A 1,098,571-nucleotide genomic window follows, 5' to 3' on the forward strand; every position below is an offset into this window, starting at 1 on the left:
CGCTTGTAATTTTTATAATACTTTATATACATTTTTAGAAGCAGTTATGGACTCGTGCTCTCTCTTTCTGTCTTGCTTTTACATGCGTGCGTGCGAAAGAGATACCTACATATATACACTAAATAAGTTTTGACGATTATTTTCCGACGCTTTATTTTTTTCAATAATCTATTTTTAGACATCGATGTATCCTAACAAAATGCGATATATTCGAAACAGGTAGCGGTCTTTCTCTCTTTCTTTCTTGGTTTTAATTGTGTACGTGTGAGCGAGACACACAAGAATGTGAAGTTTCTAATAATCAAATATTTTTTCAACATGTATCATAAACATTTTGTATGCATTTCAGTTGCATTCGATTGATTGCATGAATTCGTGACGTCTCGTGACCTATATAATTGGAAGCGGATTTCTATTGTTTTTTGCCATTTATTTTAACTCTGCAAAATGATATCGGACAGTGAAAGTGATGAAAGCGAAATAATAGCTCCTCGCCGAGGAACTCGACCAATCAGCAGCTCTACTGATTCTGAAAATGAATTTATCGACAATAATCAATTCCCAAGTAATAACTCCTTATATGACATTGACAACGAACCCGAAATTTACTTTGATGATGAACCCGAAATTGAAGAGCTTTTATTTAAAAAATTGATAAATGTTTATAAAGCTTGATTGTAAAATAAATATAAATACGTATACAAAAAAAATGTTTCGTGCCACTGATGCGCTGGTGGCTCAAAGAAAGTATTGAAATACGACAATTAATGACGAAAACAACGATCGTCGTAGCAATCTTCGCCGATTTCAAAACAACGATTTATCGTTGTTGTAGCAGTCAAAGGGTTAAAATGTACTGATACTTATTTTTACGTTATACATATTCGTATTCAATAAATATATTATTAAATTCAAATCCTTCTAATTATTTCATTACAAAATTATTTAAAAACACATTGAAAAAAGTTTGTGACCACTATATCGTTGTATACAATGTCAATGACGCACATACAGCGAACAATGATACAGCGCACACAACACAAATTTGTGCTCTACTAATACGAAATTTTTCCTCACAGTTTTACCGGTTTAAAATTCACCACACATCCAATTAATCCTTTTAAACGAAATCAAAAAATATTGTGGGCAGAACACTATCCCAATAAACATGTTTCAATAGAAAATACTCAATATAATATAGTATTAACAGTGGGAAAAAATCCCAAGTGAAAATACGTAATTTTGACTTTTGATTTGAACTGGACGACTACTTAGAGAGATTTGAAAGCTGAAAAGTACTACAAATGAAAGATAAAATACCCGACTGTAGATTCCAATATTCATTTTTAACAGGAAATTAACAGATTTTGAGAAATAGACCGAACAACACCAAGATATAGAAAAATCGCGCGATTTAAAAAACACATATATCTCCGAATCTCGAGCCAATCAACACTTTTTATTACCAGATTCGTGTTCACTGGGCATAGATCTATAAGAAAAGTCATATCTCGTCTCCGTAACATTTTAAAAGTTGTCATTTGTCGAACAGTGTTATTATCAATCGAAAAGTGATTTTCTTCAAACATTTCTGTATTTAATGAATAAAAACGTAAAGGAGGTTTGTAAAAATCCGTTTCTTCACATGTAGACATTTCATCTTCCTGATTATCTTCATTTTCATCACAATTATCCCCATTACATATTTAATTTTCTTCACAATCGTCGGTTTCTTCGTCATTACTCTTTTCATATTGATTTTGTGTATATATTTTTTTATAAAATATAATATTCGAATAGTTGATGAAATATTCGAATAACGAATGGCTGAAAAATTAGACGAATAATTCGAATACTCGAATATTCGGATATTCGATTGGGATCCCAAGTGGGGCCGTGTTGTCGCCCACGGATTAATAACAATTCATTATATCCTATGATGAGACACATCCAGCATTATGGAATCCCAACGATAATAATTATTTAAATAAGTAAAAACAAAAAAAATACTAAGATGTTCTACATATTACGAAGCTGCAAGAAAATCAAGCCGAACGTGACGAAAGAAGATATAAAAAATAAAATAAACAGCTAACGCAGCAATTACAGATCGATTATAATTATTACAAAGTTATATTAATTTATTTGAACTCTTAAAGGTCTGTTCATACCTAGTCGGCACGTACCGACTTCAGCAGGTATCCGGCCGTACGAAAAGTATTCTTTGGTACATTTTGTATGGGTATATTCATACCAACCGTCACGTTTACGCCACGGCAGGCTTACAGCAGTACCCGACATTTCCTGTTCATACCTTACAGCAACATCCTTCAACGTATCGTATCCGTTTTTTTTGCCATCGTGGAAATATACACGCGAATTACGTGTCATGAGTCTGCCGCTTTGCTGTTTCGGACCAATTATCGATAGTCACAGTTGACAGCTGTTCAATCTTTCGACATGGTTTTGGCGCAAATATTTAAAAAATATTTAAAAAAATTTTAAATTTTTTACGGAAATATTTAAAAAAATTTTGTCCATCATCCACAAGCTCCTTATATAGTGTCCAAAACTCTCCTTCGGTTTTTCTATTTTTTAACATGGGATACACATCAAAACGCCTCCGTGCTTTTTTATTGCCTTCTTGAGCTTCTTCTTCCAACAACAACGCGATTATACATAATTTTTCGTTCAATAAACGCCGAAACATTTTTGCTGACTTGTATTCTGACGCGCAGCTACGAATGCACGTGTATGCATTCATATTGTAAGTACTCGACCATGCGACGTAAGCAATATTGCGCCGTATCGCAACATTAATTAAAATCACTATAAATATTATACATATTAAATATCAATAGGATAAAAATAGTTAAATAGGTCAAAGAGTTAAAATAAATATTGTTACTACTTCCGGTTTACAAATTCTGACCAAAACCTTACCAACTTTAAGTTAGTACATTTATTATGTCAAATATGTGCATAAACTTATTTAATTTCGTATTTAAAAAAAAATATATCAAGGGGCCTTTTCGTAATTTTTGCATCAGGGCCCAAAATTTTTAGCTATGCCACTGATAAAACGTAGGTAAGATTTGCTATTCGTCACTCTTATCGCCCATCGACTTTTTACTGTAATTTGCCGTTAACATAAACATACATACATACATACGTAAAAGAAATATAGGAACCTTTTCAAATGCACAGGCAACTGCAAGAGGCTACTGATTTCTTTGAAAATGTCTTGCAATCGATTATGTTAAATATAATTAAATGCATAAATATTATTACTTGATGAAACAGTTGAAAATAAATTGCCATCTTCGTTACGATTCAACCTCGTTTCGGATGAAATCATGTAAAACATTTGAATTTTTGTATAAATGATCCGCAAAGTTCCGTATTCACGTACAAACATGCCTTCAGGGGTGAGCTTAAAATCAAATTCCAAGCTCGCAAATAGGCAGTTGTAAATCAATATATGTATGTAGGCAGTGGTGGACTGGCCATACAAGCGAACATGCCCGATGGCATGTGGGCCCCACTATCTGCTAGAAAATGTGGGCCCTCAGTAAACTTAAATAACTTTTTAACTATTTCACGTGTTTAAAAATTTATAGGATATTCCACTTTGGGACCTAAAGTTTGGGTATTTCAACAAAACAAATTTCTTACGATATACACAAACAACTAATACCTGCTTTAACAACCCAAGGATCGGTTAACTTTTTTTATTAGGCTTGAAATGTAAGTTTCAACATTTGCGTGGGCCCTTTTACCGGGCCCATTTCTAACCTCAATATTATGTATATACCAATACCTATGTAACAACTACCTACTGAGATAAAAATGGGAATAAACAAATTTCCGTGAATAATATAACCTGAATTGCTTAAAACAATTTTGATAGGACGATTCATCATCAACCAGCGATTTAAATTTACTTCATAATTTCAAAATAACATTTGATTATACTTCTACGATATAATAAGATTTAAATACCCAATTTTAAACAGTTTCCGAATATAAAATCTATTCCTAATCTAGACACATCCATGTATATAGAAATATAGGATAGGGGGCCCCCTCCCCAAAATTCCGATTTTCGATTAAAATTAATTGAAAATATTATGCATTTTTTTCAGGGTAGTAATTTGGAGGGGCATGGGGGGTCACTCGCCCCCCTAAATTAAGGAATAGTGTGAATTTAGAAAATAATATGAATTTAATGATTAATGAGATACTATGGATCTATGAATGCTACGTTTATTTCTTATGTATGTTACTTTTGGGTAACTAATAAAATAATCGCTGCTACATATGTATGTGCTTTGAAAAAAAGTATATTTTGGTTTTTAGTGGTATGCCTTGGGAAAAATTCTTAGAAATTGTTCATCCTATGGAGCGAATCGTTAGAAAGGTCCCCTTTACTTTATTTTGTCTCAAAAACAGATGTGTAAGTTTATTTTCCGAAAGTTCGCATATTTTTTGTTTTCAAGAAAGATTTTAAATTAATATTTTACTGAATCGGTTCAATCACAAATGATTTTATTTCTCGTATTTTTATTTTATGTATTTGCAGACGTCCATTCTCTCAAAAAACAACGAATGAGATGGATTTAAACTTCATGTTTAACGAATTCGGTTCAAAAACAGTTTTAGTTATTTAAATTTTATATATAGCTTGGCATTAGGTTTATAATTATAGATATGAAATGTCAGTTCAATACGTCGAAAAGTTTCCGAGAAAAAAATAAAAATACCTCGATCTTATAGGGTAAAAGTACTACTTCTGGTTGAGATAAAAATAATTTTATATATACATATATAAAATAATAAAAAGACACACAGAAACACACACTCAGGCACACAGAACCGCACACATTTTTCTATATTATGTAAACGTGATTAGTGATCGATTTTGAGTTCGAATTTTCGCATGATCACAAAACTTTATCTATTTTTATTACGTACATATGTACATATGTACATGTACATACATAGATAAAGTGAAAAGACAGTCGGTAAAAATTAAGTTAATTGATAGTTTTTTAGTGACTCAGATTGATGGTCGATTTTTGGAAAAAAATTTTCGTCTGCGGCGCTTTTTTCGCTTTTTACATAATATTTTTTTATAATAATTTTATCAAAAATAAGCTTATTTTTTCATATTTTATAACTCAATAAGGTGTATGCAAAGAACTAGCTGATACCAAGTTTTCTCCCGCATTCAAAACAATACATATGTACACACAATACGGGGGTCGTAAAATATAAAAATTCCTCGATAATACGTACAAGCATTAAAAGCGGCATTCTTTATATTTGCCGATAATCGCTTCACAGAAAATTCGATTTGATTCGAGATAGTATTATGAAATTAACAAGTCTGAAAACTGTTTTACTGACATTGTCTTATTGGTCTGTAAATACTTCGGGATATTTTTTTAAGTATTCAACACTGATTAAAAATATTTCGAAAGTTTCACTCAATAATTTTATTGCACTGTATTGTATTGCATTGAGTAAGTGCCGCCGCTTAACAAAAGCACAACCCGGTTTTGAAAGGTACCGTAACACCTTTCATAGAGAAGGAAACTCCATAAAAAAAATTCCCTGGCAGTGGGCAGCAGCTCTGTCAGTACCATCCACGGCGGAAGTACATATATGCAATATACTAAAACGGCAAAAGATGGAAGATTCAAAGCGACGTGGCAGCCACTCAATCGGTTTGAATTCTGCGGAGCAGAAGGTTTGGGGAAAACTACTGTGCTCTCATATCCCTAGTATAACCACCATGAAGAGAAAACCTAAAACCACGGCCCCGAGTCTCCGGCGTCCCTTCAATGGGACAGGGGTGCTAAGAATCCCCGGACTCAAAGTGGTGAACATACGAAAAATTGGTACATGGAACGTTAGGACCATGTATCAAGCAGGTAAAATTGAAAATCTGCAAATAGAAATGAAAAAAAACCAAATACAGATGCTCGGCATAAGCGAAGCTAGATGGCCTGGAGCAGGAAAAACGATGCATTGCAATGGATATACGACTTACTACTCGGGATCGCTTGACGGCACTCATAAGAATGGTGTTGCTGTGATTCTGGAAGACGACATCAGTAAAAGTGTGAGAAACTTTATTCCGTTATCTGAACGAGTCATGATGATACAATTAGCAGGAAAACCTATAAATGTTAACATAATACAAGTGTATGCCCCCACTTTTGATAAAGAAGAAAATGAGATTGAAGAATTTTATCAACAAATCAAAGAATTGATGACATATACGAAAAAACATGATGTTAACATTATAATGGGAGATTTCAACGCCAAAGTTGGAGACGAAGAAACAATGGGTATAACTGGTCGCTTCGGACTTGGAGAAAGAAATGAGAGAGGAGACAGACTAGTTCAGTTTTGCCAGGAAGAGCAGTATGTTATCTTGAATACTTTCTTTAAGCTACCTAAAAGAAGATTATACACATGGAAATCCCCAATGGACTGTCCTGATAATATTGTGCGAAAACAAATTGACTTTATTTTGATAAACAGTAGATTTAAAAATAGTATAAAATCGGTGAAAACCTACCCTGGTGCAGACGTGGCATCCGATCATAATCTACTTTGTGGGAAATTGAAGATAAGACTGAAAAAGATTTTAAGAGCATCAAAACCTAAACCAAGATTGGATTTAGAGCTGCTTAAAAATCTTACGATCCACGAACAATTTACAAAAGATCTCAATAAAAATTTTAAACAAAAATGTATTGAAGAAAATAGTAATGTAAACTTAAAGTGGGAAGGTATGAAATCAGCAATGACCCAATCTGGGAAAAAGTTTCTTGAAACAAATCAAATAATTAATAAAAAACAACCTTGGATGACGGATGAAATTATACATTTAATGGAAGAACGTAGAAAACACAAACATAATAATCCAACACAATATAAAAATATTCACCGCCAAATTCAAAGGAAAATTAAAGAAATCAAAGAAAAATGGATGGAAAATAAATGTAACGAAATTGAAAAATTACAAGAAAAACACGACGAATTTAACGTACATAAAAAACTAAAAGAAGCAACAGGATCATTCAGAAAAAAAGATTTCATACTCCTTAGGAATAAAGATGGAAAAATCATTTTAAATATGGATGAGAAGAAATCAGAATGGACCGAGTACACAAAATTGCTCTTTAAAGACAATAGAGAAACCGGAGGGCATATTGAAGATCCAGAAACGGGACCATATATATTGAAATCCGAAGTGGAACATGCTATAAAACTAGCAAAGAGTCGGAAAGCTACTGGACCGGATCTGATTCCTGCCGAATTTCTCAAGTTATTGGACGACGATAACATAGAAAATCTAACAAAACTCTATAATAAAATATATTTATCAGGCGAAGTACCTAGCGATTGGTTACAATCCATATTTATCCCGTTGCCCAAAAAGAGTAACGCGAGGACGTGTAGCGACTTCAGAATAATTAGCCTAATGAGTCACACATTGAAGATCCTACTAAAGATAATACAGGGCAGAATTTACTCACGGTGTGAAGAGGCGATTAGCAGAGAGCAGTTTGGGTTCAGACAAGGTTTGGGTACCCGAGAGGCCCTTTTCTGTATGAAAACACTACTCCAAAGATGCAGAGAAGTCCGTAAACCTGTGTACATCTGCTTTATAGACTTTGAAAAGGCCTTTGACCGTGTCCAACACGCTCGCCTGATGGAAACATTAAAAAATATTGGCCTGGATGACAGAGATGTCAGATTGCTACGAAATAATTATTGGAATCAGACTGCAGTAGTACGTGTCGATGATCAATTCACTGATGAGATTCCTATAGAACGGGGCGTCAGGCAAGGATGCATCCTATCACCTACTCTTTTTAACACCTACACCGAATCCATCTTCCACGATGCTCTCCAAGAGGCGGAGGGCATCAAGGTGGGCGGCGAGACGATCACCAATATAAGATATGCTGATGACACGGCACTAGTCGCTGAAAATTTAGCAGACCTGCAAAGATCTCTAGACCGTGTACATCAAGAAAGCAATCGAAGAGGTCTGCGCATAAATCTAAAGAAAACAAAATTTATGATAGTAGATAGAATGCAAACAGACACCGGGAATCTAACCTTGGATGGAGAGGTGATAGAAAGAGTAAAAAGATTCAAATACCTGGGTACCTGGCTGAATGAAGAGATGGAACCAGATGAAGATCTAAAAATCCGCATCGCGATGGCTAGAACAGCATTTGTAAAAATGAAGGCGGCCCTTACAAACAAGCATCTCAATCTTCATACGCGGTTGAGATTCGCGAAGAGCTACGTCTGGACAGTATTACTACACGGATGTGAGACGTGGACTCTGAAAACCAAGATGATCAGCCGCATTGAAGCTTTTGAGATGTGGGTCTATAGGCGTATGCTGAAGATTCCGTGGACCAAAAAGATATCAAACGAAGCTGTCCTCGGCATGATGGGGAGAGGCAGGGAACTTGTTTCTGTAATCAAGCGGAGAAAGATGGAGTACCTCGGACACATGATACGGGGTCCAAAATACGAATTTCTCCGTTTGATAACCATGGGGAAAATAGAAGGAAAAAAATGGATTGGCAGGAAAAAGTTATCTTGGCTTCGAAACATGCGCATGTGGACCGATATGAGCACCGAAGAACTGTTCCGAGCCGCTGAAGACCGATGCGGATATATTCAAATAATCGACGAGGTGGTCGCCAACGTCCGGATGCGGACAAGGCATTAACAAGAAGAAGAATTGTATTGCAGAATTTCGAGAACTATTAAAGTGCATTTTTTTTAGTATTAACATTAAATTTGTACGAATGTTTTTAAAAGGTTCTCACAGTCTTTGTGCTATATCGCTCCAAGACAAAGGGTGCGGTCCGTATTTGATGTTTCAGAATATGCATAGGTATGTACTTCTTGGAAGGTTTTGTAGAATTGAACGACAAAATTGTGGCACTTGACTTGCAATTCGAGTCGGCATGACACTATCAACTATTAGTTTAATGTGAGTATCCAATTGTTTCGAAAAAATCAGCAGCATCGGCAGCAGCAGTCGCAGCATTTTTGAGATTTGTATGTAATAAAAGGCTCGTTTCCGGTTTATAAAACTTATTGATTATTTATTATTTATGTAATATTAATTGAAGGACTATATTTTTTCGATAAGAGTAGACATTTAATTAATAAGTCCAAAAAATAGTGTAAGTTCGAGCGTACAAGTTAATACAAGTTATAGATATAAAATTTCAGTTCGATACACGGTCTAGGATATATAATAATTCAAAGAAAAATAATTCTACTTCCAGCAGATTTGAAAATGAAAAAAAACATTATAGCGCAACAATTAAAATTTTATTACGCAGTAAAAAGGTTCAGTGTTTCAGTTTCAAAGATATTTAATGGTGTTTGAATTATCACTAAAATACACAGCCAAACACGCACATTTTTTAAAAACAATAAATACGTGCCAGTGATCGACTTCATCTATTAATAAAATATAAATTTTAAAATACAACTTAATATATTATTTTGTTTTAAATAATCTTGAAATTATCAATGCAAAAGTGCCATCTATCCGTCAACGTAAAACAACATTCATTCGACCAATTTGTATTTATGTAGATAAACTGAGGTTAGGTAAATATGAAATTAGGTATGGTCGTCGTTCGGTATGTTGATATTCGACCTACTCGCTTAGGTATACTCGAATTAGGTGAATTGCATTAGGCGAACTTACAGTGAATCGTGGTAGGATTATACCTCTAGTGTAGGGCTGCCATAAGTGTCGGAGCACCGACAGGGACAACCCCCTTAAAAAAAAACAAAAAAAAAAAAACAACAAAAAAACAAAACAAAACAAAGCATTTTTATCGATATTCATAGCTGTATTATAAAAAAAATATACACCATTTCAACACAAGTAATTGGAACAAAACAAAAATTGAATTGAAAGAAAAATTTAAAGATTGATAATAGGTTTTTTTTGTGGAAGCGTCTGTACCAAATCTAAAATAAATAAATATAGATAATTGTACGATTCAAATAAATTTAACTAAATGAAACCTTACATTAATTTTTTATTTCATGTACAGTAGCCTATTCTTCTATCGCCTTCACTCTTCTCTGCTTTCCGTGACTTCATTATCATCGCTCTTCTTTGCCCAATCATATTTTTCCGATGTTTTCGTTTTTTGAAGTAACTCTTTTTCCCCTTTTATAGAATTCAATGCATGACATTTTATAATTTAAAGTACATTGAATTATGCTTTTTACTGTGTCAATAGAAAGCGAATTGCGCTCATCTGTCCATTGATTTTTAATTAATGACAACACACGTTCAACATGTACATTGTGGAGTGGGATGGCGAACAAGTATCGGCACATTTTCAGTAGATTAGCTTTTCTTTCTGTCTCTTCAGTTTTTTTGAAATAGTATAACCATTTATCATGCACATCTTTCGTTTTCCATTCTTCGGCTTTTTTATTTTCGATAAATTACTTCATATACTTTACTTCCTCATAGATTGAATCCGTGAATAATATTCCCATTTCACTTAAATAAGCAATAGTTTTTTCAACATGTTCCCATTCGGGTACTTCATGGAGAAGCATCCATGAAAAAACATCATATTTCGCCAGTGGAACTGACCACTTTGCCAAATAATTAACGTTGTAAAAATTCTCTACATCTTTTTCAAATGCTGCTACTCGTGTCGTCGTAATGTCCATGTGTTTTTTCAGTTTATTGTATGCCTGGGTTGCTTGAATACCTAGATATTTACTATGTATTGAAAAACTTAATCAAAATATCAGTCCTCTTCGATCAGAAACAACAACAGAACAAACGGATATTATCAGCAGACAGTAAACGAACTGCGCGCGCTTCGTACTTGTCAGTGTCATTGTCGGTGTTGCCAGCTGGCAAAATTGGGCAGTGGGCATCCGCCGCTCTCGTTGTCGGTGATGCCAATATGCGCGCGCGTTTCCATATTAGATATTATGAGGGTACAATTTTTGACGTGTAAACATCTTTCCTTTTTGGACCACAGTATAGAGAGTGCATCCTGAGATTTAAAAATAAATTGAATTTTTTTAAATGTCTAAATTTTGAAATTGACGGGGACAAATGACTCTCGGACTGGGACACCGGGACACAGACCTCGAAACTGGGACATGTCCCTGTCAACGGGGACGTATGGCAGCCCTACTCTAGTGTTAACGCTGCCAGTCTGTAAAGACCGTGAACTATCTAGAAACGCCACTAGAGTCGGTCACCAGTGAGTGCTACTTGCATATCAGTCTGTCAAGACCGTGAACTGCAAACGTCTTAAGCATCTACATACATCTAGGCATCCATTATCGACTATCGACTCTTCAGGAGTTAATGCTTCTTCCTCTCGAGTAGCGATGGAGTGCAGACTTTGTCTCTGCTCTGCCCCAGCAGGGTCCTTCATCTCTATCCATGACGACCCTCATCCAACGCGTTTGGTGCAACGCATTTGGACCTGCTGTCAGCTGCGGGTCAGTCACGTTACCAAGTGTAAGCCATTGCTATTGTTAATTCGCTGCTCCTCGTAATCGCCAATACCTTTCACATTCGCAGGTTAGGAAAGGTGACCATCTGCCAGATTTGATATGCCTTTCTTGTGTCAACAATCTGGAATTGCTCGAAAGCTTTCGAAACTCTTGTTTTCTGAATGGCACAACGTCGAGGGTGGAATTAGACAAGTATTTGAAAGTCAAGCCGGAGGAGGTTTTGCTTGAAGATTTAATATGGGAAGATGAGTTGGGTGCTGATTGCCCACCCGACATTTCTAGTTCACCCGACGATGGTAAGGTAAGTAAATAGGTTTCTAGTGCTTTAGATCGATTCTAAACGAAATACTCAATTAATCGAAAATATAAATCCACATGTAAAATTACATGTAATCACACATGTTTAGTTGAATAACGTTCGGTTTATTTTTTAGACCCCAGGAAGAAAAATTACTTCGAGAGATAATGTGGCAGCAATAATAGACACCAATAGACACATTCTGGAGGAAGAATTACCATTTCGAAAAGCTTTAGATAAAGTGTGCTCTACAAATTCTGAATTGGACCATAAAACAGATTTCCAAGACAAATCGTTATCTCATAAAAACAATCTTTTGAAACAGAATACCTCGGATACTCGAAGAAAGCTGCATGATTGTAATATTTGTTCAAAAACATATACCACAAAACGATCTCTTAGAGCACATATGGGTATTCATGCTGAGGTAAAATCACACAAATGTGAAATTTGTTCAAAAACATTTACTATGAAACAAAATCTTAGTGCACATATGGGTATTCATACTGGGGTAAAGCCACACAAATGTGACATTTGTCCAAAATCTTTTAACAGGAAATATGAACTTAGTACACATATGGGTATTCATACTGGGGTAAAGCCACACAAATGTGACATTTGTTCAAAATCATTTACTACGAAAAATCATCTTAGTAGACATATGGGTATTCATGCTGAGGTAAAATCACACAAATGTGACATTTGTTCAAAATCTTTTTGCAGGAAAGATAACCTAAGTGATCACATGAGTGTTCATACTGGGGTACAGCCACACAAATGTTACATTTGTTTCAAATCATTCCATAGAAAATTTGAACTCAGTTCACATATGAGTGTTCATACTGGGGTAAAGCCATACAAATGTGACATTTGTCCAAAATCTTTTAACAGGAAATATGGACTTAGTACACATATGGGTTTTCATACTGGGGTAAGGCCATACAAATGTGACATTTGTTCAAAATCTTATATCGTGAGACAAAGTCTTGCTACACATATGTTTATTCATGCTGGGGGAAAGCCACACAAATGTGACTTTTGTCCAAAATCTTTTAACAGGAAATATGAACTTAGTACACATATGGGTATTCATGCTGGGCTAAAGCCACACAAATGTGACATTTGTTCAAAATCTTTTACCAGGAAACATTATCTTAGTACACATATGGTTATTCATACTGGGGTAAAGCCATACAAATGTGACATTTGTTCAAAATCTTTTACCAGGAAATATGATCTTAGTATACATATGGGTATTCATGCTGGGCTAAAGCCACACAAGAATTAAAATGATAAATAGTCAGAATAAAAATGATAAGTGGTCAGAATGTTGAAAAATGATAAATGGTCAGAATGTGAAAATTAATAAATAGTCAGAATGTCGAAAAATAGTAATTGGTCAAAATATTTAAAAATAACAAGTAGTCAGTCAGCATAAAATAAAACTTTGTAGACAATATTGCAATGGATTAAAAAATAATTTTAAATGTTCAAGTAGTTCTTCTATTAAAAAAATAATACGCTTTAATTACCAGTAAACCTTCAAATTTATCTTCTTCTTCTTCTTCATGTGCCATGTTCTCCTAGAACGTCAGCAACTAGATGTCCAATTCTTATTTTGTCCATTGCTGCTCGGAATAGTGCTCTGGTGCTGGCCTACGATTTTCCCCTGGATTATTAGGCGCAGGAGATCGTATTTTTCGTTCCGCATCACATGTCTGAAGTACTCCAATTTACGCTTTTTCACACTTTTGAGCACTTCGACATATTTTCCCATTAGGGTAAGCACCTCGGCATTGGTACGACGCGCCATCCATGAGATTCTCAGCATCCTTCTGTATGTCCACATCTCAAATGCCTCTAGTAGCACTTCGACATGTTTTCCCATTAGGGCAAGCACCTCGGCACCCAAGATATATAAAACCATCCACTCTCTCCACCACGCTGTTATTGATCTGCAAATGAGAGCTGACCGTATTATGCGCCGACTTGCTAAATATCATCCATTTAGTATTTTTTGTATTCAGCTTCAACCCCGCCCTAGAACTATGCACAACAACTGCGTCCAGTGTTGCCTGTGAGTCGTTGAAGTTCGTGGTCAGTAGTACTGTATCAACCGCGTACCGAATGTAATCAATTACTGTGCCATTTATTGTAATTCCGGAATCTATCTCTTCCAAGGCTTCAGCAATAATATTTTTTGAATATAAATTAAACAGTAGCGGTGTTATCACACATCCTTGCCAAACTCGTTTCATTATTTTTACGCTCTGTTGTATCACGTTTGAGGCGTACTACGACTGTTGTATCACGTTTGACGCGTACTACAGCCGTCTGATTCCAGTAGAAATTACCAATCAGCCGAATATCTCTTTTGTCTAACCCTATCTGCGATAGTATTTCAATTAATTTATTACGTCGCACATTATCAAATGCCTTTTCGTAGTCTTTGAAACAGGCATATACATCGACGTTCATATCCAGACATCGCTGCGTTAGCACCGTTCTTAAAACCAAATGGAGTGTTACTCATTCTTTCCTGTCATTTAGTGTAGATCCTTGCATGTATAATTTTCAGAAATATCTTGAGAACATGGCTCATCAAACTGATTATTCTGTGATCACCGCATGATTTAGCCTTTGGATTTTTCGGTTTGATATATCACCTAATTTGGAAGATAAACTAATTGATCTGACTGTAAATCAAGAATTAAAAAAAATGTTTTGAAACCACAACCTCACTTGCAGGCTTTTGGATCAAATTAAAAGTAGAATTCCCATATATTTATGAAATTGCAGTGAAAACTCTTTTACCATTTGCATCAACTTACCTTTGTGAGACTGGTTTCTCAACCATGAGTATAATTAAAACAAAACATCGTAATAGTGTGGATATTTATGATCCATTGCGTGTGGTATTGTCTTCGATTAAACCACGACTGGATAAGTTATCTAAAAACAAACAAGCTCATATGTATGTCTCATTAGTTTTTTTTTTTTTTGATTATTTATCTTTGTGTTACATTTATACATATTGTACTTCTTTGAATTCAATAAAATAAATTTTATTACTTAGATTTTATTTTGTTTTTATTTGTTTACAAGTTTTCAACCATATAAATATATAACATTTTTACTTAAAAATATGATGCCGGTCTGTGAGAATTATTGATAAATATATACTGGTCCGCCAGCTGAAAAAGTTTGAGTAGCACTGATCTAGTATTATGGGTGTGACGAGTGATCACGTGTGACCGATCTAGAGCGACCGGTTGTCCTGTGACCGGTTCACATATGACTAGTACCGGTCAGACCTTGAGTTTCCCTACATTGGCGTTCAATTTTTATCGAAAATGCTCTCATATCCGATATGTATGAACGTGTCTGTATGTACGGCGTCCCCTTCCAACCTTCCCACATTGCGGGGTCTACGGCCGCAGTAGTTACGCCACTGACACAGATTAAAAATATAAACACCAAAAATACAGACCAGTAAAGTGGACTTTTCTTACCAACGTACAAATGTCTGGATTTTCGAGGAGAAAATGATAGTTGACAACCCCAATTTTGACACCGAACAATCTAGAAACGCCACTTGAGTCGGTCACCAGTGAGTGCTACTTGCATATCAGTCTGTCAAGACCGTGAACTGCAAACGTCTTAAGCATCTACATACATCTAGGCATCCATTATCGACTATCGACTCTTCAGGAGTTAATGCTTCTTCCTCTCGAGTAGCGATGGAGTGCAGACTTTGTCTCTGCTCTGCCCCAGCAGGGTCCTTCATCTCTATCCATGACGACCCTCATCCACCGCGTTTGGTGCAACGCATTTGGACCTGCTGTCAGCTGCGGGTCAGTCACGTTACCAAGTGTAAGCCATTGCTATTGTTAATTCGCTGCTCCTCGTAATCGCCAATACCTTTCACATTTGCAGGTTAGGAAAGGAGACCATCTGCCAGATACGATATGCCTTTCTTGTGTCAACAATCTGGAATTGCTCGAAAGCTTTCGAAACTCTTGTTTTCTGAATGGCACAACGTCGAGGGTGGAATTAGACAAGTATTTGAAAGTCAAGCCGGAGGAGGTTTTGCTGGAAGATTTAATATGGGAAGATGAGTTGGGTGCTAATTGCCCACCCGACATTTCTAGTTCACCCGACGATGGTGAGGTAAGTAAATAGGTTTCTAGTGCTTTAGATCGATTCTAAACGAAATACTCAATTAATCGAAAATATAAATCCACATGTAAAATTACATGTAATCACACATGTTTAGTTGAATAACGTTCGTTTTATTTTTTAGACCCCAGGAAGAAAAATTACTTCGAGAGATAATGTGGCAGCAATAATAGACACCAATAGACACATTCTGGAGGAAGAATTACCATTTCGAAAAGCTTTAGATAAAGTGTGCTCTACAAATTCTGAATTGGACCATAAAACAGATTTCCAAGACAAATCGTTTTCTCATAAAAACAATCTTTTGAAACAGAATACCTCGGATACTCGAAGAAAGCTGCATGATTGTAATATTTGTTCAAAAAAATATACCACAAAACGATCTCTTAGAGCACATATGGGTATTCATGCTGAGGTAAAATCACACAAATGTGAAATTTGTTCAAAAACATTTACTATGAAACAAAATCTTAGTGCACATATGGGTATTCATGCTGGGGTAAAGCCACACAAATGTGACATTTGTCCAAAATCTTTTAACAGGAAATATGAACTTATTACACATATGGGTATTCATACTGGGGTAAAGCCACACAAATGTGACATTTGTTCAAAATCATTTACTACGAAATATCATCTTAGTAGACATATGGGTATTCATGCTGAGGTAAAATCACACAAATGTGACATTTGTTCAAAATCTTATTGCAGGAAAGATAACCTAAGTGATCACATGGGTGTTCATACTGGGGTACAGCCACACAAATGTGACGTTTGTTTCAAATCATTCCCTTCAAAATCTAGACTCAGCATACACATGAATATTCATAGTGAGGTAAAGCCACACAAATGTGACATTTGTTTAAAATCATTCCATAGAAAATCTGAACTCCGTCTACATATGGGTGTTCATACTGGGGTAAGGCCATACAAATGTGACATTTGTTCAAAATCTTATATCGGGAGACAAAGTCTTGCTACACATATGGTTATTCATGCTGGGGTAAAAACACACAAATGTTACATTTGTTTCAAATCATTCCATAGAAAATTTGAACTCAGTTCACATATGGGTGTTCATGCTGGGGTAAAGCCATACAAATGTGACATTTGCCCAAAATCTTTTAACAGGAAATATGAACTTAGTACACATATGGGTTTTCATACTGGGGTAAAGCCACACAAATGTGACTTTTGTTCAAAATCATTTACTACGAAATGTCATCTTAGAAAACATATGGGTATTCATACTGGGGTAAAGCCACACAAATGTGACATTTGTTCAAAATCTTTTACCAGGAAATATGATCTTAGTACACATATGGTTATTCATACTGGGGTAAAGCCATACAAATGTGACATTTGTCCAAAATCTTTTAACAGGAAATATGAACTTAGTACACATATGGGTATTCATGCTGGGCTAAAGCCACACAAGAATAAAAATGATAAATAGTCAGAATAAAAATGATAAGTGGTCAGAAAAAGTAATAATTGGTCAGAATGTTGAAAAATGATAAATGGTCAGAATGTGAAAATTAATAAATAGTCAGAATGTCGAAAAATAGTAATTGGTCAAAATATTTAAAAATAACAAGTAGTCAGTCAGCATAAAATAAAACTTTGTAGACTATATTGCAATGGATTAAAAAATAATTTTAAATGTTCAAGTAGTTCTTCTATTAAAAAAACAATATGCTTTAATTACCAGTAAACCTTCAAATTTATCTTCTTCTTCATGTGCCATGTTCTCCTAGAACGTCAGCAACTAGATGTCCAATTCTTATTTTGTCCATTGCTGCTCGGAATAGTGCTCTGGTGCTGAGGCCGTGCCACTGCCAAGGATTCTTTAGCCATGATGTTTTCCGCCTGCCCCGACTTTGTTGGCCTACGATTTTCCCCTGGATTATTAGGCGCAGGAGATCGTATTTTTCGTTCCGCATTACATGTCTGAAGTACTCCAATTTACGCCTTTTCACACTTTTGAGCACTTCGACATGTTTTCCCATTAGGGCAAGCACCTCGGCATTGGTACGACGCGCCATCCATGAGATTCTCAGCATCCTTCTGTATGTCCACATCTCAAATGCCTCTAGTTTCTTGCGTGTGGCATCCGTCAGGGTCCATGCTTCTGTCCCATACAGAAGGATGCTGAAAACGTAGCATCGTAGAAGTCTTAGTCGGAGTGCTATACTGGAATCACGTGTGGTTAGGACTTTTTTCAATTTCAAGAATGTAGCTCTTGCTTGCTCCACTCTAACGCGAATTTCCTTTCACACGTTTCACCCAGATAGCACCCAAGATATATAAAACCATCCACTCTCTCCACCACGCTGTTATTGATCTGTAAATGAGAGCTGACCGTATTGTGCGCCGACTTGCTAAATATCATCCATTTGGTATTTTTTGTATTCAGCTTCAACCCCGCCCTAGAACTATGCACAACAACTGCGTCCAGTGTCGCCTGTAAGTCGTTGAAGTTCGTAGTCAGTAGTACTGTATCAACCGCGTACCGAATGTTATTAATTACTGTGCCATTTATTGTAATTCCGGAATATATCTCTTCCAAGGCTTCAGCAACAATATTTTTTTTTAATATATATTAGACAGTAGCGGTGATAGCACACATCCTTGCCGAACTCCCTTCATTATTTTTACGCTCTGTTGTATCACGTTTGACGCTTACTACGACCGTCTGATTCCAGTAGAAATTACCAATCAGCCGAATATCTCTTTTGTCTAACCCTATCTGCGATAGTATTTCAATTAATTTATTATGTCGCACATTATCAAATGCCTTTTCGTAGTCTTTGAAACAGGCATATACATCGACGTTCATATCCAGACATCGCTGCGTTAGCACCTGTATACTAAATAATGCTTCTCTTGTACCGATACCGTTTTTAAAACCAAATTGAGTGTTACCCATTCTTTCCTCGCATTTAGTGTAGATCCTTGCATGTATAATTTTCAGAAATATCTTGAGAACATGGCTCATCAAACTGATTATTCTGTGATCACCGCATGATTTAGCCTTTGGTTTTTTCGGTATCGTCACGAAAAAAGATTTTAACCAGTCTGATGGTATGATACCTGTTCTATAGATAGCGTTGAATAAAACCAATAAAACAGAGACTGCTCTTTCATCAGTCAATAACTAGAGCATTTCTATTTGTACTCCATCCGGTCCAGCAGCTTTTCCGTTCTTTGCCTGTTTAATTGTATACAAGATTTCGCTTTTTGTAATGTCCAGCCCACCATCAACTTGGACGATCAGAGCTGATTCTCTATTATCATTGAATAAGGTTTCCACGTATGATTTTCATTCTGCAAGCCTTTCTTCAATATTTAGTAGTTTGCCGGTTTGATCTGTAAGTGAACTAATATATTTATTTTTGTATATTCCTGCTGCTTGTTTAACCTTCTTATGCATATTAAACGTATCATGTTTTGCTTCGAATTCCTCTATCTCACTACATTCGCTGGCTAGCCATTTCTCCTTAGCTCGCCGCATCAGACGACGGATGGATCTTTGCACTTCCACGTATTTCTGCGTATTTATATTTTTATATGTGCGTCGAAGATCCATTAGTTGTAGTATTTCTTCTGTCATCCACGGCTTAATCTTGGTTTTTTTCTGAAGCTGTTAGCCTCTGCTGTGTAGTTGTGTTGATTATATCTTTAACGGGAATCCACGTAGATTCAATATCCATACTTCTTGATGTTGAAACATTGCTCAATTTATCGTTAAGTTCATACTGTATCAAACTTCTGATTCTTTCGTCATGCAGTTTTTCCATTTCGATACCAGACGCTTTATTTTTTCTTGTGCAACTTTTAAGTTTGAATTTGACTTTTGCTACTAAGACGCTATGATCTGTGAATACGTCCGCTCCTGGGTATCTCCAGCAGTGTGGTCTAGTGGTGAATGTTGAATTATTTCGTACTTGATGTTACGAGTTCGATTCCCCGCTAAGTCTCGTTGTTGGCCAGACCTAGATTTGTCTAGGTCGATCGTTTCTTATCAGAATTTGCCAATTTTTCTGATTTTCATTGAAACGATTCCTGTAAAATTGGCGTTTCCTTCCCAATTTTCTGTTGCGAACCTTTAGTTATTGTTATATCTTTCGCCATATTGCTCACCATAGATGTCTCTGTGGTTGTTTATCGAATATAAAATTCGTATTGTTATATGAAAGTTATTCATCGCTATTTATCGTATTAATACGATGTTTGTAATATATGTATACTGACCATAGATGTTAGATATTTAGATTTACATGTATCTATGTAATAATTATGTGGACCAGGAAGGCGCATTTGGGGTTTACCTGTTAAGCCTTCCTGGTATATTTGTATATATGTATGTAAAATAAAAATAAATAAATCTCTTAACACTTTATATTTCTAAAGCGTTTGTTTATGGTGATATAATCAATCTGATTGCTTACATCTCTGTCAGCATTTGAGATCCATGTATATAGTTTCCTTGGATGTATTTTGCTACTAAGCTTTGCTTGTCGTTATTAAATCTATCGCGTTACAGAAACATTTAAGTATATGAATGTTTTACATATGAATGTTTTCATTTCATATACTTACTTATGTACTGAATAGCCGATTTAGAATAAAACAATAATTCAGATGTTCAATGAAAATGTTTGTATTGAAATGAATTACAGGGTATTGAATATTTTGGTATCAGTACGGTGACAAACTAATTCCAATTATATGTACATATGTAACATGGACAAATCAGTGACTAAAATAATTTATTTCATTAACATTTCGTTCACCGTCTACTGAAATAAAAAAGTTTCTAGTATCATACATTAAAGAAATCCTTTTCGTTATTAAATCTATCGCGTTATGGACAGATCTAAGAAACATTATGAATAATCATCTTTAATATGGACGGTATCTAAAAGTTAATTCGTCATTTTATTATGAACTTGTTACATCTCATCTACATAAATAAATCGTCGGTAACATTATTTGTTTATCTTTGTTACATTGTATAACATTTTCTATATGTCATCTATATATTACAATATATATTCAAGAATATGTTTATGTATAATGTGTTGAGAACATAATAAATCATTGTATTTACTGTGCATAAAAGGTTTTTTTTTAATTTTGTCATACAATTATAATATAGTAGCCACTATTGTCAACGATATTCTTACAGGTATTTTTTTATATATTTGAACCGCTCCGTAAGATACATTTCATGTTGTAGTTATATTACAATAAAGTGTCGTATAAACTATAAAGAACTGCAATGTGTAATCTGTAAAAAAAATGTGAACGAAACATATAGCTTATATGTAAATAAACATTCTTAAAATAATAATGAAAATCAGTTTAAAATAATTATTTTATATTTTTATCATAAAACATTATACACATATAAATATATATATATTTTTTTTAGTGTACATTTCATCTTATACTAATAACACTCGACGATTTGAAGTACTTCGCATTAAATTGAAATAGTTCAAACCAAGCAAGTGGAAACATTTCCAATTTTAGATATTAAGTTACGAACAAGTCGATCATATACATATATGAAGAATAAAATCAAATCTTTTAATAATCAAACTTTGTTGGTGTGGTCTTTGCCAACCAATTCTGTATCAGCAGAACCATCATATACAATAATTTTTAATGGTAGACCATTAAATTTTCCCAACATATATAATTTAATTCCATACTTCGCCTTTTCCCCTTTCATGTATTGATGAATGAGAAGAGAAAATAAAAAATTGTATTAGTGGCTTTATTTTACCCATGCTAGTGTCATCTTCTTCATTACTATTAAAATGCAAAGCCCTCTGAATAAAAAAAAATTACCACGAGGCATAAATTGGGGAAATGTGGTGATTCGTTCAATTTGGGGCTTGTTCGGATCAACGGATCTTGTACCGCAATAAAATAAAATTGAATATGAAAAACGCAGAAAATCCTAATACAAATACATCTAATTATTTCGAGAATTTAAAGCACGAGTTTTCTCTTTTTTTTTTTTAAATACACAAAAGCGTATCATCAATCTTGATACCTTTGCTAGGTATGAAAAAAAAAACATTCGTATATATCTTCCATAGAAATGCAAAGTATCGATTGAAAATCATTTTGAATTTTTACGATAATACTCGAAATTTCAAATATCTGGATCTGGCAGGTTTTGAAGCCCAGAATTACCCGGCCGGCTCGAATCGAGTCCAGAAACCCTAATGATGCCATCTTTCTTTTTATGTTTTCTCGAGTAATTGTAACATAATTTCATTGAATATTTTGGCATTTACGAAAAATATCAATCGACCTCTTTACATGGAAGCTCGTTAACTATTGAGAGTAAGCATCCTTTTTTTGTGTGCATCCCTCAACAGGGTGACAAGCTTAGAGCGGCAGGCCCTATCTATGGGTTTTACCCCCAGTATGAATACCCATGTGAAAATTGAGGTCTTGTTTTCTACAGTATGTTTTTGAACAAATGTCACATTTGTGTGGCTTTACCCTCGTATGAGAACTCACATGTGAATTGAGCTCTGATTTTCTAAGGTATGATTTTAAACAAATTTCACATTTGTATGGCTTGAGCCCAGTATGAATACCCATATGTGCACTAAGACTTTGTTTCGTGGTAAGTCTTTTTGAACAAATGTCACATTTGTGTCGCTTTGCCCTAGTATGAATATCCAAATGTGCACTGAGTTCACATTTTTTAAGGAATGATTTTGAGCAAAGGTCACACTTGTGTGGCTTTACCTTAGTATGAATAACCATATGTGCATTGAGTTTATATTTTCGAAGAAATGATTTTAAACAAATGTCACATTTGTGTGGCTTTACCCCCGTATGAAAACCCACATGTGAATTGAGGTCTGATTTTCTAAGGTATGATTTTGAACAAATTTCACATTTGTATGGCTTTATCCCAGTATGAGTAGCCATATGTAAACTAAGATTATGTTTCGTAGTAAATGTTTTTGAACAAATGTTACATTTGTGTGGCTTTATCCCAGTATGAACACCCATATGTAAATCGAGTTTACATTTTCTATGAAATGATTTTAAACAAATGTCACATTTGTGTGGCTTTACATCACTATGAATATCCATGTGTATGCCGAGTCTATATTTTGAAGGGAATGATTTGAAACAAACGACACATTTGTGTAGATTTACCCCACTATGAACCCTCATGTGTACATTTAGATTATCTTTCCTGATAAAAGATTTTGAACAAATGTCACATTTGTATGGCTTTACCCCAATATGAATATTCATGTGTTCACTTAGTTTATCTTTTCTGTTAAAAGATTTTGAACAAATGTCACAATAATGCAGCTTTCTTTGAGTATCCGAGGTTTTTTGTGTCACACTATTGATTTTATGATCCAATTCAGAATTTGCAGAGCACATCTTGTCTGAAGGTTTTCGAAATGGCAATTCTTCCGCTAGAATATGTCTATTGGTATCTATTATTGTTGCCACATTATCTCTCGAAGTAATTTTTCTTCCAGGGGTCTAAAAATTAAACCGAACGTTATTCAATTGTACATGTGTATTCATATAGTGTGATTAGATGTCATTTTACATGTGAATTTATATTTTCGACTAACTGAATGTTTCGCTTAGAATCGATCTAAAGCACTAGAAACCTATTTACTTACCTCGCCATCGTCGGGTGAACTAGAAATGTTGGGTGGCAAATCAGCACCCAACTCATCTTCCCATATTAAATCTTCCAGCAAAACTTCCTCCGGCTTGACTAATTCCACCCTCGACGTTGTGTCATTCCGAAAACAAGCGTTTCGGAAGCTGTCGAGCAATTCCAGATTGTTGACACAAGAAAGGCATATCAAATCTGGCAGATGGTCACCTTTCCTAACCTGCAAATGTGAAAGGTATTGGCGATTACGAGGAGTAGCGAATTATCAATAACAATGGTTCAAGTGCAACGTGACTGACCCGCAGCTGACAGCAGGTCCAAATGCGTTGCACCAAACGCAGTGGATGAGGGTCGTCGTGGATGGAGACGAAGGACCCTGCTGGAGCAGAGCAGAGACAAAGTCTGCACTCCATCGCTACTTCGGAGGAAGAAGCTGTAACTCCTGGAGAGTGGTAGTGGTAATTGGCACCGTTAACACTAGCGATATCTACACCGTTATTCTAGGTCCAGTAAATATTGTACGCATATTGTACAATATTCACTCTGCAGATTGTACGCATAAGTGAGTAATCTAGCGATATATACCTCGCCTTAGCACCTTGGTTTACGGCCAGTACCTGGGGTCTGCTATATATATATATTATATGGTTCGGTGATTACTGGTCACAAATTACTCGTCACAAAGTCACTAAAATCTCAATAACGGAACATCTGGCAGCCGAAAAGTCCATCATACTGTAGGCATATAGTACAACTGAAATGAACTCATCAGGTCACTGCGACACATATCCAGGAAAGTCATTATCGCATGGCACACGCTCGCCTCGTCAAAAGGTCGACACGTGTTTCTATACACTGTAAGAACAGGGGTCACCAGTGTAAGATCGCCAATTTAGTAGTCGGCGGTCATCAGTGTAAGACAGGTGAGGGGGTCACCAGTGTAAGACAGGGAAGGTATGTTGACCGTATCCCGGTCTAACGAAACACGTGTTGTGTAGTTTGAAAGAGGGTCGTTTATTTGCGTTCAATTGGTACAATGGTTATTGTATGTACGAAGAGGTTTCTTCGGAGATGTCATCTAGTTGAACTCTAGAGGCTCACTCTGCCGGTGGAGGTTGCTGCGTTGCTTTATAAACGTTTTGGGTTGAAGTGTTTCGTGTGCACATCTTTTGTTCTTGGTACTCGCGCTGCCCTAGTTATGCTGTGAGCGTGGTTTTATGGGTTCATACGCCTGGACGTAGTTCGTGGTTTTTATGGGTTCAGTGTGTTCTTCCTTTGTTTCCCAGACACGTGTATAGAAACACGTGTCGACCTTTTTACGAGGCGAGCGTGTGCCATGCGTTAATGACTTTCCTGGATATGTGTCGCAGTGACCTGATGAGATCATTTCAGTTGTACTATATGCCTAAAATACTAACGATAACTATCATAGTAACGAGATCTTGAGTGCCAAATATTGTGTATTCGCGATTTTCATGGCAAGAATTGTCTTTGTGACCACCCCAATGTGACGAATAGTCCAATTACCATATTATATGTATAAATTCGCTAACCAGTTCAATAAAAACAAATTAAACTTAAAATTAACAAATTTCAGCTTAACAAAAATGAGGTTATGGACACAAACGTATACAAACTTCAATTGACACCAACAAAAACCTAAATTATTTTTATGTACAAAGTTGTAAGACAGGGAAGGTATGTTGACCGTATCCCGGTCTAACGAAACACGTTGTAGGCACATATAGTTTGAAAGAGGATCGTTTATTTGCATTCAATTGGTACAATGGTTATTGTATGTACGAAGAGGTTTCTTCGGAGAAGTGATCTGTTTGAACTCTAGAGGCTCACTCTGCCGGTGGAGGTTGCTGCGTTGCTTTATAAACGTTTTGGGTTGAAGTGTGTCGTGTGCACATCTTTTGTTCTTGGTACTCGCGAGCGTGGTTTTATGGGTTCATACGCCTGGACGTAGTTCGTGGTTTTTATGGGTTCAGTGAGTTCTTCCTTTGTTTCCAAGACACGTGTATAGAAACACGTGTCGACCTTTTGACGAGGCGAGCGTGTGCCATGCGTTAATGACTTTCCTGGATATGTGTCGCAGTGACCTGATGAGATCATTTCAGTTGTACTATATGCCTACAAAGTATCTGTTTTAAGAGTTCAAATAAATTAATACAACTTTGTAATAATTATAATCGATCTGTAATTGCTGCGTAAGCTGTTTATGTTATTTTTTATATCTTCTTTCGTCGCGTTCGGCTTGATTTTCTTGCAGCTTCGTAATATGTAGAACATCTAAGTATTGTAACGCGACGTTTTCCCATCGTCCCATAGGGCAACACTCGCCCTTTATTTCGAGTGGCCACCCAGGGAAAAGCCTTATAGGCGCGCGCGCATGTGGAGCGCGCTCCCTCACCCGCGAACGCCCGTCGAAGAAAGATCTCTCCTGTGCACGTCTCCAGGGGGAGACGGGGCCCAGAGATCCATCACCATCAGTGCTGAAGAACCGCTGCGAGGTCGAGTGTAGCATCACTCCCTCCCCTGAGTTCCAGCACAACTTCCCCTGCATTCCTCACGCCGTTTCCGGAGAAACCTCAGCCGTGAGACGACGAGGAAGCTGTTATCAACGCAGTCAGGAACCTCCCCGACTATATACACATATATAACTATCCCAAGGTTAGTCCACGTTTCTACATAACTCGACTCTTGGAAGAATAACGACATATAACGCCCTCTGCATCAGACGCGCGTAAATCCGTTCATTACAAAATCAATTTGACCAATTTTTGCCTGCCCCCTGCCGGGAAAAGACGAACTTCGTAAATATTGTGCCGATCTTCAAATTAAGATCACCGCGAATTCAAAATGTGATATGGCGCACCGACATCTCAGCGCAAATTGATTTTGCGCTGAATTTTCGTTGCGCTGAGTTGTCTGCGTCAAAGGTCGGCGCTAAGTTGGTTTGCGCTAATTTGTTATGCCACCAATAAATACACATAAAAATATAATATTCCATATACAGTGAGCACCACATGGTAATATAAGAAAACAAAAAGGTAAAATTACAGAAACATATTAAAAATTAAAAAGAAAGACAATGAATGACAATGAAGGTGAAGAAACAAATCAACCACAGATTAGCTTCTTCATCTTAGCCCTACTGAAAATGATATCGCTGAAAATCTTGAGTTTTCAGCTTAAATTAAAGATTTTGCTGAAAGAAAGATTCGAAAAATTAACTTCTGAAATATATATTTTTTAATCAATTAATGTATTAATTATTTCATTAATTCATTATTTAATTAATTCATTATTCAATTAAGACATTTATTGATTAATTTATTAATTAGTTTATTTATTTATTAAATTATTTATTTTTAACTCCGCAAAGTGGGGTTGGGGAAACGTGTTAACCACTTAACTGCCGGTCCCATGTCCGGAAAAGGAGTAGGGCAAACCTATTTTCGATATTTTTTTCTAGGGGCGCCTAGAGGAAAATTGCCCGAGGGCGCCATAGGGTGTAAGGGCGGCACTGACTACACCACTGGCTATACCCAAGAGCTATGTAAATCGACCTTGTACATCTTGTTGGCATATTTTTCACTCGGTACTTGGAATATATTGTCTTTCATTTTAATAATTTTGTTCTCTTTTGAATACTTAACTTTTTCAACCTCAGTCTGAAAATAAAGATTGCATACATTTGTTCTTCCATATGAATATTCTATATAAATATTTATCTACATCATTTGTCTCCATATCAGTATATGTTGAATCAGCGAGGGAAATGGCATTATATGATTTGAATCTCTGTAAAACTATGTCTTTGACAATTCTGATTGTTACCTTGGCATTATTATTCCACGTGTACTATATTTGTACATATGCTTTCATCAAAATTTCGACACCACCGGTGCACGGGTAATTTTTTAACACCGTATGGTAAAGGTTAAACCAGAGGATATACATATGTACAGTAAAGAAGAGCATCGCAACCTTTTCACGTATCTCGCTCGCACGCGTTAGACCTATATGTTGCTATACGCTTCTACGTTGCCGCGGCACTCAGGTCACGATGCTCTGCAGTAAAGAGTAAAAGAGAAAATGTTGATGTTTAAAGATGTACTTTTAAAGATGTTCGGTGATTATCTCGCAAACATCTCGATCACGGAACATCTGACACCTAAAAACTTCATCAATCATCAAAACTCAAGTGCCAAATATTCCTGTGACTTGCGCGAGATCTTTTTTTGCTGAATAAAGGTCTGTTCATACCTATCCAGCATGACCCGTATCCTGCAGGTGTCCTGCAAGTGCAGATAGTATTCTTTGGTACGTTATATGGACGTATTCATACTCCATTCGCGCATGCGCATTTACGCATTCATGCGCGTCCATATAGAATGTACTAAAGAATACTGTCCGTACTTGCAGGATACTTGCAGGATTCGGGTCGTGCTGGATAGGTATGAACAGACCTTAATCCGTTTACCCAGTGCCGGCCTTACACCCAATGGCTAGTCACCGGACCCAGAAGGTGCCGCGTATTGTTCAAAGGTGGTAAATGCATTGTTCAAGGTTTGCCGAACCTTTTTTACAAAGGATTTACAACAATGGAACAATGGATAGCACTGTGACTATCCTACCTCTACCAATGGCGCCCTCGGGCAATTTTTTCTAAACACCCTTTGATAAAAATTATAAAAACTGGATTACCATCCTCCTTGAGACCCTGCTACAGTTTCAGGCAGTGTCTGCAAAAACATAAAAACCCCAATGTTTGGATATAATTCTTATAAATTGTGCTGTTTTATAAAATTCAATACAATGAGTGAAAAGCTTTTAAATTGTATGCTAATTAAGTTCAATGCTAATAATATCAGATTTTGAATTAGCGGTGAGCTTAATTTGAAGATTGGCTTTTTCAAGTAGATTGTTTGAATAGAATTTGCCGACTACAAATTTAGGGCCTTTGGCGCTCTAATTTTACCACTTTTAACTATTATGAGAATTTCAATAATCTATGTCGAATGTCTCAAAAGCTATTAGTGATCTCCAATATTCTATACAAAGTGCCTCTGGGTGTATTAGCATTTTAGAAAAAAAAATTGGGTTTCACATTGAAGACTTCAACATTTCATTCATGTCTACAAATCAACTACATATAGACAAATCTCTAAAGTAGTAATGACTTTCGTATTAACCGAAATTTTAGCGTTAAATGCATTTCTCATGGACAGAAACATTAATGTCACTTAAAGTTTCGGTTCGGTGATTACTGGTCACAAATTAAGGTCTGTTCATACCTAGTCAGCACGTACCGACTTCAGCAGGTATCCGGCCGTACGAAAAGTATTCTTTGGTACATTTTGTATGGGTATATTCATACCAACCGTCACGTTTACGCCACGGCAGGCTTACAGCAGTACCCGACATTTCCTGTTCATACCTTACAGCAACATCCGTCAACGTATCGTATCCGTTTTTTTGGCCATCGTGGAAATATACACGCGAATTACGTGCCATGAGTCAGCCGCTTTGCTGTTTTGGACCAATTATCGTTAGTGACAGTTGACAGCTGTTCAATCTTTCGACATGGTTTTGGCGCAAATATTTAAAAAAAAATTAAATTTTTTACGGAAATATTTAAAAAAATTTTGTCCATCGTCTACAAGCTCCTTATACAGTGTAAACTCTCCTTCGGTTTTTCTATTTTTTAACATGGGATGCACATCAAAACGCCTCCGTGCTTTTTTATTGCTTTCTTGAGCTTCTTCTTCCAACAACAGCGCGATTATACATAATTTTTCGTTCGATAAACGTCGAAACATTTTTGCTGACTTGTATTCTGACGCGTAGCTACGAATGGACGTGTATGCATTGATATTGCAAGTACTCGACAATACGACGTAAGCAATATTGCGCCGTATCGTCATGGCTTCTAATGTATAAGTAAGCCGATTTTGCCTTGCACTCGGCCAAATTGCTGTAAACGTGACGTGACCGCGACGTGTAGGTAGATATGAATAGAAATGTAATAAAATGACATATTTGAAACGGAGACGTGCAGTGTTAAAGCCGTGCAGTGCTGTTAAGTATGAACAGACCTTTACTCGTCACAAAGTCACTAAAATCTCTATAACGGAACATCTGGCAGCCGAAAAGTCCATCATACTAACGATAACTATCATAGTAACGAGAACTTGAGTGCCAAATATTGTGTATTCGCGATTTTCATGGCAAAAATTGTCTTTGTGACCACCCCAATGTGACGAATAGTCCAATTACCAAAGTTTCATATGGCAACACTGTATGTTTGGCTTTACGTTGGTTAAACGTCAGATAGCCTGCAATAGCGTCTTTTACTAGTAAGTTGTATTTGTACTGAATTTTTAATGCATTGACGATCTAAATGTTGCTTTACCTAAATGATAATAGCCCACTTGGATTATGTTTTAATATCAGCGATTTCATGATTTTTTCCCGCATTAAAGCAAACTTACAAAATTTGATATTAGTAAATGTGTACTACATTAACTGTCATTACATTTTATTAGCTAACCAAAAACTATTATATAGTACAAATACACGTTTGGATTTATTTTATTTGGTTTGACTAGCCCGAAGAAGTAAATACTTACATAGTTTTATTTGTTACTTTTTCCACACGTATACACTCCTTTCGTTTTTTCCCATGAATTTTAATTTAAATTTTATTGAAAATTTGAAATATACATAATTTAATTTTCGTTGTATTTTATATGGCAGTGAAATATTTAATTTGAACTAATCCATTTTTACATACATTTATCATGGTGTAATAAAAGCGTTTAGAGGATTAACATTTTGACAATGTTGTTTTAGATCCAATCATAAGCTGAAGATGGCGCCTAGAAAATCTCGACGGCTGCAAATCGCCGATCATAAAAAAGGGCTCGATGAAGCTACCGTCAAAAGACGAACACAAAAAGCAATAGAAAACTTGGAAAAAGACAATTACATAGAGGATCCACAGCCAGAGTTGATGGTTCAACATAACTGCGGTAGTAATGAAGATTCCGTCGGCAACAAAAGGGGCAGAAGAAAAAGAGGGAACACACTGCAACGATTGAAATTAGCTGAATATTTCAAAACTCGCTTCACCAAAACATTCTCACAATTAGTGGAAGAAGACCGTTTGAAAAATCCCGACGGGCCTAATTATGTGACTGCACAAGCGCCCAAGCCTACGTAAGTTCATATTTATTTACGGAATAAATGCTCTATATTGACTATTTCCCAATAATAAACGTATTTTACTATCTTTTCAGACATCCTCCTAAAACGTTATGCGTCGTTTGCGGTTTCCCATCCAAATATGTCTGTACGACGTGCAGCGCTCGATATTGTTCCATTAATTGTAAAGATATACATGTAGATACCCGTTGTTTGAAATGGGTGGTTTAATAACTACGCTCCAAACATAAATCAATATAATTGTGGGGTAAAATGTATTACATTAATATATTCAATACCTTGACATTTAATGTACAATGATAAATCCATTTAAAATTTATAAACAATGTAAATTATTTTGACTATATTACCACTAAGATAATAAATTTTATTATTTTGTAATTACATTTATCAAGTCTATAATTTTTAAGTGTGACAATTTTAGTTTATCTTTTAATTTATTCCAGGAAGGCTTAACTGTTTGCCTGCGGTCGTCTTCTATGGAAGCTTTGGGCGACAAGTCTGTAGCGCGGCTGTCTTTCATAGAATTTCTGAACTTTGCACGGGATTTTGAGCCTTATATGCGCCTATTTCAACTGTTTTAAGGTTCAAAATTGGTTGAATATATTACTGAGAGTTGAATGCCATCTATTCAATTTGCTTAAAATGAATATATATCAGTCAAAAATTAGTTTTTTGTGGAACCATACTGAAACCTCGTCTATGTGACGTCACGTTTTCATACAATTATGAAGAATGATTATTTGACAATTAATCCAAAACTACGAGATATATTATGTATTTTATTGTTTAAAATAATACTTTATGTGTTAATTAACATATCTGGTTACTTGAGTAAATATTAAAATCTGTATTTAAGGTCGAAAACTCGATTGCCAAATTCGCGAAATAGGTGCCGCGGGTAAAGAGTTAAAAGGTAACCCCGTGCATTCCTGGCCAGAAATATTATACATTTGATACAAATATTATTAGTATTATACAAAGCAGGGAGCCGAACCGAAAACCGGAACAACCGCTATTTTTGCCCGAACGAAAACCGAAACCGAACCAATATTTTTTTGCGGTTCGGTAAAATTAATATGTACACTTTGGAATGATAGAATTAATGGACAAACATACATGAATGTGTATTAAAAGGGTTTGGTGCAAACGATCGACAAGCGCCAGACAGACTGAACCACAGATTAACTGGATGGCTGCTTTAAACGCAATTCTCGACTTCACGAATGATAGATTGCACATCAGATGACGAGTAACCTTTCGATGTGCACGGATGCAATTATTAAAATTGAGATGGATCTTTCTGGCGAGTTTAATAAGGCAAAATTCGAAACTAAAGTATCAGAAGCACAGAACGTATACAGGGTAGGTATGTCGGGACTTCGGGTAGATTTCGCTTAGTGTAAGTGCGAGCAGTGCGCACGCATAAGCAGTGCCCTCGGCCTCACCCAATAGCGCCCTCGGACAATTTTTTTCTAAGCGCCCCTAGTAAAAAAAAATGGGTTACCAAACTTCTTTTTCCGGGCTTGGGACAGTCAGAAAAGTGGTTAACAAGGTTTCCCAACCCCATTGAGGAGTTAAAAATAAATAAAATTATATTTCAGAAGTGAACTTTCCGAGCCATTATTTCGGCAAAATCTTTAAGTAAAACTGAAAAATCAAGATTTTCAGCGATCATTTTAAATAGACTGAGTTACCAAACTGGAAAGTCTATGTTGTGACGCCGTAGACCAGGGATAAGTTTTAATTAATAGAAGTTTCGTAAAACTACGTTCACCACTTGCTACAATAGGCAATGTCAACAAAATTCGTATAGCAACCCAAATGTTCGGATATAATTCTTGTAAATGTTGTTTTATGAAATTTAATACAATGGGTGGATTAATTTTACCTTTTATTTGAAAGATAGGTTTTTTAACTAATAAGTTCATCTCAAAGTTCATTACTAATGATATCAGATTTTGAATTCGTGGTGAGCTCAATTTGAAGATCGGCACAATATTTACGAAGTTCATTTCTTTCTCTTTAGATTGTTTACAAAATACAAAAAACCCCACGTCACAAATGTTAAGAATTAAGAGAGGATTAAAAAACTCGACCTCTAACTATTTCAACTATTTCGCAGGACAAATGATTAACTCGTTTTGTGTCTCAGCTTCAATATATCGCTGGAAGATTCTAACTACTGATCACGTGCAATTATATTCCTTAAAAAAATAAAATGTACCCGAAAATTAGTGCACTGACAAAATGTTCACGCAACAAAATGTACCCGCGACAAAATGTCCACGGAAATAATGTTCAAGCGACAAAATGTTCAAAAACGGTCTCCGTGACGAGCCAGAATGTTAAATTACAGAAAACACAAATATCGGAAGGCAAAGATCGAAAATCGAAAGATCTTAAGTCGAAAGATAAAAAAAGGGTGCATGGTAAACGGTACATACTCACTTAATTTGCGCGAGCAGGATACAACAGGAACAAGAGGAACAGGCTTTTCCTCCCGTATTAATGTGCGCGCGCAGAATACGGGAGGAAAAGCCTGTTCCTCTTGTTCCTGTTGTATCCTGCTCGCGCAAATTAAGTGAGTATGTACCGTTTACCATGCACCCTTTTTTTCTTTTGATCTTTCGATTTTCGATATTTGCCTTCCGATATTTGTATTTTCTGTAATTTAACATTCTGGCTCGTCACGTAGACCCATATTGGATACGGCTAAGAACCCCTAACATTTAAACTAATTCAATGACATTTTAAAATGATATTCAAGAGTCACAATGACATTCGCTTAAAATATAATTGTTCAATTTAAATAAGAATATGTTGGTGCGGTTGAGAACACCTGTAATTTATACTAATTACAGGTCTTAATTATTATATGTAATTACTATACGATAAAAAGTACCATATACATCGATAAATATAATACAATAGCAAGGATTTTTGAACATTTTGTCGCTTGAACATTATTTCCGTGGACATTTTGTCGTTGAACCTTTTGGACTTGCACCAATTGTCGCGTCCCCACAGCGAACACCTTGGTCGCGACGCGAAAACATTTGAAATTATAGCGAATGACACTCATTCCCGTATCCGTTCTCGTTTTTTTTTTCACAGTGATCTTTCCGAACATGCATACAACATATTCTGAAAGTTCCATCGTAATTGATTCAGTGGTTTAGGAGCCTATTCGAGACACGCAGACATTCATTTTTATATTTATTTATTTATTTATTTATTTATTTATTTAATAGTTTTGGACCATTGTGGCATTACAGGAAGAACCTAATGCGCCACAATGGCCTACATTTGAAAAATATATAAAAACATGATATAAAAACAAGTAAACTGTAAATAAAGGAAAAAAGCAAAAGCAGAAAACATGGTAAAATAAAATTACAAAAAAAGTAACAAAAGGAAAATAATACATCATTCAGAGAGAAAAAAAAAAATAACAAAAGTGTAAAAATTAAAAATAAAATCCATAAATCCCATTCTTTGTTTACACTGATCAAAATTAAAATAGTATATAAAAATGTACAAAAGAGAAAGAAAAAATAAAATAAAATAAAACAAAATATGAATAAAAAATAAAATCACAGCGAGGCCCAAATGGAAGAGAGTAGATTAAGATTCCACTCATTCATCACATTCAAATTAAGAAAGTAATGATGAGCGCAGGTTACCAGATAAATATGTTAAGATAATATCCGACAATCTACGCTCCCCAAGGTGGAAAATATCACATTCAGGGACAGCAGCAACGATTTCATTGAGAAGTCGAATAGCTCTTGGAATAGGAGCCATTCGAAAAAGAACTGTGCGAGCAGCAGGTACAACCATTAAATGATGATGTCTACCACGCACATAATTATTAGGGACATAAAGTCCCAACTGTTCCAGCAACAACGGGCATGACGTATTACCACGCAATAGCTGGAGAACGAAACGAATTAACGAGAAGTTTCTCCGAAGTTCAAGGGAATTATACCCAAGCATGCCCAAAAGGAAAGGAGTAGGATAGAGATATGGGTAGTACCCATACTCTTTCTTATAAAGAAAACGAAGAAATGCTTTTTGCACTTTTTCTATAATAAGAGAGTAGTTTGCTTCGTGCGGATTCCACACAATTGCATTATACTCTAGCTTACTTCTAACAAGCGAGTTGAAAAGCAAGCGAGAAGACAAGGGGTTGGAGAATAATCTAGCATATCTCAAGACAAATCCAAGTCGACGAAAGGAAACGTCAGCGATTGTCTTGATGTGGTTGTGAAAGGTGAATTGAGGATCAAAAGTGATACCCAAGTCGACCATTGATTCCACGCGCTTCAACAATACGGATCCAATGGAATATCCGTGACAATATATACATAGACTAGTGTTGTGCCCGATGTAATATGTGGAGATTCTAAAATTGCCACACAATATTCTTCGGCCAAAGCAAAAACAACTTCTTAGATTCAATAATAATCTTTTTTTCGATTTTTAAATGTGTTCATTTTTAAATTACATTCTTAAGTTTTAAATTTTAATCAAATTTGCAGCAGTGCACGGTCGCATAATGCGGTCAGACCTATAGTTATTCCCGAACAATTTAAGGTCTGTTCATACCTAGTCGGCACGAACCAACTTCAGCAGGTATCCGGCCGTACGAAAAGTATTCTTTGGTACATTTTATATGGGTCTATTCATATTATCCGTCACGTAGGGCAAACAGCAGTAGCCAGCATTTTCTGTTCATACCTTTACAGCAGCATCCGTTAACGTATCGTATCCGTCTTTTTGGCCATCGTGGAGATATACACGCGCATTACGTGCCATGAGTTTGCCGCTTTGTTGTTTTGAGCTCATTATCGATAGTTGACAGTTAATAGGTGTTCAATCTTTCGACATGGTTTTGGCACTAGAGGAAGTTCAACGGTTGGATGACCTGCATATGCCGTGCAAAACATTACATTGTTCATTTTCAGGTGCCGAAAATGAAGCTATGAGCTTTTAAGGCTTATAAGGTTTCCGACTTAATTCGAAACTTAACCTCAACAAGTTAAACATACAAGTTTACTTATCTGTATTATCCCTTGTATCATCTTACGTGTCAGCAAAAGTTACGAAATATTCGAACTGTGTCATGATCAGAAATGATGAACTTGCGTTGACAAGAATAAGAAACCAAATACACTTATTCTGTACAATAAACCTTTCAAATAATCACTTCACGACGATTTTATATTTTTCAGAATGCTGCTTTCAGGTTTTTATAACGGGCTTACATTTTTACATACCTCCTTTACGTTTCACTTACGATTACAATTCAGGAAAAAGTTTGCCTCTTATCCGATCGTTTTCTTACTTACTTACTTAAAACTTGATCGTTTTCTTGTTTTGCCATATTGTTACTGTCTTGTTTTAAGTGTCTTAATTTTTGTGTTTGTTAATTTATTAAAATTAAAATATTTATGAAATACCATATGTATATTTACATTAGCGAGCAGTTTGGCTCAATGGTAGCGTATATGTTTAGCACCACTGAGAACGATAGTTCGAGTCGTCAAACTGAGTTTGCCAATTTTATCTGATCATTGTTGAAACGGTTCCTGAAAATTGGTAATAGATCATTTCCTGTTGTCAGAAATCTGTGTGTATAATTTGTAGAAATTATGCACAGTAATCTGAAATCTATAGACATCTCTAAAATTTCGTATTTATTATGTGTATAAAAATTGCGCACAAAATCTAAAAAAATAATCCATAGATGTCTCTATGATTATTATTTCTGTACTTGATTAATTATTATATTCTATGTATTCTGATTGTATTCTATGTATTATTGTATTCTGACCGTTATCGTATACTCGTCGCATTGAAGCGATCTGTAATGACGAGTGTACATTGATTGTAATAAATAAATAAATATATGATAGTTATATACATGTAGCATATAAATGAAAATATAAACTAATACAGTGGAACGACGACTATCCAGATGCGATGAGGCAAATATAAACATTAAAAAATAACTTACTATCAGAAACTTGGACTGTATAATTCATGTATGTACATATACATATATACTGCACTTTTATAAAAGTATACCAGCATGAAATAGTCCACTCTACACTGGTCAATACTATATTCCGTGAATCCAGAAAAGATTCAGAATCACTAATCTAACTTGTAAAGTTGGAAACATGTGTTATTTAACCCTTTGCCCGCGTCACCAAATTTAGCGAAAATGTCCTGTACGCGGCTGCTTTTTTGCGGATTTTGTTATCGCATTTTCGACTATAAATATAGGTTGTAATATTTTTTTGAATTTTACAACCTATATTTTTTTTTTTGACTACTGCCATCTATTGAATTTGGTAAAGTATACATTTAGTAATATTTTCAACCAAGTTGTAAAATTTTTACACAATAGACGGCTCTTATACAGGTTGGAACTTCCAAGACATCTATGCGTGTCTCACGCGCTGAGGGCATGTTCGCTAGGACATGTATAGTAGTCGTACGCGGTGGAAAGGTTAAGAACAAATCAAAATAAATGAATTTTTTTTTATATTTCAAGTATTTATTAAGCACGAAGAAAGCAAATACACCTACAACATCACAAATTATCAAATTTAAATTACAATTTTTACCTGATAGTTCAATATTTTTTTGAATTTTCATACCTGAAACTCAATATAACGGTCAAACACATAAAACTGAAATAATTGAATTCATTTTCACTTTTGAACGACAAAACCTATTTCGTTTTCTTTTCCAATCTTAACAAAAATTGCAGTTAATTTTGTCGTTTTGTTCCATTTTTAATCCTAGAACTAAACATACAATACATAGAATATTAATCATACAATCCGCATTCGATGACATGGATGTTTTATATAACTATATATAATTTTTATGTTAAGCACAGTCAATATTTCAAATGAAACATGAAATTTGTATAAGATAAATGTACATACATAACATTTGGTTAGGATTTATTTTGCTGTCATCTCCGGATGAAACCTATCCTATTAAGTAAGTGGGGTTTTCGATGGCAACGTTACTGATAGATAGTTTTAAAATGGTTTCGAATCGTTCCATCAAAAGTTTTATATAATCTTCCAAAAATCTACTAATACAATATATTTTCCTATTGGTTTCATGGTTTGTTTCAAGGGGGTCACAATGGGTCTTTGGTGAGTTTTATGATAGCCCAAATGAGGTGATGTTAATAAAGCTAGGGTTCTGCAGATTTAGTCTGATAATAGTGACTGCTGGCGAGTTATCCTGCAATATGAAAGTAGGAAGAATCATTGTTTTAAAATAGTATATCAAACAAAGTGGTGGCACTTGTAAAAATGACTGCAACCATTATGTGAATTCCAATGGATTACCAAAAAAAAAGCTAAATCATAATTATCATGTCAACGCATACTTTATATACTTTAAGGGCATTTTTTTGTTATGTTAATTCCACACTGCATTGCATTTCAATATAAATCAATTAGGTCATGTTAAGCTACTTATATATATAATTATTTTATTGTACCATTTCTAAAAGCGAGTGTCGAATGAGCAGTGGCGTAGCGTGAATTCCAGGCACCCCCCCCCCCCCGCAAAATATTTTAACCATAATAAATATAGCGAACAAGCCCTGTACGCTGCACCTTTTTCGCGAATTTGGCAATCGAGTTTTCGACCTTAAATACAGATTTTAATATTTACTCAAGTAACCAGATATGTTAATTAACACATAAAGTATTATTTTAAACAATAAAATACATAATATATCTCGTAGTTTTGGCTTAATTGTCAAATAATCATTCTTCATACAATTGGGTCGTATAGTCGCCATTGTTCAACAGACGTGATGGCACATAAACGAGGTTTCAGTATTGTTCCACAAAAAACTAATTTTTGACTGGTATATACTCATTTTAAGCAAATTGAATAGATGGCATTCAACTCTCAGTAATATATTCAACCAATTTTGAACCTTAAAACAGTTGAAATAGGCGCATATAAGACTCAAAATCCCGTGCAAAGTTCAGAAATTCTATGGAAGACAGCCGCGCTACAGACTTGTCGCGCAAAGCTTCCATAGAAGACGGCCGCGGGCAAACGGTTAATACTAATAATTGCTAATCCTTTTAATCGATGTTGTGACATAGTGATTTTTAATATTCGATATTTAAAAGTTATGTACATCGACAACAACCGTTTTATCGTACAATTCAAATAATACAGTATTCGAATTACTGGTATCATCAGACCCAATTATTCCAATTTCCGATCGAATTAATTCGATTTCTAGCCTGATTAATCCTACACCCATCCAGATAAATCCAATGCCTGTTCCGATTAGTCCAATTTATGAATCCATTAATTTGATTTCCGACCCAGTCCTGACCCGGTTAGACCAATTTCTGAAACGGTGGCTTTCACCGAGTGTGAATATTCATGTGTACACGGAGTCTAGATTTTGAATGGAACGATTTCAAACAAACGTCACATTTATGTGGCTTCACCCCACTATGAATATACATATGTGAACTGACGTCCGATTTTCTAAGGAATAATTTTAAACAAATGTCACATTTGTATGGCTTAGCCCCACTATGAATACTCAAATGTGAATTGAGTTCATATTTTTTAAGGAACGATTTTAAACAAATGTCACATTTGTGTGGCTTCACTCCAGTATGAATACCCATATGTTCACTCAAATTGCGTTTCGTAGTATATGATTTTAAACAAATGTCGCATTTGTATGGCTTAGCCCCACTATGAATACTCACATGTGAATTGAGTTCATATTTGTTAAGGAATGATTTCAAACAAATGTCACATTTGTGCGGCTTTAACCCGGTATGAATAACCATGTGCATACTGAGTTTAGATTTGAACGGGAATGACTTGAAACAAACGTCACATTTGTGTGGCTTTACCCCTCTATGAACCACCTTGTGTACACTTAGATTATGTTTACTGTTAAAATATTTTGAACAAATGTCACATCTATGCGTCTTTAACCCAGTATGAATATTCATGTGAACACGGAGTTTAGATCTGAAAAAGAATGATTTCGAACAAACGTCACATTTGTGTGGCTTTACTCCAATATGAACCCTCATGTGTACACTTAGATTACCTTTACTCTTAAAAGATTTCGAACAAATGTCACAATCATACAGCTTTCTTCCAATATTCGACTTTTTCTGTGTCGTATGAATACGCATATGTGCACTCAGATTTCCTTTCGTAGATAATGTTTTTGAACAAATGTCACATTTGTGTGGCTTTGCCCCAGTATGAATAGCCATGTGTACACGGAGCCTATATTTGAATTTGAATGATTTGAAACAAACGTCACATTTGTGTAACTTTACCTCACTATGAACCATCATGTGTACACTTAGATTATCTTTCCTGTCAAAAGATTTTGAACAAATGTCACAATCATGCAGCTTTCTTCGAGTAGGCGGGTTTTTCTGTGTCTCAAGATTGTTTTTATGAGTAAAAAATTTATCTTGGAAATCTGTTATACAATCCAATTCAGAATGCGTAGAGCACATCTTATCTAAAGCTTTTCGACATGGTAATTCTTCCGCTAGAATGTGTCTATTGTTATCTATTATTGTTGCCTTATTATCTCTTGAAGTAATTTTTCTTCCAGGGGTCTAAAAAATGAACCGAACGTTATTCAATTAAACATCTGTATTTAGTGTGATTAGATGTCATTTTACATGTGCTTATATATTATCGATTAAGTGGATGTTTCGCTAATAATCGATCTAAAGAACTTGAATCATACCTCGCCATCGTCTGGAGAACTAGAAATATTGGGTGGGCAATCAGCACCCAACTCATCTTCCCATATTAAATCTTCTAGCAAAACTTCCTCTGGCTTGATTTTCAAATACTTGTCTAATTCCACCCTCGACGTTGAGTCATTCTGAAAACAAGCGTTTCGAAAGCTTTCGAACAATTCAAGATTGTTGACACAAGAAAGGCATATCATATCTGGCAGATGGTCTCCTTTCCTAACCTGTAAATGTGAAAAGTATTGGTGATTACAAGGAGTAGCGAATTAACAATAGAGATGGTTCAAGTGTAAAGCGACTGACCCGCAGCTGACAGCAGGTCCAAATTCGCTGCACCAAACGCGTTGGATGAGGGTCGTCATGGATGGAGACGAAGGACTCTGCTGGAGCAGAGCAGAGACAAAGTCTGCACTCCATTGCTACTTTGGAGGGAAAAGCACAAACTCCCGGAGAGTGAAGAGTGGACAATGGATGCCTAGATGTAGTCTTTTAAGACGTTCGGAGTTGAGGGTGTTCCCAGGCTGACATGCAAGTGGCGCTGGTGACGGACTCTAGTTAGGATTCCAGATTGTCAGGTGTCAAAATTAGGATTGCCAGCAGTGGCGTGCCACCATTGGAACAAAAGGAACAAGCTATTCCCTTATTTTTTGTCGTAAAAATTATAAAAATGGATGAATATAAATAAGTAGGAAAATAGTGATATAAATACAATTGGCGATGATCGTTGTTCAGGGATTTATATGTCTATATTTATACAGATGTGTTTTCTGGATTTGCTTCCATACCTGGGTCGTAAACGATTAGAGGTAGGATAGTCACAATGCTATCCATTGTTCGGCAAACCTTTAACAATGCATTTACAACCTTTGAACAATACACGGCCCCCTCAGGCTCCGGTGACTATAAACGATACCGGCGGTTGCAATGCAGAGGAGTTATATCTAATGGTGCGTACGCACCAAGCCAACGAAGGGCACCGCAGACCGACTTGGCTGAAACCAGTAGCGTACAAAATATCGAAATACAAATTAAATTGAAAAATTTAAATTAAAACTATTATTATAATATTAAAATTAAATTCAAATATCAAAATAAAATTATAATTATTGTAACGTACACATTAGGTGGGTGGCGCTCGTGGACCGATGGCTCACGAGCACTAATCACCTGTTCTCTCGTTCCCGCCAAAATGGCCTCCACGAATGATTGAGCCGTATGCAACGGCCAACGGGATCGCCGCACTCATCGACCAATAGTTTACATGTGTAGGTATGTATGTATGTTGTGCCCAACGGGTATAAATATGGGGTGCTCTCGGTCTGAAAAAATATTCCAGCCTGCAGCGTCGCCGAGAGCACACGAATAAAGGTCTGTTCATACCTAGTCAGCACGTATCGACTTCAGCAGGTATCCGGCCGTACGAAAAGTATTCTTTGGTACATTTTGTATGGGTATATTCATACCAACCGTCACGTTTACGCCACGGCAGGCTTACAGCAGTACCCGACATTTCCTGTTCATACCTTACAGCAACATCCGTCAACGTATCGTATCCGTTTTTTTGGCCATCGTGGAAATATACACGCGAATTACGTGCCATGAGTCTGCCGCTTTGCTGTTTTGGACCAATTATCGATAGTGACAGTTGACAGCTGTTCAATCTTTCGACATGGTTTTGGCGCAAATATTTAAATTTTTTACGGAAATATTTAAAAAAATGTTGTCCATCATCCACAAGCTCCTTATACAGTGTCCAAAACTCTCCTTCGGTTTTTCTATTTTTTAACATGGGATACACATCAAAATGCGATTATACATAATTTTTCGTTCAATAAACGCCGAAACATTTTTGCTGACTTGTATTCTGACGCGTAGCTACGAATGCACGTGTATGCATTAATATTGCAAGTACTCGACAATACGACGTAAGCAATATTGCGCCGTATCGTCATGGCCTCTAATGTATAAGTAAGCCGATTTTGCCTTGCACTCGGCCAAATTGCTGTAAACGTGACGTGACTGCGACGTGTAGATAGATATGAATAGAAATGTAATAAAATGACATATTTGAAACGGAGTCGTGCAGTGCTGAAGCCGTGCAGTGCTGTTAAGTATGAACAGACCTTAAACCGCTACTACAACTGTCCTGTGTCTTTCTCCGATTCTGGAAGCCCCCTCTTCACGTCCACGCAACATTATTATATTAAAATTAAATATTGAAAGCTCAAACGGAACATACACATTTTAAAAAAATTTCGAGATTGAGCTAAGATTAGATTATCAACAATCATATACAGGTAGTCTTCGACTTAAGATGCCCAAAAAAGGCGTGGTCAGGGGCGGAGTCAACGAATCCCCTTGCAGCTGTATTTTCCGTTCCGCTAATTCTACGAAGGGAAGCAATAAACAAACGACCAATTCCGACGCAGAAAAACGAAAGTTAACACAATGACAGCCGGAACATTTGCATACGCGATGCTCAGTTTCGCAAACGCTCTCCGTCTAAATGGCTTGTCCATTCATATTATTTCATCGGTATTTGTTGGAAATAGGTAAATTCCACTTCGCAATCCAATATAACTTACAAATTGTGACCAGGTAGACCTGCGGTGGATTCATGGTATCATGGGTGGAGTCAACGAATCCCGCCAGTGCTGTCACCCCAATTTTGGAAAAATAAAATAACTTAAAATTTGTCTTAAACCTATAACCGTCTGACAAACTCTACTCTGAAATATTACGTAACATAAGGCATTATATCATATCGATTGGTTTTTCATATAATATATTTCACATGCTGTTATTGGCCGTATCTTTTTTTGTTTTCTCTAATTATCTTACTCTATTGTTATTTTTTTTATTTTAAATGTTTAACTTTTTCTTTTACCTACATACATATATGCGAAAATTCTTAATGGTTTTTCTTAAAATAATTATGTTCTTTTATCAATTTATATAATTTAATAAACTGTTAATTTTCCCAACAAAATAAATAAAAAAATTAATAAAATGTTTACTATAAGATTAGTCATGTATAAGCGGTTTACATTACAAATACCGAGCGAAGCCGGGTAAAACCATTGGTATATAATATATGAGGACAGAGTTATGAACAGACGGACGAGATGCTCGACAGCTAAAAAAATTGTTCACTATTATCAACCATTTATTTTTACTCTCCTGCTTTCTCGCACAATAGAGGTTGTAGGAATCTCGTCACCGCAATCGAAACATCTATTGCGACGGAGAATACATTTCTCACGCTCAACCATTGACGTCATCTTGAGTCGAGAAACTTCCACCCCAACAAATCAAGCAGAACGACACGAAGTCAAAGAACACCTGCACCCATTAAAGTGCACAAATAACGACTACATTGTAACCCATTGAACAAACATCCAGACTCACTGGAACAAAGGGCGATAAAAACTAAATCGAGTGGAACGACGCCACATATTCGAGAAACTTCCACCCTAAACAACAAACCACATTCCTCGCATAACTCGCACACGTAAACACCACCTGCGGTTCTCAGAATCAATCGTCAAACACAAGTCACGTGGATCCCCAAAAACAATATAAAAGGAGGTCCACCCCAAACAACTTCAGTCAACACACAGCAGCAGACCAGTCAACAGGCAGCAGCCACCACGACAGCAGTCGACATCCAGCATCTGACCAGCTACCACTACACTACCCTACAATGGAAAAACGCTTGCAACTCAGCCGGATCCAGAGCAACGACACATTGCAGATCCAGCGGCCATCACGACACCAAGTCAACAGCCAATAGCCGTCTCGAGAACACTACGATTCCAGCCGCTTCAACATCATATTTACACACTTGTATATTCAAACAATAAAGTACCTTATCCAAACAAACAGCAGTAATAACTACTAAAACACAGACGAACCTGTCTATAATACATGGCGGACTGGTGGTGAAGAACACCTCCACAACCAAAGTCAGTCCCCATAAGGTCTATTATTATTTTGTGATCTCTAGTTATGATAACTGAGCCAATATGAAAGGAAAACAATGGTTTACAAAGTAAAATTTTATATAAATTCTCATACTTTTTATATACTTTGTGCAGCACATAGTATAAACCTCGCTGTTAATGACTCGGCAAATGTTACAAAATAAATTTTTACCCAGATTTAATATGAATTATACAAATGCTGATAAAATTAAAGAGCGGACGATTTACGTTTACAAACAGGTGGCCGAACCCCTAGACGCGGCCCTGCAACCGTCTTGAATAATTCAGTGTTCTAATATTAGTCGTGTCCTGAATAATTCTGTCGTTTCATTCCATACGCCCCCAAAATAATACTGTTGTTTTTTTTATGACCGCTTCAAATTATTATATACCAATTATAATACGAAAAAACACATGTTGTATATGAAAATAATACAAAAACGAAATTATATTTTGTTTAATGTTTAAAATAATTAAATCAGTTACAAAGACACATAGACACAAACAGATTTAAAATCATCATTATTAGCTAATACAAAAAGTCAATTTGGCAGAGGCAAGATGAAGAAATGAGAGGAGAACTTCCAAGGCAAATTGCAGTTACAAGGGATATTTGTATTAATGAAACGTTCTTTTAGAAAAATCGTAGTTTTTTTCATGTTTCCCTTATTATTTTAGAGTTACTTACTCCCTGTGTACATACCTTTTATTTGAACACAAATAATGCCAAAAAATCCTATAAAGAGACCAAAATGATCTGTTTTAGCGTAAAACATTTCTATTTTTGTGACTTTACCCCACTATGAATATTGATATGTGAATTGAGGTATGATTTCATTTATTTTATGAATACCCATATGTTCACTGAGTTGGTTTTTTCTACGGAATAATTTTGAACAAATGTCACATTTGTGTGGCTTTAACCCAGTATGAATATCCATGTGTACACGGAGTCTAGATTTTGAAAGGAATGATTTCGAACAAACGTCACATTTATGTGGCTTTACCCCACTATGAATACCCATATGTGAATTGACGTCTGATTTTCTAAGGAATAATTTTAAACAAATGTCACATTTGTATGACTTTACCCCACTATGAATATTCATATGTGCATTGAGTTCAGATTTTCTAAGGAATGATTTTAAACAAACGTCACATTTGTGCGGCTTTATCCCAGTATGAATACCCATATGTGCACTCAGATTTCGTTTCGTAGTATATGTTTTTGAACAAATGTCACATTTGTGTGGCTTTACTCCAGTATGAATACCCATATGTAAATTGAGATCTGATTTTCTAACGAATGTTTTTAAACAAATGTCACATTTGTGCGGCTTTACCCCCGTATGAATACCCATATGTGCACTCAGATTTCTTTTCGAAGTTAATGTTTTTGAACAAATGTCACATTTGTGTGGCTTTACTCCAGTATGAATACCCATATGTAAATTGAGATCTGATTTTCTAACGAATGTTTTTAAACAAATGTCACATTTGTGCGGCTTTACCCCCGTATGAATACCCATATGTGCACTCAGATTTCTTTCCGAAGTTAATGTTTTTGAACAAATGTCACATTTGTGTGGCTTTACCCCAGTATGAATATCCATGTGTACACGGAGCCTAGATTTGAATGCGAATGATTTGAAACAAACGTCACATTTGTGTAGCTTTACCCCACTATGAACCCTCATGTGTACACTTAGATTATCTTTCCTGTCAAAAGATTTTGAACAAATGTCACAATCATGCAGCTTTCTTCGAGTAGGCGAGTTTTTCTGCGTCACAAGATTGTTTTTATGAGTAAACAATTTGTCTGGGAAATCTATTTTATGGTCCAATTCAGAATTTGTGGAGCACATCTTATCTAAATGTTTTCGAAATGGTAATTCTTCCCCTTGAATGTGTCTATTGGTATCTATTATTGCTGCCATATTATCTCTGGAAGTAATTTTTCTTCCAGGGGTCTAAAAATAAACCGAACGTTATTCAATTAAACATCTGTATTTAAAGTATGATTAGATGTCATTTTACAAGTGAATTTATATTTTCGATCAACTGAGTGTTTCTCTAAGAATCCATCTAAAGAACTTGAATCCCATTTACTTACCTCGGCGTCGTCTGGTGAACTAGAAATGTTGGGTGACCAATCAACACCCAACTCATCTTCCCATATTAAATTTTCCAGCAAAACTTCGTCCGGCTTGACTTTCAAATACTTGTCTAATTCCACCCTCGACGTTGCGTCATTCTGAAGACAAATATTTCGAAAGTTGTCGAACAATTCCAGACTGTTGACACAAGAAAGGCAAATCATATCTGGCAGACAGTCATCTTTCCTAACCTGCAAATGAGAAAGGTATTGACGATTACGAGGAATAGCGAAATAACATTAGCGATGGTTCAAGTGTAACGTGACTGACCCCCAGCCGACAGCAGGTCCAAATGCGTTGCACCAAACGCGGTGGATGAGGGTCGTCATGGATGGAGACGAAGGACCCTGCTGGAGCAGAGCAGAGACAAAGTCTGCACTCCATCGCCTCTTGGGAGGAAGAAGCACAAACTACTGGAGAGTGGATAGTGTACATTGGATGCCTAGATGTAAACATTTAATTCGTTTGGAGTTGAGGGTCTTCCCAGGTGACAAGTGGCGCTGGTGACAGACTCGAGTGAGGTTTCCAGATTGTTGTGTTAAAATTAGAGCTGCCAACCACCACAATCACTAAAGCCCGGACCCAGAAGGTGCCGCGTATTGTTCAAATGTTGTAAATGCATTGTTAAAGGTTTGCCGAACCATTTTTACAAAGGATTTACAACAATGGAACAATGAGCGGCCCCTTGGCTATCCTACCTCTAACTATCACATGGTGGCAATAAAAGTCCACCAAAATTGTTGAAGTAGGCGTCGATAAATTTTGATTCGACTCCACAGCAACAATATTTGTCTGCCTGTCATGTATGCACTCCTATACTTTAATATAATTTAATTTGATTATTAAGTATTCATTTGAAACTGAAACATTCACTTATCGAAACGCATCGAGAAACGGGAACGGGAACGGGAATTGCATGCGTTATTTTACGATGGAACTTTAAGGATTTATTGTATGCATGTCCGGCAAGCTTGCTGTGAAAAAAAATCAGTGAAAAACTGGAACGGAAACGGGAAAAACGGGAATGAGTGGCATTGCAACGCAATAATTTCAAATGTTTTCGCGTCGCGACATACGTTGTTAGGGTAAAATAAACCGACAACCGTTTTTCCGACAAATGGGAACGGGAACGGGAACGGAAACGAAAACGGGAATGTGAAGGGGAACGGGAATTGCATGCGTTATTGTGGCATTGCAACGCATGCCGGGTTCAGCTAGTATATGTATAAAATTGAATGTCTGTTTGTCTATTTGTCTGTCTGGTTGTCTCGTATAGGCTTCTAAACCATTCAACCGATTACAATTGCACTTTCAGAATTTGTTTCATGCATGTCCGGCAAGATTACTGTAAAAGAAATCGCCTGAAAACGGGAACGGAAACGAGAAAAACGGGAATGAGTGTCTGGTCACACCCAAACTGGTCACACCCAAAAATTGGTCACATTAAATAATTAGTCACGAGAAAACTGGTCACACCAAAAAATTAAAAATTGGTGGTCTAACAATTAACAATTTTCGAGTGTGACCAGTTTTCCCGTGATCAATTTTTGGGTATTTGCGTTTAATTTGACATTTCGCATCATATGTACATCAAAAATTAAATATTGTGGATTAATCACTAAAATACATACCAGTAAAATACAAGCTATAGTAAGCGATGCGACACTGCACATCAGTCAAATCTCGTTTACCGCCCTGAACGAGGGTTAGTTCGTCAAAAATGTCATTCGACGAGGAAAAGCTAATTTCAGTTATATATCAATATCCCCACTTATATGATACCCAAAATACAAATTATATAGTAAGTAGTACCAGAAAAAACAAGATTTGTAAAGAAATTGCCAGGAAAATGGGATAAAATGGTCCATTTCGTCGATCATACTCCGAAGTACCGAACAAATGATTGATATAATTTACTGCGTAGTGTCGCGTCGCTGTCGTTCAAGTGCTGTTTACCATTGATGTATAATACACATAAATGGGCCCTGACGTGTGATTTTGGTCGGACATCTTGTCTTCACTAACTGAGGGGTACGGGGGGTTTAACTAGCGGGGAAGTTGGGAAAAAATGTTTTTTTCCCTACGACGCAGCGGTACCTACTGTGCATGGTACCTACTGTGCAGGTAGAAACTGTGCATGCGCCATGTATTTTGCATGCGCCAAAAGGGAGACCAGTATAAGACGTGAGGGCGGATCTAGTGTATTATACATCAATGCTGTTTACCAAATATTTGGCCGCGTATTGCCGTGTCGTGTCGTAGCAGTCCACGGCCGCATAGAGGTCTGTTCATACCTAGTCAGCACGTACCGACTTCAGCAGGTATCCGGCCGTACGAAAAGTATTCTTTGGTACATTTTGTATGGGTATATTCATACCAACCGTCACGTTTACGCCACGGCAGGCTTACAGCAGTACCCGACATTTCCTGTTCATACCTTACAGCAACATCCGTCAACGTATCGTATCCGTTTTTTTGGCCATCGTGGAAATATACACGCGAATTACGTGCCATGAGTCTGCCGCTTTGCTGTTTTGGACCAATTATCGATAGTGACGTTGAGAGCTGTTCAATCTTTCGACATGGTTTCGGCGCAAATATTTAAAAAAAAATTTGATTTTTTACGGAAATATTTAAAAAAAAATTGTCCATCATCCACAAGCTCCTTATACAGTGTCCAAAACTCTCCTTCGGTTTTTCTATTTTTTAACATGGGATGCACATCAAAAAGCCTCCGTGCTTTTTTATTGCCTTCTTGAGCTTCTTCTTCCAACAACAGCGCGATTATACATAATTTTTCGTTCGATAAACGTCGAAATATTTTTGCTGACTTGTATTCTGACGCGTAGCTACGAATGCACGTGTATGCATTCATATTGTAAGTACTCGACAATACGACGTAAGCACAATTGCGCCTTATCATCATGGCCTGTAATGTATAAGTAAGCCGATTTTGCCTTGCACTCGGCCAAAGTGCTGTGAACGTGACGTGACCGCGACGTGCAGGTAGATATGAATAGAAATGTAATAAAATGACATATCTGAAACGGAGTCGTGCAGTGCTGAAGCCGTGCAGTGCTGTTAAGTATGAACAGACCTTAGTGCGTTCAGACCTTTAGTGCTCCCTATTCAGAGATCGTACGCGTGCGTGTTGAAGAACATATATTAAGAGAAAAACATTTTAATTAATGCCTTTTCTAAATTCCGAGAGCAAGAGTTTCGTTTTCGTTTCACTCTAAAAAAAAAGTCGTGGGTACGGCCGTGCTCGAGACGTTTGTGCTTCTGCTTCCGAAGTAGTGATGGAGTGCAGACTTTGCCTGTGCTCTGCCCCACCAGAGGCCTTCGTCTCTATCCATGGCAATCCTCATCCACAGCAATTGGTGCAACGCATTTGGACCGGCTGTCAGCTGCGGGTCACTTGCTCTTATCCCATTACATCTACTAATACTATAATAATTGGTTAACCCTCGAAAACATCATTATCTTTGTCATTTGCAGGTTAGGAAAGGCGACCATCTGCCAGATACGATATGCCATTCGTGTGTCAACAATCTGGAATTGCTCGACAGCTTTCGAAACTCCTGTCTCCGGAGTGACGAAACCTCGAGGATGGTTCTAAACGAGTCTTTTAAAATCAAGACCGAGGAAGTGTTGCTGGAGGATCTAATATGGGAAGACGAGTTGGATGGTGATTTGCCACCAAACATTTCTAGTTCACCAAACAATGGCGAGGTAATAGTAATAAATTTACCAGTGATGATACCTAACCATTCTATAAAATCAAAGTCTTATAGTTGTATAGTAAATTATGGAAGGTTTTGCTCATTTTGTAGATACACGAGGGAGATATAACTTCGGACGATAACAGACCAGAAATGAAGAACAATAGTGAAAAAGCAACACAGACAACGTCCAACACTAAAAAAAATCTTGTGGCGGCTCGCTTATACGACATGGTCGAGTTTGGTTGCCTTCCTGCGAGTGGGGACCAACCCGGCTGGGTTCGGAGAGCTGCTACTCACTCTGTCTTCAGCTGTCATATAATAAACACGTGCATTAACATGCCAGTCGTCTCATTCGTTCATCCTCCATACTGGTGACCCCCGACATCGAGCCACGCAGCCTCGATCAATTTCAACATGCCGCTCATCCCTGCCTCGCCGAGCCAGGCGGGAGAAGCTACCCGCCACGCCCCCATCGCCATCAACACGCGTCGCGGCCCGCGGGTGACAATAAACGAGCAGACACGGCTACCTACCTACCGACGTCCAGCCACAACGTCGATGACAGGTGCTTACAAAAATGGGGGAGCGAATGAGACGACGATCTTGACAGCTGGATGTGGAGTCATGCGCGATCCACTACACATAGAACGGTCATCCAGCACCACAAGACATACACCACCTCAGCACCATCATCATCATCATCATCAAGGCCCCGTCCGTCCCCACGAGCGTCGTCACGCCGAGACGGGCGGTAGCGCTACAACACCTCCACGAGCCACAACGACTCACAGTCCAGCTCGGAGTATCATCAACCACATCGATGCCCCTGCCGCCCCCGCCGCCCCACCAACCGACATCAGCCTCGGAAGAGCGGCACCGCCGCAGCATCGCATCGCGCGACCATCGGACCAGCCACCGTCCTGCTCGCGACGTCACCGCCCTCGAATCTACCGACCATTCAGAGCGGTACACCTATGTACACAGCGGATGACCCACGTCAACATTTTTTTTTCTCCCCACGTAATATTTTTTTCTCTTTGTGTAACAATAATTTTTTTCTTTTGGTAAAATTTGTTTCTTTGTAATTTTGGTATCGCTGATGCTGGGGGGGGAGTGATGTGGCGGCTCGCTTATACGACATGGTCGAGTTTGGTTGCCTTCCTGCGAGTGGGGACCAACCCGGCTGGGTTCGGAGAGCTGCTACTCACTCTGTCTTCAGCTGTCATATAATAAACACGTGCATTAACATGCCAGTCGTCTCATTCGTTCATCCTCCATAATCTGTATGAATGTGACATTTGCTTAAAATCTTTTGTCCTAAAAAGTAACCTTTTGAAACATATCAGGCTCCACTCCAAAGAAAAACCGTTCAAATGTGATATTTGTTTAAAATTTTTCAAAGCAAAGAATAACCTCACCACACATATGTATATTCATAGTGGGTTAAAGCCACACAGATGTGATATTTGTTCAAAAGCTTATACTCAGAAGGCTGAACTAGTTAAACATATGAAAATTCATAGTGTGTTAAAGCCACATAAATGTTATATTTGTTTTCGATCTTATTCTCAGAAGTCTGAACTCGTTAAACATATGAATATTCATACAGAGTTAAAGGCATACAAATGTAATATTTGTTCAAAATCTTTTACTTACAAGTCTTACCTCATTAGACATATGAATATTCATACAGAGTTAAAGGCATACAAATGTAATATTTGTTCAAAATCTTTTACTTACAAGTCTTACCTCATTAGACATATGAATATTCATACAGAGTTAAAGCCACACAAATGTTATATTTGTTTTCGATCTTTTTCTCAGAAGTCTGAACTCGTTTCACATATGAATATTCATAGTGGATTAAAGCCACACAAATGTAATATTTGTTCACAATCTTATTCTCAGAAATTGAACCTCATTCGACATATAAATTCTCATATTGGATTAAAGCCACATTGATGTGATATTTGTTCGCAATCTTTTACTCGGGAGACTTCCCTCGTTTTACATATGAATATTCATAGTGGTTTAAATCCACACAAATGCGATATTTGTTCAAGATTTTTTCTCAGAAATCTATACTCTCTGAACACAACTATGCCCATATTGAGGTAAAGGCACAGCAATGCAACATTTGTTCGAAATCATTTTCTCAGAAATCAATCCTTGTTTAAAACAAGTATACTCGTATTGAGGTAAAGCCACGCAAATGTTACATTTGTTCAAAAACATCATTTTTAAGGCATATGAGTCCTCACTCTGGAGAAAAACTGTTCAAATATAAGGTACTCCGTATCTTATATAACTCACAAGTATGAAGCATTCTCGAGTTCTCATCTATCATATGGAGCCCTAGTGATAGGGTTCATTGTTTGAAATTGAAAGAGTACAAAAAAAAATTCTCAGATATGCTTGCATGGCTGTGTATGGTCGCTATCCCTGGCTCTATCCAAGTGCCTATCTACAGGGGGCACTAGGCTACAATTCCCTCGAGTCACGGCGTACAGCATATCTGGGAAAACATTTCTATAAACTTCTAAGTGGATCAATATACAATCCTCGTATTCTTGCGGAGTTGAAATTTAATGTTCCCAGCAAGTTCAGAGCTACTAGATTCCGCGAATTGTTCTTCCCACCTGAGGCACGTACCAATTGAATGCTTTCGTCCCCTGTCGCCAGGGGCATCAAGCTCCTCAACCAGATTTCTATTAGATTGGATCTGTTTAATCTAAAATATACTGATCTGGATGAGGTACTGTTTAGTTTGAGATCGTAGCAACTTATAACATATTGTATTTTTATATTCATATTTTTACATTTTTATATTTTCAAATTTTTATGTTTCATATTTTTATATATTTATTTTGCATATTATTATTTTTCATTATAATTTTATTTCTCATGTTTTTATATTTCATGTATTTACAATTTTATATTTTTATTTTTACAATTTATATTTTTATATTTTATGTTTTTACAATTTCGTATTTTTATATTTCATGTTTTTACAATTTTGTATTTTAATATTTGTTTTATCCATATTTGTCTTTTAATTAATATATAATATTATTATAATATAATAATAATTAATTTCCTTTTTATATAGCCATAGTGACGACTTGGAGTTGATCTGTAAAGTCACTATGGCAAATTTGTGAATAAATAAAAAAATATATATATATGATATTTGCTTAAAATCACACAATTTAAATAAAATTTGAAATCGGTTCACACAGGCGTATTCATAGTGGGGTTTTTCAACTTAACTTTCGAGACATAAGAGACGCCACTCCAGAGAAAAACTGTTTTATGGAGGATGAACGAATGAGACGACTGGCATGTTAATGCACGTGTTTATTATATGACAGCTGAAGACAGAGTGAGTAGCAGCTGTCCGAACCCAGCCGGGTTGGTCCCCACTCGCAGGAAGGCAACCAAACTCGACCATGTCGTATAAGCGAGCCGCCACAGTTTAAATTTTTTTAATACAAAATTGACTGGTCTACATGAGAGTAATCACTTCGAGGTGAAGCCACGTAAATGTGACATTTTTTTAAAAGCATGTTTGATAAAATGTCATATTTTTAAAAGCGTGTGCATAAATGTGACATTTCGTTAAAAAATCTTCATTTGCAATGTATTTGAAGTCTCACACTGGAGGTAAGCCTCATTCTAAATGTGATCAAAAAAACTAGTTGCACTTAAGAATATTCATACTGGGCGTAAAGTAGAATTGTCAAACGTTCCAATTAATCGGGATCAGTAACCCCCCTTCACTATGCGTTCCCCTTGAGCAGAGTTCAAAGTGCCGTCCTCTTAAGACTCCGGCCACACAAAGCAATTTTGTTCAGTTTACTAGTCATACCACCAGAAAGAATGTATGGAAATGTAAGCGACTTCGCCAGTTTATTATGTACCAGTACAGTACTGGTTTTTTTACAAGCCTCTTCTATTTTTGTTTTGAGTATGTATGTATGTATCTATCGTGGTAAGTCATGAGATAAAACCAATACACTTTTTTATCTAATAGATTGGTTGAAATATTCAAAGCTTTCAACGTAAATGATGTCTCCTAAAGAAATATTGCCTAATTATTCAAATATTATCTCAGTTTACCAGGAACAACTCAGATTACAGTACAAATGCATGCTATTTTTGTCGTCCACATGGGCTGCGGGGCTACAGACCTCCCAGTATAGTACATATGCATGCTATTTTTGTTTTCTTTTGATCACGGGTATGGTCAACGAGCTACTACAGTCCGATTAATCTCTGCAGCCTCCCCACTATGAATTCTCACGAGCTGCCACTGTATTTTATTTTATTTTATTTTACGGTCAAGAAAAAATTGACCATTTTACATGTTGGAAATAGAGAAAGAAAAAGAAAAAAAAAAATTTAAAATGAAATATAAAAGAAAAATACACATACATTCATATACTACAAAATAAATTACATTATATTAAAAAAATATTTAAATAAAATAGATTTCATGTTATATTTACTAACAATGAATAAATCGACCATGGACAATTCGTTTCCAACTCTGTGCAGTCTCAACATAGCTGAGTTCAATGAGTAATTAGTGGTAAACCTGGGCATATCAAAAAGATGGTTACATCTAATTGATCTACCCGGCACATGGAAGCACACTAAACAGAGCATTTAATAGTGCCATTAAGAAGACCACACAGAACTGAAATATCGTTAATTTTCCTTCTGTCATATAATTTTAGCAAATTAAGTTTCCTATAAATAATAACGTTACTGACATAATGATTATGACTTTTAAAAAATTTAAATTTGATGAATCTAATGAACTTTATTTGCACTGACTCTATTATGTTAATTTGTTTCATTAAATAAGGAGACCAAATGGTAGAATTGTACTCTAATTGGTTTCTAACCAGAGTGGTGTATAAAATTTTAATCGTATTTACATTATTGAAGTGAGTACTATTTCTTATTAAGAAACCAAGTGTTTTGATGGCATTTTTTGTGATAAAATTTATATGAGAATTAAAAGTTAATTTGTCGTCAAAAATAACTCCTAGATCTTTAATTAGCGATGATGATGGTAATGATTCATTATTTATATGATAATTATAAATAATTTTGTTATTTGACCTACTGAACCTGACAACAGAACACTTCTTAATGTTTAAATATAATTTATTAAAAGAACACCAATCGTTTAATGAGTTTAAATTAGTTTGTAAAGTAGCACAATCGTTAGTGTCTTTTATACATTTAAATATTTTTAAATCGTCTGCAAATAAGAGCACTTTAACATCATTAAATATATTTATAATATCATTTATAAAAATATTGAATAGGACTGGTCCCATGTGAGATCCTTGGGGAACGCCACTAGTTGGATTAAAGGAGTAAGATTTAGAATGGCCGATTTTAACTAATAATGATCTATTGGACAAATAGCTCCGAAACCAGTTTAGTAATACACCGCTGATTCCGATACTGTTTAGTTTATATAATAAAATCTCAATATCAACTTTGTCAAATGCTTTACTGAAATCAGTGTAAATTGAGTCAACTTGCAATTTAACAGATAAGGCACTAGAAATAAAATTTTCATATAATAATAAATTGGATAAGGTAGATCTACCAGAAGTAAAACCATGTTGTTGAGGAATAATAATGTTATTAATGAAAGGAATAAATTCGTCTAATACTAAACTTTCAAAAAGTTTTGGAATAGTTGATAGTTGACAGATGGCTCTATAGTTCATTACATTATGTTTATCACCATTTTTATGGAGAGGCATTAAATAGCCAGACTTCCAAGAATTGGGAAATATACCAGTGGAAATAGATTGATTAAAGAGATTAAAAAGAGGATAAGTTAATACATTGGCACAATTCTTGATAAAAATTGGGGGTATGTTGTCAGGACCCGCAGATTTAGATATATCTAAGGCATTTATTTTGTTGATCAATTTTTGAATAGATATATTTATAGAATGTAAAGGTGAAATCAGGACATTATTATTTACAATGCTATAATTAGAATTATTGTTGTTGTTTTTGACATAGATCGATTTGAAAAAATCAGCAAAAAGATTGACTGAATCATTAGTATTGTCAACAAATTTACCGTTAAGTTGAATGTTTTCTGGTATATATGTTTTATTGTTGTTTAATTCTTTAGTAAATGACCAAAAATATTTGGAATTTGAATCAATGAATGATTCTGTTTTTTTAATATAAAGTTTAAAACATTTGGATATATGTAGTTTACACAAAGCTCTTAGTTTTTTTAATTCAATATATATGTGTGTAGAGTTATAAATTTTGAATAATTTGTGCACACTTTTTTTTTATGTATTAGGTTTTTTAATTCGGGACTAAACCATTTTGGAAAAAAATGCAACTTATTTTTATATTGAGGAACATGGTTGTATATACAAGAGATTAATAATTCATTCAGCATAATGACTTTTGATTCAAAGTTAATGTTATCGTTTAAGAACGACCAATTAGTGACATTTAATTGGTTCATGATTTCGTTATAATCGGCTCTGTGAAAATCAAAAATATTTTGCTGAATTAAAGGTAGATTAGAAGATTTATTTAAAGTAATAATAATATCTAGGGGCGGATGATGGCTATCCACTGGAGATAGAACATCATGAGATTTCATAACGTTAGTGTTTTTGAAATTGGAAAAAACTAAATCTAAGACACGATCATTCAAGTTGGAAATAGTATTAAATTGTTTAAGACCTAAATTTAAAGATAAATTTATAATTTCTTGATGAATTGGAGAATTTTCATTCATTTCAAGGTTTTGCCAGTCTAAATTTGGTAGATTAAAATCACCAGTTATTAAGAATTTTGAATCAGGATATTTTAATCTGATTGTTTCAATATTATTTATAAAATTATTATATACACTAATGTCAGAGGATGGAGGGATGTAAACACAACCGAATATGCACTTTACATTGAAAATTTTGGTTGATATAAATATTTGTTCGATGGAATTGTTTGTGTTGATGATGACAGATGATGAATGAACTTTTTTAATAAGAATTGCCACGCCACCGCCTCGAGTCTTCGTACTGGTGTTTATGTTTCTATCATATCTATACATATTGTATGTATGAAAGTTTAGTTCGGAGTCATTTATAAGGTTGTTTAGCCACGTTTCTGTTAATAATATGATGTCATATGCGGAAGCAGCTATAGCATTGAACTATATACAACTGAACGTTGAAACTTTAAGGGCGGTTTCAGACTAGCGTTTTTTTCTGCGGGTATATACGATTGTTTCGGCTTACACGCGCGCTACTTTGCGCGCTTCAAAAAACCGGACGCGCGTACACGGGCTTATTCCGGCGTTTTCGCTAAAACCGGTAGTGGTGATTTAGTATCAACATGGATAGTACGAGCTTATAAGCGCGTCTACGCTCGTACGAGTTGCGCGTATGGAAAATGACGCGCCTATACGCGCCTACATGCACTTCAAAAAACGAGATTATACGCGCGTATCAAACGCTAGTCTGAAACCGCCCTAACACTGTTTACTAATCAATAAAAATAATTTTATAAGAGCAAATGAATTTATTTTTTTATAAATGTGCGTCCATAATTATCTCATGTTCCTTTTTAATATATGAAGTATTTAAAAATCCAATCCGCCCCCAAAAGAAATTATAAAATGACACTCTTGTCTTTTTAATTTCTACTACAAATAAAAATTATAATTCAGTGAAAACACATGATATTATAAATTTCGAATTGGGCTCGGATGTTATTTTGTTACATTTATCTCTTTATTTTTATGCATTTCTACATCTGTTCAGGGCCGCCGTGAGGGGGGGAAGTTAGGGTTAATGTTCCAGGTCCCAGACTTATTGGGACGTTCGACTGATCGATATTGATATTTTATATTATTCTACATAAAAATACATATGTATGTACATATATTTCTTTAATGCTAAATGTTTAATATTTTTCGATCCACGCATTCTTTGTGTCCATGTAAAATTGTACCTGCTAATATCATACTTTCTTATTCGACTATTTCAATAAATAACATTTAACATATAGGTATTTTTTTAATAATTCTGATAGATTTTTCGCATATTAAAAATATATCTAAAAGGTTTTTTTTTTGGTTTGTCATAAGGCACGAAATTATTTTTCCAGGACCCGGGATTCCTCTCGGCAGCCCTGCATATGTTGTCTGTTGATTTTTCAATAAATAAATATTATAATATGCAGAAGTTCTTAAACATTATGTATTTGTTGCCATATAAGTCAAATTATCATTACTACATTATAATATTATTTCAATAAAAAAGTAAATGATACAAAAGGAAATGTGAAAATTTTATTAAAAAAAAAAATACAATGATCCTGAGCCTCATGTTACTGCGCTTTTTTCGTAACATTGGGTTCAAGTCAGTGGCGTCGGGGTTTGTGAGTATGTGAATCATAGTTCGAATGTGATTCACATATAAAAATTGATTCCACAATTCAAACATTGATCACGTGTGACCGGTTCACATTTGACTAATAATCACCGAACCAATATGTACATATAATGGTTCGGTGATTACTGGTCACAAATTACTCGTCACAAAGTCACTAAAATCTCTATAACGGAACATCTGGCAGCCGAAAAGTCCATCATACTAACGATAACTATCATAGTAACGAGAACTTGAGTGCCAAATATTGTGTATTCGCGATTTTCATGATAAAAATTGTCTTTGTGACCACCCCAATGTGACGAATAGTCCAATTACCACATATAATATATAAGGCGGCCCCCTAGGTACTGGCCATAAACCGTTAACGAGGTATATGTATATCCCGGGTGCAAACACTCATGCGTATGATTCACTGTATTTACTAGACCTAGAAATATCGTTCGTTGATATTTTGTGTGTGGACGACGCAATTGGGACGAGTCCGTCGCAGGACAGATTTGAATACAGAGACGATGGAGTGTAGGCTTTGTCTTGGATCAGCTCCGGCCGAAGCTTCCGTCTCCATCTTCGGCGATTCTCATCCAGAGCGTTTGGAGCAACGCATTCGGACCTGCTGTCAAATTCATGTCAGTTGCTGGTTACAGGTTACAATTAGAGTGGACCCAATTGATTAACCCTTCTCATCGTTAAATCCCATTTCTTTCATCTGCAGGTTAAAAGAGGCGACGGGTTGCCGGACACGGTGTGTCTTTCGTGTAAGACTAATCTGGAATTGTTAATCAGCTTTCGAAAGGCTTGTTTTCGAAGCAACGAAACGTCCCAACTGAGACTAGGTGATTGCTTGAACATCAAGACTGAAGAAGTTTTTTTGGAGGATGTAATTTGGGACGATGAGCCTTCACTACCGACAATTCACCAAAAGAATAGTGAAATTTGTTTAAAACCAACACCCAGTGAATCTGAACCTGTTTTACACAAAAGATCACATCCTGGAGAAAAGCGGTTCAAATGTGACATTTGTTTAAAATCATTTGGTCATAAATTTGGACTTGCGTTACATTTAAGACCCCACACGGGGGAAAAGCCTTATAAGTGTGAAATTTGTTTAACATCGTTTACTCAAAAATGTACCCTCAAGCTACATAAAAGATTGCATACTGGAATAAAACCACACAAATGTGACATTTGTTTAAAATCATTTAGTAAATATGAACTTATGTTACATTTAAGATCTCACACGGGAGAAAAGCCTTACAAGTGTGAAATTTGTTCAAAATCATTTTCTCGAAAAAATGTCTTCAAGAGACATAAAATTTTGCATACTGGGATAAAAGCACACAAATGTGAAATTTGTTTAAAATCATTTATGAGAAAATCTTATCTCAAGGTACATGAAAAATTGCATACTGGGATAAAACCACACAAATGTGACATTTGTTTAAAATCATTTGCTATTAAAAAGGAATTTGTGTTACATTTAAGATCTCACACAGGGGAAAAGCCTTACAAATGTGATATTTGTTTAAAATCATTTAGTAATAAATATGGACTTATTAAACACTTAAGATCTCACACGGGGGAAAAGCCTTACAAGTGTGAAATTTGTTTAAAATCGTTTACTGAAAAATCTACCCTCGAGTCACATAAAAGTTTGCATACTGGGATAAAACCACACACATGTGACATTTGTTTAAAATCATTTATTCGAAAATCTCATCTCGAGTTACATGAAAAATTGCATACTGAGATAAAACCACACAAATGTGAAATTTGTTTAAAATCTTTTGTTTATAAAAATAGACTTGTGAGCCATTTAAGATCTCACACAGGGGAAAAGCCTCACAAGTGTGAAATTTGTTCAAAATCATTTTCTCGAAAATCTAGCCTCTTGTCACATAAAATTTTGCATACTGGGATAAAAGCACACAAATGTGAAATTTGTTTAAAATCATTTGCTTTTAAAAATAGACTTGTATTACATTTAAGATCTCACACAGGGGAAAAGCCTTACAAGTGTGAAGTTTGTTTAAAATCGTTTACTCAAAAAAATAGCCTCAAGAAACATAAAAGTTTGCATACTCGGATAAAACCACACAAATGTGACATTTGTTCAAAATCATTTATTCGTCAAAATGAACTAGTGAGACATTTACGATCTCACACGGGGGGAAAGCTTTAAATTTAGTGAAATTTGTTTAATATCATATGCTAAAAAACCTAACCTGAGGTTACATAAAAAAACGCATACTGGGATAAAACCAAACAAGTGTGATATTTGTTTAAAACCATTTAGTAAGAAATATGATCTTGTGTCACATTTACTATCTCACAAGGGGAGAAGGCTTTACAAATGTGATATTTGTTTTAAATCATATAATAATAAATATGCACATATTAAACATTTAAGATCTCACACGGTGGAAATGTGAAGTGGGTTTGATATAACTTTCTGATAAATATCACATTGTGGTGCATTTACATTCCCACACCGTACCAGTGTCATATGTGTTTGAAATCGTTTTCTGATGAACGCTACCTTGTAAATCACTTGAGATCTAACACTGACAGTCACTTTGTACAAATAATTTGCTCGTGGGTTATAAAAGTTCTCATAAGATGTAATCAGGGGCGGCTCTTCCGTAGGAACTGCGAAACTGCAGCACCCCAACTTCCCTAATCAAAAATAAGAGGATGTTTCGAGATATATTTAAAATTGAGCCTACTATGTTTTTTGTATTTACAATTATTGAAAGATTGAAATATGTACAGCTATCGAAATGTCGGAAGCTAATAAAGTATGTATTCCATTATGTATCGATATGAAGAACAGATAGACTTTTATACGTCATTTAGTTATTGGAAAATTATTCAACAAAGAAAATTCAGGAGCCTCTCTGAAAAAAATAGCTTGTCAAGAAGTAAATGATATAGTGAAAGCGTATCCAATGCTATGAAGAATAACTACTAGTGATATTTAGCGTATTCTATTCTAGCACAGAAATGTACTAATGGTACTGGTATAATAATTTATCCGAAATATTGCGTGAATTATCAAAACTTATTTAAATATCCCTTACATTTCCGATGACAACAGCAGAATCGGAACGATGCTGCTCTTCATAATAAAATATTTTTTAGATCTACTATGAATGAATATAGATTGCTAGTTTTGACTTATTTTCTAAAGAAAAAAATATAATAGATTATATGAAAATTAATAAAATATTTTCTAAAAAAAAATTATTTTCTTTTTGCCTTTTAGCTATCCAAAATCTTACGTATGCAGGGTTTCTCAACTAAGGTCCACCAATCGTCATTATGAGCTTTGCTTTTGATAAAAAAAATGGGAGAATCTTTGGCTTTCGATTTTTTCACCGAAAATTATGTTTTCAAATCCTACGTATTCAGGGTTTCTCAACTAAGATCTGTAAAAAATATTTCTTAAGAAGAGTTTCTACACTGGGAATAAATTTTTCAATAAAATAAAAATTAAATCAAACACGATACCAGGGGGCGTAACTTAGAAAATTATCTCCTCGTCAGTAATAAGTTAACAACCCGATAACACATCCAGCATTATGGAATCACAATGATAATGTGGCCGCTCGCTATACGACATGGTCGAGTTTGGTCACCTTCCTGCGAGTGGGGACCAACTCGATTGTGTTCGGAGTTAGCTACCTCACTCTGCCTTCAGCTATCATAAATAAAGCACGTGCTTCAACATGCCAGTCGTCTCATTCGTTCATCCCCCATTAAGGTCTATTCATACCTATCCAGCACGACCCGAATCCTGCAAGTATCCTGCTAGTACGGACAGTATTCTTTAGTACATTCTATATGAATGCGTCAATGCGAATGGAGTATGAATACGTCCATATAATGTACCAAAGAATACTATCCGCACTTGCATGACACCTGCAGGATTCGGGTCGTGCTGGATAGGTATGAATAGACCTTAATATGAATAAATGAAATAAATTAAAAAAAAAAAATGAATACTAAGATATTCTATTACGAAGCTACAAGAAAATCAAGCAGAACTCGACGAGATAAGATATTAAAAATAAAATAAACATTTTTTCAAACAACAAACTTTAAACGGATACTTTGTACATAAAAATAATTAAGGTTTTGTTGGTGTCAATTGACGTTTGTATACATTTGTGTCCATAACCTCATTTTTTTTTAATTTTAAGCTTAATTTGTTTTTATTTAACTGGTAAGCGAATTTATATGTATATGTGGTTCAGTGATCATTGGTCACAAAACGCTCCTCCAAAAGTCAAACTACAATCTCTATAACGGAAAATCTGGCAGCCGAAAAGTCCATCATACTAATAAAAACTCGGGTGCCAAATATTCCGCATTCGCGGTTTTCATAGCAAAAATTATCTGTGACCATCGCAGTGTGACTAATAATCCAATTACCGTATATGTGGCAGCCAGTTCGGTGATTACTGGTCACAAAGTCACTAAAATCTCTATAACGGAACATCTAGCAGCCGAGAAGTCCATCATACTAACGAGAACTTGAGTGCCAAATATTGTGTACTAGCTGTATTACCCGGCTTCGCTCAGTGTTTATAATATAAACCGCTTAAACATGACTAAGCTAATTTAATTAAAAAAAAAAAAAAATTAAAAAAAAATTAAAAAATTAAAAAAAAAATAAAAAAAAAATAAAAAAAAAATCAAAAAAAAAAAATTAAAAAAAAAATTAAAAAAAAATTAAAAAAAAATAAAAAATTTTTTTTTTAAAAAATCAAAAAAAAAAATCAAAATTTTTTTTTGCCTTCTAGGGCTTCGCCCTCGGCGCCCCCCTGAGCCTTTGCCTTCTAGGGCTTCGCCCCTCCACGCCCCATGAGCAATTGCCGTTTAGGGCTTCGCCCCCCTTAGTTAATGCCTTTTAGGGCTTCGCCCCTCCGCACCCCCATGATTAAATGCCGTCTAAGGCTTCGCCCCCATGATCAGTTGCCTTTTAGGGCTTCGCCCCCCGCGCCCCCAAGATTAATTGCCGTTTAGGGCTTCGCCCCCCTTAGTTAATGCCTTTTAGGGCTTCGCCCCTCCGCACCCCCATGATTAAATGCCGTCTAGGGCTTCGCCCCCCTTAGTTAATGCCTTTTAGGGCTTCGCCCCCCGCGCCCCCAAGATTAATTGCCGTTTAGGGCTTCGCCCCCCTTAGTTAATGCCTTTTAGGGCTTCGCCCCTCCGCGCCCCCATGATTAAATGCCGTCTAAGGCTTCGCTCCCATGATCAGTTGCCTTTTAGGGCTTCGCCCCCCGCGCCCCCAAGATTAATTGCCGTTTAGGGCTTCGCCCCCCTTAGTTAATGCCTTTTAGGGCTTCGCCCCTCCGCGCCCCCATGATTAAATGCCGTCTAAGGCTTCGCTCCCATGATCAGTTGCCTTTTAGGGCTTCGCCCCCCGCGCCCCCAAGATTAATTGCCGTTTAGGGCTTCGCCCCCCTCAGTTAATGCCTTTTAGGGCTTCGCCCCTCCGCGCCCCCATGATTAAATGCCGTCTAAGGCTTCGCCCCCATGATCAGTTGCCTTTTAGGGCTTCGCCCCCCGCGCCCCCAAGATTAATTGCCGTTTAGGGCTTCGCCCCCCTTAGTTAATGCCTTTTAGGGCTTCGCCCCTCCGCGCCCCCATGATTAAATGCCGTCTAAGGCTTCGCCCCCATGATCAGTTGCCTTTTAGGGCTTCGCCCCTCCGCGCCCCCATGATTAATTGCCGTCTAGGGCTTCGCCCCCCTTAGTTAATGCCTATTAGGGCTTGCGCCCCATGAGGCTGGGCCCCCCGGGCCCCCTTCGGGGCCCCACGGGGCTGCGCCCCTTGTGGCGCCCCCTTTTGAGCCCCATGGGGCTGCGCCCCATGAGGCTGGGCCCCACGGGGCTGCGCCCCTTGTGGCGCCCCCTTTTGAGCCCCATGGGGCTGCGCCCCATGAGGCTGGGCCCCCCGGGCCCCCTTCGGGGCCCCACGGGGCTGCGCCCCTTGTGGCGCCCCCTTTTGAGCCTCATGGGGCTGCGCCCCATGAGGCTGGGGCCCCACGGGGCTGCGCCCCTTGTGGCGCCCCCTTTTGAGCCCCATGGGGCTGCGCCCCATGAGGCTGGGCCCCCCGCGCCCCCTTCGGGGCTTCACGGGGCTGCGCCCCTTGTGGCACCCCCTTTTGAGCCCCATGGGGCTGCGCCCCATGAGGCTGGGCCCCCCGCGCCCCCTTCGGGGCTTCACGGGGCTGCGCCCCTTGTGGCACCCCCTTTTGAGCCCCATGGGGCTGCGCCCCATGAGGCTGGGCCCCCCGGGCCCCCTTCGGGGCCCCACGGGGCTGCGCCCCTTGTGGCGCCCCCTTTTGAGCCCCATGGGGCTGCGCCCCATGAGGCTGGGCCCCCCGGGCCCCCACGGGGCTGCGCCCCTTGTGGCGCCCCCTTTTGAGCCTCATGGGGCTGCGCCCCATGAGGCTGGGCCCCCCGGGCCCCCTTCGGGGCCCCACGGGGCTGCGCCCCTTGTGGCGCCCTCTTTTGAGCCCCATGGGGCTGCGCCCCATGAGGCTGGGCCCCCCGCGCCCCCTTCGGGGCTTCACGGGGCTGCGCCCCTTGTGGCACCCCCTTTTGAGCCCCATGGGGCTGCGCCCCATGAGGCTGGGCCCCCCGGGCCCCCTTCGGGGCCCCACGGGGCTGCGCCCCTTGTGGCGCCCCCTTTTGAGCCCCACGGGGCTGCGCCCCTTGTGGCGCCCCTGGCGGGGCCCCATGAAGCTACTCGCCTTGCGCCCCCGCGGGGGTGAATCCATTGAAACGAAAAAAAAAATCGGCGCCCATGGATCGAAAAAAAAAAAAAATCGAATCACGTGTTCGATGACGTCACCGATCTACGGACGAAGACGACGAAGACGACGAAGACGACGACGACGACGACCAAGGATATTTACATACAAAGTCTCTTTCCAAATTATAGATTAGATTCGCAAAATTTATTCAAGAAACAAAATATACTTGCCTCGAGATCATAAAACCTTTTTTTTTTCAAAGTAGCTTATTGCAGCGATTATTTTATCGGCCACTAAGCCACCCAAAAGTAACATAAGAAATAAACATAGCATTCATAGATCCATAGTATTTCATTAACCCTCCCGTTGAGATGTACCGATATTGGGTACATCTCAACCCCAAAGTTCTTGCTTTTCAACTATTTGCTAAATGGTAATACATAGTATCTAGCTGAAATTTATTGTATTCCATAAATATATTCTAATGAATCGAACGCGAAAAAATATATGGAGTAAAATCTCTATAACGGAACATCTGGCAGCCGAAAAGTCCATTATACTGTGGCGGCTCGCTTATACGACATGGTCGAGTTTGGTTGCCTTCCTGCGAGTGGGGACCAACCCGGCTGGGTTCGGAGAGCTACTACTCACTCTGTCTTCAGCTGTCATATAATAAACACGTGCATTAACATGCCAGTCGTCTCATTCGTTCATCCTCCATAATACTAACAAAAAATCGAGTGCCAAATATTCCGCATTCGCGGTTTTCATAGCAAAAATTGTCTGTGACCATCACAATATGAATCCAATTACCGAAATAAACATAGCATTCATAGTATATCCATAGTATTTCATTAATCATTAAATTCATACTATTTTCTAATTTCACACTATTCCTAAATTTAGGGGGGGCGAGTGCCCCCACCCCTCATACCCCTCCCCTCCGAATGACGTCCTTGGACATAGACACCTTTGCTTTTATATCCCTCATATGAGGTAATTGGATTATTAGTCACGTTTCGATGGTCACAAAGACAATTTTTGCTATGAAAACCGTGAATGCGGAATATTTGGCACTCAAGTTCTCGTGAGTATGATGGATTTTTCGGCTGTCAGATGTTCCGTTATAGAGATTTTAGTGACTTTGTGACGAGTGCTTTGTGACCAGTAATCACCAAACCATGATATGATGACTAGAGGTAGGATAGCCAAGGTGCCGCTCATTGTTCCATTGTTGTAAATACTTTGTAAAAAAGGTTGGGCAAACCTTTAACAATGCATTTACAACATTTGAACAAAACGCGGCACCCTCTGGGTCCAGGCTTTAATGATGGCAGCTTGTAAAATTTAGGGGGGGGCGAGTTCCCCCACCCCCCCACACCTCTCCCCCCGAATTACGTCCCTGGTCATATGCCGCATCTCTTTCCACGCGGTCTACCTCACGGGCCCGAAAGTGAAACGCCCGAAAACGCAAATATCGGAAGGCAAAGATCGAAAATCGAAAGATCTTAAGTCGAAAGATCTAAAAAAAGGGTGCATTGTAAACGGTACTATGTATATTCTATTCTCTATTCTAATCTATAATTTGGAAAGAGACTTTGTATGTAAATATCCTTGGTCGTCGTCGTCGTCGTCGTCATCGTCCGTAGATCGGTGACGTCATCGAACACGTGATTCGATTTTTTTTTTTTCGATCCATGGGCGCCGATTTTTTTTTTCATTTCAATGGATTCACCCCCGCGGGGGCGCAAGGCGAGTAGTTTCATGGGGCCCCGCCAGGGGCGCCACAAGGGGTGCAGCCCCGTGGGGCCCCGAAGGGGGCCCGGGGGGCGCAGCCTCATGGGGCGCAGCCCCATGGGGCTCAAAAGGGGGCGCAGCTTTATGGGGCACAGCCTTATCGGCCGCAGCCTTATGGGGCGCAACCTTATGGGGCGCAGCCTTATGGGGCGCTGTCTTATGGGGCACAGCCTTAGGGGCGCAGTCTTATGGGGCGCCGCCTTATGGGGCGCCGCCTTATGGAGCTTAGCCACATGGGGCCCCGAAGGGGGCGCAGCCCCATGGGGCCCCAAAGGGGGCGCAGCCTCATGGGGCGTAGCCCCATGGGGCGCTGCCTTATGGGGCGCCGCCTTATGGGGCGCAGCATTATGGGGCGCTGTCTTATGGGGCGCAGCCTTATGGGGCGCCGCCATATGGGGCGCCGCCTTATGGGGCGCTGCCTTATGGGGCGCCGCCTTATGGGGCGCCGCCTTATGGGGCGCCGCCTTATGGAGCTTAGCCGCATGGGGCCCCGAAGGGGGCGCAGCCTCATAGGGCGAAGCCCCATGGGGCGCAGCCTTATGAGGCGAAGCCCTAAACGGCAACTGATCATGGGGGCGAAGCCCTTGACGGCATTTAATCATGGGGGCGCGGAGGGGCAAAGCCCTAATAGGCATTAACTAAGGGGGGCGAAGCCCTAGGCGGCATTTAATCATGAGGGTGCGGAGGGGCGAAGCCCCAAAAGGCATTAGTTAAGGGGGGCGAAGCCCTAAACGGCATTTAATAATGGGGGCGCGGAGGGGCGAAGCCCTAAAAGGCATTAACTAAGGGGGGCGAAGCCCTAAACGGCATTTAATAATGGGGGCGCGGAGGGGCGAAGCCCTAAAAGGCAACTGATAATGGGGGCGAAGCCCTAGACGGCAAATAACCATGGGGACGTGGAGGGGCGAAGCCGTTATCGGCAACTGATCATGGGGGCGAAGCCCTAGACGGCATTTAATCATGAGGGTGCGGAGGGGCGAAGCCCCAAAAGGCATTAGTTAAGGGCGGCGAAGCCCTAAACGGCAGTTAATCATGGGGGCGCGGAGGGGCGAAGCCCTAAAAGGCAACTGATCATGGGGGCGAAGCCCTAGACGGCATTTAACCATGGGGACGTGGAGGGGCGAAGACCTTATCGGCAACTGATCATGGGGGCGAAGCCCTAGACGGCATTTAATCATGAGGGTGCGGAGGGGCGAAGCCCCAAAAGGCATTAGTTAAGGGGGGCGAAGCCCTAAACGGCAGTTAATCATGGGGGCGCGGAGGGGCGAAGCCCTAAAAGGCATTAGCTAAGGGGGGCGAAGCCCTAAACGGCAATTAATCTTGGGGGCGCGGGGGGCGAAGCCCTAAAAGGCAGTAACTAGGGGGGGCGAAGCCCTAGACGGCATTTAATCATGGGGGTGCGGAGGGGCGAAGCCCTAAAAGGCATTAACTAAGGGGGGCGAAGCCCTAAACGGCAATTAATCTTGGGGGCGCGGGGGGCGAAGCCCTAAAAGGCATTAACTAAGGGGGGCGAAGCCCTAGACGGCTTTGAATCATGGGGGCGCGGAGGGGCGAAGCCCTAAAAGGCAACTGATCATGGGGGCGAAGCCCTAAACGGCAATTGCTCATGGGGCGTGGAGGGGCGAAGCCCTAGAAGGCAAAGGCTCAGGGGGGTGCCGAGGGCGAAGCCCTAGAAGGCAAAAAAAAAAATTGATTTTTTTTTTGATTTTTTAAAATTTTTTTTTTGATTTTTTTTTTTTGATTTTTTTTTTTATTTTTTTTTTATTTTTTTTTTAATTTATTTTTAAAAATTTTTTTTAAAATTTTAAAATTTTTTTTTTTTTTTAATTAAATTAGCTTAGTCATGTTTAAGCGGTTTATATTATAAACACTGAGCGAAGCCGGGTAATACAGCTAGTATATAATATATATGAGTGGCATGCGGTGAAATTATCTCTCTTTTTGTCATACAGCCTTGTTTAATGTGGGCGCGCAGAATACGGGAGGAAATGCCTGTTCCTCTTGTTCCCAGTGCCGGCCTTACACCCAATGGCAATTTTGTATGGCTTTTTGCGCTCTAATTTTAAAATTTAAAGCGCCTTTGATGCATCGAGCGGCGCCCTAACTTATTTGGCGCCCTCGGACACCGCCCGACCCAGCCCCCCCTATAACCGGCACTGCTTGTTCCTGTTGTATCCTGCTCGCGCAAATTAAGTGAGTATGTACGACGGGGGGGGGGGAGACCCTTTTTTATCTTTCAACTTAAGATCTTTCGATTTTCGATCTTTACTTTCCGATATTTGCGTTTTCGGGCGTTTCACTTTCTCCCCTTTCCACGGCATACGATTCCAAGGGGAGAAAGCATAGATGTATAATACATAGATCCACCCTCACGGTTTATACTGGTCTCCCTTTTGGCGCATGCAAAATACATGGCGCATGCACACTTTTCTCTCAGTAGGTTAGTAGCTTCTCTTTTCGTCACTAACTGGGGGGTGCGGGGGGGTTTAACTAGCGGGGGGGGAAGTGAAAAAAGCGCCGCCGAAAAAAAACTTTTTTTCCCCAACTTCCCCCCGCTAGCTAAACCCCCCGCACCCCTCAGTTAGTGGCGACAAGATCTCCAACGAAATGTGTATGTAATGCCATATCTAGGTTATTTTAGATCTGTGGGAGAAAGAGAGACGGGGCGTACTAGCGAACATTGCACCTTGCACGCACGCAGGAACGCGGGCACGCACGCACGCAATACACAATTATTGTATACGATAGATATGATATGATGACAGCTTGTAAACGTTTAAGAGTCCATTCTACAATGATCAGCAATAATTGTAAAGCATGTAAACTGGGCGAGGTCGATGCGCGCGCATTCTCCGACAAGAACGCCGACGGGGACCGCGATTCGGCATCCGCATCAGACTACATTTGCGGCCAATTAGCCATTAGTCGGACGATCAGCTCGTCTTCGTGTCTTCGTGTCTTCGTCTCCTCGCCATCGTCATGTACAGTCGCAACGGTGCCCCCCCCTGTGAGTTGATTCGCGATTGCGACATGTGAAGCTCGCTGCCTGTCTGTCACAATGCCGGCATTTTGACTCTCATTCGCCACTTACCGTTGGGCAAGCTGGTACTGTGCACTCGCACTCGCACTCGCACTCGCACTCGCATTCGCACACTTCGCCAGCTGATCTCCATAACCTCAAACTACGCATCCACGCCTCCTCTAGTGTGCTCGCTTTAAATCTCGTTGGTTTGCAGACATGGGACGCAAAAGTAATAATTACATTGTTTACTAATCTTTGAAGCCATACTAACAATTATTGCACACGCTTGGTTCTTATGGATCTCATGGCCGTCTTATATGGCGCCTGTGCTAGCCTAAAATAACTAATATATGTGATGCTTTAAACCTTTGCCCGCGCCAATTTAATATAGCGAACAAGCCTTGTACGCGTCACCTTTTTCGCGAATTTGGCAATCGAGTGTTCGACCTTAAATACAGATTTTAATATTTACTCAATTAACCAGATATATTAATTAACACATAAAGTATTATTTTAAACAATAATATATCTCGTACTTTTGGCTTAATTGTCAAATAATCATTCTTCATACAATTGTATGAAGACGTGACGTCACGTAAACGAGGTTTCAGTATGGTTCTACAAAAAACTAATTTTGACTGGTATATGTTCATCTTAAGCAAATTGAATAGATGGCATTCAACTCTCAGTAATATATTCAACCAATTTTGAACCTTAAAACAGTTGAAATAGGCGCATATAAGCCTCAAAATCCCGTGCAAAGTTCAGAAATTGTATGGAAGAGAGCCGCGCTACAGACTTGTCGCCCAAAGCTTCCATAGAAGACGGCCGCGGGCAAACGGTTAATGCTCTTAAACGGTTTTGGCTTAATTGTCAAATAATCATTCTTCATACAATTGTATGAAGACGTGACGTCACATAAACGAGGTTTCAGTATGGTTCTACAAAAAACTAATTTTGACTGGTATATGTTCATCTTAAGCAAATTGAATAGATGGCATTCAACTCTCAGTAATATATTCAACCAATTTTGAACCTTAAAACAGTTGAAATAGGCGCATATAAGCCTCAAAATCCCGTGCAAAGTTCAGAAATTCTATGGAAGACAGCCGCGCTACAGACTTGTCGCCCAAAGCTTCCATAGAAGACGGCCGCGGGCAAACGGTTAATGCTCTTCGATACTCCTCAAATTGGATTCGTTCGGTTGATCAGACCCAATAGTCACCCAATAGTTTGGACAGTTTTCAAGGTGAAATTGATGGGTGTAAAAAAAATCTTCATTGATTTTTTATCAAGTCTAGAAATTTAATATTTTTAGCGTTTTACAATAGATGTTAATATTAAGCAAATTTTTCTCATTTATTTGTGTGTAATATTTTCCAGAGCTGTGGAGTTGGGGTCGGAGACAGAGTTGTGAATTTTTGGTTAGAGTCGGAGACGTTGAAATCTCCCGAGTGGCTCCGATTTCGATTTCGCTTAAATTTAATTTATATTTTATCAAAAGTATATACGTATATGAATACAGTAGAGCCTCGATTATCTGGACTAATTGGGGATGAAGGTAGTCCGGATAATCGAAAAAATCACAATTGACAGGGAAAGACGTGTACATTCAGTATGAATAATTTTTATTTGTCTACATTTACATGTGTATATTTGATTTTAAAATGCTTTTTATTATTACTAAATTTTGTTCACAATACATCTTAGCTCCAAGTAATACAAAATTAATCCCTAAAAATAATTTATAATACACCCATATATACTAACTTGAAAAAACTGCATGCCATATATAATATTCCGTTTGTTATAGACATTACTAACAAACTAACCAGTAGATTCTATGACAGAATCACTAATAACCATACTAACACACTTGTGAAGAGTCTCGGTGATTAGTCAACAAAATGTCTATACCATTCAGGTATAACACACAGATTACCTAAACACAATCTGCTTTAGGTCATTGACTTTAGTGAGTCTTTAATTAATATTATGTATTAGATATATTATGAGCATTTATAAGGATTGTAAATAGGTTTTTGAGATCTTTTTCCTATTATGCTGTAGATTAACATTAGAATAATATAATACTATGATTACTAACCAAATTAAATTAAATTGTAAAATAGAAAATGATCAGTAGATCAGTAGCTATTAAAATATATATATATATATATATATATATATATATATATATATATATATATATATATATATATATATATATATATATATTTATATATATAAGATGTATTGTGAACATAATTTCGTAATAATAAAAAGCATTTAAAAATCAAAAACAATACATCTTATATCTATTTTAATAGCTACTGATCACTTTCTATTTTACAATTTAATTTAATTTGGTTAGTAATAGTAATAGCTCAAAAACGTATTTACAATTCTTATAAATGCTCATAATATATCTAATATAATATTAACAAAAGACTTAAGTCGACGATCTAAAGCAGATTGTTTTTAGGTAATTTGTGTTTTTACTTGAAGGGTGTAGACATTTGTTGTAATCACCGAGACTCTTCACAAGTGTGTTAGTATGGTTATTAGTGATTCTGTCATAGAATCTACCTATTAGTTTGTTAGTAATGTCTGTGACCAATGGAATATTACTTATGGCATGCAATTTTTTCGAGTTAGTATACATGGGTGTGTTATCAATTATTTTTAGGGATTTATTTTGTAGTATTTGGAGCTTGGAAAGGTTAGTATTGGAGGCGTTATTCCAAACAGGTGAAGCATTGGTTAATAATGGTAATATGAGCGCTCGATATAATTTTATTTTGAGTTGATAAAGAACTATGGCGATTAAATATTGGGTATATTGAGGATATACCGCGCATCGCCTTGTATTTCGCTGCCTCAATGTGAGGTGACCAACTCATTATTACTCCTAAATATTAACATACATATGTATATAATAACATGAAGATCAATATTAAATTATTCTTGATCAAGAAATTCAATTACGGATTTTTGTTTAAAGTTAGCTGCTCTTTTTGAAGCTGCCAAATCGCGAATACTTTTCATACAATATTGTACCAGATATTAACCGTCCAGACGATCGTCTTTGAATGAACAACATAAAAATACACTCTTCGACTTCTTCATTTCCTGATTTTTCATAACCTCTGAGCTTCCAGCTTCTGGCATTAAAGAATCAGTTAACTTTATAATTTTTTCACTTCGTTTTTATTATATCCGAGATCGTTGACGTTTCAATACCTTATTTTATTTGACAAAAAACGTGCCAAGACACCGCTTTTTAAAGCATTGATCATATCTAATTTGTCTTTTAATGATGATAAAACACGTTTTCTTTTCCATATTGGTGATATTAAAAATAAATATTGAAATCGCGATCAAATTTTCAAGAAACGAACGTCCGTATTGAATTTTGAAGACAACTCACTCATTTCTCCGTCTTATTTTCGCGATTTTATGTTATGCATTTCAAAACAGCAAAATCGTATAATTTGTATTTGTTTTTAACAATCCGGATAATCGAGGTTCTACTGTATTGAATTACTTACTGAAAGTGACTCAACTATACCAAACGTATGCAGATCTGAGACACGGTTTTACTATATTTGTTTTTTTCTCATGTTTAGGTCTAATTTAGGAAAGGCCTCACATTTGAGAAATCATTTATTCTTTCTTAGATAAAAAATATCAGCTCAGCTCACTATAAATGCAGCACCTTGTATTACTACTCCAGAGATATTCGAAAATTAACCCAATTTTGTAGTCAGAATTTTGTTCTTTTTATAACAACTCCACAGCCCTAGTATTTTCTCATTCGTCATGTCCATAGATATAGAATAACCTAGATAAGCCATTACGTACACTTTTGGTCGGAGATGTTGTCGCCACCAGCTGAGAGGTGCGGGGGGTTTTAACTAGCGGGGAAGTGGTGAAAAAAAAGGTCGACGCAGCGGTCGTCAGTGGTCAGCAACCAGTTTATGTACATATGTACTGAAGTTTTATTTTATTGGACACTCCGCGTGACAGTAAACCAAACTAATAAAGCCATATTAAGAAAAAAATATTTAGCTATACACACTATATTCAACTACAAATGTATGTTACTATAATAAAACCATCATTAACTATTACAATATTTAAACATTAGTAACTTCCACAAGGATCAATTTTAAAGCTGACACTTTAATATTTAGTTCATTGTTTTTGTGTGTGCATGCACCAAGAGGGTGATCGGCTTAGAGCGTCAGGGCGTATCTATGTATTCTATATCTATGGTCATGTCCCAATAATTATCATTCTATAAATTGTGTTACAAAGTATAAAAATTGATCTTTGAAAAGAAAGAGATGCCAAAACCGAACATTCTATTGGCAAAAATGAATCACACAAATGCTAAAATTGAAAGGATATATACTACAATTACTAGTCTAATGATGATGATGTTTGTATTTTTCAGATACTCGCAATTCAGCCGCTCATGTGAAGCGTTACAATACGACGGGCACATTCGTATCGTCTACGCAGGTAATGAATTTTAAACAGAAGGAGATTCCTTCGAGCTACGATCTCGTTGTATTTGTTATCTGTTGATCGTAATCTTTTAATTGTGTGTATAAGTAAACAAGAATTAAATGCCACATCTGTATTAAAAAAAAAAAAAATTACAATCCAATCAAGTTTGATACTTTTTACCATACAAAGTTGGATCACATTCTTGAAGCATATTAGTTCCATTTTACTTATAGAATAAGAAGATTATTATATTTGATGTTATCTAAAAATTTATCATTGTAATTGATATGGTTTCTGATTAAATTATTTAATATTAAAATTAATTATTATATGTGCATATATAAGTTGATTTAATTTTGTTTTCATACTTTTTATATGAGACTATTTGTATTTATATGTGTTGAATTGTTTTAAATTGCTTAATTTTATATCAGCAAATTCGGTATGTAATTGTTTGTAAAATTTTAATATTCGTTCTCAATATTTTGAAATAATATTATTTATATATCTTATATTTGACGTGGAACTTTGCTTTATTTTTCTTTTCTAAAAGGAATATTTTGTAATATAAAACTATATTCAAACATTCAAATGAACCATATGTATCATTTTCCATATTATTTACTTCTTTCTTCATATATTTTAGAACTTTGTTTGTATAGAATTTTTAAACATGAAGGCAATAAACATCTTTTAACAATCAACTTTCGAACTACCTCTACATTGACTTCTACTCTTTGAATGCTGACCAACGCCGATCGGCGTTTTACCAACAAGTCCATGAGCCTGAAATACGGCGATAGGCTTTGTATATTGAGTATGTAAAAAATAAACAAGAATACTACCCGCTAAGCCTTTCCATGTAGCATTGAAAAAATAAATGCATTGAACATGGGTCGTGTAATCCGTATCAATTTTTATAAAGACTGGTTTATACCGGAATTTCTGAATTTATAACCATAGCAGAATTACCCGATGGAAATCCCTAACTGCTCAGTATTTTAGACTGTGGCTTGGCATTTAGATTGTGAGCATTACATTTTAACAACAATGAAGAAGATGAAACTAGTTTTGGAAAAATACATTCATTAATAGACTTCTTTTGTTCATTTTATATTGTTGCAAGATATATAAGAAGTCTCAACACACGGTTACAAAATTTGAAATCCTCGGCGGTAGTGATCTAGGGTTTGTTTGGATTAGCTACAATTTTTATACCTGTTTGCTATTGGATTTCAAAATAATTCTAGTTGGAAATGTTGGCGAAATTTTCAGCGTGTCGGGTTTTCAAATGAAGAGAAGTCAGCACTCAAAGGGTTAGTCATTATTTTTACAAGACTCTTATTAGTTTTTTTAAACTTCTTATAGGTAAAACGCAAATTCTCAAAATGTATTGATTTAGCATCAAATAAAGAGTCGACTGTTTATATGTAGTTACAATTATTTTTCCGATGAGTTTAAGGCCTTCACGTTTAAACATGACTATACTTCTATCTGTACGCTTTGATGTTATAAAAACGATTGTTTTTATTATTATTTTTTTCTTTAAACTGATATTTCATACATTTTTATAATTTGCATACCTTTGCAGCGGTGTGTATGTCGCAGTTTGCCTGGCAGAATCGATCATTCCTCTCCCTACTCCCAGTCAGCCTCGTGATTCACTTGCACACGGTCATTGCACAGTCTTTATAAAGCTGTCCCGAGCTGACACATTAATCGAGCCTGAGCAGAGCTCGTCGTTAGTGCATACAGCTCGTGACTGTTTGGTGCTACAACTTTTAATCATTTTGAAATCATACATAGAGCAACGTTGTAAACAGTCTCGATTCAAACTGAACTTGCCCTGATTTTGTCAATTTTTATCTGTGTAGTTTGCAGTTCTGTGCTATGGCGTGTTAAGTGAATCGCTCCGGGGAAACGACACTGTTTGTTGTTACGGAGTAATAGAATCTATAACGGACATACAGTGTCGCGTCTTTCGACAGTTTCTTTGTTTAGTTTTGCCCGATATACGTGTACGATAATATTCCGTCGGTCGGTCGGTTGAAGTTGTTGCTCGTCGAAGCGACAGCTTCAACCGTTGGGGGATTTTCAGTGTGACGAGAAACTAATTCGATACTTATGCGGCTGAAATATATCGATGGAATGTGTCGTAACCACGCATACGGGTGATGTTGAACATTTCTTTCTAAAAAATTTATCATATTCGTATGTCGTGGGGGCATTAGCAATGTTTTGTGTCAAAGGAATGTTTCCGCTGTAGTCAGTCGTTTAATGTCCTCATACAGAGTTCGGTGATATGATAAGATTTTTAGAGAGTTTTGTGTTTATTTCCTAATCGAGCTGGTCTTCTCCGGCAGTTGCGTCGTCGAGCGAGAGACGGATAACTTGCCATATGTGCATCCAAGGTAGGTCGTTATTTTACACTGGAACATATCGGATTAATGTTCATTATAATACTGATCGGTATATAAAATAGTCTGTTGCTGAAGATGTGAATATTTAATTTTATTATTACTTATAATGTATTTGATCAAAATGATTTTGTCGGTTGAATGTCGGTTTTGCAATGTGATGCCAGGATTCCGATGAAGAGTTACCAGCTCCTTCAATTCTCTGAAAATAATATAATAATAATAAAAACACGCTAATGAGACTCCATTTTGTTTTCATATTTTTCACGTCAATCTTCATTTGTTTTTATTAAACTCTAATGTTTTGACAAATTTTGAATTAAATTAAAAATTTTCTAATCATTTACTTCAAATAGTTCCATTCATAAATTGTAAATCAATCGTTGAAAACGTTTTGATCATATACAGTATTTAAACTTGTTATAAAATTACTTTTACCATTTCAGTCAATTAGTTATTAATATAATAGTATTAAAATAAACATTTTTATATTGCATATTTATTTGTTTTGTCTAGAAATTCCTATCCGCATTAGTAAGAAACGTTACAATTTCATCTATTATATTTATTATATATAAAATGTGAGTGCTTGGATGCTATGAAAATTATTTATTATTATTAATCAATTTGTTTTTGTTGTTCTTATACATTTTATATTATAATATATATATACACCCTTTCAGATGGGGAAATTTCAAAAAGATTTTAATAAATTTAATATTATTTTCATGCTTTTCCGAATGCTCAAAAGCTTATTTAAATGTGGAGACGTTGAATTGATTAGAGTGTATTTTTAAATCAATAGTCGGCATCGCCTCAAGAGCTGCAGCAATCGTTCTCTCCTCAGTCGCCCCAACAACCATGGCCGCAACAGGCTCAATCAACCTTGACGGAGATCCCACTAGCTCAAGAAAATTCCAACTTGACCACATTGGTCGACAATTCTATCGGCGAAAACAATTCGTTCGGCAGTGACGACACTGTTCATAAAAAATGGATGAAGCGGGGTTAATTTACTTTCATAATGCTCATATGCATGTAACGTATTCAATTATACATAGTTATGGCAACTGTTTGATTTGTTAGGCTTCAAAATCAGCATGCGAGAGAAGCGCCGTCGTCAGAACAAAACCTTGCGCCGACTCATCACTCCAAAGAATGCTTTGATGGTGCTCAACGAGCTGGCTGCCGGCTCTCAACAAGAGTGCACCGTCGTACCTGATGACACCTTCGGTGCGAATACTGTCAATAGGCAGTACATCGCAATTTTAAACATCGGTGGAGTTGAATACAGCGGAAAAGGTTTATTCGTCGATTGTTTATATATTTCATTCATGTATATTTTAGCAAGTGATTAAAATACGCTGCGCAAATCTGAATGTTCCTAAATTGTAACTTGGCATTTATGTCAAAGTAAAATAAAAAAAAAAAACGAATACATGTTCTGTTAGCTATCTGATGCAATAATTTGATGTATTTATTAGTGTATTTTTGTTTGAATGTATTCTAATTTCGTTCGAAATTTAAGGATCTACCAAATTGATGGCGAAAAATATGGCAGCTGAAAGTATTATTAGGGATATGATTATAAAACAAATGGCTCACTTGCCACCTGCTGCAGAAGTCGAAAACGGCGAACAAGAAGAAAAAATGGGTTTGTAAAAAATAAATAATCAACGTCAAACCGAAACGACTATTATAGTACGGCGAGCGTTATCTCAGACAGACAGAATAGCGATATTATATATGTATATGAAGCGTGAATTAAAATTTTCAATTTTATTACAGAGATAAATGAAAAGGACGATCAGTCTTTCCCAATGATCCAACTCGCTTCATATGCTCTCCATAAACTATTCAGCGAGTGGCAAACCGAAGGCTACAAAATTCCTCTGCTCAATCAAGGAAAGGTTATTAAATTCTCGTGTCTATTTCAAATATCGATCTTACAAGTTTTTGTGAATTATTATAGTAGTATATTACTTTATTTTTTATGTAGTGCGAATCTCCTATTCCGGCTCCGGTTACTACTGGAACACCATTGCCACAACCGAAGCCGAAAAAGTCGCCAATTTTACCAGCCAATCCGGAAAATTTGCATCCATGCACGCTTTTAAGTCAAATGCGTGGCACTTTGGAATATGCGTTGTTGTTGCAAGAAGGCTCGCCACCAAATGGACAAATATTTACAATGGGTGTGAACATTGAGGGAAAAGTATATCCAGGGAAAGGTGTGTAGATTTTAGTGTGTGTTTTATTTAATTTTGTATTATTGCTAATTGTTTTCTTTTTATGTAAACTTTAAGCCACTAATAAAAAGGAAGCCCGTAAGCAAGCTGCCAAGAAGGCTTGCTCCGAATTGTTCGGTATTGTTTACACAAAGGAGGAGAAAGCAATGGAATGCACATAGGTTAATAATCCAATAGAATAATACACATAATCTAATTTTTAATGAATATTTAAATCTCGCGTGAAATGTGAATTAGAAAGTATGTATTGTAGAGCAGCATAAAATAAAAATATACTAGTATTAATATATGTATGTATATTGTTTAATTTGCAATCAAAATCCTCTTTCTTTCCGTCTTCCATCATATTCCTTGAATATAAATATTCAATTATAAGATAAATCAGTCTAGTACAAATTTTTTTTAAGTAAATGTGTTATTTTGTTTAAATATTTCATTTTCCTTCTAATTTTTTTTTAAACATTTTATTATTTATATTTACTTGCGAAACCTATCTGCTTAGTTAAAAGTTAGTGAATTTTTTTTTGTATTTTGATGAAAATTAGAAAAAAAACCTTTCTAAGAGCTCCAAATTCTATGTAAAACCCATTCACAAATTTATAATACCGTGAGATTGTACTAGTATCAAATTTGGCGATCTTGTGTTCAAAACTGGATTTGCATGGCAGACAAATATGGCTATGTATGTCCATACATACAAATATTAATTTTTATATACACACACTAGTGGCCTGTGTGCACATAATTGTGCACTCGGTAAAATATCGCAATTCAGATCAACGGAATTAATAATTTAAAATTTAATTAATTTTATTGAAAAAAAATTACCACTAGAGAATCTCTAGTTTTGAAAACATTATCACTAGCACTAAAGCCTATACTACATAGTGCAAGTTGTAAACATGGTAAATTTCATCAAATCGACACTTTTAAAGACACGTCCTAAGTACCAATGTTTGCTTTTTAACACTGAAGTCAGGCGGTAAAGTTTTATGCGGATTCATAGAATTTAAAAATGAATTGTTAATCTTATTCCGAAATGAAGGTATGGATGATTTTGTAAAATGTCTTCAGAATGATGATTGGTGTGCTAAAATGGCATATTTAGCAGATATTTTGAATTACTTATGTAAATAACCTTAACACAGGCAATCAAGGAAAAATTGAATATTTTTTTACATCCACTGAAAAATTAACAGGATTTCGGAAAACACTACTAATAGAGAAAAATAAATTAGATATGTTTCCTTCACTTAACGAAAACATTGTCGAGGGAACTATTTCCACTGTAACAGAACATTTAGCTTTATTGGACACCAGCGCCTTGTCCATACAAACGTATTACACTTCTCCCTTCCTCAATTATGGCACTAGAGAAATTATTTTTTAATATGCTATGGATACCCACCATTTGCATCAGCATCTGTGCTTTTATTTTTTTGATTAGATATTTTTTATAGGAGCTAAGAGCCGCCAAACATCTATAAAATCGCCTCTTTTTTACACCCACGAAAAGAGTCCAGCGTGCATATTTAACGGTCGATTTTAAAAACAATACGCGCACAGGTGCATAGAAAATATCTTTCTCATACCGATGATGAAATTTTTTTAACAATTGGTCCAGTTTTGGAGGAGAAAATTGGAGAATACGAAACCTCGATATTATCTGGTCGAAGTGCAACTAACTGTCGCATTCACTCAATATATATATCGAAGAAAGGAACGGCAACAAAATTAAGGTTTCGGGTGTACAGCCCTCTTAAATATAGAAAACTAGTAGTTTTACCCGGCTTCGCTCGGTATTTGTAATATAAACCGTTTAAACATGGCCAATATAATAGTAAACATTTTATTATATTTATTTGAATAGTTTTAAATTGTTTATTAAATTGACTGTCACGAACAAACAAACATGTATACTGTCTCTTTCGAAATTAAATGTATACCAGAATCGGCTGCGCGTCTTGCGCCTTCGCCCCCTAGGACTGCGCCTCCGGGAACTTCGAATCCCTTGAATCGCATCGGCACTTATGAATCGAAAAAAAAAAATCGATGACGTTACGGATTTACGAACCAACAATACATATGTATATATACACAAAGTTTCTTTCGAAATTATATAAACCATTTGCTACGATTAATAAATCGAGTTGTGGATTTTCGTATCCAGAAGAAGAATTGATCTCGTTGCCGACGGATCGTACTATAAAAATTAAATTTTCCGAAATGACTGGAGTAATTTTTGATTTATGTCCAAGAGGAGTATCATATTTGTGTGAGCTCAGTTTTTCAACAATAACTAATATAAAAACTAAAAAAAACGAGAAAGACTTACGAATTTAGACGAAGAATTGCGGGTAGCTATATCAAACATTGGACATTATGTACCTATCTGAAATCTGCAGAATTCGAAAAGCTCAAATATCTCATTAAATAAATTCCATTTTGTTTTAGTTACAGTTTTTCCGGATATGTATATATCTTTTCTTAAATTATGTTTCTCTTTGACTATTATGTAATTCGTTTAATTTGTAATAAAAATTATGTCCGCATATTTTTTTTGCCCGTTGAATTCTGGTGGTGTACCGTCATAAAAAAAATGACGGTGTACCGTCATTTTTTCTCATGATCAAAAGTGCACCGTGACTTCGAAAGGGTTAAGAGCCACTGGTCTACCCTGGCGAATCTATTGTTTATGCACGAACTTGCTCATGTCTGTAAGAACTCCAGCGTAACCTTTGTTCGGGTACTTACTGAGTCCCGTTAGCCTGATCCAGGGTATCTACTGTCCACCCACGTTACAATATGAAATTTTTTTATAGAAAATAGTTCTTTATATACCTATAATTTTAGGACTGATTTATTTTTTATCTTGTAATATTGATAATGCAATGACAGAAGAGTATGATGATTAGTTTATTGATGAAAAAAAAAGTTAATCTACAAGGAAAATATGGTGAAATAAAAGGCATTGTGTGCGCTTATAGATCCTGGAAATGTTTATGTATCTTAAAGTGACATGCAGAGAATTCATTATTACATTATTATATTTATAAAATTATAACCAGCGAAACAAAATAAGAGCTTTATTTATTTAAATTCAAATTTTAGCTCAAATTCAGTAACAATAATAATATAATTAGTTGCCCACGATTTGTTTTTTTTTTTATACACATCTTTGCTACTTATTATAATAGTGTTTATTTTGAAATCATTTTTATTTACATACAATTGGAATATTGGATGTGAGTAACGGTGTTTTAAATGTAATATGAATTAATCCGAATTCTGCGTTTCACTAGAAATAACACTATTTTGTAAATAATAAATACAGAAAAAATATAAAAGTCGTCGATTATAACGTTTTGACATTAGATATTTACGTCGTCTAGCTAATTTTAAGACAATATAACATAATAAAATTTCCAACGGCAAAAAATTCCGAATTATATTGATATGTTCCTGAAAATTCGACAACTTCAAATAACTAATGAACAAAAAATTAAAAACTAATATAATATTTCAAATAGTAATTTAATCGAAAAATTATCATTAAAATTATTCAATATCTACATCAACGAAATAATAAAAAAATTATCTATCTAACGTACTTTATAAAATTCAACAAGATATTTTTTGGATATATTGTATAATAATTACATATATGTATGTATGTATTTATAAAACAGATTTTTCGGATATTAAAAAAAAAAACAAGCAAATATACAATGACGCTTGCAATAGCAGTTATTTTTTTAACGTATAAAGTTTATTTACAAATGTACCATAATTAAAATAATATAAATATTCTCAGGTTTGTACGATAGAATTTTAGTCAGGAGTGTGTGGAACTTCAGTGCTAAAATAAGGCGCTGTGTCTCTGACGAGCAGCGTGTAGCAGACGTCGCAGACGTGAGCTGGACGACCACGTGGACCGGAACTTACACTGTGCGAGAGACACGGGAGACAAAATATGCGTCCGCAATGGCGACAGTGTTGCTAAATGATCAAAAATAACAGTATATTAGGCATGTCGACACGTTTCAAACTGAAAGTCATCAATCGGAACAAAAACTAAATATACATTTGTACTACTTACTTTCTTTTTAGATGCTGAAAATGCTGCACGACACGACGAACACTCTTCTACGTCTTCGTCGTGCTGCCATCTGACTTCAACGTCCGAGCCCCGAATTCGTTCTAGCTGCACCTAGAACAAGTGAAAGACAAGTAAGTAAAATATTTCACTATGTCACGTTTTTTTACCAGTACATATGTTAAATATTGTAACGTGGGAACATTATGGGGATCATCCGCCGCCTAAAGTGCATTCGGGGGTGGACAATAGAGACCCTCGGATTAGGCTGAACGGCACTTTCCGCTATTTCTCAGAATCCGGACGAGAGCGTGAGACTGTAAAACTGTGCGAGCCTAGATAATGGATAAATAAACGGATCGGGGAGGCTGTAGTGAGCAACTTGCCCTTTTAAAGGAGGTACACTTGGTACAGGGGTCATTCTAGAACGAGCGCTGACTGTGCGTGGATCTCCTGAATCACTTAATAAATGCTGTGCAACAATATCAACAAATATTAAAATTTTGTCAGCAGCGGAAGATTCTTTGTATAGAAATATGAACCGACACGTTTTATGCTTAGGGAACTTAAGGGGATGACTCACAGTGATATGCTCAAAGACACCAAAATAAAATGGCACCAAAAGAGAAAAACAGTCTAGTGAGATTCATTGTAGTTCAAACAGACATTCAAATAAAAATTTAACTCGTTTTAATTCTTTTTTTACGGTAATAGGTTCATTAAGATTTATTCCAATAGTAAAAAAAGCCGGAACATTAAGATTGCATGAGAAAAGGCTATCAGCAATACCGTTAGATAGGACCTGTGGGATGACCCAAAAGGGAAGAGACGAGCTCAATTTGTGAAAAGATGATAGGTTCTCCTGAAGTAATCTTATTAAGATGTTAGATGAAGTGTAAAAAAGAAGTTAAGATATGTTTATATTACATACATATATACCAGAAAGGCCTAACTATATTTATTTACAGTATCATAGAGACATTTATGGACAAATTTGATAATACTAATATCTAGAGAAATACATACATTTTATAGAGTAGGTAGCATATTTATATTGTAACGTGGGAACATGGGAGAAAGTATCCACTGCCTAAGTGCATTCGTGGGTGAAAAATAGCGACCCCGGATTAGGCTAACAGGACTCAGTAAGAGCCCGAACAAAGAATACGCTGGGGTTCTCACAAAACGGGGCGAGTGCGGGTAGACCTACGTACCAAGACAATAGACACGCCAACGGATTGGTGATGCTATGCTAGGCAACCTGTCCTTTATAAGGAGGTACACGCAGTAGAGCAATTATTCTGGAGTGAGCGGCAGTTTCGTGTGGACCTCTGGAATCGTTGAATAAATGCTGTGAAGCGACTTTGGCCTTTCATTTGGATTCTGAACCACCCACCCTTACGCAACAATATCATAATCAACAAATTCGTGATGCTATGAACTCGAAGTTGCAAGAGACAGGATAGGAATATTATTAAACTTACTTGAAGTGATTGTGATAGTCGTACAAAATCTTGTTGTACACCTTCACTAGTATCTAAATCTTGCTGCAATGATGAAACTCGAGTCCGTAGCTCTGTAATTCTCTCTTCGGCTAGTTTCTTAAAAATAAACAAAGAAATTTTTTTATATAAAACATAATAAAAGCAAAACTGAATACAAAAAATTAATACCTTCTTCTCGTTAGTTTCATTCAACTCGACGTGCAACTTTCTCGCTTGCTCTTTTAATACATTAATTTGTTCTATTTCTCCGGAATATTTATCTAAATCGTTCCTAATGAAATGAACACATTTTGATTAGTTTGCATTGGAAATATACATAATTTAAGCCAGACAGATAGAAAATACAATCAAACTTACTTTAATTTATTATTAGCGCCGACTAAACTGTCATTATGTTTTTTCAAATGTTCAGCATGCTTTTGCAACAGAGTCATAGTCTTCTCCGACTCTTGCGCTCGCTCTCGTCCCATAACGGCAATGATGAGTTCTTCGCGTAGCTTCAAAGCGTACTCTTGTAAATCCTAAATTTTACATAAATCATTTATTTTTATTATATACATACAGCATATATACCACGACATCAATCACCCCGAGGGGACACATATGGTTAGATTATTTTTGTACATAAGTACTAACAATTTTTCAAACATAACAGCACAGAGAATATAATAGAGACATCTATGGACAATCAATAAATTTTTTGATACACAACAAATTTGCGAGAAATACATTGTGTAAGCAGTAGCGTCACTAGGCCTGTGTGGGGAGTGCGATCTGCAACGGGTGACACCAAATTGTTCAAAATGAAAAACGCTAATTCAACGTATTCGTTATATGATGGTCTTCAAGCTGCTACACGCCTCATTGCAATCTCTGTATAAATACAGCTCTCTGTATTTATACAGCTACCGCAAAATCCGTCTGGTGCAGCTATACATATCCAGAAACAACGTGTGAACTTATGTACATAGATTCTGTATTGGCGCTTCTCTCTCGTAAGTCATAAAAATTAACATATATTAACAATTAATAAAAAATACTTTTAAGGTGACACCACACCTAGCGACGCATATTGATGTAGTTAGCATATTTTTATAAGATTCAACAAAATCGAGATGCTAATAACTCGGATTTGTGAGAAATTGAGGGGAGGATACCGATTTATTAGATCCGTCACAATAATTAGGCTAGAAAAATCGGAAAATTCTAGTAGGAGTTGGTTGATCTGTGTTTTAATAACTACAAGATCTCGCCAACAGCGTATTTGTCCGGGACTTGAACCCACGACCTCTCTACTACCAGTGCACTACGCTGTGGCTAAACAACATAAACAACAATGACACAAATGGTGATAAATGCACTCAAGAGAGCTGCACTCTCGAGACATTCAAACTTTCAGAGATGCTCAAGAAGAACTAACGCAATAGAGTCCCACAAAAAAGCATCAAGGGGTATTTGTATGTTATCTGAGGGTGCTAGCCCTTTTTATTCGTGGAATTCTATTGGGTAAGTTCTTCTTGAGCGCCTTTGAAAATTAGGATTTCTCAAAACTGCGCCACTATTCAGTGCATTCTTTTGGGAACTGATACAAACACAATCAACTTAGACTCACTGGTAAGTTATCCGGTAAATTGATATCTTCTGATTGCAGTTCAGCAGCACAAGCAGAATATTTTCCCACGAGTCGTTCGTTTTCTATTTGTAAACTATCTAATCTCTCCTGCAACGTTTCCCGGTCGACCGTCAACCGAGTCACATCGTCTAAAATGACCGTGTGCGCATTCTTCATCTCGATCTTTTCACTGGCGAGCTGCTTCTCAGCCGAGGCGAGACGAGCCACCATCGACTCGGTTTGACTACGTACTTCCTCACGGATCGTCTGCCATTCGGCTAGAGTGTCTCTTCGGAGACTGATCTCGCGCTCCAACTCCTCGAGGGCCTTTTAAATTAAATCGGACGGTTAAAATATACGTACACTCACATTACATATGCTATAGAGTGATAAAATATTAGTATGATTACTCTTTTCAATGATACTTCTAATTTGATAGCTTTTTCTAAATTTTCCTTTGATTTCGCTTGCTCCGAGACTAATTGGGCTTCGTAATTAGCACACATATCACAACCAGCATCAGCCAAATTTTCTAAAATAAATATTTTTATTTAATATAATAGACTTATTCAAACTATTAATCATAAAAAAAAATTATACCTTTACTGAGATTCATAGAGTCGGAAGTTTTAGACATCTTAATTCTGCTTTCGTTAGCCTGAAATTTTAATTGATTATTAAATTCTATGCAAATTTTATTTATAAAAATGACACAAAAAAGTATAATAACAAAACCTGGCTTGCTTCTTGTAATTGAGCGTCTACTTCTCTTAATTTTTCTTTTAATGCGACAATTTCTTCTTCTAAAGGCACAACCAATGATCTCAAAACGTCAGCATCTTCTTGAGCCTATCGCAGCAAATTAAAAACCATTAATAAAGATATCTCATTGAAATATTTTATGTAACTTAATCATGCGTGGAATAATATAAGGCAAATAACCTACGATGCTACTATACTTGTGTATGTGCTCTACTAGCATAATAACGGAATGAATTAATGTCAATATGTATTTAAGTAAAGGTGATTATATACAAAGGAGGCATACATATGGGTGATGATATACAGAAAACGTATAAATATATGTAAGTAATGATTATATACGTGTGATGAGTTCACCGATGAATTCTAATATTCATTACATAAGATGTTATACAAGAAAAGTATAATATTATAGAAATAAATGCAAGCTGCATAGCTCAGTAATTGCATTAATGCTAACCACCGAGAGGTTTCCGTGTTCGAGCCTTGGGTTGACCTCGATTGAAAAGTATTCATTTGGAGTATTATCTGCTGGTCAGACTTGGATAGTTGTGATTCCAAGTCGATCATTTCCTATCAGAGTTTGCCAATTTATTTGATTTCATTGTTGAAACAGTTCCTCATCAAATTGGCAAAAACCATCTTACCCACAATATGATTTTATAATCTTTTATTTATATTTAAAAAAAAATTATACTATGGATGTCACTCAGGGACAATCCGATAACGGCATATTGGGAAAATATAAAATTGGGTCCATTGACAATGCCACCTTAACCAAGTATAAATAAATAAAAATAAAAAATGCAATCGTAGAACACACATCATATGTATTTAGTAGCATCAAATTTATTACTTATATCAAATTTATCTTAACCCTTTGAGTGCTGACGTCTTTGCTGTTGAAAGCCTGAAAATTTCGCCAACATTTCCAACTAGAATTATTTTGAAATCCAATAGCAAACAGGTATAAAAATTGTAACTAATCCAAACAAACCCTAGATAACTACCGCCGAGGATTTCAAGTTTTGTAAAGGTGTGTTTAGACTCTCTAATATATCTTTCAACAATATAAAATCAACAAAAGAAGTCTATTAATGAATGTATTTTCACAAAACTAGTTCCATCTTCTTCATTGTTGTTAAAATGTAATGCTCACAATCTAAATGCTAAGCCACAATCTGAAATACTCAGCAGTTAGGGATTTTCATCGGGTAATTCTGCTATGGTTATAAATTCAGAAATTCCGGTGTAAGCCAGTCTTTATAAACATTGACACGGATAACACGACCCATGTTCAATGCATTTTTTTCAATGCTACCTGGAAAGGCTTATCGGGGAAGTATTCTTATTTACTTTGCTCAAAATACAGCGCCTATCGGCGTTTTTCAGGCCTATGGACTTGTTGGCCAAACGCCGATCAGCGTCGGTCAGCATTCAAAGGGTTAATGAATGATTAAATGAAAATAAAAAGTTACAGAATATAATGCTAGGAAGAAAAAATAGTTTACATACATTCACTACTAATGATATTATATATAGAAAAATACATATTTCATACATTGTGTTATTCTTACCATACAAAGAATGTTATGATAGTATTAAAGGTAAAGCAGGCTCGTTGCAGTAACAAAAGCAATAATATAGTTATAGATACTGACATATTTGTTTACCTTCTTCATAGAATCCTCGAGGGAATCTTGAGAATTGGGATCGGTGCCGAGTCGGCGAGCGATACGTTTAGTCACAGCCTGAACTAACGCTGACGGCGCGAGAGATATGTCCTGAAAGATGTCAGCAAAGTCATAAGAAATCCTCGACATGCATATATATACATACATAACGTGTCATGCTCTTACCGGCGATGCGTTTGATTGTCTATTCAATAGGTTAATTTGTTGCTCTAACTCGGTGCATTTAACTTGCAACCTCCTGATCTCGATGTTGGAAGCGTTGCTCGATTCCTCCACAGTTTCTGCGCATGAAAAGTAAAAGTGCTTTGAGGCTCGATGCGTCGACGAAAGTTGAATGCTGGATAAATTTCACGCACGGATACCGACCTTGTACTAACATTTGCAGCGATTCGATCTCGCTCTTTTGACTTTGGGTGAGCAGCTCAAAATCTCTGAGCTGCTTCATCATCAGCTCCAGCTCCTGGTGCATTTGGCACTTTTCCTGATTTGTAATTCGTATTTCCTCTGTTCAACATATTAATGTCGCGATTAATATCTGTGATTTGATATTATATAGAGCGAATGTTTTTCGAAGGTATTAAATCAAAGAAGGTTTTTTTCGTGTACCAAATAGAGATAGAGAAATACTTAAATATGGTAGATCGGTCTTTTATTAAATATAAAATAATGTCAGATACCTCGAAAAATGTAAAAAATAATTCAATACTTCATTAGCCGTTTGCCCGCGGCTGTCTTCCATAGAATTTCTGAACTTTGCACGGGATTTTGAGCCTTATATGCGCCTATTTCAACTGTTTTAAGGTTCAAAATTGGTTGAACATATTACTGAGAGTTCAATGCCATCTATTAAATTTGCTTAAAATTTATATATACCAGTCAAAATTAGTTTTATGTGGAACCATACTGAAACCTCGTTTATGTGACGTCACGTCTGTTGAACAATGGCGACGATACGTCTCAATTGTATGAAGAATGATTATTTGACAATTAAGCCAAAACTACTAGATATATTATGTATTTTATTGTTTAAAATAATACTTTATGTGTTAATTAACATATCTGGTTACTTGAGTAAATATTAAAATCTGTATTTAAGGTCGAAAACTCGATTGCCAAATTCGCGAAAAAGGTGCCGCGCCGCGTACAGGGCTTGTTCGCTATATTTATTACCGTGGGCAAAGGGTTAAACATCCGCTTTTGATTAAAATTCGAAACATATTAATCAAATACTAGTGATAGACCCGATACAGTATAAACTACCTAACTACCTACATATAAACAATATAAAACTGCAATAGATGCCGCTAAATGCTCATGGCACCATTTTCCAAGAGGAAATATCGGTAGAAAACAATATATGAATATACAGGTTTTTCTTGATTCTACGAGAACCAAAACTTACATACATACATATGTACATACAAAGTCTCTTTCGAAATTATATATTAGATTATTTTTCATCCGTCTGTTTCAGTTTGAATTAATTTAAATTTGTTAAATTAAAAAGTACACAATTTTGTAACGTCACTTTCTTATCTAGACAATGAATTTAATGAATAAACGAATAACTCAATTTTTCAATGAGGTCTGCATTTCAAATGATTTAATATTTCTTTAGTATTCCTTACTTAACACATGAAATATAGTCTGTTAAATAGATGTGAAATAAAATCGTATTAATTCGAATTATATTTATATATGGAAAAGTTAAATGAGAAACAAGCAATGACTAATATATGTAAGTAATTGAAGTATTTTTTTAAATATTTGATTCTAGTGCTGCTGATTACTTCAATGGTTTAAATAAAAGTATTGCATAAGGTCGTGATGGTTGAATTTTAAACTAGAGAGTTTTGAATGCAATATATATGTAGTACACATTTGTAAACTTTTGTATATAAACAGCAACAACAGTAAAATGTATATCCAAATACATCGTCGATATATATAAAACAAATCCACGCAGTCATTCACGCTGACAACGAGCAAACCTCGATTCTAAAAATAAATCATTTAGCATATTCGCAAACAAAAAGTTATACAATGATTGCGCATTTAAAGGCGACAATATTGATACCTTCTTTTTGTAAGTAGAGCTCTTTCATTTTGGCTCTCTGCGAGTTAAACTCGTCCCTGAGGTGTTTGTTTTCGGCGTCGCTAAGCGCCAGTTTGTCCTCGACGCTCTGACCTGAAAATAATATGCCGAAGTTAGAGAGAGAGGAAGAAAGAGCGTGCGAAAGAGCGTGGTCGGGGGCTCCGAGCTGACCCGGGAGCGGCGTCGTCGCGATGGGGACTCCGCCCTCCACCGGTGGCTCCATCTGCAGAAGCGCCGGCCGTCTCGGGGGGGATCCGCACACTCTTCACCACCAGCTCGACTCTAACGTCACCCGACAGCCAACTGACAGTTCGCATAGACAACGCTGCGCAACACTGGCTCATAGACAATATATGCTCTTTTTCTCCTTTCAGTTTCGTTTCACAAATTCAACCATGCGGGGGGTTATGTTGATTCAATTTCATCATAACAGTTGAACATACATATTATAAAAATGAACCCGTTGTTTTTTTTATCGCTTCTGCATGTGTCATTTTTTAAAATTATAATTGGCCATGTACTTGAACTCAAGAAAATGTGTTACAATGCCACTGAAGAACCTTATGAATGCTTTTTTAATTCCAATTCCAGCAGCATAGCTCGGTCGTTAAGCTTCTGCTTAGCGTCGAGAGGCGCCGGGCTAGATCCCATGAGCTGACTGGAAAAATGTATATTTAATGTTGTCAATAATAACTCCCTTCCGTTTGCTTTTACTTTCCTTTATTTGAGATTGCAGAAGAGGGACTGCCGGCTGGTGTATGGTGATTGGCACATCACCTATCAATGTTAAATTGATACTATACTAAATGGACACAGTACCGTCGGTAGCCCTCTATTTATACATATATATAATAAATATCTGGTGGGGAGCGACCATAACAATATGAAGATTGTCCACTGACCTCAATTGAAAAGAATTTATAATGTATATCTGTAGTGTTGCTGGTCAGATCTGGATATTTGTGACTCCAGCTCAATCATTTCCTATCAGAGTTTGCCAATTTTCTCTAATTTCATTGTTGAAACGGTTCCCGGTAAAATTGGCTAAATATCCTTCCTACCTACTATGTTACCTCTATTTGAGATTGATTAATGTAAAATAAAATTAATGTACAATTCATAGATGTCTCGTTAATTTGAGAGTTTTTCAGTGTCTCGTAATTCAGCAATTTGTATAATAAAAAATAATAAAAAATGCTGCAATGTTTGTAATTGGCCAGGAAGGCGCATTGGGATTACCTGTAAGGCCTTCCTGGTACGATATGTAAAAAATAAATAAATATACAAAATTTAAAAGAAATTATTTTACGATAAATAATATTTGTTTTTGATGAGCAATTTGAAGTGAATGTTATAGTTTTTTACCGGAATATAGTCCAGTGGTAGCTCGTCTTTATGGGCTGCGTGGCTACAACCTCCCATTATAGTAAAAATGCATTCCTATATGGGCTGCAGGGCTGTAGACCTCCCAGTATAGTACATATGCATGCTATTTTTGTTTGCATTTGATCACCGGTATGGTCAACGAGCTACTACAGTCCGATTAATTTCTGATTAATTTCCCTATGAATTCTCACGAGCCGCTACTGATATAGTCATTGGGCATTTAGCTTTTTAATTAAATTTAAAATAAAAAAAAATCCCTCAATAATACGGTAAACGAATTATTGCGATCCGCACGACAATCGTTGCCACAAAATATAAAAAATATAATATTCGCGAATACGGAATATCTGGTACTCGAGTTCTCGCGTACAATATTTCGCGTGGGTAGCTTTCGATTGATGGGGTATTTCGATTTGGTGTCAGATGTTCCGTGATCGAGATTGTAGTGACGTGCGCGAGATCGCCTTTTGCGGAATAATCACCGAACTCTCTGTACTAAATGATTTGAATACTTTCCGTATGTATTATTGTGTCATCAACCGGCTGTGGTATATTTAGTTCAAATCACCAACAGTTAGATATGAGCCAGAGATTTTAAAAATTCCTTAACTCACGTGGTACTTTGTTATAAGTTTTATATTACATATATATGTATACACATACACATTTCTTCTACACTTACATACAGACATATGTTTAGCTTTATTCTTAAATTATCCTGTATAGTCTGGAATTCCCACGTTGACTTGAATTGTAGTATACACAAGCACATAGCACGGTGATTGAATAAGTCAGGGATGTTGAAATTTATATGTACAGGTAATCAATATAATTTTCAGAAATAAATTAGTAACTTTTATTGACTTATGGACCGTAATACTAGTTTTTGGAAAGGAAAAAGAGATGTAGCATTGTAACCCATCAACAAACTGACAATTAAACTAAACAAACAATTGACTATTAAACTATTACATATAGAATGCTGTTTTATATCATACTAGTGGTTTTACCAGGCTTCGCTCGGCATTTTTTTTTTATTAAATTGACTGTCACGAACAAACAAAAATATATACAGACATATATAAGTCTCTTTTGATATTATATGTATACCAGAATCCGGCGGCCCCCCCAGCGCCTTCGCCCCCGACGCGAAGGCACCTTCGCCATCTTAGGTTTCGCCCTCTAGGCTTCGCCCCCGGAACCTGCGCCCCCGGGGACTTCGAATCCTTTGAATCGAAAAAAAAGAATTATTTGTTCGATGATGTCACGGATTTACGATCCAACGAACGAAGGTTACATACATACAAAGTCTCTTTCCAAATTATATATTAGATATGTATATAATATACATTATTTATATTGATCGTATTGAAGCTATTCAAAAACGTTTTCTTAGGTATATATCATTAAAATTTAAAATAAAAGAAATGAATTACGAATCCCGTTGTCGTAGGCTTCATATCCTTCCCTTGTATTATCGACGGAACGTAGCTGATATAACTTTTCTTTCACGGATACTACGAGGTGACATCGACTGCTCTACTATCCTAAGTAAGTTTTATTTATATGTACCAAATCGGTACCTACGCAAATGGCCCCTTTTGCGTGCTTCCATTGCCTCCACTAATTATCGTCGAAACTCTTATATCGTCAGAGTGTGCAATTTTTACAATGGCTTAGATGTGAATATTGACATATTTCATGATAGTTCAATTACTATTAGAAACTTATTTGCAAGATAGTTTTTTTTTAACCCGTTTTCTTTCTTTTTATTTCTTTTTTTTGTTTTGTTTTTTTTTACCTTAATCCTTTTTTATTAATTTTCTACTGTTATTCACCATAATCTATTATTACTTTCTACTATTATTTGCAAATTTGTCACTATTTTCTTTTTGTATTGTTATTTTTTTTCTTTTTTATTGGTCTTCATAGCAAGTTCATTTTTCATTTTTGTGCTATTTGAAGAAACTTTTAATTGGCTTATGTTTAACTATTTATTTTATTATCTTGGTTTTAGCTGTAAGTTTCTCTCTGTTTATTAAATAAATAAATATCGTTATTCTATGTGTCTGTCTGTGTATCTGAGATAACGCTCGCCATACTATAAGGGCGGTTTCAGACTAGCGTTTTTTTCTGCGCGTATACGGTCGTTTCGGCATACGCGCTTACAAGCGCGCTACTTTTCGCGCTTCAAAAAACCGGACGCGCGTACACGGGCTTATTCCGGCGTTTTCGATCGAACCGGTAGTGGTGATTTAGTATCAACATGGATAATACGAGCTTATAAGCGCGTCTACGCTCGTACGAGTTGCGCGTATGGAAAACGACGCGCCTATACGCGCCTACATGCACTTCAAAAAACAAGATTATACGCGCGTATAAAACGCTAGTCTGAAACCGCCCTAATAGACGTTTCGATTCGACATACATATGTACGTTACAGCTAAAACAATGTCAACAAAACGTACGAATATAATAACAAAAGAGAAAATCTTCTATATACATATACTGTCTCTGAGCTCTCATTTACCGCCATCTATTGAAAATTTATTTAATTATTTAATTTGTCTATTGGTGTTTGATATTGTTTATACAAATGTAGGTAGGGAGTTTTTAGGTCTACCTCACGCCACCGAAAGTGAATAGGTTGAAAAATCAAATATCGGAAGGCAAAGATCGAAAACCGAAAGATCTTCAGTTGAAAGATCAAAAAGAAAGGGTGCATGGTAAACGGTACTATGTACATATATAATATGGGTCTACGTGACTTGACAGAATGTTAAATTACAGAAAACGCAAATATCGGAAGGCAAAGATCGAAAATCGAAAGATCTCAAGTCGAAAGATCAAAAAAAAATGGTGCATGGTAAACGGTACATACTCACTTAATTTGCGCGAGCAGGATACAACAGGAACAAGAGGAACATGCTTTTCCTCCCGTATTCTGCGCGCGCACATTAACACGGGAGGAAAAGCATGTTCCTCTTGTTCCTGTTGTATCCTGCTCGCGCAAATTAAGTGAGTATGTACCGTTTACCATGCACCATTTTTTTTTGATCTTTCGACTTAAGATCTTTCGATTTTCGATCTTTGCATTCTGATATTTGCGTTTTCTGTAATTTAACATTCTGTCAAATCACGGTGACCGATATAATATATACATATCAGTGGCATGCGGTGAAATTATCTCTCTTTTTTTTTGTCATACCGTTTGTTTAATTTGGGCGCGCAGGATACGGGAGCCTATTCCTCTTGTTCCTGTTGTATCCTGCTCGCGCAAATTAAGTGAGGATGTACGACGGGGGAGAGAGAGTTTTACCGCATACCACTGATATATGTATGTATATACTAACCGTTTTTCATATGTATGCATGATAAACGAATATTTTCGACTTTTTCACAGTCACCCGGAGTTTTTACCATTTTTTTTCATATTAAACAATTAAATATAAATATTAAATTAAATATATTTAAAAGGTATTGAAAAAAATTCGACCGTGTGCGGATCGAACACATGACCGACACATTTATTTTTTTATTTAATAATTTAATATGCCAACACCCAATACATATAATAAAATCACCGAAACAAATTTATTTATATTACCAGATCGTATACCAAATGGCTTAAGCATCTAAGCAACTTTTCAATAGGTTTCTATCTATAAAGCGTTTATTCATTTTAATGATAAATGAGTTTGCGAATTTGTAACGTGACATCTTTGAATCCGGCAAGCCGATTTTCGCCAAACTTTCACTGAAAGACCCAAATGAATCTTACAAGGAATTTATTTATAATTTTATGCCGATTTCTCACTGAAAATTAATTACTTATTTACAATCACAAGCGACATGCTTTTGAAACTCGGATTTATACGAATATCAAGCTCTTATTCTGAATGCCAAATGGAAAATATATTTATAGGAAGTACATATACATACACATTTCATAGCAAAAAAAAAAAAATACACAGGTGACACGTGTTAGTGTTGACTCACTAAACGAACGATAATTATTTCAAGATATTTACCTTCGGTTTACCTCGTTATACAAATTACATATAACCAGTTTTTTCTTCTCTGTACATATGTAATTAATTTTGAATCAATACTTAAGTTTGGACGATAATGATAGTTCGCTTCAGAATCGTGCTGAAGGTAAAGTTTCGAAGTCAAGCAAGTATTGACCACCCCTGGCTTTTATGTATGTATAGGTATGTACATGCGCAGACTGCAATGCCGTATATACTTCTATAGTCTCTGCAGCATTGCAGTGTAATAATTTGGAACCAATAAAAATCTCGTTTAACGCTTGCCTTCTTTCAATTTAACGGCCTCGTTAAGGTGTAATATACATATGTATTTAATGTGGGAGATGGGATAGGGATAGTAAAATTAAAACAATGAATTGAAAAACACGAAGTTTATTTGTTAAAAATTCAATAATGTAATGATTATTGAAAAAACAGGAAATTTTATTTTAGTCCAAACATGTTTTTTGTGTTAATTTTAATTTTACTTTATTTGTTTTGTGTCCACGAATGTGCCCGTGTATATAATATAATGATAATAATAAATATCATAATTATCTATTACGTCGAATAATGCAATTACATATTATTATATAATACATTACTGGAATGTTATTTTTTCGATAATTGACATCGGCGTACTGTCGTCAACTGAATGAATACAATATGCGCTGTTATTTTATTGTGAAAAATTAAATTTAAACGTCTTCATAAGATAATCGGGGGGGGGGGGGGTATCACTTCACTAATTCATTATTAGCATCAATTTACATAGCGTATTCCTCACGACAAAATATGTACAATTTTAAATATCAATATACATAATAGATTTGCATTGAAAATGAAACGTGAAAATGACGAAATGCTTTTTTTTTGGAGTTTTTTTTTTTTTTAATTTCTCAGTACTTCAATTTTATTTTGCATAATTTTTCACTTTATGCAAGTCGCAAAATAGGCCGTGTGTGTTCACATTTGGCCATTTGTATTTATTTACATACATTTGTGAAATAATATACATTAATATTATCAACGCTTGGATCAAGCCGGTCAGCAATCGCTGACCTAGTGCATACTTTCACCAATAATACTACCCTTTGCAACAAACGTGGAATATATTATTATTTACATTTCTCTATTGAAAGTGATTGTTTTGTGAAAAATTTTATATACTAACAAATTTTTCGTGTATTTTTTAAACAAAAATATTATCATCACACTTTTGGGGGGGGGTGAGGGTTTCAGAAACTTTTCATCCCCTGACCTGGACCAACTCTCTGGGATGTCGCAGCGAATTATTCCCTTTCCACAGAAGTATCGATTCCCCGGGACGCACTTAGGCCTTTTCGCGTTTACCCCGGCAAGAACAACAATAAAATATTTTCTCAAGTTCACTCTACTAATATATAATACATACGTAATATAAGTATCGTATTCACACTGTATGTCTATATAAAATTAATATATGTACATGTATATTTTTTTCGTTATATGTATTTACAAAAAATACCAAGCTTAGAAGTTGCGTTTTTTTATATTAAGTAATTTTTATATGTATTTGGTCGTAAAGAGGGGTGAAGATCTATTCTTTATTTATATAGTAAAAGTCGAAAACGAGAGAAAATTTCAATGCAAACATTTCGTTCGTTTCAAATCTGAACCACAAGCTATGCTCGATCGATCCCGTGCCAGGCCCGTATAGTGTTAATGTTTTAGAATATTTCACATTTTCCTTACCACATTATATAATACAATACATAATATTTATAAAAATCTTCAATTTAACAAACATTTGTATAAAGCTTATTGTTATTAGTCACACAACAATATTATTATTGCGAATAGCAAAACTCTGAACTCGTACGATTTTTAAACCGAGGCACTTTTTTATTCGAAAATTACACATTTAAAATAACAATTTTAACTAAAATTTCAAACAAATATAAATTATCGTACAAAAAAATATATAATAATTTTTCCTAAACAATTTTTTGACACAACAACATAATCGAGACATTGCATTTTTATTCAGAATCAGTTCATTTGAATTCAGCATAAACATAAATTACCTCAAACAATCGTTGTAAGTGATATGTATATTATATTTTTTATACAATAATAACACTGTTCCATATATTTATAAATTTTTTCATTGGTATTTTCCCACTGACCACGAAAATGGTGACTTTCATTGAGAAGTTTCAATTATGAAAGTTGAATAGGGAATGGTGTACATATACATAGAAGGCTTCTAAGAAAAACTTTCACACTAAAAAAGCTTTAGAAAGCCAATTAAAAACAGAACTGACTTTTTAATTAAAAAAAAACTTTATTTTATCAATTTATTTATTATATTATTTTTTTGGTTACTTTTTAATCTTTCTGTATTTTTTGTATATGTAAGTATAAAATATGATCACATATGTAGGTTGTATATTTTTATCTGGCCACAGTGTCATATTGGAGTAACCTGTGAAGACATTGTGGTATATATATATATATTATATTAAACAAAAATACGAAAGTACGAAAACCAAAAATATTAAGATTTCGACTCAAATAGAATACTCAAAAGAAGCTAAATAAATAAATAATAAAGTTAATAAATACATTTTATTTATGTATATTCATGCTCAGTGGGACCTGAAATCTTACAAAATTCATCGCAGTCACATTATGTGTGGAGCAGTGTCATATAATATAATATATTTCATTGAAAGAGTTTAGTTGTTATGTATATATGTAGGTAGGTATTACATACATACATATATTTGTGTTCAAAAGCAATGTACAATAAAATTAAGGCGTGTTCACACTAATTTATTCCACATAATTTGTGTAAACTTCGCTTAACGTCTATTTTTTAATAATAACAATAAATATAGCGGCTTATTTCAGTATGGCTAAATTTTCATAAAAAGTCCTCATTTTATGTATATTATTTTAATTTACCATTAGACGGAACGGAATCTGTACACTGAACATCACGTGTGGAAAATGAAACAATTTAATACACTGATTGAAATTTGCCATTTAACATAAATTAACATACATATATATATATATCATTAACGCACACAATAAATATATTTTCTTCATTATTATTTAAATTCGTTGATGTTTAACAATTACATATATAGTAAATTTGTTATGCGTCCTGCACAGCACTAGAATAAAATCACTTGTGTGGTACGTTGAAGGGGGGTGTGAGGTAATCTCATGTGATTTGATACATGAGATTGCTCCAAGCGAAGTGAACTAGTTGTCTCCATTTGTCGGCGAAAATGGAACCGAAATCCATGGATCAGAAACCCTGTTTCGCCTCGCGGAACTTCTTACCCTCGGATTCGTCTTCCAAACACGGCACTCGCACCAAATTGAAATATATGTTTCCCATGAGCTGGGAAGCTGGGGTGTTTGTGGCTTTCAAACACGAGAACAATTCGTCGTCGCACAGACAATGCGATTTGCTGTAGATGGAGTTGTTGGTCAGGTTATATCGGCTGGAGAACGCCCTGACTTTGACTGGACACAAGTCGTGGGTTCGACAGCATCTGTCCATGGACCGCTCTTGACCCAGGTCGTGGTAGTTCTCGGCTATGTCGCCAGTACCGCACCATTTGGTTCCTGAAATTATTACAGTAATCAGTTTGACCATCGATAGAAATTTATTAATTGAAAGGGTTTGCGCTAATTGTGTTAGTATAATCATATATTTATATATAATATCGGTATTCTGTCTGTCTGTCTGAGATAACGCTCGCCGTACTATAATAGTCGTTTCGATTCGACATATGTCACAGATAAACCACTGCCAAAACGTATAAAAGAATAAAATGACAAAAGAAAAAACTTATATATATACTATATGCTACCAACGTTTCCTTTTGGCAGATCAATTGAAAATTTATTTCATTATTTAATTAATTTGTCTATTGGTGTTTTATATTGTTTACATGTAGGTAGGTAGGTCGTTTTTACCTTTTTTTCATATTGAACAATTAAATATAAATATTAAATTAAATACATTTGAAAGGTATTTGAAAAATATTTGACCGCGTGCGGATCGAAGCGATACATTTTTTTTATTTAATAACTTGATATGCCATGCGATGATATGTCATAATATATTATATATATAATATCGCTATTCTGTGTATCTGTCTGCGATAACGCTCGCCATACTATAATAGACGTTTCGATTCGACATACATATGTTCACAGCTAAAACAATGCCAACAAAATGTACGAATATAATAACAAAAGTAAAAATCTTCTATATACATATACTGTTTGCTGCCAATGTTTCCTCTAGGCTACTAGACGGCACTAAGTCTCTGAGAATTTAGCGCCATCTATTGATGTATTTAATTAATTAATTAATTTTTCTATTGGTGTTTTACATTGTTTATATGTAGGTAGGTAGGTAGGTAGTTCTTACCATTTTTTTTTATTTTAAAAAATTAAATATAAATATATTTAAAAGGTATTTGAAAAAAATTTGAACGCGTGCGGATCAAACACAGGACTGATTTCTTTTATTTTTATTTAATAACATAATATGCCAACACCTATGCGATGATATTTCATCGGGTACAAAACTAGTAATACATAGTTGGGGTGATTGACAGGTCTAGGTCAATGTTCGTAATGTGTGAGGGTCGTTAAACAATTTGATGATGTTGCAAAGTCATTGCTTGCGTCAGCGATGGTCGAACCTACATAAAATTTATGTATGTAAAAGGTGTTGCCTCTAATCTCGTCAGATTACGTTAAATTCCATTGCAAATAAAAAGTCAGCATAAAAAATCACTCTTTATTCTGAACAATGAGACTTTGATGCATACGCCAATTCAGATTTATTTCATTATCCGATACTTTAGTCATCAGTGGCAATAAAAATACATTTGACGTTTTGGTTTAAGGCTCATTGAGATTTACTATAGAAACTGCCTAAATAAATAACTAATAAATACATAATAGACTAGAATACGCTTTTAACATATGGAATCCTCATTTTAAAAAGGATATTACATGTATTGAAAGGGTTCAAAGGAGAATTACAAAGATTCCTTCTGAACTCAAATCACTTTCTTATAACGAAAGATTGAAAAGTATGAATCTCACTACATTGGAGACGAGAAGAACTAGAGGTGACTTAATCGAAGTCTATAAAATACTTAATAATCACTATAATTGGCATATGTCAAATCTTATTACATTCAACGTAAACACTCACCTCAGAGGTCACTCGCTTAGAGTCCAAAAAGAAAAATCTAATAAATTGATCAGAGATTCATTCTTTTCAAACAGAGTGGTTTCAGTTTGGAGTAGTCTTCCCAATGATATAGTAACCTCTGATAACATTAATATTTTTAAGAATAATCTTGATACTTTTTTTAAAACTAAAGCATTTCTGTAATTCTTCTTTCCCATAATCATATTTCTGTTTTTTTTGTTTATATATATATTTTTTTGCTGTCTTATTTTTATTTTGATATTGTTTTTTTAATGTATTTTAATTTTTCTCATTTTATTTGCATATATGTATGTATAATTTGTTAAAATATGTTTGATCAAACCCCTTGGGTCTATCGCCTTTGCCGCTTCCCCCAATTATATTAAATACAATAAATAAATCCATAATCCATAATCATAATCTATGAAATGGTTAGATTGTAGGCTAATCTTATCATCACTTTCGTGCTAAAATATTAATATGTACATAGATAAATTTGAAATTTTCATATAAAAAGCTCAAACATGTCGATTTTAGGCATTGAGATAGATTATGTAACAGGTGCGTTCTCTATAGGCCATACATATACGTGGACATTTTATCTATCGTAGCGTCACTAGCTAGGATATTTATATATCATTTTGCATCAAAATTGAGACCGTAATAAAACTCAAACGTCTGCCCACTTTATAATAGTGTAGCGTGAACGTGTATAGGAGTTTCCGAGATCGGAATGAAAGACGCAGCGGGTAGTGGTAGAGGTAGTTTATTGTTGTTTCATCGACGATCCAGCTCCGACTCAAGCACGGAACAAAACCACCGAATATTCATATACAGCATGTACTCTCAGCCCAGAGAGTTCATTGGTCGATGGTTCGCGAGACCTTATTGGCTGTTGCTTGTTCATACATCGAGACCTTTTTGGCACGAATGCGAGATCAGACGATTAGTAATATATGTATTAAACCAGTAGTCCACGAGCACCAAATTACCTAATTTTTACGTTACAACAGTATTTTGAGCTCTTGAAAGGCATGCCATCTAGTAACTATCAGTAAATTTGTCACTACGATAAATCATCATAATTATCAATGCGACTGACTGAAAATTCAAATATATTTATATTATCTCCTTCCAATAAATTACACCTTATTAAAAGTTTGCCATTATTGACTATTTATTTATGTAATATGTAACACTGCTACCCAAGAATGAGGAATCATTTTTGGATTTAATTACATTAAATTTTCTAAAGACATTTCAATTTTTATACACGCATACAATAAATGCAAATCATGGTCAACTTACCAACGTTAAGTCAAAAAAGTACATAGGGGAATAGGTACAAGGCTAATTGAGATCAAATTAATATATACTACCAATTAGTATATAGTACACAAATGTATATACATATGTAGGTACAATAATATCCAGGGCTGAGGAGTCGGAGTTGGAATCGTAAAAAATCAACCGACCTCGACTCCTTTTTATTATTATGTTTAGTATTACGGTATGCGTCAACTTTAATCTGTTACTTTATTTAAGTAAATCGACCAATAAATTGAAACATCGCTGAATTACACATATTTTGATGTGTTCTGGCCAAAACCGATGTTTGTGTTACATATACTATGAATATACTTACTTTATATTTATACCTATTTCATTAACCATAATTTGATAAATTGGATTAGATCCAGAGAAATGTTATAATAATAGAAGTGGCTTTAGGCGTCATATTTTTGTCAAGTGGAAAAGGTCTGTGGACCTTTCATAATAATTTGCGCGGTAGTCGTATTTGATGCTTGGTGCTAATATTAAAAATGTGCTTGGTGTTAAAAATTGCACAATGCATTCAAAAACACACAATAAACAACATGGGATACATTTTTATAAGTAAATTAATCATTTAAGTAACATATTATTCAATTAACATCGTAGTTTGACAGTTTTTAAAATTGTCATGGCGATCGCATTCTACATACATACAATATCAGAGGTGGCACCAGAGAAATGCAAAAATTATTTTTAAATAAATATAAAAACATTCCTCGTGGTGGCACCGAATACCCAATTATATTAATAACCAATTATTTAAGTTTAATTAATATAAACATCGTTCATTTTATATTATACATATTTTTGTTGAAACTATACATTACACGTTAATTTAAGAGTTCCCAAAGACAAAGGCAAAAAAAGTGGATAAATATAATCCGCCAATTGAGAAAAAAAGGATTGGCTACTAAAGCCCAACACCGCCATATGCTCAAATTGTAAATAAATTTATATCAAAATAAAACTTTTATTTCTGTAGTGAATATGTGATGACCCCGGTTCTATTCCGTGCGTATATCTGTATTTATGGAAACGTTACGCGTATATTGACACAGGCAATGTACTGGTAAAGGCGCCTCTATTATTATAACATTTATCTGATTACATCTCAATTTATAGTGTCTTTTTTAATCCATTTATTTTTTATTTTGAAAATCCTTATTATTTTAATTAATAATAATTTTATAAATTTATACGTTAAGAAAAATCCATCTTACTCAAATCGTGCAAGTTGGAGTCGGAGTCAAATCATAAAATAAAGCCGGAGTCGATAAATTTTGATCCGACTGCACAGCCCTGTTAATATCACAGGGTTCATGTTTTTGAACTTCAAAATCAAATACCTATTCATGGTCAACGACTGGTTTTTAATTTCAAACATTTAATTGAGAAGTAAGTGTTTTATTTATTTAGAGTAGAAACGGTTAATACGCAAGTATGTGAACACTGAAAAGAAAGCGAGGAATTGAAATCACGAATAATAAATTTCGAGCCAATTAAATGCAGTGTATGCAGCATAAAAATTTGACGATGTGTTTTGGTGTAGGTAAAATCGCATTTTCGCAAAATTTGATCGAAATGTGCAATAATTGCAGTCGAATGCAGCGCGCGTCTCGTGGGCGAACTCGACTGGCCAATCTCGCGATACGAATCGAGTAATCTGTCGGATTAACGTCAAAATGCATAGTTAGAATTGCATCCGTGTTTCGTGAAAATTTTCTGCTTCGTTTGAAATACGTTCTATAATTATTGGCGAAATGTTATCCTCGATGACGATTTTCAAAGCGTTCAACTCGTGGGGAGTAATTTTCGCATTGACTAATAAATATGATTAAAAATAAAACCTGATTTAATGATTGAAGGTGTGTTAAGTGTTCGATTTCGGATTTTGATGCCAATATCAATTGCGAGCTTTTGGAACTGCTGTTTTCGGTATGTATGTATGTAAATGATAAGTAAAACCAAATCAATTATAATTCTTGACAGTTGGACGATAGTACGTCACCCATCTTAGATCTTAGCAGCCAACACTTATTTATTTAAGGGTCATATTAGGTTAGGTTAAGTTAAGGTTGGCCCCATTCATTTAAGATTAGGTTGTTAGGGTCGGTATTTATTAATTTAACAGACACGCGAGAACTGAGACAGTTAGACTGAAATGAACATGGAGCAAGAGCGAGGACCGAGGGGGTTGAAAACGGAGAGGGGGTCAATGTTTCTTCATGAACGATGTTCAAGTTGTTAAAGCCGGGCCAAACACATATCCGAGAAAAAGTCAGTCCAAGGGAAAAAACAAAAATCAGGAAGCCAGTAGCGTCAGCAAGTGAAAGAAAGCCAGGAGAAAAGCGAGAAATGAAAACACCAGTGAATGTCAGATTTTATCAACACGTGGTCCTGCGTAAAAAAAGAAACGCACGCGGGCGGAGAGTATACTACCGAAAACGATCCGACATGGCAACATCGGCTCTAATTCATGCGTAATGCGTAAAGCTGATCGTTTCATTTAATAATTGACCATTTATTTTTAAATCTTATCATTTCGTCTTATATGTATACTGATAATTTTGGTTTAATTACTGCTCATATTATTTAAATACTATTTTATTTAATAACTGATCAATACAAATTGATCATTTATTATATTCACTGATCAACCAATTATTTTTACGTACTAAATGTTTTTTTTACTGATCAAAATGTGATTTTTTTATTGATCGGTTAAATAGAGGCCTTTAAAGATGCAGCCCGTCGGAAACTTCCCAATTTTCCTTCCTCTTTGCATTTGTATTTGTACGAGCAACTTTTTTGTATCAATTTTTCTTCCAACTGTTGCATATTTCTTTGATATTTGTTGACGCTCGTTGCTCTTGTTTGACCATGGGATTAAAATATATTTCAACCTTTAAGTAAAATGTATTGAATAATAGATTTTTAATAACAGAGTATTTAAAAAAATGACCCACAGCTAATACATATGTACATATGTATATACTTTTTCATTAATGTAAATAAATATAAGTTGGGAAATATATTTAGATATGAAGTAATCAATAAAGTTTGAAAAATTAAATTAATAAATAACAACATTTCCATTATGTATTGTTAAAATGAGAGATAAGAGATATAAATAATGACTTCTTAAACGAAGACCATGTGAAACGTAAAGGAGGTTAATAAAAATAAAAAGATAATACTGCAAAAATTTTCCGTAGCCTTCAACGCCGAAATTGCATTACATCAATATTTCCATTCAAAAATTGCAACCAATACAAAAACATTGCCCATGTTCAATACGCTTCAACTGTTGCATTAACTTTACTAACGAGCACAATCTGCAATTGCAAAATTTATCCGCCACTCTCAAGTTTCACCGCAGTCGTCGTCCATTACTGCAACTTTCAATACGATATAAAATTCTTCAACAACTACAACCATCCGCAATCGCCTTTTACACGTTAACATGCTATTTGCATCATAAAACAAACACACATACATTCAACCATCGAACTTAATCAACGAGACAAATGTATAAGTGCGATGAAAGTAAAAACAAACACCAAATCTCGATTATGATTCTTAGCTGACCAATTGAAGTCGCGTAGTTTTCTCCCAGCTGCAAACAGCCGAGAAATAAAATAAAACCTTGAAATATTATGCAGGAGCGGCTTGTCTTAAGGAGAACTGGCGTGGAAACCACCCTTCCCCCCCAGGTCGAAAATATTAAATTTATATTACTATACAAGCAGAAAAATAAATGAAAATCACAAAAAAAATTTTGGGTACTTCTAAGAAATTGTGCGAATTCTCCACATCAAATATATAGTACATAAGATTATTCGCGCCGAGTCTGATGCGTCAACGATCTATTTCGTCGTGTGTTTTGCTTGGCGCTCCTATTGAAAAATTCTCCATACAAAATCATATATATAAAGACGGTAATCTGTGTGTGTGTGTGTGTGTGTGTGTGTGTGTGGGTGTGTGTGTGTGTGTGTGTCCTAACTCTCGCCGAACATAATGAACGAATCGATAAAAATCGATTAATTCATTTTTCGACGAGACGACTTTGTCGCGACTCGAACCGATCACCCCAAATAGCCTGAATATGGATCTAATTGAGCTAATGGTCTCGGACATCACGCCAAATCCAATTTGTCATTTCGCCTTTTTTTTTTAAACATTAATTGAAATATTCCTTCTCGCTATATAAAAATACGTAATTTCATTTAGCGAGGTTTTGAACCATTTTTTTTTCTTTTCATATAAAACAATTAAATATATATTTTTAATTGAAATTATTGAAATTAATTTATATTTTAGTGATATTTGAAAAATAAAATTAATTCTAAATCACGGAATCGAACTAAGGCCCCCTCGCCCAGAACAGGTCGCTAGCCATTAGACTACAGCCTCGACAGAAAAAACGCTCTAAAATTACTTAATATTCGATTATCCTATAGAAGTATGGGGAACCAATCATTCGCGTATCTTCGGCTTTCGTCGACAATCTTTTTCGATTTCCGATTTCTTATGATCAACCATCAACCAGTATGGGGAGCAAATTTTTTTTTTTTCATATTTTTATTATTTTCATTTTTTTCATTTTTTTCATATTTTTCATTTTTTTCATAATTTTCATTTTTTTGTGCCTTTGTCTTTCCGAAACCAGTCGATTCCATATCTTTAACTTTTTTTTCGAGTTTCAATTTCTTTTCGAAACCACCCGTTGAAATCAACGGGCCCTACACTAGTGTCATATAAAAACCAACGAAAGAAAGAAAATATTAGAATGTTCTCGACACGTGAAAAATAAATAATATACTATTTCCAAACAAAAAAGTTAAAAAAGTTACGATTTTTTCGATCGGTTTCGAAGATTCGTCTCTTAATGCATTATCCTTTAGATAAGTGATCCCCAATCGTTTTGGAAAATGGACTGGTTCAGAATTTCAAAATGTATGGAGGGCCGGATGGAAAATAAACAAACTTATTGCAATCCAGTTTGAACAAATTTGCACATGTGGAACTGAGCAATTTTCAGAGTGTGCACGAGCAAAAGATCAACTATGCCGTTTTTCTAAAAAGGGTGTTTTTTTGGCGAAATTAATGGAATCCCAAACGTTTGATTTTAACTACCTGGAACCTAGAAACAGATATCTTCAACTGAACCAAAAGAACCAAAGTTTAGGCCAAAAGAACCAAGGGCCGTATGTAAAGTGCTAGCTGCCCGGTTTAGGCCCGCGTGCCGTAGGTTGGGGACCTCTTCTTTAGATAGTAACCTATCGCCTAAGCTTGTAAAAGGGTCGTAATTTTCCGTCTTATTTTTGGAACTATCAATGTAATTGTTCACCAGCCACCACTGATAATATGTGCATATATATGTATATGTAGGATTCAATTCGTGAAGGGACACGTGGTACGGGCCAATGAGACTCGCGCTACGCAGCATACCAACTTAAACATCTGTACACTCGACCCAAGCATGCCAACTTAATCATTTATACATGCACTCTTCTGGGTTAGCCTACATATGTACATTCATGTATGCTTTACAGTGTGTATTGATCTGCCGATCACAAATGCGGACAACCTGATTAACCAGACCGTTCAGCATGCATAACAAACTTACACATATACCATTCAAATTGGATTATGCTCGCTCAGTTAGCTGTACACATAATAGTATATGGCAAGGAGTAATGTTACGCAATCCGCGAGAAAAGTGCTGTGACGTCACGGCGCTAATTTATTCGAACTTGGAAAATGTTGAGACTTATTGTTATTATTAAAATATGTATGTATAATAAGTACATAAATTGCGTTGTTGAGATTTTTTTTGCATTAGTCGCTCCTCTTGCTTCATCCACTTATTCGGCGCGTTGTTTGCCCGGATGCGAACGTTTGATTTATTGCTCGACTTTTGTCGGCTTAATTTGAATTTTCGGGCATTTATGACAGTGTACGTGTCTGTATGTATGCCTTTTTTTTAGTATCATTTGGGAAATCTTCTGGAATATATCTCGAGTCGGTAAAGATCTGTCGCTGTGACACGGAGTGTCGAAATCGTTAGGTTTGAGTCAAGGATTGTCAATGCGAGATTATGTCTTGATTTATAATAGAATGTCAAGGAAAACGATTACTAAAAATATGCCGTATGAATTTTCCTCGTTCGATATTCATTGGGTGATGTTACTTAATAAATTGACACGGAAAATCAGCATATATTATTTTTATTTCTTTTCCTAATGTACCGTCTAAAAACAATAGTTTATCGTTTGATGTTGAATTTCCATTCATGAATATTTATCTACAGATGAAAAACGATCTGAAAGGGTGTGTTTTGAATGTATCAGTAGTGCTTTTCAGTTTATTTATTATCATTTTAATTTCTGTAGTAAATTCGCATATTTATGTGGACGATATTATATGTATGTCGATAACATTCTCTAAGACCACTTTACTACCCTTGAAAATTACCGGTTTACCGGTTTTGCCGAATTTAACTATCGACATTTCCCAATCTGGTTAATTATTATCACCAAATCTGAAATTACAGTAAATTTACATTCGCTAATTGGATGGGCAAATTTTAATAAAAAGTGTGATGATTTCGTATAACACACATTCAATAAACTTTTGGTTAATATAAAGAATTCTTAATTTTGATGTGTATGTAGTACAGTAAAAATACGAAGTGTATTTTTAAAAAATACTCTTCGTTCAATTCAATTCAGAATTCAATAATGCGTTAATATTTGCTAGATATTATGAATAAAGGTAATGAGTACCGATTATGATAACTGTAAGAATGTGTTCAAAACAAAAATTTGACTTTATTTAATGTCAAATTTTGACTTTAAACGTCACTCGACAATTTACTAGTCGAGTGACGTTTTCACGCAAACCTAACCTCTCCAACTCAACTTTTTACCAACTTATAATTGTTTGATTTACAATTGTAATATATTGTAACGTGAAAACATGAGAGAGAGTATCCACTGTCTAAGTGCATTCGTGAGTGAACAATAGAGACCTAGGATTAGGCTAATGGGACTCAGTAAGTGCCCGAACAAAGGATACGCTGAAGCTCTCACAGACCTAAGCGAGTGACTAGCTAAGGTAAACCTTTACTTGCCTAGACAAGAGACAAATTAATGTATCGGGGAAGCTGTGCTATGCAACTTGTCTTTTATAAGAAGGTACACACGGTAGATCAGTTTATTCTGGAGTGAGCGGTGGTTCCATGTGGACCTCTGCAATCGTTGAATAAATGCCGTGAAACGACTTTGGCCTTTTATTTGGATCCTTCCAAACTAGTCAAAATATATTACAACTGAAAATACACTTCAACCATAAAGGTAGTTGGTACCAGGATAGATGAAATATATTCCAACTAGTCAAAATATATCAAAACTAGAAGATAAACGTCATCTGTAACATACTAGTGACCCGGTGCACTTGACAAGTGAAAAGATCACTTACCCCGAGCTTATTATCTTCATATTTAGCCAGCAGCATAGCTCGGTCGTTAAGCTTCTGCTTAGCGTCGAGAGGCGCCGGGTTCGATCCCATGAGCTCGATTGAAAAGAAATTTTCTGAGGATATCTGTAGTGTAGTGCTGCTGGTCAGACCTGGATATTTGTGACTCCAGGTCGATCGTTTCCTATCAGAGTTTGCCAATTTTCTCTGATTTCATTGTTGAAACGGTTCCCGATTAAAAATTGGCTAAAAATTCTTCCTACCTAATATGTCACCACTATTTGAGTAAACGTGTTAATGTACAATACAATTTATGTACAATTCATAGACGTCTCGTTAATTTGCGAGTTTTCAGTGTCTCGTGATTCAGCGACTTATGCTGTATTGTTTGTAATTGGTCAGGAAGGCGCATTGGGGTTTAGCTATAAGGCATTCCTGGTATAAAATGCAATAAAAAAAGCTCTTCATCTCTGAAGAGACGAAAATGCGAATGCAAACTCGAACAACGAATTGCCCAGTATAGTTGAAGAGAATAACAAAAAAAAAAGAACAAATAAAATAATTCATCAGCGCATGTGCATTGGCTGTCAGTTTTTGTGACAAAAATCTACATATGCATATGTAGATAGATTTTTAGATTTTAAAAAAAGTTTGCAATCACTATGTGATTTTTAACATTCAAGCACTCTTTGCGTAATGCACAAAAAATATTCAAAGAAAAACTTTTTCCTCTGCGACACGTCAAGTTGATTGATATGAACATTTACAAAAAAAAATCGACTCTGAAGCTTTCTAATACAATTTCAGAACGCAAAACCTTCACAACATTTTCATCGAACTTCCTGTTTACCCAAAAACGAAAATAAAAAATTGAAATATCACAACAATAAACGAAAAAAGCCTTGCCTGGTATAATTCCGCTGAGCAATGTGAAAGGACTATTGTCCAGGAGACCGCTGTCGCTCCTGGCAGCTCGCCACGATCGATTCCTCTTACGACGGCCATCCAACTGGAACCCTTCAAGGTTGATAGTATCAACCTGAAAACAAAACACGACCTTGAAACCCACAAAAATATACATAATAAATTCATCACAGTATACGTAATATTTTAGGGGCAAAACACTTGATAAAAGTCACGTTCGGCATATTGAACCATACCCGTTTCACCAGTGCCGTACCCAGTTTTCATGATTCAGTTTGGGATCCTTTTGTTTATTTACGTATTCATGGAGTACATACATGAATACGTAAATCCATAAATCGCAATCATATTTACTGTAGAATAGATCAAAAGATACGCCGCTTGTTTATTAAAATCTGGTCTGGTAGTTCGGGTATATCGATTCTTAATTATATGCGTGGTAGACATCATCATTTGATGGTGTACTTTATCTTCTATATCGAATGGCTCCTATTCCAAGAGCTATCCCATTTCTCAATAAAATCGTTGCTGCTGAGCCTATGATATTTTCCACCTCAATGAGCGTAGGTTATGGAAGATTATTTTAACCTATTTGTCTGGTAGCTTGCGCTCATCATTATTTTCATAATTGAATGTGATGTATGAGTGGAATTTTGATCTTCTCTCATCCATTTGTATTGGTTTTGTTATGTTTTGTATTGGTGCTGGCTACAGGTGCAAAACATTCCCTACTTCGTATTTTATTATTTGACACTAGTGGCCTGTGTGGACATACTTGTACTCTCGATAAAAGAATAAATTAAAAATGCGATTTTTTTATTTCAAAAAAATTAATTAAATTTTAAATATTATAGGTGTGAACATAGTGACATGCGCAAATCCCACACTATGCCGCGTCTCTTTCCACGATATATGATTCCAAGGGGAGAAAGAATGACGGAGCATGTTAACGGACAAAACTTCGTACACACGCACGTGCTGCAAACGCATTAGACAATTATTATATACGATTTTTACTTTATCTGCTATTATTATAATGCTATTGTTTTTTTATGACTATTTATTTTTGTCTGTTTATAATATACTAGGAGTTTAGCCCGGCTTCGCTCAGTATTTGTAATATAAAAAGCTTAAACATGACGAATCTAATAGTAAATATTCATTTGTTTTTTTATTAAATTTATTTGAATCGAAAAAAATATGTATCGAATCGTCATAGAAATTGTTTTGTTTACGAAGTTTCCAATCAACGATACAAAGTCTCTTTCGAAATTATATATTAGATGTGTTATATATTATACCAGAATCTGGCCCCCCCCAGGTGCCCCCCAGGGCCTTCGTCCCCTGCGCCCCCCGGGGCCGGGGGTGAATTTATTTGAATTGAAAAAAATATATATCGATTCTTCATAGAAACCGATTTGTTTTCGATGTTATGAACCAAAATTATATATTTACATACTTACAAAGTCTCTTTATATTTAAATTATATATTAGATGTGTATATATTTTTATTTTTCTAATCTTTCTGTATTTTTTTCGACCATTGTGGCACATTAGGGACTCCCGTAATATGAAAATACTTTCCTCTTTGTGAGCGCGTTTCGGTCCAAACTTAAACTTAAATATAAATAATTAAGGATTTTTTGTGTTCCAAATTTAATCTAGGCAATGTGCCTGTGCACTTGTTCCAGCTGCTGAGTTACGGCACTGATTATTTCGATCAAATGCTTTTTGGAAAATACACAATTACATGAAACTATGCTATGTCTATGTCTATGAAACTACATATGTCTTCTGATGTAGTGTTTTATTTTTAGCGACAAATGGTAGAAAAACGTACTGATTTTTGGCATTAATTTTTTGATGGCATTATTCAACTTTATGAGCTATTTTTGGACTTTGGAAGTTTTTTTTTGGCTTTTAAAGAGGATAGATAGGGGTCGACAAGTTGACGGGTAGAATATTATGTAACATTTATTTTAGTAAATCTTTGGAAAAATCCTCTTCAATGGTTGTTTTCCTATTAAAGACTTACAAAATATTATTCAATGACTTTCAATGTGTCATTTCGTTTATGAATAAAATAATGAGTCGGTGGGAGAATATTTTAGTTTCAAAAATACAATGCAAAGATATTGCAATGATTAAAATATAATTTAAAAATATTCAAAGCCTTCAAAAATAGTTTCGAGCGTATGGAGGAATTGAACCGTGAGCCTTTCACTGCATAAATCCAATGCAACTTTTTTTACAATCTTTTGTGGGCCTTGACAGTGACGTACAATTTAACTTTTTTCAGAGTTTAACTAATCTTAAATGGTAATTGCGAGATTAAAAATAAATAAACGGATGTTTATCTCGTTTTTTTTTCTCTTTAGCTTTTAATCTCAACCTTCGCCCTGAGAAATGGTATTCAATTAAACTTTTTATCATTCGCGCCAAACAAACAAACGACATAATTATTCAAATCCACTTTTAATTTTAATTATAATAAATTCTCATACGGAAAAAATCCAACTTTGACTAACAATCTTTTTGTACCTGTTGACATTGCGACATAAGTTTCAGCATCTCTGGAAATTTGATCTGCAACGGCCTGTTCATTCTTGAAAGTTGTTTCAATAGTAGCTTACGATCGTCTCGATTACTGAAAACAGAAAAAACGGACACAATTAAAATTAATCTATATAACCACAAACTATATAACCCTAGCCTCTGAGTTTTACGCAATGTTCAATTTAAATTCTTAATGCGACTATTGATATTGCCACGATTTTTCGAAGGTTAAGAAAATAAAAACGAGTTCGAGCCAAGACTATTCATTTAAATTCAAGAAAACCATCAAACTTGAATAGACTAATAAAATAATTCCTTATTTAGAAACAGGTTTTCAATCAAATTTATGTGACAGTGAAATAACTAAAAAAATACACCTCCACAATAAAAGTATTATACAACCATATTGACCAATATTCGTTCAAGGTTGTGTTCGAAAAAAATTGCGAATCACTGGTATGGCACGTTGTGCGCAATATTGAATTTTATAATGTGTAACATTTGCGTTGAGTTGATTAACATTGACATGGAGTCATCCTCCCCATCCTCCGCATCTTCCCCATCTTCCCGTATCTGCCATGTGTCACACACAAGGCACACTTTAGTAACATGTTCCATTATATGGGGAATTAATATGTACTATACGTTTCCATAAGCAACTTGTATAATAGTCTAAAGTTGTATGGCGTATCTAGTATAACTATATATGTATAGTGATCATCAATCGTATAATTGTATGTGCGAAGTTCACTGGCAAATATTATAATTTTTAAAGACATACAATCCGGTGTGAAATTAATCGGTAAAAATGAATTCGATGTGTGAATCAGCAAAAAATTTGCTGAATACATAAAATTGCCAACGGGGTTGCGCTTTTTTTTTTGTCGATTTCATTTAATCGGTAATCTCACGGATTCGGTGTACATATGTACAAGCGTGAGTTTCAAATATGATCAATGATAACAGTCATCGAATCGAACATTTGATTTAAGACATCGCTATTTGCTATTTACTTATGTATATATATATTTTTATTTTTAAGTTATAACAGGAAGGCGTAACAGGTAAATATATATCAATTAATATCCACAGAGACATCTCTGTATATTAGTTGATATGAGACATTTGTACATTTGCAGCATTTTATACAATTCAGCGAAATTCTAGATTTTGTGAGAAAATTGGTAAGGTGACCAATTTTTTGAACCGTTTCAATGAAAATCAGATAAATTGACAAACCATAATGGGAAGCGATCGACCTGGAGTCACAAATCCAAGGTCTAGCCAGCAGAAACCAGTGGGATTTGAGCCCGTGACCACTTTGTTCGAAGCATTATATGCTAAGCACTTGTCTATTTGGCTGGTTAATACATATGTAATTGACAATCCTATACCTACGTATAGTGGCTCAATTAAACTTCAATAGCTGATATTATTTGGTCGTGCGCGGACTTTTGACTTAATGGACACTTGGCCAACGTACGCTTGGACATTAGGCTGACGGACGTTTGGCTGAACGGACATTTGGCCGATTGTGTATAGAAATTACTCAAAACTCACTGAAAAAATATATGTAAATTATTCAGAAATCATCTTGACCTCATTAAAATTTGATATTTTTCATAAATTTAAACAATTAAAATTTTCATTCGGTCAAACGTCCTTCAATACACTGGTAAATATATTGCATTCCAATAGAGAGGTCGTGAGCTTAAGTCCAGGCCAATTACGCTGCCGGCAAGGTTTTGTGGTTATTAAAAAAATATATATTTTTCTAGCTTAATTTTTGTGACGGATCCAATAAATCGGTATCCTCTCCCTCAGTTTATCATAGATTCGAGTTATTAACATCTCGAATTTGTTGAATCTTATAAATGCTACATAAATTTTCTGTATCAAAAATTTGTTGATTGTCCATAGATGTCTCTCTTTATATTCTACTAGCAGTATTACCCGGCTTCGCTTGGTATTTGTAATATAAACCGCTGAAACATGACTAATCTAATATGTAAATTAAATTTATTTGAATAGTTTTATTTTATATAAATTTATTTGAATACTCATTTGTTTTTTTTTATTAAATTGACTGTCACGAACAAACAAAAATATATAGTAAGTCTCTTTCGAAATTATATGTATACCAGAATCCGGTGCCTGCGCCCCTAGGGCTCCGCCGCCGACACGAAGGCGGCTTCGCCCCCCGGGACTTTGAATCGAAAAAAAATTGAATCGGTGCCTATGAATCGAAAAAAAAATAAATCGAACGTGTCTACGAATGAATCAACCAACCAATGTTACATATCTGTATATATGTATATACAAATTCTCTTTCCAAATTATATATTAGATGTACTATTATATTTGAAAAATTGCTATTACTTAATATATAAAAAAAATAGTTTAGCCATATTTGCCGCATTTGGGCAATTCCTATCATGGATGTACATATGTATGTAAAAATAAAATATAATTTTGTATAATTAAGTATAAGTAAATTTGTATATAATTAAGGTCGAATTGGGTAACTCACCGCCTAATTGAGTTTTTCTAAAATCGGGACCAATTTCATTTGAATTTTTAGGTCGCAATTAGAAATAAGAAACAATTTATGTATGTATGTATGTACATATGTACATACATACATATGTGACGTCATTCTTGCTCATTTTTAAAATATGGTGGTTATTGAGTGGTGCAGAAATATTTTGCTTGCATAAAGTGTCTCGAAAAAACTTGTTGAAGTGACAAAATACATATGTGTATGGCTTTGGATGAAAAAAAAACGGCACGAAATAGCCGTTTTTTTAGTTATTTGCTATCCACTAACTGATAATTGAGGCAGTAGCACTTTGCAGACATGTATAGTAGCTAAAGTAACCATAGCAGCTAAATACTTTGATAATGGATGAAAATTAAAGTATGGATGGGAAGTTCACTGCCATCATCAATTATACAGAGACGATCATGATTAATTGAACCATGATCCAAGTCGTCATTAAAAATCGATTATATCAATGTGTGAATTCGAATATCCTATATATTTATGTATGTATAATACATATGAATAATTTAGAATGATTACTTGCAACAATTTGTTAACGAGCAAAAAACAAACGCTGATGACTTGAATAGATTATTCCATTATTTAATTCATTTAATACAGTAACGTGAATGGCTAATTTCATAAATTAACAATTTCGCCGAAAAATTTTTACTCACAACCACCAGTATACATAGTACTCGCGTAATTGTTATAATTAATCAAATTACACAGTAGCAGTACAGTGGCGTACGCAACATGCATAAATTAACAGTATCCAAAAGTGTGACAGTCACTTCGAAGAAAGGTGGGGTGCGACGTCTCGTGAGGAAAAGATCACTCTCCATTATTTTTGACAGGCATTTATTACCGGTGCGATATTACGCGTGTTTTCGCTGAAGAAGCTCGTGTCAAACCGATTGCTGTTATGGTGCGTACGAACCAAATCAACGAACGGTCTCTGGGCCAACTTTTTAAACCAGTAGCGTACAAAATATCGAAATAAAAATTAAATTTAAAAATTGAAATTAAATATCAAAGTTAAAACTATTATTATCATATTAAAATTAAATTCAAATATCAAAATAAAATTATAATCATTATATTAAAATTAAAATAAAATATTGAAAGGTAAAACAGAACATGCACAATTTAAATAAATTTTCGAGATTGACCTAAAATTAGATCATCAACAATCACATACAGGTAATCCTTGACTTAAATTGTTTTGACTTACGAAGATACGCACTAAGATCGAAAAAAAATCAAAGAATTATTATTTTTACTTATTACAGTTACTGAGAATATATCATGTATTAGTATGCGTGATCCAACGATTTTTGCTAACCCGGGGTGTTGTCAGTTACATCAAACGGATTTTTTTATTCTTCAACTGTTTCTCTCGTCGAAATAAATCAAGTAATTAAATCATTTCAGAGGTAAAATTTATCGGATAATGTGTGATTATTAATTTTATTTCGACGAAAGAAAAAAAACCCTTTGACAAATCACCGACAACCGACACCGCGGTTTTTTGTGAATTGTTTTTTTTTATCGATCATCGACGGTCGAAATACAGTAACATATCGTGACGACTTTTAAGAAATAATAACAAGATTTTTTTTCGCTCGTAAGCAGAGAAATTATAATATTTCTTTGGTTTTAAATGCGTATCGTCGTAATTCAAAACATTGTTGTAATTCAAAACATCAACGACGATCTAATTTTAGCTCAATCTCGCTCTTTAGCTTAATTTTGATATTTAATTTAATTTTTATTTCAATATTTTGTACGTTACTGGTTTTATCCTGCTGGTTAAAAAAGTTGGCCCAAAATCGTGGTTGGTTTAGTCCGTATGCACCATTATAAATTTCATCCGGTCTGGCTGAAACGGCGAAACGTCATTTTATATGTACGTCAAACCTTGGCCTTTGCGATTGACGGCCGCCGTATTAATATTTGAGTGGGCATTGTGGAGAAATTTTCACGTCACGATAGAAAAAGATCAATCATCGTACGCGCAAATGACGTGAGTAAAGAGTTCTTAATTCTCATGACGCAATTGAACCACTCTTTAGGTGAAATATTTATGTGGCTCAGTTCTTAGACGTATAATATAATTACACAATATCCATTTCCTAGAAATACGGTGACAATTTACATTTCTAATATTTTGACATTGGCATTTTAACACGTGAAATAACTAACATGTATCGATCATATAAATTATATAATAAAAAAAGGTCATGTATCATGGTTTGCGCAATGTGGTTTTACATATGTACATAAAAAGCAAGAGTCAATCTGCGATAAATATAAGCAGGTTTGTATAATAAAACCAACCCACATTAGTTATATTTAGACTGCTGCAAACTTATAAAATTTGGTAGTCGTGGACTTAATTCTATTATTGATTTTTATGAATTGGAAAAATTCTAAAAAAAAGATTTTGAATTCGTTACAAAATCGTGATGTCAAAAAGGTTAATAAAATCATGTGCAAATAAGAAGTGCGCTGCTTAATTATATTTGGCCGTCTCGAATAGATTTGATAACATTGAAGAAATCTCAAAAATTCTACCAATTTTGATATTAGACCTTTGTCACCCTGTGATGATGAATTGGGCATTTATTTTATAAAAGTCATTAAAATTTGATGCCCAATCTGTAATACAATTATTATAATCAAATAAGCTTTAATTAATTTACAAATAGTTTCCTTGGCAAAGTATGTATGTACATATTTGATGTAATAAATTTGGTTTAAGTCACTAAATTTTACAATTCGAGCTGAAGTTATAGCAGGTCATGAATTTTTTTGACTTCACAAAGAAAATATAAATAGCCTATCTACAATATTTTTTCTTATTGTACTATATTCATCTAACTTTCCAATATTGCATACTACGTATATACATCAGTGGACAAATGTATTAGGCCACTGGTTTTTTATTTATTTATATAGCAAACTGCTAATACATATAACACAAAATAATAACAAAAAATTATAAATCATCTTCCACGAAGGTATCCATTAACACCCTTCAAGAAAGCATCAATGTTATTAGAACTTCTAATGCCTTCAGGAGGGCATTATACATTTGAACACCTCTGTGAAAAACACCTCCTGCAGTTTTAGCTTTCTTAACTCTACCTATAATTAATTTATTCCTATTTCTCGTTTTATAATTATGTATATCTGTATTCCTAACTATATGATTATTAAAATATTTGGGTAATAGATTCTTATCTAGCTTATATATAAACTTTAAAGTGCTTACTTTAAGACTATTTCTAATGTCCAACCATTCCAATTCATCTAACATACTTCTTACATTCTTACGTTTCCTCACATTCAAAAAATGATTTTGAACTGGTAAAAAATGATTTTGACCGAAAATATTCGGATGAGCATTTCGTTTAGGTTGTTTGAAATTTTTTATCTATTCTTTACCTTGAAAATGAATTGAAATAATATGAGCCCTGTTCCTTTCACGGGATTTCCGCGTTTTTGGCATTTCTATTGATCAATAAAAAAATGCCTTTAATTTTAAAAACCTAAAATGAAAAAACGGAAACGATAAAAACTACACTACTTTCGAAACTGATGGACTATTTATCTATTTAGTTTTGTTTTTTTTTTAAATAATAACCAATCCAAGTAAGAGGAAATAATATTAAGTATTTTCAAAAATATTTTTTAAAAATGGCCTAAAACATATTTGTCCACGGCTATAAATAAAATAATATTTGCCAATTTATTTATATATTTTCAATAACACGATATTAAGCCTTCCGATAATATTCTATGGAAGCCTTATTTTTCATATATAAATACGTATGAATATTGGAATTTTCGCAACGCCTCCTTATTAAAAAAATTCAATAAACCCTATGAATATACATATACATATGTATGCATACAAATAAGGCAAATGCTTACATGGAATTCAAACACTAGCAACTCCCAAGACTTAATATCAGACATATTACTTTCCCTTCAATCATTTTTATGCAGAATTCAGACCTTTTAATTTTTTCCCTCTTCACACAACTGACCATCTCACATGTTCCTCTTTATTTTATTTCATACATCTCCGTGTCTTCCCCTCATAAGTACGCAGTATCTAGATTTATTACGCAATTACATAGGACATATAACATACATAATACCCACACAACACATGGCAATGGTCTAACCGTGAAAGTGTACCGGCACAACGAAAGTAAGCACAACTAGTACACTGGAGGGCAAGAAAGTTGCCGGGACATTTATAGGTCAAGGATTACTACCTCACTACCTCTACAGTGAGTACTATGTATGTACTATACACGTGTGTGACCCGTGGGAAAACGTCGGTTCCGGAACTACGCAGACACCTCCTCACCCAAGTATGTACCCTCACATTTGTACACCCACCTTTTATTGTATTATTCAACCGAACGTAACTTATGCTGGGGCAAAGGAAATTTTCAGCAAACGAACCGTGCACGAATCCCTGAAATATTTACGCTCCGGTGGTGAATTATGATCGATCGAACGCTAACGAGTTCGGATAACGGCTAAGCCTTGTTTTTTTTCCACATGTCCAATGTCCATGCAAAACAATGTGACCCAGTACCGGTGACTGGAGATATATCAAAAGCGGCTGATAACGACTTGTGTAGTTACATAGGTAGGTGCACGACAAAAAGCGGTACACGAAGTGCTAATTGCAAAAGCTATGTATGTATGTACATATGTGTGCGGTTCTTCTATCGTACCCTTATAATATATGTATGGACATAATATATTGTGCGATAAATTTTCAGTTCAATGTGCGTGTTTAGTTGTTATAAGTAGAGGTAGGACAGGAAGCGTGCCGTTCTTTGTTTATTGTTCATTTATATTATGAACCTTTTTTTTTGCACTCTAGCTTTGTAGTTTGCTCTATTTCCTGGAAAATAGACCCAAAATGCCCTGTTTCCTGGAAAAAGCACGATTCCGATCCTACCTCTAATTATAAGTAAAGAGCGGACCAACTTTACGCCGTTTATTGTTCATTGTTCGTCGTGCTTTGTTCATTTTTATGATGAACCTTTTTTTATGCTCTCTAGCTTTGTAGTTTGCCTTTTTTCCTGGAAAATAGACCCGAAACGCCCTGTTTCCTGGAAAAAGCACGCTTCCAGTCCTACCTCTAGTTATAAGTAAAGAGCGGACCACTTTGCGCCGTTTATTGTTCATTCTTCGTTGTGCTTTGTTAATTTTTATGATGAACCTTTTTTATGCTCTCTAGCTTTGTAGTTTGGCTTTTTTCCTGGAAAATAGACCCGAAACGCCCTGTTTCCTGGAAAAAGCACGCTTCCGGTCCTACCTCTAGTTATAAGCCAGCAGTATGGCTCGATTGTTGCGTTTATGTTTAGCGTCGAGAGGTTACCGGGTTCGATTCCGTGCTTATCTTAAATACTGCTGGTCAGACTTGCACATTTTAGCCAGCAGTATGGCTTAATGGTAGCGTGTATGTATAGCACCAAGTAATCAGTGGGTTCGATCCGCCATACTGCTGGTTAGGTAAAAGTCAGAATCCTCGACAGGGTGGACCCTCTAGGCTCAGAAGCGATGCTAGTTTGACCCGCTCCTTCCTGTCATTGGTTGCTCTTTGCGAGTACTCTAGTATTTCTGTGCCCGGAATTAACTCGACTTTCACCTGATGAAATACTCCGACATATACTGCCTGGTTCGCATATAATTTCGGACGGTTGGGCAGCGTACGGAAATATTCCGAATTCCGGTAAAAGTGGTTATAATTTCGTGGATCCAAATGATAGTGAAATACATACGCAAAATATGTGGATGCGTGTGAAAAGAAAGATGAGGCGTCAACTAGGCACAACGCGTGCCCGTTTTGATTCATATTTAGATGAATTTGTATTGAACCATAAACGAATGTGTGTATATTCGATTCGCAATATGTGGAATATTTCCGTACGCTGTCCAACCGTCTGAAATTATATGCGAACTAGGCAGTATATGTCGAAGTATTTCATCAGTTAAAAGTCGAGTTAATTCAGGGCACGTCAATACTAAAGTACTCGCAAAGAGCAACCAATGACAGGAAGGAGCGGGTCGACCGAGCCTCGCTTTCGAGCCGACAGGGTCCGCCCTGTCGTGAATTCAGACTTTGTAATGTAAAATAATATTGATCGTGGTCGTATAAACGATTCTTGCAATTTTCAATTCAATTTTAAATGTGCTTTAATAATGGATTGTTTTTGATGGATATGGACGTCGTGTTGTTGATTATGTTATTTTTTTTCTGCGTGACGCCTTTATTTATCGAACGTTCGTCTTTTGTTTTCGTTTGAAACTTGAATTTTTTTCATACAATTTTTTAAACGGATTTTACATTGTTATTAATGTATGACGTATATAAAACGAAAAAATCTTTTTACGTCACAGTCAGAAGAATAAAAACGACCATTAATTATACTGGACAAATTACTTTTTTGCATTGTTTTTTCGAAGATCAGATTAAAACCCGAAATTATTATAAATACCCATTATATGGCAATTTTATTTGTTATTTTAGTATCGTTTCTAACTAAATATCAGGAAGGCCTAACAGGTAGTTTCCAATGCGCCTTCCTGGCCAATTACAAACATCGATAAACAATTTATAGAGTAATTTTACAGATATGGATAAATTTTGACAAATTCTGATAAAATTACATTTTCAAGCATTTTGCAGGAAGTCGCTGAATATCAAGGTGTTGAAAAACTCGGTTACTCGACTAGTCAATTGAGTTGGAAAGTCACATTATTGTTTTGAACACATTCTTAGAATTATCACAATACGATACTATCTATCTAGCAAGTATTAACGCATCATTGAATTCCAAAAGATTCGTAAAAGCATCAGAGCTGTCAAAACTCAACTGTTATATTACAATTGGCGTACATTGTTGAATGTGTATTTGCGCTTGTAGAGATATAATTTACTAGGTGAATTGTATTCGAATATGAATGACCTAAAACGCCAGATGGAATATATTACAACTGAAAATACACTTCGAATGAAACATTTTACACACTCCACGATGAAATACACCGAAAAAGTTGGGCAAACTAATCTCGAAAAATTTTAAGTTCGTTGAACGAGGTAGGCCCGAAAAATACATACTGAAAACTATACGATTTCAAACATATAGTTTTCATTTTTGCTTTACAAAAAAATCGTCGAAAATAAATTTAAAACTAGTGGTTTTACCCGGCTTCGCTCGGTATTTGTAATATAAACCGCTTAAACACATTTTATCAAATATATTTGAATAGCTTTATTTTATATAAATTTATTTAAATATTCATTTATTTTTTTCAATAAATTGACTGTCACGAACAAAAAAAAAACATATGCATATACTAAGTCTCTTTCGAGATTATATGTATACCAAAATGCGGCGCCTGCGCTCCCGGCGCCCCTCGGGGCTGGAAGCGAATTTATTTGTCGTAATGGAAACTTTGACTTGGTTTCGTTTCCCACCCAACTATAGTTACAAAGTCTCTTTCGAAATTATATATTAGATTATAAAATCTTCATTTAGTAGGTAGGCATCAGAGAGATGTAATAAGAATAGAGGGGCCCTTACGAATAAATAATTGTTGTCAATTTAACGCGGTACGTCTCTATAAATACGCTACATCGCACGGAATACAATTGGATCAATTTAATTATAAAAATGTATCCCATGTTGTTTATTGTGTGCCCATCTTGCGAGTAATATAAACACCAAGCGTCAAATACGACTGATGCTAAAATTATTTAGATCTGTCCGTGGACAGAATGTCACTTGACAGAAATATAACACCTACAGCCACTTCTATACATTTCTCTGGTAGGCATCTTTAGTTGAGCTCATGGTTACATAGTAATATTAAATTTAAGATAATCCAAAAGGTTATTTACAAGTTTTAGTAAGATTTTTCGCTAAAATCATACTAAAACCTGTAAAAATCTACATACATACATATTTATTTTATTTTATTTATTTTTATTTTACATATATACCAGGAAGGCCTTACAGGTAAATCCCAATGCGCCTTCCTGGCCAATTACAAATACAAATACAGCATTTTTATTATAAGTCGTTGAATTGCGAGACACTGAAAAAACTCGCAAATTAACGAGACATCTATGAATTGTACATAAATTTTTATTGTACATCAATCAAATTTTTCAAATAGTGGTGACATAGTAGGTAGGAAGGATTTTTAGCCAATTTTTTTTTCCGGGAACCGTTTCAACAATGAAATCAGAGAAAATTGGCAAACTCTGATAGGAAACGATCAACCTGTAGTCACAAATCCAGGTCTGACCAACAGCATACTCTGAAAAATTCATTTTCATTCAGGGATAGAACCCGGCACCTTCTTGACGGTAAGCAGAAGCTTAACGTCCGAGCTATGCTGCTGGCTGACATATGTATATTAGGCGTGAAAACATTTCATTATCACATTCACACTCGATTTGCTTCAACTTAAGCAAATAAAATCAACAATCCAAATTTTATCCATATTATTCTCAATAACAATAAATGTTATATATGTACTATATAAAAAAGACCGTTGTGTGTATTTAATTCGTTTCTGATTAGCTGTAGTTAAATATTCATATTATTCGAATGAAATAAATTTCATAAGAAAAAGAGTACTATTAGATTCATATGTAAACTTTAAATACAAAATATTCAAAAAATGTAAATTAATAAAAATATGTATTGTACATGTACATGTGTATTTAAGTACATATTAAAATGTCATAATCTAATATATAATTTCGAAAGAGACTTTGTATGTATGTATTTATGTAGATATGTAAATTTTTGGTTCGTAGAATCCGTGACGTTAAATTTAATAAAAAAACAAATGAATATTCAAATAAATTTAAGTAAAATAAAGCTATTCAAATAAATTTAATAAAATGTTTACTATTAGATTAGCCATGATTAAGCGGCTTATATTACAAACACCGAGCGAAGCCGAGTAAGACCACTAGTACCCAATAAACAGGCCCGAATTTTCGTATACATTGTAATTTTGGTTTGGTACAAGTTATTATTACCTTAAATTGATCTCATTTGATCGATATAACGGCAATTCCCGTTTAAAATTCGACCGTTTCAGAAGTTTACAAACTTTTTCATACTAATTGCAGTGCAACAGTAAATTGCCCACTTCTAATCATACATTATATATAATATTTATGTGTCTCGTGTGCTTCGGTGCGCGAATTACTGCCTCAGACACTCGGGAGAGAATCGAATTAACCGCAAATTAAATCGAAATCTATCGAATTAAGTGTGTAAGTGGGTTAACCGCGAGTGCGTGCCGCGAGATGACTAGCGTGTATGGGATTATTTAGTATTTGCCTTGTTACAGTAGTAAAGTAAGCGCTCTCGGAAAATCTGATATACTTTCTCGGAGGTGGCGTGAAATTTTCACACGATATTGATTAAAAAGTTCGCGTGACCAACACTCTACTTTATCTTTGTTGTAGCTGCTAGTATTTTTCATTTTGAATGAGAGCTGTTACTTTTTTTACAAATATTTTTGGTTACAATATGAAATCGTGAAACATGCACCGGACGAAAGCGTGATTTTCGATTATTTTTGCAACTATGTATGTATGAACTAACGTGTCTACTTCAGTTAAATTCAGTTACATATATTCGCGTAAGCTACCACTACCTCTAAAATGTCGGCAAACATTAGAAGTAAGCATTTTCCTTTTTCAAATACGTCACAAGTGACCCCTGTACGTCTATATACATACATATACAAACGCCAGTACTTCTCAAGATAGTCAATCTTATATTTATTCAAGTATTGTGCCCGTTGATGTCTCAACGGGTGGTTTTGGAAAGGAATTGATACATAAAACAACACCTGAGGCTATTGACGCTATAGTTTCAGCATGCACAGCCCTTATACAATTCGTATTTACGCTACATAATACTCTTCTCATTATTTAGTGTGTTATTTATTTCTGTCCACCTGCCCCCTCATTCAATCCCCACACGCTCGCCCGCGTATAAAATAACATACGGGTTTGGTGCAAACGATCGACAAGCGCCAGACAGACTGAACCACAGTTTAACTGGATGGCTGCTTTAAACGCAATTCTCGACTTCACGAATGATAGATTGCACATCAGATGACAAGTAACCTTTCGATGTGCACAGATGCAATTATTAAAATTGAGTTGGATCTTTCTGGCGAGTTTAATAAGGCGAAATTCGGAACTAAAATATCAGAAGCACATAACGTATACAGAGTAAGTATGTCGGGACTTCGAGTAGATTTCGCTTAATGTAAGTGCGAGCAGTGCGCATGCATAAGGTACACGTGTCGTTAATCTGTGGTTCAGTCTGTCTGGCGCTTGTCGATCATTTGCACCGCATCGATAACATACATGTCAGTGATCATGGCGTGATCTCTTGTATTATTATTTATTTATTTTACATAGATATATACCAGGAAGGCTTGACGGGAAGATCCCAATGCGCCTTCCTGAACAATAAATTACAAACAATGCAGATTTTTATTACATAAATCACTATATTTCGAGAAGCCGAAGAACACGAAATTAACAATTATTTAATTAATCCATTGAGACATGGATTTTTAGACTTAAATTTTTACTTAATTTTTACATAAATTTTTAAAAATTGTACATACATAATACAGAATATTTGTGATTGCAGGTAGGATGATTGTGTAGGATGATTTTTTTGCCAATTTTAAGGAACCGTTTCAAAATCTGATAAGAAACGATCGACTTGGATTCACAAACATCCTAACCAGCATTATATTAAATATTAGCCCGGGATCGAACCCAATAATCTCTTGGTGCTAAACATAAACGCAACCACTGAGCTATACTGCTGGCTTATGCACTTATGAACTTGTGATGATATTGTAAAGGTTCGGTGATTATTTCGCACAAAAGTGATCTCGCACACGTCATTAAAATCTCGATCACGGAACATCTGGCACCCGAAAACTCCATCCATTGAGAGCTACCCACGTGAACTCGAGTTATCGAGTGCGAGATATTCCGTTTAAGAATTGTATATCCATATTTGTCCATGCAAAAGAACATACCGCTTCGGTTTTATAAACATGTGTGATTTAGTTTCGTAGCCTAGAATAATGCATGATGTATTATTAGGTTGGCATGCATGAGTTGAATAATGGTTGAGTTGTTATCTTGTACATGTGACGATTAACGAACAATTAGATAGTTGTGGTGCTCCGCCGAGTAAACAATGTTTTAAACCTGTCTCCCGACAACCAACTCCTACATATATATACTATAGGGAATTCACGGTATGTAAACAAACGTTGGCGATGAAAGTAAATTGAAAAATTATATGAGAATCTTATGAACTAATCAATGATAGAGCGTTTCTTAAATCGTTTTAATCAGTTTGAAAACGCGCATCCATAGAATTTGTATGTATCATAATATTAAAATTTCGATCCAAAATATAGTGAATAATCATTCTTAATACAAAACAGTCATAACAAGACTAAAAAAAATATTATTAATGTATGTATATACATATATGTAGATCCATACTCAATTTTATGGTATAATTTCAATTAGCATTCAACTTATAATTGAAACCCAGACTAAAGTAAGAAATATTTTAGATTTTCTCGGTTAATCAGATTCGAAGAAATCTACATAAATCGGGTGTCTTCTTTCAAAACTTTCTGGTTTTCACTCAATTATTGAAACCATTTAAGGCCGTCGTGATTACATTAACTGACAGGCCAACTTATAGATAAGATCAGATTGTAAATATATTCGGCATATGCACATACATATATGCAGAACATACATACATACATGTACACCTACACTCATAAAGTCATAACCCAGTATATATTATACATACATATATGCTAATTAGGTTTAGTACCATATACATATAATCTGCAAGCGACAGAATTTGTTCAATTCTTGTCATCTTCTATTAAATACTAGTGTTGTGATCGTTGAAATTTCAACGGGTGGTTGTGGAAAAATAATTGATACATACATTAACATAAAGTTATCATATACATATATAATATCGCTATTCTGTGTGTCTGTACGCTCGCCGTACTATAATAGTCATTTCGATTCGACATATGTATTATACATATGTACGCCACAGCTAAAACATTGCCAACAGAACGTACGAATATAATAACAAAAGAAAAAACTTCTATATATACGGTTTGCTACCAATGTTTCCTATAGGCTAATAGACGGCGCATTTACCGCCATATATTGAAAATTTATTTAATAAATTGATTCATTAATTTTTCTATTGATATTTTATATTGTTTATATGTTGGTAGGTAGGAAGTTTTTACCATTTTTTCATCATATTAAACAATTAAATAAAAATATTAAATTAAATATATTTAAAAGGTATTCGGCCGCGTGCAGATCGAACACAGTACCGACACATATATTTTATTTATTTTTATTTAATAACTTAATATGCCAACACGTATGCGATGATATTTCATCGGGTACAACACTAGTATGTATGTATAGGTATAATGATAATAACAAACAACAACAATTGCTCTAGTCGGATTCGGGAATTGGAACTGAAATAAAATTCAGGAATCGGAACTGAAATATGAATCAAGAACCGGAACTGAAATAGGAATCCGAAATTACTTCCAAAGTCCGATATATAAATTAAATATTACATTATTATACGCACAGCATACATACTACACGTACAACATACATTCCTGATAATTAAAAATTGTATTGTTTTGAAATCTTCATACTTGACGATGCACTCGCACATACATATGTACATAAATTCAGTCCGTTTTTAAATTTGACATAAGAAACATTTTGAAGACTCTAACCATTTCGTACCGAATCATTACCCTACATTTATTTATTTTTTCCTTTAAACAAAATAACAGTAAATTTAACTTCCGAAGACATATAGTAAATTTATCACCATAATGAAGCAAGCTTTCATCAAATGAAAAAAAAAACGGTTTTATTGAGGATGAAAGATGTAGTTCACTGAACTTTTGACTTTCTATTTATACATACATACATATATGCATGTGTTTAGACAATGACCTGCAGATTGGCTCTAGACCAGTTTTGCTAATTTAGATGATTCCCATGACTCGTATCATTTCAATTTCACGGCCAATAAATAGATACATAATGTTATGTATGCATTTATGTAAATACTGTCAACACATTGCGGGTCGGACGCGAAACTCTCGGGTCGTTAATTTTCTTACGCGCTCATAATTCGTTTTGTACACCCCACCCCACAACTGCTACACAAATTGGATAATAATTGTCGGATTAACGACCTTATGAATAACATTTTGACGTTTTAAAATTATTCGTACACGCAATTTTACTATCGCACGTTCGTTGACTCGTTAAACGATTCGAATATATGATATACATATGTATATAATATAACCTTAAATTGGATTATTTGGATATTAAATAAATTTGATGAATACTTGTTGGGTTAAGTGTATTGCTGGTTGATTGATATGAAAAATATTATTAGCCGTTTACAACAGTATTATGTAGAATTGGTTCACTTCGTCGTCTGGCTGCTCTAAATGATTATTTCATATTACATATTTGAGTGCTAAATGATCGGCGTGAAGATTAGAAATCTAATCAAGTGATATCCAAAATTAACTTTTAAACATTTATTCTAATGTATGTCTTAAAAAATTTATAAAAATATCATTTTTTTAATAGTTTATGTGAAACCAAGATGATAAGTAATGAGCGGACCAAGTTGGCGCCGTTCTTTGTTTATTGTTCGCCGTGCATTGTTCATTTTTATGATGAACTTTTGTTTTACACTCTAGCTTTGTAGTTTGCTATATTTCCTGGAACATAGACCCAAAATGCCCTATTTCCTGAAAAAAAAGCACGCTTCCTGTCCTACCTTCAATGGTAAGAGAGGCTCCCAAAGAGGGTGTCCCGACAAAACCGCGCGGGACATAAACGCTTGGAAAAAACCGCGCAAACCAAAATAATGCAGCAGCAAAGTCGCGCGACGCATATATAAACAAATATAAGCAAGAAAATAAATGATGTAAATATCAAAAACGGGTCTAACGTATAGGAAAAATCCGATAGCGCACAGTAATGATAAAATAAGAATCGATTATTTATTTTAAAAGTGTACTCCAAATAATATGTATTAAATATTTGGAGATCCTCTCGAGGTCCCTTCCGAACCCAAGGGCTCGCATGCACCGCATACCCCCGTGCCAAAGTTGTTACTCCACTGTACATATGATTACAATTACAAACAATCTAAGTTGTGAACTTACACTGTTATAAATTAAATTCAAGTGCTGATTTACTTTGATGACCAATGTCAAATTAAAAAAAAAACTACGTACATAGATAAAGTAATAAGTTATGTACGTACGGTATACATATGTATGTATTTTTAAAATACGGTTCCTGCAAAAATCTTCTTTCATTTCTTTTAAAGGTCAATGTCTAAAACCAAAAAAATAACTTGTTTTCTATAATATTTATAGGTCAAACGGTCAATAACAAATTTTATTTTTGCACAACATTCTATGTATGTGTGTTCAACACTTGTGAAGAGTCTCGGTGATTACAACAAATGTCTACACCCTTCACATTACCTAAACACAATCTAATTACCTAAATACAATCTGCTTTAGATCGTCGACTTAAGTCTTTAGTTAATATTATATTAGATATATTATGAGAATTGTAAATACGTTTTTGAGCTATTTTTCCTACTATGTCGTACATTAACATTAGAATAATATAAGAGTCTTTAGTTAATATTATGTATTAGATGTATTATGAGCATTTATCATCATCATCATCATTTACAGCCATTCGCCATCCACTGCTGGATGAAGGCCTCTCCAACACGCTTCCATTCGTCTCTGTTTTGCGCAACACTCATCCATCTCACCCCGCACATTTTTCTAATTTCGTTCATCCATCTTCCTTGCGGTCTTCCTTTTACCCTTTTGCATTCTCTCGGCTACCATTCAAGCACTTCTTTTGTCCACCTTTGGTCCATCCTCCTAGCTACGTAACCCGCCCATCGCTATTTCAATCTCTTCACTTTATCCACTATGTCCACTATAAGAACTATAAAATAGGTTTTTGAGCTATTTTTCCTACTATGCTGTACATTAACATTAGAATAATATAATACTATGATTACTAACAAAATTAAATTAAAATTGTAAAATAGAAAATTATCAGTAGATCAGTAGCCTAAAATAGATATAAGATGTATTTTGAACATAATTTAGTAATAATAAAAAGCATTTTAAAATCAAAAATCAAATATACATATGTAAATGTACACAAATAAAATTATTCGTACTGAATGTAAACGTCTTTCCCAGTCAATTGTGATTTTTTAGATTATCCGGATTTTTCATTATCCGACTACCTTTATCTCCAATTAGTCCGGATAATCGAAGTTCTACTGTATGTATGTAGCATCGTCTTTAAAATCTGTAGCAAAATATCTACTTCTGAAAGATTCCGACATTGACCTTTTAAGAACCAAAGTTTCACCAACGTATGACGTCAGCACGATGAAATCAATGCGAAGTGTTTTCAACGTTACTATTTAAAATATGAATAAATCATAAATATTAGTGTTTCGGATATGCGACACACTTGTACACTCATATTTGAACGAGTCTCTATTTATTCTAATTTCAAAACAGTCTCTAATCACAACTGAATACGCTCGTGCCCAAACGATATGCGAACGACAAAATTGAGCAAGCAAAAACAACATCAATATTTACACGTTGTGCAAAAATCGAATCTATATTACCCAACCGAGGTGAAAAATATTTTTAAATTATCACAAACAATGCCGAAATCGCATCACAACTGCAATCATTTAAGGTCAATAAAATTTAAATAATATCACACATAGATAAATTCATAAATACGCGCCATTAAAAAAAACATACATACATATTAATGTCAAGGAGTCACACTAATTGACGTTCCGAGACATCATAAAATCATTAGCTGACTGCGTTTTGATGAAGTCGTGGATTGATGATTTGATGCTCTCCGTGCATACGTATGTATGTACGTTCATACGTAATAATAAATTACACCGTAATTTGAAACAAACGATCCATTATATTATTTAATGTATTTAAATTGAAACACTTATTAGACACATTTCGTTAATTCAATCGCCCGAGGTGCATACATTAATGTGGCTAATTTATTTGCTTAGATTCCGTTAAATAACTTTGCGAAAAAAATCGCAGTTCATTGACACTCGAAACTTTTGGGTTGGTTTCGGCGGAAAATTAGTCTCGGGCAGTTTTCAAATTTTCGTCAAATTCTAGTCGAGTATTTTCTTCCGTATTTTCCGAGAAAAGCCACGACTCGACGACACGCAGGCCTTAGGAGAAAAAAATAAAATTACGGTACTATAATGTGATACGGCACGATAGGGACCCCAATAAAAACGCAAAATCGATTTTGGCAACGCAAAGTCGTTACGGGACGGATTGGACTCCTTTTTTACTATTTTTTACTTTTTCCATGTGTGTTCGATTTATACTTTCTACCTATATTGGTTAGCACAATAGAGAAAGTGAGTGGATTTTTATGTGGTTTATTTTTATGTTGGTAGCTAATGGGTTAAATATCTAGAGTTCGTTGATAAAAGTTAAAAGATAAAAAGGTTATAATAATTGAAGTGGAAAAAATCAGCAGCAACGATTTCATTTTGGAGAAGTTGTCATCCAATAAAGAATTGTGCGGGAGGCGGGAACAATCATGAAATGATTATGTCAATATATATTCCACTTGTTCACTTTTATTTTAATTTAAACCTATTGAATTTTGTTAATTATATTTATATTATTCTGCGTATACTTTTGTCTATGTTAAAATACATATATTATCTGGCCACCTTGGTTTGTGACTCCAGATCGATCGTTTCTTATCAGAGTTTGCCAATTTATCTGATTTCATTGTTGAAACGGTTCAAATATAAGTTGGTCACAAATATCTGAATTTGATATATGTACAATATGTAAAAATTGATGTACAAGTCTAAATCCATAGATATCTCTGTGGAATTATTAATTAATTGTTTATTTTGTGTTCTTGAGCCTCTCGAAATAGAGCGATGTCATTAAAATTTCTTAAATGTTTGTAATTAAATGTCTAGGAAGGTGTATTGGGGTTAACCTGTAAAGCCTTCCTGGTATATTCTTTGTAAAATAATATTGATCGTGGTCGTAAAAAGGATTCTTGCAATTTTAAATGTGCTTTAATAATGAATTGTAGTTGATGGATATGGACGTTTGCCAATTTATATGATTTTCATTGAAATGGTTCCAGCTAATTGGCAACCTTTACCATTTCTCGCAATTTTCGAGTCTTCAGCTTCTCGAATATCAATGATTCGTATAAAATGCTGCAAATCTACCTTTCTATTGCATATTAATGTTTGTCTGTCTGTCTATCACGTATGCGTTCCTATACCATTCAACCGATTGCGATGAAACTTACATGAGTTATTGTGTGTATGTCCGCGATGGTTTCTGTAAAAAAAACGCCCAAAAACGAGAACGGGAACGGGAAAACTGGAATGAATGGCATTGCAACGCAATAATTTCAAACGTGTTCGCCTCGCCACCTGCGCTGTTAGGGTAAAATAAACAATTGAATAATTCCAAATTCGTTCGCTCGCCTCCTGCGTTTTTCCATCAAATTATCACTACTGTAATTTAATTTGATTATTAAGTATTAATTTGAAACTGAAACATTTACTTATCGAAACACATCGAGAAACGGGAATTGCATGCGTTATTGTGGCATTGCATCGGATGCCGTATACATATATGCTAGTATATATGTACAAATAAAAAATCGGAATTCAATAATATCGAATGGTAAATAAGTAGTATTTTCATGTATAATATTAAAAGATTATAAATAAATTTAAACAAAACTTGATTTCTGACATAAATTTCGCACTTTATATTCAGGAAGCTTGTCCACTTAATAAATAAATAATTACAATGTGTTGTCGATACACCTAAACCAATCGTAAAATATATTTATGACTCTCAAAAGAAAATTTGACGCCATTATACTTTTTAAATTTAGCTCTTCTGGACTAAGAGTTTGATAACTAACCAGCTTACCAGCTTATTTACATATGATGATATTAGCTTAACAGCAAAGCTTACCAGCATTTTTTTTTGTTCCTACCATGTTCTGACCTTAAGATATATTATAATTTAATTCAAACATAGTATCTCCAACAACCGAGTTATCATTATGGCAATATTTTTTACGATTTGGTATCCAATTTCATATTAAAAAATGTGCCATTAGTTTGATGTATTCAAATACGATTATTTTCTTCATAAAAATACAATTAAATTAATTTACATATATTTAAGTACTAGCTGAACCCGGCATGCGTTGCAATGCCAAAATAAGGCATACAATCCCCGTTCCTGTTCCCGTTTTAAGTGATGGTTGGAGCTCAACTAACGTCTCTTCAACGCCGTATCGTCATAAACCAACTTGTTAACGTGGTTGTCAACAAACACATTTCCTTGACTACACAACGGCGCTTCAAACTTTCGCGTCAGTAAAATCGTAATTACAAATATTATTATTATTAAGAAATTTTTCCCCGTTTTTTTTTCATAGTAAGCTTCCCGGACATGCATACAACAAATCCTGAAAGTTCCATCGTAATAGGTTGAGTGGTTTAGGAGCCTATACGAGACAGACAGACAAACAAACAGACATTGAATTTTATATACATACATACATATATAGACTAGCTGAACCCGGCATGCGTTGCAATCCCTCAATAACGCGTGCAATTCCCGTTCCTGTTCTCGTTCCCGTTCCCTTTCCCGTTCCGGTTCCGCAGATATTCAGTTTTATATATAGGTATAGATATATTTTTTGACGTGGGCCATCCGCTGTGTGTTTGTGGTACAGCCCTGAATGGACAGTAGATTCAAGTGTTAGGTAGGCGCGGCGCGATTATTGTCACACTCGCAGCATGATGCGTCGAAGACGGGAGGATAACTTTACTTTCGCGTCAGCAAAATCGTAATTACGAATATTATTATTAAGAGGTTTATTAAGAGGTATTATTTTCGCAGTAATCTTCCCGGACATTCATACAACAAATCCTGAAAGTTCCATCGTAATCGGTTTAGTGGTTTAGGAACCTATTCGAGACACGTAGGCAGACATTCATTTTTATATACATAAATGTACGAGTATATAGAAGATTGTAAATTCAATATTGCCTGTGGGCAATAAAAACATTTTTTGCACCGGTAATAATGATTCATTCGTGGGCAATTTTATGTACGTGTTTACATATCAGGTGTTTACCATAGCAATATTAAGATTCAGGTGACGTATTTATTTGATTTTCCCAACCGGAAGTATTGCTTATCATCTCGTAAATATGTCTTGTCCGTGTGCATATTATTTAAATTACATAAGCCACTAGAGAATTGTTTGTTGACCTCATCTTACCGACATACATACATATAATATTACATTATTATGTATATACATATGTGTACTTTTCTATAATTCGCACTATCTGTGATTTTTGCGACACAGATGACGAATAGATAAACCTTGAATTCAATAAAAAATTCAATATTAAATTGCAACAACTTTTACAAAAACAAAATGCCACACATTTTTTGCATCGTCAATTTCGCTATATTTTTATTATACCAAAAACGAAATATTCGTCTATACCAAAACATACTATGCTAATGCAAATGGTAATAATAAAAATGTTATCTTTTCCTTTTTTTCAGATACTATCTATCGTTATACATGTTTTTTTTTGTTTGTTTGCACAGAGCTCGCAGATATTACGAATACTACTCGCATTAATCCTCTGACATTGAAAATCTGCAATTCATATTCTATTTACAATTGCGGTGAATTTAATTCAGATTAGGTTTAAACACTCTTGTCGGAATATTCCGGGCCTCGATTAATTTGTTATTCTAACAGCAAATTCGTCGGAATAACGTTTTGAACATTGCTTTTACAACTAAGCCATTCTATTTGCATATCCATTTAAAGCTTTAAACTGTTTCGGAATTTATCGAAGAATTAACGCTGAGTTTCGCCAGATCCTTGTATACATACATAAACGTACACAGAAATGTATATATATATATATATATATATATATATATATATATATATATATATATATATTCAAATGCACTATTTATTTAAGCAAATCAACGATTTTAATCAAACATACATATACTGTGACTGTATATATGTAAATAAATATAATAACAACCACTTAAGAACCTGCACAGTTGTTATAATTATTTTCTAGGAAACATTATCATTTATATATTATTAATTTACATACAATATCACATTGATTAATATTAATTTGTTATTCTTTTGCTGTATTCGATCCATTATTATTTATTTTTAATCAATACAGCTACTCAATGAAGTATCGTGTGAAATGTGAAGGCTTTCTCCGATGTGTGTGTGTCTGTATTGACTATCGACATTTCAATATCGGTTTTCAATTAATTTTATAAATGTATATATGGACGTCCTTGCTTTTTAGTGCAGCACGTCAATTTCAGTCTTTTAAATTTACATACATAAAGCCGTTAAAACGGAAAATTTGTCGAAATTATTATGAGAATATTGAATTTTGAAACGAATGCAACGCTAATTTTGCATTAAAAAATGATTAGATAGATTTCCTTGCCTTGTGTTTTCAATTTCACTTCTTGCGCTTCCTTCTTCGCTTTCGCCATTTCTCATCTTCAAAAATTGAGTTGATAATTATATACGTAGTTTATTAGACAAAAAATATTCGACTGTTCGCTAAAAATAAATTCACATTTATCTCTCTCTATGTTACAGTGAAAGTATATATCTATATTATTATTTTTTTTTTTTACATATATACCAGGAAGGCCTTACAGGTAAACCCCAATGCGCCCTCCTGGCCAATTACAAATTACAATTACAATGCAGCATTTTTATTACAAGTCGTTGAATTACGAGACACTGAAAAACTCGCAAATTAACGAGACATCTATGAATTGTACATTAATCTTCAAATAGTGGTGACATAGTAGGCAGGAAGGATTTTAGGTAAGAAGGGAACCGTTTCAACAATGAAATCAGAGAAAATTGGCAAACTCTGATAGGAAACGATCGACCTAGAGTCACAATACCCAAGTCTGACCAGCAGCACTACAGGTGTACTCAGAAAAATTATTTTCCAAACGAGGTCAGCTCATGGGATCGAATCCGGTGCCTCTCGGTGTTAAGCAGAAGCTTAACGACCGAGCTATGCTGCTGGCTATATGTTACAGTGAAGGCATATTTCAAGTGAACCAATTAGTGAAAATGTATGACCAAACCGAGCAATATGGCAAAGTTTGAAAACAATCGGATAAGAACCCAAACATTGTCACACCACCAAAGTAAGATGAGGTTTGTAAAAAATGCCCCTCTCTCAAATAACTCGCACGACAGATTCGATTTTCTCCCGTCTTATCATACGTCAAATGGGTTGCCAGTAATAAAAATAAAATTTGAAAAAATAAATACCGACCCTAACAACCCAATCTTAAATGAATACGGCCAACCCTTACTTAGCCTAACCTACACTAACCCTTAAATAATACCAACCTATCCTAACCCTTAAATAATACTAACAATCTGATTTTAAATGAATAAAACCAACCCCGAAAATGTAACTGGTTATGATTTCACTGAAACGTCAGTGAAAATATATTTTCACTGCGACATATACAACATACATACATACTGTTGCGTAGGGGTGGGAGGAGGATCCAAGTAAATGGCCAACAGTCGTTTCACAGCATTTATTGATGATTAAGGAGATACACGCACTGGCAGTGCTCAGTCCAGAATGACATGATATCGCCTACGTACCGCCTTAAAAAGGGTAGATCTCTCAGGACGTCTAATCTGTTTACCTGTTGTATAGTCACGTATTCGGATATGTATTTCCACGACATTGGGTCTCCCCGTACCGATTCTGAGAAAAGACTAATAACGGTGATTGTTTAGCCTGAATGCACTTAGAGTCCAGATATAATCCTGGAAGTAAGTGCAAGCACTTAGTTAATCCGATAACAGATATCCGTTGGTCTTAGTGCAAGCACTTAGTTAATCCGTTAGCAGATAACCCTTGAACGGTCACATAGTCTCTGGGATACTATTCGCTTAATCTGCGGCGTACGTAACAATACTATAGTCAATCCGATGTACGAGAACCGATCATGCTGTCGCATTCATGTAATGTGTTGTAACATTGTAAGGACGTCAAATAATTTATTTATTTTCTTTTTAATTATTTCTTATTCAACTATGTAATATTATAACAATATAACTAGCAGCGTAAACTAGCGGTTAGCATATATGCTTTCGAACATAGTGGTCACGGGGGGTTCAAGTCACATTACATAGTTACTGCTGGCTAGACCTTGGTTTGTGACTCCAGGTCGATCGTTTCCTATCAGAGTTTGCTAATTTCTCTGATTTTCAATGAAACGGTTCCTATAAATTGGCAACCCTTACTAATTTCTTGCAATTTTGTAGTGTTTTCAGCATCTCGCATTTCGCTGATTCGTATAAAAATGCTAGAAATTTGTTCATAACTGTCTCGCAAATTTCGAGTTTTTCATCTCTAAAATTTGAAGATTTATATAAAAAAAAAATGCTCCGAAAATGTAAGTTTATCACAAATTTATCCATAGATGTTTCTATGATGCTTTGTTTAAATTATTCTAAAATTTTTATATCTATGTTTGTAATTGAATAGGAGGGCGCATTGGGGTTTACCTGTCAGGCCTTCCTGGTATATATTATATATGTATGTATGTATTTAAATTAAGAAATCACCGATTCTCTCCGTAAACTTTGATCATGAATATGGCAAAGTGCTCAATCTGCCTTAGCAAGAGAGGGGTGAAAAAGGAAAATATGATCAGAACAGTATGGACAAATGGGACAGTGTGGACGATAGACGTCAACGTGAACGAAGATGCAGTATTTTCAAACGTGTCTATTACGATTATTTTTCACCATGGTAATGGCGGACGTAATTTCCACTTATATTGATGACCAAACCGAGCAAAATGACAAAGTTTGAAAACGATCGGATAAGAACCCAAACTTCGTCAGACGACAAAATCGATTCTGAACTAAGACGAGGTTAGTAAAAATAAATAAATTCAATGCAAGGTCTTTAATAATATTACTGTAAGTTTTGCTGTCCATAACATGACGTCGACAATTACTTTTATCGTCTAAAACATATAAATTTCCATTAATATAAAATATATACGTATTCCATAAATAAATTAATAATATCAACAACTTTAAATTTTAAAATTGTATTTATGTAGATATTTCAAAACACGAAACACGAACTCAATACTAACAAAAAAACATAGATAAATTAATAAACGTCAAATTATTAAACACACGAACAATGTTGTATTTCTTGATGAAAATGTAAGCCAGCAGCATAGCTCGGACGTTAAGCTTCTGCTTACCGTCAAGAAGGTGCCGGGTTCTATCCCTGAATGAAAATGAATTTTTCAGAGTATGCTGTTGGTCAGACCTGGATTTGTGACTCCAGGTTGATCGTTTCCTATCAGAGTTTGCCAATTTTCTCTGATTTCATTGTTGAAACGGTTCCCGGAAAAAAAAAATTGGCTAAAAATCCTTCCTACCTATGTACTATGTCACCACTATTTGAAATTTGATGGATGTACAATAAAAATTTATGTACAATTCATAGATGTCTCGTTAATTTGCGAGTTTTTTCAGTGTCTCGCAATTCAACGACTTATAATAAAAAAATGCTGCATTTGTATTTGTAATTGGCCAGGAAGGCGCATTGGGATTTACCTGTAAGGCCTTCCTGGTATATATGTAAAATAAAAATAAAATAAATAAAAATAAATACGAAACTGAAACGAAATGTAACTGGCCATCGCGGGTCGAGTGGGTGAATACGATTGCGTTTGTAAGTTTTTTGGCTCGACTATAAGCCGTGTAGCAAATGATAGTTTACGGGTTTGTTGTTTGAAAGTTCAAATGGAACGTATTTACATCAATTACCATAAATCGACATAACGTTTCTATTTTAAGGCAACAAAATTGCTCAATCTGAAGACCTGAAAGAGGCCTAGTTCTATTTCACGAGCGCGCTCTCTGAATATATTACGTTATTGTTTAGTTTCGTATTCATGGGAAAACTCTACATACGATATGGTAGACGAGGAAAAAAATAATAGCAGAGACGTTTGCCGAAAGTCCGCATCATACACAATCGATAATCCGATACGATTTATACATTTGTTTTGTCGCAGAGTGGCAATGCGACAAATATCGAACGTGTACTGACACTTTTCCCAGTCTGCGGTTGGAAAATGGATTCTTTAGCGATTCGTTCGATAGCTAACGTTTAGACCGCAATAAATCAGCTTGGGGGAAAAATGTGGAGCCATTTTTCAGCATCCCTTCCGAGGTATCTTTCAGCCCCGTCCTTGAACTCGAGTCTTATTAAATTACGAAGATCGAAAGCTATAATTTTTCACTAGATTCTCGCTTCCATATATGTACATATGTTACATATCCCTAAAAATTATTTATAACACACCCATATATACTAACTTGAAAAAACTGCATGGCATATATAATATTCCGTTTGTTACAGACATTACTAACAAACTAGCCAGTAGATTATATGACAGAATCACTAATAACCATACTAACACACTTGTGAGTCTTGGCGATTACAACAAAATGTCTATACCCTTCAGGTATAAACACAGATTACCTAATCTGCTTTAGATCGTCTGCTTTAGAGTATTTAGTTAATATTATGTATTAGATGTATTATGAGCATTTATAAGTTTAGTTTTATATGTGTATATCTATTTTAGGGGTTTTCTTTAGGCATTGAGTGTGATTTGGTGGGCTGAAGTGAACTACTCCCTTTTGCAAGCAAACTGAATACCATGCTATGAATTACTTAATTATATGTTCATATTTTTAATTTTTAAAATTACATATTCAAGGATTTGTCAAATTTGATAGATTTTATTATTAAGGATTATTAAGGATTGTAAATAGGTTTTTGAGCTATTTTTCCTATTATGCTGTACATTAACATTAGAATAATATAATACTATGATTACTAACCAAATTAAATTATATTGTAAAATAGAATATGATCATTAGATCAGTAGCTATTCAAATAGATATAAGATGTATTCTGAACATAATTTATATATATAATAATAAAAAAATTAACTAATCGGCAATTACCTCGGTGTAGAACTCAATACATTTTGTAGTTAATTTCAAAATAAATAAAGAAATTGATAAAAATAATAAATTATATCTAGACCAATAATTAATCATTCATATTTTATTGATAACCAGTTGTTTTACCAGGCTTAGCTCAGTATTTGTAATATAAACAGCTTAAACATGGCGAATCTAATAATCTAATTCATCTGCTTTTATATTAAATTTATTTGAATCGAAAAAAAAATATTCAACCAATCGAATCGTCATAGACACTGATTTGTTTTCGATTTCCAACCAACTATAGTTACAAACTTACAAAGTCTCTTTGAGAAATTATATATAATATTAGATGTATTATATATTGTACCAGAATCCGGCGGCTCCCCCGGCGCCCTCCGGGCCTTCGCCCCCAGCGCTCCCCGTCCCCATGTCGTCATGGAAATTTTGACTTATTTTCGAAGTTCCCAACCATTATCCAACCAACAATATTTACAAACAAAGTCTCTTTCGAAATTATATATTGGATGTTAATTAAATTTTATTGTTTAGATAAATCAAAACCGGTATAAACCGGTAGAACCGGTAGCTGAAAGTTTTTTCAGTAGTACGAGCCTTGACAAATTTCGGTATTTTTTCAATCCCTAGTATGTACATACATATATATGAACATAATTCAATCGATTTTCTTTTAACACGGTATATTTTGTATGAAAACAGCCGGATATATACATTTTTTATTCGATTATTAATTTAGCATATATTTTTAAATTAATTAAGTTAATTGGTTTTCTGAAAGCTAAAGTTTCACGCAAATCTAACAAAAGCGGCACATTTACGTACGTACTTCGCTTTTATGCAAAAACTCTCACGAAAACTTCAAATTCAAAAGTGAACCATTGTGCTATCTCAAAACTCAAACACACACACTTCCATTATTTAGACGTCTTCAAACTTTTCCAATTACTCGCGTATTCAAACGATGAACGATTTCTAATATATAATATCGTCAATGTAGAGGTCATTCTACGCATCCGGCATATCGAAGTACTAGTAATAACTATATGAAGAGAAAGTGATGAAATTTTATCACAATATATGTACATATGTACCTAAACACAGTGCTCTTGTAAGTTTCAGTCGCGTGTGAAACGACGTGGTCCGTAAAAAAGCATAATAAAACAAAAGTAAAATGTCAAAACGAAACAAAAGCGGTGACTTTTCAACCGTGTCGGTTAAGGTTTGCTGAAAATCACAATGGAACGATCATTCGAGTTAATCACACTGTTCTAAAATTACATAAAACTGGCAAAATTTGCCGAATATCTCTCTTCTGCCATCAATTTTAAATTAACGCTTCGACTAATCTCGATCTCGGTTCGAGAAATTTGCACAAGAATGTACCGTCGTTCGTAATATAGCGGAATCGGAAGAGAAACAGGGTAAAGTTATGAATAGATGTGAATTAAAGCTCAAATTTCACAATATCAACGGTTGATTTATAGCTGTTTCGCTATGAATTTCGATGATGATGACCCACCCATGCATAGTTTCCGAAAAGCCGTTTTAGTTGTCTATTTTTCTTTCACTGAAAAGCGTTTAACTTTCACTGCATTATTGCGCAAAGGCGTTATGCAAAATATGTCATTGGCCAAGAGCACGTGTTGCACAATTAGCTGTGCACGAAAATCGCGCGCAAACCACCTCAAATGCATTTCTTAAAAACCTGTTTTTACAACGTTTTCTTTGACATGACAATGATGTATGTAGAGCAGAGTTTTTGTAATCAATTTTTGACCCACTTACACCGAGCCAATTTTCTTGAAATTTTACAAGCATTAATATTTTTGGCGACTTAAGGTGCACACGCGCCGATAGTGATTGCAATTTACCGTCAAATTTCATTTACCAGTAAACGGTAAAAAAAATCCCACTACCGGTAAATGAAAAAAAATCGGTACGTCACTGTTAATTACTACTTAATTTTTCCAGGATTATCCTATTGGCCTATTTTTTTCCTATAGATATAGTTGACAGGGGTTTTCAATATAACATGTAATATGTATTTTAATAAAATAAATCACAATAATAGACAAGTACTAAATATTGTGATAAAATAAATCAATAACAATATAAATATTTTCGTTTTAAATCTAATAATATATAATTTCGAAAGAGATTTTGTATGTAAGAATGCAAGTATGTATATATGTAAGTATCTTTGTTTGGGAACTTCGTAAACGAAACAAAGTTTCTATGACGACAATTCAATTGGTTGAATATTATATTTTTTTCGTTTCAAATAAGTTTAATAAAAAAACAAATGAATATTTACTATTAGATTCGCCATGTTTACGCTGTTTATATATTACAAACACTGAGCGAAGCCGGGTTTTTAAAAAAACTACTATAATATATATTTTTATTTATTTTATTTTTTTATTTTTACATATATAGAAGGCCTTACAGGAAAATCCCAATGCGCCTTCCTGGCCAATTACAAATACAAATGCAGCATTTTTATATTATAAGTCGTTGAATTGCGAGACACTGAAAAAACTCGCAAATTAACGAGACATCTATGAATTGTACATAAATTTTTATTGTACATCCATCAAATTTCAAATAGTGGTGACATAGTAGGTAGGAAGAATTTTTAGCCAATTTTTTTTCCGGGAACCGTTTCAACAATGAAATCAGAGAAAATTGGCAAACTCTGATAGGAAACGATCAACCTGGAGTCACAAATCCAGGTCTGACCAACAGCATACTCTGAAAAATTCATTTTCATTCAGGGATAGAACCCGGCACCTTCTTGACGGTAAGCAGAAGCTTATATAAAAACGGACGCGATATATGTGGGTATGTACATAGGTATGTGCGAGTGCATCGACAAATTTTAGAGTACCGGGAATAAACTTTATATATAGGGATGTGGCGTGACGGCCAATCGTGTCGAGGAGACACGAGGAAGCGGGGAAGTGGGGTAGAGAGAGGTGGGTGGGTGTGGAGCGTCTGATATGTGCTTCTGATATCGAGCGCCGAGCGTTGGAACGGCGCTCGATATCAGGAAGCGTTGGAACGGGTGAAGTCAGCGTCAGATGCGCTGCGCGGGAGCGTGCACACAAACACATCCACGAAGGCACACATACACATTCATTCATCATTTAAAAGTGGGCGAACGGCGAGCGTTTAATTCGCGCACGCGGCTATAAATTACCTTACACTATATTTATATATAACATATAACTTTATTTTTAATCGGGTATCAATTCCTTTCCGAAGCCACCCGTTGAAATCAACGGGCACAGTACTTGTTTTAGATAAGATCCGTCGCTTAATTTTTCACTCTGTTTAGGGAGGTTTATACCTACTTTTGTATTTAGGCTTGCACTTCGGTCTATCCGTCCGCAATAAACTTTATTTTTAATTTTTTAACCATTCGGCTCCTTTGAGAGTATTATTTTAAAATAAAATGATCTATTGGCAGCTAAACAATGTCTCGCTTAGAGAAAAAAGTATTTAGTTAGCAGCAATTTCATACAAAAATAGTCTGAATGAACGGGCAGAGCAGATACTAAAATACTGTTACGTACGCCGCAGATTAAGCGAATAGAATCCCAGAGACTATGTGACCGTTCAAGGGTTATCTGTTGACGGATTAACTAAGTGCTTGCACTTAGACCAACGGATATCTGTTATCGGATTAACTAAGTGCTTGCACTTACTTCCAGGATTATATCTGGACTCTAAGTGCATTTAGGCTAAACAATGACCGTTATTAGTCCTTTCTCAGAATCGGTACGGGGAGACCCAATGTCGTGGAAATACATATCCGAATACGTGACTATACAACAGGTAAACAGATTAGACGTCCTGAGAGATCTACCCTTTTTAAGGCGGTACGTAGGCGATATCATGTCATTCTAGACTGAGCACTGCCAGTGCGTGTATCTCCTTAATCATCAATAAATGCTGTGAAACGACTATGGCCTTTTACTTGGATCCTCCACCCACCCCTACGCAACAATACCATAAGTTTTTATTGCAGTTATTTCCTTTCAAAATATGCGAGAACAATATCAATTTCTTAATTCGTCCTTGATTAATCGAAAAAAAAGGTTCACTCCCAAAATATAAACTACGCCCAAAACAAGCTCACTTGGCGAACCTGATGTAGCATGTGGTTACTTTTCATAAAAGCGTTTACCTAAATAATCAAAAATTATTCTCAGCTGAATAATGTCATGTGAAGTCCACTATGAATGGATGAAAAATGGGACTTTATAAAACCATGTAACTTATAAACGATGGTTACTTTACCAGGCACCTTTCAAATATTGACCTTGCTGCGGTAAAAACGCAATGATTCATAGATCCTTATAGATAAATGAATATTGACAATGTTCATTACGTACATTTTTATTATTCCTTACATTCATATATCACACCTGGTTTTTCCGAAACCATTTCAAATTGTAAATACTTTTCTAATAAAAAAAGACCTTGAAAATAAAACTGCAAGTTCATAGTAGATGTACATACATACATTACCCATATAAGATATAACCAAAAAAATAGCAGAAACATCGTGTTTTCACTAGAGAAAAAATGTTTTTTATTGACTTTTAAAATTAGCTATTTCTTATATATGTACATATATAGTGGTTTCGATTTGCTCGGTTGCCCATAAAATCAATCCTGCCCTTTTCTTTAGACTTGTCTAGATCTTTCAACGTGTACAAGTACATATGTCTCAAGGGAAAAGTACCCTTCTTGAGGCACTTCACATGTCAACAACATCAACACTCGACATTGGAGTACGCATATATGTACATATATAGTTTTCGATCAAAATGTCATATTTTTTTATAATAATTAATAATGCAAAAATTACTCGAAAGTGGACTAGCCTGCTGGTATGAGGTTTGTATACATATGTATATTATCGATCGCTGCACGTTAACAGCTCGGCACAACAATGCACGGAAAAGACTACTATTCATACTACACAGCACTACCCATTTTCGGCACGTTGTTTTCGAGTCAATATTATCACGATATGAAGTGTCCGAAAATATTCATCTCCACATGGCAATACTTTCGTTAGTACGGGTGCACTCTCCACTGTGACGTCACGTCATGTGTGAATATTTCCATAGTGGCCAAAGAAAACCAGCTCTGTTTGATAGGATTCGGTGACATGTACTTGATAGGATTCGAGTATTGCTATTTCGGATACGATACAAAAACATTACGGAACATATTAACCAGCAACATAGATCAATGGTTAGCGTATAATGCTTTCGATTGTGTCACGGGTTCCAAAAAACTAGCAATCGTGTCCTATTTCTCAGAAAATTTGAGTTTACTGATCTCATAATTTGTTGGTATGCTGTAAAATTTTGTTATTAAACTAGAATTAGGAACAATTTAGTTGTATAGTAAGTAAAAAGAAGACAACTGGTGGTGTCTTTCACAGGGGTGTGCTCATGCACAATGCCCTCCCTTAGGGTGTCAGGTGTTCTAAGAACGTTGATACATTCTTGCGAGGTGCAAGGAGACACCTTTGTGAGAGACAGTGCAATTTAGTATATATAAAATTTTAGAATTAAGTAATTAAGAATGTATTTCTTTAAAAAAAGAAAGTTGTATTAAATTAGCTAAAAGCTAAAATCATATATATAAATACATAATTATTAATTAATAGATCTTATAATTGTTTTAAATTTTGTAGACATTATCATTTGTTGGTGGTTCCTCGATCCCGCCATAGTCTTTATTGGATGGCTTCCATTCCAAAATCTATCTAAATTGATTTCTAAATTTAATTTTTCTTTTTATATTTTTATTTTTGACATTAGGAGTAACCGTGATACCACAATGGTCCAAATTTATAAAATAATAAACATTTGCTTTGTGAACCTCTTTTGAATTTACAATATTGTTTATAATGGTCATTTATAGGACTTAATACAGTTGTCGCATAACTTTGCCGCAATTCTACGAACTGATCATAGAACTACGAGTATTATGAAGGGAAATTCTTACCTATATTAAACGACATATGAGCCATCATATTTGAAAGTGGCGGGAGTCCAAATTTCAATTCCAAAAACATCTCTTTCTGTTTGACTTAATTCACAAACTTTTATCAATTCCTTTAATACGATATGTTCGGAATGTCGAAAAAGCAAAATAAACGAATTATAAGGCCACCAGTATTTTTAAATAATGCTAAACGCAAAACATTGTATTTAATATTTTGCGAGATATTACTCGAAATGAAGAAAATTGAACTTAACGGCTCATATGCTATCCAAGATGTAATCTCAGATTTATAGTTTTTCATGTTGACAATCACCCTCGCAAATAGATACATTTCCATGTCAAAAATGACTCAATCAAACGATCAAGACAGAGATGTGCTCAAAAAAATTATACCCCATCACCAAACGGACAACTATCGACGGCAACTGCCAGCTTACTTTTATTCTCTTCAGTTATTAATGAATCGAAATGCCAACATTTCAACGATAACACCCATCGACATTATCAAACAGCGCGACCTTCACATGTCCATTTTGAATAATTTATTTTCAAATTGTACCCCCGTCGAGTGCTTATCGATCTGGCCATCGTTAAAACCAGATAACTAATTTCCCACCGAAAGCATCCACAATGGGATTGATGAAGAAGGATGAGCTCGTCGAGTGTATTATACATACCGTTGCCAAACAAACCATCGCCAACTTGTGCCAATAATAATGAAACAACTTTACCGAGCACGTATTTGTATATGACAATCGATTGAACGTATGTACCTACGTATAATAGACCGGAAATGGTGTTTTTCCGGAAGTGAGCCGGTAATCGTTGTCGCCGGACACATAAAAGAGAGAAAGATACAATTTTGCCATTTTTTTTTCAAATGTATACGTATATTGTTAAAAGTAAAACTCGTTTTCATCTCACATGCATATGTACCTATATATATACACGTTTAATAAACGATAAATTCGTCAAAATGTGGGACGCGTACGACTTTCGTTAAACTTTCTACCACTCTAACTTCACTACTCATGGTAATGCATATTTGATTTTCGAACTAGTGCTCGATGAGTTCAATATCGATGGGTAAACTGGAACTAAAAAAATAATAATGGACTTACAGTATAAAGTGTGCTTTACGTGCTTGTAATGTATATGTAAAATACGAAAAAAAAAAACATAAAAAATAATTTGATCGTGTGATGAAATACATACATACATAAAATTGGTATCTTATTATGATGTTCAAGTACATACTGGTTTCTCATGTTCGAAAATTTTGTTTGTAACTCAATTTGAGGTCATTTAAAAAAACATCGTTTTCCATTGAAAATTCGGTATTTTTAAAAAATAAAATCAAAAGAAAATAATCTAGTCCATCGTAATAAATCCCAAGCTCATTATTATTACTAAAGAGCGGACCTAGAGCGCGCCGTTCGTTGTTAAATTGTTGTAAATGCATTTTTAAAGGTTCGCCGAACCTTTTTTTTTTGCACTCTAGCTTTGTAAATTGAGCCAAACCGCCCTGATTCCTCTCTATCCGCACGCTCTCTATCCGCTCTCTAATTATTACATACTAGTGTTGTACCCGATGACATATATACTAATAGTATGGCTCAGTGGTAGCGTGTATGTTTAGCACCAAGTGATTATTGGGTTCGATCCCGCTATACTGCTGCTCAGGCTTGGATATTTGTGGCTCCAAGTCGATCGTTTCTTATCAGAGTTTGTCAATTTTATCTGATCATTGTTGAAACGGTTCCTCAAAATTGGCAAAAAATCATCCTACCTGCTGTCACAAAACTTCTGTATTTAATGTATGTACAATTTTTAAAAAAATATGTACAAATCTAAAATCCATAGATGTCTCAATGGATTAACTCATTAATTGTTAATTTCGTGTTCTTCACCTTCTCGAAATACAGTGATTTATGTAATAAAAATGCTGCATTAATTTTCTAGGAAGGCGCATTGGGGTCTATTATAGGTAAAAAATAAAATAAAAAATATCATCCCATGGGTGTTGGCATATTAAGTTATTAAATAAAAAAAAATTAAAAGAAATGTACCGTCGGTCATGAGTTCGATCCCCGCGCGGTCGATTTTTATTCAAATACCTTTTAAATATATTTAATTTAATATTTATATTTTAATTTAAGTTTTATATTGTTTAATACGTAAACAATATAAAACACCAATAGAAAAAATAATAAATTTTCAATAAATGGCAGTAAATTCTCAGCCAAGCAGAAAGACTGGCATCGATTAGTATATATAGAAGTTTTTTTATTTTGTTATTATATCTTCGTATACGTTTTAGCAGTGACGTACATGTGTATGTCGAATCGAAACGACTGAATCTCACACAGACAGAATATATATATTATATTTTATGTATATATGATTACATATAACCAGTGGCGTGGACTAGTGGTTAGCATAGTATGCTTTCGAGCAGTGTAGTCACGGGTTCTAGTCCCACTAGAGTCCCGCTGCTGGCCAAACCTTAGTTTGTGACTCCAGGTTAATCGTTTCTTATCAGAGTTTGCCAATTTTTCTGATTTCCATTGAAACGATTCCTGTAAAAATTGGCAAAAATCTCCTTACCTATATCAACGTCTTGAGGTACGCCAATTTGATTATTAAAAAAATGCTTCAAAAATGTATCCATAGGTGTCACTATGGATGTTTGTATGAACTCGCATTGTATAAAAATGCTTATGTATATTGTTTGTATTGATTGACTGTATTGTATCTGTATAAGTGTACTCTTTGGAGCGATCTATAAAGACGAGTGTTCATGTTCTATGAAATAAAATTAAAATATTACTTCAATGACATTCTTTCAACATTGAATTATAGAATTAAACCTTTTTGCACAATGGGTCAAATCCGACCGACAAATCCAACGTCAGCCTCATAATAGATGACAAATAGGGAAAGACCACAGTAGTTAGCCAGTCTTCAGTAGTTGGTCATTAATGACATTAGTGGGAACCTTATGTGCCCACAATAGTGCTTTTATTCACTGCTAATTAATAGCACACGATGAGTGAAGTGACTCAATTACCCATGACTGTAAACATGCCGCTGAATACTACAACTATGTACATATACATAATAGCACTGTATCAAACATAAGTACATATTTAGGTGCATATGTACATATGTATACGCTTGGTATATGCTTTTGTATACATATGTATGTACATATATGCTTTGTTGGTAGTCCATAAGTTCATATCTGTCCGAATCTTCTGATGACATGCTTTAATTATCACTCTTTTTAGACCTATATACATACAGTATGATGAAATCATTTTATATGTTAATGTAGAATGAGCCACGTAACATGCTATTAGTCGAAAAATTTGAGAAAATTGTGTGAAACTCTTTTTAAAATATACTATTTCGTAATCATGTGTGATTTGTATTTTGAGAAATTTAAACATTTCAATATAAGATATATATCTTACTAAGATTTTTTCCCTTTTGATTAAGAACAGACGCATAGACAAGATTTTTTCTTATAGAGAAATCCTACTTTATTAGGGATACTACAAAAAAGATGTATGGAATATTAGTATGTATGTAAGCATATTTTATAGTTATAATGTTCCCTCATTCAATTTGTTTAAAAAAAACGTGCAAAATTCGAATATTTTTTTGTCATTTATTTTCATATGATGAAAACAATACAACTCAAATATCTTAATGTTGCAACATGGATATTTTGTTTTAAGAAAATCTCATTTTGTATAAGCACCATCAGTTGAAATTTCGAGGTTGAATTTTCTTATGAACAAAAATCTATCGATATTTACATAAATAGATAAAGTAAAAAAAACTTATAACATATTATTATATAAATATGTATTATTTAAAAAAATCAGTTTTTGATAAAATTATATACACATGTACATAGATTTCAATGTGGGATACCCGGGAATGTAGCTTCATTATTTGCGGTCGGTTTTTGATTTTTATTTTTAATAAAAATTTATATTAAAGGAGGGGGGGGGTGTTATGAAGATGACAGACCCCAAAATTTAAAAAATAATACATACATATATGTATTATATTTATGAGAATTATGCCGAGATATATCACACGATCGTATATGAATTATTTGCGCATTGCATTTAGCACGCTTATTTTATTCATTTAAACAAGCAAACCATATTGTATAAACAAGAAAACCATATCAAGGCGATGGAATCGTAACAAAGCAAAATGTATTTGATAATTTGTGCCGAAGAATATGTCCCTAATATTTATACACACTAAACCCTAATTTCCCGAAAATCTTAGGAACGAAAAAAAGCTTATAATTATTTTTTTAATCGCTTGAAGTGGGGGGGGGGGTACCTACATTTGTATTAAAAAAATTCCGACTACATATGTGATGTACATACAATATTCTTGTTATGATTTTCTCTAGAATCGGGGTCCTACAAATAGCACAGGCCCGGATATTTTTTTCCCTCCCCTTACCCTTTCGTCAGCCCTGAGCACTATTTTTGATAATTTCGTCAAAAAAAAAAGCCACAAGCAAAATTTTTATAACGACCTATAATTTTCTATCAAAAACTGGTAACAGAAAAGGATACATTATAAGGGGCTTATACTCCAAAACCCACTCCCTTCTACTCCTCATCTGGACTAGAATAGAATGTTAAAAACAAAAGTAAAAGAATGTTTTTTAAAAACTAACCTCTTCTATATTTTGTTTATAAAATTAAGACAATATATTAAAAAAAAACCTAATTAATAAATCACCAATTCTCTCCGTAAACTTTGATCATGAGTATGGCAAAGTGCTCAATCTGCCATAGCGAGAGGGGGGCGAAAAGGGAAAAAATGATCAGAACAGTGTGGACAAATGGGACAGTGTGGACAAATGGGACAGTGTGGACAAATGGGACAGTGTGGACAAATGGGACAGTGTGGACAAATGGGACAGTGTGGACGATAGACTTCACCGTGAAGGAAGATGCAGTATTTTCAAACGTGTCTATTACGATTATTTTTCACCATGGTAATGGTAAATGGACCAAATCAAGCAAATGGCAAAGTTTGAAAACGATCGGATAAGAACCCAAACTTCGTCAGACGTCAAAATCGATTCTGAACTAAGAAGAGGTTAGTAAAAATAATACTGTACGTATGTAAATAGGGGGTCTACCTCACGGCATCGAAAGTGAAAAGGTCGAAAAAGCAAACGTCGAAAATCGAAAGATCAAAAAAAAAAGGTGCATGGTAAACGGTACTATGTGTATATATATAATATACATATATCAGTGGCATGCGGTGAAATTATCTCTTTTTGTCATACAGCCTTGTTTAATGCGCGCAGGATACGGGAGGAAAAGCCTGTTCCTGTTGTTCCTGTTGTATCTTGCTCGCGCAAATTAAGTGAGGATGTACGACGGGAGGAGAGAGACTTTTACCGCACGCCACTGATATACATATATACTAACCGTTTTTCATATGTATGCATGGTAAACGAACATTTTCGACTTTTTCACTGTTGGCTTTTTTACGGTCACCCGTACATAGGTACATACATATATGTGTGTATGTTCAATCGTGCGACAGCTCGAATTACGTCAGGATTTTGACCTGTTGGGATTGTGACCTAGACCCGGATCGCTCAAATGCACCTGAGGATTCGTAACAGGTGCGTGGTACGTTTTCGAATGGCAGCAGATTCAGAAGCGTTTAGAGACAAGGTCGGCATTAGCGCCGAATAAGCCCAAGCTAATTGTGCGATCGCGCAAACAACTGTCTTTTATGCAGAACCGGTTGCCCGTCGTGTTATACATTCATTTTTTTATGACTGTTTTGGCCGAATGTAGGTGAACGGCCGGCTTAGCGCGGTCGCAGTGCGTATGAGAAAATGGTTTTGCGTAAAATAAATTTACGGCCAATATCTAAAGGCCATTGCCAATGTTAGCGTGGCGGGCGTGGGTACGGAATACCGTTCGCCAAATCCGGCTAATTATGCGAACGCAACTCTTATTATTATTGACGATATAAAAACAAACAATGCACGCTATGAATAATGGCGATTCGTTTGATTTTGTCAAACAAAAAAAAACTCGTTTGTTGAATTATACATTTGTAATAAAAAAAAAAGACAACGCTCATCAGATGTTAGAAAGCAATCGAACGTATCGGACTCAGTCACGGTCACTTATTAAAACAAAAAGGCCAATAATTCAATGTTATGAATATAAAAGGCCAAATTTATAAATAAATTAAGAGAAAACTAGGCTGAGGGATATATTCTATATTAAAGTGACCATTCTTAGTGGTTTTACCAGTACAGTACTGGTTTTTTGTGTATATGTTACACCGAATCCGTGAAATTGTCTATTACACGCATTCGGCAAGAGAATTGCCGAATGCGTGAAAAATGCAAGCATGTTGCCCAGTTCACGGATTTGGCAAATTTTTTGGCGAATGCGTGTATTCGGCAAGAATTTGTCTGCTCAGAGCATGGAGTCGGCAAATAGACAGCAGCGCTCCGGTGTTGTTTTTTAGAACTGGACAGCGTGGACAAGTGTCAAAGTGACAGCTGAATGAGGATGTTTAATTTAGTTTAATTTACATATTATTATGTATAATATGACTATATATACATATGTTTCGATCATCTCATATGACTTATGCATAAATTAATGCCATTTTTATACATTTTGATCAATATTTTAACAGTGAAACATATGTATGTAGTCATATTATACATAATAATATGTAAATTAAACTAAATTAAACATCCTTATTCAGCTTTCACTTTGACACTTGGTTATAATATAACACGCTGTCCAGTTCACGCATTCGGCAAAAAAATTAACGGAATCCGTGAACTGGGCAACGTGCTTGCATTTTTCACGCATTCGGCAATTCTCTTGCCGAATGCTTGTAATAGACAATTTCATGGATTCGGTGTAACATATACATACATATGTCTTGGCAGAATCCTTGGGTTGAGCCTGTTTACGAGTATAACTATTGAAATCAATTTTTTTATTTTCATAAATGTACAACAATGTTTTTCAAATGTTCATCAACGTTTTTAATAATTCAAATATTTAGAAAAAAATGTACTGGTTTTGTCACATAACCTAAACATGTGTAAAATAGTCACCTTATTCTCCGTACATATATTTATATAAGTATATTATAGAATCTATAAGTGCTGCAGCAGTGTTAATGGTTTATTGCTTAATGTATTAAAATAAATCATTTTGAGTCACATACATACATTTAATACATTTAATTTATAATACAATCAACCCTTCTACAACGCGTTTGATCAGTTCATCAAAAACGCGTAAGAAATGGAAGAAGTTTGGAAAAATTTTAATTTAAGCGGATATATACATATATAAATATGTATGTATATATGTATGTACATATGCATATCCTGCATCATTTTATTTACAATTTCTTTTCCCTTCTTAATTTTTCCCCGTTTTCTTGCGAAACCAGTCTAGCGTTTGTAAACAGATCGACTGTACATAATAAATAATGATTTTTGATTTTTTCTTCTAAAATACCAGACAAATAACCATATATAAAAAGACATTGTATGTGAAATTTTGGGACTTCACTAATTACTGAATTGCCATATGCATTCGTCTTGATTAGGGATTGTAATACCGATAGCACTGATACCGGTACTACCATAATCAGACCTAAATCGTCCTTCGGTGGTACTGGTGTTGAAAAATAAATACCGGATATATTAAATTTTTTTAATTCGTACATTTTCGTACTTCATACATCTTCACGATTTAAAACTGTGAAAACGACCGATGCGTATATTTTTCGAAAGCAGGTAGAAGCGGAGAATACCAAAATTCTAAATAGAAGCTTTTAAAAATCCTCAGTGTGGGGGATTAAATGTGTTATCGCAGTGGGATTTCAACGTAAAATAGCAGTGGATTTATTTTTCAGCATTTCTGGAGAAGTTGTAGTTAACGTAAAGTAGTAATTTTAGTCTTTTTTTACAAACAAAAAAGTATTAATTATAGTCCCCCGTACCTGGGCCGCACCTACTTCACAGTGTCCTGTGATTAATTGTTTATACAAGCCATACTCGGGTTATCGTTCGTACGGTCTTTTTTATTATAAAATACCGGAAGTATAGGTACTACCGGTAACGCCGGTTTTTCTTTTGTTTATACCGACATCAAAATTTAGGTAAATATTAGGTATTTTGCATTTTCTAGTCTCGATATTTACATATTAGGTATAGTATTTTATGGATTTATACTATACCGATTGTGAAATATCGAGTATTTCGGTATAGTATTTATAGAAAATTCAAAACTACAGATTTTTTTATAAAACTAACTTAAATCATCTAATAAATATATGAAAGAACAACTGCTTTCGACGTGCATTTGTTATATTATATTTTCTTGCGACTATTAAATTTTTATGTGTACCTATCTTGATTATATTTACTTTTAAATTTCAAACAACGCACCACCTACTTACTGATGAACATATGGTTAGTGGATTTTCAACATGGAAAAATAAATTTTGCAGGTCAATCGAAACACAACGAAAATTTATTTTATAAAAGTAAAAAAGCATTAAAAATGCAATACTGCTATATCGGTATACCGGTAAATCGTCAAAAATTCGCATTTATATGTCACTAGTGGTGCTACCCGGCTTTGCTCGGTAAATGGAAAAGAAATGAAAACCATATAAAAATCTTTATTTGTTTTATAATTTATAAACAAATCGAAAAAAAAGTATATTATTTAACGATCGACCAATCACAAACGTCTTTGACCAATCCAGCTAATCAGAAACAACTTTGACGAGAGCCAATCAGAAACGAATTACAGACGACGTTTCGGTTTTATATATAAGAAGATATTTGAATTAAAAAATATATATATTTAACGACCGACTAATCACAAACGTCTTTGACCAATCCAGCCAATCAGAAACAACTTTGGCGAAAGCCAATCAGAAACGAATTACAAACGCCGTTTTGGTTGTACATATATATTACTAGCTGTATTACCCGGATTCGCTCGGTATTTGTAATATATACCGCTTAAGCATGAATAATCTAATAGTAAACATTTTATTAAATTTATTTGAATAGTTTTATTTTATATAAATTTATTTGAATACTCATTTGGTTTTTTTATTAAATTGACTGTCACGAACAAACAAACATATATAGTAAGTCTCATATAAAAAATTATATGCATACGAAATTATATGTATACTAGAATCCGACGTCACGGATTTACGACCCAACGAACGAAAGTTACATACATACAAAGTCTCTTTCCAAATTATATATTAGATATAAAATTATTCACCTGAGATTTATTTTCAATTATTTACAATTCAATCTAGGCTATCTTTTGAAGGAATAGTAACCAAATACAGTAATATGTCCACGAAAAAATTTACCGGTAAATAACGATATACGGGTAGTACGAAAAAAATCATTTACCCTTTACCGGCTTACAAAATTTTTAATGGTAAATTGCAATCCCTAATCGTCACATGCAACTGTAGAACCAGTCCCTTATTTTCCGACTTCCGGACTTGTAATTTATTTTGTACAAATGCATTTATCTACATTTCTACGAATCTATTCAAAACAACAAAAAAAACAAAAGAAAGTTGTCTTTTAATTTAAAAACGTACTTCTCATTTTTATTTAAAAATTTACTTCATAATCACATTTTCCACTCCATTTAGACTACATCCATATTTATACTCATTTTAGGCCAAATAAACGTACATATAATTCTACTTTTTTCAAACATCCTCGTCAAACGCGTCAACATTGACCTTCCATATACGACACACTGATCGAAGAACTGAGCCATTAAATCTTCTACGGAAACGTTTACACCCAGTTCTCTTGACTCAATTCATTCGTGCGTACCGATAACATCTTTTTTATATACAAAACCATCGTTGAAATTGTGCCATTCGTCGGATTAAGACCAGTCGGAATTGTACTCGACACTCGACCCGACTAAACCAAAGCCCAATGTATGATAAAATTTATTGTTAATTCGAGACACGATTCTGCCATCGCCACACTTTCGCGCGCGTACGTTCAAACGACGATCGTAGCCTTCGTTGAATACCAACGACAATAATTTCTGACCAACATTATTATTGCGGCAGACAAAGAACATATAATGTATATATATATATATTTGCGAAATATCGGTAATAATATGATTAATCGTTCTGAGGCGCGATAATCTTTCAGATATGCCACTTAATTACCCTTACTCTCTCGGACACGTTCGCAAAATGTCGCTAAAGAGTTGGTGTTTACTTCCGAAATTGGGTCGCCGCAATGCGATTTCCGGTTTGTATAGAAATTCTGGAATATTATTGCACTCTGACACTTTCCAGGTTCAATTTAAAATTGTACCGGCGGTTCTATTTTTATTTGTCTGGTGGCCTGAATTCAATTTAAATGTAGATTTGAGTATCATTGGAAAAATTGCCAGGCAAGTGTGGAGGTTCTATTATTATTAAAATATAAAATTGTATTTTATTTTTACATACATACATATATTATATGTAAAAATAGGGTTACCGTCACCGCACCGACAGTCAAAAAATCGAAAATGTTCGTTTATCATGCATACACATGAAAAACGGTTAGTATATATGTATATATCAGTGGCGTGCGGTAATAGTCTCTCTCCCCCCGTCATACATCCTCACTTAATTTGCGCGAGCAGGGTACAACAGGAACAAGAGGAACAGGCTTTTCCTCCCGCATCCTGCGCGCGCACATTAAACAAGGCTGTATGACAAAAAGAGAGATAATTTCACCGCATGCCACTCATATATATTATATATACATAGTACCGTTTACTATGCACCCTTTTTTTCTCTTTAAACTTAAGATCTTTCGATTTTCGATCTTTGCCTTCCGATATTTGCTTTTTCGTCCTTTGGCTTTCGGTGCCGTGAGGTAGACCAGTAAAAATGAACATATTTAGCCAGCAGTAGTAGCAGCTCGGTGGTTGCGTTTACAATGTTCAGCAACGAGAGGTAATCCCATGCTGATCTTTAATGCTGCTGGTCAGATTTGTATATTTATGAGTTATGACTCCAAGTCGATCCTTTCCTAAGCTTTCCTATGAGTTTGCCAGTTTATCTGATTTCATTGTTGAAAAAGTTCATCCAACAAATTGGCAAAAACCATCCTACCAGCTATGTCACAAATATCTGAATTTAATGTACATATGTATAATATGTAAAAATTTAAGTACAAGTCTAAATCTATAGATGTCTCTATGGATTAATTAATTGTCAATTTCGTGTTCTTCAGCCTTTCGAAATACAGCGATTTATGTAATAAATCACTGTATTTCAAACATTTCTGCTGCAACGTTTTTAATTAATTGTCTAGGAAGGCGCATTGGGGTTTACCTGTTAGGCCTTCCTGGTATATATCTACGTAAAAATAAACCTTAACAGGTAAACTCCAATGCGTCTTCCTGGCCAATTACAAACATCGATATACAATTTCTAGAATAAATTTACCAAAGCATCATAGGGATATCTATGAGAAACTCAAAATTTGTGAGACATTTATGGACAAATTTGCAGTATTTTTATACGAATCAGCGAAATTCGAGTAGCTGAAAACTCGAAAATTGCGAGAAATGGGTAAAGGTTTCCAATTTGTTGGAACCGTTTCAATTAAAATCACATAAATTAGCACACTCTGATAGGAAACGATCGACATGGAGTTACAAACCAAGGTCTGGCCAGCAGCAACCAGTGGGACTCAAACCTATGACCGCTATGTTCGAAAGCATATACATTTTTGTATTGTTACTTATTTTAATTTTAATTATTACTATAATGTTTTTTATGATTGTTTTAAATGCTGTATTATTTTTTACTTTTGCTTTTTGTTCTGTCTATTATTTTTTATTATTTTTTGTTTCCTCCCCTCTCTTATTTTATTTTATTATGTAGGCCATTGTGGCGCATTAGGTTCTTCCTGTAATGCCACAATGGTCCAAAACGTTAAATAAATAAATAAATTAATGCTGGTATGTATTAATATTTTTAAATTATCATAGTTTTCTCCCTATTTAAAAAAAAAATTGTATGCCAGAATAAAAAAATATTTATAGTAAGTTTAAATGAAATTAAATGAATGATAAAAGCGGGCTGTGAAAAGGTAAGGAATAGCTATAAATAGCTTCTTACACTATTGTTTTGAGTAAAAACTCTTTTCAAAATGAAAAAATACATACATATTTTTTCGGCTATGCTTCGTAATGACACGTTCAGCGTCGTTTGTTTATAATTATCATCATTAGCCTTTAACACCGTGCGTTTATAATACGCGTTACACTATTTTACTTATGTAACATACCTAAAGACGGTCTTTTGTTTCTAAACCGTCATACTTGTTTTGCAACAGAAAATTATACATAAAAAATCTGCAAACGTTAATCGCCGAAAAACGTGCTCTTTGCCGGCTACGTCGGTTTTCGCTGACAAACAATATTCCAACGACTTTTGAACGCAAATATGGAAGCATCGTTATATAAAACAACACAAGTGTCACGCTTCAGTAAGCTTTAAAAACATCATAAAATTATTTCTCGTTCACGCAGTTTTTTCAATGAAATTAATTCGATAAATTGCACCGTGCAGTCCGATTCGACTGGTTTGTTGTATGTTGTATCTGGTTTTCCGAGTTTTCTAAAATGTGCATAACCAGCGTGATGATAAAACCTAATACATAATACACATTTTTGAAATCTAATCTATAGTTGTTTTTTGCGTTAGGAAAAAACAGAATCGATATACACACGTATGTAATCCATACTTTAATGCATTTTCCAAAAAAAATGAAAATGATGATTGAAATGTTTGATAAACAAATGGTTGATATTCAATTTAAATAAAAGAAAAAATTCATATGTTTTATTTGAATTCAACTTTTTGCCGTAATGCGATGGAAATTCAAGCTTTGACACTTCAAAATGATTGAAAGCTTTCAGCGCCTAGCTCATATACACATTCCTGAATATTATATAGGTCAGTGGCGTAACTGGCGTCCTCATAATTCTGCACTGCAGGGGTTGTAGAATGGGGAGGGAGGGGTGGAAATCCATTCCACACTCCAGGGAGACATTTCAAACCCGTTCATGCGTCAAAAATATGACTTTTTACGCTCTCAAACGATTACCACATTCAACGTATGTGGTTTGGAAACGCACTTCCAGAAATAGACTGTACTTATAATGTATTATACATAGAATTAATTCAATTTGCGATATATGTTTGGTTTAAATCGACGTTTTAGTACCGGGTCTTATTCTGCGATAAATAAATTCAAAGGTAAATAAAAAGGGTTAAGGAAAGAAAGAAGAGAATAGCAAAATTTAAACATTTATGGAGGGAAAGTTTATGGTTCCGGAATAAATTTTATCAAGACAGTTTTATTGTATTAAAATTTGTATACAATGAGATGGCAATCTTTTCCATCAAATTTTGGTGCTTTTTATACAACTTTTTGTTGGTTTTTTTTTATAGATCTTTAAAACACAATTGAATGGTACGTAACGCAAATTGAGAGTTTTTTACAACTGACATAACTTTGACATAAGTTTCAACGAGTTAAGCGTTTAAATAACAAAAAAAAGCTAATTCTTTAAATATTAAAAAGATAATCTATTGTATCAATGTGTATTTTTTTTATAAAACTAATTGTATTTATTTATTCATTTATTTAATATACTTGGAGGAGGCGGCAAAGCCGATAGACCCAATGTATTAGATTAAAAAAAACACACACAAAAACGTAACTTTAACCAAATTGTACAATATGCACATTTGAATTGAAGTTAATATACAGGTTTTTCATTCCAAATCGACCCTTTTTCATTTTTAATTAAACCTTTTTCGTTTCAAATTTCCCCTTTTCAATGCGAATTTGAAATGAAAAAGCGTCAATTTGGAGTGAAAAACCTATAATATTACACAACTACATACATAGGTTAAAAAATAAATAAAATCACGGAACTTTAGTTCAATAACAAATATATTTATTATATAAATAAATCATTAATTTGAATAGTTCAATTGGTTGGTCTCAATTTCATTATTCATACCAAAGGATTGTGGTATTGTAATAGCGATTTTTTGAGTTTTGAATTTTGTTATAAACATTTATAGCGAATCTATAATTGATATTATTCAGGAAATTCAAACGATCGTCTAACCACAAGCGTGAACCAGTTTAAACGGTATCTAAAGCGTGAAAAATGTATACTGACTTGACTTCGATGAGCTCGCAGCTCAGCAGCAGCTTCTCAGGTCCAAGTTCTGCAACGGCAACGGTCTGATCATACCAGTAGATCATTATCAGGGAACTGTTGCTCATCCGGAGACCAGTATAAGGCTTCACAATAGCCGAACGTCTTTGGATACCACCCTCACTCCGAGCACCCACGAACTGGGCTAAGGAAAACCCACCGGGTAGACCGAAGGAAAAGGTAGGTTTGGCAGTGGCCTGAGGGGCTGGGATAGTCACGGAGACCAGCGTCAAAATCAGGGCTAGAGCCCAAGCCACCGACATCCTACCGGCGAGCCTCGCCAACCAACCCCCACCTCGAGCTTCCAACCCCATCGCTAGCAGGATTTTCACCCTTACATATGTAGGTATAAAAAGTATAGTAAGCACTTTCAGCGCCCGTCCTGAGGTGTTATATAACGGTTTCGCGTCCACAGTCTCACATGTATACCCCACGGTTGTGTTTGGGGTTGATTTGGTTTAATTTGTATTGAACGTTTTGGTGTCGATAAGAGCGAAAGTCGCCGAGCAAATGAGTGTACGGTCGAGGCGTTGTACTATCGACTGAAGCCGGCAGCCGACTGAGAGCGCTTTGAGGGAAATCGCAAAACTTTGTAGGTCATACAATATGTATATATTGTTCGTCTGCTTTGGACACTGCGTCGATACGCTCTCACATGGTGTTTAAAATCTTCCGTCAAAATTGACGGCTCGTCTGGGGTGGTTTTCCCTTCGATAATAATTGGCGGATGTCGCCTGTTGGCGTACGAGTACGAAAAAGCAACTGACATGAAGTGTATGATACTTTGTGGATAAAAGTAATATTAAAACTTTTCTTTCGTAAAACCAGGGTTGAAATGTTTTAAAGCTGTATTTCAATGTTTATTAAAATAGTAAATCATTCTTCGATACATTTATTTATTTATTAGTAGTTTTGGACCATTGTGGCTTTACAGGAAGAACCTAATGCGCCACGATGACCTACATTTGATTAAGAAAAACAGAAAAATAAAAAATAAAATAAAAAGCAAAAATGCAAAAGCAGAAAGACATGATAAAATGAAAAAAAAAATAAAAAAAAAAAACAGAAAACAAAAGAAAAATAATACATAAGAAAAAGAATAAATGTACAAAAGTATAAAAATCAAAAATGAAATCCAAAAATCACATTCTTAGTTTCATATTAACAAAAGAAATTATAGTACATAAAAATGTACATAAGGAGAAATAAAAAGAAAAAGTAACATAAAATAAAACAATATATAAATAAAAATAAAATCATAGCGAGGCCCAAATGGAAGAGAGTAGATCAAGATTCCACTCATACATCATATTCAAATTAAGAAAATAATGATGAGCACAGGTTACCAGATAAATATGTTAAAATAATATCCGATAATCTACGCTCTCCAAGGTGGAAAATATCACATTCAGGGACGGCAGCAACGATTTCATTGAGAAGTCGAATAGCTCTTGGTATAGGAGCCATTCGAAAAAGAACTGTGCGAGCAGGAGGTACAACCATCAAATGATGATGTCTACCACGCACATAATTATTAGGGACATAAAGTCCCAACTGTTCCAGCAACAACGGGCATGACGTATTACCACGCAGTAGGTGGAGAACGAAACGAATTAACGAGAAGTTTCTCCGAAGTTCAAGGGAATTATACCCAATTATGCCCAAAAGGAAAGGTGTAGGATAGAGATATGGGTAGTACTCATACTCTTTCTTATAAAGAAAACGAAGAAATGCTTTTTGCACTTTTTCGATAATAAGAGAGTAGTTTGCTTCATGCGGATTCCACACAATCGCATTATACTCTAGCTTACTTCTAACAAGCGAGTTGAAAAGCAAGCGAGAAGACAAGGGGTTGGAGAATAACCTAGCAAATCTCAAGACAAATCCAAGTCGACAAAAGAAAACGTCAGTGACTGTCTTGATGTGGTTGTGAAAGGTGAATTGAGGATCAAAAGTGATACCCAAGTCGACCATAGATTCCACACGCTTCAACAACACGGATCGAATGGAATATCCGTGACAATAGAGCGAATTCGCACGTCCATAACTCATAATGGCACATTTACTAGTATTCAGTTCAAGCCCTTAACTGGAACTGAACTCTAAAACAGCGTTAATATCCGCTTGAAGGAGAGAGGCTTGCCTCTCATCCTTAACAGCAAAGAATAATTTAACGTCGTCTGCAAACAAGAGACATGAAGCATTACGTATACATGAATATCCAACTACATATGTATGTATATATGCATTTTCCGGAAGGCAACATTATCAATTGAAAAACAATCGTAAATTACATATCGTTCAAAAAACAAAAGATAAATTTTATAATTTGGACGAAAAATTTGTTTTGATTTAAATAATGTATACAATAATCTAATATATAATTTCGAAAGAGACTTTGTATGTATGTATGTATGTAAGGTTTAGGTGGTAGAATCCATGACGTTAAATTTAATAAAAAAAAAAACAAATAAATTTAATACAATGTTAACTATTATAAGATTAGCCATATTTAAGCGGTTTATATTACAAATACCACGTTAAGTCGGGTAACAACATCTTAATATCTAATTTCGAAAGAGACTTTGTATGTACATATATATGTAAGGTTTAGGTGGTAGAATCCATGACGATAAATTTAATAAAAAAAAAACAAATAAATTTAAATAAAATAAAAGTATTCAAATAAATTTAATACAATGTTTACTATTAGATTAGCCATGTTTAAGCGGTTTATATTACAAATACCGAGCGAAGCCGGGTAACAACATCTTAATGTATAATTTCGAAAGAGACTTTGTATGTATGTAAGGTTTGGGTGGTAGAATACATGACGTTAAATTTAATAAAAAAAAACAAATGAATATTCAAATAAATTTAATACAATGTTTACTATTAGATTAGCCATGTTTAAGTGGTTTATATTACGAATACCGAGCGAAGCCGAGTAAAACCACTAGTATACATATACTTATGTTACAGTTGAAGTGTATCTTCCAGTTGTAATATATATATATATATGTATATATACCATCTAACCCGGTCTCCGTGATTTGACAGAATGTTTAAGTACAGAAAACGCAAATATCAGAATGCAAAGATCCAAAATCGAAAGATCAAAAAAAAAATGGTGCATGGTAAACGGTACATACTCATTTAATTTGCGCGAGCAGGATACAACAGGAACAAGAGGAAAAGCATGTTCCTCTTGTTCCTGTTGTATCCTGCTCGCGCAAATTAAGTGAGTATGTACCGTTTACCATGCACCATTTTTTTTTGATCTTTCGACTTAAGATCTTTCGATTTTCGATCTTTGCCTTCCGATATTTGCGTTTTCTGTAATTTAACATTCTGTAAAGTCACGCTGACCCCATCTAACCTACTACCAACTGTCGTTATAGTTGAAATGTATTTTCAGTTGTAATATATTTTGAATAGTTGGAATATATTCCGTCTAACCCACGTAAGTTGATTCATATGACGAATTACATTTCAATTAGTAAAATATATATTACAACTGATAAGACAGTTCAATTACAAGTTGGTACCGGGTAAGATGGAGAGTCACTCGACTAGTAAATTGAGTTGGAAAGTCACATTTTTGTTTCGAACTCATTCTTAAGAGTTATCGTAATGCGGTACTCATTACCTTTATTCGTAATATCTAGCAAATATTAAAGGATTATTGAATTCTAAAGCATTCGTAAAAACATCAGAGCTGTCAAACTGTTATATTACAACTGGCGCACATAGTTGAAAGTGTATTTGCTTTTATAAAGATATAATTTATTAGTTGAATTGTATTTAAATATGAATGACCTAAAATGACACAAAAATCATTACAAAAATCAAAAGGTTTTGGCATCATTAATTTTTTGCAAAAAAGACCTAACTCTTTTTATATTTTAAAAGACGTAGCTTGGCGAATCTTTTTGTACAATTTACATACTGCTTGTATGTAAATTGTACAAAAAGAGTTGCACCATTTCATAATATCGGGTAGCAGTATAATTTCGCTTACAAAATATGTATATAGTTATTTTACAAACAAAGGAATTCACAGTTGCCAGACTAAAAAATTGCTCGCGAGAGTTGAATCTTTTTAGCAGAATTGCAAAAATAAACCTTGATTATGTATGATTCTGATTCCAGTTTAGAATTTATAATGTGTTATAATTGCTTCTTTTAATTGTTTGTATCGGTCGTCACACCACATCCCTATGCATAACGTATACTCCTGGTATTCTAAAATTTGTCTTTTTGAAATCTCCATACTTGTCCACGCACTCGCCACATACACACATCGCGTCCGTTTTTATATACATACATGTATGTATATAGTGTTGTGCCCGATGAAATATCATTGCATGGCTTATGGCATATTAAGCCAGAGCCACGTAATCCTCACACGCGATCTCGCTCGCATGCGTTAGATCTGGTAATTGGACTATTCGTCACATTGGGGTGGTCACAAAGACAATTTTTGCCATGAAAATCGCGAATACACAATATTTGGCACTCAAGTTCTCGTTACTATGATAGTTATCGTTAGTATTATGGACTTTTCGGCTGCCAGATGTTCCGTTATAGAGATTTTAGTGACTTTGTGACGAGTAATTTGTGACCAGTAATCACCGAACCGTTAGATCTATATAGTGCTATACGCCAACAATGTCTACCGCGAATATCAAGAGGCTGCGTGGCTCTGCTATTATATGCTACTACAGGTGCCGCGGTCCACACGTTGCGATGCTCTGTATTAAGCAATTAAAAAATTAAAAGAAATGTGTCGGTTCTGGGTTCAATCTGTGGTCGTTTTTTTTTCAATTACCTTTTAAATATATTTAATTTAATATTTATATTTAATTGTTTAGTATGAAAAAAAAATGGTAAAATTTACCTAGCTACCTACATATAAACAATAGAAAAATTAATTAATTAATTAAATAAATTTTCAATAGATGGCGCTAAATTCTCAGAGATTTATTTACCCAGAGGAAACATTGGTAGCAAAAAGTATATATAGAAGTATTTTGTTGATCCGTTATTACATATATTCGTGTTTTAACTGTGATGTACATATGTACAGTGGCGGACTGGCCATACAAGCGTACATGCCCGATGGCATGTGGGCCCCACTATCCGTTAGAAAATATGGGCCCTCAGTAAAATTAAATAACTTTTTAATTTAACTATTTCACGTGTGTAATAGTTTGGATATTTCAACAAAACAAATTTCTTACGATATACACAAACAACTAATGCCTGCTTTAACAGCCCAAGGATCGGTTAACTTTTTTTATTAGGTTCGAAATGTAAGTTTCAACATTTGCGTGGGCCCTTTTACCGGGCCCATTTCCAACCTCAATATTATGCATATACCAATACCTATGTAACAACTACCTACTGAAATAAAAATGGGAATAAACAAATTTCCCTGAATAATATAAACTGAATTGCTTAAAACAATTTTGATAGGGCGATTCATCATCAACCAGCGATTTAAATTTACTTCATACATACTTTCAAAATAACATTTGATTATACTTCGACGATATAGTAAGATTTAAATACACAATTTTAAACAGTTTCCGAATATTAAATCTATTCCTAATCTAGACAAATCCATGTATATAGAAACATAGGATAGGGGCCCCCTCCCCAAAATCCTGATTTTCGATTAACATTAATTGAAAATATTATGCATTTTTTGTTTTCAGGGACGTAATTTGGGGGGGCACTCGCCCCCCTAAATTAAGGAATAGTGTGAATTTAGAAAATATTATGGATTTAATGATTATTGAGATACTATGGATCTATGAATGCTGCGTTTATTTCTTATGTACATATGTTACTTTTGGGTAACTAATAAAATAATCGCTGCTATGTGCTTTGAAAAAAAAAGATTTTATTATTTTGAAGCAAGTATATTTTGGTTTTTAAGTGGTATGCCATTATTAACATTCTTAGAAATTGTTCATCCCATGGAGCGAATCGTTAGAAAGGTCCCCTTTACTTTATTTTGTCTCAAAAACAGATGTGTATCGTTTATTTTTCCGAATGTTCGTATATTTTTTGATATAGTGATACATTTTGATGGTCGATTTTTGTTAACCACGTGAAGATTTTTGGAAAAAAATTTTCGGCGCTTTTTTGGCTTTTTACATAATATTTTTTTATAATTATTTTTTCAAAAATAAGCTTAATTTTTTCATATTTTATATTTTCCATTTTTATTCCGATATAAAAAAGATTTTTTGAAAAAAAATTCAATTTGACCAATCTTTGCCTGCCCCCCCAAGAAAAAGCTGAAATGACGTCCCTGATTGTTTGCTACCGAAAGTAAAAAAGTATGACAAGGATTAAAACGAAATATACAATGTAATTTATGGATCTATTTTGCTTTTGCCATTTTTCTTGTACCTAAATTTGTTTATTCCCATTTTTGAAAATTTTATTTATTTTTTGCCCTTGATTTTTAGCGTGATGGAAAGAAGAAAATTTTGTTATATGGGGGGGGGGACAAATTTTTTTAACCCTGGGTAGGGGCCCCCTTTGACTCCTGGCATGCACTGATTTCAGTCCCAGTCCGCCACTGCATATGTATGTCGAATCGAAACGACGTTATCGTACACAAACATATAGAATAGCGATATTATATATATATATTACTAGTGATTTTTACCCGGCTTCGCTCGGTATTTGTAATATAAACCGCTTAAACATGACCAATCTAATAGTAAACATTTTATTAAATAGTTTTATTTTATATAAATTTATTTGAATACTCATTTGTTTTTTGACTGTCACGAACAAACAAACATATATATACTAAGTCTCTTTCGAAATGATATTGTTACGTACGCCGCGGATTAAGCGAATAGAATCCCAGAGACTATGTGACCGTTCAAGGGTTATCTGTTAACGGATTAACTAAGTGCTTGCACTTATACCAACGGATATCTGTTATCGGATTAACTAAGTGCTTGCACTTACTTCCAGGATTATATCTGGACTCTAAGTGCATTTAGGCTAAACAATGACCGTTATTAGTCCTTTCTCAGAATCGGTACGGGGAGACCCAATGTCATGGAAATACATATCCGAATACGTGACTATACAACAGGTAAACAGATTAGACGTCCTGAGAGATCTACCCTTTATAAAGCGGTACGAATGCGATATCATGTCATTCTGGACTGAGCACTGCCAGTGCGTGTATCTCCTTAATCATCAATAAATGCTGTGAAACGACTGTTGGCCTTTTACTTGGATCCTCCACCCACCCCTACGCAACAATATGTATACCAGAATCCGGAATAATGTGAAGTTGCCTAAAATTTTTTCTCAATGTTGACTATTTACATATGTACTTACATTGACTTTCTCCATTTACATCCTTCTAAAACATTATTGTATATATAATGTATGAAAATTTTTATTCAAAATTCAACAAACAAATTCTGTTGAATTTTGGATATAGGATTTATGATGAAATTTTCCTCTCCAAATAATAGTTTTTTCCCACCATTCAAAAGTTGCCAATTGTAGCCAATTGCGTACGTTGTTTGTGAGATTTGTATGTTTGTAATAGTTTGGGTTTTGAACTATGTAGTTCCATTCAAGGCTAGAATCCTAGATTTGAATTAACAGGATTGATAGAAGCACCCTGTTTGTAAAGCTTCAGTACATCAGTAAATGAGAATATTTACAGCAAAAAACAACATTACAATGAATGATTTATATATTATAATAATATGTACGTCATACTTTTTTCCTACACACCCTAAAGTCTAAAGATTTTGTATTAAATTTGCTTTTCAGTGTGTTTTTCATGTATTATTTAATATTGCTGTGATTGCAAATTTTTTTGAGATTAAACATGCAACCAAATAAATAATAGAATATTACCATTTAACCATTTAAGGATCATAGTGCCGTAATTGTCGTATACAAAGTACACAACTGCGTATGTAATATAATACATATGCATATTATATAAAATACGATTGTCATGCAATTATGCACAAGATGCAAAGTTTACTTGAAGCAGGTTTTCAGGGCTAGTGTGAGTATGTTTATATACATATCAAAGAATGGGCAACTTTCGATCTGCTTTGCGATGACACCCACGACCTTAAAAACCTTAACCTGAATGTGTAAAACATCAATTTTCACTTTCACAATTTTTGGTTTCGGTTCAAATAAATAAAACACAACGATTCGAGATTCATATATACTCTTTTTTAAAACTCAGTTTCATACCAACTTTTAATAAATTTTCATAGTGCGTAAAACAATATAAATTAAATAGTAAGACAAAAGAGAGCTAAATACACATGTAATATTAATTTTTAAATTACACAATAATACATATAGATATATAATATATAAATATTCAATAAAATAACACTACACAAACATCATATTATAAATGTGACTAAAATGATACATTCGACGAATACATGCCTTTTTTTTTCATCTTTATTTGAGATTTTTATAATAATGAAAGATATTTATTTCTAAACTGTCGCAAATAATATCCACTGAATTTTCATTCGAAGGTATACAATATCGATCATACATTGCAGTTTCGAGTCATAAAATAATATAAACTTCCGGTTAAATAATCACTATTGCGAGATTCTGTGAATCTGAAATGTATACATATTTGATCACAACCTACGAAATGTCAAATAAGAAGTAACCTTGCACTTCAGAAAGTATACAATAAATAAAATATATGTTTTTTTATTAACAGAAAAGCGTAAAAGAACAAAATAATAATAGATTTATGGAATAAAATATAGATTTAAAAAATAAATAATTACACTTTCAAGTCACTCACACACATATGTGCATTCAAAGATTTCCACAATCCTATTATGATTAACTGGTCAATGTTTTTCTGTCAACTTTTAGACGAACACACACACACACACACACATAAGAACGTTATAACTAGTCGGATATTAGAAATATTGATATTTAAAAATTAAAGTGGGAGCATTTTCACATACAAACTCAAAAATAACATAACAATACGCTTCTAAATATTGAACATACGATAAATTTATTTGTTACTAAACACAATGGAAATTGAGTCGTGTGAAGATTTATTTTCTTATACACATACAAAAAAGGAACCATTTAAACATCCATTTTATAAAATAAATGTGCATTTAAAAAAAATTTTGTACATTAAAAAAAGTTTCTGTGCATTACAAAAGATTTGTGTGCATTTATCTAAATGACGGATACAGATTGCATTAGAAAGTTTGCTTTGATCATTGAAAAAAATATTTGCTACTTAAAATGTCCATTAAAATGACAGATGAACTGCATCGGCAACGTCGCTAATACCAAAATACGAACCAATGTTTGGTTAGGTTAGGTTAAATTAGGGTTGGTTTCATTTATTTAAGATTACATTTCACTAGTGAGATTATTATTTCACTAGTGAGAAACAAAAGTAAACACTTTTGACAGTTGTCAATATCTATAATCTACTCTAACGCTAAAATCTATTTTTTCGAATGATCGTTTCATATTTTTATTTAATGGTCACTTTATAATGCCAAAATATTTTATTCGATGCACAATACGAGATTGGTTAATGCACCGAAAATAATGCAAATTTTTAATGCACAAACAGTTTTTTTAATATACAAAATATTTTTTTTTTCAATGTAGAGTTAAATCGTACCCATACAAAAATAGTAAATATAATAATTAGTATTTTACGCATAAATTTGACAAAATTATAATATTTAATAGCTTTTTAATATTTCAATCTTTAAAGAAGGACACACTCCACCGATCTCGCTATTCAATAATTAGCTATTTATGCATGTATGATACTACGTTTGGCAGCAAGATGATATATATATGTATATTGATTAACAAATTTAACACTAAGATTAAACGTTAAAAAACTACTGTGACTGCAGTGACTAATTCGAATATTAGCACTTGAAATTATTTATCAAAATCAATAATAATAATATGTATATAAAATTGTTAAGTAAAATCAACTAAAAAACAGATCGCTATATAAAATCTACACAAGATTTGCGTCAATGTTTTTATAATCCATTCGAATGTAAAAATGCATTTATAAACATCAAATTTACAAGACTTAAAAATCGCACATTTGCAGATAAAGCTACGCCTACATATCATTATATTTTATAAATATCACGACACCTCAATATATATCGTCAAAAACTTCATTTTTCAACTCTCCAATGGAAATTTCAATCTCTTGACCGAAATCTGGATGGCGACGCTTCTCGGCCGATAATTCTCTCAATTCTGAAACAATAACTAATACTAAAAACAAACTCAAAAAAAATTCATTAAACACACACTATCACGAATTATACTAACGCTTCCAGTGATGCAACAATTGCATATAAAATGCAATTCTGTCAGATCTTTTCAGCTCTCGGTTGACGTGTATCAAACCAATATAGTCGTATTCAAGTCCCGAATATTCTTCACCGAATGATTTTAAGCCTAAAATTTTACAAAATCATTTACAACAATACAAAAAGGACGTGAAACACAACATAAAAAACAAAAAACGATACTAACTTATTGAGATCGATCTGTAATACAGTCTTTCAGCTGCCGTGAACATTTTCATGTGATAGTTGTATAAAGAAGCTAAATGCCCCAACGACAAACCTACTTCATAATCATCATTTCCGAGCAATTTTTCTTTTATCGAAATAGCTCTAAGTTGCATCGATTCAGCCTCCTGTCACAAAATAAACCAACGTAAATACTTTCAAGCATTAAATATTACTACACGATTAATGACAAATATATACTTACAGAGTACCGTTTCATACTCTGATACAATCTACCGAGATTGCCATAGTGTTTTGCAGTCTGTACGTTCATTTCACCGAACGCTTTCAATGACAATTTTAAGGCACTTTTGTGAAGCAATTCCGACTCCACAAAGAGAGCTAACTAGTGACAAATAAGAATATTATAATACACGTCAAAAGATATCCTTCTAAAAGCGAATTCTCAAAGAGCAATATTAACCAGTAGAATTTGCTTCGCGCAAATTATCCAACGCGATTTCTTCTAAAATCAGAGCTTTCACTCTCTTAGTAGTCGCCAACATTAAATGCTCAGCCGGCAATAACGACTAAAAATATAAACAAATTCAAATAATCTAATCGATACATGACATACATACATACATATATGAGTGTTCGTCGTAATTTAAATATACTGACCTCCAATATTTTAATAGCTCTATCGATGTGCTCTCTGGCCTTGAAAAACCTTCCTGATGAATACTCATGAACGTAAAGAGCGTATGACAAATCCTCATGAGCTTGAGCAACAGGTATATTACTGCCATTGTAAATACGGCACAGAACAGCCAAGGCCTCCTAAAATATTAAACAACAGGTATTTGATTAAGACAAATTCGTTTATAATGTTTTTTTTTTTGTTAAGAAAACAATCTATATGAGTAAGTTTTTGACATCCACACCTTTTTTGTGCAATATAAAAACAAATGCATAAAATTTAAAAAGAATCAACTATTTCCATATGCAATAAATTTCCTTTCATACATTCTAACCAGAATTACTCGAAAGAATTAAACTTTTACAAAGGCTCTGAACCCCTTTGAAAACTCATGCACATAAACATGTAAACGAAGAGTTACATTTTATGAATGATATATTTAAATTCAGATTAGGATGAGGCTCTCTCCTGATATTTTTAATACATATGGGGAATACATAATGAGAGGACTACTCAATGGATGGGAAGTCGGAAAAACAATAAATGCCAGAAAGATTTCTAACACAAGATTCGCAAAAGACACAACGTTAATAGCCAGCAATGAGGAGGAGATGGCTTAATGGTAGCGTATATATTTAGCACCACTGAGGTCGAAGGTTCGAGTCCTCGTCAAACTGCTGGTTAGGTTTGGGGGTTTTGTGACTCCAAATCGATCGTTTCTCTATCAGAGTTTGCCAATTTTATCTGATCATTGTTGAAACGGTTCCTGAAAATTGGTATTAGATCATTTCCTGTTGTCACAAAATCTGTGTGTATAATTTGTAAAAATTATGTACAGTAATCTGAAATCTATAGATATCTCTATAGACATCTCTATAATTTCGTGTTTATTATATGTATAAAAATTGTAATAATAATTGTACACAAAAATCTAAAAATAATCCATAGATGTCTCTATGATTATTATTTCTGTACTGATTAATTGTTATATGCTATGTATTCTGATTGTATATGTATTATTGTATTTCTGACCGTTATCGTACACTCGTCGCATTGCAGCGATCCGTAATGACAAGTGTATACTGATTGTAACAATAAAAATAAAAATAAATCATCGTAGAATAGAGATAGAGAGTAAACACCCGGGTCTAGGGATAAACAAAATCATATTTGTTGACACGTTTGAGTCTCTCATAAAGTTCGACGCTTTAAAATACTGAGGAAGTCGACGACTTTATCTACCTAGGTGTCTCGATCTCAAGGAAAGGAGGATACCAATTGGAAATCCGCAAAAGAGTAAAAATGGGGAAAGCAGCTATGGTCAGTCTGATAAATATATGGAAGAACCGCTCTATAACGAGAAGAACGAAAATCCATCTGGTGCGATCTCTGGTCTACTCATTGCATTGTATGGAGTCGAGACATGGGTATCAGGACATGTAACCCCTGGACACACACCCCCAGTCAAAACCCCCCCCCCCAGACAATAACCCCCGCCATGGATAAAAATTGACAGTATCTATAATAAAAAGTCAGTATCAATACGAATTTATTTCAGTCAGAAAAATTCATACACATAACCTTCAAATATCACCTTCTCTTTTCCTTTTTTCGATTTTACAAATTCCATCATGGATAGTCTAAAAATATTTAAAATATAATAATAATAATATTAAATATATAAGAATAGATTTTCTTAAAAATTTACTTTCAATACCACAGAACGCATACGCTAACTGGTGACTGAAAGTTTTTTAATTGATATTTATTCTATTTACAACAATAAGTTAAAATAAAATATTGTATATAAATTGAAATTAAATATGCTCTACCACAATAATTTTTTTTTCAATTATTTATCATTTATTACTATTTTTCAAACATTTTTATCCATGGTTATTTTTCAGGAGAGTTTTTGCACGGAGGGGTGGGGTTATTATTTGAGGGTTTTTGAACGGGGATAAGAACAGGGCCGACGAGAGGGGGGGGGGGAGTCAGGGTAAAGTTCCAGGGCCGGGAGTACTTGAGGGGACCCGTGTCGGGACTTTCAACTAACCGATATCGATATTTTATAATATTCTACATAAAATACATCTATTTATTTAATGCTAAATGTTTATTACCGATCCACGCATTATTTATATCCATGTGAAATCGCAACTTTTATATCATACTTTCTTATTCAATTATTTTAAAAAATATCAACCAACATTTTTCAACAGTATTTTTCTAATAGTTCTGATAGATTTTTCGCAGATTAAGAATATATCTACAAGATCCTTTTTTTTAAAGTTTGTCATAGGGCCCAGAATGATTTTTCCCAGGGCCTGGGATTCCTCTCGGCGACCCTGGGTATGTGTCCGGGGGGGGGGGGGGGGTAAGTGACCAGGGGGCATGTGTCCTAGAACCGAGACATGAACCATGAAAAAGAGAGAAAGTGACATGCTAGATGCATTCGAAATGTGGTGTTGGAGACGAATATTGCGCATTCCATGAACCACAGGATGCACGAACATCTCCATCCTCAAAGAGCTTGGAGTTTCAGAGAGACTCTCCACAACATGTAGGAACAGGGTTATTTCCTACTTTGGCCATATTGTCAGGAAGAATGTGGAGTCTGATAGTCACCGGAACGCTGGAGGTAAGGCGAGCGAGAGGACGGTCTCCCAAGACATAGTCAGACCAAATCAAAGAACTGCCGAGATCGTCTCTTGACGCTGCCTCAACTTGGCACAAAACCGTAAGGAGTTGAGGCAGATCATCCATTAAATTCCAGACGACATCAATGAAGACAACTCTCAGCATTGAGTAAACGAGAAAGAAGTAGCATGAGGCTGTAGTAATAGAGGGACAGGTGAGGAATGAGCTGTCAGTTTGCAAAACATACAATGCTTTGAAACTTATGGCTACAACCAAGTGATCTGAAATTCCTTACAAATTTAGAATAGAACCCACCATACATATGGATAGTCGCAAAGACCTCACACTACCAAATTTATATTCATCCTTAAATTCTGATTGCACAAAAGAATCAGTTCGCTTATACAAAAAATTATACATATTTAGCCAGCAGTATGGCTCGGTGGTTGTGTTTATGTTTAGCACCGAGAGGTTACCGGGTTCAATCCCGCGCAAATCTTTAATACTGCTGGTCAGACTTGGATATTTGTGACTCCAAGTCGATCGTTTCTTATCAAAGTTTGTCAATTTATCTGATTTCATTGTTGAAACGGTTCCTCCATCAAATTGGCAAAAATCATCCTACTACTAAATTGTTAATTTCGTGTTCTTCAGCCTCTTGGCTGATGTTTGTATGAAAAATATTTGTAATTAACTGTCTAGGAAGGCGCATCGGGGTCTACCTGTAAGACCTTCCTGGTATATATCTATGTAAATAAAATACGTACATAAAACAGCATGCAAACATTGTACACACCATAGATAGACATTGTTGGTAAGATTTATAATTGATTTACAAGACGAATACCTCGTAGACGGTGACGCTGTTTAGTATGCAGTCCACGTTCAGGAAGTAGTAACCGTAGTCTAATAGAGTGAACGCATACTTGGGATGAAGGCGACCGTAGCAAACCCGGGCTCGGGCAACGGCCTGCTGAATCAACAATTCGGCCAATCCAAACTTGCGCATGATCACGCATCCTTTGCTGCAGATGCGTAAAACGTCTATGACAATTCTGAAAATATAATTAATAACACCGTTTTAAATACAAACGATATAATATAAAGCGCAAAATCAACATCAAATCGATACTGACGGTAAAGGTGTGATGGGTTTCAACAGTTTTAAAGCTTTCAAACTACATGTGAACGTGTGATTGTAGTCACTTTTCAAAAAATGAAATACGGCAAACTCTTTGTACAATCTTAGCAATAAGTTATTCATCTCCTCGTCGTCGCTCTGCTGATTTCTACAGTAAAACGGAGTCTTTGATTTTTCACTAATACCCTGTATCGAATCATCGTCCCCTTCTATTTCGTCGTCAATAAAATGTTCTAGATTCCCGACGTCCGAGTCGTCGAGTGACTTAATAGATACTTCATAAGATTGACTAGGTTCAAGCGTTGACTCTATCAACGTGAGGCAAAAACCGTAAGTTTCCGCAGCGCCAGCGAAACTGCGGTATGAAGATTGAGCATGGAGCAACCTGAAATTCAAATAAACAACGATGTATTGTAAATTTATGACACATTACATACGAAAATATGGGTACGATTTAACTGTACATTGAAAAAAAAATAATTTGTATCTTAATAAAAATGTTTGTGCATTAAACAATCTCGTATTGTGCATCGAATAAAATATTTTGGCATTATAAAGTGTCAATTAAAAAATATGAAACGATCATTCGAAAAAATAGATTTTAGCATTAGAATGGATACAAAAACAAAAAGTGACAACGTTGCAGTCTTCCACTATTGACAACTGTCAACTGTCAAAAGTGTTAACTTTTGTTTACGTATTAGGTATGAATATGAATGACGATGTCAGTTCGTAGAGTCGAAGCCAAGGTCGCAAGCTGAAGAGTAAAAATGAAGGAATCCAGTAGAGAGAAGCGTTGGTCGTTGTCGGTTCGTATTTTGGTCATTGTAATACACATTTAAGTAGCAAATTTTTTTTTTCAATGATCAAAGCAAAGTTTCTCATGCAATCTGTATCCGACATTTAGAAATGCTCACAATTTTTTTTTTTAATGTACAAAAGCTTTTTTAAATACACAAAATGGACGTTTAAAATTGTTCCCCAAAAATATTAATACACTAACCTGTGACAACATTCCAAAGTGAGTCTAACGTAGTGTGTAGTCTGTATGGCACTCTGACATATTTCTTTACATGATAATAAAACTTTTTCAGCGTCTCCGTACCAGCCGGCATCGTTGAGGAATCCCCCTTAAATATTAGCAGAGTTATAAAAACATTTGAACTTGAACGCTCAAACAATCCTCATCTGTGAAATGTAAAATATAAAGTACCCAGTCTTAATCCAAGATCAATCAAAGTGTCCAATTCTTCCTTGTCTTCTTTCTCTGTTAATTTTAATTTATCACATTTTTCTATATAAATTGAGGAAAGTCGCTTTGACAAGTTTATACCCTTAGCTATGACAGCCTAAAAAAATATATACATATATACATATAAGAAATAAAATAAAAGCGACACAGTAATTAGTTTACTCTATATATATATAGTATTTAGCCGCTTGGTTTTGAGGTAAAAAAAAATTTAACAGTAAATAATAAATGGTAGCATTTAGAACTAAGGCTGTGAAGTCGGAGCTGGATTCGTGAAAAATCAAATAACTCAGACTTCTTTATTATTATTTTTAATTAATAGTATTACGGTATGCGTCAACCAGTCTCTAACTTTATTGAACTAAATTGAATTTATATACATATTATAAATGAAATCATTGAATCTACATATACATATATAGCCAGCAGTATGGCTCGGTGGTTGCGTTTATGTTCAGCACCGAGAGATTACTGGGTTCGATCCCGTGTTAATCTTTAATACTGCTGGTTAGACTTGGATATTTGTGACTCCAAGTCGATCGTTTCTTATCAGAGTTTGCCAATTTATCTGATTTTCATTGTTGAAACGGTTCCTCAAATTGGCAAAAATAATCCTACCTGCTGCCACAAATATCTGAATTTGATTTATGTACAATATGTAAAAATTTATGAACAAGTCTAAATCCATAGATGTCTCAATGGATTAATTAATTGTTAATTTCATGTTCTTCAGCATCTCGAAATACAGCGATTTATGTATATAATAAAAATGCTGCAATGTTTGTAATTAATTGTCTAGGAAGGCACATTGGGGTCTACCTGTTAGGGCTTCCTGGTATATATCTATGAAAAAATAAAATAAAATATTTTGATGAGTTCTAACCAAAGTCGATGTTTCCTCCGTCTCATACTTTTTTTTATTCTCATTTTCTTATTAAATTGATTTTATTTTATTGCACATACATATATATATACCACGAAGGCCTAACAGGTAAACCCCAATGCGGCTTCCTGGCCAATTAAAAACATCGATATACAATTTTAAGAAAGCATCAGAGACATTTATGGATAAATTTTTTGATAAACCTACATTTTCGAAGCATTTTTATTACTATATACAAATCGTCAAATTTCGAGGTGCTAAGAAAATCGAAATTTTCGAGACATTTATGGACAAATTTGCAACATTTTTATACGAATCAGCGAAATTCGAGATGTTAAAAACTCAAAAATTGCGAGAAATGATTAAAATGGTAAAGGTTGCCAATTTGATGGAACATCAGACAAATTGGCAAACTCTAATCGACCTGAAAACAATAACTAAGGTATGGCCAGCAGCAACCAGTGGAACTCGAACCCGTGACACTATGTTCGAAAGCATACATATGCTAATCACGAGTCCACGCTGCCGATTAATTCAATTATTCGTGTATGAAATTCATACACAAATACCATGAATATACTTACTTTTTATTTATAGCTATTTCATTAGTCAATTTTTAGTGATTATTTTAATTTTTTATATTTTGAAGATCGCTATTATTTTTATTATTAATAATTTTATACGACGGCAATAAAAGTCTAGTATATTACAAAAACCATTAAAGTTGCAGTCGGAGTTGGTATATTTGGATCCGACTCCACAGCCCCGTTTATACCCCCAAATTGTGTATACATTATTTTCTAACCACAAAATCCAATTGATAGGTTGCTATTGATCAAGTCAATAAATACTGTGAAATCTTTCCATACATTTAATACATAATATAAATCAAACCTGAAAATATCGTAGGAGACACAGTCTCGAATGATTAGTCTTCAAAATCCTATAGAAAATATTTATGTCGCTCAATTCAAACGATAGCATATCAATGTTCTCTTCAAACATCTGCAACAAAAATGCATTTTGTATTAAAAAAAAATAAGCGCACAGTGCTATTTAAGGTCAACTAGGCGTAATTGCAATAAAAATTTTACAGCATGCTACAATTTTCATTATCAGAAAGGTTATAAATAAAGTCTCACACAAATAAAAACGCACTGTATTATTAAAAATATTAAATTGTCGGCGAGTTCGCTGTATTTTTGCTCGTTAGTACACACGTACATATATCATTCACTTTGAACGATTACTCTCGTACAAATACAGATAATTGTGAAGAATGCACTCGTACAATCATCTGGTTAGTTGAGTACATATATACACATAAGTACATATATTCAACGAGAATTATTATAAATATTTGATACTTTCAACACTATTGAATAAAGTATTTATACCTAGTGGAACCAATTCAAATGTCAAATTAAAATCAACTTTTTCATACAGTAGAAAATCAAATTCATACACATTTTCCTAATTTCGTCAACCCATCTTCCCTGCGGTCTTCCTTTTATCCATTTGCACTGTTTTGGATACCATTCGAACACTTATTTCGTCCATCTATTACATAAACCACCTTCGTCATACTTCTAACTCACGTACTCCGTTTTCTATCGCTCCTCGTTATGCCAAGCAAACACCATTCCATACTTCTTTAAGTACACTGGACCATATACAGCATTCTAGCGTTCAATACCCAAGTTTCGCATGTTAATTTATATTCAATATATATCATTTCGCCATCAATCGGTGTTGATATATTGTTTTAGTTCAAAGACCAATAGTCAAACATTGACCAACGATTCATGATACAACATAAATTGTTGCACAATTGAAGTGGGCTACCTTGATATTCAAATTATTGTTACAAAATTCATGGAAAGCGAGACGAGCAAATGTCACCACAATTCATATATCAAATGCATACTACATATTTAAAGCCAGCCCTTTTAGATATATTTATTTATTTAAAGTTTGGACCATTGTAGCATTACAGGAATTCCTAATGCGCCACAATGTTCAAAAATATAACAGAAAAAAAAAACAAAATAATAACTAAAGAAATTAGACATAACAAAAACAAAACATATATATATACACAAACAACTCATAATAATAATCAAAAATTATAAAAAAACAACAAAGAAGGGAATGTCTTATAAAATAAAAGAGAGAAAGAAAAATAAATATAAACATATGTAAATACACAGACATTAATACAAAATTTATACATAATCATAAAAAACAATAGCAATTACAATAGCAGATACGTAAAAATATAAAATATAACATAAGGAATGCCTTACACCTACAGCCAGTTCCAATAAATAAGAACCGACCCAAATGGAAGAGAGTAAATCAAAATTCCACTCATAAATCACAATCAACCATGAAAACAATGATGAGCGCAGACTACCAGATAAATGGGTTAGAGTAATATCCGACAATTTACGCTCACAGTGGAAAATATCACATTCAGTCTCTGCAGCAACGATTTCATTAAGAAGTCGAATAGCTCTTGGAATAGGAGCCATTCGGAAAAGAACGCGCTAGGTCTGTTTACCAAAAATAATAAGGTATGTTTAGTAAATTAAAATAATAATAAATTGTAAAAAAAAACCACAATGATAAAATTCTAGTACATTTTTTTTCCTTTTCTTACATTGCTACTTGTTTAGTAGCGAGGCGTACACTTCAACGCTCAAAAACCAACAGTGGCGTATATTTTTCAAATTAATTCCTACTTTATAACGGAAACGAAGATATGTTTTTTGAAGAATAGTCTCGAAGCACATCCAAAAGTCCATCTAGCCAGATAAACTCCACTAGATATGAGTTCATAAGTCTCAGCTCGTTTCCGCATTCATAACGAATCGTAATATGTGATTGATTTTTGAGTGTGAAGTATGCGTCGCGCTACTAGACAAGTACCCTTACATTTCTTACACGTTTTTGCTGAACCAAGAAAAATGCATTTAAACATGGGTCATGTAATCCGTGTCAATGTTTATAAAGACTGGTTTACACCGGAATTTCTGAATGTATAACCATTGCAGAATGTCTCGATGGAAATCCCCAACTGTTGAGTATTTTAGATTGTGGCTTGGCATTTAGATTGTGAGCATTACAGTTTAACAACAATGAGGAAGATGGAACTAGTTTTGGAAAAATACATTCATTAACACTTTCAATGCTGAGCTATAGAATCCGTGCCATGCTGATATTTTATAAAATAGCTCTGTCTCACAAATGTTTTGACAGTGTGGAGGTCTAGACAGTTCTTGGAAGGCGCGTCTACCTGAATCTTGCATAAAGCACGCTATATTTATTCATTATTTTCGCTAGTATCATCTTGTTCATTATTATTAAAATGCAAAGCCCTCTGAATAAAAAAAAATCTATCACGAGACATAAATTGAGATTGAATAAATAATCTTTTTTCCAATAATCACTTTGACGATTCAATCGTATGGTCCCCATGTGCAGCAAAATTCGTCGACTGTTGCTCGTTTTATATTGTTGCAAGATATATTAGAGAGTCTAAACACACCTTTACAACACTCAAAATCCTCGGCGGTAGTTATCTACGTTTTGTTTGGATTAGCTACAACTTATATACCCGCTTTCTAATGGATGTCTAAATAATTCTATTTGGAAATGTTGACGAAATTTTCAGCGTGGCGGGCTTTCAACAGAAAAGACGTCACCACTCAAAGGGTTAAAGAAATTTTATTCCTATTTTCATATACTAGTTTTAATTTTAATTTAAAATCATCAATCAATTCCATTAAAAAATCATTTACTGAAAAGGACTCATAGAAAAATAAGTTAAGTGGAGTACAATTATGAAAAAATCTTATATGTACATATGTATATAAAACGGCTTCTGATTGGCTGTCGTCAAAGTCGTTTCTGATTGGCTGGATCGGTCCAAGACGTTTGTGATTGGTCGGTCGTTAAATAATATAATTTTTTCGATTCAAATATTATATTTTATATAAATTTAATAAAAAAACAAATGAAGATTTTTTACTGTTTTTCATTTCATTTCGATTTACCGAGCGAAGCCTGGCACCCGTTAATGTTCCCGATTGGTTCGATTTAGCGGACATATCACCGCAGTGCTAGATTATGTATTGAATTTCAATTTTGTACACAAATAGCTATGTGGTATCGAAATGCAAATGAGAAACATAATAACAATGGTGATCTACCGCATTACTAGCACGAGGCACTGGCACGATTACTGGCACGCCTGTCATGCATCAGCTGTCAAACGTCAAAATGGATATGGGGTGAGGGGTAGGGGGCGGTTACCATCTGATAGAGGTCCAGCAGCACTGTGTCGGGCAAGAGGGCGGCGGGGGCGACGGGGGCCTGGGGGGCGTCGGCGGCAAGGCGATGCAGCAGGGCGCGCAGACACTCCGAGTAGAGAGAGGGGCGCGAGGGCGGCCCAGCCGCAGCCGCAGCCGCAGCCGCCATCTCCTCTACACTCTTTGTCTCTCTTCGCTCTTCGCTCTTCGCTCTTCTCCTTTCAGCGTATCAACGACTGACGATCACTATCGCAAGCACTGTCGCTAGCTGACAACTCACTCTCACTCTCACTCGCGAAACAAAATCCGTGTAAACGGATCTCGATGTGGCCGACTAGCTAGTAACTGCCGCTGCCGCTGCCGCTGCCGCTGCCACCGCTACTCTCCTCTCTCTACCCTCCACTGGCACTCACTTGCATACTGTCACATGTCCGAATTCGCATCCGCACAAACACCTCTCAACGTTCGCTACAATACGGCCATTGACTGTTTGCGAATTTTTCAAATTAGAAATTGGCCTCGCCAACTTGTATACAAGAGGCGCTACGATGTGTACTTATCGACTGCTGGAAATAAAACAATGCATCAGCGCCAGAACAACACAATAGATTCTCCGTATTGTCGCAAGATTCTTATTTGAATCCAAGTAGCCTTTGATTGCACGCCGGCCCACAATTGTAAAAGCGAAAACACACTAAGGGTGAAAAAACACTGAATGGTATGTGTAGGAATCTCGTCATCGTCATCGTCATCGACACATTCGAGAATATTCCACAACAACAAACCACACATTCCTCGCAGAACTCGCACACGTAAACAACACGTGCACTTCTTGGAATCAATCGCCAAACCTTCGAGAAAGCTCCACCCCTACCAGTAGAGCGGAAACAAACTAGTCGAAGCACACCTGCAGCCATTAAACTACATCGAGCGGAACGGTGCCAATCGTTCCAGAAAAGTCTACCCCATCGACAAAAACACATTCCTCGCATACGCATCAACAACAGCCAGCAACCAGAAACACTATAAAAGGAGGTACAACCCAAACAACGCCAGTCGACCCACAGCAGCAAGCGTCGACACACAGCAGCAGACCAGTCGACATCCAGCTCCTGACCTGCCACCACTACACTACGCGGACTTGGAAGATCAACCGAACGAACGAGCCAGCAACACACTGCCGTATCCAGAGACCTTCTGAACATAGCCGAATGCCGAGCCAGCGACACTCTACCATATCCAGAGACCCAAATATAATACCTTTGTACAATAATTAGGCAAACAATAAAACTTTATTATGTGGCGGCTCGCTTATACGACATGGTCGAGTTTGGTTGCCTTCCTGCGAGTGGGAACCAACTCGGCTGGGTTCGGAGAGCTACTACTCACTCTGTCTTCAGCTGTCATATAATAAACACGTGCATTAACATGCCAGTCGTCTCATTCGTTCATCCTCCATAATTAAAACAAGCACAACAGTGTTTCGTTAGGCTGGGATACGGTCAACACATCCTACCCAGCCTACATATGGAACGTCACGTGTCCTTGGCTTTCCGCTGTGGCTGTAAACAGCGGGTGTTGCCCAAACCGAATTCGGGTATAGGTACTTGCACGCAGAGAGATGTAATAAGTAAAACCCGGACCCAGAGGGTGCCGCGTATTGTTGAATTGTTGTAAATGCATTGTTAAGGTCTGTTAATACCTATCCAGCATGACCTGTATCCTGCAGGTATCATGCATGTGCGGATAGTATTCTTTGGTACATTCTATATGGACGCGCATGAATGCGTAAATGCGCATGCGCGAATGGAGTATGGATACGTCCATATAATGTACCAAAGAATACTATCCGCACTTGCATGATACCTGCAGGTTTTTTTTTAGACCCTAGCTTTGTAAATAGAGCTTAACCGCCCCGATTCCTGGAAAAAGCACTGTGTCTATCCGCAGTCTAGTGATAAGAATAGAGGGGCCCTTACGAATAAATAATTGTTGTCAATTTTACGCGGTACGTCTCTATAAATACGCTACATCGCACGGAATACAATCGGAACAATTTACTTATAAAAATGTATCCCATGTTGTTTATTGTGTGTTTTTGAATGTATTGTGCAATTTTTACCGATGCTTGCCCATCTTGCGAGTAATATAAACAAACAGAGAAGTTTTTATCGGACATATGTCGAGCACCAAAGCGTCAAATATGACTGATGCTAAAAATATTTAGATCTGTCCGTGGACAGAATGTCACTTGACAACAAAAGAACACCTAAAGCCACATCTATTAATATTACATTTCTCTGGTGAAAGCACACTGAATGGTATGGAATGTCACGTGTCCTTGGCTTTCCGCTTTGGCCGTAAACAGTGGGTGTTCCCCAAACCGAATTCGGGTATATTTGCACGTGCGTAATACATATTGTAACGTGGGACATTATGGGGATTAGCCGCCGCCTAAAGTGCATTCGGGAGTGAACAATGGAGACCCTCGGATTAGGCCGAGCGGCACTTCCCGCGCTAGATTTCAGAATCCTGACGAGAGCATGAGATTGTTTGCGCCTGAGACCGTGAGACTGTACGTGCCTAAACAATGGAGAAACAACCGGATCAGTGAAGCTGTAGTGAGCGGCTTGCCTTTCATAAGAGGTACTTAGGCCATATCAGATCATTCTGGAACGAGCGCTGGCTCCTCAATAAATGCTATGAAGCGACTTTAGCCTTTCATTTGGATCTTCCGCCCACCCCTACGCAACAATTTGCTTGGGAAGTCGCACGTGTGCGCATATCCATATGCAACTGACAAGACGTTTCTCCTACATTTCTTCAAATATGGGATTCACCGTTATCGATCATTGTCAAGTAAGGATAAATACTGTGTACCATGTACATGGGCTAGGGGTGCTGCGGTTTTTTCTTATGTTTACAAGTATCTAAAAGAAAACACGTGTCACTCAGTGTGTTTTCGTTCTAAGGCTCTCCGTACACGGAGCAACTGGTATGTAACTCGAGTTACAAACCAACTGAGCATGCAACTGTTTGGTGATTACGTTAATGTACGGCAGTAGGAGTCTGCACACGAGTCGACTGAAACCAAACCGATTTCAAATCAGTCTACAACTGGTCTACAATGACAAAACAGTTGCGTTGCATGGTTGCACGCATCTTTACAAGTATAAGAAATTAGTGATCAAAAAACGAACATTATTTTTGCTGAAGAGCATAGATATAGAATAACATAGCCGAGGCATTGCAAACAAATTTGCGTAGAGAAAGTGGATCCAACAACGGGAAATTACGGAGGAAGTAATAAAAAAAGGGAAAGAAGGCAAAAATACCAATAAACTTAGAAGCCTACTGAAATAGTGCACTCTTTTTTTCGCGAAAAACTTTCCTATGACAACTTGTTTGGTGAGTATTCATTCACGGTTTCAATAAACGGGCACTGGAGTTCCATACGCGTAAAAAATAAATTAAATATCGCTTATGGTGCCGATTTAAAATCAGTAAATAAAAGAATTTACTAAAATATACATGAAAAACTATTCAATTTTGTAAAATACACTTTTGGATTATATAGAAACTAGAGATTAGCCCAAACTAAAAAGCAGTTCTATTTATTTTGCTGATAAAATTTCGTTGTATTAAAATAGTTTGTAAAGAAACTGAATGAAGTTGTAGAATTCCTGAAATACCATGGTTTTAGACTGAGACTTTAAGTAAATGTTACTTCTTTATTGAACGTTTTTATTATTATAAACGAGCCACCATTGTCATTTAAATATTGTATATTTTTGTAAACAATAATCATATTTCATTTGTCTTTTTTTTACTAGTCTCTTTTCAGCTTGCTTTTTTATTTACAATCTGACTCATCTAATCAATTGTAATGGAACACGATTTTTTTTTGCTATTATGTTTGAAATTATCAATAGTTTACGATGATTCAGTTCATTGTGACTAAAATAATAAACAACAGTCACACATACATAATATCGGTCAGTAAAAAACATTTCGTATGTAGAAAATATTTTATTTATTCATAAATGCGTTTGGCAGTTAAGATGTATAGGTAGATATACGTATGTGTTTTTCAATCTGAAATATCGAGTAAAGCAAAAAAATATATAGAAATATACTTTTCAATAAACATTTTGTAAAAAGGCACTAACCAGTTCATGACAGCTTTTTCTTTGACAAGTATGCAAAATATCAAAATTTTAAGCATATTTAGTACAAATGTAAAAGTTACGTTTCTTTGATTATATCACTAACATTTTCAGGTATAATGAAAAAAATACAAATCTGTACATTACGAATCTTCAGATAAATCAGTGACTATAAAAATACCCAATCTAATATTATTCTCCATATTTTACTACGATCGATCACAAGAAAACAACCAATTGCAACGAAAAAAAAAACAGCTAACATATTAAAAAAAAATTTAATAAAAAAATAAATATATAAAAAAGTTTATCTTACATTTAATACAATAAAATTTGATGAAAATTTAATAAAAATTTCCAAAAATTTTGCACTGAAATCTCATTTCCAGTAAATAAAACTAAGTAAGCCTCTAAAATATTATACATACAACAGTTACATATCATACATATGCTTATAAATAGTTTGTATTCGAAAAAAATAGTAAAGATCAACAAGAGAATAGAAAAATACTATGATTCATCGCCAGGGTTTGCGACTTCCTCCAAGCTCTCCAGACACGGTAATAGTTCGACGTGGTCTATAACTCAACCCCCCTTTCAAAAGATCACTTTGATCTAAAAACAACAACAACAACAAAAATAAGACCAATTTACACGAGATTAAAAACCATAAACCACAAAATTATAAACAACACAAACAATACTATACCATAGTGAGACCTAGTCATCGGATTTGACGAGAGATGCCTGTGTGACCTATTTGTGAACACGCCAGAATGACTTTTAGACATCCCTTCCCTAAAAAATCCAAATAAAACACGACTCAATATATCATAAGAAATCACAAACACACATTACACTAAAACGTACAATTTTCTTTTGAGAATTTTTTGAGTAGTGGCCGACAACTGTCTCACCGATGACACGGAAGACGAACTGCGATGCGACAAGGATATCTTTCGGTCTCTATCCTGTGCGATGATGCTCATTCTTTCACACGGCGAATAAATTATGAACGTATCGTGAAGTGCATAGCACGCAGCTGTAATCTTTAATCGATTCAATTAATCATCGGCGCCGAGCAAAAACCGCCTCCGTCCATAACTTAAAATACCAACTTGTTGAAGGAGTCTCCGGTGAAGATCCACATCGGCACCCTGGATTCCGTTTTCGTCCCTGTGGAGTTGCAGTGCACATAGCAGCGTATCTCGCACAGTCTGCACGATAGATTCCACTTTCTCCGTTCGCATCAATCGACGCGTTAGAAAACCTTTCGCATACGCTACAATAGTCGTTGCAGCGCGTATCTGAAATATGTAGATGTTGTTGTGAACTTACGACCTTAGAGCATTCAACCTAAAGTGTTTTGACATAACAAAAACGATTGTTACTCATCGGCGGCATGAACCACTGCCAGGTCAAGTCAGGTTGAATGCGTTGAATGGCTTCAATATTATTCAATTATGTAAATGTGAAGATGAATTAGCATTATCAACAATTGAAATACATATAATATATATATATTTGAAGCCTCTGTGTATTATATACTAGCTGTATTACCCGGCTTCACTCGGTATTTGTAATATAAACCGCTTAAACATGGCTAATCTAATAGTAAACATTTTATTATATTTATTTGAATATTAATTTGTTTTTTTTATTAAATTTAACGTCACGGATTCTATGAACCAACGATAGTTACATACATGCAAAGTCTCTTTCGAAATTATATATTAGATATGCTTCTAAACCTTATCGATCAAATATTATACATATGTACGGTTCCATGGCGAAACGTCTACGAACAAAACGTCCAACGACACAATATCCACGACATAATGATCGATCTATATTTCTATCTGATTGTTTAAATATTGGAAAAAAAATTGATCAATAAGGTTTAACCCTTTGCCCGCGTCACCAAATTTAGCGAACATGCCCTGTATGCGGCTGCTTTTTTGCGGATTTTGTTATCGCGTTTTCGACTATAAATATAGGTTGTAATATTTTATAAATTATTCTAGCTTATATTGAATTTTTTTGACTACTGCCATCTATTGAATTTGGTAAAGTATACATTCAGTAATATTTTCAACCAAGTTATAAAATTTTAACACAATAGACGGCTCTTATACAGGTTGGAACTTCCCAAGACATCTATGCGTGTCTCACGCGCTGAGGGCATGTTCGCTAGGACATGTATAGTAGTCGTACGCGGTGGAAAGGTTAATAGCAGTGGTGTCGATTAACGATTGTGCAACATAAAATTAGACTGGCTTATCTAATATTTATTTATAAATCTATCAAAGGATGTGTATATGTAGATCTTAGTCACCATACGTTTTATTGAACTCTAGTACTTTTTTCATTTTTAAACGTATGAATGTATTGTATGTGAACATTATGTCGCGTTATCATTTTGTCCGTAACCATTTATTCGCGTAATTATTTTGTCGTAGACGTTGTGTCGTTGGACGTTTTGTCGTGACACCACTGCTATTAAACCTTATTGATCAATTTTTTTCCCAATACTAAAACAATATATGAACTAAACTTTGTATATAACATTATGGGTAAAAAAGTCTGAATTCTCGACAGGATGGAGACCGCTCGGTCGGAAGGGAGGCTCAGTCGACCCGTTCCTTCCTGTGCTTGGCTACTCTTTACAATGCCAATAGTATTGCCGTGCCCTGAATTAACTCGACTGTTACCTGATGAAATACTCCGACATATACTGCCTGGTTCGCATATAATTTCGGATGGTTGGGAAGCGTGCGGAAATATTCCGAATTCCGGTAAAAGTGGTCCGCCAGGATAATTTCGTGGATCCAATTGATAGTGAAATACATACGCAAAATGTGGAAAATATGTGGAAACGTGTAAAAAGAAAGATGGAGCGTCAACGCCGTTAACCATTTTGATTCATATTTAGATGCATTTATATTGAACCACAAACGAATGCGTGTATATTCCATTCGCAATATGTGGAATATTTCCGTACGCTGCCCAACCGTCCGAAATTATATGCGAACCAGGCAGTATATATCGGAAGTATTTCATCAGGTAAAAGTCGAGTTAATTCAGGGCACGGCAATACTATTGGCATCGCAAACAGTAGCCAATCACAGGAAGGAACAAATTATTTTCCAATTGACTATTAAAAGTCAAACTTTCATGATGATGAAAACAAGCATTATTTTTTTTAAATCTCGAATATATGAACAAACTCTTGAATGTATATATATATATATATATATATATATATATATATATATATATATATATATATATATATATATATATATATATATATATATTGTATTAATTCATTTCCAATATAACATACCTCTTTTTCGGTAATCTTCTGAAATCTTTCACTGATTCTATTCAGGGAATGCTTTCCGCCGTGCGGTCGATTAACATCGATCAAATTCAACGACAATAAGTTTCTATCGGCGATGGAATAATGATTTTCCGGTTCTGAATACACCTGAGACAGAGTGCCGATGGAAGACAACGACACCGTCTGACGATCGTAATCATCCTGTTGATAATTTCTATTTTGAGGATACCTATACGCCGGCTGGGAGGCGAGATTCTGCTGAATTTTCGTGATCTTGTCGAATGCGCTCTTCAACTTTGACATGCCGTCAAAGTCCCTGATCGCCATACTCGGTATCGAAACATTAGTCTTCACATCGGAGCCGCTCGAGGCATCGTCCGATGCGAACGTAAAGTTGAGATCGTCAAGAGTGTTGGCCGATCGTGCAGTGTGAAGATTCTCGTCATCGTTCCTATCATTGACGGAATCCAACGATTGTGCTTCGGACATTTGACTTCTCATACCATCACCGTTTCTGCAGTCTAAGCCTACATCACCCGACCTTCTAAATTGTACTTCTGTCAGCTTACTGCTACTTATATATCGAGGTGCGTCTCTTGATTCCATATTGGTCTTAGTCAGTGTTTCCGTACCCGGTTTTTGGCTTCGCAAATTTCGCGACTTTAATAAAACAGCTTCGTTGATCTTCAAATATCTATCGACTTCGTCTTCGTTTTGAATTTTAGCTGAATGATCTTCGCCGTTGTAAATATTTGGCATTTCTTTCGACACGTGGGTCGGTTCTGTTGATTGTCTTATGAAGGTTGCGTTGCAATCCTTCGAAGTCTTCAAATTTTCAACGTTCGATATCCTATCGTTGATAATATTGCTATCGATGCTGCTTTTGCTTGTGGATTGAAATTTCGCCAGCAATAATTTCTGTTGATTTTCAAACGTTTTCTGTAATAAAAGTTGCTCCTCCTTTTGCTTATTGATCAATTCGACCAGTTTCTTTTCGTGATCTTCCTCGAACTTCTTCAAAATGTATTTCAAACATACATTCGACGAACTGGAAGTGCTGCTGCATTTGCTCACATCCAAAGGTAACGACGTAGCAGCGTCGTTTGTTTCAGTATTTGACATGACCGTCGAGTTAGTTTTATCGGAGACTGGAGATTCAATATGAGGCGACGATTCGGATACTTTATCAACCTCTTTCGCCTTTTCATCACTCGAGATATTTAAGGAAGACGTTTTGGAAGTCGTGAGGGATTGTAATGTACTGGGTTTTGTCGTAGGCTGTTTGTCATATTTTAATTCTAACTTATTTTCACAACCTAAAGTAGATAACCTTTTGTCACTTAAATCACTATTATCTTTATTGGATATAGAAGGGACTGCAGAGTTTTCATTAAGCGATAATGAATTTATGTCCGATCCTACGGAAGACCATATTTCTTTGGCTTTATTTGAATCTAAACTCTTTTGCTTGTTCAAATGACTAGTGCTTGTGGATTCTGACATCGATATGGAGTGCAATTCCACTCCCGAAACCAGCGACTGAACTTCAAGATGAGCCAATAGTAAAGGACTGGGATATTCAAGAGTGTAAGAATTCTGCCGTACTAATTTAGGCGGAGACGAAAGTCCAGATGATATGTTGTTCAACGATCCGGTGACATTCTTCGATGGAGACAATTTGGTTTTATTTACGAGGGTGGACGACTTTCTCGGAATTTTTTTCAGATTCAACAAATCTTTACCATCTAGGAATGTAGACTTTTTGCTAACAAATGACGTGGCAACCTTTGGCAGTGAAGCGTTATCTTTTTTAGTCGCATTATTTTTAATATTTTTCGTCGACTTTGTCACCGATGCTAATTTTGAACTATTTTTGGAAGAACTACTATCATTCTTTGGAACGCCGTATATTGACTTTGTACTATCATTTTTGATCACGAAATTATTGGCAAATTTTGAATGCTCGTGGAGCGTTTGCTTACTATTATTAATGAGATTATCTTTAGAAGATTCTTTCAACGGTTGATTGCGTGCAGATCTTTTCAAATTACTGCCGTCGCACTTGGATTGAGACTCGTCGGCGTACGACGACTTCTCTTGATACATTTCAATACTAATACTCTGTGAATCGGTCTGAGCGTCGGAGCTTTTAACTGAAGCTCCGTCTACTTTCTCGTTCACTGGCGTGTCTGTGCCACCTTCCGTCGGAGATTCGTCATTGTTGTCAATGACAGTCAATTGGGAGTTCATGCTTTCGAAATCGTTATTGTCGACAAAGACGGGCTTCGTGCCGTATGTGGTATTTGAATATTCGTATTTAGGATAGTCGTGCGACTCGTTGTAGTAGTCGCTTTTGGAAGATACAATGGATATGTTAACGCCGTCGAACCATTCCTCAGAATCACTTTGGAGCACGTTGGAATTCATGGTGGTTTCGTCTAGGCAAAATTTCAGATCGCTTATTCGACGCTCCACAGCCATTGCCAACTGTTTATAATATTGCATCTCTTGCCTACATTCTGGGGTCATCTAAAATGGAATGATAATAAAAAAAAAAACAATGACAAAGTATCACAAAACAAAACAGCAAAGTAAATGAGTATTTATTATACCAAAGGAGGCAGCAACGGAACTCCATTCAGTTTCATACAAGAAACATATGATCCTCCATAGGAGGAACTGCCATCCTTACTTTCACTCATCGTGATGATCACATTAATTATACCAAACTGAAATGAAAAATTATAATTTTATTTTTATTTTTACATACACATGTACACATATACCAGGAAAGCCTATCAGATAAACCTCAATGCGCCTTCCTGGCCAATTACAAACATCGATATACAATTTTTAGAATAATTTTAACAAAGCATATATGGATACGTGACGAGCCGGAATGTGAAATTACCGAAAACGCAAATATCGGAAGGCAAAGATCGAAAATCGAAAGATCTTAAGTCGAAAGATCAAAAAAAATGAGTACATGGTAAACGGTACATACTCACTTAATTTGCGCGAGCAGGATACAACAGGAACAAGAGGAACAGGCTTTTCCTCCCGTATTCTGCGCGCGCACATTAATACGGGAGGAAAAGCCTGTTCCTCTTGTTCCTGTTGTATCCTGCTTGCGCAAATTAAGTGAGTATGTACCGTTTACCATACACCCTTTTTTTTGATCTTTCGACTTAAGATCTTTCGATTGTCGATCTTTGCCTTCCGATATTTGCGTTTTCGGTAATTTCACATCCCGGCTCGTCACGGAGACCGGGATAGACATACATATATGGATAAATTTTGACAAATTTATGATAGCCTTACATTTTCGGAGCATTTTGTGTATACATAAATTATCAAAATGAAAAACTCGACATTTGCCAGACATTTTTGTACGAATCAGCGAAATTTCAAGATGCTGAAAACTTGAAAATTGCGAGAAATGGGTAAAGGTTGCCAATTTGTCAGGCCTTCCTGGTATATATCTACGTAAAAATAAACCTTAACAGGTAAACTCCAATGCGTCTTCCTGGCCAGTTACAATATATAATTTCTAGAATAAATTTACCAAAGCATCATAGGGATATCTATGAGAAACTCAAAATTTGTGAGACATTTATGGACAAATTTGCAGTATTTTTATACGAATCAGCGAAATTCAAGAAGCTGAAAACTCGAAAATTGCGAGAAATGGGTAAAGGTTGCCAATTTGTCGGAACCGTATCAATGAAAATCAGATCAATTGTCAAACTGTGATAGAAAACGATCGACTTGAAGTCACAAACCAAGGTCTGGCCAGCAGCAACCAGTGGGACTCTAACCCGTGACCACTATATTCCAAAGCATACATATATGCTAACCACTAGTCGACGCTGCTGGTCAAAGCACAAAATGAAGATCAAATCTAGTTCTGTTATATCGAAAAGTTGTTATAATATAACTGAAACAAAATAATAATAACGTTATAGTCAACATTAGATAATAATTTATTACCTCTATCTAATACATACAAAAAGTACAGAAATAAAGTGTTACAATTTTCAAACAGACCACAATACAAGTTGTGCTAGGTCTGAGCAGATTCGTGCGATTGAAATCACTGCTTTGAAGAATCGGAGCGAACTAAACAGACAAAGCATAGACGTAGGTGTGGACCTAATATATTAATGGTTCGCGAATTATGCGGGAGGGTCAGATCAATCACCGTAAATTGACCCAGTTATTAGTTGTGGGTGTGGAACGACTAGCAGCTGACGTCGACTGTCAAAATGTATGGAGAGATTGATGCGATATCCGTTCGAGCGAATCCATCGAATGGCGAATGACTATGTTGATATAATTCCGCAATAAATGGTGGTAAAATACGTACAGGACTCACTCGGAGACACCTCGGCTAAAATAGCAGCCGGCTGTCACCTATCACGACCAACATACCCAGCAACCGATACAACACTGACATCACTAAAACACCGTAACGCTAATATTTTCGACCATGTATGATTTTTTACTTTTCGCTAAATCTGTATGTTTTAATTTGTCTGTAAATTATTCTAGTGTGTTGTTAATTGTGCAACCTTATTTTCGTTAGTTTCAATGTAACAAACAAGAAATAATTAAACTATTTCGCATTGTGGACTTTGTAAATATTATTAGTATGCGTTTATAGCGGAATGTTCACACATGTGAAATATTTAGTATTTGTTTATAAAGTTGTAATCAAATTAGTAGGTAGTTTGTAATTTACTTGAAATGTAATGTATAAGTATATTTGATAATCTTTTATTGTTAAACATCAAAAATAGATTCCTACTAGAAACTAGTTAGATTAAGGTGATCATTTGTACTGATTTTTTGGATGGTAATTGGACTATTCGTCACATTGGGGTGGTCACAAAGACAATTTTTGCCATGAAAATCGCGAATACACAATATTTAGCACTCAAGTTCTCGTTATTATGATAGTTATCGTTAGTATGATGGACTTTTCGGCTGCCAGATGTTCTGTTATAGAGATTTTAGTGATTTTGTGACGAGTAATTTGTGACCAGTAATCACCGAACCGTTTTGGATATTTGTTCTGGTAAGTCGTGAGATAAAACCAGTACACTTTATGTAATAGATATTTTTTTATCTAATAGTTAGATTGAAATATTTAAAGGCTTCAGTACAAATGATGTGTCCTAAAATATATTGATAATAATTAGTTGAATATTGTTTATGTTTACCATGAAAAAATACACATGTCGATCGATTTTTTTTTGATAAACAATATATGATCCAGTGATAAAACGCAAGTAAATTTTGAATCTTTAAAATGTTTGCTAACCACCAAATATATTTTTTGATATAGTCTTGTGTAAAAATTTATTTATTTTTTTTATAATTATGAGTTGATGATTATCCAATGTTTTTTTTTAGTAATTGAAATATGTAGAAATATTTTTTTGGAAAAAATGTTCTGGTTTTGAATTTGAAAAAATGGTCACCTTATATTAGATACACGAAAATTTTGATGTTGTGATATAACTGAGTAATTTAATGTTATATAATGAAACTATTTATGACTTTTGTTGTATACTTTAGCGAAAAAATATACAATTATATAATTCTTATCTTTATGCACAATCTGGCAATACACAATTTGTAGCAACGGCGCAATATTCAAACACCACAAGTACATACTTTTTGATTTTGTGAACAATAATTTAGACAAATGTTTGAATGAAAAATTGTTTCAATGTTTAAAAGTACATTAAAAATTCATTACAGCCTAAATTAATAGCGAAAAAAATCAAAATAAAATTTTGACAAATTAAATATATTTTATTTATACTCGGTTGAATTTCACGAGACAACGTCATCTAAACAACTCGGGCAAATAAAATAAAAAAGTTATCACAAGACATAACCTATCGCTGGATCCATTCACGGGACACACGCCCCAAAAATCTAAGTTTCACTCGAAACATTTAAAAACGTTTCAAAAACAAACCAAACCCACTTTAAACGCATCATTGTGAATTGAAAACAGTTTGGAATGTAAATTTAATCGGAAACAGAGTAAATAATACAGGAACAACGTATCGACGAGCAGGCAAAAATCGGGGCGTGTGTTCCGTAGAGAGATCCCGCGTGCCGAAGACCGCGTGCTCAGTGAAGTATTCAGTCAGTGCCGGCCGGCAGATCGAGAAGTCGCGTTTGTTGTAGCGGTCGAGTGCTCCTCAGCAGCTGTTGCGCAAAGGTTACATCACCTCACCCCATTTTAGCCCTGACCCCGTCCCGAGGACCTGGACCTGACCCACCCCTCGTCCCCCACACCCTTCAGACCCGAAGTGGCTTTTGACCCGTCCCAGCGTCTCTACCCGATTCCTTCCAGAACAATCTCGAATCTTTTCTCTTCTCTTCTCTCCTCTCTCATATATTACATGTCGGCTGTTCGATTCATTTACATATTTATTTCATTTCACTTCACATACATTGCACCACTCTTTCAATTTGTTATCCAATCGTTTCATCATATGAATTATATATATGCATATACTTACTCGTTTATATAATTTCTATTTACTTTATTACCCTGTGACGTTGCGCTTGAATTTCTCGCGCAATTTTTCATATTAGAATCTGGTATCGCAAAATTTTTAGGTTATGTTTTTTTAGATAAGTATTAGCTTTCGATTTGACGCTTCTACCATTATTTATTTGCCATATTTAGGTCATCGAAGATAATTCACTTGTACGAAGGGCATTTTATTTTTATTTGTAGTATTTTATGTGAATAAAATGAAACTTGTTGATAAAAAAATATTCATTCATTATAATTATTGTGAAAGCATATGTATGTATGGTTTAAATTTTTAACTTACCTTCTCTCTGTTTTATAAATCGCTAGTGGAAATTTCGTGCTTATATAAAAAATAATTCGATTATTTTGCATATCTCTACGATATGCGAAACACACTCTTATTTCAAGTGTGAAAAAGTATCAATATCGTTTATATGTATGAGGCCTGTCACAAATAAATCGACAGCTTTGTCTTTTACATATCACTAACAGGTCCGGAAAATGGTCAAGTTGAAAATATAGGTTTTTCTTTACCAATTGACCCTTTTTCATTTCAAATTGACATTGAAAAGGGTCAATTTGGAATGAAAAACCTGTATAATACATACAAAAATATCTTGTTTAAAGCTCTCTATAAATTTTAAGAATTTATTCTTTGTACACATATTTAACTACATTTTTATAAGTTAAAATGAGGTTTTGGAAAAATTAAAACATGTATATATGAAATTAAATTCGTTCACAGGGGGGCATAGCACCCCCCTTTGAATCTGCTTTTGTTACATACATATGTACATATATGATGATAATTATTATTTTATTATATTATATGTACATAAGAAAAAATAATGATTATTGTCTTTATATATAATATTTAAAAGTTTATTTATTAAAAATCAATTTAATGTTACCCAAAATATTGAAAATCTTTCATTCAAATTTAAAGAATTGCATATAAAGAGATAAGGAAAGCTACAGCTATTTTTGTACAATACACATCATATTTACGAGTCTTCGTTTTATCAAATTATACTGAAATGGTGTTGAAAAATAATTACTCAATTAATTTATAACATCTGAAAACCTTGCGTAATTCCTGGATAGTCAGAAATAAGCATTGTATTTTTTTTCTTTAGAAAATCTAATAATAAACTTTCAAATCAAAACCTAACAAAAAAGTATGAAAAGTCTTTTGATTGAATTTTGTTGACATTGGTTAACCCTTTTAGTGCTGACGACTTTTCTATTAAGAACCCTCCATGCTGAAATTTTCGCCAACATTTCCAACTAGAATTATTTAGAAATCCAATAGAAAGCGGGTATAAAAATTGAAGCTAATCCAAACAAACCCTAGATAACTACCGCTGAGGATTTCGAGTTTTGTAAAAGTGTGTTTGGACTTTCTAATATAACTTGCAACTATAAAAAATAAACACAAGAAGTCTATTAATTAATGTATTTTTCCAAAACTAGTTCCATCTTCATTGTTGTTAAAATGTAAAGCTCACAATCTTAATGCCAAGTCACAATCTAAGATACTCGGCAGTTAGAGATTTCCATCGGATAATTCTGCTATGGTTATGAATTCAGAAATTCCCGTGTAAACCAGTCTTTAAACGTTGAAAAATGAATGACACGACCCATGTTCAATGTATTTTTTTTAAATGCTTAGCGAGTAGTGTTATTGTTTACTTTGTACATGTTCAATATACAACGCCTATCGGCGTTTCTCAGACCCGTGGACTTGTCAGCAAAACGCCGATGGGCATCTGTTAGCATTCTAAGGGTTAAATAATTACACGATTGCTAACTTCCCTAAAGAAAAAAAACATTAGTATTCGATTACTGTATATTTAAACGTTTTATAATTCTATATTTCAGATGTACAGATTACCGAGTATCCTACGTCAGGGTGTCGTGGCTCGCCATGCTTTCTTGGCATCACGCACTTACGCCAAAGATGTCAAATTTGGCGCCGAAGTCAGAGCGCTCATGTTGCAAGGCGTCGACATTTTAGCCGACGCCGTTGCAGTCACAATGGGCCCCAAGGTATAAATCGAATCGATCTACAGTGGTCCATAAATCGTTCACTTTCAGGTGTATTAATGGTGTCGAATTTATTATACAGGGTCGTAATGTAATTTTGGAGCAATCGTGGGGCTCACCAAAAATTACAAAAGACGGAGTCACCGTCGCAAAGGCCATAGAATTAAAAGATAAGTTTCAAAATATCGGTGCCAAACTCGTACAAGATGTTGCCAACAATACTAATGAGGAAGCTGGAGACGGTACCACCACCGCAACCGTCTTAGCACGTGCTATTGCCAAGGAAGGCTTTGAAAAGATATCCAAGGGTGCTAATCCAATTGAAATCAGAAGAGGTGTTTATTCATTTATCTCATATATATTACCAAAAAAGCGATTCTTGTACTATGATTTATAATTTTTATCTTTTAATGAGATGAAATGTATCAATCTATCGTTTTCTACAAACAATTTATATATATAATATTATATTGAGCTCTCTATGTTGTTCCCGCTATATAATATATATTTTTTTTAATTATTATAGGTGTCATGCTAGCTGTTGAATGTGTCAAAGAAAACCTTAAAGCTATGTCAAAACCTGTGACTACACCTGAAGAAATCGCTCAGGTCGCTACGATATCAGCCAATGGAGATAAAGCTATCGGACAATTGATATCGGATGCCATGAAAAAAGTCGGACGGGAAGGAATTATCACAGTCAAAGATGGCAAAACTCTAGTCGATGAGTTGGAAGTGAGTTTTGTCCAATAAAACGTTGATGTTTCTACTCTATTAAGCATTTGACTCATCTCGATGTGTGGTTTTATTATAGGTGATTGAAGGTATGAGCTTCGATCGCGGTTACATTTCACCATATTTCATCAACACTCCGAAAGGTGCTAAAGTCGAATTCCAAGACGCTCTGGTGCTGTTCTCGGAAAAAAAAATTAGTACAATTCAAAGCATAATTCCTGCCTTGGAGTTGGCCAACTCTCAAAGGAAACCCTTGGTTATAATTGCTGAAGACGTCGACGGAGAAGCTCTATCGACGCTGGTGGTCAATAGGTAATGTTTTATTATTTTTTTTTTATATAATATTTTCATTGAAATTTTTATCAATGTGTTGTGTTTTGTATTGTCGTAGATTGAAAATCGGCCTTCAAGTAGCTGCGGTAAAAGCTCCAGGATTCGGCGACAACAGAAAGGCCACTTTGAACGATATGGCGATTGCCACCGGTGGTGTTGTGTTCGGAGACGATAGCAATCTCCTCAAGTTGGAAGACATCCAAGCCACCGACTTGGGTGAGATTGGCGAAGTTTCCATCACCAAAAACGATTGCTTGTTGTTGAAAGGTATTGAAAATTCAAAACACATTTACATACAAATCAAACATGTGAGGTTCTATTAACATTTGTATTGCGCTTAGGTAAGGGAAAGAAGAACGATATTGAAAGGAGAGCTGATCAAATCCGTGATCAAATCGCCGAAACTACTTCCGAGTACGAGAAGGAAAAGCTTCAAGAGCGATTGGCTCGTCTCGCATCAGGCGTCGGTGTTTTGAAAGTCGGCGGATCTAGCGAGGTTTGTTCCCGTTACAAACTTTATATTGAATACATTGGGTCGGGAATTCTATTTTGTATATTTATTTCTATTACAGGTTGAAGTCAACGAGAAGAAAGACCGAGTCAACGATGCTTTGAACGCAACCAGAGCTGCCGTAGAAGAAGGCATCGTTCCCGGAGGTGGTGCCGCATTGATCCGTTGCTCACCCGCTCTCGACGCAATCAAAGCAGAAAACTCGGACCAAGCTACAGGTTTGTAAAATTTCTTACACATTATATATAACATAACGTTTTATGATTTCATATTAAATGTTTGAATTGAAAATTTCAGGTATTGCAATTGTCAAAAATGCACTCAGAATGCCTTGCATGACTATTGCACGCAACGCTGGCGTTGACGGAGCTGTCGTAGTAGCCAAAGTAGAAAGCCTCGGACCTGAATTCGGCTACGATGCTATGAACAATGAATATGTCAACATGATCGAGAAGGGAATCATCGATCCAACAAAGGTAACTACACCGAGCAAAAAAAAAAAAAATACTGCAGTGGAAACTTATCAATCTTAACTAGGTTTGGACCACTAAATTCGAATGTGGCAATGATTTTTGTTGGCTTTCTCTCGTTTGAGAGATGTGAGCGTGTAAAAAACATAGGCAATTTTTACAAATTATTGGCTTTTACAGTCTTTAATTCAATATCTAGTATTGCTGTGTCAAAAGTGAGTATTGGAATCAATAGTCATGTTTTTTCTATTGATTGTTTTATTGCTTTGAAATACTTGTGAGTGGTAAATGATTATAATTTGAGTCTAAAATTAAACTCCATTTCACTTCGAAGAATAAATGATGAGTCTAGAACATTTCATATTGTAATTTAAAATAAAAAAAATATTGAGATTGAAAACTAACCCTTATAAACGTTTTAGAGTGTAAAATTAGCTTGTAGTATTACAGAAAAAAAAATTGACTAAAAATTCGCTGGATAATTAATCATACATACGTATTTAAAAAAAATAATAAATCATAATCTATAGAAAAAACATCTGACTATTGATTCCAATACTTGTTTACTTTTGGCACAATATTAGATTATGAATTAAAGCCTATATGTAAAAATTGCATATATTTTTTAATGCTCATATCTCTTAACCCTTTGCCCGCGGCAATAAATATAGCGAACAAGCTCTGTACACGGCACGTTTTTCGCGAATTTGGCAATCGAATTTTTGACCTTAAATACAGATTTTAATATTTACTCAAGTAACCAGATATGTTAATTAACACAAAGTATTATTTTAAACAATAATATATCTCGTGGTTTTGGCTTAATTGTCAAATAATCATTCTTCATACAATTGAGACGTATCGTCGCCATTGTTCAACAGACGTGACGTCACATAAACGAGGTTTCAGTATGGTTCCACAAAAAACTAATTTTGACTGGTATATATTCATTTTAAGCAAATTGAATAGATGGCTTTCAACTCTCAGTAATATATTCAACCAATTTTGAACCTTAAAACAGTTGAAATAGGTGTATATATGCCTCAAAATCCCGTGTTCAGAAATTGTATGGAAGAGAGCCGCGCTACAGACTTGTCGCCCAAAGCTTCCATAGAAGACGGCCGCGGGCAAACGGTTAAACTACATAGAGTAAGCTAACAAAAAATATTGTCATATTCGAATTCTTCAGTTCAAACTTAGTAAAGATTAGTCTCCGTTCCGTTACGTAAAAAAACGTGATTTTTTTTGTTGCTCAATGCTATTACTACCATTTGCATTGTCTCATTGATTCTATGTAACGTAATGTGATTGTTTTTTTTTTAAGGTTGTCAGAACAGCCTTGACTGATGCTAGCGGAGTTGCTTCCTTGTTGACCACAGCCGAAGCTGTAGTGTGTGATATGCCGAAAGAAGACGCACCGAACCCCATGGCTGGTATGGGAGGCATGGGTGGGATGGGCGGCATGGGAGGGATGATGTAAAAGCCTGCCGGTTAGATTTTAGTGGTACGGAGACATTTTCGAATATGTGCTGAATAAATCCAAATGATCCAAAGAGTTAATGTAAAAGACAAAATAATAAAAAAGAGAATGAACGATATGAATCATGTCTGCATCTGAAAGCAATGCCGATTTTCCTCGATTGAAGTAACAGTGATGGTTTATTTTATGATAATACGAAAGTGCATTTATTATTATTTGTTGCGGGGGCGGACAGATGCTGAGTTCAATCAAGTGTAGTGAGGATCAGATTTATATATATATATATATTTTTTTATAGGTTTTATATTTAGTAGCTTTATTTTCTGTTAGATGTTTAGTTGTGTGATAGGACTTGCATTATCGATGTAACAATTATGGTAAACTTTTCGATGTAATTTTATTTTGTATACTGCATACGGTGTTTCGTGTCACAATTTCAACGGACCATATCAGATTTTAATTTAAATTGTAAGCTATTTTTGCATCGCATCGGCCGCTATACGAAAACCCACCACATCATGACTAAAAAAAATTCAATTTTCATACAGTTTCGTTTTTGTATAAGTGTATGTAATATTCCATGTATTTCGATATAAATACATTATGTTTTGTTGCACATGAAATCATTGATTGTTCTCGTTATCTAGTATATTAAGATAAAACATTAGTATAAACAAGGGTGTTTTATTATACTTTCCCCATACAATTACAGTACAGTTTTTGATGATTCATATATATTATATATAATAAATAAAAGACATATAATTTAATGGTACATTTTTTTAATTGTATTACATATTTGTGATGGCCGAGATTCAAAGTGGCCTATTTTAATTTTACACACATTGGACTCCACATCTTTACAGACGAAAACTTCAACACATCGGATGCACAATTATAGCATTGCTATGATGAGATTTTGCATATATTATAAACGCATCAGGAATGGATACGTAATAGTATTATTATAAAATAATTTTTACACACGAGCGTGCATACTTGAATAAAAAAATAAAACAAATTTGAATGTCAACTATCGAATGATTTGCAATTAGTATGTCATTTAAAACGAATACATCAATAGTTGAGATTTCAATGAGTTCAAACTGCACTGGAAATCAGTGCAGGACTTATGTATAACTAGTGTAGTGCTGAATCACGAGAGGCTCTCGATCATGGATGCTCGTGCTGCGGTCGCACTTGAGCTGGGTGCGGCCTCGTTCAATTTGAAGATGGACTCGATGACGGAGACTTCGGTAGAGGTGGTGTCCGAGCCGCAGAAGGCGCACCAATCGTTGACCACCATGCCGGCAGCCAGCACGTCACTGCCTCGGTTGACCGTGCCGGCGGTGATCGGCACTTGCAGTAGAGAGGAGAGCTCGTCCTGGTCTCTGGCGGTCGTCCCCGGGTGAACCAAGCCGCCGTTGCTGGAGAGGACCGTGTAAGAGCCCACCAGCACGTTGCCGGCCACCGTCTGGCGGAACACCTCCACGTTGAGCACGTCGGCCAGCAGCTCCTCGGTGTCGCGGTCCAAGTCGGGGTGCACCAGCGCCACGTAGTCGTTGCAGGAGACCACGTTGCCGAGGGCCGAGAGGCGCTCCTCGGCGCGGCGCACAGTCACGCTGTCGGGCAGGGAGTTGCGCAGATGCTGCAGCTCCGAGTCGGTGGTGGCCGACGGCACCACCAGGCCGTGTCGGTTGCCGGCGCAGAGGCGACCCACGATGCGACATCCGGCCACACTCGCGTGCACCACTGGAATGGCTTCCGACAGCTCGGCCTCGAAGGCGCTGTAGAAGTTCTCGGAGCCGCCGATGCCCACCAGGCAGTACGAGTTGGTGAGCTTGGAGAAGACGCCTATCTCGTTGCTGTTCTCGAACTGCACGCGCAACGCCATCGTCAACTCGAAAGACCCGGCAACCTACGAAGATGAGCTCGACACGTGCCGATGACAGAAGTTCTGGTGCAATCGCAGGCCTGCCAACGTTGTATTTTACGTCGTTCGGGTGACGGCCGTAACTGCTTTTTATTCGATCTTCTTATCTTATGATGGAAATTTTACGAACTTCTATTAACAGTTGATACTAGTGTTGTGCCTGTTGATTTCAACGGGTGATTTCGAAATGGAATTGAATCACGAATAAAAATAGTTTTATTTTTTTTACATATTGTATTATACAAATTGTATTAAAAAGCTTCAGAGTTGATTTTTTTTGTGTAAATGTTCATATCAATCAACTTGACGTGTCGCAGTGGAAAAATTTTTTCTTTGAATATTGTTTGTGCATTATGCAGTGCTTGAATGTTAAAAATCACATAGTGATTGCAAACTTTTTTTTAAATCTAAAAATCTATCTACATATGCATATGTAGATTTTTGTCACAAAAACTGACAGCCAATGCATGCGCTGATGAATTATTTTATTTGTTCTTTTTTTTTTTGTTATTCACTTCAACTATACTGGGCAATTCGTTGTGCGAGTTTGCATTCGCATTTTCGTCTCTTCAGAGATGAATTTTTTTTTTTATTACATTTTATACCAGGAAAGCCTTACAGGTAAATCCCAATGCGCGTTCCTGGCCAATTACAAATGCAGTATTTTTATTACAAGTCGTTGAATAACGAGACACTGAAAAACTCGCAAATCAACGAAACATCTATGAATTGTACATAAATTTTATTGTACATCAATCAAACTTCAAATAGTGGTGACATAGTAGGTAGGAAGGATTTTAGCCAATTTTTTTTTCCGGGAACCATTTCATCAATGAAATCAGAGAAAATTGGCAAACTCTGATAGGAAAAGATCAACCTGGAGTCACAAATCCAGGTCTGACCAACAGCATACTCTGAAAAATTAATTTTCATTCGAGGTCCGGGCATAGGGATCGAACCCGGCGCCTTCATGACGCTAAGTAGAAGCTTAACGACCGAGCTATGCTGCTGGCTGTTATATAGAAGTATAATGTAAGGTAATTTATAGGCACACGCGCACGTAATATCAATCATAATAATAAGTAGCACATTATACACTTAGCAACCCAACCCGTTCGAAATGATGAATAAGTGTGTGTGTGTGGACCTCTAGAATCTAGAATCGAAATCGAAACGGCTGATTTCTTAAATAAATTGATGCACGAATTGGAAATTAAGGATTACGAATTGATACATTTTGTGCATCACCGAAGCCCCCAGCGCCTCCGACGCAAATTTGATAAACCGCCCCCTCCCCTTGACCCATTTTAGTAAAAAAAAAATTTTCAAAATATGTAAAAATATGTATTAAAAAATATATGTAAAAACTTCAATTAATATCATAGCTAATTAATAAAAATATATTTCAAATTAATTTATATAATCATAAATACAATACACGAAACAAATGAAATTAATTAAATGCGACAATAAACTATAACAAATGAAAAATTAAATAATTAAAACATATGCATACACGTTAAAAAATAGATTAATTTTTAAAAAATAATGCTGTCATAAATGAAATAAAAATTAAACATATAACATTAAAAAAACTATAAAATATCAACAAAATGTACAAAGGTGTAAAAATCAAAAATAAAATCCACAAATCACATTCTTAGTTTCACATTGAACAAAAGAATATTTTTCTTTTGTACATAAAAATTTACATACGGAGAAAGAAAAAGTAAAATAAAATAAAACAAAATATAAATAAAAGATAAAATCACAGCGAGGCCCAAATGGAAGAGAGTAGATTCCACTCATACATCCCATTCAAATTAAGAAAATAATGATGAGCGTAGGTTACCAGATAAATATGTTAAAATAATATCCGATAATCTATGCTCACCAAGGTGGAAAATATCGCATTCAAAGACGCTGCAACGATTTCATTGAGAAGTAGCTGGAGTACAAAACGAATTAACGAGAAGTTTCTCCAAAGTTCAAGGGAATTATACCCAAGCATGCCCAAAAGGAAAGGAGTAGGATAGATATATGGGTAGTACCCACACTCTTTCTTATATAGAAAATGAAGAAAACAATATATAGCGTTTGATGCACGGTATTTACCTTGATACGGGTGCTACTGTTAGTAAATACCTTGTGTGTGGACGGCCCCTAATGAATACCCATATGTGCACAAAGATTATGTTTCCTAGTATATGTTTTTGAACAAATGTCACATTTGTGTGGCTTTACCCAAGTATGAATACCCACATGTGCACTGAGATGTTGTTTCGTAGTAAATGTTTTTGAACAGATGTTACATTTGTGTGGCTTTACCCCAGTATGAATACCCACATGTGCACAAAGATTATGTTTCCTAGTATATGTTTTTGAACAAACGTCACATTTGTATGATTTTACTCTAGTATAAATAGTCATATGTGCACTGAGATGTTGTTTCGTAGTAAAAGTTCTTGAACAAATGTTACATTTGTGTGGCTTTACCCCAGTATGAATATCCATATGTGCACCGAGATGTTGTTTCGTATTAAATGTTTTTGAACAGATGTCACATTTGTGTGGATTTACCCAAGTATTCATACTCCATTCGCACATGCGCATTTACGCATTCATGCGCGTCCATATAGAATGTACTAAAGAATACTGTCCGTACTTGCAGGATTCGGGTCGTGCTGGATAGGTATGAACAGACCTTTAAGCGTTTCGGAGGCCATAGGCGCAATGTAATTTAGAGGCCCCTCCCCCCCCCCCACAAATCATAAAGTGACTTTTTTTTCAATTGTGAATTGTAGGTATTATGGAGGATGAACGAATGAGACGACTGGCATGTTAATGCACGTGTTTATTATATGACAGCTGAAGACAGAGTGAGTAGTAGCTCTCCGAACCCAGCCGAGTTGGTTCCCACTCGCAGGAAGGCAACCAAACTCGACCATGTCGTATAAGCGAGCCGCCACATCACTCCCCCCCCAGCATCAGCGATACCAAAATTACAAAGAAACAAATTTTACAAAAGAAAAAAATTATTGTTACACAAAGAGAAAAAATTATTACGTGGGGAGAAAAAAAATTGTTGACGTGGGTCATCCGCTGTGTACATAGGTGTACCGCCCTGAATGGTCGGTAGATTCGAGGGCGGTGACGTCGCGAGCAGGACGGTGGGTGGTCCGATGGTCGCGCCGATGCGATGCGATGCTGCGGCGGCGCCGCTCTTCCGAGGCTGATGTCGGTTGGTGGGGCGGCGGGGGCGGCAGGGGCATCGATGTGGTTGATGATACTCCGAGCTGGACTGTGAGTCGTTGTGGCTCGTGGAGGTGTTGTAGCGCTACCGCCCGTCTCGGCGTGACGACGCTCGTGGGGACGGACGGGGCCTTGATGATGATGATGATGATGGTGCTGAGGTGGTGTATGTCTTGTGGTGCTGGATGACCGTTCTATGTGTAGTGGATCGCGCATGACTCCACATCCAGCTGTCAAGATCGTCGTCTCATTCGCTCCCCCATTTTTTTAAAGCACCTTTCGTCGACGTTGTGGCTGGACTCCAGTCGATAGGTAGATAGGTAGGTAGCCGTGTCTGCTCGTTTATTGTCACCCGCGGGCCGCGACGCGTGTTGATGGCGATGGGGGCGCGGCGGGTAGCTTCTCCCGCCTGGCTCGGCGAGGCAGGGATGAGCGGCATGTTGAAATTGATCGAGGCTGCGTGGCTCGATGTCGGGGGTCACCAGTATGGAGGATGAACGAATGAGACGACTGGCATGTTAATGCACGTGTTTATTATATGACAGCTGAAGACAGAGTGAGTAGTAGCTCTCCGAACCCAGCCGAGTTGGTTCCCACTCGCAGGAAGGCAACCAAACTCGACCATGTCGTATAAGCGAGCCGCCACAGTATATACATTATAAAAAAACGTGTGTTATTTTGTATTTACAATTATTTATTAATACTCTTTTTATTATCTTTTTTTTCAATACTCTTTTTATTATCTATATATTATTTATATGGGCGTTGGGGATTGCACTATTCTCCTCATCGTCTGGAATAAAAGCTATTATTATTATTATTAATATAAATCTATTTACAAACAAAAAATTATATTGTAAGACAGGGAAGGTAAGTTGACCGTATCCCGGTCTAACGAAACACATGTTGTGTAGTTTGAAAGAGGATCGTTTATTTTCGTTCAATTGGTACAATGGTTATTGTATGTACGAAGAGGTTTCTTCGGAGATGTGATCTAGCTGAACTCTAGAGGCTCACTCTGCCAGTGGGAGTTGCTGCGTTGCTTTATATACCTTCTGGCTTGAAGTGTGTCGTGTGCATTTTCCTTTGTTCTTGGGTACTCGCACTGACCTAGTTATGCTGCGAGCGTGGTTTTATGGGTTCATATGCCTGGACGTAGTTCGTGGTTTTATGGGTTCAGTGTGTTCTTCCTTTGTTTCCAAGACACGTGTATAAGAAGCACATGTCGACCTTTTTACGAGGCGAGCGTTCTACACGTGCTTTTTATGGGGGAAGCGTGTACGGTCGCAGGGGTCGTTGCCCTTGAGTTAATGCGTGTATGGACAGGATCGATGATGAGATAATATAGCATGAGTTGTCCTATATGCCTACAATATATTATACAATTATATAAATAAACATCTATTTACAAACTTATACAAACAATTGTGTCGGCTCGCTATACGACATGGTCGAGTTTGGTCACCTTCCTGCGAGTGAGGATCAACTCGATTGTGTTCGGAGCTAGCTACCTCACTCTGCTTTCAGCTGTCATAAATAAAACACGTGCATTAACATGACAGTCGTCTCATTCATCCATCCCCTATACAATCAAGAAAAAAAGGGAAATATTTTCAATATATACTTTTCGAGCTTTTGATCCCGCAAATTTATCTATTATGTTATCACAATCTAATAAATGCACCACATCACTTTCAATAGGTAAACGGACTATTAGTCATATGTGAACCAGTCACAGGACAACCGGTCGCTCTGGATCGGTCTAGACCAGTTTTAGTGTGACGGGTGATCACTTGTGACCGATCTAGAACGACTGGTTGTCCTGTGACTGGTTCACATATGACTAGTAGTCCGTTTACCATATATACTACCCGCTCTTCAAATGTATAAAGATTTAGATTTTTCGACTTACGATGCAGTGACGGCTACCGAGATTTTAGTGTCGTGCGCAAGATCGATTTTGCGGAATAATCACCGAACTCAAATTTATTTGTATTATTTATAATATGCATTTATATCTTGGTTGTGTTGACCAGCCTGATAGTAAACTTTCATTTGACAGCTACATATATAAATGACAGTTTTGTAATTTGAATACGAAATGAGTTTGTCGGCGAGCGTGATCCATGGTGAGGCTGCTGAATCAGATTCTGAGGATATACCCGAAAGACACGTACTTTCATTATCATATTAAATGAATTAACCTCAAATTTACTAAACACTCATCGTCTGTCATTCAATTTTATAGCATACTTCAAATGCCCGAATTTTACATGGAGCCATCGTACTAGGAGAAGCTTCAGAATCAGACGAAGGTAAGACGTTTTAAAAAATAAATTTTCTTACAACGCAAAATAAAACGTGATTTTTATTTTAGAATATACACCCTCGGCAGCATCTAGGGTGACTACCCACATTCAATCAAATACTACACCATCTCCAAGGTCGCATAATTCATTGTTGCACAAGAAATTATGTAAATTTTATTAAAACTGTCATTAATTAATCAAATATCAATTCTCTTGTACGTATATTTTTTTATTTCTTTATAGATGAGTGTAATATGTCACTATATGGCAACGTATTGAATCATCTTCGTAGTACTGTTAAAAATTCTCTGACACAATTATCATCCATCGATCAGCAATTGTTAAAGTCTCAAGTGAGATAGTGTAATTGTTTCGATTAGTTCATTTTTATATGTATGATATTTAATTTGAATTTTAATTTCAGTTGCGGTTGCAAAATGCAAGCACTGCATTGAAAACTTTAGAACACAATTCAAATCATCTCGCTGAACGATTGAATAACGCTGCTTGTACTGCATACATTCCAAAAATGACCATACCCGTCATCGAAACTGATTCTGATTGAATGTATATTTATAAATATTCTGTACATACATACATATATATATATTGTTGATATTATTTTGTTAAAATAAGTTTATTTTATTATAATACACAAAAAAATAATCTTTGCTTTTTATGTGTCTGCTCTATTGAATTACTATAGTTGGGTTTAGTTTTTGCTCTTTCATAAAACATGTGAGAATTTTTATGTTGTGAAAACGTACCACAAGCTGTATTTATTTATCTTTTTAGATTTCAAAAGTATATTTATATTGCAAGTTTATAAAGTAAGACAATCGACTAATATTATGATTATCTATCAAAAAGTATTTTTTCAAAAGTAAAAACTTGGTATTGTAAAAAAAGAAAATATATAATCGGTTACTAACATAGAAGTAGAATGCATAGAATCGCTCTCAGCCTCCAAACATGTTGCTAGAAAAACTCTGTGTGGCAGAGTTTGTTCATTGTTTTGCTAAACTTCGTCTCTCTCTCTCTCTCTTGTCTTTCTTCTGACTTTCCGTCTCTCGTCGATGGCTCACTTTTAGACGATACTTTTGTTAACAATGACCATTATATGCATTCTACTAATAATAATGGGTCAATTAAGAGCCTTTCTGATTGGATGATGCAATCTGCTCATTCAAAAAATATCTGTTAATCAAGCCTCCACTTTATTGGTTACAATCATAGAAGTAGAATGCATAGAATGGTCATTGTTAACAAAAGTATCGTCTAAAAGGGAGCCATCGAAGAGAGAGACGGAAAGTCAGAAGAGGGACAAGAGAGAGAGAGACGAAGTTTAGCAAACAATGAACAAACTCTGCCGTGCAGAGTTTTTGTAGCAACATTTTTGGAGGCTGAGAGCGATTCTATGCATTCTACTTCTATGGTTACAATACATTCCATATGCGCCTAGAAGTATACTAAGCTACTGTAATGTCACCAAACTATCATATTTTGAGTGCAATTTGGTTACAATTACTGGCCACTTGAACTAAAACAATAAATTAACGCCAATTGACGGCAAAATAATATATTATCATAAGTAAAGAAATCGTCAAGACCATTATGTCGCGAAAACATGAATACTTTGGTCACATAATGCGACGCTTTGAAATATATCAACTAATGCATCTTATTATTTAAGGGAAGATCTACGGAAGGAAAGGCTCCGGAAGAAAAATGACGTCCTGGCTGAAAAACCTGAGGCAATGGTTTGTAGGCCAGAAGGTGTGTTAACCGGTGTACCGGCTTATAGAAACTCTTTATTGTTCAGTTTATACAAGTGTTTGTATGTACGGCGAAGGAGATAGTTGCTATAGTTGACTTTGGAGGAGTAAACACGCTTAACTTTTAAAGCTCACTGGCGTCTGGGGCTGGTACTTCGGTTTATATTCTGGTCAGTTTTGCAATGCATATCTGTGTGATGAGATCATGTTTTTGGGGATTCCTACGGGCTCACGATGGGCTAATTAGAGCGAGTCGAATCGTATTGTTTCCGTTGTATGAACGAAGATATTTCAGGCGAGAATGCTCAGACAAGATAGCGATTATGCAATCATATGGCTTGTGTTTTATGGGGTCGTGGATGAGGTCACCGCCCTCGATTTGGGATGATTGAAGTTGTGCTATATTCTTTCAAGTTAAACCAAAATACCACTGTATTGTTCATGGTGGCGGACAATGAAATCACTATCACAAAAACGAATAAGTTACTGGGAGAAAAATAAATTAAGTACATGTACATTATCAAGAGCACAAAAAAAAAGTTGTAACACTACGTCTTCCTCGTCGTCCCTTTAGTTGGCAGCCATGCCAATAGTTATGTTGGCATCAGGCTGCTGACCCCCACTCCTTGGACGTAGATTTCCGGGCGCGCAAAAACAGACCAGTCTCTCTTCTTGATAGACCTCGAGACCTAAGAGTACATAAGTTCTCCCTGTCTTGTTCCAGCATTCCTAAAGTCGAGCAGAGTTTCCTGCCATTTCCGTACGCAGCTGTTAGCAGAACAGTCAGCAGCCGTCTCCACAGAGGAAGGGACCTCGCCACAGCCCTGGTCACCAGCTCCTCTCCCGCCAGTTCGTACCGCTGCCGCTATTCGACGAGATTATAGAACTAGGAGAACCCCTACGACATTTTATTTTTTTATTTTTTATTTTTATGACAACATATACCAGGAAGGCATTACAGGCAATCTTAATGCGCCTTCCTGGCCAATTACAAATATTGCAGCATTTTTTCATTATATAAGTAACTTAATTACGAGACACTGAAAAACTCGCAAATCAATGAGACATCTATCAAATCGTAAACAAACTTATTTATTGCACATGAATCATACATAAATTATTGGTGAAATACGTGAAATATTGTATGTATATATAGGAAGGATTTTGGTCAATTTTTACCGGGAACCGTTTCAACAATGAAATCAGAGAAAATTGGCAAACTCTGATAGGAAACGATCAACCTGGAGTTGAGACAAATCCAGGTCTAACCAGCAGCATACTCTTAAAAATTCATTTTCATTCGAGGCCCGTCCCTGGGATCGAACCCGGCACCTCACGGCGTTAAGCAGAAGCTTAACAACCGAGCTATGCTGCTGGCCAGCTATTCAGGTCAATCCATGGTTTCTCTTTATATCGTACACCTGCAGATCACCATCAAGGTGTTCATCACATAATTTTTCAATTTTGAAATTCGGTGACTGATGTTGTACACTGGCTAAGAATTATAGTGTTTACTTTACTTACCAACTTAGGCCTGTCGCACACGGTTCGGTGATTACTGGTCACAAATTACTCGTCACAAAGTCACTAAAATCTCTATAACGGAACATCTGGCAGCCGAAAAGTCCATCATACTAACGATAACTATCATAGTAACGAGAACTTGAGTGCCAAATATTGTGTAATCGCGATTTTCATGGCAAAAATTGTCTTTGTGACCACCCCAATGTGACGAATAGTCCAATTACCGTCGCACACACGGCCACTCGCCACCGCCACTGGTGGCAGCCACAAGCTGCAGAATGCATTTCTCATAGAGTTTGTATGGGATGCCCATTGCCCGCAAACACGACCACTCGCCACTCAACGGTCTTCGACTGTTGTTCGACGGTTCGCGCTGTTCTTCGTGTGATGCGACGTCTTCGTATTGTCAACAGCGCGAAGAGTGTATGGGGACTGATCTAGTTGTGAAGGTGTTCTTCACCACCAGTCCGCCATGTATTATAGACGAGTTCGTCTGTGTTTTAGTAGTTATTACTGCTGTTTGTTTGGATACGGTACTTTATTGTTTGAATATACAAGTGTATAAATATGTTGTTGAAGCGGCTGGAATCGTAGGGTTCTCGAGACGGCTATTGGCTGTTAACTTGGTGTCGTGATGGCTGCTGGATCTGCAATGTGTCGTTGCTCTGGATCCGGCTGAGTTGCAAGCGTTCTTCCATTGTAGGGTAGTGTAGTGGTAGCTGGTCAGATGCTGGATGTCGAATGCTGTCGTGGTGACTGTTGCCTGTTGACTGGTCTGCTGCTGTGTGTTGACTGATCTACTTCTGTGTGTCGAATGAAGTTGTTTGGGGTGGACCTCCTTTTATATTGTTTTTGGGGATCCATGTGACTTGTGTTTGGCGATTGATTCTGAGAACCGCAGGTGGTGTTTACGTGTGCGAGTTATGCGAGGAATGTGGTTTGTTGTTTAGGGTGGAAGTTTCTCGAATGTTTGGCGTCGTTCCACTCGATTTAGTTTAATGGGTGCAGGTGTTCTTCGACTTCGTGTCGTTCTGCTTGATTTGTTGGGGTGGAATATTCTCGAATGTTTGGCGTCGTTCCACTCGATTTAGTTTAATGGGTGCAGGTGTTCTTCTACTTCGTGTCGTTCTAATTGATTTGTTGGGGTGGAAGTTTCTCGACTATGTGGCGTCGAGATGACGTCAATGGTTGAGCGTGAGAAATGTATTCTCCGTCGCACTAGATGTTTCGATTGTGGTGACGAGATATCTTCCTACAAGTGCTTCCGAGTCCATATTTCAACTACACAAAAACTCTACAATCTGGAGCGAAAAGTGGCCGCCACTGGTGGCTGCGCTCGGCCACCGGTAGCGGCCACCAGTGGCGAACACAAGTGGCTGTGTTTGTGACAGGCCTTAGCAGTGGCGTAATGTAGAATTTTCTGTTTCTATCGTATAGATTTTACTTGGTTGCGCGATAGAAACAAATAAATTTCCACCATACGCCACTACTACTTCATAAACATTCATTTAAAATATTAAATATTAGAAAATTGTTTACATACATATAGTCATTTCCAAATGAAAATAATTAACTTTTTTTTATTTGACTGAGTGTCTTCTTTGATTGTGCAATTGACGACTGAGACAGTTGGCTAGAGTGCAGCGTCTCTGACAGCTGTCATCTGGAAAGATCGCTGTTTGCGATGAATGTCAGCCAGGCTGTCAAAATGTACATCACCAAAATGGCCGAGGAGAGCGGCCCCGGGATGAAACTGCTCTTAATGGACAAAGATACTGTACGCTCCATCGTCAGCTCCAAATTTTATAAACCAACATGTACCATACCCTGACAATTATTTACCATTTCAGACCAGCATAGTGAGTATGGTATACGGCCAATCTGAAATACTGCAAAAAGAAGTCTATCTCTTCGAAAGGATCGATTCCGCTAATCAAGGCGATGGACTTAAACATCTAAAATGTATTGTGTTCCTACGACCGACTTCTCAAAATATTGCCCTCCTATCCAGAGAACTCAGATATCCAAAATATGGAATATATTATATATGTAAGATTAAAGCATTTTGGGTTTGAATATGACCTACAAAACAAATACTAATTATTAATCTTTAGATTTCAGCAATATCATATCAAAAGTTGATATAAAAACATTAGCCGAATGTGACGAACAAGAAGTTGTCCGAGAAGTGCAGGAATTTTACGCCGACTATTTAGCTGTAGGACCTTATTTATATTCTTTTAATATAACGTCGTGTACTCCAGGTGTGCACCAATTCTATTCGATACGAGTATATTTCAATAGTATCAATGTAATGTTACAATTTATGTTTGGTAAGGTCTATTATGGGAATCTAATCACCTTCAAAGATGTACCCAAGGACTGGCAGCTTTGCTCCTGTCGTTGAAAAAACGCCCTGTAATACGATACCAGCAAAACTCAGATCCGTGCAAAAGACTGGGTGAAAATATCCGACAGATAATATGCCGAGAGTCGTCGCTGTTCGACTTTCAAAGTGGAGAGAATCCGACACTGCTTCTTTTACTAGACAGACGAGACGATCCCGTTACTCCGCTACTAAATCAAGTAAGATTTCAACTATTGTATTAAATCAATACTAGATATGATGTAATCAACTGTTGTGTTTTTCAGTGGACATATCAAGCTATGGTTCACGAATTGCTTACGATATATAATAATCGAGTCAATCTTTCTAATGTTACGGGAGTTCCGAAGGAGTTGAAAGAAGTCGTCCTATCTGCCGAACATGATGAATTTTATGCTAAGGTATATATTGATTTTCTTACAGTTAAAATTTTAATATAGAGGTTTTTGAGGAATTGTATAAGATTATATATTTTTTTGCAGAGTTTGTATCTCAATTTTGGCGAAATTGGACAGACAATCAAAGACCTCATGGAAGAGTTTCAGAAAAAGGCAAAAAGTCATCAGAAAGTTGAAAGTATATCCGATATGAAGAATTTTGTTGAAACTTATCCTCAATTCAAAGTAAGTTACATATATATACTGTAGTGAAATGATTTCAGAGTATGCTATTCTTTTATATATGCCAAGAGTAACCAAAATTTCAATTATTGAAGGAATAATTGTCAAAAAAATGTTCATTTTATTATTATAAACCTCCTTTACGTTTCATTTACGATTACAATTCAGGAAAACGTTTGCCTCTTATCCGATCGATTTCATACTTTGCCATATTGCTCATTTTGGTCATCAATATAAGTAAATGGATCCTCCACCATTACGATAGAGATGAAATATCGCTTAAGACGCGTTTGAAGTTTGCAAATTTGAAATCTGGTTGACGTCTATGTAGTCTTTAGTTTTATACATAGAAAACATAGGCGGTAGTAAAATAAAATTATTGGTTTTTTTATTCAAAATAATTTACAGTACGATTTAACGGTGCATTAAAAAATAATGACTGGTCCTCAGAAATAATCATTTGCGCATTAGAATAAAATAAATTGCGCATAGCATGTGTAAGATAACGTTCGCCGTACTACAACAGTCGTTTCGATTCCACATACATACTATGTACGTCACAGCTAAAACACTGCCAACAAAATGTAGGAATATAATAACGAAAGAAAAAACTTCTATATATACTCTTTGCTACCAATGTTTTCTCTAGGCGAGTCTCTGAGCATTTAGCGCCATCTATTGAAAATTTATTTAATTAATTTTTCTGTTGGACTTTTATATTGTTTATATGTAGGTAGGTGGGTAGTTTTGACCAATTTTTTTTTATGTTAAAACAATTAAATATATTTAAAAGGTATTTGAAGAAAATGTGACCGTGTGCAGATCGAACACAAGACCGACACATTTCTTTTAATTTTTTTTATTTAATAACTTAATATGCCATAACCCAAGCGATGATATTTCATTGGGCACAACACTAGTAATAAATATATTTCTGTGAAATAAAAAATATTACATTGAAAAAAAATGTTTCGATCATTTAACAATAATTAAAAAGTGCACAGTTAAAGTAGATAAATTAAATTGTTATAAAATCTGCTTATGACCGACTGGTCGATTGCAAATAACTTAAAAAAAAAAAAAAAAAAGTTAAAGGTAGAGTTGAAAAACTCCCATAATTTCAACTACAACAAATTTTCAGTTTTAATCACAATCACAAATTTAATTATTAAGATTAAACACCTATTATTATTATATTATTATATATATGGGCTAGCTCGGACGGTTGCCGATTCCTATTTGCGAGATCTTGAATGCTCAGCGTTAATGCGCATTTAATTCATTTTAGGCTGCTTTATATTTTTTCTGTTGTGAAAGTAACTTTTCAAATGCCCACATTTGATATTAAAATGCTGACCTAATCTAAACAATGGATTTGTAATTTTTCAAATAATCAAGTGTTTTTATGTATTTATTAGAGGTTTTAAGTGTTGGTGCTCATTTTTTTTAGTGTACAAATATTATATTAAAAACTTTTTATGTGTTCTTTTGTTTAATAATCTAATTACAATTTTTTTTCTATTGCTTTTTTTTATATATGAGACATTATTTTTAAATGATATATTTTATTATTATGGATGCACACAATTTTTTTGAAGTGCTTACTATAAATTGTCCCCTTTTATTTATAGAAAATGTCAGGTACCGTTTCCAAGCATGTGACAGTCGTCGGCGAATTATCTTCAATGGTGAGCCGTCACAACCTATTGGAAGTATCGGAGCTTGAACAGGAACTAGCTTGCCAAGACGAACATTCGAAACAACTACAAGTATGTTCTTCGTCATTCTGGTAACTATCATTAAAGATAAACCTTTTTATAAGTGCATTTTTTTTTTAATTTTACAGCATTTGAGAAAAGTATTATCACAGGAATCCACTCGCCACATAGACGCGGTCAAATTAGTCATGCTGTACGCGCTCAGATACGAAAAGCACACAAACAACGACACGCAAGGCTTACTAGACATCCTCAAGAAGATGGGTGTGGCGGAGAATTTAACTAGAGCGGTGATAGAGATCATTGAATACGGCGGTACACATTCGCGTCAGTCAGACCTATTTGGACACCAGGACGCTGTGAAAACCATCACCAAACGATTATTCAAGGTAGTATCTACGTCACTGTTTGTACCATAGATATAGAATACCATAGATACGCCCTGACGCTCTAAGCCGATCACCCTGTTGGACCATGCACACACTAAAAAAGTACAGATCATGCACACTCTCTCTCTCTCAGTAGCTAGTTAGCTTCTAAGTAGGAAGGACGGTTGACATTTTTCGAAAATGCCAACGTGTTCAGCGTAATTGTGTTACAATTACTCAAGAAAACATAAAAAGGCCGATGGCATCACATATCATAAGTAAGAATTAATATATAATGTCTTCAATTATGGTAGTATTTTAACATACATATAATGAAATATCGGCGCGATGTATGTATCTATGCCACATGGTCACTAAATGCACGCGTATATCTTGTTGGCACTGAAGGAAATTCAGAAATCGACATTAAGTTTAAAACTACAAACAATGAACTAAATATTAAAGTGTCAGCTTTAAAATTGATCCTTGTGGAAGTTACTAATGTTTAAATATTGTAATAGTTAATGATGGTTTTATCATAGTAACATACATTTGTAGTTTAATATAGTGTGTATAGCTAAATATTTTTTTCTTAATATGGCTTTATTAGTTTGGTTTACTGTCACGCGGAGTGTCCAATAAAATAAAGTTATAAATAACATAAAACTTCAGTGCATGTACATATACATAAACTGGTTGCTGATCACTGCCGACCGCTGCGTCCTTCCTTTGTTTTTCACCACTTCCCCGTTAGTTAAACCCCCCGCACCCCTCAGTTGGTGGCGACAAGATCTCCGACGAAATTTGTATGTAATGGCATATCTAGTTTATTCTACATCTATGGTTTGTACTTTTAATATGATTTTGAGTGTTTGCTTATGATAAAATCATTTCAGGGATTGAGCGGAGTTGAAAACATATATACGCAACACACACCTCTCTTGCAAGAGACATTAGAAAATATCATCAGAGGAAGGATGAGAGAGAACGCTTATCCTTGTCTGGGTAACGACGACAGATTCGCTTCCAAGCGTTATCAAAATATTATCGTGTTCATGGTCGGAGGTACGACTTATGAAGAGGCTTTGTGCGTGCACAACATCAACCAGTCCAATGTCGGAGTCAAGGTTATCCTCGGCGGTACGAATATTCATAACAGTCAGAGTTTCCTAGAGGACATCCACGCGGCTACGCAGGGAGTGCCGAGAAGGCACACGAGACATATCAAAAACGTCTGACACACGTCTTTCAGCTCACACTAATTATGTATTTATCGTTAGTCATAATCAATTTATGCATGTGGTTCATATCATTCCATTGGCATGTTTCGATGTAATAATGCATGTTACGTTAATGAAATTGTTGGCTTATGTATCCATTGTATCTCGCATATAAAAGTATTTCGCTAAGATTTTATTAAAATATTATAATATATTATTTAACAACATTGGTTTTTTTTATGTGCCATGTGAGTTTTCTTTTAATTATACTTGGCGACCATTAGGGATTACAAAAATACCAGATTTTCCGATACCGGTATATTCGAAACATTGATTCCGATATCCCGAGCACCGCTAGCGTGTTTCATGTGTTCATGTTTATTGAAAAATACTCCAAACTCAAACATTCAAATACAGGATATTCGGGTACAAAACTGTGAAGTAGGTACGTCCCAGGTTATCAGATACTCACTGGAGATGCAAACGAAAAGTCAACCATCAGCAGGGGAGTTAGTTGTTATTGAAGACAAATTATATATGGTAATTGGATTACACTGTTCGACAAATGACGACTTTTAAAATGTTACAGAGACGAGATATGACTTTTCTTATAGATCTATGCCCAGTGAACACGAATCCGGTAATAAAAAGTGTTGATTGGCTCGAGATTCGGAGATATATGTGTTTTTTAAATCGCGCGATTTTTCTATATCTTGGTGTTGTTCGGTCGATTTCTCAAAATCTGTTAATTTCCTGTTAAAAATGAATATTGGAATCTACAGTCGGGTATTTTATCTTTCATTTGTAGTACTTTTCAGCTTTCAAATCTCTCTAAGTAGTCGTCCAGTTCAAATCAAAAGTCAAAATTACGTATTTTCACTTGGGATTTTTTCGCACTGTTAATACTATATTATATTGAGTATTTTCTATTGAAACATGTTTATTAGGATAGTGTTCTGGCCACACTATTTTTTGATTTCGTTTAAAAGGGGTAATTGGATGTGTGGTGAATTTTAAACCGGTTAATTTTCGAGCAAAAATTTCGTATTAGTAGAGAACATATTTGTGTTGCGTGCGCTGTACATATATGTAGCTCGTGAAGTGTACGCTGCACGAGCTATACGATGGTCGATGACTCACTATGCTCGCGCTCTTTTTACCTCTTTTATGTGTTTATACATTCGTATTGTACTTCAGTTCCCTTCGAGAGGTCTTTCAGTTCGAAAGGTGTTGATAAAACCATAGAATTTTACGGATCGAAGTTATAGACTTAATTTTTTTAAACGTATATTTAGGTAAAAATTTTTTTTTTTTTTTTTTGAACTGTTTGAGTGTGTGATATTAAAATTGATTTTTAATCCTCGCGACCGTCATAAATAACTTTGTGTTCTCTTTACCGTTAATGTGCAACGTGTGGACAAAATGGAACGGCAGTGTATAAACAGACCAGATAACTTTTGCTACATTTGCGGTAATATCACTTTTTTATCGCAAAGACGTTCTATAACCCAAACATCAAAAAAATCAAAAAAATCAAAAGGGCTTACCATCTATACTTTGGGTGTGAGATAGGCGATCAGGATAAAAGCTGGGCGCCACATATATGTTGTAATATTTGTACATCAAATCTTAGCGGTTGGTTGTTAGGGAAGAGACGATCAATGCGTTTTGCTATTCCCATGATATGGAGAGAACCAAGGAATCATGACAACGATTGCTATTTTTGTGTTACTCCTCTGATTCGGAGTGGCATTACTCGAAAGAAAAGGCTAACTATGACCTACCCCAACATACCATCCGCTCTTCGTCCTGTACCCCACAATGAAGAATTCTCTATTCCAGTACCACCGCAAATTTCCACAATATTTGAACCAGAACAGATTTGTGAACAAAATTTGTGAACTGCCATCAACCTCAAGAGATCCGGATTTTCAAAACGATGTCGAGCCTGATCCAAATCTTAAGATGGATCAAAACAAATTAAACGACCTTGCCAGAGATCTAGACTTGCCAAAATACAAGTCAGAATTATTGGGATCTAGGTTACAACAATGGAAATTCCTACAGGAAAAAGTAAAAGTAACTTCGTTTCGTAGCCGCCATGCAGATTTCGAGTGTTTTTTTAGAATGTATGGAAGACTTACCATCTGCGAAAACATAGAAGGTTTGATGAACGCTCTAAAATATGAATATGATCCAGAAGAATGGAGACTATTTATTGATTCGTCAAAATCTGCCCTAAAAGCCGTTTTATTATACTATGGAAACACCCTACCGGCAGTTCCAATTGGGTATGCAGACAATTTAAAAGAAACGTATGAAAATATGCAAACCCTTTTAAAATACATCAATTATGATAAACATAAATGGAAGCTGTGTGGTGACTTCAAAGTAATAGGTATTTTATTAGGATTGCAACAAGGCTACACAAAATACTGTTGTTTCTTATGCGAGTGGGACAGTAGAGCGAAAAAAGACCATTACAAGAAGATGGATTGGCCAGTCCGACTATCACTCGAACCAGGAGAAAAAAATGTAAAGCATCTGCCACTTGTGGATTCCACTAAATTTTATTACCACCACTGCATATCAAATTAGGTCTGTAGGAATCTCGTCGTCGTCATCATCATCGAAACCTTCGAGAATATTCCGCAACAACAAACTACATTCCCGAAACCCAGACGATATGCACCTGCAGTCATTATATTAAACTCAGGCGGAACGCCCCTACCAGTCGAGTGGAACCAAAACGGTCGAAACACGCCGCCACCATTAAAATACATCGAGCGGAAAGGCGCCAAGCATTCCAGAAAATTCGACGCCGACGAAAACAAAATTCCTCTCGTACGCGTCAACAACCACTTCCATCAAGCATTCCAGAAAATTCGACGCCTCGACGAAAACAAAATTCCTCTCGTACGCGTCAATAACCACTTCCATCAAGCATTCCAGAAAATTCGACGCCTCGACGAAAACAAAATTCCTTTCGTACGCGTCAATAACCACTTCCACCAAGCATTCCAAAAACACTATAAAAGGAGGTACAACCCAAACCACGCCAGTCGACCCAGAGCAGCAAGCGTCGACACACAGCAGCAGACCAGTCAACATACAGCTCCTGACCAGCCACCACTACACTACGCGGACTTGGAAGATCAACCAGCCGGACGAGCCAGCAACACACTGCCGTATCCAGAGACCTTCCGTACATAGCTGAATGCCGAGCCAGCGACACTCTACCATATCCAGAGACCGCTGAACGACATACTTTTGCCCACAAATACCATACCTTTGTACAACCATAGGCAAACAATAAAACTTTATAAAACTAGCACAACAGTGTTTCGTTAGGCCGGGATACGGTCAACACACATGTAACCCGCCTACATTGGTGACCCCGACGTGATCTACGCAACCTTCTGATCATCCAACAGCGCTGTCAACACATCGCTACCCCGCCTACATTGGTGACCCCATCTTTGAACCACACAACAGTGTTTCGTTAGGCCGGGATACGGTCAACACATCGTACCCCGCCTACATTGGTACTACTCCGACGTGATCTACGCAACCTTCTGATCATCCAACAGCGCTGTCAACACATCGCTACCCCGCCTACATTGGTGACCCCATCTTTGAACCACACAACAGTGTTTCGTTAGGCCGGGATACGGTCAACACATCGTACCCCGCCTACATTGGTGACCCCATCTTTGAACTACGCAGCCTTCATAGCAGTCAACAGCGCAGTCAACACGGCAGCCCACAGTGCAGCCTCCACAACAACCAACAGCCGCCACGACAGCAGTCAACAGCGCAGTCAACATAGCAGCCCACAGCGCAGCCTACATAGCAGCCCACAGCGCAGCCTACATAGCAGCCCACATCGCAGCCTACATAGCAGCCCACATCGCAGCCTACATAGCAGCCCACATCGCAGCCTACATAGCAGCCCACAGCGGAGCCTACAAAGCAACCAACAAACGCCACGACAAGGCAACAGCCAGAAGCCTTCACGCAACCGCAAGCTTCGAGCAACCACAAGTTTCACGCAACCGCAAGCTTCATGCAACCGCAGACTTCACGCAACCGCAGCCTACAACGCAGTCTACAACGCAACCCTCAACGCAGACTTCAAACGCAGTCCGCTACATGTCCCCACAACTAGTGACCATGTCAAACAACTCCGCAGCTTTCGCCACAACAAAACGCAACCCGGAGACAACAACCAAATGGATCCACTACTGTTGATCCGCCAGCACCGCTCATCACACCTTCGATGATTCATCACCTCGATGAGCCCATGCAGGACGCCGCAGCCTGCACAACAGCACCGTCCAGACCGTCACAAACCTTCACTACCATTGTAACGACCGCAACAGTAACATGGTGTGAAAGTACATATGGACCAGCTACCAACACAACCCGCTGTTGAGTCAACCCACTCCAGCACAACCGGCGAAACAAATCGCCACTGAGCCAACTAGCTCCAACACAACACAGCCGCTGTCGAGACAACTAACTCCAGCACAATCAGCACAACGCCTGCACAACAACATCGTCCAGACCACCAACCTTCACTATCAACGTAGCCTAGACAGAATAAGCAACATGGTAGAAAAGAACAACTCGGACTGGTACGCAAAACGAGACCCGCTGTCGAGACAACCGACTCCAGCACAACCAACGAAGACCAGCACTCAACGCACTTCGCTAACCAACAGTCTCCACACAAATCCCGCTGTCGAGACAACTAACTCCAGCACAACCAACGAAGACCAGCACTCAACGCACATCGTCAACCAACGTTCTTCACGCAAGATCCGCTGTCGAGACAACTAACTCCAGCACAACCAACGAAGACCAGCACTCAACGCACTTCGTCAACCAACGTTCTTCACACAAGATCCGCTGTCGAGACAACTAACTCCAGCACAACCAACGAAGACCAGCACTCAACGCACTTCGTCAACCAACGTTCTTCACGCAAGATCCGCTGTCGAGACAACTAACTCCAGCACAACCAACGAAGACCAGCACTCAACGCACTTCGTCAACCAACGTTCTTCACGCAAGACCCGCTGCCGAGACAACTAACTCCAGCACAACCAACGAAGACCAGCACTCAACGCACTTCGTCAACCAACGTTCTTCACGCAAGATCCGCTGTCGAGACAACTAACTCCAGCACAACCAACGAAGACCAGCACTCAACGCACTTCGTCAAACAACGTTCTTCACGCAAGACCCGCTGCCGAGACAACTAACTCCAGCACAACCAACGAAGACCAGCACTCAACGCACTTCGTCAACCAACGTTCTTCACGCAAGATCCGCTGTCGAGACAACTAACTCCAGCACAACCAACGAAGACTAGCACTCAACGCACTTCGTCAACCAACGTTCTTCACGCAAGACCCGCTGCCGAGACAACTAACTCCAGCACAACCAGCAAAACAGTCACGCGAATGACTCCACGCAGAACACAGCAGCCTGCACAACAGCACCATCCAAGCCATCACAAACCTTCACTACCAACACAGCTCGCCCAAAATAAGCAACCTGGTAGAGAACAAGACTTGGACCGGCATGCAACACAAGACCCGCTGTCGAGACAACTTTCTCCAGCACAACCGGACAAACAACGACGCCATCGAGTCAATAGACTCCAACACATCAAGATTCCCACAAAATCACACACATCGTTAACACTCACCGGAGAGCCATGTAGGAATCTCGTCGTCGTCATCATCATCGAAACCTTCGAGAATATTCCGCAACAACAAACTACATTCCCGAAACCCAGACGATATGCACCTGCAGTCATTATATTAAACTCAGGCGGAACGCCCCTACCAGTCGAGTGGAACCAAAACGGTCGAAACACGCCGCCACCATTAAAATACATCGAGCGGAAAGGCGCCAAGCATTCCAGAAAATTCGACGCCGACGAAAACAAAATTCCTCTCGTACGCGTCAACAACCACTTCCATCAAGCATTCCAGAAAATTCGACGCCTCGACGAAAACAAAATTCCTCTCGTACGCGTCAATAACCACTTCCATCAAGCATTCCAGAAAATTCGACGCCTCGACGAAAACAAAATTCCTTTCGTACGCGTCAATAACCACTTCCACCAAGCATTCCAAAAACACTATAAAAGGAGGTACAACCCAAACCACGCCAGTCGACCCAGAGCAGCAAGCGTCGACACACAGCAGCAGACCAGTCAACATACAGCTCCTGACCAGCCACCACTACACTACGCGGACTTGGAAGATCAACCAGCCGGACGAGCCAGCAACACACTGCCGTATCCAGAGACCTTCCGTACATAGCTGAATGCCGAGCCAGCGACACTCTACCATATCCAGAGACCGCTGAACGACATACTTTTGCCCACAAATACCATACCTTTGTACAACCATAGGCAAACAATAAAACTTTATAAAACTAGCACAACAGTGTTTCGTTAGGCCGGGATACGGTCAACACACATGTAACCCGCCTACAGGTCTATTTAAGAATTTTGTTAAAGCTATTGTGGCGGCTCGCTTATACGACATGGTCGAGTTTGGTTGCCTTCTTGCGAGTGGGGACCAACCCGGCTGGGTTCGGAGAGCCACTACTCACTCTGTCTTCAGCTGTCATATAATAAACACGTGCATTAACATGCCAGTCGTCTCATTCGTTCATCCTCCATACTATGAATCGAGATGAACCAGCTTTTAAATACCTAGCCAAGAAATTTCCAAAAATTAGTGACGCAAAAATTAAAGAAGGCATTTTTGTTGGTCCACAAATTCGGGAGCTCATGAAAGATGAACAGTTTAACCGTATTATCTATGGTGACGAAAAAGCAGCATGGAATGCATTCCAGTTGGTAGCAAACAACTTTCTTGGAAACAAAAAATCTGACAATTACGATGAACTTGTTAAAAATCTTTTGTCGTCATATGAAAAATTAGGTTGCAATATGTCATTGAAGATACATATACTCCATTCTCATTTAAATTTTTTTCCGGATAACTGTGGTGCAGTGAGCGACGAGCATGGTGAACGGTTTCATCAAGATATTTCGGTGATGGAGAAGCGGTATCAGGGTAAATGCAGTTCAACAATGTTAGCGGATTATTGCTGGACATTGAGTCGAGCTGAACCAGAATTTGTATACAAACGAAAAAGATGAAGGCAATGTATTTTATCGAGGAAAACCAGTTATCAATCATGTTTATATCTGTGATATATGTATGTAAATATTCTCATTATATTATTCATGTTTTTTTCATTTTTATAAATAAATATTTTTAATTTTTCAATTTTATATATTTTTGTTTCGAAAGCATTATATTTTTTAAGTAGGTACAAAGAACTTAAAAAAATGAAATATTTTGTTTTTATTCCTATATATGTTCTGATATTTCAATATCAGAACATATATAACATAATATTTTATTTTAATATAGATATATTTTTATTTTTTCACAATTATTTATCTTTGAAATGTTCATTATCTTCGTATTTAATTTCATTTTGATTTTTGTTTTTATTTTCCATGTCTATTTTTATTTTTATTCGGGTGCTTAAAATGTACTGATACTTATTTTTACGCTATACATATTCGTATTCAATAAATATATTATTAAATTCAAATCCTTCTAATTATTTCATTACAAAATTATTTAAAAACACATTGAAAAAAGTTTGTGACCACTCTATATCGTTGTATACAATGACGCACATTACAGCGGAGAATGATGCAGTGCACGCAACACAAATATGTTCTCTACTAATACGAAATTTTTGCTCGAAAATTAACCACACATCCAATTACCCCTTTTAAACGAAATCAAAAAATAGTGTGGCCAGAACACTATCCTAATAAACATGTTTCAATAGAAAATACTCAATATAATATAGTATTAACAGTGGGAAAAAATCCCAAGTGAAAATACGTAATTTTGACTTTTGATTTGAACTGGACGACTACTTAAAGAGATTTGAAAGCTGAAAAGTACTACAAATGAAAGATAAAATACCCGACTGTAGATTCCAATATTCATTTTTAACAGGAAATTAACAGATTTTGAGAAATCGACCGAACAACACCAAGATATAGAAAAATCGCGCGATTTAAAAAACACATATATCTCCGAATCTCGAGCCAATCAACACTTTTTATTACCAGATTCGTGTTCACTGGGCATAGATCTATAAGAAAAGTCATATCTCGTCTCTGTAACATTTTTCGTGTCGAACAGTGTTATTAGTCCAAAATACAATTTTTGTCCTGAAAATCGCGAATACGGAATATTTGGCACTCGAGTTCTCGTTAGTATGATGGACTTTTCGGCTCCCAGATATTCCATTATAGAGATTTTAGTGACTTTTGGGCGAGCGCTTTGTGACCAATAATCACCGTACCATTATATATGTATATCTATATATATATATATATATATTTTTTTTTTTTATATAGAAAAACAGTCCCTTTCGAGTCATCATTGTATATTTATATATTGTACTGAATGTACCAAATAATATATTTTATCACATTTTTAATGTATGTACGTAATTAAAAAAAATCAGCATTTTATAGTAGTGTAACGCGACGTTCTCCCGAGTGTCCCTCAGTTGGTAGCGGTAGTAATCTTTAGGGTGGCACCAGTTACTTTACCGCGCCAACACCATACCCCTCTCGAGAAGTATCGAGAGCAGCTCTCTCTACATCCAGCCGTCAGCCGGGAAAGACCTACCTCCAGCATCTCCGCCGAGCGTCTTCAGAGACGCCCAGATATCGCCATCTTGTGTCCACACGAGGCAGTACGGAGTTTGTCTCCTGCCTCCCCCCCCCCCTCCCGCTGCTGTGACCCGACCAGCGGTGCTTCAACGAGAAGACGACCGCAGAGCCAGTTTCCCGAGCCCGAGGAAGCTGTTATCAACGCAGACGACTTGCAGTCAGGAACCTCCCCGACTATATACATCTATATATCACTATCCCAAGGTTAGTCCACGTTTCTACATAACTCGACTCTTGGAAGAATAACGACGTATAACGCCCTCTGCATCAGACGCGCGTAAATCCGTTCGTCACAGTAGGAATTTTCTTATTTAAATTAAAATTTTATATAAGATTTGCGAACTTGAGACAAATTGTAAGGGGGTTGAAAATGTGACCGAACAATTGTATGTATTTAGCGATATGTATCGGAAAACAGTAAAATTCAAAATAATTTTACAGACAAAGATATGTCGGTATTGGTAGTCTCTGTATTGGAATCTCTAGCGACTACCTCGTCGATTATTTGAAGATATAAGCATCAGTCTTTAGCGGCTCGGAATAGCTCTTCGGCGCTCATATCAGTTCACATGCGCATGTTTCGAAGCCAAGACAACTTCCTCCATTATATTTTCCCCATGGTTATCAAACGGAGAAATTCGTATTTTGGACCCGTATCATGTGTCCAAGGTATTCCATCTTTCTCCGCTTGATGACAGAAAAAAGTTCCATGTCTCTCCCTATTTGACAGCTTTATTTGATCCACATCTCAAAAGCTTCGATGCGGTTTATCATCCTGGTCTTCAGAGTTCACCTTTCGCATCCATACAGCTAGCAGTATGGCTCGGCGGTTGGGCTTTTGCCTAGCAACAGGGCGCCGGGTTCGATCCTGTGAGTTGACCTCTATTGAAAAGAATTTATTCCGTGTATATCAGTAATACTGCTGGTCAGACTGAGATATTTATGACTGAAGGTCGATCGTTTCCTATCAGTCTGCCAATTTTTCTGATTTCATTGTTGAAATGGTTCTTCGATTAAATTTTGGCTAAAATCCTTCCTATCTACTATGTCACCACTATTTGAGTATGATTAATGTACAATTCATAGATGTCTCGTTAATTTGCGAGTTTTCAGTGTTTCGTAATTCAGCGACTTATGTAATAAAAATGCTGCATTGTTTATAATTGGCTAGGAAGGCGCATCGGGATTTATCTGTTAGACCTTCCCAGTATATAATATAATAAAAAAAATAGCAGCACTGACCAGACGTAGCTCTTCATGAATCTCAAGCGCGTACGAAGTTTGAGATGCTTATTTGTAGGCGCGCCTTAATTTTGATAGACGCTGTTTTAGCCATCTTAAATCTTCATCTGGGTCCATCTATTCATTTAACCAAGTACTTAAATTTAAATACTTAAACTTTTGACTCTTTCCAACGCCTCTCCATCCAACGTTAGACTTATTCTTAGTTGCATTATATTAGGGAAATGAAAGGGGTATTTGATATAAGAAATTATAAAGACAAGAAATGTGTGTTTATATAACACTTTTCAACTTTGTATAAAACTCTTCATTTATTCAAGCAATTGATCTTTACAAAAAGATAATTCAAATTAACATTAAATAATTTTGTTCACTTGTTTTTTTTTTTTCATATTGGCTAAAATGTTTCTTATTTAAAATCTTTTTTTACCGTTACTTTTTGAATCATGATCACATTTTTAATTTTAATTTCCATACAAAAAATAGAAAAAAATCAATCACTTCGAATACTTGATCCGCCAATGACCCCTTTTCGCGCTTTGTAATTAGCAGCCATCACTAATTTGTCAGTAAACTGACTTGATTTTACTACTTTCACAAAAATTAAGTGTTTGAAATACAATCAAAAACTGCAAAGCACACTCAAAACGGTGTGCGATCAACGAAAATGTTTCAAAATTTAATTTACATATTTTTAAAATACTGATGAACGGTAATTTGTTCTCGGCTTTTAAGTTTCAATAAATCATTTTTATAAATTTAAAAATAACTCTTATGCACATTTTTTTTTGTTTGTTTGTTGACGTATGGTTCCTTTGAAAATTTGTCTTTTTAGCTGTCCAATACAATATAATTAAAAAATAACACACAAATCCAGCATAGATTAAGAAATAAATATTAATAATATTGTATTGTAAATCACAGCATACGATATTATTTTCAACAGAATGTATTACATCAAATAATATTACGGTAACATTACTCAGGTGTATTAATTTATATTAGAAGAAATTATAGAAGAAAAGATAGATGACAACTAAACCAGTTAGTAACATGCTTCGATGAATGAATCTCAAAATAATATCATTGAGAAAATTACTAACATTTCATATGAAGGCCGCAGAAGCAATAACAGCCAAACCAAATTTCTACAAAATTCCACTAATGATGTAATTCAATTCAGCTCCTAAACTACATCGGAATTGCATTATTAGCAGAATTTCAAAAAAAAAGTGGAGTTGGCCATTATTGATTCCACATCATTTATATAAAAAAAATCTGATGAAATTAAAATGTAAATATTCGTATATAAAAAATTAACTAAATAAACATGCCCAGTATGCACTGTCAAATCGGAAAACATTTAGCCCCGTAAATAAAAAAGACATTCAAATCACATAGACGTCATAAAGTTACAGCAATGTATTATTCAACTGATATATATTAAGTATATTATTCAAAAGAATAGTACCATTTAGGCGATATCTCAAAATTATCTTGTAAATTAAAACTCGAGTACAATTTAGTCAATTCAAAAATATAATGAACGAAAATCGCACTTCAAAATGAGCGTAATCAAAAAATAAAAACTGTTATGTATATATATGTAGGTATATATATTCATAAAGTATATATATATATATAGAGGGGATGATATAGATGATACGGAACAATATTGAATGACGATGGCTCGTGAAAATCACTTTTTAAATAGCCCAATTTGAAGAGACAACTCCTAGCTAAAAAACAAAACATTTATATATACAAATTCCAATGTACCAAAAAAGAAATAATCAAATTTCTCATCGTTTTTTTTTCCATTAAAATCGAACATAACTAAAACACGTTTATTTGTAATAAATTTTTTATTACATATAAATAAAAAGGGAATAGATGGTCATTCACTTCATAATACAGCTGTACTAAATTGCTTTTTATTTTCGTACCTATTCCATTGAACAATGCATATTCATAGATACGAATTTGACTAACAAAAAAAAAAAAAAAAAGAAGAATGATTAATGAAATGATTTTCAGATTGAAAAAAAATCAAATGTGAAATGCTCACAAACAACAAGACCCTACATGAAATCAATGAAGAGAAGAATGCACAATTATGAATTTATATGCACGTGTGCTTTTTGAGAGAGGCGATGTAACTGGAATGTGCACACCGACATAGTCCCGACATTGAAAATTTAAATTTAAAAATTGAAAAACTCCAAGCGCAAATTTCATTTATGCAATAACAGAGTAACAGACTCGGGAGCAATCTCGCAGAAATTAAAATTGAGCACTTCACATCAGACCACCTTTGAAAGGAACGAATTGATGAAATGATTTGTTAATTTTCTTTAAGGATGTTGTCCAGCTTGTCCCCCACCCTGTTGAGGAGGTGGGATCATCATCTAAAACGACAAAACAGTCAATCAAAAACACCTTACATGTAAAAATTTCATTTTAAAACAAGGTATATACCGGTATATGATTGTGGTGTTGTTGTTGTTGTTGAGCTTGCGGCGGTTGCTGTGGATGTTGTGACGGTTGTAAATAGAGATGTTGTGACGGTTGTGGAATAATGGGACAGAGCATATGGAAAGGTTGAGTTTGATATTGCTGAGGAGGCGGAGGAGGAGGTCCCGGGCCGACGGCCGGACTAGGCGGAGGATGGTATCCTTGTCCAGGTGAAGGTGTTGATGGAGGCGCTGGTTGAGCTGCCAAATACTGGACGGGTCCCCCGCTAGCTGCACCTTCGTGCTGATGGAAAACACGCACCTGCAAACCATATCAACCTTCTAAGTTTTCAAATTACAATTGCATTTATCGTACGACCTAAACGTGTACGTTGAAAAGCGATTCAAATCACCCAATTATTTGCACTTGCGCTAAGTATTATGCATAATGTATTAGTCAATTAGTCAATGTCACTTTTGATTACTCAAAAACGCTGTAACAAAGAACCTCATGCAGTATAAAAAAACGTCACTTTTGACTAATTAAAAACGCTGTAACAGAAAACTTCACGTAGTATAAATAAATTTTATAACAGTTTATATTATAGTGGGTTTTTATATTATGACCAAATATGTACGCATACAAATTCAAAAATATAAAAACAAATGAAATCCATTTAACAAATGTAATTATTGAAAACATCATATGTATGAAAAATGTGATCTTTGCACTATTTATTTCGAAAATAAAGTACCAAACCCACATATATTACTCAATAGGTTTCTTATTACAAGCATTTTTGCTTAGTCAGAGAATCTGACAAATCAAACTTTGATGACAGCACTTCGATTCAAAAAAAAATCGATTACTCATATCACAACTCAGGAAAGCAATATGATAAACAATACAATTAGTTAACACTTTGCAAGCGGGTAACGAGAATTCTCGTGTTTACGTAGTGTACGTTTGGACTGCGGGTCCCGAGAAAACTTATTCTGTTAAAACTTAAAAAACTTAAAACTTATAAAAATATATTTGCGCAGTCGTAAATCATATATGTACCAGCGGCCACTAAGCGTTGTGCACCCAACATGATACAAATATGAGTCAGCGGCCGCCATCGTGTGAAAATATTTCTAATCAAGGACATCTCTGTAACTGGATATATACTTCATATATAAATGATAAAATAGGAATCTGTCATATATATTTTTTCTCATGGAACCATTTCAACTCGTATTATGTGTTTGATATACATCACACCCGTTTTTATCAATCTTTCCCTTGTTTCTCCCTATTTCAACCCCAAAATGAAATCCAGATGTGGTTTTTCGTGAGACGTCCACCTTTTCGGTACTTCTGGTTGCTTTCGTGAATTTCAATTTTAATTAATCCTATACGAATTTGAGTATCAAAAGTATATCTATCGCGAAAATTTGCCCGCATTCATCTATTAGGCGGCCGCGCTACTTACCCGCTTGCAATGTGTTTGATATTTGTTTCGAAAAAAAAAGTAACAAACCAACTGCTACTACTTTTTTTTTCAAGTTAGCAATTTAATAACAATCTGTAAAAGTATATTGCTATTGCTTACTCACTACATACATAACTATATATGATGCAATAGGTTTCCAACTACAAGCATTTTTGCTTAGTCAGTGAAACTGACAAATAAAACTTCATAACAGCACTTAAAAAATATCGATTATTCATAGCTGAATTTTATAATAGCAGCTCGATATGTCAAACAATACAATTAGTTAATTAAGCCCTGTGTGCTGGAAATATCAGCGTGCGCTTCGCTTAAAAGTACAAATATTAATAATATAAAAGAAATAATGTATTGAAGTATATATACATAATGATTGATGCCGACCATGTGAGGATACTGTGGAGGTGGCTGATGTGGATGCGTGGAATGCGCATACGGCACAAATTGCGGAAGAGGTGCTGGAGTCAACAGCGGCTGTCCCGTTGCATTAGCTACTTGCATCTGTGAGCCCATTGGCACTGGAAACAAAATCACGGAGCGAAAATCAGTAACGCGATCCACCGCCGAAATATAACAATAAGGAGCGATAGAAAATATACCGTACAATACATACCTTTTCTAAACCTAGTGTGATGGGGATGGTGTGGTTGTGGGGGTTGATGGAAGGCGGGCGAGGGAGAAGCGTGGTGAGGATGCACGACGGTGGCGTATCCGGGCGTGCCGGGAGCGCCGACCATCACAGCAGCATTGCCGGCCAGGTGGTGCTGGTGTGCCGCTGCGTGATGTACACCGTGATGGCCCACACCGCCGACGTATTGCGGAGGACCCATCGGTCCGCCGGTACCCACCGGTGTACCCGGAGTGTGAGGCCTTGAGAATAATTACACATCATTAATAACAGCAAACAATTAAATGACACACAAAAATAAATTCGGATGTGACCGACTCATGAATGTGTTTGAGGAATATAAAGTCACAAAATAATATTCAATAATTAAACATACATACACGTTCACACGTACCGGTTATGGGAGCGTTTTCGATATAAATTGAGCGCAAATGTAGGGAAACTTACATAAGACTAAAGTTCTACTTCTGGTTGTCGGATTTTGTTCGAAATTTTTTTATTACTTAAAATCACTATAATTATTATACACATTAAATACCAAGAAAATAAAAATAATTTAAAAGGTCAAACTAAAATAAGGAAATATTGTTTAAAAAAAAAATACTACTTCCGGTTTGCGAATTTTGACCAAAATCTTATTAGCTCTAAGTTGGTACATAAAGAATACAAATATAAATTTTCATCTTGATATATTCAGGGGTGTGGAAAGAATCATGGTCACAACATTTTTGACTTTTCTAAGAGGAAAATATTATTTTCATCACATTGATACAATAATTATACTTGAATTTTTTCATGAAGAGCATACATGTTTAAGGGGTCGACAAAAATAATGAAAGAAAAATCGAACAAGAGTAAACTGACACTTCCAGTTGACGGATGCTTACCAAATTTTATACATAACTTGGTATTAAGCTTAAACTTCTAGATATGAAATTTCAGTTCAATAAACCAAAAGGATTTTGAGAGAAATATAAAAAACCTCGATTTTCTAGAGTAAAAGTACTACTTTCGGTTTGAAGTAAAAATTTATAATTTCTATTACATGTAAAAATATTACTGATTCGATTAGCCGTTTGGGAGATAATTGCATTAAAAAAAAAAGAGGACACCTATAAGGGGAGGTTCCATTTAGTCAACTTACAAGTTTGAAAAAAATTTACGTCGTATCGACAAGAATTTCAGTAACCGATACCAAGTTTCAATTCGATAGGATTAACGGTGTTCAAAAAATCCCCAAAAAACATTTTTTCTAGATCATGAAAACATGATCAGTGATCGATTCCGAGTCCTAATCAATCAAAATATCGAGTTCGAATTTTCATCTATTGTTACTACGTACATAGCCGAAAGTAAAAAAAAGAAACATTAATATTGGTGAAACTTACCTAGAAGGATTAGGAGTGCTAGGGCTTCGTGGAATGAACGGTTTTGCTGATGGATTGAATTCTTTTGCATTTGGATTGAGGGTGAACTTTTTAAGACCCGTAGAAACTTTATCGGATGATGAAGAATCGATTTGGGCAGTGGCGGTCGTTGGTTGGATTGAAGTTGCTGATGCTTCGGGAGTGTGCTGAAAAAAATTTGTCAAAATTTTAACAATACAATTTGATTTTTAGAAACAATTATGTACGAAAGTATAAGACTCATTGTATAAAACAAAAATATATATGTAAATATATTTATACACAAACCTTATTATTCATATCTTGAGGATGTTTTGGTGGATGCTGATCGGGAGAGCCTTGTCCTTTCGACGGATCTGATAGAGGTGGTCCCTTGTGAGAGGCTTCTCTTCCGTCTTGGTGAACACCTAGCGGTTTAACATTGTGAACTGAATCGGCTCCCGCAGATGCACCGATGGCACCTTCAGGCGGCAATTTAAAATCACTACCGAATTTCCTAAGCTCCTGAAACACCAACCGAATAAATAGCATGAATTTTCAACTCGAGTCGTTACACATTCGGCTCGACGTAAACACTCAACAAACCTGAACTTCCGGTCGTCGTTGATGACGTTGATCCGGTGCCTGCATCGGAACCGGAGGTCCTCCAACCGGACCACCTAGTATGGGTTGACCAGCATGAGTTTGTTCGCCCATTTGATGTGGTAAAATCTATATACATATATATACAGATATAAAACCAATTAGATCGAATTTTAAACAAGTAACGTATAATAAGAAGTACAAACAATACCTGTACAGGTGCTGAATCTGAATGTAAGACTTGTGATTGTATAGCTTGTGGCGGCACAGCGGGGAATGGCACCGGCGTCTGATGGGCCTGATGTGCCAAGTGCCGAGGCTGACGTTGCTGAAGCGGCGGGGGAACCATCTTCTTCGGTACGCCATCAGTTCCGTTGACTTTATTATTTGTCACTGGTGGTCCACTGTTTTGAACGCGATCAATATTAATAAAATGCAGTGCTACATTGAAACTCTTACCGTAAGTACGATAATAATTGATCAGAGTCATACCCATGAACGTGAGGAATAAATGGCGGTGGTGTGTGATAATTGTGTGATGGTGGTTGAGCAGAAGAAGACACCCCCGCGCCAGCGGCCGCGTAAGTTTTCGTTTGAGGAGGGACAGTCATTCCGATGACGTGAACCTGTTGCTGCACATAAAAATTCAAACTAATCAGTAAAAAACAAAACATTGTATAAAAAAATTATTTATTAAAATATGTACATATTATATAGAAAGCGGTTTCAAAGTCCTCATACGTGCCAATTTATTCAACTTTAATTTCATCTGGCTAGGAAATATTCTCTTTCACCGTGTCCAAAGACAATGTTTTCACACCAGCTCGAGTTTGAATATTTGATAAGTGCTTTCACATTGTCTATAATGAACTTCACATTAAAAAAAAAACTATTTTTACAGTTACTCGTGTCTGAAGGATACACATATCCCGAACATGCTATTTAGCATGCATTAATTGAGTGTATATGTTACAGTGAAAGCATATTTCAAGTAAAAATATATTTTTCAAGCAGTGAAAATGTATCAAACAATGATTTTACAACGTTTAAGTCTATGAATTTAACCTTAACAACCCAATCTTAAATGAATAGGGCCAAGCCTTACTTAACCTAACCTATCTTAACCCTTAAATAATACCAACCCTAACAATCTAATCTTAATAAAAGTATAAAACCAATCCTGAAAATGTTATGATTTCACTGAAACGCCAATGAAAATAATTTCACTGACATATACATTACAATTTAAGAGTACATCTCGTTTGTTCCTTGAATACACTAATTTGTTCATACACCCAATCTGGCCAGTTATACTGTACAAAAAAGAACAAATTGACAAACGAATTAGTTTGTTCATGCACCAACTATTTGGCATAATTTTTTCAATCGTTTGCTGCATCTTCCATGTATGCGTACATTCCAATTATAGCAACATTGTAATTTTTAATACTAGATGGGAATTAGATAGCTTTTGACTTTTAGAACTAAAACCTATCGTTCGTGTATGAACAAACTAGTATGTTCTTACACAAGCAGAAGTGAACACATGGACTCCAGCGGTTGGGCACAAATTTTCATTTATAAAAAGGCTACTTCCAAAAATAGGCGAGTCCATATTTTAGGTAAATAAAATGCCAAATTGAGAATTCAAAACCAAAGTAGAATTATAGATACACCATGTTTCATTCATCATAAAAAAGACTTAAGTGCAATGAAAATAACTACCTGATGGGGTTGTTGATGTGCTGGATGATGAGGCAAAGTAGGATACTGAGAGCCAGGTAGTGATGAAGTCGGCGTTGGTGGACCTTTAGATTGGACTCCGGGACTTTGCTGTTGTGGCACTTGTGGTGATGATTTAATTAACTTACCAGCCTGTGGAGAAACCAAAAAACATAAATCGCCGATTCCCAAACGCAATTCAATTCCCAACTGCCGATAAATACCTGCGGATTCTTCCTTCTGTTGGGGTGAACATATTTATCCCCGGCTTGTACAGAAGAGCCCCCGTTGGCGGGCGCGGGACTTTGCGCCATCGCAGACGCGCTCGGAGGTGGCGAAGGTCTTGTGTGCCGTGAAGTCGGCGGCCTCTGCACAGCAGCGTACCTATCTTCCTCGTCGCCGTTCTCCAATTCCATTCTCCGTTTATACAAAGGCTGGCTCTCGATCTCGGCGGCGATCTCCTGCGCCTTCGCCTCGGCGTCTCTGAACTCCGGCGTGTCCTTCTTTTGAAACTGCATCGTGTATCCAGACAAGCTTTGATCGAAAGTACTTTGCACGCCATAGTCTTGTTCGTTCTTGCGGAACATGTCATTCGCATCCCAACCGTTGGCATGCTGTTCAAGCTGGTCCAACTGTTCCAACGAATCTCCTATACCGTCTCCGTTAGAAATACCCTCGCTTCCATCCCACGGCTGCAGGCACCTCTCCTCGCCGAATTGAATATTTCGCCCTTCAACAAATGTGAAATCGAAAAAAAAAAATAAGGATATGCCACTAGGGAATGATAGTCCTTGATGCCATTCAAAGGAATTTCTGAAATAATTATGTATTTCTAAAATAGATAATATACCCTTCATCCAAACTAATTTTATGCAAATAAATTCATATTTTAAATAAAAAAGCCAAATAAAATAGATCTTAATCATTTTCTATAGAAACATGCAATATTGACGAAATTTTTTAATTGGTACTTGTTGGTTATACGGGCGCATCTGAGCATTTAGTACACACACTTACACTAACACATTAGATACAAGAATGCCCTCTAGGTGTTGCAAATACTTCAAGTAAAGTGACGTTACATCGAATAATATCCATTTCCATTTCAAAGAAAAACAGATTGTCGACACATGGAAAGATATTTTGCAGATAAGTGACGGCATATAATAAAAGCCAAGATCCATTTGAAGAGATTCTGTCTACAATAAGGCAATACTAACCTCCACCATATCATGTGAAATTCATACATTAAAGCTGTTTGCGACACCTAAAGGCCATTCATGTAACTATCGTGTATTAGCTTAAATGTATACACTCGATGCTCGGATGCGCCCGCATAACCGACGAGTACCTTTGAACCAAAGTGTTCCACAACAATAATTATAAGAATAGTCATATTTTAATAAAAACTGTAACAATCTGATGTGAAATTTATCAACCGATGCGAGCAAATACAACCAAATTACAGCTACATTCGAAAATGTTGAACTTTAGCATTAGCCTCGATGAGATAAAGCTTTGTTTCCCTCGGTAAACAAAAAAAAAAAAGACAATTCCAAAACTAATTTATATAATTATTTCAAAATCGCCCGAGGATAAAGGAAACGTTCAAGAAACAACTCAGATAGATACCATTAAATTTCGAAATAGCAGCGTCCGTTTGAAATGTGTCTCTAGTGGCATACTCTAAGTCGGAATCCTTCGCCTTAATTGATATTACGTCTTCAGGTTTGAATATCATCTTTTCAACTACCGACTCCACGGCGACTACACCCTCTTTATCAACTTTATGTGCAACCTCTAAAACTACCTGTGAACGAAATTTTAAAAAAATATAAATAAAACGAACAACGTTAATCGCTAACAATCGCTATATTTCCAAGTCGAAATAATAATAAAAAAAAAAAAAAAAAAGATCCAACTAACTTCGAATTGTGCCGAGAAGGTTCTGAAAACACCTTCCCATATACTATCAGACTGTGTGTGGACTTGCACCGTATCTCCCACATGACAAGCAATTGCATGCATGAAGTGAGCATTTTTATACACTCCTTCAGCTGGTACAGTACGAGCCCTCGGCGCCCTGAAATCAAACGTAAATTTAAAAAAACATATTAAATCGAAACGAATCAAAATGAAGCTGTAAATCATATAAAATCAACAATACAATACATTATCTGGAAAGTGTAAACGATTCAAAATCAGACAGAGACAAAATATCGGATAGAATTACAGCTGCTTAGAGCAGATAAAAAAAATCGATACAGCGTGCAATGTCGTTTATGCGAACGTGTGCAAGAATTGCATGTGGAGATAAAAATAAAAAAAATGCACGCCTTCGATATTTACACACAAACGGAGGCAAACTTTGCTTTCTTATTATTCTTTTGAATGTTATTCATGGCGTGTGTGTCTTTGATGCGACGAAATGTAATCGGAGACGGTTAAAAACTGTCGGCGTGCTCGTGACATAGACGTACATATATATGACTCAAGAGTGACGAATCAAAAACCTCAGCAAAAATTATTAACTTGCAAAGTCAACAGTGTGTTTCTATTGTGTATTGAATTTTTTTATTGATATGTGAAGAAAAACATTAGATAGATTTTTTATTATATCAAAGTTTGATTACATTCTTCTTTATAACTAGAGGTAGGATAGCCAAGGGGCCGCCCATTGTTCCGTTGTTGTAAGTCCTTTGTAAAAAAGGTTAGGCAAACCTTTAACAATGCATTTACAACATTTGAACAATACGCGGCACGCTCTGGGTCCGGGCTTTATTATAACACAAAAGACGGGCTACTTTTATTTTTATCTTCATCATTCCCCGTTCCACCTGGTGTCGGTTTTCCTAATTATCAACAAATTATTACAGCAGATTAACCGTTTGCCCGCGGCCGTCTTCTATGGAAGCTTTGGGCGACAAGTCTGTAGCGCGGCTGTCTTCCATAGAATATCCGAACTTTGCACAGGATTTTGAGCCTTATATGCGCCTATTTCAACTGTTTTAAGGTTCAAAATTGGTTGAATATACTACTGAGAGTTGAATGCCATCTATTCAATTTGCTTAAAATTCATATATACCAGTCAAAATTAGTTTTTTGTGGAACCATACTGAAACATCGTTTATGGGACGCCACGTCTATTGAACAACGGCGACGATACGTCTCAATTGTATGAAGAATGATTATTTGACAATTAAGCCAAAATTACTAGATATATTACGTATTTTATTGTTTAAAATAATACTTTATGCGTTAATTAACATATCTGGTTACTTGAGTAAATATTAAAATCTGTATATAAGGTCGAAAACTCGATTGCCAAATTCGCGAAAAAGGTGCCGCCGCGTACAGGGCTTGTTCGCTATATTTATTGCAAAGGGATAATGACGTACAGAACCTGCCACTGAATGATTTTATTAATTTATCCTAGACAGGGTTTCTGAAAACCCAGCTTCTTAAGACTTGGCGATTCCGAGTCCAATATTTGGGAAACTCAACGAGTCCAGGTCCAAAATTAAAAATATATATTAAAAAAATTCAAAATTTAAATTTTTAAAAGGTTTATTATTACATAGTGTGGATTACTAGTTTTTAAGTACCATGACGATTTACATAAATTTCCATGACATATGTAAGATGTTTTTGCTCAGTGTGAAAATGATTTCATTTTGTACTTGAAATTCTAGTTACCCGGACTCGGCAGGTTTCAATCCCGAGTCCTGAATCCGGGTTTGGGGGGGGGGGGGGGTGTCATTACCCGACGAGTCCATTTTTTCCAAAAACGTATTTGTAAATAATTCAATTATTTAAAACGAAGAATCAAGGACGCACATTTATGAAAAAATTTATTCATTTTCTTGAGTGCTTCTATAAAATTATACTAAGTGATTAGCAAACATTTTACGATTTCAACATTCCATTTCGTTTCATCACTGGACTATAATATTGTTCATCGAAGAAAAAAAAATCCGTCGACTGGTGTATTTTTTCCCCGTAAACGGAAACAACATTCGACTAATTTGCCAATATTTTTGTAGGAGACATCATATTCGCCGAAGAATTTGTATATTTATCTATATATCAGATATAAAAATTCTATCACATAAAAAAGTGTACTGGCAACAACTTACCAAAATAGTACGAATGGTACTCAGCTCCCCTAGCCCATATACATGGTGCACAGCCCCAAAAATCACCCCCTGAAGTGTTTTCGATGATATTTATCTTTGTTTGACGGTAACGGTGCATTCCATATTTGAAAAAATGTAAGAGAAACTTATCGGTTGCGAATGGAAATGCATACACGCGCTACCTCCCAAACATATGCATTCTGCACGTGCAACTACACCCGAATTAGCTTTTTGGCGAACAACCATTATTTACAGTCAAAGCGGGAAGCCGAGGACACGTGACGTCCCACACGGTGTCTCTTCGCCCTTACTCCGACTCTGCTCGAAATGCTCCAACTACACAGCCCCGATATATCTGTACCGTATTAACTCACCTAAGTACCGTATTAACTCACCTACTCGAATAGATAAGATGTAAAACTTTATTCAAAAAATCATTATCAGGAAAAAATACTCACAGCACTTCAATTTTCGTTCGACACTTATCATATTTTGAGTCACATCTGCATATATGTAATAAAATGTTATATATCAAACGAATCACATCGACCGATTCATGTACAATTAAACGAATCCCTCCACACTTTCTCATTCACATTTTTGACTCGATGGCTTACCTCTGTCTTATACACACATTCAACAATTCCTCCAAAGCAGCTCTCGCATCCATTCTATCGTGAACGTTCGACCTCTTGGCAGTCGGTCGTGATCGAGTGATTTCAAATCGAGTCTCTTCGGGGCGAATGACCTGTGCGCGACTCCCACTGCCGTGTAATATCGACTGAAGGGCTTCTCATGTGGGGGTTTGTTTGAATTCACGAAGAAATTCGATGTGAACCAACGTTTCTGGTCGATTTTGGTGAGCATTATCATGGCTGGGCGAGTCGAAAGCATGGACGTGACAATAAACGAGGTGTGCAGATGACGTTGTGGAAAGAGCGCGTGTTGATTAAAAATGCGCGAAACCGAATGACAATCGACAAAGGGTCGTAGGGGTGGGGGGGTGTGAGTGGGTTGTGGGTGTGGGGTGGTGATGCTGCAGCAGAGACGATGCCGAAGACGACGACGAGTGGGGGAGGGGGGCGAGGGGGGAGGGGGCGAGGTGAAGGGGGCGCGTGAGGGCGACGAACCCGCGCGAATGCGTGGAGGGGCGGGGTGAGGGGTGCGGGGCGCGAGGGGCGTGCGAGGAGAGTGGAGTGGAATCGAGTCGAGTAAGTTAGGTGGATGCATACCTTGGCATGGGGGCGCGGTTCTTGCGCTTGGTGTTCATGTGTGAAGTGCGCGCGGCTGGCGGCCGCGGCGCGGGGACCGGAATCTTGGTGGCGCCCCGGCGGGCGGCTTCACCGCTCACAGCGACACAAGATGGCCGCGTGGACCTCCCCGCACCCTCCCGCACCCCCTTGCCTGGCCCTCCCGCCACTCCGCTACCCCCCCTCCACGACCGCCGCGTCCATAGACAGCCGGCTGCGCGCGCTGAGGCGCCACTGCCACTCCCACGCTTTCTTTTCGCCAATTCTACTACGGGTGGACCCCTACCTCACGGGACCGAAAGTGAAACGCCCGAAAACGCAAATATCGGAAGGCAAAGATCGAAAATCGAAAGATCAACAAGAAAGGGTGCATGGTAAACAGTACTATGTATATTTAGCCAGCAGCGTGGCTCGGTCGTTAAGCTTCTGCTTAACACTGGGAGGCGCCGAGTTCGATCCCTTGAGCTGACCTCGATTGAAAAAGAATTTTTCTGAGTATATCTGTAATGCTGCTGGTCAGACCAGGATTTGTGACTCCTGGTTGATCGTTTCCTATCAGAGTTTGCCAATTTTCTCTGATTTCATTGTTGAAACGATTCCCGATTAAAAATTGGCTAAAAATCCTTCCTACCCACTATGTCACCACTATTTGAGTATGATTAATGTAAATATTACAATAAAAATGTATGTACAATTCATAGATGTCTCGTTAATTGTCGAGTTTGTCAGTGTCTCGTAATTTAGCGACTTATGTATATAATAAAAAATGCTGTATTGTTTGTAATTTGGCCAGGAAGGCGCATTGGGGTTTACCTGTAATGCCTTCCTGGTATGAAATAAAATAAAATAATAAAATAATAAATATAATGAGTCTACGTGACGAGCCAGAATGTTAAATTACAGAAAACGCAAATATCGGAAGGCAAAGATCGAAAATCGAAAGATCAAAAAGAAAGGGTGCATGGTTAACAGTACTATGTATATATAATGGGTCTACGTGACGGGCCAGAATGCGCGCGCACATTAATACGGGAGGAAAAGCATGTTCCTCTTGTTCCTGTTGTATCCTGCTTGCGCAAATTAAGTGAGTATGTACCGTTTACCATACACCCTTTTTTTTGATCTTTCGACTTAAGATCTTTCGATTGTCGATCTTTGCCTTCCGATATTTGCGTTTTCGATAATTTCACATCCCGGCTCGTCACGGAGACCGGCATAGACTAAATATATATATGGATAAATTTTGACAAATTTATTTATTTTTATTTTATTTTTTATTTTTATTTTTATTTTATTTCATACCAGGAAGGCATTACAGGTAAACCCCAATGCGCCTTCCTGGCCAAATTACAAACAATACAGCATTTTTTTGTATTATATACATAAGTCGCTAAATTACGAGACACTGACTTAAACTCGACAATTAACGAGACATCTATGAATTGTACATACATTTTTATTGTAATATTTACATTAATCATACTCAAATAGTGGTGACATAGTGGGTAGGAAGGATTTTTAACCAATTTTTAATCGGGAATCGTTTCAACAATGAAATCAGAGAAAATTGGCAAACTCTGATAGGAAACGATCAACCAGGAGTCACAAATCCTGGTCTGACCAGCAGCATTACAGATATACTCAGAAAAATTCTTTTCAATCGAGGTCAGCTCAAGGGATCGAACTCGGCGCCTCTCAGTGTTAAGCAGAAGCTTAACGACCGAGCCACGCTGCTGGCTGCTGCTTATGATAGCCTTACATTTTCGGAGCATTTTGTGTATACATAAATTATCAAAATGAAAAACTCGACATTTGCCAGACATTTTTGTACGAATCAGCGAAATTCAATGCGAGAAATGGGTAAAGGTTGCCAATTTGTCGGAACCGTTGCAATGAAAATCTGATAAATTGGCAAACTCTGATATAAAACGATCGACTTGAAGTCACAAACCAAGGTCTGGCCAGCAGCAACCAGTGGGACTCTAACCCGTTTGCGTTTTCTGTAATTTAACATTCTGGCTCGTCACGTAGACCCATTATTATATATACATAGTACTGTTTATCATGCACCCTTTTTTTTTTGATGGGAGGAGAGAAAGTTTTACCGCATGCCACTAATATATATACTAACCGTTTTTCATATGTATGCATGATAAACTAATATTTTCGACTTTTTCACGGTCACCCTTCTACTACTACACATGTATGGTTCCCGGAATTTAATGCACTAAATTGCACTGAATAGTGGCGCAATTCCGACACGTTCTAATTTTCAAAGCCGCTCAAAAAGAACTTACCCAATAGAATTCCACAAAAAAAGGGTTATCACCCTCAGATAATATACAAATACCCCTTGACGCTTTTTTGTGGGATTCTATTGCGTTAGTTCTTCTTGAGCATTTTTCAAAGTTTGAATGTCTCGAAAGTGCAGCTCTCTTGAGTGCATTTATCACCATTTGTGTCAGTATATGATTGTTTTTTATGTTGTTTAGCCACAGCGTAGTGCACTGGTAGTAGAGAGGTCGTGGGTTCAAGTCCCGGACAAATACGCTGTTGGCGAGATCTTGTAGTTATTAAAACACAGATCAACCAACTCCTACTAGAATTTTCCGATTTTTCTAGCCTAATTATTGTGAGCACAAGAGAAATGTTATAATTAGAGGTAGGACCGGAAGCGTGCTTTTTCCAGGAAACGGGGCAAACTGCAAGGCTAGAGAGCATAAAAAAGGTTTATCATAAAAATGAACAAAGTACGGGGAACAATGGACAATGAACGACGAAAATCGTCGTACAGAAAACTGCCCGAATCGCAAAAAAAAATCACGTGCCCCGTGCCTTTCTGTGTGATTTCGCCCTTACACGTGTGATGACAACTCATACATTTTATTTACATACACATACATATACCAAGCAGCCTAACAGGTAAACTCCAACGCGCCTTCCTGACCAATTACAAACATCGATATACAATTATTAGAATAATTTTAACAAAGCATCATAGAAACTTTGAAATTTGCGAGACATTTATGGACAAATTTGCTGCATTGTTTTAACGAATCAACGGAATTTGTAAACTCAAAAATTGCGAGAAATGGGTAAAGGCTGCCAATTTGTTGGAACCGTTTCAATGAAAATCAAATACATTGGCAAACTCTGATAGGAAACAATTGACCTCGAGTCACAAACAAGGTCTGGCCTGAACATAGATATAGAATAATGTATTCTATATATATGGGCCTGACTCAAACCCATGACCACTATATTCGAAAGCATGTATGCTAACCACTAGTCCACACTGCTGGTTTAATATATATCAAATCTCTCAGGCAGTAGAGTTTGAATCGGTCGGTTATTTAGCTACGGGATAAAAGTCAAGCTATCTATTCGCACTATACTCGTTCGCTCAACATATACGTGTACAATTTTGAAAACAATTACTTCTTCAAAATTACAACTGAGTTTATTATCCTTGTACACATTCGTACTTTCTCTATCTACAACTGACAGCACGCAGCCTCTACAAACCAACATAAAATCTCTATAAAGCTTAAGTAATTCTTTTGGAGTCGAATGGAATTTAAATAAGTGCCACACGATGAATTTTATTCAAACTCCACTTTTATCAAAGATAAAATAACATCGAAACTTATTACGTTTTGCACAAAGTGATTCTAAATAATGTTAGTAAATTATAACTGCAACGGAATCACTCGAGATTTTTTTACATATCTTGTAATAATTCATATTTATAATTAAAACGTGCCAGAAGTATTCGTTAGTAATTGAGAAGAATTGTAAATTTTTCACATCGACACCAACGTCAACAAAATTTAAAACTTGACAATTATTAAAAAAAGAAAGGGGAATACAATAATATTTTTCAAATGTACCAATATTTTAGACTAGACCCTAAATAGGAATATTTTAATTCAAATTGTACAATATTCTAAATATGAAACCAATTTTATCATTAGTAATGTTTAACTGGCCCTTGCTCTATTTTAACTAACCTCTTCTTAGTTCAGAATCGATTTTTTCGTCTGACGAAGTTTATTAAAGCCTTTATGAAACTTAATTATCCATTATTTATTTCATCCTTTCGATGGAATTCATGATAATTTTAGGAATTTTATTTAAGTTTCTAACCAAATCAGTTAAACTTGCCCTTTGTACTCGGAATATCGCATTTTGTCAATACATTTCCACTCATTATATATTTCTATATACAACAATATCGTCGTAATAATTTTACCAGTTAAAGGTAAAAAAAAAAATAGAACTGATCTAGAAGGAAAAGCATTTATTGTATAACCACACTTTCCTTTTCTTTCTATTTAAGTACGCAAATCAAACGGCTTTAACTTGCTAATACATACATACTCGTATGTACATAAAAATTCCATGTCCATATAAAGAATAGCAGCTATAAAATCACTCACGTCCCATCGCATAGAACCCATTCACAATGCAGTAATTGGATAGACAGTTGGATTTAATTAATGGCTCTATAATAAATTTCCTGGCATGCAAATCAGCAACGATTAGTTCGATATATAAACAGTACTAAGATACATATGATTTAACCAGGGCTTTTTTCCATGTGACGCGGTGGAACGGCGTTCCGGCACCTTTTTGTCTCGGCATTTTTTATGTTTCAAACGAATATTCTATATAATTTGAATTTTCTCTCTTCCAATAAAATACTTGACAAGATGTAAGTTCCGGCACCTTTTTTTTCAAAAAAAGCCCTGGTTTTAACTAATAGTCAATATTTAGGGAGTTAGTTTTTCATTTTATTTTATAACTTTATATTTGTATCTAATCTAACCTGTCTCTTCTCATATCGTGAATAAACGCCTAAGGCAACATATTTTTAACTACAAAATAGAACTTTAAATATTTTTTTTGGGGAATGACTGTAGAAAACCGTATTTTGGGCAGCTATTTTTGTCAATTTTAGCATTTTAGCGTTTTAGGGCATTAAAAATGTTCAATTTAGCATCTATTTTTATGAAGAGTTTAATTTTAAATAATAAAAAATTTCGATGAATTTTAATAAAATTTATATACATATATACAATTTAAAGACAACACAACCATTAAAAAATAATAGAAAAATTCAAAAATATTTTGAAATTAAAATAACAATAAAAAAAATATGAATATAAAAATATAATACCAATTAAAATTGATTAAAACTTAACATGGAGCATATTTCTACAGATTCTTTTTTGAGATTCGTGCGACGATCGGTAACAATTATATTGTTTTTACTAAAATACCTTTCAGCATCCACACTATTAATGGGACACCAAATAGATTTTAGAGCGACACAACCAAACTCTTCATATTTAATTTTTGTTGCCATCAATAATAGCAATATATCCGGCGTGGATTCCCTTTTTATATTCTCTATTAATTGTCTGTTAATACATTAAACAATGGCAGGTTTCTAAAAAACAAAACTGTTTCTTTAACATTAATATTAGATTTTGAACCTGCCACAGATGGATTGAATAGTTTACTCAATGTTTGGAGGAATAGATTTGTCTCATTTAGTTCTGAGTGCGAGTCTAATTTTAAGACGCTTTTTTGAGCAGCCTTTCGAATACACGTCTCCAAATGTCTTCTATTGTTTACAGTAGTAGACAAAAGCAGTTGCTTGGTTTCGACAGGAAAAACACCGTCTATGGTAAACTGCAAGCTCTGTTTTATCCCCTCAATTTCTCCATATAATAAATGGGCAAAGGGATAGGAAGACCCTTCTAAATTGTCTATTAATTTTATGCAAATTCACTTTATTTCATCTATTCGCATATTTTACGAATTTAGCATCTATTAGCATCTATTTCAAATTTTAGCATCAATTGAGCATTAATAGCAAAATGCCCAAAATACGTGTCTCTAGGAATGAGTCATCTTTTTACTAGTATCAATATAAAAAAACCTGGTGCATTATTACGAACAACTTTCTAATTTAACACACTAAAATGATTGTTTTAATTGATAATTTAGACAAAACAATAAAATTTTCCACCGGTTATTTTCGACATTATCATAGTTGCTCGACAACTATGATAATTCCATTTCAGCTTATCGTAAATATGTATGAAGCTGTTCATTGAAACTACACACACAGAATTCGTTTTGATTTATAATTACAACAGGATTAAAATGAAGTCGAAAGATGCAAATAATTCTCAAAAATGCAACGGCGTTGTAAGATTGGCAAACAATTGCATTATGTATGGTGTTGGCGATCAATAATAGCCACGCACGTAGCACACTATTCCATACATATTGATTGGCGGGACGTAAACACAAGCAAGATGCAGCAAGTGGACGCTGAACTCAAATCTTTTTTCGAGTATTGTCGCCAAGTCGGTTTCGACGATGAAGAATTGGCTGAAATCTGTCGTCCTCTCTACGGATTTACTCGAAAAAATTGTTTTAAAAAATGGCTGATCGTTTCGTGTGCTCTGATATCGCTCGCGTTCGGGCTCTACGCTTTGTCGAACGTCGAATCTCTGCAATGGCACACTTCGGCTATCGGAAGAATTTTGATGATAAAATTACTTCCGTTTTGGGACTGGACAACTCTGTTTTACAAGCGATGTTTGATAGAAAGGAAGCAACTGGTGGTTGAAGATCAAATGCCTCTCTCTCTTGCCGATTGCGACATGTGCGAATCCATCGGTAAGAACATTTTCATATTGAACAAATACAGAATTAAAAAATAAATCATAATTTTGTTGTATTTTCATTTTTTAACATATGTATGTCTACCATATGTGATATATGCAAAATTATTTCTGAACTACTTGCCAATTGTTTTGCTGCGAAAATATGATAAATTGGGAATTCTTGAGTTGTCAACACACATTTGAAATTATTTACATCTTTGATTATTCAAAAAGCGAAAGTTTTCTAGAATGTATTATATTTTCATACTGTTTATTTATTTATTATTATATTTATTACCAGCAGAATACATTAGTGGTTAGTATATAATGCTTTGAACAGAGTGGTCACGGGTTCAAATCCCACTGGTTTCTGTTGTCTAAATCTTGGAATTGTGACTCCAGGTCGATCGTGTCCTATCAGAGTTTGCCAATTTATCTGATTTTCATTGAAACGGTTTCAACAAATTGGCAATCTTACCCATTTTCTAGCAAAATCTTGAGTTTTTAGCAATTTCGAATTTCGCTTAATTGTATAAAATGCTGCAAATTTATAAATTTGACCATAACCGTCTCTGTGGATATTAATTGATATGTATTTATATACTTTGTATAATACTATTAATATTTGTATCAAATGTATAATGTTTCTGGCCAGGAAGGTGCATTAGGGTTACCTGTTAAGCCTAAACTAAAAAACTAAAATTACAGTTAAGCTATAGTGACATTACAAATATACTGCAGGGCGTCACTATAGCTAGGGATATATACATCAAAAAACAAAAGATAAAAAATGAAATATTAAATATCAAAATATAATAAAACGTAAACAAAATAAATCATAAAAATAATGTAAAGAACAAAAATAATAGAAAAATAAAATGAAATATGAATAATCAAATTTGTATTGTCCAAAATCTAAACGTGCTAGTATTTAAGTTTATGGTAAAGATAAGATAATAGTAATTTTTATAGTTTAAAATAGATTTTAAAGATAAACTTAGTCATATGCTGCTATATGTACATACATCAGTAGTGAACACTGTTTGCAGTGATGTAATTTGAAACTTGTGGAATGTTGCAAAAATCATATATCATTGCATAATATGAAAATGTTTCCAATTAGCTAATGGCTATTTATATTTTTTGCTGATAACTAATACTAATTTACACATGTATGTACTTTGAACATTAGTTTCCTTTGTTTTAAAAATAAAAAAAAATAATATTAAATTTAGCAAATAAATAGCGCTTTTACTTTATTTATAACTAGTGGTTTTACCCGGCTTCGCTCGGTATTTGTAATATAATTTCTAATATAAATCGCTTAAACATGGCCAATCTAATAGTAAACATTTTATTAAATTTATTTGAATATAGAAACCAACAAGTTTCATACAAACAATACCAACCAACAATAGTTACATACTTTCGAAATTATATATTAGATAATATGTATATATTATCTAATATATAATTTCTAATTATAATACATATTATATATATATATTATCTAATATATATATATAATATGTATTATTACTCGAGAAAAATAATTTATATGTATATATTATCCTCACAAGTTTTGTATTATATTTTAGCTTCCATACAACACGTGTCTGGAACCAAATACGACGATATACTCAATCATTTCTTGATACGGAGCGCACCGGTGATAGTGACCGACGCAAGCTCTGATTGGATCACCTCGAAGATACCGAATGTAAACCTGACACAGGTTCTACTAGACGATGACCGACTCCGCGATTCAGTGCCGTGCGTTCTCCAGACCAATCTCCGAACAGGAAGACAACCGGCAGACTTGAACGTTCTCCTTACCAAAGTGACCGAGGTTGAAATGTCCAACTGGTTTTTCCATTTTCAAAATTGTGACCTGCGAGCCGTTAAAGTTTTTCGCACGGCAGCTCCTCGGCCATACTTTCTCTCACCACATATACCTCCAGCACATTACAATTGGTTATTGATGTCTAATAAATACTCCTCGCCGAGATTCAAGTCTTTGGAATTGGAACCGGGTTTGATTGTTATGTCGCAACTGAAAGGTTCCACTTTAATACAACTCACGCCTAGGTTCCCATGCGAAACTACATGTCCTGGTTTGACTTTCGATTTACACGAAGCTGAAACTCTCGTACTCTCTAATTCTATGTGGCGTTTTGAATATATGACCGACGATAATTTACTCAATATAGCAGTCCTAACGGAAACTGCCTGGAATGATGCTTAATAGGATGCAAATTTAACTTTATGTCTGAATGTTTGAAATGTTTATCATAATAATCTAATAAGAGCAAAATCCTTTAATATGTGAATATATTAGTGCTTTCACAACCAAAAGAATATGCCGCCGATATGAGACCCTTTAATTGGATTTAATCTTGAATTATTTCCTTAGACACTTTGTATCGATTTCAAATATATGTAAGTAATTCTGTAAAAAAAGGATCCAACTTATACGAGAAATATTATAACTAATACTATACATTTTTTTGTACTACCTATGTAAAAGCAAGTTTTAAAATTTGCTTCAACGTTGTACTAAACAGTATATTACCTACATATTTAAAATAAAAAGAATGAAAATTGTACTTAAATATTTAATTACATTAAATTATAAATATAATACATATATTAATCAGTCTTTTCTTTGGATGATCCGTCGTTTCTCAACCAATACCATATATTTTTCAGTGATATAATAACTGGAATCATAACTGGTAGGAAGAGTGGAATATAAACAGCATATCTAAAATGGTAAATATAAATAAATAAAATGAACAATAGATTCGAATCGACAGACGCAAACACATATAAGAATTGCATACTTTTGATCATCTGGAAAATATAATAAAGCTAATAAACTGGGATCGGTGAAGGCAGCTTCTGCCGATAGGAATGCACTCCTGGAAGATTCCAACGCTTTCAGCAAATTTCCTGTTTTTAAATATTCACCGGTAACTTCGATACTTTCCACTGCGTTATAAATTGAGGCACCAACATCGTCATTTATAACAATATTAGAAATTTCACCTGATATAAAAAAATGATTAGAGATTTGCTACACAAATACATAACAATAAAAAATAATAAAATTACCCAAAAGTTGAGAAAGCGATCGAAGAGTTAATTTAGCCGAAGTTACTTGCTCGATAGTTCTCATTCTCATAAGAGAATCCATTTCCCATTTACGAGGTAAGATTGTTTCTAAAGCCTGTATCTCAACATCACTTATAGGATTCTGAAATTAATAATGTCATAAGGAAAATATGTCAAAAATAATATAATATCAAATACCTTTGACAACTCACTTGACTTTGAATTCCGATGAGTAATCGAAGCTGCGACAGAAAATATCCCATAATTTGTTTTGTGGGCGGACGATATACAGGAATTTCTTGCTGATCACCATTTAAATATTCAGAACAAACTTCAGCTGATGGGTTTCCTATCACCACTCCACCCCAACGAGGTGATAAGAATGCATCCAATGTTCCGTTAACTTTTACACCTGTCAAAAAAATGTATACAAATTGAATACATGATATACTACATATAAAATGAAACGTGTTGAAATATTATATAAACCTTTCTTTGAATAAATATGAATTGGTGCTGATTCGCAAGGAGGAACATACAGAACGAAATTTAAACAAGGACTATTTGAAGTATGAGAGCCCAATTTCTTTTCCAGCGGTGTAATGAGATGTGGTAAGACGTCTTCAGATAGAGCATAGTGTCTTTTCAAAATGGTATTATCTAGTACCTGTAATTGCATTATGTTTTTAAGAAGAATTAAATATAATGAAAGCTAAAAATGTATGTTTTAAATACCTGCTTTGGATTAAAATCCAATTGAACGTAATATAACCACTGAGACTTCAATGTAAAATTATGCACAGTACTCAAATGTGATACAAATGGTTGAAAATATCCTAGAAATGGTCATTAAATCATGTTTTTGTAACGAATAGATTACATTGCATATAATATTACAGATAGTGACATTACGTTCAATAGCTTCTTTGGGATTCCATTCTATTTTAATTTGATCTGGCTTCGGTGAAGCAATGCTCAAACTAATATCAAACATGCTTGAAGGTGGAATTCGTCGTTGACCAGCAGCATCATGACGAGCTGCTGCCGGAGTCGACATAGCCGCAATAGTTGTTTTTATAGAATTCTCTACCAATATCCATTCACGTATGACTTTCTTTAATTTGGCAGCAACTGCAAACGAAATCTTATTAAAATGTATCAATCAATTATTGCTATAGAATAAATGTTACACTTACAGATGTTTTCTCGGTAAAATATTGTCCTGGACGATGTGACGAATACATCAGTGTCCAAAATAGGCCATTCGATTAGCATCAAACTTCCAGGACCATCTTCAAAATTAGTGATCATATCCATTGAACCGTCGAATATTTTGGGTAAAGGAGTTGTTACAAAATCCAAATCGAATATGTCTAAAAGCAATATTATGAACAATATAACATATGCATTCAACGAGTATTTAATAAAAAAATAGTTTCATTAGTAAGTTAAATTATACCAGAATTTTCAAACTGTTTGGCTAACTCATATTTCAACTGTACTGCATTGTCTGCATTAGCCGAAGCTATTTTGATTACCGAATGAATCTTCGTGTTTATACTATCCAAATTGTAAATACGAGTGAACGGAAGAGATACCCTGAAAAATTAAATATTATATATAGACATTAAATAAAACATAAAAAGATAAGCCAGCAGTATGGCTCGGTGTTGGGTTTAAGTTCCGGGTTGGATCCCGTGCTAATCATTAATACTGCTGGTCAGACTTATAGGATATTTGAGACTCCAAATCGATCGTTTCTTATCAGAGTTTGCCAATTTATCTGATTTCATTGTTGAAACGGTTCCTCTATCAAATTGGCAAAAATCATTCTACCCCCTGTCAAATATATCTGAATTTGATTTATGTACAATATGTAAAAATGTATGTACAAGTCTAAATCCATAGATGTCTCTATGGATTAATTAATTGTTAATTTCATGTTCTTCAGCCTCTCGAAATACAGCGATTTATATAGTAAAAATGCTGCAATGTTTGTAATTAATTGTTTAGGAAGGCGCATTGGGGTCTACCTGTTAGGCCTTCCTGGTATACATATATCTATGTAAAAAATAAAAAATAAATAAGGACTATTTAATTACCTGTAAACTTCTGTTGTCTTCCACCATAATGGCATGCCAACAATTATTAAAACAGCTACAAATGAAATGCTGGCATACATACGATATGATTCTGAAAAAAAAAATACACCAGTAGTTGATATTTTTATTTAATTACAATTTATTGATTCTTAGATTGATTGATATATTAATAAGCTAGCAATAATAAAAGAATAATTACAATACATACTAATAACGTAAAAAATATAAATGCTTATGCTGTAAATTGTTTTGGTCAGATTTCAAAAGTAGGCTACATATTTTTGTGATTTTTTTTACATCTAGTAGAATAGATATGTAGATGATAAAAAATAACACTTTATGATATCTTTTTAGTTAACAAAGAAGTTCTTGGTTTTTTGATGTTTCAACTCACCATTAGGGGCACAATTTATTGCAAAAAGTCCCTCTGAATTTTAACATAAATATAATGCTACGTAAACAATGATTTACGACCAAATTTGATCGGCGAATGACGTCTAGGTTATATGCGAAATGTCATTTATTTGAACACATATAAGTGTAGATTTTAATCATAAACGAAGTGTAAAAGAAACACAAGCTTATGTTATATGATTATTATGAAATAGTGGTAAAATTTGTTAAAAAAACTAACCAGACATCTTGTAGGCGGTGTCCGAAACATTAAAGCACGCATGCGCAGTGAGTCTAACTAAATGACAGCGATTGAAGCGCCACCAATGACATTGAAGCGCGCTAAAATGTCATCAATTTGAATTTAAATTGAGAAATTCTGGATTTTTCATAGTTTCATATGTGAAAATATATTATACCTAGTATGAGAATGTTTGTAATTACGGCCATATCTTTCAATTGCATTATTCAATATGTGTATAAAAAAATACATATCCAGGTACATTATTATTTATTTATTTAAAGTTTGGACCATTGTAGCATTACAGGACTTCCCAATGCGCCACAACGGTCAAAAATATAACAGAAAAGAAACAAAATAATAACTAAAGTAATTAGACATAGGGCTTTCAAGCCGGCTCAAACCGAAACCGAAAAAACCGGCTTTTGACCATCTTTCAAAAAACTGAAAACCGGCTTTTATGGCTCGATCAACCGGCTTTTTAAGGTTTCATTTAATTATTGTTTTTTTCCTCAAAACTAACAATGAAAGATAAAAAAAATGTGTATTGGATCCAAACTTTCTTAAAATCCAAACTTTCTTAATAATAACCTACACAAGGCCTTTCAGAATTCTGGCAAATTCTATTTGTGCGTATTCAGGATCTGCCATTTATTCAGTATCTCTCATTACCACCACGGCTATGATATTTGTAATAATAATAATGCAATAATGATCTTATGAAAATTCATAATGTTTATAAAAATATTTTTTTGCATAACAATATATATATTTACAATACTTCAAAAAATCTTAATTTTCTGAAACCGGTGAAAGCCGGTCAACCGGCTTTTTATTTGTAAAAAAACCAAAAACCGGCTTTTTCTTTTGGGTGGTTTTTTGGAACCCCTAAATTTGACATATAATATATAATAGCGGATAATAATAATAATTAAAAATTATAATAAAAAAAACAACAAAGGAGGAAATGTCTTATAAAATAAAAATAATTATATGAATGTATTTATATATCAATCCATTTAAGTTTAATGTTTAGTATGTAGATACAACCTTTTTCAATGCACATTTTTATCAGAGTTTGGATTTTTTGTAGAAGTTTTTGTTTTATATGTGATTTTTTTCAGTGTTGATACAGGCGCATAACTACTATGCCGCACGGGCATGCGGTGCATGCGGGTCTTTTAGGTATTTAAATAACAATACTAGACATTTTCTAAATGAAAGTCTGTTATAACTTTGTTAAGAAGTGATCTTAATGCAACAATATATGTATATTAAACAGTATATCAAAATATAATTCTATGGAAAGTGAATTCGCTGACGAGTACGTGGTCTTTTTGCTACTTTTCACTTTGCCGGTCACTGTCGCTAGTGTTGAACAAATTTTTAGTAAATAAAAATTAGTAAAAGACTATAAAAGGAATTCGAAGAGTGAACTCAGACTCAGTGAATTAGCAATTTGTAATTGCAGAATTTGCGACTTCGAAGGTGAGGAACATTTAAATTATGTTTTAATTATTATCAATTAAATTTTATTAAAAAAAACTACTAAAGAGGGGGCCTCTTTCTAAAATTTGCATGCGGACCCAATTTTTCTAGTTACGTCTCTGTGTTGATACCAGATTTTAGGCTTTTTCAGTAAATAATAAAAAGCTTCTAAAAAAATGAATGCCCGGACCTGGCCTCGGAATTTGTATTCATATAAACGTAATAAGTTTTGAATCTTAACTGTTTTCAATGAAACAATACTGAAGTAGCATGAATTGTTAAATGATTTGTTCTGACATTATTTTCGCTTGCGAATGTCGTGTTGTGGTTGGTTCTTTGCAACTGCGATTATAAATATATACATACATATATAGACCTACCATTATTTCTTGAACATTTTCAAAAGCTTCCGAGAATGATCCTAACTTTTGCGATTTTTACAAGCTTTTTATTAGCTTCATACGGTTATTATTAGCTATTTATTAGATTTATATTTTTATTAGATCGCTAAATATAAATATTATTATATGTACAATGTATATATGTATATATGTATGTAGTCATTAAACCGGTTTACTCTTTTCGAGTACATATTTATCGCGCGGTTGCGCGCTTAAAATGCAATATAATCCAATATCCATAACATTGTACATGTCTATCTATAATTCATTATCATGGGACATAATTTAATACCGGTGTTGTCAAACCTTTTCTTATAAGTTTTATTTATTTTTAGTTACATAATGTGTTTGATTAAATTTTTATCATAAATTGGTCCTTTTAGATGGGAAATTTGGTGGAGGAATATTTGATATAATAAATATACCAAAAAAGTCTTTCAATTTCATCTCCAATCTGTCGATTTTTTATGTTCATAATACTGATAACTTCAGAGATTAGAAAATAAATTTACCGAAAATTAGCTCTCCATAAACATACTTTCGTCTAAAATTTAAGGAATATTGATTATTAAATAATTTGTGATGTCTTTAAATAATATTTAATATGAAATGATAATGATAAGTAAATTGATTTAAAAACATGCAGCTATTATGAATTACATTTTATTTGGAGGTTAGCAATTATCTGATTTCAAAAATAAATATATGGCATTGATATATTTTCTAAAAGGATGCAATTCATCAGAATTGTACAGAACAATTGTCATATGATTCATGTTTTCTTTAAAATTGAAAATATACGATTTTTTCATTTTTACCATAGTGGGAAGAGAATGCTTCGATGAATCGACGCTTATACATATACTAGTGTTAGACCCGTTGATTTCAACGGGTGGTTTCGAAAAGGAATTGAAACTCGAATAAAAATAAAGTTAAAGATATTGAATCGACTGGTTTCGGAAAGAAATTGATGCACGAATTACGAATGACAAATTACGAAGTGATTACGAATTACGAATTACATTTTGTGTATCGCCGACGCCTCCGGCACCCCGGGGCCTTCGCCCCCGGCGCTTCCGTCGCTCCGGGGCCTTCGGCCCCAGCGCCGCCGACGCCTCCGGCGCCCGCAGCGCACCCAGCGCCCCCGATGCCTTCGGCACCCCGGGGGCTTCGCCCCCAGCGCCGCCCCCAGCGCCGCCCCCAGCGCCGCCCCCAGCGCCGCCGACGCCTCCGGCGCCCCCAATGCTTTCGGCACCCCGGGGGCTTCGCCCCCAGCGCCCCCGATGCCTCCGGCACCCCGGGGGCTTCGCCCCCAGCGCCGCCGGCGCCCCCAATGCCTTCGGCACCCCGGGGGCTTCGCCCCCAGCGCCGCCGGCGCCCCCAATGCCTTCGGCACCCCGGGGGCTTCGCCCCCAGCGCCCCCGATGCCTCCGGCACCCCGGGGGCTTCGCCCCCAGCGCCGCCGGCGCCCCCAATGCCTTCGGCACCCCGGGGGCTTCGCCCCCAGCGCCGCCGGCGCCCCCAATGCCTTCGGCACCCCGGGGGCTTCGCCCCCAGCGCCCCCGATGCCCCCAGCGCCGCCCCCAGCGCCGCCCCCAGCGCCGCCGACGCCTCCGGCGCCCCCAATGCTTTCGGCACCCCGGGGGCTTCGCCCCCAGCGCCCCCGATGCCTCCGGCACCCCGGGGGCTTCGCCCCCAGCGCCGCCGGCGCCCCCAATGCCTTCGGCACCCCGGGGGCTTCGCCCCCAGCGCCGCCGGCGCCCCCAATGCCTTCGGCACCCCGGGGGCTTCGCCCCCAGCGCCCCCGATGCCTCCGGCACCCCGGGGGCTTCGCCCCCAGCGCCGCCGGCGCCCCCAATGCCTTCGGCACCCCGGGGGCTTCGCCCCCAGCGCCGCCGGCGCCCCCAATGCCTTCGGCACCCCGGGGGCTTCGCCCCCAGCGCCCCCGATGCCTCCGGCACCCCCAGCGCCCCCAATGCCTTCGGCACCCCGGGGGCTTCGCCCCCAGCGCCCCCGATGCCTTCTGCACCCCGGGGCCTGAAAAAACTGGGAAACTGAAAAACTGAAAAAATGAAAAAAATGAAAAAACTGAAAAAATGAAAAAAATGAAAAAACTGAAAAAATGAAAAAAAAAATGAAAAAACTGAAAAAATGAAAAAAATGAAAAAACTGAAAAAATGAAAAAAATGAAAAAACTGAAAAAATGAAAAAAATGAAAAAACTGAAAAAATGAAAAAAATGAAAAAACTGAAAAAATGAAAAAAATGAAAAAACTGAAAAAATGTAAAAAATGAAAAAACTGAAAAAATGAAAAAACTGAAAAAATGAAAAAAATGAAAAAACTGAAAAAATGAAAAAAATGAAAAAAATGAAAAAAATTAAAAAACTGAAAAAATGAAAAAACTGAAAAACTGAAAAAAATGAAAAAACTGAAAAAATGAAAAAACTGAAAAAATGAAAAAAATGAAAAATATGAAAAAAATTAAAAATATGAAAAAAAAAAATTTTGTTCCCCGTACATTATGTTCGGCGAGCGTTAGGACACATACACACACCCACACACACACACACACACCCACACACACACCCACACACAGATTACCGTCTTTATATATATGATATATATAGCGCATCCATATAAAAATACTACATTATTTATAAATACAAACATAAAAATCCATTCGTAAAACTGACCAAAAATACAACATGAGATATTATAAAGGATTGAATTTGATTTTAATTTAAATGATTTTGAGTTCGTGAAAATTATTTGTTACACATCGTCACTTTTGTAAATTCAAATGCCGACCATTTCCACTCGGGATTAGCCAACTTGGGGAAAAGCGGATGAAAGCCCCCGGGCCTCATGCATGAAATTACCAAACCGCACAAAATCGCCAATTTTCAAAACGATTTGAAGACTGTAGGAATTTTAGCTCAATCTTTTGCGAAGTGAAACATGGAAGAGGCTTGAAAGAGAGAAAAAAAATGATTTCACTTAAAAAACTGTTATGAAAATACAAACACTTATGTTTTAAGTACCCGAAGTCCGAAAACGAGTCGTCTCGTTTGCTTCTTCTCGCAAAAAATATTTTGCCCTTTATTAATGGCATTTCATGACGACCCTAAAAGCATTTTTTGCACAAATTTTAAGAGGGCTGGACCCCAGCCCCTTGTCCATACAAACCATAGGCAGATCTAAGGGGGGTGCCATGCCCCCCCCTTGGGACGAATTTAATTTCATATATATTGTAAATTTTTCATATTTCCTGAATGGGGCTTTACAACATAATAGATTTCTTTAAAAAAAAATACTACAATGTAAGTATCATATCTACTATTATTTATATAGTAATGTTAAATCACATAAGTTTAAATTTTTTTTATGTTCAATTTCAAAATGGCACCCTCCTTGACCACTTTCTGGATCCGCCTATGATACAAACGTATTTGACTTCTCCCTTCTTCAATTATGGCACTAGAGAAATTATTTTTTAATATGCTATTTATATCCACCATAGGCATGTTTAATTTATTTTTATTTTTTTGATTTATCAAAAAATCAAATAAATCAAAAATCAAAAAATCAATTAATCAAAAAAATATCTACATCTATGGGTCCACCTTACGGCACAAACTATGAGTTGATGAAGACTCGAAAAATGAACGCGTCCCCCCACTCCTAATCTTAAATCTTTGGTACGAGTTCATTTTTCGACTCTTCATCAACTTAGAGTTTATGCCGTAAGGGCCACCGTGCAAAAGGTACCGTTTCCATGTTTTTTTATTTATTTTTATTTATGGCACAGCGCGCATTCACTATCCCTGATTTTGATAATCCAGCATTCATGAAATGCAAATTTTTGCTACATGTAAATTTATTTTCAACGATTGCCATTTACCAGATATAATGGTAGAAGTCTGGAACATGGAGTGACGTCGACGTGACCAATAGCAATGTGCGCGAGTGTTGGTTATGCTTATGGTATACCAATACATATGTATAGTCATTACGTATGGGTGTGCGTACAGTGTTGTGTTCCGTGCCGTGCAGTAGGAGTAGTCACTAGTCACCAGTCAGCAGTCGCTAGTCAGCAGGCTCATTTCATACCAGTCCGTCGCGCTGGGAAGAAGTGGCCACGCGGGCTGCTCTGTCAACAACACAACCCCACGCCATACAATTGCACCCCACAGGTCAGTGGCTTCACTCCAACCCAAACCCCCACTCGAAACCCTCCCCCATGGTTCGTTCACCCCTTTGCAAAAATACCCCAACATACCGTCTTATCCTACTGCAGATCGATCAACGGATTTTATTCATACATTTCAAATTCACTTGGCGTAAAGTTCGCGTGAATATTGACCATGTTCCAGTTTTAAATGGGGTTGTTTACTTCGCACACATAACCTTTTCCATATGTGCAACCTCGTGTTTTTGACTTACGAATATCCGTCCCAGCATCACCTCTGCTGTCAATTTAATGAATGAAAGTGGCATTATTTTCTCATCATGTGTCCGTTTATATTTAAATGTACAATTTTGATTATATTTTTAGACGGATTTGTGCCGGAACGCGCGACACGTATTCAACGTTATTTTTGTAAATATAGATATACATATAAGCATACCTCATAGTGGTACGTATCGATTTTATAAACATACCATACATAATTGTGAACGCTTATTGTTTATGCATATGGTCAATTTATATCCATATTTAGTTTGCAAGTCTACCGGTCGTCTTTGGTTTTCGTGCGTGCAAGTTTCGCTCGTTCCCGACTATGCGTCTTATTGCAACGAGTGGTGAAATTTGTGTACTATGTTTTTATGTTCCTTAGCAACGGTAATGCAATCGTATAAAGGCGGACTCACAACGATGTTACACATTTTATTAATCCCATGTTTAATTTAGAAATAAGTCGTGCCTATTTTCAAAAAAACTAAATAAATATTTAAAAAAAACTATGCCGTTCAAAAATTGAGCGTTATATCTTCAACATAAGAAAATATTTCACCATAATAAATAATAAAAAGTACATACTTATATATTCACTAGTGAAGTAGTCGAAATTGTGGTAATAATAAGCATAATAAATCACTGAAAACAATGATAATGGTTAAGTAATTTTAAAAATGTTAAATCCGCCGAGATTAGTTGAAATTTAGTTGAGTAGTGCTTAGTAAGAAATTTAAAAAAGTGTACAGAAAATATTTTTATTTCGTATAAGATACAGACAAATACAGACTATTAAATGTATTACGGATTTGATATTGATTCTTTCAAAAATAAAATAAAAGATTACTTACGTATATACATACATAGTTATGCCTTTCAATACCTATTATCAATATTTTTATCTCTATTAAAAAAATGCCAATGTCCATTTAAAAAAAATGATGTATGCGTGGTGTAACAAAAATAATCCAAATCTCACGAATTACATTCTGTTGCAACAGTTCGATGTTCGTCGGTGCAATCGTCAAAAACGAATTTAAATATAACGTAAAAACGGAAATTTTGACCTTTGAAATTAGAATATTATGTAAATAGCACCAAAATCGCTGAAACAGTATTAAGTATTTATTGTCGTTGTATCTTCGAATCGGTATGCGATCGGTTTTTCTACTCGCTTAAATTGGTATTGATGTGCTCAAATATTGATTGAATTTCGCCCATAAGTGGCAATATATATTATATTATAATACATTGGGCAAAAAATTATTAACCTGCTGACGTTTGCGAATTGAATTTCGAGATGTCTTCATCCAAACGCAAATTATCCAGTTTCTGCGATCAACTATTTAAATGGCACATGATGACATATCGCCGCAATGCCTCCCCTTTTTTCAAGGTTTTTATTATTTTCACTATCGAATATTTTCCTATATTGTGGGTGTATCATATGTAGATATATAGGAATGTTTTTCCGATAAAAACAAGGTACATATGCGTATTTCAGAAATTGTTTGCATTTTTCGGAAAATTTATTATACATATTATAATGATTAGATGTTAGTTATTCGAAATGTTTCCCCTTTTTCCACATTGAAGTTCAAGTTGATAATATTTTCTTCCCAGTCTTTTGTTACTAATATTTTATTTTATTTTACATAGATAGCAGGAACGCCTAATATGTAAACCCCAATGCGCCTTCCTAAACAATTAATTACAAACATTGCAGCATTTTTTATTACATAAATCGCTGTATTTCGAGAGGCTGAATAACACGAAATTAACAATTAATCAGATGTATCTATGGATTAGATGTATTTATGGATTAAATCTATCTATGGATTTAGACTTTAGACTATTTTTACATATTGTACATAAATCAAATTCGGATATTTGTGACATAGCGGGTAGGACGGTTTTTGCCAATTTGATGGAGTAACCGTTTCAACAATGAAATGAGATAAATTGGCAAACTCAGAAAAGAAACGATCGACTTGGAGTCACAAATATCCAAGTCTGACCAGCAGCATTAAAGATAAGCACGGGATCGAACCCGGTAACCTCTCGATGCTAAACATAAACGCAACCACCGAGCTATGCTGATGGCTAATATATGCACATATTGAATTTTAATCAACCAGCTATCCACCTAATCACCACCTGCTATCCTCACCGTTGGTGTTTCTAACTTTCTAACTTTCAATGATAATTTTGTTATTCCAGCAATTGGTTTTGTATTTACATACATGCACACATATTTTCCACACGTATTATATTTTTTACTATTTTTACATACCTCTTCTTAGCTTGCAAACGATTTTTTGTCGCTCATTTCATCTGAATTCAAACATGTACATGTGTTCATCTATCATCTTTTTAATAACCAGTTTGTTTGTGTGCGACCTTGTAAGTTTGAATGAAATTAAAAGTCAACTATGAAGTGGGTAGTCAGGTCTCTTTAATTTATTCCAATGATATGAATCTAATAGCAAGTGATAATCACGCAAGGGGTTTTAATTACGTTGCTATTATGGTTCAAAAGCAACGAATAGCAGGCAGATCATGGAAATGGATAATACTTTTTATTCTATTTTTATTCCGAGTGGGAGCATAAAAAGTACTGGCATAACTTTTTTTCGTGGTGTGAAGTTTTCGCTTTAAATATAATGCTTCATTGACCTTTGTCGCTTTCGGGTGTCTTTACTTAGATTTTAAATTTGTCTGCGACCGTTTTTACGCGTTTTATGTAACGAATGCCGTTTCAGATATTCGTCTGAAAGAAACAAACGGTCTGCGGACGTCATTTTTACTAAGTACTCGTTAAATTTGGATTTGTCTCGCGAAAACTTGGCAGATTTGAATATTACCATTTGTTTGCGGCTGAGTATGAAACTCGCCAAACATGCCATTTTTGCTCGAAAGAAAAATTATTTACAAACATTTTCCACATTCGTGAATGCGAAATTTTAATTTTAAAATTCAAATTCATGATTTAGCATAAACGCATTCGGTGACACTGTTAACATAAATACATTATATTAAAAAAGTCTCATTTAATCGCGTTACATGAAGTTTACCGTCAAATGTGTTATGAATGTAATTTAGTATGCGACCGAATTTTTTTTTCATTTGCTTATATTGAAATGGTTCAAAGAAGGATTTCAAAAATGCCTTCCGAACTTAAATACAATTTCATACGATATGAGATTGAAAACAATAACGAATCTCTCCACATTGGAGACAAGAACAAGCTGTAAATGATTTTAAATTACAATATGAAATGTCCTAAGCTCGTCGCTCATTCCTCGTAAGTGAGAGTGAGCGACTTTTAAACTCAATTTAAAATCATTAATCGCTCAAATTAGTACTCAAATTAATAAAACAAAAAATATTTGCATAAAAAACAATCCTTATAAACGAGTTAAAGTGAAAAATTTGCAAATTAAATTTAATATTACGGAAAAAATGTATATTCTTGATTTGTAGATTCGCTAGATAATTAATTATAAGTACTTCAAAGCAATAAAAAATCACAATCAATAGAAAAAACATGAATATTGATTCCAATATTCACTTTTGGCACAGTAATACTAGATGTAATAAAGACTGTAAAACCAAAAATCTTTAATAATAGTAAGTGAAACGTAAAGGAGGTTTGTAAAAATTGCACATGTTTTTAAACGCTCATATCTCTTCAACGAGAGCAATCCAACAAAAATTATTCTCATATTCGAATTTAGTGGTCCAAACCTAGTAAAGATTGATTGGGTCAAACTTAGAAAGATTGAAAAATTAGAGATTCCTTCTTTTCAAATATAGTAGTTAAATTTTAAAATACTAAATGAATTAGATACTTCTAGTAACCCAAACTTCTTTATTAAAAATAAATTCTTTAATAAAAAAATATGGATTTTTGTAGTTCTTTTTTTTTTGTTTTTTTTTTTAATTTTTTTTTTTGACAAACCTCTTGAGTAAATCGCCTATGGCGCCTAATTTTTTTAGAAAAAACCATTTGCGAAAGACGATTGATGCCATTTATGTATATTTCCTATAATAATATAAATTGCAACAATACGAATTTTCAAATTGAAAATAAAATCAGACCAAAAAATACCGTTTTTGTACAATAGTATTGTAGTTCAAAGTTAATAAAAATGTGCTCTCGTCCACTAAGTCGTAGTAGCATGTCATTTTACCCTCAGCTTAAAAATCTAAGTGGTCAACTACTATAATTTCCATATGTATATATGTACATGCATACATACAGACCAGACCAATTGCTGTGATACACTCTTACTTATGTTACCTATATGTACATACATAGTTGCAATTTAGTTGCCATGGTGAGTCAATTGAGCTGAAAAGCGCGTGTCTTTCAGCTGACGAATTCGTAGACGTAAATAATCGCATTCTCGAAATAGGAACAGTGTGATCTTGACTAATTTCGAAATTTTTCTAGCTACAATCTGACAGAAAGAGTTCTGTAAGTAGAGCGATTCACGTTGTACGCCTCTTTTATCTGGGCCGAAAATGATGTTTTTCGTTAATACAAGTATGTATGTAGTGGAACGACACAACGTTTTCTTCTTTCATTGCGAAATCTCACTTCGTGTTAAAGAGTTTGCTCGATATTGTGGAAATTCATACTTTGGTTATTATCGATAATTGAAATTCTAATACAAATACATCGTGTAATGCAGCTACATATTTTTTATCGATTAATTTAGAATACATACATATAGGTATACAATCAACGTATGAAATTATGTATGTATGTACATATTTGAGGTCAAAAGGAAAAAATAGTATATAAATTCAAACAGGTATGGCTAAATACGTTTCATTTTCCTCTTCATCTGGTCTGTACTAATAAAATTAACAAGAAATCCACATTATTTTAGCGACGACATTTATATTTTATGGTGTTTTATTTGCTGCTTAGCATAACCAGCAGAGGTAGAAAATGGAATACGTGGGTTAGATGTATGTATGATAAAGGTAGTTGGTATAATGGTGAAAGTAAAGAAATTGAAATGGCAATGGGCGGGTCACGTATGTAGAAGAACGGACGATGTATGGACGAAAGAAGTGCTCGAATGGTATCCGAGAGAATGTTAAAGGGTGCAAGGAAGGCCACAGGGGAGATGGTTGGATGAAATCAGAAGAGTGGGTGGGATGAGATGGATGATAGTTGCTTAAAACAGAGACGTGTTGGATAGGTCTTCATCCAGCAGTGGATGGCGAATAGATGATGATAGTGAAAGTGCGAACTTAATACACCTGTTCAAAACCGTACCAAGGCATTGGTAACGGGACATTATCCAAGGGCGCAAAAATCTGAACTCGGAGCGTGAAGCAAAACTTTCTTACGACGAAAAATACAATACATTTACGCAATTTCGCAAATTTTTGCGCACATCCAATTCGATTTTCGCGCAAAAATGATCGATGGTTGTGAAAAAATTAAAAAAAAAGGACATAAAGGGGGTGCTTATTTGATATTTATCAATGGAGACAAAATCATTGGTACGGTTTTGTACCTGTTTTTTGATTATACAAAATTTCAAACTATGAAAGACCAGTTAGTTATATCTTTGTACATATAATATTTCTTGTAGCTTATTACATTCACTTTAAAGTGTCGCTTTGGGACATTCTGAGTGTCGAGTTGGTTGACATTTTGTAATATAATATCGTCCAATTAAATTGTATATAGCTTCCTATTACACTTTTTTTCTAGAAAAAATGTACTAATATGTACATACATATGTAATTCGACTATATTTTTTATCATTACTAAAAACTTCACATTTGTTGAATCGGAGTATTCTTGACACCTTTATTATATAGAATTTAAATTTCGATCTAGATTCTTAGAGCGTGTATACATACATACATATACCTTGGTTGCCTTAACATTTCGCAAAAAAAAAAACTGCTTATAAGCCCTTCAGGCCGTTTTGTAATCTCGATTTCATTTGACGTCATCTGAAACTTGCGCGTAAAGACCTTATATTGTATATCCTTGACGAATGTAAACATTTTTCTTTATAAAAATGGTACTTATTACGCAGTTGATACTGTCGTGTATCATTTACATACACATGTCAGCAGACAAATTGATTTTGAAATCGTTTAGTCTAAATGCAACATTTTGCAACTGGAAAAATTCAGTTTTTCTTCTGAAGCATTGCCGATGATGCGTGACTGACCAATTTTGTGCAAGTTTGACTTTGATATCGTCACTTGGGTGTTACAACACGAATTTGTGCTCTTCCTATAGACGAATTTGTGCTCTTCCCAACACGAATTTGTGCCGTTCGTTAATCATATTATAATATTATGGGTAAATCCTACGTCAATTGTATAATGTCTGTCGTTATCACGTTGCGGTGATTTCGTATGCTGATACTGGAGTGCAGTCATTGTTCGATGCAATTTGAAAATGTTGATTCAAATTGTTCAAATCTATCAACGAGGTAGTGTAATGTAGAACAAATATAAATATTTATGAGACATTCCAGCTATCACAGTAAACATTGAAAGTGAATAAAAAGCAGCCAGTATCACGGATTTAACCTTCACTCTTAAACTGTATTTTTATGATGTTTTTCTTCTTATTAATTAGTACTTTGCACCAACTCCAACATGCATAATCCATTAAATACACTGAGCAATAAAAAAATCACCGGAGCGGAAACAAATCTTTCTTTGCTAGGTTTGACGCAATGAATTCGAACTTGACAATAGTTTTTGTTGGATTGCTCTCGTTGAAGAGATATGAGCGTTTAAATAAATGTGCAATTTGTACAGATTTTAAGCTTTTGCCGTCCTAAATTTAAAATCTAGTATCGCTGTGTAAAAAGTGAGTATTCAAATCATTTGTCAAATGTTTGTTCTTATTGATTGTGATTTTTTATTGCTTTGAAGTACTTATAATTAATTATCTAGCGAATTTACAAATCAAAAATATAAATTTTTTTCCGTAATATTAATCTAATTTTGCAAATTTTTCAATTTAACACGTTTATAAGGATTGTTTTGTATGCAAATATTTTTTGTTTTATCGAAACGTAATAATTTGAACGGTAAATGATTTTAAATTGATGAAGAATGGAGCGCCTATCACTCCATCTCACTCGCTCACATTCACGCTCACGAGTGATGAGCGTTAGCTTAGAACATTTCATATTGTAATTTAAAATCATTTACTGCTTGAATGAGTACGTTCAGATAAAATAAAAAAATATTGTGATTGAAGACCAACTCTTATAAACGTAGTAAAGTGAAAAATTTGCGATATAAGGTCATAATATCGCTGAAAAAAGTATATTTTTGACTTTTTAAATTCGCCATTTATTTATTAATACGTATTTTAAGGCAGTAAAAATTTACAATAAATAGGAATAACATCTGACTATTCATTCCAATACTCACTTTGCGCCCAGACATACTGTATTTTGAATTAAAGACCGCAAAAGCCAAAAATTGCACAATTTTTAAACGCTCATATCTATGAAAGTAAACCAAAAAAAATTGACAATTCATATTCGAATTCAGTGGATCAAACTTAGTAAAGATTGATTAGTCTTAACGATTCGTTAGATATTAGTATAACCTCAACGCTGAATATTCGAAGATATCAGGCATTTATATTGACGTATGCCAATTTGCCAGCCAACAGTATATGTATAATAGATGGGTGGTTTCTTTAACGATAACCACTGAGAGGTTCCTGGATTCTAGCCCTGGGTTGACCTTGCTTGAAAATAATTTATTAGAAAGTATTTCTGTAGTACTGCTGCTCAGACTTGGATATATGTGTATGTATGTGACTTCAAGTCGATTGTCAGTGTTTGTAAATTTATCTGATTTCATTGTTGAAACGGTCCCTCGTCAACCCGTAATGGCATCTTGGAAAAATATAAATTTTCAAAAAAAAAATATAATATAATACATATGTCTCACACATTGGGAAATACATATATACATATATTATGTCTGTTTATCTATTCCTGTCATTTTTTTTTATTATTAAAATGATTTGATCATTCATCGGTTCAATAGAGAGGGGTCAACATTGGGGTTAATAGGACAAGATCTTTTGAGATGGACTGGTTATTTTTACAAGGTTTATTATCAATTTGTCAATGCATTATGTATCATCGACATAATCGAAAAATCGACATTGGTAAAATGCTTATTGCATAATAAATGGTTCACTATTGTCAATCATGCTTTTTATACTAATGGAGCGGTCTATTGTTATTTAACGAGCTCCCAACCAACATCGAAGACTAAAAATCAGTGCTATACTAATGTTAATTTTTAAACAAAAAAGGGCGAGTGGATAAGTTCGCCACAATAAGTACACAGATGAATAAAAAATTTGAAATTTTTCAACTGTGCATTTTTGACCAAGTTCAATGATTCAATTTAAACTAGTCTTGTATCGAAATAGCGAATAGGCTTTCTTTTTATAAAAATTGTGAACTTGAGGGGCTTCTCAAATCCGTTCGTGGTGTGATTCAAGTCTTGGTCTTTAAGTTTGGTACTTTTGCTTTTCTATCGCATCGTACAAAACAATACCTATATTTCCAGTAGTTCTTATATAGTGTCTTTCATCATCTATGTATTTGTCCAAAAAAATGTGCATTTTAAGATTTCAACCAATGATTCGGACAGAAAAACAGGAACTTGCGACTACCCGTAACATATAATTTACTGCCACAATTTGTAATTTACTGAAATTTTGCGAAATTGACGGTGCAGTTTCTACAGCCTGTTTGTGGTTTTCTTCTTCCAGGTAGAAGTTATTTAATAAGCAGGTAAAAAGTATAGCAGACGTCAGTCGATTTTGTTGGTTGTATTGAAAATAGAAATGTTCGATTGGAGAAGTGGCAATGACTGTAAAATGTCTTTACAACTTCAAGGTCTTTCAAAATCTGAAAGTCAAATTGTTTCTACCTACGCATTTTCCGATGATCATTCATATGATTCTATTTTGATTTCTTGGAATTATATAATGATGAAATCTGCTTGGTTTAACTCTGTTTATCGAGATGAGATGAGTAGTACATACATGAATGACGTATATTTACATATTATAGATACGGAGTGTTTTTGATGATGTTTAGGATGACGTTTCACTTCATTATTACGTCCAATTTTTTTCTTACATTACCAATTATCATTTTAACTATAATATTTATACTGTTTCCACTTGTAAATTTCTCATGCGGGGTAAGGTAGACATAGATAACCTCTACACTTTATCATAAAATAACTTTCGGTGGAAATATTTTATTTAATTCTTACTTTAGTGCATAGATTAAATTATTTATATTAAATTTCCTCTCAACTTAGCATCTTATGCATACTTACATATTTAAATTGACAGATTATTATTATATTTTTTTTAATTTAAATAATTGAATCTACCATTAAATGGTAGATTCAATTATTTCCATCGCAAAATGTTGACAGCAAAACTATAATAAGATCACTGAATTCATATTAGGAATGTCGTGCGTACTCTCAGGGGTACAAAGCTCATTACAAAACGAACATGTCATCCATTTGTGTACATATATGAGACGCCATTTTGAATTGTATGATTTTAAGTGATTATTCCTTATAGTTTAAATGGAACGTGAGGATTTTGATTATTTGTGAAAACAATACTTAAAAGAAACATATAGTGGTACGCCGCCTTTTTTTTTTTTAGATAGTTTTGCACATGTAAAAAAAAAACGCTAGCACGCCTGATCTATGCCAAGCCATAAATCTCCCACTGGATTGTTTCGGTGATAAATTTTCCTTGTATTGACAGTGATCGATAACGGTGATTCCCATATTTGAATAAATGTAGGAGAAACTTGTCGAAATAATAAGACCGTACGAATTAGCAATGAGATGCATGCCGTGCCGTACGATTCTGAAGAATTGAGTTTCTCGAGGAAACATGTATCCACAATGCTTTCATATTAGCTTCGACAAGTAACAGTAATGAATAAAGAGAAACAAAAATGTATTTGTAAAGTTAAAATTTATTGTTGCCAATTTTGTATGGAACTGTCAAATGAATCAATCAGAAAATTTTGACAATAGGTATACGAGTTCAGTAATTCCTAAATTTTATTAATAACAGTTTTCTCTACAAACTCCTTTTATCTGAGGCATCTCCCCGTTGATTTTACTGAACGCTGTGTTAAAGTTTAATTGATATTCAAAGTATTATCCGGCTTCAGGATTATTAAGCTTAGAAAAAAAATATCATAAAAGCTCCTTCTACAGAAAAATAAAAAAATATGGCTCACGCTGCAACCCGATCGAAGAAAAATTGAGGAAAACCCTTCAGTAGTTATAAAAATACTGTCCTAAAGTATACAAATACTGGATTTGCATCCCAGACTGACAAATCATTGAATAACACTGTAATATAAATAGTTTTGTTTAGGTGACGGCAGATGCTAAAAGCTGGTCCATCGTAGTAATTAAAATACAATCAGCGTCTTTTTTTGATTTTTTAAAGCACTCATTCTTAGTTACGAAACGGTTTTCAATGGAATTTGCTTTCTATTCAGTAGTGACGTTTGAGGAAACTCTTGGCACGGGTTCCTTCAGTAAATAGACCATGGTCGTGCAATTTCCACTTCGAAAAATAGAAACTGATGAAAACATCGTTTTCAGGGTGTATTGTCTCGGCGTTGGCGGATTTTGTAATTCGACTTTGTACCATTGCCATTACGTCTCTATAGTTTGTTGTGTGTCAGTTAGTTTTGTCACGTATATATGTAACTCTCGTCCTTATGGGACGTCCCATTATTGTTTTTGAATCGAACAATGGGCCAAGACTTTTCTTGAAATCCTTGATCAGTAGAACGACTCATCTTTTATTACAATATCGTATTGTGAGTTTTTGTTATCGTGTGTTGAACCCTTGAGTAGGATCTGGGTCAAGTGCAGCTTGGTTTACAACTCGTCAGTATATATGTATTGTGATGCAGAAGATTTATTCAATAAATCCAGTGATATATGTCTAAATCTGAAGATATGAAGCTAAAATTAGAATTACAATTGCGTAAAGTTCACATTAGAATCTCATACTCAAATTAGTGTTGTTTGTATTTATTTGTTTATTCAGGCACGTGATGCTTGTTGTAAACAGATTTTCCTGTTGATCATCCGATCCGGTTTTTATCTCGCGAAATATGATTCGAGGTTTGTTTTTGTACTGCACTCACTATGGTTTTATTTGTTCAATATTGACGATTTGTGAAATGCATATGTATGGGGAATTAATAACACAGATTCTATAGAAATAATTACTTAAAAATTGTGCTAAAGCAAGACGGATGTATTTGCAATGCCTTCGTCTGTCTCTTTCTACGTCATGCATTGTTATTTAATCATTGTGTTACTATAATGTTTAAAAAACAGGGCTTGTATAATCGCAATACCGCTTCCTGTTCAAGAAATTACTCACTATGTTTATGTTTTATTCAATTGAATTAGGTCGATATTGTTTTCTTAATTTAAATTCAGTAGATTTTATTGTTTTCTGAGGTATATCTTTGTAAAAAAAAAATAATTAGTAATTTCGTAAAGTGCTACTTTAACGTGCACATATGTTCATACATATGTACCAGTGGCTAGAGAATCTATTATTATTAAACATTAGACTAGAGAAACTAGACCAGTCCCTTAAAATCCTATACCTAAAATTTTCATTCATTTCAATTCATTCAAACCGTCCATTTTGACATTGCTCACTCGTATTAGCCGGAATCGTCCCTATCGGAGGTAGTGATAGTGGATTGTTATGGTATGGTCCACCGCGTCGTACGCTTGCACGGACTCGCCGTCTCAATTCTGTTCCCTTCGCGAAACTGGCCATGGCAATGGACCCGGCCCATGAAACGATTCCCTTATAACAAATCACTGCGAAAACAAATAATGATGCTTTGAATGTTATATTCTCGATCGATTGTTCGACAAATCATTCAGAAGATTAAGTTTTGCAGATAAACAAGATGTTATTTAGAAACAGGGGCGTCATTTGGGAAGGGGGGGTGAGCAGCCCCCCCCCCCCCCTAGATTTGAACGGGACTATCCACGTTGTTTTATGTACTATTATGAATTTGAATTATTATACTAAACCAACAAAAATAAAATATTGAAATTCTTTAGAACAATGCCAGGTCGATTTTTCCCAGAAAAAAAATGTTAACTCCCAAATATATTTTGTTTTGTTGTTTGTCTTGCTTTGAAAGATTTTCAGAAGACTTATTTTGTACTTTATATACACTCATTTTTTTTAATATAATACACCCCTCCCTAGAAAGTCATTCTTAACTAGTCAAAAATGTTGCCCCCCCCCTGGGAAAAGTTGGAATGACGCCCTGTTAAGAAATCTACTCTACTTAGCAAAATAATGAAAAATTATACTCATAAAATTCAAAGATTAAAAATATTTTTTCCCTATTTTCACGGCACGCCGCTTATATAATATGTACGTCAGTGGCAAGTGTCAATAAACGTATATCTCTATAAGAATATATTTGTTTTACTTCTTACGAGGTTTTTTTATTCATTTATTTGATGTTACTTAGAATCTTGCAATCAATTTTCAACCCGCTTACACCTATACAATTTTGTGACTTTTTTAACTTCTGGTTTACTTTTAAGTTACGCTGCGAAATTATCTTATTCGATTTTATGTTCCAAATTCGGACCGAATTTGTGGCGATCAACTGTCAACTGTCTGTCGGTCAACCATAACCGATCAATTCACCGGACACCACAATCACTCGAAACAAATTATCAAGCTAGCATTCTGCTTCGCAAATATGTATATCTATTAATATTAGCGAAAACAATTTTTGCCATCGTTATCATTTTACCTTGAAATTTCGAGTACGTCCTGGCAACATGTACATGTAGACGATCTCATTAATTCATTGTCAAAAAATGTATGTAATTCCAGTGGAACAAAATCGATTCGATATTGTCAGCTGTATTGTTGTTTGAATACAATGTGAGGCACTCGACACGTTGCATAATATACACAGACTAACTATTTTTTTTAATTACTATTCTAATTGAATCGTTGTAGGAGTAGTATCTAATTATAATGTTTACCGAAGAGTATGCAGCGTGTATCATCACAGTAGAGATAAGATTAAACCCAACTATTGGATGGCGTGTGGTTACATAATGGTACTTATTTTTTTGATAGTAATTCTACAATTGAAAAGTGATGCATTTGCCCGTAGCGTATTCCACTTGAACGATGCTCACTTTTTACTGCAAGTGTTTGTTCATCTCGTGGGTATTTTAATTCTTGAAGAGAACTATGGACCATGGTGTCAGGGTTCATGCGTTCATTGAGCAAATGCATGCTGCTATACGTATGTACATATGTATATTTATCATGTACCCCACAATTATCTGTACAAGTGAGTGTCCTAAATACTCCTATGCTTATTCGTTGAGATATGAGCTTTGTTGTAATACATAATTTTAACATTATACTAAGTTTAATCGTATTTCTTGTTGAAATCTATGTGTATTGTTTATAGAACGAATGTCATGGAAGTTCGTATCCATTGATATACATACATAATCTTGAAGTAATCTGGACTCAAACCATCAATCGATTGATTATAGATACGCTAATTTTGAGTTTGTGCAATATGATCGCCCGGTATACATGTACATAGGACTTAGGTCGAAATCACACAGGGAAGAACGGCACGTCGTGTGCTTGGCTCCCCGCTGTGGGGGTTCTCCTACATTTCTTCAAATATGATCACTGTCAAGCAAGGATAAAATTTTGACGAAAACACTCCAGAGGGTGATTTTGGGACGGTGTGTGCTGGGCGTGCTATAAATATGTGCAAGGCATGCCAAATTCTTTTCGCATGTTTAAAAGTATCTAAATATCCATGTTCCGCGTTCCTTCCAGTGTGATTTCGCCCTTAGTTTTCATACAAACATACATAGTTTAAAGCGCTGAACGATCGTCCATTGAACACCTTTGCCACGTGTCCTTTCACAAATTTAATTCTACATACATATGTATGTACATATATATAAATAAATATGTCACTCGTACCTAAATTATAACATAGCATGTGTTTAAAAATCAGCTGGTAGTTTTGATTTAAATTTGTTGTGTTTTCTAAATTGACAGCTGTAGAAATTTGCCTGCTGAAACTGTCAATGTCAGTGTAGCGTAGTTGTCTCATCAGCTGTGTATGTCAGTGTATCATCTGTTTTCATTTTTGGTTGTCAAAATTCTATGACTAAACGTTTTGGCATCACATTTTTATTTGATCTGTAAATCGAGGAGATACTGCAAAATATAATATTTCGATTTTTTTATTTAAACAGTGGAGGCTGATTAGGGCAATGTGGTTTTGCCGTTATGGCTATTGTTTATTTCGTTGAAAATCTTTTTTTTTTTATTGTTGGAACGTGCATTGTATTTTGGGATTGCCCCAAATGACCATACATCGGCGGACAAGTTGCTTGTGCCCACAAAAAATGGTTCACTATACATATGTCCTACAAAGCAAGAGAGCAAAACAAGCTAAGATGAGGTTAGTTAAAAAGGCTGACAATAGTATTCGTCAATAGTGAACCATTTTTTTTTAGGCAAAAGCAACTTGTCTGCCGATCTCTGCTAACGACTATCCGATCCCAAGTAATATCCTTAACCATTTTTTAAATAGCGAATTACGCTTGCAGTATTTTGTTTACACAGTGAATCACGTCATTCGCGCTACCGTCATTTTACGCATGACGTCTATAGCGGTCATCCGCGGGGGAAATGGTTAAAGCTGACAAAAATTTCTTCTCACTAAAAACGATAGCGCGGACATTTGTTATTTCTTAGTTCTATGTTCATATGTAAGTATGTATTGAATATTTGAATTCAACATTGAGCGTCACTGAGTGAGTTTTTCTGAAACTTTAACTCTGACCTTACCCCTCAGGTTTTTTTAACCTTTCATATTAGTTGCTAGATGGTTCTCTCTTAATCTGATTCCAATTTGACAAATTGGTGCTTAAAAATATTGACCTCTATGTACTTTTAATGTTCATTCGTAAACAATCCGTTAGATCAATTGCTCTACTTTATTATATGATTGAGTGAGTTAAACTCGCGGCAATATTAAGAGTATCCGGAGAATTAATCACGGATAATATGCTATAGAAAATGGAGATCGTCACTTTGATTCCGTGGTCCATACTCTCATCTATGTACATACGTATGTATTACGGACTTTGATCACTTGAAAAACAAATATCTTGCTGATGATTATAGTATTTTTCTTCTTCATATAGTACCTAAGATTTTTTTTTGTATCAAAATGAGTTTCCCGTCGTGTGAAACTCTTATTATAAACACTAAAAATTATTCGAAACATTTGAATTAATGATGAATCTGAATACGCTGACGTGTGAACTCTGGCTTTGCTTACGATATGACAAATGATATATTCGGTTCCTTATGTTGAAGATGTTGTCACTGATTGAAGAAGGAACTCTTTTGTATTTTTTTATCTCAACAATTCCATCTTTTATCTGACTTGCTACACGCCAAATATTTGCATTAGATTTTGTATTTGTGACGTTACTGTGATACTTTGGGGGAACGTCCTCCATAAATGATTTTTTTTTAATTGTCGTTATTTTAGTTTTAAAACTATTTATTACATTTATTACTAAGTTCAATTACAGATAGTAACTAGACTAAACAAGCACGATCAAACTTCGCCGCTATCGTACTCCAGCGAGGCAAAAAAGTCACAGGTCACGCAATATCGCCCATTTTCGGGAATTTCGAATGTCGATCGATCTCATGCTGAACTTGTGACCTAAAATAACTCGGGTGCGTGCATTTGGGTCATTGCGAAGACGAAGGGCACGAATCGATTCTTATGTAACCCACGCCTCTATTTCCTATGCGTGACTTTCAAAAATAGAAACTAAATTCATCCATGAAAAACACCTCAACGCACCACCTGGTGTACCCAAATAATCTACTGGAACCATTCACTACTAGTCGTCTCGATTGTTTTCCTCTTACTAGTAATGACCATGGCCAATTTTCTTTTTTTAAAGTTTCCACCGTCGATGCTGGGTTTTTCTCGATTGTTTTTGTGCAATTCTAGTACTTAAAACGTTTGTTTGATTTGAACGACCGTGTATATCTTTTTATTATCTTGATTCTCATCACGATCAATATGGGAATTATCAATGTTGGTAATCTTTTAATATGTTTACGTTTTGCAAACGTATCTAAAAATATAGTTTAAAAAATATATAATATCTTATTTCATGTACTTCGGCGAAAACACACAGCGGTGCACGTGACACGTGGTTTTTTTTAGATACTCTTAGCCTTGCACATATTAATAGAACGCCCCGACCCAAAATAACCCTCTAGGGGTGTTTTCGGTAAAATTGTATCCTTGTATTTATCCTTACTTGACCGTGATCGATAGCGGTGTATCCCATATTTGAAGAAATGTAGGAGACCACCTACAGCGGGGAGTCATGTACACGATGTGCCGTTCATCGCTGTGTGTTTTCGCCATAGTGATGTGTGTGGTAACGAACGGAAACTTAATGTACATATGTAATTCAGTGGCGTGCCGTAGAAATCTTCCTGCTATTGTCATACAGCTTAAGCACGTTGTTTTAAGATACTTTTGCATATGAAAAAAAAACGCAGGTACGCATAACCATTCCTGAGGCACGCAGTCCCAAAAAAACACCCCCCTGGAGGGTTTTCGGTGATATTTAATCTTGTATTGACATATGCTTGACAGTGATTCCCATATTTGAAGAAATGTAGGAGAAACTTGTCGAAATAATAAGGTCGTACGAATTAACCATGAACTGGGAACACCGTGCCGTACCGTTCCCTTCAGTGTGTTTTTGCCATTACTTGGTAGGAGACTCGGTGTGTAATGCAAGGTGTTGCGCTTACACAAGGAAGTAATGCTGTGCGATAAAAACAGGGAAATTCATTCATTTGCCTACAATCAGTACTGGTTCATATGTAAATCAGTAGAACTAGTACTGAATGTAGGCACAGACGCTGAATATTCGAATTTAGAATATCAAAATGTAGAAAATTCAGCGTCCTCACCTCCTTTTTTATTTATAACTCCTGACTCTTAGTTCGAGGTGGTAATTTTTCATCCATTTAATTAGATAAGATGCGGTGGAATATGGAAGAGTTTGTATTTGAATGGTATCCGAGAGAATGTAGAAGACAGCAAGGTGTTGCGCTTACGTTATGTGTATAGGTACATACGTGATAGCATGAGAGAGGACGTCCAGACCTAATGAAATTCGTGCGTAGACCCCGGATTAGGCTAACGGGACCCGTTAAGTGCCCAGACAATGGACACGCTGGAGTTCTCACATACCTGGTTGAGTTCGGGGGTAAACAATATACATATGTATACGCCAGGGTGTCCAGACAGGAGACGCGACAATTGGAGCAAGTCCAAAAGGTTCAACGACAAAATGTACCCGAAAATTAAGTTATTAAATTAGTATAAATTACAGGTATTCTCAACCGCACCAACATATTCTTATTTAAATTGAACAATTACATTTTAAGCGAATGTCATATGGCAGGGCTTCTCAACCGTCTCCAAAATTGTTTTTATTTCAAATGAATAATTTACTTTTTATCGTATACATCGCGGGCGTAACATCCGCGATCTATACGATAAAAAGTACCATATACATCGATAGATATATGTATAACATATAATAAAATAAAAAGTTACTTTTTCCATTAAAATAGGAAAATTTAGGATTTTTGAACATTTTGTCGCTTGAACATTATTTCCGTGGCCTTTTTTTCGCGGGTACATTTTGTCGCGTGAACATTATTTCCGTGGCCTTTTTTTCGCGGGTACATTTTGTCGCGTGAACATTATTTCCGTGGCCTTTTTTTCGCGGGTACATTTTGTCGCGTGAACATTTTGTCAATGCACTAATTTTTGGGTACATTTTGTCGTTGAACCTTTTGGACTTGCGCCAATTGTCGTGTAACCGTCCAGACAATAGTCACGCTAACGGTTCTCAGAGGCTGTGCTTTTCAACCTATCCTTTAAACTGAGGTACACACGATAGGTCAGATATTCTGGAGTGAGCGGCGGTTCCGTGTGGACTTCCCGAATCGTTGAATAGCGACTTTGGCCTATCATTTGGATCCTAAACCCACTCCTACTGAACAACAATATGTAGAGTTACATAGATGAATAAGTGTTGAGAGTAGAGAACGGTTGAAATGTATTGTAGACTTCATTCAATATACGATATTATATTATGATTCTGTAGCCCAGTTTGAATATTTATTTCCTCGATTACTTAATTGCCTATAAAATCCAACTATACAACTTTCATTTACAATGGCTTGTATCTTGTATCGTTCGCGAACATTATTAACCCGGTTACTTCACCTACCGGTAAATGGGAAGAATGCTGTATTTTTGTATTAATAATATCTTCAGGCAATCATGATTTAAGTATATTGTTATTAATTTTCTATCGTATGTATACATATTGAGATTTTTATCTAGAGCTAATACACAGTTTGATGACTATGACGATACGCTATCTTTCATAAATCTTTTGGATAACTCACATATCAGCTGTTGGGCTTAAAATGTGGCAGTTCGTTCTATCAAAAACAAATAAACTCAACGTGGAGCCTCCAAAACATGCAAAAAATACTACGTCAGTAGTGTAAAATATCGATTACTCAAATTTGTGAATGCCGAAGAAGGTGGAAAACGTGAATATTTAAATTCTTACTACGTGAGCAGTGAATCGCATGATCGCCGAATAAAAAAAATAGATCCATTTGAAATGTATTTCAGAAATATTTGTACGTGCTTGTTATTTTAGTGAATTATTACCAAATGTCAAATGTTCATTTTCAGCTTTGTGGAACTGCCAGAGGCGTTGGCTGAAGTTTTTTTTTGTCTGCGCGTGCCTGAAAATGCGGATTTTTATTTTGACGTAAGAGCCACACGCATCCGGATGTGCAGTTCTGAAATAGACATCACATGATTTCCGTTACGAACGAATTTCAATGACGTCATCATTTACGGAAATATTGTCTTAAGCCGTCCATTCATTAAAAAAGGCGAATCCTTCAACATTACGGTTCATTCGAAACGTTTCTTGCTTATCGGATTTACATATGTACATATATATGTACATACATATAAGCTGCATCAGTTTTCTCCATATATATATTGTTACCGGGTTAGATCCCGTGCTAATCTTTAATACTGCTGGTCAGACTTGGATATTTGTGACTCCAAGTCGACCGTTTCCCATCAAAGTTTGCCAATTTATCTGATTTCATTGTTGAAAAAATCATCCTACCCGATGTCACAAATATCTGAATTTGATTTACGTACAATATGTAAAAATGATGTACAAGTCTAAATCCATCGATGTCTCTATGGATTAATTAATTTATTAATTAGTTGTTCATTTCGTGTTCTTCAGCCTCTTGAAATACAGCGATTTATGTAATAAAAATTGTGCAATGTTTGAAATATAATTGTCTAGGAAGGCGCATTGGGGTCTACCTGTTAGACCTTCTTGGTATATATCCACATTTTATAATAAAATAAAATATGGATGAATGTTGTGATGCATTGAAAGTATGTATGTTGCTCTTAATTTATAAGTTAAATGAGTATTTTGTAAGAGTGATTAGATTTACATAAATATGGTACTAGGGGTAGTAATAAGTTAGTAGTAAAATTTAGAATTAAGTAAAAAAAAAGGAAAAATATAGTATAAAAAGGTGTTGTTAATTACAATAAGCTACCAGATGAAATTATAAAAATAAATAATATTGACAGATTCCTAGTAGCCCTAAAAGAACACCTCCATATGGATAACTGTTATGTATAGTTTAATTATTAGTTTATAGTCTATTATTATTGTTGTAAATGAGTAATTGAGCTATTTCTTAAAATAAATAAATATGTATGTACATCAGACACGGCTCGTATATAAGGAGTGCGGTACTGCAGCACTCCAACTGAGCCGTTTTTTGTGACGAAATTATGTACATATTTCAAAAAGCCGCCATTGCTTCTAATCAAATGTATCCATTGATATAATAATATTATGATCCAACGGATTCATCTCCAGTGTCGGCCGGTGTTATTTATTCGCCTCTTCCGTTTTGTACAAGTGTCGTAAATATTAGTTAATTAACCGCTACAATTTGGGCCTGCCAAGCTACTTGCTACTGTCCGGTCTGCTGTCCAGGGTATGTACTCATATTTTTGCGAAAACATATTTCCACGAGCCACCACTGTTTTGTAATCAAAATTTTTCCTTTGGTATAATAAGATTATGAGCTAACGGATTCATCTCCAGTGTCGGTCGGTGCTATTTATTCGCCTCTTCCGTCTTGTACAAGTGTCGTAAATATTAGTTAGTTAGCCACTAAAATTTGGGCCTGCCAAGCTACATATGTATGTACTTGCTACTGACTGGTCTGCAGCAGTCTAGGGTATATATTCCGCCACTGCTTCTAATCAAATATATACTTTTGTTATGATCCAAGGGAGTCAAATCCAGTGTCGGTCAGCATTATTTACTTGCTTATTCTGTCTTTTGAAAATGTCTTCTACATATGCTAATTAGTCAGTAACTAAAATTTGGGCCTGCCAAGTTACTTACACACTACTGCCTGGTCTGCTGTCCACTGTACTTCTTGGAAGTATTATAGATTCCATAAAGCATTTTTCTTGGATTCTGCATGGCACCGGTTGAAAAAGATTCAAAAGTAAAACTCACTGTATGTATGTACATACATAAATCTACTTTATATTTAATTCTTGGAATTAACCAGCACTTAGTGGTTAGCATATCTTGCTATGGTCAGTGTGGTTATGAGTTCGAGACACACTGCTTGCTGCTGACCAGACCTTGGTTTGTGACCAGGTCGGTCGATTCCTGTCAGAGTTTGCCAATTTTTCTGATTTTCATTGAAACGATTCCTGCAAAATTGGCTTTCCCTCCCCATTTCTCTCGCAATTTATATTATATTTCAAAATTCGCCGGGTTTCTCTCCATAGATGTCTCTGTGGATGATTTTTGTATAAAAAATCGTATTGTTGTATAAATGTTTGTTGATCGTATTGTATGTATAAGATGTTTGCAATACACTTTGCTATGTTTGAACATAGATGTCAGGTACAATTTCCAATTATGTAATAATATATAATTTGGTGTGTTTCTTTACCTGTATAGTACACTAATCGCATTGGAGCGATCTGTAATGACTAAAGCCCGGATAACCAAGGTGCCGTTCATTGTTCAAATGTTGTAAATGCACTGTTAAATGTTTGCCGAACCTTTTACTAATAAATACTACAAAGCATTTACAACAATTGAACAATGTGCGGCACCTTGGCTATCCGTACTCTAGTAATGACCAGTGTACATACATACATAGATTGATTGATTGGTTGAATAAAATAAAATAATAATTAGAGGTAGGATAGTCACAGTGCTATCCATTGTTCGGCAAACCTTTAACAATGCATTTACAACCTTTGAACAATACACGGCCCCCTCAGGCTCCGGTGACTAATAATAATATATTTTTTTAACTGTCTGAAAACGATTATCATACATAATATATCAGATTAACGATGATGACAGATTAGAATATTGGTTTATGTGTATTTTGTTTATATTGTTTTGGATGTTATGTTTGTATTCAAACCTACATACATACATACATACATAGGTTGATAACTGAATTGGTGAACTTTGGTGCTGCAGTTATTATATTTATAACTTGATTCTCATTCGAGATTCAACACTTACGACATGTCAATCCAATATTGAACGATCTTTTTGGAGTGCGATATTTTATCATTGGATACATAAAGATATAGAGGATTATGCAAAAGTGTCGTCAAGGGTTATTTCATTCTTACTTTCGATATGTGTTTGTATGTATAGGTACATATAATGCTGCGATGCGGATAATTATCGGTCAAAAACGATAATGACAGATAAACAAAAGTACATAATTGATTGCTTGATTAGAGTGATAATAATGAACTGATTGGTTCAACTCCAAATTGGTTTTCAAAGTTAATTGTACGTACATTAAACTGTGTGCAAGTTTTCAATCGAGAACCTGTACTTATTAATATAATATTACATAGAATGTGAACAGCTGGAAGACACTGATCAAACAATATATTCATTGCTGATTTCGATCACTAACAATCGAAGAATTTGAATACCGAGATAAATATTGCACAGTTTTTAGTTTTAATAACCCGAGAAGATTTTTTTTCATATTCTTATATGTATGTTTCAGTCGAAATGTATTTTTAGTTGTAATATATTTCAACTGGAGTTTTAGGTCATTCATATTCGAATATAATGCAACTAGTAAATTATATCTCTACAAGCGCAAATCCACTTTCGATAATGTGCACCAGTTGTAATATAACAGTTGAGTTTTGGGTAGTTGGATTATTAGTCACATTGCGATCGTTCAAAAGACAGCTTTTGCCATGAAAATCGTGAATACGGAATATTTGGTACTCGAGTTCTCGTTAGTGTGACAGTAATCGTTAGTATGATGGACTTTTCGGCTGCCAGATGTTCCGTTATAGAGATTTAGTGACTTTTGGGCGAGCGCTTTGTGACCAATAATCACCGAACCGAGTTTTGACATTCGAGTGACGTTTTCACGAAAACCTAACCTCTCCATCTAACCTGGCACCAATGTATAATTGAACTGTATTTTCAGTTGTAATATATTTTGGCCAGTTGGAATATTCATAATTCTCCGTATGAATCAACTTAGGTGGGTTAGTCGGAATATATTCAAACTAGTCGAAATATATTTCAACTGAAAATACTTCCAACTATAACTTTAACTGTAACATATAGATACATTCATAGATCAACATTTTAAAATTTTGGAACTCTTCTGTATATAAAATTGAAAGTCTTATATGCATTTTTAGATCCAAGGATTAAGGATACAACTGAAATTGTGGATTTTTAAAAATTTCATAGACCCAGAAAAGGTCGAGAGAAGTATGTATGTATATAATCTCTTAAAATACTTGTGATATCAAGTTTCAGAAATAGCAAGTTCACAATAAAAATAAAAATCTTGGCAAGGCGCTAGGACCTCAATCTCTTTTTTGTTAACGAAAATAAGATACGAATATGAGTAGAAATAAACCCATTCGAAGCAGTTAGCTAAATTCTTCTTTATTTTTGGTATATAAAAAGTTTTGGGACCTGATTTGATGCGTTTTACCCTAAAGGCGCAACCAGATGCTCGTGGTTTCCAGCTGGGAAGGGCATTTCTTCAGATCAATGTTTATTCGTACGGTCTTATTATTTCGACAAGTTCTCCTACGTTCCTTCAAATATGGGAATCACCGTTATCGATCACTGCCAAACTAGTATAAAAATATCATCAAAAACACTCCTGGGCATGATTTTTGGCCCGGGTGCCATAGCATAGATCAGTCGTGTTATCGTTTTTTTACATGTGCAAAACTATCTTTAAAAAAACACGTGCCGCGTACTTCTCTGTGTCTGCGCCTTAACACATATATAGTTACATATAAGATAAAAATTTGTTGATTGTGAAACCAAAGCTAGCGTTCAATGACTTTGACGATACAAATCATTGCATATCAGAGAGTAATTGGAAAGCAACGACTTCCAGGGTAGACTTGAGAGGAAGAAACTATGCAATTACCACCGATATTAAATCCCACGTGTAATACTTTACGACAATTCTAAGCCGGAGAGACCACATTCCTGTGTAAACGATTTCTTGATTGTGGTTTCAGTATAGACTCCAACTAGTACCTACTCCTGAATGAAAATATACATATATAGGTATGATTAGACACAGTATAGATATGAACCGTTCGTCGATACCAAATTTGGAAGCAAATTAAAATTCAATCTATTCACGTTAAATAACCAATGATTGTTAATAGTAGTCATATCACGACTGCCATGTCATTATTTTATTTCACGTTACACTAGATATTTAGCAATCTTGTTTATAATTGACTCGATCTTCTAAACTTTTTGTCTATAGGTCAAGTTAAACTGAATGCCTTGATTTTATTTTATTTTACATAGATATATACCAGGAAGGCCTAACAGGTAAATCCCAATGCGCCTCCCTAGACAATTATATTACAAACATTGCAGCATTTTTTATTACATAAATCGCTGTATTTCCAGAGGCTGAAGAACACGAAATTAACATTTAATTAATCCATAGATACATCAATGTACATATTTAGACTTGTATATAAATTTTTACATATTGTACATAAATCAAATTCAGATATTTGTGACATAGCAGGTAGGATGGTTTTTGTCAATTTGATTGAGGAACCGTTCATCAACAATGAAATCAGTTAAATTGGCAAACTCTGAACGATCTACTTGGATTCACAGATATCTATGTAAGTCTGAAAGATTAGCACGGGATCGAACCCGGTAACCTCTCGGTGCTAAACATAAACCGAGCCATACTGTTGGCTATGTAAGGTTCGAGAAAATGATGGATCAACAAGATCACTTGAACATCACTGGTAAAAGTACATATGTAAACCGTTACATTTATGTGGGTCGCAGAAATCGTTGGTAACGCTTAATATTTTTAATTGGTTTTTTTTTTCTTTGGAAATTTGAAGATGTTGCAGATCATCACTCGTGCAGATAGGAGGGGAGATGATGTTCGTAAAAATAATTTTGGGTTTATTGTCCAAATTTTGGCCCAGTTTTGTCTAATCAGTTCTCGGTCAATATTTTTCTGGGCTCATGTGTGTAACTCGTTAGCTCGACTGTGAACAGTGATGGTGTTTATTTGACTTCAGCTTAGGTGTGGTTATTTTCAGCTGGTTCATCTTCTGCAGACGTCATCGACTCGACCTTCTCCTCCATTTCGGACGTTTTGACGTCAAAAATTTATCTCGAGTTTTGTGCAATATTCCGCACATCCGGAGGTGTGTACGTGGGGAGAGTCTGATACGTCAAACTGCATTTGAATTATGTCTTTATTTAAATTATACCTTGTTGGAAATCTTTGCCTAAATATCTACCATATCATCATACACATAAATGGCTCGGCTTTTATTATATCTTTGTCCTTGTTTTATGTTGAAAAGATGATTAATATCCGGTAATTTGATATTTCGCAATGTAGCCCATCCTCAATCAATCACCATATACCCAGAGCGTATAGACTCAAGGTAGTGAATCTGCATTAACAAAATTATTTCTGATCAAATTAATCCAATTCCAGAAGCTAATAATACCGGGTTGACACGGTGCGAGTAGCTTGGGCCAAGTAACTTGGACGTTATATCGGGTTGATACGATGCGAGTAACTTACACAGACATTACTCGCAGCGTAGCAACAGGTGATCCAAGAGCTTTTGAACGTTTTGGACGTCCAAGTTACTCGTCCAAACTATTTGATCCAAGCTACTCGCATCGTGTCAACCCGGTTTGTGGCAATTAATTACTTCTGACTGCTCACTTAAGGAGTATATAAATATAATAATAATATTATTTTATTTATATATGATGTCTGTGTATATGTACATACATATATGCATGTATATATTTTTATTTTTCTCATCTCTCTGTATTTTTTCGACCATTGTGGCGCATTAAGGACACTAATGCCGAAATGGTACAAACTTAAACTTAAATAAATAAATAAATTGCGTTTAAATGTATAAAAATAAGAAGAAAGTTAATTTATGGCGGTCGGCTCCATCCACCGAACATACAGAGAAGATGCAGCAGCAAGAAAACAATTTTTCGATACAAATACACGACGACGTAGGGAGGCCGCTCTCATCCTGAGAATGTCCTCAAAGTGAGGCACGTGCCGTTCTACAAACATCTGCGACGCGCTGCAGTTGTTATATTGTACTTTTATCCTCTTCATTGTCTCCTGCTTGTATTTCGTATTTATCCATATTCTAGAATTTGATGAAACTAATTGGGATAGTGGTCTTGTTAATATACAAATTATATACAATTGTATTTATACCAGTCTTCTGATAGTCATAGTCAAAGCTGATTATTTTTTTCTCAATTAACATACCTACCTACCTATTATAAAATAGGTATGTCATTTTCATTATGGTCGACGATTTGATGAATGAGTATACCCATTGTAACAACTCCACTCATCTATTCACTATCTTCTCATTTGGTCGCAGATGCAACTATGTATGTATATTGTTTCCTTGATTTAGTAACTTCATCTCTTCTTCTTCGACTTGACGCACCTCTATTAGGGGACGCGACAATTGGTTCAAGTCCAAAAGGTTCAACGACAAAATGTACGCGGACGTTATTAAATTAGTATAAATGACAGGATTTTTGAAAATTTTGTCGCTTGAACATTATTTCCGTGGACATTTTGTCCCGGGTACATTTTGTCAGTGCACTAATTTTCGGGTACATTTTGTCGTTGAACCTTCTGGACTTGAACCAATTGTCGTGTAACCCCTCTATTAACCATCGACCATTCAAACTGCATACATATCTGGTTACTTACGAATAATCTACAAACGAAAATCTTTCCAATGTCTTAAACAATGGCGCCATTTGTTCGATAATCCTCTTAGATGAAAGGGCCGCATTTTAAAATAGAACATTTTTACCAGGCAACATACGTTTAAAAATATACTTAAGTAATTTCAGGAATTGACTTACACCAATGCTTCAAATATTTATTAAAACGATAAAAAAGGTAGTGCAATCCTTATCACCCACATAAATACATTGAATAAATAGAACTGATGAAATTTTGTTTGAGAGTGGGTATTTAACGCAGCAAGAATTCGATAGGCTGATAAACTAAAAACTTAGCGATTAATTAATTAATTAATAATGCGAATCTATAATGCTTCTATGTAGATCAAAGGTATGCAAATTACGTAAACAATATTGATGCGTAGGGGTGGGTTCAGGATCCAAATGAAAGGCCAAAGTCGCTTTACAGAATTTATTCAACGATTCAAGAGGTCCACACGGATCCACCATAATAATCTGATCTTCTGTGTGTACCTCCTTATAAAGGACAAGTTGCACACCATAGCGTCCTCGATCTGTTCATATATCTATTGTCTTGGCACGTAATGGTATACCGTGGTGAGTACATTGTATACCCACGCACTCGCTCGAGTCTATGAGAACTCCAGCGTATCCTTTATTCAGGCACTCACTGTGTCCCGTTAGCCTAATCCGGGATCGCTATTGTTCACCCACGAATGCACTCATACAGTGGATTAAGCAGACAATGTTAAAGTTAACTATGTTCGGAAAAGTACATTGCAATATTGCCTGTCTATGTAAAGTCATTTAAAGTCACTGTAAAATGTATAGGTACATATTATCCGTTAAAAATATCTTCAGTATTGTGTTATGTCTAAGTATAAAACACAGCTCGATAATTTTCAAGTTTGACCTACATGCATATGTATATTGACTTGATATTATAATATAACTGTTATAATATAACTGTTTTTAAAAGGAGCTGAAGTTATATATGCATATAAAGGCTTAAAACAAATGCTTTTATTCGCATTTTAATTTAAAAAATCAGTTGAGGTTTTGGTTGTATAAGTCGAAGTTTATTACATGTACATATAATACTTGATGCACATATTCTCTTGATACATAATTGGTGATGCAATTCGTCTCGTCTGGACCGGAATCTGGTTTTTGATCGGTCTGAATGAGTTTGTTGACCGACTGGTGCATCTTTGTTATGTTGAAAATTCGTCATGCGCAGTCTCCTCAACTTTTGTCCTTGCTTGTCCTTTTCATAATATTTTAGTCTGCTGGTCGAAGCGTACCTTTCCATTTGGTTTCGAATATATTTAGAAGTATTGTCACAAATATATCGAAAATAAAGATTTTGCGTGGTTTGCGAAGAAGACACAGTCCATCAAGAGTGACATTGATTGACGGTAAGATAAATGTTGATTGAAATCGTTAGTGTCGAAGAGAAATAATAAATCTGAATAGTTGTGATTTCAGTTGTAATATTATATTAGGTATTTATTATTAATTTATAATATACTGTATATTTTTCATTCAACATATTGTGAGTTGGATTTTCTGGACGTCATTTAAAATTAGATTATATTTATTTATCCGAAATAAATAAAATTTTAAATCTTTTTGGTCTACCGATAAAGGCTTTCGAACTTTCGAATTATTTTCTTTTGCGGTTATAAAATACGTTTGAAACCTCAATGATAGTTATCACGCCTGTAGTCAGGAAGGGGGGGGGGGGGGAGTTGTAGGGAGCGTCAGCCCCCTCTAAATTTAAAAAATAATATATAATTATGAGAATTATATCTATATATATCAAACTATCGTCAATGAATTCTTTGCTCTTTGAATTTCATACATAATTTTATTTATTTTCTTAAATAGACAAGAAAACCGTATTATAACACCACAGACGTAATTTTTTTTTGAAAAAATACCAAAATTAATTTGATAATTTGGTCCGAAAAATCGATTATTGCAATCAACAATTTAATCTTATGAATTACCTGTATAAATATTTTTTTTTAAATGTGCCTAAAAATAATTACCTTATATTTATGTTTACTAACCCTAATTTTCCGCGAATTTTACGAACGAAAAAAGCTTATAATTTTTTTTATTAAAAAAAACGCTTGGAGGGGGGGCGTGCGATTGTGTTTTACCCCCTCCCCCTAAAATAAAAATAAAGGTCGTTTTCTTCATTATAATTTAATAGGATTGAGGCATTATTTTATTTTTTATGCTCATTCTACATTACTACAGATGGATTATAAAATTAGATGGAGATTTTCATTAACAGAGTTGACAAGCTTATAGGAAAAACAACGTTAAAATTTCACACCGAATGTAGTCTTTTATAATATTAACAATTTGAAATTCTTTCTCCGTATATTTATTGTGATTTGAATATTTTAATTGATTTGTTTTGGAATCAATTCTGATTGCATCAATTGCAATGCGACAATAATTCACCGTATGCACCGAGCTGCAGTTGTCCCTATGCAATCATTATATAATTGGTTGTGAATTGTCTTTGGTGTGATTTGTTTTGAAACGGACACGTCGGTTATGCTCGGATTGCCCACATTTACTTTATTGTTAATTAAACAACAACCTTTGAGTTGATCTGCCTGTTTAAAAAGCATGCATCTGCGTGGATGCAATTTACATGTGATCATCCTCATATTACAAACATTACTTTGTTTATATAGCAAATAATGTCACCGTTTATTTTCTTTTCTTGAGTGAAGTATCTATTTATGAACCTGTTTGACGGTCACCATACCATAATCTTACTCTGCTCGGTAATAACTAAGGATTTCCTTTATCCATACACGTACATGTGTAAATGCGTCCTGTTGATTATTATCACTTGATTACTATGACAACTCTCACGCTATATTCCACACCCTAATATTTATTCTGTTTATAATAGACAGTATATTACATTATATTGTACATGTATATATTATATTTTGTTTAATTACTATTGCCACAGTACATCTATCATATCCACCGTATACTTTCGATGTCGCTTTTACTTTTCATGTGAAATATATTGTGTTAAATCGGTTTAAATATGCCATATGCAAAAACTCCCGTTAAAGTTAGCCGATTGTGTTCGAAAATGACAAAGGTCTCATATTTTGATCAAAGTATTGTGTTTTTTATTTCCCAGGAATGAATAACAACTAGATAATACAATGCTTATGTAAAAGTGGCCATTGAAATTTATTTAAATTGAGCTTTTTGTTATATAATTATATTCAATGTGATACATATTCAATCGTATACGATAAATTTTTTCAACATATTTTACTAGGGGTTAACTTATAAATGTTTAAATTACTTATTAAATTATAATGATCATTTTACATACATACATACACAAAGCAATTATTTTTTCCGATAAGTATGTACATTATGGATCGTTTATGGATTAGTTTTCAGTATTATATCAGATTCTGGTTTGTGGTAGCGATTGGCGATTGACATGTGAGACGTATCTTTAGTCAATATATATCGGATATTGGCGAATCTAAATATACTTTCAGTATTTTTGCTTGTCCATACTCATATAATGGATTGAAAATGTCGAATTACAAGAAAGAAAGTCTAACAAACAAAACAATGTAATATTGAACATACAATCTTTCTATATATTGTTGCGTAGGGGTGGGTGGAGGATCCTAGTAAAAGGCCAAAGTCGTGTCACAGCATTTATTGATGATTAAGGAGATACACACACCGCCAGTGCTCCGTCCAGAATGTCTTGATATCGCCTAAGTACCGCCTTATAAGGGGCAGGTCTCTCAGGACATCTTCGACGTCTGATTTGTTTACCTATTGTTATGGTCACATACTCGGATATGTATTCCCACGACATTCGGTACCACGGTATAGGTCACTTCTGAGAAGGGACCAAATAGCGGCCATTGCTTAGCCTACATGCACTTAGAGTCTAGATATAGTCCTTGAAACCAATTATAACGGTTGCACAGTGTCTTAATCCGATTGCACTTAACCGGCGGCTCTTTTTAGTATACGTAACAATATGTTAGATAAGTTTCTATATAAGTTAGATTTTTTATATTGTCAAAATTATGAGGTTGAGAATGTCAAAAAAATATTCACATGAGTTAGTTTTAATACATAAATAACTACATACATCAAAATAACTGCTTTTAAAAGAGGAAAACTATTTATGTTTCTATTACATAACCTTAAAAAAACAACTTTTCTATATACTAAGAGATTACGTTTACTAATATTTATATTTATTTTGTTACAGTGCATTCACGACAAAGTTGCAGCTCAAAATATCATCGACGCAAATGTTCAGATAACATAGCATACATAAATACATATGTATCTGTATATATATATATAATTTAAAATAATATAATTTTGATATACCTCTATCAAAATGGCTTCAACTGACATAGCTAATACTCCGTAAGTATCCTTTTTTATATTTAATAAATTGCCACTCTTAATAAGAAAAAGAAAATAGTCACTACTATATATATTTATTTATTTTCAGTGTACATGAACTACCTTTTAGCACTAGATTTAAACTATTTTTAAAAGTGTATTGGAAATCTGTAGTCGTTGTATTGACACCTTTCATATTAATGCCCCTTCCTATCATTAAGAACACACCCGTGAGTATTGTGCAATCTTGACCATTCATGAAACATCGATTAATTGTCAATAACCATCTATTTTTTTTATGTTTTAGGATTTCAAATGTATGTATGTAGTATTATTGATGGCGACTTATTGGGTGACGGAAGCTCTCCCACTTCCGGTAACTTCGATGTTACCAGTTGTTTTGTTCCCTACGATGGGGATTTTAGAGTCGGAGAAAACGTGTCAGTCGTACATGAAGGGCACAAATATGATGTTCATCGGCGGTCTCATGATCGCAGCCGGTTTACAACATTCCAATTTACACAAAAGAGTGGCGCTGAAAACCATACAGATCGTCGGGTGTTCTCATCGAAGGTACGATGACAAAAATAATCAGTCATAATTCAAAATGTAAATTGATTTGAGAGAAGACAAAAAATATTTTATAACGGTTTCCGGTTTTTGAGTTTCTATCGTTACACCATTAGAACAATAATATAGTAGTATATTGTATTCCAGATTGTTGATAAAATGGTTAACTACGAGTATCATATCTAATCATTAGCTTATTGAATTTAGTTTCCTATTTCTATTAAATACTCGTATATGTATGTATATATGTATGTTATCTTAAACTGTTTGAATATTTTTATTGAAAAAAGTGTATGATTAGTGCAGATTATCCCAGATTAGACTTTTGAACCAGAAGGGAATTTCATATGATTTATAGCAAAATATATTCTTACTATATAACCCTTTGTCCGCGGAAATAAATATAGCGAACAAGCCCTGTACGCGGCATCTTTTTCACGAATTTGGCAATCGAGTTTTCGACCTTAAATACAGATTTTAATATTTACTCAAGTAACCAGATATGTTAATTAACACAAAGTATTATTTTAAACAATAAAATATATAATATACCTCGTAGTTTTGGATTAATTGTCAAATAATCATTCTTCATAATTGTATGAAGACGTGACGTCACATAAACAAGGTTTCAGTATGGTTCCACAAAAAACTAATTTTTGACTGGTATATATTCATTTTAAGCAAATTGAATAGATGGCATTCAACTCAGTAATATATTAAACCAATTTTGAACCTTAAAACAGTTGTAATAGGCGCATATAAGACTCAAAATCCCGTGCAAAGTTCAGAAATTCTATGGAAGACAGCCGCGCTACAGACTTGTCGCCCAAAGCTTCCATAGAAGACGGCCGCGGGCAAACGGTTAATATTGTTTTTATAATTTTAATTATATAGTTACTATAATTTACCATTTTCATTCTGTAGATTAAATTTCGGGCTCACGTTTGTCACCATGTTTATCTCTATGTGGATTTCAAATGCAGCGGCTGTCACGATGATGGTACCGATTACCGAGGCTGTACTTGAAGTTCTTGAGCAGGTTTTTATTTGAACCAATATATTTGATTTAGTTTCTATATAATTTGAGAAATAAACACTGAACTGTATTAAACTTTAATTTCAGCAAGGGCTTGGACAGATGTATATAAAGAAGAAGAAAGATGTTGAAGAAAATGGTGTTAGTAAACAAGGCGGGGAAGAAGAGGCTAAAGAGAATGACGAGTAAATAAATTCATATTACATTTCTGATTTACAATTTGCCTAGTTATTGTTTAATGATACAGTATACCTAGTTCAGTATTTTTCCTGTTTGTTTTTTCCAGTCATACAGATGTACAAATGTATGTAATAACCAAATAACATCTCATACATAATATTTTTTTCAATTGATATCATCATTATGCTCATAATTATAATTAAATCAATTTATTTACGTCTGTAGTTACACTGTTACATCTTTCATTTTATTTTATAGACCTCTCACTCCTAGTAAAACAACCATTTGCTATTTTTTGAGCATTGCCTACGCTTCATCAATCGGTAATTTTATTTAATGGATTTTATTTCACTTAAAAACAATCTTTATTGGATGTAAATACTTTAATAAATGCTTTTTTTTACAGGTGGAATTGGAACTGTTGTTGGAACTGCTACCAATTTAACATATAAAGGAATATTTGAAGCGTAATTAGTGTTTTTTATATAATAATTGTAAAATGTTGTATATTTGAAAATTAAACATTGGTTTAAATATTTCAGTCGATTCCCAAAAGCACCTCAAGTTGACTTTTTATCATGGATGCTGTACAATGTACCTGCCATGATTACGATGCAACTATTCATTTGGGTCATCCTCCAGGTCCTTTACATGGGGCTTTTCAGGTATATAAATATTCTTTAATTTAAGTGTGAATCTTAATATTTCTATTGTATATCGTTTATTAATTTAAAATACAATTTTAGACCTAACAGTCAAGATGCTAAAGATGTCAATCTTGGAACACAAGGTGCTGAAATTGCAAAGAAAGTCGTAGACGATCAATACAAAGCACTCGGACCAGTGACGTGGCATGAAACGGTTTGCAAATTTTTGAATGAATGTTAATAAATAATAATTATCAATTTATCTATATTATTTACTTATTTGTGTTTTAGTCTGCCGGTCTTCTATTCATTTTAGCAGTATTCCTCTTCTTCCTACGGAGTCCAGGTTTTATGCAAGGATGGGCTGATGTTATGACGCATTTGTAAGTTTCATTCTCGAACATATTGTATAGTATTTATAGTGTTGAATATAAAATAGGGAAAGGAAATGTGTAATAAGAGCCGGGTCACATTGGGTGACTTGCACTTGACCAAGCGTAGTTACTCATGGTCAATCTTGGTCTCTCAACTAGGGACAACCAAGAATACGCTCATTAATACCTATAAGAGTATTCAACATGTGACAGATACAGTCACATGTATTCATAGTTTCTTCACTATGTAGTCGCCGGCGACTGAGAGTGTGGCACTCCTCGATACAACACTATACACTTTAAGGGACTGTGCTGGTCACTCAAGCAATAAAATCACCAAGACCAGACCGAAAGCTGGCAACAGATCTCGCTGGTCATTGCTTAGGCAACCAGTGAGTTGCGTGATGTGGCATGCTCCATCCAACTGCACACATTTGATCTGGCCGCGCGACCAAGTTGCTCACAAGTCGCCTGTTGTGTTAGGCAATTGTTGACAGTAATATTAAATTCCCTATTTAAAGAAATTTATTTAAAAAACAATCAATTTGATAATTACAAAGATCCAAAATTATAAACCAACCACCGAGCCATCTGCATATCTCGGTGGTTGGGCTTTTGTCTAGCACCCAGAGGCGTCAGGTTCGATCCTGTGAGTTGATCTAGATTGAAAAGAATTTATTCCGAGTATATCCGTAATGCTGCTGGTCAGACTTGGATATTTGTGCTCCAGGTCGATCGTTTCCTATCGGGGTTTGCCAATTTTTCTGATTTCATTGTTGAAACGGTTCCTTGATTAAATTGGCCTAAAACCTTCCTATCTACTATGTCACCACTATTTGAGTATGATTAATGTACAATAAAAAAATTATGTACAAGTTAAAATTTCATGGATGTCTCGTTAATTTCGAGTTTCCAGTGCCGTAATTCAGCGACTTATTAAATAAAAATGGTGCATTGTTTGTAATTGGCCAGGAAGGCGCATTGGGGTTTACCTGTGAGGCCTTCCTGGTATATATGTATATAGGATCCGGATGTGAAGGATTCCAAGTGAAACGCACAGATTCAGAAAGAACTATTTATTATACCCATATCGTCGGGCTTGTTCTCCAACAAGTGACCATAACAACACGCATCCGGTCTCTCCCATGCATACCACACACACTTTTATCCCTAGCAGTTTGGCCAACCACACATACGGCTCGTTTAAAAATCATTCCTATATGTATATAATAAAATAAAGTAATATAGAGATGAGAGCGTTTTGGAAAGTATATTTGTATAATAATGGTTGTGTTGCGTAGAGGTGGGTGGAGTATCCAAGTAAAAGACCAAAGTCGTTTCACAGCATTTATTGGTGATTAAGGAGATACAAGTACTGGTAGTGCTCCGTCCAGAATGTCTTGATATCGCCTTATAACGGATCGGTCGCCCAAGGCATCTTCGACGTCCGGTTACTTCCTATTGTTTAGGCATGTACCCGGATATGTATTCCCACGGTATCGGTCACTTCTGAGAAGGGACCAATAGCGGCCAATTCGGTGGCCATTGTTTAGCCTACTTGCACTTAGTCTGCAGATAATCCTCGAAACCAATTATAACGGTCGCACAGTGTCAGGGATGCGCCTCGGCCTTATCCGATTGCACTTAAACGGCGGCTTTTATTAGTATACGCTTCAGTGGTTATAATTTTTTTTTACCTTTCAGAAAAGTAAAAGATGCCGTAACAGCAATGTTCATCGTCATCATGATGTTCGTAATACCAGCGAACCTCGACTTCCTTAAATTCTTCCGCACTCCAACAGGTAGATATTTAAACCGTTTCAGTATTATAATGCACGAACTGGAAAAAAAAAAAACTATTAATATCACTATATTTTTTCTTTGCATTAATGCTTCATGAATGATCACTATATTTACTAATATACAACTAATTTGGGTAGAATTGTATCTCTACCCATTATCTTGCTATCAAAAAGTCCCCATTTATAGCGCCGCCGGAGATGCAGAGAAAAAGTCAATCAAGGCTTAGTGCTACTGAAAAAACTGAAAATGGAGATAACGCGTCGCCTGAATTGCATGCGCTAATGGAGAAACCGAAAGTACTCACAGGTACGATAAGTTACCCTAAAACGATTATGGATTGCTGTCATCGTGAGGTGAACGGTTACTGTTTGTACCCTGCTCCCCCCCCCTGCTCGGTGTTTTTACAACCGGATACCTGCTTGCAACATTTTAATTAACTCGTGAAAGCATATTTATATGTTTTTACAATTCAAATTGCTTCTTTAATTTACTTGTACTAAAATTTATTCGAGATTTTACGAGTCTTCGATGTTTGGCTTGTTGATTTTTTACTTACAACATACTATACTCACCGATTCCTTATTGATTGCCTCCTCATTTCATTATATCATGTAAAATCTTGCATTATGAATCAAAACGATGCAATAAAATTTTCAAAATAATACTGCATAAAATTAACTAAAATTTATTGCAAAGAGGAAGTTATTAATTTGGAATACAAATTTTTTTTTGTATTCTGTTTAATTATGTTTAAAATATTTAAATGTAAGCTACAACCTAAAATTTGTATTTAAAATGTTATTTAATATTAAACATGGAGTGAAATGTTATTTTATGTGCTTTGTTCGTTTCTTTATTTTTTCTATTGTGTTATTAATTTGTTTGATTATTTTTCCTTATGCTTGTATGTATGTAATTGATTTTATTCCCCACTGATAATTTGATAAAAGAAGTATATCTTGATATAATAACTTAAAGCTGTTTTAACTGTACATTTATAACGATTTTAGTAAATTTAATTAATACATATAATTAATTTTAACCCAAATAATTATTATATTACGTATTTAAAAATACATAGTTTGTATTGAAAGTCCATATTAATCTATTTTTAACATTTTATTAACTATATATTTTTAACACTTAGTATATACTATTCAATAAAAGTATATTTCTAACAATTAGTATATACTATTCAAATACTGCTAGCAGTAATACATTTGTAATTGGTTTTTTTATGTCCACTTTTTATTATCATTTTTCTAACATCATATGATGGTTCTAGTTTGTTTTTACTATTGGCGTCAAGACTTAATTATTTTAATTTCTTTACTTTTCTGTCTTGTTTTATTGTTAAAACCACCTATTGTATTGATTTTTTGTTGTTCAAAGATTGAAATTACTTCGATTTGATCTATTATAAATTATTTTACTCAAATTTATAAACAAAGAAAATTAAAATCGACATAAAACGAAAAATTTCAATCTTTGAAATTTTATTTTTATAAAAAATCTTTTCAGTGTACTAATTTTTTTTTGTCTTTGTTGTCATTTATGTTTTATTTTATTTTTTTAAATTATTTCTATATGTGATTCTGTTCCACAACAATGTGATAAAAATCTGCAAATCCAAATGAATGCCTTGATTAAGTATTTAATTTATAATGTGCCAATAAAACTATTTATTTTAGTGACTTAAAATTTCACATTCATTGAATTTAAGTTTTGTTGCGATAATGTACTCACATACATTTTATTTTTAAGCTTTATTCACACGCATTACTTACATATATGTAGTATCACTTCATCGATTAAGAACATGTTTATCGAACTAAGTCTGTATTAGTTTATAATAATTTCATTGGATTCGGCACATTTCACTTATTTATTATTCACAGTATTATACAGTTAATTGTTTTTTTGTTAATTATTGTAACGATTCGTAAAGAATCGTTCATGAATGTATTTGCTAATGTTAGCAAATAAACACTTGCTTAAATTTCTATGCAAGTGTCATTGTTTAAAAATATTCACATATCGTTTTATTGGTTTTAGTGGCCGACTTACCTACAAAACCAAGCTCTGGAATCGTTACGTGGAAAATTTTAAAAGACAAAATTCCATGGGGACTTCTCTTCTTGCTCGGTGCGTTGATTGAACATTTGTTACATGTATTGGAAACGTTTTAAGACTGGTTTTAATTTGATATTCTTTTTACAGGAGGTGGATTTGCTTTGGCCGAGGGCAGCAAAGCATCTGGAATGTCAGAACTGATTGGAAATTCATTGAGCGGTCTTCAAGCGTTGTCACCAGCTATAATCTTGCTGATTGTTGTTATTATTTGTGAATTACTGACTGAATTTACATCTAATGTTGCTATTGCCAATATTATATTGCCTGTCTTGGCTGAAATGGTATGACATATTTAATTTGTTTCAATGACATACATACATATGTTTTTGTTTTCTACATATCTCTGAATTATTCTGTTTTCAGTCAATTGCAATAAACTTACATCCAATGTATTTGATGTTACCGGCTGCCATTGCATGCTCAATGGCATTCCACATGCCTGTCGGTACTCCTCCTAATGCTATTGTCGCCGGTATAGCTAACATTGGAACCGGTACTATGGTAAATATCGTTAATCTAATTTTATGATTTTATTATACGTTTGTCACTTTAATTAAACTGTTCAATATTATAGGCTATTACTGGAATCGGACCTACACTCATTACGACGCTTCTGACTTGGGGATTCTTCCCGACATGGGGTATGATCATCTTCCCTGAAGTGAAGACTTTCCCAGACTGGGCAAGACCTGATATAATCAATGCTACAGTAGCAAGTAGAGTAATTATGAATGTGACAACGACTACACCTTTTCCCATAACGGGAATATAAATGTGAGGACACTTAGTTTGATTTTAGTTTTACAATTTTCAAGTTGCAATCGACATTGCAAGAATAAATCCGCAATTTTGACTGTGCAAGTTTAAAGATTACATAAAATGAACTTTTAGGTGTATTTTTAATGTGATAATTATATCAATTAAAGACAATGTGGTTTATATTTTTTACCATTGTGTATTTATTTATGATATTGAATTTTTAGAATGAATAGTTTTCTGTTGAAAAGAGGTTTTTTTTAGTAAATCAAATAAATTGAACATAATTTATTGTTAAATGGTATATGTTTTATAATAATAACTAGTGAAAATTAATGGTGTTTTTATTTCTATTTTACAATACAAATTAGAAAAATTTCATATACAAATTATTATGAGAAGCACATTATATGTACAATTATTATTTCAAATTGGATTACAATAATATATTTTTATCACATGACATTTGATGTATTGATATTACACCTATGTCAGATTTGTGTTATGAATTTTTTATTGACTAGGATAAGTGCTGCAGTTGTTGATTGTTGTATATTTATTGGCTACTTGAACTAAAAAAATACAACAACATCAATTTAGGGAAAAATAATACAGCACAATCAGGTAGTAGTGATAGTAGCACTACAAGGATATAAGATTCTCGCTGAAGTGGACTCTTATTACTTATTTTTTAATCTTAAGATCCGTGTGACCAATAACTACACTACCCTACAACTAGCCTTACTTTCTCTTGCAGTACATATATTCAGATGTGTGCATATACTTAAAATCATCTGATGACTTATGTTTGGATCAGTAGATATTCTACAGTGAGGCAATGGCCTCATCGTGTTATTCTATCAAATCGGATTCGATTGTATGAATTTACTCTTCAGCCAATACTGTGTCAGATGGGTTTCAGCATATTTTAGCCTCCCTACGATTCAGTGTCTTAACAGCTATGGCAAATTAGAAGTAAAATGAAAGTGGTAAGAATCTATTATAGATGAGTGATATGACTGAGTAGAGCATAAATAAACTGTAATATTAATAAAATATGTATCCAATCGTAAATAGACTGTGATAGAAAATAATGGTTCTTACCAAAATGCATACCAAGTCTTTAATAATAGAACCACGTCGTGACACCAAATAAATAACTAAATTCAACAATTAATCGTTTAGTGCTTTTGAGCGGAAAATTTAAATATCGGAAGCACTTTTAAGCAGCCAATCAACGATTGGAGGCGTGGTCTCGTAAGCTGTCACATATCAGAAGTACCAACATAAAAATGTGATTTACGAGATGATTAAATTAGTAGATCTATCCCTCTAATATAATATTTGGTAAATGGACTACTAGTCATATGTGAACCAGTCACAGGACAACCGGTCGCTCTAGATCGGTCACACGTGATCACCCGTCACACTAAAACTGGTCACACCCTAAAATCGGTCACGAGAAAACTGGTTGATCGATTTTAGGGTGTGACGGGTGATCACGTGTGACCGATCTAGAGCGACCGGTTGTCCTGTGACCGGTTCACATTTGACTAGTAATCACCGAACCATAATATTTATCGAAATACTTGTGTAACATTTTATTATCTAATTTATGAATAAAAACCAGTATAAATATTTTCGGAGTATCACTAACGTTCATCAAATTTAATCCCTTTTAATTGGCACATGTAATTACATTAGTAATCAAAAACTGACGAGCACACCGTTGCAAAGATAAATTCTTTATCAGAGAAATAGCATAGCAATGTTGAAAGACGCCAGATATCTTCGTTTCTAATTTCTTTTGGAGCTAATGCTTCATGGAAAGGCGTTATTGTCGTCGAACCTCGTTGTCTCCCTGTCACTTGCTGCGTGTTGTAGGTTATAAATTTTTAAAGTAAATAATGCGAAACGAATTTTTAAAGTAAAACATGCGAGTGCAAGCAATTCAGTTAACCCATTGTAGGCGGGGTACATGTTTGTTGACCGTATCCCGGCCTAACGAAACACTGTTGTGCTAGTTTTATAAAGTTTTATTGTTTGCCTATGGTTGTACAAAGGTATGGTATTTGTGGGCAAAAGTATGTCGTTCAGCGGTCTCTGGATATGGTAGAGTGTCGCTGGCTCGGCATTCAGCTATGTTCAGAAGGTCTCTGGATGCGGCAGTGTGTTGCTGGCTCGGTGTTCGGCTATGTTCGGAAGGTCTCTGGATACGGCAGTGTGTTGCTGGCTCGTCCGGCTGGTTGATCTTCCAAGTCCGCGTAGTGTAGTGGTGGCTAGTCAGGAGCTGTATGTCGACGCTTGCTGCTGTGGGTCGACTGGCGTTGTTTGGGTTGTACCTCCTTTTATAGTGTTTCTGGAATCACCTGATCGATGGTGGTGGTTTGTTGATGCGTAAGAAAGGAATTTGCTTTTGTCGAGGCGTAGAATTTTCTGGAACGATTGGCGCCGTTCCGCTCGATGTATTTTAATGGTGGCGGCGTGTTTCGACCGTTTTGGTTCCACTCGACTGGTAGGGGCGTTCCGCTTGAGTTTAATATAATGACTGCAGGTGTATGTCGTCTGGGTTTCGTTCGCTCGAGTGTGAAGGGTGGATCATTCTCGAAGGATTTTGGCATCGTTCCGCTTGAGTTGGATTTGGCGCCGTTCCGCCTGAGTTTAATATAATGACTGCAGGTGTATGTCGTCTGGGTTTTGTTCCGCTCGAGTGTGAAGGGTGGATCATTCTCGAAGGATTTTGGCATCGTTCCGCTTGAGTTGGATTTGGCGCCGTTCCGCCTGAGTTTAATATAATGACTGCAGGTGTATGTCGTCTGGGTTTCGTTCCGCTCGATGTAGTTTGTTGTTGCGGAATATTCTCGAATGTTTCGATGACGATGACGATGACGAGATTCCTACATGGCTCTCCGGTGAGTGTTAGCGATGTGTGTGATTTTGTGGGAATCTTGATGTGTTGGAGTCTGTTGACTCGATGGCGTCGTTGTTTGTCCGGTTGTGCTGGAGAAAGTTGTCTCGACAGCGGGTCTTGTGTGAAGAACGTTGGTTGTCGAAGTGCGTTGAGTGCTGGTCTTCGTTGGTTGTGCTGGAGTTGGTTGTCTCGACAGCGGATCTTGCGTTGCGTACCAGTCCGAGTTGTTCTTTTCTACCATGTTGCTTATTCTGTCTAGGCTGCGTTGATAGTCAAGGTTGGTGGTCTGGACGGTGTTGTTGTGCAGGCGTTTTGCTGGTTGTACTGGAGTTAGTTGTCTCGACAGCGGCTGTGTTGTGTTGGAGCTAGTTGGCTCAGTGGCGATTTGTTTCGCCGGTTGTGCTGGAGTGGGTTGACTCAACAGCGGGTTGTGTTGGTAGCTGGTCCATATGTACTTTCACACCATGTTACTGTTGCGGTCGTTACAATGGTAGTGAAGGTTTGTGACGGTCTGGACGGTGCTGTTGTGCAGGCTGCGGCGTCCTGCATGGGCTCATCGAGGTGATGAATCATCGAAGGTGTGATGAGCGGTGCTGGCGGATCAACAGTAGTGGATCCATTTGGTTGTTGTCTCCGGGTTGCGTCTTGTTGTGGCGAAAGCTGCGGAGTTGTTTGACATGGTCACTAGTTGTAGGAACATGTAGCGGACTGCGTTTGAAGTCTGCGTTGAGGATTGCGTTGTAGACTGCGTTGAAGGCTGCGGTTGCGTGAAGTCTGCGGTTGCTATGTAGGCTGCGATGTGGGCTGCTATGTAGGCTGCGATGTGGGCTGCTATGTAGGCTGCGATGTGGGCTGCTATGTAGGGTGCAATGTGGGCTGCTATGTGGGCTGCGATGTAGGCTGCTATGTAGGCTGCGCTGTGGGCTGCTGTCGTGGCGGCTGTTGGTTGTTGTGGAGGCTGCACTGTGGGCTGCCGTGTTGACTGCGCTGTTGACTGCTATGAAGGCTGCGTAGTTCAAAGATGGGGTCACCAATGTAGGCGGGGTACATGTGTGTTGACAGCGCTGTTGGCTGATCAGAAGGTTGCGTAGATCACGTCGGGGACACCAATGTAGGCGGGGTACATGTGTGTTGACCGTATCCCGGCCTAACGAAACACTGGAGTTGGTTGTCTCGGCAGCGGGTCTTGCATGGGTAGAGTGTCGCTCGAGTGTGAAGGGTGGATCATTCTCGAAGGATTTTGGCATCGTTCCGCTTGAGTTGGATTTGGCGCCGTTCCGCCTGAGATTAATATAATGACTGCAGGTGTATGTCGTCTGGGTTTTGTTCCGCTCGAGTGTGAAGGGTGGATCATTCTCGAAGGATTTTGGCATCGTTCCGCTTGAGTTGGATTTGGCGCCGTTCCGCCTGAGTTTAATATAATGACTGCAGGTGTATGTCGTCTGGGTTTCGTTCCGCTCGATGTAGTTTGTTGTTGCGGAATATTCTCGAATGTTTCGATGACGATGACGATGACGAGATTCCTACACCATTTAACCTAATTTTATCTACAAGCAAGAACCTTATTCAGGGCAGCGCCTAGGAGTTCGGCCGCCTGTGCGTAAACTTAAATCGCCGCTCTTTAATTTTATCAGCATCTTACTTTGTGATAAATACGGTTCGGTGATTATTGTCCACAAAGCGCTCGCCCAAAAGGCACTAAAATCTCTATAACGGAACATCTGGCTGCCGAAAAGTCCATCATACTAACGAGAACTCGAGTGCCAAATATTTCGTATTCGCGATTTTCATGGCAAAATTTATATGTTGGGTTTGTGATTATTACGCATATCGCAATGTCCGTAATAATCCAATCACCGATAAATATAGTGTTGAAAATTTTAATCACAATAAAAAATAATCAGAAGAACGACCAGACGACAAGAGAGACTGGAAGTTTTCAAGTTCATTCATGAAAATATAATGTTTTTACCCCCAATCCCACATCTAGGACATTGTTCTTTCGATGACCAACCAACACTCAAAATTAAAGAAATACATCTGGCAGCCTCAAAAATAATAAAACATAAAAGACCTAGCTATCCCGTAATTTCTCTGAATTATAGTTGTACAGACTCCAGGGATGTTCAACTCGAGAGCACCCCGGAAGTCGGTTTTGTAGAAGCTCGTGGTAAGCGTGGGCGGGGCTGGTTTCCTCAAGGTGCCTTCCTTCGTCGTCGGTGGTCTGGTCTCTGCTGATGTCGGCTGCTCTGCTATGTCCCTTTCTCCTTCGTAATGTGCGTGGGATGCGTGATGTGGAAAAAGGGAGGAAATTGTATAATAATAAAAACAGGTTGTAATTCTGTTTGTATGGTGACTGTATTTTATATATGTATAAATACAGAGAATAAGCAGGGGGGGGGGAGTCCGTCGTGAAATTAGCGCGCACGTGTTCGAGAGGTTATGATAACTTCACTCCTCACGTGACTACGTGATCTGACTTCGACGAAGAAAGACCAGGATTTCCTCACTTCTCACCGGACGTATACTGAAGCTGTACTTCCAGTATCGTCTGCCGATCCAGGCTGAGCTGATCGGGACTCGGTGGTGGGAACAAACTCGGTAGCGAACAGAGATGTTCACTCGACCGAAGCGGAAAACGAATAGGAGGCGGGGACGCGCGCTCGGCGCCGATCTCCCTCCAAAACGGCTCCTTTGGTCGTAACGCCACGAAAGCTGACCATGAAGACTTGGTCGGAACATACTCCCCCCGTTGGAATCCAGAGGATCGGATTCCAAAACAAATGAATTAATCAAGAGACTAATGAAGCATGACAAATGAGATAACAAAAGAACACAACAAAAAAGACATAAACAATACACAATCAGTAATCAAAAACAAAGGTTCGTCCACCGTCAATCGTCCGGCTGTACATTAACAGCTGACTAAGCCCGCAAGAAACAACCAACAAGGTAAACAAACAAACAAACAAAAAACAATAAAAAACCAACACCAGTGCTAGGTAACAATATTGTTAAGCCGTTACATGTCCCATATGCATTGATAGCTCCATTACCAACACCAATCAACAAACAAGAGACAAAAAAAAACTAAATGGAAACACATTTAACTAAATCACAACACAAATTAAAGACGCCAACTTTAATGGGGGACGTTTTGAACGTTCGCCACACCGTTGCACAAATTCACTGAGTGCTGCTCGACTGGCAGTCTAGCTACTCGCCGGACTGCTCGCTTGGTGTTGCTGATGGAGGAGTAGTAGGACCTACTCCTGTGCCCCTGTCTGCCAGGGGCCGCTGCTGCATGTGCTGGTGTGGTAGCACCCTCGCTCCGGGCTGATCGACCAGATCCTCCTGCTGTTGCGCAACTAGTGGTGCGCCAACTAGGAACTGGCCAGGAGTTATGGGAGCTGGGTTGGGAAGGTCGAAAGATGTGAGGGTTAAAGGGCGCGGGTACATTGCGCTTCGGCAAGCGGAATCTTCGTACCGCGGAAACACGCGATTCGTCCAGGGGACGCGTAACTGTCTTGACTGGACGTCTCGCGCCAAAACAAGATAACGGATCACGACCCGTTGTGTGATGGCAATTCCGAGAATCGCTTGAAACTGTGGGCGCTTCTAGAGAGCCACCCAATATCCAGCCGAAAGCTGTATTCATCATCGCGATGCGTCCTCCTCTGTCACCGCGTGACTTGGAGGGAACTAAAATGGTACGTTTGCCATTGCGTAACATCGCATGATAGGCGTCGCTGCCTATCACCATATCCACTGTACAGGGAATATCGAATGACGGATCGGCAAGGGGGAGATGAAGCGGCAAATGGCTCCGAATCTCGGACACGTTGCGCGATGGAAGTTGATTCGCGATCTCGGGCATGATTGCGCAATCGAGATCAACACTGGAGCCCTGATTGGGGATGCGCGGTAGAATTCGAATTACCGCGCCACTAGTAATGGACGTCCTATTTGAACCTATTCCTACCAGGTTGACGTCCATCCTTTTCGACTTTAAGGCGAGTCGCCTTCTTAAGTCTTCAGAGATGAGGTTGAGTTCGGAGCCGTTATCTAACAATGCTCGAACCTTGTGCGAACGCCCATCTCCGCCGCGAACTTGTACTTCCACGGTGGATAACAGGACAGTTCGGGCGTGAGAAGGCGATACGCGTCTCACCGAGTGTAAAACCAACGATGATTTTACGGGTTTGGCGTTCTCTGATTTCTTTGGGCTCCGATAATGTTTGGCCTTATTTGAAGGCGAAGTTTGGTATGGAGTTGAGTCATGTAACATGGTGTGATGGGCATGACCGCATTTGAAGCATCTCTGCTTTGTTTGGCACGCGTGAACTATGTGCCCTGGCCTCAAGCAGTTGAGACATAGTCGACGTTTTATGGCGTTCGACCTACGCTCATCACCGCTCATTTGGCGGAATGATGGACAGGCTAGCAGAGAATGACTTCCGCTGCAACTGATGCAGGAGGGGCGTTCCCTCCTCACATGCAGAACTGCTGCCTTCGGATTCGTAATGGTTCTTGGTCGAGGATTCGACTCGCCTTTTAAGACGAAGTCGGCATTTTCCATCGATTGGCACTGGCACGTTAGAAAATGCATTATTTTGCTAAACGTGCAGTCTTCATACTTGGGAGTCTGAAGCTCCCATTGCTGAAGTGTACTCCGGTCGAGTTTTCTGGTGATAAACATCACCAGAATCTCGTTCCAGGTCTCGACCCGGACGCCCAAGTTAACGAGCGCACGTACATGCATGTTGGCATCATCTATGAGACGACGCAGACTGACGTGATTGTTGCTCACGACTGGCTCGGCTTCAAGCAATGCCTGAAGGTGATACTGAACAACAATTTTTTTGTTGTTATAGCGTTGATCCAAAATGGACCACGCGCTCGTAAATGAATCTGAAGCTAATTCCAAGCCGTCAACTAAACGTTGGGGCTCTCCTTTTAGGCTTCCTAGTAAGTATTGGAACCGGGCGATTTGCGAACTCTCGCCGGCCATAGCGGCCAAGAAGCGTTGTGAAAAAAGCGGCCAATTTTGGACGTTGCCTTCGAAGGTGGGCAACTCCAAACGGGGCAATTTTATTGCCGAATTTGATTGCGGTACAGGTGACATTGTGAGGTTAGCGCCATCTAACGGTGAAGCGCTCAATTGCGGCTCACGCAAATTGATTGCTTCGGTGCATCGCACGAAGGCGGCCATATGCTCCCTATCAAATAGGTCCACGACGGATTCGGAGGCCTGCGCCTCTTCTTGGTCCAGCTCGTTTATCTGAGCTTGGATCGCTTCGAATTCAGACAGTAATGGTCTGATTGTTTCGAGCCTGATTCTGAGCTCGAAGATGCTCAGATCGTCCCCCAATTGATTCGCGTTTCTCGTTAACCGAGCGCGAATTCTTTTCCGCGTATTTTTAAGCGTACTCAAAGACGCCATTATTGAAATGCGACGAAATCAAACAAAGGAAAAAATGGACGCGGGAAGAAACAAAATGGACGTTGACGACCAAAAAAAATAGCAACAACAACAGAAAAATGCTAATTACGACCAACCTGGATTCGACGACGTTGGAAGACCAGCTCTGAAGACATACGGAATCGAAGGACCAAATGTACAGACTCCAGGGATGTTCAACTCGAGAGCACCCCGGAAGTCGGTTTTGTAGAAGCTCGTGGTAAGCGTGGGCGGGGTTGGTTTCCTCAAGGTGCCTTCCTTCGTCGTCGGTGGTCTGGTCTCTGCTGATGTCGGCTGCTCTGCTATGTCCCTTTCTCCTTCGTAATGTGCGTGGGATGCGTGATGTGGAAAAAGGGAGGAAATTGTATAATAATAAAAACAGGTTGTAATTCTGTTTGTATGGTGACTGTATTTTATATATGTATAAATACAGAGAATAAGCAGGGGGGGGGGGGAGTCCGTCGTGAAATTAGCGCGCACGTGTTCGAGAGGTTATGATAACTTCACTCCTCACGTGACTACGTGATCTGACTTCGACGAAGAAAGACCAGGATTTCCTCACTTCTCACCGGACGTATACTGAAGCTGTACTTCCAGTATCGTCTGCCGATCCAGGCTGAGCTGATCGGGACTCGGTGGTGGGAACAAACTCGGTAGCGAACAGAGATGTTCACTCGACCGAAGCGGAAAACGAATAGGAGGCGGGGACGCGCGCTCGGCGCCGATCTCCCTCCAAAACGGCTCCTTTGGTCGTAACGCCACGAAAGCTGACCATGAAGACTTGGTCGGAACAATAGTTCGGTTGTGTTACAAGTTGTAACTTGCAACAGCAATCCACAAGTATACAACAAGACAACCTAAATGCATTTTAAAAAGAACGATGTCTTGTTTTGTATTTTTTTAGGGAATGTAATTTTTTCGACTCTCATTTCTTTTGGCCATCTTTATATTTCGGCCACCTATGTGCGTTGCACATATTTGTACATATATATATATATATATATATATATATATATATATATATATATATATATATATATATATATATTTTTTTTTTTTTTTTTTTAAATACTTTTTAATATTACGAAATTATGTTCACAATACATCTTATATCTATTTTAATAGCTACTGATCTACTGATCATTTTCTATTTTACAATTTAATTTAATTTGGTTAGTAATCAAAGTATTATATTATTCTAATTTTAATGTATAGCATAATAGAAAAAATAGCTCAAAAACCTATTTACAATTCTTATAAATGCTCATAATACATCTAATACATAATATTAATTAAAGACTCTCTAAAGTCGATGACCTAAAGCAGATTGTGTTTAGGTAATCTGTGTTTATACCTGAAGGGTATAGACATTTTGTTGTAATCACCGAGACTCTTCACAAGTGTAGTAGTATGGTTATTAGTGATTCTGTCATAGAATCTACTGGTTAGTTTGTTAGGAATGTCTGTAACAAACGGAATATTACATATGGCATGCAGTTTTTTCAAGTTAGTATATGGGTGTATTATAAATTATTTTTAGGGATTAATATTTGTACATATGGTAGGCGCGCCCCTGAGTCCTTATTTATAGTTGATATATGTAGATTATTTAAATTAAAGTTACGGTTGATTTTGGTCGTGTTATGTAGCGTTATGGTGAATCAAATGACAGATGGCGAAGTGAGGGCTACGATGCCAGCTCGTCGACACCTTTGGAAGTTGGAGTGTTGGTATTTTTTATTTGTGTATTATTTGTTTATATTGTTTTAAATTCATTTATGAAATTATATTTATTGATGTATGTATGTGCTAAAGTTTAATAATATCGCGATTCCTTCTAAAAATGATGTACACATATACATAAGTTTGTCTGCATGAGCCAATTCATATAAACCAAATTCCTTAATTGTTTTGAAGTAATGATACAGAAACAATGATATTTTTTACTTTTGACTACAAATGACTGTAATTTGAAAAGATTTAGATTAAAATAACATAGTAGTATAATACATGTACTAAGTATTTATCTAATCAAAATTTTGAACATACTTAAACATTATCCATCAAGATACATTTTACAGCAAATAAACTAACACCGAATTTATTTACAGTGTATAAATTACAACTAGAAGCGCCAACGCCTAAAATCATTCCATGTCAAAAAGAGATTGACCGTCCTGTATACTTTGGATCAGAATATCATGGAATCATTTCGCACAAAGAGGCCGCTGTCTTATTCGAAAATGAACCGAACGGCTCGTACCTGGTTAGAAAGGGCTTCGACTCTAACAATTTTTTCACCATGTCCTGGTGGTAATGAGCTAACATTATTATAAACTGTATTATGTATGCTATTCATGGACTGTAATATTGACTTTATTTTCGCCTCAGTTTCAACGGCGAAATACACCACTTTAAATTATTTTACGACGGACGATACTATGTGAAAGACAAGCGCTATGAGACTATGCACGAATTGATCGCCGATGGATTGGTGACTCGTTATATACAATCGCACGCTGCTCATATTACGGAGTTGATGCATGAGAAAGCCGCTTACCAGGAGAGTCCCTACGTCACACTCAATCGCCGCAAACTGAGAGCCCTCTCGAATAAGTAATTACACACTATACATATACATATATTAATTGATAAATTATCAAATTGAAATAAGCTCAGCAAAAACAATCTAACGCACATGAGTGCCAGGCCCGACCCGAAGGTATATATTATTTATTTTTTTACATATATACCAGGAAGGCCTTACAGGTAAACCCCAATGCGCCTTCCTGGCCAATTACAATTACAATCGAGCATTTTTATTTAAGTCACTGAATTACGAGACACTGAAAAACTCGCAAATCAATGAGACATCTATCAAATTGTACACAAACTTATTTATTGCACATTAATCAATCACAAATTATAGGTGACATATTGTATAAGAAGGATTTATAGCCAATTTTTAAACGGGAACCATTTCAACAATGAAATCAGAGAAAATTGGCAAACTCTGATAGGAAACGACCAACCTGGAGTCACAAATCCAGGTCTGACCAACAGCATACTCTGAAAATTTCATTTTCACTCGAGGCCCGGCCCTGGGATCGAACCCGGCGCCTCTCGACGCTAAGCAGAAGCTTAACGACCGAGCTATTCAGCCGAGCTATTGGTTTCAGCGCCCCCCTTAAATTTTTAAACAATGAATTTCATGAAAGTTCTTGAAATTTTATGTTGAAGAAAAATATATTAGGACAAAAGCAAAAAATTTAATTTAAAATTTTTATTCAAAATAGGCACGTTTTATGTATGTATAAAAAATAATAAAATAAAATAAAACACATAACTATGAATAAATTCGGTAGTGAAGACATTAATTTATATTCAACAATGAATAGAGCGATATTTCTTCTTTCGAATATGATGGGTGAAGATATTTAATTTCGTGAATCAAATCCCTATATGTATGTATATACATACATATGTTTGATTTGATTTTTAAATGCTTTTTATTATTACTAAATTATGTTCACAATACATCTTGTATCTATTTTAATAGCTACTGATCTACTAGTCATTTTCTATTTTACAATTTTAAATTAATTTTGTTAGGTAATCATAGTATTATATTATAATGTTAATATGTACAGCGTAATAGGAAAAAGAGCTCAAAAACCTATACATATGTTTCAAAGGTATCATATACATATGTATATAATATCGCTATTCTGTGTGTCTGTGTATCTGCGATAAAGCTCGCCGTATTATAATAGTCGTTTCGATTCGACATACATTTGTATGTCCCAGCTGAACTAATGTACGAATATAATTACGAAAGAAAAAAACTTCTATATATATACTGTTTGCTACCAATGTTTCTTCTAGGCAAATTAGTCTCTGAGCATTTAGCGCCATCTATTGAAAATTTATTTAATTAATTAATTATTTCTATTGGTGTTTTATATTGTTTATACCAGAGAGATGTAATAAGAATAGAGGGGCCCTTACGAATAAATAATTGTTGTTAATTTTACGCGGCACGTCTCTATAAATACACTACATCGCACGGAATACAATTGGATCAATTTACTTATAAAAATGTATCGCATGTTGTTTATTGTGTGTTTTTGAATGTATTGTGCTATTTTTACCGATGCACTCGCCCATCTTGCAAGTAATATAAACAAACAGAGAAGTTTTTATCGGACATACGTCGAGCACCAAGCGTCAAATACGACTGATGCTAAAATTATTTAGATCTGTACGTGGACAGAATGTCACTTGACAACAAAAGAACACCTAAAGCCACTTCTATTAATATTACATTACATATTTAGGTAGGTAGGTGGTTTTTACCATTTTGTTTTTCATATTACACAATTAAACGTAATTATAAAATTAAATATATTTAAAAGGTATCTGAAAAAAATCCGACCGCGTCCGAATTTATAACTTAATATGCCAACAACATATATGCGATGATATTTCATACGGTACAACACTAGTTTTATATAAAATACAATCCAAATTACCATTTATACCGACGATAGTTTGCTGTTTTACAAGTTTTATTCGTGTTTCATTGATATTTGACAGTCAACTTCCTGCGTTCTTTGTAAATTATAATATTTTACAATCAGTATTGTTACTTCGAGTAGAAAAATTAAGTTGAATATAGAATGTTTTATAAGTTCAAAGAAAGCCAAATTTTTTATTTTTAAATTTAATAATCAAAAAAAGAAAAATGGGGGCGCCTCGTAGCGCCCTTTGTCTATGGCGCCCTAGGCATGTGCCTAGTCTGCTACACCTTTGAGCCGGCCCTGATGACTGCTTTGTTGATGTTTCTGCATACTTTATCAATGTTAAATGTTTGCTTTTGCGATTTAAGTGTTGTCAAATATACATAACTACATACATTATAAACAATTGCAATAGTATGTGCTTCAAATTGGAAAAATATTGTTTTAATTGATCGACATTTTTCATATTTGAAATGTACTATGATCAATGGTAATACAATTGATAATTTTTTTTTAATTTATAGAAATAAAACTATGAATGCATCCATTGAAGACTTGACAAACAAAAATTTGACCTTTGTCGAAAGTTGTGATTTTCCGCAAAATACGAACGCCAGGCCGCCGACTATGAGTACCTCCGATTCCGTCATCAACAACGATACTATTTCGAATATCCTCATAGGTAAATATACTAAAGAGCATTCCTTCAAGGTGCACACGTTCAAAGGATTGAATTGGTGCGAATTTTGCGCCAACTTCCTCTGGGGTTTCACAGCTCAAGGCATGAAATGTGAAGGTACGTCGTCATCACTATACTGGTGTTATTATATTATATTTATCATTTTCACCTTGTTCTAATATTATATGTGTTTCAGATTGTGGCTTTATAGCGCATACAAAGTGTTCAAAACTTGTTCCGAGCCATTGCATGCCCGATTTGAAGAAACTGCGCGGAGTTTTCGGTATCGATTTGACTACACTGCTCAATGCTCACTCCAGCACGCTTCCGTTTGTCGTCAAGAAGTGCGTCAAAGAAATCGAAGCTAGAGGAATGGAGCAAGAAGGGATTTATAGAATATCTGGATTTGCCGACGAGATCGAAGCTTTGAAGATGGCTTTGGATAGAGGTATTTTGAATATGATCATTATATTTTTAACATGGTACTGTAGATTGGAGTGAAATATGCAGCGAGTACTGGTAGAGGTAGTTTACTGTTATTCCGTGGATGAGCCAGTTCCGAATGAAGCACATGACAAATCCACTTAATGTTTATACTCTTAGTACAGAGAGATCATTGATTGATGGTTCATGAGATCTTATTGGCTGTTGTATTCAGCTTATTCATAGGCTGAGGCCTTTTTGGCGCGAATGAGCGATCAGGTGATCGGTGCTAGTAAACCAGTGGTCGGTGAGCAAAAATAACTTAATTTCTACATTACAGTACCATTACAGGTTGTCCCAAAGCGACGCATGGTTTTAAATTTTTACATATATGAATTTATAGACTATAAATTTAAAAATCGATTCAAATAGTGTTGGTTGCCAATTTAGTGAAGTACCGTAACAGAAATGAAATCAGATAAATTGGCAAATTTTGATGAGAAACGATCGATTTGGATCACAAAGATCCAAATCTGACCAGCAGCTTTAGAGAAATACTCGGAATTTTTTTCAATCGACTTCAAACCAGGGCTAAATAAAAGCAAGCCACAAAATGTAGCATTATGCCAAGATAGCAAACTATCAAGGAAATGTAGGATAACATTCAAACGAATTTCAGAAATTATGCATACGAATGTAATGGACAATATTTGATAGCGTGCTGGATTTCCCAATTAACAGTATCTTCAAAATAATACTGTGGTAATATAGCACAACTTGTACTATCCCGAATCGAGGTCGATGATGTCATCTAAGACTTGGGCCACACTGGACGACTTTGTCAACCGACTGGTTGCGCGACCAGAAAATATGTATGGAAATGTGAACGACCAAGAAGTTGACGGATGTAGCACGTCCCATCTAACTGAATTTGGTCTGGTCGCTCTCCACCAAGTCGCACTGTGTGGACTGGCTCTTATTCTCCATAAAACAAAAGTCGCACGATTGCATCATCGCGTTCCTGTACGAGCATGCAGAGCCGATCTCGCCCGAAATATCTTCGTTCACACAAGGGCCATCACACCATCAACTTGCTTCAGATAAATAACGTGATCTCATCACACAGCTACGCACCGACCAAACCTTTAGGCACAGCTACACACAGAATAACCTCGAGCCTGCAGGAACTCCCGAAAGCATGCTGGCAATATATAAACTATCGCACCAGACCCAGACGCCAGTGAACCTCTGGAGTACAGCCTGCCCACTCCTCCGAAGTCGAGCAACTATCTCCTTCACCAAATTGTATTCACTGAACATATCAATGTAAAGATCCCGTTATAAACTCAACCGAGTTTTACATAGGCTGGGAGACGGTCGAAACATAACTACCCGTCCTATAATATACTGCTACGTAGGTTCAGGATGAAATGCCAAAGTTGCTTCACAGCATTTATTCAACGATAACATGTGTACCTCCTTATAAAGGACAAGTTGCATAACACAGCTTCCCTGATCCATGTGCCTATTGTCTAGGCACTTAAAGGTCTACCCTGGCGAGTATATTGTTCACGCACGCTCTCACCCAGGACTGTGGGAACTCCAGCGTATCCATTGTTCGGGCACTTACTGAATCTGGGGTCTCAATTGTTCGCCCACGAATGCACTTAGACAGTGGATTCTCACTCTCATGTTCCCACGTTACAATACTAGGTACTTTGGTTTTATTAAACTTGTCCATTTTCAGGATTCTAATCGCTTAATCATTTTGGCCATAGTCGGTAATTTGAAGATTGATCTAATTTTAGTTATATTAATTTATTTATAGACGGTGAAGCAGCTAATTTGAGCGAGTACAGTAACATAAATGTGATAGCAGGATGCTTAAAATTATATCTTCGCCTTCTACCAATTCCACTTCTGACTGATCAACTTCATCAAAAGCTTATTGACGCATCGTGTACGGATTCTTTTTTTTTAATAATAAAATTTCTCATTCGATACATATGTATATAATATAGTGATTTGTTTTTTTAGATTTGAAAACACTTTCGGATCAGATATCGTCCTTTCGTGAGATTCTGACCGATCTTCCTCCGGCGCATTACAACACGCTTCAGTACATGATTCAACATTTGCACAGGTTTTGATTGATTCTATTTAAAATTCCATTCGATTAAATTTGTCGTATTGACAGTTTGCGTTTTCAGGGTTTCCTTGCAAGCTCACGTGAACAAAATGAATGCTCACAATTTGTGCACCGTCTTTGTTCCGACGCTGATGGCCATCCCACCGCAGTCCACCGATCTCACGCAAGAAATCCACGTGCTGGAAATATTCGTCACGAACTCGGCGAAAATATTTGGCACGTCGTGAAGACGTGGTGACGCGTTTAAACCAATTACATATAGTATTATTTTTTACATCAAATTTTATATGCATAGTATTATTACAATGTCGAAATTGTCATTCCCAAATTTATATACGTATATGATTATTATATATTAGTCGTGTTGATTTTATTTAGTGGAAAAAATCATGTAAGACATGAATCGATGACATTCCTGACGTGTTTTTAGCGTTTTAAAATTGTACGTAATTCCAAATTTAGATGTCGCTTTCAGCGAATTTAATAAAACAAATGAAGCATATCGAATATTTTTAAATAAAATGTGTATTTATTTAAATGTATTATGTATTTATTCCACAGTTTTGTTTGTATGAATTGAAAAATGTGATTATTCGAAAAGTAGCCGATACATACATATATTTCTATTATGTTTAGATTTGACCAATGTAGTTAATTATACAAATAATTTTTTGTACGTTATTTATTAAATTTTTATATTTGATTTTTGTCTTATTTATTTTTGTACATCTGATCTTCAACATGCATTTTAACCCTTTGCCCGCGGCAATAAATATAGCAAACAAGCCCTGTATGTGGCACCTTTTTCGCCAATTGGCAATCGAGTTTTCGACCTTAAATACAGATTTTAATATTTAATCAAGTAACCCGATATGTTAATTAACATATAAAGTATTATTTTAAACAATAAAATACATAATATATCTCGTAGTTTTGGCTCAATTGTCAAATAATCATTTTTCATACAATTGAGACGTATCGTCGCCATTGTTCAACAGACGTGACGTCACATAAACGAGGTTTCAGTATGGTTCCACAAAAAACTAATTTTTACTGGTATATATTCATTTTAAGCAAATTAAATAGATGACATTCAACTCCCAGTAATATATTCAACCAATTTTGAACCTTAAAACAGTTGAAATAGGCGCATATAAGGCTCAAAATCCCGTGCAAAGTTCAGAAATTCTATGGAAGACAGCTGCGATACAAACTTGTCGCGCAAAGCTTCCATAGAAGACGGCCGCGGGCGAACGGTTAAAACATAATTAGACTCAATTTCAATAAATAAAATTTATTTTTCGTACATTGTACAAGTGAAATACAAACATTTAATGCTTACGTAAAAAAACACTATAAATATAAAAAAAAAAAAAAAAATTATATCTAAAATAATTCAATCACAACAGGCGACATGTAACATATTACAGAATACTGTGAAAAATACAATTGACGATTTGTTTATGCGTTTGAAAGTTTTTCGCAACATATTAATTAAATAATCATATCAAAATATTACTTTTAATACATTCAGGTACTCGCTATGTATGCACATACACTAAAAATAAATATGTAGTATGCGAAAAACAACAATGGACGTCTCAACAACTTTAAACTTAATCCTAGAAAGGCAAAATTTATACTACGCAAGATATGTAGACGATAGGCATACACATTCTGTGTCTGATAACAATTAATTTATTGATTCGACCTTAAAAATATTTAAACTGAACAATCAGTACTTTATATAATATATACGTCAGTTTTATACATATAATTATAACTATATACTGATATTATTTAAAATTGTAAACAAACACTTAATATTACATGTATAAGGCATTTAAAATATTAAAACAGGCAATTTTCAACTATGAATATAATAGTAATATGAAATATCGGCCTTAAAAGTATAAAATATCGCTTCGACATTCGAAAAGGCACTAATAATAAGCCTCGATTATGTAAACATAGTCAATTTTTAGAATGATGTGAGTCGTAAATTATACTTACAATAGTATTACATCGACGAATCAACATACAAAGTCACAACGAGGAAAATCGTAAATACATAAAAAATATTTATTTTGTAATTTAAAGCTCGACATAAGGCTTTCTAAAAAGATTTCCTACAATAAATTAAAATATAGCACTTTTCTGCTTACCGAAACATTGATAGATATACAAATATTTAATATATTGCTTATGCAAGAATTACATCAGCTATACGTCAATGATAAAATTGTATTTTTACAATTAGTTGCTGATGACTATGTACATTGCTTTGTACTATGGAAATATGTATGTAGTTAAATACAGTGAACATTTTTTGGTTATTCAATATAAACTATAATCACCATTATTTCCATGAGTTTTAGACCATTAAATATAATAGAGCACCATTTGCAAATAACGAGTGGCACGGATTCAAGAATAGGTTAACTATGTATATATACATAATAATTGATTGTCAAGTCTACACTTTTCAACAGACTGTAAATATTAATGTTTGATAATCAAAAAGTTGTACGATAAACTAGCATAGTGTGACATATGTAAGATGCAAAATGATATTACACTTTCTATATCAACAGGATACTTGTCATGTTTGTAAAATGAACAATTATAGATAAAATTGACGGTGCACAGTAAAATAAAGCAGTATATAATAAAATGAATGACAAATCATTTAAATTATTTATAATCCGGCCTATATGGAAAGTGATCAGTCCAAAATATATTCAATAGAACGGCCACGGCCATAATGAAGAAGTAGGTAACCACAGCACACCACCACAGATACTTCTCCCAAGATTGCACTTCTAAGTTACGCAGAACACCGATGCCCACCAATAAACCTGAAATATACACAATAAAGAAGTTTAATTGATAAAATCATAGTGATATACCATTAATATCATATTAGTCGTTATATTTGAAAGTGGCAAAAGTCCATATTTTTCATTTCGAGAAATATTCCACAAAACATTACATATAATGTTTTGCGTTTAACGATATTTAAAAAAAACTGGTGGCCTGTACGTATACGTTTATTCTGATTTTCCGACATTCTGGACGTATCGAATTAAAATAAGTGATAACAATAATGTTTTTGGAACTGAATATTGGACTTCCGCCACTTTTAAATATAACGTCTCATATTATTACAGTTACATTTGAGGAGGTTGAGCAATAAGAATGACTTACATACGTATATAAAGTATTTGGGAAGAAATAGTATGCTTTATTACACAGCAAATAGACTTGAGTGAAAAGGAGATGCTCGTGGATGGTAAACGGACTACTAGTCATATGTAAATCAGTCACAGGACAACCGGTCGCTCTAGATCGGTCACACGAGATCACCCGTCACATTAAAACTGGTCACACCCTAAAACTGGTCACGAGAAAACCCTAAAATCAGTCAACCAGTTTTCTCGTGACCGATTTTAGGGTGTGACCAGTTTTCTTGTGACCGGTTTTAGGGTGTGACCAGTTTTAGTGTGACGGGTGATCACGTGTGACCGATCTAGAGCGACCGGTTGTCTTGTGACCGGTTCACATTCGACTAGTAATCACCGAACCTCGTGGATATACAATGTACGGGTGACTGTGAAAAAGTCGAAAATATTCGTTTATCATGCATACATATGAAAAACGGTGATTATATACATATATAACAGTGGCGTGCGGTAAAACTCTCTCTCCCCCCTTCGTAAATCCTCACTTAATTTGCGCGAGCAGGATACAACAGGAACAAGAGGAACAGGCTTTTCCTCCCGTATCCTGCGCGCGCACATTAAACAAGGCTGTATGACGAAAATAGAGATAATTTCACCGCATGCCACTGATATATATTATATATACATAGTACCGTTTACCATGCACCCTTTTTTTTTTTTGATCTTTCGACATAAGATCTTTCGATTTTCGATCTTTGCCTTCCGATATTTGCTTTTTCGACCTTTTCACTTGAGGTCCCGTGAGGTAGACCCACAATGTACGTATATACATACATAATACGAAATGAGTTTTTATTCATTTAATAATAAAATAACAACGACAAATGGGGGACAGGGGAGGATTGAAGTGGATGAATTCATGCATTATTGGTTTTCCCACAAAGGCAGCGAGCTTTTCCTTATGAAAAAGCATGAATACTACGATCAAATAACGGCTTTGATAACAATTCGTGAATTAAGTCCAACAAAAATAGTGTTTTTGAAATTGAAAATTGGACTTCCGCCACTTTCAAATATAACGGCTCATATGTATCGAATGTAAACACGATTATATATTATACAATGTCATAATTTGTATGTTGTAAATTGCATAACATGTGCTATTTGTAGAAGATAAGATTACCGTCAATAAAATCTAGTGATTTGTTTCTCAAAATGTGGTAAGCATATTCCTAGAGAGATGCGAAAGATTTGAAGGGCAAAAAGCAATACTCACGATTGAAAACATATCAAGACTTTTGCTGCCTATGCTTAATAAGATTGTATTGTATTCTATTTACATATGTATTTCAAAAACCTTACAATCGTTTTATAATAGTACCGTTGATAAAATAATTAAAAATAAAACGAAGTCTTTGGATGAACATACATATATTAACTACAAAAAGATAATGTCATATAGCTCCACTGATTATTTTACATATAAAAGAATTTATAATTAGCACCAATTAAAAAACTAATTGTAACTGAACGAAAATCCTTATTCATACGAAGAATTAAAAAAAAAATCTTATAATACACTCTGTACTTTGTGAATAAATTGAGATTAAAATGGTTTGTATATATTTTATTTATTTATCTGTGATACAATAGTGGACGTTTAATTGAGTTTTGGAATAATTCTTGTGTAAAAACTAACATTTTTGTACGTACAAATAATTCCGTGAGCGATTTGTAGTGTGAGCGTAATGCCGCGTGAGCGGTTTATCTGCGAGTGTAATGTCCGTGAGCGACATGTCGTTTAGTGTTAGGTCCGTGAGCGAACCGCCCTGTTTTCAATGCTTTTTTATGGTTCTGGTTATTCCTATAGAGAATATTTGAAGGGCACACATAATCAAGAAAAACATATCAAGAATTTTGCTACCTCTGCTTAATAAGATATATAGGAATTTATATTTCCTGAATAATACAATTTTAAGATAATATAAGGGAATACAAAATTAATAAAAACTATGTATCTATATTGAAAGTTTTACTCGCACATTATATGTAATTATATTTTTATCACTGCCACTTGAAAATATTGGCTATACATATATGTAAATAGATTATTTAGGAGATAAAATATTACAAGCCATTGTTATCTATGCAAGTACAAAATATATGTATGTATATTTCTAGTGTATTTCTAGAAGAAGGACCTAATAATAACGCCAGCATACACTAGACTTATCACATTGTTAAATATTAAGTCATTGCTATCACGAATTAAAGTTCCGTATATGGCTAATAATACTGATAACGAAACGTTTATCATCGGAAATGAAAATGTGCATTTTTTCATGTCACAATCTTTGATACGACGATTACAACGTCAAACTGAATTGTATGGTAATTTTCACATTTAAGTAAGCGCTAATCAATTATATTTGGACGCCCAAATTTTTCCACAACTATGAACCGTTATGAGGACAAATAAGTAGTACACATTTGCATATATACTATATGCACATACCTGCTATCGCGCCCGCAAGATGAGCAACGTATCCAATATTCTCTTCCAAATCAAGGAAATATCTGTTGTAAACGGCAGTTCCGACGTCCGTTCCAACGATGCACAGAAAAACGATCAACTGTATGGCAGCATATTCGATTTCTTTCCAATTCTGAAAAATATGTTAGTAATTATATTAAAATCAGTTTCTCAAATGTTAGTATGTATTTAGAAGACAATTTATAGCATGCAAAATTTGTTAACATTCGTATATACATATACACTTTTAAATAGCACGATATATTGAATGTATAATACAATACATGTTATTGTAAATAGCAAATATGTTTACACGTATGTATTTAAGCTTGATAAAAAAATAGATATTGAACCTTGAATCTATGTACAGTATAAAACATATGTTATCGCTATTTACAATGATCAAATTTGGATTCCTTTTAAAAAGGTAGCAAGGGGAGAACACAACAATCGGCTGTTTTGTATGTATTTTCGATTAAAAAAGTACCTAAATGTAAAGTCGTGTACTGTTCTCGATTACTAGTGAACAATAACAACATTGCAAGTACCCAATGTTCCTGCCAGGTATTTTTTAAACAGTAAAAATCCATAGGCAATTAAATCTTGAAGACATTGTTGATATTAAGAGTAACTAGAAAAGTACTACTCTTCAAAGAGCCCATCACTCGGATAACTAGATGGCGTCAATAATATATATTGCCCCTTAGTCCATATGAAACTGAAAGTCCATTTTGTTTCCCTTATCAGTATCTTCATAGGATACTTCACTATCTTTAGAGGATAATTCAGTATCCGATGGACCCTTTTACGTTTATTTGGTCCATCAAACATAAAAACAACTGTCTATATTTATTACCCGAGTCTTCGCCTCTTTCAGCTGTCACTCAAATACTTTGGTTTTAAACATTTATTGAATATAAAAAATAATGAAATGGGTTTCCACAGTAACATAGTGTCTCGTTTGGAATAGTACCCGGTCTTGAGGACTTACATATGTCTCAATTTGGAAGACTAATGATGATATTGTAGCGTGACCGCGTAGAGGGGTTTCCGAGATCGGAGTGAGAGATACGACCAGTGTCGCAAAGTTAGTTTATTGTTTTTGATCCGTCGGCTTGCCAGTTCCGAATGAAGCACGGTTCAAAATAGCCTAATATTTAAGCCGATTGTGTACACATTGTGCACAGAGAGATCATTGGTTGATGGGTCGCGAGACCTTATTGGCTGTTGTATGCAGCTTGTTTATACGTCGAGGGGTTTTTGGCAGGAACGCGAGATTAGGTTATCAGCGCTAATAAACCAGTAGTCAACGAGCACCAATCACTCTAAGTTACAATACTATGAGTCGACAAATTTATTCCCCTACAAAGATTTAAATGTAATATTTATATCTTGTACTTGTTTCAAGAGTTATTATTGGAGTATACAATAAATAATATTAAAAAATATATGAAAACAATAGTTGAATTGTTCAGCGTTGCTACAATGGGTGAAAGTTGGAGAAAAAGGTAAAAATGGAGCTTTTTCAGAGAATTTCGTGAGGGGATTTCCTTGACCTTGGGCCCTTCAAACGCTATATACGATCTAAGTTACGAGTAACGTGAGATAGTATACCAAATTTGGCGCTTCAAAATTGAAAACTGTAGTGGATTAATGGTTCCGCGATAAATCGCTCACGGACCTAACACTCAACGACATAACACGCACGCGACAAATCGCCAGTTGTTCGATTGAACATCATTCATAATCTTTTTATTATAGCAAAATAATTTAAATATTTAAAAGTCAGTTGACAACACCTGCCACGATATTCGATTCGATTGCGGAGCATAAATTGAGATTAAACTGGTTCGTATATTTTTTATTCATTTATATGTGATAGGATATTGTGTTAATTCGTCACGATACGTTTAATTGAGTTTTGTAATAGTTCTTGTGTAAAAAATAACGTTTTTGTACGTACGAATAATTCCGTGAGCAATTAGTCGCATGAACGATTTGTCGCATGAGCGATTTACCTGTGAGTGTAATGTCTGTGAGCGATTTGTCGTGCGCGTTATGTCGGTGAGTGTTAGTTCCATGAGAGATTTGTAGTGACTCCTGGATTAATATTCAAACAGCACACATTTATCTTTATATAATAAGTACATTAGTCATAATTGAGCAGTTTTAGTTTTTATGTACTTACAATAAAAAGCGTGGCAAGATGGGCAGTTATCAAAGCGTATACTCCTCCGGATGCACCAGCCAAGAAGACCGTGGGATCAGTTATGGATGTGCCGAGAGACCCAGCAACTACACCTGCCAAGTAAATCAGCAGAACTCGCCACCACTTGTGCACCATTTCCAACGGTATTCCCAGCAATAGTTGCACGATAAGATTCACCACCAAATGCACAGACCTGCCGAGTGCGAATGCATTATATATATGTAAAATAAATTCATAGTGTAATTCAAAATGTAACCATCGACTTACCCAATGTGGACGAACATGTAAGTGAGGAATCTCCAAGCTTCGAATCGCTTGTACGGATTGTATATCAGCTTAGTGGCGATCGGTCCAGTGCCTTTGGGATGGTCTACGAATGCATCAATCATGAATAAGATGAATTCTATGACGGAGACGATTATCATGCATATGGCTGGCGGCCAACACGTGTACTGCTCCTCGTATTGTCCATCTGTAAACACCATGTTACCTGGAGGGTCAGGTTGGGAGGCAGCACAGGACAAGAGCATACATTTATAAAGCACATTAACATACGAACAAAAATACAAGAAGAGGGAAAACGTGAAATAAAAATTGTTTGTTAATATTTGTTAATTTGGAGTGTAAAAATTTAGATCAGAGACGTCCAAGCCAGAAGAGTTTGAGTAGTTCATTTATGAGATATCGCTTTCAGGTTGTTATCACAGATAATAAACGTGATAAAGAATTTAGAAAACTTGGACATCCCCGAGTTGCGTTTACAAATTTGAGAATAGAATTAGATATGTTAGACGAAAAGTTCTATGATTCATCTGTTTGAATGTATGTATGTAGTTTCACTAGAATAACGGTAAGCTTAGGAAGGAAATATTTCTATTTAGATTGAGTCACAGGTTACGTCATTAATATTTCATATTTTTGAATGGCGAAGAAAATTTTCAGGTTTTGTAAACATGATTATTATGTACAATCAACCAGCAAAAGTAACCAAACTTCGATTTGGGTTGAAATTTGTAATATGTTAAAGTGAAAGTATATGTATATATGTAAGCGAAGTTATGTATATTTTCACTGGTGTTTCAGAAAAATCCTGTCTGAATACATTTTTGTTATCAGATGTATAAAATTTATATCACTAAAAGTAACACGCACAATTACGTATGTGCAGGGTTATCAGATTTCCAAAATCACATATCAGGATATTCTTTATTTCGTTCGATTAAAAAAAAGTTAAAGAATTAAGGAAGAAATTAAGAAAAGACATATAGAAGGTCAATATCTCAAGTAATTGTTTTCGACTTGTAAATTCGATTTTCATATTTGGTTTTAAGGACAAAACTTATGATTGAAATTTGTTACTTTTGAAGTCGAACAATTTATGTACAATAAAAATTAAGCGAGCCTCTTTAATGTGTACATACATTTTTGTACATATACAAATTATATTAAGTCAGGATTTTCAGTGGCAATGTGGGACTCGGGATTTGTCTGTTGAACTCGGGACAGTCCCGCTCAAATAGGGACGTCTGGTAACCCTGCATATGTGTAACGGATCATCACTGATACTAATCAGTAAATTCATTGATACATTCTCACTGCCTGATAGTGAAATACATTTATATTATGATAAAATATAACTTCACTAGCAAATACGGCTCCACTATAACATATATGTATACTAAATTCACATAAACATTCACTCAATAAATTTTCATTACTTTAGAGGTAACGTATTGTACCAAAATTTAAAAATTATAAACTTTCTTCTTAAAACAAATAGATTTGTAATGGAAATTATCCGTTTGAACTTTTATAGTCATGAAAATATATGTAGTTTTAAAAAAAATAACTAATTTCCCGAATTTTTTGATTAAATTATAAATCTACATATATATATATGTGTGTATATACAATATAGTATAGTATCTTATCAATAAAATAAAAGTAAATGCTATACCTGTGGCATCTACATATTGTACACCTCTTCTAGAAGGCACGACGAACTTGACATACTTTTGAGTCAAATGACTGAAATAATTTTGATTCTCAGTCTGATGAACCATAATGATGAATTCTTCTAAATCCAAATGGCCGGAATTATCCAGGTCGGCCTTTTTTAAAATTGCCTTCACAACATGTCTGGGAATATCTGTTCCACAACCTCCAGAATCTATTAAAGTTCTCAGCTCGCGTAGCGAAATTCGACCATTTTGATCCACATCGTACTGAAAATTCACATCAGTATAAAATTCAATAGAACAGTTATTGTATTTAGGATCGTCGATGAGTCATACCTTGTTGAAGATCTCTCTCCAGTGTATGTTGGGGTCTGCTACACCTACATCTCGAAGAGCCAACTCTTCGACTGCTGACCTCTCGACGTCGTGTTCTCGCTGCATTTTGAGGCACTAAATGTGACCTGAAACGAAACTTGAAATATTAAACATTGGGCATTGTGTACATAGTTTCAGGCTATTTTGCAATTGAACATTTCGAGAGCACTTAGCGCAATTAAGTCAATATACCTGTTTGTTGGTATTTTAAATATCACAATAAATTTCATTCAAACTTTAAACAAAATTTTTGAATGAATAATAATACAAAAAAACTTGAAACGCTCAGTTAACGAATGACTAACAGTATTTCATAATCTTATCTAAAAGTTTTTTATCGATATCGTTAAATTTATACGGAAGTTGGGTAGAAAAATAAATTAAATTCTCGAATTATTATTAAATTATTTTATGATATTGCGAAATAGAACGTAAATATTTAAGATATGAATAAAATTAAATGTAAAACCATAAAAGCGAGTGAGGAACGACTTCACGCAACGCCCGCCGGCTGACAACTGATATATACGCCCATTTGTGACATATCTCGACATAAAGTCACTTATCTCGACCAGGTATCTAAAAATCTTCTATGATACAATTGACGAAAATAATCGTTCGGTGGTTATTCCGCAAAGAGCGATCTCGCGCAAGTCACTAAAATCTCGATCACGAACATTCTGGTCATATGGCCAACGTAGGGAAGAACCTTTTTCTTACATTTTGTGGAGTCTTTCAGAGACTGCTAGCTCTTTGAGGATGGAGATGTTCGTGCGTCTTGCAATTCATGATATGCGTAGCATTCATCTCAACCTGCAGCGTGGACTAGTGATTAGCATATTATTCTTTCGAGCGGAGTAGTCACGGTTCGATTCCCACTAGTAGCTTTTGGCCAGACATTTCATGGTTTCAGAGTTTGCCAATTTTTCTGATTTTCATTGAAACGGTTCCCGTAAATTGACATTTACTTTCCAATGTATATTGCAAATCTCAAGTTATTCAACGTCTTGAGGTTCGCCAATTTTCATAATAAAATGCTGCAAAAATCTCTCCATATGAATTCGCATTGGGTCTACTTCACGAGCCGGAATGTGAAATGCCGGAAAACGCAAATATCGGAAGGCAAAGATCGAAAATCGAAAGATCTTAAGTCGAAAGATCAAAAAAAAAGGGTGCATGGTAAACAGTACATACTCACTTAATTTGCGCGAGCAAGATACAACAGGAACAAGAGGAACAGGCTTTTCCTCCTTTTTATTAATGTGCGCGCGCAGAATACGGGAGGAAAAGCCTGTTCCTCTTGTTCCTGTTGTATCTTGCTCGCGCACATTAAGTGAGTATGTACCGTTTACCATGCACCCTTTTTTTTATCTTTCGACTTAAGATATTTCGATTTTCGATCTTTGCCTTCCGATATTTGCGTTTTCCGGCATTTCACATTCCGGCCCGTCACGGAGACCGATTCGTATTGTATAAAAATGCCTGTATTCATTGTATTATTGTATTATATCTGTATTAGTACCCTAGTCGCTTTGAAGCTATTTGTAATGGCGTGTATTTATTTATTTTATTTTTGATTAAAATCAAATAAATAAATAATATTTCTCCAACACCACATTTCGAATGTGGTTCGGTGATTACTGGTCACAAATTACTCGTCATAAAGTCACTAAAATCTCTATAACGGAACATCTGGCAGCCGAAAAGTCCATCATACTAACGATAACTATCATAGTAACGAGAACTTGAGTGCCAAATATTGTGTATTCGCGATTTTCATGGCAAAAATTGTCTTTGTGACCACCCCAATATGACGAATAGTCCAATTACCTTCGAATGTATCTAGAATGTTTCTTTTTCAGGGTCCATGTCTCGACTCCATTATATTTAATAAATACATAAAAATATATCCAATTTTCAACACTGAATTGCTAATTTTCAATTTACAATCCAAAAGTGAACTTAGCTTACATAGATCTATCATTGTATATTGCCGAAAGTTGACAACGCGACGAAAATTTGACGTGTGGATAATGGTCGGAAGCGATCGACAAGTTTCGACCAAAGCGAGTACTCAAATGTCAGCGAGTGGTCGTAGCGCGTGAGACGTTTTCGTGCCGAACTCCAGCTGCCGCAAGATGACGTTCATCAACAGTTGGCATGAATTCGAGAAGTCAGCGGAGCGCATGTGCCTCGAGAATCCCTCTAAAGTGCGCTACTCCATGAAATACAACCATTCCAAAGGGCTGGTAGAACTTAAAGTTACCGACAACGTCAAAGTATGTTCACGTATATTTTTGCAGCAACGTCTCCATAATGCGTCAACTGTATGTCTATTTCGATGTTTCAGTGTTTGCAATACCGAACTGAGCTACACCAGGACCTACGAAAAATCGACAACTTCGCTTTGAATTTTATGAGAATGATGGTTTAAACAAATAACTATGTTATAAGAAAACAAAATTTTGTATTTTATAAGAAATGTTTATTATTTATTCATTTGTTTTATTTTTCTTTGTACACTCAGATTTATACCACTACTAACTGAACTTTGTTTCCCATTACCAACCTACATATATATGCATTTGAAATTGGAATTAAATTCCGAATGTTTTTTTAACGTTTTTAGGAATTGAATTAAGATTTCCTATTAATGATCTATAAAATGCACGCGCAAGAACATTGCTCGAAAGATAAGCTTTTATTGCAAAATTTGTTCTAGAATTCATGAGCTACAAATTTCACCCAAGATCATTGAAATATTAGGTGATGCACCTGGTTGAGAACTGCTATTGTAAGAGTATTTGTACAGACAAATAATAAGATTGTTGTAGGCCAAAAAGGTAAATATCTAGAGCTGGATTTCCCCAAACTTTTTCTGCAATGGAACACTTCGTAAACCCGGGTATTTTAACGGAACACAGCTTGTTTGTAGGTTGGGTAATTCCTACTAGTAAAAATTAAATAAAAATGTTATTAAAACACGTTATTTATTTAGTAATTATTTTTACATATAAAAATATAGATAATACACATAAAAATACCAATAAAAGCACTTAATAATACAATTTAAACAATATAAAAATACGAATAAAAGCACTTAAGAGGGCTGGATATTCGAAACCTTAATTTTGTTGCCGTTCCTTTCTTCGATATATATATTGAGTGAATGCGACAATATATATATTTGATTTTTAAATGCTGTTTATTATTACGAAATTATGTTCACAATACATCTTATATCTATTTTAATAGCTACTGATCTACTGATCATTTTCTATTCTACAATTAAATTTAATTTGGTTAGTAATCATAGTATTATATTATTCTAATGTTAATCTACATCATAATAGGAAAAAGAGCTCAAAAACCTATTTATAATCCTTATAAATGTTCATAATACATCTAATACATAATATTAATTAAAGACTCTCTAAAGTCGAAGACCTAAAGCAGATTGTGTTTAGGTAATCTGTGTGTTAAATCTGAAGGGTATAGACATTTTGTTGTAATCACCGAGACTCTTCACAAGTGTGTTAGTATGGTTATTAGTGATTCTGTCATAGAATCTACTGGTTAGTTTGTTAGTAATGTCTGTAACAAACGGAATATTATATTCAATATATGTATATATTGAGTGAATGCGACAGTTGCGTTTCGACCAGATAATACCTATTTTAAATCGACAAAATCGAGGTTTCGTATTCTTCAGTTTTCTCCTGTGAAATTGGATCAATTTAAAAAAAAATTTTATCGGTGTGAGAAAGATACTTTCTATGTTTGTGTCTTCGTATTTTTTTAAAAATCAACCGTTAAATTAGCACGCTGGACTCTTTGTGGGTGTAAAAACGAGGCGATTTTATAGATGTTTGGCGGCTCTTAGCTCCTATAAAAAATAACTAATCAAAAAAATAAAAGCATAGATGCATGACAATGGTGGATATCTATAGCATATTAAAAAATAATTTCTCTAGTGCCATAATTGAGGAAGGGAGAAGTGTAATACGTTTGTATGGACAAGGCGCTGGTGTCCAGCCCTTTTAATGACTGATGATTTTGAGTCCTTGAATTGCATGTCTTTTTAATATCAGCCATAATATTGGTAAGTTGCATTTTAATATCTGGTGTGGCGTCGAGCCTGTTTCTGCACTTTGGCTTCGTTGCAGCATAATAAGAAAATTCCGCTTCGCATTAATAGGTTGTAGAAAATTGGAAGTAAAATAATAATAGCTGGTTTTAAAAAATTGGGGGTACTCTTATGACAAATTCGCCCAGAAATCATTTAATGGCTGGTTTTTGTTTCAAACCAGAGCCACTAATTATATCAATTAGATTTTCATAGTCACTTGCGCTAAAGCCTACTGGTTTATCTGTCACGGAAAATGGATTTCGAACCCAGGAATCGTCCTTACTAGTTATTGTAATATTGCAAAGCGTTGTCAAGTTATGTGGGTGTTATAAAAATAATTTTGATACTTATTCATCTACTTTAAAATTTATTTCATTCAAACATTCATATAAGGCAGCAAAACAATCAAAATTATTAGATTCAACTAATGAAATCCAAAATTGTATATTTTATCTCTTGTATTAAAAATTGTAATAATTATTCCTTGTAATGATAAGTTTACTTCATTGCACTTGGTAAAAATATCTGCCAGATATGCAAGTTTTAACAACCGTGAAGGATTTGTTATTTTGTGCCTTCAAGAAGACCAATAACTCACTTCGAAGTTCATAAAGTTTTAATAGTGTTTTTCCTCTGGATAGCCATCTCACCTCAGTATGTAATAAAAGTGTCCACTACCCTAGGGGTTCCAAAAAACCGCCCGAAAGGAAAAGATCGTTTTCGGTTTTTTTTTAAATAAAAAGCCGAAAGCCAGTTTACGACTCTTTTTTTTACAAGCCTCATATCAAGTTGCTTTCGCTTTTTCGTCTGACAAAATTTGTTTGTCGTCAAGTACAAGGTTTTGCGATAATAATGTTTTCTATACTTTTATACCTGAACTTGTTTATGACCTGGTCTTCGTCCATTACTAAATCTCAAAAAAACCGCTAAGTTCTGTAACTTTTTTTGTTGTTCAAAGGAATATACGCCTCTTACCTAAGAGAGTTTAGATATACACATTTCTATTGATCTTTCATAGAAATTTTAAATTCATAATTGTTAGTTTTGAGGAAAAAAACAGTAATTAAAGAAAGGCTTGGAAGCCCTACCACTACATATTTCATCACACACAATTTTAAATAATCGGGATTGAAGTGGTCTTGAGTTTACATAGTTCATCACTCTCACGACTTCACCCATAACTTTTTTATTATTAAATTTGTGGAAATTTTATTAGTCACCAGTCCTTGCCTATGCAAAATACAATGACTGCTGATGGTTCTTGTAGATATTTTCTGGATACGTGATACAACACCTTTCATATTTCCTACTCTTGCACGAGCACGATCCGTACAAATATCAATAAATGTGCTTCTCCCAACCTATATTTTGATTTGTATGTATTGTAATCAATAATACAGTTGAATATATCTTCTCATGTAGTTTGAGTAAATCTTCTTCAATACTTTTATGATATATGTAACGAAGTAAAAGATCTTTAAATGGGTTGCAGTGTATAAAACCTTTCCAAATTGTCGCAGAACACATATTCAGGTTCAACGGAACACTGGTGTTCCGCTGAACATAGTTTGAGAAACCCTGATCTAGAGGATGAAGCAAAATAATTAAAAATTCAGCAAGTGGAGCGAACAGAATTACAAATCATCCTCGTCATACAAACATTATAAGAATGCGATTTAATGCGAGACACCTGCAAATGAATAGGATAAACATTGTATAATAAAAACCTTTGTTAAAAAATTAAGTACAATTTATTTATGCACACCTTCTATATATAAGAAACAATCGTTATGAGGTGTAATTAATAAATAAGAACCTTGCACATACTCTTTAAAAAATTAAACTAATACATATAACGATAAAACAATTTTTAATACATTTTTTTTTTAATCAAGTACAAATATTCAAACGAACAATGAGGAATATAAGAGCACTTTCAATTCTGCATTGTCTAATGTCCGATTTAGAACTAATCGTCCTTTACAGTCTTAAATATATAAAGCCATTGCCGTGTATAAAATAGCATTTTTCTTGTAAAATTTAAGTAGGATAATACGACTACAAAGTAGACCGGCCTTTAAGTTATCTTTCAATATACAAAACTCTTTCGATTTTGTATAAAGAAAAAACATCAAGCATTGATTAAATAAAATTTTCATTTATCTAATACATAATTATGTACAGGAACAACTACATATACCGATATTTAAATATGGCAAAAATTTTGCAACCGACAGAAATCCATAATCATAAAATTCACACGCAATAGATTAAAAATTGGTGGCCAAATTTTCAGATTGCCAAAAATAAAAACATTGACATCACAAATCAAAGCAACAGAAATACATACATAATAAATTAACAGTAATACATGATTTCTTTATTGTCAAAATTCATTCAATTAAGTCTCTCGTTGTGATTTTTCTGTGTAAGTACATTATTAAAAAAAAAAAATCATTTTGAGGAATTATTATATTGCGGTCTTCCTGCAAGCTCTAGAAGGTAACGATCGGGATGATCGATCCAATCAGATGCAGATAGTTTCACCTGGCGCTGCCTTTCGGCCTCCTTCACTTGCCACTTTTTAATATCTAGCTGGGTCTCCCGACTCGTTTGATCACCACATCCCCAAACCTACAAAATTTACATTGATGAAACATACAAGCAATTTAAAAAAATTCGGATGATGTTATCTATGTATTTGAGGAATATAAGAAGGTCACAAAACAAAATTCGATAATTAAACATACATACACCGACTATGAGAGCATTTTCGATACAAATAGAGCGAAAATGTAGAGTAACTACATTTTCTACTTACGGTTGTCAGATTTTGTTAATTTTTTTTTTTATTATAATGATTATAATTGTTACACACGTTAAATATCAAGAGAATAAAAATAATTTAAAAGGTCAAAATAAAATAATGAAATATTGTTTAAAAATAAAAATACTAATTCCGGTTTACGAATTCAGACCAAAACCTTATCAGCTCTAAGTTAGTACATAAAGAATACAAATATAAATTTTCAGCTTGATACGTTCAGGGGTGTGGAAAGAATCGTGGTCATAACATTTTTGACTTTTCTAAGAGGAAAAAAATCCCACTTCCGGTTTATTAAATTTAGTGATGATTTTTTTTTATTTTCATCACATTGATAGAAGAATTATATTTGAATTTTTTCGTAAAGAGCTCACATGTTTAAGGGGTCGAAAAAAATAGTGGAAGAAAAATCGAACAAGAGTAAACTGCCACTTCTGGTTGATAGATGCTTGCCAAATTTTATTCATAGCTTGGTATTAAGCTTAAACTTCTAGATATGAAATTTCAGTTCAATAAACCAAAAGGTTTCTGAGAAAAACATAAAAAGCCTCGATTCTCTAGAGTAAAAGTACTACTTTCGGTTCAGATAAAAATATTATGGTATAAAATTTATTATTTTTATTACATGTAAAATAATTCAATCTGATTCAGTTAGCGGTTTGGGAGATAATTGAATTCAAAAACTTAAAAAAAAAAGAGGATACCTATAAGGGGAGGTACCATTTCCGGTCAACTTAAAAATTTAAAAAAAAATTACCTCGTATCGATAATAATTTCAGTTCGATAGGACTAAAGGAGTTCGAATTTTCGCATCATCACAAAACTTCATCCATTGCAACTACGTACATAGATAAAGAAAAAATACTAGAATAAAATTTCAACTCACCTCCATGGCTTCGAGCGGATAGATTAAACCGCGATACTCAAACTTCTCAAAACCTTCATCGATTGATACAATTGGTTTCCTCGGATCGGATCCAGCCCTGAGACCTTTAGGATACCCTCTGATCGATGTGTTTAAATACAACATTTTTGGCGCATGTTCCAATACAGAAAACCTACAACCAAAAAATCGATCTGTTTATAAATCAACACACGGCCAATCGCAATAATTAATAAAAATATAAGCATACTTTGGTTGAAGCTGAAGGACGGCAGATTCAGGACCACCGGCGTATAAATGTGACTCGCGCCATTCGCTCGGTGCGGCAATACAGATTAATAACTTTTCATTTGAGGTTTCGGCGACTATGTGACTGTCGATCTTGCCCCCCTGCAGGAGTAAGAGGGTCGGACCGCGATATGCGAGGACATGGTGGAGGAATCGATTGGCACCCAGACCGTGTTCTCGGGAGCAGTAGAGCATGGTCCAGTGAGACGGTAGCAAACATACCAAGCGGGACAAGAATTGCATTGAAGCCAAATTGACACCTATGGAATATAAATTCAAGGTAAATAATGAATGTTACTCGAGTAAGCAGATCTTCTTTCGCCGCAATACAAAAAAAACTCTAAATATTGAGGTAGATGATGTATTTATACGCCAAGCAAGTCTTTACGATACTAATCACAACATTCCATAATAAAAATACAACAAACCAATGTGAATTAAAGGAATTAGATATATAATAATATGTTTATTACGGGAAATATTGAAATGTGAGGAGAGGAAGCAATATATGAGTCGTTATATGTATTTAAAGTCTATTTATTCATATACATATATGTAGATATTGTAACGTAGGAACATGAGAGAGAGTATCCACTGATTAATCCTTTGAGTGCTGACGTCTTTTCTGTTGAAAGCCCGCCACGCTGAAAATTTCGCCAACATTTCCAACTAGAATTATTTCGAAATCCAATAGAAAGCCGGTTTAAAAATTGTAGCTAATTCAAACAAACCCCTAGATAACTACCGCTGAGGATTTCGAGTTTTGTAAAGGTGTGTTTAGACTCTCTAATATGTCTTGCAACAATCTAATATATAATTTGGAAAGAGACTTTGTATGTATCCTGGTTGGTTAGTCGTTGGTTGGGTGGGAACAACACGTTCGATTTTTTTTTTCGATTCAAAGGCGCCGATTCGATTTATTTTTATAAGGGCAAAGGCTAAGGGGGGCGACGAGGGCCATGATAAAGTCCTAAACGGCAATTGATCAAGGGAGCGAAGCCCTAGACGGCGATTGCTAAGGGGGGCGCAGAGGGCGAAGCCCTAAACGACAATTGCTCAGGGGGGCGAAGCCCTAGACGGCAAATTCTCAGGGGGGCGCAGAGGGGCGAAGCCATAAACGGCAATTTATCAGTGGGGCGAAGCCCTAGAAGGCAAAGGCTCAGTATTGGAATCAATGGTCAGATGTTTTTTTGTTTATCGATTGTGAAAATGCTTGACTATCAAAAAAGAGCAGCGTCAAAAATATACTACTCATAACAACGAGTCTAATAATATATGTAAGTAAAAGTTTTGCATATAAATCCAGGAATTTGTGACAGCTCCAAATCAATCAGGCAAATTACATATCAGGGTTAGGGCTGCAGGCCGTTGACGATTAGTTTCCATTCATTAATTTTTTATATAAATACATTACATTATTTTAGTTGATCAATTTATTGGACATCCAACAGTCCTTTTTCTAATAGACATTAACCGTTTGCCCGCGGCCGTCTTCTATGGAAGCTTTGGGCGACAAGTCTGCAGCGCGGCTGTCTTCCATAGAATTTCTGAACTTTGCATGGGATTTTGAGGCTTATATGCGCCTATTTCAACTGTTTTAAGGTTCAAAATTGGTTGAATATATTACTGAGAGTTGAATGCCATCTATTAAATTTGCTTAAAATTCATATATACCAGTCAAAATTAGTTTTTTGTGGAACCATACTGAAACCTCATTTATGTGACGTCACGTCTGTTAAACAATGGCGACGATCTGTCTCAATTGTATGAAGAATGATTATTTGACAATTAGGCCAAAACTACGAGATATATTATGTATTTTATTGTTTAAAATAATACTTTGTGTTAATTAACATATCTGGTTACTTGAGTAAATATTAAAATCTGTATTTAAGAGGGCTGTACACCTGAAATCTTAATTTTGTTGCCGTTCCTTTCTTCGATATATATATTGAGTGAATGCGACAGTTTCGCTTCGACCAGATAAAACGTATTTTAAATCGACAAAATCGAGGTTTCGTATTCTCCTATTTTCTCCTCCAAAACTGGACCAATTTAAAAAAAAATCATCATTGGTATGAGAAAGATATTTTCTGTGCAACTATGCGCGTATTTTTTTTTAAATCGACCGTTAAATAAGCACGCTGGACTCTTTTCGTGGGTGTAAAAAAGAGGCGATTTTATAGATGTTTAGCGGCTCCTAGTTCCTATAAAAAAAAACTAATCAAAAAAATAAAACGATAGATGCATCCCAATGGTGGATATCCATAGCATATTAAAAAATAATTTCTCTAGTGCCATAATTGAGGAAGGGAGAAGTCTAATACGTTTGTATGGACAAGGCGCTGGTGTCCAGCCCTCTTAAGGTCGAAAACTTGATTGCCAAGTTCTGGCTTGTTCGCTATATTTATTGCCGTGGGCAAAAGGTTAAACAATGCAAATCTAATTTGAACCTCACTTTCCATGTCGTCATTGTGATTAGTAAATATACATTACATATATGCATCATACTATACTTGCGTATAAAAACAACTTTCACACATCAACTGCGAGTTTTTGTACAGTGACGAAGGACATTTAATAATTCTGTACACATGCTTAAATATATAAATTACATAAGAATAAAAATAAAATGAACCTGAACTACTGGGGCTACTGGCATTGTGTGGCCGTGAATACAAAGGTGCGAGCGATCCGGCCAACAACCAAGCTTGACTTACAGGTAAAAGAGGGGCAGAATGTTGAGAAGGTAAGCCCGTGGGCGGATTTTCTAAAACGGGGGTGGCCAGCTCCAGACCAGCGCTATCGTTACTATCTACATTCACGTTACGCCATGCAGTCGATAGTATGTGAACACAATATCTATAACAAGTAAATTAGTACACGTCTAGCAACACGAATGCATATTACGACACTGTTTAAATAATATTATTATATGTATGTATTGTACGATACCTATGCATCGGTAAGACGAGTCGGTGGCAATGTTCTTCGAGCCATCTCGTAATATAACTGGAGCTCAATTTGTTTTTGCTGTGAAAACATGAATTGATAACGGCGTTTAAAGTACGGTGAATCTTTAAGAAAAACAATTAACAATTTAATATCGATGTAAATATTAAAATAAATGTATTTAATTAAAACTACTATTTATTAATTCATATAGCAAGTTTTGTTCATTTCCAAAACAATGAATGAAATAATTGTTTTATCTTATCTTTACATATATAATCACCTCAGTTCAACATTATATGAAGGTCTAGCTAAAAAACATAGCAATAAAATGCTGAAAATTCTACTCTTTATAAGAAAAATTAATCTTGTATTAAAATATGTACTAAAATACACTGATATAAAATTTATTGAATTTTATTTCACTTATTATGTAAAAATATCTTATCTTAAAGATAAAATCAACGACTATATATTCAACGTGTGCAAGCAAATATGTATAGTAGATTTAAAAACATTACACTCATATGTATGTACATATGTGATTCATGATGTTCGTAATGAAATGCTTTCAGTTTTGCTTTATTTAGTTTAATTTACCATAAAACACATTTGAGGACCCTCCGAATAGTGGTCCATCGACAGTTTATAGCATGTCATCAATAACATTCGCAGCCCATCAGGATTCATCATATCTTCCTGTTCCAACTCACAAAACATTCTAAAACATGTAAAACACAACATTGAAAATATATATTATATAGATTTAACAAAAAACGGCAACTCATCGAAGCACTAACTTGACGTAAACTTCAACTATTGCAGCATCATCCATGATTCCCAAAAACTTTTCACACTGTAATCGAAACGGAGTGCTGCTAATGTATTGAGACTTTGATTTAGATTGCACGAAAAAGTAATGAAATAACCGTTTTGCCAACTCGGGATATTTCGGTAGTAAGTACACCTGGAAATGAATACATACAGATTATTCGGTGTATAGAAAAGCATTTTCTATTTTGGAACGTTGAAATCAATATTGGACTATGTCTAATTTTCGTTCATGTAAACGAAAATGAGACAAATAGTTTAGAATCCATATTATATTTGGTTGAAAAAAGAAGCGTAGTACATTCGGATAGAAAAAAATCTAAATATGCTCATTCCGACAGTCCTTTTATCAATAGTAACTCTGAACTCTGATCTATCCTTTAGTAAACATATTGACAATGTTGTAGCTCGAGCGTCGAAGGCCCTCGGGTTCGTCATCCGGTCCTCCAAATGCTTTACTTCTATAAAATCATACAAAATACTATATTGTGCATACGTAAGAAGTATTGTTGAGTTTGCATCCCAAGTTTGGAACCCAGAGTACTCTGGTGCAAGAGACAGATTGGAGCGCATTCAGAAGAGATTCTTGAGGTACGTCAGTAGCCGTTTTGGATTAACCTATACTTCCTATGAAGATGCTTGTAGGTGTCAGCATCTACTTCCTCTTGTCAAAAGAAGGGAGATAGCTGACATCTCAACAATTTTGAACATCCTTAACGGCTCGATCGACTGTCCTCAATTATTGAGCAGACTATCATTGCGTGTACCAAATAGAATGACTAGATGTAATGAGCTCCTTTACATACCTAATACTTTTTCTAATTATGGAAGAAGCTCATCCATCTGGCGTGCAAGCTCCACCGTCAACACACTAATCTTAACAATTTCTATGTTTGACTTATTTAATATTAATGCTATACAAGCTAGAGTAATTATTGCAAATTTGTTTTTCGATGATTAATTTTAATGAAAATTTACGATTGTGATTATGAATTTTTATTTTGATGTATTTATTTTGTCTTTTTGTTTTTTGTTATATATTATATTTTTTTTATTATTTCATAATTTTTATCATATTATTATTCTTATTATTTTGATATTTTTATTATACTGTTATTTCTATTTTTTTTCTTTTTTTGTTTTCTTTAACTATCTTACTCTATTATCATTTTTGTTTCTTATTTTAAATGTTTGAGCTTTTCTTTTTTTTACCTATATGTGAAAATTATTAATGGTTTACTTAACATAATTATATTTTTTTTACTATCAATCTATGTAACTTAATAAACTGTAAATTTTCCAAATAAATAAATAAATAAATAAATAAATAAATAAATAGTAAAACAGCGGAGCATCGAAACCTCTGTGCTTAAGTTTTTTAACTTTTTATATTATTGACTAACAGTTAGATCAATCTTGAATGGTAATGTGCAGATGTAACAGGACTGAATTGTTACAATTTACAATTTTACAAGGCTCATTATTAAAACAGAATGTTAACATATGAGGATACATCCTTGATGTAGATACAAACAAGACTAAATACAAATTGAACGAAAACAGTGCTTTTTTTTCCATTATGAATGTTTAAAATGTGTTTTTTGATAACAGCTAAAGACATTTAGGAAATTTGTTAATCATGCAATATTGCATGAAAATTTTATGTCATTTCAGAATAAAAGTTACGACTTAATCTGTCCTTAAATAACACCTATAACATATAAAATATAAATAAAACTATACTCGAATCAGAAATACAAAATATATTCAGTAGAAAATAATAAATATGAACCAAAATGAAATACTCACAGTGAAGGATTTTTCAGTGACACCGTTGATTCCATCATGGTCGTGTGACTTTTTGACGAGAATCTGAAGAATGCGAAATGCGTTCATGTAAATTCACAAGTCATATGCAATAAAGGTTTTATTCGTTTAGATAACATTCTTTCGAATTTTTGACAGTGTGAATTTTAGTTGACAGTGGTGATATGTATGTATACTAACTTTGGTGAGTTTGTCGACGGGCATAAGGTTAGCTGGTGCATCGTGTACGTCTCCAGAACCAGTTTGCTGCTGGGACTGTTGCTGGTTCTGGTTATGGTTTTGATTGTGATTTTGGGTCGGTTGTGACATGTGAGCGCCCATCTCGACGTACTGCGGATGCAGCTGCAGCGCACCCGTCGAACTCACATTTCTGACAGAACAATCGCTGATTGCTTTTGTCCCTAGTGCTGCCAATCTTGAAATATTTCAAAGGTGTTTACACCAACAAAACTATTTTTCTCTAATATGCATTCGAATTTCAAAATGTGAAAGTACACGTAGAAGAAATACTAGTCTTTGGCCATGCATTTGTACTCGACTACTTGGATTGAAATAATAAATTACATCATAATAATCAATTCACATACATATTACAACTAATTAATAAAAAGTAAAGAGGAGCACTATCAAAATAATCTTATCTATCCAAAGCTGAGGAGTCGGAGTCAAATTTAGACTTGTTAAACATCAATTGAATTGGTAGAATTGTTTTGTATTTACTATGAGGTAAACGGATTATATCATTGTAATTCGGGACACTGGGAGTACATACATCTAAGAATATTGAATGGAAATAGTCTGTAAACAGCTCAGTAATTGCTTCATCAGAGTCACCAAATACATTATTATGATACATGCAAGAGGGCATGATACTAGATTTGCTTTTACTTTTCATATTGAAGCAGAAAACTTTAGGGTTGTTGAGAATAGACGACTCAATGTGACTGATGTAATCTCGATAACATTTACGTTCAAGTTGCTGAAATCCAGTGGCAGCTCGTCTATATGGGCTGCGGGGCTGCAGCCCTCCCAGAATAATAAAAAATCATACTATTTTTGCCGTCCATATGGGCTGCAGGGCTGCAGACCTCCCAGTATAGTTCATATGCATGCTATTTTTGTCTGAATTTGATCACCGGTATGGTCAACGAGCTACTAAAGCCCGATTAATCTCTGCAGCCCCCTCTCTATGAATTCTCACGAGCCGCTACTGCTAAAATCGCTCTCTTAATAGCTTAAAAGTTGTGAAATCCGATTGGTTTTTATAAATTTAAAAATTTTTGTGATACTTATATTTTTCTGAAGCAATTTTTATTAATGGTTTAGTATACCATGGCGGATATTTATTAGGAGAGAATAATAATGAAACTAATAAAAAACCTCGTAAAAAGACTGTCCCTTTTGCGCGCTTCTGCGTGAATATGAAAATGCGCCGACTCTCCGTAAAAGGCCTGTAATTCAGTGTTCATTCTGAAGCACGGCTGTACGACTCCTCAGAGACTAATTGTATATTGAGAATCGGTTGATAAATTTGCCTTGTGTAGGCAAGGCAAAATCAAGTTAGATCAGTAGATCGATTTTCAGCGATCTTGTTTGTATGTAGAGAGTTTTAATACATACATATTAAAATAAAAAATGAAAACATAATCACAGCCCTAGTATATTCATATTATATATGTATAGATCATATTCAAGATCTAAGAATCCGCATCGAGATGGCTAGAACAGCATTTGTTAAAATGAAGGCGGCGCTTATAAACAAGCATCTCAATCTTCATACGCGGTTGAGATTCGCGAAGAGCTACGTCTGGACAGTATTACTACACGGATGTGAGACGTGGACTCTGAAGACCGAGATGATCAGCCGCATCGAAGCTTTTGAGATATGGGTCTATAGGCGTATGCTGAACGCGAATTATATTTAGGAACTTTGAGAGTTCCTAAATATAATTCGTTCCTAAGAATCCGCATCGAGATGGCTAGAACAGCATTTGTAAAAATTAAGGCGGCGCTTACAAACAAGCATCTCAATCTTCATACGCGGTTGAGATTCGCGAAGAGCTACGTCTGGACGGTATTACTAGACGTGGACTCTGAAAACCAAGATGATCAGCCGTATTGAGGCTTTTGAAATGTGGATCTATAGGCGTATGCTGAAGATTCCGTGGACCAAAAAGATATCAAACGAAGCTGTCCTCGGCATGATGGGGATAGGCAGGGAACTTGTTTCTGTCATCAAGCGGAGAAAGATGGAGTACCTCGGACACATGATACGGGGTCCAAAATACGAATTTCTCCGTTTGATAACCATGGGGGAAAATAGAAGGAAAAAAATGGATTGGCAGGAAAAAGTTATCTTGGCTTCGAAACATGCGCATGTGGACCGATATGAGCGCCGAAGATCTGTTCCGAGCCGCTGAAGACCAATGCGGATATCTTCAAATAATCGACGAGGTGGTCGCCAACGTTCGGATGCGGACAAGGCATTAACAAGAAGAAGAAGAAGTATATTCATCACAGCCCTGGTATTTACTATTTAGTAATGACTTGTTCTTTTGTAAATTGAAAATCCAAGTGGCCAACGACCGTAGTGTGTGGTTTGATTTACCTTAATTCGATTTATGGCGAACAAGTGTGAAGCGCGATGGTGTATGGGCGTATGAATGAGAAGGCACGAGTGCGATAGTGTGTGGCGGGCCCATCGGGATGTCATAAGTGGGCGATGTGGTGAGATGGTGAGCTGGTGAGCTGGTGAGCTGGTGGGCTGGTGGGCTGGTGGGGCGACCGAGAGGGAGACCTTAGGGTCCGCGAGCCCCACCATGGACTCCATGGAGTATGAGCTGACGCGCAACCTCACCCTCCTGTTCTTCGTCGAGCGACTCCTGGACAAGGGCGAGCCCCGCACCTTGCACGACCTCTCCTGCCAATTTGGCGCCAAAGGCTTCACCAAGGAGATGCGTCAAATCGCCGGCGGTTCCCAATCTGGCCTCAAGAAATTCCTCGCCCAATATCCCTCCCTGTTCAGCATCGATGGCGATTACGTTGACCTGAACACCTTCCGGGCTCGCACTGGACTTGGAGCGCCTCCCGACGCCGACTACATCGAAGAAGCCAAACGATACTTCGCCATTAAAATGTTGCAGTACGGTCCCGGCACCGAGGTCCCGATCAAAAGCCTCCTCGGCCACCGAAGCCAGGCGTCCCCACAGGTGCGACACATCTCCGGCCAACGCATGAAAGAATTCAGAGACTTCCTCATGAAACACACCGACACATTCGACGTCGTCGAGGACAATGTCATCCTCGTCTCGGACAAACAAGACGAATATAAATTGAACGACACCGAAACCTTCCACAATCTCCCGGCAGCTAACATAGACGCCGGAATCACTCAACAGTTGCTCGATTACTTCGCCCAGTGTATCGAAGCTAAAGGTCCCGTACTCGTCGACCAATTGTTCCATTTGGTAATATCTAAATTTCCCCAAGAATATTGGTTTCAAATGTTTAAAACCCCTGAAGATCTTTCCACGTTTCTGAAATTATTCTCCGATTGTTTTCAAGTGCAGTCGGATATTGTGACTTTGATCCAACGTCCAAAGTTCACTAATACTTATTTAAATCGGCAAGACACTGCCGTCAAACCGGTCAGCGAACCGACCCCACTGTCTCCTTTGCCAATTTTAGGTCAGGGTCTTACGAACGAGGTTGTCACACCAACGATACGCAACAGTCCTACGTCGCCGGAAGAACCTAAAAGCCGCATTCAAAGTCCACTAGAATCGCCACGCACCCAACCGAACATCGCCAATCAAATGAAGCAACGCCTCAACACCATTGTGTTGAAAAATTGGGTCGACAATATGGTGCGGGATTCGATGAACTCTCAAAACGCTGCCGACGACCACGGAAACGCCAACACCAACGCTAAAAGTCCCCTTCACACTTCGAACGAAGTGTGGAGACGCAAAGTCTTACAGAGCACTTCGGTCGTCGTCGATATCAAAGAATGCGCCACCATCATAGATCGTATCATGAATCCGAAGAACCGCGGCAGTAAACACATGCCGGTTATATCGTTCGACTGTGAAGGTATCAATCTCGGTCTGAAAGGTCAAATCACCCTGTTTCAAATTGCCACTGTTAACAACGAGGCGTTCGTGTTCGATTTGATCACCAGCCCTCATATGGTTGTCGACGGTGGGCTTAAAACGTTGCTAGAGAGCGAGCAGGTTATTAAGGTCATCCACGATTGTCGCAATGATTCCGTCAATCTTTACAACCAGTTTGGAGTCATGTTGAAAGGTGTGTTCGATACGCAAGCAGCACACGCAGTATTACTGCAACAAATGCAGAACGTTCCCGTATACAAAGTCAAAAACGTATCGTTGAATGCCTTGTGCGAGATATACAACGCTCCCGTTAATCCGATGAAGGAGCAGTTGAAGAATGTGTACCGGAAAGACCAACGCTATTGGGCCAGACGGCCCTTGACCAAAGAAATGCTTATATACGCCGCATCCGACGTACTATCTCTGATACACCCTTCCTTATACGGCTACATTTCGAGCTCGATATCGGCCGAGTTCCAAACGCTCTTCGAAGACTTGTGCAGCGAACAAGTCTTCATGAACATACAACCGGCTGAAGTTCGAATACGCAAACGCCAGCGCAAAATCAACACGGAAGTGTTCGAACTGCGTCAAAAGTTGTCACAATGCAGCAAAAATGTTGTTCTTAGCAATAGGGAGATACGTCTATTGAGGTATTTAGAATTGACAGACGAGGAGAAGGAAAAGTTGAAAGTATCTCAAAAGATTTGCAAGAAGTTGGAGAAGCTAGAGTCGTCGGCGAGAGATAGCGATTCCGAAGAGGACACCGACGGAAAGGATCAAGAGATGACCAGCTTGGACTCGATTCCCTCCGATAGCATATCGTCGCCGCATTCTACACAGCCGCCGAGTTTGACCGACTCTATGCAATTAGTCAACGATATACTATCGGACGCGTCCATCGATCGCGTTTCTAAATTTGATAAGATCGAAGCTATACTCTCGTCGGTGACGTCGTCGGCCGGCGAGACCGACGGTCTGCTTCCCGTCTTGGAAATGAACAATTATTCCAACTACGCCGATGTGTCGTCCGACGTCGACTCATCCATCGCTTGTTGCCTTTGTAAATGCCATATGAATTCTAAAGTTAGTAGTAATAATAATCTTCAATCGGAGTGTGAAGTCGGCCCGCGAAATCACTCATCGGAGCCGTACGATAGAATCAACGTCGGTTCGCAAACACTGAGCACTGGTGATATCGTAATAACTAGGATACATTTTAAGGAAGAGGATAAAGCTTCCGAGAGGGTCTTGGAAGCCTCGTCGACAATAAAGAAGTCACAGTCAATTGTAAACGACAAAGCTTCTTAATAATAATACTGATACATATCTCCTGCTGCTGTTAGTGCCATTTGCAAATGTTTTTTGATTAGTATTGATATGTTGTCATCGATAGAGACACGCGTCTAAGCAATATTTTTGGTGATGGGACTTTTTAATACAAAAAAAAAAAATAACAAACTTTTTTAAATAATAACAAGAAATTATTTTATTTTTACTAATATAGTATTTATACTCTATTTTTTCAGAATTTTATAATAGTATACACAGTATTTAAAATTGTTCTTATACACGTTTAGAGTATGAATAAAAAAGAAACTTGAATATATTCAGTTATTGACGCGTTAACGTAATGAATTCATCAAACCTGTCTTTAGCTTCTCATCAACCGAGTTACACGCGGCTTTGCTTTACTTTTGCTGCATAGAAAATAATCATTAAAATTGCTTGTTTTGTATACATTCGTTCTTTATTGGCGGTAGGTAGTTTAATTTAATTCCAAAGATACTACGCGTATCTTCCTTTGACTGAAAACTTGTGGTATATTATTATTTACATACGATTGTTTTTTTTAAATTTGAATTTCCATCCCAAATCTCGTATTATTATATTCATGGTTGTGGCTATTTGCAGGTACCATATCCGCAAATTATTGGCTATTTGCAGGTACTATATCTGCGAATTATTGGCTATTTGTAGGTACTATATCTGCGACATGCGCAAAGTCTTCTGCGCATGCGCGTGAACTGTCACTGCCAGCGTGTTTACTGTTAAAATTTTGTTTTAAACCTCTTAAAATTTAGTTCGAACTCGTTGAGTGACGTAGAGTGAAAAATATAACCCAAATTAGCTAATATTATTAATTGTTAGAAAATTATTATCATATGCAACGTATTATACCTACATACAAGTACAGGCCGCGAACCAGCTAAATGATATAAATCTATTATAATAACGTGCGAAATTTATTTGCCTCTTGTATAATGAACGATTGATTAAACAAGTCTAGCATACATTAAATGTAAGAAATTCACGCGCATGCGCAGAAGGCTTTGCGCCTGTCGCAGATATAGTACCTGCAAATAGCCAATAATTCGCAGATATAATACCTGCAAATAGCCAATAATTCGCAGATGTAGTACCTGCAAATAGCCACAGCCTATATTTATACATCGATTTATAAACAGGCTGTTTGATAATCGTTGGTCAGCCTCTATGAATATTCAACTACTTTTTGTTTGCAGCAGTTTATTTGCTCGCTAAAATACGCGCACATTCATATATGGTTTCATTTTTTCTTCCCATTCCATTAGTATAGAGAGTACTGAGTCCCGTATTTTCTTTCGTTTGAAAAGATTTAGCTAATTTGATGATCGACGACGACGACGTTGCAAGTTTTACTTTTTTGTTCAAATAATCAGAAGGAAAAAATTAATCGGAACGAGCCATATATATATATATATATATATATATATATATATATATATATATATATATATATATATATATATATATATATATATATATATATATATATATATATATATATATATATATATATATATATATATATATATATATATATATATATATATATATATATATGTAACTATGCAACGCTCGGTTGAAATATTTATATGATATTAATATACATGTTTGTATATCATGCTTGTTTTTTTTTTTGTTTTTTTTTTGTTAATGTATGTATATTTACATTAGGGTGTTCAGGAATTGATATTGTTAGATTGGTCAAAATAAACTACGAAATGTATAGATTTAGGTTGTAAGGAAGCAATTTGTTACTGTTTTGTTGTATTTCGTTGATGGGAACCAATATTGATTTTGACTAGAATACCCGCATATACTCTTCGGTTATGTGTTTTGTAATATTATTTGTTTTCAGCATAATTTTTATTACTTATTAATTTCATTTAATTGTGTTATTATTTAGAATGCGATCATTTTTCGAATGTGACCGTGCATAAATACATTTTTGATTTTTTTAAATTATTAATTATTCAATTAGATATTTTCTTTAGTGCTTTAATAATTTATACTTTACATATATAATGTTTAATTTATCCCGTATTATAAAAAAAGTTTTGCTTTATTGAAATTTTCGGCACTTGTTGGTTATACGGGCGCATGCATGCATCAAACACAAAAAAATCGAACGAATGTCTGTAGGTGTCGCAAATAGTTTTAGTAAAGTGACATTGCGAAATCGGTGATACATTTAATAATATATAAAGAATTTGGGTGACACTTTCTTCGACAAAAATATTTATTTGGCAAGACTAAGGTTGGTTTTCACGGCGTTTACTATTTTTAGCGTTCATTGCAGTGTTAAAAGTATAACGGAGTGGTCAGTTACTTTTTCGATGAAGACAAATATACAGCTCTCGGACAAAAATAAAGAAATTTCGCATATTACCTATCAAATTTATGTAATTGCTGTGTTAGTGTTCTACTGAATGTTCGGTTGTGTCCATATAATCAACAATTACCAAATTTCCAGTACTTGTTTGGTAGTTGGGCTCGTGTTCAAAACCCAATTGCGTGAGCCTCGCTACTATACAAGTGCTTTTTCACGCTACCTAACTATAGATAAATCCAATTAAACTTCATAATCATACAGAATCTCGAGTAACAATCAGAAATCGTTCATTCGTATAATTCTCAATTTGAGGGAAATGTAATCTATACGAGACAGTCTTTGAAATATATAGTAAGAATTTTTTCATTTGATAGAATGTGTAAATATTATGATACGTAGATATTATAGAATGCTACGGTAGAGTTTTACATAATGCCTTTTATATGCAATGCCTTATTAAACATATCGAATTGAATATACATATAATATACTTACACGTCAATATAATTTGCCGTTAAAAAAAAACTCCAACAAGCACTATAAATAAGACTATCTGAATAATAATTTTCCTGGATTGAATTCGAGGCGTAAATAATATAATTTTGTACATACTTACATATGTATTCGTATATGAAAGATCAGAATTTTAACATTGTCGGTCTTATTATATGATAACGTAATGAAACTAAGAAAAACTTTGTAATAAAAAAAAAAAATAAGCTCTCATGAGTGTATTTATACCAAAAATTGAGAGATATAAGTTAACAATTCACCGAATGCTTTTGCACGTGCAATTTAATTCTTATTTTATTATAAAGAATATGCGTTGTTGCTGCTTTGTTAATATTGTTTAATGTGTAAAAGTGTTGAATCGTTTGTACATTTCAGTTTTTTTTTCATCGAAAAAATTTCATTTGAAGTGTATCGATTTGGCTTTTTTTGGGTTTTTGCTAATCAACGAAAAGCGTACCCATCCGATATTTTTATTTATGCATTTGTATTTCATTTAAATGCACACAGTAGCGTCGCTAGGCACGTGATTTATGCATTTGTATTTCATTTGAATGCACACAGTAGCGTCGTTGCACCGGGTAACACCTAATTGTTCAAATTGAAAAACGCTAATTTGACATATTCGTTGTATGTATGACGGTCTTCGAGCGGCTGCACGCCTCATTGCAATTTCTGTATATGTGCAGCCTTCTGTATATATACAGCTTTCTGTGGGTTTGGTGCAAATGATTGCAAACCACCAGCCTGCATGCTCTTTCGATTGCATTTTAACTGTTTGAATTTCAGCATGTACGAAAGACGAGATATTCATGGGGTTGCGCAGATGACATTTCGATGTACATTGATGATTGGCAATTCTTAAAATTGAGTTGGATCTTTCTGGCAAGTTTAAAATGGCAAAAGCCGGGACAAAAGTATGAAATGAGCATGCGGGCGCTTGGTTTGCAATCGTTTGCAGCGCAGGGCTTTCTGTATGTATACAGCTTTCTATATATATACAGCTTTCTATATACAGCTTTCTGTATATATACAGCTTTCTGTATATATACAGCTTTCTGTATATATACAGCTTTCTGTATTTATACAGCTTTTTGTATTTATACAGTTTTCTGTATTTATACAGCTTTCTGTATTTATACAGCTACCGCGAAATCCGTCTGTTGCAGCTGTATATAGCATCAAATATGAGTCATAATTGGCTTTTGTTCGAATTCCTGAGAAATCAGTGTATGTACCTAAATGTAAGAAGGTAGACTGATTCAGTCAGACGGAGACGCAATCCAGGAACGACGTGTGAACTTAGCTTCTCTCTCGTAAGTCATAACAATGAACAAATATTAGTAACTAATAAAAAGTAATTTTTAGGTGACACCACCCCTAGTGACGCCACTGAATGCACAAAAAGCGCTATCAAACTTTGCTCAATTTAAATAGCCTCGACTAATCGGTCGGCGTAATTCAGAAATTATTATTCAATAAAATTATGATAAATAGTATATGTATGTAGATGGTTTAATCACATTTTGAGATATTTTAGAATCAGATCTGAAAATGTTTCACTTATTTTATTGTTGTTGTTGTTGTTGTTTAACTTTTGTAAAAATCTGCTAGTGCTTAAATAACGACGAAAGGCTTTTTGTATGTTTTGATTTGTAATGAGTTTTTTCAGATAGAAGTTTCGGCATACATCAAACTGTTTAAGAATCTGTGGTGCTTATTAGACTGAAATCAATATGTTATTTCAAAGCATGAGTCCCAATTTTTTTATGTTTTGATTTATTACTTATAATCTGAAATATTTTTCGTTCGGTTGATTGTTCGTAGACTTGGGAATTGAGGACTCTTGCTGTAATTTTTATTCGTCAGTATAAATAGAAGTATTATATAAATCTTTTCTTATACAAAAGTGCGTACGGAATGTTTTTTGAAAATAATATATCATAATTATTTTGTTTTGAAGTAATTATGCTCAATAATGTATGTATATAATGCAATAACAGTATTTCAGCACATTTAATGCATTGACTCTAGTATTATTAATAAGACAATAAGCAATATTCAAATAACATTCTCTAGAAGGATGTTTGTTTTTCTTTAAATATTTATACAACTCAATTACAGTAAATCCTTTTAAACGTTTAAAAATAATGCAAAAATATTATATACACATATTCTATAAATTGAAACAATCATTGTATACTCACATATGCAATATTGTATATGCAGTATTTCTAGACGTAAGTTGGAAGTCTTTTCGAGGATTATATTATATATATTATATATTATACATGCATAAAAATATATCTATAATAATAGTTCTTTTGCACATTTGTATTTCTACCTCATTTTGCTGTTGTATTATACATCTATTACAATCTTTTTATAATAGACTTTTGCATTGAAGAAAAATAATGATAATTAAATAACAAAATTTACACGAATGCAGCTCTATGTATGTTTAGGTGATTCATAATTTATGATGATTTTTGTCATTACGTTAATGAAAGTTGTATGTTACGCATTATATAAATAAATCTTAAAATTATATATATATATATATATATATATATATATATATATATATATATATATATATATATATATATATATATATATATATATATGATAATGTATAAGGGGACGAAGCAAACACATATTTATTATATCATAATACGGAATAAACAGTAATTTACCGCAATTATAGCAAATAAATATCTTTTTCACTAAATATGTATATGTTTTTATTATTGTTTGTTTAAAATAAAATGTTAAGGTGAAATTTTCATTTGCAAAATTTATTAAAAATTAATAACTAGTCCTGCAAAAATCTTCTTACATATTATATAATTCTCAGTAAAACTATAAGTAAATAAGAACTATATTATATAATACGAGAATAATTACTGATATTGTTCTACTAACGGAATTGTTATGTATTACTTTTAACATTGTTATTATAATTTGTATATTTGCTTTTTATATTCAGTGATTTATGAAATTTATTTAGCTAAATGTGAGAGCGCATCAACAACGTGCATATACATACACATATATGAATAAAATATTTATACATTTGTTATTATACAAATAAACTGTTGCAACTTCAATTGTGTCCTCATTTTAATCAATAATTAAAAACATATATTTTTCAGGTTATGTTTATTTTTATTTAGACATATTACATTATAATCATGTTAGCGATACAATCGATCTGCATTATTACCTATCGACGTGTGCGTCTGCTTGCTGCTGGTGTGAATTTTGCTGGTTAGCGGCAGTGTTCAAAATTTTCAGCAGAGTCTCGCAATACTGCTTTTCCTCGATGTAATCGGTGTTTTCGGATGCCAGCTCTTCGCTCTGAAGGTAGTTGACGAGATTCTCGCGCAATGCGTATTCGGGTCTGATCAATTCGGAGATTACGATGCTGTCGGAATCGTTAGCTATTGTATGCAAAGCGGCGAGGATCTGCTCGGAGTAATTGTCGCGCTGTTTTGGCAACGCGAATATTAACGCTTTCAACACACCCGAAGAGACGAGTTTATCTAAAATAGAAAACATACACATCAGGCAAAATTTTATATATACATGTCACAGTGAAATTATATTTCAAGTGAAAATTGACGTTTCAGTGAAATCATAACCAGTTACATTTTCAGGGCTGGTTTTATTCATTTAAGATTACATTTTTAGGGTTGGTATTATTTAAAGGTTAGGTTAAATAAGGGTTGGCCCTACCTATTCATTTAAGATTGGGTTGTTAGGGTTAAATTTATAATCTTAAACGTTGTAAATTCATTGTTTGATACATTTTCTTCTGCTTGAATTGGTGAAAATATATTTTAACTTGAAATATGCTTTCACTGTAACATATGTACATAATATAATATAATAATATATATAAAAACGAACGCGATGTGTGTATGTATATGGGTATGTGCCAGACTGTGGACACACGGCCAATCAGATTCAAGTGGTCGAGGAGACGCGGGGAAGTGTGGGGGTGGAGCGCCTTGTGACGTCAGGCCAAGCGACGACAGGCTTGTGCGACGTTAGGCCGAGCGACGAGTGACACATACACACATTCATTCATCATTTCGAACGGGTTGGATTAGTGAGCGTGTAATGCGCGCACTTTTTACGATTAATATTACTTGACATTATATATAAGTTTATTTAAATTCGTGTATAAATTCCTCTCCGAAACCACCCGTTGAAATCAACTGGCAACTGTATGTATGTATGTGGGAGATGCGTCGACAAGTATGGAGATTTCAAAAAAATAAATTTTAGAATGCCAAGAGTATATTATGTGCCTAGAGATATTTAATAAAATAAAAACCCGCAAACGAAACGCACAACCAATTAGCGTGAAGTGGTCCACGTGAACTAAAACGTTTAACCAATTAGAGCAAAGACGATAAATTCTGACCAATGGGTGCATTTTGCTCTTGATATTGAGCACCTGACTTGGAACGGGTGACGTCAGCGTCAGATGCGCTGCCCGGGAGCGTACACACATCCACGAATGCATTCATCATTTCGAATGGGTGAACGGGTTGGATCGGTGAGCGTGTAATGCGCGCACTCAACATTTTACTCTTAATGTGTGCGCGTGCCTATATATTACTTTACATTATACATATTTATATATAACATAACTTTATTTTAATTCGTGTATTAATTCCTCTCCAAAACCACCCGTTGAAATCAACAGGCACAATACATATATAATATAAAAGGTGTTGAATTTTTTACCCGACATCCGTTGATTGTACTCGGCGTATAAACAATTAGTTAAAAATGCGGCTTTAGCTTTAAGCTGAGGTGATGTTTTTTCCAATGCATTTTTCAGACCAGAATAGCCACCGTCATTTAAAAAGGTTGACGCGCAAGAATCGTGGTGTCTGATGATACCTAAAATAAATGTTTCGGAAGAACAAATAACTAAAAGAGCATGTGTACATAAGTATATGGTACAATATTTCAAATGTTAAAACTTACACGATATACCGTATAATAAATTCAAAAGCAACTGTGTGTCTTGTTCGGTATTTAGCATGTTTATTAATGTTTGTAGATATCCACATTCGAGGACTTGAGTTTGACAGAAAGTGTTACTCTGACACAATTCGGCCAACAGGCTGCAAGCTGCACTTCTTACCGTAGGGTGTTCGCAACTCAAACACACGGGGAATATAGAAAATCCCCCCAACTTGTAAAAGCCTGCAAATTTAAAAACAAACTTAATCTTTATTTAGAAGAAGGTAGTTGCTCGACTTTGGAGGAGTGGGCTGGCTGAATTCCAGTGGCGTCTGGGGCTGGTGCATTAGTTTATATCCTGGTCGGTTGTGCAATGTGTAGCTGTGTGATACATATGTACGATGAGATCATGCTTTCGGGGATTCCTGCAGGCTCACGATCGTTTATATGAAGCGAGTCGAATTGTGTCGAAAGTTATTTCAGGCAAGGATGCTCGTACAGAAACCGGATTGTACGGCATGTGTGTTTTGGGGAGGTGGATGAGATCACCGACTTCGATTCGTACAAGTTGTGCTATATTCCTACCATAATGTAATATAAAGTTGATTACCGATAGCCGTGTCGATATACGAGACGTGACTCTCGATGCAGTCAAAAGTATCTTCGATTTCAGTCGGAACTTCACTGCCGATAGCGATTGAACTTATTTTTTCTCTGTCTGAAAGAATATTAATTGCATCTTGCAATTCTTTTGTGATATTGACTGAAAGGTTGTTGATGGCGTCTTGTAAAAATTTTCGTCTCTGTTAAGTGAACACATATCTTGTAAGATCTTAATGTTATTACATTATACTTTATAATGAGTATTCAACAATTAAATTGTTGAATACTATGAAATTGAAACCATACATCCTCGTCAAGTGGTCCTACAGGACGATTTGTTGCCTCTTCGTCTACTTTCACAGCTTCCACAGCAAATCTCAGTAAGCCCTGTAAGAAAATAACATATATGAAAGAATTCGAATGTGAACAACCCTTGACATTATCTATGTATTTGAGGAATATAAGAAGATCACAAAACAAAATTCGATAATTAAACATACATACACGTTCACACATACCGGCCATGAGATCATTTTCGATGCAAATTGAGCGCAAATGTAGGGAAACTTACACAAGACAAAAGTTCTACTTCCGGTTGTCGGATTTTGTTCGAAATTTTTTTATTAGTTAAAATCACTACAATTATTATACGCATTAAATGTCAAGAAAATAAAAATAATTTAAAAGAGTAAATATAAAATAATGAAATATTGTTTTAAAAAAAATACTACTTCCGGTTTACGAATTATGACCAAAACCCTATCAGCTTTAAGTTAGTACATAAAGAATACAAATAATTTTCAGCTTGATACGTTGTGGAAAGAATCGTGGTCACAACATTTTTGACTTTTCTAAGAGGAAAAAATCCCCCTTCCGGTTTATTAAATTAGGTGATTTTTTTTATTTATTATTTTCATCACATTGATACAAGAATTATATTTGATTTTTTTCGTAAAGAGCACACATGTTTAAGGGGTCGAAAAAAATAGTGGAAGAAAAATCGAACAAGAGTAAACTGCCACTTCCGGTTGACGGATGCTTACTAAATTTTATATACAACTTGGTATTAAGTTTTAACTTCTAGATATGAAATTTCAGTTCAATAAACCAAAAGGTTTCTGAGAAAAACATAAAAAAACCTCGATTCTCTAGAGTAAAAGTACTACTTTCGATTCAGATAAAAATATTACGGTATAAAATTTATTATTTTTATTACATGTAAAAAAAATTCAGTCTGATTCAGTTAGCGGTTTGGGAGATAATTGAATTAAAAAAACATAAAAAAAGAGGACACCTATAAGGGGAAGTACCATTTCCGGTCAACATAAAAATTTGAAAAAAATTTAGGTCGTATCGATAAGAATTTCAGTAACCGATACTAAATTTCAGTTCGATAGGACTAACGGTGTTCAAAAAATCCCCAAAATTCACAGACACATTTTTATAATCATGGAAACGTGATCAGTGATCGATTCCGAGTTCGAATCAGTCCAAATCTCGAGTTCGAATTTTCATATGATCACAAAACTTCATCTATTGTTACTATAAATCAAAAATGATATGTCCATAAAAGGAAACCTGGTGACTAACCTACAAAATTTCACACATGAATAAAATATAATAAAAACTAAAATAATCATGTAACTGAAAAGCGACCTACAGAATTCTAACCAAGCAATAATGCTATAAATATATAATCAATAAAAGATGCGGTAATAACAACCTGTAAATCAATCGGTTGTCGGGGTTGGGGTCTCAGTGGTTGTTCCGTCGGCAACATCTCGCGACCTGAACTGCTACCAGCCATTTCGTAGTCTTCACAAACTTCTACGGAACCTTCAACTCTTTAAGATACACACAAATGGCTGATCCGCGTACACAGGTCGCCAAAGCCTACAACGAACACACTGGAACGTCCTCGAACACCGAGTTACTGACGTTAGCAGCACGTCAAGCCGACCAGTGTTCTCAGTGGGAAAAAAGTATTACAAGATTTGATGTACATATTTACATATTGCAACACTCACTGAGAGCTTTTGATGCCACTTTGAAATTAAGCACAGTAATTACCAAAAATTATGAATAAACGATCGTGACGTATTAATTGAATTGAAAATAAAAGTGATATAGATTCTGACAAGTTAAGGTCTGTTCATACTTAACAGCACTGCACGGCTTCAGCACTGCACGGCTTCAGCACTGCACGACTCCGTTTCAAATATATCATTTTATTACATTTCTATTCATATCTACCTACACGTCGCGGTCACGTCACGTTTACAGCAATTTGGCCGAGTGCAAGGCAAAATCGGCTTACTTATACATTAGAGGCCATGACGATACGGCGCAATATTGCTTACGTCGTATTGTCGAGTACTTGCAATATGAATGCATACACGTGCATTCGTAGCTACGCGTCAGAATACAAGTCAGAAAAAATGTTTCGACGTTTATCGAACGAAAAATTATGTATAATCACGCTGTTGTTGGAAGAAGAAGCTTAAGAAGGCAATAAAAAAGCACGGAGGCGTTTTGATGTGCATCCCATGTTAAAAAATAGAAAAACCGAAGGAGAGTTTTGTACACTGTATAAGAAGCTTGTGGATGATGGACAATTTTTTTTTAAATATTTGCGCCAAAACCATGTCGAAAGATTGAACAGCTGTCACTATCACTATCGATAATTGGTCCAAAACAGCAAAGCGGCAGACTCATGGCACGTAATTCGCGTGTATATTTCCACGATGGCCAAAAAAACGGATACGATACGTTGACGGATGTTGCTGTAAGGTATGAACAGGAAATGTCGGGTACTGCTGAAAGCCTGCCGTGGCGTAAACGTGACGGTTGGTATGAATGTACCCATACAAAATGTACCAAAGAATACTTTTCATACGGCCGGATACCTGCTGAAGTCGGTACGTGCTGACTAGGTATGAACAGACTTTTATGTGGTAAATAAGAATAACTGACATTTTAAAAATTTCAACCTTTTAGTTATGTATTTCCAGCGATTACACTGTTCGACACGAAAAATAGTTGAGACGAGATATGACTTTTCTTATAGATCTATGTCCAGTAAACACGAATCTGGTAATAAAAAATGTTGATTGGCTTGAGATTCGGAGATATGTGTTTTTTAAATCGCGCGATTTTTCTATATCTTGGTGTTCGGTCGATGTCTCAAAATCTGTCAATTTCCTGTTCAAAATGAATATTGGAATCTATAGTCGGGTATTTTATCTTTCATTAGTAGTACTTTTCAGCTTTCAAATCTCTCTAAGTAGTCGTCCAGTTCAAATCAAAAGTACGTATTTTAACTTGTGATTGTTTACCACTGTTAATCCTATTTTATATTAAGTTTTTGCTATTGAAACATGTTTATTGAGATAGTGTTCTGGCCACACTATTTTTTTGTTTTTGTTTAAAAGGGTTAATTGGAAGTGTGCTGAATTTAAAATCGGTAAAATTGCGAGTTATAAGCTCGCACTAGTATTTACTCGTATTTACACGAATCTGAATTGAATTAATAGGGATAATATATTAAATTGTCTTTATATGAGAATTAAATAAAATTCCACTTAGAAAAATCATATTTCGACTATTATTGTGGATTAATAACAAAAATTCTATTGATAACTGATAACCTGGTTAAAATAAATTAAGTCACATTTGGGATGTAATCCGTTTACCCAAAAGACGTAATTAAACGATCAGTTTTGGTTGGAATTACGCAAAGCTGGAAAAATTAATTTTTAATGGGATTAAAAAAATCAGTTGAAATCACGAGGTCGAATTTTTGTATGATTACAAAACTTCATCTATATTTATGACGTACATATGTATGTATGTAGATAATGTGAAAATCGTACTTTCTAGAAAAAAGTTTTCATAAGTTCATTGATTTTTCGATTTTACATTGCACATCAGCTCATTTTCGAAAACTATCCTTCGAACGTTAGCACGTCCAAAAGTGACTTATTGCGTCGGAACCAGCTGTTTTAAAATGAGTTCGGTCAAATACGATTTAAAATGATTACGGTTTCTTCCTTGATGTTGTTTATTACGCATTTAGCTCATCCTCGACGCTATGGGTATGGACGTCAGTGTGCGAATCAACGAAGTTGTAGCGATGATTGATTTTGCAATGTTCCCATGCAGTCGTTTCCAATTCTTCAACAGTCATCCATTTCGACTAAAATGTCTCCCGACACAATCTTCTAAAAATCTACTATCACTATTAAAAGGCACTATTTTTTTTTGTTTGTAAACTTCCTTTCGTCAATTTTGACGATTAGCTACCTATTTTCTGTTTTGTTCGTTTATTAAGATTCTTAGCGCAAATTTCTTTGATGTGGTTATTATATCGTGTTAGTTTATGCCTTATTCCTTCTTGCACAATTTGATCGACGTCAATTCTTTGGTCCAACAATATAAATATAGACACTCATTGCTGTCGCAAATGGTGGGCGACTGTTGCCGAACCAATTTCCATGTCGAATATTGGGGTTTGGTGCAAACGATCGTCAAGCGCCAGACAGACTGAACCACAGATTAACTGGATGGCTGCTTTAAACGCAATTCTTGACTTCACTAATGATAGATCGCAAATCAGATGACGAGTAACCTTTCGATGTGCACAGATGCAATTATTAAAATGGTAATTATTAAAATTGAGTTGGATCTTTCTGGCGAGTTTAATAAGGCAAAATTCGGAACTAAAGTATCAGAAGCACAAAACGTATACAGGGTAGGTATGTATGTCGGGACTCATTTCAGTATGTAATAAAAGTGCTTAGTGTCCACTAACCATTTCATCGCATGAAATCTTAAATAATCTGAATTGAAGTGGTCTTGATTTTACATAGTTTATAACTTTCACATCTTCATCCATAACATTTTTTAAATTTGTAGACATTTTTTTATTCTCCAGTGCTTGCCTATGCAAAGTACAATGACTGCTGGTGGCTCTTGTAGCTACTTTCTGGATACGTTATACAACACTTTTCATCTTTCCTACCATTGCTCGAGCACCATCTGTACAAATATCAATACACTTCTCCCAACATATCTCTTGATTTGTAAAGTAATCATAAAAACAGTTGAATATATCTTTTTCTGTAGTTTGTCCATTTAAACATGCGCCCATGAGTAAATCTTCTTCAATACTGTTATCATATGTGTAACCAAGTAGAAGATCTTTAAATGTGTTTCAGTGTATAAAACCTTTCCAAATTGTCGCGGAACACCTATTGGGGTTCAGCGGAACACTAGTGTTCCGCGGAACATAGTTTGGGAAACCCTGGCTATTTGGAAGCGTTTTCTGCGTCTTTATCCCATAAGGCTGGTCTTCAGATTATTATCAATCTATAAAGACAGAATTTCACAATTAAAGGTAATATATAGATTTTTTATTATATATGTATAACCATGTGGTTTATATTATTAAATGTTAGTATAAATAACAAATGGACGGATAAAAATCTGACGTACATTCGCTAGAACAAATAGCAATGTCTGTGGATGGAATTGTATTATACATTACATATATCAAGAACGTATTAACCTCGTGGTGATACCAATCAAAAAGTAATACTTATTCGTCAAAATAAAACTTACCATTGATACTGACCGGTTATGTTTGAATACTGACCTTTTATTATTTATACTGACATTGAATTGAATCGTCAACTATTTTTTATTGTGATAATAATATTGAAAAAAATATGGGTAATTAATTTATATATTTAAATACAAAATCTGTTAAATACCGTGTGCAGTATTGAGGATTATCGGAGCGTATGATATTTGCCTTTACCTAATACATAATTAAGTAGAAAAAATATTCCCTAAAATACATACATTTTTACATATTGTACATACATACATTAATCAAATTCAGATATTTGTAACAGCGGGTAGGCTGATTTTTGCCAATTTGATGGAGGAACCGTTTCAAAAATGAAATCCATAGATATATAATACACATAGATGAGCCCTGACGCGTGATTTTGGTCGGAGATCTTGTCGTCACTAACTGAGGGGTGCGGGGAGTTTAACTAGCGGGGAAGTTGGAAAAAAAAAGGTTTTTTTCCCTACGACGCAGCGGTCGGTGTTTTTTTCACTTCCCCGCTAGTTAAACCCCCCGCACCCCTCAGTTAGTGACGACAAGATCTCCGCATATCTATCGACAAGATCTCCGCAATCGACCTTTCTACTTATAAGCTAACTACCTACTGAGAGAAAGTGTGCATGCGCCATATATTTTGCATGCGCCAAAAGGGAGACCAGTATAAAGCGTGAGGGCGGATCTATGTATTATACATCTATGATGAAATCAGATGAATTGGCAAACTTTGATCGGAAACGATCGACCTGGAGTCACAAATATCCAAGTCTGACCAGCAGAATTAAAAATTAACACGGGATCGAACCCGGTAACCTCTAGGTGCAAAACGTAAACGCAACCACCAAGACATACTGCTGTTTAAAATAAATAAATAAATCTGAAATGACAACAAAATCGAATTAAAAGTTACCGAAACAAAAGAACGGCACGCTCGCGGAAGTTATGACGCGCGACGGGGAAGAAGTGGGGGCGGCGAAGGAGTAAAGTTGAAAGGGGTAGGGGGGGGTCGGGATGGTGGGTGGTTGTGGGGGGAAGGGGAAGGGGGGGGGGGATTTTCCGCGGGTTGTTTTTTCCGCGCAGTGGTCGGCGGGTTTGGCGCTTCGGCTTCGGATTCAGCGGCTCAGTGCGCAGGTCGCTTTCGGCCGGTGCGCACGTCGACTCGGATTTGCGTCCGCCGTCCGCCGCGCCACTCGTCCTGCACGTTCCGCTCCGCTCGTGCCCATCCTTCGCGCTCGTCCTCGGCCGCGCCTCGGCGAAGCTCCCGGCGAGAGCGCGCGCCCCGTTCCGCGCCCCCCCGCCGCGGCGCCCCCGGCCCGCGACCGCCCCCGCCCCCGCCCCCACCCCCACCACCGGGGGACGCACCCCGCATCGATTTTCACCAATTCGGGTGAAGCTTGGCCGAGAGCGGCTGAAGCCTTTTCGCGATTTGGCCCGCACTCGCCGCTCCCAACGACCAGTACGTATTTACATACATCTATACATATTTCATCCACTCTCTGCTGCACTACACAATTAAACACTAATTGCACTCGTCATCGGTTACACATCATCTTTATGTAGGTCGACGCAGATTTTATTCGAGTGCGAGTGTGTGACTGTGTGCGTGTGAGGGATTGCGATTTTCCCCTTTCCGTTTGCTGTGCTGGAAAAGTGGTGCAACTCTCTGACTGATTTCACGCGCACGAAGGTGTTTCTGTCAACGGACTGTCGAATAAAGGGGGGTTTTCCCTTTTCAGTGGAAAAGCGTGGTATATTACGATAATCCATAAATGAATACTTAAATAAAATAATCTCTCGTCTATTCGATGCACATTCGAGGCGTACTATAAATTTGTACAATGTATTGTTGCTCTGCGCTCTCGATGGAAAACTCGATTTTTCCGATACGTATTTCATTTTTTTAAACAATTTTACCGAATTTTATTTTAGTATATAACGTATATTATTGAAATAATTGTTAATAGTATTGAAATAATTCCAATTTGAATTGGAAAAATCGTATTTTCCATTGAATAAGAAGTGGGCTGAACTAGTATACATATTTCGGGTCAACTCGAAAAGATTTAATTAAATTTCAGTTATTCTAATTTCACATCGTATTGATATATATACCTAAACATATGCATATTGATATTTTTGAATTATTTTATAGCCCATCAAACCATACTACATATGTATATAAAATGGACATGAACTTTCAATACATGAAAGTTTTAATTTTCATACAATAATAGTTTCATAGTACTAGTGTGTGTACATATATAATTAATCTAATTTATGTTACATCACCTCAATATTCGTTTAATCGCTTGGGAATTATGAAGTATGCTTTCCTCTTGGCAAAAGGGTGATGTCCCAATTATGCCAAAATTAAGTTACGCCACCAATCTATCAAAACCTCTTCGTCTGTATGATCTTTATGTAAATTGCCTCTATGAAAATTATTATTTACAACTATTGAAAACATTATATAAAACTATTGAAAATTATTTTAAATAAAAAATAATAACTATATAAAAATCAATTACACCTATTTATAATTGATTAAAATGCATTTTATTACCGGAAACAGTAGATTGTATATTAAATTTCGTGGTATTATATCAAGACGGGCGGGAAATGGAAACGTCGGTCGGAAAATTCGTGGAAATTTATTTATAAAAATAATGAATTTCCACGAATGCGAGACAATTTTCCGAACACCGAGATGCAATATTTATTCAATAAATGTACGAATATAAATATGATGAGAAAGTCACACCAAGCCTTATAATTTAGAGCAATTTTCCATCTTCGCTTATTTGTAAGCATTCATTAATTGTGCTATTGTTCTCCATTGAATATAAATGATTCAATTATTCAATATTGTGACGTAATTGAAAAATAGCTTGAGGTGACATACTCTCCTTGCAATCGACTAGGTCATAAAATTCAAATCTCTGTTGGGTCCTTGAAAATCGGTTTGTCCTGCTTGCGTAGGTAATTTATCTAAAAATATTTTTGTGCGATTTCAGTGCTTTTGTCACAATTCGATTATGAGGCGTGTCGCGTACAGCTTCGTACGTAGATATAATATACCAATGTGAAAAGAAAGAAGTAGACCATGGATGACCCAATTTTTCCAATTGCTATCATGGAGTTACACTCGGATTATTCATTCAGTTGAAAATCGTAAAAAGAAATTTGTACTTAGGGGTTTGAATGAACTTTTAATGTATTCCGTGTTCGTACGTGGTATGTGTGACCTTCTTTGAATTTTCCGTTTGAACTTAAGTATTCATTTACTACCACAGCTATATTCCAGTCGTCAGAGAATTATTCTCATAACTGGTAGAAGTCAAAATATTTATTCGATTTTCTCAATGATGTAGAATATTTTTTATTTTGTTGTTTTTTCCTGTTTTTCTTTAGATTTCTATTTATCTATAGTTTCCGATAGAGGATGGAACATTACCGAAGGAGCTATGTATGAAATTTTAATATATAGAATAAAGTTATGTTTTTGTTATTTTGCTATATTGTTCGGAGATCGAGTAGAAATTAAATCTGTATACTTAAAGTATTTTGACAATGGGCAAAATTAACTTCCAAGAGGATGGGAATTTCCTGGTGTTTAAATCTTGTATATAATTTCGAAACAGACTTTGTAAGTATATAAGGTTTGGTTGTGACGTACAGAAAAAATATAATTTTCTATGACGACGATATCAATGTCGATTTCGATTTCTTTTTCAGTTCCGTATCCGGATTCCTTTTTCAGTTCCCGTTCCGGATTTCTTTTTCAATTCCGGATCACGATTCTTTTTCCAATTCCGTATCCCGATTCGTATTTCAATTCCGGATTACTTTTTCACTGCCGGATCAGGACTATTTTTTCAGTTCCAGTTCACTTATATATAAAAAGAAAACCATTCATATCTGATTGGCTGTCATTAAATATATATTTTTTTCGATTTAAATAAATTTAATTAAACAAAAAATGAATGTTTCCTATAAGATTAACTATTTAAAAGTAGAGCGCAGATAGAGAGCGTGCTTTTTCCAGGAATCGGGGCGGTTTGGCTCTATTTACAAAGCTAAAGTGCAAAAAAAAGGGTTCGGCGAACCTTTAACAAAGCATTTACAACAATTGAACAATGAACGGCGCGCTTTGGGTTCGCTCACTAATTACATATAAGCACTGAGCGAAGACGGGTAAAACCACTAGTATATTATAATTAATGAATGTGCGTATGTATCTACATGTAATTAAAACTTAAAATGTATATACTTAAAAGTTTCTTATTGTGCGTTTAAAATAAAACAAATAAATATATAGAAAATATGAAGGTATGTAAAAAAACTTTAAGATTAGACGATGGTCCACTGGGATATTCTCGCCATCCTGTTGACCCATTCCATGATATTAATCAACACTTACATATGATGATTGATATTTCAGAGAACAAGTAGAAAACTTGAAACTGTGATTGTTTGGATATTCTTCGTTTCGATTTTTTACAAACCTCTTTTACTTTTCACTTACTATTGTTATATGATTTCCAACTAAATAAAATAAAATTATAAATTATACGTCCTTCTTTTAGACTTTTAGAAATAATATAGAGACCGAAAATCCTTGCTGTATAATATTATAATATTAAAAATACTCCCTGTCGAAATTCTAGAAGCGTTTTGAATATATTAAATTCGGTTCTTATCGTGAGGGGTACTTTTTGATTATTCTAGTATTTTCCTAATTAGTACTGCGTACTATTTTACATATATTTTTAAAATAATTAAACAATGTACTATGTTACATAAGTATGTACATCAGTACACATATGTGTATATTTAAGTGCTAATTTCTCCAACGCTAATGTGTCGTATAGCGATTTCGCTCAGTTTGTCGGCTTTGTCTCTATTGTCCACGTATACAATTTGATAATAAGTTCGAACGAAGAAAAGCGTCCTTGATCCACAATAGGTGCCATTTGGCCGAAGGTATTAACGGTCATAGTCATAGACATAAGCTCCTATTGCCATTATGTGCCCTTTGGATGCGAGTGTTATTTTTACATTATGACTTTTATACCGAATACCCGCTTCCTAAAGATCAACACAATCTTTCATTATGCTCGCGGAAAATACAAATTTTTCACTATGGTATTTTATTTTAAGTATGTTTCATTTTATGATTCATCATTTTTAACCTTAATCAAGCCGTAGCGTATCACATATCGAGAGGTTGTGTCCCGATTTGATTGATTTAAAACAGTACTATACAAATATTAGTACTATCAATTCTCATTTTTCATTTTCTCTTCTCTAGAAACCACCAACAGAAGCCAATTTACTACCTGTTAAATTGTAAAAATGTTAAAGTATGCGTTTTAGAAAAAGTTCTATCAAATCTTATCACTTATGTAAACTGTTTTCGTTTATTTTCGGTGTTACGTAGCATACAAATTTTTATACATTATACTCTTCTGGGTTCGAAAACCAATCCTACGTATGTATGTATATGTAAGTAGAAAGTATTGGGAAAACCGAATAAAGTTTTTAAATTCTACTTCCGATTTTGAAAGGACTCAAAATCGTTCTGCTTATTGATAAATATGTTTGCGATTATTTTTTATATATCTTAAATATTTTATTTTTATTTTTATTTTATTATATACATATATAACAGGAAGGCCTAATAGGAAAACCCCAATGCGCCTTCCTGGCCAATTACAAACAATGCAGCATTTACATAAGTCGCTGCATTACAAGACACTGAAAACTCGAAATTAACAAGACAAAATTTATAGGTAAATCTTTTATTGTACATTAATCATTCTCAAATAGTGGTGACATAGTAGGTAGGAAGGTTTTTAGCCAATTTAATTGAGGAACCGTTTCAACAATGAAATCAGATAAAGTTGGCAAACTCTGACAGGAAACGATTGATCTGGACAAATCAAATATCCAAGTCTGTCCAGCAGCATTACAGATATACTCAGAATAAATTCTTTTCAATCGAGGTCAACTCCCGGGATCGAACCCGACGCCTCTCGGTGCTAGGTAAAAGCCCAACCATCGAGACATGCTGCTGGCTATGTAAAACCGAAATGGCGTCAGTAATTTTTTTCGAATGAATAAATAAAAATAAATAAATAAATTTAATAAAAAAAAAAGATTTTCTTCATGGTTTTCATTTCATTTTGCATTTACCGAGCTACGCCGGGTAGCACCTCTAGTAATATACATATATAAAAACGGAAGGGATGTGTGTATGTGGGTATGTTTGTATGTGGGTATGTGGTGAGGGCATCCAAAAGTATGGAGATTTCAATAAAACTAATTTTAGAATCGTAAGGAGTTATTATAGCAATTTTGATTCCGATTCCGATGACGAATTCGATTCCGACTGCAGTTGCGACTTTAGTTACGACTTTAGTTGTGACTTCAGTTACTATTGCGATGAATATTGTTGTTGTTTGCAATTATTATTATACATATTTATTTTATTTTAATTTATGTATCAATTCCTTTTCTAAAACATAGCGTTGAAATATCAACGGGCACAATACTAAAATACAAAATTAGTCGAGTATAGTTCGCAACTCAGTTGAAATTTTCATAATTTAGTACTACTATACATATATGTATGTACGTACATATGTATGTATTTGCCCGCGTATATACCGGACTTTGCATTTCAGTGGGTATGTACAATTTAATTTATTAATGTCCAATTGCTCAGTGAGCGTAGAATATATTATACATTCATATTATATGTATAGGTACATATGTTTTTTTTTTTTTTTTTTTTTTTTTTTTATTATTCATATACATATATTTACAGGATATAATGTTTATTACAAAGTTGGACATGTATTCCTTATCAGATAAGAGTAGCTCTTGTGCCTGATAAGGGAGCTACGATTCTATTATAAATTCTTAAAATCTATTATAATATTTTTTTATATAAAAATTACATTAAAATTTTTCAGTGCAAGTTTTTTTTGAAAAAGTATTTAATTTGTTTTACTTGTTCTGTTTGGTTAACAATACAGCGTAATTCAGAAGGGAGATTATTATAGTTATTTATGGCTTGGAAAATATAATGGTTTTGCATTTGTGTTGTTTTAAAATTTGGTGTGATAAATTGGTTTCCATTTCTCATTAGTTTATAAAATTCTTGATATTCTTTGTTATTTTTTTCTTTACACATTTTTATAATGGAAGCTTGCTTAAATATGTCATCGATATTTGGTACTGGAAATAGTTTAAAAAGCGATTTTGTCGAGAAAGTAGAGTTTTTTTTAAGTATTACTTTTATAATAATTTTTTGCGAAACTTTTACTGAATTTAGATTGCTTTTGTAGGATCCTCCCCAACCTATAATTCCATAGATAAGCAGAGAGTGGACAAGGGCATAATACACATTTTTTATTATTTTCACATTTAAAATATTTCTTAACCTAACAAATATATATATACATTTCCTTATTCTCTTTACTAGCTCTGTAATATGGCTTGTCCATTTCATGTTTTGATCAATGATAACACCGAGATATTTAATTTCAGAAGAAGAGTTGATTACAGTACAAACAGGATCATGTAGTTTACAGTTTACATAGTCACATTTTTCATCATGGATTGTAATATTAACTTTTTCTATTGGTATTTTTTGTAATGAGAATAATATATATGTTGTTTTTTTTGCATTAAGTGTAAGTAGGTTATTATCAAACCATGATTTCAAAGTATTAATATCTTCATTTGCAAGTTTGTTAACTATTTCCCAAGTTTGGCCTTTTACTAATAATACAGTATCATCTGCATAAGAGATTAAATCACCCTTTATTTTCTGTTGGAAAATGTCATTTACATATATTAGAAAAAGTAATGGTCCGAGGACCGTGCCTTGAGGAATGCCAAATATACTTGTAAGTGGTGTACTATATGTTTGATTTAATTTTACAATTTGAGGTCTGTCTGTTAAATAGCTTTCTATCCATTTAAGGGCTATGAGGTCAATGCCATTTTCTTTTAATTTTAATACAAGTTTTTTATGGGAAATGCTGTCAAATGCTTTTTTTAAGTCAATGAAAATTCCTATACATTTATTTGATTTGTCTAAGGTACTCTGGATAATACATGAAATTTTTGCAATGGCATCTTGGGTACTTTTTCCCTCTGTGAATCCGAATTGATTTTCATTTATGATCGAGTTATTTTTTATAAACAGAGTTAGTCTTTTTTTTGCAATTTTTTCAAAAATTTTCGATATATTTGATAAGAGTGAAATAGGTCTATAATTAGAAATATCCTCTAGGTTACCAGATTTAAATACTGGAATAATTATGGTTTTTTTATATGTGTTCGGGAAAATTCCCGTTTTAAAGCTATTGTTTATAATATGAGAGATTGGTGTACAAACGTAATTTTTAATTATTTTTAGTGTTTTTACGGAGAGACCATCAAAACCCGAAGCAGAGCCACCTCGCATATTTGATATAATTTGTACTATTTCAGACGGATTGGTTGGTTCGAATAGATCTATTTTAGTTTCTATGTTCGCAGTTTTTTCAATATAATTTTTTTTTTTTTTTACAGTAATTTTATCAGCTAGATTCTTTCCAACATTTGCAAAGAAATCGTTAAAAGCGTTTGCTCCTTTTTTGGGTTCCTCAGTACAGTTTATTATATTTTTGTTTTGTATTATATTTTTTATGGTATTACTTTTAGTTTTCTGTTTATTTTCCATAATTTCATTGATTATTATCCAAACTTTCTTACTGTCGTTTTCAGAATCATCAAGTTTGTTTTTATAATATTTTTCTTTAGTATTTTTTATGAGAGAAACTAATTTATTTTTGTATTTTCTAAAATGATTAATTAATTTTATATCTAGTGGTTTTTTTTTTGTTTCTTTGTAAAGCCTTTCTTTATGTCTTATAGATACCACTAGTCCATGTGTTATCCACGGTTTGATTTTACGAAATTTTGCTGAGTTTCTTATTTGAATAATTTTTTTCGAGTCATTAATATACTTTGTTAATCTATTTTCAAATATTTCACAGCACTCGTTAACGTTATCATTTTGGAGAATATCTAACCAAAGTTCAGATGACAATTTATTTATCAAAGATACATTATTAATAACAGATATTTCATTATTAGTATTAGCAGTTTGTTTGTAATGTTGATTTATCGTCTGAGGTGTCATTGAAATATAATATAGCATAATCATGTAATGGTCGGTAATTGAAGTTTTTATAATTCCCGAGTTTATATTATTTATATCTTTTATATTTGTGAAAATATGATCGATGCACGATGGACGTTGCCCATTTATGTTTCTAGTGTAAGAGTAAATACATGGTACAAAATTTAATTCCGCCATCATGTTTAGGTAGTTATCTTTGTTCTTCGATGTGTAATCGTGCGATATATTTAAATTTATGTCACCTAAAATTATTGCATTTGCGTTTTTAAATTTTAATAATATTTGTCTTAGTTCTTCTATAAACAAACAGACAGTAGATGATTGCGTTCTATATATAGGGATAATATCAATTTTTTTGTTATAATACTTAATTTGTACATGTAGGCAGTTTGTTCCATTTATATGAATTTCTTCCTCGCATAATATGTCACAATTATTTAATATGAACATAGCAATCCCACTGTTTTTATTTATACGGTTAGTAGTTGATACATAAGTATATCCCGGTATATAGTACGTCACTTCACTATTTGAATGAGTTTCTGTTAATACTATGCATGTCGGCTTCTTAAGATCGTTATTAATTGTTGTTAAAAATTCATCTATGTTCCGTTCTATGCTTCTAATGTTCATATGTAGAATTAAAGGACTGCAGTTGATGTCGTTTTGTTGGATACAGTAATCTTTGTAGCTGTTATATATTTTTTCTACAATCATATTTTTTTTATCTAGTTCATTATATATGAAATCCGTCATTTTTTATTTGCAGTCAATTCTGACACTTGATAGTATACCCGCTCACATCGACCAAAACCAACCATCGTCATAACCGTCAGAATGGCAACAATACTACAATAACTAATTGATTTGCAAATGGTTATCAACCTTTGAAAAATTGATTTGACTAAATGTAAAATTTTAGATGATTTTTTCACTGGATATTTATTAGATCTCGTTCCGAGTATATAGCTGTGATCGGTGAGGTGCTGTTCTTCCGTACTAAGATTTTTGAGTGTTTCACCCAAACATATAAAAAATGTTTTTCCTTAGCCAGGGCCTTCACCTTTGTAAGTAGCATTTTGTTCGAAACGGTCAGGTGGTCATTTACAAAAATCCTTTTGTCATCGGAATAACCGAGATCCTTAGATGAAAGTGACTTTAAACGCCGTGCTGCTAGCATAAATTCTTCTTTAAGATGATAGTTATGAAAAGAGGCGACAATCGGTTTAGAATTATTATTAATACGGGAAGGAACCCGCGCAACAAAGTTAATTTGATTAGGGGTTATGGGATAATTAATTTTCTTGCTCAGATTAACAAAGGTGTCAATCAGATTTTCACTTTTAAAGAGTGGTACCCCTTTGATTTCAATATTATTTCTTCTTGACCATTGTTCCTTCTCATTTAATTTCTGTTCAAGGTGATCAATCTTGTTATGGATAGTTGCTGTCTCAAGGTTTGTCTTTTCTAGAGTATCTAACCTAGACTCTAGTTTATGTATCTTCTGTGTAAAATCATTTATTAAGGAATGGGCCATCTCCAAAGAGTTCTTCAAATCAGAAACATCAGATTTCAGGGATTTGATGTCATCCGACATTGATCTGAGAGGGGCTAAGTCCATCTTGATGCCTTGTATTTCAGCCAACAGAAGATCCATCGATACTGGGGTTGGGGAGCTCGACGCTGGGACGCTTCCCGGAGGGGCTGGAATAAAGCCCGTCTTGCATGAAGCACATTTCCACTGGAGTTGACGATCCCCTCCGAGTTTATTATAGCCCGCTTTGGTAATACCAGAACAAGGGAAATCAAATTTCAATTTACAGCCGCTACATAGAACACCGTCTAAGCCTTCAGAATTACAACGCGCACACTTAAACATTGTGATATTGTGATAAAGCTAATATTCGATAAATAAAATAGAATTTGTAATTAATGGTTAAGAAGCACTGGATTGATTGATTATAATCGAGAGGGCACGTACGCTCATTAGCAAGTCCCGATGAATACTCAATGTATATATGGATTTTATAGATCTACTTATGTATATACTATTATATCTACATACATACATACATAGATTCTAAGAAACATACTACATACAATGTAAGTGCATATAATGGACCAAAGGTATAAATTATCGGCCTGATCATAACGACAAAATTAGTGAATGCACGACCGCAAAATATTTTTCCTGCCAGTAATAGTTATTGCACGACAAATTTAGACATTGATTGGTAAATTTTGACATTGCACGATATACATATGTAAACCGGTTTTACTTTACATATTTCAATGAAAAATAGTTGTAATTTTCAATATCATATTTTTATTTGTATTTTCAATGTATTCTAAACGCATTTTATGTACCTATATATGTTTTATAGAATGGCTTAATTTAATATAATATTTTACGAAAAGTCGTATGGAATAATTTGTCGATTTCCGGCGTGAATTTGACTTCGCCACTAGTCGGACGAAAACCATTTCTGGCGGTTCGAATATATTTTATTTTTATAGACATACATATGTATATACATATGTATATATATATATATATATACCAAGAAGGCCTAACAGGATTAAGCCTCAATGCACCTTCCTGGTCAATTGCAAACATCGATCACCAATTTTTACAGAGCATCATAGATACATCTAAGGACACATTGACAAACATTTTACATATAAGCAAATTCTAGATGCTATAAACTCGATTTTTTGCGAGAGATAGCAAAGGTTTGACATTTTGTTGGAACCGTTTCAATGAAATCAGATAAATTGGCAAACTCTGATAGGAAGTGATCGACCTGGAGTCACATATCCAAGGTATGACCAGCAACACCGGGCCAGGGAATGAACCCATGACCTCTCAGTTGAAAGCATTATACGCTGACCTCTAAACTATGTTGCTGGTTATATGTATGTATATTATTATTTCGAATATTATTAGTCATTGAGTTTTATTTTGATCCTTTGGTTTATGCGAATATCTACATATATTTGAGATTCTTATTGGTCAGAATATCTTAGCTGACCAATATAATTTTTGTGCATTTTTTCTTTTCGTCATATTTAGTATACATAATATATACTAAAATTTGAAACTAGATTCACGTGGATATATGTATGTACACACATGTAAATTATTGGGCATATATGTACATATGTATCTACACATGTACCTATGTACATACGTATGTACATATATTTATGAAATTAAATAGAAGTTGAAATTAAACACGCAATACGTACATAGTAGACAATAAGACAACCATATAGTATATGTGTATATCAGTGGCGTGCAGTGGAAATTTGTCGAAATTTATCGCACAACTTTATTTACATTTGCGCGAGTAGGATACAATAGGATACTGTTACGTCATACCGCATCCTTTTGTATGGTACTTGCGCACAACTAAGTAAGGGCGAAAACACACAGCACAGAACGTGGCACGTGGAACGTCGACACGTTCTCCTACATTTCTTCAAATATGGGATACACCGTTATCGATCACTCTCAAGCAAGGATATAATTTTACCAAAAAAGCTCCAGGGAGTCATTTTGGGACGGTGAGTGCTGGGCCTTCCATGAATATGTGCAAGGCATGGCCCATTTTTTCGCACGATTAAAACTATCTAAAAAAACCATGTGCCACGTTCATCGCTGTGTGTTTTCGCCCCAAAGCTATTCGATAGAAACAGAGAAATTTCCACCGCACTCCACTGGTATGTATGTATGTATGTATGCTTTTACTCTTTACGTTATGATTTATTTTTGTATTGCACAAAGGTGTCGTGAGAATTGTGTGTATGAGAAATATGTTATATGATTTTTTTTATATATATAATGATATGTATACATTTACATAAATAGTTATGTATATCATAAGAAATACCACAGAATTTCAACGCAACCTTTTAGCAATGTCTATTTATGAATTCACGACATTCGGAGTAGCTCAAGCACAAGTTGGCACGTCTGAACGAACCTTTATAACGTCACGGAAAACATTAGTCGTTATCGTAATATTTTCCGAATTGAAACAAATCGCACCGGATTTCAAATCCGAGAACCGCCCACTTCCGAACTGTGTGTGTACAACACGCGACTTTATCACTTAAATTTAAAAGCCTTTCAATTTAATATGTTTCATATTATATTTATAAAAGAGACAAAAATGCCCGCTTCAGCTGAAATGTTATGACCAAAAAGAATCGCTTATTTTGAGTTTCATGTATGTCTGTTGGAGGTTTATAACAAAGCTTTTCGACCAATTGAAATGGAGACTTAAAGTAAGTCTACTGCCAAGACGACTTGAATCAAATACATATATCTATATCTATGTATATATGTACATACATATATAAAATTCAATGTATGTTTGTTTTGTCTGTCTGTCTCGTATAGGCACCAAAACCACTCGACCGATTACGATGAAAGTTTCAGGATTTTTTGTGAACTTTATGTGAAAAAAAACGGAAAAAAACCTCTTAATAATTCGTAATTACGATTTTACCGACGCTAAAGTTTGAAGTGCCATTGTATAGTCAAGGAAAGTGTGTTCGTTGGTGACCACGTTACCAGTTGGTTTATGACGACACGGCTTTGAAGAGACGTTATTTGAGCTCCAACCATCACATGAAACGGGAACGGGAATCGCATGCCTTATTCTGGCATTGCAACGCATGCCGGGTTCAGCTAGTATGTATATAAAAATCAATGTTTGTTTGTTTGTCTGTCACGTATGCGTAGAGATGGGCAAAAATAGGAATTTTGAACGAATGGGAATAAACCGGAAACTTGGGGGAAATTAGAGTTTTTTTTTTTTTTACAAAAACTGTATTTTTTAAATTGAGAATGACCAAAATAATACAACATATTTTAGTACATAGGTAATAATTAAAGAAAGGTCACATTAATATAAAGAGTTTTTATATTTATTATTTGGATGTTAAATATAACATTTATTCAAAATTTATGCATACAATACATTTAATATAATACAAAATGTTTATTTCAACAATAGATAAACGACAGTTTGATGCATATATTGCTTTGGCAAATTCTCTATCAAGTTGATGACATTCAGAATCAGTAATATTGTCGAAATATGATTCTATTCGCCTACGTCTTATGCTAGGCAAATGTGCAGTAGATCCAATGCACGAAGATTCAGAAGAGTGGGCTGATCTATTGCATCTGATCTATTAATTCGGTATCCATTAAAATTCTTGTCTCAACTGAGTGATTTTTTTCTTTATTTTCTTGATATTTAGCGCTCGTGGATATATGATTTTTATAGCATTTGCAAAGTTATATTTCGTATCAAAATATCTACATACAGCTAGCTGCAAACTTTCCGGATTCTCGCTGAATTATTTTAAAGTGATTCCAAACTGTTGATTTTGGTCGAACCATTTTCTAATGGGATGAAAATATTAATTCGAATGAATGAAACCCAAAGATAACGAAATGAATTTGTTAGCTTGATGAAAATTATTTATTTCCGAGATTCAAGGATTGTAAATACGTTTTTGAGCTCTTTTTCCTATAATGCTTTAGATTAACATTAGAATAATATAATACTGTGATTACTAACCAAATTAAATTAAATTGTAAAATAGAAAATTATCAGTAGATCAGTAGCTATTACAATAGATATAAGATGTATTGTGAACATAATTTCGTAATAATAAAAAGCATTTAAAAATCAAAATCAAAATATCCGAGATTCCGAATTCCGAGACAGAAAATATATTTTGCCGTGATGCCATTGCTGATTTGCGACACCTATGATATTAATCTTGTACATATGTATATTAATTTATTGGTTTTAAAATTGAAATCATATTCAAATAGTGGTGTCAAATAGTTGTTTAGGATGGTTTTGTCGATTTGATGAGGAACCGATGTTGTCAGTTTGATGATGGCAGATGTTGTATTGTACCTTTACCCTCTTTATTGTCTTAATAATGCAGCCAATAGCAAAGCTCGGTGGTTGCGTTAATGCTAACCACGCAGAGATTCCGGGCGCAATTTCTGGATTGATCTTGATTGAAAAATATTCCGAGTATTATCTGTAGTGCTGCCGACCAGACTTGGATATTTGGATATATATTTGTGACTCCAAGTCGATCGTTTCCTATCGGACTTCATCTGACTTCAGGGTTCATCTGTTATCAGGGCCAATTCATCTAATTTCAGTGTTGAAACAGAGATCAAATTGAAACAGACACAAATCAAATTGGAGAGTTAGTGTTACTATTCTTAAAAGTTCTGAATTCTGCTTTTATTTGTAATTTTCCAAACGGTCTGGTTTCAGAATTCGTTGCAAAGATTCGGTATTCTTAGCTTATCTAAGAATAGAATGACGTTAAAAACATATTATACTATTTCGTTTGTCGTTTAGTGTACACGCACCGTAAGAAGTCGCTGTGGTAGCATAGACCAATTCCGTAAAGCTCCAGGGTGGCTCCATAATTGAAATTGAGTATATGCAATTCCACGAAAAAAGTCTCATAACGAAAGTCTCCATATTTGGTTAATATAACAACAAGAATATATGTATGCACATGTTTAGCAACTATGCATGTGGGAGAAATCTGGTTTCAATAGCCAGCAATATGGCTCGGTTATTGTATTAATGCTAACCACGGAGAGGTTCCTGGATTCAAGACCCAGGTTTACCTCGATTGAAGAGAATTTTGTTGGAGTATTTCTGCAGTGCTGCTTGTCAGACTTGGTCAGATCGTTTCCCATTTGAAGTTGCCAATTCATCTGATTTCAGGGTTGAAACGGGTCCTCATCAAATTGGCAAAAACCATTATACCCACTTTTTGAATAGGAGTTGAAATTTATAACCTATAAATTAACATATGTACATATGTACAAGTTTAATACTATAGGTGTCGCTCAGGAGCTACCCGTAATGGCATCATGGGAAAATATATTTTTACAATTAATAAATGGGTACCATATGAATGTTGAACAAAGAATGACGCAATAATAACCAATATATGAATATTCGATCACAGTATTTCTAGCTTTGTCTTTTTCTCGTGTTTAGATCAAATTGAAGAGAGGAAAATTCGTTACGTCAAATGCGTACATTTTACTAGACTCGTCCATGTTTTAATTAATAATTTTACCAGCAGCGTGGACTAGCTGTTATCATATACGTTTATGAACCAGACCTTGGTTTGTGACTCCGGGTCGATCGTGTGCTATCAGAGTTTGCCAATTCATTTGATTTTCATTGAAACGGTTCCAAAAAATTGGCAACCTTTACTCATTTTCTCAGAGTTTTCAGCGGTAATTGGATTATTAGTCACATTGCGGTGGTCACAAAGTCAATTTTTGCGATGAAAATTGCGAATGCGGCATATTTGGCACTCGAGTTTTCGTTAGTATGATAGACTTTTCGGCTGCCAGATGTTCCGTTATAGAGATTTTAGTAACTTTTGGGGGAGTGCTTTGTGACCAATAATCACCGAACCTTTTCAGCATCCCGAATTTCGCTGATTCGTATAAAAATGCTACAAATTTGTCCATAAAATGTCTCGCAAATTTTAGAGTTCTTCAGCATGTCGACAATTGACGATTTATATAAAAAAATTCTATCGAAAATTTATCCATAGATATCTCTATCATACTGTGTTATAATTATTCTAATATTTGTATATTTAAATTTGTAATTGGCCAGAAAGGCGCATTGGGATTTATCTGTAAGATCTTCCTGGTATATACATATGTAAAATTAAATAAATAAAAAATGAAAAAGAATTATTTGTGTTGAAAATGTTGGATTTCTATTCGTGTTTTTTTTAAAACTCTATACAAATGTTGACATCGTTAAAATTTTCAGAAATCAAATTTTCAGCAACCAATAACTGTTGCCTCTAACGGAGCCAGACACATTAAACTAGCATACTGGTAGGTAAATACATACAAGAGTGCGTTAACACTTAAACCACCCCCCATACACACCTATAGGTACATATGTACATATGTATGTACATATATGTTTCATCGACACATGCTTGAGTATATGTATATACATATGTAGATAGTTATAATTTAGGTTTTAGCAGACGACGAACGTTAACGTTTTAAATATTGAAGAGGCTTTCAATTCCTGGAATCAGGTGTATATAGTTTTGGCTGGGTTGTCCTGTAGGGGAGGGGTAGGAGGATGGAAACCCTCCCCCTGGCGCCCGGGCGTCTCCGCCACCATCGATTCGCATACATGATGCATGAGGGTGCCGGCTGCCAACTGTGTCTTGGCTTCCAACCCCTCAACCTTCCCTCCAACAAACAACGCAATATGTATTCTATATATACCATTCACGCATGCAATCGCAATTAAATAGATATCGCGATATGTGGTTATGTGTTGGCAGAGCCGTAGTGAGGTTTTATGTCGTCCCTGCTGAATCGACCTTTTGTTGGTGGTTTTTAATTTTTGTGTTTTATCTTCGGCCGTTAAAATGTGTTATTTATAGGCTGCGGAGTTTTTGAATTCAGGGTCTCTTACAGGGGGATTTTTTGGCCCCAATTTCTCATTGATAGGAGGGTCGCTAGTTAATTTATCGATGATACATCTAAAAATTTGTATTGCAGTGCATAGGTTTATTGTATGTCCGATTCAGAATATTGTTTATAATAAATTAATAATGTTGTAAAACTTTTATAGCATTTTTTTTGTGTAAAATTAGTGCCGAATTTTTCTTCAGATGGTGTCTAAAAATTTTGCCTAGAAGTTTAAATAAAGCAATTTATAAAAGCGTCTTAAATAATGACATTTTAATATAATATTATACTTTATTTAATATAATATTATATTTTAATAATTTTTATACTTTAGTTTAGTTATGTAATGTGCTATTTAATCATATTATAGCTTTCATTCTTTTCCTTTTCATTTGTATTTACCTTTTTCATTTGTTTTATATTCGTAAATTTCAATTTCTTCTTATATTCTATTTTATAACCTTTTCCAAATATTTTAATACTATAGTTTAATTATGCAATGTTCTACATATTTTGTCATGCCTTTATTATTTACTTTTTAATTTGTTTTCCTTATATTTATCTTTTTCATTTTTGTAAAAATCTATTATTGGACTCGGATGTTACATATATTATTTATTTTCTATTTGTTTTTTTTATACATATCTATGTACATCCTGTCTGTTGATTTTTCAATTAATAAAAAAAAATTGAATAATATTATAACAGTTTTATGCGCCTGATAAATGATAAATTTTAATTAATCTCCCCAAATTATACAATATTTGTGTTTTTTATTCTTTTATAAATATGATTAATTTTTCTATACGATAATCGTGTAATATATTTTTAACTCTAGGATGTATGAAAAATTGATTCAATATTTTTAAAGGTCTATTCGTACTAGCACAGTATTCTTTGATGAATAAAAATAGTATTCTTTGGTACATTTTATATGGACACATTCATGTCTACCGTGGCGTAGATCCGACAGCAAGTAACAACAGTACCCGACAAAATCTATTCATACTATACAGCAGTGGTCTGCCTCATTCCACCAACTTTAAATTTCTAATTTGCCCAATTCCTTCGGCGTAAAGCTTGTATATATGTATACAAAATAAAAATATTTCAATACGAAAATGTTTTACGTAATGAAATATTTATTTTACGAGATAAACATTAACTATTTAAAAACTTTAGTAAGAATTGATTTTTAAACGTTCTTAAATATTTTAAAGGTGTGTTCATAGCTTAAAAATCTATCAATTTTCACAATATGTCTCGTTTATTAAATATATTACACATATACATGTATACAAAAAAAGATTTTTGATAATATGAATAGATCCTAAATTGTACCAGATTACATTCATTCTTTGTATTTGCTTTTTTTGTTTCTATTTTATTCTTATTTCTTTTCTTATGGCGCATCTTCTAACAAAGATTTGCGGCCACCGTGACAACTTGGACCTTAGAGACAGCTTTACGGAACAAAAATCTTATGGTTTTCCGGAAACACAGAGTTCTCCCTCCATTTTACCCCTGTATAATATGTTGTAAGGCTCTATCTTAACCATTCATATGGTTAAAATATACGAATTTTCTTCATTACGAGGCTATTCTATGTTTCACTTCGCTAATGGTTCATTTTATTTTATGCACAAATTCAGTATGTTTATTTCTACGCTTTACATAGTATTAGATCCACATTTAAATGTAACTTTAATAATGGCAATTTTTGGGGAAATGGTATTGTATGTATATAAAAAAAACATTTTATATAAAACTTCTTGACTAAACAAGTATTCGGCTAGTTTTTCGAAGGTCATTTCCAACAAGACATTATTACTTATATTCGAATATTAACATTAATCGCCGAAAATATATGAATTTCACAGGCAATTTCAGCACCCCACTCCCGCCAGCGCCCTTGGCAATCGCCTTGTCGCCTGCCGTATCGATACGTCTCTGCACGAGTAACCGGTTACAATACAGGGGTGGGGGACGACTTACCGTCACAAAGTGCAATTTAAAAGTTAACATTTACCTACGTGTATCGCGAACTACATACCGTTGTATTTTTTTATATATGTATACACATGCATACACATACATATAATAGGGTAGGTACAATCGATGCGTAATACTAGCCGGCGACAATTACGCATTCGTGACTATCGAAAGAGGGGTGCTGACCTTTCGCAGGGCTCACAATTCGTCAAACCGTCAGACGACAGTATTGACGTAACTTACGCTTTTGTATTCCGTTTGAAACAATACAAATCCAATGGGGGATTGAAAATGTGTCTGAAAATTTAATTTTTGCAAATCGGAATCGCTGCTGTGTTACGCTTATATACTTGAGTGGCTCTATGCCGTATTAAGGTAGCGACTGTTATAAGTATTGTTCAAAGGTTGTAAATGCATTGTAAAAGGTTTGCCGAACCTTTTTTACAAAAGATTTACAAAAATGGAACAATGGATAGCACTGTGACTATCCTACCTCTAGTTATAAGTAGAGCGCGGATAGAGAGTGTGCTTTTTCCAGGAATCTGAGTGCAAAGTGCAAAAAAAAAGGTTCAGCGAACCTTTAACGAAGCATTTACAACAATCGAAAAATGTACGGCGCGCTGTGGGTCCACTCACTAGTTATAAGTAGACTACGGATATAGATCGTACTTTTTCCAGGAATCGGGGCGGTTTGTCTCTATTTACAAAGCTAGAGAGCAAAAAAAAGGTTCGGCCAACCTTTAACAAAGCATTTAAAACAATTGAACAATAAACGGCGCGCTCTGGGTCCGCTCTTTAGTTATACGTAACCAACTATACATTGGGGTTCCCGGAAAGATGCACTAAATTGCACTGAATAGTAGCGCAGTTTCGAGAAGTCATAATTTTCAAAGGCGGTCAAAAAGAACTTACGCAATAGAATTCCACAAAACAAGGTTAGCACTCTCGGATAACATAACTCGGATAACTCCTTGACACATTTTTGGGGAATTCTATTGCGTTAGTTCTCCTTGAGCATCTTTGAAAGTTTGGATGTCTCGAGAGTGCAACTATCTCGAGTGCATTTTTCCGGTCACCATACATTGGATACATATTAGGGCAAACCCAAATAATAATACACATAACAAAGTTAGTTGTCATTCATTTTATTTATTTTTAATACCAGGACGGCCTGACAGGTAGCCCCAATGCGCCTTCCTGGCCAGAAATATTGTACATTTTGATACAAGTATTAAACATATATATCAATTAACACCCACAGAGATATCTATGGTCAAATTTGTAAACTTGCAGCATTTTTTTTAAACAATTCAGCGAAATTCAGTAAATGCATATTAAATAGAATTAACATTCACAGATACATTACGGGTCAGAATTGTAAATTTGTAGAATTTTATATAATTCTGCGAAATTCAAGATTGCTGAAAACTCGGGATTTGCGAGAAAATGGGTAAGGTTGCCAATTTGTTGGAACCGTTTCATTGAAAATCAGATAAATTGGCAAAATCTGACAGGAGACGATCGAACTGGAGTCACAAATCCAATATCCGGTCAGTAGAAACCAGTGGGATTTAAACCCGTGACCACTCTGTTCAAAGCATTATATGCTAATTGCTATTATATTCATATATTCAATTGCGGCATGCGCACTCACGCATTCATATATAATATATGAATGTATAATACTTTCCGTACCTGCTGGCTACGTCCAGTTGCCAGTCTGTACTGTTTTAATGTGAATATACCTTAATCAGTTGCACGCATTTGTACATTGGGTAAAAAGTGAGAACGTTTGCACAAACAGTATGATGGAAATCACTGTACGAACAATCAGTGTGACGAAATATAGAGGGGATGTTTACAGTGCTAGTTTAAAGTTGATGCTTTCGTTTATTGGCGATTCATGTAAAATTGAAGGTGCACTTGTAGGAAATTCCGATATTGCTTATTGATTGGTCCATTATGGGAAAAGTTACCTGTCATAGCTACGACATTTATGTCGTAGTACTACGCCAAAATCAAAAGACAGATGGCTCGATTTCGTTTCTAAGAATCTTTTTCTGGGCAAAATAATATTTCGTCAAAAGATTGTCATACTCGTCATTGTCAAATTTTGTGTAATACATAGTTATTTTAATTGAATGAAAATGGAATCTTAACTTGTTATTTTAGTTGGTCGAAATTTAAAGCGTTTCAGCTCGTTGAAATCTTGACTGGTACCCAAAAATAACATGTTAAGTTAGTACATATACATAAATATGTATTTTCATATTTGTTGCGTAATTTTAAAGCCAATTACAAAGTATCAAAATCCAAGAAATGGTAGTTAAAGCTTCCAACACAAAAATCAATGTCATACATTTTAACTCAAACTGTTTTAATTTGTTTGGCTCGCTGATATTTAACAATCTACCGACCGACTATGCTGACTGTCGTAATAAGCAATCTGAACGCTAACGACCGACTACGCTAATTAGCGTCGGCAGCCACGTGTGGATTATTTTTTAACAATACGATATTCTAATTTTGAAAATAGGTGACGGTATAAACACGTGAGTTGTGCTTTATCTGCGTTTGCCGAAAAACGTGATAGGTAAATTGGTGATGATACATACATATATTTATAATACAGGTAGTTAACATTTACAAACAGAAACGTATACGATTTGAGAAGACTTATAAGAAAAACCGAGGCGATGTTTTAACTGAAATTAAATATTTAAAGCTGAAAAAACAAACAAACAACATAAGCGTTATATAAGTGTTGTTTTAACGTCGATTCAAAATATCGTGAAAAGCCTTTTATTTTCACGCGTTGTATAATGAAGCTCTACAACTTTCAGCTCAATGCTACTTGTATAACATTAAATCTGAATGAGGATTCAGTCACCCCGAGCAAATAAATAATTTAATTAAATTGTGAATAAATAATCACGAAATGTTTTGCGAATGGACAATTTTTCATGTGCGCGTGTTTTGGGAACATTTTTTTTCTATTATGAGATTGTGCCTACTATAAATTTTACTTCGCTTTCTATTTCTATCACTCTCTTCTTTCACTGGCCATGATTTTAGTTTTTCGCGTGATTATCAGCCAGACATTTGACCACACCTTAGTCCTGACACGCCTATTTTCCATCAAAAGAAGAAATACTTTCAATAGTGCTACTATACGGAGTTATGATTTAATAATGTAATTGCATTTTTCGTCACGATAAAATGCATCCAACGACACGGTGATTCGTCAAAATGGTATAAATGTAATTAAAATATTTATCATAATAATCAACCGGCTTCCTGCTTCGGTCGAGTAATGATTTTCAGAACTGTGATAATGAAAAGTTGAAGACTTGGAGAATTGAAAAATTTTTCCTGATAAAATATTTTATTTTCTATTATTGCATTCATTTATTATTGTCATTGTATTATTTTTTGTATTATTGTACTGTTGTTTTAAATATTTTTACTGAATTTTTCTTCACGTCTCCGACCATATAGGCGCTTTCAGGCAACCTGTAAAGTAACCACGGTCTAATTTTATTTTTTGAATTAAATAAATACACCTGTTTATTATATTTATTTTTTAGGTTAGGTTATTTTCTATACATATGTATGTACATATGTATATGTAAATACCAAAAATTCCTAACAGGTATACCCAATGCGCCTTCATGGCCAATTACAAGCATCGATAAACAATTATATTTATATATATATACAATATCATCTATGGCAAATTTGGTGAAGACGAAACTTTCGATATACAGCACGGTTCGGGGAATATTGGTCACAAAACGCTAGCCCAAAAGTCACTAAAATCTGGCAGCCGAAAAGTCGATCATACTAACGATAACTATCATATTAACGAGAACTCAAGTGCCAAATATTCCGTATTCGCGATGTTCATGGCAAAAATTTGTCTTTTGGGCGATCGTGATGTGACTAATAATCCAATTACCATACAGCACTAATGGTAGAAATACATACATTTTACAGATTGGATAGCATCGTATATACATACATATAATATCGCTATTCTGTGTGTGTATGTGTAACATAACGTTCGCATTACTATAATAGTCGTTTCGATTCGAAATACATATTTACATATGTCACAGATAAAACACTGCCAACAAAATGTACGAATATAATAACAAAAAAAAACTTCTATATCTACTGTTTGCTACCCTAGGCAAGTCTCTGAGCATTTAGCGCCATGTATTGAAAATTTATTTATTTAATTGATTTTTCTATTGGTGTTTTATATTGTTTATATGTAGGTAGGTAGGTAGTTTTTACCTTTTTATCATTTTAAAAAATTACATATAGATACTAAATGAAATATATTTAAAAGGTATTTGAAAAAAATACGACCGCGTGTGGATCGAACACAGCACCGACACATTTATTTTAATCTATTTTTATTTAATAACTTAATATGCCATAGCCCATGTGACGATATTTCATCCGGTACAACACTAGTATTTATATAATAACCAACAAATTTGAGATGCCATAAACTTGAATTTGTGAGAAACAGAACAGGTTGTCAATTTGCTGGAACAGTTTCAACAATGAAATCAAATAAATTGGCAAACTCTGATAGGAAGTGATCGATCTTTAGTCACATACATCCATGGTCTTACCAGCAACACTAGGTAAGAGAATTAACCCATGACCCTCAGACGGTGGGTGGGGGGGTGTACTCAAATTTTGATAGAATATTTCATTGTTATTGTAAATTGGTCTCGTTCTCCGACAAAAATATCTCTCAGACCATATTCGTTGGGGGGGTCATGTTGAGGGCTTTAAGCGTTGAATTGTTTGACATATGTATGAAGCGGGCTTTAATTATAAATTGGTATGTATGCAAAATTTAAAGTAAATTGTCTCGGCAGGTCAAAATTTGATTGCAAGAGTTCTCCTCCACAGACAGAATTGTCGAGTTAAATAAAGGGTACCATTTATCAGTCCGGCAAAATAGCTCTATTTCCAGACAAATTAGGTGTTTTGACATTTTCACTGGCGTGAAAAAAGTGAAATTATAATTTTTGACAGTTGGATGATAGCGCGTCGCCCCGCTCCTGTCCATTCCCACTCCACTCCGATCGTAATATCCACCCAAAGCAGCCAACACTTATTTATTTAAAGGTTAGGTTAGGTTAGTTTAAGTTAGGGTTGGTTTTATTAATTTAAGATTAGGTTGTTAGGGTCGGTATTTATCTTTGTTACTGGCAATCCATTCGACGTTTGATTTGCCGGGCTGACGCCGAATCTGTCGTGCGAACTATTTTAGAGATGTTAATTTGACATTAAATATAGTTTTGACATATGTATATAGGATCCGGATGTGAAGGATTCCAAGTGAAAAGCGCAGATTCAGTCAGATCTATTTATTATAACCATGTCGTCCGGCTTATTCTCCAACAAGTGACCATAGCAACACGCATCCGGTCTTTTTCATGCATACCACACACACTTTATCCCTAGCAGTTTGGTCAACCACACATACGGCTCGTTTAAAAATCATCCCTATATGTATGTCGTGTAATTTATTTTACAGCCGTGCCAAAAATATTATCTCTTAAATAAAGCCACGCAATAAATGCAAATAAAATAGTTTAAATAAAAAAGTAGCATCCAACGATGCTTACTCGTGCCTATGAATTTGGAAAATTTTAGCATTTTAATTAAATTAAATTGAGAAAAATTCAATTTGCCTAATAGATTCAATGTATACATATATACATATGTATGAGTATTTTTTCGATAAATGAAATTTTTAGCATATTTAAAGAGAGTTTAAACGTTGTTGAAAAAAATCAACCCACACAGGGCTCACATATATGACCCAATTGGCTCGAGAGCTTTGCATGTAGCACAATGTTGCTGAGCCACGTCCGAAGTTATTGCTTAATTTTGTTGGTAAACACAAGCGACCCGCTGGGAATTCTGCAAAAAATAAATGATCCCCAATTCGATGCACGTATTTATTAACATTATTATTTTTTTGGCCCAAAGGTGCGGCACTGACCTTTCGAAATATAATATGTACATACATACATATATTTAGGAATGTCCAAATTGAGCTGCACGCGATATCAAATTGCCAACGCCATCTATTAATTATGTCGCCTTTGCTTTCTAGCACGGAAGTGACCTCAGGATAGTGTAAATCACGAGCTCGAGAGTTGAGCCAATTTTCCCTTTTTTTTCGATTTACTCGTCTCAAATTTTGGCACATCTGTCGATGTGACATTTTCATCGTCGGTTTGTATAAATGCATATTTGCGTCCCAATTATGATAGGATCTGTGTCAAAATTTTATCTAATTGGTTATGGGAGACTAGCATTTTGATGTCTGTTTTTTTATCGTCAAAATGGCGTTATACGAATAACATGAGACTTGCTATCGCATTCACCCAAATAACCAAAATAAAAGACTCTCAATCTTTTGTCAAATAAAAAATGTCAAGTGTAATTTTGGAATCATATTGAAAAATCGCCATTAAATATTTAGTTGTTTAGTTTGTCGCTAGGATCACTCAACCGATTGTATTGTATCGAGTTTCAAATCCTTACAATTAATTGACAACAAAATGTAGAAATGTATAAAAATACAGAGTAAATATAACAAAAAAACATCCGAGTCCAATTACAGATTTCTTTATTCAAAAGTTAAATTCGGAACAGGAAAGCGCAAATTACCAAAAAAGTAAATATATCACAGTGATGTTTTAGTGAAATCATATCTAATTACATTTTCACTGAGTATAGTTTTATTTTCACTACGGAAATTACATATTCAATGGCCCTTATTAGTGAAATTATAATTTTTTACAATGAAATGCCATTATTTTAAGATTATTTAATAGCATCTGCTTCGATTTGGCTTTTTACATAGATACCTCATGGTTACCTGACAACTCGTTCACAGATTTTCCGTAAACCGATGATGCGCTCCAGGCATTACGTATACGGCCATCTCTTTCTCACCCCGTCTGTTCACCATGATCTCGTTTACTATGCCATTACGTATGCAGCCATCTCTTTCACAGACCGTCTGTTATCGGTGAAAAAATGGTCTGTGAAAGAGATGGCCGCATACGTAATGGCATAGTAAACGAGATCTTGGTGAACAGACGGGGTGAGAAAGAGATGGCCGTATACGTAATACCTGGAGCGCATCATCGGTTTACGGAAAATCTGTGAACGAGTGGTCGTGTCATCATACCTCATGTATGGGACTAGATGCGGAAGCAACAACATCATAATATCTTAGCAGCCAACACTTACTTATTTAAGGCTAGGTTGGGTTAAGCTAGGGTTGGTTTTATTTATCTAAGGTTAGGTTAAGTTACAGTTGGTAGTATGACGTGCACTATCGCATGGTGCATTAGCGTTCGAATTATAAATTCACTGACATTCAGAAGTGACTTTGTAATTCTATTGTTACATCCGTACTCGCTGCTCAAGTCAGTGAAATTATAATCTCACCAGTGGATTTAAAATTTCACTGACAATAACAGTTTCACTATAACATACATAATTAATACGGTTCGGTGATTACTGGTCACAAATTACTCGTCACAAAGTCACTAAAATATCTATAACGGAACATCTGGCAGCCGAAAAGTCCATCATACTAACGATAACTATCATAGTAACGAGAACTTCAGTGCCAAATATTGTGTATTCGCGATTTTCATGGCAAAAATTGTCTTTGTGACCACCCCAATGTGACGAATAGTCCAATTACCAATTAATACATATTTGATAGAAGTGGACCTGCTAGTACTGAATTTCCAGTGAATAAAACTGAAAAACCTTGTAAAAAGACTAAAATTTGTATTTTATAATTCAATATTCTTTATTATGAAATGTAGGTATATCGATCATCTTGTTATGAAAATTTTGATAATCCTAGTAAAATACAAATATGATATGAATTATTTTGAAAGTTTATGTAAAAATTTTCATCACAGAAATTCTTTTGAAAATATTTGCGACCATCTCTTATATCTTTTGTTTTATACCATACTAGTGGTTGTACCCGTCTTCGCACGGTATTTGTAATAAAAACCGCTTAAACATGGCCAATCTAATAGTAAACGTTAATTTATTTTTTTATTCCGGAACTGAAACATAAATCCTGATCCGGAACTGTAAAAGGAATCCATATCAGGAACTGAAAAAGGAATCCGGATACGTACCTGAAATAGGATTACGGATCCGGAACTGGAACAGTAATCGTGATCCGGAACTGAAAAAAACACCGGATTCATAAATGAAAAAATAATCCGTATCCGGAAATGAAACAGTAATCGGGATCCGGAATTGAAACAGTATTCGTGCTCCGGCATTGAAATCCGGAAATGTTAAAAGAATCTGGAACCAGAACTGAAAAAGTAATCCGGAAACGGAAACGGAATCGAAATCGATATCGTCGTCATAGAAAATTAGATTTTTTTGATAACGTCACGGATTCTACCAACCAAACCTTACATACTTTAAACCAGAGCATCGTAACCTTTGGATATTCGCGGCACACATTGTTTACGACTCGTAGAGTTTGTCAGCTTCGTACATACATATGTACTTCATCGGCAGTCGCTAGTTATTCCGTATATGCATAGGGACAAAACACTAACTAACATCGGTTTTCTCCATCACACGCGATCTCACTCGCACGCATTAGGCCGAAGTGCTGTTCGGAGAACACATATTACCGCGGTGCACAGGTTACGATGCTCTGCTTTACACCATACAAAGTGTCTTTAGAAATTATATATTAGATTATAATTATATTACAAGGAATGTATATTTACTGTTATCAATTTTATACAATTATAAAATATCATGATTGATTTTTTGCAGGTATTTCATGCACAGCAAAGATTCAACGAGGATGATGTTCTTTTTCGGTTGTGAAGACTTCACCTAGTATAAGTAGCAAGGCGTGCATACACACTATCCAAAACAGACCTGTGCGAAATAAAGACGGAATAAAATGGCAACCGACCGGCATTCGTCGATGGGACTCTATTGGTCGCAGCTACGGGCTATGATAATTCGAAATATCTACCTCAAAAAGAGAGATACTAGAAAAACCATTGCAGTGCGTATAAATCAGAATAAAATGATTGTATATTAATTTTATACCGACTTCTATATAAATATTTTTTTACAGGAAGTGCTTGTTCCTTTATATTCACTTAGTGTTTTGATTTTTATGAAAATCTTAGTACCGAATCCAAATTTTCCCGAAATGATAGAGCCTCGTTTTGAATCTGATCTGTATCAACAATTCGGTAGAACTTTTCATACGGTAGCTGTCGTGCCGAACACTACGGAAACTATGGTTTGTATTTGTGTGAACATATATGTAATTTGGAACACTGTATGCTTGGCATAACGAGAAAAGACAGGAAGCAAAACACGTGGGTGAGAAGCATGACAAGGGTAGTGGACATAGTGGACAGAGCAAAGAGATTAAAATGGCAATGGGCGGGCCACGTGGCTAGAAGAATGGACGAAAGGTGGACAAAAGAAGTGCTTGAATGGTACCCGAGAGAATGCAAAAGGGTAAAAGGAAGACCGCAAGGTAGATGGGTGGACGAAATTAGGAAAATGTACTGAGTGAGATGGATGAGAGTTGCGCAAAACAGAGACGAGTGGAAGCGTGTTGGAGAGGCCTTCATCCAGCAGTGGATGGTGAATGGCTGTAAATGATGATGATGATGATATGTAATTTTAATCATACAAAAACTGTTACACGCTTAAGTATGTGTTTTATTTTATTTTTTCAGGATTTTTTAGAAAAAGTAAATATACAATTATTAAAAATTCCGAATATGCAGCCAATTTCATGGATAGCATTTCAAACGCAAGAGCATTTATTAGGTGAATATTGGAATCGTCCGAAGTCTATACCGATGGCCATAATTTTTCATACCAATCCAATGTCTCCGGAACAACCGCTTAAGTATGTTTGTTTAAAGTTGACATCACATGAGTGTAATTTAGCTTGAAACATATGTACATATAGCTGAGTAAACAAATCGTATACGTTTCATGCTATAATTACACTTATGAGTACATAACTTCAAATTATGTACTTTAAAATGCATATACACTTTGTGAATGTGAAGAGTAATCTATCTTACAATTCAAATATTTATTCGTTATAAAAATGCATACCATACACTTGTACTCAACACACATAGCTTGTGAACCTTATAAATTGCTTATTTTTCAATGTTTTATGAATGAATGTTTTATCAGACCTTTTATTGCCCTTTTTCAAGTTTTAAATTTTATATTTGGGATATTTAGTTCTAAGATATATGTAGCATTGAAATGATTTTTTTGACCAAAAGTATATTTACTAGGTTTATAGGTTAGGGTAACGCATAATTTCAAAATATAAGAATTGTTGGATAGCTCACTTCTCAAACATATTTTACTATTATTATATAATCCTCATCACCGACAGATATACGATCCGCACAAATCCGTCAGTAATAGTCACACCTTCAACAAGATCATTGTGGTCATCGCCAGCAATGTGTCGTGTATCTCCGACTCATTGGACGAGCGGTGTTTTTTCCATAGAGGGCGGAGACGTCTGTCCGGTTAACCAATATCTGTATTCCGGATTCATAGCGTTGCAAGCTATCATAGATCATACGAAAATCATGGTCAGTTTAAAATGTTTAATTAGTATTGTCGTAGTAGTGAAAGAATTACATTTTTGGTTTTTGCAGTTGGAAAGTGGCCGAGAAGATTTGCCCATTCCAGAGATATTTTTGAAGATGTTTCCGAAATCGGCATACACTGGAAATTGGATGGTGGCGTTTCGAATTGTTATTCCTATTTATATGGTCATGACGCTTTCACAATTCATTACATATCTTCTCATGTTGGTCGTCGGAGAAAAAGAGAATAAAATACGGGAAGGAATGAGAATTATCGGCCTAATCGATTCTGTATATTGGTATGGAACTATTTTAAATGTATTTATTTATATATAATGAAATCATATTAAAGTATTTTATATTTAATATCTATGTTTTACAGGGCCTCGTGGTTTATATTGTATGCAGTTTTTGTTCTCATACTTTCAATAGTATGCACTGTTCTACTGTTTACATTAAAAGTAATAAAAGCTCAAGTTATATTCAATATATATTGACTATTATGTATATAAAAATTAATAATGTTTTTTTTATTTTATTTTTTTAGGTATTTCAACACTCTTCATACGTTCTTGTATTTTTATTGATTTTACTTTTTGGATTCACTATTATCATGTTTGGTTTCCTGTTGACACCATTCTTCGATAAAGCTCGAGTGAGTCAATCAAATTTTGTTCAAGATTTATAAACTGATTATAACATGGAACAGAATTATTTTAAAACTTTGATATTTTAGACTGCCGGTATTCTTGGAAATTTTGCTGTTAACTTAATGAGTATGTTGTATTTTATACAAGTTTTCGTATCGAATGCAGATTCTGTAGCTTTCTGGTTTGTTTCTTTGATAAGCTCTAGCGGATTCGCTTTAGCGATGGATAAGGTATATATTTATAATGTCATAAATTTACATACTTCTGCGAAAAGAAATTTGACAACTGGAACTTTATGAATATTTTTTGTACAATTTAAAAACAAACTTATTAAAATTAATCATTGTAGTAAGTAAGAATAGCAGCAAAGCACCATTATTATTGAATTTTACGAATTCCCTTTTGCATTGTGTGAAAAGATTTACAAGGTTGCAATGGTCATGTGGATTGAATCTTTTATGTAGAACTTTATTTCAATTTTAATTGATTTAGGCGTTGGTTCTTGATATGGCTGGTGAAGGTGTAACTTGGGAAAATTTATGGAATGGACCGGGAATACCATACGGAGGCTCGTTGATAATGATGGCATTCGATACAGTGCTGTATGCATTGTTGGCGTACTATTTAGATGCTGTTATACCAAGTAAAATAATAATTATCTCTTTTTTTTTCAATTTGTTTTTATTTAATCACTGTAATTGAAATTAAATTAATTCTCCAGGCGAACACGGAATTAAGAGACGACCCTGGTTTTGTTTGTTGCCATCTTTTTGGTGCGGATCTAAACATAAATCAAATTTGAACGTTTTTCACGCCAGTTCCAACGGCGAAACAACAACTACGGCAGCGAATAAGGATATAGAGCCTGTGCCGAGGTATGATTAATGAAAATATGATAAGTGTGTTGATTTTTATATTATATTATACTGTACATTGTCATTTTAGGGAACTGCGAGATAAGGAAGCTATACGAATTGTGTCTTTGTATAAGAGCTATCGCAATTGTAGACGGGCTGAAGTGAAAGCTGTGGATGGAATTGATTTATCTATTTATGAAGGACAAATCACAGCTATCCTCGGCCACAACGGTGCTGGAAAATCTACACTTTTTAATATTCTAACAGGTTTAACTGCTCCGACGTCTGGAACTGCTTACGTCTTCGGCTTAGATGTCAGGTAAAAATTAATGACTGGCACATTATTAAATCATATATAATCGATTCTGCCTAAATTTTTAATTGCGACTTTTATTTGGATACGTAATATAATTTACAGAGATCCACAAGATATGACAGAAATAAGAAGAATGACTGGAGTATGTCCACAACATGATATACTGTTCGATCTACTTACGGTTAAAGAGCATTTAATGTTTTTTGCTGCTGTCAGAGTATGTTCTACTCAAATTGTACATAAATTATTCTTAGTGTTTAACTGTTTTATAATAGTTTCAAATTATTGCAGGGAATTCCACAATGGAGATTAGAAAAGGAAGTATCAAGGACCTTACAAGAGGTGTCGTTGGCTGACCAGACGCACAAATTTGCTAAACATCTTTCCGGTGGACAGAAAAGAAAACTTAGTGTTGCTATTGCAATCATCGGAGATCCAAAAGTATGAATTTTTCTAGTAAAATTATCGATTTTGATTGATAATTGTATTGATCTTATGGTATTGAATTTATTGCAGATTATTATATTAGATGAGCCGACAGCCGGAGTAGATCCAATATCTAGACGTCACATGTGGCGTATCCTGCAGAGAATAAGAGCTGGCAAAGTTTTACTGCTGACCACCCACTTTATGGATGAGGCTGACATTCTCGGCGATAGAAAAGCGGTCATATCTCGTGGAAAACTGCGATGTGCAGGCACTTCTCTGTTTTTGAAAAATAAGTTCGGTATAGGATATCATCTGACGCTTGTATTGGACGGTAAATATCTGCTTCGATACATTATTTTGATGGTGCTTTATTATGTTAAATCAATATAAACTGTTGTAGGAGCGTGTCGGGAACATCAAATCACCCGTCTTGTAACAAGTCGCGTGGCGAGAGCTGAAAAAGCTAGAAGACACGGTCGTGAACTTTCATACATTCTTCCACACAATGCCGTGCATCAGTTTGCATCTCTTTTTAATGCCATCGAAGATGAAATCAACACTAAGGCCAACAGATTAGGTTTCATAATATTTCATACAAATTTTAATTCCGAAACAAAAGAATTTTATTATTTAAATGTATGTATGAGTATTAAAGTTTTCAGTATTCAAAGCATAATGAGCTTTATCAGCATGCATTTAGTATAAAGTTTCATTCTTTTTCCTATTCTTTAATGTTAATATTGTATTCAAAGCTTTGACACTAAATAAACATGTGTATATTCAATACAAAATGGCGTATCATTAGTTTTAAAAGTGTTGAGACTTTATATGTTGCATAATTTTCATTCTGTGTTGATTTTTAGGAATTTGTAGTTATGGTGTTTCAATGACAACTTTAGAAGAAGTATTCCTACACCTGGAAGGTGAGGGAGAAGATTCTGGAGGACCCGTAGACGGACTATCTAGAAAACTAGTTAGAGCAAGAGCATTATCTCGATCACTCTCCTTACAAAGTAAAAGTCCTAGTTACCAAGAATTGCATGATAAAGAAAACAGTAATACTCATACACTTCCTTCAGATTTACATTTTAACCATGCTCCACCAGCCGTACATTCAGGACAGGGAATGCACGCCACCGGAGTTGCTTTACATACAACAGGTCATGGTATAGAACACGTCAAGGTACTTACTTTTCTATTTATGTTAAACTAAATTTACAAAGATATTAATTTAATTGCATGACATAGTAGATTACGAGACGAATAATAAAATTTAATTCTTTTCAAAGGTATCAGGTGGTACTGGTAGTAGTTCAGGTGTTGTCGCAAATCCACCTCCAGATTTGAGCCAATTGGCCGATCACATAAAAGTGAGACCTAATACTCTACAAATTCTGGGTGCGCTTATTTGGCTACGGACGATACGTATGATACGAGATCCATATAAGCTTTACATGTTGATAATTTTGCCGATAGGTGAGATTCACAATGATACTATTAAAACTGTATTTTTCATGAAATGTCATTTATCCCTTTGAGTGCTGACGTCTTTTCTATTGAAGCCCGCCACGCTGAAAATTTCACCAACATTTCCAACTAGAATTATTTAGAAATCTAATAGAAAGCTGGTATAAAAATTGTAGCTAATCCAAACAAAGCCTAGATAACTACCGCTGAGGATTTCGAGTTTTTTAAAGATGTGTTAAGTCTCTCTAATATATCTTGCAACAATATAAAATAAATAAAAGAAGTTTATTAATGAATATATTTTTCCAAAATTAGGTCCATCTTCTTCATTGTTGTTAAAATGTAATGCTCACAATCTAAATGCCAACCCACAATCTAAAATACTCAGCAGTTAGGGATTTCCATCGAGTAATTCTGCTATGGTTATTAATTCAGAAATTCCGGTGTAAACTAGTCTTTATTAACGTTGACAAATGAATGACATGTTCAATGCATTTTTTTTCAATGCTACCTTGAAAGGCTTAGCGGGTAGTATTCTTGTTTACTTTGTACATGCTCAAAATACAACGCCTATCGGCGTCTTTCAGGCTCATAGACTTGTTGGCAAAACGCCGATCGGCGTTGGTCAGCATTCAAAAGGTTAAAGTTGTTGAGTATATGAATATCCGTCATAATATCTAGAAAGTTCCATAGGTGACACTAGTGCTAGTGATTCTTTAGATATTTTATCAGATCTATTATCATTACAATGTTTAGAATGATTTTTTTGTAGTATTGTTTCTTTTATATAAAACGTTTTATCATCTATGTATTGTATTCAGGGAAACCTCTTCTACCATTAATACTACATTATATGACTTGGGCAACTTTGTTCAATACACATACAAAGCTTTCACAATGTTTCAAATGACTGAATTTAATTTGCAGTGTTTGCCGCATTCGGTCTGTACATCAAATCACGCGAAGTGTCATTTTTGAAGATGCTTCCGCTGACCTTGGACGGGTACACGTACCGAAATCTGACCACCATAGCTCTGCATCAGGTGTCCGGCATGAAGACGAGCCAATTAGAGGACATGCTCACTAGCCTAGGAGCAGGTCCGTTAGACGTAGATTACAATGGCACTTTTCCCGGCCTGCTAAACATGATGCCGAACATGGCGGCGTTCAACATCAACAAACTCTCCATACCTGAAGTGTCCCTGGTCGTGTTGTACAACGACACGTTCACGCATAGCTTACCAGTTATCATAAACCTCATCAGTAACGTTCTGTATAAGTAAGTTTCAACATCATTGTATATTATTATTATAGGTTATTCTCCAACCCCTTGTCTTCTCGCTTGCTTTTCAACTCGCTTGTTAGAAGTAAGCTAGAGTAGAATGCGATTGTGTGGAATCCGCATGAAGCAAACTACTCTCTTATTATCGAAAAAGTGCAAAAAGCATTTCTTCGTTTTCTTTATAAGAAAGAGTATGGGTACTACCCATATCTACTCCTTTCCTTTTGGGCATGCTTGGGTATAATTCCCTTGAACTTCGGAGAAACTTCTCGTTAATTCGTTTCGTTCTCCAGCTACTGCGTGGTAATACGTCATGCACGATGTTGCTGGAACAGTTGGGACTTTATGTCCCTAATAATTATGTGCGTGGTAGACATCATCATTTGATGGTTGTACCTCCTGCTCGCACAGTTCTTTTTCGAATGGCTCCTATACCAAGAGCTATTCAACTTTTTAATGAAATCGTTGCTGCCGTCCCTGAATGTGATATTTTCCACCTTGGTGAGCGTAGATTATTGGATATTATTTTAACATATTTATCTGGTAACCTGCGCTCATCATTATTTTCTTAATTTGAATGCGATGTATGAGTGAAATCTTGATCTACTATCTTCCATTTGGGCTTCGCTGTGATTTTATTTTTATTTATATTTTGATTTATTTTATTTTACTTTTTCTTTTTATTTCTCCTATGTACATTTTTATGTACTATTTTTCTTTTGTTCAATATGAAACTGAGAATATGATTTTTGGATTTCATTTTTGATTTTTAAGCTTTTGTACATTAATTATTTTTCTTATGTATTTTTCTTTTGTTTTCTGTTTTTTTTATTTTTATTTTTTCATTTTATCATGTTTTTCTGCTTTTGCATTTTATTTTTTATTTTTCTGTTTTTCATAATTAAATGTAGGCCATTGTGGCGCATTAGGTTCTTCCTGTAAAGTCACAATGGTCCAAAACTACTATAAATAAATAAATATATTGTATTTTCAACTGGACATGTTTTCAATGAATTGTTTTCTCCAGAATGGTGACGGTGGATGCGGGCACGTCTGACGATTGGCGGCCTATTGAAGTGGCGTCACATCCTTTGCAACAGACGTCTCATCCTGAAGAATTCGATTTGGGAACTTTATCCTGTGCGTTATTTATGGGGATGATTTTTGTACTCGTTCCTGTTAGTTTAGCGGTTGATATGGTCTATGATAGAGAGGTAAGAAATAAGCAGGAATATTATATTTAGACTAGTGTTTGATTGTTTGATAATACTAACCAGTATAGACTGGCCAATTGCTTTGAACTCTTCTCTGATCGTTTGCAAAAAAGCATTAAAAATTTGTTGTACTTATGACTGTAATCTATCACTGAAAATATGTTTAAGCATATGAGTCAATTTTCAGTTCCAAAAACACTATTTCCGTTTGACTTAATACTCAAATTGTTATCACTTATTTTAATTCGATATGTCAAAAATCTCGGAGAAGCAGAATAAACATATTAAAGGCCACCAGTATTTTTGAATATTGTTAAACGCACAACATTGCGTATAATATTTTGCGAAATATTTCTAAAAATGAAGAAAAAAACGAATAATGCCACTTTAAAATATAACGGCTCATATCTTGAATAATATTATAATAATTAATACATGTATAATATTTTTTTTATTTCTAGATAAAAGCTAAAAATCAACTGCGGGTCAATGGCCTATCATTAGGACTTTATTTCGCTACCTATTTTGCGGTATTAGCTGTAGTTATGTTAATAATAACAATCGCTTTAATTTTCTTGGTGAGTACAATATGCAATACGCAGTGCAAGTGATCAGTGGAAATGTGGAAAATTCATTATTAATTATTTTTTATTACGGGTTATATATGTGGTAGAGAATCCTGACAGATCACGCTGTTCAGGACCACGGTTGGGATGTGGCGGTTGAGGTGAAGATCAAACACGTGCGTTTTCAGTCATGTTGTTTATTAAGACGATACGTGCGGAGGTTTAGCGACCAACCGCGCGGAGCGCAGGTCCAACTGCAACTAATCGTTACATCCCTGCCCCTTTCCATCCCCTTCTCACAGTCGTAACATACCTTTTCTCAGCCATAGCCCATACATCAGCCTTTCTTTCAATTCCACCCCTACATATGTATGTAATATTCGAGTTATATATAATACCACTTCCACGTCGTCACTTACATATATATATATATTATACTAGATAATGTTATTTCTAGCATAATTTTCAACGCTATTTTGTATACATTGTCATTTTCAGATTATTTTAAACGACATTCCATCTTTGAGGGAAACACCAGCTCTCATCACGTTGAGTATGCTATTCGCTATTTACTGTCCCGGATCGATACTATTTTCGACAAGTCTGTCTTATATTTTCGATCGTATGGATTCGGCTCAGAGCATACTGCCGAATATAGCTACGTGGGTCGGAATGATACCATTCTTACTCGTCGCAATATTAGATATGTTGAGATTAGGTGAGAGATTTTAACGTTCGTTTTGTTCAATCGAGTGTAATAATATATGTAATTTGAGACTAATGTTTGTTTTCACAGGTGGTTCTTGGGCTTTCAGTCTTCATGTTACATTTTCACTCTTAAATACGATGTACATACCTTACGCCTTAGTTTATTATGTGGATAGGTATGTAAATATATTTAATCATACATTGTACTAGAGAAGTTTTATTTTAATTGGAATTTATCATGTTTCAGAGTTCATCTTATGTGTAGATTGAGTTCAACGTGTGCCAAGCTCTCGCTTTCAGATTATGCTACGGAAGAAATTATAGTTTTGGTTGTAGGTTCGATATTACATATTCCTCTGTGGTGCATTGTTTTACATTGTGTAGACGCTTTGAAAAGTGGCACCCGTCCATCTGAAGTGTTTTCGTTTGGCAGAAAGGTATTAATTTAAAATAATTGTTACATATTTTATATGTTGGGGGAAGAAAATACGCCCCCTTTATTAGTGCTAAGATTACATTTTAAACGTATTTATAGAAATCAAAAACGCTATCTACAGAAGAGAGTGAGGATTCTGAATTAGGCAGTAGATGTGCTGGTGCTGGAGGTGAAGCTAGTGATCATGAAGATGCCGACGTTCGTAGGGAACGGCATCGTGTAGCAAGTTTACTTAAAGCACCACCTCCGCATCCTCCAGTACTAATGGTTCATGTAAGTATTGTAATGCAACTTGGTACCGATTCGATAGATACATTTCATAGTTAAGAGGGCTGGACACTAGCGCCTTGTCCATACAAACGTATTACACTTCTCCCTTCCTCAATTATGGCACTAGAGAAATTATTTTTTAATATGCTATGGATATCCACCATTGGCATGCATCTGTGCTTTTATTTTTTTGATTAGTTATTTTTTATTTGGAGCTAGGAGCCGCCAAACATCTATAAAATCGCATCTTTTTTACACCCACGAAAAGAGTCCAGCGTGCTTATTTAACGGTCGATTTAAAAAAAAATACGCGCACAGTTGCATAGAAAATATCTTTCTCATACCGATGATGATTTTTTTTTTAAATTGGTCCAGTGTCGGAGGAGATAATTGGAGAATACGAAACCTCGATTTTGTCGATTTAAAATTCGTATTATCTGGTCGCAACTGTCGCATTCACTTAATATATATATTGTCACATTCACTCAATATATATATCGAAGAAAGCAACGGCAACAAAATTGAGGTTTCGGGTGTACAGCCCTCTTAATAAGATAACTTTAAAACATGAATGCTATAGAAAAAGTTCGGAAAAGTATCATTTGAATTTGTGCTACCCGCATTTATAAAAGGCAAACAAGTTTTAGATTGAAATTTTTGGTTTGATGCTTCTTTCTTGTTGCCTTTGCTTTTAAGCAATGCTTTAAAATGATTTAATATGTAATGTTATTGAATTTTACATGAAGAATCTACGTAAAGAGTATAAGAACTCGACACTATCGCCGTGCTGTCAAAGCTGTGTATGTAGTCCCAAGTCTAGCAAAGATGCAGAAAGTACGGAAAACGATAATGCATACCAAGCTGCAGTGGCCTCACTTTCTTTTGCAGTGGAAGCGGGAGAAGTTTTCGGACTTTTGGGGCACAACGGTGCCGGTAAAACTACCACAATGAAAATTATCACAGCTGAAGAAACACCTACGAATGGAACGGTATGTGCAGTTTTTATACTCATAATTTTGATTGTAGTTAAAACTGTATTAAAATTGATGCATTTTTATTCGTATAGGTTGTACTGGGAGGACATAACGTAACACCTTCCAGTCACGACGCTTTTCAAATGTTAGGTTATTGTCCTCAACATGATGCCTTATGGAAAAATATTACAGTGCGCGAACACTTAGAGTGCTATGCTGCAATTCGCGGAGTTCCAAAGCAAGACATTCCAGGGTATATATATATTTTTTTTATTTGTGTCCAAGTACTTTTATGAGATTTGAATTTTTTTAATAGTAAGTGTTTTGTATATTGTAGAATTGTAGATTTGTATCTGAGTGGGCTGCAAATTGCAGAACATGCCAATAAACACACCGACGAGTGTTCGGGTGGAACGCGCAGAAAACTTTCCTTTTCTATGGCAATGGTCGGTGCTCCTAGATTAGTTTTACTAGATGAACCTTCCACCGGTATGGATCCTAGAAGCAAACGATTCTTATGGGACACCATTTTAGCAAGCTTCCAGGTATTTTTTCCACCTTATTCAATTTTATGCAATTCGATCTAATATTTACATATACATATACAGTCGTAGACATAAAAAAATGCCATACTCAACTATTTTTACATTTTTTTTTAAATTATGTTCGGTATTGTAATTTTCAAAGAATTCTTGAATAAAAGAAAATTTAAGCAAAATAAAAATGGAAATAGTTAACAGGATATTCTTGGAATGGATAGCGGTCATTAGCGGTACTTGCACCGAAGTTGAGCCCAAAATTTATGAGTAGAGGTAGGACCGGAAGCGCGCCGTCTATTGTTACATTATTGTAAATGCTTTGTAAAAAAGGTTCGGCAAACCTTTAACAATGGATTTACAACATGTGAACAATGAACAGCGCGCTCTGGGTTCGCTCTTTATTTATGAGGGTCAGACTATCTTTACACCATTTTTGTTGTTAGATTTCTAAAGCTAATATTCCTTGTGAGGTATTGAAAAAATCTTTTGTGACAGATTGAGACAGAATTCTGAGAAAAAACCCAAATTGAATGAACTATATAGTCATGCGGCATTTTTTATGTCTACGACTGTATGTATGTACATACATATACATATGTATCATCTAATTTCAATGGGCTTCCAACAAAGACTTTTTCAGGCATATTTTTAGATTTATGCATGGTGTGAGCAATAAATTATTATAATACATGTAGGGTTCAATCCGTAAACGCGGTAAGGCAGTCAATGAGACTCGTTTTTAGCGCTTTAAACCATGTTTATTTCTCGATGCGCCGAAACAAACTGTCGTTTGATCACAGTGTTACGCATCATACCAACTTAAACATATACTCAGCCCAATAATACCAACTTAATCATTTATACAGGCACTTTTCCGGGCTTAAAAACTAATTCCTATATACATACATATTTATAATTTTATCATATCCGGTCAATTCATTTAAAAATATATATTATGGGGGTAGGGCGAGTGAGACGACTGTGTTGGTAATGCACAACTATTTATTTCGACAGCTGGGAAGGAAGTGATGGTCTTACGGCCAGTACCTCGGGGCTGCCAAAATATTATATTTGTGTTATCGTTTTACAATATCAATAATTCCAATACTAGGGGCATGAAATTAAATTTAAAGATATATATATATATATATATATATATATATATATATATATATATATATATATATATATATATATATATATATATATATATATGTATATATATATATATATATATATATATATATATATATATATATATATATATATATATATATAAATATCCCGGGTAGCTGGATCATTTTACAGCTGATGCTCTTTGCGGTTCTCATTGAATTTACTATATGTAAATGTATCTATGGTAATTAGATCTATATAGGCATGGCTATAATATTAATTGTTTCCGAAGTATTAAATGAATAAGAGAAAATTTTATATTTATATAACCTATTGAAACTGGGAAACAATAATTGAATCTATTCTATATTTTTCATTACCAATATTTTAAAAACACATTGCTGGCAAGCTAACGTTTATTTATGAAGATATTTAAGACAGCAAATTCACAAATTTAAAATTTTGAACTATTATCTGGAAACCAATAGAAATTTACTGGATGATAGCATTAATATGAAAGTATGTTTATTAAAATATTTACATGTAATATTTGGATAATAAAAATTTCAGGGTAAAAAAGGTGCTATACTAACGACGCATTCTATGGAAGAAGCTGACGCACTTTGTTCTCGGGTTGGGATTATGGTAAAAGGCGGCCTGAGGTTTGTCTCTATCTCTGATAAATATTGCACATATTTGCGTGAGAATTTTATTTATAACATATATAACTTTTGTAACAACAGATGCATCGGTTCCACGCAACATCTGAAAAATCTTTACGGTGCTGGTTACACGTTAGAAATGAAACTTTCACCGCCGCCCAGGAAAAAGCAATCGATAGACGGCATTCCTAATGTAATAAGAAGTATTGGAATTACGTCGCCTAAAAGTACTCCTATTGTAAATGGAAGAGCCAACAGCGTCAGTGTCTCACTAGGAGAAAAAGATGAGGTAGATTCTGCGAGTGGGTCGTTGCTGGAAGAGGACACGGCCAGCTGTGTGAACGAATCGGTTGTCGATGCAAACATTCACACACCACTCGTCGGTATACCCGAGTCAAAGGCTGATAGTGATCTCACTCATAGAAATTCTATTTCTGCTAATTCTAGGTACGGAAGTGTTGAATAGTTGTTATTAGAAAGTGATATTGATTACAAATACATTTTAAAATTTTTTTTAGAGCTCCATCAGAGGCCGAAAGCGCCAATTTGGAAACTACTGGAGGTGTTTCGGTTGTGCGTCAATTTGTGCGTGAACTTTTCCCTGATGCAAAATTAGAAGAGAGTTTTGCGGACAGATTAGTTTTCAGTGTTCCACAGCATGGTGTTACGTCGTTAGCTCATTGTTTTCAAAAACTGGAAGCATGTAAGCCATCATTATTCTAATTTAAAATAGCCCTATTTCCAGACAAATTAGGTATTTGCCACATTATATGCGAATGCCCATCACTAAAACATTTCGCCCTGCAAATAAAAAGAGCGCCCCTCTCTAAAATAGCTCGCACGACAGATTCGGTGTTCGCCCGGCAAATTGAACGTCAAATGGGTTGCCAGTAACAAAAATAAAATTTGACAAAAATAAATACCGACCCTAACAGCCTAATCTCAAGTGAATAGGATCAACCCTAACTTAACCTAAACCTTCAATAAATATAATTTCACGATTATTAGTCACATTGCAGTGGTCACAAAGACAATTTTTGCCATTAAAATCGTGAATACGCAATATTTGATACTCAAGTTCTAGTTAGTATGATAGTTATCGTTAGTATGATGGACTTTTCGGCTGCCAGATCTTCCGTTATAGAGATTTTAGTGACTTTGTGACCAGTAATCACCGAACCGATTTCACTGAAACGTCAAATTTAATTTTTGTTACTGGCAAACCCGTTTTATTTGCCGGGCGATTCTGTCGTCCGACCAATTTTAGATATGTCAATTTGACATTAAATGTCCTTTTGACATTTGTCGGGTAATGTATTTTACAGCCGTGCCAAAAATATTATCTATTAAAAATATACATACTGCAACAAAAAATTAACTATATATTTTTTTCATTTCAGCTAAAGAAAGTCTTCACATAGAAGAGTACAGTTTTAGTCAGACAACTTTGGAACAAGTGTTTCTTAAATTTGCCCAATATGATGAAGTACAAGAAAATGAAATTTCAGACCACTAGTCGACGTTTAAATTAAAATTTATACATACATATGTATATATTACATTTTACTTATTTACAATAAGCATACAGTCAGCTCTATGACCTAAAAAAAGATACAGTTCTTTGCACTGATTCACTTCGATCTATTCAAATTCCATTTATGTAAACCTTTTAATAATTTCGTTTGATTCAAACAATAGCTTCACATTTGAGATAATTAATGTGGAAATAAAGACGTATTCATTCGTAAGATTCTAAAAGTTATGTGTTAAGGAAACTCTCACGCGTGGATGATATGCGTTTGATTGTAAGATATAGGTATTTCGACAATTTGAATTTCATCATGATTATTAAATATTATTATAGTAGCAAAAGGGATATTATACTTTTGAATTCAAATGTGATATTTTTACATTTTTAAGCTTCATGTAATAATGATTATATTAACCGAGTCTGACTGAATTTGCTTAGTTCTAGGGGTTTTACTGTCTTTAGTGATGCACCAAAAGATGAAGAAAAGTTGGATCGTATTAAAAAAAAAAAAACATAGCAAGTGTTCTAGTTGAGTGTGATTGTCGAAGCCGGACTAATGTAATATATGATAATTAAATATTTAATTTTATTTAAAAGTTAATGGAACATAACTTTTAGTGAGATTAAGTAGTGATATTAAATTTATATAAAATTGAAATATTTTATATTTCTTTGAAATTGTCAATATTTATAATTTTAATTGACACAATTCCTTTCGAAAAAATGCGACATTGAACTCGATTTGTAGATCTACATTGGTGGATTGAAATGCTTACGTGTTTCACTATTTATTTGGATCATTCATTTGATACGTACATACATATTGTCTTTACAATTCGGTTCCTAGTTGCTTTTAGAAATTGTCAACTAGTTGTTTAAATTTAGAAACAAATTATTAACATCATATTTTCCCGTATGCAATTTAATATGATTTTACTATTGATAGCTTTTGTGAAGTTTTATTATCATTGTAATATTATGTAATTCCAATGTATGGCATTTCACGTATGTTTTATTTATTTATTTTGCACAATATTAACTGCACTTTTATTATATTCGACTATACTCTTGAAAATCTATTTATTTCTAATTGAAATTTTAAATACTCTCCAACATCATCATCGATGACATTTTTATTTTATGATAAACTAGCTGAACCCGGTATGTGTTGCAATGCCACAATAACGCATGCAATTCCCGTTCCCGTTCCCGTTCTCGGTCTCGTTCCCGTTCCCATTTGTCGGAAAAATGCAAACAGCGAACACGTTGGCCGCGACGCGAAAACATTTGAAATTACATATAGTGTTTCAATGACACCCATTCCCGTTTTTCCCGTTTTTTCTAGTTTTTTTTTTCACAGAAATCTTCCCGAATATGCATACAACAAATTCTGAAAGTTCCATCGTAATCGGTTCAGTGGTTTAGAAGCCTATTTGAGACACACACACACACACAGACATTCATTTTTATATATAAATATATATAGATTACAGTTTATTCACTTTAAAATTTAAATTTTTGATTACTTATATAATCGTACCGAAATAATTTCTGTTCGTTTATTGAAATATATACAATGAGTTAGAAATAAATAGATTTTTATATAAAAATGTGATAATAGTTTAATTTTTTGTATGTGATGGTGTGCATATGCCAATACGTAAATGGGTGTCTTTCTGCCGCCAGTAAGAAGAACGACTGATCTGAACGGTTATTATCAGGAGAACGTTTATCAGCATCAAAAGCCTTATACAAACATACATACATACATATACAAATATATTGTCACGTTCATGTCCTCTAAGTCAGAGCATCGTAACCTCTGGATATTCGCGGCACACATTGTTTACGACTCGTAGAGTTTGTCAGCTACGTATATACATACATATGTACTTCATCGGCAGTCGCTAGTTATTCCGTATATGCATAGGGACAAAACACTAACTAATACCGGCTTTCTCCCTCACACGCGATCTCACCCGCACGCATTAGGCCGAAGTGCTGTGCGGAGAACACATATTACCGCGGTGCACAGGTTACGATGCTCTGCTCTAAGTGAAAAGGTGGTATGTTTTCCATATATGTAATTTGTGTTAACTGCAATCAGTGGCGGACTGGCCATACAAGCGTACATGCCCGATGGCATGTGGGCCCCACTATCCATTAGAAAATATGGGCCCTCAGTAAAATTAAATAACTTTTTAATTTAACTATTTCACGTGTGTAAAAATTTATAGGATATTGCACTTTGGGACCTAGAGTTTGGGTATTTCAACAAAACAAATTTCTTACGATATACACAAACAACTAATGCCTGCTTTAACAGCCCAAGGATCGGTTAACTTTTTTTATTAGGCTCGAAATGTAAGTTTCAACATTTGCGTGGGCCCTTTTACCGGGCCCATTTCCAACCTCAATATTATGCATATACCAATACCTATGTAACAACTACCTACTGAAATAAAAATGGGAATAAACAAATTTTCCTGAATAATATAAACTGAATTGCTTAAAACAATTTTGATAGGACGATTCATCATCAACCAGCGATTTAAATTTACTTCATACATACTTTCAAAATAACATTTGATTATACTTCGACGATATAGTAAGATTTAAATACACAATTTTAAACAGTTTCCGAATATTAAATCTATTCCTAATCTAGACAAATCCATGTATATAGAAACATAGGATAGGGGCCCCCTCCCCAAAATCCTGATTTTCGATTAACATTAATTGAAAATTTTATACATTTTTTGTTTTCAGGGACGTAATTTGGGGGGGCACTCGCCCCCCTAAATTAAGGAATAGTGTGAATTTAGAAAATATTATGGATTTAATGATTAATGAGATACTATGGATCTATGAATGCTGCGTTTATTTCTTATGTACATATGTTACTTTTGGGTAACTAATAAAATAATCGCTGCTATGTGCTTTGAAAAAAAAAGATTTTATTATTTTGAAGCAAGTATATTTTGGTTTTTAAGTGGTATGCCATTAGTAACATTCTTAGAAATTGTTCATCCCATGGAGCGAATCGTTAGAAAGGTCCCCTTTACTTTATTTTGTCTCAAAAACAGATGTGTATCGTTTATTTTTCCGAATGTACGTATATTTTTTGATATAGTGATACATTTTGATGGTCGATTTTTGTCAACCATGTGAAGATTTTTGGAAAAAAATTTTCGCCTGCGGCGCTTTTTTGGCTTTTTACATAATATTTTTTTATAATTATTCTTTCAAAAATAAGCTTAATTTTTTCATATATTATATTTTCCATTTTTATTCCGATATAAAAAAGATTTTTTGAAAAAAAATTCAATTTAACCAATCTTTGCCTGCCCCCCAAGAAAAAGCTGAAATGACGTCCCTGATTGTTTTCTACCGAAAGTGAAAGCCGCTTTTATGCCGCATTCTTTTATGATCCATTATATGACAAGGATTAAAACGAAATATACAATGTAATTTATGGATCTATTTTGCTTTTGCCATTTTTCTTGTACCTAAATTTGTTTGTTCCCATTTTTGAAAATTTTATTTATTTTTTGCCCTTGATTTTTAGCGTGATGGAAAGAAGAAAATTTTGTTATATGAGGGGGGGGACAAATTTTTTTAACCCTGGGTGGGGGCCCCCTTTGACTCCTGGCATGCACTGATTTCAGTCCCAGTCCGCCACTGACTGCAATGTATGTAATTGTTTGAGCAATTAGTAAAATAATTTGTATCCATTCGTTGTAGTCCGAGCAAAATTGTATAATGATGGTGTATTTACACAAAAAAAAAAAATTATCTAGTGATTTTAATGTGACCTGATTGCATATCATCATATGTCTGTTGTGTTAGATAATTTTCTTCATATATAGGTTCTAAAAGTTGTTACCTATTCGTTTTTAATAATGAAAAATTAAACGAAATTATAAAAATATATTTATATTTTGAATAGACAAATTTAATGAGACGTTTGGGAATGTATGTATTTAAAGAAAATGATAATATTTTTCGTTTTTATTATATTTCACCTTTGGAGAATTTTAGTATTGATTTTAGCATATTTGAAAAATGTGAGACGGATTTAAAAGGCAAAATGGCATTAAAGGGCACATACTTTAATAACAAGATATTTTAAAATTGAACAATTGTAATATTGATTCTTTCGTCTAAAGATAATATTGATTTCAATATTGTGGCAATAATAATAAATTATAATTCTACTCGTATGTATGTACAAATGCACATATAAGTGTTTGTGCTATTTACATGTTACATTCAATTTTAAATTGTAATGCAATAATAGAAACAATCAAGTCTACTGTTAGTATGAGTATTTTTAATTATTTGTAATATGAAGAACAGTATCGTTTATATTCAACCATTGTTCGTCGTTTGAAATCAACATAGAAAAAAAAACATTTACGCGTGTATTTAATTCGCTAGATCCAATATAGAATATGTATTGCTAAAGTGGGATTTTTTTGAATGTTTATAGATTTTTACGCTGGATCCTAAATACTGGTGCAAATTTTTGATCACATTTTATTAGTATTTGCAGTATTTGCTATTTAACTTTTTTTCATTATTACTTAGTCTACTTTTTATTTGTAACGTGTTTTATAAGATTTAATCTTGATGTTAGTGCCCTTTTTCTAGGAGCTTCTTGATTGCGTTTTTGTTCATTTTTAATGTACATTTTGTTGAACATCTTCCATGACAGTGTAAAAACGATTAAAACGAAACATTTATACAATCGCATAAGAATATTTGTCGTCATTTATCAATGTATTTTACTTAAAATGTAATTTTTTTCTATTGCACTTATGTATACTCAACTCGTCATCTTCAGTTTATGATTCTCTAGTTGTTAATCTACCAACGACAATTTAATATTTGAAATCGTATGACATTTGTATATTAATGAATATAAGTATGTTAAAATCTACTCGGCCTCTACTTTATATTTGAAGTAATTTGAATGCTCTATTGTTTAGATTGAAACATATTTTTATAAATTTCCTTCGATCAAAAATGATATATTATATGTCAAAGGACATCAAGTTTGTCAATTGATTCATGAGTTAGTTGAAAATGTATGTTACAGCAATTTCTGATTTTGACTTTGTCAGTGGTGATCTCATATGTTTAAATTATTTTCTGTCAAAAATGTTTCCTTTCTGTGGTACGATAAAAAGTATGTATACTATAGCTTTAATGTGTGTATTATAATTTTCAATTCATTTACATTTTTGAATAGTTCAATTTTTAGTTGTCATTCAAAGTCGAAAGTTGTAATATAGTACTCGTAAAATATAAGTAAACCATTTTGTAACAGAAAGTCTAATTTTAATAAAAACTATTTTTAAGTTGAAAAGATTGAGTGAAAACAAATATGCTTTGTATTAATCAAAATGAAAAGTAAAAAAAATAATAAAAATTCATATAATTTGCTGCAGTTTGTGGTAACATCATTATTCCTTCATAAACATGATCCAAACGTTCGGTAAAGTGGCTGTATACGTACATATGTATAACGACATTTTTTAAAACAAAAATATTGTAACGTGGGAGCATGGGAGAGAGTATCCGCTGTCTAAGTGCATTCGTAGATGAACAATAGAAACCCCAAATTATAGTAACGAGACTCGGTGAGTTCTCACAACGTAACGTAGGAACGTGGAAGAGAGTATCCACTGTCTAAGTGCATTTGTGGGAGAACAATAGAAACCCCGGATTAGAACGAGGCTCAGTAAGTGAGTGGGAACATAGGAGAGAGTATCCACTGTTTAAGTGCATTCGTGGTTGAACAATAGAAACCCCAAATTAGGGGAACGAGACTCAGTAAGCGAGTTCTCACAATGTAACGTGGGAACGTGGGAGAGAGTATCCACTGCTTAAGTGCATTCGTGGTTAAACAATAGAAACCCCAAATTAGGGGAACGAGACTCAGTATGTGAGTTCTCACAATGTAACGTGGGAACATAGGAGAGAGTATCCACTGTTTAAGTGCATTCGTGGGTGAACAATAGAAACCCCGAATTAGGGCAACGAGACTCAGTAAGTGAATTATCACTAGACTACGGATAGAGAGCGTGGTTTTTACAGGAATTGGAGCGGTTTGGCTCTATTTACAAAGCTAGAGTGCAAAAAAAAGGTTGGGCGAACCTTTAACAAAGCATTTACAACAATTGAACAATAAACGGCGCGCTTTGGGTCCGGATTCTAGTTATCACAATGTAACGTGGGAACATAGGAAAGAGTATCCGCTGTTTAAGTGCATTCGTGGGTAAACAATAGAAACCCTGAATTAGGGTACCGAGACTCAGTAAGTGAGTTCTCACAATGTAACGTAGGAACGTGGGAGAGAGTATCCACTGTCTAAGTGCATTCGTGGGTGAACAATAGAAACCATGTGTTAGGCTAACGGGACTAAGCAAGTGCCTGGGCAAAGGATACGCCAAGTTCTCACTGAACTGGGCGAGTGCATGTGTTAACAAAATACTCGACAAAAGAAAATTTTAATTGACTGTACAATAGACCAGAGCATCTTAACCTGTGTGCCGCGGCAGCGTAGAAGCGTATAGCACCATATAGATTTAACGCGTGCGAGCGAGATGCGTGGAAAGGTTGCGATGCTCTGCAATAGACACATTAATGGATCAGGGAAGCTGTGATGGGCAACTTGTCCTTTGTAAGGAGGTACACACGGTAGATCAGATTATTCCGGAGTGAGCGCTGGATCTGTGTGGACCTCCTGAATCGTTGAATAAATGCTGTGAAGCGACTTGGGCCTTTCATTTGGATCCTGAACCCACCCCAACGCAACAATATTATTAAACTAAAGTTGTAACCGATGAAATATCATTGCATCGGTTTTGTTATGGCATATTAATTTACGTTTACACTAGCGATATCTACACCGATATTTGATAGATCTAGTAAATACCGCGTGTTCGAACGCTATTTCTTGTTTTCCAAGGCCGTAATCCGAAATCTTTGGAGATTCACGCGCACCTCCATAATTTCGGCAGTACCCATTGGATTGCATTGGGAGGATATCGTCGATATTTCAGAGACCGTGTCGCGAACATATTTACGACATTTGCTCGGCTTATTACTTTATTAAATTATCTTTCTGTTTATTACTTAATAGCGTTTTTACCCGGCTTCGCTCGGTATTTGTAATATAAACCGCTTAAACATGGCCAATCTAATAGTAAACATTTTATTAAATTTATTTGAATAGTTTTATTTTGTTTAAATTTATTTGCATATTAATTTGTTCGATGACGTCGTGGATTTACGAACCAACAATACAAAGTCTGTTTCTAAATTATATATTAGATTTAAATGTTCATTTATCCACTAGTATTTTATCACTGTTTTTTTTATGATTGTGTCTCGGCCCATAGTTGAATCTCCCCAAACTTCTTTCCATCCAATGTGTGCGTACTGGAGTGACGGTTTAAAAACATTGAATCCTGAATTAAGATTAGATACAGAAAACGCCATGAACAATGTACTATGTGAAGCATTAAAGAAAACTTTGTTATTATCACCCACCAAAATACAAATCATAGAAGGGTTGGAACTATTACCAAACGTCCGCCAATTCTTATCCATATTCCTAAAAATATCAAATACAATCCAATGGGTATACGAATAACAAAAGGGTTGGCTTCAAAAATTATGATAAAACAAAATCAAACAACAACATCACACATAAACATAATCTAGTCATCATTTATTTTTTATTGTATGTCATTATAATTTGTGTATATATTTATATTTGTGTATAAATAAATGGTCGTAAATAAATAAAATAATACTGTTCCTTATTAAAATCACTTTAGTCTTTAAGAACATTGAAATAATAAAGTTTTTATATTACTATGGTTTTTATTTTTACCTTTATATACTTCTTGAGAACATGACTTAATGCTCTGCATGTGGGAGCTTCACTTATAGTAGACGTCGAAAGAAAACTGGAATATCCCAAGTACGTGAAACTACTGCCAGTTGCAAGGTACCGTAACGTTACGGTGAGTTTCTCTCTCGGTGTTATGGCTATTTGTCTCTTTTTCGTATATTTTTTTGTTATGTAGGGTGAAACCAATATTAGCAATGACTCGAACGAATCTTCACTCATTCTAAAAAGGTTCGGGTAATCGTTCATGTTATCGCCTAGAACCATTTCTTCGGCGATATTCAAGTGTGAATATTGATTCTTCTGAAGCATTATATCCTATGATGAGACACATCCAGCATTATGGAATCCCAACGATAATAATTATTTAAATAAGTAAAAAAAAAATGAATACTTAGATGTTCTACATATTACGAAGCTGCAAGAAAATCAAGCCGAAAGCGACGAAAGAAGATATAAAAAATAAAATAAACAGCTTACGCAGCAATTACAGATCGATTATAATTATTTATTTATTTATTTATTTATTTAATAGTTTTGGACCATTGTGGCATTACAGGAAGAACCTAATGCGCCACAATGGCCTACATTTGAAAAATATATAAAAACATGATATAAAAACAAGTAAACTGTAAATAAAGGAAAAAAGCAAAAGCAGAAAACATGGTAAAATAAAATTACAAAAAAAGTAACAAAAGGAAAATAATACATCATTCAGAGAGAAAAAAAAAATAACAAAAGTGTAAAAATTAAAAATAAAATCCATAAATCCCATTCTTTGTTTACACTGATCAAAATTAAAATAGTATATAAAAATGTACAAAAGAGAAAGAAAAAATAAAATAAAATAAAACAAAATATGAATAAAAAATAAAATCACAGCGAGGCCCAAATGGAAGAGAGTAGATTAAGATTCCACTCATTCATCACATTCAAATTAAGAAAGTAACAATGAGCGCAGGTTACCAGATAAATATGTTAAGATAATATCTGACAATCTACGCTCCCCAAGGTGGAAAATATCACATTCAGGGACAGCAGCAACGATTTCATTGAGAAGTCGAATAGCTCTTGGAATAGGAGCCATTCGAAAAAGAACTGTGCGAGCAGCAGGTACAACCATTAAATGATGATGTCTACCACGCACATAATTATTAGGGACATAAAGTCCCAACTGTTCCAGCAACAACGGGCATGACGTATTACCACGCAATAGCTGGAGAACGAAACGAATTAACGAGAAGTTTCTCCGAAGTTCAAGGGAATTATACCCAAGCATGCCCAAAAGGAAAGGAGTAGGATAGAGATATGGGTAGTACCCATACTCTTTCTTATAAAGAAAACGAAGAAATGCTTTTTGCACTTTTTCTATAATAAGAGAGTAGTTTGCTTCGTGCGGATTCCACACAATTGCATTATACTCTAGCTTACTTCTAACAAGCGAGTTGAAAAGCAAGCGAGAAGACAAGGGGTTGGAGAATAATCTAGCATATCTCAAGACAAATCCAAGTCGACGAAAGGAAACGTCAGCGATTGTCTTGATGTGGTTGTGAAAGGTGAATTGAGGATCAAAAGTGATACCCAAGTCGACCATTGATTCCACGCGCTTCAACAATACGGATCCAATGGAATATCCGTGACAATAGAGCGAATTCGCACGTCCATAACTCATAATAGCACATTTACTAGTATTCAGTTCAAGCCCTAAACTGGAACTGAACTCTAAAACAGCGTTAATATCAGCTTGAAGGAGAGAGGCTTGCCTCTCATCCTTAACAGCAAAGAATAGTTTAACGTCGTCAGCAAACAAGAGACATGAAGCATTGCGTAGTACTTTTGGGAGGTTATTAATGACTATTGTAAATAGTAAAGGGCCTAAGGTGGACCCCTGAGTTACACCAGATCGCGTAAAAAATGAAGGAGATTCATAAATACCATATCTAACAAATTGCTTCCTATCACTAAGATAAGAAGCAAAGAGTTTAAGAAGACGTGGAGAAAAGCCCACTTCAGCTAATCTGATCATAAGAGCGTCATTGTTGACAAGATCAAATGCTTTTCGAAAGTCAAAGTAGGCTACATCAACTTGTTGTCCACGGTCAACTTTAGACATGGTATAATATGAAAAGCAGGCAAGATTAGTGGTAGTGGAACGACATGGTGAAAAACCATGCTGCTCATCACACAACAATCTTTTGAACTGCAAAAGAATCAAACGGTGAAGGATATTATCGAAAATTTTGGGAATAGCCGAGATGATAGCAATAGGTCTGTAATTTTCAACCTCATTTTTAGAGCCACTTTTATGAATGGGAATGACTCTAGATAATTTCCATTTTTCAGGATAATTACCAGAATCCAGAATAAGGTTAAAAATAAACTGAAGAGGCTCTAAGAGCGAATTACAGCATGCCTTTAATACGTCAGGGGGCACACCGTCAGGCCCAACAGACCCTTTCAGCTTCAAAATTGCTATCCTAACATCTCCAAGCGAGACCCGCGGAATGTCTATAATAACACCTTCAGTACCAATTTGGGAAGCCAAATTAGCATCAAGGGATGGTGATCTCTGATCAAATACAGAGCTAAAAAAACTAGCAAAAGCTTTAGCGATCTCAGGACCGACACAACTTTTATTATTAAATGAGAACGAATGCTCAAGGCCATGTGAAATATGCTTACTCTTAATAAATCTGAAAAAGTGGTGAGGATTACTAGCGATAGCACTCTCCATCTCTTTGAGATAGAGGGTATAACGCTCACTCACACCACGTTTCACGATCTTCCTAAGAATCCGAAATTTCTCATAGTCACGAAATGATTGGCTACGTTTCCATCTTCTATGAGACAACCATTTTGCACGAACATCAGTTATAAGTTTGGACCCAAACCACTATTATAAAGTTGTATTAATTTATTTGAACTCTTCAAGGTCTATTCATACCTAGTCAGCACGTACCGACTTCAGCAGGTATCCGGCCGTACGAAAAGTATTCTTTGGTACATTTTGTATGGGTATATTCATACCAACCGTCACGTTTACGCCACGGCAGGCTTACAGCAGTACCCGACATTTCCTGTTCATACCTCACAGCAACATCCGTCAACGTATCGTATCCGTTTTTTTGGCCATCGTGGAAATATACACGCGAATTACGTGCCATGAGTCTGCCGCTTTGCTGTTTTGGACCAATTATCGATAGTGATAGTGACAGCTGTTCAATCTTTCGACATGGTTTTGGCGCAAATATTTAAAAAAAAATTGTCCATCATCCACAAGCTCCTTATACAGTGTCCAAAACTCTCCTTCGGGTTTTTTTATTTTTTAACATGGGATGCACATCAAAACGCCTCCGTGCTTTTTTATTGCCTTCTTGAGCTTCTTCTTCCAACAACAGCGCGAATATACATAATTTTTCGTTCGATAAACGTCGAAACATTTTTGCTGACTTGTATTCTGACGCGTAGCTACGAATGCACGTGTATGCATTCATATTGAAAGTACTCGACAATACGACGTAAGCAATATTGCGCCGTATCGTCATGGCCTCTAATGTATAAGTAAGCCGATTTCGCCTTGCACTCGGCCAAATTGCTGTAAACGTGACGTGACCGCGACGTGTAGGTAGATATGAATAGAAATGTAATAAAATGACATATTTGAAACGGAGTCGTGCAGTGCTGAAGCCGTGCAGTGCTGAAGCCGTGCAGTGCTGTTAAGTATGAACAGACCTTCAAACAGATACTTTGTATATAAAAATAATTTAAGTTTTTGGTGGTGTCAATTGAAGTTTGTATACGTTTGTGTCCATAACCTCAATTTTGTTAAGCTGAATTTTGTTAATTTTAAGTTTAATTTGTTTTTATCGAACTGGTTAGCGAATTTATACATATAATATATATGGAAACCCCCCAGGTACTGGCCGTAAACCAAGGTGCTAAGGCGAGGTATATATCGCTAGTGTTAACGGTGCCCATGAGACAATTGGTCGGAATGGATCAAATGGAATTGGTCGAATTTCCAGGAGTTTGTGCTTCTACCTCCCAAGAAGCGATGGAGTGCAGACTTTGTCTCTGCTCTGCTCCAGCAGAGTACTTCGTCTCCATTCATGACGACCCTCATCCACCGCGTTTGGTGCAACGCATTTGGACCTGCTGTCAGCTGCGGGTCAGTCACATTACACTTTAACCATTGTAATTGATAATTCGCTGCTCCTCGTAATCGCAAATACCTTTCACATTTGTAGGTTAGGAAAGGAGACCATCTGCCAGATATGATATGTCTTTCTTGTGTCAACAATCTGGAATTGTTCGATAGCTTTCGAAAGGCTTGTTTTCAGAATGACACAACGTCGAGGGTGGAACTAGACTATTTGAAGATCAAGCCAGAGGAAGTTTTGCTGGAAGATTTAATATGGGATGATGAGTTGGGTGCTGATTGGCAACCCAACATTTCTAGTTCACCAGACGATGGCGAGGTAAATAAATAGAATTCAAGTCCTTTAAATCGATTCTTAGCTAGGGTTGTCAGGCGTCACGATTAATCAGGAAAGTCACCAGTTTTAAGTCTCGTGTCCCGAAAAAACGTCTCGGGACGCCCAAATGTCCCGTTTACTACTTTTTATATTCCGACAGAATTTTTTAATTCAGAATTAAAAAATATGTAACATCAACTATGAAAAAAAAGTCGATGACAAATGAAAGAAAAGGACTTTCTGTGGATACTCGTATTCTAAAATGAATTGAAAACTTTGATTTAAATTGTTGCTAAATCTAATGAAAAGTATAAAATATATAGATTTTAGAAACCTATTTATTAAAAAAATTGTATTTTTTTTTGTTTGTATTATTTGTATTTTTTTAATTGAGATGTTTATGGTAGCTTTATTCCTATTCGTTGGTTTATATTATATTGTCAATTCTTTTTAAATCCAATTTTATATGACTGCTTTTGTTCCGATTTAAGTAATTAATATAATTAAATTATTTAATATAAATTAAAAGTTATTTGATCTGATTTTATTTGGAGGGGGGTGTCCCGGTTTGACTTGCATGAAATCTGACAACCCTATTCTTAGCAAACATTCAGTTAATCAAAAATTTAAATGACATGTAATCACACTAAAAAAATTTACGAGTATTAAATTTAATAATGTTCGGATTATTTTTTAGAGCCCTGGAAGAAAAGTTACTTCGAGTGATAATGTGGCAACAATAAAAGATACTAATAGACATATTCTAGCGGAAGAATTACCATTTCGAAAAGCTTTAGATAATATGTTCCCTACACATTCTGAATTGGGCCATAAAATAGATTTTCGAGACAAATTGTTTACTCATAAAAACAATCTTGAGACACAGAACAATTCAGATACTCGAAGAAAGCTGCATGGTTGTGACATTTTTTCAAAATCTTTTAACAGGAATGGTAATCTAAATGCACACACGACGTTTCATAGTGCGGTAAAGCCATACAAATGTGACATTTGTTTAAGAACATTTACTTCGAAAAAAAGTATTAGTGTACATATGGGTATTCATACTGGGGTAAAGCCACACATTTGTTATATTTGTTCAAAAACATTTACCCAAAAGCATCATCTTGTTGCACACATGGGAACTCATACTAAGGTAAAGCCATACAAATGTGACATATGTTCAAAAACATTTGCCACGAAACAACAGCTTAGTGCACATATGGGAACTCACACTGGGGTAAAGCCATACAAATGTGACATTTGTTCAAAAACATTTACTACGAAACAAAGTCATAGTACACACATGTTTATTCATACTGGGCTAAAGCCTCACATTTGTGATATTTGTTCAAAAAAATTTGCCACGAAACATCATCTTCGTGCACATATGGGAACTCATACTAAGGGAAAGCCATACAAATGTGACATTTGTCCAAAAACATTTACCACGAAACAAAATCATAGTGCACATATGAATATTCATACTGGGGTAAAGCCATACATTTGTGATATTTGTTCAAAAAAATTTACTATGAGACAAAGTCTTAGTGCACATATGAGTATTCATACTGGGGTAAAGCCACACATGTGTTACATTTGTTCAAAAACATTTACCCAAAAGCATCATCTTATTGCACATATGGGAACTCATACAAATGTAACATGTAACAAGGTAAAGCCATACAAATGTAACATTTGTTCAAAAACATTTACCACGAACCAAAATCATAGTGTACATATGTGTTTTCATACTGGGGTAAAGCCACACAAATGTGATATTTGCTTAAAAACATTTACCACGAAACAAAGTCATAGTGCACACATGTTTATTCATACTGGGGTAAAGCCATACAAATGTGACATTTGTTCAAAAACATTTACCACGAAACAACATCTTAGGGCACATATAGGAACTCATACTAAGGTAAAGTCACACAAATGTGACATTTGTTCAAAATCTTTTAACAATAAAGGCAATCTAAATGTACACATAAGCGTTCATAATGGGTTAAAGCCATACAAATGTGACATTTGTCCAAAAACATTTACCACGAAACAAAATCATAGTGCACATATGAATATTCATACTGGGGTAAAGCCATACATTTGTGATATTTGTTCAAAAACATTTACTATGAGACAAAGTCTTATCGCACATATGAGTATTCATACTGGGGTAAAGCCACACAAGTGTTATATTTGTTCAAAAACATTTACCCGAAAACATCATCTTATTGCACATATGGGAACTCATACTAAGGTAAAGCCATACAAATGTGACATATGTTCAAAAACATTTCCTATGAAACGATATCTTAATGCACATATGGTTATTCATACTGCGGTAAAGTCACACAAATGTGACATTTGTTCAAAATCTTTTAACAGTAAAAGTAATCTGAATGTACACATAAGCGTTCATAATGGGGTAAAGCCATACAAATGTGACATTTGTTCAAAAACATTTACCACGAAACAAAATCATAGTGCACATATGAATATTCATACTGGGGTAAAGCCATACATTTGTGATATTTGTTCAAAAACATTTACTATGAGACAAAGTCTTATTGCACATATGAGTATTCATACTGGGGTAAAGCCACACAAGTGTTATATTTGTTCAAAATCATTTACCCGAAAACATCATCTTATTGCACATATGGGAACTCATACTAAGGTAAAGCCATACAAATGTGACATATGTTCAAAAACATTTCCTATGAAACGATATCTTAATGCACATATGGTTATTCATACTGCGGTAAAGTCACACAAATGTGACATTTGTTCAAAATCTTTTAACAGTAAAAGTAATCTGAATGTACACATGAGGGTTCATAATGGGGTAAAGCCATACTAATGTGACATTTGTTTAAAATCATTTAATAGAAAATGGGAACTGAGTGTACACATGGTTAATCATACTGGTGTAAAGCCACACAAATGTGACATTTGTTCAAAATCTTTTAGCAGTAAAAGTAATCTAAATGTACACATGAAAGTTCATAATGGGGTAAAGCCATACAAATGTGACATTTGTTTAAAATCATTCATTAGAAAATCCAAACTCAGTGCACATGTGGTGATGCATACTGGGGTAAAGGCACATTAATGTGACATTTGTTCACAAACATTTATTACGGAACAAAATCTTAGTGTACATGTGGTTATTCATACTGGGAGAAATCCATACAAATGTGACATTTGTTCAAAAACATTCACTATGAAACGAAGACTTAGTCCACATATGGGTATTCATAATGTGGTAAAGCCACACAAATGTGACATTGTCGTTTTTGTGCAGTGTCGTTTTCACCGTTGTCGCGTTTAGACGTTGATGCGTGTGTGACGATTAATTAACTGGTGAACTTGTCGCAATAAACTTTAAAATTTGAAATATAAAATTGTATATAATTATGTTTACATAAGTGTATTATAATTATAACAATGGCTTCAGACCGTGTCAATAAATCATTAATTATTCAAAAAAAACTGTCAGTAAAAATTCATATAATTTGCTGCAATTTGTGGTAACATCATTATTCCTTCACAAACATTATCCAAACGTTCGGTTAAGTGGCTGTATATGTACATATGTATATTGACATAACGAAATTTTTTAAACAAAAATATTGTAACGTGGGAGCATGGGAGAGAGTGAACGATAGAAACCATGTGTTAGGCTAACGGGACTAAGCAAGTGCCCGGGCAAAGGATAGGCTAAGTTCTCACTGACCTGGGCGAGTGCATGTGTAAACAAAAGACTCGACAAAAGAAAATTTTAAGTGCCTGTACAATAGTCACAGTAATGGATCAGGGAAGCTGTGATGGGCAACTTGTCCTTTGTAAGGAGGTACACACGGTAGATCAGATTATTCCGGATTGAGCGCTGTATCTGTGTGGACCTCCTGAATCGTTGAATAAATGCTGTGAAGCGACTTGGGCCTTTCATTTGGATCCTGAACCCATCCCAACGCAATATTATTGAACTAATGTTGCACCCGATGAAATATCATCGCATGAGTTATGGCATATTAAGTTATTAAAAAAATAAAAATGTGTCGGTTCCTTGTTTGATCTGCACACGGTTGAATTTTTTTCAAATAACTTTTTAAATATATTCAATTTAATATTTCTATTTAATTGTTTTATATGAAAAAAATGGTAAACACTACCTACCTACCTACATATAAACAATATGAAACACCAATAGAAAAATTAATTAATTAATAAAATAAATTTTCAACAAATGGCGCTAAATGCTCAGACTAATTAGCTTAGAGGAAACATTGGTAGCAAACAGTATATTTAGAAGTTTTTTTTCTTTCCTAATCATATTCGTACATTTTGTTGGCAGTAGTTAAGCTGTGACGTACATATATATGCATGTCGAATCGAAACGACTATTATAGTAATGAGATCGTTATCGCAGATATACAGATACACACAAACACACATAGACAAACAGAATTGCGATATTATATATATTGAATAAATATAAGTTCGAAAAATTGGAATAGAATACTTAAGTATAATAAATTTATATTTTAAATGCAAATCATGAAACAGTATTTTGACTAACTATTCAAACGTCCACGACAATAATTTAAAATGTAATAAAAAACCATTTACGTGTATTTAAAATAAGTTTATTTTATAAAATTCCAAAAAAAGCAACAAAGATTTGACTCCTGAAAATACTGGTATTGGGCAATAAAAGAATCAGAAAGATGAAAACTTAGGGCCATAGACGGTATATATGTAAATATTTTTCTACGAGTCCCATTGAAGTTTGGAATCGTCCATTTGAATTACAATTAATTGGAAATAATACATTTGAAGATATTTCAATTATATTTTTAATATTTCCATCTAATGACTTGAAATTATTTCCTTCTAAAAAATGACCAATTTAAATTGCATCCATCTAAAAAACAAAATGACCAATTTAAAAATATATATTCTTCAATTATTAACTGAAAACCTTATGGTATGATACATAATGTATAAACAAATGAACATTTTTGAACGATCTTACATTTTATTCTTTCATAATTAACGAAATCATATGAAAATGAAACTACACATTACCTTTAAGTATAATCTGCTATTTGCACAGACGCTTCTCGTTGATGTCTGGGTCCATTCTCTTTTGATTAGAACTGCTCGATTGACTATCATTATTGAAGAAATTAAACAAAAGTCGGTCAACATCAAAACCTTTGCCCTCTCTAAATTAAATTTAACTTCCTCTCCTTCAATATTATCGATTAATTTCAGTCTCGTCGTGTTGTTACTTTACTTATACATTATTTTAATTTCTGTGAAGATTCACATAACATAGGTATATGGGGTAGTTTATCGCATTCTCTCACCTGTGATGAAAATAATAATTAATATAATTTCATCGAAGTATGATTGGCTTAAATGTGAGAAACGAACATTTAGTCAACAGAAGCTCTGGTAGAGTTCCCATACATTTTGACACATGAAACGGAAGATTCAGCAAACATGAATATATAAATATATTTATTTATCATATCATAACGTTCATTTGAAAGAAGACAAACCAATCCCAACTGTCATTATATGACAACAGGTCTGTCAAAAATGTCAATATATTTTAGGTACTATAATTCTCAAAATATTATGGCACAGCTTTCAGTTAATGTCAGATTGTAATTATTTCTAGCTAAAAACAAAAGATTTAAAAGAGAAGACCTTATATGGGGTAGTACATATTGATGGCTTGTTGCACAGATATTGTATGTCCATTTTTTGAATTTGTATCAAATTTTAAGTTTGTAGATGCTGGAATAATTCAGGTTTTTCCTTTCAATTATACTTTCACACATGTATACCACATAAATTACCTTAAAAGGAAAAACCTACGTTAATATTAGCCAGATTAATATGGCACATTAAGTTCAAAAGCTTGGAATGCATTGGAATACTTGTGTACGTAGTTAAGTACACACAATTATTAGTTCTAAGAGAAGACACCCAAGAGTAACCTATATTTTATATTTAAAAATCGTGTGCTTAAATTTTGTAAGCGTTTTATTATAATGTACACAATCAACCTTTGAAATCAAAGCTTCGATTACTTTTTGGTACCCTCATGTATTTTAAATGCGTTCCGGGCAGGGTAGCCCCAACTCGAACTAATAAATGACGATCGTGTGTGATTGCTTTAATGAATTATTACAGAATACGATCACAATCTGAATGTATACATATGCCAGCAGTTTGGCTTAATGGTAGCGTATATATTTAGCACCACTGATAACGATGGTTCGAGTCGTCAAACTGCTGGTTAGATTTGGGGGTTTTGTGACTCCAAATCGATTGTTTCTCTATCAGAGTTTGCCAATTTTATCTGATCATTGTTGAAACGGTACCTGAAAATTGGTAATAGATCATTTCCTGTTGTCACAAATCTGTGTGTATAATTTGTAGAAATTATGCACAGTAATCTGAAATCTATAGACATCTCTATAATTTCGTGTTTATTATGTTGTGGCGGCTCGCTTATACGACATGGTCGAGTTTGGTTGCCTTCCTGCGAGTGGGAACCAACTCGGCTGGGTTCGGAGAGCCACTACTCACTCTGTCTTCAGCTGTCATATAATAAACACGTGCATTAACATGCCAGTCGTCTCATTCGTTCATCCCCCATAATGTGTATAAAAATTGTAATAATAATTGGGCACGAAATCTAAAGATAATCCATAGATGTCTATATGATTATTATTTCTGTACTTGATTGATTATTATATTCTATGTATTCTGATTGCATTCTATGTATTATTGTATTCTGACCGTTGTCGTATACTCGTCGCATTGGAGCGATCTGTAATGACGAGTGTACATTGATTGTAATAAATAAATATGCAGTTTGCGTTATTTGTCCTGTATAGAATCATTCTTATTCCCATACACTACTAGCACATGAGTTACGACTTGTTCAAATATTTAGTTTGATCCTACAAAATGAGATCATTCAATAGCTAGGCAAATCCAGAATATAAATATAACAAACCATTCCGAATTACTAAGTCGTACACAAGAACAAAATTCATTAAGACATGACTAAATCGGTGGCGGCTCGTCTGGGCTGCGGGGCTACAGCCTCCCAGTATAGTACTAATGCTTGCTATTTTTGCCGTCCATATGCATCACAAGTTTTAAAGAGGTATCCTCTGTTATCTTTCCTTGTTTAGCATAAAACATCGCGTCTGAAACTAATTTCTCTACAAAATTCGTCGTACTGGGTCTAAGCACGCCAAGTCACGAGCATATTTCATCCCAGCTACATCAAAATCGCTTAGATTATTCAACGATACATCAGATATTTGATTAACTTCTGAAGAAGAAAACTTTTTCGTGCGTCCAGTTGTAAGAGAAATAAGTTCATCTTTCTTTAAAGTCTTTCTATTTAGTTGCACATATTTAGGTGTCTGAGGTAACTAAGACGTTTTGGAGATACAGTTGATGATGATGAAGATTGTACAGTGACTGGGGAAGGACTTGCACGTGACTCGAATAGTGGTTTTTGTTGTCCCGTGGGAATTCTTATTTCGAATCCCGGGAATTGGATTCAAAAAAATCTTGAAAATATTCAACATTCTCACGACTGCACGCAGGGAAATAATTAATCAAATACACAAAGAATCGTAAAATATTGTCAAAGGTTTGTTGTTTAGCAGTAAGTACAGCGTATTCCCCGAACGTTTTATAAGCATAATGTTTTATAAGCTGGAACATTTATAAGCATAATGGTTCTGCTCGTTTGGCCAAAATCGTTTTTTGTAATTCTATTTTTGGAGAATCTCAATACCGAAGGATTTGACCTTACTGATGAATTATTCCGAGAATTGAAAATTAAAATCGAAGAAAGAAGCCTAAAACTGATAATTTTAACACAAATTTTAAATACATAATTCTAATTTTATACCGAACAAAATTAAAATAATCTCGACTTAAAAAAAGAAATTCAAATATACATGCTAATCAATCTAATCATACCAAATCTAGAAATAGGCTTTCGGATTCTCATTTAAATATTTTAGTATTCTTAACTTAAAAAGCTATTTTAAATAAGTTTACTTTTATAATTACATTTTTTCCAGTTAATATATATATTATGTATTTTTTACTTTTTTATATTTTTTTATTAATAAAAAATATATTACATTGAAATAAAAATGTTTTTTTACGTATGTCCCGGAATCCCGGAACAATGCCGGGATCCGTCCCGTGTCCCGGGAATTGAAAAAGTCCGGGAATACAGACACCCTAGTGGAAACCTTAACACTCTCGTATCGATATGGGGTACACCTTAGCCCCAAAATTCTTTTTTTTTCAACTATTTGTTAAATAGTAATAGTATCTAGCTGAAATTTATTGTATTCTACAAAGATATCCTGATGAATCGAACGCGAAAAAAAAAAATCAAAAATAATCATCTAATATATAATTTCAAAAGAGACTTTATATGTAACGTTCGTTATTTGGGTGGGAACAACACATTTATTTTTTTTTCGATTCATAGGCGCCGTTTCGATTGTTTTAGATTCAAAGTCCTCGGTAAAAGTTTATTTGCCCAAGTGTCCGACAAGTAAAAAAAAGTGATACCTGTTTTTGTCTTTTTTTGGTGGCTGGAAACCTTTCATTGACCACTACTGTATATATACAGGTAGTCCTCGACTTACGACGGTTCGCACTTTCGACCGAAAAAAAAAATTATTTTATTAATTAATTATTTTTCTAAAAATTGATTGATAAATCTCAAGCGGATGTGACTTATGAAAACGGGGAATTCTCTTTCGGAAGAAATTTAAAAATTAAGTTATAACTCATTCCTTTGGGATTCGTCACCAGTCGCAAATGATTCAGAAGATCTAACCAATGCAGAATTATTAGATCTTGAAACTCAAATGGTTGCAGAAGAGGATATTGATGAAACTGAATTAATCACATCTGCGGAACCGCTGAAAAAAATTGTATTGAAAGATATGGCTGCTGCTTTTAATTTAATTAATCACGGAATATAAAAGTTTGAAATGATGAACCCAGACAGTGAAAGATTTTCAAATGTGAACCGCAGGATTCAAGAAAATCTCGCATGCTACCAAGAAATATATAGAGAAAAAAAAAACAGGATACTGTTCAAACAAAATTAGACACATTTTTCAAAAAAACTCATATGACTGTATCTCAAACTGAAGATGAACAAATATATATATGTATATATATATATATATATATATATATATATATATATATATATATATATATGTATATATATATATATATATATATATATATATATATATATATATATATATATATATATATATATATATATATATATATATATATATATATATATATATATATATATATATATATATATATATATATATATATATATATATATATATATATATATATATATATATATATATATATATATATATATATATATATATATATATATATATATATATATATATATATATATATATATATATATATATATATATATATATATAGCCAGCAGCATAGCTCGGACGTTAAGCTTCTGCTTACCGTCAAGAAGGTGCCGGGTTCTATCCCTGAATGAAAATGAATTTTTCAGAGTATGCTGTTGGTCAGACCTGGATTTGTGACTCCAGGTTGATCGTTTCCTATCAGAGTTTGCCAATTTTCTCTGATTTCATTGTTGAAACGGTTCCCGGAAAAAAAATTGGCTAAAAATCCTTCCTACCTACTATGTCACCACTATTTGAAATTTGATGGATGTACAATAAAAATTTATGTACAATTCATAGATGTCTCGTTAATTTGCGAGTTTTTTCAGTGTCTCGCAATTCAACGACTTATAATAAAAAAATGCTGCATTTGTATTTGTAATTGGCCAGGAAGGCGCATTGGGATTTACCTGTAAGGCCTTCCTGGTATATATGTAAAATAAAAAAATATTAAAAAAAAAAAAAAAAAATATATATATATATATATATATATATATATATATATATATATATATATATATATATCATATATATATATATATATATATATATATATATCATATATATACAGTGGCGGACTGGCCATACAAGCGAACATGCCCGATGGCATGTGGGCCCCACTATCTGTTAGAAAATATGGGCCCTCAGTAAAATTAAACAACTTTTTAACTATTTCACGTGTGTAAAATTTTATAGGATATTGCACTTTGGGGCCTAAAATTTTGGCTATTTCAACAAAAAAAATTTTTTACCATATACACAAACAACTAATACCTGCTTTAACTAAGGATCGATTAACTTTTTTTATTAGGCTCGAAATGTAAGTTTCAACATTTGCGTGGGCCCTTTTGCTGGGCCGATTTCTAACCTCAATATTATGTATATACCAATATCTATGTAACAACTACCTACTGAAATAAAAATGGGAATATTAAACTGAATTGCTTAAAACAATTTTGATAGGACGATTCATCATCAACCAGCGATTTAAATTTACTTCAAACTTTCAAAATAACATTTGATTATACTTCGACGATATAGTAAGATTTAAATACACAATTTTAAAGTTTCCGAATATAAAATCTATTCGTAATCTAGACACATCCATGTATATAGAAATATAGGATAGGGGCCCCCTCCCCAAAATCCTGATTTTCGCATGATCACAAAACTTTATCTATTGTTATTACGTACATATGTATGTATGTATGTATATACATAGATAAAGTGTCGGTAGAAATTAAGTTAATTGATAGTTTTTTTAGTGACTCAGTTTGATGGTCGATTTTTGTTGACCATGTGAAGATGTTTAGAAAAAAAATTTCGCCTGCGGCGCTTTTTTCGCTTTTTTCATAATATTTTTTTAAAATTCTTTTATCAAAAATAAGCTTATTTTTTTCATATTTTATAACTCAATAAGGTGTATGCAAAGAATATTTTCCATTTTTATTCCGATATAAAAAAGATTTTTTGAAAAAAAAACAATTTGACCAATCTTTGCCTGCGCCCCTCAAGAAAAAGCTGAAATGACGTCCCTGATTGTTTTCTACCGAAAGTAAAAGCCGCTTTTATGTCGCATTCTTTTATGATGCATTCTATTTACCTAGGACAAGGGTTAAAAAGAAATATACAATGTAATTTATGGATCTATTTTGCTTTTGCCATTTTTCTTGTACTTAAATTTGTTTATTCCCATTTTAGAAAATTTTTTTTTTACCCTTGATTTTTAGCGTGATGGAAAGAAGAAAATTTTGTTATATGGGGGGGGGGGGGACAAATTTTTTTAACCCTGGGTGGGCCCCCTTTGACTCCTGGCATGCACTAATTTCAGTCCCAGTCCGCCACTGTATATATATATATATATATATATATATATATATATATAAACATAATATATATAAAAACGGACTGTCGCTAAATATATTTGTATATTTGTATATTTGTATGTATATTTGTATATATATTTGTATGTATATTTGTATATATGTGACGGACGATCAACCGTCAACCAGTATGGGGAACAAAATTTTTTTTTTTTTTCATTTTTTTCATTTTTTTCATATTTTTCATATTTTTCATATTTTTCATATTTTTCAGTTTTTTTCAGGTTTTTTCAGTTTTTTTAATTTTTTTCATTTTTTTCATTTTTTCAGTTTTTTCATTTTTTTCATTTTTTTAATTTTTTTCATTTTTTCATTTTTTTAATTTTTTTCATTTTTTCAGTTTTTTAATTTTTTTCATTTTTTCAGTTTTTTCATTTTTTTCATTTTTTCAGTTTTTTCATTTTTTTCATTTTTTTCATTTTTTCAGTTTTTTTCATTTTTTTCATTTTTTTCATTTTTTCAGTTTTTTCATTTTTTTCATTGCCGGGGGCGCTGGCGGCGCCGAAGGCGTCAGCGGCGCTGGGGGCGAAGCCCCCGGGGTGCCGAAGGTATCGGGGCGCTGGGGGCGCCGGAGGCGTCGGCGGCGCTGGGGGCGAAGCCCCCGGGATGCCGAAGGCATCGGGGACGCTGGGGGCGAAGCCCCCGGGGTGCCGAAGGCATCGGGGGGGCTGGGGGCGACGGGATGCCGAAGGCATCGGGGGGGCTGGGGGCGCCGGAGGCGTCGGCGGCGCTGGGGGCGAAGCCCCCGGGGTGCCGAAGGCATCGGGGGGGCTGGGGGCGCCGGAGGCGTTGGCGGCGCTGGGGGCGAAGCCCCCGGGGTGCCGAAGGCATCGGGGGTGCTGGGGGCGCCGGAGGCGTCGGCGGCGCTGGGGGCGAAGCCCCCGGGGTGCCGAAGGCGTCGGGGGCGCCGGAGGCGTCGGCGGCGCTGGGGCCGAAGGCCCCGGAGCGACGGAGGCATCGGGGGCAAAGGCGGCAGGAGGTCGGCGATGCACAAAACGTAGTTCGTAATTCGTAATCACTTCGTAATTCGTGCATCAATTTCTTTCCGAAACCAGTCGATTCAATATCTTTAACTTTATTTTTATTCGAGTTTCAATTCCTTTTCGAAACCACCCGTTGAAATCAACGGGCCCAACACTAGTTATAAATATCCTACATTTCTTATTTGTAAATATCTGACACTTTTGCAATAAATATCATATGAAAGGAATCAGTGTACTTAAAACAAAATTATAAATTCATGATTTTTATTTTTTTGTCGTTTATTTATTATTTATTTTATTTTTGTTAATGTTTGTTTTAAATAAATTTTTCTTTATCTACAACAGTGGTCATCAGGCGAAATTTTACCGTGGCCGCACAAAATCTTTCCATAGATGAGGGAATGATTCCTTGGCGAGGGAGGCTAAATATAAAATGTTATAATCCCAGCAAAATTACAAATTATGGGCTGCTTATCAGAATGGTTTGCGAATCCGTTTCTGCAAACATATCCAGTTTCAAAATTTATTCTGGAATTTCAACCCCCTTTACAAAACACAATCACTAACCTAATGGCAGACAATTTAGGCAAATGGCATCATATTATAATAGTGTAGAGATTGCCAAAAATTTATTATCGAGGAAAGTCAGAATGTGTGGACCGAACAGGGGGTTGCCCGAAGATTTAAAAAACCTCGTTTGGGAATATTCCAAACTATGATCAAGCGAAGAGGGGAAATTTTGCTGCAACTTTGGAAAACCGTCAAAAACAGGAATATTAGAATGATCTCTACGATACATAACTCCGAAATAGTAGAAACGTCTAAAATAGATCGGAACAGCGGACTTCTGATAAAAAAGCCGACGTATATTGTGAATTAATATCTATCTTATTATCCCATGTATCGAAAAACGAGAAAATGGACCAAAAAGGTTGTTTTGTATTCATTGAATTGTGGACTTTTCAATTCATTCAAAACATTCAAAGTTGCAAATCCAAACAGTCAATTAAAATTTAGTCATTTTTTATTAAATATTGCAAAATTCTGGATTGAAGATAAATAACCTTCACAAACGGACTCAAACGAAATCCATGGACATACAAGTACCATCTACATCCTCTGCGCCTTCAACATCAAGTACATGAAGTACTGAAAAGGTTATCAGGAAGTGTTAAAGAGCATCAGATAGTAAAGATAAGCATGGAAAATAAACGCTTGAGAAGAAAATGTAAAGTTTGTGTATCACACAAAATTCGTAAACTGCATATTGTATGTGCAAAGAGTGTAAAGTTCCATTGCACATTGGTTAATGTTTTAAAAAAAAAAGTATTAGTACTAAAACAATGAACAATTTATTTATTTTGTGGCTGGGAAGTTCTCCAAATACATATAAGAAGCAGTTGGTGAGTGATATTATGTTTTTGAGTAATTTTCATTATGAATTTGAATGTAAATTGATAAATTTATATTTACCTTTTTTTCATTATAAAAATTAAACATACGCAAATGGTCATTCTGATTATACATAAAGACAGAATGGTTTTAAAAATATTGATAAACGAAAATTTATGAAATGCTATTGGTTAGACGGCAGGCAAGGAATAACCAATGAATGAAAGACATACTTCGATACATTGTGGTCATGAAAACATTTCCTGAAAATTTTATACATACATATATGTACATATGTCTATTGGTTTAAAAGTTACAAAGATTTTAGTAAAATCATTCGTATTTGCCGATTTTCGCAAAAAATCAGCGGTATTTGGCGTAAGTTTCTATGGTAATCGCGCGGTCCTTCAAAAGTGTTCAAACAGAATTTCATGATTTTTATTTTTTTGTCGTTTATTTATCATTTATTTAATTTTTGTTAATTTTTGTTTAACTTGATTGAGATGAAAAAATTTGCTTTTTTTACCGGACTGTAGCCTCAGTAGATTTCTTTTACGGGGAGACCAGGGATTAAAGTTGCTATTCAGGGAAACGAACCCATAGGTATAATCTCGTGATTGAACAAAGCAATTTATATGCAGTAGAAATATTAGCTAGATCGAATTGTGAGCATAGCCGTATATCATGCTGGAAAGATATAACAGTCGACGAATTTAAAATTTGAGCACATGTGAGTCATTGGTTTTGTGGAGGGGTAGACTTCTTATTCGTCAATACATGAAAGGGAAAAAGGCAAAGTTTTGGAATTAAATTATATATGTTGGAACAATCTAATGGTCTAGCTTTGAAAATTATTGTATATTCTGCTGATACAGAATTGGGTGGCAAAGACCACACCAATAAAGTCTTTCACAAACTGATGGAGGAAAAAGCTGGACAAGGCCATTCAATGTTTATGGACAATTACTACAACAGTATTCCATTGACGGAATAATTGTCGAAAACAAAGACTTACGTCACTGGAACACTGAGGGCGAATCGAAAACATAATCCAATAGTGGTTGTCGACAAAAAATTAAAAAAAAATGAATCATAATTATACGAACAAAAATTTTCCAGAAGTTCACCTATAACAATTTTTTTTTACGAAAATAATGAATAAATACATGTTGGGTATAGCCTGCTTTACGGAACAGCAGAGGTAGACAAGCACACAGTCAAATGTCAATGGCACAAGAATATCATCATGGCACGAAAACAACAGATTTGGGCTTAGCATTTAATGTGTTAATGTTTGTATTAACGGTGTGAATAAAATGCACGTCACTGGTCAGAAACTGACATTTAGATAGGAGCAGTTCTGGATGGGTTCCTGTAACTCCTGAAAGTCAGATATCTGTTTGATTTTTTGACTTTTAAATGTTTTTTATTATTACGAAATTATGTTCACAATACATCTTATATCTGTTTTAATAGCTACTGATCTACTGATAATTTTCTATTTTACAATTTAATTTAATTTGGTTAGTAATCATAGTATTATATTATAATAATGTTAATCTACATATGTACAGCATAATAGGAATGAAACGTAAAAGAGGTTAGTAAAAAGAGCTTAAAAACCTATTTACAATTCTTGTAAATGCTCATAATTAGAGGTAGGATAGTCACAGTGCTATCCATTGTTCGGCAAACCTTTAACAATGCATTTACAACCTTTGAACAATACACGGCCCCCTCAGACTCCGGTGACTACTCATAATACATCTAATACATAACATTAATCAAATAATCTCTAAATTCGATGACCTAAAGTAGATTGTGTTTAGGTAATCTGTGTTTATACCTGAAGGGTATAGACAATTTGTTGTATTCACCGAGACTCCTCACAAGTGTGTTAGTATGGTTATTAGTGATTCTGTCATAGAATCTACTGGTTAGTTTGTTAGTAATGTCTGTAACAAACGGAATATTATATATGGCATGCAGTTTTTTCAAGTTTGTATATATGGGTGTATTATAAATTATTTTTTCAGATATCTGATAGATAGTAATAGAAGTAAGGCAGAGTCGACACTCCATTTAGATCTTTGTTGTCACTCGTATTTGACAGAATATATTCAGAAATATGAACTCTTGGGATTCATCATAGATGATCACAATGTATATTGAGTGATACGTTCATAAAAGTTTAATCCATACCGAAATTGAAGGTTCGGTGATGTAATCACCGTACCATTCCAAACATATGTATGTATATATTTGTCATTTTTTGTGGGTCATCTCAATTTGAATTATTTTTAATTTTAATTATTTTAACTGTAGGAAAATTTCTAATTGCATGACAAATTACAAAGATTTGAACCTCTAAATGTCAGGAGTCTATATTTAAAGATGTACTTTAAACTATTGTGACAATTTCCATAATCTATATCGAATGGATCAAAAACAATAATAAATCTCACATTTCCAGGAGTTTGTGCTTCTCCCTTCCGAGGAGCGATGGAGTGCAGACTTTGTCTCTGCTCTGCTCCAGCAGAGTCCTTCGTCTCCATCCACGACGACCCTCATCCACCCCGTTTGGTGCAACGTATTTGGACCTGCTGTCAGCTGTGGGTTAGTCACGTTACACTTGTACCATTGCTATTGTTAATTCACTACTCCTCGTAATCGCCAATGCCTTTCACATTTGTAGGTTAGGAAAAGAGACCATTTGCCAGATATGATATGTCTTTCTTGTGTCAACAATCTGGAATTGCTCGACAGCTTTCGAAACGCTTGTTATCAGAATGACACAACGTCGAGAGTGGAATTAGACAAGTATTTGAGGGTCAAGCCAGAGGAAGTTTTGCTGGAAGATTTAATATGGAAAGATGAGTTAGGTGGTGATTGTTCACCAGACGACGTCGAGGTAAATAAATAGGATTCAAGTTCTTTAGATCGATTGTTAGTGAAACATTCAGATAATCGAAAATGTAAATGACATCTAATCACACTATGAAAAAAGTTACACATGTTAAATTGAATAACGTTTGGTTTATTTTTTAGACCCCTGGAAGAAAAATTACTTCGAGTGATAATGTGGCAACAATAATAGATACTAATGGACATATTCTAGCGGAAGAATTACCATTTCGAAAAACTTTAGATACGATGTTCTCTACACATTCTGAATTGGACGATAATATAGATTTCCGAGACAAATTGTTTACTCATAAAAACAATCTTATGACAAAGAAAAATTCGGATACTCGAAGAAAGCTGCATGATTGTGACATTTGCTCAAAATCTTTTAACAGGAAAGATTATCTAAATATACACATGAGGTTACATGCTGGGGTAAAGCCATACATATGTGACATTTGTTCAAAAACATTTACTACGAAACAAATTATTAGTGTACATATGGGTATTCATACTGGGGTAAAGCCACACATTTGTTATATTTGTTCAAAAAAATTTATCCAAAAGCATCAAATTATTGCACATATGGGAACTCATACTAAGGTAAAGCCATACAAATGTGACATTTGTTTAAAATCATTTCATAGAAAATGGGAACTCAGTGTACACGTGGTTATTCATACTGGGGTAAAGCCATACAAATGTGACATTTGCTTAAAAACATTTTCCAAGAAACAAAGTCATAGTGCACATATGTGTATTCATACTGGGGTAAAGCCACACAAATGTGATATTTGTTCAAAAACATTTACTATGAAACAAATTCTTAGTGCACATATGTTTATACATGCAGAGGTAAAGCCATACAAATGTGACATTTACAAAACATTTACCATACAAATGTGACAAAAACATTTACCACGAAACAAAGTTATAGTGCACATATGTTTATTCATACTGGGGTAAAGCCACACAAATGTGACATTTGTTCAAAATCTTTTAACGATAAAGGTAATCTAAATGTACACATGAGGGTTCATAATGGGGAAAAGCCATACAAATGTGACATTTGTTTAAAATCATTTCATACAAAACCTGAACTCAGTGTACACGTGGTTATTCATACTGGGGTAAAGCCATACAAATGTGATATTTGTTCAAAAACATTTACTATGAAACAAAGTCTTAGTGCACATATCTTAGGCGAGGTAACATTACGAGAACTCTCCACACTGTCAACTGAATGTAACAATACTACAGTACATAAACAAACACCTGTCAGATGCCCGTATGACGTTATAGCGGCATCCTCTACCGTTTCACCTCCGCCTTATTCAGCTTCAACTTCACTCGCGTCTGCTTTAGCTTCAGCATCTACTCCTGGGTGTGCTACTGTTTCTGCTTCTACTGTTTCTGTTTCTGCTTCTCCTCCTTCTCCTATAAAACCTGCGAAATCTTACAGTCAGGTCGCAGCGCTATCTTCTACTGCTTCACCTCTGCCATCTTCATCTTCAGCTACACTTACATCAGCTTCTGCTTCAACATCTGATTATGTTCCTGTCTCTTGTGCTCCTGCTTCTGCTTCTACTGTAGATCCTTCAAATTCGTTCAGTCAGGTCGCTGGGACTTCTTCCGGGAGACTGCCATACACTCGTGGATCTGGAGCACCTGATAAAACTTTACAGGTGGCCACTATTCCGAAATTGAAGAATGTACACGTTTTTAATTTGGCAAATAACTGCACTTGTGATACTGTGAAACAGTTCATATTAAATAAAATTAAAAATAAAAGAATCAACGTTTCTCAGGTTGCTAAAACTGACATGTGCTCGTCATTTAAAATTAGTGTAGATACTGAAACTTTTAATATAATTATCAATCCTGAATTTTGGCCTATGGGTACTGGCATAAGAGAATGGTTATTTCTCAAAAAAATCTCTTCGAAACCGATTGCCCAAACCCGTGACCCGTAACATTAAACTTTATTATCAAAATGTGCGGGGTTTAAATACAAAACTCAAGGAATTCTACAACAACGCCGCTTCTAGATCTATTGACGTCCTTGCTATTACTGAAACATGGCTAAACTCATCTGTACATGATGCCGAAGTACTTGACAGCAGTTTCAATATATATCGCCATGATAGATCTGCCAGAGGTGGTGGTGTTCTTCTAGCAGTTAAAAATACAAATATTATTTCGGTTGAAAGACTTTGTCATCTTGAGGACATTCATGAATGTGTATGGCTAAAACTAAGATTTGTTAACATTCCTTTTTTTATATACATATGTACTATTTATTTTCCACCAAGATCTCCACCAAATATTTATAAGCGATTTTTTGATTTAATTATATCTAATTATTCACATTTAAGTAATGGTCGCATTTTTATATCTGGAGATTTTAATCTGAATTCTTCTAACTGTTTTCCTGATGACCTTAATTTTTTTATATCTTTATTCAACTTAAAACAAATTAATACTATTCGAAACTATTTTAATAATTCCATGTTGGATTTTCTATTAACAAATTTAGATTGTCAGAATATTATTATTTCAAATTCAGTTGATTCCTTGGTTCCTGAAGACAGCTATCATCCTGCTCTTGATATTCATTTAAAATTAACTATAACTTATTCCTCACTTCGTTTAATAAATAACTGTCTTAATACCTCTGTCATAAATGGATGGTTATTTACAAATGTTGATTTCAAATATTTAAATGATATTCTTTGTAATTGTCAATGGGAGCGAGTTTTTGAGTGCAAAGATGTTAATTTGGCCCTCTCTAATTTCTATGACATTATATATTCTATTTTTAATGATTGTTTTCGGTTGAAAGGATTAGTGACGAGTAAAAGGATTTATCCGCCTTGGTTTACTAAAGAAATTATTAATCTCTTAAAAAGTAAATATCAAACACATAAACTCTGGAAGAAATCGAGCAATCCTCTTATCTTAAATAATTTCCGTATTTTACGTACGGAAATTAAGAAATTAATTAATAATGCATATAATGTTTATGTAGCTGATTGTGAAAGTTCCATAGTTAAAAACCCTAAGAAATTCTGGAACTTCATTAATTCTAAACGTGTAAATCGTGTAAAGTCGACCATTATGTACAATGATTCTGGATTGTTAGAGGGTGATCAAAACATTGCTAATGGATTTGCCGACTTTTTTAAATCAGTTTTCAATAATCCTACTGATTCCATGGAACCTACCAATGACTCGGAATTTACTTTCCCCACTTTAGCGATTAATCATCTTGACTCTTCCGATCTGAAATATGGCTTTCTAAAGTTAAAAAATATTTATTCTTCCGGTCCTGACTCCATCCCTAATTACATCCTAAAAGGATGTGAGGTTAGTCTCTTAGAACCTTTAAAATTCATTTTTAATTTAATTCTAAGGAACTCTTCATTCCCCAATTTATGGAAATGCTCTAAAGTAACTCCTATTCATAAGAAGGACGATAAATCTTGTGTAAGGAACTACAGACCAATAACTATCTTGTCAGCGCCAGCCAAAATGTTTGAGGTAATATTACACAGATACATTTTTAATCACTTTCAAAGTATGCTCATTGATCAGCAGCATGGCTTTCGTCCGGCCAGATCAGCCATTACCAACTTGTTATGTTTCTCTAATGACATAACCAGCACTTTGGATTGTAATAATCAAATGGATGTAATATATACTGATTTTGAGAAGGCGTTTGATAAAGTTGATCATAAAATTTTGGTTAGTAAATTAAGTTTTATTGGATTTACTTATAATCTTGTTGGTCTTTTTATTTCTTATTTACAGGATCGACGTCAATTCGTTAAGTTTGGGAGTTGCTTTTCTTATGAGTATGTTGCCACTTCTGGGATTCCCCAAGGATCAAATCTTGGCCCTTTATTATTCCTAATATTTATCAACGATATTCAATCTTCTATTCACCATTCTAAATTTTTATTATATGCGGATGACTTAAAAATCTATAAGAGAATAATTGATTTACCTGACGCTCTTTATTTGCAAGAGGATTTGAATTCTATTTATGAATGGGCTAATGTTAATAAACTTCCCTTCAATATCCTAAAGTGTCGGGTCATTTCTTACTCTCGTTCTCGTTCTCCTATTAAATATCCGTATAAATTTCATGATTCTCTTCTTCAGAGAGAATTATTTATATCTGATCTGGGAATAGTCTTCGAAAATAGTTGGAGTTTCAACATTCACATTGAGAATATCTGTGATAGGGCAACAAAAATCCTTGGATTCGTAATCCGTAATTCGTCCGAACTAGGGCTCACTGCCATTCGTCTCTTATATTGTACATTAGTTCGCAGTGTGCTCGAGTTTGGCTCCATTATATGGTCTCCCTATCAACTTCGTTACTCTCTAATGTTGGAACGAGTCCAAAGGAAATTCCTTAGATTTTTATATCTGAAGACATTTGGATTTTATCCATATCTGTTCCCTAGTGCCTTTGTCTTGGGATCTTTGGGTTTCAACTCCCTGGCAAAGAGAAGAGATTTATTTCTTGGGAAACATTTCGTAAAATTACTTAGAGGAGAGATTCACAATCCCACTATCCTGGAGAAACTAAAATTCTGGGCCCCGGAAAATCGTAGAGTTTTAAGAAAACATGATATAATTTTACCAATTAGGGCTAAATCAAACGTGCTCATGAACTCCCCCCTCTCGAGAGCTGTTCGACTCCTTAACTTACTGGCACATTACTTGGACCTATTCGATGCCAGTTATGTTGAGTTGGTGGAACACATCCTAAATAGCACGATATAAATTTTTCAATCTTATTTCTTTGTTTTTATTTTGTGTACATATTTTTTACTTGATTTTTATTATTTTTTTATGATGTTTTTTTTTTATTTATGATTTTTATTATTTTCTTATGTTTTTTTTTATTTATGATTTTTATTATTTTTTTTATGATGTTTTTTTTGTAATTTTTATGATTTTTATTATTTGTATTAAAATCACATTGACGCTTTGGGGCAACCTGTCAAGTCTCTGTGGTATTGATTTTTTAAAATAAATAAAATAAATAAAATAAATATGTTTATACATGTAGAGGTAAAGCCATACAAATGTGACATTTGTTCAAAAACATTTACCACGAAACAAAGTCATAGTGCACATATGTGTATTCATACTGGGGTAAAGCCACACAAATGTGACATTTGTTCAAAAACATTTTCCACGAAACAAAGTCATAGTGCACATATGTGTATTCATACTGGGGTAAAGCCACACATATGTGATATTTGTTCAAAAACACTATTAAACGAAATCTTAATGCACATATGTTTATTCATACTGGGGTTAAGTCACACAAATGTGACATTTGTTCAAAAACATTTATCACGAAACAAAGTCGTAGTGCACATATGTGTATTCATACTGGGGTAAAGCCACACAAATATGATATTTGTTCAAAAACATTTACTATTAAACGAAATCTTAATGCACATGTTTATTCATACTGGGGTAAAGCCACACAAATGTGATATTTGTTCAAAATCTTTTAACTCTAAAGGTCTTTTAAATGTACACCTGAGGGTTCATAATAGGGTAAAGTCATACAAATGTGACATTTGTTTAAAATCATTCCTTAGGAAATGGGAACTCAGTGCACATGTGGTTATGCATACTGGGGTAAAGGCACATTAATGTGACATTTGTTCAAAAGCATTTATTACGGAACAAAATCTTAGTGTACATATGGTTATTCATACTGGGGTAAAGCCATACAAATGCAACATTTGTAAATTACTAACCTCGACTTCAAAAAATAAATTCAAATATACATGCTAATCAATCTAATCATGCCAAATCTAGAAATAGGCTTTCGGATTCTCACTTAAATATTTTAGTATTCTTAACTTAAGAAGCTACTTTAAATAAGTTTACTTTTATATTTACATTTTTTCCAGTTAGTATATATATTATGTATTTTTTACTTTTTTTATATTTTGTAAATAAATAAATATTTTTTTATTAATAAAAAATATATTACATTGAAAAAAAAATGTTTTTTTACGTATGTCCCGGAATCCCGGAACAATTACGGGATCCGTCCCGTGTCCCGGGAATTGAAAAAGTCCAGGAATACAGAAACCCTAGTGGAAACCTTAACCCTCTCGTATCGATACGGGGTACACCTCAACCCCAAAATTATTTTTTTTTTTCAACTATTTGTTAAATAGTAATAGTATCTAGCTGAAATTTATTGTATTCCACAAAGATATCCTGATGAATCGAACGCGAAAAAAAAAATCAAAAATAATCATCTAATATATAATTTCAAAAGAGACTTTATATGTAACGTTCGTTATTTGGGTGGGAACAACACATTTTTTTTTTCGATTCATAGGCGCCGTTTCGATTGTTTTAGATTCGCATTTGCGCATCCACTGGATTCTGGTATATGTATACATATAATTTCAAAAGGGAATTTAAATATATGTTTGTTTGTTCGTGACAGTCAATTTAATAAAAAAAAACAAATGAGTATTCAAATAAATTTAATAAAATGTTGTAATACAGCTAGTGGATAATAAAGATATTGACGTTTTTCTCAATGTATATGTATGTGTGTATATATATATATATATATATATATATATATATATATATATATATATATATATATATATATATATATATATATATATACAGTAGTGGTCACGAAAAGGTGTTTACCTCCAAAAAATCGATATTTTGTTGAATACTGATGTATGTATATGTATATGTTTTCTAATATTGTACATTAATATTGAAATCAATGTGTTTATGATATTATATCATTCTTGTAAATTAGTGATTTTGGGAAAAAAATTCGTAGTTCAATGAAAAATTTTTTTCTGCCAAACTAATTTATTTATCTAAAATAATTAACTTAAATTATATTAAAAATTACTATAGCTATACAAAGTACGCAATTTAATATTTATTTGGGCCTCCTTTATTTTTTAAGACTGCCTTCATTCTTCTAGGCATCGATTCTATCAGATTTTTTTAGTTTTTTTAAATTTAAATTTATTTTAATCGAAAAAAATATAATATTCAACCAATTGAATTGTCGTCATTGAAATTTTATTTTGTTTTCGAAGTTCCCAAACAAATATACAAACTTACAAAGTCTCTTTCCAAATTATATATTAGATGTAAAAATTATTTCTATTTTTATGATTGTAAATCATTCACTTCTGCATGTCCGCCATTACTTATTTTTTTCGCGTACCACCAACCATCAACCGCGAACCACCAAGTGGTACGCGTACCACAGGTTGGGAAACGCTGATATACATTGTTTTCAATTTTCCATCGCCCAAAGTTCCTAGAGAATAAACTCGGTTCATTCCCGGGAATAAACCGGGTTTTTTTCCCACCGGCACATCTCTAGTTATAACCAGTGCCGGTTTTAGGGGGGGCTAGGTTGGGCGGCGACCGAGGGTGCCGAGTAAGTTAGGATGCCACTGGATGCGCTTTAAAATTTAAAATTAGAACGCCGAAGGAGCTAAAAATTTTAGCTCAGAGCAATAAAGGCGCCTCTACGTTCTAAGTTCAAACATTTGTGATCGGCAAATTCTATTTCTTGGGCGAACTCCATGTATAAACAGTATACTCCATGGTTATCATATTCACCTAGGTTAAAAGGTGCTTTTTGCATTTTCTGTGTTTTATTTCCGCAACCAGTTCAAAGAGGAATTCAAGGTGCCTTCATTACTACTCCTTGTACAAAGTACAAATATTTTAATGAATGTGCCAGAAACCATACCAGCTCAGCATGGCATCGTGGGTCTCAACAAGATGCCGAACACTTCGCGTCAACCATTAGAGATCCAAATAAGGATATTATTTGTCAGATAGATAATTCTGTAAATCGAACAAAAAGAAACTGTATCCTATTATTTCAACAATCTTATTTTGCGGAACAAATGATTTGGCAATTCGTGGGAAAGATAGTGTGGCGGCTCGCTATACGACATGGTCGAGTTTGGTCACCTTCCTGCGAGTGGGGACCAGCTCGATTGTGTTCGGAGTTAGCTACCTCACTCTGCCTTCAGCTGTCTTAAATAAAACACGTGCATTAACATGCCAGTCGTCTCATTCGTTTATCCCCCATAATAGCACCAAATGAAATGTCGAACAACTTTATGCGTATCGAATTGAGGGAGGAGAAAGTGTATTAAAAAAACATTTTGATACAGCTGCTGGAAATGCACGTTACACATCACACTGAACGCAGAATGATTTGATCAATTTGTCTGAACAAGCTCTGCGAGAAGACATTGTAAAAGCTGCTAACAATGCTGTTGGATTCTCGATCATAGCCGAAGAAATAGTCAGGACAGGACCAAATCGGTCCTGTCCTGTCCGTTCGTTCACCATACGCTACAGTAAATTAAAACTACATTAAAACATTACAAAAAAATTTTTGCCCCCCCCTTAGAAAATTTTCTGCGGGCGCCCATGCAAAGAGCACCAGTTATTATAACTACTGACCCTTCATATTTCACAGACCAAAAATTTTAAACACAAAAAATGCAGATCAATAAAGTGGACTTTTCTTGCCAACGTATAAATGCCTGGGTTCTCCAGGAGAAAATTATGGTTGGCAACCCTAATTTTGACACTCGACAAACTAGAAACCCCACTCGAGTACATCACCAGAGCCACTTGAATTTCAGCCTGGGAAGACCCTCAACTCCAAACGTCTTAAGTGTCTACATCTAAGCATCCATTGTCCACTCTTCACTCTCCAGGAGTTTGAGCTTCTCCCTCCCGAGGAGCGATGGAGTGCAGACTTTGTCTCTGCTCTGCTCCAGCAGGGTCCTTCGTCTCCATCCATGACGACCCTCATCCACCGCGTTTGGCGCAACGCATTTGGACCTGCTGTCAGCTGCGGGTCAGTCACGTTGCACTTGAACCATTGCTATTGTAAATTCGCTACTCCTCGTAGTCGTCAATACCTTTCACATTTGCAGGTTAGGAAAGGAGACCATCTGCCAGATATGATATGTCTTTCTTGTGTCAACAATCTGGAATCGTTCGACAGCTTTCGAAACGCTTGTTTTCAGAATGACACTACGTCGAGGGTGCAATTAGACAAGTATTTGAAGGTCAAGCCAGAGGAAGTTTTGCTGGAAGATTTAATCTGGGAAGATGAGTTCGGTGCTGATTGTTCACCCGACATTTCTAGTTCACCAGACGACGTCGAGGTAAATAAATAGGATTCAAGTTCTTTAGATCGATTGTTAGTGAAACATTCAGTTAATAGAAAATGTAAATGACATCTAATCACAATATGAAAAAAGTTACACTTGTTAAATTGAATAACGTTTGGTTTATTTTTTAGACCCCAGGAAGAAAAATTACTTCGAGTGATAATGTGGCAACAATAATAGATACTAATGGACATATTCTAGCGGAAGAATTACCATTTCGAAAAGTTTTAGATAAGATGTTCTCTACACATTCTGAATTGGACGATAATATAGATTTCCGAGACAAATTGTTTACTCATAAAAACAATTTTATGACAAAGAAAAATTCGGATACTCGAAGAAAATGTGACATTTGTTCAAAATCTTTTAACAGGAAAGATTATCTAAATGTACACATGAGGTTACATACTGGGGTTAAGCCATACATATGTGACATTTGTTCAAAAACATTTACTACGAAACAAAGTATTAGTGTACATATGGGTATTCATACTGGGGTAAAGCCACACATTTGTTATATTTGTTCAAAAACATTTATCCTAAAGCATCAACTTATTGCACATATGGGAACTCATACTAAGGTAAAGCCATACAAATGTGACATTTGTTCAAAAACATTTACCACGAAACAAAGTCATAGTGCACATATGTGTATACATACAGGGGTAAAGCCACACAAATGTGACATTTGTTTAAAATCATTTCATAGAAAATGGGAACTCGGTGTACATATGGTTATTCATACTGGGGTAAAGCCATACAAATGTGACATTTGCTTAAAAACATTTTCCACAAAACAAAGTATTAGTGCACATATGTGTATTCATACTGGGGTAAAGCCACATAAATGTAGTATTTGTTCAAAAACATTTACTGTGAAAAAAAGTCTTAGTATACATATGTTTATACATGCAAGGGTAAAGCCATACAAATGTGACATTTGTTCAAAAACATTTACCACGAAACAAAGTCTTAGTGCACATATGTTTATTCATACTGGGGTAAAGCCACACAAATGTGACATTTGTTCAAAATCTTTTAACTATAAAGGTTATCTAAATGTACACATGAGGGTTCATAATGGGGTAAAGCCATACAAATGTGTCATTTGCTTAAAAATATTTTCCACGAAACAAAGTCATAGTGCACATATGTGTATTCATACTGGGGAAAAGCCACACAAATGTGACATTTGTTCAAAAACATTTCCTATGAAACGAAATCTTAATGCACATATGGTTATTCATACTGCGGTAAAGTCACACCAATGTGACGTTTGCTCAAAATCATTCCTTAGAAAATGGGAACTCAGTGCACATGTGGTTATGCATACTGGGGTAAAGGCACATTAATGTGACATTTGTTCAAAAACATTTATTACGGAACAAAATCTTAGTGTACATATGGTTATTCATACTGGGGTAAAGTCATACAAATGCGACATTTGCTTAAAAACATTTTCCACGAAAGAAAGTCATAGTGCACATATGTTTATTCATACTAGGGTAAAGGCACACAAATGTGATATTTATTCAAAATCTTTCAACAGTAAAAGTAATCTAAATGTACGCATTAGTGCACGGCCTGAGTGAAAAAGCGTGCAGCGGAGCTTTTAGCGTTGCGTGCAAGCGGCGAAAGAGCGTTCGTGTGAGCTGGTCACTTTTTTCGTCATGGCGTCGGGGTCGTACGATATTATTGATATGTATTTAGAAGAAAACGTGTGGTTAAAATATTTTAATAACTACAGACAAGGTCCAAGTGAGATAATTAAACAAAGAAGGCTGTGTGGGGAGTTTTCTACGTTGTATGAAACTTTGCGATTAAATGAAGATAAATTCTATGAGTACACTAGGATGACGGTGACAACTTTTGAATATATATATAAAAAAAATTGAATCACGATTAAAACTGACGAGAACAAATTTTCATCCATCGGATTCTATAACCCCTGCAGAAAAGTTGATAGTGACTATAAGGTAAGTTATAAATAAAACTCATATTTATTTCGATATAACAGATGTATTTATTAATTAATATGCGAGTACATATAGAAGTTACTAGTGTTCTAATTAATTATTAATTGCTATTATTAAAAGATGAATCTTCTGGATGATTATGGAAGGGAATACAATTAGTTTTGATACAGAGCACGTTCGTTTTCAACGCATGCTTCTATTAGCCACTCATTAATTTTAACGCGAAAACGTAATTTTTGAAGCTCATTTAATTTCTTCGTTGTCGGTAATACACTTCTAAAAAATAGAAAATCTTCGTCATTTTTCAAGTCTTCATCTTGTTGGCTGTCTTTCAGACGTTTTTCCATTAACATCATTTTTTTTTTCTATCTCCAAAATGTCATCTTTGATAGAATCAAATATATCAATATATGACACAGAATCAAATATATCTGTATCAGTTTGGGTATTTTCTGTGTTATGACTACTCTCATCTATGGTTAAGTTGCCTGTAGATGAAGCAGGGGTAACTTCTGTTTTCATAAATGACATTATATTAAAATATTGCCAAGTTGACTCCCATGTTTCCGTTTCTGCTCCTGATCTGAGAACTGGTTGCTTTTTTAACTCCTTTCTATATTGGTCTTTCAGATGTTTCCATCGTTTTTTTAATGCATCTTCTGTAAAAAATATAATAATAATAATTACTTACATGTATTTCATTTGATTACAGGTACCTCGCTACAGGAACCTATTTTCGATCACTGGCGTTTAGTTTTCGAATGGGTAAAACAACAATAGCAAACATTGTATATTTAACTTGTTCAGCTATATGGATGCAACTGGTTGATGTACATATGCCACACCCAACCCATAACGACTTAAAGAAGATAGCAAGTGATTATTACAGACTCTGGCAGTTCCCAATGTGCATTGGTTCTATTGACGGCAAGCACTGCAGGGTGAAATGTCCAGATAAGTCTGGTTCTTCATATTTTTCGATAATATTGCAAGGAGTTGCAGATGCAAATAAAAAATTTATAGCCATAGAAGTGGGAGGAAAAGGTAAACAAAGCGATGGAGGCACCTTTCACTATTCAACTTAAAATATGTTAATGGAGAATGGTCAACTAGATGTTCCTCCACCCGATGTGATACCAGGGACTGCTATACGTGTGCCATATGTTTTAATTGCTGATGAAGCGTATCCTTTAAAAGAACATATAATGCGACCATTTCCTTCCAGAAATTTGGATATAAAAAGTGAATATTATAACAAACGCCTGTCACGTGCACGGAAGTCTATTGAATATACTTTTGGCATTTTAAATGCGAAGTGGCGTATTTTAAGTAAAGCGATTGAAACTAACACAGAAAATGCTTGCCTCGTGTTTATTGCATAATATCATACGTGACCTTGAAGGATCTATTGCTGATGTCAATAATCTTGCAAACTTTCAGATCGAAATAGCGTCTAATAACTCCTCAAGTAGGAGAAACAACAGTTCATCACTGATTGCGAGAAACATACGCCAACAATTTTGTGATTATTTTTGGGATAATAGAATTTAAAGTATTATAAGTAACGTACAATCAATAAATAAGTTAATAAAAGAATTATTTACCTTCAATTCGTAGTTTTAATGATAATTCCTTCCACACTTTCTGTTTAATTATCCTATTTTTATATAGGGCATGAGTTGTTGACCATAATTCTGGTTTAAGTTCGATTTCTAGAATAATATCTTGGAAAGACATTGCGCGCACGCTCTCGTCCCGCTGCAAATCACAAAGTGGTTTGAAACTGGCTGCTCAATATTTTGGCTGCGGCAGCCAGGCTGCCGCAGCCAATCTAACATACGGTGGCTCATTGGAGCCCGCGCACTAGGCAGCCAAGAATTCCTGGCTGCGGCAGCCAATAGATCGCGTACGATTGCACGCAGCCAGAGCCTGCAAGGTAGAATGTATGTGGCTAGTATGTGGCTGCCTTCAGTCTCCGCGCACTTGACGTAGCAGCCAGAAGTTTTACGCCGCGGATAGCGAATAGAATCCCAGAGACTGTGTGACCTTTCAAGGATTATCTGTAACGGATTAAATCGTAAGGCAATATGGGATATGTCTTCAGAAGAATATAGTGATCGAGATGTGAAAAGACGAAAATGGTAGGAAATCACAAATACAAAGTGTGAGGAAAGCTTGGTTTTATTCATCTTACATATATGTTTACCATCGATGGCACCAATGCAATTGGGAAAATTTGCATTTTTGTTGAAACCATTTGCTATCTCAATCCATCTTTCTCCATTCAATTCTGGAAACGCTGTTTGTTTGAATGAATGAATCCAAAATCTTCTCTTTGCTTTGCGTTTCTTACGAAACAAGAGGTAAAGAATTATTTCTTCTACGCTTCACGGAAAGGTGACTACTGGCCGTCGACTCTGGCTGCCGAAACTGGCTGCTCAATATTTTGGCTGCGGCAGCCTGGCTGCCTAGTGCGCGGCCAGCCTAAGGCTTCATTCTCACGGGAGCTTTTTTAACGTTCTGTTATATCTACATAAGTCTTTATTTGTTTTATGTTAGCTGTATTCTATTCCCACGACCTTAAAATCAGTCTGCGAGACGAATTATGTTTCCCCCAAAAATATCAAAGCCCTTCTTAAGCCTGCACAACAAATTGCGTGCATCTACTCAGCCATTTCTCGATACATTCAAGACACATATGTTAACACTAAAAATATCGTTTTTCAACTAACTTTATCGCTTTTCTGCATTATTTTCACGACTCTTAATCCGCACAACGAATTGCGTGAAATCTACCCTCAAGGGATACATATGCAAACACTAAAAATATTGTCTTTAATTAGTTTACCAGCATTTTTCACACGACTCGACTCGAATCGTATTCCCTCAAAAACCCTTTTAAAGCTGCGTAACTAATTGTGTGAAAACCATTTCTCGATACACTCAAGGGTCAAAGTATTAAAGTCTTAAGATATTGTTTTACTTAACTCGTGTTCCCCCCTATTTTATCACGAACTATGATTGGTCCAAATTGTTACGTCTATTAAATATATACTGATGTTAAACATATGGAAGGTCACTTGCGATCGAACCGTTACTTGCGATCAAACACTCTAACTGATCACTTGCGATCGAACCGTCTGACTTACAACCGAACCGTCTCTTACTAATCACTGACTTACAATTGAAGCGTCTAACTAGTGACTCGCGATTAGACGACTTAACTAGAAACTACTAACTAGTAACGTGTAATACTAACTAATCTCGTGTATACTTACTACTATTAAAGAAGATAATCATCTTATAAAATAAAGTGAGTTTTATTTACGGAGTAGCGTTCCGCAAAAACGCTTGGTGGCAGCGGAAATATTAATAACAACAAAAAACACATCACCCACGAATGTAACAGTTCGTTAAAAAAACGTTCAAATAGAACAAATGCATTTCCATGTATATGTTCATACGTCAGCGCTTTTAAAACGCGACGCTTTTTTATCGAGTAGTGTTGCATTTTGAGCGCTGGGCGTTGGGCGTTAAAGGGAATAGATCATATGAAACTTCGTATTATTATTCACACGAGCGGTAAAAAAGCGCCGGCGCTTCACTCATTACGCCACGCACTCGCTCGGCAGCCAGACGTGTTTGTTTTGAAATTCGAAAATAACTACAAAATTTATCGGGGTATTGCCTGAATTCTTCATACAGTGTCACAAACTGCCCTTTTAAGTATCTCAGTTCATTCAGAGGATGGACCCAGAATGCCTTTTGTTTTCTTTTTCGTCTTCTAGCAACACATGGATGGATTGACTAGATATTTTAATCAACACTTGGGACATGGTTGGACCTCAGTTACTGAAATTAATAAATTGTGGCGGCTCGCTTATACGACATGGTCGAGTTTGGTTGCCTTCCTGCGAGTGGGAACCAACTCGGCTGGGTTCGGAGAGCTACTACTTACTCTGTCTTCAGCTGTCATATAATAAACACGTGCATTAACATGCCAGTCGTCTCATTCGTTCATCCTCCATACTGGTGACCCCCGACATCGAGTCACGCAGCCTCGATCAATTTCAACATGCCGCTCATCCCTGCCTCGCCGAGCCAGGCGGGGAAGCTACCCGCCGCGCCCCCATCGCCATCAACACGCGTCGCGGCCCGCGGGTGACAATAAACGAGCAGACACGGCTACCTACCTACCTACCTATCGACTGGAGTCCAGCCACAACGTCGATGACAGGTGCTTTAAAAAAATGGGGGAGCGAATGAGACGACGATCTTGACAGCTGGATGTGGAGTCATGCGCGATCCACTACACATAGAACGGTCATCCAGCACCACAAGATTCATCACACACCACCTCAGCACCATCATCATCATCATCATCAAGGCCCCGTCCGTCCCCACGAGCGTCGTCACGCCGAGACGGGCGGTAGCGCTACAACACCTCCACGAGCCACAACGACTCACGGTCCAGCTCGGAGTATCATCAACCACATCGATGCCCCTGCCGCCCCCGCCGCCCCACCAACCGACATCAGCCTCGGAAGAGCGGCGCCGCCGCAGCATCGCATCGCATCGGCGCGACCATCGGACCACCCACCGTCCTGCTCGCGACGTAACCGCCCTCGAATCTACCGACCATTCAGGGCGGTACACCTACACAGCGGATGACCCACGTCAACAATTTTTTTTCTCCCCACTCAATAATTTTTTTCTCTTTCTTTGTGTAACAATAATTTTTTTTTATTGTAAAATTTGTTTCTTTGTAATTTTGGTATCGCTGATGCTGGGGGGGGAGTGATGTGGCGGCTCGCTTATACGACATGGTCGAGTTTGGTTGCCTTCCTGCGAGTGGGGACCAACCCGGCTGGGTTCGGAGAGCCACTACTCACTCTGTCTTCAGCTGTCATATAATAAACACGTGCATTAACATGCCAGTCGTCTCATTCGTTCATCCTCCATAATTACAAAGTTGTATTAATTTATTTGAACTCTTAAAACAGATATTTTGTACAAACAAATAATTTAGGTTTTTGTTGGTGTCAATTGACGTTTGAATAGGATTGTGTCCATAACTTAATTTTTGTTAAGCTGAACTTTGTTAATTTTAAGCTTAATTTGTTTTTACTGAACTGGTTAGCGAATTTATACATAATATAATATATATGACAGCCCCCCAGGTACTGGCCGTAAACCAAGGTGCTAAGGCCGTAAACGAGGTACATATCGCGGGTGCAAACGCTCTCATGCGTACGAACACAGCCGAGTTGGTCCCCACTCGCAGGAAAGTGACCAAACTCGACCATGTCGTATAGCGAGCCGCCACACTATTATGCTTATCAAAAAAAATTGTTTCACATTTCACTGTGGCATCCACAATTTAAATCATGTGCTACATGACGCTGAGAAATCTTCTGTAACATCACAAACTTATTTCGGTATTCTTCAAAGATTGTTTTACCTATTTTCAGCTTCAATATATCGCTGGAAGATTGAAGATCACGTGAAATTATATTCCTTAAAAATTAATATGATCGGAAGTGAAGATAGTAAGTTTCAGCGAAAGATATAGCAGTTTTTCAAATATAGTCAGTATTTAAACAATCTATTGGAAAGAAACGGACGGTTCCGACTAATTGTCTTATGGTTTTTCTTACCAACGTATAAATGCCTGGGTTTTCCAGGAGAAAATTATGGTTGGCAACCCTAATTTTGACACTCGACAAACTAGAAACCCCACTCGAGTACATCACCAGCGCCACTTGAATTTCAGCCTGGGAAGACCCTCAACTCCAAACGTCTTAAGTGTCTACATCTAAGCATCCATTGTCCACTCTTCACTCTCCAGGAGTTTGTGCTTCTCCCTCCTGAGGAGCGATGGAGTGCAGACTTTGTCTCTGCTCTGCTCCCGCAGGGTCCTTCGTCTCCATCCATGAGGACCCTCATCCACCGTGTTTGGTACAACGCATTTGGGCCTGCTGTCAGCTGCGGGTTAGTCACGTTACACTTGAACCATTGCTATTGATAATTCGCCACTTCTCGTAATTGCCAATACCTTTCACATTTGTAGGTTAGGAAAGGAGACCATCTGCCAGATATGATATGTCTTTCTTGTGTCAACAATCTGGAATTGTTCGACAGCTTTCGAAACGCTTGTTATCAGAATGACACAACGTCGAGAGTGGAATTAGACAAGTATTTGAAGGTCAAGCCAGAGGAAGTTTTGCTGGAAGATTTAATATGGGAAGATCAGTTGGGTGCTGATTGGCCACCCAACATTTCTAGTTCACCAGACGACGGCGAGGTAAATAAATAGGATTCAAATTCTTTACATCGATTGTTAGTGAAACATTCAGTTAATCGAAAATATAAATTCACATGTAAAATGACTATCACACTATAAAAAAAGTTACACAAGTATTAAATTGAATAACGTTTGGTTTATTTTTTAGACCCCTGGAAGAAAAATTACTTTGAGAGATAATATGGCAGCAATAATAGATAACAATAGACACAATCTAGTTGAAGAATTACCATTTCGAAAAGCTTTAGATAAGATGTTCTCTACACATTCTGAATTGGACGATAATATAGATTTCCGAGACAAATTGTTTACTCATAAAAACAATCTTATGACAAAGAAAAATTCGGATACTCGAAGAAACCTGTATGATTGTGACATTTGTTCAAAATCTTTTAACAAGAAAGGTAATCTTAATGTACACATGGGGTTTCATAGTGGGGTAAAGCCACACAAATGTAACATTTGTTCAAAAACATTTACTATGAAACAAAGTCTTAGTGTACATATGGGTATTCATAGTGGGGTAAAGCCACACAAATGTGACATTTGTTTAAAAACATTTACTGCGAAACAAAATCTTAGTGCACATATGGGTATTCATACTAGGGTAAAGCGACACAAATGTGACATTTGTTCAGAAACATTTACTATGCAACGAAGTCTTAGTGCACATATGTTTATTCATACTGGGGCAAGGCCACACAAATGTGATATTTGTTCAAAAACATTTACTGTGAAACGAAATCTTAATGCACATATGGGTATTCATACTGGGGTAAAGCCACACAAATGTGATATTTGTTCAAAAGCATTTACTGAGAAACGAAATCTTAGTGCACATATGGGTAGTCACACTGGGGTAAAGCCACATATATGTGTAATTTGTTCAAAATCTTATAACAGTAAAGGTAATCTAAATGTACACATGAGGGTTCATAATGGGGTAAAGCCATACAAATGTGACATTTGTTTAAAATCTTTCCATAGAAAATGTGAACTCAGTGCACATGCGGTTATTCATACTGGCGTAAAGCCCCACAAATGTGACATTTGTTCAAAAACATTTATTACGAAACAAAATCTTAGCGTACATATGGGTATTCATAGTAGGGTAAAGCCACATAAATGTAACATTTGTTCAAAAACATACACAAAGAAACGAAATCTTAGTGCGCACATGGGTATTCATAATGCTTTTGTTCAAAATCTTTAACAGAAAATATAATCTAAGTGTACACGTGAGGGTTCATAGTGGGGTAAAGCCATACAAATGTGATATACACTTCGAAACGATATCTTAGTGCACATATGGTTATTCATACTACGGTAAAGCCACACAAATGTGAAATTTGTTCAAAAACATTTACTTCGAAACAAAGTATTACATATGGGTATTCATCCTAAGTCACACAAATGTAACGTTTGTTCAAAAACATATACAAGGAAATGAAATCTTAGTGCACATATGGTTATTCATACTAGGGTAAAGTCACACAAATGTGAAAATTGTTTAAAATCATTCTTTACAAAATCAAACTGCAATTTACATATAGGTATTCATAGTGGGGTAAAATCGCACAAATGTAACATTTGTTTAAAATCATTTCTTAGAAAATGTGAACTCAGACACCCCACCCCCCCAATAAAAAAATAACACTTACGACATTCATAGCTTTATTATAAAAATTGCGCAATCTTTTAACTCTATGCGTCGGTACCAAATCTAACATAAAATAATATATAATAGCATAATTGGCTATTAAATTTAATAAAACCCAAAAGATCATTACTTAAACATTTTATTTCATCCATTCTTCTCCCGCCTTCACTCTTCCCTGACTTTGGTGACTTCATTATCATCGCTCTTCTTAATTGTGTAAAAAAGTACTGATATCCTTCCAAACATTGAGCCTCTGTTAATACATTAAACAATGACAGGTTTCTAAAAAACAAAAATTTTTCTTTAACATTAATATTATATTTTGTACCTGCCAGAGATGGATTGAATAGTTTACTCAATGTTTGGAGGAATAGATTTGTCTCATTTAGTCTTGAGTGTGAGTCTAGTTTTAAGACGCTTTTTTGAGCAGCCTTTTGGATACACAGCTCCAACTGTCTTATTTTGTTTACAGTAGTAGACAAAGGAGTTGCTTGGTTTCGACAGGAAAAACACCGTATATGGTAAACTGCAAGCTCTGTTTTATCCCTTCAATTTCTTCAAATAATAAATGGGCAAAGGGATAGAAAGACCCTTCTAAATTTTCTATTAATTTTATGCAAATTTCACTTTGATGTTTGTTATTTAAGCATCTATTCGTATATTTTACGAATTTAGCATTTATTAGCATCTATTCCAAATTTTAGCATCAATTAATCATTAATGTGACTTCAGCAGACTCGCGGAAATATTTAAGTTTTTCATTCCTTACTAAGTTATAAATATTTAAGTATTCAAGTTTTTCATTCGAGGTTTACGGATTGAAATCATTGAAAATAAAAATACCATGCAAAAATACATTCAACTATCATTGGAGGAGAATATAAAAGTCGCGGCTTTGGCAGACTCTGGACATTCATTGCGATCAATTTCTCGACAAATGGGACGTTCTATATCTACTGTGTCAAGAATAATGAAAAAGAAAAAGGATTCTGGAACTTTTGCTCGTAAGAAGGGGACAGGACCGAAAATATGCACATCCGAGAGACAAGATCGCATGATAACTCAATTATCTTTACGGAAACGGTTGAAAACTGCTGTAGAGATAAGAAAAGAGATCTCGGCTCAATTTTCAATTGAAATTAGTGATGTAACCTTAAGAAGACGACTCAAAGAAGCTGGACTGTACGCTCGGAAACCTGCGAAAAAACCATTACTTACGAAGAAAATGATGAAAAACCGATTAGAGTGGTCGAAATGTGGAATTTATTGATGCTGAAAGGCAAATGATCCACTATCTGTTTCGATTTGGCTTATGGATGCAGCCAACACTTATTTATTTAAAGTTAGGTTTTTATAGTTGGTTGTATTTTATAATTTGAATTCGTACGTTGTATGAATTTTCAAGATTGGTATAATTTTTGACAAAAATTATATGAATTTTTAGATTAAATGACGGGTTTCCGGAAAATACCCCAAAAATCTAACCAGCAGTATGGCGGATTGAACCCACTGATCACTTGATGCTAAAAATACACGCTACCATTAAGCCATACTCAAAGAAATGTTATAATAATAGAAATAGCTTTAGGCGTTATATTGTTAAGTGACGATTGTCCATAGACAATCCTAAATAATTTTAGCATCCGTTGTATTTAATGCTTGGTACTCGATGTATGTCCGATAAAAACTTCTCTGAGCAAGGGCAATGGGCAAGTGCATCGTTAGAAATTGCACGATGCATTCAAAAACACTCAACAAACAACATGGGATACATTTTTATAAGTAAATTGATCATTTAAGTAACATATTATTCAATTAACATCGTATATGAAAGTTTTCATGAAAGCGCCATGGCGACAGCTAGCATTCGGCGAACAGATTCAGTGGTGGCACCAGAGAAATCTAAAAAATATTTTTAAATAAATTTAAAAACATTTCTCTTGGTGGTGATTATAAAACACGTATATAAAATAAATATCTTGGTGAAAATAAAACACGTATATTTAACTATAAAAAAGGACTTTTATTTATGTAGTAATATGTGATGACCCTGATTCTATTCCGAGCGTAGTTATAGTGTACGCGTACAATATTGCGTAGTTATGGAAACGGTACGCGTGTTATTGAAACAAGAAATGTATTCGAAAGGGCGCTTCTATCGTTATAACATTTCTCTGGCCATATTCCGTATTCGAGATTCTCATTGCTAAAATTGTCTTTCGGTTGTCGTATAGTGCGGTCAGACCTTAAAGTCAACTTTGTCGCACGGTGTCGTTCTACGTCATGCGGCTGTCGTGTAGTGCGTTATGTCGCATACAATTTCATACAAACAATATTTGGTCGCGTACTGTTGTGTCGGGTCGTATCGTTCGGTTGACGCATAGTGAGGTCAGACCTTAATAAAGGTCTGACCGCACTATACGACAACCGACCGATCCGACACTTCACAACAATGTGCGACAATATTAGGTAAACCGCACTTGAACGACAGCGATGCGACACTACGCAGTAAATTATGTCAATCATTCGTTCGATACCTCAGAGCAAAATGGACGAAACGGACGCTATTGTACATATAGTATCTTTGATTTTTTTATTTTATTTTTACATCAATTAATCAAGCACACTCGTCTAACAGATTGCTCCAAAGCGACGAGTGTGCTAAAAATATTAAGAAGTACAAAAGGAAAAAATACAAGATAAATAAACAAATTATATATACAAATTAAATAAAGAAAAGATAACTAAATAAAACATGACATAGAAAAAAAGAATTCTTAATAAAATCATAATTAAATACATTAACTCAACCTTTCTAAATATTCGCGACTTCCATAACTTAGGAAGTGGTGCAGAGAATGAAGAGAGACGTGACAAATGTCAATTGCACCATCCAGTGAATTTAAGAAACGGAGGCCACTGGGAATCGGAGAATAACTAAAAGTCACAGTTCTAGCCAAAGGAGTGTGAAAAGGGGGACGATGGCGGGTCCATATCACACTCTTTGGAGCATGAAGGCCCAACTCAGCCAGAATAGACGGACAGGAGATATAGCCTCTAAATATGGAAAACTAGAACTTGATGAGGGCAGCATTCTTCCTGTGGTCAAGAGTAGCCGACCATACCCATGACGAATTGTGAAGGAAATAAGTATGGGTAAATCCCATATTGCTCCTTATAAAGGTCTGTTCATACCTAGTCAGCACGTACCGACTTCAGCAGGTATCCGGCCGTACGAAAAGTATTCTTTGGTACATTTCGTATGGGTAAATTCATACCAACCGCCACTTTTACGCCACGGCAGGCTTACAGCAGTACCCGACATTTCCTGTTCATACCTTACAGCAACATCCGTCAACGTATCGTATCCGTTTTTTTGGCCATCGTGGAAATATACACGCGAATTACGTGCCATAAGTCTGCCACTTTGCTGTTTTGGACCAATTATCGATAGTGACAGTTGACAGCTGTTCAATCTTTCGACATGGTTTTGGCGCAAATATTTAAAAAAAATTTGTCCATCATCCACAAGCTCCTTATACAGTGTCCAAAACTCTCCTTCGGTTTTTCTATTTTTTAACATGGGATGCACATCAAAACGCCTCCGTGCTTTTTTATTGCCTTCTTGAGCTTCTTCTTCCAACAACAGCGCGAATATACATAATTTTTCGTTCGATAAACGTCGAAACATTTTTGCTGACTTGTATTCTGACGCGTAGCTACGAATGCACGTGTATGCATTCATATTGAAAGTACTCGACAATACGACGTAAGCAATATTGCGCCGTATCGTCATGGCCTCTAATGTATAAGTAAGCCGATTTTGCCTTGCACTCGGCCAAATTGCTGTAAACGTGACGTGACCGCGACGTGTAGGTAGATATGAATAGAAATGTAATAAAATGACATATTTGAAACGGAGTCGTGCAGTGCTGAAGCCGTGCAGTGCTGTTAAGTATGAACAGACCTATAGGACAGGTGGTCGGTGGTCACCAGTCATAGGACGAGTGAAAGGTTTCGACCGTTTCCCGGCCTATGGAAATTCAGTTGAGTTTGAAAGAGGATCGTTTATTTTCGTTCAAAATTGGTACAATGGTTATTGTATGTACGAAGAGGTTTCTTCGGAGAAGTGATCTGTATGAACTCCAGAGGCTCACTCTGCCAGTGGAGGTTGCTGCGTTGGTTTATAAACGTTTTGGGTTGAAAGTGTGTCGTGTGCACATCTTTTGTTCTTGGTACTCGCGCTGACCTATTTATGCTGCGAGCGTGGTTTTATGGGTTCATACGCCTGGACGTAGTTCGTGGTTTTTATGGGTTCAGTGTGTTCTTCCTTTGTTTCCAAGACACGTGTATAGAAACCAGTGGCGGCTCGTGATAATTTTTAGTGGCGGGGCTGCACTGAAAAGATGTCTAAAAAATGTCACCATAATTATTCTATCATGTCATAACATGACAAGATAAGCACAATTTTTGGCGTACGACCACTTACATGTGGATTTAAGTATTATTGAAAAAAAAACTAGCAAAATTCACCACCCATTAAAGGGGTGCGTCCAAACGCGATGAAGATTTCGAAAAATACGCTGGTACTCCAGTAAGATTGCTAAAAAAAATTCGTTCTTGCTGGTTTCGCGACGCGGATTAAAAAAAACCCCAAAACCTTTCAAAAACTTAACCCCCTAATTCGTAACGAAAAACATTAACCTGTAGACAATGCATCGATACATCGGTTGTTTCATCTGCCATAACAGCTAGATAAGTTGCTTTTTTTATTTCAGCACTTATTTGTTCCCTACACACGTTCAAAATACAATCTAAAAGTTCATTTTGAATAGTTTTTGATGTCCCTTTAAAAACCGAAGAAGTTTGAAAATGTTTTTTTAAAGAATCGTCGAAATTTTGTGAATATTCTAGAAGCCCCCGAAAAACTCCTGGATTTTTTTAATTATCTGTTTCATCGTGTCCCTTCATTGGCATTTCAAATTTACCGCAAAATTTAACGCAATCAATAATTTTAAATAAAACATCCCGATTTTTTTTGACGTTTTCGTTATGCTTATCTATTTCCCGCCGACAAGCTTCCCAAAATCGTGAGATTACACACATTTTTTAAGTGTTCGACACTTCCCTCGTGTTGTTAAATTTATCGTTTAAATGTTTTAAGTCAATAACTCCTGTTTTCGTCCAAGATGCTTCGCCTGGCGACTCGCCTCCAAACAAAAGACACGGATAACAAAATAACGCGTTTTTTTCTGTATATCTCGTTAACCAATTGTATTTTTTATAAATGTCTGGATTAAATTTTCGCGAGTAACTAAAAGATCTCCTAGTTGCAGGCTGTGAAATAATTAAATTGGGCGTGAGGCAGCCTAATGCTTTTATAGCGACTTTTTCGGTAAGTTCTAGTCGCGAAAAGTGCAAATTTTGTAAATATTTTACTGAATTATTTTGTTCTTCCATTTTTAAAAGAAAAAAAATCTTAATATATTTAAATAAAAATTACGAGAAAAATTTAAACAGATTTGAAAAAAGTTTGCTGTTATCAAAATGAAAACGACTCACCGAAGATTTGATGAGGGCTCGTACACAACCAATTAAGAGTAATGAAAACGAATAAAGCTGTGATCGTGCGATTCAACTAATCAAATGTAAGATCAAGCGCGCGAAATCTTAAACAAACTGACAGATGAATGTCGTTTAACAGGCGAAGGCTGCCGACTGTCCAGCCCAAAACGGCAGAGTGAGTGAAAGAGAAGGAGCTATCTGCAGTTGCAAATAGCTCTTTCTCTTTCTCGTTCCGAAACTCCGGGCTGCGCAGCGTTCAGCGCGGCGCTGTAACACTTTACAGCCAGTACAGCAACATTTTAATTCATCTATCACCATACAAGTTAGTGGGGTCTTCGAAACGGTCAACATTCCTTACAATATCACCCTTTTGGATATGGGTGATATTGTAAGTAATATTTACTCTGTCGAAGGCCCCAATAGTTCGTCCATCCAACTAATAAAAAAATATCATTAATAAATAAAATATTAAATGTATTATTAAACATATATCTTAGAATTTTATAGGAGGGGCTGCAGCCCGGCAGCCCATTAGGACGAGCCGCCACTGACTATATGCCTACAGACCTTAAAGCAGTCTTGGATAAGTTCAAGTTTCATAGGTAGATATTTCATTGATATTCATTGATATGCGAGGAAGAAGAACAATCGAGAAAACACAAAAGATTATGGCTACATGCTATTACAAAGTGACGATATGAAGAAGGAGAATAATTGTCGCAAGGCAACCCCCCTCAACCCCACTCAACGACACCTTGCGTCAAAGTTGGTCGAAAAGTCAACTTTGAAGCAAGGTGACGTTCTACGTCACGCGACTGTCACGCAATGCGTTATGTCTCATACAATTTCATACAAACAATATTTGGTCGCGTACTGTTGTGAAGTGAATGATCGTTCGGTTGACGCATAGTGCGGTCAGACCTTGATAATCCAATAACCGAAATTGATATTACAATCTTTCAAGCACTTCCACTTTGTGCACAGCGTGCTTGTTAGGTGTGCCACGTTAGGCCACGTTAGGCCACGTGTCTTATCTCTTGGTTGAGTGCTCGCTTATCTGTGACGCCATTCCACACCTACATTTCTTTCTGTCGGGCTTGGCGTCTCGAACCGAGCTTCCTCCTCATTACAAGGCTAATTTTAGTTCCATAGTTTGTTCATTTCTATATTCAAACCCCAATAAGATCACTATGCGTGTGGGTGTGCACTATGCTCCATTTCCCGTCGAAGCATAGTGCAGGGTGTGGCATCTGATATACGCATTACATTTGGGACAATGCCCACTTGCATCATTCCACTTATTATATCAGCATTGTTTCTCCCGTTGCTTATAATGTAATTGGAAGTATTCCCGACTTCAATATAAAAAGCTGTAATGCGTCAGCTCTATTCTAATGTGCCCACACACACACACACACACACACAGACACATACCCACGCTCTTGAAAATCAGCCCATTCTTTCATTTCGATTATGTAAGTATATTCGAATAGCTTTTTTTGTACCATTCGGTGCACATTTTCATACTATAATCCACAGCTTTGTATAATTTGTGAATATCTTTTTCTAGTATTGAAATTGTGCTCTCAATGTCGTTATCGTCAGGCGCCAGGTATGCCATGATTTTTGATAACGATAAAGCCAATTTCCCACATTCGCCAATCTGTTGCAATTTTTTTGCATCGTGACTCTGCACGTCGTCGCTATTGTTTTTTCGTACAAATCGCCAACTTTAGTGTGTCCCTGGCGGAGTATTTTTTTCCAATTCTCATTGTACAAATTTATATAATTTTGATTGTTCAAGGTTTTGCCATTTTTTCTAGTGATTGATTTTTGATTTTGCTGTTTTATATACCCAACGGCTTGCTTAAGCCCCAACGGAAACCTTTGCAAAAAAGTCATCAATGATTATACATCATCTGTGTCTTCGTTTTCTAAATATTTTTGTTTAAATAGTTCATAGCTTCATCTTCAGTAAATGTGTTCAACTGAATCACTTCAATATCGCCCTTTGGTCTTATATTCCATGTTTTACACCGAGACGTTATCAAGGTGTATATGCGATAATTGTAATAGGAATTATTTTCGAAAATGAAGTTTTTTATTTCATTGTAATTTTCAACGTTATCGAATACCACAAGTGTATTTCCGCTTTTGATTGAATTTCCGTGAATATTTTGTACAATGTCTGTTACATCTCGTTCTTTTCCGTCTTTTGAGCTCAATTTCATTCCAATTTCACTCCCTATCGTCCTAAACGACTCGAACATGATTTCACTCTTTTCCGCATTGATGAAGATTATATTGTGATCGTACCCCTTGCAGTTTTCCATGTATTTTTTTGCCAATTCCGTTTTCCCAATCCCACCGAGGCCCGACGATCGAAGCTGCCTGTGAAATCACGGTGGTTATTTCATTTATTAATGCCATCTGTAATTTTTCCAATTCTTTTTTTCTTCCCTCAAATGACATCGCGGGATTCTTCAAGCGAAATAAAACTCGTTCGTTTTCATCCTTACTCGCAGTGTTTTGTCCAAATGTTTCGTTCAAATATTTGATGGGCGACACGATCTAATCTATATATGATTGGTGAACCTCTTCGGATGCCGTCACTATTAAATTACGACGCTCATCTGCTGTTTTGATATGTTTCTGAATATCATTATAATGCCTAGTAATGATTTCCGTCAATTGGGAATTAAATGTCTCTATTGTAATCGATAGATATCGATTTTAATTTTTAAGTGTATCGTAGTATTGCGCAAAATCTGTCTTAATTTATTCAGCCAATCGTAAAGTTCTGTGATGAACTGCATTTTGATCATTGTCATCGGTTGATTTAAATACTATTTTTCTTTTTGATTCTTAGAAGTCTCTACTTTTTAAAATTTCTGGATGGTATACTAGTATATTCACGCTTCTCAGAAGAAATGTATTCATTTACATTTTTACCTGGAAAAAGAAGTCGATAGCCGTATTTTTCACAATTAGATTTATCAGTGATATTTATGTCGAAATCATCTGAATCTAACCTTTTTTTATGCGACTCCAACCTTTTCTAAAAAATCACGTATATTCCCATTGTTAATTTCGCTTTTACATTCCGTGTGAGATTTTCTACATTTGTATGAAACGTCAAAACCAGGATTCCAAACCTTATCTGGAATTATATCCGATTTTGACTTGGATTTCCCCTCTACTACTTTTAGCGCGTTCATTTTGTAGTCAACTATTGCAGCAGTTTAAATGGGATTTTGTTGATTTTTTTAATTTACTCCATTCGTCTCCAAATTTCCTTATTTTACTATCACTATATGATTCTCCTTGGGTTTTTAACCGGTATAAGAATCGATGTGCTGCATCCTTTGCTACTCTTTGAATCTCCACTTTTGATCTCTGGTATGTGACTCAAACACTGTTTTTAGCACTCTAAAAGAGGTGAATCACAATTACCGGCAGTCAATAACCCCTTCCATGTAAGCAAGTGTCCATATTTGATTCGTATGAATAATATAATAGAAAAGTACTATATGTATATAGTATAGGAATCTTCTTCTACTAATGCTGAATCCGTATTCGGACGTAGGCCACTACCATGGGCAAGCCGAAACAATTTCGAGTCCGAGTCAACATCCATGACTAGATGTTCCGGAGCCAAGAGAGCTTCTTTCTCCCTAGCCACCGTTTGCCTTCTATTTTCCGCTCTATGATTGTTTGTAGAAGAATAATCTGGCCAAATTTTTCCATCTTACGGCGCTTTACCGTGTAAAGAAGCTCTCTTTTTATGAAGAAGCTGGAGGACCGTTTCGTTCCTCACATGCTCCTTCTATGATATCTTTAACATCCTCCGGTAACACCACATTTCAAAGGACTCTATCCTGTTCAGGCTTGCCCCTAACAGCGTCCACATTCTGCATCCATACAGCAATACCGACCATACATTGATATTGCTGAATGGAGAAAAATTTCCTCTATATTATTCCTTGCAAATGTTACATTTTTCAGCCATATTGCTTGCAAATGTTTTTCAAATAAATTGATTTGTTGCTATTTTTTTATTAATAACACCACCAACAATAATATCAGATATCAAAAATTAAATATTATAATCGACGAAGACAATTTATTGACTCATATTACCGTAAACTCACTGAATTTTATATATTTGTTTGTTGCCTTCTTTAGCAGTATCTCGGTTCTCAGTTCTCATACCTGTCGATGAGGATTAGGGCTATTTCTACCTCCGAAACATATAATATACGAATATTTAGTAATAAATTTGATCCAAAGATTCAACGAGTAACATTTTTTTTTAAAGTCAATGTTGGATTGAAACATTATATGTATTCTATTTCATACCGAGTACTCTTCTTAAAGTAAATTACATTTTGACAAATAAAACATTTCTAATTCAAACAAATAGAATTCCTCTTGTCTTCAGTTTTCAGCACCTCAATGATTCCTTGTCAATTATCAATATTTGGTACGTATTCTGTATAAATTTATAATCTATTAATGGATATAATATGTATTTACAGACATTGAACTAAACTTTTTTCTTTCCATTTCAGCGATATCAAAAAAATTTACACACATCAATTGTAAATGGCCGTTACTCTAAAGATTTTAAGCTGTTTTGTCCACCGATTTCCTGCGGGAAAATGGCATCCGGTAGCAGCATTGCTCCCGAGAAAAGTTCAGAAAACACCTTTGAAAAAGCCATTTGAGACTATTGGAAAAAAAAACAAATCTTTAGAGTATTACAAAATGGTCTACAGCTTTCATCGATCAAAAGAAAAATGTGTTTGCAAGTTTCGAATTTCAATTCGCCGGCATAAGTTTTACGAGAAGAGATCAAGAGGTGATCCGAAGAGTAACAAACTGTGCAGCACAAGGATTCTTCAATCGATTCAAAAGCCAAGGGGAATCTTACAGCGATAGCACAATATAACGTTAATTTGAAAATGAATGAAGAGAAATAAAAAAATCAATGAAACCCCATTTACCTGCTGCAATAGTCAACTACGAAATGAACGTGCTAAAAAGTAGTAGACGGGGAATCCAAGTCCAAATCGGAATTAATTCCAGACAAGATTTTGAATCCTGGTTTTGACATTTCGTACAAATGTAGAAAACCTTACGCAGAATGTAAAATCTAGATTAACAATTGGAATACACGTGATCTTTTCGAAAAGGTTGGGGTCGCAAAAAAAAGTATACACTCAGATGATTACGACATGTGTATCACTAATAAATCTTATTGTGAAAAATGCGGCTATCTATTTCTTTTTCCAGGGGAAATGTAAATGAATACATTACCTCTGAGGAGTGTGAAAATACTTACATACATCCAGAAAATTTAAAAAGCAGAGACTTCTACGAATCAAAAGGAAAAGTAGTATTTAAATCAATTAATGACAATGGTCGAAATGCAGTTCATCGGAGAATTTTACGACTGACTGAAGAAATTAAGACGGATTTTACGCAATACGACGATACACTTAAAATAGAAAATCGAGATCTATCGATTCCAATAGAGACATTTAATTCCCAGTTTACGGAAATCATTACTAGGCACTATAATGATATTCAGAAAAATTTCTAAACAGCAGATGAACACCGTAATTCAATAGGTAACATAAGAGGTTCACCAAACAATTATAGATTAGATCGTGTCGCACATCAAAGATTTGGAAGAAGCAATTGGACAAAACACTTTGAGTAAGCATGAAAGGAACGAGTTTTATTCCGCTTAAAGAATCCCGCGATGTCATATGAAGGAAGAATAAAAGAAATGTAAAAATTACACACGGCACTAATAAACGAAATAACTGCTGTGATTTCACTGGCAACCTCAATCGTTGGTCTCGGTGGGATTGGGTAAACGGAATTGGAAAAAAAATACATAGAAAAATACAAGGAATATCATCACAACATACTCTTCATTAATGCGGACAAAAGTAAAACCATGTTGGAGTCGTTTAGGACGATAAGGATTGAAGTTGAAATTAAGTTGGTCTCAAACGACGGAAAAGACGAGATGTAACAGACATCGTAAAAAATATTTACGGAAATTTATTCAAAAGCGGAAATACACCTGTGGTTTTCGATAACGCTGAAGAATACAAAGAAATGGAAAACTTAATTTTCGAAAATAATGCCTCTTACAATTATCGCATATATGCTTTGATAACATCTCGATGTAAAATATGGAATATAAGAGAAAAGGACGGTATTAAAGTGATTCAGTTGAACATATTTACTGAAGATGAAGCTATGAATTATTTAAAAAAATCTTTAGAAAACGAAGATGGAGATGATTTGAAATCATTGATGATTTTATTGCAAAGGTCTCCGTTGGAGCTCAAGCAAGCCGTTGGGTATATGGAACGGAAAAATCAAAAACCAATCACTAGAAAAAATGGCAAAACCTTAAATGTTCAAGAGAACATAAATTTGTATAATGAGAAACGAAAAGAAGTACTTCACAAGGGACACACTGAAGTTGACTATTTGTGCGGAAAAACAAGAGCGACGACATGGAGAGTCGCGAAGCAAAAAATTTAAAAGAGTGGCGAGTGCGGGAAATTGTCTTTATCGTTATTGAAAATCATGGCATACCTGGCATCCGACAATAACGATATTGAGAGCACATTTTCAATACTAGAAAAAGATATTCACAAATTATACAAAGCAGTGGATCTGCTTTGCATCAATTAGACTTAGATTGTACTGTAGTGGGTGAGGTAGTGTTAGCATACTGCATTTGCTAAATATGTCTGAAAAAGACAATTAAACACCGCTCTTCTATGCTGCTACGAATAATAGAACCGAAGCATTAAAGCTTTTGTTGAAATCGGAAGCAATAAACTCATGAGAAGAAACAGTACTCTATCATCTCGCACGAAATGATGCTGTAGAGGACTTAAAATTACTCCCGAGTGAGGGAGATGATCACAATATTCGAAATAAAAATGGTGACAAAATATGCAGAGTATTATAAAACTGAAGCATTAAAGCTTTTGTTCAAATCGGGAGCACATCCAAATACATTAAACGCAAGAGGAGGAACATTGCTTCATCTCCTCGCAAGAAATTGTGATGAGGAAGAACACGCCCCTGCACTATGCATCAATCGGAGATAATTGTACAGCAGCCAATGCATCCGTAACAAATATGGCCGATCTGCTTTACACTTTGCATCATCTAAAATGTCATTGGAAAATGGTACCGAAGTCAACATGTTTGATTCCAAAGGACGAACACCACTACATCACCTTTGGATAAAGCAGGCAGATCCTCACAAGTTGGATAAAGCAGGCCACTCGCTGTTGCATCTGGCCGCCGTGCACTTCAGATACCAAGCTGTGGATGATCTCATCAGAAATTTAGAATGCATTGACGTGAATGACCGAGGTGTCGGGGGCAAAACTCCTCTGCATTTGGCAGCCGAGTGTGGAAGAGTCTACTCAAGACACTATCGCCACGGACAAAAGCGTAAATACGCCTTTGGACTTGGCGAGTCATCGACTTCTTCAGTTCAGGCTTGAGAGGTGATAAAAATACGTCATTTTGATATATTTTTTGCTTCGAATCTATTCTATGTGATTTTAACGATTTGTTTCATTTTATAATTACAGCCACTCTGCATCTCTGCATCAATATAATTCTACATACAGAAGTCGGGATTTTCTGGAAGCCTCGTCTCCATTTATTATTTAATTTAATATACCACTTACTGTTATGTTTGTTTTTTAAATAAAAGTTTACCGTTATATATTGTATTATTTTATTTATCTATTGATATGTATACTGTATAAATAAGCCATAAACAACAACAAATAAGGTCTCGCGACCCATCGACCAATAATCTCACTGTGCGGAAAGTACCAGATGGGTACAAATATTCAGCTTTGGTCTGTCCTTCGTTCGGAGCTGGCAAGTCGAATGAAGGACAATCAAGAACAATTAACTACCTTTACCACACTGCTGCTTTTTTCATTCCAATCTTGGAAGCCCCATCTAATTACAAAGGAGATGTAATTGATGATATTGAAAAACCTCCATTACCAAAAACTTCTGATGAAAGAAGTTCCACACGAATTGGACCATAAAATAAATTTCAATATTGTAAACATATTTCACATATGTTTATTGTAATATTGTAAACATATGTGAAATTTGTTCAAAATCATTCACACATAAATGTAAACTTACGAAACACAAGAGAAATTGTCATAGAGCTGAAAAACTGTATAAATGTGATATTTATTCGAAATCATTTACGTATAAATCTTCTCTTGTGGAACATGTAAGATCTCATACTGGGGAAAGGCCTCACAAATGTGTAATCTGTTTAAAAATCGTTTTCTCGAAAATCTGATCTTGTGAGACATGAAAGATTTCATACTGGGGAAAAACCATACAAAAGTCATATTTGCTTAAAATCGTTTACTCGAAATAGTAATCTTGTTTCACATTTGAAATCACATGCCGTCTCAAAACCACACAAGTGTGATATTTGTTTTAAAACATTTGCTCAAAAAAGTTCTCTCGATACTTCCATATATGAAATCTCACGCTATTCTGAAAACCAGGGTTTTCAAAACCCGACGGATCCGGGTCCAAAAATTTGAAAACCCGGCGGATTCGGGTCCAAAATCAAAATCAAAAATTTCTATATTTTAAATTCAAATTTTATTTTGTTTTATTATACAATTCTGGAAAAATATTATAGAAGGTGATAAAAAACATATAATAAAGAAATACAAATATAATACAGTATATCGTAACGCAAAATTACAATAAATTAAAATTTTTATTTTGTTTTCCTAATTTTAACATACATATGTAATAATACTTGAGAAACACTAAAGCATTGAGAAACTTATCCCCCAATGTCGATTTCGGTTTATTCGATACCGAAAATGTTCTTTCGTTATCTGTAGATAACGAAAAGATAAGATAAGATAATATGGTTAACGGTGCAAAGAGCACTATAATGGTTATTAAGAATGACGGTACGCTTTTGTGTATTTTTAAAAAGAGAAAACTCTTGCTTTAAATTCCCGAAATGATTAGATTTATTTGTATTAGGATTTTCTGCGTATATTTTTTTTGTTCTGATACTGGTCCATTCACCAATTAAAACTAAACTAAAGCGTTGATTATTTGAGATTTTTTCCAACAATTCGGAAATCATTTCTGATTTTACGACTTCATAATGTTTATGAACTAATTTCTTGACATCACTTTCATTTTTGGGCAATTAATATCCTCGATATGTTATCGACTCCCTGATGAATTCCGATTTAGTTATAGCTCTTACGGATATTCCATATACAGTGGCCAATTTTGCAACAATTTCTTCTAGACTTTTTCAATGGATAAAATCAAAGAGTATCGTCGGTTTTTTAACGGGATTTTCAACCACAGAATTAATTGACGTGTCACTCTCTCGTTTTTCATTTGTATATAGTACATATATTATGTGTTTTAAGATGCTTTAATAGTGCTGATGTACTTGAAATTAGAACAGTAATTTCTGATTTGCACACGTTGCAGATTGCTTTATTTCGTGTTTTTGATGAAGATCCCGCTACTGGCAGCAGTGTGAAATGATCCCAAACTTACGATGTTTTCTTTGACATGCTTCACTAAAAATATTCAAAAATAAATAAAAATAATTTAATCAATCATAATCTAAATATTATAGTATATGTATGCTCAATTAATTTTCATTTATTTTATATTCAGAAACATTTCATTTGATAATTTACCTTTAAATGACTGATTTATTCGAAAAGTTATAGTTGGATGTATTTTTTTAGGGTCTACGTGACAAGCCAGAATGTTAAATTACAGAAAACACAAATATCGGAAGGCAAAGATCGAAATTCGAAAGATCTTACGTCGAAAGATAAAAAAAAGGGTGCATGGTAAACGGTACATACTCACTTAATTTGCGCGAGCAGGATACAAGAGGAACATGCACCCTTTTTTTTGATCTTTCGATTTTCGATCTTTGCCTTCCGATATTTGTGTTTTCTGCAATTTAACATTCTGGCTCGTCACGTAGACCTATTTTTTAAATACTCATTTTATTATACATAGAGAACTTTATAGAGAAAAAGAGAATATTTAATACAGTATTTATGTATAGAGAATATATTATACATAGAGAATGTATTATTTATAATTTATAAAGGTTCATTTGCTGCAGCTACAGGCAATTTTATATAAATATATTCATATAATATATATGACAGACTGATTTATTGCGTCTACCAAATCTAGATGATTTGATAGATCCGCCAGCAAATTCCTAGCAAAAAATTTAATTTTTGAAAAAACCTCTTCAATTGGATTCATCATAGGTGAATATGGCGGAAGAAAAGTTAAAGTATGTAGTCTAATTTTTCTTCCACTACACAGGATGCACCCAATATTCTTTTGCTATACTTTTATTTTTTCACTTTAAAATTAGAAATCCTAATATTGCAATTTCTTCGACGCCCATTCCGCACAAATGTACAAGCATTACTGTTGAACTCGAGTCGTTTGAGCGGGTCGTCCAGAATAGTTGCATACGTTTTCGGGGGTAATTGGATTATTACTCACATTGCGATCGCCCAAAAGACAATTTTTGCCATGAAAATCGTGAATTCGGAATATTTGGCGCTCGAGTTTTCGTTAGTATAATGGACTTTTCGGCTGCCAGATGTTCCGTTATAGAGATTTTAGTGACTTTTGGGTGAGCGCTTTGTGAATCACCAAACCGTTTTCGAGTCGACAATGTGCAATTAACATAAAAGTTGTTGTTACGGCCAAACAGAGCATTGGCGGGTTGTCACAACTTGTTTGTTTCTCCTTGGCTCGATTGACATTTCATAAAGGGTAACGTTTATTTTGATTTTGAGTTATATTCTCAGTTTTTTACCATGGAACTTAATATATTTGATTTTATATTAGGGATAATTTAATGAAGACGCAATGCGACGAAGCCTGGCTCCCAGCCAAGCTTTTAGAGGCGAGGAAAATGCATCATTCAAGAGTCCTCTCTTGCAAAGTCCTAAACGTCGTCGAGTCAGGCAACCATTGACTCAAATATCTCCTCAACAAAAACCCGCATTAAACTTGCCTGGATCAGAACACGAAGCATTAATCACTCAAATACTAAGCAAACCCTTTCAAGTCCCCATACCGAACTACGTCTCGTCGTACAGCAGCAGAAGTTTGGGCTTGAAAAAGTCATCAGTAAGGCGAGCTCTGCACGACCCGGACGAGCCAAATGCATTGGTGTTATTCAGACCTGCTGTTATACCAGAACATGAAAAACTCAAAATGGATAATGATAAAATCGAGGTCGCTATCGTGGTCGACCCTGTTTTGGGTAACATTCTTCGGCCGCATCAAAGGGAAGGCGTGAAATTCATGTACGATTGTGTCACCGGGCAACAGATCCCCGACGCTTACGGCTGTATAATGGCTGACGAGATGGGCTTAGGGAAAACTCTACAATGTATCACTTTACTGTGGACACTTCTAAGGCAGGGATCTGATTGCAAACCGACTATATGTAAAGCTATCATCGTTTGTCCCAGCAGCTTGGTTAAGAATTGGTTCAATGAGATCCATAAATGGCTGGGACAGCGACTCAACGCGTTGCCAATGGACGGTGGATCTAAAACCGAAATTGAATTCAAATTGAATCAGTTTATGAATACTTATTCGTCGGTTCGAGTCGCTACTCCTATATTGATCATATCTTACGAGACGTTTAGGCTGTATACGAAGATATTGCACTCTTCGGAAGTTGGCTTGGTGTTGTGTGATGAGGGACACAGGTTGAAAAATTGTGAGAATCAGACCTATCAAGCACTGATGGGACTCAAAGCTAAGAAACGGATTTTGATTTCAGGCACTCCGATACAGAATGATCTGACGGAATATTTCAGTCTTGTGCATTTTGTCAATGAAGGTATTCTTGGAACGGCACAAGAGTTTCGCAAGAAGTATGAAAATTCAATATTGAAAGGACAGGACGCTTTGGCGACACCCCAAGAGAGAGAGAAGGCTTTGGAGTGCTTGAGTGCACTCACAACGCTCGTCAATAAGTGTATGATAAGAAGAACTAGTCAATTGCTAACTAAATATTTACCTGTAAAGTTCGAACAGGTTATCTGCGTAAAACTTTCCGAGTTGCAAAGACAAATTTATAAAAACTTTATTACATCGGAAGCCGTTAGGAAGACAATGAGCGGTAAAACTGATGGAAAATCTGCTCTGACTGCTTTGTCGAATATAACTACTTTGAAAAAATTATGCAATCATCCCGATTTAGTATATGAAAAAATTCAAGACAGATCGGAAGGATTTGAGAAAGCTTTGGATCTCTTACCGAGAAATTACAACGTAAAAGATGTTCTACCAGAACTTTCAGGAAAGTTGTTGATTTTAGATTGTATTTTAGCAAATTTGAAAATAAACACGGACGATAAAATAGTGTTAGTATCGAACTACACTCAGACGTTGGATTTATTCGAAAAGTTGTGCAGGAAACGAAGCTATCAATACGTTCGTTTGGACGGTACAATGTCGATCAAGAAGCGGGCTAAAGTGGTCGAAGAATTCAACAAGACCGATTCAAAAGAGTGGATATTCATGTTGAGCTCCAAAGCGGGAGGCTGCGGCTTAAATCTCATCGGAGCCAATCGTCTGGTCATGTTCGATCCAGACTGGAATCCTGCAAATGACGACCAGGCCATGGCCAGAGTGTGGCGCGATGGACAAAAGAAGCCGTGCTACATTTACAGGCTCTTGGCGACGGGCACGATCGAAGAAAAAATATTCCAGCGACAAGCACACAAGAAGGCCCTCAGCGATACGGTCGTCGACCAAAATGAAGATTCTATAAGGCATTTTTGCGCTGACGATTTGAAAGATTTGTTCAGATTAGAGGAAAACACTCTGTCAGATACTCACGGTAAATTTAAATGTAAACGTTGCGTTAACAATATTCAGATAGCTTTGCCACCAGAAGGTTCCGATTGTACGTCTGATTTATCCAATTGGTATCATTGTGCTGATAAGAAGAATTTAGCTGATATTGTGCTTAAACAATGTTGGGATTTAGCTAAGACTATCTCTTTCGTTTTTCACCATCGATCTGCAAAAGCAGAAGCGGAACCGAAGCAACCCGAAGTAAAGGAAGTAAAGTTAAAATATAAAGAAGACTGTGAAGAATACAGCAGTGAAGATGATGATCCGAATGATGAAGATTACACATAAATTCTGTAAATCGAATCTTTAGTATATGTGTCACATTTTATTTGTAAGGATTGTATACCTTTAATTTCACTGTTTCGATGTGTACTTTTTAATTTTTTAAATTTATGTTGATTTTTTACTGCTTATTTATGGTGCGATTATTTAATTAACATTACACAGATCAGTGATATATGTAAACGACTAAATATGATACTGGGTTGATACGATACAAGTGCAGAGTGCTAATTTGGCCACTCGGACATTGCCTGGTATCGTGTCAAGCCGGTACAAATCTAAACTTTCAAAATATAGATAATTTTCTACAACTATATTTAGAAGTAAGTTAAGTTCTAAACTTTATTTATTTTTCGTTACAACTTACTTTGAAAAAGAAATTGTAGTTTTGATATTTTATATAGAGTTTGTCAATCAGTTTTATGTATATACCTAGTTTATCGATGGTTTTTGAAAAATCTGAAAACTAAAATTTATTTTTTTTTTACTTTTTTTGTACCTATTGAACTACATTTTTTTGTTACAATTTTTTTTAATTTTATTTTTGTGTATACATACATCAGTGTTATCGAAAAAATCATTAAAATAGCATACATAGTTTCATATTAGCTTTTAAGCTATATATGTATTATAACGAAAATGTCCTTTTACATAAAAATTAAACTTAATTCAAAATGAAAAAAATTCTGGTTAATGATTTTTTCACTAAAAATGACGTTATATTATATTGGGACGGATGGCTTTTTATAAAATAAATCATTATGTATTATATTTGTTCTAATCATGTAAATATAAACTCATTTATAAATCACAATTTTTTTTATTTATTTCAAAATTGTGTGTGCATTGATATCTATGTACTTTCTGAATACGGTTAACTAATTGTTAAATTAATGAACTAGCTTGCCTTTAAAAAAAAATACAGAAATTAAATGGCAGATTTTCAATTTTTAGATTAAACAATGGGTTTCTGGAACCCCATGGAAACCATTAGGGTGACACCACTTAAGAGGGCTGGACAGCAGCGCCTTGTCCATACAAACGTACTATACTTCTCCCTACCTCAATTATGGCACTAGAGAAATTATTTTTCAATATGCTATGGATATCCACCATTGGGGTGCATCTATCGTTTTATTTTTTTTGATTAATTATTTTTTATAGGAGCTAGGAGCCGCCAAACATCTATAAAATCGCCTCTTTTTTACACCCACGAAAAGAGTCTAGCGTGGTTTTTAACGGTCGATTTAAAAAAAAATACGCCGATAGATGCACAGAAAATATCTTTCTCATACCGATGATGAAATTTTTTTAAAAATTGGTCCAGTTTTGGAGGAGAAAATAGTAGAATACGAAACCTCAATTTTGTCAATTTAAAACACGTTTTATCTGGTCGAAGCACAACTGTCGCATTCACTCAATATATACATACACTCAATATATATATCGAAGAAAGGAACGGTAACAAAATTAAGGTTTTGGGTGTACAGCCCTCTTAAAATGTTTCGCTTGAATAGAAGTGCAATCCAGAGGGGCGCGAGCATCTGCGATGGAGGAGTAGGGAAAAATATTTTAAAAAAATTTAAATTTTTTACGGAAATATTTAAAAAAAATTTGTCCATCATCCACGAGCTCCTTATACAGTGTCCAAAACTCCTTCGGTTTTTCTATTTTTTAACATGGGATACACATCAAAACGCCTCCGTGCTTTTTTATTGCCTTCTTGAGCTTCTTCTTCCAACAACAACGCGATTATACATAATTTTTCGTTCGATAAACGCCGAAACGTTTTTGCTGACTTGTATTCTGACGCGTAGCTACGAATGCACGTGTATGCATTCATATTGTAAGTACTCGACAATACGACGTAAGCAATATTGCGTCGTATCGTCATGGACTGTAATGTATAAGTAAGCTGATTTTGCCTTGCACTCGGCCAAAGTGCTGTGAACGTGACGTGACCGCGACGTGTAGGTAGATATGAATGGAAATGTAATAAAATGACATATTTGAAACGGAGTCATGCAGTTCTGAAGCCGTGCAGTACTGTTAAGTATGAACAAACCTTAATTAGTGTAGGTTATTTTATTTCGGAATAAAATCGCTACATAGGGCATGTAAGTATATGGTCGAATTTATGCATAAATATATCGATCTGAGCGTGGTTACGTTGGTAGCGTGTGCCGGCTGTCAGCCAATGAGAGAGAGTCATTTGGCTCAGGTCGTGGCCGACTGACACTTGACAGCTGTGTTCGAGTCGCGTGAGCAGTTTGCACTGGAATTGGCATCATAGCTGGTCGCTCTGACTGTCACTGTAGCTGTCACCGTCACCGTCACCACGTGTGATGCCGCTGACAGCCGAAGAAGTCCGCCAACTGCTGCTGGAGCGCCTCGAAGCCACGCACGTGGTCAGTTCACAGTTCACAATTCATTGCACCACATTAAACTTGCGATTACGCTCCAAGTTAAATCAATGATCACACTATTATCCATCATTTTTTGTATCGGTCAGAATTGCTTCGATGCATTTGTTTAGGACATTGAGCAATACTAGAATATTTTATATACATATGTATATAATATGAAATATATATATTATTCTTGATTTTGCCTTTCTATATTTTAATTTTTAATATATAATATTTGATATAATAAAAAAGTAAAATATAAAGATATTGCACAATAGCAAATTTTTCCAGTGTGGATAAATTTTTCATAATAAAAAAAATCAAAATTTGTGTGCATTTATTTGGTCGGTATTTCAATCAACTTTTGCTCAAATACAACAGTATATTAATCCATAAAAGGTTTTTTATTTATATCTTTATATTTCATGTATGAGGATTAAAAATTAGTCTAGATAAAACCAAACAGTATGTTCAATAGTTATTGCATGCCTGATAGCATTTCATTAGATAATAAAATAGTAGACGTAGTAAAGAATTATTTATATAATATTTAAGTCAAATAATAGACATGTCCGGTAGTAAAGAAGAAGAAATAAAGAGACGTATGAAATAAAGATGGAGTGCATTTTGACTAATGAATGTTGTTTTTAAATAAAAAATATCCAGTCTGCATGAAGAAAAAGATCTTCGATCAATGCGTTTTGCCAGTGATGACCTATGGATGTATAACTTGGATGTTGAACGCCAAGATGTTACACAAAGTTCAATGTACTCAAAGAAGTATGAAACGCTGTATTCTCGGCATAACGAGGAAAGACGGGAAGCGGAATACGTGGGTGAGAAGTGTGACAAGGTTAGTCGACATGTGGATAGAGTAAAGAGATTAAAATGGCAATGGGCGGGCTACGTGGCTGGAAGAATTGATGAAAGTTGGACTAAAGAAATGCTAGAATTGAACCAAGAGAATGCAAAAGGGTAAAAGGAAGACCGTAGGGAAGATAGGTAGACGAAATTAGGTAAATGTGTGGAGTGAGGTGGATGAGGGTTGTGCAAAACGAGTGGAAGCTGTTGGAAGAGGCCTTCATCCAGTAGTGAATGTTGAGTGACTGTCTGAAAAATCTGACTAATGAATATTAACAATATTTTCCACATACGATTTTCTATAATATAGTACGTAATCAAAACATTGACATTTCTAACATACATAATACCACATATCTCATAAATATTTTTATCTTGATTGTATTTCTATATATTTTATATACATACGTATGCATAGTGCACGTTTAGACTCTTTTACGCATGTTAGTATTTGGGAAGAAATGGCGTGCTTTATTACACAGCAAATAGACTTCAGTGAAAAGGAGATACTCGTGGATATACATACATAATACGAAATGAGTTTTTATTCGTTTAATAATAATATAACAACGATACTCATTATTTTCAGCGATAAATGGGGGACGGGGGAGGATTGAAGTGGATTAATTAATTCATTATTGGTTTTCCCATAAAGGGAGCAAGCTTTTCCTTAACCCTTTGCCTGCGGCAATAAATATAGCGAACAAGCCCTGTACGCGGCACCTTTTTCGCGAATTTGGCAATCGAGTTTTCGACCTTAAATACAGATTTTAATATTTACTCAAGTAACCAGATATGTTAATTAACTCATAAAGTATTATTTTAAACAATAAAATACATAATATATCTCGTAGTTTTGGCTTAATTGTCAAATAATCATTCTTCATAGAATTGAGACGTATCGTCGCCATTGTTCAACAGACGTGACGTCACATAAACGAGGTTTCAGTATGGTTCTACAAAAAACTAATTTTGACTGGTATATATTCATTTTAAGCAAATTGAATAGATGGCATTCAACTCTCAGTAATATATTCAACCAATTTTGAACCTTAAAACAGTTGAAATAAGCGCGTATAAGGCTCAAAATCCCGTGTAAAGTTCCGAAATTGTATGGAAGACAGCCGCGCTACAGACTTGTCGCCCAAAGCTTCCATAGAAGACGGCCGCGGGCAAACGGTTAAGCAAAGGAAGAATACTAGAATCAAATAACGGCTTCTATGCTCTGCTTTACTGACCATACACACGTTTGCAAGATATTGTATAAGATTATGATAAGGGATGTGCAAACGTTTCTTTGAGTAATCAAACTTACTCTAAAGTGGATTCGGACCTATCCTAAACTTAATGTATATATTTATATAATATACTGATCGTTTATTTAAATAAAAATACAGACCAAATAATTAAATCCCTACTAACATACATACATATATATATTTTTTACATACATATATGTATATACCAGGAAGGCCTAACAGGTACACCCCAATGCGCCTTCTTGGCCAATTACAAACATCGATATACAATTTTAACAAAGCATCATAGAGACATCTATATATAAATTTTTGACAAATTTTTAATAAACATACATTTTGGAGCATTTTTTTTTTTATATAAATCGTCAAATTTCGAGATGCTCGAAATTTGCAAGACATTTATGGACAAGTTTGCAGCATTTTTATACGAATCAGCGAAATTCGAGATGCTAAAAACTCGAAAATTGCGGGAAATGGGTAAGGGCGGTTTCAGACTACCGTTTTATACGCGCGTATAATCTCATTTTTTGAAGTGCATGTAGGCGCGTATAGGCGCGTCGTTTTCCATACGCGCAACTCGTACGGGCGTAGACGCGCTTATAAGCTCGTATTATTTTATTTATTTTATTTTATTTATTTGGAAAATTTACAGTTTACAGTTTATTAGATTGATAGTAAAAAAAATATAATTATGTTAAGTAAACCATTAATAATTTTCACATATAGGTAAAAAAAGAAAAGCTCAAACATTTAAAATAAGAAACAAAAATGATAATAGAGTAAGATAGTTAAAGAAAACAAAAAAAGAAAAAAAATAGAAATAACAGTATAATAAGAATATCAGAATAATAAGAATAATAATATGATAAAAATTATGAAATAATATAAAAAATATAATATATAACAAAAAACAAAAAGATAAAATAAATACATCAAAATAAAAATTCATAATCATAATCATAAACTTTCATTAAAATTAATCATCGAAAAACAAATTTGCAATAATTACTCTAGCTTGTATAGCATTAATATTAAATAAGTCAAACATAGAAATTGTTAAGATTAGTGTGTTGACGGTGGAGCTTGCACGCCAGATGAATGAGCTTCTTCCATAATTAGAAAAAGTATTAGGTATGTAAAGGAGCTCATTACATCTAGTCATTCTATTTGGTACACGCAATGATAGTCTGCTCAATAATTGAGGACAGTCAATCGATAGTATTATCCATGTTGATACTAAATCACCACTACCGGTTCGATTGAAAACGCCGGAATAAGCCCGTGTACGCGCGTCCGGTTTTTTGAAGCGCGAAAAGTAGCGCGTATGCCGAAACGACCGTATACGCGCAGAAAAAAACGCTAGTCTGAAACCGCCCTAAAGGTTGCCGATTTATTGGAGCCGTTTCAATGATTTTCATTGAAACGTATATGCATAGGGGCGAAACACTAACTAACATCGGTTTTCTCCCTCACATGCGACCTCACTCGCACGCATTAGGCCGAAGTGCTGTTCAGGGAACCGATGCGGTGCAAACGATCGACAAGCGCCAGACAGACTGAACCACAGATTAACGACACGTGTACCTCATGCGTGCGCACTGCTCGCACTTACACTAAGCGAAATCTACCCGAAGTCCTGACAAACCTACCCTGTATACGTTCTGTGCTTCTGATACTTTAGTTCCGAATTTTGCCTTATTAAACTCGCCAGAAAGATCCAACTCAATTTTAATAATTGCATCTGTGCACATCGAAAGGTTACTCGTCATCTGATGTGCAATCTATCATTCGTGAAGTCGAGAATCCAGTTAATCTGTGGTTCAGTCTGTCTGGCGCTTGTCGATCGTTTGCACCAAACCCTCGGGGAACACATATTACCGCGGTGCACGGGTTACGATGCTCTGCACTAGTCCACGCTGCTGGTAAAAGTATAAGTGGTATCATTGTTTTTGAAATTGTTCCACTCATAAAAATGTTTTTTCAATCAATATCATTCTTTTATTCAAAATCAGACATAATCTTAGTTAATTTCCGATTGCTTGTCTATTTAATAGTGCGTCATAATCTAGCTGTTGAAAAGACATTTTGAAATTTCTCATGTATTGTTTTGTATTTTCCTTTTCAGTTTCATCATTGATTGAAACTATGAAAAAACCCGTTAAAGTAATGAAATCGCCGGACATGATCGGTCTGCCGAAGTGTTTCTTGGGCTCGGGCATCTTGGTGGCGGTGTTGTTGCGATGGTGCGTCGCTCTGTACCCGTACTCGGGTCAGAACAAGCCGCCCATGTTCGGCGACTACGAGGCGCAACGCCACTGGCAAGAGATAACCTTACACATTCCGATCAAACAGTGGTATCACAACACGACGCAAAACGACCTGCAATACTGGGGGTTGGACTATCCGCCGTTGACTGCTTACCACAGCCTCGCCATGGGCCACATCGCCGAAATCGTCGATCCCGAGTCCGTCGTGCTGTTCGCCTCCCGAGGATACGAGAGCGACTATCACAAATTGTTCATGCGCTGGACCGTATTCTTCTCCGACATATACTTTTACATTCCAGCCATGGTCGGCTTCTACTTCGTCAACCACAAGTTGAAGATCAGGGAGTTGAAAGCGCGTGGAATTTCCACCGTCGTCAGGAATGTCTTCTTCTTGCCCGACGTCGCCGGATGCATGGCGTTGATCTTCCCCGGCCTGATCCTAATCGACTACGGACACTTCCAATACAATTGCGTGTCGTTAGGCTTGTTCGTTTGGGCTACCACGTTCATACTTTTAGACAAGTTTGTACTGGCGTCGGTGTTTTTCGTAGCCGCTGTTAATTATAAACAAATGGAGTTGTATCATTCCATTCCGTTTTTTCTCTATTTGTTGAGGCAATGTATTCCCAATTCACACCGGTCATACAGGCAAGCTCTCGTTCAATTCGCCAAGATAAGCGTCACAGTGGTCGTGACGTTCGGTGTGATATGGTTGCCGTTCCTTTCCAACTTCCAATCTGTAAGCCAGGTGCTCACTCGTCTCTTTCCGTTGGCTCGTGGAGTGTTCGAAGACAAAGTCGCCAACTTTTGGTGTGCAATCAACACGTTCATCAAGTTGAAAAACATCTGCGACAATGCAATGATGGCCAAGGTTTGCGTAATCACTACTCTTCTAGCTGTTTTGCCGTCGTCGCTCGACTTATTCTTCCGTCCCAATGTTAATAAGTTTGTGCTGTCGCTGATAAACTCCTCTTTGTCTTTTTTTCTCTTCTCGTTTCAAGTTCACGAGAAGTCAATTCTTTTGTGCGCCGTTCCAGTGTTGCTTCATTTGCCCCTTGACCCGGTGCCGAGTTTTTGGTTCCTAACCACTTGCACGTTCAGTATGCTGCCGCTGTTGCTGAAAGACGGTTTGATTCTTGGCTATTTCTCCCTGTCCATTATATATTTCACGTGCTTCAGCATGATTCTGTTCATCATCGATAAGAACATTTGCTTTTTGAACGTGTTTAATATAACCAGAGTCAATAATATATTAAAAGGCACAAATAATGAGTACAACGGTATGTTTTACCAAATTTTTAATATATTATATGTCAGTTCGTTGTTAGTCATGATCGTATTGACCGTTTGCCTGTTGTCGGTTGCGCCTCCGTTGCGTTATCCCGATTTGTTCCCGCTTATGATATCGTTCTTCTCTTGTTGTAACTTTATATTTTTCTATGTGTATTTCAATTATTGTCAATTTATTATACCTAGTAAGTCGTATGTTGTGTACAAAAAGAAAATAGATCTCAAATAAACGTTGTTAATACTTAAAGACACGCCTTTGTATTTCATCTTTACATAATAAGTGAATTGTACACGTATGTATGTATGTATGTAAATACGAGATGAAAATATATTTATGAGATGGAAATTTCAAAAACATTGGTATTAGAATATGTAGAGTGCCAAATAATAATAAAATTTATTCAATGTTATTCATTTTGCGTTTTTTTTTTATATTTCAGGAGGTCGTCGACGAATCTGATGGATGTGGTGCAAAATTGTCTGCCATTATTGTTTCCGATAAATTCGTAGGAAAACCATTGCTGGCTAAGCATAGGTAATTTTAGTTTTTTTTTTTATTGATTTCTATTTTAACACATTCAGCCCGGCGCATGATTTCATACATTTGCCCATGTGGCGCCACTGTCACGCGTATCGGCACCCAATTACGCGTGACGGCATTAAATGACTTTATATAATGAGTTGTCCCTAAATCTTTAGAATTTTATAGGGATTTTAGTGTTAAATTATAGTCTAATATAATATAACTGTAAAATTATAGTCTGCTATAGCACTATCCGCATGGCCACCAGTGGTACACGCCGGGTTGAACGTGTTAATCAGATAACCAGCAGCATGGCATATCTTGCTATGGTCAGTGTGGTTATGAGCTCGAGTCACACTGGTTGCTGCTGGCCAGACCTTGGTTTGTAACCAGGTCGGTCGTTTCCTATCAGAGTTTGCCAATTTTTCTGATTTTCATTGAAACGATTCCTACAAAATTGGCTTTCCCTCTCCATTTCTCGCAAAATCTTGAGTTATTATGTTATATCTCAAGGTTGGTCGGATTTCTCTCCATAGATGTCTCTGTGGATGATTGTTGTATAAACAAAAAGGTTGTGGCTATTTGCAGGTACTATATATGCAAATTATTGGCTATTTGCAGGTACTATAGCTGCGAATTATTGGCTATTTGCAGGTACTATATCTGCGACAGGCGCAAAGCCTTCTGCGCATGCGCGTGAACTGTCACTGTCAGCGTGTTTACTGTTAAAATTTTGTTTTAAACCTCTTAAAATTTAGTTCGAACTCTTTAAGTGACGTAGAGTAAAAAATATAATCCAAATTAGTTAATATTATTAATTGTTAGAAAATTATTATCATATACAACGTATAATACCTACATACAAGTACAAGCCGCGAACTAGCTAAATGAAATCTATTATAATAACGTGCGAAATTTATTTGCCTCATATATAATGAACGATTGATTAAACAAGTCTAGCATACATTAAATGTAAGAAATTATAATCGGATTATAAGTTCACGAGCATGTGCAGAAGGCTTTGCGCCTGTCGCAGATATAGTACCTGCAAATAGCCACAAAAAATCGTATTGTTTTATAAATGTTTATTGATCGTATTGTATACGATGTTTGCAATGCACTTTGCTATGTTTGACCATAGATGTCATGTATAATTTCGAATTATGTATATAATATGGTGTGTTTCTTGATCTATATAGTACACTCGTCGCATTGGAGCGATTTGTAATGACGAGTGTACATAGATTGATTGATTGATTGAATAAAATAAAATAAAATTTTCTAATTAAATAAATAAAATGCTATATTAATAATTTTTAGATTAGTCAATGCTGCCTTGAAGGAAGAAATTAAGCAAATGCATGCATTTTCCCAAACGACATATACGATTAAACAGTGGGAAGACTTAAAGACAGGCGCGGCTAATCCATAGGTACTGCAGTACCTCCGAAAAAAATTGCACAAGTCGCCACTGCTTAAAAACTTATGTACACATTTCATCCATTAACTAATTAAACTATTTCTAAGCACCCGCACTCTCTATTAAATTACCTAACCTAACCTGAATCTGTACAATTCTTTTCCTTTTAAACTAATTCAACTATATATAATACAAAATGGCGCACAGCAATTTGATCAAATGCTGGGCGTCGGCTCCTGGAAAGGTCATTTTACATGGAGAGCATTCTGTAGTGTATGGCAAGACTGCTATTGCAGCCAGTCTCGGAATCAGAACGATGTCAGCGTTAACGGTACGTCAGTCATAATTATCTAAGCCTTATTTAAAAATACAAAACAAAGCACTAAATTCAATATGTCCTACACAGGAAACATTAGAAAATGGAAAGCGATTTATACGTATCCATTTTCCTAATTTACAACTTGAAAATCTGCTGTTTGATTACGAAGACATACATGAAAACTTAATAGCAAAGACGAAAAGCATGCATTTCACTTGGCACACTCCTCCAGAAGCCACGAAGCACGAGGAATACTTAAATCTAGTCGATGAGTACTTTCAGAAATTCAAAACGGATAGCGATCTCCAGCTAGATAAATCTCAACAGCTTGCAATCACCATTTTCCTGTATCTGTATGCAGCCATTGTCGGATGTGCCGAATTCGAATTTACCTCGTTCGACTTGGCCGTATGCTCGGACTTGTCGATCGGTAGTGGAATCGGAAGCTCGGCATCATTCGCCGTATCCTTGACATCCGTAATATACCAATATGTGCGTGCCAAACGTTCAGATTTTAAATTCACCCGTAACGCCGAGTACTTGGATGATGTCGAAAAGAATCTTATATCGGATTGGGCGTTTTGCTGTGAACGGATCAGCCATGGAAATCCGTCTGGTTAGTATATATATATTATTATACACATACGATGGATTATGTGTTTAGATAAAACATATATGCATAAATTGATTTGTGTAGGTGTCGATAATGCAATATGTACTCGAGGGTCGTTGGTTGAATTCAGAAAAGGGACCGATCCGATATTTCATAAGTTGACGGCTAATTTGAAGGTGTGTTTGGTGAATACCAATGTCGGACGCAACACGAAGAGCCTCGTCGAGAAGGTGGCATCGCTTCGTGAACGATACCCCGACGTGCTGAACAGTATTATGGAAGCATGTGATAATTTGACTGTTAAAGCTTTACAGGTGAGATTTTCCATGCCTTTTATTTGCAACTATTTATTTCAACGGGTGAGGAATTGATTCACGAATTAAAATAAATTTATGTTATATATAAATGTAATGTAAGGTAATTTATAGGCATGCGCAAGTATTAATAGTAAAATGTTGAGTATGCGCATTACACGCTCGCCAATCCAAACCGTTCGTAATGATGAATGAATGTGTGTGTATGCGTGTTCCAAGTCAGGTGCTCAATATCAGGAGCACATGTCAGACGCTCCACACCCCCCCCCCCCCCCCCACGTCTCCTCGACAAGATCGGTCGCCATGCAACATCCCTGTGCATAACGTTTACTCCTAGTATTCTAAAATTAGTTTTTTGGAAATCTCCATACTTTTCAATGCACTCGCACATACCGACGGAAAGGAATTGATATACTCGTTACATTGATAAACCCGTTCACCAGTTCGAAATGATGAACGAGTGTGTGTCTTTGTGGATGTATGTATGTGTGTAAGCTTCCGCGGAGCGCATTTTAAATCCCTATACTTGTCCACGCGTCCGCCACAAATATACCCACATACATAGCGTCCGTTTTTATATACATACATATAGGTAATATATAATTTCTAAAGAGACTTTGTAACTACATATGTAAGGTTTGGGTGGGAGCATCGAAAAAAAAAGAATCAAAGTTTCTATGACGCCGATATCGTTGAATTTTATTTTTTTTCGATTCAAATAAACTTAATAAAAAAAAAATGAATGTTTACTATTGGATTAGCCATGTTTATGCCGTTTATATTAAAAATTCCGAGCGAAGCCGGGTAAAACCACTAGTCTAATATATAATTTCGAAAAAGACTTTGTAACTATGTATGTATGTAAGGTCTGTTGGGAACATCGAAAACAAATCAAAGTTTCTATGACGACAATATCGACATCGTTGAATATTATTTTTTTCGATTCAAATATAAAGTTAATAATAAACAAATTTATGTTTTCTATTAGATTGTTTTGCCATGGTTAAGCTGTTTATATTACAAATACCGAGTGAAGCCGGGTAAAACCACTAGTTATATATTATTTCAAAAGAGTCTTGTATGTAAGGTTTGGGTGGTAGAATCCATGATGTTAAATTTAATAAAAAAAATCAAATGAATATTCAAATAAATTGAAATAAAATAATACTATTCAAATAAATTAAATAAAATGTTTACTATTAGATTAGCCATGTTTAAGCGGTTTATATTACAAATACCGAGCGAAGCCGGGTAAAAAAACTAGTATATTATATTATATACATATTTGAATTTCAAATTGGGTAATGGATTTGAATGTGTAAGCATTTGTGTTTAGATTCTAATCGACTTTTTTTGTATACATATTAAGGTTAGATTCTTTTGTTGTCATATTTGAATATATATTACTGTACATATTCTACATTTGAGGTTATGTTATGCAAGATAGTGAGTGCATCATAATTCATTTGTTATGAATTTAAATATTTTTTTGATGTGAAAATTTTCTTTACAGATAATCAAAAATATTGAAAAAGAAGACGACGTAGATAAACGCAACATGTATTATAAGAACTTGTCGGTAATTAATAAAACTTTAAGATCATTTTGAAAATAAACTATTTTCTTAAAGATTTGTCTAAGACTACCGTGTGCTGGTTTTGATTATTCAAAGAACATTCTTCATTGCAGGAACTTTTCGAAATAAATCACAACTTGCTGAAAACAATTGGAGCATCGCATCCAACGTTGGAAAAAATTTGTTCAGTATCCAACGATTTAGGTTTCAGTGGTAAACTAACCGGAGCTGGTGGAGGAGGGTAATGAACGCTTTCATCATGTATTAGTTTTATAACCTACAAACAAATAATCATATTATTTATAATCTATCAGGTTTGCTATCGTTTTGGTTCCACCGTACAAAACCATTGAAGAGGTCGATACATTAATCGAGACGCTGCAACAGAACAAATTCGTCACACAACTTACCAATCTCGGCGGAGAAGGAGTTACTGTCAATATGGAATATTTAAAGTGATTTTTTACGTTTTTACGTAGATACGTATTTTTTATATAATCGTCGATAAGTAATAAAATATGATTTGGTGTGATGGTTGAAAATTTGTTTGGCATTCATTTCGATAGAAAAATGGCGAAAAAAAATAAAACAATTGCGTCACAATAGAAACGTTCGTATACGTTTATTCTAAACATCCGATAGTAGCAAAAGTACTTATAAATAAACATTTAGAATTCAAGAATTTTCTGAGGAACTTATTGTCGAACTGAAATCATAGATTCGAAATTCGATTCTCACATGTATATATATATATATATATTATTTTATTATATTTTGGAATTAAACAAATTTTTCAAAAGCAAATATGGCTACTTTTAAAACAAACAGAAAATGGACGTAGTTTTGCAAAAATTATCCAATCCAAATGCGTGAAATAATTTAACCAATAAATATTATTCAATTGGGACGTAATCGAGGCCATTGCGATAGAATGACATTGAAAGCTACAGTAAGCCTGCATATGAAAACTCAGTTAAGAAATTAAGTAAATCAGACGCTCCAAATAAAAAATGATCGTAATTATGATTATATTCAAGTATTGGAGATGAATCATCATTCTATTGCAACAGTCTCGGGTGTATATTTTGTGCAGAACCGAGTCCGAATAGTTTAAACGTCAGGTTTGGAAATGAAAGTAATTTCTTATGCAACATATCATATCATGAATAGAGAATATAATATGGCTCGAGTGGGACACTTTGAGCGTATCATCATGTAAATAAATATTTAGCTCTGATAAGAAAGTTTAGAGAGCAATAAAATATAGATTGACTGTTCACAATATTTATAATATTATTTCTCTATCTCTTTAAATACATATATAAAAATAATATAAATTGTACAATACAACATCAAAATTTTTTATATACAGATCATGAAGGTTTCTTTTTTTTTCATTTTACTTTTAATGGAAAAATTGACACGTCAATTGGTACAATATTTACAATAGAGAAAGTGTTAACGGCTTGAGGAATTGTCGCGCGCGCTTATTCAATCCGTTCATAAGATTCAATCAATTTTCACCAAATGTCCGAGAACGTCCAACTTTTGTTGCATTATCGACGTGAGCACTAGTTCAGTATTACACACAATGTTCAAATTCTTCTCGGCCTGCAACAGGTAGTACACTAAATGCAAATCATTCATGGCCGTCAACACCACGTAACTGTATGGCTTCTCTTTATGTATCTCTTGGATGGAGACGTACGACTTGCGATTTTTATCCACACGCCCGCCGCACATTTCGATCATCTCGGTCAGAACACTCCGGCCGGGCTGAACTCCTGGCGTCATATAAAACGTTGTGCCGTCAAACAGTTTCGAGCGTTCGCCCGCCGGCACCGCCAACACTTTGGAAATATCACACTTGAACATCTCGTCGAACGACTCGTCGCACAGCGGATGCTTCGACTCCTCGGCGAACTTGCCGATCTTTTGACTTTCCGTCAGCCAGCCTACGGAGAGTATGTACTTGACGGTTATCAACGCGGTGATGAACTTGGGCGTTCGTACCAAACGACCCATCACCAGATGAGTAGCTTCCGATGCTTGACTGACTATATATCCACCGAGTTGTCTGAAAAATCGAAAATTAAATAAAATCAAAATGGCCGACTACTACATATGTACATATTAGTGTGATATTATTCATACCTGACTATATTAGAGTATGGCTCGACGTCTTTAATAGACGAAAACATGACACGGGGTGCGTTCAAAGGATCGGGTCGTTCTATGCAAGAGATCACAGTCTGCGATGGACTTGGGGTTGATTGACTTAAACGAGGTTTTTTCGCTCTGTGAGGAGATAGTGTGGGTAACGCACCGCGTTTAACTCGCTCGTGAGATTCTTGCGTGATGTTTATAGGCATTTTCCACGCATCTATGGAGTATATACATATGTTATGAACCAATACTGCTTATGAAGAGCATTGTATATATATATAAATATCAAATATAAAAAAAGTTTCTTACTCATTAAGTGAGGCACAAGTGTGTAGTCCATTCTGAACGGATTGGCAACGTTGAACTGTTGATATTTGCTATGCTCCAACTGAAGAAATCAATAAGTATATTATTATATGACTAAATATGTAACATATAAAAAAGAACGTGACACTTTGATGTTTAACAACAACACTTGTGTAATGAATGTTTGTTGAAGATTATTTCCACTACTAAATTAATCTAAGCCTACTTTATACCATAGTTTCACAGAAATTTATTAACCCTTTGAGTGCTGACGTCTATTTTTTCTGTTGGAAGCCTACCATGCTGAAAATTTCGCCAACATTTCCAACTAGAATTATTTAGAAATCCAATAGAAACCAGGTATGAAAATTACAGCTAATCCAAACAAACCCTAGATAACTACCGCCGTCGATTTCGAGTTTTGTAAAGGTGTGTTTAGACTCCCTAACATATCTTGCAACAATATAAAATAAACAAAATAAGTCTATCAATGAATTCCAAAACCAGTTCCATCTTCTTCATAGTTGTTAAAATGTAACGCTCACAATCTAAATGCTAAGCCACAATCTAAAATACTCAGCAGTTAAGGATTTCCATCGAGAAGTTCTGCTATCTATACATTTAATTTCTTATCTAAATCAACCTCATTCTATTTTGCATTATACATAGCCACAGCGTAGTGCACTGGTAGAGCTATTGCATTCCAGTATAGGTCATGGATTCGAGTACCGGCCAAATACACTGCTGGCGAGATCCTGCAGTTATTAAAACACAGATCGACTGTCGCCTGTTAAAATTTTCCGATTTTTCAAGCTTAATTGTTATGACAGATCCAATAAATCGGTATCTTCTTCCCTCAGTTCCTCGCAAATTCGAATTATTAGCATCTCAAATTTGTTGAATCATATAAAATGCTACCTACACAATGTACTTTTCGCAAATTTGTCGATAGATGTCTCAATTGTATTCTATATCCTTTGATGTTTAAAAAATTGTCAGTACTTATGTACAAAAATAATCCAACCATCTGTGTCACCTTGTATGTAATAAATATATATTATACAAACCTGTGTTAAAGCGCTCATATTGCCTAGCAGTAAATCGGTCAACCATTGAACCGACACCGTAGGAATACCCCATTCTCGAGCCTTCTGATATTTAACACCTTCGGGTCGGCGACAGATCAAAACTGTATTATCCCGAGACATGTAAGAAGTCATCTGTGACGACAACAAAAAAAAATCAATCACCAAAGTTGTATTTACAAAGATATGTATATTATTATATATAAAAAAAACCTTAGCTCCGGTGTGATCTAACATAAATCTAATACGATCTCGCTCTTCGCCGATGAAGCCGGTTATGGAAGCCCTGTGCCGTTGGGCCGGTCGATCGTGCTGAGCGTACATGAGAGGTAAATGTAAAGCTTGCCATGGCGGAGCCACCTGCCGTCTGATCATCGTGTCCGAAAGCCAATAAGCAGTCACACAACGCTTCGAATCCCTCAACGCCTGATAGAAAAATAAAATAATTAGTATTCATAGTAAATCACATCGAAATGTATATAGTGTGTCCATTCACCTGCATGACTACGCCGTGTTTCTGCGTCTGAGCCAAGACATGGGTGACTCGAGCGCAATATCCGAGTTCTACTTCGCCGCCGTGTCTGCCGACGGCTTCCGTCCACTGTTTGACGTTGTGGGATGCGTCGTTGCCGTACTCCACTACGTGGAATATGCAACCGAGCAGGAAGAGGTCTGGCGGCAGTTTCAGGTTCGGATTGTGGCCGTAGAATTGGGCACGCGTCAAGGCGGCGGCTGATGGTGGAGCCGGAGCCGGCGCTCGCCCCGTAACTCCGACTACGCCTGCCGGCGTGCTCATGCCATACGCGGGCTTGTTCAGTTGTTGCTAATTGCACAAAAAAAAAAATGTATGTGACATTTAAATTAATTTATAAACACGTCTAATCATTTTCAAGTGTTGTTTTTACATATAAGAATTACTGTCTTTCAAGATTTCTTTTGAAAAATGACTTAAAACGACTGCGGGTACGATTTGACCGTACATTGAGAAAAATACTTTGTGCATTAAAAAATTGCATTATTTTCGACGCATTAAACAATCTCGTATTGTGCAGCGAATAAAATATTTTGGTATTATAAAGTGACCATTACAAAATATGACACGATCATTCGAAAAACTAGATTTTAGCATTTTAGAATAGATACAAAAAGTGGCAACTTTGCCGACTTTTGCTATTGACAACTGTCAACTATCAAAAGTGTTTACTTCTGTTTATGTATTACGTATAAATATGAATGATGATGTCAGGTCGTAGAGTCGAAGCCAGGGTCATAGGTGTCGAAGGTCGCAAGCCGAAGAGTAAAAAAGAAGGAGTCCAGTAGAAAGAAGCGTTGGTAGTTGTCGATTCGTATTTTGGTCATTGTATTACACATATACAAACATCCGCTTTATAAGTAGCAAATATTTTTTTCAATGATCAAAGCAAAGTTTCTAATGCAATCTGTATCCGTCATTTAGAAATGCACACAATTTTTTTGTAATGTATAGAAACTTTTTTTAATGTACAAACATTTTTTTAATTGCTTCTGTAAATTCACGTTTATTTTATAAAATGCATCCGGATAAATAAATGTATCCGTCATTTAGAAATATACACACAATTTTTTTGTAATGTACAGAAACTTTTTTTAATGTACAAAATTTTTTTAAATGCATATTTATTTTATAAAATGGACGTTTAAATTGTTCCCTTTTTTAACCATTTCTACGCCAGCGATTCACCCGTGAGTCGCGTCGACTTCTTGCGATGTCACAAGGGCTGCCGCTAATCAATTAAACAGAGAAATCTGAAACGTCCATAAACTCCCGTGCATCGTTGGTCCTTACGGCATAAGAAAAATGAACTCACATAATAAGCATCAGTACATTATAAAAGTATTTTCAATCACCAAAAAGATCAATCAATCAATTTGATATTCTCAAAATTGAAACAAAGAGCTACATAAATAACCCACGATAATAATAATAAAAAAAAAAACATACAACTTGAAAGGGTTTTTTATTTTTATTTATTCAGAGTATAAATACCTGATGCGTGTGCGGTGAGACAGGTAGCTGATGATGGAGTGGACCTTGAGCTGCCGAGAGGGCTCTTCTCTGCTGCAGCGTTTGGACGACTTCTGAAGGTGTCCTGGGGGGTGCATTATGAGCGGCTGTCATTAATCTACAATAAAAAAAAAACACGACGAATGAGCGATACACTTTTAAATACACCGTCACATTTTTTCAACTAATACTATATACATATATACATATATATATATATATATATATATATATATATATATATATATATATATATATATATATATATATATATATATATACAAATATCGTTTTAAAATAATACACGATATCTTAATGCGGCAAAGGTCAAGCAGACGGAAGTAGGGGTAAATGATAAACCACTATTACGACATCTTAATTTTGCATATCAGCTATTGATATATATATATATATATATATATATATATATATATATATATATATATATATATATATATATATATATATATATATATATATATATATATATATATATACTTATATATAGTAAATACGATGCTCCAACTCCATGCAAGGATATCGAATCACTACATTTCTACCTGAGAGTTCCGGCTGCCGACGGTTCGGTGACTTCTTGGGGTAAAGCTGTCGGTTGAGTACTCTGTAATCTAATGCTGAGCATATTTGCCAGAGCGGTTTTAGTTCTTGGATTTACTACTAGAGGAGGAGCTCCAGCGCCTTGTATGACGGCCCCCACTGAAAACGCAACATAAATAATATAGTTAGGATTACTTCAATATATATATATATATATATATATATATATATATATATATATATATATATATATATATATATATATAATAATCAAATAATTGATGTAGCACACCTTGATCAGTAGCTGGTCCTTGTTGAACGATTGTTGCATCCGGTTGTTGGGGAGCACCTTCAGGTAAAGCTGGTCCGATAATTTGACGCGCGGCAATAGCTCCTTGTGGTACTCCCACTTGGACACTTCCTCCCTGAAAATAGCATATAAGATTTTAGTATACATATTAAATGAGCTCAAAAGCATTCGACACACTTCAGAATGTTTATGTAACTTCATATAATATATATATGAAAAAAAAATGGCACATACTATTAAAACTCTATTGATAAATTTATAACAATATTATTATTATAAATGGGAAATTATATTAAAACCAGCAGTGTGGTCTAGTGGTAAGTGTTGTATTCTATCGTGCTATAGGTTACGAGTTCGCTTCCCGCTGGAGTCTCATTGCTGGCCAGACCTTGGTTTGACGAGGTCTGTCGTTTCATATCAGAATTTGTCAATATTTTTCTGATTTGAAACGATTCCTGTGAAATTGGCATTATTATCCAATTTTCTGGAATGCGAAAAACCTAGAGTTAATATTATTATCTCTTAGGTTTCGCCAGACTTTCTCCATAGATGTCTCTATGGATGATTATTGAGTATTGTTACATGAATAAGTTATTCATTGTTATTTATCGTACGATATTTGTAATATCTGACCATAGATGTCAGATATTGTTCAGATTTACATGTATTAATCAATATGTGAACCAGGAAGGCGCATTTGGGGTTTACCTGTAGAGCCTTCCTGGTATATGTTTGTATATATGTATGTATAAAAAAAAATATGTATGTATGTAAAAAAAAAAAAAATGCCACTATGCCACTGCATCCTATCCACTATGTCACCACTATTTGAATATGATTTCAAACATTTATAATCTATAAATTTATATATGTACAAATTTAATACAGTTCAGGGGAAAACCCGTAATGACATCATGGTGAATTATAAATTTAGAAAAAAATGTTAAACGTTAGAACAAAACATAATTCTTTGAATATATCATGGATGATGCTTCATAAGGAAAAATTAGTATTAGCCATCTTGGAATATACTGCGAGAAGTACCAGCATTTTTCTATATATATATAATGGTAGATTTATACACAACATTTTTAAGAATCAGTGTCATTTAGTTTGTAATTACTTGGAGCGGTGTAAGTTGTCCGCCTTGTTTATGCGCGTGATCTCGTATATGAGTCTGTAGTCGTAAACGTTGATATTGTGGCTGTCTTTGGAGTTGCAATTGAGCGAATTGTTGCTGTTGCTGTTGCTGCTGCTGTTGTTGTACTTGCTGCTGTTGTTGTTGTACTTGCTGTTGTTGTTGCTGTTGCTGCTGCTGCTGTTGTTGTTGCTGTTGGTGTTGTTGCAGCTGTGGGTGTTGCTGCGTATGCTGCTGCGGCTGTGGTAACTGTGGCTGCTGCGGTTGCTGAGTCTGTTGAGCTTGCTGAGGTTGAGGTTGTGCCTGCTGCTGTCGAGCGATTATAGGAGTATCACCGGTTCCCAGAGACGCCGCTCGTACACCTTGTTGTTGGACCCATTGGACCTAGAATACAATATAGTATAATAATAATATATAAAGCTCCGTTAATCTACCAACGTATGTGAGGTTCATTTGAACAATACATACTTGTTGATGTGGAGTAAGACCAGGTGGTATTTGCCCTCGCACAACTGAAAGAGTGTGCTGCCCGGGATGGACCGACTGCTGCTGAGCAGCTCTCTGGGTCGAAAGCTGATGCCTCTTCTGCAATTGGGCAACGTAGAGAGCCCGCTGTTGAGGATCCATCTGCTGCAGTTGAGCGTGGGTTTGGGCATCTAAATGTATATATTGCCGACCACCGGTTGTTCCTGACGCCCACACCTGAATTGAAAATTAATCAAAAAGTCAGTATAAATCGACGCTACCTGCTTTGTAGTGTAATTGATAAATTGATTACCCGTTGCACGACTGGTTGGTTTCCGATGATTTGCTGTTGACGCTGTTGTAGGAACTGCTGCTGCTGCCATGCTATCATTTGCTGCCCGCCTTGCTGCGTCACCAACTGTTGCCCACCGGGAGAGATGATCTGCTGTCCTCCCTGGTGGGTGATCACCTGCTGGGGTGGTTGCCCCTGTTGTTGAATGATCTGCGGACTCTGATTCAGAATCTGCTTTCCCTGTGAGCCGATTTGCTGTGGCCCTTGCTGTACCACCAGCTGCCCGCCCTGCGATATGAGCTGATGGCTCTGCGCGACGATTTGCTGCCCGCTCGGTGTCAATATCGGATTTCCCTGCGACATAACCTGCTGTCCTTGGGATATGATCTGTTGATTTCCTTGATTTAAAATCTGTTGACCGCCCTGCGTCAAAATCTGCTGCCCGCCGATGTTTATGATTTGCTGCCCGCCTTGAGATATTATCTGCTGTCCACCTTGAGATATGATCTGCTGCCCTTGAGTTAATATCTGCTGACCGCCCTGTGATAGTATCTGGGTGGGTCCTTGTGACGCTATCTGTTGGTTGTTTTGCAGTGTTATGTGGTTTCCTTGCACGATGATCTGTTGGTGCCCACTGTTGTTCACTTGCTGCTGATTCGCATTCGCTTGGTTCAGCAACGGTTGACCGCTTTGCGATAGCTGCTTCTGGACCAGTAGTTGCTGTTGGTTGCCTTGTTGTATCGGTTGCAATTGCCTGTTATTGTTCTGAGCCAGCAGCTGTTGATTCTGCTGCGCTATTATATTATGTTGTTGGGGTTGTTGATTCTGAGTCAAGTTTTGATTCTGTACAATCTGTTGCTGCAAAATCATTTGATTCTGTTGCAACTGGCCCCGTTGTTGCATTAGATTACCGCGTATAATCTGCTGACTGGGCACGGGATTTTGCGTCGAGCCTTGAACCATCTGTATGTTTTGCTGTTGCTGTTGCCGCCAACTAGATTGTATCTGCACGTTGGGATTTTGTTGACTTTGGAGCGGCATACTCGTCTGACTGTGCTGAAGCTGCTGATGCAGTTGATTCAGCTGCTGCGCCAGCTCTATATTGTTATTCGGCTGTGAGGCATTTTGCAAATTCAAATTCTGTTGATTGATCGGCGCGCCCAGATTCTGCTGGTTCAAATTTTGCTGTTGGTTCAAAGGTACATTCTGATTGACTTGGTTCAAATTGTGAACCTGCTGACTGACGGGGACGCCTTGCTGTTGATTGTTAACGATACCTGGATTCTGTTGGTTAATTTGCTGCGGCTGCACTTGATGCTGCGGTATAGGCAACAGATTCTGTTGATTTTGAATCTGATTCGGATGTTGACCGATAGTCTGGTTCACCTGCTGAGCTAAATTGTTCGATTGCGGTTGATGCTGAGCAACCAAACCCTGCTGCAACTGCTGTTGGTTCACCAACGGGCCATGACCTTGCTTCGAATTCAACAATATATTCTGTTGATTGACGCTAGACGTTACGATCTGCTGGTGAGCTCCGTGAACCTGTTGTTGTTGTTGTTGTTGTTGCTGCTGCTGCTGTTGTTGCATGAGTTGACTGACGCTAGTACTAATATTACTCTGCTGATTGATTACATTATGCGTCGAAGCGTGTTGGGAAGTCGGTAAATTTTGATTTTGCTGTTGAATTCCGACCGTATTGTTTACATTTAGCGACTGTTGCAGCATTTGCTTGTTTTGATTCCGTTGCATCTGCATGGGCATACGTAGTTGGTGCTGTTGCAGTATCCTCTGCTGTTGAATTTGTATATCGCTGAGGCCTTGAGGAGCGTTCGTCGGGGTCAAATGTTGATTTCCCATTGCATTATTCGGTTGTTGTTGTTGTTGATTTTGCAGCATTACATTTCCGTGTTGTTGACTCGTCGGAGTCCCAATCGGGATATTTGACAGCGTTTTCGGGGTGTTTTGATTGATCATATTCTGGTGCATCATGAGCCTAGGCGAGGAGTTCGACATTACGTTTTGATTCACTAAAGTGGGTGCCGAAGTCCACGGCATCCTCTGTTTTAATTTATCGACTAGCGCTTGGGTTCTTTCTATTTCTTTGTTGTCGCTTTTGTTCTGGGTGGGAACTTCGGACTTGGCGATGCCCTCTTCGAAGTCGAAAGTGGTAATATTAGACCGATTATCGTTCGCCTGAGATACGATCGGAGGCATCAGAGGTGGCGGAGTAGGCGGCGGCGGAGGTTTCAACAATTTCGGATGGTAAACGTCGCAAGGACACAAAGACTTGGCCTTCACGCTGTCGGTGGCCCAGTCGGGTGTGACGATGTGGAGCATAGACGAGAGCGACAGTGCGGCCAAGTATTTGCCGCCGTTCGGCGAGCCGACGATGAGATGGGTGCATTCAGGATCGAGGTTGAGTTTGACGCGGCCGCCGTAAAACGTGACGAGGGCGTATAGGAGTTTGGCGTCTTTGGCCGTGACGCGTGCAATGCAAGCGACGACATTCGAGAAGAGTTGCGATCGGCTCGGGTTGTACGGCTTCACGCTGAGGAGTTTGTTGGCGCGGACGCACGCCAGGACCCACTGGTACGTGGCGGCGGGTATTTCATATAGATCGCTGGCGTCGGTCAGATCCGTCTCGTGAGCGTTCGGACCGCATATCAAGTGGGATACGAAATCTGAGAAGTATTTTGCTTGTTCGCCACCACCAGCGCGCAGTAATTCGGCCACCTGAAAATAGTGACGGTAATTAATTAGCAAAATTTACTGCAATTTATGTACATTATATAAATAAATAAATAAATAAGTTTTGTTGGTTTTTAAAGTGAATACACCATTTACTCTTTGTGCAATACATATTATGAAAACTCTATATATTTAGTTCCAGTGACTGACAACGCATGTTCCAATTTGTCACACATTGTTGTAATACAGATAATTCTTTATAAATAGAAATTATTTCAATCATTTTGAAACTCTTATCCATGTGGAAGTTATATTATTTAAAATTTAAAAATTATACTTATTATATGTATATTTAAATATTGCTTATTATTATTATTATTTAAAACTTTTCAAATTCCACAATTTTAATTTTATTTTGCATTATATTTGTTTTGTGTGAAAAGTCAGAACAAATCTATGCAACTTTTTTTGTTTTTGTTTAATAATCTTAACTCAAAATTACGAAAATTAAATTTTCCGAAAACTCTCTATGAGAGCATGCGTATTTTTCGCAAAATAATAAGTGATAAATTTTGTAAATTAAACATGGCCTTTCCATTAATTATATTAAAAATTGAAATACAGCTTCTTTACAATAAATTGTCTCCAACCTTATGAATTATCAGAGCAGTATTTCTCAAACTGTGGTGATTGCCGTAATCAATTTTGTATAAAATGCATATACATTTCCGTACATTTTCACGTAATAAACGATATCTATCTTATAGATCACTGAGTTATCCATTTGAATGAAATATTCAACTTGAGAAATACGCAACGGAACAAAAAACCAGTCAATTTCAATATCTGGGTATTTGAAATCTTTTCTAAATACTATTGATCACTACTTGGGAAAAATTTAAGCATTAAACCATAGAAATATAGTTAATTTATCCATATTTTCGATAAATATATATGCTGTTATAGCGTTTGAAACTAAATCTATTAAATAATACTTATTTTGTTGTTGTTTGGAGGATTTAAAACACACAGCGAATGTGTTTATGACCCATAGTGAGTTCATTAATATTCAATGTAAATTTATATCCTCCAATATATGTCTATACCCTTCAGGTATAAACACAATCTGCTTTAGGTCATTCACTTTAGAGTCTTTAATTAATATTATGTATTATTAGCATTTATAAGAATTGTTAATAGGTTTTTGAGCTCTTTTTCCTATTATGCTGTACATTAACATTAGAATAATATAAAACTATGATTACTAACAAAATTAAATTAAAATTGTAAAATAGAAAATGATCAGTAGATCAGTAGCTATTAAAATAGATATAAGATTTATTGTGAACATAATTTAGTAATAATAAAAAGCATATAAAAATCAAAAAAATATATCCTCCAAGTATATAATGATTTAAACTTCCTTACAGGAAAATATTGGTCGAGTTTATGATTGAGGAAAAATCTTTATAAAAAAAAAAAAAAAAAAAAAAAACACTCGACGATTTTTGACTTTTGATTTGAACTGGACGACTACTTAGAGAGATTTGAAAGCTGAAAAGTACTACAAATGAAAGATAAAATACCCGACTGTAGATTCCAATATTCATTTTGAACAGAAAATTAACAGATTTTGAGAAATCGACCGAACAACACCAAGATATAGAAAAATCGCGCGATTTAAAAAACACATATATCTCACACTATATATCAAACTATATATCACATATATCAAACACACATATATAAGAAAAGTCATATCCCGTCTCTGAAACATTTTAAAAGTCGTCATTTGTCGAACAGTGTTATTTGACAATTAATCCAAAACAACTACGAGATATATTATGTATTTTATTGTTTAAAATAATACTTTGTGTTAATTAACATATCCGGTTACTTGAGTGAATATTAAAATCTGTATATAAGGTCGCAAACTCGATTGACAAATTCGCGTACAGGGCTTGTTCGCTATATTTATTTGCCGTGGGCAAAGGGTCAATAAAACGATGATAATACTGCCAAATATTAACACACAGGATACCGTGCGCACAAATTTGTGCGTTTGAAAAACTTCCTTTGGCTACCGTGTGCACAAATTTGTGCGTTGCGTCACTCCTACTTCATATAAAGAAAAAACACGTTGAACCTTATATTTCTTGTAATTTATTCATATCGGGGCTTAGTAAAAGATGTCGTTGGTGATATTTAACTAAAATAATTTAAAAAAAGTCGATATTGAAAAATCCAGAAGGTTAGAAACTGGACTATAGCAAATGTACCAAATATTTCTTTGGTTATGCCGAAGATGTCTGAAATTTTATTTTATTTAACTAAAGCGTATAGGAGGTTTGTAAAAATAATAGAACAGATCGTCGTCGACCTTCTCAGAGGTTCGAAACCAGCGAAAATTTCATTAGTGTATGAATTTCATATTGTGTTTAAATAACGTGTGTGTGTGTGTAAATAATAAAAATATGTAATACTATCAAAAAACCATCAAGTGAGTTTATCGATAATAAATTATAATATAAAGGAAACTTTTAAACAAATATTGTGTAAATATCTACCAATCAATCAAATGTGAATATCTACATAAGGGGTGCAGTTTGCTGAGTGAATGCTCTTTTTGTGTTTTTAGTTGAATAAATATGTTTGATTTTTTTTATATTCATGTTCTGAAGAAAATATCACCATTGTTTACTATGTGCCCTTTTATATTTCTTCGGTAATTTATTGCCTACACTTGACTCCTGGTTACTAACCACATTTTGGGGGGGACCTTTTTTTTCTCACATCTGTTTTATGTTCCTCTTAGATTTTGCCGATGTCCTAAAATTCTCTCACTGATATTGTTATTTATGACGAAAGAGGATTAACCTTGTTCGATGTCGGCAATTCCAACACGCATATGGAATTGCATCTGACTGCATTGTATTTATAGGTTTCAAATAACGACATTTGTTGTTTTTGTTACACAAAGGTTCACTGCTGCTAGATTTTTTTTGTTTATTTATAAAATATGTATATTTGCCATATTTATACACATTTTGATTATTTATTTTATTAGTACGCGACTCACAGTTTGACTTTTACTGATTTTACAATTGCGAAATTTTAAGATAGTCCATACGAAACTGCATTTCAAATTTCACTTTTATACGTTTACTGGTAAAATAATAATAATAGCTTTTATTCCAGACGATGAGGAGAATAGTGCAATCCCCAACGCCCATATAAATAATATATAGATAATAAAAAAAAAATAAAAAAAAAGTATTGAAAAATAGTAAACAAAAAATAAATAAATAAATACATAAGTAAATATATAAATATTACTGATAATAAATAATATTAATAATAAATAATAATAATAATAAATAATAATAATAATAATTATAATAAATAAATAATAATAAATAAGTCTAATAATAATAAATAATAATAATTTTATGTCTATTCAAGGCGGTCGGTGTAGCAGTTCCATCCATCGAACATACAATGAAGAATGCAAATGAGAAGATGCAGCAGCAAGAAGACAATTAGGCGATAAAAATATACGAAGACGTAGAGAGGCCGCTCTCATCCTGAGAATGGCTTCAAAATGAGGCACATGCCCTTCTACAAACATTTGCGACGCGCTACAGCTCCTAGGTAACCCGAAAAGAGCACGGTAACAGTTGTTGTATTGTACCTTTATCTTCCTCATCGTCTCCCGCTTGTATCTGGTCCATAATTCACCAGTATAGAGGCTAGTACAAAAGGACATAAATAATTGTCTCTTAACCTCTACACTGGAGTGGAAAAATCGTCTAGCCAGCATATTTGCCCTTACACAAATGGCTCTTCTTTGTCTTTCGATGTCACGGTCATCAGATAGATCCTCCGTCAGCAAGTGTGCCAGATACTTGACTTCCCTAACAGTTTCAAGATTACATTTTAAAGAGATATGACATTTTAAACAGTTACAGTTTTAGGCAAAGATTAGCGCAAATTCTCCCCGCCGCACGCCTGTTTCTTTAGCAATAGCCCGTGGTATCCTGTGTTAAAAAAAAAAAAAAAAAAAAGTTTGATTTCATCCAAAAGCCACACACAAGTGCACAAGCATTTCAATCACACTGCATATATGTAAATTGAAACCATGACAACTCTAACATTAGCGAAAACATTTACATATAAACCGAACTGTCAAATGACCGAACAAGACGTTTCGCTCGGATAGGAGGAGCGAAAGGGCGCGTACTTTGTACACACGTGGATCGAACGGACGATACCGGAGTCCCGGCGAGGATGCGCAGACGAGGGCGAGGGGAGTGGGGTGGGGGTGGGGGTGGGGGTTGAGGGTTGAAGAACACGAAGTACCTGCGAAGGCACTTCTCCCGACAGGTAGTACTTGACGTCTCGGAAGAGCGCAGTGGCGGTGGCTGTGGTGGCGGCGGCGAGTGGCTGCGAGGGGGGTGCGGCGGCCGAGGCGTCCATGTCGGGGCGGGGGCGGAGGCGGCGAGGGGCGCGGAGGGCGGCGGGGGCGCAGCGGCGGGGCGGGGCGCGGGGTGTGGGGCGCGGGCCGGAGCCCGAGCGCCGCCGCGCGCGCCACAACAAACAACGCGCAGGCGGACAACACAAAACGCCACACACACTCCGCTCTCCACCAATACGAGCGCACGAACACACCGCACCGCCACTGCAGCCAAACACCGCCAAAGCCGACCATCGCAAAGCCGACAACACCCCCCCGCCGGTAATTAGCTCAATCTAAACTGCGTCATTTTTATTGCACAACTCGACCTGTCTAAATTCTTCAAATGCATCTTAATAATATTTTTATATTACAACTAGTTGTTTTACCCGGCTTCGCTCAGTGTTTGCAATATAAACAGCTTGAACACGGCGAGAATCTAACAAATAAGGTCTGTTCATAAAGCCTAGTCAGCACGTACCGACCTCAGTAGGTATCCGGCCGTACGAAAAGTATTCTTTGGTACATTTTGTATGGGTATATTCATACAGACCGTCACGTTTACGCCACGGCAGGCTTACAGCAGTACCCGACATTTCCTGTTCATACCTCACAGCAACATCCGTCGACGTATCGTATACGTTTTTTTGGCCATCGTGGAAATATACACGCGAATTACGTGCCATGAGTTTGCCGCTTTGCTGTTTTGGATCAATTATTGATAATGACAGTTGACAGCTGTTCAATCTTTCGACATGGTTTTGGCGCAAATATTTAAAAAAAATTTTGTCCATCATCCACAAGCTCCTTATACAGTGTCCAAAGCTCTCATTTGGGTTTTCTATTTTTTAACATGGGATGCACATCAAAACGCCTCCGTGCTTTTTTATTGCCTTCTTGAGCTTCTTCTTCCAACAACAGCGCGATTATACATAATTTTTCGTTCGATAAACGTCGAAACATTTTTGCTGACTTGTATTCTGACGCGTAGCTACGAATGCACGTGTATGCATTCATATTGTAAGTACTCGACAATACGACGTAAGCAATATTGCGCCCTATCGTCTAATGTATAAGTAAGCCGATTTTGCCTTGCACTCGGCCAAAGTGATGTAAGCGTGACGTGACCGCGACGTGTAGGTAGATATAAATAGAAATGTAATTAAATGACATATTTTAAACGGAGTCGTGCAGTGCTGTTAAGTATGAACAGACCTATAAAAGTAAATATTCGGTTATTGGATTATTATTGTAACGTAGAGATTATTTGGGTGGGGTTCGTGTCCCGATGGCTTACGAGCGCTAATCACCTGATCTCTCGTTCGCGCCAAAATGACCTCACCGTATGATTGAGCCGTATGCAACGGCCAATGGGATCGCCCCACTCATCGACCAAGAGTTTACATATGTATGTATGTATGTGTGTTGTGCCCAACCGGTATAAATATGGGGCGCTCTCAGCCTGGAATCCATTCCGACCTGGAGAGCCGACGAGAGCACACGAATAAACACCTTCTACAACCCTCCTGCATCTTTCTCTCCGATTCTGGAAGCCCCCTCTCCACGTCCACGCAACATTATTATTATTGGATTATATTTTATATTTATTTTTAATTAATATGTTTGCATTTTATTGTATAATTTTCTTTTTATGTAGCCATAGTAACGACTTGGAGTTAATCTATAAAGTCACTATGACAAATTTATAAATAAATAAATCACGATCGCCCAAAAGACAATTTTTGGATTGAAAATCGCGAATACGGAATATTTGGCACTCGAGTTCTCGTTAGTATGATAGTTGTCGTTAGTGTGATTAACTTTTCGGCTGCCAGACGTTCCGTTATAGAGATTTTAGTGACTTGTAGGCTTCATTTGTTTTTTTATTAAATTAATTTGAATCGAAATAAAAAATAATATTCAACCAATCGAATCGTCGTTATAGAAACTTTGATTTGTTTTCGATGTTCCCAGCCAAAAATACTTACATAAAAAGTCTCTTTCGAAATTATATATTAGGTATACAAAGATAGTATGTATTGGCGGTACAGAACATACTGTAATACTACGTCTTCCTCACCGTCCCTTAAGTTGGCAGCAGTGCTAAAGGTTAGGTTGGCATCCTGCTACCCCCACTCCCCGGACGTAGTTTCCGGGCGTAGAAGCACAGAAGTGCTCTCTTCTTCATCAGACTTTCGTTGGAGATAGTCGAGCTCAGATATCCCGTCCCAGCCGCCCCTCTTCCCTTTAGACCTTCACCTGATCACATCTCCTGCCCAGCATTCATCCACGTGTGGTTTGAGCTCAGTAGTATCTATAAGGCTCCTGGAACTCCCGCCCTTTTCATACGCCGCTGTTTACGGAACAGCCAGAAACATCTGCGTAGAGGAAGGACCTCGTGACCGGGTCTCCAGCTTTTTTTACCACCAGCTCGTACAGCTGGCTGCGATTCGACGGAGAGCATAGAACCAGGAGAACTTCTACGACAAATAACGACACCTTCCAGGTCAGTCCACAGTTTTTCTTTTAGAACGTGTTCCTGGAGGACACCTATTCGCCTGCGCGTAAAGGTGCTCGTCACAATACCAAGATGCCACCATTCTGGGAGGTAAAACCAATTGAAGTGTAGAAATATAACCAGCGGCGGTTTATCATATATTGAAAATAAGCGCGCGCCTGGGGCCTCCGAACCTTATTTTTCTTCTTCATGTGCCTTGTCCTTCCAGAAAATCGGCAACTAGATTTCCCATCCGTACTCTGTCTAAGGCTGCTTGGAATAGTGCTCGGGTGCTGAAGATTCTTTAACCAAAATGTTTTCCGTCTGCCCCGACTGCATTGGCCTACGATTTTTCCCTGAATTATTAGGCGCAGGAAATCGCATTTCTGGTTCCGCATCACATGTCCAAAGTACTCCAATTTGCGCCTTTTCGACATGATTTCCCACCAGGACCAGTGAGGGCCAAAAGAAGGGAGACAATCAACGTCTTACCGGTTTTATATATTCTTAACGGGTCAATTGACTGTCCAGAATTGTTGAGTAGAATGCCTTTGCGACTACCATATATGAACTCCTGTACATACCCAATTTCTTTAATACATATGAAGATGAATTTATCTAGAATGTTTATATTACAATAACAATCAATGGAAAAAAGCCCACCGAATAATAATTTCAAAACTCACTTTGAGCACAGTATTACTAAATTTTGAATTAAAGACTGCAAAAGGCAAAAAAAGTGATTTTTTTTAAATGCTCATATTCCAAAAACGAGAAAAAACCAAAACAAATCATTATTATATTTTAATTCAGTGAAACTTTTTGAAAATTGATTAGCTCCACTCTGGTATTTTATTTTTGTTTCTCGGTGATATTAATAATATAATTTATCAACTTATTTACATATATATTTACTTTATTTCAAGTCAAATGATTAAATACGAGTATATTTTTTCACCTTATTTTAATAAAGATGAAAAAGTTTGTGACATTTAGATTGAATACTGAAAACCATGTAAAAAATTCTAGACCGACTTATATATCTAAGAGTGGCAATACTGGTTTGCTCAATATTGGCCAAACTGACAGGTTCTGGCGGCTGTCAGTTGTCATCATAACCATGAAGTGCCTTATACCTGGACTGAATGTTAAAAGTAATTCAAATGTTATTTTCCTTTGTTTAAATACACCCAAACTGTATAAATGTATCATAGATTTAAATACTTACATATTTATAACTCACAAGGACTCGATGTTTAATAGAAACGAACGAAACGATGAAAATGTACATGATTCATTTCAGTTTTAGGTAGAGCCATTCATGCGATGGCCAAAATCGGAGACGACCTTTACATAGAAGCCCTACCGGAAGGTCTCGCGCTGCGAACAATCAACTCTTCAGATTCAGCATACTGCAAAATATTTTTCGCCAAAGCTTTCTTCACATACTACAACAACGACTACTTCAAAGTGGATGGCGACAACGAATGTCTCAAATGTAAAATTTCAATGAAATCAGCCATGATGGTGTTCAAATCGCCTAGTCACATGGACAAACAGGTCGAAATGTGCGAAATAAAATTAGACTTGGACGGAACGAAGCTCGTATTTCAACTAAGATGTAAACACGGAATCACAAAAACACACTTCCTATCCATACTAGAAAGCAAAAAAATGGATGTAACGTATGATAAAAGCGTCTCACCAAACAGGTATTAATGCACGTACCTACTGTTAATTTATTGTATGTATATTCATTTATGGGAACGATTTAAATGTATGTGCATTGAGAAAAACACTTTGTATCTTAGAAAAAATGTTTGTGCATTAAAAATTTGGATTATTTTCGACGCATTAAAAAATCTCGTATTGTGCATCGAATAAAATATTTTGGCATTATAAAGTCACCATTAAAAAATATCAAACAATCAGATAAAATAGATTTTAGCATTAGAATAGATACAATAAAAAGTGGCAACATTGCAGTCTTCCGCTATTGACAACTGTCAACTGTAAGGTCAACTGAATGTCGTAGAGTCGAAGCCAAGGTTGTAAAAAGGAAGGAATCCAGTAGAGAGAAGCGTTGGTCGTTATCGGTTTGTATTTTGATAATTGTAATACACATTTAAGTAGCAAACATTTTTTTTCAATGATCAAAACAAAATTTCTAATGCAATCTGTATCTGTCATTTAGAAATGCACACAATTTTTTTGTAATGTACAAACATTTTTTTGAATGCACATTAATTTTATAAATGGACGTTTAAATTGTGCCCTTTATTTATTCTAATTTCGCAATTGTACTATATTTTTAGGTTATTAGCTCAAAATAAATTGTTTTCGGAAGCAGTGAGTAATTTTCAAATATCCGAAGACCAGCTCACTATCGACGTTAGTCCGCAGTTATTTATATTGAAAAATTATGTAAACGGCAATACAGATGTATCGAAGGTGCCGAGGACCCAACTCATATTGAAACCTATAGAATTTGATTCGTACCAAATACAAGTGGAAAGTAGCGTAACTTTTTCAATGAAAGAGTTCAGAGCGGTGCTGATGTTCGCAGAAGCGGTCAATCTTCCGATATATACTCATTTGGAAACGAGCGGAAAGCCAGCAATGTTCGAAGTCAACAACAATGCAACATTCGAAGCCGATTTCATAATCGCGACGGAACGAGCTGACGGAGTCACACAATCCACAAACACCACCATAGTCGGAGACTGTAAAAACACTAGCAAGCGAAAATACTCCAACGGAGCGGACGAAGTAGCAGCTAAAAGGTCTTATATAGACAATAATGTAAACGTGCAGAAAATCCTAGATGAAGATTCACAGTTGTTCAATTTCATCGATATGCCCGGTGATCAGGATGTGGAGCCAGATCCTCCGAATGCGAAGCAGACGGATCAAATGGACGAATTTCCCAGTTCACCGATATTAAATACTCAAATTAGAAAGGTTCGGACTATTTTTAAAAGGTGTTTTGACACTACGTTTCACCCGTCTGATATTAGCGGTGCACGGAATGTGCTGGTCGACGACTCCGACGATGATTAGCACGCTCCGGGTGCCGGTAGAGATGTGTAGTTGAAATGTAAACGCAAAATACTTTTTTAATTACACTATCAATGAATTTATTTAATAACTTATTACACAAATAATAATAAGAAATGTGACGAGATTACATTTTAAGCATATTCGATATAATTATTTCTGTTAGAAGTAGTAAGAGGTTGCACAAAAGTTAAATTAAAAATTCAATTTTGTAATTTTTATATGAACGAGACAATTTTTTCCAAACCATACCAAATTATATTGCACAATCAATTGCTATAAAATTCATTAAAAAATACTAGTAAAACTTCAAAATTGTGAATAACCATAAAATATTGTTATTTATTATATATATATATATATATATATATATATATATATATATATTGAATAGTTTAAATGCATTTTAATTTTAAACAACAAAAATATATTGCTTAAGAATTTTATTGATTTTTATTAGGCGTAATTACAACACTTTTTTGGTGTCACAAAAATGTAACCAGTTTCTTTAAATTATAACATTACTGTGTTGATGATAATTTAAATTCTGTTAAATCAGAAATTCTGTTAAACAGTTTACGAATAAAACAAAAAATTGACAGGATTATAAAAAAAAAAGTAGGTTTTTGGAGAGAATAGCCGAGAGGCGAAGATTCAAATAGAAAGCTTCTTATATCAATTTTATTCTCGGAATTGTGGTATGCATATAAAATTACGATAAATAAATTGAAATTATTACAAAATTATGTATAAATAATTGCATGTACACGTCCATACGTACATACATACCCCGAGCTGTGCGACTTGATCTCCAAACATAGATCACACCATTGCGATTGATAAATTTAATATGTACGTACGCATATGTATATTTTACACACTCGTACAAATATTTATTGAATACAATTAAATCTATTAACTAATAGATAGTTTTTTTTTTTTTTTACTCGTGTACGAAACTTGTAATACCAATATTGTAAATTATATTATGAGCAGTATCCGTATTTCTTTTCTTTTCGATTTAACTTAGTTACATGTAAAGCCTAATGGAAAACAATAAACCAGCACTAAAAACCATTTGCATATGATATTACGTATTATACGTTAATGTAAATTGGTGTAGATAGTGTTTTGTTTTGTTGTTTTTTTTTCTTCATATAACTCGCGTAAAGGTAAAAATAAACGTCATAAGTATATTTCATAATTGATATCACTTTTCTGCAACACTATTATCAATATAGTTCATAGATAGTCCTGCTGATTTCGAATAAAATGCATCAGCATAAAGGCAGTTATATAGATACACACATTGTTCAACTCGCAAATAGTTATACGTTATAAGATTTATTTACTACACGCACGGTGAAATCAATCGTGAAATTAAGAGATTTCAAAACGTCATACAATGTTAAAATAAATACGCGCATAAATTAAACTACTACACTTAAATATAAACCGAACGAAATTTTGCTATAGGAATCAGTTTATTAAATTAAAAACAAAACAAAAAAAACTTAAATTACTCTCATTTATATGAAATACAAATACTCAAAAGGACAAATGCAGCGAATCGTACATTCAATTAAAGTGTTGTGTAATGAATGCGGTTTAACAATGTCTGTATCCATATTTAAAAGCAGTCCTCTTGACTTTTCCTAACACATCGGGCCACTTTCTTTTTGAAATCCGCATATCTTTCCCTCCATTCTTTCTGCAAGCAAAACAAACATTTAACAAAAATAAGATCATACGCGACGGAATACAAACACGGAAAAGATTTACGGCTGCATCGACGTTAGCGGGGCTCTCATCGTTTGGATCTGCCAACATGGATATGACACTTATTAGTATAGTTTCAACTGTGTGCACTGGTAGCCATCGCTCTGATGCTTTTTCATATCCCCATTTGTCATCGCCGGGCTCGTGCAATATTGATATGCAAACATCACCATTTTTTTCAACTGAAAATAATACAAAATTTATATTTCAATTGATTAAACACATATATAAATATACATAAAGTGATTCTGATTACAAACTTACTATTGGGATGCCATATCTCAGTGACAAACTTCATTCTAGGAGGCCTTAAAGGGTATTCCTTTGGAAAATGTAAGTGAGCTTTGAAAAATCCTCCTTCACTGTAATTTGATAAATTTCAATTAAAAAAAAATATATATATATACATACAACTTGCATAATTTCATATGAAATTTGTATTCAACTTACTATAGCGTATCAGGAGGGCCAATAATTAAAACCTCCCATTTGTATATATCACTATCATCTATAAGGCCGGCTGAAAAACCTTCCACTGCATTTTTGTTCAGTTCTGAAACGATTTCATAATATTTAATTACATAGATGTTTTGTTTACTTAGCGGCAAATCATTATATATATAGACAGAATTGAAAAAGGACGACAATGAGGTATCCAAAATTGAGGAATTTAAAACTCAATGCTAGGGTATACAGGTCCAGCACATTTTCAATGATGAAATTAAATTACAGATGATCATCGACGGATATATCTTTCAAATTCAATACGATTGGCGACCACTACATATAATAAAAATCTATCAAAGTCAAACTATTGCAGAGTTCTCATTACAATAAAATGCAACTTGGCTACTGTCTGTAAGTTTTGATTTATTTTTACATTGTTTGCTTTACATAACGGTAATATTTTTATGGAATATTGTGACCACATTATTCGCGGCCCCAAATATCGGCTTCTACAGACAATCATAAAGCTCCGGAACATCAGGTAATGGATGGGACTCGCCTACATCCTAATACGAATTTGGCATTAGAAGAAGAAACTTTTATACTGATTTAATACATATACGTATAATTCTGGACGTAGGTTGTAGACAATTTTAATCACAATGCAAGTCTCGGGTTACCTAAGATTGGACAGCTCCGGTGTAACATATGACTAAGCATTATTACTTAAAAATTTCTTTTGCACTGAATTGACAAAAATATTCGATTGGCATAAAAATGTTTGTATATTTAATCAGTGAATCTGAAATTGAATATAAATGTTAGAATCTAAAAATATTGGTAATCCTTCTAAACTGATAGTAATTTATTTTTTGACATGATTTCGGGTGCAATGTAAAAGTAAATAGATAAAAATAAGTAATTCAAGGCGTATTGATATATTAAAAGCAAAAAGAGAAATGTATTCTGGTACTTGGATAGGTCAAAGTACAATTAGGTGACTATTCATCTTCGAATTTAATTTAAATTATTATATTTATTCAAGAGAAAAATTATCATATGTATTCAAATGAAATGTACGTACTTGTAAGAGAAGCACAGTTTTTTAAACCAACTTACTGAGGACAATTGACCTTTTAATTAATCTTGAAATTTCAAAAGACAAATCTGAATAACAGTATTTCAGGTGCAGATAAATGTATATCAATCAATTAATAATTTTGATAATATGAATTATATTCATATAACATACTGTCAAAGTGAACTTTTCATCACTTTTCATATACAGTGGAATCTTAATGTACGAATATAATTTGTTTCAGAAACGTGCTCATAATCCAAAACACTTACATCAAAATATGAAAAAATTGTCGACTTGGATTTCTTATAATATCTTGCAATGTCGGGCATTTGCATACTATGTCAGTGCTTCTCAATGATTTCCTTCGTAACTTCTATTGTGATCATCTTATTATTATCGTATTAATGCGTATTGCTCGTACATCAAAACATTGCTAATTTGTTACGTCAAAATTTATTTGGCAATTTTGTATTTTGAAACATTCGTAAATCGAGGTTCCACTGTATTTCCATAGGGGGTCAGCTAGTTCATTGACCCGCAGTTTGTTAATATTTGATTTATTTTTTTAGCAGGCGTATTATGCAGTATTTAAATGTGTGAATAATGGTGATTTTTTTTCGAATTTATCTATTGATTTATTGTAACGAACATTATTCCATGTGATTCTAGAAATTGGATTGTTTGATTGCAATTTAATATTTTTTTTTATTAATATACCATACATTGCATTGTTTTAATAAGATTGCAGAGTATTTATTTAAAAATTAAAAAAAAATTCAATTGTTTCGTAATTTTTATTTAACATTCGATTGTTTTCGTCGTTTATTTTCGTTCAATGGCTGCCATCCATGTGGGGAAAATTTGAAAGAAATTGTTGCCATTCGTCGTCTGAAAGGAAATGATTTCGCTCGCAATAAAGAATCTTGAAAAGACAACGACGAAGTACCTTCGAAAATTAAAATGATTATTGTATGTATTTTTAATATAATAGAATGACATCGCATTGAGAATGCGTACGAAAACCGAAGAATACACGCGTTCCATTATTACATATTTGCACTGTCTGCAGCGACGTGCGTCACCGTTTCGAATCGAAAAAAATGAATTACATCGGCATTGCCGAAAAAAAAAAAAAAAAAAAAAAAAAATGACACGAAATTAGAGGTTGGCGCGCATGATTCGATTGATTTGACAAGCCGAACGGACCAAACCGCGAAAACACTTTCACCATCGGCGACAAACAATGACAACTTTTAATGGCGAATCGACGAAAATAATCCGAGGGGCAATTTATTGGTGAGAAAAGAAAAAAAAAAGGGAACATCGAGGTTAATTCTGGACGCAACACGAGTGCTGGGCTGGAACTCCACATGGCTGGGCCGTGATTCCTGATTCCTGATTACTTCAGCCGCCGAGCACGCGGGCGGGGGCGGGGGCAGGGGCAGGGGAGAGGGGCGAGCGGTGGCGAATCGCGACCGGCGGACGGGGGAAGGGGAAGGGGGGAGGGGGAGGGGAAAGAGTCTCACCTGCCAGCTGCTTCTTGAGCAGCAGCGAGGACTGCGGCTCGGCCATGGGGGCTCCTGTGGCCGGGGGGCGCAACCGCAACCGCTCGCGCTTCTCTCACTACCCGACAACCGACGATCGACGATCGCTCGCTGCAGCCGACACCTACACTAACACCCACACTACCAACTCGCCGCACTCGCTCTCGCACACACTCACACATACACGCTATATACATACGGCACTCGGCTCCTGCCCGCCCTACACGACACAGCTGCGAATGCGCTTCTGCACGCCATACACTATACGCCTATAGTCGCGCACATGTTGGCGTTCGCAACCACGCTTATTTCAGCCAGTGACATTTGTAAAGATCTGTTCATACTTAACAGCACTGCACGGCTTCAGCACTGCACGACTCCGTTTCAAATATGTCATTTTATTACAATTCTATTTATATCTACCTACACGTCGCGGTCACGTCACGCTTACATCACTCTGGCCGAGTGCAAGGCAAAATCGGCTTACTTAAACATTACAAGCCATAACGATACGGCGCAATATTGCTTACGTCGTATTGTCGAGTACTTAACAATATGAATGCATACACATGCATTCGTAGCTACGCGTCAGAATACAAGTCGGCAAAAATGTTTCGGCGTTTATCGAACAAAAATTATGTATAATCGCGTTGTTGTTGGAAGAAGAAGCTCAAGAAGGCAATAAAAAAGCACGGAGGCGTTTTGATGTGCATCCCATGTTAAAAAATAGAAAAACCGAAGGAAAGTTTTGAACACTGTATAAGGAGCTTGTGGATGATGGACAATTTTTTTTAAATATTTCCGTAAAAAATTAAAAAAAAAACGGATACGATACGTTTACGGATGTTGCTGTAAGGTATAAACAAGAAATGTCGGGTACTGCTGTAAGCCTGCAGTGGCGTAAACGTGACGGTTGGTATGAATATACCCATACAAAATGTACCAAAGAATACTTTTCGTACGGCCGGATACCTGCTGAAGTCGGTACGTGCTGACTAGGTATGAACAAACCTTAACTCGGTGGTTTGTGTGGGCCCACTTAACCCTTTGGATGGTGGCCAACGCCGATCGGCGTTTTGCTAATAAGTCTATGGGCCTTAAAAACGCCGATACGCGTTGTATTTTGAGCATGTACAAACTAAACAAGAATAATACCCGCTAAGCCTTTAAAGGTAGTGTAGGCGGGGTAGGAAGTGTTGACCGTATCCCAGCCTAACGAAACACTGTTGTGCTTGTTTTAAGTTGTTTTATTGTTTGCCTAAATATTGTACAAGTGTATTAGAATATTTGAGGAAGTTTTCTCGAAGCGGCTATTGGCTGTTGACTTGGTGTCGTGATGGCCGCTGGATCTGCAATGTGTCGTTGCTCTGGATCCGGCTATGTTCAGGTATCTCTGGATATGGCAGTGTGTTGCTGGCTCGGCATTCGGCTATGTTCAGATGTCTCTGGATATGGCAGTGTGTTGCTGGCTCGGCATTCGGCTATGTTGCAAGCGTTCTTCCATTGTAGGGTAGTGTAATGGTAGCTGTTCAGATGCTGGATGTCGACTGGTTCGCTGCTGTGTGTCGACTCTTGTTGCTGTGGGTCGACTGAAGTTGTTTGGGGTGGACCTCCTTATATATTGTTTTTGGGGATCCACGTGACCTGTGTTTGGCGATTGATTCCAAGAAGTGCACGTGGTGTTTACGTGTGCAAGTTATGCGAGGAATGTGGTTTGTTGTTTAGGGTGGACGTTTCTCGAATGTTTGGCGTCGTTCCACTCGATTTAGTTTAATGGATGCAGGTGTTCTTCGTGTCGTTCTGATTGGTTTGTTGGGGTGGAATATGCTCGAATGTTTGGCGTCGTTCCACTCGATTTAGCTTAATGGATGCAGGTGTTCTTCGACTTGAGATGACGTCAATGGTTGAGCGTGAGAAATGTATTCTCCGTCGCAATAGATTTCGATAGTTACGATTTGCGGTGACGAGATTCCTACAGTAGCATTGAAAAAAAAATGCATTGAACATGGGTCGTGTAAAGGTCTGTTCATACCTATTCAGCACGACCCGTATTCTGCAGGTGTCCGTACTTGCATGACACCTGCAGGATACGGGTCGTACTGGTAGGTATGAACAGACCTTAATCCATGTCAATATTTATAAAAACTGGTTGACAACGGAATTTTTGAAATTATAACCATGCAGAATTTCTCGATGGAAATCCCTAACTGCTGAGTATTTTAGATTGTGAGCATTACATTTTAATAATAATGAAGGATATGGAAATAGTTTAGAAAAAATACATTAATTAATAACTACTTTTGTTTATTTTATTTTGTTTATATAACACACCTTTACAAAATTAGAAATCCTCGGCCATAGTGATCCAGGGTTTGTTTGGATTAGCTACAATTTTTATACCTGCTTTCTATTGGATTTCTAAATAATTCTAGTTGGAAATTTTGGTGAAATTTTCAGCGTGGCGGGCTTTCAACAGAAAAGACGTCAGCACTTAAAGGGTTAAGATACACTCCAAACCCTATTAATTAGTATTATAAGGACCTAAGTAAGTACATACTGAATACCGGGCAAAAATTGCGTATTTACGTAAAAAAATCGTTATTTTTTTCCCGAGCATCTCATGTTCATTACGTTCTCAACTTTGGAGAAGTCAAGCTCGGTGGATTTAGATATCGTGATATCGTGGCTGATGCTTTTCCTCCCGTATTAATGTGCGTGCGCAGAATACGGGAGGAAAAGCATGTTCCTCTTGTTCCTGTTGTATCCTGCTCGCGCAAATTAAGTGAGTATGTATCGTTTACCATGCACTATTTTTTTTTTTGATCTTTCGACTTAAAATCTTTCGATTTTCGATCTTTGCCTTCCGATATTTGCGTTTTCTGTAATTTAACATTCTGTCTCGTCACGGCGACCGCATACATTCGGTTCGGTGATTACTGGTCACAAATTACTCGTCACAAAGTCACTAAAATCTCTATAACGGAACATCTGGCAGCCGAACAGTCCATCATACTAACGATAACTATCATAGTAACGAGAACTTGAGTGCCAAATATTGTGTATTCGCGATTTTCATGACAAAAATTGTCTTTGTGACCACCCCAATGTGACGAATAGTCCAATTACCCATACATTCATAGCAAATTTGGCCATAATTATCGATTTGGGGCAACCTATCATAGCACTATTGTAAAAATTAAATAAAAAACCTCGTAAATCTAAAATTACGTTTTATAGTTTTTTTTGTCATAGTCTCAAAATTGGCCTCAAAAATTTATGCTCAAGTGGATTTGGAATACTTCTAAAATATAATAAAAACATTATTTTAAAGAAGATTTATGTCACAAATTAGTGTAACTATATATACATATATTGTATAAGTATAAGTATATAAAAAGAGCTTCTCGGAGAAAACGCGAGGGCCAGGGTAGATATTTTTGTACCCCCTCTGTTTTTATAAAAATTCAAAACCACGAGGAAGAACAAACATAAAAATGTAAATAAAAAAGTTTTTATACTTATTTCTGTGGAAAAATAATTTCACAAAAGCTTATCGTGATACTCTTAAGGAAACTACAATATAAATATGTGTATTAACTCTTAAATGTTGTATAAAAAATGGAATTTGTTTTACATACAAGTTATATGGATATTATTTCAAATTTAAGTCTTTAAAATTATTAAGTCAACTCCCCCCATAATATGGCCTATGTTCTAATATTAATAGTAAGTAATATTACAGTGATTGTTGTATGTTATGTTGAAAGTTTCAAATAGATCGATCGTTTATGTAAGAGATATTTCAAAAATAAATAAAAACGAATGGATATCTATAGAATAGTCCTATCCAATGTATAATAAAACAGTTGAACTAATCAAAAATTACATCAGTGGAAACCTGTATACTCAAAATACATATTCATAGGAAAACGCTACAGTTATTGTCACTTCCACTTTGAAGTTGTCATCGGTCAGTATATAATTTCTCTTCATTTTAGTAATCTTTTACATCAAAAAACTAAAATACATTGTGCCAATGATAAAAAAATTTATTGTAAAACTATGTTACAAATAAAATATATAAATGCATTAACTGTTACCCACTCGTTCAGTTAGATTTCTTCAATACACTTTGCATCCACGGTATATAATTGGGTGTATTTATATACAAATTATGGTTATTTACACCTCTACTTGATGTATTATATAAACGAAATGCGAGAACACCTCGCAACACCCACCGTTGACTATATTTGTCTATTGAAAAGATGCTGCTACCATCTGAATATCTGTAACCAGGTGTTGAGTCGTCTTCACATGTAAATAGATGAAAAAAGGTATAAATCATTTTAAAACATTGCTACACATTTCATAATAGCATCTATTAATTACCTGTGCATAAGATATTTGTTGATAAATAACTATTAATATATGGAAAATAGTAGCCGCAGTTTGCCACCATCTTTACTGCACCTTGGATAGGAACCGTCGACATCACCTGATCTCTATTATTTAAACCCCATCCAACTGCCTGCGTTCATTAAAAATATTACTATAATGGTTCAAATTATATTTATTTTAAAATTTATTTTACTCTTACCATATTTGTTTCACTCCCATTATATTTAAGAGGATTGGACGCAATACATATCGGCTGTATGTAGTAATTGAAATTGATCTGTTTAATTTCAGCAATAGCCACATCATGTTGGATACCGAAACCACCATCAAAATATGGATGAAAATGTAAATCAATTACCGGAGTTATAATCACATTCGGATCGGTCCAATCTTGGATATTATAAGCGCCTAAAATGAATGTACAGTAGTAAAGTATTTAAATGACTTTATACGAAGCTTACATGTATTTTATATTGTAAAAATGCGAATAACAACACATTGCACCTAATTTTCCAAGAATGTCATTGATTTGCAGTGGTCGATTCTTTTTTTCCATAAAACAATGAGCCGCTGAAATATTCAATACGTTTATTAATAAAACAATACCTGTGTCTTCTTTGTAAACTTAAAATGTCTTTCTAATCACTTTTTGAACTAATTACCTGTTATCACATGCTTGTTTGTTATCAATGTTCCGCTGCATAGAAAATCTACTCCTCTTGTTTGCTTGTGGAACATTGCTACTAACCATGGCCAATCGTTTCGTTGAGTTTGCCCTGATTGTAGAGAATTTAATTGATAGATACTTCCACAAATACTGTACAAACTAGAAAAAAAAACTTTGAATGAAATTTTTACTATCCACATAAAAATCAAATTATTCTAAAACTACAACTTAAATTTTATACAAAACTAATCGATTGGTTGATTATTTAAAAACTAGTGTTGCATCTGATGAAATATCATCGCATGGGTGTTGCCATATAAAATAAGGTTGTGGCTATTTGCAGGTACTATATCAGGCGCAAAACCTTCTGCGCATGCGCGTAAATTTCTTACATTTAATGTATGCTAGACTTGTTTAATCAATCGTTCATTATACATGAGGCAAATAAATTTCGCACGTTATTATAATAGATTTATATCATTTAGCTAGTTCGCGGCTTGTACTTGTAGGTATTATACGTTGTATATGATAATAATTTTCTAACAATTAATAATATTAACTAATTTGGATTATATTTTTTACTCTACGTCACTTTACGAGTTCGAACTAAATTTTAAGAGGTTTAAAACAAAATTTTAGCAGTAAACACGCTGACAGTGACAGTTCACGCGCATGCGCAGAAGGCTTTGCGCCTGTCGCAGATATAGTACCTGCAAATAGCCAATAATTCGCAGATATAGTACCTGCAAATATTTAAATAAAAAATAATTAAAAGAAATGTGCCAGTCCTGTGTTCGATCCGCACGAGGTCGAATTTTTTTCAAATGTCTTTTAAATATATTTAATTTAATATTTATATTTAATTGTTTAATATGAAAAAAAATGGTAAAAATTACCTACCTACCTACAATAAACAACAGTAGAAAAATTAATTAATTAAATAGATTTTCAAAAGATGGGGTAAATGCTCAGAGACTTAGCGCTGTCTATTAGCCTAGAGGAAACATTGGTAGCAAACAGTATATATGTATATAGAAGTTTTTTTTTGTTATTATATTCATACGCTTTGTTGGCATTGTTTTAGCTTTGACATACATATGTATTGCGAATCAAAACGACTATTATAGTACGGCGAGCGTTATCTCTGATACCCAGACATGCAGACACACAGAATAGCGATAATATACGTATGACAACGTATCTGTCTCTTTTTGTATTGTATTAAAAAAATCATATCAAACCTAAATGTGCTGTAATATTTAATATTATGTACCTCATTAATTTTACCTTTCATATGTTTGGTAGAGATTGTTTTGATCTGTTATAGGTTTTTTTATTACATGTTTTGTTGAATTTCCAATACCGAGATTAATATATTCATTCCTATAGCACAAAGCCGCCTCGGGTGATTGGTTGTCTTGACCGGTGAAAAATATATGTTTCAAAGGTATAATTGTTATGTGTTGTATATCTTCTACAAATTTACAATTCATAATTGAATCAATACTGTTAAATTGAATCAATACCATCAAAACTAACAATGGAGCAGAGATATTACTATTAGACTAATATAAATTTGATGTTGATGATATTCATTCAGTAAATGTATGTACATAATATGTTATTTTTGAGAACCTATTTGACTATACCGTTACGACTTTTGCAAATGATTCTATCATTGAAGGAAATGCTTTCTATATGCGGCACAGTATTTGAAATGGGATAATGTACTTTGTACGACAGCGTTCGGCCATTGATCATTTGCTGAAGAACCTTTTCTCGACTTCCCAAAAGTTCTATCTTTCCCATAGACGTCTGAAATAAAATAATAAAATATATACAGTTTTTTTTATATACACGCCATATATACAGAGTTATACTCAAATTAATACTACATACTGATTTAATAGACCTTTAAGTTAGTCACAGATAAAAATGTATTATAGAAAGGCACTACAATCCTTGCAGACCAAATAAATAAATACAATGGTAATAAATTTTATACACTGAATACATATCCACATTTTTGAATATAAAAGGAGGTTGTAGCAAGTTGATCTTAATATCATATTATAAAAAAATTTCAATATAACTTCACATTATTCCATTACCGTATTCAGTTTCTTGTCCATTATCAATACCAACTTCAATTTCATACATGATCCTAACGGTGGACTCGGTATTTGTATGCTGCCATACCATTGTAGACCATCATAGACACTCTCAAACACGGAAGGACACGGTGAGTTATCATTGTATTCTTGCGCCAATATTACTATACTTATTGCAGAGAGCAATAGAAACAATTTCACTCCCATTTCATTTGAATATGACACTTCTGCAAAAATCTAAAAAATAGTTATTTCCTGTTTATTTTTTACTACGACACTTGTATAATTGCACATTGTATAGTTTAGTTGAGGTATGATTTTTGATTTTGATTTTTAAATGCTTTTTATTATTACTAAATTATGTTCACAATACATCTTATATCTATTTTAATAGCTACTGATCTATTGATCATTTTCTATTTTACAATTTTAAATTAATTTTGTTAGTAATCATAGTATTATATTGTTAATATGTATAGCGTAATAGGAAAAAGAGCTCAAAAACATATTTACAATTCTTATAAATGCTCATAATACATCTAATACATAATATTAATTAAAGACTGTCTAAAGTCGATGACCTAAAGCAGATTGTGTTTAGGTAATCTGTGTGTTATACCTGAAGGGTATAGACATTTTGTTGTAATCACCGAGACTCTTCACAAGTGTGTTATTATGGTTATTAGTGATTCTGTCTTTGGTTAGTTTGTTAGTAATGTCTGTAACAAACGGAATATTATATATGGCATGCAGTTATTTCAAGTTAGTATATATGGGTGTATTATAAATTATTTTTAGGGAAGTATTGTGGTATAATAATGTAGATTGAAGTATGAAGATATTTGAAGTATAATAATGTAGATTGTTTGTGTTTTAAATGAATACAGTTAATGTAGTGTTTGAACAGCAACAGGTCACACCAGTTTTGACACATTTCCAACGTACCAATGTGGAATAACGAAACGAAACGGTCTGAGGAAACTCGTACGAGGCAAAGCCTAACCACAGACTGTTCGTATGAAGCATACACTGACATCACTCGAGAAGGAAAACATCCCAAGTATATCGTGACGCCAAAACTGGTATTGGACTGATGGTCATTTCGACCGCTCTTGATGGTCACTTACCAAAAGTTAACACGACCGCATTTTCCCATCGCTGGGTGTTTAGAATACAAATTTTCACAATGTATGCAAAAAAAAAATTATATACATATATGCATACGTATTAAATATGAATTGTCTGAACTGGTTTTTTCACACGGCTGTTGCTTGGTTACGGCGATAGTGGATATGATGTTAATGAGATTCCGGTTATTACTATATGTGTATATCAATTGCGATGTACCGTTTAATTGGTTGTGAGTAAAGTGATTCACGTATTTAACTGCAGAAAAATCGATGAAAAAACTGATGTGGTGTGTGTATTGACGTATGGACGTATTGCCTATTGTACAAGTAATCCTACACTGAAATAATTCCGTCATTGTCTCGTTTTATACATATGTATTTTCCTTGTTAATTAGACAGAGTTTGCCAGTTTTGAAAGGAAACCATTTAAACGTCCATTTTATAAAATAAACGTGCATTTATAGAAGCAATTAAAAAAATGTTTGTACATTAAAAAAAGTTTCTATACATTACAAAAAATTTGTGTGCATTTCTAAATGACGAATAGAGATTGCATTAGAAACTTTGTTTTGATCATTGAAAAAAATATTTGCTACTTAAAAAGCGAATGTTTGCTACTTAAATTTGTATTATAATGACCAAAATACGAACCGAAAACGACCAACGCTTCTTTCTACTGGATTCCTTCTATTTTTCTCTTCGGCTTGCGACCATCGACATCTACGACCTTGGCTTCGACTGTATGACCTGACATCATCATTCATATTCATGTGTAATCATAGAAGTAGAATGCATAGAATCGCTATCAGCCTCCAAAAATGTTGCTACAAAAACTCTGCGCGGCAGTTTGTTCATTGTTTGCTAAACTTTGTCTCTCTCTCTCTCTCTTGTCTCTCTTCTGACTTTCCGTCTCTCTCCTCGATGGCTCGCTTTTAGACGATACTTTTGTTAACAATGACCATTCTATGCATTCTACTTCTATGTATGTAATAAGTAAACAAAAGTAAACACTTTTGACAGTTGACAGTTGTCAATAGCGGAACACTGCAATATTGCCACTTTTTGTATCTATTCTAATGCTAAAATCTATTTTTTCGAATGATCGTTTCATATTTTTTAATAGTCACTTTATAATGCCAAAATATTTTATTCGATTTACAATACTAGATTGTTTAATGCGCCGAAAATAATGCAAAATTTTAATGCACAAACACTTTTTCTAAGATACAAAGTATTTTTCTCAATGTACGGTTAAATCGTACCCGTTTTGAAATTGCCATAAAAAGCAGAGTAGAAAGTTAAATTTAATTTAAAGTTTAAATAAATTGTCTAACTTTGTATTTTGTTTGTTAAAAAAGTGAGGGAAAAATGTATTTTGTTTATTTACTTCCAAATATATCGATTAATTTCGTTTCCGTTTTCGTGTTTTCCTGTTTTGAATAAACATAAAAACTTACAATGTATATGCATATAATTGTAGAACTTTCTATTCAATAATTTGCATATAAATTAATAAATTATGTATATATGTATATATAGTAACATTTTTTTATATAATAAAAAATATATTGAGTTATAAAATAAACGATTTAAAGTAAAGATTTGTTCTCCTTAAGAAATTAGAATGTTATCGAAAGATCAAGGACCGTAGTAAAGACCATCATATTATCTTCTTCCTCTATTTTTATTTTACAATTAAATTTTCAAACTCGTTTTCCAAAAATGTTTGACATTTAATCTGATTATTTATTACTGAGAACTTTTTTACATGCATAGTCTTTAATTTCATATTTAAATGAAAAAATCAATTATTGCATATGGAATCAACATGCAGATTTTTAGCTACTTCTTCTAAAGCGATTTGAATAACATCAACAAAGTCATTAAGCACAAGGTCATAATCGGTTAATGTATTTGCTACTGTAAAATTTTCTGGGAAATTACAATATGATCTAGTGATTTTTCATCACTTTTATCCATGGGACTTGGAAGGGAATCGTAATAAAAAAAAATATTTATAATAATATTTATTGATATCATAAAGACTTAAAAATTTTATATTAATTATATTGTCAAATAAAGAAATACATATATGTACATATTATATTAATTTATTTGATAATATTTTCAATCCATCCGATATACTTAGCCACGTCTACAAACACTACGTAATCTCGAAGACTACATAAAACCTTAGAGTCGACATCGGTCGATTTTAAAGACAGCGAAACGATTCCTCTGATTCTCCATGTACCATTACTCCTAATATACAACCCACCTCCAGAGTCACCGGAACAGGGACCGCTGTCGTCTCGTTTACCTGTAATTTAAATTCGATTTAGATTTTATTGAAATGATCAAGTATTAATTTGACATAGACAAATTTCGATGTGGCACCTGCACAGAACGTATTAGTCGAAATAAATGGTGATAAATCGGGGTTAGACGTATAGCATTCTTCGGAGGAAACTATTGGCATTGAAATTTGGTTCGCTACAGCAGATATTTCTCCATCCTCGTCTATTCCCCATCCTACAACCTATTAAAATAAAATAAAAAATAGTGATGATATGCATATGTAAAATCTCGCAGGTTACAACGCTGGTTGAAGATAACCTACATTGCTTCCTGTGGTTACGTTGTTTAAGTTGCTTCCTGTGGTTACGTTGACTAAGTTGCTTCCCGTGTGATTTTAGTTGAATTATGCTAATACAAGTTCCATTTTATAGCAAATATTTGAAAACATGACATGGCATGACCCTGACATTAGAAACATTATAAAACACCTTCGGAAATCTTTAAGACGTACTTTAAGTAAAATAGGTAAAAAAAGTTCACGCAAAAGTAGCATGCAAATGAGCCAAAAAGTATTGATGATATGTAATGAAAAGTATAGATACTTCATATTAAAAAAAAAATGAATTATTAATATTTGTCGATTGTTATGACGAAAGAGAAGCGCCAAAAAAGAAGCTAAGTTCACACGTTGGTTGAAGGTTAACTGACTGAATCAGTGATGTAACTAGAAAAATTTGGCCCGCATGCAAAAGTAACCAAAGGGCCCCACATTTATTTTTTCAATTAAATAAATAAACTTTCAAATTTTAAATGTCCTTCTTAGCCTACATGTTATTTTGAAAATTTTCCAGTCATGTCTTTTAAAGACATTTTATGAACTTCTTAGTGTTATAATATTGACTGTTTTTACTGTCAGTACTGTAATACTTTTGTCATACTTTTGACTGTTTTCAGTTACTGTGAATTGATTTTCCTTTTTTTTTAAATTAATATTTGCAAATTTTCCCAAGGCTCTACCAGCCCTAGAGGCTTGCATGCACCGCATACCCCTGCATCATAGTAGTTATGCCACTGGTTAACCTTCTCACCTTTAGGTACATACACTGATTTCTCAGGAATTCGAACAAAATCCAATTATGGCTCATATTTGATGCTATATATACTTAGTTGCACCAGATGGATTTCGCGGTAGCTGTATAAATACAGAAAGCTGTATATATATATATATATATATATATATATATATATATATATATATATATATATATATATATATATATATATATATATATATATATATCGAGGACCGTCTTACAACAAATATGTCGAACTCGCGTTTTTCAATTTGAACAATTTGATGTCTCCCCAAAAATGGTGTTGGGTAAAAATATTAAATGGGTAAGCAAGCAATTCTGGTCACCGAAAACCAAAGCATTACTACTCAAATTTTATTAAACCGCAATTGCTTACATTTCTTTTAAAATTTCATTTAAGTTGACTTGCCCCTCTTATGTACCACCAGTTACTGGAAAGCCAAATGACTTCCGGTCAAAGGCAATTTTATTTACATTTAACTTAAATTGCATGTAAAAAAACATTTTCTGAAAACTTGAGTTGCTTCATTTTGTCGGCAATTTAAGTATGCGAGCAGGATACAAGGGGAATAGCCTGTTCCTTTTGTATCCTGTTCGCGCACATTAAGTAAGGCTGTACGACAAAAATAAAGAGAATTTCACCGCACGCCACTGGTACATATATGTATGTATGTATATATACAGCTATGAGGTCGTCTCAGATTGTGGGCAACGAAAATTTTTATTAAATAATGAGTATATTTTATTACCGTTCCCGTTCTTCCTATGACTTTAGTGAGATCAGAATCGCCGCTCCACAAGCAAATGGGGACCAAATTTGAATTTAAAGTCACAGGCTTGAATTCCAAAACCCCGATATCGTTTTCGATCGATGACATTTCATATTTGGGATGAATGTAGATTTTTTCAACATCCCTCTTCACTACATTCTCACCCCAATCGCTAATGTCATATACACCCAATTTCAGAAGTAACTGGCTCGTTTTGAACGCAACATTCCCTTCGTATAGACAATGCCCAGCTAAAAAGTAAAAATAATTGTAGAAGTATTCTGATTTCATTTCAAATACAAAAAATAAAAATTTTTACCTGTCAAAACATGCTTGTTAGAAATCAACGAACCGACACATTGATATGAAGTGTCCCAGTCGTATTTTCTATAAATTGCTGACAACCATGGCCAATCTCCAGGAGTTGCAACTTCTCCTTTGACTATCAACGATATTGGCGTCAGTGGTTTTCCGCAACTTCCGGAACTTTAAGAGTTAGAAATAAAATAAAAAAATAGATAAGCACTCTACCACAAGTTTTTTTTTTAATATTTATCAAATTGGCTTTGTTTCACTTTGAAGTATAGCAGAGGCTTGTAAAAAATAAAAATAAAAATTAAAATACTAACGGCAATGATGCAAATTTAGAGATGAGATTTGCAGTTGTATGATTGTCTGTGTTTCTTCTGTGTGGAGGATCTTTCTTCTCTAAAATGTTATGATTAGGAACAATTTGATTTGAATGTTGTTGATTGTTTGATGGAAGTTCTTGAAGGACATAAGATTCAAGGTTGTTTCTCTTGGGAGGAAATTTATCCTCCACATTATGATATTGACGTATTATACCGCCACCCTGAATGTGAACTATATTATTCAGATTGACGTATGCGAAATACTGATTTTGACCCCGCAATACATTTTTTTCTACATAAACAAAAAAAAAATAGACGGATCAAATACATATTTACAATAAAAATACACAAAGCAAGTGTTAACATAGTAAAAATGGTTTTAAAATACCTGGAGTGTCTTTACAAATTTCAATATTATTTATCGTGATAGATTTTATCAGCGGAATAGAATGTGTTATAGGAAAATCAACCAAGTATTTTAATTGTCCTCCCTTTGCAAACACATTCAATATTTCGATTTCGTTCATTAGAAGTTTCAATTCTCCATCGTAGACCTATTTTTTTAAAATAAAAGTTTGGAAAATGAGTCAAAACAATAAAACTTTTTACTTTATAATGTGTAATTTTTAGATTATATAAATATATAGGGTAATATATGAGCGAAAGTGACGTGGGGAATTTTACTAATAGAAAAGATTATAACAGGAAAAGTGACTGAAAAAATCAAGGGGAAAAATAAATTTAATTTTAGAGAAATTATATAGGTACATAGGTATATAATTTGTAATAAATATATCTAGGTATATAATATCTAATAATAGTCGAAATTATAATAATCAAATGTGCATTTATCCTAAGCATTTCATAAAATTGGTGTGAGTTAAAAAATATATAATATAATTTAAAAATGGTAAACGGACTACTAGTCATAAGTAAACCAGTCACAGGACAACCGTTCGCTCTAGATCGGTCACACGTAATCACCCGTCATACTAAAACTGGTCAAGAGAAAACTGGTCACACTATAAAACTGGTCACGAGAAAACTGGTCACACCCTAAAATCGGTCAACCAGTTTTCTCGTGACCGATTTTAGGGTGTGACCAGTTTTATGGTGTGACCAGTTTTCTCGTGACCAGTTTTAGTGTGATGGGTGATCACGTGTGACCGATCTAGAGCGACCGGTTTAAAAATATAGATAAATCAATTAAAAAATATTTTCTCATATATTAAAGAAAAAACAGCAAAACAACATGATTTGATTATAAAACAAAAGTACAAATAAAACAAACTATGTTTCTTTAATATAATATTTGTACACTCAAATAAAAAAAAAGAAATAAGACTAAAACCTTTAAATAAATAAATTGAAATAAAATAAACGATTTTAAAAAATTAAATTTAAAAAACTATAAATCCATTGTTTTAATTAGGTCAGTATTTTAATATCAAATGAGGGCGAATGATGAGTTACTTTTACAACAGGAAAATATAAAGCAAACTAAAATGAATTAAATGCGCATTAACGCATCCTACATACATACATACATATATGCGCATCTCGCATATACATATTTTCTTTCATGACGTTTCCACGCCTCTCGAGCCTTATATTATAATAACCAAGCACCATATTTTTCATTTATCATTTCATTTTTTAACTGCGCACTTTTTAATTGTAAAAAGATCGAAATTTGTTTTTATTCCATATTACCAATAAAATATTGCTCAATGTAATTTAATCAATGTATTTAACAGAAATATTTTTATTTAATGCAAAATTTCTTTTGTTCTAATGCGCAAATGATTCATTCTATGGAGAAAGCTATTTTAATTACATTGCATATGCACCGTTTAATGAAATTTCATTGAAGAAGCAAATTCAATTTCAATACTTTGCTATATACGAAAAGTTCTCTTTCCAGGTTGTAGTGATTCACACTAGTGTAGTGTTTATTGTGAATCGTGACATAAAATACGCCATTCTGAGATAAAGCACTACATATAATGTATGTTTATGGTACATGGGGTTCCTTGTTACAGCATCTGCTAAGAAACAGTATGGCACAGGATATTAAATGAACTATTGTGCGTTATATTATATAATAATATAATACATAAACAGTTAATCATCGTGTTGATACGATTACCGGTACTATTCGCCTTTTCGCTTATATACCTATAAAAACCACAAGCACGTATTTTATATACCCAAGGACAAGAAGGAAGTTATAGGACGTGGAATATGCAACATCATGAATAAATGTAGTAACGTCACATCTACATACATAAAGGATAAACTTATAGCTTGCATTTTTGCATATTTGTATATATATGTACATACATGCCTAGTGGAAAGTTTTATTTGATGTGTTGAAACTAGAATAGAAAGTTAACATTCATTTCTTTTTTGTAAAATAGACTTTATATATGTATAATATCAATCATATTGAAATATGATTGAAAATGTCACCGTAATTTTAGAGTTTTAACACGTGGAAAGAAACTCACACCTTGTTGGCGAATCACTGGAATATGTATTATCAGATATATTGCATGTTATTGAAATACTTGTTTGAGTGTTGTGATTTAAATATTGAATATGCATGATAAGAAAATGGCAATACTTACAGATGGTGAATTAGAGACGATCACCAGCTTCAGATCGAGTCTCCAATAAGAATTCCCCGGCGGAACCAGCTGGTTTATGAAACCGCTTAAACGTCCACCATTCGGAACATACTGGAACACGTTGGGACAAGGAGACAATTGAAAGTGTTGTCCAGAAACCGCCAAAACAAAGGTGCTAAGCAGCAACTTGTACGTCAGAGTCATTTTTTCTAAGGTCTTAGATTAGTTTCATTCAATCGGAACCTACAACTGACACTAACCGCTCATATGGACGAGTCGTGCTGTTAAATACAATGGTAATATTTTTCCGTTTCCGAGAACACGTCTCGACACTACTACTATAATGACGTACTAATGTTTAGAATTGGAATTAGTTTAAAAAATATCCTTCAACGTGTAAATCAAATATCCAATGGCGCACCACTCTCACGTAAAGTTCCGATGAATCACAAGTAAAGGTGAAATCAAGTGAGAAGTACATATATTTATTAAATTTAGAATTGAAAATTTAAAGTTTTGGCATGCATCCGTACCCAACGATGTCGACGTTTCTTGGATATTTACACAGGCACGTGTTTTTGCAAGATATTTACACAGGCAGGCACGTGCAATTTTGTAAACGATTGAACAACAATAAAACGACAATGATCAACTGTCACTTTTATACCGATTGTAAACAAACTGAACGAAATTGAGAACGTGTCCCCTCGTCTTGTCGGTTACAACTGTTGTCATTGCGAACAGACGACCGGCATACCGAGATGAGACGAGTTTTTCCACCAAAAAACCGTCTCGTTTTGGTGTAAATATGCCCTGTGAAAAGTGTGAAAGAGAATAATATAAAGTGATACGTTTCGTCTTTGAGTGGTGTATGTGGGTGGTTCTGCACCTTTTTTATTTATGTATTTTGGCACTCTATTGTTCTAGCGAAATGCGTCATATACTCGATCTTCCCTATGGCGACTTATGTAGAAGATGATTTATTGGCTATTAGAGATTTTATCACAAGTCATTTAAAATCTAAATACGTAAAAAGATTCGTATGGAATTTTTGGTACGGAATGTTTTTTTCAGTATAATACGATTATGTTGGGCGGTTTGACGTCATTTATACGGAGATTTGTGTGACAATAATAAGGTGATCGTTCGTAATGTCTTTACCAGTACAGTACTGGTTTTTTAGGAATCTGATCTGGCAAAGTCATGACTGGAGTACGGATAGCCAAGGTGCCGCTCATTGTTCAATTGTTGTAAATGCTTTGTAAAATAGTTTCGGCAAACCTTAAACAATGCATTTACAACATTTGAACAATGAACGGCGCGCTCTGGGTCCGGGCTTTAGTCATGACTAGTCACCGGAGCCTGAGGGGGCCGTGTATTGTTCAAAGGTTGTAAATGCATTGTTAAAGGTTTGCCGAACAATGGATAGCACTGTGACTATCCTACCTCTAGTCATGACTCATGAAAGCCCGGACCCAGAGCGCGCAGTTCATTGTTCAAATGTTATAAATGCATTGTTTAAGGTTTGCCGAAACTATTTTACAAAGCATTTACAACAATTGAACAATGAGCGGCGCGCTTTGGGTCCGGACTCTAGTCATGAGCAGTGAGCGGCCCTAGGATGCGCCAGCTCGAAATAAATGGGTTTCTTTTGTTAACCTTTTTTTTGCTATATAAATTAACAATAGAAATTAACAATAGGATCCCGTTTCAGCGCATTTTTGCGCCTATCTCTAATCATGAGCATAGGGCGGCACGACCCTGCGCAACATTGTTCATTTTTATGGTGAACCGTCTTTTTTTTGCTGTCTAGCTTTGTAGTTTGCTCTGTTTCCTGGAAAATAGCCCCAAAAAGCCCTCTTTCCTGGAAAAAGCACGCTCCACCGCCGAAGACTAGTCATGAGTAAATATAGCCACGGGACCGTGGTTTTTGGACAAAAAATGGGAGTTTTGGGGCTATTTTCCAGGAAAGACTACAAAGAAAACTACAAAGCTAGAGAGCAAAAAAAAGGTTCACCATGAAAATGAAAAATGGTGCGCAGGGTCGCGCCGAAGCTTAGTCATGAGCAGACTTCGCCGGCGAGGATGCTGCCATAAAATAACAATAGATCTCTCCACTGTCCGAGAATAGAGGAGATAAAAAAATGAACCATTTTTTTAGCCGTCGAGCGTCGTGTCCGCCGGTCTCTTGTCATGAGTAAAGATCGGCGCACATCCTGTCATTTGTGTGATACACTTGTTTTTGTTCACGGCATTTTGTTGTTAAACTTTCCTTGTGATTTTTTTTATACTAAAAGTGTTTTCGATGGAAAAACTTAGTATAGACATTGAAGAAAAATGTATATTGTACACTAGATTAAACTAAATTTCATTCATTGCCGAATCAAATTTATATGACATGATATATAAACATGACATGATATATATTGCACTAATTTGTACTTTAAAAAATATTCAATAATAATTAAGCGTATTTTGAAACAATTTTCTACTTATTTTCATTCTTTATTTATATTCCAGTATCTGAGGATTCTGTAATGTCTATGAACCGGAAGCATCCACACGATATAATAAGAGAAAGCACGGAAAGGTTTTTTATTAAAAAATTCAATGATTTAGAAGAAAAAAAATAGTAATTGTAACAAAGTGCCCACCTGCGAAACTTGAGGAATTTCGAAAAATTATCAACAATTTTAAGATTCTTTACAATCGTCAATAACTCGCATGTAATAGTACAGAAACCTATTTTCTGGGAAAAAACGCAAAAAATCCTTTTTTGGCCGAATGGGCACGACATTTTAAGAACATACACTTAAGTAGAAAAATAATGTTGAACTTTTGTTGTTAATGTGTAAGTGTGTAGTGTACACATTCTTGTATTTTGAACACGCTTTTGGAAAATATGGAAAATCCATCTATCGCGAAATGTATCATACATTTTCCCCTCGTATTTGATAAATGATTTTTTAGCGAATGTAAAACAAACATATTATTCAAATATTAAATATGTATATGTAGACATTATGTGTATATTTAACATATGTAAATATGAATATGTGCATATATAGGCAAAAAAAGTTTTCAGGTTCACAAACCCATGTTTTACAAACACTGTTACGAAATGCAAAACCACACAATTAAAATATTCGAAAGCCACATGATAAACAACACACTTATATATGACATAATACATACACTAAAATAGGTAGATTATTTCAGAGCGATATTCCATTCATAATGAAGGTAAGTATACACGGAACAAAAATTGAAGTCACATGTATAAGTACATATGTATGTACATACATACATATCTATATTTGTACATACATACAATATACGTATGTAATATATGTAGTATGTTGAAGTAGATTCATATTTTTTTTCTGCATACTCGACATCGAGTGTATCTATGTAGTTCACCATTTTTTAGGAATATTCCAATTCTTGTATGGAACGGTCTCAAAAACTGTCAAAAAATCAGAATTGAATCAAAACCAGTTGCCATAGGATAAAATTTTGCTGTTAGCAAGTTTTTGAATCCAATACTCATCCGCCTCGTTCCACACATTTATTCTCATTTCATCCACCCATATCTTTTATGGCCTTCCTTTAACCCTTTTGCGTTCTCTCGGGTACCATTCGAGCACTTTTTTCGCCCGTTCTTCTGGTTCTAGGACATTTCATCGCACAACCATTTCGTCGCGAGGACAACTCGCTGACAGGTTTCGCTCGGTTCTACTTTTGACGATCTCTTCGAATAAAAGTAACTTGAAATGTAAATGCAGTCTAAGTAGTGAAAATACCGTCGAAGCATGAACAGAGATCTTCATCTGTTTTTTTATTAAATTTATTTGAATCGAAAAAAAATAATATCATTTAACGACCGACTAATCACAAACGTCTTTGACCAATCCAGCCAATCAGAAACGAATTACAGGCGCCGTTTTGGTTTAATATATAAGATTATTATTATATGGCAATAAAAAAATTTCGAACAAAATGTATAATTTATTGTTTTATTGATAAAAGAAAGCTAGAAAGTTTTTAATTGATTTTATTAAACTACATACATACATACATATGTATGATTAAAAAAATCATTGCTCCAAATATTAGAATAACAGTTTCAATATACATTTCTTAAAGTACAGTCAACATAAAAATTAAAGGTTATAATATATATATATATAATTGTGGATAAAAGCCACCGTGATTAAATGGTCATGCGATGAAATGTCCGTACACTATTCTTTTAGCTACATGATCCACCCATTGCCATTTCAGTATCTTCTCTTCCTCCCAGTGCCAGTTTTAGGGGGGGGGGGGGGGGGGCTGAGTCGGGCGGCGCCGAGGGCGCCAAATAAGTTAGGGCGCCGAGAGATGCTCCAAAGGCGTTTTAAAATTTAAAATTAGAGCGCCAAAAGCCATTCAAAATTTTAGATTAGAGCGCCAAAGGCGAAAGTTCTTCCTAAGGGTGATTAGAAAAAAATGCCTTAGGTCGCCATCGGGTGTAAGGCCGGCACTGCTTCCTCCACTAATATATTAACTACCCTTCACATTATTCGGAATACTAACATTACAGAAAGATAAACAGTATAAATACTAATAAAATAATAGATAAATTGATAATATAGAAAAATTGCATAAAATAAAAAAGGTTTAAAAAATTAAAAGAAAATGAACATTATAAAAATTCACATTATAGCAGATAAAAATAATATAAATTTTATTCCAGTCACAGCAGATCAAGGATGAAATTAGCTGAATAAGTACGTATTTACGCAAATATTATTAATTATGCAAATTACGCAATTATTATGCTTACAAATTTACGTATGTACACATACATAGTCATTGCGTATATTATGAAAAAATGATTTTGTAATTAGCATGCGTAAACATGACGCATTTTAGCTCCTATTCATTGTCAACACTATCCAGTCCCTATACTTGGCAGCGTCCGTGAAGATTACGTAGTCCTTCAGGGTACACTGGGTGCTACCACCAGAGCTTCGATCCACCAAACTGTTGGAGACGATTCCTCTCAGAGTCCACTTCCCGTTATTGGACAGGTACATGCCCCCGCCGGAATCTCCGTTGCAGGGTCCTGTTCCATCCTTGTTGCCTTCGGGGAAAAGTTTTATATAAATATATGACACGTACAAGTACAAAAATCGAAAAGTACCGCTATCGTTATATGTTTTAAATTCACCTGCACACAGAGTGGTGTCGAATGTGAAGAGAAAAAAGTCTGGATTGCTGGCACGACAAGTTTCGGTGGAAACGATCGGCAATTCGGCCATTTTGGGAGACGGTGTTACTACCAGGCTTTCGTCACGTCCCCATCCCAAGACCTGAAAAAACATTGTTTTTACTTTATAGAAATACTAGTGGTTTTACCCGGCTTCGTTCGGGATTTGTAATATAAACCGCTTAAACATGGCTAGTCTAATAGTAAACGTTTTATTAAATTTACTAGCTGAACCCGGCATGCGTTGCATTGCCACAATAAAGTATGTAATTCCTGTTCACGTTTCAAGTAGGGATCCTAAATATTCCAATATATTGGAATATATTCGAATATCGAATAGTAGCTTTAAATTATTTATTTGTAGTTTTAAGAAGTTGAAGATATTATTAAAGTTTGAAGAGAACCATTATCCGGAACATCAAATAGAACTAAATGTACTGTAGATTCATAAAAATTCGCATAAAAAGTGTTCGAATATTCGGACTTGGGATCCTTAGTTTCAAGCTCAACTCGTGTCTCTTCAAAGCCGTGTCGTCATAAACCAACTGGTAACGTGGTTACAAACGAACACATTTCCTTGACTACACAATGGCGCTTCAAACTTTCGCGTCGGTAAAATCGTAATTACTAAAGCCCGGACCCAGAAAGTGCCGCGTATTGTTCAAATGTTGTAAATGCATTGTTGAAGGTTTGCCGAACCTTTTTTTCAAAATAAGAATGAAGCTCCAATGGTTGGTGTTTGATGAATGGGTCTGGTTCACTGCATCAAAAGTCGAAAGATCGAAAAGCAAATATCGGAAAGCAAAGATCGAAAATCGAAAGATCGAAAAGAATGTCTTTTTTTCTCATTTTCCTTTAGGAATATATTATTTCAAGAATGCAATAAAAATATTCAAATTTAATACAACTTTTTCGATTTAGCATGTTATATTGTATGTATATGTATGTATACCTACATATATAAAAAGCGTGCTAAATTCAATATGTGGTTGTATAAATTTGCGTCGAGAAAAATTAAAAATTATATAGTTTTTGATCTACGTGACGCAGTTAAGAAGGAAAATTTTTTTATTTTAATTCTACCGTCTTAAATTTTTTTCTGGATATAATGGTTAACCTACAGTTAAACGTACATTTACCAGGAAGTTTCATAATATATTTTACTTTTCCTTGCGGTTTTATAATATACTAGTGTTTTGCCCGATGAAACATCATCGCATGTGTTTGGAATATTAAGGTATTAAATAAAAAAAAATTAAAAGAAATGTGTCGGCCTGTATGGCGACTTGGTGCATGCTCAGTCTTGGTGACTTGGTGCATCCGCACTCAGTCCAATTTTTTTCAAATACTTATAATATACTAGTTGTTTTACCCGGCTTCGCTCAGTATTTGTAATATAAACAGCTTAAACATGGCGAATCTAATAGTAAATATTCATTTGTTTTTTTTATTAAATTTATTTAAATCGAAAAAACAAATATTGAATCGTCGTCATAGAAAGGATGTTTCCAACCAAAAATATATTAGGTTTAATTTAATATTTATATTTAATTGTTCGATATGAAAAAAAATATGGTAAAAACTAACTATCTACCTACATATAAGCAATATAAAACACCGATAGAAAAATTAATTAATTACTTAAATAAATTTTCAATAGATGGCGGTATATTATTTCGGTCTATTTTCCTAGCGGAAATACTCGCTTCGGACAGTATATATAGAACCTTTTTTCTTTTGTTATTATTCGTATTACGTACATTCGTACACATGTATAAATCAAATCCAAACGACTATTTTAGTACGGCGAGCGTTATCTCAAACACATAGACGGAATAGCGCTAGCTAGGGGGAGCCGCCGGATTCTGGATTATTTTTGGTTCGGATACGGACTCCATTTTCAATTCCGGATACCGATCCCTGTTTCAGTTCCAATTCGCGATTTCTGTTTTAGTTCCGATTCCGATTAATTATTACTATATGAATGGAATTTTTTTTATACATGTATCAATTTGTTTCCGAAACCATCCGTTGAAATTTCAACGGGCACAACACTAGTATGATATAAAAACGGACGCAATGTGTGTGGATATGCTTGTGGGTATTTGTGTATGTATGTTTGTGCCAAACCGTGGACACACAGCCAATCAGAGTCAAATGGCCGAGGAAACGCGGGGAAGTGAGGGGGGGGGGGGTGTGGAGCGTTTGACATGTGGCCGACGTCATCAACTAGGACCAATGGGTGCGTTTTAAGCATCCGCTATTATAATGCCGACATAATTTATGCGCATAATTTATCGTCGAAAGAAATATTCGTGTTTAATAATAATAATAGATGCCTAATAATAGATTTATATAAAAACGTACGCGATGAATTTTTTTATATACATATGTATAAATGTATGTTAGTATTATTATTTATATCTAGTATTGAGCCCGTTGATTTCAACGGGTGGCTTCGAAAAGGAATTTATATACGAATTAAAATAAAGTTATATGTTATATATAAATAAGGAAGGGAATTAAAAAAAAAATAAATATATATATACAGCAGTTTGGCTTAGTGATAGCGTATATATTTAGCATCACTGAGGTCATAGGTTCGTGTCCTCGCCACTGCTGGTTAGATTTGGGGGTTTTGTGACTCCAAATCGATCGTTTCTCTATCAGAGTTTGCCAATTTTATCTGATCATTGCTGAAACGGTTCCTGAAAATTGGTATTAAAAAATCTAATCCTGTTGTCACAAAAATCTGCCTGTGTATAATTTGTATTAATTATACACAGTAATCTGAAATCCATAGATGTCACTATGATTATTATTTCTGATTAATTGTTATATTCTATATATTCTGATTGTATATGTATGTATTACTGTATTTCTGATTTCTAATTGTTTATGTATTTCAATATCGTACACCCGTCGCATTGGAGCAAATCTGTAATGGCGAGTGTGTATTGATTTGTGACAATAAAATAAAATAAATAAATAAATATGTATATCGATTTCGAATACGATTTCGATTCCTTTTTCTATTCCAGTTCCGGATTCATTTTTCAGTTCCGGATCTGTATTCTTTTTTCAGTTCCGGATTCAGATTCCTTTTTCAGTTCCAGATCCGGATGCCTTTTTCAGTTCCAATTCCCGATTCTCGATTTCTATTTCAGTTCCGATTCCGATTAATTATTACTACACGTATTGTAACTTTATTTTAAATCATGTATCAATTACTGAAACTTCAACGGGCACAACACTAGTTATATTATAATGAACGGATTAAGCTAGACATGCAAACGTCTATACTAACGATAATATCATATTAATTTACATTTTTTTCTTAAATGTAATACTAACAAGTTTCACAGCATTCTTGTAACTTGATAAAAAATAAAATTATGTAACGATTCGTTATATAATTTTATGTCGATGCTGTTTTTTTAATAAGTATTTGTATGTTTTTTTAGAAAAAAATCTGAATTTTACTTTGTAACCAAGTTTTGATCTGAAAATAACTTACCGTGCCAACCTGTCCAACGACTAAGCCGAGATCGGAGCTTTGATCCCAAATGCACACCGGTTGGATCGAATCGTCAAATTCGACCGTATCAACATACAAAATGGCTATGTCATTATTCAAATTCGATCCATTGAACATTGGATGAACGTAAATGTACTTCACATTCATTATTTTGGCATCTGTGTCAGCCCAATTTTGAAGATTGTAAGCACCCAATTTCACCACAAGGTCTTCGGGTTGGGTCATGGTATTGCTTCTTTCCCTCACGCAATGTGCAGCTGAAAATTAACAAAAAATCGTCAATAAAATCGATTTAAACATTCGTTTGTATTTGTTTTTTTTAGCTAAACTACCTGTAACAATATGATTGTGAGATATCAATGAACCAGAACAGATAAATTCCAAGCCAGTGTTTTTTTTGTGAAACATTGCACTTAACCAAGGCCAATCTTTTGGATTCGTCTCGGAGCCACTCACGATCAGAGCATTCGATTTTTTATGGGAAACTCCGCATGTTGCTGAAAAATCACTGATAATTCAAAAGCAGTAAATTAGTTGGGAATTTTGATCTATATATGTATGTAAATTTGTTGAATATAATTTGCTCAATTACCTATTCGGACTAACATTAAATGAAGATGCCTCCGTAGTGGTCCTAGTAGCTATAGTGCGTTTTGTTGTACTTCTCGGGTATTCTTCAGTCGAATATTCTAATTGGAACGGAACATTTTTATTGGATTTTGTTGTATATTCTGTATACTGATCATTAGTTTCACGTATTGGAAAATTGTCATTGTTTTCATCTTCTCCTTGATCGTTTGACAGTGGTATGATATCGTTCGAAAATCTATGATTTAATTTAATGGTTGTTATGTATTGGCCAATAGCTGAAATAAAAAAATAACAGTTACACTTTTATACTTTTCGTATATTCTAATCGTCGTTTTAAATTAACCAACCTCCTGGACCAGAGCATAACACCTTCTTATTCACTGATATGGAAGTTATACTAGGTAGTGGTCGAGAGAGTGGAAAATACACCCGATAATTCAGCGATTCACCCTTAGAAAGCTTTTGGGCAAGCTCTTGCTGGTTTCCGAATAATTCCAATCGCCCAACGTAGTTCTGTAATATACAAAAGGATTATGATATAAAAATTATAATGGAAAAGGCTATATGTTTTAACAATTTACAAAGTTGGGTATGAACAAATGTTTATTTATTTAAGTTTAAGTTTGAACCAATTTGGCATTATATGAGTCCCTAATGCACCACAATGGTCGAAGAAATGCAGAGAGATGAGAAAAATAAAAATATATACAAATGTATATATGTACACAGACAAATATATATTTATACATAATCATAAAAAACAATAGCATAAAAAAATATAGCAAAGTAAAAATATCGAATAATAAAATACAGAGTAGGGTATGTCTTTCAACTACAGCCAGCACGAATATATTGTTACGTACACCGCCGAATAGTTGCAATCGGATTAGGCCGAGTAGCATCCCAGAGACTGTGTGACCGTTATAATTGGTTTCGAGGATTATCTCCCCCGAATGCACTTAGCGGGGGTAGCGGTAACTCGGGGTCGCATTCCGGTAGAGTTCTCAGAACCCACAGCGATAGCGTGGGACATCTAGTACGTGACCATAACAATAGGCAAGCAAACCGGACGTTGAAGATGTCCTGAGAGACCTATCCGTTATAAGGCGATATCAAGACATTCTGGACGGAGCACTGCCAGTTCGTGTATCTCCTTGATCATCAATAAATGCTGTGACACGACTTTGGCCTTTTACTTGGATCCTCCACCCACCCCTACCCAACAATATAATATGTATAAGAACCAGCCGCAAATACAAAACATCCATGCAAGGTCCAAATGGAAGGGAGAATATCAAAATTTCACTTCAAAGAGTCACATTCAAATTATGAGAATAATGATGAGCGCAAGCTACCAGACAAATAGATTAAAATAATCTCCGCTAACCTACGCTTACTGAGGTGGAATATATCACATTCAGGCTCAGCAGTAACGATTTCATTGAGAAGGAATATAAATTATAATATATTGTATTTAGATGTTAGTAGCAGCTAATTTAACCTTAAAATGTATTCAAATATTTAATACATATAGTTTATTTCTAGTAAAAGATTATATAAATAATTCCAGATCCTGTATTGCGTCATAATTTTTAAAACGCTGAATAATGAAATGATTAATATACATATATCCAGTGGCGGCTCGTCCATACGCACTGCGGAACTGCAGCACCCCCCAAGCAAATTGAGAAAAATGTAATATTATAATATACATAAATTTATGTGTATTATATGAAAATATCAATATAATTTAAGCGTGTATTAAGCTCGCCCGCACACCAATACATCCAATAATTATCATACACCGCGGCACTAATATCAGAAAGTGAGGCGTTGTTTATGATTTTGTGCAGTACGGCTTTCGATGGAATATGCTCGAGTGGCGAAGGAGGTGCGGGGGAGGGCGCTCGCAGCCAGAAGCTTGGTCTCGTACTGCCACTTCTGATAGTATTTCGTGTTGCGTTGTATCCGCGCGCCCGACACCTGTCACTTTTTCTCATTCCTTCTGCTTTCGCTTTAAAAGTACAGAAAGAAAATGCCAATGGAAGATCTACTACTAACCGTTGAATCATATCCAATTATAAATAAAGAAAGGCATCAGAATGAATTAAAAGTGTTTTACTCAAGGAAAGAAATGCATAGCTTTAATGATATTGTTACGTATACTAAAAAGAGCCGCCGAGTAATTGCCATCGGATTAGGCCGGGTAGCGTCCTGAGAGACCGTGTGACCGGTGTAAGTGGCTTTAAGGATTAGCGACAAGCTAAGTGCATGAAAGCTAAACAATGATTGCACTTCCCAGAATTGACCTGTTTCGCGGGAGCGAATGTCGTGAGAAGACATATCCGTACGTGACCATAACAATAGGTAAACAAACTAGACGTCGAAGGTGTCCTAAGAGATCTATCCCTTATAAGGCGATACTAAGGCGATATCATGTCATTCTGGACTGAGAATTGTCAGTGCGTGTATCTCCTTAATCATCAATAAATGCTGTGATACGACTGTTGGCCTTTTAGTTGGATCCTCCACCCACCCCTACGCAACAATATATTAACATTGTTCAAATTTATTTCTGCAAACAATTTATGCAAAGTTCTTGAGAAAATAGCGAAACTAATTCAAATCCTGCTTACAACTCTAATGACTACCGCTGAGCCAGAACGGTGTTTTTTGTCAATAAAAATAATACAGACATATATAAGAAACGATTGACGGCTCGGATTGATTGTTCAGGAAACATTGACGGCTTTGTCTATGCTGTCAATTGAAAACTACGTACATAGATAAAGTAAAAAAAATGATCATGAACAATGAAAAATTTAACGAAAAAGTGATAGACCTTTTTTCAAGGAAAAAAGACAGAAGAATCAATTTTATAATGAAATAAAAATACATCTAATATTAAATTTTAATAATTTTGATGTTAATAGTTAAACGTAATCCAAATAAACATTTATTTTTATTTTTAATCAACCGCAACACCCCCAGATATCTTATCCACGAGCCGCCACTGCATATATCTAAATTAAATGTATTATATATGATAGCAAATATAAAGTAAGTTCATTTGTTTTTTTTTTGTTTCTTATATATTTATATTATATATAAGAAACTTATACATATACGAGTTATCCTGTTTCCTTTGTTTTTGAACGGGTGAAAATTTCGTTAATTTTAATTCAAACTAAAAATATTAAAATACCAGATTCGACCACCATCTGTAGTCTAAATTACATTATAAGACAATATACAAAATTTGGTGGTTCTAAACTGAAAACTGTAGATTTGCATAGCGGCGAACAATATTTTTAATTTATATTCGTAGTAGAATAACTTTTAAATATTACATTTCCATATATACTAATCATTTTTAAGTCAATAAATAATATATATTCAAGTCATTTAAATGACATAAGGTCATCTGGAAAAAAATCGCTTTCTATCAAATCAATAAAAAAGCGGAGACGTAACGGAGACACGAATAAATACTAGTTTAAAATTCTCAGTAATAGTGTACAAATTCCACGAAAGGATAACATATAATAGCGAAAATATGTATAATATGAATCATTCGTATTAAAATAAACAATTTTCCTTTTCACAAATGTTATTACTTCCACGAAGGATTTCCCTGTAACGTCTACACACATATGTATGTATGTACATACATACGTCATACAGCCTACGCTTCAAATTCCCCATATTCTATAATACATTGTGAAAATTACCGTTGGAAGTTGAGCATCGATAGACATTTTCACTTCAAGTTTAATTTGGGATCCGAATGAGGCACTCGGTATTCTTATCTTGCCATACCAAATTCTACCATTAGTGGCGTACTTCATTATCTTCGGACATGGAGATTCTGGAGCTGTTTCCAGAATCTCCTGAGCCACAACAATCGTCGATAGCGTTATCACAATCACACACAGCCACGATAGAACCATAACGTATATTTGATCGGTAGTCACAATTCGAACAAATTAAACGAATGCGTGTCGATGACACGAAGATTTCGACAACACTGCAATTATATTAATGACCCTAGAAACATCAATAATCTGACTAGTACTATTAAGAGTATTTATCGATATGTTGTGATGCATTTCTAACGTCCAAACGATGATAAAAATTAAATTGACTTCTTTTCCAGAAATGAAAGAGAATCACTTTAAACCAATATACATATATAAATGCATATAAAATTTACTCGTCATATTATTTTTATTGTTCGAGCGGTTTTGATATCAGATTTGCAACTAGCGATTTAATGAGTCACCGGAACAATAGGGTTTTCCGGTGAGTTATACTTTATAGTAATCTACAAAGAAAATCCAGTCCCATTCGATAACGATTTGTGGGAAAATACCTACTCTTCCGATGACCCATGTTCTAACGCTTTCTAGGTGGGGGACTTTTACAGCAATTGCACATCAAATCTTGTTTCCTCAAAAGTTGAACAAAATGTGTAATAGTATACAAATACGAGTCATAATGTACACACACACATATATGTATATATATATATATATATATATATATATATATATATATATATATATATATTTATATATATATATATATATATATATATATATATATATATATATATATATATATATATATATATATATTTTTTTTTTTTTTTTTTATTCAATAAATTTTGGAATACAATTGCAATTTATGTAACTACAATACAATTACGATTTACTAAATATAATTCATACAATAACAATACTAATAGATAAACTCCATATCAACTAAGTATACAAATATGTATGTACATATACACAAACAATAACATGTATGTAGATTGGACTAATTTTATTTTATTTACAAATTGGGCCATTGTGACATAGAATATAAAAAATAAATATTGGCCATAACCAAATTTGTAAAATAATTATTCAGGCGACACTGATATTCATATGTTCCCATATACTATATCTGATTATATGTAGAGGTTGTGATTTCTCGACTTTTTTTGATTCTCGAGATTCGAGAATCTCCTTTTCTTGGAATATTTGAATCTCGAGATTTGAGAATCTTATTTTCTCGAAATATTTGAATCTCGAGAATTCGAAATTTTCTTTTTTTGGTTCTCGAGATTCTCGAGAATTCTCGAGAAAGTATAATTTTTTTATTAATATAGTGAATTGATTTTTTTAGCATATAAACTTGACAACATACAAAAATCAAAAGGACACAAACACTACATATGTATATTATATCAGGGGCTTACAACTTTATTAAAGACATGACGAAAGAAAGATATAGAGAGATACAATAGAACATTGAATAGAAAAAAAGTAAAATTATATTAAAAAAATATTTTAAAAGAAGGCACGAAAAGAAAATAAAAATATACAAAACTAGTTTAAAATAGTAAAAATAACAATATGTAAAAAATAATTTTATAAAACTCCCAGTATTACTACCCGGCTTTGCCCGCGTTATTGTGACCGGACAAATAATAAAAACGTAATGGAGGTATATAAAAATACTGACAATCTATGCATGTTAAAATACTGACTATAAATTGATTAATATCTAAGGAATAAATAAATAATAAATCAAAAGTCTTTGTTTTATGTGTGTTAAGTGGGGTCATATTGTCAGTGAAAATATATTTTCACTAGCGTTTTAGTGATATCATAACCGAATACTTTCGCACTAGTGATTAGTACTTACATGCACATACATATGTATATGTAACTTAAAAATTGTGTGATTTCGTTGTAACATGTGTATATGTACTTATATGATGACCGAATAATAACTTACCGGACAAATAATAAAAATACTGACCATCTATACATATTACAATACTTCACAAAATTATTTACTAGTTAACAAGTGTACAAATCAGTCAGTTTATTGAACAAAAACATGTAGTGATAAATTAAGAATATTCTCGATATTTTCGAGATTCTAATAAAAATTTTCTCGAGATACGAGAATCTCGAATTTTCATAATAAAATATTCTCGAGAAATGAGAATCTCGAAATTTTACAATAAAATATTCTCGAGAAACGAGAATCAAAATTTCTCGAGAATTCTCGAGAAATCACGAGACAAGATTTCTCGATCACAACATCTAATTATATGTACATACATATATGTAGATATACATATGTACATATTTCCCGGAATTATGCAAAAATTTACTAATTTTTTATACACAATATAACAATAAAATATACAAAACTCAAAAAATAATACATGCGAACACATAACGAAGTGTGTAAGATATATCTAATATATAATTTCGAAAGAGACTTTGTATAAATGTATGTACGTAACCTTCGTTCGTTGGGTCGTAGACGACACTTCCGATTTATTTTTTTTGATCCAAAGGATTCGAAGTCCCTGGGGGCGAAGGCGTCGAGGGCAAAGCCGCCTTTGCGCCGGGGGCGAAGGTTTCGGGGGCGCAGGAGTCGGATTCTGATATACATATAATTTCTAAAGACACAGTATATAATTTTGGTTGTTCGTGACAGTCAATTTATTAAAAAAACAAATGAGTATTCAAATAAATTTATATAATGTAAAATTTAAATATATAAAATAAAACTATTCAAATAAATTTAATAAAATGTTTACTATTAGATTAGTCATGTTTAAGCGGTTTATATTACAAATACCAAGCGAAGCCGGGTAATACAGCTAGTATGTCATATTTTAGACAACGTAGTTGTCAGAATCTTAAGATACAATTTTTTTTAAGACAATTTAACTGCAGGTATTGTTTAATTGTCCCGAAATTGATCAAGTCTTAATATGATACGATGACCTTTCAATGCTTTTTCGTATAGATGAATCATCAATGCTTACGTACCAATTCGTAAATATGTTCATACATACATATATATATATATATATATATATATATATATATATATATATATATATATATATATATATATATATATATATATATATATATGTATATATTACAATGTGGAAATAATTTTCACCATATTGTAATAGCCAAGTGATACTCGCGTTTATTTTATTTATTACAAGTGATTTTACCCGGCTTCCGCTCGGTATTTGTAATTTAATCCGCTTAAACATGGCTAATGAAATAGTAAAGATTCAAACTTATTTATTTGTTTTTTTTTATAATACATATTTCACACTTGATTTTTATTTTTTTGTTATTTTTTATGATTATTGTTGTTCTTGATTTATGTTTACTTATATTTGTATTATAACCACAGTGACGCTTTGGGGCTACCTGTCAGGTCTCTGTGGTATTGATTTTTTAAAAATAAAAATAAAATTTGTTTTATTTATTTCAATCGAAAAAAAAAATACATTACATCCAAGTTATTGACGATTTTAAACAATCTTAAAATTGTTATATGAGAACTTAATAAAATTCCACTTGGAAAAATCATATTTAGACTATTCTTGTGGATTAATAACAAAAATTCGTTTATTTAATCGAGGTAAGCCAGTTATCAATAGAATTTTTGCTATTACAAAATACACAAGAATAGTCGAAATACGATTTTTTTAAGTTGAATTTTATTTAATTCTCATATAAAGACATTTTAATATATTATCCCTATTAATTCAATTCAGATTCGCGTAAATACGAGTAAACAATAATAAGAGTTTTTATCTCGCAATTTTACCGTTTTAAATTCAGCACACTTCCAATTAATCCTTTTAAACGGAAACCAATAGTGTGGCCAGAACACTATCTCAATAAACATTTTTCAATAAAAAATACTCAATATAAAATAGTATTAACAGTGGGAAAAAATCCCAAATTAAAATAAGTACTTTTGACTTTTGATTTGAACTGAACGACTACTTGGAGAGATTTGAAAGCTGAATAGTACTACAAATGAAAGATAAAATACCCGAAAGGTCGTTGGGCGCCTTGAGTGTGATTGATTATCACCTAGTTTTTGGACTATTCAATTTTTGACTGGTCATGGCCACTTTAACGGTAAGCTTGCATCCATGGGATTGATCTCTGATTCCGTCTGTCCTTGTTTTTCTCCGGTGCAGGACGCAAAACATATGTTGTGGTCCTGTCCTGGTATGGTTGTAGAGCGTAAGGTTATGCTTGATAGCGTCAGGGTGCTCTCATTGGCCCATTGCATCACGGGGATTTAGTGGGTAATTGAGTTTCTTTCAGGGCTTTTGAAAGGTTTGCAGTGTATTTTGGGAACCTACAAAGTTCCCCTGGATGCTACTATTCAAATAATGGTTGATCCTAGAGGTACTTATTGTGTGTGTGAGTGTGTACGGGTATGCGCGTGAGGGCTTATGAATGCGATGTGCGTATGCGTTTATGTGCGTGTTATGTGTGCTTATGTTTTTTCTTTTCTTTTCTCTTCCTTTTTTTCTCTTTAAATTTTATGTTTGTTTATATAGTTATACTGCGGTGTTTCCTTATTAATAGAACAGTGATGTGCGGTTGCTCTAGTGCTATTACCAGACAACCGTCTCGTTCTCCGACGAACGGGTCTCTCAGACTGTATTCTTTGGTGGCCTCATGTAGAGGGCTTTTTGGTTGACTTCATTGACCTCTAAAGTAAGTTCAGACTAAAGAGCACAAGTTATTCCATGTATTAAATGTGAAAACAGGCTTTACAAGTTTTTGATTAATAATTAGCATTATTATAAATATTTTTTATGACTACATCGACAGTGATATTAAAAACTTTGAAAACATCTCGATTTTTTGAAAATTTCAATAATAATTTTATTAGTGCTGCGTTTCTTTTTTTTCTGAAAAGTTTTCTTTTTTGACTCGTACTTTCAACGAGGTGTACTCTCATGTTCCAATTTATACATATATAATAATTTTCCAAAATAATAATGAACCCATTAACATACAATATGTTAGGTTTAAAATGAGATTTAATTTTACTCGTTAGAAACATACGACCAATTTTTAATTGTATGTCCATATAATAATTATATATAATAACTACTGTATAATATATAATAATAACTGTATAATATATAATAATTACTGACTACATATATAATAATTACTGACTAACCAGTTGATAATCACTGAAATTATTATAATATGATGGCCTATATTAATATACAGATGTAACATTCAACTTATATAATATTTTGTAATTTTCCAGTTGGAATTTATCAAAGTTTAAGGTGTATTACTTCATATGAATATTATTTTGTTCTTAAAATATAAAATCGGAAATTTATTTATACATGGACCAGTACATATAAATCTCCCTGTTTTTACAAGGTTATTATTAGTTTCACTTGGTCAGTTATTATCGTACAGCCTCTCACGTGTGCGCGAGCAATATGACGTCACCTAGTCCCATTGTATCCTGCTCGCGCATATGTAAGTTAGGCTGTGAGATAAAAACGGGGAGATTTCCACGGCACGCCACTGATTTGACTGGGGAAAATGTATATTACCTCATTTCGATCCACAAGGAAAGGTACTAAGCATACACACATACATACATATATACATATATGCAGAATTTTTTTGAGATTTTCATATAAAATATTGAACATAATTTAATAATTCCATAGATGAATTAAGCAATTGTTAATTTATTTAGCATTATAAACTTGCTGATATACTCGGCGTCCTCCAAATCGTTATTATAAATATGTTTTATTTATTTAAATATACAACCATGTAATATTTTAGACTCTAGGTCAGTGGTTCTTATGTGCGGCCACTAAAGGATTTTACTGCGGCCACCAGCACCAGTTGAAAATGTAAATTTTTCAATTTTATCTTCTGTTAGTGATATCATAAGATAAGACGACAGACACAACTTCAAAGTTAAAATTAAAGCTTAAAATAATAGTGTGCTAAATCTCTGAATCTGGATCTTGATAAAAGGTTCAAAGAATTTAATTTTTTTAAACGGTTTCTTTTGTATATTCTCCTTTCATTACAAATAAAAAGTTCATAGTACTGCAAAATAGATTAAAAATATTTTCAGTAATTAATTAATTGAAATTAAATTAATTTAGCCAGCAGCATAGCTCGGACGTTAAGCTTCTGCTTACCGTCAAGAAGGTGCCGGGTTCTATCCCTGAATGAAAATGAATTTTTCAGAGTATGCTGTTGGTCAGACCTGGATTTGTGACTCCAGGTTGATCGTTTCCTATCAGAGTTTGCCAATTTTCTCTGATTTCATTGTTGAAACGGTTCCCGGAAAAAAAAATTGGCTAAAAATCCTTCCTACCTACTATGTCACCACTATTTGAAATTTGATGGATGTACAATAAAAATTTATGTACAATTCATAGATGTCTCGTTAATTTGCTAGTTTTTTCAGTGTCTCGCAATTCAACGACTTATAATAAAAAATGCTGTATTTGTATTTGTAATTGGCCAGGAAGGCGCATTGGGATTTACCTGTAAGGCCTTCCTGGTATATATGTAAAATAAAAATAAAATTAACTGGGCCAACGTAAAATATGCATTATAGAAAATAGTCATGATCAAGTACTTGAAACCCATTTTAATAATATTTCGGTTCAAAAATTTAGGTCGGAAATATACATATATATACGTTGACAATGAAACAAACCAACATAAAGATTTGGCAACAATCGCTTTATTAATATTGTCTTTCCTACTATCGTATATTGTGAATGATCATTCAGTGTAATGCACTTTATTAAAAACAAATTTAGAAACCAGCCGACAGACGCAAACTTAGAAGCAGCAATTCGGCTTGCATTGGAATAAAGAAGTATTGAACAATTTCCATTTATATTGTTGCGTAGGGGTGGGTGGAGGATCCAAGTAAAAGGCCAAAGTCGTGTCACAGCATTTATTGATGATTAAGGAGATACACACACCGCCAGTGCTACGTCCAGAATGTCTTGATATCGCCTAAGTATCGCCTTATAAGGGGCAGGTCTCTCAGGGCATCTTCGATCTCCGATTTGTTTACCTATTGTTATGGTCACGTACTCGGATATGTATTCCCACGACACCCAGTCCCACGGTATCGGTCACTTCTGCGAAGGGATTAATAGCAACCAATTCGGTGGCCATTGTTTAGCCTACATGCATTTAGAGTCTAGAGATAATCGTTGAAACCAATTATAACGGTCATACAGTCTCTGGGATGCTACTCGGCCTAATCCGATTGAACTTACTCGGCGGTGTACGTAACAGTATTATTATTAAATAAATAGATACCAAAATGTTAAAATTTCTTTTATTTTATGAAGAACTTAATCTATTTTTTTACAAACCCCCTTTTTGTAACTTAAATTTATTTGATTGAATTTGGTACAGCCACCAGTCATTACCATGGGACCACTATTATCACTTGTGCGGCCACGGTAAAATTTCGCTTGAGAACCACTGCTCTAGGTATAGCTGTTCGAACTTTATATATATATATATATATATATATATATATATATATATATATATATATATATATATATATATATATATATATATATATATATTTACATGTCACATTTATATATAAAAATATTTATTTATAAAAAATAGAAAATTCAACCTTGTTCATTTTATTTGAGAAATTTTGTGAAATTTAAAGTTTTAAGATCATAAAAGAGAAATCAGCTAGTGTAAGACTTTCTTTGTAATTTATTAAAAAAATTTCAGCATAATGACAAATTCTAAGGACGATATTTTATATGTTACTTATCATTAGTATTTTCCCACAATATCATGTTTTCAACGAGGTCATTCGAACTGGATAAGTGACGAATACACATGCGAATATGAAAACGTGATTTTGAAGGCATTTTTCGACATCATCGTGTTAGTTTTACACAAACAGCCTCCGAAACGCGTCTTTTCGGATCGCTTCTTAGAGGTATGTATGTATATGATATAATATAATTATGTATATGATATAATATAATTATGTATATGATATATAAGCACAATATGTATATGATATATAAGCACAATATGTATATGATATATAAACTGGATCGTTGCAATTTGGCAAATTCTGGTATTTTGTTTGAATGCACATTTTTTTTGTATTCAAATATAATACAGAAATGATGAAATTTTTAATTCTAGCCCAAATGTTTATTATTAATAAAAATAATGCAATTTTTATTTTTTCTATAATTTTGTACTTTATATAAATTATCTACATACATATACATTATAATCTAAATAAACAAAGCGAATTTTTTTGGAATAAAATAATAAATGTACGAAGTAGAATATTAAGAATATAAATGATTAATGATCAAAAACCTGACAATTAATCTTCAAATTTACATAACCTCAAACTGTTTATTTCTTAATTGAATAGTTTTCTTCTAGAAAATTTAGAAATAAAAAAAATTCAAAATGAAATTGTTATTCATAACATTTTTTCATTAATGGTATTGTATGTACATACATACATATGTAGATATGCGTAAAAACGAATTCGTAAATTGCAGTGGTTAGTCACCGAATTGAATTTATTTTGAAAATGGACTGTACAGAAAAGTTAAAAGGGCATCGTTTTACTATAAATAAATTTTACTATTAGTTAATTATTCATCAGTCAGTATAATAAGGGTGCTAATTAATTGAACTTTAATTTTCACCATATTCACTCTCATAAAAATAGTGTATACTCAACAAATTAATCAACTTGAGTTAAATGTTTTAAGATTAAATAAATTATTCAAACATACAACAAATATATTGCACATGAGAAAAATTATTATTACTGGAATTAATGTATTAATAATCACTAAATCACACAAAGTGGTCAGAGTTTTAATAACCATGTTGGAATTTTGTATTAAAACGATTTTTTTGTGATATCTATTTATACCGTGCTTGTATAAATAGATATCACATAGATATGTCTATATTTTTTTAATCTTGTTTGTATTTTTTCTAAAAAAATAGTTTTTGTAATTAAAATTTTTGTAATTAAAGTTAAGGTGTACCAAGTGAATATTATCTAATTTTAAATTTAAAGTTGTCGATGTTCAGTGTACTTGAGTGAATAATATGAATATTTCTCTTTATTTAATTAAAAATATATGTATATATTGTATGCTTTGTAGTGAATATGTGATCATTGGAAACATGACAAAATACTATCGTTGGTATTTTTTTTTTGTGATAATCACAGAAATCGCCGCTCAAAATTCTCCTTGTCCTAATCTATTTCGCTATGAGAATGACGGAGGACAATGGCATGGAATTCTCAGGATACCCTCGGGTGATTTTGGAACACAGATCACATTGGTTATCAAAATGTCAATAGGTGCTCAATTACCAACGGTGAATATATTAGATATATAATAAATACCTTAATAAAATTAATTACATAAAAAATACCCCTTTTCCATTATGTGAACATAAGTATTCTCTTATAATTTTTCATAGCCAGCAGCATAGCTCGGTCGTTAAGTTTCTGCTTAGCGTCGAGAGGCGCCGGGTTCGATCCCAGGGCCCGGGCCTCGAATGAAAATGAATTTTTCAGAGTATGCTGTTGGTTAGACCTGGATTTGTGACTTCAGGTCGATCGTTTCCTATCAGAGTAGTTTTTCAGTGTCTCGTAATTCAGTGGTTTATATAAAAATGCTGCATTGTAATTGAAATTTGTAATTGGCCAGGAAGGCGCATTGGGGTTTACCTGAAAGGCCTTCCTGGTATATATGTATGTAAAAAATAAATAAATATAACACACAAATTTTGTGAGATTCTTGCTAAATGAAAAATTCAATACATGATATATGTACTAAAATACTAAATCATTTATATATATTTGGAATAAATATTTTTTCAGAGCTATGTAGGAAGTATACAACTAGTTGGAAATGACCAAGAAGTAGCTCAAATTGTGGAAAGTGGTGGTGTTATAACTTACAAAGTTAATTTCCCACTATCAAATCCAATCCCCAAACTTACTTCAGTCGAAATAAATGGCAGACAATATTGTTCAGGACCACCAGGTATACAATTAAACTATCCGATACTAAAGATACCTCATTTGAACAGATGAATTGTATTATTTTTGTTTTTACTTCCCCTAGAGGAGTTTACAAACAATATAGAACATATAACATCTATAAATCTCGATCACACGCTATTTACCTCAAAGTATGGTATCTCTGGCAATAAAAAACCCACCAACACAATACCAACGGCTCCACAAATATACCAACAACCAATTACTACCACATCGAGACCACAAATTTACCAACAAGTATATGCAACCACACGGAGACCGCTAATTTATCAACAACTGCAGACTACAACGATGAGACCGCAAATTTATCAACCACCAAGTACCACACGAATACCGGCGTATATACAACCTACTGCATCGCCATCATTTGATCAAAATAAGTAAGTACTATATAGTTAAAATATATCAGCTTTTATCAACCTTTTTAGACATGTGAACCACCAAAAGTTAGAAGAACATTTTATGGACCACTAACGCTGAAATAAAAAGTTTTTTTTTCATATACATATAGAAAAAGACATTTACTTGATCTTCAAATTAAATAAATGTCTTTTTACTAATTATTACTAACCTCCTTTAAGTTTCTTACTAACCTCCTTTACTTTTCACATGGTTTTCGTTTAAGAAGTCATTTTTTATATCTCTTATCCGATCGTTTTCATACTTTGCCATATTGCTCATTTTGGTCATCAATATACATACGTTAATGTATCATTTGCCATTACGTTGGAGATAAATTATCGTATACAACGCGTTTCAAATTTCTGATTTTTCGGGTTATTTGACGTTTAATCATCTATCAGGCTATTGTCCTTTGTCTTCTAACCTGTTCGCCCTGATCTGGCCATATCAGATTTTAATTGTTTAAACGCCTATAATTCACTCTATATTTTATAAAATTTGCTCTATAGGTTCTCATTATCTCTCTTATATATTTTGGTCACTCATATTGTTGTAAACGTTGATAGTGATATAAGCGAACGTCAGAAGATGCTGGCAGTACATTCGACTTTTATGACTACCTACGCTGGACTAACGGTACTTTTACAATAATTTGACGTTTTTACATACCTCCTTTATTATTATTATTACATACCTCATTTACGTTTCACGTACGATTACAATTCAGGAAAAAGTTTGCCTCTTATTCGATCGTTTTCATACTTTGCCATATTGCTCATTTTGGTCATCAATATAAGTAAATGGATCCTCCGTCATTACGATGGTGCAAAATATCGTGTAAGACGCGTTTTAAATCTGCCCGGCGAGATAGTCGTTGACGTCTATCCACCGTTTGTTTATTAGTTTTAAACATTGATGGCGGTAGCAAAATAAAATAATGGTATTTTGATTCAAAATAACAATTCTATATACAAATTATAGAAGAGGTATGTTTTTAAAAAACTTTTTTTTATAATAATTATTTATTCATTCTTAAAATACTATTTCTGTAGATCGTTAGTGATCTGCAGATCATCAGTTGGGTAACATTGGCTTACATGAATTGAAGTTTTATGATTGATTATATGTACTTCTTGTTTATGCAGTTACGATATACAAATATGTGGAAGATCGAAGGTGGCAACCAATGCGTTGATCAAGGGTGGGGAAAACACTGAACGGGGTGATTGGCCGTGGGTTACTGCCCTTCTCAGTGTTAAATCTGGCAGCACAAAATTCATATGTTCCGGTTCCCTTATATCTAATATCGATATAGTCACAGGTAAGAAAACAATTATTGGTCTGATAAAACCGTAGATATGATCTGCTAAAACCAGTATTAGATATACATATGTATATCAACGGCTTGGTGCATTTTTGAATTTGCATCGAATTTCAAGTTTGAAGATGCTGGAATAATTCATGTTTTTCCTTTCAAGGTAATTTATGTAGTATACATAAATTACCTTGAAAGGAAAAATCTGAATTATTCGAGCATCTACAAACTTAAAATTCGATACGAATTCAAAAATGAACATAAACCAAGCCATCGATATGTAAGTAAAATTATTAGCATAAATAAAATTTTAAGAATTTTCGTAAGCTTGATCAACAGATTTGACTAATTAATTTAATTAATTTTTAAATAAATCCAATTAGTACTAGCATACGATTTTGGAAAACTCATGTTGGAGGCTTCAACAGTTTTACAGTGTGATTATTTTGTGAAACATTCTCATTCTCATTCTCGTGTATAAATAACAGGATAAGATCAATTAAAAAATATAGCACATTCTGAGAAAAGATTGTAGAGGTCACATTTAAATGTAATTTCATATACATATCTTGATATTTATATATGCAATGTAGTTATCATTCTAACTTTTGAAGATAGATATGCAAAAAATTAAATAGAAAATAAATTTAAATCAGATTATATTTACTTGAATAATAGTAAAAAAAATATCGGATGTGACAAACCCACGTCTTTATCTTATGGATTTGATAAATTTAAGAAGTATAAAAAAGAAAATTCGATAGTGAAATATACGTACATCAGTAGCAGATCGTCTATATAGGCTGTGGGGCTGCAGACCTCCCAGTATAGTACAAATTCATGCTATTTTTGCCGTCCATATGGGCTGCAGAACTCCCAGTATAGTACTTTCAGCTTTATACGTACAGTGGTGTAGAAAAAAATCATGTGGTCACAACATTTTTGACTTTTCTAAGAGGAAAAAAATCTCACTTCCGGTTGATTGAATTTCATGATTTTTTTTATTTTTATCACATTGATACAAGGATTACTTGAATTTTTCCGTGAAGAGTACACAAAATTGTGGAAGAAAAATCTAACAAGATTAAACTGCCACTTTCGGTTGACTGGTGTTCACCCAAATTTTATATATACCTTCATATTTGGATTAAACTACTAATATGAAATTTTAGTTCATTAAACTGAAAGATTTTTTGAAAAACATAAAAAAAACCTAGATTCTCTAGAGTAAAAGTACTTGAAAAATATTATTGCATAAAATTTATAATTTATATTACAAGCAAAAAAAAAAAATCATTCCGATATGTTGAGCTGTTTGTTAGATAATTGAATCCAAAAAAAGAGGACACCTGGTGTTGAATTTTGATTTTTTTTTTTCATTATTTTACAACCTTATTAAAAGAAAAAAGACGTTAAATTGATTTGTTTGGGATATCAAAAATATCTTAATTTTTAACGGTTTTTTTTCTGAATTTTTAATTGACATTGTTGATTATTTCAGCTGCTCATTGTGTTCCAACTAAGAAAGGCGAAAAATTACTGGCCAAACTTGGATTACACAACATAAACGAGTGGAACGATGATATAAAAATCAAAAACGTCGATCAAATGCACATTCATCCAAATTTCAATCGCGTTAGCTTGCATAACGATATAGCCATCCTGAAAATATCACGAATCGAATACACAGTTTACATTCAGCCGATTTGCTTTGGAATATCAGACATCAATTACAATACCTTAGTCGGTAGGACTGGAACGGTAACCGATAATGAATCAAATGAACATTGTTGAATGAAACTGTGACTTATGTAGTATAGATCGGAATTTAAATTTTAAGGTAGTTGGATGGGGCAAAGACGAGTATGGGAATTCGGTGACTCCTGATCTGAAAAAATCTACTGCGAAGGTATCTTCAACGGAGGAGTGTCAAAGAAATGATCCAAGAATAATTCCATTCACGTCTTCTACGACTATGTGCGCAGGTAAAAAGCCAACTATGAAGATCTTCTTATGTTTTCAATTTATTTATGGGTTTGGTGCAAACGATCGACAAGCGCCAGATAGACTGAACCACAGATCAACTGGATGGCTGCTTTAAACGCAATTTTCGACTTCACGAATGATAGATTGCACATCAGATGACGAGTAACCTTTCGATGTGCACAGATGCAATTATTAAAATGGTAATTATTAAAATTGAGTTGGATCTTTCTGGAGAGTTTAATAAGGCAAAATTCGGAACTAAAGTATCAGAAGCACAGATCGTATACAGAGTAGGTATGTCGGGACTTCGGGTAGATTTCGCTTAGTGTAAATAATAAGCATAAGGTACACGTGTCGTTAATCTGTGGTTCAGTCTGTCTGGCGCTTGTCGATCGTTTGCACCGCATCGACAATTTATGTATACTTTTTTCACAATTAATGTTTACAGGAAATAACGACGGCACAGGACCGTGCAATGGTGATTCTGGCGGTGGTCTTTATTTTTATTTGGACAACAGGTGGCACATCAGAGGTATAGTGTCCAATAGTCTTCCAGACAAAGAAACCGGTGAAGCGTGTGGTTTGAGAGAGCATGTCCTTTACACGGACATCAGCAAGTACTCTAATTGGGTAAACAGCATCAAGGGATAGTGGAAATTTGATAAGTATACAAAGACATGTTCAAATGTTAATAGAAGAATCACAATATCACCCAGGATTCAATTTTGGAGTGGATTGGGTTGAATGAATAAAATGTAATCAAATCAAATTCATTAAGTGGCTATAAAAATTTATTCAAAATATAAAACCTGGCTTTTTTCCTTAACTTAATAAAACTGTTGGATGAATTCAGTTATCGTTTTTTGAAAACTAATAGCATTTTTATTATTTACATACCTCCTTTACGTTTCACTTACGATTACAATTCAGGAAAAAGTTTGCCTCTTATCCGATCGTTTTCATACTTTGCCATATTGCTCATATTGGTCATCAATATAAGTAAATGGATCCTCTGCCATTACGATAGAGATAAAATATCGTTTAAGAAGCATTTCAGGTCCGAAGATTTTTAATCTCGGTGTAATTTGGTAGTCATTAATTTAATACATAGATGGCGGTAGTAAAAAAAAATTGGGTGTTTTTATTCAAAATAATAATTTTGTTTGTTTCGTTTTACAAGAAACCAAGTTTCCAACCACCCTACCCTGGATCAGTTTATATGATTTTATATACATTAATAAAAATATAATATGTAGGTATGTTAGTGAAAATATGTCTGCATTTTTTATGTAATCGTTATTATATCATAATCATTTCTATTGCGTACATAATTATAATTATTGAATAGATATTATAATAATTTGATATTTTATATATGTAACTAATTTTTTTTTATATAATATAATGTATTTGAAATATATTTTGTATTTTATTTAAATACTCACCAAAAACTTGTAATAGAAATTATATTAAAACCTACAACAGTCCTATGCCTCATTTCTTGATACGTTATCATGTAGAAATATTTTGCGGTTGGGAATAGCCTGTTGATCGAATTTGGTCAAACCGACGCAACTTGTCAAAGATCTGCCCCTTTTCCCCCTCTAACCTCTATGACAATGACTAGAGACCCGTATTTTGGGCACTTTGCTATTAATGCTTAATTGATGCTAAATTCGTAAAATATGCGAATAGATGCCAAAATAACAAACAAAAGAGAAATTTGCATAAAATTTATAAAATTAATAGACAATTAGGAGGGTCTTTCTATCCCTTTGCCCATTTATTATGTGAAGAAATTGAGGGGATAAAACAGAGCTTGCAGTTTACCTTACTAATGTAAATAAAAGAAGACAGTTGGAGCTGTGTATCCAAAAGGCTGCTCAAAAAAGCGTCTTAAAACTAGACTCGCACCCAAGACTAAATGAGACAAATCTATTCCTCCGAACATGGAGTAAAGAATTCAATCCATCTGAGGCAGGTTCAAAATCTAATATTAATGTTAAAGAAACAGTTTTGTTTTTTAGAAACCTGCCATTGTTTAATGTATTAACAGAGGCTCAATGTTTGGAAGGATATCAGCACCTTTTTAGACAATTAATAGAGAATATAAGAAGTTAATCCACGCCGGATATATTGCTATTATTGATGGCAACAAAAATTAAATATGAAGAGTTTGGTTTTGCCGCTCTAAAATCTATTTGGTGTCCCGTCAATAGTGTGGATGCTGAAAGGTATTTTAGTAAATACAATATACTTGTTACCGATCGTCGCACGAATCTCAAAAAAGAATCTGTAGAAATATGCTCCATGTTAAGTTTTAATCAATTTTAATTGGTATTGTTGCGTAGGGGTGGGTGGAGGATCCAAGTAAAAGGCCAACAGTCGTTTCACAGCATTTATTGATGATTAAGGAGATACACGTATTGTCACTGCTCAGTCCAGAATGACCTGATATCGCCTACGTACCGCCTTATAAGGGGTAGATCTCTCAGGACGTCTAATCTGTTTACCTACTGTATAGTCACGTATTCGGATATGTATTCCCACCGTATGAGAAGTGCAATCATTGTTTCATGCACTTAGCTTGTCGCTAATCCTTAAAACCCACTTATACCAGTCGCACGGTATGCATTTAGTTAATCCGTTAACAGATATCCGTTACAGATAATCTTTGAACGGTCACACAGTCTCTGGGATTCTATTCGCTTAATCCGCGGCGTACGTTACAATATTATATTTTAATATTCATATTTTTTGTCTTTGTATTTTTATATTCATGTTTTTTTCATTGTAATTTTAATTTTAAAACCTTTTTGAATTTTTCTATTATTTTTTAATGGTTGTGTTGAGCTAAAATTGTATATATGTAATGTATATAAATTTTATTAAAATTCATCGAAATTTTTTATTATTTAAAATTAAACTTTTCATAAAAATAGATGCTAAAATGAACATTTTTAATGCCCTAAAACGCTAAAATGCAAAATGAAAATGCTAAAATTGACAAAAATAGATGCCCAAAATACGGGTCTCTAACAATGACCAAATAAAACTTTCTAGACTGTCTTCACTTTTCCATGCCTCCTGATTTTAGACAGTCCATTAAAATAAACATTAAATTGAATTTAATCAAACCAGTCAAGTAATAAATATAGCATAGATGAAGTATATGAAAAAATTCAGTTAGATATATAAATGTCTTCAGCAGTTTAAATCGAAGTCGTTGCATAATATTTTTGGTTATGAAGTTTCTAATGAAATTGAAAATGTCCAGATTGTTGATGTTGAGATGATTTTAAATAATACCAAATCACTCGTCTCTCGACGCTCCGTGAGAACGGACGTGCCGAAGACGTACTCTCTGTGCGAGCGCTCATAATACAGCGATACGCCATACCGTCAAAAAACCCACACCTTTTAACATACACCACAAACACCCCCCACAAAACGAACACCAAACGAACACATGTTGGCACCATGCGAGGATCCAACCTGAAAAAGCGAATTAAGAAGACACTGATAACTACAACCGAAGCTCCTCAACCAGGCTGCTCTCAGACCGCTCAGATGGAGACCGAGTGGCAGTTTCCAAAACATACGGCAAAGAACGTAAAAGATGTTGCTCCTGAATTTAAAATTCAGGAGAAAAACAAATTTGAAGGGCTCTTGGAAGTTTCCGATGTCCCCAGAAGCGGTGGAAGAATCCCGCCCAACATCATGACAGCTACTGGCACTCACGGCAGCATGATCGAGTCGATCAAGAAGTTTATAAAAGACTTCACAATGACTTACATTGGTCAAAATAATTTCAAGATACAATGTAAAAGTCTTGAAGACTTTAAAAAACTTCGGGATGGATTGACACCAGACCGACAATTCCATACCTTTTCCAGGAAGGAGGAAAAGGAAATAAAAAGTGTCGTACGTGGCTTGCCGAAATTGCCGGAAGCTGATATTAAAGATGACATCATCAGACAGGGATTCCCTGTAACCAAAGTCATACAGATGAAGACGAAGGAGCCTAGGAGCAACGCCACCGAGCTATACTTGGTGTTCTTCGAGCCATCGGTATCGGCAAAGAAGATTAAAGAAATCCGGTACATCTGTTACACAAAGGTCAGTGTCGTTAAATATACTAGTAAATCACAAAATATTACTCAATGTTTCAGATGCCAAGAATATGGACACGCTGCGAAAAACTGCAATCGGCAGGCCAAGTGCGTCAAATGTGCCGGCACTCACCTCACCGCACAATGCAATCAAGGAATAGTTACCCCTGCTGTCTGCTCAGGCTGTTCAGGATCTCACCCCGCTAACTTCAAAGACTGTCCAAAAAGACAGAGCTATCTGAAAATGCTGGAATCGAGGAAGAATCGAGCATCAATTGTCAAAGCCAACCCTTGGAAACTCCCAGTGGTGCAGCCACAAAATATCCCGGTCGTTAACGATCATAGCTTCCCAAAGCTACCGACCATTAAAACTCCTTCACCAAATATCCCAAATATCCCTAAAAAACCCCACCAACCAACCAATCCCAACATTCAACCAACAACAGACCTAACTTCCATGGCGTCTATGACGAAGATGTTGAAGATCCTCCAGGAGATTCGTGCCAAGGCCAGCGGTTGCACCGACAAACTAGAGCTGGCACTCATGCTTGTCGAATATCTCGATGTCTTTGATTAACGGGAGGCGCCTGAACATCCTAGCTTGGAATGCTCGTGGACTTAAGAATAAGATTGACGAACTAGAGTCGGCGATCGGTGAGTACTGTGTTGACATAGTTTTAATCTCCGAGACCTTCTTAAAACCTCATATCCGTATTAACCTACCTAACTTTAACTGCTATCGCGAAGACCGAGAACAGCATGGAGGGGGAGTTGCCATTTTTATAAAATCGTCAATTAAACATTGTCGCGTAATAACTCCGCCACTAAAAAATTTAGAACTAACCGCCATCGAACTAACAATTAACAACACCCGTCACATAGTAGCATCCGCTTACAATCCTCCCCAAAAACGATTATTGGCATCCGATCTTAACAAAATATTTAACATTGGTAGTTCTGACTTAAATGCCAAACATCCGTTATGGAGTTGCGTAAACACTGACCAACAAGGCACAACTCTTTTTAAATACATTCAACTAACAGATACAATCTTACTTCATCCGGATACATACACACACTATCCCACAAATAACTCACAACCATCCACACTAGATCTTGTCCTCGTCAAGAACTGCCCAAAAATATCGACACCAAATGCCCTTCAAACCCTGTCGTCTGATCATCTCCCGATAATCTTCTCAATCGACGGGAAACCCGAGGAAATCATCAAGCATAGTTGGGATTACGAGAGAGCTAACTGGCGAGAGTTCAAGTCGTACATAAATGACCAAACCATTCTAACTTCTACCACACTCACAAACAAAACCGAAATCGACAGCTCCATAATACACCTAACGGAATCAATAACTCGATCCAAACACCTTCACATACCTAAGACACAATACATTGAACACAAATTAGAGATAACTGACTTTGTTGCAAATCTAATTAAAAGTAAAAATAAACTCCGTAAAATTTGGCAAACATCAAAAAATCCAGCATTGAAAACATTAATTAATAAGCTCACATATCAAATTAAAATTAGAATCAAAGAAATAAAAAATGAAGCTTGGTCTAAAAAATTAGAAAAATTGAGCTCAGTTGATGGCTCTCTATGGAAATTAGCTAAAGCGATTCGCAGGACAAAAAACTCGATTCCTCCATTAGATGATGCAGGAATCTCAGTGACGCGTGATAGCGACAAAGCAGAACTATTATCAAAATCCTTCCAAAAACATCACACACTCACACAACATTACAATCACATACCAACGCATAATAAAGTCAACCGGTCCATTAAAATCATCACAAAAACTCCCACTAACAGTACTAAAAATATAAAATTGGTGCATCCGTGTGAAATCCAAAATATAATACGTAATTTAAAAAATAAAAAGGCACCTGGGCGAGATTCAATAGATAACATCACAATCAAACAACTTCCATTTAAAGCTTTAGTCTCACTATCTAAAATATTCAACGCATGTTTACTCACCGGGTATTTCCCAGAATACTGGAAAACAGCCAACGTAATTCCCATACTTAAGCCCGATAAAAGCTCAAAAAACCCGGCCAATTATCGACCCATTAGCTTACTTTGCACGCTTTCAAAAATTCTGGAAAAAATAATCTACACACGTTTACTTAAAGTCGTAAATAAGAAATTAATAAATGAACAATTCGGATTTCGCACTGGACATTCCACGACCCAACAACTAACAAGACTAACTGAACACGTGACGAAGAACTTTAATATGAAGAGAAGTACCGGAATGGTATGTCTCGACATAGAAAAGTCCTTCGACACGGTTTGGCACGATGGACTCATTCATAAGCTCCTTATTAACAAAATACCAAACTACCTAATTCTCATCATCAAATCGTACTTAACTCGTAGAAAGCTAGTGGTTAGCGTAAATAATGAATTATCATCTCCAAAAATAATCGCAGCTGGCGTTCCGCAGGGGAGCTTGCTTGGCCCACTCTTGTTCTCCATATATATAAATGACATACCTATTCCAAAAAACTGTCACATAGCCCTATATGCAGATGATACAGCTTGCTTCACAAGTAGCAAAAAACCAGACACTATTCTTAAAAATCTTGAATTTGCAATTAAAACAATGACTGAACACTTCACTAAGTGGAAAATTCAAATTAATCAAACCAAAACAGACGCCATATTCTTTAGTGTTAGAAAACATAAGCCAAGTTCAGATCTGAAAATCCCCTCTGGAGAAAGTCTGAAATGGCAGTCAGTAATAAAATATTTAGGAGTAACGTTTGATAAAAGAATGAGATGGGCACCTCACATTGAGGCAGCGAAATGCAAGGCGATGCGGTGTATATCCTCAATATATCCAATATTTAATCGCCATAGTTCTTTATCAACGCTAAATAAAATAAAATTATATCGCGCGCTCATATTACCACATAGTGGTTTACCACTAATTACTCATTGAACTCAGCTATGTTGAGACTGCACAGAGTTGGAAACGAATTATCCATGGTCGATTTATTCATTGTTAGTAAATATAACATGAAATCTATTTTATTTAAATATTTTTTTAATATAATGTAATTTATTTTGTAGTATATGAATGTATGTGTATTTTTCTTTTATATTTCATTTTAATTTTTTTTCTTTTTCTTTCTCTATTTCCAACATGTAAAATGGTCAATTTTTTCTTGACCGTAAAATAAAATAAAATAAAATAAAAATAAATATTACCATTATTAACCTATGCTTCACTTGTATGGAATAACGCCTCGAATACTAACCTTTCCAAGCTCCAAGTAATACAAAATAAATCCCTTAAAATAATTTATAATACACCCATATATACTAACCTGAAAAAACTGCATGCTATATATAATATTCCGTTTGTTACAGACATTACTAACAAACTAACCAGTAGATTCTATGAAAGAATCACTAATAACCATACTAACACACTTGTGAAGAGTCTCGGTGATTACAATAAAATGTCTATACCCTTCAGGTATAAACACAGATTACCTAAACACAATCTGCTTTAGGTCATCGACTTTAGATAGTATTTAATTAATATTATGTATTAGATGTATTATGAACATTTATAAGGATTGTAAATAGGTTTTTGAGCTCTTTTTCCTATTATGCTTTAGATTAACATTAGAATAATATAATACTGTGATTACTAACCAAATTAAATTAAAATTGTAAAATAGAAATTGATCAGTAGATCAGTAGCTATTAAAATAGATATAAGATGTATTGTGAACATAATTTCGTAATAATAAAAAGCATTTAAAAATCAAAAAAAAATAATACCAAATGTATATTCAAATATTTATTCAAAATCTCGTTTTTCACGAGGTCACACCCCGCCTTGGACACAACATTAGTATCGATATGCGACCGAGACAAAGCGAGTGTGTAAACGAGATAGCGTTCATTAAATGCAAAACTTTTGCTCTTTTTCCTCGTTCGTCTGCGACATTCACGTGAATCAAGTTTTTCGCAAACAGTCAACGGTACACATCCAATCGAATCGCGTCGTAAAGGTACTTCACACTGTGAACTCTTGGGAAAGTTTAGTGCGTATGTATACATGTATGTGTGTGTGTGTGTGTGTTCACCGGATTTGTAACAAAACTATATAGAAATAGAAACTTTAAGCATATTGTTATACGTATTACAATTTTGCCAAACAGTAACGACTTATGAAACGTAAACATTTATACAAAATCGTCTTAAACACAACTTTCATTGCTAGATATAATATATTTGATCAAAAATTTAATACATATAGCCAATTTCAACATATTCTATCGATTACAAAAAGTTTCTTATTATATAATGATTGAATTTATAAAGTTTTACATTTAAATTTTAATATTTTCAGCTAACATGTAAGCATGTCAACGTACTGGTTGCTATGCTTTTATTTAAGTGTGTTAATCATTGGAATAGCCGGACAAGAATCTCCGTGTCCGAATCTATTCCGCTATGAATATGGTGGAAATCAATGGTTTGGAGTCATCAGGATCCCTTCGTCGAGTTTTGGATCACAGATAGCCATGACCGTGAGCATGTCATTAGGTGCTCAATTGCCGACGGTAAGTTTACTTTTCATACAAAACAATTCATTGATAGTACGAAGAGTGCTTGTTGATAAGCAATATTTGTTTCCAAAATATTTAAGGCCAATAGAATTATGAGGAAAATGTAATAAATAATTAAAATCTGTTTTTCCTTTTTAATATACATACATACAATTAGTGTTTGATGACAGTTTTCCTTCTCTCTCATTCTTTCAACAACTAACTACAATTTTTACTAATAAATAAAACCAACGTTGCTTGATTATATGAGAAAGATTATAGTATAAACAACAAACCATTAAAAGAGTGACCAAAATTGAATAAAGTTTTATATGTTCCTGCATTAATTTAATATATTTTGGAATCTTGGATATATTATATCATAATATACAATAATATTATATATTGAGCTTAAAATAAGGCATGCTTGATATAATTATTTTCATTTATATAATCATACGTACAATCTTAAATATATTTATTTATATGCAGAAAGAACATAAGCAGCATTAGAATAATATGTAACTCAGTAATTATGTCGGGGAGATTCCATATATATCTGTAAGATTTATATATAATTTAATAGTTAAAAGTAAAATTAAGTGATTACATATTAAAAATCAATAAAGTTCTATCTACATATGTATATGTACATAGTATAAATTTATTTATTTTGTTTATTTATAGTAGTTTTGGACCATTGTGGCTTTACAGGGAGAACCTAACTGCGCCCCAATGGCCTACAATTGATTATGAAAAACAGAAAAATAAAATACATAAAATAAAAAGCAAATATGCAAAGGCAGAAAAACATGATAAAATGAAAAAATAAAAATAAAAAAACAGAAAACAAAAGAAAAATAACACATAAGAAAAATAATAAATGTACAAAAGTGTAAAAATCAAAAATCACATTCTTAGTTTCATATTGAACAAAAGAAAAATAGTACATAAAAATGTACACAAGGAGAAAGAAAAAGAAAAAGTAAAATAAAATAAAACAAAATACAAATAAAAATAAAATCACAACGAGGCCCAAATATTATATGTAATACTATGTATGTGTATATTATATAAATATATTATTATAATATAACCATTTCTAGGATCGTGAACATCTATTCATATATGTAGAAAATGGTAATTGGATTATTAGTCACATTGCGATCTCCCAAAAGACAATTTTTGACATGAAAATCGCGAATACGGAATATTTAGCACTCGAGTTCTCATTAGTATGATAGTTATCGTTTGAATGATGGACTTTTCGGCGCTTTGTGACCAATAATCACCGAACCGTACAAAATACACTTTTAAAATCATTTTACTTTTTTCAAAGAAAAAAAAGATCATATAAATTAATAAAAGTCCTGACTTTATTTATTTTTAAATTTATTTGACAAATAATTTGATATTTATACATAAAATTTCTTCATTTGTTTTACCTCATTCTCAATAAAATTAATGAAAAGTAATTTTTTGTAAAAGATCCTAAAAAGATTTTTCATACTTTTTGCTTAAAGTCTCATTCAAATAAAAAACAATTACCACAAATAGGATTGTAAAAAGGTTTTTGAGCTCTTTTTCCTGTTATGCTGTACATTAAGATTAGAATAATATAATACTATGATTACTAACCAAATTAAATTGAATTGTAAAATAGAAAATGATCAGTAGATCAGTAGCTATTAAAATAGATATAAGATGTATTGTGAACATAATTTCGTAATAATAAAAAGCATTTAAAAATCAAAATCAATTACCACAAATCTTTAATAAACCATGAGGGATTAAATATAAAATAATAAAATAAATGTCAGTTTTGTTAACAAATTAAAAATACTCACTAAAATAATGGAAGACAAAGATCCTCACTTTGCTGAAAAATTTTTTTTTATATTTAAATTTTTCCTAGCAAAATGAAAGCCAATATATTTAGTTAAGTTAAAATAGCCTATATTTTAAAATTGTAAAAGTAAAGAAAAAATGTTCAAGTCCATAATTGTAATAACTTTTCACAGAGCTATGTTGGAAAAATTGAAGTAGAAGGAAGCGACCAAGAAATATCTCAAATTATACAGCGCGGTGGCACCGTGACATATAAACTTCATTTCCCTCTTCGTAGTCCGGTTCCGAAAGTTACTAGCATCGAGATAAACAACAGATTGTATTGTTCAGGGCCACCAGGTACACGAACAAACACACTAAATTAAAATGATATATGTAGTCATAGCATTAAATTAATCAAATTGTACTTTTTTCAGAGGTCTTTTCAAACTCCGCACAATACATTACAACCATAACTCTGGATCACACACTTTCAACCGTTGCTTATGGTGGTTCGGGCAACAGACGACCCGTAAATCCACAAAACTTCCCACCGAGCCGCCCGGCTTATCGGCCACCAGTTTATGAACCGACAGATTATGACCTACCAGTTTATCAGCCACCACCTACTACCACAGCAAAACCCCAAATTTATCAGCCAGTGTATACTATTCCACCGCAAGTTGACAATAGCATATATACTACTACGACTCCAAAACCAGTGTATGTTCGACCCACCAATCCGCCTCCGATACCAGAATTCATTGAATCGTAGTGAGTGTATATGATCTTTGGATATATTATTTATGAATTGTATAGTAATTTGTGCTTTTTTATTGTTATTCAGTATTGATGTACAGCAGTGTGGAAAAGCGACAGCACCATTGTCAACGAATGCGTTGATTAAAGGTGGAGAAGCCACTGAACGAGGTGAATGGCCGTGGTTGGGAGCACTCTTCAGTATTAAGTCTGCCAGTACAAGTTTCATATGCTCCGGCTCTCTTATATCCAGTACTGATATAATCACTGGTAATATCATTTTATATTTACTATACATATTTATTTATTTACAGTTTTTGCAAGCCTGTTTCACCCTTTTGCAAATGAAATTCACCCTTTTGCAAATGAAATTCATCATTTTGCAAATGAAATTCATCCTTTTGCAAATGAAATTAATACTTTTGCAAATGAAATTAAATCTTTTGCAAATGAAATAGGCTTGCAAAAACTGTATACATATGTACATATGTACAGTATTACATAAAATACTAGAATATATGTATTTTAAGTTTGTATTTTGTTGAAATATGATATATGTATGAAGTGTGAACACTTATTTATGTGGTATTTTTTTTATGTGAAGTTTTCCTCTTAGTGGGTTTTACCCAAGTGGAAATCAAATATGACGTTAGCTGTCGCTCAAATTTATATTTTAATGCGAATACATTTTTAATGTATTTAATTTTGATTTTTGACAATGATTTGGTGGGTAAAAAGATTTTTTTTGTTGCAACTACATGTTATTGTATGAAAGTTTCAACGACAAAGTTAGACGAAATCGATCAATTTTACCAGAAATAACTATAGATATAAATTCAAATATTCAACACTATTATGAAAAAAATTTTCAACTGAACCATTGTTTTCCTTAATATACATATTTCAATGTTCACATTGTTCATTAATATAAAATACCGTAAATACATTTAAAATCTATTTGCATTATATGTACATATAATTAGAATCATAGGGCTCGTTTTATATATCTAATATATGATTTCAAAAGAGACTTTGTATGTATGTTTGGGTCTTAGAATCCGTGACGTTCAATTTAAATAAAATAAAACTATTCAAATAAATTTAATATAATGTTTACTATTAGATTAGCCATGTTTAAGCGGTTTATATATATTACAAATCCGAGCATTTAATAAAAAACACTAGTATTTAATATAAAATGAAACGTTAATTTATCTTTAGTGCAAATTTACAGTATTCAATTCAGAAACACCAAATTTGGCATCTCATTTTTAAACGGCAACATTCCATAGACTTTATTTTTTTTTTTTAAGAAAAGTTTGAGAATTCTTCAGTTGATAAATAAATTTATTATCTTGTCATCACCATCATAAGTCTTCTCCCATTCATTTCTGAGTGGTGAAATGCTGCAATCTTCCTTTCCAATCTTTTTACATCTTGCGCAACCTTACTCCAATTCATTTCGAACCTTTTTACTTTATTTTATGTAGTTTATATGTTAAGCATAAATTAGCCTTAGTTGTGGTTTTTTGTATCCTCTTGAGTATCATTCAAATATGTATGTATGTACATACCATGTTCCGATGCGGTGCAAACGATCGACAAGCGCCAGACAGACTGAACCACAGATTAACGACACGTGTACCTTATGCGTGCGCACTGCTCGCACTTACACTAAGCGAAATCTACCCGAAGTCCCGACATACCTACCCTGTATACGTTCTGTGCTTCTGATACTTTAGTTCCGAATTTTGCCTTATTAAACTCGCCAGAAAGATCCAACTCAATTTTAATAATTACCATTTTAATAATTGCATCTGTGCACATCGAAAGGTTACTCGTCATCTGATGTGCAATCTATCATTCGTGAAGTCAAGAATTGCGTTTAAAGCAGCCATACAGTTAATCTGTGGTTTAATCTGTCTGGCGCTTGTCGATCGTTTGCACCAAACCCACCATGTTCATATTTTATCCAAATCCTGTTTATTACAACTATAGTTTTTTCCTCTAAACTCTTCCTGTTATTCCAATCATACTTCTATCTATGTTATTATATTCAATAGGCAAGTTAGAAAAACGCTTTGTTGAAAACAAATTATACTTCAATCAAAATCAAAATATAACCGATTTTTTTCTCATATTTAATTTTTATTATTTTTCAGCTGCCCATTGTGTGCCTAGAAGGAAAACTGAAAAACTATTAGCCAAATTCGGGTTACACAATATAAACGAATGGGGTGGTAATGTTAAGATTTCCAACATCCAGGATAGTCACATACATCCAAATTATAATCGCACCACGTTACATAACGACATTGCTATCCTTAAAATATCAAGAATCGAATTCACGGCGTTCATTCAACCGATTTGCATGTGGGCATCCAGTACAAATTTGAATATTTTAGTTGGAAAGACTGGAACGGTGAGTTACAACGGCTCTTGTATGAACGATATTTTATAATATTACGATGTAATTCAAAATGTAAATTTTAAGGTGGTCGGATGGGGCAAGGACGAAAACGGCAATTCGGTAACTCCTGAACCAAAGAAAGCCACCGCAAGGGTAGCTTCGACGGAGGAGTGCCAAAGAAATGATCCCAGAATAATACCATTCACTTCGTCCACTACCATGTGTGCAGGTGCGATTATTATCCGTTTTATATTTACAAAGGAGATTTTTTCCCTGTATAGGACGGGAGGTTATGTTGTGATCGTAACCCGGCCTATGGAAACTCGTTGTAGATAACAGAGGAAATTTATTTTCTTCAGTATACTAGTTTATTGTCAGTACAGAAAATTGACTGAACTGCCGTCTGTGGCTGCTGTACTGGTTTATATATGGGCACGGTGATGTCATCTTGTTCTCGGGGATTCCTCCGGGTTCAAGGGTTTCCTTTGTGTGGGTGTGCCACAAGGTTGCTTGATGGGTATTTATCTGGAGCGAGTCGAATCGCCTTTATCGGTGGTCTGGATATGGGTGCGGTGGTGTCATCTCGTTCTCGAAGATTCTTCCAGGCTCAAGGGTATCTTTTGTGTGGTCGCGTGCCTTGTGTTTTATGGGGTAATAGGATATATGCTATTTCGGTTGTTCCCCTGAACTCAAGGTTTGTTTATCTGGAGTGAATAGATGACTGCTTCGGCTTTGCTGAAAGCTCGTACAAGCTGTATTGTATTCCTACACCTGTAATTCTAATCTTTTTTTCTTGACAGGAAACAAAGATGGTACGGGACCGTGCAGTGGTGATTCTGGAGGCGGTCTATATTTCCTTTTGGGAGGAAAATGGCACATAAGGGGTATTGTTTCCAATAGTCTTCCAGATAAGGAAACTGATGAAGAGTGCGGTCTCAGAGATTTTGTAGTTTATACGGACGTCAGCAAGTATAGTGATTGGATTAATAGTATTCAAGGCCAGTAAATCATTATTCAATTGTAAGAGTATATGAAATAAAATCAATATTCATGAATCTAATTATTGACAAGAGAATATGATAGTAAAAGTTAATGTGTTATTTAATGTATTTTTTTATTCTTATGTAACAAATTTGTTTGACAAAATATAAAAAAGGAAAACATATCAATGTTAGGATTTTACTAAACTCTTCAATGAAGAGACTTTTTATCGAAGTTAATTGAAGGTATTTAATAAATATTGACATAATGTTGATTAATGGATATCTTCATCTACTTTCTAGTCATAAATCAGTTTAATAAGTTTATAAAATATACGAAAATTTGATTTAGAAAGTAGATTGAGCATCATATATAATATTTACGTGCATTTTACAGATTATAATTAACGATATTGTAATAAATAGAACTTGTTAAGATATTTATTAAACAAAATTAGCATAAAATCACAATTATTTTATAAGGTGAGGTTAGGTTGTTCTGTATATGATTTAAATTGATTTTTAGCAAACAATCAGATTCACAACCATTCGAGTTACTTTATAAAATGTGTAAAAAATTGTAATACAAAAATAATTTCAATAAATATGATATTTAATACTACACATATATTTTACTCAATTGACTAACACAAACAATGCTTCATTCGCACTGAATACAATACATACAATTTTTTTACGATCAACACGATTCTCATAATTCTTATTTGAAAAATTATAAAAACGCTGTAAAATAAATTACATATTGCTTTGTCAAAATTTAGAGAGCAGTGTCGGAACAGTGCGAAACTTTAATTCCCCATAACTTCTTTAATCCATGGTGTATATTTGGCAGCGTCCGTGAAAATCACATAGTTGCTGAGGGAGCAAGAGTCTGAACCATAATCGTCTGGATCTCTTATGCTGTTCGAAACGATCCCACGAATATACCAGCGTTTGTTCAGCGGTAAGTACATTCCACCACCCGAGTCTCCGTTACAGGGACCAACACCGTCCCTGTTGCCTGAAATTCATACAAGATCATATATATTTACTATTATACACGTGATGGTCGTCTCATAGTATATGTACATATGTACTCACCAGCACAAAGAGTCGTGTCCGATGTGTAACGTATAAATTCTACATTGCTAGCTTTACACGTTTCCGTAGATACTATAGGCATGGTGACTAGCTTTGGTTCGGCGGTTACCAGTTGACCAGTTTCATCTCGTCCCCATCCAACGACCTGAAATCATATTTGGTTATGGCTTAAGTGGGTTTGGTGCAAACGATCGACAAGCGCCAGCCAGACTGAACCACAGATTAACTGGATGGCTGCTTTAAACGCAATTCTCGACTTCACGAATGATAGATTGCACATCAGATGACGAGTAACCTTTCGATGTGCACAGATGCAATTATTAAAATGGTAATTATTAAAATTGAGTTGGATCTTTCTGGCGAGTTAAATAAGGCAAAATTCGGAACTAAAGTATCAGAAACACAGAACGTATACAGGGTAGGTATGTCGGGACTTCGGGTAGATTTCGCTTGGTGTAAGTGCGAGCAGTGCGCACGCATAAGGTACACGTGTCGTTAATCTGTGGTTCAGTCTGTCTGGCGCTTGTCGATCGTTTGCACCGCATCGGAACATGGTATGTACATACATACATATTTGAATGATACCCAAGAGGATACAGAAAACCACAACTAAGGCTAATTTTATGCTTAACAGACATATGAACTACATAAAATAAAGTAAAAAGATTCGAAATGAATTGGAGTAAGGTTGCGCAAGATGTAAAAAGATTGGAAAGGAAGATTGCAGCATTTCACCACCCAGAAATGAATGGGAGAAGACTTATGATTAGTCACCGGAGCCTGAGGGGGCCGTGTATTGTTCAAAGGTTGTAAATGCATTGTTAAAGGTTTGCCGAACAATGGATAGCACTGTGACTATCCTACCTCTACTTATGATGGTGATGACAAGATAATAAATTTCGATCTCAGAATTCAACTCGCTACTATGGAAGAGTGTCTCATTTGTATGAAAAATTAAAAACAAAGAATTATAACATATACATCTGGCGTAATTACACATTGCTAAGAGCAAAGAATAATATATAAACAATTAAATGGTACCCATTATTGAAAAAATCAAAGAACCAAAAAAATAAATAATACAATTAAAAAAATTTAGAACTTTTCCAGTGTGAATTTCCATGAACCAATTTATACAATTATACATACAAATATGTATGCTGAACATGAATTCAGATATATGTAATATATTTCATTTCAGACATTATATACAAAAATAAATAAATTTTGTAGATATACAATAATATATGTAAATATAACCTTTCCATTTTTTCCAACGATCAATTCTTGACTGTCGAGTCCGTCCCAAATACAAATCGGTTTAATATAATCAGTGAATTGAATTGTGGCGACCGACAACACTGCAATATCATTGTGTAAGTTTGAGCGATTGAAGTTAGGATGAACTTCGACTTTAATAATATTTAAAATTTTATCGTTGGGATCAGCCCAGTCCTGAAGATTGTGTGATCCCAGTCTCGCAACCAAGCTGAACGACTTTTTAGAAGATTTGTTCAGATCTAAGACGCAATGAGCCGCTGAAACATACATATAACATATAAATATAATAAATAATTAATTTTATATGCATATTATATTTTTATGTACATATATACATATATTAAATTTTAAAAAGTGTATTCAACCTGTAATAACATGAGATGTAGACAGCAAAGTGCCCGAACATACAAATGTAACTCCTTTGGTATTTTTATGAAACAAGGCAACAATCCACGGCCATTCGCCTTGAGAGAAACTAGTTCCTCCAGCAATGAGTGGATTAAACGTTTTTGCAGAAACTCCACATTCGAACACTTCAAGCCTTTTTAACAAAAAGATAAAATAATAATCGTAATAAAATAACGTGGGAAAAATAAAAAGCAAAAGGAAAAGATCTATACAAGGATTATATGTACGTTATGGCCTTGAATTTTATTTTATATTCGCAATATAGCACCATATAAAATATAAATGATTTTCATACGTTTCCATTTAAGATCAGGCCTGGTAATGAAGATGAAATTTTATTCCATCTTGTAAAGATTAAATAGCTAATAGTCCATTTCTAGCAAAAATAGTCCATTTCTAAGCATAATTTTGAATCTCATAGCCTTGAATGATAATATAACCAGTCTTAAGAGGGCTGTACACCCGAAACCTTAATTTTGTTGCCGTTCCTTTCTTCGATATATATATTGAGTAAATGTATATATTGAGTGAATGCGACAATATATATCAAAATATATATTGAGTGAATGCGACAGTTGCGCTTCGACCAGATAATACGTATTTTAAATCGACAAAATCGAGGTTTCGTATTCTCCTATTTTCTCGTCCAAAACTGGACCAATTTAAAAAAAAAAATCATCATTGGTATGAGAAAGATATTTTCTGTGCAACTATGCGCGTATTTTTTTTTAAATCGACCGTTAAATAAGCACGCTGGACTCTTTTCGTGGGTGTAAAAAAGAGGCGATTTTATAGATGTTTGGTGGCTCCTAGCTCCTATAAAAAATAACTAATCAAAAAAATAAAACGATAGATGCATCTCAATAGTGGATATCCATAGCATATTAAAAAATAATTTCTCTAGTGCCATAATTGAGGAAGGGAGAAGTGTAATACGTTTGTATGGACAAGGCGCTGGTGTCCAGCCCTCTTAAGTCTGATATAATTTTATATAATACATACAGAGAATCAAGTGATGGTGGTGGTGGTGCTGGTGTAGTAACTTGTGGTGTTTGAGGACCAAAGACATTGTTGTCCAAAGGTACTAGTTGTATACCAGTGAAGTTAAGAAGTGATATCAATGGACTAGAAGTTGTTGTCGGAAATTCTGCTGGTTTCGGTTGAAAGTTAACCGGATTCGGATTATTCGGATCGATTTCAATCACTTGGATGTTGAAGTCATTATTATTGTTTGGTGCTAGTTCATGATTCAGATGAATCTTTGTATAGAATAAGTTTTGATCTACAGAGAAAAATCGGTAAAATAAATTAATATATGGTAGATTATGTTGATTAGAAACAAATTAAAACTTACTTGGAGACCCAGCACAAATTGTTCGACCATTATATTTGATCTTATCTACTGATGGGACAGGAAAACGAAGAGGAAAATGTACTCGGTATCGTATGGTGCCTCCATAGTATAGTTTTTGGTCTAATTCTTCCTTCGTATCGATCAAGTCTATTCTTCCTACGTATTGCTGTTGAATTAATACAAAATTAATATCATAAAATCAGAGTATGAAAACTTAAACTCAGCAATACTTACCGAAGGTAAATTAGTGCCGACAGTCATTTTGAGTTGTATTCTGATATTTGTTCCGTAGTTTGGCGCTGGAATTCCAATGAATCCATACCATCTATCGTAGTATTCATATTGAAATATACGTGGACATGGAGATTGTGGGGCAAATTGTCCGCTTATGCCGATTATAAAAGTATTAAATAGTAAAAAGCATAGCCCAAGGTATTCTGACTTCATCTTTCTCTAGTATTTTCAATGAAGCGTCTGAAAAGTAATGTTTCGGTAATTGAATGGTCTCATATGTATCTCTCCTTTATTGAATGTAATATTTAATTGATTTAAATATAAATACATTGATAAAATAAGAACACTTACTGTTACAAGGGTCAATACTCAAAAGCAGGTAGAATGCAACTATAAAAAAATGTATACACTATATATTTTATGTAATTATGTACTGATTTAAATTTCGTTTCAAATATTATATTCACAATAATTATCATTAGCATCTATTTATTTATAACATTAATATTTTATGCAAATTTCAAAAATTTTCCAACATTTTTTAAACAATATTCTTATAATTCAAACCTCATTTGGTAATAAGTATCACGATCGACTATTAACATGGCAAAAATAAGCCATAAACAAGTAGACGAAGTTCAAAATTGATATTTTATATATTTTAATATTTTAAGCGTTGCAATTTTGTGAATCGTTTTTTGTTTAAGTTTTATTATACAAAACGTACCTTGAAGTTGTGACATTTAAAATATTACTTAAAAGCAGGGATTTTTGTAATGTAAAAAAAAATAATATAAACTATGTCTCATTTTTTATGTGCTCTGTAGGAGTAAAATCTGCTTTAAATGATATTTGAATTGTATTTGTTTAAAAAAAAAAACTTGACAAGAAGTGATTTCCGGCTTCTTTTTTTTTTAAAAAAAAAGCACTTCTTAAATAGACTGGATCCTTTTTAAAATACTTTTTGACAAATCGCAATACGCATAGAGGCAATGAGCTACATATTTAATATTTGACTATAAACACATCAAAGCAGCCGCAAATATGATACAATCATTCACAACGATTTGCCATCCACTGCTGGACGAAGTCCTTTCCAACACGCTTCCATTCGTCTTTGTTTTGAGCAACTATCATCCATTTCATTCCTCACACTTTTCATATTTCATCCCCCCATCTCCTCTCGCACCCTTTTACATTCCCTCGGGTACCATTTAAGCACTTCTTTCGACCATCTATCGTCCGTTTTTCTAGATGCGTGACCCACCCATTGCCATTTCAATTTCTTTACTCCCACCATTACACCAACCACCTTTGTCATAGTTGTTAAACGCCCAAGTTTCGCATACATACGTCATCACTGGCAAGACACATTGATTGAAGACAATATGATACATATATACATTATTTATGTATAAATATATATCAGATTATCAGATTTCATGTTCCCTCCTGGTTTTGTGCATTTCTAACACAGTAACCTTCTATTACAAAACTTATTTGCGACAACGGTATCATAACCCGAAATCTTTCTATATACATCTACATATGTACATATTGTAACGTAGGAAAACGGGAGAAGAGGATCCGCTGGTTAAGTGCATTAGGGGATGAACAATGGAGACCCTCAGATTAGGTCGAACGTAGACTGTATGTACCTGAGAGCGTGATACTGTAAAACTGTACATGTCTAGACAATGGATAAATAAAAGGATCGGGGAAGCTGTAGTGAGCAACTTGCCCTTTAAAAGTACACTTGGTACAGGGAGTATTCTGGAACGAGCGCTGGCTGCGCGTGAATCACTCAATAAAAGCTGTGAAGCGACTTTGGCCTTTCATTTGTATCCTAAACCCACCCCTACGCAGAAATATTTTGAAATTAAATGCTATATATTTAGGTATTAATTTCGCAACAACATTTAAGAATAATTTGTTGGAATAAAGATTCGGAATTACCATCATCATAAATACACAATAGTAGTTAATATATTACTGTGACTTAACTTTTATAACTTTTTAACTTTTAAAGCCAAAGCCTTTTGAAATTTGTTGAGTTGTGACATTGTTGTCGCAATGAGCGATATGTTGCTTCTGTGTATGCATATTGGGCTCAAACGGGTATTGTTCTTGGTATGAGCAAAGTAAATGAGGCTTTTGTCAATAGAACTGTAAATACACGTGCATAGTATCCAAACACACAAACAGAAAAAAATAGTTCAGAAAAGCTAACGGTTTTAATAGTCTTAATATTTAATGTTTATCGTAACCTTGAAATATGTATACGCAAAGTTATCAATTCGACCGTGCGTTGTGGTTCAAAGCACCACCAATTAAAACAAAACAAAACCAGGCCAAAATCATCCACATATAGGGAAATATTATTATACTGCCAATAAAATAAAATTATCACCCACGTCACTGGTTCATTCTTTCCGGTAAATATTTGTCAAAATTTAGCGCACTAGTGTGTAATGAATTAATATTTGTCATTCGATTAATACAAGTTTTATAATATTTACATGCACTGTTTTTGTTTGAGCTGAGCGCGTATAAGCCGGACAGGCTCTCGAATGAGACTGGTTAAGGCCGGGATTCACCGAAGATGACCCTGATGATTATCGACATCGAGTATCATCAGTCAGCCACCGGCGAATATTATAGCTATCTCTGTCTATGCGGTACAGCAGAAGTGGAAAAGCTATATTGTGATATACGAATCGCGATGATTTCCCCGAAAATTGCTGACGACACCTGCATAATTATAATCTGGTAAAACACAACAACAAATGCCACACACATAAATGTCACGAATTCGAATAATAAAAACTAGCTGTTGAAGATCCGCGATGTGATCCTGAAAAATGTGCTACGGTAGATTGAAAGACAAAAACTGGCAGAATATCAGATTTATTTCTCATGATACAAATATGATACTATCTTATTTACATTTAAAAATTGCGTGCAACCTAGCCTAACCAACCAATCTGAAGACTCAACCTATGTATATGTATATGTAGTACATAAAATTTGGTCAAATTGATTATGATGTATGTAGTGGAGTGTCACAATTTTGTCAAAAACTTAAGGTTGTGGCTATTTGCAGGTATTACATCTGCGAATTATTGGCTATTTGCAGGTACAATATCTGCGACAGGCGCAAAGCCTTCTGCGCATGCGCGTGAACTTATAATCCGATTATAATTTCTTACATTTAATGTATGCTAGACCTGTTTAATCAATCGTTCATTATACATCAGGCAAATAAATTTCGCACGTTATTATAATAGATTTATATCATTTAACTAGTTCGCGGCTTGTACTTGTATGTAGGTATTATACGTTGTATTAGATAAAAATTATATTTTTTACTCTACGTCACTTTACGAGTTCGAACTAAATTTTAAGAGGTTTAAATCAAAATTTTAAATTTTAACAGTAAACACGCTGACAGTGACAGTTCACACGCATGCGCAGAAGGCTTTGCGCCTGTTGCAGATATAGTACCTGCAAATAGCCAATAATTCGCTGATATAGTACCTGCAAATAGCAAATAATTTGCAGATATAGTACCTGCAAATAGCCACAACCAAAACTTAAATACTAAACCAAGTTACGTTTGCACAATTTGTAGAGATTCAAAAGAAAACCAATTTATGTACTCCAAAATAAAACAGGCTTCAGCCAAAATAGCAATAATAATAATAGATACTCATTAATTGGTTTGGTCTTAAGTAGTGAATCACTTGAACTTAAAGGTTAAAAAAATAATATTTAATGGAAACGAAGTGTTCACGATTGTTCTGTTGTTTACTAATAACAAATAGAAGCGAATGATCTCTCTTCCGTTAAAATTGTTTAACAAAATAGATGTGCCACTTTATGGCACGTATGCATAGAATGACCCTAGCTATACATCTATTCGAAAATACAATTGTACATATGTAAGGTTTTTGATTACAGTTGTTCAGCAAAAGCTAAGTTAGGTTAGGTTATTTTATGGAAAAAATAAGTTGTTCCTAATAAATATTATAGCTATGTATATTGTATGTATATTTTTTATTTATTCCAGTGATAAGAATGAGCTCATTAAAATGTAGTACAATGTCATGATTTAAAAAAATTGAAATTGAGTGATAAATCGGCAAGCGAACGTCATTTTGTTTATCAAGCAAATAAAACAAAAGACGTCGAAAACAATAAAATTTAAAATAACTCATTATTTTTAAAATCACAAAAACCTTAAATTGATATTTTAACTCCTTCAATATTTTAGGTTAAGTCGAACTTTTGGCAAACTATATTATTACAATATATGTATGTATGTATTGAACTATACCTATTAAAATTACTCAATATATTACAATCTTCACGTTTATTATATTATTATTAACACATTCACAATAATACTCGGATACCTTAGAAACCTCTAGATAACTTTACTCGATGCGTCTCATCAATCGGTATTTAAATTGCATACTTATAGCCCCAATGTCATCCGAGTCGTCGAAATTAGCACATTAACATAAAATGTTTTTATTTTTTGCATCTTTTCCCATTAAAATATATTAAAACATGTCGGCTTCATTCCAGTATTACCCGTAAACTGAATTAAGATTTATTTTTTCACAAACTTTTCAACTGAAAAACTTTCTTTTCTCACATTAAATTTTGTTATCGTTCAATTTGATAGTTTCGAAACCAGGCTCGATATTGTTATCAATATCTGTCTTGAATTCAATATTGGTTTCCCCTACATATTCGCCATTTTGTGAGGGCTTCTTCGTCCTTGGTGGTCTTACTGGTGGTGGTGGAGGTGGAGCTTGTTTCGTCTTCTTCATTAGCAAATTCTTTATTCTATGGCCACCCTGGTAGTAGTAGAAGTAGAACAGTGCAAAGGATATGAGAACGATGAACAACGTGATGGCAGCAATGAGAATTCCAATCCAAGAACTTCCTTCTTCTTGAGGGGTACTTTCTGTAGAAGTCGCCGTAGCGTTTGAAGATTCCGTAACAGTCTTCGAAGTAGTGGTCTTTCTCGTCGGTACATAAGTAGGTCTGGGCTTGATCGTTGTACCAGGAATGACAGGTTCAGCGGTCAATCCTATACCAACATCAGCACAAGCTCTAAACTCCTCTTGAGGTCCACACCCAACAGCTCCAGTACCATCAGAACAGGTGCCCCAATTATTCCCAGCTATGTACCGCCATTGAATTACGCAATGCTCACAGATCAAATCTTTAGGAAGCTTATATTGCATCTCATATATTTTATTACCTTCTTTCGGATAGTATTTAGTGACGACTTCTTTGGATTCAGGAGCGTACTGTTCCAGTAAGTTCTGATCCAAACATTCTTGAGTGGTATTCTCCATGTGAGGGCACAGTCTGAACTCGAAATAGCCATTGTGGTTGGCTGTGAGTTCGACACGTATAGTGATCACGGAATTCAAGAGATACTTTCTCACCGTGACCCCTTGGCCGAATCTGCCTCCGAATTCGTGAGGTCGAGGGGTTTTCTGGTCCCAGGCGTCTCCGCAGATTCCGCAATTGCCGTTGTTCTTGTTCCATTGGCGAGAGAATCCGCCGCAGTATAATTCGTGGTCGTTGTAGTTGTGAGGTGTTTGGAAACCTTGACGCCAAGCGGAAGCTCTGCTTGGTGGCTCTATCAAACGACCATGACCCAAAGCTGGTCCTACGGCCGTTAAAAGAATAAGACCGAAAACGAGGAGTATCATCCGAGGGCTGATCGCCATTTGAATATCCCACTGCAACAAGACAAAAACAACAGATTTAAACTATGGAAAAAGTTGTAAACAATAAAAGCATAGGATGTGTGCTCCATGTCCTATGCTTTTAATATACATAGTAATAAATAAAAGTACATAGTAAATGGAGCACCTATTGAATTGCCACTTAAAAACTGTAAGTGACAATTCAATTTGATTATACCAATCTTCTAGCTACATGTATGTACATATGTATGTATGTATATATCGAAAAAATTATATTCCTTAAAAAAATACGGAACGAGACATTGTACTTTTTAAAATGCATTTAGGTTGTCTTGTTGTATACATATGGATTGCTGATGCAAATTACAACCTGTAACACACCAGAAAACTATAATTCGGGGAAATAACGGGATAGCAGGTATAGCTTCGGTCCGCATATGTGTTTTATGTTCTATTATATTTGCGACTGCCAGTTGTATGTATTTCTTCAAGGATGTTGAGTATTGGTTGGTCATCGAAAGAACATTGTCCTAGATGTGGGATTGGGGGTAAAAACAATATATTTTCAGTCTCTCTTGTCGTCTGGTTCTGTTCAGAACTAAACGTTTTGCTTTTCTGTCTGTTTTTCTGGTTAATTTTTATTGTGATTTAAGTTTTCAACAATGTATTTTTTGCACAATATTTATGACAAGGTAAGATTTTTGCACTACTCGCATGCACTTCATTTTGGTTTTAATTTTTTTATTAATATAGTTTATACAAATGTTGATAAAGATCGGCCCTGTATATGTGCCTAGTTCAGGAAACTTTGGAATCGGGGGAAAAATTCGCTACCGCTTCAGTTAACTGCATATTTATTTGGTTACCTCGAAGTTTATGAGTTTTATCAACTTTAGAAAGACAGCGCGAGTTCTTGAAAAGAAGCTAATGTAAAAAATTTAGGAGACATCATGCGACGTTAGCACATAAAACCTGTTACGACGATATATGATAAATTAGCCACTTTCGAGCTATCTGAGTATTTACGTCATTTGCCATGATTCTTTTGAGCCGATTCGTAGAGCGAATGGAATCCGATGGGAAGAAGTGGTACCAAGAAGTACTGTGAAGTACGCTGTCTGTCTTGATTAACACGCAATTTTTTACACTTTCATCTTTCACAATAATTAACAGGGGGAAAATGGTTTTTTGTCACGTAATAGTTCAACAGCCACCATTCCATCTAAAAATTCACTACATTCATTTCTATAATCTTATATTCAATCAGATCAGTTCTATAGAAATCGTTGAAATAATTGTTTTGTTTAAAATTTTTGCACATATTACATCATTCTTTAAGAAATCAGCCTTGATCATCTTAATTAATAATATAAATGAATTATTAGCTATTTTCCTCACACAAACACAACACATGTATAGATAGTTGAAGTGAAAAACTAATAATTTATACTTCCTAAATTAAACACCCACGCTCGAGTGTTTACATAAAATGTTTGTATATACATATGTATGTATATAGTTTGGAATTTAAAAAAATCAGATTGTATTTACATATCGGTAGATAAGTAGGTATGTCGAAATCGCTCTCAGATAAAAAGCACGGTTACGATAAAAAAATAATAATCAAAATTATTGTAATCGTGTAACAGTAACTTTTTAGACCGAATCGTATAAATTATGATTACAATAAAAAAAAAGAAGTTTATTTTAAATGTATAATATTTTTTTTGTGTTAATTTTATTTATGTAGTTTGCATACAAAATTATAGATGTCGATGTAATAAATAATTGTAGGCATCAAAAATATCTTTTGAAATATCATTTTTGGCAATTTTAAGAGGAATAATATTTTTAACAGTGTGTGTAATCTATAAAATTATTAGTAATGAATATAATATCGATATTCAAAATATGAACAATTTAAAAAATCACTAAAAATTGACATGTAACACAATTTATTGAATTATTGGTAATAAAATAGGTTTAAATAAAAAGTAAGTACATACATAGTGTACATACATATGTATGTGTATGAATGTCATACGCAAACAAATCAATTTAATATAGAAAAATGAGAGTAAAATGAAAATAAAAAAGTATGATACGGAAGTAACAATCGGTTTTTGGCCACAAAACGACGATTTTATTTATAATGTAATTTAAATTAAAGGATTTACTTGAAATAAAATTGAAGATTTACCCTTTTCAATGTCAATTTGAAATCAAAAAGGGTCAATTTGAAATGAAAAAGGATCAATTTGAAATGAAAAAGAGTCAATTTGAAATGACAAAGGTCAATTTGGAATGCAACATCTGTAACATTATTTTTCTTATATTTCTTATGTTTTTCTTAAAGTTGCTTTTTTATTGTCAGAGAAAAATAAAGTAAATGACTTTTGTGAGTATTCAGTGATTATTAATTAACGAATTTGTTTTTTGCTAATCAAATTTTACTGTATCGGTTTAGTTCTAGCACCTTTGTCAGTTGTTCGTTTGACCACTCTCGTTGACATGACTTCGTGTTGCCGAAACATTACATTTTCAATACAAAACGTACGTTCATTCAATAAAATTATATAGAACAATAGTCCGTTTTACTTCGCAGAGTTTCCTCATACAATATGGTAAAATAAAAGAATAGTCTATTTTACGTATGTTCCGTTTTTTCATCAGATTTCTATTTATTATAAACGTCAACCGGAAAAAGTCTTGCAAAATCACCAGCGCCATTACTGTTGAAAAAAGTGTCAAATTCATTAGAATTAAATTATATCAACGTCAAAGGATTGACCAATAAAACCGCCATATAATTAATAATTCATAGAAGTAAAAGTAGCATTATGAAAAACCGACACTCCGATATACATATTATACAGTATATGTACATTAAGCATTCATATCACGGACTTACTTACCGATAAGTCAGAATAATTTATTTGTGATAAAGATTCGTCCAGTGGGTCAGTTGTACGATGACCCCGTTCAATAGAACGTGTAATCGATTCAAATTGCATTAATAATAATAAGAAACAAATAAAAAATAATACAACCGAATGCATATGTATCTTTAAATAATAAATAATCACCGGTCGAAACTGTCTGAGAGATGAAAGTGCGTACTTTCAAATCGGCAAGTCGATGAAGAGTCTCGAATTTATCGAACACGTTGATGATGATGATGATGATGATGGTGGAAGTCCGAAAAATTAAACATTCACCGGATGCAAAACGAGTCTTGTAGATCTCGAATAATTAAAAAAAAGCCCATAATTTTGCTCCTACGTTGTAATTATACTATTTAAAATATAGTGATAAGTAATAATGAGTGAGATTGTACAATTAACATTGATTCAATGATCATAAATAATTGCGCTTTGTTATGTTATCTTCGACAGGGACGGACTTGACTGCCGAGAATTAGAATTTTCCAGTGGATTTTCAACTTGGAGAGATATTCCCGGCCTCCCGGAGGCCCTGTCTGTTATTTATACAGTATATAAAGCACTTATACTGTATAAATATGTCTCTAATAGTCTAAAATATATAAAAGTATAAAAAAATAATTCAGATAAAATGAAATGGACTGGACTGAAAACTGAGTAGGGAATTTCCAAGTAGGTTATTGTATGATGAATGTTTTAACGTATTAAGAGTGGTTTTCCATTGTCTTCTGAGAGAAGGAATAGAAGTTAGAGGAAGGAACGTTTTGAATACTTTTAGAAATCTCAACCCATCGGAAATGTTCCAGTTTCCTAGTAACACTATTCGTTTCTTATCTTCATCATGTATTTGTTACAGTGAAATTGTTATTCTCAGGTAAGATTACAAATTCACTTCTTAATGTCGGTGAAATTATAATTCAATAAATTGAAAAATATCAAAAAAGTAGTGTTTAATAACTGAAGCTTTATTGATAGTTAAAACTAGTTTTTAAAAAAATTTGAAATAAGTGAACTCAAAATGTTAAATGAAAAAAAAGTATTTTTATATTCCAACGATAATATGTGTCTCATTCAGTTTCGGGTGAATGTAAATTCTGGTCGTCGTAATCAGAAACTTAATTTTCATAGTTATATATCAATAAATTATTATATCGTAAAACTTATATATTGTAAAACCGAAACGGTGTCTGTAATTCATTTCTGATTGGCTGTTATCAAAGTCCTTTCTGATTGGCTGTTGTCAAAGTCGTTTCTGATTGGTTGGATTGATCAAATACGTTTGTGATTGGTCGGTCGTTAAATAATGTAGTTTTTTTTCGATTCAAATAAATTTAGTAAAAAAACAAATGAAGATTTACCGAGCGAAGCCGGGTAACACCACTGGTCATTCTATAAAATAATCTTAATTTGGTATTTCGCTGTCATTTAACTGTCAAAAATTATAATTTCACTATATATTTCACAATAGGGGCCAGTGAAAATGTAATTTCCGTAGTGAAAATATAACTATACCCAGTGTAATTATGATTTCACTGCTGTTATAATTTCACCGTAACATATACATATAGAAGATTACATATGTATAATAGGTACACAGCTGAGATAATTTCCTTAATATATGTAAGTGTGTAGCGGCATAACCATTTTTCGATTTAGCTAGTTATGAAAACAACTCCCAATCTTCTCAAAGCAAGGTTAGAGATTGAATCTTTTGTTATAATTATTGGGTAGATATTACTAAAATACTAACATATGTATGTACATAGCTGAGTATAGTATTACATTTAAATATACATAGTTAAAAAGAAATATAGAGCACTGTATGCTCGGCAGAAAAAGAAGAGATAGGAAACGGAATACGGGGGTGAGAAGTAAGACAAAGGTGTTGATGTTATGGAGAGAATGAAGAGATTGAAATGGACGGGTCACGTGGCTAGAAGAATGGACAAAACAACTGCTGGGATCAGAGAAATGTAATAATAATAGAAGGGCCTTTACGAATAAATAATTTTTGTCAATATTACGCGGTACGACTCTATAAATACGCTACAACGCACGGAATACAATCGGATCAATTTACTTATAAAAAATTATGTATCCCATGTTGTTTATTGTGTGTTTTTGAATGCATTGTGTAATTTTTACCGATGCTTGCCCATCTTGCGAGTAATATAAACAAACAGAGACGTTTTTATCGGACATACGTCGAGCACCAAGCATCAAATACGACTGATGCTAAAATTATTTAGGATTGTCTGTGGACAGTCGTCACTTGACAACAATATGACGCCTAAAGCCACTTCTATTAATATAACATTTCTCTGGCTGGAATGGTCGCAAAGAAGATGGGTGGATGAAATTAGAAAAATGTGTGGGGTGGGATTGATCAGAGTTGCGCAAAACCGAGACGAATGGAAGCACGTTGGAGAGGCCTTCATCCAACAGTGGTGGTGAATAAATGATGAAAAATAAATACAGTTTTCACAGATCACATCAACGCCGTCATGATGACATATATGTTTGAGACATAAACATAATGTATATTTATTTATAAAGTCACAAGAATATTATGAATATTGTGTATAGAATATCATCTTCTCATTTTGAGGGACTTTCATCGACCATCATACAAGATACTGGTTAATCTATCTATGTATGTATGTATATACCACAGGGCATTTACATAAATACATCATTAATCGAATAGGTATACATAGTGATAAATAGTAATAGGTAAGATTAGGTATACATTGACCAACAGTTTGGTGACTCAATATACAACATAATAGAATCTAATTGCGCTTTGTCCATTATTATGCACGTATCTTCACGCCCTGATTTGAATTTGGTTCGAAGTTACGACGGTTGCGAAACGCGAGCCGCAGTTTGGTCGTCTTGCGTTTGGTAACAACATAGCCTCTGGTTCCAGATTGAGGTCAGCTGGTGGTACCCAACTTTGGCGACCGTTTGAAGAAAGTGACCTTCCGCAGACCAGGACTGGTTGGCTTGGACACAACCGGTAATATTCTCGTTCTGGTACTTCTCTTCTCGAGGAGTGCTCTTCAATCTGCGAGGTTCTCATCTGTCGCTAATCAAGTTCAAGATTAACGCTACTTTCGATTGATTGGTTGAATATTTTCTTGAATACATGCACAGGTATATGCTATTTTATTGTACCTGTAGATACTGCTGTTGTCACCGTCTGCCTACTCACCGTTGAAGGTATCAAATTAACAGGTTTAAATATGATCTACGCCAGATATCTTACGGTATGCTATATTACATATATTTGCAAATGGTTTAGAAAAGTGGATATACCGTACTAAAGGATACGGTAAATGTGCGAAGCGGTGAATGTACATAAGTACATATGTATGTATGTAGATGTCTTAATAAGAATATTTCAGTAAAAAAATATATAATTTCAATGGTATGAAATTGAAGAAATTGTAAACAGGTTTTGAGCCCTTTCTCCTATTGTGCCTTAAACACTGACAAGAAATCAAACATAGAAAAGCCTTGTAAAAATCATAAAATTTTATCTATTGTTACTTCGTGCATAGAAGTAAATATGTAAAAAAATAGATAATGATCACTAGATCAGAAACATAATTAAGTACAGTAAAAAGATTTTAATAATGTAAGGCTTTTAAAAATCAAAATCAATGGATCTCAAAAGCTAAATATTATATTAAAATTTTCAAGATGTGAAAGTATCGGCTCAGAGTGCATGGTTCCGCCCAGACAACAAAAAAGTACAAGGCTTTCCATAAAAAGATAAATCGACAGCAAAATATTCACAAATAAATTTGACGTCTCTCAATATTAAAAGGTTATTATTTTACTAATGTTGTGCCCGATGAAATATCATCGCATGGGTTATGGCGTTAGAAGTTATTAAATAAAAAAATTAAAAGAAATGTGTCGGCCCTGTGTTCGATCCGCACACGGTCATATTTTTTACATACCTCTCCTTATTTCAAATACAATACATTTTAAATATATTAACATTTAATTGTTTAATGGGAAAAAATGGTAAAAACTACCTACCTACAATGTACCTACATATAAACAATATAAAATACCAATAGAAATATTAATTAATTAATTAAATACATTTGCAATAGGTGGCGCTAAATGCTCAGAGACTTATCAGCCTAGTGGAAACATTAGTAGCAAACAATATATATAGAAGTTTTTTGTTGATCTGTTATTATGTTCGTATTATATTCGTACGTTTTGTTGGCAGTGTTTGTTGCATATGTCGAAACGACTATTATAGTACGGCGAGTGTTATCTCACACAGCCACACACACAGAATAGCGCTATTATATGTACATATATATGATATATGTATAAATAAATCTGAAAGCCTTTTTGTTTGTTGCTTACATAATTCTAAGCGGTTCCAAATTTTTGAATTGAATTTTGTTTACATTTTAGAATCATTTTTGGTAAGATGAAATTTGCACAGAAAATGCATGACAAAGCACAAAATCACAATATGTCAATCCATTCAGAAGTGGCGGATCGTGAGAATTCACAGTGGCAGGGCTGCATAAATTAATCGGGCTGTAGTAGCTCGTAATCGAATCAATAAAAATAAAATGTTTATTTACATGGGCGTGCAATGAAAGACGAAGTTAGTTGTGGTAGAAGTAGTTTATTATTATTGATCCGTTGGCCAGCCAGCTCCGAATGAAGCACGGACCACAACCGCTGAATATTTATACCCAACGTGTACAGAGAGATCATTGGTGCATGGGTCGCGAGACCTTATTGGCTGTTGTATACAGCTTGTTCATACGTCGAGGCCTTTTTGGCGCGAAAGCGCGATTAGGCGATTAGGGATGTTAAACCGGCGGTACACAAGCACCAATTACCTAATATCTAAGTTACAATAATACACTGGGAGGCCTGTAGCTTCACAGTTCATATGGACGAGCCACCACTAACGTTCAGTATAAAATAAATCAGCACAGAATATTCGATAGTAGTCGAAACCAGACATATAAAATGTAAGTTGGTACTATTGTAAAGAATGTTTTATAAAATTTGCTACATTTGTATATACAGATACTGGAATGGTTTCTAAAAATACATATCTCATCAGCACGGTCAAAAAATTATCATACTTACTTTATTTTTTATTTTTATTTATTTTATTTTTACATATTAGCCACAGTGATATTATAGAATACTTTAACGCGTCACAGACATATACGCATAATACAAATACTATGTATATATGTATAATACCAGACATATAAGCATAATACAAATACTATATAGGTAAAAAAAAAATTGAAATCATATTCAAATAGTGGTGGCATAGTGGGTAGGATGGTTCTTGCCAATGTGATGGAGGAACCACTTCAACAATGAAATCAAATAAATTGGCAAAACGATCGACTTGGAGTGACAAATATCTCCTGACTAGCAGCATTAAGATTATACTCAGAATAAATTATTTTTCAATCGAGGTCAACTTACGAATCGATCCCGGCATCCACTCGGTGCTTAGTAACAACGCAACCGCCGAGCCATGCTGCTGGTTAAATTTAAAAGTACAAAACTCTTCTCTTTTCAGAACAGACCGCCCAAACAAACAATCAACGCAGTTCATCGCAGTTGCATTATCAATCAAAAGATTAATAATGCATTAACCCCTCAACATCCAAACAAAACATACATCATAAATCAAGCATAGTCGAGCTATCAAGGTCATAGAAAAAATTGTTTCGAACAGATCGCTATGAAAACGATTGAAAAGCGTGTGGGAAGGCTGTCGTTTCAATGGCAAGTCACCATAAATGGCAAATCGCCACGGACCGATTTCGCCAATCTTGCTGATCGTGTTTCGAAAATAAATCACCAAAAGTGCGTACTGGATGATTGTTTTACCAGTGGGTGATGCAAATGAGGTCAACACGCCTAAATAAATACAAAAATGATAATTAAATTACATACGTACACACACTATGCAGAAAAATGCATACATACGAACGATTAATAATAATGACATTATATGTATATGTATGTAAATACATGAAAGATTTTGGTCCAAACAGTGTACAGTTTGTTTGTGCACATGCATGTAAAAGGTTAATCAAACAATATGTCACAATGTAATTAGCGACTTTATTTATGTACACGTTGTGTCAGTTTCGAAGCGAAATAACGGCAAAATCGCAACATTAAGTACACAAATCGAGTTCAACTTAACGCCTCCATTTTAACTGGAACGACAAATTGAACAGTAACTTTTGCAAAAATTATCCAACCCACGAGAGAAATATAATATTTCAAGTATATATACAAGCTTCACGAATACTTGTATAAAAAAAAGAAAATAATAGAAGGCAGCAATATATTGTTGCTGTTATTACCAATGTATTTCAAAGTATTAATATATTTTTTAAATTTGATATAATATAGGTAGTATTGAACCTGTTCCCCCGTATATCATCCCCCGAACTTATGTAATGGTTGTATATCATTCCTATATGTCCTGAATATTTTCTTTATAATTTTAACGATGCTCCCACTTTATAACTTGGTGCTTTAGATCCTTTGTACAGAAGTAGACTCTGTCCTTATCTTCTTATTTAATGTTTTTGGTATTTTTTTAACCAGCAGCGTGGACTAGTGGCTAACATGCATGCTTACGAACATAGTGGTCACGGGTTCGAATCCCACTGGTTGCTGCTGACCAGACCTTGGTTTGTGACTCCAGGTCGATCGTTTCCTATCAGAGTTTTCCAATTTATCTTATTTTCATTGAAACGATTCCTGCAAAATTAGGGTTTCCCTTCCCATTTTCTCTCGCAAAATCTCGAATTATTATATTATATCTCTAGGTTCGCCGTTTCCATTGAAACAGTTCCGACAAATTGGCAATTTTCGAGTTTTCAGCATCTCGAATTTCGCTGATTCGTATAAAAATACTGCAAATTCGTTCATAAATATCTCGAAAATTTCGAGTTTCTAAGTATCTCAAAATTTGACGATTTATATTTAAAAAAATGCTCCGAAAATTTAAGTGTATCAAAAATTTGTCAAAATTTATCCATATATGTAGATACGTATGTCTCTATGATGCTTTGTTAAAATTATTCTAAAAAACTAATGTTGTATATCTATATTTATAATTGGCCAGGAAGGCGAATATAACAATATCGAATATATCCTGTTAGGGTTTCCTGGTATATACTATGTTACAGTGAAAGCATACTCGTATTTCAAGTGAAAATATGTATATTTTCACCAATTCAAGCAATGAAAATGTATCAAAAAATGAATTTACAACGTTTAACTCTCTAAATTTAGCCCTAACAACCCAATCTTGAATGAATAGGGCCAACCCTTACTTAACCTTACCTATACTAACCCTTAAATAATACCAACCCTAACAATATAATCTTAAATGAATAAAACCAACCCAGAAAATGTAACTGGTTATGATTTCACTAAAACGTCAATGAAAATACATTTTCACTGTCACATATACATATTTATACGTAAAATAAAATAAATAAGTACGCCGAAGATTCGAAAACCGGACAGTGTCAGTTTATATGTATGTGCTGTTGAAATGTATATTAATCGTTTTAACCTTTAAAAACGCGGTAAGTATGTACAAGCAGAATTTTATTTTGAAATTCAAAGAGTGCATATTGCGTTCGATGTCAAAAGGTTAATAATAGATGGCTTGACTGTCAGGTTTACATATCTTGAGATTGACACATATTTATTATATAATATATACATACATACATCGTGCAATTTATATAATATTACAACGTTTACTTACGTGTAATGAACAATGGGTGTCATGTGAAATGTTTAGGGCCAATACGTGTTGTTTATGAAGGACAACGTTAACAACGAATTAAAAACGGTGTTAATTCCAGCGATTGAAAATACGAGCTATTTATTACTCTTGGATCTACATATGTTTATCTCATCGCATCTTCACTCTTGGAATGGGATGCTTCGATACTATAATATTTTATCCGAGTCTATCCATGACCATCTTTCGACTCGAGTTGGAGAATTTCTTACGTAGAGTCCTCTTATCTCCTAGTTCAATGTCCTTCTTGGTCTTCCAACTGGATGTCTCACCTTGGAAACTTTTTTTCGGAATGCATTCACCCTCCCAACATCCTTTATATGTACAAGCTCCAAGCAGGTAAACTGGTATTTTTCATCGTTCAACATCTCATTCTTTACATTTCAGAATCTGCCTCTTAATAGAAAAATTGAAGCATCTTACTTCAGCTGCTTAAATTATTGACCACAACCTTTTCACAAGGCATTTGTAAGCCAGTTGACAATGCGATGTTTAATTGTTATTGAGCAACAATGCAACACCTGGCGTAATTTAAATTTGATATTGCTTATTCATCACAAAAATTGCTCGAAATTTAAACCAAATTAACGAAAATCATATTTATATATTTGAATATCATATATCGACGTCTCCGTGACGAGCCGAAATGTGAAATTACCGAAAACGCAAATATCGGAAGGCAAAGATCAAAAATCGAAAGATCTTAAGTCGAAAGATCAAAAAAAAGGGTGCATGGTAAACGGTACATACTTCATACAACAAATTTAAAAACGCTAATTTGACATATTCGTTGTATGACGATCCACGAGCGGCTATACATCTTCTAATTTTTGTATATACATGTATATAGCTTTCTGTATTTATACAGCTACTGCGAAATCCGTCTGTTGCAGCTATATATGTAGCCTGTCTCCCTCACGGGCCCGAAAGTGAAACGCCCGAAAACGCAAATATCGGAAGGCAAAGATCGAAAATCGAAAGATCTCAAGTCGAAAGATAAAAAAAGGGTGCATTGTAAACGTTACATACTCAATTAGTTTGCGCGAGCAGGATACAACAGGAACAAGAGGAACAGGCTTTTCCTCCCGTATTAATGTGCGCGCGCAGAATACGGGAGGAAAAGCCTGTTCCTCTTGTTCCGTGAGTATGTACCGTAAACAATGTGTGCCGCGAATATCCAGAGGTTACGATGCTCTGCTCTACACACAGTACCACTCGGAAATGCCAGAGTAGCGAGTAAACTGAAGCTGGCGACCACGGGACCACGGCAGAAAGCGACTGTCTGAACTGAATTACGAACCGGTTCTGCTCACCACATGGTGAACGGGATAAACAAAAACACGTTGACATTTGAGGATACACCAACAATATACAAAATTTATTTTATTTTTTGTTTGGGAGGATGTGTGTGTGGGACAGTGCTCCAGATGCCTTTAAAGACAATCCTACATATGTACTTGTAAATATGCAGAAATATAATTTTATTTTATTTGACATACATATATATCAGGAAGGCCTTACAGGTAAACCCCAATGTGCCTTCCTGGCCAATTAAATTACAAATCACAATTCAGCATTTTTTCAGCACTGAATTACGAGACACTGAAAAACTCGCAAATCAATTTGTACACAAACTTATTTATTGCACATTAATTAATAACAAATTATAGGTGACATATCGTATAGGAGGGATTTTTAGCCAATTTTTTCCGGGAACCGTTTCAACAATGAAATCAGAGAAAATTGGCAAATTCTGATAGGAAACGATCAACCTGAAGTCACAAATCCAGGTCTAACCAACAGCATACTCTGAAAAATTCATTTTTCATTCGAGGCCCGGGCCCTGGGATCGAACCCGGCGCCTCTCGACGCTAAGCAGAAGCTTAACGACCGAGCTATGCTGCTGGATATGAAAATGAATTACAAAAAACATCAGTTGTGAGAGAAGTCACATCCCAAGACAATGGCAATGCCCTCAAACACTATCCCACAGCTCCAAAAGTCTTAGTTGTAAACGAACCAAGTCTATAAAACTTCAGCCTACAACTATTAACCACCTCATGGATACATTAATGTGCACGTTTACGACATTATAAACGTGCATTATATCGTCGATTATGTTCCCATACATTTCTCTCGATTGTTGTGCGTGGAGAAGCCTCCATTGAATAACGACCGCGTGTCATCGCATACACACAATAAGCGCCACATTTACCTTCGAAAGTGGCCATTTTCACGCAACTTTCCACTCAATTTGCGATGCACTACTCCGCGTGCTCCCCTTCAGCCTCGCCTAGTTCGATTCCCTCTGACGTAAGTCCGGTCGCTTTTCACTTCCAGGCTATATATTTCGTTGTAAGAACAGGTCCGTTAATTATACACACTTTCGTTTGTTCGATTTTTTTCCGTCGGATAATTTCGTTTGATGGTTGTCATGTCCACAGCGTTTCTATGGTGGCAGTGCGGTTCGCTTCGCGTGTAATTTTGGTCCGAAGCGGCGATATCGTGAGCATTCCCGTTATGGATGTTTCATATTTTTATTTAAGGCTGATTAATAAATTTATAAAATTCTTTAAAATTTCAGGTATTAAATTGAAATCGCATATTAAGAGTGTCACGAAACGAAATTTTATGATTTTCAAGAGATCTTGAATATGCTAACCAATAATTGGAATTGCTGATACTATAGGTTCATTATAAAGTTCGTCGACCGATAAAAATCGATCTCCAATGTTCAATGATGGTATACATACATATGTTACAGTTGAAGTGTATCTTCAAGTAGTAATATATTTTGACTGGGTGACCGTGAAAAAGTCGAAAATATTCGTTTATCATGCATACATATGAAAAACGGTTATTATATTTATCAGTGGCGTGCGGTAAAACTCTCTCTTCCCCCGTCGTACATCCTCACTTAATTTGCGCGAGCAGAATACAACAGGAACAAGAGGAACAGGCATTTCCTCCTGTATCCTGCGCGCGCACATTAAACAAGGCTGTATGACAAAAAGAGAGATAATTTCACTGCATGCCACTGATATATATTATATATACATATAGGAAACGCGCAGATTAAGTCAGAAGTATTTATTATAACATGATGTCGTCGGGCTTGTTCTCCAACAAGTGACCATAACATCACGCATCCGGTCTCTCCCATGCATACCACACACATACTTTATCCCTAGCAGTTTGACCAACCACACATACGGCTCGGCTCGTTTAAAAATCATTCCTACATACATATTACCGTTTACCATGCACCCTTTTTTATCTTTCGATTTTCAATATTTTCCTTCCGACATTTGCTTTTTCGACCTTTTCACTTTCGGTGCCGTGAGGTAGAACCATTTTGACTAGTTGGAATATATTCCGTTTAAGCCGTGTAAGTCGATTCATATGGCGAATTACATTCCAATTGGTCAAAATTTATTACAACTGAAAATACAGTTCAACTATATGTTGTTACCAGGTAAGATGTAGAGGTTAGGTTTTCGTGAAAGCGTCACTCGACTAGTAAATTGAGTTGGAAAGTCGCATTTTTATTTTGAATATATTCTTAGAGTAATCGTAATACGGCACTCGTTACCTTTAGTTGTAATACCTAGCAAATTGTTGTAATAACGCATTACTTAATTCCAAGGCATTCGTAAACATATCAGAGCTGTCAAAACTCAACTGTTGTATTACAACTGGTGCACATTTTTGAAAGTGTATTTGCGCTTGTAAAGATATAATTTACTATTTGAATTGTATTCGAATATGAATGAACTAAAACGTCAATTAGAATATATTACAACTGAAAATACATTTCGACTGTAACATATACAATGATATTGTTACGTACGCCGTGGATTGAGCGAATTGTACTTAGACCAACGGATATCTGTTATCGGTTAACTAAATGCATGCACTTACTTCCAAAGATTATATCTGGACTCTAAGTGCATTTAGGCTAAACAATGACCGTTATTAGTTATTTCTCAGAATCGGTATGGGAAGACCCAATCTCTTGGAAATACATATCCGAATACGTGACTATACAACAGGTAAACAGATTATGCGTCCTGAGAGATCTACCCTTTATAAGGCGGTACGTAGGCGATATAATTCATTCTGGACGGAGCAGTGACAGTGTGTGTAACTCCTGAATCATCAATAAATGCTGTGAAACGACTGTTGGCCTTTTACTTGGATCCTCCACCCACCCTTACGCAACAATATTTTCAATATTTTGAATTACGACACTATTATCATATATGAGCATGCAGGATACATATTCAGAAAATATAGATAAAGAAAACTGTCGTAGTCATAGTACATACGATATTATAAAAATAGGTGTAAAAAATTAATGAAAATTGGATTGTTCAGTACATAAGTATTACATAGATAGAAGGTCAGAATTCTTTTGTGTAGGTTTTGTATGAATGTAAAATGGCCAGCTAATTTGTTTTAGACAGTCAAAAACGCCATAATTGATAGTTTTCCAAAAAAATCTGACGGGTAAATTAAATATTCATATTTATAACTATGGGTACATACTAAAATGATAATTTAAGGCTTGGTTTACTACCCAACTATTAGAATTACTTCTTCAAAAGATGTTAAATAGGAGTTCAATGCACATAAATAAATAAAAATTGTGCAAAATATGTATATAGAAACGAAAGACGATAATCTAAAAAAATCTTAAAAAATTCTAAAATATAATATTTTCTAAATTTTTAAAAACAGATACACCTTTATATATTAAGAATTATTGGCTCCTACTTAGCTGTCATGACCAGAGATAAGCTTTTGAACGTAGCAGTGTCCTTTGTGGCCTTATTGATAACGCTTATATATATATATTATAAATTAAATATATATAATAAATCTTTATAACATATAAAGGCTAGCAGAAATATAACAGACAGTGTTTTCTTCCATTATAACCTAAACGAGTACTTGGCAAATGAATTTGTTTTGAATTAGTCGGTTTTTGTAATTGGTCCTCGCACTTCATAGAAACATTCAACGCAAATATTAGATGTCTATTGATTTAAATCTAATACTTACAACCAACATATATTTCATTATAATTTTATAAATTATAATAATTCTCTGAATAATATTAAACAGTTGCCCAGTTCGACCAGCGAAATGCGTTTCGCTTGCCAAAATGCCTAACCCTTAGGGCTGGGCCTCACCGTGCGACTTGCGAGCGACTTGGTTGAGGGCGACCAGACTAATGCATGCAGGTAGATGGGACATGCCTAACGTGACCATTTATTTTTTTCCTCAAAACGGGACATCTACCATTTTTTAAAAGCGTCCTATTAGTTTACTTTCGCAAAATATTGAGCTAATTAGTTATATACATACATATGTATGTGTAGTCAAGAAAACGCATACTGTTTCATAGTTTTTATTTATTAATAAAAAGAACAGGAATAAACACGTGAAAATAAATCATTTATGTGGTCTTATATTTCTTTGGGGAACAAATTTGATAAAGTATTTTTGGTGTTGATTTCAAATAATAATGAAATTCTTGGCAGTGTTTGTTAAAATTTACTTTGGTAATTAGCATTGATTTAAGAACTGCGACTTGCAACTGTGTTTCACTTGTCCACAACTTATTCATAAGAGAAAAGACCCTTTCTATGGGTGCATTAGTGCCGGGCAGGCATAAAAATTGTTACCGTAGGTTGCTCTCTTTTTGGAAACGGGACATTTTGACGTCCCGAAGTTGTGCTTGGGGACAACGGGATAGGCTACCTAAAAATGGGACGGTCCCTTTCAAAACGGGACGTATGGTCACGTTAGACATCCCACACCCGTCAACTTGTTTGTCGCACACATTTTATTAAATTTTTTCGTGTCGCGCAACTTTGTCGTGGACGACAAAGCTGCACGGTGCGGCCCGGCCCTAAGGCAATCTATTATATAATATAAAAAGTACATATGTACATAGGTATCAAATTAAATTTCACATTCAAACTATATGTACCATATAGAAAGTCGAGCAATCAAAACATCAAATTGAAACTTAATAAATTAAGCACCGATCAAGAAAAGCGCCAACAATAAGGAACATGCTTAAGAAAATTTCTATCAACTAAACGAGCAAAGTGGAACTATAAATTTTAATTTATTAAAACGAGCATAATCTCGCACTAAAATCTCCACTCGGCGAGTCTTCTACGGGAAACTAAACCAATCTAAAAAAAACTGTATCTAATTTTCCGAACGACCAACACTTGGACCGCAACAATTTCACATCGATTAAACCAGTGCGGTTTTTATCGAACGCCGAACTTCACTGGAGCGTGTCGCAAATACAAGTACTTGACTAAAAACATTAACATAGAGTCAAGGTCCAATACTGGAGATAGCCATCATTTGCGTAACCGATTTCCCCACTGAAGATCTTCGATGCACACGACCGACTAATTTGAATTTATTTTGGTCTCTTTTTAAGGAATGCATTGCGCAAAATATTAACGAATCCTTGAACCCACTTGCGAAACCTACGCGACGATCAAGTACGTTGAACTTAAATACATACGTGTGGGTTCTTGGGATCCAGATCTGATTTTGAGCTCTGTGTCGTCTGCTATAGTGCTCGTTGGTGTCTTCCGTGTGTAAACAATGTGTTGTGAGCTTTTACTTGTCCTTCCGTGTCTTTATATGAATCTACTGGGTGTATGTAATGTCGTGTTTATTATCTGTGTTTGATGTTCTTCGTCGTTTGTATGTGGTATTTTATGATGCGGTGATTTTTTCAATTTCAATTAGAGTGTAGAAACGTGTCTGGTAACTGAATCGGTTAATCTATGTAGTGAGGAAAAAAATGGTGATTAATAACGGTGCTGTCTCATGAGAACTCTTCGAAATTGCAAAAGAAATTTTCGGTTTCATTTTTTTTCTCTTACCCACGATGAAATACAATTTGACTTTGACGTAATAATGGCTTCTGATTTCAATATATTTCGTATTTTGTTCAAAATATTTGCATACGAATCGGACATGTCCATGGTCAATGTTCAAGATTTCTGAGTTTTAATTGCATACAAAGTGCAAACTATTTAATATGATTAATATTATTCTTCTTCGATTTTCTTAACGTCTCAAGGTCTATTCATACTATACAGCAGTTCACGGCTTCATCGCGTCATAGTAGTTCACGTAAACGACAGTTTCTATTCATACTATACAGCACGTGCGCTTCGTTGCACCAATTTGCAATACATACCTCGAGATTCGTTTTCTTAACTTTTCGTTTGCTTAAACAGTAGTTTGTATATTATATACAAAAATGTTTTTTTATATAAATGTATGTAATATCTTTAATATACGAAACATATTGTGATTATCAATAGATTTTTAAGCTATTAACACACTTAAAAATATTGAAAAAACGTTTAAAAATTAGTTCTTACCATATTTTTATAAATAGTTAATGCTTATCTCGTAAAATAAGTATTTCACTATGTAAAACATTTTCATTATGTGTTTTGTATATGTACATATATACAAACATGACGACGAAATACACCGAAGAAGTTGGGCAAACGAGCCTTATTGCATGATGCTGGAACGAGATAGACCCCTATACATACAGCAACACACGTTTCGGCACGATCAGACAAGTTTTGGCCGAGTGCAAAATCGGCTTGCATACCTATATGCATTCATTAAAGATCTCGACGATATGGCGAAATATTGTTTGCGTTAGTACGTGTGCACTAGCTACTATGACATCACGTCGTGCGTGAATATTTCCACAGCAGCCAAAAAAAAAACAGTTTTGCTTGACAGATTACGTTGACATGTACTGCTGTATAGTATGAATAGATTTTGTCGGCTATTGCTGTTACTTCCTGTCACGTATACGCCACGTTAGACACGAATGTGTCCATGTAAAATGTGCCAAAGAAATATTGCTGGTTAGTTCTGTACTAATATGAATAGACCTTTAATCAGCTTCTTCCAGGAGAACTTTCTTTTGTTGGGACCAGAACCTGACGAAAATGTAATCCCAACCATTAACAAATTGTGTCCTACTCATAGATATAGAATAACTATATACATATATCTATGGTCCTACTCTTCTGAGTATTATATCCTAATCCTAATCATCCGTGTATACCTCTCTATACCTATTGTGAAGATGATTCACTTCAGCAGTCTTTCTTCAGATATCTTGAAAACGTGCTCTACTCAGTTTAATTAAAATGTCTTAATATGTATACAGATGTCCTGATTTTGAGATTAAAACTAAGAAAATCTACTGAATGTGGATATACCTAGCACCCTCCGTTAGAATACAAAACTGTTGTCTAAATATGAAAAGTCAATAAACCAATGTCTCAAAACTGAAAATTTTCAATAAAGGCAATCGATTTTTACAACCTGCTGGGAAACAAAATATGCCACTTCTTGTTTCTTCCACGATAACAACAACGAAGTTTCAGATTCGTCTTCAAGCCACATTCTGACATAATAAGATAAATCACATAACACGTTGCAAGTCGTACCTGATTCGGATTCAAAGGACAGTAGCTTTAATCCGTCCACCTGTATATTTCCTATATCATATTTTTTGTAGTGGTGGAATGAATGGAGAAACGAAATGTTTGTTTCCAGCATTTCCCATGTTTCTACATAAATATAATGAATGATATACGGCAACATAACGGTAGGCTGAAGAAATACATGCATATTACAGGCATATTCAAATAACTAAGTATAATATCTACTTACGTTACCCACACATGTGTATATGTAGTTGGCGTTCGCTTTTCGCTCGAGCAAGCAGAATATTGTGTATTTAAATAGACGTTGTAAATATTACAGGATAGATAACTCTATACTACGTACATGAACTTATCGTAATGCTTGAAAAATAGAAGGAAACGACAATGCTTTATTACAGGTGCGCTGCCACCAGACCGTCCGTTGTGAATTACAGTATTATGTACAAATCTATTTTTCATGTGTACGATCATTTCATGATAAATGCAGTCTGTTTCTGGAAAGCACTGATCCGAGATTGATAGGTTTATTGTGAAAATAAACAGCGGAAAACCCGTTGTCTGAATCTGCAGACATTTCGTTCTAGATACTTCGTGATATTCCATCCGTTTGGTAAACAATGTTCTTGGTCACGCTTCAATGGTCAAATCGTGTTCAAAACCGTATTTCTTCAGTGTTATTTTGTTCTTTTTTCACAAGGCAAATATGCATGTATTACACAACGCATAATTTTATGCATATGTACGAAGACACTTAACGGTACTAGAATTTTGCATTCTTCGTGTGAACCATCTTTAAATTACTTATTTTTACTTTCATTTACATAGATCATGATCCCTATTACAATACATATTTTCAATGGCGTCACTAGGGGTGGTGTCACTCGGTGCGTGGTGGTGTCACCTAAAAAATATTTTTTATTAATTATTAATATTTGTTGATTGTTATGACTAAAGCCCGGACAACCAAGGTGCCGTTCATTGTTCAAATATTGTAAATGCATTGTTAAAGGTTTGCCGAAGCTTTTTTACAAAGCATTTACAACATTTGAACAATAAACGGCACCTTGGTTATCCGGGCTCTAGTTATGACTTACGAGAGAGAAGCACCAAAAGAAAAGCTAAGTTCATACGTTGTTTCTGGATGGCGTCTCCGTCTGACTGAATCAGAAAACCTTCTTGCCTTTAGGTACATATGTATACTGATTTCTCAAGAATTCGAAAAAAAGCCAATTATGGCTCATATATGCTACATATCGAAAATCGAAAGATCTTAAGTCGAAAGATCAAAAAAAAAAGGGTGCATGGTAAACGGTACTATGTATATATAATATATATGAGTGGCATGCGGTGAAATTATCTCTGTTTTTGTCATACAGCCTTGTTTAATGTGCGCGCGCAGAATACGGGAGGAAAAGCCTGTTCCTCTTGTTCCTGTTGTATCCTGCTCGCGCAAATTAAGTATGTACCGTTTACCATGCACCCTTTTTTTATCTTTCGACTTGATATCTTTCGATTTTCGATCTTTGCCTTCCGATATTTGCGTTTTCGGGCGTTTCACTTTCGGGCCCGTGAGGGAGACCGGCTACATACATACATATATATGTAGCTGCAACTGACGGATTTCGCAGTAGCTGTATAAATACAGAAAGCTGTATATATGTATATACAAAAATTACAAGACGTATAGCCGCTCGAGGATCGTCATACAACGAATATGTCGAATTAGCGTTTTTAAATTTGAAAAATTTGGTGTCACCCGGTGCAGACGGAATTCACCGCACTGGCCTAGCGACGCTACTTCATATTTTAAAATCATAATATACAAAATGTCTTGAATTTCAAAAACTTTTCTATGCTCGCCGTGTGTTTTAAGGTCCATAAACATTATTCATTCGATTGACAATCACTATTAGTATGGGTTTGGGTCAGTTGTGTATAAAAAATGGCCTACGCAAAATTTCAAGCGGCCATTTCAAGAATTGCGCAAATAAAAAATATGACGATTCGACTTTTCCATTTGTTTTATTGTGCAGCAGTATTGTAATCTAAAGTCGTGCAGACTCTTTAAATATGAGAATTTCTGAAACTTTCGTTTCGACACCGACTCCAGCTCTGAAACAATGGCATTGGCAATCAATAGATTTGAATCTTGAATATTCATAAGGCAATGGAGTCACGTCGAAAAAAAAAATAAAAGAAAAATATTTTATTAAATAAAATTGTTTTTGAAAAACAAGTGAATATTTTAATATCACGAATGAGACAAATGTGAACCAGTCTAGATATGGATCGTCGAAAATCGGCTGAGTTGCATATTTATAGAAACGATGAAAAAATACATAAATTTGAAAGTAGTCGTAGCTTATGAAATGACTAATTGCATAAATGAATTTATCCAATTAATCAATTGTCGTCCCGTTGGCAAAACGCTGGACAATGACTTGTTACGCAAAGGAAACCGTAGAAATTGCAATTTCTTTGCTTTTATACGGTGAATATAGTCAGCTTTAAAATGACTTTCTATGCAAATCACTGTTACGACGTTGTAGTACAAAATGGATGTAAATTTATTTCGTTTGACTTTCTGGTCCAAATGACTGCCAATCCATTGCAAATTTACAACTTACCACTTACACTCTTAAACTACATAAATTTTCAAGGTACATATTATAACCATGCAATGTGTGACTTTTAAAACGGGTGATTATTATTTTTTTACATACATATGTACATACATATATACAAATATACCAGGAAGGCCGAACAGGTAAACCCTAATGCGCCTTTCTGGCCAATTACAAACAATGCAGAATTTTTATTACATAAGTGGCTGAATTACGAGACACTGAAAAACTAGAAATTAACAAGACATCTATGAATTTTGTACATAAATCATACTCAAATAATGGTGACAAATTGGGATGGATGTGTTTTTAACCAATTTAATGGCGAACTCTGATAGGAAACGATCGTCTTAGAGTCTCAAATATCTAAGTGTGACCAGCAGTATTACAGATAATATACTCCGAATAAATTCTTTTCAATCGCGGTCAACTCACAGGATCGAACCCGGCAATCTCTCGGCTCTAGATAAAAGCCCAACCACCGAGTCATGCTGCTGGCTATAGTATATGTATATAGATATTATACATATGTAGATATATAAATATAGGCTACTTAGTATATTCTGCTAGCAGAAATATCCTAAGTAACCTTCTTTTCTTAATAAAATCTTGTTTGTCTTCAAAACTTAAATCTTCTGAATGGTTTATCTAACAATCGATCGAGAATGCAACTTTCCAAGCGCTCCGCAATGATTTTTTCTGAGGGAATCGTTTCGTGAACCAAGTCCCTTGCCATATTTGGACTCAAGAAGTTGTATATAGATATGTACATATGTGCTATTTTAACAAAAAAAAATTCAGAATCATGTTTTATATACATAAATCAAAATATTCTTTGTAAAAATTCCATAAATGCTTGAAGAAATGAGTAAATTAAATGAGTACAGTAAAAAAATATCAATTTTCTAGTACCGCGAAGGGAATATAATTGAGACAACGAGGCCGTGCAAGCGAACGACGCGGAGGACCATACTATCTACTACTATTTCTACCAATACCTTAGGTATGTTAGAGTCGATTTCAGTTTCTGAACTTTGTTAATCTGAGTGAACAATATCAATATGGACAAAGATTTAAATTTTATTGTAATTGAATTGTCGATATTTTTAAATTTTAAATAAAAGATTTTAGGGGACTAGTAGCCTTGTTCCTCGGATCGAATGACAGCACGCCACTGATATAATGACCATAATACACAATAATAAGTGGACAAATAAATAGCACATCTGACATATAACGATATAACTCACTTAACATTTAATAACAACAACACACAAGTGAGATGAAAAACTCACAAAAAGTAATTGGACAGAGCATTATTTACTATACGAAAAAATAAGTATTATATTGGATATGTTCATACATATATATAAAAACGAATTATTTGAAGCTAATTTGAGTGGCATTTAAAAAAAATCAAAAAACGAAACACACATAATAACATGTGAAAGCACACCTCTCACGTGCGTGTTTTTGCACTTGTGAACATATAATGAACATTTTCTTTTTGGTACCGTTTTCTTAAGCCGTGAGAGAGTCAACCCGACCGATGAACTTTACATAAGTTACAATTAACGCTAATGACGACGTCTTGGGCATACCTATTGTCGTTCGTTACCGAACTAACTTCATCAATCAAACAGTAAAAATCAGCACATCAAATACAATGAGAAGAAAGTCACAGACGAAGGATCCAATTCACACGAGAAGTCAATATGCACTTCTTCGTCACAGTAAGGAATGGTGAAATTTCTATTGTATTTGTATGTATACATGCGTTTATAAAAACGCGAGCGTTTCTAATCACCAACGACTGGGTGGAAATGATTGGAAAATCGTGAAAATGTATGTTTGAATTGAACTAGTGTGAACGTCGGTGATGATTTTCGTGATGTGGCCGAGAGAAAAAAGCGTGATGATGCTAATTCGTGTGATCTTTAGACGTCTCACTGTGTGTATGAAGTATAAAAAGTAAAAAACATATTTATCTAGGACAAAATACGGTACAATATTTACGATAACCATTATCATCGGCTTAAAAGATCAAATTGCATCAATCAATTCGAGTGAACGGCTGAAAGTTCTGCTTCAGCTGGGTGACGCTATTAAAGATCTAGAACAGTTTGAATTCGGCCATAAGCTGCCGTTCGTTAATGAAAATTTAATATAAATGCATATTCGATTTGACATACATACATAAAAGCTTTGAATAATCGAATCGGTTAACCTGGTTGTTGGAAATTTCCTGACAAACCACCATTAATGGGGGGTTGAAATTAATTATGTATATTTGAGTAATGTTAGGAGAAATGAAGAAATAAATATCCTCTTAGGAAAGTCTATTCGAAAATTTCGGCTTCTTGGTGCTCCAATTAGTCAATCAGGTAATTATCTGATTGATTTCTCAATTGAGAAGTTCGGAAGCAATCGATTGACGATGAGAAAGCGGGTTTCGAGAGACTGAAGAACACAAAATAAGCAATGAATTAATTAATGAGTTAATCCATAGAGACATCCATTGATTTAGACTTGTACATAAATTTTTACATATCGTACATATATCAAATTCAGATATTTGTGACATAGCGGGTAGGATGGTTTTTGCCAATTTGATGTATGAACCCTTTCAAATATGAAATCAGATAAATTGGCAAACTCTGATAAGAAACGATCGACTTGACGTCACAAATATCCAAGTCTGACCATCAGATTAGCACGGGATCGAGTTCGGTAACCTCTCGGTGCTAAAGATAAACGCAACCACCAAGTCATACTGCTGTTACATACGTATATGTACATATATAATCAATAATATGTTTGTGCGATGGAAAATAGTGTTTACACAGAAGCGTATTTTCTTTGGAAAGACTACATGGAAATTCCTAGCTTTCTAGTGGCCTAAATCGTGTTCGTGTACCGTCTATGCACTTTTCCGCGTTTTCATTATTTCCTTATGTGTTTAATTTCACTAGAATGTAATGACAAACCTTTTCCAGATTGCATGTCATATAAAAATAATAGCAGGAAGATACACAGCCGGAAGTTTGATCTCAATTATTCATACACAAGTTTTATATTATTGGGTTACCTAGGTCTTATCAGGTTAATATCAGCATAGAAAACACATAAATTGGCCATTTGAATAATACAATTTAAACAATGTGTATTTTAAGGTTTTTTTATGTGGCCCTTTTTCGTTTCTAATCTATAATAGTCAACTATACTCTTCCTTATACACAAAAACTATGTATTTCACATCCACAAACGAAAATTTAAAGGGATGCCGTCGCTTTAAAAGGGGGCATTTAAAAATAAATTACTCATTTTATCATTAAGATAATTTTGACTTTAATATATTCACAATAATAAATAATAAAAGCATACATATTTAAAATACATTTAGGCTAATTCATTCATATTTCATTAGATTAAATTAGCGATACGCGTGAGTGACGAAAAGTATTATCACTCGTTAGCTCATGCACGCTAAAAAGCGACACTACGCTTTAAATTCAAATCTCGTCCATGACAACGGTTAAATATGATTTTCCAATTTATTTAATACTCATATGATATGCACTTGCATATTTATCATTCACAATACAATAAAACTATTAACGTATTCAAGACTTGCATTGCACTTTCGCTCGTTCGCGTTCTGATAAATAGATGAGTCGTCCGCCATATTCATTAACTCCATCAGTACGTGAGCGTAATAAAATCCTATTGAATGTTATATATTAAATTTTGTTTGTTTTCGTGAGTCATATCTCCTAGTTGAATGGTGTGTATACTTTGATTACGTTTAGGAAGTGAGTAATTGGCAAAAAGTCACCATAACAATGTAACTTCTTAGTAAATGGTAACCGGTTTTCTTTTAATACGTGAGTCATTGATCCTTAGTGCAATACGATCTGGACACGGCAAGGACAAGGTGTATATCGATTGAGTTTCGTCTGTATAAACTACTGCCTTTTACGGTGGTTCGAGTTTATCCGGACCAATTTAGAAAGTAATCTTCCCAGGAAAGACAAAACAGCTCCTCTTTGAAGTTTGAACCTAATTACCTAATGGACGATGCACATTGCCAGTGAGAAAGAATCTTCTGGGTCATAAACTTCATATAATCAATGGTCTCAAAAAACTAACGGTCGTTCAGTATAAGCAGGCTGAAGACATTTTGTACTTCCGTTCGGATTTTTTCAAGTAGTCAAAAATTACTAAGCGTGTTAATAAATCAATCACTGCAGCTATGCTTCAGGTAATGGTAATTTTCGATAAGAAATAATAGTTATATCTACATACAGTGAACCAGAGGAGCCTTACGAATAAAAAAGGTAATCAAAAATATCAAAACATTTAGTAATCACCGAAAAGTAGCGACATAAATGTTAATTCATCCGCGAACTGACTCATCCTCAAAACTCAGCAAGAGAGAATTGCATTACATATTATTTATATATTTGGTGTGCATTGACCATTAAAAAGCCATGGAAGGAATGATGACTTCATATAAGGGCCTCGAGGAAAATATGTGTATAGTTCAAGGCGGTTTAGAAATTTAAACTATTGTTAAAACATTTGTATAGATAATAATCGAATATTGATATTAGATTCGACATGCGTATCCGTTTCTGCCTACTATTATCAATGTGCTAACAATTGATAGTGATATGATACATGGGTACTAGTGCTTTAGTGGATACAATGTGTTAGATTCGACATATGTATATACGTCACAGTTAAAACACTGCCAACAAAACGTACGAATATAATACGAAATTAAAAACAGATCACCAAAAAAATTCTATATATACTGTTTGCTACCAATATTTCCTCTAGGAAAATAAGTCTGAGCATTTAACGCCATCTATTGAAAATTTATTTGATTAATTAATTTTTCTATTGTTGTTTTATATTATTTATATGTAGGTGGTGGGGAGGTTTTACCTTTTTTTTCATATTAAACAATTAAATATAAATTAAATATATTTAAAAGATATTTGAAAAAAATACGACTTCGTGCGGATCGAACACAGGACCAACGACACATTTATTATTTTTTGTTTTATTTAATAACTTAATATGCCATAACCCATGCGATGATATTTAATCGGCCACAATACTAGTATTCAAATAATGGTGAAAAATGAGGATAGGCTCCCAATTTGTTTGGAACCAGATAAATTGATAGTTAAATCAGATAAATTGTCAAACTGATAGGAAACGTTAGAACTGGAATCACATACATACATATATTTGGCCGTCTGGCCGACAACATCGGGCCAGGTATTGAACCCATAACCCCTTCAGCTGATAGCATTATACTATTGGGATATGTTGCTGCTCGGTCTCCGTGACGGACGTAAGGCAAAGATCGAAAATCGAAAGATCTTAAGTCGAAAAATAAAAAAAGGGTATTAATGTACGCGCGTAGAATACGGGAGGAAAATCCTGTTCCTCTTGTTCCTGTTGTATCCTGCTCGCGCAAATTAAGTGAGTATGTACCGTTTACCATGCACCCTTTTTTTATCTTTCGACTTTCGATTTTCGATTTTTAAGATAAGATCAGATTTTTAAGATAAGATAAGATAAGATCTTTCGATTTTCGATCTTTGCCTTCCGATATTTGTGTTTTCGGGCGTTTCACATTCGGGTCCGTGAGTTAGACCCATTGCTGCTATATGATTTTGAATCAGAAGATTGTATTGAATAGGCTATATAAATATCCACTGTTAAAAAAATGTAAGGGGTTTTGTTTAAACACTTCAATGATAAACAATTTCATTACCAAGCATTAATGATGCTTGTTCGGACAGATGATATAATCCGTACTCTTCATTCGGGATCCATACTCGTGAATTCATTAATACATAGTTTAAAAGCAACAACGACCAAAAACAATAGTCAGATCTGTCAGATCAAATGAAGAATTCTCTAACAGTTTCCTGAATGGCCAAGCTTATCACCGGAAATGGTATATTTTAGCAGAGGGCATCTCGATTGGAGATGTTCACAGTTGCACTTCAGCGAACAAGGTAAAGGCCACGCTCATGTTTCGAATTAAAAGTATTTATTTGTGTATTTTATCGTAGCGATTTTTCCACGCAAATTCTTTTATTAAATCGTCCTACGGTCAATATGGCTTTGAAGAAGTGCAGAGGCGTACTTGAGCTTCTTTTTTTAAAAAGCAATTTTATTTTATAAGAATCTTACGCGTGTAGGCGGACAATTTGGCGATAGGATAATATTGTATGTTAATATTTAATTCGATTTTTACAATAATTTGACGAAAAATGTCAAAAGTGCCGACTTTTAGATAACAACAGGAAACCGCAAGTATTAAAACGTCATATTTTTGTATTCAAAAAATATTGTCTCAGTACGTACTCATATATATCATACAAAAATCTGAATCATATAAAAACCACAAATCAGTATTGACTCTCAAATTTGTGGAAAACAAAGTGTACACAGTATATTAAATTGTAGTTAAATGATAGTTCATGTTTAAAATAGCTTGCCAAACTGTCAGTTTGAAAACATAGATCAATGGTTAGAATGTAAGTTTTTTAATGGTGTGGTCACAGTGGTTCTATCCCTGGGATGTGCTGGTGGCCAGAAATTGGATATGTGACTCCAAGATCGGTCGTTTCCTATCAGAGTTTGCCAATTTATCTAATTGCATTGGAACGGTTCCAACAAATTGGCAATCCTGTCCTATCTCTCTCGCAAAAAATCGAGTTATTCAGCATCTCGATTTTCACTGATTTGTATAAATTTTTCAGATTTGTCCATAGATGTCTCTGTGGATGTTAATCGATGTTTGTATTGCCTTTTTAGAGTACTTAAAATACTTCTGTACATTGTTCGACCATAGATATCGTGTTTAATGTAAATAAATATAATTAATAATTCTTAATCTATACAACAAATATGTACACTTTTACACTCGGGTGTATTATTTGAATCACGACGGCCTCAATTGGACTCAATTTATCATAAGAATACCAAATTAACAGTTTAATTATGTCATTAAGAAGTCCTCATCTGTTTTATCAGACTTTCTGAAGAATGGTAGTACGCAAAAAAATCTACAATATATGATAATATATGTATGCTATATACATACATACTTATTCTTGAGGAAAGAACGTATTTTTTTTTAATAATAACAATGATGGAAGAAATATGTACTATTTTGCATACGAAGCTGCAAAATGGCGATTGTTTATTATGAATTCTATGAATAATAACAGAAAATGAAATTATACGGACGATATTTTTCCATTAAACGAAATGATGCCGATTCATATGAAAAATTTTCACAGATGATGTGTAAAAAAATGTAAGTGAAATTCATTGTTGAATAAAAATTGTTTTCAAAATAATAATTGGCGTTTAATTTCGATTGGAAATTTGTGGAATATTTAAGCACGTGTGAAACAATGCAAAATCGACTAGCACGTGTGCGTAAAAGTGCATTTTACTGAATGTATTTTTAATTAATTAACTGTGAGAAAATACGACTAGGTAACGACGTCGAAGATACGACTTGTGCCAATGTCGATCAATTGATGCGAAAAAATATAATGTGTTAAATAATGCAGATAATACGCTTTCTATTGCATACCGTAATTGTGTTGCACAAACATATGAAACCCCCTTCACCATACAGCGATTCCCAAACGTGCGTACCATTAACAATGGAAGCCTCGATTGCAGTTTGATGCATTTTGTAAATCACTATCAAAGCAAAATATTTTTTGCTAAATTTACTAAAGGAGTAATGAGATAAAATTTGCATAAAAAGTAGTTATATTATTCTATGATGAATAAAATTTTATGATATTAACGTAATCATACTGATTCATACATATAGTAAAATTATGACTCATTAAAATTTTATCTTGACATTAAACGAATAGTTTTAAAATTCGGCGTACATATTTTTAAGAACTTTGAATGAATCAAATATATGTAAGTTATATAGAATCACCTAAAATTTATTTTCATTGTAATAAAATAAATGATTAATTAATAGATATAATGGAAATAAAAAATATATATGCATAAATAAAGTAAAATAAAATATCTATATAAAAACCGTATGTATGTATGTACATACAGTTTTTACTTATCGATTTTGATTCCGATTCCGATTCCAATGACGACGTCCAATTCCTAAGGTTCCGACTTCGGTTGTGACTTCGGTTACAATCACAATTACGGCAAAAATTCTTTGTGTTTGATTACTATACATATAACTTTATTTTAATTCAGGTATCAATTCATGTTCCCAAAACCACCCGTTGAAATATCAACGGGCACAACACTATTGTTTCGTAAAAGTGATTTTCAATACTGACTGGTCCATTCAATATGTATGGCAATGATGAAATATCTGAAGCAGTATTTTGACACGTTCAATGGGAAAAAAATTATATTGCATTACATATATTTTTTTATTTAAAAACAATAAATTCAGAAAATATATTAAAAATAATGTTACAGAAGAAAATGACATGGGAGAAAAATTATCGGTAAAACTTAATTGGAATTTAATACTAATTTTATTTTATTTTTATTTTAATCTTTAATTTATACCAGGAAGGCCTGACAGGTAACCCTAATGCGCCTTCCTGGCCAGAAATATTGTACATTTGATACAAATATTATTAGTAGTATACATAGTACATAAATACATATCCATTAATATCCACAGAGAAGTCTACGGTCAAATTTGTAAATTTGCAGCATTTTATACAATTCAGCAAAATTCGAAATTGCTGAAAACTCGAGATTTTGCAAGAAAATGAGTAAGGTCGCCAATTTTTTGGAACCGTTTCAATGAAAATCAGATAAATTGGCAAACTCTGATAGGAAACGATCGACCTGGAGTCACAAATCCAAGGTCTGGCCAGAAGAAACCAGTGGAATTTGAACCCGTGACCACTCTGTTCAAAGCATTATATACTAACCACTAGGCTATTCTGCTGGCACTAGTCTATTCTGCTAATATTTCATTTAGAAAAATATAATAAATCATGTTACTAATTATTATTTAAAAATAATAATACAAAATCAATTTAATTATATGTATTGAAAATCGATGATGCAATAATATAATAATAATACACGTGTATAAATAATATACCTATACATAAAAATTGTCTATTTCCGTTACAGCGCATTAAACAAGTTCAAGGTCAAGCGCATTCGAAAGACTATAAAATACGATGTTGCAGAAAAGAGAAAGTAAAAAACATGTCGAATAATTCGCAATTGCTTGATATCGTTGCGAATAAAAAATTCAACTACATACACATAAATAATAAGATCAAATGAATTTCTCACCATATTCTTGCGCATCTCCATAATGACTCAATCGAGTTCAAACTCTAGTTAGAATTTCTCTCGCACAGGCCGGTCACCACATTATCCAAGTCTTCCGAAGATACTTGCAATTTCACTCGCGAAGTAATCAAACCGACTTGGAAAGTTTCAACGGACAATGGCAGATTTTTTTCGCGTACCAACATGCATATAAAACGCATGCACTTTTATGTAATCTGCGGAAGAGATGCACTTTACTACTGCAGTTACAAATAACGCAAAGTCAACTTGGACGGCTTTCGACCGACCTATTTGCGTGTAAAACGATTAAAAATCAAGTCATGTGAAAGTAATTATTTGTTTTATTCGACTGTGACAGTTTTTTGTGACCGCACGCACTCCAATTCCGCTGACAGTCTTTTTGAATGTGTAACTTTTTTTAGATTGCGATTGTATAATTGATTTTTTTCGGTCGTTTTCGCGTTCGCAATTTATTTATTGAATGGTTCTAATGCGATAAATAATAAATATATATGAAGTCGTTTTGTAAAAAAAAGTGGAGCAACACGACGAACGCGACCCGAACCGGTCGCGTCTACAGGTGTACTGCGGTGCAAATGAAAGGCAACAACAATATCATGGTGAAATGCATGGGTATTCATTCTACTTGTATTTCTACCTACAGCATGTTTGAAAAAGAACTGTTTATTTAATGAATGTTATACTGCATACTATATTTACTTTATATATGTACATACGTAGTAACAATAGATGAAGTTTTGTGATCATGCAAAAATTCGAAGTTGAAATTTTGAATGATTTTGAACTCAAAATCGATTACTGATCACGTTTTCATGATCTAGTAAAAATGTGTGTGTGTGTCTGTGTTTTTTTTTTTTTTTGACTACTTTAGATCGTCGACTTTTAGAGTCTTTAGTTAATATTATGTATAAAACGTATTATGAACATTTATAAGAATTGTAAATAGGTTTTTGAGCTCTTTTTCCTATTATGTTTTACATTAACATTAAAATGATATGATACTATAATTACTAACAAAAATAAAAAAAAATCGAACAAGAGTAAACTGCCAATTTTGGTTGATAGATGTTTACCAAATTTTATACATATCTATTTATTAAGCTTAAACTTCTAGATATGAAATTTCAGTTCAAATAATTAAAATGTTTTTGAGATAAACATAAAAAACCTTGACTCTCTAGAGTAAAAGTACTCCTTCCGGTTTTGGAAAAAATATTGGGGTATAAAATTTACAATTTCTATTTCAGTCCGATTCGATTAGCCGTTTGGGAGATAATTGAATTCCAAAACTTAAAAAAGAGGACACCTACATACAAGGTACCATTTCCGGTCAACTTAAAAATTTGAAAAAAAATTACGTCGTATCGGTAAGAATTTCAGTTTAGGAAGTTTCAGTTCAATAGGACTAACGTTGTTCAAAAAATCCCCAAAATACACAGACACACACACATTTTTTCTAGATCATGAAAACGTGATCAGTAGAGATCGGACCGGAAGCGTGCCGTTCATTGTTAATTGTTGCTGTGCTTTGTACAATTTTACGAAGAACCTTATTTTTGCACTCTAGCTTTGTAAATACACCCAAAACGCCCTGATTTCTGGTAAAAGCACGCTTCCTATCCGCCCTTTGGTGATCAGTGATCGATTCTGAGTTCGAATCAGTCAAAATTTTGAGTTCGGATTTTCGCATTTACTTCATCTATTGTCACTACGTACATAGATAAAGTAAAAATTGTAAAATTAAAAATGATCAGTAGATCAGTAGCTATTAAAATAGATATATGTAAGATGTATTGTGAACATAATTAAGTAATAATAAAAAGCATTTAAAAACCAAAATAAATACGTATTTTTTTAAATTTACATTTTAATACTGTAATGAAGCTTATTTGCTTTTTTTAATTTGCTGTACATATGTATGTACATACATACGTATTATTAATACATACGACTATTGTATTAAATTGTTGTTTTTAAGTTTTAATAATATTTCTGTTCGTTTTATCCTCCTTGATAGAGCCGAATACTTTCACAGTTTATATTATTGTCTTGTGGTAAACGAAATCATTCAATCATTTTGCATCGAAAAGACAATCATTAAATGGCCCTAGCGAGATCACGATTGATACTTAACTACATACTTGAATGTATTTTTTCTACATACATATTTACATTTTCTCAAGTAAAAAATAAATTAAGAAAAAAAACAGAAATTTTAAATGTTATTAAAACACAAACACTTTACATTGCCTTCTCAGGTATTAAATTTATTCGCGAACATTCGGTATATATAATTTCATGTAGCTTTATTTATGTCTTAATAAATAAATAAAATCCGAATTCAGAATTTTTGCTTTTGAATATTTTTTTATATATCGACTAAGCAAGTATAGACAGAAATATTAATATTAATATTCTTTTGGTACTTATTGGTTATATAGGCATAACCGAGCATCAAGTAAACACATTTACACTTACACAAACACAAATACAAGACAGTTAAATGAATGGTCTAGGTTTCTCTAGGGCACAAACAGTTTTAGTAGAGTGACAGAACGCAATCAGTGATTGACGTTATCTCGAACAATATACTGAATTCAAGGGACACTCCCTTCAACAAAAACAATTGTATTAAGTTATTTGGGGAAACCAGGGTTGGTTTTCACAGCGATTGTAATTTTTAGTGTTCATTGCAGTTTAAAAACAACAACGCAGTGGTCAGTAAATTTATCGAAATAATTTTAATTGTGGAATTATCGGACAGAAAATGAAGCAGTTTCACATATGGACTGTGGAGTCGAAGTAGGAGTCATGGAGTTGGAGCATTTCAAGCGGAGTCGGAATCGTAAAAAAATCAAGCGATTCCGACTCATTTTAATTATTTTTTTAATTAATAGTATCTGTCATTTAAAGTCTCCACTAATAAAGTGAAATTTAATAATTTCTTTATAAATAATTCTTTAAAAGTTATGAATTTAAATTACAATATAAATAAAATCGTTGACTTGAACATATTTCGATGTGTTTAGGTCAAAACAGATTATTTCCTCCGTCTTATACTTTTTTATGCTCATTTTTTTATTGAATTGATTTGTTTGTGTATGAAATTCATACATATACACTATGAATGTTCTTTCTTAATTAATTTAATTACTAATAAATCAATTTTGGCCGCCTGTGTGCAATGCATATAGGCGGCCGAAAGAAATGAGAGTCGAAAACATTATATTCCTTAAAAAATACGAAACAAGACAACGTACTTTTTAAAATGCATTTAGGTTGTCTTGTTGTATATTTGTGGATTGCTGTTGCAAGTTATAACTTGTAATATACTCGAATTATAATTCGGGGAAATAACGAGATAGCAGGTATAGCTTCGGTCCGTATAGAGCTATATAGGTTTTTTTCAAGGATGTTGAGTATTGGTTGGTCATCGAAAGAACAATGTCCTAGATGTGGGATTGGGGGTAAAAATACTGGTAAACGGGCTACGTCGTAAAAGTGAATCGCTACCAGGATAACCGCCACTACGAAAATCGCGTGCGCGGTTTTCCCGGCGCACGAAAATACTGTGCAAATGATATTGAGCGAATATATTTTTTACGAGATTTTTATTATTTACATTCATTTAATTTAATATTATTAAATTTAATTTAATATTATTAAATTTAATTTAATATTATTAAAATATTAATTTGTCATTAAAAAATAATCGCCGAACCAAAAATACTATATTTTCATGAATGAACGTCCAGTCTCTATTTGTCGTCTGGTCCTGTTCAAAACTAAACATTTTGGTTTTCTGTATGTTTTTCTGGTTAATTTTTATTATGATTAAAATTTTCAACGCAATATTTTTTTTATTGATATGATTTGTACAAATGCTGATAATATTAAAGAGCGGTCGATTTAAGTTTGTACACAGGCGGCCGAACTCCTAAACACGGCCCTGACTACCATTATTTTATATTAAGTGACATACACAGTTTATTAAAATAATAATTTTAAAAAAATCAGCAACATTTTGCATAATTCAAACACTCATCCATCTAGCGATGTTAGAATAAACTAAAAAAAAAGCATTTACAAATTGTACAATAAAAAATGCGATTTAAATCCAAATGAATATTGTATGGATATAAACAATGGTTTAATCAATGCGGAGATAATTTACTTTGATTTAATAGTTAGACAGTACGACAGAAGGTCTGTTCATACTTAACAGCACTGCATGGCTTCAGCACTGTACGACTCCGTTTCAAATATGTCATTTTATTACATCTCTATTCATATCTACCTAAACGTCGCGGTCACGTCACGTTCACAGCACTTTGGCCGAGTGCAAGGCAAAATCGGCTTACTTATACATTACAGGCCATGACGATACGGCGCAATATTGCTTACGTCGTATTGTCGAGTACTTACAATATGAATGCATACACGTGCATTCGTAGCTACGCGTCAGAATACAAGTCAGCAAAAATGTTTCGGCGTTTATCGAACGAAAAATTATGCATAATCGCGTCGTTGTTGGAAGAAGAAGCTCAAGAAGGCAATAAAAAAGCACGGAGGCGTTTTGATGTGCATCCCATGTTAAAAAATAGAAAAACCGAAGGAGAGTTTTGGACACTGTATAAGGAGCTTGTGGATGATGGACAAATTATTTTTAAATATTTCCGTAAAAACTTTAATTTTTTTTTTATATTTGCGCCAAAGCCATGTCGATAGATTGAATAGCTGTCAACTGTCACTATCGATAATTGGTCCAAAACAGCAAAGCGGCTGACTCATGGCACATAATTCGCGTGTATATTTCCACGATAGCCAAAAAAACGGATACGACACGTTGACGGATGTTGCTGTAAGGTATGAACAGGAAATGTCGGGTACTGCTGTAAGCCTGCCGTGGCGTAAACGTGACGGTTGGAATGAATATACCCATACAAAATGTAACAAAGAATACTTTTCGTACGACCGGATACCTGCTGAAGTCGGTACGTGCTGACTGGGTATGAACAGACCTTAACTCGGTGGTTTGCGTGGGCCCACTTAACCCTTTGGATGGTGACCAACGCCGATCGGCGTTTTGCTAATAAGTCGATGGGCCTTAAAAACGCCGATACGCGTTGTATTTTGAGCATGTACAAACTAAACAAGAATATTACCCGCTAAGCCTTTAAAGGTAGTGTAGGCGGGGGGTAGGAAGTGTTGACCGTATCCCAGCCTAACGAAACACTGTTGTGCTTGTTTTAAGTTGTTTTATTGTTTGCCTAAATATTGTACAAGTGTATTAGAATATTTGAGGAAGTTTTCTCGAAGCGGCTATTGGCTGTTGACTTGGTGTCGTAATGGCCGCTGGATCTGCAATGTGTCGTTGCTCTGGATCCGGCTATGTTCAGATATTTTATTTAAGGCCTTACAGGTAAATCCCAATGCGCCTTCCTGGCCAATTACAAATACAAATGCAGCATTTTTATTATAAGTCGTTGAATCGCGAGACACTGAAAAAACTCGCAAATTAACGAGACATCTATGAATTGTACATAAATTTTTATTGTAAATCAATCAAATTTCAAATAGTGGTGACATAGTAGGTAGGAAGGATTTTTAGCCAATTTTTTTTCCGGGAACCGTTTCAACAATGAAATCAGAGAAAATTGGCAAACTCTGATAGGAAACGATCAACCTGGAGTCACAAATCCAGGTCTGACCAACAGCATACTCTGAAAAATTCATTTTCATTCAGGGATAGAACCCGGCACCTCCTTGACGGTAAGCAGAAGCTTAACGTCCGAGCTATGCTGCTGGCTAATGTCTCTGGATATGGCAGTGTGTTGCTGGCTCGGCATTCGGCTATGTTCAGATGAATATACCCATACAAAATGTACCAAAGAACACTTTTCGTACGGCCGGATACCTGCTGAAGTCGGTACGTGCTGACTGGGTATGAACAGACCTTTAATCATACATATTGTCTGAAGTTCAATATCTTTATTATTCATGAGTATTTTTGATTTTTTTAGGATAATTTGCGTTTGATTCATTAGGATATCTTTGTGGATTACAATAAATTTCAGCTAGATACTATTACTATTGAACAAAAAGTTGAAAAAATAAGAAGTTTGGGATTGAGATGTAGGTTACGGCATGTATCGATACGGGAGGGTTAATGCGTCGTCCACACATACGGTATCTAAACACCATATTTACGATATTTTCCGTGTTGACTAGGTATGAACGGACCTAGAATCGGGGGGGATAATGAAATCGTGCATGGTCGTAAAGAGAGTAGTTAGGAGAACGCACGTGCGCCGGTGTAGTAGGTGAGGAGGGTGAGGCGCGGGTGGGGTGCGGGTGCGGGTGTGAGCGAAGAGTAGTGAGTGGAGCTTCAGGAGCTTCAGCAGCTTCAGGAGTAGAGTGCGCGAGTTCCCAAGATGGCGGGCAAGGCAGGTCACGGCACGGAGAGTGTGGCCGCCGAGCGGAGACTCCGCCCCATTTACGGTAATCTTGTAAACATATAAATCAAGTACAAGTCTGCAAGTACGGTATGTAGTGTGTAGTATTTGTATGAGGATGACATGTGTGATGTGTGTAGACTTGCTGGACTGCGGGTGCAACAAGAAGGCGCTGCAGGAGGTGGACAAGGTGCTGAAGAAGTGGGCGCACCTGCAATGCGCGCGCGCCCTCAAGAGCCTGGCCACTTTGAGGTTAGGTCGCACGCAGGACGCCCTGGCGCTGCTCGACGCCCTCGCCCGAGACCTGCCCACCGACGACTCCACACTCCTCGTCATGACCATCGTCTACCGGGAGACGCACCAACGTGAGCCCCCTTTCCACACTTCCACACTTACCCACCTTCTCACCTACCCAATCTATACATTATAATCCACTCTCCAAGACACATTCTCATCGATCAAATATTCAACTTATGCACCTACTACTATGCACCCATTACGTCACAATTGTGCAATTATAGAAATAATCTTCTAGTATAGGGCTGCCATAAGTGTCGGAGCACCGACGGGGACACCCCCCTAAAAACAAAAACAAATTTTTTTTTTATCAATATTCATAGCTGTATAATAAAAAAAATATACAACATTTCAACACAAATAATTTGAACTAAACAAAAGTTGAATTGAAAGATTGATAATAGGTATTCCAAGAGCAAAATTTTGTAATCAATGATGGATCATTTTGCAACACTCGCAGTCAGTTCGTCTGGCAATTTTTTTTTGTGGATGCGTCTGTACCAAATCTAAAATAAATAAATAATGATAATTGGACGATTCAAATAAATTTAACTAAATGAAACCTTACATTAACATTTTATTTCATGTACAGTAGCCTATTCTTCTATCGCCTTCACTCTTCTCTGATTTCCGTGACTTCATTATCATCGCTCTTCTTTGCCCAATCATATTTTTCCGATGTTTTCGTTTTTTGAAGTAACTCTTTTTCCCCTTTTATATAATTATAGAATTCAATGCATGACATTTTATAATTAAAAGTACATTGAATTATGCTTTTTACTGTGTCAATAGAAAGCGAATTGCGCTCATCTGTCCATTGAGTTTTAATTAATGAGAACACACGTTCAACATGTGCATTGTGCGGTGGGATGGCGAACAAGTATTGGCATATTTTCAGTAGATTAGCTTTTCTTTCTGTCTCTTCAGTTTTTTTGAAATAGTATAACCATTTATCATGCACATCTTTCGTTTTCCATTCTTCGGCTTTTTTATTTTCGATAAATGATTTCATATACATTACTTCCTCATAGATTGAATCCGTGAACAATATTCCCATTTCACTTAAATAAGCAATAGTTTTTTCAACATGTTCCCATTCGGGTACTTGATGGAGAAGCATCCATGAAAATCATCATATTTCGCCAGTGGAACTGACCACTTTGCCAAATAATTAATTCCAATGTTGTAAAAATTATCTACATCTTTTTCAAATGCTTCTACTTGTGTCGCCGTAATTTCCACGTGTCTTTCCTTTTTGGACCACAGTATAGAGGGTGCATCCTGAGGTTTCTTGGCTCAAAAGGTCTTGTTCGATAGATATTAAAAAATAATTGAATAATTTTTTTAAATGTCTAAATTTTGAAATTGACGGGGACAAATGACTCTCGGACTGGGACACCGGGACACAGACCTCGAAACTGGGACATGTCCCTGTCAACGGGGACGTATGGCAGCCCTATTCTAGTATATAATGTCGAAAGAGACTTTGTATGTATGTATGTATGTATGGAAGTTTTGTTCGTAGAGTCCGTGACGTTAAATTTAATAAAAGAACAAATGAATATTCGAATAAATTTAAGAAAATATTTACTATTAGATTGACCGTGTTTAAGGATTTGCCCGCGGCAATAAATATAGCGAACAAGCCGGATGCGGTGCATCCGCTCTAAAACCGCCAGACAAATTGAACGACAGATTAACGGACGGCTGCTTTAAATGCAAATCTCGTCACCTCGAATGATAGATTGCACATCAGATGACGGGTAACCTTTCGATGTGCACAGATGCAGTTATTAAAATTGAGTTGGATCTTTCTGGCGAGTTTAATAAGGCAAAATTCGGAACTAAAGTATCAGAAGCACAGAACGTATACAGGGTAGGTATGTCGGGACTTCGGGTAGATTTCGCTTAGTGTCAGTGCGAGCAGTGCGCACGCATAAGGTACACGTTTTGTTAATCTGTGGTTCAGTCTGTCTGGCGCTTGTCGATCGTTTGCACCGCATCGGAACATGGTATGTACATATATATTTGAATGATACTCAAAAGGATACAAAAAACCACAACTAAGGCTAATTTATGCTTAACATATAAACTACATAAAATAAAGTAAAAAGGTTCGAAATGAATTGGAGTAAGGTTGCGCAAGATGTAAAAAGATTGGAAAGGAAGATTGCAGCATTTCACCATCCAGAAATGAATGGGAGAAGACTTATGATGGTGATGACAAGATAATAAATTTATTTATCAACTGAAGAATTCTCAAACTTTTCTTAAAAAAAAAATAAAGTCTATGGAATGTTGCCGAGTTTAATAAGGCAAGATTCGATAAGCTCCGAATATCATTCGAGAAAACGAGAATTACGTTTAAAGTTGCCGTTCTGTTAATCTGTCGTTCAATTTGTCTGGCGATTTTAGAGCGGATGCACCAAACCCCGAACAAGCCCTGTACGTGGCGGCACCTTTTTCGCGAATTTGTCAATCGAGTTTTCGACCTTAAATACAGATTTTAATATTTACTCAAGTAACCAGATATGTTAATTAACACATAAAGTATTATTTTAAACAATAAAATACATAATATATCTCGTAGTTTTGGATTAATTGTCAAATAATCGTTCTTCATAATTGTATGAAGATGTGACGTCACATAAACGAGGTTTCAGTATGGTTCCATAAAAAACTAATTTTTGACTGGTATATATTCATTTTAAGCAAATTGAATAGATGGCATTCAACTCTCAGTAATATATTCAACCAATTTTGAACCTTAAAACAGTTGAAATAGGCGCATATAAGGCTCAAAATCCCGTGCAAAGTTCAATAATTCTATTAAAGACAGCCATGCTACAGACTTGTCGCCCAAAGCTTCCATAGAAGACGGCCGCGGGAAAAGGTTAAGCGGTTTATATTACAAATACCGAGCGAAGCCGTGTAAAACCACTAGTATGTATGTAATACAGTAAAATTATGACTTTTCTAACTCGTATAGTGAATATGGATCTAATAATACAAATTCACTTCCCTGTGTAAGGTCAGAGAATGATTCATTAATTAAATGTTAAGTCTTTTTATGATATTAACACATTGCGGTGGTCACAAAGACAATTTTTGCTATGAAAACCGCGAATGCGGAATATTTGGCACTCGAGTTTTCGTTAGTATGATGGACTTTTCGGCTGCCAGATGTTCCGTTAAAGATATTTTAGTGACTTTTGTGACCAATGATCACCGAACTGTGGTTAGAGAGTGTGTATGGACAGAATGTTTAGGAACTAGCTAACTTCGCTTAGCTTCGGCACAAACTGACTGGTATTATATACACTCTTACTAGATTCAAATCAGTCGATTAATTTATTGAGGTACTTGGATGATTTCTTGAACGTATATTTTATGTTTAATAATACATATCTTGCCTCATTTAACCTAAACCTATTACATATATCAATGATTTGCTTATTATTGACTTTTTCAAATAAGTTATTGTGATTATGTAATTGTTTATTATCAGTTAGCTTGATGCTCATAAAATAACAATAGACCCTTTATTACCGTACAGAGAAAGACAGCAAAAAAACGTGGTTGACATTTTTTGTGCATAAAACAGAATCTGAACGCCGCTCTTTATTTATTATATATATATGGTCTTAGTAACTAACGTATATATCCACCAATCCGGAATTATTTATTTCCCTGTTATACTCTGGCCGAGCAGGGTATATTTTCTATGTAATATTCATAAAATTCATTGCACAAATTTAGGAAGTACTAACTGCATATTAATACTAACTAACACATAAACATACAATAAACTTTAGGTTTATTTTAAAAATAATGTCGATTTCTGTTAATAATGTAGTACATGTTTGAAATTTATTTATTTAATAGTAAAAGTTTTAACTGTGGGACGGGCCACATCTCCGTTGACCATCTCAAATATAATATATGCTAGTTTTGTTCAAAAATTTTTTGAATAAAGATTTATAGATAAAGAAGCATTGAGGAAAATTAAATGTGAATAGAGATTTTTTTAATACACTTTATTTGTATCAAATTTGTATGGAAACTTTGTTAAAAACTTATTCTATTTCAACAGTGGAGAAAGTTTGTCGTATGTACGAAGCTGCTGTTAAAAAAGAGCCAGGTAGTGAAGAACTACACACTCATCTGTTTATGGCAAACGTGAGGGTTGGCGATTTAGAGAAACAACATCATACGGCAATGGCACTCTATAGGCTCAAGTCGAAGAACCCTTATTACTTTTGGGGAGTTATGAGCCTCGTACTACAGGTGTGTAATTGTTTCTGCAAGTTATTTTCTTTCTGAATAAAAATATGTATTGTAATCTGTAATTTTCAATAGGCTACAAAGGGAGTCGGCAGTACAGATGCCGTAAAACGGAACGTCTGCCTCGTACTCGCTCAGCGTATGGTAGATAAGTTCATCAACGAGAACAAATTGGAGGCAGAGCAGGAAGTTCAACTTTATATTATGATTCTGCAACTACAGAATAAACATACGGAAGCTTTGGAATTCTTAGAAAGTCCTCTCGGTAGGAAGTTAATGCCGGGAGCATTACCGCAAGCCAGTCTTCCATTTTTGGTACGACTCGAAAAATGGAATAAGCTCAATATATTGTGCAAGGAGTTGATTTGGGACAATCCGGACAGGTGGGACTTTTACATCTCCTATTTTCATTCTTCGTTTGAGCTCATGAAGAAGCTTGAAAATTGCAACTTGCCCGAGAGCGAACGAAATAACATATCAAACAAGGAAAATAATAGCAATCAAACTAGCGTTAAGAACAGCATGTTAGAACACGAAGACGACACCTCAGAAAAGTGTCACGAATTCCTATGCCAAATTGTTGAAAATGCAACTGAAAAAGGAAAGCTCTTGAGAGGACCGTATTTAGCTAGGTTAGAACTTTATAAAAGATTACGCGAAGAAAACAAAGATCCAGAAGGTAAGTTATTATGAATTTTAATGTGTGATTTTTTTTTTTTAATTGATTCACATATTTCAATTCATGTTGTTATCATTGCAGGTCTAATGGGCAACGCTGCAGACTTACTGGTGGATTATTTTAGAGTGTTCGGTCACAAAGCTTGCTCGGTCGGTGATCTACGACCGTACCTCGCATTAGTGGAGGAGAATAAAAGGGACGACTTGGCTCAAAGATTTATGGACACTGTAGGAATCAGCTCTGTGTCGTTGCCTCAAAATGTCAGTATACTCCATTAGACGAATGTGATGCTCGTTCCGAGGGGATTATAATTGTAACATTTTGCACTTTAAAGGACGAGCAAATGCAGAGGCACATATGCTCGTTGCAAATGAGCCGAGCTTGCGGAAGACAGGCCGTGTTGGCAGAGACGCACGCTCGAGTCTTGGCCGCCACTTTGGCCTTGCACTGTGAACGTGCCGCTTTGTGTCCACCGAGGAGTCCGACTGAACGTGCCCCGTACGATCCGTACTCATTGCTTGCCGCTCATCTTTGCTACGATCTCGGTATAACAATGTTGCTTTACTCTAATGTGTTTTGTCTGCTGTGACCAATTCTGAATGTTTATGTTTATTTTAGCATTGAAGTGTTCCAATTCGAAACCGTTGGTGGAAGCGTTGTGTTTGTTAGAATACGTTTTGAAAAATAGTCCGAGCAATTTTCATTGTAAACTGCTGTGTATCAAATTTTATCATATTTTAGGTTTGTATATTGAAATTAAATCTGTTGGTTTGATTTAGTTTGTGTTTTTAATATGTTTCTATTTTTTTTTAGGTTGTGGTATTGGGGCTCAATCTGTCTACGAGTCTTTGGACGTGAAACATGTTCAGTTGGATTCTTTAGGACATGTACACGTAGCTCGTTTGGGGTCAACTGGCTTGTATGCTTACTCTTCTGCAGCATACGATGCTACGCACAAGTTCTTCGCCCATGCTTATAAAGAAGTTAGTATAATTTTTGATCGAAACAAATCGAGTTTTACAAAAAATATGAAATACAAATGTATGTATGTATGTACATTCGCAGTCAATTATCTAGTTTTTATGTTTACATTACAGAGTGATGAGCATCTCACCTTCTCGTATAAGTATGGCTCTTTTATGAAGCTAGAGGAATTGATGGAATGGAGAGAACGATTACACGGTTCGTTGCAGCGTGCGTTAGTTTTGACCGAAAGAACATTTTTGTCGGTTGTGACTGCTTCCTCTCATCCGACCGCCATCCGTGCACTTGCTCAAGCATCGCTCACATCTCCAGAAAATATCATCAATTGGGATAATTTGAGGTATCTAGTTTGAACGTTTGCTAAAATTAACATCGCATCTTGGAGTATTCGTATGTATTACTACACAAAACGCTGTCCCAGTTGGCTGAATCAGTGGCGTCAGTAGGGGGTGCGTAGTGCATCATCCAAAGGATGACTCCAGATGAATAATATGTATAACTGTTGGGTTAGAGACGCTAAGCACGCAAATACACAGAATCGTTCGCAGCACGTGTTTTTTTAGATTGTATACTACACTACACTATGCTATACTATTTTTTAAACAAAATATATCAGCGAAAACATCCTCTGGAGTATTTTCGCTGATATATTTTCCTTGTATTGACATAGGTTTGACAGTGATCGAAAACAGTGATTCCCATATTTGATGGAATGTAGGAGGAACTTGTCGAAATAATAAGATCGTACAAATTAACAATGGCCTGAAGGAACGCTCTTCCCAACTAGAAGCCACGAGGAAGTGCATGGTGTACGATTCAGTGTGTTTTCGCTCCTAGTCGTTTTCTGCAAGACAAGCGTGGTTACCTAGTGGAACATGCAATTGAACAGGTCCTTTTAAAATCAGATGATCATTGCAATAGAGAGAATATCTAAGGTTTAGAAGAAGTTAGAAGGGGAGCAAGCAATGGATGGAGGAACAAAGGAACCCACTTTACAAGAGGGCGATGCTTAAACGCATTGACCGTTTTCATTCTGGACCCCAGATCGGATCAAGAGCCATTAAGGAAGTAGCAGCCACGTTTCAGGCTATCCAAGCCAAAAGTCTCATATCTGCCGCTGAAGGATTATCGGTGTTCATTTCAAAATGAATTACTAGTATTCGTTCCAAAATTGACGAGTTAAAATCCACGGTCTTAGAAGACCTAACACACTCAGGGAGGGCATTTTAAATGAGCACACCCCTGTGAAAGACACCACCCGCTGTCTTATTTTTCCTTACTTTACAGCTAAATTGTTCTTGTCTCTAGTATAATAACTATGGATATCACTATTTCTTATTGTATAATCCTTAAAATACTTGGATAATAACTTATGATCTAACTTATAAATAAAAGACAATGTACTAAGATTTAAACTATTTCTAATACTCATCCATCCCAATTAAACCAACTCATATTTGCATAAAATTGTTGGCAAAGTGTCAGGAAAATTGATTGGTGAAAGAAAGTTCTCAAAGTTGTGATTGAATTAATGGAAAAATAATTGTATTTAGTTGTTGACTTACATAGTTCTTTATCAGTGTTTAATTGAAATTTTTCTTTTAGGGATAATCGTGATTTAGGTGTGTTTACGAATTGGGACCCGCTCACCATCGAGGATAAGGAAGCTCCGATGAAGCAATTCAAACAAGAAAAAACTTACATTAGGATCAAATTTTTACTCATCCAGTGCCTCATCTCTTGTGTGAACATTACCGCTCCAGATAAATCGTCAGACGTTCCAAAGCAAATCGCCACTCTCGAGGAGCTCGTCAAGGAGTTCGACGAGTTTTTCAAACAGTCGCAGGCGGAAAAATTCGCGCCGATCAATCAAATCAGTGTCACTAGTCCTCTTCCTTCTAGAATAATAAGTTTCGTTAATTCGCCGATGCCTTTTAGAGACGTTTATTTGAGAGCCTTTACGACTGTTATACTTTACGCTAGAAGTAATTACGATATGGTGCAAAAGAACGTAGACGAATGTGAACAAAACTTAGACGAGTGTTTGCTATGCACTTCAAACACTCTGGACCAACAAATTGCCAATAACGATCCACTGTGGACTTGCAGAGCGACCCTCGAATCGCTAGTCAACTTCATAGAAGTGAGTATTCACCGATTCATACTTAATTACCGAACGACTTGCATACTAAAGCGTACACTTATTCACTTTCAGGTTGTCACTGTGGTGGCGGTTGTGGCTGGTGTATGCGCCGATCTCATAAAGCACACCAACGGCAAGAAGGCCAAGAAAAAAGGGGCCGCGGTCGCAGTTCAGGGTGAACCGGCTCCGGTCGATCCCGTGTCTTCGCTTTTAGACAGATTAGCATCATCTGTCACCAAGCTGAGCGATAAGTTAGACTTGTGGGAGTCTCCCGAGGGTCCCAAAGATCTGTCCGATCACTTCAGCAATCTGTCTATCGTAATGGACGATTCGAATCCGGTGACGGTGAAGTTAAAAGACAGCCACGTCAAGACTGTAAACTCGCTCAAACATATCTTAAAAGAGAAATACAAGTATATTACAGCGATTACTGTATAATTTGCATACGTAATTTTAACATCTGTAAATTTATCCATTTCGATGTTTATATCTAAATGATTTTTTTTATATATATACAATATTATATTGAAAATTTTAATAGTCTTACGTGAAACGCGTTACATCATAAATACAATCATGGCACAGGCTCCCAACCTCTGGGCTGCGACTCTAAATGGTGTCGGAAAGGGTTTCAAAAAAAAAAACTTTCATTTGATGAATATCTTGATGTTTGAAGAATATTAAATCTATCTTTCAGTTAAAATAATGAATGTAGGTATACTAAAAATGCCTTTTTCAAGTGTGTTGGGTTTGCGGGTTACTGAGCTTTTTGAAAAAAAGGGGTTGCTTTTATGAAGTTGGGAACCTGTGCATTATGGCCATTGAAATATATGCCATTAAAAACAATCAAGTCAAAAAATTTGTACATAGATAGTAATCAGTGTTATCTTTCATACTTCAAAAATATATTGTTTTTAACCAAAACGAGGAGTCGTTGGAGATCTGCTGGTTGGATCTTTCGTCGGAATAAATCTGTGTATATCAAATCAACTTAAATGAAATGCCTTACAAATGAAATGTGATGAAACTTTTTAGCTATTGTAGATAATTTATAACTTATATGAAGCTATTTTACTTTCTAATCACGCTTCTTAGGGCGAGAACACATTGAGTGGTACTTGTTTTTTTTTTTATATACTCTTAACATGCGAAAAAACGCAATACCCCTAGCCCATATGCATGGTACAGTCTAGAAAATCACCCCCTGGAGTGTTTTCGGTGATATTTTATCCTTGCTTGACAGTGATTGATAACGGTGAATCTTATATTTGAAGAAATGTAGGAGAAACTTGTTGGTTGACTTTGTTGATGACGTCACGTGACGTCCCATACCACTGTGTGCTTTCGCCCTTACTATTTTTTTTATGTGATCTCCTCTACCAGGCCAAAGTCTGACTGATAAATATATATATATATTAAATCAGACCCAAACCATACATGTGTATTATGCAAGTTGAAGGGCAATAACTCGCTCCGTGGTAGTGTAACATGTAATTGGCAATCATTTGATGGTTTGAGTTTGGTTTAAAATTTGCTTTCGGTATCAACTGAAATGATCTTTATAGAGTTTCAATTTTTCTCCAATACTAAGCCCAATCTTGTAATAAATCGAATTCAAATTACACTGAACGTCAAAAAATCACTTATTTTTCTTACCAGAGCGGAGACTAATCAACCTTTTTTAAGTTTGGCCCACTAAATTCGAATATGATGATGATTTTTATTGACTTCTTATCATTTATGAAATATGAGCGCTTAAAAAAAGCGCAATTTTTACAGATTTTTAGCTCTTGCAGTAATTTACTCAAAATTTAGTTTTACCGTGCCAAAAGTGAGTATTGAATCAATAGTCAGATGTTTTTTCTATTGATTGTGATTTTTTATTGCCTTGAAATACTTATAATTATCTAGCAAATTTTAAAAGCCAAAAATATATTTTTTTCTCACGCTATGATTTTATTAGACCAGTTCTATATTTCATTCAGGTTGGTTTTCAATCTCAATATTTTTTTTATTTTATCTGAACGTACTAATTCGAACGCTAAATAATTTTAAAGTAAAATATGGAAGATCCTAGTGGGTGAATCATCGCTGGTAAGTTTCGATATGCAAACTTTGTCTATTCTTTAGCTCAATTTAAAATCATTTACCGTTCGAATTTGTGCGTTTAGATAATAAAAAAAATATTGAGATAAAAAACCAATCCTTATACACGTGGCTAAGTGACAAACGGTGTAAGAAAAAATATATTTTTGACTTAAAATTCGCTAGATAAATAATTATTAGTATTTTAAAAAACGTCTGACTATGGATTACTCACTTACATATGTATGGTACAGCAATACTAGATTTTGAGTTAAATACTGCAAAAGCCAAAAATCTGTAAAAATTGCGCATTTTTTCAATGCTTATATATAATATCGCTATTCTGTCTGTATGTCTGTCTGCGATAACGCTCGCCGTACAATAATAATCGTTTCGATTCAACATATATATGTACGTCACAGCTAAAACACATCCAACAAAACTTATATACGAATACAATAACAAAAGAAAAAACTTGTATATATACTGATCACAACTAATGTTTCCGCTTGGCAGAGAATTTACCGCCATCTATTGAAAATTTATTCGATTAATTAATTTTTCTATCGGTGTTTTATATTGTTTATATGTTTATATATTAAACAATTAAATGTATTTGAAAAAATTGGACTGCATGGGGATTGAACACATAACTGACGACACATTTCTTGTTATTTATTTTTTATTTAATAACTTAATATGCCAAAAACCATGCGATGATGTTATCGGGTACAATACTAGTATCTCATAAATGAGAAAAAGCCAACAAAAATCAATATCATATTCGAATTTAGTGGGTCAAACTTAAAAGTATGGATTGATTATTTTCCGCTCCGGTAGTTTTTTTTGTTGCTCAACTGATTGTGATGTTCATCTCTGCTCAATAATGGTAGTATAATATTACATCAAACGGTATCAATCGGAGAATAGTGTCAATTTTATATATGTAAATTTACAAATTTGTAAACTATCAGGTCTGACTTGGCTATAAATGCCATTCTATGTATTTTGATATGTTGTCTATTCTCAATTTGGAAGCTTCCTAAGTCAAAATATGAGTTGAATTTTTCATATAAACTTGAGCTTCTATGTAATATGTTTATTACATTTCTTATACTACAAAATACTTGATTCTCCTTGCACTATTTGTCTTCTGAACTATGCATCTACATTCAACCCAATTTAAATGTAAAACTTCATATGAATTCTTGCAGCTTCACTCGGCTCACTCACTCCAGTGCTCGTAGCTTTAGGAATGAAATTCATTATAATGATCGGTAGCTCAGATCCAAGCCTCCGCGACATATATCCAATATCAGACTTAATAGCAGTTGATTTGCCAGTACCGTGTTTTTAAAATTGACTACATATGTATAAGTGTAGCCGTATTGTGATGGCTCGTCCTGATCCTCGATCTTCGTGACTTCGATGTATGGATTTTTAATACAAATTTTACATTCTTCCACTCACAATGTGTCAATCGAGTAATAAGCATTTTGATACGTATTTGCAATATGATATAGTGTAGATTTTAATTGAATAGTACGATATGATTATTGACTGATGTTACTTTCGGCACTGCGTAATTGGTGATTCAAATGCATTTGCAGATTGTATTCTATATAATAATAGCAATATGTGATGGCGTGTCGCACGCTGCCATTTTATTCGTCGAGATATTATACTTTGAAACGATTGAGTTTGCTTTCAGCTTGTGTTACCCAAAATTTATGAATTTACCATTACAATTCTGTATTTAGTTTTTTTATGGATTGTATTTTTTGTACATAAATAATTATGGTATTAAGTTTTATTTGGTTTTTTTTGTGTGTATATAAATTTTACGAATATTAGTCATTAATTTGTAAGCTATGAATAAATGATTCATAAATGTGATATTTTATTATTATATACACATTTGTGCCAAGTTTTATCCGTAAACATGCTTATGTATATGTTAAGAGTCCAAGTGTACATTTCGTCAACATTCTTTTGTTTATTAAATTTATTTGAATAAAAAAAATGAATATTTAACGACAGCCAATCAGAAACGAATTACACACACACATACACACAACGATCGGTCTTTGTTTTATATATAAGATAATTTCTGCATGAATAAACTAGTTCGTTTGTTGATTTGTTCCTATTGTGTATAATATAACTGGTCAGTTTGGTTCGGGTATTCGAACGAATCGGAGTGAACACTTGGACTATAAAATATACATCTATAAGTCTGTTACCGAGAGTTGGCGTGAACAAATGCGCTTGTGTGGTTTCGGTGAGTGAGTGTATAGTAAAAAGACGCTGTGTCCCTTTCGCGTGCTTCTGTGTGAGTGCGAGAACGCGCCAACTCTCAGCAACAGACCTGTACCATTATGATTCTTTAACCCTTTGAATGCTGAAAAACGCTGATACAAAGTAAACAAGAATACTACCCACATTGAACATTGGTCGTGTAATCCGTGTCAATATTTAAAAAGACTGGTTTACACTGGAATTTCTGAATTTATAACCATAGCAGAATTTCCCGATGGCGATCCCTAACTGCAGAGTATTTTAGGCTGTGGCTTGGTATTTAGATTGTGAGCATTACATTTTAACAACAATGAAGAAGATGGAACTAGTTTTGGAAAAATACATTCATTAATTGACTTCTTTTGTTTATTTTATATTGTTGCAAGATATATTAGAGTCTAAACACACCTTTACAAAACTCAAAATCCTCGACGGTATTTATCTAGGGTTTTTTTGGATTAGCTACAATTTTTATACCTGCTTTCTATTGGATTTTCAAATAATTCTAGTTGGAAATGTTGGTGAAATTTTCAGCGTGGCTATTTTATAATGTCATATAGATAGAGGTCGACAGTGTTTTCGGACTTACAGGCTGCATTAATATTTTGATTTTAATAATAGGACCACAGTTGAGAAGGTGGGAAGTGCAATAAAAGTATATTTATCAATTTTTATTATTTAAGTTACTAAAATTATTTAGTACCACATTTGAAGCAAATATAATACATGTTAACGAAACGTGTGTACTTCAAAACTATTACAGTGATCTCTGATATAATGAGATAGGAAAAAAAATATCTATTTATAACCATGTATGTGGAAACAGTCGGGTTTGGCCAGAAAACATCAAAATATGTGCAATTTAGCGATTTTATTTATCATTATATTTAAATTTATTAGTGGATTTACTTCAATAAAGTTTCAGACTACTATTATTTGAAGATAATAATAAAATGGAGTCTGGGGCGTTTGGTTTTTTATGACTCCACAGCCAAGGTTATAACAGTTAAACTATGTAACCTGTGAAGTTAAGTAGGGGCGGCGAGCAGGCGCATCTGATAGTCAGCTGTCATCACGCCGATCTGACAGTCGATTCTGATAACTTCGTTAATGATTAAATTCCTCAAGTGTTATGTCGGTAAAATATCTATCTATAAAAAGCCATCGTAAGAGTGGAAGTGGTTCAAAATCAGCTCTTAATGCGCCGCATACAATCAGTGAAAGTAATGAAAGTCCACAAGAAGATAATGGAGAAAGGAGAATATTTACGTATGCTATGCTGAAGATTAAACCTACATATGAAGATGTTTTTAACGCCTTCTGTTTATAAGATAACACAAATGATTCAATAATAAATAAAGCATTCTAAAATCCTGTCTTATTTTGAAAATTTCTTAGCCTCAACAGTCAATTGTGCAAAATATATCCAACTTGATTCAATAATGAGTAGTAATTCAATCCACACAAAGTAGTATGCGGTACATGCTTTTTTTTTTAGATAATTTTGCACATGTAAAAAAAGCGCTAGCACGCACAATGTATGCCGACGCAATAGTCGCAGTGTTTTCAGTGATATTTTATCTTTGTATTGGCAGTGATTCCCATATTTGAAGAAATGTAGGAGAAACTTCGAAATAATAAGATAGCACGAATTAACAATGACATGAGGATGCGTCCATCACACCTGTAGTCTACCCAGGCGTGCTGTGCCGTATGTACGATCCAGTGCATCTGCGCTTTGAGCTAGAAATTTCGTAACAATGCAGTTTCGTAATATTACCAACGGTTCGGTGATTATTCCGCAAAAAAAGGTCACTAAAATCTTGATCACGGAACATCTGGCACCCAAAACACCATCACGCGAAATATTATACTGACGGGAACTCTTTTTAGTGGAATAATCCGTTTAATTGCTTTAATCTGGATAAAAATGGATCTTCTGTAAAACCGCATTCGAACAATCTGCATAGTGTGTTCGTGTTGGATTAGTGTGGTATGTATTCATTGAAAACGAATGAAATGTAACAAAAAAATCTTTTATTAATGCATCATTTTATAATTACCATTTTGTTTTTAGTACATAAGGCCTCATTCCAATCGCCAACTTTTTTTCTATTTACAGTTTACAATAGTTCTTGCAGTGTCAATTTTATCATTTTTCGATAGTAGTTATTATATGTATATAATAATATATATATATATATATATATATATATATATATATATATATATATATATATATATATATTTTAATTGGAATTAATAATAATAATATAAAAGCAACTACACACTTATATAGTAAAATGTAGAACAATTGGGGATAATTTTCATTTTTATATTTTCAATAACATGTACACTCATTTGATGAGTTAATATATTGTATATATATATAGTTATAATTTGAATTCATCCATATATAATCTTATCACTAAGAATCTAGTCACAAAACTACGTTTTAGCTTATGCAAGTGCATTATTTCGAGATGCACTCGTCAACAATTACGAAGTGCATCCAACCAGTTCTTCGCTTTCGTCCAAATGATCGACGTACATAAAATACAGATTGGGAAGGGGTCAAATTTTGAAAATTAGATTAAATTTTCGATTAAAAAAAATGTATAATAGAATTATAAAATTGTTTATTTTCTTTCAAATCATTTACATTATCACCAATAGAAATTTATCAATCTACAATGTTTCGACTCAAGTCGCTTTTAAATCATTTATTTATTTATTTTTAATATATTCATATTCAAAAACTGCAATTACATATTTGCGCAATGCAACCGTTACAAATACGCAGTTCTTTTTGAATTAAATCGCATTCAAAATATACAAATCGATTTCCTTTGCCGCATTTCAAAGCCGTTTAACATTATATTTTTCATACTCACGAATTGCAAGAGAGCTCGACAGATTAATACAATTAATAATTATAATAGTCGAAATATCTGGAACGGGCATAACCATTACAAAAAAAATGATAGGAAAGAATTCAACTTGTCTAAATGATAGATATTATATATATATATATATATATATATATATATATATATATATATATATATATATATATATATATATAAATACGTTCGTACTTAATCAATTTTCTCTTCTCACTATTTGTATATACAAAAATATAATGGAGATTCGATACAGAACAAAAAATAAATGTTTCAATTTCGACATAAATACAAGTGATTGCCTTTTCTCCATTTATTTATATATATATATATATAGTGTAACAATATTAATCATTTCATATAAGTATATATTTAGCATAGGATGTGATATATATATGTATGGATATATATCGTAAGTTGTGCTAAAGTACACGTCAAGTGAATCGTATGAGACGTTCCAAACGGGAAGATAGAAAAATTGTACGTATATTAAATCACGGAACGGCCGTAAACATTATTTACAATATAAGATTCAATATGAAAAGAAGAAGCAGATAGCTTGCGAGCAAAGTGACGAACCTTTGGCAATGAACACGCACACACTAGTGTTTCCAAGATGGGAGTATAGTACAATAATTTGTGTAAATCAATTTACAAAATATCAAAAGGGAACCAATTGTAAGTACACGGGGCAGAACTGAAATTATCAACACTGTTGAGTTTATCATAACGATCGTCAAATGCTATAATAACAAGAAAAACAATAAACATTTACCCTTTATCCGAAAACTTAAAAAAAATATGGCGAGGCGATGCATGCACGTATCCATATTGAACGTATTCATAAAACAAAACAAAAAAATAATAATTCAATTATAGATAAACTCTCAATGAAAAAAATAATAATTAAATATACGTATAATATAATGGTTGTTTTTCTTTTCAACATTAATTACAAGTAGATTAAAAGAAAAAAAAAAAATTCAATGCAGATATATATTATGTATATACACGCTGTGATAGCTGGAAATGTCATAATTTACAAATAATCCCATCAACCGGTACAAAACTACCGTACTCCTAGATCATTGGAATATTTTGATGGACGTTAACTATTGTTGAGGCGTATTCGATATCGTTTATCAGTAAATATCAGGACAGCGAGACCAGTCTTGGCGCTCTTTGCACAGCCAATAGTCTCCGTTGTATACGTGAGCCGTGGTGTCGGTGGCACCAGCTGGTGCCGTCTGCCGTGTGAACCAAACTGGCTGCGAGTTAGGAGGTGGAGCTTCTCTACGCGCCGCAGCCTCTTCCGCTTCGGCTTCGCGTCTTCTCCTCTTCGCACGCTGCTTCTCTTCCAAACGAAGCTGAAAAAAAACATTAAAAAATTAATACTGTTACATATACTAAAATAAGAGGTTAGTAAAGAGTCGCCGGTTAAGTGCAATCGGATTAAGCCGAGGCGCATCCCTGACACTGTGCGACCGCTATAATTGGTTTCGAGGATTATCTGCAAACTAAGTGCAAGCAAGCTAAACAATGGCGTAGTAGTGGCACTCGGTTGCATTCCCGTGGAGTTCTCAGAAGTGACCGATACCGTGGGGCTGAGTGTCGTGGGAATACATATCCGAGTACGTGACCATAACAATTGGTAAACAAATCGGAAGTCGAAGATGTTCTGAGAGACCTGCCCCTTATAAGGCGATATCAGGACATTCTGGACGGAGCACTGCCAGTGCGTGTATCTCTTTAATCACCAATAAATGCTGTGACATGACTTTGGTCTTTTACTTGGATCCTCCACTCACCCCTACGCAACAATACTAATAGTACATACGTACATAACTGTCGTTTTATTCTTATATACATATAGGAATGATTTTTAAACGAGCCGAGCCGTATGTGTGGTTGGCCCAACTGCTAGGGATAAAGTGTGTGTGGTATGCATGGGAGAGACCGGATGCGTGTTGTTATGGTCACTTGTTGGAGAACAGGCCGGACGATATGTTATAATAAATAGTTCTGACTGAATCTGCGCGTTTCACTTGGAATCCTTCACATCCGGATCCTATATACATATTTTTGTTTTTTATTACAATCAATGTACACTCGTCATTACAGATCGCTCCAATGCGACGAGTGTACGAGAGCGGTCAGACAACGTATATAATACGTTGAATGGTCGGACAACGTATACAGTCCGTTCAATAAACATCGAATACAGAAATAAGAATCATATAGAGACATCTATGGATTATTTTTAGATTTTGTGCACAATTATTATTACAATTTTTATACACATAATAAACACGAAATTATAGGGATATCTATAGATTTCAGATTTATGTGCATAATTTTTACAAATTATACACAAAGATTGTGTGACAACAGGAAATGATCTATTACCAATTTTCAGGAATCGTCTCAACAATGATCAGATAAAATTGGCAAACTCTGATAGAGAAACGATCCATTTGGAGTCACAAACCCCCAAATCTAACCAGCAGTTTGATATTCTGTCTAACCCATGTAAGTTGACTCATATGGCGAATTACATTCCAACTGGTTAAAATATATTACAACTGAGAATTCAGTTCAACTTTAAGTTGTTATCAGATAAGATGAATAAGTTAGGTTTTCGTGAAAACGTCACTCGACCAGTAAATTGATTTGGAAAGTCACATTTTTATAGTGATCGTAATACAATAATCATTACCTTTATTTGTAAAACCTAGCAAATATTAACGCAGTATTGAATTCTAAAGCATTCGTAATAACATCAAAGCTGTCAAAACTCAACTCTTATATTACAATTGGCGCACATTGTTGAAAGTGTATTTGCGCTTATAGAGATGTAATTTACTAGTTGAATTGTATTTAAATATGAATGACCTAAAACGCCAGTCGGAATATATTACAACTGAAAATACACTTTGACTTGTAACTAGGGCTGACAGATTTATTGATATTCAAACCGGGACATTTTAATTGAATTCCCCTCCAGGCACAGATATTACAAGAATGATAAAAAAAACTTTGTAAAAAGCGTAAACTTAACAAATTACATTTAAGATCCTTCCTTTTATAAAATAGTATTTCCTTTCTTTTTTTCCAGTTTATTTAGTTATTTTAATATTAAATGAAATTAATACATTTGCCAAAGAAGATTGAAAATAAAAACTTTGATTTTCTCAATCTCGCTTTTTTTGCTTTTTTAACCATGGATGTGGATCTACGGTGAGATTGAGATTGGTGCATTTTTTTGCAGTTTCATAACTGCGGGAGGTCAGTATTTCTGAACAATGAAAAGTCAATAAGCAGCTATCAAAAACCGGGACATTTGGCTGTCCCGAAAGATTCTTACGGGACAGCCAAACGAGAGACTTGAAACCGGGACAAACCCAGAATACCGAGACGCCTGGCAGCCCTAACTACACATATATATCTAATACTATTTACTAATTTAAATTTTTTATATATATTTTTAAAAACAGATTATTGTTTTAATAATTTCATATCAGTTTATATGTATGAAATAAAATATAACAATAATGAAAAAATGTTCAAACAAAAGAAAGTTTTAAATACACAGGAAAAAATACAAAACTTAGTACTAAACGTATGCTGATAAGATTCAATATTCTGTGCACTTAGAGGCACTAACCTGCATAGGTGTAAAATTGACACGTTTCTTTTGTTTTGTTTTTTTTTATTTAAAATTTTAATTATGTTTTGCATGCAATTTCTTTCAATGAAAATTATATTCCAATAAAAATATGTGTATATTGTGAATTAATTGAAAGCGACTATAAAAACCTTTTCTTCGTTGGCCTCGTTCCATTTCCCTACTTCCATGAGCCGTTGATCAGGACGATTGCGAGTATCAGTCGGCGCCACATCATCTTCCATTTCGTTCAGTTGTGAAGCGAGCAACGTAAAATTATAATACCTAAAACGTACATACAATCATCAGCAACATTTCTCACGTGTTGATGCATCACACAAATGAAAAAAGATCATACTTGTCACTGTCTTCAGGCGGCATAATTCTCTGCCAAGCCGTTGTAAACTTGCCCGTTTTGCAAACAGTGCTATCCAAATTTGTGTTAGTCACTGGGGCGATTTCTATTCTGGTATCCCAATGACCTTGTATCACCCATTTAGGCTGGAAAATTACACAAATAGTCACTCAATGATGCACATATCATCCTTCATAATTAAATTCTCAACGTCGACATGTTAAATTTGAATACCTTTCCGTTAGGATTCTCTACGAGGCCGGTAACTTTTCGTTGGGTATCCTTAGAAAAATATGAATACGGTAAATACTTGAGATGACATCGAATTCCACTAGCAGCACCTTCACCCGTTATTTCCATATCGCCGTGCTCGTCTACCCACAGTTTTCCAACTATAATATTGTGCACCGTGGTAGTAACCTGAATTAATTAGATCGACGTATAGTTTCAAACTTGGTCCATGAATAATATTAGCACGCTACGGCAGAGACCAAAATAATTAGCAACTTTGATTGTTAAGTGGTGAACACAAGTACCATTGTGGTCTTGACTAATGTTCAAAAATAAAGTCATTGTGGTCTCTCTGCTATACATATATAAAGCTGATTAATTACCTTTCTCCACTTATATCTATTGCCAGTGCTATCGAATTCGACGTAGGCACTTCCTAGTGGTATAATTTGTAAGTATTTACCGCGGAATTTGGACGTCATTGTGAATTCTTGCCAGCATCGCCAGCCAGCTGCTCCTTCGCAATATTGAGCTACCATCGGTGGATGATGGGAAACCTACAAGACGTCACAATTAAATTAAAATCTTACATATTGAGTGCTTCTTCATTTGAACTCCCAATTACCTGTTCGGATATAGCTCTCCATCCCAAATCTTCCATTCGGTCACATTCGAAAGTTTCTCCTAGTAGAGGATTGAATGGTTTCCCAGTTCTAAAAAAAACATCAAAAATAACAATAAAACATTTTAAATTATACAACACCAGTGTTAGGGCGAAATCACACAGAGAAGAACGGCACGTCGTGTTCTTGGCTCCCCATGTGGAGTTTCTCTTACATTTCTTCAAATATGGGATACACCGTTATCGATCACTGTCATGCAAGTATAAAATTTTACCGAAAACACTCCAGGAGGTGATTTTGGGATGTCATATGTGCAAGGCATGCCACATTTTTGACGCATATTTAAAAGTATCTAAAAAAAAAAAAAACAATGTGCCGCGTTCCTTCCTGTGTGATTTCGCCCTTACTCAGAGGAACTCAACAGATATACTCCAACATGTACTAAGCCTCTTATCTGGCAGAATGACTTGTTACTATGATTATCAAACCAGAACATCCGATCAACCAAAATTTTCAATTATTATTAATATAAATACGAAGCTATGAGCCTCACTCCAAATAAACCAATGTACAGTAATATTTTCTATCGACCAGCTGGATGTTCTGACTAATAGAAATTGTGACAACCCCGAGGTACGGCCCGTAAAACCATCGGTTGGCCAGTGTTTCGCCGGTAAGCATTCACTTCCTCCCCGGCTGCCGAAATAAATAGTTGTGCATTACCAATACAGTCGTCTCACTCACACTACCCCCATAAAAATCATATTTAGAAGTCGTAGATAAAATAGGTTGTGGGTTCAAGTCCTGACTAAATACGTTGCTGGCGAAATCTCATGGTTATTAGAACACAGATCGACCGTCTCCTGCTAGAGATTTCCGATTTTTCTAGCTTAATTATTGTGACGGTTCCGATAAATCGGTATCCTCCCCCTCGCAATTTTTTCGCAATTCCAAGTTATTAACATTTCGAATTTGTTGAATATTATAAAATGCTACCTACATAATGTATTTCTCACAAATTTGCTATGTATCAAAAAATTTGTCGATTGTCCACAGATGTCTCTATTGTATTCTATGTTATGTTTGAAAAATTGTTGGTACTTACATATATACAAAAATAATGTAACCATATGTGTCGCCATTGGGTAACTCCTGTCATGGCACATATGATGTATTTATGTAATAAAAAATAAAAAATAACGAAGATTGCCAATCAATATTCAATTTTCAAGTTTCATCTGAGCAACTCTGATTTACGTATACACGTATTAATTATATGTGCATTTACAAACCTATTTGAGGTAGTGGCATAGGAAGAAACAGTGAAAGCGGCCACATAGGCCAACTGCTCGCAAGGATCCGTACAACGAGCCGCTATATCCAAAATGTTGGAGTATTCAAACTCCTCGGTCAACCTCTGGAGCATAGAAAGAGGCTCACTGAAATTGACCGGTATTGGTATTTTAGAGAGCTCTTTGCCTATGCAGTTCTTCATGATAGACCAAAGGTTCAGGGGATAGTTGGGCTTATCGGGTATCCGCATCCGACGTTGCCTCATCGTGCCTATTGGAACGACTTCTGTAACATGCGGCTGAAACGAAATTAAAATCATAATATATATAAACAGATGTATGATATTATGATAGATCGTTCAGAATGGTGTGAAATAATTACCCTCACTATGGGACCATTAGATTGATTTTTATGCGATTTTCTTAATTTAGTTTGAATTATTCCGTCTATCAATTCTTTCTCCGAATCTTCATTGTTTTCATTTGTATTTTGACCTGCATCCAGTGTACCTCGCCCGGCTTGATCAGCTACAAATAATACCTGAGAAAAAAAAAATCAATTTAGTAAACTACATATGCATAAGTTTGTATAATCTATGTAGCTGTATTGTGATAATCTAACCGTAACTATCAAGAGAAGGATCAAATTTCAATTCAAACATTTCATAAATTTGTTTACATATAAAATGGGCTGACCTCGTTCTACCGATTTAAAATTTCTCGAGACACGTTTACCCAACTTTTTCAGTGTATTTCGTCGTCGATTTTATATATATGTTACAGTCAAAGAGTATTTTCAGTTGTAATATATACGAACTGACGTTTTAGGTTATTCATATACTAGTAAATTATATCAATACAAGCGCACATACACTTTCAACAATGTGGACCATTTGTAATATAACAGTCGAGTTTTGACAGCTCTGATGTTATTACAAATACTTTAGAATTCAATAAGGCGTTTGTATTTGCTAGGTTTTACCAATAAAGGTAATGACTACCGTATTACGATAGCTCTAAGAATGTGTTCAAAACAAAAATGTGACTTTCCAAATCAATTTACTAATCGAGTGACGTTTTCACGCAAACCAAACCTCTCCATCTAACCTAGTATCGACTTATAATTGAACTGTATTTTCAGTTGCTATATATTTTGACCAGTTGGAATGTAATTCCCCATATGAATCAACTTACGTGGGTGGGACGGAATATATTCTAACTAGTCAAAATATATTATGACTGGAAGATACACTTCGACTGTAACATATTGTAACGTGGGAACATGAGAAAGAGAGAATCCACTATCTAAGTGGATTCGTGGGTGAACAATAGATACCCCGGATTAAGCTAACGGGTCTCAGTAAGTGCCCGAACAAAGGATACGCTGGAGTTCTCACAGACCTGGGCGAGTTCGTGCGTAAACAATAGATTTGCCAGGGGAGACCTTTACGTGCCTAGAAAATAGACACAATAGACAACAGATGGGGGAAGCTGTGCTGTGCAACTTGTCCTTCATCAGGAGGTACACACGGTAGATCTTGAAGGTGCGTTAATAGTTTAAGAATTCAAGAATGTTCACAATATGTCTCGTATGTTAACCACTTAATCGCCACGCGTTTTTAGACACCGATTCGATTATTTTATGTTTGTGTTTAGTGTCAGCCCTCGACAATACCTCTTGAATGTACAATAACAAACTAAGGAAAAATATTGACCTTTTTCAATTTCATTAGTATCACAGGATATTTTTAGATGTCACTGTGAAGAAACCAAAATTAATTTCGATTCAGTCTTATTAAACACGAAAGATCGCGAACCGGTGTGCGCGTGGCGATAACCCTTTGCCCGTGGCAATAAATATTGCGAACAAGCCCTGTACGCGGCGCACCTTTTTCGATAATTTGGCAATCGAGTTTTCGACCTTAAATACAGATTTTAATATTTACTCAAGTAACCAGATATGTTAATTAACACATAAAGTATTATTTTAAACAATAAAATACATAATATATCTCGTAGTTTTGGCTTAATTGTAAAATAATCATTCTTCATACAATTGAGACGTATCGTCACCATTGTTCAACAGACATGACGTCACATAAACGAGGTTTCAGTATGGTTCCACAAAAAACTAATTTTGACTGGTATATATTCATTTTAAGCAAATTGAATAGATGGCATTCAACTCTCAGTAATATATTCAACCAATTTTGAACCTTAAAACAGTTGAAATAGGCGCATATAAGGCTCAAAAGCCCGTGCAACGTTCAAAAATTCTATGGAAGACGGCCGCGCTACAGATTTGTCGCCCAAAGCTTCCATTGAAGACGGCCGCGGGCAAACGGTTAAGTGGTTAAAGATACTACATACATGTCTCGAGAAATTGCAAGTCGATAGAATACATATTTTTTAATACCAATACCTTTTAGAACTAAAAGACATATTTATTATATAATTACTTGTTGAGTTTCGGTGACTGTTTCAGTCTCGGAATCCTCGGAACTTTCGTTGTACGAAGATGAATTACGGCGATTGCCCTTAATCTGAAAATATCACAATAAACATTAATTACACACAGAATATTAAAATTTAAGGTATTACATATAAACAAACATTCGACTGACTGGAATTTTAATTATAAAGGAATTCTCTTCTCCAGAGTTGATGGCCATTGTAGAGCCGCCATCCTGTGCATCGTGAAATTCTTGATCGTCCTCTTCTTCACTCTCACGCGAACTACCACCTGGAAAAAAACAAACAAACAACATTAACAAGCGTTGTACATTATCCAACAATTACCAAATACATGAAATTATATAGAGACATGTAGACGAGGCCATCGTCCATCAACGAGAGACTACTTCAAACAAAAAGTGAATCACGAATGACGGGATGAGTCAAACCGACGAATTATCACAACGTCCCAGTTATTCGCGATATACACAAATGCGGGTAACACTCGGAAAATATTAAAAATTCCAACGACGACAAACACCGACTGGTGTGCATGCTCGAGCCGAACGAAACTGCATGACGACACTGTTTTGGCACGTGACACTGGTGCAACTGTTTCGCAACAAAATACGGGGACAACTAATCGCGTACGAAACGCATCCCAATAACAAAAAGAAAAACCGACATGTGGAATCCACGGCTGCTCGCAAACTGCTTACACGAATTTTATCGCAACGGCTAAGCTAATAATGCGTTGAAATGATCCCGACAAGAAAACTTGGCAAACTTGAGTGTGCTAGAATAAAGAAAAAATAAACAAAAAAAGCATATCACGAATAGTTCTCACGCGTTTTAACTCATCAGCCACACGAAAGACACTATTTTAGCGAAGGTTACCGTGAAACGATCAATTATATGATAATCTTCAAAGCAAATTTTCAATCCAATTAACGGACACAACGTACACACAAAGGTGTACATTTACAACTAAACATGTATGTCATGTCAATAAAATAATTTAAAAAGTAAAACAACCCACACAGCGATAGTAAATTTGCATTTTTAATCTCCACCGGCGATGTATGAATGTACATATCGGCCACACAGATGAGATAACAAGTGTAAATATTGAATGAAATACACTTTTTGAATTACATACCACAAATATATGTAGGTAATGCAGTATAAAAAATTTTAGTTCGTTAAATAAACAATGTTTTAAACCGCCCGATGAGACTCCTATGTTTCCTGACAACCAGATCCTACAATATTATATTCAGCTTAAACCAGCAGCGTGGACTAGCGGTTAGCATATCTTGCTATGGTCAGTGTGGTTATAAGTTCGAGTCACACTGGTTGCTGCTGGCCAGACTTTGGTTTGTGATCAGGTCAGTCGTTTCCTATTAGAGTTTGCCAATTTTTCTGATTTCGTTGAAACGATTCCTGCAAAATTGGCTTTCTCTCCCCATTTCTCTCGCAAAAACTTGAGTTATTATGTTATTTTATTTATTTTTATTTTTTATTACATTTTATACCTGGTAAATCCCAATGCGCCTTCCTGGCCAATTACAAACATTTTTTATTATACAAGTCGCTGAATTACGAGACATCTATGAATTGAACATAAATTTTATTGTACATTAATCATACTCAAATAGTGGTGACATAGTAGGTAGGAAGGATTTTAGCCATTTTTTAATCGGGAACCGTTTCAACAATGAAATCAGAGAAAATTGGCTCTTTGATAGGAAACGATCGACCAGAAACACAAATATCCAGGTCTGACCAGCAGCACTACAGATTCGAAAGAAGCACAGACCAACTACCTAATATCTACATTGCAATTTTGGTGACCGGAAAAATGCACTCGAGATAGTTGCACTCTCGAGACATCCAAACTTTCAAAGATGCTCAAGGAATCAAGGATCCACAAAAAAATCGGCATAGGGTATTTGTATGTTAACCAAGGGGTGCTATCCATTTTTTGTGGAATTCTATTGCATAAGTTATTTTTGAGCGCCTTTGAATATTAGGACTTCTCGAAACTGCGCTACTATTCAGTGCATTTTAGTGCATCTTTTCGGGCGGTCTCCGTGACGAGCCATAATGTTAAATTACAGAAAACGCAAATATCGGAAGGCAAAGATCGAAAATCGAAAGATCTTAAGTCGAAAGATCAAAAATAAAAGGTGCATGGTAAACGGTACATACTCACTTAATTTGCGCGAGCAAGATATTATTCGTATTCTGCGCGCGCACATTAATACGGGAGCAAAAGCCTGTTCCTCTTGTTCCTGTTGTACCCTGCTCGCGCAAATTAAGTGAGTATGTACCGTTTACCATGCACCCTTTTTTTTTGATTTAACTTAAGATCTTTCCATTTTCGATCTTTGCCTTCCGATATTTGTGTTTTCTGTAATTTAACATTCTGGCTCGTCACGTAGACCCCTTTTCGGGAACCTACAATTTTACAAATTCACCCCCATGTAAAACTTTTACAACTATAAATGTAAAAGAAGCCTTGTAAAACTACAATTTATTTATTTTCATCATATGTGCCTTGACAAGAATATAATTACTAACAATTTTTTAAACACAACAGTAACATAGAATACAAATCTATGGACGTCAAAAAAAATTTGATACAGAGCAAATTTACGAGAAATACATAAAGTAGATAGCATTTACAACAAATTCGAGATGCTAATAGTTGAAATTGGCGAGAAACTGGGGGGAAGATACCGATATGTCGATCAACCCTTTGATTACTGACGTCTTTTTCGTTGAAAGCTCGCCACGCTGAAAATTTCGCCAACATTTCCAACTAGAATTATTTAGAAATCCAATAGAAAGCAAGTATAAAAAACCTAGATCACTACCGCTGAGGATTTCGAGTTTTGTAAAGGTGTGTTTAGACTCTCTAATACATATATCTTGCAACAACATAAAATAAACAAAAGAATTCTATTAATGCATGTATTTTTCCAAAACTAGTTCCATCTTCTTCATAGTTGTTAAAATTTAATGCTCACAATCTAAATGCCAAGCCACAATCTAAAATACTCAGCAGTTAGGGATTTCCATCGAGAAATTCTGCAATGGTTATAAATTCAGAAATTCCGGTGTAAACCAGTCTTTATAAACATTGACACGGATTATACGAACCATGTTCAATGCATTTTTTTTCAGTGCTACCCGGAAAGGCTTAGCGGGTAGTATTCTAGTTTTTTTTTACATGCTAAAAATACAACGCCTATCGGCGTATTTCAGGCTGATGGACTTGTTGGTAAAACGCCGATCGGCGTTGATCAGCATTCAAAGGGTTAAGCTAGAAAAAGAGACGACTGAGCTGTTTTTTTTTAACAAATACAAGACTTCGGTAGCAGCGTATTTGGCCAGGACTTGAACCCACAACATATCTACTGCTATGCAATAAATAGCTCTACCAGTGCACTACGCTGTGGCTTATTAAAACTGTGTTTAAAAATCTCGTCGCAGAGCAAAGCTCCGGAGACATTTCACAAACAAATCGAACAACACAATCTGAAAGCGAATCTAAAGCGAAACATACACGAGTGCGCGCACTTGAAATTCAATCAAAAGCCAAGATAACACAATCCAAACGAACAAATACCAAAGTGAGCACAATAATTGCGAGCGACAAACATTGCGAGCGATATATGTACACTGCTGCTACACGACACACGTAGCAATCGTGGAAAACGACAGAGACGTCTGAGAATGCAATCGAAGACATGCAAGGAGGCAATTGAAGACGAGATCAATCAGCGATGAGGTCAAACGACCATCGAACACACCTATCCATACATCTGTGCGAAAACGTGATAAATCAAGTACTGCCATACATATTCAAACTCGATTAAGTTACATATTATGTAGTACATAGGTATAGAAAGGGAACCCCCCACTTGCTGTGGGTTCTGAATACAAATTGGCACTCATTACTACGAAGTGCGTTAATTTTCGAATTGAGCGTGTTTAATTGATCGATTGAAATGTAAATTGACTTGCACAAATAATGAGGTCGAAGACAAGCGTTCAATGCCAAACGTGGCCGCTCTTCGTACCATTGTCACGTCATAGCTTATGACGCAGTTTATGATTCGATACGGTTTGATCGACTAAACTTTCAGAAGTACTTATCTATCCGTCTATGTATGTATATCTATAGGGGATGTGTGTCATTTCCTTATCCATTTCCGCTCCGTTTGACTAATCGAGACCAAACTTTGCGCAGGTACTTCCTGTGATCCAGTTTGTGATGCTAGAAATCTGGAGTGTTTTTCTTTGCATCCATATTATTAATTTGAAAAATTCAGTCGTAATATAATTATACTACATAGCAAAACATTAAAACAAATGGCAACAGTGTTTCTGGAAAATACATTGCTTAGTCAAACTTGGTTTGAGCCTTGAATGGCTAAAATCATGCTCTCGTACACCAGTAATTGATAGCAGCATTATTTATAATAAACTAGCTGAACTCGGCATACGTTGTAATGCCATAATAACGCATGCAATTCCCGTTCCCGTTTGTTTTATTTTATATTGTTTGTTTTATTTTCCCATTTGTCGGAAAAACACAGGCAGCGAACACGTTGGTCGCAACGCGAAAACATTTGAAATTATAGCGTTGCAATGACACTCATTCCCGTTTTTGGGAGATTTGTTTTCACAGTAATCTTCCCGGACATGCATACAACAAATCCTGAAAGTTCCATCGTAATCGGTTCAGTGGTTTAAGAGCCTATTCGAGACACACACACAGACATTATTCTTATTATTTTGTATATATTACAGTCTAAGTGTTCACTGCGGTTCGTTTATGAACATACTAGTTTGTTCGTGCACCAATAGTTCAAGTGCTAAAAGTCAAAAGCTATCTTCAAATAGATTTCCAGCAGGTGACGCATGAAACTTTTAGCTGTCGAAAAATTTGACATGTCAAAACGCCAAGTATCTAAAATGGAAATACTATGGAATTGAAATTACAAAGTTTCTACAATTCCTGTTTCCGCTAATATTGAAAATATTGCAACCGAAGGTAAGCATACATGTGTACATAGAGGATGGGATAAATGATTGAGAATACTTGAATTATGCCTAATAGTTTGTGCATGAATAAACTAGTCAGTTTGTCAATTTGTGTACATTATGACTGTTAAGTACGAAGAAACAAAAGGAAAAGATTAATTTAGACACATCAAAAATAATTTGTTTCATATTATCTTTTAAAACTACTCCAAATTCACTTCCGAATAAGACTTTTACAACCATAGGCTGTCAAAAAATTTGATCTGTCAGAACGCCAAGTATAGCAAATAGGTAATCCTATAGAACCCGCATTACAACGTTGCTATAATTCCCATTTCCGCTATATCCCAGGTTACACATATGTATATAGAAGACAGAGAATTGAGAATAGTTTGTGCATGAACAAACTGTGTATACAGTTCGTTTGTCAATGTGTTATTTTGTGTACAATATAACTGGCAAGATTGGTTCGTGTATGAACAAACTATAGTACACATAGTATATATTTATGTGGGATTTAGTTCTCTAACCTAGAATAATGCATGCATGAGTTTAAGAATGGTTAAATTGTCATCTTGTACATGTAACGCGGTGAATGACAGTTCGTTGTGGCGCTCCGTTAAATATGTATTTAATTTAAACGACCAACGAGTCTCATTTTATTCTCATTTTTTTTTATTCTCCTGACAACAAGCGGAATGCACACTACGACTACATATACACGAACATTAAAGTAAAATAATACTATAAATATTAACAAGAAAAATAATGATCACTGGATCAATAGCTATTAAATGACATACAATGTTTAATAAATATAATTTAAAAAGCATTTTAAAAATCAAAATCAATTCTTCCATTATTATAAATAGAACATGGCCGATAAATTAAGCTGTAGTATGATAAAATCGACTCCATTTTGAATTTATTATATGCAAAATATAATATTATTCATTTGTTTATTTAAAAAAATAAATATATAAGCATATTGTATTTAAGTTAACAGTATTTTTTTTTTGATTTTTAAATGCTTTTTTTATTATTACTAAATTATGTTCAAAATACATCTTATATCTATGTTAATAGCTACTGATCTTACTGATCATTTTCTATTTTACAATTTTAATTTAATTTTTTTAGTAATCATAGTATTGTAGCGAATGCTTAAAGGAGCCGCGTTATAATTGGTTTCGCGGATTATCTCCGGGCTTAAGTGCAAGTCGGCTAACAATGAGAGAACCCCCGAATGCAGCGGTAACGGCACTCGATCGGATTCCCGTGGAGTTCTTAGAACTGGCAAAGCCAAAGCGTGGGACAGCACATCCGAGTACGTGACTAAACAATGGGAAAGTAACCGGACGTCGAAGATACCCTGAGCGACCTGTCTTTTATAAGGAGGTACTTAGACCATATCAAGACATTCTGGACGGAGCACTGCCAGTGCGTGTATCTCCTGAATCACCATTAAATGCTGTGAAACGACTTTGGCCTTTTACTTGGATCCTCCACCCACCCCTGCGCAACAGTATTATATTATTCTAATGTTAATGTAAATCATAATAGGAAAAACAGCTCAAAAACCTATTTACAATTCTTAAAGTTTACAATATGATTTCAGATCGTACAATAGTTTCGTTGAAACTGTAGCAAAATTGTAGCCGAAAAAAATATACAACCCGGGCAAAGCCGGATAATAAAAGCTATTAGGTAATAAAAGCATGAAAATCAAAATGGAAATGTCGTAATCATTGGTATGTATTCTCTGTATGTTCACAGGTGGGTACTACATACAGGTAGAAACATTGTAGGTTGGAAATGAGCAATATCTATTTCGAGATTACACGAAGTGGTGGGTTAATGACAATGAAATTGTTTCAATATTGCAAAACGCGTCTTAGGTATTCTCAAACTATTACAAAACAACACACGCATTGCTCCCGGGAAAATTCATTCATTTTTAATACGTATCGAAATACATTTTTTATCACCATCAAAACAAACGGTGCTCAATCTAGCGATAGGTTTTTATTGAGCTTATAAATAAAAAAATAAACCGCACAATCCTTGAATTGAACGCACATACATATACATATACATATATTCATGCAAACTTCCTCGCCGCGATAAATTCGCTCGTTTAGATCAGCAGTCGCCAACCGACGATTTAAGCGATAAAAAATTTATCAAATCGATAAATTTACATAAGGCTAAATAGACTGCGTGTGTAATTTTTTGGTTGCTTGCTTAAAATAATCTAAAAAATAATTATTTCACACGCGCAGACTCCATAAATCATCTGGGCAAAGTCTGACGTACACATGTAGAATAAAAACGAAGCTTGAATTTAGATTATAAATCAACGTTCATCAGACTTGCCAAAGTAAGTAATGGACTTTATTAAGTTAATATTTGAAAAGTACAAACAGTTGAGTTTGCTTTTGTATAGATAAAGCGGCAATAGACTTAATTCTTGCGCACATACACAAAGCACCCGACGAAAATACTCTTGCAAACGATTAAACACAATAAAATTGTTTCATTTTAAATAAATAAAGTGAAACTTGTAGAGGTAACAAATTTTAACACATCAAAAGAAACTTAGCATACACATAGAAAGTATGTATAAATACGCTGCTAACATCTATCAGAAACCTACATCCAACGTATAATATATTGATCAAAGTAATCCAATCAAACAAGCGATTTCTTTTTGTGCCAAATGTACTAGAAACTTATTAAATTATTTCCTTAAAATGAAACTGAAAAATAATAAGCATAAAGTCATTAGTGGTTAGCGTATGTTGCTAACGACTGGGAGGTCCCGGGTTCGATCCCTGTTTAGTCTTGCATTAAAAAAATCAAAAGCTATGTGATTTGAAGTATTTCTGCAATGCTGCCGATCAGATTAGATATTTGGGAACCAATCAGAGTTAGTCAAATTATTTGATTTAATTGTTGAAACCATACTTCACGAATTGACTACCTACACTGTCTGAATATAATCTCAAATTCATATACTTATATATGTTACATTGAATCTGTGTTCCCCAGTGAAATTATAATTTCACTAGTATAATTATACTTTCATATCAGTCGTTGAAAGCGTTAAAAATAAGGACATTGAAAATAAGCTTTCAACTTGGATGGTAGATCTAAAGAGTGGATCAACTTTGCGCAGTTCATTGTTCATTATTCACCGTGCTTTGTTAATTTTTATGATGAACCTTTTTTTATGCTCTCTAGCTTTGTAGTTTGCCCTGTTTCCTGGATAATAGACCCAAAACGCCCTGTTTCCTGGAAAAAGCACGCTTCCGGTCATACCTATAATCATAACAACAGCAATTGGAAGAAAGGACTAAGGACTGCGAACTTTATGAAAAACTAGAGGCTAGCCGGCTTCGCTCGGTTTCACTTTTAAAGATCTCTTTTAGCACGGATATAATAAAAGTAAGTTGAAATGGAAATGCAGTCTAGTAGTGAATTTATTTGAATAGAACAAAAAAAATTAACGACCAACCAATCACAAACGTCTGACCAATCCAGTCAATCAGAAATGACTTTGACGACAGCCAATCAGAAACAAATTACAGACGCGTTTCGGTTTCATATATAAGATAGGGAATTCCGTTCAAGAATCAAAACCCCCATATGAAGCTGTATTTTCACAAACTGCAAAAGTTAGTAACATCATCAAATTTGCCTTCTGTTGCAATTAAAAATGTATACGCTGAAGAAGATTCGAAAAACTTTTGATAAAGATAAAAGAATTAATTATTAAGTATTTGGAATATGGATTTCCTAAAACGCCAGGGAAAGCATATTTTCACTGCTAGTACGGTATCATATATAATATAAACATATGAACAAGTTTGGCCATTAGTGTCGATTTGTGATGTAAAATTTAATTTAATTAATATAAATAATTTAATTTAAATTTAAATAATTTCGTTGATGATAAAATTTTTCTAGCGTCACGTATGTCTGTAAAGTTTCAAATCGATCGGAAGAGTGGAAGTGGTTCAAAATTAGCTCACAAATTTCGATTCGCTAACAAGCCTCAAGTAAAATTAACAAAAAGCTTGTAAATCAAAGAATATGTTACATATATGTACGTTCGGACATAGTGCATATACACTACTGGTCAGATGTTTAAGACCAAAACATTTTTTGAGCATAACTTATACAATTTTACGTCAATTAAAAAAAATGCAGTTTTATTCTGAAATTATATATCTATTTAAATTATATATCTAAACAGATTTTGAAAACTACTTACAACAAAAAAGTGAAGAAATAAAACAAAAACATCAAACGAAACTGCCATCGAAAAAACCACCTTCACTTGAAATGACTGCTGTATATAATTTTGGCATTCTATTAATTCAATTTTGAATTCTGATGGACTTCCGGGATTGTTTTAGATTTCAAAATTCATTTATTAAATTTGATCGATGTATCGGGATATATATATATATAGCCAGCAGTACGGCTCAGTGGTAGCGTGTATGTTTAACACCAACTCACATGATAAAACAGAAAATATAAAAAATAATCGTATCAGTAATAACTGAGATATATGGTTCCAAACACATTCGTTACGCATTAACCCACGACCCAATTTTTGAAGTGTGACGAATATGACAAGTCAACAAAACAGCTAAAAATTGTAAGAAACGAAATGTCTATGTATATTAGGATCATAAAATAACACCCTTTCAATTTTTGAAAACTATAAAGTTTCATGCCAGTAGCATAGCTCGGTCGTCAAGCTTCTGCTTAGCGTCGAGAGGCGCCGGGTTCGATCCCATGAGCTGGCCTCGATTGAATTTTTCTGAGTATATCTGTAGTGCTGCTGGGCAGACCTGGACATTTGTGGCTCCAGATCGATCGTTTCCTATCAGAGTTTGCCAATTTTCTCTGATTTCATTGTTGAAACGGTTCCCGGTAAAATTTGCTAAATATCCTTCCTACCTACTAGGGATCCCAAATATTCAAATATATTGGAATATATTCGAATATCGAATAGTAGCTTTAAATTATTTATTTGTAGTTTTAAGAAGTTGAAGATATTATTAAAGTTTTAAGAGAACCATTATCCGGAACATCAAATAGAACTAAATGTGCTGTAGATTGAAAATAAAAAGATAAGTTCGTATAAAAAGTATTCGAATATTCGGACTTGGGATCCCTACTACCTACATACTAAATATGTCACAAATATTTGAGATTGATTAATGTACAATTAATAGATGTCTCGTTAATTTGCGAGTTTTTAAGTGTCTCGTAATTCAGCGACTTGTATAATAAAAAAAATGCTGCAATGTTTGTAATTCGCCAGGAAGGTGCATTGGGGTTACCTGTATATAGCCAGCAGTTTGGCTTAGTGATAGCGTATATATTTAGCATCACTGAGGTCATAGGTTCGTGTCCTCGCCACTGCTGGTTAGATTTGGGGGTTTTGTGACTCCAAATCGATCGTTTCTCTATCAGAGTTTGCCAATTTTATCTGATCATTGCTGAAACGGTTCCTGAAAATTGGTATTAAAAAAATCTAATCCTGTTGTCACAAAAATCTGCCTGTGTATAATTTGTATTAATTATACACAGTAATCTGAAATCCATAGATGTCACTATGATTATTATTTCTGATTTGTTTATGTATTTCATTATTGTTATATTCTATATATTCTGATTGTATATGTATGTATTACTGTATTTCTGATTTCTGATTGTTTATGTATTTCATTAACGTACACCCGTCGCATTGGAGCAAATCTGTAATGGCGAGTGTGTATTGATTTGTGACAATAAAATAAAATATGTAAAAAAATGAATAAATAAAATACGTGTCCACTCAATTCTGTCGGGCATTGTATCTATGTAAAATAAAATAAAATAAAATAAAATAAAATAAAAATATGCCCTATGCTAAAAACGAAATATAAAAAAGGTTATCTATCGCCGATTCCATTGAATACATTCATTCATAATTGAAGAATGAATCGATCAATTCCGACACAAATCGTACACACCACCGTCAAATATCCAAACACAAAACCACAACAAACACACACAGTTTGACAAGCGGCGACAACGCACCGAGTAAATACAGGCGGGCGAACGATCAAAAGTGTCGCATCGACAATGCGACCGCATCGAACTGCTGAAAATAGGCAACACGACGCGACGGCCGAGTTTTCACGTCGCGTCGGAAAATCCCGGGAAAGCGGGATCGGCGCGTCACGCACGCCCCGTTTGAGGAGCGCGAGTATATAGCGTTTCCGTTTCCGGTGACGTTACCGGCAGGCACGATGACACCGGGAATGGTCCAGGACTTCTCAAACACCCGACGACCGAGCGACTCGGATGCCTCGTCGCGACTACAACACGACATACAACGCGAGACCTGAGCCCTCCCCTTCCCACCCGTCACGCCTCTTCTCAAACTGTGCGTGAAAATGCCTTCTCTCAATAATTAAAACGGCTCTCGCTTTCGCCGTGAATAATCCATCGTTTGTATCGAGCCGATCGTAAAAATTCGACAGAGGAAAACACCATATATGTATTATGTATCTCATCCACAGTGGTGCACCATGGATTTTTATTTCGGGCGCGATTTAACTGTACATTGAGAAAAATACTAATATAGAGTGAAAAAATAAAAAGTTTAGACGATTTAAATCTGACATAGCCAGATGGCGGCGAAAAGTAAAACGATCGAGTGAAACGATCCATAAACCAGCAGCGTGGTCTAGTGGTGAGTGTTGTATTCTCTCGTGCTAGCTGTCATGAGTTCGATTCCCATTGGAGTCTCGTTGCTGGCCAGACCTTGGTTTGTCGAGGTCTATCGTTTCTTATCGGATTTGAAACGATTTTCTGTAAAGTTGGCTTTTCCTATACAATTTTCTATTGCGAAAAACATGATTTATTCTTATTATATCAAGGGGTTTCGCCAGATTTTCTCTCCATAGATGTCTCTATGGATGATTATTGAATGTAAAAATTCGTATTGTCACATAATAAGCGTTATTATTCGTAATGTTTACGATGCTTGTAATGTCTGACCATACATGTCAGGTGTTGTTTCGATATGTGTGTATATTTATTTATTTTTATTTTATTTCATACCAGGAAGGCATTACAGGTAAACCCCAATGCGCCTTCCTGGCCAAATTACAAACAATACAGCATTTTTTATTATATAAGTCGCTAAATTACGAGACACTGAATTAAACTCGACAATTAACGAGACATCTATGAATTGTACATACATTTTTATTGTAATATTTACATTAATCATACTCAAATAGTGGTGACATAGTGGGTAGGAAGGATTTTTAGCCAATTTTTAATCGGGAATCGTTTCAACAATGAAATCAGAGAAAATTGGCAAACTCTGATAGGAAACGATTAACCAGGAGTCACAAATCCTGGTCTGACCAGCAGCATTACAGATATACTCAGAAAAATTCTTTTCAATCGAGGTCAGCTCAAGGGATCGAACTCGGGGCCTCTCAGTGTTAAGCAGAAGCTTAACGACCGAGCCACGCTGCTGGCTCGGTCGTTATTATTATATTATAGTTATGTATTTGATAATATATGTATTATTTAATCTCTCTTGCCTTAATCTGTCTAGCACACTCCCCGCTTTGGAGCAATCTGTTAGGCGAGTGTGCATGATTAATTGAAAAAAATAATAATAAAAAACGTCAGGAAGAAATATGAGGGATTATTTTCAAACGTGTTTAATACGATTATTTTTCACTATCGTAATAGCGGACGTCATTTCCACTTATATTGATTACCAAACCGAGCAATATGGCAAAGTATGAAAACAATCGGATGAGAGCCAACATTTTTTTTGACTAGTGATCGTAAGTGAAAGTAAGAAGAGGTTAGTAAAAATGTTTGTGCATTAAAAACTATCGGAAGAGTGTGGATAAACACGGCAAATAGAACGATAATGGAGTATTTTCAAACGTGTCTATTAAGATTAGTTTTCACCATCTTAATGGCGGATTTGATTTCCACATCTATTGCTGACCAAACCGAGCAAAATGGCAAAGTTTGAAAACGATCGGATAAGAACCCAAATTTCGTCAGACGAAAAAATCGAAAGGGAGCTAAGAAGAGGCTAGTATAAATTTGCATTATTTTCGGTGCATTAAACAATCCCGTATTGTGAAAGTAACTCATTCAAAAAAATAGATTTTAGCATTAGAATAGATACAATAAGTGGCAACGTTGCAGCCTTCCGCTATTGACAACTGTCAACAGTCAAAAGTGTTCACTTTGGTTTACGTATTGCGTATGAATATGAATGATGATGTCAAATCGTATAGTCGAAGCCAAGGTCGTAGGTGTCAAAGGTCGCAAGCCGAAGTTTAAAAAAGAAGGAATCCAGTGGAGAGAAGCGTTGGTCGTCGACGGCTCGTATTTTTGTATTCGCGACGTTGCCGATACAGTTAATATGTCATTTTAATACATATGTATTTCATCCGCTTTTTAAGTAGCAAATATTTTTTTCAATGATCAAAGCAAAGTTTATAATGCAATCTGTATCCGTCATTTAGAATTGCACACAATTTTTTTGTAATGTACAGAAACTTTTTTTAATGTACAATGTTTTTTTAATGCACATTTATTTTATAAAATGGACGTTTAAATTCTTCCCATTTTTTTATGTTTCAATTTTACAACTGTGCCGTGACAGTTGCCCCAATTCGACATTATGATGTATTTTTGTGTTTAAAATAAATATAGATACCCAAGGAAGCTCTCGACAATTTTTATATTTAAAAAATGACGGGAACATTTTGCATACATCTATAAATCAGGAAGACCTAACAGGTAAATCCCATTGCGCCTTCTTGGCCGATTACAAAATCGATATACATACATACAATTTTTAGAATAATTTTAACAAAGCATCATAGACATCTATGGATAAATTTTGACAAATTTTTGATAAAATTACATTTTCGGAGCATTTATTTTTAATATAAATCGTCAAATTTCGAGATGTTGTTTATATTTTCCGGCCACAGTGGCGCTTTGAGGCAATCTGCTAAGTCACTATGGTCTATTAAATTAAATTGAAATAAATAAATGTCAATACATGAATAAAATATCTCCAGGGGTTGAACTTTGGCCTGGATCGCCATAGTATAGATCAGGCTTCTAGCGCTTTTTGTAAATATGCAAAACAAAAAAAAATGTTCTACGTACCATCCTATGTTTACGGCAAATATATTTTATTTTACATGGATATACATATATATACCAGAAAGACCTAACAGGTAGACCTCAATGCGCCTTCCTAGACAATTAATTACAAACATTGCAGCACCTTTATTACATAAATCGCTGTATTTCGAGAGGGAGAATTAATTAATCCATGGAGACATGGATTCAGACTTGAACATAATTTATTTTTACATATTGTACATAAATCAAATTCAGATATTTGTGACAGCGGGTAGGATAATTTTTGCCAATTTGATGGAGGAACCGTTTCAACAATGAAATCAGATAAATTGGCAAACTCTGATAAGAAACGATCGACTTGGAGTCACAAATATCCAAGTCTGACCAGCAGTATTTAAGATTAGCACGGGATCGAATCCGGTAGCCTCTCGGTGCTAAACATAAACGCAACCACCGAGGCATACTGCTGGTGAATAAATATAAGTTGTATTGGTGATTAAAATTTGTATGAATGTAAGGTGGATTATATACTACTACTATTACTATTTAATTATAATTGGCAACACTTTTTCCAGCGACAGCCAATTTGACAGCTGACAGTTGATTTATGTTCAGTTTGGTTTGCCATTTCACCATGAAGAGTCAGAACAACGCTTGCAAATTGTGCAAATTTATTTCGAAAATCGTGGTTCAGTTCGCGAAACTCACCGTGCTACGTCCATTGACCTTCGATCTATGGTCGTGAATTGACCTCCAAGATCGTGTGATTGGATTATTTTCTGTGGGATATATGAAATCACTAGTCTACGCCAGAGACGATGGACGACTTGGAAGCCTTTGCCGCGTTATTGTCGATATATTGCTCCAGCTGTTCGAAAATTGGACTTCCAGATTGCGCTTTATTCGAGCCAACCGTGCCTATATGCCCGATATCATATTTCAACACTAATGGCATAACATTATTTTCCAACAAAGCCAATACCATAGCCATTACCACGATTTGTATGTGTTTTATTTCATTTTAAAGATCTATATCTCTAAAAATAAAACACCCTTTATTATATTAATATTCATGTATGTACAATACATAGTGAGTTTTCTAAAGATAACTTGGAATATCAAATTTCCAAAAGAAAATAATATTGACTAGATTATGCAATACGCCATTCGTTCAAAAATTGAACGGAAAATTGTTGCATTAATTGAGATGTTATCTTCGTACGACAATTTACGTGAAGCGAATAATCTTCCATTAAAAAAAAATTGATAATGTATGTGTTATTCGTTGCAAGTACATACATACATATTACTGACCTTCACACGTGTAAGCAAGCGTGGAATAAGTTCTGAACCAGTTTAGTAGGACATAATAGTCAAATATTCATTTACATAAGCCATATTTGTCCCAAAAAGAAAAACAATAAGCATGTGCATTTAACCAGCGATGTGGACTAGTGGTTAGCATAGTTCGCTCATCCCACTAGAGTCCCGCTGCTGGCCAGACCTTGGTTTGTGACACCAGGTCGATCGTTTCTTATCAGAGTTTGCCAATTTTTCTGATTTCCATTGAAACGGTTCCTGTAAAATTGGCATCCCCTTTCCTATCTCTCTTGCTAATCTCAAGTTATTCAGCGCCTTGATTGTATTGTATCTGTATAAGTACACTCGTCGCTTTGGAGCGATCTGTAAAAAGCGAGTGTACATGTTTGATGAAATAAATAAATAAATGTGCCGATTTAACTCGGACTGAGCCCCGTTTACACGATGCGAGTGAGCTTGTATGTGCTACTAAAATAGCACGTAGAAGCTTTTGACTCCTAAATCCAGATGCATTTATTCCGCTCACGCGCTTATACCCATTTTACCAAGAATGACAGAATTTGGATTAGTATTGCCACTTTGATTGAAATACGGATTATAGAAAGACCGCAAACTGGAATTGTGTCAGACTCTATCCTTGAAACTCTTATCGCGCTCGATAAAACTCTCAGTGATTCAATGCATGCTTTCCATACTATTTATTTTAAAAACTGTAATTTTGAAAAATCGACAAATATCATTCGACGACAACAAGTTATGCGCACTTTTAGGAATACGAACAGGACTTACATATGTACATATGTTTGGCATAAAATTCAAAGAAAAATACACTGTATTGCCAAGAATTTGTACAAATCACTTATGTCTATAATTACGCAAATTCAACTTCACAATAAAATAAATCACTTGCGTGTTTGAGTACAGACTTTCATCAAAAACCCCAATACAAAAAGTGGCCCACAAATGAAAAATAACTCAAAAAGATGTGGGATCGCATTTAATTCGATGCATATCCGGATTTGAACAAGACTATCAACCCCATAATGCGTTTAATGGTAGAATTATTCACCCCTCGAAACACTTTATACAAGCTATGCACCACCCTTGGACTTTTTGAGATATCCCTTTAGAAATTTAACAGGTTTAAAATTAAAAGTGAAAAAAAATTGAGAGGCCTTGACATCTGGATATATCCAGTATTTCAATTTCAGCATGGAGATTTATAATTAATTTCAATTTGGGTCTAAAATCAAAAATCGTTCCTAAAGAACAAATTCCTGACTGATTTATTTCAAACAAAACTTATTATTATATTATAAAACAACCATATTATTATATTACTAGTTGTTTTACCCGGCTTCGCTCGGTATTTGTAATATAAAAAGCTTAAACATGGCGAATCTAATAGTAAATATTCATTTGTTTTTTTATTAAATTTATTTGAATCGAAAAAAAAATCATAGAAATTTTGACTTGTTTACGAAGTTAGCAACCAATGTTTTTTTACAAAAAAAGTCTCTTTCGAAATTATATATTAGATACACAATAGTACAAGCCTTAAGGCGCAAATACAGAATCGTACAGTACGGCATGCCTAAGTAGACTCCAGCTGAGAATGGCGTTTTTTAGGTCATTGCTAATTAGCACGATCTTATAATTTCGACAAGTTTCTCCTACATTTCTTCAAATCACCGTTTTTGATAACTGTCAAACTTGAGTCAGTACAAGGAAAATATATCACGGAAAACACTTCAGAGGGTGAGTTTTGACGTATTTTTTTACATGTGCAAAACGGTTTGGTGATTTTTCCGCAAAAGCGATCTCGCGCACGTCACTAACATCTAGCCTAAATCTCGGTCACGGAACATCTGGCACCCAAAAACTCCATCAATCTCGAAATATTGTTCTAACGAGAATTCGAGTGCCAGATATTCCGTATTCGCGATTTTCGTGGCAACGAATGTTGTTTGCGCGATCGCAATGTGCGCAATAATCCATTTACCGTGCAAAACTATCCATATTCCCATGAAGTACACTCGTGAAGATTAATAGAAACAGCAATGAATAAATTCAAGGCCGTCGAATTGACAGCTGGGGCAGACCTGCTTGATAAACCTGTCAGATTGGAAACGAAATGATAAATCGAACTTACTGATAACTCTTAGCTCACTCGTGAAACACAATCGATTACCATATATTATATATGTATGATTGAAGAATTATAAATAAAAACCTTTGATCACTCACAGCTCACATTCAATATCAGTCCGAATTCTCGAAAAAACATGGCAAACTGATTAATTTTATCCAATCGTCAATTAATTTAATCCAATCGTGACTAACAATCGCCACAGTGGCGCTACACGTCACTAATACAATTTAATTGACAATACTAAGAAACAAAAAACAAAAACATAATTGAGCGAAGGCCATTCAATCTTCACTAAATTGGACCAATTGAATTCGAATATGACAATGATTTTTGTTGCTTTCTTCTCATTTATGAGATATGAGTGTTGATGAACGAATTTCAATTTTTCTCCAATACTAAACCCAATCTTGTAATAAACGAATTCAAATTATACTGAACAGCAAAAAATCACTTATTTTTCTCACCGGAGCGGAGACTAATCAACCTTTATTAAGTTTGACCCACTAAATTCGAATATGACGATGATTTTTGTTCGCTTCTTCTCATTCATGAGATATGATCGTTAAAAAAAGCGCAATTTTTACATATTTTTGACTTTTGCCATCTTTTGCCATCATATTGTTTGTGCCAAAAGTGAATATTGAAATCAATAGTCGGATGTTTTTTCTACTGATTGTGATTTTTATTGCCTTGAAATATTTATAATCATCTATCAAATTTTAAAAGTCAAAAATATACGATTTTCGTAATGTTGTTCCGCAAATTTTTCACTTAACCACGTTTACAATGATTGGTTTTTTTATTTTAATATTTTTTTATTATATAAATGCACTAATTAGAGCGGTAAACGAATTTAAATTGAATTAAAAAAGGTGGTAGTTAAGACTATGCATTTATCAAGAGCAAGATGAAAAATTGGGACAGCATCACACCATCTCTCTCGCTCACTTGCGAGCGATTAGCGTCCTAGAACATATCGTATTGTAATTTTAAATCATATACGAATTAGTTCGTTCAGATAAAATAAAATAAAAACATTGAGATTGAAAACCAACCCTTTTAAACAGGGGCGTCATTTGGGAGGGGGGGGGGTAGGGTGGGCATCAGCCCCCCCTAGATTTGAACGAGACTATCCACATTGCTTAATTTATTATGAATTAAAATAATAAAATACTAAACCAACAAACCAAATCCTTGAATAGATTTTTTTAAATTATTTTAGTGAATATTTTATTTCTAAAAATATATAAATAAAAAAACGATTAAAAGAAATAGTTAAAATTCATATACTCATTTTTTAAATATAATACACCCCACCCCCTCCTAGAAAGTCATTCCTCACTGGTCAAAATTTTTGCCCCCCCCTGGGAAAAGCTGAAATGACTTTTGCCCCTGCTTTTACACGTAGTGAAACATAGAACTAGTCCAATAAAGCCAAAAATTCGTAAAAATTGCGCATTTTTTAACAAGAAAGCAACAAAAAACATTGTCTTATTTGAATTTAATGAGTCAAACTTGATTGTAAAAAGCGTGATTTTTTTTTGGTGACAGCAATCGGGCCAAATTCGACTCACATAACACTTCAGAAGTATGTAGTATTGTCTCAATTGTCAATACCATTCCATAGCATTATCACATGATATATTTATCGTAAAATAAGTTTGACATAAATATTCGGACGGCCTTAGTAAATTACAAATCGGAATCATTTTGCACATTTGTACATCGGATTGTGACCTGAAAGGTTCATGGTTCGATTCCCTATAAATAACGAACGACTTTGATCTATTAGAGTTTGCCACGCAAGATTGATACGACCACCAAACCTACAAATAATAAACACCTATTATTTCCTCCACAAATAAGCACAAAACCAAATAAGAATACAATTCACAACAGCACTATGTACTTAGAAACAAAATAGTTTAATTATAAAGCGCCAAAGGGCAAACATTAAACAGCCAAGCAATGACTAGCACTTCGCAATCAATTGCATGCATTTGATGTGTCAACAAACATCGACCACAATCTTCTTTGTTCAAAAAGACACACATTCAGAATTTAATTAACCCAATTTAATGGCGTCGAATTAATGCACCAACGGAAAAATAAATTGGCGAATAAAAGCGCAGAGCTCCAAATTGGCACACAGAAGAGAGAACACAATTGACGCAAAATAAAATCTGAACGGCTTACAAAGGCCAAAGGAACCCTTCAACTGTTGACACAATATTATAAAGTTAACCTCACAACACAATGACACAATATAAGTATAGCATAATGAAAACAAAAGTAATAAGAGGCTAAAAAAACGCTCGATAAACGTCAGGGAGAAATAGGAGGAAGTATTTTCAAAAGTGTCTAATACGATATTTTTTCACCATCGTAATGTCGGATGACACTTCCACTTATATTGATGACCAAAATGAGCAAAATGGAAAAGTATGAAAACGATCAGATAAGAGCCAACATTTTTCCTTAATAGTGATCGTAAGTGAAAGTAAGAAGAGGTTAGTAAAAATTAAGACAATATATAAAAAAAACTAATTAAGAAATCACCAATTATTTTCGTAAACTTGAGTATGGCAAAGTGGTCAATCTGCCATAGCGAGAGGGGGGCGAAAAGGGAAAAAAACGATCAGAACTGTGTGGACTAATGGGACAATGTGGACGATAAACGTCACCGTGAATGAAGATGCAGTATTTTCAAACGTGTCTATTACGAGTATTTTTCACCATGGTAATGGCGGACGTCATTTCCACTTATATTGATGACCAAACCTAGCAAAATGGCAAAGTTTGAAAACGATCGGATAAGAACCCAAACTTCGTCAGACGACAAAATCAATTCTGAACTAAGACGAGGTAAGTAAAAATGACATTCTTTCGTCGCGAACGAGGCAGGTGTTCGACAATGATAGCACGCAACTCAAAAACGAGCAATTTGGAAATATTTTTACGGATTTGAGAAAGTGTGTATGTAAATAATACTTGGAAATGAAAATGGCACACGCGATATATAATATGCCGGAATAAAATTGAGCCAATAAATCAGGTTCGAGTAGATTAGTATTATTTGCGAGCGTGAGTGTTTGAACAAGAACAAACACTACAACAAATCGATTTTTCGTGAATATTTAACGAAAGCACGAAATAAAAAATAAAATGAAAAAAAAAAACTTTCAGTTGAACGACCTTTGTATGTATGTATGTGTTAAGAGCGAGCGAAAGTGTTCTTACTTTCATTCGTAAAAGTAATCCTGCAACTTTTTTAAGGAAAATATTGCTTATACGAATGCATCGGTTGAGTGTGATGGCTTTTGAAAAATAATAAAATGCACAACTTAAATATTATCTATTTTGAAATTTTATTTTATTCAGCGCTCCTTACATATAAAATTCAGCAATAACTGCATCAAATGTTTTTTGACCGATATCAATGCAGTTTCAAAAATACGAAACGTATCAAAACAAATCTATCAATTAGTGAATTAAAAACGGTACCATTTATAGGGCCCGGCAAATAAAAAGAATGCCCCTCTCTAAAACAGCTCGCACGAAAGATTCGGTTTTCGCCCGGCAAATCAAACGTCAAATGGGTTGCCAGTAACAAAAATAAAAACCGACCCTAACAACTACATATATATTAAATGAATAGGGCCAACCCTAACTTAACTTAACCTAACCCTTAAATAAATAAGTTAGCTGCTAAGGTATTACGATTACCAGTGAAAACGTAACTGCCAGCAGTATAGCTCGGTCGTTAAGCTTTAAGATCCCATGAGCTGACCTCGATTGAAAAGTATTTTTTTGAGTACATCTGTAGTGCTGCTGGTCAGATATTTGTGACTCCAGGTCGATCGTTTCCTATCAGAGTTTGCCAATTTTCTCTGATTTCATTGTTGAAACGGTTCAAATCCTTCCTACCTACTATGTCATCACTATTTGAGTATGATTAATGTACTATAAAATTTATATACAATTCATAGATGTCTCTTTAATTTGCGAGTTTTTCAGTGTCTCGTAATTCAACGCCTTGTAATAAAAATGCTGCATTGTAATTGTAATTTGTAATTAGCCAGGAAGGCGCATTATATATATAAAAAAATAAAAATAAAATAAATAAATAAAATAAACTGGTTATGATTTCACTGAAACATCACATTATATTTTTGTTACTGGCAACCCGTTTGACGTTTGATTTGCCGGGCGAACGCCGATTCTGTGGTGCGAGCTATTTTAGAGATGTCAATTTGACATTTGTCGTGTAATTCATTTGACGGCCGTGTCAAAAATATTATTCCAATTAAAAATGTTTATGGTAAAGTGTGAAAGTTAAATGTAATACAATGAGATACTGTGAAAAAGTAACCGTTTTAGCTGTTAAACTATGTAACTTGTGAAGTTAAGTAGGGGCGGCGAGCAGGTGCTTCTGATAGCCAGCTATCATCGCGTCGATCTGACAGATTCAGCTTTATTCTATTTTTACATACATAAATAGATATATCAGGAAGGCCTAACAGGTAGACCCCAATGCGCCTTCCTGATAATCGATATTACAAGTAAGCGAGAATTGGAAAAAAATTGTATTGTGAGAAATATCTCAACTAGTGACTATGCTACAAGACTATTGATTAAAAGTTGTACTTTTCACCATACATACTTCCAATCTCCTGGATAAGGTACACATAAAAGCAATACTGTGTTTACGTATTGCCACGCAATACACGATGCCGAAAATTTGGGCGCACATTAACACAAGAGCACGTGAGTTATGCGAGATCAAAGCCTGGCCTCGTCTTAAAGACCTTCTCCTTTTCAGGGTAGACCCTGCTCAAGTGTCAGAAAAGGTTGTAAATATGAATCATACATGTATGTATGCAAACATTTACATGCATAGACATAAGCCTGTCACAGGAAAAAAAATATTATCAAACACGTTGGAACTAGATGACGTTTTAAATAAATATTTACTACTAGTGTTGTATGTACTTGATGAAATATTATCGCATGGGTGTTGGCATATTAAGTTATTAAATATAAAAAATATATAAAAGAAATGTGTCGGTCCTGTGTTCGATCCGCATGCAGTTCTATTTAATTGTTTTAACCCTTTGAATGCTGACCAACGCCAATCGGCGTTTTGCCAACAAGTCCATGTGCCTGAAATACGCCTATCGGCGTTGTTTTTTGAGTATGTAAAAAATAAACAAGAATACTAACCGCTAAGCCTTTCTAGGTAGCATTGAAAAAAAAATGCATTGAAAATGGGTCGTGTAATCCGTGTCAATGTTTATAAAGACTGGTCGACACCGAATTTTCTGAATTTATAACCATTGCAGAATTTCTCGATAGAAATCCCTAACTGCTGAGTATTTTAGATTGGGGCTTGGCATTTAGATTGTGAGGATTACATTTTCACAGCAATGAAGAAGATGGAACTATTTTTGGAAAAATACATTCATTAATAGACTTCTTTTGTATATTTTTTTATATTGTTGCAAGATATATTAGAGAGTATAAACGGTTACCTGACAACTCGTTCACAGATTTTCCGTAAACCGATGATGTGCTCCAGTCATTACGTATACGGCCATCTCTTTATCGCCCCGTCTGTTCATCATGATCTTGTTTACTATGCCATTACGTATGCAGCCATCTCTTTCACAGACCGTCTGTTATCGGTGAAAAAATGGTCTGTGAAAGAGATGGCTGCATACGTAATGGCAGAGTAAACGAAATCATGGTGAACAGACGGGGTGAGAAAGAGATGGCCGTATACGTAATGCCTGGAACGCATCATCGGTTTACGGAAAATCTGTGAACGAGTTTTCGTGTCACCAGTATAAACACACCTTTACAAAACTCGAAATCCTCGGTGTTAGTGATCTAGGGTTTTTATACCTGCTTTCTATTGGATTTCTAAATGATTTTAGTTGGAAATGTTGGCGAAATTTTCAGCGTGGCGGGCTTTCAACAGAAAAGACGTTAGCACTCAAAGGGTTAATATGAAAAAATGGTAAAAACTACCTACCTACCCATGTACAGATAAAAAATATAAAACACCAATAGAAAAATTAATTAATTAAATAAATTTTCAAAAGATGGTGGTAAATGCTAATAGACAGCATCGTCTATTATCCTAGAGGAAACATTGGTAGCAAACAGTAAATACAGAAGTTTTTTTCTTGTTATTATATTCGTACGTTATTTTGGCATTGTTTTAGCTGTGACGTACATACATAGAATCGAAACCACTATTATAGTACGGCGAGCGTTATCGCAGACAGACACACAGAATAGCGATATGATATTAGCCAGCAGCATAGCTCGGTCGTTAAGCTTCTGCCTAACATCAAGAGGCGCCGGGTTCGATCCCATGCGCTGACATCGATTGAAAAGTATTTTTCTGAGGACATCTGTAGTGCTGCTGGTCAGACCTGGATATTTGTGACTCCAGGTCGATCGGTTCCTATCAGAGTTTGCCAATTTTCTCTGATTTAATTGTTGAAACGGTTCCCGATTAAAAATTGGCTAAAATCCTTCCTACCTACTATGTCACCACTATTTCAGTACGATTAATGTACAATAAAATTTATGTACAATTCATAGATGTCTCGTTAATTTGTGAGTTTTCAGTGTCTCATAATTCAGCGATTTGTATAATAAAAACGCTGTATTGTTTGTAATTGGCCAGGAAGGCGCATTGGAGTTTACCTGTAGGGCCTTCCTGGTATAAAATACAATATATATGATGATGATATGACGATGAATAAAAGTTGCTGTTTCGACGTACACAAGATTTTAAATATACCGGACTTGATACATGTTGATTAAAATGAAACATCATTATCGGTAATTAGCGGCAACAGCAACACGAGAAAAAATCTGCAACCTGTTGCCGTGGCAAAAAGTTGCTTGGCCCCACGCGACTCGAAGTTTCAGCACCGCTGCTGACGTCATCGGGATTTCAATCACTTTTTCAGTCGCTCATTAAAAAAAAGTTCACGAGATGCTTAAACGATCAACTTTTTTCGACAAACTTCTTCAAACGCGACAATTTGAATAAGCGGTAACGAGCAAGAGAACTTTAATCGCCATCGTTCGTGAAACAACGGTCAAAGTTTCAACCAGGCGCGTAATAATAATTGATAAACAATATTATAACGATACAAACAAACCGTAACTTATATTTTCACGTTATATTATAATATACAAGTATTATTGTGTGTTTCGTAGGTAGTTATGTTGTTTCCCGCAACCATCTACGTATATAAGTAAACTATAATGACTTCAAAGTGTGTTCCATATTTATGTGCAAAATTCGCATTCGTAAATGAGCCAGTCGATGAGATAATTCTGCTTTGATATTAGGCGGCAACATCTGTTTAAGAAGGCCCCGGTCTACGTTAATCACCACGCATTTACAACAAATTGACTTAATATCCTCATTTCAGAACATTAGTCTGAAGAATATATTTTTTTTTTTTTATGCATAGTTGATTTCGAGCGTAGTTGATGATAGTAAACAACAGCATAGAGTTGGCAACAGCAGCAACTCTATGCTATTGTGAATCTTATTATTTCGTTTTTATACCGTGAACAAAATATTTATGAAGTTGCTGATTGTATTTGCACAAGTCGCATAAATTTAACCAGCAGCGCGGCTCGGTGGTTGCGATGAAACTGTTGCGTAGGGGTGGTTGGAGGATCCAAGTAAAAGGCCAAAGTCGTTTCACAGCATTTATTGATGATTAAGGAGATACACGCACTGGCAGTGCTCCGTCCAGAATGTATTGATATCGCCTAAGTACCGCCTTATAACGGATAGGTCGCTCAGGGCATCTTCGACGTCCGGTTACTTCCCTATTGTTTAGGCATGTACCCGGATATGTATTCCCACGACACTCAGTCCCACGCTATCGGTCACTTCTGAGAAGGGACCAATAGCGGCCAATTCGGTGGCCATTGTTTAGCCTACTTGCACTTAGTCTGCGCTTGCGCTTAGTTGAGATAATCCTCGAAGCCAATTATAACGGTCACACAGTCTCTGGGATGCTACTCGGCCTGATCCGATTGCACTTACTCGGCGGTGTACGTAGCAATACTAAGCACCGACGTGCGCCAGGTTCGATCCCGTGATCTGATCTCGACTGAAGAGAATTTATTCCGAGTATAATCTTAAATCAGCCGAATAGACTAGTGGTTAGCATATAATACTTTGAACAGAGTGGTCATGAGTTCAAAACGGGACCGAGCTAGCCAGCAGCATAGCTCGGTCATTAAGCTTCTGCCTAGCATCGAGAGGCGCCGGGTTCGATCCCATGAGCTGACCTCGACTGAAAATAATTATAATTAATTATTAATGAGTATATCTGTAGTGCTACTAGTCAGACCTGGATATTTGTGACTCCAGGTCGGTCGATTCCTATCGACATTTCCAATTTCTCTGATTTCATTTTTTAAACGGTTCCCGATTAAATCGGCTAAAAACCTTCCTACTACTATGTATGTCACCAATATTTGAGTATGATTAATGTACAATAAAATTTGTGTACAATTCATAGATGTCTCCTTAATTACGAGTTTTCAGTGTATTGTAATTCATTGGCTCGTGTAATAAAAATGCTGCATTGTTTGTAATTGGCCAGGAAGGCGCATTGGGGTTTACCTGTAAGGCCTTCCTGGTAATAAAATGTAAGAAAAATTTTTTTTTGGACTTCGTCTATTTATATGACATATTCACCTGAGATTTGTTTTTAACTAATAACAATTCAATCTAAGTTAACATGTTTCGGAAAAAGTAACCACATACAGTTAGTTATCTAATAAACATTAATTTTATTTTCATATACTGGTAAAAAAAGCTGGCAAACGGAAAAATTATTTACCGTTTACCGGTTAAGTACAAACCCTAACTATAACTCAAGTTTGATTTATCGTGTTGTTTTTAGTCTGCAATGTCTAGAAGTTATTCTATTAATAAAACGGCCTCGAACAATTACAATATTTTAATCAGATGCGATTAACATAAATTCAATCAAGATTTAGATTTATTAAATATTGCCAGATGCTATGACGTAATTAAATAAAATTCTTACCGGGAAATATCAATGATAAGCGATAAGCAGTAGACTCGACCGAAGAAATGTATTATTTTATCTTAGGAATCATTGGCGCCAGAATAGCATAATCTATGAAGCGAATCCATGTAGTAGAATCCAACATACAACAGTAGCTTTCGTAGTTCATCGAACGGAAAAATCCAAAAAAACTAATACAAATACATAAACGTATGGATTTTTGTGTACCCCTATTCGGGTCACAAGAGTTACATTGCGCAAAAAAATTCGATTTGTCCGCTGAAGTAAAAATTGCAAATGTGTTGCACACGCACACGAAATACCACAATGTCGAAAAGTCACGCAAACCATAATAGCGCTGGATAAAATATAATATATATATATAATAATATATGTACATCCATTTTCTTCGTGTAGGCGCAGAGAGGAAGAACATTCACTTTTTCGTTTCGCGTGCACTTTCTAGAGGAGGGGTTGCGAATTCTACAGACAGGGTTAAAAGTAGAACTGGCTTTTGACACTCGAGGGTCGATATTTCAAAGGTCGGTGTCAAAAGTACGCACAGGTCACCACGAACGGCTTGACAACTACGAAACTATACGCATAATATATGTATACAGTAGATTAATTTCAGACTGTATGATAAAAAAAATACCAGACAATACCCAACACCAGACAGGATAATTTTATTATAAGTGAACATTTTAACGTTGTTAAGAATACATGGACTCAGTTTCGCTTAATGGAACTGACCCACTTGAGTGTTTGTTGACACCAACAACTTCATCACTCTTTTTTATTATTCAATACAATAGTGGACCATAGCACTTATTTACAAATTTGCTTTTACACTGTAATAAAAGAAAATTGTGGAGTTACAGGGTAGAAATAAAACTTCGCGATGTACTTCTAATCGGATATGCCAAGCTCAGACTTCGTAAAAGAGACCCACTATCTATGTACATAGTTAGATCGTAGTCGGATAATCCATGTACTAAAAAGCGTAGACTGAACCAAATATACTATTATATATTATTATAATACTTGAAAAAGTTAGGCAAAACTGTTTATGTAAACTAAACATATGTATGTAAAACTAAATTTTGATTAATTATTATTTTTTCTTATTATATACATACTACATAGTAGCCTGTGTGCACATAATTGTGCACTCGGTAAAATGTCGCAATTCGGATCAACAGAGTTAATAATTTAAATAATAATTAATAATTTAAAATTTAATTAACATTTTTCAAAAAAGATTCTTCTGTTTGTCGACCGATCATATGAACTAAGTGATATGCAGCGTCTCCTTCCACGATATACGATTCTAAGGGGAGAAAGAGAGAAGGAGCATGGTGTTAACAGCGAGTACTTCGTACACACGCACGCGCGCACGCATTAGACAATTATTATATAATTTATACTCCTATTTATGTCATTCGAATTATTGTGATTTTCATTTAATGAAGCAATAAAATGTGCTATTGTAGGGGGAATAAGAATTTGATTAATTTGAAGTGTAATAATCGCAAGTGAAACGTAAAGGAGGTATGTAATAAAAAAAAAAAATCAGTAACTTTTTCATAAAATAAAAAAAAGAAAACAAATGAATAAGTGATTATAAATTTAAATAATCTTAGTCAAATGAAATGATGATCATATATAAAACTAAGAAATATTAACGACGACTATCGCATTACTAAAAACAATCATTAATTATGAATAACTAGTGTTTTTACCTGGCTTCGCTCGGTATTTGTAATATAAACCGCTTAAACATGGCCAATTTATAGATAAAACTATCTCTAAAATTAATCTAATAATAATCATTTTATTAAATTTATTTGAATATTCATTTGTTTTATTATTAAATTGAATGTCACGGATTCTACGACCCAAACAAACAAATATCCATACAAAGTCTCTTTCGAAATTATATATTAGATAAATAAATATTACACTAATAAAATTAACATTTTATAGTGTAACATTATATAATAATATATGTACATACTACAAAAACGTATCCTGTTACTGGAAATTTAACAAAACCTTATCAACCATACATATGTACATACATCTCTAATATATAATTTCGAAAGAGACTTTGTATGTATGTATGTAAGGTTGGTTGGTAATCGAAAAATAAATCAAAGTTTCTATGGTGACGATTCGATATGGTCGAGTATTATTTTTTTTTTTCGATTCAAATAAATATAATAAGAAAAAAAATGCATATTTAATATTAGATTCGCCATGTTTAAGCTGTTTATACAAAATTACAAAGACTGAACGAAGCCGGGTAAAACAACTAGTAAATGATGATTGCAAACTAAATATTTAATCATTGAATAACAATTGAGGAAAAAATGGGTCTACGTGACGAGCCAGAATGTTAAATTACAGAAACAACAAATATCGGAAGGCAAAGATCGAAAATCGAAAGATCAAAAAAAAGGGTGCATAGTAAATGGTACATACTCACTTAATTTGCACGAGCAGGGTACAACAGGAACAAGAGGAACAGGCTTTTCCTCCCGTATTCTGCGCGCGCACATTAATACGGGAGGAAATGCCTGTTCCTCTTGTTCCTGTTGTATCCTGCTCGCGCAAATTAAGTGAGTATGTACCGTTTACCATGCACCTTTTATTTTTGATCTTTCGACTTAAGATCTTTCGATTTTCGATCTTTGCCTTCCGATATTTGCGTTTTCTGTAATTTAACATTCTGGCTCGTCACGGAGACCGGGAAAAAATACATTCCTCATACATAAATCAGAAGCCTCCATTTCACATGATAGGTATGTATGTACATATTATAAATTGACAACTTGAAAGAAAATAAAATCTCCATAAGGGGTAGAAACCACCCACTGAGTGGGCCTAAGTGAGTCGGTAGAATTACATTACCCTATTACCAGCCGAATAAAAATACACATAGCATTATCATATAAGACTTACTTTGAGGTCTAGCATTGACACTCTTCTCGAGCGTGTCATGCTGACGAGCCAGCTGCTCGACCACCTCTTGGAGACGTTGCTTCTGCTCGCGTTCATGTTGGAGCAGACGACTCCAACGACTACCCTGCGCACCTGCCACCTGAAGATACTCGGCACAAGCCTAGAAGACAAAAACAATTCAGAAACGGTTTTTTACATAGCTTCAGTGACAGTGGGTGAGTGAATCGAAGCATACATTCATCATAACGTTGCACGCTATCCTGAACAGAGTCGCCTTTTCAGTCACTTGCTCGTCGGGATAGTCCAGATCGGCAAGAGTGCGTTGCAGGCCGACTCCATGCTTGGCGATCAGTTCGGCGCATGTGTGCAAATTATCAAGGCGGGTTGCCAACTCTCTTGTCAAAGCCGCTCCGGCTTCTTCCGGACTGAGCGTATTACCGCTGGCATTAGCGGCCGCTTCCTCTTCCTCTTCACTTTCTGCCGCACGTCTAAAAATATTTTTAAGCCATAAATAATACTATACTTTCCCTGTATTTGGAACTAATGGAAAAATATGAGTATTATTATCTATTAGGGGAACCGAAAAGTAATCAAAATTTTTCGATGAGCTCTTTCGCAGTCAGTTTGTGTCGAGACACGGTCCAGTAAACACTTAAGTTTTGTTATTATGTTAAATTTATTGTTTCTGTTTTAAAAAATAAAAATTATGCCTGAAGAAGGATGTCGAGACCAATAATAGAGGAAGGGTCATTTTATGCTGTTTACGTTAGACCAAGTAATGAAGGCAAACGAAGCAGTGAAAAAAATTACCGACACTTACGGGGATATTCTGAAACTAAACAAGTGTCAGCGGTGGTATAAACAATTTAAAAATGGGAATCAAGGAGATCGCACGAAAAGAAGAGCTCAAAAGTTAGATGATATCCTGACGTCAATGGTGGAATCAGATCCTCGTCAAACCATCGAGGAATTATCTTTGAAGATTGGCTGTCCATGGTCTATAGTTCAGGATCATCTTCGTCGCATAGGAAAATTGCACAGACAGGGAATTTGGGAATACTTTTTTTGATTACTTTTCAGTCCCCCTAATACATTTAATGTAATTAATGATTGATATAATGAGGGCTTTTATAATATTTCAATATTAAACATGTAATACCATAACATTAAATGTAACCAATGTATATAAAACATCAGCATATGAATAATAAGACATCATAGTGAATAGACATAGACATCGTACTATTTAATGCACTTCTATTCCTGTAATCTAAATTTAATATAACCAACCCTTAATGTCATCAATCTTAAGTGTAGTACTTAACCGACATTGACGGAATTCAATGCTCAATACATTGTATATGACATTTAATATTATCAATATTGAACGATTGATCAACGTTTATTGAAATCAGTGAGCATTTAACTGAAGGTGTCATTGTATCAATTGCCTTGACAATAAATCAAACTCAATATATTATTTATGTATTTCAAATAGTCAAAATCGGATGTGTTTATGCTGTAAATTCAGCTACTAGGTGATTATCAATCTTACTGCCATTATAACCTTAGAAATGCATTGAATAGCTAGCAGGTGTATTATATTACATTTTAAGCAGCGAGATCGACTCGATAGTACATGTAAATAGTTGCAATAACAGTATCCGTACATTGCTTTGGCTTTGGCCAGTTCCAAAGCGGTGACCCAACTTTGTCTCTCGACTTCGTTGGACGCTTTAATGTGGAAAGTTTGGGTTCCACCGTTCGATATGACGAACGTGCACGAGTCCACCGTGTGAATGAGAGCTCCTCCGAGGGTGATGGTACCCCTACAGGTGTGCGCCATCTCCGCCTGATTCCTGAAAATCAACACAGAACACATCAACCGACCATGCTTTGAGTACACATACCGTACGATAAGATAAAATCATAAATGTAAAGCTTTCCGTACAACTAGATGATGAAAAATAATACTGCAAATTATAGGAATCGAATTTTCGAAAAACAAATCCATTGAAACACTGATCAAAAATCAATATCAATAAAATTGAATTGTTATGCACACACGACGAGCATCACTTAGACACGTTGACAGACTCGTACTAGAACGTCGAGAGTGTGTTAATTGTTATAAATTCGACATGCATCAACAACAAAAGAAGACGGTTTAAACATGCATGAGGACAGTAATCGTTCCGTCTGTTCAGAAAGAATACCCGAAGACACGGAGTATTCCTTCCGAGTCCTAAATTGGTTACAAAATAGACGAGGACGGACACAGTAGTGGTTTTCATCAGTGGTGTGATGTAGACGATTTGCACTGTACGAAAAAATGTGTACGGATATGTGAATGCGTGTCAAGCAAAATATATGGATGGAGTTGTTAATTCAATTGTAGTGAGTGCATGCTTTGAAGTTTGCAATTATTGATGATGAAAACAATAAGATTAACATTTAAACAGCCATTATTGATCCGTTTTATCACATTTTATATATATGTATATAATTGGCAGTTATGATGAAGCGAAAAAATGAATTAAAAGAATTGTAGTGATTGGCAGTAGCTGAGGCGGAGGCATATTTACTCACTGTTGCCGGGGATCCCGGCGTCTGCGCAGGGACAGTGTTCGCCCCCCAACGCCCCCACTGCCAGCCTCTGCCCTACAAATCACACAATATTTACTAATAACAACCCAGCCAGTTTCGTCTTGTACATTTCATGCCATTATAATTTATTCGATTAGTAAATTTTATTAAAACAAAAACAAAAAAAAAGGAACAAAAGTAATAACAGTAACAGGTCACACGATAATTCTTATCAATCGACCATTGCATTCTGTAAAAATTAGTAAACGATAAGGTCACCGCCGAATAAAACTTCAAAATTTGTTTCCAAGCTAAGCATTTCTAACGAAAATCAACAATAAAATAAAATAAAACCATGCAATACATTCTTATAACCAAAATCTCAAATCTTTGCTTCCCACTTTCATACACTTGCACATATTTTCACTATAAACTTTGTAAAGTTATAAATTAACCCTTTGAGTGATGACGTCTTTTCTGTTGAAAGCCCGCCATGCTGAAAATTTCCAACTAGAATTATTTAGAAATCCAATAGAAAGCAGGTATAAAAAAACCCTAGATCACTAACACCGAGGATTTCGAGTTTTGTAAAGGTGTGTTTATACTCTCTAATATATCTTGCAACAATATAAAAAAATATACAAAAGAAGTCTATTAATGAATGTATTTTTCCAAAAATAGTTCCATCTTCTTCATTGTTGTTAAAATGTAATCCTCACAATTTAAATGCCAAGCCACAATCTAAAATACTCGGCAGTTAGGGATTTCCATCGAGAAATTCTGCTATGGTTATAAATTCAGAAATTCCGGTGTCAACCCGTCTTTATAAACATTGACACGGATTAAACTACCCATGTTCAATGCATTTTTTTTTTCAATTCTACCTGGAAAGGCTTAGCGGGTAGTATTCTTTTTATTTTTTATATACTTAAATAAACAACGCCGATAGGCGTATTTCAGGCCCATGGACTTGTTGGCAAAACGCCGATCGGCGTTGGTCAGCATTCAAAGGGTTAAGTAATAATAAAAAGATTCATATCTTAATTCATTCATAGAAATTTGTGTTTTTGACATTGAACTTTATATAACAATCATACATATATGTAGATAAATAAATACAGCAGATGACATTCCTTTCTCGTTTATATATTATCATTTATTTATTTATTTTTATATGGATATATATACCAGGAAGGCTTGACAGGAAGACCCCAATGCGCCTTCCTAACAATGCAACATTTTTATTACACAAATCACTGTATTTCAAGAGGCTGAAGAACACGAAATTAACAATTAATTAATGAATTAATCCATTGAGACATCTATGGATTTTGACTTGTGCATACAGTTTTACAAATTGTACATACATTAAACACAAAAGATTTTATTTTGAGATGATTTCTGCCAATTTTGAGGAACCGTTTCAACAAAGATCAAATGAAATTGGCAAACTCTGATAAGAAACGATCGATTTGGAGACACAAATATCCAAGTCTTACCAGCAGTATTAAAGATTAGCCCGGGAACGAACCCAAAAATCTCTTGGTGCTAAACATAAACGCAATCACTGAGCCATACTGCTGGCTAATTGCAATAATTGCAAGCCCCAGAAAATAATTATGAATTATGTTAGAATTCGAAGAATTTTTTATCACTTTAAAGCCGGGGTTCCATAGCGAGCGGAGCAAAGACAATTTTAGCTTAGCTTAGCTCCGCTCAAATCGCAATAGCTAATTTCTATAGTTCAAGCTCCGTTGCAAGAGTGAAAAAAATGAGTACGAAGTAGCCTCACGGTGTTGACCGATCGGTTACGAATCGAGGGTAATGGGGTAAGATGCCAACTACCCTCTCCCCCGTGTTTGGTGTCATTTTTAAGATTTTTCATTTCGTCTAAGCTATGAAATACGGTTACCTGACAACTCGTTCACAGATTTTCCGTAAACCGAGGATGCGCTCCAAGCATTACGTATACGGCCATCTCTTTCTCACCCCGTCTGTTCACCAAGATCTCGTTTACTATGCCATTACGGGTGAGAAAGAGATGGCCATTATGGGTGAGAAAGAGATGGCCGTATACGTAATGCCTGGAGCGCATCCTCGGTTTACGGAAAATCTGTGAACGAGTTGTCGTGTCACCATGAAATACAGTGCAAAACTCCCCATTCTCTTTATTTACTCACCCATTACCTAGCGGCGTAGCCAAGATAAATGATGCCCGGGGCCAGATTTTTTTACGCCCCCCCCCCCCCCCCACCCTCTCTTTTTGTCATATTTGTTGATTTATATAATTTGCTAAATAACAAACACATATTATATACATTAATTCATGATGAAATTATCTCGATTTGTAAAAATTAAGTATATATTCAGGAAATTATAAGAATTTTTATCATTAGTAGTATTTTCAAGCATTCAGACCCAAAATATATATCTACATATGTATAGAAAGCATTGTATTTAACCTTTCCACCGCGTACGACTACTATACATGTCCTAGCGAACATGCCCTCAGCGCGTGAGACACGCATAGATGTCTTGGAAGTTCCAACCTGTATAAGAGCCGTCATTCAATAGATGGCAGTAGTCAAAAAAATTCAATATAGGCTAAAATAATTTATAAAATATTACAACCTATATTTATAGTCGAAAACGCGATAACAAAATCCGCAAAAAAGCAGCCGCGTACAGGGCATGTTCGCTAAATTTGGTGACGCGGGCAAAGGGTTAATGCGCTCAAATCTGGCGTCACATTATTGCTTTCAATACAAAGCCTAAAAAAACAGCATGTTCGACAAACAGATTACGAAGAACACTCATAAATTTAAATGTTTTTGGCGAATTACATAGTTTTAGAAGTTAAAGTTACTACAAAATATAACTGTTGCGCCCGGGGCATCGATACCCCTGTTGCCCGCCCCATTTTTACGCCACTGTTTGCCGCTTTTTATATGTATTTTTGAAATACGAGGCCATTAATAGTTTTTTTTCTTCGCGAAATGAGTATGAAAGACATCCTCGGAACTGGAGTCTCCAAATGAATTCGTCTCGCGTCTCTTACGACTGACTTTCAGCACTCTACTAACCAATTTACAAACTATTTCTTGGTGGAGCTTCACCTCATTTATGCCATTTCTAGATCCGCTCTCATTTAGCTCAGCCTGCTGTGGAGTCCCGGCTTAAATCTAATTATTACATCACATACTGCCAACGAAGTAACTTTTTTATGAAGATTCAAGCATTAAATGAGAATAGAAAAAATAAAATTTATTTACCCATCCCCCTTTTGGCTTCCTTCCCAAAATCTCAACCATTGTCATTTGAATACTGATATATTTTTTTAATATACATAATTGTTTTACTAAGACCATACTATATATCAAACTCTTCATCCATACTCATATTATATAAACGTATTCATTGCATAAATTACATCTATACGGGTAATATTTTTACTACTGCAACTTTATACATTTGAAAAATATGTATATAGACAAACTTTAAAGAAAAAATATTGTCAAAATTAGCAAAAATATATACTATTATTGAATTTTGTAAGTTTGTTTTAACATTGGACAAAAAAGCCCAAAGCAAAAGTAGTCAAAATATTAATCATATGGATTGGTTTATTTTTTACATACGTATTGACATGCCGATAAAACAATGCATTAACAAAATTAAATGAACCGCTTTTACTCGTCGAAAATATGTACACAGTAAAATCAATCACTTTCCATTACAAATAACAAATACACCATACTAACACACACACACACAAATTTATTACATTATATTAAAAATGATAATTTCAGATAAGCGGCGGTCGATTGCAAAGCAAAAAGCTCGAATAACACATCTTCACATTAATATTTTTAGCATATAATATACATAAATACATATATATATTGAATAAATATAATCGATACGATCGTAGAAACCTTTCGAAAGATTACAAAAAAACAACAAAACGCACACAGACAATGCTCGTGAATGGAAAATATATATATATACTTTTGACAGCACACTCGTAGTGTTAACTCATGCTGCATGCTCGTAAATAAAATTAAATACATCACAAAACACATCATACAACAAACATTACATATTAACAAATAATAAACATAGTATACATATGTATATATTATATATGCGAGGTAATACTCAGGTAAATGTGTATGAACACATAAAAAAAGAAACTGTGTTGTAAATTATATGGTCGTATCGTTCGACTATAAACTTGATGTACATATGTACATAATAAACATAATGGGGCATTTACACTGCAAGTGAGAAGATGTTGGACAATGTCGAGTTCACAAAGCAGGTGAACATGTTAGCACTACCAAATATGTATTACTAATTTAAATTATACACTGTATATATGACTAGATACAAATACACATGGGATAGGTTGAACAAAGTGGCTGTTTTTAATTTTTGAATTTTATTTTTGGAGTGAAAGGTACTTTTATATCTCAAGTTGTATGTATGGAAGGTTAAAGAGGAAATATTATTTAGTTCATTTTGTATATATATACATATGTGTATATTCAAATATTTTAATAAAATTAAAAGTGTACCAGTAGTTGACACGTTTAATAAGTATTTATTTCAAGATTTATGCATGTGCGTTTGTATAATAGAGAAATTTAGATACTTGTCTAGTAGAACGACTCTACACTTCACGCTCAAAAACCAGTTATTATTCTTTGCTGCAACATCACGATTCATCACTATATCAAAAAATGTCTTCAAATTCAGTTTATTTAGTAAAATGTTGATTTCAGGCGAAAAATCTGTTAACTCTTTGAGTGCTGACGTCTTTTCTGTTGAAAGCCCGCCACTTTGCCAACATTTCCAACTAGAATTATTTAGAAATCCAATAGAAAGCAAGTATAAAAATTGTAACTAATCCAAACAAACCCTAGATAACTACTGCCGAGGATTTCGAGTTTTGTAAAGGTGTGTTTAGACTCTCTAATATATCTTGCAACAATATAAAATAAACAAAATAAGTCTATTAATGAATGTATTTTTCCAAAAATATGTGGTTCCATCTTCTTCATTGTTGTTAAAATGTAATGCTCACAATCTAAATGCCAAGCCACAATCTAAAATACTCAACAGTTATGGATTTCCATCGAAAAATTGTGCTATGGTTATAAATTAAGAAATTTCGGTGCAAACCAATCTTTATAAACATTGACACAGATTACACGACCCATGTTCGATGCATTTTTTTTTCAATGCTACCTTGTTTATTTTTTACATACTCAAAAAACAACGCCCATCGGCGTATTTCAGGCCCATGGACTTGTTTGCAAAACGTCAATCGACGTTGGTCAGCATTCAAAGGGTTAATGCAATTTCGGTTAACAGTTCATTTTGTATTGAAACGACTTTTAATTCATAAAAATAAATAAAAAAGTGGAACGTTTGTGACACATATGTATTATATTATACAAATATAATCTGGTAGAACTCAAGTGTACTGGTAGATAACGCATATTATACACTGTAACGTAAATGGACATTATATTGTTAAAATTGATTTAACTAAAATATATGTATACGTATGTGTGCAAACAAATATGATATAATTAATATTTCAATGTATTAAAATAAAAAAAGGTAAGTATGTATGTATGTGTACATTTTTAAATTGAAATTTTAAAAGTAAATTACTGGCGCACTTCTTCTATGAAAATTAAAAAAAAATCGAGGTCATATTATTAAGAGGGCTGGACACCAGCGCCTTGTCCATACAAACGTATTACACTTCTCCTTTCCTCAATTATGGCACTAGAGAAATTATTTTTTAATATGCTATGGATATACACCATTAGCATGCATCTGTGCTTTTATTTTTTTGATTAGTTATTTTTTATAGGAGCTAGGAGCCGCCTAACATCTATAAAATCGCCTCTTTTTTACACCCACGAAAAGAGTCCAGCGTGCTTATTTAACGGTCGACTTTAAAAAAACTACGCGCACAGTTGCATAGAAAATATCTATCTCATACCGATGATGAAAATTTTTTTTAAAATTGGTCCAGTTTCGGAGGAGAAAATTGGAGAATACGAAACCTCGATTTTGCCGATTTAAAATACGTATTAAGGTCTGTTCATACCTAGTCAGCACGTACCGACTTCAGCAGGTATCCGGCCGTACGAAAAGTATTCTTTGGTACATTTTGTATGGATATATTCATACCAACCGTCACGTTTACGCCACGGCAGGCTTACAGCAGTACCCGACATTTCCTGTTCATACCTTACAGCAACATCCGTCAACGTATCGTATCCGTTTTTTTGGCCATCGTGGAAATATACACGCGAATTACGTGCCATGAGTCTGCCGCTTTGCTGTTTTGGACCAATTATCGATAGTGACAGTTGACAGCTGTTCAATCTTTCGACATGGTTTTGGCGCAAATATTTAAAAAAAATTTAAATTTCTTACGGAAATATTTAAAAATTTTTTGTTAATCATCCACAAGCTCCTTATACAGTGTCCAAAAATCTCCTTCGGTTTTTCTATTTTTTAACATAGGATGCACATCAAAACGCCTCCGTGCTTTTTTATTGCCTTCTTGAGCTTCTTCTTCCAACAACAGCGCGATTATACATAATTTTTCGTTCGATAAACGTCGAAACATTTTTGCTGACTTGTATTCTGACGCGTAGCTATGAATGCACGTGTATGCATTCATATTGCAAGTACTCGACAATACGACGTAAGCAATATTGCACCGTATCGTCATGGTCTCTAATGTATAAGCAAGCTGATTTTGCCTTGCACTCGGCCAAATTGCTGTAAACGTGACGTGACCGCGACGTGTAGGTAGATATGAATAGAAATGTAATAAAATGACATATTTGAAACGGAGTCGTGCAGTGCTGAAGCCGTGCAGTGCTGTTAAGTATGAACACACCTTTATCCGGTCGGAGCGCAACTGTCGCATTCACTCAATATATATATCGAAGAAAGGAACGGCAACAAAATTAAGGTATCGGGTGTACAGCCCTCTTAATGGCATATGGAAGTATCAGAAATATTGTAAAAGAAAATGTTATTTTTTTTGCGCGTGAAGTGCATTAGTCACACTAAAATATATATCAGGTGTGCAGTTCAATAAAACGTGTAATTGGCGATTGGCAGCCTGATTACGAAATCGTACGAAGAGAAAAATGAGTTGGCGGCCTGATCGCGGAAAAGCGTACACACTTTTGACATTAGCCAAATGACGTGTCGAATATATGGCGCGCCATACATACAATACGATTCCGACAAGAATCAGGTTGGCGCGTGTTTACATCTGTCAGTGTGACATCATCTCGCGTAGGGGAGACGGGCGGGGAGGGGGGGGGTGAGGGTGAATGAAGGGAATGTCAAGAGAGCACGAAACGTCAAAAGGGGAGGGGTGAGGTGGAGGGGGGGGGGGGGGGGGGCAGCGTACCTGTAATAGGAGAGCACCCCGTTGGAGAGCACGAACCAACGGCGCTGGTAGCCCTTCAGATAGTTGGTCCACTTGAAGAGCCAACCCTTCATGTCAGGGTCAGCGGGGGGCGGAGCGCGACCTGCAGCCCCCGCGCCCCCGGCCCCCGTGCCTGCCCCCGCCTCAGCCATGCGTCGTCTCAGCTGACGTCACTCCGACAATGGCGGCTCGCGCTCCGCCGCCAACCCACTCTTACCGCCGTCTGCTCTCATCTGACACGGTCGCCCCGCGGCTTGGACGCTCTTCTCGCTCTTTGGACCGCATCCAAAAGGCTTCTTTTGTCTCACCGCGGGATGATTCTATTCCAATTAATCCCGATTCCTGTTGTTTTTCTCTCACAGTTGTTGCTAAAATTATTTAACGGATTTAACTCCACTCGGAAATTGTCCAGGGAAAATTCATAGGATAGTGTTGTGGCGGCTCGTTATACGACATGGTCGAGTTTGGTCACCTTCCTGCGAGTGGGGACCAGCTCGATTGTGTTCGGAGTTAGCTATCTCACTCTGCCTTCAGCTGTCATAAATAAAACGCGTGCATTCAACATGCCAGTCGTCTCATTCGTCCATCCTCTATAGTGTATTATGCACACTGGAATTAAAAATGGTTCGGTGATTACTGGTCACAAAATATAAATCTCTATAACGGAACATCTGGCAGCCGGAGAGTCCATCATATTAATGATAACTATCATACTAACGAGAACTTGAGTGCCAAATATTGTGTATTCGCGATTTTCATGGCAAAAATTGTCTTTGTGACCACCGCAATGTGGCGAATAGTCCGATTACCATTAAAAATATATATGCGCTCGGTAGAAATCGTCTATGCATGATAAATTGTTTAGTATTTTTCTTCGAGTAGTTCTGTCATGTATGGTAAACGGATTATTGCGCAAATTGCGATCGTGCGCACGACAATCGTCGCCACAAAAATCACGAATACATAATATTTGGCACTCGAGTTCTCGTTAGTGCAATATTTCACGTGTTTTCGATACAGTTTTAGTGCGTGCGTGAGATCGCTTTTTGCGGAATAATCACTGATTTGACAAGTGCAAAGGTAAGATTCGTTATGAAATAGATATGAGAGCCAATAGACTCATTATCACTAGGTCTCCATATAATATTTAGAATAATATTCAAGAATACTTCGTACTGGCGAATTATATAAGATTCGAAGTAATAAAGCAATCTGGAAAGGTATAATATCACGCAGTATAAAATTCAACATTTTTGAAGCTCTTGAACAAAAATCTTCAATTTCCCGTTTAAAAACTGAAATTCGCACAAAATATGCTTCCCAGTTATTATTTTACCTATTACCTATTTTGTCGATTATTCGGTCAATGGTTAAATAGGGTTTTAGCGTTTTTTATTTTTGCAAGTTGGCAACTCTTGATTGTTTATGACATTTAGTGGTTTGACGTTTCGCAGAGTTTTCGTGTCCTTTTCTTTAAACATTCATAACTTATAACACGCGGCAAATGGCAGGAAGACGACGAGGTTCGACAACGATAACACCTTCAGATGGAGTATTGACTCCAGAAGAAATAAGAAACGCAAATATCTGGCGTCTAGCAACATTGCTAAGTTATTGCTCAAATAACGAAAATACTCTACGGTGGTGTGCCCGTCAGCGTTTGATTACAAATATATCGTACATACAATAACAAATATATTTATCCAGCAATAAAGATCTTCTTACAAAAAACACAACATGTGTTTCGTTAGACCGGGATACGGTCAACATACCTTCTCTGCCTTACAGCGGCAATTACTAACATTTTTTTAAACACAACGGTAACATATAATACAAATAGAGACATCTATGAACGTCAAATTTTTTTTTATACAGAGCAAATTTGCGAGAAATACATAACATACATAGTAGCATTTACAAGAATTAACAAATTCGAGATTCTAATAGTTGGAATTTGCGAGAAACTGAGGGGGAGGATACCAATATATTGGATCCTTCACAACAACTAACCCTATGGGGCTAGGGCGAATGAGACGACTGGCATGTTGATGCACGTGTGTTTATTATGGTAGCCGAAGAGGAAGTGGTATAGCAACTTTTGAACGTGGCCGAGTTGGTCCCAACTAGCAGGATGATAATCGAAATTTGACCACGTCGTAGAGCCGCTACAACCCTTTGAGTATTGAGTCAATACTCAATTTTACCGTAAATCCCATATTGCTCCTTATAAAGCAGTCGGAGAAATCGTCTTTGGATAAGTTCAAGTATCATAGATAGAGATTTAGTGTAAGGATTCCAGATCATAGAGGCGTATTCCAAGATACTCCTAACTAGAGTATTGTACAGCAATCTCAAAACAGTGGGATTATGGTAGTGTAGAGAATTACGAAAGACAAACCCAAGCATTCGTGAGGCAGAGCAACACACAGAGTCAATATGATCAGAGAAATTTAGGTCACTCTGGAATACAACCCCAAGATCAACAGTAGAATCGATCCAGTTCAATAAAGAGTTACCAACAAGATATGGAAAGGTACGATCGGGGGTACATCTGGATCTGGAGTAACACAAACCTTGCACTCGGAGACATTAAGGCAAACAGTTGGTTAACGACAGTGGCGTAGCTACCGCACCCGCAGACCCCGCAATGCGGGGGGGGGGGGGCGCTGAGATCTGAGGGGTGCCACGAAGCGCGCCTTTTTCACTGATTTTTAATTTGTTCCGTTTTTTTTAAATAACTTTTTAAAAACTTCTCTTATTTTTCAACCTTTTTGTACTATATGTATGTACATACATTATTATACATATTTTGAATTGTAATTGATCTATGCCAATAGGGCTAGAAGACTGCCGTCTTTTTCCATCTTTTGAACGTCAGTGCCACTTCAACCTATTTGCTGAGAATTCTCTTATTCTTGGATATATTTTTTCAATGTGTAAACAATAAAACAAAATTAAATGATTAAAACCAATAAAATTCAGGTGGGAAGTTTTTAAGGAAAATTCACCATCAGTTACTTTAAACAGATTGTGCACTGCTTGTTGGTCGTCAAGATTAAACTATTAATGCACTTCGATATATATGTAGGTACATATACCAATACGTAAAAAAGGTATAAATTATTAATTTGGAAAGTTATTTTGCTGTATATTAATAATATGAATATATGGGGGGAGGGGGCGCCTTAAAATATTTTGCGGGGGACACCAGTAATTCACACTACGCCACTGGTTAACGACCAATCATGAAGAGCATTAAGATCATCTTGTAAAAGCTCACAAGAACGTTCAGAATCGAGACTCAAATAGAGCTTTAAATCATCAGGGTATAGTGAGAAACGACAGTTTTAAAGTGCTACAACCATAGATCTAGAATAACATTATATAGATATGGCATTACATACAAATTTCGTTTGAGATCTTGTCGCCACTAACTGAGGGGTGTGGGGGATTTAACTAGCGGGGGGAAGTTGGGGGAAAGAAAGGTGTTTTTCCCTACGACGTAGCGGTCGGCGTTTCCCCGCTAGTTAAACCCCCCGCACCCCTCAGTTAGTGACGAAAAGATGAAAAGATCTCCGCATATCTATCGACAAGATCTCCGCAATCGACCTTTCCTACTTAGAAGCTACTAACCTACTGAGAGAAAAGTGTGCATGCGCCATGTACTTTGCATGCGCCAAAAGGGAGACCAGTATAAACCGTGAGGGCGGATCTATGTATTATACATCTATGGCTATATGGGGGGATGATCTTTTCGTCAATAACTGAGGGGTGCGGGGGGGTTAACTAGCGCTGAGCGCTAACGAGCCCGCTTTAACGAATATGTTCACTTCACTCTCGTATAGTTTTGCCGAGATTGTGGAGCGGGCTTTAGAGTCGAGATGGACGTCGAGGCGGGCGCTTCGGCCGTGGGCGGAAGCCTATAGTGGGGATGTTTGGCAGAATCGGCAGAATCGGCAGTCGGGCTTCGGCGAGCGGCGAGTGGCGAGTGACGTGTGGCGTGTGGAGTGCAGTGGAGTGGAGCGGTGTTCGGTGTTGACGAGGGACGATAGCCATGGTCGTCGCCCTGGTCGGGAGCTACTTCTGGTCGGAGTCGGTGTGGCTGCCGCCCAACGTGACGTGGCAGGACATCGAGCCGGCGGCCGACAAGCCCGTGCGCTACACCGACTACACCCACCTGCTCTTCCCCGTGCCCCTCGCCCTCTTCGTCCTGCTGCTGCGCTATCTGCTCGAAGTGTACGACTACCCCTCACCCCACCCCACACCCCTCACCCCTCACCCACCCCGCACCACGTGGTGCGGCACGCCCCCCCGCCGCTAGGTTATGTTCGAATGAGTCACGATGGCACCACTTTACGCTCGTTACGTATACATAGATAGATATATAGATAATAAACAATGTTGCCCTGATCTATGACGTCACGTGCCGTTTCAATTTTTATTCTGTCATTAACTACTCTTTGCACAACTGACTAAAACCAAACGGTCGTGTAAAAGCTCCTCATTTTGTATGTGAACAAACACAACACTCCCATTACTTTGTTTATATGTAAAATTCGATATAATAACATTGTCTGTAGACATTTTGGTGCTAATGTAGGGAAACTTCAAATTGTGAATTTTCATTTTTTTTTTTTTTTTTTTATATCACCTCATTTCACTATGAAGCGTAAAATATAATAGATTCTAATCGAAGCCTTATCAATTTCATATATATGTATGTTTGCCACTTGATACGTTTAATAGTGTAGTGACGTTGTTGAATTTTCTAATAGGGTTAATTCTTACATTCAGGATATTAAATTTGTTGATTTTGACAGAATATTACGCCACCCCTCTCGAGATGCGTTTGGGTAAATTTGTCACGGTCGTAAATAACTCATTATGTGAACTTTTGGCCTCATTTTTTTTGTGATCTTATCCTTAAATGCAACTCTATTCACTAGCAAAAAAAAAATATCGGTGGATTATCCCTCAAAAGTTCTTCAAAAACAAAAGAAAGTTGTTTGAAATCGGTTTGCGTCTGAATTTTGTTCAATATTGACTTGCGTTTCCGTTAAAATCATTCATTATTTTGTGAAAAGCACTGTGTTTTTTTCTCTTTTACTGCAACTTTATCATATTTCTAAGGTAAGTTGGTATTTAATATCTCGAAATGTTACTTCGTTTTATGATTTAAATTACTTGTAAAACTTTTATTGGATTATTTTAGATGGGTAGAAAATCAGATCTTTCTAAAGAAAAAATTGCAAGCGTTATTACATCATTATTAAATACAGGAAAGTTTTCTCAAAACAAAATCGCGACAACGGAGGGTGTTAGTAGGGTGTCTATTAGAAAAATAAAACAAAATCTGGAGACTGATTGCGACCCCACACTCAATCGGCGAGCTAATAGTGGTACTAAAAAAAAATTTGGCCCTCGTGTGGATCGAAAAATCGCCAGGCTTGTTTCCAAGAATCGATTTAATACAAAAAAAAATATTCAACAACAATTAAAGGACGAAAACGTGAAATATCTACGTCAACAGTACGACGTCGTTACGATTCCGTAAATTCTTTAGCGAATGCGTGTATTCGGCAAGAATTTGTCTGCTCAAAGCATGGAGTCGGCAAATAGACAGCAGCGCTCCGGTGTTGTTTTTTAAAACTGGACAGCGTGGACAAGTGTCAAAGTGACAGCTGAATGAGGATGTTTAATTTAGTTTAATTTAATTATTATGTATAATATGACTACATACATATGTTTCGATCATCTCATATGACTTATACATAAATTAATGCCGTTTTTATACATTTTGATCAATATTTTAACAGTGAAACATATGTATGTAGTCATATTATACATAATAATATGTAAATTAAACATCCTTATTCAGCTGTCACATTGACACTTGGTTATAATATAACACGCTGTCCAGTTCACGCATTCGGCAAAGAATTTACGGAATCCGTGAACTGGGCAACGTGCTTGCATTTTTCACGCATTCGGCAATTCTCTTGCCGAATGCTTGTAATAGACAATTTCATGGATTCGGTGTAACATATATATATGTACGTAGTGACAATAAATGAAGTTTCATGATCTAGAAATAATGTGTTTGTGTATTTTGGGTGTTTTTTTTTAATACCGTTAGTCCTATCGAACTGAAACTTTGTATCGGTTATTGAAATTTATATCAATAGGAGATCAATTTTTAAGTTGATCAGTAAGTCCTTTTTTTAAGTTTTTGAATTTAATTAGCTCCCAATCCGCTAACCTAATCAGACTGAAATTGTTTTACATGTAATAAAAGTCATAAATTTTTTATACCCTAATATTTTTATCTGAAGTATAGTACTTTTACTCTAGAGAATCGAGGGTTTTTTTATGTTTTTCTCATAAACCTTTTGGTTTATTGAATTGAAATTTCATATCTAGAAGTTTAAGCTTAATATCAAGTTATGTATAAAATTTGGTAAGCGTCCGTCAACCGAAAGTGGCAGTTTACTCTTGTTCGATTTTTCTACCACTATTTTTTTCGACCCCTTAAACATGTGTGTTCTTCACGATAAAATTCAAGTATAATCCTTGTATCAATGTGATGAAAATAAAAAAAAAATCATTAAATTCAATCAAGCCGAAGTGGGATTTTTTCTTCTTAGAAAAGTAAAAAATGTTGTGACCACACGATTTTTTCGACACCCTTGAACGTATCAAGTGAAAATTTATATTTTTTTATTCTTTATGTATTAACTTAAAGTTGATAAGGTTTCGGTTAAAATTCGTAAACAATATTTCATTATTTTATTTTAACCTTTTACACTAATTTTATTTGCTTGATATTTAATTTATATAATATTTATAGTAATTTAAAGTAATAAAAAAAAATTGAACAAAATCCGACAACCGGAAGTAGAACTTTTGTCTTGTGTAAGTTTCCTTACAATTGAACTCAATTTGTATCAAATATATAGATAAAGTCGATTTTTTTTTATCTATTTACATAACATTGATACTAAAATTTCATTTCTGATCGACAAATCTTCAGTAAAGTTATTATATTATCATTTAATTTTATATGAACTTGAAACTTATTGATGGGAAATTTCAACTCAATGTGCAGAAAATTGTTCGGAGAAAATCATAAAAAAACTTCAGTAAAAGTACTATGTACTTAAAAAATAATAAATATAGTGTGAAATCCGTCATACTTATATATTTACACCTGAAAGAGTACACACACACATGTAAAAAAAACCCATGAAAACGTGATTAGTGATCGATTCTGAGTTCAAACCAGACAAACTTTCGGGGTCGAATTTTTTGACGATTGTTTCAGTTGATGAAGTACAAATCGAATATGAGACATCTCCATTAAATTATTACTAATGTTATTGAAATGCCACACAAATCCGATTGCAAGCTTACTTAGTCTAATAAAAAAAAGTCCACTGGTGTTTAAACTTTGAACATTTCACATGTTTTTATAGTATGAAGTCCATTTTTACAATGTTTTACTACGTTTTTATTATTATCAATCGAGTCAATGTGAAGTGAATCATTTCCATCTGATTTTTTTTTTAATTGTCATATTTCAAACCTAATATTGAATCTATAATAGTTACGCATAATTATAGCTTATAATTTGATCGTAAAATGTGTATTTCGATTATAAACTGTAATTATATAGTGGTGTCAAAACATCATTAAACAAGTCGATGACGTTTTTTTTTCGGGATAAATTGTAATTACTTTAAACGATCGACTAATCAGTTCAAACATTAGTACATTCGAGCATAGTTATGCATTAAAGATCCATATTATATGTAAATGCTGTTGGAAAATATTATTAAATTTGATCGAAATTTTATTTTAAGTATGTAATTTGAATCTTTTATACAGAACTACATACGTCCATTATTTTATTTATTTCATTTTTATTACAATCAATGTACACTCGTCATTACAGATCGCTCCAATGCGACGAGTGTACGAGAACGGTCAGACAACAACGTATACAGTACGTTCAATAAACATCGAATACAATAATTAATCAAGTACAGAAATAATAATCATAGAGACTAATCTATGGATTATTTTTAGATTTTGTGCACAATTTTTATACACATAATAAACACGAAGTTATAGAGACATCTATAGATTTCAGATTTCTGTGTACTTAATTTCTATAAATTATACACACAGATTTTTGTGAAAACAGGAAATGATCTATTACCAATTTTCAGGAACCGTTTCAACAATGATCAGATAAAATTGGCAAGCTCTGATAGAGAAACGATCGATTTGGAGTCACAAAACCCCCAAATCTAACCAGCAGTTTGACGAGTCGAACCATCGATCGCAGTGGTGCTAAATATATACGCTACCATTAACCCTTTGGCTGCTACGAGGTTTTTCAATGTCCAAGCGAAAAATGCTAACATTTGTAATTATTTTGAAAAAAAATAAATGTAATATATTTTTTTACATACTTACTTCGCCGAACGCGCGTAATTTTTCTGATACTTTATATACATTTTTAAGAAGCAGTTGTGGACTCGCGCTCTCTCTTTCTGTCTTGCTTTTACATGCGTGCGTACGAAAGAGATACCTACATATATACACTAAATAAGTTTTGACGTTTGTTTTCCCGACGCATTATTTTTTTCAATAATCTATTTTTAGACATCGATGTCTCTTTACAACATGCGATACATATGAAACAGGTAGCGGTATTTTTCTCTTTCTTTCTTGGTTTTAATTGTTTACGTGTGAGCGAGACACACAAGGATGCGAAGTTTCAAATAATCAAATAATTTTTCAACTTGTATCATAAACATTTTGTATGCATTTCAGTTGCATTTGATTGATTGCACGAATTCGTGACCTACATATGTATATAATTGAAAGCGGATTTCTATTGTTTTTTGTTACTATTCCATTTATCTTAACTCTGCAAAATTATAACGGACAGTGAAAGTGACGAAAGCGAAATAATAGCTCCTCACCGAGGAACTCGACAAATCAGCAGCTCTACTGATTCTGAAAATGAATTTATCGACAATAATCAATTCCCAAGTAATAACTCCTTATATGACAACGAACCCGAAATTGACATTGATAATGAACCCGAAATTGACTTTGATGATGAACCCGAAATTGAAGAGCTTTTATTTAAAAAATTGAAATTAAAAGCTTGATTGAAAAATAAATATAAATACGTATATAAAAAAAATGTTTCGTGCCACTGATGCGCTGGCGGCTCACAGAAAGTATTGAAATGGTGCGTACGCACCAAGCCAACGAACGGCCCACAGGCCAACTTTTAAAACCAGTAGCGTACAAAATATCGAAATAAAAATTAAATTTAAAAATTGAAATTAAATATCAAAATTAAAACTATTATTATTATATTAAAATTAAATTCAAGTATCAAAATAAAATTATAATCATTATATTAAATTTAAAATTAAATATTGAAAGTTAAAACAGAACATGCACAATTTAAATAAATTTTCGAGATTGACCTAAAATTAGATCATCAACAATCACATACAGGTAATCCTCGACTTTTGTTTGTCGAAGATGTTTTGACTTACGAAGATACGCACTAAGATCGAAAAAAAATCAAAGAATTATTATTTTTACTTCCCCGTAATGCGCAGTTACTGAGAATATATCATGTATTAGTATGGGTGATCCAACGATTTTTGCTAACCCGGGGTGTTGTCGGTCACATCAAACGGATTTTTTTATTCTTCAATAGTTTCTCTCGTCGAAATAAATCATGTAATTAAATCATTTCAGAGGTAAAATTTATCGGATAATGTGTGATTATTAATTTTATTTCGACGAAAGAAAAAAAACCCTTTGACAAATCACCGACATTCGACACCGCGTTTTTTTATGAATTGTTTTTTTTTTTATCGATCATCCAAGTGGAAATACAGTAACATCTCGTGACGACTTTAACAATATTTTTTTTCGCTCGTACGCAGTGAAATTATAATATTTCTCTGGTTTTAAATGCGGTATCGTCGTAATTCAAAACATCAACGATGATCTAATTTTAGCTCAATCTCGCTCTTTAGCTTGATTTTGATATTTAATTTCAATTTTAAAATTTAATTTTTATTTCGATATTTTGTACGCTACTGCTGGTTAAAAAGTTGGCCCAAAATCGTCGTTGGTTTAGTCCGTAAGCACCAAAATACGACAATTAATGACGACAACAACGATCGTCGTAGCAATCTTCGCCGATTTCAAAACAACGATATATCGTTGTTGTAGCAGTCTAAGGGTTAAGCCAAACTCGTGGCTTAATGGTAGCTTATTGTATATCAATAATGCATTATTATATATCAACAACGTCGATGAATGTCTTTTATAACAATATTTGATTTGATGAAACACCTGCAGAAGCAATTCAAAATTCAATGTGATGTTTTCCTTGAAAAAAATTCTGAATCATTCCGACTATCTATTATGCAAAAAGGTGAACGTCCAAAGTTGATGAATGCAAATACGAATATGATCGAAAGTGCATGCCAATTATGCGTATTATACGTAAATACCAAATCTGCTATCCACACAAAGGTGTGCAACGAACTCGACCGTCGTTTAAAAGAATAAACGGTCATTGTTTTTGTCAACTCGTGTGCATATGCTGTCCGCTTCCTGTTTGCCGGCATCAAGTCTTTCACATTTCGCATCACGATTTACACCGCAATTAGCCTCAAAACAATAATAATCGTACGGCCACTCTAATTGTGATCTGCGACGAGCCGAGCGTGTCTGTGTTGTTTCGCCGTGTACAATATTATTCGCGTGTCTCTACGAACGAGCCGAAGCGACATTCAATGTGTCGTCGCCGTGTCTATCATTTTGATTAATTATTGCTTATATTTGTGTGTGCTGTTTACATATGTACATGCTCCGTTTGTAATTTGTTTATTTTCTACGAATGTATGTATGAATGGGGAAGGTCAATTGATTTGAACTCTGTCGATTTTGCTATCTTGAATAGTTTTGGATTAATTGTTATTAGTGTTGAATAGTATGTGAATCTATTTGCTTTTACATATCAGTTGAATATCTCCGAGTGCTGATATAGCGTGTACTTTATGGTGCTTACGGACTAAACCAACGACGATTTTGGGCCAACTTTTTAACCAGCAGTAGCGTACAAAATATCGAAATAAAAATTAAATTTTAAAATTGAAATTAAATATCAAAATCAAGCTAAAGAGCGAGATTGAGCTAAAATTAGATCATCGTTGATGTTTTGAATTACAACAATATTTTGAATTACGACGATACCGCATTTAAAACCAGAGAAATATTATAATTTCACTGCGTACGAGCGAAAAAAAATATTGTTAAAGTCGTCACGAGATGTTACTGTATTTCCACTTGGATGATCGATAAAAAAAAAAACAATTCATAAAAAAACGCGGTGTCGAATGTCGGTGATTTGTCAAAGGGTTTTTTTTCTTTCGTCGAAATAAAATTAATAATCACACATTATCCGATAAATTTTACCTCTGAAATGATTTAATTACTTGATTTATTTCGACGAGAGAAACAATTGAAGAATAAAAAAATCCGTTTGATGTGACCGACAACACCCCGGGTTAGCAAAAATCGTTGGATCACCCATACTAATACATGATTTATTCTCAGTAACTGCGCATTACGGGGAAGTAAAAATAATATTTTTTTTTTTGATTTTTTTTCGATCTTAGTGCGTATCTTCGTAAGTCAAAACATCTTCGACAAACAAAAGTCGAGGATTACCTGTATGTGATTGTTGATGATCTAATTTTAGGTCAATCTCGAAAATTTATTTAAATTGTGCATGTTCTGTTTTAACTTTCAATATTTAATTTTAATTTTAATATAATGATTATAATTTTATTTTGATACTTGAATTTAATTTTAATATAATAATAATAGTTTTAATTTTGATATTTAATTTCAATTTTTAAATTTAATTTTTATTTCGATATTTTGTACGCTACTGGTTTTAAAAGTTGGCCTGTGGGCCGTTCGTTGGCTTGGTGCGTACGCACCATTACATGATCGTTTCCGCTATGATGCATATTGTATTCTTGATTTTTACACGTATCTTAAATATGTAGGTAACATCTGAATGTTTCAAATTGTAATAAAAATTTTGTAAAAGAAGCCATACTTTATATATATAAGTTATCTATATCTATAAAATAAAAATGAATGTTTGTGTGTCTCTAATAGGCTCCTAAACCACTCAACCGATTATGATGGAACTTTCAGGATTTGATGTATGCATGTCCGGGAAGATTACTGTAAAAAAAAAAGGCCCAAAAATGGGAATGGGAATGAGTGGCATTGCAACGCAATAATTTCAAATGTTTTCGCGTCGCCACTTGCGTTGTTAGGGTAAAATAAACAAACAATTGAATAATTTCAAATGTGTTCGCTGCATGCATTTTTCCGACATGTGGGAACGGGAATTGCATGTGTTATTGTGGCATTGCAACGCATGCCATTTTATATAATCTTCTTTCAACGAGTCTTTGTTTTATCAAATTATACTAAGATGGTATTTGAAAATGATCGTTTTACAAGTCGAAGGCTTCAAATGCTCAAAAGTTTCAAATTTTGACTAACTTATGTATATATTCCAACGTAAGCCAAGGATCGTTTTATTTATATTTATTAAACCGTTTGATTATAGTGGTCTTAAGCAACACCAATGGTTTTAAATTTATAGATTACTTTAGTGTTTTTACCCGGCTTCGCTCGGTATTTGTAATATAAACCGCTTAAACATGGCCAATCTAATAGTAAACATTTGATTAAATTTATTTGTATATTTATTTGTTTTTTTTTATTAAATTGAACGTCACAGAATCTACGACCCGAACAAACAAATATGCATACAAAGTCTCTTTCGAAATTATATATTAGATAATTTTTTTAAATCATATTCAAATGGTGGTGACGTAGAGAGTAGGATGGTTTTTGTCAAATTTATCTGGAACTGTTTTAATAATGAAATAAGATAAATTGGCAAACTCTGATAGGAAACGATTGACTCACAGTCACAAATATCCAAGTCTGACCATCAATATTACAGAAATACTTCTGAATCACTTCTTTTCAATTGCAGTCAATCCAAGGCTTGAGCCCGGGAACCTCTCGGTGGTTAGCATTAACGCAAACATTGATATACTGCTGGCTAGTATCTAGAATATTAAATTTATATGGCCAAAAGTTTCAACACTCAAATTGCTCTGTTTTGTCTACATATATACGTTTATCACATGCAGGGATCGCCGAGAGAAAACCCGGCCCCTATAATAAACTAAAAAAAAATTATAAACAGATAGATAGATCTTAGTAGAAAACGTAACTTAAGTCGTAGATCGCAATAAGTTTACGTTAAGAAAATTTTTCTATTGATGCCCGGGGCCATCTCTTCTAAAAAATATTCATATAAAATTTAAGTAATATAAACAGCTATATTTGAGAGTGGCGGAAGTCCAATTTTCAGTTCCAGAAACTCTATTTCTGTTTGACTTACAGATTGTTATCAATTATTTTAATTTGATACGTCCAGAATCTCGGAAAAGCAGAATAAACGTATCAAAGGCCACCGGTATTTTTAAACATTGTTGAACGCAAAACATTATACTTAATGTTTTTCGAAATATTTCTCAAAATGAAGAAAAGTGGACTTATGCCACTTTCAAATTTTAGCGGCTCATATATTAAAATATTTTAATAGATTCTTTTTAAGGCACAGCAACTACGGGAATATATATATATATTGTTTTCATTTATTAAAATGTCTTCTAATTTATGTCTGCAGACATAAATCAGAAAATCCATACTTTTAATTATTTGACTTGATGCCCCCCCCCCCCAAAAATTGGATGCCTGGGGCTGTTGCACCATTTCGGCATTCGACAATAAATAACGGCATCGAATGAATTCTTCGAATTTTGGCAGGCGCCATTTTTTCTAAAAATATATTATTACTAAGATTTTCTCCAGAATCAGTCAGTCTGACTTCGGGCCCTGGAAATTTACTTTACTTTAAATATTTGTCAGGTCTAGTCACACATAATATGTATATAGTTTCTAATGAATTCAACCTACATACTTCACTTAACTTCATCCGACTTTTTATTGTGATATAAAAGAAAAATTTGAACAATAGTATAAACACCAGTGAAATTCACTGTCCACTATTTATTAGTTAGTGTGCAAAAAGGATTAATTCATTGAAATATTAAAATGTGTGTTTTTTTTGCATTGTTGCAGATATGTGTTCAGCGGTTGGGGGATAAAATTAGGTATTAAGAATAGTAGACCGAAGAAAGCTGATTATTATCCAGCGCTCGAGGTGGCGTATTTGAAATCGCCCAAATTTAATCAAAAAATAGTAAGTAATATATGTATGTATATTGTTTTAAACGCTGCCGGTTGTATAATGCAGATTGTGTGGATTATGTAAATATTTAGACATTTCTTGTGTAGCGTTTTCTAAATTTTGGAAGGCGGCCACGCTTGGCGTCTGCAAGTTTCTAAGCAGAAAAATGTACGAGTTTTTTTTTTAATGTATTCGACAAATCCAAAGTGCATTTACTTGGTGATTAGAATTTGTTTTTATAACGATAGATTGAAGTTGTATGTCCCAGAGTTCCGACTATGGAAACTATATGTATGTGTGTGTAATATTATATCATCGATGCATTTCTAGTCTTGCTATTCCTTTGTAAACAAATTAAGTATACGTACTTTCTGGATAGGATGTATGCAAAGCGGGAAAATAATGATTTCACCATCTACTGCTGGATGAAATGCTCTCCAACACGCTTCCATTCGTCTCTGTTTTGAACAACTCTCATCCATCTCGTCCCACGCATATTCTGATTTCTGATTTCATCCATACATCTCCCCTGTGGTCTTTCTTGCGGCCTTTTAAATTCTCTCGGGTACCGTTCGAGCACTTCTTTTGTCCGTTCTTCTAACTACGTGACTCGCCCATTGCCGTTTCAATTACTGTACTCTCACCATTGCATCGACCGCCTTATTATTTGGATTTATAGCAAAAGTTGGATAAAACGGGCATGCTGTCTCTTACTCCCCATCTCAACCAATAGCATTTCGCACGTACAATATTCCATTGTGTGTTCGAAATACTATTCGAGCGCTTCTTTCGTCCGTTCCAACCAAATGCTATTGGTCGAGAAGCGGTGTAAGAGACAGCATGTACGTTTTTCCTAAGTGTCTTCCTACAGTGGACCAACTACATATATCCATAATCTGAACCTGGGATATTTCAATCATTCAACTGGCTGAAAATATACTTGCATTTTATTATAAATTCTTCTTTATTTATTTGCCATCTTCTTTTTTCACTTCATCTCGACATATTTGGTTTAGATTCAAAACAATTTTTAGAATGGTTTCAGAATCTGAAATTACAATGTATTGAAATGTCTACTTTACGAATTTCTCTTTGTAATCTGATAGTAAACAGGTTGGAAATGAACATTTAAGTGTCTTATTATGACCAAGTCAGATGTCTCATAATTAAGTCTCAGTGTATTGGTAATTGATATGTGTTACAAATCTGCTACTATTATTAACTAGTGCTATACCCGATGACATATTATCGTATGGGTGTTGGCATATTAAGTTATTAAATAAAAAAAATTAAAGGAAATGTGTCGTCGGTCATGTGTATGTGTTCGATCCCCACGCGGTCGAATTTTTTCAAATACCTTCAAAATATATTTTTAATATTTATATTTAATTGTTTAATATAAAACACCAATAGAATAATTAATTAATTAATTAAATAAATTTTCAATAGATGGCTGTAAATTCTCTGCCAAGCGGAAACATATATTGAATTCGTGTATACGTTTTGGCAGTGGTTTAGCTGTGGTTTATGTATGTCGAATCGAAACGACTATTATAGTACGGCGAGCGTTATCTCAGACAGACATAGACGGAATAGCGATATCATATATGTATGTATATATGATGGATACGTCAAGATTTAAAAAAAATACAGAGGCTTTCTTGATTGGATACTACATATCTTACAACTATGAGGGCGAAAGGAATGAAACGAGGGTGTAGTTTAATGCACGACTATTTAATGTGACGGCTGGGAAGGATGTTAAGTGGTAGCGACCCAAACTCGACCCATGTCATACACAACTTTTCAATGCTTTCTATACTTTAATGACTACGTGTTGACATTGTTTTATTGTAAACAATTCTAGTCACTCCATCCACCTGTAGTAACATTCAGTCATGGTTTAACTTTGTTCAACGCCTTTGCACAATTCCAGTTATGAACTATGCACACTAAGTGTACACAGTTTATCGACAGTCCACTGTGCAAATACGCATTATCCATGTATGTAAACATGAACGTGTGTTTTTTTCCGTTGCAATTGCACCCTTGAGTTCACGCATGCATCACCACCGTCGATCATCATTTCAATTTTAAATTCAGTCGTTTCATGTCGAAGATCAACTTTCGGTAAGGTTCGTTGTCCGTCCATGACTATATTATAATAGTCTGCTATCATAACTTTCGCTAGCGAATTCAGTCTGTTATGTATGCATGTATGCACGTGTTGTTTTCGTTTGGCGATGGGAAATGAAACTCGTCACATTCCATGGAATGTATGTGGTATATATGTATGTACGTGTTTGACCTGTGAGCTATTGGGCCTTGATTGACTCAACGTGTTCCGAGTTAGACCATTGAAAAATTCCTGGCAACTGTAGCGTGCGTGCACTAGGCTCGTAGCTGTTTATGCGATAGTTGATTTTTTATTTACTTTATCCATGTACGTAGTAACAATAGATGAGGTTTTGTGATCATGCGAAAATTCGAACTCGAGATTTTGACTGATTCGAACTCGGAATCGATCACTGATCACGTTTTAATGATCTAGGAAAAATGTGTGTGTGTCTGTGTATTTTGGAGATTTTTTGAACACCGTTAGTCCTATCGAACTGAAACTTAGTATCGGTTACTGAAATTCTTATCGATACGATGTAAATTTTTTTCAAATTTTTAAGTTGACCGGAAATGGTACCTCCCCCTAATAGGTGTCCTCTTTTTTTTTTATAAGTTTTTGAATTCACCTATCTCCCAAACGCTAAGTCTTTTCAGGTAGCATTGAACATGGGTCGTGTAATCCGTGTCAATGTTTATAAAGACTCAGACAGCGGCTAATGTGGGACGTGGTTTTTTTTAGATAGTTTTAAGCATATAGAAAAGATTTGGCGTACATGGGATAGTCCTTTCAAAATAATACATTCGACCTGTCGTTGAAATTGTATGGGAGTTATTTATCCTTGCTTGATCGATAACGGTGTATCCCATATTCGTTATTGACCACTGTCAAGCAAGGATACATTTTTACCGAAAATGGTCCAAAGGGTCGTTTTGGTATAGATCACTGTCAAGCAAGGATAAATACTACTGTTACGTACGCCGCGGATTAAGCTAATAGAATCCCAGAGACTATGTGACCGTTCAAGGGTTATCTGTTAACGGATTAACTAAGTGCTTGCACTTAGACCAACGGATATCTGTTATCGGATTAACTAAGTGCTTGCACTTACTTCCAGGATTATAGCTGGACTCTAAGTGCATTTAGGCTAAACAATGACCGTTATTAGTCCTTTCTCAGAATCGGTACGGGGAGACCCAATGTCGTTGAAATACATATCCGAATACGTGACTATACAACAGGTAAACAGATTAGACGTCCTGAGAGATCTACCCTGTGGGACGTGGTTTTAAACATATAGAAAAAATTTGGCGTTCATGGGATGGTCCTTTTAAAACGATACATTCGACTTGTCGTTGAAATTGTATGGTAGCTATTTATCCTTGCTTGACAGTGATCTACATATACCAAAACGACCCTTTGGACCATTTTCGGTAAAAATGTATCCTGGCTTGATCGATAACGGTGTATCCCATATTAGTATATTTTTTATATTGTTGCAAGATATATTAGAGAGTCTAAACACACCTTTGCAAAACTCTAAATCCTCGGCGGTAACTATTTGTTTGGATTAGCTACAATTTTTATACTTGTTTTCTATTGGATTTCTTAATAATTCTTATTGGAAATGTTGGCGAAATTTTCAGCATGGCGGACTTTCAACGGAAAAGACGTCAGCACTCAAACGGTTAATACAATTTGGACGATATTCATTGCAAAAACCATTATTAATATTTTATAAATCCCCCCCGGCACACCCGTTTGAAACCGCAAATTGATCGAATATAGAAGTAAACGCCAATAAAAAGTTTCTTTTTGAGCGATGTAGTAATATGGCCCCATTCCTCGCCTGTCGGTTTCCAAAATAACCGTCGACGATTCGGTTAATTCGTATGCGGTTGGTTTGTGGCTTTTTTTGACGATGCTTATGCACATCGTTATCTGCAAAAAATTTTAATCGATCGATTCGTTCAATTCTGCCCCCATGTGTGAAAGATACTATCGATACGTATTTAATGTTCCGGCTGCCATTTTGTTTCCGTCGCGTGCCTAGGTGATAAAATGGTCCTAAATGGATTTTCGAAATATCGTAAATTTGTATAATAATTTTTATGACATGCGTCGGAGATTACGTACAACAGACGTACGATATGTAAAGACTAATCCCTAGATTCGGTGTTTTATAATATTTTGATTAAATGTAATGGTTTTTTTTTTTTTGTTAATTTGTAGGTTTTGATCAATGTTCATAGGTTAGAAAGTTGGTTTTTTTTTTGTATTTTAATTTTTGAACTTTAAATGTGGCTGATTTTTTCTCCTTAAGCGTTTTACTTTCACATGCGTATACTGTATGATGGCATCCATTAGTCGTGTTTTTTCTTCGACTCAATTTTGCTATTAATATTAGTATCTTTCAAATGGCAAAAGAAAATCTTCGCTTCTGACGCTTTGTTTGGCAACATGCTTTTGTGTTTTATCTCTTTGATCGTATGTGTTAACACACTGAGTGGTATGGAATGTCACGCGTTTCCCGCTGAAACAGTGGGTGTTCCCCAAACCGAATTCGGGTGTAGTTGCACGTGCAGAATGCGGTTCGGTGATTACTGGTCACAAATTACTCGTCACAAAGTCACTAAAATCTCTATAACGGAACATCTGGCAGCCGAAAAGTCCATCATACTAACGATAACTATCATAGTAACGAGAACTTGAGTGCCCAAGATTGTGTATTCGCGATTTTCATGGTAAAAATTGTCTTTGTGACCACCCCAATGTGACGAATAGTCCAATTACCGCAGAATGCATATGTTTGGGAGGTCGCACGTGTATACATCTTCATATGCAAGCGACAATTTTGTCGCACATTTATTCAAATATGAGATTCACCATTATCGATCACTGTCAAATAAGGATAAAAAATCACCGAAAACACTCCAGGGGGTGATTTTTGGGACTCTGTACCATGTATAATATATGGGCTAGGGGTGCTGCTTGTTTTTCGCGTGTTCAAAAGTATCTAAAAAAAAAAACACGTACCATTCAGTGTGTTTTCGCCCAATGTCTCGTATTCTTGTTACTTCCATACTACTAGAATGTCTTCCAAACTTCGATAACCCAACTCACATTGTAAATTCGCTCTCTCAATCGTAGTTTCCTAAGCATACAAGCATTCAGGCGATCTCAAATGAGTCTAATCCGGTGGCGGCTCGTCTATATGGGCTGCGGGGCTTCAGCCCTCCCAGTATAGTACAAATGCGTGCTATTTTTGACGTCCATATGGGTTTGTCTTATGTCATTGTTAATTCATACGATTTGATTAGTTTCCCCTTCAAATATGGGAATCACCGTTATCGATCACTGTCAAACCTATGTTAATACAAGGAAAATATATCACCGGAAACACTAAGGGTGAGCTTTGGCCTGGCATAGATCAGTCGTACTAGCGTTATTTTTTACATGTGCAAAACTATAAAAAAAAAAACACACATGCCGCGTACCACTATGTGTCTGCGCCCTAAATTTCAAATCACTTATCAATTCCATTCCAAAACCAACCGTTCAAATGCCAACGGGATACAAAACAAAATCAGTAGATAATTAGACAGATAAATTATAAAGCTTTATATCTGCTTTATGAAATCTTTAAAACGCTACCCTCATTAATATGATCACCATCTTTCAATATAAAAGTTTTTTTTTAATTGGTTTGTTTTTCGAATTGGCCACACTTTTTCCAGTGACAGCCAATTTGACAGCTGACACCTGATTTGTGCTCGGTTTGGTTTGCCATTTCACCGTGAATAGACTAATACGCCAGAACAACGCTTGCAAATTGTGCAAATTTATCTGAGAATGAGTTTTATTTCATTTTTAAGTTCTATACCTCTGAAAAAACACCATTTACATGCATACATCATCATCGTCATTTACAACTATTCACCATTCACTGTTGGGTGAATCCCTCTCCAACACGCTTCCATTCGTCTCTGTTTGGGGCAACTCTCATGCATCTCATCCCACACTTTTTTTTTTCTAATTTCATCCACTTATGTTCTTTTATATTATCTCGGGTACAATTCGGGTACAAACCGACACATTGCCATTTCAATCTTTTAATTCACCATTATGTCCACTATCTCGTCATAACCAGCAGAATAGACTAGTGCTTAGCATATAATGCTTTGAACAGAGTGGTCACGGGTTCAAATCCCACTGGCTTCTGCTGGCCAGACCTTGGATTTGTAACTCCAGATCCAACAATTTGGCAACCTTAACCATTTTCTCGCAAAATGTCAAATTTCGCTGAATTGCATAAAAAGCTGCAAATTTTAAAATTTGACCATAGATCTTTCCGTGTATAATAATTGATATGAATTTATGTTCTTTGTATAATACTAATAATATTTGTATCAAATGCTCAATGTTTCTGGCCAGGAAGGCGCATTGGACTTACTCGTTGGCCTTCCTGGTATAAAATACTTCTGATCCACGTTTTCCGTGTTGGACATACCGAGCATTCAACGTTCCACACTTCTTTGAGTGCATTGGACTTTGTGTGACATTTTGACGTTCAATGCCCAAGTTTCACATCCATTATTACTGGCAAAATACATAGCAGAGATCTTTTTCTTCGGGTAAAGTGGCACTTTTGATTTAAAAACCGAGTTCATTCAACTAAAATGCTAATCACAATTTCACACGTCTCGTTTATTTCCTCTTCTACGTACTATGTACTAGAAATGCGACATGTATTTTTCGCTTTCTATCCAATTTGTCTATTCGAGCGGACTCATGAATTTTATGGGATGGCGTAATATTTTGTGACTAGTGGGAGGGGGTGGGGATGAAAAAAAAATCAATTCCATTGACTGGTGTTGTGCGTGTGGGTCGCCATTCCACCCCCCCAACCCCCCCGAAGTGGCGTCGTCTCGCCCAGTGGCCTCTTTACCCTTACCAAAAGGTTTGTGATCGATAATGTTGTTGGACATTCGTGGTCTGGTTCCTAGTTTTCGTCCATCAACAGGCGCACCCACTTTTTTTTTATCACGGCCTTGACCCCTGCGCCTGTGCGTAGTTTTACATCTGGCCCTACTATTGTTTCTCTTTAGTCGATCGGTTCCTATGTGGAGTGGGTCAAGTCTGTATGTCTGTCCGAGGTCTGCTTTGGATTCGTGCCCACAGTTCAATTGCCGCATTGTAGAGTAATTTTTGATGAAAAAACGAACACGGGTATCTAGTTCAGGCAGGATTCGGTTAAATCATCCGGTCGTGACGTCACGGATGATTTAACGCGAGGCTGTTGTTTTTGGTCAGTTGATTTATTAATTTTCATTATGAAAGCGTGCATTATTTGTAGGGGTTTTCTTGTCGGTTCGTCGACTTGCGAGGTCGTCGTGCGAACCTGTGTTTGCGAAAATCGATGGTTTAGTTTTGCCGCATGCAGAGTTGTTGGCTCTTTCAGTGCCTCAGGAGCATTGATCTAAGATTTTTTCTGTTTGGTATTTAGATAAGTGAGTCGATTTGATCATTTATTACTAAAAAGAGTATAAACATCTGATTTAATTAGCTTCGTTATTTTTTTTTTTTTTAACTAATCTACGTCTTTCTGCACTTTGAAGCAGCCACTTCCGTTATTAGAAGACCGCAATGGTCGCTATTTTTTTATTTTTACTAGTTTTAGCATTGCACCAGTTTTTCCTGTTACATAGTTATGTAATATTTTTCAAGGTTTTATTAATTGATACGTGTTTAATATTTTATCGTTCCGAAATATTGAATTATCAGTCGAATACTGACTAATCCAACCATATGCTAATTTCGACAAAATTTATATTTGCATAAATATAATGTTGAATTTCATACTGCTTGAATTTGATTTGTAAATAATTTGCTTGGCATTGTATTCAGTATTTAATTGTTAATTGATTAGTTGTAACCAAATAGTTTAGTAAAGTGTCCAAAAATCATAGTGAGCCAATGCGTAAAATTATATATGAGAAATGTCATATTTTCATATATGGATGATACTGTAACGTAGATATTAGGTAATGGACCGCTGGTTTACCATCACTGATCGCGCGTTTGCGCCAAAAAGCTGTATAAAACAGCCAATAAGGTCTCGCTACCCATGGACCAATGATCTCTCGGTGTTGAGAGTAGACACTAGGTATAAATTTTAGGCGATTTTGGTCCGTGCTATGGTCGGAGCTGGCAGGCCGACGGATCAAGAACAATAAACTACCTCTACCAGTACTATAATAGTTGCATCTTTCACTCCGATCTCGGAAAACCCTCCACACGTCCACGCTACAATACTAATTCATGTCATATTTAAAAAAAATGTTTTGTTTCAGTTTAATTACTCTTTCCATCAAGATTCTCTAAATTTGCTTATTGATCTTTTTTGTATTATATTTATTTAACTATTTAAACATTTATTTTTTTTTATCTTATCCAATTTAGTCTTTCTTTTCATCTGCAAGTTTATGACTCTTTTTGTGATGAAGTAACTAATTATACGTTGGTAAAAAAATTTAATACAATTATTGACCGTTAAAAATAACTATTTATGACGTAAGTAACCGTCTCAACTTCCATTATGTATGTATCCAGTTACTAAAATTTTGGCAACTTTAGAAAGCTTCATTGTTGCTAATAACTTATTAGTATTATGTAGCGCCAAATGTTTCCTGGTGAATATTTTTCGTATCGCGAATGCATTTAGATTGTAATAAAAATATATAATATTTTGATTTTTAAATGCTTTTTATTATTACGAAATTATGTTCGCAATACATCTTATATCTATTTTAATAGCTACTGATCTACTGATCATTTTCTATTTTACAATTTAATTTAATTTGGTTAGTAATCACAGTATTATATTATTCTAATGTTAATCTAAAGCATAATAGGAAAAAGAGCTCAAAAACCTATTTACAATCCTTATAAATGTTCATAATACATCTAATACATAATATTAATTAAAGAATCTCTAAAGTCGATGACCTAAAACAGATTGTGTTTAGGTAATCTGTGTGTTATACCTGAAGGGTATAGACATTTTGTTGTAATCACCGAGACTCTTCACAAGTGTGTTAGTATGGTTATTAGTGATTCTGTCATAGAATCTACTGGTTAGTTTGTTAGTAATGTCTGTAACAAACGGAATATTATATATGGCATGCAGTTTTTTCAGGTTAGTATATATGGGTGTATTATAAATTATTTTTAGGGATTTATTTTGAAATATATAATATATGTATGTATGTAGGTACGTAAAAACGGAAAGACGGATGTTTATCTGTGGCGCGTGGGATCAGTGACGTCATACATACTAACTCCATCTCGCGTTCACGTTCGCAAACGCGCTCATTTAATTAATATAACTTTCTTAATCCTACACTGATTTTGATTTTTTAGTTCGAAGCATCACATTCAAATATTTTGCATACATTATATATGTATATAAAATATTTGAATGTGTCTTTCGTTTTTCATTCTTCACTTGTTTTATTTTTGATAAATGACCTCATATACATTACTTCCTCATACATTGAATCCGTGAACAATATACCTCGTTCGCTTAAATATGCAATAGTTTTTTCAACCTGTTCCCATTCGGGTACTTCATGGAGAAGCATCCATGAAAAAAATATCTCATTTCCACCATTTTCCCAAATTATTAATTCCAACGATGAAATTATTCTCTACATCTTTTGTTAATTGTTTTTTTGTGTCTAAAATATTTTTCATTTCAATGAGAGTAATGATAGATTTTTCAAGCTTTTTAATTTGCTTTTCAATCAAAAACATTTTGCTGTGTAAAAACAAGTTGTAAAGTTCTGATAAAGGTTTTTTTTAAAAAATCCACTATCGCCTTTGAAAGATTTTCTTCTTCTAAGAAAAAAAAATTCAACTGCTCCCACATCCGTAGTATTCTTTCAAAGTTGAAAGGAGCGATAACCATCTACTTCTTGAATGGGATAGCATGTTATTATTAGAGGTAGGACCGGAAGCGCGCCGTCTATTGTTCCATTATTGTAAATGCTTTGTAAAAAAGGTTCGGCAAACCTTCAACAATGCATTTACAACAGGTGAACAATGAACAGCGCGCTCTGGGTCCGCTCTTTAGTTATTATATGTGACTTCAGCAGACTCGCAAGTTTTTTTTACTTATTACTTACCTCTAAGAACCTTGCCTTACGATTACAATTCAGTAAAAATTTTGGCTCTTATCCGATATTTTTCATACTTTGCCATTTTGCTCGGTTTGGTCATCAATATAAGTGGAAGTGTCATTCACCATTACGATGATGAAAAAAAATCGTATTAGACACATTTGAAAATACTCCCTCGACTTCTCCCTGACGTTTATCCAGCGTTTTTTTTTAGCTTCTCACTTTTCGCCATGTCAGATTTCAAATTGTTTAAACGCCTATAACTTTTTCTTCTTTTTTACAAACCTCCTTTATGTTATTCACTCTATTTTATAAAATTTGCTTTATAGTTTCTCATTATTCATTCCTTACTGCATATATTGAAACAAATAATTAAATAAATGCCGGTGCTATAAATGACTCTCGGACAGGAACACTGGGACACAGTCCTCAAAATCTGGACATCAAAAGATATATGAACCACAAAAGAACAAGCAATTAAAGACTTTATATCAATTTGACGAAAACAAATTAAACCTACATAAACCCCATCTATCAAAGAAATAATTACTCAAATTAAATTTAACTCAAACTTTTTATTGATAGTGTTGCGTAAGTGTGGGTGGAGGATCCAAGTAAAAGGCCAACAGTCGTTTCACAGCATTTATTGATGATTAAGGAGATACACGCAGTGTCACTGCTTATCAGTCCAGAATGACATGATATCGCCTACGTACCGCCTTATAAAGGGTAGATCTCTCAGGGCGCCTAATCTGTTTACCTGTTGTATAGTCACGTATTCGGATATGTATTTCCACGACATTGGGTCTTCCCGTACCGATTCTGAGAAATAACTAATAACGGTCATTGTTTAGCCTAAATGCACTTAGAGTCCAGATATAATCCTTGAAGTAAGTGCAAGCACTTACATAGTTAATCCGATAACAGATAACCCTTGAACGGTCACATAGTCTCTGGGATTCTATTCGCTTAATCCGCGGCGTACGTAACAATAGTTAAAACTCGAATTAGTTAGCAATTCTCGTCGTTTTCATAAACAACGAAATATCGTTGTTTATGAAAACGACGATATACGAAGACATTCGAAGGGTTAAAAAATTATCAATTAATATTCTAAACCACCCGTTGATATATCAACGGGCATAACGCTATTATGTTTTATTTGATGTCAGTAGCGTTTCTTATCCGTTTCAAAGCCGCATGATATTGCCCTGAATTGGAAAAATTGGCGAGTCTGATTTTCGAGTTCAATGTCAGTGGCGCGGCGTGTTCGTCGTTCATGATTAATGTATTAATTTAATATATTATATTGTAGATGTCGTGCGATTGAACACCTGCGAACGGAACTGACAGTTTCGTTTCGGATCCCGCAGGAAACGTTACGAAAAGAATTCATAAATGTGTCCGCGTTGGCAGGTGAATATTAATTGGATTTTTCACCTGTACTTCACGAGTTTAGGATATGGATGTGTGCAATGCAATGCGCCTGTGCGTCTCTTTTCTGTAATGGGCTGTGTCAAATTTTAAGCGAATTGAATTGATAATTAAATGTGAATTTCACATGGACGTCGCCGCGAGAACGGATGTATCATTATGTATACATATGCATGCACTCGGCCCTGTAAATGCATCCGCGCCTGAGCACGCTAACGTGCGAAATTTGTCTTGATTTATGAAAATTAAGTGCACGATTCTTTTCTTTTTTTATATTGAACTTGATTGTTGTTTGGATATTTTTTTAAGTAGGGCGATTGAAAACCGGTTGTAAGCGTATATTTCATACATTGGTTGCAATTGTCACGTTTTTAACAATCATTGCAACGAATCTATGTACTATTCTTATCTAGAGGTTAAAATTTGCCGAAATAAGAAATCGGGACTTTTTATGGTTTCTGATAAGATGTGCGATTAGAAATATTACTAGCGTAGGTTGATTTTAGCGTTTGGTCATTTTTATTTTTATATATTATATTACCATGTTACATACATACATATGTAGTATAGTTATTTGCCGCTTAGATTTTAATCAAATTTATGTCAGAAAATAAGAACCATATTTTAATAATACATACATTAATCAGTGTGTGCCATGACAGGAATTACCCCCAAGACGACACATATGGTTAGATTATTTTTGTACATAAGTACTAATAACACTGTTCGACAAATGACGACTTTTAAAATGTTTCAGAGACGGGATATGACTTTTCTTATAGATCTATGCCCAGTGAACACGAATCTGGTAATAAAAAGTGTTGATTGGCTCGAGATTCGGAGATATATGTGTTTTTTAAATCGCGCGATTTTTCTATATCTTGGTGTTGTTCGGTCGATTTCTCAAAATCTGTTAATTTCCTGTTCAATATGAATATTGGAATCTATAGTCGGGTATTTTATCTTTCATTTGTAGTACTTTTCAGCTTTCAAATCTCTCTAAAATTACGTATTTTCACTTGTGATTTTTTCCCACTGTTAATACTGTTGCGTAGGGGTGGGTGGAGGATCCAAGTAAAAGGCCAACAGTCGTTTCACAGCATTTATTGATGATTCAGGAGATACACGTATTGCCAGTGCTCCGTCCAGAATTACATGATATCGCCTACGTACCGCCTTATAAGGGGTAGATCTCTCAGGACGTCTAATCTGTTTACCTACTGTATAGTCACGTATTCGGATATGTATTCCCACGGTATGAGAAGTGCAATCATTGTTTAGCTTTCATGCACTTAGCTTGTCGCTAATCCCTTAAACCACTTACACCGGTCTCACGGTCTCTCAGGACGTCTAATCTGTTTACCTACGGTAAACAGATTAGACGGTATGAGAAGTGCAATCATTGTTTCATGCACTTAGCTTGTCGCTAATCCTTAAAACCCACTTATACCAGTCGCACGGTATGCATTTAGTTAATCCGTTAACAGATATCCGTTACAGATAATCCTGTCCCATAGGTTCGGTCACACAGTCTCTGGGATTCTATTCGCTTAATCCGCGGCGTACGTAACAATACTATATTATATTGAGTATTTTCTATTGAAACATGTTTATTAGGATAGTGTTCTGGCCACACTATTTTTTGATTTCGTTTAAAAGGGTTAATTGGATGTGTGGTGAATTTTAAACCGGTAAAATTGTGACCAAAAACTTCGTATTAGTAGAGTACAAATTTGTGTTGTGTGCGCTGCATCATTGTACGCTGCATCATTTGCGTCATTGTATACAACGATATAGTGGTCACAAACTTTTTTCAATGTGTTTTTAAATAATTTTGTAATGAAATAATAAGAAGGATTTGAATTTAATAATATATTTATTGAATACGAATATGTATAGCGTAAAAATAAGTATCAGTACATTTTAAGCACCCGAATAAAAATAAAAATAGACATGGAAAATAAAAACAAAAATCAAAATGAAATTAAATATGAAGATAATGAACATTTCAAAGATATTTTTAAGTACTTTGTACCTACTTAAAATATATAATGCTTTCGAAACAAAAATATTTTTTAGATTTTTGTTTTTATTTTAATCAAAAAATAGTGTGGCCAGAACACTATCCTAATAAACATGTTTCAATAGAAAATACTCAATATAATATAGTATTAACAGTGGGAAAAAATCACAAGTGAAAATATGTAATTTTGACTTTTGATTTGAACTGGATGACTACTTAGAGAGATTTGAAAGCTGAAAAGTACTACAAATGAAAGATAAAATACCCGACTCTAGATTCCAATATTCATTTTGAACAGAAAATTAACAGATTTTGAGAAATCGACCGAACAACACCAAGATATAGAAAAATCGCGCGATATAAAAAAACACATATATCTCCGAATCTCGAGCCAATCAACACTTTTTATTACCAGATTCGTGTTCACTGGGCATAGATCTATAAGAAAAGTCATATCCCGTCTCTGAAACATTTTTCGTGTCGAACAGTGTAATCTATCAAACTTAACAGGACACAGAATACAAATAGAGACACCTATGGACAGTCAACAAAATTTTTGACAGCAAATTTGCGAGAAATACATTATGTAGGTGGCATTTTATAAGATTCAAAAAATTCTAGATGCTAATATCTAGAAATTGCGAGAGACTGAGAGGTAGGATACCGATTTATTGGATCCATCACAACAATTAAGCTAGAAAATTCTTACATGAGACAGTCGATTTGTGTTTTAATAACCACCAGATCTCGCCAGCACCGTGTTTGGCCAGGACTTATACTCACAACCTCTACTGGTATGCAATAGCTTAATGAAATTGCTGACAACCTTTTGTGTCTTCAATTGTGATATAAATGTATAGTTATTGGCCATTAACTACACACTGGCAACTACATATAGCGTTTCCTATGCATTCGAAGTTAGCGAATGGTTGGCGATAGCGAATTGTTTTAGTTCAAGCCGCCATTAACTGCAACTATAGCAATTTCCATACATCCGAACTTTTATCAAATCAATATCGTAAATTGTATATTTATAAATTTCATTATAGAATATATCATCATCATTCACAGCCATTCGCTATCCACTGGATGAACACCTCTCCAACGCGCTCCATCTCTATCCACACATTTTTCTGATTTTATCTACCCATCTCCCCTGCGGTCTTCCTTGCATCCTTTTACATTCTCTCGGGTACCATTCGAGCACTTCTTTCGTCCATTTGTCCATTTATTCTAGCTACGTGACCCTCTCATTACCATTTCAATTTCTTTACTCTCGCTATTACATCAACCACCTATGTCACACTTCGGTGGCCGTCACTGCATCGAAAGTGACTTGAACAAAAGTCGAAAGATCGAAAAATTTTCGCGATTTTTATGACGATTTGTGAAATAGTCCGTTTATATGCATATATATGAAGAGGGGGTAGAATATATATAGTACCGTTTATCATGTATACATTCTTTTCAATCTTTGCTCACTTTCGATGCAGTGATCCAAACCCGTATAAATAATCTTTAACTACTTCCACTGCCTAATAAAAATGAAGTCGAATCAATTAACCCTTTGCCCGCGTCACCAAATTTAGCGAACATGCCCTGTACGCGGCTGCTTTTTTGCGGATTTTGCTATCGCGTTTTCGACTATAAATATAGGTTGTAATATTTAATAAATTATTTTAGCCTATATTGAATTTTTTTGACTACTGCCATCTATTGAATTTGGTAAAGTATACATTTAGTAATATTTTCAACCAAGTTATAAAATTTTAACACAATAGACGGCTTTTATACAGGCTGGAACTTCCAAGACATCTATGCGTGTCTCACGCGCTGAGGGCATGTTCGCTAGGACATGTATAGTAGTCGTACGCGGTGGAAAGGTTAATTGCGTAATTTTGAACTAGTGAATTTTGTAAAACTTCTGTCTAAAAACCGAAGCAAATGTTGATTATTTCCATTGAGTTAAATTATATTATACTAGTGGTTTTACCCGGCTTCGCTCGGTATTTGTAATATAAACCGCTTAAACATGGCTAATCTAATAGTAAACATTTTATTAAATTTGTTTGAATAGTTTTATTTTATTTTAATTTATTTGAATATGCATTATTCGTTTTTTTTTTTATTAAATTGAACGACACGGATTTTACGAACCAAACAAACATACATAGATACAAAGTCTCTTTCGAAATTATATATTAGATAAATTTTTTGAATCATATTCAAATAGTGGTGATGTAGTGAGTTGGATGGTTTTTGTCAAATTTATGTGGAACTGTTTCAACAATGAAATAAGATAAATTGGCAAACTCTGATAGGAAACGATCGACTTGCAGTGACAAATATCCAAGTCTGACCTTCAGTATTACAGAAATACTTCCTAATAAATTATTTTTAATTGCAGTCAATCCAAAGCTTGAGCCTTTTTTATATTAGATTATACATATATTTACACAGTTAGCAGTTAATAATTAGTGAAGTTTCTGCACAGTTTGAGAATTGTCGATGTACATGTAATGTACGAGGGGATCCAAACAGTCACAGGAACTAGCCGTTATTTCCATGGTAAATGGCATATACATACATACAACTAATGTCGTTGCAATTATGCACAATTTTATTGCATGTCCCTCTGACAATGTGTGCCCAATTGAAAGGCTAACATCACATAATGAAGGGTATTAATATACGTACACATGAATATTTTATTTTAAATGCTCGTGTAATTGGTCGAGATTGCTAATAAATTGTGCAAATTTTGAATATTTATACTTAATTTTTGGGCGAATGCCCATTTGTATACATGTGTGTGTACATTATGTGCATTTTCTTCACGGAAATCGAATATGCATAACATATTTCGGCATAATACTTACTTTTTTCCTCTTGGCAATGTTAAAGAAAACGTTTACTTAATTTTTTGCAGTATAATATGAATTTTGATGACGTCGATTTATCATTTAAATGTGAAATTAAAGAACAGGCTTCAAGCATATATTTTTAATTAAATAACGTATGTATCTGTGCATAATAAATTAAACTTAATATTACATTGAGATCCAAAACTATACATTTTGAATCGTGAAAATCTGAAAACGTTTTTATTTTTTTTTATCTGTAAAGGTGCAAACACACTGAATCGAAGGACACGAGTACGTTCTTGGCCTCCTACATTTCTTCAAATGTGGGAATCACTGTGTCAATACGAGGATTTTTGGCCTGGGTGCCATGGCATAGATCAGGCGTACTAGCGTTTTTTACACGTGCAAAACTATCTAAAATAAAACACGTGCTGCGTACATATTAATATTTAAAATGTGTACTCGTGTGTCCGCAATGGTGCTCCTGTTCCACAATAATCGATAGCAGAATGTGATTTCATTTTTAAATTCATATTCCGATCGGAAAAGCGCTATAAAATACTAGTGTTTTTACCCGGCTTCGCTCGGTATTTCTAATATGAACAGCTTAAACATGGCAAAACAATCAAATTGCTAACATTCATTTGTTGTTTTGTTAAATTTATTTGAATCGAAAAAAATAATATTTAACATTATCGATATCGTCGTCTTATAAACTTTGATTTGTTTTCGATGCTCCCACCTAAACCTTTAAACCTCACATGCATACAAAGTCTCTTTTGAAATTATATATTAGATGTATGTACATATGTAGTATACTTTAAAATTGAATCAAAGAGAAAAATGTCAAGGTGTCACATATATTCAAATTATATGAATACAGTAACGTGCAGAGAAATCGCATCACTTTCAATTGTTCGATTTTTTTTAATTACATGAAGCTATACACGAGTTTTTTTGGTTTTATTATTTGATTTCAACTATTTAACATGTTTTACGATTAAAAAAGATTATTTATATTTTTAAATTAGGGCGAGATACGAATTTTAAAAAAACACGCACAATAGGGCATTTTTCTTATATGTATTTCAAATGTCTCTAGCTAAAATAATATTACAGTATATATTTTTCTATGAATATACATAGGCAATGGACATATGACAACAATAAATAGTAATATAATAATTACTAGACAATCGTCTTGCATTTATGACGGTAGTAATACCTGCCGGCACGGACAATACGACTTTTTTTAGTATGTCGTCCGAAATTTCTTCAAACCATACATTTTCAACAGTTTTTTTTAACTCATAATTTGCCCCAGGGTGTTGTTTTTATTCCCTTTATAATAGCCTATAAATATTCGATAGGTTGTAAATCGGGACTATTGTCTGGTCATATTTCCGTACGCTGCCCAACCGTCCGAAATTATATGCGAACCAGGCAGTGTATGTCGGAGTATTTCAACAGGTAAAAGTCGAGTTAATTCAGGGCACGGCAATACTACATTAGTCGCAAAGAGCAACCAATCACAGGAAGGAAGCGGGTCGACCGAGCCTAGAGGGTCCGCCCTGTCGAGAATTCCGACTTTTACCTGTCAAATTTTTTAACAAATCTACACGAATTTCTCTCGCTCGTGTTTCTTGGGTTTGCATATATGTACATATGTGTTTTTTCGCACATTTTCAGATTACATATATCTACGAGAGACGGCATTTCCGCATCGGCCTATCAGATTGTGTTACAATACCGTATATGTATGCATAGGATTACTTCACATATAAATAATATATGCTATAATAAATCGCGTAACACTTTCCCCGTGCGCGCGCTCTGGATATCAATCGAGACGGTTCTTAGCTAACGTGTGGTGGTGGTGGCTTTCATAAAAAGCTCGAATTGTGTAAATTGTGTTAATTAGTACCGTTGCTTCGTAGACACATTCTATCATATTATAAAATGATCGTGTATAACCGCTCACGTGGGATGTTTACCCAGCGGCCTAATCACCTGTTGTTCGGTTCGAACTACTGTCAGCAATATGTAAGGTCATCAGCGTGTAATTGACCCTTATTCTATGGTGGTTGCGTCGTCGTAGTCATCGCTGGAATCTCTCAACTGATTGATGACCCAGTTCTAAATTTTTCAATTTTGACATTCTCATTATTGATGTCTCCTACAGGCTACTTATGCTGTTTTAGAATGTTAAATTGATCTACATGGGTCTACGTGACGAGCCAGAATGTTAAATTACAGAAAACGCAAATATCGGAAGGCAATGATCGAAAATCGAAAGATCAAAAAAAAGGGTGCATGGTAAACGGTACATACTCACTTAATTTGCGCGAGCAGGATACAACAGGAACAAGAGGAATAGGCTTTTCCTATATAATTTCGAAAGAGACTTTGTATGTATGTATGTAAGGTTGGTTGGTAATCGAAAAACAAATCAAAGTTTCTATGGTGACGATTCGATATGGTCGAGTATTATTTTTTTTCGATTCAAATAAATATAATAAGAAAACAAATGCATATTTAATATTAGATTCGCCATGTTTAAGCTGTTTATACAAAGTTACAAAGACTGAACGAAGCCGGGTAAAACAACTAGTAAATGATGATTGCAAACTAAAAATTTAATAATTGAATAACAATTGAGGAAAAAATGGGTCTACGTGACGAGCCAGAATGTTAAATTACAGAAACAACAAATATCGGAAGGCAAAGATCGAAAATCGAAAGATCTTAAGTCGAAAGATCAAAAAAAAAGGGTGCATGGTAAACGGTACATACTCACTTAATTTGCGCGAGCAGGGTACAACAGGAACAAGAGGAACAGGCTTTTCCTATATAATTTCGAAAGAGACTTTGTATGTATGTATGTAAGGTTGGTTGGTAATCGAAAAACAAATCAAAGTTTCTATGGTGACGATTCGATATGGTCGAGTATTATTTTTTTTCGATTCAAATAAATATAATAAGAAAACAAATGCATATTTAATATTAGATTCGCCATGTTTAAGCTGTTTATACAAAGTTACAAAGACTGAACGAAGCCGGGTAAAACAACTAGTAAATGATGATTGCAAACTAAAAATTTAATAATTGAATAACAATTGAGGATAAAATGGGTCTACGTGACGAGCCAGAATGTTAAATTACAGAAACAACAAATATCGGAAGGCAAAGATCGAAAATCGAAAGATCTTAAGTCGAAAGATCAAAAAAAAAGGGTGCATGGTAAACGGTACATACTCACTTAATTTGCGCGAGCAGGGTACAACAGGAACAAGAGGAACAGGCTTTTCCTCCCGTATTCTGCGCGCGCACATTTATACGGGGGGAAAAGCCTGTTCCTCTTGTTCCTGTTGTATCCTGCTCGCGCAAATTAAGTGAGTAGGTACCGTTTACCATGCAACCTTTTTTTTTATCTTTCGACTTAAGATCTTTCGTTTTTCGGTCTTTGCCTTCCGATATTTGTGTTTTCTGTAATTTAATATTCTGGCTCGTCACCGAGACCGGATCTACATATATAAAGGATACTTCATTTCAGATCAATACAAAAGTGTAGTTTATAGCTTCTGTAACTAATTACACTGAGCTTTTAGCTCGCAATTTTACCGAATTCAGCACACTTCCAATTAACCATTTCAAACGAAAACAAAAAATAGTGTGGCCAGAACACTATCCCAATAAACATATTTCAATAGAAAATACTCAATATGAAATAGTATTAACAGTGGGAAAAAATCCCAAATGAAAATACGTACTTTTGACTTTTGGTTTGAACTGGACGACTACTTAGAGAGATTTGAAAGCTGGAAAGTACTACAAATGAAAGATAAAATACCCGACTATAGATTACAATATTCATTTTGAATAGGAAATTGGCAGATTTTGAGGCATCGACCGAACAACACGAAGATATAGAAAAATCGCGCGATTTTAAAAACACATATCTCCGAATCTCATGCCAATCAACATTTTTTATTACCAGATTCGTGTTCACTGGGCTTAGATCTATAAGAAAAATCATATCTCGTCTCTGAACCATAAAAAAGTCGTCATTTGTCGAACAATGTTATTTTAGAATACGCAAACGTGTTCTGTTTTCGCCAATTATAGCGAAAACTAACATTCTTTTAAATACTCCTACATATATGCACAGGCATAGGGCTTTTTAACCATTTAGCTGATCAGACAGACATTGACATATTTAATCCTTTCAGAAAATTGTGTTTCCTTAATCTTTTCTGATTTTTCTTTTATTGTTAATTTTATATTATAAGATTTCATTATATGTTTTTATTATGCAATTTACTTGAATGGGTTTTTTACTGTCTTTTCTGATTTTCGTTTTCTTTTATTGTTCATTTTATATTACAAGATTTCATTACATATTTTTATTATGTAATTTGCTTAAATGGGTTTTTACCTGTATACATAAATAATATGAGTTTATAAGTCTGTTTAAGGGCGAAATCAGACGGCGCTGAATGTGGGACGTGGTTTTTTTTTTTTTAGATAGTTTTAAACATATAGAAAAAATGTGGCGTACTTGGGATAGTCCTTACAAAACGATACATTCGACCTATGTATGTCGTTGAAATTGTATGGTAGTATTTATCCTTGCTTGACAGTGATCTATACCAAAACGACCATTTGGACCATTTTCGGTAAAAATGTATCCTTGCTTTTGACAGTGGTCAATAACGAATATGGGATACACCGTTATCGATCATTGTCAAATAAAATACTCAGCAGTTAGGGATTTCCATCGATAAATTCTGCTATGGTTATAAATTCAGAAATTCCGGTGTAAACCAGTCTTTATAAACATGTTCAATGCGTTTTTTTTTTCAATGCTACCTGGAAAGGCTTAGCGGGTAGTATTCTTGTTTATTTTTACATACTTAAAAAACAACGCCCATCGGTGTATTTCAGGCTCATGGATTTGTTGACAAAACGCCGATCGGCGTTGGTCATCATTAAAGGGTTAATGAATAAATTACAATAAAAATTCATAGAATATATGTTTGAACATATGGATATGCTACATACCAGATGATAGTTACACACACCATTGTCAAGTTATTTGTAGGAAGTATATGAAGAATGCGAGATTTATCATTTTGTTTGAGTGTAAATTGTTGCCGTTGAAGGTCGAAGTGTTGTGGCTGCATATTGAGCAAAAGTATATTTGATGCAATTTCGATTTTTTTTTTTTATTAACAATAGAGAGGTCACAATCAAGGTTCAAAATCATTCTATTCTTATGATGATTTTAAGAATATATTAAATTTTTTGTTCGTTGACACATCTAAAAATTTTTAGTGTTATAATTTATGTACAATATGTATGTGTCATCATAATCATCATCATTTACAGTCGCTCACCATCCACTGCTGGATGCTAACACGTTTCCACTCGTATCTGTTTTTCTCTCGTCCATGTCATCGTGGGTGAGAAATATAACCTTGTCATATTTCTCACCCACATGTTCCGCTTCCTGTTTTTTCTCGTTACGCCGAGCACACAGCGTTCTATACTTATTTGAGATCATTGGACTTTGTGTAGCATCTCGGCGTTCAATGTCCAAGTTTCACATCCATACGCCATCACTGGCAAAACGCATTGATCGAAGATCTTTTTTTCAAGCAGTGTCATTTTTTATTTAAAAACGGCATTCATTCGTCCAAATGCCCTCCATCCTAGTTTCATACGTCTCTTTATTTATTCTTCTTTACTACCGGACATGTCAATTATTTGACCTAAATATAAATATTTACTATTTTATTATTTATCTAATGAAATGCTATCAGGCATGCAATAACTATTGAACATTAGTTAAGTCTTAAATACGTTAATTTTTAATCCTACTTTCCCTGTCCAGCTGTGTTAGTCTGTTAAGTAAGTCAGGTGGATCGCGAGCTATTAAAACTATATCGTCTGCGAACCGAAGATGACTCAAGAAGTGACCGTTGATTTTTTACTCCTGTCAATTATTTGACCTAAATATAAATAATTATTTGTACAGAAATTTATCAATGTCTAAATACATTTGCTTCTTTGAATAGTACCTTGCTGAATTAAATGTCATATTCAGAATCGTTGATAAATCGTAAATAAATTAATCTCCATATCGTTTGTGTCATATCAGAGTTTGCCAATTTATCTGATTTCATTGCTAAAACGGTTCCTCACCGAATTGGTCACCTACCAGTGGCGGCTCATCCATATGGGCTGCGGGGCTGCAGCCTCCCAGTACAATACAAATGCATGCTTTTTTTGCCGTCCACATTGGCTGCGGGCTGCAGACCTCCCAGTATAGTACATATGCATGCTATTTTTGTTTTCATTCTACTACGGGCTACTACAGCCTGATCCCTGCAGCCCCTCATTATAAATTCTCACGAGCCGCTACTGCCTCTATTTCAAAATTTATATATATAGTACATTTGTACAAATTAGGCCATAGTTGTCGCCTTGGGGCAACCTGTAATGATATATATATATAAATAAATGTAGAACCCGTAACTCTGATCATAAAACGCTGAGACGTCTTGTATTATATAAGTATGTCAATGCTATTCAGATTTTCTTAATGTACATACCATACATAATTACCTTTTTGCTTTTAAAAAATGTTTTTACTGTCGCACATATGATCCAAGTCACTCATTTATTGACCTACGGTTTATCGACCCTTTTTTTTTTGAGGTTAGGTCAGGTTTGAATTGAAATAGCGCTGGAATCAATTATATTACATTATTTTTACAATCTTGTATAGCTTCGTGTCATTGTGATATTTCCAATACCCACTATGGTAAAATGTTTCTGCATAAATGATGTTAAATCTTTTGACTACATTGAATAACAATTGATGGAACCTTCAGTTTATTGTTTCAATGCTTTACCGACACACAATTATAATAGCCCGAGAGTGATCCATTCATTTGCGTCAAAAAACTACAAACGTAAATTTTTGTACATATACAAATTATGTTAAGTCAGGATTTTCAGAGGCAATGCGGGACTTGGGATTTTTCTATTGAACTTGGGACAGTCCCACTCAAATAGGGACGTCTGGCAACCCTGGCCGCGAATATCAAGAGGTTGCGTGCCTCTGATTTAGGGCGAAATCACACAGCGGTGAATGTTACATGTTTATTTTTTAGATACTTTTAAAGATACATTCAGTGCCGTGCCGGCCATTCATGGGATGCCCGGCATGCTCCGCCCCACAATGATCCTTTGGACCTCTTTCGGTCAAATTGTATGTTTGCTTGACAGTGATGGATAACGGTGTATCCCATATTTGAAGAAATATAGGACACCACCTACGGCGAGGTGTGCCGTTCATCTCTGTATGTTTTCACCCTTAGAGTAACCAATAAAAGCATGAATGATTGCCGCAAGGTGGCGGCATTCGAGTTATAACGCAAACCTCAATGCTGGCATTCGAGTGCAAAGAGTTAATGTATTTCTTTTATTTTTTTATATTAGGCAGAAGCTTTATCGAAGCAGTTGGACCTAAGTGATCGGCAACTAGAGCGATGGTGGCGGAAGCGCCGGAGTCAGGACAAGCCGTCTACCCTAGTCAAATTTTGTGAAAACGCATGGCGTTGCACGTACTATACAACGAGCACCGTTTACGGCATCTACATCCTCTGGGATAAGGAATGGTTGTGGGACATAGACCATTGCTACTTAGGATATCCACACCAGGTAAACTTTTCGATCTATGTACATACATATACAAAATTAGAAGAAAAATAAGTTCTACAGATGATTCAATTGGAATTGGTTTTATAATGTTTCAGGGTGTGACAGACGACGTATGGTGGCATTATATGATATCGCTGTCCTTCTACTGGTCTCTGACGGTTTCGCAATTTTTTGACATCAAGCGCAAAGACTTCTGGCAAATGTTCATTCATCATATTGCGACGATTATGCTGATGTCTTTCAGTTGGGTGACCAACTTGCATAGAGTCGGAACGCTCGTTTTGCTCCTTCACGACTTCGCCGATATATTCCTCGAGGTGAGTGTCCGAATGTGACGATCTGAAGGGTGTGTTGAGTGATCAATATATGTATTTACATATTTGTTATTGTTTCAATTTGCAGGCTGCAAAGATAACAAAATATGCTAGTTATCAGAAGTTGTGCGATTGCATTTTTGGCGTCTTCACCGTGCTGTGGATAGTCACAAGATTGGGCATCTTCCCATTTTATATCATTTGGAGGTGATTATTTATATATGTTTTAGTTTTATTCGCATACGTAGAAATTACTGCTTATACAGGTGGTCTAATAGTTGCCGAGAGTTGTTAAGATAGTCAGTATCTTGTTTTCAAGTATGCTTTGGAATTCAAAGTATAACTTAAATTTAGTTTCGAGAACAAGATAAATCGAAGATGTTATGTAGTTTGCAGTATGAATTTTTTAAATGGACTATTGTATGTATCAATCCTAATTCATCAGTCAGCTTTATTTGTACATATAGTTTTTTTACAGAACTTTTTTTTCTACTTAACTAATGACACATTACAAAATACCTGATGGCTTAATCTTTTTAAAACATATCACTCTGTGATGGATAGAGAGTGGCCAGGATTTATATTTTATTCTATATCTCCAAATATACTGAATGCGGGGTCTTCTTATTTTGTGTATGCCTCATCAAAACCTCAATGATTCGAATTATGTCATTGCGAAATAAAAACGTTGATCAATATCAACAGAAATAATTATTTTCGCGGGAAGCCCCTCGTACACGTACCTCACAGATGCGAGAGAGAGCGGGAATTCAGTACGCTGTGCTCAACGGTCAGTGTGAGAATGATATCCGCCTTGGTATGACGGCTCTGCTTCAACTGTTATTATTTGTTCATCTCCTGCGATTGATTTATATTATTGATCATCGTTACAACGTTCAATACACGATAAAATGATATTTATAGCTAATTACAATAATTAACCTAGCAGATTTTGCATTGTTTAACCTTAATATACACATTTTCAAATGGACGCTTGGCGTCCAGCACAGTGGTTTTTTTTTCTTTAGCAAAGGCAAGTGTTAAAACTATTAAATTGTTTGTCATAGTAAGAAAACTTGAAAACTGACTTTGCTAAGCATCTCTAATATACACGGAGAAATCGACAAATGATGAATTCAAATTTACTTTTCTAATTAATGAATCTATTGACAGTGACACTATGCTATCGTATTAAATTACATCTTGTCATGGGGAAGAAGAAAACTGTTTTATCGACCCTTATATCGGTATCATTTTTAAATGATTCATTTTTATAGTTGGTTTTAAAAATTTTCATATGTATGTAGAGGTAGATGGATTTGGAAAACATAGTTTTAAAAGATTATGTAAAAATTAGTATATTGGGTTTAATCGAAACTGCATTTATATACAAATTAGGATAACATCTATACAATTTGACAGTAGTTCTTCAATCGCAATCATTGTTGATTGTTTAAAACTTGTACCCTTTTGATTATTCACCTTTGACAATTTCGGTACTACGATTGTGTTGCATAGAGTGGTTATAAAAAGATAAGCATTGATTTAAAGTTATCTACTATTGATTCTCATGTAAAAGATAAGAAAGCTTTGTCACAACTTATAGACCACAGTATACTATTCGATGTATGTATGTACATGATTTTTTTTTATTTTTTTATATCGAGTGCATTATTTTGAAATATAATTTTGTGAAATTGTTTTCAGTTCGTCAATAAGGGCTCCACTACTATTACCAATGTTCCCTGCATACTATATTTTTAATAGTCTACTTTGCCTGTTATTGGTACTTCATGTCATATGGACGTGGTTAATTTTAAAAGTAGCATATAAAGCACTGTCTGCTGGCCAGGTATGTTGTGTGAATCGTTTCAAGAGTGTAAAAGTGACACGCGTGTCGAAGTTTTGTAAACGATTTTATTAATTTTGCGGTGCAGATGGAGGGCGACATCAGGAGCTCCAGTTCGGAGATCTCGGACAGTCCCGTCCAGTCCGTCGACGACAGCGGTCGGAGTCCCGCTGGACCCGCGAACAGTTCCAATTCCAAAGATAACAATGTGAAGTCTCGCAGCAACTCTGCGACCAATAGTCATAACAATTCGCCCAAACGGACACCCAACACATCAAAAAAGGGGGATTGAAATGCACGCGCGTAGTTTTAGAGTAATTATTATAGCTTTTCATTTTGCCGTATGCGACTCATGGTACAGGTCAAAGTGTTGTATCAATAAATCAAAAAAAAAGTAAAACATTCTTCACATCTCGCGCTCTCATCGCCATTTAATTCTTAATCACCGCTGTGAAGCTGCTTCGTACGTTGTGCTCTTCTTCTTCTTTCCTTCCAAATCAAAGAAAATCTATGTGTAATAAAAGACATTTGCAACCAATGTCGGATTGTATTATTATATAATATATATCATAAAATCTACGGGCATTTTCCAAATAATGTATCGATGAGGCTACTACTACTACTACTACTACTTCCGTTTACGTATAAAATACGATCAAGTGAAGGAATGTGTGACTGAAATGTATAATAACTGTAAATGAGTCGAATAAAACTAATAAAAACATGTGCCTAATGTTATTGGGTGACTCTTAAAAGATGTATTTTCTAACGTTGATATATATATATTATATATATATAATTGTATAAATACTGTGTGCTCTTTTTGTGTAAATATTAGAGAAATTTACGAATGGGACACCATGTTAGTTCCAGAACTTCAGTGGGACTGTATTACGTTTTACGATCAACCGATTTCTAAAGCTATGTGCCGGGAGACGATCCTGTATTGATTGTTCTAATTGTGGCAAGAACTTGAGTGATAACCTACTATCATTTTTTTTTTGTTTTTTGCTTGATTCGATTTATTTATCACGACACGGAAAGGGTGAATAATGTTAAAGTTTAATGTTATTCATTTTTTTACTATATATGTTGCATATTTGGAATATTTATAGGGTTATGTGTCAGTGACAAAATCAAAAACATTTTTTTTAACCCTTTGCCCGCGGCAATAAATATAGCGAACAAGCCCTGTACGTGGCGCGGCACCTTTTTCGCGAATTTGGCAATCGAGTTTTCGACCTTAAATACAGATTTTAATATTTACTCAAGTAACCAGATATGTTAATTAACACAAAGTATTATTTTAAACAATAAAATACATAATATATCTCGTAGTTTTGGATTAATTGTTAAATAATCATTCTTCATAATTGTTTGAAGACGTGACGTCACATAAACGAGGTTTCAGTATGGTTCCACAAAAAACTAATTTTTGACTGGTATATATTAATTTTAAGCAAATTGAATAGATAGCATTCAACTCAGTAATATATTCAACCAATTTTGAACCTTAAAACAGTTGAAATAGGCGCATATAAGCCTCAAAATCCCGTGCAAAGTTCAGAAATTCTATGGAAGACAGCCGCGCCACAGACTTGTCGCCCAAAGCTTCCATAGAAGACGGCCGCGGGCAAACGGTTAATATTGACGGTTTGATCTGTAAAGCTTAATTAACTCTGACAATGTGTTCTCGGTGTCGTCTCGAGTTCAAAAAGCAATTCACTGGTGTTCAAAATACATAAATCCATTTTGATGTTGTTGTTTTTTTTATATATACAAATAAATATAAGCGAAAAGATATAAAAAAATCACTGAAACTACATATATTGTGATTTTGTAAACATTTTGTTGTGTTGTTTATATAACTTCAAATTTGTATTATTATAATTTATGAACAAATTACAATTTTTTTTAATGTACATATATATTACTTTTTTTTCCATCGGGTACATATATATTTATAAATATATAATTATTATTAATTTGGTTACAGGTTTTGTGTATTATCAGGAGGATCATGTTCAATTTTATCATAATATAGTGTTATAATGTGTTGAAAATGTCACCCATGTTTGTTTTTCATTAGTAGAAAAAATGTTTCTATTGAAGTACCTGAAGCGTATTTAAATGTTATTCTATAAATATGTTGTACTAGTATTATAAAATCACATTCTCAACATTTCAAATAGAGAAAGCTTAAACGTGTGTTGAAACTATTATTATTGTTTTGTAATATTCGAAACACATACCGAGATATATTCCTTTGCATTTATCTTGCGTTCCATTTTATTTTTTTAATATTACACATACCTTCAAGATTGTTCAAGCTACCATTGCAAACGTGTGATATTCATTCCAATACTTGCTTTATCTAGTTGTTTTTTTTAATAGATAAAGTTATTCTTAACGGGATGTGGTTCATAGTTTAATGTGTGCGTGCACAAAGACGTTTCTTAATTCTGAATAAAATCTCAACTTTTATAAATATTCACATATTACCGAGACCTTAGAATACGAACGATTAACGATCAAAGTATTTTTTTTTTGTCTTTGTTTTTATTTTTTTATAATTATCGTATGTGTGTGTGTGTGTGTACATATGTATTGTGAGTTTTTTTTTGAAATTTTTGCTAAGGTGGGTCGTAAATTGGAAATAAAAAACCACTTAGAAGTTGAAGTGATTCCATTTGTCTCCTCTTTCAGTATGCGTCCCGCTGAACAAACATTTATGATGACGGGATCATCTTGCGAGTCATTAAAATTAAATGTTATTTTCTTTGATGTAAATAATGTTTACACTTAAATTGTTAACAATTAACAATTTTTTTTTTTAATTTCTCAAAAGAAACAAAAGATTTTTATTAATTATTTTTTTAAATGTCTAACTACGTTAACCAAATTCATTGTTAGATATTAAAAACTTAGTTGATAATTTGTTTTCAGTAAATTTGATTTATTTAGGTGTAATATACTCACGTTTTGTACGTTTTTTGGATTAATGAAACAATGTTATCAAATTTTAAAATATAAATACAATCATAAAAGTGCTCACATTTTTAATAATATATAAGAATGTTTATTATACAAAAAAAAACAAAAAAAAAACAAATGAAACACCACTAAACGTAACGTAAATGTACAAAATAAATTTTTAGTACTGTTTAAATCTCCCCGATTGATTTTTATCAATTTAAATATAATTATAAAGCTTTTTCCATATGCCATCGTATGATTTGTTTTCTCTTAATAAAATAATGATTATATCCTCTGTATTAAATTTATTTATTAAATCAATATAATTGGTTTTTGATATATATATACATAATGATGTAGAAATTAGACGGTAGATGGTACGCAGAGCATATTTGTAGACTTCAATCGAACGAGGCCACAATGCTTAAAAGTTTTAGAATACAAATTTGATTGAGTTAAGTTGGGTTAAAGTTGAATAATAATAAAAAAATACGCTCTGCCGACCGTTGCTGCCGATCGAATAGACGTGCGAAAGCTTACACACGATGAATGTATGGCAATTTTTTTAGGTTGTGGCTATTTGCAGGTACTATATCTACAAGTTATTGGCTATTTGCAGGTACGATATCTGCGAATTATTGGCTATTTGCAGGTACTATATCTGCGACAGGCGCAAAGCCTTCTGCGCATGCGCGTGAACTGTCACTGTCAGCGTGTTAACCGTTAAAATTTTGTTTTAAACCTCTTAAAATTTAGTTCGAGCTCGTAAAGTGACGTAGAGTAAAAAATATAATCCAAATTAGTTAATATTATTAATTGTTAGAAAATTATTATCATATACAACGTATAATACCTACATACAAGTACAAGCCGCGAACTAGCTAAATTATATAAATCTATTATAATAACGTGCGAAATTTATTTGCCTCATGTATAATGAACGATTGATTAAACAAGTCTAGCATACATTAAATGTAAGAAATTATAATCGGATTATAAGTTCACGCGCATGCGCAGAAGGCTTTTGCGCCTGTCGCAGAAATAGTACCTGCAAATAGCCACAACCATTTTTTTAAAAGAAATTGTATCGTCTAAAAACTTGAACGGTGGTGATGAATCGTTCGATGTTATATCCTGGTTGATCGTCAACAACATTTGCAAACTTGATTTTATAATAAATAATTTAAAAATTCGAGTCTTTTGTTCATTTAACTCTCCAATGACACTAACCGAGTCTGACGCTGCTGTCGTAGTTGTTTGGCGAGAGGCATATTTGATATTTCAGACCCTTGATCGGTTGAAACCACGGACTGACACCCCTTTGACAAACGTCCGGACTCAATGAACGCCTGAAATTTGATCAATTACAAATGAAAACGTATCTAAAATGTGTTTTTAAATTAAAAATAATGAGTCTTACTTCAAATTTTCTCTCATTTTTGCCGTATAATCGGCTAATTGACGTGACTTTCTTATGAAACTTTCCTTCTTGATCCTTAAACCCTCCATTCTTTCGTTCTTTTCCACCACTCTTTTTTTAAGTTGCATCAATTGTTCCATTTCTAATATCTTTTGGTCGATCCAGTTCTGTTCTTGAACTTCTTTGTGTATTTTGTTGTCGATTGCTGTCCTCTGAAAATTTTAATATATACATATATAATGTCGGCTGTGCTGATTTTCAAAGATTCAAAGAATAGTTATAAATACTTTAAAGAAAGCAATGATTTTTAAGTAAGATACATACAGTAGAACCTCGATTATCCGGATTTTCGATTTCGAACACAAATTTTACCGCTTTGCATGTGACGAATTGAAATTACTTTCAAATTTATTTATTTAATTTATACCAGGAAGGCCTAACAAGTAGCCCCAATGCGCCTTCCTGGCCAGACACATTGTACATTTGATACAAATATTATTAGTATTATACAAAGTACATAAATACATATCAATTAATATACACAGAGACATCTATGGTTAAATTTGTAAATTTGCAGCATTTTATACAATTCAACGAAATTCGAGATTGCTGAAAACTCGAGATTTTGCGAGAAAATGTGTAAAGTTGCCAATTTGTTGGAACCGTTTCAATGAAAATCAGATAAATTGGCAAACTCTGATCGAGTTGGAGTCACAAATCTACCAGAAACCAGTGGGATTTGAACCCGTGACCACTCTTCAAAGCATTATATGTTAACCACTAGTCTATTCTCCTAGTTGTGTTTATGTTAACGTCCGTGTTGGCATTACATAAAACGGAGCATGAATCATAAATGCATAACATAAAAATTCGAAAATAAGACAGAAATGAGTCAGTTGTCTTCAAAATTCAATACTCAAAGGATGTTAGTTTCTTGATAATTAACTTACTTAATAAAGAATAATTTAATATTGATCTTTATGTTATTATATAGTATACTAGTATTTTTACCCGGCTTCGCTCGGTATTTGTAATATAAACCGCTTAAACATGGCCAATCTAATAGTAAACGTTTTATTAAATTTATTTGAATAGTTTTATTTTATTTAAATTTATTTGAATATTCATTTGTTTGTCACGGATTCTACAAACGAAACAAATATACATACACACAAAGTCTCTTTCGAAATTATATATTAGATGTAAATGTAGACAAATAAAAATTATTCATACTGAATGAATGTACTTCGATTATCCGGACTACTTTCACCCCCAATTAGACCGGATAATCGAGGATCTACTGTATGAAATGAGTTAAATATATTTGTTTAACAAACCTGTTTTATTAGGCGTAGAAGTATTTCTCTATTAGCTTCAGCCTTAGCATTTCTTTGTTTACAATCATCGGCGAGTGTTTTCCTCCAGAGAACGTCTTCAAATTTCTTTTCTCGCAACGAGACCAATGCTTGTTCAAATTTTTCCTTGGAAATCTCTTGTTTTTCATGTATTTCATTTAGCTATATTGGAATTAAGGTGTAAGTATTAATCGTGCGGAACACTGGCATAAATCATCACTGCTTTAAATTCTTAACAATCACTAATAACTACTGTAAAAGCAGAAAAAATTGTTTTATTTATTTGTATTAAATCATTTAAGAAGTTTATAAAGTTCTAAAAATTTTATCCAAATTAAATTGAAAAGGATACTAGATCTTATATAGAGTATAAATTTACATATGTACTACCAAAGTAAGATCAATTTGATTTTTATTACGTTAATTCAACAAATCATCTACAGCCATTCACTGCTGGATGAAGGCCTCTCCAACACGCTTCCACTCGTCTTTGTTTTGCGCAACTCTCATCACACATTTGCCTAATTTCGTTTACCCATCTTCCCTGCAGTCTTACTTTTACCCATTTGCATTCTCTTGGTTACCATTCAAGCACTTATTTTGTCCACCTTTCGTCCATTCTTCTAGCCACATTGCCATTTCAATCTCTACTCTATCCACTACCCTTGTCATACTTCTCACCCACGTGTTCCACTTCCTGTTTTTCCTCATTATCCTTAGCATATAGCGTTCCATACTTCTTTGAGTGCATTGGACTTTGTGTAGCATCTTGGTATTCATTGTCCAAGTATGTAATGATATATCTTATATAAGAAAACAAAAATGGAGTAATAAACCTTTCGGAAGTGAATCATCTTTATTCGATTCTCGGTTGCTTGATCCTTCTCAAGAATTCTACTCGTCAAATACTCCCTCTCCCAATCGTACAACTCTTGATTTTCAGAGCGTTTCTGTCTATAAAATTCATTTTCCACGTTTCGCTTTGCCCTCAAATAGGCATTGTATTCTTGTTCTTGTTCAAGTTGTATCTGGAAACAAATTACACACTTACAAATATGAACATATGAGAAATATCAAACACAGAAGCAGTAGGTATACTTTCTTCCGCTGTTCCTTTTCATTCTCCCACACGACATGAGCCTGATGTGCAATTTCCAAGTGCGAAATTTCCCTCTGCATCTTCGCCGCCATTCTATCGAGTATCTTACGATCGTGCTCCGGTATCTGTCCGCACACACCGATGGAGTCCATACTTATCGGGGTCAAATGTAGATCTTCGACCTTGGCGCACAGCCTTTTGATGCATTTGGGCATGCGGCGTTTCGGCAACGGTGAAATCGGAAACATCTTTTCGTTCGCATAGTCGGATGAGGTATCCGTTGTTTCACTTTTTTTGCAGAACGTTCCACTCTGCTTGCCGGAAACGTACAGCTGATCCTTGCCATCTTGGATTTTTTTGATGGTGCTCTTTTTCTTTTTGACTTTACGTGATTTTTTCATCGGAGAAACGATCGCGATCGGTTTTATAGATGCAGACATTTTTATCAGGCGACGGAAGAAAGCCTCGATAATGACTTTTGTGTTCAATTGAAGTTTGATATTGATCAAACTTGGTGTTGACGGAGAGCGCCACTAGAGTTAATTGATTTCCAACTGTTGCATTTAGATATTAGAAGTAAGATATAATATAACATTTAGCTATGTTCAACACTTGAGACTTTATTTTAATCAGTTTGTTGTTCTAAAACTTGCACTCCTCTAGAACCTAATATTGTACCATTATTAGAATTTCATCTTGTCCAAATTTTTCAAAATCTAAAAGTGCTGTATTCCTGGCCGTAATCCTGAAACCTAGTATCTTTTTTAGTACAACTATAGAGCCCAGCCACACTGGGTGACTTGCGAGCAACTTCGACCAGATCAAATGTATGCAGTTGTATGGAGCATGCCACACCAGACAACTCACTGGTTGCCTAAGCCATAATATCATCCGACCATAGTGATCGGTTGTTTGCGTTCGATTTGGTCACGGTGATTTTATGCTTGAGTGACCAGCACGATCCCTCAAAATGTGGTTCGGTGATTACTGGTCACAAATTACTCGTCACAAAGTCACTAAAATCTCTATAACGGAACATCTGGCAGCCGAAAAGTCCATCATACTAACGATAACTATCATAGTAACGAGAACTTGAGTGCCAAATATTGTGTATTCGCGATTTTCATGGCAAAAATTGTCTTTGTGACCACCCCAATGTGACGAATAGTCCAATTACCTCAAAATGTATAGCGTTGTATTGAGGGGTGCCACACTCGATGACTAGTGAAAAAAACATGAACACGCATGACTGTGTCGTCACATATTGAAAACTAATATAGGTATTAGTGAGCGGATTTTTTATCGCTCTTGGTTACCCAAATTGAGAGACCATGAGTGACCACGAACAACTACTCTACAGCGACTAAGGGCGCAGACACACAGTGATGCGTGGCACATGTTTTTTTTTAGATAGTTTTGCACATATAAAAAACTCAAGCGCGCCTAGTCTATGTATGGCAACCCAGGCTAAAACTCACCCCATGGAGTGTTTTCGGTGATATTTTATCCATGTATTGAAATAGGTTTGACAGTGATTGATAACAGCGATTCCAATATTTGAAATATAACTTAACTTGTCGAAATCGTACGAATTAATAATAACATAAAGATACGCCCAACACAGCTGGAGTCTAGCCATATGATTCAGTGCCCTAAGTTGCCGTCAAAGTCACTCGCAAGTCGCCTGGTGTGGCCCGGCTCATACAGTTGTACTAAAATGGTACAGTCAAATAGTATTTCAGACTTGAGCGGAATATAGCATGGCTAGGTGATTGTAATTTAGCTCAGAAAAGATCCAAAAGAAAAAATAGTGTTGCGATATACATATGTCAGTTGTTTTTTCATTCAATTCATTATAGGTTTGTTACCGAGAGTTGGCGCGAACAAATAAGCTTGTGTAGTGTCATTGAATAGGTGTATACTGTGCTGTCACACTATTCATTCAATAATAATAAAAAGACACTCTGTCCCAATCGCGCACTTCTGTGTGAGTAAAGGGGAACGCGCCAACTCTCAGTAACAGACATGTACTTTGTGAAGGTTCTTTCCCTTGACAATATCAAAAAGATCCCCTTTTCCATGTCATTTTCCCTCAAATTTAATACTTAACAAGACTGATTTGCATCTCTGGTATATATTGAACATTAATTATTGATATTGAGGTATTACGTCATTAGCCAGCAGCATGGCTCGGCGGTTGCTTTCGCCGGGTTCGATCCATGCTGCTGGACTTTTGTGACTATGGTCAGAACAGACTCCCAAGTCGATCGTTTCCTATCAGAGTTTGCCAATTTATCCGATTTTATTATCGTTCCTCGTCAAATTAACAAAACCCATCCTTTGTTACCACTACTTGAATATAATTTCAAATTTTATAATCTATAAATGTGTATATGAACAAGATTAAAGGTCTGACCGCACTATACGGCCGTCGACACAACACGGCAAAGTTGATACAAAAGGCAACTCTGTCGCGTGACGCGTAGTGCGTTATATCTCATACAATTTCATACAAACAATATTTGGCCGCACGCTGCCGTTCGTGTCGCAGACGCATAGTGCGGTCAGACCTTAATACCGTAGATGTCGCACAGGGGCAGTCCGAAAAATTGTCACCATGTGAAAATATAATTGGGTCCATCAGCTATGCTACATAAACAAATAAATATAAACAAAACGAGCAATGAAATAAAACAAGACGAAATTTCCAATTAATATAATATTTCATATAAACTTATCACAATATTTGTTGACATACTTTAATAACTATATTCGAAATTTATAAAATTTCCAAATCAAAAACAATATATAAAGTTTCGTAAGTGATCTCACAAAGTCAAAAATGGCATACGGTCCGAGTATTACGTTCGACGTTGTATATTATATATCGTATTTTTCCACTGTCAACAGTTTCATAAGAGTTTTAATCATTTAACACTCTATTACATATATTATTCATATATAATATATAAATATTAAACATATTTTGTATATTCTGAGCGCTCGAATAGATTTGAATAATTATAGATTTTTTTATTTTTGTATAATTAATGATATTATATAACGAAAAATAAACACAACTAAAATGCAAGCGAGATATGTATACAATTTACATACACATTTTCGATGAAATTCAATTTATATTATAAAATACACAATTGACGTAGCGAATTCAATGACTTTCAATTCAAATTGAAAAATTTACGTTTGGAGAGAAAGACCGGAGTAGACAAATGAAATTAGACATGAAAGCAAGCCCCCATTTCTGCTACAAAAGTTTCGAATTATTGTCTGTTTATTATACGCCATAAAAACGACGCTATTGATAAGACTTTTTATTGGCTATTCTATTTTGTAAGTCCAGCATAAATGCTTCACTCAATTTATCACCACACTGCAACTCTCGCTTGGAATGATTATAAAAAGGACCCAAAAGGTCCTGTTAATTATAACATGCGACAAAATTATGTATTAAAGCCACAACGATATATGCCATTTCAAGCAAATATAATATACATATTAAGCATCGAGACAAATGGTACCTTATTATTTTAGACCCATACATATATAATGAAATAGTCAGAATAGAATTAGTTGTTTATATTGTAAGAGAGACTATCCACTGTCTAAGTGCATTCGTGGGTGAACAATAGAGACCCCGGATTAGGCTAACGGGACTCAGTAAGTACTCAAACAAAGGATACACTGGAGTTCTCACAGACCTGGACGAGTGCGTGCGAGACCTTTAAGTGCCTAGACCAGTGGTTCTTAACCTGGGTTCGATCGAACCCCAGAGGTTCGGCGGAGGTCAAGACACACACCCGGGTACGGTAAATGCGGAGGTCAAGACACACACAAGTGTTCGGTGAATGCGCATATGAAACTGGTGGGTGTCAGTACCTCCAACAAGGTTAAGAACCACTGGCCTAGACAATGGACACATTAATGGATTGGGGAAGCTGTGCTGGGCAACTTGTCCCCTATAATGAGGTACACACGGTAGATCAGATTATTCTGGAGCGAGCGGTGGTTTCATGTGTACCTCTGGGATTGTTGAATAAATGCTGTGAAGCGACTTTGGCCTGTCATTTGGATCCTGAACCCACCGTACGCAACAATATGTATGGCTGTCAGCTTAGTAAACATAGGCATATTGGATCAAATTCGTAGGAAAAGCCTGACGATAAGGAGTACCATTTGTCTTGACGCGCAGATCGATTAATTAAAAGAGCATACATATTGATTGGCACCGACTTAATTGGAGACAAATTTAAGTGGAAAACATCGAAGACACAAATGATCAAAATGGTTGCTATGGTTAAAACAATAAAAATATCAAGTGGCTCATATTATTTGTACTATGATTTTTTTTAAATCGCTTATAGAACGTTTCACATGCTTAAAAACGTCAAACTGGTACAAAACACCTCGAGTTTTAAATATTGGCTAAAATTAGGGATTGCAATACCGGTATAGCGGTAAATCGTCAAAATTTCGTCATCGGTAAATACCGGAAACTATTTTATCGCGAATTAAGTATACATATAGGTTTTTCATTCCAAATTGACCCTTTTTCATTTTAATTCAATTTTAAATGAAAAAGGGTCAATTTGGAATGAAAAACCTGTATACAGGCGTACAATTGCATAATATTACATTAAAAATCAATGCAAATGGTTTATTGTGGATTAGGTAGTCTGGAATTTTTTTTTATTTTTAGTATTAAATGTGGCTACTCTAAATTAATAAATTCACTGGCAACACAGACTGACTAAATCGTAATAAATGCGATCAGACAGTTGTTTAAAATATGATCAAAACTTAAATAAATATATATGATTGGTTAAAAATAAAAAAATATATATTTTTACGAATTTACTTTAATGCATTTATATGACATTATTCACCTGAGATTTATTTTTAACTAGCTGAACCCAGCATGTCAATCATTCCTGTTTTTGTGAACACATTTGAAATTATTCAATTATTAAATTATGAAATTATTCAAGGCGAGGCGAACAAATTTGAAATTATTGCGTTGCAATGCCACTCATTCCTTTTTTCCCAATCCCGTTCCCGTTTTTGGGCGATTTCTTTTACAGAAACCATCGCGGACATACACACAATAACTCATGTAAGTTTCATCGCAATCGGTTGAATGGTATAGGAACGAATACGTGACAGATTTTTATACACATATATAGATTATTTATGATTCAATCTAGGTTAACACTTTTAGGAAAAGAAACCACATACAGCTATCAAATCCACGATAAATTTTTTTTTCATTTACCGGTAGTAGGAAGAATCATTTACCGTTGACCGGTTTATGAAATTTGACGATAAATTGCAATCCCTAGCTAAAATATTCAAATAAATACAATACGAACGAACAACAGTTTACATTAATAAAATAAACTATGTTATTGAAAACTTACATGACACAACAAAAGAAAGAAAAAAATTAAACATCTCAAAAGTCTATAGAGACAATCTAGTATATATGTATTATAATTATGCAAATACAAAAATATCAAAAAATGAGTTTTTATTTTATTATAATTATATATTTGATACGTAATCATAATCAACAATGCAAACTCACCGTACGGATGAAAAATCAAATACATTCGGGGGCAAACTAGGAATAAACCGTACATATGTACAAACTACAATTATCACAAACTTCTCGTAATTAAGGCCGACACTTGCAAGTCTTTGTATGATATCTATTCATCATAGTATACTACGCACGTCATCTCGTACTGGAGTTCTGGGGGAGATTGTTCGTTTGACTCTGCAGATGGTTCGGCGCGTCGGCGAAGACGAACTTGAGCCGGTACGCCTCCGCCACCAGCATCTCTATGTGCGAGTCCTGCCAGTTCTGCGTCGGCACGTTCTGCAACAGAATCATCAGGCCCTGGAAGTCTCTCTCCTGCATCAGTCGGTCGCGCCAGTGGAGGAGGAATGCGGCGCACACGTACAGCTGGAACGTGGCAAAGCCGTCCGACTCGGCCAGGTACGTGTCCCACAAACGGATCGTACAAGACAACGGCAACTCTCTAGTTAGCAGGTTGTTCATCCACCGGAACGAAAATTGTAAATAGTCCACACCGTGCACCTGCAAGTGCTGATGCAGCGGCAGATCGATACGATGGATAAGTTCTTTCAATTGATTTACCTGAAATTGAAAAATGCACTATGATATAAAATGCGAATGTGAATGCGTCTTTTTGAGGTGAACATTTAGATTTTATGAACATCAAATAAAATCAATGATGAATTAGTAAACCCTTTGATATAAAAAAGCTTAAAATACACTTTACTGACCAATTCCGGAATACGGCTGATCTTCAGATTTTCGCAAAGCAGTGCTAACATATTATTATTCCAGAAAGATCATGTGAAGTAAAGTCATGAATGAACTCTAATCACATAGTAAATCAAACTAAACATACATATAACATGGATTCCAATTAATATTTGTTCTGAGATGTTTTTTCTATTGATTGTGATGTTTTTTATTGCTTTAAAATACTTATAATTAATTATCTGGTGAATTTTAAAAGTAAAATATACTTTCTTTTACACATTTTTTATTTTGTATCTATTGGACCAATTTTATATTTCACTACGTTTACAAGGATTTGTTTTCAATCTCAATATTTATTTTTTTTATCTGAACGTAATAAAACGGAATTGACTATTAATTAATGGCTTGTATTTTACGGTTCCGTGACAAATCGCCCACGGACCTAACACTCAACGACATATTGATCATGCGACAAATCGCTTACAGACATTACACTCGCAGATAAATGGCTCACGCGACATTACGCTCACGGAATTATTCGTACGTACAAAAACGTTATTTTTTACACAAGAATTATTCCAAAACCCAACTAAACGTATCGTGACGAATCGAGTTTATTAAAAGATTTTTTTTTAATTCTTCGTATTAGTAAGGATTTTCGTAGTTGTAAGGTTTTTGAAATATGTAAATAGAATATAATCAAATTGTGATAGGTGATAGGATAGTGTGTTAATTCGTCAAGATACGTTTAATTGAGTTTTGGAATAATTCTTGTGTAAAATATAACATTTTTGTACGAACGAATAATTCCGTGATCGATTTGTCGCGTGAGCCATTTATCTGCGAGTTTAATGTCCGCGAGCGATTTGTCGCGTGAGCAATATGTCATTGAGTGTCAGTTCCATGAGCGATTTGTCATTACACCGTATTTTACTGGTAAGTATTTTAGTCTATTGTTGTCAGTATTTAAATAAGAAAGGTCAGTATTTATATTAAATGGCCAGTATACAAGTGGTGAGTATAAATAATAAACGGTCAGTATTTATATTAATGGTCCGTATTTAAACATAAATGGTCGGTATTAATGTTAAATAGTAAGTTTTATTTTGACGAATGGTCAGTATTACTTTTTGATTGGTATGAACACAAGATTGGTACGATCTTGATAGACAATTCCATCCAACAGGCATTGCTATTTGTTCTGGCGAATGTACGTCGAATTTTTATACTGTCCATTTGTTATTTACACTGACATTTAACAATATAATACTGGCCATTTAATTTGTTGCCTTAATCAATTGAATATTACATACCTTATGTTGAATTCCCAATTGAGCAAATATATAATTATCCTGTATACTATCCAAAAACTTAGACAGACACCAGAACGAATCGGCTTCTATGACCTTCCTCTGCTGTTCGGTCAGCGTGTCGACTTGCCAATTGTCCAAATCTTCACCGAGCGGCACCACCTCCTGCAAGAACACCATGAAGAACGGAGTGACGAGATCGTTGATCCCTTGCACGTAGCCGGAAGCCGGGTGCCTGATCGCCCAGATGTACAGGATGCGTTCGAACATCATCTGAACGGTGGTCTGCTGGAAGAGCGACACGAGCGGACTCATGCGGGGAATGTCGATGTGTATCTGACGGTACGTCTCGTCATCCCGTTCCGACTCATAGTACTGTTCGACCAGCTGCCAGTAGTCTTGGCGTTTCCGCTCCAGCACTTCCTGACGCCGCTCGGCATTGGCAGGAAGATAGCCCGATAGCAATCTCCAAGTGACGGCGCGTATCTGAAAGATAAGCAATTCGAGATTTAGTCAATAAATCATAATACACAGCAAAGCTCAATGTTAAACAAGTAATCGTAAGAAATACTGCTTTGATTTAAGATTTTCGAATTATAATTGTCCGACACATGGTACATATGTATGTATATGTGCTTACTCAATATCAATTTTCAGTGTGCGATATTTTGATGTTTAACCGTTTGCCCGCGGCCGTCTTCTATGGAAGCTTTGGGCGACAAGTCTGTAGCGCGTCTGTCTTCCATACAATTTCTGAACTTTGCACGGGATTTTGAGGCTTATATGCGCCTATTTCAACTGTTTTAAGGTTCAAAATTGGTTGAATATATTACTGAGAGTTGAATGCCATCTATTCAATTTGCTTAAAATGAATATATACAAGTCAAAAATTAATTTTTTGTGGAACCATACTGAAACCTCGTTTATGTGACGTCACGTCTTCATACAATTATGAAGAATGATTATTTGACAATTAATCCAAAACTGCGAGATATATTATGTATTTTATTGTTTAAAATAATACTTTATGTGTTAATTAACATATCTGGTTACTTGAGTAAATATTAAAATCTGTATTTAAGGTCGAAAACTCGATTGCCAAATTCGCGAAAAAGGTGCCGCGTACAGGGCTTGTTCGCTATATTTATTGCCGCGGGCAAAGGGTTAAAAATAGCTTAGATAATGTTTATCGAATCCAATACATCAAAATGAACGATTGCAATATTTACAATTGGGTTAATTCATCGGTAAATACATTATCCAAAGTCATATGTATAAATAATGTGACCTTAATTGTATCTATTAGTAAAATCCAATACGTAATTTATTTTTTATTATACCCATGCTATACGTATGTATATATTTATTTGTATAAACAATAGTAATTATATGTATTACACAATGGACTTCTGTCGTCGTTATACAATACAATAAACGACTGTGCTTCTGTCCAATGGATCCAAGCCATGTAAAAATAAATATTTCATAATAAATTCAGTACCGGATTTACTTAGTTGGCAACCGGGGGCGTAACAAACTTCCAGGGGCTCTTATATTATTATATGATATATACAAATATACAGAGCCAGGTTCCAAACCTACCCCCTTGCCCATTACACATAAAATATGCGAAAACAAATCGTTCTTAGTAGCAAAATTATTTTTTTCACAGCGCTGTTGAATATTGTTATGATAGAAATTACATCGCTTTCAAAAGGTTACATAATGAAGAAGAAGCCGTATTTAATGCATTTTCGGAAATGCGTACGTGCGCGCATAAATTCCCCATTGACTTGTACTGGCGTCTGCGATATTTTGAGAAAACAATAAAATTATAACGGATATTTTTTGGTTATATAGGCGCAAATGAACATCCAGTATACGGTTCGGTGATTACTGGTCACAAAGTCACTAAAATCTCTATAACGGAACATCTGGCAGCCGAAAAGTCCATCATAATGTAGTGTATACTAAAAGGAGCCGCCGTTATAATTGGTTTCGAGGATTATCTCCAGGCTTAAGTTCAAGTCGGCTAACAATGAGATACCCCCGAATGCACTTAGCGGTGGTAGTGGTAACTCGGTCGTATTCCGGTAGAGTTCTCAGAAACCACAGCGATAGCGTAGGACTGACTTCCGTGGCACATCTAGTACGTGAACATAACAATAGGTAAACAAACCGGACGTCGAAGATGCCCTGAGCGACCTATCCGTTATAAGGCGGTACTTGGGCGATATCAATATATTGTGGACGGAGCACTGCCAGTGTGTGTATCTCCTTAATCACCAATAAATGCTGTGAAATGACTTTTACTTGGATCCTCCACCCACCCCTACGCAACAATACTAACGAGAACTTGAGTGCCAAATATTGTGTATTCGCGATTTTCAATGTGAAGAATAGTCCGATTACCCCAGTACACATAGTACAGTCGGAGTGTACATACATTCAGTTGTAATATATGGATTTCAACTGGCGTTTTAGGTCATTCATATTCGAATGCAATTCAACTAGTAAATTATATCTCTACAAGCGTAGTCATATCCGTTTGAGAGTTAGTTATCCGAGTGTGTAGTAAATCCTCCAAAAAATTATAAAAAGAAATAAAACTAAATAGGTCTGTGGAGCATATCTGGCGTACGAAATGTATGGCGATATCTCGAGTACAAAATTTTGTTAGTAAATATGTACATATTGATTACTCGGTAAAATTTTATAATTATGAAATCAAACATCAAAATATTTTAGTTGCTGTAAATGTATAATTAGATGCCAATAAATTGTATGATGATAGTCTTTCCATCGAATCGCTCGATTTGCCTGCCGATAAAAAATGGATATAAACATTTTCCTGTAATGTTTTCACTTAACATTTTTATGTTATATAATTTCGAAATGTAATTTTTTCTGATAAATAATAATTTATATGAATGAAATCATCATCATCTCCAGCCTCTCCAACACGCTTCCACCCGTCTCTGTTTTGCGCAACTCTCATCCATCTCACCCCACACATTTTCCTAATTTCGTCTACCCATCTTCCCTGCAGTCTTCCTTTTACCCTTTTGCATTCTCTCAGGCACCATTCTAGTACTTCTTTTGTCCACCTTTCGTGCATTATTCTAGCCACGTGGCCCACACATTGCCATTTCAATATTTTCACTCTATCCGCTACTCTCGTCATATTTTCCCGTCTTTCCTCGTTATGCCAAGAATACAACGTTCCATACTTCTTTGACTGCATTGGACCTTATGTAGCAGCTTGGCGTTCAATGTCCAAGTTTCACATCACTGGAAAACAAATTGATCGAAGATCTTTTTCTTCAGGCAAAATGGCATTTTTGATTTAAAAACTGCATTCATTCGACCAAATGCAATGCATCATAATTTCATACGCCTATTTATTTCTTCTTCTTTACTACCAGACATGTCAATTATTTGACCTAAATATATGTAAATATTTACTATTTTATTATCCAATGAAATGCTATCAGGCATGCAATAACTATTGAACATTACTTTACTCTTAAATACATTAATTTTTAATCCTACTTTCCCTGTCCATCTGTGTTAGTCTGTTAAGTAAGTCAGATGGATCGCGAGCTATTACATAAAACTATATCGTCTGCGAACCGAAGATGACTCAAGAAGTGATTTTTTTATTCTTGCTGTGTTCCATTCCAAGTTCCTGAAAACTCCTACAAGTACTGCATACATTAATAAATATAATTTTTATCATAATCTCCAAGAAAAAAAACCTAGGTCTGAAATGGCAACCCTATCCGCCACTGAATATATTTCTACAACCATGACTTTTTATAATATAAAGGCAAACTCATGAAATATAATAATAGCAAATTGCGGCTATTGTTGCATACTATCATTAAATTGTAGTTTGCTTTAATATTGCATAAAAAAATTTCATCAAGCTGTGAATTTCTATTGCATATTTAAACCGAATTATTCAAACCAAAATGAGATTTTCCATTTAACCAAACATTAAATGAAATAGTCCATTTATGAAACGTCGTTTACAATTAGACTTCTGGGAATAGTTATTTGTTTCAATCGAATCTAATTTACCGGGATGTAGAATACCAAAAATAAGCATTTACATAACAAGATCAAAATGTGCAAGTATTGGAGTGTAAACCTTGAAATTTCGCCACATTGATTAAATATTATCTATAAATTTTCTGTATAAATACAAAAAAATATATATTTTTTGTTTTAAATAAATCAATATCATTTGAAGTAAATAATCAAAAATACATGTCAATATGTAAAGCATGCTAAATTGAGCTCTTTTTCCTATTATGCCGTACATTAACATTAGAATAATATAATACTATGATTACTAACCAAATTAAATTAAATTATAAAATAGAAAATGATCAGTAGATCAGTGGCTATTAAAATAGATATAAGATGTATTGTGAACATAATTTCGTAATAATAAAAAGCATTTAAAAATCAAATGCTAAATATGGCAAAGTAATAGGACGGTGTAATTAAAATTAGCACCGTGCAACGGTTATAGTTGGTTTCATAACGCTTGCAATATGTGATTTGAAAGAATGGGGCGTATAGGAGGTGTGTAATAGAACCTTGACGGGCACACCAGACCAGCTGAGGTGCTTCAGCTCGTTGAGATCGAGCAGTTGGGTATCGCTGAGGTGGCGAAACCTCTGCAACTTGGACTCGTAGGTGTCGTGCGGCGGAGAGCGCACTGCCTGGGGTCTTCCGGGGGGTCCGGAGCGGCGCGGGGGGCGAGCGCTCCCACTCCCGCCCCCGCGCCGGTGGGACTCCAGGACGCTCCACGCCGCAGAGAGCGACACCACCGGAGAGATGTCAGCGGAGAGAGAGGTGGGTGCGGATGCTGGTGTGGGTGTGGGTGTGGAGTCGTCGTCCACTTCCCAGGCGTCGCGCACCGACTCTTGGAAGTCCTTGAACGAAGAGGCGGCCATGGGAGTCCTGGGTGAGGGGCGGCCGGGAAGAGCGCCGCCGCCGCCCCGCCAGAAGGAGCGCCCCCCGGCGACAGAGCGTGCGCCCCCCTCGCCCTCGCTGACAGCTGCCTCCATGCGCCCCACCGCGCTCCCCTCCCCTGCCCTGCCCCCTCCCCACTCCACTGACAACTGGACACAACACACCGGCGACTTTACGTTCACGTTCGCCTCCACATTCACACTTCACGCTGACACCTCGTCCAATCACATAATGCCAACATGACGGTCTTGCGCTACATGCTCGATTTTATTCATGCTTTCAGATTAGTTTGTCGAAATGAAGATAATAAATAGACTTGGGGCGAGATCACACGGCGGTGAATGTGGGACGTGGGTTTTTTTTTTTAGATAGTTTTAAACATATTATGGAGGATGAACGAATGAGACGACTGGCATGTTAATGCACGTGTTTATTATATGACAGCTGAAGACAGAGTGAGTAGTGGCTCTCCGAACCCAGCCGGGTTGGTCCCCACTCGCAGGAAGGCAACCAAACTCGACCATGTCGTATAAGCGAGCCGCCACATCACTCCCCCCCCAGCATCAGCGATACCAAAATTACAAAGAAACAAATTTTACAATAGAAAAAAAATTATTGTTACACAAAGAGAAAAAATTATTACGTGGGGAGAAAAAAAAATTGTTGACGTGGGTCATCCGCTGTGTAGGTGTACCGCCCTGAATGGTCGGTAGATTCGAGGGCGGTGACGTCGCGAGCAGGACGGTGGCTGGTCTGATGGTCGCGCCGATGCGATGCTGCGGCGGCGCCGCTCTTCCGAGGCTGATGTCGGTTGGTGGGGTGGCGGGGGCGGCAGGGGCATCGATGTGGTTGATGATACTCCAAACTGGACTGTGAGTCGTTGTGGCTCGTGGAGGTGTTGTAGCGCTACCGCCCGTCTCGGCGTGACGACGCTCGTGGGGACGGACGGGGCCTTGATGATGATGATGATGATGGTGCTGAGGTGGTGTATGTCTTGTGGTGCTGGATGACCGTTCTATGTGTAGTGGATCGCGCATGACTCCACATCCAGCTGTCAAGATCGTCGTCTCATTCGCTCCCCCATTTTTTTGCACCTGTCATCGACGTTGTGGCTGGACTCATGTCGATAGGTAGGTAGGTAGGTAGGTAGGTAGGTAGCCGTGTCTGCTCGTTTATTGTCACCCGCGGGCCGCGGCGTGCTGTGTTGATGGCGATGGGGGCGCGGCGGGTAGCTGGTAGCGGGTAGCCTGGCTCGGCGAGGCAGGGATGAGCGGCATGTTGAAATTGATCGAGGCTGCGTGGCTCGATGTCGGGGGTCACCAGTATGGAGGATGGACGAATGAGACGACTGGCATGTTAATGCACGTGTTTATTATATGACAGCTGAAGACAGAGTGAGTAGTGGCTCTCCGAACCCAGCCGGGTTGGTCCCCACTCGCAGGAAGGCAATCAAACTCGACCATGTCGTATAAGCGAGCCGCCACAATATAGAAAAAATGTCGCGTTCATGGGATTATACATAGGGCGGGTGAAGGTCCGTTCATACCCAGTCAGCACGTACCGACTTCAGCAGGTATCGGGCCGTACGAAAAGTATTCTTTGATACTGTTACGTACGCCGCGGATTGAGCGAATTGCACTTAGATCAACGGATATCTGTTATCGTGTTAACTAAGTGCATGCACTTACTTCCAAGGATTATATCTGGACTCTAAGTGCATTTAGGCTAAACAATAACCGTTATTAGTTTATGGGAACTAGTCTAGTTGTGAAGGTCTTCTTCACCACCAGTCCACCATGTATTATAGACAGGTTCGTCTGTGTTCGGTATTAATACAGCTATATGTTGAATATGGTATTTATTTGGTAGTAACACGTATACACAAGTATGATTAATTGTTGGCAAAAGTATGTCGTTCAGAAGGTCTCTGGATGCGGCAGTGTGTTGCTGGCTCGTTGTTCGGCTATGTTCGGAAGGTCTCTGGATACGGCAGTGTGTTGCTGGCTCGTTCGGCTGGTTGATCTTCCAAGTCCGCGTGGTGTAGTGGTGGCAGGTCAGGAGCTGGATGTTGACTGGTCTGCTGCTGTGTGTCGACGCTTGGTGTTGTGGGTCGACTGGTCTGGTGCTGTGTGTCGACGCTTGCTGCTGTGGGTCGACTGGCGTTGCTTCTTTGTGGCTGCGTTTTAACGATAGTGTTACGTACGCCGTGGATTGAGTGAATTGTACTTAGATCAACGGATATCTGTTATCGTGTTAACTAAGTGCATGCACTTACTTCCAAGGATTATATCTGGACTCTAAGTGCATTTAGGCTAAACAATGACCGTTATTAGTTATTTCTCAGAATCGGTACGGGGAGACCCAATGTCGTGGCAATACATATCCGAATACGTGACTATACAACAGGTAAACAGATTAGGCGTCCTGAGAGATCTATCCTTTATAAGGCGGTACGTAGGCGATATCATGTCATTCTGGACGGAGCACTGGCAATGCGTGTATCTCCTTAATCATCAATAAATGCTGTGAAACGACTGTTGGCCTTTAACTTGGATCCTCCACCCACCCCTACGCAACAATACATTTTGTATGGGTATGTTCATTTCAACCGTCACGTTTACGCCACGGCAGGCTTACAGCAGTGCCCGACATTTCCTGTTCATACCTTACAGCAGCGTTTCCCAACCTTTTTTGACTCGCGTACCACTTGGTAGTACATAACGCTAAATTGTACCATGTAACGAACGGTTTTACGCGCGCTTATCTGATCTCGCGGTGGTGATGCAGAGGGCGTTTACGTCGTTCTTCTTCCAAGGGTCGGGTTATATGGAAACGTGAACTATCCTTGGGATACAGTTATTTCATATTGTTTATTTCATATTGTTGCAAGATATTATTTATTATTAATAGTTTTGGACCATTGTGGTGTAGGCATATAGTACAACTGAAATGATCTCATCAGGTCATTGCGACACATATCTAGGAAAGTCATTAACGCATGGCACACGCTCGCCTCGTCAAAAGGTCGACACGTGTTTCTATACACGTGTCTGGGAAACAAAGGAAGAACACACTGAACCCATAAAAACCACGAACTACGTCCAGGCGTATGAACCCATAAAACCACGCTCGCAGCATAACTAGGGCAGCGCGAGTACCAAGAACAAAATATGTGCACACGACACACTTCAACCCAAAACGTTTATAAAGCAACGCAGCAACCTCCACCGGCAGAGTGAGCCTCTGGAGTTCAAACAGATCACTTCTCCGAAGAAACCTCTTCGTACATACAATAACCATTGTACCAATTGAACGCAAATAAACGATCCTCTTTCAAACTCAACTGAATTTCCATAGGCCGGGAAACGGTCGAAACCTTTCACTCGACCACCTGTTCTATAGTGGCATTACAGGAAGAACCTAATGCGCCACAATGGCCTACATTTGATAAATATATAAAAACATGATATTAAAACAAGTAAACTGTAAATAAAGGAAAAAAGCAAAAGCAGAAAACATGGTAAAATAAAATAATAAAAAAAGTAACAAAAGGAAAATAACACATCATTCAGAGAGAAAAAAAAATAACAAAAGTGTAAAAATCAAAAATAAAATCCATAAATCCCATTATTTGTTTACACTGAACAAAATTAAAATAGTGTATAAAAATAATAGTTATATATAGAATAAATAGTTATATATAGTCGGGGAGGTTCCTGACTGCAAATTGTCTCGTTGATAACAGCTTCCTCGTGGTCGGGAATCTGACTCTGCGGTCCTCTCGTTGGTCGGTCCTCTTACGGCTGAGGTTTCTCCGGAAACGGCGTGAGGGATACAGGGGACGTTGGGCTGGTACTCTTGGGAGGGAGTGATGCTGCACTCGACCTCACAGCGGTGCTTCAGCAAGATGGTGGATCTCTGGGCCCCGTCTCCCCCTGGAGACGTGCACAGGAGAGATCTTTCTTCGTCGGTCGATGGCGGGTGAGAGAGGGTCGCTCTCCATTCGCGCGCGCCTATAAGGCTTTTTCCTGTGTGGCCACTCGAAATAAAGGGCGAGTGTTACCCTATCGGACGATGGGGCGAACGTCGCGTTACAACCATCATTTAAAAATGATTTTGTCTTATTTATTTCAAATTCTCTTTTTATATGCTATAATTTGAAAGTTCAATCAAGTTCTCCTTTTCCTTGGTAGCTGTCCGAAAATGTTCATTATCAAAGGGGTTTGAAATCAAATTGTTTGCTTCTTAAGGTTTGGGGAAGCACTGCGTAAAAGACGATTTCAGCTCTATTAAATACTCATTTATATTTTCACGTATATCCCGAGACATACAACTTTTGTTTTCAGATAAGAAATTATATATTAAATATTGTGCGTGTGGACGGCGCCTATATAGAATGCGTACAAGGTATAGTCCTTTCAAAACGTCAAAAAAAAAGATCCCGTGGGTGTATTCGGTAAAATTTTGTGTGATTTCGCCCTTGTGTTACTTTCATGAGGTGACTATTCGTACTGATTTCACCAGGACAGTACTGGTTTTGTGGGTATCTGTCCCAGAGAAGTGTAATAATAATAGAAGGGCCCTTACGAATAAATAATTGTTGTCAATATTACGCGGTACGTCTTTATAAATACGCTACAACGCACGGAATACAATCGGATTTACCTATAAAAATGTATCCCATGTTGTTTATTGTGGGTTTTTGAATGCATTGTGCAATTTTTACCGATGCTTGCCCATCTTGCGAGTAATATAAAAAAAACAGACAAGTTTTTATCGGACATACGTCGAGCACCAAGCATCAAATACGACTGATGCTAAAATTATTTAGGATTGTCTGTGGACAATCGTCACTTGACAACAATATGACGCCTAAAGCCACTTCTATTTATATAACATTTCTCTGTGATAGTCTATTTAAATAGCATAGACTTATCCTAAATATAGAAAAATTGAAAGAAAACAAAAAAAACTTGATCTAATTTTTTAATGAATAATTTTTACTACAATTTTATAATTTCAAATAAAAGTCAAACATTTTCTATTACATTTATTATTCATAATTTTTTCACTGAACACAATTACTAAAAAGACACTATAAAAAGTAGGTATACATCGAATTTAATCTAACTTCCATTGAACACATACTACAAGTGATACACTACATATTATCGTTTATTTGGTAGGCTTCATTCTCATACCCTTGGCTGAGTATAAATGTCGAACTGGACGCTGAGAAACAACCACCGGTGGCAAATTGGCCTCTCGCCATTCCGCTTCCAGACGCACATACACACCACCTAACACAAAAAATACAATCACATTCATATATGAACAATATTTCCATTTCAAAAATTATTATTAGACATTACCTAGTGGCTGCATTTGCTTCGGCTGAGATACAGCAGCCCTTCTAGCTAAAAGCGAACGCATCTGCCGAGCTGCACGTTCTTCATACTGCCGCTGCTGATCTTGGTTACTCCGGGCCGACAAAGTTGCAGCCCATTGACGACCCCCTCCACGTCTAATATACACAAAACCTTTTTAAAATGTCGCTTTTTAGAATAAAGCTACTTGTATACATATGTATATAAAACCTTCTAGTTAAAAATCTTGGACGGCAACGTAAAGGACCGCGACGGTGAGCCGGCGAATGTGGTGGACTGCTTTCTTCACTGTGACTGGACTCAGCACTTGAAGTTTCAGATTCTTCAACGTCGCCACTCTCAGATGAAGAAACATCCTTGGCTTCGACCTTACTCCGTTTTTCTTTTTCGCTCGAACGATTTGTCATCGATAATGAACCGGGCTTTTGATGGATAATTACTATCATTAAAATTTGCAATTATATGAATTATTCTATTACAAGTTTATGGTTTATCAGCCAGCAGCATAGCTTGGTGGTTGCATTAATGATAACCACCAACAGGTTGCCGGGTTCAAGCCCCAGTTTGACCTTGATTGAAAAGAATTTACTCCGAATATTTCTGTAGGGCTGCTGGACAGACTTGGATATTTGTAACTCCAAATCGATCGTTCCCATCACAGTTTGCCATTTTATCTGGTTTTATTGTTGAAACGGTTCCTCATAAAATTAGCATAAACCATCCTACCCAGTATTTGAACCACTACTATTTGAACATGTTTTCTAAATTTATAATCTATAACTTTATATGTACAAATTTAATATCATAGATGTCGCTCAGAGGCAATCCGAAAATGGCATCATGGGAAAACATAAAATTGGGTCCATCGGCTATACCGCCTTTCCCAAGTGTTAAATAAAAAAAAATATATATATAAACTCACTACTAAAGATTTCGAATTGTTTTCTGAATCAACATCGGCGCTCACATTATTAGACGTGCTCGAAATTGAATTGGAGAAGTCACCGCTCATGACCGAAGATGTGTTGAGCTGAATCATTGACATAGTCCGTGCTCCTATTCCTAACGAGACCGTGTCTGCAGGTTGTGCTTTATTAGTTACTGGAATGTTTAATTTAAATTATTTTAATCGGCCAGATTATTATACATATATGCAGTACTATTTAAAATGAAATTAAAGTCATATATCATATTTATCTATTTATAGTGAATAAAAACACAATTTTTGACACGCAAGGCTTTGACTTATATCAAATTTAAGCCATTAGATCCGACTGATAATTTACACAGTCAATTATTGTGATATTTCAATTATCTATATTACCTTGAGTTTTGCTAACAGACGAGCCAGAATAAAGTTTCCCTAGAAGACCTAAAGGTTGTCTCGGAGGAGCAAGTTTCAATCCATCCCACCAAAACACCTCACGTCCAATCAATCTTCCATTTTCTTCATTACTTTCTAGTTTTAAACAATGTACAATTGTATTTTATTAATGTATTTCAATTTAAAGTCACAACAAAATACATATACACATTGTAAGTTTACCTCTAGCAACAAGTTTGATCAACCGCTCTGGAAATACCAAATGAGGAGGCCCCAATTGAATCACATCTTTGAATTCATTGTAAATTGTAAATATTGCCATGTCATGATCTGTTTTCTGTTCGGGGTTGTGCTCGCGAAATTGACACCCTTGCTATCAAATCATACGCATACATTTAACTCACACAAATAAAAAAAACAATTAAAATATACTATTGACCAGTGGCGGCTCGTCTATATGGGCTGCGGGGCTACAGCCTCCCTGTATAGTACAAATGCATGCTATGTTTGCCGTAGATATGGGTGCAGGGTAGGGTTTCTGACCCGGGTCGACCCGGGACAGACATTTTCGGGAATTCACGGAATTTTTGTTGTCCCGTGTCCCAGGAATTCTTATCTTTAATCCCGGGAATTGGATTTAAAAAAATCTTGAAAACATACAACATTTTCACGACTGCACGAAGGGAAATAATAAATCAAATACACAAAGAATCGTAAAATATTCTCAAAAATTAAAATCGAAGAAAGAAGTAGCCTAAAACTGATTTTTTTAATTAATACAAATTTTAAATAATTCTGATTTTATACCGAACAAAACATTCTTTAATTGTTGTTATATTAGCGAATGTATATCCTACGGTGAAACTATTATGAAGCGAATATATCCTTTTGTATTGACGATTCCACAACGGAAGAAAGTCTTTAAAATTCGGATGAAGATGAAATAATTGTGTGTTTGACGATGAATGAAGAATTAAATAAGGAGTTATCAAAGACGAATATACAAAATAACGTAAATAAAAATAACCTCGACTTTTAAAAAGAAATTAAAATATACATGCTGACAATTTAAATTTGAAAAACATATTATTATTAATAAAAAATATATTAAATTGAAAAAAAAAGTTTTTTTACACGTGTCCCAAGATCCCGGGAATCCCGGGAACGATCCCAACCCGTGTCCCGGGAATTGAAAAAGTCCGGGAAATCAGAAACCCTAGTGCAGGGCTGCAGACCTCCTAGTAGAGTACATATGCATGCTATTTTTGTCTGCATTTGATCACCGGTATGGTTAACGAGCTACTACATTCTGATTAATCTCTGCAGCCCCCCCCCCCCCCCCTATGAATTCACACGAGCCGCCACTGCTATTCACACATACTGAATTATTATTGAGAACTTGGAAACGGTATGCACGATCTCCGCAACAAGGATACCGACCAACGGGCAGACAAGTCGGACGTACCGGCTCCAGAGAAAAGAACTGCGGCACGTCGGCATGGTAACAACACCATTGCATCTAAAACCGACATACAAATATATAACAATAAACTACCCCAACGTCACAATTCAATCCGGTCATATATGTATACTTGATTAACTGGAAAATGATTGTCGCATATTGAACACTTGAGGAAATGACAATCGCCCCACAACTTCCAATACACTTTCCTCCATGATTTCAATTCGCCGTAAAGAGATGTAATATATTCGCTCAAGTTCCAACTGAGATCGCTGCAAAATTTAAATACAATAAATACACGTCTGTAATATTTTAAATTGTACAATAACAAAACTCGAAGCAATACCGAGTGTGTGCACTCAATATATTTCCCCAACGGTCGAGTATCATACTTGAAGGCACACACGGAACTCTGTTGGCCGTCTGTCTCGGTAGCAATTTGTTGCATCTAAAACGTATCGTTACGCATTTAGTACAAATGGATGCAGTTCTGCAAAATAGATCCAACCCACATAGGTAAAATTCGCATAGAAAAGATTCATCGAGTTGCACCACTTGTGGGTTGGATCTTTTGTGTGTGGAATCTTACTTGCAACATTTGTAGAGAGTAGCTAGAGAAGCGTAGTGTCCCCTCAATGTTTCAAAAACCGGTTCACCCAAGGACATGATCATTTTGCAAAACAATCTTGATTGTATTTTATCCTTCCTGTCTTTGATCTCTTCTAGTTCTGTATTGGTATACATTGCTCCGAGCCTTCAAAATAAGAGTGCAACATTGAAGCAAATAAATATATGAATGAATACAAGGAAATTGAGAATTTTTTTAGTAAATCGTTTCATTTGCTCTATTACTAATAATGTTAGTTGACATCTCCAATAGGAAACTACATACTTATAATAATGTTAATGATGTAACACTTATTGAAAATGCTACTTGAAGAAGAAAATCATCTTGATCTATATATATAAGGAAATTCTTACCCCCTAGTAAATCAGTAAACCCTAAACCAGTGCTTCCCAATTACTTTCATGTCACGACCCCCTAAATCTGAAAGAATTAATTCCCGGCCTCAAAAAAAATTATTTTCTAGATAAAAGGTTTATTTGGCAGTAATTATTACAATTATAATACACATATTTATATTCAGCACAAAATTATAGGAACTTGCTTCACAACAATTTTGCTAAATAAAAACTATACACACATGAAACAATTTAATGCGATAGATGAGGTCGCATGTTTTTACATAACAAATCGATATCGGGTTCAATGTCAGAAATGCTAACTCGCAAAGCATCTTCCAAAGTCTCCGTGGAAAGGTATGACCTTTGCTTATTTTTTAATATAAATAATGATGAAAATACTGTTTCGCATAGGTACGTAGTCGCGAAAGGAATAAGAGTTATCAGGGCTCATTTTCCAATAGCAGGATATTCTTGCTGTCGCCTTAACCAAAATTCTGAAATACTTTTTTCATTAAATTCCACTTCAAGCAAATTATCTGATCTGATATCGATCAACTCTTCTTGGGCTGTCCACGTAATATGATCATATTTTAAGGACTTGGCAAATGGTGTTCTTATCCAATTGTTCCTTTCATCCTCATTCAAGTTTGGGAAATATTTCCTTAAATATATACATTCCCTAAATATGTAATGTGGAAAAATATTCATAAATGAATATTTGCGAGAAATCCTAAGGCCCCCCGGGGGGTCGCGGCCCCCAATTTGGGAAGCACTGCCCTAAACTCAAGTGTAAAACTATATACCTTGTCAGTATTGTATCATTGAGGCACGCTAAATTGGTATTTGTTTTAACAATATCACACATATTAGTATGACAATACATAAGGCAATCATGCAGCAATGGGTCCATCTGAAATAAGCAGCTTGTTATTGCCATGTTCAGGTTTATAAAATGATAATTAGTGACATGTGTATATATGTATTATAGAGATAAATGAATGAGAAATATTACTTGGAGGAACGATGCAGAAACAAGAATCGGTACGACGTTTGTCGGATCCAGCTGCGGCCAGTCAGCTTCCAATATTGAATCTTTCTTGACCCACCGCATGAGCCAGTCGAATATTTGAATGTCGCAGTGGACAGATATGTCCATGTCTTCCAGCTTTTGGCCAGAAGTCACGTCGGCGAAGTACCCCATTTTGGAAACGAGGAGTTTCTGCGGACATTTGAAGTCTTTCTTCATACCTTTCACTTCGTCGCATACGTGTATTTCAACTTCTCCACTGAAAAATAAACTCATTTATATTAAAATTTGTGTTTATTAAAATTTGTGTTTTTATACACACACACACTTTGAATGCGTATAAAAGAAACATACTCTCCTTTAGCGAGGATTTTGTCTCCGCCTGTAGACGACTTCCTTCGGTTAATCCGAGACGGCATGGAAGATTTTTCTTTAGTTTCTGTAGACAAATTATGTCATTTTATTTCATTCATACAGAATAATCATATTAAATCAAACCTATTTTTTTTTTTTTTAAATACCTGTAAAACTTGCAGACTTTTTTGTTTCCGTTCCTGAAGATGCGTTCTTTTTTATAACCGGTTGGTGAAAGCTTGTAGGTTTTGGTATTTTACTTTGACCGATCATATAAGGCAAAACGGAATCCAATATTCCTTCATTCAGTATCTACAAACAAGATTCGTACGTTGAGTTCAAGGTCATGTTAAGGCAAACTAGTTTAACGGTAAAGTGTGTATTCGTTCAGTTGACTCACATCTGACAATTTAGATTTAAGAGCTGAATCGATGAAACTCTCTTCAGGATCAGTCTTTAAATCTCTTCTATTGGCAATAGATCTTCGACCGAACGTACTAACTGAGTTTCTCCTAAGATCACCTATACAAATATAACATTAAGATGTTTAGTTAACAATATTCTTATTAAAAACGTCATACGATTGGACTATTTTTATTAATCATTAAATTTCGTCACAACATCTTTAATTCCTTGTCTAAATTTCGTTATATTTTTCATCCCCCCGTCCGTTCCCCTAACCCCTTCATTACAAATCGTCACATTAAGCCCGTTCCATTAGGTGTGACGTAATTTATTCTTCACTTCAGTTTCTTATTGTACATAAAGCTTTTATAAAAGTAGCTCATGCAAAAAAAATAATTCGGATGTGACCAATCCATGACTTAATCTATATATTTGAGGAATATAAAAAAGTTTCAAGAAAAAATTCGATAATTAAAGATACATACACGTTCACACATATCAGTTATGAGAGCATTTTCAATACAAATTGAGCGCAAATGTAGGGAAACTTACACGAGACAAAAGTTCTACTTCCGGTTGTCGGATTTTGTTCGAAATTTTTTTATTGCTTAAAATCACTATAATTATTATACACATTAAATATGAAGAAAATAAAAATAATTTAAAAGGTCAAAATAAAATAATGAAATATTGTTTTAAAATAAAATACTACTTCCGGTCTACGAATTCTGACCAAAACCTTACCAGCTCTTAGTTAGTACATAAAGAATAGAAATATAAATTTTCAGCCTGATACGTTCAGGGATGCGGAGGAAATTGGGGTCACATTTTTGACATTTCTAAAGGTCTGACCGCACTATACGGCCGTCGACTGCTGCAGCACGATACAATACGGCAAAGTTGATACAAAAGGCAACTCTGTCGCGTGACGCGTAGTGCGTTATATCTCATACAATTTCATACAAACAATATTTGGCCGCACGCTGCCGTTCGTGTCGCAGACGCATAGTGCGGTCAGACCTTAAGAGGAAAAAATCCCACTTCCGATTTATTAAATTTAGTGATTTATTTTTTGTTTTTATTACATTGATATAAGAATTATACATGAATTTTCTCGTGACGCGCTCACAAGTTTAAGGGGTGGAAAAAAATAGTGAAGAAAAATCGAAAAATAAACCAGAAGTGCATACGTGAATTTACATAGGTATACCTTTTTTACCCTTGACCGCACTATTTGGTTCTTTGCTATCTAGATCTCCCGATAAGAAATTGGTTGAAGTTCCTGCTTCCAAAGCGGCTCCACCTTCAGATCCTCGACGCATGGCACCTTCGTCAATTCCAACCGGACTGTTTTCCAGGATCATCTTGATCACCGGATTCTTCTCCAGGTCGTCCCAGTCTATCGTCTGAGCATTCGGCATATCGTTGTTACTTTCAACACACTCGTACAATTGATAAGCCGTGCGCATAAAATCGTAAAAATCCCTCTTGGATATTCCGCCGAGCAGAGCCTGGTGCGATTTCTTCGCTTCCAATTGAGCCTCATTAGACGGTGAATCTCGATTATTCGCACCATTTTTACTATTTTTATTGTCTTGGTTCGAACTTTCCATACGCCGTTTTTCGTCAACGATTATATTGACTTGAATCGGAAACAAAACAAAAAAAAAAAACAAATTTAAACGTATTCAAAAAATAATTGATCAATTTACTTCAAAAACCACTTACTTCATATTGATTTGATGATTCCATCTGAATGTTTAAAACTTGGCAATAGTTAATTTTATGAATAGACAAGAAGACGTGCAAACTGAAAAGTTGTGTAGATTGAAATAGCAACAGTAACCAGTTTGGGTGAGTGCACGTGAACGAGCTAGGGTGACTGTGGATTCTACAACAAATTAATTTTATTATTTTGCTTCTGTTATGGCGATCAATACTGTATGTATGTGCAGTACATCAATATATGAATACATATATAAAACGCTTATTATGTTACACTCAGAGAGATGTAATAAGAAGTTTTTTTCCGCGCCTCCCTTCGTTTTATTTTTGAATAGATATAATAATATAGACACGTTTTAAATAATAAACTTTTATTTAAAAATAATGAACACTACAATCGACAGAATAATAAAAAGGTTTTGCTATAACATAAATGTATACGAACACGTATATTTATTTTTATATTAAATTACTAATTAAACTACATCTAACACATCAAAATTTAATGCGAAGGATGTTTTTGTTTATTGGCACAAAGTTTATCAAATGTTGGGGGCAATATGGAGAGTGCCACTCGTAACTCCTTTTCGACTATTAACCTGGCTTGATATTTGGTTTTCATTGCAGCTAGTGCCAAAAAGTCCGTTTCGCATAAATAAGACGTTACAAACGGTAGAAGCACTTGCATTGCTTTGCAATACAAAGATTCATACTCTCCACTAAGATTCATCCAAAATTTAATTATGGTTTCATTTTGAAACTTTTGTTTTAGTGAGCTATCGCATGATAATTCTATCAATTTTTCTTTTTCGTTGGTTGTCAGCTCGAATTCGTCTTCTTCATTGTAGTTAAATGGATTCTGTATCCACAAAAACTTTGAGAAATCAAAGTCTTTGAAATAATTGGAAAAATGCAGCACTAAACCATCCAAGTGGTCAATAAAAAGATTTTTACTTGCTTCAATATTGGCCAGAAATCTTTGGAAAGTGAAAACATATCCAACTCATTTTTTTGTAAATTTGATTTCCATAACTTCAACTTTTTAATGAAAGCTTTTACTTTGTATTTTTGAAAAAGTGGATGTATTTTTGATTCCTGCATTGATTTATTTAAACCGCTCAATTTTCCAAAAATTTCAACCAAATAGGCAAGTTTAACAATAAAATTATCTTTCATGTTGGTTTTCTTCGAGAAGGGTTGCTAATTAAATGTGTATATAAAAATGAAAGAAAAATAAAAATAAACATTCATGCATTGAATTTTTACTGTTAAGCTACGATATGAAGTTTTATTTATTTGTAGATATTATGGTATGAAAATTATTTTTTTATTAAAAAGTTTTGGCGCCTCCCCTGGCAATAGTACGCGCCTCCCAGTTTGGAAACCATTCAATCGCACGGAATACAATCGGATCAATTTACTTATAAAAATGTATCCCATGTTGTTTATTGTGTGTTTTTGAATGTATTGTGCAATTTTTACCGATGCTTGCCCATCTTGCGAGTAATATAAACAAACAGAGAAGTTTTTATCGGACATACGTCGAGCACCAAGCGTCAAATACGACTGATGCTAAAATTATTTAGATCTGTCCGTAGACAGAATGTCACTTGACAACAAAAGAACACCTAAAGCCACTTCTATTAATATTACATTTCTCTGGCTTAACCCCGGTGTGATGTTTCATGTGCGCAACAAGATAGCATTTAAGAGCAAATGATCTGGAACAAACATTACATTTGTGTGATTTTTCTTCAGTGTGTGATTTCACATGTGCAATAATATATAATAATATGACAATATATGTATAATACAATGACGCAATAGGTCAATGTGGGTCTAGTTGGATGCAATGAGCATCCTCGTATACTTATTCTAGCTCTTTTTTAAACTTTTGTCTGATTTTTCCCCCAATTTTCTGTCTGCAGTTTAGTTTTTTAGTATAATTCCGAATTGTATTTGACAAAAGACGAGTCATCCAACCAAAGTTGCTAGCAATATGCGATACAAATATCGTAGACAGCGATCTTATTTTTATCGACAGAGAAATCGGTCGACAAGTCGCTTCGTCAATGAACTCCACAATACCACGGATCAATTAACACAAGTAGCATTTTGTAACTTGGTGAATCTTTTTTGTATAATATAATATTAGACAGCAGTATATTGTTGTTAGTGATGTACTTAGAAAAATTGGCCCACGTGTAAAAGTTATCAAATCACACCTTTTAAATGTCCCTCTTGCCTCTAAATTTGCAAATTCTGCAATTACATAATTTAATGATATTATCTGAGCTTCTTCGTATTTAATAGTTAATATTGCACGTTCACCTAGTCTGGATTGACCATTTGAATTTCTTCTGTAGTCTTTTATTCATTTTAATTTACCAAATGTGAATATTAATGTAAATTTGCTAGCGACAGTGACTGGCAGAGTGGTAAATAGCGAAAATATTGTATACATGCACTTGAAAGAATTCGCTTATCATACAATTATCAATAACACTGAGCAACAAAAAATCACGTTTTTGAGTTACCAGAGCGGAGACTAACCAATTATTACTAAGTTTGACCCACTGAATTCGTATATGATATTTATTTTTGTTGGTGGGTGATCGTTTTCGAGATATGAGCGTTTAAAAAAATGCGCGATTTTTACAGTTTTTTGGCTTTTGCGGTCTTTAACTCAAAATTTAGGATTGTTAAGGTAGACAGATATTTAGTATTGGAATCAGTAGACAGATATTTTTCCTAATAATTGTTACATTTCATTGCTTTAAAATACTTCTAATTAATTGTCTAGCGAATTTTAAAAGTCAAATATATATTTTTTTTACGGATTTTTTTTCCGTGCTATTTTTCATTTATTTGGCAAATTTTTTATTTCACCACGTTTATAAGGATTGGTTTTCTATCTCAATATTTTTTTTTTTATCTAAACGTACTAACTCAAGCGGTAATTGCAATTTAAATGCTTTCGTTGTGTATATGGTTGTAGCGCGTAATATTTGGGTGCAAGCGAGATGGCATGTAATCCACCTCACAGAGTACAGCGGTCAGACACGGAAAAAAAATCCGTAAAAAAAAAATATATTTTTGTGATATAAATGTGACATTTGTTTCAAATCGTTTGCTCACAAATCTTTACTCTTGAGACATGAATGATCTCATACTGGAGAAAAGCCATATGAATGTGAAGAATCTTATTGCACATATGAAATCTCACACTGGGGGAAAAGCCACACAAATGTAATATTTGCTTTATATCGTTCACTCGAAAAAATAGTCTTGTTGCACACATACAATCTCACACTGGGGACAATATATATGTATACTAGTAATCATGCATTTAAGTTTTAAAAGCATCGTTTTAAAAAACTGCACATTGTCGTTGTGACGTCACACTGTGCAATCAGTGTGATGTCGTCTGTACGGACAATCAATCATCAGGAAACCAGTGTGAAGTGTAACATAATAAGCGTTTTATATATTCATATATTGATGTACTGCACATACACACATACAGTATTGATCGCCATAACAGAACTAAAATAATAAAATAAATTTGCCTCTTTCCGTTCCCGTTCCCATTCTTGTTCCCGTTCCCAATTGTCGGTAAAACGCAGGCAGCGAACACGTTGGTCGCGAAGCGAAAACATTTGAAATTATAAGCGTTGCAATGAGACTCATTCCCGTTTTTCTCGTTTCCGTTCCCGTTTTTGGGCGATTTTTTTTCAAAGTAATCTTCCCGGACATGCATACAAAAAATCCTGAAAGTTCCATCGTAATCGGTTGAGTGGTTTAGGAGCCTATTCGAGACACACACACACACAGACATTCATTTTTATACATATGTATATAGATTATATCGGTCTCCGTGACGAGCCAGAATGTTAAATTACAGAAAACACAAATACCGGAAGGCAAAGATCGAAAATCGATAGATCTTAAGTCGAAAGATCAAAAAATAGGGTGCATGGTAAACGGTACATACTCACGTACATACTCACTTAATTTGCGCGAGCTGGATACAACAGGAACAAGAGGAACAGGCTTTTCCTCCTTTATTAATGTGCGCGCGTAGAATACGGGAGGAAAAGCCTGTTCCTCTTGTTTCTGTTGTACCCTGCTCGCGCAAATTAAGTGAGTATGTACCGTTTACCATGCACCATTTTTTTTTTGATCTTTCGACTTAAGATCTTTCGATTTTCGATCTTTGCCTTCCGATATTTGTGTTTTCTGTAATTTAACATTCTGGCTCGTCACGTAGACCCAGATTAAATGTACATTGCTCTACTATCGAAATTCAATATTCGTACATTTTTTCCAGGAACCAGTTATTTACCTACGAAATCCGAGTTGCTATATAGCTTATCAATGTATTCGTATGTAAATAGATATGTATTGATCTGATAAGTACTAATGTAAAGTGTATAGTTTGTCAAAATGCATCGGTTTTGATGACGCGCAGTCACCCTAATATGTTGTGTTTTCTTCCAATATCGATCAAACAAATCCTTTTGTAAAAAATGTTGGCTGGCTGAATGTGTGTGGCAAACAAACAATGAAATTCATATGTAGGTATTTTATTGAATAGACCGACGCATGTCAAATTTATACGCAGACTAAATTACTATTTTCCAATACGAAATATCATTTCGTGTTCGAAGTTTTGCAATCCCTCCACCAGTGAAAAGAGAACCGACACGACATTATTATTTCCAGCATTTTGCTTTTAAAAATCACAATTCAGAGACGGCAAATCACAAAGGATTAAAATGCGTCGGAGCTCAGACGAATGCAGTATATTTATTACTTGACCGTTTTTTCACAATTGTTTATTTTACAATAAATTTACACGATTTAAAAACGCGCATTATCGTCGCTTGTGCAAATTTTGATTTGCAAATCATCAGATTATGTTCTTATCAGACTAGTACATTAACATTAGAATAATATAATACTATGATTACTAACCGTTAATTTATATTATGTATTAGATGTATTATGAATATTTATAAGGATTGTAAATAGGTTTTTGAGTTATTTTTCCTATTATGCTGTAGATTAACATTAGAATAATATAATACTATGATTACTAACCAAATAAAATAAAATTGTAAAATAGAAAATGATCAGTAGATCAGTAGCTATTAAAATAGATATTAGATGTATTGTGAAAATAATTTCGTAATGATAAAAAGTATTTATTAGACTAGATTTCTAGATATTTAGCATACAAATTTAACTTGCGTCATTATGACAATGACACGTACTTACTAGGAAGGCATTAAATAAGAAGGAATGATGGATTAGAATTTTACATACGACAAATGCAATTTTTATTAAACCATCTTAGCAATGAATATTAAAAAAATTTTAATCAAATATACAGTTTTTGAATTTCGGTTAGATTTAAATCAGTTACTTTTCATTTATAATCACTCATTTAATCGACCAATTTTGATTATGTTTACTATTATATTATACAAAAAAAATATCTGTTGCTTTCCTTATGTGTATTTATCATATACATATATTATATTTTAGCGCTTACATTTAATTTCAATCAATATGTACAATATATAAGATACACAAATTACATTCAAATGCATACAATCGATTTTATTTCATGCTATTTTCATATTTTTATTAATGTATACATTTATTGCCATGAAAATATCTACATATTAGTACACAGATTACATTTGGATCCAAACAATATCCATGTTTTTACGCTAGCATTTTGCTCAATGAATTAGTCACCAGACAATAAACAAAATTAGTGGTTTTTTTCTTATTGCTTCTGTGAGATATACAACTACATATTTAGCTTCCGTTAATCGTTTCATTAATAATTGGGCTTATAATAAATATGAATGAACATCAAAAATGCTAAATAAAATCGTCTTAATTATAATGTTTCACCCTGCAAATGCTTTAACCGGTGATAAATAAACATTTTCAATGTGATTAATTGTATTACAAGTAGTTATCAACTAATTACAATCACTTGATATTTTACTTTCATTTCTGATCACATGTTATGTGAGTTATCAATTAGAGTTTTATTTTTTATGATTATGATAATACACACATACAAATCAATGGTATTTTTTTTTACTTATTAAATTGATACAATATTATACTAACATACATATATACATATGTACTTATGTACATACTATACCTATCTTATTCGTCTTACGGAATTATGAACATTCGTCTAAAAGACATATTTTTGCGCAAAATAAATCGTTAAAATACTGTAAATTTATAAAATTTTAACATCTATGTAAGTATTATATATGTATGTACATATTATATATACGTGAAAAAACAGAAATATTTATTTTCACATTCGAATTAAATCTTCAATATCTAGATTGCATAGTTGTGATATACGTATTACGTCATCATATTTATATAATAGATAAATTCAAACGCGAACCTTAATTATCACAGACAACACATCTAGAATATATATATATATATATATATATATATATATATATATATATATATATATATATATATATATATATATATATATATATTATTATTATTTTGTTACATGTATTCTTTATTGTTATGGATTTCTAGATGTGTTGTCTGTTGATTTTTTAATAAATAAATAATATCTAATGAAAAAAAGTGCCCATTAGACGATATCAAATTGATTTTACACTCCAATTTTATTACATCTCAGCTCCTCGAGTCATAATGTCAAAAGATCATCGCAAGGTACTATTTCCGACGAGACAATAGCTTCCGGTCACATAGTTATTTGAATCACGCGATATCTAAATTCGTTCAGGGACATAATTTGCATCTGACGAAAAAAATATCGACATTAGAGTAAGTAAGAGTGCGAACAACAATACGATTTCAGAAGCTTTAACCGATTTAGACCACCGACACAGTTTCAACCGGTCTGGCCTTGAACGAAGGTAACATTATCGGTCAATTTGTCGCGAGTCCGGCAAACAAACAAAGCAATAAAGACCCTGCATTTTCGGTTTGTTCAAAGGGGATAAGGAAACTGGACAACGCTGGTGGGAAAAGTATGGGGGGGGGGGCTTCTTGGGTGAGCTAATTACTGATCAGTGATTAGAGTCGATCTGTCTTTTGGATTGTGCGGTCCTCTGCTTCTTCGTCCTTCGTTTGAAATCGGATCAAAATTCAGGTAGAACTTGTATCAATTTTATATAAAATAATGGTAGATACATAGCTAGCAGTAGAGCCGTAGTTAGGGTAGTTTGTGCTCGTTTGCAAATATGCTTCTAGGCCCCCCTCCCCTTCTATTATCTATTTTCGCCAATTACTAATACGTACATTAAGTACAACATCAAAATTACCGTTTTCCTATTTAATACGCACAAAATATAAATTCAAATTCAATTAAAAAGGGAATATTGATATTTTCGTAAATAGACAGTATTTTTTACAAGTCGTTACAAGTCGGTGGCCACCTTAATAATGTGTACGATTCGGCTTAATTAATCGAGTTATATATTAATGTAGATTTTATGATATTTTCGTACTCAGTCAAGTCAGTGGGTTACAAACTTATTGCTAATAAGCTCCCCTTTAGAAAAAAATCTTATCTTGGTGCTTCCCACCCCCTCCTCTATTTCATAAAACATTAAAAACTCATTTTTAAGTGACAAAAATGTATTAATAACAAAATACGAATATAATTGACTGAACAATAAACTGTATTATCAGCGAGCGGTTTCGTTTCGCACTTGATTCGCACATTTTTTTAACCATATCAATAGTTGCTGGCAAACCTAAACTAGCCTAACTATGTAATTCATCTATTCAACATCCATTCGGACTTACCTTTATTCATGTTGTATGCGAATTTTTACATTCTGTAAGAAATTGTATACGATTCTAGCAATGCGTTTGATAAAACAGAAACTATTTTCTTGAACGTTCGCTTCTCTTTATTAAAATGTTTTAATTTTCTTTGAAAATTAAATGGGTTTACCTAGGTATTCAGAATACATAGTTCCAAGGTGACGTTGTAATTTAGTTGGTCTCATACTATCTACAGCCAAAAAAATCAATACAGAGCAAGTACATTGGTCTTCGCAAGCCATCTATAAGCACTTGTGAATCTCATTGATAACACTGTTCGACAAATGACGACTTTTAAAATGTTTCAGAGACGGGATATGACTTTTCTTATAGATATATGCCCAGTGAACACGAATCTGGTAATAAAAAGTGTTGATTGGCTCGAGATTCGGAGATATATGTGTTTTTTAAATCGCGCGATTTTTCTATATCTTGGTGTTGTTCGGTCGATTTCTCAAAATCTCTTAATTTTCTGTTCAAAATGAATATTGGAATCTACAGTCGGGTATTTTATCTTTCATTTGTAGTACTTTTCAGCTTTCAAATATCTCTAAGTAGTCGTCCAGTTCAAATCAAAAGTCAAAATTACGTATTTTCACTTGGGATTTTTTCCCACTGTTAATATTATATTATATTGAGTATTTTCTATTGAAACATGTTATATTTTATTTTATAAAGTATATATTTTAAACAAGTATATATTTTATTTTATTTTATTATGTTATAAACGAACTTTTCGTTTTTTCGCCTCTTGGTACTAGTTCGCGTCTCCCAGTTTGGAAATCGCTGCTCTAAGTACCTACACTGGCGAAAATAACGACAGATTTTTTTTGGCAATACAATGTACAATAAATAAGTTTAAACTTTGAATTTACATCAGGGTCGCCAACCGGCGAATATTTTGGAAGTCCACAAAAAAAATTCCGGATATTATTTGCATTTTTATATTTCATTAATAATAAAAAAAATGATATTCTAAGAAATTTTAATATTCTGAAATGCAAATGATAATTTTTGCCTTTGTATTACATTAAATTGACGATATGTATTGGAGAGGAGACACAATGTGACGTCAAGTTAGTTTTAAGCTGTTATTTTTTTTTCAATTTTCAACAACAAGTACATATTTATTTTTTATCTGTTACAGCAGCTAAAACTCGACACCGATTTTGGCTAAAAGTGAGAACCGTGTGGTCTGAAAGTTGGCGGCCGCTGAATAAATTCGCGTGTCAAAACCGCTCGTTGAAATATCAAAGGTAAAATATACGGGTCTACCTCGCGGGCCCGAATGTGAAACGCCCGAAAACGCAAATATCGGAAGGCAAAGATCGAAAATCGAAAGATCTTAAGTCGAAAGATCAAAAAAAAAGGGTGCATGGTAAACGGTACATACTCACTTAATTTGCGCGAGCGGGATACAACAGGAACAAGAGGAACAGGCATTTCCTGCCGTATTAATGTGCGCGCGCAGAATACGGGAGGAAAAGCCTGTTCCTCTTGTTCCTGTTGTATCCTGCTCGCGCAAATTAAGTGAGTATGTACCGTTTACCATGCACCCCTTTTTTTGATCTTTCGACTTACGATCTTTCGATTTTCGATCTTTGCCTTCCGATATTTGGTTTTTCGTGCATTTCTAATTCGATCCCGTGAGGTGCACCCCTTTGTACATATGTACTATATAATATTATTATAAATTTGAAATTAAATTCAAATAATGGTGACAAATAAGGGAAGGTGGCCAAGGAACCGTTTCAATAATGAAATCGGATGTATTGACAAACTCTGATAAGAAACGACCGAGTCACATACATATATACAAGGTTTGGCCAGATTTTACACCAGCACCACTGATATATGTTGCTGGTGTAAAATCCATTCGGCAAACTATTATACTGTTTACATTTGTTCTGATTTTTTATAATACATATTACATACATTTGTCATGTTTGAAATTTGAAAAGAAAAATTCAATGTACATTTTGTGTTGTAGATATGTACGTTTGCGAGAAAATGGAAAAAAAGATCTTGTCTCGTAGACTGGAAGACTTGCAAGAAGCGACAGGTTGCCCTCTGACCCAGACAAATGGCGAGCGAATTTTCGGTCCACCGCCGAATTGGCGTAGTTTTACGCCAACGCGAGGCAGTGAAGTATTTATTGGAAAAATTCCCCGAGATTGTTACGAAGATGAGCTGGTGCCGGTGTTGAATTTGGCCGGTCCTCTATACATGCTCCGGCTCAAGATGGACTTCTCGGGGCACAACCGAGGGTTCGCGTTTGCACTTTATGAATCGCCAGAAGTTGCCACATCGGCCGTAGCACTCCTGAACAAATTTGCGATAAGACCAGGTGTCCATCTGGGTGTGACCCTTTCTGTAGACAATCGCGAGCTGGTGATATATGGGCTGCCTTATGATTCCACACCGCTCGGCGTGGCCAGAGTATTGGAATCGCACGTGTCGGGTTTCCAAAACATTACAATTCATCGGAACACAGTGGGAATATTAGCCATTGTGGAGTTTGATACCCACTTTGCTGCCGCTAAGGCTAGGAGAGTCCTTGTTCCAGGGTGTACACATCTCTGGAACAACAGAGTCGCTGTTGATTGGGTAGATCCAAGAAATACCCCACTTTCATGTATATATATATATATAAATGTTACAAAAGCTTTTCTGTTTACTTGTCGTTAGTTAAACTGTTTTATATTAAGATATTCGTTTATTTTTTCAGCTGGACGTTCATTGCTTAATAATCGTAGCACCCCTGGATTCTAAAGATTCGTTTGGTATCTACATACATACATATGTATTTCAAGGACCTCACTTTTTATTGGTTAATTTTGATATATGTACATATTGTCATGATTTGCATTTTATTTTTATAAACATTAAATCATGTAATCTAATTAACTCCAATTAACTCTAAAATCTATATCGAGATATAAAATGAATTCTCATATGTAATTTCTCCAATTTATATACAAACATACATAGATACATATTATTTTAAATCACAAACAAATATTTTTATTACTAACAAAAATATTGCTGTTGGAATCTACATGTATTTTAAATATAGCTTTTATATAGAAAATCATTTTTTTATGATGAGATACAAATGTTTTTAATCTCTGGTATATATTATATTATTATAAAGTCCTTGATGTACTAAATGTTATATTTTATTTGATAAGTTACTTATAAATATAATTTGTAAGAACAAGTCATTGTCAGTGCCAAAAATTATAATTTTATAAAGTTAACATTTTGCTGAGAAATTTTCTTTCTTCATTTTTTTTATAAGTTATGTATATACATATGTACATGTACGTACATACATACATACATACATATTATCGTTGTTTTATACCTAAATTTAAAATTAGCGGAGCATATTTTCGTCACGCGATAATTTCACTATCGCGAATTGCAGGTTGCAGTATTCTAATGTGCTATTATTGTAATTTTGAATCATAATCGTAAAATTCAACAGTACAACTTAATTAAATTAAATATATCATCACGATAATAATAATAGAAATACGATTAAACTTGGAACGCGATTGAAAGTAAAATCGTGAAAAATATGTATAATACATGCATGCAAGCCATTACCATTACAAATTAACAATTTCTTGAGAAATTTCCTTCTTTTATTTTTTTATAAGTATTTTATATTCTACATCATTAGATTTTTTTTATTTCTATTATAGCATAACATTGTTTGATTTAGTTTTTATGACATTCATGAAAGTCGCAGTTGTATGTATAACAAATATGTGCGATTTTATATTTTTAATAAATAACTCTCATTTATAACATGTAATTATTCCAAAATATTCCACCTACTTATCCAACCCATATGATTTCAGCTACATTAGGAAACCGCTTGCAAATTTTAAATTTTATTAAATACCAATTACACATGTGTAAATATAATAAATAAAACCAATGCAATAGAATCATTTTTAAACATTCAAATTAATTTATTTTACCTATATATTTCTAGTTTTGATAATGATAATAACATTCACCTTAAAAACAATACGAATTTTATAAATTAATTTTAAATTCTTAAACAAATTTTCATAGTGTCTTACTACACATGCATACACATCCTCATAATAATCTGTTTGCTTGTCTTCAAATTCAAAAGTTCACATGTCTACTTTACGGTGATGACTAGAGGTAGGACCGGAAGCGTGCTTTTTCCAGGAAATAGGGCGTTTTGGTTGTATTTTCCAGGAAACAGGGCAAACTACAAAGCTAGAGAGCATAAAAAAAGGTTCATCATAAAAATTAACAAAGCACGGTGAACAATGAAGAATGAACGGCGCAAAGTTGGTCCGCTCTTTAGTGATGTCCTTAAAGTCTTTAATATTATTATAAGTTCACAGACTGTTTAGATTAACAAGGAGACATTGATGTCAAAGAGTTAATGGTCCAAAAACTACACAAAAACCAATCACGCTCAAGATGTCCAACGATCTTTGGAAACCCTCACAACCCTCACACGCGATCTCGCTCGCACGCTTAGATCTATATGGGGCTATACGCTTCTACGTGTGCCGCGGCACACACGTCGCGATTATCTACCTTAGGGGAACACTCCCATCTTTGATGCCAATTAGAAACGGAACAATTGAAAATAATATACTTTAGATTTCTCCAAAATCGAGGATCAAGACACTGTTATTGATTGGGAACACGAAATAAAACTCACGAAACGGAAGCGTTCAGCCCTCTACGAAGTCTTTCCCGGGCCGCCCTCACTTGCACAATTAGGGCAAGTGGTAATGTATCAGCAAGAATATGCAAGGAGTCTGAATGAATTAAAATGAAAGAAATTTTAACATTTTGGTATCTATTTATTTAATAATAATACAAATGGAAATTGCTCAATACTTATTTCCTCCAATGCAAGTCGCATTGCTGCTTCTAAGTTTGCGTCAGTCAGCTGGTTTCTAAAATTGTTTTTAATAAAGTGCATTTCACTGAATGACAGGGACGTCATTTGGGGGGGCACTTACCCTAAATTATAATGTTAATTTTAGAAAATAGTATGAATTTAAGGATAAATGAAATACTATAGATCTATGAATGCTACGTTTATTTATTGTTACATTTGGGTAGCTTAGTGGCAATAAAATAATCGCTGCAATAAGCTATGTACTTAAAAACAAAGGTTTTATGATTTCGAAGCAAGTATATTTCGTTTTTTGAATGGAGCGAATTGTTAGAAAGGTCCGCCTTACTTTATTTTATCTCAGAAACAGCTTAAACATGGCGAATCTAATAGTAAATATTCATTTGTTTTTTTATTAAATTTATTTGAATCGAAAAAAATATATATCGAATCTTCGCCATAGAAACTTTGATTTGTTTTCGATGTTACCAAACAAATACTTACAATAAAACTAATATGTACATATGTACTTAGATACAAAGTCTCTTTCGAAATTATATATTAGAAGATGTATGTACACACACTCACATTTCATAAATCAAATCATTACGACATAAAATTATTTCATTTCAGTCGAAACCAAGGGGAGGAAAAGAAAAATCTAATAAGGTATTTCGTGCTTTTTCTTCAGCTAAAAAAAAGCTTTAAAGCTTCAAAAAGCTTTAGAGTGCGTTCTATCGCAGGTAATAGTGATAGCCACCTAGTTTTTGAAAGTGAGAGTAGATTTTTATATTCAATATTAGCAAAATCACAGAAATCTTCGTCTTTCTGTTCTGACAGTGACTATTCCGCGTCTGCGTGTGATGAATCATTCTGAGTGTGAGAAAATTATCGATTCAAGATAAATTGATTGATGCCTGATACACATTTTTTGTCTCCCTTCTACAAATAAATTCTCCAGAAAGTATAAGACAGAGACAAATAGTTAATTGTTGAATATTGACAAATAATTCAGACTGTCTGGTCCAGACATCAACTTTTTGTTTATGGTTTATGTTAATTCTGAGTTAAAAACTTCTGTAGAAATATAAAAAGTAGTAAGCTGGGACATTTTTGGCGTCGCAATAGGTTTCTTCGGAACACCGGGACACGAGACTTAAAACTGGTGACAATCCCGATTAATCGGGATGCCTGACAACCCTATTCAACAAGTATTATGCTCAAAAAGTTTGAATATGTCGGTAGTATTGAATCCATTCATATCCACCGTTAACTTTATCCGATTATCGAGCATTGAATCACCGCGAGTTTGGGACAACAGATTTACCATATCATAATTCAGTTCGCTGGTTAAGCTGCGAAGAAGCTTTGTTGTGATTCTTTGAACTTCGAGTGGAAATTGAACTATTTTTTTTTAAATTACTAGCTGAACTGGTAAATGGTGAGTGGGTTCGGAAGTTGGCATTTTTCGCATATGTAAATAAACATATATGAATGATCTTAATTTAAGACTGCAAGGAGAAAACCAGTGTCTTCCTGATATGTATGTACAATCATATAAAATCATTTAGAATTTGAGTCTCAGCTAAAAAACAATTGTTTTGCTCATTTTGACTTAGAAAAAAATTTTAGCCAGCAAACACAGTCGTCCCATTCAATTTGCAGTTGAAGCTTCGAGCGAGCTTGAAAAGCAAGTTTAAACGTACATAGATTTTTTTGATTTTGATATTTTTTTTCAAAGTTCATTCAACGGCGAAATTGAAACTTTATCACCCGAAATGCAGATGGAAATAATTAATTCGCATTGTAACGATGTTTTTAAAGAAAAATTGCCATTATCGGATATTTATAAAAATCTTCCACTAATAGAATTTGAAAATTTACATCAAGGGCTATTTTCTGTATTTGGAAGTATGTACATATGTACATATGTATATATGCGAAAAAACTTTTTCTAGAATTAAATATACCAAATCTGTGTATATGTAGATCTACTTTAATTGACGAGCGTCTTAAATCACTCTGATAATAGCTACTAGTACAATTGAACTAGCAAAAATTTTATAAATCGCAATAAATTTTTTTTCCTATATTCCAATTGTGATTTTTTTCTGTTTACATCAAAATTATTAAAGCTATGATTACATACTTTGCATCCAACGAAAAAAATACCGACATTAGAGTCAGTACGAGTGCAAACAACAACAATACGATCTCAGAAGCTTTAACCCACTTAGACCACCGACACAGTTTCAACCACTCTGGCCTTGAACGAAGGTAACATTGTCGGTCAACTTGTCGCGTTGCACAAACAAAGCAATAAAAAAACAAAGCAATAAAGACCCTGCATTTTCGGTTTGTTCAAAGGGGATAAGGAAACTGGTCAACGCTGGTGGGAAAAGTATGGGGGGGCTTCTTGGGTAGGCTGATCACTGATCACCGATCAGAGTCGATCTGTCTTTTGGAGTGTGCGGTCCTCTGCTTCTTCGTACTTCGTTTGAAATCGGATCAAAATTCAGGTAGAACATCAAAATTACCGTTTTCCTATTTAATACGCACAAAATATAAATTCAAATTCAATTAAAAAGGGAATATTGATATTTTTGTAAATGGCCAGTATTTTTTACAAGTCGTTACAAGTCGGTGGCCACCTTAATAATGTGTACGATTCGGCTTAATTAATCGAGTTATATATTAATGTAGATTTGATATTTTCGTACTCTGTCAAGTCAGTGGTTTCCAAACTTATTGCCACTAGGCCTCACTTGTAGCACAAATGTAATCTTGGTGCTCCCCACCCTCTACTTCTTTACTTCATAAAATAGAAGCACAATACAACTATAATTGACAGAACAATAAAATTCTTCCAACTGTATTATCAGCAAGCGCCCAACATATCAATAGCTGCTGGCAAATCTAAACTAACCCAACTAATTCTCACATAATTGATCTACTCTTTCATTCGGACTTCCCTATTTTCATATTGTATGTGGTTTTATACAATTTTACATTTACATTTACACATAAACTATTAACTTGAACGTTCGCTTCTGTTTATTAAACTGATCTAATTTTCTTCGAAAATTAAATGGATTTACCAAGGTATTCAGAATACATAGTTCCAAGGTGCCGTTTTAATTTACTTGGTCTCATACTATCTACAGCCAAAACTTTTATACAGAGCAAGTATATTTATTGGTCTTCGCAAGCCATCTATAATAGCACTTGTGAATCTCATTGATATAATTAGGATGAATCGTATTTTCATGTTTTGATATTTCTACTTCCTTGTTTTCTGTCGCCTATATTCCTACTAGTATATTTACTTGTACTACCTACCGTCAGTATTTTCATTATTAGTGGATTTTCTCTTGTAATCAGTCAAAATTTACGTGCGTTTCAGGAAAAAAAATTATGTTTTGTTTTGATAGTTTATTTATAACTATTTATTATTTTGATTTATTATGTTATAAACATAATAAATCCAAATAATATAGATTAATAGATTAAAATAATTCATTACTGCCAATTAGCGGTAAATATGTACATTGCTATTATTTATTATATTGAACAGAAGTACCATAGAGGGCACAAAAGATGGTCAGTATTATTAAAAATATATAATGTATACATATATATATATATATATATATATATATATATATATATATATATATATATATATATATATATATATATATAATATATATATATATATATATATATATATATATATATATATATATATATATATATATATATATATATATATATATATGTATATATATATATAATATATATATATATATATATATATATATATATATATATATATATATATATATATATATATATATATATATTATTATTTTTAACATAGAATTGCCCCAAGTCGACACATATGGCCAACTATGTACATATGTACCATATAATATTATTACCGTTTACCATGCACCCCTTTTTTTTGATCTTTCGACTTACGATCTTTCGATTTTCGATCTTTGCCTTCCGATATTTGGTTTTTCGTGCATTTCTAATTCGATCCCGTGAGGTGCACCCCTTTGTACATATGTACTATATAATATTATTATAAATTTAAAATTAAATTCAAAAAATGGTGGCAAATATGGTAAGGTGGCCAAGGAACCGTTTCAATAATGAAATCAGATAAATTGGCAAACCGATAAGAAACGACTGACCTGGAGCTCATATATACAAGGTTTGGCCGGTAGCACAACTGGGTCAGGGCTCGAACCCGTGGCCCCTCAGTTAACCGCTGAGATGTGTTGCTGGTGTATAATCCATTCGTTAAACTATTATACTGTTCACAATTGTTCTGATTTTTATAATACATACATATTATACATTTGTCAAGTTTGAAATTTGAAAAAAAAAATTTAATGTACATTTTGTGTTGTAGATATGTACGCTTGCGAGAAAATGGATTCAAAAAAGATCTTGTCACGTAAACTGGAAGAATTACAAGAAGCGACCGGTTGCCCTCTGAAGCAGACAAATGGCGAGCGAATTTTCGGTCCATCGCCGAATTGGCGTGGTTTTACGCCACCGCGAGGCAGTGAAGTATTTATTGGAAAAATTCCCCTAGATTGTTACGAAGATGAGCTGGTGCCGGTGTTGACTTTGGCCGGTCCTCTATACACGCTCCGGATCAAGATGGACTTATCGGATCGAAATCGAGGGTTCGCGTTTGCACTTTATGAATCGCCAGAAGTTGCCGCATTTGCCGTAGCACTCCTGAACAAATTTGCGATAAGACCAGGCGTCCATCTGGGTGTGACCCTCTCTGTAGACAATCGCGAGCTGGAGATATGTGGGCTGCCTTTTGATTCCACATGGCTCGACGTGGCCAGAGTTTTGGAATCGCAGGTGTCTGGTTTCCAAAACATTAAACTTCATCGGAACACAGTGGGAATAGTAGCCATTGTGGAGTTTGATACTCATTCTGCTGCCGCTAAGGCTAGGAGAATCCTTGTGACAAGGTGTAAATATCTTTGGAACAACAAAGTCGCTGTTGATTGGGTAGATCCAAGAGATACCCCACTTTCAGGTATATATAAATGTTACAAAAGCTTTTCTGTTTACTTGTCGTTAGTTAAACTGTTTTATATTAAGATGTTCGTGTATTTTTTCAGCTGGATGTTCATTGCTTAATAATCGTAGCACCCCTGGATTCTAAAGATTCGTTTGGTATCTACATACATACATATGTATTTCAAGGACCTCACTTTTTATTGGTTAATTTTGATATATGTACATATTGTCATGATTTGCATTTTATTTTTATAAATATTAAAAAATGTAATCTAATTAACTGCAAATTAACTCCAATTAAATCCAAAACCTATATCGAGATATAAAATGAATTCTCAAATGTAATTTCTCCAATTTGTATACAAACAAACAGATACATATTATTATAAATCATAAACAAATAGTCCTTGATGTACTAAATGTTATATTTTATTTGATAAGTTACTTATATGTATATATAATTTGTAAGAACAAGTCATTGTAAGTGCCAAAAATTACAATGTATGTAATATGAATATGTATATACATACATATTACCATTGTTTTATACATCATTACTTAGATTTTTTTTTATTTCTATTATACCATAACATTGTTCGATTAAGTTTTAATGACATTCATGAAAGTCACAGTTGTATGTATAACAAATATGTATGTGCGATTTTATATTTTTAATAAATAACTCTCATGTATAACATGTTATTATTTCAAAATATTCCACCTACTGATCCAACCTTTATGATCTTCGCAACATTAGGAAACTGTTTGCAAATTTTAAAAGTTTGCATTTATTAAATACCAATTACCCATGTGTAAATATAATAAATAAAACCAATTCAATAAATATGAGACATTTTTTTATCTCATTAAAATGTTTTTTTGGAATCATTTTTTAGAAATTCAAATTAATTTATTTTACCTATATATTTCTAGTTTTGATAATGATAAAAACATTCACCTGAAAAACAATGTGAATTTTATAAATGAATGTTAACTCTCATAATGTCTTACTACACATATGTACATACATACATGAACATCCTAAGAGGATTAGATTTTAGATTTCTCCAAAATCGAGGATCACGACACTGTTACTGATTGGGAACACGAAATAAAACTCCCAAAACGGAAGCGTTCAGCCTCACTTGCACAATTAGGTCAAGTGGTAATGTATCAGCAAGAATATGCAAGGAGTCTGAATGAATTAAAATGAAAGAAATTTTAACATTTTGGTATCTATTTATTTAATAATAATACAAATGGAAATTGCTCAATACTTATTTCCTCCAATGCAAGTCGCATTCATTGCTGTTTCTAAGTTTGCGCTGGTTTGTCAGCTGGTTTCTAAAATTGTTTTTAATAAAGTGCATTACACTAAATGACAGGGACGTCATTTGGGGGGGCACTTACCCTAAATTATAATGTTAATTTTAGAAAATAGTATGGATTTAAGGATAAATGAAATACTATAGATCTATGAATGCTACGTTTGTTTCTTGTTACATTTGGGTAGATTAGTGGCCAATAAAATAATCGCTTTAATTTTGCGCGGTTTGGTCAACGATATAAATTCTGTATGATGCAACCATAACGTATATCAATTTTACATAAGAATATAAACAATAATTTATATATTTTTAAATTATTTTTTTGTGTATTATTTATTACCTGTGTCCAACTATAAATTTGCTTTGAAAAATAAAAAGGTGGTGCTCGCCGTTTTACCAATATTTTAGAACGTGCACTAGGGCAGTGCTTCCCAATTACTTTCATGTCACGACCCCCTAAATCTGAAAGATTTTACCCCCCCACCGTTTTTATTTTATTTTATTTATTTTTTTATTGTATTTTACCCCCCCCCCCCCCACCCATTTTACAGACCCACATTTTGACCATTCAATTTCATTCTCGGAAAAGAACTCATCTACTTTCTTAAATAGATTTTTTTCTTAAATACATCTATTCCTTTTGTTGTTGATGAAAGTTCCCGACAGAAGAGAAAATCATCAAATAGTTGAAATTCAGATTGATATCTTACAAAAACCATTAACTGTGCGCAATTTGTAATATCAGTAGTTTCATCGAGCTATATTGCAAAGAATTTGCTTTGTTTAATCCGAAATATTAATTGACTTTTAATATTATCTGCCATGCATTCAATTCTTCTTTTGATTGTATTATTTGAGCAATGAATTGACTTTAGCGGTTTTGCAATTTTATCTCCGTGAATGAATTCACAAATTCACTCACGGAAAAATAAATATGTTTTCATATAATGTGTTATAATTTAACAGATTTAAATATATACATTCCCTAAATATGTAATGTGGAAAAATATTCATAAATGAATATTTGTACTTTCTACTGAATATTTTCGCGGCCCCCGCGATAAATCCTACGCCCCTAATCCTAAATCCTAAGCCCGTTTCGCATAAATAAGACGTTACAAACGGTAGGAGCACTTGCATTGCTTTGCAATACAGAGATTCATACTCTCCACTAAGATTCATCCAAAATTTAGTTAGTGTTTCATTTTGAATCTTTTGTTTTAGTGAGCTATCTATCGCATGATAATTCTATCAATTTTTTTTTTCGATGGTTGTCAGCTCGAATTACGAGTATTAACGTAAAAATTCAAAATGATTTTCAGTTGATACGTTGAAATATCCAAATATGTATGTAGGCGATCAAATTAGTACGGAAAGTATGGACATATATATATACGTATAAATATATATATACGTACATACATATGTACATATATGAATACAAGGTGTGCTAAAGATCGATACAAATATTTTAGGAGGTAATAGAAGAGGTCATTGGTCAATAGAATGCTTTTTATTTACCTTAGTATAAAGTCTTTAGAGGGCTGAACACCAGCGCCTTGTCCATACAAACGTATTACACCTCTCCCTTCCTCAATTATGGCACTAGAGACATTATGTTTTAATGCGCTATGGATATCTACCATTGGCATGCATCTGTGCTTTTATTTTTTTGATTAATTATTTTTTATAGGAGCTAGGAGCCGCCAAACATCTATAAAATCGCCTATTTTTTACACCCACGAAAAGAGTCCAGTGTGCCTATTTAACGGTCGATTTAAAAAAAAATGCGCGCACAGGTGCATAGAAAATATCTTTCTCATACCGATGATGAATTTTTTTTCGGAGAAAATTGGAGAATACGAAACCTCGATTTTGTCGATTTAAAATACGTATTATCTGGTCGAAGCGCAACTGTCGCATTCACTCAATATATATATCGAAGAAAGGAACGGCAACAAAATTAAGGTTTCGGGTGTACAGCCCTCATAAGGCGCGAACACACAGATTGGCACGTGGCACGTGTTTATTTTTAGATAGTTTTTGCACATGTAAAAAATTCTAGCACGCATAGTCTATACAATGGCACCCAGGATTTAGTACGTGTATTGACATAGGTTTAGGGTTGCCACATCAGACTCATGTCTCAGCCGGAGATTATCACAAAAATATTATTTATTTATATAAATTATTATTAATAAAAAAATCACATTTCAAAATTATATGAAATAATAATATTCAGTGAAAACATTGTAGGAAAATGTTTTTATCCATTTTTTTTTCGGGAGGCAAATCAAGCGATTTGATGGAAGGAATTAAATTTTTAAGAAGGCAGATATATCATCATACAATTTATTGGCATCTAATTCTATATTTACGTATTTTGCAGCATCTAATTTATTTAGCTCAGTAACAAATTTTCGTACACGAGATATGCGCCACAGACCTCTTTAGTTCTTTATACGCTTTGCATAAAAGTTAAGAATTTCTAATATAACATATGTAAGTACAGTTTTATTTATTTTAATAATTTTTGTGAGATTTACTACAATTTTTTTATGATTTTTGACACGAATTGCTTGCAGGCCGGAGTTTGCCCAGGGCTGCTATACAATATAGTTGAAAAAGGTAATCATCATCATCATCATTTACAGCCATTCGCCATCCACTGCTGGATGAAGGCCTCTCCAACACGCTTCCACTCGTCTCTGTTTTGCGCAACACTCATCCATCTCATTCCGCACATTTTCCTAATTTCGTTCACCCATCTTCCTTGCGGTCTTCCTTTTACTCTTTTGCCTTCTCTCGGGTACCATTCAAGCACTTCTTTTGTCCACCTTTCGTCCATCCTCCTAGCTACGTGACCCGCCCATTGCCATTTCAATCTCTTCACTCTATCCACTATGTCCACTACCCTTGTCATATTTCTCACCCACGTGTTCCGCTTTCTGTCTTTCCTCGTTATGCCAAGCATACAGCGTTCCATACTTCTTTGAGTGCATTGGATTTTATTTAGCATCTTGGCGTTCAGTGTCCAAGTTTCACATCCATACGTCATCACTGGCAAAACGCATTGATCAAAGATCCTTTTCTTCAGGCAGAGTGGAATTTTTGATTTAAAAACAGCATTCATCCGTCCAAATGCACTCCATCCTAATTTCATACGTCTCTTTATATCTTCATTTTTACTACCAGACATGTCAATTATTTGACCTAAATATAAATAATTATTTACTACTTCTACTGGTTTATCATCTAAGGGGATGCTATCAGGCATGCAATATCTATTGAACATTAATTTAGTCTTATCTACGTTAATTTTTAATCCTACTTTTCTACTTTCCCTGTCCAGCTGTGTTAGTCTGATCAGTAGGTCAGCTGAATCACGAGCTACTAAAACTATATCGTCTGCGAACCGAAGGTGACTCAAAAAGCGACCATTGATGCTTACTCCGGCTGTATCCCAATCCAAGTTCCTGAAAACTCCCTCAAGCACCGCATTGAATAACTTGGGCGAGATTGTATCTCCTTGTCTTACTCCTTTTCCTATGCTAAATCTATCTGTACCTGAAAAAATTTTAACCGAAGCTGTGGCATTCTTATATATTGCAGCTAACAGTCCCACATAGGGTTCCGGCACTCCCTGTGTTTGTAGAGCGTTAAGTACTGCATTATGACTAACTGTATCGAAGGCTTTCTCATAATCGACGAAACCTAGGCACAATGGCCGTTGATATTCGTTGGCGCGCTCGATTAGTTCGCCAACTACTTGGAGGTGGTCCATTGTGCTGAAATTTGCCCTAAACCCTGCCTGCTCTATAGGTTGGTTCTCGTCGAGGATATTCTTCAGCCTTTCTGTAATAACCTTCGTGAAGAGCTTGTAGACCGCTGAAAGTAAACTAATGGGTCGGTAGTTCTTGATATCGCTTTTGTCGCCTTTTTTGTGTATTAAAATGATAGTTGCGTTATTCCATCCTTCTGGTATAGCTTGGTTCTGGATGCATTTGCTGAAAAGCCTAGCTAAGATATTGATTAGGGGGGGCCGCCACATTTTAGTAAGTCAATGGGAATATTATCTTCCCCTGGGGTTTTACCGTTCTTTGCAGTTTTTAGCGCGGCCTCTACTTCGCTAGGCAATACTGCAGGAACCCTTTGGCCGTGTGTCGATTCCGGAGCGGGAAATTGACCGTTGTTGTTCTCGTAAAGTTTTGCATAGAACGTATAAACTCTGTCTATGATCTCTTCTCTATTCCTGATTATTACTCCGCTCTCTGATCTGATTGCGATCATTTGGTTTTTGCCTAAGAAAAGATCTTGTTTGCACTTTGAAAAAGGTAATAAACAGCTAAAATATTAAATAATTTGTTCCATTTCCTGAATTCAGTTCATTCGCCATTAGGTGGGAAATCCTTTTAATTAAAACCTTCCCTCAAGCGCAATATGGTGTACACTGGAGTTGAAGGTAAGGTAGTAAGATTTAAAATTATGGTACTACGCCATCTGTAGATATCGCGTCAAAAAATAACTAAATACATATTACTACTGGCTTGGAACTCGGCTAAAATTCGGTGAAATGTGTAATTAGTAGCAGGGATCCGAACCGTTATTTTTTTCGTTCCAGTTCGGTAAAAAAAAATACATCGGTTCAGTTCCGGTTTTCGGTTCTCTTGTATTTAAATATTAGCAAGTTAATGTAAATACATCCACACCGTCTATACCTCTCTTTATACGGCTTTTCGCTATAACTTATTGTAATCATACATAATACATAATTAAAATGTCAAAGGAGAATATTTCCTAGCTTGTGCATCTTGCCACTGGTGCATGCGGAATAGAGGGTGGATTCTGATGCAGCTAAAATGCGGACAAAATACATTTTTTTTATTCATACTTAATTGACTTTCTCTAAGCTAACCAACTACTCATCGGGCTATGCTTTTAGGAAAAAAAAGTGCAACAAAGGTTTAGAGCAGTGCTACTCAAACTTTTTCAGCTGGCGGACCAGTATATATTTTTCAGTAATTCTCACGGACCAGCATCATATTTTAAAATAAAAAGGTTATATATGTTATGTACATATGTATGTGGTAATAAATAAAAATAAAATAAAATCTAAGTAGCAAAATTTATTTTATTGAATTCAAAGAAGTACAATATTTATATACTTTCTGAATGAATCTTCCATGTTTTTAGTTTCGTTTCAACCCATCTGTATTGTCTGCCATTGTGAAACAAGATGACATTCTTCCTTGCATGGATAAGTTAAGGTCATTCAAAATACAAAAAATATCTGTCAAATAAGCTAGCTCGGCTATCCGGTCTATATTTTGAAATAGTTCTGACATAAGCTATTGTTTCAGTTTTTTAATTATGTCTTTCTCCGCGGACCGGCTACCGCCGGGTCACGGACCGGTAATGGGCCGCGGACCATAGTTTGAGTATCACTGGTTTAGAGAGAATCTATTAGTTTGTTTTATTCTAGAAGTTAATTTTTGCAGGTATTGGTGTATCCATTTTTTATTTAAGTTTTTTAGTTTAATTTTGATTGAATACAAATCACTCAACGTCTTTGCAATTTGATCGTGGATTCTTTTAATAATGGCTGTAATGTCTCAATGATGACATTAATTTCGATCCATGTTCTGGTAAATAGTACTCCATATTGTTTTCAGCTATTTTTGAACAAAATTATTCATACAAAAATAAATCGTTAATAGAGTCTTTGATTGCTAATTGTAAAGTATATATGTATGTATGTGCCACACATTTTTTTCGATGAGATGAGAGAAAGAATGAAGTGAACAGATGAGATGAGGGAAACAGTTCTCAATGGAAGGTAGCATATTTGCTTCATATTCTCTTTCATAATTAACTAGTGTTGTGCCCGTTGATTTCAACGGGTGGTTTCGAAAAGGAATTGAAACTCGAATAAAAATAAAGTTAAAGAAATTGAAACGACTGGTTTCGGAAAGAAATTTAATTACAATTTACGAATTAGAAAGCACGAATTACAAATTACGAAGTGATAATGAATTACGTTTTGTGCATCGCCGACGCCCCGACGCCTTCGCCCTCAGCGCCCACGATGCCTCTGATACCCCGGGGCCTTCGCCCTTGGCGCCCTCGGTGCCCGCGCCCCCTCCGACGCCCCAGTGCCCCCAGCGCTCCCGGCGCCTCCTTTTTAATATTCATTCCTGTTTTTTTTTTTTCATTAATTCTATCATTCCCAAAGTCTATACATATATGTATATTAATTATACCGGACCGAAAAAAGATATAGGTTCGGTTTTGGTTTATGTTCTGGCAAAAATAACGGTTATTCCGGTTTTCGGTTCGGTTCCCTGATTAGTAGAATATCATTCGATCAATTCGCACGTTACCACCAAGGTGAAGTGGCTTAAATAGTGAATTTTACACTCACGGAGTAATTAAAAAAAAGTTTAATGCTCTTTTTAGTAATTGATTTTTCAAAGCTTTTATTTATGTTCTTTGTTTTTCAAATGCTTTTTACAGGTATTCCTCACATGCTTAAAAAAGCACTTCTTGTAGTTGGTCTTGGGCATTCTAAAAAAAACAAGATTAAAATATGAATATACGATACAATATCTACAGACTAATATAGTTATACTACAAAAGATATAGCTCAATAACAATACAACATTAAAAAATAATACTGATATTTTTTTCTAATTCTTTAACTGTATTCAAATGAAAAAATACGATGCGGTGCAAACCCATATACATATGTGCCATGACAGGAATTAATGTACTATCAATTTTTCAGTCATAACAGTACATATAATACAAATACAGACATCTATTGACAACTAAGAAATTTTTGATGTACAGAAAATTTGCAGGAAGCTTAAGGTTTTTTTTATAAAATTCAACAAATTCGAGATGCTAATTCAAGATAGCTCAGATTTGCAAGAAATTAAGGAGGAGAATACCGATTTCGATATAATAATTTGGCTAGAAAAATCTGAAAATTGTAACAGGAGACGGTAAATATGTGTTTTTTTTTTAATAATCACAAAACCTCGCCAGCAGCGTATTCGGCTGTGACTTGAACTCATAACTTATGGGTTTGCTACAAATGATTGCAAACCACCAGCCTGCATGCTTTTTCGATTGCATTTTAACTGTTTGGATTTCAGCATTTACAAAAGACGAGATATTCATGGGGTTGCGCAGATAACATTTCGATGTACATTGATGATTGGCAATTCTGAAAATTCAGTTGGATCTTTCTGGCAAGTTTAAAATGGCAAAAGCCGAGACAAAAGTATGAAATGAGCATGCAGTGAAATGAGCATGCAGTGAAATGAGCATGCGGGCGCTTGGTTTGCAATCGTTTGCAGCGCAGGGATAACTTATATGTATACCTTATGCGTGCGCACTGCTCGCACTTACACTAAGCGAAATCTACCCGAAGTCTCGACATACCTACCCTGTATACGTTCTATGCTTCTGATACTTTAGTTCCGAATTTTGCCTTATTAAACTCGCCAGAGAGATCCAACTCAATTTTAATAATTACCATTTTAATAATTGCATCTGGGCACATCGAAAGGTTACTCGTCATCTGATGTGCAATCTATCATAAGTGAAGTCGATAATTGCATTTAAAGCAGCCATCCAGTTAATCTGTGGTTCAGTCTGTCTGGCGCTTTTCGATCGTTTGAACCAAACCCTTTAATATATCATACTTTTAATGCTTTTTTGCTTCTGGAGTTAACAACCATTGCATTTCAAATGTTAAAAATAGAGCCATTGGCCCGTTGTTTATTTCATAATCTGTATTTATAATATTTTGCTTATATTGTTAAACCTGCATTTTTACGAAATTTTTACATAAAAAATTTCATCCATTTTGCTATAAAAAATCATGAAAGAATTGATCAAAGATCAAGGGTGATTTAATTTACCTTGATTGAATTGTATATAGATGCTATAGATGTCGTAATTAGAAATTTCGAAATAAAAAGAACAAAAGTGACACGCACCGCTATTCGATTATTTACGTGTGGCGACACTGCTCGCGCCGTGTGTGTTTCTTTCTGTGTGAGGCCCGGAGCAACTGCCCCGCGAGGTGAGTTTTCCGCAAATATCTTAGCCATCGCAAGTCCGCGGGCGCTCCGCCCCCTTCGGTCGCCCCCGCTATAGGTCGGTGCAACGAACCTAGTTGATATTCGAAGAAAACGGCGCCCCCAGCTCGGCCTGCGACCGGGACGAGCGTGTCGGCCCCTGTCAGGCCGGCCGACGTGGAGCCCCTTTGAAGTGCATCCCTCGTGAGCCCCCGAGGGCGCACTCCCCTTCATTGTACTTTGCCACACATATTTACACTCTCGCTCGCACTTCAAGCGGCCTGTCACCGCGTTTTGCATCCCGCAGATTGCTCTCGTGAACATAACCTCAAAATGTATTTTTTTTTTACTATAAACAATATTCAGCTTTCTCATTGGTCAAGTCAGTGGATTGACACGTGTCGATGATTTTCTTGTAGTGTTGTAATGTGGATTTTGACCCCTTTTTAGATGGCGCCCACACCGACGAAGGTTGCCGCTAAGCCGGCCGCGGCTAAACCCAAGACTGCCAAGGGGGATCTGAAGAAGCGTCCTAGGAAACGTAATTCTGAACTTGGAAATGGAATCGTTCGCTTTTCCAAAACCAAAATGTTCCACAAGAAGGTAATTGTTGTTTGATTCTCCTTTCATTTTTAATTTGCGTGGCTTAAATGGTTTTATTTTAAGAACATGTTAGCACTAGTCGAGCACTTACATTAATCTTCCCATATGCTTGTGATTCATACCTACCGTACAATACAATAAAAATGCCCTTTTCTCAGGTTTAGACCGGCTGTAAATGTGTTATTCAAACATTTCCATTCTGATTGTATTGACTGCGAGCCTACTTAGCCTACCATTTGTTACTTTTATTCTTTGATGTGTCTCGTCGTATGATAAAATATGCTGGGTTTGATAACGTTGGGTTGTTAATTAGCTGTTAGTATTGTTTACCTTTAATCTGAGGGTTGGTTGTAAATCACGACTCTGCTAAACTTTAATATTCTACTCTGTTTCTTTCTTGATATGCCCAGTTATGATATTCTGATCTTGAAATTTTTAATATGTTGATTTCTAACTCGTTTATTTATTCAATTTGTTGTTCAATTTTAGGCTGTGTACCGTTTCATTGGCAAGAAGACACCTAAAACTGTCAAGCCTAAGAAGCGAGTCAGCATCATTAAGAAAATCGGTGGTGAGAAGAATGGAGGCACGCGTGTTGTTTTCCTTAAGAAGCGCAAGGCTTTCTATCCCACCCAGGATAAGTAAGATATTTTATTTTTGGAGATATTGTCCGTTTGATATTATTTTTTCATTTGAATACAGTTAAAGAATTAGAAAAAAAATATTAGTATTATTTTTTAATATTTTATTGTTATTGAGCTGTATCTTTCGTGATATTACTATATTATTCTGTATATATTGTATCGTATTTTCATATTTCAATCTTGTTTTTTTAGAATGCCCAAGACCAGCTACAAGAAGTGCTTTTCTAAACATGTGAGGAATACCCGTTCAATCTTAGAACCAGGAAGGATACTTATCCTTTTAGCTGGTCGTCATAAGGGAAAGCGAGTTGTTCTCGTTAAAGTCTTACCTTCTGGACTTCTCCTCGTATCTGGGCCATTCAGGGTATGTATATTTATATTATAATTTTTTTTTTTTTTAATATTTCACATATCTAATAGTGTTTTTTTTTAGTACAATGGATGCCCTCTGCGTCGAATTTCTCAGCGTTATGTTATTGGTACTTCTGCCAAATTAGACATCTCCTCTGTGACAGTACCAGAGCACCTTAACGACTTGTATTTCAAGAAAAATAAGAAGTCATCCAAACGCTCAGTAAAGCGGAAGGAAGGTGAAGATATCTTTTCCGCTAAGAAAGAGGTAAAATGTTGCTCTTTATTTCATTATAGTATGTGAATTAAATACTAGAACATTTTATAATGTTTTTTTTTATCTTGTTTTCAGAAATATGCTGCTTCTGAAGAACGCAAGGCTGACCAAAAGACAGTAGATCTTGCATTATTAAAAGTCATAAGGAAAAACCCAGACCGTAAAGTACTGAAACAGTATTTCAAATCCATGTTCGGTCTCAGATCATCGCAATATCCCCACAGAATGAAGTTCTAAAACAATTTTGAGATATATTTATGTTAAGGTTCGGATGATCGAGGGAATATTTTATACTGTAATAAACAGTTGATTGAACATCGATTATTGTTATTTATTATCACCTTTATCCTCTATTTTAATTGTATAAAAGACGCAATTTTAAGAGCCTGCGCGGAAGGTGAACGATCTGCAATTCTGCACAGACTGCAAGAATGCTGAACTCTGTATAGACTCATAGCGTTTTAGTTTGGATATTGATTGGGCATTGCCATCGAGATAGATGCAAGCCGTTATACTTGAAAGTGGCGGAAGTTCAAATTTCAGGTCCAAAAGCTATTTCTGTTTGACATTCACAAATTGTCATCACTTATTTTAATTAAATATGTCCAGAATCGCAAAAAATCAGAATAAACGCATGCTACCAGTATTGCGAGATATTTCTCGAAATTAAGAGACAGTGGACTTACGACACTTTCAACTACGACGGCGCATGTCTATATAATGCATCAATTACTTAAATGTGAACACATCCAACCAGTGTCCGTGATGATAAATTAAGTAACGCCACACCATCTTTAGTATGGATAGAAAGGAATAATGTCTAGGAAAAATGGTCCCAAGAGGTAGTGGAATTTTATAATTTCCAATACGAGATTGCATTTTCGGTTTTGGCACAATTTGCAAACCTGCCACAATTCCTATTCAATGTAATTACATGAATACGAGATTTCTATTGCCACATTTAATAGCAAAATTGTGTTCAAATGTAAAAAAAACAGTCGATTAAATGAAAAGCTTTTATTATAATAATAATGCACAGGCGACAGCAATACTATTCAAGAGATCGTCAATATATAATATTTAATTATTCATACTGGGTTGTTCACTTGTGATACACATTCAAATTATGCACTGGAACGCAAATACGGAAAGTAATGTTGCGACTTTTGGCAATAAATTGAATCGTTTAACAGTAAGATTGAGGTTATTTTTAAGTGACGAGCATTTTGTATATATAATTTATACTTAAAAATAATGGAAATATGTATTGTTTATTGGCCTGGTCCTGATAGGGATTTATCCATGAATTTCCTTTTGGCAAAGCACAACCACCATTTGCTGGGTTTCCCATCTTCGGTGGCGAAAACCTAAGAAAATAATGTGAATAAAATTATAAATAAACCAATGAGATGAGTTTGTATGTGTTTTAAATTAAATTTGTACAACTGACTTTTTCGCATACTCGTACACCAGTTTCTTGTCTGAGTTGTTGGAAATATTGACGCATTGTATCTAAAAAAAACGTTTTCATAAAAAAAAAAAACATTAATTTCATACAAATGTATGAGATTAGATTTGAAGCGGTGCTTACCGGATTCGCCAGAATTTGATGGTTTTGCATACACAGTGTTTAGAGGAAATCCTGGTTCACCTGGGATGCTGAACTTCGAAATTGCCAAAGAATATAATTCTTGAGTTCCTTGAGCTTTTGTGGCGCATCTTTGCAGACGTTTTAGGCATTCAGTTATGTAGAGTGTCAAATAGATTAATACTCTATCCGATTCCGACTGCATATAAAAAAATGAAATTAATACATTGCTTCGGTGCATATGAATAAATTTGTTTACGGTTTAAGGAATTACCTTTATCTCATAAAATCTGAAAAATACGTTGGCTTTGAAATAATACAGAGCCTCGTCTATTATGTCCATGTCTTTGGGGTTTGTAGGAGCTGGACCGCGGAACTGGGTCTTGATCGGTAACAGTGCCATGTTACCTAAGGTCTGTTGGTGATCAGCCAAAGTGGAGTGGTACGCCTAAGTAATGTCAATATATATTTTTAGTGAAATTTGTAATAGCGGTGCGATAAGTATGATTCATATGTCACTTGCTGTCACGCCCTTTTTAGCCGTTTACTCAATAGCGGAGAAAATACTTTTGTGCAATCGAAATGGAAAATAAAGCATGATAATAAATTTTGGAGAGAGAATCTAACCGGCATCCTGGAAATAGTTCAGGAATTGCTGGGGTCAAACGCACTATGAGATACGAAGTGGATGATGGTAAACGTCAAACGGATGTGGTGTTGCCATTCGTGAAAATCATGGCTAATATTTATTGCCAGAGTGCATTAAGCTTTTCACTTAGTAATGGTTGGGACAATTTTAAGTTGGCAGCACTACACACACACATCTGTATAGCCATTTGTTTTGACGTTTGACTATTGATTGTATCGGGTCGTTGATGGTTGGGTGGCTGGTCGAGTCGATTAGAGAAACAAAAGGAAAAGCAGAAGTCAGAAGCAAAGGTCGGAAGCGTCTATCCACTCTCCAGGAGTTTGTGCTTCTCCCTCCGAAGTAGCGATGGAGTGCAGACTCTGTCTCTGCTCTGCTCCAGCAGGGTCCTTCGTCTCCATCCATGACGACCCTCATCCACCGCGTTTGGTGCAACGCATTTGGACCTGCTGTCAGCTGCGGGTCAGTCACGTTACACTTGAACCATTGCCATTGATAATTCGCTACTCCTCGTAATCGCCCAATACCTTTCACATTTGCAGGTTAGGAAAGGAGACCATCTGCCAGATATGATATGCCTTTCTTGTGTCAACAATCTGGAATTGTTCGACAGCTTTCGGAACGCTTGTTTTCAGAATGACACAACGTCGAGGGTGGAATTAGACAAGTATTTGAAAGTCAAGCCGGAGGAAGTTTTGCTGGAAGATTTAATATGGGAAGATGAGTTGGGCGCTGAATGGCCACCCAACAATTGTAGTTCACCGGACGACGGCGAGGTACGTAAATGGGATTCATGTTTTTAGATGTATTCTGAACGAAATACGCTGTTGATCGAAAATATAAATTCACACGTAAAATAACATCACACTATAAAAAGTTACACGTGTTAAATTGAATAACGTTCGGTTTATTTTTTAGACCCCTGGAAGAGAAATTACTTCGAGAGATAATATGGCAGCAATGATAGATACCAATAGACACATTCTAGCGGAAGAATTACCATATCGAAAATCATTTGATAAGATGTGCTCTTCACATTCTGAATTGGACCATAAAATAGATATCCAAGACAAATTGTTATGTGATCAAAAAAATTTTGTGATAAAAAACTCGGATACTCGAAGAATGTTGCTTGATTGTGACATTTGTTCAAAATCTTTTCACAGTAAACATAATCTAGGTGTACACATGAGGGTTCATAGTGGGGCAAAGTCACACAAATGTGAAGTTTGTTTCAAATCATTCCGTTTCAAATCTAGATTCCGTATACACATGGGTATTCATACTGGGGTAAAGCCATACAAATGTGAAATCTGTTTAAATTCATTCCTTAGAAAATGTAACCTCAGTGCACATGTGGTTATTCATACTGGGGCAAAGCCACACAAATGTGACATTTGTTCAAAAACATTTACTAGGAAACGATGTCTTAGTGCACATATGGTTATTCATACTGGGATAAAGCCACACAAATGTGACATTTGTTCAAAAACATTTGCTAAGAAAAAAGATCTCAGTGCCCATATGGGTATTCATACTGGGGTAAAGCCACACAAATGTGACATCTGTTCAAAAACATTTACTACGAAACAACATCTCAGTTCACATACGAGTATTCATACTGGGGTAAAGCCACACAAGTGTGAAATTTGTTCAAAAACATTTAATAGAAAACAAAGTCTTAGTGCACATATGGTTATTCACACTGGGGTAAAGTCACACAAATGTGACAACTGTTCAAAAATATTTACTACGAAACAAAATCTCAGTGCACATATTGGTATTCATACTGGGATAAAGCCACACAAGTGTGACATTTGTCCAAAAACTTTTACTACGAAACAAAATCTTAGTGCTCATATGGTTAATCATACTGGGGTAAAGCCACACAAATGTGACATTTGTTCAAAAACATTTACTAGGAAACGAACGCTTTGTGAACATATGGGTATTCATACTGGGGTAAAGCCACACAAGTGTGACATTTGTTCAAAAACATTTAATAGAAAACAAAGTCTTAGTACACATATGGTTATTCACACTGGGGTAAAGTCACACAAATGTGACATCTGTTCCAAAATATTTACTACGAAACAAAATTTCAGTGCACATATTGGTATTCATACTGGGATAAAGCCACACAAGTGTGACATTTGTCCAAAAACATTTACCACTAAACAAAATCTTAGTGCTCATATGTTTAATCATACTGGGGTAAAGCCACACAAATGTGGCATTTGTTCAAAACCATTTACTAGCAAACGAACTCTAAGTGAACATATGGGTATTCATACTGAGGTTAAGCCACACAAATGTGACTTCTGTTCAAAAACATTTAATACCAAACAACATCTTAGTGCACATATGGGTACTCACAGTGGGGTAAAGCTACACAAATGTGACATTTGCTCAAAAAAATATACTACAAAAGGAAATCTTAGTGCACATATCATTATTCATAGTAGGGTAGTCACAAAAAATTAGAAATGCTTTACGTCGAAACAGGTAATTTTGATCCCCTTGTATTCCAAAAAATTCGTAAAATTTTTGGAATTTTTTTGTATTCAGATTAAATGTATGTATGTACACAGGGAAGCATTCACCGACGTTTATTTCCAAAATAATAAGGGAGGAATAATTACGATTTTTGTAAAGGAACTTTTCCTTAATACAAATATCATTTGTAAGCGAAATTGGCTTGAAAATTCTCTTCTCATTTCCTTCAATTTAACTCTGCCATATTGACTTTTCCTCCATGAACATTATTTATTAATCGCATTCATTAAAACATTATTTATTGATCAAATCTAACGCCCAACAGTTCTTTAAAAATGCTACATATCCATTTGTAAATGCAGCTACAGTAGTACTGGTTCTTTCGTTGGACGTGTAGATGTATGTACCCTAACGATAAGATAAATAAATAGTTGTGGTCATGCCCGCGGCTAGGAGTTCGGCCACCTGTGTGCAAACTTAAATCGGCTGCTTATTAATTTTATCAGCATTTATATAAATCATATTAATAATTTTTTTTTTTTTAATTTTGTGAAAGTAGAAATCAAGTTATATTGGATAATAGAAATGTGTATTTTCATTTAAATTTATTTATTATAAAAAAATATTAAAGTGATAGCTACCGTAACAGTCAATGAAAAAGTGTCCACCTTAAAAATGCGTTTTTTTTTTTAATTTATTTGCTCTAAATAATTTCTATCCAACAATTTTGAATGACAAGTGAATAAATATATTTTCGATTTTATATCATTTGAGCCTTAAGAGGGCTGGACAGCAGCGCCTTGTCCATACAAACGTACTATACTTCTCCCTAGCTCAATTATGGCACTAGAGAAATTATTTTTTAATATGCTATGGATATCCACCATTAGGGTGCATCTATCGTTTTATTTTTTTGATTAATTATTTTTTATAGGAGCTAGGAGCCGCCAAACATCTATAAAATCGCCTCTTTTTTACACCCACGAAAAGAGTCTAGCGTGGTTATTTAACGGTCGATTTAAAAAAAAATACGCTGATAGATGCACAGAAAATATCTTTCTCATACCAGTGATGAATTTTTTTTTAAAAATTGGTCCAGTTTTGGAGGAGAAAATAGTAGAATACGAAACCTCGATTTTGTCAATTTAAAACACGTTTTATGTGGTCGAAACGCAACTGTCGCATTCACTCAATATATATATTGATATATTTTGTCGCATTCACTCAATATATATATTGATATATTTTGTCGCATTCACTCAATATATACATACACTCAATATATATATCGAAGAAAGGAACGGTAACAAAATTAAGGTTTCGGGTGTACAGCCCTCTTAATATTGTAACGTAGAGATTAGGTGGGTGGCGCTCGTGGACCGATGGTTTTCGATCGCTAATCACCTGATCTCTCGTTCGCGCCAAAATGTCATCGCCGAATGAATACGCCGTATGTAACCGCCAATAGGATCGCCTAACTCATCGACCAATAGTTATTACATGTGTATAGCAGACGAATAAACGACTTCTATAACCCGCCTGCGTCTTTCTTTCCGATTCTGGAAGCCCCATCTTCACGTCCACGCAACAATATTATGTAAAATAAAAATTTGATTCGAGGTTTTGTAAAACTGAGTTTTTTAAAAAAATTTGTTTATAGAAAGATTATTTATTTATTAATTTTTTTTTACTTAAATTTTATCTACATATAATTTTTTTTGCAAATTTTTTTGTACAATTTTTACAATACATGCATTTTTACATAATTAATTTCGACTCTACTTAAATGACTCTAAGGTCGAAAACGCTACATGCCGGAAGGCTCTTCTTTGTCAGTACTTTAAAAGATGATTTAAAAGTATTGTTCGGTGAGAAGGTGGAAGCCCAACACTTTACCGGGAAAGGAAGCAAATGGAAAAGGGAAGTTAATTTAGAAGCTGGAATGGTATTAAAAATTAGTAATCATAACGATACTACAAATAAAAAACAAAGTTAGAAATATGCAATTTATGATTACTTTAATTTAACAAAGAATAGTGACAAACTCAGAAAACTATAATAACTTCCAGAGTTCATCTTCATTGACATCGTTTTTATTTACCAACATTCAAATTTTTCACATATGTTTGCTCATACGAATGCTTTTTTTTATACGCACCCATTACTCCTTAATTTCTTAACTTCTCGTGACCATACAAAAAAAAATCAGACCCTTTTTTTTGCTCAGATGTCTCTGGATATGGCAGTGTGTTGCTGGCTCGGCATTCGGCTATGTTCAGATGCTCTTGTTGCTGTGGGTCGACTGAAGTTGTTTGGGATGGACCTCCTTTTATATTGTTTTTGGGGATCCACGTGACTTGTCGCAGGTGGTGTTTACGTGTGCGAGTTATGCGAGGAATGTGGTTTGTTGTTTAGGGTGGACGTTTCTCGAATGTTTGGCGTCGTTCCACTCGATTTAGTTTAATAGCTGCAGGTGTTCTTCGTGTCGTTCTGCTTGGTTTGTTGGGGTGGAATATTCTCGAATGTTTGGCGTCGTTCCACTCGATTTGGTTTAATGGATGCAGGTGTTCTTCGACTTGATATGACGTCAATGGTTGAGCGTGAGAAATGTATTCTCCGTCGCACTAGATGTTTCGATGGCGATGACGAGATTCCTACAACACAAAGGCGTTTGTTTGTTAATTCATTTGAGAACTATGTACCTACCTACCCTCATGTAGTCATGTATCGATAGTACAACTGAACATCCACCCTAGACAATGGTTTGAGCCGTCATAAACGAAAAAAAAGGTCCATTTCGTTAATCGGTTCACGAATGGGGACCAATATTTAAATGTGCTAAAGACACGTCTGGTGCCTCACATGTGGTATTCTTGAACCTGACAGCATTTTTATGCACGGCATCGCTCTCTTTCATCGAGTTTGGTTGAAAAATATATTTCAAAAGTGGTAAAACTTTTCGAAAAAAATTAAGTTTTATACTATTTTGATTTTTGAAATTTTTATGGCGGGTCGCGTACCGGTGCCGATAAATAGTGGCGGGACGCCGTACCGGCGCGTACCGGCTATTCTACAACCCTGCCCAAAAGACAATTTTTGTCATGAAAATCGCTAATACGGAATGTTTGGTACTCGAGTTTTCGTTAGTATGGTTTTTAATGTGACTTTTCGGCTGCCAGATGTTACGTTATAGAGATTTTAGGGACTTTTGGGCGAGCGCTTTGTGGACAATAATCACCGAACCTTCGCTTTCATATCGTAAACGACGGAGTAGTTGGCAGCATTACACACTCATGCGTATAACCATTTTATTTTGACGTTTGACTATCGTATTGTATCGGGTTGTTGATGGTTGTGTGGCTGGCCGAGTCGATTAGAGAAGCAAAAGGAAAAGCAGAAGTCAGAAGCAAAGGTCGGAAGCGTCTATCCACTCTCCAGGCGTTTGTGCTTCTCCCTCCCAAGTAGCGATGGAGTGCAGACTTTGCCTCTGCTCTGCTCCAGCAGAGTCCTTCGTCTCCATCCATGACGACCCTCATCCACCGCGTTTGGTGCAACGCATTTGGACCTGCTGTCGGCTGCGGGTCAGTCACGTTACACTTGAACTATTGCTATTGATAATTCGCTACTCCTCGTAATCGCCAATACCTCTCACATTTGCAGGTTAGGATAGGAGACCATCTGCCAGATTTGATATGCCTTTCTTGTGTCAACAATCTAGAATTATTCGAAAGCTTTCGAAACGTTTGTTTTCAAAATGACACAACGTCGAGGGTGGAATTGGACAAATATTTGAAAGTCAAGCCGGAGGAAGTTTTGTTGAAAGATTTAATATGGAAAGATGAGTTGGGTGCTGATTGGCCACCCAACAATTGTAGTTCACCAGACGACGGCGAGGTAAGTAAATAGGATTCAAGTTCTTTAAATGGATTCTTAGCGAAGCATTCAGTTGATCTAAAATATAAATTCGAATGTAAAATGACATCTAATCACACTATATAAAAGTTACAAATGTCAAATTGATAATCATTCGATTTAATTTTTAGATCCCTGGAGGAAAAATTACTTCGATAGATAATATGGCGACAATAATAACTACCAATAGACAGATTCAAGCGGAAGAATTACCATTTCGAAAAGCATTAGATAAGATGGGCTCTACAAATCCTGAATTGGACCATAAAATAGATATCCAAGAAAGATTGTTAACTCATCAAAACAATGTTGTGATACAGAAAAACTCGAATACTCGAAGAATGTTGCATGATTGTGACATTTGTTCAAAATCTTTTCACAGTAAACATAATCTAAGTGTACACATGAGGGTTCATAGAGGGATAAAGCCACACAAATGTGACATTTGTTCAAAAACTTTTACTACGAAACAATATCTTAGTGTACATATTGGTATTCATACTGGGATAAAGCCACATAAGTGTGACATTTGTTCAAAAACATTTATTGCGAAACAATGTCTTAATGCACATATGGTTATTCATACTGGGGTTAAGCCATACGGATGTGACATTTGTTCAAAAACATTTACTGTGAAACAAAGTCTTATTGCACATATGGCTATTCATACTGGAGTAAAACCATACAAATGTGACTTTTGTTCAAAAACATATTGTAATAAACAAGATTTTAAAGCACATATGGGTATTCATACTGGGGTAAAGCCACACAAATGTGACGTTTGTTCAAAAACATATCTTACGAAACGAAATCTTAGTGCACATATGTGTATTCATACTGGGGTAAACCCATACAAATGTGACATTTGTTCAAAAACATTTACGAGGAAACGAACTCTTAGTGCACATATGACTATTCATACTGGGGTGAAGCCAAACAAATGTGATATTTGTTCAAAAACATTTACCATGAAACAATATCTTAGTGTGCATATGGGTATTCATACTGGGATAAAGCCACACAAGTGTGACATCTGTTCAAAATCATTTACTACGAAACAATGTCTTAGTGCACATATGGTTATTCATATGGAGGTAAAGCCACACAAATGTGTCGTTTGTTCAAAAACATTTACTAGGAAAGGAACTCTTAACGAACATATGGGTATTCATACTGGGTTAAAGCCACACAAATGTGATATTTGTTCAAAAACATTTATTACGAAACAAAATCTTAGTGTACATATTGGTATTATTCATACTGGGATAAAGCCACACAAATGTGACATTTGTTCCAAAAGATATAGTAATAAAAAAGATGTTAGTGCACATATGATTATTCATACTGGGGTAAAGCCACATAAATGTGACGTTTGTTCAAAAACATATGTTACGAAACGAAGTCTTAGTGCACATATGGCTATTCATACTGGTAATAAACCATACAAATGTAACATTTGTTCAAAAACATATACTAGGAAACAAATTCTTATTGTACACATGAATACCCATACTGGGGTAAAGTTACAAAAATAGTTTTACGTCAAAACAGGTCATTTTGGTCCCCTTGTATTTCATTACAATAAAATTTTTGGCATGTTTTGTGTTCAGATTAAAGGTATGCACACAGGGAAGCACCTAAGGCCTTTTATTTCCATAATAAAAAGGAAAAATATCCCCTTGTAAGCGAAAGTTCTCTTCTCATTTTCTTCAACATATCTCTGCCAAATTGACTTCCATGAGCATTATTTATTAAGTCATGGAATCTAACGCCCAACAGTTCTTTCCAAATGCTATATATCCATTTGTAATCAGTAGTACGGGTTCGTTCATTGGATGTGTATATGTATGCAGGGCCGCCGAGAAGGGGGTGGAGGGAAACCTTGGTAAAGTTCCAGGGCGCAGGCTGCTATAGAGCCCTCTGTCGGAAATCGTACCTGTTAATCGTTAATTATTTAAAAAAATAACAAACAAGGTATTTTTCTAATAGGTCTGATAGATTTTTCGTATATTAAAAATATATCTATAGATATTTTTTGAAATTTGTCATAGGGCCCAGAATTATTTTTCCCAAGGCTCGGGATTCCTCTCGTCGGCCCTGTATGTATGTATGTACCTTAACGAGAAGATAGATAAACAATTAAAACTTGTTGAAGAAAAACAATACGAAATTGTTGATTATATTTATTTATATAATTTTAGCTATCTATGTAGCTAATGTAAAAAATAAATACATAATTACGTAACTTTAAGTATAAATTTATATGGACTGTCCTTCACAGAGGTGTTTTCTCGCACCTCGCAAGAATGCATCCACGGTCTTAGAAGACCTGATGCACTCAGGGAGGGCATAGTACATGAACACACCCCCAGCTGTCTTCTTTTTTCTTACTCAACAACTAAATTGTTCTTATTTCTAGTAAAATAACTATGTATGTCTCTATTTCTTATTGTATAATCCTTAAAATACTTATGATCTAACTTGTAAACAAAAGACATTGTACTAAGATTTAAACTAATTCTAATACTCATCCATCCCAATTCATCTAATATACTTCTAATACTTTTTAATCTACCCACACTCAAAATACCTGTCATAGTTTTATTTTGTAATTTTTATTATATGCTAAAATAACGTACAAAAACTTATGCAAATTGATTTCACAAAACTTTTATTTTGTATTTATAATAATTCCATGCATATTTTATAATAAAAAATCACAAATAGTTATATTATACTGTTATTATTATTTTTATCTTCTTTCTTTAAATAGTGTCAGTAGGCTTACTAGATATCCAACATCGAAATCTATATTTTCAAATTTAATGTTGTATTATTGTTTCTTTATTATTTTTTTTTTTTTACATTTATATTATTTTTATGAATATATTTTGATTAATCTTGTTTACTTGTTTCCGGCCATAATGGCGCTTTAGGGCAACCTGTTCAGTTATCATGGTCTAAATTTAATCTATATATATAAAATTGAATGTCTGTCTGTCTCGTATAGGCTCTGAAACCCAAAGAAATGTAATATTAATAGAAGTGGCTTTAGGTTTTCTTTTGTTGTCAAGTGACATTCTGTCCACGGACAGATCTAAATAATTTTAGCATCAGTCGTATTTGACGCTTGGTGCTCGACGGATGTCCGATAAAAACTTCTCTGTTTGTTTATATTACTCGCAAGATGGGCAAACATCGGTAAAAATTGCACAATACATTCAAAAATACACAATAAACAACATGGGATACATTTTTATAAGTAAATTGATCCGGTTGTATTCTGTGTGATGTAGCGTATTTATAGAGACGTACCGCGTAAAATTGACAGCAATTATTTATTCGTAAAGGCCCCTCTATTCTTATTACATCTCTCTGCCGAAACCATTCCAATAAATGCATGAATTTCATTCAATGTGGTATTACTTTCATTTAAGCTTTGATTGGTTTCATTAAAAATTAAATTGACCGTCTCCCCAGTAACAAATAGTAAAAATCCCTCGCGTATTAAATTAATATTTTGTAAACGATCCGGTGGTGCATTGACAATATTATGAGCTTTGCGTTTGGTAGATGATCGACAAGGATACGAGTTGCACGTGATTCCAAATTTCGACGTGTAATAAACAATCTTCGGCGGTGCAGCGTGCTTAAATGGGTCCCTATTGTCAATTTATATTTTTAATCTTTTTTTTGCTCTCTAAAGAGCAAAAAAAGAGGTTAACAATAGAATTTTACAATAGGAACCCATTTATTTCGAGCCGGCACCGTGATGCGCCTATCTCTGGTAATGAACTTCATCAATTCTTAAATATCTTTCTATATCGCTTTCTTCATCAGCAGTCGATATATCGTCATCATTATAATCATCGTCAATTTAACCCTTAGACTGCTAAACAACGATATATCGTTGTTTACAAAAGTGGCCAAAAATGCTAACGACGATCGTTGTTGACGTCATTGATTGTCGTATTTCAATACTTTCTGTGAGCTGCCGGTGTATCAGCGGCACGAAACATATTTTTTATTTACGTATTTATATTTTTTTAAATTAATTTCACTGTTCGACATATGACGACTATTTCACTGTTCGACATATGAATTTTTTTGGTTCAGAGACCAGATATGACTTTTCTTATAGATTTATGCCCAGTAAACACGAATCTGGTTATAAAAAATGTTGATTGGCTCAAAAATTCGTTTGTTTTATCGAGGTAAGCCAGTTATCAATATAATTTTTGTTATTAATCCACAAGAATAGTCGAAATATGATTTTTCTAAGTGGAATTTTATTTAATTCTCATATAAAGACAATTTAATATATTATCCCTATTCATTCAATTCAGATTCGTGTAAATACGAGTCAATACTAGTACGAGCTTTTAGCTCGCAATTTTACCGATTTAAAATGCAGCACACTTCCAATTAACACTCTTAAACGAAAACAAAAAATAGTGTGGCCAGAAAACTATCCCAATAAACATGATTCAATAGAAAATACTCAATATAAAATAGTATTAACAGTGGGAAAAAATCCCAAATGAAAATACGTACTTTTGACTTTTGATTTGAACTGGGCGACTACTTAGATTTGAAAGCTGAAAAGTACTACAAATGAAAGATAAAATACCCGACTATAGATTCCAATATTCATTTTGAACAGGAAATTGACAGATTTTGTGGCATCGACCGAACAACACCAAGATGTAGAAAAATCGCGCGATTTAAAAAACACATGTATATCTTCGAATTTCGAGCCAATCAACATTTTTTATTACCAGATTCGTGTTCACTGGGCATAGATCTATAAGAAAAGTCATATCTCGTCTCTGAACCATTTTTCGTGTCGAATAGTGTTATTATATAAAATATGTAAAATGACTGCAGGTTTATAAATTCCAAAAACTTTATTTTATTACTTGGTCAATAATAAAAAAAAACAAGTATGACATGTACGTCTTCTCGTTCGATCCAGGATTGAGTCAGAGTTCTGTCGGCGTTGGGTAGGGCAGAGCATCGTAACCTGTGCACCGCGGTAATATGTGTTCTACGAACAGCACTTCGGCCTAATGCGTGCGAGTGAGATCGCGTGTGACGGAGAAAACCGATATTAGTTATTGTTTTATCCCTATGCATATACGGAATAACTAACGAATGCCAATGAAGTACATATGTATGTACGTAGCTGACAAACTCTACGAGTCGTAAACAATGTGTGCCGCGAATATTCAAAGGTTACGATGATCTGGGGTAGGGGATGATTTTTAGGGTGGCCAGCTCACAAAAATGTAAATAACGACCAGCTTTATAAAATTGTTCCAAATTTTTATTAGTAATAAGTAAAATTAAATTAGTAAAAATGTAATTAGTAAATTTTTGTCTTATGTCCTTTTTGACATATGTATAACGCATATACATATGTACTAATGCGTGATTTTTTAGCGGGACCACCATTATTTCTACTGCAAACAACATACACTTTTTCTTTTCGCTCAGGTAGTTTTTTCTTGTATGCGATCAGGTGTACCAGATGAATTTGATTTTTCAATCAACCAATTTTTTTCAATGGTCTCTAATGGCCCGGGATTTCTTCAAATAGTGGTAGTTGAAGATTGAAGACAAAACACCGCGACTCCACAGCCCTGAAATAAACTCACGTAACAAGCACTCAAGAGTCGATGTACAACTGAACTAATTATACGATCCTCCGCTCTATTTGATCTATGCGGCCGTCCACACCAACGATATTACTTGCAATATTTTCCATATCCAGTTCCCATATTGCAACCTGTGGTTGCTATTTAGGAACTGGTTATGGAAAATATCGTAAGTAATATCGTTGGTGTGATGCAGCCTATCTACGCTTAGATCACGCGTCACGAAATAGATTGGCCATAAGGCGCACATTTTTGGCCAATAAATCGCTAAACGGACTACTAATCATATGTGAACCAGTCACAGGACAACCCGTCGCTCTAGATCGGTCACTCGTGATCACCCCTCACACTAAAACTGGTCACACCCTCGTAACCAGTTTTAGTGTGAGGGGTGATCACGAGTGACCGATCTAGAGCGACCAGTTGTCCTGCGACCGGTTCACATTTGACTAGTAATCACCGAACAAATAAAGGTCTGTTCATACTTAACAGCACTGCACGGCTTCAGCACTGCACGACTCCGTTTCAAATATGTCATTTTATTACATTTCTATTCATATCTACCTATACGTCGCGGTCACGTTCACAGCACTTTGGCCGAGTGCAAGGCAAAATCGGCTTACTTATACATTACAGGCCATGACGATACGGCGCAATATTGCTTACGTCGTATTGTCGAGTACTTACAATATGAATGCATACACTTGCATTCGTAGCTACGCGTCAGAATACAAGTCAGCAAAAATGTTTCGGCGTTTATCGAACGAAAAATTATGTATAATCGCGTTGTTGTTGGAAGAAGAAGCTCAAGAAGGCAATAAAAAAGCACGGAGGCGTTTTGATGTGCATCCCATGTTAACAAATAGAAAAACCAAATGAGAGTTTTGGACACTGTATAAGGAGCTTGTGGATGATGTGCAAAAATTTTTTAAATATTTCCGTAAAATATTTAATTTTTTTTTAAATATTTGCGCCAAAACCATGTCGAACGATTGAACAGCTGTCAACTGTCACTATCGACAATTGGTCCAAAACAGCAAAGCGGCAGACTCATGGCACGTAATTCGCGTGTATATTTCCACGATGGCCAAAAAAAAACGGATACGATACGTTGACGGATGTTGCTGTAAGGTATGAACAGGAAATGTCGGGTACTGCTGTAAGCCTGCCGTGGCGGAAACGTGACGGTTGGTATGAATATACCCATACAAAATGTACCAAATAATACTTTTCGTACGGCCGGATACCTGCTGAAGTCGGTACGTGCTGACTGGGTATGAACAGACCTTTAATCATACATATTGTGTAAAGTTCAATATCTTTATTATCCATGAGTATTTTTGATTTTTTTAGGATAATTTGCGTTTGATTCATTAGGATATCTTTGTGGAATACAATTAATTTCAGCTAGATACTATTACTATTGAACAAAAAGTTGAAAAAATAAGAAGTTTGGGATTGAGATGTAGGTTACGGTATGTATCGATACGGGAGGGTTAATGCGTCGTCCACACATACGGTATCTAAACACCATATTTACGATATTTTCCATAACCAGTTCCTAAATAGGAACCACAGGTTGCAATATGGGAACTGGATATGGAAAATATCGTGTGTATCGCTGCAAAACATGGGACGACGCCCATGTTTTGCAGCACTACGCACTGACATATACATATAACCATATGATTTTGACGTTTGACTATCGTATTGTATCGAGTTGATGACTGTGTGCATGACCGAGTCGATTAGAGAAGCAAAAGGAAAAGCAGAAGTCAGAAGCAAAGGTCGGAAGCGTCTATCCACTCTCCAGGAGTTTGTGCTTCTCCCTCCTAAGTAACGATGGAGTGCAGACTTTGTCTCTACTTTGCTCCAGCTGAGTCCTTCGTCTCCATCCATGACGACACTCATCCACCGCGTTTGGTGCAACGCATTTGGACCTGCTGTCGGCTGCGGGTCAGTCACGTTACACTTGAACTATTGCTATTGATAATTCGCTTCTCCTCGTAATCGCCAATACCTTTCACATTTGCAGGTTAGGAAAGGAGACCATCTGCCAGATTTGATATGCCTTTCTTGTGTCAACAATCTAGAATTATTCGAAAGCTTTCGAAACGTTTGTTTTCAAAATGACACGACGTCGAGGGTGGAATTGGACAAGTATTTGAAAGTCAAGCCCGAGGAAGTTTTGTTGGAAGATTTAAAATGGGAAGATGAGTTGGGTGCTGAATTGCCACCCAACAATTGTAGTTCACCAGACGACGGCGAGGTAAGTAAATGGTCATGTTTTTAGATGTATTATTAGCGAAATACGCTGTTGATCGAAAATATAAATTCACATGTAAAATGACATCTCATCACACTATAAATAAGTTACAAATGTTAAATTGAATAACGTTCGATTTAATTTTTAGACCACTGGAAGAAAAATTACTCCGAGAGATAATATGGCAGCAATAATACATGCCGATAGACACACTCAAGCGGAAAAAGCAAAAGCATCAGATAAGATATGCTCTACACATTCTGAATTGGACCATAAAATAGATTTCCAAGACAAATTGTTAACTGATAAAAACAACCTTGCGACACAGAAAAACTCGGATACTCGAAGAAAGCCGCATGATTGTGACATTTGTTCAAAAACTTATTCTACGAAACAAAATCTTATTACTCATAAGGTTATTCATACTGGAGTAAAGCCACACAAATGTGACATTTGTCCAAAAACTTTTACTACGAAACAAAATCTTAGCGCTCATATGGTTAATCATACTGGGGTAAAGCCACACAAATGTGGCATTTGTACAAAAACATTTACTAGGAAACGAACTCTTAGTGAACATATGGGTATTCATACTGGGGTAAAGCCACACAAATGTGAAATTTGTTCAAAAACATTTATTACGAAACAACTTCTTAGTGTACATATTAGTATTCATACTGGGATAAAGCCATACAAGTGTGACATTTGTTCAAAAACATTTAATAGAAAACAAAGTCTTAGTGCACATATGGTTATTCATACTGGGGTAAAGCCACACAAATGTGACATATGTTCAAAAACATTTACTTTGAAACAAAGTCTTATTGCACATATGGCTATTCATACTGGAGTGAAACCATACAAATGTGACATTTGTTCAAAAACATATAGTAATAAAAAAGATCTTAGTGCACATATGTCTATTCATACTGGGGTAAAGCCATACAAATGTGTCATTTGTTTAAAAACATTTACTACGAAACGAAATCTTAGTGTACATATGGGTATTCATACTGGGATAAAGCCATACAAGTGTGACATTTGTTCAAAAACATATACCATCAAAAAATCGCTTAGTGCTCATATGGTTAATCATACTGGGGTAAAGCCACACAAATGTGGCATTTGTTCAAAAACATTTACTAGGAAACGAACTCTTAGTGAACATATGGGTATTCATACTGGGGTAAAGCCACACAAATGTGAAATTTGTTCAAAAACATTTATTACGAAACAACATCTTAGTGTACATATTAGTATTCATATTGGGAAAAAGCCACACAAGTGTGACATTTGTTCAAAAACATTTATTACGAAACAACATCTTAGTACACATATGGTTAGTCATACTGGGGTAAAGCCACACAAATGTGACATCTGTTCAAAAACATTTACTACGAAATATAGTCTTAGTGCACATATGGCTATTCATACTGGTGTTAAACCATACAAATGTAGCATTTGTTCAAAAACATATACTAAGAAACAAAATCTTAACGCACATATGGGTATTCATGCTGGGGTGATGTTACGAAAATAGAAAATAGTTTTACGTCAAAACAGGTCATTTTGGCCCCCTTGTATTACATTCGTAAAATTTTTGGCATGTTTTGGCACCCCCAACAGTTCTTTCCAAATGCTACATATCTATTTGTAAATGCAGCAGTGGTACTGGTTCGTTCGTCGGACGTGTATATGTATGCAGAGCTGCCGAGAGGGGGGGCGGACCGGGGCCCCATGTTGGAAATCATATATGTTAATCGTTACCTTTCTTATTCAATTATTTTAAAAAATAACAACCAACATACATATGTATTTTTCTAATAGTTCTGATAGATTTTTCGCATATTAAAAATATATCTACTAGATATTTTTTGAAATTTGTTATAGGGCCCAGAATTATTTTTCCCATGGCTCGGGATTCCTCTCGGCGGCCCTGTATCTGTGTACCTTAACTAGAAGATAAATGAACAATTAAAACGTGTCGAAGAGAAAACGATACGCATTTGTTGATAATATGCTAAAATAATCCACGAAAAATTATGCAAGCCGATTTCACAAAACTTCTGTATTTTTATTTATAAGAATTCCAAACATAATTTATAACAAAAAAATCGTACATAGTTATATTATACTATAATTATTATTTTTATCTTCTTTCTTTCAATATTGTACATATGTAGGCTTGTGCATCAGCGACATACAACCTGCATCCTGAAGTAAAATCAGTTGCAGTCCAAAATGATTTACATTATCACAAAGTGTTTCATTGAATATGAAAAATATCTCTAATGATATGTATATATGTTTATCAAAATCCAATAACAAATCTATGTTCACTATATGTACATATATCCTACATTGAAATCTATATTTTCAAATTTATTGTTTCTTTATTATATTATTTTTTTTACATGTTATCATATTGTTTTTATTACTATTTTATGATTTAGGGCAACCTGTTCTGGCAACCATGGTCTAAATTTAATTTGAAATAAATAAATATACAGTACACTCTCGATTTTCCGGGGTAATGCTGGGGTGGATGGGCAAGGATAATTGAAAAACACGAATAATCTGATTCGAATATAATATCATATTAACACTTTGTATGCGGGGCGATATTTCAATTGCTCATCGCTTGACAGCGGGCGATTTTGATCGAAAAAATCGTAAACTGAAGGAAAATTTCAAAATATAAATGTTTTAATAAATGTTTTTAAATTGTTATAAATGTTTTAAAATTAAACTTTTATAAATGTTTTTAAATTGAACATAGCTTTCAAACCTATCGACTGATTCAAATAAAATTAAAATTAAAATTCTGATGATAATTTAGAACCTTATAATCACTCGATTAGTATTCCTAAAATATTCCCTAGTATTCCTTTTTTATACAACACATTTTTTTAAGTGAGGAAAAAAATTTAAAATATTCTTATCATCTTTATGATATAAATTATAGCCAAATTTAAAATATAATAATTTTTGGACAGGGGCAACTAACCTTTTTTTATACAAAGAGATTTTATAAGTGAGGAAAAAATCTAAAAATATTCCCACTGTCTTTATTCTATAAATGATTGCAAAATTTAAAACATAATAATTTTTGGACAGGCGTGACCAACCTTTTTTTATACACTGAAATTTTTAAAGGGAGAAAAAATCTAAAAATATTCCCATCATCTTTATCATATAAATTATTGCAAAATTTAAAATATTATAATTTTTGGACAGGGGTAACCAACTTTTTTTTATACAACAAAGTTTTTAAAGTAAGGAAAAAATCAAAAAATATTCCCATTGTCTTGATGATATAAATGGTTGCAAAATTTAAAATATAATAATTAAACCCCGGATAACCAAGGTGCCGTTCATTGTTCAAATGTTGTAAATGCATTGTTAAAGGTTTGCCGAACCTTTTTTACAAAGCATTTACAACAATTGAACAATGAGCGGCACCTTGGCTATCCGTACTCTGATAATAATTTTTGAACAGGGATAATCAATCTTTTTTTATTCAAAGAAATTTTTAATGAGCGGAAAATATCTAAAAATATTACCATCGTCTTTATGTTATAAATGATTGCAAAATTTACAACATAATAGTTTTTGGACAGGGGTAGCCAGCATTTTCATACACTAAATTTCCAAAATGAGAATAAAATCTCAAAATTTTTTTATCGACTTTATGCTATACATCAATGATTGTAAAATAACAGTACAGTAATTTTTCAGACAGACAACTTTTTTTTTATACAACAAAATTTTGAAAGTGAAATTTTTTCAACCGACTCCGACACATCAAGATTCCTAAAAAGTGACAAACATCGCTAACGTTCACGGAAGAAGCATTTACAATAAATAAATAAAGTATATTGTACAACATCACGATGATAAAACCGCCATCTGCGCCCTCGAACTCAACCTCTAGACGCCCTCACCAAGAACGTAAAAAAAAACAGGGCAGTTTGACTTCGCACTAGACACGTGATCATCAATCATGCGTTGTATCGACACGCACATATGCCTTGCGCCAAACGCGTGATCATCAACCCCGCGTCGCATCTCCAGCCACAATGTCACGTGCCAGACACGCGTCAGTAAACAAGATATCGGTGAACGGACGTAAAGAGATGGCCGTAGACGTAATGCCTGGAGCGCGTCCTCGGTTAACGGAAATTCTGTAAACGTGTTGTCGTGTCACCAGATATAAGATGTATTGTGAACATAACTTCGTAATAATAAAAAGCATTTAAAAATCAAAAAATCAATCAACAACCACCCTACTACGTTAACATAGAAGAATTCCGTCAATATAGCTGCCTCAAGAACACCGCCGTTTCGGAGAGCTCCTTCAACATAGCTGCCTCGAGAACACCGCCGTTTCGGAGAACTTCTTCAACGTAGTTGCATTGAGAACATCATAGCTGCACCGATTCCAGAGATCCGACACACAACGATCCAGCCGCAACTTCAACAACATAGCCGGTACGAGAACTTCCACAACTCTTGCCAGACCCCATAAGTATATACATAGTTTCTTCACCACGATATTACCCATTAAAATGGATTACGAGGACGACGATGACGACGACGTCGTCTCTTATCATGACGATGAGGAATATTCCGCTGATAGACATTCAAATTATTCAGTTAGTGTTGGGAGTGACAGTGACAATATTATGGATTTTGAAAGTGATTCTGACGATAACAGTGAAATTATTCCTCTGAGAGCCCATCCTCAGACATTACGTCTCCCTAGTGACTCCAATTCAACTGATAGTGATTCGAACAGTGAAGACGAATTTTGGTGGTCTGAAAATGATAAACCACCTGATTTAGAACGATTCCTTAATGATCCTGGTGTGAAAATCTTACCGACTGATCATAAGAATATCATGGACGCTGTGGAATTATTTGTTGGTGATGATTTATTTTATTTTTTTGTGGAAAAATCTAATCGGTATGCTTAGCGACGATCGTTGGATCACCCATACTAATACATGATATATTCTCAGTAACTGTGCTTTACGGGGAAGTAAAAATAATAATTCTTTGATTTTTTTTCGATCTTCGTAAGTCAAAACATCTTAAGTCGAAGATTAACTGTATGTGATTGTTGATGACCTAATTTTAGGTCAATCTCGAAAAATTATTTAAATTGTTCTGTTTTAACTTTCAATATTTTATTTTAATTTTAATATAATGATTATAATTTTATTTTGATATTTGAATTTAATAATAATAGTATTACTTTTGATATTTAATTTCAATTTTTAAATTTAATTTTTATTTCGAAATTTTGTACGCTACTGGTTTAAAAAGTTGGCCCAGAGGCCGTTCGTTGGTTTGGTTCGTACGCACCATAGTACCTAATTAACCATTATTAATAACGGTACTGTTGATATAATAATTAAAAATAAAACGAAGTCTTGGATGGTGAATTAAACATACATATGTATATTAACTACAAAATCATAATATTATAATATAAATATATTCCCGTTGTTATTTTACATATAAAAGGTTTTAAAATTAACACCAATTAAAACTGAACGAAAATCCTTATTAATATGAAGAATTAAAAAATTATCATAATCTGTACTTTGTGAATAAATTGAGATTAAACTGGATTGTATATACATATTTTATTTATTTATCTGTGATAGGATAGTGTTCAGACTATGTCTGATGATCGGCTTTCGTGGCCTTACGACCCACGATTTGGCCGATATATTTTTGTGCTGGCCACCCTAACGGCCATTGTCAGTTGCGCGCCAACGGCTTCGGCATAAACACGGAGTTAGCTCCTCGCCACCGAAATCACCAGCTCGGCCACTGGTGATGGTCGACGATACTTGGAGACCAGCTCCAGTATCCGTCCGGTGTGCACCAGAGGAAGCCTGGTCTGTCTTCGTACATAAGGCAGACAACTGAGCTACGCGTGACTAACCTCAAAAGGCACGCGTGGTTTCTTTGTTTACTCCCCCCCTTTCCCCCCTGCTTGATCTCTGTATAATTTACAATATAAAATACAGTCGCCATACAAACAGACTTACAACCTGTTGTTATTATATAAACTCCCGCCTCTTTTCCACATCACGCATCCCACATCCCACGCACACTACGAAAGAGAAAGGGACAGAGCAGAGCAGCCACCATCAGCAGAGACCAGACCACCGACGATGAAGGAAGGCACCTTGAGGAAACCAGCCCCGCCCACACTTACCACGAGCTATCTCACAAACCGACGCAGGTGTTTCTCGACTGAGGAGCCTGGCGTCTTTACAGATAGTGTGTTAATTAGTCACGATACGTTTAATTGAGTTTTGGAATAATTATTGTGTAAAAAATTAACGTTTTTGTACGCTAAATAATTCCGTGAGCGTAATGTCGCGTGAGTGATTTCCCCCGTAAGTAATTTATCTGTGATTGTAATGTCCGTGAGTGATTTTTTTTATTTATCTGTGAGTGTAGTGGCCGTGAGCCAGTTGTCGCTGAATTTCGTGCGCGAAACGCATCCGAATTTTAAGTAATGAAGTCCGTGAGTGATTTGTCGCCAACTACTCCGTTGTTTTCGGAGTAGATGGCAGCACTACACACTCGCGCATATGGCATAAAACCATTTTATTTTGACGTTTGACTATCGTATTGTATCGGGTTGTTGATGGTTGTGTGGCTGGCCGAGTCGATTAGAGAAGCAAAAGGAAAAGCAGAAGTCAGAAGCAAAGGTCGGAAGCGTCTATCCACTCTCCAGGAGTTTGTGCTTCTACCTCCGAAGTAGCGATGGAGTGCAGACTTTGTCTCTGCTCTGCTCCAGCAGGGTCCTTCGTCTCCATCCATGACGACCCTCATCCACCGCGTTTGGTGCAACGCATTTGGACCTGCTGTCAGCTGCGGGTCAGTCACGTTGCACTTGAACCATTGCTATTGATAATTCGCTACTCCTCGTAATCGCCAATACCTTTCACATTTGCAGGTTAGGAAAGGAGACCATCTGCCAGATATGATATGCTTTTCTTGTGTCAACAATCTGGAATTGTTCGACAGCTTTCGGAACGCTTGTTTTCAGAATGACACAACGTCGAGGGTGGAATTAGACAAGTATTTGAAAATCAAGCCGGAGGAAGTTTTGCTGGAAGATTTAATATGGGAAGATGAGTTGGGCGCTGAATGGCCACCCAACAATTGTAGTTCACCTGACGACGGCGAGGTAAGTAAATAAGATTCAAGTTCTTCAAATGGTTTCTTAGCGAAACATTCAGTTGATCGAAAATATAAATTCACACGTAAAATGACATCACACTATAAAAAGTTACACATGTTAAATTGAATAACGTTCGGTTTATTTTTTAGACCCCTGGAAGAGAAATTACTTCGAGAGATAATACGGCAGCAATAATAGATACCAATATACACAATCAAGCGGAAGAATTATCATTTCGAAAAGCATTAGATAAGATGTGCTCTACGCATTCTGAATTGGACCATAAAATAGATTTCCAAGACAAATTGTTAACAAATCAAAACAATCTTGTGTCGCAGAAAAACTCGGATACTCGAAGAAAGCTGCATGATTGTGACATTTGTTCAAAATCTTTTAACAGTAAACATAATCTAAGTGTACACATGGGTATTCATACTGGGGTAAAGTCACACAAATGTGACATTTGTTTCAAATCATTCCCTTTCAAATCTAGACTCCGTATACACATGGGTATTCACACTGGGCTAAAGCCACACAAATGTGACATCTGTTTAAAATCATTCCTTACAAAATTTGAACTCAGTGCACATGTTAGTATTCATACTGGGGTAAAGCCACACAAATGTGACATTTGTTCAAAAACATTTACTATGAAACTATGTCTTAGTGCACATATGGTTATTCATACTGGGGTAAAGCCACACAAATGTGATATTTGTTCAAAAACATTTACTAGGAAACGAACTCTTGGTGCACATATGGGTATTCATACTGGGGTAAAGCCACACAAATGTGAGATTTGTTCAAAAACATTTACTACGAAACAAAGTCTTTGTGCACATATGGTTTTTCATACTGGAGTAAAACCATACAAATGTGACATTTGTTCAAAAACCTTTACCATGAAACGATATCTTAGTGCACATATGGGTATTCATACTGTGGTAAAGCCACACAAATGTGACATTTGTTCAAAAACATTTACTACGAAATACCATCTTGGTATACATATGGATATACATACTGGGGTAAAGCCACACAAATGTGACATTTGTCCAAAAAAGTTTACTACGAAACAAAATCTTAGCGCTCATCTGGTTATTCATACTAGGGTTAAGCCACATAAATGTGGCATTTGTTCAAAAACATTTACTAGGAAACGTACTCTTACTGAACATATGGGTATTCATACTGGGGTAAAGCCACAATAATGTGACATTTGTTCAAAAACATTTATTTCGAAACAATATCTTAGTTTACATATTGGTGTTCATACTGGGATAAAGCCCCACAAGGGTGACATTTATTCAAAAACATTTACTAAGAAACAACGTCTTAGTGCACATATGGTTATTCATACTGGAGTATACAAATGTGACATCTGTTCAAAAACCTTTACTACGAAATACCATCTTGGTATACATATGGATATACATACTGGGGTAAAGCCACACAAATGTGACATTTGTCCAAAAAATTTTACTACGAAACAAAATCTTAGTGCACATATGGTTATTCATACTGGGGTAAATCCACACAAAAGTGATATTTGTTCAAAAACATTTACTAGGAAACGAACTCTTGGTGCACATATGTGTATTCATACTGGGGTAAAGCCACACAAATGTGACATTTGTTCAAAAACATTTACTACGAAACAAAGTCTTTGTGCACATATGGTTATTCATACTGTAGTAAAACCATACAAATATGACACTTGTTCAAAAACATTTACTAGGAAACAAACTCTCGGGTATTCATAGAGGGGTAAAGCCATGCAAATGTAACATTTGTTCAAAAACATATACTAAGAAACAAAATCTTAGTGCACATATGCGTATTCTTACTGGGGTAAAGTCACAAAAAATAGAAAATAGTTTTACCTCAAAACAGGTTATTTTGGTCCCCTTGTATTCGTAAATTTTTTGGATTGTTTTCTGTTCAGATTCAAGTTATGTACACAGGGAAGCACTTAAGGCTTTTATTTCCAAAATAATAAGGGAAACACGATTTTCGTAAAATAACGTTTCCTTCATAGAAATATCCCTTGTAAGCGAAAGTTCTCTTCTCATTTCCTTCAACTTACCTCTCCCAAATTGACTTTTCCTCCATGAACATTATTTAAATCATCGAATCTAGCACCCAGCAGTTCTTGCCAAATGCTACATATCCATTTTTAAATGCCGCAGTAGTACAGTTTCGTTCTTCGGACGTGTATATGTATGCAAGGCCACCAAGAGGGGGGTGGGGGAATCGAGGCACCGTGTCGGAAATCGTACCTGTTAATCGTTACCTTTTTTTTCAATTCTTTTAATAAATAACAACCAACATATAGGTATTTTTCTAATAGTTCTAATAGATTTTTCACATATTAAAAATGTATCCATAAGATATTTTTTGAAATTTGTTATAGGGCATGGAATAAGGCTCGGGATTCCTCTCGGCGGCCCTGTACGTATGTACCTTAATTACAAGATAAATAAACAATTAAAACGTGTCGAAGAAAAACAATATGTAGGATTGTACATCAGCGACATACAACCTGCATCCTGAAGTAAAATCAGTTGCAGTCCAAAATGATTTACATTATCACAAAGTGTTTCATTGAATATGAAAAATATCTACATATGATATGTATGTATGCATATCAAAATCCAATAACAAATCTATTTTCAATATATGTATATCCTACATTGAAATCTATATTTTCAAATTTAATGTTGTAGTATTGTTTCTTTATTATATTATTTTTTTTTACATTTTATCATATTGTTTTTATTACTATTTTATGATTTAGGGCAACCTGTTCAGTTAGCATGGTCTAAATTTAATTTGAAATAAATAAATATACAGTACACTCTCGATTATCCGGGGTAATGCTGGGGTGGATGGGCAAGGATAATTGAAAAACACGAATAATCTGAATCGAATATAATATATTAACAACACAAATTTTCGTTTCATAATTTTAATACTCATCATATATTAAGAAAAACGCTCATAGTTAAGCAGATAAGTGGCCGTTAGTAGTTAGTACTAGTGTTGGTGCCGTTTTACGACTAATGTAACCACAGGTATCTTCTTCACCGGTCTCTGTGACGAGCCGGAATGTGAAATTACCGAAAACGCAAATATCGGAAGACAACGATCGAAAATCGAAAGATCTTGTCGAAAGATACTACTATTATTGATAAATGGTTTTAATAAAAACACAAAATTACAAATTAATATATTTTCTTTTCATTAATTACATAAATCTCCTTACAAATAAATTTAATGAGATCTTTATGCTTGTTTCGAGAAACATAGTTTTTTGAAATTTCGTTCAAATGATGTACCCTTAAGTCTAGAGCTGCATTCAATCTATTTCTATATTTGTATTTTATTAAAATATATGAAGAGAAAGCTCTCAAACAGTTCAGTGCTAGTAAACAGCTACAGAAATTTCAGCGCTATGCTAGATATCTGTTCATATTCTTTCATTAATTCCTAGCCAAAATTTAATAACCTTATTTATTTAGAATTCAGTTTTTAAATTATATAATTTTGAAAGTCAAATCAACTTCTGCTTTTCCTTGAGTGATAATTACGTAGCTGTTCGAAAATGTTCTATTTATCGAAAATCATTTTCGATACATATGTATGTACATATATTCCAAAAATCTAATTTTCTAATCATACTTTCAATTTTATCTGCAATATTGAAGATAATTATCGAGCTGTTCTCAAGTGTCAAATTCTTTCAAAAGTTATTTATTTATTGGAGCGCAACGCGGTAAATTAATAGATGCACTCCAAAATACATGCCGGATCAGAGGAAAACGTATCGATTTTCAGATTTTCAATCATCGACTGTACATACAGATAACGACTATGATTAATTAAGATAATGTTTATTAATTGTATAAAAAATATTTCTATTTTAATTTCCGCCATCACTGATTTTTTTGCGCGTACCACCAAGTGCTACGCGTACCACAGACTTGGAACCGTTGATTTTTTTTCAATTAAAATATGTATTCATTTGAATTATTGTATTAATAAAAGTAAGTAAAACTACAGGACACAGGCACATCTTGTTCATTTAAAATAATATATATTAGAGTTTTCAAAATGGAAAAATTGGTTATTTTTGCTGTCCAGAGGATTCTGAGTATCCGACGCCAGCACCACATTATATACACAAAATACTCGAAAGTATTTTATTTATTTAACGTTTTGGGCCATAGTGGCATTACAAGAAGAACCTAATGCGCCACAATGGCCTACATAATAAAATAAGAGAGGGAGAAAATAAAAAATTAATAGATGGAACAAAAAGCAAAAGCAAAAAATTAAGATAAAAATTACAAAGAAAAAAAGAAAAGTAAAAAAAAATACAGCATTTAACACAATCATAAAAAACTTTATAGTAATAATTAAAATTTAAATAAGTAAAAATACAAAGAAGGGAATGGGAAGCCTGCTCCGATAATAAGAACAAGCTACAAATACAAAACATCCCGCGAGGCCCAAATGGAAGAGAGTAGATTTAAATTCCACACATACATTCAAATTAAGAAAATAATGATGAGCGTAGGTTGCCAAATAAATATGTTAAAATAACATATTACAACATAAAGCTTACTTCTAACAAGCGAGAAGACAAGGGGTTGGAGAATAACCGAGCATATCCAAGTCGACGAAAGGAACGTCATCGACTGTCTTGATGTGGTTGTGAAAGGTGAATTGAGGATCAAAAGTGATACCCAAGTCGACCATAGATTCCACACGCTTCAACAACACGGATCCAATGGAATATCCGTGACAATAGAGCGAATGCGCACGTCCATAACCAGTGGCGGCTCGTGAGAATTCATAGGAGGGGCTGCAGAGATTAATCGGGCTGTAGTAGCTCGTTGACCATACCGGTGATCAAATGCAGACAAAAATAGCATGCATATGTACTATACTGGGAGGTCTGCAGTCCATATGGACGGCAAAAATAGCTTGCATTTGTACTATACTGGGAGGGCTGTAGCCCAGCAGCCCCTATAGACGAGCCGCCACTGTCCATAACTCATAATGGCATTTACTAGTGTCAGTTCTAGCCCTAAACTGGAACTGAACTCTTAAACAGCGTTAATATCCGCTTGAAGGAGGCTTGCCTTTCATCCTTAACAGCAAAGAATAATTTAACGTCGTCTGCAAACAAGAGACATGAAGCATTGCGTAACACTTTAGGGAGGTTATTAATAACTATTGTAAATAGTAAGGGGCCTAAAGTGGAAATTTTATTTATGCAACATGTTACATTGCGACGACGGCATCAATCGCGAATCTTTACAAAAGTCTGTGAATAGGCGATCGTAAATATTTCATGAATAAAATGTTTATATTGTATTTACAAGACATGGAAACGAAATGAAGTATTATTCCAAGGTGACATTCATAATTTTTAATACCAAGTACTAAGTCAAACATATGCCGGTAAGATGTATCATAAATAAGACACGTGCATTAACATGCCAGTCGTCTCATTCGTTCATCCCCCATATACTCTTTAACCTTATGGAGGATGAACGAATGAGACGACTGGCATGTTAATGCTCGTGTTTATTATATGACAGCTGAAGACAGAGTGAGTAGTGGCTCTCCGAACCCAGCCGAGTTGGTTCCCACTCGCAGGAAGGCAACCAAACTCGACCATGTCGTATAAGCGAGCCGCCACAACCTCAAGTTAGAACATTCGTTTCATTTTCAACTACTTATGATGTTATCTCTGATTATTTATTAGATTTTCAATATCTTTATTGCTTCCACACTGTACAGTTACATATTCTGTTCAATTCTATCTACTTAACTTTCATCTACTATAATTTATACAAGTTTCTAATACAATTGTTATATAAGACGATACAGTCAATGACCTGTTGAAATCCAAAGTATTATATTATACTACATATGTATATATATATATATATATATATATATATATATATATATATATATATATATATATATATATATATATATATATATATATATATATATATATATATATATATTTATATAGGTTGAAGCGGAAGTGAGACGGCCGCATCCAGTGTGGCCAGCACAAAAAACATCGGCCAGCCTTCATGGACTGTAAGGCCATGAAAGCCGACCATACGGCAATTAGTCGGAACAATATGTATATTAACTACAAAATTATAATATTATAATATACATATAGTCCCTTTGTTATTTTACATATAAAAGAATTAAAAATTAACACCAATTTAAAAAATAATTGTAACTGAACGAAAATCTTTATTAATATGAAGAATTAAAAAATTCTCATTATCTGTACTTTGTGAATAAATTGAGATTAAACTGGATTGTATATACATATTAAATTTATTTATCTATAATAGTTTAACTGAGTTTTGGAATAATTATTGTGTAAAAAATAACGTTTTTGTACGCTATTTTAATAATTCCATGAGCGTAATGTCGTGTGAGTGATTTATCTGTGATTGTAATGTCAGTGAGTGATTTTTTTTATTTATCTGTGAGTGTAGTGGCCGTGAGCCAGTTGTTGCTGAATTTCGTGCGCGAAACGCAGTTGAATGTAAGTGATTTCCGAATTTTAAGTAATGAAGTCCGTGAGTGATTTGCCGCCAACTACTCCTTCGTTTACGGAGTAGTTGACAGCACTTCACATTCGCGCATATAACCATTTTATTTTGACGCTCGACTCTTGTTGTATCGGGTCGTTGATGGTTGGTTGGCTGGCCGAGTCGATTAGAGAAGCAGAAGTCAGAAGCAAAGTTCGAAAGCGTCTATCCACTCTCCAGGAGTTTGTGCTTCTCCCTCCCAAGTAGCGATGCAGTGCAGACTTTGTCTCTGCTCTGCTCCAGCAGGGTCCTTCGTCTCCATCCATGACGACCCTCATCCACCGCGTTTGGCGCAACGCATTTGGACCTGCTGTCAGCTGCGGGTCAGTCACGTTGCACTTGAACCATTGCTATTGATAATTCGCTACTCCTCGTAATCGCCAATACCTTTCATATTTGCAGGTTAGGAAAGGAGACCATCTGCCAGATATGATATGCCTTTCTTGTGTCAACAATCTGGAAGTGTTCGACAGCTTTCGGAACGCGTGTTTTCAGAATGACACAACGTCGAGGGTGGAATTAGATAAGTATTTGAAAATCAAGCCGGAGGAAGTTTTGCTGGAAGATTTAATATGGGAAGATGAGTTGGGCGCTGAATGGCCACCCAACAATTGTAGTTCACCTGACGACGGCGAGGTAAGTAAATAAGATTCAAGTTCTTCAAATGGTTTCTTAGCGAAACATTCAGTTGATCGAAAATATAAATTCACACGTAAAATGACATCACTATAAAAAGTTACACATGTTAAATTGAATGACGTTCGGTTTATTTTTTAGACCCCTGGAAGAGAAATTACTTCGAGAGATAATACGGCAGCAATAATAGATACCAATATACACAATCAAGCGGAAGAATTATCATTTCGAAAAGCATTAGATAAGATGTGCTCTACGCATTCTGAATTGGACCATAAAATAGATTTCCAAGACAAATTGTTAACAAATCAAAACAATCTTGTGTCGCAGAAAAATTCGAATCCTCGAAGAAAGCTGCATGATTGTGACATTTGTTCAAAATCTTTTAAAAGGAAACATAATCTAAGTGTACACATGGGTATTCATACTGGGGTAAAGTCACACAAATGTGACATTTGTTTCAAATCATTCCCTTTAAAATCTAGACTCCGTATACACATGGGTATTCATACTGGGGTAAAGCCATACAAATGTGAAATCTGTTTAAAATCATTCCTAAGAAAATATGAACTCGGTGCACATGTTAGTATTCATACAGGGGTAAAGCCACACAAATGTGATATTTGTCCAAAAACTTTTACTAAGAAAGGAAATCTTAGTGCTCATATGGTTGTTCATACTGGGATAAAGCCACACAAATGTGACATTTGTTCAAAAACATTTGCTAGGAAACGAACTGTTAGTGAACATATGGGTATTCATACTGGGGTAAAGCCACACAAATGTGACATTTGTCCAAAAACTTTTACTACGAAACAAAATCTTATTGCTCATCTGTTAATTCATACAGGGTTAAAGCCACACAAATGTGACATTTGTTCAAAAACATTTATTACGAAACAAAATCTTATTCAACATATTGGTGTTCATACTGGGATAAAGCCACACAAGTGTGACATTTGTTCAAAAACATTTACTAAGAAACAACGTCTTTGTGCACATATGTTTATTCATACTGGGGTAAAGTCACACAAATGTGCCATTTGTTCAAAATCATTTACTACGAAACAACATCTTAATGAACATATGGTTATTCATACTGGAGTAAAACCATACAAATGTAACATTTGTTCAAAAACATTTACTAGAAAACTAAATCTTAGTGCACATATGGTTATTCATACTGGGTTAAAGCCACACAAATGTGAGATTTGTTCAAAAACATTTGCTTGGAAACGAGCTCTTAATGCACATATGGTTATTCATACTGGGGTAAAACCACACAAATGTGACATTTGTTCAAAAACATTTATTACGAAACAAAAGCTTAGTGCACATATGCGTATTCATACTGGAGTAAAGTCACAAAAATAGAAAATAGTTTTACGTCAAAACAGCTCATTTTGGTCCCTTTGTATATCATAATACAATTTTTCCATTGTTACCCTCGAAACCACTGAAGCACTTATCCGAGGGCGTACGTTACAATACTAATATTATTATATCTTCTTCCTTTAAATATTGTATGTAGGCTTGTACATCAGCGACGTACAACCCGCTGCCTGAAATAACATCATTTGCGGTCCAAAATGATTTACATATGTACATTATCAAGTATTTCATTGAATATGTAAAAAATATCTACATATGAATATGTATGTATGTTAAAACCCAATAAAAAATCTATGCTTACCAGATAGCCAACATTGAAATCTATATTTTATTAGTATTGTTTTAAATTTTTTTGTCATTTTATCATATTATTTTTTGATTAATGATGTTTACTTGTTTCTGGCTATAGTGGCGCTTTAGGGCAACCTGTTCAGTTAGCATGGTCTAAATTTAATTCGAAATAAATAAATATATGTAATTACTATCTAGGTTACTATCAAAAATTTCATATCATAAATGACTATTTTCTAATTCATTTGGAGGTGACTCGCGTACCATTTGGTAGCACATAACGCTAAATTGTACCATGTGACAGACGTATTTTACGCGGGAATTAATCTTTCGATGGGCGTACAGGGATACGTTTCTCGTTCTTCCAGGTGCGTTCGTTCCGCGGTGGGGGTCAAAGGGAACAGATTGATTGACCTCGGATTTCGTGTATTTGTCGTAAGGTTCCTGATCAGAAATCCTCGTCTATAGATTCGCAGCTGGTGTGAAGCTGGCTGTCACCGGGTCTGTCTTCCAGCGGCTGATGCCTCTAGGGGCTTTCCGGAGCGCTTGGCTACCAAGCTATTTCATATTTTAAACTATTTATTTCATAAAACTATTTCATATTTTACAAAAATATGAAATAGTTTTACATCAAAACAGGTCATTTTGGTCCCCTTGTATTTTATAACAGTAAAATTAAAGGTATGTACACAGGGAAACACTTAAGGCCTTTTATTTCCAAAATAATAAGGGAAATATGAAAAAAATACGATTTTTGTAAAAGAACGTTTCCTTAATACATACAAGTTCTCTTCTCATTTTCTTCAACTTACCTCTGCCAAATTGACTTTTCCTCCATGAGCATTATTTAGTAAGTCATCGAATCTAGCGCCCAAAGTTCTTTCCAAATGCTAGATATCCATTTGTAAATGCAGCAGTAGTACTGGTTCGTTCGTTGGATGTGAGTTTTCCAATTTTATCTGATCATTGTTGAAACGATTCTTGAAAATTGGTAATAGATCATTTCCTGTTGTCACAAATCTGTGTGTATAATTTGTAGAAATTATGCACAGAAATCTGAAATCTATAGATGTCTGTATAATTTCGTGTTTATTATGTGTATAAAAATTGTAATAATAATTGTGCACAAAATCTAAAAATAATCCATAGATGTCTCTATGATTATTATTTCTGTACTTCATTAATTATTGTATTCTGACCGTTCTCATACACTCGTCGCATTGGAGCGATTTGTAATGACGAGTGTACATTGATTGTAATAAAAATAAAACAATTAAAACGTGTCGAAGAAAAATAATACGAATTTGTTGATAGTATGCTAAAATAATCCACCAAAAATTATGTTAGTCGATTTCACAAAACTTTTATTTTGTACTAGCTGAGCCCGGCATACGTTGCAACGCCACAATAACGCATGCAATTCCCGTTTCCGTTCTCGTTCCCATATCAAATAGTAATAAAATCAAATAGAACCTTACTTACTTCAAATAGAACCTTTTATTTATATTTTATTTCATCCATTTTTCTCTCCTTCACTCTTCCCTGACTTCGGTGACTTTATTATCATCGCTCTTCTTTGCCCAATAATACTTTTCCGATGGATTCGTTTTTTGGATCAGCTCCATTTCCCTTTTATATAATTATAAAATTCAATGCATGACATTGTATAATTTAAAACACATTGAATTCTGCTTTTCACTGTGTCTTTCACTTTCCATTTTTCACATGTTTTGAAAAATGTTTCCAAAATTCAAATATCCTATTATTCACAGACGACATGAAGATACTTTGAACCTGCCAGATGATTTTTTCAGGCTGGAGGTTTATTGCACCCTGAATAAGTTTATGGAGGATGAACGAATGAGACGACTGGCATGTTAATGCACGTGTTTATTATATGACAGCTGAAGACAGAGTGAGTAGTAGCTCTCCGAACCCAGCCGGGTTGGTCCCCACTCGCAGGAAGGCAACCAAACTCGACCATGTCGTATAAGCGAGCCGCCACATCACTCCCCCCCCAGCATCAGCGATACCAAAATTACAAAGAAACAAATTTTACAAAAGAAAAAAAATTATTGTTACACAAAGAGAAAAAATTATTACGTGGGGAGAAAAAAAAATGTTGACGTGGGTCATCCGCTGTGTACATAGGTGTACCGCCCTGAATAGTCGGTAGATTCGAGGGCGGTGACGTCGCGAGCAGGACGGTGGGTGGTCCGATGGTCGCGCCGATGCGATGCGATGCTGCGGCGGCGCCGCTCTTCCGAGGCTGATGTCGGTTGGTGGGGCGGCGGGGGCGGCAGGGGCATCGATGTGGTTGATGATACTCCGAGCTGGACTGTGAGTCGTTGTGGCTCGTGGAGGTGTTGTAGCGCTACCGCCCGTCTCGGCGTGACGACGCTCGTGGGGACGGACGGGGCCTTGATGATGATGATGATGATGGTGCTGAGGTGGTGTATGTCTTGTGGTGCTGGATGACCGTTCTATGTGTAGTGGATCGCGCATGACTCCACATCCAGCTGTCAAGATCGTCGTCTCATTCGCTCCCCCATTTTTTAAAAGCACCTGTCGTCGACGTTGTGGCTGGACGTCGGTAGGTAGGTAGGTAGGTAGGTAGCCGTGTCTGCTCGTTTATTGTCACCCGCGGGCCGCGGCGCGCTGTGTTGATGGCGATGGGGGCGCGGCGGGTAGCTTCCCCGCCTGGCTCGGCGAGGCAGGGATGAGCGGCATGTTGAAATTGATCGAGGCTGCGTGGCTCGATGTCGGGGGTCACCAGTATGGAGGATGAACGAATGAGACGACTGGCATGTTAATGCACGTGTTTATTATATGACAGCTGAAGACAGAGTGAGTAGTAGCTCTCCGAACCCAGCCGGGTTGGTCCCCACTCGCAGGAAGGCAACCAAACTCGACCATGTCGTATAAGCGAGCCGCCACAAGTTAAAAGTTAATGTCACGAAATGCTCCTGCATAACCTTCACCAAAAAACTATGTGCAGTTGATTTTCCTTATTCAATCAATGGACATAGACTCGTAAGGGTATCGAAAATTAGGGATTTGAGTCATCTTAAACTCTGATCTGTCCTTTGGTGACCATATTGACAATGTTGTGGTTCTTGGGTTCGTGATACAGTCCTCCAGATACTTCAATGCTGTTAAAGCATATAAAATATTATATTGTACGTACGTTAGAAGTATTGTTGAATTCCCAAGTCTGGAACCCAGAGTACTCTGGTGCAAGAGACAGATTGGAGCGCATCCAGAAAAAAATCTTGAGGTACGTCGGCAGCCGTTTTGAATTGTCCAATGCATCATATGAAGATGCTTGTAGGTGCCAGCTTCTGCTACCACTTATCAAAAGAAGGGAGATAGCTGACATCTCAACAGCTTTGAACATCCTCAACGGCTTGATCGACTGTCCTCAATTGTTGGGCAGACTATCATTGCGTGTGCCAAATAGAATGACCAAATGTAATGAGCTCCTTTACGTGCCTAATGTACTTTCAAATTATGGAAGAAGCTCATTCATCTGGCGTGTAAGCTCCACCATCAATGCACTCGTTTCTACAATATGTGTATTTGACCTATTTAATATTAATTCGAACCAAGCTAGAATAATTGTTTCGCATTTGTTTTTTGATGCTTAACATTATTGTAAATTGATAATTGCGATTCTATTTTTTATTTTTTATTATAGTATTGTTTTTATTATTTTATTATCTTTATTACATTTTTATTATATTGTTTTTATAATTATCTTACTTTATTGTTATTTCTTAATTTTTAAATTTTTATTTTTCTTTCACCTACATACATATAATATATGTGAAAATTTTATAATGGTTTTTTTATAATAATTATGTTTTGTTAACAATTTTGTAATTTTTTTTTATATGAAAAAAAAACTAGATTTTCCTAATAAAATAAATGTTTTCGATAAATGACCTCATACAACAACTTCCTCATAAATTGAATCCGTGAACAATATACCTCTTTCACTTAAATATGCAATAGTTTTTTCAACCTGTTCCCATTCGGGTACTAGATGGGGAAGCATCCATGAAAAACCATCTTATTTCCACCATTTCCCCAATTATTAATTCCAACGTTGAAAAAATTCTTTACATCTTTTTTAAATGCTTTTTTACTTGTGTCATCGTAATTTTCTTATGTTTTTTTTTAGTTTGTTGTACGTCTGGTTTGCTTGAATACCTATGTATTTACTATTTTATCTCTTTGTTAATTGTTTTTTTGTGTCCTCTAAAATATTTTTCACTTCAAAATGCGCCCTCGGGCATTTTTTTCTAAGAGCCCCTAGAAAAAAAATGGGTTACCACCCTCCTTTTACTAGGCCTGGGACCGGCAGCAAAGGGGTTAACAAGGTTTCCCAAGCCCAGGTGGAGCTAAAAATAAATAAATAAATAAAATGATATTTCAGAAGTGAAATTTCGGAGCTTTTATTTCACCAAAATCTTTAATTAAAGTTGAAAAATCAAAATTTCAAGATTATCATTTTCAATAGATCGAGTTCCAAAACTGGACAGTCTATTTTGTGACATTGTAGACCAGATATAAGTTTTATTTTAATTGAAATTTCACAAACTACGTTCACCACTTGCTACAGTTTCAGGCAGTGTCGGGAAAAAATCGAATATAATTCTTATAAATTATGCAGTTATATAAAATTTAATACAATGAGTGGATTAATATTTTACCTTGAACTTTATTTGAAAGGAAGGTTTTTAAATTAATAGGTTCTTCGTAAGTTCATTACTAATAATATCAGATTTTAAATTCGCGGTGAGCATAATTTGAAGATCGGCTCTTTCCAGTATATTACAAAATACACAAAACCCCACGTCTCTGAATATTTTATTTCATTACTAATGTTGTATCTAAGAATTAAAAATCAATTTAACTGAAAAAGAATATCGTACCAAACAATTAATGAAACAAGAAAGCTGAAATCTTTTAATTGTTCACCAAATATGATTGCTTCGTGAGCTACACCTGGATCCTTTCTTTCAGGTTCAGATAAAGAAATTAAAGCATCATGAACGTTAAAAATTTGATTACGAACTGTTTTGACACTTGCTATTTTCGTTTCCCGTCGTGTCAGATAATAAGGAATATAATTGCATGTGAATCAGTTAAAATCTTCCAGCGATATGTTGAAGCTGAACATACTGTAAATATATTTATAGTTTAGAAAGTAGAAGCGCCTTTGGCCCTCTAATTTCACATTTTATAGGGCCTTCGGCGCTCTAATTTTAAATTTTAAAGCGCCTTCGGTGCATCGAGTAGCACCCTAACTTACTCTGCGATCTCGGGCGCCGCCCGACCCAGCCCCCCCCCTAAAATCGGTCTTCCCAGTCGTTGTCCTGACCCGATTACTCCACCTGATTGGGGATCTTCCTCTTCCTCTACTTCCCTCAACGCCTCCTAGAATGATCAGTTTTTCCAGACTATCCCGGTCCCGTCTCGCGATGTGCCTAAAGAACTTAAGTATCCGTGAAGACAGACTGTCGCCAACCCTCAGCTCTTTCAAAATGGAAGAATTGGTTATTTTTGCTTTCCAGGGGATTCTGAGCATCCGACGCCAGCACCACACCTCGAAAGTATTTTATACAGTGTGGAGTCCATGGCTCCATCTAATATATTATATAATGTAATGTTAGTTGGTAACATCATTAGATATAATACTTATACTTACAAATAAAAATTTAATATTAGATTCGCCATGTTTAAGCTGTTTATATTACAAATACTGAGGGAAGCCGGGTAAAACAACTAGTACTGTATAAAAATACGGCGAAGACCAAAGCTCGAATTATGGTCCGTACGCACCAAACCAACGACGATTTTGGGCCAACTTTTAAAACCAGTAGCGTACAAAATATCGAAATAAAAATTAAATATCAAAATTAAGCTAACGAGCGAGATTGAGCTAAAATTAGATCATCGTTGATGTTTTGAATTACAACAATGTTTTGAATTACGACGATACGCATTACAACCAGAGAAATATTATAATTACGAGCGAAAAAAACCTTGTTATTGTTTCTTATAAGTCGTCACGATACACTACTGTGTTTCGACGTCGAATGAAATATTTTACAAAAAAAATGTCGGTGATTTGTCAAAGGGTTTTTTTTCTTTCGTCGAAATAAAATTAATAATCACACATTATCCGATAAATTTTACCTCTGAGATGGATTTAATTATTTGATTTATTTCGACGAGAGAAACAATTGAAGACATTATCCGATAAAATTTACCTCTGAAATGATTTAATTAATTGATTTATTTCGACGAGAGAAACAATTGAAGACTAAAAAAATTTCGTTTGATAAACCGACAACGTGTCGGGTTGGGACCATCACTCGGTCACCCATACTAACACATGATATATTCTCAGTAACTGCGCATTACGGGGAAGTAAAAATAATAATTCTTTGATTTTTTTTTCGATCTTAGTGCGTATCTACGTAAGTCAAAACATCTTCGACAAACAAAAGTCGAGGATTACCTGTATGTGATTGTTGATGATCTAATTTTAGGTCATTCTCGAAAATTTATTTAAATTGGACATGTTCTGTTTTAACTTTCAATATTTTATTTTAAATTTAATATATTGATTATAATTTTATTTTGATATTTGAATTTAATTTTAATATAATAATAATATTTTTAATTTTGATATTTGATTTCAATTTTTAAATTTAATTTTTATTTTGATATTTTGTACGCTACTGGTTTTATCCTGCTGGTTAAAACGTTGGACCAAAATCGTCGTTGGTTTGGTACGTACGCAGCATTATACGCATTTTCGTAGATACGGTGAGGCCCCAGTCCTTTCAAATTTTAGTAAGCTTTGACATGGTGTTTTATGCCATGTCAATCCGCCTTTTTACATACCTCCTTTACGTTTTTATCTCTTACTAGTGTTGGGCCCGTTGATTTCAACGGGTGGTTTCGAAAAGGAATTGAAACTCGAATAAAAATAAAGTTAAAGATATTGAATCGACTGGTTTCGGAAAGAAATTGATGCACGAATTACGAAGTGATTACGAATTACGAACTACGTTTTGTGCATCGCCGACCTCCTGCCGCCTTTGCCCCCGATGCCTCCGTCGCTCCGGGGCCTTCGGCCCCAGCGCCGCCGACGCCTCCGGCGCCCCCAGCACCCCCGATGCCTTCGGCACCCCGGGGGCTTCGCCCCCAGCGCCGCCGACGCCTCCGGCGCCCCCAGCCCCCCCGATGCCCGATGCCTTCGGCACCCCGGGTGCTTCGCCCCCAGCGTCCCCGATGCCTTCGGCATCCCGTCGCCCCCAGCGTCCCCGATGCCTTCGGCACCCCGGGGCCTCGCCCCCAGCGTCCCCGATGCCTTCGGCATCCCGGGGGCTTCGCCCCCAGCGCCGCCGACGCCTCCGGCGCCCCCAGCGCCCCGATGCCTTCGGCACCCCGGGGGTTTCGCCCCCAGCGCCGCTGACGCCTTCGGCGCCGCCAGCGCCCCCGGCAATGAAAAAAATGAAAAAACTGAAAAAATGAAAAAAATGAAAAAACTGAAAAAATGAAAAAAATGAAAAAACTGAAAAAATGAAAAAAATTAAAAAAAACTGAAAAAATGAAAAAAATGAAAAAACTGAAAAAATGAAAAAAATGAAAAAACTGAAAAAATTAAAAAAAATTAAAAAACTGAAAAAATGAAAATTATGAAAAAAATGAAAATTATGAAAAAAATTAAAAAAACTGAAAAAACCTGAAAAAAACTGAAAAATATGAAAAAACTGAAAAATATGAAAAATATGAAAAATATGAAAAATATGAAAAATATGAAAAATATGAAAAATATGAAAAAAATGAAAAAAAAGAAAAAAAAAACGTAGTTGCACAAAACGTAGTTCGTAATTCGTAATCACTTCGTAATTCGTGCATCAATTTCTTTCCGAAACCAGTCGATTCAATATCTTTAACTTTATTTTTATTCGAGTTTCAATTCCTTTTCGAAACCACCCGTTGAAATCAACGGGTCCAACACTAGTACAAATATATTTAGCGACAGTCCGTTTTTATATATATTATTACTTCAAACACACACCGTCTGTCGTCTGATAACGTTGACCCGATATAAATTAACTCATGTACGACTTATCTGTAGTCAGATAGAGCATTCGTCCTCACAAGTTGACCATATCGATCCACTATTACATATGATCTTCGTCTTCGCTCTGTTTATCTCGAGTCCTAGCATTTCGCTTTCGGTAATTGGATTATTATGCAAATTACGATCACACAAAGGGCATTTTTTGTCATGAAAAATTGCTGCCAGATGTTATATTTTAGTGATTTTAGTGACTTTTGGGCGAGCGCTGTGTGGGTAATATTCACCAAACCTACACTTTCATATCGTAAACGAAGAAGTAGTTGGCAGCACTACACACTCACGCGTATAACCATTTTATATTGACGTTTGACTATCGTATTGTATTGGCAGCGTTAACACTAGCGGTAGATACCGCGTTATTTGACGGCGTGGAAACATACAGCGTGATCCAATTTTTCACCAATCGGCGAGCCGCACGACGCCCCTCCATAGCTCGGGCAGTACCCCTAGGATTGCCTTGGGGGGATGTCGTCGATATTTCAGAGAGCGTGTCGCGAACATATTTACGACACTTGCTCGGCTCATTACTTTATTCAATTATCTTTCTATTTACCCGGCTTCGCTCGGTATTTGTAATATAAACCGCTTAAACATGGCCAATCTAATGTGGCAGCTCCCCAGGTACAAGGTGTGATACCGCTTCTTCTGTCATAACAAAATGCAGTGCATACCATCACCTCATAACCACTTTATTGTTCAATTATCGTACTCTACTCATAACTGGTCATCTAAACACGCAACTTTTATTGTTCGCAGCACACCCACAACACAGCCTTCTACGAATCGAAACTCCAAGCGAGATGACATGACTAAACTACAAATATCAAAATGTCAATATTGAAGTACCTACCTAGTTCGTTTTGTGACCCTCATTTATTAAAAAATGTTGCTAATTTATTGAAAAATGTGATTTTCAGGAAAGAGTTGAAAAAAATAGAGCAATCTAAAAGGTTGGGCTGCGGAGCTGATGAGATATATATATATACCATCATCCTCGACATTTCACGAACTGAGCTTTTTGGCCAACGTAGAAAAACCCGTGCTGACTATGGTAATCATCTTGATTATATTACTACTTTTAGAAAATAATTTATTTATTAGGTACTATTCGACCACATCAACTTTAGTCTCGGCCCGATGATCAAGAAGTATATAAAGGTAAAAATAAAAACCAAAGTAATATAAAAACTTTATTTATATTACTTATTATATAGTAAACATTTTACATAAACAAAAAAACAAATTATAATGAAATACAATAATAAAGGAGGTATTTTTTATTTTTTTTATTTTATTTTATTTTACGGTCAAGAAAAAATTGACCATTTTACATGTTGGAAATAGAGAAAGAAAAAGAAAAAAAAAATTAAAATGAAATATAAAAGAAAAATACACATACATTAATATACTACAAAATAAATTACATTATATTAAAAAAATATTTAAATAAAATAGATTTCATGTTATATTTACTAACAATGAATAAATCGACCATGGACAATTCGTTTCCAACTCTGTGCAGTCTCAACATAGCTGAGTTCAATGAGTAATTAGTGGTAAACCTGGGCATATCAAAAAGATGGTTACATCTAATTGATCTACCCGGCACATGGAAGCACACTAAACTCACCAAGTCAGAGCATTTAATAGTGTCATTAAGAAGACCACACAGAACTGAAATATCGTTAATTTTCCTTCTGTCATATAATTTTAGCAAATTAAGTTTCCTATAAATAATAACGTTACTGACATAGTGATTATGACTTTTAAAAAATTTAAATTTGATGAATCTAATGAACTTTATTTGCACTGACTCTATTATGTTAATTTGTTTCATTAAATAAGGAGACCAAATGGTAGAATTGTACTCTAATTGGTTTCTAACCAGAGTGGTGTATAAAATTTTAATCGTATTTACATTTTTGAAGTGAGTACTATTTCTTATTAAGAAACCAAGTGTTTTGATGGCATTTTTTGTGATAAAATTTATATGAGAATTAAAAGTTAATTTGTCGTCAAAAATAACTCCTAGATCTTTAATTAGCGATGATGATGGTAATGATTCATTATTTATATGATAATTATAAATAATTTTGTTATTTGACCTACTGAACCTGACAACAGAACACTTCTTAATGTTAAAATATAATTTATTAAAAGAACACCAATCGTTTAATGAGTTTAAATTAGTTTGTAAAGTAGCACAATCGTTAGTGTCTTTTATACATTTAAATATTTTTAAATCGTCTGCAAATAAGAGCACTTTAACATCATTAAATAAATTTATAATATCATTTATAAAAATATTGAATAGGACTGGTCCCATGTGAGATCCTTGGGGAACGCCACTAGTTGGATTAAAGGAGTAAGATTTAGAATGGCCGATTTTAACTAATAATGATCTATTGGACAAATAGCTCCGAAACCAGTTTAGTAATACACCGCTGATTCCGATACTGTTTAGTTTATATAATAAAATCTCAATATCAACTTTGTCAAATGCTTTACTGAAATCAGTGTAAATTGAGTCAACTTGCAATTTAACAGATAAGGCACTAGAAATAAAATTTTCATATAATAATAAATTGGATAAGGTAGATCTACCAGAAGTAAAACCATGTTGTTGTGGAATAATAATGTTATTAATGAAAGGAATAAATTCGTCTAATACTAAACTTTCAAAAAGTTTTGGAATAGTTGATAGTTGACAGATGGCTCTATAGTTCATTACATTATGTTTATCCCCATTTTTATGGAGAGGTATTAAATAGCCAGACTTCCAAGAATTGGGAAATATACCAGTGGAAATAGATTGATTAAAGAGATTAAAAAGAGGATAAGTTAATACATTGGCACAATTCTTGATAAAAATTGGGGGTATGTTGTCAGGACCCGCAGATTTAGATATATCTAAGGCATTTATTTTGTTAATCAATTTTTGAATAGATATATTTATAGAATGTAAAGGTGAAATCAGGACATTATTATTTACAATGCTATAATTAGAATTATTGTTGTTGTTTTTGACATAGATCGATTTGAAAAAATCAGCAAAAAGATTGACTGAATCATTAGTATTGTCAACAAATTTACCGTTAAGTTGAATGTTTTCTGGTATATATGTTTTATTGTTGTTTAATTCTTTAGTAAATGACCAAAAATATTTGGAATTTGAATCAATGAATGATTCTGTTTTTTTAATATAAAGTTTAAAACATTTGGATATATGTAGTTTACACAAAGCTCTTAGTTTTTTGAATTCAATATATATGTGTGTAGAGTTATAAATTTTGAATAATTTGTGCACACTTTTTTTTTTTATGTATTAGGTTTTTTAATTCAGGACTAAACCATTTTGGAAAAAAATGCAACTTATTTTTATATTGAGGAACATGGTTGTATATACAAGAGATTAATAATTCATTCAGCATAATGACTTTTGATTCAAAGTTAATGTTATCGTTTAAGAACGACCAATTAGTGACATTTAATTGGTTCATGATTTCGTTATAATCGGCTCTGTGAAAATCAAAAATATTTTGCTGAATTAAAGGTAGATTAGTAGATTTATTTAAAGTAATAATAATATCTAGGGGTGGATGATGGCCATCCACTGGAGATAGAACATCATGAGATTTCATAACGTTAGTGTTTTTGAAATTGGAAAAAACTAAATCTAAGACACGATCATTCAAGTTGGAAATAGTATTAAATTGTTTAAGACCTAAATTTAAAGATAAATTTATAATGTAAAAAATAAATGATGACTAGATGATTATGTTTATGTATGATGTTGTTTGATGTTTTATAAAAATTTTTGAAGCCAACCCTTCTGTTATTCGTATACCCGTTGGATTGTATTTAATATTTTTAGGAATGTGGATAATTGGCGGACGTTTGGTAATGTGTGTTGATGGTTCCAACCCTTCTATTACTTGTATTTTGGGTGAATTGAAGCTAGTATTCTCGGGTATGTGGATAACATGTGGCGATGAGTTTGATAAAGATGTGAGAGATAATGAATTATTAATTTCAGTATAATACAAATTTTTCGTTTGAGCTTCATATATTATATTGTTTATGGCATGTGCTTTATCTAATTTTAGTTTCGGATTTAAGCCTTTTAAACTCTCAATCCAGGATGCACACATTAGATCGAAAGAAGTTTGGGGAGATTCAACAATGGGCCGAGACAGTATAGTGCATGCTTGTGCCAGCAGCTCATTTTTTTTGTTCGGCCTATTCTTTGTTATTTTCGGCATTGGACCTTCATCGTCATCATTAAGAGACGAATATATCAAAGACTCTTTTTGTACTACTTCATTTTGGTGTTGTTGAGAATAATCTTCCTGAAAAAAAAAAAAAATTTAATTTAAAATTTTTCAGATGCCAACAACAGATGCAGAATGAATCGAAATCGCAAATGAATTTGGAAAACTTTACAATTTCCCCAGATGCATTGGAAGTCTAGATGGCAAACACATTGAAATTATTAAACCTCGAATTTCAGGTCCCTCATACTACAATTATAAAGGCTTTTATAGCATTGTCCTCATGGCTTTGGTTAATGCGAGAAAAGAGTTCATCATGATTGATGTAGGAACAAACGGAAAAATCTAAGATGGTGGAGTTTTATTCTATACGAAATTTTGGGAACTCTATGAACAACGCAAATTAAATTTGCCAGAGCCATGTCCATTGCCCAACACCACGACGAATTTTCCATATGTATTAGTAGCTGATGATATTGCATTAGAAGAAGACAAAGACACAATAACTAGCCTTTCCACTTCTTTTAATCGAAATGCTAAGTCAGATGCAAAAACAGTCAGAGACGAGTTTCGACAGTATTTCTTCGATGAGAAAAGAAGAACAGCCTTGTAACCTTGTAGACACCGTGGTAGGTCAACCTATATAATTATCATTATTATTTACTTGTTTTTTTACTATACATATTTCTTTCTTGCTTTTTATTTTATTACTATCTTTGTTATTCTTTTTTATGTATATTTGTATTATATTGATTTTTTTAAATAAAATAATTTCATTTGTGATCCGTAATTATTATTTACCGTAATAATTTTTCATATTGCTATGCTACATTATATTTATATACATATATTCAAAGACATGGTTATATCTAGTCACCGGACCCAGAAGGTGCCGCGTATTGTTCAAAGTTTGCCGAACCTTTTTTACAAAGGATTTACAACAATGGATAGCACTGTGACTATCCTACCTCTAGTTATATCGCACTATCATCGAAAATCACCATAAGCTAGGGTTGCCAAGTGTCATGGACAAAAAAAGAGAACATTTAACAAAAAAATGTTTATTTTACAATTTTATTTATAATTGTGCGGGAAAAGATTATATCTATAAGGCCGGTCATACAGTGAGTATGTACCGTTTACCATGCATCCTCTTTTTTTGATATTTCGACTTAAGATCTTTCGATTTTCGATCTTTGCGTTTTCGGTAATATCAGATTCCGGCTCGTCACGTAGACCCCCATAAGGCTAAGGTATCACAATAATTTTTAAAACAAATTTACACAAAAGTCCAATTATCTCAAAGGAAATATTATATGACTTATTCCACTTTCATAATAACCGGAATATACATATGTAGTTAGGAACTTAAAAAGTGCGCTTAAAAATTAATTGTTGAATTTAATCATCTTCATTCTCACTCAATTTCATCACCTCTGTTGCTATATTTATTTATACACTGCTAATTTGATTCAAAAGTTTCTTATTTTCTTTATAAAATTCTAAACTATCCCATGTACGCGTTCGATGAATGCCACGTTTTTTCTATATGTATCTAAAAAAACCACGTCCCACATTCACCGCTGTCTGATTTCGCCCTCATGCCATCTTCATGGTGTTTAATATTGTTTTCAGTCCATTGTCGAATTACTATCATCGGGCCGAGACTAAAGATGATGTGGTCGAATAGAGTACCTAATAAATAAATTATTTTCTAAAAGTAGTAATATAATCAAGATGATTACCATAGTCAGCACGGGTTTTTCTACGTTGGCCAAAAAGCTCAGTTCGTGAAATGTCGAGGATGATGGTATATATATATATCTCATCAGCTCCGCAGCCCAACCTTTTAGATTGCTCTATTTTTTTCAACTCTTTCCTGAAAATCACATTTTTCAATAAATTAGCAACATTTTTTAATAAATGAGGGTCACAAAACGAACTAGGTAGGTACTTCAATATTGACATTTTGATATTTGTAGTTTAGTCATGTCATCTCGCTTGGAGTTTCGATTCGTAGAAGGCTGTGTTGTGGGTGTGCTGCGAACAATAAAAGTTGCGTGTTTAGATGACCAGTTATGAGTAGAGTACGATAATTGAACAATAAAGTGGTTATGAGGTGATGGTATGCACTGCATTTTGTTATGACAGAAGAAGCGGTATCACACCTTGTACCTGGGGAGCTGCCACATTAGATTGGCCATGTTTAAGCGGTTTATATTACAAATACCGAGCGAAGCCGGGTAAATAGAAAGATAATTGAATAAAGTAATGAGCCGAGCAAGTGTCGTAAATATGTTCGCGACACGCTCTCTGAAATATCGACGACATCCCCCCAAGGCAATCCTAGGGGTACTGCCCGAGCTATGGAGGGGCGTCGTGCGGCTCGCCGATTGGTGAAAAATTGGATCACGCTGTATGTTTCCACGCCGTCAAATAACGCGGTATCTACCGCTAGTGTTAACGCTGCCACAGGGTTGTAGATGGTTGGGGGGCTGGTCGAGTTGATTAGAGAAGCAAAAGGAAAAGCAGAAGTCAGAAGCAAATGTCGGAAGCGTCTATCCACTCTCCAGGAGTTTGTGCTTCTCCCTCCCAAGTGGCGATGGAGTGCAGACTTTGTCTCTGCTCTGCTCCAGCAGAGTCCTTCGTCTCCATTCATGACGACCCTCATTCACCGCGTTTGGTGCAACGCATTTGGTCCTGCTGTCAGCTGCGGGTCAGTCACGTTACACTTGAACCACTGCTGTAGTTAATTCGCTACTCCTCGTAATCGCCATTACCGTTCACATTTGTAGGTTAGGAAAGAAGACAATCTGCCAGATTTGATATGCCTTTCTTGTGTCAACAATCTGGAATTGTTCGACAGTTTTCGAAACGCTTGCTTTCAGAATGTCACAACGTCGAGGGTGGAATTACACAAGCGTTTGAAAGTCAAGCCGGAGAAAGTTTTGCTGGAAGATTTAATATGGGAAGATGAGTTGGGTGCTGAACCCAACAATTGTAGTTCACCAGAAGACGGCGAGGTAAATAAATAGGATTTAAGTTCTTTAGATGGGTTCTTAAAGAAACACACGGTTGATCGAAAATATAAATTCACATGTAAAATGACATCTAATCACAATATAAAAAAAGTTACAAATGTTAAATTGAATAACGTTCGGTTTAATTTTTAGACCCCTGGAAGAAAAACGAATTCGAGAGATCATATGGCAGCAATAATTGATACCAATATACACAATCTAGCGGAAGAATTACCATCTCGAAAAGCATTAAATACGATGTGCTCTACACAATCTGAATTGGACCATAAAATAGATATCCCAGACAAATTGTTAACAAATCAAAAAAATCTTGTGACACAGAAAAACTCGGATACTCGAAGAAAGCTGCATGGTTGTGACATTTGTTCAAAAACATATTCTTCGAAACAAAATCTTAGTGCACATATGGTAAATCATAGTGGGGTAAAGCCACACAAATGTGGCATTTGTTCAAAAACATTTATCACGAAACGAAGTCTTAGTGCACATATGGCTATTCACACTGGGGTAAAGCCACACAAATGTGATATTTGTTTAAAAACATTTACTATGAAACACAATCTTAGTGTACACATGGGTATTCATACTAAAGTAAAGCCACACAAATGTGACATCTGTTTAAAATCATTCCTTAGAAAATATGAACTCAGTGCACATGTAGTTATTCATAGTGGGGTAAAGCCACACAAATGTGACATTTGTTCAAAAACATTTAATACGAAACAACATCTTAGTGCGCATATGCGTATTCATACTGGGGTACCATATAAATGTGATATTTGTTCAAAAACATTTGCTTGGAAACGAACTCTTTGTGCACATATGTTTATTCATATGATTGTAAAGCCACACAAATGTGACATTTGTACAAAAACATTTAATACGAAACAAAATCTTAATACACATATGGTTTTTCATACCGGGGTAAAGCCACACAAATGTGAAATTTGTTCAAAAACATTTACTAGGAAACGAACTCTTGGTGAACATATGGGTATTCATACTGGGGTAAAGCCACACAAATGTGACATTTGTACAAAAAAATTTACTAGGAAACAACATCTTAGTGCACATATGGGTATTCATACTGGGGTGAAGCCATACAAATGTGACATTTGTTCAAAAACATTCCCTGCGAAACGAAATCTTAGTGCACATATGGGTATTCATAGTGGGGTAAAGCCACACAAATGTAACATTTGTTCAAAAACATATACTAAGAAATACAATCTTAATGCACATATGCGTATTCATACTGGGGTATGAATACCACAAAAATAGATAACAGCTATAGTTTTACAGCTCATTTTGGTGCCCTTGTATTTCAAAAAATTCTTTTCAGTTTTCTGTTCAGATTAAAGATTAAATGTACACAGGGAAGCCCTTAAGAACTTTCATTTCCAAAATAATAAGGGAAACATGAGAAAATTAAAATTTTTGTAAAAGAACGTTTCCTTAATACAAATATCCCTTGTAAGCGAAAGTTCTCTGCTCATTTCCATCAACTTACGTCTGCCAAAATGCGTTTACCTTTATGAGCATTATTTATTAAGTCATCGAATCTAGCGCCCAACAGTTCTTTCTAAATGCTAAATATCCATTTGTAAATGCAGGAGTAGTACAGTTTCGTTTGTCGGACGTGTATATGTATGCAGGGCCACCGAGAGGGAGGGCGGGAACCGGGGCCCCGTGTCGGAAATCGTACCTGTTAATCGTTACCTTTCTTATTAAATTATTTTAAAACAACAATCAACATATAGGTATATTTTTCTAGTAGTTCTGATAGATTTTTCGCATATTAAAATTATATCTACAAGATATTTTTTGAAATTTGTTATAGGGCCCGGAATTATTTTTTCCAAGGCTCGGGATTCCTCTCGGCGGCCCTGTATGTATGTACCTTGACTAGAAGACAAATAAACAATCAAAACGTGTTGAAGAAATACAATACGAATTTGTTGATAATATGCTAAAATAATCTACGAAAAATTATGCAAGTCCATTTCAAAACTTTTATTTTGTATATATAACATTTTCAAGCATAACTCATAATAAAAAATCATACATAGTTATATTATACTACATATTATTATTATATGTTCATTCTATTAATATTGTATGTTGGTTTGTACATCAGCGACGTACGACCCGCAGCCTGAAATAACATCAGTTGCGGTCCAAAATGATTTACTTTATCACAAAGTGTTTCATTGAATATAAAAAATATCTACTTGTGAATATGTATGTATGTCAAAACCCAATAACATATCTATGCTTACTAAATGCTCAAAGGTTAATATACATATTTATTAAGGCTTCCAATCCCGTACTACTGCAGTCTGATTCCAATAAATATTTCGTAGCAATCTGACATCTCTGTCATCCAGGCCAATATTTTTTAATGTTTCCATCAGGCGAGCGTGTTGGACACGGTCAAAGGCCTTTTCAAAGTCTATAAAGCAGATGTACACAGGTTTACGGACTTCTCTGCATCTTTGGAGTAGTGTTTTCATACAGAAAAGGGCCTCTCGGGTACCCAAGCCTTGTCTGAATCCAAACTGCTCTCTGCTAATCGCCTCTTCACACCGTGAGTAAATTCTGCCCTGTATTATCTTTAGTAGGATCTTCAATGTGTGACTCATTAGGCTAATTAATCTGAAGTCAACGGGCAACGGGATAAATATGGATTGTAACCAATCGCTAGGTACTTCGCCTGATAAATATATTTTATTGAAGAGTTTTGTTAGATCTTCTATGTTATCGTCGTCCAATAACTTGAGAAATTCAGCAGGAATCAGATCCGGTCCAGTAGCTTTCCGACTCTTTGCTAGTTTTATAGCATGTTCCACTTCGGATTTCAATATATATGGTTCCGTTTCTGGATCTTCAATATGCCCTCCGTTTTCTCTATTGTCTTTAAAGAGCAATTTTGTGTACTCGTTCCATTCTGATTTCTTCTCATCCATATTTAAAATGATTTTTCCATTTTTATTCCTAAGGAGTATGAAATCTTTTTTTCTGAATGATCCTGTTGCTTCTTTTAGTTTTTTATGTACGTTAAATTCGTCGTGTTTTTCTTGTAATTTTTCAATTTCGTTACATTTATTTTCCATCCATTTTTCTTTAATTTCTTTAATTTTCCTTTGAATTTGGCGGTGAATATTTTTATATTGTGTTGGATTATTATGTTTGTGTTTCCTACGTTCTTCCATTAAATGTATAATTTCATCCGTCATCCAAGGTTGTTTTTTATTAATTATTTGATTCGTTTCAAGAAAATGGAAATGGTACGTCCCCTTATAGGTGTACTCTTTCTTTTTAAGTTTTTGAATTAAATTATCTCCCAAACCACTCATCAAATCGGACTGAAATTTCTTACTTGTAATAGAAATTATTAATATTAAACCCCAATATTTTTTCCTAAACCGAAAGTTGTACTTTTAATTTAGAGAATCAAAGGTTTTTTTTGTTTTTCTAAGAAATCCTTTAATTTATTAAACTGAAATTTCACCAAGTTATGTATAAAAGTTGGTAAGCATCCGTCAACCAGAAATGGCAGTGTACTCTTGTTCAATTTTTTCTCCCAATATTTTTTTCGACACTTATCACTAGACACCGGATAGTCCGAGTGCTTTTTCTAGGAATCGGGGCGGTTTAGTTCTATTTACAAAGCTAGAGTCCAAAAAAAACTTTCGGCGAACCTTAACAATGCAATGAACAATACACAGCACCCTCTGGGTCCGTTTTTTTCAAGACGGCACCATGGTTATCCGGCCTTTACTTATCACGTAAAAATTCAAGTATAATTATTGTATTAATGTGATAAAAAAAAAAAAAATAACTAAATATAATAAACCGGAAGCAGGATTTTTTCCTCTTAAAAAAGTCAAAAATGTTGTGACAACGATTCTTTCCACGCCCTGAACATATTTAGCTGAAAATTTATATTTGTATTATTTTTGTACTAACATAGAGTTGATAAGGTTTTGGTCGGAATTCGTAAGCCGGAAGTAGAACTTTAGTCCTGTGTAAGTTTTCCTACATTTGTATTCAATTGGTATTGAAAATGCTCATAGCCGGTATGTGTGTACGTGTATGTACATATGTTCGATTATCAAATTTTGTTTTTTATCCTTCTTATATTCCTCAAATACATAGATAAAGTCGTAGGTTGGTCACATCCGAATTTTTTACATAAAGTAAATGTAATTGGAGCTTTTTTTATATTAGGTGGACTGTTTCGATGAATAATTACTAGACGGTACAAAATATTTGTAAAAAACGAATCAATGAATCAAAGCGTTTTTTATTTTATTTAATTACATTTTCGCATGTGTTTTATTTAATCTTAGAAATTAATGGATGCGAACCGAAAATTTAAAGAATGTAGCCAAACTCAAAATTAGTACGCCAATATGGGAGTATTTTTTGCGTGAAACATCGGGAGAGTTTGCAAAATGCAATTGAACGTGTTTGAAATATGAAAACATGCAATTGATCCCGGGATTGGAAATTCCCAGCACCGCAATCCCGGTGCTGGAGTAACCTTCCGGGATTCGAAGCACTAATATTTATCTACTATTTTGTCATACTTCTATTATTGATTATTGGTTTTAATAAAAACACCAAATTACATTAATTAAATCTCCCTACAAAATAAATTTAATGAGATCCTTGTGCTTGTTTCGAGGAACATAGTTTTTTAAAATTCCGTTCAAATGATGTGAGATGTACCCTTAAGTCTGGAGCTGCATTCAATATTAATTTTAATGTGATGTATGAGTGGAATCTTAATCTACTCTTCCATTTGGGCCTCGCTGTGATTTTATTTTACTTTTTCTTTCTCTTTCTCCTTATGCACATTTTTATGTACTATTATGTATTATTTTACTTTATCATGTTTTTCTGCTTTTGCTTTTTTCTTTTTATTTTATGTATTTTACTTATTTTATTTTTTGTTTTTCTTCATTATCAAATGTAGGCCATTGTGGCGCATTAGGTTCTTCCTGTAATGCCACAATGGTCCAAAACTATAAATAAATAAATTAATATATTTCTATATTTGTCTTTTATTAAAATATATGAAGAGAAAGCTCTCTCAACCAGTTCAGTGCTAGTAAACGGCGACAGAAATTGAAGCGCTGTTCCTGTCAAAAGCTGATGTCAGAAAGCTGTTCATATTCTTCACTAATACCTAGCCAAAAAATTAATAACCTTATTTATTTTGAATTCAGTTTTTAAATGCTATAATTTGAAAGTTCAATCAATTTCTCCTTTTCCTTGATTGATAATTACGCAGCTGTCCGAAAATGTTCATTGTCGAAGGGGTTTGAAATGTAATTGTTTGCTTCTTAAGGTTTGGGAAAGCACTGCGTAAAAGACGATTTCAGCCCTATTACATGTTCAATTATTTTTTAATTTCTCCTAGACATACTAATCTTTTTATCAGATAAGAAATTATGTAAAGTATCAAATACTTCAGTTTTTTCATTTTCATTTTCAATATATAGATTTTTATATATATATATATATATATATATATATATATATATATATATATATATATATATATATATATATATATATTTCATATGTTATTTTTGCAAATGCATACTATTTTTGCCGTCCATATGGGCTGCAGGGCTGCAGCCTCCCAGTATAGACATGTACATGCTATTTTTGTCTGAATTTGATCACCGGTATGGTGAACGAGTTAATACATCCCGATTAATCTCTGCAGCCCCCCCTCTATGAATTCTTACGAGCCGCCACTGGCTATTTATTTCTACCTCTAATGCTCTATTTATGTAAATCAAACCCTCTGTGCGACCGCCGAGGTTCTGGCAGTACCAATGCGATGTACCGTCGGTCAGCGCTTTGCGGGAATCAATCTCTTACTTCCTGGCCGTCAGAATAAACATTAGTGAATAAACAACAATGTCGTTTTACTCTCTTTCCCCCATTCCTCTAATAAAATATCTAGCAAAATACCAACATATGTATGTAACATTTTCATATCTAACTTATAAATAAAAACCCAGTATCATCAAATTTAATTACTTTAACACAGATCTTATACTAATAAAGTAAACTTAACAATCACATTTAAGACCATTCCTTTTATAAACTAGTATTTCCTTTCTTATTTAATTTTAATATTAAATCAAATTACATATTACCAAAGAAGATTGAAAAAAATTGATTTTCTAAATCTCGCATTTCTTGCTTTTTAACCATGGATGTGGATCTACGGTGAGATTGAGATTCGTGCATTTTTTTTCAGTTTCATAACTGCAGGGGGTCGGTATTTCTGAACAATGAAAGGTCAATAAGCAGCTATCGAAAACTGGGACATTTGGCTGTCCCGAAAGGTACCTTCGGGAACAAATTTTTTTAAGTAGTATTTTGTTTGCTTTTAAATAAGAATGAAATTCATGGCAGGATTTCTTAAAATTGATTTTAATTAACAACATCGCTTTAAGAGCTGCGACTTGCAATTGCACAACTTGTTCATCTGTGAAAATACTTTCTACGGATGCATTAGTTCCGGGCAGGCGTAAAATGTATTCAATAATTATATGAAAGTTTTTATGATTTAAAGAATTGGTGCAAAAGTGTTGGAACAATTCTACCCAACAACTTTCGATTGAAACATTCCCAATGTTCCATTCTGTCACTTTTTGCGGTGTAATATAGTTAGTAATAAGTGAATATTGTAACGAACGGATTTACGCGCGCTTATCTGATCTCGCTGTGGGAGGTCCATAGGGCGTTTACTCCGTTCTTTCAAGGGTCGGGTTATATGGAAACGTGGACTAACCTTGGGATAGTGTTATATATTTAGTCGGGGAGGTTCCTGCCTGCAAATCGTCTTCGTTGATAACAGCTTCCTCATGGTCGGGAAGCTGGCTCTGCGGTCCTCTTCTCGTTGAAGCACCGCTGGTCGGGTCACAGCAGTGGGAGGGGGAGGCAGGAGGCAAACTCCGTACTGCCTCGTGTGGACACAAGATGGCGATCTCTGGGCGTCTCTGAAGACGCTCGGCGGAGATGCTGGATAGGGAGGTCCTTCCCGGATGACGGCTGGTGGTAGAGAGAGAATCGCTCTCGATACTGCTCGAGAGGAGTATGGTGTTGGCGCGGTAAAGTCACTGGTGCCACCTTAACTATTCCTACCGCTACCGACTGAAGGGACACTCGGGAGAACGTCGCGTTACAATATTCATTAAATACTTCTGTATCTTGGTTACAATTAATAAATCACTTTTGAATCAATATATCCATTACACCTTGAATTTCTTCTCACGTAGGTAATTTGATTAAATGCGCCCATTCAAATATTACTAATTCTTCAAAGAACAAAGTCCACTGCTCGAAATATTCTTTGCTTATCTTATAGAACTCAGCAGCTGTAGTTTTTATTTGTTCTTGTGCCATATGCACCGATACACACTGTATCAAGCTAGTCGATTTTTTACACTTTTTTTCTTAATTGTTACCGTGTGTTGCTTTCTTTTTGAAAACGGGACATTTCGACGTCCCGAAGCTGTGCTTGGGAACAACGGGACAGGCTACCTAAAACGGGACGGTCCCGTTCAAAACGGGTCGTATGGTCACTTTAGGTATACTATATCTAATATATAACGTTGACTCTGCCCCTGACCACGCCTTTTTCGTGGATTTCTAATTCGCGAAAAACCCAAAACCAGTACACTTTTTCGTGTAATACAATTTTTTTGTCTAATAGATGGATAAATATACAAATTCTCCTACAATAATATTGGTAAATTAATCAAATGTTTTATGGATTTTTTACTTTCATGAACAATATATAATACATATATGTAGTACAGTGATAAAATGAAATTGAATGTTGAAACCTTAAAATGTTTGCTAATCACTTAGTTTAATTTTAAACACTTTTGTGTAGAATTTTATAAAAGATTTAAAAAAAAACATTATATTTTTTTTCATAAATGTGCGTCCATGATTCTTTAATCTCCGTTTCAAATTATGGTGGTAGGGTGAATGAGACGACTGGCTTGTTGATGCACGAGTGTTTATTATGGCAGCCGAGTAAAGGTCTGTTCATACCTATCCAGCACGACCCGTATCCTGCAGGTGTCCTGCAAGTGCGGATAGTATTCTTTGGTACATTATATGGACGTATTCATACTCCATTCGCGCATGCGCATTTACGCATTCATGCGCGTCCATATAGAATGTACCAAAGAATACTATCCGCACTTGCACGACACCTGCAGGATACGGGTCTTGCTGGATAGGTATGAACAGACCTTAAGAAGTACTGTAGCAACTTTTGAGCGCGGCCGAGTTGGTCCCAACTCACAGGAAGATGACCGAAACTCTATAGTATTTTTAGTCTATTAGTATTTTTCATTAAATTTATTTATCACATTATTATTATTTATTTAGTTTTATCTTATATAAATTTATTTGAATACTCATATGTTTTTTTTTATTTAATTGACTATCACAAAATAAACAAGCATATATACTGTCTCTTTCGAAATTATATGTAGCAGGCGCAGGATTCAACAAAAATTAATTACTTTTTTTCATAACTGTGCGTCCATGATTCTTTAATCTCTATTTTAAATAATTGAAGTATTTAGAAATATGTTTTGGTTTTCAATTTGGAAAAAATTGTCAGCTTAGCATACGCATACTCGTATCATTCATTCTGTTCTGAAAAGTTTGTCTGCAATATTCGTGTTCGGAAAAAAGCTAATCGCACTTTAGGTATACGTATTCGTATCATGTGCATTCATAGGCAGCGTTAACACTAGCGGTAGATACCGCGTTATTTGACGGCGTGGAAACATACAGCGTGTTCCAATTTTTCACCAATCCGCGAGCCACACGACGCCCCTCCATAACTCGGGCAGTACCCATAGGATTGCCTTGGGGGGATGTCGTCGATATTTCAGAGAGCGTGTCGCGAACATATTTACGACATTTGCTCGGCTCATTACTTTATTCAATTATCTTTCTATTTACCCGGCTTCGCTCGGTATTTGTAATATAAACCGCTTAAACATGGCCAATCTAATGTGGCAGCTCCCCAGGTACTGGCCGTAAACCAACGTGTGATACCGCTTCTTCTGTCATAACAAAATGCAGTGCATACCATCACCTCATAACCACTTTATTGTTCAATTATCGTACTCTACTCATAACTGGTCATCTAAACACGCAACTTTTATTGTTCGCAGCACACCCACACCACAGCCTTCTACGAATCGAAACTCCAAGCGAGATGACATGACTAAACTACACCGTCACTTCTCTCACCCTTCTCCATATATATGGGGGTGGTATATGAGTACAAATATATATATATATATATATTGATTAGGTAATATCGGACCATTTACAGAAGATAGAATATGTAAAATCAAAATTGTTTTATTTTAAAAAACGGACAGATTTATAAAATTCACAAATATCAAAATGTCAATATTGAAGTACCTACCTAGTTCGTTTTGTGACCCTCATTTATTAAAAAATGTTGCTAATTTATTGAAAAATGTGATTTTCAGGAAAGAGTTGAAAAAAATAGAGCAATCTAAAAGGTCGGGCTGCGGAGCTGATGAGATATATACATATACCATCATCCTCGACATTTCACGAACTGAGCTTTTTGGCCAACGTAGAAAAACCCGTGCTGACTATGGTAATCATCTTGATTATATTACTACTTTTGGAAAATAATTTATTTATTAGGTACTATTCGACCACATCAACTTTAGTCTCGGCCCGATGATCAAGAAGTATATAAAGGTAAAAATAAAAACCAAAGTAATATAAAAACTTTATTTATATTACTTATTATATAGTAAACATTTTACATAAACAAAAAAACAAATTATAATGAAATACAATAATAAAGGAGGTATGTAAAAAAATAAATGATGACTAGATGATTATGTTTATGTATGATGTTGTTTGATGTTTTATAAAAATTTTTGAAGCCAACCCTTCTGTTATTCGTATACCCGTTGGATTGTATTTAATATTTTTAGGAATGTGGATAATTGGCGGACGTTTGGTAATGTGTGTTGATGGTTCCAACCCTTCTATTACTTGTATTTTGGGTGAATTGAAGCTAGTATTCTCGGGTATGTGGATAACATGTGGCGATGAGTTTGATAAAGATGTGAGAGATAATGAATTATTAATTTCAGTATAATACAAATTTTTCGTTTGAGCTTCATATATTATATTGTTTATGGCATGTGCTTTATCTAATTTTAGTTTCGGATTTAAGCCTTTTAAACTCTCAATCCAGGATGCACACATTAGATCGAAAGAAGTTTGGGGAGATTCAACAATGGGCCGAGACAGTATAGTGCATGCTTGTGCCAGCAGCTCATTTTTTTTGTTCGGCCTATTCTTTGTTATTTTCGGCATTGGACCTTCATCGTCATCATTAAGAGACGAATATATCAAAGACTCTTTTTGTACTACTTCATTTTGGTGTTGTTGAGAATAATCTTCCTGAAAAAAAAAAATTAAATTAAAAATTTTTCAGATGCCAACAACAGATGCAGAATGGATCGAAATCGCAAATGAATTTGGAAAACTTTACAATTTCCCCAGATGCATTGGAAGTCTAGATGGCAAACACATTGAAATTATTAAACCTCGAATGTCGGGTCCCTCATACTACAATTATAAAGGCTTTTATAGCATTGTCCTCATGGCTTTGGTTAATGCGAGAAAAGAGTTCATCATGATTGATGTAGGAACAAACGGAAAAATCTCAGATGGTGGAGTTTTATTCTATACGAAATTTTGGGAACTCTATGAACAACGCAAATTAAATTTGCCAGAGCCATGTCCATTGCCCAACACCACGACGAATTTTCCATATGTATTAGTAGCTGATGATATTGCATTAGTAGAAGACAAAGACACAATAACTAGCCTTTCCACTTATTTTAATCGAAATGCTAAGTCAGATGCAAAAACAGTCAGAGACGAGTTTCGACAGTATTTCTTCGATGAGAAAAGAAGAACAGCCTTGTAACCTTGTAGACACCGTGGTAGGTCAACCTATATAATTATCATTATTATTTACTTGTTTTTTTACTATACATATTTCTTTCTTGCTTTTTATTTTATTACTATCTTTGTTATTCTTTTTTATGTATATTTGTATTATATTGATTTTTTTAAATAAAATAATTTCATTTGTGATCCGTAATTATTATTTACCGTAATAATTTTTCATATTGCTATGCTACATTATATTTATATACATATATTCAAAGACATGGTTATATCTAGTCACCGGACCCAGAAGGTGCCGCGTATTGTTCAAAGTTTGCCGAACCTTTTTTACAAAGGATTTACAACAATGGATAGCACTGTGACTATCCTACCTCTAGTTATATCGCACTATCATCGAAAATCACCATAAGCTAGGGTTGCCAAGTGTCATGGACAAAAAAAGAGAACATTTAACAAAAAAATGTTTATTTTACAATTTTATTTATAATTGTGCGGGAAAAGATTATATCTATAAGGCCGGTCATACAGTGAGTATGTACCGTTTACCATGCATCCTCTTTTTTGATATTTCGACTTAAGATCTTTCGATTTTCGATCTTTGCGTTTTCGGTAATATCAGATTCCGGCTCGTCACGTAGACCCCCATAAGGCTAAGGTATCACAATAATTTTTAAAACAAATTTACACAAAAGTCCAATTATCTCAAAGGAAATATTATATGACTTATTCCACTTTCATAATAACCGGAATATACATATGTAGTTAGGAACTTAAAAAGTGCGCTTAAAAATTAATTGTTGAATTTAATCATCTTCATTCTCACTCAATTTCATCACCTCTGTTGCTATATTTATTTATACACTGCTAATTTGATTCAAAAGTTTCTTATTTTCTTTATAAAATTCTAAACTATCCCATGTACGCGTTCGATGAATGCCACGTTTTTTCTATATGTATCTAAAAAAACCACGTCCCACATTCACCGCTGTCTGATTTCGCCCTCATGCCATCTTCATGGTGTTTAATATTGTTTTCAGTCCATTGTCGAATTACTATCATCGGGCCGAGACTAAAGATGATGTGGTCGAATAGAGTACCTAATAAATAAATTATTTTCTAAAAGTAGTAATATAATCAAGATGATTACCATAGTCAGCACGGGTTTTTCTACGTTGGCCAAAAAGCTCAGTTCGTGAAATGTCGAGGATGATGGTATATATATATCTCATCAGCTCCGCAGCCCAACCTTTTAGATTGCTCTATTTTTTTCAACTCTTTCCTGAAAATCACATTTTTCAATAAATTAGCAACATTTTTTAATAAATGAGGGTCACAAAACGAACTAGGTAGGTACTTCAATATTGACATTTTGATATTTGTAGTTTAGTCATGTCATCTCGCTTGGAGTTTCGATTCGTAGAAGGCTGTGTTGTGGGTGTGCTGCGAACAATAAAAGTTGCGTGTTTAGATGACCAGTTATGAGTAGAGTACGATAATTGAACAATAAAGTGGTTATGAGGTGATGGTATGCACTGCATTTTGTTATGACAGAAGAAGCGGTATCACACGTTGGTTTACGGCCAGTACCTGGGGAGCTGCCACATTAGATTGGCCATGTTGTACAGACTCCAGGGATGTTCAACTCGAGAGCACCCCGGAAGTCGATTTCGTAGAAGCTCGTGGTAAGCGTGGGCGGGGCTGGTTTCCTCCAAGGGATCCACAGGTCGTCGGTGGTCTGGTCTCTGCTGCTGTCGGCTCGGCTCGATGTATATCTCTCTCTCTCTCGTACAGTGTGCGTAAGTGAGGGTGATACGGGACAAATGCGGGAAAGTGAATAGTAATGAAAACAGGTTATAATTCTGTTTGTATGGTGACTGTATTTTATATATATATGTATATACAGAGATCAAGCAGGGGGGACAGAAAAAGGGGGGGGGGGGGGGAGTCCGACTTGAAATTAGCGCGCACGTGTTCAAGAGGTTATGGTAACCTCACTCAACCAACGTGGCTACGTGATCTGACTTCGACGAAGAGAGACCAGGAATTCCTCACTTCTCACCGGACGTATACTGAAGCTGTACTTCCAGTATCGTCTGCCGATCAAGGCTGAGCTGATCGGGACTCGGTGGTGGGAACCAACTCGGTAGCGAACAGAGATGTTCACTCGACCGACGCGGAAAACGAATAGGGGGCGGGTACGCGCGCTCGGCGCCGATCTCCCTCCAAAACGGCTCCTTTGGTCGTAACGCCACGAAAGCTGACCATGAAGACTTGGTCGGAACACATGTTTAAGCGGTTTATATTACAAATACCGAGCGAAGCCGGGTAAATAGAAAGATAATTGAATAAAGTAATGAGCCGAGCAAATGTCGTAAATATGTTCGCGACACGCTCTCTGAAATATCGACGACATCCCCCCAAGGCAATCCTATGGGTACTGCCCGACTTATGGAGGGGCGTCGTGTGGCTCGCGGATTGGTGAAAAATTGGAACACGCTGTATGTTTCCACGCCGTCAAATAACGCGGTATCTACCGCTAGTGTTAACGCTGCCATACAATTCTTGTCGTACAAATTGAGCGCGGATACTGATTTTTAGGTAATGTATCGATTTAGCGACCTCAATGGTTGGGACCAGTTTAAGTTTGCAGCACTACACACTCACACATATGTATAAGCATTTTATTTTGACGTTTGACTATCATATTGCATCGGGTTGTTCTTGGTTGGGTCAGAGAAATGTATTAAATATAACATTTCTCTGTGTGGTGTGAGTGGCTGGACGAGTCGATTAGAAAAGCAAAAGGAAAAGCAGAAGTCAGAAGCAAAGATCGGAAGCGTCTATCCACTCTCCAGGAGTTTGTGCTCCTCCATCCGAAGTAGCGATGGAGTGCAGACTTTGTCTCTGCTCTGCTCCAGCAGGGTCCTTCGTCTCCATCCATGACGACCCTCATCCACCGCGTTTGGTGCAACGCATTTGGACCTACTGTCAGCTGCGGGTCAGTCACGTTGCACTTGAACCATTGCTATTGATAATTCGCTACTCCTCGTAATCGCCAATACCTTTCACATTTGCAGGTTAGGAAAGGAGACTATCTGCCAGATATGATATGCCTTTCTTGTGTCAACAATCTGGAATTGTTCGACAGCTTTCGGAACGCTTGTTTTCAGAATGACACAACGTCGAGGGTGGAATTAGATAAGTATTTGAAAATCAAGCCGGAGGAAGTTTTGCTGGAAGATTTAATATGGGAAGATGAGTTGGGCGCTGAATGGCCACCCAACAATTGTAGTTCACCTGACGACGGCGAGGTAAGTAAATAAGATTAAAGTTCTTCAAATGGTTTCTTAGCGAAACATTCAGTTGATCGAAAATATAAATTCACACGTAAAATGACATCACACTATAAAAAGTTACACATGTTAAATTGAATAACGTTCGGTTTATTTTTTAGACCCCTGGAAGAGAAATTACTTCGAGAGATAATACGGCAGCAATAATAGATACCAATATACACAATCAAGCGGAAGAATTATCATTTCGAAAAGCATTAGATAAGATGTGCTCTACGCATTCTGAATTGGACCATAAAATAGATTTCCAAGACAAATTGTTAACAAATCAAAACAATCTTGTGTCGCAGAAAAACTCTGATACTCGAAGAAAGCTGCATGATTGTGACATTTGTTCAAAATCTTTTAACAGTAAACATAATCTAAGTGTACACATGGGTATTCATACTGGGGTAAAGTCACACAAATGTGACATTTGTTTCAAATCATTCCCTTTAAAATCTAGACTCCGTATACACATGGGTATTCATACTGGGGTAAAGCCATACAAATGTGAAATCTGTTTAAAATCATTCCTTAGAAAATATGAACTCAGTGCACACGTAGTTATTCATACAGGGGTAAAGCCACACAAATGTGATATTTGTCCAAAAACTTTTACTAAGAAAGGAAATCTTAGTGCTCATATGGTTGTTCATACTGGGATAAAGCCACACAAATGTGACATTTGTTCAAAAACATTTACTAGAAAACTAAATCTTAGTTCACATATGGTTATTCATACCGGGTTAAAGCCACACAAATGTGACATTTGTTCAAAAACATTTACTAGAAAACTAAATCTTAGTTCACATATGGTTATTCATACCGGGTTAAAGCCACACAAATGTGACATTTGTTCAAAAACATTTGCTTGGAATCGAACTCTTAATGTTCATATGGGTATTCATACTGGGGTAAAACCACACAGATGTGACATTTGTTCGAAAACATTTGCTTGGAAACGAACTCTTAATGCACATATGGTTATTCATACTGGAGTAAAACCATACAAATGTGACACTTGTTCAAAAACATTTACTAGGAAACTAAATCTTAGTGCACATATGGTTATTCATACCGGGTTAAAGCCACACAAATGTGAGATTTGTTCAAAAACATTTGCTTGGAAACGAACTCTTAATGCACATATGGGTATTCATACTGGGGTAAAACCACACAAATGTGACATTTGTTCAAAAACATTTATTACGAAACAAAAGCTTAGTGCACATATGCGTATTCATACTGGAGTGAAGTCACAAAAATAGAAAATAGTTTTACGTCCAAACAGCTCATTTTGGTCCCTTTGTATATCATAATACAATTTTTCCATTGTTACCCTCGAAACCACTGAAGCACTTATCCGAGGGCGTACGTTACAATACTAATATTATAATATATTCTTCCTTTAAATATTGTATGTAGGCTTGTACATTAGCGACGTACAACCCGCTGCCTGAAATAACATCATTTGCGGTCCAAAATGATTTACATATGTACATTATCAAGTATTTCATTGAATATGTAAAAAATATCTACATATGAATATGTATGTATGTCAAAACCCAATAAAAAATCTATGCTTACCAGATAGCCAACAATGAAATCTATATTTTATTAGTATTATTTTAAATTTTTTTGACATTTTATCATATTATTTTTTGATTAATGATGTTTACTTGTTTCCGGCTATAGTGGCGTTTTAGGGCAACCTGTTCAGTTAGCATGGTCTAAATTTAATTCGAAATAAATAAATATATATAATTAGGTTAACCCTGACGGGGGTGCGAAGCTGCGTGGAAGATACAGGAGACGAACTCGTTAGAACTCAGGGGAGACAGTGATGATAAACTCAACCGTCCCGCGGTTCTACAACATTTAATTTATTTAATATTTTACTTAAATTTTATCATTTAAGTAAAATATTAAATAGAATCACTTTATATAGTGTGTATTACGCTCTTGCTGACTCGTTGATGAATTATGGCTTAAGTACTTACGATCGATCTCGATCAAATTAAGGAACTATAAATTAGATTGCTGAAATATTTAGTAGAAAAAAAATCTAAAAATAATTGTAAGAAGGAATATGAAAAACTCTTTCTTCTTTGTAAAATATTACCGGTACATAGCAAAGTAAATTACTCTATAGCTATTGAACGATATTATGGCAATGACCACAAAACACTGGTTGCGCAAAATAATTTTACTCGACATGAAGGTAAACTTTGATCAACCAAAACATAATAATTATTATGGACAAAGAATACGAAAATATGTAGTGCCTAAAATATTTAACAGGATACCATTGTTAAAAGAAACCAAGAAATAAAGTAAATTAGCCATTAAACAAAAATTAAAAAATATTATGTTAGATTTATATAAGAAGGAGCTGAATTGTTTAGGTTTATTGTAAATACATTATTGTGTTGCAGAGTTTAAATAAATAATACAACTATTATAATAATATAAACATATATGTATGTGTGTATGTATGTATATGTGTGTGTATGCATGTATGGATGTATGTGTGTATATATATGTATGTATTGGTGTATATGTATCAGTGGCGGCTCGTGATAATTTTTAGTGGCGGGGCTGCACTGAAAAGATGTCTAAAAAATGTCACCATAATTATTCTATCATGTCATAACAAGACAAAATAAGCAAAATTTTTGGCGTACGATAGGGCTGCCATACGTCCCCGTTGACAGGGACATGTCCCAATTTTGAGGTCTGTGTCCCGGTGTCCCAGTCCGAGAGTCATTTGTCCCCGTCAATTTCAAAATTTAGACATTTAAAAAAATTATTCAATTATTTTTTAATATCTATCGAACAAGACCTTTTGAACCAAGAAATCTCAGAATGCACTCTCTATACTGTGGTCTAAAAAGGAAAGACGTTTACACGTCAAAAATTGTACCCACATAATATCTAATATGGATACGCGCGCGCATATTGGCAACACCGACAACGAGAGCGGTGGATGCCCACTGCCGGCCACTGCCCAATTTTGCCAGCTGGCAACACCGACAATGACACTGACAAGTACGAAGCGCGCGCAGTTCGTTTACTGTCTGCTGATAATATCCGTTTGTTCTGTTTGTTTCTGATCGAAGAGGACTGATATTTTGATGTACGTTTTTCAATACATAGTAAATATAATAGTAAATATCTAGGTATTCAAGCAACCCAGGCATACAATGAACTGAAAAAACACATGGACATTACGACGACACAAGTAGCAGCATTTGAAAAAGATGTAGAGAATTTTTACAACGTTAGAATGAATTATTTGGCAAAGTGGTCAGTTCCACTGGCAAAATATGATGTTTTTTCATGGATGCTTCTCCATGAAGTACCCGAATGGGAACATGTTGAAAAAACTATTGCTTATTTAAGTGAAATGGGAATATTGTTCACGGATTCAATCTATGAGGAAGTTAAGTATATGTCATTTATCGAAAATAAAAAAGCCGAAGAATGGAAAACGAAAGATGTGCATGATAAATGGTTATACTATTTCAAAAAAACTGAAGAGACAGAAAGAAAAGCTAATCTACTGAAAATGTGCCAATACTTGTTCGCCATCCCACCGCACAATGCACATGTTGAACGTGTGTTGTCATTAATTAAAAATCAATGGACAGATGAGCGCAATTCGCTTTCTATTGACACAGTAAAAAGCATATTTCAATGTACTTTAAATTATAAAATGTCATGCATTGAATTCTATAATTATATAAAAGGGGAAAAAGAGTTACTTCAAAAAACGAAAACATCGGAAAATATGATTGGGCAAAGAAGAGCGATGATAATGAAGTCACGGAAATCGCGAATACACAATATTTGGCACTCAAGTTCTCGTTACTATGATAGTTATCGTTAGTATGATGGACTTTTCGGCTGCCAGATGTTCCGTTATAGAGATTTTAGGGACTTTGTGACGAGTAATTTGTGACCAGTAATCACCGAACCCCCGCCGACAAGCTTCCCAAAATCGTGAGATTACACACATTTTTTAAGTGTTCGACACTTCCCTCGTGTTTTTAAATTTATCGTTTAAATGTTTTAAGTCAATAACTCCTGTTTTCGTCCAAGATGCTTCGCCTGGCGACTCGCCTCCAAACAAAAGACACGGATAACAAAATAACGCGTTTTTTTCTGTGCATCTCGTTAACCAATTGAGTACAGACTCCAGGGATGTTTAACTCGAGAGCACCCCGGAAGTCGGTTTTGTGAGATAGCTAGTGGTAAGCTTGGGCGGGACTGGTTTCCTCAAGGTGCCTTCCTTCGTCGTCGGTGGTCTGGTCTCTGCTGATGTCGGCTCGGCTCGATGTATATCTCGCTCTCTCTCGTACAGTGTGCGTAAGTGAGTGTGATACAGGACAAAGGCGGGAAATTGTATAATAATGAAAACAGGTTGTAATTCTGTTTTGTATGGTGACTGTATTTATATATATATATATATATATATATATATATATATATATATATATATATATATATATACAGAGATCAAGCAGGGGGGACAGGGGGGGGGGGTAACAAAGTAACCACGCGTGCCTTTTGAGGTTAGCCACGCGTAGCTCAGTTGTCTGCCTTCTGGACGAAGACAGACCAAGCTTCCTCTGGTGCACACCGGACGGATACTGGAGCTGGTCTCCAAGCCCTCACCAGCCTCTAGCTGGTGATTTCGGTGGCGAGGTGGGCCCCGTAAACACCGGGGTGTTTACGCGCCAAACCGCTATTGACAACTGTCAGTTTGTGTGCCAACCGCTGTCTCAGGGTGGCCAGCACAAAAATATATCGGCCAAATCGTGGGTCGTAAGGCCACGAAAGCCGATCATCAGACATAGTCTGAACGAATTGTATTTTTTATAAATGTCTGGATTAAATTTTCGCGAGTAACTAAAAGATCTACTAGTTGCAGGCTGTGAAATAATTAAATTGGGCGTGAGGCAGCCTAATGCTTTTATAGCGACTTTTTCGGTAAGTTATAGTCGCGAAAAGTGCAAATTTTGTAAATATTTTACTGAATTCTTTTGTTGTTCCATTTTTAAAAGAAAAAAAATCTTAATATATTTAAATAAAAATTACGAGAAAAAGTTAAATAGATTTGAAAAAAGTTTACTGTTATCAAAATGAAAACGACTCACCGAAGATTTGATGAGCTGTGATCGTGCGATTCAACTAATCAAATGTAAGATCAAGCGCGTGAAATCTTAAACAAACTGACAGATGAATGTCGTTTAACAGGCGAAGGCTGCCGACTGTCCAGCCCAAAACGGCAGAGTGAGTGAAAGAGAAAGAGCTATCTGCAGTTGCAAATAGCTCTTTCTCTTTCTCGTTCCGAAATTCCGGGCTGCGCAGCATTCAGCGCGGCGCTGTAACACTTTACAGCCAGTACAGCAACATTTTAATTCATCTGTCACCATACAAGTTAGTGGGGTCTTCGAAACGGTCAACATTACTTACAATATCACCCTTTTGGATATGGGTGATATTGTAAGTAATATTTACTCTGTCGAAGGCCCCAATAGTTCGTCCATCCAACTAATAAAAAAATATCATTAATAAATAAAATATTAAATGTATTATTAAACATATATCTTAGAATTTTATAGGAGGGGCTGCAGCCCGCAGCCCATTAGGACGAGCCGCCACTGATATGTATATATATATACATGTATGTATGTGTATATGTATGTATGTATGTGTATATGTATGTATGTATGTATGTGTATATGTATGTATGTATGTGTAGGAATCCCGTCATAGTCATCGTCATCGAAACATTCGAGAATATTCCGCAACAACAAACCACATTCCTTGCGGAACTCACATTCATCAAAGCAGTTACTGCGACGCAGAATACATTCCCGAAAACCAGACGTCGCACACCTGCAACCATTATATTAAACTCAAGCGGAACGCCCCTACCAGTCGAGTGGAACCAAAACGGTCGAAACACGCCGCCACCATTAAACCACATCGAGCGGAACGGCGCCAATCATTCCAGAAAATTCTACGCCTCGACAAAAGTGCATTCCTCGTTCACGCATCAACAACCACATGCGCTTACGCATCAACAACCACTTCCATCAATCGTTCCAGAAAATACTACGCCTCGACAAAAGTGCATTCCTTTCTTACGCATCAACAAACCACCACCATCGGTCAGGCGATTCCAGAAACACTATAAAAGGAGGTACAACCCAAACAACGCCAGTCGACCCACAGCAGCAAGCGTCGACACACAGCAGCAGACCAGTCAACATACAGCTCCTGACCAGCCACCACTACACTACGCGGACTTGGAAGATCAACCAGCCGGACGAGCCAGCAACACACTGCCGTATCCAGAGACCTTCCGAACATAGCCGAACAACGAGCCAGCAACACACTGCCGCATCCAGAGACCTTCTGAACATAGCTGAATGCCGAGCCAGCGACACTCTACCATATCCAGAGACCGCTGAACGACATACTTTTGCCCACAAATACCATACCTTTGTACAACCATAGGCAAACAATAAAACTTTATAAAACTAGCACAACAGTGTTTCGTTAGGCCGGGATACGGTCAACACACAGGTACCCCGCCTACATTGGTGACCCCGACGTGATCTACGCAGCCTTCACAGCAGCCCACAGCGCTGTCAACACACAGGTACCCCGCCTACATTGGTGACCCCGACATGATCTACGCAACCTTCTGATCATCCAACAGCGCTGTCAACACACAGGTACCCCGCCTACATTGGTGACCCCATCTTTGAACTACGCAGCCTTCATAGCAGTCAACAGCGCAGTCAACACGGCAGCCCACAGTGCAGCCTCCACAACAACCAACAGCCGCCACGACAGCAGCCCACAGCGCAGCCTACATAGCAGCCCACATCGCAGCCTACATAGCAGCCCACATCGCAGCCTACATAGCAGCCCACATCGCCAGAGACCGCTGAACGACATACTTTTGCCCACAAATACCATACCTTTGTACAACCATAGGCAAACAATAAAACTTTATAAAACTAGCACAACAGTGTTTCGTTAGGCCGGGATACGGTCAACACATTAGTACCCCGCCTACATATGTATGTATGTATGTGTATATAAGAAAGCAAACTGTTTGTGGTGTCGCGGATTTGTAACCACAATGATGGGGATAAAGCCGAGTCACTAATTTAGGTAGACATAGCAGGTATGTACATGGATATAATATTTATATTTAAGAGAGCTCTCTCCGCCAACAAACTATTTGTAATAGTTTGGCGGATTTATTTATATATTTGTAATATATGTGTTTCAAATGAATAAATTTCTTTAAAAAAAAAAAAAAAACAAGATGGATGACTCTCTGGGCGCGTCTGCGATGGAGACGGCTCAGGAGAGATAGGGGGGGGGGGGGCACGCATGTGCACCTTGACGGTCGGAGTACGAATGGACGAGAGACGGTGGCTCTCGTCTCCTTTTTCCCGCGGCAGGAGTGTTGCCATTCGAAAAAACAGACTACTGCTGCCAACTGACGGGACTGCTGGGAGGGCGTCACGTTACAACCACCATATCAAAATGATTGTATTTCATGAAATTTGTTTTTGCGTATAATTATATAGTATTTGCATGGTAATGAATGTGAAGACAAGATAGACGCAATAGATCTGTTTTGTTAAGAAATTTTGTGGAAAAAAAGTTGTTTGCGGAATCACAATTATAATATGCTCAAAGTTTAATATACATATTTATCTACTGTACAGACTCCAGGGATGTTCAACTCGAGAGCACCCCGGAAGTCGGTTTCTTAGAAGCTCGTGGTAAGCGTGGGCGGGACTGGTCTCCTCCAAGGGATCTACAGGTCGTCGTCTGCGGTCTGGTCTCTGCTGCTGTCGGCTCGGCTCGATGTATATCTCTCTCTCTCTCGTACAGTGTGCGTAAGTGAGGGTGATACGGGACAAAGGCGGGAAATTGAATAGTAATGAAAACAGGTTATAATTCTGTTTGTAAGGTAACTGTATTTTATCTATATATATATATATATATATATATATATATATATATATATATATATATATACCCAGAGATCAAGCAGGGGGCAAAAAAGGGGGGGGGGGAGTCCGACTTGAAATTAGCGCGCACGTGTTCAAGAGGTTATGATAACCTCACTCAACCACGTGGCTACGTGATCTGACTTCGACGAAGAGAGACCAGGAATTCCTCACTTCTCACCGGACGTATACTGAAGCTGTACTTCCAGTATCGTCTGCCGATCAAGGCTGAGCTGATCGGGACTCGGTGGTGGGAACCAACTCGGTAGCGAACAGAGATGTTCACTCGACCGACGCGGAAAACGAATAGAAGGCGGGGACGCGCGCTCGGCGCCGATCTCCCTCCAAAACGGCTCCTTTGGTCGTAACGCCACGAAAGCTGACCATGAAGACTTGGTCGGAACATACTCCCCCCGTTGGAAGTCAGAGGATCGAATTCCAAAACAAATAAGAATTAATGGTGCACAAGCGACTAATGAAATACACAAAAACCAAGCAAATAAGCAAAAAAATAACAAAAAAACAAAAAACAACACAACAAAATAACCCAGTCAGCAAACAAAATAACATTAGTCCACCGTCAGTTTCCCATCCTACATAAGCAGCTGACTAAGCCGGCAAGCAACAAACAAAAAATAGACAAACAAACAACCAAAACACCAACAAATAACCAACACCAATGCTAGGTAACAATATTGTTCAACCGTTATATGTCCCAATCTATCCTGATAGCTCCATTACAAAGCACCAATCAAACCAACAAGAGAAGCATAAAAGAAAAGCAACTCAAAAACTTAAGTTAAAACACATAAACTGAATCCACAACACAGATACAAACAACGCGCCAACTTTAATGTGGGACGTTATGAACGTTCGCCACACCGTTGCACAAATTCACTGAGTGCTGCTCGACTGGCAGTCGAGCTACTCGCCGGACTGCTCGCTTGGTGTTGCTGATGGAGGAGTAGTAGGACCTACTCCTGTGCCCCTGTCTGCCAGGGGCCGCTGCTGCATGTGCTGGTGTGGTAGCACCCTCGCTCCGGGTTGATCGACCAGATCCTCCTGCTGTTGCGCAACTAGTGGTGCGCCAACTAGGAACTGGCCAGGAGTTATGGGAGCTGGGTTGGGAAGGTCGAAAGATGTGAGGGTTAAAGGGCGCGGGTACATTGCGCTTCGGCAAGCGGAATCTTCGTTCCGCGTAAATACGCGATTCGTCCAGGGGACGCGTAACTGTCTTGACTGGACGTCTCGCGCCAAAACAAGATAACGGATCACGACCCGTTGTGTGATGGCAATTCCGAGAATCGCTTGAAACTGTGGGCGCTTCTAGAGAGCCGCCCAATATCCAGCCGAAAGCTGTATTCATCATCGCGATGCGTCCTCCTCTGTCACCGCGTGACTTGGAGGGAACTAAAATGGTACGTTTGCCATTGCGTAACATCGCATGATAGGCGTCGCTGCCTATCACCATATCCACTGTACCGGGAATATCGAATGACGGATCGGCAAGGGGGAGATGAAGCGGCAAATGGCTCCGAATCTCGGACACGTTGCGCGATGGAAGTTGATTCGCGATCTCGGGCATGATTGCGCAATCGAGATCAACACTGGAGCCCTGATTGGGGATGCGCGGTAGAATTCGAATTACCGCGCCACTAGTAATGGACGTCCTATTTGAACCTATTCCTACCAGGTTGACGTCCATCCTTTTCGACTTTAAGGCGAGTCGCCTTCTTAAGTCTTCAGAGATGAGGTTGAGTTCGGAGCCGTTATCTAACAATGCTCGAACCTTGTGCGAACGCCCATCTCCGCCGCGAACTTGTACTTCCACGGTGGATAACAGGACAGTTCGGGCGTGAGAAGGCGATACGCGTCTCACCGAGTGTAAAACCAACGATGATTTTACGGGTTTGGCGTTCTCTGATTTCTTGGGGGTCCGATAATGTTTGGCCTTATTTGAAGGCGAAGTTTGGTATGGAGTTGAGTCATGTAACATGGTGTGATGGGCATGACCGCATTTGAAGCATCTCTGCTTTGTTTGGCACGCGTGAACTATGTGCCCTGGCCTCAAGCAGTTGAGACATAGTCGACGTTTTATGGCGTTCGACCTACGCTCATCACCGCTCATTTGGCGGAATGATGGACACGCTAGCAGAGAATGACTTCCGCTGCAACTGATGCAGGAAGGGCGTTCCCTCCTCACATGCAGAACTGCTGCCTTCGGATTCGTAATGGTTCTTGGTCGAGGATTCGACTCGCCTTTTAAGACGAAGTCGGCATTTGCCATCGATTGGCACTGAAGCGTCAGAAATTCGATGAGTTTGTGGAATGTACACTCCTCATGTTTTGGCGCTTGAAGCTCCCATTGTCGAACCGTGTGTCGATCGAGCTTCCTAGTGATGCACATGACCAAAATGTCGTCCCAAGTGTCGACCGGAACGCCTAAGTTGGCCAGTGCACGGACGTGCATGCTAAAATCGTCTATGCAGCGATGCAAACTTGCGTAACTATTGGACGCAATTTGTTCCGCGTCCAATATTGCGCGAATGTGGGACTGAACAACAATTTTTTTATTGTTGTAGCGCTGCTCCAGAATGGACCAAGCGCGGGAGAAGGAATCATCAGCTAACTCTAAGCCACTGACTACGCGATTGGGTTCTCCTTTTAGGACTGCCAACAAGTATTGGAAACGGGCGGTTTGCGAACTCTCGCCGGCCATAGCGGCCAAGAAGCGTTGTGAAAAAAGAGGCCAATTTTGGACATTGCCTTCGAAGGTGGGCAACTCCAAACGGGGCAATTTTATTGCCGAATTTGATTGCGATACAGCGGAAATCGTGACGGCAGCGCCACCTACCGGCGACGCGCTCAGTTGCAGCTCCCGCAATCTGAGCATTTCCATACATCGTTCGAGGGCGATTAAGTATTCCGTCTCGAACTCGTCAATGACAGACTCGGAGGCCCGAGCCTCCGCTTCGTCCAGCTCGTCAATCTGAGCTTGGACCGATTCGAAATCAGACAACAGAGGTTTAATTATCTCGAGTCTGATTTGGAGCATGGAAATACTCAGATCCCCCTCCAAATGGTTCGCATTTCTCGTTAACCGAGCGCGAATGCTTTTCCGCGTATTCCGAAGTGCTTCCATTTTGGACACGACAAAAATAAACAATGGACACGGGAAAAGAAACAAAATGGCGACCAAAAATCACAACAACAACAGAAAAATGCTAATTACGACCAACCTAGATTAGACGACGTTGACAGACCAGCTCTGGAAGAAATCCGGCTCTTTCGAAGGACCAAATGTACAGACTCCAGGGATGTTCAACTCGAGAGCACCCCGGAAGTCGATTTCGTAGAAGCTCGTGGTAAGCGTGGGCGGGGCTGGTTTCCTCCAAGGGATCCACAGGTCGTCGTCTGCGGTCTGGTCTCTGCTGCTGTCGGCTCGGCTCGATGTATATCTCTCTCTCTCTCGTACAGTGTGCGTAAGTGAGGGTGATACGGGACAAAGGCGGGAAATTGAATAGTAATGAAAACAGGTTATAATTCTGTTTGTATGGTGACTGTATTTTATATATATATGTATACTAGCTGTATTACCCGGCTTCGCTCAGTGTTTATAATATAAACCGCTTAAACATGACTAAGCTAATTTAATTAAAAAAAAAAAAAATTTTAAAAATTTAAAAAAAAAATAAAAAAAAAAATTTAAAAAAAATAAAAAAAAAAATCAAAAAAAAAATAAAAAAAAAAATCAAAAAAATTTTTTAAAAAAAATCAAAAAAAAAAAATCAAATTTTTTTTTTTGCCTTCTAGGGCTTCGCCCTCGGCACCCCCCTGAGCCTTTGCCTTCTAGGGCTTCGCCCCTCCACGCCCCATGAGCAATTGCCGTTTAGGGCTTCGCCCCCATGATCAGTTGCCTTTTAGGGCTTCGCCCCTCCGCGCCCCCATGATTCAAAGCCGTCTAGGGCTTCGCCCCCCTTAGTTAATGCCTTTTAGGGCTTCGCCCCCCGCGCCCCCAAGATTAATTGCCGTTTCGGGCTTCGCCCCCCTTAGTTAATGCCTTTTAGGGCTTCGCCCCTCCGCACCCCCATGATTAAATGCCGTCTAGGGCTTCGCCCCCCCTAGTTAATGCCTTTTAGGGCTTCGCCCCCCGCGCCCCCAAGATTAATTGCCGTTTAGGGCTTCGCCCCCCTTAGTTAATGCCTTTTAGGGCTTCGCCCCTCCGCGCCCCCACGATTAAATGCCGTCTAAGGCTTCGCCCCCATGATCAGTTGCCTTTTAGGGCTTCGCCCCTCCGCGCCCCCATGATTAATTGCCGTCTAGGGCTTCGCCCCCCTTAGTTAATGCCTATTAGGGCTTGCGCCCCATGAGGCTGGGCCCCCCGGGCCCCCTTCGGGGCCCCACGGGGCTGCGCCCCTTGTGGCGCCCCCTTTTGAGCCCCATGAGGCTGGGCCCCCCGGGCCCCCATTCGGGGCCCCACGGGGCTGCGCCCCTTGTGGCGCCCCCTTTTGAGCCCCATGGGGCTGCGCCCCATGAGGCTGGGCCCCCCGGGCCCCCTTCGGGGCCCCATGGGGCTGCGCCCCATGTGGCGCCCCCTTTTGAGCCCCATGGGGCTGCGCCCCATGAGGCTGGGCCCCCCTGGGGCCCCACGGGGCTGCGCCCCTTGTGGCGCCCCCTTTTGAGCCCCATGGGGCTGCGCCCCATGAGGCTGGGCCCCCCGGGCCCCCTTCGGGGCCCCACGGGGCTGCGTCCCTTGTGGCGCCCCCTTTTGAGCCCCATGGGGCTGCGCCCCATGAGGCTGGGGCCCCACGGGGGTGCGCCCCTTGTGGCGCCCCTGGCGGGGCCCCATGAAGCTACTCGCCTTGCGCCCCCGCGGGGGTGAATCCATTGAAACGAAAAAAACAAATCGGTGCCCATGGATCGAAAAAAAAAAAATCGAATCACGTGTTCGATGACGTCACCGATCTACGGACGAAAACGACGAAAACGACGACCAAGGATACATACAAAGTCTCTTTCCAAATTATAGATTAGATACAGAGATCAAGCAGGGGGGACAGAAAAGGGGGGGGGGGGAGTCCGACTTGAAATTAGCGCGCACGTGTTCAAGAGGTTATGGTAACCTCACTCAACCACGTGGCTACGTGATCTGACTTCGACGAAGAGAGACCAGGAATTCCTCACTTCTCACCGGACGTATACTGAAGCTGTACTTCCAGTATCGTCTGCCGATCAAGGCTGAGCTGATCGGGACTCGGTGGTGGGAACCAACTCGGTAGCGAACAGAGATGTTCACTCGACCGACGCGGAAAACGAATAGGAGGCGGGGACGCGCGCTCGGCGCCGATCTCCCTCCAAAACGGCTCCTTTGGTCGTAACGCCACGAAAGCTGACCATGAAGACTTGGTCGGAACATCTACTATTTAATAATTGGTTTCAATAAATACACCAAACTACAAAGTAAATATAATATATTTTCTTTTCATTAATTAAATCTTCTTACAAAATAAATTTAATGAGATCCTTGTGGTTGTTTCGAGGAACATAGTTTTTTAAAATTCCATTCAAATGATGCGAGATGTACCCTTAAGTCTGGAGCTGCATTCTATATTTGTCTTTTATTAAAATATTTGAAGAGAAAGCTCTCTCAACCAGTTCAGTGCTAGTAAACGGCGACAGAAATTGAATCGCTGTTCCTGTCAAAAGCTGTTCATATTCTTCACTAATACCTAGCCAAAAAATTAATAACCTTATTTATTTTGAATTCAGTTTTTAAATGCTATAATTTGAAAGTTCAATCAATTTCTCCTTTTCCTTGATTGATAATTAAGCAGCTGTCTGAAAATGTTCATTGTCAAAGAGGTTTGAAATCCAATTGTTTGCTTCTTAAGGTTTGGGGAAGCACTGCGTAAAAGACGATTTCAGCCCTATTAAATGTTCAATTATTTTTTAATTTGTCCTAGACATACTAATCTTGTTATGAGATAAGAAATTATGTAAAATAAATTTTAAATATTTCAGTTTGATCATTTTCGATTTATAGATTACAAAAATCCAATTTTCTAATCATACTTTCAATTTTATCTGCAACATTGAAGATCATTATCGAGCTGTTCTCAAGTGTCAAATTCAAGTTATTTATTTATTGGAGCACTGACGCGGTAAATTTAAAATCCTTAAAATCCATGCCGGATCAGAAGAAAATGTATCGATTGCCAGATTTTCGATCATCGACTGTACATATTGACGTCGACTATGATTATTTATTAATTATATTAAAAATTATGTTTATTAATTATATTAAAAAATATTTATATTTTTATGATTGTAAATAATTCATTCCAGCATGTCCACCATTATCGATTTTTTTTCGCGTACCACCAAGCATCAAACGTGTACCACGAAGTGGTACGCGTGCTACAGGTTGGGAGCCGCTGCCTTAGAGCTACCAGAAATTTATCAACATTACTAATTTCATCTGCTAGCTTATTATAAGTAGGGGTAGGACCGGAAGCGTGCCGTTCTTTGTTTATTGTTCGCCGTGCATTGTTCATTTTTATGATGAATCTTTTTTTTTTGCACTCTAGCTTTGTAGTTTGCTCTATTTCTTGGAAAATAGACCCAAAACGCCCCGACTCCTGGAAAAAGCACGCTTCCGGTCCTACTTCTTATTATAAGTATGTATATAAAGTACGGTTTAGATGTAATTAACAATTCAAGATGTAATATTGTTTAAAATACATCTTTTTATAATTGAAATTGCCAAAAATAAATAAAAAAAGTTGAATACCCTTGTAAGATCTTAAGCCATTTTTTTTTTATTATTGAAAATCCGTTTTCGTTCTTGTCACTTACTACCATAGATCTAGAATAGACTAGATATGGCATTACAACAAATTTCGTTGGAGATCTTGTCGCCACTAACTGAGGAATGTGGGGGGTTTAACTAGCGGGGGGAAGTTGGGGAAAAAAAAGGTTTTTTCCCTACGACGCAGCGGTCGGCGTTTTTTTCACTTCCCCCCGCTAGTTAAACCCCCCGCACCCCTCAGTTAGTGACGAAAAGATCTCCGCATATATATCGATAAGATCTCCGCAATCGACCTTTCCTATTTAGAAGCTACTAACCTACTGAGAGAAAAGTGTGCATGCGCCAAAAGGGAGACCAGTATAAACCGTGAGGGCGGATCTATGTATTTTATTTTATTTTATTTTATTTTATTTTATTTAAATAGGCACACATACAGAATAAAATATAAAAAGAAAGTTGTATAATGAGACAAAAAATAATAATAAACATAAATAAAAATATAATATTCCATTTACAGTGAGCATCACATGGTGATATAAAAAAGTAAAATTACAAAAACATCAAGATTTTAAAAAAAAGAAAAGAAACAGATAAAGAAAAAGATACAGATAAAGTAAAAAAGAAAAAGAAAGACTATAAGGGTGAAGAAGCAAATCAACCACATATTATTTTCTTCACCTTTGTCCTAAAAATACTAAAAGAGTCTCTAAAGAGGTCAGGACAATCATCTAAGCTATCGTAAATACGGCATATACGAACGATTGCACTATTGAAAGAGGTGTTGCTTTGACAAATAGGTGGATAAAAAAGATTTGTGCATCTGGTGAATCGGGCATTTACGTTAAAATTAATCTCGCTTAAAACAGACGTGTCAAGAATACCATTAGCAATCTTATATAAAATTAACAAATCAGAAACCCTTCTACGCTGAGACAAACTTGCAATATGGAAAAAAGAAAGTCTGTCATTATAAGATGGTAACAGTTTTTTAAGACCAGTCTTATAGGATAAATGGCGCAGAAAACGCTTCTGGATTGTTTCTAAGTGCTCAATGTGAGTTTGGTAATAGGGAGACCATATGATTGAGGCATACTCCATATTACTACGAACTAAACTGTAATAGAGTAGAATCAGAGTATGGGGATTCTTAAAGGGCTTCGCAACTCGGCAAATAAATCCCAATAGTTTATAAGATTTAGTAACAATATGATTAATATGTTCATTGAATGATAGTTTGGAATCTATAAGTATACCTAAGTCTCTGGCACAATTTTTTGCTGTAAGATCTACGTTATTAATATTGTAAGTAAAGTCAATTAGGTTACGATTTCTGGAAAGTGTCATTGAGAAGCATTTAGAAATATTGAGATGCATAAGGTTTACATTACACCATTCAGATATTATATCAATGTCGGATTGTAATTTTAAGCAATCCGACTCACTATTGATAGGATGGAAAACCTTAAGATCATCGGCATAAAGTAAGCATTGACACTTCAGTAGGGGGATTAGGTCATTAATAAAAATAATAAACAGAAGTGGTCCAAGGTGAGAACCTTGAGGAACTCCTGAAAGGATTATTTTAGGGGCAGATGAGAAACCCTTAATTGTAACCAATTGACTTCTCAAATTAAGATAAGAAGTTAACCATCTAAGTAAATTTCCATGAATTCCAAATTTAGATAATTTACGAATTAGCAAACCGTGATTAGCCTTGTCAAAAGCCTTTTGAAAGTCTGTATATATAACATCTACTTGTGTACGAGTATTAAGATATTTATAAATTGTGGTAGTGAATTCAATAAGATTAGAAACGGTTGATTTTTTTTTAACAAATCCATGTTGTTCCTGTGCAATTTTAGGCACTACATGAGAATAAATATGATTATAAGTTAAACATTCAAAAATTTTAGCAAAACAGGATAAGATACTTATTGGTCTATAGTTATTACAAAGTGATTTATCGCCAGACTTGAAAATAGGTACAATATTGGCTAGTTTCCATTTAGAAGGGAATACACCAGCAGATAAAGAATTGTTAAAAATTATAAATAAGGGTTCTACAAGTTCCAAATAACAAGTTTTAATAAAGTATGGAGGTATGCCGTCAGGTCCAGCACCCTTATTTACATCTAAATTTAATAGGACATAAGTAATCTCCTTTTCTTCAACATATATTTTATCAAGGCAGTACGAGCAATTGTAAATGTGAGCGTCCACATATGAAAGGGAGCAATCATCATTGTTATGCACAGATGAAAAATATTCAGAAAACAATTCACACATATCTAAGCCAGATGAGGCACAAATGTTATTAAATCTTAAAGTTTCGGGCAAAGAATTACCCTTGCATTTAGACTTGGTGTAAGACCAAAAGCATTTAGGGTTCGATGAAATGCGGGATTCAATATATGACAAGTAGTCAGTATGGCATTTGGACAACAGTCTCTTGGAGCGAGTTCTTAATAATGCAAAGGTGTCGTAATCTCTGGGATTACCAAAGACTTTGTACCTTTTATGTACTTTGGCTTTCTCCTTGAGACATTTCACCAATGATTTACTGAACCAGATTGGATATCGGCCAGTGTCAGATACAATTTTCTTTGTAGGTGTATTGTCACCAATAATACTGTATAATGTGTTGTAAAATACACTGACCGATTCATCAATGCTCAAATTATTAAAAAGATCAGACCAATCTATTAATGATAAATTAGTTCTGCAATTACCAAAATTACATTTTCTGTAATTCAGTACAATGTTATTACATAAGGGCTTAAAATATTTTATCTTCTTAACAACTAAGAGCACATCGAATATTATGGGGGATGAACGAATGAGACGACTGGCATGTTAATGCACGTGTTTATTATATGACAGCTAAAGGCAGAGTGAGTAGTGGCTCTCCGAACCCAGCCGAGTTGGTCCCCACTCGCAGGAAGGCAACCAAACTCGACCATGTCGTATAAGCGAGCCGCCACATCACTCCCCCCCAGCATCAGCGATACCAAAATTACAAAGAAACAAATTTTACAAAAGAAAAAAAAATATTGTTACACAAAGAAAGAGAAAAAAATTATTGAGTGGGGAGAAAAAAAAATTGTTGACGTGGGTCATCCGCTGTGTAGGTGTACCGCCCTGAATGGTCGGTACATTCGAGGGCGGTGACGTCGCGAGCAGGACGGTGGCTCGTCCGATGGTCGCGCCGATGCGATGCTGCGCCGGCGCCGCTCTTCCGAGGCTGATGTCGGTTGGTGGGGCGGCGGGGGCGGCAGGGGCATCTATGTGGTTGATGATACTCCGAGCTGGACCGTGAGTCATTGTGGCTCGTGGAGGTGTTGTAGCGCTACCGCCCGTCTCGGCGTGACGACGCTCGTGGGGACGGACGGGGCCTTGATGATGATGATGGTGCTGAGGTGGTGTATGTCTTGTGGTGCTGGATGACCGTTCTATGTGTACTGGATCACGCATGACTCCACATCCAGCTGTCAAGATCACCGTCTCATTCGCTCCCCCATTTTTTTAAGCACCTGTCATCGACGTTGTGGCTGGACTCATGTCGATAGGTAGGTAGGTAGGTAGGTAGGTAGCCGTGTCTGCTCGTTTATTGTCACCCGCGGGCCGCGGCGTGCTGTGTTGATGGCGATGGGGGCGCGGCGGGTAGCTTTCCCGCCTGGCTCGGCGAGGCAGGGATGAGCGGCATGTTGAAATTGATCGAGGCTGCGTGGCTCGATGTCGGGGGTCACCAGTATGGAGGATGAACGAATGAGACGACTGGCATGTTAATGCACGTGTTTATTATATGACAGCTAAAGGCAGAGTGAGTAGTGGCTCTCCGAACCCAGCCGAGTTGGTTCCCACTCGCAGGAAGGCAACCAAACTCGACCATGTCGTATAAGCGAGCCGCCACAATCTAATTTTAGGTCAATCTCGAAAATTTATTTAAATCGGGCATGTTCTGTTTTAACTTTCAATATTTTATTTTAATTTTAATATATTGATTATAATTTTATTTTGATATTTGAATTTAATTTGAATATAATAATAATATTTTTAATTTTGATATTTAATTTCAATTTTTAAATTTAATTTTTATTTCGATATTTTGTACGCAACTGGTTTTATCCTGCTGGTCAAAACGTTGGACCAAAATCGTCGTTGGTTTGGTCCGTACGCAGAATTAGACCCATCTGCCCTCCTTTATCAAATTATCATCTGGCAGCCCTAACCACAAGACACACGGCTGGCAGCATTGAACAAACATAACCTAAGCGCAACGACCGGCGTCGTTGTCGGTTGTCAGTTGTCAGTGTGGGTTGTCAATTGTCGCGCCGCGCGTTTTCGCTCCACGTGAGGTACGGTACGGTACGAGTGGTGAGCGAATAACCGAACCGAACGAACTGCACGAAGGGAATTGACGCAAGATGTCGATCGGAGTACCGATAAAGGTGCTGCACGAGGCGGAGGGGCACATCGTGACGTGCGAGACGCGCTCCGGAGAGGTGTATCGGGGCAAACTGGTGGAGGCCGAAGACAACATGAACTGCCAGCTGTCGGGTGTGGCCGTCACGCAGAGGGATGGCCGCGTCCACCAGCTCGAGTCCGTCTACATCCGCGGCTCCAAGTTGCGCTTCCTCATTTTGCCCGACATGCTGAAGAACGCGCCCATGTTCAAGCGGCAGGGCGCCAAACCCGGCTCGGCTGGACGCGGCAAGAGCGCCATACTCCGAGCCCAAGGTCTCCTTGAAACATTCAAAAAACTTTTCAAATATCATTTATAATCTTTTTATTATTACGAAATTATGTTCACAATACATCTTATATCTATTTTAATAGCTACTGATCTACTGATCATTTTACAATTTAATTTTATTTGGTTAGTAATCATAGTATTATATTATTCTAATGTTAATCTACAGCGTAAGGGCCAGGTGGCACCGCTCGACTCGCGAACAACTTTGTCGGCGAGTTTTGTTGCTGGAAAATCTGTGGCTCCGGTCTTTCTTTCAACTCGGGGACGGACTGAGACGACCGCACATGCTACTAGTTTTTTCACTATAGAGACTATAATACTGTTGCGTACGGGTGGGTGGAGGATCCAAGTAAAAGGCCAACAGTCGTTTTACAGCATTTATTGATGATTAAGGAGATACACGCAGTGTCACGGCTAAGTCCAGAATGACATGATATCGCCTACGTACCGCCTTATAAAGGGTAGATCTCTCAGGAGGCCTAATCTGTTTACCTGTTGTATATGTTGTTGTATTCGGATATGTATTTCCACGACATTGGGTCTTCCCGTACCGATTCTGAAAAATAACTAATAACGGTCATTGTTTAGCCTAAATGCACTTAGAGTCCAGATATAATCCTGGAAGTAAGTGCAAGCACTTACATAGTTAATGCGATAACAGATAACCCTTGAACGATCACATAGTCTCTGGGATTCTATTCGCTTAATCCGCGGCGTACGTAACAATACAATACGGACGTACAATACGCATTTAACGCATCTATTGTAATTTATTAGGATTTTCAACATCTCTATTATTTCAATTGTTAATTTTACACGACACAGCCACACACCCTGTCCATTTAAAATAATATACATACTCATGGTTTATTGAATGCAAGTCGAAAAAGTCTTACTTACCTTTCAGTATTATCTATTGTAATTTATTAGGGTGTTTAACATCTCTATTATTTCAAATATTAATTTTACACGACACAGGCACATCCTGTTCATTTAAAATAATATATATATATATATATATATATATATATATATATATATATATATATATATATATATATATATATATATTAGAGATTTCAATATGATACAATGTGTAAAGACGATACAGTACAGGGCCCGTTAAGAAATCATTGTTCAGAAGATTTATTACAGCAGCTCTATGCAAGTGTTGCACATGTCGAAAGAAAACGCTGTCTATTGTTAAATACACAAGGACACTGTTATTTACATTATCCACATAATTTGTAGACCACTTTTTTTTTTAATTTTCTCTAACTAATTGTATTTCGTCTCTTCTTCCTCGATCTCCGGCAAATTCCATTATTATGTTGTTGTTATTTCAAATTAATGTTTATTGTACTCGATAGATTTAACAAACTTATTACGTGCAATAAATGATATCTGAATCAAATTTTAGTCCAATTACCTCATATTGAGCAATTCGTTGAGAAATTATCTCATAGATTGATCATTCATACAATAGAGGCATGTCGTAGACTGTACGTGCGGTTGTTGGTGTTTTTTTTTTTGTATGGAGTTTTTTTGATGGGTCCGGCGACCAGACCCAACTCTGTCAACTGATATCAACCGTCGTCGGGCTTTATTACCCGAGAGACGGACATGTTGCAGGGTCCGGTCCGATGAAATGTGACCCAATACAATGTGTATGGGATCGGTCATCGGTTTTGCATTTTCAGAACGACACGAGCGGTTCGACCCGGCCCTAATAGGAAAAAGAGCTCAAAAACCTATTTACAATCCTTATAAATGCTCATAATACATCTAATACATAATATCAATTAAAGTCTCTCTAAAGTCGATGACCCAAAGCAGATTGTGTTTAGGTAGTCTGTGTTTATACCTGAAGCGTATAGACATTTTGTTGTAATATATATAAAAATGAATGTCTGTATGTGTGTTTCGAATAGGCTATTAAGAGGGCTGGACAGCAGCGTCTTGTCCATACAAACGTACTATACTTCTCCCTACCTCAATTATGGCACTAGAGAAATTATTTTTTAATATGCTATGGATATCCACCATTGGGGTGCATCTATCGTTTTATTTTTTTGATTAATTATTTTTTATAGGAGCTAGGAGCCGCCAAACATCTATAAAATCGCCTCTTTTTTACACCCACGAAAAGAGTCTAGCGTGGTTATTTAACGGTCGATTTTAAAATAAATACGCCGATAGATGCACAGAAAATATCTTTCTCATACCGATGATGAATTTTTTTAAAAAATTGGTCCAGTTTTGGAGGAGAAAATAGTAGAATACGAAACCTCGATTTTGTCAATTTAAAACACGTTTTATCTGGTCGAAGCGCAACTGTCGCATTCACGCAATATATATATATATATATATATATATATATATATATATATATATATATATATATATATATATATATATATATATATATATATATATATATATATATTGATATATATTGTCGCATTCACTCAATATATACATACACTCAATATATATATCGAAGAAAGGAACGGTAACAAAATTAAGGTTTCGGGTGTACAGCCCTCTTAAACCACTGAACTGATTACGACGGAACTTTCAGGATCTGTTGTATGCATGTCCGGCGAGATTACCGTGATAAAAAAAAACGGGAATGAGTGTCATTGCAACGCAATAATTTCAAATGTGTTCGCTATCTGCGTTTTTCCCCATAAATGGGAACGGGAATTGCATGCGTTTTTGTGGCATTGCAACGCATGCCTAGTTTCCGTCTAAATATCTTTCCCTTTAATGCAGAGAAATGTTATAATAATAGAAGTGGCTTTAGGCTTCGTTTTTGTTTGTCAAGTGGCAAATGTCTGTGGACATTTCACAATAATTTGCTCGGAAGTAGTGTTTGTTGCTTAGTGTTCGACGTATGTCTGATTGTTTGTTAATTTTACTCGTTAACCCTTTGCCCGCGTCACCAAATTTAGCGAACATGCCCTGTACGTGGCTGCTTTTTTGCGGATTTTGCTATCGCGTTTTCGACTATAAATATAGGTTGTAATATTTTTTTGAATTTTACAACCTATATTTATCTTTTTTGACTACTGCCATCTATTGAATTTGGTAAAGTATACATTTAGTAATATTTTCAACCAAGTTATAAAATTTTAACACAATAGACGGCTCTTACACAGGTTGGAACTTCCAAGACATCTATGCGTGTCTCGCGCGCTGAGGGCATGTTCGCTAAGACATCTATAGTAGTCGTACGCGGTGGAAAGGTTAAAAGGTTAAGTGCATCGTTAAAAATTGCACAATGCATTCAAAAAATACAATAAACTACGTGGCATACATTTTTATAAGTAAATTAATCATTTAAGTAACATATTATTCAAGTAACATAGGGTTGTCAGATTTCATGCAAGTCAAACCGGGACACCCCCCAAAAAATAAAATAAATAGATCTTTGACTTTTCTATAGATATATTTTTATAGAGTGCGTTCTATTGCAGGTAATAGTGATGGCTATCTAGTTTTTGAATGTGTGAGTAGATTTTTGTATTCAATATTAACAAAATCACAGAAATATTTTAGTCTTTCTGGTCTGACGGTGTCTATTCCGCATCTGTGTGTGAATCATCTTTCCGAGTGTGAGAAAATGATCGATTCAAGATAAATTAATTGATGCTTGATACACATTTTTTGTCTCCCTTCTACACATAGTTCTCCAGAAAGTATAAGACAGAGACAAACAGTTCATTGTTGAATATTGCTGCAGTGTTTACCAGACTGTCTGGTCCAGACATCGACATTGTGTTTATAGTTTATGTTGATTCTGAGTCAAAAACCTCTGTAGGAATTTAAAGAGTAGTAAACCGGGACATTTGGGCGTCTCTAGAGGTTTATTTGGCTCACCGGGACACGATATTTAAAACTTGATATGTATTTACTTTGTATAATAATACTAATAATACTTGTTTCAAATGTACAATGTTTCTGGCCGGGAATGCGCATTGGGGTAACCTTCCTGGTGTAAATAAAAAAATAAAATAAAATAATAAAGCACAACTTTGGCAGGGGGTAGAGGCTAATCCAGCCTCTATATTATCTGGACTAATTGAACGAGTCCAGTGAGGCTTGTAGGCTATCTGTTGATAATTGTCCTAGCTTATAGAGACTCGGCTGAGTTTTTAAGAGGATCTTTATTACAAGGTTTATTATATGCACGGCGAAGGAATTAGTTGCTCGATTTCGGAAGAGTGGACTGGCTGAACTCCATGGGCTCGACTGGTGTCTGGTGGTTTATATCCGGACCGGTTGTGCAATGTGCTGTGTGATGTCATCATGGTCTCGGGGTTGTTTGGTTGTTTGATGCTGTACGAGGAGATTATGCTGTCGGCTTCGAATCTGTGCTCTTGTGTGAGCGAATATGTTTAGTCTAAAATTGGTTCTGCATGCTCGTACAGTGACGCGATGATGTAATCGTGCGACTTTTGTTTTATGGGGAAGTGGATGAGATCATCGATCAATTCAATTCGGTGTCGTACTGCATATGTACATTCATACAGGGTCTGAACACGTAGACGTACACTTGTCTCGACTTGTGCAAATGTTTCATTACTAATGATGGTTTCAAACTGCGTTTATAATATAGGTACAAAGATAAAAATATACAATTGGGTCTTAACCGTTTGCCCGCGGCCGTCTTCTATGGAAGCTTTGCGCGACAAGTCTGTAGCGCGGCTGTCTTCCATAGAATTTCTGAACTTTGCACGGGATTTTGAGCCTTATATGCGCCTATTTCAACTGTTTTAAAGTTCAAAATTGGTTGAATATATTACTGAGAGTTGAATGCCATCTATTCAACTTGCTTAAAATGAATATATACCAGTCAAAGTTAGTTTTTTGTGGAAGCATACTAAAACCTCGTTTATGTGACGTCACGTCTGTTGAACAATGGCGACGATACGTCTCAATTGTATGAAGAATGATTATTTGACAATTGAGCCAAAACTACGAGATATATTATGTATTTTATTGTTTAAAATAATACTTTATGTGTTAATTAACATATATGGTTACTTGAGTAAATATTAAAATCTGTATTTAAGGTCGAAAACTCGATTGCCAAATTCGTTTGTAGGGTTTATTGGAATGAAATATATGTACATAGTGTATTTAATGGACAATCCATTTATATACTTATTTTTGTGTTTCAGTTGCTGGTAGAGGTCGGGGAGGTCCGGGTGTTGCTGCTCATAGGGGTGGTAGAGGCGGTTGGCAGGGTGCAGGCTCATCGCGGAAGTAAAGATGGATTTAAATAAATACCGTTGTTCATATAAGTTTTTTACTGTGCAGAATTTTTTGTGGGTGCAGCGGAACGTTCAAGTAATTTTCATTGGAAATATTTTCAAATTTGTACACATTTTTTTAAATTGTACGATTTGAGTTCATTTCGTCATACTATAAATATGTCGCCTCGAAGATGTGTGATTGACATTATGTAATTAATAATGATTCTCGTATGTAATATATTTTAAGATTTAGAAAATAAAAGCATTATTTTATTAACTGATGTTTAGAGTTATTTCATCGTCTACGGCCGCTCACCATCCAATGCTTGATGAAGGCCTCTCCAACACGCTTCTGTTTTGCAACTCTCATCCCATCTCACGCCACACATTTTCCTAATTTCGTCTACCCATCTTCCCTGCGGTCTTCATTTTACCCTTTTGCATTCTCTTGGGTACCATTCTACCACTTCTTTTGTCACATTCTTCTAGCAATGTGGCCCGCGCATTGTCATTTCAATCTCTTTTCTCTATCTACTATATAGACTACTCTTATCTACTTCTCACCCACGTATTCCGTTTCCTGTCTTTCCTCGTTATGCCAAGCAGGTGTTCCATACTTCTTTGATTGCATTGGACTTTGTGTAGCATCTTGGCGTTCAATGTCCAAGTTTCACATCCATCCATCATCACTGGCAAAACCCATTGATCTTTTTCTTCAGGCAGAGTGGCATTTTTTATTTAAAAACAACATTCATTCGTCCAAATGCACTCCATTCTAATTTAATACGTCTTTTTATTTCTTCTTCTTTACTACGGGACGTATCAATTATTTGACCTAAATAAACTTATATGGTGAGAAATAAAAAAATACTTGCATTATGTAAAATTTATTAAAATTTAAACAATACAGGGTAAAGATTTTTAAAAATTACTATAATTGTAAAGATTCATTTTTTTTGTCATTGAAATTCATAAATTGTAATTGAAGTTTTTCAATAAAATAATTTTTTTTATAATTTTTTTTTCTTTATAAGATTTACCATATATAATAAATATAGCGAATGAAGAAATAATTTGATTTTTATTAGAATTTAAGAACATCGAGATTCATAGATTAAACTTTAAAATATTAAAAGGCATAAACTTTTTTTTTTCTTTCAAATAACTATATTACAATTTCGAATATTGCAATTTCAAGGCTTTTCTGGTCAATAGGTTGCTAAACATTTAATTAAAAACACATTTACATCAAGCGGACATTAAAAAAAAAAGGAAGCATATTCAACAGATATACATATGTTTTAAACTAACGAGTGAATTAATGACATTTTTTAATAATAACAAAAAAAAAAATAACATTGAGACGTTTTCTGAGATTTCATTAAATTCCCCCTCCCCTATTTAGCTAAAACTTCTAATAATTTGACAATACGATTTTTTGGAAACGAACGGATCAAATCATTCGGAAGATGGAACACTTGAACCGTCAACTATGTATCATTATGATCTTTTTATAATATAAATTTAAACATGATATGATTCTAATCTCACTTTTGTTACATTCATTAACTATTTCTATCAAGTGTGATTGCGTTTTGATTTCCGGAAATGAAAACTGCCGTTACATTAATATACGAATGAAATATTTAATTCACTGGTCCCTTCTATAAAAAAGCCGTCCTTTTGAAAAAGCCACATAAGCTCAGATCTAAAATTAATAACACATACGTTTTATTTATTAATATATATATATGTATGTATGTATGTATGTATATAATATACTGATTCATTCTATGTAGATATTTGGTCCAAAATTATGGATGAACGGTTCTTGAATGCCGGCTACATAATTAAAAAAAATATATGTAATTTCTCAATCAATTATATACACATATATATATATATATTATACATATCTAGGACACAACACTACGTAAAAATTTTTGGTTTTGTCTCTATAAGAGAATTTGCCATCACATCAAGTTCTTAATCAATTTTTGATCAGATAAAAAAATCTGTGTAGCATTCTAAAGTTTAACCTTAAAAATTAAATTAAAACACATTTTACATGTTATAATATTAATTGGAATTGTGTCGATTCAATTTTTTTTTACATTTCAAGCTCAACTTATTCATATATAACGTTTTAAAGCATTGAACAAAAAATTGTTGCTTTTAACCTTTTTGGACGTGGTTTTAATTTTTAAATTGTAGAAAATATGCCATTTTAAATTTTTTATAAACTAAACGCAAAAAAAATAAAACAATTAAATAAAAACAAACTTTTAATTTACATACATATTGTAGAAATCAATATTGAACACATACGATGCCTGAATTTTCAATTTAATGTGAGATGTGTTTTATTTTCAACTACTTATTTAAATGAAAATATATAAAATAAATCTTGAGTTAAAAAGTGTTTCAACTTCATTAGCAATCTACGCAACAAGTCACTATAAGATATGTTTGTGTTTTTTTTTTTTTTTTTTTGAAACAGACAGACTTGCAATATCTCAAGACTCGTTTTCCCAACTTTTTCCGTGTATTTTTGCATATATACAGAACACATACGAAAATGTTTTACATAGTGAAATACTTCTATTACGAGATAAATCCTAACTATTAATTAGAAGGTTTATCCGAAACAATTTGAAAAGTGAAATTAAATAAAAACTTCTAAAAAATATACTAAGAATTGTTTTAAAATATTTTAAAGTTGTGTTAATAGCTATGAATGATCATAATGTCTTGTTGGCAACGACTCCAATATCTAGAGCGATATATCTGCTCAACCGGGTTGCTGGTGAAATTGACATCTTTAATGTAAGCTGCGCTGAACTGGTTGAGTGGTCGTGGAGCAACGCCGGTGGTTGATTTTATCAATTATAAATGTCAATGATTTTTCCATCAAAATATAACAGGTTGTTAACATGATTAAGGTTATTATTATTACGATGTTATGATTGTGTGACTGGCCACAGTGACGCATTAGAGCACTCTGTAATGTCACTGTGGTTAATGTGTTAAAAATAAAAATAAGTAATAAAATGTATACAAACTCCTGTTTAAGCAGACGAAGAGTTGAGAAAACGAGTCTCGAGATATAGCAAGTTGGCAGAACGGAGCGCACCGTGTTAAAACATATGTTATATATTATAGCAAATGTACAAAAGCAGATATTAAAATGACAATTATTATTTCCACATTGTAAAATCTATTTGAGGTTTTAAATAAAATTTTATATTAAAATTTCCTTTTGTAATAAATGCAAGAAATGATTCCTTTAAATGTGCAATATTAACGAAATATCTATAAATGACATGTTTGTGCTATATTTAATATACTAGTAAAAATGGAATTGATTGTAAAGTTTCACCACAATATCTAGAAGATCAGCAAATGATGCCACCAGGTTTATAGTAATTCGCTTTAACACTAGAGAGGTTTACAGATCTACAAATTAGAGACGCCGATGAAAGAACCGATGCATATCTAATCACAACCTTGGATTCTCTAGACATAGTGATGAAACTATTACAATAATATATGAATTTTAAAAATAGATTGAATTCAATAATTGATATATATATGTAGTAATATAGATATTGTAATAATGAATATAGTTATATGTATTATATTAAGATAGAGATTGTGCGTCGAAGATAAAAATGAGTAATGGAGGAGAGTGCGTGACAATTACACCGAGTGCCGTCTAGACTTTTTTATTTATTTTTTAATAAGTATTTAATATAATAAATTTAAATCCAATATTCAAATATCACCGAGAGATCAGTCAAACGATTATTTAATATCCATTCATAATAAAACACACATAATGAATTTTGGCAAGTTAAAATTTGGGTGCTTCAGTTTTGCTTAATCATAATACATATTTATATAATATAGTTTTTTTTTTCTTTTGATGTTTGTATATTATAATATATAATTCTTACCATTCTAAAATATCATTTAAAACTATGAACAAATATAATATGTATTTTAAAAATAATTATTAATTTTTGCATTTAAGTGTATCAAATTCGCAATATTTCTTAAGTACCGATAAGTTCTTAAAGTAACGTTGACATAATTTATGATACTTTAAAATTGATGCTAAATTTTTTGATGGCGGTGAAAGGAAAAAACAATTAAAGTTGAATTATCCTCAATTTGTCATTGATGGATTGAATCAAAATTTATATATTATATATGTATATATTTCAGCATCAACTTATACAATTAATAAAATATCCAATCGTCAGTCAATAAACAATTAGATTTTTCATAAAATTCGCATAAGTAAATAATGATCACACTTATACGACATAAGTACAGACTAGTCTCGTGATTCGACACGAATCTGAACCGATGACGACTGTGGCTGCATCGGAAGCAGTTTCTGTTTTGGGTATACATCACCGCGCTTCTCTATCGTCGCTGCTACTGGCTTCTTGAGATCTGGTAACGTCGTTGACAACACCGCTATACTTAAAGTTGAGCTTGATGTTGTTTACGGCAGCACTGTCGTGGTTCGCCGCTGCTTTCGAATTTTCAGCTATGTGATTGTCGTCTTTGGATAGATCCTGGCCGTCGGAGGAGTTCTCAGTGATGTCGTCGTCGTTGTCGTCATTGTGACTCGGGTTCGACGACTGAGGATCGGAGTCTTGAGAGTCGTACAGTTGGTTTTCCCTGATCTGCTGATCGAGTGACAATTCCGTGACGGCTGGCAAGAGATTTTCAAACGATCCTTGTCTAATGAAGTGCATGAGGATTAAAATTATTGTTCAATGACAATTTGAATACTTTAATGAGCTGATAAATACCTTTCAGGTAGTCCCAAATATGCTCCAGGAGCTGACGCTGACCGTGCACCTCTTGAAAGTCTTCCTGCCCTAGCGAGGAATGGATTCTGCAATGATATATTTATTAGTATCCGTTTATCATATTTCAATAGTACATATACATATATAGTGATTGATATTATTTTACCTGAAAACTGTGTTTTTTCAACATAGTCTTTATGAGAATTAGTGTAGAAACCTTTGGTATACTAGTGACAACTTGTGCGACATCTTCTTCGGTCACTTCCACCAATTGGCAATTGTCTTCCTCGGATGGAAGTAACCATTTTCCGTCCATCGTTACCCAAGGATCGTTCTATAAAATAGCGTTATTTTCAAGTGGTTTTTCAAATGAATAATTATTAATATTTTAGTATGTATGTATATGTTACAGTTGAAGTGTATCTTCCAGTTGTAATATATTCCGTCTAACTCATGTAGGTTGATTCATATGGCGAATTACATTCCAAGTGGTCAAAATATATTACAACCGAAAATACAGTTCGTATCAGATAAGATGGAGAGGTTAGGTCTTCGTGAAAATGTCACTCGATTAGTAAATTGAGTTGAATTGACCATTTTCGTAATAATAAATACACAACTTATGTATAATAGCGTCGTCTCTCTCAACTTTCAGACGTTACCCTAATCATGGTGGCTGAAAATATCAGCTTTTTGGTGCTAATTATCTCAAAAGCTCATCAGCTTTTTAGTGCTAAGTAACTCTTTAGCAATATCCACCCAGTTAAAGTGACAGTGCAACTAAAAAGGCACTTATTACTAAAGCCCGGACCCATAGCGCGCCGTTAAAGGTTTGTCGAACCTTTTTTACAAAGCATTTACAACAATTGAACAATGAGCGGCGCGTTTTGGGTCCGTACTCTACTTATTACTAGACTCCGGACCCAAAGCGCGCCGTTTATTGTTCAATTGTTGTAAATGATTTGTTAAAGGTTCGCCGAACATTTTTTATTTGCACTTTAGCTTTGTAAATAGAGCTAAACCGCCCCGATTCCTGGAAAAAGCACGCTCTCTATCCGTAGCCTACTTATTACTAGTCACCGGAGCCTGAGGGGGCCGTGTATTGTTCAAAGGTTGTAAATGCATTGTTAAAGGTTTGCCGAACAATAGATAGCACTGTGACTATCCTACCTCTACTTATTACTTCAAATTTCTACCCTTAGTGTCGGGCCACACCGTGCGACGTGGTTGAGGGCGACCAGACAAATGTATTTTACAAATATGTATTGTATTGTAAATGTATTAAAAATATTAGTAGATAGCAGTAGCGGCTCGTGAGATTTCATAGTGGGGGGGCTGCAGAGATTATTCAGGCTGTAGCAGCTCGTTAACCAAACCGTTGATCGAATGAAAACAAAAATAGCTTGAATATGTACTATAGTGGGAGGTCTGCAGCCCCGCAGCCCATGTGGACGACAAAAAAGCATGCATTTGTACTGTATTGGGAGGCTACAGCCCCGCAGCTCATATGCACGAGCCGCCACTGGTAGATAGTTAGATGGGGCATGCCACACCCGTCAACTTCTTTGTCGCTGACATTTCTACACATTTTTTCTTGTCGCACAACTAGTCGGCCGACAAAGTTGCACGGTGTGGCCCGGGTCTTAGGAGACGGCATTTAAAATATTTTAAAAGGAAGTAAAGTGGTAGCCACCAACATGGTTGAATACCTACTCGCAGGATGACGACCGACTAGAGATCCTTTTGGCAAAATTATATCTAACTACCACTTATAAAAATACGTGAACTATGTATGTATACATACAATATGAACGTCACAACCGAACCATCACAAACACAACCTGAGTGATAATTATTTCAGATCTGATACCAATTTATTCATACCAAAGTATAATTACAGCCATTTTTTTTAACATCCACCATAAAATATTTTCATTTAACGACATCAAATATTCAAAGACGACGTGAAACCGAGATCCAAAATCAAAGATAAGCCTTTTAATGGGTCTCACGGCTAAAATTAGCTCACTCAACTGCTAAATTCCACGAAAAATTCGGTTCAAGTAGCGCTTTTATCATACAAATTTCACTTTTATCGTCGACGGCTAGATTGTATCTCTAAAGTATCTTAATAAATTGGACCCAATTTTCAAATGGTATCCACACAACAGTCACGCAAGTTAATGTCCGATATGAAAAGGGCTCATTGTAGTTTAAAATACTCAATTGAGCACGCGAGTTGCGGCATAGAACATACATATACATATCTAGGGTCCAAATAATGGATCGCTTTCAACCCTTCCAAACTAAAGTACGGTGTCTGGAAACATTGTTTTCCCCGGGACTGCTTTACCGGCACCATTAATTACTGTTACACCCCGGTTCGAAGGGTTGTTCGAAATGAAATCTCAATATACTGTTGAGTAAATACGTATGTGCTTACGGTGAGTGTTTTGTACCTTGATTTGTGGCAGGGTGATCCTAGTGGTGTGATCTTTGTCGAGCATCCTCAAAAGGAGTCGTTTCAGGTGTGAGGATACGTTCGAGCTCGGTGGGAAATGAACTGGCTGCTGCTTGATAAGGGCGTGAAGAGCTGGAGTTCCTTCGGCTATCCATGGCAGGTTTCCGGTCACGAATGTATAAAGGGTCACACCCATAGACCATATGTCCACTGCCTGAAAATAACAGTTTAAACAAAATAAAATGCTGTGAAGAAAAGTTTCATGGAAAAATTTTATAGACTATTTTCGTCTTCGATAAATTTTTGTATTGTTTTTAGTGTTGGAAAAATATAATAGAAAAGCTTTGTATATGTGTTACACCGAATCCGTGAAATTGTCTATTACACGCATTCGGCAAGATAATTGCCGATTGCGTGAAAAATGCAAGCACATTGCCCAGTTCACGGATTTGGCAAATTCTTTGGCGAATGCGTGTATTCGGCAAGAATTTGTCTGCTCAAAGCATGGAGTCGGCAAATAGACAGCAGCGCTCCGGTGTTGTTTTTTAGAACTGGACAGCGTGGACAAATGTCAAAGTGACAGCTGAATGAGGATGTTTAATTTAGTTTAATTTACATTTTTTTTTTATTTTTTTATTTATTTTACATATAGAAGGCCTTACAGGTAAATCCCAATGCGCCTTCCTGGCCAATTACAAATACAAATGCAGCATTTTTTTATTATAAGTCGTTGAATTGCGAGACACTGAAAAAACTCGCAAATTAACGAGACATCTATGAATTGTACATAAATTTTTATTGTACATCCATCAAATTTCAAATAGTGGTGACATAGTAGGTAGGAAGGATTTTTAGCCAATTTTTTTTCCGGGAACCGTTTCAACAATGAAATCAGAGAAAATTGGCAAACTCTGATAGGAAACGATCAACCTGGAGTCACAAATCCAGGTCTGACCAACAGCATACTCTGAAAAATACATATTATTATTATGTATAATATGACTACATACATATGTTTAGATCATCTCATATGACTTATACATAAATTAATGCCATTTTTATACATTTTGATCAATATTTTAACAGTGAAACATATGTATGTAGTCATATTATACATAATAATATGTAAATTAAACATCCTTATTCAGTTGTCACTTTGACACTTGGTTATAATATAACACGCTGTCCAGTTCACGCATTCGGCAAAGAATTTACGGAATCCGTGAACTGGGCAACGTGCTTGCATTTTTCACGCATTCGGCAATTCCCTTGCCGAATGCTTGTAATAGACAATTTTATGGATTCGGTGTAACATGTATGGGCATCATTTTGTTTTTTTGTTTTTATTTTTATTTAACATAGATATATGTACATATACCAGGAAGGCTTGTCAGGAAGAAGACAATTAATTACAAACAATGCAACATTTTTATTACATAAATCACTGTATTTCGAGAAGCCGAAGAACACTAAATTAACAATTAATTAATTAATTAATCCATTGAGACATCTATGGATTTTCGATTTATACATAATTTTTACATTAAATATTATAGTATATTACGCTAAAAAATTTTGACACCTAGTATCAATCAATCATGGATTCATAGTCCTTAATTTTTCCTACCTACATACAGAACTGAAAATTTTAAAATACCACATTTCTGACAACTCTGCTAATCATTATTAATCCTTTTAGGTGGTGAAAAAATGCTGAAATTTTATCTCCTGCTATTTAGTCTCTCTTTTTACCTAGAAATTTAATAGTCACATAATGGCTTTGCCGATTAAACCAATTTAAGCTACAGACAGTTTTTTTTGTTTTAATCTGCTTTTTTATATACTGACAAATATAAAATTTGACCTCGTTGTTGAAATTCCAACGATTTCGCAAATTAAGCTTACAAAAATATAGCAGATTCCCATAGAATCGATACCGTACTTTAAACGAAGTTTTAACCCAACCAGATCGCGTCAAGAAACCGCACAGAAACACAACTCATTGAACAAGTAAAATTGGCTGAAATATCCAACAACACTTGGCAACTCCATCGCCAACATTTGACTTTGTTTCACAGCATCCTCTCAACTTAACAAAACACCAAATTCGATTTACAACCAACTCTAAAGTGTGAGTCGTCGAGTGGAGTGAATTTGTGCTATTTGCTTTCGGTTTGACGATGCGACACGTTGACGTTTTAATTAAGTGACTGCACCCCCTTTCTACCCCCTAGAATAAAAATAGACTTATCTGTTTCGTTCGACGACGCATTGTTGACCCTCCCCTTCCTTCTCTCCTTAATTGGATCCCTCCCAGTCTAGACAATGGGAACCTATAGCTGTAGCTACCTACCCTTATACAATTGATGACCAAATAAAAAAAAATTGGGATACACTTGACTGATCGTACTACATATATTTAACTTTAGTTTCGAGGAACCGGGATTCATCCACGTTTTATTTTTAACTTATTTACAGTCGTCGAAACAGCTGAAAGTTTAAGCGCAACTATTAGTTTGTATGTTGGCTAAGTAGATCAATGGCTAGCGTGAAATGCTTTCAATTAGATGGTCACGGGTTCAATCACTAGCTGTGCTGCTGGTCAGACCTTGGATATGTGACTCTGGGTCGATTGTTTCCTAACAGAGTTTGCTAATTTATCTGATTTCATTGAAACGGTTCCAACAAATTGGCAAACCCTGTCCTATTTCTCGCAATTCGCTGATTTATAAAATGCTGCAAATTTGTCCATGAATATCTCGTGAATTTCGATTTTTTCAGTATCTTGAAATTTGACGATTTACAAAAAATGGTTTTTCAAAATTTATCCATATATGTATATGTTTGTCTCTATGATGTATGTTTGTAATTGGCCAGGAAGGCGCATTGTGGTTTACCTTTGAGGCCTTCCTGGAATATATGTACATATATATAGCCAGCAGTATGGCTCGGTGGTTGCACCGAGAGGTTACCGGGTTACCGGGTATCCCGTGCTAATCTTTAATGCTGCTGGTCAAACTTGAATATTTGTGACTCCAAGTCGATTGTTTCCTATCAGAGCTTGCCAATTTATCTGATTTCATTGTTGAAACGGTTCCTCCATCAAATTGGCAAAAACCAGCCTACCCGCTATGTCACGAATATCTGAATTTGATTTATGCCCAATATGTAAAAAATTATGTACAAGCATAGATGTATAATACGGGTCTACGTGACGAGACAGAATGTTAAATTACAGAAAACACAAATATCGGAAGGCAAAGATCGAAAATCGAAAGATCTTAAGTCGAAAGATCAAAAACATGCTTTTCCTCCCATATTCTGCGCGCGCACATTAATACGGGAGGAAAAGCCTGTTCCTCTTGTTCCTGTTGTATCCTGCTCGCGCAAATTAAGTGAGTATGTATCGTTTACCATGCACCATTTTTTTTGATCTTTCGACTTAAGATCTTTCGATTTTCGATCTTTGCCTTCCGATATTTGCGTTTTCTGTAACTTAACATTCTGCCTCGTCACGGAGACCAGTATAATACATAGATGTATAGTACAAATGTATTATATATCTATGTGTACATGTCTAAATTCATAGATGACACTATGGATTAATTCATTAATTAATTGATTGTTAATTTCTTCAGCCTCTTCAGTGTTCTTCAGCCTCTTCAGTGTTCTTCAGCCTCTCGAAATACAACGATTTATATAATTAAAAAAATGCTGTAATGTTTGTAATTAATTGTCTTGGAAGACGCATTGGGGATTAACTGATCAGCCTTCCTAGTGAATATCTATATATGTAATAAAAATGTGTATGTAAGTAAATAAATATGTCGGAACAAGTTTCTTTTATATGTAACTGAGGCGAGCAAGTGGACGAAACATGTCCATAGAGCTAAAAGAGTGCTTTTTAAAATACACAAGTATGAAATACGAAAATTTTGTTATCATTTAAATAATTTAAAAGTTTTTTTTTTAATAATTGATAATACACAATGCAACTCGTCTTATACATATGTATATATTTATATGTAGAGAGGCATTCTCCAAACAAGATTCAGCTCACAATAGAGAGATGCGGATGTAATAAATACCTTGGTGATGTGGGGCGGAGCGTCCGGACAAGGGAATGCCTCGGGGGCCCTGAATGCAGGGGTACCAGAGCCCCCGCCGCCCCCGCCCTCGCTGCTGCCCCCCAGATCGGCTACCAGCACGCGCCCCCCTTCTCCCACCAGCAAGTTAGCAGGCTTGATATCCCGGTGGATTATGTTCTGATAATGTACTGGAATATTTAAAAGGGCTATTCAATACAAACTTCTTTATAGAGGAGAACGATGTATGTATAACATGTATTTCGTTTTGAATACTTACGATATTCTATTCCTAAGAGCATGTCTCGAAAGTATCTCCTGGCTAGCGTTTCGTTCAAAGGTTTTGCGTTGGGTTCCATCACGGGTCCCCTTTCGACTAGTTCGAACACTAGATACAAGTGATCTTCCAGTGGGTCATCGAGTACCTGAAAAACATATAATACTTGGTTATGTGTGTATTGAGAGTGTGGGCGTTGCGTGAAGTGTTACGACCAACTAGACATATTGAATTAGACAACTAGGCTTGATAATAATCAATGGGACATATTACACTATCAATATCATCACGCAATCCACGCGTATCGCAATCCATGCGTATGGGCGACAACACACAGCGATGAACGTGGCACATGGTTTTACCCCAAATTTACCCCCTGGAGTGTTTTCGGTAAAATTTTATCCTTGCTTCACAGTGATTGATTACGGTGTATCCCATATTTGAAGAAATATAGGAGACCCCCCACAGTGGAGAGCCGAGCACACGACGTGTCATTCTTCCCTGTGTGATTTCGCCGTATCACGATCCGTATTGATAGTGTAACGTATACTAAACAGAGCCGCCGAGTAATTGCGATCGGATTAGACCGGGTAGCGTCCTGAGAGACCGTGTGACCGGGGTAAGTGGTTTTAAGGATTAGCGACAAGCTAAGTGCATGAAACAATGATTGCACTTCTCATACCGTGGGAATACATATCCAAATACGTGACTATACAGTAGGTAAACAGATTAGACGTCCTGAGAGATCTACCCCTTATAAGGCGGTACGTAGTCGATATCAGGTCATTCTGGACGGAGCACTGGCAATGCGTGTATCTCCTTAATCATCAATAAATGATGTGAAACGACTGTTGGCCTTTTACTTGGATCCTCCACCCACCCCTACGCAACAATAGTGTAATAGATCAGTATCAATAGTGAATCCAGGTTGTTTTGAAATCCTCAAACTCATCACGATCCGTATTGATTACTATCAATACCCCCCCATTGGGTACGATTTAATGGTGCATTTAGAAAAATAACTTTGCTCCTTAGAACGAATCATTTACGCATTAGAATAAAAGAAATTACGCATTAGATAAATATATTCCTGCTAAATAAAAAATGTTATATTCCTATATAAATTTTTTTATTTAACAGGAATATATTATACATACATACACTTTTTTATGTTCTTCATATTTTTTTTCTATTGCTGTTTTTTCTTTAATATATTGTAAAGCCCGCTTTAAAGGCTAAAGAATTTGACCCTTAAAGCCCTCAACATGAGCCCACCACCCCCCTCAACGAATCAGTGTAAGAGACCCTTTCGTTTTTCTTTAATATATTAGAAAATATTTTTAAATTGTACATTTATATTTTTAAATGATATAATATATTTTTAATTCACACAAATTTTATAAAATGCTAACGATAAATGCACATTTAAATGTACTCGTATTTAATATTATATTCAAAATAATTCAAATTCAATTTTTCAGCTAATTAACAATTATTTATATTCATATGTACATATATACATACGTTAATTTATGCATGTGTAACTTCCAACCACTTTAGTGGCGCTTTTGGCTACAAACACAATATTTACTAAATGGCTGAATTATATATTACATTAGTTTATTCATTCAGATTGTACTAGACAAAATTTTCCCACATTAATTATCTAATGAAGAGTTGAGTGAAAAACAAGCAATCTTTGAATATGTATATTTTTAATCATAGATAAATTTACCTCTACAAGTTTTACAACATTCGGATGATCCAGCTTTTTCAACACTGCAATCTCCCTCCTGACGAGGTCCAGAGGATCTGGAGGAGGCCTGCCCCTCCTGGGTGGGGTCCTCCCGAACAGGCCAGCCTTCCTGAGGAGTTTCCGCTTCGACAGTATCTTCATGGCCTGTGAAAAGGACAAAAACGAAATTGATCAATCGTGTTTGTATTGTATTAGAGTTTACTTCCTCGAGGGCCCGCGAATGCCCTCGAGACCCTTTTTTGGGACCTCGGAACTTGCGCAGCGTTGCGTGTTCGGAAAAAAAGTCTTATTGTTGAGTTTTCAACGATAAATCAACCTTCGGCTTATTCAGTTTGACGCGGGTGTTGAAAGATCCGGACTCACAATGTGTTATTTATATCTTACGATAAGAGGAGCGTGTTCGAAATTTGTCGATACTTGGGACTTTATTCAGGTCGCGAACTACACCCTGAACCGTTTAGGTCTTAACTTGATTACTCAATACCGACGTGTCAACATTAAACGATAGATGGAGAAGTTTTGGGACAATCTAGTATTTTTTCCGTTGGCAAGCAACTACATAGAGTTTCTTCAATTACAGTTTTACAAATGGAATCTAACTAAAATTACTAGTTTTCTTACCACCGTTAAGGGATTATATTCGTATATGATGCAAGTAGATACATTAAGTTGAAAGTCAAAGTTTTATTTTATTTTTAAAAACTAGCAGCGTGGACTATTGGTTAGCATATATGATTTCGAACATAGTGGTTACGGGTTCGAGTCCCAATGGTTGCTGCTGGCCAGACCTTGGTTTGTGACTCCAGGTCGATCGTTTCCTATCAGAGTTTGCCAATTTATCTGATTTTCTTTGAAACGGTTCCAACAAATCGGTAACCTCTACCTCAGCATCTCGAATTTCACTGATTCGTATAAAAATGCTGCAAATATGTTCATAAAATGTCACGTGAATTTCGAGTTTTTTAGCATCTTGAAAGTTGACGATTTATGTATAAATGCTCCGAAAATGTAAGTCTATCAAAAGTTTGTTAAAATTTATTCATAAATGTCTCTATGATGCTGTGTTAAAACTATTCCAAAAATTGTATATTGATGTTTGTAATTGGCCAGGAAGGCGCATTGGGGTTTACCTGTTAGGCCTTCCCGGTATATATATGTATAAGACTAAAAACTATGTATATTTTCTAATGATGACATTACGGGTAAACTTGTACATACATATATAAATTTATGGATTATAAATTTGAATTCATATTCAAATAGTGGTGACAAATGGTAGGTAGAATGGTTTTCCCAAATTTATGAGGAACCGTTTCAACAATAAAATCAGATAAATTAGCAAACTCTGATAAGGATCTGATAGACTTTTAGTCACACATATTCAAGTCAGACCAGCAAAACCTCAGAAATACTCGGAATAAATTCTTTTCAATTGAGGTCAACTCAGGGCTCAAGGCCGGGAACCTCTCGGTGGTTAGCATTAACGTAACCAACGAGCTAATATGTATATATAAAAACGAACGGTATTTATGTATGTGTGTTTGTATGTGTGAGTGCGTGAAGAAATATGGGGATTTCAAAAAAACTAATTTTAGAATACCAGGAGTATACGTTACGCAGACAATAAAACCACAGAGACATATATGGTGAAAAATCAGGCGAAACATGAGATATAACAATAACTCAAGGTTTGCAACAGAAAATTGGGAAGGAAAATCCAATTTTACAGGAACCTTTTCAATGAAAATCAGAAAAATTGGCAAATTCTGATAAGAAACGATCGACCTTGACAAACTAAGGTCTAGCCAACAACGAATCTAGTGGGAATCGAACCCATGACATCATACACGAAATAATTCAACACTCACCACTAGATCACGCTGCCGGTTAAATTTAAAAAGTCGATGGTCTAAATTTGCTTCAATGCTTTCGTAGAGTTAGGACGATTTCAAATCATGTCCACTTTAGTGAAACATTCTGTATATTAAATTAAACTGTCTCAAAGAATATGTACTTCAAATAAATAAAAAAAAATTGATTTTCATTTTATATCATTCAAATGTCAAAAGCAGAATTTATACAAAAAAATAAAGACTTTTTTTATATACCTACATACATAACTGCTTCAAACAATCGATTAAGCAGAATTCACAAAAGTGGAATGGATTTCAGGCACTGGAAAACTTTCAGAACCACCTTGAAGTTTGATCTGAAAGTTCGACTCGTTTCGAAGGACGTCAATGTAAATAATCGTCGGTTTTCGTGACCAGAGTACGAGTCGTAAAAAAATGATTTAGCAATGTCGCAATTTAAAAGTACTTCGTAAATCAACGTTATTACGCTGATATATATATACATACATATATAATATATAAAAATTTGTAACCATTGAAGAGCAGCTTATATTACATTCTGGCTGTGGAAAAACTGTGCAATTCTTTGTGGCAAAGAAAAAGCAATTTTCCGTCGTTCGTCTCGTTTTAATTTGTTTACGGTGTAGTGCATCGGATATATGGGGACTTTCGTGATTTTCAATTATCTTATCTGCATACTTCACATAATTGCCTCGACACTGTTCTGTCCACTCTTAAATCTGTAGGAGGATGCAATTAATTGGAAAGCTGTCAACTAGAAAGGACAGTTGGAAGAGACAAGTATAACAGAGCGTCTGTAAAATGCATTATAAAGTGACGTTTATCGCTTTGGATATACTACGAAGTTAAAATCTCGGCTTATTCCATTTACATTTCAGCTTAAGTGAATCATATTAGTTTTACATTCATATCTCGGATATTCAAGCTTTGGAATATTTTGAGCGGGAAACTCCAACTACGGCGAAGCAACACGATAATTTTAAATATATATTTATTTATTTTTTATTTAGTCATGTTTAAGCGGTTTATATTACAAATACCGAGCGAAGCCGGGTAATACAGCTAGTATGATATAATAAATACCATATTTTCAATATCAAAATTAAAGAAGATACGTATTATCTATGGGTCTACGTGACGAGACAGAATGTTAAATTACAGAAAACACAAATATCGGAAGGCAAAGATCGAAAATCGAAAGATCTTAAGTCGAAAGATCAAAAAAAAAAGGGTGCATGGTAAACGGTACATACTCACGTACATACTCACTTAATTTGCGCGAGCAGGGTACAACAGGAACAAGAGGAACAGGCTTTTCCTCCCGTATTCTGCGCGCGCACATTAATACGGGAGGAAAAGCCTGTTCCTCTTGTTCCTGTTGTATCCTGCTCGCGCAAATTAAGTGAGTATGTACCGTTTACCATGCACCATTTTTTTTGATCTTTCGACTTAAGATCTTTCGATTTTCGATCTTTGCCTTCCGATATTTGCGTTTTCTGTAATTTAACATTCTGTCTCGTCACGGAGACCGATTATCTACATATATATGTATATAAAATTGAATGTCTGTGTGTGTGTCTCAAATAGGCTCCTAAACCACTGAACGGATTACGATGGAACTTTCAGGATTTATTGTTTGTATGTCCGGGGAGATTAATGTGAAAAAAAATCGCCGAAAAATGGGAACGGAAACGAGAAAAACGTGAATGAGTGTCATTGCAACGCTATAATTTCGAACGTGTTCGCTGCCAAATGGGAACGGGAACGAGAACGGAAACGGGAACGGGAACGGGAACGAGAAAGGGAACGGGAACGGGATCGGGAACGGGATCGGGAACGGGAACGGGAATTGCATTCGTTATTGTGGCGTTGCGACGCATACCGGGTTCAGCTATTATAAAAATAAAATTAACAATAGATGAAAGGGGGAAAACCTTGAATTAATTAATAGACACCGTCAAAATGACAAGAAAGGATGAATTCAAATGTATAAAAAATATAAAAGTATTAATTCCAGACTGACACGAGCGACCTAAATATCCGAATAATAAAACCAACGAAGGTCGCAAAAATCTGTTTACTTCAGAAAACTACAATACGATTATATCGGTTTTCAAACGAAGTCATTCGCGATTTCAAGGCGAAATCAAAAACTCACCACGATAACAACTCAACCCCCATCCAATCAGACGCGCATAATAATGAAAAATGAATAATAAAATCGAATGGGACGAATCAATCACCGACACTGAATATTCGATCGCCCAGGGCCGGACACGAACGAGACCCGCGGGGGAAATTGTCTCGTAAATATGTCAAATCTATTCCGATTCATTCATTTGTATCATGTTTATGTTTACGTCCGGAAAACACAATACAATCTCCATTTTCCCACATCCATTTATAATATTACGTTACTGTGAGATTCTCGAATCGCTGAGGCTGCTGCGCTTCTCAAAAAGGCCCCCCCTGATATTTTGATGTCCCTTTAAAATCGTGACTAGCCCAACGTTTTGGGGAACTCCATTTTTATTACAAGGTTTATATTAGCTTTACTTCGTCCATTAGGGGTGGGCCGCACCGTGCAACTTTGTCGGCCGACTAGTTGCGCGACACGAAAAAATGTATGGAAATGTGTGCGACAAACATGTTGACGGGTGTATCATGTCCTATTTACCTGCATGCATGGGTCTGGTCGCCCTCAACCAAGTCGCTCGCAAGTCACACGGTGCGGCCCAGCCCTTAGTATGGACAAACTTCCTACACATTTTGCCCGGTTAGGTCAACGATGAAAATTTTAATCGATTTTTATAGTTCGATGGTGAAAAATAATCGTAATAAACACTTCTAAATTTTCAGAATTTTTGAAGACGGTGACGTTTAATAGGTATTAACCTTATGTGTTTGACTTTCCGCCACCCACTCGTCAGATTTTAATTGTTTAAACGCCTATAACTTTATCTTTTTCACACTATATCTTATAAAATTTGCATTATATGCTCTCATTATCTCTCATTTATATTTATACTCATAATTATTTTTTTATATAGATAGCTATATACCAGGAAGGCTTGACAGGAAGACCCCAATGCGCCTTCCTGGACGATTAATTACAAACAATTCAGCATTTTTATTATTACATAAATCACTGTATTTCCAGAAGTTGAAGAACGCGAAATAACAATTAATTAATTAATTAATTACAAAATTAATCCATAGAGACATCTATGGATTAAGATTTTGTAAATAATTTTTACAAATTATACACAATAAATACAGAAGATTTGTGACAATAGGAAAGATGATTTTTTGACAATTTTGAGGAACCGTTTCAACAATGATCAGATAAAATTGGTAAACTCTGATAAGAACCCCCAAATCTAACCAGCATTATGGCAGATCGTACCCGCTGATCACTTGGTGCTAAACATACACGCTACCATTAAGCCATACTGCTGGCTAAACTTCACTAATAGATTATATAATGAATGATACGTGTTACGGCCAAATGTGAGCACGATAGATTTTGATAGATCTCTGCTGACTTTCTGGCTTGACTTTTGATGGACAAGGTACCACTTCCGATCTGACATACATACATTATTTTGCCTAAAATTCCTTTTCACGTTGATATTTTGGATGTCATGGTGGAAATAACCCGTAGAAAGGTTTAACAGGTCATCGTTTTAAATACATAACCTCAAATTTGTAAATCGATCTGTTTTTATTACAAGGTTTATATTAGATCGCTTTGAAAATTTGCCATGTTGCGAGGCTTGGCCGCCGATAGCGATTTCAATGTCGGTGCTGGGGAAGGTGGACGGTAAGCCCAACCGGCCTTGTTTTGTGCAAATTCAGGCCGTGACCAGTACAATGTGGCCTAAATTAGGCGAGATTGTGCGTTGTTGAGCGATATCCCCCTCCTCTCTAAATTTTAACGACCAGCACATTGGAACGCATTCTTACTCTAGCAACGTAAGCCGGGGTATGGGGTATCTCTTGGAACGCATACATTGCAAGAGACCTGAGTGTATTTCAGTAGCGGCTCGTGAGATTTTATAGTGGGGGGGGGGGGGGGGGGGCTGCAGAGATTATTCAGGCTGTAGTAGCTCGTTAACCAAACCGATGATTGGATGAAGACAAAAATAGCTTGAATATGTACTATTCTGGGAGGTCTGCAGCCCCGCAGTCCATGTGGACGACAAAAATAGCATGCATTTGTACTGTACAGGGAGGACTGCAGCCCCGCAGTTACGAGCCGCTATTGGTGTAGTTGCAAATTCAAGTTGGAATCGCAGTTTTTTAGATATGAGCGCGCGTAATGGTGCTTACGGACTAAACCAACGACGATTTTGGGCCAACTTTTTAACAAGCAGTAGCGTACAAAATATCGAAATAAAAATTAAATTTTAAAATTGAAATTAAATATCAAAATCAAGCTAAAGAGCGAGATTGAGCTAAAATTAGATCATCGTTGATGTTTTGAATTACAACAATGTTTTGAATTAAGACGATGCGCATTTAAAACCAGAGAAATATTATAATTTCTCTGCTTACGAGCGAAAAAAAAATATTGTTAAAGTCGTCACGAGATGTTACTGTATTTCTACCGTCGACAATCGATAAAAAAAAACAATTCATAAAAAAACGCGGTGTCGGATGTCGGTGATTTGTCAAAGGGTTTTTTTTCTTTCGTCGAAATAAAATTAATAATCACACATTATCCGATAAAATTTACCTCTGAAATGATTTAATTAATTGATTTATTTCGACGAGAGAAACAATTGAAGAATAAAAAAATCCGTTTGATGTCACCGACAACACCCCGGGTTAGCAAAAATCGTTGGATCACCCATACTAACACATGATATATTCTCAGTAACTGCGCATTACGGGGAAGTAAAAATAATAATTCTTTGATTTTTTTTTCGATCTTAGTGCGTATCTACGTAAGTCAAAACATCTTCGACAAACAAAAGTCGAGGATTACCTGTATGTGATTGTTGATGATCTAATTTTAGGTCAATCTCGAAACTTTATTTAAATTGGGCATGTTCTGTTATAACTTTCAATATTTAATTTTAATTTTAATATATTGATTATAATTTTATTTTGATATTTGAATTTAATTTTAATATAATAATAATATTTTTAATTTTGATATTTAATTTCAATTTTTAAATTTAATTTTTATTTCGATATTTTGTACGCTACTGGTTTTATCCTGCTGGTTAAATCGTTGGACCAAAATCGTCGTTGGTTTGGTCCGTACGCAGCATAACACAGTTTGGAAAACGCAAAAGTGAGAATAAATAGCCTTTTCGAGGTCGACGTCCTTTATTATGATTATCAGTTTCTGTTTTCGCCTCGTTCTGTGGGCTCGAGTTTGGTTCGTTCTTGCCCTTTTTGTTTTCGCATTCGTGCCGGCAGAGGGCGCCAGTGTAGCCCCATCCCTTCACATTTTGCGCCCACGCGACTTCTTCAGCTTAATTCGCTCGTTTATTATCTTCAGACAAAAAATAGATTTCCTCCCCACGACACAAAGGACAAGTGTCACAAAGTTTATTGTATATACTTTTTATTTCTTTAACAGCATGGTGAAAAATCGTCGATATAACGAGTTTTGTAAGAATAAAAATAGACATTTCATATTTGCTACATATGTATAGTACCATGACAGGTAGCCCTAAATCGACAAATTCAAACATTTTATATAATATAGATATTCAGATATTAATTACAAACCGCAAGCATATGTATGCTTGCAGCAAACGAAACATTTGGACAAGCTGAATTTGTGACATGAAGGGAATGCTGTTTTATTTGTCGAAATAATGAGGTCATACGAATTAGCAATGACCTAAAGAAACGCCCTTCCCAGCTGGAAACCACGAGCACGTACATGGCGTACGATTCAGTGTGTTTGCGCCTTTAGACCCACTATGCAGTAATCATAGAGCAAATCGAATTAGATTTTCGAATCCAGCCGTGATTTCAATCAACGACCTCTCAATTGGTAAAATATTGTTTAACGAGTGAGATAGGTTTGAGCTGTAATATTAACTATAATTGTCTTATATTTGATCTATAATATAATATTTCAGAAATAATACTATCATAATTTAAAACGATTTATATTTCTCTCACAATAAGTAGAAGACTGTATTTAAACTAATACTCTTTATATTGCCAATATAAAGAGTATTAGTTTCAAGTATTGCCAATATAAAGAGTATTAGTTTCGTAAGCCTTAAAATATATTAAAGTTTGAGCATTTATATTGGTTTATTAACTGGAAATTGTATTATAATACTTCAGTCATATTATTATTATCATAAAAAAAGTATTTTAATTTCGTAAATAGCCAGCAGCATAGCTCGGACGTTAAGCTTCTGCTTACCGTCAAGAAGGTGCCGGGTTCTATCCCTGAATGAAAATGAATTTTTCAGAGTATGCTGTTGGTCGGACCTAGATTTGTGACTCCAGGTTGATCGTTTCCTATCAGAGTTTGCCAATTTTCTCTGATTTCATTGTTGAAACGGTTCCCGGAAAAAAAAATTGGCTAAAAATCCTTCCTACCTACTATGTCACCACTATTTGAAAAATTTGATTGATGTACAATAAAAATTTATGTACAATTCATAGATGTCTCGTTAATTTGCGAGTTTTTTCAGTGTCTCGCAATTCAACGACTTATAATAAAAATGCTGTATTTGTATTTGTAATTGGCCAGGAAGGCGCATTGGGATTTACCTGTAAGGCCTTCCTGGTATATATGTAAAATAAAATAAAAAAAAAATAAAATAAAAATAATATTCCTTTCATAAAGAAAATAATTTTTTTTACATACATATCTGAATGTCTATTTATTGAATTCGAATATCATATATAATAATAATAATACATATTAGAGTGCCACTTTGATAAAGATTTTTTTTATATTTCATTGCATACCCCAACGATGAAATTCACATGGAATAATTTTATTTTATTATTTTAAGGATAACCAAAAGAACAAAATTAGACTTGTATTTAATACATTATTAACGAACCACCCGAATTTTTCGAAAAATCTCTATGAGAGTCCGCGTATTTTTCGCAGAGTAACGCTAAAGTTCCGTAAATTAAACATACTTCCTAAACTTCTCTAATTGAAAGAAAGCTTTTTTCAGTTGTTTTAGACCGTACGAATTATCAAATCAGTATTTATCAAACTGTGGTGACTGCTATATTCAATTGTTTTTAAAATTTATATACATACATTTCAATATATTTTCACGTATTAAATAATATCTACATACATACCTTAAAGATCACTGTATTATTCATTTGAATGAAATATTCGATTTGAGAAATATTTATGCTACGCGAGAAAAAACCAGTCAATTTCAATATTTGGGATTTTAAATATTTTTTGATTATTATTATTTTGGAATATTATCGATAAATTCATTGGAAAAATGTCAAGTTTTAAATCATAGAAATATATATATTTTCTAAATTTATTTATCGATATTTTGGATAACGTGTGATATAGTATCATATCTATAAATGGAAATAAATCTTTTAAATAATACTTTTTTTACTAACCTCTTCTTAGCTTGCATATGATTTGGTCGTGTGACGAAGTTTGGGATCTTATCCGATCGTTTTCAAACTTTGCCATTTTGCTCAGTTTGGTCATCAATATAATTTTGTATGAAGTTTGGAGGATTTAAAAACACACATTGACATTGAAAAAAAAGGGTCAATTTGAAACGAAAAAGGGTCAATTTGGAATGAAAAACCTGTATTATTGTGCGATATGCAGAGTAATGCAACGTTACTTGTAATATATCATATCGTAGTAGAATCTGTCTCCGAGTAAATTAATACCTAAAAATAGTGCATTTAAATTGAATATGACTGATCATAATGACAATACAAAAAAGTAATTTTTCATAAGCTATTATAATACACATATAAATAAAGTTTCACGAGTCTTATACATATGTAAACATGTACATAATTGTACAGTAAAATTCATACAAAAAGTTCACAAGGATCCCAAAACTTTTATTATAATGATGTTCGAACATTATAAAACATTAACTATTACCCCAACAGTACACTAATTCACAACAAGCACTAAACTATGTATCTAACGATCCGTCCGGAGCAATTTGCTTAATTATCGTCGAGCGAAACTTTCGCAAAGACACACAGAGAGAGAACGATTCGTCGAATGGAAACAAGCTAGGAGCTTTTAAGCGATTTGTTGTATCGAATGGGCATTTTCACGACGGTAAAATCTGTAAATTTCGTTTCAGAACGAGAGAGTGAAATACCTACTATGTAGGTACTAAACTCGTCGACTCAAAAGAGCTTGCGGTTGAAAGTAGCGGTTTTGCTCGAAATTCCAGTAATGGTTTTTGCCAAACTTTGGATCGTCGTTTGAACTCGCAAATGCAAATAGTGGACTTTGAACACATCTATGTATGTAAATAGGTATGTATGGTTTGAAATTTTGTTCGAACTTTGAGGGAAACATCGGCTCCAAGTACGTACAACGTTTTCCATTCAGTACATAGTACGTACGTAATGGTCCTTTGAGTTGGAACTAACTTAATATTTTTATATACATATATGCATGTCCATCCGGTAGTAAAGAGAAATAAATAAAGAGACCTATTAAATTAGGATGGAGTGCATTTGCACGAATGAATGTTGTTTTTAAATTAAAAATGCCACTCTGCCTGAAGAGTAAAAAGATCATCGATTAATGTGTTTTGCCATTGATGAACTATGCATGTGAAACTTGGAAATTGAACGTTAATATGCTACAAAAAGTCCAATGCACTCAAAGAAGTATGGAACGCTGTATGCTAGGCATAACGAGGAAAGAGAGGAAGCGGAATACGTGGGTGAAGAGTATGACAAGGGTAGTAGATATAGTGGATAGAATAAGTAGATTGAAATGGCAATGGGCGAGCCACGTGGATAGAAGAATGGCCGAAAGGTGGACAAAATAAGTGCAAGAATGGTACCCGAGAGAATGCAAAGGGTAAAAGGAAGACCGCAGGGAAGATGGGTAGACGAAATTAGGAAAATGTGTGGGGTGAGATAGATGAGAGTTGCGCAAAACAGAGTGGAAGCATGTTGGAGAGGCCTTCATCCAGCAGTGGATGGCTTTAGTTAGATGTGGCTGTAGATGGTGATGATGATTCAAAATATATTGCGAAAAGGCGAAAATAAAAGATAAAAATAAAATAACTAATCATTTTATTAAAAAAGGATCCATTGATGAATTAAAATTGACAGAAGATATGTTCCTGTGCAATCGTTTAAATAAAAATAAATTAATTAATCATATTATTAATGAAGGATCTATTAATGAAATAAAATTGCCAGAAAATAAAATCCTGTGCAATCGTTTAAATGAAAATAAAAAGATTAAGATTAAAAAGAAAATAATTGAACGTTATGTTAAAAAAGGATTTATTAATTTGTCAGAAGATATGGTCTTCAACAAATTAATTATAAAAATGAATAAAACTATTAACATGAAGATAAATAAGAACACTTGCGATTTAACTGCCTAGCTATATGTAGTAACTTGTGATTGAATTGTTTAATAAGTAACTAGTACTTGTGATTTAAATACGTAAATATAAGCTTATTACTGTAACTACTAATTTGTATTACAATTCGAGACTTGTATCGTAAATCTCAAAACATGTCAGCATAGATCTCGTAAATACAAACTGCTTTGTGCAAAATTATGTTTTTAATTATTATAATCTCTTACTTGTCCCCGTAACATAAAAATTGGCGGCAGCGGTGGGATTACATTGTACATAGTATAGAAATTTTGTATATACAGTCATATAAACGATAAGAAAACGTGTCTGGATTTGAATGGTTTAAGATTTTCCTTATTCTCAGTTGTGTATGTATGTACATATATATGTACTCACTTACGGTTCAATGGGACGGTCTCATATTAAATTTGGTGACAAACGGTCACGATTTAAAGGCGACAAGTTACAAATGGCCCTACATGCTGAGAAAAGTGTGTGTGTGTGTGTACACTGACTAAAAAGTGTGGAAAAGTTTTTCTTTAGTAGCAAAATGTCGTTCACGTACCGCTACAGAACGTGAGGACAAGGAAATGGGGGACAGTTTTATGTTTTTTGGCGAAATTAAAGGCACTTGTGGCGAGAGTGAATCCAGGGTTTTTCAAGATGCCAAATGAGATAATTTACCGACACGCGAAATGGCGATTCTCAAATTGTAAAAAAGAAAAGTTTCCGACAAGAGTAAAATCTGCACCCCAAGGAAATTCAGACGGTTCAAACTAATGAAAATTCATACAGTAATAGAAACGTTTCAAGACTTCCGGTGGAATGTTCTACTTCAATCCTCCACATTTAGCCCAGCTTTAGCACCTAATTAAACTACCATGTTTTAAATTAAATAGGATTTTTTTAAGAAGGAAGAAATTCGATTCTAATTTTAGTGACGCTGTGCAAGAAAAAAGTTTTTGGATTAAGACGCTTCATAAGAGCTAAAAATACATATTTGAATGTTTTTTAAATATTTAATTTTTATCATAGTCCCATAACAGGTGAACAGACTTAATAGGGAAATATCTCTAAATGAAGAAAAGTGAATTTATGCCACTTCCAAATACATCGGCTCATATAGAAAAATATTGTACTGGTCGTTTTATTGTATTCGATAAATAAACCGTAGGTCGTAAATTTCTGCTTATAATATAATCTAATATATAATTTCGAAAGAGACTTCGTATGTATGTTTGTTTGTCTGGGTCGTAAAATCCGCGACGTTCAATTTAATAACAAGAAAACGCCAAAGCGAGCGCAGTAGGCGAACAATGCGACCGAACATTTTGGGCGATTAACGTCAGGCACATCTTCGTCGGAGAATTTTCAAAAGCGTCTAAAGCGATATTTTTTCACCATCGTAATACATTTACTTATATTGATGACCAAAATGAGCAATATGGCAAAGTATGAAAACGATCGGATAAGAGGCAAAATTTTTTTTTGAATTGTAATTGTAAGTGAAACATAAAAGAGGTTTGTAAAAAAACAAATGTATATTCAAATAAATTTAATAAAATTTTTACTATTAGATTATCCATGTTTAAGCGGTTTATATTACAAATACCAAGCTAAGCCGGGTAAAAATACTAGTATGCATATAATATATACTGTACACCCCTCGTATGTATGAAATGTTTAGAAGGTACTTTTAAAGTTCGATATTGTTTAGAAAAATGACGTGGAAATGTACAAAAAAAACGCATGGTAGTTTCAGCCACTCGTGCAAATATTCGGTTCGCAAAAAATTCAATATAAAAATTAGTTATATAAAGTATTTCATATAAAGCTGTCTCGATAAAAAGAAAGCCTGATATTATTTACCATGGTTATACATTATTTATATACCCGCAAATGGTAACTACAACGTTTGCAAATTCAACCGAACACGTATAAATATTTAATGTTGCTTTATGTTGATTTATTCGAAAGTTATACCTAGTATGTACATATGTATGCAAGTACATACATATGTAGCAGAAAATTTATGTTATACGTAATTCGTTCCACAGTTGAATTTAATACATAATATTAGTTATGCATAAAAAAGTTTTACAGTCCAAAATAAGCAACCTTTTATACGATTCACTATTCATTTTTCTTGATTCACTTTTGTACAATGTAATGTAGTTGTTGCCAAAATAAATAAAGCCCACAAAGGATGCAATATGCTGCAAGTTGATGGGCTGTGGGGAAGTTCATGAATATAAAAACCAAACTTTCTCGTTCATACCATGTTATAATATGGGACGATGAATGGAAAAGTGGCTTAAATTATAAATACAAACTACATACATGAGGGTTTCAGTAAAAATAATCGAATTCATGACTTCCAATTTCAAAAAAATTTCATTCCAATTATTTATAACGAACGAAAATTTGTTTACCTATTATGAAAATTTTATACCACTTCTCTCTCTCATGCATACGAAATTGCATAAAATGTATCCATTTTTGCAATTTAAAAAAGGGATCAGTAAACACTTAAAATCTAAATGTAATGAATTTCAAAGTTCTGTAGACTTGTATACTGTATAAATAAATATAATTATTCAAATACAAAAAACACTCACGTAATGTGTGTCGTCTTCTTCGTTGTAGGCCAACTTAACGATTCCGTACGAACCCTGCAATAAAAATAAACAGACATATTAAAGCTTAAGACAATAACATAAAATAAAATAGAGACATCTATGAACAATCAACAAATGTTTTGATACACAGCAAATTTGTGAGCAATACGTAAACGTAGGTAGCATTTTTTTTATAAGATTCAACAAATTCAAGATGCTGTTACATACACTCTGTTACGTACGATCGGATTAGGCCAAGTAGCATCCCAGAGACTGTGTGACCGTTATAATTGGTTTCAAGGATTATATTTAGACTCTAAGTGCATGTAGGCTAAACAATAGCGACCGAAGTGGCCCTTCGCAGAAGTGACCGATACCGTGGGACTGGGTGTCGTGGGAATACATATCTGGGTACATGCCTAAACAATAGGGAAGTAACCGGATGCCCTGAGAGACCTGCCCCTTATAAGGCGGTACTTACCGAGTAGTTGCAATCGGATTAGCGCGAGTAGCATCCCAGAGACTTTGTCACCGTTATAATTGGTTTCAAGGATTATATCTAGACTCTAAGTGCATGTAGGCTAAACAATGGCCGTTATTTGGTCCCTTCTCAGAAATGACTTATACCATGGTACCGTTGGACCAAATGTCGTGGGAAGACATATCCGAGTACGTGAACATTACAATAGGTAAACAAATCAGACGTCGAAGATGTCCTGAGAGATCTGCCCCTTATAAGGCGGTACTTAGGCGATATCAAGACATTCTGGACGGAGCAATGCCAGTGCGTGTATTTCCTTAATCATCAATAAATGCTGTGAAATGACTTTGGACTTTTACTTGGATCCTCCACCCACCCCTGCGTAACAATGCTAATACCTCGAATTTGCAAGAAACTGAGTGGGAGGACATCGATTTATTGGATTTGTTACAACAATAAAACTAGAAAAGTCGGAAAATTCAAACAGGAGACGGTCGACCTGTGTTTTTTTAATAACCAAAAAAATCTCGCCAGCAGCGTATTTGGCCGGGACATGAACCCACGACCTTTCTACTGGTATGAAATGGTTCGGTAATTATTCCGCAAAAAGCGGTCTCGCGCACGTCACGGAACATCTGGCACCCAAAACCTCCATCAATCGAAATTCAGGCACGCGAAATATTGTACGAACGAGAACTCGAGCGCCAGATGTTCCGTGATCGAGATTTTAGTGACTATATATGTAGGTATTAAATATTTAGATTTTAGTGACTATATAGGTATCAAAATATAGGCATTAAAAAATACAATATAAGAAATTTCATTTGAAAAATTGTATCCATGACTCAATTTCACAGAATATATCAATTTAATGGACCTTTGTTATATGCCGGTGATATAGCCAGCAGCATAGCTCGGACGTTAAGCTTCTGCTTACCGTCACGAAGGTGCCGGGTTCAATCCCTGAATGAAAATGAATTTTTCAGAGTATGCTGTTGGTCAGACCTGGACTTGTGACTCCAGGTTGATCGTTTCCTATCAGAGTTTGCCAATTTTCTCTGATTTCATTGTTGAAACGGTTCCCGGAAAAAAAAAATTGGCTAAAAATCCTTCCTACCTACTATGTCACCATTATTTGAAATTTGATTGATGTACAATAAAAATTTATGTACAATTCATAGATGTCTCGTTAATTTGCGAGTTTTTTCAGTGTCTCGCAATTCAACGACTTATAATAAAAATGCTGCATTTGTATTTGTAATTGGCCAGGAAGGCGCATTGGGATTTACCTGTAAGGCCTTCCTGGTATATATGTAAAAATAAAAATAAAATAAAATAAAATATACATATATTAATATTATTTATATATAGATACAATCGACAGCTATGAGTTATCTTATCTGCTATTCAGAAAGCAGAGCTTTCATTGAAAGCGACAAGCCACAATACGCACGTGCAATATGATGTCGCTTTGTTTCGAAACTGTAGTAATCGACTTATAAACTTGAGAAATTCAAGTTGAGAACCCCTGTCAGCGTGTAGCTCAAATGAATGGATCGAGTTATTAATGAAATAACATCTACTTTATAAGATGCCTTTTAAGTTTTAAGTTTGAATAGAAGATATGAAACGATTGATCTTTTATCTTAGCTATGTAAGTGAGTAGAAAAAAAGGTCCGCTCTAAAGCGTTCTTATTAATGAAGCAGCTGTTTAAAGTTGAGAATATTATGACTAGTCTTCGGCGTTGGCTGGCTGCCCGTCAAATAACAATAGACCGCTACAATGAAAGAGAGGGAAATAGCATGGTTGACACATACTACATAATTGGGGGATATCACACTATCAATATTATCACGCATATCGCGATCCGTATTGATAGGGTAACAGGCAGTATCAGGATAATCAGTAGCGGATCCGGATTTTTTTGAAATCTGCAGTATTGGAATCACGAAATGTATTGTGTAATAATTAGAGCCCGGAATCTGAAGGGGCTGTTTATTGTTCAAAGATTGTAAATGCATTGTTAAAGGTTTGCCGAACCTTTTTTACAAAGGATTTACAACAATTGAACAATAGGCGGCCCCTTCAGATTCCGACCTCTAGTAATAATCAACCATAGGCAATAGGCAATAATCTACGACGAAACACCGAATTATAAATACAACGTCACCGACAAAACGATAACGCGACATTATGTCTACGGACATAATAATAACGCGACACAATGTCTACTGACAAAACGATAACGCGACATAATGTCAAGGGACAAAACGATTACGTGACAGAATATCTACGGACAAAATGATAATGCGACATAATGTCTACGGAATAAATGATAACGCGACATAATATGACATTCACATGTTCAAAAACGAATTTTTTAACGATAAAGTAATAATTCCATAAAACGTGTGATGACGCCGATCTATACATGTCCTTTGACATATTAATAAATGAATTTTAGATAAGCCAGTCTAATCGAAATTTAATCGTAAATAACAATAACGAAATTTAATCGTAATATCTATATTAACCCTTTGTGTCCCAGTGGTGCCGTGGAATGACCACAATTTCATTATTTTTCCCTAGTGTCCCAGTGGTTCCATTTCGACACCACTTCGATTTTAGCGTTATCAGTGAAAAGAAGAAAAAAGAGACTGGGCCACAAAGGGTTAAGACGTTTCGTCGTGACATCAGACAATAGTGAACCATTTTGTTGTACCAAAAGCATCGTTCTGACGTCGATTTTTAATTATAACCAGTCGGCGGACAAGTTTTTTTTGCTCAAAAAATATGGTTCACTATTGTCAATTACTATTGTTCTATAAAGCAAGGGAGCAAAAAAAAAGGTTGATAATAGTACATAATTGACAATAGTGAACCATTTTGTGTGGGCAAAAGAAACTTGTCCTCAGATCTCTGATAACATCTAATATATAATTTTAAAAGAGACTTTGTATGTACCGGACATTGGTTGGGAACTTCGTAAACAAGTCAAAATTTCTATGACGATGAGTCGATTTTTTTTTCGATTCGAATAAATTTAATAAAAAAACAAATGAATATTTACTATTAGATTCGCCATGTTTAAGCTGTTTATATTACAAATACTGAGCGAAGCCGGGTAAAACAACTAGTATATCATAAAAATGGTGCTCCTTAAACTTTTATGGTCACGAAAAATTTGATCTATGCGCTGCGGGTACAAATACTTTCATCTAGCGATGACGTATTTTCTATTTTGCGAATTGAACTAAATATAAAAAAAGAATTTTATCCCCTTGAGCAAAGGGAACTGTCAATGTATAGAGTATGTAAAATGTTCACTAATATTTTAATGTAGAGGAGTTTCCCAGATTGGAATGAAAGATGCAGCGAGTAGTTTACTGTTGTTCCGTCTACGAGTCGACTCCGAATGAAGCACGGAATGAAACACAGTGTGAATGAAGCAAGAATAAATTTTAAACACGAAGCTGAAATACACAGTGTGTACTTTCAGCGCGAAGAGGTCATTGGTCGATGGGTCGCGAGACCTTATTGGCTGTTGTATACAGCTTGTTCATACATCGAGGCCTTTTTCGCGCGAACGCGCCATCAATTGATCAGTGCTGGTAAACCAGTGGTAGACAAGCACCAATCGCATATACGTTACAATATCATAGTACGTATGTATCCGTTTAGTATTCACTTATAACTTGCCCAATACAATTAGCAAAACAAGTCGCATGTCTAATTAAACTTTACTTATCAAGCATGACAAGCTTATCAATATATTTGCCGCCTCCTCTTGTCTCCACTACGCCATCGCCTACGAATAATCTACATAGATTTATCTCAGTCGTAGACAAAACCGGTTCTCGGCGATGAATGATGATTCTCAAATTTGAGCCGTGTATTTTCCGAGCGAGGGGGAGGGGGTTGTTTTATCGCCGGGTGAACTTTCCCCGTAACCGCGCTCGGACAACTTTTTAGCAAGTTTGCGCAAAACCGTGAGAAACTTTACATCCCTTCCACACTTGAAAATGCAAATCTAAAGCGAGTACAACTCCCCAGACGTCCCTTTTCTTTACAACTCAAGGGAAAATAACAAAAAAAGTACTTCTAGTACTACACACTATAAATATGTTTTTATAATTTAAAAGCGGGAGAACTCTCAATGCAAATTATTTTTTTAGGTCACTATATCTTTATGTATATACATATATACATGAGATTTTGCGAAAAGGATCAAATCTGAAAGAATGGTATATGTATTTGTATGTACATATGTACATCGTAAACAGCGAACGTGCAAAATTTAATGATAGTTACAGCTACTACATACTACTACTACTACTACTAATTTAGCACATTATTTTATTATTTTTATTTATTCCCAATGCGCCTTTCTGGCCAATTCCAAACATTGCAGCATTTTTTTTTATTATACAAGTCGCTGAATTACGAGACACTGAAAAACTCGCAAATTAACGAGACATCTATGAATTGTACATAAATTTTTATTGTACATTAATCAATCTCAAATAGTGGTGACATAGTAGGTAGGAAGGATATTTAGCCAATTTTACCGGGAACCGTTTCAACAATGAAATCAGAGAAAATTGGCAAACTCTGATAGGAAACGATCGATCTGGAGTCACAAATTTCCAGGTCTGACCAGCAGCACTACAGATATATTCAGAAAAATTACTTCGACTGTAACATATATACCAGGAAGGCTTACCAAGTAAACCTAATGCACTTTCCTAGCCAATTATAAACATCAGTAACAATTACATGTATGCAGTATCATAGATATATCTATGGGGAAATTTGATGATACTTCGAGAAAATACATATATTTTATGGAGTGGGTAGCATATTTATATAATTATTAACAAATTAGAGATGCTATAAACAGGAATTCATGAATGACAGGATATGTTGCCAATTGGGAAGAACCGTTTTAACAATGAACAAATAAATTGACAAACTATTATATAATCGATCGAGCTGGAGTCTAGTCCAAAGTCTAGTCAGCAACACTGGGCCAGGGAATGAACCCATGACCCCTCAGTTGTCAAGTCATTAAACGCTTATATTTATGATATTTAATATTTCGCCGATTTTAGGCAACAGTTTCATGTGTCAGGGATGAAATTCTAGGATAGGGTGGGTATATAATTTTGTAAGCGTTCTAAAAGGAAACTATACAAAATTTGATTCAGATCGGTGAAGCGGTTTACAATTGTATATGGAACAAATGAACAAACTTTCTACTTTAGATGTACGTTCATATGTATGTACATATACTATATGAATCATATAATAGATAAATACATAAAGTAACTCGATTTAGCCAAATTACCCAGCGTTGTCGAGTGAGTGGAAGATATAAAAAAACATTTTTATAAACGTTTATGACGTGTCGCTCTAAATTAGAGTATCACAATATAATATTCCAAATTTGGTGGTTTTATTTTATTTGATTTTTAATTCAAATAAATATACAAAAGGAAGTCCTAACAGATAAACCCCAATGCTTCTTCTTGGCCAATCATAAATATTGCAGCTTTTATTACATAAATAGAAAATAGAAAAACTCAAGCAATTAACGAGACATCTATGGATTTCAACTTGTTCATAAGGGCGAAAACACACAGCTATGTACATACGTGATACATGTTTTTTTTTAGATACTTTTAAACATACGAAAAAAATGGGTCGTGCCTTGCACATATTCATGGAACGCCCGGCACGCCCCGCTCCAAAATGACCCCCCGGAGTGTCTTCGCTAAAATTGTATCTTTGTATTTATCCTTGCTTGACAGTGATCTATAACGGTGTATTCCATATTTGAAGATATGTAGGATACTTGTCGACGTTCCACGTGCCACGTTCCGTGTTGTGTGTTTTCACCCTAAAGTTTATTATACACAAATCATATTCAAATAGTGGTGACATAGTGGGAAGGATGGTTTTGCCAATTTAATGCAGGAACCGTTGCAACAATGAAATTACATAACAAACGATCGAATTTAAGTCACAAATATCCAAGTCTGACCAGTATCATTAAAGATCATACTCAGAATAAATTATTTTCAATCGCGGTCAGCTCACGGGATCGAACCCTCGGTGCTAAGCATAAACGCAACCACCAAGTCATACTGCTGGCTAAAATTTAAATTGAAAACTGTAGATTTGCATAATGGACGAACAAACAAGCTTTTATACAATCAATATCTGTTTTTGAGGTGTGAACTTCTATGTGTGCGATTCGGCACGAGACGTACATAATAGTGGTAACGAAAAGTGCATGCTGTTTATTTCTAAAATATCCAAATTTCTGTTAGATCAGTCTCTTTCTCACTCAAGATCAGATCGTATTAAAATCTTAAAACATAAACCTCAAAACGAATTATACATTATGTATATTAAGCGATTCATTTTGGTCCATCACCCACCCTAAAGCGATTCAACGTTAAAAATTGCGCATTTAGGCTGTGTCTATTGAATTTTCAGTCTATTTACATATTATTTCAGATCCGCATTGGAATATCGAATCGAATTTGCATAATATTTCATCGTGCGTTTGCCGTTTTAAAAGTGTGTGACCTGCTTTATTCCCGTCACGTTTTCGGGATTCGTCATCTGATTCGGCCACCCGAAAGGGAGATTTTGATATTTTTCAAAACGCAAAAGCGCCAAAAATATACGTCGGAAATAATAATAATATATGTATGTGTTTAAAAAAAAATACGTGTAATAGAAAGTGAGAGAGGCAACTCTCGCGAGATAAACCGTATCTCTTGCGTTTCGGTAAAATTCTAGGGGCTCGTTTAAATTTATGCTTAGTCATTTGTAACGCGAAAATGCTGTATACGTGTGCGCTTTTATTATAAGCTTCGTTTTGCGAGCTATTTTTATTTTTTAGCTTTGTGTGTTCCTCTTTTTCGATACTGGTATGGTCTGCGTTTGACGGGAGAACTACGTATGTACAGGTGTGGATAAAACTATTCAGCTGAAAGTGTTGTGTAACATTGCGAAAAGATAAGAATGGTTTGTTATGTGTGAGATTCGTCTTAGAATTTCACAAATGTAATCCTTCGTATGTCGATTTTTTTGGTGCAAAAGAGTTTGGGTCTCGATCTGCATTTACTGGTATTTCAAGTTTCATCGTCTTATTAATATATTTATATATTTTAATGACTATTGTTTCGATGTTAAAATAGTAAAAATATTGCTTTTACTTTAACTAACTAATTATTTTTACTTTATCTATGTACGTAGTAACAATAAGATGAAGTTTTGTGATCGATCGGAGAAATTTTGACTGATTCGAACTCAGAATCGATTACTGATCGCGTTTTCATGATCTAGAAAAAAAGTGTTTGTGTGTGTGTCTGTGTGTGTGACTGTGTGTGTGTCTGGCTGTGTGTCTGTGTGTGTGTGTCTGTGTGTGTGTGTCTGTGTGTCCGTGTATTTTGGGGATTTTTTGAACACCGTTAGTCTTATTGAACCGAAATTTAGTATCGGTTACGGAAATTCTTATCGACACGACGTACATTTTTTTCAAATTTTTAAGTTGACCGGAAATTGTACCTCCCCTTATATGTAGGTGTCCTCTTTTTTTTAAGTTTTTGAATACGATTATCTCCCAAACCGCTAACTTAATCGGATTAAATCTTTTTTACATGTAATAGAAATAATAATTTTTATAACCTTATATTTTTTAAATATTTTTATCTGAACCGGAAGTAGTACTTTTACTCTAGAGAATCGAGGTTTTTTATGTTTTTCTCAGAAACCTTTTGGTTTATTGAACTTAAATATTTCATATCTAGAAGTTTAAGCGTAATACCAAGTTATGTATAAAATTTAGTAAGTATCCCTCAACCAGAAGTGACAGTTTACTCTTGTTCGATTTTTCTTCCACTATTTTTTTCGACCCTTTATACACGTGTGATCTTCACGTAAAAAATCAAGTATAATTCTTCTATCAGTGTGATGAAAATAAAAAAAAAATCACAAAATTTAATAAACCGGAAGTGGGATTTTTATCTCCTAGAAAGGTCAAAAATGTTGTCGCCTGGATCCTGTCCACACCCCTAAACGTATTAAGCTGTTAGTTATAAATCGATCGCTGATCCGTTTTAATGATCTAGAAAAAATGTGTGTGTGTGTCTGTGTATTTCGGGATTTTTTTGAACACCGTTAGTCCTATCGAACTGAAACTTAGTATCGGTTACTGAAATTCTTATCGACACGACCAGAAATGGTACCTCCCTATATATGTAGGTGTCCTCTTTTTTTAAGTTTTTGAATTCAATTATCTCCCAAACTGCTAACTGAATCGGACTGAAATTTTTTATTAAAGCGAGGATCACTTTGTTCAGTTTAAAAGTAGCGTGTTCAGTTTAAAAGTAGCAAATTAGTTGTTCTTAATGTTATCAAGAAACGTAAGCTATACATAAATATATTATAAGTAAATGTATAGTCCGTTGTGCGACGGTTGGTGTTAAAACATTTAGAAAATTTTTACTTTTATTTTGAAAGGTTTTGATCTTTAAAAAGTTTCGTACGTATACGTATTTATAAAGCCTCACATAGATATTATGTAGTTGTATATTTTATTTTCCGTTTTCGTATTTATAAAATATGTATAAAGTCAGAAGCGTGGAGTAGTGGTTAGCATATAATGCTTTCGAGCAGAGTGGTCACAGTTCGATTCCTACTAGTAACTGCTGTCCAAACCCTGGTTTGTGACTCCATGTCGATCGTTTCCTATCAGAGTTTGCCAATTTTTCTGATTTTCATTGAAAAGGTCCCTGTAAAGTCGGCATCTCCTTTTCTATGTCTTTTGCAAATCTCAAGTTATTCAGCGTCAAGAATTGTAAATAGGTTTTTGAGCTTTTTTTCCTATTATGCTGTACATTAACATTATAATAATATAATACTGTTGCGTAGGGGTGGGTGGAGGATCCAAGTAAAAGGCCAAAGTCGTTTCACAGCATTTATTGATGATTAAGGAGATACACACACTGGCAGTGCTCAGTCCAGAATGTCTTGATATCGCCCAAGTACCGCCTTATAAGGGGCAGATCTCTCAGGACGTCTGATTTGTTTACCTATTGTAATGTTCACGTACTCGGATATGTCTTCCCACGACATTAGGTCCAACGGTACCATGGTATAGGTCATTTCTGAGAAGGGACCAAATAGCGGCCATTGCTTAGCCTACATGCACTTAGAGTCTAGATACAATCCTTGAAACCAATTATAACGGTCACAAAGTCTCTGGGATGCTACTCGCGCTAATCCGATTGCAACTACTCGGCGGCTCTTTTTAGTATACGTAAAAATACTATGATTACTAACAAAATTAAACTAAAATTATAAAATAAAATGATTAGTAGATCAGTAGCTATTAAAATAGATATAAGATGTCTTGTGAACATAATTCAAAAATACCATTCAGGAGTATGCGTGCTATAAAATCGCGAAACTTTATGAAATTACTATTTTCAGGCGGTTAGAAATTGTCTAAAAGTTTTTTAGACAATATGTTACTAAACAAATCTTAAGAAGTGAAAGTTAACAATGTACAATGTTCACTATATTAGGTATATAGAGCAAGTACTGAGAAAGGTTCACGCTGACTTTTGAAGGCCAGAAGGCCATAATTTGGCTGCAGATGAAATGGACATATCCACTTGCAAGCCCACACATGGTGACAGCATGTTGTTGGGCCTTGTCCTGAAGAAGCTATTGACATATACCACTTTTATAATCAATGATTTTTATGACATCTATAAACGATCTTTCTTAAATGAACATATACAAAGTGGGTCAATGGAAACACTAGAATTTATCTTTAGATTGTTATGCAAACAAGAGGAACTTAAGAAAAAATACTAAAATCTAAGGAAGCATACTGAAAAAAAGACAATAGTTGACTTAGTCTGCAATAATAATACATTATATTTCTCTAATAATATATATATACAATATATATACATATACATAGCTTAAAGAATCATATTTTGATTTGTTGCAACTGAATTTTTTTTTTGTTTGGATAACATTTTTAATAGAATCGCTTTTCTGCCACCATTCATTATACGTACTTCCCAAATAATCCTTCATAGAAATTTAGATACGAGTAGGCATATATGGTGCATTGCTCATTTTATAACCGTCAAATACATACCCTTATTACGGCACGTTTGATCTCGAACATATGTATGTACATATGTACGTATCCAGAAAAGGCCACTTTCGTATAAACACACGTTCATGTATATAGGTATAATATTTAATATGTAAATTATGTATATATATTATATATATATATATATATATATATATATATATATATATATATATATATATATATATATATATACATATGTAACATACCCGCTTATTGAATTACCCTTGCATAATATAATATAAATTCGAGCCGCACGGGTTTACTTAAGCATTGATGAAACAAGCTAAGCAAGCGATATCTCATCGAGCATTATTGAAGGCCTTCAAAGGCCCCCAAACTAATTACATACATCTCGCTATGAAAATTGTGAATTTTCATTTAAACGAGGCGACGATGAAAGTAAAACGAAAAAAAAAATCATGGGAAAGCTATGGAATAATTTGACATTTTCCGTTTATTATGAACATTAAAGGTTGTGCGAACACAAATTGTGCTGCGTGTTTTTTTCGCATGCTTGAAAATCAACCCAGTTTCGCCCACGTAACCGTTTTTCCGAGGAAAAACCCTCTGCTCGATACGAGCTTTCAACACGAAACTAAAAAGCCAAAGATGGTTAGTTCCAAATGAGAAAATGCACGATATCAAAAATAATATAAAAAACGGACACGATGTTTGTATGTATGAATGTTTGGATGTATGTGCGAGTGCATCGACAAGTATGGAGATTTCAAAAAAATAAATTTTAGAATACCAGGAGTATAGTTATATATATTGTTGCGTAGGGGTGGGTGGAGGATCCAAGTAAAAGGCCAACAGTCGTTTCACAGCATTTATTGATGATTCAGGAGATACACGCAGTGTCACTGCTCCGTCCAGAATGACATGATTTCGCCTACGTACCGCCTTATAAAGGGTAGATCTCTCAGGACGCCTCATCTGTTTACCTGTTGTATAGTCACGTATTCGGATATGTGTTTCCACGACATTGGGTCTTCCCGTACCGATTCTGAGAAATAACTAATAACGGTCATTGTTTAGCCTAAATGCACTTAGAGTCCAGATATAATCTTTGGAAGTAAGTGCATGCATTTAGTTAATCCGATAACAGATATCCGTTGGTCTAAGTGCAATTCGCTCAATCCGCGGCGTACGTAACAATATGTTAAGGCGTGACGACTGACCGTGTCGAGGAGACGCTGGGATGCGGGGTGTCGGGGGAGTGGGGACCTGAGAATCTGACGTAGCGAGCTATAACGAGCGAGCGTTGGAACAGGTGCTCTTGATATTGAGCGGCTGAATTGGAACGGGTGGCGTCGGCGTCAGATGCGCGGAAGCGTACACACATACACACATCCAAAAAGACACACACACATTCATTCTACACACACACACACACACACATTCATTCGACACACATACACATCATTTCGACGTAGGCGAATGGTGCGGCGAGCGTATAATGAGCGCACTGTAATTTTTATTATTAATACGCGCGCGCGCCTATAATTTACATTACAATATATTTATATATAAATTTTAAAATGCCAGGAGTAAACGTTATGCATAGGGATATGGCGTGACGATCGATCGTGTCGAAGAGACGCAAGGAAGCAGGAAAGTGGTAGCGGGGAAGTTGGGACCTGAGCGTCTGACATGTGCTCCTGATATTGAGCGCCTGAGTTGGAACAGATGGCGTCAGCGTCAGATGCGCGGTAGCGTACACACGACACACACACACACATTCATTCATAAATTTGACGTGGGCAAGCGGCAAGCATTTAATGAGCCCACTCAATTTTTTAAATTTAAATTACCTTACACTATATTTTTATATAACATATAACTTTATTTTAATTCTTGTAACCATTCCCTTTTCGAAGCCACCCGTTGAAATCGACGACCACAACACTAGCCTATAATAATAATATCGTTTGTTTGTTTACGATAATGGAGTATCGGAAAGTTAATTAGCGGGTTAATTTCCCATCGAAAAATCGAGCGCGGACATCAATAAAGCGTTTTGATTTTGGCAGGTTTGATGAATTTGTGCTAAATTAACTAAATTTCTCCATTTGTTCTTGATCGTAAGTCTATTAGCTATAATTGTTGTGTAGTCGAGGCCGGAAAAGTAAAAAGAAAACGTCTTTGAAAGGAAAGATTTTCCACCGTAATGATGTGACAGTAACACGCGCCAATAAATCAACGACGTAATAAATGCGTATAACGTGTAAATTTTAATCAAAAAATATGTTTAAACGCTAAAAATAATATTTATACAGTATGATAATAACATCAATAATTTTATATGCATATTTTTTGTTTAAAATATGTACGTTTACATTAAAAAATGTAAGTTTTTGATGAGAAAAGTAGTCGAATTTTCATCGTTGAATATCTAATCACTTTTGTTTTATAGTTATAAAATTACAATTTATCGTCGAAACGTTTCCTTACAATCGACTCACCTACTTATTGTTATTATGGGTATGTAAAATTGGCAATAAACTATTATAACTATACTGAAATACATAAATAATATTCCAACAATATAATGCATGTTGGAAAATAGCAACAGGAAGTCATAATCGTGAAGCATATTATTACTCTATGATTAAGTTTAATTATATGTACAAAATTTAATCAATATACTTTTATGATAAATGAACAAAATCTACTGTGGATTGGGCAATATATGTATTTCAATGAACTGTTAATAATTTCCGTATTTTATTAATAAAATTATTAATTGAGCCGTTTTCTTTGAAAGCTGTATAACATGAATAAATTACAAACGCTTAATGAGGCAGCATTTTAATTTACGAAATGTTGTGTTAAATTTGAGCACAAAGTACATAAATATTGTAAGACTGTAAAGGAATTAAACTTCAAAATATTCATTAAATGTCGATTGATATGTCAAACACAATTTAAATCATTAAGGCCTCGTCAAAATCATTATTATGTATAAGGAAATCTATATTAAAATATAAACTTTTTCAGTATATTTTTTATATGTACATACATTTTTACCATATATGTCATAAAATGATATCGAAATGATGAAAATATATAAAATATATAAATATAAATATATAAAATACATACAAAAAAAAATATATATTTTATAAAAGTTTATATATTTAATATATAAAATATATATATATTTATATATGTAGATATATAAAATTTATATATTTTATATATAAATAAAATATACTCATATCAAAATTATGGAAAGTGGACCTTTTTAAATTTTTTTTGTACGATAATCATCCACATATCTATGGTCAAACATTACAAAGTAGCATTGCAAGCATTTATACAATGCGATCAATACAATCAATACAAGCATTTATAGAATGCGAATTCATACAAACATCATCCACAGTAACAGCTATGGAGAAATTTTTGCAGCATTTTTATTTTACTGAATAGCTCAAAATTTGCGAGACAAATAGTGGAGGGAAAATCAGATAAATTGGAAAACTCTGATAGGAAACGATCAACCTGGAGTCACAAACCAAAGTCTGGCCAGCAGCAACCAGTGGGACTCGAAACCGTTACCACACTGTGAATATCTTGCTATGAAGCAGGATATGCTATCCACTAGTCCATGCTGTTGGTTATGGACTTAAACTACTTTCAAATATCACGGTTTATATCTTAATGTATCATACATACATGTAAAGTACAATAATATTTGAATACGTTTTACAAATTAATTTGATTTTTTATATTTGCATGTTAACGATGAATGCAAAAAGGGTTACCTTCTCGAAATTGGCATAAAAGTTGCTCAAAAATAAGAATCATTAAAGAAACCATTCAGCGTAAAATCTCCCCCAGCACCAGGTCTCCGCGTACAAATGTGTCCAAATCATTTATCTATTCTTGTGGCCTCACACCCCTCCATTAGAATCCTCTAGTTGGGAGGACGGGGAGGAAAATCGGGGTGGGTCCACCCGAGACCTGTTCGATATCGGCCTTCCCGCTCTAAAAACGTGGCCCAGAAATGAATTGATGTAAGAAATGAGGTTGTTAAGTCGACCTGCGAATAAAGACACGGCCAATTTTCACATTTTATGCAAACGCACGCAGCTTACCCCTCGTTTTGTATCGAGTTTAGAAATCGATACACATTTTTTATTCCGCACGTTTCTTTCGTGTCGATTTAAATGTACTCTCGAGGAATTTGAAATTCCAATCGACATATAAATTTAATAGTATTTATTCAAGGTAAAGTTTGAGTAAAGCTGGCTTCACTCGTACATCGTTTTATTATGTATGAGTGAAGAAAATATTGGCGACTGTCCTACCTAGAAGCGTCAGCTTTCAAAATTTAGTCAATAAACTTATATAATTCGAATATAATAATTATCAGGATGAGAGTAATAGAAATAGTTCTGACAATTCAAAGCGTAGGGGAGAAATACCATGAAAGGGCCGGGCAATTCGCGATTGCCAGTCCAACAATGTTAAATAATGTCACAGAAATGAATATTATTTTTTAACAATGGTAACACTGCAAAACTTTCCACTTGATCTGACAGATCTGACGTGTTCGGATTTGTGTGCGAAAATTTATTTCCGTTACCAAAAGTATTTTTTTCTATTTTCTGCTAAAGCAAATAACTTATTTATTTACTCTGTAATACTTTGAAAACGTAATTAAATACCTCGATTATCAAAGATAAGCTCTGTAAGCTTATTTTCTCTAAACTGTATGAATATTTATTTTATTTTTAGGTTATTTCTCAAAAAGTACTATTTTATTGAAAGGGCCATTAAATGTTTCCATGAAAGGGACGGCTCTTTCATGGAAAATTACTTAAATGATAATTTATTTTAGAATTTTCAGACGTTTAATTGAATAAGTTTAAGTTATTATTTTATTAATAATATGTATTACGAAAATCTCCTACAGACTCTTAAAGAAATCCTGGAAAAAAATCAAAAAGCATCCCGCTTTTGAAATTCGGTTTTCTTTGATTCGTTCTTTTCTTTGATATTTCTATTCTCTCAGATTTTGAAACAATTAAAAGTTTTGTAAAATTTTGTTCTTTTTTCATTTCAATAAATATTATGTTCAATGTTTAATATAATTTGATATTTTAATGATATTGTTTTAAATTGTTACCGATAAATATAAATTAGGTAGAACGAAAATATGACATTTTAAATGAAACACACACATACATAAACAGACACAAATTTCTTACATATAATTTTAATGGCCCTTTGACGGCAACCAATGGCCCTTTCATGGACGGATTTTCATACATGCATACAAAACCGTGAGAACAATTTATGATGTTGTTTTTATCAATTTCCCTTGCTAAAGGTTCTTTTTATGTTTTGTTAATATATTTTTCAATTTTTGATTAAATGGTATTTATGAATCGATTTATAAAAAAATGGCCCTTTCATGGTACTTCACCCCTACTAATAATTACAGCGATCTTCAAACGACACGGAACAATAACGTACGTATAAGATAAATGTATGTTGGGGATTCGCTTTGAGCACATACAAAATTATATTTATTATCTTTCATGCGAAACGCGTTCGTACTTAGTTAGATAAATACATTCCTAAGTTGAATCATTTCCATATTCCCAGAGTTCTTAGCCTCAGATCGAGTTTCTAATGATGAAAGTGATACCTTCTCGCATTTCGCTCGTAAAGTTCACAGGCTTAAAATTTCATCCCGCCACCCCTCAAACACACACCCCTTCTCTACGCACCCGGCCCAATTTGAACCTTTTCAATGCAGAAGAGACATTCTTAATTTGGCACGTAGTCAGCGGAGCGCAAAGCTAATATAAAAAATTAGCGAAAATTTATCGCCACAGAAGCGTGAAAATTAATTTTTTGCACACGACGGAAGAATACATTTCAAAATATCGTAACTAATCTATCGGAAAATCGCTATGGTAATTTTTTTATATACATACCTATATATATATATATATATATTTTTATTATGTGAACGATACATAATAAAGTATAAGTAAGAGTGCTATTCTTTGTGTTGAAGATTTTGTGAAAATTTATCCATTTGAAATTTTCAGAATACTGATGCTGGAGAATAAAGGCTCTAGTGTTCACATATACATACGTACATATAATCCAAGTATAGTAAAAGATGTACACATATCGAATAAAACATTCAGAGCAATTGTGAACCAATTCAAAATATATACATATATCATAGGCAAGGATTGTAAATAGGTTTTTGAGCTCTTTTTCCTATTATGCTTTAGATTAACATTAGAATAGTATAATACTGTGATTACTAACCAAATTAAATTAAATTGTAAAATAGAAAATGATCAGTAGATCAGTAGCTATTAAAATAGATATAAGATGTATTGTGAACATAATTTCGTAATAATAAAAAGCATTTAAAAATCAAAAAAATATCATAGGCAGTTTATGTTGATGTGATGTCTTATATTTTAAACAAATAATTGAATAATGATAGTGATTGGTTGTGTGAAAATAAATTAAATCTAATTGTGAATAAAACCAAAATGATATGGTTAGGTTCGATGATACAATTTTTGAAATAGTTGATAATATAAAATATTTGGGAATTCATATGGACGCAAGACTGAATTTTAATGAACACGCTGAATATATAATTACAAACATCGCTAAAAAAGTTGATGTTTCATGTACTAGAAATATTTTAAGTAGAAAAAGTAAAGTCTATAATACAATTGTCTCGCCGCACATGGTTTATTGCGCCACTGTGCTAAACATGTTTAATGACAAAGATTTAAGAAAAATAAAAAAGTTATTAAATCAAGCTATGAGACATATTTTGAATGTTGGTAGATTAAAAAGTATTAGAAGTATGTTAGATGAATTGGGATGGACGAGTATTAAATATAGTTTAAATCTTAGTGCATTATATTTTTTTATAAGTTAGATCAGAAGTTATTACCTAAATATTTTAAGGATTATATAATAAGAAATAGTGATATACGTGTTTTATTCCAAATTGACCCTTTTTCATTTCTTCTTCTTCTAAGACCTTGGATGCACTCTTGCGAGGTGCAAGGAGACACCTCTGTGAGGGACAGTGCATATAAGTTAAGTATATATGTAGTATTAGAGTTATATAATTAAGTATGTATTAAACTAAAATAGGTGTATGTATTTAAATAAGCTAACTAGCTAAAATTATATATATGTGAATAAATAAGTTCAATTAAATGAAAATGGAAGGTAAACGATTTTTTAAAATATTAGAAAAACTATCGATTCTATTTGTGTCTATTACCCATAGTGCCTGAGAAATTATTACTTGCGCTGCTTTTATTACCTTCAATAGTCGAAATCCTCTTTAAGGAGGGGTTTTACTGTCTCTGCAATGTAAAAACTCTTACTCAAATACGTAGTCTGAATCTGACTTTTACGATGACGCTAAGCACTGATGATATCTACTAGTGGAGATTTAAATAAAATATTGAGAGAATCTACATGTATAATATGTACGTGTATATACATAAAAGAAAAAGTAAAAGAGAAAAAGGTCTCAGCTATACTGGTTGAGGTTCATTTTATGGTGGAATAACAGGATGTTTGCCAGCTGTACCGAAAAGGGAATTAATCAATCAATCCATAAAGATATAGCATGGGCAATTACTTACAATTAATGAGGAAAGACTTCAAATTGATAAATTCGCTTGAAACATAATCAACTATTTAGTACTCTAACCTCGATAGTGTAACGTAGGAATCCGGACCAATGTAAAGTGGAGAATTCCGAGTTTGGAGGGAACAACGTTTGTAGGGTATTCCAATTTTGCGGGAATAACATTTGTGGGAAATAAAGTTTATGGGAAATGGCGTGGCTCTTCGGAATACTGCGTGTCCGAACACTCGACTATCTGCCTATAAAATCCAGCAGCGGGGCTCAGTTGTTGCGTTAATGCTAAGCACCGATAGGTCATAGGTTCGATTCTGTGAGCTAACCTCGATTGAATATAATTTATTAAAAGTATGTAGTTCTGCTTGTCAGATTTGGATAGATTTAGATAGTGACTCGTTCAATTGTTTCGTACCAGACCGTTTCCTATGAGAGTTTATCAATTTATCTGATTTCATTGTTGAAACGGTTCCTCCACCAAATTGGCAAAAACCATCCAACCTGGCAAATTGAATATCATAGATGTCGCTTAGAGGCAACCATATAGAATAATATAAAAAAATAAGGGACACGAGGGATGTTCTCTTGCACTCGGCCAAAACTATTATTATTTTTAATAATTATTTATTGTTATTATTATTTAACACAATTCTTTATTTATTTTCTCTCGCTTGCTCGTGGAATAAAATATTATTATTATTGTTGCGTAGGGGTGGGTCCAGGATCCAAAAGAAAGGCCAAAGTCGCTTCACAGCATTCATTCAACGATTCAAGAAGTCAACACGGATCTACCGCTCACTTCCGAATAATCTGATCTACCGTATGTATGAGCCTCCTTATAACGAACAAGTTGATCCATTAATGTGTCTATTGTCTAGGCACTTAAAGGTCTACCCTGGCGAGTCTATTGTTTACGCACGCACTCGCCCACGTCTGTGATAACTCCAGAGTATCGTTTGTTACGGGAACTTATTGAGTTCCGTTAGCTTAATCCGGGGTCTTTATTGTTCACCCACTAACGCACTTACACAGTGGATACTCTCTCTCTCATGTTCCCACGTTACATTATTATTAAAACTTGAATAGAAATGAATAGAAACTGTCGTTTACGTGAGCTGCTGTGCTGTGCTATAGCCGTGAATATACCTTAAGTCGTAGAATAAATGCTGTGAACTGACTTTGGCCTATTATTTGGATTCCTGAACCCACCCCTACGCAACAATAGGATACAAATAATGAAGATATTAAATGGCCCTACTCCTGTTTACAGTTTACGATGAAATAAATTCTTGTAAAAGATTGAAGTGGTTTCAGTTGCTTACTTAAGGGGATAGAAAGCAGGGAAAAAAATGATTAAAAATTTTAATGACGAAGGGTTCTCTTTAAACTTATTTAGTTTGAACGAGCGAGACAAAGCTATAGAAAAAATCTAAACGAACGTAATATTGTCCAATGGAACTACTTTGAGAAATTTTATTGTTGTGCAGTACAAAAGAAATTCGCGCCGAAATTCTGTGCTAGAAAATATAAAAAATAGATTTTTATACGCGATTCATCCACAAATCGAGTGTGAAATATTAATATCCATTTTATCGATGTATTAAAGACACTCATGCTAAGAGAGCTTTTCGCTTCATATTTTATATTTTCATTAAGGGGCGTCCCCTCGGAGCGCTTTTCGCCGGCATTCCTGAAATTCTGCGTTTCGGCGATCGACTTTTATGAGTCGTTAAGACGAGACCCCCAGTTTTGAGCCCCCAAAACAAACACACACAGGTGCAAAGCGAAGAGGGCTTTCGTCGATTTTCGCCAAGAGAAAGAGAGTTATGGACCCATTACTTTCGCTCGATTTTATTATTCCATTATATGAGCGACGACGGAGACGCTCAAAATGTCACGCCGATATTTACGTAGATTTTTTCATACGAAATTTATTGCGGTACGAATATTTTACGAACATTCTCCCACGGACGAAATCCTCCATATGTTTCATTGCGAAGAAAATCATACGTAATTTTTTTTTATTTTTTGATACAAAAAGACTTACAGGTTGAATTTATTTACTATATAGAGAACTGTCATCGTTTGAGTATCCTATATCGATGATAGATCATCGCATGAGATTATTGTGGATAAAGCTATTTGATCCCTGGTACCAATACTTTTGTACGTATGTATATAAAATACGTCGTTGTGGAAGAGCTGGTCGCGTTTTGGATCAATTTTCAGCGGCGGAGTTTTCCGCACAAAGGGAAATCCGCCCACCGGGGAAAGCTTTTTCTCGCAGCCGCATTTCACAACTTTCAAGTGCCCTTCTCCGGTCCGTTTTCCGGGATATTTGCGCATATTAACACAACACACAAACACACTCGAGAGGTGAAAAGCGTTCGAGAGCTTTTCCGCGATAATAATAATTCACCGCTAACTCGAATGAAATATTTTTACGGGTCGGAACTCAGAGAGCAGTTCGGAAAGGTACGCGTACCTGACTTTGCGAGAGTGTGTCCTATAGAAAAATATAATATAATACGTCTGCGAACGGTTCTATTATTCCTTTGATATATTAAAAAGTGCCAAGTAAAAGGAAATGGAAACTTTTTTAATATAAAAAAATTCATATATGTATGTATGTTCATATGTACATATATCTCTTAATATAACCAGCGACGTAGACTAGTGGTTAGTATATTATGCTTTCGAGCAGAGTGTCACGGGTTCGATTTCCACTAGAGTCCCGCTGCTGGCCAGACCTTGGTTTGTTACTAGAGGTCGATCGTTTCTTATCAGAGTTTGTCAATTTTTCTGATTTTCATTGAAACCGTTCTTGTAAATTGGAATATTTTTTCCAATCTCTCTTGAAAATCTCAAGTTATTCAACTTCTTGGGGTTTGCCAATTTTTATAATAAAATTCTGCAAAAATTTCTTCATAGATGTCATTAATTATCCAGGAAGCCGCATTGGGGCCTTCCTGTCAAGCCTTCTTGGTATATATCTTTAAATAAAAATAAATAAATAAATGTATTCATATTTATTGCCATCTCTTTTCCCATCTCTCTTGCTAATCTCAAGATATTCAGCGTCTTGATGTTCGCCAGTTTGATTATAAAAAGCTGCAAAAATGTCTCCATAGATGTCACTGTGGATGTTTATATGTATGAATTCGCATTGTATTGATTGATTGAATATATTTATCTGTTAAAAATGCACTCGTCGGTTTGGGAGTGATCTGTAAAGGCGAGTGTTCGTGTTCTATGAAATAAAATAAAAAAAATATGCTTTTTTTAGGAATTCCTGTAATGTCGAAATAGTCCAAATTTAAATAAATATACTAAAGCATATTCAAATATAGTTTTATATTTTGTAACTGCATTTATATTTCATTAAATGAGTTTTTACAAAAAAAAAAACAAAATCTTCGGTAGTTGATATATGTATATTTAATTTAATAAATAGAAAACTGTGAAATTCAATTAAATAAACACTTTATTCTAGTATTTGCGTTATACATATGTATATATGTATATATGTACATATAAAATTCCCGTCATTAAACGTATATAAAATGACCGCGTAAAAGGAAATCAGTATAAGAGGAGTCCACATAAAGTGAGTCAACATAAAATGAGTCCACATAAAATGGGTTTATGCTAAATAAGATCGTTCAAATGAGAAATCAAAAAAAAAGTCGTATAAAAAGAGACCGCGTAAAATGAATCCACTTAAAGTGATCCGTTTCAAAGGAGGTCACATAAAAATGAGCGCGTAAAACGAAGAATTAATGTATGCTGTTGAAGCTTGAAAGATGTATGTATGTTCATAAGTATGTACGTATATACTACATATGTACATGAAAATATATGTATTTCACTAATACCGATATTTCTTACTTCCGGTATGAAGGAAAAAATTTCCAACTACCCGTAGAACCGGTATCTATCGGTATTGACTCATTCAAACAAATTGTACGATAAAATACAAATATGAATTAATCAATCGTAGGACTCCGGCTAAGCGGCTTCTTTGAATAACACGTCAAAAATAATGTTAAATGTTGACCTATTCTTTGACAAATCCATACAAACCAAACGATAAAACGCTTTCTTCTAAATTAAAAAATTTAAATTATTATATTTCAGCACTACCGTTGCTCTATTTTGTACTACTAGTAGTACTGAAAGTCGAATTTTGTCTATAGATCCGGTTTCGGTAGTACCGGTATTGGAATCCCCAGTATATATGAATGTTTCCTATGCAAATCCACAGTTTTCAATTCAGAATCGCCAAATTTGAGACATTATCTCATTGTACCCTAGCTTAGACCGTAAGTAGATTTTAGAAGAAGAATCGCCGAAGGACTTTATCGACTTTTTTCTGCCCGAGCAACGCCGGGCAGCACTTATGTACATATGTATATACAAATACAGTAACCAGCATCTTTCTGAGAGCGTATTGAGTTTTCTCATATTTTTAATGCAACTCTGAATGAACACGAATATTGCCTCATCATAGGAAGATACACTTGAATTGACACGCAAAAATCGCTTGTAGTGATAGTTTTGGCAAGAATAAAATAAAAATTTGGTTTCATTACCTATTGTAAGTGTACTATAAACGATTGTCTTTATTGCAGAATGCCCAAACCTTTCACGAGCCCTATAGAACAGTGCCGAAAGGGAGTCGTAACGCTACTTCCATACAAAAATATAATACCATTTAATACGAGCAACGCTAGAGTGTGTGTGCTTGCGTGGAAGCGAAAGGAGAATAAAACGGTCCTCAGAGTCCTCGAAAAGAAGAGGTTTTCTGCCTAACGATAACGAGGTGGTCCTCGAGAAATAATGGACCGTTACACTTGGTCCTTGAAAGGGTTTCTTTCGACCCACCTCGCCACGACGGACTTCTTCCGAGCTCAGTATTCGATCCACTGCCACTTCTATCCGTTCTTTTGTGTGCAAAATTTCAAACCCACACACGCACACACACACACACACACGCGTAATAAACTCAGGATTTACTGGATTTAAATCGGATTATGCCGGATAATACCCGGATAAATAAAAGGCAGGAAGAGGACGGAGGAAGGGATGGGGTTTTGTCTTTTGTTGTCGTTTCCCAAGGTTCAAACAGTGTTTTAATTGATATTTATAGACTAAACGGGCGATCGTCACCATTGATTCGGCACTAAAACGGTGAATAGTAGAACGGTGTTAGCTCGCTTCAATGAACGTCCATAATTATGCGTTGAAAGCATGATAAATTTAGTATCGGGAATTTTCATGACAAATTATTATACGCAGCGGAAAATCGAGAAACTAATTGAGTTTTCCCGAGTTCGGATAGTGCAATTTGAATATGCAATATCCGAATTTATATATGGCATGGATGTACAGCCTAAATTAATCAATGTTTTTTTTTTATTGTTTAATACTGTATAGCCATACGAAACTTAATATTCATAATTTATGATTACCTAAACGCAATCTGCTTTAGGTCATCGACTTTAGAGAGTCTTTAACCTTCCAGCGGGCGCGCGGAGTTATTTCCTTTGAGCAGGCGCATGTCATAAATTTTACGTCATTAAGTTTTCTCCATGTAAATGCTGTTTTATTTTTGAAAATGGTGATTTCTTTATGTAAATGTTAAGGAAATATTGTAAGGTTTTATAAGAATTTTTATAATATTTATATATGTAGTTTTATTTTTATAGTTTTATAAGAATAAGGAAATATTGTAAGGTTTTTTTAATATATTTTATAAGAATTTTAAATAGGTTTTTTAGCTCTTTTTCCTATTATGCTGTACATCAACAGTCTTCTTCTTTTTATTCCTCTCCTCGGAGGTTGGATATCATGATATATATCTTCTCTCTATCCATGGTTGCCCTGAAAAGTGTTGTGAAGTCACATTGGTACCATCCACGGAGATTGTCCATCCATGAGATTCGTCTTCTATCAACGCTTCTTTTCCCTTGTACTTTCCCCTGCAATATGAGCTGTATGATTTCATATTTCGGATTTCTCTTAATAACTCTCGCTTAATAACTCTCGTTTTCTTTTCATTCGTTTCAACACTTCTTCATTTCGGACTCTGTCCACCCAGGGGATCCTTAACATTCTCCTGAAACACCACATTTCAAATGCTGCCAGCTTTTTCTCTATAGCTTTAGTCATGGTCCAGGATTCGACCCCATAAAGAAGTACTGATAGAACGTAGCAGTGTAGAATTCTCATCTTTAGGTCAAGATTGAAATTATTACTATATTTCATTAACATTATTTAGATTACTAGCAAAATTAAATTAAAATTGTAAAATAGAAAAAGATCTGAAGATCAGTAGCTATTAAAATAGATATCAGATGTATTGTGAACATAATTTCGTAATAATAAAAAGCATTTAAAAATCGAAAATCAAAAACAATTTATGATGAAATTACAATAGTAAATAAATGAAAATCTTTATAAAAGATAAAAATTATTTAGACCAGTGCTTGCCAATTACTTTCATGTCACGATCCCCTAAATTTGAAATAATTAATTCCCGGCCCCTGAAAAATTTTTTTTTCTAGTTAAAAGGTTTATTAGGCAGTAATTATTACAATTATAATACACATATTTATATTCAGTACAAAATTATAGGAACTTGCTTAAAAACATTTTTTTTAAATAAAAACTACATACATATACACACATGAAACAATTTAATGCGATAGATGAGGTCGCATGTTTTTACATAACAAATCGATATCGGGTTCAATGTCAGAAATGCTAACTCGCAAAGCATCTTCCAAAGTCTCCGTGGAAAGGCATGACCTTTGCTTATTTTTTAAATATAAGTAATGACGAAAATGCTGTTTCGCATAGGTACGTAGTCGTGAAAGGAATAAGAGTTACCAGGGCTTCTTTTCCAATAGTAGGATATTCTTGCTGTCGCCTTAACCAAAATTCTGAAATACTTTTTTCATTAAATTCCACTTCAAGCAAATTATCTGATCTGATATCGATCAACTCTTCTTGGGCTGTCCACGTAATATGATCATATTTTAAGGACTTGGCAAATGGTGTTCTTATCCAATTGTTCCTTTCATACTCATTCAAGTTTGGGAAATATTTCCTTAAATACATATGTACATTCCCTAAATGTGGAAAAATATTCATAAATGAATATTTGTACTTTCTATTGAATATTTTCGCGGCCCCCCAGGGGGTCGCGACCCCCAATTTGGGAAGCACTGATTTAGACGCTACAAATCTCTTTGTAAAGTGTTTTTAATTAACTTTAAAAGTATTTGGAACAGAATCTTCAAATGCTGTTAAAAGATGAATGAAGAGTTGCAAAAACTATTGTACATTCACTAAATTCCCAAAAAAATATAATTAGTTATCACTTACTCCTATTGATAGGATGCATTAGATTTCGTCAAAATCGTCCGTTTTTGTTAATTTATTAATAACACCGAGTAATCATTTATTTTTCAAATTTAATTCAAAATCTAGTATTGCTGTATTAATGTGCGCGCGCAGAATACGGGAGGAAAAGCATATTCCTCTTGTTCCTGTTGTATCCTGCTAGCGCAAATTAAGTAAGTATGTACCGTTTACCATGCACCATTTTTTACTTTATCTATGTTTTTGATCTTTCGACATAAGATCTTTCGATTTTCGATCTTTGCCTTCCGATATTTGTGTTTTCTGTAATTTAACATTCTGTCTCGTCACGTAGACCCAAATTTTCCATATCTATCTCTATCTAAAATTTGATAATTCAGATTATCCGTGTTTTTCAATTACCCGTGCCTTTCCTCCCCAGCATTAGCCCGGATAATCGAGAGTATACTGTATTTGTATTGAATAAATAACGACACGAGGGAATTTAACGACATTCGACGAAGTTCAGCAAACATGCTGGGTATTTTTTAGATACTTTATCGACTACACACTATACATATGTACATATGCATACGCAGGCAAATACACTAAAATGTCCCACGAATACTTTACAATTTAATCGTAAGCAGATAGATACATGCATACATCCGTATGTATGAAAATACCCATCTTCGATGTCGTAACTCGAGCGCTCCCATCTATAATAAATAGCCTTGCATAAGTCGAATTAAAAAAGGAATGTCCCAGATGGAGTATTTTCCGAGGAAAACTTGATTTTATTAAAGTTGAGAAGCAGTCGAGTGAACCGTAACGACCGGTGAATTATAGCTCCCCGGGGTTCGGCTTGATTCGCTCGGTTAAATCTCTCGTGAGCAAAACCACAAGTTCAACAATATTCAACGATAACAAGTGAACCGACCGACCGACCGACCGACCGACCGAGAGTTCCCTGTCTCAATATTCAACCGCCACATGACACAATAATATTATCTTGAATGAAAATTTTACATTCGTAAACATTACGAGCATTCATTTAAAGCTTTTGGGGTCGAATATAATATTTGTTTGATGCTCAACTCGATCCTAATGTTTTTATAACGATTGGAGGTCACTAAGTTAAATTTACTCCATTTCTCACCCCCCGTTTGTATTCTAAATATATCAAAGTTTCAGCAACTTCCACAATTCCAATCTATTTGATAAAATTTCACCAAATAATCTCCTCAAGGCCTTATTAGCCTGTTTTCCAAAAATTTCAATACAAATTATTATTTATTTATTTATTTTAGCCAGCAGTATGTCTCAATGGTAGCGCGTATGTGATCAGTGAATTCGATCCGCCATACTGCTGGTAAGATTTGGGGGTATTTGTGACTCCAAATTGATCGTTTTTCATCAGAATTTTCCAATTTTATCTGATCATTGTAGAAACGGTTCCTCAAAATTTGCGAAAAATCATCTTTTCTATTGTCACAAATCTTCTGTATTTAATAACTTCTACAATTATTATCTATTTCATAAAATTTCCCCAAATAATATTCTCAAGGCCTTATTAGCTGTTTTACAAAAATTTCAATACAAATTATTATTTATTTATTTATTTTAGCCAGCAGTAGGTATGTCTCAATGGTAGCGCGTATGTTTAGCACCAAGTGATCAGTGGGTTCGATCCGCTACACTGCTGGTTAGATTTAAGGGTATTTGTGACTCCAAATTGATCGTTTCTTATCAGAATTTTCCAATTTTATCTGATCATTGTTGAAACGGTTCCTCAAAATTGGCACAAAATCATGTTTCCTATTGTCACAAACCTTCTGTATTTAACAACTTCTACAATTCCAATCTATTTGATAAAATTTCACCAAATAATCTCCTCAAGGCCTTATTAGCCTGTTTTCCAAAAATTTCAATACAAATTATTATTTATTTATTTATTTTAGCCAGCAGTATGTCTCAATGGTAGCGCATATGTGATCAGTGGGTTCGATCCGCTATACTGCTGGTTAGATTTGGGGGTATTTTTGACTCCAAATTGATCGTTTATTATCAGAATTTTCCAATTTTATCTGATCATTGTTGAAACGGTTCCTCAAAATTGGCACAAAATCATGTTTCCTATTGTCACAAATCTTCTGTATTTAACAACTTCTACAATTCCAATCTATTTGATAAAATTTCCCCAAATAATCTCCTCAAGGCCTTATTAGCTGTTTTACAAAAATTTCAATACAAATTAATATTTATTTATTTTAGCCAGCAGTATGTATCAATGGTAGCGCGTATGTTTAGCACCAAGTGATCAGTGGGTTCGATCCGCTACACTGCTGGTTAGATTTGGGGGTATTTGTGACTCCAAATTGATCGTTTCTTATCAGAATTTTCCAATTTTATCTGATCATTGTAGAAACGGTTCCTCAAAGTTGGCACAAAATCATGTTTCCTATTGTCACAAACCTTCTGTATTTAACAACTTCTACAATTCCAATCTATTTGATAAAATTTCCCCAAATAATCTCCTCAAGGCCTTATTAGCTGTTTTACAAAAATTTCAATACAAATTATTATTTATTTATTTATTTTAGCCAGCAGTAGGTATGTCTCAATGGTAGCGCGTATGTTTAGCACCAAGTGATCAGTGGGTTCGATCTGCTATACTGCTGGTTAGATTTGGGGGTATTTGTGACTCCAAATTGATCGTTTCTTATCAGAATTTTCCAATTTTATCTGATCGTTGTTGAAACGGTTCCTCAAAATTGGCACAAAATCATGTTTCCTATTGTCACAAACCTTCTGTATTTAACAACTTCTACAATTCCAATCTATTTGATAAAATTTCACCAAATAATCTCCTCAAGGCCTTATTAGCCTGTTTTCCAAAAATTTCAATACAAATTATTATTTATTTATTTATTTTAGCCAGCAGTATGTCTCAATGGTAGCGCATATGTGATCAGTGGGTTCGATCCGCTATACTGCTGGTTAGATTTGGGGGTATTTTTGACTCCAAATTGATCGTTTATTATCAGAATTTTCCAATTTTATCTGATCATTGTTGAAACGGTTCCTCAAAATTGGCACAAAATCATGTTTCCTATTGTCACAAATCTTCTGTATTTAACAACTTCTACAATTCCAATCTATTTGATAAAATTTCCCCAAATAATCTCCTCAAGGCCTTATTAGCTGTTTTACAAAAATTTCAATACAAATTAATATTTATTTATTTTAGCCAGCAGTATGTATCAATGGTAGCGCGTATGTTTAGCACCAAGTGATCAGTGGGTTCGATCCGCTACACTGCTGGTTAGATTTGGGGGTATTTGTGACTCCAAATTGATCGTTTCTTATCAGAATTTTCCAATTTTATCTGATCATTGTAGAAACGGTTCCTCAAAGTTGGCACAAAATCATGTTTCCTATTGTCACAAACCTTCTGTATTTAACAACTTCTACAATTCCAATCTATTTCATAAAATTTCATCAAATAATATTCTCAAGGCCTTATTAGCTGTTTTACAAAAATTTCAATACAAATTATTATTTATTTATTTATTTTAGCCAGCAGTATGTCTCAATGGTAGCGCGTATGTGATCAATGGGTTCGATCCGCCATACTGCTGGTTAGATTTGGGGGTATTTGTGATGCCAAATTGATCGTTTCTTATCAGAATTTTCCAATTTAATCTAATCATTGTTGAAACGGTTCCTCAAAATTGGCACAAAATCATCTTTCCTATTGTCACAAATCTTCTGTATTTATTGTATGTGCAATTTGTAAAAATTATGTACAAATCTAAATCCACATATGTCTCAATGGATTCTTATTGTATAATCCTTACAATACTTATGTAGGTAGTAACAAATCGATAAAATTTTCTTTCGAAGTCCATACCAGCAGCATAGCTCGGTGGTTGCGTTGATAGTAAGCACCAAGAGGTCGCCAGGTTCAATCCTGTAAGCTGACCGCGATTGAAAAAAAATATTTTGAGTATAATCTTTAATGCTGCTGGTCAGACTTGGATTCAAGTCGATCGTTTCCTATCAGAATTTGCCAATTTAACTGATGTCATTGTAGAAGCGGTTCCTCCATCAAATTGGCAAAAACCATCCTGCCCACTATGTCACCACTATTTGAATATGATTTCAAAAATGTATTATCTATAACAGGTATATGTCTCGCTAATTTAATTATATGTATATATTTTTAGCCAGCAGCATGGCTCGGTGGTTACGTTGATACTAAGTATTGAGAGGTCGCCGGGTTCGATCCCGTGAGCTGACTGCGATTGAAAAGAATTTATTCTGAGTATAATCTTTAATGCTGCTGGTCAGATTTGGATATATGTGACTCCAAGTCGATCGTTTCCTATCAGAGTTTGCCAATTTATCTGATTTTATTTTTGAAGCGGTTCCCCCATCAAATTGGCAAAAACTAACTACTATTTGAATATGCTTTCAAAAATTTATTATCTATAACATAGATGTCTCGCTAATTTTATTACATATATATGTATATATATATATATATATATATATATATATATATATATATATATATATATATATATATATATATATTTTTTTTTAGTCAGCAGCATGGCTCGGTGGTTGCGTTGATAATACGCACCGAGAGGTCGTCAGATTCGATCATGTAAGCTGACCACGATTGAAAATAATTCATTTTGAGTATAATCTTAATGCTACTGGTCAGACTTGGATATATGTATGTGAATCCAAGTCGATCGTTTCCTATATTATAAAAGTATTACAGGCCACCAGTATTTTTAAATATTGTTAAAAATACTGGTGCAAAACTTTATATTTAATGTTTTGCGAAATGTTTCTCGAAATACAGAAAAGTGAACTTATGCCACTTTCAAATATAAAACTGAAAATTCTTCTATATTTTTTTCTTTAGTGCAAAAGTGCAATTAGTTAACATATTTGAAATCGATTGGAATTATTGGAATTCTATATAAAATAAAAATGAACTACTACTGGGTACAGATTCGAGCAGAGTGGTGCGACACAACTTTATTGTCCTGTTTTAATATAGAGAAAAAAAAAACATATTTCGAGCTTTTGTGTATTGAAGTGAAGTTTAAACGTGTTAAAGTTAAGATTTAAGCATATTCGAGACTCGTATGTCTCACAGCAAGCTGGGTTTTTGAAAAGAGCATAAATTAATGGTCAAAGCGAAAGCAAAATTTCGCGATTAGGAAGTCTTCCGAAAACGGACGGAAAACGACGTTGGTTTGGTGCTGATTTTGACAATAGGAATGACAAATCAAAACAATGCGCGCGAATACAAAGGGACCTTTGTTGCGAGGTGGCGAGCGAAACAAAACGCGAAATATTCTTATCAAATGAAAATTCCCCTTCGGAAGAAAATGTAAATATAATAGGTATTATATTTTCGCAGCGTTGTCGGCTTATGCGCGATACTTACGTACATACATATATAATACAAATATAGCACTGCTACTCAGAGTGTATTTTTTCTCCTTGAAAGAGAGACGCGAAGAAGCATTTTTAGAGGGGATCTTGTATCTCTCTACATTTGCTTCACACGTAGCACTACGCGACTTTCAATAGCTTTCAATAGTCTGCTGTGGTTTAGAAATAGTCACCTGGTTTTCACAATGGGATACGACAACAATTTTTTTTATAGAAATTTACATGGAAAGTGATTTAATTTTAATTCATATCAAATAATGGAATAAAAACATAAAAACCTTCGTTTTAAATATGTATTCCATTCGATTCGATTCGTAGGCCCCGGGGGCGAAGTCCCGAGGGGCGCCGGGGGGGGGGGGGACCGCCAGATTCTGGTATACATATAATTTCGAAAGAGACTTACATAGTATATACATATGTATATATGTTTATTTGTTCGTGACAGTTAATTTAATAAAAAAAAAACAAATGTTAATTGTTATGTATTTATTGAATTGTTTAAAAAGCTGCAAACTTTATAAATCTGACCATAGATGTCTTTGTGAATATTAATTGATATGTATTTATTTTTGATATGTATGTATTTAAACCCCAATGCGCCTTCCTGGGCAATTACAAACAATACAGCATTTTTATTATACAAGTCGCTGAATTACGAGACACTGAAAACTCGCAAATTAACGAGACATCAATGAATTGCACATAAATTTTATTGTACATTAATCATACTCAAATAGTGGTGACATAGTAGGTAGGAAGGATTTTAGCCAATTTTTAATCGGGAACCGTTTCAACAATGAAATCAGAGAAAATTGGCAAACTCTGATAGGAAATGATCGACCAGTAGTCACAAATATCCAGGTCTGACCAGCAGCACTACAGATATACTCAGAAAAAATATTTTCAATCGGGATCAGCTCATGTGAGCGAACCCGGCGCCTCTCGGTGTTAGGCAGAAGCTTAACGATCGAGCTATGCTGCTGGCTAAATATTTGTATAATACTAATAATATTTAAATCAAATGTTTCTGGCCAGGAAGGCGCATTGGAGTTACCCGTTAGACCTTCCTGGTATAAATAAAAGATAAAAACATTACTAAATTCGCTCAAGTCTGAGTCAATTACTTATGGCACACTTTATCCACGCGAATTACATACATTTAATCGGCTCGTGCCAGGAAAGCGACACAAAAAGATAATTGCATGCAATTTATCGGCTCAGACTAATTGTCAATGTACAAAAAACCGGATGCCAACCGGTAAATTCGAACATTAAATACGACAATAATAATTGTGTTTTTGCAACGCGTTGCGCAGCTTCCGTATTGCCGTGTTACGCCGAAGCGGCTTTATTCGATTGTCGGAAATTTTCCGGCCGAGATGAAATTTTTTCCGCCGAAAGGAAAATCAACGAGCACAACAACAGAACGGCGAGAACAGATGGCGCAACTTTCGCAACGACTTTTGTCATCGTTCAAAAGTTTTTCAATCCGAGTTGCGTATTTCCTTTCCCTACCTAAGTAAGGTTAATTGAAATTTTTTAATCATGCACAAAGTGGATATTGCGTCGAGAGCAAAATCACGCTCGCTTGCATAATCAATCGTCTATCATTTCGAGTAATCGGGATATTGCAAGATGACGCCGTTGATGTTAATCTAGAATTTTTTTATTTTATTTATTTATTTATTCAATACTCGTCTAACCGATTGCTCCAACGCGACGAGTGTAAACTATACAGTTTAAGGAATATTTAAACAGGTATAAACCCATTTATTAAACACGACATCTATGGTCAAACGATTACCAGTCACAGAGACATCTAAGGACAATTTTTTGCAGAATTTTCTTATCAGCGAAAATTGAGATGTTGAAAAACTCGAATTTTTGCGAAAGGGATGGGACAGGTAGGCCAATTTGTTGGAACCATTTAAACGAAATCAGATAAATTTGTCAAACTCTAATAGGAAACGATCGAACTTTTAGTCACATAATCAAGGACTGGCCAGCAGCATACGGGATCGAACTCGTGACTACACAATTGAAAGCATTACATGGCTGGTTAATAATTTCGCCTTTCAGAATGACTGATTTATAATACTTACATTTATGTTATTAATACGATGAAAAAAAATCAAATACTCTTTGAGACTTGTCCCTGTACGGAAGTAAACAAACAAACACTCCGAAGCAATGGAGAAATATCTTTTTAGCTTTCTTTATTATAAAGCTCAACGCAAAAGATCAGAAGGTCGTGTATTATCCAAATAATATGCTCATCTCAAAATGTTCATATATTTTATAAGTTCATACATTTTATTTTATTTTTATTACCAGGCGATGAGCAGAATCGGTTCGTAATTCAGTTCAGGGCAGTCGTTTATCTGCTGTAGTCCCGTGGTTGCCAGCTTCAGTTTACCTGCTACTATGGCACTTGTGAGTGGCACTGTGTGTAGAGTGTAGATCGCCAGTCGAAGCAGAGAAAAAATATCCGTATTACCATATACAGAAGGTCGTTTTTAATTCGCTGTGTAAAGATCTCTTTGGGGCAGAATATGCCAGCCCCGGTCGTCTATATTCTCTATACGATTCGAAAAATACACGACACCGTCAACGTTTATCGACATTTCGACTATATTTTGCAAGGTATGCTTAAATTTTCAATCTCAATATCACAATTTTATCATTAAATATTTTTTATTAATAACATGTTTACTTTTTCAGAACAAAAAATCTGACACAAAGTCGATAATTTGTTAAAGTAATTTTCCTTCCATAAAATGTTACTAAAAATATATAATATTAAGTTCATGTTTTTGGAAAAAAATAAATTTATATACATACATATGTATATAGTATACATATGTAAGTACTTAGACCAATTCGAACAGAGACCAATTAAGCTCATACTATCTACACCAGGCTTTCTCGAACATTCGAAAAAAAATTTCGAATACTTGATGCTAACTTTGGCGCATGACTTTTTTAAATTGGACATACTGAATTAGGATAATATTTTATTTCTGATGAAGAAATACTTAAAAAATTAAACTACTTAGGGGTGCAAATTTTTAATTTTACCTCAGATGACAAAATCTCTAGTACTAGCTTCGATATTTATGCATATAATTTTACACACGTTTACTTAAAGTCGTAAATAAGAAATTAATAAATGAACAATTTGGATTTCGCACTGGACATTCCACGACCCAACAACTAACAAGACTAACTGAACACGTGACGAAGAACTTTAATATGAAGAGAAGTACCGGAATGGTATGTCTCGACATAGAAAAGGCCTTCGACACGGTTTGGCACGATGGACTCATTCATAAGCTCCTTATTAACAAAATACCAAACTACCTAATTCTCATCATCAAATCGTACTTAACTCGTAGAAAGCTAGTGGTTAGCGTAAATAATGAATTATCGTCTCCAAAAATAATCGCAGCTGGCGTTCCGCAGGGGAGCTTGCTTGGCCCACTCTTGTTCTCCATATATATAAATGACATACCTATTCCAAAAAACTGTCACATAGCCCTATATGCAGATGATACAGCTTGCTTCACAAGTAGCAAAAAACCAGACACTATTCTTAAAAATCTTGAATTTGCAATTAAAACAATGACTGAACACTTCACTAAGTGGAAAATTCAAATTAATCAAACCAAAACAGACGCCATATTCTTTAGTGTTAGAAAACATAAGCCAAGTTCAGATCTGAAAATCCCCTCTGGAGAAAGTCTGAAATGGCAGTCAGTAATAAAATATTTAGGAGTAACGTTTGATAAAAGAATGAGATGGGCACCTCACATTGAGGCAGCGAAATGCAAGGCGATGCGGAGTATATCCTCAATATATCCAATATTTAATCGCCATAGTTCTTTATCAACGCTAAATAAAATAAAATTATATCGCGCGCTCATATTACCATTATTAACCTATGCTTCACCTGTATGGAATAACGCCTCGAATACTAACCTTTCCAAGCTCCAAGTAATACAAAATAAATCCCTTAAAATAATTTATAATACACCCATATATACTAACCTGAAAAAACTGCATGCTATATATAATATTCCGTTTGTTACAGACATTACTAACAAACTAACCAGTAGATTATATCACAGAATCACTAATAACCATACTAACACACTTGTGAAGAGTCTCGGTGATTACAACAAAATGTCTATACCCTTCAGGTATAAACACAGATTACCTAAACACAATCTGCTTTAGGTCATCGACTTTAGATAGTCTTTAATTAATATTATGTATTAGATGTATTATGAACATTTATAAGGATTGTAAATAGGTTTTTGAGCTCTTTTTCCTATTATGCTTTAGATTAACATTAGAATAATATAATACTGTGATTACTAACCAAATTAAATTAAAATTGTAAAATAGAAAATGATCAGTAGATCAGTAGCTATTAAAATAGATATAAGATGTATTGTGAACATAAATTCGTAATAATAAAAAGCATTTAAAAATCAAAAATCACTGCATATAATGTGTTATAAATAGGTATCAAAAAAACGAAATCATGTTTTGAAAATTATCGAGCGATCCCATTCGTGAAAATTTCCATTTTGAGTGCCGAAATGGAAAATGTATTAGACGTTCTAAAGCTAATCGTTGATAAATTTTTGTTGAATAGCCAATAGTGAATTTCTTAGACGGCGATAATCCACAGATTAAAAACCACTGAGAGCTAACGTTTCCAGCAAATATTTGTGGAAATAAAACGCAGTAGCGAAAGCTTTATTTTTCGTAACTGGGCAGGTCGAATTACGCCATCGTTTCCATTAGATTGATAACGCCGATAGGGGTTGTTGCGAATTCGCGTGATCGAGGCCTATTCTACCTACGTATATATTCATAAATATAGAAAAAACACAGCTACTATATATATATATATATAAAGGGGGGGGGGGAGGGGTGACTGGATAAAAAAAAAAGCGAAGGTTCACGGTCGCACCCTATAGGGTTGTATTGGCCTCTGAGGGTAGTTCCGACAGTCCTTGATCGACCTTCGTGAACGTTATCTTTAACATTTATCAGAAGAACGCCTCACATTTTCACAGTGTGTTCGTCAGAATCACGCCTACTCACTCTATCCAGTCTGTTAATCTTCTACAAAGTTTAAAATAAGCGATATTGAATTAGTTCGAGAAATTCATGAGTACTTAACACTTTAAAGGATTAAGTGTCATGTGTGAGTGATTATAGAGAGGGTATCAGATTTAGTACTTATATTTATTGCTTTATAAAATAGGCTTATTTTAAGGGATTAAGTACATACATATAGGGTTAATTATAACCATATAGTATGTCATAGTTTTTATTGATTTATATATGTAAATATACGGAATTTATAATCAAAAGATCTCCTTTCCAAACATAACTGTCTGGTCGTTTCATCACGTTATTTTCCCTTGGGCAGGTAAAGTTTGAAGATGTAATTAGTTTAATGGAAGACTCTAAAGGTATGCTACGAATTATACACATTAAAACAAATATTCTGAGAGCATGGGCATATGAGAGCATTTCAGCATATTCTACGTCACTCCTTAAGATCTGTGTAAATTAAATGCAGATTCTTGTTTTAATGGAGTGAAATCTTATTCCATTCTGGCTTATCTTGGATACTATGCAGTTTATCCTATTACTATTGGCATAGTTTTGTATCCTATTTATGTATTTTCCATCATATATATATAGTTCACAATTTTCATTACCATACTTTTTATTCAATTCCTTCTTATACTTGATTATATATATGTACTTATCATTCAAGATCATGCATAATAATAATAATAACAAACAACAAAAATTGTCATCGTAATCGTAATCGTAATTGAAGTTGGAATTGAAGTCGGAACCGAAGTCGGAACCGAAATAGTAACCGGAACTGAATAAAAATCGGGAATCGGAACTGAAATAGGAATCGAAATCGGAACCGTAACCAGAACAGAACTGCAATCAGAACCCGAATCGGAAAAGAAATTGAAATCTAAATCGCAGTTGAAATCGATATAATAACTCTTGATAATTCTAAAATTAGTTTTTTGAAGTACCCATACTTGTCGATGCACTCGTCCATTTTTATATATATTTTTATAAGAATTGTAAATGGGTTTTTGAGCTCTTTATCCTATTATGCTGTACATTAACATTACATTAATATAATACTATAAAGTAGGGATTAGGTGAGTGGCGCTCGTGGATCGATGGTTTACTAGCGGCCTCGAAGTATAGAGTAGTCGAGCGTAACGGCCAATAGGATCTCGCGAATATCTGTATACAGAGAGCGCGCGATGAGTATAAATATTGGGCGTTCTCGAACTGCAAAGCATTCGAAGCTGGAGAGCCGACGAGTGCAGACCAATAAACGTCTCTCTCTTTGATCCTGGAAACCCCTCTATACCCCCACGCAACAATACTATGATTACTAACAAAAATAAAACAAAATATAATTTATATATTATTATCTACCTTTATGTGAATTCAGATCAGATAAAGCAAATTTTATAAAATATAGAGTGAAGAAAGGAAAAATTACAGTCGTTTAAACAATTAAAATCTGACATAGCGAAAAGGTAAAAAACGATCGGAAGAGTGCGGATAAATACTAATAGACGTCACCGAGAACTGGATAATGGAGTATTTTCAAACGTGTCTATTACGATTATTTTTCACCATCGTAATGTCAGATTTGATTTCTACATATGTAGATGACCAAACCGAGCTATGTAAATCGCCGAGCTAAAAGTTTGAAAACGATCGGATAAGAACCCCAATTTCGTCAAACGAAATCAGACGAAAAAAAATTTACATCGTGTCGATACGAATTTCAGTAACCGATACTAAGTTTCAGTTCGATAGGACTAATGGTGTTCAAAAAATCCCCAAAATACACAGACACACACACATTTTTTCTGGATCATGAGTTCGAATCAGTCAAAATCTCCAGTTGGAATTTTCACATGATCACAAAACTTCATCTATTATTACTACGTACATACATAGATAAAGTAAAAATCGAAAGCGAAGTAAGAAGAGGCTAGTAATACCAAAAACGAAGAAAATATAGACATAAAGCGCTAAACTAGGCATAGTATGTAAACTTGAAGAATTTTAGTAAAGTGGCAGTGATAATACAAAATTTAATTACATAAATGTAGGAATGATTTTTAAACGAGCCGTAGGTATGGTTGGTCAAGCTGGGATAAAGTGTGTGTGGTATGCATGGGAGAGACCGGATGTGTGTTGTTATGGTCACTTGTTGGAGAACAGGCCCGAAGAGACATGTACAATAAATAGTCTGACGCTTAATCTGTGCGTTTCGCTTGGAATCCTTCACATCCGGATCCTATATATATATATATATATATATATATATATATATATATATATATATATATATATATATATATATATATATATATATATATATATATATATATTTAATTACATTATATACCACTCCTGCTAAGATAGATTCAAACCAGTCTCCATTTCTAGTACAAGGGAATGTTCTATGATACATATAATGTGATAATGGAAGTCGCACCACCATCCATTATGCAAGTACCCGGTACACTGTAGTTCGCAATTAATACATTACGGCTACGAAACGGCGAGAGAGCAAAACAGAGAGTTTGAACTAGATAATTGAAAGCGCTTCTTTGAACGGCAAGTTGCACGTTAACTGTAACGGAAAGGGCAAAACACCTGGTATATTTATACATACATACATACATATTTATGATACATAAGTACTTCTTGGACAGCGCAGTTGCTCCAGAGTGCGTTCAAAGGCGTACCATGGTCAAAGGTCGTATCTCAAAAGATTTTCTGCGTCTTTGAGTTGACTAATGAAAAACGAGCGACGGAAGAGAGCAAGAAGTACGAAAAAAAAAATACATGAAAAGCGGAGAAGCACAATTTATTTGCGTTGATAAATTCGACGCGAAGTCGAGGCCCTCCTCGCTTAAGGGTTAATTGTTTCCGAAGGGTAACGATCACTCCCTTCCCCCCACTCTTCCAGTTTGCCCTTTAATTTGCCTCTGCACATAATTGATATTGACCTAAGTAGACAAGTCTTCGCGACACTGTTCAAGAGTGAACTAATTCTATCAAAATAAATTTCTTAAAAGCGCACTGATTTTATTAAACGGGACAAGCTTTTCATACATAAATTTAGAGTGAGACGCGAACGATAATTTATGACACTTTAAGAGTATTTATAAACATGACACTAACAACTTTTGAATAAATTGATATTTATTCAACTTAACGCTATTTAACATACATTTTAACAATCATTATATAACCTACGAGTGAAGTAAAAATATATAAGAGAGATAAAGAGAACATATTTATAATGTAAGTGAAAAAAGAAAAAGTTATAGGCGTTTAAATAATTAATATCTGACATAGCGAGAGAGTGGCGAAAAGGGAATAAACGAGTGCGGATAAATACTAATAGACGTTACCGAGAACTGGATAATGGAGTATTTTCAAACGTGTGTATTATGATTATTTTTAACCATCATAATGGCGGATTTGATTTCTACATATACAGTGGTGTAGTGCTAAATTTTGCACAATTATTTTTGCAATTTTTTTTACAATTTTTACATAATCAATTTCGACTCTACTTAAATAAAGTAGAAAACGCTACATGCCGGAAGGTTTTACTTTGTCAGTACTTTTAAAGATGATTTTATTGCGTATTTTAAGATAATTTATTGCGTAACTTCTCGTAACCATACAAAAAAAAACAGACTCTTTTTTTTGCATTATGCAAGAAATGCATCAAATGTATACTCAGAGCAATCTTCGAGTGATGAATGTATCCTTCAGTTCATGACACAAAGGCGTTTGTTTGTTAATTCATTTGATAAATATGTACCTTCCTACCCTCATGTATCGATAGTACAACTGAACATCCACCCTAGACAATGGTTTGAGCCGTCATAAACAAAAAAAGGGTCCGGAGCCCATTTATTTCAATAATGGTACCATGAATGGAGACCGATATTTTAATGTGCTAAAGACACATCTGGTGCCTCACACGTAGTATCCTTGAACCTGACAGCATTTTTATGCACGACAGCGCTCTTTGTCATCGAGCTTGGGTGAAAAATATATTTCAAAAGTGGTAAAACTTTTCGAAAAAATTAAAGTTTTATACTTTCGTTACGTACACCGTGGATTAAGCGAATAGAATCCCAGAGACTGTGTGACCGTTCAAGGATTATCTGTTAACGGATTAGCTAAGTGCAAGTTAGCTAAACAATGATTGTACTTCTCAGAACTGACCCATGTCGTGGGAATACATATCCGAATACGTGACTATAGAATAGGTAAACAGATTAGACGTCCTGAGAGATCTACTCGGTATAAATGGTTTCAAGGATTAGCAACAGGCTAAGTGCAAGTAAGCTAAACAATGATTGCACTTCTCAGAACTGACCCATGTTGTGGGAATACATATCCGAATACGTGACTATACAATAGGTAAACAGATTAGACGTCCTGAGAGATCTACCGCTTATAAGGCGGTACGTAGGCGATAGCATGTCATTCTGGACTGAGCACTGCCAGTGCGTGTATCTCCTTAATCATCAATAAATGTTGTGAAACGACTAAGGCTTTTTACTTGGATCCTCCACCCACCCCTACGCAACACTATTTTGATATTTGAAGTGTACCGGCTATTCTAAAACTCTGCAAATATATTGATGACCAAACCGAGCAAAATGGCAAAAGTTTGAAAGCGATCGGAAGAGTGTGAATAAGAAACCAAATTTTGTCAGACGAAAAAATCGAAAGCGAGCTAAGAATAGGCTAGTTAAACAAATAAAATGAAAACCAAATTGCCAAAAATATTATGGCTATGAAAAATCAAGCTTTAAGATATTGCCTCACGTAGTACTATGTAGTAGGGGTCTCAGAACAATGACGCATTTAAGGTATTCTCGGTAAAATGGGTCGCACGCATCGTCCGCATCTGTCAAACGCAGGGTCCGCAGCCCGCTAAATTATCAGGGGTAGAAAGGAAGGGAGGGTACGACACACGCAGCACATATCCTCACACGAGAGTGTTTTTTTTTCGTCGACGCGGCAGATGTGTCAAAACAGTCTGCGTTTATACAACGACCATAAAGCTCCGAACAAGGCAGGACTAAATTGGCTTCGAGAATTTGTAAATAGCGCGTCGTCCGTATGGCGGGAAAAAAAAAAAAAACAGAAATTATGCAAAAAAATGCGGACGCGAGCTTTTCTAACTGCGAAATTTCAGCGCAGAGTGGAGACGAATCGATAATTTTTCACGGTTTCGCAATATGTAGGTTTTTTGTGATTTTTGATAAATAATCATATCGTTTTATACGTAAACGTCATAATACATACATGTATTGCGACTATCTTTAGTTTTGATATGACGTTCGAATTTGTTATTTGTCGCATGAAAATGATAGCAGTCATCACATTTGCATATAGATTGTTTATGCATGCAATCATACGTGCCATATACATATATATGTAGACTGATATATACATAGACTAGTGGTAAGCTTATAATGCTTTGAAAAAAGTGGTCGCGGGTTCAAATACCACTGGTTTCTGCTGGCCATACCTTGGATTTGTGACTCCAGGTCGATCGTTTCCTATCAGTGTTTGCCAATTTGTCTGATTTTCATTGAAACGGTTCCAACAAATTGAAAACCTTACCCATTTTCTCGCAAAACTCAAGTTTTCAGCAATTTCGAATTTCGCTGAATTGTATAAAATGCTGCATATTTACAAATTTGACCATAAATGTCTCTGGGGATGGTAATTGATATGTATGTATTGAATTTCACCAAATTGCTTAAAAATTCTGCAAATTTACAAATTTGACCATAGATGTCTCTGTGGGTGTTAATTGATATGTATTTACTTTGTATAATACTAATAATACTTGTATCAAATGTACAATGTTTTTGCCAGAAAGGCACATTGAGGTTGGGCCTTGTATAAATTAATTAATTATGTTGAAAGTTTCTAAATATAAAATGTCAACTCTTTATTTTACACATTCATATACATACTACGTATGCATATGTGGTTGAAATTTGATTTCAGGGAAACATATACTGTATGCATATAGGCCACAAGTAGCTAACCCAGTCTTGGACTGTGAGTTCCCGAGGGAGAAAAAAACTAAAACTTTCATGAATCAGCTTTAGATTATCTGCTAAAATGGAATTTAAACTTGAAAAGTACCTATTCAAGGACGTGTATAATAAGTGAGAAGCATCGGGGCACTATTAATTGATATCTATTACTTGAGAGACTATCCTAATCAATTGCTATTTGAGTGTTCTCATTGATTTACCTGAAGGTAGGCAATCCACGTAGAGGTATATTTGCAGACCAGTCTTTTGGCTACGACACCCAACGAGAGAAATTTTAAATCCTTGAAAAAAGCAACGAGCACAACTACATAGGAGCACCCAAAAGAAAAACGCCTTATTTTACATTACACTAGTGGTTTTACCAGACTTCGCTCGGTATTCGTAATATAACATGGTAAATCTAATAATAAACATTAATTTGTTTTTTTTATTAAATTTATTGGATACCATCGTCATAGAAACTTTGATTTGTTTTTGAAGCTCTCAACCAAACCTTACAAAGTCTCTTTCGAAATTATATACTAGATGAACAAGCGCATTTAAAGATCGCTCCAAAGCGACGAGTTCACTTAAACAGATACAATACAATCAATCAATATACACAAGCATTTTATACAATGCGAATTCATACAAAAATCCACGGTGACATATATGGAGAAATTTATGCAGCATTCTATAATCCAATTGGCAAACCTCAAGACGTTGAATAGCTTGAGATTAGCTAGAGAGATAGAAAAGCAGATGCCAATCTACAGTAACTGTCACAATGAAAGTCAGAAAAATTGGAAAACTTTGAAAGGAAAAGATCGACCTGGAGTCACAAACCAAGGTCTGGGCAGCAGCGAGACTCTAGTGGGACTCGAAACCGTGACCACTCTACTCGAAAGCATAATATGCTAACCGCTAGTCATAATATGCTAACTACGTGCAGTGGCGGACTGGGACTGAAATCAGTGCATGCCAGGAGTCAAAGGGGGCCCAACCAGGGTTAAAAAAATTTGTCCCCCCCCCCACATATAACAAAATTTTCTTCTTTCCATCACGCTAAAAATCAAGGGTAAAAAAGAAATATAATTTTATATAATCAATAACTAATTAATAATTAATTAAATATAATAAAAGCAATTTTATTAAATAACTAAAACTTTTTTTGGACCGAATTCGTTACACATGAAGTTTAAATTCATCTTATTCGTTGTTTTGTGAGAGAATGGACGTCTGCAAATAAAATAAAATTTCGAGAAATAAAATCATTTGTGATTGAACCAATTCAGTAAAATATTAATTTAAAACCTTTCTTGAAAACAAAAAATATACGATCTTTCGGAAAAATAAACGTTACACATCTGTTTTTGAGATAAAATAAAGTAAAGGGGACCTTTCTAACGATTCGCTCCATAAGATGAACAATTTCTAAGAATTTTACCCAAGGCATACCACTTAAAAACCAAAATATACTTGTTTCGAAATAATAAAATCTTTTTTTTTCAAAACACATAGCAGGGATTATTTTATTAGTTACCCAAAAGTAACATACATAAGAAATAAACGTAGCATTCATAGATCCATAGTATCTCATTAATCATTAATTCATAATATTTTCTAAATTCACACTATTCCTTAATTTAGGGGGGCGAGTGCCCCCCTTTGCCCCCCCAAATTACGCCCCTGAAAAAAATGCAAAATATTTTCAATTAATATTAATCGAAAATCGGGATTTTGGGGAGGGGGCCCCTATCCTATATTTCTATATAGATTAGGAATAGATTTTATATTCGGAAACTGTTTAAAATTGTGTATTATTATTAATTATCTTACTATTATATATCGTCGAAGCATAATCAAATGTTATTTTGAAAGTATGAAGTAAATTTAAATCGCTGGTTGATGATGAATCTTCCTATCGAAATTGTTTTAAGCAATTCAGTTTATATTATTCACGAAAATTAGTTTATACCCATTTTTATTTCAGTAGGTAGTTGTTACATAGGTATTGGAATATACATAATATTGAGGTTGGAAATGGGCCCGACAAAAGGGCCCACGCAACTTACATTTCGAGCCTAATAAAAAAAGTTAACCGATCCTTGGGCTGTTAAAGCAGGTATTAGTTGTTTGTGTATATCGTAAGAAATTTATTTTGTTGAAATACCCAAACTTTAGGTCCCAAAGACCTATAAATTTTTACATACGTGAAATATAAAAAGTTATTTAATTTTACTGAGGGCCCATATTTTCTAACAGATAGTGGGGCCCACATGCCATCGGGCATGTTCGCTTGTATGGCCAGTCCGCCACTGACTACGTGTATTGTGATGTGCGGTTGTTCTTGTGCGATATTCATGAACAACCGTCTCGTTCTCCGACGAAAGGTTGTCTTAGACTGTATTCGTTGGAGGGTGGTTGCCTCATGTTGAGAGCTTTAAGGGTCAAATTCCTTGGCTTTACTACGTGTATTGTAAGATGTATGTACATAGCTCACCTGTCCTATGGGGTCCAGAAGCTTATACTGGTTGAGTTGTAGATAGCTTCCCGACGCATCTATGGACACTCTCCTGGACTCCCTCAGGGGCTGTCTCCTCCTGAGGGTTCTCGGCGAGCTGCCCGGCGACCTGGTCCCTTCTATCCTCAAACCGGAAGTATCGTCGCCGCCTAGAGACCTGGACTGTTGCGTGACTAGCAGCCTCGCTCTCATCTCCCTGGTCATGGCCGACGGCTCGTTGGGCTTGGCCGGTGGTTCGTCGTGCTGGCGCAGGTCCAGCGACTGGGTCTTTGGTATGTTCCTCAATAGAGGACGACACGAGGACTTGGAGCAAGGCACTGTTGAATTACTATCATATACGCTGTCGGTACTAGCGGTAAATTCGTCGTCGTCCTCGGCCTCCATTGTTTCGGATGGCGCTATCACAGTGATTTGGTTGGCTCGGGGGCACGTCGAGGGGGGTAGTGGGGGAGGGGGGTGGTGAGGGGCGACGGCAGCCGGCCTGAGCGGGGGCGGATGCTCGGGGGCGCAGGCTCCGGGCCGGCCCGCTGGGCAGACAGCCGGCTGCTTCGCGGGCCGCGTCATGAGGCTACCTTCAGCCTCCACCGTGGAATATCTGAAACAACAAAAAAAAATAGAACTTTAAAAAGAATTCTAAAATCGAGAGATGGATGTACATACATATGTATAGGTTAAGAAGAAAGTAAACCAGTGCTCGATTAAAAGTATCTGGGATACGGTTCTGAACGAATGATGCTATCAAAAGACGTCGTATGGTAGGGTGACCATACGCTGTTTTGGTCGGGACAGTCCTGTTTTTTTTATTACTAGCCTCTTCTTAGCTCGCTTTCGATTTTTTCGTCTGACGAAATTTGGGGTCTTATCCGATCGTTTTCAAACTTTGCCATTTTGCTCGGGTTGGTCATCAATATATGTGAAAAACAAATCCGCCACTGCGATGGTGAAAAATAATCGTAATACACACGTTTGAAAATACTGCATTATCGTTCTTGGTAACTATTATCCACGGCTCGATGATTACTGGTCACAAAGTCACTAAAATCTCTATAACGGAACATCTGGCAGCCGAAAAGTCCATCATACTAACGATAACTATCATACTATCAAGAACTTGATCGCCAAGTCTTTGTGACCACCGCAATGTGACTAATAATCCAATTGCATTGCTCAAAGCCAGAAAAAAACCTTCCAAAACCAGTCTACCATCCATTTCAGAATACTATGAGAAAGTATAGCAAATTTGGTGGTCCTAAGTTAAAAATTATAAATTTTTTCATAGCTGGCAAACAAATATTTATTTTTTACTAGTCACTAGCCTCTTCTTACTTCGCTTTCGATTTTCTCGTCTGACGAAATTTGGGGTCTTATCCGATCGTTTTCAAACTTTGCCATTTTGCTCGGGTTGGTCATCAATATATGTGAAAAACAAATCCGCCACTGCGATGGTGAAAAATAATCGTAATACACACGTTTGAAAATACTTCATTATCGTTCTCGGTATCTATTATCCATTGTTCGATGATTACTGGTCACAAAGTCACTAAAATCTCTATAACGGAACATCTGGCAGCCGAAAAGTCCATCATACTAACGATATCGATATCCTATTATCCACATTGCCGTATTTATCCACACTCTTCCGATCGTTTTTTTCCCTTTTCGCCACCCTCTCGCTAAGTCAGATTTTAATTGTTTAAAAGCCTGTAAATTTTTCTTTTTTCATTCTATATTTTATAAAATTTGCATTATAGGCTCTCTTTATCTCTCTTATATGTATAATTTTTAATTCACTCGTAGGTTATATAGTGATTGTTAAAATGAACGTTAAATAGCGTGGTATTAAGTCGAATAGCGTGGTGTTTTGGCCAAAAATCGAATGACGTTTACATATATCTTTCTGTATTAAAGTATCTTTCTGGAAAATTTGCAGTTATTTAATTTGTTAAAATTCAGAAAAAAATCAGCCTGCGGCGCATGAGCGAAAATCATAATTTATTATATTAAATTTTTATCTTTTTTTTTGTACACAAAAATTGTACATTCTGAAAAAAGTTATAATTCCTCGACAATGTTGGTCATATTTGAAGGAAAAATTATAAAACTTTTGAACGTGCAACACATTTGTTTTATAATAGGGCGGGGGGGGGGGGGATATGGAGTTCTGGGAAATATGCTAATCACCCTAATTTTAATTATAAGGTATAAAAATATCTCCTTGCACTGATGAAATTAAACAGATCGAAGTTTGCACGGAGCTAATGCGGCGATAATAACGCGAATGAATCCAAAGCTTTGAGAAACGTTGCAGTGGAAGCAAAATAACGAGAGAGGGAGAGGGAGATGGTCCAAAAAGGAACCGAGGAGCGAGTGTTAAAATAAATTTCGCTATTTATACGCTTGATAACAATGGATGTGGTGTAATTTACGGACGCGAGTTCAAAGTTGTTCTCATTGTGTTACAAATTGGTCTGGAGCTAGTCGAGTGACGTTTAACGTCCGTGTAATTATTCGAACTGTCATTAGCAAAACTCGGATAGACAGAACCCGACAAAGGTTACAGTTCAATTTGGATAAATTGAAAAATCGACCAACTATGTATATACATACATATATACATATGTATGTATGTATGTACATACTACCCTTTTCCTGACGTACATACACATTGTTCGATTTCCTCTTTTTACTTTCATGCTCAAACTATAATAAATATGTATATATGTATACATATAATATAATACAAGTTTTGTGCCCATTAATTTTTCAAAGTATGATTTCTGAAAAAGAATTAATTTTTTTTTATCTTTATAATAATAATAACTAACAACAACAATTGTCTTCGCAATCGTAATCATAACTGAAGTCAGAATCAATGTCGGACCTGAAGTTACAACCAAAGTCGGACCTGAAGTCACAGCCAAAGCCGTAACCAGAACTGAAATAGGAATCCATAATTGGAACTGAAAGAGGAATCAAGATCCACAACTGAAAAAATAGGAATCCGGAACCAGAACTGAAATAGGAATCGAAATCATATTAATATAACATCGCTATTCCGTCTGTGTGTCTGTCTGTCTGTCTGTCTGAGATAACGCTCGCCGTACTATAATAGTCATTTCGCTTCGACATACATATGTACGTCACAGCTAAACCACTGCCAAAACGTATATACGAATACAATAACAAAAGAAAAAAACTTCTATATACATATGTATACTGATCGCTACTAATATTTCGGCTTGGCAGAGAATTTACTACCATCTATTAAAATTTTATTTAATTAATTGATTCTTCTATCGGTGTTTTATATTGTTTATATAGGTAGGTAGTTTTTACCATTTTTTTTTCATATTAAACAATTAAATATATTTAAGAGGTATTTTAAAAAGAAATGGGCCGCGTGGGGATCGAACACATGATCGACGACACATTTTTTTTATTTTTTTTTATTTAATAAAGAAAAAGTCGAAAATATTCGTTTATCATGCATACAAATGAAAAACGGTGAGTATTATATACATATGTATATGTATATCAGTGGCGTGCGGTAAAAGTCTCTCTCCCCCCGTCGTACATCTTCACTTAATTTGCGCGAGCAAGATACAACATTAACAAGAGGAACAGGCTTTTCCTCCCGTATCCTGCGCGTGCACATTAAACAAGGCTGTATGACAAAAAGAGATAATTTCACCGCATGCCACTGATATATATTATATTATATATACATAGTACCGTTTACCATGCACCCTTTTTTTTTGATCTTTCGACTTAAGATCTTTCGATTTTCGATCTTTGCCTTCTGATATTTGCTTTTTCGACCTTTTCACTTTCGGTCCCGTGAGGTAGACCATATATATATTTATTTTATTTTTAGCATTAACTTTCACAAGCTTTCTTTCCATTTTTTCTAGCCTATTGTTATCACTATTTACTTCGCTAAACTGAATGAACAATATCGATATGAACAACGATTTGAATTTATTGTTAGTTGAATTGTTGATAATTTTATGACACTGGCCCAGTCCTTCTAATAAGGTAAATCGACCGACACTTTTTTTGAGGGGAAAACATACGCGATATAACATAGCTAATGCAATTTGTGACATGAAAACACTGTACATATGTACATATTATATCAGGCCGTGTTCCCGTCAAAAAACTCGCGACATTTTTTGCACGGTTTCACAATTGAGTTGGGGTACACATTATATACATATTCACGAATCCATAAAACAAGAGGAAGATCCTCAGGTCAAAATCTCGTATTTTTGGTAGGAGCACAACCTTGGGGAATTTACACGTCGACAGTCAACGAGTGTTTGTTGCCCACTACATAAACAGGCTTTATTATCATCATAAGGATTTGCTTACAGCGTGAATTTTACCGGTAAGGTAAGCTTTAGGGTATGTAATCTGGAAAAAAATTGGATATCTACGTACTAAAATTCAAACATTTAATGATTAAAAAAAGTTCAAAGAAAAAATAAATTTCCATACGATTTTCCACTTAAGTATAAACATGTGATTTTTTTTATATGTAAATGAAATATCATTCTATACATATATATATATATATATATATATATATATATATATATATATATATATATATATATATATATATATATATATATATATATATATAGAATGATATTTCTATAGAATGATATATATATATATATATATATATATATATATATATATATATATATATATATATATATATATATATATATATATATATATATATATATACTTAAATGAGTAGACTACCCTTGGTTTGCTTCGTTCCGTTTTGAGGGAATGCTCTTTTCGGGGGTGCGCGTTTGTCGAGTGGTTTGGGAAATTCGGTGGAAAAACTCGGAAGAAGTTACCCTCATCATCTGCAGGGGGGGGGGAGGGGTTACAGAGGGAGGTTGGGGAGGGTTTGAGAACGAGTTAACATAAAGATCGAGTGGGTAAACAGGGATTTTGTCAGCATAACAAAATGAGCCAAGGGAAAAGTTTGAGTTTGGCCGTGAGAATACATTTCGATATCGCATTCAGGTTATTTTACTTTAGTTAAATAATGAGGGTCAATAAAGGATGAAAGGGCCAGAAAGGGTGAATTTATTTTGTAGGGCAGAGTGGGGGTTAAACATGGAATATTTTCATTCGAGATATCTAATGCAATGCGATTTTGTTTTGTACAAAATGCCACACTTGAAAATTTTCGTTTAGCATGACGCCAGATTTTGAACTTTCAACATCGTATATTTAATTTGTATTTTAATAAAATATAGGTACATATATAAAGGAGAATTCATGGTGTCATTGTTGACAAATTTTAGATGCTGAATACAAAATAACACTGTTGAGATTGAATTTCAATTTTCCCATACATTTTAAATATGATAGTAAACATTAACAACTACATATGTATACATACTTGGAGCTACAATATGATATATAATATTATATATAAATATAATGTAAGCAAATCGTAAAAAGTTGAGTGCGCGCATTACACGATCACCGATCCAACACGTTCACAAGTTCTAAATGATAAATGAATGTGTGTGTGTGTGTGTGTGTGACATGTGCGACAGGTCGCTGACGTCACCTGTCACACATGTCAAACGCTCCACACCCCCCCACTTCCCCGCTACCCCACTTCCCCGTGTCTCCTTGATTCGACTGGTTGACGCGTCCACCACATACCCACATACACACAATACATATTGTCTGCTTTTATATATTATATATCCCTTTTTTCATAAGAGAAATAAATTTAAACAATTAAAAAAAATATTCCATAAAATTGCACATGAAATTAAACTAGAATGGGATGCTGGGAAGGTAAGTACTTATGTAGCTCTCATTCATCACAAACCTAATCCGTGTCCAACCAATGTATGTAGATTTTGCTTAATGAAGTTTTACTTATGTAGAGTGTAGCGTAAAATACACGGTCGATTTTTATTTTTGGTCCCGCACTGCTATTTATTCAGAAACTTTTTAATCACACGGTTAATTAATTACGAGCGGGTGCGCCTGACTTTAAACTGTAATTTTTTTGTTAAATAATTAAACTCCATTTTGTTACACTTTCAGTTTGGCCTGACCTGTCAACGACATATTAAAATTTGGTAATCAGTTCATCCAACCTACCTTAAAGTTTCATTAAATATGTATATACTAGTGTTGTGCCAATATACGTTGATTAAAACGGGTGGCGTTGAATTGATACACGAATTAAAATAAAATTATATAAATATAGTTAATGGTAATTTATAGGCGCGCGCGCATATTAAAACGCTCCCCGTTCGCCCGCGTCGAAATGATGAATGAATGTGTGTCTCTGTGGATGTGTGTATGTAATGTATGTATGCTCCCGTGCATGATTAGGCGCATCTGACGCCGACCCCACCCGTTCTCAATATCAGGACCTCACTCAATATCAGCAGCACAATATCAGGAGCACATGTCAGACGCTCAGGTCCCCACTTCCCCGCTTCCCCACGTCTCCTCAACACGATCGGTCGTCACGCCACATCCCTATGGTATTCTAAAATTAAAAATTCTAAATCATCCCTATGGTATTCTAAACTAAAATTCTCGATATTTCTCCACGCACTCGCACATACAAATTACATATATACAAATATACCAGGAAGGCTTAACAGGTAAACCCCAAATGCGCCTTCCTGGTCCACATAATTATTACATAGATACATACATGTAAATCTAAACAATATCTGACATCTATCGTCAGATATTACAAATATCGTATTAATATATACATATGTACATCCCATCCGTTTACATATATATATATATATATATATATATATATATATATATATATATATATATATATATATATATATAATTTTTAATAGAACTGTTTAAAATAATTTGACATGCAAATTATATGCACAAATCTCCGGAATTGAAAACTTCTCACCGCTTTAAATACGTCATACAAAGTTTGTATGTAGTTTCAATTTCGGAATTTCAATAAGAGCAAGTACTAAATTTAGTCGAGACAGCATTTGAAATGTAAAGGATGATTCTTTGAAATGAATTGAATTAATATAATATATTACCCAGCAGTATGGCTTAATGGTAGCGTGTATGTTTAGCACCAAGTGATCAGTGGGTTCGATCCGCCATACTGCTGGTTAGATTTGGGGGTATTTGTGACTCCAAATCGATCGTTTATTATCAGAGTTTGCCAATTTTATCTGATCATTGTTGAAACGGCTCCTCAAAATGGGCAAGAAAACATCTTTCCTGCTGTCACAAATCTTCTGTATTTATTGTGTGTATAATGTGTAAAAATTAAGTACAAAATCTAAATCCATAAATGTCTCAATGTATTAATTCTGTAATTAATTGTTATTTCGTGTTCTTCAGCTTCTGGAAATACAGTGATTTATGTAATAATAAAATGTTGCATTGTTTGTAATTACTTGTCCAGTATTGGGGTCTTCCTGTCGAGCCTTCCTGGTATATATCTATGTAAAAATAAAATAAGTTTCTAATTCAAAATATGTACATATACATACAAATGCAGGTATTGCAATTTTTGCGACGTGTTTTGATTTAATTTCAGTTTCGTCAAAAAAAAAATGTAGATGAGAAAGACGTTTCAAGCTTTCAGACGTACAATAATAACACGGTTCATATTTAAATATCCTTTGTGCGTTTGGACTTTTATCTTATTTTTAAGTAGGAGATACAAAAATTTAATTTATTCCACTGTTGGCAAAGTGAGGCTGCCTTTCTCTCCTTGCCGCAATAAAAGCGCGGCATTTTATGCGATGCGCCAAAAATTAAACTTTTTATTAGTTTCTTTTGACGATTTTCTTGCAGTGAAAAAGGCATACATGAAAACACGATAGGATTAAATTTTTTCGGCATATTTATCACGCATAGATCAAATGGAAACGGAATTTCCTCTATACAACTCGACGCTTTCGTTCAACGGTTTCGTTAATGAGGTTCGAAATTTCCATTGAAACTTCGACGAAATTGAACGGAGAGAACAAAGGTTCGTGATCTTATGATATTTTAACTAATATTGTATAAACGATGCTTTTACAAAATCGTAAAAATATATTTAACGTTCCGTTCACACGTACATAGATGTTTAGACATACAATTTTAAATTGTCAAAGAAATATAAATTGTGCATTTGAGGGAAATGAAATTATTTTTATTGATTGTAAGCTTATATTATATTTAGATTACGAAACGTATACCGGTCATGCAATGCCAGTACTTACGTACGTACATGCAATCATTAATCATAAATGTTCAAACAATGTCATAGCGCACGAACAAACAGTCAATGTATGATTTTATATACAATTATTATACATACAATGCACATCACGCGAATAAATACATATAGTAGATTTTAAACGTTATTGCAAAGTATAATACTATATACATGTATAATTATACTATATACATGTATAATATGAACGACGCACTAAATTGACCTCAATGTACAAATGCTATAATGATTTGAACTTTTCCCTAAATGATTAGATTCAGTGTTTGATATGAGAATATTTTGTGATTGGTGCTCGGCTTAATAGCGCTGTTTTAAACTACTGGTTTACTAGCGCTGATTATTTGATCTCGCGTTCGCGCCAAATAGGCCTCAGCGTATAAACGAGCCGTATATAACAACCAATGAGGGCTCACGACCCATTGACCAATGATCTCTCTGAGCGGAGAGTACCCAATGGGTATTGGTCGATGGGTCAAGTTTCAATATTTTAATTCGTAAACCGGAAGTAGTAATTTTTTTTTAAAACAATATTTCATTATTTTATTTTGAACTTTTAAATTATTTTTGTTTTCTTGATATTCAAAATGTATAATAATTATAGTGATTTTAAGTAATGAAAAAAATTTGAACAAAATCCGACAACCGGATGTAGAACTTTTGTCTTGTGTAAGATTCCTTACATTTGGGCTCAATTTGAATCGAAAATGCTCTCATAACCGGTATGTGTAAACGTGTATGTATGTTTAATTAATGAATTTTGTTTTGTGACCTTCTTACATTCCTCAAATACATAGTCGTGGGTTGGTCACATCCCAATTTTTTATATCGTGAATTACTTCAGAAAGTCTTGAAATATAATACACACATATTTTAATGAAATAAATTATTATACACTCACCTAGATATATTAATTTGAGTTGAGGATTGGAGGTTAATTTTTAAATTACGAATTATCTAATATATAATTTCGAAAGAGACTTTGCATATACACATGTAACCTTGGTTGGTTGATTCGTAGACAACACAAAAAATTTTTTTTTTCGATTCATAGGCGCCGATTCGATTTTTTTCCCCGGGGGCGAAGGCGCCGGGGGGGGCCGCCGGATTCTCGTTTACATATAATTTTGAAAGAGACTTAGTATATATGTATGTACATATGTTTGTTTGTTCGTGCACGTCAATTTAATAAAAAAAACAAATTAGTATTCAAATAAATTTATACAAAATAAAACTATTCAAATAAATTTAATAAAATGTTTACTATTAGATTGGCCATGTTTTAGCGGTTTATATTACAAATACCGAGTGAAGCCGGATAAAAACACTAGTTTTTAATAAAATACACACGGAATTTAATAGTTTCAATTATTTCTTTCTACTTTGGTTTGCCGCTTATCAAAATGCGCCGCCCTTGGGCGTCGCCTTACTATACCAACGGAACGTCCCTGAGCATGTGAATATCTTCCTTGCACGTATCAGCATATGGTATATTTGAACTACGTACCAGAAACTGTCCAGTATTAAATTCATCAACTACACATCAGTATGAATGTAATATAGCAAATTCCTTCTACACTTCAATGCTTTAAATGGTCAGGTTTCAAATTCACATGGAAGCGTCTCCACGCACGGATGCATTCACGCGATTAGAACAAATTATTACAGACATAAATCTACACCATTATTTGTACAAATACATACTTAATATATGTATACGCAAATCCAAGAATTGTATATAATAATAATATATATAAAAATGGACGCGATGTATGTTTGTGGGTCGACTGCATCGACAAGTATGGACATTTAAAAAAAAACAAAGTTTAGAATACCAGGAGTATACGTCATGTATAGGGATGTGGCGTGACGACCTATCGTGTCGAGGAGACGCGGGGTAGCAGGGAATTGAGGACCCGAGCGTTTGACGTGTTCTTCTGATATTGAGCGCCTAAATTTGAACGGGTGACGTCAGCGTCAGATGCGCCTACGAATGCGCGGGAACGTACACACATGCACACATCCACGAATACACACACACCCACACACACTCATTCATCATTTCAACGTTGGCGAACGGCGACTGTATAATGAGCGCACTCAACGTTTTACTATTAACACGCGCATGGGCCTATGTATATATAATCTTACATTATATTTATATTTATTTTTTACAATTTCGCCATAGTGACATAACATTTTAGCTCCGGATCGTCAATATGGCTAATTTATTACAATAATTGTTGAGAAATCTGGCGAAACTAGAGATATAACAATAACTCAAGGTTTGCAACAGAAATTTGGGGAAGGAAAAGCCAGTTTCAATGAAAATCAGAAAAATTAGCAAATTCTAATAAGAAACGATCGACCTCGACAAACCAAAGTCTGGCCAACAATGAGACTTTTAGTGGTAATCGAACCCGTGACATCAACACGAATGAATTCAATACTCACCACTAGACCACGCTGCTGGTTTATATATACCATATAACTTTATTTTAATTCGTGTATCAGTTCCTTTCCGAAGTCACCAGTTGAAATCAACGGGAACAACACTAGTGTACAATACAGAAAGATTTAAAAATTGATTTCAAAGTTTCGACATCGAATCCCATTCAAATTTCCCTGTCGATTTCGGCAAAAATTTCGACTTTCGATCTTTCTATCGAAAATTCGCACTTTAGTCCGGATAATTGACGTCGGGCGTATTTTCCGGATTTTCCGAAACGTCTTCCTCTTATGAAGAGTGACGTTTTAAAGCTGCGTGTAATCGGAATTCGCGGTTCGTAGACGGCGCGTTTTCATCAAGTAATGGAGAGCCGGCGAAAATAGACATCGGAAATCGATAAAAACCCGACAACGATGATGATATCGAACGGAAAATGATGAGGCCTACATACATACATATAATGTATACATTTCGTTGAACGAACCCTTCAGCTATATTCCCTTCGAAACCCATCAGCCTTGTTATCGCCGTTGAGCTTCAACAATACAAAATTGTACCCATGTATGTATGTATATGCTAGTGTCGTATAACTGATAAGGTCTCTCGCGGCGGAAAAAAATGGCTAGATATTAATTTGCATGGCGATTGTTTCCTCTTTTGTTGCAGAGGAAAGTGTCGCCCTGTTTGAGGCATTAATCATATTTTATTAGAGCCCTTTGTCACGACGGGTCGACCTGCTGAGATCGTATATCAAGCTATGAATGATTAATAGCGACCCTGGAGCGAAAGGGTTAAATACGAATCAGGAAAATTGCTACCGCACCGGTATCACTCAATGTCGTGCTTTTTTACAATGCACAAAAATAAGTATTCTAATCTTTGAGTGTATATTTAATGATATAAGTTTTTTTTTATATTGTACTACGAGTTGCCCTTGTTTGTGAAAATTATAAAGAAGATTAAAAATCTTTATATTTCAAAATTGATGATTTAAAATTGAAAACTGTATATTTAGTCTAAGTTCAATTCTCAGTTTAAAAACACTACTTCTGTTTGACTTAATTCACAAATTGTTATCACTTCTTTTAATTGGAATGTCTAGAATCTCGGAAAAGCTGAATAAACGTATTGCAGGCCACCAGTATTTTTAAATTATTTTTTATTATATACATATAAACCAGGAAGGGTTAACAGGTAAACCACAATGTGCCTTCCTGGCCGATTACAAACAATGCAGCATTTTTATTACATAAGTCGCTGAATTGAAAGCTTGAAATTAAAGAGGCATCTATGAATTTTAATTTGTACATAAATTTTATTGTACATTAATCATACTCAAATAGTGGTGACATAGTAGGCAGGAAGATTTTTAGCCAATTTTTAATCGAGGAACCGTTTCAACAATGAAATCAGAAAAATTGGCAAACTCTGATAGGAAACGATCGACCTGGAGTCACAAATATCCAAGCCTGACTAGCAGCATTACAGATATATTCGGAATAAATTATTTCCGATTGAATCCGGCGCCTCTCGGTGCTGCTGGCTAAATATTGTTAAACGTAAAACAATATTAAATGTTTTGCGAAATATTTCTCTAAATGAAGAAAAATGGACTCTTGCCACTTTAAAATATAACGGCTCATTTTTACATAAAATAAGTACAAATTTAATTTAAGTTTTATAAAATGGATTTTAATTTTTCGATTTTTTTTATATATAAATTACTATGTATCACATAAAAGATTAATAAAATAAGAATTTAAAAAAAAAAATTAAATAGCCATCATTAGAGAGGTCGTGGGTTCAAGTCGTGACTAAATACGCTGCTTGCAAGATCTTGTGGTTATTAAAACATAGATCACCCGTCTCTTGTTAGAATTTTCTGATTTTCATAGCTTAATTGTTGTGACCGATCCAATAAATCGAAATCCTTCCCCTTCAGTTTCTCGCAAATTCGTGTTATTGGCATCTCAAATTTGTTGACTCTAATAATTGCTACCTACATAATGTATTTCCCGCAAATTTTCTGTGTGTCAATTTTTTTTTTGATTATCCGTAGATGTCTCTATTGTATTCTATATACTGTTATGTTATTATTTATGTAAAAAAAATAGTGTAAGCATATGTGTCGCCTTGGGGTAATTCCTGTAATGGCACACATTATTTTTGTATTGAAAAATAGATACTATAGTTATTTTCAAATGAAATATTATATGAAATTTTTTCATTAGAATTAGATAAGATCAGTATTTTTTCACGAACATTATTTTTTATCAAGGTCAAACTATCACCACATTCCTAAACTTTGGGTAGCAGTGATCCAAAACGTGCCTTAACTAATATAATGAGTGATACCATATCAATGGCTTGAATTGTACCTACTCGTACTATATATTTATGTATTTATACCTCACACATATATGTATGTATGTATGTATAGTATAACAAAGCAGAAAAAACACACCTTTACAAATCGGAATGTCAGTGATTTTTTTGTTAATAATACGCACATTTTTCAAAAAAAAAAATATCCAAAGAATATAAAAGTCTATTTATACAATTACTTCTAAGCGAAATTTGAATTTTCAATGCGTGAGATTTCCTACGCATTTAAAATTCCGTCACGGTCTCCATTGACTGTCAAAACTTTTCAAACGCAATAACAATATTATGCCAGTGAGCTATTACAATTGAACGTACATTAAAAATAGCTTTGTCGTGAAAGTCTCCACTGACTGAATGGTAAAGTGCAATGTCAAAGCGAACTATTTTCGGAAGTGCAATGCAAATATTCCAGCACGATAAAAGTATGCAAAGCGTACTGAAATTATCAGAGTGAAAAGTTTCATACAAACAAAGCATTTCGCTCGAATGCAGTCATGCAGATCATTTTTTTTCCAGTAGAGAAGTCATAATTCAAATCCCGACTGGAATCGAAAAATGTATTCAATTTTATTGAAGATTTATATTACGAGTATCACTGCTTGCTAGATCTGGATGATTATTATTAAATCAGATCGATCATTTTCAGTACGAAGTTTATCAATTATAGTGCCAGCAATAAGTATATCTCGGTGGTTGCGTTAGCCACTTCATCGCCATAAGCGCACCGGTGCGCGCTCCTTCATATTTAAGGCTATGGTTTGAAATTAATTTTGGTTTCTTCACAGCGACATCTAAAAAAATATTCTATAAGTCAATAGTCAACGTTAGTTTGTATATATTCAAGCTGTAGTATCAAGGGTTGTCACTAAACATATATAATAAAATAATCGAATCGGTTTCTACAAACGCGTGGTGATTAAGTGGTTAATGCTAACCACCAAGAGGTTCTCGGGCTCGAGCCCTGAAAAATTATTCGGAGTATTTCTGCAGTGCTGCTGGTCAAACTTGGTTATTTGTAACTCCAAGTCAATCGTTTCTTTCCAAAGTTTGCTAATTTATCTGATTTAATGTTCAAATCATATTCAAAATTGGCAAAAACAATTCAACCTACTATTTGTCACCAACATCTGAATATGATTTCAAATTTTTAATCTATACATTCATAGTATATACATATGAACAAGTTTAATACCATATGTGTCATTCAGGAGCAATCCGTATTTTATTTATTTATTTATTCCAACAAACATGTACACTCGCTTTTACAGATCGCTCCAAAGCGACGAGTGTACTAATGCAGATCAAGAAACACTAGATCATATATAAATATATAAATATAATTTAACTGGCATAACCTATGCGATGATATGTTATCAGGCTTACCACTTAGATATATGTATGTAAATATGTATATATAAAAACGGACGCGATGTATTATGTTTATATACATATATGTATGTATGTATGTATCTATTATTAATTATTATTGTACATCGATTTTGATTCCTTTTTCAATTCCAGTTCTCAATTCCTTTTTCAGTTCCAATTTCCAATACCTGTTTCAGTTCCGAATCCCGATTCCTTTTCAGTTCCGATTTCCGATCCTTGTTTCAGTTCCGATTCCCGATTTCTGTTTCAGTTCAGATTCCAATTAATTATTACTATTCGTATTGTAAGTTTATTAAATCATGCATCAATTTTTTTTCCGAATCCACCCGTTGAAATTTTAACAGGCATAATATAAAAGCACTAGTATAATATAAAAGTCTCAAATCGATACAAAAATTCAAGGAAAAAAATCCCCAATATCACTGTGAGTACACGCAGGTCAATTTCGCAGCATCACCCTTAGGAGGTTTATTTTTATCCGGGATAAAATAAAAACAAGGAAAAAATTGAAACCGGCAAGAAAGATTACATGTGTATCGGCGTGTGGTTCGTTCCGAGTTCTCATATCGCGGGGAAACGGTTCGGAAAATTCAGTTTCCCGGCACGTTTCTAGTATATGAACCGAACGGGAAAACACAGCGCTCCGACATATTTTCCGACGTGCACCGGCAGAAGTGTATCTCTCGGAGCGTGGCTCGTTTTCCGAGCTTTTCCAGATTAGCGATACGAATCGACATTAAGCTCTTTTGCATGAGCTATATCGTATATTGAAATTTCTAACGAGAACTATTGGTACAAATATATAACTTTAGTACGTACAGTACGAACGTATCAAATGTGGAATGAGGATGGGGATTGAGCAGGGTAGTATCTGGTATCCCAACACCTTTTTTCAATCGAAAAGCCATCTCGTGAATTTATTTGCTTTTATTTTTGTGCGATGTACGCATATCTATACCGGAAATTATTCCAGTCCAATTTATATACAACTGCTTTTGCTATTGTACTGAAGTATCGGCTATCGATTATATATCTAATACTTTTAATAATGATATAACCTTCATTCGTTGGATCGTAAATCCGTGACGTCATCAAACAAATAATTCGATTTTTTTCGATTCAAAGGATTCGAAGTCCCCGGGGGCCAAGGCGCCGAGGGCGAAGCTGGCTTCGCGCGGGGGGCGCAGGCGCCAGATTCTGGTATACATATAATTTCGTATACATATAATTTTTTATAAGAGACTTACTATATAAGTTTGTTTGTTCGTGACAGTCAATTTAATAAAAAAAACAAATGAGTATTCAAATAAATTTAATAAAATGTTTACTATTAGTTAGTCATGTTTAAGCGGTTTATATTACAAATACCGAGCAAAGCTCTATCGCTATTATATATATATATATATATATATATATATATATATATATATATATATATATATATATATATATATATATATATATATATATATATCTTTGTACATATTACATTAATCAGTGTAGACTAGTGGTTAGCAAATATGTTTTCGAACATAGTGGTCACGGGTTCAAGTCCCACTGGTTGCTGCTGGCCAGACCTTGGTTTGTGATTCCAGATCGATCGTTTCCTATCAAAATATGCCAATTTATCTGATTTTCATTGTAACGGTTCCAACAAATTGGCAACCTTTACCAATTTCTCGAAATTTTCGAGGTTCAGAATCTCAAATTTCGCTGATTCGTATAAAAATGCTGCAAGTTTGTCCATGAATACTTTTCTTGATTGTTAAATTCTGCATTTAATCTCTTTCTAACTATCCCATCATTAAAATTAAATGTCTAAAGAGACCACAGTGCAAATCGATCCATAGAAATTGAGTTATATGACGGCTTTCTAAAAATATTAGGGAAAATATTTTTCAATATATTCACACAAAAGAAACCAGATCATATTCTCATCTTATTCCCGATAGTCATTTAATCTCTGGAGACGACTCGAATGCACTCCATTCCATTATATTTCCGACACTTCACACATAAGAGAAATGCACTTCTCGTATTCGCCCAGTATAAAAGAGCGAGAAAACCAACCCTCACCAACACCACAAAGCCAAGGGGTAAAATATTACATGACCATCTCTCTAAGTCTAATTTTATCCGGTTATGACGTAAAATCGCACCCAGAGCCAGGTTTGGGAGGGGCTCGTAATTTTTGGCACTCCGTATGAGGGAGTGGGTGATGTAAAATAGCGTGGGTGGATAAAGCGAACATGCCACCCTATATTCGGCACCCCCATTCTCGATTTATTATTCACGGGTTGGTTAAATTTGAAAATATCCATCCGAGTCTCGGCATCTCGATTCGGTATCCACGATTTGCCGGACGCATAGCCAGAAGGGTTACAAACAAAATACCATTAATATAAAAATGGAAAACATATAATACATACATATTCGGAGCGTGAAACTTTTATTTGAAAAATTAATAAACAGCCTGAAGTGTATTGGTTACGTGTACATATTTATTAATGAGGGTAATTTACATAAAATGTTTTTTTGTTCGTTGAGTTGTATAAATGTTTGTCTTTGATAGGGTGAAATTCCGACCGAGTGTGTTCCAATTGTTCAGATTATACATTCGTCTTGTTCAAGTGCTGGTATTTAATATTGAGCAAATACAACGTGTGACGAAATCCACTCGTGTTCGGTGTGGTTCAAAGTCACCGTGTGTGTGTATAATCATCGCCATATTAATCAATTCAATGGGCAGAAATTAGCAACTGTTTTCTGCTTAGTTGTATACGATTTTTTTTTTTTTTGGTAGCATAATTAAATATCAGAATCGTGATCGTTGACACGGTATTATCGGATAATTATAAGCAGTACTAATGATCTCGTCTTGATTAATTTTTTTCGGAAATATTTTTGCTTTATCAATTGACAACAACAGACGATTTTTTTAATGATCATGTAAAAATTCAACGTTGAAATTTTTTGTTTGAATTCGTATCAAATTTGTAAGGTATTACTATTTTTTTTTTTAATTTTATGTCGTATATCAGTAAGTTTTCCAATTAAAATATCATTATAATATTTATTTTCAATAATTCAATGTATTTTTTTTTAATATATGAGCCGTTAAAGTATAAAGTTTTTAAAATGTGAATATATACATATTAGCCGATATACATATTTGAAAGTCCACTTTTCTTCATATCGAGAAATATCTTGCAAGACATTAAATATACATATGTTTTGCGTTTAATAATACTTAAAGAAAACGCAAAACGCGCAAAATGGAAAAGTTTCAAATTGATCGGAAGAATGTAGGATATATGTAATATAATATATTGTCATGAGCGAAGTGAAATATAGAAGACCATTAAGGGTATACAAAAAGTTTTTTAAAAACAAACCTCTTTTTAGTTTTGTATATAATATTAAGATATATAAATTATTATTTTGAATAAAAATACCAATAATTTTATTTTACTACTGCCATCTATGTATAAAACTAAAGACTACATAGACGTCACCCAGATTTCAAATTTGCAAACTTAAAACGCGTCTTAAAGGATATTTTATATCTGTCGTAATGGCGGAGGATCCATTTACTTATATTGATGACCAAAATGAGCAATATGGCAAAGTATGAAAACGATCGGATAAGAGGCAAATTTTTTCCTGAATTGTAATCGTAAGTGAAACGTAAAGGATGTTTGTAAAAAGGCAAAATCCCGACATCGTTATCGTTCTAGGTGTTTTTAAAAATTAAGATGTTTAAATTTTATTCGAATTATTGAGATAAATTGTATGGAGCCAATTTTGTTAGCAGGGTCCAATTATGTATATATGTATATTATATAATATATTTTTGTGGTTCGGTGGATATTTCGCACATGGCGATATAAACTCAATCTGGGTTTACAGTGACGAGTGATCGGAATATCAGGCATTCAAAAATTCCACCCATCGAGAGTGAGCCACGTGAACTATCACACTAACGAGAATTTGAGTCTATAATAATCTATATTCGTGATTTTTGTGGCAACGACTGTCGTGTGCGAGATCGCCATGCGCGAAATTGTCCGTTTACCATTTTTTGAAAGTTTCCAAGTTTACAAATGATAATATTATAATAGTATAATTTTATTTTCGCATTGTATAAATAAAGCATTGTATAAAAAAAGTAATTTCCATTACATGAATAAAATCAGCTAAATTAACAGAAATTTTCACAATTAGATCGGTATTTTAATGTCCGTTTACATTATCCAGCACTGCACGTCAACAGCTCAGCACAGCACTGTATGTCAACAGCTCGGCACAACGGTGCACGGAAAAGACCACTTTTATTCATATTACACAGACAGCACCGCTCGTTTTCATGTTTCTTCTGGCACGTTTATGTTTGTTCTGGACATGTGTTTGCGTCGTATCGTCGAGTTAATATTGTCACAATATAGGTATAAAGTTTTGTTAGTACGGGTGCACCCGCCACTATGACTTTACGTCATGTTTGAATATTTCCACAAAGATAACCATTTCGTGATTTGTACTGCTGTATATGATGAATAGATCGCGTCAGTTACTGCTATTTCAATACGTCACATGCACATTACGGAACATATCAATGTGTCCGTATAGAATGTATTTCGTACTGCTGTTTACGTGCAGTTTGCCGGCTCGAGCTCTGCTGGTATAAACGAACCTCAATGCGTATTTAATTTAATATGTTTGTAAAAGAAAACACATTTCAAAGCCACAATCGCATAAAATAGGATATGAAAAATTCCAAAACGAAACGAATTAAACTTCCATCAGAAAAACTAAACCGCAAACGCGCATTTAAATACATAATTCGAAAATCGCATATATGTATATGTAATATGTATATGTATATGTATATTTACACACACATATGTACATATATTGCAAACGTTTTTGGCATGGAGTAAGCCTGAAATTTATTATTAGGAAACGGAAAATTTTCAAATTATTTCGTCACAACCCTTAATTTGGCGGGAAAATCACACGGGGCGCGTCGTGCACAATTTGTTCAAAGGGAAAATTCGCAATTTTCCCAATCGGCCTTCGTCCGAGATAATTTGTTTGGGTTTCGCACCTTCTACTTTGAGATATTATATAAATACATACATATACACATATGTATTTATATAAAAGGTCACTATTTCCGTTCGAATTATCGTCTCGCCGATGATTACCATCGTCGACTTTTCGTCGCCTCGGATTAAAAGCTCGCCGCCTAATGGAGACGTCATTTTCCCGTCGTAAATTCAATTATCCGCCAAAAAAAGGTTGAACGTCGCTGTTTCGGAAGTGGAAGCGCTCGTTGAAACGGAATATCTCGCTGTACGTGGGACTTGAAGCCGTTATATCTGATTTACGAGAAACGCTCATGTAAATTACTCGAGGCGCGTCACACACGAACTTATGATATTATAATATTATATATATGTATATGGAATTCATAGGGGGTTTTAGCAATTTAAATCAATTGCGAAATTTGAACGTATTTTGCAATTTGAATTTATGAATTTTTTATGCAAAAGCGGCAAACACAATACTGAATACGGGGTAAACTTACAGCGTTTCAAATGAGTCGAAAGCTTTCTTTATATTATACAAAGCATACAAAGAAAGCAATCAACGTATATTGTGTTTGCGATTATTTGAGCTAAATTAATTGGAATAATTTCATATGAATAATTTAATACATAGAATGGTTTTAAACTGTACTTGATGTCTGCTCAAAATAATTAAATGTAATTGATTAATATAAAATGATTTTCTATGTACGTAGTAACAATAGATGAAATTTTGTGATCATGCGAAAATTCGAACTCAGATTTTCACTGATTCAAACTCAGAATCGATCACTGATCACGTTTTAATGATCTAGAAAAAAATTGTGTGTGTGTGCCAGTGTCAGAAAATGAAAAAAAGTAAGATAGGTTGCCAATTTATTTGGAACCGTTTCAATAATGATAAATTGATAAATTAAATAATCAGATAAATTGGCAAAATTGTCAATTATGATAGGAAACGATCGACCTGGAGTCAGCATAGCTCGGTCGTTAAGCTTCTGCTTAGCGTCAAGAAGGTGCCGGGTTCAATCCTTGAATGAAAATGAATTTTTCAGAGTATGCTGTTGGTCAGACCTGGATTTGTGACTCCAGGTTGATCGTTTCCTATCAGAGTTTGCCAATTTTCTCTGATTTCATTGTTGAAACGGTTCCCGGAAACAAAATTGGCTAAAAATCCTTCCTACCTACTATGTCACCACTATTTGAAGTTTGGTTGATGTACAATAAAATTTATGTACAATTCATAGATATCTCGTTAATTTGCGAGTTTTTCAGTGTCTCGCAATTCAACGACTTGTAATAAAAATGCTGCATTTGTATTTGTAATTGGCCAGGAAGGCGCATTGGGATTTACCTGTAAGGCCTTCCTGGTATATATGTAAATAAATAAATAAATTTATCCAATTACTGGCCAGCAACAATGGATCAGAGCTTGAACCCATTACCCCTCGGTTGTTATCATTATACACTAACTACATATGTTGCTGGTTTTAGTACTGACATTCTGATCTAAATTTATTTATAGATAAAAAAAAAACTATTTTAAAGTCAGAATAGATATTTCTGTTTTAATTTAGATGATAAATAGCAGTAGCAATGATTCCACGTGCAAATATTAATTCATCTCTAGTTGTTGGACATATAATATATTTCTTTCAAACAATAGACAAGAATAAAATAGTATAACCAGAGAAATATGTATGTCCATATACAAACAAGTTCAAGATTCATTCAGTTGTAAAATAATCTATCTCGTCATCTTCAAATAATTTTAAGGTAATCGGTTGGGCAATTTATCATAGCGAAATTTCAGTATGGTAGTGTGTGTTTAGTAAATCTTTTAAGTACTTCAGTCCGTCAGCTATGCCTTCTTTCCGAAGAAATTTTAAATAAATTAAATAAAATGTAAATATAAAAAAAATAATTCGGCTTAGCATTTAATGATATACTATAGTCTAATTTTTCAATATCATATCAAAATTACTCAACTTCTCAAAAACAAAATTGCTTAACCATCATAGTTGATGCATGTGAGGTCTAATGAAAATTCTTCTATTATACAAGAAATAGTGTTAGATTAAAATCTATAGCTATCTCGGCGGCCGTTCCCGACCAAATGTGAAAAATTATCATCTGAATCACTGGGAAATTCTGGAATTTTCCACCACACAGTCCCAACTTAAGTAATTAATCCAACAAATTGGCTCGAAGGAGTCGTAAAACGCAACCGACGCGGAGCTCTCTCAATAGTGCGATATTATTATTATAGAAAATTCTCGCGAAAATATTATGATTCGTATTATTAATATGCTATATAACATACATATGTATATATATTTTTAGATAATAGTATATATAAAACGATCTGACAGTCGCTCGTTTCGCTCATAATAATAAACAGCGATATATGCGGTTGGATTAATTTTATCAATAGTATAATATAATATGATATTTACTTATATGTATATACATACATACATAATAACAAACGCCATACGATATGTGCTTATTTATTCTTTCGTTTTCGACATTTTATCGTTTTGAAATAACACAATATATTATGCATGTATTGAAATTGAAAAGGCGTTTGGAAAAAACTCTTTTGCCTTTTGAACATATGTATGTACATATTTACATTTATATATATATATATATATATATATATATATATATATATATATATATATTCATTCTCTTGGGTACCATTCAAGCACTTCTTTTGTCCACCTTTCGTCCATTCTTCTAGCCACCTGGCCTACTCATTGTCATTTCATTGTCTACTCTATCCACTATGTCGACTACCCTTGTCTAACCCACGTATTCCGCTTCCTGTCTTTTCTCGTTATGCCGAGCATAAACCGTTCCATATTTGTTTGAGTGCATTGGACTTTGTGTAGCATCTTGGCGTTCAATGTCCAAGTTTCACATCCATAAGTCATCACAGGCAAAACACATTGACCGAAGATCTTTTTCTTCAGGCAAACTGACAGTTCTGATTTAAAAACTGCACTCATTCATTCAAATGTACATACTCCATCCTAATTTCATACGTATCTTTATTTCTTCTTCTTTCCTATCGGACATGCCTATTATTTGACCTGAATATAAATAATTATTTACTACTTCTACTATTTTATCATCTAATGAAATGCTATCAGGCAACGCAATAACTATTGAACATTAGGCACCTGTATATATGTACATATACATATATACATACATATGTGTATAAAATATAACAGTTAATTAAAAAACTTATCGTCTGTGTTGGTACTTAAAATAAGTGTACTTATGATAAATATACCAACTTGTAATTACGAGATTAAACAATACTCGAATATAATTTCAGAAGTGCGAAACGTCGACTAAACACAACATCAAACAAGCCTTATTAAAATAATCGACGGCGTTTTAGCACCTTAGGGAATTGAACCCGTTTGTATTACGTGTACATACATATGTATATAATAAAGCCTCATTCCTGCGGGCTTATCTGTGAATGAGTTTACAGCCACATTTTCAAGTCTTAGCCCGAGGTACATTCTTCACGAAAAGACCTGCATATAAATAATGGCGTGTAAATCGAAGCCGGAACTTTCGGTCCGAAGATAAAAATCGGGATTATATCGAACCGACCGGCAGTACTTAATTTTTCCGTTCGCCAGCGTATAAAAAATATATTATACCGTAATAAAGTTTGTTTTTTTACTTTACACGTCTTATGATACGATCCCCGAGAATATGCCAGTGTCAATTTTCAACATTTTTTCTGACGCTCGCTAATGATAAAATGGTGTAATTACGAAAGGCTCGCCTGAAGGGTTGTCGCACGCACTTTCCAAGTATGATAGTATACCACAGGCGGGTCATAAGTTGAGTGATTAATATAAAACTGTTGAAAGCAATAACTAGTGGACTCGAATTTATACCGATCGATAGCTTCAACGAAATTTACAAATGCAATTTTAAACCGAGATATTTGTTTTATATTTGGTTGTGATAAGATAATGACTATTTCGGTAGAGTTGTCAATCCAGGACGCAAATTGGCGTCGCCGGTCGTTAAAGTTTCAATTTATTAGGACTTCAATTATTGAAGGCGGCCGGTAGCTTGTTAAAAACGATTTATTTCCTTTTTAAGAAAAACTTCAACTGAACTTATTCAATACTAGTGTTTTACCCGGCTTCGCTCGGTATTTGTAATATAACCACTTAAACATGACTAGTGTAATAGTAAAAATTTTATTAAATTTATTTCAATAGTTTTATTTGATAAAAAAATTTTTGAATACTTTTGTTTTTTTATTAAATTGAATGTCAAATTAAGTCTCTTTTATTAAAATTATATGTATACCAGAATCCGACGCCTGCGCCCCCAAGGGCTCTGTCCACGTAGGCTTCGCCTCCGGTGGCTGCGCTACTGGCGCCTTCGCCCCCGGGGACTTCGAATCCTTTTAGTCGAAAAAAATCGAATCGGCGCCAATGAATCGAAAAAAAAACTGCGAACCAACGAACGAAGGTTACATACATACATATATGCAAAGTCTCTTTCCAAATTATATATTAGAAAAATAAATATGAGCAAATTTTATATTATTTGAATTGTCATAATGAAATAAATAAAAATAAAAAACGGACATATGTATATATGTATGTATGTATGTAGGGATTCACTAGTGGCAATCAACGGGCTCAACACTGGTTTATAATAAAAGCGAAAAAACTAAAGCGATGCGAAAACTTCTGCGATGTCTACGAATTCAAATCTTTTCTCGATATGTCAAAGGGGTATCTAAGTTTCAAAGTTTCTCAGTCAATTTAAATCAGTAGTTTTTATTCCATCCGCTACTTACAAACCACTCTTTGTAAAGTGATCGAATGCGAATTTATACTAGGCGAGAGCAAAAACTGCGAGTTGAACTTTCGAAAGAGTTGTCGTTAGTTTTTTTATCCTTCATAGCTTCAGAAAATCTCCCGGCGAGCTTTCCATCAAAATTACGCTGAGAGGAAAAAAAGTTCGCCGAATCTTGTAGCAGTGTCGTCGTTGACGAAAATTAATTAATGCTTTGTCCATTGTTCGGGACTTTGTATATACATACATATGTACAATATAATATCACTACAATATTTTATTTTATTTTACAAAATCAATTAATCAAGTACACTCGTCTAACAGATTGCTCCAAAGCGACGAGTGTGCTAAAAAGATTAAGAAATACAAAAGGAAAAAATACAAGTTAAATAAACAAATTATATATACAAATATACAAATTAAATAAGGAAAAGATAACTAAATAAAACATGAAATCATAATAAAATCATAATTAAAAACACTAACTCAACCATTCTAAATGGTCGCGACCTCCATAACTTACGAAGTGGTGCAGAGAATGAAGAGAGACGTGACAATGTCAATGGCACCATCCAGTGAATTTAAGAAACGTAGGCCGCGAGGAATGGGAGAATAACTAAATGCCACAGTTCTAGTCAAAGGAGTGTGAAAAAGGGGACGATGGCGGGTCCATATCACACTCTCTGGAGCATGAAGGCCCAACTCAGCCAGGATAAACGGACAGGAGATCCAGCCTCTAAATATGGAAAACAAGAACTTGATGAGGCAACACTCCTCCTGTGGTTAAGAGAAGTGTAGCCGACCATACCCATGACGAATTTTGAAGGAAATAAGTATGGGTAAATCCCATATTGCTCCTTATAAAGCAGTCTGAGAAATCGTCTTTGGACAAGTTCAAGCTTCACAGATAGAGACTTAGTGTAAGGATTCCAGATCATAGAGGCATATTCCAAGATCCTCCTTACTAGAGCATTGTACAGCAATCTCAAAACAGTGGGATTATGTTAGTGTCGAGAATTACGAAAGACAAACCCAAGCATTCGTGAGGCAGAGCAACACACAGAGTCGATATGAACAGAGAAATTTAGGTCACTCTGGAATGCAACCCCAAGATCAACAGTTGAATCGATCCAGCTCAATAAAAAGTTACCAACAAGATATGGAAAGGTACGATCGGGGGTGTATCTGGATCTGGAGTAACACATAACCTTGCACTTGGAGACATTAAGAGGCAAACAGTTGGTTAACGACCAATCATGAAGAGCATTAAGATCATCTTGTAAAACCTCACAAGAACGTTCAGAATCGAGACTCAAATATAGCTTTAAATCATCAACGTATAGTGAGAAACGACAATTGACTAGTTTATTACTAATATCATTTACAAATAAATTGAATAACAAGGGTCCTAGGTTAGAGCCTTGTGGAACTCCTGAGCCAGCGATATAGACACGGGAGCGAGCGGAACCGAAGGCTAAAAATTGTTGACGATCCAGAAGATAAGATCTAAAAAACTGGACCAATCTGTCATGAAATCCGTATGCAGACATTTTCTTTAATAAAATACAATGATTTAATTTATCAAAAGCTTTCTGGAAATCGGTATAAATTACGTGTACAGATAAATGATGGTCTAGAGAACGGTGAATATAATTGGTAAACTCAAACAGATTCGTAACAGTAGAGCGTCCAGGCCGAAATGCATGTTGCTCCTCGATCATAAAACTTTGAAAATATTTGGAAATGTATCTGCAGAGTGTGACCTCGAAGACCTTGGCAGGACTAGACAATAGGGAGATAGGCCTATAATTTCCTATATAGGATTTATCACCCCCCTTATGTAAAGGGATAATCCGGGTACACCTCCATAACGCTGGGAAGGAAGAGGATTGAATATATATGTAAGTTCAATATACCACCACGCTCAATATTAAATAAATTTTCGTTTATAATCGGATAAATATCAGTCAACTCAGTAATGGACTCGTGGGGCTTAAGTTAGATAAAAGTTGATAATTATATTCTATAGTTTTTTGGAAAGAATTAAAACCACTGAATTTAAAAATGTTCTGTAATGAAATAAGCAACAACATATTCTCCAATGACTTCGATGCATATCTGACGTTTAAACTATTTGTTATAATAAATCAATACGCTTATAAGTTGAGTGATTTATTTTTTAAATATTTTTTATATTCAATCAATATTATTTTATTGATTTCTTTGACCGATTATAAAGCTTAAGAAACCATTTAAAATCTCAATGTATTCAATTTGGACCAACAACTCTTACCACCATTATGTGAAACAATATGCAAGAATAAGCAATATCTACCCAAACTTTGTTATACCTATACAAAGTGCACTTCAATCGAATTGAATTGAAACGTACACACAGACCGCAAACTTTGGTCTAAAGTTCAGGTTTGCAATTGCAAAATGATTGTTCTCAAATATACATTCAACATTCAAACAAATTATGTACACATGTATCTTTTAAAACTACGATCTAACGAGCAATATATGTACGATCTAAACTATGAGAAACAAATAATCACGTTTTTTTTAATAACCGGATCAGAAACTAATCCATCGTTTCTAATTTGGCCCATTGAGTTTGAATGTGACAATATTTTTTATTGGTTTACAATCTCGTTTAAGAGATATGAGCGTTTAAAAATATGTGTAATTTTTACAGATTTTTGGCTTTTGCAGTCTATAATTTAAAATTTAATATTACTGTGCCAAAAGTAAGTAATAGAATCAATAGCCAAATGTTTTTTCTATAGGTTTTGATTTTTATTTCTTTAAAATACGTATAATTAATTGTCTAGCGAATTTTAAAAGTCAAAAATATCTATTTTTCCCGTAATACGTAGTATGAGCTGATTTCACTAATTTTTCACTTTACCATGTTTATAATGGTTAATTTTCAATCTCAATATATTTTTATTTAATCTATACGTGCTAATTCGAGTGGTAAATGATTTTAATTTACAATGTGAAATGTTCTAGGCTCATCACTCATCCTTCGTAAGTGAGGGTGAGCGAGTGAGATAGAGTGATGCGCTTTCCATTCTTCATCACGTGTGCACTTTTAAGCTAATTTTTTAATCATTTATCGCTCGAATTAGTACGTTTCGATAAAGCAAAAAATATTGATATAAAACCAATCATTATAAACGTGATTAAGTGAAAAAATAGTGAAATTTAGCTCATAATATTACGGAAAAAAGTGTGTCAAAAGCATATTTTTGACTTTTAAAATTCGCTAGATATTTAATTATAGGTATTTCAAAACAATAAAAACTCACAATCAATAGAAAAAACATTTGATTATCGATTTCAATACTCACTTTTGGCACAACAATACTATGTATTTTGAACTAAAGACTTGTAAAAACTAAAAATCTGTAAAAATTGCCTATTTTTTTAAACGCTCATTTTTCTTAAACGAGAGAAAGTAAACAGAAATCATTGTCATATTCGAATATAGTGGGTCAAACTTAGTAATGATTCCCTACGGTAGTTTTTACGTTATCTATATATGTATGATTTGATTTTTAAATGCTTTTTATTATTACGAAATTATGTTCACAATACATCTTATATCTATTTTAATAGACTGATTCGAACTCACTGATCACGTTCTAATGATCTTTAAAAAGTGTGTGTGTGTGTGTGTCTGTGTATTTTGGGGATTTTTTGAACACCATCAGTCCTATCGAACTGAAACTTAGTATTGGTTACTGAAATTCTTATGAACATGACATACATTTTTTTCAAATTTTTAAGTTGACCGGAAATGGTACCTCTCCTTATAGGTGTCCCCTTTTTTTTGTTGCTTAGTGTTATCATTTGCTGTCGAGATCGTAACTTTTACTTTATATATACATAGGTATATAGGCAATTATACAATTAAACAATTTTTCTTCGAAATGCTTATAAGAGGAAGAGTATTATATAATTACAAAACATGACTTCTAATTAAAGGAGCTAAAAAAACGTCGAAACTTGTACTACATGGCACACGGTAGTCGAATTTATCATTACGTTTCTTTAAAACTAACATTATTAAAACTTTAAGATAATATCTTTGACATTATTAAAACTTTGACATAAACAGTCATCTAGAAATGACGGATTTATTATACACGGAACGAAATGGCGGGAAATTCGACTCCCGGTAGTCATCGATGGTGGTTCGTTATTGTTAGTAGATTGTTTTAATTGCGTTCGCCAACCGGTCTCGATTTACACGGTGAACGTTCGGAATCGGATACGATCAATTAGCCCACTTTGATAGACTCGGGAACAATCTAAAATGAAAACGGCCAAGTTTAACAATACGTAATTAATTCAAATATATGCACATACATCAACATCGTCGTAATCGAGCCTCTCGATTTTTAAGTGAAAATTTCCGGTCTGTAGTGAAGGCGAGGCAAATTAAGGATTTTCATTGTTCTGACGTTATATTATATTATATCATGGCAAGTACGTAAAATGAGGTAGTGATGTACCTATGTAGTGAAGAGATACAAAAGATATCGAGAAAGGCTTTTGTATGGAAATACGACGGCGAAATTTCTTGTTAATATTATTATTATTGTTGTGTGCATGCTTCGGTACAATCATTAGTGATGTTTGGGCGCAACATTAATATATAGTCGTGTCTCATTTTAATAATAATTTGTGTATTATTTCGAGGAGATTGATCTTAGATATGAAATTATTATGCACATAACGATTAATCAAGAGAAATTGCTTTTGATACTTAAGTTTCAATTGGATATTGCTTTCGAACAAAATGATGATGGGTTCAATCCCACTAGTTGTTGCTTGCCAGACATTTCCAGGTCGATCGTTCCCTATCAGAGTTTGCCTATTTATCTGATTTCATTGAAACGGTTCCAAAAAATTGGCAACCTTACCGATTTTCTCGCAAATTTTTGAGCTTTTAAGTATCTTCATTTGTCTATAAATGTCTCTTTGGATCGATTTTTAATGTTAAATTGATGTTTTTATTTGCCTTGTATGATATTGTAGCATATGTGAAAATGAGCCGCCGTTTTAATTGGTTTTCGAAGATTATCTCCAGGCTTAAGTGCAGTCGGCTAACAATGGAGACCCCCGAATTGACTAAGTGGTCGGTAACGGTACCCAGCCCCTTCCCACTAGAGTTCTCAGAGCTGATAGCGCGAAAGTGTGGGACTGCATGCCGAGACCGTGGGACTGAATATCTAGTACGTGACTATAACAATAGGTAAACAAACGCGTCGAGGAAGATGCAGTGAGCGACCTCCCCTTTATAAGCAGGTACTTAGGCCATATCAAGGCATTCTGGACGGAGCACTGGCAGTGCGTGGATCTCCTTAATCACCTAACTTTGGCCTTTTATTTGGATCCTCCATCCACCCATACGTAAAAATATTTATAATACTTCTACAATATTTGACCATATTTGTCTTGTTTATTGTAAATATATGGATGTACATATACCTGTATACATATATATAATTAATAATTCTTAATCTGTATAACACACTTGTCACTTTGGAGAAATCTGTTAAGACGAGTGTGCATGATTGATCGAAATACAGAATAATGTATTCATTGTATTAATGGAAAAGTTGAAAGAGAGTGTGTAAAAGGATTTCTTTCATGAAATGTACATTAAAAGTTTATATAAATTTTAACGATATTCCATAAATCTATTTATTTACATATATCATGAACATATGTACATATATATATGTAGATAATGGAAGAGTGGACAAAAGGAGCATCAATATTCGTACTTTTGTTTACTATCATTAAATTTTATGAGTTTGCTTTTTTCCCGTATAAAAAGATTCACGAAGTTGCGGATGTCAAAAAGTTATTGATGCGGGTAATTCCATTAGGCAAAGTTACATACATTTATTTAAATAGACAAAAAATATATGTGCTTGGTACATTAATTTAACTAAAACTATATATTAGTCAAATATTAGCATTGAATTTTTGAACGAGATGAAGAATGGAGATTTCTATCCTATATGTATGTAAGTACGTACATTTCATAATATAATTTAAAATTATCTACCGCTCGAATTAGTACGTTTAGATAAAATACAAAAATATTGAGATTGAAAACCAATCCTTGTAAACGTAGTGAAATATAATACTGCCCCAATAAAAGCATGACACCTTGACAAAAAAAATGTGTATGAAAATATATATTTTTTACTTTTAAAATTCGCTAGATAATTAATTATATGTATTTTAAAGCAATAAAAAATCACAATCAATAGAAAAAAATATCTGCATATTGATTTCAGTACTCACTTTTGGCAGGGCAATATTAGATTTTAAGTTAAAGACTACAGAAGCCAAACATATGTAAAAATCGCGCATTTTTTTAAACGCTCATATGTCATAAAACAGAGAAAACAAACGAAAAACATATTCGAATTTAATAGATGAAACTTGATTGATTTTTGTTGCTCAGTGTAATGCTCAACAAAATAATAAAATAACTACATAGTATATGTACATATGGAAGCGACAATAGCCTCGGGTGTAGTTTATGTATCAATTCCATTCCAAAAACACCCGTTCGAAATATCAACAGGCACAACAACACTAGTTATAATATTTGGATATAATATTTAGTTATAATACTAGTTATTATAAGGATTTGCGTATGATTGACAGGTATGATAAAACATAATCCATATATAATATATTCGATAGATTGAAATAATAAATTAGGGTCAAATATCATATCAAAAATCAAACATAATAAATACACACGAAGAAAGTAACATACAAAAAAAAAAAATATATATATATATATATATATATATATATATATATATATATATATATATATATATATATGTATATATTACACATTAACACTAACAATAGCGTGATAAATTGCGAGTTGTACCGTATTAAACGAAAACAATGGAGCAATAGATTTTATCTTCATAACTCGACGAAGTTTGAATATTTTCCATTTAATAAATACAATGAACAATGACTATTAAAATGTATAGTATAATTTTGTAATATACAGACAGATTCAATAAACGATACAGACATTATATAAGCCCATCAAATTGATCTAACGTTCTATCTGCATACTTGCAAACTTATGGACTATTACATACATCAAACATATGTATGTAGAAAATTGCAAAAACCACGCTACAAAGTGGCCACTTTTCACCATTACAAAGTCAAAACACCACAATTCCATTGTCAGTCTAGTTATGTACGTGCAGTGTCTGGGTATCTCAAGCAATCACGTATGCAAATTTACGGTGGTCGTTCGTTTATGCGATTTGCACGGACGGATGCATAATAAATGTGCAAATATGCATGTACTTGTGAATTGTATTATAATGTATTGTATGTATCTATGTACATATAAGAGATTATGTTTTGGAATAATTTCGGCACTGAAGCTTTCGCAGATTGTGTCTCTCGCAAACTTTCAGTTCGAAACTACAAACACGTATATATGTAGCTCTCGGGAATAATCGTGGTACACTTCATTTTACGTGTGTAACGTCAAAAAGCATTTACTTAAGCTTAAATTTAGGTACGGTTTGTTCACGTATGTATGTACGTACGTATATAGTATACACTTGAATATGTATCATTTGAAATGTTTGCAAATTTAGATAATAGAATTGCTATATATGTGCATATATACGAGATGAGAAATTTTAATTGCATTGCGTCTCCGCTGTATCCGATGTTCAATTAATAAGAACTTGATAAAGGGCATACTTTTCATGAAGGGTTATACGATAAGACTAAATAATAAATTAATTTGATTAATTGGAAAATGTTGTTGAGTTTCTTGCATCCTTATAATATATATGTATATAAAAAATGTTTATAAGCAATACTTTGGAATATTTCAATAAAAAAAGTAAAAATCTTTGGAATTTCATCCGTTAATTATAGAAAAAGTTCAATCTTTATTATGACGGAGATGAAAAATGTTGAAAATTTAATATTTACAACACTATAAAAACTGTAGAAAAAAGATCAAATGTGATATATATATATATATATATATATATATATATATATATATATATATATATATATATATATATATATATATTTACGTAATGCTTTTAACTGAGTGGTCACGGGTTCAATACCTGGCCCGGTGTTGCCGGCCAAACCTTGGATATGTGACTCCAGGTCGATCGTTTCCTATCAGAGCTTGTCAATTTATCTGATTTCATCGAAACGGTACCAACAAATTGGCAACCTTGTTATTTTTATCACACAATTCACGGTTTCAGTAAAATTGCCCAATAAATTGTTAATCAATGTTCATAATTAGCCAGGAAAGCGCTTTGGGGTTTAACTGTTAGGCCTTCCTGGTATATATGTACGTACATATGTACTACATAGGTACATATATGTAGAAAATAAATAAATGTACGTATGTATATTGACTAAGAATCTTATGCTGAACGATTTCGATGGCCCCTACTCTGATTTAACAACTCCTAATTTGAGAATGATTAATTGAAGTTATGAATTCAAGCATAACTACAATATTATCGAATAATTTAAATGTGATTGTTTAAATTTTATTTATAAAATAATTAATAAATTGTAATTTTTAAAAATATTTAATAAAACTTTTCATTGCTCTATGATTCTACGATAAATGTCATAAATGGAAACCGCGTTAAAACAGGCAAAAAACCAAAACAAAACATAAGATGGGTTACATACAAGTGCAACGTTCTGGGCGTGCATAGGAAGCAAATAGCATACATATATAATACATATATTTATTTAAAATACAAGTATTAAAAAACCACAGGACAGGTATATTACATTTTAAGAATACATGATAATGCATGTGTTTATGCAAACATTCATAAAAAATTATCGAATACCACAAGATTTGAAAAACATGTAATTTTGTTGGTAATTTTTTTCGATGTAATAAATCCGTACAGATAATTTCAAAACAGATTCGAATTTATAATTATATTTAACGATAAAAAACATAAACAAAAAATGTAAGTAAATAAAAAAGTACTTGTCATTGCAAAATTTCAATAAATCCCATACATGATATGGGATCAAATATTTGCACCACTTAACCTTTTAAAGACGGAGCGTCGAGATCGAACGAGTGTCCCTAACCGGGGTCGAGTAAGACCCCAGTGTTTTTTAATCAAAATACAGCTTTTATCAATACAAATGGGTTCAATATATATCTTATTAATCATTTTATACATCAACATAAAAAAGTTTTAGTCCTATAGCATGTTTTTGACTATTTTTGTATTAAAAAATAACGATAACCATCGACATGCAAAAGCACATAGGTAAGGCCAACAGGCGACTGCATGACTCGATAGCCACGCTCCAAAAGCGACGAAAACAATAGCTTACGAAAATATAGCTGTTTATTTCTCTCGCATTGATTCATCGATCAACAAGAATATGCAAGCGAACAGTCAAAAACATGACTTATCACTACCGCCTTTAAATCATACTTTGGAACGTAGAAATGTATAAATGTATTTTTTTACGATGTACCCCTTTTCTAAATCATAAAAAATCTATTAAAATACATTTATTGTAGTTCATTCTAGGAATACAAGAAATATAGGGTGTATATATAGCTTTTAAAACCACATAGTTATTACGAAAATTGTTAAAATTGGGGCACTTGCATACTCCACTCGGCGAAGGAGGGTTAAACCTTGAAAGTGTGAATAAACAACGTTATAAAGATTAAACGCTTTCCATGCACACATATACAAATACGTATACATGTAATATATTTAATTAAAAAATAAATAAAACATATTAATAAATAAGTACACGTCTAACATCACCAACTGATAATTCAATTGACACAAACAACCTAGCAAGGTCACCAATGTTACATACTATTGGCGAATCAATAATATTTATTACAAAAAGTACATTGCATAATTCGATGTATGTAAATATGTACATGCGACACGGACATGACGTTTGATTCGAGATGTATCAACATACATAAATATTACACACAACAAAACAGGTAAAACTCGGTTATCATGTTTCGGTCCACAGTCAGGTTTCGAAGGTGACTCACACGGGTCGACCTTCCAGACCAGATCTTGGATATATACATATGTATATAGACACATGTGTGTACACGTATGCCTGTTTTCGATCATCTCAACCTTTCAGCGGTGCCCAAACTGTACAAATTGAATTCGACAACGACGATGGAATTTAATTTAATTTCGCCGTGCGACGCTCTCGGTTCAAAGCAAACGCCGCGCGCAAAGGGTTACGATGTTTAAGATTTTGTGTGTGTGTGTGTCCTGAGAATGATGGGTACCTCTGTGCGTGTGTTTCTGTAACGTCAAAGGTAGCTCAATGATTAAGGTAAACGTCATAAAGAGACTCATCTCTCGGAAGCACTGTGCGTATAATGAAATTGCGGCTATAAAACGGTGTTTGGACATTTTATATTTTATATGTGTGTGTATGTATGTATGTCCAAGGTAAACTGTAAGTTGGGGACGGATTTATTTATTTTGTTAAATTGTAGAAAGTTTATTTTATTTTATTTTTACATAGGTAGATATATACCAGGAAGGCTTGACAGGAAGACCCCAATGCGCCTAGAATATGCTTCAGTACATCCGATTTACATGCATATAAAAGTATTTATTTAAGTTTGGACCATTGTTTCATTACAGGAATTCCTAAAAAAGTATATATTTTTTTATTTTATTTCATAGACCATGATCACTCGCTTTTACAGATCGCTCCAAAGCGACGAGTGCATTTAAACAGATATATACATTCAATCAATCAATACAAGCGAATTCATATAAACATCCACAGTGACATGTATGGAGAAATTTTTTACAGATCGCTCCAAAGCGACGAGTGCATTTAAACAGATATATACATTCAATCAATCAATACAAGCGAATTCATATAAACATCCACAGTGACATGTATGGAGAAATTTTTTACAGATCGCTCCAAAGCGACGAGTGCATTTAAACAGATATATACATTCAATCAATCAATACAAGCGAATTCATATAAACATCCACAGTGACATGTATGGAGAAATTTTTGACTCAAGACGCTGAATAACTTGAGATTCGCAAGAGAGATAGGAAAGGATATGGCAATAAATATGAATACATTTATTTATAGATATATATCAGGAAGGCTTGACAGGACGGCCCCAATGCGCCTTCCTGGACAATCAATTACAAACAATGCAGCATTTTATTATTACATAAATCACTGTATTTCCAGAAGCTGAAGAACATGAAAAAACAATTAATTAATTACAAAATGAATCCATTGAGACAAATTTTTACAAATTATACACACAATAAATAAAGAAAATTCGTGACAACAGCAAAGATGATTTTTTTTCCAATTTTGAGGAACCGTTTCATCAATGATCAGATAAAATTGGCAAACTCTGATAAAAAACGATCGATTTGGAGTCACAAATACCCCCAAATCTAACCAGCAGTATGACGGATTGAACCCATTGATCACATACGCGCTACCATTGAGACATACTGCTGGCTAAAATAAATAAATAAATAGTAATTTGTATTGAAATTTTTGGAAAACAGCTAATAAGGCCTTGAGGAGATTATTTGGTGAAATTTTATCAAATAGATTGGAATTGTAGAAGTTGTTAAATGCAGAAGATTTGTGACAATAGGAAACATGCTTTTGTGCCAATTTTGAGAAACCATTTCAACAATGATCAGATAAAATTGGAAAATTCTGATAAGAAACGATCAATTTGGAGTCACAAATACCCCCAAATCTAACCAGCAGTATAGCGGATCGAACCCACTGATCACTTGGTGCTAAACATACGCGCTACCATTGAGACATACCTACTGCTGGCTAAAATAAATAAATAAATAATAATTTGTATTGAAATTTTTGTAAAACAGCTAATAAGGCCTTGAGGAGATTATTTGGGGAAATGTTATGAAATAGATAAGAACATGAAAAAACAATTAATTAAATACAAAATGAATCCATTGAGACAAATTTTTACAAATTATACACACAACAAATACAGACGATTTGTGACAACAGCAAATATGATTTTTTTTCCAATTTTGAGGAACCGTTTCATCAATGATCAGATAAAATTGGCAAACTCAGATAACAAACGATCGATTTGGAGTCACAAATATCCCCAAATCTAACCAGCAGTATGGCGGATCGAACGCACTGATCACTTGGTGCTAAGCATACACGCTACCATTAAGCCATACTGCTGGCTAAATGGTAATGCAAATTGTATACTTGAAATAGAGATCAATGTAGTATGCTCGGTGGTTGGGCTGGCAATGGACGGGCCACGTGGCTAGAATAATGGACGAAATGTGGACAATAGAAGTGCTAGAATGATACTCAAGAGAATGTAAAAGGATGACTGCAGGGAAGATGGGTAGACGAAATTAGGAAAAGGTATGGGGTGAGATGGACGAGAGTTGCGCAAAACAGAGTGGAAGTGTGTTGGAGAGGCCTTCATCCAGCAGTGGATGGTATGTGGCTGTAGATGATGATGATGATTCAAAATATATTGTAGAAAAAAATGCATCTTTGCAAAATTCAAAAAAATTCCCTTTTTCTGTCGTTATTATATACTATTTCCGTAAACATTTTTCGATTTATTTTTCAATGAAGATGTTAAGACTTCAAAAATTACATGTGTATAATATTCTGTTTGGTTGCTTCAAATTAAACCTTTTCCTTACTAAAAATCGCACAAGCTACTGCAATGTCAACTCGTGAACATTGCAAAATTTTGTAACCAAAAATTTAAATGAGACATTTTTTAAATCTACTTATAGAATAAAAGTAATCAAGGTTTATTATTATTAAATTATTAAATTCCGAATTCTAATATCCGAAGATATTTGGCGTTTTAAAATGAAAATTGAATGTATCACAGCTTGACTTTGACTATTCGCGTGATAAAATTGCGACACTTAATCGCAAACGATATAAATTCGGATAAAAAGGAACGCAATAAATTTTACCTGTCTTTATTTATATTTGCTCGCTATTAAATGAAGTGTTCGTACATGTACATGTACATGTATATGGGGGGTACAAAAGGCAAACGACCCGCTTGGGAGCGAGCGGTAGAGGAAGCGTTAACTTTTCAACAGTGGACTTAATAAAAATCGCTATTTGCACGTTTCGTAATAAAACGAATGAGAAGAAGTGTTCGAATTAAAACCGTGCGAGGGAATTTAATAAGGGAGAAAAATATTTCCAGAGCGTTTCTCGATTAAATTAAAATCACCAAGTTCATATTGTACGTACATACATTCATATGTATCGCAGTTATACTAAGCGGCATACCTCTGTATGTGGAGAAAATTACAAAAGCGAAATTGACGTTATGAATTCAACTGGAGTATTATCTCACGTTTAGTAAATTGAATTTCAATGAGCCAAATCGCTTAGATGATATATTATTCGTGTGTAAAGTAGAGACTATGTATGTTAATTATTATGGGAAAATTAACCGATTATGGACGACGCGAGTGAATTACTATCGCGGTTCATCGGTTCTGATAAAATATTCACAATACCTTAATCGTATTATGTTCGGTGTAAATTCGCATAAATTATTTGACGAAATGGGAAACACTAATGGCCAATATTGGATTATGAAACCACCTTTTTGACATATGCATATTTATGTATGTAAATGTACATACATTGAACGTCAAATTTGGGTATTCGTTATATCAAACAAACAGATCAAAACGGTTGGTTAAGAAATCGCTAAATATGTATTATACATTTTCATATCATGGATCTTTTATTTTTTTATATTTAAAAATCCAGAATTAATATACGTATATATATATTTTTTTTTTATTTTATTTTACATATATACCAGGAAGGCCTTACATGTAAATCCCAATGCGCCTTCCTGGCCAATTACAAATACAAATACAGCATTTTTATTATAAGTCGTTGAATTGCGAGACACTGAAAAAACTCGCAAATTAACGAGACATCTATGAATTGTACATAAATTTTTATTGTACATCAATCAAATTTTTCAAATAGTGGTGACATAGTAGGTAGGAAGGATTTTTAGCCAATTTTTTTTTCCGGGAACCGTTTCAACAATGAAATCAGAGAAAATTGGCAAACTCTGATAGGAAACGATCAATCTGGAGTCACAAATCCAGGTCTGACCAGCAGCATACTCTGAAAAATTCATTTTCATTCAGGGATAGAACCCGGCACCTTCTTGACGGTAAGCAGAAGCTTAACGTCCGAGCTATTATTAGAAGTATTATTATTATTAGAAGTATAGAATACTGGGCAGAACGAGCAGACATAGAAAACGGAATACGCGGGTTAGAAGTATGACAAAGGTGATTCATCTAGCCAGCAGCGTGGCTCGGTGGTTGCGTTGTTACTGTAGCATATGCTAAAAGGAGCCGCCGTTGTAATTAATTTTCGAGGATTATCTCTAGGCTAAGTGCTGTCAGCTAATAATGAAGACCCCCGAATGGACTAAGTGGTCGGTAAAGGCACCTAGCAGCCACTTCCCGCTAGATTTCTCAGAACTGACAGCACGAAAGCGTGGGATTGCATGCCGAGACCTTGGGATTGCGTATCTGGTATGTGACTATAACAATAGGTAAACAAACGCGTCGAGGAAGATGCAGTGGGCGACCTGCCTTTTATAAGCAGGTACTTAGGCCATATAAAGGCATTCTGGACGGAGCACTGGGGGTGCGTGGATCTCCTTAATCACCCAATAATTGCTGTGATGGGACTTTGGCCTTTTATTTGGATCCTCCACCCACCCCTACGCAACAATACTAAGCACCGAGAGGTCACCGGGTACAGCTCCGTGAGCTGACCTCGATTGAAAAGAATTTATTTTGAGTATAAGTCGATCTTTTCCTATCAGAGTTTGCCAATTTATCTGATTTCATTGTTGAAGCGGCTCCTCCATTAAATTCGCAAAAACCATCCTATCCACTATGTCACCACTATTTGAATATGGTTTCAAAAATTTATTATCTATAGATGTCTCGTTAATTCTTATATACATATAGTATTTATATTATGCTTATGTATATGTCTGGTCACAGTGACGCGTTAGAGTATTCTGTAATGTCACTGTGGCAAATATCTAAATAAATAAATGTAATAGTGAGAGTAAAGAATTTGAAATGACAATGAGCAAGCTACGTAACTAAAGTACTGAAAGTAAGTAAAAAAATAACAATAAAGAAAGAAAATCAAGATTCAAGTTTCTAGAAAATTCGAATTCAAATTCGAACGTTTTTTATCAAATAGTATTATTCATTTAAACGATAGCGCAGCTCATTAGTTAAACCATTGTTTACCGGTAGACTGGTCGAGGGTTTGAATCCTGAGTTGAGTATATATTCGATTTATATATGCAGCTGGCAGGATATGGATCAGAGAAATGTTATAAGAAGCGCCTTTAAGAATAAATAAATTGTTTCAATATTACGCGCTACGTCTCCACAACTACGTTAAAACGCACGGAACACAACCAGGGTCATGGCATATTCACTACAGAAATTAAAGTTTTATTTTCATATAGATTTATTTACAATTTGAGTATTATATGGTGGTGTTGGGCGTTGGTGGCCAATCCGTTTCTTTTCTCAGTTGGCGGATTATGTTTATCCACTTTTTTGTATTTGTCTGTCCTTCGGAACCGCGGATTAAGCGAATAGAATCCCAGAGACTATGTTACCGTTCGAGGGTTATCTGTTAACGGATTAACTAAGTGCTTGCACTTAGGACCAACGGATATCTGTTAACGGATTAACTAAGTGCTTGCACTTCCTTCCAGGATTATATCTGGACTCTAAGTGCATTTAAGCTAAACAATGACCGTTATTAGTCCTTTCTCAGAATCGGTACGGGGGGACCTAATGTCGTGGGAATACATATCTGAATACGTGACTATACAATAGGTTAACAGATTAGACGTTCTGAGAGATCTACCTTTTATAAGGCGGTACGTAAGCGATATCAGGTCATTCTGGACTGAGCACTGCCAGTGCGTGTATCTCCTTAATCATCAATAAACGCTGTGAAACGACTTCGGCCTTTTACTTGGATCCTCCACCCACCCCTACGCAACAATATGTTACTTAAATGATGTTTATTGTGTGTTTTTGAATGTATTGTGCAATTTTTAACGATGCACTTGCCCATTGCCCTTGCCCAGAGAAGTTTTTATCGGACATACGTCGACCACAAAGCATCAAATACGACTGATGCTAAAATTATTTAGGAATGCTTGTGGACAATCCTCACTTGATAATAATATAACGCCTAAAGCTACTTCTATTATCATAAAATTTCTCTGATCTGGATGCTTATAAAATCCAGATTGACCGTCCCCTGTTAGATTTTTCCCATTTTATGTAATTTAATTGTTGTGACGGAACTTTTAAAAATCAACATCCTCCCCTTCCACTCTATTTCTCACAAATTCGTCTTGATAGGTATGTTCGTAGCTCTATTCATTTTTAAATATACCTACATACATACATACATACATTGTAGTCTATTTAGTATTTAGTATCAAGTTTGGCCATATATATCACTTTGAGGCAACCTGTTATAGAATCTGTAAAAATGGAATATATAAAAAAAAATGATGATTGTGAAGTGAAAATCATATTTTATACTAAATTCGTATGACTTACATACATTCATGAAAGCCTAATCAAACCCGAAAGCTCCCGTCAATACGAATAAAAATCATCAACTTATACGCTTCCGAGAAAAACTTTTCCAATAAGCACTGGTCCCATCAAACACTAATTAGAACGAAATAAAAATAAATAAATTACAACACGCGAAAGTATGTACATGTTATGAAAAAGTATTTCGCGGTCAATTATGCAAAATAACCGCGCAAGGAGGCACGTCTCAATTTCAAAACTGCGCGCCGAAACATTAATTATACACGAGAGAAATTAATTACGACAATTATGTAAAACGATACGTTTTCGAACGAATACTAATAAGAATCAAGTTCGCAATAAATTGGAATCGCTGAAAATTTGACGACGACACCGATAATTAAATTTAATGTTCGCGATTATCGATTTGCAACTGGAATAGTGCGATAAAGAGGGAAGATTGCGCAATATGTCATCATTGCGATGATAAATTATTGTATTATTTATATAATAACGTGAGGTCAATGCAACAGGGTTAAAGCGACGGGTAATAAATCGCAAATGGCCGCGTTTTATCATCTGCAGTGCTAAATTACACAGCCACTTCCGGGAAAATTTTCCGCAAACGAAAATTTTACCATACGTTGATCACACTCGAGTGTAATATATCGGTTTAACGTCGTGCATTTACATACGTATATATTTCGTGAATGCGAATATTGATCTTCAATCTCGTAAGGTGGGTGGGGTTTAATGTGTGTTGAATAAATTCGGTGTTTTATAATATTTACATGATGATTTTTACGTATAAATGAATGTATGTGTACGTTAAAGTGGTCCTAACTTTGATATTTCGCACTTTTTTTTCAGTATTGTAATAAGTTCAGGTTGCAATGTATGTTTATATTATTTTGTGATTATGTATATATGTGGAAAAAAATATTTTAATGGTTTCGAAGAAAATAAACTGGAAAATGCAATCTGTACTGTATTTCAACTTGGAAAATTATGTACATTTTCTTAAGAAAACTGACGATCACCATATATCGATGGCTTGGTGCACAGATGTTGTATGTCCATTTTTGAATTTGTATCGAATTTTAAGTTTGTAGATTCAGAAATAATTCAGATTTTTCCTTTCAAGGTAATTTATGTACACCGTATAAATTACCTTGAAAGGAAAAATCAGAATTATTCCAGCATCTATAAACTTAAAATTCGATACAAATTCAAAAATGGATACACAATATATGTATGTGCTTAGTGCAGCGACAGAAATTAACCCAAGGCGACACATATGGTTAGATTAATGTGTTAGCATATGTAAGTACTAAATTTTTTTTAAACATAACAGCATATAGAATACAAAGTCTAAATCCATGTATGTACTTATTAATTAATTGTTAATTTCGTGTTTTTCACAGCGATTTATGTAATAAAAATGCTGCAATGTGTGTAATTAATTGTCTGGGAATGCACATTTGGGTGTACATATTAGGCCTTCCTGGTATATATCTATGTTAAAATAAAAATAAAAATAAAATAACCGCTTTCGTTTTTATAATAACTGAAGAGGTGATTTTTTTTCCATCTTCCTAACTTTGACAAAAGTTTCATTAATAAGAGATTAGAGACAAAAGCTTCAATCCTTTTACAAATTATTTAATTTAAATTTGAAAACATTAAGCAGTCTTTTGTCATACAAAAAAGTCCACTTTTAAACATCCATATAAAAAAAGTCTAGATAAACAACTACGTACATACACATATTTTTATACATACATATGTGCCTATAGATTCAGAAAAACATTCTCTAAAAACTTTACAGTTTTCATTGTTAAGCATTATATAAATGAAGTTTTGGTAACTATGAATTATATTTCAAATTTAACAAAGATTAGACTGCTTTTATACAGAACTCACACCTTATATGAAATACAACAAGAAAATGAATTTGTCATATACATATTTTATTACATTTTATACCAGGAAGGCCTTACATGTAAGCCCCAATGCGCCTTCCTGGTCAATTACAAACAATACAGCATTTTTATCATACAAGTCGCTGAATTACAAGACACTGAAAACTCGCAAATTAACGAGACATCTATGAATTGTACATACATTTTATTGTACATTAATCATGCCTAAATAGTCGTGACATAGTAGGTAGTAAGGTTTTTAGCCAATTTTTAATCGGGAACCGTTTCAACAATGAAATCAAAGAAAATTGACAAACTCTGATAGGAAACGATCAACCTGGAGTCACAAATATCCAGGTCTGACCAGCAGCACTACAGATATACTCAGAAAAAATATTTTCAATCGAGGTCAGCTCGTGGGATCGAACCCGGCGCCTTTCGGTGTTAGGCAGAAGCTTAACGAGCGAGCTATGCTGCTGGCTAAATATGTACTTTGTATAATACTAATAATATTTAAATCAAATGTACAATGTTTCTGGCCAAGAAGGCGCATTGGAGTTACCCGTTAGACCTTCTTGGTATAAATAAAAGATAAAACATTACTAAATTCGTTCAAGTCTGAGTCAATTACTTATGGCACACTTTATCCACGCGAATTATTTTCAATCGAGGTCAGCTCATGGGATCGAACCCGGCGCCTCTCGGTGTTATGGTGCTTACGGACTAAACCAACGACGATTTTGGGCCAACTTTTTAACCAGCAGTAGCGTACAAAATATCGAAATAAAAATTAAATTTTAAAATTGAAATTAAATATCAAAATCAAGCTAAAGAGCGAGATTGAGCTAAAATTAGATCATCGTTGATGTTTTGAATTACAACTATGTTTTGAATTACGACGATACCGCATTTAAAACCAGAGAAATATTATAATTTCTCTGCATACGAGCGAAAAAAAATATTGTTAAAGTCGTCACGAGATGTTACTGTATTTCCACGTGGATGATCGATAAAAAAAAAACAATTCATAAAAAAACGCGGTGTCGGATGTCGGTGATTTGTCAAAGGGTTTTTTTTCTTTCGTCGAAATAAAATTAATATTCACACATTATCCGATAAATTTTACCTCTGAAATGATTTAATTACTTGATTTATTTCGACGAGAGAAACAATTGAAGAATAAAAAAATCCGTTTGATGTGACCGACAACACCCCGGGTTAGCAAAAATCGTTGGATCACCCATACTAATACATGATATATTCTCAGTAACTGCGCATTACGGGGAAGTAAAAATAATAATTCTTTGATTTTTTTTCGATCTTAGTGCGTATCTTCGTAAGTCAAAACATCTTCGACAAACAAAAGTCGAGGATTACTTGTATGTGATTGTTGATGATCTAATTTTAGGTCAATCTCGAAAATTTATTTAAATTGTGCATGTTCTGTTTTAACTTTCAATATTTAATTTTAATTTTAATATAATGATTATAAATTTATTTTGATACTTGAATTTAATTTTAATATAATAATAATAGTTTTAATTTTGATATTTAATTTCAATTTTTAAATTTAATTTTTATTTCGATATTTTGTACGCTACTGGTTTTAAAAGTTGGCCTGTGGGCCATACGTTGGCTTGGTGCGTACGCACCATTAGGCAGAAGCTTAACGAGCGAGCTATGCTGCTGGCTAATGTATTATATAATAGGTAATAAATAATAGGAGTTGAATGAATTTCGAACATATATTCCAATATTAGCAATAAACCACGTCATATTATCATTTAATAATTAGGCATGTTTAAACATTAGCTCACGCACACAATCATTCCCTTTGATATCAAATAACTAATTTCCCATTGAACACATCCTCACGACCTCTGAAACTGAAGTTTACTATACGAATACGTGATTTAGATTAAAATTGAACGGAGCGCATAACTAACTGCCTAGTAAATTTTAGCGAAATTTCCCACACAACAAATTCGCACTCTACATATATTGTACATATATATTACAGCTATACATATATATTCGAGGTAAGCGATTCGATTTCCGGCGGAATCATTAGGGGGTGTGACGTTGATATATGGAAGGGAAGGTAATGCGGCGTTGTCTACGAAATTCGAATTGTTCGAAATACAATATATCGAAAGGCTGCTGTGGCGGGGGCCAAGATCGAAGTTTGATATTCTCTTCCAACTTGAACTATCCATCCAACGGCGTATAATGACATGGCCAAATTGAACAATTAGACGTCTCAAGGCGAATCCATTTGTCTTGAGTCACATCTAAAATTATCCGCACGAGGAAAACGCACCCGATATTATATGAGCACGTACTACGCCTCGAGGTGTTGTTATTATGCATACATTACATATTGTATTTACTCTTACGTTTAATTATTGTATGCATAGAAAGCTTAATGAGACGCTTTCTAAACGGTGGGACGCGAAAAGCTCTCTCAGGCTTTAACTAGAGAATACTACCCACTTAAAAGTTGTAGTGTCTCTGAGTGAAGCACCAACTTTTGGGTATGAATGCATGATAAATTCAACCTGAATTAGTTTTTAGTAGTGCTGCGCACATTTATAACTTTTAGTTTTGCTAAAATGACTTTTGTTATAAAATTATCTTAATACTAGTGATAACCAGATGTGGATTTAACTACCCCCCTCTCAATTAAGCGGCTGGGATTAGCCTTATGACGACGAAAGTCGCGCTTAATGAATTTTCGCGGAAATGCGTACGTGCGCGCATAAGCGCCCCCATTGACGCCCAATTTTTTGAGAAAACAATAAAAATAGAAGGTTATTTAAACATCGAAGGCGAGGATGCTGAAATAGCTGCTATAAATAAATTCTGGTAAATATATGGCTTCTCGGAAATGTGATGAAATGTAGTAAAATAATGAACGATTTTGTATAAACGAGTGCTTTTTTTCTTTAGAAATTTGTCGTTTTGGATTGGTTTAGTAAAACTATGGTAATTCATCACAAATTTATTTTTTAAGAATGCTATTGTCCTGTCTGTTCTGGGACCCTGAGATGAGCGCCTCATCTGTCTTTGTGTTAAAGAAAGTACGTCTTATTGATTTACTAGTCAGAAAAAAACCTTTGTGAGTATTTATTTACTTATTACAGTTAATTAAGCTATACTCCAATGCGTCGCTATTTAAGCATATATACATGAAAAAAGCAATTTGAAGATACAAAAATAAAAATTAAATATAAAAATGTAATAATATGTTAATAACAATAAAGCATGAAAATAATGTAAAGTAAATAATAAAAATAATAGAAAAAATAAAACAAATAAAATTAAACTTGAGAACAAATTTACGAAATCAAACAATCCCTCAATGTTTGAGGATGAGGATGAGAATATTCGAGATTGAACAAATCCAAGTTAGCAGAAATCTGGTTGAGAAGCTTGATGCCCCGAGCAACAGGCGACGAATGTAAATGAATGCGTGCATGTAAATTAATGTACGTATGTATATGTATATCAATGAATAAATCTTTTATATTATTTATATTATTTTAGGACTCAAAATAAATTTAAGCTCACACAGATAACGTCAAAATTTAAATATTTATCTTATCAAAAGTTATGTATTAATATTATTATTTAAAATTATATAAACGTTCTATTGAATGAACTAGTAGATAACCTAAAACACTCCAGTCAACGACCGATTATATGTATATAAATATTTTTAGCAAAAAAAATTATCATATTTTAATCGAGTAATAATATTTCCCTCACAATTAACGTCCCTGGTGGCAGCATATCTCGTCTAAAACATTATCTTGTACTTGTATTTTTCAATACCACAACTTTTCAACAACAAATTTGTTTTTTTGAAATCTCCAAACTTGGCATGCGTTGCAATTCCACAATAACGCATGCAAATTCCGTTCCCGTTCTCGTTGCGTTCCCGTTCCCGTTTCAAGTGATTTTTGGACCTCAACTAACGTCTCTTCAAAGCCGTCGTCATAAACCAACTGGTAACTTGGTTACCAACGAACACATTTCCTCGACTACACAATGGCGCTTCAAACTTTCGCGTCGGTAAAATCGTTATTACGAATATTATTATTAAGAGGTTTTTTTTCACAGCAAGCTTCCTGGACATGCATACAACGAATCCTGAAAGTTCCATCGTAATCGGTTGAGTGGTTTAGGAGCCTATACGAGACAGACAGACAAATAAACAAACATAAATTCATGTTTATAGATTAGGGGGACCGAAAAGAAATCAAAAAAATATTCTCAAATTCCCTGTATGTGCAATTTTCCTATGCTAAGACGATGATCCTGAACTATAGACCATGGACAGCCAATCTTCAACATGCATATACATACATATGCACGTAGTTGAAAGTGTTAATCATTTTATTATTCCAAATACATTGGTTTCCAACGGGCAATACAATACGGGCTTTCAATAATAACTAATTGCAAAACCAACAATAAAAAAAAACAAATAATATCCGATAATTACGTTAACAAGTTTTCGCCTCGTGATGTTTGCCAACTCGCTCGACACACTCAACATCATTATTCCGGCCCGTTTCATTATCGCTTCGAAGCTCTAATAATTTTCCTAAATTTCGCCAATTGATACTATCAATAATAATAATAAGCGAAACGGTTCGCAACGATTTCGTATCGGTTAATTAATCGGACGAAGTTCAAAGTTGTATGCCGAATTTTCCACCCCCTCCGCTGACTGACTACCCCACCCAACGTTAAGTTGATTGACAGGTCGAAGCCGCCGATTTCACACTTCATCCCCTGTGTAAACGGATACCGAAATATACGATAGCTCGAGATATATTTGGAAGCCTGACGGATCGGGAATACACCCCAAATAGACCACAAGTATATTATAGTATTTTTATTTATTTTATTTTATTCAATCGAACTTGTACACTCGCCTTTACAGATCGCTCCAAAGGGACGACTGTACAAATACAGATACAATACAATAATTCCAAGAGCTATTCGACTTCTTAATGAAATCGTTGCTGCTGAGTCTGATTGTAATATTTTCCACTTTAGCGAGCGTATATTGTCGGATATTATGCTAACATATTTGTCTGGTAGGCTGCGCTCATCATTGCTTTCATGATTGATTGTGATTTATGAGTGGAATTTTGATTTACTCTCTTCCATTTCGGCCTTACAGAGACGTTTTGTATTTGCAGTTGGTTCCTATTTATTGGTGCTGGCTGTAGGTGCAACACATTCCTTGTGTTATATTTTTACGTTATCTGCTATTATTAATTGCTATTGTTTTTATGATTATTTATAAATGTATTTTTGTCTGTATATATATGTACATATGTTTATATTTATTTTTCTTTTATAAGACATTCCCTTCTTTGTTGTTTTTTTTATAATTTTTAATTATTATTATTATCCGCTATTATATAGCTTATTATTTCTATGATTGTGTTAAATGTGTTGTTGTATATATATACATTCACTCACACACATAAAATCCTACATATATATATATATATATATATATATATATATATATATATATATATATATATATATATATATATATATATATATATATATATATATATATATATATATATATATATATATGTATATATATATATATATATATATATATATATATATATATATATATATATATATATATATATATATATATATGTATATATATATATATATATATATATATATATATATATATATATATATATATATATATATATATATATATATATATATATATATATATATATATATATATATATATATATATATATATATATATATATATATATATATATATATATATATATATATAAACATATATAGTTTTGTTTTTGTCATGTCTAATTTCTTTAGTTATTATTTTGTTTCTTTTCTGTTATAGTTTTGACCATTGTGGCGCATTAGGAATTCCTGTAATGCTACAATGGTCCAAACTTTAAATAAATAAATAAATAAAATCAACAGAAGCAATGTGAGTTCATACACACAACATCCAGTGTGATATCTACGGAGAAATTTTTGCAGAATTCTATTATAGAAATTGGTGAAAACTGAAGACGCTGAATAACTTGAAATTTTCAAGAGAGACTGAAAAGGAGATGCTAATTAACAGGAATCGTTTCAATTAAAATCAGAAAAATTGAAAACGATCGACCTGGTGCCGTAAACCAAGGTATGGCCAGCGGCGGGACTCTAGTGGGACTTGAACCCGTGACCACTCTGCTCGAAAGTATAATATGCGAATCACTAGTCCACGCTGCTGGTTGTACATATGTACTGTACAGACGAAAAATAAATAAATTTTAAATAATATATATATGTATTCAAACAATTTTGCAACTCAGAAGACATAGTATTTAGCACTTTCACATCCGACAACACGACTATATTATTCATACATGGGGTTGAAACTTTCAGTGCGCCAAAAGACACAAGAAATAACAAAATTGTTGAATAATTCACAAAATGTGAACTAAAAAAACTATACATATGTACATATGTATGTATAAGCGTCGTTCGTTAATTGTGATCCCTATATTTACTCCGCAGCACAGCACAGCGTTGATTAATTTGGAGCAAATTGGAATTCAAAGTTCAACCGGCAAATTCGCTTTTTGCACGCACGCTAATACGTATGTATATAATATAATATAATATTACAAAGGTAGGGCAAAAGTCACTATTTGATTTGAAAATTTTCAGTGTCTGATTACATTGTTATCTATTTTTTACATTTTTGATTTAAAATCAAGACCTTGAATTTTATTATGTGTAATAGTATATGTATGTATGTACTTATGCATTTAATATTTTCTTACAAAAACAATAATAATATACTCGTTTGAAGTTATTATAAACAATTTTATCCTTAAGCCGGTCTGTACGATCTCAACTATGCTTGGTTTAATTTGAATAATATTGTGCAATACTAGACATTTAAAAATCAATATTGTATCAACCACTGGCAAAAGATATATAATTACATAGATAAATCAGTAGTTAGCGACTTAGAGGTCCCGGGATCGAGCTGTAATTAGACCCCGATTGAAACTAATCATACATTGTAATCATGATTTGAAGTAATAATCATACATTATTTTATTTACAATTGCCAGTGACATTTCAGACTTGTTCGTAGTCGTCAGTATGGCTGATCAAAAAAAAAAAAGAATACTCTTAATAAACATTAATTAATTTATTTAACCACTTAATCACCGATTCGATTATTTTATTAAACATAATATGTGTTTAGTGCCAACACTTGACACTACCTCTTGAATATATCACAAACCAACGAAAAATATTGACTTTTTATTTCAATTTCATTAGTATCACAGGATGTTTTTAGATGTCACTGTGAAGATACCAAAATTAATTTCGAGTCACAGCCTTAAATACGAAAGAGCGCGCACCGGTGCGCTTATGGTGATGAAGTGGTTAAGAATACTTGGGAAAGGAACATAGACGATGGACCTATACAAAAACTACTATACAAAAAAACTCGGACGTGGCCAACCCATTACTTAATCATACATTTATGTATTTGAGGAATATAAGAAGTATAAAAACAAAATTCGATAATGAAACATAGTACATACACGTTCACACATACCGGCTATGAGAGAATTTTAGATATAAATGTATGAAAAAGTTACAAAAGTTCTACTTCCGGTTGTCGAATTTTGTTCAAAAAATTTTGATTACTTAAAATTACTATAAATATTATAAGCACAAAATATCACTAATGTCAAATAAAATAATGAAATATTGTTTTAAGAAAAAATTACTACTTCCGGTTTACGAATTTTAACCAAAACCTTATCAACTTTAAGTTAGTACATAAAGAATACAAATATTAATTTTCAGCTTCATACGTTCAGTGGTGTGGAATAAAGTTACATAAAGCAAAAAAAATAACGACAAAAAATATAATCGAAATAAATTCAAAATGGGAGAAAATAAATGAAGAATTAAAAACAGAAAATAATATATTGATAAAATGAATAACTATGAAAACCCATTAATTTTAAGGAAATCATCAAGTTTTTTTTATTAAAAGGTTTAGATTACAAGAAGTTACAAATTCAATAAATATGTATATTATTTAAAATATTAACCATTATGGACGCAAAAACGAAATAACATATAGACATATAAAAAATAAATCAATATACGTATATAAAAAAACAATTACAACATAAGAACACATATACGATTTCAAGTCATACAATCGATCAAATTGAATCAAACGAAGCGATCAAATTGGTACGTGCGATAGGATAAGAGAAAAAATTGCGGCATCTATCCACACCTGTCAACATCAATTCAAACCCGTGTTGACAGGTTTGAATTGATCCACAAGTGTCAATCTGGAGCAGCTATGGTGAAAATGAAAAAAATTAATATAATACAATATTGCTAAGCAGAAGCTTTACAACAGACAGCTTTACCGACAGATCGCTACGTTCACGGGCTATTGTCTAATCTCACCTACAAATACACACATACGTATATCCTGAAAATAGTCGATATATTTTATATATGATAGAAAGGATGGTAGACTCATTTCAAATTATTTCCAATATACCAGATATTGAACGCACGACTTTCGTTCCATTCTTTTTATACTACTTCCATATATGTATGTATACATATTTAATATAAATTCGGTACATGGAGGGCTTTCCCTCAACGGTGAAGAAATTACTCTTCAACGCGATGTGGAGATGGCAACATAGGGTTATTTTAATCAACGTTAAATTAACGAGGGGCGGGGGGATAATTTGGCATAATTTTTGTGGCAAGTCGAGACATGTGTGCGTACACACGTACACAATTACATGTCGCCGAAAATAATATAACGGGTGTTATTGTGGCGAAGTGTGGGGTCAGATAGACCACGGGTGTGCGATTACGGGTCGGGGTCACGGTCTGGGGTCACGCACATCCGCCTCGACACGGAGTCACGTGAGGGTTGTGTCTTTTAACCGGTTCGGAGTCAAATGTATATCTGTGTCTGTCTGTATATACATACATATATAAATTATAAAATATAGAGTGAAAAAAGAAAAAGTTATAGGCGTTTAAACAATTAAAATCTGACATAGCGAGAGGGTGGCGAAAAGGGAAAAAACGATCGGAAGAGTGTGGATAAATATGGCAATGTGGATAATGGTAATTGGATTATTAGTCACATTGTGGTGGTCACAAAGACTTGGCACTCAAATTCTCGATAGTATGATAGTTATCGTTAGTATGATGGACTTTTCGGCTGCCAGATGTTCCGTTATAGAGATTTTAGTGACTTTGTGACCAGTAATCATCGAACAATGGATAATAGATACCGAGAACGATAATGAAGTATTTTCAAACGTGTGTATTACGATTATTTTTCACCATCGTAATGGTGGATTTGATTTCCACATATATTGATGACCAAACCGAGCAAAATGGCAAAGTTTGAAAACGATCGGATAAGAACCCAAATTTCGTCACACGAAAAAATCGAAAGCGAAGTAAGAAGAGGCTAGTGACTAGTAAAAAAAAATATTTGTTTGCCAGCTATGAAAAAATATATAATTTTTAACTTAGGACCACCAAATTTGCTATACTTTCTCATTGTGAAATGTATGGTAGACTGGTTTTGGAAGGGTTTTTTTCTGGCTTTGAGCAAAGCTAGTAATTTATATTATAGCCAGAAGTATAGCTCGGTGGTTGCGTTAATGCTAACCACCGAGAGGTTCCCGGGTTCAAGCCCTGGGTTGACCTCGATTGAATAGAATTTATTCAGAAGTATTTCAGACTTGGACATTTGTGACTCCGAATCGATCGTTTCCTTTCACAGTTTACCAACGTGTCTGATTTAAATTGGCAAAATCATTCCTACACACTGTCACCACTATTTGAATATGATTTCAAAAAAAATTTATCTATAAATTTATATACATATGGACAAGTTGGTCCAATGATGCCGCTAAAGGTAATAGTTATATGTACATATAAAATGTAAATAAAATAAAAAATACACAAATATTGAGTGTCGGTAAATAAACGTGTATTTCAAATTAGAATAATGTATTGTCTGGGTATGTTTTTGCATCTGTGTAAATACGCCAAAATGGAGAAGCTGGGAGCCTACGCATAAATCAGTTGGGCTTTCTATCCTTATTTGAGGTTTGTGGTTATTCAATATTTCAGTCAAAGTCAACATCATTTTGGTTTTCGATCGTTTATTGTTGTTCTTATTAATTAAACGGAATTTCAAAAGCTCACAGTTATATTTCAAACATTTGCTCGGTGGAAATATTTCAAATTTATTTTGAAAAAAAATAAGTAAATATATAAAATAAATAAAAAAGCAATTAAACCTGTAAAATTTTTGTCCTGAAATATTTCTATTCAAAAATTTATTCATAATTTAAAATATATTCAAATGCCAGAAAATGGTTTTTAGAATTATGTAGATTATAAAGAATGTAAAGGATTCTGTTTGAGGAGTACGAATTCTATTAAAATCAACCAAAATAATATAAAAAAAAACAGGCTGACTACAACTCGTTATTCCATCCACAAGTCTGCAAAGAAAGAAAAATAAAAACCACTACAACGCAATCAGGAATCAATAAAAGATACAAATCAGTCAAAATCTCGAAATCATTTGCCGCTTCGTATATTTTATTTTTATTTATTATATTTTTTATTTTTAAACATTGAAATTAAAAACATTGCAGTATTTTTTATTACATAAATCGCTGTGTTTCGAGAGGCTGAAGAGTAATTAATTAATTAATCAATAGAGACATCTATGTATTTAAACTTGTACATACATTTTTCATATTGTACATAAATCAAATTCAGATATTTGTGACAGCGGGTAGGATGATGTTTGCCAATCTGATGGAGGAGCTAAAATAAATTGACAAACTCTGATAGGAAACAATCGACTTGGAGTCACAAATATCCAAGTATGACCAGCAGCATTAAATATTAGCACGGGATCGAACCCGGTAGCCTCTATATAAACATAAAAGAAACTACCGAGACATACTGCTGCCTATATATATATATATATATATATATATATATATATATATATATATATATATATATATATATATATATATATATATATATATATATATATATGTACATAAAAACCTACATACATATGTTAATAAAATAAAAATCAAATTGAGAATGCAAAAGAGGATTCAGGAAATTCGTCTGAAAACACTGAGTAACAAAAAAAATAACCAGAGCGGAGGCTAATCAAAAGTTTGACCCACTGAATTTAAATGCATTAAAAATTTGTACGTAACGAAAACCTTTCTAACGCAATTACCGCAAGAGTTAGTATGTTTAGATAAAAAATATTGATATAGAAAACCAATTTTTATAAACGTGGTGAAATAAAAAACTGGCCAAATAAACGCATGAAAAATTTTTGACTTTTAAAATTTACTAGATAATTAATTATAAGTATTTTAAAGCAATGAAATATCACAATAAATAGGAAAAATATCTGACTATTGATTCCAATACTCATTTTGAACACAGCAATACTAGATTTTGAGTTAAAGACCACAAAAGCCAAAAAACTGTAAAAATTGCGCATTTTTTTATACGCTCATACATATCTCGTAAGCGAGAGCGAACCAACAAAACCATTATCATATTCGAATTCAGTAGGTTAAACTTAGTAAAGATTGATAAGTCTCCGCTTTGGTAACTCAAAAACGTGATTTTTTGTTGCTCAGTGAAATTAATGTTATTTTCGAGTCTGAAAATCATTATGCATAGTATGTATGTAATTAACGTGTAATGTATACGATCTGCGTGGATGTTACAGGCTAATTACATACTGAAATTACTAAGTCGCACCTTTTAACAGAAGGAGTATAGGTAAAATTATCAACACTCTTAAACCTTAATGTAAGCTACGGACAAAACCCATTCAGTTAACGTCTGCATACACTTTATGAACCTTTGCCACGCGTATCCAGAATTCTAAAATCAAAAAGCGAATATATGTATATCTACATAAATATGTATATACCGTTACATCTTCGAAATAACTATCGATTACATTAGAGTGGAGAAATTCCATTTTATAATATTATAACATATACATACATACATTTTTTATGTATGTCCCCGGGTCCCCGGGTTGGGGGTGCAGGCACCGAATTCTGGTATACATATAATTTCTAAAGAAACTTATTACATACATATATATGTATGTTTGTTCGTGACATTCAATTTACTAAAAAAAAAAAAAATGAGTATTCAAATAAATTTATATAAAATAAAACTATTCAAATAAATTTAATAAAATGTTTACTATTAGATTAGTCATGTTTAAGCGGTTTATTTTACGAATATCGAGCGAAACCGGATAAAACCACTAGTGATTCTATAAAACTAAAAAGATTCGATTTTTCGATGAGCATCAAACTATAATTCAAACGAGTATTTCCCATTTCATAACAATGTATACTCAACACTTAAATTCAACGTTCAAATTTAATCCGACCGATTTATTATTACAGTGCGTGCCAAACTGAAACTAAAGCTAAAACGTAACAAAGTATAACGCACTCAAAATAATTAAACGCGGACTCGAATGTGTTAACACGGACCATTACACAATTCGTACACACAAACAATACCGAGGCATAATCATCGATCGAAATAATAATGAATGCGGGCTTCAGATAAAACTATCGAATATTATTCAAAAGCAATCAAGCACAACACTATAATTGCTATGCAATGAAATTAAACAGTTGACATTTCCAAAGAACGGAATGTGACTTTCGATTTTTTTCAAAACAACACTTTGACTTCAATCTCTTCACATCCTTGAATATCTTGACTTTGACATCGTTGTGTGTTTATTTTAAAAATCATCAGACGATTGGTGATTTCGCGCGTAGGTGCGATACGCTTTAAAGACGCAAAGTTGCGAAATTGGCGGTAATCTGTTTAAGAAACTTTTCTAATTACGTTGTTGCGGACCTTTTCGTGCGACTCCAACAGGCAAAGGGTTGAATTAAAAGTTTTCCAATAACTACTGCGACTCACACAAAGGGACGAGGCTTTGTCTTCGAGTACGAGAATATTTGTTTACGAGTGCAAGACACTGAGCATCTGCTGCATTTTTATTTATTTCTTTAAACTATAAAAGAGGGGATTTTATTTTCAGACCGTTCGATTCGGTAAGTCGTCCGTCTGTCTGTCTGACGACAATTTATGCGATAAGTTCGGTCAAATTCAAACATGGGGGGGGGGGAGACGTATTGGATTGGATTTACGACCGAAGTGAACGTTTTCGATTGGCTTTGGGTCGTTGGACTGTAATCAAGTTTCATTTAACTGAAAGTTTGCCCGAATTCAGTCAACACTATTCCAATATTGGCGCGATGACTTGTCGAGCATTATAATCTGCGGCTTTGATCCAGAAAGGCCGAATGTCAAAATATCTATTTCTGTACGGACATACAATGTATACATAATATACATAACACTACTATAAATATTTCAGTAAAAATTCAATCAGTTTATATGTACGTCACAGTGAATTATAATTTCACTGGTGAGATTATTATTTCACTGACTAAAGCAGTGAGTACGAATGTAACGATAGAATTATAAATTCACTTCTCAATGTCAGTGAATCTGTAATTCTAACGCTAGTGTACCATGCGATAGTTCATGTCGTACTACCAACTCTAACTTAACACTATGACGGCGGTTGACTCATATTTGTATCATATGTTGGGCGCACAACGCTTACTGGCCGCTAATACATGAATAATACATATGAATATGATAACAACCTTCACTGTTTGATTCTTAAGCAGTTCAAAAGATTGTTGTGTGACGAGCAACATGGTTTTTCACCATGTCATTCCACTACCACTAATCTTGCCTGCTTTTCAAATTATACCATGTCTAAAGTTGACGGTGGTCAGCAAGTTGATGAAGCCTACTTTGTCTTTCGTAAAACTTTGATCATGTCAATAATAACGCTCTTCTGATTAGCTGAAGTGGGATTTTCTCCACGTCTTCTTAAACTCTTTGCTTATTATCTTAATGATAGGAAGCATTTTATGAGATATAGTATTTATGAATCTCCTTCATTTTTTTACTCCATCTGGTGTAACTCAGGGGTCCACTTTAGGTCCCTTACTATTTACAATAGTTATTAATAACCTCCCTAAAGTGTTACGCAATGCTTCATGTCTCTTGTTTGCAGACGACGTTCAGAGACGAATATCCGAGAATAACTGTAAAAAAATATAATTTCACTAATAGGTGCCAGTGAATATGCAATTTCCATAGTTAAAATATAACTATAACCAGTAAAAATGCAATTAGATATGATTTCAGTGAAATTATAATTTCACTGCTGCTATAATTTACTGTGATATATATGTATGTACTATATATTTTATTTATAAAAAACTTTTGCATAACAGCATACATCTTATGTACGAGTTTCCTATTACATTGAACATATCGACTGTTCCCGGATAAAAGGAGCTTACTAAATAATTGGTACTTATCTGAAGAATAATATAATATTAGATATGTATGTACATACATATATGAAATGAATATATACATTTGTATGCATACATATGTACATAAATATAATAAACCAAACAGCGATTGAATTCCTTGTACATTCTTCAAATTGGAATTTCATTTATGTATTTTAGAATTGTGGAATACAATCAAAATATGATTTAATATATTGCTCAGTGCTGAATAAAAACATTAATTAATTTCTTAAACGATCGTTATGGAAATTTATACAATTTTTATGCACATACATACATATAAAGCGCAAATATGACTCCACAAACTCCACCTTCAAGACGCAGAAAAAATCGTACGACACGACATGCCTGGGTAGACTCCAGATGTGAATGAGCGTGTCGTATGTCATACGATTAATTCCGACGATCTCATTTAGACGGTTTTATTACTCAAGTATAGAGGTGAAGAGACAATTATTTGTCTTTTTGTACTAGTTTCTATACTTGAGAACTATTGACGAAATACAATCAGGGGACAATTACGGGGTGCTTTCTTCGGGCTACAAGGGGTTGCAGCGCGTCGCAGATGTTTATGAAAGGGCATACACCTCACTTTGAGGCCAGTCTCATTATGAGAATGGCCTCCCTACGTTATCGTGTATCTGTATCTTGAAATTACATTCTTGCTGCCATCACTACTCGTTTCCATTCATCACTATATGTATATTCGATGAATGGAACTGCTAGACCGACCACCATAAGTTATCGTCAATTGATTAATGAATTATTTACATTATTTATTATTATATGTACCTATGTATGTATATCATTATTATATTTATTTTATCATTTGTATTGTCTTTATATTATTTATATGGACGATAGAGATTGCTCTATTCTCCATATCGTCTGGAATAAAAAATATTATTATTATACATTTATTAAAATATGGGAATCACCATTATAAATCACTGTTAAGCCTATGTCAATACAAGAATAAAATATCACCGAAAAATCAACACTCCAAGGGGTGAATTTTGGCCTGGATCGTCATTGTATAGATTAGGCGTGCAGCTAAACGTTGGGCTCGCTCCCATTTTGTTAATGGAAGTATTTTAAATGTTGTAATAAACGTATTTTAAACATTGTCTAAACAATAAAATGATTAATTTTCATTTGAAATTCGATTTTAAGTTCATTTCGAATTTCAATCAGTATTATACTCATTGATATTTCAATGCATTGTGAAAATTCAAGAGGTCAATGTTGAAACTTTTATACATTTTATACATAAAAAATGGAACGTTGTGTTGAAAATTTACCATTGTGCTCTGATGGAATATGAAAACAGACAAAATTGCATCAATAATTCAATATGGATAGCCAAATTGTGGAGTTTTTTCTATGAAAAAAAAAATACTAGAAAATATACAATAAAAGTGTAACACATTCTGAGGAAAATTCTGTTAAAATTCCATTTATTTTTTCTCACACACCAACCTGCCAAAATATTTACATAAATTTAACAATCGATGTAACCATTTTGAAACAATTGAATCCACGATGCTATAATAAACTGTAATTGATCGAACTTTACACACATTGTTCAAATGAAATAATAAGTTATTTCATACTCGACCACAGTCTGATTTGAATGAATTTTTCTCGTATTTTCACGAATTAGCTCACTTTCGCGTCACATTTAGCACATTGTAACCTTTGAAAGTAACGACAATCAATTAAAAAAGCATCGTGTATGCAAATATGGGCATGGTGATGGATCGTTTCCTATTCAACATGTGTCGATCTAATCGCAAAACCTCGGTTCGTTTTAATACGACGATTAACAAATGTGCTCGTGCGAAAAAAACAAATCGAAGCAGTAAGTATTAATTAAGAGAGTATTGTTTTTTAGAGGCAGTCGATGAAGTGAAATAAATCAGGTAAATTGTAGTTTAATTTTAGGCTTAGGCGAAAACGGTGGATTAAAGTCGACTTTTCGAAGCGTTCGGTCGAGAGGATAAAAAAGCGGGAAAACCAGCTTTTCTACGATTGCGTCGATTCGTCGTTTTTATTTAATTTTATTCTCCAACGCACACACATTTGGAACAAAGGGTGGATTAGAATACGTAAAAATATAATTTTTTTTATACCTGCTAGCTTTGCTTTATTAAAAGTGAGCAAAACGCGAATTTCATATTCAAAAAATAAAAAACGTTAGCTAAAAATTTTTATGCAAAAAGGTTTTATTATTAATTGAATTTGTGTGGTCAAAAAAAACAGTACCAAAAATAAAATTAATTTTTCTATAAAAGATTTCATTTAATTAATTCAACAACAAAATTCTATAACATCAATAGTAACTTGAAGCACTCAGCTACAACCAGGTAACAGTTGACGTGCTTCGATTCTTAATTTAATATCATATTTTATTTTATTTATTTATTATTTATACCAGGAAGGCCTAACAGGTGACCCTTTAAAAATATGAAATATTATAAAGTATTATTATACAAAGTAAATACATATTAATTAACATCCATAGAAATATCTAAGATCAAATTTGTAAATTTGCAACACTTTTTAATCAATTCAGTAAATACACATCAATTACCATCCACAGAGATATTTATAATTAAATTTGTAAATTTGCAGCATTTTATACGAATCAGTGAAATCCGAAATTGCTGAAAAATCGAGATTTGCGAGAAAATGGGTAATGCAGCCTATTTGTTGGAACCATTTCATTGAAAATTAGATAAATTGGCAAACTCTGGTAGGAAACGATCGACCCGGAGTCACAAATCCAAGGTCTGACCAGCAGAAACCAGTGGGATTTGAACCCATGACCACTTTATATGCTAACCACTGGTCTATTCTGCTGCAATATTATACATACATATATGAAGCATTGAATCAAAGCGTAAGCATTTTAGTAATGCTTTTTCTATATGGAATATTCGAATGCTCATTCAAATTGTTTATTTTGCAAGAGTGTAATATAAAGGGCACGTCTGTTGATGTATCTACTTTCACATCTTAGCGTTTTCCTTCACAACGACCCATCATTAAGTGCAGGCGGGGAGATGAGTGGGGGGGGGGAGGGGGGATTGTCTCGATTGAGATATCGTTTATTGAAAATGTCAGAAGAGAAGAGGAAAAAAAAACTACACACACACCTATAGCTAATGGAGTATGTAGATATGTATGAACTGGGAGAAAGTGTACAAGGTCGACAGCTCTCGTCTTCACTCGTCAAAGGCCAAAACCTTTTACTAAAAAGTCTCGCATAGTGAGTGTGCTCTCGAAAAAATGAAGAGTGTTGTCCTCAGTGATGAGCCTCGACTTTGTCCAGGTTTTGATCTCGAGTACCCCGTGTGCGATACCGAATCGTCAGATTCTGCAGAATCCATTAATTATTTCAGTGCGAAAAGAATGGTGATAGGTGGACATAAACCGAGAGAGTTCTTTCATCGAAGACGTTCCGTAAAAATATAATACAAACAATGGAATAACCAAATCAGCATTTTTTTTCGTTGAAAATATGCCAACTATAATATAAACATCATCTATTTTAATATATCTCATAAAATAATATTATATATTACTTATAGTTTTGTGTATTCGTTGAATCATCATCATCTATAGCCATTCGCCATCCACTGCTGGATGAAAGCCTCTCCAACACGCTTCCACTCGTCTCTGTTATATATAATATGTAGTTTTTGAAGTCTTAACATCTTCAGCGAAGAATGAATCGAAAAATGTTTGCGGAAATAGTGTACAAAAACGACAGAAAAACCTTGTAAAAAGTACATTATAAAAAAAAGTTTTTTAAAAATATACCTCTTCTATAATTTGTATATAAAATTATTATTTGAATAAAAATACCAATAATTTTATTTCACTACCGCCATCTATGTTTAAAACTAAAAACTGGATAGATGGCAGGCACTTTTCAGAAATTCAAATTTCAAACACGTCTTACACGATATTTTTGCACCATCGTAATGGCGGAGAATCCATTTAATTATATTGATGAACAAAATGAGAAATATGGCAAAGTATGAAAATGATCGGATAAGAGGCAATTTTTTTCCTGAATTTTAATCGTGAGTGAGTAAAGGAGGTATGTAAAATAAAAGGCATTTTTTTGCATTTTGCAAAGATGCATTTTTTTCTACAATATATTTTGAATCATCATCTACAGCCACATACCATCCACTGCTGGATGAAGGCCTCTCCGAAACGCTTCTGTTTTGCGCAACTCTCATCCATCTCGCCCATCACATTTTCCTAATTTTGTCCACCCATCTTCTTTGCGGTCTTCCTGTTACCCTTTTGCATTCTCTCGGGTACCATTCTAGCACTTCTTTTGTTCACCTTTCGTCCATTCTTCTAACCACGTGGCCCACTTATTGCCATTTCAATCTCTTCACTCTATCCACTATATTCTTGTCAAAATTCTCAACCACGTATTCCGTTTCCTGTCTTTCCTCGTTATGCCAAGCATACAACGTTTCATACTCTTTCGAGTGCATTGGACTTATATAGGGTAGATCGAAATATATAGTATATATACATATATTTTTTTGTATTAGTTGAATATAACAGTAAAAATAGTAAAAAAAAACATGAACCATATATGTATGTTTGTACATAAAGTAGATTAATATTAAGCTTTTCCTCCTATTATGCGGTTAAATCCAAACATTAAAATAAGATAATACTTATAAATACTAACATAAATAATAATGTGTAAAATAGACAATGATCTTTGGATCAGTAGCTATTAGAATAAACCTAAAATGCATTCTAAAATAGTTCACGAATAATAAAAAAGTAATTATTTTCAAATGAAGTAAGTGATCTTCAAGTCAAAGCATGATACGAAACACTACCATATCATAGTTTTCGTATGTTTAAAAGTTCCTAGTTCACTTATTACATTTATGTAACACCACTATTATATCTAAGATACGTTTAATTAATATTATATTGAATTGTATCGACGATCGAGCCTACAAAATACACAAAAGAAGATCATATGTAGTAATTCACCGCACGCAGAGAGGCCGACTACGTATTATTATTAAATTATCACACAGAGCAATGAAATACAAGTGTATTACATTATTATATTGGATATTGAAGAGATGATCGACAGGCGTTTGTAGTCTACTTAAACAACAATACATTGCACACAATTCGAAATCGAAGCCAAAACAAAAATCATATCAAAATATGCAAAGACAAAGAATTACGCATCAAATAAAAACAGCACATTTGCAAATTATTAAAATGTGTCATATCAAATACTTAGAATTCATCCGCAATAATATAATAATTATCTACATATTGCGAAATGATAAACACGTGCTTCGAATTAATAATATTAATGACCGGTCTTTTATTGAAAGTATTTAGTTGATTTGTCGACAAAATAACAGCGGCCTTTCAAATTAATCGCTGCAAAAAACTCGTAAATAATATACATACATACATATATAGTATATAAATGTTAAATATGTTAGAATATATTCCAGTATACATTTCGTATACGCAGATAAGCCCAATAAAAGTTCTGAACTCATGTAATTTATTTATTATACTAGATTCGAATAGAATACATTATACGAAATGTATCGATGAACACAATACGGACATAATTTATCATAGATAAAATTTTATGGATTTCCAAATTGGAATAGAAATGCATTGTGATTAAGATAATGCCTGTCAACTTTTAAATTTAAAATAATCACATTATAAAGGATGTATCGGATGCAATAAAATTGTTTAATACAAATCTTCATCATTACATATACATACGTTCAAAATAATTCTAAAATTTTTATTTGTTGATATATTCTGTATACAAACAATGTAGCCAGTTTTGCGTACAAAGATTTTGTATTTCAATTGGTGAAAGTTTACCGGCACAAATGTGCAATAAATTTTTTAACCGTTTCACTGACCAAACTGCAATTTATACATATATACATATACTATGGCGAAAAACTTGTAGAAAACTCACTTTTGGTCCCGTCAAATCTGCATCTATCCAGCTTGTCTCCCGTCAACGACAAACAACATCACCAAATGAACACAATAGCAATAATAAAAACGTATCACGCACTATCGTATTATTAGCATACATTTGTTATGAAATTTAGTTCGCATCTATAATATTCTATACAAATGAAAAAAAAATGAAATAAACAACACGAAAAATATATTTTTAATTGCGGAACAAGATTTGATCTGAGTTCAAAGAGCGCAGTCGAAAAAAGCAAAGATCATTTTTGACGGACGAACGATCATTATTCATACTCAACGGCCAATTTTCACCATTAATTTTCACGCAAATCACAAAGTCTAACACGTCGTTCGGCCTTCGATTTGCTAAAATTACGCATGTTCGAAGATTAACCACGATGTTCGAATTTACACCGAGCGAAACGAGAAAAAGTGAGTGACATGCGGTGTAAAATTACATGTACATTCGATTTCCATATATTTAAATACTACGTTTGGAAGCGAACGATATCTATGTACATATGTACGTGTGTGTTTATTTGATTTTTTTTTAATTTGCGATAAATTGTTATGTATGAAAATATGTATGAGAGAGTTTTGTTGTGGCAAACGTCAAACGGATACGACGAACATCGCGGGTTTATTCGGAAGCAAGGCGACTGCCCCAGGGCGCACGTTTGCCGCCGCCAACGCCTGGCCGCCTACTGAGCGACTCTGCACACACAACCGAAACCTTTACCTTGTACAGACAACAAGCGGGGATCGTCAATCTTTGGCCTCTCTTTGCTCCGAATCACAGTAATTTTCTTAATTAGAAATCGAATCCACAACATCAGTCTTTCAATCATTATTGTTGCAAATACCTCAACTTAACCCATACACTCTTATTGACCAAAAGGTTGCCATATAAAACGTAATCATTTTGTTTGGTAATTATCGATTTTATATGCTGACAAATATGTTACACACATGCATTTCAGATTAATTAGGGCAAATATGTATGTATTTACCCGGCTTCGCTCAGTATTTGTAATATAAACAGGTTAATCATGACGAAACTAATAGTAAATATTCATTTGTTTTTTTATTAAATTTATTTGAATCGAAAAAAAATCACATGTATGTATGTATAAAATGTATTATAAACATTAATGAGAATTTTAAATAATTTTTTAAGCTCATTTTCTGTATACGCTGACATTAAAATAAGGCTATAAATACTAACAAACAAAATAATGTTTAAAATAGATAATGACCACTGAATCAATAGCTATTAAAATATACTTAATATGTAACAGTGGCGTAACAAGGTGGGGGGGGAGGGGGGGGGTATCGATGCCCCGGGCGCACCAGCTTTGGGAGCGCTGCGAAGGTAAGGTTTTTTTTAGGACTTTACAGCCTTCACAAGGTTTTTTATTAGGATTTTAGCCCGACTGTAAAAGCAGAAGATGCATTTAAGACAATACGTTTCTACAAATATATATTTTGTGTCTGAGCGCTTGAAAATACTACGAATTAATCGAATACTGAAATTATCTTAATTTATTGTATGTTAAGATTTTAAGTTAAGACATACATTCTTAAGTTTTACAAATCAAAATTATTTCATCATAAATTAGCGTACATATTTATTTATTATTTACATACATACATATATAAAAATATACCAGGAAGGCTTAACAGGTATACCCCAAATGCGCCTTCCTGGTCCACATAATTATTACATAGATACATGTAAATCTAAACAATATCTGACATCTAACGTCAGATATTACAAATATCGTATTAATACGATAAATAACGATGAATAACATTCATGTAACAATACGAATTTTGTATTCGATAAACAACCACAGAGACATCTATGGTGAGCAATATGGCGAAACCTAAGATATAACAATAACTAAAGGTTCGCAACAGAAAATTGGGAAGGAAACGCCAATTTTACAGGAATCGTTTCAATGAAAATCAGAAAAATTGCCAAATTCTGATAAGAAACGATCGACCTTGACAAATCAAGGTCTGGCCAATAGCGAGACTTAGCGGGAATCGAACTCGTAACATCAAGTACGAGATAATTCAACATTCCCCACTAGACCACGCTAATGGTTATATTGTGTTTGTTTTTTTATCAATTTTTGTAAGGTGACAAATATAGATTGTAAGGGGGGGGCAAAAATGCTTGCCCCGGGCGTTGAATTCCCTTTCTACGCTACTGATTGTAAGCGTAAAAATCATTTAAAAATCAAAAATAGACAAATAAATACGTTAATCACTTGCAAAAAAACTTTCAACGATTTTGTGTAACAGCTAATCGTGGAAGTCCATTGTTCAGTTCCAAAAACACTATTTCTGTTTGACTTTTTGAATTTCGAATTTGAAGTTTGAATTTGAAGTTTGAATTTGAAGTTTGAATTTGAAGTTTGAATTTGAAGTTTGAATTTGAAGTTTGAATTTGAAGTTTGAATTTGAAGTTTGAATTTGAAGTTTGAATTTGAAGTTTGAATTTGAAGTTTGAATTTGAAGTTTGAATTTGAAGTTTGAATTTGAAGTTTGAATTTGAAGTTTGAATTAACAAATTGTTATCACTTATTTTAATTCGATATGTCCAGAATCTCGAAAAAGCAGAATAAACGTATTACAGGCCACCAGTAATTTTAAATATTGTTAAAACGCAAAACATTATAATGAATATTTTGCGAGCTATCTCTCGATACGATGAAAAGTAGAATTATGCCACTTTATTATTCATCTTTTAAAAACTTTATTCTTTTACCTAATAGTGCTTAAAGTCTTATATAAACATAGGCAATATAATATGTATTGCTAAATGTTCTTAATGGTTTCATTTTAAAAATCAATCAATCATTTGCTCAACAAATATAATTATTTTCTAAGCACTTGTGAAGGCTTTAAAATGACTCAAGATCTAGATACTACTACTAAATGTACCTACATACATACATACAGAAAAAAATTTGACTGTTACAACAGTAATTACAAATTTTCTTATCTAAATGGAAAAAGTTTAAGTAGAAGTGCTTTGAAGTGTAAAGAGATTGGGAATCAAAGCGTAAATATAAATAGCAAAGATATGGGTCAGACAGAGAATGGCATGGAATGTTTCCAGGAAGAGATAAATACAATAAATCAGTCATTGAATAGAACAATCTCATCATATATGTATATATAAGGAACATTCTCATTCATCATATATATATATAAGGAACATCAGAAGCTACATATAAGCAATGGGTCTACGTGACTTTCTGCGCGCGCACATTAATACGGGAGGAAAAGCCTGTTCCTCTTGTTCCTGTTGTACCCTGCTCGCGTAAATTAAGTGAGTATGTACCGTTTACCATGCACCCTTTTTTTTGATCTTCCGACTTAATATCTTTCGATTTTCGATCTTTGCCTTCCGATATTTGCGTTTTCTATAATTTAACATTCTGTCAAATCACGGAGACCGATAAGCAATATATACTGGTAATGAAATCACTCATCAACCAACGTTACTATACACCTGTACCCCAGCATCTTCCCATAGATACAATGCCACGCACTGTTATTTTTTTTATTTTTATGCTATCGGTAGAATATCCACTGTTCAAAACGTGTCGCAGTCAAATGATCTATCGGAATTTTTTATTGTTTAACATTTTATCTGGACAAAATGGCACGTCCGGGATTCGAACGGTCGACATCCGAATGCCACACTTACATACTACATCTCAATCGGAGACACGAGAAAGTTGGTCAAATTAACGGACCGGTATCCATAATAATAAAAATGCAAGACAATCGATGCGGCTACACGGAATCATTACGAAATCGATACCAGACTAATAAATTTTAGTCAAAAAAAAAAAATAGTTTGACGTACGAAGCAGAGAAACATTTTTAAAATTGAAATTCCGTGTATCGTACATATTAGCAATTTAAATTAAATACGGCAGGGTAACATGTCTGCGTATCGTGAATGCGAATTTTGAATATTGAATCTGAAATGTACATCATATGTACATATGTACATATCGCTATTGTTGTGCGAAATTGTATGAAACTTTGTGCAGACTGGTTGCAGTGCACGTTTTGAACAGGCGAATGTTTATATATGTATGTACATACATATATAGTCAAGGATGCAGAATATATTAATATCATATTTGAGAAACGGAATTCAACACTTGAAAAATAGAGTGCTCCATCCTCTCTGTGCATCTTTAAGCATTCACTGAGAATTTTATACAGTATTACATTTAAAAATTTAAAATATCGTATTTTATATACGAGCCGTTATTTTACATATGAGCGGAAGTCCAATTTTCAGACCCAAACACTGTTTGACTTAATTCACAAATTGTTATCACTTATTTTAATTCGATATGATAATAATCTTGGAAAAGCAGAATAAAAGTATTAGAGACCACCAGTATTTTTAAATATTGTTAAACGCAAAACATTATATTAAATGTTTTGCGAAATATTTCTCGAAATGAAGAAAAGTAAATTTAAAATTTAGATGCATTTTTTTCATATAATACTTATACATAGTATTGTAACATGAGTGAGAGAGAGTATCAACTGTCTAAGTGCATTTGTGGGTGAAGAATAGAGTCCCCGGATTAGGCTAACGGAACTCAGTAAGTGCCCGAATAAAGGATACGCTGGAGTTCTTAGACCTGTACGTGCCTAGACAATAAATGCATAAATTGATCGGGGAAGCTATGGTGTGCAACTTGTCCTTTATAAGGAGGTATACACGGTAGATCAGATTATTCTGGAGTGAGGGGTGGATCCGTGTGGACCTCTTGAATCGTTGAATAAATGTTGTGAAGCGACTTTTGAACCCACTCCTACGCAACAATATTAATCTTGCATCCTAGCAACATTTTTCAATACCAAAATTTCATTTTACATTTTATTATATGATACATGATGATTTATTGCAATACACATGCAATTTATACTATATATCGATATCGGGTTTTAATTATACACAGTATAATGAAACTCATTGCAAATTAAGTCATTTGTCAACGTTTGTGTGAACATTGTTTTGAGCATAGTCGTTTTGCTGTGATTAGTAACACATGGCGCAGACGTTGAAAGAAAATGAACAAATCGGAAAATGTTATCGAAAATAATATATAAAAAATTCTATACTAATTTTCTATACGAAGAAAATTCGATTCCACCTATCGGCGTAACATGTGTCTAAATTAAATACACATAAAACGACGCATAATGAGAAAATTGACTTTTCCCAGTCATCTTCGAATTCGAAGAATACAAACTCGAATTGGATACCGTTTTTGTTTCGTTAAAAAATAATAAAAAAACAATGGTATAATGAAAATATAACGTAATTGTAACAGAAAAACCTTTCTAACAGAGCTTAACTAACATATATCGAATCGTTTAATAATAAATACGTATGTAATATGAAATTCCAAGGAAGTCGAATAAGTGTTGAATTATTACTGTATACAATTTGAACATATTAAAAATTTATACCTACGCTCTAAATGCCAGAGAAAATTGACAAACAAAATACAACAGGTGTTTTACGAATGGCTTATTTACAATGAATACGGTGACCGTAAGTTCGATCGGAATATCCTATCAGTTCAATAATTGATACAATAATATAACAAACTATATAAATAAATAATTAAATCAATATTTAAAAAAAATCGGAACGTAAATTTATCAAGAAGAAGAATCCATCACATAATACAATCACTTGCGTTATAATTCGAAAATTTGAAAGATTGTTTAGTTTTTATTTAATTATGAAATGTATATGTTACCGTCGAAGTGTATTTTCAGATGTAATATATTCCGACTGGCGTTTTAGGTCATTCATATTTGAATAAAATGTAATAAAACTAGTAAATTATGTCTCTACAAGTGCAAATATACTTTATGCAAAATTTGTAATATAACAGTTGAGTTTTGACAGCTGTAATGTCTTTACGAATGCTTTGGAATTCAATAATGCGTTAAGTGTTACGAATAAATGTAACGAGTTCCGTATTATTATAACTCTAAGAATGTGTTCAAAACAAAAATGTGACTTTCCAACTCAATTTACTAGTCGAATGATGTTTTAACGAAAACCTAATCTTTCCATACTAACCTGGTACCAACTAATACTTGAACTGAAGTTTCAGTTGTAATATATTTTTACCAATTGGAATGTAATTCGCCATATGAATCAACTTACGTGGGTTAGACGGAATATATTCCAACTAGTCAAAATATATTATATTACAATTGAAAATACACTTCAACTATGACGGTAGTTGGTATCAGGTTAGATGGAATATATTCCAACTGGAAGATACACTTTCACTGTAACATAAATAACACTTTAAATAATCCAAACCTATTCTAATTCCATAACTTCATTTATATTTAAGCTTTTGAATAATTTTTTAGATACTCTACGGGGCCGTATTTGTAAAATCTGATCATAATTCAAAACTTTCACTGTTCCATTGAAATCCCTATTCAATCACCTACTCTTGTAATGCATTCATACATAAATATACTTATATTCTGCTCTTTGATTTTTCTCTTCTATAAATAATATTCATACCCTCACTGACCCACATTTTTACTCCTTGCCTTTGTTCAGATCTTTATTTAATCTCTGATTCCATCTCTTTTCTTATTCTGATTCCAGAACCTTCTTTCATCTCCTAAAATTGTATGCTTCTATTAAATTGAATAAATAAATATTCAGAAAAATGTACTTTATAAAACTTTGTAATAACTGAAAAATTTCATATTTGCTTGATCAAAAAGGATAGTATAAATATTAAATGGTATAATTTTAAGCCGAAAAAAATATATACTCAAATGCGAAACGTACTATTTTACATTATGGCATTTATGATTGCTATATGCAGTAAGAATTAGTTACGCCACTGATCTCTCTTTATTTTTTTGAAATTGAAATTGATTGAAATGGCAATGACCGGCCACGTGGTTAGAAGAATGGACGAAAGGTGGACAAAATAAGTGCTAGAATAGTACCTGAGAGAATGCAAAAGAATAAAAGGAAGACTGTAGGGAAGATGGGTATATGAAATTAGGAAAATGTGTGGAGTGAGATGGATGAGAGTTGCACAAAACAGAGACGAGTGGAAGCATGTTGGACAGGCCTTCATCCAGCGGTGGATGGCGAATGGCTGTAGATGATGATGATGATTAAAAACCAGCCAGCAGCATAGCTCGGTAGTTAAGCTTCTGCTTAACATTGAGAGGCGCTGGGTTCGATCCCATGAGCTGACCTCGATTGAAAATAAATTTTCTTAGTACATCTGTAGTGCTGCTGGTCAGACTTGGATATTTGTGATTCCAAGTCGATCGTTTCCTATCAGAGTTTGCCAATTTTTCTGATTTCATTGTTGAAACGGTTCCCAATTAAAATTAGCTAAAATCCTTCCTACCTACTATGTCACCTCTATTTGAGTATGATTAATGTACAATAAAATGTATGTACAATTCATAGATGTCTCGTTAAAACATTGTATATATATATATATATATATATATATATACACAAATATTGATATTTGAAGAATATTTGAATATAAAATTAGATTAATTAAATAAAAAAAAATAATTTAAAAAAAAATAATTTAAGAATAAATTGTAATATCTAGAAATTTTACTAAAGTTAATTTGCAAGTTTTTCAGTGTCTCGCAATTCAGCGACTTGTATAAAAAAAAAATGCTGCATTGTTTGTAATTGACCAGGAAGGCGCATTGGGGTTACCTGTAAGGCCTTCCTGGTATACGTAAATGTAAAAAAAAGAAAAAAAAAACACATTATTTATTTACATGTATATATTACACGTAATTTTGCTTTCATCACCAAAAAAATATATAGCCATTACCCAGACGGGCATTTTTCCCCGGAATTAGTCCACTTTCACGTCGTTCAGACCGATCTTTCTTCTAAAAATATACGCGAGATCCCGCCGGCGCAAATGTGGTTTATTTCTCGGGTCGAGCGGAAAAAATATACGGCGGAAAAACTTTTTCACACGCCAGGCTCTATTCATTCCGATAATTGGGAAAGTTGGTTAAGATCTCACGGGGGAGGGAAAACCCAGACGCTGTGCGGATCGACAACCATTCAAATTTCGCAATAACACTCTCACGACCCGACCAAAACAGACAGGTGCGATCGACGACGTGTCAAGTAGAGCTAGTCGATACGAAGGGATGATACGATATGTGACGTCATCCGTCAATTGACTGTGTTTTCCCGCCAACTCGACCTGTCACCGAAGCTTTGTGTGAAGCATACAATATATGTTGATCGCTATAAATGGCCACGACGGGAATCTATATAGATAGAGATCGATCGTGTTGCATAAACCCTTCGAATTAACCTCGATTCGCGGTGGGGTCGCCCGGAGCAAAAGTGGACCAAGTACCTTGCAAAATTTTTCAATTCAATTAAATTAAATGAACAAAGTGCAAGTGACGAATCCCTTCGCAAAAACGAATCACTGGTGGTATCTGTGGTGACACCATTGCTCAATATGTACATACATAACTACATAACTAGTGCTGTGCCCGTTGATTTCGACGGGTGGCTTTCGAAAGGAATCGATACACGAATTAAAATAAAGTTAAATGTTACATAAATATAATGTGAGGTAATTTGTAGTCGCGCGTGCGTATTAATAGTAAAAGATCGTGTTAATAGTTTAGATCATCACATACATACCAAGGCGGCCCATACCTCTTAGTAATATATTTAATTACATTAGTTTAAGCCGGGATCATAATTTTCATTGAAACCCCAATCATTGAAATCTTTTTGATTGAAACCCCAATCATTGAAATCATTTTGATTGAAATTTTAATCCCACACATTTGTACATTTATGATGTTATGAGTTGCAGCCGGAGATACATACGTATACTCATTTATGCAGTTAAGAATAGGTTATTAATACTAAGATTGCTTTAATGATTTGCTTTAAGAATAGATTATCAATGAGTGATTGTTCATAAATGAGTTTATGTATTTACAGAAATGAACTTTTCAATCATCAGATAAATTAAATCAGTTGATAACTAAAAATAAAACTATCACTGTTTGATCTGTGTACATATGTATGTTACTTGTATTGGTTAGAAAGTTTGTTTTGAAGGATTAAACAATTAAATTTGAGGTTATGAGTTGCAGCCGGAGATACATATGTATACTCATTTATGCAGTTAAGAATAGGTTATTAATACTAAGATTGCTTTAATGATTTGTTTTAAGAATAGATTATCAATGAGTGATTGTCCATAAATGAGTTTATGTATTTACAGAAATTAACTTTTCAATCATCAGATAAATTAAATCAGCTGATAACTAAAAATAATTGTATGTGATGTATGTATGTAAGCTTATTGTAAAAAACTAAATGTATGTAAGCTTATTGTAAATCATATTAACAATTAGATACAACATAACTTCTTATTGAATACTTATCTCGCAGATAAAACCGACTGAGGAGACATACAGTGAAATGTCAGATTTGACATATATGGCCAAAAATCAATATATATCGTGTATTACATTACATGAAGCTAGACGCCAAATTTGAAATTTATATATACATATGAGAGTTAAAACTATAAATATTTAAATATTAGAGATAACGAGAACCTATAGAGCAAATTTTATAAAATATAGAGTGAATTATAGGCGTTTAAACAATTAAAATCTGAAATAGCATATCAAGGCGAAAAGGTTGAAGATAGATTATGGTACCTTATTATTATTAGCCTTACGTACCGTCAGAAACGTCACCGTATCCGAGATTCTGGATATTTGTTACGCATTGTATACGATATTTTATCTCCAACGTAATGGCAGACGATACATTTACGTATATTGATGACCAAAATGAGCAATATGGCAAAGTATGAAAACGATCGGATAAGAGATAAAAATGACCACTGACACGAAAGCCATGTGAAACGTAAAGGAGGTATGTAAAAAGTCGAGTGCGCTCATTATACGCTCGCCCACATCGACATGATGAATGAATGTGTGTGTGTGTGTATCCGCTCCCGCGCATCTGACGCTGACGTCTCCCGTTCCAACTCAGAAATTCAATATTAAGAGCACATGTCAGACGCTCAGGTCCCCACTTCCCACTCATACGCTCAGGTCTCCTCGACACGGTCAGCCATCACGCCACATCCTTATGCATAACGTATACTCTTGATATTCTAAAATTAGTTTTTTTGTAATATCCATACTTGTCCATGCACTTACCACATATGTACATACATACATACTTAAATCGCGTCCGTTTTATATCTTATTATATGTATGATGGGTATTGGAAAAAAAAGAACACATAAATATTGGTCTTATCCATAATTTAAAAGGTCTATTTTTAATTGGGTTTTTTCACTACTTCATATATTGCTCAGTAACGAACACATTCGTGCAATGGCGTCATTAGATCCAGATAAGAAGTTTTTGAAAGCAACGTGTTTATATGTGTGTATATATATATATATATATATATATATATATATATATATATATATATATATATATATATATATATATATATATATATATATATATATCAGTGGCGTGCGGTCCATGGATGCGGTGGATGCGGCGCATCCCCTATAACTTTAAAAAGCCAAGAGTATTTTTAATAAATATTTGAATTTCGCTTCGATGTATTCTTAGTGATGTACGTGATTATGATGTAGTTTATGAGTATATATATATATATTTCACATATCACGTGTTTTTTGTTACATGATGCATTATATAGGATCTTTTGATAATTTTTATTAAGGATTCGCATAGGCGGGCGGGCGGCCGGCCGGCCACAGGCGAGTGACGCTGGCGAGTAGACGCTGACTGAAGTGCGCCCGCGTCATGGATTCGGAGTCGATACCGATCCCATTTGCGCATGCGCACTATGAGGCTGTCTTATTCGCGCGGACGCGTTGACACTTGTTTAACCTCTACGGTGGATTCGGTTTCTCTGTTTGCTTATCTATTGAGTTTCACTTGGAAGCCGCTGTTGATCGATATTTCCGCACGCTACGCCCCAAGTTATTTATCAAAAAGCTAGCCGATTCATTTCTTTAGACGAAGTTAATCATTTATACTGTAAGTTGGTTATTTTTTACTTTTGAATTAAGTTTTCATTTTAATTAGTTTCGTCTAACTTTATTTTTAGTTTACTGTTCCACTACTTACGAGTTTTCATTATTGCCTTTAATATGGATATCGAAAATAACAATGAGAGTGGACTTGTCGTCGAGATCAATAATAATTGCAATTGTTTAATTGAAAATGTGCTGAAAAGAAGATTTGCTTCTCTCCCATTTAATGAAAAGGAGATTATTGTTAAGAGCCCCAAACCCACACCAATATTAAATATTCAGTCTAAAACAAAAACATTTAAAAGGTATTTTAACACAGAAACATACGAAAAAATTTCATGGATTTGTGGATGTGCTCACTTAACGAAATTATTCTGTTGGCCATGTATTTTATTTTCTCAAGAAGTGAATGTCTGGAGTAAATTTGGATTTTCTGACCTAAACAATTTAAGTAAATCGCGCAAGAGACATGAATGTTCTCAAGCTCACATATGTTCTGCTGCTCAATTTAAAAAATTTGGAAAGGGACCTCGTATAGAAAATTTTTTAAGTGCTCAATTTAAAGCAAATATTGAAATGCACAACAAAGAAGTTACTGCAAATAGATACATTTTGTCGAAATTAATAAGCGCGATCTGTTTTTTAGCAAAACAAGAACAACCTTTACGAGGACATTTTGAACACCAGGAATCGTAAAATAGAGGGAATTATATTGAATTGCTGTATCTGTTGAGTGAATCAGACATAAAATTGAAAACTCATTTAGATAACTCTACGGTGTTTACTGGATTATCGAACCATATACAAAATGACTTGGTATCCGCAATATCAAAAGTCTTGCTAGATGAGATTAAAACTGAAATACGTGCATCAAAATTTGTTTCCATAATTGTGGACGAATCTACAGATATCAGTCGCAAAGCTCAGCTATCTACTATTTTTAGATATGTAGATGAAAACAATGAAATTCAGGAGAGATTAGTTGGATTTGTCGATGTTAGTCCCAATAGAACAGCTAATTCTCTTTTTCAGCACATACGTGAGACCTTGGAAGAATTTGGTTGTTTGGACAAATTAATTGCACAAACGTATGATGGAGCGGCTGTAATGTCCGGGGAGCATAATGGAGTGCAACGAAAAATTCGAGATATTTGTCCTAATTCTTTATTTGTCCATTGTTACGCTCAGAGATTGAATTTAGTTTTGTCGCAATCTGTTAACCATATATCCGGATGCAAACGTTTTTTCAGCCGTATGTTGTCATTTTCAACTTTTTTTTGTAAGTCTTCAAGAAGAATTTCCCTTCTCGATTGTCAAATAAAAAAACGATTTCCCACTGCTGCCCCTACACGATGGAACTACAATAGCAAAATTTTAAATATGGTATTAGAATATCAAACAGAATTAATGGAAATATTTAATCAAATAATTAATGATGAAGACGAATGGGATACTGATGCTGTCATAAATGCTGAAGTCCTTCATCGTTATTTAAAAGAGTTTGAATTCAATTTCAATTTGCATTTATTTTCTGCAATATTTAATTCGGCAGATTTTTTATTTGAAATTTTACAAAAAAAAACCTTTGACATATCGTATTGCGTAAGTGAAATTAAAAAATTTGTAAAATATTTAGATAACAAAAAAGACGATTTTGATTCATTGTGGAACAAAGTAATAACTAAAAATTTTAATAGAAAAAGAAAATATGCTGAATGTGAAGAAGATGTGAAAACAACGTATAAACTTCACTATTCTGAAATTTTAGAAACTCTTTCAGTAAATACAACCAATCGATTTCGAGATATCGAAAATTTAAAATTTCTTTTAATTTTTTTTAACGTCAAAAAATTTAAAGAATATGAAAATAATTTTCCAGATATCCTATTTAAATCACTCCACCTAACTTATGGAAAATAATTTGATTTGATGAAATTAAAAAGCGAATTAATTTACATGTACTCAACGCAAGATTTTCATTTGAAATCTATAAATGACGTAAAGGAATTAATTGTGAAAGATGATCTAATAGAAGTTTTGGAACAAGTATTTAGTTTAATACAATTAATTTGTACGATACCTTCCACGAGCGCATCGGCTGAACGATCATTTTCGACTATGAAAAGAATTAAAACGTTCACCAGAAGTAGTCAAAGTGAAGAAAGACTCTCTGGTCTTACTAAAATTGCAATCGAAAAGAAAATAATGTCAAATTTAAAAAACAATAAAAAATTCTATGATGCGGTTATCGATGAATTTTGTAAAAAGGAACGAAGAATAAAATAAAATTTTAAAAAATAAATTGGTCGGTTTTTTTTTTCAAACAAGAGACAGCATCCCTTGTTTGAAAAGTCACCGCACGCCACTGATATATATATATATATATATATATATATATATATATATATATATATATATATATATATATATATATATATATATATATATATATATATATATATATATATATATATATATATATATATATATATATATATGTATATCTTAAATCTATGTTGACAGATTGATTTTGTCATTTTGTCGCCATTCTTTGATCTTTTTATTTGCAAATTTTAATATACGAAACTAGACACGACGTAAATTTCATAAAATATACGACAAAGGTCCTTGTGACATCACGAACAAAAAGTGTTCCAAACTCTAGAAAGGTAGACCATTGAAATAAACCATAACAGCCAAATTAGTAACGAAATAGATTTTAGATTTAAGAAACAGATCGATCAATATCAATTAAAGAATATTTAAAGCGAAAGCTCAAGTTGTAGCCGAACTGCAAAGTTATCATCAAAACGTACAAATGAAATATAAGCCTTCGAATTTGTTTAAAATATTTCATATAGTTTTATACTTTTCCCGTTCAAAATTTTTACTATACATATACTACCACAAAATTTTGATAAATAATCATAAATTAAATAAATACACTCTATAGACAACTACTGCATGCATCGAAATTTTCAACACTACTAAACGATGAAAGCTCCTCTACACACATGCATATGTACATATGTATCGCGTGTCTTGATCATTTTAAAGCGGATGAAAAGGTAAAAAAGGATAATTAAACGCGCATTCGTTTAATTTCCACCAGGGATTCCGGAAGGACGAGCCCTCGACAGTAGTACACAAACGTAATTGTACACTTTTTTCTTTTTCAATTTGCGTAATTGTCGAAATAAACGTCGCGGCTCGTTCGTTTCGACAAAGGCCGTGCTTTAATAGTCCGCCGCATTACCATTAATTAATTTTTCCCATCCCCTAAACCGCGTGGAAAATCGCCTTTGTGGAAAACAGACTCTGAGGAAAATATAATTATAATAAAAAAAAGGGTGAACCACTACATGATCGGATTTATTATTAATTTTGATATATTCTACTGCGTACTTTCTAGGATTGAGAAAACAGTAACAGTTATGCGTGTGTGAGTTATGTTATGTGTGATTCGATTTATTAAATAACCGTTTCAATAAGCTGTTTTTAAACGAAGTTTTTAATTTATTTAAAATATTTTATAATAGCTTTGAATGTACAAAATTAATTTTGAAATTTAAGGATACAATGTGATGAAATCTAAAAGAGAAATTTTCCAACAAAATTCTCTCATATTTTAATTACGTATATAAAACAATCTAAATATTCCGTAAAATTCATATACTAAAGAAATCCTGGCAAACGAATAAAAATAATATTGCTTTATGATTACCAATTATGCAATATAATACATTTTTTTTACAATATTCTTCTGATAGTACATACCTATAAGGGGAGGTACCATTTCCAGTCAATTTAAAAATTTGAAAAAAAATTACGTAATATCGATAAGAATTGATAAGAAACCGATACTAAGTTTCAGTTCGATAGAATTAACGATGTTCAAAAAATCCCCAAAATACACATACACACACACAGACACACACTCACACATTTTTTTCTAAACGTGATCAGTGATCACGTTTTCTGATTTTGAGTGTGATCACAAAACTTCATCTATTGTTACTACGTAAAAATTACGATTGAAAATAACATTAATGTTATTTAATAAAAATAACTTTCCTACATTCAAATTGCATTTCGTTTTATATAAAAAATCAATACATACAAGAAAATGCACCTCGAAAGCACGCTATCAAATTTCCTGCTAGAGTTATGCTTTCATATGCAAAACCGTTGAGGAAAACGAGATAGAAGATTTATTGGATTTGTCTGTTTGTCAAATCGAGTTGAAGCCGTCGTCAACATTTTTCCGCCACTTGATCCATTCAGTTGGTCTTTTTACCGACATAACAGAATTTCAATTTCGACGAGCTCGTTAATTAGGCGGAATCTTGTGGGGTTGTTATTTAAGGGATGATGTGCACGCGAAGGTCCATTAGGGTGAGAGTGCGGGTTCAAGATAAGGCCGCGACTTGTTGAGGGCCTTTAATGGACTCCAGGGGTAGCACGCTATACCTTACGATGAATGTCAAGGTTCAACCGGTTACTTGAAACCGGACTATTACCGGCAGAACACTACATATAAACATACCAGCTCTTAGGCATATTAAAAACAGAAACATTGTAATTACATTTACGTATATATCGAGCAGTATCGAAACAAATGTTTGTGGGTATGTATCATACATATGTGGCGGACGCGTAAACAAGTATGGAGATTTCAAAAAAAACAAATTTTATAACACCAGGAGTATATGATCTACCTAGAGATATTTAATAAAATAAATACACGCGAACGAGACGCACAACCAATCAGCGTGAAGTGGTCCACGTGGACTAGAACGTTTGACCAATTAGAGCAATGACGATATATTCTGACCAATGGGTGCATTTTAAGCATCCGCTATAGGGATATCACGTGACGACCGATCGTGTCAAGAAAACGCAAGGAAGCGGGATAGAGGAGAAGTAGGTACCTGAGCGTCTGACATCTGCTCCTGATATTGAGCACCTGACTTGGAACGGGTGACGTCAGCGTTGGAAGTGCTGCGTGGGAGCGTACACACATACACATTCATTCAAAATTTCGAACGGGTGAAAGGGTTGGATCGGCGATCGTGTAATTCGCGAACAATTTAAAATTTTACTATGAATACGTGCGCGTGCCTATAAATTACCTTACACTATATTTATATATAACATATAACTTTATTTTAATCCGTGTATCGATTCCTTTCCGAAACCACCCGTTGAAATCAACTAGCACAACACTAGTTTATTATATTTATTATCTATGTATTTACAAAAATAAAATAAAATTGATTATATAATATACATATACATATGTATAATATAGCTAGCAGTATATGTATCTCGTTGGTTGCGTTAATGCTAACCACCGAGAGGTTCCCGAGTTCAAGTCCTGGGTTGAACTCGATAGAAAAGCATTTATTATGAAGTTTATCTGCAGTAATGCTTGTCGTTTCCTATCAGAGTCATTTCATTGTTGAAACGGTTCCTCATCAAATTGGAAAAATTATCCTACGCATTATGTCCATTTTTTTTTTTAATATTTGAATATGATTTCAAATTTATAATCTATAAATTTATATATGTACAGGTTAAATACCATAAGCTTCACTCAGGGGCAACCCGTGATGACATCATGAGAAAATATAAATTAAAAAATATCTTATGATGAGGGTTCCATTCGCCATCAAGTAGTACCCTTTATTAAGTTGTGCTCAGAGTAAATTAAAAATTATTATAAATAAATAAGCTCGTGAGGTTCATTCTATTATTTATTGACAATCAGTAGTGTTTTAATCCCTATTACCATTTCTTATTTGAAAAAAAGATAAGAGTAAAGATGATTTTTACGACTTCAAATGGCGATGTATAATTTTAAAGTCAATAAGTTGTTGATTATTATCGACGAAAAATAAAATCTTCACTTTGAATCGATTAAAAGTGAATATAAAAAAAAATGTGACGACTTAAAAAGCTTAAGCCGTATTCCGCTCGAATAAAACTGGTATAATCTCATAATCAAATTAAAAAAAATCCCTTTGAACTGCTCTTAGTTGTTGGGAAAACTTTTTTAATCTCTCGCCTCTAGAAAATGTTTCGAATATTTAAAAGTATCCTTGAACTTTTTATACATATATACATACATACATTTATGCCGCTTTATACCATCGAGCGTCATTTTTGAAAATGTTCTAGTTGTTTCACTTTAATGATTTCACTTTATGCAGGTTTCAATGCATCTGATGAATTAATTCAAAGCGAGTCAAAACAAAAATTAATATATACCTTGAAGATGAGAGAATTTAATTTAAAAGTTTAATTTTAAAACTCTCTTTGAGAGTGCAGGATGGAAACTTTTAGAAGATGTGATCGTAGGTTCAAAATGGCTACTTGATAATTTAATAATCCCGTCTATTTTATCAAATTAAAAAGGAAGGATTTTATCAAATTAAAAAGGAAGGATTTTATCAAATTAAAGAACTAAATGAACTAAAATGTGAATAAAAATTTACTAACGAACGTTATTACATTTCAATGGCAATAAAAAATATTGATCTTTAATTTGAATGAGTGTTATTGTGAATAATAATATATAGACAAACGGACGCGATGTGTGTATATATGTGTGTGGGTATGTGCCGGACCGTGGACACACAGCCAATCAGAGTTGTGGTGTGGTAGCGGGGAAGTGGGGGGGGGGGAACGTCATACTACGTCAGGCCTAGCGACGGGTAATACATAAACACATTCACGAAGGCACAAACACACACATTCATTCATCATTTCAAATGGATGAACTGCGCATTAATATAAATTACCTTACACTGTATTTGTATATATAACATAACTTTATTTTAATTCGTGTATCGATTCCTTTCCGAAGTCATCCATTGAAATCAACGGGCACAATACTAGTTTTATATAATATATGAATATATATTTGAACTGAATGTAACGACTATGTATGTATATTTATGATAATTAAATAAAGATTTTTTTTATAATCAGGTTCTCAACTAATTATTCACTTTTCAAAAATGAATTTCCAACAAAAACATAAACAATAAGCTTTCATTAAATAAGATTTTCAGTAATTTATTAAAATATTCTAACAACGTTGAAGGGAGCATTATTTTATCATTAAATTTTTCGTCTTATACTGAATTAACGAACGTTATTTGAGTAATTTTCGCAAAGATAATTAATTAAAAGATGAATTATACGGGTTTACTTGTTAATCTAAACCAAAATCGGATACTTTTTTTAAATTAATAAAAATATATATTTTACGAAAAACATTACGCAACAAAAAAGGGGAAAATTAGACCTTGGCATCTATATATTAAATATGTATTTTATTTTTAACCTTTTATAGGTAACGAACTCATTTATCTGCGTTCGCTTTTCATTAATGATTTCGTCAAAATGTGAAAGCCGTTTTTCTTGGAACAATTTCGGTTTTTGACATCCACACACACATATTTTGCACATCAATACATTTAATAGAATTTATATCAAAGCTATACGCATATAACAAAATTATTAAACAAAGTTTTTTATATGAAACATTACGGCTACGATTTTTTAAATCAAATAAACATGTATATACATTCATATTCAAAAAGTTTTGCCGAATGATTTAGTATTATTCTAATATTTCACCCAACGGCATTGAAAAATATGAAACTTTCAAATTAAACAACTTTTTTCGTATACAATGTGTATAAATTTGTAGAATAATAACAGTATTGATTATATTAGAATTATATTTGGAAAACGAAACACAAGTCAAAAAATTCGGATGTGACCAACCCACGACTTTATTTATTTGAGGAATATAAAAAGAATAAAAAACAAAATTCGATAATCAAACATACATATACATACGTTCACATTGAGAGCATTTTCGATACAAATTGAGCGCAAATGTAGGGAAACTTACACAAGACAAAAGTTCTACTTCCGTCTGTTCTACACCTCTCCATCCAACGTTATCTCACCGGTGTCTGTTTGCGTTCTACATATCTACTATACATTAAATATCAAGAAGATAAAAAAAAGTTAAAAGGTCGAAATAAAATAATGAAATATTTTTGTAAAAAAATTACTACTTCCAATTTACAAATTCTGACCAAAATCTTATCAACTCTTAGTTAGTACATAAAGAATATAAATATAAACTTTCATCTTGATACGTTGAACCAAACGAAATGGAATTTTGTGACCATACGGTATAACTTTTCTTAGAGAAAAAAATCCCACTTCCGGTTTTTTAAATTTGATATTTTTTTTTATTTTTGCTATATTGAATTTTCTCGTGAAGAGCACACATGTTTAAGGGGGCGAAAAAAATATTGGAAGAAAATTGAACAAGAGTAAACTGCCACTTAACCAAATTTTATATGCAACTTTATATTAAGCTTAAACTTCTAGATATGAAATTTCAATTTAATAAACCAAATGGTTTCTAAGTAAAACATAAAAAAATTCAGTTACCGATACAGTGCCGATACCGAAGTGTCAGTTCGATCGGACTAACGGATATAACGGACTAACCATACTAACACACTTGTGAAGAGTCTCGGTGATTACAACAAAATGTCTATACCCTTCAGGTATAACACACAGATTACCTAAACACAACCTGCTTTAGGTCATCGAATTTAGAGATTCTTTAATTAATTTTATGTATTAGATGTATTATGAGCATTTATAGGAATTGTAAATATGTTTATGAGCTCTTTTTCCTATTATGCTGTACATTAACATTAGAATAATATAATACTATTGAAGCGTTGTATAGGGAGACGCCCCGTGGACCGGTGACGTCATGGTGACGCCGACCAATGGTGGAGTCGGGCGTTGTGGCCAATGGCTACACCCGACTCCTTGACCAATGACTGTACTTGTTGACGTGTCATAAACGTGTATGCGCTGAGCGCTCTATGATATAAGAACGGTACGCTCTCGATCGGTGGCATTCGGATCCTGACCTCCACCGGACGAGCAGCAATAAAGAACTGGAACCTGCCTGCGTGTTTTCTTGTACCTCGACCTGACTCCACTTACCTTTGAATACTCTTCACTGGTGTCAGAAGTGGGATCTACATGGTTGAGACAAGGAGCCACAAAGGTGCGGATTCGGGGTCTTCATCGCTGCCGGAAGAAATGGAGCCGAATCGAGAACAAAGCCCTGGGGAGCCGAGCAACGGAGGACGGAGACGGGAGGAGCAGAGGAGCCGGGTGTCGAGGAGCCGGGTGCCAAGGACACCGGAACCGAGCTACAAGGAGCTAAGCCAGGGAATGGCGAGCTGCCAAGAGCAGGTCCAGTCCCTGCAAAACACCTTCGCCACGTTTTTGCAGTCCTGGGAGAAGTCTGCGACACCAACGCAGCCGAAAGCCGACGTACATCCAGAACCACCGAGGAGATCAGAGGTATGTTACGAGGACAGGCGGACCACACAGCGAGACACGTACGGGGTGCGGCAACATTCCCACCGGTACGAATACACCACGTTCGACGGTACTGAACGGTGGAAGGACTTCCTCAACCACTTCGAGTTTGCTGCACGGCTGAACAAGGAGACGACGAACCTGGAGGACCGACTGTGCTGCCAACTCCGAGGTGCGGCCGCCATTTTCGCCAGTCAGCTGCCATCGACGCTGAGCTACGACGAATTGACGGAAGAGCTGGCACAACGTTTCAGAAGACAGGGCACACCGATTGCATGCCATGCGGCAGCGGAACAGAGAAGATGGAGTGCGGAAGAACCAGCCGCGGACCACGTAGACGCGATACGAGCCCTCTGCGAAGACATGCTGGAGGGCGTCCACACGAACGCCGAAGCAGTCGAACGCATGACCGTGTGCATAGCGGCGAACTCCTTCACGTACCCCAGTCTACGGGCCAAACTTGGCGCGCTCCGGATCACCCCGACTACAGCGGACGTGATAACCAGAGCCGACGCAACACGACAAGCCGTCATCTTCGAAGCGAAGGAACAACGGTCGGCACAACCAACGTCGAGAACAGTACGTCCCGACGCGGGAGCGTTCAGACCATCTCGACCGGCCGTGCGACCCCCACGATGGGTGTCATCGGACCAGACAGCGCGACCAGCCACTACCACTCCAACGTGTTGGAACTGCGGACAAACGGGACACATTAGCCGGTTGTGCCGCAAGAAGAGGGTCCGGAAGCTAGAGCCAACGAACGACGAGGATGAAGACGACGAGGAGGAGGCGGCTTCGGGAAACGAGCAGTGATCGGCCTGTTACGGGTCAGACCGATCACCGGTGCACGCAAAACACCCGGAGTGAAAAAACTGGACGGCAGCGGCACGGCCGGCTCGTTTGTCGTGAAAGGAGAGATTGGAGGCGTGCCGTGTCGAATGGTGGGGGACACCGGGGCGTGCATCACGGTGATCAACCCGGAACTGTTCGCGAAGATCTCTCCTAAAGATTACACCGTCGTGAAGGGCCATTACAGCAGAGCGCGGCAAGCGGCGGGCCAAACCATCAAGATCCACCGATGGATACGGGTGACCCTTAATCTGCAGGGCGAAAAGTTTCCGTGGAACGTAGCGGTGGCGGATATCCAGGATCCCATATTGTTGGGACTGGACGCACTGAGACATGTCCGAGCTACGTTCGAGTTGGGCGGAGAGGAGAAGTGTATCATCAGGGGCGTGCAACGCGAGAAAGGCAAGAAAAACGCACCTGCTGTCAAGAGCATCCGCGGGGAAGTACCCCACCCGAAGATCACGGCGTTACTCGAGAGGGCCGATATTCTGCCAGAAGAGAAACGGCGCCTCGAGACCATGATTCGGGAAAATCGGAAAGCGTTCGCCCGGGACGAGAAGGACCAAGGAAGGACCACCAAGGCGGTCCACACCATCGACGTGGGAGACGCGAAGCCGATGAAACAGCCGCCGAGAAGGATACCGCTAGCACGGAAAGAGGAAGTACGCGCTATGATCGACGACTTACTGAAGCAGGGCGCGATAGAACCGGGGCACGGGCCGTGGGCGTCACCGGTAGTTCCGGTCGCCAAAAAGGACGGGTCGCTAAGGATGTGCGTGGACTACCGGAAACTGAACACCGTCACCAAAATAGACTCACACCCCATCCCGAGGATCGACGACACTTTCGACCAGTTGAACGGAGCGAGCTACTTCAGCACACTGGATCTGCAGAGCGGATTCTGGCAGGTACCGGTCGCCCCGGAAGACCGCGAGAAGACAGCGTTCGTCACAGAGTTCGGTCTGTTTCAGTTCAAAGTGATGCCATTCGGGTTGTGTAACGCGCCAGCGACGTTCGTACGGTTAATGACAAAAGTGGTCGGTGACATAAGCAATGTCCTCGTGTATCTAGACGACATTATCGTGCACAGCAAAACTTACGACGAACACTTGGTGCATTTAAACAATGTGTTCGAACGGATACAGGCAGCCGGCCTTAAATTGAATGCAGACAAGTGTCGATTGTGCTGCCGCGAGGTCGAATTTCTGGGACACCGAGTGTCAGCCGAAGGAATTTCGACAGATCCGAAGAAAGTCCAAACCGTGCGGGACTGGACGACTCCGAAAACACAAACCCAAATGCGCAGCTTCCTGGGACTGGCCACGTACTACCGAAAATTTGTGCGCAATTTCGCCGAGATCGCGAAACCACTCCATCAGCTAACGGAAAAAGGGCGCGAGTTCAAGTGGACACCGACGTGCGAACAAGCGTTCGAAAAGTTGAAAGAAGCGCTGACTACCACGCCAATTATGTCGTATCCCCAGCCGGGAGAGCGATATGTGTTGGACACCGACGCCAGTCAACATAGCATCGGTGCAGTTTTGTCTCAAGTTCAAGGGGGGGTGGAGAAAGTGATCGGGTATTTCAGCCGGACAATGAACAAACCCGAACAAAACTATTGCGTGACCCGAAAAGAACTATTGGCGGCAATTAAAGCCATTCAACACTTCCACCACTACCTATCGGGCTCGAAGTTCACGTTACGAACCGACCACTCAGCGTTAACGTGGCTGAAGAACTTCAAAAGACCGGAGGGCCAGTTGGCGAGGTGGCTGGAAATTCTGGGCCAGTACAACGTGACCATCATTCATCGACCGGGGATAAAGCACGGGAACGCGGACGCACTATCGCGAAGGCCGTGTACGGAAGAGTGTCCCAAATGCTCACGCGCAGAGACAACCGATCAAGAAAACGACTCGGCCCGAACGGAACCAGTAGAACCCGCAGAACCGGAAGCACGAGTAGCCCTCGTAGGGATCTTGCCCAACGAGATGACAAACTCGACGATCGACAAAATCGTCGAGTGGAAGAACGCCGGAACGAGACCACCGTGGGAAACAGTATCTGCTGAGGAGCAGGAACTGAAAATACTGTGGACCCAATGGGACGCATTGGAGGTGGAAGGCGGTAAGCTGTACCGGAGATGGGAGAACACCGCGGGAACACGTCACACAAAGCAGCTGGTGGTGCCGACTGAGAAGATACCCGAAATCATGTGGGAGATGCACAACGCGCCCACGGGGGGCCACTTCGGTATCAATAAAACGTACCGAAACGTGCGCCAAAAATATTACTGGCCGACGTGTCGAATCGACGTCACCCAGTGGTGCGAACGATGCGCACAGTGCGGGGCCCACAACGGACCACACCGAAGGAATCGCGGGGCACTTCAACCGTACCTTTCGGGGACGCCACTACAACGAATGGCAGTCGACATTCTGGGTCCACTCCCGGCCACCGAACGAGGAAACCGATACATACTGGTGGCCATGGACTACTTCACGAAGTGGCCGGAAGCGATTCCACTACCGAACCAGGAGGCAGAGACCGTAGCAGACGCCCTGGTAGAACAAGTGTTCACGCGGCTAGGCGTCCCGAACGAGCTGCACTCTGACCAGGGACGAAACTTCGAGTCGAAGTTGTTCCGTCAGGCACTGGACCGGCTGGGCGTACACAAAACGAGAACAACACCATACCGACCTCAGTCCGATGGAATGGTCGAGCGACTCAATCGAACCATGCGGGCGCACTTGACGAAGTTCGTCAACGACGAGCAGGACGACTGGGACACGCTGGTTCCGCACTTCCTCATGGCATATAGAGCGGCCCAACACGATGCGACAGGAGCATCACCAGCAGCCATGATGTACGGACGAGAACTGCGCATGCCGGCGGACCTACTATATGGGGGCCCTCCACCAGACAGCGAACCTCAAGATCCACACCGATATACCACGAAGTTGACCGAAGGCATGGCCAAGGTACATCGGTTCGCCAGAGCCCACCTCCGGATGCAGAATAGCCGTATGAAGACGCGATACGACGTCCGCAGAACCGAACCGGCGTACGAAACAGGTGACCGAGTATGGCTGTACAACCCTGCCAAGACTCCAGGGCTTTCACCAAAGCTGCAATCGTTGTGGGAAGGACCGTACACCATAGTGACTAAACTTAGTGACGTAGTATATAGGATACGCAGGGAATTCGACGGCTCAAACCGATTAATGGTGGTGCACCTGGATAGACTCGCAAGGTATAAGGCCGTCGAATATTGACTGTAATTGTATGTAGCTGTTTTGTAATTGTAAATTAATGTGTAAATTAATGTGTAAATTAATGTGTAAATTAAGGTGTAAATTGGTGGGTCGATCGGGACGATCTCTCTTAAGAGGGGGGTTGTGTAGCGTTGCATAGGGAGACGCCCCGTGGACCGGTGACGTCATGGTGACGCCGACCAATGGTGGAGTCGGGCGTTGTGGCCAATGGCTACACCCGACTCCTTGACCAATGACTGTACTTGTTGACGTGTCATAAACGTGTATGCGCTGAGCGCTCTATGATATAAGAACGGTACGCTCTCGATCGGTGGCATTCGGATCCTGACCTCCACCGGACGAGCAGCAATAAAGAACTGGAACCTGCCTGCGTGTTTTCTTGTACCTCGACCTGACTCCACTTACCTTTGAATACTCTTCACTATGATTACTAACAAAATTAAATTAAAATTTTAAAATAGAAAATGATCAGTAGATCAGTAGCTATTAAAATAGATATAAGAGATGTATTGTGAACATAATTTAGTAATAATAAAAAGCATTTAAAAATCAAAATCAATAATCGTCGGGCGAAGTACGAAGAGGTATGTAAAAATGGATAATATCTAATATATTGTAACGTTACATAGAGAGACGCCCCGTAGACCGGTGACGTCATGGTGACGCCGACCAATGGTGGAGTCGGGCGTTGCGGCCAATGGCTACACCCGACTCCTTGACCAATGACTATACGGGTCATAACGTGCATGCGCTGAGCGCTGAATATTTATAAGTATGGTGCGCTCTCGAACGGTGGCATTCGGATCCTGACCTCCACCGGACGAGCAGCAATAAAGAACTGGAACCTGCCTGCGTGTTTTCTTGTACCTCGACCTGACTCCACTTACCTTTGAATACTCTTCACTGGTGTCAGAAGTGGGATCTACATGGTTGAGACAAGGAGCCACAAAGGTGCGGATTCGGGGTCTTCATCGCTGCCGGAAGAAATGGAGCCGAATCGAGAACAAAGCCCTGGGGAGCTGAGCAACGGAGGACGGAGACGGGAGGAGCAGAGGAGCCGGGTGTCGAGGAGCCGGGTGCCAAGGACACCGGAGCCGAGCTACAAGGAGCTAAGCCAGGGAATGGCGAGCTGCCAAGAGCAGGTCCAGTCCCTGCAAAACACCTTCGCCACGTTTTTGCAGTCCTGGGAGAAGTCTGCGACACCAACGCAGCCGAAAGCCGACGTACATCCAGAACCACCGAGGAGATCAGAGGTATGTTACGAGGACAGGCGGACCACACAGCGAGACACGTACGGGGTGCGGCAACATTCCCACCGGTACGACTACACCACGTTCGACGGTACTGAACGGTGGAAGGACTTCCTCAACCACTTCGAGTTTGCTGCACGGCTGAACAAGGAGACGACGAACCTGGAGGACCGACTGTGCTGCCAACTCCGAGGTGCGGCCGCCATTTTCGCCAGTCAGCTGCCATCGACGCTGAGCTACGACGACTTGACGGAAGAGCTGGCCCAACGCTTCAGACGACAGGGCACACCGATTGCATGCCATGCGGCAGCGGAACAGAGAAGATGGAGTGCGGAAGAACCAGCCGCGGACCACGTAGACGCGATACGAGCCCTCTGCGAAGACATGCTGGAGGGCGTCCACACGAACGCCGAAGCAGTCGAACGCATGACCGTGTGCATAGCGGCGAACTCCTTCACGTACCCCAGTCTACGGGCCAAACTTGGCGCGCTCCGGATCACCCCGACTACAGCGGACGTGATAACCAGAGCCGACGCAACACGACAAGCCGTCATCTTCGAAGCGAAGGAACAACGGTCGGCACAACCAACGTCGAGAACAGTACGTCCCGACGCGGGAGCGTTCAGACCATCTCGACCGGCCGTGCGACCCCCACGATGGGTGTCATCGGACCAGACAGCGCGACCAGCCACTACCACTCCAACGTGTTGGAACTGCGGACAAACGGGACACATTAGCCGGTTGTGCCGCAAGAAGAGGGTCCGGAAGCTGGAGCCAACGAACGACGAGGATGAAGACGACGAGGAGGAGGCGGCTTCGGGAAACGAGCAGTGATCGGCCTGTTACGGGTCAGACCGATCACCGGTGCACGCAAAACACCCGGAGTGAACAAACTGGACGGCAGCGGCACGGCCGGCTCGTTTGTCGTGAAAGGAGAGATCGGAGGCGTGCCGTGTCGAATGGTGGGGGACACCGGGGCGTGCATCACGGTGATCAACCCGGAACTGTTCGCGAAGATCTCTCCTAAAGATTACACCGTCGTGAAGGGCCATTACAGCAGAGCGCGGCAAGCGGCGGGCCAAACCATCAAGATCCACCGATGGATACGGGTGACCCTTAATCTGCAGGGCGAAAAGTTTCCGTGGAACGTAGCGGTGGCGGATATCCAGGATCCCATATTGTTGGGACTGGACGCACTGAGACATGTCCGAGCTACGTTCGAGTTGGGCGGAGAGGAGAAGTGTATCATCAGGGGCGTGCAACGCGAGAAAGGGAAGAAAAACGCACCTGCTGTCAAGAGCATCCGCGGGGAAGTACCCCACCCGAAGATCACGGCGTTACTCGAGAGGGCCGATATTCTGCCAGAAGAGAAACGGCGCCTCGAGACCATGATTCGGGAAAATCGGAAAGCGTTCGCCCGGGACGAGAAGGACCAAGGAAGGACCACCAAGGCGGTCCACACCATCGACGTGGGAGACGCGAAGCCGATGAAACAGCCGCCGAGAAGGATACCGCTAGCACGGAAAGAGGAAGTACGCGCTATGATCGACGACTTACTGAAGCAGGGCGCGATAGAACCGGGGCACGGGCCGTGGGCGTCACCGGTAGTTCCGGTCGCCAAAAAGGACGGGTCGCTAAGGATGTGCGTGGACTACCGGAAACTGAACACCGTCACCAAAATAGACTCACACCCCATCCCGAGGATTGACGACACTTTCGACCAGTTGAACGGAGCGAGCTACTTCAGCACACTGGATCTGCAGAGCGGATTCTGGCAGGTACCGGTCGCCCCGGAAGACCGCGAGAAGACAGCGTTCGTAACAGAGTTCGGTCTGTTTCAGTTCAAAGTGATGCCATTCGGGTTGTGTAACGCGCCAGCGACGTTCGTACGGTTAATGACAAAAGTGGTCGGTGACATAAGCAATGTCCTCGTGTATCTAGACGACATTATCGTGCACAGCAAAACTTACGACGAACACTTGGTGCATTTAAACAATGTGTTCGAACGGATACAGGCAGCCGGCCTTAAATTGAATGCAGACAAGTGTCGATTGTGCTGCCGCGAGGTCGAATTTCTGGGACACCGAGTGTCAGCCGAAGGAATTGCGACAGATCCGAAGAAAGTCCAAACCGTGCGGGACTGGACGACTCCGAAAACACAAACCCAAATGCGCAGCTTCCTGGGACTGGCCACGTACTACCGAAAATTTGTGCGCAATTTCGCCGAGATCGCGAAACCACTCCATCAGCTAACGGAAAAAGGGCGCGAGTTCAAGTGGACACCGACGTGCGAACAAGCGTTCGAAAAGTTGAAAGTAGCGCTGACTACCACGCCAATTATGTCGTATCCCCAGCCGGGAGAGCGATATGTGTTGGACACCGACGCCAGTCAACATAGCATCGGTGCAGTTTTGTCTCAAGTTCAAGGGGGGGTGGAGAAAGTGATCGGGTATTTCAGCCGGACAATGAACAAACCCGAACAAAACTATTGCGTGACCCGAAAAGAACTATTGGCGGCAATTAAAGCCATTCAACACTTCCACCACTACCTATCGGGCTCGAAGTTCACGTTACGAACCGACCACTCAGCGTTAACGTGGCTGAAGAACTTCAAAAGACCGGAGGGCACTTCAACCGTACCTTTCGGGGACGCCACTACAACGAATGGCAGTCGACATTCTGGGTCCACTCCCGGCCACCGAACGAGGAAACCGATACATACTGGTGGCCATGGACTACTTCACGAAGTGGCCGGAAGCGATTCCACTACCGAACCAGGAGGCAGAGACCGTAGCAGACGCCCTGGTAGAACAAGTGTTCACGCGGCTAGGCGTCCCGAACGAGCTGCACTCTGACCAGGGACGAAACTTCGAGTCGAAGTTGTTCCGTCAGGCACTGGACCGGCTGGGCGTACACAAAACGAGAACAACACCATACCGACCTCAGTCCGATGGAATGGTCGAGCGACTCAATCGAACCATGCGGGCGCACTTGACGAAGTTCGTCAACGACGAGCAGGACGACTGGGACACGCTGGTTCCGCACTTCCTCATGGCATATAGAGCGGCCCAACACGATGCGACAGGAGCATCACCAGCAGCCATGATGTACGGACGAGAACTGCGCATGCCGGCGGACCTACTATATGGGGGCCCTCCACCAGACAGCGAACCTCAGGATCCACACCGATATACCACGAAGTTGACCGAAGACATGGCCAAGGTACATCGGTTCGCCAGAGCCCACCTCCGGATGCAGAATAGCCGTATGAAGACGCGATACGACGTCCGCAGAACCGAACCGGCGTACGAAACAGGTGACCGAGTATGGCTGTACAACCCTGCCAAGACTCCAGGGCTTTCACCAAAGCTGCAATCGCTGTGGGAAGGACCGTACACCATAGTGACCAAACTTAGTGACGTAGTGTATAGGATACGCAGGGAATTCGACGGCTCAAACCGATTAATGGTGGTGCACCTGGATAGACTCGCAAGGTATAAGGCCGTCGAATATTGACTGTAATTGTATGTAACTATTGTGTAATTGTTTAAGTGTAAATTAATGAGTCGATCGGGACGATCTCTCTTAAGAAGGGGGTTATGTAACGTTACATAGAGAGACGCCCCGTAGACCGGTGACGTCATGGTGACGCCGACCAATGGTGGAGTCGGGCGTTGCGGCCAATGGCTACACCCGACTCCTTGACCAATGACTATACGGGTCATAACGTGCATGCGCTGAGCGCTGAATATTTATAAGTATGGTGCGCTCTCGAACGGTGGCATTCGGATCCTGACCTCCACCGGACGAGCAGCAATAAAGAACTGGAACCTGCCTGCGTGTTTTCTTGTACCTCGACCTGACTCCACTTACCTTTGAATACTCTTCAATATAATTTGGAAAGAGACTTTGTATATATGTATGTATGTATCCTTCTTTCGTAGAAATCTATGACATCATCGAACAAATAATTCGCTTTGTTCCAATTCAAAGGATTCGAAGTTCCCGGGGGCGTAGGCGCCTAGAGCGAAGCCCTTGGGATCCACCCACTCGGGGGCCCAGACGCCGGGGGTGTACATATATTTTTTTATAAAATACTTTTTGTTTTATAAAATAAATGTTTGTTTGTTCGTGACAGTCAATTTAATAAAAAAAACAATCGAGTATTCAAAAAAATTTATACAAAATAAAACTATTCAAATAAATTTAATAAAATGTTTACTATTAGATTAGTCATGTTTAAGCGGTTTATATTACAAATACCGAGCGAAGCCGGGTATTAGAGCTGGTTATACATACATAAAGTAAAAATAGTTCATTAAAATTTGAGAATGTATTTGTAGGAATTTCTAATTCCTGTCTCTGCTATCTCTAATTTAATTTATGGACGGAAATAAAAATCGAAACACACTTGTTGTCTATTAAGTACAACGGGGTCAAAGTATAAATTCAATTTAAACCGAATAGAGTAGTAAATAGCATGTTGATTGTAATAGATTTTTTCATATAACACTTTCAACCCCTCGATAAGATCTCGGTCGTCTTTAAAACCGAATAAAGCAACGCGAAGACGAAAATAATATTAAAAAAAGTGGGCGGGTTAGGAAAGAGTTCGCAAAGAAGTTCACACGCGAACCGTTCGTTCCTTGATAAGGTTTTATTTTTGAGCACATTACGATTGCGAGATTCGATTAGGCGAAGTTCGCTTCCCGTCTTGGCGATTTTCTCGCTTTCGAATGTAAATTTTCTTTTGTGTTTACAATTTTCCATGACCTTCCCTACACACACACACACACACACACATACACCCAGTGTTTTACATGTAGAAATTGGAAAACTACTTCTCGAGTGTTCGCATTATTTATATGCGCATATCGAACAACCCTCAAAATCTATGTATTTTTTTTCCCCGTCGAGATTATCCGACGGGCTGATTTTTCCATATAAGTCCATACATATTTTCCTCTCAGGGAGGACTTTGCGGTCTTTATCCTCGACGTATCGCTGACAAGCCGAAAATTCTCAACCGGATTTTGGGCAGGGACAGGGATGGTATGCAAAGTGTCTCCATATAACGGGAACAGATAGGCATGTAACCCCCAAAGAGAATAATTGAGGTATTTTGCAGAATACCTTGTACAAAGACTATCGGTCAATGACAAAATATCCACTTGAAAGTTGTCAGTTAATATTAAAAATCAGTATTATAATAATATCACTGTCAAAATACCATTCTACATTAATTGTATCAGCGAAAGACTTGTTTACTGTCAAATAAATAACTATATATTCCATATGCAAATTTGATTGTAATAATATTAAATTATGTTCAAACAAATAACTGTATAAGAAGCCAACGTTTTGTAAATACAAATATGTATGGCGAATATACACATATTATTTATGGAATTATTCAACTTTCTATACATATGTACGTACATATACAGATTTGCAAAAATACAATATCATATTTAATTTATGATGCCAATATATTGTCTAAATATTGCTTGCTAAAAATAACGTAAAAAATTAGTTATAAATCAATATCGTATTCGACAAATATTACATTTATATATACAAATATTACATTTATATGTGCTGCTATTTGACTATGAGGATATTTTATAATTTTTAATTAAAATTTATGAGGAAATAAAAAAATAATTTTACATGAAATCTTTATCTTGTATCCTATTCGATCCTACCCAACATCTCCCATCTCCTTGTTAGTCCTACATAGTGATCCTTCTCGAGAATTTCTTGAAAAAAATGCTAAATTGAGAATTTTCATTTCTTGAGAAATTTTATAATTTCTAGAGCATTTCTATAAAACATTTTTTAATATACAAAAATATATTTTTGTCGATTATTTTCAAAAAATTTACAACCACTGCCCTTTATGAAGCTGCATTTGAAAGGGTGGGTTTATACCTAATATGCATACTTCTTAGAAAGTTTTAATAAGAGGTCTGGGAATGATGTAAAATTGTTTACATAATTTCTAACTTTCGAACGTGTCTTATCTTATGTTCTTTTATTACATATCTCATGTTGACTAATTTCTGAATTGATCTTTATCTCATTAAGACCTGGACATTGCAATGCGTCAATCTTTAGAAATACGCAAACAATATCTTCTGACTACCCTCTATTATCCTCTGAATGTATTTACCGTAATTTTTGACCTGACTTTTTTTCTATTACTATTAACTTCTATTACTCTACCCGGTTGGCGGTGTCTTTGCTTTGGTGGTAGATTTGTATAATAAGTCTCTTCCATTTGGGCCTTACAGGGATGTTTTGTATTTGTAGTTGTTTCTTACATGTTTATTGGAACTGGCTGTAGGTGCAAGGCATTCCTTATGCTATATTTTTTATTTGATATTTTTACTTTATCTGTTATTATTAAATACTATTTTTTATGTTTATGTATGGATGTATTTATGTTTATGTTCAAATGTATTTTTTTATGTATAATTGATGAGTTTATTATTTTCGTTATGTATTAATTTATGTTTAATTGTTATTTTGTTTTTTTTTGTGTTATATTTTTTGACCATTGTGGCGCTTTAGGAATTTCTGTTATGCCACAATGGTCTGTTTAGAATAAAATAAATAAATAAATAAATAATACAAATCTCTCCTATAAGAAGAAATAAGGCGTGGGAATCGGCAGAATGCAATACAAAATGAATACAAAAATTACATTTCGATAATGCGAAAACATATATTTGTTTTCTTCTATTTCATACTTTACTGTGTTATATACATACATTTTTTCATTTATCAAAATTTCTTGAGAATTCTCGAGAAATTTAAGAAGTTAAATTGAGAATTCTTATTTCTCGAGAAATGAAAATCATCGAGAAATCAGAATCACTAGTCCTACACTACATCAGTCATAGGTTACTGCACTGGTAGAGCACTTACATACATACCAGTAGAGAGGTTGTACATTAGTTAAAGTTCCAGCCAAACACGCTTCTGGCGAGATCTTGTTAATGGTTATTAAATAAATCAGCTGATAACTAAAAATAATTGTATGTATGTATGTAAGCTTATTGTAAAAAACTAAATGTATGTAAGCTTATTGTAAATCATATTAACAATTAGATACAACATAACTTCTTATAGAATACTTATCTCGCAGATAAAACTCCGTGAAGAGATATACTTTAAGCCGTGAAATGTCAGATTTGACACATTTGGCCATAAATCAATATATATCGTGTATTACCCTACAAGAAGCTACACGCCAAATTTGAAATTTATATATACATATGAGAGTTAAAACTATAAATATTTATATATTAGAGATAACGAGAACCAATAGAGCAAATTTTATAAAATATAGAGTGAATTATAGGCGTTTAAACAATTAAAATCTTATATCGCCATATCAAGGCGAACAGGTTGAAAGATACGGGACGAACGCTTATTAAACGTCAGGGAGATTTACTTTCCGCGTGTTTAAAACGCGTTGTATACGATATTTTATCTCCAACGTAATGGCAGACGATAACGTGTATTGATGACCAAAATGAGCAATATGGCAAAGTATGAAAATGATCGGATAAGAGATAAAAATGACCACTGACACGAAAGCCATGTGAAACGTAAAGGAGGTATGTAAAAATACAAATCGACCGACTCTTGTTAGACTATGTAATACTTGTATCAAACTGTACAATGTTTCCGGCCAGGAAGGCACATAGGTCTTCCTGGTATAAATTAAAAATAATAAATAAATAAGATTTTCATATGGACTCATTCACCAATTGACCCTCTTTCTAAATCGCTCTTTCTCTCTTTCTCTTTCTGAAGTCTTTCTGAATCGCTCAATTCAACTTTAGAAGCTTTATAATCCTATTCCTCGTTATCTTTACCATTTTCTTAAGGAAAATCATCTTACAGGCTGTAGTTAACTGACTGACACAAAGCTCTTATGTATTCAAAATTGATATACCTTTGGCAATATCAGACTAAGAGATCACTGAATTTAGCCCTTAGATAAAATGCGATCCAAAAAACATTTCACCCAACATGCAAAACATTTTCCTGTTAATTCAATACTAGCCGTCATATACAGTAACCATTCCCTTAAGAAATCTCTCAATCGCCAAATTAAACATCTGGATTTCGAGAAAATGGTTCTATTTACAAAACACAATACATTCAACAGATCGCGAACGCAAACACGACCTTTCCAAGAACCGCGCCGATTCGCGTGGGTCGCGCCATAATTCGAAAACCAACAGCAATTAAGTGTAATTTACGAAAAAATAAACTGGTTTCGAAACAATGTACCTGTTGTGCCAATTTTTTCCCTCTCAAAAATCACATTAATTGCCCCGCACAATCTGCGGGGCGTATTGTTTATTGTTTATCGCATACTAGGGGGCAGAACAGTGCGGCTCATAAACACGTATCGCGTTACCATCTTGAGGTCAAATTGGGATTATTTATACGGGCTGTGCGGCCATTTGAATTTTCCGCCAGATTTAACCTTTAGAGTGCTCGCACTCTCCTTTGTGGATAAATTGGGCATCGACACGCGACCGAACAAAATCACACCCCCGGGGTTTCTAAAATAAAATCTAATAATATTAATAACAAAACCACGCATAGCGCCGTTTCGATGCAGACACGAGACATTTTCCACGGTGGTTTACGATCATCGTAAAAATATAATATTCTACTGTATGCGACGATGTCGCAAACGTATTGCGAAATCTCATCATATTAGCGAAATTAATACCGGACCGTAAAACGTTAACGTAATATTACGTGATTTACGAACGTCGCGTTAACTTATTGCCCGATACACGGCTAAAGATTTACTGTCAAATAAAATATTATACGTATTAAATTAAAATATGTATGTATATATTTTGGAACAAACTCGTTCGTTCAAATAGAGAGCAGGAAATGTCATTCCGATCTGTTTCCTCTCGTTGCTAGGAATTGCTCGGATGCAATTAAGCAATTAATTACACACATCCTCAATTCAAAATGTTCGACGGTTTATTAACGTAGATATGTACAATGTTTTGTATTTACGCAAGACCTCGACCCATTCAGAAAAATACGAACTCAAAAGTTTTGAGAGTAATAAGAATAGTAGTAGAAGAGTAATCTGTATAATCTGAAACTTTTAGTTAGAATGATAGCCTCCGATCGGAGCACTTGTTGATTTTTCACACTAATAGAATGCTGTTTTTATTATATCGAAAGGAAAAGTGTGAACAATAATACATAAAAAAAGGATTTGATTGACATATAAAAGAAAAACGCTTCGATTTTATGCAGCTCTGATTAGAATGTACTTATAAATGTTGTACAAAAATTTTACATGGTTAAATAAGCATAAAATTGTGCCATTTTAAACAATATGTAGGTGTATATTTCACTATATAATTGATTGTTGAAATTAATATAAATATGTACACGTGCATATTCATTTCAATATAATGTAAACATTGTTGAAATAATATTCTTAAATTAATCAAAATAATGTTTTAAACACAAGGTCGAATTGAACAAATTTTCACGTTAAATATGAATTATTTAATATAAAATAGACAATGATTCACATGTTTTTAAAAAACAAATTATGTACTTTAATTAATGGTAATCGCTTCTAAAACTGGCGGTCTTAATTAATTACATAACTTCATGTTACATTCACTACATAATACATCATTATACAAAAAGAAAGTCACTACAAGAGGATCATCATTCAAACTAACACTGATATATTAAGCTAATTGGATTATTCGATAGGCGAAAACTAGAGATTATTAATAGGGAATTTATATTAACATGAAGCAAACCTCAAAATTATTAAAAACATACAGATATACATAATAGTGAGTGTAGACTTAATACAATTATTTATTTAGACTATGTTTATTTCACCATAATCACTTACAACCATTCACCATCCACCGTGGATGAAGGCCTCTCCAACAAGCTATAATTAGTCTCTGTTTTGATCAACACTCGTCCACCTCACCCCACACATTTTTACAAGGTTTATATTAGTTTCACTTTGTTCTAAATCCATCTTCTTTGTGTCCCTATTTTCACCCTTTAACGCGCTTTCACCCTTTGACCTTTAACATAGCAGTTCTTAAATAAATTTGGGAATTTTAAAAAGATCTTGAATGTATACATCTTAAATTTAATGTAAATCTAAATTTAAATATTGAAAATCACTGTCAAAAATGTGATAGTACTGTCTAAAAGCCCTATTGATTTGTTTTTATAGTTTAATTTAACCCTCTCTCACTGAAGTGGGGTATGCAATTGCCCCTATTTTACTTTTTTCGTAATAACTATGTGGTTTTTAAAGCTATACACCCTAACATATATTTCTTGAACTCCTAGAATGAACTACAAGAAATTTATTTTAATAGATTTTGTATGATTTAGAAAAGGGGTACATCGTAAAAAAATTACATTTATACATTTCTACGTTCCAAATTATGATTTAAAGGCGGTAGCGATAAGTCATGTTTTTGACTGTTCGCTTGAATATTCTTGTTGATCGATGAATCAATGCGAGAGAAAGAGACAGCTATATTTTCTTAAGCTATTATTTTCGTCCCTTTTAGCGCGTGGCTATTAAGTCATGCAGTCGCCTGTTGACCTTAGCTATGTGCGTTTGCGTGTTGGTGCTTGTCGTTATTTTTTATTACAAAAATAGTCAAAAACATGCTATAGGACTAAAATTTTTTTTATGTTGATGTATAAAATGATTAATAAGATATATATTTAACCCATTTAAAGAGAAAAGCTATATTTTGATTAAAAAATACTGGGGTCTTACTCGACCCCGGTTCGGGACACTCGTTCGATCTCGACGCTCCGTCCTCCAAAGGTTAAAATGTCTGAAGGTTATTCAGTTAACCATAAATTTCCTGAAAGTTCAAATAAGATCCAGAGGAAGAGAAAACAAGCAAAAACGACGGTGAAAACCTGGTTTATCTTTGCCACACTCAAAACTATGTATAAGATAAATAATGCAACAAACATATTTAATACAGGTTCTTATATTTGACATTACATAGTAACGAGATTTAAAACCATTAATTAAAAGAACATATATACATAGTTTGTTAAATTAAACACGAAGCAAATACTGATACCCATTAAAGCAAAAACATCACACTTGCGACTTTCGACACGCAAAACCCACCGACTGAGATTCGTCTCAACCTTGGCCTAGAGAACGAAGGGGTTTTTGATTAAATTTCAAAACGTTCCATCCCTTACGAATTAACGTTACGGGTGAATTTCGAATACATTTTCATCGCAACGAAGGGCGGACACATACGACGATAATATATTATATAAAAGGGACTATAAATGATTTGGTTACCTACATATGCGCCAGCGCGAAATACGAATCCTTTGAAATTTAATTCTTCCGATTCATCTCGCAAGATCCTTGTTTACTACTACAACACGTCCATGGGGAATATCACGCGTAAATAAAACGCACAAAGGGAAAATGGGATTTTCATGTAAGAGTACATTTGCGAGTACGATACCTAGGACATCTTTTACGCCTCACAGTACACACTATTATACTGGTGAATCTTTTTTAATTTAATCACTATTGCTTTTTCCAATACAACTTATTCACGATATACATACACATATACATATTTTACTATATAGAACAAAGGAGTCGTTTAATTCAATTTGCAATTAAATTTGCGCAGCACGTTTTTTACACTGGCGAAAAAGCGATACAATAACGGCCGTTAAAAGAATAAAAATGGCCATATAAACGAAGCGACATGCCATAAAATCTCCGCAAAATACGCCATTGACGCATTATAATTGCATTATGGCTCAGTAAAGTGACTTGGAGTGACGTAATGGTTCTAATTTTCAATAAAATTATGTGCATCGAAACTTCCGACGGTTCTTGACTAGGTTTTAAAAGGTCCAACGATAAATTGTGATAATATTGCCTATTATAATATAAATATGTATAAGAGTCAACTGCACTAAATGTGCAACTGTCATAAACTATACGTATATTATATAAATGAAAATACAGATTAGGCTAGTCTCCTTAAATATTTTACCAAATATAGAAAAATATCAACAATTCAATTACAATAAATTAAAATCGTTATCCATACTGATATTGTTCACTCGGAATAGCAGAGTTCAGAAACCGTATTCGGTCCTACCAGAGGTAGTAGTCTAGGTAGTGAATTTTTTTAGTATGGTCCACCGCGTCGTTCGCTTGCACGGACTCGCTGTATCAATTCTGTTCCCTTTGCAGTACTGTGCATTTTTATGTATAGGTGTTGTGTCGGAGACAACATTTTTTTAAGTTTATTCATCTCTTCAAGCATTCATGGAATTTAAAGAATATTCTGATTTGTGTGTATCAAACATTATTCTGAACTTTTTTTTTGTTAAAATATTCGAATACAAATATGGAAAGGGACTCGGTTCGATAAACGACTCGATGAGAATATATCGATGCGGACCGCGTGGAAACAAATAAATTTGGAATGTTCCATTCTAGACCGATTGTTTGACAAATCATTCAGAATATAAAGCTTTGAAGACAAACAAGATGTTATAAAGAAAGGTAGGCTATTCAGAATATTTTTGTTGATATGAAAATGAAAAATTATACTCATCAATTCAAAAACTAGTGTTGTACACGATGAAATATCATCGCATGGGTGATGGCATATTACTTTATTAAATAAAAAAAAATTAAAAGAAATGTTTTAGTCCTGGTTCTCAATTTTTTTCAAATACCATTTAAATATATTTAATTTAATATTTATATTTAATTGTTAAATATTAAAAAAAAATGGTAAAACTACCTACCTAAAATAGAAAAATTCATTAATTAAATTTTTTCAGTAGATGGCGCAAAATGCTCAGACTCATTTGCCTAGAGGAAACATTGGTAGCAAACAGTATATTCGTATATTATATTCATACATTTTATTGGCAGTGGTTTAGCTATGACGTACATATGTACATATGCCAGCCAGCAGCATAGCTCGGACGTTAAGCTTCTGCTTACCGTCAAGAAGGTGCCGGGTTCTATCCCTGAATGAAAATGAATTTTTCAGGGTATGCTGTTGGTCAGATCTGTATTTGTGACTCCAGGTTGATCGTTTCATATCAGTGTTTGCCAATTTTCTCTGATTTCATTGTTGAAACGGTTCCCGGAAAAAAAAATTGGCTAAAAATCCTTCCTACCTACATACTATGTCACCACTATTTGAAATTTGATTGATGTACAATAAAAATGTATGTACAATTCATAGATGTCTCGTTAATTTGCGAGTTTTTTCAGTGTCTCGCAATTCAACGACTTATAATAAAAATGCTGCATTTTTATTTGTAATTGGCCAGGAAGGCGCATTGGGATTTACCTGTAAGGCCTTCCTGGTATATATGTAAAATAAAAATAAAAAAAATAAAAATATGTCGAATCGAAATGGCTATTATAGTATGGCGAGCGTTATCTCAGATACAACGACATGTATATATATATATATATATATACATATATATATATATATATATATATATATATATATATATATATATATATATATATATATATATATATATATATATATATATATATATATGTATATACATATATGTACATATATATTATATAATATATATGATTAATTTTTTTTTTCGATTATATGATTATGAATAGGCGTATTAAGAATCGAAGTCAAATGATAGATTAAATAAATTAATTTCGATTTAAAGGTCATTTCTATATTTCTAGCAAGAAAGTATATGTATATATCATATGTACATACGTATATATATAAATTCATTTTCAATTAGCGAGTAGTAATTATAATATTGAATCGAATGATAACATCCATTTATACATGACATTAAAATAATAAATGAATGGATAAATTAATTTCATTGGATATATAATATTACAATAAAAAGTAATAATACCATCAATTTAAATATTAATTGGACGTCTTACTGCGAAATGTTTTAAATGGAAACGATCATCAGCTTTTCAAGCATCTACATACCTGGACTTTTTATAAAATTTAATCACGGACGTATGATTAACTCATCAAAAATATTCGCCCTTCCAATGCACCCGATTCGTATTAAAGAAAAAACGAAACCAATCAAAATCCACATTAAAAAAGCGTAAATTTGCCAAGTGACGGGCGTATTTCAATATGCAAACATATTACTTATGACTTTGCCGATTTTAAAACCACATCGCAGATTTCGATATTAAAATAGTTCACCTTTCAATGTCGATAGCGAAAGATTTTCATTTAAAAGCGACTCACTTTGAAAGCGACACGAATCGAAGCGGCCTCTTCTTTCTGGTGCAACTCCTCGTCCATGCATCTGAAAAACAAATCGAAATTTGCAATCAGAACACCATCAATCATCGTTGGCAGCAATTTGCTAATGGATAATTACATCGCGTGCCAATCACTCGTTGATCGTATGTGTAATTCAATCGAGTGTCGACAACGATTCAATCATGGCTGCGATTATTATCACGCACAGATCAAACAGACTCCAGCACGCTTTTCCAATAACATACATACATATGTACCTACATGTATTACCATTTTCTTTTTATCATAATTGCTAAATAACAATCGTACGCTTACGAACGAGCTACAGCAATGAACATATTTTATTTTATTTTACATATATACATATATGTATGTATACCAGGAAGTCCTAAGACAATTAATTACAAACATTGCAGCATTTTTATTACATAAATCGCTGTATTTCGAGAGGCTGAAGAAATTAACAAATTAATTAATGCATTGAGACATATATGGATTTTAGATTTATACAGAATTTTTACATTAAATACAAAAGATTTCTGACGATTTTTTGCCAATTTTGAGGAACCGTTTCAACAATGAAATCATATAAATTGGCAAGCTCTGACAGAAAACGATCGACTTGGAGTCAAAAATATCCAAGTCTAACCAGCAGTATAGCGGGATCTTACATATTGTACATAAACCAGCTGCATGAACTAGTGTTAGCATATTTGGCAAGTGTGGTTATGAGTTCGAATCCCACTAGTTGCTGCTAACCAGGCTTTGGTTTGTGACCAGGTCGGTCGTTTCTTATCAGAGTTTGCCAATTTTTCTGTATTTTATTGAAACGATTCCTGCAAAATTGGCTTTCCCTCCCCATTTCTCTCGCAATATCTTGAGTTATTGTGTTATATCTTAACGTTTGCCGGGTTTCTCTCCATTGATGTCTCTGTGGATGATTGTTGTATACAAATTCGTATTGTTGTATAAATGTTTGTTGATCGTATTGTATATGATGTTCGCAATGCACTTTTATATGTGTGATGTCACATTTGTATAATTTCGAATTATGTAATAATTTGTATTAATATAGAATTTGGTGTGTTTCTTGGTCTATATAGTACACTCGTCGCATTGGAGTGATCTGTAATGACGAATGTACATAAGTTGAATGTACATACATAAGTTGAATGTACATAAGTTGATCAGATATTTGTTATAGCTGGTAGGGTGATTTTTGCCAATTTGATGGAGGAACCGTTTCAACAATGAAATCAGATAAATTGGCAAACTCCAATAAGAAATGATCGACTTGGAGTAACAAATATCCAAGTCTGACCAGTATTAAAGATTAGTATTAAATATTAGTATTAAAGATTAGTATTAAATATTAGTATTAAAGATTAGTATCAAAGATTAATATTAAAGATTAGTATCAAAGATTAGTATCAAAGATTAGTATTAAAGATTAGTATCAAAGATTAGTATTAAAGATTAGTATCAAAGATTAGTATTAAAGATTAGTATAAAAGATTATTATTAGCAGTATTAAATATTAGCACGAGATTGAACCCGGTAGCTTCTCGGTGCTACACATAAGCCCAACCATCGAGCCATCCGTATCATATACTATTAAACAAACAATTCTTGTATGTGTATATTTGTCTTAGATTCTCTTAAGACAAATATATACATACAAGAATTGTTCGTTTAATAGTACATGATACAGATGACTTGGTGGTTGCGTTTATGTTTAGCACCGGGAGGTTACCGAGTAGACCATGAATAACTGTTACATTTATTTTTTTTATCAATTTCATAAACTATATTTCTTATATAATACTTTCAAACATAAACATAATATACATAGAAGATTTCACGAAAAAACAGCGGTATAGAGAACGACCTTTTGCGTGTACCTTTTAGAAGAGGTTTTCACAATGCGAGAGGAGAAAAGTTCGAGCGTGAAAATATAATGGGGTTGTGCGTATCGGAGGTGTGTTTGAAAATAGGGAGGGTAGGTGAAAGGGATGCTCAGAATACGAAATCGACGAGGGTGGTTCAACGATATTGAACCAGGAGATTTACGGTCGTCAATTATGGTCCAGCCTGCTGGCGAACGGCCACGTGGAACGTTTCCAACAGGGGCAACAACGCGCCCATAAATCCTACCCTAGTTCCGGGACTGGATTTGTTGTTTAATTAGGGCTCGAGGAGCAAAAAAAGGTACTGCAAGTGTTGTAAAATACTGTCTTGAAAAATCGACACGTTTCTAAAGTTCGTAATTGAGTATTTCCTAGGCCGCTTTTAGCACATATCACAAACTTACAATCTATTCTACCTATATATGTATGTACTATACCTATAGTAAGATGCTTTCACGTTCGAGAAACGCAATGAATTAAAACAATGTAAGTGTATTCTGGTAAGTTTCCTTATTTTTCATAACTATAAATTGTCAGAGATAAATAATTAAGCATTATTTAATGAAAAACTTATCAGAAATTGAAAGTTCAAAAATTGAAAAGTATTCTAATTTATTAATCCCTAGTTCAGAATTACAATTATATGGACATGAAGTCATAAGAACACAGATTAGAACATTAAGATTTATTTTCTGGTTGCATCAGTTGCATGTAAGTAAAAAATTATGCTGAGAATGATCGCGTGCTTCAAAATTCGCATATGACCTAAATTAACACTAAATACATTGATACAAGAAACGGGCCGTATAAAATGATGTAATTAATATATATATATATATATATATATATATATATATATATATATATATATATATATATATATATATAAAAATAAAAATCTTAATAATATTTTGAAAATACATGACGCAATATATGTTATCGTATGAAATTATGAAAAATTTATAATAAACTTTAACAGGTATGTAAATTTCAATAAATTATTATATTATGTATATTAAAAATATATATGTATTTCACATTCGATGCTAACTATTTATTTATTTATTTACAAGTAAAAACCCATTTCAATACAACATATAATATAAACAATAATAACAAAAGAAAATAATATTAATTGATAAATGTAGTAAAAAAAAATAACATGCCGTTAACTATATGACAAAAACATAAAACGTAAAATAGAAATGAAAAAATAAAATGAAAATGGATCTAATAAACTGACCATAAGACATACTAAATAATATACATATTTCGATGTCCGTATGATCAGCTATTACATACATATATGTAGGAATGATTTTTAAACGAGCCGTATGTGTGGTTGGTCAAGCTGGGATAAAGTGTGTGTGGTATGCATGGGAGAGACCGGATGCGTGTTGTTATGGTCACTTGTTGGAGAACAAGCCCGAAGAGACATGTACAATAAATAGTCTGACACTTAATCTGTGCGTTTCGCTTGGAATCCTTCACATCCGGATCCTATATTTTATATATGGGTCAATACTACTAAGGTAATTTATATAACGATGACTAGAACATATCATTATTAACGAATTATATTTAAATATTGCGACTCGTCTTTAAATATCTCGGCGACCTGGGCACCCTCCCACCAAATTTCTAATAACCAAAAAAATAAAATAAATTTTGTGAATTGTGGGTGACTCATCAAGAGTCAAGAAGTGTTTTTTTATCCCACTCAACACGCGGTGAGTTGAACCGGTTCTTAATTTAGTTCGGGGCAGTCGTTTATCTGCCGTGGTCCCGTGATCGTCAGCTTTGGTTTGCCTGCTACTCTGGCACTAGCGAGTAATACTGTGTGTGTAGAGAGTAGAAAATCAGTCAAGGTAGAGAAAAATTATCCGTATTTTCGTAAACAGAGGGTCAATTTTAGTTGGCTGCGTAAAGGTTTCCTTGGGGCAGAATATGTCAGTCCCGGCCGTTTATATACGATTCAAAAAATACACGAATCCGTCAACTTTTTTCGACATTTCAACTATATTTGCAAGGTATTGTCACAATATGTCAATTTTTTCACTGTTATCATAAAATATTTTTTATTAATAGAATTTTTGTTTTTTTAGAATAAATAATCAACGGTTGATAAATTGTTGAAAAAATCATTTTCCTCAACATATATATATAATATTAGTTCTTCGTGCCCCTTTTTCTTCGTGCCCCTTTTTCTTCGTGCCGTTTTTTAAAGTTACGAGCCATTACTTAATTATCATATTTTATATACATATGTATATTATATTATGGAATACTCTATTCTGAGATATTGATGAAATACGTCTATTTAGGCACGTAAATATGTATGTATATATATGTACATGGGCATACCGCATATTGTATTTGGATTGCAATTGGAATATAGTTTGTGCAAGAGGCTTTGACAGGCACAAATTGCCTGTTTCAGATTACTAAAATAGCTGAAAATAACCTGTCCAGTTTCATGTATTATTGAATATGTCGTCTGGCATGGAATTGATAACATTTCGTAAATATCTGATTGATTTATTCGTTGAATAGATTAGAAAAACGGTCAAAATTGAATGCCCAAACCCTTTGAATATGAAAACTTTATTGTTGTCTTACGATATTACAATATTAGAATTCTAGTTTGAAATATTAGATGTTAACGGTACGCTCCGGTAACAAGCTAATTACAGATCTTATTTAGATATCGTCTGTTTAAAGAAAATCGTATAACACCTTGAAAGTTCGTTACGAAAATTAATTATATTGATGGTCTTATGCAAAATATGTAATTAAGAGCGCCTTGTTGAATCATCTTCCAAAGAAATTATTGCCGTAAATAGAATAATAGTACAAAGACTTAAAACGAGCGTCTCGTTTTAATTTTTATGTCTTATACAAAGTATAAAAAAAATTTTATTCGATTTTACGAGAAATTTTCTAACGTTGGTATTGATTTTGTAGATAGGAAAAATAAATTCGCGAGTTCAGCTGTTTTGACATTAAAATTCACAATTCGAACAAATAGTTCAATTGAATCAGCAACATTTGAACTTTTGACAGATAAGTGTCACCATTTATAATAAATTTCAGAATCATTCAACAAATTTTAAATTAATACAATATTATTGAGAGCCAGAATATGCCCACTTTAATATTAGCTTTAATCTTTGCCTATTTTTAACCGAATTTTGTTATAATAGAAATTAAAAAAGTAAAATAGAAGAGCTCTTCTTGACGTGGACATTGTAGTATGCACCATGAATTGAGTGACCATACGTCCCGTTTTGGCCGGGACAGTCCCGTTTTTTAGACAGTGGTTTGTTTTCGTAAGTGCTTGATTTGTCCCTTTTTGTTCGCCCATTGATGCACAGAATATATGTTTATATCTACATATATATTTTTTTTATTTTTCCAAAAACAAATATTATCATATTATTATCATTTACAATAATATGTCTATTCATTTTAAAGTAGCATTTAAATACTTTGTTTCTTAAAAAAACAATTTGCTATTATCTCCATCATAATTATTTTTAAATAACTGTAAAATGCAAAATAACATTACATTTATTTTCTTATTTTAAAAAAAATTACATTGATTAACAAAACAAGAAATGAAAATTAAATAAGTCAAAACTTTCAGTAGCATATAATTTTTGTAATTCAAAAAAAATTTGTAGTTTTTTTTATTTTATAATTTTACACGATTCAGAAAAAACATCATAAACATAAAATATTGTAATATTTTTTTTGTCTTGTTCCTATTTTCTTTGTCTACACATGAATCGTAAATTCTGAACAAAATATCACCGATGGCTGATTTTAAGACGAGCCTTTGAACATGATTGTTTGTTTAACGGAATTTCAGCCTTTAATTCACTTTGTCTGCAAAACATGTACCTATGTAAATACCTATATACATATATCTAAATACATGTATAGGTTTATATTTGCGTAATATGTACATACATATTGCCTCGACAAATTAACAACGAGTGAGCTGTATACTGGAGGGTTGAATCTGTGTAAATTAACCCTTTAAATTAACTTTACAAATGTTGAGAAATATTTAAATAGCGTTTATTTTATTGTAAAGGGCAGCTTCATTCAATTTAAGTCTCTATACCCTTCAAATATAAACACAGATTACCTAATCACAATCTGCTTTAAATCGTCAACTTTAGAGTGAGTTTTAATTAATATTATGTATTAGATGTATTATGAGCATTTATAAGAATTGTAAATAGGTTGTTGAATTATTTTTCCTATTATGCTGTACATTGACATTAGAATAATATAATACTATGATTACTAAAAAAAATTAATGAAAATTGAAAAATACAATACGATCAGTAGATCAGTAGCTATTAAAATAGATACAAGATGTATTGTGAACATAATTTAGTAATAATAAAAAGCATTTAAAAATCAAAATCAAATTTAATTTAATCAAAATCCTAGGACCCGTTTTCAAGACAAGATTGATGAATATAAAAACATGCGTTTACCATATGTATATAATACAAACATACTAGAATAAATCGCTTGCTTTAATGTGCCAACATTTTTGATGCTTTGACGATCGTTTCTGTTCGGATATTAATGAGGTCCAAACTAATAAATCATTGCGAATATTTTTTTGTCACAGCCGATTTCATGAGATATCGCGTGCCGTCATCGGTGAGTGACAACCCTAATAACGATAAAACCAACAGTTAATTTCTGCAAACTATAATTACAACTCTCCACAAATGAAAAGTTGATCTTGCGAAACTTCAAACTTCACCTTAGCGTTGGAGCCGACAAAGGTACGTGTACGTGTGAGTGGGTATGACGTAGGAACGATTTTCAACTCGAGGCCGATAACATCTGACCATCATCCTTTACTTACACGGCCATCTCTACATACATATGTAGGTACATATGTATGCAAACAAGGAGGTACTCAAAAGTAGCAGGAATTTTGACTTTAAGAATCATCAATTCAATTAAACGTGTTCATTAAATAGCCGCTCTTAAAAGTATACCTCATTATACGTAACAAACTTGTCCCAACATTTGTCTAATGCTGCGTACGGACCAAACCAACGACGATTTTGGTCCAATGTTTTAACCAGCAGGATAAAACCAGTAGCGTACAAAATATCGAAATAAAAATTAAATTTAAAAATTGAAATCAAATATCAAAATTAAAAATATTATTATTATATTAAAATTAAATTCAAGTACCAAAATAAAATTATAATCAATATATTAAATTTAAAATAAAATATTGAAAGTTAAAACAGAACATGCCCAATTTAAATAAATTTTCGAGATTGACCTAAAATTAGATCATCAACAATCACATACAGGTAATCCTCGACTTTTGTTGGTCGAAGATGTTTTGACTTACGTAGATACGCACTAAGATCGAAAAAAAAATCATAGAATTATTATTTTTACTTCCCCGTAATGCGCAGTTACTGAGAATATATCATGTGTTAGTATGGGTGACCGAGTGATGGTCCCAACCCGACACGTTGTCGGTTTATCAAACGAAATTTTTTTAGTCTTCAATTGTTTCTCTCGTCGAAATAAATCAATTAATTAAATCATTTCAGAGGTAAATTTTATCGGATAATGTCTTCAATTGTTTCTCTCATCGAAATAAATCAAATAATTAAATCCATCTCAGAGGTAAAATTTATCGGATAATGTGTGATTATTAATTTTATTTCGACGAAAGAAAAAAAAACCCTTTGACAAATCACCGACATTTTTTTTGTTAAATATTTCATTCGACGGCGAAACACAGTAGTGTATCGTGACGACTTATAAGAAACAATAACAAGGTTTTTTTCGCTCGTAATTATAATATTTCTCTGGTTGTAATGCGTATCGTCGTAATTCAAAACATTGTTGTAATTCAAAACATCAACGATGATCTAATTTTAGCTCAATCTCGCTCGTTAGCTTAATTTTGATATTTAATTTCAATTTTTTTATTTAATTTTTATTTCAATATTTTGTACGCTACTGGTTTTAAAAGTTGGCCCAAAATCGTCGTTGGTTTGGTGCGTACGGACCATAAGTAGTTCTAGGGCTCTTTAAACTTTTTGTCATAACAAAGAATGTACGTAAAATTTTCCCCATAGTGGAAAATTGTAGTGAAAACTGTTGTAATGCTTCAAGAAGCTTAAAAAAACAAACAGGTGATTAGCTCTTGCACCGCACCAAGGAAACGGTATGTTTTTTTTATTTGGACAAATATGGCCAAATTTTTACATAGATACAGTGTCGTAGCAACCCATTGGCAATGGGGCGATTGCCAAGGGCGCCTCTCATGTATTTTTAATTTTTTTAATTGTCAAAAACTATTTAAGATCGACCAGTGGTCAAAATCGGACATCAAATTTAAGCAAATTAATCATAGAATATGAATTAGCGAATAGAATTTTGATAGTATAATACAAGGCTTTCAAAGCAGTAGATCAGTAGCTATTAAAATAGATTGTGAACATAATTTCGTAATAATAAAAAGCATTTGAAAATCAAAAAAAATAAGATCTGATAGGAAATTCATTGGGGATGATTAGACGATGAAAGGATTTTATGGAACTCATGGTATTTAAAACCAAAATTCCGGTTACTTTTGGGAACCACCTTAAATATAGTGTACTTATACGGTCAGCCCTATATGTAGGTTCACTATACAACGATGGTGTGTACCCTCCCCCATTCCCCAACAGCTTCCCCACTAGCTGATTCACCTGCCACAAATTGAATTTACGCGAAAGACAATTAGTGAAATCCCGATGTGGTGTTTGTTAGAGTTTGCTTTACACGTATAATGTTTCGAGTATATATATATATATATATATATATATATATATATATATATGTATATATATATATATATATATATATATATATATATACATATATATATATATATATATATATTAATGAATATATATACAAATTATACATCTCGTTCGTTTGTATGGTCTGATTATAAGCCGACAGATTTACGCGTTCGTCATATCGTTTGACTGGTTCAAAACGCTAATTTTCATATATAAGTAATCATATCATATTTTATAATTATTATTTTTAAATTAAATTTTTTGACCATTTATTTATAAGTAATATTATACATTTGAATAATAGATATATTATATTAAGTTGAACGACAAAGGATATGAAAATATTTTATCTTTTAAAAATTGCTTTTGTATAAAGAATTATTCCCTACATACATATAAAGAATTTCAGAAAATTCCTATTGAAATTTAAGAAGATTATATTTTTCAGTGAAAATTTCCCTTGAATTGTTTTTTTTTACGCGTTTAGCTTTTTGGTAATCTCAATATTTATATTTATCAACGTAAAAAGAGGAAAATACTGAATAGCTCAAATTCCATTTTATAAAAAATTAAATACAAAGAGAAGTCAAACAAAATCTATACATAAACTTAATGATACAGAATGTTTCAAATATCCGGTATTAAATTCTTAATATACAGTACTTATTTCCAAATATAAAAATCTTTGTTTTTTATTTCGTAATTAGTATAAAATAACTACCGCTACTTTAATTGGTCAGTACTGGTATATTCGACTCTTCAAAGGCCGAGCATCATAATCATAAAAAAAGAGGATCAAAATCATAAAAAGTTTTCCGCGAGATTAAGAGATGCTTAATATTGTAACGTGGAAATACGAGAGAGAGAGAGAGAGCGAGTATCCACTGTCTAAGTACATTCGTGGGTGAACAATAGAGACCCCGGATTAGGCGAACAGATCTCAGTAATTGCCCGAACAAAGGATACGCTGGAGTTCTCACAGAATACCCACCATGGTAGACCTTTTACGTGACTAGACAATATATACATAAATGGATCAGGGAAGCTGTGGTGGGCAACTTGTTCTTTATAAGGAGGTACACACGGTAGGTCAGATTATTCCGGAGTGAGCGGTAGTTACGTGTGGACCTCCTGAATTGTTGAATAAATACTGTGAAGTGACTTTTTCAGAAGGCATGGATGATAAAAAATATTTAACGTGATAAAGCAGTGAAACAGAAAAGAAAAAAATTACACCATGTATGATATATGTATATATGTACATATTATATAAATATAACTATAGAAATGTTCCATATATAAAATCCCAAAATTTCATTTTGAAACATTGATTGATTTAATTTTAATTTTTAGTTAAAAACAAATTGAAAAAGAAAAGCAATATATTTTATTTTCACTAAAACGTTTTTATACAGAATGGTATAGAAAATCGTATACTTCCTGTACGTTATTCGAACATCAATTACTTAGCCATTCTACTACAAAAAAACTGACAAAAATATATAACCTTCGATTAAATGGATCCAACGCTATATAAAATCTAACAAACGAAAACGAATTCGCTGAGTCGATTTTCTCGAATTTTCCGAAACTTATTCAAAAAAACGCGTATCGACAACGCTAACGCACATGCTAATTCTTAAAAAGACGAAAAAATATACTTAAACATGTTTTTTTTTTTTTTAAAGTACTTTAAGTGGAAAAGTAAGTCTCTACAAAAAAAAAAAAGCGAAACACGAGGCAAAAAAGTCACAAATGGAAAAAGTTGTACATAAATTCATAAAAGCCGGGGGTAAATCCTAAGAGCTCAGGTGTTTCACATTATTAGAAAGGATGAAAAATATAGACGCTAGGGCGAGAGCCGAAAAAAATACACACACTCAAAAATTTCTTTATAGAAATGTTCATTTACATATTCACTCCGACGATATTTTTTTAGCCTGGAAGCGTATTAAAATTTTGCACGCACTTTCTCTCGCGGACCAAAAAAAAAAAGTAAAACAAAGACAGCTCCTCTGTTGGTTGAATTTAAGGTGACGAGCGTCCTTTCCGACCATCAAAAATAAATAATAAAACGGAGATTATAATCAGGGGAAAGACGTCGGCGATAAAACCTTTTTGTACGTCGGAAAATTTAATTAGAGGGCGGCCGTAAATAGTATCGAGTCTCAATTGTCGCAGACTTAATGGAATATCACAGAATTCGACGGCAATAAAAGGGTTATTACTTCGTTACGAGCCTTTGTTATTATACATACTAATATATCGCGCTCGATTGTAATACAAGGTTGCTAATTTCATTTCATTTAATTTTTTATTTTTATTTACTCGAATAAAGACCTTGGTTGGAGTGGAAGTACAAATTCTCGAAAGAAAAAGGAATCTCTCATCGTAACGTACGCTTTTACAACGATGAATTTTATTTGAGGTATTATTATTATTAAATACATAAGCTTTCATTAAAATTCACTTGAATATTAATACGCACGAAGAAATACGAAAAACGTTTCCTTTTTAAACTTCGGTACTATTAAGATTCTTTATATAAACAAAATTTTATCTTCAAACATACACATAATGCGAATTTCATACAAACAATCAATTCCATTTTTTACAAGGCCCTTTTTTATTTACTTTATCTATGTACGTAGTAACAATAGATGAAGTTTTGTGATCATGCGAAAATTCGAACTCGAGATTTTGTTTGATGAGAACTCAGAATCGATTACTGATCAAGTTTTCATGATATAGAAAAAATGTGTGTCTGTGTATTTTGGGGATTTTTTGAACACCGTTAGTCTTATCGAACTGAAACTTAGTATCGGTTACTAAAATTCTTATCGACATGACGTAAATTTTTTTCAAATTTTTAAGTTGACCGGAAATGGTACCTCCCCTTATAGGGGTCCTCTTTTTTTTAATTTTGAATTAAATTACCCCCCCAAACCGCTAACTGAATCGGACTGAATTTTTTTAACATGTAATAGAAATAACAATATTTATAACCTTATATTTTTAAAATATTTTTAACTAAACCGGAAGTAGTACTTTTCCTCTAGAGCATCGAGGCATTTTATGTTTTTCTCAGAAACCTTTTAGTTTATTGAACTGAAATTTCATATCTATCAGTTTAAGCTTAATTCCAAGTTATTTATAAAATTTGGTAAGCATCCGTCAACCGGAAGTGGCAGTTCATTTTAGTTTTTTTGCGATCGCCTTGAAATTGTGCCATTTTGCGCAGTTTGGTCACCGATAGAAATTTAAATAGCTTCTGCTAGTTTGTTGGTGAAGAATAATTGTAATAAACACGTTTAAGAATACAAAATTTTTGGAGACGATGAAAGCTGAGTCTCTGCCAGTGGCAGTTTTTTCAGATTTTAATAGTTTAAACACCTATAACTTTATCTATATATGTATATAGGATCCGGATGTGAAGGATTCCAAGTGAAAAGCGCAGATTCAGTCAGAACTATTTATTATTTATTTATTTATTTATTTATTTATTTAATAGTTTTGGACCATTGTGGCATTACAGGAAGAACCTAATGCGCCACAATGGCCTACAACATTACTACATTATAACCATATCGTCCGGCTTGTTCTCCAACAAGTGACCATAGCAACACGCATCCGGTCCCTCATGCATACCACACACACTTTATCCCTAGCAGTTTGGCCAACCACACATACGGCTCGTTTAAAAATCATTCCTATATGTATATATAAAAATGAATGTCTGTTTGTCTGTCTGTCTCGTATATGCTCCTAAACCACTCAACCGATTACGATGGAACTTTCAGGATTTGTTTATTGCATATCCGGAAAGCTAATCTTAAAAACCTCTAAAAATAATAATACTTGTAATTACGATTTTACCGACGCGAAAGTTTGAACCGTCATTTTGAGTGCGGGTAGACTTACGTCCCTAGACAATATACACGCCAACGGATCGGGGGTATTATGCTGGGAAACTTGTCCTTTATAAGGAAGTACACACTGTAGATCAAGTATTTTGGAGCGAGTGGTGATCTCGCGTGGACCCCTTGAATCGGTGAATAAATGCTGTGAAGCGACTTTGACATTTAATTTGGATCCTTAACCCACCCCTACGCAACAGTATTAAACTTGTACATATATAAATTTGTATATGTAATATAAATTTGAAATCATATTCAAATAGTGGTGGAATTGTTTCAATAATGAAATCAGTTAAATTGTCAAACTTTGATAGAATACGATCAGAAAATGACCAGCAACACTGCAGAAATCCTCCGAATAAATTCTCTCTTCAATCTAGGTCAATCTAGGGCACCTCTGGGTGATAAAAATTAACGCAACCACCGAGATATACTGCTGGCTAATACATAACAAAGAGTAGAAGAATTTATAGAACAAATACCCCTAATTATTACTAGTGCATTCGAGGGGAACAATGGAGACCCCCGGATTAGGCCGAGCGGCATCTCCGCTAGTTCCCAGAATTCTGACGAAAGCGTGAGACTGTGGGTGTTTTAGACCGTGAGACCGTACGTGAATAAACAACTGGTAAACAAAGCATTGAGCCACCTGTTATTTAAAAGGAAGTACACTTGGCATGGGGGAGCATTCTGGAAGGAGCACTGGCTGTGCGTGGATTTACTTAATCAACTAATAAGCGACTTTGGCCTTTCATTTAGATCCTCCACCCACCCGTACGCAACAATATCAAAAGCTAAAATTTGCATACAAAGTGGCCAACTTGAATATTATATATTATATGTATATACATGTAATAATATTATAATGCGCGTTAAAAATATAAAAATATTACAATTTCTATGAGACGAAAAAATACGCTTCGAAAAACCGAGAGTTTTCATTATTCAAATAATTTTATTGTCCAATTAAAAGTCTCGTCCGTTCCAGATAAACAATAAGGTGGGGATTGGACAGGGAGATGAAGGAGGGCGAAAGGAAGCGGCAGTCATTTGAATTAAATTTCGGCTTATGAATAATTAATAGACGTCGAAAAATATCTCAACGTGCCGCGAGTTATATTGCAATATTAATGGAGGAGTTTCACGATTTTTCCGACCGCGAAAATAATAATAAATCTCTTCGGATTGAATCCGTCGGAAAAACATCTACCGCGCGAACGTTAAAAATATATCAGATGGGGTAATCTTCCAGTTTCGAATCTATTTTTTTATTTAAAATTGTTTTCGATTTAATCTCGCGTAGAAAGAAGCCAGAGGGTAACGAGATTCAGTGCATCTATCTATCTTGCAGGATCGAAACATAACTACGTACATACATATAGAGTGTAATACACAATACAGCTCAAGTATTTAAGCATATTTCTAGATAATTGAATAAAAATTCTCAAATTCTCAATATAAGAATTCTATGTAAAGCGTGAATTTTTTTATCGAATTTCCTAAGAAAATGACTAATTGCTATGTATATTCCAGTTGACGGATTGATACCGGAGCCTGGAGCAATTTTCGTCTGATATTTTTATAATTCTTCCCACGATGTTTTTCTTTATAATACGAGACGAAGTCGAGGAGTGAGAATATTGTATTTACGTGGACTAAATGTAAAATTAAGTGGACTTTCATAGCTACAAGGAACATTTTAATCCCCACAATTTTCGTATGATTGACACTTTTCAAACGAAACTATTGTATTTTAATGGAAACAATACTGAGGTATTAAAATAATTAATATATTTGAAATCTGCCTGTCAGATGCGGTCTCTCCCTCTTTGGGGAATTTCAGTATTAGTCTAAAACAATATTCGATATAAACGATTTTTTACTTTATCTATGTACGTAGTAACAATAGATGAAGTTTTGTGATCATGCGAAAATTCGAACTCGAGATTTTGACTGATTCGAACTCAGAATCGATTACAGATTACGTTTTCATGATCTAGAGAAAATGCGTGTGTGTGTCTCTGTGTATTTTGGAGATTTAGGGAACACCGTAAGTCCTATCAAACTGAAACTTAGTATCAGTTACTAAAATTCTTATCGACACGACGTAAATTTATAAGTTGACCTGAAATGGTACCTCCCCTTATAGGTGTCCTCTTTTTTTAAGTTTTTGAATTCAATTATCTCCCAAACCGCAAACTGAACCGATTAAATTTTTTTTACATGTAATAAAAATAATAATCTTTATAACCTTATATTTTTTAAATATTTTTATCTGAACCGGAAGTAGTACTTTTACTCTAAAGAATCGAGGTTTTTTATGTTTTTCTCAGAAACCGTTTGCTTGATTCAACTCAAATTTCATATCTAGAAGTTTAAGCTTAATCCCAAGTTATTTATAAAATTTGGTAAGCATCCGTCAACCGGAAGTAGCAGTTTATTTTATTGAAATTTACATAGTAAAAGGAATATCAATATCCCCATAGACAGTTCATTCATTTTTATTTTATTACATATACATATGAGCCGTTATATTTGAAAGTGAAAGTACAATTTTCAAAAACACTATTTCTGTTTGACTTAATTCACAATATGTTATTCACTTTTTTTATTCGATATTTCCAGAATATCGGAAAAGCAGAATAAACGAATGCGCCATATTTTTAAATATTGTTTATCGCAAAACATCATATTTAATGTTTAACGAGACATTTGGCCGATTGTGTATTAAAAATCACGATTGTGTACTAAAACACATACATTATTTAAAAATCACATAGATTTCAATCAAATTTGATGTTTTTGATAAAAACAATTAAAAATTCCATTCGGCCAAATTTCCGTTGGTCTAGTGCCCGTTCGGTCTAGTGTCCATCGACCAAGTGACCATTTGGCCAATAGTCCACCAACCGTAAATATAATATACTAGTGTTTTTACCCGGGTTCGCTCGGTATTTGTAATATAAACGATAGTTACATTTGTACATACAAAGTCTCTTTCGAAATTATACATATATTACTAGTGGTTTTAACCGGCTTCGCTCGGTATTGGTACTATAAACCGCTTAAACATGACTAATGTAATAGAAAATATTTTATTAAATTTATTTAAATAGTTTTATTTTATATAAATTTATTCGAGTATTCATTTGTTTTTTTATTAAATTGACTGTCACGAACAAACAAACATATATGTATACTAAGTATCTTTCAAAATTATATTAATACCAGAATCCGGCGACTTCGAATTTGTTGAATCGAAAAAAATCGAATCGGCGCCTATGAATCGAAAAAAAAAATCGAATGTGTTGTTTACAAATCAACCAACCAAGGTTACATATATGCATAGCCTCTTTCAAAATTATATATTAGAAGATGAATATTCATTTGTTCGATGACGTCACGGATTTTACGAACCAAAGAAACATACAAAGTCTCTTTCGAAATTATATATTAAAGAAGAGCATGAGTTTCTTTGTCCGATTAGTAAACACTAAATCTGGCTATACAAGTTTTAATATATTGTTACATTTTCTTTGCAAAATAAAGCATTAGCATTTAGATAGTGCATACGATTGGATCGAACTATTAAACCTTCGTCTCGCATTATCATACAAATCGTCTAAAATATATCAACACAAATAAAAAGCCACTTCGTGTCTGTCATCAGTTGAAACGCCACACATTTATTCTGCAACATTTCCGCAAATGGCCAGTTGGTAAAACACTAATGCGACCCATATACATACACACAAAGTCATTTCATTGATATATTCTACCAGGTCAAACGGTGTCCTTTAACATTTCCTAAGCGGAAAAACCGCTTATATATGTACGTATAAAATAACACGTACACATAATATTGTATAAGAGTAAAAGAAAAACCGGTGTGCCAATTCTACAAAAGAAAATCTTCCAAGACGAGACGAGATTAGCATTACATAATTGGAATCGGAAGTGAAATGCAAACGACGAACGGCTCTCTTCAATTTTAACACAGCTTTGGAAGTTGTCTGTTTTGCATATATTTATTTTAACAACGTCAAAAGACAAAAACTGAAAAGGTCAAAGTGTCTCGCGCTCTCTGGCCGCCATTAAATTGTCGCTCTTACCCGAATTAGTACAAGTTTGAGTAAACAACCTTGTCGAACCAAATTAGTCCTTAACTAGTCACAACCATTTCAAAAATGTTTATTTATCTTTATAAAATTCTGTACCGATGGTATGAAGATAACCTGGATATATACATATATAATATTACATATTTTGATAGAATATTCACTGTAATAAATTTGGATTGAAATTTTTCCTAATAAATATTTAATTAAACGTTCGTCTTGTAAGCGATAAGGTGACATTAAAATAATGATTTGATCGCGTTGGTTACCAACAGGCAATACGTTAGTATACAATACATAATAGAGCAATAATAATTTCATCGTAAATAAAATATACGTGAAAAATGTGAGAAAAACCACACATGTGTCGTACATATGTATATAGGTTGTAGGTTTTCTCGGCATATATGTAATATGATATTCACACGAACTTTTCCATTTTTCACGCGGCAGTGTGAAGAGTGAAAAAAAAAACCCGACACACTTTTCCCCAAAGAAAAGCCGGAGCGAGTTTTCCGCAACACAGAACACACCGCAAAACATAAATCACAAAAATCAAACCTCCCCACCGGCGACACTCCTGTGGTTTACGTTTATGGAGATGTATCGCGAAAATATATGTACATATACTAATATAACAAAAGACGATCAAAAGTCAAACGACTCTAAATGAATTTTCCGGTCGGATTTCCCGAGAACTTTCTTTGATGCAACTTGCGAAGATTTGGGGTGAATTTTTCTTGGACATCGTGACGTGTTGTTTCCTTTAGCCGTCGACTTGAGGGTATAAATTGAATTTAAGTTTGCAGGTTGGATGAATAAGTTATTAGCATGCGCCGGCGGGGAATGGGTTGAATTATTCACGCGGTGTTGCCAGCGTCAATTTATTTATCTTCTGCCAACTCCTCCCTTACCCCCCCTCTCCCTTGTTCGCGCTCTCCGTTTACGGCTTTTGCAATAAAAAGACACATGCAGGAACAAAGTGAAAACTAATTAATTAAAATTCTACAAAAAAACGACTAACAAAAATTAATTTAATTTAATAATTATTCATCTTTGGCTGTAAAAAATAATCGCATGAAAACAGGGCTGATGAGAGACGGTGAAGGGGGGGGGGAAGTCCCGAGGTCCATGCTGTACTTCTAGAAGGGCCCGATTCTAGATAGAATCACAACAAGAACATATGTACATACTGTTTCGTACGCCGCGGATTAAGCGAATAGAATCCCAGAGACCATGTGACCGTTCAAGGGTTATCTGTTAACGGATTAACTAAGGGCTTGCACTTAGGACCAACGGATATCTGTTAACGGATTAACTAAGTGCTTGCACTTACTTCCAGGATTATATCTGGACTAAGTGAATTTAGGCTAAACAATGACCGTTATTATTCCTTTCTCAGAATCGGTACGGGGGGACCCAATGTCGTGGTAATACATATCCGAATACGTGACTATACAATAGGTAAACAGATAAGACGTCCTGAGAGATCTACCCTTTATAAGGCGGTACGTAGGCGATATCAGGTCATTCTGGACTGAGCACTGCCAGTGCGTGTATCTCCTTAATCATCAATAAATGCTGTGAAACGACTGTTGGCCTGTTACTTGGATCCTCCACCCACCCCTACGCAACAATACTATACATAATTAATGCCAGCAGTTTTGCTTAATAATAGCGTATATATTTAGCACTATGCGATCACTGGTTCGATCAGCCAAAAACTGCTGGTTAGATTTGGAGGTTTTGTGACTCCAAATCGATCGTTTCTCTATCAGAGTTTGCCAATTTTATCTGATCATTATTGAAACGGTTCCTCAAATTGGCAAACAAATCCTTTCCTGTTGTCACAAAAAATCTTATATATTATTGTGTATAATTTGTAAAAATTATACACAAAATCTAAATCTATACATGTTTGAATAATCATCTGTATTTATAATGTGTATAAATTGTAATAATTGTGCACAAAATCTAAAATCCATAGATATCTCAAGGGATTAATTAAGTACTTAATTAATTGTTAAAATTAATTTAATGGTCCTTGCGGCCGTATATACATATGTATTTAAAATAAAAATGTCTGGCCGTATATTACATGTATGGTTTCGAATTATGTAATAATTGTGTATTGAAAATATATATATAATTTCTTAATCTTAAAGCTTTCTATTCGCTATTCGCATAATTAGTCCTGTACTCCTTGGTAGTCCTATATACCTGTACTCAATTTTAATACAAACTAAATAAATTTAGAATTTGATACTAGTCGAAATTATTTAATATACCGAACGAGCAGGAAAATATCCAAAATCTCGTACAGAACATTTCTAACCAGCAGCACATATCAGTGAATGGTTACGGGTTCAATCCCTGTCTGTGTTGCTGGCCAGACCTAGGATATGTGACTTATGGCCGATAGTCTCCTACCAGAGTTTACCAATTCATCTGATTTCATTGAAAGGTTCCAACAAATTGACAACGTCATCCTATTTTTTTTTTTAATTTGAGTTTTCAGCATTACGAATTTGTTGACTTGAAAATCGTGAAATTAATTCATAGATATCTCTATGACGCTCAGTAAAATTGATCAATAAATTTTTTATCAATGTTTATAATTGACCATGAAGACGCGTTGGAGTTTACCTGTTAGGCCTTCTTGGTATGTATATATAAAATAAAATAAAATATGTACACCTTTGTTCATACATATGAGTCGGTTTGGAGAAATCTGTAGTGGAACCACGGTAAATATAAAAAATAATAAAATCCATATCGGACAAATGCACTCGAGATAGTTGCACTCTCAAGACATGCAAACTTTCAAAGATGCTCAAGGAGAACTAACGCAATGGAATTCCACAAAAAAGCGTCAAGGGGTATTTGTATGTTATCCTAGGGTACTAACCTTTTTTTGTGGAATTCTATTGCGTAATTTATTTTTAAGCGCCTTTGAATATTTGGACTTCTCGAAACTGCGACACTATTCAGTGCAATTTAGTGCATTTTTCCGGGAACCATCGGACACCGACACAATAATACACTAGCTGAACCCGGCATGTGTTGCAACGCCAGAATAAGGCATGCAATTCCCGTTCCCGTTTCAAGTGATGGTTGGAGCTCTACTAACGTCTCTTCAACGCCGTGACGTCATAAACCATGCGGTAACATGGTTACCAACGAACATATTTCCTTGAATACACAATGGCGCTTCAAACTTACGCGTCGGTAAAATCGTAATTACGAATATTATTATTAAGAGGTGATTTCCCGTTTTTTTTTCACAGTAAGCTTCCTGGACATGCATACAACAAATCCTGAAAGTTCCATCGTAGTCGGTTGAGTGGTTTATGAGCCTATACGAGATAGACAGACATTCAATTTTATATAGATATCTTATAATTTTTGATTCATATCAAATTATTATATTACACAAAAAGCTCAAAAAAATCGATACATACACATTCGTATATGCAATTGTATCCATAGAGGGAAAGCTTTCACCCTACGTTTATTCGAAATAAATAAACATGAAAAATCATATCTTCGAGAGCTCGCATTCAAAGGAAAATCATAAAATTCGCAACGAGCGCAGTGGCGCGCATAATTCAAAACAAACATAATAAATACAAATTTCCTTTACATATAAAATTGCAGATATTGAATCCACTCACTATGTACATATTATATGTAGCAGGTAGAAAACGCGAGCCTCTTTAGATGCATCGTACAAATCGAATCTTCTTGGCAAACTTCCTATATAATATAATATAATATAGTACGTTGTTACATACGGATCGAATTGATTATCGCGTTTATGACTTTTTTTATTAACTCGGAGAGACCTTCCAGATAATGTGTGCATGCGAAGAACATTGCAGGTGCATATACGAGTAAGTGCATACATATGTACATGTGTAGGAACGCCGAGGCGGCAATTAGTGTTTCGTAATCTGATACTGCACCTGTCCTTCAACTGCAAAATGCACTTTCGACCCAGTTATATTAAATCAGCATTAATGACTAATTGGAAAAATCGTGCGATATAAATGTGCATAGAATAGATCTGGACATCGTCAGCATTGAACAAAAATACATTGATATATTTAATGAATGCAATTTTCAATGATCTATACTATATTAAGTAATCTTCCATTAAAATGTTTTATTATGGTAAAAATCATGTATGCAGTTAATAAATTTCAATAAACAAATCAATTTTTAATATACAGTATATCCGGGTGCGGATTATACGTGTTTGAAATAAATTAAATTTTTAAATTTAACTACCAGCAGCGTGGTCTAGTGGTGAGTATTGAATTCTTTCGTGCTGGATGTCACGGGTTCGATTCCCACTAAGAGTCTCGTTGTTGGCCAGACCTTGGTTTGTCAACGTCGATCGTTTCTTATCAGAATTTTCCAATTTTTCTGATTTTCATTGAAACGGTTCCTGTAAACTTGGCTTTTCCTTCCCAATTTTCTATTGCAAACCTTGAGTTACTGTTATATCTCAGGTTTCGCCAAATTTCTCACCATAGAAGTCTCTGGGGTCGTTTATCGAATGTAAAAAATCGTATTGTTACATGAAAAATGTTATTAATCGAATTTATACGATCTTTGTAATATCTGACCATAGATGTAAGGTATTTTTTCGATTTACATGTGAATGTATGTAATAATTATGTATTTAGATGTCTCGTTAATTATGAGTTTTCAATGTCTTGTAATAAATTAGCCATAGTGACGACCTGGAGTTAATCTGTAATGTCACTATGGCGAAATTGTAAAAAAAAAACTTTTGAAGAGAATAAGTAATAATGATTAGATTTAGAGCAATGGATGATCAGTGGCATTCTTTCGTTGGACACACACATATGTTCAGTTATTTATTTAATAACTTTTTGCGTTAAATTATAATCTCTAAAAAACCAGCAAAAATATAAAATCTACCCTGCAACAAATAAGCGCAAGAAAATTGCACTCACTACAAAATAAAAACTCATGTCAATTAAAATATTCGAAAATGGGGATCTCACATGCAATCTCGCCGAAGACGATGGAATATTAAACTGTTCCAGATATAGGTATGTACATATATAGCAAAAAATATAAAACAAAAAAAAATAAGTTGGAGATTATGTTCACAAGAGATTATGATAGTACTGCATATCCTTTCAAACTAAAGAGTATGAAATTTTTATCATACGAATATTTAGAATAGCAGAAAAACCTAGATCATATAAGGGGACTGAAATAAAAAATCTTCTCGTTGATGAATAGAGAGAGATCTTCGAATATTGATTCAAAACTAAATGGGTTCCTGAAATGATAACATTTTTTAAAAAGTACAAGGTTACGACAGAAAGCAGGATTATTAACAGATAATGCTTCTTCTCTTTCAAAGGAAAGTACATATGTACATATATTAAAAGCGGGTCTACGTGACGAGCCAGAATGTTAAATTACAGAAAACACAAATATCGGAAGGCAAAGATCTTAAGTCGAAAGATCAAAAAAAAGGGTGCATGGTAAAACGGTGCGCGCACATTAATACGGGAGGAAAAGCCTGTTCCTCTTGTTCCTGTTGTATCCTGCTCGCGCAAATTAAGTGAGTATGTACCGTTTACCATGCACCCTTTTTTTATCTTTCGATTTAAGATTTTTCGATTTTCGATCTTTGCCTTCCGATATTTGTGTTTTCTGTAATTTAAAATTCTGGCTCGTCACGGAGACCGATTAAAAGCAAACGACAGTATTATGATATCTAAATTTTTACAACCTAATTCAACCGTCATGTCATTAATGAAACAGTTTTACCGTACTGGTTATCTCAAAACACTTTCTGAGACAGATGATGACTTAACTAATTAATTTTGGGAAAAAAAATACTGTAACGGATATTATACACGGAATAGCAAAATTTTGGTCGAAAGTAAAACCAATAACACTGATTCAATCATGGAGAAAGATTCTTCCTAACGTGGAGATAGATTTATCGGATTATGAAAGGATTCAAGTGATGTGTACGTGTCTGAAACTACGCCTACTTGTGGGTTAAAGATTGCAAGATCATGATTAGAAAAAGTGCGAGCTCCAATATCATACAAATCTCAAAAGAATCAGATCTTTGCAAAATCAAATGACTAAGTGCAATATTAAATTTTAATAACCTAATAATTATCTATGCATTTATTGTCTACTGGTCTGCATCACATATTATAATGTATGTGCAAACAATTATGTACGTATGGCTATATAATTTATTATTTTTATTATTACTATATAACTATGCTATTTACATATATTTTACTCATAAACTAAAAAAGGTACGAGTTCATTTTTATATTTGTGTCCATGTATACCTTTGTATTTCAACTGGTATCACCAAGGATGGTTTGCTTAATAATTCCATATCTTTATCTGTGTATGCAGTTATGTGTATGTTTATATGCATATATCTATTTTCATTTATGCATATGGATATTTATATTTATATCACTACGTGCTCTATCTACTTCCTTTTTTACAATGTCTTCTAATCGTCTTGTCATTTATTATCAAAATGTCAGAGGTCTCCGAACTAAATCTGACTCTTTTCTTCAAAATGTATTAGTTAATAATTATGATATTATCTGTCTATCAGAAACTTGGCTAAATGACTCATTCAATAATAGTGAGTTTTTTGATGCCAGATATCAGGTGTTTCGACGTGACAGAGATTATTCTCTTCATAACCAAATATTTGGTGGTGGTGTAATCATAGCTGTGAAAAATAATCTACCCTCTGTCATTCAAAATAATTGGTTAACTTCCACAGAAGACCTTTGGATTACTATTACCACTAAATTTTTTAAACTAAATATCTGTACTGTCTATATTCCTCCTGGTAATTCTCACCAAACTCTATTAGTTACCCATTTAAATAAAGTATCTGATCTAATAACCAATTATCCAGAGGATCGATTCATTTTACTCGGTGATTACAATCTTCCCACTATTGATTGGACAAAATACGACTCAAATCTGCATCTATTTCCTTCCAATTGTATTAATTTTTCTTCCCTTTCCTTTACTCAATTCTTATCTTATAATAAACTTTATCAATACAATTATTTGTCAAATACTAATAATCGTATTCTTGACCTAGCTATTAGTAGTTTCCCCTTATATATTTCTCGTGCTGACTCTACGCTAATCCATGAAGATTCTCATCATTTATCCTTTTGCATCTCAATAATTTACAACAAATCTTCACCCTTGAATTATAATTATAATAAAACTTTCCTCTTTAGAAAAGCTGACTATGCTACAATTATTCCAATTTTAAGCGATATCAATTGGAATTCACTTTTGTCCAATTTAAATATTGATTTAGCTTGTAAAAAATTTTACGATACCTTACAAAATATTATTGAATGCCACGTCCCTTTTACTCTTAAATCTAAACGTACCAAATATCCCCCTTGGTTTACATCGTCTCTTATTAAAATAATAAAAGAAAAAAACAAATTCCATAAAAAATTTAAAATTTATTCAAATCCCTTAGATTATCAAAGTTTTTCACTATTAAGAGCTCGAATTAAAAAATATTCTTTAATCTGCTTTAGAAATTATATTTCTCTTATTCAAAATAATATTAAAACTAATCCCAAATCATTTTGGTCATATATAAATTCAAAAAAAAATACCTCCTCTTCATATCCTTCCGTAATGTATTATGGAAATAAGTCGGCTTCACATGGTTCTGAAATCTGTACCATTTTTGCTGACTATTTTGACTCCACTTTCAATAGTGATTCTACCATTAACCTTTCTATCTCTAATACAGATACTTCTTCTTGTAACTTATCTACTTTTCATTTTGACTTATCTACTGTACTCAGTCACATCAACTCTCTCAATGTTAATCTTGGTGCGGGTTGTGATGGTTTGCCTTCTTTTTTCCTTGTTAAATGTGCTGTCCCATTATCTCTTCCCATAACAATCCTTTTCAATCTTTCTATGTCGAACGGTAAATTTCCTGACTATTGGAAATTATCTTACATCACCCCTATTTTTAAAAAAGGTGATAAGAATCTTATTGAGAATTACCGTCCTATATCTAAACTATCTGTCATTAGTAAAATCTTTGAAAAAATTATCTATAATTTCCTTTTCTCCAATTTCAAAAACTACATTATACCTGAACAACATGGTTTTTTTAAGGGGAGATCGGTAGAGACTAACCTGCTTAATTTCACTAGTACTCTCACATCTTATATGGACAAACGAATCCAAATAGACGTCGTTTATACGGATTTCTCTAAAGCTTTTGATAAAATCAATCACAACCTTTTACTCAATAAACTTTGGTCCCTCGGAATCCGAGGAAATTTATTTCGTTGGATCTCTTCGTATATACTAAATCGTCACCAAATCATAATTCTCAATGGTTTTAGATCATCACTTAGACATATTCCTTCCGGTGTCCCACAAGGGTCGCATTTAGGTCCCTTATTCTTTTTACTCTATATTAATGATATCTCATACATCTTCAAACATTCCTTTATACTTCTTTACGCTGATGATTTAAAAATTTACAAACCTATATACACCATAGACGATTGTCATAAGATACAAGAAGATCTAGATAGATTCTCTATATATTGTTTAAATAATGATCTTTTTATTAATCTAGAAAAATGCTCTATTTTAAATTTCACTAGAAATAAGTCAATTATTACTAATCAATATCAATTAAATCATTCAATCCTTAACACGTCATCTTCTATTAAGGATCTTGGTGTAATACTCAATGATAAACTAGATTTCTCTGAACATATTTCTTTTATTACCAACAAAGCATTTAAATCTCTTGGATTCCTACTCCGCTCAACAAAACCCTTTAATGATCCTTACGTACTAAAATTACTTTATTTTTCCTTTGTAAGGTCTCACCTTGAATTTGCCTCAATTATCTGGTCACCTTTTTATTTATCCCATATTAATTGTATTGAGAAAGTTCAACTTAAATTTATTAAATCCTTACGCTACCTTTTTCCTACCTATACCCATTCTACTGTTTCCGACATTTTAAAAATCCTTTCTTTTAACAATCTTTCTGTCAGGCGACGACATTCTGATGCTATATTCTTCTTTAAGCTCATAAATGGTTTCCTTGATTGTTCTGATTTACTGAATAAGGTTAATTTCAGAATCCCAGTTCGATACCCTAGACGCGTTGCACTCTTTTCACTTGATCCTTTCAATACTAATTCCCAAAAATATTTTTATCTGCAGCGCGTTTATCGTATGTTTAACGGAGAGCTGAATGAGGTTGATCTGTTTGGTATTTCCCTACATCAATTCAGGTCTAACATCAAGAGAATCTTGACCGATTGATTCATTTTTTCTTCTATTCTATTTTTCCAATATTTCCATTATTTTTATACTTTAGTTTAGTTATGTAATGTGCTATTTAATCATATTATAGCTTTCATTCCTTTCCATTTCATTTGTTTATTTTGTATTTACCTTTTTCATTTGTTTTTTATATTTGTAAATTTCAATTTCTTCTTATATTCTATCTTATAACCTTTTCCAATTATTTTAATACTATAGTTTAATTATGCAATGTACTACATATTTTGTCATGCCTTTATTCTTTACTTTTTAATTTGTTTTCCTTATATTGATCTTTTTCATTTTTGTAAAAATCTATTATTGGACTCGGGTGTTACATATATTATTTATTTACTTTTTGTGTTTTTTATACCTATCTCTGTACATCCTGTCTGTTGATTTTTCAATTAATAAAATAAAATAAAAATAAATAAAATAAATACAGATTAATGGAAAATTTAAAATCCTTTGAAAATCTTGATCGGGAAAATATCTAAGAGTGGTTTTATCGCGATTTATAAGATCCGACAATACATCAATGTCTTGTCACTACAACAATAGAAAGGATGTCAAAAATTGATAGCTCGGATTATCCGTGTTTTTCATTTCATCAAAGTCATGTACACAGTATTAGCCCAGATAATCGAGATTACACTGTATACTATATGTATATATTTCACATTACAAAGTTGTAACAAAAGGTCAGACAGCGATGCACCTGCAATACGAAATGAACAAGTTTGCAAAGAAATTGCATCGTAAGTTTCAAATTACGCACGTGATCGATTCAATTCTCTCGTACAGGGGCTCTCGTGCCCAGCATCCCATTCGATGTCGACGGAAGCGGAAGTACAATTTAAAAAATAAATAAAACGAGAAAAAACAAAATTCACATATGTAGGTACGCGAATGATAGAAAAAGCAAAATCTAATCAGAGCAAATTCAATTCGTTAACCCTTCACTTACAGATTTTCAACTTCAATACAATCAACGAACGGTGCAATAGTCCAAGTATATTTACATACAACGATAGGTATATATTTATGAAATAATTAATTAATATTCAAATTGCTAGCGTGCAAGAAAATCATAGATTATAATCGAAGCGTTTTGTACTCGAACGAGTCATTATATGTATATGCACAGAATGAAATCGTTCATCTATTCCTGTTTACAACGGACATAATTGTTATGTGTAAACATTAAAACACACACACAACAGATCGTTAAAACAGAAAGAGAACATTATAATGCATTATATTATATTTTAGAATTTATACACACACACATAAAGTCATAGGTTCAGCCCTTTGGCATACACACATTTAAATAAATAGCTCATAATTAATAATCATACATACAATAACTCGTTTTTTTAAATCAAAGGTACACAAGAGATCGTTAAAACAGAAAGAGAACATTATAATGCATTATATTATATTTTAGAATTTGTACACACACACATATAAAGTCATAGCTCCAGCCCTTTGGCATACACACATTTAAATAAATAGCTCATAATAAATAATCACACATACAATAACTCGTTTTTTTAAATCAAAGGTCTGGCCCTTTGGCATGTATTTGAAATAAATAGCTTATAATTAATAATTTTACGAGCAATTACTTATTTTTTAACGATCTCGACCGGTTAGTTAAATGTTCAAATCCACATACAATGCATAGTTGAATCGCACCGGTAGAAAGTATTATATTTTGATTTATATATGAACGGTGATTGCACGTTTCGTACATAATCGTATTCAAACTGGCTGGTGAGCTTTAAAAGCAATTTTCTGTACAGTATAGTTGAATGGGGAAAATCCGGTCATATTTTTTCGATGGGATTTATGCGAGCTTTCATCGATGCGAGAACAAAAGGGGGTGCGTTTATTGGGTCGAAAATCATCCTAAATACCAAAAATTGTACTCGAGTGTCGTAAAATATGTAGGTAAATCTATTATGGCCGGAATACAAAGTACCCAATTCATTTTAGTTTATGAAAGTGCGTTTAAATATCAACGAACAAAAGCAAAATGAAAATGTACGTATTTTGACTTTCAGATGATCGTCTGCAGACGAGGGAAATCAATTATTCAACAAATATGCACACACATATGTATACCGTCTGAAATAATATCAAAAGCATTAAATTTAATTTCAAATCTTTTCAAAAACCAGCCGATGGAAAGTTAAATAAAAAACCGCTAATACATATATATAATAATTACAAATACTACAAATAATTACAAATACAAATACTATATATAATAATTACACTTGCAAAAACAAATTTCATGAAATACCACCATTTTTATATGGTGGTACATTTTAGCGTTATGTACTACCAAGTGGTACGCGAGTCAAAAAATGTTGGGAAACGCTGTTATAGATAATAAATTATTGAAATAATATTCAAATAGTGGTGACATAGTGGGTAGGATGGTTTTTGTCAATTTGATGGAAGAACCGTTTCAACAATGAAATCAGATAAATGGACAAACTCTGATAGGAAACGATCGACATGGAGTCACAAATATCCAAGTCTGAACAGCAGCATTAAAGATTATACTCAGTATAGATTATTTTCAATCGCGGCCAACTCACGGGATTGAACCCGGCGATCAATCGGTGCATAGTATCAACTCAACCACCGAGTCTTTCTGCTGGCTTATGTCACGCTATTATTTTGTCCGTAGATAAAAATAAAATAAAATATTATCTCGCACATTCATTTTGTCGGGGACGTTGTGTCGTTAGCCGTTTGTTCTGGGGACATTTCGTCGTGGAAACGTATTTTTTCGTCTATTTTGAGTGGTTAATACTTTCTTTTCGGCTTTCTTTGTTGATTTTTTCATTATCAATAATATGTGATATTTGTATTTCTGTACTACTATATGATTATCAAACCCCTTGTGTGCATCGACTTTGCCGGTCTTAATATAAAATAGGAAAAACGCGTTTGTCAATATTATGGTTGGAAGAAGTTAAAAGTTCAACAACTAGTATGCAACGTATGGACAAAGTAGAAGCTCTGAATATCATTAAGAAATGAAAACATAAATATTTTATCTTAGTCAAAGCTACCAGCAGGATGTCAAAGCTAAGAAGTACGCCGTAACAGATAATTATGTACTAACGTCCCGAGGGAGTAAAACCAGCAAACTGAAAAAGTTTTAAAAATACTCAAAAACTCCTCAACGTAAACATATTAAATTCACCGAAGTGAAATCCAATACATTTTTCAATGATAGAAAGACGGTCATTCTCAATCAGTATCCAAACAGCTACATATAATACAATTTCAAATCGAACATAAGACATACCCATGTATGTATATATATTGTATTATATGTATACGTATGTATATATATTCTTAGATGCTTTTAGAGGAAATATAAATATTATCCCTATTTATTTCCCACTGCCTTTTTACAAGGTACGCTAGGCTTTGACTCACTATCTTCGAGAAGAATTATTGCCATTTCCAAATATTTCTTTAGAGTATTAAAGGGAATAATTGACAACCCTTCGATTTTATTGGAATTTAAATTTTCGACACCTAAACGTGGTAGAGTTTTGCATCATCATTTACTTTTCCAACCTATTCCTGCGAAAACGTCTGCTTTCAATAACTCGTCTCTTGTAAAGGCTCTCCGATTCCTTAATGTGATAGATGAACAATTTGGACCTGTTCAATTGTCATGTTGATAAGCTGGCCAGTTTCATGAGATTCAACACGAGTCAATTTGAATGAGATGAATGATTGGTAATTATTACAAAACTCTTCTTACTTCAGAAACGATTTGGTCGTGTGACAAAGTTTGGGTTCTTATCGGATCGTTTTCAAACTTTGCCATTTTGCTCGCTTTGGTCATCAATATAGTAATATATAGTAATAGACACCTTTGAAAATACTCCGTCATATTTCTTCTTGACGTCTATCGTCCAAACTGATCGTTCAGACTGTTTGTCCAGTTTGTTCGTTTTAGTCTCTTCTCACTTTATATGCCTTTTCGCCTCCACATCGCTTTGTCAGATTGTAATTGTTTAAACGCCTATAACTTTTTATTTTTTCACTCTATCTATATATGTACATATCTATATATACATATCTATATATGTATATATATATATATATATATATATATATATATATATGTGTATAAATGAATGTCTGTGTGTGTGTGTGTGTGTGTGTCTCAAATAGGCTCCTAAGCCACTAAAGCAATTACGATGGAACTTTCCAGATTTGTTGTATGCATGTCCGGGAAGATTACTGTGAAAAAAAAACGGTAATGAGCGTCATTGCAACGCAATAATTTCAAATATTTTCGCGTCACGACTTGCGTTGTTAGGGTAAAATAAACAAACAATTGAATAATTTGAAAAGTGTTCGCTGCCTGCATTTTTCCGACAAATGGGAACGGAAATGAGAACGCAACGGGAACGGGAACGGAAGCGGGAACGGAAATTGCATGGGTTATTGTGGCATTGCAACACATGCTGGGTTCAGCTAGTATTTTATAAAATTGGCTTTATAGGTTCTCATTATTTTTATTGTTCTCTTCTTTATTTTCTTTTTTCTGTAAGACTGGTGTGACACTTTGGGGCAACCTGTCGGGTCACATTGGTCATACTATTGTTATTATTATTATAAAAAAATAATAAATAAATAAATATAAACATCAACCCAAACTGTGTAAAAAATAAAGCAATAGCACGAGTGCGCACATTCATAGATATATATACATACATATGTTTGTATATTTTATAACCGAATAAAATTGCAACAGCGACGAGTAATAAAATTCGATTTACCCGAGCATAATGCAGATTAGCGAGATTGAACTCGGAGCGAGAGCAAAAACATACACTCACCAACCAAGACCGTGAACCAAGACGACGACGGTGCACCATCAAAATGCATTTAACTGCAGGGTTAGTATGTAAGCATACCGTGCATATATACACATGTACATACATACACTGACATTGTACTGCAAAGGTACCGTGTCAGATTATATAGTGACCCTATGCAAGTGAAGGATAAGCAATACCCCCTAGTACATATCAAAAGCACAAAGCACTACATAGTACATATCCTAGCATATAATAATTCTCAAAATATATTTTTGATATTCCATTTATACATATTGTTATGTAACTTCGCTTATCAATGTAGTCGACTTACCAGTAGGGATAAAACACACCATTGATTTGTGGCACACCTTAAACACTGACTAACCAAAATTGTACGACAGGTGTCTTCAACACTTCATTGTTTTAAAGAAGAGCATATAAACTCATTACTGTTAGATTTTAAGTTAGTCATCACCAACGAGACTCCGAGAGTGGTAGTTATCACCATCGAGACTCCGAGAGTAGCAGTCAACACATCAGCAGCCGAACAAAGTGAAATAGTAAAGCAAATTTAAAGTGAAACCGTTCTACAAATCTCATTTAAATTTTCCGTTCCATAATTAAATTCTACCAATAAGATAAATGTAACGTAATAAGAATAATAAAGAAATCTTGGTTAGTTAGTTAACCAAGTAGTTTTAAAAAAAATTAAAATGATTTAAACTTTCATTGGAACGTGACAATATGTATGTATCTGAAGAGTGAGTCTCCGCTGGGTCTGATTTAATATTTTTTTCGATTATTTTATTTACAATCTATTTTCATTACACACATGTTTGTATGTGTAATATTTTTAAAAAATCAGTCAAAATCTCGAGGTTGAATTTTCGCATCATCAAAAAACTTTATATATTGAAACTTCGCACAATAAATATATGTGGTAAAAATGGTGGGTATAAACTTTCAAACTAAATTTTTTTTAACATAATTAATCGTTATTTTTTCATACATCCTAAGGCGACACATGCAGTTATGTAGATTATTTGTCTATATATGTATGTAAGTACTAACAATTTTTAACGCCTACAATAGAGACATCTCATTATGTAGGTAGCATATTTTTATAACATTCAACAAACTCGAGATGCCAATAATTCGAATTTGCGAGAAACTGACTGGGAAGATACTTATTTATTGAATCCGTCACAAAGATTAAGGTAGAAAAATCGGAAATTTTTAATAGGAACGGTTGATCTGTGTTTTAATAACTACAATATTTAATAAGCAACGTATTTGGCCGGGACTTGAACCCATGACCTCTCTACTAGTATCAAATAGGTCTATTAGTGTGTTTAGTAAATAGAAAACAGCTTATGTGTGTAACTACACACTGTCTCAATTTGTATCTGCTAATCATTTTTACTAAAATCAAACACAAAAACATGTTTATTTTTTTTTCTATTTTTTCTATCAAATTTAATTCTGTTTCTCATCTCAACGTATTTACATTTTTATTTAAAATTATTGAAATATCTTTTATATTATAAATTTCATTTAAAATCCGTCGAAAACATACATATTTTGAAAATATAAACGTTTACTTTGTGAGATAGAAAATTAATGAAAGCATACGTATATTGTACATCTGTACATATGTATGTATGAGTACATATCTACATACATGAATGTATATAAAAATATATAGCAATATATGTACATATATAATTGAAATCCAATTCATTTTTTTACACTGATTTAAATAAAACCGATATTTTCATTCTATCTACTATTATTGTTTATATTTGCATTTTAATAATTTCTTTTTCTCTATTTGCTATTAACACAATTTTCTACATATGTTTTATTTATTGCTTTGAAATTTATAAAAATAATAATTTATTAAAGTTTAAAAAAAATAATACGATTAATAAAACGAACAATCATAAATCCGAATTCGGCGTCGAAATCCGACACATTAGTAAGAATGCGCGACGCGTGAACGAATCTCAACACAGGGTTGCCACAAAATAAACATAAATACATATATACATATATGTACCAATACATAATACAAAGCAATACCTGCATAATGACAAACAGTTCAGATTCACAGGAAGGTGTGTCGAAAGTGTCGAGGCCTCGATTAAACCTGACCTTTGTTTGAGCAAGTTGATTTATGGACTCTCCGACCAGGCACGCCAACAAAGGTCGTGCACCTAAATGTCACGACTACAAATAAAAACACACCATCCTGGGGTTTGTATTATATTTTGTGCGGATGTGCGTGAAATTTGATTTATTCTTCTGTGAAAGTATACCCCGTTTCATTTACCTCGGCTTTCGGCGATCTTTAGATCTTTACCCCTTATCGTTCGACAAGCTTTTTTTTCATGAAAACCTTCAACCTTTGAAGGACGGAGCGTCGAGATCGAACTAGTGTCCCGAACCGGGGTCGAGTAAGACCCCAGTATATTTGAATCAAAATACAGCTTTTCGTAATACAATTGGGTTCAATATATATCTTATTAATCATTTTATAAAACAATATAAAAAAGTTTTAGTCGTATAGCATGTTTTTGACTATTTTTGTATTAAAAAATAGCGACAAGCATCAACACGCAAACGCATATAGGTAAGGCCAACAGGCGACTGCATGACTCAATACCACGCGCCAAAAGCGACGAAAACAATAGCTTACCAAAATATAGCGGTCTCTTTGTCACGCATTGATTCATCAATCAACAAGAATATGCAAGCGAACAGTCAAAACTATGACTTATCGCCACCGCCTTTAAAACATACTTTGGAACCTAGAAATGTATTTTTTTACGATGTACCCTTTTCTAAATCATACAAAATCTATTAAAATAAATTCCTTTTAGTTCATTCTAGGAATACAAGAAATATAGGTGGTAAACCAAATACATACATACATAATTTATTACGAAAAACGAAAAAATTGGGGCACTTGCATACCCCACTTCGGTGAGGTAGGGTTAACATAAGGGGAAAATTTAAATAACTGATTCCTATTCCTGATTCCGATTCCAGATCATTTTAGCTCAACAATTAGAGTTGCGTATTTTCTAGAACTGTCAAGTTAAATTAAATCAGGTGTAATAACAAACTAACCAGTAGATTCTATGACAGAATCACTAATAACCATACTAACACACTTGTGAAGAGTCTCGGTGATTACAACAAAATGTCTATACCCTTCAGGTATAACACACAGATTGCCTAAACACAATCTGCTTTAGGTCATCGACTTTAGAGAGTCTTTAATTAATATTATGTATTAGATGTATTATGAACATTTATAAGGATTGTAAATAGGTTTTTGAGCTCTTTTTCCTATTATGCTTTAGATTAACATTAGAATAATATAATACTGTGATTACTAACCAAATTAAATTAAATTGTAAAATAGAAAATGATCATTAGATCAGTAGCTATTAAAATAGATATAAGATGTATTGTGAACATAATTTCGTAATAATAAAAAGCATTTAAAAATCAAAAAAATCAGGTGTGAACTTACAAGCATCCAAATCACTGATTTTATCAATGTCGAATTGACTATATACAGTATTTGGTTTACTCTTAACATCGAGGCCATCGATATATCACAAAATCCAATATTTATTTTCATATAAAACAATAAAAATACTTATACAACCATTGAAATACATAAAATAAAATTCTTTTTTTTAACTAAGTGAATTTTGCGTATATTTTTATATTTATTTATTAACGAACATACTTTTGATATATGTAAAAAAAAAGGCAAACCTACAGTACAAATAATATAGTCGCTGTATCATTGGTTTAGAGCGTTTGATATATTTTATTTGTAATATATAGTATATATATATAGGTAATGTGCGTATACAACTAAATATCGATTTTTCTGTTCGTTTGATGTTTTGTTTCCCGGTTTAAAGCAAAAATTTAGAACGCACCATATATCTTAAAATAAAGTAAAAAATCAAAAGGTACCCGTTTTGAATAATTCACCGATTTCTCGAGAGAATAAAAATACATTACGCAGTTCGCCAAATACATATGTATATTCAAATCTCAGAACTGTTCTTTATCAAAAAAATTGTTTGGAAAACACTGCATTAAATTCAGAAATAAAAAAAAAAGAAATCAAAAAGCAGGAGTAAAAATATATTTCTTTCAAAACTAAAAAAATTGAATATTTCATGTATATTTATTTTGATATCATTGAATTATTCACACAATTTACTCACAAGTTTGTGAATTCTAGTCAGATTAAAATGTACCCAATGCAAGACAGCTTAAAATCGATGAAAATACGTTCTCGTAATAGAGGGAAATTACTTATTTACAAAGAAAATATGACAAGTGAAAAAAAAGTCAATCGATAATATCGAACACGCTCAAAGTGAACAAATAATAAACATACATACATATGTACATACATTGATATTTTCACCTTTTTTATTTTTTTAAATAACCCCATTGCTGCAGAGGACGTCCAACATACACATTATAATGATACAATAATTGTGTACTTCGAATACAAATTTCTGAAATATTTTTCCGGGAAATACAACACCAGTTTCAATTAAAAATAATTGGCCCTTATTACTTAGTGCTTTCGAAAGAAATCGTAAATAGAAATATGCGACCGGGAAACTTTCCTTTTTTTTGTATGATTAAGCATAATAAACTGCGCGCGCACATTAATACGGCAGGAAAAGTCTGTTCCTCTTGTTCCTGTTGTATCCTGCCCGCGCAAATTAAGTGAGTATGTACCGTTTACCATGCACCATTTTTTTTTTGATCTTTCGACTTAAGATCTTTCGATTTTTGATCTTTGCCTTCCGATATTTGCGTTTTCTGTCATTTAACATTCTGTCTCGTCACGGAGACCGGAAAAATACATACCTACAATACAAAGGATAAATAATAATAATAAATCCTCACACAAACCGAAATCATCAGGGTGATAAAACTTACATATCTCCATTGTGAATTCTCAAATAAAAAGAAATGTACGTAGAAGCTAACTCCCTTTATACCTACATATGTACTACCATTTTTTTTTACAAGCGCGTTTCATTTTTACAACTGCTTTCTTTTACGATACGACCTTCCTTCTTATGGTGACTCGTTCAGGTCGTAAAGCAGAAATAAAAAAAAATTCACGACCATTAAACTAGATCGAAAAAGACATATTGTGTATTACACACATTCGTACATATGTACACGATCATATTGAGAACGTTTCGCGAAGTTTGAAAGAACAGGACTGTCCTTTGTAATCAGAGCTTTCGTTTGCGGAGAACGAAAGCGCACTATCGGTGCTTAGTGGAGCCTTAATGGAGTTGCTAAAATGATACACCGAGTATCAGGTGACGTAAAAGGGACAAAATAGAAATAGAAAAATCATGATAAAGCATCAACCCCCCTGCAAAGAAGAACCATAACTATACAGTAGACGAGGCACAGAGTGGTGTTTGGCCTCAAAAGCTGGCCAAAAATCAAAAATTTAAACTTTCACAAATTGAGTCTATGTTGGGGTCACAAAACAGCTAGATAAATTTGACTATACACTGCGTATTCCTTACCTGGGTTCACCTAAGCTCACTAGCTAAATGTAGTCGCAGCGAATCCTGTGTGTGTTATGCTTGTTTTTGTTCGCGGAATGTTCTTGTCAAACAACTTTTCTTTGTGATTATTTTTATGTTGAAAGTGTTTTGGTGGAAAAACTTAGTATATACATTGAAGATATGTACATTAGATTAATTTAAGTTTCATTCCTTTTAAAATTTTATTTTACATGTTTAGACCTAGGGGTTCTAAAAAACCGCCCGAAAGAAAAAGCCGGTTTTCGGTTTTTTTATAAATAAAAAGCCGGTTGGCCGGTTTTATAAAATTGAGATTTTTTTTAAGTTTAAAATTTTTATATCAAAAAAAAAATGTAAATACATATTATTTATTATTTATTATTTTATTTTTATTTTACATATATACCAGGAAGGCCTTACAGGTAAATCCCAATGCGCCTTCCTGGCCAATTACAAATACAAATGCAGCATTTTTATTATAAGTCGTTGAATTGCGAGACACTGAAAAAACTCGCAAATTAACGAGACATCTATGAATTGTACATAAATTTTTTATTGTACATCAATCAAATTTCAAATAATGGTGACATAGTAGGTAGGAAGGATTTTTAGCCAATTTTTTTTTTTCCGGGAACCGTTTCAACAATGAAATCAGAGAAAATTGGCAAACTCTGATAGGAAACGATCAACCTGGAGTCACAAGTCCAGGTCTGACCAACAGCATACTCTGAAAAATTCATTTTCATTCAGGGATTGAACCCGGCACCTTCTTGACGGTAAGCAGAAGCTTAACGTCCGAGCTATGCTGCTGGCTATGTATTATATTAAGCATAAAAATAGTTTTTATAAATTAAATTGAGTTATAAACATTATGAACTTTCATAAGATCATTATTATGTATTATTATTACAAATATTACAAATAATACAATTTGTATTATATGTATTATTATATTATATTATATGTATTATATGTAGCCGTAAAATGGCAGATCCTAAATGCGCACAAATAATTAAATGATTTAAATAAGCTACTATCAAGAATATATTATTAAAAAATAATGTGAAACCTCGCAGAAAAACTATAATTGTGGAAGCGTGAATAGATAGATATTAAGAACTGCTGAGATTGGCTTTGAGGTTCGTTCAACGTTGAAATATTTCCATCTTTCTTTGTTTTCACGCATCTGTTTTAGCTTAAAAATTCAAAAGCTTTACAAACCTTTACAAATTTCGGAAACAAATTCATTAGAAATGGCATATCGATATCACAAACATGATAATAATATTTTCTACCTGAAGTTGGGTAGGTCATTGAAACTACATACTTTCAATAATATTTTATCTTCGTCCATTACAAATCTCAAAGAAACCGCCAAGTACCTTTTTTTTGATGTTCAAAGAAATATACGCCTTTTACCTAAGAGAGTTTTGATATATACATTTATTTTGATTTTTCATAGAAATTTGAAATTCATAATTGTTAATTTTGAGGAAAAAGGCATAAAACCTTTAACTGCTTAGACGCCCATCCGACGCGCTGAGCGTATAATAGATACGGCTGTTTGCGCCTTAAGGCGCTTTGGGCAGCTAAGCGGTCAAAAGCCGGTTGATCGAGCCAAAAAGCAGGTTTTCGGTTTTTTGAAAAATGTTCAAAAAGCCGGCTTTTCGGTTTCGGTTTAAACCGGCTTGGAAGCCCTAGTTTCGACCTGTCAACAGAACCTACTATTTTCACTTAGGTTTTCTTAACTTTTTTTGTTCAAATTGATGTTTTTAGACTTATTATGCTTATTGTAGCAGAATTAAATTTACGTGATATGAAACTTTATGTAGAAACTTTATGTTTTTAGACTTATTATGCTCATTGTAGCCGAATTAAATTTACGTGATATGAAACTTTATGTAGAATCTCTACTTTTATTCTAATAAAACAAAGTTTGCCCGAATTTTCACATAAAAAAATTATCAATAATAATTAAGCGTATTTGGAACTCCAATTTTTTACTTATTTTCATTCTTTATTTATATTCCGGTTTCTGAGGATTCTGTCATGTCTATGACCCGAAAGCATCTACAATCAGATTTAAAAGAAAAAAACTAATAATTGTTACAAAGTTGAGGAATTTCGAAAAATTATCAACAATTTTAAGATTGCTTACAATCGTTAATAGCTCACATGCAATAATACAGAAAGCTATTTTCTGGTAAAAGCGTAAAAAAAATTTTGGCCAGGTCTTCAGGCCAAATAGCACTCTGTGCGAAGTGCGAACGTCAACCTTTTGAATAGCACTGCACGAAGAGTGTATAAATTGTAATGAATACAATCCAGTCGCTGAAAACCATACTTTAAAATTTAATATAAATTATACAATTTAATACCAATCCAACGAGACGACAATTGGACCGAAAGCGTGCAACAGGTCAGCGATCATATCGACACGGAACGCTTCCAAAACAAACGATTCCGAAAAGCATTTTTTTTCTGAACCCTCAAGCCACATTTAATTGTTAGAACGCACTATAAATCAGCAACTGTCTAACTGTCGAACCAATTAAACGTAAAATATTGCGCACACACACACACACACACACCCAGAAAAGGAAAGCGAACGACTGTCGTCTAACAAACACGCAAATACGTACGATTCAATTAAAATCAACGAGATGATTGAATTTAAGTTCAGATGCATCCAGAGAGATGCGCCGTTTAATTTAATCGAAGTCGCGTACGATTTCATCGTCGTAAATATTGATTTCGCATGTGGCGCAAAATGCGACGGGTCAATTGGCCTTAATAACATTCTAGCACGCTTTGACCAGCACTGGAGTGGTAATTTTCGGTCGACCAACATTCAATTTTACGGTAGGTATAGTTAGGCCAACCTTCGCAAAATTAATAAAACCTAATATTTCACTATAAAAACAAATGTCCTACAAACAATGAGTTTACTTACGAACGAGGTCGGCCGAAATCCGTGGCACTTAAAATTTATTATTATTATAATAATAAGTTTACAACTTATTCAATGAAATTGACTATTATTTGTAACTACATATGTATTGCCTTTTGATACTTCAACAGGTACATTTAAAAAATAATCGAAGCTTGATTTAAAATTAAAATTTAATTCGGAAAACAGATATCTCAATTGAAGAATTATACATATGTACTGTTTGTTTAAGGCATTGATGAGTCAGCAGAATGGATTAGTGGTTAGCATATAATGCTTTCGAACACGGTGGTCACGGGCTCAAGTACCATCGGTTGCGGTTTGTGACTCCAGGACGATCGTTTCCTATTTCAATTGTAGAATTAAATATACAGTTAGTTTAAGGAATTGATGGAGTCAACAGCATGGACTAGTGGTTAGCATATAGTGCTTTAGAATACAGCTCATGTCCCACTGGTTGCTGCTGGCTGGACCTTGGTTTGTGACTCCAGGTCGATCGTTTCCTATTTCAATTGTAGAATTAAATATACAGTTAGTTTAAGGAATTGATGGAGTCAACAGCATGGACTAGTGGTTAGCATATAGTGCTTTAGAATACAGCTCAAGTCCCACTGGTTGCTGCTGGCTAGACCTTGGTTCGTGACTCCAGGTCGATCGTTTCCCATTTCAATTGTAGAATTAAACATACAGTTAGTATAAGGAATTGATGGAGTCAGCAGCATGGACTAATGGTGAGCATATAATGCTTTCGAACAAGGTGGTCACGGGTTCAAGTCTCATCGTTTACTGCTGGCTAGACCTTCGTTTGTGACTCCAGGTCCATCGTTTCCTATTTCAATTGTAGAATTAGACATACAGTTAGTTTAAGGAATTGATGAAGACAGCATCATGGACCAGTGGTTAGCATATAGTACTTTAGAGTACAGTTCAAATCCCACGGGTTGCTGCTGGCTAGACCTTGGATTACCCAAGTTGGGTAGTGATTCCAGGTCGATAGTTTCCTATCATAGTTTTCAGCCAATTTATATGATTTTTCATTGTAACGGTTTCAAAAAACTGGCAACCTTTACCCATTTTCTCAAAATTTTCGAATTTTCTGCCATCTCAAAAATTGGGCGATTTATATTTAAAAAAAATTGCTGCATCAATGTAAAATTTATCAAATTTGATGCTTGATGCCATGATGATGCTTTGTTAAAATTATTCTAAATATTATATATCGATGTTTGTAATTGGCCAGGAAGACGCATTGGGGTTTACCTGTTAGGCCTTCCTGGCATGTATTTTTATTTCATAGAACGTGAGCACTCGCCTTTACAGATCGCTCCAAAGCGACGAGTGCACTTATACAGATACAGTACAATCAATCAATATACATAAACATTTTATATGTACAATACGAATTCATAGAAACATCCACAGTGACATCTATGGAGAAAGTTTTGCGGCATTTTATAATCAAATTAGTGAACCCCAAGACGCTGAGTAACTTGAGATTAGCAAGAGAGATACGAAAGGAGATGCCAAATGTACATGAAAATCAACGTTTCAACGAAAATCCGAAAAATTGGCAAACTCTGATAAGAAACAATCGACCTGGAGTCACAAACCAAGGTCTGGCCAGCAGCGGGACTCTAGTAGGACTCAAACCTGTGACCACCCTGCTCAAAAGCATAATATGCCCACTAGTCCATGGTTCATATGTATGTAAATATGTACATTGTATATATCAATTCATATTTATTGAGATACATACAATATATGAGGTATAAATACAACTCAGTAAATAAAATGACATTATAACATTCATTCTGGTAAATAATATATAAAATGAAAAGTTTGATAAAATCAAAATCGGATTTTCTCAGAAAATATAATAATAATAATAATAATACTGGAATGATATAACTTGTATGAGAGGAAAATGCTGGCACATTCACGAGCTTTGCGGAATAATTCCAAGAATTTCATTCACAAACGTACGACAACTTTATTGAAAATGTTGGATAGATAAATAAATATGTTTACGAAGGGGAAAATTTTTTTTCAATATTTTCCTCGTACAACCTTCCCTTTTCCAACGGTGACGACGACGCTACATCTCTTTTTGACGTTCCACAAAAATACCTACTATATTATTATTATAAACGAACACTTTCACTGTAAATATTTACCGAAATCCGTTTTAAGCTACAATTATGTAAGTAATAACCGATAGTAAAAAACATACATATATGTATACATTTTCCAATATACTGGATTGTTGAGCGCAAGCTAGAAATAGACGCATATTTAAATTGTTCAATGTACATACATATAATGAAAAACACATAACAACACCCACACAGAAATTAATTTGTGACATACTGAAAATAAAGCTAACCATTTATGGCGTAACTTCACATTCATTTCACTTACCTGTCAATTTTATTTTGTCGTTGTTGCTTGTTTACTACCTTCAAAGAAAACTTCGAAGTACCGAAAAGTTCTCGCACTACCTTCAAGTTCAACTGTAGAACTTCCTTGTTTTTTACTCAAACGCAAAAAAAAACGTAACTGTTTAAGTTAGCTATAACTGCATACTATAAGCAAAAGAAACTTATAGTACGATAACAGGTTGATAAAAAATACGATAACTATACTTAAATCACATCAATGCAAATTCACAAATGTACACACATACATATTGGGGATTGAAATACCGGTATTGGGGATTGCAATTATAAACCGGTAAACAGTAATTAGCGGTAAACGTAAAAAAAATCGTGCATTAGATAACTGTATGTGGTTACTTTTTCCGAAAACGTTAACCTAGATTGAATCGTAAATAATTTTAGGTGAATAATATCATACAAATGCATCAAGGTAAATTCGTAACAATAATCGTATTTATTTACATACTTCAAGTTTGGACCATTTGAAAATTTCAATCATAATTGAAACAGTCATTTAATCGCGTTTATTACGATTTGGTTTGGTGAATTAATCAATTTAAATTTCGCCACATTTAATACTGAAAATAAACAAATTCCAGACATCCTAATCCACAATTCGATTTCTAATGGAATGTTCCCGTAATTATTTTGAAAAAAAAACTCGTTGAGAGCTTCATTAGGTATGCACCTTTAATTTGATAATGGAGAACACTTAAATCTACGAGGATTACATCTAATACAAACGAAATTCAAAAGAGAACCACGATCAAATACATTGTAAACCGGTAAACACTCTTATGTACAAAAGGAGCACAATTTACACAAAATATACATGCATATATAATTACACAATATCTACATATAAACGTCTATCGATTACATTTTAAACACACTAAAACAACCCAACCTGTAAAAACATGACATCACCACACACACTTGCATATAAACAAATCACAAACTTATTGAACACTAACCGCACAGTAGCACAGAATCGTACACAAGAAAAAATGCATTGTGCAAAAAATCTATCGGAAAGTTAGACGACCTTAAATACACGTACACGATGCACACGATACGGTGAATTAATAAGGGCTATTAAAATCGAGGACCGGGCAGGTGAGTGCGTTACGGGATAACGGCCGCTTAACGACCGATTGTCGAAAAGGCCGCTCTCTGATAACGACCGATCGATATCCCATATATAATATATATGTATGTATGTACATATGTATATTGTGAATACACACATTCATATGAAACGCTCGTTGTAACGGAATTCACGAGCATTGAATACCTATCTGCTGGGCTTACATATGTACGTACATACTCTCCAACTACTTAATATGTAATGTATAATGCAAAATTTGGCGATAATGTATGCATATTGTACATACATATGTACATACATAAGTATGTATTTGTGTATCTAAAATATGTATGGAGTATGTGTGTAGATGGCAAGCTTTTGAATATCCGGCTTTGTCTTGGTCTGGGGGTTGTGGAGTATAGGCTAGGGATCCCAAATATTCGTTGACTTCAACTATTCGAATATCGAATAGTAAATCAAGAGGTATTCGAATATTTGAATATATTCGAAAATTAAAAAAAAAGGTAATTACATATGTACTAAGCATAAATTACATTATATTCATATATGTTATATATTACAATTAATAAAACATTATTTTAAGTAAATTAAAAAAACATATAAAACTAAAATACACACACATAAAATGTAAGATAAAATTTTATAAACTCCTTCTGCTGTTATTAAAGATGCACTATTTATGCTTAATTCTTTGATTGCGGTTTCAACGGCAGTAAGAGCATCAATTAAAATTATCAAAATATAAATTTCATTCTCAGAAACAGTATTGAAATTATATTCTTTTAGTGCTATGTTTACACTTTCGTAAACTTGAATAAATCGTCTTATCATAGTTACCATTGAATTCCACCTCGTTTTTACATCCAATAATAATTTCAATTTTTTATTTTCTTTTTTCATTATGATTTCTTCTAAAAATTTATATTTCGCCGGTGACTTCTTAAATATGCGTATTATTTTTCTGATGTTTTCTAAAATTTCGCAGAGATTATTATCGATCGAAAAGTGATTTTCTTCAAACATTTCTGTATTTAATGAATAAAAATCCGTTTCTTCAAATGTAGACATTTCATCTTCCTCATTATCTTCATTTTATCACAATTATCCCCATTACATATTTAATTTTCTTCACAATCGTCGACTTCTTTGTCATCACTCTTTTCATTTTATAACAAAATATATACACGAATACTATTCGAATTTTTGATGAAATATTCGAATAACGAATGGCTCAAAAATCAGACGAATAATTCGAATATTCGAATATTCGATTGGGATCCCTAGTTTAGGCATAACAATCACATGTATGCAATATCCAAGTGCTTGAGTGGTTTCAGATTATCATTGAAAACGATCAAATAAACACTAGTCGCTGAAAATTTAGCAGACCTGCAAAGATCTCTAGACCGTGTGCATCAAGAAAGCAATCGAAGAGATCTGCGCATAAATATTAAGAAGACAAAATTTATGATATCAGAATGCAAACAGACACCGGTGTTCTAACGTTGGATGGAGAGGTGTTAGAAAGAGTGAAAAGATTCAAATACCTGGGTACCTGGCTGAATGAAGAGAAGGACCCAGATGAAGATCTAAGAATCCGCATCGAGATGGCTAGAACAAGCATTTATCAAAATGAAGGTGGCGCTTACAAACAAGCATCTCAATCTTCGTACGCGTTTGAGATTCGCGAAGAGCTACGTCTGGACAGTGTTACTACATGGATGTGAAACCAGGGTGATCAGTCGCATCGAAGCTTTTGAGATGTGGGTCTAAATGTGTATGCTGAAGATCCCGTGGACCAAAAATATATCAAATGAAGCTGTCCTCGGCATGATGGGGAGAGGCAGGGAATTAGTTTCTGTCATCAAGCGGAGAAAGATGGAGTACCTCGAACACATGATACGGGGTCCAAAATACGAATTTCTCCGTTTGATAGCCATGGGAAAACAGAAGGTAAAAAATGGATTGACAGGAAAAAGTAATATTTTTAGTTTATATTTTTCTGAGAATTATTTTGATTTAAATATGAATGTACATATAAACGTACAAAATTTTTATCTGTCTGATTTACTGCTTCTACATATTTTTTTATACACGTGTGACATAAGTAATATGCATGAAAAGGTAAAAAAAAAGGCACTGTAAATACACAGTGTAATTTACTTTTATATATAAGAAAATTTTAATAATCTTATACACTCAAATATGTAGGTATATAGTACAATTAGAATGAGCAACAGAATAATTACGGGGGCGGAGACTTTTCAACCTCTACTAAGTTTGACCCACTGGATTCCAATATTTCATTAATTTATTTAAGAATACTCAGGAAAGGCAAAGCTGATGTACCCAAGGGGTTTGATAATCATACAGTAGTACATACAGAAATACTTAATAGGATATTGAACAAAAAGCAAAAAAAAAATATTAGCCACTCAAAATAGACGAAAATAAAACAAACAAGAGAAAATACAAAAGGTAAACTTAACCTTAAAAAAATTTCATTAATTTTTGTTAATTTGCTCTTGTTTATGAGATGAATGCTGGAATGATAAATTTTTACAATTTTCGGCTTTTGCAGTCTTTAACTAAAAATCTAGTATTGCTGTGCCAAAAGTGAGTATTGAAATCAATAGTCAGATGTTTTTATTATTGTTTGTGATTTTTTAATGATTTAAAACACTTATAATTAATTAATTATCTGGCGAATTTTCAAAATATACTTTATTTCCGTGATATTATGAGCTTATTTCGTACATTTTTACCTTTACCGCGTTTATAAGATTTGTTTTTTTTTATCTCAACGTACTATTTCGAGCGGAAAATGTTTTTTTTAAACGCTCATATCTCATAAACGAGAAGAAACCGAAAAAAATCATTGTCATCTTCACATTCAGTGGGTCTTATTTAGCAAAGATTCATTGTCATAATGGCACTTTAGGGCAACCTGTTAAGTCACTAAGGTCTAAATTTAATTTGAAATAAATAAATTCGCCTCCGTATCGGTAAATAAAAAACTTTTTTTTTTCTCAGTATTATCTAACACAAAAATAAACATAATATATGAAATTTTGATAGCTAGAAAGCTACATTTTCATAAAAAAGTTTCACCAATCTCTAAAGTTTTCCCACAACCTGTTAAATATGCAAATATTAAATATAATTGACGTAAAACATCAATTAAAGAAAAACAATTGAGGGGTGCCAAAAAAAAAATTAAAGAAAAGACTTTAAACTTCTTTAAAAAAATTAATTCTTGCAACATTTATTATACTATAATTCTTCTGCGAGGTATTGAATTGAGCAAGTAATAAATCTTATATATTCGAAAAATAAATTTTAAAAAGAAACAAAGTTTTAAGTGTCATTATTTGCATCCCCATTAAGTGACATAATAACATGTCATAATAATAAATTGATAACTTCTACAGCGTCATCTCTCTCAACTTTATAATTTTACCCTGATCATGGTGGCTGAATATATCGTCAACATCTTGGCGTTAATTATGTCTTTAGCTATAATCATCCAGTTAAAGAATATTGTAGAACTAACTTTGTATACTTATGTAAATTTGCACATCCATATTTAAAGTACAAGTGAAAGTGCAATTGATACGATATAACTTGCTACTTCAAGTTTAAAATTCAATATGGAAGAATAGCCCAGCACATATGTACAACGCAAATCACGAATCAAACGCATCTGAGCCTATGTGGCACTTACAACGTTGTGGCTTGGCACCCTTCAATTAAAAAAATACACATTGTAACATATGCTAAAAGGAGCCACCGTTATAATTGTTTATCGAGGATTATCTCCAGGCTTAAGTGCTGTCGGCTAACAATGGAGACCCCCGAATTGACTTAGTGGTCAGTAACGGCATTCGGTCACTTCCCGCTTGAGTTCTCAGAACTGACAGCGCAAAAGTGTGGGACTACATGCCAAGACCGTGGAACTGCGTAGCTGGTATGTGACTATAACAATAGGTAAACAAACGCATCGAGAAAGATGCAGTGAGCGACCTACCCTTTATAAGCAGGCTAATATGAAAGCATTCTGGACGGAGCACTGGCTGTGCGTGGATCTCCTTAATCACCCAACAAATGCTGTGAAGCGATTTTGGCCTTTTATTTGAATCCACCCCCCCCCCCCTACGCAACAATATTAAGGCATTCAAATTGAATTTCATTCATTCACTAATCAGGCACATGAATCGTTAGTAAAATGAGCTAACAAATTGGCAATTCCCAGGACACAAAGATGCACTGCATCTAAATATAAAAATTATATCAGACCAACCGGAAAATTGCAAACGGCGCACAATTCTCCCATCGATTGACTTTTCGAATTTCCCTTCGAACGATGTTTAAACACATCATATTAAGCCGTTCGTGCCTAAATAGACCGGGTAAGACCCAAATTTAATTTACAATTCCATAGAGAGAGAGAGACAGAGAGAGAGAGAGTATGAGAGGACAACCGACAAAAGTACCTTACCTACCACTATCATCGTGAAAATCATCATCACGCGCGCTCGAGCTTTCGAAAACGTCAAAAGCCGACCACTCCGATCCGACAGCTAATCTATTTATTATTCAAAACTCGCTAAGCATCCGAGATAAAGCCGAAAGGGTCCTCAGTGTCACGTCGCAGAGGTCAAATTTGGCACGTCGTCGAATCCGAATCGACAACGGATTCGAATCGAGAGAGCCTCTTTGCAAATTTCGTTTCGGGGAAGATGAAGAAAAGCGAACGTGTAACGTTCGAGAGAGGACGTGCTTTTGTTTGGTTTTTCTTTTTAAACTATGTACGTACGTATCTGTGTACGTGTACGTAAATTTTCGTAGCCTTGTGTGCACGAGACAGTACTAGTTGAAAATCGTGATAAGTCACGAATCTGGTTTTTATTACTCGGGTTTAAATCGGCAAATTGGACATAATTCAGGGTTACGGCCGAGACACGTACCGATTGTATCTATTTTGAGAGTAGACTCTACTTCTTTATTGTATTAAAAGCGCAATCTATTTATAAAACGAAACCTCCGACGTTTTCGTAAATATATTATTATTATATGTTATGACAAGGCCGCGGCGAGGACGAAATGTTTTCAGATAATTTTGCAAACGACACGGAAAAAGCGTATTTTTGCTGTCATTTTTGACGAACAATTACTTGTTTTCTATTATCATATTTTTTTTTTGTTGTATTATGTACTAGCTATTAACATCGGAGGCTGTCGGTCGCCAATGGCGCGATTTAAAAAGACTGGGGAACGCAATCGAATTTCTGTGGAAATTCAATTTTTCACTTGAGCGTCCACGTTTAAGTGCGCCATTTTCCGGAAAAACCTTTTTCGCGCGTACGCACTTCAGAACGGAAATGATCATTATGCAAAAACGAGGATTCGCACACGACCTTCTTCTCTCTCTCCCCCCCCCCGCCCCTCTCTTTAGGTAGATCAAGAAGATAAAATTTATAATAATATGATTATAATTAGAGTACGTACCCAAAGCGCGCCGCTCATTGTTCAATTGTTGTAAATGCTTTATATATAAGGTTCGGCAAACCTTTGACAATGCATTTAAAACGTTTGAACAATGAACGGCACGGTGGTTATCCTGGAATTAATTATAATACAATGACTAAAATACAAAAAAAAAACATTATCGAATTAATCCCAAAAATTATTTAACATTTCAATAAAATGATTAATTTTACAAACCGATATCTATGTATAATATGTATACGCACACACATATGTATATTTTTTTATTTTAGTTTAAATTTGGACCATTGTGACATTATAGGAGTCCCTAATGTGCCACAATGGTCGAACATGCAGAGAGATGAGAAAAATAAAAATATATACAAATACACAAACAAAAATACATTTATACATAATCATAAAAAAAAACTAAAACATTATACATACATAATAGTAGCAGATACAGTAAACATATAAAATAATAAAATACAAAGTAGGGAATGTCTTGAACCTACATATAGCCAGCACCAATATATGTACATATAAGAGCATAAAAAATGGAAGAGAGAAGATAAAAATTCCACTAATACATCTCATTCAATTATGAAAATAATGATATTTGTATATAAATACGTATGTACATATACGATATAATAGGTGTATTATACATAATTAAAATCACTCTATAAATTTATAGAGTAATTTTACAGAGCATCATAGTGGATGAATTTTGATCATTTTTTATATACATACATATATGTATATCGCCGAATTTCGAAATGCTGAAAAACTAGAAATTTACGAATCATTTATGGACAAGTTTGCAGCATTTTTTAAATCAGCGAGATGCTGCGAACTTGAATTTTGCAAGACAATAGAACAGGATTGCCGATAAGTTGGCAGCGTTGCAATGAAATCGGATAAATTGGCAAACTCTGACAGGAAACCATCAACTTTGGAGTAACATATCCAAGGTCTAGCCAGCAACACAGACAGGGATTGAACCCGTGACCACAAAATTGCAAACATTTCACGCTAACATTCATTTTGTGTTTGTGATTTGCGTATGAAAATATAAGATGTTACCAAAAGACCTTGCTATTTCAATCAAAAAATTTGATATAAACTAAGAAGCTAAAAATCACAGTATATTTTATGGTTCAAAAAATATATAAAAATATATATTTTGATTGAACTGAATCGGTCCTTTGTATTGGAAAGAACAATTCATTTTATTTGACAGTTTTATTACGAGGGAGAGAACGTACTATAGTCTGAATAAACATCCGATTTATGAGTATGCAAATAAATGACAAAGATAATAAAGCTATTAAGATCAAATTACTTCCCCAACGATTGCACGCATGAAATAGAATAAAATATATAAGCAAAAATCCCACACACAATACATACATAAATACTGCGTAATAATATACCCGGTGTAATTAAGCTTTATCGCAGGCAATATAGCCCTCCAATCACATTTATCGAAGACGTTACCTATTCATTACAATACATATGTACATATAGTATATGTAATACATACATATACATATGTATGTATGTACACCTTATCTAAAAATATACACAGCGTAACATTCATTAGTATCTTTGTACACAGAGCAAAATCGTTCAAAAATAACACACCATTGCCTACTTAATACCCACATACATACATATGTATGTACATATCACTCATATATTATTCATGAGACGCATGTTTGAGGGTGTGTAGGGTTCGTCGGTACGAAAAACATCAATGAAACTACTGAAATAATAATAAGTACGTGACGGGTGTAGCGGGTCAGAGTATGTACCTACAAAAGTACGAACCCTTTCGATATTATCGACCATTTTTCAATACCCATTGCAGAACAAATACGAAAAAACAATCACATAAATAAATACACAATAGCAGGGGTGCCCATGTGGTCGAAATTAACGAGTATCATTCTACATTGTGTATCATTAAAATTCGTGATACCGCAATGATCTTATACATAAAATTTGAATGCACAATCTTCCATTTATACGTATGAATGTGTATTCTAAAGCTAAAAGCATTTATTTGATTCTTATTCATCAATTTACGTTTATTGTGTCGCGTTACTTAAATGATAAAAATATGTATTATAAATAAAAAAAATACTTACAAGATACAATACAATACAATTATATGAGACTTACAAGAACCGAGCATGCTGTCGCACTCTTGCAATGTATTTTATTTTATTAATATTGTAAGGACGTAAAATAATTTCTTTATTTTTATTAAAAACCATATTTCGACTATTCTTGTGGATTAAAAACAAAAATTCTATTGATAACTGGCTTACCTCGATAAAATAAACGAATAGTCGAAATATGATTTTTCTAATTGGAATTTTATTTTATTTATTTTTTATTATTTCATACCAGGAAGGAATTACAGGTAAACCCCAATGCGCCTTCCTGGCCAATTACAAACAATACAGCATTTTTTATTATATAAGTCGCTAAATTACGAGACACTGACTTAAACTCGATAATTAACGAGACATCTATGAATTGTACATACATTTTATTGTAATATTTACATTAATCATACTCAAATAGTGGTGACATAGTGGGTAGGAAGGATTTTTAGCCAATTTTTAATCGGGAATCGTTTCAACAATGAAATCAGAGAAAATTGGCAAACTCTGATAGGAAACGATCGACCAGGAGTCACAAATCCTGTTCTGACCAGCAGCATTACAGATCTACTCAGAAAAATTCTTTTCAAACGAGGTCAGCTCAAGGGATCGAACCCGGCGCCTCTCGGTGTTAAGCAGAAGCTTAACGACCGAGTCACGCTGCTGGCTTTCTTCTTTCTCATATATTTCTCATATAAAGACAATTCAATATATTATCCCTATTAATTCAATTCAGATTCGTGTAAATACGAGTAAATACTAGTACGAACTTTAAGCTCGCAATTTTACCGATTTAAAATTCAGCACACTTCCAATTAACCCTTTTAAACGAAAACAAAAAAACAGTTTGGCCAGAACACTATCCCAATAAACATGTACCTCGCTTATCAACGTAGTTCCCACAATAATCAAATTCACTTTCTCACATTCATATACGTGAGTAACAAGTCC

General features: G+C 34.9%; 67 protein-coding genes and 3 long non-coding RNA genes across 108 annotated transcripts; 39 read left to right on the forward strand and 31 right to left on the reverse strand.

Annotated features, from left to right (window-relative positions):
* Nucleotides 1-11,216: 11,216 nt before the first annotated feature.
* LOC143920010 (uncharacterized) lies at nucleotides 11,217-14,942 on the forward strand. The gene is made up of 3 exons (XM_077442674.1): nucleotides 11,217-11,553; nucleotides 11,636-11,869; nucleotides 12,003-14,942. The coding sequence occupies exons 1-3, from the start codon at nucleotides 11,440-11,442 to the stop codon at nucleotides 13,152-13,154; spliced, it is 1,500 nt and encodes a 499-aa protein (XP_077298800.1). The 5' UTR covers nucleotides 11,217-11,439; the 3' UTR covers nucleotides 13,155-14,942.
* LOC143920012 (uncharacterized) lies at nucleotides 13,241-15,607 on the reverse strand. 2 transcript variants are annotated; one of them, XR_013261298.1, is made up of 3 exons: nucleotides 15,379-15,607; nucleotides 14,698-14,818; nucleotides 13,241-14,562 (listed from the first exon to the last, which is right to left on the reverse strand). It is a non-coding gene; the product is annotated as an uncharacterized LOC143920012 (long non-coding RNA). The 2 variants fall into 2 exon arrangements; XR_013261299.1 differs by having other exon boundaries at nucleotides 13,243-14,532.
* Nucleotides 15,098-21,163, forward strand: LOC143920008 (uncharacterized). The gene is made up of 4 exons (XM_077442671.1): nucleotides 15,098-15,152; nucleotides 15,327-15,720; nucleotides 15,803-16,036; nucleotides 16,170-21,163. Exons 2-4 carry the CDS (start codon nucleotides 15,607-15,609, stop codon nucleotides 17,499-17,501), a joined length of 1,680 nt encoding a protein of 559 aa, XP_077298797.1. The 5' UTR covers nucleotides 15,098-15,152; nucleotides 15,327-15,606; the 3' UTR covers nucleotides 17,502-21,163.
* Nucleotides 21,164-22,079: 916 nt separating this feature from the next.
* LOC143920011 (uncharacterized) lies at nucleotides 22,080-24,485 on the reverse strand. Its single transcript, XM_077442675.1, has 3 exons — nucleotides 24,029-24,485; nucleotides 23,731-23,949; nucleotides 22,080-23,584 (listed from the first exon to the last, which is right to left on the reverse strand). Exons 1-3 carry the CDS (start codon nucleotides 24,140-24,142, stop codon nucleotides 22,469-22,471), a joined length of 1,449 nt encoding a protein of 482 aa, XP_077298801.1. The 5' UTR covers nucleotides 24,143-24,485; the 3' UTR covers nucleotides 22,080-22,468.
* A 5,546-nt stretch (nucleotides 24,486-30,031) lies between these two features.
* Nucleotides 30,032-31,627, forward strand: LOC143920014 (zinc finger HIT domain-containing protein 1). The gene is made up of 3 exons (XM_077442676.1): nucleotides 30,032-30,097; nucleotides 30,594-30,959; nucleotides 31,040-31,627. The coding sequence occupies exons 2-3, from the start codon at nucleotides 30,613-30,615 to the stop codon at nucleotides 31,173-31,175; spliced, it is 483 nt and encodes a 160-aa protein (XP_077298802.1). The 5' UTR covers nucleotides 30,032-30,097; nucleotides 30,594-30,612; the 3' UTR covers nucleotides 31,176-31,627.
* Nucleotides 31,628-34,214: 2,587 nt separating this feature from the next.
* Nucleotides 34,215-456,411, forward strand: LOC143920049 (uncharacterized). Its single transcript, XR_013261303.1, has 3 exons — nucleotides 34,215-34,490; nucleotides 208,864-209,958; nucleotides 456,345-456,411. It is a non-coding gene; the product is annotated as an uncharacterized LOC143920049 (long non-coding RNA).
* Nucleotides 37,527-41,369, reverse strand: LOC143920025 (uncharacterized). Its single transcript, XM_077442692.1, has 3 exons — nucleotides 41,081-41,369; nucleotides 40,768-41,001; nucleotides 37,527-40,633 (listed from the first exon to the last, which is right to left on the reverse strand). Exons 1-3 carry the CDS (start codon nucleotides 41,192-41,194, stop codon nucleotides 39,395-39,397), a joined length of 1,587 nt encoding a protein of 528 aa, XP_077298818.1. The 5' UTR covers nucleotides 41,195-41,369; the 3' UTR covers nucleotides 37,527-39,394.
* LOC143920028 (uncharacterized) lies at nucleotides 44,391-47,638 on the reverse strand. 2 transcript variants are annotated; one of them, XM_077442696.1, is made up of 4 exons: nucleotides 47,187-47,437; nucleotides 46,874-47,107; nucleotides 46,356-46,730; nucleotides 45,220-46,186 (listed from the first exon to the last, which is right to left on the reverse strand). In XM_077442696.1, exons 1-4 carry the CDS (start codon nucleotides 47,370-47,372, stop codon nucleotides 46,184-46,186), a joined length of 798 nt encoding a protein of 265 aa, XP_077298822.1. In that variant the 5' UTR covers nucleotides 47,373-47,437; the 3' UTR covers nucleotides 45,220-46,183. The 2 variants fall into 2 exon arrangements, with proteins under 2 accessions (XP_077298821.1, XP_077298822.1); XM_077442695.1 differs by having other exon boundaries at nucleotides 44,391-46,730; nucleotides 47,187-47,638.
* Nucleotides 49,925-52,020, forward strand: LOC143920412 (uncharacterized). The gene is made up of 4 exons (XM_077443296.1): nucleotides 49,925-50,329; nucleotides 50,415-50,648; nucleotides 50,750-50,848; nucleotides 51,988-52,020. Exons 1-4 carry the CDS (start codon nucleotides 50,216-50,218, stop codon nucleotides 52,018-52,020), a joined length of 480 nt encoding a protein of 159 aa, XP_077299422.1. The 5' UTR covers nucleotides 49,925-50,215.
* On the forward strand, nucleotides 59,181-62,333 carry LOC143919866 (uncharacterized). Its single transcript, XM_077442421.1, has 2 exons — nucleotides 59,181-59,729; nucleotides 59,816-62,333. Exons 1-2 carry the CDS (start codon nucleotides 59,616-59,618, stop codon nucleotides 61,280-61,282), a joined length of 1,581 nt encoding a protein of 526 aa, XP_077298547.1. The 5' UTR covers nucleotides 59,181-59,615; the 3' UTR covers nucleotides 61,283-62,333.
* LOC143920037 (double-stranded RNA-specific editase B2-like) lies at nucleotides 70,450-80,159 on the forward strand. 2 transcript variants are annotated; one of them, XM_077442721.1, is made up of 8 exons: nucleotides 70,450-70,670; nucleotides 75,145-75,212; nucleotides 78,423-78,624; nucleotides 78,704-78,919; nucleotides 79,146-79,271; nucleotides 79,406-79,527; nucleotides 79,617-79,848; nucleotides 79,924-80,159. In XM_077442721.1, exons 1-8 carry the CDS (start codon nucleotides 70,643-70,645, stop codon nucleotides 80,025-80,027), a joined length of 1,098 nt encoding a protein of 365 aa, XP_077298847.1. In that variant the 5' UTR covers nucleotides 70,450-70,642; the 3' UTR covers nucleotides 80,028-80,159. The 2 variants fall into 2 exon arrangements, with proteins under 2 accessions (XP_077298847.1, XP_077298848.1); XM_077442722.1 differs by having other exon boundaries at nucleotides 70,481-70,914.
* LOC143919820 (rab GTPase-binding effector protein 2-like) lies at nucleotides 82,843-91,978 on the reverse strand. 2 transcript variants are annotated; one of them, XM_077442360.1, is made up of 14 exons: nucleotides 91,802-91,967; nucleotides 91,613-91,723; nucleotides 89,902-90,039; nucleotides 89,701-89,816; nucleotides 89,515-89,625; nucleotides 87,815-87,928; nucleotides 87,680-87,737; nucleotides 87,490-87,611; nucleotides 87,080-87,406; nucleotides 85,825-85,988; nucleotides 85,636-85,738; nucleotides 85,447-85,563; nucleotides 83,966-84,076; nucleotides 82,843-83,865 (listed from the first exon to the last, which is right to left on the reverse strand). In XM_077442360.1, the coding sequence occupies exons 1-14, from the start codon at nucleotides 91,851-91,853 to the stop codon at nucleotides 83,698-83,700; spliced, it is 1,812 nt and encodes a 603-aa protein (XP_077298486.1). In that variant the 5' UTR covers nucleotides 91,854-91,967; the 3' UTR covers nucleotides 82,843-83,697. The 2 variants fall into 2 exon arrangements, with proteins under 2 accessions (XP_077298486.1, XP_077298485.1); XM_077442359.1 differs by having other exon boundaries at nucleotides 82,844-83,865; nucleotides 89,503-89,625; nucleotides 91,802-91,978.
* Nucleotides 100,157-163,537, reverse strand: LOC143920039 (uncharacterized). The gene is made up of 4 exons (XM_077442724.1): nucleotides 162,939-163,537; nucleotides 114,563-114,668; nucleotides 112,004-112,136; nucleotides 100,157-100,671 (listed from the first exon to the last, which is right to left on the reverse strand). Exons 1-4 carry the CDS (start codon nucleotides 163,289-163,291, stop codon nucleotides 100,349-100,351), a joined length of 915 nt encoding a protein of 304 aa, XP_077298850.1. The 5' UTR covers nucleotides 163,292-163,537; the 3' UTR covers nucleotides 100,157-100,348.
* Nucleotides 171,468-185,899, reverse strand: LOC143920021 (amyloid protein-binding protein 2-like). Its single transcript, XM_077442686.1, has 12 exons — nucleotides 184,485-185,899; nucleotides 181,062-181,172; nucleotides 179,246-179,381; nucleotides 179,036-179,162; nucleotides 178,028-178,417; nucleotides 177,739-177,946; nucleotides 174,233-174,391; nucleotides 174,036-174,141; nucleotides 173,817-173,953; nucleotides 173,574-173,739; nucleotides 173,367-173,495; nucleotides 171,468-173,291 (listed from the first exon to the last, which is right to left on the reverse strand). The coding sequence occupies exons 1-12, from the start codon at nucleotides 184,647-184,649 to the stop codon at nucleotides 173,185-173,187; spliced, it is 1,941 nt and encodes a 646-aa protein (XP_077298812.1). The 5' UTR covers nucleotides 184,650-185,899; the 3' UTR covers nucleotides 171,468-173,184.
* Nucleotides 188,907-196,440, reverse strand: Cp110 (Centriolar coiled coil protein 110kDa). 2 transcript variants are annotated; one of them, XM_077442678.1, is made up of 7 exons: nucleotides 196,356-196,440; nucleotides 194,602-194,718; nucleotides 191,993-194,518; nucleotides 189,765-189,953; nucleotides 189,517-189,695; nucleotides 189,356-189,444; nucleotides 188,907-189,261 (listed from the first exon to the last, which is right to left on the reverse strand). In XM_077442678.1, exons 2-7 carry the CDS (start codon nucleotides 194,689-194,691, stop codon nucleotides 189,164-189,166), a joined length of 3,171 nt encoding a protein of 1,056 aa, XP_077298804.1. In that variant the 5' UTR covers nucleotides 194,692-194,718; nucleotides 196,356-196,440; the 3' UTR covers nucleotides 188,907-189,163. The 2 variants fall into 2 exon arrangements, with proteins under 2 accessions (XP_077298804.1, XP_077298805.1); XM_077442679.1 differs by having other exon boundaries at nucleotides 189,163-189,261; nucleotides 189,346-189,444.
* Nucleotides 198,121-204,604, forward strand: Hsp60A (Heat shock protein 60A). Its single transcript, XM_077443429.1, has 10 exons — nucleotides 198,121-198,227; nucleotides 200,433-200,600; nucleotides 200,680-200,932; nucleotides 201,124-201,332; nucleotides 201,412-201,644; nucleotides 201,724-201,932; nucleotides 202,007-202,161; nucleotides 202,238-202,394; nucleotides 202,474-202,652; nucleotides 203,971-204,604. The coding sequence occupies exons 2-10, from the start codon at nucleotides 200,433-200,435 to the stop codon at nucleotides 204,124-204,126; spliced, it is 1,719 nt and encodes a 572-aa protein (XP_077299555.1). The 5' UTR covers nucleotides 198,121-198,227; the 3' UTR covers nucleotides 204,127-204,604.
* On the reverse strand, nucleotides 204,799-206,138 carry eIF6 (eukaryotic translation initiation factor 6). The gene has a single exon (XM_077443430.1). It carries the CDS (start codon nucleotides 206,018-206,020, stop codon nucleotides 205,283-205,285), a length of 738 nt encoding a protein of 245 aa, XP_077299556.1. The 5' UTR covers nucleotides 206,021-206,138; the 3' UTR covers nucleotides 204,799-205,282.
* On the forward strand, nucleotides 210,796-212,294 carry Blos3 (Biogenesis of lysosome-related organelles complex 1, subunit 3). Its single transcript, XM_077442734.1, has 5 exons — nucleotides 210,796-211,484; nucleotides 211,560-211,626; nucleotides 211,689-211,787; nucleotides 211,864-211,973; nucleotides 212,045-212,294. Exons 1-5 carry the CDS (start codon nucleotides 211,413-211,415, stop codon nucleotides 212,183-212,185), a joined length of 489 nt encoding a protein of 162 aa, XP_077298860.1. The 5' UTR covers nucleotides 210,796-211,412; the 3' UTR covers nucleotides 212,186-212,294.
* On the forward strand, nucleotides 216,553-221,476 carry Vps45 (vacuolar protein sorting 45). The gene is made up of 9 exons (XM_077442203.1): nucleotides 216,553-216,696; nucleotides 216,770-216,968; nucleotides 217,034-217,183; nucleotides 217,258-217,505; nucleotides 217,572-217,706; nucleotides 217,788-217,928; nucleotides 219,557-219,694; nucleotides 219,772-220,032; nucleotides 220,908-221,476. The coding sequence occupies exons 1-9, from the start codon at nucleotides 216,604-216,606 to the stop codon at nucleotides 221,247-221,249; spliced, it is 1,707 nt and encodes a 568-aa protein (XP_077298329.1). The 5' UTR covers nucleotides 216,553-216,603; the 3' UTR covers nucleotides 221,250-221,476.
* On the reverse strand, nucleotides 231,541-245,093 carry LOC143920019 (ataxin-2-like protein). 2 transcript variants are annotated; one of them, XM_077442682.1, is made up of 14 exons: nucleotides 244,926-245,093; nucleotides 241,484-241,640; nucleotides 241,190-241,367; nucleotides 239,782-240,287; nucleotides 239,561-239,710; nucleotides 238,328-238,467; nucleotides 238,047-238,239; nucleotides 237,839-237,964; nucleotides 237,542-237,757; nucleotides 237,236-237,420; nucleotides 235,833-236,089; nucleotides 235,586-235,737; nucleotides 233,752-234,048; nucleotides 231,541-233,681 (listed from the first exon to the last, which is right to left on the reverse strand). In XM_077442682.1, exons 1-14 carry the CDS (start codon nucleotides 244,961-244,963, stop codon nucleotides 233,628-233,630), a joined length of 2,649 nt encoding a protein of 882 aa, XP_077298808.1. In that variant the 5' UTR covers nucleotides 244,964-245,093; the 3' UTR covers nucleotides 231,541-233,627. The 2 variants fall into 2 exon arrangements, with proteins under 2 accessions (XP_077298808.1, XP_077298809.1); XM_077442683.1 differs by having other exon boundaries at nucleotides 235,604-235,737; nucleotides 244,926-245,089.
* LOC143920038 (uncharacterized) lies at nucleotides 251,228-254,270 on the forward strand. The gene is made up of 2 exons (XM_077442723.1): nucleotides 251,228-251,639; nucleotides 253,225-254,270. Exons 1-2 carry the CDS (start codon nucleotides 251,273-251,275, stop codon nucleotides 253,869-253,871), a joined length of 1,014 nt encoding a protein of 337 aa, XP_077298849.1. The 5' UTR covers nucleotides 251,228-251,272; the 3' UTR covers nucleotides 253,872-254,270.
* On the reverse strand, nucleotides 254,230-257,539 carry PIG-S (phosphatidylinositol glycan anchor biosynthesis class S). Its single transcript, XM_077442694.1, has 11 exons — nucleotides 257,477-257,539; nucleotides 256,843-256,933; nucleotides 256,200-256,339; nucleotides 255,937-256,113; nucleotides 255,653-255,871; nucleotides 255,476-255,576; nucleotides 255,230-255,407; nucleotides 254,953-255,152; nucleotides 254,741-254,882; nucleotides 254,470-254,674; nucleotides 254,230-254,390 (listed from the first exon to the last, which is right to left on the reverse strand). The coding sequence occupies exons 1-11, from the start codon at nucleotides 257,481-257,483 to the stop codon at nucleotides 254,276-254,278; spliced, it is 1,575 nt and encodes a 524-aa protein (XP_077298820.1). The 5' UTR covers nucleotides 257,484-257,539; the 3' UTR covers nucleotides 254,230-254,275.
* Indy (tricarboxylate transporter protein I'm not dead yet) lies at nucleotides 263,431-302,881 on the forward strand. 2 transcript variants are annotated; one of them, XM_077442687.1, is made up of 17 exons: nucleotides 263,431-263,559; nucleotides 294,778-294,941; nucleotides 295,030-295,150; nucleotides 295,228-295,493; nucleotides 296,415-296,529; nucleotides 296,614-296,711; nucleotides 296,965-297,029; nucleotides 297,113-297,173; nucleotides 297,249-297,371; nucleotides 297,453-297,567; nucleotides 297,645-297,736; nucleotides 299,432-299,529; nucleotides 299,717-299,836; nucleotides 301,586-301,675; nucleotides 301,751-301,944; nucleotides 302,027-302,164; nucleotides 302,238-302,881. In XM_077442687.1, exons 2-17 carry the CDS (start codon nucleotides 294,913-294,915, stop codon nucleotides 302,433-302,435), a joined length of 1,923 nt encoding a protein of 640 aa, XP_077298813.1. In that variant the 5' UTR covers nucleotides 263,431-263,559; nucleotides 294,778-294,912; the 3' UTR covers nucleotides 302,436-302,881. The 2 variants fall into 2 exon arrangements, with proteins under 2 accessions (XP_077298813.1, XP_077298814.1); XM_077442688.1 differs by lacking the exon at nucleotides 299,717-299,836 and having other exon boundaries at nucleotides 263,438-263,559.
* On the reverse strand, nucleotides 302,611-304,733 carry LOC143920050 (uncharacterized). Its single transcript, XR_013261304.1, has 4 exons — nucleotides 304,613-304,733; nucleotides 304,288-304,558; nucleotides 303,984-304,071; nucleotides 302,611-303,751 (listed from the first exon to the last, which is right to left on the reverse strand). It is a non-coding gene; the product is annotated as an uncharacterized LOC143920050 (long non-coding RNA).
* On the forward strand, nucleotides 312,435-319,266 carry LOC143920575 (beta-chimaerin-like). 2 transcript variants are annotated; one of them, XM_077443509.1, is made up of 8 exons: nucleotides 312,435-312,521; nucleotides 312,903-313,104; nucleotides 313,183-313,407; nucleotides 315,836-316,107; nucleotides 316,187-316,438; nucleotides 318,242-318,373; nucleotides 318,451-318,556; nucleotides 318,624-319,264. In XM_077443509.1, the coding sequence occupies exons 2-8, from the start codon at nucleotides 313,094-313,096 to the stop codon at nucleotides 318,787-318,789; spliced, it is 1,164 nt and encodes a 387-aa protein (XP_077299635.1). In that variant the 5' UTR covers nucleotides 312,435-312,521; nucleotides 312,903-313,093; the 3' UTR covers nucleotides 318,790-319,264. The 2 variants fall into 2 exon arrangements, with proteins under 2 accessions (XP_077299635.1, XP_077299634.1); XM_077443508.1 differs by having other exon boundaries at nucleotides 312,445-312,517; nucleotides 318,624-319,266.
* On the reverse strand, nucleotides 319,844-329,339 carry rho-4 (rhomboid-4). 2 transcript variants are annotated; one of them, XM_077443511.1, is made up of 7 exons: nucleotides 329,289-329,339; nucleotides 328,781-328,905; nucleotides 328,444-328,711; nucleotides 326,754-326,958; nucleotides 326,466-326,679; nucleotides 324,260-324,410; nucleotides 319,844-321,420 (listed from the first exon to the last, which is right to left on the reverse strand). In XM_077443511.1, exons 2-7 carry the CDS (start codon nucleotides 328,883-328,885, stop codon nucleotides 321,257-321,259), a joined length of 1,107 nt encoding a protein of 368 aa, XP_077299637.1. In that variant the 5' UTR covers nucleotides 328,886-328,905; nucleotides 329,289-329,339; the 3' UTR covers nucleotides 319,844-321,256. The 2 variants fall into 2 exon arrangements, with proteins under 2 accessions (XP_077299637.1, XP_077299636.1); XM_077443510.1 differs by having other exon boundaries at nucleotides 326,754-326,976.
* Nucleotides 330,880-331,890, forward strand: Srp9 (signal recognition particle 9). The gene is made up of 2 exons (XM_077442758.1): nucleotides 330,880-331,098; nucleotides 331,170-331,890. The coding sequence occupies exons 1-2, from the start codon at nucleotides 330,958-330,960 to the stop codon at nucleotides 331,251-331,253; spliced, it is 225 nt and encodes a 74-aa protein (XP_077298884.1). The 5' UTR covers nucleotides 330,880-330,957; the 3' UTR covers nucleotides 331,254-331,890.
* Nucleotides 334,680-342,987, reverse strand: LOC143920410 (uncharacterized). Its single transcript, XM_077443293.1, has 9 exons — nucleotides 342,734-342,987; nucleotides 342,536-342,598; nucleotides 340,696-340,862; nucleotides 340,496-340,616; nucleotides 339,899-340,020; nucleotides 339,582-339,805; nucleotides 336,906-337,203; nucleotides 336,659-336,830; nucleotides 334,680-335,582 (listed from the first exon to the last, which is right to left on the reverse strand). Exons 1-9 carry the CDS (start codon nucleotides 342,872-342,874, stop codon nucleotides 335,403-335,405), a joined length of 1,488 nt encoding a protein of 495 aa, XP_077299419.1. The 5' UTR covers nucleotides 342,875-342,987; the 3' UTR covers nucleotides 334,680-335,402.
* Nucleotides 345,203-348,102, forward strand: egl (Egl_like_exo domain-containing protein). Its single transcript, XM_077442232.1, has one exon. It carries the CDS (start codon nucleotides 345,373-345,375, stop codon nucleotides 347,974-347,976), a length of 2,604 nt encoding a protein of 867 aa, XP_077298358.1. The 5' UTR covers nucleotides 345,203-345,372; the 3' UTR covers nucleotides 347,977-348,102.
* Nucleotides 353,612-359,420, reverse strand: LOC143919772 (hsp70-binding protein 1). The gene is made up of 6 exons (XM_077442290.1): nucleotides 358,143-359,420; nucleotides 356,726-356,806; nucleotides 356,427-356,619; nucleotides 355,838-356,059; nucleotides 355,592-355,750; nucleotides 353,612-354,378 (listed from the first exon to the last, which is right to left on the reverse strand). The coding sequence occupies exons 1-6, from the start codon at nucleotides 358,224-358,226 to the stop codon at nucleotides 354,056-354,058; spliced, it is 1,062 nt and encodes a 353-aa protein (XP_077298416.1). The 5' UTR covers nucleotides 358,227-359,420; the 3' UTR covers nucleotides 353,612-354,055.
* Nucleotides 390,688-405,979, forward strand: LOC143920016 (cholesterol transporter ABCA5-like). The gene is made up of 31 exons (XM_077442677.1): nucleotides 390,688-390,884; nucleotides 390,957-391,127; nucleotides 391,576-391,751; nucleotides 392,262-392,466; nucleotides 392,533-392,762; nucleotides 392,846-392,924; nucleotides 393,011-393,118; nucleotides 393,200-393,343; nucleotides 393,606-393,756; nucleotides 393,835-393,988; nucleotides 394,059-394,289; nucleotides 394,389-394,503; nucleotides 394,578-394,727; nucleotides 394,803-395,046; nucleotides 395,116-395,292; nucleotides 395,579-395,898; nucleotides 396,005-396,191; nucleotides 397,110-397,461; nucleotides 398,492-398,678; nucleotides 399,140-399,256; nucleotides 399,743-399,962; nucleotides 400,041-400,128; nucleotides 400,200-400,389; nucleotides 400,488-400,661; nucleotides 401,405-401,647; nucleotides 401,725-401,885; nucleotides 401,970-402,177; nucleotides 403,858-403,949; nucleotides 404,031-404,396; nucleotides 404,468-404,652; nucleotides 405,350-405,979. The coding sequence occupies exons 1-31, from the start codon at nucleotides 390,777-390,779 to the stop codon at nucleotides 405,463-405,465; spliced, it is 5,649 nt and encodes a 1,882-aa protein (XP_077298803.1). The 5' UTR covers nucleotides 390,688-390,776; the 3' UTR covers nucleotides 405,466-405,979.
* LOC143919742 (uncharacterized) lies at nucleotides 417,026-421,929 on the forward strand. 2 transcript variants are annotated; one of them, XM_077442234.1, is made up of 4 exons: nucleotides 417,026-417,572; nucleotides 417,652-417,882; nucleotides 418,577-419,878; nucleotides 420,298-421,929. In XM_077442234.1, the coding sequence occupies exons 1-4, from the start codon at nucleotides 417,306-417,308 to the stop codon at nucleotides 420,304-420,306; spliced, it is 1,809 nt and encodes a 602-aa protein (XP_077298360.1). In that variant the 5' UTR covers nucleotides 417,026-417,305; the 3' UTR covers nucleotides 420,307-421,929. The 2 variants fall into 2 exon arrangements, with proteins under 2 accessions (XP_077298360.1, XP_077298359.1); XM_077442233.1 differs by having other exon boundaries at nucleotides 418,577-421,818.
* Nucleotides 433,716-443,017, forward strand: LOC143920413 (uncharacterized). The gene is made up of 8 exons (XM_077443297.1): nucleotides 433,716-433,929; nucleotides 434,153-434,295; nucleotides 434,375-434,590; nucleotides 434,728-435,379; nucleotides 440,132-440,250; nucleotides 440,990-441,018; nucleotides 442,247-442,475; nucleotides 442,847-443,017. Exons 2-8 carry the CDS (start codon nucleotides 434,182-434,184, stop codon nucleotides 443,015-443,017), a joined length of 1,530 nt encoding a protein of 509 aa, XP_077299423.1. The 5' UTR covers nucleotides 433,716-433,929; nucleotides 434,153-434,181.
* LOC143920042 (uncharacterized) lies at nucleotides 443,728-809,949 on the forward strand. The gene is made up of 3 exons (XM_077442729.1): nucleotides 443,728-443,819; nucleotides 806,619-806,759; nucleotides 806,903-809,949. Exon 3 carries the CDS (start codon nucleotides 807,008-807,010, stop codon nucleotides 807,962-807,964), a length of 957 nt encoding a protein of 318 aa, XP_077298855.1. The 5' UTR covers nucleotides 443,728-443,819; nucleotides 806,619-806,759; nucleotides 806,903-807,007; the 3' UTR covers nucleotides 807,965-809,949.
* Nucleotides 445,832-448,220, reverse strand: LOC143920047 (uncharacterized). Its single transcript, XM_077442735.1, has 3 exons — nucleotides 447,996-448,220; nucleotides 447,406-447,861; nucleotides 445,832-446,460 (listed from the first exon to the last, which is right to left on the reverse strand). The coding sequence occupies exons 2-3, from the start codon at nucleotides 447,536-447,538 to the stop codon at nucleotides 446,114-446,116; spliced, it is 480 nt and encodes a 159-aa protein (XP_077298861.1). The 5' UTR covers nucleotides 447,539-447,861; nucleotides 447,996-448,220; the 3' UTR covers nucleotides 445,832-446,113.
* On the forward strand, nucleotides 451,562-453,890 carry LOC143920041 (uncharacterized). The gene is made up of 4 exons (XM_077442727.1): nucleotides 451,562-451,792; nucleotides 451,872-452,105; nucleotides 452,254-452,596; nucleotides 453,659-453,890. Exons 1-4 carry the CDS (start codon nucleotides 451,679-451,681, stop codon nucleotides 453,757-453,759), a joined length of 792 nt encoding a protein of 263 aa, XP_077298853.1. The 5' UTR covers nucleotides 451,562-451,678; the 3' UTR covers nucleotides 453,760-453,890.
* Nucleotides 460,153-467,113, forward strand: LOC143919715 (uncharacterized). Of its 6 annotated transcripts, none has more exons than XM_077442177.1 (3): nucleotides 460,153-460,782; nucleotides 465,979-466,883; nucleotides 466,971-467,111. In XM_077442177.1, the coding sequence occupies exon 2, from the start codon at nucleotides 466,542-466,544 to the stop codon at nucleotides 466,878-466,880; it is 339 nt and encodes a 112-aa protein (XP_077298303.1). In that variant the 5' UTR covers nucleotides 460,153-460,782; nucleotides 465,979-466,541; the 3' UTR covers nucleotides 466,881-466,883; nucleotides 466,971-467,111. The 6 variants fall into 6 exon arrangements, with proteins under 6 accessions (XP_077298303.1, XP_077298302.1, XP_077298304.1 ...); XM_077442176.1 differs by having other exon boundaries at nucleotides 460,155-460,841; nucleotides 466,971-467,113; XM_077442178.1 differs by having other exon boundaries at nucleotides 460,218-460,841; nucleotides 466,004-466,883.
* okr (DNA repair and recombination protein RAD54-like okr) lies at nucleotides 470,153-473,426 on the forward strand. Its single transcript, XM_077442180.1, has 2 exons — nucleotides 470,153-470,226; nucleotides 470,302-473,426. The coding sequence occupies exon 2, from the start codon at nucleotides 470,323-470,325 to the stop codon at nucleotides 472,618-472,620; it is 2,298 nt and encodes a 765-aa protein (XP_077298306.1). The 5' UTR covers nucleotides 470,153-470,226; nucleotides 470,302-470,322; the 3' UTR covers nucleotides 472,621-473,426.
* On the forward strand, nucleotides 474,910-482,667 carry gny (ALG6 alpha-1,3-glucosyltransferase garnysstan). The gene is made up of 4 exons (XM_077442182.1): nucleotides 474,910-475,022; nucleotides 479,268-480,689; nucleotides 481,140-481,234; nucleotides 482,543-482,667. Exons 2-3 carry the CDS (start codon nucleotides 479,288-479,290, stop codon nucleotides 481,157-481,159), a joined length of 1,422 nt encoding a protein of 473 aa, XP_077298308.1. The 5' UTR covers nucleotides 474,910-475,022; nucleotides 479,268-479,287; the 3' UTR covers nucleotides 481,160-481,234; nucleotides 482,543-482,667.
* Mvk (Mevalonate kinase) lies at nucleotides 482,543-486,422 on the forward strand. The gene is made up of 6 exons (XM_077442183.1): nucleotides 482,543-482,973; nucleotides 483,049-483,577; nucleotides 483,659-483,888; nucleotides 485,402-485,467; nucleotides 485,578-485,705; nucleotides 485,779-486,422. The coding sequence occupies exons 1-6, from the start codon at nucleotides 482,839-482,841 to the stop codon at nucleotides 485,921-485,923; spliced, it is 1,233 nt and encodes a 410-aa protein (XP_077298309.1). The 5' UTR covers nucleotides 482,543-482,838; the 3' UTR covers nucleotides 485,924-486,422.
* On the reverse strand, nucleotides 486,416-501,003 carry Ptip (PAX transcription activation domain interacting protein). Its single transcript, XM_077442181.1, has 13 exons — nucleotides 500,879-501,003; nucleotides 493,850-496,564; nucleotides 493,540-493,773; nucleotides 493,057-493,455; nucleotides 491,916-492,048; nucleotides 491,626-491,782; nucleotides 491,048-491,183; nucleotides 489,518-489,844; nucleotides 489,235-489,447; nucleotides 489,004-489,156; nucleotides 487,940-488,018; nucleotides 487,619-487,847; nucleotides 486,416-487,541 (listed from the first exon to the last, which is right to left on the reverse strand). The coding sequence occupies exons 1-13, from the start codon at nucleotides 500,993-500,995 to the stop codon at nucleotides 486,974-486,976; spliced, it is 5,460 nt and encodes a 1,819-aa protein (XP_077298307.1). The 5' UTR covers nucleotides 500,996-501,003; the 3' UTR covers nucleotides 486,416-486,973.
* Nucleotides 504,560-506,747, forward strand: Rad9 (cell cycle checkpoint control protein Rad9). Its single transcript, XM_077443066.1, has 3 exons — nucleotides 504,560-504,623; nucleotides 504,773-505,181; nucleotides 505,785-506,747. Exons 1-3 carry the CDS (start codon nucleotides 504,590-504,592, stop codon nucleotides 506,527-506,529), a joined length of 1,188 nt encoding a protein of 395 aa, XP_077299192.1. The 5' UTR covers nucleotides 504,560-504,589; the 3' UTR covers nucleotides 506,530-506,747.
* Ube2g1 (ubiquitin-conjugating enzyme E2G 1) lies at nucleotides 506,588-511,922 on the reverse strand. Its single transcript, XM_077443067.1, has 5 exons — nucleotides 511,360-511,922; nucleotides 508,756-508,858; nucleotides 508,570-508,667; nucleotides 508,309-508,487; nucleotides 506,588-508,237 (listed from the first exon to the last, which is right to left on the reverse strand). Exons 1-5 carry the CDS (start codon nucleotides 511,403-511,405, stop codon nucleotides 508,157-508,159), a joined length of 507 nt encoding a protein of 168 aa, XP_077299193.1. The 5' UTR covers nucleotides 511,406-511,922; the 3' UTR covers nucleotides 506,588-508,156.
* Nucleotides 515,321-520,048, reverse strand: LOC143920266 (serine protease gd-like). Of its 3 annotated transcripts, none has more exons than XM_077443068.1 (9): nucleotides 519,502-519,696; nucleotides 518,557-518,793; nucleotides 518,095-518,260; nucleotides 517,733-517,919; nucleotides 516,441-516,604; nucleotides 516,283-516,348; nucleotides 515,978-516,186; nucleotides 515,770-515,908; nucleotides 515,321-515,688 (listed from the first exon to the last, which is right to left on the reverse strand). In XM_077443068.1, the coding sequence occupies exons 1-9, from the start codon at nucleotides 519,580-519,582 to the stop codon at nucleotides 515,486-515,488; spliced, it is 1,452 nt and encodes a 483-aa protein (XP_077299194.1). In that variant the 5' UTR covers nucleotides 519,583-519,696; the 3' UTR covers nucleotides 515,321-515,485. The 3 variants fall into 3 exon arrangements, with proteins under 3 accessions (XP_077299194.1, XP_077299195.1, XP_077299196.1); XM_077443069.1 differs by having other exon boundaries at nucleotides 515,376-515,688; nucleotides 518,557-518,783; nucleotides 519,502-519,617; XM_077443070.1 differs by lacking the exon at nucleotides 519,502-519,696 and adding an exon at nucleotides 519,904-520,048 and having other exon boundaries at nucleotides 515,379-515,688.
* On the reverse strand, nucleotides 521,798-527,511 carry LOC143920108 (chymotrypsinogen B2-like). Its single transcript, XM_077442819.1, has 7 exons — nucleotides 527,111-527,511; nucleotides 524,869-525,034; nucleotides 524,478-524,772; nucleotides 524,168-524,334; nucleotides 523,828-524,099; nucleotides 522,084-522,225; nucleotides 521,798-522,006 (listed from the first exon to the last, which is right to left on the reverse strand). Exons 1-7 carry the CDS (start codon nucleotides 527,312-527,314, stop codon nucleotides 521,798-521,800), a joined length of 1,455 nt encoding a protein of 484 aa, XP_077298945.1. The 5' UTR covers nucleotides 527,315-527,511.
* On the reverse strand, nucleotides 530,791-540,440 carry LOC143920109 (serine protease gd-like). The gene is made up of 8 exons (XM_077442821.1): nucleotides 540,222-540,440; nucleotides 536,838-537,003; nucleotides 536,492-536,765; nucleotides 536,232-536,407; nucleotides 535,879-536,156; nucleotides 532,323-532,464; nucleotides 532,045-532,235; nucleotides 530,791-530,940 (listed from the first exon to the last, which is right to left on the reverse strand). The coding sequence occupies exons 1-8, from the start codon at nucleotides 540,438-540,440 to the stop codon at nucleotides 530,791-530,793; spliced, it is 1,596 nt and encodes a 531-aa protein (XP_077298947.1).
* On the forward strand, nucleotides 548,164-555,274 carry LOC143920033 (serine protease gd-like). Of its 2 annotated transcripts, none has more exons than XM_077442714.1 (8): nucleotides 548,164-548,328; nucleotides 549,539-549,758; nucleotides 550,267-550,432; nucleotides 550,514-550,829; nucleotides 551,997-552,172; nucleotides 553,668-553,927; nucleotides 554,007-554,151; nucleotides 554,601-555,274. In XM_077442714.1, the coding sequence occupies exons 2-8, from the start codon at nucleotides 549,561-549,563 to the stop codon at nucleotides 554,801-554,803; spliced, it is 1,464 nt and encodes a 487-aa protein (XP_077298840.1). In that variant the 5' UTR covers nucleotides 548,164-548,328; nucleotides 549,539-549,560; the 3' UTR covers nucleotides 554,804-555,274. The 2 variants fall into 2 exon arrangements, with proteins under 2 accessions (XP_077298840.1, XP_077298841.1); XM_077442715.1 differs by having other exon boundaries at nucleotides 548,258-548,332.
* On the forward strand, nucleotides 562,084-569,452 carry LOC143920030 (serine protease gd-like). 10 transcript variants are annotated; one of them, XM_077442697.1, is made up of 8 exons: nucleotides 562,084-562,311; nucleotides 562,653-562,866; nucleotides 564,873-565,038; nucleotides 565,116-565,452; nucleotides 565,526-565,707; nucleotides 567,600-567,859; nucleotides 567,932-568,076; nucleotides 568,648-569,450. In XM_077442697.1, the coding sequence occupies exons 2-8, from the start codon at nucleotides 562,666-562,668 to the stop codon at nucleotides 568,851-568,853; spliced, it is 1,497 nt and encodes a 498-aa protein (XP_077298823.1). In that variant the 5' UTR covers nucleotides 562,084-562,311; nucleotides 562,653-562,665; the 3' UTR covers nucleotides 568,854-569,450. The 10 variants fall into 10 exon arrangements, with proteins under 10 accessions (XP_077298823.1, XP_077298824.1, XP_077298829.1 ...); XM_077442698.1 differs by having other exon boundaries at nucleotides 562,148-562,348; XM_077442703.1 differs by having other exon boundaries at nucleotides 562,151-562,311; nucleotides 565,116-565,449.
* Nucleotides 568,924-575,907, reverse strand: LOC143920032 (serine protease gd-like). Of its 4 annotated transcripts, none has more exons than XM_077442709.1 (9): nucleotides 575,725-575,907; nucleotides 573,557-573,595; nucleotides 573,206-573,445; nucleotides 572,972-573,137; nucleotides 572,620-572,899; nucleotides 571,575-571,750; nucleotides 571,189-571,466; nucleotides 569,929-570,073; nucleotides 568,924-569,848 (listed from the first exon to the last, which is right to left on the reverse strand). In XM_077442709.1, the coding sequence occupies exons 3-9, from the start codon at nucleotides 573,416-573,418 to the stop codon at nucleotides 569,637-569,639; spliced, it is 1,470 nt and encodes a 489-aa protein (XP_077298835.1). In that variant the 5' UTR covers nucleotides 573,419-573,445; nucleotides 573,557-573,595; nucleotides 575,725-575,907; the 3' UTR covers nucleotides 568,924-569,636. The 4 variants fall into 4 exon arrangements, with proteins under 4 accessions (XP_077298835.1, XP_077298836.1, XP_077298837.1 ...); XM_077442710.1 differs by having other exon boundaries at nucleotides 568,966-569,848; nucleotides 575,616-575,783; XM_077442711.1 differs by lacking the exons at nucleotides 573,557-573,595; nucleotides 575,725-575,907 and adding an exon at nucleotides 575,616-575,683 and having other exon boundaries at nucleotides 568,970-569,848.
* Nucleotides 576,096-610,827, reverse strand: LOC143920036 (uncharacterized). 3 transcript variants are annotated; one of them, XR_013261302.1, is made up of 3 exons: nucleotides 610,241-610,827; nucleotides 576,828-578,970; nucleotides 576,096-576,298 (listed from the first exon to the last, which is right to left on the reverse strand). XR_013261302.1 is itself a non-coding variant. In XM_077442719.1 (2 exons), exons 1-2 carry the CDS (start codon nucleotides 610,259-610,261, stop codon nucleotides 577,867-577,869), a joined length of 1,125 nt encoding a protein of 374 aa, XP_077298845.1. In that variant the 5' UTR covers nucleotides 610,262-610,827; the 3' UTR covers nucleotides 576,776-577,866. The 3 variants fall into 3 exon arrangements, 1 of the variants encoding a protein (XP_077298845.1); XR_013261301.1 differs by having other exon boundaries at nucleotides 576,098-576,298; nucleotides 576,820-578,970; XM_077442719.1 differs by lacking the exon at nucleotides 576,096-576,298 and having other exon boundaries at nucleotides 576,776-578,970.
* psidin (phagocyte signaling impaired) lies at nucleotides 616,535-625,736 on the forward strand. The gene is made up of 11 exons (XM_077442681.1): nucleotides 616,535-616,762; nucleotides 616,857-617,081; nucleotides 621,107-621,300; nucleotides 621,373-621,976; nucleotides 622,058-622,236; nucleotides 622,311-622,521; nucleotides 622,595-622,717; nucleotides 622,790-622,959; nucleotides 623,074-623,300; nucleotides 624,566-625,103; nucleotides 625,176-625,736. The coding sequence occupies exons 1-11, from the start codon at nucleotides 616,696-616,698 to the stop codon at nucleotides 625,539-625,541; spliced, it is 2,904 nt and encodes a 967-aa protein (XP_077298807.1). The 5' UTR covers nucleotides 616,535-616,695; the 3' UTR covers nucleotides 625,542-625,736.
* Osbp (oxysterol binding protein) lies at nucleotides 632,110-681,089 on the reverse strand. Of its 2 annotated transcripts, XM_077442684.1 has the most exons (15): nucleotides 680,832-681,084; nucleotides 673,379-673,450; nucleotides 672,460-672,648; nucleotides 671,025-671,277; nucleotides 670,790-670,949; nucleotides 641,179-641,297; nucleotides 641,014-641,097; nucleotides 638,937-639,095; nucleotides 638,555-638,853; nucleotides 637,265-637,352; nucleotides 637,023-637,196; nucleotides 636,643-636,828; nucleotides 636,412-636,554; nucleotides 636,206-636,338; nucleotides 632,110-633,756 (listed from the first exon to the last, which is right to left on the reverse strand). In XM_077442684.1, the coding sequence occupies exons 1-15, from the start codon at nucleotides 680,999-681,001 to the stop codon at nucleotides 633,532-633,534; spliced, it is 2,454 nt and encodes an 817-aa protein (XP_077298810.1). In that variant the 5' UTR covers nucleotides 681,002-681,084; the 3' UTR covers nucleotides 632,110-633,531. The 2 variants fall into 2 exon arrangements, with proteins under 2 accessions (XP_077298810.1, XP_077298811.1); XM_077442685.1 differs by lacking the exon at nucleotides 673,379-673,450 and having other exon boundaries at nucleotides 680,832-681,089.
* On the forward strand, nucleotides 684,722-722,510 carry schlank (ceramide synthase schlank). 2 transcript variants are annotated; one of them, XM_077442718.1, is made up of 8 exons: nucleotides 684,808-685,085; nucleotides 695,142-695,262; nucleotides 708,453-708,459; nucleotides 719,381-719,595; nucleotides 719,691-719,912; nucleotides 719,998-720,116; nucleotides 721,617-721,761; nucleotides 721,847-722,509. In XM_077442718.1, exons 1-8 carry the CDS (start codon nucleotides 684,904-684,906, stop codon nucleotides 722,048-722,050), a joined length of 1,215 nt encoding a protein of 404 aa, XP_077298844.1. In that variant the 5' UTR covers nucleotides 684,808-684,903; the 3' UTR covers nucleotides 722,051-722,509. The 2 variants fall into 2 exon arrangements, with proteins under 2 accessions (XP_077298843.1, XP_077298844.1); XM_077442717.1 differs by lacking the exon at nucleotides 708,453-708,459 and having other exon boundaries at nucleotides 684,722-685,085; nucleotides 719,374-719,595; nucleotides 721,847-722,510.
* On the reverse strand, nucleotides 732,060-741,450 carry Tbc1d22 (TBC1 domain family member 22). The gene is made up of 3 exons (XM_077442716.1): nucleotides 740,839-741,450; nucleotides 736,235-736,717; nucleotides 732,060-734,789 (listed from the first exon to the last, which is right to left on the reverse strand). The coding sequence occupies exons 1-3, from the start codon at nucleotides 741,310-741,312 to the stop codon at nucleotides 734,364-734,366; spliced, it is 1,383 nt and encodes a 460-aa protein (XP_077298842.1). The 5' UTR covers nucleotides 741,313-741,450; the 3' UTR covers nucleotides 732,060-734,363.
* Nucleotides 746,393-756,245, reverse strand: LOC143920110 (uncharacterized). Its single transcript, XM_077442822.1, has 19 exons — nucleotides 756,199-756,245; nucleotides 755,521-755,588; nucleotides 753,353-753,784; nucleotides 752,138-752,259; nucleotides 751,905-752,049; nucleotides 751,738-751,822; nucleotides 751,369-751,642; nucleotides 751,160-751,266; nucleotides 749,980-750,144; nucleotides 749,737-749,838; nucleotides 749,521-749,662; nucleotides 749,310-749,447; nucleotides 748,151-748,301; nucleotides 747,929-748,063; nucleotides 747,527-747,705; nucleotides 747,084-747,278; nucleotides 746,815-747,026; nucleotides 746,590-746,741; nucleotides 746,393-746,517 (listed from the first exon to the last, which is right to left on the reverse strand). Exons 1-19 carry the CDS (start codon nucleotides 756,243-756,245, stop codon nucleotides 746,393-746,395), a joined length of 2,976 nt encoding a protein of 991 aa, XP_077298948.1.
* Nucleotides 763,730-764,901, forward strand: LOC143920043 (putative RNA-binding protein 46). Its single transcript, XM_077442730.1, has 2 exons — nucleotides 763,730-764,368; nucleotides 764,462-764,901. Exons 1-2 carry the CDS (start codon nucleotides 763,744-763,746, stop codon nucleotides 764,503-764,505), a joined length of 669 nt encoding a protein of 222 aa, XP_077298856.1. The 5' UTR covers nucleotides 763,730-763,743; the 3' UTR covers nucleotides 764,506-764,901.
* On the forward strand, nucleotides 780,948-784,021 carry RpL6 (ribosomal protein L6). Of its 2 annotated transcripts, none has more exons than XM_077442725.1 (6): nucleotides 780,948-781,108; nucleotides 781,554-781,706; nucleotides 782,196-782,347; nucleotides 782,543-782,714; nucleotides 782,784-782,969; nucleotides 783,054-784,021. In XM_077442725.1, the coding sequence occupies exons 2-6, from the start codon at nucleotides 781,554-781,556 to the stop codon at nucleotides 783,213-783,215; spliced, it is 825 nt and encodes a 274-aa protein (XP_077298851.1). In that variant the 5' UTR covers nucleotides 780,948-781,108; the 3' UTR covers nucleotides 783,216-784,021. The 2 variants fall into 2 exon arrangements, with proteins under 2 accessions (XP_077298851.1, XP_077298852.1); XM_077442726.1 differs by having other exon boundaries at nucleotides 781,024-781,438.
* LOC143920045 (actin-related protein 2/3 complex subunit 3-like) lies at nucleotides 783,291-785,330 on the reverse strand. Its single transcript, XM_077442733.1, has 5 exons — nucleotides 785,194-785,330; nucleotides 784,841-785,014; nucleotides 784,570-784,765; nucleotides 784,429-784,490; nucleotides 783,291-784,345 (listed from the first exon to the last, which is right to left on the reverse strand). The coding sequence occupies exons 1-5, from the start codon at nucleotides 785,197-785,199 to the stop codon at nucleotides 784,250-784,252; spliced, it is 534 nt and encodes a 177-aa protein (XP_077298859.1). The 5' UTR covers nucleotides 785,200-785,330; the 3' UTR covers nucleotides 783,291-784,249.
* Nucleotides 785,365-789,244, forward strand: LOC143919812 (uncharacterized). Of its 2 annotated transcripts, XM_077442351.1 has the most exons (4): nucleotides 785,365-785,674; nucleotides 785,755-785,988; nucleotides 786,131-786,392; nucleotides 786,562-787,106. In XM_077442351.1, the coding sequence occupies exons 1-4, from the start codon at nucleotides 785,561-785,563 to the stop codon at nucleotides 786,672-786,674; spliced, it is 723 nt and encodes a 240-aa protein (XP_077298477.1). In that variant the 5' UTR covers nucleotides 785,365-785,560; the 3' UTR covers nucleotides 786,675-787,106. The 2 variants fall into 2 exon arrangements, with proteins under 2 accessions (XP_077298477.1, XP_077298476.1); XM_077442350.1 differs by having other exon boundaries at nucleotides 786,131-789,244.
* On the forward strand, nucleotides 790,646-794,355 carry LOC143920023 (uncharacterized). The gene is made up of 3 exons (XM_077442690.1): nucleotides 790,646-791,289; nucleotides 791,369-791,602; nucleotides 791,752-794,355. Exons 1-3 carry the CDS (start codon nucleotides 791,176-791,178, stop codon nucleotides 793,153-793,155), a joined length of 1,752 nt encoding a protein of 583 aa, XP_077298816.1. The 5' UTR covers nucleotides 790,646-791,175; the 3' UTR covers nucleotides 793,156-794,355.
* Nucleotides 798,391-803,794, forward strand: LOC143920024 (uncharacterized). The gene is made up of 4 exons (XM_077442691.1): nucleotides 798,391-798,551; nucleotides 798,631-799,233; nucleotides 799,313-799,546; nucleotides 799,692-803,794. The coding sequence occupies exons 2-4, from the start codon at nucleotides 799,120-799,122 to the stop codon at nucleotides 801,081-801,083; spliced, it is 1,740 nt and encodes a 579-aa protein (XP_077298817.1). The 5' UTR covers nucleotides 798,391-798,551; nucleotides 798,631-799,119; the 3' UTR covers nucleotides 801,084-803,794.
* Nucleotides 809,950-813,107: 3,158 nt separating the features above from the next.
* LOC143920026 (uncharacterized) lies at nucleotides 813,108-817,292 on the forward strand. Its single transcript, XM_077442693.1, has 3 exons — nucleotides 813,108-813,714; nucleotides 813,794-814,027; nucleotides 814,169-817,292. The coding sequence occupies exons 1-3, from the start codon at nucleotides 813,601-813,603 to the stop codon at nucleotides 815,399-815,401; spliced, it is 1,581 nt and encodes a 526-aa protein (XP_077298819.1). The 5' UTR covers nucleotides 813,108-813,600; the 3' UTR covers nucleotides 815,402-817,292.
* A 6,856-nt stretch (nucleotides 817,293-824,148) lies between these two features.
* On the forward strand, nucleotides 824,149-833,103 carry LOC143920031 (uncharacterized). The gene is made up of 4 exons (XM_077442708.1): nucleotides 824,149-824,203; nucleotides 830,624-830,864; nucleotides 830,944-831,171; nucleotides 831,322-833,103. Exons 2-4 carry the CDS (start codon nucleotides 830,694-830,696, stop codon nucleotides 832,453-832,455), a joined length of 1,533 nt encoding a protein of 510 aa, XP_077298834.1. The 5' UTR covers nucleotides 824,149-824,203; nucleotides 830,624-830,693; the 3' UTR covers nucleotides 832,456-833,103.
* On the reverse strand, nucleotides 827,200-830,505 carry LOC143920044 (uncharacterized). Of its 2 annotated transcripts, none has more exons than XM_077442731.1 (3): nucleotides 830,317-830,505; nucleotides 829,894-830,188; nucleotides 827,200-828,226 (listed from the first exon to the last, which is right to left on the reverse strand). In XM_077442731.1, exons 2-3 carry the CDS (start codon nucleotides 829,975-829,977, stop codon nucleotides 827,645-827,647), a joined length of 666 nt encoding a protein of 221 aa, XP_077298857.1. In that variant the 5' UTR covers nucleotides 829,978-830,188; nucleotides 830,317-830,505; the 3' UTR covers nucleotides 827,200-827,644. The 2 variants fall into 2 exon arrangements, with proteins under 2 accessions (XP_077298857.1, XP_077298858.1); XM_077442732.1 differs by lacking the exon at nucleotides 830,317-830,505 and having other exon boundaries at nucleotides 829,894-830,027; nucleotides 830,115-830,188.
* Nucleotides 833,104-841,125: 8,022 nt separating the features above from the next.
* Nucleotides 841,126-844,662, reverse strand: LOC143920414 (uncharacterized). Its single transcript, XM_077443298.1, has 4 exons — nucleotides 843,811-844,662; nucleotides 843,590-843,663; nucleotides 843,371-843,502; nucleotides 841,126-841,707 (listed from the first exon to the last, which is right to left on the reverse strand). The coding sequence occupies exons 3-4, from the start codon at nucleotides 843,371-843,373 to the stop codon at nucleotides 841,126-841,128; spliced, it is 585 nt and encodes a 194-aa protein (XP_077299424.1). The 5' UTR covers nucleotides 843,374-843,502; nucleotides 843,590-843,663; nucleotides 843,811-844,662.
* LOC143920052 (uncharacterized) lies at nucleotides 844,089-855,378 on the reverse strand. Its single transcript, XM_077442738.1, has 2 exons — nucleotides 853,720-855,378; nucleotides 844,089-844,213 (listed from the first exon to the last, which is right to left on the reverse strand). Exon 1 carries the CDS (start codon nucleotides 855,309-855,311, stop codon nucleotides 854,457-854,459), a length of 855 nt encoding a protein of 284 aa, XP_077298864.1. The 5' UTR covers nucleotides 855,312-855,378; the 3' UTR covers nucleotides 844,089-844,213; nucleotides 853,720-854,456.
* Nucleotides 844,713-847,169, forward strand: LOC143920051 (uncharacterized). Its single transcript, XM_077442737.1, has 3 exons — nucleotides 844,713-845,221; nucleotides 845,301-845,534; nucleotides 845,678-847,169. Exons 1-3 carry the CDS (start codon nucleotides 845,108-845,110, stop codon nucleotides 846,824-846,826), a joined length of 1,497 nt encoding a protein of 498 aa, XP_077298863.1. The 5' UTR covers nucleotides 844,713-845,107; the 3' UTR covers nucleotides 846,827-847,169.
* A 9,246-nt stretch (nucleotides 855,379-864,624) lies between the features above and the next one.
* On the forward strand, nucleotides 864,625-871,443 carry SmD3 (small ribonucleoprotein particle protein SmD3). Its single transcript, XM_077442739.1, has 2 exons — nucleotides 864,625-865,151; nucleotides 870,354-871,443. The coding sequence occupies exons 1-2, from the start codon at nucleotides 864,839-864,841 to the stop codon at nucleotides 870,440-870,442; spliced, it is 402 nt and encodes a 133-aa protein (XP_077298865.1). The 5' UTR covers nucleotides 864,625-864,838; the 3' UTR covers nucleotides 870,443-871,443.
* Nucleotides 871,444-874,352: 2,909 nt separating this feature from the next.
* Nucleotides 874,353-1,007,209, reverse strand: LOC143920055 (calcium/calmodulin-dependent protein kinase kinase 1). Of its 2 annotated transcripts, XM_077442743.1 has the most exons (11): nucleotides 1,007,125-1,007,198; nucleotides 1,006,492-1,006,637; nucleotides 942,731-943,346; nucleotides 897,886-897,939; nucleotides 883,813-883,977; nucleotides 882,081-882,225; nucleotides 881,804-881,991; nucleotides 877,714-877,929; nucleotides 875,421-875,588; nucleotides 875,255-875,340; nucleotides 874,353-875,183 (listed from the first exon to the last, which is right to left on the reverse strand). In XM_077442743.1, exons 3-11 carry the CDS (start codon nucleotides 943,313-943,315, stop codon nucleotides 874,847-874,849), a joined length of 1,944 nt encoding a protein of 647 aa, XP_077298869.1. In that variant the 5' UTR covers nucleotides 943,316-943,346; nucleotides 1,006,492-1,006,637; nucleotides 1,007,125-1,007,198; the 3' UTR covers nucleotides 874,353-874,846. The 2 variants fall into 2 exon arrangements, with proteins under 2 accessions (XP_077298869.1, XP_077298867.1); XM_077442741.1 differs by having other exon boundaries at nucleotides 1,006,492-1,007,209.
* A 10,250-nt stretch (nucleotides 1,007,210-1,017,459) lies between these two features.
* LOC143919617 (uncharacterized) lies at nucleotides 1,017,460-1,019,931 on the forward strand. The gene is made up of 2 exons (XM_077442010.1): nucleotides 1,017,460-1,017,662; nucleotides 1,017,733-1,019,931. Exon 2 carries the CDS (start codon nucleotides 1,017,776-1,017,778, stop codon nucleotides 1,018,352-1,018,354), a length of 579 nt encoding a protein of 192 aa, XP_077298136.1. The 5' UTR covers nucleotides 1,017,460-1,017,662; nucleotides 1,017,733-1,017,775; the 3' UTR covers nucleotides 1,018,355-1,019,931.
* The last annotated feature ends 78,640 nt before the right edge of the window (nucleotides 1,019,932-1,098,571 follow it).

The sequence above is a fragment of the Arctopsyche grandis genome, chromosome 12 (genome assembly GCF_051622035.1).
Source record: "Arctopsyche grandis isolate Sample6627 chromosome 12, ASM5162203v2, whole genome shotgun sequence".
Taxonomy (NCBI): Eukaryota; Metazoa; Arthropoda; class Insecta; order Trichoptera; family Hydropsychidae; genus Arctopsyche; species Arctopsyche grandis.

Bases quoted from the DNA above. Each gene is read 5' to 3' on its own strand.
- LOC143920010 (XM_077442674.1), top strand. From the start codon at position 11,440: ATGGAGTGCAGACTTTGTCTCTGCTCTGCCCCAGCAGGGTCCTTCATC. The intron at 11,554-11,635 runs GTCAGTCACGTT...TCACATTCGCAG, and splicing joins GGACCTGCTGTCAGCTGCGG to GTTAGGAAAGGTGACCATCT. The intron at 11,870-12,002 runs GTAAGTAAATAG...TTTATTTTTTAG, and splicing joins GTTCACCCGACGATGGTAAG to ACCCCAGGAAGAAAAATTAC.
- LOC143920008 (XM_077442671.1), top strand. From the start codon at position 15,607: ATGGAGTGCAGACTTTGTCTCTGCTCTGCCCCAGCAGGGTCCTTCATC. The intron at 15,721-15,802 runs GTCAGTCACGTT...TCACATTTGCAG, and splicing joins GGACCTGCTGTCAGCTGCGG to GTTAGGAAAGGAGACCATCT. The intron at 16,037-16,169 runs GTAAGTAAATAG...TTTATTTTTTAG, and splicing joins GTTCACCCGACGATGGTGAG to ACCCCAGGAAGAAAAATTAC.
- LOC143920011 (XM_077442675.1), bottom strand. From the start codon at position 24,142: ATGGAGTGCAGACTTTGTCTCTGCTCTGCTCCAGCAGGGTCCTTCGTC. The intron at 23,950-24,028 runs GTCAGTCACGTT...TCACATTTGCAG, and splicing joins GGACCTGCTGTCAGCTGCGG to GTTAGGAAAGGTGACCATCT. The intron at 23,585-23,730 runs GTAAGTAAATAG...TTTAATTTTTAG, and splicing joins GTTCACCCGACGATGGCGAG to ACCCCTGGAAGAAAAATTAC.
- LOC143920014 (XM_077442676.1), top strand. From the start codon at position 30,613: ATGGCGCCTAGAAAATCTCGACGGCTGCAAATCGCCGATCATAAAAAA. The intron at 30,960-31,039 runs GTAAGTTCATAT...CTATCTTTTCAG, and splicing joins GCACAAGCGCCCAAGCCTAC to ACATCCTCCTAAAACGTTAT.
- LOC143920025 (XM_077442692.1), bottom strand. From the start codon at position 41,194: ATGGAGTGCAGACTTTGTCTCTGCTCTGCTCCAGCAGAGTCCTTCGTC. The intron at 41,002-41,080 runs GTCAGTCGCTTT...TCACATTTACAG, and splicing joins GGACCTGCTGTCAGCTGCGG to GTTAGGAAAGGAGACCATCT. The intron at 40,634-40,767 runs GTATGATTCAAG...TTCATTTTTTAG, and splicing joins GTTCTCCAGACGATGGCGAG to ACCCCTGGAAGAAAAATTAC.
- LOC143920028 (XM_077442695.1), bottom strand. From the start codon at position 47,372: ATGTTTACATCTAGGCATCCAATGTACACTATCCACTCTCCAGTAGTT. The intron at 47,108-47,186 runs GTCAGTCACGTT...TCTCATTTGCAG, and splicing joins GGACCTGCTGTCGGCTGGGG to GTTAGGAAAGATGACTGTCT. The intron at 46,731-46,873 runs GTAAGTAAATGG...GTTTATTTTTAG, and splicing joins GTTCACCAGACGACGCCGAG to ACCCCTGGAAGAAAAATTAC.
- LOC143920412 (XM_077443296.1), top strand. From the start codon at position 50,216: ATGGAGTGCAGACTTTGCCTGTGCTCTGCCCCACCAGAGGCCTTCGTC. The intron at 50,330-50,414 runs GTCACTTGCTCT...TGTCATTTGCAG, and splicing joins GGACCGGCTGTCAGCTGCGG to GTTAGGAAAGGCGACCATCT. The intron at 50,649-50,749 runs GTAATAGTAATA...CTCATTTTGTAG, and splicing joins GTTCACCAAACAATGGCGAG to ATACACGAGGGAGATATAAC.
- LOC143919866 (XM_077442421.1), top strand. From the start codon at position 59,616: ATGGAGTGTAGGCTTTGTCTTGGATCAGCTCCGGCCGAAGCTTCCGTC. The intron at 59,730-59,815 runs GTCAGTTGCTGG...TTTCATCTGCAG, and splicing joins GGACCTGCTGTCAAATTCAT to GTTAAAAGAGGCGACGGGTT.
- LOC143920037 (XM_077442721.1), top strand. From the start codon at position 70,643: ATGTACAGTCGCAACGGTGCCCCCCCCT. The intron at 70,671-75,144 runs GTGAGTTGATTC...TGTATTTTTCAG, and splicing joins TCGCAACGGTGCCCCCCCCT to ATACTCGCAATTCAGCCGCT. The intron at 75,213-78,422 runs GTAATGAATTTT...TTAAATCAATAG, and splicing joins CATTCGTATCGTCTACGCAG to TCGGCATCGCCTCAAGAGCT.
- LOC143919820 (XM_077442359.1), bottom strand. From the start codon at position 91,853: ATGGAGCCACCGGTGGAGGGCGGAGTCCCCATCGCGACGACGCCGCTC. The intron at 90,040-91,612 runs GTATCAATATTG...TATGTTGAACAG, and splicing joins GCTCTACTTACAAAAAGAAG to AGGAAATACGAATTACAAAT. The intron at 84,077-85,446 runs GTAAGTTTAATA...CACTTGTTCTAG, and splicing joins GACTATCACAATCACTTCAA to GTGCAGCTAGAACGAATTCG.
- LOC143920039 (XM_077442724.1), bottom strand. From the start codon at position 163,291: ATGGGGTTGGAAGCTCGAGGTGGGGGTTGGTTGGCGAGGCTCGCCGGT. The intron at 114,669-162,938 runs GTCAGTATACAT...TTCTGTTTTCAG, and splicing joins TGCGAGCTCATCGAAGTCAA to TAATCGAGACGATCGTAAGC. The intron at 100,672-112,003 runs GCAAGGCTTTTT...TAATAATTTCAG, and splicing joins GCTCAGCGGAATTATACCAG to GAACCAAATGGTGCGGTACT.
- LOC143920021 (XM_077442686.1), bottom strand. From the start codon at position 184,649: ATGGCGGCTGCGGCTGCGGCTGCGGCTGGGCCGCCCTCGCGCCCCTCT. The intron at 174,392-177,738 runs GTATTCGTCTTG...TTAATATTTTAG, and splicing joins ACAGCGTCACCGTCTACGAG to GAGGCCTTGGCTGTTCTGTG. The intron at 173,954-174,035 runs GTTAATATTGCT...GTCACTAGTTAG, and splicing joins GCGCGAAGCAAATTCTACTG to CTCTCTTTGTGGAGTCGGAA.
- Cp110 (XM_077442678.1), bottom strand. From the start codon at position 194,691: ATGAGTGAAAGTAAGGATGGCAGTTCCTCCTATGGAGGATCATATGTT. The intron at 194,519-194,601 runs GTATAATAAATA...ATTCCATTTTAG, and splicing joins TTCCGTTGCTGCCTCCTTTG to ATGACCCCAGAATGTAGGCA. The intron at 189,445-189,516 runs GTACGTTTTAGT...TGGATTTTTTAG, and splicing joins AAAATTCTCAAAAGAAAATT to GGAAGGGATGTCTAAAAGTC.
- Hsp60A (XM_077443429.1), top strand. From the start codon at position 200,433: ATGTACAGATTACCGAGTATCCTACGTCAGGGTGTCGTGGCTCGCCAT. The intron at 201,645-201,723 runs GTAATGTTTTAT...GTATTGTCGTAG, and splicing joins TCGACGCTGGTGGTCAATAG to ATTGAAAATCGGCCTTCAAG. The intron at 202,162-202,237 runs GTTTGTTCCCGT...TTTCTATTACAG, and splicing joins AAGTCGGCGGATCTAGCGAG to GTTGAAGTCAACGAGAAGAA.
- eIF6 (XM_077443430.1), bottom strand. From the start codon at position 206,020: ATGGCGTTGCGCGTGCAGTTCGAGAACAGCAACGAGATAGGCGTCTTC.
- Blos3 (XM_077442734.1), top strand. From the start codon at position 211,413: ATGAGTTTGTCGGCGAGCGTGATCCATGGTGAGGCTGCTGAATCAGAT. The intron at 211,627-211,688 runs GTAAGACGTTTT...TTTTTATTTTAG, and splicing joins AGCTTCAGAATCAGACGAAG to AATATACACCCTCGGCAGCA. The intron at 211,974-212,044 runs GTGAGATAGTGT...TTTTAATTTCAG, and splicing joins AGCAATTGTTAAAGTCTCAA to TTGCGGTTGCAAAATGCAAG.
- Vps45 (XM_077442203.1), top strand. From the start codon at position 216,604: ATGAATGTCAGCCAGGCTGTCAAAATGTACATCACCAAAATGGCCGAG. The intron at 216,697-216,769 runs GTACGCTCCATC...TTACCATTTCAG, and splicing joins TCTTAATGGACAAAGATACT to ACCAGCATAGTGAGTATGGT. The intron at 216,969-217,033 runs GTAAGATTAAAG...ATTAATCTTTAG, and splicing joins ATATGGAATATATTATATAT to ATTTCAGCAATATCATATCA.
- LOC143920019 (XM_077442682.1), bottom strand. From the start codon at position 244,963: ATGAACACCAAGCGCAAGAACCGCGCCCCCATGCCAAG. The intron at 238,240-238,327 runs GTATGACTCTGA...CGTTCAAAACAG, and splicing joins TTTATTCCTCACGTTCATGG to TGGACCACCAGTGACAAATA. The intron at 233,682-233,751 runs GTATATACCTTG...TTGTCGTTTTAG, and splicing joins AACACCACAATCATATACCG to ATGATGATCCCACCTCCTCA.
- LOC143920038 (XM_077442723.1), top strand. From the start codon at position 251,273: ATGCAGCAAGTGGACGCTGAACTCAAATCTTTTTTCGAGTATTGTCGC. The intron at 251,640-253,224 runs GTAAGAACATTT...ATTATATTTTAG, and splicing joins CGACATGTGCGAATCCATCG to CTTCCATACAACACGTGTCT.
- PIG-S (XM_077442694.1), bottom strand. The intron at 255,408-255,475 runs GTATTTAAAACA...ATGCAATTACAG, and splicing joins TGGATTTTAATCCAAAGCAG to GTACTAGATAATACCATTTT. The intron at 254,675-254,740 runs GTAATTTTATTA...TTTTTATATCAG, and splicing joins ATCGCTTTCTCAACTTTTGG to GTGAAATTTCTAATATTGTT.
- Indy (XM_077442687.1), top strand. From the start codon at position 294,913: ATGGCTTCAACTGACATAGCTAATACTCC. The intron at 297,030-297,112 runs GTAATTTTATTT...TTTTTTTTACAG, and splicing joins TGCCTACGCTTCATCAATCG to GTGGAATTGGAACTGTTGTT. The intron at 301,676-301,750 runs GTGCGTTGATTG...TTCTTTTTACAG, and splicing joins GGGACTTCTCTTCTTGCTCG to GAGGTGGATTTGCTTTGGCC.
- LOC143920575 (XM_077443508.1), top strand. From the start codon at position 312,445: ATGGTGAATCAAATGACAGATGGCGAAGTGAGGGCTACGATGCCAGCT. The intron at 318,374-318,450 runs GTACGGATTCTT...TTGTTTTTTTAG, and splicing joins AAAGCTTATTGACGCATCGT to ATTTGAAAACACTTTCGGAT. The intron at 318,557-318,623 runs GTTTTGATTGAT...TTGCGTTTTCAG, and splicing joins ATGATTCAACATTTGCACAG to GGTTTCCTTGCAAGCTCACG.
- rho-4 (XM_077443510.1), bottom strand. From the start codon at position 328,885: ATGCAGCGAGAACACGACGTCGAGAGGTCAGCAGTCGAAGAGTTGGCT. The intron at 328,712-328,780 runs GTATGACTCATC...GTGAATTTTCAG, and splicing joins GGAGAGAGATCTTCAACAAG to TACGATGTGGATCAAAATGG. The intron at 326,680-326,753 runs GTAAGTCGATGG...CGCACTCGGCAG, and splicing joins TACATGTTCGTCCACATTGG to GTCTGTGCATTTGGTGGTGA.
- Srp9 (XM_077442758.1), top strand. From the start codon at position 330,958: ATGACGTTCATCAACAGTTGGCATGAATTCGAGAAGTCAGCGGAGCGC. The intron at 331,099-331,169 runs GTATGTTCACGT...TCGATGTTTCAG, and splicing joins AAGTTACCGACAACGTCAAA to TGTTTGCAATACCGAACTGA.
- LOC143920410 (XM_077443293.1), bottom strand. From the start codon at position 342,874: ATGGGCGCTCACATGTCACAACCGACCCAAAATCACAATCAAAACCAT. The intron at 340,617-340,695 runs GTTAGTGCTTCG...TACATGTTTTAG, and splicing joins ATAGTTGAAGTTTACGTCAA to AATGTTTTGTGAGTTGGAAC. The intron at 339,806-339,898 runs GTATCGTACAAT...TACTTGTTATAG, and splicing joins CTCGTCTTACCGATGCATAG to ATATTGTGTTCACATACTAT.
- egl (XM_077442232.1), top strand. From the start codon at position 345,373: ATGGACTCCATGGAGTATGAGCTGACGCGCAACCTCACCCTCCTGTTC.
- LOC143919772 (XM_077442290.1), bottom strand. From the start codon at position 358,226: ATGGCTGGTAGCAGTTCAGGTCGCGAGATGTTGCCGACGGAACAACCA. The intron at 356,060-356,426 runs GTAATCAACTTT...TTAAATTTGCAG, and splicing joins GTATATCGACACGGCTATCG to GCTTTTACAAGTTGGGGGGA. The intron at 355,751-355,837 runs GTAAGTTTTAAC...CATTTATTTTAG, and splicing joins TTTATTATACGGTATATCGT to GTATCATCAGACACCACGAT.
- LOC143920016 (XM_077442677.1), top strand. From the start codon at position 390,777: ATGGCAACCGACCGGCATTCGTCGATGGGACTCTATTGGTCGCAGCTA. The intron at 395,899-396,004 runs GTACTTACTTTT...TTCTTTTCAAAG, and splicing joins ATGGTATAGAACACGTCAAG to GTATCAGGTGGTACTGGTAG. The intron at 399,257-399,742 runs GTGAGTACAATA...TGTCATTTTCAG, and splicing joins CAATCGCTTTAATTTTCTTG to ATTATTTTAAACGACATTCC.
- LOC143919742 (XM_077442233.1), top strand. From the start codon at position 417,306: ATGGAAACCCCCCAGGTACTGGCCGTAAACCAAGGTGCTAAGGCGAGG. The intron at 417,573-417,651 runs GTCAGTCACATT...TCACATTTGTAG, and splicing joins GGACCTGCTGTCAGCTGCGG to GTTAGGAAAGGAGACCATCT. The intron at 417,883-418,576 runs GTAAATAAATAG...ATTATTTTTTAG, and splicing joins GTTCACCAGACGATGGCGAG to AGCCCTGGAAGAAAAGTTAC.
- LOC143920413 (XM_077443297.1), top strand. From the start codon at position 434,182: ATGGAGTGCAGACTTTGTCTCTGCTCTGCTCCAGCAGAGTCCTTCGTC. The intron at 435,380-440,131 runs GTTCAAAAACAT...TTAACTCTAAAG, and splicing joins GCCACACAAATGTGATATTT to GTCTTTTAAATGTACACCTG. The intron at 440,251-440,989 runs GTAAAGGCACAT...CGATTGTTTTAG, and splicing joins ATGTGGTTATGCATACTGGG to ATTCGCATTTGCGCATCCAC.
- LOC143920047 (XM_077442735.1), bottom strand. From the start codon at position 447,538: ATGTCTTTCCAAGATATTATTCTAGAAATCGAACTTAAACCAGAATTA. The intron at 446,461-447,405 runs GTAAATAATTCT...TATTTTTTACAG, and splicing joins ATTAAAACTACGAATTGAAG to AAGATGCATTAAAAAAACGA.
- LOC143920041 (XM_077442727.1), top strand. From the start codon at position 451,679: ATGGAGTGCAGACTTTGTCTCTGCTCTGCTCCCGCAGGGTCCTTCGTC. The intron at 451,793-451,871 runs GTTAGTCACGTT...TCACATTTGTAG, and splicing joins GGGCCTGCTGTCAGCTGCGG to GTTAGGAAAGGAGACCATCT. The intron at 452,106-452,253 runs GTAAATAAATAG...TTTATTTTTTAG, and splicing joins GTTCACCAGACGACGGCGAG to ACCCCTGGAAGAAAAATTAC.
- LOC143919715 (XM_077442173.1), top strand. From the start codon at position 465,463: ATGGAAAACTTAATTTTCGAAAATAATGCCTCTTACAATTATCGCATA.
- okr (XM_077442180.1), top strand. From the start codon at position 470,323: ATGCGACGAAGCCTGGCTCCCAGCCAAGCTTTTAGAGGCGAGGAAAAT.
- gny (XM_077442182.1), top strand. From the start codon at position 479,288: ATGAAAAAACCCGTTAAAGTAATGAAATCGCCGGACATGATCGGTCTG. The intron at 480,690-481,139 runs GTATGTTTTACC...TTTATATTTCAG, and splicing joins CACAAATAATGAGTACAACG to GAGGTCGTCGACGAATCTGA.
- Mvk (XM_077442183.1), top strand. From the start codon at position 482,839: ATGGCGCACAGCAATTTGATCAAATGCTGGGCGTCGGCTCCTGGAAAG. The intron at 482,974-483,048 runs GTACGTCAGTCA...TGTCCTACACAG, and splicing joins GAACGATGTCAGCGTTAACG to GAAACATTAGAAAATGGAAA. The intron at 483,889-485,401 runs GTGAGATTTTCC...TTTTCTTTACAG, and splicing joins TGACTGTTAAAGCTTTACAG to ATAATCAAAAATATTGAAAA.
- Ptip (XM_077442181.1), bottom strand. From the start codon at position 500,995: ATGGACGCCTCGGCCGCCGCACCCCCCTCGCAGCCACTCGCCGCCGCC. The intron at 489,845-491,047 runs GTATTTATACTC...TTGTGCAATTAG, and splicing joins TCTCACCGCACACGCATCAG to CAACAACTGAACAAGCCCGC. The intron at 489,448-489,517 runs GTGAATGGACAC...TTTTTCTATCAG, and splicing joins AACACGGCGTAGTCATGCAG to GCGTTGAGGGATTCGAAGCG.
- Rad9 (XM_077443066.1), top strand. From the start codon at position 504,590: ATGAAGTGCCTTATACCTGGACTGAATGTTAAAA. The intron at 504,624-504,772 runs GTAATTCAAATG...GATTCATTTCAG, and splicing joins ACCTGGACTGAATGTTAAAA to TTTTAGGTAGAGCCATTCAT. The intron at 505,182-505,784 runs GTATTAATGCAC...CTATATTTTTAG, and splicing joins AAAAGCGTCTCACCAAACAG to GTTATTAGCTCAAAATAAAT.
- Ube2g1 (XM_077443067.1), bottom strand. From the start codon at position 511,405: ATGGCCGAGCCGCAGTCCTCGCTGCTGCTCAAGAAGCAGCTGGCAG. The intron at 508,668-508,755 runs GTAAGTTGAATA...ATCAAATTACAG, and splicing joins GGCCCTCCTGATACGCTATA to TGAAGGAGGATTTTTCAAAG. The intron at 508,488-508,569 runs GTAAGTTTGTAA...TATTATTTTCAG, and splicing joins TGAGATATGGCATCCCAATA to TTGAAAAAAATGGTGATGTT.
- LOC143920266 (XM_077443068.1), bottom strand. From the start codon at position 519,582: ATGCTTCATACGAACAGTCTGTGGTTAGGCTTTGCCTCGTACGAGTTT. The intron at 517,920-518,094 runs GTATAGTCAAAT...GTAAATTTGTAG, and splicing joins CATTTGCAAAAGTCGTAACG to AAGATATACAACACATAACA. The intron at 515,909-515,977 runs GTAAGAGTAAAA...TAATGAACGCAG, and splicing joins ATGGGAGTGAAACAAATATG to GCAGTTGGATGGGGTTTAAA.
- LOC143920108 (XM_077442819.1), bottom strand. From the start codon at position 527,314: ATGACTCTGACGTACAAGTTGCTGCTTAGCACCTTTGTTTTGGCGGTT. The intron at 525,035-527,110 runs GTAAGTATTGCC...TTAAAAAAATAG, and splicing joins TCGTCTCTAATTCACCATCT to GTCTACGATGGAGAATTGAA. The intron at 522,226-523,827 runs GTAATAAAATAT...TTATTTTAATAG, and splicing joins TCATAGGAAGAACGGGAACG to GTTGTAGGATGGGGAATAGA.
- LOC143920109 (XM_077442821.1), bottom strand. From the start codon at position 540,440: ATGGTTCTATCGTGGCTGTGTGTGATTGTGATAACGCTATCGACGATT. The intron at 536,766-536,837 runs GTTGGTTAATTT...TTTTTATTTCAG, and splicing joins GTTATGCTCTGGTCCAGGAG to CTATTGGCCAATACATAACA. The intron at 536,157-536,231 runs GTAGTTTAGCTA...GTTAATTTTCAG, and splicing joins TCACAATCATATTGTTACAG to CTGCACATTGCGTGAGGGAA.
- LOC143920033 (XM_077442714.1), top strand. From the start codon at position 549,561: ATGACAAAATACTATCGTTGGTATTTTTTTTTTGTGATAATCACAGAA. The intron at 549,759-550,266 runs GTGAATATATTA...ATATTTTTTCAG, and splicing joins TAGGTGCTCAATTACCAACG to AGCTATGTAGGAAGTATACA. The intron at 552,173-553,667 runs GTAAGAAAACAA...TGATTATTTCAG, and splicing joins TAATATCGATATAGTCACAG to CTGCTCATTGTGTTCCAACT.
- LOC143920030 (XM_077442697.1), top strand. From the start codon at position 562,666: ATGTCAACGTACTGGTTGCTATGCTTTTATTTAAGTGTGTTAATCATT. The intron at 565,708-567,599 runs GTAATATCATTT...ATTATTTTTCAG, and splicing joins CAGTACTGATATAATCACTG to CTGCCCATTGTGTGCCTAGA. The intron at 568,077-568,647 runs GTGCGATTATTA...TTTTCTTGACAG, and splicing joins GTCCACTACCATGTGTGCAG to GAAACAAAGATGGTACGGGA.
- LOC143920032 (XM_077442709.1), bottom strand. From the start codon at position 573,418: ATGAAGTCAGAATACCTTGGGCTATGCTTTTTACTATTTAATACTTTT. The intron at 571,751-572,619 runs GTATGTATTATA...TTTGTTAAAAAG, and splicing joins CCACCATCACTTGATTCTCT to GCTTGAAGTGTTCGAATGTG. The intron at 569,849-569,928 runs GTGAGTACATAT...TATGAATTTCAG, and splicing joins GGACACGACTCTTTGTGCTG to GCAACAGGGACGGTGTTGGT.
- LOC143920036 (XM_077442719.1), bottom strand. From the start codon at position 610,261: ATGGAGATGCGCAAGAATATG. The intron at 578,971-610,240 runs GTGAGAAATTCA...GTCTTGTTGCAG, and splicing joins TGGAGATGCGCAAGAATATG to TGGGATATTCAAATGGCGAT.
- psidin (XM_077442681.1), top strand. From the start codon at position 616,696: ATGGCGGGCAAGGCAGGTCACGGCACGGAGAGTGTGGCCGCCGAGCGG. The intron at 622,522-622,594 runs GTATAACAATGT...TGTTTATTTTAG, and splicing joins TCATCTTTGCTACGATCTCG to CATTGAAGTGTTCCAATTCG. The intron at 622,718-622,789 runs GTTTGTATATTG...ATTTTTTTTTAG, and splicing joins CAAATTTTATCATATTTTAG to GTTGTGGTATTGGGGCTCAA.
- Osbp (XM_077442684.1), bottom strand. From the start codon at position 681,001: ATGGCTGAGGCGGGGGCAGGCACGGGGGCCGGGGGCGCGGGGGCTGCA. The intron at 641,098-641,178 runs GTCAGTCGAATG...TGATATTTTCAG, and splicing joins CCTTTATAATTAAAATTCCA to ATTAAGGGCAATCGCCGTAA. The intron at 637,197-637,264 runs GTAATTGGGAGT...GACGTCTTGTAG, and splicing joins GGAGAGCTATATCCGAACAG to GTTTCCCATCATCCACCGAT.
- schlank (XM_077442717.1), top strand. From the start codon at position 684,904: ATGGTCGTCGCCCTGGTCGGGAGCTACTTCTGGTCGGAGTCGGTGTGG. The intron at 719,596-719,690 runs GTAAACTTTTCG...ATAATGTTTCAG, and splicing joins ACTTAGGATATCCACACCAG to GGTGTGACAGACGACGTATG. The intron at 719,913-719,997 runs GTGAGTGTCCGA...TTCAATTTGCAG, and splicing joins TCGCCGATATATTCCTCGAG to GCTGCAAAGATAACAAAATA.
- Tbc1d22 (XM_077442716.1), bottom strand. From the start codon at position 741,312: ATGGAGGCAGCTGTCAGCGAGGGCGAGGGGGGCGCACGCTCTGTCGCC. The intron at 736,718-740,838 runs GTTCTATTACAC...CTTATCTTTCAG, and splicing joins GGTCTGGTGTGCCCGTCAAG to ATACGCGCCGTCACTTGGAG. The intron at 734,790-736,234 runs GTATGTAATATT...TTTCAATTTCAG, and splicing joins AATTGGGAATTCAACATAAG to GTAAATCAATTGAAAGAACT.
- LOC143920110 (XM_077442822.1), bottom strand. From the start codon at position 756,245: ATGAATAAAAGACTACAGAAGAAATTCAAATGGTCAATCCAGACTAG. The intron at 751,267-751,368 runs GTAATATTTCTC...TGCTTATTTCAG, and splicing joins TTTCTGCATCGTTCCTCCAA to ATGGACCCATTGCTGCATGA. The intron at 746,518-746,589 runs GTAATGTCTAAT...TTTTTGTGTTAG, and splicing joins GAAGCAAATGCAGCCACTAG to GTGGTGTGTATGTGCGTCTG.
- LOC143920043 (XM_077442730.1), top strand. From the start codon at position 763,744: ATGGAAAAAAAGATCTTGTCTCGTAGACTGGAAGACTTGCAAGAAGCG. The intron at 764,369-764,461 runs GTATATATATAT...TTATTTTTTCAG, and splicing joins AAGAAATACCCCACTTTCAT to CTGGACGTTCATTGCTTAAT.
- RpL6 (XM_077442725.1), top strand. From the start codon at position 781,554: ATGGCGCCCACACCGACGAAGGTTGCCGCTAAGCCGGCCGCGGCTAAA. The intron at 782,715-782,783 runs GTATGTATATTT...GTTTTTTTTTAG, and splicing joins TCGTATCTGGGCCATTCAGG to TACAATGGATGCCCTCTGCG. The intron at 782,970-783,053 runs GTAAAATGTTGC...TCTTGTTTTCAG, and splicing joins TCTTTTCCGCTAAGAAAGAG to AAATATGCTGCTTCTGAAGA.
- LOC143920045 (XM_077442733.1), bottom strand. The intron at 784,766-784,840 runs GTAATTCCTTAA...TTTTATATGCAG, and splicing joins TCAGATTTTATGAGATAAAG to TCGGAATCGGATAGAGTATT. The intron at 784,491-784,569 runs GTAAGCACCGCT...CGTTTTTTTTAG, and splicing joins ATCAAATTCTGGCGAATCCG to ATACAATGCGTCAATATTTC.
- LOC143919812 (XM_077442350.1), top strand. From the start codon at position 785,561: ATGGAGTGCAGACTCTGTCTCTGCTCTGCTCCAGCAGGGTCCTTCGTC. The intron at 785,675-785,754 runs GTCAGTCACGTT...TCACATTTGCAG, and splicing joins GGACCTGCTGTCAGCTGCGG to GTTAGGAAAGGAGACCATCT. The intron at 785,989-786,130 runs GTACGTAAATGG...TTTATTTTTTAG, and splicing joins GTTCACCGGACGACGGCGAG to ACCCCTGGAAGAGAAATTAC.
- LOC143920023 (XM_077442690.1), top strand. From the start codon at position 791,176: ATGGAGTGCAGACTTTGCCTCTGCTCTGCTCCAGCAGAGTCCTTCGTC. The intron at 791,290-791,368 runs GTCAGTCACGTT...TCACATTTGCAG, and splicing joins GGACCTGCTGTCGGCTGCGG to GTTAGGATAGGAGACCATCT. The intron at 791,603-791,751 runs GTAAGTAAATAG...TTTAATTTTTAG, and splicing joins GTTCACCAGACGACGGCGAG to ATCCCTGGAGGAAAAATTAC.
- LOC143920024 (XM_077442691.1), top strand. From the start codon at position 799,120: ATGGAGTGCAGACTTTGTCTCTACTTTGCTCCAGCTGAGTCCTTCGTC. The intron at 799,234-799,312 runs GTCAGTCACGTT...TCACATTTGCAG, and splicing joins GGACCTGCTGTCGGCTGCGG to GTTAGGAAAGGAGACCATCT. The intron at 799,547-799,691 runs GTAAGTAAATGG...TTTAATTTTTAG, and splicing joins GTTCACCAGACGACGGCGAG to ACCACTGGAAGAAAAATTAC.
- LOC143920042 (XM_077442729.1), top strand. From the start codon at position 807,008: ATGTGCTCTACGCATTCTGAATTGGACCATAAAATAGATTTCCAAGAC.
- LOC143920026 (XM_077442693.1), top strand. From the start codon at position 813,601: ATGCAGTGCAGACTTTGTCTCTGCTCTGCTCCAGCAGGGTCCTTCGTC. The intron at 813,715-813,793 runs GTCAGTCACGTT...TCATATTTGCAG, and splicing joins GGACCTGCTGTCAGCTGCGG to GTTAGGAAAGGAGACCATCT. The intron at 814,028-814,168 runs GTAAGTAAATAA...TTTATTTTTTAG, and splicing joins GTTCACCTGACGACGGCGAG to ACCCCTGGAAGAGAAATTAC.
- LOC143920044 (XM_077442731.1), bottom strand. From the start codon at position 829,977: ATGAGATATATATATATACCATCATCCTCGACATTTCACGAACTGAGC. The intron at 828,227-829,893 runs GTAATCATCTTG...TTTTTTTTTCAG, and splicing joins AAAAACCCGTGCTGACTATG to GAAGATTATTCTCAACAACA.
- LOC143920031 (XM_077442708.1), top strand. From the start codon at position 830,694: ATGTCGGAAGCGTCTATCCACTCTCCAGGAGTTTGTGCTTCTCCCTCC. The intron at 830,865-830,943 runs GTCAGTCACGTT...TCACATTTGTAG, and splicing joins GGTCCTGCTGTCAGCTGCGG to GTTAGGAAAGAAGACAATCT. The intron at 831,172-831,321 runs GTAAATAAATAG...TTTAATTTTTAG, and splicing joins GTTCACCAGAAGACGGCGAG to ACCCCTGGAAGAAAAACGAA.
- LOC143920051 (XM_077442737.1), top strand. From the start codon at position 845,108: ATGGAGTGCAGACTTTGTCTCTGCTCTGCTCCAGCAGGGTCCTTCGTC. The intron at 845,222-845,300 runs GTCAGTCACGTT...TCACATTTGCAG, and splicing joins GGACCTACTGTCAGCTGCGG to GTTAGGAAAGGAGACTATCT. The intron at 845,535-845,677 runs GTAAGTAAATAA...TTTATTTTTTAG, and splicing joins GTTCACCTGACGACGGCGAG to ACCCCTGGAAGAGAAATTAC.
- LOC143920052 (XM_077442738.1), bottom strand. From the start codon at position 855,311: ATGGACGTCAACCTGGTAGGAATAGGTTCAAATAGGACGTCCATTACT.
- SmD3 (XM_077442739.1), top strand. From the start codon at position 864,839: ATGTCGATCGGAGTACCGATAAAGGTGCTGCACGAGGCGGAGGGGCAC. The intron at 865,152-870,353 runs GTCTCCTTGAAA...TTTGTGTTTCAG, and splicing joins CGCCATACTCCGAGCCCAAG to TTGCTGGTAGAGGTCGGGGA.
- LOC143920055 (XM_077442741.1), bottom strand. From the start codon at position 943,315: ATGACGCGGCCCGCGAAGCAGCCGGCTGTCTGCCCAGCGGGCCGGCCC. The intron at 897,940-942,730 runs GTGAGCTATGTA...TTTTTATTGCAG, and splicing joins TTCTGGACCCCATAGGACAG to GGTTCGTACGGAATCGTTAA. The intron at 877,930-881,803 runs GTATTTATTACA...TGTTATTTTCAG, and splicing joins CTCCGCCCCACATCACCAAG to GCAGTGGACATATGGTCTAT.
- LOC143919617 (XM_077442010.1), top strand. From the start codon at position 1,017,776: ATGGATATCGAAAATAACAATGAGAGTGGACTTGTCGTCGAGATCAAT.